A 1153433-nucleotide genomic window follows, 5' to 3' on the forward strand; every position below is an offset into this window, starting at 1 on the left:
AAAGAGGCTCCAGAGAGAGAGAAAGGGGGTGTGTGTGTGTGTGTGTGTGTGTGTGTGTGTGTGTGTGTGTGTGAGTGACAGGGGCGTGGGATGGGGGCGACGGCACTGAGGTTAGAAGAGTCGCATCTGCGTTTCTACCACCTGAACCCCTGAGTAGGGGGACTGAAATCCCAGACTCCAAGGGCTCCCCAAGTCCCTGACAAAGTAAGGGGTGGGCCTGGCCAAGGGTTGGGGGAGGAGGCCTAAACCACACCCCAGAGCACCAGAGCCTCAGATCCTTCTTCTAGAAAGGATCCTAGACCACACTAGAGGCCAGGCCCGCCCATCCTTCTCCTTTCTACCTGAGGGATCTGAGGGGCTGCAGGGCCAGGCCCCTCCCCCTAATGCCTGTTTCTTTCCCAGACAGAGCCCGGAGGCGCCACCAACCCCCTAACCCCTGCCCCCTGCCTGCTGCAGGGCCCACAGCGGGACCCTGACCCAGCACAGGGTCGTCCAGTTCTCCACAGGGAGCGAGGCCCTCCAAGAGGGAGGGGCTCCGAGGAGGCTGCCCCCGGGCTCGCTGTCCAGGCCGGTGCCGGGCCGCTAGGGCAGAGCTCCACTGAAAGTCATGATGGGCAGACAGAGCAGGGAGCAGAGGTCGGGTGGCGTCTGCGCCTGCAGGTAGGAGGGCCTCTGGGGTGGGGGGCGGAGGCTGCTCGTCTCCGGCTTGTAGCAGGGGGAGACCTCACACCTGTGGGGCAGGGCAGGTGTCAGGGCAGGCCTCCCACCCCCCCAGCTCCCTCCAGGCCTCTGGGTGGGTGCTGCAGCAGAGCCGGGGGGCCCCCGCTTTCCTACCTGACCACACTCTGCAGGATCTTCCTCTCGTCCTGGTCCAGGCACACGGCGAAGGAGCAGCCGTTAGAGCCGATTATCTGCACCTTGTCCACTTTGACCTGCGACGTGCTAATCTAGAAGGAAGGCCCGGGTCAGCCGGGAGCCCTGGCCCCAGAGCTGCCGCCCTCGGCAACTTCTTCCCTTGGAACCGCCCAACGGGGCCCAGGGGGTGGGGCAGGAGCTCGGCCGCCAGCGCTCCAGGCGATGGGCCTGCAGGGGACTGGTCCCTCCATCGGGCCCCGCTTCCTCCCCAGCCTCTGCCCTTTCTTGAGTCTGGAAGGAGCAAGTGTCCTGGGAGGAGAAACCCCACTGTCCTCACCGTGACAGCCCGGGTTCCCTGACACAGAGGCCACTCCGCCTTGGACTCGGGGCTGCCCTGGAGGCCACCACGGAGCCCCACAGGTGCGCACCCTCCCACCCACAGGCCCCAGCACAGCCCTTGGACACCCCCGCATACACACGCACACACACGCACACGCCCAGTAAGTCTCCCGAGGGGATGACAGAGAGGAGAGGAAAGCTCTTACCTGGTTGAAGCCCTTCTTGGATTTAGGGTTCTGCCTTTTCACCACTTCTGTCAGGTTTAGCGTCAGGGCCTCCGTGCTGGAGTCTGAAGGGCAAGGGTGGCTCAGGCCAGGCTCAGGAACCCACCCCCACCCCTCCTCCCCTCCCCCTTCCTGTCCCCCTCCCCTCCCCCTCCCCCCTGCCCCACCCTCCCCTCCCCTCCCCTCCCCCTCCCCCTGCCCCCTCACCCAGGTCCTCCTGCTGCCGGCAGGCCTTGCTGAGGTTGACGGAGGTGCAGACCTTCTCCATGTTACTCCAGCGACTGCGTCCACTGATGGCCCCCTGGGGAGGCAGCAAAGCCAGATCCTCTCAGCGGCATGCCCGCCCCCCCGTGCCTCCTGCCTTCTCTTTGAAGAAGCGGCTCCAGGCCGGCCAGCGACAGGGCGCCGCCTGCAGCCAGCACACCCAGGAAGCTCGCTCTCATTCACCCGAGCCTGCCGGCTTCTTCACCAAGAGCCCCTTGACCCCTATATAGACCTCACTGGCTCCAGGGAGGAGCATCAGGTCACTGGCTTGGTCCACAGGTCAGCCTGGCGACTGGGTCGTAGGGTGCGAGTGCTGAGAACGTCTCGAGGGGTGGTCTGAGGATCTTCTGAACCCCAAGTGAGGGAGAGACAGGCTCACGGGCAGGGGGTCCCAGGCAGAGCTGGGCCGGAGCCCCCTCTTTGGGTCTTTGTCTGAATGTCTCTCTCATCAGGGACCTCCACGTTGCCAAACCCACAAGCACCCTCAGTCCTCGGCTTGCCTGACCTTACAGGAGAATGCCATCCCGTTCACTCCTCCCCTCTCCTGGGCGTCCGCGGCGGCACGCTCCTGGCTTCCCCACCGCCAGCCTGGCTGGGGCCTCTGCTTTGCGCGATCACCCTCCTCTGCCCCCATCACAGGACGCAGGTGTCAGGAGCTTCTCCTGGGGCCTCCGCTCTGTTATTCCTACTTTCTCCTTGAGGGGGCCTCACCCGTGGCCCTTTCTCCATGACCACCTACACACCCATCTCCACATTTCACCTCTGAGCTCAGGCCCACCCTCCCACTGCCTGTTCTGGTCTCTCCTTCCCTCTCGAACCCACTATGCCCCACACCCACTCCCCCACTGGAGCTGGGCTTCTTCTGAGAAAATGGTCCTGTCAGTCGCAGAAGGCTGAAATCCAGGAGTTGGAGCCTCTCCTTTTCTGATCCACCCCTAAGCCCTGCTGCTCGTGTGAGTCACACATAAGCCCCATTCCCTTCCTCCCTAGTGCAGGCTGCCCATGTCTCTCGCCTGGACAACCACGGGAGCCTCTGACTTGGCTTTCCCACACCCGCTGGGGTCCACTCTGATATTCCCCACAGAGCCACCACAGGGGGCTTCCAAACCTCAAATCTGATCCTGCCACACCCCAAACTGAAAGCCCTTCACAGGATACCCATTGCTCTTAGGACGAGGACAAAACTCCTCTCATTGAACCAAGGCCCTTGGCATTCCAGCCCTGCCCATTTCTTTAGCTTCACCTCATCATCCTTTCCCCCCAACACTGTCTCTGCTCCAGCCCCTCTGGTCCTCCTACAGTGTGCCCTTTGATGTTCATGTTCTCCCTCACCACAGGGCCTTTGCGCATGCTATCACCTCTACCTGGAGGGCACGTCTCTCTTCTTTTCCTACTTAACTAACTCCTGGTTTTCTTTCCAACATTGACTCGATGGCCCTCCTTAAGGAACCTTGTCTAACTTTCCTCACTGGGTTGAACAATCCCCTTAAGGGTTCTCACAGAACCCTTTACCTCTCCCTCATCTGTTCGTCACAGTTGTGATTATACATGTTGTGGCATCATCTAACCCCTCCAGACTGTAAGAGCTTCGCTCACTCTCGTGAACGCTCCTGTGCCATGAACAACACCCGGGACGCAGTGGGTGTTTAACAAGCACCCGGAACACAGCAGCCAGCGAGTGTCAGCGCCCCTGCCCACATCCTCGGCCACTACATGGAAAGAATCCTATTGTCTCTATCCCACCAGCCCTTTTGTTGCCTTGTCATCGCTTGCCACTCTTTAATATTACCTTGGGCACTTTTTGTCTCCTTGTTTATTGTCTGTCTCCCTCCTCGAGAGAAGTTAAGAGGGAGGGCCTGGCCCCGCACAGAACCTGACATGAGTAGGTGCTCAATAAATATCTTTCAAATTGCTGAGGGAGGGAGGGAGGCAGGGAAGAAGGTAGGAGGCTGCCCGTCCGGGAGGTGGGCCTGTCGTGGCCCAGAGCCGGGGTGTGCTCATGGGCTACCCCCCCAGCTCCCCCCACCAGGCACAGCAGTCCCTGCCCTGTCCCTCACTCTGCCCCATTCTCACCCCCAGCCCTGAGGCCAGGCCCCAGCGCTTCACAGAAGGGCTGAGCACGTTCAGCAGTGGGGAGAACCCCGGGGCGGGGTCAGCTTTGGAGGCAGAGCGGGAGAGGGAGGTCCACCGCCTCTCCTTCCCCCTTCTCTCAGCATCCAGGAGAGCCTGGGGAGCCTGCCGCGGCCTTCCAGCCTAAAGACCACCTGGGGAACACAGGGGGCTGGCTCTGGGGAGGCGGCATGGGGAGCAGATCCCGGAGGGGAGGGGCCAGTCTCACCTTGCTGTAAATAATCTGTAGTGTTAGAGGGATGGCCTCCCGGTCACCATCGATGCCCAGCCGCTTGCTGCCAGGACCTGTGCCACACACAGACAGACCCTCTGCTCCTTCTGATTCCAGTGCCCTTCACAGACCCCGGGCTCTGCCTCCCTGCCCGCTTCTTGTCCCTCCTGCCCCACCGCCCTGGGACCCCTCCTCCCCAGGGCGCCCTCTCCGCTGTGTCAGCCCCCAGCTCCGCCTCCACTGGGGCTCAGCCCACCCGAAGCCTTGATGGCGCGTGTGGCAGCAGAGTGACCCAGCTCCAGGGAGTGGATGAAGATCTCTGTCGTCTTCTCCCCAGTGATGAAGGTCAGCTGGAGAGGGCAGGAGCGTGGGCGTCAGCGTGGACCTCCAGGAGGGGCCCCCGGCACGGGCTGCTCCAGCACAGGGCTGCTGGCTGCCCGGGCGTGGGAGCAGCCCTGCAGCTCGTCTGGGGGAAGAGGCGGGGCCAGGCGGCAGGGCAGGCCTCACCTCGGTCTGATAGACCTGCAGCAGCACCGGCCGGGCAGCGAAGCGGCAGTAGTAGAGCAGCATGTCCGCCAGGATGGGCAGCTGGGCAGCAGAGCCCTCCAGGGGCCGGGGCTCAGCCTTCAGGGACTGCTGTGGGTTGGGAGGGCCGAGCCCGAGGGACAGGGGGACAGAGAGGGAGAGAGAAAGGGAGGATGAGAGGAAGAGAGACAGACGTGCAGACACACCGAGGAGAGATCCCGAGGCACACAGGGCCAGGGAGGGGCACGGTGAGACGGGAGCAGGAAACAGAATGGTCAAGGGAGGACCCACAGCCTGGCCTCCGCCCCTCCCTCACTGGCCCATGGGCCTCCAGGGAGGCTCCGGCCGAGCTACACAAAGCTGGGAGTTGAGGAAGGGAGCTGAAGCCTAAGGCAACTGGACCCTCTAGGGCCCCTCCCTCTCGGTGTGGTGACCCCTCCCTGGGCCCCCGAGCCCTGGGTTCAGCTCAGCCCTGCTTCCCCCCACCCTCCTTGCTCGGTCCCACATGACCCCTGGTCCTCCACTGGGGCCGCAAGCTGGATCCCCCAAACTAGGGCCTTCAAAGCAAGGCTGGGTGACCACAGACAGGGCCCTCCACCTGCACCCAGGGAAGGGGCCGCTTACCTGGCACAGGACTTCAGGGGGCAGGTGCATGAGGCCCAGCACGTTGCGCTCATACCAGGGGTCGAGCATGCCGAGGTAGTGCGAGATGTCATTGGTGCTTTCCTCCCAGGGGGCCGCACCCAGCTCCTGGGGCGGGGGCGAGAGTCATTCCCAGCCACCTAGCTTCGGGGCCCTGGGTGGCACCTGCAGCCCCACTCTGAGCTTCTCTGCGCCCTTGGAGAGGTCTGACAACTCTCAGTCCATGTCACACAGCAAAACGTGCCCCCGCCCACCGTCGGGCCAAGTGCAGGGCAGGGACCATGCCCGGGACAGAGGCCCAGGCAGGAGGCGGCAGCCCCTAAACACCCCCTTCCGGTGCCTGGGGCCTGCTTACATCTCCTCGCTTTGCCACCCTGCTGGGCCCAGGGCCGGGGACCTACCGCAGGGCCGGGGTGCCTCGGGGAGTCTGTGGGGAGCGGCGGCGTCCGGCTCCGAGGGGCTGGGCTGGCGCTGGGCCCGCAGCTGCGCTTCACGGGCACGTAGAAGAACTGAAGCTTGAAGAACCGCGTGAGGAGCGGACGGTTGCTCTCCAGCCGCCTGCCGAGAGGAAGATGGTGAGAAGGGAGCCCAGATGCCGCCGGCAGCACGCCGCCCCTGCTGCCCAGGGCAGACCGATGCCCCGTCTCGGCTCTCACCGCAGCTTGCTGTACGCCCGGGCCACCTTCCCCGAGATCCGATCGGAGCCGAAGACCACGACTCGCAGCGTGGAGGCCCCGGGGTCCTCGTCCCCGCTCAGGAAGGGGCAGCGGCGCTGGTGACGGGAGGCGGGGGCCAGGGCCCAGCCGGGCAGCTGGGAGCCGAGCTTGTGCTGGGGCAGGGAGCGGGAACGCTGGGCCCGGGACTGCGCCGGGCCGGCCAGGGGGCTGCAGGGGCTGCAGAGGCTGCCGGCCCGCCGCAGGGGCAGGGCGCCGTCCGGGCCGCCCTCCGGGGTCCGGGAGTCCCTGCGCAGCACCAGCTGGCTGGTGCTCTTGAAGAGTTTGTAGATCCTGTTGAACTGCCCGGGCCTGCGGTGGGCCCGGCGCTCCTGGCTGCCAGGCCTCTTGGGCCACTCGAACGAGCTGTCCTGGCTGTCCTCCACGTAGCCGCTGTCCACGCCGTCAGAGAGGCCCGAGACAAAGGAGCTCAGCAGCTGGTGGGAGAGGCTGGGTCCCGAGGCCTGGGACGAGGCAAGGGACAGGGTGGAGTCGTGCAAGGCTGCTGAGCTGGTGGAGAGCAGCGAGTCCCTCTCGGCACGATGCCCCTCGGTCTCCACGTCCTCCTCGTCCCCCAGGATTCCTGGTTGGAGCAGCTCCTGTTCCTTGAGCAGGATCTCCTGCAGGATGTCTGCAGGCAAGCAAGGGGAGACGCCGTCTGGGTGTCCGAGCCCTTGGAACCCCTCTTGCACACCCTTGGGCGGGGTGACAGGCTGAGACAGAATGAACTTGGGGAGCAGAGGGCAGAAGGAGGGCAGAGGGCAGCCCAGTGCCCTGCCCCCTGCTCTGCTCAGAGCCTGCTCAGGTGGGAGGGCTGGCAGGGGGGTGGAATGAGGGGCAGCGGCAGAGGAAGAGAGCCCGGGCAGTCTGGGGGGTGGGCACCACGAGGGCCCCAGCGGGCTGCTTACCGAAGCTGTCCTGGCTCCAGCTGTAGGCGTAGCACCTGGCGACAGGGATGGGGATGGTACGGAGCTTGCCAGGTTGTGCAGTGTCTGCAGGAACGAGGGAGGGAGGGGCAGGAGGTGAGGGCTGGGTAGAGGCCTTGAGATGGGCCAGCCCAGACCCCCCCCGTCTTGGAGGAGAGGTCAGAGTTGGGAGAGGACCGGTACAGGACACGCAGCCGGGTGGGCCGAGGCTGAGGTGGAAGCTGGGATGCCTGGCCCACGGCCAGAGGGCTTCTCGCAAGCCCAGCAGGCAGATGCCCTTTCGTGAGCTGCACGAATGTGGCCCAGTCTCAGCCTCTGCGCCTCTGGTTCGAACAGGAGGACCATGGCGCCGTCTCATCAGGCATCCCTTCTTCTACAGCAGACGTTTCCCGGACCCACCGGGGCAAGGTGGGCCATGTGACTGAGGTGGCTCAAAGGGGTATGCTGTCTTCATTGTGAAAACAAAGCCCCTTGCCCTTGATCGGCACTCTTTTCCTCCTCCCCCAGGCCGCCCCGGTGGCGATCTTGGCAGCCCAACCCTAACCCTGCAGACGGGAGCTGCACCCTCGGGGATGCTGGAGCCAGGAGGTGTCAGAGAACCTGGGTCCCTGAATGATTATGGGAAACAGAAGCACCAGGCCGACCGGGGCTGCTCACCTGGGGGGCTACCAGGGCCACAGGGGAAATGGGCCTCACCCACCAGAGCCTCACCTAAGGCCCCAGGGAAGCCGGCTTTCTCCCCCACCGCCTGCAGCTTGGTCCTGAGCCACTGTCGGGCCTCTGCTGCGTCCCCGATGCCAGACGCCAGTTCCTGTGCTTCGGCCGTCTCCGTGAAGATGTCCTCGAGCTCTGCCAGGGTCTTGGACTGAAACCCAGGGGGAGGCAGGCTTGCTCCCGAACCACGGCTCGGCCGCCCGACTTCTCGAGCTCCCGGCGACCAGTCCGTCCCCAGCCTCATCGCCTGCCACCACCCACGGCGGAGCAGGGAGCCAGGCCTCTCACTCAGTTCCTATTCTCCAGAAGTGGTCAGAAAGAAAGGCCCGGAGCCAGAGCCCTGCAGAGTTGGGAGGGACTTCAGAGCTCACCGCTGTGGCCCAGAGAGGGGAAGGCGCTGCCCAGGGCCACACAGCTGACCTGTCACAGAGCTCGGACTAGACCCCAGGGCTTCCAGCTTCAGCCTAAAGCTCAGTCCTGTACCACCCAGCCCACGCTGGATTCGGAGGCTGTGTCCAGCCCCACTGTCTAGGGTGCCACGCACCTGGGTTAGGACCCAGCACAATAGAAACCTCTCAATCAATGAGGCCAGCCCTCCAGCGACTTCCCCGCCATGTCACTCGGGGCGAGGGAGGCCCATGGACCCGGGCCTCGGAGAGGGACCAGAGAGGGGACCCTGCCTTTGCAGAGAGGTGCTCTGCCGGGAGGGGGCGGTGCTGAGCCCAGGGTCCCAGACACATACCTGCAGCTGGCAGTGCAGACCTGGGAGGTCGCAGTGGGCCCCAAAGGTGGCCTGGAAGGCGTGCAGGAGCAGGGTGGTGTAGGCGCTGTGTGGGGAGTGCCCAGGCGTGCTCAGCTTGTCGGCCACGGTGAGGAACTCGGCCTGCACCTCCACCGGGTTCAGCAACAGTACGGTGCTGGGGGACACAGAGGACCGGCCATGGGTACTGGGCGCGGGGGCGGGGAAGGGCAGCCACAGAGCCCACGTGGGCCTGGAGGCCAGGAGAGAGGCTGGGGGCTCAGGGGTCCCAGTTCCAAGGGAAAAGCTTATGATCTACTTTTGAGTAGTTTTCAGCTGGGGTCTTCAAAGACCTTTTAAAAATTGAACTTGGGACTTCCCTGGCGGTCCAGTGGTTAAGACTTCTCCTCCCAGTGCAGGGGGTGAGCGTTCGATCCCTGGTCAGGGAGCTAAGATCCCACATGCCTTGGGGCCAAAACCCGTCCCCCCCCAAAAAAAAACCACAGAAGCAATACTGTAACAAATTCAATAAAGACTTTAAAAATGGTCCACATCAAAAAAATCTTAAAAAACTGAACCCAATTTTCACAAATAAATTCTACCTTAATTTTTACATAAAACATTTTTCCTACAGGATATTTGAACAGATGCGAGATGACGCAGAAAAGGATTGTATTTTAGGTGAGCTGACTGGAAGTCAGGCTGTCATTTTGGGAGGGGACAGCGGGACAGCCACATGCCGTCGTGTGGGGTGGCCTGAAATTTCAGCCCGAGCCCTGCTCCTCAAGCCAAGGGTCGGGGTGTGGGGTGGCATCTGCCAGGAGGAAGGAGAGCGAAGTCAGGGCCGCATCTGATTCCTCTGCTTACAGGGGATGCCCTTTCTAACTTGCCAAAGCCCTCATGCAGGCCAGCATCGGGCTGGGGGAGGGAGGGTGCATCCAGCCACGCCCCACCCCCGCCTCCTCTTCTCCTGGACCCTGGGCTCCCTCTTGATCCCAGTGTTTAAACGTCTTCATCACGGAAAATTTCAAACATACACAAATGTTAAGAGAATCGTGAACCCTGAGGATCCATCACTCAGTTAACGGTTAACATACGTCTGTTCGCATTTCACCCCGGCCAACCCCCATCACTGCATTTTCTCGAAGGTATTCCAGCCATCGCGGTATTATACCTGTAAAGGCTTTTAGTATGAACTGCTCACACTTGCTCTCGTTCTCTCACAAATCTGTGTTGTGTTTAAACCCAGTGCCAAGAAGCACCAGGCAGGTGGCCTTCCTGCCAGTGCCTGTGGACAGAGGTCCCAGAGCCGACCCTGTGGCCAGTGTTCAGGAATGGGACCAGGCTCTCTGTCAGAGTTCCCAGGGTTTAGGAAGGATCTCATTTTGATTTCTCTATTTGTAAGAAAAAGGGATCGGGCTCGAGTAAACAGTCCCTCACTGAGCCCTCCTCCTTCACCGACTGCTGGATCCTCCCCTCATGGACATGCACTGAGCTCCACTGTATACAGGACCAGGCCAGCCACACCCGGGCCCTCACCACTTGCACCTCCTCTGCACGCCTGTTCCCAACCTACAGAAAACCAAAGTGAGACCGACACTCTGCTTGTAGCCCTTTCTACGAACCTGTCCGTGCCTCAGTTTCCTGATCTAAAAAATACCTTTCTCACAGGGTTAACAAAAGGCCTGTATGATGGAGTGATGCCTGAAACAGTGCCCGGGGCTCAGGAAGTACCTAGAAGGGCGTTGGCGAGAATCCACCGTTCACCTGCCTCAGCCCTCTGGCAGGGTCCTGCTTCCTTACTAAGCCAACATTTACAAGACATTTTTTATGCCCTTTCTGTCTCTCTCAAAATCTACCACTAGCTTTTCTGTTTGTTTTTACCGAGAAGGAACTCAACCAACGTTTGCTCAGTGAATGTGCTGTGAAACCCTCAGACTGAGGATGGGGGGGTGGGGTGACTAGAACTTCTGAGCTGGTGGAGGCTGGGGTCTTCAGGCACCCACGTGCTGGGAGGTTTGCCGGAGGGTCCTTGGAATGGAGGCTTCCTCTCTAATGCTTTTCCAAAAGGCGGGGACCCAAGAGTGGGTAACTAAATCACTTCAGGGATTCACAACCAGAACAGCCTTTTAAGTGAAATGGACTAGAAGAGATCAGAGCTCATCCTTGGGAGAAGGTGACTTTCATTTCCTAAAACTTGTCTCAGCTCTGTGTGTGTGTGTGTGTGTGTGTGTGGGTGTGTGTGTGTGTGTGTACACACCAGGCTTCCATATAAAATGCATTTTTTATTGTAGGTCCCAGTCAAAAAAGTTTGGAAAAACGCTGTTTTACTAACAGGCAGAAAGACATTATGGAAAGAGCCTTGGCTTTTGAGGAAGTCTAAGGCTCAAATCCTGACTCAGACACTATCTGAGTGTCCTTGGGGAAGTTACTTGGCCTCTCTGACCTTCAGTTTCCTCATCTGAAAATTGGGGGTAAAGTAAGGTAATGTATGTTCGCTCAGCACCTGGCACAATCAAGGCAGGTGGTTTTTTTTTTTTTTTTTTGCGTTACGTGGGCCTCTCACTGTTGTGGCCTCTCCTGTTGCGGAGCACAGGCTCCGGACGCGCAGGCTCAGCGGCCATGGCTCACGGGCCCAGCCGCTCCGCGGCATGTGGGATCTTCCCGGACCGGGGCGCGAACCCGTGTCCCCTGCATCGGCAGGTGGACTCTCAACCACTGCGCCACCAGGGAAGCCCAAGGCAGGTGGTTTTAACCTTTTCCATTTTTTTTTTTTTTTAAAGTCTCAGACCCAATTAGGAATCTGATGAAAGACCCTTAGCCCTGAAAAAAGAGGCTGTGCACAAAACATGACCCCACCCCCCAAACTCCTCCCTCCCCAAGAGCACTCACACAGTGGAGCTGCGATGACTCCTAGTGGACAGGCCCTGCTCGGCCCTCACCAGTCGCTGGTAGGAGATTCCTGTGGCCAAAAGAACAAACACAAAAGAACAGCTCACGGACTTACCTGTTCCTTCAGCAGCCATGGCCCTGCACCTCGCAGGAGCCTGGCTCTGGAGAATCTGGCTGGGAGTTCCCGGATGAGGGTCAGGACAAGGGGCAGATCAGGCCCATTGCCACCAGGGTCTTTAACTGTCTGATTCCCAGGCCCCACCCGCCCTGCAAAGCTTCACTCTTCAGAGACTACGGGGCAGGGCACCCTGGGAGGAGACCGAGGCCCCTGAAGCGGCCGGGTCTCCTGCTATCCAGCTGGTCCTGGTTCCGTCCCCGCAGACCCTGTCCCGGGTGACCTCCTGCAGTGGGTGTGCCAGGCACCCCTCAGCTCAGCCTCAGCTCCGGCCAACCCCCAGCCTCCCCCTCGGCCTCCCGGCCCCGCTTCCCACATGCTCTTGGGGGGCCCTCAGGGGCCCGTGGTCCTGCCCGGCGCTGTCCCTCTCTAGGGCTGAGCCTCTGCACCAAAGACCCCCTCCCCACCTTCCTCTCTGGCCTCATCCACCTCTCTGTCACCTCTGATTCAAACGTGCTGAGAAGAAACTAGCCAGAGCTTTCCCTTTTTCCCTGCAACTTGACTCAATTCTGTAGCTGGAGAAGTACGTATTCAGTTCTGCGTCAACTATGCTGAGGCTGTTACACAATGGCTTGCGCTCCTCACTGATGAGGCTGGGATTCAGGGGGGCAGGCAGCCTCCTTGTTAGAGCCTGGACATCGTCCCAGGGGCCCTGCCGGGTGTGGACCGGGGTGTGACCTGGGAGCAGAAAGGCTGCCCCTCGGAGGAGTGAAAGCCAAGACCGGGGTTAGAGACGGCTGTGAACAGAAGGGCCGTGTCTTTTGTTTAGTAAATGGCCGAACATTTCCAATTTACAGTATTCCAACTTAGGGCCTAATTGCTTTGCTTTGGGGGCCTTTCACTTGGTGTGTCTTCCATGTAATTGTCACATGTTTAGATGTTAATGTTACGTCTATTTTGACAGGAAAGTCCCTGAAACAGGGATTACTATGAGGACTCAGGACGCCATCTGGTGGCCGCTCACAGACACGAGAGAGAAAAGTCCCCTCGTGGCCCCTTCAACGCCCAACAAAGTGCTGCAGGAGTGTCCCCCGCACCCCAGGTCTCCCTGCCCCCCAAAACACACAGAGAGCAAAGTCTTCTCTTGACCCGTCACACTTTTCTTTTACCAGCTAATGGTTTTAACGGGTAACGCACGCCCTGCTGACCCGCTGCCGGCCCCGCCCCCATTTCTGACCCTGTAAACGCCCCGCCCCCATTTCTGACCCTTGTAAACGCAGAGCAGGCCGGGGCCACACTCCCGGGGGTGCTGTTGACCACTTTCTCCTTGAAACCTGCTCTTCCCTTTAGTCTCCATGACGAGGAACATCCTCTAACATCCTCTATCTCTCCACCTGCGTATCTTAGGATGCTTTAATGGTGTCATCTGGGGATTACGGCATCATTAGCGCTGGGAGCTGCTGTTTGCTTGACTTTGTTGTATTAGTGGGGGACCCAGAGGGCGTTCTTTCCAGAGCTGGTTGGCCGGTGCTGAACAGCCCGGATTCCAGCAGCATTAGCTGAAACTCTCTACCCCTCTCCCAGAGACACCCATCAAATTCCCCGCTCCTTGGATTTTTTTTTTTTTTTTTTTTTTTTTTTTTGCGGTACGTGGGCCTCTCACTGTTGCGGCCTCTCCCGTCGCGGAGCACAGGCTCCGGATGCGCAGGCTCAGCGGCCATGGCTCACGGGCCCAGCCGCTCCGCGGCACGTGGGATCCTCCCGGACCGGGGCACGAACCCGCGTCCCCTGCATCGGCAGGCGGACTCTCAACCACTGCGCCACCAGGAAAGCCCCCTTGGCTTCTCTTGATAACGGACCTCCACTTATTGGGGAGCCTCAGGGCACTGGGCGCCTCTCCCCCTTTGACCTTCACTCCTCCTGCCCTGGGCATCTCGGTAGACGGGAACACTTTTCTGGGACTGGCTTTCTTAGACCAAGGCTGGCCCAAGGGCTGAACAAAAAACCCACCTAGGCAGTTCCGTGTCAGGTCCTAATACGTAGGAAATGGAAAGGGTCCCCTCATACGGGCGAGGGATGGGCCCTGGCAGTTGGGAGCCGATGGTGGGCAGCCACGGTGAAGGTCAAACGCCTTGCCCAGGCACGTGAGCCCCTTCGTAACCGAGCTTCCTTTACCCTCCTGAGCTTCCCCTCTTTTTAATTTTTAAGATTGTTTTATTTATTTTATTTTTGATGGAAGTATAGTTGATTTACAATGTTGTGTTAGTTTCAGTTGTACATAACTTCGTGTTGTGTACAGCAAAGTGATTCAATTATATATGTGTATATATATATATATATATTCTTTTTCAGATTCTTTTCCATTATAGGTTATTACAAGATATTGACTATGGTTCCCTGTGCTATAGTAGGTCCTTGTTGTTTATCCATTTTATACATAGTAGTGTGCATCTGTTAATCCCAAACTCCTAATTTATCCCTCCCCCGCTTTCCCTTTTTTAAAGTGGTGACTAGAAATGGCCATCCTGCACAGGACAGCTGACTAGGAAGACAGAGGATGCGTGACAATCACCCTGGTGCCACGGAGCAGGAAGTGGTACCCCATTAACGACACTCTCACAGAACGTCCACGCTGAGGGCATGACACGGTGCCGGGGCATCCGTGCGGCGGGCAACAAGAACGTTGTCCGGGTTTGCTGGCTGTCTTCCCCTGAGAAGGCGAGCGCCACGATTCCACAGAGTCCTCAGGGCTGGCACGAGACAGGAGAGGCCCCGCCTTAGCTGCATGTCAGTCCCAGCAGGAGACGATGCTGTGTTCCTGTCCCGACCCACATCGGACCCTGACATAAACCCGCCCAACAGCTGGCTTCCTCTTATGCTTTCCTCCCTTCTGGGGTCCCCTAGGCAGCAGTATCCTGACCTTCATCTCTGAGACGGGCCTGGGTTCTAGAGAGTCTGTGGGAATCGGGGACTCAGGCCGTGAGGCCTCAGCAGGCCCTGGGCAGGAAGGTGAGGCACGGCCTCAGGTGTGAATAAATCCAGGGCGGGGAGGATGTGGAGGGTGGGAAGGGGTGTGGCCTGAGCCAGGTCAGGAAGGTGAGAGGAAAACACAGGGGAAGGAAACCACTGGGCAGAACTACACGCACGCAGGGGGGGATTTGGTTCTTGGCATAAATAGGCCAATGTAAAAAAAAATAAAAACATATGCTGCAGTGACCCCCCGGAACAGCCCGTGGGATGGACGAGGCCTCAGCCTGGCACAGTCTCCAGGCCTGGGGGTGGGGGAGGTGAGGCCTGCCGCCCCAGCCCTCTCAGCACCCTGCTGATAGTCACCCAGCAGGACCAGTCCAGGTCTTCCAGCCCCTCTTACTAGGAAGTCACACGTGGTAGACTTCTAGGCATCTACCCAACACCCACCCCCTTCTTCACCAACCGGACACGGGGCAATGTGCCCGGCTGATAACTCACGTTTCTCAACCTCCCTTGCAGAAGGAGTTGGGTGGTGCCTCTGGAAGACCCCTCTTTGCAACCCCCCCTCACTTCTTCCTTCCTGTTAACTGGAATGGGGGCATGACGGCCAGAGCTCCAGCAGCCATCTTAGACCATGAAGTGACTTGAGGACGATGTTTCCTGCTAAGGATGGTGGAGCAGAAAGATGGGAGGAGGCCGGTCCAGAATGTTCGTGGGACCACTGTGTCAACCCTGGACTGCCTTCTTCCAGATTTTTTTCAATGTAAGAGAAAAACAAACCCTCATGAGTTTAAGCTACTGTTATTGTGGGCTGTTATAGGCAGCTGGCTAAGTCCTAACCAACCACAGCCTGTGATTTCTGGAAGAGGTGCCCTCCACGCTTTTCCTCAAACCTCCCCGTGATATTGCGATACGATAAGAAAAATATATGTGGTCTTCATCCCAGTTCCTCAGACAGAGCTCCTAAAGCTTGTTTTCCTGAGGAAAGTGAGTGATGACGAGTGAGAGGAGTGTCTTTTGTTATTCACCACGAGTCCCCTTAAACCAGACCTGAGTTTATGCCAATGAGGTAGCACTTGGTGGGCCCCGAGGTAGCTTCTAGATGGGGGCTGGGTGCCTGAAGGAGCCAACCACGTGATTGCCTTCCCCTCCTCCCTCCAGGAGGAGCTGGAGGCTGAGTCAACCACCAATGGCCAAGAGTTAATTGATCATGCCTCCATAATAGAACCTCCATAAAAACCTCAAGCTATGGGGTTGGGAGGGCTTCTGGGTAGGTGAGTGCATCCATGTGCCATGAGGGTCATGCACCCCAACACCACAGGGACAGACGCCCCTACACTCGTGACCCTTCCGGACCTCGCCCTATGTACTTCTTCATCTGGCTATCCATCTGTATCTTTTATCATATCCTTTATAACAAATCAGTCAGTGGAAGTAAAGTGTTTTCCTGAGCTCTGTGAGCCATTCTAGCAAATTAAAGAACCTGAGGAGGAGGTCATGGGAATCCCCGATTTATAGCTGGACAGTCAGAAGTAAGAGACTTGGTATCTGAAATGGGGGTGGTCTGTGGCACTGAGCCCTCAGCCTGTACGGTCTGCCAGACTCCAGGTAGTTTGGGTCGGAACTGAACTGAATTGCTGGATACCCAGCTGGGGCCTGGAGAGCTGGAGAACCGTTTGGTGGGTGGGGGAACCCCACGCATCTGGTGTCAGAGTGTTCGTTCTGTAACGACGGCACAGAGGCCCACCTACAGCCAATGACGTCTGACGTTCTTTCAAGGGGTGTAAACCTTTCATTCCATAATCACAGATAAAAAGTATAACATGCAAATTCCTTGATCAGTCATGTCCCAGAGAAACATATTGCCACTGAAGAACATTCAGAATTCACCTGCCACCAGCTAAGAGACAAAACTGACTAATCCAGGCTTGTTCCTGCTTTGAAAGGAGGTCAAAGGGTGGGCACCTGCTCAGTGAAAGGACAAAGGGCAGGAGAAGTTGCCCAAGGGGGGAGAGTGCTCACCAGCTGGGACTGCCCAGGGCCTTTCATCACACACAGTCCCCTGCCTATGCCTCTTGGTAGAAACACAGCTTCATGTGAACATGAGAATGTGGTGTTTGGAGTCAAAGAATATGATTTCTGGAATCAAATGGACATGAGTTCAAGTGGTAGAACTCTTGTTAGCTATGTGACTATGGGTCAGCTAAACTGTCTGGCCTTCAGTTTCATCGCCTGAAAGATGCGAATAATAGTAACTCCCCAGGGGGATGTTCTGAGGATAGATGACACTGACCCTTAGCAGTGCTGAATGCACTGTCAGCCCTCAGTGAAGGCAACCAACGCCATCACTGCCATCAACATCCTTATCATCAACATCCTCATCATCATTATCATCAGCATTATCCTCCTCATCTTCATCAACATCAGCAGCAGCAGCAGCAGCATCCTCATCATCAACACCAGCAGCAGCAGCAGCATCAACCTCATCCTCATCATCATTATCATCAGCATCATCCTCCTCATCTTCATCAACATCCTCATCAACATCATCATCAACACCAGCAGCAGCAGCAGCATCAACCTCATCATCATCATCATCAGCATCATCATCCTCATCTTCATCCTCATCCTCATCATCCTCATCAACATCCCCATCATTATCATCAGCATCAGCATCCTCATCCTCATCAACATCCTCATTGTCATCAACACCGTCATCCTCATCCTCAGCATCTTCATCATCCTCATCAACATCATTGTCATCAACACCATCATCCTCATCTTCATCAACATCATCCTCATCTTCATCAACATCATCATCCTCATCAACATCATCATCCTCATCACATCCTCATCCTCATCCTCCTCATCATATCCTCCTCCTCAGCATCGACATCATCCTCATCACACCCTCCTCCTCAGCATCAACGTCACCATCATCAACAATTGCAGCCCTATTTTTTTAACTTGAAATGTAGTTGGTTTACAATGTGGTGTTAGTTTCAGGTGTACAGCAAAGTGATTTGGATTCTTTTCCATTATAGGTTATTATAAGATACTGAATATAGTTCCACGTGCTACACAGTAGATCCTTGTTGTTTATTTTATAGATAGTAGTTTGTATCTGCTAACTCCAAACTCCTAATTTATCCCTCCCCACCCCCCCTCCCCTTTGGTAACCATAAGTTTGTTTTCTATGTCTGTGGGTCCATTTCTGTTTTGTAAATAAGTTCATTTGTATCATTTTTTTAGATTCCACATTAAGTGATATCATGTGATATTGGTGTTTGTCTGACTTCACTTAGTATGACAATCTCTAGGTGCACTCATGTTGCTGCAAATGGCATTATTTCATTCTTTTTTATAGCTGAGTAATATTCCAGTGTGTGTGTGTATGTGTGTGTGTGTGTGTGTGTGTGTGTGTGTGTGTGTGTGTGTATCACATCTTCCTTAGCCATTCATCTGTTGATGGACACTTGGGTTGCTTCCGTGTCTTGGCTACTGTAAATAGAGCTACTATGAACGCAGTCCTACTTTGGCCAAGGAGGCTCAGAGAGCTTATGTAACCTGTCCAAGGTCATCAGCTAGTAAGTGACAAAGCACAGGTCTTTGTTATCCGAAAGCCCGTGTTCCTTCTCTCACATTTGACTTTATAGCTAAAGCAAGAACCATCAAACTTTCCTGGGTCTCGGTTGTCTCACGCACAAGATGGGAGGAATGTTGCTTTTCCCTCTTACTCCACAGGGCTGTGGTCTGGGTGAGATACAATCATGGAGGTTTGGGTGCTTTGAAAACTGCAGAGAGACTCACACATACGATGCTCACTGTCTCCCCTCAGGATGACAGACCCCTCTGCAGACAAGTATTATGGTCTGCACAGCTGTGTGGGCATAGAGTAAATACTCAACAAACATACGGGCTGAACCCAAGAGGGGTGTGGTGGGCAGGACCCGGAAGCACTGACGTGAGGTTTCCTGCCACCCCCAGATGGAGGCAGTAGGCGACCCTACTTGGGGTGGAGTCAGGAAGAAGGGGGAGGCCCTCAGGCTTGATAACCTGCCCGCTTCCTCTGCCACCCAGCCACATCAAAGTGGGATAAACTGTTTCCCTCATCTCCATGGCAACTGACTCCCCAAGGCTCCATGGGTGGAGGGCCCAGCTCCCCAGGTCCCTTGTCATCTTCTCCCTGTGACCTCCATCTATTAAGCGAATACCACCCCAAACCCTACTGTCCCCAGCAACGGGAAATCAATACAGGCCAGCATTCATCCTCACAAACGGCTGAGAGGGAGACATTCATATACGCCCATTTTTACAGATGAGGAAACTGAGGTTCCTATGATGTTAAATGTCTTGCCAGAGGCCCCACAGCCCCAGGATTTGACACGGCGATGGGCTAGTACAAAGTACTGGTAAGCACCAAGTGATTCAGACTCAGCCTCTCCCCAAGAGCTCGTCGCGGGGCCTCCATCCCCGCCCCTCTCCCTTTCTCCTCTTGCCTCTCTCAGCTGGGGTTACTGGAGATGGAGCAACTCAGCAACAAGGCAAAACGATTACCACGTGCCTTTACAAACTCACACCAAAGCACTTCCTAACTAGCCCACTTGAGGGTTATGTAAAAGGAGCTAATTTGGTTTAACTTACTACTTGCTATTCATGAGGGCTCAGGTTCTGTGAAGTTAGAGGTTCACTTGTGGATGTGAGATGAGTAATTTTTGCTCACTATAAAGGATAACTTCAAAGGATTTTTTTCCCCTGTATGATGTTTTATTCCCCCATATGATGTTAACTAATTTTGTATCTAATTCTGCCATCTTTTTGTGGCTTACATGAGAAATTTATTTCAGTTTCTCATACCCTCCTTTAAACCAGCCCTCCTGCCTTGCTGGTCCCCTCAGTAACGAACTGAATGCGTTTTGACACAGGCTCGCTATACATTTGTACGAGTGCTAGGTTTTTTTTTCACTGTTTGAAAATGACTCTCTGACACAAGAAAGAGCTAATGGTTTCCTATTTCGGTTCTGCTTTCCCTGGAAGAGGAGGCGTTCCTGGCATGAACAGCCTGGCCTGAGCGTCCCCCTCCAGGCATTTGCTTCGGTCCCCAGCATACCTGAGCCCTCACATGGTCCCAGGGGCAAGGTCCAGGGGAAGACCCTCAGCAGTGAACGACTAGGGTGCCAGGAGTCCTCCCTGCTCTGAGTCCAAGGACCCTCACTCCATTTCCATCTCCAGTTGCTGCTCTGCCTGGCTCATGTCCCCCAAGCCTAGAACCCCACATCCCCGAGTCCGGGCCTCCCCACAGCCCGCATCCGCCCCTTGGCCCCACATCTGCTCGCTGGGGGCTGCTCGGAGCTGAGTTCCTGCTTAGCTGCCCACAAAAACATCTCAAGGCATAGCGTGCATCCAGCTGAGGGGAGACAGCTGGTTCCACTTGAAACTGGGAAGCGGTCCCCCTGCACGCAGGTGACAGACAGCCCTCCCCCAGGACAACCTCTCCTTTACCCATTTCAAAGTAAACTCATTTAGATCTTTGGTAGAGACTGAAGGTCCTGCCAAGGCATTTGCATTTTAAATCCTTTCTGTCTCATTATAGAAAGGAAGAAAAGCTTTACGTTCTTGTTAAAGGAATTCTGGTCACCAGCAAGAAGCCCAGAAGTGATCTAGATCTGTTTGTTTGGGGGGTGGGTAGCAGGGAGCAAGGGAATGAAAGAGATTAAATTGGTCTGTTCATTTCGGGCGCCTTGGAAAGCTAGGTTGCCTGACTTGTCTATTCACCACGTGCCTCAGTACCTTTCCTAGTCCAACCCCTTCTCCTGAAGGCCTTCCTGATTTCTTAATGCTTCCACCCAAGTCTCTACCAGGAGGTAAGGTCCATGTAATGGGTAGACTTTGGCTACCCTAGCCTATGCCTGTTCAGCTCTTAGAGCCTATAACAACGGACAGCTGACTGGCTGGGGGAAGACAGATCAGCTGATTGGTTAGGCAAACAGATCAGTTGATTGGTTGGCAGACGACAGATCAGCTGATTGGTTGGGCAGACAAATCAGATGATCAGTTGGGGAAGGAAGTCATAAACCTCTCCAAAGGAATTTTCATATAAAGCTTCAGTCCTGCGCTTTCTAGGGTCCCTGAATTATTAGGGAATAAGATTTGGTACTTCTGTCCTGTGTGTATTTAATGCACATGATAAGACTTAGACACTCCCAATACTAAACAGGGTCAGGTGCATACACAGATTTAAAAGAAAAAAACAAAACAAAACGGGATTACAACATACTTAGTATGGCGGGGCCGGGGGGAGGGGGCTGCCTTTTTTTTTTTTTTTTTTTTTGCGGTACGCGGGCCTCCCGCTGCTGTGGCCGCTCCCGTTGCGGAGCACAGGCTCTGGACGCTCAGGCTCAGCGGCCATGGCTCACGGGCTCAGCCGCTCCGCAGCATGTGGGATCTTCCCCGACGGGGGCACGAACCCGTGTCGCCTGCACTGGCAGGCGGACTCCCAACCACTGCGCCATCAGGGAAACCCCGGTCCTGCTTTTTTACTCAACACGTTACTCAACATCTTTTCATCTCAGTAACCTTATTTCTATGATCTCATTTTTAATAAGTGAGGCGGATTCCACCAAATGACTTTGCTACGATATATTCAACTATGTACAATATTTAAGTTTTTTGGAATTGGTTATTAAAAAGAATGCAGCAATGAACATCCTTGTAGCTAGGCTCATGTAACCTATTTTTCTTCCATTACTTTTATGGTCTTTTTTTTTTTTTTTAATTTTATGGTCTTGATTTCCACACTTAAACATTTAATCCATCTGAAATTTATTTTTATGTTTGCAATAGAACTCAATTTTTTTTTGAGATAGAATTTTAAACCCCTCCTTTTTTTGGTCTGTCAATTACCTTGATACCATTTATAAAATGACCAATTGTTTACATCACTGATTTGAGGATGCTGCGTTGCATATGATACATTTTTATACATTTAATCTGTTCCTTGCTATTTTATTTAGTTCCATTAATTTTCTATTCTTATACCAACAGTGTACTATTTTAATAACTATAGCCTTACAGTACTTTTAAAGACCTAGTAGAGAACCATCCCATTCTTACTCTTCCTTAAGCATACATAAGTACCTAATAAATCCTACTGTAGAGCATTTATTCTGTCCAATAGACTTTATTTTGTTAAATTAAAAAAATATTATTGGTATTTTTGACTGCACTTACATTTATTTCCATAATACCTGATGTTATTATAATATTGATTCAACCCAGCAATGTCTCTTAAACTTTTTATCCTTCAGTAAAGTTTGTTTTCTCTATGTAGGTTATTCACGTCTTTATCTTATATTTTTAGTTGCTATTGTAAATTTTTTTTTCCACATTATGTTTTCTTACTGGTTGATGCTATTATAGAAGAAAGCTCTTAGCTACCTGATTACTAGTCTGACAGTGCTTTGGGTTATTCTCTTAGTCTTGACAGAAAAGCAATTGTTTGATCTCTATCTAATTAAAATTTTATCTTCCTGAAAGAGGAAATATTCTTTCTTTCTTTCTTTCTTTTTCATGGGCAAAATACCTACAAGCACGAAGAGGAAGATTATTGACTTAATAATGGAAACGCTGCTAGTTGTTACCTTATTAAGGTTGTTACCTTATTAAGGACCCTTCCATATATTAATAGTTTCCACATATTAGAGGGGCTTTGAATATCAGGAATGGATGTTGAATTTTTTTTTCATTTTTTTTTTTACCTTAAATATTTTTATTTGGAATGGATGGAAGTTGAATTTTATCAAACATTTCAGAGGCATCTACTGGGATGTTTGTGTGACTTTATTCCTTTGAGCTACTGATGGGATGAATTACTCTACTACGGGACCACCTCTCAGTAAATCATACCTGATTGTGTTTTTCTGGCTCTACAATAGTTCTCTTAGACCTCATTTTCACGTCTGCTATAGCACCTGCAACTTCTCAAGAACTACTTTTCAGCATCCACATATGAAAACTTGGACAGTACCTGGCCCTCGCCCACACTGGTCGTGGTGCCCATCTACCTGTTCATTCCTGGTACCAGCCACCTTCCCCGGCCAGAACTGAGTCCATTCACACATGCATCCTGCTACGTGTTCCGGGGTAAAGAGAACAAACAAGGGCCTCTTGTCAGCATTGTGTGTGGGCTTCTCTGTCTGACCTGGGCAGCCTCAGAGACCCCCCCTGGCTAACCAGAGCAGAGGCACAGGCCAGGAGGCGGGGTCTCCTTGCCCTGAACCCCTGCTCAGCTACCCCTAAGAGTCCCTCCTTGGGTTACTGCCGGTGTTTGCTGCCGTCAGCCATCTGATGCTGATGCAGACACAGAGCACTAGAACCATGAAAAGGGACTCCAGGCTTGTGAAGCAGGCCACGGGCAGAGACGAGCTGCACGATATGAAGTGAGGGGGGTCACAGAAAAGCCGGAAACCTCCTGCCCGCATGGTCCCTGCCCCACGTGCGTGCCACCTCCACACTTACCTGGGGCCTTCAGTTCAGCATCGATGAAGGTGAGCAGCTCCTGGCAGATGCTACAGTAAGGAACGGGCCAGGTCAGGAATCGGTGGTAGGTTTTGGCTGCTTTCAGAAGGAGATCTGAGTCTGGTGGGAAGTGTGGAGTCTGGGATGGAGAGGGAGCGGCAAGCAGAGAGGTCCGGGTCAGAGAAAGCTCACTGATATTCCAGAGCAGACCCTGCTCCTTTCTGGAATGTTCCACAAAGGGCACACTTTTCCTGGCAGCAGTGTGTCCCAGGACGAGGGCAGGCAGAATTGAAAGTTACCCACAGGAAGTGAGTTACAGATGGGCAAGATGGCGCCCAAGGACGTCTCTACTACAGGGGCCTTGTTTTCACCAAACATAACAATTTACCAAATACACAAGAGGGCCTCTCTGAAAAGCTGTCACCTTGGAGGTCATCCTAAATGGTGCCACTGCTGCCACTCCTTTCGAGGAATGGTCTTCAACGCCTAAACCGCCTTTACTTAAATATCCTCACGAGAGGCCAGTGTTTATTCTTTGAAGTGGACCGACTCAGTGGGAGTCATTTGATGCCGCTGGTCTGGTGAACAGGGGGTGACGGCACTGGGGGAAACTGACCACTGCGGTACAAAAGGAGGTGGACATCCCATGTCTTTCACAGAATCTCTCCTGTGGTTTGTGAAAGGGCTGTGACCGTATCCCCTCCGTGGGTGCCCAGATACTCCAGGCGCGATGGCATCCACGTGGACTTACTGGAGGCCTCTCAAATGGCTCATCTGAAGCCATCAGAGGAGTGACACCCACCTGAAGGGTCACTGGTGGACAGTTTCTCTCTCTGCGTGTTTATCCTCTGAGCTGTGAGGGCTCTGCCCCCTCCATGGAGGCTGTTCTCCCTCTCCTCCCCAACCTCCCCCAGCCTGGCCCAGCCGGAACTTACACAGAGGACAGTGGAGTAGAAGAGCAGAGCCAGGGGGGCAAGGAGGTCATAGGTGCCCTTCTCTTGGACCTGTGAGGGGGACAGGAGGGGGGCAGGCTCATCACAGGTGCACCACCAAGCACTGCTCTCTTCTCTATTTCTTTCTTTTCTTTTTCTTTTTTTTTTTAAGTGAAAAGTAATGTAATCACAAGACAAACATTTAGAAAATAGAAGTAAAAAAAAAAACCCACGATACCCCCTTCCAAACTCAGCCACAACTAATATTTCAGTGTACTTCTCCTTACACCATTTTTCTCTGCGTAGTTTCCTCTGCAAAGTTGTATATTTTTACTCTTCATGTCTTTTACGTACAATATTATAAATGGATTTCTGCTTTGCTACATCATCTCTAAGACCATATTTCCCCCCCTCCTAGTTATACATTTATCTATTATTTGTATTGTAAATATGTTTTCCAGTTTGTTGTTGGTCTTGGAATTTTCCGGATTTTTTTAATGTACATAAATTACAAGTGTTAGCTTTTTCCTTTATGGATTTTCACTTTTGCATGCAAGGTTCAAGTAAATATTCATATATGGTTTTGTTCTTTTCTTGGAAGCTTCATTTTCTTAAATTTAAACCTTTAGTCCACCTAGAGTTCTGTATAATATGAATTTGGAATTTCACTCCATATTTTTGGAAACGTTTAATCAATTTTCCCTAAACCATTTAATAAATTTTAACGATGCAATTTGTTTTGGCGGCTCTGCAGGCTTGCAGGAGCTTAGTTCCCCAACCAGGGACAGAACCCGGGCCCCAGCAGTGAAAGTGCTGAGTCCTAACCACTAGACCACCAGGGAATTCCCCGCAATTTTTTAATATATTAAATTTTGTTTCTACCCTTGGATACTATCCATCATTTTTATTACCTATATAATACTCCCTCTGGTAGAGCTCCATAATTTATTAGCTTTAGACACTTGAGATTATTTTCTTGCATTTTAAGTACCTGTGCAGTGAAAATCTTTGTGTTCACTCCTTTTTCTATAATTTGGATTATTTACCTTGGATAGAGCTCAAGAAGTGGAATGAGTGGATACAAGACTGTAAACATATTTACAATCTTCGAAATGTATCGCCAAGTTGCTTTCCAAAAGAATTTTGCCATTTATCATACTGTGTATGTATGAAAATGCCATCTCACTACACCCTTCCCTGCAGTGGTTATTCTAATGTTTTTGCGAATTTGCTAGGCAAAAGCTGTGTCATTATGGTTTTCATTTACATTTCTTTTACTATAACTGAAGCAACATTTTCCATATTGTTTAAAAGTTCTATTTATTCTTTTGTGAATCATCTCTTTGATAAAGCTCACCCACCACACCACAAACGAGCACGTATAGACACAAGTTAGAATTCTTTGGTTAAAATACTAGCGGTCTCCCAACCCATCTGGAATTCATGGGTGTTGAAGAAGCAGAGAAAGCCCCACCACCTCTGCTGTGCCTGGTGACGGCAGCAGGATCAAATAGAATTCTCCTTCATGGTCCTGAATAGACCACGTGTCCCGTACACTTGCTGCTTGGCCCCTTCTATAAAACCCTCCCCTGTTGCTATACAGTAGTTGTTCCTTTATATTTGGGTTTATAAGGTAAGCACTTCAGAGGTGCTTTAGCTGTTCTGAGTTGGTCTCCTTGTGATCAGCGTATAAAAGCACCAGGTAACTGGTGGCGCCAGAACTGAAACCTTGGGTGTCTTGATAAACCAAGACTTTTTTCTTAGAGGTAAAGGGACAGCTGAGAAAGACGTGCATTTTCCAACTCAGTCATGTATTTAAAAATAAAGATAAAACATCTTTAGGGACTCGTGCCTGTTCTGGAACCCCAGCCCAAATCAAGTTTGTTTTCTTGTTGTTGTTTTTTAATTTCTTTTGGCCACGCGGCATGTGGGAGCTTAGTTCCCTGACCAGCGATTGAACCCGTGCCCCCGGCAGTGGAAGTGCAGAGTCCTGACCACTGGACGGCCTGGGAAGTCCCCCAGATCTGCTTTCAACACGCTCTTCTTCTGAGTCATAAAGGCCTGTTTACTGAACTGTTAGAGGAGGTCTCGGTTTACCTCTCCAATCAGTTTTCTCTTTTGCATCTTTGTTTTCTCTTTGCATCTGCGTCTTTGGGGGGAAAGGAATTCGGGAGCGCGTCCTCCCTCCCTTGTAGTAGACACCTTGACTTACAAGCAATGTCTGTCTTAAAAAGCAGCTTAAACTGGGGACCCTGGCTCACCCAGCACATGTTCATAGCAAAAGGACCACGCCCCTTCCTGAGGCCTTCAATCCACAAACACCATCGAAGCAGAGAACTCAGGCTGCCAGTGCTTCCACCAAGCCCCCCTGGTGGTCCAGGCACCCCAGAACTGCCATTCTGTGGGGACCTATTTCTCGACTCTATGAGACTGATCCCAGCGCTGCCCTTCAAACCCAGGCTGAGCCCTCACCTCGCGGGTTTTCTGCAGGATCTGCTCCAGGAGGATAAGGAAGTGGCCTGGATCCCTGCTGACCAGCTCCTGCAGGCTCCAGCAGTTGAGACACAGCCCAGCTGCAAAGGGAGGGAGAGGCCAGGGGTCAGTTGTGGGTTGGAGGGAAGTGGCAATTCCTGGGGCTGCACTGGGGCATTCCCTTCTGAAGTAAGAGTCTCAGGAAATTCTGGATCAACACACTCGACCCTATGATGCCCCATCAAGATAATGATAAGTTTCTTCTTCCTGCATAGACAGGAGGCTCGAGAGCCACAGAGAGGGGCTGGGATCTCCCTCAGAAGCCAAGGACTGGCCACGACTCTGCTCCCTGTGCCTCTGGAGAGCACCAGCTTTCCCACATTCTCCGAGATGCAGGGAAGGGGCACAGAAGCAGAGATCGCCACCCCAGGACACAAGGCTGAGTCTGCAACAGCCACGGGACCTCCCGGAACTGCTGGGCAGTGGAGCCCGGGAATTTTGAAAGCTATGAGGAGCACTTTGTCACTCTGTAACTTCCCCAGACTTTCTTATTTTGTCAATCTCTGCTTCCCTGCAGTCAGCATGGGTAAACTCCCCCCAAATTAAAGGGGCAGTCACAGAGGTCTGTGGTCTGTGTGTGTGTGTGTGTGTGTGTGTGTGTGTGTGTGTGTGTGATGGGGAATGAGAACAGTGGGGGTGGAAGTGGCCCCCTCATGTGCACGAGCTCCTTCTGAGGTGCTGCAGGCCCCAAGCAATGTGTTCATATGGTCACGGGTTTTAGTAAAATTTGCTATAGTCAGATATTTATGTATTCTTTGACTTGATGGCCCCTCAATTCTAGAAGCTTAGTCTCCTTAAAACCTGGGTAGGAGGCCAGAAGGAAGAAAACTGTCATTTAGTGACCACCTACTATGTACCTCTAAGGTGCCAGGCCTTTCACACATCACCTCCATTGAATCTCCCATCCCCCCCTCGGGAAGGTGGTTCCTGCTGTTATTATTCTCATTTTACAGGCAAGGCAGGTGAGTCCTGAGAGGCTAAGGGACTTGCACAAGTTCCTACAGCCAGTGAGAGACAGTTTTAAGTCAGATCCGCTTAATTCCAGTGGCCAAGGAAAGCCTCTGAGGGGAGGTGACATTTGAGTTGAGACCTGAATGAGAAGGAGCCAGCTCTGCGTCGTTCTGAGGGAAGAATTCCAGGCAGCAAGTGCAAAGGTCCTGAGGTAGGAAGGAACCAGTTATGTTCAAGGAGCATGGGTATCTACCTCGTGGGGTAGTTAGGGAGGCAAGTGAGGCGCGGAAAATCTTTTTGAGCATAAGGAGTTACTAAATTAATCTCTAGCCTTGGAGACAACGGCCCCAGCCTGCAGATACCCCTGTTTCTCAGTCCTGGGGATCATGGAACATGGAGGCCTCCTATCCCCTGAAGTTCTGCTGAGATTCTCCTTTGTTCTATGGGGAAGAGGAGGATGGGGCTGTGGAGAAAACGAGATACCAGGAAAACAGGAGAATTCTGGGGAGAACTGTCTAGAGATACCCAGCTGCTCTTCTGAAATCAGCAGTGTGGCATATTTAAGCTGGTCCAGTGCCTTCTTCAGGGAGCTAAGCTTCTAGCCCACGAGGAGGATGAGGAAGGCTGCCTGGGGGAAAGGAGAAACTGCCACCCACCGGGGGCCACTCTCCATCAGCTGCTGTGCTGAGCACCTGCCCAGGTGAGGTCCGCGGAGTCACACACGCAGGGCTGGAACCAGAACCTGCCAGTTCCGTGCCTGAACCAGTGCTCACCACAGCCCCTGCAGCTCCCCCGGGCCCCAGATGCGCCTCCCCGGCTCCCTGGGACCTACCTGACCAGGAGGTGGAGTGGCGGCTGAGGCTGAGCCCGTGCAAGCAGCGCTCCAGGGCGTGCTGGATGCGGTCCTCCGTGCACGTCGTGGCCCCTGGCTGCATCCTGAGTCATCGCCTGCATGGGGGACAGACGCTGGTCAGCCTGGAGAACCCCGGACTCGAGAAGCACATGGCCTAGCAGGGCAGCTGGCAGAGACAGCGGGCACTCACAGCCGGTGCCGTGAGCCAGCTGCCTCCGGGGCTGGACCGGCTCCTGGGCTCCTGGCGGTGCGGCTCAGAACGGCAGGACGGGGCACGCCTGTGGCCCACCAGCACAGGCTACGGGAAGTGAGGGGTGGCGGGGGGAGTGGAGAGGTGCGGCCCTCCCTCCCTCCCCGCCCCCACCCCCGGCAGGGGTGAGTGGCTGCAACAGCCCAGGGAGTGCCCGTGGCGTGACCAGACCCCCGTGCTGGGCAGGAGGACCTCAAAGGAAAAATCAGGATCACGTGGGGGACTTTCTCTGAATTTCCAGGCCTGTGTGCCCCACCCCTCAGGGATGGCCAGGGAGCCTGGTCACAGAGCTCCCCGCCAGTGCGCCGGGGGCTCTGATGCTCGGGCCCGGCAGGGGCTGCCTTCACACATGCCACACCTCCACCCTGCCACATCCTCTGCTTGGGTGCCCAGGCCACAGGCCCCTGGTCCTTTTCTGCCCTCACCTCCACTTCGGCCATTTTTCTTTGCTGTCTCCGAGGCTTAGCAATGTTACCAGTTATTCAAAGACCTTGCTTGGCTTGGTCTTTCAAAGAACCCCCTTCTGGGAATTCCTCTGGGAACTCCCTGGCGGTCCAGTGGTTAGAGGACGCCACGCTCTCGCTGCCGAGGGCCCGGGTTCAATCCCTGACTGGGGAACTGAAATCCCAGAAGCCACGCGGCACAGCCAAAAAAAAAAAAAAAAAAAAAGAACCCCCTTCTTTCCCCCGTCCTACTGAGGAGAGAGCCGGGGTGTTTAGCTCAGGCTGGAGGGCTGCTGTGGAGGAGATCTAAGAAGGGGTTTTAGCAGCAGGTAGGGAACCATGCCAAGGGCCACATTCTGAAAGCCTCCAGCAGGGCCAGCCCAGCTTCACAGTGATGTGTCAGGGCTCCTGGGTCCCTCAGGAAGCTGTGACAGGTAGTGCAGTGCAGCAAATAATCCTGGCCTCTGGCATCAACAGACTTGGATTCAGATCTCAACTCTGGTATTTGCTAGCCATGCAAATGGGCAGTTTCTTTAAACTTTTCTGAACCTCAGTTGACTGATCTGTAAAATGGGTGTGACGATGGTACTAACCCCCCAGGGCTGTTGGGAAGGTTAAATGCCACAGTGGATGTGCTGAGCGAGCTTTCAAGACACGAAAGCTGGGACTTCCCTGGTGGCACAGTAGTTAAGAATCCGCCTGCCAATGCAGGGGACACGGATTCGAGTCCTGGTCCAGGAAGATCCCACATGCCGCGGAGCAGCTAAGCCCATGCGCCACAACTACTGAGCCTGCGCTCTAGAGCCTGTGAGCCACAACTACTGAAGCCCGTGCGCTTAGAGCCCGTGCTCCGCAACAAGAGAAACCTCTGCAATCAGAAGCCCGCGCACTGCAACGAAAAGTAGCCCCCGCTCACCGCAACTAGAGAAAGCCCGCGCGCAGCAATGAGGACCCAACGCAGCCAAAAATAAATAAATTAAAAAAAAGAAAAGAAGACACGAAAGGTCTCCTGTTACAGTCTTTGCCACAAGCCCACTTTCCCTTGGGAATTTCACTGCGTTCACCCCGTCCAGGGAGACTCCCATGGCTGGCCGGTCAGGCCAGGTCATAGAAGGAAGTCGAGGAAGCAGTGGTCCAGCTCTGTGGAACAGGGGATGGACCAGGAAACCACAAGCAGAAGCACAGAGCTCAGAGCTGAGCCATGCAAACGACATGCAAAGAGCTAGGAAATCCTACCCCGGACCCAGTAGGCAAAACCTCCTACTTCCCCAGCCAGGGAGGAACCAGGCACCCAGAGAAACAGAAGCCCTTTGTGAGCTGCCCAGCATCACTTCACTTCGGTGATATCCCTGGGATGGCACGGGGGTGGGTACACGGAAAGCAGCACGCATGCGTTCATTCTTCCATGGACTTACTAACTCCTTACTATGTGGTGGGCACTAACGACACAGCAGTGAATGAAGCAGGCGTGCCCCGTGGTAGGAGACAGAGACAGGGGACGACCTAACAGACGAAGAAAGAGGTCACGGCAGAGGGGGATATACGCTGAGAAGAAAGTGATGGTGCTGGGAGGGGGCCAAGTGGGGGGCCCCCTCCAGGTCGTTGGGAGGTCAGGAGAGCCTCTCAGAAGGGACCTTTTAGCTGGATGAGGAGGCCAGGAGAGAAGTGAGGGGGAAGAATGTTCCAGAAAGAGGAGGCAGCAGGTGCAAAGGTCTGGGTGCAGGAATGGACCTGCCACGGGCTGAGACCTGGAGCACGGGGCCCAGGACGGACCAGCCCCCCAGGCCACCCACCCTTCTGCGGCTGAGGTGGCAGACTGAGATCAGAAACACTTTCACTGGTGAGTCAGGCCCATGGACCTTGGGTGTTTCCATTAGTGGCACCTGGATGTCCAAAGACGTCCTTGGGCCCTTCTAGGGCAACTTTCGTGGTCACCTTAGGGCCTTTTGTGTGCCAACTCTTTGTGTGCAGTCCAGACAGGGGGTCTGTGGACCCTGAGCCACACCAGGCAGACATCAGGCCCCTCCTCCCCGGGTGTGCCGGTGCCCAGCATGGATGCGTGTCCCTGGGCATGAACACTCAGGATGCGGCCTCGTCCGTCTGCCTGCAGTGGACACCCAAGTGCAAGACACTCTTGAGCTCGGTCCTGTGCAGGCTCAGGGCCGACGGCACCCACTGGAGGAGCTAGAAGACCAGGCACCTTCAAAAGGATGAGTTCGGAGCGTGACTGGCTGGCCCAGATGTCATCAGCAGGCCTTGGTCCCCACAGGTTGATTCATCCCCGATCAGCCCCCGGGGCGGTGCTCAGAGGAGGAGGTGAGACCCAGAGAGCCTAAGGGGCAACCCCGGGTCCGGGCGGGGCTGGGAGAATCAACGCCAGAAAAAATCGACTAGGATATAAAGCAGGACTTCCGAAATCCCAAATGGCAGGGAAGGTGCTCAACGACCCACCTGCTAAAGTGCTAAGAGTCACCGTGAGCTGTCAGGGCCGGGGGCCGGCGACCACGCTGGGGGGCTTGCCGGGAGGTACGGGTCCAGAACTGGTACAGCTGCCCACTCCGCAACCCCCGTCAATACAAGAGGACCGGGAAGAGAGGAGGGCTTGTCGACCATTCCAGGGGGTCCTCCTTTCTCTCCCCAAGGCCAAGGGCAGAGGGACTTAAAAAGAATCCCTTATTCAGACGGGACACCTGCCAGGAGGGGATGCTGCCCTTTTGGTCTCAGCTCACTCTCTATCCAGCCAGCAAACCTACTTCTGGGCTACCTGGGAGCCGTGGGAGGGCTAAGAGGAGCGGAAGGCGCGGCTGGCAGGCTCCCTGCTGGGCAAGGCAAAGATGTGAGCTCCCTGCGGAAGGGTGGAGGTGGCGGTAGATACTTGGATGAAAAGCTAGACTTGAGCTGTTTTGTTGATTCTTCACTGGGAGGGCCCCCAGCCGGGTGAGGGAAACGTAGCAGTAAGAGGCTGAAGGTCGGACCACCTTTGGGGGAAGCTGGAGGGCGCGTGGGCACTCTGTGGCACAGAGAGGTTAAACAACTTGCCTAAGGTCACACAGCTAGGAGGCGGCAACGCAGGGAGTCTGGCTCTGCCTGCCGCTTGGCACAGTCAGATGCAGTTCCTGGGAGACAAATAAAACTAATTCATGTTTCTACCCCAGCGAGTGCAGGCTCAATCAACGAACATTAATTAGGAGCCCTGCATTCCCAGTTGCCGGGAATCTTGAGCCCGCCATGTCTGTCTATGCCAGCTGTCCACTGCAGCCCTGCCTCCTCCAGAAAGAGGACCAGGGCCCACAGAAGCAACAGTCTAGGCTGGACCAGGCGATGACCATGGTGGCTTGAGGGGCCCAGTCATTGTCTAGCTCAGAGCGAGGGCTGAACCCTGTGAACTAGGTTTAAAGATCCCTCTGCCCCGTCTCTGCTGCGACAGACAAGTTGGCTGTGTCACAAAGCAGGAATGAGTCACCCTGCCCTATTGTGTCGCAGTGCAACTGATACAAAGGCAAGATGCAAATACACATCCTCAGACGATGTCACTCCTGCTGCAGCCCTCTCCTTAGAGCAGCGTCCTGGGGCCGCTGCGAGCAGCCTGTACGGGCTAAGGGCTGCTCCCCAGCACGCGCCCCAAGGCCCGTGGCCCACGCATCTTCCCTTCTCTGGGCCCCGAGCAACATTCCCATCTCCTGGCCTCAGGGTCCTCTGCCGTTCATTGGAGACGATCAAGACCTTACCCTTGGGCACTGGGCAGAGTTCCCGGTGTGCCCCCGCCTCTCTGGCATCCTGAGGCCATCTAGAGCTTGCCCTGGGTCTTCAGAGAGGCTGGACTTGCCCAAGGCGCTGGGCCGTGGGAGCCGAGGGATGGGAGCCTGGCCGGGGATCCTCAGCTGAGCTGTCCTGGGGGTAAAGCCAGCACCCCGCGGCTCGCCACCTGGCCCTCTGGCACGCTCATTTCTGTTTGATGAGTCAGTCATCAGCCGCTTCTGTCAGCAGAACCCCCGTGGCTTTGGGGCGGAGATGAATGGGGAAGAGGTGGCACCCCTCCCTCCCCAAGGATGATGCCTTTTCTCAAAGCCTTGGTGGGCAAGGCCTGGTTTCCCCTGGCATCCCCCTCCCAACCCCCGTTGCCACCTTACTAAAAGGAGCTCGAGTTGTGAAATTCCAGCTGCTGCCAGGAATGGGAATGCCCCCCCGCCACAGTGGGGTAGTGTTGAGACATTCCACAACGGGGCCTGCTGCCACCTCCAACTTCCTCCTCTGAGCCAGTAAGGATGAGTCCTTACTGGGGACCCTGAACAGGACAGTGAGTCCTGGAGCTGGAGGGGGAGGGGGTTGGGGGAAGGGGGTGCCCAAGGGCAGAGGGAGACCGCCTCTTCACACGTTGACATGACCTGTGATGCAAGACAGGGGTCATCTCCCCTCCTGGGCAGGGCTAGTCAGAGGGGCGGGGCCTGCCTGGGTCCAGCTTCCTCATGCAGCCCCCCATGCAGCTGGGAAGAAAGCTTCTTTTCTTGGGGGACTTAGTGCAAAACGGCAGAACTGGAGGGCCCACATCTCCTAGGGACGGAAGTATGGGCCAGGGTCTGGCGGCACCCCACAATGCTTCCCTGGTGTTCTGGAATATTCCAGGCCCATGCTTTGAAGAATCAGTCCCACAGGTGGACGTAAGAGAAGCACTAAGGCATGTGGTCCCGTGCTGACCCCGCTTGCCTCAGTCCTGGGTCACTCCTCCCTCTCCCTCTTCCTATCGTCCTCCCTTCTCGGTCACCACTCTCCTCCTCGTAAGGCAGAATCTCTTCTACAAACTAATTTTTGTTTTTTTTTTTTTTTTTTTTTTTGCGGTACGCGGGCCTCTCACTGTTGTGGCCTCTCCCATTGCGGAGCACAGGCCCCGGACGCGCAGGCTCAGCGGCCATGTCTCACCGGCCCAGCCGCTCCGCGGCATGTGGGATCTTCCCGGACGGGGGCACGAACCCGTGTCCCCTGCATCGGCAGGCGGACTCTCAACCACTGTGCCACCAGGGAAGCCCCATATATGGCTTTGACTCTTAGAACCACAACAATATTTTACATACCCCAAATGAAATAAATCGACCAGGAAATGGGGAGGCACGGGGGACAAAAATGGGAAACAAACAACAAATTGACCGTACTATAAATGATTAGCATAACCGCACTGAAAGGAATGGGGAACACAGGAACCACCTTGAGTAACTCTGGAAAGTAGTATTTTCACTGGATACTGTAAGGCTAAAGACAAAAAAAACCACATACAAATACTGTGTTCTAGTTACTAAATCTGTTTCTTATAGGGATGTGCGTTAAAAATCCTGCAACTTCTTCATGTGTATGCTAGGACTGAACAAATAAGTAAACAGATCACAGATAATGAGAGCCAGTTTCTCACTGTTGGAGAAAGAAGTTACAGATAAGGAAAAGGGAGAAGTCTAGACTGAACCACCTTATGGTGTTGGACTGGAATTGGAGAAATCAGTATCGACTCATGGTTTTTCATGCATATTCAGATAGATACACACAGAAGTGGAAAAAAGATGTGTGTGAGCTTGGATTAACATGCATACATATATTTTCTAGCTCTGTCTGCGGAGAGAGCCTAGAAACAACGACTTCCCAGTAACGATGAGCACACCTAGTGCCCAGACCCTCGTTTCTAAATACCATTCTCCAATCAAAGGAACCAGGGCTCCTTAGAGAAATGGCTGATTCTAGGACTGGGACAGGAAATACAGAAGTTAAACCTGAAGACCTGGAACATCTTGTAGAGTCAGAAAATAAGTCAGTACTTGAAAAAGGATGGGGAATGTCAAAAAGACATGGGAGCCAGCTTAAAGGAGCTTCCAATGGCCAAAGCCAGGACAATTTGAACAACTAAATAATGAAAGTGTTGGATTATAATTCATAGGATAAAATCAATACCCATGAGTCTACACTAATGTCATAAATAATAAACTAAAAAACATAAATGGAGGGGAAGGGACAGGTCTTCTTTACAAAAGAATTCCAATTAGTAAATGCGGGAGGAATGAGAGAAATACAAAATGACCATTAGACAAACACCACGGTAATAATTATTGCAGGCCAGATCCACCAGTGGATGCTAAAATCTGTGAGTGAAAATCTGAGAGAAAATGAGAGATTTCATGGTCTCGGAGTATTTCCCCCAAGAAACTGATCAATTCCAAAAAAAAAAAAAAGAAAACAATAACTTCACAGTGGAGAAATCCAGCACTGCCGTAACTTCATGACCAAACTTAATAGCACCAATAATAAGACATATCAACATCACATATCCCCTGATATGCTGCACTGAAAGGGACATAACATCACTTCTGTGGGATTCTTGCCAAAAATTCCTAACCACGCAATCTAATCATGAGAAATCATTCAAAACTGAATGGAGAGAAATTCTATAAAATAACTCACCGAAGAGTCAAGGTCATAAAAAATAAGGCAAGACTGAGGAACTGTCACGGCCTGGAGGAGACTAAGACGACTCAGAAACTAAATGCAACGTGGGATCCTGGACTGGATTCTGGAACTGAAAGGGGAGGTTAGGGGGACACTGGCTAAAATCTAAATAAGGATTTGTACCAATGATCATTTCCTGGTTTGGATAACTGTACAATGTCATATAAATTGTAACATTAGGGGAAGCTCGGTGAAGGGTATATAACTGGATCTATATAACCCTTCATATAGTTACATAGCCTTATATACCCTTTCTGTATCTTTCCAGGTGGTTATCCAAAGTTTCACTGCCCTTCATGAACTTGATTTAATTGTTATTTAATGAGGAGTCACAGTTCCTAATTACGGGCGGGTGGACCAGCACAGAGCTGGCTGCCTCAAGATCCCTGAACCCCATGTTCCTAACCTGGGGTTGAGAATCTCTGGGGCTTTTAGAGGGCCTCTGAGGGCTTTCTGGAAGAATGCTTGAACCGTATATTCATTTTGATGGCAATCTGGGAAAAGTTAGCAGTTAATACATTCTGGAGTATCTTGATAACACTATGACCCAATGTTACCATAAAATGTTGATGTATTTGCGTCTATCACCAATTTGGTGTCCCCTAAAAGGACAGGGCGTGCCAGGTGTGTTCCTGGGGTCTGCGAGAGCTGAAGGTTGAGCAGAATGAGTTAATAAGTGGGAAAATGTTTAGAATAGCACCTGGTACATAATAAGCACTCAATAAATGCTATCTATTAGCTATCGGGGTGCCTTCTTAATGTATACATTTCAACTCCAGGTGGCTTTGAGGTCAGGCCAAGAAATAAAACACTCCCTGGATGACTCTGATGCATAGTAGCGTTTTCTATTTTACAAATACACTCACACCCAAATCCCCACCACACACATGCTAGACTATACACCAGACTATAAGACTAGGAAAGCACCTTAGAGACCATCTAGTGCAACTCTCCCATTCTACAGATAGGAAAATGGAGGCTCCAAGCAATGAAGGACTTGTTCAGATTAGAAAGTGGCAAATTTCATATGATCCAACAATCCCTCTCCTGGGCATATATCCAGACAAAACCATAATTTGAAAAGATACATGCACCCAGATGTCCATAGCAGCACTAGTTACAATAGCCAAGACATGGAAACAACCTAAATGTCCATCGATGGATGAATGAATAAAGAAGATGTGTATCTATACAACGGAATTTACTCAGTCATAAACAAGAATGAAGTCATGCTATTTGCAGCAACATGGATGGACCTAGAGATTATCATACTAAGTGAAGTCAGTCAGAAAGAGAAAGACAAATATCATACGATATCACTTATATGTGGAATCTAAACAGATTCACAGGTATAGAGAATAGATTTGTGGTTGCCAAGGGGGAAGGTAGTGGGGGAGGGATGGATTGGGAGTTTGGAATCAACAGATGCAAACTAATATATATGGAATGGACAAGCAACAAGGTCCTACTGTAGAGCACAGGGAACTATATTCCATATCCTGTAATAAGCCATAATAGAAAGGAATATGAAAAAGAATACATATATGCATAACTGAATCACTTTGCTGTACAGCAGAAATCAGCACCACATTGTAAATCAACTATATTTCAATAAAATAAATTTTTTAAAAAGAAAGTGGCAAATCTATAACTAGAATCTCAGTCTAGAACCACAGGACAGTCACGGCACCCTCTGGCTTGGGTGAGAATCAGACACCACTGCCCGGAAGTGAGTGACCTCAGCTCCTCTCCTCAAGATTCAATACTTTTTCAAATTTCTTCCAGAGCTTTTGGGCTGTGTAGGTATTCAACTTCTTCACATGCCAACTTTGTAAATTTAGGTTTTCTGACAGTATCATTCATTTGAGTCAGATTTTTAAAATTCTTAGCGAGAATCTGGATCTAGAATTCCTATATAATTTTTTTAGATATTTATTTATTTTATTTATCTATTTTGGCTGTGCCGGGTCTTAGTTGTGGCACGTGGGATCTTTAGTTGCGGCATGTGGACTTCTTAGTTGCGGCATGCATGCGGGATCTAGTTCCCCGACCAGGGTTCGAACCCAGGCCCCCTGCATTGGGAGTGCGGAGTCTTACCCACTGGGCCACCAGGGAAGTCCCTAGAATTCCTATATACTTCTTGAAGTTATTTTTTAATCTGTGATTTTAGCCCCTCTCTTAATCTGAACGTTGTGACATTACATCTTCTTTTAAAATACAGATAAAATATTTGTATTTGTGTTAAATATTTTTACGCTGCATTACAATTCCTGAAATGATTATTTTTGAAATTTACAGTAAATGTCATAACTATGATAATAATAGTTTTTTCTGGACAGTGGTTTTAAGTTTCATTTATTTCATTGCTTGCTGTTTTGTACCATGTCATCCCTATTTAAGAGTTCTTTACTTTAATTCATTTCTTGCTCAGCCAGGGTATTTCGAGTAACTCCAAGAACAGTGTGAGGGTGAAGTACTTTCTGAGACTTTACGTGTCGTGTGTTATTCATGGAGGCTCACTATGAATTACGGCTTTGCCAATTATAGATTTGGCATAATTCACCATTTTTCCACCCTCAAAATGTTTATAGAAAGCCAAAATAATCCACTGAAAAATGGCTCTCACAAAGAAGAGAATTAGGTAAGGTGGCTGGATACAAATTAAAATAGAAATTAATATCGTTCAGTCCTACAGACGAAAAACAGAAATGGTGTTGGAAAAAAAAAGACCCACATACATAACAACAAAAAGAATAAAAGAAAAGAAAATAAACTTTTAAAATCTGCAGGATTTTAATGAAATAAAACTTTCGAGGGACACAAAGGAAGGCAGATAAATGGAAATGCACACCCTGTTGGTAGACAGGAAGATTCAATACCATAAAGAATTAATTCAAAATGAATCAGAGACATAAAGAGCTTAACTACAAAACTCAGAAGAAAACAGGAGGAAAGCTTCATCCCATTAGATGTGTCAATGATTTCTTGGAAAAGACACCAAAGCCTAGGCAACAGAAGAAAAAATAGAGAAACTTGACTACATCAAAATTTAAAACTGCATCGAAGGAAACAATCAAGAGAGTGAAAAGGCAACCTACGGAAAGGGAGAAAATATTTGCAGATCATATGTCTGACAAGGACGTAATATCCAGAATATATAAAGAACTCCTACAACTCAACAACAACGAAGAAACCCAATTAAAAAATAGTCAGAGGGCTTCCTTGGTGGCACAGTGGTGGAGAATTTGTCTGCGGGGACATGGGTTCAAGCCCTGGTCTGGGAAGATCCCACATGCCGCGGAGCAACCACAAGCCCATGCACCACAACTACTGAGCCTGCGCTCTAGAGCCTGTGAGCCACAACCGCTGAAGCCCACGCACTTAGAGCCCATGCTCCACAACAAGAGGAGCCCCTGCAGTGAGAAGCCCGCACACCACAATGAAGAGTAGCCTCGCTCACCGCAACTAGAGAAAGCCTGCTAGCAGCAACAAAGACCCAATGCAGCCAAAAATAAATAAACAAATAAATTTATTTTTTTAAAAAAAAGGTCAAACTGGGACTTCCCTGGTGGTCCAGTGGCTAAGACTCCGCATCCCCGATGCTGGGGGCCCGGGTTTGATCCCTGGTCAGGGAACTAGATCCCGCACACCGCAACTAAAAGACCCTGCATGCCACAACTAAAGACCCCTCATGCCGCAACTAAAGAACCCGTGTGCTGCAACTAGGACCCACTGCAGGCAAATAAAAAAGAAAAATGGTCAAAGGACTTCAATAACCATTTCTCCACAAAGATATTTGGCCAATAAGCACATAAAAAGATGCTTAACAGCTCTAATCATTAGGGAAATGCACATCAAAACCACAGTGAGGTACCACTGCACACACATTAGCATGGCTATTATGAAAAACGAAATAAAACAGAAATAAGCGTTAGTGAGGATGGGAAGAAAATGGAACCCTTGTGCACTGCTGGTGGGAATGTAAAATGGGGCAGCCACTGTAGAAAACAGTATGGTGATTCCTCAGAATATTAAAAACAGAATTACCACAGGATCCAGCAACTCCACTTCTTGGCATATACCCAAAAGAATTGAAAGCAGAGACCCGAACGTATTTTTATACACCCATGTTCACTGCAGCATTCGTAACAGCCAAAACGTAGAAGCAACCCAAGTGTCCACTGACAGATGAATGGATAAACAAAATGTGGTCTATACATACAAGGGGATATTATTCAGCCTTTAAAATGAAAGAAGTCCTGTTACATGCTCCAACGTGGAGGAATCTTGAGGACATTATGCTAAGTGACGTAGCCAGTCACAAAAAGACAAATACTGTATGATTTCACTTCTATGAGGCACCCGAAGTAGTCAGATTCATAGAGACAGAAAGCTGAATGGTGTTGCCAGGTTTTGGTGGAGAAGGGAACGGGGAGTTGTTTAATGGGTACAGAGTCTTAGTTTTACAAGATGAAAAGAGTTCTGTAGGTTAGTTGCATAACAATGTGAAAAACAACACTACTGAACTGTACACTTAAAAACAGTTAAGATGGTAAACTTTATGTCATAGGTATTTTATTTCAATTTTTAAAAAGAGTAAAAAACAAAAGAAGAATTAATCAACATCTGTGTGATATTACATAGGAATGTCAATTCTCTATCAGTTTCAGCCTAGAGAACAGGAGGTAAGGAAAGAGGACAGACTGCTTAATACAGGGTGGCCGGTCCACATCAGGTCCTGGGCTGGGTACTTCCACTTGATTGTCTAGTTTTGCTTTTTTTTAATAGATTTATTTTATTTATTTACTTATTTTTTTTGGCCGCACTGGGCTGGGTATTTTTGACCCTGGGCTGGGTCTTTGTTGCTGTGTGCGGGCTTTCTCTAGTTGCGGCGAGCGGGGGCTACTCTTCGTTGCGGTGTGAGGGGTTCTCATAGCTGTGGCTTCTCTTGTTGCGGAGCACAGGCTCTAGGTGCGCAGGCTCAGTAGTTGTGGCACACGGGCTTAGCTGCTCCGCAGCATGTGGGATCTTCCCAGACCAGGGCTCGAACCCGTGTCCCCTGCATTGGCAGGCAGATTCTCAACCACTGTGCCACTATGGAAGCCCCTGATTGTCTAATTTCATGATCATAATGACCCCATGACACACTCACAGTTGTGTACAATTCCTGAAGTTCAGGGAGGGTGTGCCATTTATTTGGCCAAATTCCTGTGGTCATAGTTCTTATGGCCTGAGCTGGATGCACATCCTAAGTTGGCCTGACTCCCAAATCCCACGTTCTCACTTACACCATGTTCACAGGAAGTTATCTCTACTGTGTTCTAGACACCCAAAAGGCTGAGTATGTGGTCTTACCTCGGTGTTATCATTTGAGGCTTCCCGGGAAGACATCGTGCACAAAAATTGCCTCAATCCTCACTGTCAGTGATTCAATCTCCCTGGGTTAGGGTGGCTCACTTCCTCTGTCCTAGCTTATTTTTCAAGATATAAGATTCCTGGAGGGACGTTTAACAAACAGGTCTGTGACGGCAGTGACAGTGGCTAGTGGGCAGTGGAACGACTCCAGGGCCAGGAGAGGTAGGACATGTGAAAAGGTGGGTGGTGATGGCGTGGGACGGTAGGGAGCGGATGAAGCAGACGTGAGGAAAAGGGGAAGGAGAAAGATGCTAACATGTATGCATGTTAGATTGAAAGACAACGGGACGCATCATGTTGCCTTTGTATGTGATAATTATAATAACAGCAGCTAATGCTAATTGAGGGCTTACTATGTGCCAGGCACTGTCTAGGTGCTCTCTATGAATTAACTCATTCAACCCATATGCGGTAGACACTCTCTTATCTCCATTTTCCCATTTTACAGATGAGAAGACGGAGGCACAGAGCATTCTCTCAGCTGGTAAGTGAGGCATGTCCTTTCTTGGCAGGACCTAGGCAATTTAGCTTCTCTGTGTACATAAAGGAAACCATAATGGAGCCAGAGATGGGCAAAATGAAATGACTGTGAAGATGGGGAACCAGAGAAAGACTCTAAGAATTTACCGAGATATAAACTGCAGGCAGCAACCAAATTCTATGGGCCCCTGGGCCAAACCCCGGCACCTGGCACTGGAGGCTGTTCAATCTCGCCAACTTTCAAATTTAGAGCCTGTCTTGTTTGCCAGCAAATGCTCACGGAGTAATAAAATAGCAAATGAATGCAAATGTAGAAACTCCAGGAAGACCAATTACACATATACTGGCAGCTTTCTGATTTTTCTGGATGTGGAAAAAGACTGTGGTTCTGACAAACTGCATTCGTTATAGCTGCTCACTTTCTGCAGAACCATTTCCAGTTTGTGAGACAGACAAGAATGTTTCATAGTTTTAGGCAGAGAAGATTCTATGGAGCACTGAGACTTCCAGATAGATGCTTTGCCATTGGAATAAATTTGAGACAGACTGCCTAATTCATGCTCTCTGACCTTGACTATCGTTTCCTCCCTCCCACAGTGAAGACAGTTCACCATCCATCTTCCCTCCATTAATCCAACAGCAGGTGATTGTTCTCAGACACCAGCGTGTCCATCTTCTTTGGTCTCTTTTTCACTCTCTTTCAGCTCTTGCCCAGTTATATAAGAAAAACCTCTCGCCTTCTCTCTCTCTCTGTCCCGTTCATGAATACCATTCATTAGCTCTGGCCAGGCTATAATGAGGTGCCCCAACCCCTCCCCCAAACGTAGACGGTGTCTGAGAAAGCCAAGTAGGGAGCCAGGCGTTCCATGCACACTGGCAGTGTTAAGCCCCCTTCCACCGTGCAGTCTCAACGGAGACCACTGGGATGCCTGCATGTCCAGCCCCACAAGACAGTAAAGAGCACTCCCCCCACTCTGGGGCGGTGTCAGAGGAAGTGTAGTGAGAGTCAGGGCTTTCACGGCTGCCCAGCAGTAATGAGGTCACCTCCTCTACCCCATGGTGTCAATGGGGCAGTAATGAGGCACTCCTGTCCCTCCCAGCCAGGGAGGTATCGGTGGAGGCCTAGTGTGAAGCCAGAATTCCCACTCCATCCACGCAGCAGTAATAAGGAGCATCTCCTCAGTATCAGTGGAAGCTGAGAATGGAACCTGGATTTACACCCTCACCTGGCAGTAAAAAGGCAGTTCCCCCTCCCCACCCCCTGCCCCACTCTCCCTTTCAGGGACGTGTTGGAGAAGCTCAGCAAAGCAGAGGTTTAAATAAGATGCAGAGCCTTAAAACTCTTATAACAAAATACCCCAAATGTCCAGATTTCAGTAGAAAATAACTAGTCATATCAAGAATAAGGAAGATCTTAAACTGAATGAAAAAATGCAATCAGTAGATGTCAACACCAAAATGACAGATGGTTAAAAATATCTGAAAAAGACTTTCAAGCAACCATTATTTAAAATGCTTCAATGAATGACTATAAACACATGAAAACTAGAAAAGTCTCAGCAAAGAAATAGAAGACACAAATAAGTACCAAATGGAAATTTTAGAACTGAAAAATATAATAACTGAACTAAAAAATTCAGTGGATGAGTTCAACAGCAGAATGGAGGGGATAGGACTTCCCTGGTGGCACAGTGGTTAAGAATCTGCCTGCCAGTGCAGGGGACATGGGTTCGATCCCTGGTCTGGGAAGATTCCACATTCTGCGGAGCAACTAAGCCCGTGTGCCACAACTACTGAGCCCGTGTGCCGCAACTACTGAGACTGTATGCTGCAACTACTGAAGCCTGCATGCCTAGAGCCTGTGCTCTGCAACAAGAGAAGCCCCAAGCCTGCGTGCAGCAACAAAGATCCAACGCAGCCAAAAATAATAAATTTTAAAAAGAATTAAAAAAAAAAAGAATGGAGGGCACAGAGGAGAGAATCAATGAACTTGAACACACAACAATAACATTATCCAATCTGAACAACAGAGAGAAAATCAAATGAATAAAAATGAACAGAGCCTCAAGGAAATGTGGGGCTATAACAAATAGGTTTAACATGCGTGTCATCTGAGTCCCACTGAGAGAAGACAGAGCTAAAAAAAACTACTCAAAGAAATAATGGCTGAAAACTTGGCAAAATTTGGCAAAATGCATAAAACTACAGATTCAAGAAGTTGTATGAATCCCAAACAAAATAAATCCAAGAAATACACACCAAGATACATCACTGTCAAACTTATAAAAACTAAAGACAAAGGAAAAATCTTGAAAGCAGCAACAGAGGAACAACATCTTCTCTTAGACGAAAAATAATTCAGACGACAGTGGACTTTTTATCAGAATTCATGAAGGCCAAAAGGAATGGAGCAGCAGTTTTCCAAGTGCTGAAAGAAAAGAACTGTCAACCTAGAATCCTATATCCAGTGCAAATATCTTTCAGGAATGAAGGGGAAACCAAAACGTTCTCAGATGAAGAAAAACTAAGAGAATTTGTAGCCAGCAGACCTACTCTAAAAGAATGGCTAAAGGAAATTCTCTAAACAGAAAGAAGATGATGAAAGAAAAATATCTTTTGCAATATCAGGATTGAAGAAAGAACGTGGCAAGCAAAAATCTGGGTAAATACAATAGACTTCCCTTCTCTTGAGTTTTCTAAATTATGTTTGATGGCGAATAACAACTTATAACACTTGTCTCATATAGTGCTAAATGTATGCAGATAATAAATAAATAAATGCAGAGTAAATATTTAAGACGATTTTATAATAAATGGGAAAAAGGTAAAGGGGCCTAAAAAGAAGTAAGATTTCTATATTTTATCAGAACTGGTAAAATTATGACATAATTAAACTGCGATAAGTTATGTATATAAAATAATATCGAGAGCAACCACTTAGAAAGCTATATAAGAGATACATATAGAAACATTATAGATAAATCAAAATGATTTCTCAAAAAAAGTTCAAGTAATCTATAGAAAGGCATAGGAAAAACCCAGAAACAACAACAAAAACACAGAAAAAAACCCACGAAACAAATAATAAAATAGCAGACTTAAGCCCTAACATATCAATAATTACATTAAATTTAATTGGGCTAAATGCACCAATTAAAAGACAGAGATTGGGGCTTCCCTGGTGGCGCAGTGGTTGAGAGTCCACCTGCCGATGCAGGGGACACGGGTTCGTGCCCCGGTCCGGGAAGATCCCACATGCCGCGGAACGGCTGGGCCCATGAGCCGTGGCCGCTGAGCCTGCACGTCCGGAGCCTGTGCTCCGCAACGGGAGAGGCCACAACAGTGAGAGGCCCGTGTACCGGAAAACAAAACAAAACAAAACAAAAAAAAGACAGAGATTGGTAGTGGATTACAAATCATGACTCAACTATTTGTTGTCTATCATAAACTCACTCCCAAATATAATGATACAGACAAGTTGAAAGTAGTAATTAGGTAAAGATATATCATTTAAACGTTTATCAAAAGGAAGCAGAAGTGGCTATATTAATATCAGATAAAGCAGACTTCAGAGGAAAGAAAATACCACAGACAGAGAGGAATGTTATATAATGACAAAAAGGTCAGTCCACCGAGAAGACACAGCAATCCTAAACGTGCTTTCATCAAACAACAGAGTTACAAAATCTGTGGAGGAAAAAATGATAAAATTTAAAGGAGAGACTGACAAATCTATATACTTAGAGACTTCAACATCCCTCTCTCAACAACTGATAGAACAACCACGTAGAAACGCAATAACACAATCAACCAACAGGATCTCATCAATTTATAGAACATGCCACCCAACAACAGCAAAATATACATTCTTTTCAATTATCCATGGAATCTATACCAAGACAGACAATATCCTGGGCCATAAAACCAACCTCAACACATTTAAAAGAACTGAAATAACACAGAGTACGTTCTACGACCACAATGAAATCAAACTAGAAAGCAGTAACAACTATACCAGGAAAATCTCCAAACACTTGAAAATGAAACACACATCTAAATAATTCATAGATCAGAGAGGAAGTCTCAAGGGAAATCCAAAAATTCATTGAACAGAATGAAAATGGATATACAACATATCAAAATTTGTGGGACACGGCTGAAGCAGTTCTGAGAGGGAAATCAACAGCAGTAAATACATACATTAGAACTAACATATGGCCAAGCAACTGCACTCCTGCACATTTGTCTCAGAGAAATGAAAACTTATGTTCACACGAAAACCTGCACGTGCCTGTTTATAGCAGCTTTGCACATAATATCCCCAAACTGGAAACAACCCACAGGTCCTTTAGTGAGCGAATAGTTAAACAAATGATGGTACATCTATACCATGGAACACTCTTCAGCAATAAAAAGGAAACAGTCATTGATACACACAAAAACCTGGATGCATTTCCAGAAAATATTCACAGTCCATATACCTGATAAATGACTTATATTCCAGAATGGAACAAATAAGTACAGACACTTCACAAAAGATATCCAAATGGTCAGTAAACACACGAAAAGATGTTTATCATTATTAGTCATCAGGAAAATGCAGATTTCAAATCGCAATGAGATTATACTATATTAGAATACCTGAAAGTAAAATGATTAACGCTACCAAATTGGTGAGGATATAGGGCAACCATGCATTATTGGTGTAACTACTCTGAAAATCAGCTTGGCCGGTTCATAAAGTTAACAAATCCCTACCATTTTGACCCGATAATTCCACCTCTTTACCCAAAATAAACGAAAACACGTGTCAACAAAAAACTTTGTGCAAAAATGTTCATGGAAGCTTTATTCTTCATAGCCCCAAACCGGAAACAACCCAATCCATGAATAGGTGAGTGAATAAACCTATCTGGTGTATTCACGTAATCCATGACTACTAGGTGATGGAAGGAATTAAAAAGAGCAAACTTTGAATGTGTGCAACAACATGGATGGACACCAAAAACGTGTTGTGCAAATAAGCTGGACCCCCCCCAAAAAATAGATACTCTATGGTACCATTTACAAGAAGTTCTAGAACAGGCAAAACGAATCTATGGTGAAATAAATCAGAACGGTAGTTATCCCTGGAATGTACAAGGAGAGACGACCAGGAATGGGCCTGAGAGAACTTCCTGGGATGATGGAAATATTCTATATCTTGATAGGAGTTACAAGGTTACATATTTTCCGTAACCCATCAAACTGTACAATAAAACTTGTGCATTTCACTGTATGTAAACCACACCCCAATAAAAATGGTTTTTTAAAGACTCACATAATACATAAGCGTATAGAATAAACCTTGAAAGGTTTTCTTAGCCTGACCATCTACCTGCACCCCACTTTCCCTTTTCAAACACACACTCTCCACTCAGTTTGGCCTGTTATCCTTCCAGTCTTGTTAATGCATTTACAGGCCTACGTAACATACCCCATCCCTCCCCCCACACACATTTTCTTCTTACATACACAGCATCAGAGCATAGACGTTGTTCTATGCAGAACTGTCTCTGAAAAAGCACATCTGACTGTCATTACCTCCCTGCCTCTTAAAGCTTTCTAATGGTTTTCCCTTGCCTTAGGACAAAGTTCGACCCCCTAACCCTGCTTATAAGGCACTGGGAAGTCCCGGCCCTTCCTCCCTGGCCAGTCTCACACCCCTACCTTCCTTGTCCATTAGAGACTTCTTCCTGCCCATGCTCCCTCGGCCTGAAACATTTCCACCATCCTCCTGCTTTTGATCTGGCTTTCTTTTTTTTAACTGCACCTTTTTTTTTCCCTCCTAGAGATTCTTTTTTTTTCTTTAAACTGAAGACTTACAATGTTGCATTAGTTACAAGTGCACAGCAAAGTGATTCAGTTATACATACATACGTATCTATTCTTTTTCAGATTCTTTTCCGTTACAATATGGCTCTTAGGCTCTTAATACACATTCTTTTGGTCACTTCTTTAGGGAAGGCCTCCAGACTCCCAGGCTGGGTTGGGTGCCCACCCCCTCCGACTCTGCTTCACCTTCGCCTGCGCTGTGACTGCTTCCTCCGCTGGTCTTTCAGCTCTGACGACAGCGGCTCATCCACCATGCACACGGTTCCAACCCCAGCGCCTGGCGCAAGACCCAGGCGGAGTCTCCCTGGACAGTTAGGTGAGTTTGCAAATGTACTACAACCCAAAGCCCCACCCAAATGTGCAGCAATGACGCTGTGACCCTACGAGCAACAGGGGATATTCCTCAGGCCTCGAGGGGAAATCACATCTCTTGTAACTTCTCAATGAGTCAGTCCTGGGAGGGGCGTGTTGATCGAGTCATTCTAGCCACCCACGGTGTGGGGCACGTTGCCTTAGAGACCTGCTTCCTCCTGTAAGTCTTCTGCCAGAGGCCAAAAGAGATTCAGGCCAGAACCCAAGCTTTCCAGGAGCTGTTCTTCAGGCCACAGGATACAAATACAGGACAATTTATGGTGCTATTCATTTCTTTCTTTCTGGACATTGTACCCTCCCCTGGCTCTGTCCCCATGCTAATAAAGCAACCACCTTGGGGAAAGTTCGTGGCAGGAAAGTTTAAAACTCTGAGCTCCCGGACAGCTCCTGGCAGAATAGGTGGGGCTCAGAGCCGGATTTCAACTGATGTAAGAAGATGAAGAAATAGTTATTTTTTTTATTCTTTTTATAAACTTTAACTTTCTTAGAGCAGTTGTAGGTTTACAGAAAAATTGAACAGAAAGTACAGAGAGTTCCCATATACCCCCCTGCCCCCCTTCCCCCCACAACCCAGGGTTTCCCCTATTATTAATATCTTCCATTAGAGCGGTATATTTGTCACAATTTATGAACCTATATCGATACAATAGTGTTAACTAAAGTCCACAGTTTGCATTAAGGTTCACTCTTTGTGCTGTACATTCTATGGGTTCTGCCAAACACAAAAATGTCATGTATCTACCATTATAATATCATACAGAACAGTTTCATTGCCCTAGAAATCCCCAATGCTCTCATCCCTTCCCCTCCCTCCACCCCTCGACAACCACTGATCTTTTTACTGTCTCTATAGTTTTGCCTTTTCCAGAATGTCATGCAGTTGGTATTTTGCATGACGTAGACTTTTCAGACTGGCTTCTTTTACATAGTAATATGCATCTGAGGCGCCTCCATGTCTTTTCCTGGCTTCATGGCTCATTTCTTTCTCTTGCTAAAAGAGATTCCATTCTGTGGACGTACCCTGGGTTGTCTACCCATTCACCTACCAAGGGACATCTTGGTTGCTTCCAATTTTTGGCCATCAGAATACAGCTGTTATAAACATTCATGTGCGGGTTTGTAGGTGGACATAAGTTTTCAACTCATTTGGGTAAATAGAAGCACGACTGCAAGACTTAGCTTTCTAAGTCTTGACTTTCTAAGGAACGACCAAACTGTCTTCCAAAGTAGCTGTGCTATTTTGCATTCCTACTGGAAATGAATCAGAGTCCCTGTTGCTCCACATCCTTGTCAGCTTTTGGTGCTGTCAGTTTTTTGGATTTGAGCCATTCTAATAGGTATATACTGGTACCTCCTTATTGTTTTAACTTCCAATCCCCTAATGATCTCTGATGTCGAGCATCTTTTTATATGCTTATTTGTCATCTGTTTATCTTCTTCGGTGAGCAGTTCAGATATTTTGCCTACTTTTTAAATGGGTTATTTATTTTCTTTTGTTGAGTTTTAAGAATTCTTTGTATATTTTGGACATAAGTCCTTTATCAGATAAACATTTTGCAGATACTTCACTGTTTTTAATTCTAATGAAGTCCAACTCATCAAATTTTTCTTTCATGTGTCATGCTTTTGGTATTATATCTAAACACTCATTGCCAAGGTCATCTAGGTTTTCTCTTGTTATCGTCTAGGAGTTTTATAGTTTTGCATTTTGCCTTTAGGTATATGATCATTTTGAATTAATTTTTTGGAAAGGTTTAAGGTATGTATATAGATTCTTTTTCTTCCCTTTTGTATGTGGATGTCCAATTGTTCCAGCACCATTTGTTTAAAAACTATCCTTTCTCCATTGAATTGCCTTTGTTCCTTTGTCAAAAATCAGTTGATTTTTGATTATATTTGTGTGGGTCTATCTCTGGGCTCTCTATTCTGTTTCATTGATCTGTTTGCCTGTTGTTTCACCTGTATCACACTGTTTTAATTATTGCAGCTTTAGAGTAAGCTTTTAGTCAGGTAGTTCAGTTCTCCTACTTTGTTCTTTTTCTTCTATACTGTGTTGGCTATTCTGGGTCTTTTGCATTTCCATATAAACTTCAGAATCAGTAATTTGTTGGAATTTTGATTGGAATGGCATTAAATCTATAGATCAAGTTGGGAAGAACTGGCATATTGAGTCTGCCTATCCATGAACATGGAATATCTTTCCATTTATTTAGATGTTTCCTTACTTCATTCGTCAGAGTGTTGTAGTTTTCCTCATGTAGATCTTGTGCAAAATTTTTTGGTGCTAATGTAAATAATGTTGTATTTTTAATTCCAAATTCCCATAGCTCATTGCTGGTACATAGGAAAACAATAGATTTCTTTGAATAAATCTTGTATCCTGCAACCTTCCCATAATAGCTTATTAGTTCCAAGAGTTTCTTAATTCTTTGGCATTTTCTACATGGGCAATCATGTCACATGTAAACAAAGACAGTTTTATTTCTTCCTTCCCAATTTGTGTAGCTTTCATTTCCCTTTTTTTTTTTGTCTTATTGCATTAGCTATGACTTCTAGTACAATGGTGAATAGGAGGAATAAGAGGGGACAGCCTTACCTCACTCCTAATTTTAGGGAGAAAGCATCTATTTTTTCACCATTAAGTATGATGCTAGCTGTAGGGTTTTTGTAGATAATTCTTCACCTAGTTGAGGACATTCCCCCTCTATTCCTAGTTTGCTAAGAGAACTTATCATGAATGGGTGTTAGATTTTGTCGAATACTTTTTCTGTATCTACTGATGATCTACTGATGATATGATTTTTCTTCTTTAGCCTATCAGTGTAACGAATTACATTAACTGATCTTCACATGTGGAACCAGCCTGCATACCAGGAATAAATCCCACTTAGTCATAGTATACAATTTACATAACATAAAATTCATCATTTTGGGACTTCCCTGGTGGTCCAGTGGCTAAGTCTCCATGCTCCCAATGCAGTGGGCCCAGATTCGATCCCCGGTCAGGGAACTAGATCCCACATGCCACGACTAAGACCTGGTGCAGCCCAATAAATAAATAAATAAATAAAATAAAACATGAAAAATAACTTCATCATTTTAAAGGGCACACACTTCAGTGGTTTTTACCATATTCATGATATTGTATGCCCAGCAACACGACCTACATCGAGAACATTTTTAACACCGCAAAAAAGAAACCTCATAGCTATTAGCAGTCACTCCCCATTCTCCTTCCCCCGTCATCTGAAAACCACTAATCCACTCTCTGTTTCTATGAATTTCCTTATTCTAGACATTTCATAGAAATGTAATCATACAGTATGTGGTCTTTGGCATCTGGCTTTTTTCACTTAGCATGTTTTCTAGGTGCATCCACGTTGTAGCATGTAACAGTACTTATTCCTTTTTATGACTCAACACTATTCCATTGCATGGACGTGGTTATTTCTTAAATACTTCAATTTACGGACCAAGATTCACACTGGATACCTGGGGGCTAGCTGCTCCCAGTCCAGAGCAAAAGAAAAAGATGACAGGCATTATCCAGGTATACAGTTTTCCCTTCTGTATGAGGGATGGTAAGAAATGAACTTAGCTTGGAGTTTCCTCTGTAATAAAAAAGAATCCTGCTTGAGTCTCATGGGCTTGAATAAACCACTGCCACTACCCCCAGCTACTACCCACCATGGTTCCCAATGCCTGCCCGGCACTTGCACATGGAACAGTCCTTCAAGATAGACCTTCTTTTATCTCTATATACCATAAGGAAACTATAGGTCTGAGAGATAAAGCCACTTTCTCAGGGTCTGCAGCAAGGATGCCAACTCAGGTCTGCCTAACACCAAAGCCCTCCTCAGCTGTCAGGTAACACCTAGAATTTTTTTACCTAAATGCTCCAGTAGTGGGTATTCTTAACCTCGTTATGCCCTAGACCCACTGGAGAAGTCTACAGACCCCCCTGTTCAGAATAATGTTTTAAACGCATGAAATAAAATGCATGGGACTGCAGAGGAAATGAATTACACTGAAATATAATTATCAATTGTTTGCAGTAATCAGACTTTCAACATGGTAATATCTGTTCTTCTCATTACACATTAAATAACAAAATCCAGCAGTGGGTCTAATCATTAGCATTGCTTTGAAGTAATAAAAGATAAGTGATGTTTGCAGTACATAACAACAACTGCAAAGTGATAGGAAAACATCTGGATTTCTACTGGTGATCAGTTCACAGGTGCTACTAATAGTGTAACTGGTTTGTTGCCTACATTGCTCATGGCAGGAAACACTCAACTTCAGTTAGAGGTGGGTGACAATAAAGATATCACATCTTTCCCATCCAAGCTCACAGACCCCTGGGTGAGAGTCTCTGCTCCCCAGAAGCTGTGGGACCAGGAGGAATGGGAATGTGGGCAGGAGAGGAGGGAGGGCCCACGCCTCCTGCCCCTGCCCCCACCCTCCCAGAACCTGTTGTTGCCCTGGACGTTCAGGAGTCCCGGTGCGAGGACGGGTTGCCTTGCCACCCACTCTCCGTCCCTAGCCCAGAATTCCTCAAAACCACATCTTTTCTGGGAAGCTCCCTAAACAGTGTTTCAGTTTCTTGGGCTGGTTCCCATCTTAGTCTCTGTCTTACCACGCGTATCTCTCTCCGGACAGTTTAATGCCTTTTTCAAACATCGCCCCTGAGAGGTTTGGGGAGTTTCTCATCTCTCATATAACACTTCTCATATGACTTCAGAAGGGCAGCCCCTAAGCTCAGTTCCCCCTGGAGAGGGGGAGGCCCCTGCTGCAGGCGTGGTGCAGAGGCACTGGGTGAGAACCCAGGGCAAAGCCCAGCCAGGGGGGGCTCCCTGGGCAGAGAGGCCTCACCTCGTGGGGCTGCCTGCGGAGCGGAGAACAGTGGTTAAGCCACATAGCCTCTCTGGACCTCAGTTTCTCCATCCATAAAATGGGAAACGGGCCCCTCCATCATGATACCTTATGGGGTGGGGAACAGACAGCAAGAAGGCTCGAGTACACCCCCAAGCCAAGCACCGGGCATGCTCAGAGCTCACCCCTGACAAGATGAGACCCAAGAAAATCTCGCCAAGGGACACCAAGAAGCAGCAGCACTTTCGGGCACTTTAACCAATGCTCAGTGCACAGAATGACCACAGGCCCCACCCCTGCATTTCTGGGACACGGCCAGGGAGGGGATGGTCTGGGGCAAGGCCAGAGCCGGACCCAGACCTCTTCACCCCCTCCCGTCCCTCCTTTTTAATCAAGGCATCCAACCTGGGGCCTCTGTGTCCCCAGAGAGATAAAGTGATTTCTGAGGACACCTCCAGCTCCAGTCTGACCCAGGAGGGATGAAGGATTTCCCATCCCAGCCGCATTGGCCCCGTGTGTCAGCAGCAGGAAGCTACCCCAGCAGGTCCTGGTGGGCAGAGACCACTCTGCTTCCTGTCTAACCACCGTGATAAAGGTGGGGGACGGGTAGGAGGAGAAGGGCAGGTGCGGGGAAGCCAGACTCCCCAGAAGCACGTGCCCGAAGTTACAGACATCACCGAGATGCGGCACCTGTGTCCGTGGCTCCCTAGACCTGCCTCCTCCCCGTAGCAGTGATTGGGGGTGGGGTGGAGGGTGGCGGCAGAAGGCGAGAGGGAGAGAGAAAGAGGATGCACAGGTGGGGAGGAATGTCAAGGAGGAGGCCTGAAGGGCCGGGTAGAGCATAAATGCCCTTAAAACGTCCTGAGACTGAGACGGATGAAAGCGGTTCGAAAACAAAAACAAAAAAGGCAGAATGTACACCAGCAGCCCCAATGTTTCCTGTTTTTCTAACAAATCACCAGTGACTTCCAAGAAAAGCAAGCTGTGCTGCGCTCGGCCCCGGGCACAGCCGCAGAATTTGCACATCTGGCTGTGCTTCGAGAATGGTACCCGGGCACAGGATGTGACAGAGCCACCCGAAACGTCGCAGCTCGAGGACACTCGGGAGCAGGATGCTGCCTGGGAAACAGGGAAGCAGAAGGGCCGTGGGGCTCAGAGGACCCTTTCGGAGGATGCACGTGGATGGGCTGCTCCCATGCAGGTCTGAATCCTTGAGAATTTCCGGTCAGGAGCATGTGGGGCGTTCCAGGGAGCAGACAACTCAAGAGCCCCCAGGCTGCCATCCCTCCCCCACCCCTGCAGACATCCCACTGAGCCCCACCAGAAACACCCCCCTCACCCCTTCTCCCCCCAGAGGCAGGGCTGGGAAGGAGGCTACCAGTAGGGGTTGTGGATGGAGGAAGGGGGACAGAAGTGCCCCAGCCTCCCTCTGCTCCCAGCCTTTACTCCTCCTACTAGGCTGCACTCCAGCGGGTAGACCCAATTCTCAGGTCGACACCATACACGTACATATTTTGCTAAACCATTTGAAAGTAAGGTGCAGGTTGCGGATATCACGACAAATCACACCTCAATATTAGATTGAACCATATTAAACGCGAGCAGATATCAGCGAGTTCCTACGGTTCCATCTAATATTTTAGCATGCATCCCTTAAGGACAAGGACATTCTCCGACCTGAGACCATTATCAGACTGAGCAAAGGAATGACAGTTACACGGGTTCGTCTGCTACGCCCCAGGGGTGTAGCAGAGCACCCCTGGGTGCTTGCAGAGCACCTGCTCCGTGCCTGACTACCCCCCACCCCGGCGCCTTGGGGAGCCTCGTCCGCCCAGGGGCTAAAAGTGGGAGGAGGAAGGTTGCCGGTCCTAGCAACCCTCTTACACTGGGAGTTTACACTGGACAGGGTACAAAGCAGACATCTGAAAATCCACCACAGCCCAGTGACAACACAAAACGAGAATTCCTCCCCAGGGAAGTAGAAGGCACATCCTAAGGTTGTATTTTCCAAAGATGGCCACAACCCCTCCCATCCCACGGCCTCTTCTACAATGCAGCCTTGCCACTTCCCCAAGCAAGAGGTGGAATCTAATTCCCTCCCCTTAAACATGGGCAGGCTCGAAGTGACTGCTTCAGCCGATAGATGACGGTGAAGGTGACACTGTGTGGCTTCCCAAGCTGTGCTGTGAAGGTGATGCAGCTACTGCCTCATGTACTAGAAGCCTTGCACTTGGAGCTCTGAGTCATTGCGTCAGAAATCTAGCTACCCACTTGGGGTCGCCATGATGTGAGGAAGCCCAAGCCACGGGGAGTGGCCACTTTGCAGGCACTCTGATATAGAGTTCCAGGCCCCAGCTGTTCAGGCCTTCCCAGCTGAGGCCTCAGACATCGCTGAACACAGACAAGCCATCCCCGTCGTACCCTGCCCAAATTCCTGGCCCACAGAATCCGTGAGCATATTAAAATGGTTAGAGTCTTCTACCACTCTGTTTTGGAGTAGTTTGTTACAAGCAATAGTATCTGGAACATACATATCCAGTGTAGACCCCACACCCTGACAGAGACCAGGCGACATGACCAGAAGCCACCGGACCATGTGTTCAGAAGAGCCCAGATGGGACAGCTAGAAAGCAAGCTACTCAGGGATGGGTGCAAGCCACCAGGCAACTAAGATGATCACAGCAATTCAGAGATGAAAGGGTCCTCGATGGTGTCCAACCTAAATTCACTCATTCGAAGAGAAACGTCTCTTATGGAGTATATATGACCACAAGATACTTTGCTGGATGCTGTGGTAGATACAAACATGACTGATACACTGTCCTTCATTTCAGATACTGAGTTACGCTGACACCAGCATGGTGGCTGCCACATTCCGTGGACTAGAATGACCAGGGCAACATGCCAGGCACACACCTGCCTCAGGACCTTTACACCTGCTGTTCCCTCTGACTGGAGTGCTCTGCTCCCAGATGTCTGCTTGACTAACTCCCTCACTATTTCCGGTCTTTATGTTATGCTCTTAATGCAATCTTCTGGTAAACCTCTGGCACCTCTGCTTTATTTTTCCACCTTTCTTTTTTTTTGCGGTATGCGGGCCTCTCACTGTCGTGGCCTCTCCCATTGCGGAGCACAGGCTCCGGACGCGCAGGCCCAGCGGCCATGGCTCAGGGGCCCAGCCACTCCACGGCATGTGGGGTCCTCCTGGACCGGGGCACGAACCCGCGTCCCCTGCATCGGCAGGCGTACTCTCAACCACTGCGCCACCAGGGAAGCCCTTTCCACCTCTCTTATCACCAGCTGACACACTACTCATGTTACTTATTATATAAATAATAAACGATAACGTGCTTATTGTCTCTCTCCTCCAGTCCCATCAGAATGTCATTCCATGAGGACTTGGAAGACTGCCTGGCACGTATTTGCCGGATGAATGAATGAATAATGAATGAATAAGTGGATGACCAAGAGGTTTGAAGAAAGAAAACAGAAGAGAGAAGCACGTGGGATCGCACACTAGCTTGACTGAGATGAGGATGCCGCTTTCCTCGTGTGAATCCCAGAACTGAGCCACTGCAAGGCTAGGGATGGCCGCGTGCTTCACCTGGACGGCAGCTGGATGTCTCCTTAGAGACTTAGGTGAAAACCAGGCCACCTGAGAAAGCCTTGCTCCTCTGATCATCTCATCTCTTGGAAGGGCAAGGAAGCAAAGAGGAAAACTACTATTCTATCTTGTGTCTTTAATTCTGACCGAGAATAACGGAAGGTTTGTAAAATAGGAGTGAGGGGAAAACAGGGGGAAATGACCACCTCATCTCAAAGTGTGGACTAATCCCAGAAGAAAATGCTGGACAGTCAGACCCCCGTCTTAGACGTTAAGGGAAGCAGACTCCTAAGAGGCCAGGAATCGGAGAGGATGGCTTAGCAGGGAAAGAAACTCAGAAAATTAAATTCTGGAGGCTAGCTACAGAGTCTCATGAAAGAGAAAAGAGGGGGGATGTCAGGGGCCAGCGTGACTTCGTGGGGTGTGCATAGAAGTGGGAAGTGAGGTCCCCAAGAAAAATCACAAAAGAGTGGGAGTGAGCATGTCACAAAAGGGAGACTTGAGAAAAACACAGAAGACATCAAGAAGGGCCCACAGAGCTACTTCAGAGGCTAAACCTGGAGAGATTAGGCTAGCCACTCACGAAAGACGGCAGCACAGTTACAGAGGCAGGAGAGAACGCAGAACTGCTCCGTGGCGATTTCCTCCATCTTTTTTCTCAAGGAGAACGGTTATCCTACCAGGAAGGATGGATCAAAGACCGTTTATTTAGTCAACAGCAAACATGTACTGAGTGTCTGTTACCTGAGGGTCTTACTAGGTACTGCGGCTGAGGGGGGGTGGTCCAGAAATCTCAAGGAGTTCATGGTCAGAGGGGAAGATGGGCTTCTGAAGGTCACCAAGCAATGTGGTAGGACCACCACCAAGAAAAAAAAAATGAAAAAGACAGATCACCCAAAAGACGTGAATAGACCCTTCACAGAAGAGGATCTCCAAGTGGCCAACAAACATGCCAAGGTGCTCAATTTCATCAGTCACCAGGGAAATGCAAATTCAAACCACGATGCGACGCTACTAGACATGCACCAGAATGGCTGAAACGAAAAAGATGGAGAACACTGTGAGGATGTGAAACACCTGGACCCTCATGATTGCAGGTGGGGCGTGAATTGGTCCAGCCACTTTCCAAATGGAAATCCGTTTAGCGGTACCCACCACAGCACAACCTGCCCCATGACACAGCAATTCCATCCCCGGGTACATGCTCAAAAGACATGCACCAGGGCTTCCCTGGTGGCGCAGTGGTTGAGAGTCCGCCTGCCGATGCAGGGGACACGGGTTCGTGCCCTGGTCCGGGAGGATCCCACATGCCGCGGAGCGGCTGGGTCCGTGAACCATGGCCGCTGAGCCTGCGCGTCCGGAGCCTGTGCTCCGCAACGGGAGAGGCCACAGCGGTGAGAGGCCCGCGTACCACAAAAAAAAAAACAACAAAAAAAGACATGCACCAGAAAGTTCAGAGCAGCACCTTTCAAAATAACCTCCAACTAGACCCTCCCCAATGGGCGAGGCATCCCCGCAGAAGTTAACATGGGACAGGTGTGATGGAGGAGGGAGAAGGTCAATTAGCAAAGCTTCTCCAAGAAGGTAACTCCCAAGGTAAGTCTACAGGAAGAAGCTGCCCTGGGATTCAGGCACGGGGGCGGGAAAATGGACAGAGGCAAGAGATGTGAGACAGCTTGGTTCCTGCAGGGAACGACCAGGCATTCAGAACTACCGGAGGATAAAGCATGACACGGGCGTCGGGAGATGAAGATGCCCGGGCTGGGGTGTCAGACTGAGAATGGCCTTACATGCCAAGTGAAGTGCTTAAGCGTTTACTCCAGGGCCCTGTGGAGCTACTGCAAAATTTTCAATGGGTGAGTGTCACTCTGGCCTTGGGAATTAGATGATCACACCAGCAAGGGGGTCGGGGGAGCCTGGGAGGAGAAGGGTCCGCCGACACAGAGGGCTCTAAAGTCAAATAGAGTTGAGTTGCTTAAAATGAGTTGAGGATTACACATGAGTATAAATACCTCTCAGAGTCATAAGGAAACTTGAGGTTGTGAAAGGGAACTGCTACCAATAATCTTTGAAGGATCAGAGAAAATGAAAGACGTACGAGACAAAGACGGAGGGTGAGACAGACAGAGAAAGACGGGGACAAACCCTAGAAGAGGCTGTCCCAATTTTGGAAAACTTTACAAAAGGTAGAATCTTGGAAACTACAGTCTCTGAGTCTGCCAGTCCCCCTGACAACATTCAGGAAAGGGTCCAGGGACCGCCGGGGGCTAGAATGGAATTCACCGACGAAACAGGTGATACAAGAAAATGCACAAAAACCGCACATCTGAATTTTAGCAAATTCTGCTACAGGCCCCTGACAGTGTAAAGAAAACTGTGAGCAGAATGACCGCAAGATAAATGGATTCACCACTGGCTTAAGAACCTCACTCAAAAGAGACAAGGAGGGCTTCCCTGGTGGCGCAGTGGTTGAGAGTCCGCCTGCCCATGCAGGGGACGCGGGTTCGTGCCCCGGTCCGGGAAGATCCCACATGCCGCGGAGCGGCTGGGCCCGTGAGCCATGGCCGCTGAGCCTGCGCGTCCGGAGCCTGTGCTCCGCAACGGGAGAGGCCACAACGGTGAGAGGCCCGCGTATCAAAAAAAAAAAAAAAAAAGAGAGAGAGCCAAGGGTCTTCATCTGGGGGTCACCTCTCCTAAAATGCCGGAGAACTCTGCTTTTGATTCTTTAGAGCATGCCATGGTAAAAATTGTGGTCAAATATAAATAACATAAAATTTACCATTTTAACCACTTCAAAATATACAGCTCGGTGGCATTAAGTACATTTACATTGTTGTGTGACCATCACCACCATCACCTCCTGAACTTTTTCATCTTCCCGAACTGAAATTCTGTCCCCATTAAACACTAGTTTCCCACTTCACTCTTTCCCCAGCCCCCGATAACCGCCATTCTACTTCCTGTCCCTATGAGTACGACTACGCTAGGTACCTCATAGGAGCCGAATCAGACAATACCGTCTTTCTGGGATGGGCTTATTTCACTTAGCATACTGTCCTCAAGGTTCATCCGTACTATAACATATATCAGAACTGCATTCCTTATTGAGGCTAAATACTATTCCATTGTGCTACAGATCCCATTTTGTTTACTCATTTGTCTGCAGATAGACATGTGGGCTGATTCCACCTTTAGGTATAGGATGCCTTTTTTTTTTTTGCGATACTCAGGCCTCTCACTGTTGCGGCCTCTCCCGTTGCGGAGCACAGGCTCCGGACGCGCAGGCTCAGCGGCCATGGCTCACGGGCCCAGCCGCTCCGCGGCATGTGGGATCTTCCCGGACCGGGACACGAGCCCGTGTCCCCTGCATCGGCAGGCGGACTCTCAACCACTGCGCCACCAGGGGAGCCCAAGATGTCATTTTTTTATTAACAGTTTTCAATAGGGCTTAGGAGGTAGGCTACTGCACAATGGAAGGGATAAAGAACTGTTATATGACAGTGAAGATTCAGAAAGATCTCAAACTAGTAAAGTTCAAATGTGGATAAGACTCATAACTGTCTTTCCATATCCATTCTCCCTTCTTGTATAGTAACATAATTTTTTGAAAATTTAGATTATATTTTCCAGATTCCCTTGTAGCTAAGTGTGGCCACCTGATTACCTTCCGGCCAATGGAATATAAGTAGACGTTGATACGTGTAATTTCCAAATCATGCTTTTAAAAGGAATAAGCACGCTGCTTCCTTCCTCTTGCTAGCTAGAAGGCAGATGTGACGGCAATTGCTAGAGTAGCCATCATGCACCGTGAGATGAAAGCTACATGTTGAGGAAGACAAAAACAAGATAGAAGGAGCATAGGTTCCCAGCCTACGACGTTGTCATGTAAAGTCTGGACCACTTATGCTCAGACTGTTGTTACCTGAAGGAGAAATAAAGCTCTATCTCATTTAAGCCACTACCATTTTGGGTCTCTCCGAAATAAAAAGCACCAATATACTAACTAATATTTCAGCCAACACTGAGTTATCTAAGAAGCAAAATTATGTTTTTGTTTGTCCATTACTGTGTCATTTAGATACAGCGGGTGGGATTTTCCTCAAGTCCATAGACTATGTTTTATGGTCTGACCTTAAATAGAGACTACACGATGTACCCAAAATTCCCTTGGAAAGCCGAAGTCATCCTCTAGAGAAGCAGCATGTATTTCCCATATGGTGTGCCCACCTCTGTGTATCCCGCTCTGTGGGGAGCAGCAGTGGCTGAGTTATTTAAAGGTCAGACATTCTTCAGAGCAAACTGGATTAACTGGCCAGCACTGAAGCAATTCAGGTTGAGAGGGTACTGTTTTGGTAAATGAATTGGAGATAATCGTTTATGGGTTGATAAGAAGGTACCATGAGAATAAAGTATGGGTATTACAAAACTCTTCCTCCCTAGACAAGATCAAATAGTTTACTGAAAAATTAGGTCCTCCAAATGAAACTATGGAGATAATAAAAAGATCAGTGCTTTCCTGGGGGAGGGGGAGGGGGAGAGACGAACAGACAAAGCCCAGAGGAATTTTAGGATATTGACAATACTCTGTATAATATTATAATAATAGATATATGTCATTATACATTTATAAGACCCATAGAATGTATAATACCAAGAGTGAACCCTACGGTAAACTATGGACGTTGGAAGATTATGATGTATCAATGTAGGTTCATTCTTTATGGTTACCAGGTGGAAAGGGTGTGGGGTGGGAGGGATAGACTGGGAGTTTGGGATTGACATGTACACACTACTATATTTAAAATAGATAACCAACAAGGACCTGCTGTATAGCACAGGGAACTCAGCTCAGTATTCTGTGATAACCTAAATGGGAAAAGAATTTGAAGAAGAATGGATACTTGTGTGGGTATAACTGAATCACTTTGCTGTACACCTGAAACTAACACATCACTGTCAATCAACTATACTCCAATATAAAATGAAAGGTTTTTTTTTAATGTAGGTTCATCCTTGGTTAAAAAAAAAGTGTCATTTTGGTGAGTGATGTTGATAATGGGAGAGGCTATGCATGTGCAGAAATCTCTGCACTTTCCTCTCAGTCTTGTCGTAACCCTACAGTTGCTCTAAAAAATTAAGTTTTTAATTAAAAAAATAGTAATGTTCCCACCTCCATCTACTGAGCAGGTCTTAGGAGTAACACAGTCAATGGGAAGTAATCGCATCTTCAAAAGCACTGGATGGGTAGGGGGAGGAGGGGCAACGGGACTCTCTGAGAGGACTCAGCTCTGGACCCAACCATGGGGCCAATCCAATCCCTCCAACATTCCCTCTACAGGAGCCTTGACGGGAACCCAGTAGGGATGAGGGCTGGCACAAGAAGGGGCGTTCTCAGCCGCTACACCCATCTCAGGGAGAATGTGGGACAGTGAGAGCACCTGGGCCGGGGAGGGAGGATAAGGGGAGTAGGAAGTTGGTGGTCTTTCCTTCTGCATCCATTGCATCCAGTACTTGGCCCAGTACTGAGGGCTTGCTTCTGTCAATTCGCACACTTCCCCGCCATCTTGTTTTTCCAGCTGACTCAGGTGCCTTCTAGAACGACCTCCTCTCCCGACCCCGGAACAGCTCACACGCCTTGGACCTGAGTTCTATAGCCTCACTTGTTCAGAAGTGTGTCTTCCTGATGCCACACAAGGCTAGTCCCTGCTCAACTCAACTTCTCACCTCCCTTCTCAACCCCAGCCCTCAGGCCAACCTCTGCCGCTTTCAAGTAGGAGGTTTGAGTATCAGATTCTTCAAGGGCTGTTCCCTTACTGTTTTCTTCCTTTGCACTTTACAGCAAACCTCCCTACACAAACCAGGATTATCGCACCATGACCGGCAGGCTAATGTGTTGGCGGCACAGGTGTCCCTCGCACCTCTGCCCTGCGGGGGGAGGGGCAGCTCATATTCTGCATCTTTTTTCTAATGGGTTTAGAGAAAGAATTCACCACAGTAAACAATCTCAGGTCCTCAGAAGTCATGTAAAGAGGGTGAGCCCCATCTTTGGATCACCCACTCTCTAGAGAGAGCACCTGGAATATTCCTGTCCCCAGAGCCAAGAGATCATGAGGCACGTTCCCAGACCTTTTCAGGTGCTTATGTGGGAAACCAGAGATAGCCAGGGGCTCTGGACACAGGCCCGTGTTCTTGTGGGCGCCATGCCGGTTGCTTCCAGGTTGGTGGGTGGGCCAGTCTCAGCCCATTTCTCAGATGGGCACAGAGAGGCACGTCACTCTCCACCTTGGATGGACTCGGAAGTAGAATGGAAAGCTTCTCTCTCCTGGGGAGGCCTTTCCACTACTCTCTCCTTCCCCCAGAAAGCCTTCTTTCCTCCCCAAAGCATAACTCCCTTTCAAAAAAAAAAAGGAAGGGAAAAAGAAGCTCATCCCTGCTTGGGAGTGACGGAAGGGAATCGCTTTTCACTCTGATGGGCCGCACATTAGACGAGCAGGGCCACGATTGTTAACAATGCTTTCTGTAAAGGGCAATGTGCAAATTAATAATAATTATCAGTCATACTTAATTTTCTCCCAGTTTAAAAACTGGAGCTCATTCCACTTCACCCTTGGCGTCTTCCAGGGTCAGCACGGCCAGGCACCCCCTGGGATGTCTGAAGAATCCTCAGAAATCCTCCAAGCATTTCATTGCCCCACTCCCCTTAAGACACAGCTCCTGATTGCCCCACAGCCTGCCTGGTAGGCAGACAGGAAGCCCCTCTGCCTTGTAAACACCATGTTGCAAACAGACACTTCCCCAGGCTCGTGTAAGGCGGGGTCACCAGCCTGGGAGTGGCTTGTCCCCGGGGCAGCTCCCCAGGGCTTCCCAGCTCCCTGACTTAGAGAGCTGCTGCCTTGAATCTGAGTAACTTGGAGGGTGGGACGGAAGTTCCCAAGGAGCCAGGGCTTAGCAGCTGGACTTTGCCAGGGCCTCCGGGGTCTGAAGCCCCCCAGAGGAGGACACCTGCCTTGTCTCGCCCGTACTGGACTGCCAAGACACAGGGCTTTGCCCCTTCAGATGCCCACAGAATCCAGGGAGGTGCCTGGAGGGTGCCTCCCCAGAGGATGACTGAACCCCACAAAGATCTCAGACACCGAGTCATCAGCCACCGGGGCCGACCCAGGCCTCCTCTGTGCTGGCTGCCACCAGGCAATCATTCATGCCCCGAACACGAGCTGAGCATCACCAGATGCCGGCCCTGCAGTGGGGAGCTGGCACTGAACACGATGGTTGGGAAGTTCTCCTCATCGGGAGGGGGAGGCGAGAGGTAAGAACACCCATCAGGTCTTGGGGGACCTGAGTCAGGCTGGAGGAGAGGGTGTGGATTCATGGAGAAGATAGCGGGACTCAGCTTTGAAACTAGAACACAAGACCTTGGACTTTGGACTTTCCCTAGGAGGCGGGTGGCACCAAAGGCTTCTGAGTATGACGACGAAGGAGTTTCTTTAGAAGAATCTCCTGGGGAAGCAAGGAAGAGAGCAGGGCCCGGAAGGCCCATGAGCAGGCCTACGGTGACGGTGACGAAAGCTGAGTGGTGTGGCCAGGAGGACGATGGGGAAATGAGAAGAAGCAAGAACGCTGGGGGAAAGGAAGCACCGTCGAAGCTGGCTGGAGAGCGGGGACAGGAAGAGGGAGGAAGGACTCAGAGGTGACTGCGACATCTCCAGACCAGGAGTCTGGTTTCACTAGAGACCCCCAAATGGGGAAGTCTGGAGAGGAAGCCTGCTCTGGGGATGAAGAGTTGGGCTCTGGGCGTGTGTGGATGTTGAAATGGTGAAAATGACCAGCGTGGGCTTGGAGACAAGGGTCTGGGGTGAGGGAGCTAAGCACGTCCACGGCCGGCAAGAAGAGAAATGTGCAGAGGAACGCCAGGAGGTGCACACGGTGAGGAAGAGGCTCTAGGAAGGGGTGCTGGGCAGCAAATGCTACGGACACTGCAGAGAGAGATGCAGTTGGGAGGAGGCCATTGGAATCTGCCATTACAAGGCCACCAATGATCTTAGAGGAAGCCATCCAGCAGAGGAGCCTGGGCAGAGGGAGGCAGGGCACCACCGTGATCAGAAGGACTTTAGTCCCTGCGAGTCCCGCCATGACACGGGTACCATGAAGGAAGGAGCGGGTCCCCTCTCTGCTCAGCCCGTCAGAGCAGCTCCTACTGATGTATTCTTGGACAGCAGACTTTGAAAACTCATGGGGTGTCAGAATATAGAGCCCATTGATCCAAGAGGGAACAGGCTCAGACAGACAAGGAGGTGAGTGGGGGACAGCTAGGATGAGACAACTCATCTTCTATCCCCATCCTGGAGCCTGAACATCGCACCACAGCCCCCTGTGTTCTCTTAAGCACAACAACAGGCCAAGGAGAGCTCTGAGTTTTGGGTTTTCTCAAAATGAAACTCCCAAGATGTCAGTACAGAAGTGAATGCAAGATGCAAAGGCCCACAAAACGTTGGCTTGAAAACCCCAAGAACAAGAGGCCAGTAATTTCCAGCGCAACCTGGTTGGGGGGGTTGGCCCCGAGAGTTTATCTGCGACAGCCACACAGGAAGGTGACTCTGAAGTAGTCTACTTCACCAGGTGTTGGAAGGAGGCAAGAACAAGAGACCCCCACCACCATCACAAAAGCCCCTTCTCCAGCACAGGATATGGGCAAGCAGCCCGGTGTCCACTCATGCTTCCAGGGTCTCACCATGGACGGCTCTGGTTTTCTAACCGCCAACAGGCTCCTGCCCTGGGGAAACGGGCTGTGAAGCGGGGCTGTGGGATTCGTAAGGGGACTGCCCAGCTTTGGGATCTGTTTATTCAAGGCCATTGAATTTCTTAAATTCAAATCATGTCCTCAGAACAACCAACTTTTCTACAGCCAGTATGACACGGCCACTGTGACCTGGAGAGCTACCAACTCTTAGAAATGAAGTGATCTCCGTCTCCATTCTCACGGCTTCAGTTTCTACACCTGACATGTATTTTCCCCGAATACATCTCCCAATGGGGAACTCACTACCACAAGGCCGCCCATTCCATTGTTAATCCGGTCTGACTTTCTTCAAGATCTTCCTTGTGGCAAGCTGAGGTCTATTTCCTTATAATTTCCCTTCATTAGTCCCTTTTCCTTCTTGGAGAATGACCTCCACAGGGCAGGTCTTCACTTTTTCCAAAGGATGTTGCCCTTCAAACATCTAAAGATGGACATGACTTCTCCCTTACATCCTCTTCTTAGAGAAGAACATCTCTCCTTCTGTAAACGTTTTGTATTATGCCACCACTATCTTGGTTACCTTTCTCCAGGTATAAGGTAGTTCATCTGCATCCCCGCTAAACGCAGCATCTGGCCTTGAACTGCTCTCCAGATGGATGGAAGCATCTAAGAGTGGAAATGGGCCTTCCCTTAGCCAAAGGGCAGAGAAAGTTGGGACTCATGGGAATTACTGGCTGACTGTTGGAGGCCCAAGAATCAAAGATGACTCTCGGGTTCCAGCTTGGGAGCACTGAGGTGCTAGGTGTGTACGTGGGAGGACTGAGGAAGAGAGAAAAGGAGAGGAAGGCTTGGGGGGGGGGGCGGTGGGAAACCAAGAATCCAGCAGTGGAAGACCTAAGACCAGAGTTGTTCTCCCAGCCTCCAACGAACAGATCATTCCCAGCTCTACAACCTGTCCGCAGGGTGCAGGAGGAGATGAAATGCCTCCAAACCCAGCACGTCACAAAACCAGCACATCACAACCTGACAACGGCAGTACGGGAAAGGAAAATATAGGCCGACCTGACTTGCGAGCATAGATGCAAAAATCCTAAAGGGAATCGCAGCAAATCAAGCCTAGCGCTGTACGGAAAGAACAAAACTCCTTGACCAAGAAGAGTTTATTCCAGAAGTGCAAGCAGAACAGAAGGAAGTTAATAATATAACATGTCACGCAAATCTACCTCAAGGTGAAAGAACACGAGCGTTTCCCAGGAGATGCTTCAAGTTGTAATGGACAAACCTAACTTCCATTCATGCTTTAACAAATCCTTACAAATGAGGAATTGAAGAAAACTTCCTTCACACGTGACACTTGACTTCAAGGCGTCGGCCCTTAAAGAGCTGTGACCACATCAGTGAAACAAAGCCTCAGGCTCCCGCCAGTCCCTGGGCATGCGGGAGGCCGTGAGAATATAGACGGCAAAAACGGCAGCAGTGGCTGCCTCTCTGCTTCCTGGACAGCGTCTATTCGTGCGAAGAGGCACAAACACGCACCTTCTCTGGCCTCGTGGTCTCTGGCTTCCCTGGAGCCTTAAATCCAGCTCCCTGGTTGCGGGGGGGGCGGATCAGACACCACTAGCCAAAGTAATGTTCTTTAATCATCTTGGAAACGGACTGAATTCAAGACTTGACAATAAACCCAGAAAGCTCGCATGTGGCTCGGGACTGGTCCCTGCACGGAGCCCCGAGAGCACCCCAGGGAGTCACCAGCGGCCTCCTCTGCAGCCTGCATGAACACCTGCATGGCGGTGTTCACTACCCATCATCACCCCACCTTGCCTCTGACAACAGCCGACTCCCGCGTGGAGCTGTGCTGGGGGTTAGCCAAAGAAATCAGTGAAGACAAAGTCCTGTTTTCCAGAACAGAGGCTATTCACCTGGGTTCCGTGGTGGACAGCAGAGGTCTGAGAAGACCCTGAGGTTTTCTGCAAAATTTTGCAAGAGCGTGTGTGTGTGTGCACACGTGTGCCTTTTGCCAGGGGGGTAGGGGGTGGAGGAGATGATCTATCACTTTATCAGTTTTTCAAAGAGGCCCGTTATTGACAGAGGGTTCGAAACTCTTCCGTAAGAGCTGCAGGTGTGGATGTGATCTCACCCAGAAAATGCACTGAGGAGGTGGGTGGCCTCAGCCCGGCTGCATGGAAATGGCTGTGGGGAGAACTGCCTGACACGAGTCAAAACCACCAAGCCATTCAGGAACAAATGCTCAGACCCAAAAGCCAGAGGTACGTCCGCAGAGACCTCGTGGTCCTGGGAAGAAAACTTGGGATGAAGAAGAAGGATGTGAAGGCTGAAGAGGTGACTTCTTAGAGAATACACAAAATCGGGTTGCTTAACCCTGCAAGGACAGCAGCTCCAAGACAGACGAAAGGAAGGGCCAGCAGACTATGCGGTGGCTTTCCGTGGATGGCCAACAGAAAAGCACAAATGCAGGGGACTCCTGCAGGGAGCCCCGGCAGCAGCAACGAAACACGTTCTCTGGCGACGATCAGTGCAAAGGAAAAGGGAGGCGCCCCCTAACAGCTCTTATGGCCTTAATGCCGCGAAGCCAGACCTTGGAGTATGGGGGAGGGGCAAGGAAGGAGGAGATGGGGCACAGGGGATGAGCCCCTGGTCTATGCCAGAGTTATCTCACCTCGTTCTCGCAGGAGAGGAGGACCCCACACCCCACAGAGATGCCGAAAGGAATACCTGAGAGGGTGCACCCAAAGAGCGCTTAGCACGTGTCCGCTCAGTGTTAGGAATTATTTTTGTGAGCATTGCTATTTTCTTCTATTTTGTATCTCTCAAGTCTCAACTCGAATGTGACTTCTTCAAGGAAGCCTCTCCTTAACCCCCAAACTATACTGGGCTCCCTTTCTGTACTCTCCGAGGACCCCATCATTGTCACGACTGTCATTACGTGATATGTGTCTAGTGTCCTGCCCACCAGACTAACTTCCACGAGGGCAGGAACATTATCTGTCGCACTCAGGATCCTCAGAGTCCGGCACGTGCCCGGCACCCGGAAGGTGCTCCGTGCAGAAGTGCTAAGACAAGGAACGGCACGTTGGAGGTGAGGAAGGGGCCGTGGAAAGCATCTCGTGTGCACTTGGAGGGAGACGGGGAAACCGACACCCAGAGACGTACACAGACTCACCCAGGGTCACAGGGCTGGGAGCGGAGGAGTCAGGCAGGAACACGGTCCCTTGACTCCACAAGAGGCAGAAGCCTGGAAGCTGCCTTTAGTCTTCACAGCCCAGCCCTGCCCCCCACGAGGAAACCACACAGACTCATTTGCCTGGGTCAACAACAACAGCAGAAAGACTGGAGGACACGAAAATGAAAAGTGCACCACTCCCTCTGCACCCCACCCTCTGCCCCTCGCACCACCCTGTACTCACATCCTCCGCTGCTGCTACGCGGGGATTTCTCACCTGAGACGTCCTGGGGAGAGATCCTGCGGTGGCGATGGCTGAAGAGCCAGGCTGAGCGCTGGTCACTGATGCTCAGACCCTGCAGGCCAGACGGGCCAGCGCTCTGGTAGGACGTGAAAGGCACGGTGAGGACGGAAGGACAGGGTGGCCAGGGCTATGGAGTGAGGAGGGGACTGGGAAAGACTTTAAAGGCGATGAGGTTGGAGCTGGGCATCCAAGGATGCATTCCCGGTCCAGCGGGCAGGCAGAGGAAGGGAAGGGCAACGTGGAGGGAAGGAAGAACACGTGCAAAGGTACAGAGGTTTGCCGGAGCTTCAGGAGCTGAAGCAGGCAGGGTGACCTGGGCTGGGGGCAGGGGGCCTTGCTAGCCACGCTAAGGGGTACGGACCTTCTCCAGAGGGCAAGAGCAGCTCTGAAGGGTCTGCAGCTGAAAAGCGACTTGTTCAGATTGGCTGCCTTACATCACCGTGGCAACAGGAAAGAGGCTGGGCTGGGAGTTGGGGAAGGCTGGAGGCAGGCGTCTCCCGCTGAGGACAAACTCTAAAGCTCAAAGCCATGTGCCCCGACTGCTAGACCCGCTAGACACAAGAAGGAGCCAGTGTCTGCTCTGTGCCACCAGTCACCCCCTTTTCCCCATTCATCGGCCCCCACCCTCCAATCGCATGCACCTTGCTACAGCTATACCTCGCGTATCCGGAAGTCACTTAGCTGATAACCCAACTATCCGTAACCTCCCAGCCACTAGCCTAGAAGCAAACAGAAAAGACCTGGAGACGGCCACGATTCAGGCCCCCAAAGTCATGCCCTACAAGCCACGACCTCCACAGGCACAGACAGGCTGCCACTTGGGCTGGGTCATCTCTGGTCATCAGCCCAGCTCTGGTGCTTCCTAGCAGTGTGGTCTCGGCCCCCGGTTTCCCCCCGACATGAAATAAAGATAACAGCTATAGCGACCTCAGAGTGTGACTGTGAAGATTAAAGGAAATGGAGAAGTACTTAGCCCACTGCCCAACACCATGAAGTTATAGCTAAAGGGGGAAAGGACAAAAAGAAAGATGACAGAAATTTTGCCCCGAGCAGACCCAAGGTACAATATGGCAGGTAGAACCGTTTGATATTTTCAAGAAATTATTAAATCACATACCATGTGCTAGATTGACAAAGGCAAGCAACACGTTTGACAAAGATTTCCTTTAAAACTGGATACCATGAAAAGTTTTGGTGTTTAGAAGGTAGAGCTACTGGAAAAAGTGATGTGTGCAAATTCACTTACAAGAATGACATAATTCTGTGTGTACCTGTGTACATCGAAAGCATCCCCCCATATCTGTAAAACACACATCGTGTTTAACAGAATTGAATAAGATGCTATCAGTTGGACCTAGAAACTGTCATACAGAGTGAAGTAAGTCAGAAAGAGAAAAAAAAATACCATATACTAACATATATGGAATATAAAAAAAAAAAATGATCAGAAGAACCTAGGGGCATGACGGGAATAAAGATGCAGACCTACTAGAGAATGGACTTGAGGATACAGGGAGGGGGAAGGGTAAGCTGGGACGAAGTGACAGAGTGGCATGGACAAATATACACTACCAAATGTAAAACAGATAGCTAGTGGGAAGCAGCCGAATAGCACAGGGAGATCAGCTCGGTGCTTTGTGACCACCTTGAGGGGTGGGATAGGGAGGGTGGGAGGGAGGGAGACGCAAGAGGGAAGAGATATGGGGACATATGTATATGTATAACTGATTCACTTTGTTATAAAGCAGAAACTAACACACCATTGTAAAGCAATTATACTCCAATAAAGATGTTAAAAAAAATTAAATCACTTTTTCGACTATAGGACTTCTCACAGACTTTAGCGTGCTTGATAAATCTCTAAGGAAGGAATAGGGTTTCCTATTTCATGAACTTTTAGACAGGAGTCCTTTTCTTTTTCGTGGAACATCTTGCAGGACAGATGGAATAGTTTTAGAAACTCTGATTTAGTAAATAAATTTTTAAAAAAAGATACCATCGATTGTAAGAGGCACCATTATTTTGTGCGCCATTAAGAAAGAAATATTGCTGCCTATTATAATGGTAGGATACCATTGATGGTAAGATGTATCTTGATTTCAGAATTGTTAAAAAAAAGTGAAAATATGTACATCTTCGAATTGATGGAATATTCTAATATGTAATATATGTTTGCTGTGGGAGTGTCTCATCTTGCCTTTGGGCAGAAGTCAGATGTAGTCTTTCCTTTGTCTGCCTCCCACCCCATCTATGACAGAAGCTCAAAGCTCAAAACTTCACGCCTCTCCCTTGAGCTGCTGGCGACCACCCTATCTTGCCCCTCCAGAAGCTTCCTCTCTTAAGAAGCTGATCCAGGCTTTCAGCCCACCCACAGCTGCACCAGACAAGCCTTCTGGTTCACAGAGGTCCCACAGGGATGGCCAGCTCGGCTTCTTGGGGTGAGCCTCTCTGAACTAATACCAAGTCAACACTAGTTGAGTGCTCGTCTGAACCCAAGCTGGGGCCTCCGACGCCGGGCTGCCCAGGCAAAGGCGACTGGCTCTCCTTCTCCCACTTCTCAGCCAGTAAACTTGTGATCAACCACTAACCTGGGACTACGGAGCAGCCTCCACTGTGGAACTTCCCCATCGCGACCCTTCCAGTAACCCCAAACATGCTTTTCACCCAGTTAGCTTCCACTTGATTCTTCTCCAAAGAAACGAAAAGGGGTGCACGGGAGGGAGGGACAGGGAGGGGAGGCAGAAGGTCCTCTTCCACTACAGCTTGTGGAGAGAAGATAGTTTGTCATCCCTCACCTAAGAGATTGGCAGGGGTCTTAAAACCCCAATGAGGCCCAGCATACAAAGACCCTGAGCTGTCCCTACCCAGCATCCCAGCTAGTTATTCTCCAGAAAGCAGAGGAGGGTACCCTGAAGCAGGAAGAGAGAGCTGGACCGTTTGAAACTGTCTTCTCTGTCTTCCTGGACCCACACCGCGATGGCCACACTGAGGAAGCAGGTAAGCACAAGACGTCCACTCCCTTGTTCTGCAAACACCCAGTGCCAGCCGGGCCCCGCTGGAGCCCCCGGCCTCCTTTCCACACCACACAGGGTTCCCAAGCAACGGCACCAGCCCCATCACTTCAGGAGCTTATTCAAAGTTTAGAAAAATACAGATTCCAGACCCCACCCTTGGAAAGCTGTGCTGTAGGGGGTGCCTGGAGAATGTGTGTTTTAACAAGTTCTGGGAACCAGTGCCCTACTGGGTGGTCCCAGGCCAGGAGGAAGGGAGCTGTGGAGGAGAAGACAGAACGACCACACCGGCAGGAAGAGAAGGGGATCCAGACAGGACCCTGGAGGCAGACCTGGCCTACTTCTGGCCCTCATTTCGCCTAAACCCACTCCTCCTCTCTGCAGGAGGCTTGCAACTCACTTGATACCACATCCTGCTGCTTTCATCTCGCCTTCCTTTTCCCTCTGAACAATCTCCTTCCTCCTACTGACCTGAACTTCTTGCTTATTTACCCCAGGCCTGGGATAGGCCAGCACGCACGCCCACGCGCACACACATGCACACACGCACACAGAGTCACACAGGGACACCCGGGGTGTAAACACGAATCCGCTGACAGCAGCCACTGTCTGGGAACCCACGCTCGCTAGCGGTCCTGGTGTCTAAGGACCCCTTATGCGAAGGCTCACCGAGAGAGCTCTCAGACGGGAAGGCAGACTCTTTGACCCCACGACAAAGGGCGGCCTTAAAAGAGGCAGCAGAAGGCTGCGGCCACGCTCGGACCGCACAGACACGGCCAGCAGTGGCTACCTAGATAAGGATGGACAGTCGCCGAACCGCCCTTCTATCTCCGGGATTACTGGGCACGCTTGTGTGCGGATCCCGTCCCCAGCAGTGGACCCTATTCACGGAGCCAGAAGACAGCAGGCTCTGTCCAGCCCACCCGCTGCAGCTGACGCTCTTAGGGCGCACGGCTCCCCGACGGTCCGCGGGCAACTCTGTCTCGGCCTCGGGCCCCCACGCGTGCCCTCCGCGCCCCCGCGCCCCGGCCACACACCTGCAGTCCCCGCTGGGCGCCGAGCCCCTCTCCAGCGGCGACTCCCTGCGATTCCGGGTACGGTCGGGACCACCACGCCCGAGCTGGAGACGCGCGCGGTAAGTCCCAGCATCTATCCGGGCTCCGCTCCGACGGCGGGCTGGGGGCGGGGCCACGCCGGGGCCGGGCCTGCTCGGGACGGGAGCGGGGCGGGGCTGACCACCCAGCCGGCCTCTAGCGCCACCTGGTGGCCGGGCAGCGTCGGCGAGGCGCCGGCCTGACCCAAGCGTCCTCGGAGTCTGGCCCGAGCCAGCCGCGCGCCTGAGAAGCAGCCCCCATCTCTGAGCCCGTCTGCCCTCGGAAGGAACAGCCCTGGCAGGGGGCGGGCATGGCAGAAGGGACGCCAGCAACGAGCACCAGCGACCCCCCAGGAATGAGGTGAGGTGAGGTGAGGCCGGGGGAGCGGAAGCGCGGCTTTGGCCGGGGCTGGATGGGTGGGCGGAGCAGGAGAGGGGCCTGGGGTGAGGGCTTCGGGGAAGGAGGAGAAAGGGGAAGCTCCGACGAGCTGCTTCCTTCTCTCACTGCGACCGAGCGCCCCACTTCCTCCTCCTACTTCTATATTCTTTGGGTGCTGTTAACATTTAAAATGTCTGCACCCCTGCTGTGCAGACGGGTGCCGTGACCCTCACCCTTCGGCAGAAACCTTCCTAGAAATACCAGCCGATCCAGACTTTGCGCACTGCTGCTCCAGCCTCTGGTCTGACTTTCTCGCCTTCCACCACCAATGGCTGTGACTTAGCCATTTCTCGGCTCCTGAAGGCGGGTTGGGGTAGTCTCCAGAGTCGAGGCCCTTTTCTGGCGGCCCCCTTTCCCCCCACAGGCCACGCGGCAGATGTAGTTTTACCGGAGCTGGAAGAACTCTTCGCGGGATCCCGGAAGTCACTGCACTTCCCTGTGCCTCCGTTTTCTCATTGCAAACTGGGAATGGGAAGTTGGCTACTGTGCTGACAGCCCTGGCAACGAAAGAATCGCAGTTTATGTCAGAGTTCAAAAAGGGCAAGGCTGGAATTTCCATTTCCACTCTTGAACGGGACTCTGTGTCACAATATCTGTTAGAGGCGTTCAAAATTGGCCGCAAGATCAGCCGTTATTGCTGGTCAAAAGCCACAGCCCTACCTGAGGCGTTGAGAGATGTGAACGCCAATGATTTTTCTTTTCCTGACTCGCTAAATACCAAGAAAAAGCAACTTCCCCAAAAACATAGAAACAGAAAGTACTCTTGGATGAACGCAGAGAATTGGTTCCAGCCTACAGTTAGAGATGGGAAGGCGCCCAGAACCATCTAGTACTTCTACTCCTCACCCACCACCCGGACCTTCACACCCACCATTTTACAAATAAGGAAACAGAGCCACAAAGGCTGTGAGAGGATGTGCCTGAGGTCGTACGACTTGAGAAGGGTGGCCAAGGACTCTGGTCTCCCCTGTCCTTACTTTTTCCACCACAAAACAAGGAGAAGGGGGAAGATGGAGACCGCCCAGACGTGGCCAAGTAGGGAAGAAGGGGAAGCAGGAAGCAGGCTCTGGAAGCAGGAACTGAGTAGTGAGAATGACATGGCGTGTGCCAGATTGACATGGTGGCTTCTGAGAGCACTTTGAAAGCTACAGAGAGTGCTAGAGAAGTTATGGCATCCTTGCCTTCTTCCATGTCTTTGGTGTTCCTAAAACTGAAGGTGGAGGAAAACCGAAACAGAGGTGCCCATTAGGGTTCACTACCAGGGAGCTGAGCATCCCATGAAGACCACTTGGTCCCATCCCACATCAAAAGTGGACATTCTCTTTCTCCACCAGCAGGTGTGACCCAGGTGTTAAGCTTGCCTGTTATCCACCCCCACCCCACCCCTACTGTCCCACTCAGCTCCACCTGTGTCTCCCTGTCCCAAGAGGGCAGACCAACTGGGAGATAGGATCAGCACCTGACGCCTATTATCCAGGACTTAGAACTGCAGCCACCCAGGACTGGAGCAGGGGTCAGACACTCAAATGTCTCCAAGAGCCAAACAGCTCAGACTCAGGGACAGAACTAGGGAGATGGTGTTCATTTACTAGATTACGGCATTTCACAATAGTATTGTTGATGGTCTGTGCCTCCTGAAACAAACCCTATTGACATTTCAGTCTTTTTTTTTTTTTCTTCCAGTTCAGTAAGGTTTTCTTTCCCCTACACATCTTTTCCATATTCTTCTTATGAGTTTTTTTATCTGGTGGCATCTCACATTGTATCCTTTCAACAGGCACACTTTGTGTATTAAACATTATAGGAATATTCTTCACTTCTGCCAAGAAATATGCATGCTCCCATGTCTCCCGAAACACATCTCCCTCTTGGCCCCTTTTATTTTTCCACATTTGCTAGAGACATGATTACAAGACATATTTCACTTTTACGCAATTCTGTTATAAGAAAAACTACTGCACAAATACAGAACATGGCAACCGACCCTTGACCTTGATGTCTGGGGACAATACAGTATGGAGACAATAGGGTGTGGAAAGGATGCAAATGAGGAGACCTTCTAAAGTACCCCCCACTGAGGGGGGCAACTTCAGCTCACTGTGATCATGTGAGAATGCAGGGCTAGTGCGATCAGATTTTATAATTTGTAAAGGGAAACCAAAAACTGGAACTCTTAATCTGAAATCTCCTGATTTTTAAATGCTGGAAACTAATTCAAAACAGTATTTTAAACCGCTTTGTAGGCCAAACCAGACATGACCTACTGACTTTCAGGTTATGACATCTGTTCTATATTATACAGGTGGGAGCTGCACCAGTAAGACCTGAGTTATTCCCGTCAGTGTGAGCTAATTTGTTCCTACTGGCTCAGGAGATACAGTTTACACAAGGGGCCAGCGCAGGGGGCTGTCAGTGTTAAGAATTTATTAATATTGTTCATCATATGAATAGGACAGAGGAGAAAAACCATATAATTATCCTAATGTGATGCGACCTGATGAAAACTTAGTGACTGCGAGTAAAAAGACTTTTTTAAGATGATAAATGTGTTTATTCCAATTCAACAGATAGTGTGATATCTAGTGATGACCTGGAATGGATACTATAGTCCTTAATAACAGGCAATCCTATGAAAACGAGGAGCAAAACAAGAATGTCACACTGTGAATAGTGTCAACCATATTCTGAAATTCAAGGAAAAACAATGAGAAGAAAAATAAATGAGACATAAACTTGGGGAGGAAGAGTCAAGCTTACTATTACTTACAAAATATATGATTGTCTAGCTTAGAAACACTGGCTAATGGACTGAGGAACATTTAGAACTTATGGGAGAGCAGAGTAAAGTAGCTGGACACCAAAATAAATATATGACATTCAGTAGTTTTCTGTACACAGCATTGACCAAATCGAAAAGAGCTCATTCATCCCAGCAGCAAAAAAGCCTGAGAATAGGAAATTCAAGGGACCCAGAATAGCCCAAACAATCTTGAAAAAGAAGAAAAAAGTTGGAGGACTCAAGCTCCCTGATTTCAAAACTTACCACAAAGCTACAGATATATTTATATATCAGTGGAATAAAATCGTGAATCTGGAAATAAACTCTCACATTTACAATCAATTTTTGATGAGGGTGCCAAAACAATTCAAAGGGGGAAAGAATTGTTTTTTCAAAAATGGTGCTAAGGCAATTGGATACCCATATCCAAAAAAAAAGAGAAGAAAAGAAAGAAAAAAAAGCAAAGAATGAAAGAAAGAAACTGAATCCCTACTTCACACTTCATATGGAAATTAACTCAAAATGAATCAAAGACCTAAACGTAAGAGTTAAAACAATAAAACTCTTATAAGAAAACATAGGTATAAATCTTCATCACCTTGGACCAGGCAATGGTTTTTAAGATATGACATCAAAAGCACAAACAACCAAAGAAAAAAACAGATAAGGTGGACATCATCAAAATTTAAAACTTTTGTGCTTCAAGGACACCATCAAGAAACAAAAGACAGGGACTTCCCTGGTGGCACAGTGGATAAGACTCCCTGCTCCCAATGCAGGGGGCCCAGGTTAGATCCCTGGTCAGGGAACTAGATCCCACATGCATGCCACAACTAAGGAGCCCATGTGCCATAACTAAGGAGCTGGTGAGCCACAACTAAGGAGCCCTGGAGCTGCAACTAAGGAGCCTGCCTGCTGCAACTAAGACCTGGTGCCACCAAATAAATAAATAAATATTAAAAAAAAAAAAGAAACAAAAGACAACTCACAGAATGGGAGAAAATTTTTGCAAATCGTATATATGATAAGAGACTTTAATCTAGAATATATAAAGAACTCCTATAAATCAATAATTAAAAAAAACAATTGAAAAATGAGCAATGGATAAGAATAGATATTCTCCAAAGAAGATATATAAATGACCAACAAGCATGTGAAAATTGCTCAACATCATTAGTCATCAGAGAAAGGCAAATCAAAACCACAGTGGAAACACCACTTCACACCCATCAAAAAGAAAGACTATAACAAATGTTGACAGGAATGTGGAGAATTTGGAACCCTCATACATACACTGCTGGTGGGGATGTAAAATGGTGCAGATGCTTTGGAAAAGAGTCTGACAATTCCTCAAAAGGTAAGCTACCATATGATCCAGCAATTCCACTCCTGGGTATATACCAAAGGAAAGTGAAAACGTGCACACGAAAACATATGCACAAACATCTATAGCAGCATTACTTATTAGCCAAAAGGTGGAAACAACACAAATGTCTATCAACTGATGAATGGATAAATAAAATGTTGCATAGTCACAAAGTGGAATATTATTTGGCCATAAAGAGATGAACCTTGAAAACATGCTAGGTGAAAGAAGCCAGTTACAAAGGAGCACATTCTGAATGATTTCATTTATATGAAATGTTCAGAACAGGCAAATCCATGGAGACAAAGCAAATTGGTGGTTGCCTAGTACAGGGATATTGGAGGAAAATGAGGGAGAGAATGCTAACGGGTATGGGATTTCTTTGTTGTGGTGGAAAAATGTTTAAAAATTGACTGCAATGATGATTGCACAACTCTGAATATACTAAAAACTATTGAATTGTACACTTTAAGTGGGTGAATTGTATGGTATGTGAATTATATTTCAATAAAGCTGTTATTTTTTTATAACTATAGACTTTATTATGGGATACAAAAGAAGCCTTGATTAACAGAAAAACATTTTATGTTCTGGGATTGGAAAATGATACTATAAAAGATATCCATTCTTACCCGACGGAGTATATAAACATAACACAGTTTCAATCAAAATAAAGCTTTTGGTGGGAAGAGAAGGAGATTGACAAAATGACTTCACGTTTCATCATGAAGAATAATTGTGTGAGGATAGCCAAGAAACTCCCTCAAAAGTTCAGTCTTGAGGGAGGAGTTGCCATCTGAGATATGAAGATGTCCCATGTACCACAGAGTGAAAGAGATTACATTTCTAGGAATCAGTCTCACAAAAATTCTTGTATATGAGAGAGAGAGAGAGTGTGTGTGTGCACGCGCACCTGTGTGTGTACATACATACATAGGCTTCTAGATAAAAATTGGCAGACGGTACTGATAAAGGAAATAGTTCCTCCCTTTTTTTCTTTTTTTTTTGTGGTACGTGGGCCTCTCACTGTTGTGGCCTCTCCCGTTGCGGAGCACAGGCTCCAGACGCGCAGGCTCAGGGGCCATGGCTCACGGGCCCAGCCGCTCCGCGGCATGTGGGATCTTCCCGGACCGGGGCACGAACCCGTGTCCCCTGCATCGGCAGGCAGACTCTCAACCACTGCGCCACCAGGGAAGCCCTTCCCTTTTTAATAATACAGAAATACTGGTCAAAATCTACAGCAAAAAATTTAAATACAAAGCCAAACTAAAAACCAATAAAGTGAAATCTCCCAGATGAACTGATGCAGGAAGTAAAGAGATCCGTGGGGCCAAATTGATCAGTTAGAAACAAACACAAGTATCTGGATGAATTTAATATATGATAAAGAAGATAGGATCAATTATCCAATAAATCAGCTAGGATGACTAATGAAACATTAGTAGAAAAAAGGCAAGTGTGGTTTCTACCGCAAATCTTATACCTCCCCCCAGTCCTAATTAAAGATCCGTATGTAAAAGTTAAAACAAGGGAAGTCCAGAAGAAAAAAAGGAAATATGTATACATCCTTGGAATTGTAGCTGGCCTTTTAAAGTGTGATGCCAAAATCAGAAATTATGAAGGAAAAGATTGATTTGCATATAGAAAAGTAACTTCTGTACATGAAAAATCACATAAACATGAAATTAAAAGGCAAATGATATACTAGGGCAAAATGTTTGCAGCGAGTATAGAGCATACCATCTTAAATGTAAAATACATTTTTTTACATTAAAAAGTTACATACCCCAAATAAAAGTGGTCTGAGCAGATTAGACAGTTCACCAAAGATATACAAGTAGCTGTAAGCATGTGAAAAATGTTTAACTTTATAAGGAAAAAATGTAAATTTAAACAATGAGATATAAACTTCCATCTGACAACCAGGCACAGATAAGAGAAATTATATTACCCAGAGTTTTCAAACATTTGGAGACCCCAAATTCTCATAAACTTTCACTGTAAGTATAAATTTGGTATTGAAACATATTAAAGTACATGTACTCTAAAGAGTATTCAGTAATTCTGCTTGTAGGATTTTATCTGAAGAAAAAAATAAATAAGTCATTCTTGTATGCCCAGGAATATTAATCATCAGTTTGTTTATAATTATAAGAAGTGATAAATTTTAAGCAAAATTAGTGTTTAAAAATAGGGAATTAGTTTTAAATATGATTAATTTTACAATAGTAAAATATTGTGAGCAATTAAATAATAGTATTATAGAAAAATATTTAATGACATGAAAAGGTGTCCATGAAATATTAAGTTTAAAATGTAGTTTCAAAATAGTATATAACTTTTTGAGCTAAAGATTACATTTCTGGGAATCAGTCTCACAAAAATTCTTGTATATGAGAGAGAGAGAGAGAGAATGTGTGTGTGTGTGTGTGTGTGTGTACATACATATATAGGCTTCTAGATAAAAATGGCAGACAATACTGATAAAGGAAATAGTTCCTCCCTTTTAAATAATACAGAAATACTGGGTAAGGACTTCCCTGGTGGCACAGTGGTTAAGAATCTGCCTGCCAATGCAGGGGACACGGGTTCGATCCCTGATCCGGGAAGATCCCACATGCCGCGGAGCAACTAAGCCTGTGAGCCACAACTACAGAGCCTTCACTCTAGAGCCTGCGAGCCACAACTGCTGAGTCCACATGCCACAACTACTGAAGCCCACGAACCTAGAGCCCGAGTTCCGCAACGAGAGAAGCCACCGCAATGAGAGGCTCACGTGCAGCAACAGAGAGTAGCCCCTGCTTGCCACAGCTAGAGAAAGCCCGCATGCAGCAACGAAGACCCAACTCAGCCAAAAATAAATAAATATTTTTTTTTCAAAGAAATACTGGGTAAAGTCTAACAGCAAACAATTTAAATACAAAGCCAAACTAAAAACCAATAAAATGAAATCTCCCTGGTGAACAAACATACAAACAAAACAAAAGAAAACAAAACAAAATAGAACTCACACACACTACAAGAAAGAGGAAAAAAGAAGCATAGAGAAAGTGAGACAAATAGAAACCAAGCTAAAATGGTAGAAACAAGTTAAAAGATATCAGTAACCATAACGAATGTAAGTGGAACAAGGTGACTATTAACAGTCAGAGACTGTTGGATTGGATGAAATAAAATCCAGTTACTTGCAGCTTATATTAATATCTGAGGTATGAAGACACCAAGGTTGAAAGTAAAAGGATGAAAAAAGAAATACCAAGCAAATACTAACTAAAAGAAAGGTGGTTAGTTGTCTTAAATTCAGATTAAAATAGACTTAAGTATTATTAGAGTGATACATTCTGGTCGTTTCATTCACCAACAGATAAATCTAAACCTGTACAAAACTAATCTTAAAAATCTAAATAATATATAAAGCAGTAATTAATTCAACCTCATGGAGAAATTGAGAAATGTACCATCATTGTGGGAGAGTTCAGCAAGCCTCTCTGAGTTATTACTACTTCAAAAGATAAAATGTAATAAAGCTGTAGAGGATTTAATCAAAAACAAACTGGATTTGATGAACACAGAACCCTGCACTCAGTAATTTAAAAATCACATTCTTCTCAAGCACACATGCAGCAATGACTGAAACCATCATATGCAAGACCACAAAGCAAGTCTTCACAAATTTCAAAGAATTGATGTCATGCAGACCACATTCCCAGACCACAGTGCCATTAAGTTAGATATCAACAACGAAGACAGTTTAAAATTACCATAAACCTTGATATTTCTGAATAGCCCTTTGGTCAGAAAAAAAAAATCACAATGGAAAACTTTTTTTAATATTTAGAACTGAATGATAATAGAAAATATTACATATCAAAACTTGTGGGATACAGTAGAAGTGGTAAATAGAAGGAAATTTATAGTAAATGCTAATCTGAAAAGAAGAAAGGCTGAAATTCATTAGCTAAGTTTCTAAGAAGTTATAAAAAGGATAATAGAATAAGTCCCCACCCTGCCCCTAAAAAGGGAGATAAAAATAAAAGCCAAAATCAAATAGAAAACAGGGAGAACCAAATAAAACCAAAAGATGGTTCTTTGAAAAGACAAACACACATCTGGCAAGAGAGATAAGAAATAGAAAGCACAGGAAAATAATATTAGGGTTGTAAAAGGAGATGTAACTACAGACACAGTGAAGGTTATGAAAATTATAATATGATACAATTGTTCAGTAACTTCATGCTAATGCATTTTAAAACTTAGATGAAATGGGAATTTTTTTCCTAGAAAAAGTAATAAAACCAACTTAAGAAGAAATAGAAGGCCTACAATTCCGTAATTTATTGAAACATTGAAGCAGTAAATCTAAGACCTTTTCACAAAAACAGTCTCAGACCCAGGTGACTTTACAGGTGAGTTCTAGCAAACTTCCAAGGAACAGTTCATTCCAAATGTATACTGACTGTTTCAGACAACTGAAGAAGAAGGAATAGTCTCCAAGTCATTGTATAAGGGCACCATAACCTTGATATCCAAACTCAATAAAGATAGTAGAAAACCCAAAAATTACAGGCCAATTTTATTTGTGAATCTAGATGCAGAGATATTAGGAGGCTGAAAATGACTACGTATGATGACCACTTGGGTTTATCCCAGGAATGCAAGGGTAATTTGACACTAGAAAATTCTGTGGTGTCATTCATGATCTAAACAGTGTAAAAGGAGAAACATTGTGTAATTATCTGATTGGATACTGAGAAGGCATTTGGTAAAATTCTCAATTTATGGGGGAAAAAAAAAAGGTCTTAGAAAACTAGGAATAGAACTTCCTTAACCTGAAATAAGGTATCTATCAAATACCTATAATAAACAAACAGTTTTAATAAGAAAATATTGGAAGCATCCTCTTTAAACAGGCACAAGCTACAACATAGATGAACCTTGAAAACTTTATTCTAAGTGAAAGAAACCATTTACAAAGGATCCCGTATTGTGTGATCCTATTTATATGAAATGTTCAGAATGGGCAAATTCATAGAGAGAGAAAATAGTAAATTGGTGGTTGCTTAAGGGTAGGATGGTTGGGAAAATGGGAATTGACTGCTGATGGGTATGGGGTTTCTCTTTGGGGGTGATGAAAATGTCTATTTTAGTAATGGTTGCACCTCTCTGACTATACAAAAAAAACATTTAGCTGTATACTTTAAATAGGTGAGTTGTATAACATGTGAACTTTATCTCAGTAAAGCTGTTTTTGAAAAAGTAGTTAATGAGTTATCAGATGTTGCCAAGAACAGTAAATTTGAAATAAAAACATCTGGATTCAGAAAAAAAGAATCAGGTATAGATAAGCAACAGGGAATTGTACCCATTATTTTGTAATAACCTATAATGGAATAGAATCTGCAAAACATGGACCCTTTTGGCAGCCCAGTGAAGCCTATGGACCCTATTTCAGGATAATGTTTTTAAGTGCATAAAATAGAACACATAGAACTCAAAAGAAAACAATTATATTGTATTACAGCTTCAATAAAAATAAAAACAAATTGGAAGTCTGATAACATATGTGCTTCTTTATTAATGTGCTAAATAACATGCTCCGGGGCAGAGATAATTGCTGGCATAGTTTCAAAGTAGTGATAAATGTAAATGATATTTCTGCAACAACTGTAACGTGATATAAAAATACTTGTTAATTTATTGGTGATAAAGTCACAGTTTCTGTTTATTGGCACCCCTGTGGTTTGTTGCCTACATCCATTATTGAAGGAAATGCTCGATTTCAGTTGGCAGTGATTGAAAATGAAGATGTATATTTTTCCCCTCTAAATTCAGCAACTCCAGGTTAAGAACCCTGAAGTGTGAATGGAGACTTACTCCCACTAGAGGGTGCTGGTATTTTAGAAAGAGGAGTTTATGCCTTTAGCCGAGGGAGAGTATAAACTACCCATGACAGAGTCTCCTGCCCTTTTCTCTGCCCAGACCTCACAGCCTCAGACCACCTCCTCCTCGCCTTCCACCCACCTCCAAACCCTCACAGGCACACTCTGTTGACAGTGGAGGTATAACTCTTGGTGTAATTGTCTGTGACATACACAGAGGCTTCCTGGGCATGAACCACCTGCCAGCCAGCACTCAGAGGGGTTTGCCAACACAGTGGGTGCCACTCAAGGCTGCCTGGGTCTAGGTCCTTGGCTGTAATGATAGTCCTGACTCCAGGCCAGCAGGGCCAAAAAATAACCTGTAGGAATATCACAGTCTCTGGTTCCAGTGCCAGCTGCTCAGGCCCTGCCATCTATCCATCTGTGGCTGGTGGGGTGCCAGGCCCCACAGGGGCAGCATCTGATGAAATCTAAGGAGGACCAGTAGCCTTCTAAGTGTTTTCTGTGTAACATGTCATTTAATCCACTAACAACCTTAAAAAGTCAGTACTATTATTATCTCCACTTTAGAGATGAGGAAATGGACGTCCAGAGGCTAAATAACTTGCCTAGATTCAAATGTTAAGTACATGGCAGGGCTGGGGTTTCTAAAGCAGGTGGGCTGGGGTCTGTTCCTTAACTACTCACACTGCCTCTCAAATGATTTCAAAGCTGATAAAGGCAAGATAAAGACTTTCCTCAAAAAACATAAACTTAGAGTGTTTATCACCACTATATCTGCCTTACAAGAAATGCTAAAAGGAGTTCTTTAAGTCAAAACAAAAGGACACTAATTGGTAACATGAGAACATGTGAAAATGTATAACTCACTGGTAAAATAAATAGTCAGATTTAGGATACTCTAATACTGTAATATGGTGGTGTGTTAACCACTTAATTCTAGTATAAAGGTTAAAGGATGAAAGTATTTAAGATAGCTGTGGCTACAATACTTTGTTGATGAATACAGAATATTACAATATGTAAATGAGGAAATCGAAAACTAAAATGGGGGGAGGGAAGTAAAAGGGTAGAGTTTTTGTATGCATTTAAATATAAATTGTTAACAGCTTAAAATAGACAGCTATATCTGTAAGATGTTTCAAGTAAGCCTCAAGGTAATCACAAAACAAAATCCTATAGTAGATGCATGCAAGATAAAGAGAAGGAAATCAAAGTATACTACTCCAAAAAAATCATCAATTCACAAAGGAAGACAGCAAGAAAGGAAGAAGAACAAAAGACCTACAAAACAGCCAGAAAACAATTAACAAGATGGTAATAGTAAGTCCTTACCTATCAATAATTACTTTAAATATAAATGGATTAAATTCTCTAATCAAAAGGAATAGAGTGGCTGGATGGATTAAAAAAAAACAACTCTATTCTGCCTATAAGGGACTCACTTCTGCTTTAAGGACACACATAAGCTCAAAGTGCAGGGATGGAGAAAGATATTTCATGCAAATGGAAACCAAAAGAGAGCAGGGGTAGTCAAACTTATATCAGACAAAATGGATTTTAAGTCAAAAACTGTAACAAGAGACAAAGAAAATCATTATAAAATAACAAGTCAGTTCATCAAGAGGATTTAACAATTGTTAAATATATGTGCACCCAACATCAGAGCACCTAAGTATATTAAGTAAATATTAACAGACCTGAAAGGAGTAGTAGGAAAGAATACAATAATAGTAGGGGACTTCAGTACCCCACTTTCAACAATGGATCAATCATCTAGACAGAAAATCAGTAAGGAAACATTGGACTTGAGCTATACTTTAAACCAAATAGACCTAACAGTCATATACAGAACATTCCATTCAACAGCAGCAGAATGCAAATTCTTCACAAGTACACATAAAACATTCTCCAGGATGTTATGTTACAAAACAAGACTTACCAAATTTTAAAAGACTGATATCATACCAAGTATCATTTCCAACTACAGTGGTATGAAACTAGAAATTACTAACAGAAAGAAAACTGGAAAACTCACAAATATGTGGAAATTAAACAGCACACTCCTGAACAATCAGTGGGTCATGATAAAATCAAAAGGGAAATAAAAAATATTGAAACAAATGAAAATGGAAACACAACATGCCAAAAGTGATGGGATGCAGCAAAAGCAGTGATAAGAGGGAATTTTATAGTGATAAATGCCTACATTTTATAAAAGCTCAAATAAACAGCCTAACTTTACAAACTAAGCCCAAAGTAATCAGAAGGAAGGAGACAACAAAAATCAGAGTAGAGTTAAATAAATTAACTAGGAAAGCAATAGAAAAGATCAACAAAACTAAGAGTTGTTTTTTTAAAAAGATAAACAAGACTGCTTAGTTAGACTTACCAAGAAAAAAAAGAGAGAGGACTCAAAATTATAAATGAAAGATGAGACATTACAGTTGATACTACAGAAATACAAAGTCTCATAAGAGACTATGACGAACAAATTGAACAGCCTAGAATTCATAAATAAATTTCTAGAAACATACAACCTACCAAGTCTGAATCATGAAGAAGTAGAAAATCTGAACAGACCAATAACTAGTAAGGAGATTTAAGCAGTAATTAAAAACCTCCCAACAAAGAAAAACCTAGGACCAGATGGCTTCATGGGTGAACTCTACCAAACATTTAAGGAAGAATTAATGCCAGTCCTTCTCAAACTCATTTTACGAGGCCAGCATTACCTTAATACCAAATCCAGACAGGGATACTACAAGAAAAGAAAGAAATTGAAGAAAACACAAATAAACGGAAAGATATCCTGTGTTCACGGATCGGAAAAGTTAATGTTGTTTCAATATCCATAATACCTAAAGCCATCTATAGATTCAGTGCAATCCCTATCAAAATACCATTGGCATTTTTCACAGAAATAGAAAAAAAAAAAACTAAAATTCTTATGGACCTGCAAAAAACTCCAAATAGCCAAAGCAATCTTGAGAAAGGAGAATGAAGCTGGAGGCATCACAATTCCTGATCTCAAAATGTATTACAAAGGTATAATAATCAAAACAGTATGGTACTGGCATAAAACCAGACACGTGGATGAATGAAACAGAGAGCTCAGAAATAAACACACACACATATGGTCAACTACTATTTGACAAGGGAGCCAAGAATAATCAATAAGGAAAGGATAGTTTCTTCAATAATAGTGCTGGAAAAGCTGGATACTCACATGCAGAAGAATGAAATTGGACTCCTATCTTTCACTACACACAAAAATTAACTCCAAATGGATTGAAGACTTAAACATAAGACCTGCTACCATACAACTCCTAGAAGAAAGCATAGGGGAAAGCTCCTTGACATCAGTCTTGGATTTTTGGAAATTTTTGGATGATTTTTTAGATATGACATTAAAAGTATAAACACCAAAGCAAAAATCAACAAGTGGGACTACATCAAACTAAAAAGCCCAGCAAAAGAAACAGCAACAACAACAAAAATAAAGGGCAACCTACAAAATGGGACAAAATATTTGCAAACCACCCATCTTTAAAGGGGCTAATGTCCAAAATATCCAAGGAACTCATACAACTCAATAGCAATAAACAAGCAGATTTTTTAAATGTGCAGAAGACTTGGATAGACATTTCTCCAGAGAAGACATATAAATGGCCAACAGGTATATGAAAAGATGCTCAACATCACTAATCGTCAGGGAAATGCAAATCAAAACCGCAGTGAGATAGCACCCCTCATCTGTCAGAATGGCTACTGTCAAAGAGACAAGAGATAACAAATGGGGAGAATGTGGAGAAAAGGCAACCCTGGTGTACTGTTGGTGGAAATTTAAATTGGTACAGCCACTATGGAAAACAGTATTCAAAAAATTAGAAATAAAAGTACTATGTGAGGGGTGGGGGAAATGAGATTTTCGTCTAAGGGTACAAACTTTCAATATATGATAAATGTATTCTGGGAATCTAAGGTAGGGCAAGGTGACTATAGTTCTCAATACTTTATCGTATACTTGAAAGTTGTTAGGAGAGTAGAGCTTTAATTTTCTCATCATAACAACAACAATAATAGCAACAAAACGGTAATTGTGTGAGATGAAGGGTGTGTTAACTAACCTTATTGTGATAAGTATTTCATGACGTACATGTATCAGACCATCACATTGTACACCTTAAACTTACACAATATTGTATGTCAGTTATATTTCAATAAAGCTGTGGGAAAATTAATTTTTTTAAAAAAGGATACAACTCAGGTTTCCCTGGTGGCACAGTGGTTGAGAGTCCGCCTGCCGATGCAGGGGACACGGGTTCGTGCCCCGGTCCGGGAAGATCCCACATGCTGCGGAGCGGCTGGGCCTGTGCTCCGCAACAGGAGAGGCCACAACAGTGAGAGTCCCACGTACTGCAAAAAAAAAAAGATACAACTCTTAGAGGAAAACATAGGAAAAACACTTTGACATAAACCACAGCTAGATCTTTTTTGACCCACCTCCTACAGTAACGGAAATAAAAATAAACAAATGGGACTTAATTAAACTTACAAGCTTTTGCACAGCAAAGGAAACCATAAACAAGACAAAAAGACAACCCTCAGAATGGGAGAAAATATTTGCTAATGAAACAACAGAAAAAGGACTAATCTCCAAAATATACAAACAGCTCATGGTGCTCAATATCAAAAAAACAATCCAGTTAAAAAATGGGTGGAACACCTAAATAGACATTTCACCAAGAAAGACATACAGGTGGCCAAGAGGCACATGAAAAGATGCTCAACATCACTAATTATTAGAGAAATGCAAATCAAAACTGCAATGAGGTATCACCTCATGCCAGTGAGCATGGCCATTATCAAAAAATCTAGAAACAATAAATGCTGGAAAGGGTGTGGTGAAAAGGGAACCCTCCGGCACTGTTGGTGGGAATGTAAATTGATACAGTCACTATGGAGAACAGTATGGAAGCTCCTTAAAAAACTAAAAATAGAACTACCATATGACCCAGCAATCCAACTCCTGGGCATATACCCTGAGAAAACCATAATTCAAAAAGAGACATGCACTACAATGTTCACTGCAGCACTATTTACGATAGCCAGGACATGGAACCAACCTAAATGTCCATAGACAGATGAATGGATAAAGTAGATGTGGCACATATATACAATGGAATATTACTCAGCCATAAAAAGAAACGAAATTGAGTTATTTGTAGTGAGGTGGATAGACCTAGAGTCTGTCATACAGAGTGAAGTAAGTCAGGAAGAGAAACACAAATACCGTACGCTAACACATATATATGGAATCTAAAAAAAAACAATGGTACTGATGAACCTATTTGCAAGGCAGGAATAAAGAGATAGACATAGAAAATGGACTTGAGGACATGGGGTGGGAGGGTGAAGCTGGGGTGAAGTGAGAATAGCATCGACATACGTACACTACCTAATGTAAAATAGCTGGCTGGTGGGAAGCAGCAGCATAGCACAGGGAGATTGGCTCCGTACTTTGCGATGACCTAGAGGGGTGGGATAGGGAGGGTGGGAGGGAGGCTCAAGAGGGAGGGGATATGGGCGTCCCTGGTGGCGCAGTGGTTGAGAGTCCGCCTGCCGATGCAGGGGACATGGGTTCGTGCCCCGGTCCGGGAAGATACCACATGCCGCGGGGCGGCTGGGCCTGCGAGCCATGGCCGCTGAGCCTGCACGTCCGGAGCCTGTGCTCCGCAACGGGAGAGGCCACAACAGTGAGAGGCCCTTGTACCGCAAAAAAAAAAAAAAAAAAAACAAGAGGGAGGGGATATAGAGACATATGTACGCATATGCTGATTCGCTTTGTTGTGCAACAGAAACTAACACAGTATGGTGAAGTAATTATACTCCAATAAAGATCTATTAAAAAAAAAAAAGGGATACAGTTTTCTGAGTCAAATGACCCGAGTCTAAATGCTGGCTCTGCCACTTTGTAGCTGTGGGACTTTGGAATAATGACTTAACCTCTCTATGCCTCCGTGGCCTCCTTCGTGAAACGGGGCTGACAATACCTTATTTCATAGCATTGTGGGCATTAGAAGAACTAATCCCTGTAGTAAAGTTCTTAGAACAGGCTGGGCGCGTAGTGAATGATCCGTAAGTGTTGGCTATTGTTAGGATTTTCTGACCACTCCAACCTGCCATCTGACTTCAGGCCTTCACCTGGGCTGTTTCCGCCCCTGGGAAGGCTCTTCCCCGCTCTCTTCACCTGGCTAACACCTTCTCATCCCTCAGGTTTCAACATGATGTCACCTCCTCCGTGACGCCCCAGTCCCCAGTCCCCTGTCCCACCCCAGCCTTTGTGATATGCTCCTTCACGTGGCTCCTGTATTACTTGTAATGCTGATCTCAGCTGCAATCCCATCACTGTCTGTGTTATCGTTTACTGAATGCCTATCTTGTCCCCATAGACTGTACATCTTAGGAGAACAGGAACTGTGTCTGCCAGGTTCCCACTGCACCCAGAATGCCTGGCATACAGGAGGTGGTCGCCGAATGTCTAGTCACTGGATACACCATGAAGGCTTACGGCTGCAGGTGCATGGATGCCTCAGCGAGGAGCCATCTGGACTGTTTTCTGCAGAGCAGAAATACACCGCGTTACAGGCTTCTGACAGTTTCGTTTGATGACGGCAAGGCTCCTGGGCCCTTCAGCTGCCCTTTTAAGACCAGAGAATCTGGGAGGGAATTCTTGAGGCGTCAAAACCTGTGTCGTAGATGACCAGCTGGCCCCGAGACATCAATCGGCAGGAGTGATGGAATGTGTACAGAAGGATGCAGCTGCCCTGCTCAGGAGAGATCCAGTCCTGCTTTGCTAAACCAGCTGAATTCCAGGAATACCAGCAGGGGGATTGGGTCATGTCTTACCTGCCTCTTGAGACAAACAAGCTGAAAGCTGGGGTGGGGAGGCGGGGGCTGATGCCATAGCTGCCGAGAGAAAGGAGGGGCCAGATGCAAGGACCGGAAAATGCCCCGTAGCAGGTGGAGGTGGACATAATTAATGGAGCTAGTGAGCAAGCCCGTACATGCCAGTATGTCAAAAGCTTGTCCCCAGGAGCCCTGGGCTTGCTGGCCCCATCCCTGAGAAAGCAGAACAAGAATAGCTTGAGATTGACATGCCAAGCAAATGTACAGCAGGAAGTTCTCATAAGCCAGGGGTTTGCTCAGAGGCCCTGGCCCCTGTGGCTAAACTCAGGATTATGTCTCTGCTGATTTACTTCCCAGCTGGGTTTTAGGAAAAGCCTCAAACAGACCACTGGGTTGTGCCCGAGATTGGCAGGCGAGACCAACCTTCCTCCTCGGGCCTCCTCTTCCTGGACGAGGAAGGGAGACACTCAGAGGAAACAGCCGCATCCCACAGCCTCCCTCTCTCTGGAACCCCCTTCGAGTCCCCACTCTGGTCCCAGACAAGCGTATTTGTGTAGACTAGAGAAAAGCCAATGCCTTTGACAAGTTGAGCCCTAAGCAGATCGAGTGCTAGCTTTGCTGGAAATGCCCAAAGCAATTTTGACCCTGGACCAGTGGTTCTCAGTGGAGATGCTATTGTTCAATTGAAAATTTGTGGTGAAGTGGTTTTGGCTGTCACAGTGATGGGGGACACTACTCCTGTTTAGTAGTCAGAAGCCAGAGGTGCAGACATCTGCACTGCACACTGGGGACAATCACAACACAACTTCCCGTACAACTTTTAAAGGTCCCACTGGACGTTCATAAAGACGAAAAACCATCTGTGTGCCCCGAGCCTAATTTTATTTTGTCTATGAACACAAAAGATTTGTTTTGTTTTGTCTTGATTCACAATTTTTACACATACTAACATTTCCAGGAAGGCAACTTGACCCACACCTGCTGACCACTTTGGAAAATCACGCTGCCCAGGGCAACGCCACTCTAGGTGTTTGAACCACCAGAGCAATACACCCCTATCAGGTGCCATTTGTTCCTGCGGTCCTCTTGGTAATTCTGTTCAGAGCATTTGCCTATTGAAATGCAGTTATTTGACTCTACCTGACTTTCTTTTTCTTTCTTCCTTATATTACCATCAGGGCATGGTATTGACACAGAGGAGAAATTATGTGTTATTTGTATTGTCTAGAAATTTCATTTCAGGATGATAAGGGGGACTGTTACCAGATATGTGTAATAAAAAGGAGGAGGATGCTGTGGGGAAACACACATGGGCCTCACCGCCTTGGTTGGATGGCAGCACCTGAGCTGGTATGGATCTAACATTTTACCCAGACCATGCATTTTATTTGTACACATGCGCTGGTTTCTCTGAATAGGAGAGAATTTTTTTCCAGTGAGTGGCACTGATGAGAGAAATTTGCCGCACTGTAGGTGATATTACTATGTACAGTTCACAGATGGAATCGCAACCGCAGCTCTCCTTGCATGGTTTATCAAAGTCCAGAGTTAACCGTGCAAGGGACCCAGGGGGCCACTTTCGTTGTCCGAAGTGGTGCGATTGCGCCACCTAGTGTGACATAGGAAAGTAGCAGGTCTGTGCTTGACCCTGCCGATGGATAACAATAATAGTAGTATCATCAGCTAACACTTATGATAGCCTACCACGTGCTATCATTTTACATATATTAACTCATTTAATCCTGCCATAATCCTAATTAAATAGGCACTGTTATCCCCATTGTGCACAGGGGGAAACTGAGGAACAGGGAAGGTAAGTGAATTGACTATGTCGGGTAGATAGTGAGAGGCAGGGCTGGGATTTGAACCCTAGAGGCCTGGCTCTACAGTTGCTACTTTTTTTTTTTTTAATTTATTTTTGGCTGCATTGGGTCTTCGTTGATGCTCGTGGGCTTTCTCTAGCTGCAGTGAGCGGGGGCTACTCTTTGTTGCGGTGCGCAGGCTTCTCTTGTAGTTGTGGAGCACGGGCTCTAGGCACGTGGGCTCAGTAGTTGTGGCGCACGGGCTTAGTTGCTCCGCAGCATGTGGGATCTTCCAGGACCAGGGCTCGAACCCGTGTCCCCTGCATTGGCAGGCAGATTCTTAACCACTGCACCACCAGGGAAGCCCTACAGTTGCTACTCTTAATAACTGTGCTATGGCCTTGCAAGTGACTGCTCTCTTGGGAGACCCTAATCTGAGAGTCAGACTACTGAGTCTGCAGGGCTACCTGCAGCCATTCGGAGGATTTCCGAAAGAGAGGAAGAAGAATAGAAAGTTAATACCTGTCTTAGGACAGATCCAGAAAAGTCTTGCCTTTGTCTGGGCCACGGAAATCTTGGTGCGTAAGTGTGAAGCGGGTGCCTCGTTCCTTGGGCAGATTGTAGGGCTCTGAATCCCCCAATTATACTGTAAGCTTCATGAGAACACAGACGCGGTAAGTAGTTTGTAATAGAACATCTGTATTGAGATACAATTCACATACCATAAAATTCATCCATTTAAAGTGTACAATACAATGGTTTCAGTGTATTCACAGAGCTGTGTAACCATCACCACAATCAATTTTTATCCCCAAAAGAAAGCCCACTCCCATTAGCACTCCCCCCAACCCCCAGCCCCAGGCAATCACAAATCTATTTTCTGCCTCTATGGACTTGCCTATTCTAGACATTTCAGAGTAAATGGAACCATATAATATGTCACCTTTGGTGACATTTCTTTCATTTGGCATACTGTCTTCATCCATGTTGTCGCATGTATTAGTACTTCCTTCTTTCTATGGCTGAATAATATTGTATTATGTATTGTATTATTGTATTGTATTATTATATGCCACATTTTATTTGTCCGTTCATTAGTTGATGAACATTTGGATTGTTTCCACTTTGGGGCTACTGTGAATAATGCTACTATGAATATTTGTGTACAGGTTTCTGTGTGGACGTATGTTTTCCTTTCTCTTGAGTATATACCTGGGAGTTGAATTGCTGGATCCTATGGTAACTGTCTGTTTAACCTTTTGAGGAGCTGCCAGGACTTTTCCAATGGCTGCACCAATTTTTTCCATTCCCACCAGGGATGCATGAGGGTTCCAGTTTCTCCACATCCTTGCCCACACTTGTCATTATCTGTCTTTTCTTTTACAGCATCCTAGTTGGTGTGAAGTGGTAGCTCACTGTGGTAGGACCATTGCTTTGTAGACTCCCGGGTCGTTGAAGCTGGATGGGACCACAGCAATCGTGTAGCCCAGTTTGTTCATTTTACAGGTGACACAGTGAATGTGAAGAGAGAAGGGACTAATCCTAGGGCACAATTAGTAAAGAAGGCAGCAATACAGCCCATATATTTTTTTTCTTTTAAGAAAGTAAACTAAAGCCAGCTGGCCCCCCAAAGATGAAAGGCTCTGAATGATGTTAGTCTCTAAAACCTAGGAGAAATTTCTGCAACTATAAAAATCAGATGATGAATCGGTTTCAGTTGTGTGAGAAATTAATCAAAATAAGCAACTCAGGAATGAGGAAGACGTTTACATAAAATAACGAAGACAGAAAACCTGAGTTAACTACTAATGCAGTTTGAAATCTCAACAAATGTCAAAAAATAATTTTTGAAAGAGAAGACACATGATGTAAAATTTTAATAATGGCCTGAAGCTACTAGAATCGCAGTTTATGCCTCCTGCAAACGTGTGCCCTGCAGCGGCGGTGAGGTCGGCGGAGGGTCCCCAGGTGCCGGCCGCGCGCGTGAACTCGCCCCCCTGAGCTCGGAGGAGGCACCGGGAGAGAGGGTTACTCTCTGCGCGTCCCGGACCGACCCCTGCTTCTCGCCTGCTGAAGGTGGAGTTCCTTCAACCTTCCCTCGGGTCCTCTTAAACTTTTGTTTCAGGAGTGTGAATATCACATTTCCCTAGTTTCAAGTGGCGACAGTTCTCTATTTTATCGCTTCAGTCATTTCAGCGGTGACTGGGGGAGGCGTGTCACTCGCCATCTTGGATCAAGGGCGAGAGGACCAGTTTCGCTCGGACTTAAGGCGCGTCCTGGCGTGATGACAGTGGGGACCGAATCGGAAGTCCTCGGACAAGACTTCTCAGCCCTCGCCTCTCCCTCCCCCACCCTCAGCATCCGGCCAAAGAGAGATTCCTCCATCCACCAAAGCTGGAGTGGGTAGGATGGGTGCCTTCCTCTTGAGCATCCTTGGGTCCCAAATCACACCCATCCTGTTCTCCGCTGGAGCGGGCGCGGCGGGGCGCCGAGTGGGAGCGAGCGGCTGGGCTCTGCCCGGGGCGGGCTGGGGAGCAGGGAGCCGGGAGGGCCCGGCCGGCTTGACACCACCTGGCGGAGTCTCGGGGAGGAGTCTTAAAGGCGCGCGCTCTCCGCGCCCAGCGCACTCCAGCTGGAGCCGCCGAGAGCTCGCCTCCCTCTCCCGCCCGGCGCCTCGGGAGGTAAGTGCGGTGCGCCGAGCCGGAGTCGGGGCCCGGTGGGGTGCCCGGGCCTCCGCGCTCGGGAAGCTTCGGCCGGGGCCACGGTGGCCGGGCGGTACCCAAGTTGCTTGAAGGCCTCGGAGGGCAGCTGGAGCGGCGAGCGCCTGGTAGGGGACGGAGGGGCGGCCTCGGGCCGGGGCCGTCTGGGGGCGGCCGTCCCTGGCGATGATGCCGGGGAGTTACCGGCGCGCGGCGCACGTTCCAGCCTCGGCCCCGCGCCCCGCTCACTTGGCGCGCTCCGGCCGCGCCCCCGGCGAGCCCAGCCCGCTGGAGCCGCCACCCCCGCTCCGCGCCTTGCCGCACGCCCCGGGCCCCGGCAGCCCGCTCGCCCCGCGGTCGCGCCCGGTCACGCCGGCAGGTCGCGCTCGGCGGCCGGCCAAGCCCTCTCCGGCCCCGCCGCGCCCGCGCCAGCGCCTGCGCCCCGGGCCACCCCGCCCGGCCTCTCGGCGCTGCGCCCCTCGCCTTCCCCAGCTCCAGTCGCTCGCTATTTTCACACCTCCCGGTGCCCCGGCCCCGGCGCCTGATTCAGTGCTTAGTAATTAATTTGGCGTTTCAGAATGGTCAGCGGGCTGGATAATGGGCGCATTCATCCCCCGGGCTAATCTGAACAGAGGTGGGAAGAAAGGCTTTCACAGACAGAAAATGCCATTCGCTGAGCGCTCAAAGGGGCTGTCACTCCCTGAATAAATCGCCGCCGCGCCCGCCGGCTCCTCTGGCCATTTCCATACAGCCCGGCCCGCGCCGCGGACCCGCCGGCCTCGGCCTCGGCTCCCGGGAATCACTCACTCGACTGCCTTCGACGGGAAAGTCGAGCGAGAGCGAGACCCAGGCGGGGCCCTAGGGGAAACGGGGAAGCAGGGGGTTCGGGTTAAGGCCGCAGGGGACAAAGAGCTTGATTAGAAAATCAAATGCTAAACTAGAAGGAGGCGCAGCTAATCCGAGGCGCGGACTTTGGAGCTGAGCTGGGAGAGCGTCCGTCCCAAACCCCGAGGTTCGCAAAAGAGGACCCGCGGCCCAGAGCCGTCCGCGGCTGCCTGAGGTCACACAGCAAGTTTCTGGATCCCAAATTGCAAATGGAATCCAGTGCACAAGCCGAGATCGTAGAGACAGGGCCCGCTGGTGCAGTCCGGACCCTCACCAGACGTTTGATTTCGGGTTCCCCGCGACAACAGCTCTTCGCCTGCGGGGCTGGGGATGTGACACCGTGCCCTCCCCCGCCTCCAGCTTGCCACTCCTAATGGGACCCTAGGGTCTGCCCCGGAGCATCAGCTGAGCGGGTGACGGCGGCTTTATCCTCTCACCATGAGTCGCCCCGGCGAATGTTGGGCACAAACGTCTGCGCGCTCTGAAAGCTGGAGCCTCCTCCTGGCGGCGCCCCCTTCCTTCCGGCGGAGGAGGATCGTGCGCTGCAGACGCAGCTCTAACCGCGACGACGGCGCCCCGACGGCGCCCCCAGCCCGGCTGCGGAGCCTCGGGGTGGGCAGGGTGGACTTGGCTCTCTCCAGGGTGAAGCTCCTGGCGCTTGATTTTCCTGCGGTGGGGGGGGGGGCTCACCGCGCGTCCAGCTCGCGGGGCCGATTTGGCCGTGGGCCCTTCCGCCCAGTGGGACTTCCCGTCGGGGGAGGAGAAGGAGCTCTGGCCCTAAGGTCCAACCTCAGCGGGGTTGAGAGGCTGGAACAACAAGGGAAGTAGCTAGCGCGGGAAGAGACGTTTCTGGAATGACCAGATGGGTGTCCCAGGGTGTGTCTGGGATCGAATCCCGGCCACTCACCAACTTCTCAGCAGTCCCTCCTCCCTTCTGAGTCTCAGTTTCCTTGTCTGCAAAGCAAGGACGAAATGAGATCACCCTTGGCGCCAAGTGTAGGGCCCTCGGTGGAAGGGTTCCACGCACCACTCACAGCTCCCCGGGCGCCTCCCCAAGTATTCACCAACACCTCTCCTCGGAGTTTAAGGACTCCGTCGATTTTTTCTCGGGCTGCTCCCACCTTTGCTGCTTCTGGGTTCTGGTAGCCAACTCTCCTTGAGACCACGCATTCTAAGAGCTGGAAGGGGCCTTTCAAAGGTTCTCGGGCCATTGTACAGATGGGGATACTGAGACCCAAAGTGGCTGGCAGGTGTCATCCAGCTAGTCAGTCAGAGGACTTGAACGGGTGAGGATTTTCATGCAGAGAAGTGAATCTCAAACCCTGAGCATCAGCTCCCCCATCCCCACCCGCAAGCTTCTGTAGGCCTGGGGAGGGGCCCAGAAATCTCCATTTTCCACAAGCTTCCCAAAGCCTTTCCACACTGGTGGGATAGAAACTATATTTAGGGAAATCCAGCCCAAACTGCGTGCTTTCCTCAGCAGCCCTTTCCCTCCCAGGACCGCGCCCCCCCCCCCCCCCCGCTTTCTGTGGCTCATATTCAATGGGCAGAACAGCCTTTACTGTCTCCCACCCCGCACTGGAGGCCAGTGGGGGATGGGGTGTACCTCTAGGAGTTGCCTCGGGATCCCCTGCATGTGCAGCCCATGCGGCATCAGCTTCGGGGGAGCTGAGTACCCCGCCAGACGAGGAATGGTCCAAGTGGGCCGCGGGCTGACTGGGCGTCGGACCCCCAATCCTAGGGGGCTCCTCTAACCAACGCGCTTCCACAGCTGGACCCAACTCTGTGCATGGCAGGCCCCACACAGACAGCACCAATGGGCCCAGGGACCCCTCTTAGCCGGGCAAACCCGGCCCACGCCAGGGCCAGAGCAGCCCGTCCTGAGCCGTCCGCAGCTGTACCAGCAATAACCCAGGTGCGAGCCGTGGCCCAGAGCAGCCGACACCTGCCCCTCACCAGGCTGGGGCTCAGAGGAGAGAAGGCGTGAAGGGGCACAGGGGGAAGGCCTGGAAGAGGGGAGGGAAGTCGGGGGTGGGGGCGGGGGAGAAGCTGTTAGGGACAGAGGGGGGCCGGGGAGGGGCCGAGTCCCTATTTATGTAAGCCGTTTGTAGCTGCGGACTGTAAAACTGGTCAGGATTCTCTGGAGTAATTCATAGTGTTTGGACAAGACAAACATTGTTCTGCTTTAAACAAACCTCCAGAAAGGTCAGGCTGGTTCATCCCTGTGCTGCGAGCTGCTGAGACTATCCAGATGATGAGAAAATCAGATCCTGGCCGAGGGGCCCAGGCAGAAGGCAGCGCCTCCCGAGCCCTTTGGATCCAGGGTGAGGGCACCCGGCCCAGGGAGGGCCCTTGGTTCCCGCTGCAGAGGCCGAGGGGCCCGGGCAGAAGGCAGCGCCTCCCGAGCCCTTTGGATCCAGGGTGAGGGCACCCGGCCCAGGGAGGGCCCTTGGTTCCCGCTGCAGAGGCCGAGGGAGCCCAGGCAGAAGGCAGCGCCTCCTGAGCCCTTCGGATCCAGGGTGAGGGCACCCAGCCCAGGGAGGGCCCTTGGTTCCCGCTGCAGAGGCCTGGCTCCAGCTCTGCAGCCAGGAGACGTGGTGTGTGTGTGTGTGTGTGTGTGTGTGTCACAGGTTAGGCAATGTCGACGATGCCAGCATCATCTGAGTTCTTGAGTAAGGCCAACGTGGCCTGCAGTGTGAATCTTCTTCAGGTGGGTGGAGAGTTACTGGGAATCAAAGGCTCATGGAGAGAGAATTTGATCCTCTGACCTCAGGTCCAGACAGGCTCCTGGACACCAAGAAGTGTCCGCTCCTTCCCCAGGGACGCCCTGTCCGGGCCCCTCAGTGTTCCTTTAGCAAACGTTTCTTGAGTGTCCACTCTGTGCCAAGCTCTGTGCTAGGTGTTGGGCAAATAGTAGTGAGCGAGAAAGATGTTACCCCCAGTCGTGGAGCCTACGGTCTGCCTTTCCCTCCCTCCCCCGTATTCCCCAAGAATAGAATCTTCTCACAGTTTCCCTTCTAGCCTCTCCACCACCACCATCGCCTCAACAAGCTCCCTGGCTGAGACCCCGCAGACCAGTTCCCAGGCCAGGCCTGGCAGTGAGCACAGCGTTCTGTAAGTGTGAGCTGCCATCCTGATCGTGATTATGACTGTGGTCATGACGATGGCTGTGGTTGTCATTACGGCTGTGGCTGTGATTATGGTTGTGATTACGACTGTGGTTGCCGTTACGAGACTCCACTCTCGAGGGATCTACCTTGACCCCAAGCTGAAGTGGATACTTTTTATTGATACTTATTATTCATGCTTGTTGACTTATTATGAATATTAATTGGTAATTAGGAAAGGATTCTTGATGTGCATTAACACCAAAGTCCAGTCTTTCTGTAGTGCTAGTTGTCACCGTCCTATACGTGAGCTTCTGTTGCCCGGGGCAGTTTGTCATCCTCTCAAGAGGGTAGCATCCCTGTCGTAACCATGGTGATGGTAGAGGCACTGGGTTAACTGGTTCCACAGGACTTTATGAAAATTATATTTGTCTAGGGCTTTGGACACTTCAGGGTCTTTTTTTTTTTTTTTTTTTTTTTGCCGTACGCGGGCCTTCCACTGCCGTGGCCTCTCCCGTTGCAGAACACAGGCTCCGGACGCACAGGCCCAGCGGCCACGGCCCACGGGCCCAGCCGCTCTGTGGCACTCGGGATCCTCTCGGACCGGGGCACGAACCCGCATGCCCTGCATCGGCAGGCGGACTCCCAACTGCTGCGCCACCGGGGAAGCCCCCAGGGTCTTTTGTATATGCTTTGATATCTATGGAAGAGATGGAAGGAAGGAAGGAAGGAAGGAAGGGAGGAAAGGGACAAATAATTTTACCATCCGCATTTTTCAGAAGAGGAAGTCAAAGCTCAGAGGGGTGAAATGATTTGCCCACTGTCAGTTCAGGCTGCTATAAACAGAACAACGTAGACTGGGTGGCTAGAGCAATAAATGTTCATTTCTCCCAGTTCTGGAGGCTGGGAAGTCCAAGATCAAGGTGCTGGCCGATTTGGTTACTGGTGAGGGCTCTCTTCTTGGTTTGCAGATGGCTGCCTTCTTGCTGTGTCCTGACATGGTGGAGAGACAGGTCATGTTTCTCATGTCTCTTTAAAAAAATTTTGGTAATTAAATTAAATTTTAAACATTTAGATATAATTCACATGTCACATTATATTAGTTTCGTGTCTCTTTCATAAGGCCACTAATCCTATCATGAGAGCTCCATCTTCATGACCTAATTACCTCCCAAAGGCCCCACCTCCAAATGCTATCACATTCGGGATAAGGGCTTCAAATGAATTTGGGGGGAGGGACAGAACCATTCAGTCCCTAGCAACCGCTGTCACAGGTGTGAAGGTCAGGAAGTGTGTATGCCTGGCGCACAGTCCAAGCCTGCACCACCCTACCGCCTACCCAAGCAGCTCCTGGCAAACAGGTCTAGGGACCTGGGATCCCCGGGGTGCCTCATAAGCCAGGTGCTCAGCCAGAGGCAAAGAGGTAGCTCCCTAGGCTAGGTCATGTCCATCCAGCCTTGTGTCTAGTTTCTGGCATCATTCTGGGGGCTAGCATGGTGGTACTCCCTGCCTGATGGTAGCATCGGTGGAGGAGAGGTCACCTCCTTCCCCGCCACTCCTACTTTCCTTTAATACCTTATTTTAGTTCAATAATCCACGCGCTTACTCAATGTGTTTGGAATCAATAGTCCATGTCTGTTTTCATCCCGCACCGCCTCTTGGAATTAGTCCCCTAAGTTTTCTCCCTGTGTGACGTGTAGACCAGTAATACCTCATTTTACTGACATTTGGGGAAAACAAGGTGTTCCACATCATTGATTTTTGCAGATAACAGAAGCTTACTCCTTGAAGCATAGAAACTTTTCTTTGTAATCATTTCCCCCTCCACAATCATGAATTTTTTTGTCACTTCCCTGGTGGTCCAGTGGTTAAGACTCTGGGCTTCCAATGCAGGGGGCGCCAGTTCCATCCCCAATTGGGGAACTAATATCCCACGTGTGCGGCGCAGCCAAAAAACAAACAAAACAAAATCATGATTTTTTTTCCCACCTAATTTAGCAGAACTGAATTTAGCAGGTGTTCCCTAGGTGTGGTTGAAGGGGTGACCCACAGTCCATTCTGAGGAGTCATTCAGAAGACGTATTTTAGAGTATTGGCTCCTGGGCAATTCACTCAGCCTCCCTGCCTCAGTCTCCTTACTTGTAAACAGGGGAGCACGGATGGTTGCTCTCTGAGAGCTGCTCCCACGCTTTCCTAACTCCACTGGGCTCTCAGACAGTAATGCCCTTGGTAAGTTGGGTGGTTGTAAGACCTGCCCTGACCCCTGGGTGGTGGCTGGGATGAATTCTACTGTCAGCTGTCACTTCTCAGTGTGTCAGTGTCCCCCAGTCATCCATTCCCCTAGGATCCTGGTCTGTGGCTCTCTGTGACCCTGGAAGAACTGAAGATGCCTGACCTCATAAACAGTTCTAAGTGAAGAACTCTGGCTTCACTGCAGACTGAAATCCCCGGATATCATGGCAACTCTTCTCTCAAAGGCCCGGGGGACTATTAACACAACCACAGCCATTCTGAATCTTAAAGGGATGCCGCAACCCTGGCCTCCAGAAAGGGGGGTTTATGCTACGTTAATACAGACGGCAAGCACCTGGCAAGCTTATGTTGGAGGCACTGAACTCAGCCTTGTGGGCGGTAAAGAACAGGGCGAAGTGGTCACACAGCCCATGGGAAGAAGACCCAAAGGAAGACTTCAGGGGATTCCCTGGTGGCGCAGTGGTTGAGAGTCCACCTGCCGATGCAGGGGATGCGGGTTTGTGCCCCGGTCCGGGAAGATCCCACATGCCGCGGATTGGCTGGGCCCGTGAGCCATGGCCACTGAGCCTGCACGTCCACAGCCTGTGCTCCGCAACGGGAGAAGCCACAGCCGTAAGAGGCCTGCGTACTGGAAAAAAAAAAAAAAAAAGAGGATGCCAAAGGAAAACTTCAGGAATGTTTCAAAACCACACTGTTAGCGCTCCCTCTTTTTGTTCCTTTCATTTAACCCAAGCTTGCCTTTTAAGATTTGCAAGAGACCCGCTGAATCCTGGCATTCCTAGAATTTAGTGGTGTATTAGTTCCTATGGCCACTGTACCAAATTCCCATGAACTTTGGTGGCTTAAAACAACAGAAATTTATTCTCTCACAGTTTTGGAGGCCGGAAATTTGAAATCAGTATCACTGGATTAAAATCAAGGGCTGTGGTTTCTCCAGAGGCTCTGGAGGAGAATCAGTTCCTTGCTTCTTTCAGCTCCTGGTAGCTGCCAATATTCCTTGGCTTGTGGCCACATCACTCTAATTTCTGCCTCTGTCTTCACATGGCCTTCCCTCTTCTATCGTTTCGGATCTCCCTTTCCCTCCCTCTTATAAGGACCTGTGATGGCATTTAGGGCCCACCCAGACAATCCACCGTGATCTTCCCATCTCAAGATCCTTACCTTAATCACATCTGCAAAGACCCCTTTTTGCCGCATAAGGTAACACTCAAAGGTTCCAGGAATTAAGACATAGATATCTTGGGGTGGGGGGTGGGGAACATTTTTCAGCCTACTGCAGTTGGTCACATCAACTGTCCATAATTTTGTGCTTTGATTAATTTTAATGAATCTGTAGTGCACTCCTATTCTGTGCCAGGCAGTCTGTTAAACACTGGGGATTCAAAGGGAAAAGACACAGTTCCTGTCTCAAGAAGCTCACGGATTCGTCAGGGAAACAATATGATATTAACAGCTATAGGAAAAGCCTCCAAGGCCTTGGACGTACCCAGAATTCATCATTCAGAGTTCAGATTCCTTATCAACGTCTACAAGGCTCTGCATACTCTGGCCTGTACTGACCTCTCTGACCTTACCTCCCACCACTCCCCATCTTGCTCACCAAGCCCCCACCAAACTGACCTTCCTCCCGTTCCTTACACAAGTCAAGCTCTGCCTCAGGACCTTTGCACTTGCTGTTTCCTTTCCCTGGAACGCATGGTCCCCCTGTCCCCCCACCATATCCCCAAAGCTCCCTTCAGCACTCTACTGGATCCTTCTCAGAGAGCCCCCCCCCCACCCCCAAGAACCTTGTCTAAAATCCACCTCCCCTCCTGGCACTCTGTCGCCTCCCTTGCTTTATTTGTGTCCCTAGCTCTTATCGCCACCTCCACAAGCATTTTGAGATGTGATGACCAGAACTTCCCAGAAGATCCTAAACCCAAATGCATCCTGTTCGTATTGCCAGTTGTCTTACTTTTTTGGCCTTAGTGAGACATTGAGCTAAATTTCAAGTGGATCGGGCTGGGGCTGGGGCGGGGCCTCTTCTAGGAGGAAATTGTAAATGAAAGGAGCCATCTTTCATTGGTCACAATGACATGTGTGTGTGTAGGGGGGCGGTGGGATGTGACCGAGTGGCATTTAGTGGACAGGAATCAGGGATGCTGAATGACTATTCTGCCCCAAATGCCAACAGCACCTCTGCGGAGAAACTGTCTTAGGGAAAGAGTTTGTATTTGAGTCCTAAAATAGTACTTTTCAATTGTACTTGATAACCTTTCACCCTAGAAGAGTATTTCAAATTATTTCTCCCCCAGTACATCACCTTCTGCTAAACCTGTCTGTGTCCCATGAACCACGTGCACGACTTCTAGAGATCCTGCAATTCACCGTCCTCCTCCTGATGTCACTCCAGGCCCACCTCTACATTTGCTGGTTTCACTGAGGGGACCCCCTCCTTCAGATTTTGTGTAAATGTTCAGTGAGCCAAGCCCCAACTCTGGGCTCAGAGGTCCCCCACGATTTTCCCCACCCAGAGGATCATCCTTTTATTTGCACCCTTTGTTTCCCTCCTCCAAGGCCAGTCTTCCACCCAGGACAAAGCTTCCCCGGACGGTGACCCATTTTCTTTATTGTAACAGTGTTCAGGGTGGGACCTTGTCAAAAGCTTTGCGCAAATGAAAATAAATTACATCTGCTGGTTCCCCTTATCCACAGGCATTTTTCACCCCTTCAAAGAGCTCTGATAGATGAAAGGATTTGGCGGATTTGGGGTTTGTATGGGTTTCTCTGCCCAACTCTGGAATCCTCAACCAGGAAGCCGGCAATAGGGGAGGGCCTGAGCGAAGATGCAGATGAACAGCGCTGACGCAACAGACAAACCCCCCAGGAAACCTACACGCTATACCCGCTCGCTCTTACATGCTCTCAAACCCTTTCCGGAACAGTCACATCTCCTGACGTTCCTATCGAGGAACCTGGGATCCCTTGAGCGATCTCCATGAGGCTGATCAGGGGAGCTGGGCTCTCAAAGCCCCGAAATGAGAGGAGGCCCCTAAACTCTTCCAGGGTGAGTGATCTGAGGATTGAGTTAGTAGAAGACTAAAAAAAATCTCAAACACCCTCAACCATCGTATATTGAGCATCTACTCTGCCAGCTTCTTTCTTTTTACAGGTGCATCTTTCTAATCGCCCTGTCAAGCCTATAAGGTAAGTGTGATGACCCCCATTTCACCGTGAGAAAACGGATGGGTTTCCTCCTCGATGGCTGAAGCAACTTGCTCAGGGTCACACAATTAAGTTGTGAATTGGAATCAAGGTTTGTCGAAGTCAAGTTCTTTCTGTTTCCGAAAGTAACACAATCAGTCCAGACTCCATTGAACCTTCTGGGGAGGCCAGGTGCCTGTATCAGTTTCCTCTGCTGCTACGATTTCCAGTCTGTGTTGGAAGTCCTGGGAACCACTTCATTTAACGTGTGTTCTCTTAACCGGACCAGGTGTGCTCAGAAGCACTGTCCAGCCAGGTCACAGCTCATACTTCTGGTAGACCTGGATCCCCTCTCCTGTCTAGAGATGGCTGAGACCCATTTGTATCAGATAATGTCAGCCAAGCCCGTCTTACCCACAGGTGCTGACTAAGAGCTGCAAACACTGGAACCAGACCATTTCAGTTCAAATCCCTGCTCTTCTACTCATCAGTGATACGAGCTACAGCAAGTTACTTTCCTGAGTCTCAGTTTCCTCCTCTGTAAAATGGAGCTAATAATATCCCTATCTCATAAGGTTCTTACACGGATTATGAGTTCATGACTGACAAAGTGCTCAGAAGAGGGCTTGGTACACAGCAAGCCTTATATAAATGTTTGACTTCAAAAGTAAAACCCTCAGTCATGCCCAAGGTGAAGGTCCCTCACGTCATCTCATTTCTCCAAAGCCCGGACTCTCCTCCTGTCCTCCTCCCTTGCAAACCATTAGCCTGTGCCATCTGGTGCCCCCCCATGATGGGATGTTCCCTCCCCTGCATCCTCACCCTGTTCACTGGTTGTCCCCAATTCCCCCGCCGCCTTCATGCTTACCCCCAAGCCTGGCCCTCCCCTGAGGCCCCACTCACGCTGTTCAGTGGGGCTGTGTTCTTCACCCACACCACACACACCCAGTGCCCAGGCAGGGGGAACCGTTTTCCTCTTCAATCCCCATTACTCTTTCCATCTTCATGAAAACGACGGCAACCCCTGCTCCTTTAAGGCCAGAACCACACAGTTGTCCCCCCATCCACATCTCATCCATGCCATCTCCTCCCCATCGAGGTCACTCTTCTCTTTCTTTGAAGAGGTTGATGCCGAAAGCTCGGCCTCTGTGCACTGGTGCCGAATCGAATCTCGGAGACAGAGTTCTGGGTGAAGTAGCAAAGAATAGCTTTATTGCTTTGCCAGGCGAAGGGGGACATAGCGGGTTCATGCCCTTCAAGAACTGTGTGTCCCAACCGGGGAAATATGGTGAGGAGTTTTACAGCAATGTTTCGAGGGCGGGGTTGCCGATAAGGATTAAAGGGCCTGTATTCCTTTAATCTGGCCTCAGGTGATCTGATCTCTGAAGAATGCTTCATCAAGTGGTTAGCGTCTTCCATTTGTTGGGGGTTTAGTTCTGCCAAAGAGCGAAGATATTGTTCTGTGTATCCCTTGAGGCGAAACCAGGAACCTGTCCCAAGGCTGCACTATTTTTTCTTGACTGCTACCCCCTTGTCTCTGCATCCCCTCCCTTCCCTGATTAGCAACTGTTTGAACCTGCCCTTTGGAACTCAGAGGTCATAGAGGCTGAACAGAAAGGCTCTCGCGCCCAGGAGCCCCACAGGGTGCTGCTTGGTTTCAAGATCAGCATCTGGGTCAGCAAGCCCGGATGCTGGTCCTGAGGAACTTTTAGCCCTGGTGGGCAGGCCATCTGGTCAACCTCCCCATCTTCAGACACCTCCCCCTCTGCTTCCCAGCAGAAACCCCCCTCTTGCCCTTGGCGGGGCTTGTCATCACCCACAGCTCAGCTTTGTTCCACCTCTGGAATCCTCGGCGCAGGCATCCAGTTTGGGACCATGGTCTCCTCAGTTATTCCCACCTCATCACTTCTATCTTTCTGACCCTCTAGACCAGCTCTGTCTAACAGAACTTCCTGTGGTGATGGGAAATGATCTTTTTTTTTTTTAATTAAAAAAATTTTTTTTGTCCACACAGCACATGGGATCTTAGTTCCCTGACCAGGGATTGAACCTGTGCCCCCTGCCTTGGAAGCACGGAGTCTTAACATCTGGACCACCAGGGACGTCCCAATGGAAAAGTTCTTTACTGGTGCTGTCCAAGTCAGGGGCAATGGAGGAACTTAGCTTTACATTTTATTGAATTTTAACTCATTCAAGCTGAAATGGAACATGTGACATGTGGTTATTGGCTACTGTCTTGAACAGCATGGGCTCTGGTCCCCGGCCTCTCTGTTTCTTCTCCCATCAGTGGCCTGTCTTCACCACCTTATCTCTTGAGCTTTGTCTCCATGGTCCATCACATCAGCCACATTGTCCCTCTGTCCCACCTCCTGGAAAAAACCTTCAACTCTGGATTAATCCAACGGTTCTGCTTTCTCCAGGTCTGCACAGGGGCCGCTGAGCACTGCTGGGGCATGACTTTGCTGGGTGGCATTCTTTTTTGTAGATAGTCACCAACTGCGATAGGTCTTTGAATTCTGCCCAGCAAGCATTATCCCCTTCTCCATAATGACCCAATCAAGACTTCCTGCCTTTCCAAATCTGCTCCCTTGCTCTCGGCAGGTGGCATTACTTCCTATTCTTTTGTAACAAGAGACGCTTTCGGACCACCTGACCACCTGTTTTACAAGGCTAGTTTTTATCCGTCTTCAACCTCCTTCTGCTTCCTATCAACATTCAGGCCTGTTCAAATAGCCTTATCTTATAAACAACAATAAAAAAAAATCCCAACCTTCCCTCAATCCCATGTCACCTTCCAATCACCCTATCTCTTTCCTGCCACTTGTTTTCACACTTCTGGAAAGTTGTCTATCCTTGCTATCTCCACTTTCTCACCTCCCATTCACTCTATAACCTGGGGTGGTCTGGCTTCTGTCCCCACCACTCCTCTGCCACTACCAGGCAAGGTCACCAAGGACTTCCTTGTAGTTCAATCCAAAGTACTCTTTCAGATCTTATCTTGACCTTGAAGGCATGCAACACCGCTCACCGCCCCTCCTTCCTTGGAACTTGCCCCTTGGTGTCTGGGACGCCTGAGTCTCCCCGTTTTCTCCCTCCTACTCTGGCTACTTCTTTGTTTTTTTTTTGTTTTTGTTTTTTTTTTTTTTTTTGCGGTACGCGGGCCTCACTGCTGGGGCCCCTCCTGTTGCAGAGCACAGGCTCCGGACGTGCAGGCTCAGCGGCCATGGTTCTCGGGCCCAGCCGCCCCGCGGCATGTGGGATCTTCCCGGACCGGGGCACGAACCCGTGTCCCCTGCATCGGCAGGCGGACTCCCAACCACTGCGCCACCAGGGAAGCCCCTACTCTGGCTACTTATAAGTTTTCATGAAACGGCCACATTTTTGTCTCGCACAGGCGATCCTCAGGCTTCCCACGTAAGGCTTGATGCCAAGAACGCTGGCTCCGCCTCCTGATCGCATTCCTGGCCCAAACACCTGGGAATGTGTTTTCTCACCCAAGAGCCTCACTGTTGTGTTTTGAAACACCAGTTTGTACTGTGAATCCTGCCACTCAGAGCCTGACACGCCTTTTTGGGTGTGTATTTATAACCCCCACTTTGAGAAGCTCTCACCACACTTGGACATCTGTTTTTTTGCATTTGTCCCCTCAAAGGGCAGTATGCTATAGGGACACTGACGAATTAGAAGGCGTCAAGAGAGGCTGCAGAGCGGTTGGCAAAGTGTCCTGCAAGAACTCATTAAAAGAACTGCGGGGGCTTTCCTGGTGGTGCAGTGGTTGAGAGTCCGCCTGCCGATTCAGGGGACACGGGTTCGTGCCCCGGTCCGGGAAGATCTCATATGCCGTGGAGCGGCTGGGCCTGTGGGCCATGGCCGCTGAGCCTGCGCATCCGGAGCCTGTGCTCCGCAACGGGAGAGGCCACAATAGTGAGAGGCCCGCGTACCGCAAAAAAAAAAAAAAAAAAAAAAAAAGAACTGGGGGACTTCTCTGGCGGTCCAGTGGTTAAGACTCCATGCTTCCACTGCAGGGGGCACGGGTTCGATCCCTGGTTGGGGAACTAAGATCCCACATGTCGCACGGTGTGGCCAAAAAAAAAAAAAAAAAAAGAACTGGGAACATTTTACCTAGAAGAAAGAAAACTGAGGGATGATAGATGGCTGATTTCCAACATTTGAAGAGGTGAAGAGGTAGAGCCTTGGTCAAGGCGGCTGTGTGGAATTGGAATGGAATCAACTGTACAAGTGGCAGGGAGGAGGGTTTTCCCAGAACGTTGTGGACCTCCATGATGCAAGGTGACAGTCCTACCCACCAGGATCCACTGCGGAAGATAAGCTTAGACCTAAGTGATCACAATAAAAGTGGAAAGTGCCCCACCTCCCATACGCACATGCTTCCTGAAGACCACTGACCTAAGCTCGCTGGCGAGGTGCACCCCAGGGAGGATAATTTCGAACTTGCTGCCACACAACGTCCATCAAAAGCTCTGGGACAGAAACAACATAGCAAGAAAAAGCTTCAGAATGCTGGGCAATCCAGTCTTGAAGATACTCCAAAGTAGACCAAGTTGGGTGGGCAGTGAGTGGGGTACCCCAGTGTACCTCTTTCAGACCCATCCTTGTCAGGATGTCTTCCTGACTTGTGTTTTGTTGTGATGCTGTTGGCTTACATTATGGCCCATCACAGAAACCCTCCGAGAGGTTTAGGGATGGTGAGGATGTTTGCTTGTTACCTCACACTGTGTTCTCTTTATGAGGCCCCCCAGGAGAAATTCCTGTCTGATTTTAGTACCAAGAGTAGTAATTCTCTTGAGTAATAGGTCTGTTTTTAACTCATGGACACTTGGAATTGTGTAACTGACATAGTCTCCTTTTCACTTTGGCTGTGGGAAAGCTTAGGGACAAAGTTGTGGCCCACTCCCAGAAGACGAATAGGGCATCCCAGGGAGGGTTTCACCTTTATTCCCATCTCTACTTTGCCTTCCCTCTTGGTTTTTCTCCTCTTAGCTCTCCTTATTTTACTGTACACGATCAAGAACAGGCCAGCAAAAATAAACAAAAATCACCAGTAATCTCACTATCCAGAGATACCCACAATTAGCAATGTTGTCTTTTTATGCATATTTTAAAAACAATAAAAATGAGAGTATACTGTGCCTAGTGTTTTTTGGGGGGCATAGTGTTTTGTAATTTCCTTTTTTCATTTTATAATATGTCACGAACGTCTTTCCATGGGATTAAATGTTCTTCTTTAAATAACTTGAAATTTCTCTGAAGAGCTAGCAATTTAATACTACCAATGAACATTTCTACATCCCCTTACCGTGTGCCTGGTTTTATGTACATTCACATATAAATTTATACGACAGTACACCCATGTAGATGATCTAAGCACAATACTTATGTACACATATTATAAGCTATAATATTCTTATGTGTTAACTCATTTGATGCTCACAACCCTGTGAGATAGAGATTGTTGTCCCCCTTTTACAAATGAGAAAACCAAGGCACAGAAAGATGCAAAACTTGTCAAGGTCACACTCTGGCTCCAAAGCCTGTGCTCCTTGACTGCTGTGTTGCCTTTCAGTACGCCATTGGGATTTCACAGTCCACAGGGTTAAACATTAAAAAAAAAAAGAAACGTTTATCTCCTTCCACCTCACTTTCTAATTTATGTTATTTTGCCTTGTTTTAAGTACCTTGTAAGTCACCTGAAATCCCCCTCTGCCACAAGGCAAGGCATAGATAAATAGTGTGGAGAGTGGTACATGGCACAAGAAGGCAAAGTTAAAATGTTACGCCAGGGGAGGGGATGAGTCCAGGCTGTCCTGCAATGGAGTGGATTTCTTTCTTTGGGCTGCGGTGAACTCCCATCCCTGGAAGTTCACCGCAGCCCAAGGGTGCAGTGAACTAGGGTGGCTGTCTCTCAGGGAGGCTGGGGAAGGCCGTGGTCCAAAGAGACTGAGCTGGGCCAGGCTAGCCCTGAGGCCCCTTTTTAGATTCCCAGAGTTTATGAGAATACCAGTAAGACAAAATGAGGCACTCAATGGAGTGAATGCAGCAAGTCAGCTGTTGGGCCAGAACCAGGACCCTGGGCTTTCAAGCCAGGTCTATTACTAGCTCACTCATCTAAAAGTAACAACCGCAATTCAGTTCCAAACTCTCAGCCCCGTGTATTCTTTTCCCAAAGTGCTTTGGCTGCTGCTGCAAGATGGTCAAAGGATGCTATTACTGTCCTCCCCCTTTTCGTTAAGGTGGCAGAGAAGGAGGCAAGGAGAAGCTGGGTGGCCCCGAGGATGCCCCATGAGACTCGAATTGGGTGGGATTATCCATTTGACAAATGTGAGGAGAGGAAGAAGCCAAGTTTCTATGCCTGGATTTGATGTTTACTAGCTGGCAGATCTTAGGCAAGTTTCTTCACCTCCTGAGACCTCAGTTTCCTCATCTGCAAAATGAAGCTTAATACCTACTCTGCAAAGCTGTTGTGGGCTCCCACAAGATAGTATGGGCCACAGCACCCTTCAACACTGAGCCAGCAAGTACCTACAGGGCTGCCTCTGGATCTGGGGAGGGCTAGGCTGCCCCCAGCCTGAGCCTGACAGAGCCGTCTGGGAGGGGCGTTGGCCAGTGCCCAGGTGCCGTCCCGCTTTTTTCCCTCTTCACCCTCCAGCCCACCACAGCTCCCCGGGCAGGAAAAGGGCAGCTTTCCCGACAGATAGGCCCACCGCACGGTGACAACTGTGGGGAGGGGGGCGGGGGAGCAGCTCTTTCTCTCCGGAGCCCAGGGGCTTCGGGCGGGAGGGGTGAGCCAGCGGAGGCTCCATCTTCCTCGGCTCTTCCTTACGATCCTGGGCTGTCTGCCCACGGGGCACGGCCCTGTGCGCGGTGCCACCGGGGCCATCAGGCCGGGTTAGAGGAAGGCCCGACCCCAGCGCAGCAAAGAAAACAAACACAGATGTGTTTGCCTGGGACCAAGAGGGAGTAAATCGCCCCCTCCCCCCCCCCCCCGGCCTGCGCGCTCCCCCGGGCGTGGGGCCGGCGGAAACCTGCGGGGCTCTCCGCGCAGCGCGGGGCCGGGGCGACGCGGACAGACCGCGGCCGGCCCCTCCTCCCTCCGCGGGGTGCGCGCCGGGCCCAGCCCCCTCTCCGGGGTTTCCCCGGGCGCTCTCCTTGCTTTCCCTTTGTCTCTGCTTCTCCTTCTCGGGCGCCCCGGTTCCCACCCGCTCGTGTCCTCGCTCTCTCCGGGTCCCGGGCCGCTTCCTTTTAACTTTCTTCTTTCCCGGGGTTAAAACTTTGCTAGCGAGCGGGCGGCTGCTCGCCGACGTTATTGGCCGGCGCCCCGCCCGGCGGCCCCGCCCCCCGCCCCCGCGCTCCCCTCCGCCCCCCACTCCTTGCGCGAGTGGCGGCGGCGGCGGCGGCGGCGGCGGAGCCTTCGGGGGCGTGCGTGCGTGTGTGAGTGCGCGCCAGCCAGCGGGAGTGTGTGTGCGCCCCGGGCGCGGGCTGGGCGGCACTCGCACCGCGGCGGGAGCGCCGGGAGCCGGGCGGCCGCGTCGTCACTCGGGCGGGAGAGGCGGCGGCGGCGGCCGGGCCGGGGCTGGGGCAGCGGCGGCCGCGCCGGGCATGGAGCTGGCAAGCCCGCGCTGAGGCAGGGCGCTCCTGCTAGCAGCCAGCGAGAGGCTCTCCGCCGTCCGGCGCGTAGGCTCCCCGGCCGGGGCCGGGCAAACTTTTCTTTCTCTTTTGCCCTCTCCTGAGGTAAAGTCCCGAACGCGGACTCGCCGGCGGGGGTGCGATATGGGACTGCTGAGCGGGACCCCGGGCTGCGGGAGGAGGGTGCTCGGGCCGTGCGGGCTCGGGGGGGCCCACGAGCTGTCCTGCGTCCGAGTTTGGGGTGCTGGCAGGCCGGCCGCGGACGGGCGGACGGGCGCGGGCCGGACCCTCGGGCGGCGTGGAGGCGGCGGCGGGGAAGCCGAGCGATGGCCCGCGGCCCCGGCTCGCCGCCGGCCGGGAAAGAGAGGCGCGGGTGGTGCGGGCTTGGGGCCCCCGGATTCGCCTGCCCCCCCGGGACGCGGAGGAGCGAGGCGGGAGTTCGTTCGGCCGCGGGCTTGGTGCGGGGGAAGCCGGGCACTCGCCCGCGCCCCCGCTCGCCGTCCCGCCGGGGGGTGGAGGGCGCGGGGCGGCCTGGCTGAGCGCGGCTCCTCTCTCTCCGCAGGCGCCTTCTGCGGCGGGCGGACCGACTCCTCGGCGCGGCGGGGCCGGGGCAGGCTGGACGCAGCATGATGCGCGCAGTGTGGGAGGCGCTGGCGGCGCTGGCGGCGGTGGCGTGCCTGGTGGGCGCGGTGCGCGGCGGGCCCGGGCTCAGCATGTTCGCCGGCCAGGCGGCGCAGCCCGACCCCTGCTCGGACGAGAACGGCCACCCGCGCCGCTGCATCCCGGACTTTGTCAACGCGGCCTTCGGCAAGGACGTGCGCGTGTCCAGCACCTGCGGCCGGCCCGCCGGGCGCTACTGCGTGGTGAGCGAGCGCGGCGAGGAGCGGCTGCGCTCCTGCCACCTCTGCAACGCGTCGGACCCCAAGAAGGCGCACCCGCCCGCCTTCCTCACGGATCTGAACAACCCGCACAACCTGACGTGCTGGCAGTCCGAGAACTACCTGCAGTTCCCGCACAACGTCACGCTCACGCTGTCGCTCGGCAAGAAGTTCGAGGTGACCTATGTGAGCCTGCAGTTCTGCTCGCCACGGCCCGAGTCTATGGCCATCTACAAGTCCATGGACTACGGGCGCACGTGGGTGCCCTTCCAGTTCTACTCCACTCAGTGCCGCAAGATGTACAACCGGCCGCACCGTGCGCCCATCACCAAGCAGAACGAGCAGGAGGCCGTGTGCACCGACTCGCACACCGACATGCGCCCGCTCTCGGGCGGCCTCATCGCCTTCAGCACGCTGGACGGGCGGCCCTCGGCGCACGACTTCGACAACTCGCCCGTGCTGCAAGACTGGGTAACGGCCACCGACATCCGCGTGGCCTTCAGCCGCCTGCACACGTTCGGCGACGAGAACGAGGACGACTCAGAGCTGGCGCGCGACTCGTACTTCTACGCCGTGTCCGACCTGCAGGTGGGCGGCCGCTGCAAGTGCAATGGCCACGCGGCCCGCTGCGTGCGCGACCGCGACGACAGCTTGGTGTGCGACTGCAGGCACAACACGGCCGGCCCGGAGTGCGACCGTTGCAAGCCCTTTCACTACGACCGGCCCTGGCAGCGCGCCACAGCCCGTGAGGCCAACGAGTGCGTGGGTGAGTGGGGCACCGCGGGGACGTGGGCGGCGGGCGGGGCCCCGGGCGGCTGCTCCCGGGCCTCGCGACCGAAGGTTCCCGAGGATCGCCCGCTTCGTTGATGTGGTGGGGATGGTGGGAGGCGCGTACGTGGAAATCCTGCACCGCGGAGCGCAGAGAGCTGGTCCGCTCGCGCTCGTGGCGCCGGCCGTGGACGCTCGGGTTTGCGTTCACTGCGCTGTGCGAAGCCAAGATGCGGGGAGGGGGCTTTGCAGAAAATTTGCCGACCGGTCCCCCTAACCCCAGATCCAAAGGCACACACTCTGTGCCTTCCCCTCAGTTTGGCGGGACCCTGGCGTCCACCTCCGCCCCACCCCCCCTCCCCTAGGGCTGCAGCTGCGCGCGCTGTTGGGGAACCCGGCCCGGTTCCCGGGAAGTTCCAGCTCCACGACCACAAATCCCTTGGGAGATGGCAAAGGGTTTTGCAGTTTGGGGCCAATTCGGTACACGGCGACTGTCATTCCTGCGTCCTCCATTTGTCTTTTATGGTTTGAAAATAGATATATATTTTTCTTTTGGACAGCCTGTTTGTGTTAGCAAAAGAATGATGTGATTTAAATTAATTACTATCTACAGATTACAAAAGAGAGTTCACTAATTATTTTAAACTAATTCAATCCCGCTCCAAAAAAGAAGTATACCAGATTTTTTTGTTGTTGTTAGCGTCAGGGTTCGGTGAAATTAAACAGTTCCGAATTAACTAAGGGCCCAGATTCTCGATTTCATGGCGTTTCAGTTCCTGAAAGAGAAATCTGACAAAACCGGCACTGGTGGATACTGGTTGGAAATGAGGCTTTAAAAAAAAAAAAAAAAAAAGGATCCGTTCTGTTTCTGAATCATACGACTTTGCTGCTGTAGAAACTCTGCGGCATCAGTTTCTCCCCAGGAGGACAAAAAAAAAAAAAAAGGAGGGGAAAGGTAGTAAGACCATACTCTGCTTTTCTAGTATGAGATGTAAATGCCCAAATCTCATGTTTTATTTTAATGAAAATCATCAACGTCAATCGTCAATATAGTTGGTCAGTACGCCCTTGGGTGTTCATCTTGCGTGGAATATAGATGTTTCCTCCCCCTCCCCCCAGCCCCACACAGCCGGTGTGAGTCTCTTCAATTGCTTCGGCCTCTGAGGCACATTACAAAGTTTGCTGGTCCCCACAAACACACGTTTTGAGGTCTGGTTCTGATTAATTGTGTCATGTTGTTGTCGAATAGTTTGTGCCTCATGACTCTGGATGTAGACTTTTGGAATGGAAAACATGTTTTGGAAAAGCCCGGTCGGCGCTGAGGCCCAGGCAGGCATCCTGGTCTGAAGAGGGCTGTTCTCCTGTTGCGTGGCGGGGCCTCCATCTTTGCATTCCAAGTGTACGCTTTTGCAGACCTAATTGTCCTTCCCCCTCCTTTAAGGGACGGAACTGGTTGCCTGTTGGAAGAGACTTTTCAGGATTCGGTGGCGAGATAGTGGTTACACCCCGGCTTAGTCGTCTTGGAGAATTAAAACTCCTTTGATCTGCTCCATTCCTTCAGAACTGTTGGTTTTTCCCATTTCTTCTCTTTCTTCTCCCCTTTCCTCTTTTCTTTTCTTCCTTTTGTGCGTAAAAACCTTTTATTGCGATTTAAAAGGCCTCCCAGGGTTTTGCTATCAGTTTTAGTATGTATGTGCATATGAAAGATAACTTCTCATTGTCACCAGCAGGGTCTGATTGGAAAAAACACAAGTGAATACATCGAGGCAGATAAACTGGCTATGACGGTAGCATTTTACTGGCTTGAAGATTCCTCTTAGCAGGGGTGGTATTGTTCAGATACCACCCACCCCCACCTCTCCCTGTCAGTTTATGTAACCCGCAATTGTTATAACAATGGCCATGTACTTGAAATAATTTCTATAGTCGAGGATTTTGTCTTTTGACCAAAGCACTAACTCTGTGCACAAATTGGATTGACCGGGTTTTTTTTTTTTTTTAAACCAAATTGAGCAATCAACATGTTAACTAATGTGATTAGTAAGCCTTTTTGTTCAAAAAGTTTAATTAGGCCTAATAAGTACATAATCTACATGACAAATAATCGGCTAGCAATATTTTCTGGTTTTTACTGAAGTTATTTTAATTCTCAGTAGTTAAAGTATCTTTAAATCTTGCCAATTATTCAGTCATCTCATAAAAGCCAAGCCAATTCAACGATGTTAAAGTTATTTATAGTTTCCTTTTTGAATAGATGTTCTGATACCTTGTAGATATAACCTCGGGAATGTCAGGTTGACTTCCCATAAAGTCTTAATTGAAGTCTTAGTGATTTTTCCATCATTCCGCAAAAGAGAAAGCCAGCAAAGACAATTTAGAAGTGATTTACAATTAAAGGTCGAGCTTTTTATGAAAAGGCCCTGAAGTGGAGATATGTGAATGAATTAGTATTTGACAGGTGTTCTGAGACACTACAGGGCACTGTGCTAGGAAAAAGCATTAATGAATCCTTCAAACACTAACTTTTGTACTCTCAGCGGCTCAGATTTTTTTCCCCAACATAATCCCATCTTGTGAATTTCACACTGTTGACATATTAAGTCAAGCTACCCAGATTATTTACAACTAAGGCAAAGTCTATTTTTAATTCTCAAAATGAGTTTTGATTAAAAATGAAGCATTATCACGGTCTTTGCCTTTCTAAAATAAAAAGACATGACATAATAAAGTGGCATCGTTCCCTAGGTTAACCCTCTCATCCCCGCTCCCTCCCCCAGTCCTAAAACTTGGAAAAAAGTCGATATTACTGTTTGACTAAATGGTTCTACACAGGGCAGAGGTGCTTTCGGTTTACTAAGAAATGCATATATCCTGTCGGTTTTCTTTGGTCCAACTTTCTTTTTGGGGTTGTTTCAAGGTTAAGTTCTCTATGGAATAAACATGAACTTTTGTAAGGTCCAATTTTATTTTAAATGCAATTTTGGACTTCTTCCGGAGAAGAAAAAACCCAAAACAATATGAAAGAGAAGACTATGTATAACGTTACGGCCTCGACAGCTCTCCGTGGAATAACTAAATACTTTCTTCCGCCCATATGTATCAGCAGCGTTCACATGCTCTTACACACATGTGCATTTATATTCATTGTGTAAAGAAGCATCCGTGCGTGGTGGTGGGGGGTGTACGTTCAAGAGAAAATGCATGAACAGTTTTAAACCACCTGGGTTGCTAGGCCCTTTTACCCCTCTTCCTTTTTTTTAAAAAAGAGCATCTGAAGACCATATTGTGTTTCATAAATTATTGACATCAGTTTTAATCAGTGTCCCCCTGACGTCGGAGCTGTGTTAGTATTTAGTGCCTGACGAAGCATGCTGTTTAATCTTACTGTGGGGATGTCAGCATGAACCCCTGCCTGGTTTGTGACAGGGTGAGCTTATGAAAACTCGTTTTGCGACTCACTCTATGGCTTGGCGTTGCCCAGCTGAAACCCAAAACCCACACAAAAGACGTCTCTGCAAGATGAGCACCGTGCTGGGCTGGCCTCCTATGGTCATGGGTACCTGCAACATAATGCTCGTAATTGTTTAAACATGGCTTTGGGAAGGGGTTCCTCAGGCTGTAAATGGCCCTGGTGCTCGGGCCTACCATCATCTTCCCCGGCAGGAGAGGGAGGTTATGTGGGAGGCGTTGCCCTGAGAAATCTAATGCCCCGATAAAGACTCTTGCAAAATCAGAAGGCTAAAGTGATTTGCTGCCCAGTCTGGTACATAGGGATAGATAAGTGAATGCTTTTAGAGTCCTAGTAATATTATTGTCATAATAATTACATAATGTAATCATAATGTTAATTATGATTAACCCTCAGTAATCATAATGTTAATTATGATTAACCCTTGAGGGCTTATTTTTTGCCAAACACTCAGATTAATTTAGTCATTTAATCACTGTGACTATGTTAATAATAGGCCCTATCATTGTCCTTATTTTACAGAGGAGGAAACCATAACTGAGAGATATTAAATGGTTTACCCAAAGCCACATAGCTAGTAGGTGGTGGAGCTAAGACTCCAGTCAGATGCTTTGTGCTTGGTTTTATTGCATCCTCTGTGCTGCCTCCCCGTAGAACGGATGGATGGATAAATGCACGGCAGTTACATGTACAGGCCAACCTCAGAGATATCGCGGGTTCAGTTCCAGACCGCGGCAATAAGGCGAGTCACACGAATTTCTCGGTTTCCCAGTGCCTGTGAAAGTTGTTCACGCCATACTGTAGTCTATCAAGTGTGCAATAGCATTATGTCTAAAAGAATGTACGTACCTTAATTAAAAAATACCTCATGGCTAACAAATGCTAACCATCGTCTGAGCCTTCTGAGAGTCAGAGATCACCGATGACAGATCACCATAGCACATATAATAATAATGAAAAAGTTTGAAATATTGCAAAGAATGACCAAAATGTGACACAGAGGTATGAAGTGAGCAAATGCTGTTGCAAAAACAGCGCCAACAGACCTGCTCGAGGCTGGGTTGCCTCACACCTTCAAGTTGTAAGAAACACAATATCTGCGAAGTTCAGTAAAGCAAAGTGCAGTAAAGTGAGGTCTGCCGGTAGAGGAGAATTCGAGGAGACTAGTCAGAACAGCCTGTTACCTAGCAAGCTTGTTACCTCTTGCTAGAATTGGAGGTGTGTTGTATTGCATGACATTGTGTCACATGATATCATATATCATACTCATATTTATTATGTTCATACATATTTAAATATGAAATTGTATATAAGAAGTCGTCCTTGATTGTAGCCATCAGGCCTAGTGGGAGCTGGGAGTTGTTTTTTTTTTTTTTTTTTGCGGTACGCGGGCCTCTCACTGTTGTGACCTCTCCCGTTGCGGAGCACAGGCTCCGGACGTGCAGGCTCAGCGGCCATGGCTCACGGGCCCAGCCGCTCCGCGGCATGTGGGATCTTCCCGGACCGGGGCACAAACCCGTGTCCCCCGCATCGGCAGGCGGACTCTCAACCACTGCGCCACCAGGGAAGCCCGGAGCTGAGAGTTTTTAGGAATGTAAGTGAAGAGGGTTTAAGCACCTTTGTGTGGGTTCTCAGCGTGCACAGGTGTTGCTTATGGCCAAGTCTTTCTTTTTTTCTTTTCTTTTTTTTTTTTTTTACTTTTTGGCCGCGCCGAGCAGCATGTGGGATCTTAGTTCCGGACCAGGGATCGAACCTGCACTGGAAGCGCGGAGTCTAAACCACTGGACCTCCAGGGAAGTCCTGGCCAAGTCTTTCTTGATTTCAGGGCCCATGATCCCTCTCAAAGGTGGTGGAAGAGAGCTCGTAATCAGAAAATCCTTTCTAAGAAGCCCTTCTCCTTTGTCCCTAGGGTTCAGTATCCTGTTGTTTCTCTGGAACACACTGAAAAAAGTCTAGGAAGTGACTAGGGAGTGTTGTTGTTAAAGAGGGGGGTTTAGTGGCGTATCCTTGTTGCTGGCGTGGTGCTGGTCGGTGCCGGGCATGTGTGTCAGTGGCACAGGACTGTCATTTATCGCTGTTGGCCCCGTGGCGGCTGGAGTGAGGGTCTCTGCTGGGGTCCTCATTAGCACCTGGTGGGCCTGGAGGCTGCTCCCCGCTCTACCCGGAGAAGCCAGACAGAGTCGTGTCAAGGTGCACCTTCTGGGGTGCGTCTGTGCCTTTCCAAGGCTTTGCCAAGGTCTCCTTTGGCCCTGCCCAGACTTCTCCCTGACTTCCTTCTCCTGTAGAAAAATGAGATCCTCGGAAAAGTATTTGAGACTTTATGGCCAGAGTAAACATTGGAAAGGCAGTGGGTTGAAATTCAGATGTTCCCTGGAAGGAATCCCCTCATTTTCTGCTCACAGCTGGTATCGATATTTCCTTCTTGAGATGAGTTGTGCTTTTCATTAAGTAAATTTTTTGTCTTGGGATTAAACCAACATTGTATTCTTAATAGACTTTTATGTTTACACTTCAAAAGTCCACTGGGTTGTTATTCGTGTTATCTTGATGGCTTCCACAGCGTCTGCTATGCACACTGGCCTCACCAAAATAAATGGCTCTCTAGGGAACTGGATTATAAAACGGTCTTATCTGTCGATGCTCTAGTACGGGTATTTTGTGAGCCAGTATTTTTTTTTTCTCTTCCTTTCAGAAGTGATAATCATACCTTGGGTTTCTGCAGTGCCTTTCATTAGAGGAAGACTGGAGGTCTCGGAGAGCTTTTGAAATGCTCAGGTTTTAAGCCTAATACTTGCAGAGTGGCCTACAGCATTTTGCCTGTCATCTGGAAAGACACACATCAGCCCTTGTGGTCTCCGAAGCCTCGGAAGATGTGGCATTGGTTTGGGCGGCCCAGGAGTTAGAATGCCTGTCCGGGGGGTGTTGGGTTGCATCCTGAAGGCAGACCACAAACCCCTACTAAGTGCCAGGCATCGTACTAGGTGCTTTACATGTGCTTTATGTCAGTGAATCAGATTTCCACGAAGGAAGCCTTTCGAAACCTGATGTCGCTGCCACCAAAGGGCAGTTTTTACACAAACAAAACTGAATGTAGACGGGGTACATCTTGGCTCGTTCAGTGGCGCTGTTGCATACACAGAGAGCAAGGGGTATCAGTGGCACTTGTTTCGAGGACTGATCACATAAAAGCCATGTCCTATTGTAACCATCTCCGAGGGATGGTTCCGAACGGTGCCTGAAATCATTGAGCTGCCTGCGACAGTCCTTGGACACGGGGCTATCTGCCCCCACGCTGTCTGCTGTCTTGAGGTTTGATGTGTACAGCACGTGGGGAGTTCAGGATCGCATTTCTGTGGTCTTATTTCAAAAATGTAGCTCTCTTATAAACTCGGAATTAGATTTTCATTTGCCTTTGGAACATTATATAATTTATGTGAATTTCCCCTAAGTCAGAAGGCAGAGACCCATTCCACTTGTCAGTTCCTTGCCTGTAGAGATACTACTTCCTTCCCATCCCCAGGTCCTGGGAGGCCTTGGCTGGGTGTGTGTTCAGCCCTGACTATATTATTTTGTGCTAGTTCTGCTCTCTGACAGAGAGAGGGGACTGTGGTCATGGGATGGATGAGAAGTGAAATGCCTCTTGTCCGAGCCTTTTCCAACATTTAAGCGCCTGCCCCGAGCCTCCTTTGCGATGGATGTTTCTATCTGCTGCATCCACTGGCACTCAGAGAACAAGGGAAGATGTCATCAAGGAGACAGGTGTACCAGTTGTTCAGAAGTAGTGCCAAGGAATGGAGAAGTGTGGTCTGCCTTTGCCTCTGGCGGGGTCATTCCTGGAGATCCTGAGTCTTCTGCCATCAGGGTCATTGTATTAGCTAGAGGTAAGGTCATAATCACGTTGCAGTGCATTTGTGCATATAAAGACGATCCAGAAGAAAGATTTCCTTGTAGGTGTGGCGGGCTTCTAGGTTATTTGAAGGGGTGAGTGGTTTTTCAGAGGTCAAAGTAAATTTGTTGGGTGAGAACCTTGAAAGGTAGAAAGTAACACTGAGAGGAACAGAAAGGTCACTATATCAACTGATAATCAATGAATCCTCCCAACCCAGCCTAGAAGGAGGCTCTAGAAGGCTGTCTCTGGGGGGGATTCAGGACTAGCCCATGTAAGATGTGCGAGGTATCAGCCTTCTGTGCAGGTGGTCCAGTCTTAGTTGAGGGCCCATTCATGCCCCTTCCTGGCTGGTGCTATGGTTAGATTTCCTAAATTTTCCCTGGTCCTTTACTGCCTCCAGATAAGAGAGACTTTTGGTTGTCATGTCCAATTTTTCACACATTCCAGAGGCTCCACACCAAAGTTAGACCATCTGTAGGACCGCAGGCACCTTTAAAGGGGCTGGGTTTGAATAAATGAGTGTTAGGTAACAAGGAAATAAGGTAGATTCTCTTTTAGTTTCCTGAGCACCAGTATGTTGCATTACGTCCCATATTTGATGGAACATCCCAAAGGGATGGACACTTCCCACTGCCTGATTATGGTTGTTGCGGCTTCTGATTTCATCTGTTCCTGCTTGGAGTGGCTGTGGTGAGTACTTGGCAAACGCATCACCCCTTTCCAATTCTGAAACCAGGGCAGACATCACTAATCAATCACATCACTCTTTTCTCCTAAGTCCAGAAATGGTCTTAGGGTATTAGACTCCTTTTCAATATAATACCCTAGGCAGCCGTTACTCCTTAGAGTTAGCCTAGGAGATAAAAACTAAGACAGTTTTGGTCCTGGGAGACCTTCCCCTGCTCCCCCAGCCTGCAGGCAGAGAAGTACACTGTAAGTGGACGTTTCTGGAGCAATCAGTGGTCAGGTGACTCTGTTGGGTCTGAGGATGTAAAGCAGTGGGAAGTGATGCCCTCCCCGCAGGTGGGATGCAGCCTCATCGGGCCTGAGGCTCTTCCCACCCTAGAAGTCGGGCCCTGGACCCCACACCAGGTCTGCGTGGCATCGGGAGACAGAACTCTACACAGGCAAGGGCTCTGCTTACATTTGGGCTGACACAGAAAGTGCTGAACGATAACAGCGCCAGTCCCGGCATGAAAAAGGAAACACATTGTGTTTACAGATACGGAGCTTGGCCTCCGAAACGAGAAAGTACCTTTGGATCGGGTGCCCCAGGGCAGGGCTGTTGGACGGCGGCCCCCCTGCTTTGAGTCCTGCGGCCAACGCGTTTCCTCTCTCCGCAGCCAGACCTAAGAGGTGGGCAGGTCGATCGAAGCCAACTCTTTCTTCCCAGACCCAGCCCTGTCTCACTCCACAGCTCAGAGCTGGGGAGAATTCATTGTGAGAAAGTGCTCGACCTGCCCAGCTACCACGAGGAAGGAAATTGCTTCTCACTCCAATCCACAGAAACCCATGGGGCTTAAACCAGGAGTGGGGGCAGATCTGCCATCATTGTTACCCAGACATGCCAGGGGAGAATGGGACTGGACATCCTCTGTATTTCTCACCCCAGTTTGTTGTTGGAACCGAGGTGAGGGAGCTGTTTCTTGTTTTATCTGATTTTATTTGTTTTTTGTATTTTGGCCACGCCGTGCGGCACGCGGGATGATTCCCCAACCAGGGATCAAACCTGGGCCTCCGCAGTGGAAGTGCCGAATCCTAAGCACTAGGCCGCCAGGGAATTCCCTGTTTCTTGTTTTAAATCGAAGGTGTCTGCGGAAGAATGTGACCCACGTTGAAGTGGAAAGCAAGCTCTGATTTTCCTGCTGCATAGAAATGGTTCAGTTCTAAAATCAAGATCAGAGAGCACAGCGTTCTACTGAATAATATATGAAATACCAAGATGTGTGTATTAGGCGCTATGGTTGAGAGAACCCACCTCCAGCTTCAGACTGCTTGGGTTGAAGTCCTGGCTCCACCCTTGCAGTGTGACCTTGGGCGTGTTATTGAAGTTCTTAGTGCTTTCAATGCCTTCTGTGCCCTGGGGGGCTCCACTGAAGACCATGCTGGTATATGGGGTACAGTGCCGAGTGAGAGGGGCCCTTGCATTGTGTTAGGGAGGGGGCTCAGAAGAGGGGCATAAGAAGGAGACCCCGGAGGCAGGGTGCTCCTTCTAGACTAGGGGCTTTCTTTTTTCTTTTTACTTAAAAAAATTTTTTTTTAATTGAAGCATAGTTGCTATACAATATTATATAAGTTACAGGTGTACGAATAGTGAGTCACAATTTTAAAGGTTATATTCCATTTGTAGTTATTATAAAATACTGGCTATGTTCCCCATGTCGTACAAGATATCCTTGTAGCTTATTTTATAACTAATAATATGTACCTCTTAATCCCTCACCTCCAAATTGCCCCTCCCCTTCCCTCTCCCCACTGGTAACCACTAGTTTGTTCTCTATATCTGTGAGTCTGCTTCTTATTTGTTTTGTTTCGTTATATTCACTAGTTGGTTGTATTTTTTTAGATTCCACATATAAGGGATCTCATACAGTATTTGTCTTTCTCTGTCTGGCTTATTTCACTTAGCACGATGCCCTCCAAGTCCATCCATGTTGCTGCAAATGGCAAAATTTCATTCTTTTCTATGGCTGAGTAATATTCCATTGTATGTATACATATATTTATTCATCTATCTGGTGATGGACACTTAGGTTGCTTCCATACCTTGGCAATTGTAAATAATGCTGCTATGAGCATTGGGGTGCGTGTATCTTTTCAAATTAGTGTTTTTGGGTTTTTTGGATATATACCCGGGAGTGGCGTTCCTGGGTTATAGGGTAGTTCTACTTTTGGTTTTTTGAGAAACCTCTATACTGTGTTCTACAGTGACTGCACCAATTTACATTCCCACCAACAGTGTACAAGGGTTCCCTTCTCTCCACATCCTCGCTGACACTTGTCATTTGTGTTCTTTTTGATGATAACCATTCTGGCAGGTGTGAGGCGATAGCTCATGGTGGTTCTGATTTCCATTTCCCTGATGATTAGCGCCGTTGAGCATCTTTTCACGTACCTGTCGGCCACCTGCATTTCCTCTTTGGAAAAATTAGACTTGGGGCTCTTTATCAGCACCCTCACTACTGCCATGCTCTGTTCGAAACATTCTGCAAATATTATCTTGTTTAGTCCTCATAACAGCCTTATGAGGTGGGTTCTGTTATGAGTATAATTAAGTCAGTTTCTTCACTGAAGTATAACATAATGTACAGAAAAGCACACGAATGCTTAGTGCACAGCTCAGAACTGTTTATGATGGTAGACACACCTGCATAACCAGCACCCCAGATGCTGCCGAGGGCCCCTCCAGTCACCACGCCCCTTACCCGCCATGCGTTGAATTGACTGTTTTTGAACTTCACGTAAATGGAGTCATATCCTGGCGGCTTAGGCTCAAGTAGTACGTTTGTGGAATTTATCCATGGGTGGTAGTAGTTTTATTCGTTTTCATTGCTATGCTGTAGTGTTCCGTGATACCCATGGATAAATTTATTTATTTGTTCCATTTACGGTGGACGTTTGGGTTGTTTCCACATTTTAGCTGTTAAAAATAGTGCTGCCGTGGCTGTAGTTACCCATGTCTTTTGATGCCTATTTGAATGCATTTCTGTTGGGGATGTGTCTAGAAGTGGAATCTCGTGCCCTAGGGTAGGTATCCGTTCAGCTCTAGTACATTGTGTTTATCCGTTGGTCACACGTTTTGTAGAAAGCGGTCGTACACGTTTACATTTATGCACCATTTTGCAGGTGAAAAAATGGGGCACGCACAGGGTACATGCCTCGCCCAGGGTCTCACAGCCGGCAGTGGTGGAGTTGGGGTTAGAATCTAGGCAGTGTGGTTCTGGCGTCTTGTTTTCCACCACTGTGCCTGACTGCCTGTCTCTTTCACCTGTATGTACCCTGTCAAGGAAAACCGTTAATACTGGGGGCAAAGGTGACTTTGGGCCAGTCCCTTCACTTGTCTGGGCCTTGGTTTTCTCTTCTGTAAAATGAGGGGTTGGGCCACAAAGACCATCTTGAGCACTCACATTTCTGTGCCCCAGTGGACGCACCTCCTTCCTGAGGACTTTTCCCAGCTACGTGACCCACCCCTTCCGTTCCCGTCTCCACCAGAGGCAGCTCTACAGTGTGAGCGATGTTATTTCCCACCACCTCCATTCCACTGGGGTGCCCTCAGGAGACCGCGCAGGCTCTGATTGGAGGACTCACTTGGGCCTGCCCTTCAGGACTTCCTGGAATTTCCAGGAAGGGGGAGGGGGAGACATGGGACCTTTGTTCCATCTTTGCCCTCTGGCATGTCAGCCACCCAGCCTTCTCTCTTCAGTCACGCGTGTTCAGCTGAATGAACGTTCACAAAATCAACTCACTTGTGTAACTAGCGCAGCCATCAAGACATAAGACATTTCCAGAGGGCCTCGTCATGCCTTTCACGCCCCCACCGCATTGTGTAGCCACCATCTTGACTGCTAACACCATAGATTTCGTTTTGCCTGTTCTCGAACGTCACATCCGTGAAATCAGACTGTGTGTTTTCTTCAGCACCTGGCTTCTTTTGCTCAGCAGTATTTCCTCGTAAGTAGTCGTAATCATAACTTATCCTCTGGTCCTTTTTAGTTTGATGGGTGAGCGCAGTTTCTTGGAGATACTGATCCTTCTGCTTGTTCAGTCTGCGCACCTTTGCTCATGGTGAATGACTTTCCTCGTGTGTTTGGCACTGACGGTGAGCTTTTCTTTATCTGGGATTTTGTGGAATTCCCACGGGTCTTAGTTCTGGAAATGTCCCTTCTGAGTGATTTTGCATTTGATTTTGCCAGACATCCTGGAGGTATCATTGGCTTGGGACCGCTTTTTCCATTAATTAATTATCTTAGAAATTCCTCTATCAAATGAGGAGTATGTATTTTGATTCCAATCGTTTTCAGACCTGGGGTTTCATTTTCTCACCGAAGACTCTTTCTCCCTTTACTCAGGAGTTTTGAGGGGACTTCCCCGGTGGTCCAGTTGTTAAGAAGCCGCCTTCCAATGCATGGGATGTAGGTTGGATCCCTGGTCGGGGAACTAAGATCCCACATGCCGCAGGGCAGCTAAGCCCGTGCACCACAACTAGAGAAGCCTGTGTGCTGCAGTGAAGATCCCGCATGCCGCAACTAAGACCTGACACAGCCAAAAAAAAAAAAAAAAAAAAAGTTTTGGGTAGAGACACACTTGTGCTGTCAGATTTTTAGTCCCCTTTTCACTTAGGGTGCATTTGGAAGGTCCAGGCTTTTGCCACCTGGATTACTGACCCTAATGGGTCTCCCTGCCTCTATCCTTGTCCCCCAAGCTCTTACTGGTAGTTCCCTCTGCCCAGATATCCCAATGGATGGCTTCCCTGACTCCTTCAAATCTTTGGTCAGCTGTCATTCCTCAGTGCAGCCTGACTATCCTATTTAATGATCCTAAAATAGCCCCCTCATCCGTGTCTGTCTGTCTCTTTCAAACACACACACACTCACAAACACACACACTTATACTTCTCGTCACCTTTACCCTGCGCTACTTTCTCCTTTCTTCCCCCCACAATGCTTATATCCTTCTGACATACTATGGGGTTGGCCAAAAAGTTTGTTTGTTTTTTTCTGTAAGATCTTACGAAAAACCCAAATGAACTTCTTGGCCAGCCCAATATTTGATTTCGTTATCTATTGTGTTTATTAACTATCTTCGCATCCTGCCACTTGCTCTGTTCTAAGGCACTTGTTAATTTACATAAGGGCAGGAATCCTTGTCTCTTGTTCACAGGGAGCCTGGCATATAGTAGGTGCTCATTAAATATGGTGAAGAAAAAGAATGCAAGGCCTCCTTTCTAACTCCTGGCCTTTTAAGACCCAGGGTCTCATCTCATGTGTGCAGGTGTTAAAAACTCAAGGCCAAAGCCATTAAGGCCTGTCTCCAGGTCTGATAGCCAGTCTTCCTTTCCCCTTATCTCTCTCCTCCTTCCCTTCCCTCCTTACTCACAAACACCCCATGGTTCCTCCAGCACTTGGGGATTTCCTTTTATTGCTTGTGAGATATACCATGCATTACATATTCTTAAAAATTATTTTCATCTAGTATTTCTGCAGTGGTCGGGCGTCTGCATTAGCTCAGTATACCTTGTTGCCAGAACTCAAAGTCCTATCTTTTAATCTTCGTCCACCTGGAATTAATTGTGACATATGGTGTGAGGTAAGGATCCCTTTTTTTCCAGCAAACATTTAGCCAGTTATTCAATGACAGTTGCTGAAAAAAAATTATTCTCAGCCATTTGAGATGCCATATTATTAAATGCTTAAGTATTATATAAACTTGGATCTATTTTCCAGATTTCCCATTTTGTTTCACTGATCTCTTCCTTCCACTGCCTATCTGTTTGGATAGTGCATTTCATTTCTGGTGGGCTCAGCATTTACTCATTTATTCTTTTTCATTTGTTCCTTTTGGTTATTCTCGTTGCTGTTCTTATGTATTTACGTATGTATGCATGCATGTATAGGCTTCAGATGAGTTTATCAAGTTTCAATACAGACGCCATTGCTAATTTGGTGGCACTGTAGTTAAAATGAAGTTGGTGATAGTTGATAACTTTTTTTTTTTTTTTTTTTGCCACACCGCATGGCATGCAGGATCTTAGTTCCCTGACCAGGGATCGAACCCGTGCCCCCTGCAGTGCAAGCACGGAGTCTTAACCACTGGACCACCGGGGAAGTCCCTACATTTTAAAAATTGTAACCGTAATCAACATGACTGTTGTACTTAATGATTTCGTTATTTAAATGTCTCCATTAGGGTTGTTAGGATGCCAAAAGGGGAGGATGTTAAGTCTAAATAAAATCATAGATTGACTCTCTGCTGGATAAAGTTTTAAAACAGTATTAGTTGAAATTCAATAAATTGCACATATTTAAGGAATGTAGTTTGGAAAGTTTGACATATGTATTTACCTATGAAACCATAACCACAATGAAGATAAAGAACGTATCCACCAGCCTCAAGTATTTCCTAATGCTCCTGGGTAATTCCTTGCATACCTCCTGCTGTTTCCATCACTGTGCTTTCTATCATTTTATATTAGTTTGCTTTTTCTAGAGTTTTATATAAATGGACTAATACGGTATGTATTTTTTTTGGTCTGGTTTTCCTCAGTTTTCAGGATTATTTTGAGACTTATCCATGATGTTACGTACCTCAATAGTTCACTCCTTTTTTCTGCTGGATAGTAGTCCATTGTATGGAAATACCAAAACTCATCTATTCATCTGCTGATAGACATTGGGTTGTTTGCAGTTTTTGGCTTTTACAGGGAAATTAGCAGCTGTGAACATTCTTGTACACATTTTTGTACGGACATATGCTTTCATCTCTCTTGAGTAAGTCCCTAGGAGCAGAATGACTGTGTGATATGGTAATGGATGTTTAACTTTTTTTTTTTTTTTTTTTGCGTTACGCGGGCCTCTCACTGTTTTGGCCTCTCCCGTTGCGGAGCACAGGCTCCGAACGCGCAGGCTCAGCGGCCATGGCTCACGGGCCCAGCCGCTCCGCGGCATGTGGGATCTTCCCGGACCGGGGCACGAACCCGTGTCCCCTGCATCGGCAGGCGGACTCTCAACCACTGCGCCACCAGGGAAGCCCGGATGTTTCAGGGAAGCCCGGATGTTTAACTTTTTAAGAAACGGTCAAACTGTTTTCCAAAATGGTCGCACCACTCTACATTCATACCAGCAGTGTGTGAGCATTCCAGTGTCTCCAACTCCAGGTCCTCACCAGCATTTGATATGGTCAGTCTTTTTAAATTTTAGCCGTCTCAGTGGTTATAGAGTAGACGACCTTTACAATTTTAAGTCTTACAATCCAGAAGCACTGAACATTTTCATTTTTTCATGTCTTCTTTTATGCCTTTCTGTAGCGTATATACATTTCTTTATATTAGCCTTATACTTTTTAACAGAAAATTTATTTCTGTGTATTTATAATTTTTATTACTATTATGAAAGGCCTTTTTTTTTCCTTCCTCATTTTATTTTCTAACGATATTGCTGACATATAGGAAAGTTGTTGATTTTTATATAAGTATTTTGCAACCTGCAATTTTACTGAACTCTTTTAAAATGAATTCTCATAGTTTTTCCATGAATTCTCTTCTCAAATTTCTTTCATATTCAGTTATAGCCCACAAATCATGAATATTTTAGCTCTTGTTTCCACTGCTTGGACTTTTATTTTTCTTGTTTTACTGCATTGGATAGAACTTCAAAGTAATGGTATATGATGATGGTAAGATACACCCTTGTGTTGATCCTGACTTGAGTGAGAATGTTTCTAGAGTTTCATCATTAAGTATGTTGTTTGTTACTAGTTTCAGATAGATCTTTATTGTGCTCAAAGGAATGACCTCTATTCTTGGTTTACTGGGAGGTTTGCTCCTTTTTGTTGTTGTTGTTTTTTTTTTTTTTTTGCGGTACGCGGGCCTCTCACTGTTGTGGCCTCTCCCGTTGCGGAGCACAGGCTCCGGACGCTCAGGCTCGGAGGCCATGGCTCACAGGCCCAGCTGCTCTGCGGCATGTGGGATCTTCCTGGACCGGGGCACGAACCCGTGTCCCCTGCATTGGCAGGCGGACTCTCAACCACTGCGCACCAGGGAAACCCCTTTTTGTTGTTTTAAATCAAGAATATGTGGAATGTTAACCCTTTAGATATCAATCAAAATGATCATATAATATTTCTCCTTCATTATATTAAATAATGAATTACATTAATTGTTTTATAAAATTTTTAATAGCTTTATTGAAATATAATTTCCATACTATACAAGTCACCCATTTTAACGCATACAATTCAGTGGTTTTTAGTGTGTTTATAAAGTGGTGCAACCATCACTAAAATTAATCCCAGAGCATTTTTGTCATCACCAGAAGAAACCTTGTACCCATAGCAGTCACTTGTACTCATAGCAGTACTTGTACCCATAGCAGTCACCCTCCCTCTTACCACTGTCCCAGCCCTAAGCGACCACTAATCTACTTTTGATCTCTATGGATTTGTCTATTCTGTACATTTCATATAAATAGAATCACACAATATGTGGCCTTTTGTGACTGACTGATTTCAGCTAGCATGATGTTTTCATGGTTCATCCATGTTATAGCATGTGTCAGTACTTCATTCCTTTTCATGGCTGAATAATATTTCAGTGTATAGACATGTCACATTTTATTTATTCATTCTTCAGTTAGGGGACATTTGGATTGTTTCCACCTTTTGGCTACTAGGAATAATGCTCCTACGAACATTGATGTACAGGTTTTTGTATGAATATGCGTTTTCATTTCTCTTGTGTATGTACGTAGGAGTGGAAATGCTGGGTCATATGGTAACTCTATATTTAACTTTTGAAGGAACTGCCAGACTGTTTACCAAAGCAGCTATTCCATTTTACATTCTTACCTGTAATGTATGAAGATTCCAATTTCCCCACACCCTCATCTATACTTATACTCTTTCTTTTTGATTATAGCTGTTCTTGTGAGTGTGAGGTGCTATCTCATTGTGGTTTTGTGATTTTCTAAATTGGAACTATTCTAGCATTCGTGGAATAAAGTTTACTTGGTTATATATTATTCTTTGCTAATATTTTATTTTTGATTTTTGTATCTGTTCAAAAGTGTAATTTGTCTGAACTTTTTTCTCCGTATATTGCCTCTTGTATCAGGGCTGTTCTGACCTCATAAAAGGAAGTGAGAAGTTTCTATTCTCTTCTATGCTGTGGTATCATTTAAGTAGCGTGAGAAATAACTGTTCCTTGAAGATTTGCTAGAATTAGCCCATCTGGGCCCTGTGCCGTTTTTGGAAAGAGTTATTTGATAACCATTTCAGTTTCTTCCATGCTTATGTTTATTCAGGAATTTTTCAACTGCTTTCTGAGTCAAATCTGGTAATTTATTTTCCAAGAAAATGATGATTTACCCAGATTTTCATTTTTTAAGCATAGTTGTATATAGTAATCACTAAAAATGGTTTTTAAAACTTTCATATATGGCTATGTCACCGTTCTAATTTCTAACAATGAAATATTCTCACTCTCTCTTTGCCTAGATTTCTTGGTTTGTTTGACATTTTTGAAAATGATGATAATAATACCTGATAATATCCGTTGAACACTCACTGTGTGCCAGGCCCTGTGCTGAGTACTTTGTGTGCACTGTCTAATGTTCAGAATCTTGACAACTTTGTGAGTTGAGTACTGTTATTCACATTTACAGGTGGTTAAGAAGTTCAGACGTTTAACTTGCCTGATGTCACACAGTTACAAAGCCCAGAGTTGTAATTCAAACAGGATCTCTCTATTCTCAGTCAGAGCTCTTATATGCTATTTTAGTCTGCCACTTACTTATTAATGGTTTTTTTGTGTGTGTGGTATGCGGGCCTCTCACTGTTGTGGCCTCTCCCGTTGCGGAGCACAGGCTCCAGACACGCAGGCTCAGCGGCCATGGCTCACGGGCCCAGCCGCTCCGCGGCATGTGGGATCCTCCCGGACCGGGGCACGAACCCGTGTCCCCTGCATCGGCAGGCGGACTCTCAACCACTGCGCCACCAGGGAAGCCCTAATGGTTTTTTTTAATTGTTTCTAATTTCTGTTTTATCTTTATTAATTTCTTATTTAGGCTTTTGTGGTCCTACTAATATTTTTAGTTGAATGCTCAGTTCAACTAATATCATTATTTTCTCATTCCTATTTAGCAGTACAACAATTTAGGCAATGACTTTTCATTTCTATAGTAGCTTTGACCACTTACCCTTGGTTTTGATTTGTACTGCTCTCATTGTCACTATTTTTCCAGTGACTGTGTCATTGTAGTTGTGATACTCTTTTTGTTTCTGGAGTTATTTATGAATTGGCTTTTCATTTCCAGGGTATTAAGTCCTCAAAATATATATTTTGTTATTAATGTCCAATTTCATTTTATTGTAACGAATACAATTTTTGTTTTGTTTCATTTTTAAATAATCTCATGTGTGTACCTGAGGTCCCTTCTGTTCCTGTTCCATGGGAACTGGAAGAGAACTCTGTTTTTAGGGTACAGAGTTCAATATATTTATTAAAATCCATCTTACTGATTATATTCTTCAGATACTCTGTATCCTTGTTTTATTTTTGCCTACTTGGAGCAAAAAGCCAATATTAGTGGGAGACTGACATACCACCCTAAGCGTTTAACAAATTAAGTGACAAAGTCATCCAACCTTTTAAAAATTAAGAGGTGGGCGAAGCCATATAAGGCTTTGAACACAAAGTAAAAGCAGGGGTCACAAAATAGTGTCTGAAATGTAGAGTTCTGAGCAGAATGCATTAGTAAGGTAAAGCTGGTTGTTCTATACTGATACCAGAAAAACTGCACCATATCATTGAACTTGAATGGAAATCACCTGGGCCTTGGTTTCGGTGGTGAAAAGAGATGATTTTTCAGCAGATGATTCCTAGTCTCCTCCAGCACTCTCATTCCATGAGGACGGTTTGGGGTTCCCTCCTAAGTGGCGTCAGGAAGGGAATTAACCGGGAGTTAATGACTAGAAGCAAAGAATAGAACAGGATGATTCCTAGTTGAGACTGGAGCAGTTTGAGCTGACAGCTGGGGCTGGGTTTATTGCTTTGGCTTATTCCTGTCTTTACAGGAGCATCTGCCTCATTGCCTCTTGGCCTGGCAAAGGAGATGTGCTAAAATAGAAAAAAGTCTGCAAGGACAAGATGGTGAGGCCACAAGGACTCCCTGACATGGGGTGCCACCTCCTGTAATGAAATATGACCCTGATGGCTGGGTTTGGCTCTGGAATATGCCCCCTTCCCCCACCCCCGGGAGCTCTCAGCTCTCGGAAAGAGCATTTCCATAGACAGCTACCTGCAGGAAACGGGCAGGTTACCCAGCTCCATGCCTGCCTCTGTGTCCCCTCATCCTCTAGCCAAGAGATGATGAATTCATTGAACAAAGAGGGGAAGGTGAGGAGAGGCATGTGTTTCACAGGATACCAGGACCAGGAGAAAGGCTGAAAATTAATGAGTTAAGTATCTGATTTAAGAAGTTAGGGAAAAATGAACAGAATAAGCCAGAACAAAGTGGGGGTGGGGAGGAGATTAAAAACAAGAGCAGAAGTCAATGAACTAGAAAACAGATATTCAACAGAGAGAACCAAAGCCAAAAGTTGGTTGTTTGGGAAGACTCATAAAATAAACAAATATCTGGAAAGATTGGTAGAGGGAAAAAAGAGAGAAGGCCCAAATAAACAACATTAGGAATGAAAAAGAGGCATAACTAGAGATCTGGCAGAGACAAAACAAATAAGGTAATACTATGAACAACTTTATGCTAATACATTTTAAAAGTGTAACCTCTAGCATCTTGATCCAAACCCTTGGAGCATTTCTCATAGAATTGTAACTAGACGACCTGCATCACAGTCTTCTATGGAACCAAATCAAAAACAGAAAAAATAGACTTCATCAGAATTTGAAAGTTGTGCTTCGAAGGACACCATCAGGAAAATGAAAAGACAGCCCACAGTATGGGAGAAAATATTTGCAAATCAACTATCTGAAAGGGTCCAGAATATATAAAGAGTATCATATATAAAGAAATCTTAGAACTCAACAACAAAAAGGCAAAATAAATTTAAAAACAGGCAAAGCACTTGAATAGCTATTTCTCCAAAGAAGATATACATACACATGGCCAATAAGCACATGAAAAGATGTCAGCATCATTGGCCATCAAAGAAATACAAATCGGTACCACTTCACACCCACTTGGGTGGCTAGAATCAAAAGAATAATAACAAGTGTTGAAAAGAATGTGAAGAAATTGGAACTCTCACGCGTACACTGCTGGTGGGAATGTAAAGTGATGTAGCTGCATTAGAAAATAGTTCCTGAAAAGGTTAAACATATGAGTTACCATACAACCCAGCAATTCCACTCCTAGGTATATACTCAAGAGAAATAAAAATACGGATCCACACAAAAGGCTGTACACAGATGTTCATAGCAGCATTAGTCATAAGAGCCAAAAAGTGGAAACAACCCAAATATCTATCAACTGATGAATGGATAAAGTTTGGTGTACCCATACAAAGCAATATTACTCAGCCATGTGAAGGAATGGAGTACTGATACATGCTTAAACATGGATATGCCTTGAAAACTTCATGATAATTGAAAGCCAGTCATACAAGACCACATACTGTATGATTCTCCTTATATGAAATGTCCAGGATAAGCAAATCCATATAGGAAGCAGATTAGTGGTTGCCAGAGATCGAAGGGAGGGGTGCGTGGGGAGTGACTGTTAAATGGGTGTGGGGTTCTTGTTGGGGTGATGAAAATGTTCTAGAATTAGATAATGGTGATATACAACCTTGTGAATTGTACACTTTGAAAGGGTAAATTGTATGGTATGGGAATGATATTTTTATTAAAAAAAAACTTGTGTGGAGTGGGAAATGTTTATTAAAGTGTGTATTTCCAAGCATTTCCCTGGATTAATGAAGTCACATCTCTGGGTGTAGGGTCTAGAAATCTGCAGTACTTTAGATGCAGCCAGTGCACAGAGAGGTTTAAGAATCACTGTCCGCTTTTACTTTTAGTAGAATTCCCATTAATAAATGTAAAAAAGAGTGATGGAAATAGAAAATCACTCCTTGGGAAAAAAAATCCCTGTAATAGTCATAGAGAATCCCGATGTCTGCTACAGTTACTGAGTGAAAGTATGTTGAGACATAGAAAATTTACATAGTGTCAAAGTATCTCTCCACAATCTTAAAAGGAAAAATAGTAACTTTATAGTGAAGAAATCGGGCAGACATCACTTTCACCAAGTTATCAGAACTGAGAGAACCAATAGTGGGACAGACTGACATCATGTGTCACCCAATATACACACTGAGAGGGAAACAGCATTGCTTCCATGGGATCTTGCTAAAAATATGTAACCTGAATTTCATCCTGAAGAAACATCAAATAATCCCGAACAAGAGCCATTCTACAACGTAACTGGCCAGTACTCTTCAAGAGTGTCAAGGTCATTAAGGACAGAGCAAAACTGGAGGACTGGCATATGCTGGAGGAGAAAAAGAAGACAGGAGACCTAAATGCAGTGTCCGATGCTGGATCAGATCCATCCTGGACCAGAAAAGGACATTAGTGGGGCAGTTGGTTAAGTTTGAATAAAGTTTATAGATTAGATTTCAGTTTCCTGGTTTTGATCATTATGGGATGGGTATGTAAGAAATTAACGTTTGTGGGAGCCGGGTAAAGGGGAGCTCAGCGGCCATGGCTCACGGGCCCAGCCGCTCCGCGGCATGTGGGATCTTCCCCGACCGGGGCATGAACCCGTGTCCCCTGCATCGGCAGGTGGACTCTCAACCACAGCGCCACCAGGGAAGCCCTGTTTTACAACTCTTTTGTAAGTCTAGAATTAATTCAAATTGAGAAATTAACAAGAAACCACCATCCTGGAGTGTCATGATTCTCAGTTTGAAAGCCATTGGTGTAGCAGGAAGAGTTCTGGCTTTGGAATCAGACAGGCCCCAGCTGAATACCCTTACCATCACCTGCCATCTAGATCTTGAGCCTCTCAGTGTCAGCCTGTCATCTGAGAAATGGGATTAATCACGTCCATGCCCTAGGATTGTTGGAGGGTTCAATGAAAGGATGTAAGCAAAATACTAAGTACAGCCCCAGCCTGTATCAGCTGCTCAGGAAATGCCAGCCCTCCCCCCACGGTTCAGAGTGATTCTCCCACTCAGTCAGCCTCAAGTCCTTCTCTGGACTTGGAGCGAGAGAATCGTTCCTCTGGGCTGGGCTGTTTGGCCGGGCAGGGCGTCTAAGCACCCTGGCCGGGCACCTGAGAAAAGGTGCATCATGGGAGGAGGCTGGGGGTTCGACTAAGGTTGAGATGGGGAAGGAGTCGGCCTGGGGAGCTTTCTCACAGGCTCCCCTTGGCAGGCTGCTTAAAGTTACAACCAACTTCAAACACAAAGGGTTTTCAGACACAAAGGAAGGCTCAACCTGGCCAGTGCCAGGCCTGGCTTGGCATTCGAATTCAGAAATCCAAGTCCTCAGAGCTCACAGACAGGCCAGACCATCCCAGTAGCTCTGCCCCCACTCCAGGAATGCCAAGAACCTTCCAGAGAGCTCCCCTCCCAGGCCTGCTCCCATCATTGACCCCCGGTCCAAATTAATTAGAGTAAAGTAAGAGCTGGTTCCCTGCAGGCGTTTATTCTGCTGACAGCTGAGACCTGGCCACAGGCCCAAAGGTGGTGCCCCTTCCACCTGCCTCCGTCTCTGACTCTCCCCACTTTGCAGCACGTGGGTGGGTTGTGCTGGCGTGGTTGTCTTAATGGCTTATTTTAAAATAAAACAAAGCAGGTCGTGTTAGTCTCCCATTGGGTCGGGAACTTTAGGTAGTTTTTCAGTCCCTGTTTTTACATAGAATCCTCCGTGGTCTGTCACTTGGGTCCCCCACGGGTGAGCTAGAGTTAAAGGCACCATCAGAGAACATTGGAAGGACGGAGGACATTTGAAATGTGCCCTCCCTGTGACCCGGCAATTCCATCTCTCTATGCCCACCCTAGAGAAACACACAGGGGCGCAGAAAGGTACCTGCAAGTGTTTGTCCCAGATTTATCTAGATCTGCATCTCTATCTATCTCTCATATCTATCTATCATCTATCCATCTATCTATCATTATCTCTATCTTTATTATTTTAATCTCTATATATCTATTGTATATATCTAATCTATATCTATTTCTTTCTTTCTTGTCTTTCTTCCTTCCTTCCTTCCCTCCCTCCCTCCCTTCCTTTCTTTATGTCTGTTTCTACATACACACAAAGAGAGAGACAGAGAGAGAGAACACAGCCTGCATGTCTATCAGTAAGGAAATGGCTAAATAAACTGGTCTGTTCACACCCTAGAATGTAATGCTGTGGGTGAAATCATAAATGTATGCATGCGCCCAGGGACAGGACTCCATAATATACGGTATGATACCACTTCGGTATCAAAACAAGATCCTGCCTCATCCACCTCTGAAGTGTGGGTACCTCCTCCTCTGTCTAGCCCTGTCATAGCTCTGGCGCTTTTAGGATAGCACTGGTTTCAGGAAATTTGTGACTTAATTGAGTTTGTTGTTATTATGTGGATTATTAATGTAATTTATTAAATTAATGAAGAACCAGGCCCGGAGGTGATTCTTTCTAGGTGCTGAACTGGACAATGTCATTGGCGAACTGCAGCCTGTGGGCCTGTTGCCTGTTTTGTAAATAAATTCTCATTGGGACACAGCTACGCCCATTGGTTACAAGTTGTCTGTGGCTGCTTTCGGGACAACAGCAGAGTTGAGTAGTTGCAGCAGAGACCCTGCAGCCCGCCAAGCCTCAAATAGTTATTATCTGGCCCTTTCACAGAGAAAGTTTGTTGAACCTTATCCTAAACCCTTATCCCAGACCACCCCATTTCTTCCATGACCTGGGGGATATTGAAAGGAATTGGCCCTTCCCGCTGCCGCTGTATAACTCAGTGGGGTTTGGAAGAGCTGTTTGTAGAAGCCTAGACTAATGGATACTTTATTATGAATTAATCATTACGAAAGTCACTGCATCCCCTCGCCTCTCCAGCACACACAGCCCTGCAGCAACGCCTTATCCAGTGTAGGTCCTCAGTGGGCATTAGCTATAGGACTTCTGAAATGCACTGTTTCCTGGGTAGCCCCTTGAAGCAGATTCGATCCCTCCCCCAAGGACGGGCCTTTGGCTGTTATCTTTGTGTCCTCAGGGCCCAGCAGGATGCTGGCACATTGCAGGTGCTTAATAAATTTATAGTGGATAAATCATCAATGAAAAGTGTTAACAAAATAATCATCTTCAGTCTCTTGCCCCTGGGGTGGCCTATTCTGAGTGCGTTCAGCAGAAATTAAGGAAATCTGTTCCCCTAAATGAAATGACCAAGCAAATGGCTCGCAGGGCTAGTGCTTCCTGGGTAAAAAAAGAAGCGTTTTGCCTCCTCTCCCCGGGGGGCAGATGAAGGCGGAAGCAGGCCCGTCTTGCCATGAATGCCTTGCCCCCTCCCCCCCAGGTCCAGGACACACAGGCTATCATGTTCTTCAAGGCTGCGGCCGTGCTTTCTCCAGGGACCTGTGGTCACCTGCTTGCTTTAGCAGGGATCCCCGTCAGGCACCTGACATCCTGATGTTTTAGGCCGGATACAGAAAATGTGAGGCTGCCATGAGAAAGGGGAACCCCACTGGATGGGAGCTAAGGGACTGACCACGAACGAGCCTCTCTCCCCGAGAAGCTAGCAACTGGGGTAGCCTTTGCAGAAGGGTGTTTGTCTGATTCTCAGGCTACTTTCAGCAGCAGGGTGGTTATCTAGAACAATGGGCCATGCGGAGTGACATCCCTGATGAGCTGACATGTCAACTTCGGGAGGAGTCACTTACTCAGACATCTCTGGAGCCTGGAGACACTGCTGCGTGTGCCTCCCGCCCAGGTCTGTCCCACCTGCCTCGCGGGGACGTGGCTTCTGCTTTCTCTTGGAACGGGGACGGAGGGCGCAGTAAGGGGGCGGCGAGAGAAGGATTAATCCCCTCCCCCCCATTTGTTCTATAATGAGGATATTCATCTTGCCTTGGGGGGGGGGGTGTCTTTCATTGGGATGAAAAAGTTTCCCTGTGCAGTGTTTATCAAAAGAAAGCGGAGGAGAGAGAAAGTCTTCGGAACTAGAGTGGGAGAAGGAGAATACACGCTGCATATCTGAAATGAGAGCACCAGCAGGGTTTGGGGAGGGAGGAGGGAGATTCTGTCAAGTGGCTGGGGGTTCGGGGGCTGTGTTTCAGCCCGAGTGGCAGGCCCGGCCCCGAGGCAGCAGCTCACAGCCCCCCTTCCCCGGGGACCACCTCCAGCCGGGCAGCACACAAGAGCTTTGGGATGCTAATAGCCCTTTAGGAATGCTAAATGGAGCATTTCGGTCTCCACGAAGGGGCAAAATGAGTGGAGAAAGAAATTTTAGTTTTGAAGTTTCCTTGGGGGAGGATCAGTGAGGGTTTAAATGGACAGCGTACAAGTTTGATCTGTGCTGCGAAAAACGAAGAATCAAGGGCACATGTCCTCTTGGCAGCATCCTGGTTGGGTTAAGTGAGCACCAACGCGGATCAGCAGAGGCTGGAGCCGAGTTTGCTGGGTATCAGGGACCCCCTCCCCTACCCCTAGCGAAGGGCAGCGGGTTGAGCTGAGGACCACTGGGTGGGTGCCCGCCTGATCTGAGGCCCTTCTCCCTGCCTCGCTGCATTCATGCAGGCAGTCACCCATGCATGCACGTGTGCATTCTGCCCATTCCCTCACTTATTCATTTTCTCATTCACTCATCTGCTCCTTCATTCATTTGGCCAATGATTAGTTGCTGAACGCTGTGTCCAGGTATAACAGGGAAGAGCTAAATCGGACTCCACGAGGGATCTGTTTCTTTGACTTTAACCTTTGCTTCTCATTGCTTTTGTTATTGAAATCATACATAATGGCCGGGAACCCTGCCCCTCTGCTGTACCGCTCTGACCCTGCCCACCTGTGGATGGCTGCAAGAAAGAAGAAACTAACACTTACTCTCACCGAGGCTGGTCATTCCAGGAGATGTTTTGCAAGGCTGATGGCCCTTCTACTGTACTTCCTCACCGCCTCTCCCTCTCTAACTCTGTAAAAGAAACTGACGTCCAGACCCTGCTAAGATGGTTTTTTGGAGACAGTAGTCTGCCATCTTCCTGGGTCTGCCGGCTTTCCGAATAAACTCGTCTTCCTTGCCTCAACAGCTCGTCTCCGATTCATTGGCCTGTCGTGCGGCAAACAGAACGAGCTTGGACTCGGTAACACAGGCGGTTCTGAAGGCTGCAAAAACCACAGTGGACAAGCAGGGTCTCTGCTCTCGTGAAGTGAATGGTCTATGGGAGAGGCAGACGGTAAAGAAGTAAATGATGGGAGATCATGGCAGGGAGTGTGTGCAGGGCGGCGCCTGGGGAGGCCTCCAGAGCAGGAACATTTGAGCTGAGACCTGAGTAAGAGGAGGCAGCCTTGCGGAGATTGGCGGTAAGAGCATTCCACGTGAAGAGAGAATTCGGGCAGGAACTTGCCATGTTTGAGGAGCAGAGAAAAGACCAGCGGGAAGGAAGGGGGTGGGGTGGGAGCGGAAGGCAGGGGAGCCGCCATCAGGTGGGCTTTGTGGTCAGAAGCCTGGAGTTTATTCTGAGGGCTGTGGGAAGCTCTTGGAGGGTTTCAGGTAGCTGCTGGGGGAGGAGGAGGGCAAAGGAGAAGCAGGGAAGGGACCTGGGCTGGACAGTCCGATGGCTCTGAACCAGGGGCTGCTCAGCCTGAGGTGGAGGGTGGAGGGGGGCAAGTGATGCCGGGGCCGGCGTGGGGCACCATCGCTCGTGGCTCGGGGCACCATCTAGAGGAGGAGTGAGGCCATTAGCCCAGCTCATCGGGAACATGCTCGTGATCACGGAGTTTGAGACAGGCGAGCACTTAACCCAGCTTGCCTAGGCTCTGCCCAGAGTCCAGAAATAGGATTCCCCCCGCCGTGAGAAGCAGCCGCTGGGGCCAGAGCCCCCAGGGAAGACTTGGTAGGAGCAGTTATCAAGCATTGATGGAGGGAACCCTTTTGCTGAAAGTGAAGGGCAGGGTGATCCCACCTGCAGATCCAGCCCGCAGCCCCGTCCAACTCTCTCTTCACACCTCAGCCCCTGTTTCTATCAGACACCCCCTGCCCTACAGGGCACCCGCATGGGCCAGTAGGGAGGGGCTCAGGGCGCTTCGTGGAGCCTCAGAATGTAACTTGGACACGTTCTCTTCATTGGCCTTTCATCAGTTTCAGTGTGGGGCACCTGGGAGAAAGAAGATGCTCAGCTGCACTTCCCTGGCGGTCCAGTGGTTAAGACTCTGCTTCAAATGCAGAGGCCCCGGGTTCGATCCGTGGTTGGGGAGCTAGGATCCCACATGCTGTGTGGCGTGGCCAAAAAAAAAAAAAAAAAAAAAGCACAGCTCTCTGAGATGTGGGAATACTCGGAACACCTCTGCTCTTGGCCAGATGGTTGTTAAGGAGTTAACCTGGTCCTGGTGCCCTGGGACCCTCTCTGAGGTCAGTGAGGATGCTTTGACCCTTTGGGTCACTCATGACATCAGGAAAGCATGCTTCAGGCAAGTGAGGAGCATGGAGGCTAGACGGGAGGCCGGGAGAGCTCACAGCAGGAAGGCTGGGATCCAGGAGATGGGCCAGGCTGGCCTGGGTCAGCGGCAGAAGGGCTGGGAAGGAAGACATGTGGTCTTTTGAAGGGGAACTGCTAGGATTTGGGGCCAGTCCAGTATCAAGGATGGAGAAGCTGGCAAGACAGTCCAGAGAACTGGGACAGAGCAGGGTTCTTGCTGCGGCCACGGCCACTCGGCCGTCAAGCAAAGACCCTCTGAGATATGATAGGTTTTGCCTTCTTTCCACACCTGCTTTTGGCCGTGCCAAGCGGCCTGTGGGATCTCAGTTCCCTGACCAGGGATTGAACCCAGGCCCTCGGCAGTGAAATGGCAGAGTCCTAACCGCTGGACCTACCGGGGAATTTCCCAGGATTCTTTCTTCATACAAAATCTCATGTGGAAACACAGTGTGGAAACCGTGTAAAAGTTGAGCTGCTCTGGTTGAAGGAGGTGTTGGTGAAGGGGGGGCTGGGGTGTATCATCCTCATTTCCCCTCCCCCCCATTCCCCCTCCCAAAGGACCAAAGGACATGTAGGGCCCTGGGGGATATAGTTTGTAAAGAGAGGCCCGCCCGGGAGCAACTCATACAACCGTTTAATTTCGACCTCACTGAATTTACTGCGTAAACAGCAGGCCCTGGGGTATGTTGGCTGAAATCATTTCAGCACTCGATCCTCGATTTGACGTGTGACTGGTTTGGTTGCGCACAGATCCCTGGCGACCCTCGAGTCTGTTTCCTAGTGATTTCCCAGGGACATCACTGTCTTGCTTGCTCTTTGCTTTTCTTGTCGGGGTAGGATCTGCTTCCCAGGGACAGTAGTGTGACCTGTCCGCCTCTTTCTGGGTGACCCGTTGTCACTCTGCTTAACACATCTCCCTTCATCTCCCCGCCTTCATTGATTTCTTGGGTATTTTCCATTCCAGAAGACTTGGCCTGCTGTTCCTTCCTTGTTTTTACAGTTCACCTGCTGATTGCAGTTTACAAAACATCTCCACGAAGCCATCAGGTGGACAGGCAGGCTCACGACCAACTTGCCATGATGAGGTTTGAGAGGACCCATGTAGGAAAATTTTCTGGAAAACTACACACGGCCCCTTTAAGTGCAACACTTTTAATTTCGTCTTAATCATTTTGAATAACAGTCTTTCTGAAATGCATCTTATACTCATCTGCCTTCTTGGACAGAGCCCCCCAAACATAATCTAGCTTTTCCTAATGACTCAGGTCATCTGCACAGATGTTGTTTATTGCTTTATGTTGAATGCAGTGTACGGAAGCGTGTTGGACCCTAAAAGGTCCTGGATGGCCAAGTCTTTTATGTGTGTATGTATGTACGTATGGCTGCGTCGGGTCTTCGTTGCTGCGCGTTCTCTAGTTGAGAGCGGGGGCTACTCTTCGTTGCAGTGCGTAGGCCTCTCATTGCGGTGGCTTCTCTTGTTGCAGAGCACAGGCTCTAGGGCACACGGGCTTCAGTAGTTGCGGCACACGGGCTCAGTAGTTGTGGCTCACAGGCTCTAGAGTGCAGGCTCAGTAGTTGTGGCACATGGGCTTAGTTGCTCCGCAGCATGTGGGATCTTCCCAGACTGGGGCTCGAACTCGTGTCTCCTGCATTGGCAGGTGGATTCTTAACCACTGCGCCAGCAGGGAAGCCCTGGATGGCCAAGTCTTAAGAGTTAGTGTTGTATGTTAAAAGCCTCACTTTTCCGATCCATAAAATAGGTATATTTATACCTGACTTACAGGATTTTTGTGAGGATTAGAGCCCATATAGGATACTTGACCCATGGTAGGCACTCAAAAAAAAAAAAAAAGAAACGAAGCTTAAAGAAGAAGAATAAAGAATGGCAAGAGGGACTTCCCTGGTGGCACAGTGGTTAAGAATCTGCCTGCCAATTCAGGGGACACCAGCTCGAGCCCTGGTCCGGGAAGATCCCACATACAGTGGAGCAACTAAGCCCTCGCACCACTACTGAGCCGGAGCTCTAGAGCCGGTGCTCCGCAACAAGAGAAGCCACTGCAATGAGAAGCCCGTGCACACAATAAGAGTAGCCCCCGCTTGCCACAAGTAGAGAAAGCCCGCGTGCAGCAACGAAGACCCAATGTAGCCAAAGATAAAATAAATAAATTTATTAAATAAAAAGAAACGAATGGCAAGAGATGCTAAGGAGGCTAGATGTTTTCCGTTGTGAAAACCAACTTACTGGTTTTCCATTTTACTGTGTTTGACCTGATTTTTTTTTTTGAGCCCCAGGTATCAGGAACCCCAACCCAGTGTTTGTCTTTTAGGAGTTGAGGGCAAGTGGATGTGAGACAGGTTGATGGTATAGTGGCTTAAGAGCCCACACTTTGGAGTCTGACTCCCTGAGTTCTAATCCTGGCCGTGTCACTTCCTGGATGTGTGGCTTTGAGCAGGTTTCTTAATTTCTCTGCGTCTCAGTTTACCCATCTGAAAAATGGGGATAATAATAGTACCTACCTGGCAGGGCTATTATGAGCATTAAATTTGGTAATACACATAAAGCAGTTATCAAAGCACTTGGTACATAGTAAGGCCTCTGTATCACCATTCATTGTAATGCCTAGCTACTATGTGGTAATGCCTACCTACTATGTGGCAGGCCCAGGCCCCACTGGGTAGAATATGCTGTCTGAGGCATTGTTCCTGTCCACAAATAACCCTGGGGGAAACGGAGCAGGTCCAGATTGAGAAACTCATGCAGATATCTCAAACGATAAACAGAATTACCATGCAACCCAGCAATTCCATTCCTAGGTCTGTACCCCAAAGAATTGAAAGCAGGGAATCAAACAGAATCTTATACACTGAAGTTTATAACATTATTCACAATAGCCAAAAAGGAGGAAACAACCCAAATGTCCATTAGTGGATAAATGGATAAACACAATGTGGTATGTATGTGTGTGTATATATATATATATATATATATACACACACAATGGAAAGTTATTCAACCACAAAAAAGAATGAAGTCTTGACACACGCTGTAATGTGGATTGAACCACAAACATTCTGCCAAGTGAAAGAAACCAGATACAAAAGGTCACATATTATATGATTACATTTATGAGAAATATTCATAGAGACAGAAGGCAGATTAGTGGTTGCCAGGGGCTGGAGGGAGGGAGGGTAAAATGGGAAGTGACTGCTCAGTGGGTATGGGGTCTCCTTTGGGCGTGTTGAAAATGTTTGGAACTAGACAGAGGTGATGGTTGTGCAATATTGCGAACGTTCCAAATGCCACTGAATCGTATACTTTAAGTGGTTCGTTATATATTATATGAATTACACCTCAATTAAAAAAAGATTCATGCAGATGGGAGGACCCCAGAGGGTAAGTCCAAACCTCCAGGGCTGTGTGCCACTCCGTGAGTGTGTCTGTGAGCACTGAGGCCCAGGGGGGGGAGTGAGTGGCAGGGTGGCAGAATGACATTGGTCAGAGGAAACGGGACACACTGCACTCAGAGTGCACGTGTGTCAGTGTGTATGTGTGTATTTATATGAAATACTAGCCATTCGGATTAGGGTAGGATAGATAAGGAAAAACTATATTTTAATGCGGAAGATGTCAGTTGAAAAAAAATGCACAACCTAAAAGTTGAGAGTTATGGGTTTTTTTCGGTGGACTAAGGATTTAAGCCCAGGAGACATCCTCTCAGATAGTTCTGAGTGACTGGTCCAAAGAGGTAAAGGAGGACTCAGGAATATATAGGAGTTTTTGCAAAAGAAACCCCAAACAAACTGGTAGTCCGAACATCAAAAGATAACTGCTAATTAAAGAAAAAACAGACACCTGAGCTTAATGAATTTAGCACTTTTCTATGCACGGGAAGATGCAAGAGTCTGGGCTCATTGAAGTCATTCGTTTGATATTCACCTTAACCATCTAGGGCCAGTATTCTGTTTTTTTAAAAAATTAATTAATTAATTAATTAATTAATTTTTGGCTGAGTTGGGTCTTTGTTGCTGTGCGCTGGCTTTCTCTAGTTGCAGCGAGCGGGGGCTACTCTTTGCTGTGGTGCGCGGGCTTCTCCTTGCGGTGGCTTCTCTTGTTGTGGAGCACAGGCTCTAGGCGCGCGGGCTTCAGTAGTTGCGGCACGCGGGCTCAGTAGTTGTGGCACACGGGCTTAGTTGCTCCGCAGCATGTGGGATCTTCCCGGACCAGGGCTCGAACCCACGTCCCCTGCATTGGCAGGCGGATTCTTAACCACTGCGCCACCAGGGAAGTCCCCACTATTCTGTTTTTCTCCAATCTGAATCCCCTCATGGTGCACAGTCAGGATGGGGCGGGTGGCTGCAGTGCCTGATGGCTTGATGGCCGCAACATCCTTTGTTTACTGATATGGCAGGTAACATTCTCTGTCCACAGTTTGTTAACTGCCAAGTGAATGGTACCAGCAATGGGCTTTGGGACACGTGCCACCGACAACATAGGGTGTCACAGTGCTTTTTTTTTTTTTTTAAACTTGTCTACTCTTGGATACTTCTCAGTTTTGTTTTGTTTTTAATATTTATTTTTTTAGGCTGCACCGGCACACAGGCTTCTTAGTTGTGGCATGCAGGCTCCTTAGTTGTGGCACGCATGCGGGATCTAGTTCCCCGACCAGGGATCGAACCCAGGCCCCCTGCATTGGGAGCATGGAGTCTTACCCACTGGACCACCAGGGGAGTCCCATCACAGTGCTCTTTGCAGAACCCCGGGTTGCTCATGTGTTTTGTCGTCAGCTAGCCGGCCTTCAAGTGGGGAAGTGAGGAGCAGGCAACAAAGGTTTCAGAGAAAGTCATATTCAAAGCATAAAATGGAGAAAATTCATTTGCAACTAATTACTCTGCTGCATTTACCTTAACTGAGTCACCTTAGGTTGCTTTGCACTGAGGAAAGAGCCCCCTGGGCCAACCAGGAGAGCCTCACGCTTCTCAGGGAAGTGGAGAAGTCCTGGGAGAAGCCCTGGGAAGGGCTCAGTCTGGTGACTGAGTTCCCTTTCCTCGAACATGGAAGACTTGAGCGGCAGTGGGAGAACGGGCTGTGGAAGGTGGCGGATTCTAGGCAGGTGAGTGCAGTGAATGGGGATGGCCCCAAGGGAAAAGGTGGAGCCGGCAGTTTCAGGAAACATCCAGTCAGTGAGAGAGTCCAGCTATAGCACCTAGGCTGGGAGTGGGAGAGCAGTAGGGCTGAGAGGAGAGAGGTGGCACAGGCAAGATGGCGCAAGATGGAGGCCAGGTTAAGGAATGTGGGATTTACCTGGGCAAGTGGTTGCCACGTGTCAGCAGGCATCGGACTCACAGATGGCTGGAGCCCTCCCCGGGATTCTGTAGGTCTGGGGTGGGGCCTGAGAATTTGCATTTCTAACAAGCTCCCAGTTGATGCTGGTACTGCTGGTCTGGGTACCGCACTTAGAGAACCAATGACAGGCGGTGTGGAACCAGGACCCATTGTTAGTAGGGGATAAACTTGGGAACCACTGGTGACCACTGGGTATGGCTGTGAGAGCAGTTACTTGTTAAATCAGGTGGTTTTACTGCTCAATCAATCTCAAGTCTCAGTAGATCTTTAGCCCCCAGATGCTCAACCTGCTAATGAAAAAAATCTCCGAGGCCACTGTTGTATTTTGACGACCACAGCCTTTCTTGGTATGAAGTTTCCCCAACTCCACATTAGGGGCTCTAGCCTCACAAGAGATTTTTATGTCCCTTCCAGGGCTGAAGAAGAAGTCTAGAAAAATGTTGTTTCTGTGCTTAAAGTGCTGAGACATTTGAGCTCAGATCCTTTCCGGAAATGTCAGTGATTATTGGGTCAGAATGTTTCTCGAACTCTGGACACATTTTTAAGACCCCCACCCCCCATCCAATATCCTCCTACAGAAATACAGCTTCTCCAGGTGTGCATCGAACGCTTGCTTCTTTGCAGCCAGCCGAGTCTGTAGCTAAGGGAAAAAGCCGTCGTACCCTTGGTTTCAAAAGGTTTTGAAATGCTAATTCGCAGCCCTGAAATATTCTGACAGCCTTATTCAGGGCCATCAGGCACCTTGATTTCTTACAGTAGTATGAAAGGTAAATTGCTGCTACCCAGGAAGTCACCCTGCTTTTCATGAGAAAGCTCAGGAAAATAGCACATAAAATTATGTGCAGGCATTACATTTCAGGTATCACGTGATGAGGATATCTGACACCCAGTATATCCGTAGGTGTGACAGTGTCAGCTCATAGTAGAAGTCTAATAGATTTGCCAGCATTGCCTTTCTGTTAGAAAAAAGATACAGGGTTGTGACGAACATTTTCAGAATTTGTTCCACGTTCTATCTAAAATCCGAAAGCGCATCTTTTTGAACTACTTTTCTATTTCCACTGAGAAATTCTGTTCCAGAGATGAGGCTATCAGGGCCTTTTTTTTTTTTTTTAAAGGAAAGACTCTAATTTTCATGCATCCTGCAGCCTTTTATAGATGTCGTCATTAATGCCTTTTATAGATGTCATTAATGCCTTTTATAGATGTCATTAATGCCTTTTATAGATGTCATTAATGCCTTTTAAAGCTTTTTGATATTTTGCCACAAAAAGTACAAAATGGTGTTTCTGTATGGTCCAAGCTCAAAGGCGGGATTTAGTCCACAATCTAAAGGTTCCATGCTCTGCTGTGAAGGAAGTTAGCCTGTGTGTTTAGCGGAGTAAAGACTCTCTATTTTTTTTTTAATATTTATTTATTTATCTGGCCGCGCTGGGTCTTAGTTGCGGCATGTGGGATCTAGTTCCCTGACCAGCGATCGAACCCGGGCCCCCGGCATTGGGAGTGTGGAGTCTTAGCCACTGGACCGCCAGGGAAGTCCCAAGAATCTCTTTTAGCCAAGACTGAAGGAGCCATTGCCATAGCCCAGTGCTCATGGGAACGAGAGAAATCCATCTGGTCACTTTGCCCAGGGGTTTCCAGTATGATTTAAGTATTTTTTTCAGTCATGAGTGGGATGTAATACAGAGCATCGTAAGTTACGAGACCCCTCATTGGGCTGTTTCTTGTTCAGGATCTAGTGGGTAGTTGTGGTTTGTTGCTGCCCTTGGTTGAGTAGGAAAGAGGGGTTATGTTGTCTTGTAGGGATGTAGAAACCAAGTCATTGGGGAGGAAAATGAGTGTACTGAGTAAATAATCCTGTTTACCTTGCTGATTACAGTAATGGGTTAGGGCTGTTTGCATATAAATCCATGCATCCATCCATCCGTTTCCTGCCTAGCCGTCTCTCCTGGCTACTCCTCCTCTAACTGTCCTCCACGTCTAGGAGTTCACCCCAGAGTTCTCTCCTCTCTGTGTGCCACGCCTTCTCTCTATAGGTGACCTCCTCCTTTCTCTTGGCTTTACAGCAAGCCGTGTAAAGCCCCTGTGTCACCTCTCTGGCCTGACTTCTCTTCCAAGCTTCAACCCCACCAACCCCTTTTTCTCACCTCCACTTGGCTATCTAATAGGGACTTCAGGTTGCTCAGACTACATAGGAGAGTTATCCTCAGTTCTCAATTCCTGGGAATTCCCTGGTAGTCCAGCGGTTAGGACTTCGTGCTCTCAGTGCCGAGGGCCCGGGTTCAATCCCTGGTTGGGGAACTAAGGTCCCATAAGCCACAAGGTACAGCAAAAAAAAAAAAAAGAAAAATCTCAATTCCTCTTTCTCTCTCACCCCACATCCTCCAATCAAGTCAGCGCTGAGTCTGATCAGTACTTTCCAAAATATTTCTAAGCTGTCTATTTCATGTCGTCTCTCAGGCTACGCCCGAAGCCTCTTCCTTGTTCTCCTGCTTTCTCTCCTGCCCTGGTTTGATCCATTTCTACAACTGCAGCAGGGAAAATGTGAACCCTCTGCTTTAACCCGAGTGGCCGCCGTGGCACTGCCATTCAGACCCCTTCCCTGCTGGTGTGATGCCAGCCTCCGTCTGCTTGTGCCTTCCCCTCACTGCAGCCAGGCTGGCCTCCCGTCTTTAGACTCGCTGAGCTCCAACCTGCCGTTTTCTCTCTCCCTTTGGCTGTTTTTTCTTATTCCTTGGATTTCAGCTCAGATGCCTTACTAAGAGAGGCCTTCCCTGACCCCCACGCACCCAGATTGTCAGGGTGTCTCGTTTTCACCATCTGAAATTATCTCATCTTCATATTTGTTCATTTGATGCCTGTCTCCTGACACTAGACTGAAAGTGCTGTCAGGGCAGCCGCTGAGTCTACTTTGAGGTCTCTCTGTCCTCGTCCTGGGACCAGGCCTGGGTGCAGCGTGTGAGCTCAGTAAAAATCTGCACTCACCGAAGGAAGGGAAGGTGTGAATGGCCACGAGCAGGACGCTGCGCTGGGCGCCTGCCAACCTGTGGATTGTGCCCAAGTGCTAGGGAAGTATGTGGGCATTTAAACACTTTATCATTTACTGCCAAGTTCCAACCAAGGTGTGAGAGCCTGATTTAAACAAATCATGACAATATACAAAGTTGACCATAAATGCACAAACTTCTCATTTATCATTTTGCTAATCCCAGCTCCTCTGCTCAGTTATCTACCTTTAGCCTGAGATTATGTACATTCGTCTGTGTCTGGAGAAAGGGGGAGAATATATATATACCTGTAGAGGAGTGCAGTACAACAGACACCTTAATGTGGAGGTATGCATGAGCCCTTAAAAACGGGTAAAGTGCCGTGAGATATTTTATTGTCTGATTAAGAAAATCGCTCGTTGTATTAAAGACCTCACAAGCTTGCACTGATGTTGGTTGCGTTCCGTGTGGCTCAAACAGAGGAAATGCAATAGCAGATATTCAGAATGGTTGAATCGAACCCATGCATCGTGTAAGGCAATAGTCTGGAGAATGGAATATTGGCAGGGCTGCAGATGGACATGGCAGTGACTCTTAGGGTTTTCATTATAATAAAGACGTTTGTTAGCGGAGTAAGGCACGTTCGAGTGAATCACATGCTGCGTGCATTCATTCACACACCCGCTGTGCACTGGCACACTGCCACCTGAGTTGCCTTCTTCTGAGATTCTGATTCTCCATCCCAGTCTTTTACAGAATCACGTCCAAAGTCTTTTGTGTGGAATTGGAAGCCCTTTCCAGTCTTTCCCAAATGCCCATCTTTCTAACTTCATTAACTACCTCCTGTGTCCCACTGGGCTTGCGCTGCACAGGCCCCCTTGGTCCTGGGTCTGGAGTTCTTCCAGGCGGCTCTGCCTGGCTATAGCCCCTCAACGGGAGAGATGCGGGAGGGGGAAGAACGTGATGTCCATGGCCCCTCAGCCAGGATGCTCCTGCCCAGGTGCTAGATGCTCCGGTGCAAACGCACTCACTTGCTTGCCTCCGTGGAGCTCAGATTATGTCTTCCAGCACAAAATCTTTTTTTTTTTTTAACATTTTTATTGGAGTATAATTGCTTTACAATGTTGTCTTACTTTCTGCTGTAAAACAAAGTAAATCAGCTATATGTATACATATATCCCCATATCCCCTCCCTCTTGTGTCTCCCTCCCACCCTCCCTATCCCACCCCTCTAGGTGGTCACAAAGCACTAAGCTGATCTCCCGTGTGATGCAGCTGCTTCCCACTAACTGTCTGTTTTACATGTGGTAGTGTATATATGTCCATGCCACTCTCTCACTTCGTTCCAGCTTACCCTTCCCCCTCCCCATGTCCTCAAGTCCATTCTCCACGTCTGCGTCTTTATTCCTGTCCTGCCCCATGGTTCTTCAGAACCTTTTTTTTTTTTTTAGATTCTATATATATGTGTTAGCATACGGTATTTGATTTTCTCTTCCTGACTTACTTCACTCTGTATGACAGACTCTAGGTCCATCCACCTCACTACAAATAACTCAATTTCGTTTCTTTTCATGGCTGAGTAACATTCCATTGCATATATGTGCCACATCTTCTTTATCCATTCATCTGTCGACGGACACTTAGGTTGCTTCCATGTCCTGGCTACTGTAAATAGAGCTGCAATGAACATTGTGGTACATGGCTCTTTTTGAATTATGGTTTCTCAGGGTATATGCCCAGGAGTGGGATTGCTGGGTCATATGGTAGTTCTGTTTTTAGTTTTTTAAGGAACCTCCATACTGTTCTCCATAGTGGCTGTATCAACTTACATTCCCACCAGTAGTGCAAGAGGGTTCCCTTTTCTCCACACCCTCTCCAGCATTTATTGTTTGTAGATTTTTTGATGATGGCCATTCTGACCGGTGTGAGGTGACACCTTTTTGTTGTTTTGATTTGCATTTCTCTAATGATTAGTGATGTTGAGCATCCTTTCGTGTGTTTGTTGGCAATCTGTATATCTTCTTTGGAGAAATGTCTGTTTAGGTCTTCTGACCATTTTTGGATTGCGTTGTTTGTTTTTTTGATGTTGAGCTGCATGAGCTGCTTGTATATTTTGGAGATTAATCCTTTGTCAGTTGCTTCATCTGCAAATATTTTCTCCCATTCTGAGGGTTGTCTTTTCATCTTGTTGACGGTTTCCTTTGCTGTGCAAAAGCTTTTAAGTTTCATTAGGTCCCATTTGTTTATTTTTGTTTTTATTTCCATTTCTCTAGGAGGTGGGTCAAAAAGGATCTTGCTGTGATTATGTCATAGAGTGTTCTGCCTTTGTTTTCCTCTAAGAGTTTTATAGTGTCTGGTCTTACATTTAGGTCTTTAATCCGTTTTGAGTTTATCTTTGTGTATGGTGTTAAGGAGTGTTCTAATTTCATTCTTTTACATGTAGTTGTCCAGTTTTCCCAGCACCACTTACTGAAGAGGCTGTCTTTTCTCCACTGTATATTCTTGCCTCCTTTATCAAATATAAGGTGACCATATGTGCATGGGTTTATCTCTGGGCTTTCTATCCTATTCCATTGATCTATATTTTTGTTTTTGTGCCAGTACCATACTGTCTTGATTACTGTAGCTTTGTAGTATAGTTTGAAGTCGGGGAGCCTGATCCCTCCAGCTCCATTTTTCTTTCTCAAGATTGCTTTGGCTATTCGGGGTCTTTTGTGTTTCCATACAAATTGTGAATTTTTTTGTTCTGGTTCTGTGAAAAATGCCATTGGTAGTTCGATAGGGATTGCATTGAATCTGTGGATGGCTTTGGGTAGTATAGTCATTTTCACAATGTTGATTCTTCCAATCCAAGAACATGGTATATCCCTCCATCTGCTTGTATAATCTTTAATTTCTTTCATCAGTGTCTTATAGTTTTCTGCATACAGGTCTTTTGTCTCCTTAGGTAGGTTTATTCCTAGGTATTTTATTCTTTTTGTTGCAGTGGTTAGTGGGAGTGTTTCCTTAATTTCTCTTTCAGATTTTTCATCATTAGTGTATAGGAATGCAAGAGATTTCTGTGCATTAATTTTGTATCCTGCTACTTTACCAAATTCATTGATTAGCTCTAATAGTTTTCTGGTAGCATCTTTAGGATTCTCTGTGTATAGTATCATGTCATCTGCAAACAGTGACAGTTTTTCTTCTTTTCCGATTTTAATTCCTTTTATTTCTTTTGCTTCTCTGATTGCTTTGGCTAAAACTTCCAAAACTGTGTTGAATAATAGTGGTGAGAGTGGGCAGCCTTGTCTTGTTCCTGATCTTAGTGGAAATGGTTTCATTGCTTCACCATTGAGAATGATGTTGGCTGTGGGTTTTTCATATATGACCTTTATTATGTTGAGGTAAGTGCCCTCTATGCCTACTTTCTGGAGGGTTTTTATCATAAATGGGTGTTGAATTTTTTGAAAGCTTTTTCTGCATCTGTTGAGATTATCATATGGTTTTTCTCCTTCAGTTTGTTAATATGGTGTATCACATGGGCCCAGCCGCTCCGTGGCATGTGGGATCTTCCTGGACTGGGGCACGAACCCATGTCCCCTGCATTGGCAGGCGGACTCTCAACCACTGCGCCACCAGGGAAGCCCAACAGTTAGGTTGTTTATTTGAGATTTTTCTTGTTTCTTGAGGCAGGGTTGTATTGCTATAAACTTCCCTCTTAGAACAGCTTTTGCTACATCCCACAGGTTTTGGGTCGTCATGTTTTCTTTTTTTTAATAAATTTATTTTATTTATTTATTTTTGGCTGTGTTGGGTGTTCGTTGCTGTGTGCGTTGTTTCTCTAGTTGCGGTGAGCGGGGGCTACTCTTCGTTGTGGTGCACAGGCTTCTCATTGCGGTGACCTCTCTTGTTGTGGAGGACAGGCTCTAGGAGCATGGGCTTCAGTAGTTGTGGCACGCAGGCTCATTAGTTGTGGCTCCTGGCTCTAGAGCACAGGCTCAGTAGTTGTGGCACACATGCTTCATTGCTCCGCAGCATGTGGGATCTTCCTGGACCAGGGCTCGAACCTGTGTCCCCTGCATTGGCAGGCAGATTCTTAACCACTGAGCCACCAGGGAAGCCCCTCGTGTTTTCACTGTCATTTGATTCTAGGTATTTTTTAATTTCCTCTTTGATTTCTTCAGTGATCTCTTGGTTTTTTAGTAGTGTATTGTTTAGCCTCCATGTATTTGTATTTTTTACAGTTTTTTTCCTGTAATTGATATCTAGTCTCATAGCACTGTGGTCGGAAAAGATACTTGATACAATTTCAATTTTCTTAAATTTACCAAGGCTTGATTTCTGACCCAAGATATGGTCTATCCTGGAGAATGTTCCATGAGCACTTGAGAAGAATGTGTATTCTGTTGTTTTTGGATGGAATGTCCTATAAATATCAATTAAGTCCATCTTGTTTAATGTGTCATTTAAAGCTTGTGTTTCCTTATTTATTTTCATTTTGGATGATCTGTCCATTAGGGAAAGTGGGGTGTTAAAGTCCCCTACTATTATTGTGTTACCGTCCATTTCCCCTTTTATGGCTGTTAGCATTTGCCTTATGTGTTGAGGTGCTCCCATGTTGGGTGCATAAATATTTAGAATTGTTGTATCTTCTTCTTGGATTGATCCCTTGATCATTATATAGTGTTCTTCTTTGTCTCTTGTAATAGTCTTTATTTTAAAGTCTATTTTGTCTGATATGAGAATTGCTACTCCAGCTTTCTTTTGATTTCCACTTGCATGGAATATCTTTTTCCATCCCCTCACTTACAGTCTGTATGTGTCCCTAGGTCTGAAGTGGGTCTCTTGTAGACAGCATATATACGGGTCTTATTTTTGTATCCATTCAGCCAGTCTATGTCATTTGGTTGGAGCATTTAATCCTTTTACCTGTAAGATAATTATCGATATGTATGTTCCTATTACCATTTTCTTAATTGTTTTGGGTTTGTTATTGTAGATCTTTTCCTTCTCTTGTGTTTCCTGCCTAGAGAAGTGCCTTTAGCATTTGTTGTAGAGCTGGTTTGGTGCTGCTGAATTCTCTAGCTTTTGCTTGTCTGTAAAGGTTTTAATTTCTCCATTGAATGTGAATGAGATCCTTGCTGCGTAGAGTAATCTTGGTTGTAGGTTTTTCCCTCTCATTGCTTTAAATATGTCCTGCCACTCCCCTCTGGCTTGCAGCGTTTCTGCTGAAAGATCAGCTGTTAATCTTATGGGGATTCCCTTGTGTGCTATTTGTTGTTTTTCCCTTGCTGCTTTTAATATGTTTTCTTTGTATTTAATTTTTGATAGTTTGATTAATATGTGTCTTGGCATGTTTCTCCTTGGATTTATCCTGTATGGGACGCTCTGCGTTTCCTGGACTTGATTGACTATTTCCTTTCCCATATTAGGGACATTTTCAACTATAATCTCTTCAAATATTTTCTCAGTCCCTTTCTTTTTCTCTTCTTCTTCTGGGACCCCTATAATTTGAATGTTGGTGCATTTAATGTTGTCCCAGAGGTCTTTGAGGCTGTCCTCAATTCTTTTCATTCTTTTTTCTTTATTCTGCTCTGCAGTAGTTATTTCCACTATTTATCTTCCTGGTCACTTATCCGTTCTTCTCCCTCAGTTATTCTGCTATTGATTCCTTCTAGAGAATTTTTAATTTCATTTATTGTGTTGTTCATCATTGTTTGTTTGCTCTTTAGTTCTTCTTAAGTCCTAGTTAAATGTTTCTTGCATTTTCTCTCTTCTATTTCCAAGATTTTGGATCATCTTTACTATCATTACTCTGAATTCTTTTTCAGGTAGACTGCCTATTTCCTCTTCATTTGTTAGGTCTGGTGGGTTTTTATCTTGCTCCTTCATCTGCTGTGTGTTTTTCTGTCTTCTCATTTTGCTTATCTTACTGTGTTTGGGGTCTCCTTTTTGCAGGCTGCAGGTTCGTAGTTCCTGTTGTTTTTGGTGTCTGCCCCCAGTGGGTATGGTTGGTTCAGTGGGTTGTGTAGGCTTCCTGGTGGAGGGGACTGGTGCCTGTGTTCTGGTGGATGAGGCTGGATCTTGTCTCTCTGGTGGGCAGGACCACGTCCAGTGGTGTGTTTTGGAGTGTCTGTGAACTTAGTATGATTTTAGGCAGCCTCTCTGCTAATGGGTGGGGTTGTGTTGCTGTCTTGCTACTTGTTTGGCATGGGGTGTCCAGCACTGGAGCTTGCTGGTCATTGAGTGGAGTTGGGTCTTAGCCTTGAGACGAGATCTCTGGGAGAGCTCTCGCCTATTGATATTACGTGGGGCTGGGAGGTCTCTGGTGGTCCAGTGTCCTGAACTCGGCTCTCCCACCTCAGAGGCTCAGGCCTGACACCTGGCTGGAGCACCAAGACCCTGTCAGCCACACGGCTCAAGTTGACTGTGGAGATTTAACCTGCTGCTCCTGAGGCTGCTGGGAGAGACTTACCTTCCTCTTCTTTGTTCACAGAGCTTCTGGGGTTCAGCTTTGGATTTGGCCCCGCCTCTGCGGGTAGGTCACCCTCTGGTGTCTTTTGGGAAGTCTGAGGTCTTCTGCCAGCGTTCAGTAGGTGTTCTGTAGGAGTTGTTCCACACGTAGATGTATTTCTGATGTATTTGTGCGGAGGAAGGTGATCTCCACGTCCTACTCCTCTACCATCTTGAAGGTCCTCTTCCCAGCGCAAAGTCTTAGTGTTTCATTGGAGGCACGTAATAAAGGCATATTGGTTGGATAAAGGCCAAGGGAAAAAGGGATTGATGAGCTTATGTTAATACCTCTTTGGTGTGAATAGAGTCAGATTTATTCCCTAGTTAAGGCCTTTTTTAATAGGCCTTTTCTTTCTTTTTTTTTTTTTGCGGTACACGGGCCTCTCACTGTTGTGGCCTCTCCCGTTGTGGAGCACAGACTCCGGACGCGCAGGCTCAGCGGCCATGGCTCACGGGCCCAGCCGCTCCGCGGCATGTGGGATCCTCCCGGACCGGGGCACGAACCCGTGTCCCCTGCATCGGCAGGCGGACTCTCAACCACTGCGCCACCAGGGAAGCCCTAGGCCTTTTCTTACTCTAGAGCCTTGGGAGAGAACAGTGTGTCAACCTCAAGTTTTCAGAGGGTGATCTGAGATGCAGGAAGGGGAAGTGGCTGGTTTCCAGATCACGTGGCTGCAATACAGACAGATGCCTAGTTCTCTCTCTGGCTGATGCCCCACATGTGGACAAGTACCCACCTCTCTGTGACTAGAGGCGTAAGCGAGTCTGCCTTTCAGAGTAGGACGCTGACTTTTCCTATCTTCAGAAACAGCCTCTGACAACAAGGTCCTGCTGTGTAGCACAGGGAACTATAGTCGATACCCTGTGATAAACCATGAAAAAGAATGGAGATATATGTATATGTATATATATATCTGAATCACTTTGCTGTACAGCAGAAATTAACACAACATTGAAAATCAACTATACGCCAATAAAACAAATAAACAAACAAACAGCCTCTGGCTTCCCAGCCTGGCTTCTTCCACTGCTTGGGAAGACCCCATACCAAGAGCTCCACGTTGATGGATTTCACAATCCTTTAGGAATTTTAGGCTGCTGACACTTTTTTCAACTGTTAAATTTGAACCTCTTAGACGCCAAAACCTCACTTCCTCTCCCAGGAAATTTCCTATTAAAACGTTTGAAAGGGGTATTCAACTAGGTTATAGTTATGGGAATTTTTTAAAAAGTGAGTGGAGAAATCTAGAAAAGAGTGGATATAGGTATACGTATGACTGATTCACTTTTCTGTACAGCAAGAAACTAACACAACCTTGTAAAGCAACTATACTCCAATAAAAATCACTTTAAGAAAATAAAATGGGATAATAACATGGACCAAAAAAAAGAGTGGAAATTAAGTTTTCGGGAGATTTCTTTCTGGTCTTCTTGAAAGATCAGTTGAATTTCCACTTTACTGACTTGTTATTCCAAAGCAGAAGAATGAACATTCTTTTTCTTTCATATTTCATAATTCAAAAGCCCTCAGCAGACTCTGCATATAAACTGTTTTGGTTTGAGTATGGAGTAATCACTTTCACTTTGTTACAAACAAAATAATGGAGCCAAGGAGGTCATTTCCTTTTCGAGAAGAGTTTGAATCTTCTGCGTGGCATCCTTCCTGAAACTTCTCACGTTCTCCTTGTTGGAGGTCTTGCCTTGTCTGCTTCTCAGGAGCCTAGCTTCTTGTCACCAACAGGGATTTGGGGACAGAAGGGCCAAAAGGCATCTTTTTTTTTTTTTTTTGGCTACACTGTGCAGCATGTGGAACTTCCCCAACCAGGGATCGAACCCACACCCTCTGCAGTGGAAGTGCAGAGTCTTAACCACTGGATCGCCAGGGGATTCCCCAAAAGGCATCTTGAGGTAAGAATGTCTATAATGGAAAAGAATCTGAAAACGAGTAGGTACGTATACACGTATATACGTATATGTGTATATATACACACGCATATATATAACTGAATCACTTTGCTGCACGCTTGAAACTAACACAACATGGTAAATGAACTAGACTTCAATAAAAAATGAATAAAATAATTTTTTTAAAGTATGAAATAAAAAAATTATGAAAGTCAAATACTCCTCTTAATTACTAGCATGAATTCAGTCCCCCCCCACATGTTAAGGATAGTGACAAAAATCACTTACTTAGTAATGAGGCTTCATGTGTTGCTTATAACAGATGAACATTGATTCTTTTTTCTTTTGTGGAATATTAATAAACATATTAACAGAAAAAATAAATGCATGAACTCTTGGAAAGCCAAACTAATTCAGGTATTAGCTCTTAAGCTGGAACCAGTTTGTAAAAATGCCAGTAACTGCAGGAAAAGAGTAAGCCTAAGATAGGTACTAGAGGTTGAATATTTTGGTTTTCTTTACAGATGGTCTTAAATAAATTACTTAACATAGAAAAAAAAAAAAAAAAGAATGTCTAAGAATCCAAGCAGAAGTATTGCACGGGGCTCCCAGTTACTCCTGAGGAAGAAAGACTGGTGAGGTTGACCCCCCCAACGTTAAGAAAACGTTTGAAGTTTGCTCCCCTATTTATGGCCCTAATATGTTCCACCATTGCCTCCCTGGCTGAGTGCACCAAACCCTGTGTCATGCCACCGGCAAAATGGACCATCCTCCTGGGAGGGGATTGGTGGGTAACCCAGATAGAAGCCGGCAGCCTTTCGGGAGAAAAGAGTGAGCTAGTCCAGCTATGTTTCCACACACGTGGTCGAGAGCTTTTACGGCCAAAGCACATGGGGAATGTTATACTTGCATCTTCTTAGTAGGCTGTGTGGTCTCTTGGGCTTAGAGGTAGGACTTCTGTGCCAGAATGTCTAGGCTCGAACCTTACTTCTGTCACGTACTAGCTCTGTGATGTTGGGCCAGTGTCTCAGCTTTGCTGTGGCTCAGGTTCTCCTTCTGTCTATTGGAGGCGACAGTAATGCCCCCCTCAGATGGTTGCTGTGAATTAAGTGAGTTACTGCTTGGGACAGTATCTGGTTCACAGCGAGCGTTCAGTAAATGTTGGCGATGAGACTTCTGGGTGGATTTTACTTGAGCCGTTGGTTAGGACGACTCAGAAAATTTCGTCTGTGGTTGTTTCCCCCCTTCCAGAAAGGAGGTTTGTCTTAACTCACTTCACTCTTTAGAGAGGTCACAGAGACAGGGGGATTGACACGCAGCAATCCCGGCCCCTTTAGCCCGACCCCCTGCAACTTTGGAAAAGTGCCTTGTGATGAAAAGTTGGCATTAGAACCTGAATCTCTCACCTCCTCGTCCAGCGTGTTTACCGCTGATCTGAGCTGCCACGGATTTGCAGCTCACTTTTCAGAGAAGGGTGCTTTGTGCATCGCTTGGTGGAGGCTAGACCCACCGTCGGGGCTTCGCGAGACTTCTGGGATGCTCTGTTTCAAAATGTCCCTGCTGTATGTGACAGCCACATGGCTTCCCCTGAGCGCTCTCCTGTGGTCCTCTGCTTACCCCGCACCCCACAGACCTCAGCTCCTCCAGCCTCTTGGAACTTTCCGTGTGGAGAGAATTGCCACAAACCACTATGGCTGTAGGGCTCATGGCCCCAGCTCTCTTCCACCTCCGTCAGCTGCCTGAAGGAGTCTGCTCTCGGGGGACACAGATCTCATTTTGATGTAACATGGATTGACTGAACACAGATACCCTCGGACGGAGTGATTTTTCTGTAGTATTTCTCAAGCATGTGAAGGGCAGCCTCTGGAACCACCACATTAAGCTCCGGACATGGTCCAAGGTTTGCTCTAAGCCTGTTTTGATCACTTTTCTAATATAGTGATGTCTTCACATTCTCACTAATTAGACTGCGTAATCCCTCTGTTCTACTCTGTTTGACCTTTATCTTAAATTAAAATTTTTCTGTGAGGTGGGAAGACGAACAAAGCCCCTTTGAGGCGCCTGCAAAGACAAAAATGTATTAAAATGAACGATAGTTTCTATGTCCGGCACTGTCATACCTCACAGAGGCCAAAAGACTTCGCTTAGCCCCGACTCGCGGTCTAAGGATGTGCCCACCTGCTTGCCAAGGCGGAGGGAGACCCCCATGCGTGCGCTTCAGCCAGCAGCCTGGTATGGAGGTTTGGGGGCGATGTGGCAATCACACGGGGGCCGATTTCACTTGTGTTGTTTTCCCTACACCCTTGAAAGGGACATAAACTGCAAACATATGTCTCCAAAGTCACGTCTGGGCCTTGTTTCCCTCCAGAATTCCTGAGACACTCTGAGTCCCGGCTTGAAATCTGAATGGGTACTGGGGTTTGACCGAGTGGTGGGGTGTGAGAGGTTGCCTTATGTGGTGTCTCCGTGTCACAGCGCCTAGAAGATGTTGCCATTTCAGCATCCCTGAGGAGGGATCAGAGAACCTGGAGAGGCCTTGAGGCTGGGCGTGTGTGTGGTCTGAGCAGACAGGCAACTCTGAAAGATGGGAAGGAAGCCAGGGCAGACCCGGAGCTGTCTGCCCTTCACCCAGCCAAGGTCTGTGTCTCTTGGCCCCAAGGGGAGCACCTTGCCGTGTGACCCGTCACTTCCTGGGTGTCTGCACCCTCACCCCAGCTTTGCAGCTCTCCAGCCTCTCACCAGCCGCCTCCCAGTGGCCCTGGAGCCTGGGTTCTTCGCTGTTTTTTCAAGTTAGCACCACACCCTTGGACTGTCTGCCAAGAAGGACCATTGTTCATGAGAATTCCTTGCGAGTTCCAGCTAACCCTTAGATGCACTGTTCTGGGGTTGGGCCCTGAGTTATTCCTTGTCTTTCCTAAGCCCCCCTCTTCCTGACTTACCTTCTCCGCAACCTGACGTCTCATCAAGCCTCCTTTTGTGGTCCGAAAAGCTTTAAGAGGCAGGCAGGGGTGTGGAGGTGAAGCCCTCCAGGGAAACCTAAAGTGGCTGCTTGACCTGGGCTCCAGAGCAGCTCTGCAGTCAGGCTGAGAAGGATGTCAGGTGGTTTCAGGGGAGGGGTCGGTGCGGAGCACCATGGAATGAGTGGAAGGGGGGGTGGGGTGGGAATAAGAGGAAGGTTAGGAGTGAAAACCAGTCTTCCCCCCTCCCAGAATTGAGCTGATTAACCTGTAGAAATGGAGGCCCCGCCAAGCCCAACTTCCTTGTTTCCAGAAACCTTGACACAGAGGCCCCGTTTCTGGCAGAAGCCCGTCCCCATCAGAGGAACCGGCGAAGCAGCTGCTGTGATTTTCTTTTTCCTCTCCTTTCTGGCAATCCCGAGTGGGACTGTTTACTTTTTTCTTCCCCTTTCCTTCCCCACCCTCCCATAGCAGGGAGTTGGTTCTGGTTAATGTTGAAGATCATAACATGATTACCCCAAAGTCTCATGAAATTAAATCACTTTTCTTCAAAGAGAAACGGGTGGGGGGACCGTCTGGCTGGTAGGCCAGCGAGGGACGAACGGATATTGAAAGCAGGCTGGCAGCGGCGCTTTGCTCGGGAGGCCGGGCGAGGAGGAGGCTGCAGTGGCCGTGCACGGGGCCCGGCTCTGCAAACAGTGGCCTGGAGGGGCCAGCTCTCCCACCTGGGTCCCCGGCACCTGCCTCCCGAGTGCAGGGAACGGGGGCGGGAGAGGCCGAAGGAGCCTGCGGGCTGGTTCGGAGAGCTGAACCCGAGAGTGAGTCATCTGGGAAGAAACTGAACTCTTACAGCAAGCCCCCGTGAGGCTTCTCCATCACCTCCTGCCCTGGGAGTTCATTAGATCAGGGCACAGATTTGAGGGCAGCTTTCCCACCGGGAGAGCCTGGCATGGAAACCTCAGTCTTCTCGAGAAAGGTGCTGATGTCCCGTTTGTGTTAGGCTGGGGGCACGTATGTGTCTTTGCTTGGGTTAGATTTTCACAGACTCGTCACACTTTAGGGGTGGAGAGGTTGCTCCAGGTTCTCCAGCGTCTGACCTCGCACTCACTGCAGGAATCCGCTTTGCATTTAACCCCAACGAGGAACGCTCAGGCTTTGCTTCATCCCCTCCAGGGGTGCGTGTGTGCCCTCTTCCGAGGCCAGTTCTTGGAGAGAGATTCTGCGAATTGCACCTGTTGGTTCGGGCGTGCCTTCCGGGGACGTGGGGCGCAGTGGTCCAGGGTGATCGGGGACTGACACCAAGGAGGTGCTTGGCAAGTCGGTGCTTGCCGTGAACGTGGCCGCGCTTTGTCTTCTGTGTACCAGCCTGTCGGGGTTCTCAGTTTTCCTTGGTGCGGTGGGTTCAGCTCCCTCACTCCCCACCCTGGCTGTTTTCCTAAGCTGGTTCTCCCTCATTTTTCATGGGTCTTGCAAGGGAGACAGGAAAGAGGGAAGCCATTTGGAAACAGGACCTGGAAGACTCCTGATTCACGTTGCCAGGGGCCCAGGACCCTGAGTTCTTTGTTCGGGGACGGTGACCAGCTCGAGAGGCCCAGGAGTGGGTGGAAATGTTGAGTGAAGACTTCAGATGGGTCTGCCGGCACCGAGAGCCAGAGGGCAACGCTGGGGCACCAAGGGGAGCATCAGAGAGAAGGTAGTCGTGCCGGCTGCTCGCTCGCGACATTGACGTCGAACCAGCACAGGAAGGAAGGAGGCTGGCGACGGCGGTGGCATGTAAGTTCAGCAGTTGCATTTTCCAGAAGGATTCGGGATGGGACTCGGCCAGCTCACTCCGGTCGGAGCTCGGGGCTGTGACTCATTCCCGTCAAGGGTCACCGAGTGTCTCTCTGCACACGGCCTTGGGCTGAACCCCTCACCTGGCCGGCCTTCTCAAAAATGTGTCATTCCTTACGAGGCCGAGGCGTGGAGCTGGTGAGTGGGTGTGCACATCAGTGGAAATTCATCTCTGGTGCTGGAAAAACAACTCCAAGTTCATGACTCGTTGGCCTCAGAGGTGTGACTGTTAAGGAGGGAGCCGACTTTTTTGCTTTGCACCAAGCAGACCTGAGCTGACAGGTCCAGAGGAGTGTCCTGTCCACTGGAGGGGTCCCCCCAGGAGGAGTCACACTTCTTCCACTGGCCCGGAGAGCCGTTTACCAGCCCCATGGGGCAAAGCCAACTTCGCACCTTTGTAGTCACAGTTAGGTTTTTTTTCTTTTTTTTTTTTGCGGTACGCGGGCCCCGCACCACTGTGGCCTCTCCCGTTGCGGAGCCTGTGCTCCGGAAGCGCAGGCCCAGCGACCATGGCCCACGGGCCCAGCCGCTCCGTGGCACGTGGGATCCTCCCGGACCGGGACACGAACCCGCGTCCCCTGCATTGGCAGGCGGACTCTCAACCACTGCGCCACCAGGGAAGCCCCACAGTTTTTATCCAACAGCAACTTCACCCAAGCTTGGTCCCTGAGCCCGTTCACTAGGTTTGACACCCAAAGCTTGGGGCTGGATGTGAAAATGCTGTCCAGCTCCCGGGGTTGAAGCTGCTGCTACCTGGGATATTCAGAAGCCCCGAGGGCAGCTCCCTGAGACAAGTGTTGGAATAAATGAGCAGTCCTCACTCTGTCTCCCCCAGCCTCCAAGGGTCTTACTCAAAGGAATGTGTGACTGTAGAATCTTCCGGCTTGTTAAAAAGGCCTCACCGTGTTGAGGTCAGGCCTAGTTGGTTTGTGTACCAAGAATCGCACTGAGGGGCAGTGTAGCACAGTGATTAAGGATGTGGACTCCGGAGCCGGATGGCCTGAGTTCACATCCCAGCCCCATCACTTAATGGTGGTCATGACCTTGGGCAAGGTATCTACTCTCTCTGTGCCTTAGTGTTTCCATCATATAGAATGAGGCTCTGTAGGAGGCCCATCTGGTTGGTATTAGGATGAGTTGGCCTTGGTAGGTGACTCAGAGTTCCTTGGGTTGAAGTTAGGGAGACCCCCTGGGCTGGGCCATCCCTCAACCCCAGAGTAGCCCTCAGGGTGATGCCAGCAAATCCTGGGGCCCCTGGAGGTATTCTAGAAACTGCTGGTCAAAGCGATGAAATGATTCCCCGGGTCACTCAGCTCGCCTCACTCACGGGGGCTGATGGGAGAGCCTGACACTGTGGATGGTGCCTGACCCCACTGTGTGCTTTGATTCTCGCAAGGGCCACATCCTCCATGAATGAAAGGGGTCCTTCATATCGAAGTGGAATGGAATCAGCCCCGGTGAGCGGCCTGCAGAGTCCCCTGTCCACCCCACCTCACGTGCACATGCACTGGCCTCAGCTGGGAATTCCTTCCAGGCATAGCAATGGGAGTGCTCAGACCCATCCCCTTTACTTTAGACTAGTTCACAGTTACTCATCCTTCAGCGCATCTGACAAATAGAGTCCAAAACGAATACACAGCACCGTGCGTTTTGTGCTATTATTGGTGATACAAGTGATTTTTTTAGGGTATTTTGACAATCAGATATTTTCATCTCCTGTGTGACTTTATCAACCACCTGCCACCATCCAGGGCGGGGCCTCCCTAAGCTAGGGCTCAGGTGTCGTGGCTTCACGCTGTCAGAGGTGCTTTCTTGCTGGGGAATGAGGCTCGCCTGCGTTTGTTCTAGGAGATCCGGTGTGGACCCATCATATTTTCCCGAACGGTGGTGATTTCAAGTACCCAGGTCAGAGTTTTGTGTCCCAGGTGCGGGTCTCAGCATTTTGTTCACATTGCATAGAACTCGGGTTGGGGGCAGGCGGCATTTTTGAAGGTGAAATGCTGGCCACACTGCTGCTTCTCCCCCTCTTTCCTGGAAGTGCTCCCTGCTCTGTTCTGCGGTAGGCAATGGTCAGACAGTTGGGTGAACAGAGGATAGGCGGTGTTACCATTTTCTTTCCTGTTTTGGGCATCTTGGAATTAACAAAGGGAGAGACCAGAGGAAAGAACTGATAACAGCTGGAGATAAATTGTCTCCGAAATGGGGGCAACCAGCTCCAACTCTTGAGTTGGAAATGGAAAAAAAAAAAAGAACAGAAGTGGAAGAAATGAGGTAGATTTTGCCCAGGAAGGGGGACAAGGTTCGGGCTCCATGCTGTGCGAGGAGCAGGCCCAGGAGAACATAAGTTCAGATGCATTCGAGGTGACGGGGAGGGCATCCAGAGGCAACATGGTATTGGAGGTAGAGCCCTGGGCTGGGAGTCAGAAGACTTGGTTTCTGACTCAGGCCACACCACCAGCTCATGTTAGCATTTTGAGAAAGTCACTTCACCCTCCTGAGCCTCAGGGGCCTCACCTGTGAGATGGAGATAAGAACCCGCAGCTCCTTCATGAGGGAGAAGACGAAGACGGCGCACTTTATTTTTAAGGTGTTACGTGAATAATAGTAAAAATAATGACAATGTATCCGGTAGAAACGAAGTGGGGAAAGGTTGGGCAGATGAGCTTTAACGGCTAGTAGAATATCCAGGAAGGTTGGTAAGATGGCGGAGGGGTCATTGGAGAAAATCTAAGGCAGAAGAAATGATGTGTAAACCACCCATCTCTCTGGTCTTAGACAAGTCATCCAAACCCTCCCCCATACAGGAGAGCGGGTGTGGCAGGGCTGCGGCAGCCCCGCCACGGGCTGTAGGTGGTTAGTATTTGTGGAGGCTTTTGGGGCCCTGAGCTCCGTATGAGGAGTGTGAAGGTCATCCCAAGGAAGATGTTTTCCATAACAGGTTTTAGTATCATTACTCAACTCTGCATGCCCATTCCCAGACAGTGGTTAGGCTCTCCTTGTCAACACTCAGTATTCTGTTTGTACTTTTGCCCTTCCCTCCCTCCCTCCCTTCCTGTTTCCCTGTGAACCCTTTCTTGGGGGTACATAGAAACTGACTTGAGGAGGTCTAGGGTACCTCCAGCTGGAAAGAAATTGCACATCTGGGGATGCTTCTGGTGGCTTCTGTGGTCTTAATGGCTCCCCAGCGTCCCCACCACCACACACCAGCCTCGGGCCCTGGGAGAGGAGACCTGCCACCCAAAGCAGGGCCTGAAATGGCAAAGCATTTCAGGAATCCTTTGTGCTGCTGGAAGTGAGGTCCTGATGGAAGGGCCTCCCCTGCAGGCCCCCACCGCCTTGCTGGGGCTGTCACTCCTGCTGGAGGATGGTGGGATCGTCGTCTTCGGGTCAGCAGGGGCCCGGGCGTGAGCCAAGGGCGACTGGGCACCCCCGCCACCTCCCACCCCTCCCCACCCCAGCTGCCTCTTCAGTGCCTGAGATGCTTCTCCTCGAGCTCTGGTCTTGTTCCAAGGCCTCCGAAGAGTGTCCTGCACAGTGAGGTTGGCTGGGGAGCGTGGCTTCTCCTGCCATGTTCATGGCTGCAGGGTAAGCAGTGTTTCTTTTTCCATGAACACCATCCCCTTCCCCTCACACCTTCTAGCTGCTTCTGGGCGGTGAAGGCGTGGTTCCCCCAGGCAGCCGTGACCCCTGGATCCAACCGAGGTATCCAGTGACCTTGATGACTAAACCAGGTGGCCCTGCTTGACCTCTCCGACCCCTTTGAAACTCCCCACCCTTGGCCTCATGACCACGGTCTCTCCCCACACCCCTGCTCAGGCCTGTCTCTCTCCCTCCTTGTCGCCCTCGTTCCTTAACCCCTGGGTGTGTCCTGAGGTCAGTCCTGCTTCCCACCTAGCCCTCCATACTTCTTATTGCCAAGACTCCATTTATCCTTAGAGCTGAGACAGAAATGGTTCCGAGCTATCCACCCATGTTCTGGCCTCTCTTGAAACATAAGAAATTGCTGTCTTGAACTTAGAACGTTTGAGATCTCATCCATAGACCAAAACGTACTTCCTCTGTGGTCTTCTCCATTTTTACCAACGAGAGTCACCCAGGAGCCCCATGTTGGTCTTTGACCCCTCAAGCAATCCCCAGATCTTGTTGATCATCTCTTTGCAATGTCCCATCTGCACCTGTTCCTTTCCCCTCACACTGCCATCACCCAAGCTCTGTTTACTGGACATGTGACTACTCCTCCCCCAGCTAGTCTCTTTACCTGCCCCCCCTGAGTCCCACCCCCTGCATCCCACCAAATCCCACGGGCCCCACATCCACACTCACGGTCCTAAAGCACCTCCTTCCATCATGAGACATCAACGAGGAAGCAGACGTGCTGGCACAGAGTTCTAGGCTCAGCCTGCCTTTTCTCAAGGTTTTTACTCCTTTGAGGAGAAGATGGATGACAGGCTGGTAAAGTTATGAATGGCAGGAAGCCGGGGTGTTGGGGGTGGGATGGCCATAGGGGAAGTCCTTTAATGTCCCACAGTGGAAGGCAGAAGTTGGCTGGATAATCAAGTAAGTCGGATAAACTTTTAAATATTTGATTTTAACTTCAGACTCGTAAATGTATGTCCATTTGCCAAGCTTTTGATGCGAGGCCAAGACGTTCTCTTTGAGGGTGCGTCTGCTGGTCCTGCGTTCTTTCTGGCGTGGAGGTTGCCCGTGGTACCTCATCTCCAGTTTCATTAAAGTGAAGGGATCCCTTAGAGAAGCTTGTGCAGTTATCTGAGTTCAGCATCTCCTGTTTTTCATAACTGCTCCCCGGTCTTTTCCAAATATCTCCTGCACAGCTCAGTTGACAGCACTTCTCTTGCAAACGTAGTGGCTTCCTTTCGGTGAGTCTTCCCAGTTGAGTTGTTCACGGCCCTTCTCATGCTGTTTTCAGTGGGCGGGGAACCTGCACATCTGGCCGGTGAGAACCAGGCCACCGTGAGCGGCACTCACCTTGCCGTGGACGCTGGTTGGAGGGTCGCACGGAGAGAGCGCGAAGTGTAAGCTACGCCGGCGAGCGCACCCAGTCGAGTTGGGTCGGGAGAGGTTTTCTGTTTTCTGTTTGGATGACAACCAACTGAGACAACCTGCTCAGATGGAACATCTGGGGGATAAATCTGAAGGCTTTGCCATAGGTCCAAAAAATGAATGGCATCATTACATTGGGACGGATCCTTACGTTATCAGGGAGACTTAAGCATTTTAGTTGAAGGAAAGGTTGACGTGAGTCACCCATGGGATGTGGCTGCCCCAGGAAGCTAATGTAATCTTCGGTCACCGACCATCTCCCCAGTACCTTTTCATCCCTCTTCCTCTCTGTACAGCCATGCAGCCCTGGGGAGATTGTCCATGCTTATTGTCCATGCTTTGTCTAATCCAATCTGGGTGGCTCCATCCTTCTTGGTACATAATCCATCAGCACAAAAAATTTCCCTGCCTGTAGGAATTGGTTCAGGAATGTACAGGTGATCTGGTTTGGTCTGAAGAAGCATGGGAGGACATTGGCTGGAGGCATTTATAAGATAGGTTACTCCTGTTTCTCTTATCCTCTTCTGGAAGAGATTCTGGAAGCTGGCCCTCTCTCTTACCTTGGATGGTATGATGTGTGGTTGTGAAGCCCGGAACTGCTGCATCTTTTTTGTCACCGTGAGGGAAACCCACCCAAGGATGATACTGGTACCACAAAGGCCAAGAGAACAGGTAGAGGAAAATAGTCTCTGATGACATCCCTGAGTGAAACCAGCTCCACCTCCTGACCTTTCAGTCACCCAAACCCGTAACATTCTCTTAAGCCATTTTGAGTTTAGTTGAGTCGGCACGGGGAGAATCTCAGTTGCCATGGAGATGAGAGCCCTTGCTTCCTACAGGGGTGACACATATGTGTGGAATATTGCATTGGCTTCTGGGCCTTGGTCTTTCAGGGGCACATTGAGGAGCTGCAGAGTGGCTTACAGAGAGCTTCTAGGCTGGGGAAGGGATATGGAATCCAGATTTGAAAAGCATATACAACGGGGGCGACAATGCACTTCTTTGTATAGATTCCTAATGGCACTTCTTTAAACGGAAAGCTCACCACGTACAGTTTTTGAAAGGATAAGGTTTTGTAGCAACGCGGAATTGTTAGCTTTTCGGGAGAACATGTGTTGCATGAGACAAGATGTACTTGTAGCCTCCAGGAACATGCCGGGAATAGCAAGAGAACGTTTTCACAAAGGCATGGGATGATTTGAATGAAAAGAAGCTGTCTCGTCTAGTCATTTTGTGGGAGGGAAGCCCAAAGCCCAAACTGTCACCATTCTAGTGTAGAAACAGCCACCAGAGTGTTGCTTTCACAAGATGCTGTCAGCGTGTGGCCCTTGAGGGAGCGGGGAGTGACTGGTTCTGGAGATCTCCATCTGGGGAGTAGCATCCCTGGACCACTGGCTCTTCTTTCCTGCCGTGCTACAGAGCATTGGTGGGAGGAGACCGCTAAACGTCCTACAGCTCATTCCTCAGGCTTCCTGTGGGCTTCTGTGGCTTCGGTCTTGTTCTCGGCACTTCGATGCTCCCTTTAGAGCAGCGTGGCTGCTTGTATCAGGGTGCTGTGGAGACGCGCGAGACGGATGAGCTACGTGACCTGGAGAGGGACCTCCTGGTTAGCTGTGAGCTTGGTGTCCGTAGCACAGAGAGCTCAGCACACACTGACTCAAGCAGAGCGGATGTTTATTTCTCTTTCACTTAATTGCTTGGAGGTAGCGGGTGAGCCAGGTTGAGCAGGCAGCTCTGCTCCATGGCGTCATCCGGGACAGCACCCAGCCTTCTGTCTCGCTGCTCCACCTTCCTGTGGGGTGTTGCCCTCACCTTCATGGTGGGAACCAGTCCCCCAGCACCCTGTCTACGTACCATTTCCACTCAACTCCCAGCTCGTCAGACTCTGTCAGATGGCCACACATAGCTGCAAGGTATTCTGGGAAGCAGGGTCTCTAGCTGGGTGGCCATGTGCCTCTATGACAAAAGGGGCAGAATGGGTACTGAGGGCAGTTGGCTTCTCTGCTGCAGAGCCCCAGTTCCTGCATCCACAGGGTCCACAGGAGCACTCACAGTCCCCCCAGCCCTTGCCTCAACTCCTCTGAGCCTCAGTACCTTCATCTGTGAAATGGGAATAACAAAAAAGTGCCGACCTCAATGACACATGGGAAAGCACTTTGCCCGGTGCCCACGCACAGTTGGGTACTCAGAAGGGAGCTGCCATTACAGCTGTTTTCATTCAGCCAATCAACAAATAGGTTTGGAGTGCCTGCTCTCTGTTCCAGGTTCTAGATATTCATCAGTCAACAAACCTGACAGAAGCCCAGTCCTAGGGGGCTCACACGCTAGTGGGGTGATAGTGGTGCCCACTCGGGGAGAATTGTCAGCTCTTCTAACCGCACTCCTTCCCGGCTCTCGCTGTTACCAAACACGGTGTATCCAAGTCAGGGCTCCTTGTAAGAGTCTTCCGGGTGGTTTTTTGCAGTTAGTAATAGAGCCCATGTGAGATGCATTTCTGCTGATAATTTATTAAAGCCATTTCATAAAAACCGGGTAGCACCCCATTTGTATTCATTTTAAAAAATCACTATTTTCCTCATTCTTTTTATGAGGGCTATTTTTATGTTTTAATGGTAGCAAGAGAAAGTAGGTGTAAGGAGATGAATTGTCATGGTATTTCCATACATACAAACAAACAAACATTAAAATCATTCAGTTACTATTTCTTAAGCATCTGTCTCATGCATTAGTCTCTGCGCTAAGTGATGGGAATACAGTGGAGACCACCACGTGGGGCCTGCCCTCATGGGAGTCACACTCTAGAGGGGCATGCATGCCAGCAGTTACAGTAGAGGGTGATAAGTGTCACAGGAGGGGTTAGAACAGGCACTGTGGAGGTAGGAAGAGGAGGCACCCGGGCCAGTTGTGAGGCAGGATCAGGGAAGGCTTCCAGGAGGAAGTGAAAGCATCATGAAACAAATCATCACCATCACCATGTTCATTATCACCATCGTTGTCATCACCACCATCACACGCACTGTGAACATCACCACTATCACTATCATCATCACTGTCCTCCTCATCACCATCACCATCATCACACTGCCCGTCATCATCACCATCATCACTGTCCTCCTCATCATCACCTTCACCATCATCATCACCATCATCATCATCACTGTCCTCCTCATCACCATCACCATCACCATCACCATCACCATCATCACACTGCCTGTCATCATCACCATCATCACACTCCCCGTCATCATCATCATCACTGTCCTCCTCATCACCGTCACTATCATCACACTCCCCGTCATCACCATCATCACTGTCCTCCTCCTCACCACCTTCACCATCATCATCACCATCATCATCATCACTGTCCTCCTCATCATCACCTTCACCATCATCATCACCATCATCATCATCACTGTCCTCCTCATCACCATCACCATCATCACACTCCCCGTCATCATCATCATCACTGTCCTCCTCATCACCGTCACCATCATCACACTCCCCGTCATCACCATCATCACTGTCCTCCTCCTCATCATCATCACTGTCCTCCTCATCACTGTCACCATCATCACACTCCCCGTCATCACCATCATCACTGTCCTCCTCCTCATCACCTTCACCATCACCATCACCATCATCACACTGCCCGTCATCATCACCATCATCACTGTCCTCATCATCCCCTTCACCATCATCATCACCATCATCATCATCACTGTCCTCATCATCACCATCACCATCATCACACTCCCCGTCATCATCATCATCAATCTCCTCTTCATCGTCACCATCACCATCATCATCATCACTGTCCTCTTCATCATCACCATCACTGTCATCATCATCATCATCATCACTGTCCTCATCATCACCATCACCACCATCATCATCATCATCGTCACTGTCCTCTTCATCATCACCATCACTATCATCATCATCATCGTCACTGTCCTTATCATCACCATCATCACCCTCCCCATCATCATCGTCATCAGTGTCCTCCTCCTCATCACCATCATCACACTCCCCATCACACTCCCCATCACCATGGCAGCTAGCGTTCATTGAGCATCTTCTGCGTGCCTGGCACTGTGCTCTTTGCAGGCATTGTCTCATTTCATGTTCACTGTCACCCTAAGAAGTTATTATTCTTACTTCAGAGGTGGGGATAATGAGACCCATACAGGTTAAGCGGCTTGACCAAGGTCACACGGTGAGTTTGTCAGTGTCAGACTCAGCGTCCAAGCCCAGGCTGTCTGCCCTGGGGTCTTATCTGACCCTCCATGCTCGGAGGACGAGTGGGAGTTGGCCAGGTGGGATGGGGTCAGGAGCATTGCAGGGAGAGGGAGTCACAGGCACAGGGTGCGGAGATGACAGAGAGCTGGGGGCAGTGAGGACTCACAGAGGCTCTGTGTGGCTGGATGAGAGATGGGGCTGCACGGAAGGGCAGGGTCCAATCCGCAAGCCCTTCTTGGCCGTGTCTGGCATCTGGATTTTATCTGATGACAGCAGGCGGAAGGTATTGAAGAGTTTTAAACGAGAGGGCGTCATGACCGGCTTTGTGCTGTTGAAAGGACCACCCTGGTCGCAAAGTGAACAGTGGAGCCGAGGATGGGGGGACCAGGGCAGGGAGATGGCAGTCGGGGGAGCGTCTGAAGTTGTCTACCTGCCACATGCCAGAGTCCTGGAGCTGAAAGAGGGGGCACCCCTCTGAGTAGGCGGTCGTCCTCAGAGTCCCTCCAGGTGTCCTTCCCCACGCTGGGGAGTCCCAGTCGCCACTCTCCTCTCTCAGGGCAGCGGCCCCTCCCTTTGTATGGGGCTCTGGGCCTGTGCCCTGTTTGCCCAGTAAGCTTTCCAATGAATTCACCATCTGATGAAGAAAGCCATAGCTCTGCCTTCTATGTAACTTCCTTCGTGAAGGCTGAGGAAAGGGTCCACATTAAGCCAGGCTTGAGCTTCCTGTAGAGTTGACCGTTTTGAGGATGGTGACCTCGTAGAACACGGGATAGAAGGGTTTAGATCCGGGTACTTCCCTGCTGCTCCTGTGCTGTGGTCATGTGACCCTTGAACCCGGTCCTGGGTCCAGGGAGAGGGCAGCGCGTCTGAGCCCCTGCTCTGAAGGCTGAGGGTCTGGCCCGGGAGGAGCCAGCAGGGTCCCCGGGGTTCCAGGTCATAATGACGGCTCCTTGGACATCCTGCCCCAGGGAGCTTACCCTCTACTCAGGAGCAGATGTAGCAACCCCCCCACTGCACCAGGAGGCTGCACGAAGCCACTTTGTCCCTTGCTGTCTGCCACCGTCCCCTCTACCCCTGAGGTTGCAGCACGGCTTTGGCTGACTCTGCAGGAGCATGGAAGCTGCTGTGTCCAGAGCTGAGGGCTGCACAGCCTCGCTGGATGGGTGAGCAGAACCCCAGCTCTGTCAGGCTGGCGTTGGTGGTGAACAGGCAGCCCCAGTGGGAGGCAGGGGGAAGGGGACAGCTGAAGGCCGTGCCGAGGGGGTCCCGCGGGCCCCAGGTGGGTGTCCATCTGCAGGCCGGCCTCAAGAGCCACCTGTTCTGCGACTTGAAATTTCCTGGCGTCCTGCTCTTGACGATTTGGAGGGATCCCTAGGAAGCTGGGGTCAGGAGTTCCGGGTCCCAGGCCAGGCTATATCCTGGCTGACTGGGTAATGCTGGGCCAACCCTTTGGCTCTCTGGGCCTCAGCCGCCTTTTTGAGAAACAGGGTTGGCTGTAGAAGTCGTCTGAGGCTCTCCGGAGCTCCTAGCACTCCAGTGACCATCCCAGGTAGGTGCCCCCAGACAGATGGGTGGACAGGCTTCTGGTCGGACCCCTTCACCACTCTCGGGGTGAGGGGGTGATGCACATTTGAGGACTGAGACCTCAGGGCGGGCCCGCAAGCCTGGACCACGTTCAAACGTCGCAGATGGAAGCTTTTTCTGCTTCAGTGACCCTCTTTGCAGGTTTTGGGTTTTCAGGCCGGCTGGCAGCTTGACTGAGCCACGGTGACTGTTTCTCAGCTGGCTGGGAGCAGAGTGGAGGACCTCAGCGTTGCAAATCTGCTCCTGTCCTTCCGAGAGTTTGAACGATTTCAAATCCAGAGAAACGACCTCTCTCCGGGTTCCGTGTGGCCAACCATCGTGAAACCCTCTCTCGCACCTGTTCACCCTGCAAAGCGGGATGTGTCTGAATTATTTTAAACGGTTGGGTTTACTGATTAATTTCTCTGCAGCCCCATGCCTGGATCTTGGGTGGCCGCCACCGGAAAGGTGGTGACAGATGTGGAGTCAGGGCCCCCAGCCCGGGGGACGGGCTCTCCTCCGTTGTGGAGGACCGAGAAAAGCAGGCACAAGGAGTCCGATTTGCGCTCCAATTCTTTATAATTGAATTAATATACATACTCGGGTTACTCTGCAGTTTTATGCCTTGATAAACACATTGCGGCAGCCAGTTCTGAAGATGATCCTTCCTTGTCGAGAACACACCCTGGAATGAAATTTTTGCCTAAGTCTTTCTCACATGCTCCTCCTTCCATGTCCCTGGTGGGTTGCTCGCTGCTGGTTGACCCTAAGTGTTAATCGCCCCCTCTGGGAAGTCCTGCTGTGTCACCCCCCTGCCTCAGCCACGCCGGGACCCTCTCCCTCTGCTCACCCCAAATGCCACAGCGCTGGAGAGGGGGCCTCTGTTCACAGCTGCAAGCTGCTTGCCTGTGATCATCTTTTTCCAGTTGGGGGTTTCATCTCCCTTTTAGAAGCTGGCTCGCCGCAACCAGCCTCCTGCCATTTCCGGCAAGCACTTGTTAGAGTGACCAAACAGATTTTTTTTTAACACTAACAAAGCTATGTGGATACAGGCACTAGTTACTAAACAAGACGAACACTGCTTCCTTCTGTGCCGAGAAATCCTGCAGCCCACGTGCCCGCCCATCCTTTTGAGGCCCAGTGGGGAGGTGGGCATTTGAGGACACAGCGGGGACCTGCCCAGGCCACAGGATGGGCCAGGGTCATGAGCAGAGGGTGGTGGTAATACCTGCCTCCTTCCAACTGTCAGGCGCTGATTCATCTTCTTCTGGAACCTGGGGCCGCTGCCCTAGGCTGACTTGATTTCTCTCCCTTTCCCAAGCAAGGGAAGGACTCGCTCGGGGTCACTGAGCAAGGAAGTCACTTAATGTCTCTGGCCTTGATGAGCCGGAGGATGGGCCTGTCGGTGCTGGTTTAGGAAGGCGGATGGTGTGCGAGGCCCGCTGCTCTTGGGAACTCACTGGGGCTGGCTTCTTGCTGCCTGCCTTCTCCGGCCATCGGCCATCTCTGCCCGGGGACAGAAACCAGGCCAAGTGCCTGGGGAACATTTAGCTTTTTGTTGTGAGGAGGAAAGAATTAGAAAGTCAAATGCTCCTATGCACTGGGAGCCAAGAGAAGGGGGCAGGGAGGCTGGTGGGGCCTGGCGGAGGCTCAGCCACACCGGGGACGGGGGAGGGGGTGCTGGGGGGGGTGCCCATCCTGAGGCTGCTGCAGGGAGGGGGGTGGGGGTCCCTGCTCTCCAGTGGGACCTCTCAACCCCAGTCCAGTGGGGCGGGGCTGACCGGAGGGAAATGGGTTGAAGAAATGCCAGCTCGAGCAGGGCACTTGGTGCCAGGCGGAGGAGTCATCGGTGCCAAATTAAAGGTCTCTGGAGTGTTGGTTATGTCTCACTTTCTATAATAACACCTCCTTTATTTGGCATTATCAGAGCGTGAGCTATTCTTCCTAAGCGACTTTTCTAAAGCACGGAAGCGCCTCCCCCAAACTTTAAAAATTGAACTATTTTGTGTGTCAAGTTTTTTTTAAAAAAAACTGTGCTAAAGTACCCATCACATAAAAGTTACCATCCTAACCGTTTGTTTTTGTTTTTTTACATAAATGTATTTATTTATTTTTGGCCGCATTGGGTCTTCGTTGCTGCGCACTGGCTTTCTCTGGTTGCAGCGAGCGGGGCTACTCTTCGTCGTGGTGCGCAGGCTTCTCGTGGCGGTGGCTTCTCTTGTTGCGGAGCACGGGCTCTAGGCGCACAGGCTTCAGTAGTTGCGGCACTCGGGCTCAGTAGTTGTGGTGCACGGGCTTAGTTGCTCTGCGGCATGTGGGATCTTCCCGGACCAGGGCTCGAACCCGTGTCCCCTGCATTGGCAGGCGGATTCTTAGCCACTGCGCCACCAGGGAAGCCCACCATCCTAACTGTTTTTAAGTGTACTTTCAGTAGTGTTAACGTGCATTCACATTGCTGAGCAACCATCACCACCATCCCTCTCCAGAAGTTTTGTCACCTTCCCAAATAGAAAGTCTGTCCCCATTAAACAATAACTCTCCATTCCCCTCCCCCAGCCCCTGGCAACCACCAGCTCTCCTTTCTGTCCCTGTGAATTTGACCACTCCAGTATCTCATAGGAATGTATGAATGGAATCCTACAGTATTTGTCCTTTTGTGACCGGCTTATTTCACTCAGCATAACGTCCTTCAGGTTCCTCCATGTTGTAGGAGGTGTCAGAATCTCCTTCCTTTTTAAGGCTGAATAATATCCTCTTGTACGTTCATACAACATTTTATTTATCCATCCCTCCGTCGATGGACACTTGGGTTGCTTCCACCTTTTTGGCTACTGGGAATAGTGCTGCTGTGAATCTGAGTGTACTCAAGCTTTCTTTTACAAATTAAAAAAAAAAAAAAAACCTTAAAAAAATCTTTTTTCTTCTTTCAGAAATATATTCATTTAAAACTTTAACAAAATGTAGACAAGTTAAAAGAAAAAAAATCACTCATAATTTCATAATCCAGGGAAGTCTTTGGTGTACATCTGTATACGTTTTAGTACATGTACTTCTGTTTCACATATTAATGCATATACACATTGTTTCTAAAAACAGGATTTTATATTGAAACATAAGCTATTTCGTAACTTGCTTTTTTAAACTTACTGCTATCTTGACTCTGGCTGCAACATAATTTTCACGATTGCTGAGCATTTTAAGTACATGAATGTGCCACAGATTCCAACCAGTTTCCTGCTACTTTTCCAGTTTTTCCCTGTTTCCTGCAGCCTGCGACATGCATCCTTGGAGCCAAACCTCTGCGCACGTGTTTTCCCCCCCTTAATAAATAAATAAATAAATATTTGTTTATTTATTTATTTATGGCTGCATTGGGTCTTCGTTGCTGCACGTGGGGTTTCTCTAGTTGCGGCAGGCGGGGGCTACTCTTTGTTGTGGTGCGCGGGCTTCTCATTGCGGTGGCTTCTCTTGTTGCGGAGCGCAGGCTCTAGGTGTTCAGGCTTCAGTAGTTGTGGCACGCGGGTTCAGTAGTTGTGGCTCATGGGCTCTAGAGTGCACGCTCAGTAGTTGTGACTCTTGGGCTCTAGAGCTCAGGCTCAGTAGTTGTGGCGCATGGGCTTTGTTGCTCCACGGCATGTGGGATCTTCCCGGACCAGGATTTGAACCCGTGTCCCCTGAATTGGCAGGTGGATTCTTAAGCAGTGAGCTGCCAGGGAAGTCCCTGCACACGTGTTTAATTCTTCCTTTGGAGTAGATTCTTACAACCACAGTTGGTGGGTTAGAGGGTGTTCATGTTTTTTCAATCTTCTGAGTCATTTACATGTATTGGCAAATTGCTTGCCAGATGAGTTTTGCTTATCTGTATTTTCATCAGCAGCACTGAAGAGGGTTTCCCCATACCCTCACTGACACTGAGTATTGTCCTTTAAAAATATCTTTGTCCGCTTGAACGGTGAAAAACAGCATCTTGGTTTAAAAAGCATGCATTTCTTTGAACGTTTTTTATTCATATATCTGTTAGCCATTTGTGTTTCTTCCCTGGGGAATTGCTTACTCATGGCCTTTGTGTATTTTTTTCCATGGGGAGGATTAATATTTTCTTATTAATTTGTAAGAATCTTTGTATATCAAAGGTGTAAATTGTTTGTTATATCAATTGCAAACAGTTTTACCCCAGTTTGCCGTTTGGTTCTAAGTTTTGCTTTTAGTGCTCGTTGATAGTAAGAAAAAGCTTTTTACTTTCATACAGAGACACGTCTAAGTGTTTTCTTTTTAACGTCTGTCTTTGGTGTCATTCTTAGCAATGTACAGTGTTACAGATACTCATCTACATTTTAGTTTATTCTAGCACTTTCATAGCTTAATGTTTCACACTTAAATCTTGAATCCATTCCTACAATGATCTGATGTCTAATGTAAGGTAAAGAATTCAGCCTTACGTTATCTGAACATTGTCCTTTTCCTGTTGGTTCCATACACTGCCTATGTCATGTGTTAATTCTCACATATTCTTGGTTCTGTTTCTGGAGTTTTCTGTCCAATGATAGGAATCTATGTTCTTTTGCCAGTTCCACACTGTTTTAATCTTTTAATTATTTTAGGGCATGATTCCCACAATTATAAAATTTCTTTGGCTGTGCGCTTGCATTTTATTTCCAAATGAACTTTAGAATGATTTGGTCAACTTGGAAAAAAATTCCTCTGTGATTCTGATTGAAATTGCATTAAGTTTATAGATAAATGCTGAGGGAACTGGAATCTTTGTAAAATTGGATCTTCTCATCTGGAAGTTCACTTTGTCCGTCAGCAGTTCACATGGTTTTCTCACGTAGGTCCCTGCACATTTCTTAAGCGTATTCTTGGGTATTTTGAATTGTTTGCAGGAAAGGTGAATGGTATCGTTTTCCAGTTATTTTCTAATTGTTTGCTGTTGGTGTATATAAAAGAAATTGATTTTCATATGTTTACGTAGTAATTGGTCTGTTCACTGAACAGAGAGTCTCTCTTCCTGGTTTTTACAGGTAGATCATCATAGCACCTTCATAGCATCTTTTGTCTCTTTCTTTCCAGCATTTCTGCTGTTCAATCTCTTTTCTTGTCTTTTTGCATTGGCTACACTATCCAAAACAACTTTAAATAGTAAGGATGGTAGCAGGCATCCTTGTCTTTATTCTGACATAAATGGGAATGTCGCTAGTGTTTCAAATTTCTCTGCCTAAAGAGTGTTAAATGCAACCTAATCTTATTTTGATGTTTCAGAGGCATTGTTAGTACATAACTAAAAATCGTCTTCTAATACAGTAATATCACCTGGGGTCAATGGATCTTACTTATCTATTTGACTTGTGGGTCCCAAACTTCTACTTTTCTCTTACCTTCATTCTCTTTCTTTTGCTTTACTGACTTACTGAAACTTTCCTTGGATCTCTCCCCTTGTTTCCAAGCTGTCTGTTATCAATTATTTCTGCTGTCCCTGGCTCTGCTGCCAAAAGTTATCCATCTCCCCTTCTTTCTTTTTTTAAACCATTGTTTTAATTGCAGTCATAATCCATGAGCATGGAATAACATTCCCAGCACTACAAAAGTAAAAATTCAAAAGCAACAATTTTAAACACTGCAATAAAAAGTGTCTCCCCCTCACACCAAATGCTTGTTCACTCCAAAAAAGGCAATGTTTTGTATCCTTACAGATATGTTTGATGCATGTACCAAGAGATATATGAATATATATCTTCGTATTTTTAATACAAATAGCAGTACACTATTCATACAATTAAGTGCCCTTTTTCACTTAATATGTTGTGACAATATTTCCAAACCAGCACATATGGATCCCTTATTATGCCACTGAATGCAGGTGATATAATTTATTTAGATAGTCCCTGATGTACCTAGGTTTTCCCAGTCTTTTGCTGTAACAAAAACAGCTACAGTGAACATCTGTATAAATATAAGCCTTTTCTCTCCTTTCCTGATTTTCTGCTCTTAATTGACTTACTCTGACCCCGTCAGGAAAGGAAATAGATGAACTATTCAACACTGAATGTAAACTGAGAATAAATAGGTTCTGAATGAGGGTCTGATGAGTCTGTTGAGCAAAGTGAATAGATTTTAGTCAAGGACTTTGTATTGTTCGTTGTGACTATGAAATGGATGTTGTGCTCATGTGTTAAATTGTCACCCGGCATTGTTTACTTCTGAGTTTGCCAGTTAAGTCATCCCTCCCACCCCCATCCCCAAAGATGAGGTCGATCTTGACCCAACCAGGATGTGACCTGCAGCCATCATACTTGTCATTTATTCTCAGTTCCATCAGCATTATGGACAAGGCAAGATGAGCCTTACCTGGCCGTGCAGCATCCCCAGCGAGGCAGCTGGGTGCCCTGGGAGGCACCTGTGCAGTCGGAGGGCCGCGAATCACAGTGCGCTGAACCTTGAGCGACGCGGGATGAAGGGGAAACTGTGGAGTATGTCTTGAAGGACGTGGGAAGAGTCATTGCAGAGTATCCCACCTGATGCAGCAGGTGCAAACAGAGAGACTCGGGTGGAGCCAGAGCATCAGGCAGGAACCTCATCTACAAAGGCATGGGGTCGGAAGACGTCTTCACAGGACCTGGGCTGGAGCAGCTCATGAGATGATGCTGGGTGTTTCCAGCCATGATGTCCCACCTGCATTCTGTACATACCTTACTTAGGACATTTATCATATTCTGCCTTATGGTATAGTTATGTTCCTGTAGACTATAATCTGTCTGAAGGCTGCAATCATCTCCCACGTCTGTGACCCTAGCATCATGATCTCAGTGCTTGGTGCATAGTAGGGCCTCAATAATACTTGCTAGATTGAATCAAGTTGAATTTGGGTGGACCAACAGAGAGCAGGTCTAGCTCAGGGAGTTGGCTGGAATGACTCTTAAGCAAGACCAGACATGGGTTACTTTTAGTTCCTTTACTGACTGCGGAATTCTCCGTATTTGTGGTGTGTGTTCCGAAGAGGGACTCATTGTTCCTAAGAATTGCACGCTTATATTTGTTGGCTTTTTGCATCAGCCAGTGCCAACCCAGTGACATCTGGCACGTTTGGCAAGAGGCCTGGCCCTTGGGACACTGTTATGAGCAAACAGTGATTGAGGAGCAGGCCGGCCGTGTCTAATCCAGCCCATGGCCCATGACAGCGACCTGGCCAGGTGAGTGGCGAACTTAGCCTTACCTTATGTAACACAGATCAAGCCTGGATTTCATCATGAGCCCTGGCTAGATGGGAGGCTTGGAGACCCAGCCATGTAAGACGTTGAGATCCCTGCTGTGTCTTCTCGTTGGGGGTTGTGACCTGTCCCTAAAACATAAGGCGGAAGAGTACATATGACAGGGTGCTCAGTTTCATTAGTCATCAGGGAAATGCAAATTAAAGCCACAAGGCACTCCCACTACATAGCCACCAAAATGGCTAAAATAAAGACGAGACTACCAAGTGTTGGTAAAGTACTCTGGTGGCAGGAGTATAGACTGGTCTAATCATTTCGGAAAACTGTTTGGCTTTGTCTACAAAAGCTGATATGTGTATACCCTGTGACCCGGCAATTCCACTCCTAGCAATACTCCTAGGTATATAATCATCAGAAATGTGTACGTATGCTCACCTAGAGACGTGTTAGAATGTACATAGCAACACTATCTGTGATAGTCCCAATCTGGACACTAGCCCTAAACTCCCATCAACAATGAAACAGAAAAATCAATTGTGAGATATCATATAGTGGAATGTCATACAAGAGTGAGTGTGAGTGACTCACAACTTCATGCAGCAGTCATGAAAACACAATGTTGAAGAGAAGTCACACACATACTATAGGATTCTACTTGTGTCAAGTGAAAAAACGGGGAAAGCTAATGTATGCTGTCAGGATATTGGTTACCCTGGTTGAGTGGGGGGTAGTAACTGTGGGAAGGGGTGCAACCTGGGGGGCGCTTCTAAGGAGGGGGGTGGTGTTCTGGTTCTCTGTCTGGGTGCTGTTTACACAGAGTTTTCAGTTTGAGAAAATTCCCGGAGCTGTATGCTTATCTGAGCAATTTTCTGACAAATATTGTATGTCAGGAACAAGTTAAAACGTAATTGACAGGGTATATACCCCCCAAAGAATTGAAGCAGGGACTCAGATCGATATTTGTGCCCCTATGTTCATAGCAGCGTTATTGACACTAGCCAAAAAGTAGAAGCAACCCCAGTGTCCGTTGATGGATGGATGGGTAAGCAAAATGTGGTCTATATATATACTGGGATGTTACTCAGTCTTAAAAAAGGAGGCATTTGTGACACATGCTGCAGCTTGGAGGAATCTTGAAGACATTATGCTGAGTAAAATAAGCCAGACACAAGAGGACAAATACTGCACGGTTGCACTTCTGTGAGGTGCCCAGCATAGTCAGATTCCTAGAGACAGAGACTAGAAGGATGGCTGCCAGGGGCTGCGGGGACAAGGCGGGTGTGGAGAGTTACTGTTTCGTGGGTTTTGAGTTTCAGTTCGGGAAGGTGCAAACGTTCTGGAGAGGGATGGTTAGTGATGGTTGTACAACATTATGAATGTACTTAACGCCACTGAACTGTGCACTCAGAGATGGTCAAGGTGGGCAATTTTATGTGGTGTGTACTTTACCACAGTAAAAAAAAAAAAAATAGATGCAAATAACGATTGACAGTACAAAGCTGGCTTAGCTGAGGGGCCCGTGAGAAGCCCAGGAAGGGAGCTCTGAGCGCAGAGGGGCTTGGGAAACTGCTCCCGGGGTGGGGAAGGCCTGACATGACCTTGGAGGTGGCAGTAGGGTCAGAGCCGCCGGGCAAGCAGGCTCACATGTTGAAACTGGCACACTCGAGGGTGCTTGTGCCAGCCTGAGTGCAACTTCTCTCTCGCCGGCACATCTGGCCCAGTGTCGGCCCCCACGGCGCCCGGGTCTGGCCGTGTTCTGACCTCAGTGTAGCATTCCCGGTAGGTCCTGGAGACTGGGAGACCTCAGAGAAGGTGATCTGGGCCGTGGCAGGGCAGGATTTCCCACGTGGGCTTTATTCTGTGGAGTGAGAGGTTGGAACCACAGTCCTGATGTGGTAGCCAGGGCCTGCTGCCCACAGGACATTTCAGAGTCAAGTTCTTCCACCCCAGGGCTGGACCGTGCCAGGCCCAGGCCCCGGTCACAGTGAGTGCCTCCAAGTGGGACAGGGCTGCGGTGACCCATCGCTGGGTCTCACTGTGGGACAGAGGCCCTGCTGACCGTGTGGGTCTGAGCTGGGGGGCCCACTGGGGGCAGAACTCCTGCTTCCCGTCTGGGCCAGAACCCTGGGGAGCTATGGGCAGGTGTTTAGTTTTGAGTGTCCGCTTTGCAATGGGAAGGCGTGGTGATAACTCGTTCACCAGCAGGGACAGGGTTCCCAGAAAAGCTGCGTCCCGACACCTGGATTTCTGGGGCCAGCCTGGCAGGTCAGCTCAGGTCACTCTCCCGGTCCCAGGACAGCTGCCTCTCCACGGCCTTTTCTGGGGGGTCTCTGGAGCCAGGGGTATGGCATTGGTGGCCTGGAAAGGCTTAGGAACGTTTCTGGAATACAAAAGAACGCACTCAGCCAGCAGGTGGATGTAGGAGGCATAAATCCAGAATACTTTTTCCTGCTGAGACGGTTTTGTTATAAATCTATGGAGAAGTGGGAGGTCCTCAGTGCTCGTGATATTATCCCTGGCTTCTGTGTGGAAAGTGGCTGGGAGTGAGGGCTCCATGCTAAGGAGAAACAGGATTTGCACCTAAAAGATTTTTTTTTTTTTGGTTCCTTGGGATCTGGTATCTCTCTTCCTCTTTTTCTATTCATGCTGTTGTTAGGGAACAGATAACCTATCTCTGTTTCTTTAGGAACTGTGGGAATCCTCCCCTCACCCCCCCAAACGCATGAGTGGGGTAGAAAAGGAGGCAGCCCAAAGGTGGAGGGGAGTGGGCTGGAGAGAAGGAAAAAGGAAAGAATGAATGGTGAGCAGATGGGCCCTTGTGTTCTGATCAAAGCTTGCTAGTCTGGGGGTGGGGGAACCGAGAAATCTTCTAGGCCATTGTTTCCCAAAGCGTGGTCTCAGGCTGCAGGAGCAGCACCTGGGAACTTGTTAGCAATGCAGACTATTGGGCACCTTCTCAGACCCACTGTATCAGAACCTGCATTTTAACAAGATTCTCCAGGTGATTCATATGTGCCTTGAAGTTTGGGGGGAACACTAACTGGGCCACATTTCCTGGCCCAGAGATGTGAAATGGTGGTTAACCGCAGAGATGGGACTTTCTCCCTGCTGTTTAGATGAGATGGGGCAGTAGTATCTCACGTTTGGTGCAAAGGCTTCCGCACCTGGATGAATCCATTTGCATTTTGTGTCTTGGGGACAAAAGTTTTGAAGTAGGAGACCTGCTTCTGAGTTAACACACAGAGCTGAATACCCTAAGGGCTGTGGGCTTGGTTTTGATCCTTGATTTGACATCCAGTCACTGACATTTCAAAACATACTTTGTTCTTTCATCATCGTCATTACCAACACCACTACCATCATCACTGTCATCATCGCCATCATCATCATCATCATCATCATCACCATCATCGTCACCATCACCATCACCACCACCACCACCACCCCATCATCGTCATCATCATCACCACTACCACTGTCATCATCACCATCACCATCACCACCACCACCACCATCATCACCATCACCACCACCACCACCATCATCACCATCACCACCACCACCACCATCATCACCACCACCACCACCACCACCACCACCACCACCACCACCACCACCACCACCAATCACCATCATCGTCGTCATCATCACCACTACCACTATCATCATCATCATCACCAGCACCACCATCATCATCACAGCACTGACCCTTTATCAAGCACTCACTGGGATCCATGCCCTGCGCTTAACACACAGGTTATCTCACCTGTCACACCAACCACGTACTAATCTCATTTAAAACTGAGGAAACTGAGGCTCAGAAAGATATATACGTAATGTGCTCACAGTCACTCGTCTGTAAAATAGAAGAGATGGAATTTGGACTGGGGCCCATGTGACTCCAACATCACACTTATTTACAAACTCAGGAGGTTAGGTAAAACTGTAGTATGTTTTTGTATTTGTGACATACTCCAAATTCTGTGATTCTGGGGCAGAAGTTATCCTGTAAGTGCCAAATTTGTTTTGTTATTATTACCATATGTTAAAGTGTATCAAGACATTTTATAATATAAACACAAATGTCTATGTTGGTTTAAGTTTCCAAATGCAATTTTAATTGTATTTTAATTACAGACTGAAATGGAAATTCTATATATCTCAGCTAGTTGAGAGAAAAGAATCCTAAGTGCTCAAAAAAAATGTGATTTATGCTGTTGCCAAAAAAAATGTGAAGGACATGTGAGTACTATGTCCCTAGTTATGACTGTTTCCAGATTATACATTTTAAGAAAAAGAGAAAGTTGGGGGTCTGGGGGTGCGGGGAGCCCTGTGTGAACATGGAGACATTGGATTAGATTTATGACCCGTTCAGCTGGACATCGATGCCCAGGGTATGACTGACTTCTCTCAACTTCTCCACAGGTTGGGCTGATCAGTTTGTTGTATTTGTAGCCTATGGTGAGGTCGGTTGGCAAACTAAGTCCTTAGGCTTGATACCAAGAAACATTTGGTGAACTTGGCATTGGGCAGGGTTCTTAGTTGCAAATAACAGAATCCACTACTCAAGCACAAAGGGATTCATTAAAGAGTTTAGATAACTCTCAGAATTGTTGGGAGGGCTGAAGAAAAGATTCTAAGTGGACTTTCAGGGACAAAGACCCCAAATCTCTCCCAGAACAAGCCACCAGGGAGCCACTGTCTCTGCCACAATCAGGAAGTTGCAGAATCAGGCAGTGGAGGCATTGCTGCAGCCCCAGAACCACACCTCCCCTGCACTGCCCACCCCAGGGAAGGATGCCCCCTGCCCTGGCTCTCTCCCTGCAGATTCATACGGGAGCCTAACTGGCAGAGCTTAAATCACACACAGGCCTAGCTGCAAGGGAGTCAGGGAAGGGTTCCTGTCCTCCAGCCCCTGACTGTGGATCAGAAGATTTACAGCCACCACCTTGGTAACTTTGCCTTGAAAGATAAACAGAAAGTGTCCAAGTCTGTCACTTTTTATATTAAATTTGAGAACTTAAGACATTATTCAGTAAATACAGCAAATAGACTGACCCAGAGTGCCCAAGAGAGCAGGCCTAGGGTAGTATGGAAAACATTCTCAGACCCATCTCCAAATCTCAACCATCCCTCTTTCAAGGCTCTGTGCCACCTCCTCCAGGAAGCCTTCCTCCCAAGGTGGAGGTCTCTATCCTCTGCATTCTCAGAACACTTTATCTGCCCACTCTCTAGGAAGTTATGATAGTCTCCTTTATTTGATAGTTAATGTGCTTCCAAGTTTTTTCTTCCATGTCTTTCTTTTTGACTTTATTTTTTAAATAAGAGAATATTGCTGATACAGTACCTTTCATTCTCCTATTTAGTTCCATTAAACTCCATTCCTCCCAGAGACAAATTGTATAGTTGATTTGTCTTTCCATGTTTTTTCAACTTTTACTACATGTAAGTACCTACACACAATACAGAGCGTTGTTTTATGAGTTAATGAGTTCATCTAAATGCTAGATGTATCATTTTATAACTCGCTATGTTTTCGAGATAGATCCATGTTGCTTCCTTGGGCTCTACTTCATTTTTTAAAAAATTAATTAATTAATTAATTTTTGGCTGCATTGGGTCTTCATTGCTGCACACAGGCTCTCTCTAGTTGTGGCGAGAGGGGGCTACTCTTCGTTGCGGTGCGCGGGCTTCTCATTGCAGTGGCTTCTCTTGTTGCGGAGCGTGGGCTCTAGGCACGCGGGCTTCAGTAGTTGTGGCACACGGGCTCTAGAGCACAGGCTCAGTAGTTGTGGCGCACGGGCTTCGTTGCTCCGCGACATGTGGGATCCTGGACCAGGGCTCAAACCCGTGTCCCCTGCGTTGGCAGGCGGATTCTTAACCACGGTGCCACCAGGGAAGTCCTACCTCATTCACTTTAAGGGTTATGTGATATGACATTGTATAAACGAGCTACAATTCATTGATCCATTTCCTATTGTGGCCATTTAGCCTTTCCCCCTGTTTTCTCCTATTATAAACGTTGCTGCAATAAGCAGCTTTGTCTGTACTTCCTGGAGTCATGTGTGGGATTTTTCTAGGATGGACACCAAAACCCATAATTATTTGGCTCTTTCCAACGCTACTAGATGCTGCCCAATAGCTGTTCAAGATGATTGCACCAATTTCCGCCAGCTCTACAGGGAGGATTTCATTTCTCCCTGCCGTAGCTAACACTTGATATTGTCAGACTTGTATATTTTTGCCAGTCCGATGGGTGTATTGTTTAAATTTGCATTTGCATCGTTCTTTAATTTGCATATGCCTGCTTATTAGTGAGGTTGAGCATCTCTTCATATGTTTTTTTGGCTGTTCAGGTTTCCTTTTCTTTAACATGCATATTCATAGCTCTTGTGTGTATGTGTGTGATCTATTGGTTTGTCTTTTTCTTGTTTGTTTGTTGAGTTCTTTATATATTCGGATACCAATCCTTTGTTATGTGTGCTGCATTGTTTTCCCCCAGTCTGTCGTGGTCCTTCTCTGCTTCTGTCCTTTGTATCCTCTGATGTGGTTTTGCCACATGCAAATGCTTGAATGAGGGCAGACTGATGTTTCCATACTGGCTGCTGCCTGGCTCAGAACCTCAGTGTCTATATCAGTGAGAAAACCTGAAATCCCTTTAGGAGCTGCCCCTTGAAGTGGGGAAAGCAGAATTCCTTTCCCTCCTTCCCACCCCCTACAGCTTTCTCTGTCTAGCTGTATTCGTTTTCCAGGGCTGCCCTAACAAATTACCACAGACTGGGTGACTTAGAACAGCAGAAATTAATTTTCTCACAGTTCAGGAGGACAGAAGTCTGAAATCAAGGTGTTGGCAGGGTTGGTTCCTTCTGGAGGCTCTGAGGGAGGATTCGGTTCCTGACTCTCTCCTAGCTTCTGGTGGCTGCTGGAGACCTTTGGTGTTCCTTGACTTGTGGCCACGTCATTCTGGTCTCTGCCTCTGTCTTCACATAGCCTTCTTTTCTGTGTGACTCTGTGTCTGTTCCTTTTCTGTTTCTTATAAGGACACCTGTCACTGGATTTAGGGCCCACCCTAAATCCAGGATGATCTCATATCAAGACCCTTAACTTTGTTACATCTGCAAAGACCCTGCTTCTAAATAAGGTCATATTCACAGGGACTGGGAATTAGGATATGAACATATCTTTGGGGGGCCATTCAATCCACTACATCTCAGAGAACAGCTAGGTTAAGAGGTTAAGGTCAGTGTGTGTGTGTGTGTGTGTGTGTGTGTGTGTGTGTGTGTGTGTAAGAGGGTGCAGTGTTGGGAGGATACAGGAGACGAAAAGTACATGCCCAGAGGAGCAGTATATTCTGTGAGGTACCATTCCCCAGAGAGGAGTGGCCATACATGTTGGACATCGTAGTTTATCACATTTTCTATGTGTTCAGAGTCCCAGAAAACAGGCAGTGGGTATAAAGGAGGATGCCCCCTGGCTGAGCATCAAAACCTGGCCCACAACAGAGCTGAGCAGGTGGCCACACCCCTGCAAAAGTGGGCTGAGACAGGACCCAGCGCGGGTTACTCTGACCATTAACAGATATCGAACTTGTCCAGATCCTGCCCTTTTGAAGATCAAAGAAAACAAACAGGCCCCATAGAAAATACAGAGCAGAACCAAGGGAAAAAAAGGGTACCATTGATCGACCTTCGTTGTTTGAGGGTTCCTTACTACCTACTTGCTAAAATTTGTTTGTACCCCCAGAAACAGTCCTCAGGGCCCTTTCACAGTCACCCTGGGATGAGCAGAGTGGGGAGGAGTCTGAGTCACCCCGAGGGCACATTCCCAGCTGAGGTTGCACAAGGCTATGCACCGCCTTCCTGTTTCAGCTCATGCTGTAAACAATCGTCCTTCTTGCGGTCTACTTGGTGCCACATTTTTTGCATTTTTGTGCTTTTTGTTGACGATTTCACTGTTTAAAATGGCCCCCAAGTGTAGGGCTGAAGTGCTGTCTAGTGTCGTAAGTGCAAGATGAGCCTCACGGAGAAAATCTGTGTGTTGAATAAGCTTCCTTCAGGCATGCGTTACGGTGCCGTTGGCTGTGAGTTCCAGGCTAAGGACTCAACTATATATTCAATAGGTGTCTTTCAACAGATACACACATGCAACAAGGTTCAGCATTGATGGATCTGCGATAACGCTGCGGCCAGAGGCCCGTAGGAACCTAACGCTGTGCTTCCCTTAGGAGCAGTGGTTCAGTGTTTGCCCATTGAGTGTTCCCGCAACCTTACAGAGCGTGACCGCCCTGAAGAAGAGAGGCAATTGTATCTGAAAAGCCCGCCTCTGAAAAGGATCAAACCACAAGATCCGGGAGCAAATGTCAGGAAGTTGGCACCCTCAAATGGCAAGGAGATACTCTCTGTGCAACCAAAGCCAACACTCCTCAGTCGGGGACAGTCTGAGATTAAAAGGCAGCAGGATAAGATGGACGTGGAGATGGAATATAGGGAACGATGATGAGAAAACTGAAATGTTCGTGGCAGGATCCAAATCCGTTTAGCATGCAGTAAGGAGAAAAACACGTGTCCAACAATGGATGAGTTAAGAAACTCTCCTATGCCTATAAAGTGAAATGTGTATGATTCAGCTATTAAGGTATTGTTGTATAATATTATATATAATATAATTTAATTCCACTATATCATATTACTTATTGACTTAAAAGGAGTAAGGGGAAAAGAGAGTATTTAAAATAGTATAAGCATATGATAATTCTTAATTTTTTTTAAGATGTATATGTACTTATTTATAAAGGTCTGGGGGACTATATTAAGGTATTTAGGGTAGGATAAAGGTTACTTTTAGTACATAACATGCATATGTTTCTGTAGTGTTTGATTTATTGCAAATAAATGTATTGGGTTAATTAACTTGGGTTAAAAGATTAAAGCTGGGAAGCACTTCATCCTCTGTTATCTCTTGGTTCCCACTTGATTGGCAGTGTTTATCCCATGGCTGAACCATCTGTGTCTGTGCCCGTCTCCCTCTTTAGACAGTGATTCACTTAAGGGGGCAGTCTTTGTATTTCTAGAAGCCGACACACTGGGCAGCTCACGTAGGATGCTCAGGACATTCTTCCTGGGGGAGGAGCCCCGCCCCGCTCCCCCCCCCGCCACCGTGTCCTCCTGATGCTGCAGGCTGCCTCGGCCTCAACAGCCCTCCCTCCCTCCGCCAGCCTGAGCTTCTTCCAAGTGGGAGCACCTGGGCGGGTCCAGTGAAAGTGGGAAGATGAAGAACTAATGACTCGAGCTCATTCATTCTGGTGACCAGAAGTCGTGTAGAGGCTGCTTCAAGGCTTTTGAGAAAACCTTTGGAGTTTTGGATGGAGCGTGGGAACTGGAGGTAGTGTGGTGGGATTGGCCAAAGGTCCACTGTGTCGGTGTCGGCTCAGCCTGCCTCCCCAGGGACCGGGCACCCTGCTCACCTGTCCCAGAGCTTCCGAGAGAAGGTCATGACCTTCAGCAGAAGGTCATGCTGAAAGGGTGTCCTTGTCCACAGAGGTTCCTGGAGCTGGACAGATCCCGCTGAAATCTGGAGCAGGGTTTGATAAATGCTCTAAATGCTCCCACTCGTGTGTGCTGGAGTTCAGTTAAAAACCAGCTTCACAAACACAGTCAGGACGCCTCTGAGGGAGAGAAGGCGGGCGGGAGTGAGGTCTGCGTGCTGACTCATCTCCTCCCAGGGGTGGTGACACACGGCTCTGACATTTCCCGCGGCCGCAGCCCCCAGAGACAGCAGGCCTGGCTGTGCTGAGGTTCTGGACCCAGCAGCCTCTGATGGAGTGATGGAGGAGAGCCGGCGGGGCAAGTGGGGGCCAGGTACCCACTGGGCCCTAAGCCCTGGAGGGACCCCTGTCCTCCTCTCCCTGGACAGTGGGAGAATTTTCCTCCCGTAAACAAAACAAACAGGGGCTGATGGGTGGAGGCCCCAGGGACAGGCTGGGTGGCCCTTCCTTCAACCTCTGCATTTGTTTTTCTGGGGGGGCAGATCGTGGAAGCTTCTCAGAGGCCTGGAAAGCCGCCTGTGGGTCTCATCATCCCATTTGGATCATCTTATTTGGTTAACCGAGCGCCATGGCCTCTTGGTGCTGGCGAGGGCTCTGTTGTTTTTGGAGAAGAGGCTGTGAGCCTTTCAGACCCTTGTCCGCGCAGGCAAGCGGCCCTGCAGAGCTTGGAGCGAGGGAGCAGGTGCTTCCCGGTGAGGGCAGGCCGTGAGGTGTGGCGGGCAGGGCCCCTGCAGGCTCGGGAAGCATCCCTGAGTTGTGACCCACCTGCCCACCAACTAGCTGTGTGGCCTCTGCGGTCCTTCACTTCACTGGGCCTTGGCGGCCCTGCTTTTGCTCCATAAGGTCCAGCTAGATGGTCTCTGGCATCTCTGCTGGCTGTCTGCTTCCCTGAACCATTGCGGGGGCCGCTGGGATGGTGGGGGCTTCCTCCTGAGCCCCCCTCCTCCCCTGCCCCCCTTTCTCTAACCCATCTCTCCGACTTTCCCCTGTTTTATTTCCGAAGCTGAAATCCCAGGCTGTTCTGTGGAGGCGAGGAAGACGGTGCCTCTGCCTCAGCTTGAAAACCGGGGCCAGGAAACACTCCCCATCCATCACATTCCCGTTGTCACGTTAGAAAGTCCCAGAAGGTCAGCTTCCAATCGCCCCTCAGTACAGAGTCTTATTTGTATTGCCTGGGGGACTGCCTTTCACAGGGCTGGTGGAAAAATACCCCTTGTCTTCCCCAGAAAAGGTGTTAGAAATGTATTATTTTGAAGCTAGACAAGAAGTAGAAGCGGAGAGAACATTCCAATATATTAAAATACAAGGATGGGATATAAATATTTTTAAGTGTTGAGTGCATCCTATTTATTTATTGTTGATGGAGGATATCTTGTCTGCTTTCGGGAAGGATTTGTGGCCGAGGTGCAAGGGGTGGCTTCTGATATGAGAATGTGTTTTGTGACTCCCCGAGTGGGGTGTGGGAGAGAGGCTAGGGCGGCCCCCTCACTTGACAGAGGAGGGGGCCTCGGTCCAGCCCAGCCAGGAGCCACACTGGGGAAGCTGCAAGGCCTGAAAGGGTGCTTTTCGGGAAGTCTGGATCAGACATGATGTTATAGGAAAAAATGCAGCGTCTAAGGAAACAGCGCGTGAATAGAGAGAAAGCCGGGGGACAGGGCAGGGAGGCGGAGAGGACATAAAGCAGATTGTCATCAGGGAGCTGAGGAAGGGCGCTGCCTGGAAGCAGGGGCCGGGCTGCTGCCTGGAGGGGAAGTGGTAAAGGGCACTCTGCTCCCCGAGGGAAGGCCGGACATCGGGGTAGAGCGGTTGCAGAATAGCCGGTGATGCCAGGAGTCAGGCTCTGCATTTCTGAAGCATGAGGACTGGCAGACAGAGCCACTGGCCTTTGGTCTGTGCCCAGAGGAGTGACTGTGGCCTTGGCCAACCTCCCTGTGCAGGGCTCGTTGTGCCCCTCGACCCCCAAACCTTTGGGGTGGGGAACAGGGTCCACAGAAGGGAGCCATCTTGCCCAAGACCCCCTTTGGAAGGGACTGAGAAGGCTGGGCTCTGCCCCCCTTTGTCCCCTCCATGTTGCAGCTGAAGAGGGGTAGGTGTCACATCTCAGGCTGCAGGCAGCTTCCAGCAGGAGGATCATGGGTCATACCCCCGGCTCCAAATCCTGCTGCCACTTGCCAAGTGACCAGGGTGGGTGGGCAGGTTAAGCTTTATGCCTCAGTTTCCTCACCTGTACAAGGGGGTTAATAATAGTACCTCCTTCAAAAGGATGTGAGGATTAAGTGAATTCTTTTTAAAAACAACTTTGCTGAGGCATAATTCACATACCGTGAATGAGCCCATTTGAAGTCCATAGTTCAACGGCTTCTAGTATGTTCAGAGTTGTGCAACCACTCCGGTCAACTTTCGTCACCCCAGAAAGAAATACTGTGCTCACCAGCTGTCACTCCTCTTTTCCTCCCATCCATCAACCCCCTTTCCCAGCCCTAGGCAACCGCTAATCTACTTTCTGTCTATAGGTTTGCCTGTTCTGGACAAATTTCATATGAATGGAATTATATAGTATGTGGTCCTTTGTGACTGGCCTCTTTCATTTCCCATCCTGATTTCCAGGTTCACCCGTATAGTAGCATGTATTAGAACTTCATTCCTTCCTACGGCCAAGTGATATTCCATTGTATGGACATGCCATATTTTATTTATCTGTTTATCAGTTGATGGATATTTGGGTTGTGTCCACTTTTTTTTTTTTGAAGTATGCGGGCCTCTCACTGTTGTGGCCTCTCCCGTTGCGGAGCACAGGCTCCGGACGCACAGGCTCAGTGGCCATGGCTCACGGGCCCAGCCGCTCCGCGGCATGTGGGATCCTCCCGGACCGGGGCACGAACCCGCGTCCCCTGCATCGGCAGGCGGACTCTCAACCACTGCGCCACCAGGGGAGCCCTGTTTCCACTTTTTTGGCTACTTATGAACATTTGCGAATAGATTTTTGTGTGGACATGTGTTTTCATTTCTCTGGGGTATATACCCAGGAGTGGAATTTCTGGGTCACATGATAACTCTATGTTTAACTTTTGAAGGAACTTCCAGACTGTTTTCCACAGTGGCTGCACCATTTTACATGCCCACAAGGAGGAATGCAGGAGGCTTCCACTTTCTCCTTATCCTTGCCAGCACTTGTTAATATTTGCCTCATCCGGGTGGCTATGCAGTGGTATCTCATCGTGGTTTGGGTTTGCATTTCCCTAATGGCCGGCGATGTTAAGCCTCTTTTCATGGGCTTATTGGTCATTTGTACCTTTTCTTTGGAGAAGTGTCTGTTCAGATCCTTTGCCCATTTTTAATTGGTAAGTTAGCTCTTAGACGTGCTTGGAGGAGGCTTACGGAAGTTATCGTTAGGGAGAGTCCCCGGGGCTTGGCATGCCAGACTCCTCACCTACCTGTGAGCAGGATTTGGGGACGGAAGGCGGGTGGTGACGCTGCATCAGTGGCCGGGTGTGCAGTAGTGGGTGGCTTTCTGTTTCCTTCAAATATTCCCCCACTTGGGGAGAGGCTGGAACATTTGCAACTCGCCACGGGCCACATACCCACCTGCCCCTTTCTGACTTGGTTTTCCCACATCCCTCTGGCAGGGCACCTGGCTGCCCACACTTGCTGCCTTCGGCAGTGACTTCCTTGCTGCTCTGGTTTTGGATTCTGTTCATCCTCAAGCCCCCAGGAGGCTGCTGGTAGGGGTGTTGGCAGTGATGGGCGCCCCATCAAGATGCCCCGTCCCCCTCCATCACATCACGTTATCCCCGTGCTGTTGTGTACCAGCTGCTGGCTACTCAGGTGGCCGCTGGGCTCTGTAGAAGCGTTCCTTTTCCTTTTCTTCTTGCTTAAAAATACTCAGGTTTTTCCGAGAGTTGATCCATCCTTGGTGATGATGGAACTCAGGTTTGGTTTGACCTCAGCACTTCAAGTACATCCTCTGTGCCTCCCTGGAGACCTGTGTGAACCTCAAGGGAGGAGCCCATCGGGGACCTTGAGGATTAAGTCCCCAGGCTATACGTCATCCCAGGTGGTGGGACCAGGAAGGAGGTCGGTCCTGTGTCAGTACAGGGCCACGTGGGGCTAGGGGAAATTAGGACACCAATGGTCCAGATGGACACATCGGGCGGAGAGCTGGATGTCGTAATTAAAATTCCCATGAGTGAACCAGGTCCCCACAGCCAGCTTGTTAATGACCCCACTGGTGATGAAACTCCTGTCTGCTCCAAAGGATGGTTTTCTCCTTCTTTTCCTAGAGGCCATGTCTATTTAGATCCTAGTTCCCCGTGGCTTTCACTCCTTTTCCCTTTGAACTAGCACCTCCGCAGCAGCCGCTCCCTTCCTGCGCCGCCGTGCTGGGGAGAGTTAATTTTTCATTCCACAGTATAATATCTGACAGTTGTGTCTCATCCTATTTTTGGTTTCCTCCCCCATCTTCTCTGTTCATCCGTGCCTATTCCAAGCGTGCTTCCTCTGTGATTTCCCCCCGCTCCGTTCAGGCCCTCATTTTCTCTCTGGGACCTCTCGGCATTTTTATGATCATGATGATTCTGGCACCGGGATAATCTGTGCTCGCTCACGTGCGCTCTGCAGAGGCTCTGCTGCCTCCCCCCCTCCTTCTTGTGCCCTTGAGTCATTCAGCCAGCACCACCCCCCATCCCTTTATAGGAATGCAGTCTACAGCGTCCCACCCCTCTGGTCCGCCACACCAGGACCCAGCCCAGGATTGGCAGTTCTGGTCAGGAACCGTCTTTCCCTGGACACTTCGGAACAGCTGCTTCTGCTTTCACAAGACATCCTCCCCTCCACCGCCCCAGGCTTTTCTGCTTCCCCACCCTCCGTGATCACACCTACTTCCTCAAACCAACCCTCCTGTGTGTGACCATTTCCAGACCTTTCGTGGTCTCAGTCACCTCCTCTGACACCTCCTAACGTGTCGGTGCCTCTCTTGATACGGCAGAGCTGGAATACGACCGACCCCGTCAGGGTCAAGGGCGTGTTGTCTTTCTTGTTCTGTATGCATTTGGGTTCCTCAGGAGTTTCAGAATTACATTCTTTTAGCAGCAACACTCACTCTCCCCACACCCCGAAATCCTCTCAAGTTTGGTTCATAACTAGCAAATGGTGACTTCGACGGGACAGTGGCTTTTATCTCCCAGTGGGCCTCCTGATCAGACTATGAGGATGCTGTGACCTTTGACGGAGAGCAGGCGAGAGGGTCCAGGGGAGCCTTACACACCAAGCAGTGGTCGGGTTGTCAGGGCATAACCCCAGCCTCCCAGTCTTGTGCTGTTGTTTCTGATTAAACTATTTGTTTTACTTATTCATGTTACAAAGGCAATGCCTCTTCATGGTAGAAAACTTGGAAGACAGAGACTAGGAAAAGAAGAAGGACATGCAAGGGACAGTTAATCCCACCAGCCCGAGTGACTTAACATCCCAGAGCGTCTGTCACCTTGTAGACCTTTATCTACGCATGTATGTTTCTGTAATACGCAGTCATACTGCTTTTTAGTTCATATGTTGTTGCTGTCTTTCTATGCTGTTGAATAGTCCTATACTCTGTAGTTCTGTGTGGCTGCATAGTGTTGGTATCTGTGGATGTAACGACTTAATCAGGCATTCAAGTTGGACTTTGGGGCTGTTTTCAGATTTTTTGCACTCTAAGCTTTACTGCGTTGAGTATCCTTCTAAGTGGATCTCTGTGTCACTCTCAGTGTTCCCTTAGGAGGAATTCCCGGATGGGCCACAGTAAGTACATGTTGTAGCACGTGTTGTTTTAATATGTGCTGTGTCATAGATGTCCCCCAAATCATCCCAGTTTACAGCGTGTGGAGTGCTCGTCCTTATTTCCTCGTATGTATTGGGCACCAATTACTCTAAAATATATTGGCCAACCTGGAAGACGAAAAGTGGTATTTGATTGTTTTAATTTGTATGTCTTCAAAAACTTACAAGAAAGGTTGAACATTTTCCCTAAGTTTATACTTTGTGGATTACCTATTGGGGCATTCATACATTTTTCAGTAAGAGTTCACCTTTTTCCTTAATGTACTCTTTATATGCGAAAGATTGTAACGTTTAGTCCATCTTTTGTCTTATAGATATTCCTCTCAGGTTGTTATTGATTTTATTGTTATTGAAATTTTAAAATTTGTGGTGCCTTTTGACATCGCGTTTAAAATTGTCACATAGTCAGATACATGTTTTGCAGTGTTTGCTTTTCGTGTCATCCTGTAGAAAAGTGATCTTGACCCCAAGAGTATATAACTACTTACTTTTTCTTCCAGTAATTTTTGCAGCCTCATTTCTTACATGTAAACTTAATCTGTCTGAGATACCTTGGTAGAAGGAAAGGGAGTAGAGTGCAGCCGTTATACTTCCTGGATGGTCAACCAGTTGTCTCAACACCACTCACTCCCTAATCTGTCTTTTTTGCCTCGACTTTCTCCCCGTTTTTTGGATATAAACAGATCTTATTTTAAACTTTCTATTTGATTAGTTTTTCTTCTCTATTCTTATGCCAGTTCATTACCATTTTGACTCTCAGGGCTCACAATACACTTTAGGACTTCGGGAGGCTTGGTGACCTGTACACCAGCACCAGGAAGCAAAGGATTATTCATGTTGTTGTACCAAGTTTGAATATACTTACAATCGCCAACCTTGCTGGTGAGAGCAAACATCTGTAGTTTTTGAAAGCTAGTCTCCAGGGATCCTGAGTAGTGACTTTGTCTTTTGAGCAGCGAGGGCTCGAATGTGTTGGCAGCGTGCGGTCCCCTGCCCCTCGGCCTCGCCCAGCGCCTGATCCCCAGGAAAGGCGGGTCTGCATCACCCCAGGTCCCTCAGTTCCCACATCTCATAATCACATCCGTTTTTCTTAAAAATCAGCAGTCCCACTCTGCTGACTCATGTTCTCTGACTCTTAGATGCTTTTCTTCCATAATTGGGTGTGCCGGGCACCATCCTTGCTTTTTCCTTCCTGAGGTGGGGAATCCAGGGTGGAGATGTGGTGGAGGACACGGAGGTCCAGCGAGTGAAGGATGCCCCTTCCCCGCTCCCCTCCCTGGGCCGTTGCCCTGACAGTCGGCAGGACAGACCGTCCCCTGGTGCCCTCCTCCCCAGCAGCCTCCCTCCGGATTCCACTTCCTGAGCTGCAGGGAGCTTGTGGGTGGAAGCCTGCTGGGTGGTTTGCCCAGACTCCCAAGAGCTCCGTGGCCACACCTTGGGCAGGGCCTAATGTGGGCCTGGGTCATACTCAGACTACGCTCAGCCCGGCTTTCTTTTCCGACAATGATGCTGATGATGACAGTGACCTCAGTGACGACTGGGCAGTAGCCGGATGATGAAGAGGAAATCCTGCAGAGGCCTCCTGTTCACAGATCATAGTTTAATGACTGAGCACCCCCCTGTGCCCTTAACAGTGAGAGACGTGGTGGGGAGTTACAGAAAGCTGCTTGTACAGTGCCTGGTCCTGCTAGCTACAGCCAGACCCTGCGACCTGGCTGCTGCGGCGTGAACCCTGACTCTGCCTCTACTGTGATACTCAGACGAATGACTTCACTTTTCTGTGCCTCAGTTTCTTCATCTGTAAAACAGGGGTGATGTGAGGATTAAATGAGTTGGTCTCTGTGGACGTTTTCCGGCACCTGGCACACACTTCGTGTCTACAGTTAGCATTATTGTGGTCGTTGTGTATATGCCTGTCTTTCCTACACCTCTAGCTACTGCAGGCTCTGTGAGAGCCTTTGTCCTTTATTTTTTTGTATTTTAAAAACTTTATTGTAGTAGAGTTGATTTATAATGTGTTAATTTCTGCTCTACAGCAAGGTGATTCTCATATATATATATATATATATATATATATATATATACACACACACACACACACACACACACACTTTTTCATATTCTTTTCCATTATGGTTTATCACAGAGTACTGAGTATAGTTCCCTGTGCTACACAGTAGGACCTTGTTGTTTATCCATTTTATATATACTAGTTTGCATCTGCTAATCCCACACTCCCAATCCATCTCTCCCACCCCCACCCCTCCCCCTTGGCAGCCACAAATCTGTTCTCTATGTCTGTGAGTCTGTTTGTTTCGTAGATAAGTTCATTTGTGTCATGTTTTAGGTTCCACATATAAGTGATACCATATGGTATTTGTCTTTCTCTTTCTGACTCACGTTGCTTAATTGGATACTCCCTAGGTCCATCCATGTTGCTGCAAATGGCACTATTTCACTCTTTTTTATGGCTGAGTAGTATTCCATTGTATATATGTACCACATCTCCTTTATCCATTCATCTGTCGATGGGCATTTAGGTCGATTTCACGTCTTGGCTATTGTGAATAGTGCTGCTGTGCACATAGCGGGGGCATGTATCTTTTCAAATGAGAGTTCTGTCTGGGTATATGCCCAGGAGTGGGCTTGCTGGATCGTATCCTCTGTTGTGTCTTGTATTCGCCATCGCACAGCCTGCCGCAGGGTAGCTGCTCAGCAAATACCTATGAATGATGACACAAATGCCAGTTATTGGCATCCCTTAGTGTGCTGGGCTCATCACATTATCTGATCCAATCTTCACAGTGTTTAAATTAAGTTTACATCTGTTCTACAGATGAGAAGCCTGAGGCTCAGGAGAGTCTTAAGTCACCGGCCAGAGGTTGTCCAGCTGACATGTGGCAGGGCCAGGAGTCGTCTGTGGTCAGCCTGGTTCCAGAGCAGAGTCAGGGTGAAAGGATGGGTGTGAATGGCACAGGGGCGGGGTGGGCGGGGGAGGAGCAAGGGAGACACGTTTGAAAGAGGTAGAGAATGATGTTCATTGAAGGAATTGTATAGGATCTAGTGCAGTGGGTGTCATAGGGGTGAAGGGCTAGTGGGCAGTCAGGAGGGGAGGTGTGTGGACCTCACGTCGTTTCGTTTGCTTGGGAAGTGAACAGCGAGGGGTGTGCAAAGAGCTTGGCATGACAAGGGGCTTGGACAGTGACTTTGGCCCCCACTTGGGCTTGTCTGGCTTGGGAATGGGGGCTGTCGCGGGGTGAGAGGTTGGAGGACAGCTCGGAGTTGGGCTCAGATGACTGACAGGAGATCTGGGGTCAGACGGGAAGGCGGGAGCCACAGGAGGCAAGCTCACACGGGGGGAAGGAGGGGACATCAGGGTGTCCCAGCCTCGAGAGATTCCCGCTGCAGAGGCCACAGATCTCAGCTAGATGAGGAGGCTTGTACTTAGGCAGTGCGGAGCCAGGGTGGGTGTTTGGGTGAGGTTCGGAGGGGCTCCTTTTCCCCCGGGGGGATGGGGCCGTGTAGCAGGCTGCGTGCATCCCATGTACACCCTGGAGGAGCTGGACACGACAGCCACGGGTGCAGCAGGTAGAAGGAGGGCAGGCAGGGGGACCGGGTCAGAGTGGTGGGCAGGGGCTGGGTGATGGGAGGCCAGAGAAGGCGTTTGGGTTTCATTCCAAGTGTGGAGGGAAGCTCAGGGTGTGTGTGGAGCTGAGAGGTGATCAGATCCTGTTTGCATTTTTGTAAGATCACCTAGCTGCTTTGGAGGAATCAGGGGAGAGGCCTTGGGGGTTTCCAGGTGAGAGATGATGGAGGCTAGGGGTGTAGAAAGGATGATAGGGAGAAGTGGACACATTTGGGACCCATGTCCATTTGGCGGTCATGCCACCAGGACTTGGGGGGTTGCTTGTGGGAGCAAAAGGAAAGAGAAGGACCCGTGCGTGAGTCCTTCTCAAGCGTTTGTGTGACTCCGGAGCTTGGTGCCCCTTGTCAGAGCATGTGGGTCCCATGCAGAAGGGCAAGAGTATTGGTGTCTTTGTCCCCATTTTGTGGCCCTGGGAACATCGTGCAGGCTGGGGAGCAGGATGTTAGAGGGGGCAGCAGATGCAGAGAAGGAAGACCAGACCTTGTCACCCAGTTTCTCTGGCTGTGCTCAGCCTCCACTGGGCACACTTGACCTTAAAAACCACTGTGGGCTCCAGGGGTGGAGAGGCAAGTCTCGGGGACCCCAGGCTTTCTGCAGCCCGGCCCTGGGGAACGGTGGAAAGTCTCCTGAGAAAACGTGCCACCAATGATTTTTTGATGAATGAGACAAGAGTGGCTTGGGGCGGAGTTAATTTTCAGAATCAGGAGGAGAAAGCCCAAGTTCATCTAAGGGTATCCCAGCCTGCCCTGGCCTCTGTGGTCCAGCAGCAGGAGCTTCTGATCCAGTCCACCCACTCCAGAACTGTTCCTGCGGTTCACCGATGAAGTGGGAGGATGTTTAAGGATGGGCCGTGAACGTGGTGCTGCTGGCCACCACCCTGGACCGAGGGAGCCAGCGGGAGGGGAGCGGAGGTGAAGGTGGCTCCCTAGCCTGGCATCTCAACTTGGCCATGAATTTTCCGCTTGTCTCCTAGTGCAAGGCAGAGGAAATACTTCTCATCCTCTCTCACTTCCCCCCACCTTAGACTCTTGCTTTGGGACTAATTTTCTCCATCTAAACCTAAGGCTGCACCTGGTTGTTTTCCTCGGGTTCAAATCTTGGGAGGAGGTAGAGCCCAGGGACCTTGGCATGCCTGGTCCCTTTGGTATACCACCAGGGAGTCCTCTTACCCATCCCACAGAGCCTCTAGAACGTTCCATGTCCACCCTCTTCCCAAGGCGGTGTGGCTGACGTTTACGTAAACCGAGTGCAGAGTCGTGACCAAAATCAGAATCTTCCTGGAATGTCCAGGCACTGAAAGAAATAGAGCAAAACAACCAAAATCCCATTTGACGTTTTCAGAGATGCTCTCGACCAGAAGGAAAAGAATTAAAAATTAACCAAGGGCCTGCAGCCCCGTCTTGGATGCTGCCCTGTGAGACCCCAGCCAGGGCTTGGTTTCTTCGCTTTGAAAGATCAGGGTGCTGGCTCTGTGATCCCCCAGCCCCTTCTGGCAGTAACGCGACCCGATGCCGTCCCCGCTCTCGTTACCTCGCGCCACATAAAGTGAGGGCCGAGGTGAACACCCTCAGTTACGTCTCTGCAGAACCCAGGCTTGAGGAAATTGAAAAACACTCCAGCCAGCGTGGAACAGGGTTTACAGTGGGTCCACTGGAGAAACCATTCAGGGGATCATGACTTGTAAGGCTGCAGAGTGGCCGGGGAGCCTGGGCCTCGTTAAAAGGCCCTTTACCTGGAAGACCCCAGGAAGCCCGTCCTTGGGGAGGGAAGAGCAGAGTCAGAAATGAAGGTGGAGGGCTTCCCTGGTGGTGCGGTGGTTGAGAGTCCGCCTGCCGATGCAGGGGACACGGGTTCGTGCCCCGGTCCAGGAAGATCCCGGCCTGCGCATCCGGAGCCTGTGCTCCGCAACGGGAGAGGCCACAACAGTGAGAGGCCCGCGTACCGCAAAAAAAAAAAAAAAAAAAAGAAATGAAGGTGGAGCCGCCCGCCGCCTGTGGGCAGGCGCAGTGGAAAGAATGCCGAATTGTGAGTTTCAGGTGTGCCCCCGGGTCCCCCGCGCTGCTGCTCTCTGGTTACTTTCATTCCCCTGCCTGCCTTTCCTCTCTGGGAGGAAACGGTCCCTTCAGGCCCCAGCACGGAGTGACCTTGTGAATTTCACCACGCCTAAGGTTCTCTTGGGTCTAAGGTTTGTGCGTGAGCGATCAGGAAAATGCAAATGCAGTCGGGAACCCCTCCAAACAGCGTCATACTCAGCGTCTGTCTCCCCCAGTCTCCAGTGACTTCAGGTCTTTGGTACCCCCATCTTCTACACCATCACCTTCCTACCACGCGGCATGTTTGGACGCTCACGTGTGGCCTGTGACTGTGGAGTCGCCCCTCCTGCCTGATCGACGTCTCCAAAGATGCCAAAATGTAGAAAAGTGTGCATCTCAGCTTGTGGAAATACAGAAAATCTCGGTCCAACAAGAGTTGGAAGCTGTGACTTGACTGGACCAGCAGTGGTGTCTACCCCTCCTTCAGTGACCCCGCTGCTTGGGGGGTCCTAGAAGAAGATGCCTTATTTGTGAGGAGGTTCATATTTGTGCAGGTGCTCAGGGTCCCGGGGAAGTTATGTCTTTGTGCCTGAAAGCCGTCGGGGGCTGGCTCGGACACCCACAGTGGGGGCCTGGGGACTCCCGGGTCAGGCCGGTCGATGGCTGTCTCTGCCGTTCCCTATCTTGACATGAGTCGAGCCAGCAAGTTTGGATTTCTCACCTCTGGGAGGCAGGGGCTGGGGTGGGACAGACCTGGGTTTCCTCCCCGCCCTGCCATTCCCACAGGTCAGCTCTCTGTGTGCTTGTCCCCTTGGCTATAGACGGAGGTTACCCTGAGGACTACGGGACGTGGCAGGGAGCCCCGTGCGTTGCTCACAGGTAATAGCTCACGAGGGCCGTGTGCATCCTCCCCTTACTTTCCTAGGTTCTGGGGGAGGTGGTGACAGATTGGGTAGGTGCCCGTCCTCCAGGAGTTTCTGATCCTGTTTGGAGACCTGTCTGTCCCCCAGACTCATAGCTGGGTGGCCACCTGCCTCCTGGGCAGGCCTCCCACTGCTGCCTCCCAAACTCAGCCACTCAGGGCTGAATCCGCCTGCTGCCCCAGACCTGCCCCCACTCTGGGTTTTCTCTTGGTCCCTGAAGACCTCAGGGCGTCCCAGATCCTCCCCCTTCTTCACACGCTGACATCCAATGCCAGTGCTGCTTAACCACCCCTACGGTGGCCGTCCTTCTCCATTCCCCATTGTCCCACCCTCATTCAGGCCCCCAGCCCGCACCATCCCACCCAAGTTTGCAGGGCCTTGTGGCACAGTGGTTGTTCTCACCTGTTGTGGGCGTGTTATCCCCATTATCTCAGTGTCTTGAACTCTTTATTTTCCCATGAATATTGAATCTAGGCTCACAACCACTGAGGAGTTTTCTCTGTTCTCCCTCTGCGTGGGGATGGGCTGGGTACCCCTCCTCTGTCCCTGCCGGAATCCCTTGTGTGTTTTCCAGTTGTGGCCTCCTTGCTGTTGCGCACTCCTGCCTCAGGGCCTTTGCACAGGCTGCTGCTTCTCCTGCAGTGCTCTTCCCCTGTGCAGCTACATGGCTCATGCACCAGCTGTCTTAAGGTCTCCACTCACATGTCACCTACTGGGTGAGGCCTCCACGACCATCTCTGTGGCGCTAGCAGTGCTTCTCTCCGACACCCTGTCCTCCTTTCCTGCTTTATTTTCCTTCATAGAGTTCCCATTTTCTCACACTCCGTACGATCTCCCGTGTGCCTTGTGGGTCGTGTCTCCTGAATCCCTGGTGGCGGGGATTTTGTGTGTTCACGGCTGACCCTGTGCCTAGCACGTGGGCTTTCAACAGATATTTGCTGAATGAATGAATGAATGTCGTGCGTTTAGCCCATGTTTAAATGGTCCATTTTGGCCTCTCTACTAGATTCTGGCCTCGTGAAGGGCAGGGCCTCGTTCTGTTCGTTGTGGCCATCGTATTTCCCTGGTGCCTTTTTGATGGATGAATGATCGTTGCAGCCTCCGTCGGAATTCTCTCTCTGAATAGAATTCTGAGCATGCCACCTTGGTCTTTGAAAGGCTTACTTTTTGGGTGGTTTCTGTATACTCACCCAGTCCCTTGTCACCTAGCCGCGGCTGGGTACCTGCTTCCCTCACCCCCAGCACCCCACACTCACACTCGGGGCTCGTCATGCTCTCTCTCACTCTGCCCACCGATAAAGCCGTGTGCTTTCATGGACGTGATACATTCCCACCTCCAAGCCCTGGTTCCTGCTGTTCCATTTGCTGGGAATGCCCTTGCCCTTGGCCTCCTGGCAAACTCCTAGGCATCCCTCACTTGCTTGGAACCCTTCTTTCCGGTGCGTCCGTCCTCCCAGCAGGGACCCACTCCCTAGATCATGCCTCCCTCCTTTGCTAGAATATGAACTCTTCAAGTCAGCTACCACATCCCGTGCCCCTTCGTGCCCTTGGGCCTGGCGCAGTATCTGGCATGAGGCTGACCCGCATGTTTAGTGAATCCGCAAAGGAATGAATGATGCGTCCACATTGATAACACAAAGCTCCATGTGACCGAGGGTCAGAATGAGTGTGGTCCCACCCGACGCCTGGAGTATTTTAATTATTATTATTTTTATTGACGTGTAGTTGATTTACAGTGTTGTGTTAATTACTACTGTACAGCAGGGTGATTCAGTTATACATTCTTTTTTTAAATATTCTTTTCCATTATGGTTTATCACAGAATATTGAATATAGTTCTCTGTGCTAAACAGTAGGACCTTGTTGTTTATCCATTCTATACATAATAGTTTGCATCTGCTAATCCCAACCCCCACTCCATCCCTCCCCAAACCCCTCCCCCTTGGCAACCACTCGTCTGTTCTCTATGTCCGTTTTTCTGTTTCTGTTTCATAGATAAGTACATTTGTGTCATACGTTAGGTTCCACGTGGAAGTGATATCATATGGTATTTGTGTTTCCCTCTCTGACTTACTTCACTTAGTATAATCTCTAGTTGCATCCATGTTGCTGCAAATGGCATTATTTTGTTCTTTTTTGTGGCTGAGTAGTATTCCATTGTATACATGTACCACATCTTCTTTATTCCTGGAGTATTTGAAATGCCATTGGTTAAGGCATCTGGCCGAATCCCTGCAACATTATAAATGCTCACAGCCAGAGAGGAGTTTCCCTCCTCCCATACCGCTGACTACACGCTCACCATCAAGGGGGGTGCCAGCTTCTCCCAAGCCCTGGACAACTGTTTAGTCCCTTCCCGTCCCCCCAGGAGCCTCTGAGACCACACCTCTCCAGTGGGGAAGTCGGAGTCCAAGGGATACAGCGGATTGCATCCTCTGGGGGCCTCTGCGAAGGCAGGTGCAGGCACTGAGCTGGCAGCTGTGGTGTCTTTCTGTGCCGACTCGGCCTCTGGGGAGGTGGTCTGGCTGCGGTGCTCACTCGCCGGGCCTGTTGAGTCGGGTGCCCGCCCGAGGACCTGGTGCCGAAGGCCCCGGGCAGCCCAGCAGGGGCAGGGCCGTCCCCCCTCATCCCCAGGCCTTTGGCTGTGTCTGGGCCTGGGCCTTAGGTTTATTCCACAGGTTTCCTCTGGACTCCAGGTGATCGTGGGGGCCTGTGAGCTGGGCCCTGGCTTCCTAGTGAATGTTTTAAAGCCCCACCAATCCCGGAAACAGAGATCTCCCTAAAATACGTTTACCAGGACCTCTTTGTTCCCGAAAAGAGCTTTCCTCTCTCCCTCAGATGACTGATTTCTTGCCAGCCCCTCCCTGGCGACGATCACTGTGTGCACGCCCTGCTCCCTGGGCTCTGCACCGCTAGGGGTGGCATCTACCTCTCCCGCGGACCAATCTCTCTGGATCACATTTGAGAAACAAAGGTTGGATGATCAGGGAGTCTCACTTCCTGTATTTTAAAATTACCTGGGAGCTTTTATTATTATTTATTTATTTATCTTTTTGCGGTACGTGAGCCTTTCTCTGCTGTGGCCTCTCCCGTTGTGGAGCACAGGCTCTGGACGCGCAGGCTCAGCGGCCCTGGCTCACGGGCCCAGCCGCTCTGCGGCACGTGGGATCTTCCCGGACCAGGGCGCGAACCCGTGTCCCCTGCATCGGCAGGCGGACTCTCAACCACTGCGCCACCAGGGAAGCCCACCTGGGAGCTTTTAAAAACTACCCATGCCGGGGCCACACTTGGACTAATTAATCAGAGTCTCTGGGGGTGGGGAAGAAACCACACTTAAAAAACAAAGCTTTCCAGGTGATGGTAATATGCAGCAGAACTGGAGAACCATCGGAATAGATGATCGCTTTCCTCCAAAACCCAGTTAATTCCTTCCGTGCAGCCCTGTGCTTTCAGGCGTCCCCGTCGGTGCACAGATGCTCGCGCCCATTGCCCTGCCTGGACTCTTCCGGGTGTGAGGGGAGCATGCACGCCAGTCCCTACATCACAGCGCCCAGAGGTTAAGCCTGAGGCCTGGGGTCTTTCTCATGGTGTCTGCTTGCTGGCTCTTCGCAGACCTGAAATGAATCTTGCCAGGACCGCTCAGTGCTGGGTCCTGAGAGAGGTGAGAAAACTTGTTCCAGGACTTGACAGCCGAGTGTGGGGGGCTCCAGGCTCAGGGGGTGCTGTCTCCTGAATGGGCACTGCACCCACATGCTCCCTTCCAACACCTCTAAGCCTCAAAGCCTGAACCAAACCCACCCAGTTCTCCACCTGGACACTGGTGACCCCATATCCACTACGGGGACCCAGGAGAGCACGATGTCCCCCACTCCTGACTCTCCCTGGTCCCTCCTCTCTCTCTGTCCCCGCTCCTTGAGCTCAGGTCTTCATCATGGTTCACCTTTGCCAGGCTTTTCATCTCCACCCACATCACCCACCTGATCTGGCCTTTACTCATCACCAGAGCACCAGTTGCAGCAGAAAGTATGTGACAGCTGCTACCACTTGGGCTTGAATGTGCCCGGGCCCCAGTACCCCTTTGCCTACCTCTGTGCCGGCCTCCAGCCGCTGCCCCCATGCAGCCTTCCTGCTGACACACAGCACGGACATCCTTCTCACGCGTGGCTGCTTTTTGCTTCTGAGCCTTTGGCGCAGTCACCCCTCGCCCCCCCCCCCCCCCGCCCGACTTCTTGGAAGACTTAGCTTGTCCCCTGCTCGCAGAAGTAGTTAGTTCCTTAGCAACTCACAGGGGCCAACTATTGATACACAGTCCTTCCCGACGACCGTTAGACTCCCTCCTGACCCCAAAGCAGAGGATTCCTTGGAGTCATTACACTTCCTTTGGGGTACAGACCCCTGGCACTGCTGGGTTAGGTGGAGTTAGTGGAGCCCATTCTGTCTGTGGAGACAAGACTGATTTGTTCTGGCACCATTGTCCCATCCACAGTTGAGGTCTGCAGGTCCCTGGGAGCCCTTGGAGGGCTTGGAGCCCTTGCCTGTAGATCACGCCCCTTGACAATCGATTTGGCTTCCAGAGTTTTCATGGATATGTGCATGCAACCCTTCTCACTCCCTCCTGCAAGCTCTGAGCCTGTTTCTTCACATCTTCCTGCTGCTCTGACCAATGCTGCTTTCTGGAATCTCCCTAGAGCCAGATCCCCCTGAGGAGAAGCTATCGTAGACCCTGGAAGGGACAGCTTTCCCTGAAAAGAGGGGCAGGAAGTTTTCCAGCACCAGGCCACCGGCTGAGGTCAGTGGAATAATCACTCACCTCTGTGCTGCAGTCTTTACAAAACCAAACCAACTGAACCGAAATGTATTTTTTTTCCTAAATAGTTAAGAGGATAATATCACTGTTAGGAATAGAGGATGCTATGATAAATGCCTATGTGCCCACCCTCCAACTTTATCAAATTGCAACATTGTGCTTTTTTTTTTGCTTTATCCCTTTGTTTAAAAAAAGCATTTGGTCTTGATAAAGCCCCCACGTTCACCCCCGACTCCAGCCTTGGAAGCTGGGGGCGTGCACTGTGGGGTGAGGGTGAGGACCCAGAACCAGCGGGCAGGCGCTCCCCTCTAGTCCTGCCTTAGAGAATGCAGGGTTCTTCTGCAGTGGCGGCCCAGCTCCCTATAACCCTTCCTTCCCAGCTCATCCCTGCGCTGCTCCTCACTTGTGGGCAGAAAGTGGGCAGGGTGAGTGCAAAGGGAGACCCCATCTCTTTAGTGTGCAAAAAGGAATGAACGTGGATGGTAAGAAAAAAATACAGTGACTCCTGGCTCCATCTAATTCTCTGCTTCAGGGGTCAGGAGAGAGGCCAGTGGTCCAGACTCCCCACGTTGTTTTATATTTTTCCTGTACCATTTCCTCTGCCTGGAGAGCTTTCCTCCCCTCCCCCATACACCCAGCTCCTATCCATTCCTTCAGACCTAGCTCATATGACACCTCCTCTAGGAAGATTCTCAGCCGGCCCGTCGGAAATCATCTCTGTGTTTTCTAAGCCCTCTTTGCGCATAATCGGTGCCAGGAATCTGAGTTTCATCCACGCTTTGTCCCCTTCCCACCAGACTGTAGGCTTCTGGAGGCCAGTGACAGTGTCTCCTGTTCACTTTTTTTATCCGCCCCCCCACCCACCCACCCACACCACCACCAGCCCAGATCAGTTACGACATGAAGCTGGAGTGCAGGGAATGTTTGCTGAGTGAATATTTGTTTCCTGAGGGGTCCCCAGCACCGAGAGCAGATCCTGTACCTGGTGGGCAGTGCATGAAGATTTGTTGAGCGAGTGAATGAATGAATGAACGAACACTCAGAGTGCCCTATCCCTGGGGCGGGCTTGTCTCCACTGGCAGGATTTGGTGAGCATTTCTGGCATATTCGGAGCTGGACCTGGATCTTTCCCCGGGTCTGATTCTGGAAGGAGTCGGGCGTTGTGGGATGCCTGGGCCGGGGCCATGTCCCTGTAGTTAACTCACAGCGGTCCCCCTTGAAGTCCAGCTCCTCGTCCCCTCCCAGCCCAGCCTCCCCCACTCCCCACAGTGAGGCCAGTGGCCCCCTGAAGCCACAGGGCTTGCTGGTTTGCAGGAATGCCGGTGTGTTTTTTCCCCAGTGAGTGGGTTTAAACCATCTTTAAAATGACTGCTCCACTCGCAGACCCCTGCAGGCGCGTTTCTGAGGTGATTTGGATCCCGCTAGGCATTTCATTCCTTTCCCCGATTTGGTTGTTATTTCATTTGCATAAATTTTAGCGGTGAGATACTGCCCCAGGCCTGGGAAGCTCAAACAGACCTCGTGGTGGGGCAGCAGAGACGAGCGGCAGGGTCTCGGTCTGGCCGAGACGTGTGTCTGCCGATTTTCTCAGGCCGGGTCCTTCCAGCTCCTGCAAGAGTGGCCGAGGAAGGAGGCTCAGCCCCGCCCGTCCCTGACCTTGGCCTGTCCCGCTCTCTCTGCACACGGTCACCCAAGGCCCTGCCCGGGAGGGAGGCAGAGGCCAGATGGACCCTCACTCGCACCTGGGCCCTGGCATCCCCGCCCCATCAGTCAATCCGTCCGCACGGACTTATTGAGACTGTCATACTGACGGCCAGGCGCTGGGTACTGCCGCCGGGAGACGGCGGAACGAAAGACGCAAGGAGATAAGACCCTTGAGTGGGGGGCAGTGCGGACAGGACGAGGCAGCTGTGTTAGGCGCCAGGGCCGGGGCCAGGCTGTCGGAGCTTTGGGGGCAGTGTGGGGGGTTGGGGGGAGAGAACTCGGGACCTGGGGGGTGAAGCTGGGGACTTGAAGAGGGTCTTGAAGGTTGAAGAGCCAGGAACCCTGTAGAGCTGAGTTTCCCACCAGGTGTGCCCCAGGCGGCGGGTGGCTGGGAGCCCCAGCTGGCCTCCCACGGATGGGCAGACGCGTCCGGGGCTCCAGCCCCCTCCGGTACCTGACTGTCCTGTTTCTTCATGTGGCGCGTGGTGGAGGAGTTTGAGCGGCTGCTCTGGGTCAAGTGTGTGGCCATCACAGAGGAGGAGGTTCAGTCAGAGGGAGGGGTCTTCAGAGGGAGTAAGTAGTGTGGGCGGCACTGGCACCCAGCTTGCGGTAGAGGGGAGTCGTGGGGTGACACCGGCACAGGGATCGGGGAGGTGGCGAGGAGCCTCGAACGCCGCACTAAGGAGTCCAGACTTGTCCTTTAGGTTCTGTGGAACCGGGCAGGTTTCTGATCAGACAAGAGGCCTGATAAAAGAGCCACTAATAGACCTGTCGGTCAGGCAGTGGGTACAGGAGGAAGCGGGGTGGCAGGAGCCCAGGCCTGACGCCACGGGGGTGAGAAGTGAGCAGAATGAGGGCAGAGGGAGACCCTCCCCCCCCATGGGCAGCCCCGACCTCTCAGATCTGCCACCTGTGCCCACATTTATCACCCTCCCCAGGTTTCAGTTTCCACTGAACCCTGGCTTTGGGGTCAAAGGTGAAGCTGTTGCAAGGTTGGACTTGGCCTTCACCTGGCAAGGTCCAGGTGCAAGGCTTTCTGGGACCGAGCAGATTCTAGTTCCAAGAGAAAAACGGTCCATGTTACACCTCGGGGCGTCAGTTTCCCAGTGATTCCCTCGCTCTGTCCAGAGACTCACTCAATCCCATGTCTCTCTGTGTTTGCCAAGAGTCCCCAATGAACCCAGCATGCTTCTATGCCCAGCAAGAGAATAGGAAAGAAGGAAAACACGGCCCTCGTCTTCACAGACTAAGCATGACCACATTCAACGGAATTTAAATGAAACATTTTTGGACTGTGACACACAGTGAAAATACATTTACCAAATGAATCATGACCCAATACCTCTATCCATCCATCCACCCGTCCATCCAAAAGAAAACTTTAATGAACGCTGGCTATGAGCAGTCCACCCTGATATTTTCTATTCGCTTTTGTTTCTGTAACCCTGTCCCACAACCCACTAAGCCCATCTCGTGATGCGCTAACGGGTTGTAACATCAGCGTGTCAGGAGTCCAGGAGAGTGGCGCGCTTCTTAAAAGATCCGTCTGGCGGGGCGGACTGTGTGCGCTCTGGGTCACCGGGAAAGGGAAGGTCCTCGCCGGACACATGGTGGCATCCCGTCCATCAGCGTATCTGCACTGCATATGGTGGAATGGACACCTTGCCTCTGAAGGTGACGGAAACAAGTACAGGACGGAATATTTTTTAAAGGAACAAACGAGGGGCTTCCCTAGTGGCGCAGTAGTTGAGAGTCCGCCTGCCGATGCAGGGGACGCGGGTTTGGGCCCCGGTCCGGGAAGATCCCACATGCCGCGGAGCGGCTGGGCCCATGAGCCATGGTCGCTGAGCCTGCGCGTCCGCAACGAGAGAGGCCACAGCAGTGAGAGGCCCGCATACCGCAAAAAGATAAAAAAATAAGGAATAAACGAAAACACAAACTTAAAAAAAAAATGCACCACTGAGCTGGCAAGAGGAAAAAGGCATCTGCTGAGGCCCACAGAGTGCATGTGGAATCATGGAGGTGTCTCTGGAGGGAAGGTGTAGGTCAAAACCTCGTGACCTGGAGCCTCGGCTTCGTGGGACTCGGGACCAGAGATGCTGGCAGGGAGTCTAACAGGAGATGCACGTGAAGCTCAGACCCTGTAGGGCTACACTCTCGGTGTAAAGGCCCACGAGACACAGGCCTGCTGTGCAGAGGGGAGAGCCCAGGAGACCAGACTGTTTGGACCTTTTCATTGGATGGAGGGGAAAGATGGTCCCTCCAGAGAATTCATAACCCCACACCAGCTCCCAGGTGGGTTTAAAGCCCAAATTCATGACCCCGGGCAGGTCAAGGAGGATGGTGACTTGGACTAAGGAATGAAGCGGAGGGATCTGGGGGAGATTTGGGAATTCAAAAGTAAACAGGACTTGGTGGTGGATTTAGACCGTTCGTTGAGGAAATGGGAGGGGACAAAGGTGCCTCCTGCGTGTCTTGCTTGCCTTGGTGGGTGGATGGCAGCATTGTGTCTTGGAAGACAGCTGGATTTGGGAGGGAATATGAAGACTTTAATCTTGGACCACGCTAAGTTTGAATTGCCTTTAAGAGGTCCAAGATGTGGGGTGTAGAGTTAGATATATGTATCCGACGCTCAAAGGTTTCTGGGCCAGAACTATAAATCTGGGAGCCGTCTCTCCAAGAAGATGATCATTGAGTCGGGCAAAATTATCAAGGGAGATAGAATAGTCAAGTGAGAGGAGAGAAGGCCCACTTCTCCTAGAAGAGCTCCAGCTTTGACTCAGGGCAAGCCTGGAAGGGAGACAGGTTGAGGAGGAGAAAAGCCAGTCGCAGATGCTGCCGTGAACATCCGAGAAAGAGGATTGCAGGGGAGACGTGGCGAGGGCTGTCAAAACTGCTGAGAGGGCTTCCCTGGTGGCACAGTGGTTGAGAGTCCGCCTGCCAGTGCAGGGGACGTGGGTTCGTGCCCCGGTCCGGGAAGATCCCACATGCCGCAGAGTGGCTGGGCCTGTGAGCCGTGGCCGCTGGGCCTGTGCGTCCGGAGCCTGTGCTTCGCGATGGGAGAGGCCACAGCAGTGAGAGGCCCGCGTGCCGCAAAAAAACAAAACAAACAAACAAAAAAAACCTGCTGAGAGATCGGGACTTCCCTGGTGTCCACTGTTAAGACTCTGCGCTTCCACTGTGGGGGGCATGGGTTCGATCCCTGGTTGGGGAACTAGGATCCCACATGCCGCGAGGTGCGGCCAAAACAAAAACAGAAACAAAAACAAAAAGCAAACAAAAAAACTGCTGAGAGGTCGAATAGGAGAGATGGAAACATCGATTGCATTTGCAGTATCGCAGTTGTGGGTGGCCTTAGCATGGGTGTTCCCGTGGGACAAGGGGACAGAGAAGGCAGGTGGAGAGTGAGAGGGAGGTGAAGCGCCGGCGGGCTGAGCTGCGAAGGCCAGAGGCAGAGCGGCTGCGGGGAGATGTGGGCTGGAGGGAGGGCTTTCGAGGGGGAGGGGTGTGAACGTCATTGCCAGGAGGATGGGAGGACGGGGCGGACAGAAGGGAGAGGCTGAGTATCTGAGAGAGAAGGGACTCGTGATGGTGTGTGTTTCCTGCAGAGGCACCAAGGGTTAGGGTCCAAAACGCAGTGACTGGCTTGACACGGCGGGAGGAGGGAGGATGTCGGCCCTGATGGAGGGGTGCTTCCAGGTTGGGGGCAGTGGGTTGTGAGAGTTCTTGCTTCCTTCTCCTCTGAGAAGCAGGAGGTGAGGCCACCGACTGCACGTGTGGAGGTGAGGAAGGAGATAGTGGGGGCTGGAGGTTTAAAGACGGTGGGGAGTGTTTGGAAAAGGGAGTCATTCCAAGGGGTGGGAGAGAGGGTTGACCTATCTCTAGGGCCCATTCATTCATCCATCCATCCATTCATTCATTTCGTTATTGACTTGACAAATATGGCTGTGTGTCGACTCTGTACCAGGCACTGTGTTCTAGGCCCTGGGGATACCTCGGTGAACAAAAAAGGAAAAAAAAAATCCCTGCCCTCATGGAGCTTACCTTTTAGATGTGGGAAACATAGTAAATGAATGAACGTGTAAAGCATCTACGTGCTGTAAGATGATATAAGAAGCAGAATCGATATGTAAAGTATGACACTGCTGGTGGGAATGTAAGTTGGTGCAGCCACTATGGAGAACAGTGTGGAGGTTCCTTAGAAAACTAAAACTGGAGCTACCGTACGATTCTACAGTTCCACTCCTGGGCATGTATCTGGAGAAAACTGTAATTCGAAAAGATACGTGTGGCCCCAGAGTTCATAGCAATTTACAATGGGCAAGACATGGAAGCGACCTAAGTGCCCATCGACAGATGAATGGATAAGGAAGATGTGGTACCTCTGTACCACAGCGCCCCTCTGTTGCCCTCACACCTCATGTTGCTTTGGGTTCTTGCCTTGCCTGTTGGTCTGTCTTCCGCCTCCCTGCCAAACTCCAGCTCCCTCATCTTCGTGCTGTGATAGAATTCCGTGTGAACAAGAGAGAGAGGAGAATGTGGAGATGGGACCTTCTGGAACTAGAGAGCATCCTTCTTAGTGGAGAAAAGTGGTGACCGCCGTTTTGGCTGCTGAGAGAATTTTTTTCCCCTTCTGTATCGTTCTTGGCTCTGTTCTAGATGGTTTAGGTTCTGGAGAGGAAAGATGGTCACGGTGAGAATCCCTTAAAACTCTGGGCACACACCATGTCGGGCCACTGCTAGAGCAGTCGTACCTTAAACCGCAAGGGCCCTTGGAGAAGAGCCGGCCTTGCTTCTCGAGGGACAGGGTCTCCCCTGAGGTGACCCCGTTTGTGAGCGTATTGCTCTCTGCTTTTGTTTCTGTCTCCCCACGAGGAGCCCACCCAGGGCTCTGACCGTCTCTTAACCTGTGTCCCTGCATCCAGATCTTTTATGGGCGCCTGGAACAGTTTGTCAGAACGATAATGGTGACTTCAGTTACTGGGCCCTCTGTGTCAGCTGCTGTTGACAGGTGGGCACCGTTATTGTCCTCATCCAGGTAAGGAAACTGAGACAGAGCGCTTAACAAACATGCCCACTGTCAAGTACACGTGCTAGCGTGTGACAGGCGGGATTTGACCTCCTGCACCTCACCCTCCTCGCCGTGTTTTATGAGCCTTATCTCATCTGATAAGGGGATGCTCATAATTACTGCTCATTACAGACGCCACAAAGCTGGCCGGGAAGGATGCAGGCGTCTGGCCCAGGTGGTCCATGTGGATGATTCGAGCAGACCCCGAGCCCCTTCTTAGCACCCCAAGCTCCTGCCTCCGTGCTGCTGAGACAAACGGGTGGAAACCCAGTCTCAACCCCGGCCTAACGAATCAGGCCTAACGAATCACGGTGTGACAGCTTGTTTGCATTTGTTAGTTAATTCGTTTTCCAGACAGAACCACAGACCAGTGTCCCTGCCTCCTTGCCAGTGTGTCCATCCCGGGGGTCTGACAGCCGCCCCGGGCCGCCTCCAGCCCCCGGCTCAGCTGAGGCAGGAGAAGGGCTGGTGGCCAGGATGAGGGGCCCGTGTGAGGACAGTGGCCTCCCCTGGGGGCCGAGGGGGCGCCCAGCTCCCCGGCTGGAGCGGGCGCATGAAATCCGAACTCTGGAGGGAAATTTACTGCACAATAAAGGAAGAATGCCCTGCTTTGGGGACAATTAAAGCCACATTACTGTGGAATTACAGAGGACGCCTGGGGAATTAGCCAAATCCGAAGCAGCCAGAAGCACCAGCGCCAAGAAATGTGGGGCGTTTACACGCAGGTCCCCCTCCCACTTGTCCAAGAAACCTGTCTGGTTCCCAAACCCCCTAATTTTAAGGCAAGAAGAAACATCCAAAGACTTTACCTGAGGGGAACTATCGTCATTAAACAACCCCTGCCCAGCCCAGCCCAGCTTGTGCCTTAAATAGTTCTCTTCTGGTTACAAATCACTGGTGGAGGTCCAGGGGGCAGAGGTAAACCCCACGGTTTGCAGCTGGGAAAGCAGGACCATGCCCGGATTCCGAGCTGGAGCCAATCAGAGTTCCCTTCCAGTTGCCCCCTGGGAGCCATGGGGGCTCAGCCTGGAGCCTCGACGTCCTCACCTGTAAAATGGGCATGAAAGGCCCTGACTCATGTGCTCTTTGTGAGATGTGAGGTGGATAAAGTTTGTAAGATCAGGGACCTGGTCCTTCACTTTTTTATTTTGTGACTTCCTTGTGTACATTGTGGGGCGTTTTGAAGAGCAAGCAGGTTTGTGTTAGTTTTCCATCTGTGCCTCCTGTGGAGAGGAAGGGGGGTAAAGAGATGGTTTCTTTCTTTTGAAAAGAATTTTATTGAAGTATAGTTGATTTCCAATGTTGTGTGAATTTCTGCTCTACAGCAAAGTGATTCAGTTATATATATATATATATATATATATATATATATATATATACACACACACACATTCCTTTTTCTATTCTTTTCCACTATGGTTTATCACGGGATATTGAATATAGTTCCCTGTGCTACACAGTAGGACCTTGTTGTTTATCCATCCTATATATAATAGTTTGCATCTACTAATCACCAAACTCCCCATCCTTCCCTCCCCCACCTCCCCTCCCCCTTGGCAACCACAAGTCTGTTCTCTATGTCTGTGAGTCTGTTTCTGTTTTGTGAATAAGTTCGTTTGTGTCGTTATTTTAGATTCCACATATAAGTGATATTATATGGTATTTGTCTTTCTCTTTCTGGCTTACTTTGTTTACTATGATAATCTCTAGGTCCATCCATGTTGCTGCAAATGGAATGGTTTCATTCTTTTTTATGGCTGAGTAATATTCCATTGTATATATGTACCACATCTTCTTTATCCATTCATCTATTGATGGGCACTTAGGTTGCTTCTGTGTCTTGGCTGTTGTAAATAGTGCTGCAATGAACATAAGGGGGCTGTATCTTTTTGAATTATAGTTTTGTCTAGGTATATGCCCAGGAGTGGGATTGCTGGATCACATGGCAACTCAATCTTTAGTTTTTTGAGGACCCTCCATATTGTTTTCCATCGTGACTGCACCAATTTGCATTCCCGCCAACAGTGTTGGAGGGTCCCCTTTTCAGGGAGATGGTTTCCTAAGTCACTAGTCGGGCAGCTTGGGCTGTCTAGGGCTGGGGCCCCTTCTGGAGGCCTCCACACCCCTGCACGCGCATCCCTCACCTCCATGGCATGCCTTGAGGGCAGTGTTGCTGCTTCACGGATGAGGAAGTAAGGGAGACACAGCTTAGTAAGGTGCCAGGAGGGACTTCATGATCCCTGCCTCGGGGGACGTTGGGAAGAGTCGTGACAGCATGGGTGTCTGGTGCTACTTTGGTGCATAGACACAGCTCCAGGCGACTCCCCTGTCACTGTCGTAGTGGCCAAAGTGCTTCTCGATGGCCAGGTGGAAGCCGTTCCGTCTTTTGAGTACTGCCCTCAACTCCTGCCCCCTGCTGCCTGCGCCCCTCTGCCAGCATGCCTCATCCTTCAGGCCGTGGCCTGGCGTTTGTTCTCTGGAGCTCCCAGGGGTCCCTCACTCCTTCTGGACACATCAGTGCTCTAGCACCCTCGTTCCTGCCCCACTTGGGGGTGAGGCCTGAAGGAGGGGACAGCCTTTTGTGTTAACACTGTGGGACTCAGTCCTGAAGCCAAACAGCAAAAGAGAGTCCAGCCACCTCCTGCTTCCTGTACCCTGCGGGTTAGCGGGGCTGGAGTTCCCACGGGGTTTTCGACACATCTGGGGGACCCTCCGCAGCCATGCCCTCTGGGTGCTGAGCCAGAGCCGTGCAGCAGAACCTCTCTGCTTGTTAGTGAGCTAGGCATTCGGCCACACTGTGGGCGCTGAAAACCATTTGGAGGAGGAGAGCGAAGGGGCTCACTTACCACAGCAGCCTCCCTTTTCCTGTGAGGGCCAGTCTCTTGTGTCATTCTTGCTTGGGAGCCTCGGTACGACAGAGCCAGCAAGCCACTGGGCTGGACTATTCCTAAATCCAGGGGAGGTGTTTAAAATGCACAACAGCCAGCACTTCCTGGCACCAGCCGTCACAGAGATGCCAGCTGCACACAGCTGCATTGGTGCCTTTCTGCAGAAGATCGGTCTGCCCTAAAGCCTTTGCAACCCCGCAAGAGTGGCTGGTTTTTAGATGAGCCGTTGCTGTCCTGCTGTCGCTGTGCTGATCCGAGAGCCTCTCAGAAGGGTGCACAGCTGTGGAGCCGTCTACGTCCATGAGGAAGAGGTGGCCGTCATCCCCAGGCTGTTCTCCCTAGCTAGAGCTGATAACATGGGCCCTCATTCCAGAAGGACCATTGGGATTTGTTTTCTGCAAATAAATCCCCCACGTTTGCTGGAAGTTCTTCTGCTGTCTCCTTCTGACTCAGGATCAGTTACAGACTGGAGGATTTCTCAGGACACCCCTTCCACTAACTCACACATAAGAATGTTAACAAGTCCAGCTGGAGCCTCAAACCTGGAAGCATCTCCCAAGCCCAGAGGTGGAACTGCGTCTCCGTTTAGGGTTGCTGAGTCGGAAGGGACTTTACCTGGTTCGCCCCCCTTCTCAGAGCCAGAGTCTCCTGTACTGTGTCCCTCTGTTTGAATGCCTCTACTTGCCTTGAAACGGCAAGATCACTCCCTCCTGGGGGCGGCCCATTCTAGGTCAGCTGGAATCAGCTGTTCCCTGTCACTCTCTCTGTCCTGTGGTAGGCCACCTACCTTCTCCAGTGACCTGGTGTTTATTTAAAGTCTTTAATTGTGATCTCGTCAACTCTTGACTGGTATCTAAACCAATGATACCCACTGGTTTGATTAAAATAACTGGATTCAGAATGGGGGTCCAGAGCTTAATCGGTTCTACCACAAAGCATGTCCTGATGAAAACGGACTTTTTTGGGTAAAGAGTTTGGGCCATTCTGATCATAACTGCCTTCTCCTCCTGTTTTTCCCTGGACGGTGGCGAGATTCCACGTGGGATCTTTGCATATGGTATCGGGGCATGCTGGGGACCACCGGGCCCCTGGAGAGCCCGGTGGGGACAGAGCGGTGGCCTGTCTGCTCAGCATTGGTGGTGGTGTCCACCAAGAACACTTTCTGGGTCATCATGAGACAGGTGGGGACCTGGGACCTGGGACCCTTTGCTGCAGTGCTTGCATCTGGACTCCTCAAGCAACAAAATACAAAGAAACTCTAAGGAACTAAAAATAACTGCACGAATGCACAGCTGGGGCAAATTATGGACAGTAAGATACAAAAAGACCGAAAGAACCCAACTGCCGCTTCTGAAGAGTGGGGAGCAAAAGCAGGGCACTGCGCAAGCCCCCTCCACACAGCACCCCAAAGGGATGGGCAGACTACCTAAGCCACCCCTCTGGCCCGACCCCTGGACCCATCCCCACCCTCACCCCGTATGAGGAACCGGCCAGCCCTCCCCCTCGGGGAGCGAACAAGGGCACTTGTTACTAGTTTTCGATCCCTTGTGCTGCAGCATGTGTCCCAATAAAGCCTTGCCTGAATTTCTTTTTTTAAACATCTTTATTGGAGTATAATTGCTCTACAATGGTGTGTTAGTTTCTGCTGTATAACAAAGTGAATCAGCTATACATATACATATACCCCCATATCTCCTCCCTCTTGCGTCTCCCTCCCACCCTCCCTATCCCACCCCTCTAGGTGGTCACGAAGCACCGAGCTGATCTCCCTGTGCTATGCCTTGCCTGAATTTCTTGTCTGGCTTCTTATCAAATTCTATTGATTAAGGAGGCCAAGAAGCCTGGTAGGGGTTCAGGTGGGCAGGGTCTTTCCCTTCTCTCACATCTCCACATGGTCTCAGGCAGGGGATTTCTGTTCTCACGGAGCTGATGGAGAAAGAGAAGTGGTTAGGGCAGGACAGGCTGGCACAGACCACACAGGAACTGGAGAATCAGACAACCCTTGGAGTTCAGAAAAGCCCGAACAGCCCCCCTCCCTCCTGGTCCTGATGAATTGAGGGACCCTCTTAACCTCTTCCTGTATTTTCAGGTGCCGAGAAGATCAGAGCTACCTTTGATAAAAAGCTCTTGTGCCGAATCACACATCTTGGGCAAAGCACAAGTCTGACGGGGCTCCAGAAGGTGACAGGGATAGGACCACCCTGCAATACTTGGCACAGACTTTCACTCAAAAGGGCTTGTTGAAATTCCAATGGAACTGGGCGTCCTGTGTTTTTATTTGCTAAATCTGGCAACCCTCATTGGAGAGTGCATTAGGAAACGAGAAGTCACGTTTGTGTTGACCAGAAGGGGCCCACGGGGACCCCGGCTTCAGCCTGTCCCCGTCCATCCATGAACTGGAACCTCCATCTCTTGGGCTCACACGTGCAGTGTCGCGTCCCCGGGAGCAGTGTAGGCTGCAGACGAGGCTGGCCTCCGGCGCTTCTAGCCCAGGTCAAAGTTCACTGCAGAGCTGAATTCAGTAACTGGTCCGGCAGAGAAGTGCACGGCCGTGGCACGGTGGGGAAGGAAGTGGGAAAGGTATACCGGGAATCGCGTGTTTTCCTGCCTGGTGTCAGGGGAACAGAATCGGCTGCAAGTCATTAAACCGCCTTGCTGCCAGCCGCTGGAGTCTGCAGCCTGGCATGTGCCAGACTCGGCGATGGGACCCATTACAGATGGGAAATGACCCCGGGCAGTAGGGGCCAGGCTTGGCTGGCGCGGCCGGCAAATCACCCCTCCTATGTCTGTTTAGTAAAGGACAGTGTACACCACCTCTGGGGAACATGGGTTGGAAGGCAGCCCCCGTACTGCTAGACAGGCATCTGGGCAGGGTGGGGAGGCCACGAGGAAAGAGAGCCCCCCGCAGCAAGCCGGGGGAGTTTTGCTCACTCTCTCCGCCTTTGAAAAGTCTCGGCCTTGGGGAATGAATTCCAGCAACCACGGGTTTATCGGGCTTCTTCCTGCCCACGGCCATGCCACCTCACAGCACTGGAGGTCTGGAAAGCGCTCCCTAACGAGTTCCAGGTCCTTGGCAAGGTCTCTCTGCCTGTTGGGGCCTCGTTTTTCTCATTTCTTCTGCGACAAGAGGGTAAGCGAGTAAAACTTGGAAGCCCCCAGCAGCCCTTCGGAGGATGACATCTCCTTTCCCTACTGGGCTGCTGGATCTTGGGCATGGCCGGGGGTGTGGTGGTGAGGTGTTCATGCAGGGCCGGCCCTGTTAGAAGGGAGAAGCAAGACTCTTAGTCTCTGGACCTTTCTTTGGAAACCAGTACCCCTGAGGGCAAGGGAGCTGGCATCTTGTAGTCAGTGGGCGGCCACGGAAGGTTCCAGAACAGGGTAGTGACAAGGTGAGAGGAGGGTTGGAAGAGGGATCTGGGGTTGGGGGTGGGGTGACTGGGGTTGGGAAGGCCACACAGTGGGCCTGGGGCTCAGGTCCCTGAGGGAGCGGCCCGGGGCGGGGCCTTGGGAAGGGAGGATGTGAGGAACTGGGCTGCAGACAAAGAACTGAGACGGCTCCTCCCGGCTCACCAAAGCGTCCCCGGCATTTCCTCCACCGAGAGAAGGATGTTTGTGCGGCAGGAGCCCTGAGTTATCCCTCGGCAGCAAAAAGCCTGGGAGACGTTGGGAGGGATCGTTTCAAAGCCTTCGGGGGAGGTGCGGCGGCCAAAAAAGGGCAGGGGAAAGAAAAAGCTACGATGTTTACAGAGAAAAAAAGTCAGTGGAAAAAATGACGGAGAGGTCAAGCTGATTCGGGGGATGGCCCTGTGCGGTCCCCTCGGGAGGGGCCGGTCGCCTGCACAGACCTCGGGGGAGAAAGCCACCAGGCCTCTCACCCTGTGACCCTGCATCCCGCCGGGGCCCCAGCCCAGCCCACGAAACGCCCCCTCCCGTCCGCTCACCATCAGCCTGTGCGCAGGGATCCTGTTCATCTGCCATCTCGCTGTGAACTGGAGTTCACATTTCTGCTCGCAGACCTCAGATGTGGTCCACTCCCCCCTCCCCCCTTCCCCCCTCCCCCGCCGCCCCCGGCTCCCGCCCCAGGCCCTGCTCCAGAAGCCCAGGAGGGTCTGGCTGGGTGGGGACGACAGCTCCCAGCAGCTCTTTTGTCTGCTGTCTTGACAAAGGGGCCGGGACTTTCCCAAGCCCCACAGGTGTGAAGAGCTTGTTACCCTGGTGTTTGTTCAGCCCTATTAGTGGCCTGAAGGACTGTTGACAGAGGGTCCCTTTGTGTGCAGGCTCGGCTAAAGCTCTCTAAGCCCTTGACAAACACAGGCCACTTCTCTCCCGGGACTTTATCAGGAACCATCTAAAGCCTTCCTTGGCTGCTAGGAACTCCAGCCTCCTGGACGGACACCGGGGACTGGGTTTTGAAAGCATTTCCCAGTTTTTCTTTCCTTTTCATTTTTCCTACCACCTTGATCCACCTCTTGTCCATTCTGTTTCTGATATCAGAGATAAAGCACAGGTCTGGAGTCAGTTTGTTTTCAAGTTGGAGCTTAAAAAAAAAAGTGTTGGGCTTCCCTGGTGGCGTGGTGGTTGGGAGGACGCCTGCCGATGCAGGGGACACGGGTTCGTGCTCCGGTCCGGGAAGATCCCACATGCCGCGGAGCAGCTGGGCCCGTGAGCCATGGCCGCGGAGCCCGCGCGTCCGGAGCCTGTGCTCCGCAACGGGAGAGGCCACAGCGGTGAGAGGCCCGCGTATCGCAAAAAAAACACAAAAAAGTGTTGTGGCTTTGCAGGCCTTCTGTCTCCCAAGAGGAGGTACCACCAAACAGACTTCCAGAGAGGTCGGTGGGCCCCTCCCTGTGAGAACTTGGCTTCGGGGGGGCTCTTGGCCACCCTCCAGGGAAGTTCCCTCTTGCTAACTACCCTCCTGGAAGTCTTTTCACCAAGGTCCCCCCATCAACCCACCACCCAACCCACATGCCCCGAAGTGGACCACCTTCTCCCTCAGAATGGTTTCCTCTGCCCAGTACCCTGGAGGTTCAGTCCTTCTGGGCCAGGTGGTCAGCACTCCTATCCGCTAGTCCCCTTCTGAGGCCGCTCCCCTGCTGAAGGCCCCCATCCTCTCTACCTTGAACTTGTGGAAATCTGCAGGATGACCCCTCAGGGCTGTGGTCCCATCATGCCCCATCTCTGACCTGCCCGCCAGCTGAGAATGGTCTTACTGCCCTTCCTGCCACCCTGCCACCCGCCCCACTCAGTCCCACACCTGTGGCTAGTTTGCAGCTGGAGCACACTCCTCCTGAACTCCTGAAAGCTTCCCTGCTGGCTAGAATCTGCCCCTTATCTCCAGGAGTTTTGGTGTCACGCAGCCATAGACTTTTAGGGCCAGGAAAGAACTCAGAGATCATCAGACCCAATGTCCTCATTTTCCAATGAGAACACGGAGGCTCAGAGAGGCCAAGTGGGCTTTCCAGAGGCACACACCTGGGTGAGCCGCAGAGCCAGGACTAGCGCTTAGGTCCCAGCTCTCCCACATCAGGTCCAGTTCTCTTGCTTCTCGTCCTTGCAGCCTTGTAGTGTTGTATCAGTTGTGTGCCATTTGAGTTTAATCATAACTACACTCACGTGTGAGACTCTAGGTCCTTGCCTTCACACATCTTTTTTTCTCCTCTGCACGTTCTGGACCAGTGGTCCTCAAAGTGTGGCCCTGGGACAGGCAGCGTCAGCGACATCTGGGAACTTGTTAGTAGTTCAGGTGTTCAAGCCCCACCTACAGCCTACTGAATCAGAAACCCGTGGGCCTGGGGCTCAGCTGTCTCTCTTTTGGCAGGCGATCCGGTGATTCTCCGCACCCATGTTTGAGAACCATCCCATGTTGGGGTCTTGGGAGGGGATTGGTGGCTTGGATTGAAAACCAGAAGTGGAGAGAAGGAGGAGGCGGGCATAGTCTTGAAAGAGTGAAGTGCAGTGACATCAGCCCTATACCGGCTGTGCTTCCCGGCTCAGGCTGTCACATCGAAGGAGCTCTGTTAATATTCGTTGAATGAAGAAATGAACAAGCAATCGTGCGAAGCGTGCAACGTCGGGGGGTATCATTGGTGGCCCCGTCTTATGCCTGGAGGTGTCACGTCGTCCCTCTCGTGTTCTCTCGGGGAATTCCCTGGAGTCCCATGGCACACCCTCACCTCACCTGGGCACCGTCACACCCAGCATGGACATGTTGACTTTTCTTCTAGACAAGCGAGTTGTCCAGTTCTCCTGGCCATGTCTAGGTGGTGCATTCCAACACTGTTTCAGATTGAAGTTGACACAAGGCACTCCACAAGTGATTGCAAGCCCTTGAGCCTTGGCTGGAACCTAATGGCTCCTGTGAGATGCTTCTAGTCTCTTAGCGGCCGCCCAGTCTCTCTGGCTCACCCCAGCTGGTCACCGCTATGTTATATGGGCAGCTGGTGTCTCTGGTGACAACCTTTAAGCCCTATTTTCAGGGGAAAGGGGTAGTCCTTGGAGTGAAGTGACAGTGACGACAGCATTAACCAGACTTTTTCGTACCAGGTATCTCTGCGAGGGTGGGGACCACCTCTGTCCTGCCCACTGTTCTATTCCAACGCCTTGCCTGGTGCTTGGAACGTAGTAGGCGCTCAGTAAATATCAGCTGAGTGAATAAATAAACCCATGAGCTACCAGATTTGTCATTAGTAAAATGAAACCTACAGTCGGGGATTTGATTGTTTTGAAGATCTATCCACATGAGCGATCATTTCTCTTATGCCCAGCTCACCTGTAAGACACGAAAGGGTAGGGCCCCAGAAATGCTTGGGTGGGTCCTGCCTCAGCCCCTGTCCCAAAAGAAGCCCTCTGAGAGCCCAGTTCAGTGTCCGCAGGTGCTGGCGGGAGCCAGGTGTGTGGGGAGCGGTGACATCTCAACCTGGTCATCTCACTAGACGCTGAAACTGGGCTCAGAGAAGCCACCACTGGGGCAGAATACTTAACATTTATAAACAAGGGTCAAACAACTTCTAAATAAACAGTATATTCCAAGTAGAGTAGCAAAATAATAAATAAAAGGAAATACAAACTGCCCCAAACTCTTAAAAATAACTCAAATATTTTTGTTATTCTGAACCAATCGTTTCAGAAGTCTCTTTTGAAACCAGACCTCTCTCCACTGCTCCATCACGTACGCCCCACCGTAAACTCTCCCCTTTACCTCCCCATGGGCTCTCTCTCCAAAGTGCCTTCCATTCCAACTGATTTCTTTTCAATTTAGTGCCAATTCCACCAACCTTAGCTGCTGACCTGTGGACCACCAGTGGCAGCGCAGACTCCCAGGCCCCCGCTCTAGCCCTTCTGAATCAGAATCTGCATTGGAACAGGTTTCCTAGGGGTCCCATCTGCATGTTGCAGTTGGAGCAAGGCCAGCAAGAATATTTGTCTGTGCTCTGGTTCTCTTCTCAGGCCCTGCCTTGTCCACCTGGTCCCAGCAGAACCGCCTCCCGACCGTCAGTCCCTACAGCTCTGGGCACAGTTGGAAATTCCAGGTCTACTGTGTGGTTACCAGACAGCTGTCCATCTCCCTTCTGAGGCAGAAGCACCCTGAGGGCAAGTGTCTGTCTTGTCTGCCGCCATATCCCCTGCACGCACACACCAGAATCTGGTCCTTTCATTTATTTTTATTTTTTTGGCCGCCCCGCACAGCTTGGGGGATCTTAGTTCCCCGACCAGGGATTGAACCCGCGTCCTCGGCAATGAAAGCGCAGAGTCTTAACCACTGGGCCGCCAGGGAATTCCCAGAATCTGGCCCTTTTAAAGGCTTCAACTGGTGTTTGTTGAAGAAACAAATGGTCTGTCACTCCCTGGGCAGCATTTGAAGCTGCTGAGTTTGCCCTTAGAGGCAGCAGCAAAGGGTGTAAAGCTTTGCCTACCCTGCGGGGGGGATTCATGATCTCTCTAACCCAGGCTTTCTCCAACTTGGCACTACTAACATTTGGGGCGGGGTAACTCGTGTGGGCTGTTCTGTGCCTGGTAGGGTGTTCGGCAGCACCCCTGGTCTCTGTCGCCGAGATGCCGGTAGCACCTCCTTTGGCAGTTGTGGCAACCAAAGATGTCTGTAGAGACATTGTCAAATGTCTGCTGGGGGACGGAACTGCCCGTGGTTGAGAGCCGCTGCTCTGATCCCTCACCCAGAATGTTCTGAACATTCTGTGTGTGGTTGAGGAGGTCTTGTGGTCCTCATCCGGCAGCCACAGACCAAATTAGCAAAGGAATTGGTGAGAGAAGCGGCCCCTGTCCCCCACCCTGTAAGCTCCCCTCGTGTCCCCACCCGCCCCGGTGGCCTGGACTTGTGGCAATGCGTCGCTGATCACGGTCGGTCTGAGAGCTGCGCTTACCCGGGCACTCGGGCAGCCCAGGGCTGGGGGCTGGTTTCTTGCCTACAAAGCCCCCAAGCCTGCAGATGGAGCAAACGTGGGCCAGTTATGTGGGGCGGTTCGGCTGCAGATATAGAAGTCCAAAGTTCCCTGCTGGGCGGCAGAACTAACCTGGGCGACCTTCTTGAAAGAATTGGCCTAGAAGGCAGGGGAGAACGTTAGGGTCGATCCTGTGTGCGGGGAGGGTGGGCAGGACCCTGCACCAGGCCCAGAGCTCTGAGGGGGCCCATTGCCCAAGGCCCGTCCTGTTCCAGAAGAGCCCCTGAGCCACGTGAAGTTTAGGGGAGCCAGGACCCGAGTGGCTGAGAGACGGGGCCAGGATCCGGCCTAGCAATGTCTGCCGATTCTTTCTGGGCCTGGGAGAGCCCTGGCGGGATTTGGGGGTAGCTCATCAGGCCTTTCAGGAGACGGCCGGCATCCGTGTCTGGTAAGCTCATCAAACCAGTGGATGCGGATTCAGTCCCCATTGTGTACGGGGTCCCAGGAGGAGTCCGGGGCATCCTAATGTGGCTTCTTCTCCTGCAGTCCGCTTGAGCAGACAGGAGCTAAATCAAGGAGTTAACGCAGCAGGACAAGTTTAAAGTAGTTCAAAGCAAAAAAAAAAAAAAAGTCACAGATGCCACGAGACTGTGCCTTGGTGGAGGGTGTCATCCTGGCAGACCACACAATCCTCCATCTGTCCTACGTTTCTACCTATCTACCTACCTAATCTGTCCACCCACCCACCCGTTCATCCGTCCACCCATCCACCCATGCACTCACCCATTCATCTACCCATCATCCGTCTATCCTCCCACCCACCCATCATCCATTTATCCATCTACTCAGCCACCCACTCCCCCATCCACCCGTCCATCCATCCATCCATCCATCCATCCATCCATCTTCTCTCCTGCTTTCTTATTTTTGCACTCTCTCTCTCTCATTTGTATAATGAAAATATATCGAGGTCTGCTCTGGCCTGGAGGATATAAGGGCAAACACTGTCCCTGTCCTCCAGGAACCAACACGGCTGAGGGGAGCATCTGTCCCATTTTATCTAAGAGCTGCTTCTGAGAGTGCCCCTCCCTCCCCTCTGTGAGACTGGGAGCTCCCGTCTCCGTCACAGCCTGTGGCACAGGACCTGGCACGAAGCCGGAGCACCTGCATGTGTGTTGCTTGAACTCCCTGGGGGTAGTGAGGGGGTTGGACAGTCCAGGTAGGTGGGAGAAGTTCGTAGACTCTTAAGGAATGGTGGTGACAGGCATATGTTAAAAGAAGACTTAGAGGACCTTTTGAGGGGAGAGGAAAGTCTCCTGGGCCCCTTTCCCTGCCAGGTTTCTGGTTGGGGGGATGGGGCGCTCGCTTCCCTCTCTCCTGACCCACGTTTTGCCCCTGGGTCTGAAATGCAGCCATTTCAGTGATGTGATGTGTCCTTGGTGATCCCCACGTGACAGCTGAAGGGGAGGGCACAGAGCTTGGGGGCCAGGCCAGATCAGCTCCCTCTGGGTGGCTGGGAGACCCCTGGACAGGACGCAGCACCTCGAGGGGCTCCTTATAAGCTGTGCTGCCCTCTGCCCTCCCTTCTCTCCCGGGCTGACCTCTTCGTTCTCACAAAGCTGCCCTTTCCTTCCCGCCTTGAAATCTGATAATGAAACTAATACCCAATATTTTTGCCTCCAAGAGAGGCAGGAGATAAACAGGAAGGCGTGAGGGATTAAGGTGTCTTTCCAAGGAAGGGGCAGGGGACAGGCTGGGAGCTGGGCGACACCCTGTGTGGAGCCAGGAGATCCAGATGTGAGCTGCTTTGCCTGACGCATTTTTCCATTTGTGCAGAGAAAATAAAACAAAGAGAAAAGAAAACAAGCCGTAAAATACTTTGCAGGAGGCTGAGCGTGGGCAATTGCCACTGATGTCCCCTGACAGCTCCAAGAAGAGGGGGACAGGGCGGGGGCGGGGGGAGCCCTGTCTTTTGATGTTCGGCCTCTGAGCTTTCTTTTGTGTGACCAGTTGTTTGGGAAGAGCTTTTGCCGGTGTAAGGTGCATATGGAAGAGAGATACCAACCAGAGGTTCCCCCTGGGGTGGGGAAGGCGGGGTGCTGAGCTCCGAGGAGGGAATGGGGAACAGCTGGACTGACTTTACAGATGCGGATGCAGGCTTAGCATCTGCCTCCGAGAAGGGTCAGAAGATGCAGCTACTGAGGCCTTTCCCGTACCCGAAAGGCCTGAGGAAGTGACGCCCCGGTGATTCTTCCAGATCCCTGCGACTTCTGTCCTCGTAGGAAAGATCCAGATGCTAAGCTGTAGTCTAGGGCCAGCTGTTCTTTCCAGTGATGTGGGTCCTTTCCTCTGCGGCAGTGGGCCAGGAGCCAGGAGACCTGGGTTCTTGTCCTGGACCCCTCTTTACTGGCTCGGTGGTCCCTCTGAGCAGCCCCCTCTCACCCTAGTCTGGCCGAGTGATTCCACAGTGACAGTGAACTTGCATCTTTCCCCGTGCTGGTGGGCAGGGCGTAGCTGAACTTTCTTTGCACCTGACTGAACTCAGCCCCCAGGGCTGGAGGTGATGAGGGGACACTTGAAAGGCTCTTGGGGGTCATTCTCTGGCTTAATTTGGCTCCTGGATGCTTCTTCCAGACTTCAGGCATAAGCTGAGGTCTTTTCTCTTGTGTCACACACAGCATCTCCTCCGGAGCCCTCATCCATCTCTGCTTGTAAACTGTGTGTGATTTGGAGGGTGATTCTAGCAAGAATATTTAAAGAAGCTTGTCATAACAGAGAGAAAAATTACAGAGGCAAGATTTTTTTAAATCACAAAAGTAATATGTGAATAAGAAACGGGTAGAAATATTTGCAGCTCGGATATAAAAAAGACAAATGGTTTTTAATCCATCGTCTATAATAAGAGCACTAGACATCGTAAGAAAAGAACCCACCTTTTTTGCAATTTGGGCAAATGGCATGAACAGGCAATGCATACACACAAAAAAAGAAATATAAATAGAAAAACAAACACGGAGAAATGTCCAGTCTCGCTGGTAATCGAAGACATGCCATGCAAATTAAAATTGTGTGTGTGTGTTTTCCAGATGAATGGGCAAAGGCTAAAAAAAAAAAAAAAAGAATGCTGATACCAAATGCATACTGTTACTCTCTTCTAGGGTGTGGAGAAATAGGAACTCTCATATCCTGCTGGTGGGAGAGTAAACTAGGACAGCGTTTCCTGAGGGCAATTGAGATCCCGAGTTGAGAACACCAAAATTTAACCTGGCGATTCTGCCCTGAGAAATTTACCGTACGACAGTCATCAGAGCAGAGTACAGATGTGCATGTTCACAGGTGGTTACCACTGTGTTGTTTGTAATAGTGAAAAACTGGAAATAACTACCCAACCTGGGAAGACCGTGCTTTTAACTGCATCCGCTTCTGATTCCAAGGAGCCCATTTCGTGTATGCATACAGTGGAGGACTTTCAAAACTATGAAGGACATTATCTGACATAAAAAAAAATGTTCATCATTATGAGAAGATTGGCTTGGAAGCGAGAGGTACAAGTATGATCCACGTGTGTAGGAAAGAATTAAATAGCTCCACAGCTGAGCAAATGTTAATTAAAGCCTGCAAGGAGAGACCCAGTATTAACAGCAGTGGGTGGAGATTTGAGTGTGTTTTTTTTTTTTTTTTTTTTTTTACCTTTCTGCTTTTGTTTTTCAAGTGTCTGGTATTAAGCGCGTGTTTCTTTCACAATTACATAAAATGCGATTTAAAGCAAGCTTAGCACAAAAGCAAGGGCAAATCGTGTCCCAGAGTGAGCCAGATGAGGCCAGATTTAAGCTGGAGGCATCCTGGAGTCAGAAGCCTAAAGGGGAAGCAGGGAACAGTGTCACAGGGTGATATGAAGAGGGCTGTGTAGGGGCTGTGCTGGATCCCTTAGGGAGCTCAGACCCCCCTGAGTGCAAGCCAGGCTGGCTGGAGGCGAAGATGGGCCTGGACGTGACATTGAAACCAAGACACGGAGGTTGGGAAGGATGCAGGCAGATGAGGAAGGGGCTTGAGAGCAGAGGGTCCAAGGAGGCAAGGAAGGGCAAAGCCACAGAGCGGACAGGTGAGGGGTCCTCCCACGTGGCATGTTCCAGAAAGTGACAGAGTTTGATACAGCTTGAAGCATAAGAGGAGAAAGGGGAGTGATCAGAACGACGGCAGAGGGGCGCGGGGAGAAGCGGGACCCATTTATTCAGAGCCCGGGAGGCCGCGTTAAATGATTTAGATTTTATTCAGTGGGGAACCACTGAAAGATTTTACACAGGTGCTGGACATCTTCAGATACGTGCTTAGAACTCCTGCTCTGCGTACAGTGTCGGGAGCTTGGAGGGCTCAGCTCAGGTGACAGAGGGGCCAAGGCCCGATGGATGGAGAGCAGTGAATGGGTCTGGGGAAGGCGCCTTAGGGTCCACATAGAGTCCCCAAAGCAGAAGCCGGCAATGTGGATTTGGGAGACAGGAGCACAGAGGTGGGCACTGCCGTGCGGGGTGGACGAGGCAGACTGGGGACAACGTCAGAGTAGAGGGAAAAGGGTGCTGAGTCCAGAGGAGCATGTGGGGAACAGGTGGAGGGAAGCAGGATTAGTCAGGAGGAGGGCCGGGGGGAGGAGCTAAGGGCCTGTCCAGAGGACCCAGCAGCCAGGAGCGTGGGCCACCACGCCGTGGGAAGTCATGCAAGTTGATGGTGGGAGGGGAGACGGTGCAGCGGGGCCCCGAGCCCTCAGTGGCAGGAGGAGGCGTGGGAAAAGGGGAGTCCAGCCCAGTGGCTGGAGCTCAGGGAAGTGGGGAACGTGCGTGGGTAGAGGCGATGCTCAGAAGCAGTGCAAGTGTCTGCTCCGGCTGCTGTGATAAGTTGGCAGCCTCCGGGGTGCTTAACCAACACACGTTTATTTCTCATAATTCGGAGGCTGGAGTCAAGAGCAAAGTGTGGGCAGGGTTGGTTTCTCCTGAGGCCTCTCTCCTTGACTTGCACCCCTGCCAGCTCTCTGCATGCCCAGACTTCCTCTTTATAAAAAGAGGACGCCAGTCAGATGGGACTGGGGCCCACCCTTATGTCCTTTGTTGTTGTTTTTTTCTTTGCGGTACGCGGGCCTCTCACTGTTGAGGCCTCTCCTGTTACGGAGCACAGGCTCCGGACGCACAGGCTCAGCGGCCATGGGTCATGGGCCCAGCCGCTCCGCGGCATGTGGGATCTTCCCGGACCGGGGCATGAACCGGCGTCCCCTGCATCGGCAGGCGGACGCTCAACCACTGCGCCACCAGGGAAGCCCTTATGTCCTTATTTTAATGTAATCATCTCCTTAAAGACCCCATTTCCAAGATAGGTCCTCTATCAAGATGTCTCCCAATACAGCCCCGTTCAAGGTTCTGGGTGGGGTTCGGGCTTCAGCACATGAATGGGGTGGGGGGAGACACAGTTCAGCCCACAGCAAGCAGGATTTGGGCACAAGGAGGATGCCAGCCGCATCTCCCAGCTCTGACTCGTGTGATGGGTGTGTGGGCCGGGGGGAGTGGGGATCCTTTGAAGGAAATGAACCCTCTCCACTGGAGAGGGAAGCAGCCGGCTGGCGACGGTTCAGGTACTGCCAGGTGGTCAGTACCCGCTGATGAATGCAAACAGGGGAGCCAGGGAAAAAGCTCCTGGAAGAAAGGCTGTCTCAGGGTCGGCAGTGGAGGAGGGGCAGCTGGGGGGACGGGGTCTCCGGCGCCTCTCCTGACTCCGCTCCTGACCCGCGTCCCTGTCTCCCGTAGCCTGTAACTGCAACCTTCACGCCCGGCGCTGCCGCTTCAACATGGAGCTTTACAAGCTGTCGGGGCGCAAGAGCGGAGGCGTCTGCCTCAACTGTCGCCACAACACGGCCGGCCGCCACTGCCACTACTGCAAGGAGGGCTACTACCGCGACCTGGGCAAGCCCATCACCCACCGCAAGGCCTGCAAAGGTAGGCGGGGCGGGCCTGGGCCGCCCCTCCCCCCCCAACCCTTCTCCTCCGGTGTTTCTTTTTTCTAGTCCCCACGCTGAGATCATCTCACGCACGCACGCACGCCTCCCAGGTATCTGGAGGTGTAAGTCGGAACAAAGGGGCGGTGGAGAAACGGCTCCAGGAGAAGAAAGGAGGTGGGGTCCCCGCGAGGGTGCAGGGCTCCCGGGCCCCGCCCCGCCCCCTCCGTCGGCACAGGTGTGCCGCATACCACAGGGCGGGGGTCATGTTCAACGGGCTTACCGTCGGCACAAAGGACTCTCTTTCACCAAAACCAAGCAGATGCATTTCTTTGGATGTGTGCGCACCGCTCCCCCCCCCCCCCCCCCCCCCCCCGCCTCCAGCCCCCAACGCTCACACAGATGCGCACCTTCACTGTGATGTCGGCAACTGGGGGGCTGGGGGGGGCGGGGCTCAGAAGGAACATTTAATCCACCTGCAAATAGTTTCACTTCTCAGGACAAAAAATTAAAGGGAGATGGGGGACTCTATTTTTTGTTCACTGAAGCAAGCAGTAATGTGTTAACTTTCTGCTGTTTGTTTTCTCCCACTAACAAAAATGAAGCGATGGTCGGATGACTCAGAGGAACTGATAAAAATGCCAGGGAAGTTAGTGACATTGGGGGAGGGGAGAAGTGCTCTCCCCCCACCCCCATTTGCTTTTGGGAATTCCAGGAACCAGGACTCTCCGGGTCCAAAACGCGAGGCCTAGCGCCACGGCTTCCTGTGAGCATGGCTTTCTGAGAACATATTTATCTTCTAGGGCTCTTGGGCCACAAGCCAGCATGGCTGGGGTCCTCACATGGGTCTGTAAAGACCCTGACACCGGAGAGACACAAGCCATGGGAGACTGATGCCCAGATGATGAGCTGCAGCAGGGAAACTCTCCTATGGCCACTGCTTAGCCTTGGATGAAGCCAAAGTATCGTCCTCTTAACAGGAAATCCACCAGATGTTGGGCACTTGTGTGCAGGACCGATTACATAATTCGTGGGCCCCGGTGCAAAATGAAAATACGGGGCTTCTTGTTCAGGAATTGCTAAGAATTTCAAAATGGCAAGCGGAGTTTCAACCAAGCGCGTGCCCTTCTGAGTGTGGGGCCCGTGAGCCGGCCCTGCTTGTGCAGGACGCTCTTCTCCAAAAAACAGCTTCCCAGTCTGTCTCCTCCTAGAGAAATCCCTTGGATTCCAAATGAGCAGAGATGAATAGGATGGCTTCCAACACACAAGCAAGCTCTCCTTCCAGATCCGTGGGCTTAAGGCTGCCTCTGGTGGTTGCCGAGAGAAATTTAAGCGTAAAGGTAGCTGGGCTGTTTCCACATTAAAGAACAACTGATCAGGTGAGAATCCCCCAGGAGGCTTTGAGCAGGGACTGAGAAAGTGACCTGGGCAAAGGGAATCCAAGAAACGTCTGCGGTGGCAGGAAGGCAGGGGCACCGTGGAAGGAGGGCTTTGGGTTTTCAGAGAATGTAGTTGGAAGGTAGCCAACGCCTTGTGCCCAAGTGTTTGTTGTCTCTCTTCTACTGAAGAAACTGAAGTCAGGGTCTTGTAAACAACTGGTTGCACAAAGATTTCGTGGGGATTTGGCCAAGAAAATTTAATCAACAGGGGCCAGTCGGGTGGGCAGCCCTGTGCCCGCGGATGAGAAGGTCTGGGCTGTGTCTGGAAAGGCAGTGGTCACTTCCTGCCATCCCAGTTTCTTCTGTCAGAGCAGGAAAGGCACGTCCCCTGGAGAGTCAGGAAGGAGCAGGGCCTTGGTCATCTTGCCATCTGCCTGCTCTCCCTTTCCTCTCTTGCCGTGGGGAGGGATGAGGGCCGCGTGTGGCCCTTCACTGCTGGGAGCCAGCTGTCAGGAGGCCACAGGGTCCTGGGAACCTGCAGATCATCCTACAGGGCTCTGCCACTCTAGTTAAATGGTGTGGAGCTGCCGGCTTCCTTTGCTGGTTTCCAGGAGGGACAGATGCAGGCAGATGAGGGTGTGGTCCTGTCTTATTCCAAATGCTTTGGCCAGCCTCGGTGGCTGGGTCCTTTCTCCCAGCCCTGGACAGCAACTACTTTGGTGGTAACACTGGGAGAAGAACCCATGGAAGAGGAGAAAATGTAAGGATGGAATCTGCTCAGAAGCACACTTGCTTATCCTTCTGGGGAAATGTGGCAGGAAAGGGTGGGACTCTCAGTGCCTACTGATTGGTGAGGAAAGACAGTGCTTCAAGGATTCTGCCTCCTGATTGGTGAGGCAGAGCATTGCCGGAAGGGCCCTGCTTTGTGATTGGTGAGAACATACAATGCCTGAAAGATCTGCTCTCTGATTGGTGAGAAGAAGAATGTGACCTGAAAGGTCTTGCCATTTCATTGGCGAGGGAAGTCATCTGTTGAAAGTTCCAGCTCTTTCCCCTCAGCTCTTTTTTTCCTGGTGTCACCCCCTTAGGGGATGTGGGAACTTTGAATCCACAGTTCCCCCACCAAAGAAAGACCCTGAGATCTTGGTGGGAACCAGCTGTAGGAGTTCAGATGCCGGCAGGGGGATGTGTACCCTCGAGATCTTCAGACAGGTGTCTCTCCATCACCCCGCCCCCGAGGAGTCCACTGTCTTGTCTTCCCAGGGCCGGATGGTTTAAGGAAATGGTTCCCTTAGTGGAAGCATTTGGTCCCAGCATGGTTTGCTCTCAGGGGCTTCCAAAATCATGGAGATGTGGAGTCACCCCCAGCCCTGGCCCCATTGTAGCTCTCGGGTGAAGGCTGTACTTCTTTGCTCTGTTTCAGATGCATTTCATGGGGAAATGGGACAAACCAGCAGCGCCTCTTGACTCAAGTTGGCCGTTGACCTGAGGGTGCTTGGGAATGGCTATTGGGGCCCCTTTACCCCCACCCCCGACCCGACTTCCCAGGGTCTGGGAGGAGCCCCGGGCAGGGGCTGAGGCCACCCATACACTGCTGGTGATTGGCTGACTCCCGACCTTGTTCAGTTGAGAGCAGGGTGGACCCAGACAAGGACAGCTTGGAGCAAGGGTATTCCATCCCAAACGTCATTATGCCGTTCCCCCATTTGGGAAGTTTCATAGCAACAAATTTGCTGGGTACTCTCTCCCCTCCCCTAGCTTACCAGACTGGGGCTGGCAGGGCCGGTGCACACAAAGGGCTGTAATCAACATGCCCAGGGAGCAGGCGGCTGCACTCTCCGCTATTCAGCGCGATTTCACAGCACTGGGAAGGCCTCATTATGGCGTGGGCTGTTGTCCTATACAAAGTCAGACGAGATGAATTTCTCCCCTTTCTCTGCGGAAGGGTGTGTGAATGATACTCGTTCTGGAATCTGTCAAAAGATAGGCGGTTTTGTTTACCATTTGTCTTCTTTATGGACTTGGGCCCCTTTCTCTTTAGAGCCGGCAAAGAAGACGTTACCATTTAACCATTTCAGCCATGCCTCCCTTTAAACGATATTAATTTATCATCTCCCCAAACCATCTGTGATGGATAAAGACATTCCAGGAGTCTCCCGTGAACCGAATTGTGATGAGAATGAAGAAATGACCCACCGCATCTAGCGCCCCCGCTCAGAGCGGCCTGCTTCCTTCCCTTGTTGACCTGCCCCCTTCAAGTCCACGGTCACCATGGCTGATCGCATGCTGCTGAGAAGGTGCCCGAGTCCTCGGAAGATGCGGGTGGCAGTGGGCAGAAGCCTGAGATGGTCCACACCAGCTTTGCCAGGGCTTGCTGGCCGCTCCCATCCACCCGTTTCTTCCAGCAGCTCTGCCAAAGGTTGGGGAGGAATCGATCATTTTGGGCCACGCCCTGGCCTCCCCAGCCACTCTGATGTGTAGCCAAGGCTGAGAACCAGGGCGGTGGGAGAAAAAGAAATGAGTACAGTGACCTGCTCTTGTGCTGAGAAAGGGGATATTCACAGGTGACCTAGGATTTATCCTTTAGAGGGGAGAGCCTTATGTTATAATGGCTCTCTTGATGAAAACTGGGCAGGGGGGGGTGTGTGTTTAAAATTGTGAAAATTTAAATCTTGCTGGTACAGCTGGGAGCTTAGTTATACAGTCTGATGCTCCAGTGTCCAGATGAAGGCTGGGATTGGACAGTCATGACTGCTTCATAGTGTGTGTGTGTGTATACATGTGTGTATGTGTCGATCTGGTGGTCTGAGGATTTAGTCACTGCACAGCTAGGAGCCTGGGACCTCCACCCCTTCCTGACTCTAAGCTAGTGTCCATGCAGTGGACAAAAGCCTAAAAACCTCAGAGATGTCCTTTCGATGTGTGGGCTCCTCGTCACATTTCCTTTTCCTAGCATCATCTTGGGAGGTACAGGGAAAAGGTTTGGTCATCTTGGCAGGAAGGTTCTCAGTGGCTGGAGCGGCTCCCAGCTTACAGGGCAGGGACCACAAAGCCAGCACCCACAGCGAGAGAGGCAGTCAGAGGAGAGGAAATCCTCATGGAAGGGCTCAGCTCCAGCTGTGGCCTGTGTTGGTGCAGCCTTCCTTGTTCCCTGGGCACGTGGGGGTCAGGATCCTGATCTCCAGATTTGCTCCAGGCTCAAAGCCCCGGAGAGCATCACGCAAGTCATGGGACCTCCCTGGACCTCGGTCTCCTCGTCTATGAAATCATATTCAGATTTACGGTCTCTGAGCCCCATACAGCTTTGACATTCCACATAACACATCCTCTTTTTTTAAAAAAAAAAAATCATAAAAAACATTTATGGGTCCCTGATGCAATAGGACAATGTCTTGTGTAAGTGAAGTTTGTGACCCGGGAACTTGGAAAAGCTGGCAGAGCCAGGAAATCGGGTGGAGGTGGTTTTCTCCTAAGGTCTCTACAAATGAAGAGAGTCTCCCATCTTGTGACTTGGCCCTTGCGGTGCCCTGCTCTGAAGTGGGGTCTCATTCCCCTGGGCCTACTTGGCCAGTTTCTTCACCTCCCTGGGTGTCAGTCTCCTTGTCTCTGAAGCTTGCTCTCATCCTGATTTTACATGAACTCTCCTAGAGGAAGCCCGGGGTCCCCGGTCCGAACAGAAAAGCCTCCTGATGTTTGCAGGCCCCCAGTTAACAGGGGCATTTTACTTGGGAAATACCTTCTGCTACTGGAAGAGCAGCAGGTTACCCCAGCCACAGGCTAGGGATGAAGAGCTTTTAAAAGCATGGAACTTGGAGTTATTGAGACCAGGGTTCAGATTCCACCTCAAGGCAAGGTATTTAGTCTTCGGTGCCTCAGTTTTCCCATCTGAAAATGGGGATAATAATAGTCCCTCCTCCCTCCTAGGGTTATGGTGTCGATTAAATGAGATGATGCAGAGGAGGTCCCCAGCACATGGCGTGCACGCCATACTGGTGAGCTGTTATGATTATTAGTACAAGAGGAGAAAAAGAGAGTAACCAGAGCCCCTGCCATTGCCAGTGTGCACACCAAGTGGATGGAGACCATTCCTTTGGCTCCCTGTGGCCTTAGTTCTTTTGGTGAGTGTGGTGCACAGGACAGCCGGCCCCTCTCCCCTGAGAGTCTCAGCCCTGGGACACGTGCACTTGAAGACCGATTCCCACCAGACTGGGCAGGGCCCCAGGCATTTGCCCGAACGCCGTTGCACACCCTTGATAAAGGATTTACACGCTTTGGGAGCAAAACTGACAAACGACTGGAACGGCAGAGATGGGTGTCCGGCAGCCAGCAGGCGGAGGCCCTGAGCGGAGAAGGTGGGGAGGGGCTGTGTGCATCCGGACGCAGTTCTGAAGGTGCTGCTAAGAAAGACCTGCAGCATCTGAGGGGCTCCCGGTGGGTCTGGGGCTGAAAGGTGGATGCGAGGCCCGAACTGGTCCTCACTGTTGGCCATCAGGTGCTCCAGCACCTCCCCGACTGCGTTGTCCAGCACACACACACACACACACACACACACACACGGAACGGCCTGTAGGACCTGTGCCTTTCGCCTCAGCTGTAGATCAGGTGCAGGAGGACTGTAGTTAGCTAGATCACGGAGGGTCGTAATCCAGTTTGGGATGATGGGGCTCCCCCTTTCCACTTCCTGCCGTCTGCACCTTGATCTGAAAGAGAGGTCGTGCAGCTTGAAACGTTTCTTCTTTTGTGCCTCGTTAGCAACTGCTGGGAGAAAGAAAAGCAGAGCCTCGGAGGAGGCGGACCCAGACAGCTGAGATGAAGCTTGTGGATTAATCTGTGGATTTAAATTATCCTCGCCCCCTCATTAGCACGGAGAATTTAGGAGTGGGGAGTGACCTCGGTTGTGAGGGGAAGGTCTTTGCTTTGTGCCCCTCCTACTTTCCTCCAGAGTCACAGGGTCCGTGAAACGGCCTCTTCCCCACGGAGAGGGCAGCACATCGGCTCTGAGCGTGTGCGTTGATTCAGCCCATGTTCATGGATCGCCTGCTCCACGTGGAACTGGGGGTACGGTGGTGACCAGGACAGACGCGTACCCCTGGAGCTTGTGTTCTGGAGGGAGGTTGATGATAGAGAAGAAAAAGTAAGCAGAGGATGATTACAGACTGTGGTGAGGTACGTGGAGGAAATAAGTAAGGTGGAAGGAGAGAGTGTAACTGGCGGCAGGGGAGGGGAGGGGGCATCCCGGGAGGACCTCTGGGGATGGGATGGACTTTGAGATGAGACCTGGGGTGTGAGGAACAAACAGCCAGGGGGGCACGGAGGGAGGAGCAGTACCATTGCCTGGAAGCAGGTGAGGGCTCTCTGTCAGAAGGGAGGCGACGAGGGCAGAGAGGAGGGGGCCCGTTCCAAGAGCAGTGGGTGCCACCGGAGGGCTGAGGATCAAGTGACTGGAGTGATGCGTCTGGCTTACCTTGTAAGAAGCTCCTGCTGTGAGACATGCCGCAGATGGGAGAAAACATTTGTGCATCGCATATCCGACCAAGGACTTGAATGCAGGCTGTGTAGAGGACTCTCAGAACTCCGCGATAAGGCAGCCAACCACTGAGCTAGAAAGGGGCAGAATACTTGCACAGCTACTTAGCAAAGATCCAGGGATGGCAAATGAATACCCAGACCATCATTTGTCTGCATTAGGGAAATGCAGATTAAAACCACAGCGAGATGCCACTACCCGCCCGTTAGAATGTTGAAAATAAAAAGTCCTGACAGTCCCAGGCACTGGCGCGCGTGTGTAGCAACCGGAACTCTCGCACACGGCTGGGGAATTCAGAATGGCACAGCTGCTGCGGAAAACATTTGTCAGCGTCTTCCAAAGTTAAGCACAGACCTGCCGTGATACTCAGCAATGCCTCCCCTAGGTATTTATCCCAGACAAACGAAATCTGTGTTCGCACCAAAACCTGCACACGGATGTTGATAACCGCGTTATTCGCAACTGCCCAAAACTGGAAACAACCCAACTGTGCTTCAGTGCGTGAATGGACAGCCAGCGGTGCACCCGTGCCGTGAAATCCGACTCGGCGATGCAAGTGAACCTGCTGCTGACTGACACAGCAACATGGACGCATCTCAAATTCATTGGGTGTAAAGGAGGCCAAGCTCAAAAGATTACCTACTGTGTGACCTCACCGAACATACGGTACCGCCATATACTTTACATAGGGTACATCCCACAGTAAGACGGTCTGAAAAGCTGTAGGGACCGAGAATAGATCCCGGGCCGCCAGGAGTAGGGACGGGGGCCTCACTGCAAAGGAGGAGCACAGGGGATGCATGGGAGACTTGGGCCGTTCTGTGTCCTGAGTGTGGTAGTGGCTACAGGACCCTGTGCATGTGATAAAGCCCGTAGGACTGGACACCACAGAAAGCGAACTTGACCGTGTGTGAATGAAAGGGTGATGATGACGGCGATGACGAGCTGCTTCCGTAGGGCTCTGTGATGCTGACTTTGGACCTCCTGGTCCCCTGTCTCCCGTTCCTCATGGCTCTGAGCTCACAAAGGGACCAGTCCCCCTGGGGTCAGCATTCACTCCTCCTCCCTGCCCCACCCCCAGCCCGCCTCTCTGAGCCCCACCCACTGTCTGCACCTTACCCGAGGCCCTTCCCTTCGGGAGTCCCCAGCCATCTCGGCCAGCCTCCACGTTGCTCTTCTTGGGGTCCATCCTCCTTACCCTGCTGGGGAGCAGAGAACACCCCTTAGTGCCTGACATGTGTCCTTCCCCCAAGCGCCACCTCTGGGGGGGGGGGTCCCACCAGGCTTCCCCAAAGAGGCCCAGCACACGTGCAAGAGACATGGGAAGCCTTTGTATCTGAACTTGATTTTCTCTGAAGATTCTGGCCCTTTCTGTCTTCATGCACAAACGCTCACCGGCACAGAGCACGCCGCTCTCCCTTCCCCTCCCCCCACCTCTCCCCCCCAACCCCGCCCCCCCCCACAGCAGCAGGAGCTCAGCCTGGTCCACGTAACAGGGCCCCGCCCGCCCCCGCTTTCTTTGTGGATGGTGTCCAGGTACACAGACAAGTGTCACTCCAAGCAGAGAAGGGTGTTTCACCCTAACCCAGTGCCACGGGCAGAGGAGGACCTCGGGCCTATAGGCTGCAGACCTTGGAGTCCCAGGGACCCCCTGACCGTCTCTAACGATGCTCACTGACGGCAGCGTCCCCAATTCAGGGCCGGGCGGTTTCTCTCCCTGACGCGCTCCTCTGCAGCCCCGAGGCCTTGTGGGTACTGGAAGGGGCGTTTCCGTCAGACCCTGGCTGGGAAGGGCTGCATCCAGCACCTGGCGTTCGACACTTTCTTCTTAAAGGAGGGAATGGCAGGCTCCCCGCATGCACGGGGCGGGCGAGGACGAGGCCGCCCATGGGCAGGGCCCCTGGAGAAGCTCACCGTGCAGCCTCGCTCCTCTGACCCTGTGCCAGCCTCCCGCTCAGCCCGGGCACCCAGCACGCTCCCCGCCTGAGGCCCGCGTGGGCCGCCCTTTTGCAGATGGCCCTCAGGTGGATGGGTCAGTGAGGAACTGTTGTGGGATCTGAGCTGGGAGGGACCCTAGCCGTCACGGAGGTCCTGATGTCTGCTCCGCCGGCCTGCTGGGATGTCAGGTGCCCTCAGAGACGCGGCCTACCTGGAGAAAGCTTCCATCCCCCAGCAGAGGCAGCGACTTCCACAGGGGAGCCGAGGCGTGAGAGGGCCCCCAGGCTGGTTGGTCGAGTGGCGGGACAGTCTGCCTTCTCCTGAGGCCCGGGACGCGCCTGGGCAGAGCCCCTCGGGAAGAAGACGCTTTCCTGAGGCTGCACACAAGCTGTGAGCGTGCTCAGGGGCCCAGAGCAATGTCCCACAGGCCTGGAGCTCAAACAGCAGACATTGATTTCTCACTGCTCTGGAGGCTGGAAGCACAAGACCAAGGTGGCCGCAGGGCTGTTTCCTCCTGAGGCCTCTCCTTGGCTTGAAGACGGCCGTCTTCTCCCTGTGTCCTCGTGTGGCCTTCCCTCTGGGTGTGTCTGTGTTCTCATCTCCTCTTCTTACGCGGACACCAGTCATGCTGGATTGAGGCCCACTCCAGTGACTGAATGTTACCTTAATCCCCCCTTTAAAGAGCCTGTCTGCGAGTACAGTCACATCCTGAGGGACTGGGCTTAGGACTCCAGCATTTGAATTCTGGGGGGGACGTCATTCAGCTCATAACACGAGTTCACAAGTGGCTGGAGGTCTGGGCGGTGGCCGTGAAGACCTCTGAGGTTCGGTTCGGTGCTGTGGTGGTTTTCTCTTCCCCTCCTGTCTGGAGCTGCTCCAGAGGGTCTGGGTGCCAGGCCCACTCCCCTCTCCTCCACACGCATGTGTCCTGGGATCACTGCCATTTGAGGGCCCCTGGAGCCAGGTCCTCAGGAAAAGCAGGTAGATGTCCTGATAGGAACCCAGGATGGGTTTCCAGAGCCAGGGCTTGAGCTGCAGTGGAGAGGGGCCAGCCCCAGGCATGCCTCTCCTCCTTATGGGAGCTGTGGGCCTTCAGGGATCCAGGACAGAGTGTCAGAGAGAGCAGGAAAGGCATCTGCTCGGGACCAGCAACCAGGGATCAGAGCTGAGAGGGACCCTGGCCATCACGGGGGTCCTGATAACTGCTCCACCGGCCTGCCTTCCAGGTCAGCTTTGCAGGGGCTCTCGGCAACCCTGGTACACTTCTCATAGCTGACGACCCGAATCTCAGAGATTCTGCTGCTCAGAGTGCAGCAGGTCATGGTGTCGGGTGGGGTGGCCCATGGGTGTGGAGGCAGGGCCTGGTGTGTGCCCGGCAGCAAGAGCACTTTCCTAGACTCCTGGGCCAGGACACTGCAATGGACTGTGGCAGTCGGGGTGACGGGCCCAGGGGACAGGCCACTGCCCTGGATCTTAGCCTGTTGAGCTGGAAGCAACTTTAGTGCAAGTTATAGACCTCCTGCCTTAGAGGTGAGTCACCCGAGGCTCAGAAAGAGTGAGGCGCTAGCTCAGGGTCACACAGCGTTACTGGCAGGGCAGGGTCAGACCCGGGTCTCTTGACACTCATCTGAAACCATCTGTGTGTCCTGAGCTGTCCGTTTCTGGCCGATGACCCAGAGCAAGGACAGTCTGTCTCCTCTGCGCCAGGAGGCCCTCCAGCCCACGTGTTCGTGAGAAACCTTATCCGGCCACCTTCTCAGGGGCCTGGGCTTCCGCTGGGTCTCACCTTCCTCTTCATGGAAAAACCCTCCAGTAGATTGTTTCCCAGGACCAGGTGCTGCCTGCTGCGTGCACACGGGTGACCTGCCGGGGAAGGGCCTGACCTCCTCCGTAAAGGAGTTGCTGACTTCCCAGGAAACGGGAGTCACCAAATGGGCTTCTTGTGGCAAAAGACATTCGGACCCAGACCTCGTTCTCGGAAGAATCAGAGAGGCTCTCACTTTGTCCCCTTAACCAGACCCCTGCCAAGGAAGAGCCTTCCACTTGCCTCACACCTGCATCCTCCCAGCTCAGCTTGTCCCCGTCCGCTCCCCTGCCCACTGTGGCGCTGTGTGTGCGTGCGTGTGTGCGTGAGAGCCTGTGGGAATCTACGTGTGTTTGTGTGTCTGGGTGTGTTTGGGGGTTGTAGGGATATGGCAGGATCCCTTTGCCTTTCTCTCCCTAAGGACCAGGGCTGGGGCCTCCTATGTGGGCAGCTCAGGCCCCCTTCCTGTGACACCGCTAGCTGGATTCCTTGGTCCAAGGCTGTAGAGGATCCTCTGTGGGCTGTTGTCATCCATCAGTTCTCCTCACACCTTGAAGCTCACCCTTCTTTGCACAGAGGGTATAAGTTAGGCTTTCCTTATTCATGGGCTTTTGGGAAAAGTCTTGTCTTTGGGGCCGTTTCGCTTGGAATTGAGAATGAGTGCAATGCAAGTCTCTGTGTTGGGACTGCATTCGGCTGCCCGTAAGGGATGTCACCTGGCCTGGGTTTTAACAGGGAAGTGTGTTGTGTGTTTCTCCTTGCAGAACAAGAAGCGCAGAGGGGCAGCCTAGAGGGTGAGGGCCCTCGGTGACGTGCTCAGAGGTCAGGTGCTTCCTGTCTCCCGGTCCGTGGCCGCCTCTGTAGGGTCTTGCTGATTTCACAGGCTGGTGTGAGGGCCAGAAGCATTACATATGGGAGAGTGGATGTGCTCAGGTGTTCCCAGGCGTCCGGGTGGCAGGCCTGTGCTGCAGGGGCGCTCCACCCCTGGGGATGGGCCCACCGCCCTGGAGGTGACCTGAGTAGCCTCTTGAGGCCCCCCACCCTGTGGGACCCCACTGGCTTCTCTTCCTGGAACAGTGGTTTTCGAGGAAGCACAGTCAGCCTGCTGCCTCTGTGAGACCAAGGGCCAGTCGGTCAGCGTCTTTGCGGAATCCTGGGAGAAAGATGTGGAAACCACACAGCGCAATGCCCAGAGGATGGCCCTAAGGATGCGCCTGCTCCATGAAGCAGACGCCCTGCCTTGCCATCACCCGGGTGGCCCCCAGCCCTGCTGACCTCAGCTGGTGCCCGGCAGCCCACCAGCCTGGGCGGTTAAGGGGTCACCAGCTTCGAAGGGCCTCGGGTGAGGGCGATGCACGCTGCTCCCCCCAGATTCTGCTCCGGGCTGGCTCCTGCCTCGGTAAAGACGACCTGGGCCTGCGGGTGACTTGGCTCTGACCCTCCAGGGACCAAGCAACCTTTGGTGATCTCCTCCCAGCCAAGTCCAAGGCCCAGAAGTTACTGGCACGCAGCTGTGCTCTGTCAGCACGGAGGGGAGGACGTTTTGGCCCGGGTTTTAGGATTACCAACAGGCTTGCGAGCCCGGCCAAGCGAGGTCAGCTGGCAGGAGCCTCGGGACTCCACATCTGCCTGGTGCCCACAGCCGCGGCAGGGGCTTGGGAAGCCAGGGTCCTGTGCTGTGGCCCTCTGCTGTCGCCAGGCCAGCTCAGAGACGCTGTCCGTGCCCCGTCACCCTTCCCATCCCAGGGATGGATCGAAGGTCAGAGGTCGTCTCCCACCATCCGCTCCTCACGTTATCATTCACAACATGCATCAGGACTGAGTGAAAAAAGGGAAGAAGAAGAAGAAAAAACCAATAGGAAATGAACTTGAATTTAGCGTAGATTTTAGGCAAGTTTCTAACAGAAGGATTTGCTGCTGTCTACGAGGGCAGGATTGGGACAGTTCCACGTCCTCCCCCAGGCCTGTGGTCCCTGCCGTCCTCTCACCTGACACGGAGCACCCGGCGGCCAGGACCCCCCCGCTCCCAGAGTTTCCAGAAGCTCTCACGTGTCTAGACACAACTTTGACAAACAATTCCTCACATTCCTCTCCTTTCTGCCCCCTCCCCACTCCTCCTTTCTCTCACTAACTCCTCCTCAGCCCCTCCTGGGCCCGAGGCCGGCTGGGAGAGGCCACATCCTCACCCACGGCCTCCTGCCCTCACGCTGGGCAGTGCAGCTGGGGAGGTGCTAGTTTAGCTCTTTGGGGAGCTCTGCTCTCACTTCTTCCCTAGCATATTTTTTTCCCATTGGGAATAGAAACAGCAACTCTGGCAGCAAGTGAAGTTGCTGCAGGATGCCCTCCTGCAGACGACTCTCCACCCTCCCCAGGCTTCCCTGGGGAGAGGGAGTGGGGAGGGCAAGGGGGGCCCCAGGGATCCGGGGAGAACTTTGGCTTCCTTCATCCTGCCCGCGCTGAGTCCACCGCCTAGGTCCAGGGCGGCAGGTGACCTGTGTCTGCAGGTCCCACAGTTCTTGCCCGAGTACCGTGGAGTTGGTGGCAGTCTTACTCCACTAGCCTACACAGCAAGACACCATAGACCGGTGACTTCGACAACAGGTATTTCTCACAGTTTTGGAGGCGGAGAGTCCAAGATCGATGTGCCTGCGGATTTAGTGTCTGACGACAGTTGCTTCCTGGTTTGCAGACCACTGCCTTCTTGCTGTGTAGAGAGATATCTTTTCTCCTTTCTCTTCTCGTAAGGGTGCTAATCCCATCATGACCTCATCTAAACCTAATTACCGGGGACTTCCCTGGTGGCGCAGTGGTTAAGAATCTGCCTGCCGATGCAGGGGACACGGGTTCAAGCCCTGGTCCAGGAAGATCCCACATGCCGCGGAGCAACTAAGCCCGTGCGCCACAGCTGCTGAGCCTGCACTCTAGACCCCGCGAGCCACTGAGCCTGCATTCCACAACTACTGAAGCCCGCATACCTAGAGCCCATGCTCCACAACGAGAGAAACCACCACTGCAGTGAGAAGCCCGCGCACGAAGAGTAGCCCCTGCTCAATGCAACTAGAGAAGGCCCGCACGCAGCGATGAAGACCCAAAGCGACCAAAAATAAATAAATACTTTTTTAAATAAAATAAATAAATAAACCTAATTACCTCCCAAGGGAAGGGCCCACCTCCTAATGCCATCACATTGAGAGTTAGGGCTTCAGCATATGAATCTGCAGTGGGGACCCAGTCATTCAGTCCGTAATGGGGGGATGTTCCCTCAAACTCCTCTGGCCATTTCGTCACTGGGATTGGGTCCTTGGAACACAGGGAGGGAGCCTCAGGGCGCGGTGTGATAGGGTGGGCAATCCCAGCTCTTCAGCCCAGTCTAAATTAGGAGGAGGGGTGTGGGGTACAGCAGCGGCTGGCCTAAGAATCAGGGCCTCGCGGCACCTCCCAGCTTGGCCATTCCTTTGCTGCAAGGTCCTGGGGGTTCCTTCACCTTCGAGTCTTCGCATTAAATCGGGGTCTTTCCATGATCGCTGTGACTCTTCCTAGCGCTACAGTTGACGGGCTTTGTGGTCCAGAAGCCTGTGTCTCAGACTCTGCCTGGCTGCCGGTCAGGGTGGATGGACAGAGCAGAGTGGAGGCCGCAGCCTGCGGGGGAGGTCACACCCCCTCGGTGACTCCCCTGACCTGGCAAACCCCGGGGCTCCATCACGTCCCACACTCTGTCCCTCCCACCCAGAGGGTCAGGAGCTGGCTGGGGCAGAGGAGTGACGGGGCACAAAGCAGCCTGTGAGGGGCAGGCGTACCCCCAGTTCTGACTCCTGCACTCACGCTCAGCCCGTGGGCTGTGTACATCTTCCTCCCGGGGCTTCGGAAGGGCTCCCCCACTTCACCCTTGCCCCCCAGATGGTCCTTTCAAGTTGGCCCCTTCTGATTCTCATTCCCCTGTTTCCAGGTAGGCAGGTGGTCAGGCATCGGACCTTCTGGAATGTGTGCCGGCTTGGCTACCCCAGCCCTGCTCTTCCCCTGGGATGGGGTCCGGGGCGCCACTGGGTGGGGAGGACCCTGGGGGGAGGGTGTGCTCTGTCCACTCCCCACCCCCACCCCCGCCTCTGACCCCCCTGTCGTGTGTTCTCCACAGCCTGCGATTGCCACCCTGTGGGCGCCGCTGGCAAAACCTGCAACCAGACCACGGGCCAGTGCCCCTGCAAGGATGGTGTGACCGGCATCACCTGCAACCGCTGTGCCAAGGGCTACCAACAGAGCCGCTCCCCCATCGCCCCCTGCATAAGTATGCCAGGATGCCCTCCTCCTGCAGGCTGGGGTCGGGTGCGGGCTCGGGGCTGGGGGGCCCTTCCCGGACACGGGTCACCCGCATCCAGTGGGGGTAGTGCTCCCTGAGGTAGCCCTCTGCGCTCGGGGAGCCCGTGTGAGACCCCCAAGGCTGCGGGGGTCTCCGCAGAGCCAGCCCATTTGTGGCTCTCTGTTCTGAAAAGACAGTCTCCTGGTCCCAGGGTGTGGGGTGAGGGGGGGGGAGCAAGCCCCTCTCCTCAGCCCAGGTCCTGTTCCCATGTTCCACCTTGACCCTGGGCCTGGGCCTGGGCCTGGGCCTGGGCCTGGGTTGGGGGGCCTGGGTCAGGGGCTGCCACTGCTGCTGCGGGAATTCCAGGATCCCCAGCCCCTGGCAGATTCAGAACTGAAAGGACGGACTCCACAAGGCCTCTGAGAGAAGGCGGCACGGCTCCCATGAGCCCTTCGGAAGGGTGGCAGCCCTCCATGAGGGTCCTAGAGGCCCTGGCAGGCCAGCTGTCGGCCCCTTAGTTGGTGGAACTTGAGGCGGGGCGTGAGCAAGACGGGGGGGTCGCTCAGGGGCCTTGGCTCGGAAGAGTTTTAACATCTTACAACGGGTAGGATTGCGCAGGTGTTATGAGCTGGATTCGCCCTGGATGGAAGTCAGGCCTGGCTGGGTGCTGGCCCCCGGCCTCAGCCTCGTTGATTCCGTGTGCAGGCCTGACCCGCACCCGGAAAGGAGGGGGAGGAACGCGTGAATCCTAGCCTCCTAGGCAGACACCGAGGATAAGGCTTTTTTTCTGGAGCAGGGGTTAGCACGCTCTGCTCGGGGATTTGGCCCACTGCCTGTTTTTATGTGGCTCGATGGGGTTTTGGGTTTCTTGTTAACCTTTTTAAAATGATTGAAACAGAAATGAAAAGATGACTAGTTTATGCCATGCGAAAATGATATGAAAGGAAAAGTTCAGTGTCCATAAATAAAGTTTTATGGGACCAGCCGTGCCCACTTGTGCCCGTGCTACCTGTGGCTGCTTTGGGGCTCTAACGGCAGAACTGAGTAGTTGTAACAGAGACCCTACAACCTGCAGGGCTTAAAATCTTTGCGGGCTGGCCCTTGGCAGGAGAAGTTGGCCGACCCCTGCTTGTGGTTTTCCAGCGTCCTGTAGCTCTGGGTGGGCACTGGCTTCACAGGTCAGTACAAGGGGCTTGGAACAGACAACCCGAGGCAGAAGCAGGAGGGTGGGGACCCCTCAGCCCCGCACCTGCTTGGGGTCCTTGGAGTGACCCCCTAGATCTTGCAGGGAATGTTCTCACACCGGGCAGGAGCCTTAAACCCCCAGCACCTCAGCTGCCCGACTCGGGTGCGGCCTCACGTCCAGGACACGACGAGCCGTGTGGGTTCCAGCAGCTTTTCTGACCAGTTTCTGCATCAGGAGATGTTTCCTTGTTGGCAGGGGTCCAGTAACAGCGGATAACGTAAATTCAAGCCACGGGAAATTGAGCTTGTATCCATCCAGGGCAGAGAAGGTTGAAATGAGTTTTCACGACATTTAATTGTCAGGGTCTCACAGCTTGCAAGAGTCTTTCTTTTCCGTCCATCCAAAAAGCTGCACGGTGAACATTTTTAGAAAGCTGGGAGGAAATTAGCACCACCATCTGGGCTTACGAAAACATGAAGGGAGCAAGTGAGGTCTCCCTTTTAAAGGGAGTCAGGAGCTGTTGGGTTTCCCAGAAATGGCTGAAACCAACATTTCAAATCCCCAGGGGGAAAGGCCTTGACATGGAGCTGATGTTTCAGAATTAGGAACAGAAACCTTGGGAGACTGGAACTGTCCCTTTCCAACATGCTCTGTACCGTCTCCCTTCCTCTCGCAAAGGGCGGGCTGACGCTGGGGAGAGCGTTCCCACCAAGGACCTGAGGACCCGGGTCTCCATCTGCCGGCATCAGGCTACAGGTGCCCAGACAGTGCCTCGGACACTTGTGTCTGGTTCGCAACAGCTCTGGGAGCCCCGGGGCCCTCTGCTCACGTCCCAGAGCCAGGCCGAAGGAGCTGGGCTTGGGCAGCCAGGGTGCCTCCATGGCCACTGGCCCCAGCCCCATTCCTGGACTTGTAAGATTAGGCTGGGCTGTCTGGATTTCTCTCTGGAATGTTCCTGCTGGGCCAGGTAGCTCAGGAAGGCTCAGAGAGGGCCTACTAGGAGGCCCGGCTTCTTAATGAGCTGCTGTGACGGGGCACCTGTGGCTTGTCGCTGATAAAATCACCCGAGAGCAAGATTTGACTCCGAATCGAGGGCTGGGTCTTCTGCCTGTTCCTTCTGAAGGTGCAGAGGCTGGCTTCTGTGGGTGACCCTCACGTTTGCCCCCAGGCCCGGGTGTTCCATCTCGACCCCCCCAAGCCTCAGATCGCAGCTGATCTAGAGTCTGGGGGTCCGAGGGAGGTCTTACCCCTAATAGTCAGATGGTGGCCAGAATCAGTGGGATTCGTGGAGGCCTCTGTGACCCCCTGTTCACATGGTCACTCAGCAGGGGAGGTGAGCCCCTGTCCCTCAGGGACTTTCGGCTCGTGGTTTGGCCTTGTCTAGAAAGGAAGCCAGAGACGTGAAGCCTGGGTCTTCCCGGAGTCTGGCTGAAGTTCCTCACCTTTTCTGAGCACCGGGCGGGAGCTTGTAGAGGAGCTAGTTGCCCTTCTAGGTAGGAGAGGAATGGTCACGAAAAAGCACATGCTTCTGTCAGGCCCTACGGTCTTCTGTACTGTCAGTCTTTTCTGCCCACCGAGAAAATGCCTTAGCTTGTGAGATGCGAGATGTGAGCCCGGGGGAACTTGGGCCAGGGGTGCAGGCCCCTCTCTGCACATGGAAGACACCTCCCAGCCCCTCACATGCTACCCCTGCCATGGACCCCCTTCCCCACCAATGAGTCAAGGTCAGACCGGGCCACGCAGCCCCATCGTGATGAGCAGGGGGCCCTGGGGACCCCTCTCTCTGCCCCAGGGGCCGAGGTGAGTCAACAACACGCAGACAGCAGAGGGGTCAGGGTCCTGCCTTCCCCTCGCTCCTGTCCCTGCCAGGTGGAGGGATGGCTTCCAGAAGAGAACAGGTAGGGTGCCCGGGCCCTCACGCCGGCTTTCCCTTCCTCCCTGACCATCCTCTGCTGGGGCGAGGAGTGGGGCTGGGAGGGAGGGCCCAGGAAGGTTGGGAGGAGTCTGCACTGTGCTCGTTCTTCTCTAACATGTTCTTATTGTTTCCCCTTCCTCCCATCCTGAACCCCACAAAGAGATCCCCGTGGCACCGCCGACCACTGCAGCCAGCAGCGTGGAGGAGCCCGAAGGTAGGCTTCCCCCTTTGCTGCCTTCCTGCTTTTGCCGTGGGGTGGGGTGGGGCGTGGGGAAGGGGGTTAGAGGGGCCAGACTCCTCTGAATCAGCATCGGGGTGCTGGTTGGTGTGGGTGGTGCCCCTGGGCTGGACTGAGGATGGTGAAGCCACAGGGCATTTTTCTGCGATGTCCCTTCCAAGAATGGTGCCTAAGGCTAGCCTGTCTCCCAAGCCTGGGACCCTCAAAGCCACATTCCTCTTGCTCAGCCAGCGAGGCTAAGAAGCTGCCTTCCAGTCCAGGGCCACCTGAGCTGGGGGTGACTCCTTTCGGGGTTGCAGAGGAGGAAGGAGACGGGTGGTGGGGATGAAAAAGGCATTCTAGAGCATGGGGGTCTGCAAACAGAATTGGGGGAGGGCATGAATCGGGACAGGAAGAGACTCACCCCCTCACTGTCCCTTCCTTCTAACTGAAATCAAGAGTTTCCTGGAAAAAAAAAAAAAAAGAAAACTTTCCTGGTGGTCCAGTGGTTAGGAGTCCGCACTTCCACTGCAGGGGGTGTGGGTTCGATCCCTGGTTGAGGAACTAAGACCCTGCCTGCTGTGTGGTGCGACCTAAAAAAAAAAAAAAAAAAGAGTTTCCTTTATTGCAAAGATGGGCCACAAACCATAGCCAGGCCAGCAACATCAGTGATTTGGCCACCAGCAGAAATCCCAGCTGTTTTCACATCACGTTAGAGTTGGTGCAGCTATCATGGAATAATATTATGCTCACTAAATTGCTTCAGAGTGATGGAAGTTACCAGACCTGCTGCTAGGTCCTGACTTACAATCATTAATAAAGAAACACATACATTACGTAACTGTACCCTAAATCTGGGGTTTTGGAAAGATTTGGGTTAAGTGTATTTCAGTATTGATTAGTTTCCTTTGTAGTCCTATGGATTTTATTTCTGCATTTAAAAACATTACTGTGAGAAAGTAAAAATGTCACTGTGACGTCCGTGGACGTCACCAGTCCTTGGTACAAGAAGGGTCACCCAGTCCTGGCTCTGGGTACAGAGAGGGCTCGGAGCCTGGCTGGAGGGGGCACCAGGAGAGCAGGCCATGCTGTACCCAGCGCCCTGGGCCTGCGGTCACATGGGGCTTTTGTGTACTGGTACTTGGAGTGGGAATGGGGGGCAGGAATGGTGACAGTGGGGCCCTGCAGGGACATCAGTGTCAGCTCTGGGAACCCCTTTGCTCCTCCCCAGATCCACCTGTTGGGGAGGTCTGTGCACCCATGTGGTCACCTGAATACTTTAGTTTTTAAATTTTTAAATTTTTATTTTTGGCTACGTGGCACAGCCTGACCAGGGATCGAACCTGTGCCCCCTGCAGTGGAAGTGCAGAGTCTTAAGCCACTGGACCGCCAGGGAAGTCCCCACCTGAATACATTAGAATAGACTGGATTTTTTTTGAATATTGGCCATGCGCTGGGAACTTGAGAGAAAACGGATTCAGAACTTGGATGTGCACCATCACCAAACAGCCCTCAAAGAGGAAAGGACAGAAAATTTCAGGGAGTGCTGGAGGCTACACTGGGGAAAACCAAAGATACTTTGGTCTTGGGTTGTTGGGCAGAGTCTTCTGTCACCTTTGGTTGAGCCCCGGGGGACACTTACAGGAGAAATAGTGCTGGGAAGGGGATGAAGGAAGCAGCATGACGGGTGCCTGGGAGGCAGGATGAGGAAGCTCTTTGGTAAAAACACAATAAAAGGAACAGCCCAGTTCAGCTCTCGGGTAGAGCAGTTTTGAAGCGAGAAGACACTTCCAGTTAATGTAGTCGCGATTCTTGCTTCCTTGCTGTGACATGAGTCCCATCAGAACTCACCGGGGCTGAGAACACAGCTCATGCAAGGACAAGGCATATCTTCACCCTCTCTCTCTCTCTCTCTCACCTTCCATCTTTCTGGTCCTTGCAACCTTGTCTTTATGTTTCTTGCAGTGGTTTTGGCTTTTTCATTCCACCTTAGAAATGGGCAAATGGAAACAACAGTAGAGGAGAAGCAAAAAAACAACTCATGAGATTTCTGTACACAAGAAGCTGGTATAAAACATGCAACGACCTCCGCTCAACCAGACAAAAGATTCCTGGGCAACTAACAAACACGTGTAGCATTTTTCTTTGAAAAGTGTTTATCAACTCTCAGTTAACTTTTCTGACTCCTTTTGATTTGACCACTGTTTATTTCCTTTCTTCTTTCTGGACGTTTAAAAACATGGTTTAAATGGATGCAAACAGTAAATGAACACCCTTTGACAAAGTGCCTTCTCCACAGAGGGGCTAAGTGAGCAGGTGTGGTGCTTGCTGGGTTGCTGGGTCCTCGGCCGGACCCTTTGTGACCTTCTCTGGGTCTCCGAATGGTCAGGATCTGTGCTGCTTTTTCTGGAGAACTCGGGCCAGGTCTAGACTACGGGCGCTGGGACTCTGGGGCCTGCCACCACAAAGAGGCCCTGCTCTCCTCATCTCAGCAGGAGGGACGTTGTGGGCAGGAGGCCAGGGGGCCCCCTGGGAAGCGGGGCCTGGGAGCTCAGTACTTCCAAGCCTGTCGATTCTTGCAGTGTTTGAATAGGGAAGGCCTCCGTGCTGGGCTGCCTGAGAAAAGCTTGTTTACTTTTGCCTGCGGAACAGAGGAGAATTAATAAGGCAAGAATTTGTCCTGAAAGCTGACGGGCATAACCTCACCCTGAACCCATCCCCTTGAAGGGCCAGCTCACTCCGGGAATGCTGTCCACCTGCTCGCTAAGCTGGCTGGTACCCCGTCTCGGGGCAGGGAGGCGAGGAACCCTGGGGCCAGGAGGGAGATGGGGCAAACCGACTCTAAACCTATCTACTTGTGGTTGTAGAGGCCTCCACCGCCTGCCTTCCCTTGCCCTGCACCAACTCCGAGGTAGCTGTCGGAGTTTGGTTTGTGGGGGGCATATTGTTTGGTTCGTGGGGACCCCTTGGTATAGCAGCAGTACCGTCTCGGAGCCGGGAGATCTGGGGTTAGTTCTCCCCTGGCTGTGAGGCCTTGGACAGAGCAAAGACTTCTCTCTTCTGCTTCCTTGAAAGATGACGGGGTGGGACCAACGGTCCAGGGCCCTCCCCGCCCTGCCTCTCCTGGGAGGATTGAGCTTCTGCTAATAAGCTTTCTCCTTCCTCGTAAATGCCTGCTTGCACCCCTCCCCCCTCTGCTGACCAGCTTCTTCCGCGGGCCTTGCGGGTCCTCGTGAGCAGAGGCACGCAGTAAACAGTTAACACCTGGCTGGGGCGGGGCCTGATGTATAGCGTTTGCTGCTTTCCCTGGTGTAAAGGGCTCCCACGTGAGAGCCCACGTGAGCCTCCCCTGGAGACGCGTGAGGGAGGAAGGGCCGCCTCTGGGCGGGGCCAGAAAGACTTTGACTTCCGCTGGCCTCCTGGGCTGGAAGGGGTACGGCTGTAGTCCGAGTGGAAGCTGGACCCGGGATGCAGGTAAGAGAGCGAACAACCGGCCCCTCTCCTCCGCCCCCACCTACCTGGGTCTGGGGACCACCCTCTGGCCTAGTTGCACTCACTCCCTTTGGGGCCCCGAGTGGTGCCCTTTGCCAGCTGTTCCAGTGGTCCAGCGGGGGGTGGGGGTGGCTTCTGAGGCCCCCCGGCAGCCGTTCGGGGGAGCCTGGCGGCTGAACCTACGGGAGCTGCCCCGCCCCAGGTGCTCCCAGGTGTGGGGTGGGAGTGGGCTGAGAGATGTCACCTCTGGTGGCCTCGCAGCACCTCCATTTGTTTCATGGAAGACTTGGGTTTTTATAGACCTGCCGCTGGATAAGCTTGGAGTGTTCTCGTTTTAGGCTTTGGTTTTCCAGGGTAGGGGGTAGGTTGGGTGAGTAGAGGAAACGAGCTGATAAGAGTTGAACGCAGTACTGGCCGAGTGTTCGGGCTGTGGGGGGGGGAAGGGCAGTGAACTAGGAGTTCTGCTTCATCTTGTTTCCTCCCCTGTGAACCGGGGTCATGATAACCCTGTTGTGTACGGTTGTTGTGGGGATTAAATGAGATGCTCTGGGTAAAGCCTTTGGTTCAGTGGCGGGCTTATCCTAAGTGCTCAGTAAAAAAGCAATGGAGGGGCTTCCCTGGTGGCGCAGTGGTTGAGAGTCCGCCTGCCGATGCAGGGGACGCGGGTTTGTGCCCCAGTCCGGGAGGATCCCACATGCCGTGGAGCGGCTGGGCCCATGAGCCATGGCCGCTGAGCCTGCGTGTCCGGAGCCTGTGCTCCACAACGGGAGAGGCCACAACAGTGAGAGGCTCGCGTACCGCAAAAAAAAAAAAAAAAAGGAATGGAGGGACTTCCCTGGTGGCGCAGTGGTTAAGCAGCCGCCTGCCAGTGCAGGGGACGTGGGTTTGAGCCCTAGCCGGGGAAGATCCCACATGCCGCAGAGCAACTAAGCCCGTGCACCGCAACTACTGAGCCTGCGCTCTAGAGCCCGCGAGCCACAGCTACTGAAGCCCGTGTGCCTAGAGCCCGTGCTCCGCAACAAGAGAAGCCACTGCAGTGAGAAGCCTGTGCACCACAACAAAGAGTAGCCCCTGCTCGCTGCAACTAGAGAAAAGCCTGCACACAGCAATGAATACTCAATGCAGCCAAAAAGAAATAAAAAATATTTTTTTAAAGCAATGGAACGCCATGGAAAATACAAACACTGCAGTGTATGGAAGGGTTGAGCTGAGCTGAAGTCTCGTAGCTCCTCACCAGGGATGTGGGTTTGCATGAGGACAGGTGTAGACAGTCAGCCAAGAGGGAGGGCTTGTGAGAAGAACTTGATTGGGAACAGGTGGGGCTGCCCAAGGCAGAAGGTGGCCTCACAGACTGTAAGACCCTGTTAAAGACTGGAAATCAGTTAAAGGGCTTGACTTCACAATAGCCAAAAGGTGGAAACAGCCCAATGTCTACCTTTGGGACAGAATGGATGGTGGCAGGATGGATAAACTCCATGCGGTATATCCAGACAATGGAATATCAGGCAGCCATAAAAAGGAATAAGTACTGACACATGCTATAACTTGGATGAACCTTGAAAATATTATGCTAAGTGAAAGAAGGCAGACACAAAAGGCCACACAGCGTATGATTCCATTTATATGAAATGCCCAGAATAAGCAAATCCAGAGACAGAAGATTAGTGGTTGCCCAGGACCGGGAGGCGGGAGGGATGGGGAGTGACTGTCTGATGGGTACATGCTTTCCTTTTGGGGTGACAGAAAATTCTGAAACTAGAGAGTGGTGATGGGTAACATTGCGAATATACTTGATGCCACTGAATTGTACATTTAAAAATCGTAAATTTTATGTGTTTTACTACAATTTTTTTTTTTTTTTTTGCGGTACACGGGCGTCTCACTGTTGTGGCCTCTCCCGCTGCGGAGCACAGGCTCCAGACGCGCAGGCTCAGCGGCCATGGCTCACGGGCCCAGCCGCTCCGTGGCATGTGGGATCTTCCCAGACCGGGGCACAAACCCGTGTCCCCTGCATCGGCAGGCGGACTTTCAACCACTGCGACACCAGGGAAGTCCCTTACTACAGTTTTTTAAAAGTTGAGTTTTTGAGGTCAGAGTGCAAGGGTGCAGGGAATCTGGTTGATTTGGGGTGGACTGGGTGGAGAGCAGGAGCCCTGGGGACAGGGCACTGGGGCTCGGGCAGCCGTGGGGGACATGCTTGCCTTCCTGATCTCTTGCTCTCTGGGAGACTTTTGAGGCTGGGGGGCCATTTAGTACCTCTCCACTTCGTCTCCAAGCAGAAATAGTTCAGCCAACATGGGGGAATGGCGGACGCCCTCTGTTGCCTTCCAGACGTATGGCAGTGGCCGTGTTACCTAGTGTTACGTTGAAAAGGTCTGACCTCACAGCCTGCATGCTTTTAGAGTCATCTGAGGAGGGTGTGGTTCCCTGGGCCCCAGGTAAGGGAGCCATTAGTACTCCTGGTATAGGAGAAAGGGACCTGTGCGTCCATTGGGGGGGAGCTAGGATCACCGACCGTAACACTTGTAAGCATCTCGTGCCACTTGTAGGAAGGAGGTCTGTTAATTGACTGAGTGCTGATTGGTTTTCAAAAGATGGTGTGACACAGGATGTAGGGCTGTCCGGGATCAGCTGTATGAGGAAATGGCTGTCAGATAAGTATTATCCCAGGAAGTGTTTGGACCAGACCTATGAGTAAAGATAGATCGATTCTGGCTACATGAAGGAGGAGACGACATTTATATGTTTGCTATGTGCTCAGCGCTCTTCCTGATTCTTAGCCATTTAATCATTTCTTCCACCCAGATGAGCTAGATACTGCTGTTACCCCATTTTACATAGGAGAAACTGAGGCACAGAGAGGTCAGTGAGCTGGGATTCCAGCCAAGGTCTCCTGGCCTCAGAGTCCATGAGTGACATTAACCTCCCCATCATCATTCTGCCTCTCAGTAGTCATGCTGGTTGGTCAATTTAGAGTACTTTAAAAATATATAAATATATATATATTATATACACACACTTATGCGCATACACACACACACACCTGACTGTGTGGTAACATCCTACCAAGAGAGAAGACAAACTTGTGTGTCCGCAGGGGACCTGAAACCAAGGTAGAGATGGAGGTACAGCCAGTTAAAAGCCACTGTCTTCCACAGGTGCCCGTTAAAGTGGCCCTTGGGAAGGAGGGTGGTTGGCTAGGGGCGCTGGCGTGGCTGAGGCCTCAGGGTCTGGGCTTGGGAGAACCAGTTAGCAGTGACCCGTCCCTTTGGTCCCAAGGCAGCCGAGGGAGATGGGCACACGGATCAGCTGATACCTGAAAACAGGTGGCGGGTAGAGGTGGGAAGGACCTCTGTGCGTTCCTCAGAGCCTTGTGTCATAACACGTGCCTATAGAGAATCAGCTGAAAACTGTTAAAACTGGTGAGAGAATTCTGCAGGGAGACCATTACAGAATTAAATACAAAGGTCAGTAACTTTTCCTGTGTATCAGCAGTTACAGAACCATGTCATAGCAAGTGAAAAGCATAGAATGGGATATCTGGCCTGTAGTTAAGTGTTCAATGAGTGTCAGTTTTTTAATGATAATGGAAACAAACTCCCAATTAGAACAGCAACAAAAATATCAACTACACAGAAATAAACGTAGCAATAAAAGTACAGAGGGTATTTTTTTTAAAGGGTAAAACTTTCCCAAGGGACACTAAAGATCTTCCCATGTTCCGGGAGGGCAAGATTCGGAATTGTAAAATGTCAATTCTCCCTGAAATCTGTAAGTTTAGCATAATTCTACTCAAAAAATCTCAATTGGGTAGGATGTGATTTTTAATAGCCAAGAATGTTTTTAAAAAAGAAGAGTGATGAAGGGTGACTTGCCCTAACAGATTTTTTAAATATTGTAAACAGGATATTTACGTTAGTGTGATCCTGGCATAGGAATAGAGAAATCACGAAAGCTGAGTAGAAAGTCCAGAAATACACTCAAATATAAACATAAGAACTTGTGTATGATAAAGTTGTGATCGTAAATCAGTGAGAAAAGGGATGAGTCAATCGGTAAACGGTGCTGGGAAAATGGCTATTTATTTTAAAATAATAATAAATTTCTACTTCATGCTGTGAAGTCATAAATCCCAATGTATGAAATGTATCTTTAAAATGAATTCTTGGGACTTCCCTGGTGGTCCAGTGGTTAAGACTCCGCGCTTCTGATGCACGGGGCATGGGTTCAATATCTGGTTGGGGAGCTAAGATCCCACATGCTGTGGGGCGTGGCCAAAAAATAATAATAATAATTAAAAAAAATAAATTCTTAAAAGTTCTAGAATAAAGCATGTCAGTATCAGTGTAATCTTGGGGTGAAGAAGGCTTTCTAGATAGGATACAAAAGCAAGAAATCATAAAGGGAAAGATTTTAACTAGATAAAAACAGAAAACGTCTATACTTCAAAAATCTCTATAAGCAACATAAGGCAAACTAAAAGCTGAAAAATATAAATTTTTAACATGGATGACCAGAGATTAATATCCTCAATAAATAACTTTTACAATTCACTGAAAAAGAGATCCTAATACAAAACTGAGCTGAGAAAATGAACTAGAAATTCAGAGAATTTGTACAAATGGCAATCAAGCATCTGAAGTATTACACTTACTAGTAATAAAGCAATAGTATCAACAAGAATACCACTTTAAAAACCTCATTAAATCGCCACTATTTAGAAAACAAAAAGTAATTCCCAGTGTTGAAAGGGTTAGGGAAACAGGCATCCACCTGCTCTGGTGATGGGAGGGCAACGTGGTGCCAAGTTCATGAAGGGTGATCTAGCATCACGTATCAAAATGTATCTTTAGCCTCATCCTTTCACTTCTAGGAATTTAGCCTATGGGAATAGTGATGTGTCGCAGGACTTTGCTCCGAGGTAGCTTATTGCAGCATTGTTCATAATAACAAAAGAGGGAAACGACCAAATGTCTTTCAGTAGCGTTTTAGTGACTCACGTATGGGATATCCATATAATAACGTTGTAGGAGAATTTTTGAGTATGAAATGAAAAGATACAGTATATGTCCGAAGCAGATTATACATCTAATTACACACGGAGGGTCAACTTTGGTGAAAAGCCTGGCTTACAGAGCATTTCAAAGAAACTCTTTCATTGTGCCCATATATTCCGGTAGTTCTCAGCCTGGGGCTGCTTTGCCCCGATGGGACATTTGGACATTACTGGAGATACTTCTGGTTGTCACAACTAGGGGGAGGGTGCTACTGGCATCTAGTGGGTTGAGGCCAGGGACGCTGTTAAGCATCCTGCATCGCACAGGGCAGCCCCCATGGCAATGAATTATCCAGCCCCAAATGCTAATAGTAGTGCCGAGGTTGAGAAACCCTGGTGTATATTACAGGATGACATCCATGTGCTCTGTCCAAAAGTATTAAGGCAGGATGCTACTGCTGCCTTGGACCCGCTCGTTTATTAGTTACGCATCGTATTGAAGTAGTTGCCGCTGAGGGCTTAGAGAGTGAAGTTTTCTGGAGTCAGCTGACGTCTCCTGCCTGATCACAGGAAGTGCTGTGCTCACATGTAGCCAAGTGTTTGCCTGGTCCTTTCTCTATGGTGAATTTTAGCCCAGCCTAATACGACGTTTATCCAAAATTCTGAGCTTTACTATATATTACTATATTTCCAATTAGTGTGGTTTAATTGTGTATTAAAATTTTTATCATGAAAAATCTCGGAGCAGTGGTGAGAATAGAGTGGTTAGACCTCCACATTCGTATCACTTCGATTTAACATCGTGTCCCATTTACTTCAACAATTTTTGTTTTTGCTGAAATATCTTCCAGGAAAAGCTTAGACGTTATGACATTTCACCCCTAAATATTTCAGAATTCCTCTTCTGAAAAAGAAGAACATTTCTTACATCTTCTCAACAGCATTATTACACCTAACAAAACTAACAAAAATTCTTTAATATCATCTGATGCCCAGTCCACCTTCCAACCTTCTTGGTCGTCCCCCAAATGTCTTTTACAGCTGGTCTACTCAATGGTTTAATTATTAAAACTTATGCAATCGTGAGCTACGCAAAGTATTATATTTAGAAGAGCATCAGAGTCCTCCTGGGGGGGAGGCTTGGGCTGCTTCTGAGGCTAGAACGCACGTGGAGTGATGTGTGGGATGAAAAGTGCTACCCAGGTGTTACCTATCGTCATGGTTAACTTCATGGTCTAAAGGAAAAGGCATGGCCACGTCAGGCCTGAACTCTGGGCTTTGGGGCTGGGGGTGGGGTGAGAGCTCTGGGCCTCCTTTAGGGGAGTGTCCCCAAGGAAAGGGCACCTCCACAACCCCACAGAGGGGACAAGGGAGCCAGTCACCATCATAAATCCTTGCCACTTTCCTCCGTGGGAAGCAGAGGGTGCTGGAGCTAAAGGCCGGTCAGCTGCGACTTAGGTGCCGGCGGGGCTGGAGAATTCTCGGTTGTGGAGCTGTCTTCTGTGTTGCTGGTGTGGCACGGCATTCTTGGCCTGTCCTCCAGACGGTTGCATTCGTCAGATGTGCTCTGGGGGCAAAACAGCCTCTGGTTGTTAAGCCCGGATTTCCTGACCTCAAGCCCAGTTCCCCAGAACCCTCCGGGAAAGGAACCAGAGGCTGAGCCAGGGCACATGGGGGCTCTTCTCTCGAGCGGGACCTGCCCACTCCACCCGCCCTGGCTGGAGACCAGATGGATCCGTATGTGTTGGGTTGGACCAAACGGAATTGTCATTTTATTCGACCATTTGTGACCCACAGAAATGGCGGTTTCACATGGTACGCGACTTACTCTTTCCATCCGCTCAGCCAGGAGACCCTGCTCTGGGTGGCCTGCATGAACCAGTTTCTCCCTCTGTCTGTCAGTCTGTCTGCCTGTCTCACTCTGATTTTCGAGACTGTCTCTCTATCTCTGGGTCTTCCCTCTGCCTTTGTCTCTGTCTGTCTTCCCCACCGCCTTCCTTATTCCCTCACTTTCCCCATCTCCTCCCCCCTCCCCCTTCCCTCCCCTCCCCTCTTTGGGGCTTGCACAAAGGGCCAGGGCAGAGGTCAGGCTGGGGTGAGCAGGGCTGGGAGAGAGCCACTGGGGGCCTCCCCCGGGGAGCACAAAGGAAGCCATTTGCATGGGGGGTTTCAGGACCCGCATTGTTCCCCTGTGGCTGGGCTTTTGCAGGTGGAGCTGCCACCAGCCTTGGAGGAGGATAAAGGGATGAGCTGGGAGACCAGAGAAGCCTGGGGGAGGAATATTTAGCCCTTCTGGGAGCTCTTCCCACCGGGGACTCAAGAGGGATGGCAGATGGGAATGGGGCAAGTGACAGGTGTCAGTGAGAGGATTGGAATCCCCAGGACCCGCCCTGTGTCACGAGGACATCACAGGGTCCCTGACTGCAGAGGCTGGGGGTTGGGGGCATGCAGGCTGCAGAGCTAGGCTGAGGCAGGGTGGACGCCGAGACCCCATCCCCACCCTGCAGGGTGGCCCCCTGCCCAAAGCCGTGCCCGGAACCTCCCTTGGGATTCCCGTCCAGGTCGTGGGCTGGGCGCTGGTGGGAGGGGACGCACAGTAACACACTGTGCCGGCGTCACAGTCCGTCCCCTCTCTGGATTGCTGTTGGGCTCGGCCCCTGCAGAACCTCAGATGCTACTGCAGTTAGTTAATACCGCCGCCCCCAACCCCAGGGGTGGTCCCTTTGATTTATTAAATACCCTGCCGGATTTAAAACTACTCCAGACTTGATAATAATAGTAGTAATGCATTAGCCCACTTGGGCTGCCGTAACAAAAGACCGTAGAATGGTGGCTTAAACAACAGAAATTTATTTTCTTAAAGTTCTGGAGTGTGTTAAGTCCAAGATCGGGGTGCCAGCATGGTTGGGTTTTGGCAAGGAGCCCCTTCTGGCTTGCAGACTGTCGACCTCTTACTGTGTCCTCACCTGGCGGGGAGAGAGCTCTCTAGTGTCTCTTCTTTCTTTCTTTTTTTTTTTTTCTGCGGTACGCAGGCCTCTCACTGCTGTGGCCTCTCCCGTGCAGGCTCAGCGGCTATGGCTCATGGGCCCAGCCGCTCCGCAGCACGCGGGATCCTCCCGGACCGGGGCACGAACCCGCGTCCCCTGCATCAGCAGGCGGACTCCCAACCACTGCACCACCAGGGAAGCCCTGGTGTCTCTTCTTATAAGGGCCCTAATTCCATCCTCATGGCCCCCACCCCCATGACCTCATAGAACCTTATTTACCCCTCAAGGGCTCCACCTCCAAACACCATCACTTTGGGGGTTAGGACTTCAACATGGGAATGTTGGTGGGACACAGTTCCGTCCATGGCAAGTGATACTGGCAACAATGTTAAATGCCATCGTTAAGAGCAGGGATTTTGAGTTTCTCATGACCCTCCCCCCACCCCAGTGACCCAGCTAAAGTGTCCTGCAGGCCGCTTGATAGCTTTGGGCTCAGTCTTCTCAGTGAAATGAAGGTGTTGGGCTAATGGTCTGTTCGGCCCCTTCCCGCTCAGTATTTCCAGGTCCCAGCTAGTTGGGAGACTGTGATCGCGGGGCCTTCTGGTCATAGAACCCGGGTGGTTGCTTTGGGGGCTCTTTCAGGGCTGTGTTGAGGGGACCCTGAGGGATTTGGACCAGGAATGGTGTCCAGACCCAGGGGAGGGAAGGCGAAGAGGAGGATGGGTGGGGCATGTTGTCTGCCCACTTAGGCAGGCGTCCTCCCTTCTGTGGACATGGACCTTCAGTGTTGGAAGGACCGACGTGGCCTTGAGGTGGACGAGGCTACCAGCTGCCCCCTACCGTCTGATACGTAGCACAGACTGTCCCCACCCCCCAACCTACCTCCTGTCAAGCAGGACTCTCTTGGTGCTCCTAAAGCTATGGGTGTGGCCTATGAAACTAGGCCCACTCTGCCCTGAGGCGTGACCACACAGATCAGGGGCCTTGTGTCCTTTTCCCCCAGGGCAGGGCTTTATCTCAGAGCAGTGGATCTGCATCTGGGGAGGCGCAGTGGGGCACTGCCCCCCTCCAGTTCCTTCCATGGGAGAGGTCAGCCTCTCCCCAGCGAAGATGATGGCCAGTGTGATTTGCACTGTTTTGTGGGCTCTGCTCAAGAGTAAAGTGTGTTGTAGGATCGAGGAAAGGAGAGAGCTGTTTCTTCTGCAGAGATGGGAAATGAATTGGGGTCTGAAACGAATTTATTCTGTGCTAAGAGGTATCTGAAAATCGGTGGTGCGCTGGGGCTGGCGCACACCTGCTCCCAAGAGCTGACTGTCGGTATCTCTTCCCAGCTCTGTGCTCAGGGCATCCTGCTGGCGGTTTGAAATTGGCCACGCTGGGAATATTTACACCTTGGAAATTGGCACAAGCTACGAATCAAGGCTTTTTCTTCCCAGAGAGCAGGTGGTTACACATTGCTCAGTGTTTCTCCTGAAAGGCCTGCTGGGAGTGGAATTTTGTCTCTTGATACCAGTAGGAAACCTAGAGATAGCTCATCCGATCTGGCCTCCACATTGGACAGATGGGAAGACTGAGGCCCAGAGGAGAGCGACTTGGCCGAGGTCACACAGTGGGTTGATGGCAGAACCTAGGTGAGGACTCAGGTCTCCCATCTCCCAAGTTTCCGTGGACCATGGTGCCTCAAGCCAGCATCCTTCCAAGCGGTAAGCTGTGGAGAGAAGTCAGACATGGGGACTTGGAAAAGCTTCCTCTTGCTGAAGAGAGGTGAGAAATTCCTAAGTGTTTGGGGCAGCAGATGTAGCGAAAGCTGCCTTAAAATTTCCTCCAAGCCGGGCTGGGTTAGATTTCCAGTCATTGCCATCCTGCCCGCTCCCCCAGCAGGTGGGACACAGCCTTAGTTTCCTGGCATTCCTTCTGTCCCGTGAGGTCACCTCCTTCAGTCCCAGGGTTGGAAAGTTGTACTTCATCTAAAATCTCCCTGCAGGCGAGGACATCTTCACCAGATGGAGAGACCTCGGAGAAGGTGGCGATCTACTCTTAGGCCCGATAATCTAGGATTGTCTTGGGTCTGAACTTCATCCCTGTCCTTCCCCCCCTTTGTGGCAAAGGTACTGCTGTGGATGGGGGAAGAGGTGCAGTGCCAGCCCTTCATTTGGGTTGTCAGGGGCCCCAAGACAGGGATTCTTGTGACATGATTTATTGAGAGGATGTTCTCAGGAGAAACTAGTGAGGGGGTGAGGTGGGCAGGGCAGGGGAAGAAGCTAGGAAAATGTGTGGGTTCACAAGTCTGGCCTCAGCCTGTTTCCATGGGCGGTCTAGACAGTGAATCACCCCAAAGAAGTTGCCCTGCTTACAAGCAGAAGGGCTGGGTGCCTGCCCACGTAGCTGGCCATTGGCTGTGGACTGCTCGCTGGGATGGGGCGTGTGGACGTTTCCAAGCAGAGCAGTTTCCATGAGCCAGGGGCAGGCCTTCAGAGGAAGTGCAAGTGTGAGCTGGTGGCCGCCACCTCCCACAGCAGCTCTAGGTGGCTGTACTGGTCCAGGAAAGGGGTTCTGGGCCAGGCACCCACCACGTCTGCTGTACTGTAAGTTACTTGGGGGGAAGGCAAGTTTTACTGGGATTTGGGAACCCCCTGTGGATTTCTGTTCACTCCCCAACAGCCCTGTGCTGTGGAAAGGCCTGGTGGTTTTTCTCTGGGGCCCATGTCCTCCCTCTGACGCCACGCCAGTCACTCAGTAAAGACAGTATTGTGACCTCTCCTGTTATCTCTCTCCTCTGCCCTGTACACACCGCTGCTGCTGTCCTGAGTCAGACTCTCTTTACTTCTCACCAATGCTGTGTTGGTCAGGGCAGGCTTCGTGCTGTAAGAAGCATCGCAGGTGTTCCTGGCGGGGTGGCTCCCTTCCAGGCAGTGAGCAGGGGCCTGGGCTCCTTCAGTCAAGTGGCTCCGCCACCCCCTGGGGCCTTGGAGTCACTGGTTTGGAAAGAGAGTGCCTGTGGGAGCCCTTTTCCGGGCGGGACTGAAAGCGTCTGCATCGCTTCTCCCCACGTCCCGTGGCCGGACTCGGTCACTTGGCCACACCTCACACAAGGGGTGCTGAGTAATGTAGTCTTGAAGCCCAGGAGGAGACTAAAATGGGGTTTGGAAACTATATACAGTCTTCGCCATAGAGCTTTTGTTCACTCTGCTGACTTCGGGGTGTCTGTGGCCACCTGTCGTCATGGTGCCACAGTTAACTGGCATCAGAAAGTGATGGTGAGCTTTGAGGGCCTTTTCTCTATCTAGGAAGCCGTTTAGCGCAGTCTTGGCCGGGGGGTGGCCATCCTGCCCGACAGCTGCCCAGGGTGGGTTGTAGCCCACCCAGGGAACTCAGCAGAGGCGTGACCTCGTCAGCACTGGGCTCACCGGCCAACCAGCCAGTGGGGTGGACACTGCAGGGCCACCAGCTTCCCTCTCTTTCATGACTTTCCCAGGAAGCCCAGCTTCGCCTCCTTCCCCCGTGCCACTGAATCACCCTTCAGCGCCGACGGCAGCGCCAGGCTGTGACCACTGCTGGCTCTTGCTGGAGAAGCGTGTCCATAGCCAACTGGATCCCCGTTGGGACAGCTTTGTTTCCCCTGCCGAACACAAAATCCCCTGTTCACTCGGAGAGCCGACAAGGAGACCCTGTGGGGCCGGCCCTGTGGGAGCAGAGAGCAGTGAATGCAGCGCCCCAGTGGCTTCAGCTTATTAAAGGCGAATACACAGGCTAACCCTGCCCTCCGGGCGGGAGACAGAAAGGAGGGCACAGAGCTGTTACAGCGGATTAGCGGCCGCAGACTGACGGAGGCAGGTGCAGCCTTTTCTGCAGTTTGGAAGGGTTTATGAAATACTGATCCCGTGCTCAATAAATCCTTCCCTTGGCCTCATCCGGGCTACAGCCTGAAAACGGGGATTTCTTGTTCAGCCAGGCTTGGGAGCGGTTTTGAGTCTCCCACCCCACCCCCAGCTCCTAGCGTTCCTTGGGAATTCCGACGTGAGGATTTGCGCACTTGTCCATTGATGCATTTTCATTCATTCATCAGATGCACATTGACTGAGGGCCTGGTTTGGGGGCTGGGGTTCCAGAGACGATAGAACGTGGAGTCCTGAGTTCAAGAGACCACGGTTTACTAGGTGAGGAAGATGCCCGCATAGATGATTCTAAGTCAGACGGTTACCTGTTAGAGCGGAGCCAGGTGTGCGTGTGTCAGCAGATACCCCCGTGGCTGTCTCCAGGCCCCCCAGTGTCAGGCTTTGCTAAGAGCCTGCTGGGTCTGTTCCGTACCCATGCAGAGCCTCAAGTCCCAGGCGGCTCGTCAGCCCTCCGGATGGGCTGCTGTTTCCTAATGGCCCCGAGAGCAGATAAGGAGAACCGGTGACGTAGCTGGAAGTGTGGGGTCCTCAAGCACAACCTCTGGAAGGTCCGTCTCACCCGGCAGAGCCTGCATCTTGGAAAATGGCCCGGGGCTGTATGCCTCTGGCTCTGATGACCGTGTGGTTTCCATGTCTTTCCCTCATAGCGATGGGGACCCTGCCCCCATCTGTCCCAGTCAGACATCCCTCATCCAGCAGGGTAGCGCATCTGCCACCCAGCAGAAACCTCTACCTGTGCTCTCCACCGGGCTTTACAGGCTTCACCTCCTGCAAGCGTGTGGGTCTTTGACAAAAGATGTTGGAACTTGTTACGTGGCTCGGGGTTTCAACGTGCACATTGTAGCGGGGAGAGAAGGAGGGGGGTGGTTGGGACCTCAGGGCTACGGTAAAGCCTGACGTCCAAGGGTGCAGGCACATGAGATTAGAAGGTTCTGAGTTAACTTGTCCCAGGGCCCAGGTAGCCGTTTCCCAGCTTCTACCAGGAGCTGGTGCTTGCGGGGGCCGGGAACACAGCTGAGGGGTGCCTCCCACAGGCATGGTCTCGCCTGCAGGTGAGAGCTGGTTAGTCCGTTGACCACCAGAATTGTGCGGGAAGCTTCTCCCGGTGTGAACTTCCCAGGGGTGGGTCAGGGCAGCCCTGGGGGGATGTGTGGGAGGCACTGCCTGGCTCGAGCCCCTGAGACACACCCTTCTGTGGCTCCGGTACCCTTTGGTCTGTGGACGGTAGGTGCGAGTTCGGGCAGTACAGTCTCAGAGGGTGCCCTGTAAAATGGTGAGACAGATGGGGAGCTCCAGCTGGGAACCTTGTGTCTGGGGGGCTCCTGGAGACAGAAGAGATGAGTAAGAAACAGAAGCCTGGTATAAAAGATGACCTTGGCTGTCTTGTTAAAACCTAGACATGTCCAGGTGGGGAGGGCAGGGCAGGGGTGAAGTCCACGGGCCTTTTGGTGACCGTCATCCTCTAGGCCCTGCAGTGGCTCTTGGGGAGGACAGCCGTGCCTCTGCCTGGAACATGAAGACTCCAGCCCCTTCCCTGGGGGACACGGGCTCTATGCTGACCCGAAGTATATCCAGAATTCTTTCCTTCCCCAAAGCAAACGTGGTACCTTGGTTCTCCACTCGAGAGGGTGGGGAGTCTGGACTTGACAGGGAGGGTCTCCGTATCTGCAGTGGTCCTTGCATTTTTGTGGAATGAGTGGCCCCCATAAATACGGTTTTCAGATGCCATAGTTTGTTGTAATGCTCCGTAACTTTTAACCATTTTGGATGGAAATCTTTCCCGAGTGTATTGCCAGCTTTCCTGCCATATTAAGTAACGCACGTTGAGCGTGATTCAGCTCCTCAGGATAATGCAGCCATTGCAAAAAAGGGATTATACTGTAAACAAGCTTTTGCAGCCGTTTTAGGACTGTTGGCCTCTCTTCAAAATGGTCCTTATAGGTATTCTACATCTGCTTTTCACAGTTTCATAGTTTTCTGCCTCTTCCTTGCTCTCTGCTAGCCATTCCTTCTTCCTGCCAATGGGTAGTTCACCAGAAGGTCCCCCCACCTAAATACAGGTCCCAGTGTACTATGTTCTGGGAATGGTGAGAATGACATTTCTTATCAGTGTTTATAAATGAAAGATAATTAAGCTGTGAATGAAGAGCTAAAGGGATGTGATAGATACTTGGCTGCTTCTAACCTCTTCCTTCCTGCTTCTCACCTGTATCCCAGAGAACTGAAAGAAAAAGACAAGGGACCTCCAGGTAGGTAGGGTTTTGCCGTCTGGAAGCATTTCCACACTCAGCATAGATGTCCGTAAAGTAAAGAGGATACTGGACTTGCCTCTTCAGTTCTCACATCAGACGGCTGAGGAACAGAGAGGCTAAGAAGTGGGACCAGTGGTGATAGGGAAAGCGTCCCCAGTGGCCATGACTTGGGACACTGAACATTGTGGTCCTGTTATCTCATGTGTGTGATGGAAATGGCGGTCCTAATGCTACCTACCCGGCCTCCTTACCGGTCATTGTGCAGCGCACATGGGGTTGTGGGTGGAAAGTGCTTTGGCTGGAGCTGCCCAGGTGTATACATCACCGTCGCAGCTGTTCATGCTGAGGTCTGGTGGGAGCTCATGGATTGGACACACCCGCCCTCTGAGGCTGAGGCGGGATCTGCACACAGGGGAGAGGGGGACTCCAAGGCCTGTGGAGCTGGTGGCAGAGCAGGGCCTGGGACCATCTCCAGGGCAGAATGAATTCCCTCGGCGTAGTTTACCCCAGCTGGGAAGGACTGAGGATGGGCAGCTGAGGGTCAAGAGAAGATTCTGGATGGCCAGGCACTGGTTGAGCCAGCCGAGGTCTCCCGCCCCCAGTTGGGAGGGCTTTTGCAGTCCCCAAGGCTCTGGGCAAGAGGCTTTAATCTAATTACATGCTTTATTTGAGCCAATTTGTTTTCCAATCCATCTTGTTCAGCAAGAAGAAAGAGCGTGCTGGGGACTCCTGGCACCGTCTTGTTCCAAGTGGGGAAGAGAAGCTGCTGTCCTCACGTGGCCGGTGCAGCCCCCCGACCTCCCCAGCCCGGCCACCCCACCCCCAAACAGGCTGCAGGCAGCCCTGGCCGGCAGGAAGGGAGCTTGGGTGGGTCGACCGCTTTCCCCGGCTGCGGGAGGGGAAAAAGCCCGGCTTGCGGGTCCCCCTCATGAACGCCCAGCCCAGCCTGCCTGTTCCACGCCCCGCTCCACAGCCCATGCCCTTTGGGGGTCCCGGTGCTCCAGGCAGGACAGAAAGAGGAGCGGCTTCCAAGGCAGTGGCCTGGGACGAGGCTGCTCCTTCCTACAGGGCCCTCCCCACCCAGCTCAGCATCCCTGGCTTCTCCAGCAAGGGCTGCCCTCAGAATCCCAGGCCCGGGGTGTTCAGTCTGCGAATGCATTTTCATAATAAGGAAGCAGATTTCGAATCTCTGTTATTAAAGTCCAAACAAAACACCAAAGCCCTGCACACATCCCTGGAGAGGGAAGGTTTGCCGGCTCCCGCTGTCCTCCCCAGGCGAGGAGCCGTTCTCGCCAAGCTGCGGCTTTCTGTGTTTCGCAGCATTTTCCAAAACTCCTTTTCCACCCTTCTGAATCCTGCTTCAGGCCTTTGCTTTCCCGCTGTTTACACAGATTTGCTCCTCTGGGCCTGGGGTCTTCCACCCTTGGACTGGAGGAGGCGTGCGGGAATTGTCGGGGCCTCGGGTCACTTTGCCACACGGTGGGGGCAGCTTTGTCCCCCTTTTATTCGACAAATATGTATTGAGAGCTTTTAAGTGTCCTGGGCCCTGGGGAGAGCAGTGGACAGGGCAATGGCCCTTGTCGTCAGGGAGGGAAGCAGACAATAAACAAACAATGCTGAAAAAATGTAAAACTGCCCTGTGACAAGGTGCTAGGAAGGAAACCAGATCCCCTAAAGATGAGTTTGCTTTTGGGAACAGCCAGCCGTCAGTTGGTACATGTAATACATTGAGTGAGAAATTAAAAAACAATTTTTTTAAAAAATCAGTATGCCAGGAGTATAGTGAGATTGGTTTTCTTGTCATGGCTCCTGAATTATAGGAAAAAAATAATGACAGCTGACATTTTTTAGTTTGTCAGGCTTCATCTCACTAGAACGTCGAAGGATTACACGTTCCTTCCCCATTTACTAAATGAGGAATCTGAGGTTCAGAGACGTGCAGTCATAAGCCCAAGGACACACAGCTTAAGAGTCGAGAAGCCAGTGTTTTGAGTTCCTCTGTAGCCTACCTGCCAACTGCTCCCCCGTCCCACAGCCCTGAAGCCCATCCGTGTTCCCCTCCATGTTTTGAGATAGGCCATTCCCACCAGTGTACCAGATTGTATCCCAGCGTCCAGGGGGAGGCAGTCTGTCCCACGGACACTCCACAGCTCAACGCAAGCAGGCAAAGACCTTGAGAAAAGCCCGCACGTCGAGAGGTCGGGGTGCTGCTTCCAGGTGTCAGCTGCGAGTCCCCACGGAGGCACCCTGATTTCTGGTGCCACTCAAACCCTCTGCAGCCCAAATCACGCCCTCGTTCTTGCCAGAGAGCTTAGCAGATTGAGAAGATGCCTGAGCGCTTTACCCAGGCTTTCTCACGGTGTCACCAGAATAATGGTGAGGGAGGCTGTGTCTTTGGCTTGGGCAGCCTGATCTGTAGGTCTGTCTGAGCGGTCTTGGTATCTCACAGGGCTTGTTTTACACTATGTTTTTGGCCACGGGGGGACCCAGAGTTTACGTTCCAGCGTGTTCCTCGGGTGTTCAGTGGTGACCCATCCTGCGCCAGGTGCTGGGACCCAGGTCCGATTCCCTACTGGGTGAGGGGGCAGACGGATAACTCTGGACCATGGCCTGGGTTCTGAGAGGGTAGAGGGTGCCCCGCTGTGCTTGGGGGCCTAGAGGAAGGCCACACAGGGAGATGACCCAGGAGTGGGGTCCAAGGAAGTTTGCCGAGGGGACCGGCGCCCACGGCCAAGGCGTGGTGGCTGAACCTGTGAGTGGCCCCCTGCGGAGCCTCTGGCTTCTCCAGCATCTGTGGGGTTAGGTCTCGTTCTCTCCAGATCCTCTGCGCGTAATAGGGTTTACCCACTTGTACTCACGTGGAGGAGAAGACGTTACAGAGAATGGAGTACATGTCCCCAGACTGTGGGCCTCGGGCAAAAACAAGGTCCTAGCTTTGGGCCCCGATACCCTCTGCATCCAGGCGCCTTCTCCCTCTGCCCGGCTCTGGGTCCATGGTACAGCCCAAGAAGGGGTCTTGGAGGCAGACGTGCTCCTGTTGGGAGACAGGGCTCCGCCGCCCGTATCTCGGTCAGCTGTATAGATTCTGCCGAGGACCAGAGCCGGGTCACTCCGCCTCAGGTCTGAGCTCTCCTCCTCTCCTCACGAGGCCCCCACTTTCCCACTGCTCCGCCGTCATTCACCCCCTCTTTGCGGTCACTGAGCCGGGGCCTCTGAGGCCGCCTGGAGCCTGGCATACCCTGTTGGCAGCCCCTTCTTATCCTTCAGGTTCCAGCTGAAAGGTCATCTCGAGAGACCACCCCCAGCATCCCTCACCTGTCTCACCGCACCAAGGTTATTTCCTCCTGACCCCTATGAAGGGGCAGGACAGTTACTATCGGCATCACTGCCCCATGTTACTGATGGGGAAACTGAGGCTTGGAATGGTTAAGGGCCGCAGATCAGAGCGCGGGTGGTGGGATCCCTTTTTACAGGACACAGCTGCTTTCCCTGGAGCCCTTCGCAGGCGACTTCGGCTCACAGCCTCGGGGCGAGAAGTGAGGGACGTGGCCGTGTGAGCTGCAGGGGAGTGTTGGAAGAAGATTTGAAGTAGGAAACACTGGGGTTTGCTACTTGGGGAAGAAGAAAGATGGATACTGGGGTGGCCTCAGCAGATCTGTCAGACCCAGGCCTGATGGTGGTGGAGCTACCACAGCGGGGGCTCTTCAGGAGAAAGGGGGTGGGAGAGGGGGCCCTTGGTGGGCTGCGACAGCATGCCGTCCTGCAGGAACTTGCCTCCGCCCCGGCTGGCACGGCAAGGCGAGCCGCGTGGGAAGCTCTGAGTGAAGGTGGCCGTACTGGGGAGGAGCAGAAAGAAAGGACAGGGCTTCTCTGGGGGTGACCCAGGCCTGGCTAGAACCGTCGGGTGGCTTTGCATTACATTGAAACAGACTCCAAACCTTATCCTGCCCATCTGGCTGGTGTGCGTTTTTGTTTCTGCTCCTCCCCAACCTCAACTCTGTGCGAGGCTCCCTGGCCTGCATTCAGCCCTGGACTCTGCCAGGCTCGATCCCGCCTCAGGGCCTTTGCACGGGCCGTTCTTCCTGCCGGGAACCCTCTTCCCGCAGATCTTCTTGCCCTGCCTCCCTTGCACTGTTTAGGTCTCAGCGCTGTGTTACCTCCTCAGGGAGCTTTCCCGGACCCTCGAGAGAGCAGCACCCTGTCTCCTAGCCACGTCACCACACACACAGTTCGCTGACCACTCACTCTTCCTTTGTCCCTTGGTATTAATGTTTGTGGAATTGGGAGAGGATGTAAAGAAACAGACACACACACACACACGCGCGCCCACACGCACACACGCACACACACACACACACCATCTCCTAGGAAGATGTAGCCCTTCCTAGGAGCAGAAGCCCCATGGATTAGGAATGCAAATGTCACCTCACTGAATAGGAACGTCGTCTCATTATGGCAGCCCCCCATTCAGTCCCCATCCTCACTGAAGAAGAGACTTGCCTCAGAATATTTTTAGTGTTTTTCTCCTTTTTTTTTTTTGGCTGTGCCATGAAGCACGCGGGATCTTAGTTCCCCGACCAGGGATCGAACCAGCGCCCCCTGCCGTGGAAGCGTGGAGTCTCAACCACTGGACTGCCAGGGAGTCCCTGTTTTTCTCCTTTTAATACAAAAATGGTATACGCATTATAGTAAAATTAAATATACAGACAAGACAAAGCAAGAGTATAAAAACCAGCCACACTTCCTCCACCCCACATTTCGGTGCACAGTATATTCTTCGAGAATAAAATTCAAACCCCTGCCATGGTTGAGAAGAACCCAGGGGCCCCCATGAACCATGCAGCCTCATCTCTGGCCGCCCCTCCCCTCTGCCAGCTCCAGGCCCCTCTTCTGTTGGTTCCTCACACCTGCCCGGCTTGTTCCTGCCCCGGCCGCTTCCCAGAGCTTCCTCCTCAGACTGGCCTTCACATCTAAGAGGTCCCCACCTGCACCCCCATCCCCATCCTCTACCAGCGCATGCTGGCCTGTGTCTTCATTTTGTGAGTGTCACTCTTTGGTGAGTGTGGTTACACTTGTACCATTGACGTGTCCCCTCCTGCTATAAAGCCACCCTATCTGTTCCGTGAGCCCCAGGGTCCACCCACACCTCCCAGAGCCAGCCACGTGGAAATCTTATAGCAAAACCTAAGTGGATGAAGGGGTGATAAATTCCTAGAAGTCGGGGTGCTCCAGCAAGGGTGTGTGTTCTCCAGGGTTTTGACCTTCGAAGCCAGTTGCACTCAGGAAAGTTGGCATTGATTTGCACCCCAACTGCATTGTCTGAGTGTGTGTGTGTGCTTTGACACTTCCCCAGGCAAAACCCTACATTCCTGTTGATTTTTTAAAATAAGTTTACTTATTTATTTTTATTTTTGGCTGCGTTGGGTCTTCGTTGCTGTGCACGGGCTTTCTCTAGTTGCGGCGAGCGGAGGCTATTCTTGGTTGCAGTGTGTGGGCTTCTCACTGCGGTGGCTTCTCTTGTTGCAGAGCACAGGCTCTAGGCACGGTGGCTTCGGTAGTTGAGGCGCGCGGGCTCTAGAGTGCAGGCTCAGTAGTTGTCGTGCACGGGCTTAGTTGCTCCGCATGTAGGATCTTCCTGGAGCAGGGATCGAACCCGTGTCCCCTGCGTTGGCAGGCATGTTCTTAACCACTGCGCCACTAGGGAAGACCCCTGTTGATTTTTTTAAAAAATTATTTATTTGGCTGCACTGGGTCTTAGTTGCAGCACGTGGGATCTTTAGTTGCGGCATGCAAACTCTTATTTGCGGCATGTGGGATCTAGTTCCCTGACCAGGGATCGAACCTGATCCGCTGCTCTTAGCCACTGGACCACCAGGGAAGTCCCTCCTGTTGATTGAAGTTGCGTTTCTTTGCTTATTTGAGGTTGAGCATTGTTACATCTCCGTGTCCGCCTTCTTCCCTCTTTTGTGAATTGCCTGTTTGTCTTCTTTGAATGTTAGGGTGTTTGTCTTATTGATTCAGAAGAGTTCTTTATATATTAAAGACACCCACCCTTTGCTCTCTATGTTGCAAACACTTTTGGCTTTGCTCCCAAAAGTTTTACAAGGTACCTCGTGCCCGTCCTTGCTTGGGGCTGCCTCATTTGGGGTGACCTTGGCCTTTCTGCCCCAGAGCCCAGAGCTGAATGGACGTCATGCCGTGGAGGCAAGGAGGGCTGGGAGGTGATGGGGTGGGTGAGACCAGCACAGGCCTGGAGAGACGCGTGGGCACTTGGGAGCTGCCTGTGGACCCCGGCTCTCTCCTGGGCAAAGTGCTTATGATGGGGGTTCGAAGAAGGTGTCTCAGCAGAGGGAGTGGGTCCGTCACCTACAGCCTAGGACCAGGAGGTGGGGGTTGGCTTAGTGGGGCGTGCCTCCTCGATCTTTAACATGCCCATCATGAAACCCACGGAGACCCACCTTGTGTGAAAGTGACACACATGGAAAGCTGGCCTCTGGCCTGAGGAGTTCCAAGTGGCTTTGTGGATCTGGGTCAGGGAAAGCCAGGACGCTCTGGGCAGAGTGGCCTCACCTGTCATCTGTCACCTGCTGGTGGGCAGGGTGGCCCAGCCGAAGTGGACAGAGCCGGCTGGGTGTCCTTCCTGGCGCCACCCCCTTGAGCTCTTCACCCGGCAGGGTTGGGGTGAGGGGTTCCAGGAGCCCCTACCCTGTGCCCAGCCAGTGGAACTGGAAACTCCCCCAGCCTCCAGGTCTCTGCCCTGAGAAGGACCTCCGTGGCTGGATGTCCCTCATTCTTTATTCCCACTGCCCCACCTTCCCGAGCCGACAGCCCAGAAGCAGAGAGGCTGGGGTGCCGCCGGGAGTGAGACCCTGGCCAGCTCCCCGCCCTGCTCCAGGGGAGGCACCAGATGCAGCGCCCCTGGCTCCGACCAGGGGACGCTGGGCCCCGCCTGCCATATGCTCGGAGCCGAGCCTCGATCGGCCGAGCAGGCCCGCCCAGCAGGACTTTTGGCACCTGGGGCACAGGAGGCAGAGCAGAGGGCAAGCTACCCAAGGTGGAGGAAGAGGAGGGAGGGGCTTGGCCGCTGGGATCAGGCCTGCGGGGGGGTCGGCTCTTGGCTTCGGGTTGGTCAGGGGAGCAGGTGGGGGGAATAAAGGGAGGGCTGGCTGCTCCCAGGAGGAGCCAGGATGCCAGCCAGCCAGGATGGGCCTGCTGCGAGTCGCAGATGGCGGCCTCGGGTCTCTGCACTCTCCCCGGGACAGAGTGCGTCCAGGTGGGCAGCCAGGCAGTGCCAGCGTCCGTCCCTGGCAGCTCCCCTCTCGTTGGGGAGGAGGGTGAGCTGGAGGGTGAGCCTGGTGCAGGGGCCCCAGCAGACCTTCAATTCTAGCCCCACAGGGTCTCCTGAGAGAGCAGGGCCAGCTTCCCGCTCACCCCTTCCTCCTCTGCGGGGGCCCTGGGTCCAGGGAGGATGGGGACCTTTGGGGCATAAAATATCGGATCCGATTAGTGAGTGAGGCTGACCAACTGGTCCACAGGGTGTGTGTGTGTGTCTAAGCTCATGCCAGCACTTGTTTAAGATCAGACCATATGAAACTGCTTTTTTCTTTTAAAGTTGAAGAATGATCGATTTTAGGTACTTTTATGTGGTCCATCCTATTAGTGTTCCTTCTTTTTCTGTTTTCTAACCAGATCAAATAGCGTGAAACATCCTTTCAGTGTTTACATGGAGCCAGCCTCCGAAACCATCTGGATCCAGAGATGCTTAAGATTCTTTATCTGTTCAGATTTGATATCTCTTTAGTTCACTTTGGTCCCTTATGTTTCCCTCAGAAGGAATGCATTTCATTCAGATGTCCAAGATTTCCGTCTAAAGCTGTATACAATAGCCTTGTAATTTATAAAATCTTCTTAGATTGTGGTTACACCCCTTTCTCATTAGTTCCTAATGGGTCTGTTTTCTCTCTTTCATTCATAGTTAGACATGACAGTGTTTTGTCTGTGTGTGTGTGTGTGCGTGTGTGTGTGTGTGTGTGTTGGTTTGGGGGCTTTACTGAGAATCAATTCTTGGATGTATTTATAACTTTTGAGTTTTTTTCAGTATCCCACTTTATTAATTTCTACTCCTGTTATTAATTCTTTCTTCCTGCTTTCTTTGGGTTTTATTTTCCTTATTTTCTAAATTCTAGAATTGAATGCACTTCATTTATTTTCATTCCCTTTTGTTTAATAATAATATTTATTACACTGTGGTCAGGAAATGTGGCCTGTGTAATTTTAGCTCCTTGGAATTAATTTAGCATTCTTTTACTGGTTATGTGTTTCTGTCTGTTCCTTTTTGTCTTTCTCACAGTTTTTTGCATAATGTGTTTCAATAAAACGTTATTCCACACAAATTTTTTTTTATTACTTTTGAACTTCTTTGTCACCTAGTGACAAACTTAAAACTTCTTTAAAAGTTGTAAGCTTTTAAAAACTTGCTTTATTTCGTTGTCTCTCTTAAACAGTCTAATATTTTACAATCAGTTTTTCAGTAGAGGTGTTGAATCCATTTACATTCATTGTTTTGCTTTGAGATCGTGGCTCTTCTGTGATTTGAATTTATCCCAGTTGCCTCTACCCTGTTTCTTCTCTTCTCTGGTGTTTTGTGGTTATCTTTGGGTTTTTCAAAAGCACTGTTGGATCTAATAGCTCTTATTTATCAGAGTCAAGCATCAAATGGCATCTTTTGTGTTCTGCTTACTTAAGACAAAAGTTGCATTCCCCGCCTCGTTCTCAGTTTTTTTTAATATCATTTAAAGTTGCAGGTTAAATTTGTATACTTATTTATACATACCTATACATTGTCTGATGCTCCCTTTCAAACATTTTAAAATTATTTTGATCTTTGCCTTCACTCTTAGAACCAAATTGGAAACCTCTATGTCCGCTGGTTTCCGTGCTCATCACCAGTGTGTTCATTCCATGACTTTCCCCTTTTACATTCTTATTTTTGATCCATTTCATAGTTGATTGGAAAACATTCTCCAGTGTTCCTCTCAAAAAGGATACGTGGTTGAAAGCTTGCACACTAGAGAATGTCTTTGGTTTAGTGTGACCTTCATACATAGAAGACAGTCTAGCTAGGTATAAAAATCTTGGATCTCAAAGTTTTCTCTCCTCACAACCTATAGACACTGCTCCATTGTCATCTGGCCAGCTGCTTGTTGATTTTAAATCTGAATCGATTTTTTCCTCATCCTGGTATTTCATATGTTTTGCAAAGATGTACGTGGGTGTGTTGGTCTTTTATCCTTGATTTTTTCCAAAAATTCAGCTCATCCTTTCCTTCCTACATAGGTTGGCCTTCAGCTGAGGGATCCTATCTTTGGTCTCTGCTGCAGTTTTCTCCCAATTATATGCCATCTCTCCACTTTCCCTCTTCTATCCCTATCATTTTCTCTTTCACAGCTTCCACGTCTTTATCCTTTTCCTCTAAATTTTGTGAGGATCTCTCCAGTTTACTCTCCATGTTTTGGAATCTGTTTTCTACAGTATATTTCTCTTGACTGCTTCCAAAGTCGATTTTAATTGTGCTCCTAGGCTTTTAGATTTAGATTTTTCCAGCTCTTCTTTCTTTCGTGTGTCACCCTTTTTGTATCATCACGTGGCCTTTTCAGCTCGGCCTCGCTTTCCCATACGGCTTTTTCTCTCCTACTTCATAGAGGCTGTGTCTTTTTAGAATTTTTTTTGAGCCTGACACACCCATTCAGTTTCATATCTTCTACGGCTGTTTTTGAGCTACGGCGACAGTTTGAATAGTTGAGACAGAGACCGTATGGCCTGCAAAGCCTGAAATATTTACTGTTTGGGACTTTGCAAAAAGATTTGCAGATCCCTGGCCTAGTGTGACAGCTGGATTCCCACTCCAGCCCCAAGCTGGATGGCAAGGGAATGCATCCCGCTCCCTCTGCAGTTCCTAATCCCTCCCAGCCTTTCTCCTCAATCCGCTTCTGCTCTGTGGAGGTGGTGTCCTTCTGTCTCCACTGCCTGACTTCCTTGTTCTCTGCATCAGTCATTTAGATAAAAACGTGAGTTCATGTACCCACTGCAAACACAGTCCTTCCCGTCCATCCATCCCCTTCCTTAAGCCTCCCTTCTCCGGATCTGGCTCCACCCTGGGGCCCCCACCCACTTCCTGCCCATTCTTTCTCCGGTTGTTGTCTCCCTGTCATCTTCCCTTTTTTTTTCCCAGGATTTTTCTGTTCATCAGACAAAGAGCTCTGTCCTAAGGTAAGACCTGGACAGGTTTTGCTTGTTCTACCACCATCTGCCTTTAATTAATAGAGATTGCTCCCAGATTCCAGCCTTGGGTCATCTGTCAGTTTAGTTTTTGGCATTAGTGTGAATTTTCTTTTTTTTTTTTTTTTTCATTGTCTGTATAGCTATTTTGGAACAAAACAAGGAGAGGAAACGTGGGTAGCTGCAAGTAGATGCCATTCTGAAGGAGTCAGAGATGCATTTTAAAGCTGCGTTTGGTCCATCTGGAGGCAGCCTCCGTAGCTGTGTGTGTGTTTGATGACAGATGAAAATTCAGGAACACTTTCCTTATCCAGGGACCTCTTGTCCAGTGACCTCAGTTCTCTGGAATACACCCAAAGAGTCAGCACGCAGCCAGAGAGCTGCCATGGTGTCCGTGCTCTGAAGGAGCAGTTCAGTCTCTCATTCCAGGCCTGTTGACCCATGCTTTACCTACAGTTCGAATAACCTTAGTCTTTCTGTTTTCCTAGCTCACAGCTAAATCAGAATCAGCAAATTGGAAGGGAGAGGGGACAGTTTACAACAAGCACACTGACCTGATGAGAATTGCTGGCTGACAGAAAGGAAAGACGTAAGACCCACATAAAAAATAAACGACAAACCGAATACAGCTGTAGATGTGTACATGTCGAGGCTGGTACCATTTCCCGCAAGGACGAGCGGCTGGAGGTGGCCCTGTGACCCCAGTTTGAGTCAGCAGTCACCCCTCTGAGCCTTTCCTCTGCCAGCCGGGGTCCTCCATACGAGTCTTGGGTGCAGAGACTGTCTCCACCTCCTACGACTACAGTTGGCTCAGACAGTGGTTCTGAGCCTGGTTGCACATTAGACTCAGCTGGGGAGCTTTAAACATCTGGACACGCAGGCTGCCCCCTAAACCAGTGAAATCAGAATGCTTCTGGGTCATTCCAGAAGCCTGGGTTGGGAGCCAGGCCGTCAGGAGCACAGGCAGGGGTGAGAGCGGTGCCACGTGCCTCTCTAGTGCCCTGTGAGTGGCTCTCGTTATTGAGGGGCAGACTTGGTATTCATGGGGGCAACTGTGATTGTCACATGGGGTCTGGAGCTGGATCTAACCGGGCAGTGACGGATGCCACGCATTCGAGGATGGTTTCTGGCCCAGGTGGATACTTGGCTCTGAATAGGACGGAGTGATGGAGAGGGAAGGGAGGGCTGGAGGTGCAGGGCCCGGTCCTCCCAGGGGCCGTCTCCCCTCCAGCCCACAGTGCACTTGGGCCTGGCACCCTGGCACCTTTGTCAGCTCTGCTGTCCTGTCTGAGGATGGGAGTCACGGTGCCTTGCTTACAGGGCTGCCTGGAGGCTCTCTCCAGGGCTGAGTCTCCACACTACAGAGGAGACAGGGCAGGTGATTGACCGGAATGCAAGTACTGACGAGGGCTAAAAGGAAAAATAATGAGAAAGCGATGAGAGTGAGTTCAAGGCTGTCCCTGCAGTGACGTCACCGGCACCACTGGCATTCTAGTTCTGTCCCGAGTGGAAGACAGCAGGCAGGGATCCCCGCCAGCTTGCTGGGGGACGCCAGGACTTAGGTACGGCCTGCGTTCAGCCCCCGTAGTGGCTTTGCCGTGAGCGCCATCTGCCCCTGGGTTGGCAGAGATGTGGCCGAGAGCGGCCGTTCCCAGCAGTGAAGTGTGCAGTGCCATGCGGGGCAGGGGAGCGGGGGGCGGTGCCCCTGCCTGTGGGTTTGGGCCACTCCACTCACTGTCACCTCATGTGTCGACCCCCCCGGGCTTGGCCCCAGTGGAATACAGGCCGCTCTCCCTGGATGCCCCAGCCCCTGCCTTCCACGAGGTCCTGACTCCAGTAAGCCACCAGCTGGCAGGAGGGGCTGGTACTGAGGATTCCATTGCCTCCAGACAGGGCATCCGGGTGTGGGGGGGAGAGGTCCAAGGACTCTGACCCCTGGGGGCAGGACGGGGGGCTGTTCTTCCCCACTTCCGGAGACTGGTTCCTAGTGGGGTGCCCCAGGAAGCTGGCTCGGGGGGCAGCAGAGGGCTGCCAGGCCTGCGGCTCCCAGGGCGACAGGATGGAGCTGTCTCAGCTTTAATTAGGACCTTGAAGGAGGCAGCCGCCTCCCATGGTCCAGAGGCTGACTCTGGGGTGATCTCTGAATATTCCCTGCAGATCTGAGTGATGGTTTGGGGGGACAGGCGGCCCCCTGCCCTGGCCTTGTCCTGTACTCCCACACTGACCACTCCTCACCCCCACCCTGGCCTTGGTTTTCCCCTTTGCAGGATGGGGGGGCTGGCCCCTGCTCCTGGAGCAGTCGCGCGCGCGCGCGCGTGTGTGTGTGTTTCCCGTCCCCTTGCCAGGACACACACCCAGCCCGTTTGCACCGTCACTACTCCTAGGACAGGCTGGGCCCTCCGCAGCCCCGGGGCTGGCCTGGCCGCTTCTCCGTGCCGGCAGTCTGGGAGTTGCTGGAATGCCAGGCGTTGTGCGTCCCCAGCTCTGAGCTGAACGCCTCGTGCTTATCGAGGGAGAACCCATCGGTGTTTACCGAGACTCAGCGTAGCATAACCACGAGTACAGTGATCTTGGCATCTCAGACTCGAGTGCAAGGCCCAGCCTCGCCACTTGCTAGCTGTCTGGGGTGCACTGGGCAGGCGGCCTCCGTTTCCTAGTCTGTAGAATGGGAATAATGCCCGCAGATCAAAGAACGGTTGTGAGAATTCAGTGGGAGCCAGCATGTCGAGTGGTGGTGCAGGGCGGGCTGCAGTGATTTATGGGGCCTCTGTCGTGGGCTGGCTGTCATGCCAAAAGCTGACGTGTGAACGCAGATATGGCAAAGCAATTGCATCACCTTATCTGAAGAGAAGGAAGAGCTGGCAGGGAGGCGGCCTGGGGGGACCGGTGTTGGAGGTTTGCATCTGCTGGGCCGACAGAGGCCACCCCCAGGGGAGGCAGGCCCCAGGGCGTCACACATCCTGTCCGGCTCGCACTGGGACGTCCCCGAACTGATACCCGGCAGACGCGGGCCCGGCGGCCCTGCCTCTCAGCAGTAGGGCCCATTAGAACTGAACTCTTCTTCGTGGGGCATTTTATTTGCACACTCCAGTAGAGTGGACACCAAAGGGGTTTTCTAATGCTTCATGGGCTGCTAATTTCCTCTGTGACCTCTTTTGTTGGGGCCTGACCCCAGCCAGAGGCTGCTCGCCACGGAAGCCAGCGCCTGACACAGACCCGGGGTGCGGGGTGACAATGAGGCCTCTATTGGCTTTAATCAGGCTCCGGGTGCATCTTAAGAACAGGGGGAATTTGTGTGGCGCTCCAAAGCCCTGGGTGGCACAATACGGGAGCCCCCAGAGTCCCTCACGGAGGCCGGGGGGCCGGCGGGGGTGGTCAGGCGGGGGCCCTTTGTCCCAGCGCCTCTCGAGGCCAGGACGCCCTGAATGGCCGCCCGCGCGGCCTGGCCCCTTGGGTATCACAGGCCGCTGGGTATTTAGGGAGGTGGCCTCCCACCCGGCCTGGCAGCCTATTCTTCGCCCGCCTAATTAGGTTTTGTCTGTGCTCTCCCCTCCCCTGCAGACTGTGATTCGTACTGCAAGGCCTCCAAAGGGAAGCTGAAGATTAACATGAAAAAATACTGCAAGAAGGACTATGGTGAGTGAGAGCCCCTTGTCTGGGGAGGGGGAGGGGGAGGGGAGGGCACCACGTGACCAGCGAGGGGCTGGGGTTGGGGCGCAGGTGGCCCTGCGTGGGTGTTGCTCACAGAGTCCCTGGGACCCGACGGGAGCCGAGTGGGATGGGTCCCACGCCCAGGAACGTCCCAGCTCTTCCCCCTTGGCGGCAGGTGGTGTGAGGGGTCATAGGCGTGTGGGCAGGGTTCTCCCCCTGGCCCTGCAGGGAGGCATCCTGGCCAGTGGGGCCTGACAGGCCTGGGATTCCCAGGCTTCTCTCTGCCGCTGAGGGGCCGTGTGGCTGTAGGCCAGTCACTTTACCTCTCTGGTCTTCGGTGCCCTCGTCCGTACTCATGGGCGTTCAGCCTGAGGCTCTGTAGCTCGAAGAGAGGTCCTCCGGGCATTGGAGAAAGGGAGGGCGCTTCTGTGGTGTGTTTAAGATGCCGATTGCAGAAGCCCGCTCCTTCCGAGGGTTGACTCCACCAGGTGGAGCTGGGTCGAGAATCTGCATTTAAGGCGGCTCGCTGGTGACTGTGACGTGTGAACACAGCCCCGCGATCCCTGAGGGCCCTTTTCAGCCGGGAGCTGGGGGGCTGCAGAGAGTCCCTGTCACCGGAGGCCTCAGGCTCCCTTCCTGGGAAGAGGGTGTCCAGTCCGTTCCCCCGTCTCCCCGGGCGCCGTCCACCCTGGCACTGGGGGTGGGGACCCCTGCACCCCTTCTCTGAATCCGCGTCGCCAGCCCTGCACCGCGCGGTGAGGATCTGGCTTTGTGGTTTCTGGGCCCTGAGAGTGTCCGGCCCGCTGGGGGCCTGGGCTGGCCAGACATCGCGATCCAGCTGCACTCCCCTCAGGATGGGGTCGGAGCGGCCGGTGGGTTTGGCGTGTCAGTTCCGAAGCGGCCAGGCTGTGGGCATCCCGTCCCGGAGCCCTCTGGGTCCACGATGAATTCCTAAAAAGCCTCTTTTAAGTGCTTGCATCCCAAGGCGGTGCAGAAACTCCTGACTTTCACGGGAAAACCAACTTTGATTTTGAAAGCAAACGTCGAGCTGGTGTAAAGATAAAGGAAGTGTTGTCTCTGACCCAGGGTGACAGCAGCCCCCAGAGGCCCCAGGTGGCATTGGATTAGGCTTGTGTGGTCCATGCTCCTGGCCTGGGACCCTCGGCGTCTGCCAGGGACGGGAGGTGGGACTCGGGTGGGACAAAGGTGGGAGGACCCAAGGGTCGTGCGGTGTCCCAGGCTTAGGGCTGGGGGCCCATCGAGGCTGTCCAGGCCCAGAGAGCCAGGGTGACAGGAGAGCCCTGGGCCTGTCACTCTGCCACCGCTGCTCCCTTCCCCCGCAGAGCTGGGGTGGGGGTGGGGGGGTGCGGAAGGAACAGGTGGGCCGCCTGGGGGGAGGGTGGTTTGAATTGGGTCTTGAAGCATCCTCTCTGCAGACGCTGGGGAAGGGGCCTGGGAGGAGGGGCGCCGCGCAGACCTCGTGTGAGGTGTTGCCTGCAGCTCCCCCTACCCCCGTTCTGCTCTTCCCGTGAAGAAAGGGAAGGTAGGACCTTTGTTTACAGTTACCCAATGGCTCCGTCTGCCTCCTGGTTCCGTGGGACTCATTTTGCGCTCTCTGACTTGTTTTCCTCCGTTGAATTCTGCCTCCCCTACCCCTGAGGTTGTGGGGGACACTTCGGCCCCCTCCGAGCTCTCCTGTCTCCTCCCACCCCCAGCAGCAGGCAGGTCCCTCTTTCTGCAGGAGGGGGCCTTGCCCCCTCTTGTTATATTCCCAGAGGGGCCCCTCTGAGCCCTGCCCCCGCTATGGGCCCCCCAGGGAACAAGGGCGGTGGCGCAGGGGGCTCGGCCTCTGGCCTCCTCTTGTCCTCTGCTGCCTGACTCCATCCTGGATTATCCGAGGGAAGCTGGTGTCCTAGGTACGGCCCCTGGCCCAGCTGGCTGAGGTGACTTGCCCAGCAGAGGCCTGGCCTCCCTGGCCGCCCCTCCCCCATCACGTTTATCCCCAGGGCCCCACGTGTCCCAAAACCAAGAGGGCTGAGAAGCAGCCCGGCATGCCCACCTTCCCAGACTTCATGGCGGCTTCACGCCACCTTCCCCCCCAGCTCCTGGCCCCGCGCTGCTACCAGCACACCGCCCAGGCGTCCACGTTTCTGCTGCGGGGCGAGATTTGAGGAGAGCAGGTGCAGGGGAGAAGCGGGGTGCCCCCGCAGGGCGCCGACAGGGTCCGGAGCTTTGATGTCCTCATCACTGACCCCCGGCCCATTGCCCCCGCCCATCCCCCAGAGGCTCTCGGAGGCGCGTTCTGGTCCCTAGCACGGTCTGTGATGCTCTCGGGGTTGCCTCAGAGTTGGGGAGCAGCCCACCCCAGCTCAGCAACTAGGCCTGCGTGTTCAGGCAGAAGACAGGACAAAGAGATGCCAGGAAGGGGATCACAGGGCCTTCCGGGCAGGGCTTGGCAGACCCCAGCAGGGTGGGGGCAGGCAGGGAGAGGCTTGTGGAGGAAGGAGTGAGTGGCACCCACAGGGGCTGGGCAGGGGGCATCGGGGGCTCAGCCCGGCAGCAGCCGCAGGCCTTGCTCTGAGGCCGGAGGCCAGGTCTCCCACCGGGGTCCACGGACCTTGTGGAGAATCTTCCCCGCATCCTGCTGGGCCCCTGGATGAGGTGTGAGTGGAGGTGTGCCTTCCACGCCCGAGCAGACCTGGGGCAGGTGAGCGAGGATGGCGAAGGGAGCCGGCGGGCCCAGGAAGGCCGGGAGGGAGGCTGCAGGGGCCGCATAATCCCTGCTCTCTGACTGACACCCCGGCAGGGAGCCAATTAGGAAACACATTTCCTTCACTTTACAGCCAGGGCACTTGGACGTTCTAGAAGCTGCTAATTAGAACCTGGTGGGGGAGGGGTAGTGGGGAGCAGGCCCCGGGCCCCTTTCCTCCTCTGAGGCCAGCTCAGGAGTCTTGGTGTTGTACAGCGGGAGGGCCTGGGTCTGGGGCTCCGCTGAGCCGGGCGGTGGCCGGTGGGCGGGAGGCCGTGGGGGGCAGGGGGCAAGGAATCACCCCGGCTGGCTTGGGGTCTGCTGGTCCTGCCCGTGTTCCTGGTGAGACAGGGCCCAGTAGGTGGGGGGAGGCCTCGGGGCCGAGCCGCCTTGTCTCTCTGCTCTGGGGAGACCCCGGGACAGGGAAGGGTAGCTGTTCCAGTCCCATCTGTAGGGAATGGGGCACTGGCCCCAGAATCCGGGGGCAGATTCCACACTTGCTCTGTGACTTTGGACCAGGCTGGGCCTGTTTCCTGATCTGTGCCGTGGTGGTGAGATCAAGGGGACACGACGTCCTTCTAGACGTGGCAAGGATGGTGGCCTCACCGGGCCATCTCCAAGGGGCAGGGGTCCGTGGTGGTGCTGTCGTTGACGGCCCCCCTCTCCTGGGCCCACCTCAGTCCTCTGTTGCCCTCTAGGGGAATCCGGCTCACCTTGCAGATGCTGAGGAAGCGCCCGTGGGAAGGCTCGGGGCGGGGCAGTTGCACATGGAAGACGGTGTTTGTTGTTTCCTAGCGTGTTAGCATTTCCTGCCGACTTTCCAGGAAAACCTAGCCTAGAGGGGCCCTTCCTTGGCGTAAATGCTCCCAGCAGGCATGCGTAGGTGTGTGCGTGTGTGTGTGCGTGTGTGTGCGTGCATGAGCGTGCACGCGTGAGCACATCCACGAAGCCCGCATCCGCTTGGCAGCGCCCACGCAGGCAGAGTGCGTGTGTCCCTCCCGGAGTCGCTGGCTCCGCGGCGCGTCTACCCAGAAGCCCGGGGCTCCAGAACCTCGGTGGGTGTGTACAGAGTGACGCCGTCCCCGGGGCGTTTACCGTGGGGATGGTGCACACTTGGCCGAGGCCTGGCAGTGACTTCAGGCCGAGACACCCCTCGGCTGGTGTGGGGAGTAGACTTTCTAACCCCTGGCCCGCGTGGAAGAGGGGCTGGCCTGCCCCTGCCCCTCAGCCTCCCTCCCCCCGCTTCCTCTTCGCTGGTCCCTGTGCTCCTCGGGAGGCTCCACTGTCTGGTCCCCACTCACCTCCTGGTGTTCGCGCGACCTCCCCTCGGCTCCCGTGGCCCCTCTGCGTGGGCACCGCACACACGTCCCAGGAGGTCCTGCCCCCTCACAGGGCGTCCCCACCTCAGCCAGTCCCTCCTCGGACACTCATTAGGCGCCTGCTGCGTGCCCCCTCCCGTCCCGGGTGCTGGGCTTACAGAGATGGAGGAGACACAGGCTCGGCCCTCCAGGAGTTTCCAGAATCAGAGGGGAGATGCGCACACAAATGACAGCATGGACGGGAGACGTGTGGCCAGGGTCCGGCCTGGGGTGGGACGAGAGTGGGGCCTGGTCCCTCCTCCAGGGAGGGTGTAGAGGGAGGGCTTCCTGGAGGAGGGAGCGCAGGTAGCCAGTGCTCACGGGGCAAAGCAGGGCTCCCAGGCAGAGGGAGCAAAGTGTCTGAGCACAGAGGGAGGAGCAGGCTGGGGAAACGGGAGAAGAGGGAGTGTGGAGGTGCTGGGTGCAGGGCTGGAGGCCAGGGAGGCTGGGCGAGACGCTGCTGTGGGCCTCGGCAGCCGGGCTCTCGTCCGCGTGCAGGAGCCACTCTGAGGCCACCGAGAGCCAGTCCCGCTCACGTTGGCACACGGGGACTGCCACCCGTCTCTTCTTCCTCCCTGGGATGCAGAAGTGGGGCGGTGGGGGGAGGCGGGAGGAGACAGACAGCTCGCTTTCTGAAAGGTGAGATCATCTCATTTTTGCCAGTTCTTGGAAAAAGGATTCGTTCCCAGAAATGTTTATTAGTCACCCCTTTTGTTGAACGACATTTTGGCACCAGCAGATGGAAAATCAGAATGCTTTTCATAAGATGGTTTGTCTCGAGCATTCCTCCCGCGATCCCTCAAGGATGGTTTCTGAGGATACAGCTCGAAGCGGAAGTTCTGTTGGCATCTGTGGGGAGGAGCTGGGTTCATGAGGTTGTGCGTGTGCACATGCGTGCACGTGTGTGCTTTCTTGGGGGCCCCGGCAGAGGTGGGCCTGGGGACCTAAGCGGATCCCCGCCCCTGAGAACCCTGTACCTCCTGGGTCAGTGGAAACCCCAGAGAAGAGGCCTTGCCAGGCCGGTGTCTGTCCCTGCCCTGCAGGCCCCGGGTGGGCACCTCACAGCCTTCATTCTCACCCTTAGCGAATCCTCAGAAACGCCTGTGAGGGAGGGCTTTTCACTCCTGCCGTTGGGATGCTGAGACTCAACGAGGTAAAGAACACTCCCAGACCGGGGCCTCCGAGGCCTGAGGCCCTTGTGCTCCCAGCCTGCCCCCCGTGCCAGGGCGCTGAGCCTTGGGCAGCAGAGCGGGTGCAGCCCCCCTTCGAAGGCTCATGGACTGGTTCCCCCACGGGACCCTTGACTCTTGGCTCCTGAGAAGCTGCAAAGACGTCCCCGTGGGGATGAGCAGGCGTGGTTACCGCGGTGTTGGGGTGAGCGTCGGGCAAGCGGGGCTGTCGGAGACGAGACGTCGGGCACAGTGGCGGGGTGGGCGTGGCCATTCAGCCGCGGGCTCAGCCCGTGCGGTGGAGGGAGGTCACGGGCGGGTCCGTGATGGAGGCTGGGGAGGCCGAGCCGGCAGTGGAGACGATGCTGGTGGCGGAGTGACCGCGGATTCGCGTGGAGCAGGTGTAGGCGGTGGGCACGGCCCTTGTGGGCTCTCGTCTGGCTGCTCAGGCCGGGATGAGGTGAGCGGGGGTGATGGGGAGAGCCTCACAGCTCAGGCCTGGACAGGGACACGGGGCCTCTAGGCAAACGGTGGCCTCTCCCCCTCTTGACACCCCCTGCCCTTCCTTTTCTCGACCTTGGGGTCAATAGCTATTCCTGGTCAGGATCAGTCCCTTCGAGTAGGGAACACGGGCCCGGTTATCAACCCCGTCCTGGGGGCCCGGCTCCCGTGTCTGCAGCGGGCCGTGACATCAGGGCCTGGGGGTGGGCAGATGGTAGAGGGGCACCCTGGGGGCTGTCCCCCTCAGGGCAGTTAGCAGGGGCCGGGAGGCAGCTGGTGGTGATGGCTGGGAGGGGCCAGCTGCCCCAGCACTGTCCCCAGCTCCGGGGAGCGGGACGCAGCCCAGCTGGCAGCACGTGGCATGGCGTTTCAGGGGCTCACTGACCCTTCCCCGAGGGTCACCAGCCCCCTGGGGATCCTCCGATTTCCCCAGCCAGATGTGACCTCCCCCCTCAGAGTGCCAGCCCCATATGGAGGCCAGATGTGGAGCCAGGTCAGCATGAGGCAGCCTGAGGTCGCAGAATGCGGGTGACCACCAGGTTTGGCAGCGAGGGCCAGTGGGCCCCAGTGACAGCTCGACAGAGGCCCCTGAGCCCGCAAGGCGCTGCACCCATCGGGGCCTCCTGCCGCGCGAAGGGGATGACGGGCCACAGCTCTGCCCATCTGTGTGGAGACACAGATGGGAGCCCAGAGCCTGGGCCTCCAACCTCTGCCGCCCCAGCAGCTGCAGGGTGCCAGGCTCCAGAGGGACCTGCTGGGGCCCTGTCTGTTCCCCTCCCCGGAGCATCCTCTTCTCTGAACATCCTGTTTTTAGAAAGGAGGTGTGGGTAGGGAAGGCTGTCTGATGGAAGGTGTCTTCTCCCATCTCACAGACTGGGACACCGAGGCTCGAAGTCGGGGGTGGGGGGAAGGCGGGGATCTGTCCAAGGTGCCCGGGGACACGGGCCGCCTTCCCCTACAGACAGGCAACACTTGTCTTGTCCCCGCTCACCAGCCACCTGTCTCCAGGATCACAGAGCACTTCTCCCACTCACGTGGGGCTCGGATGGGCACCTTTCCCCAGTGGGATGGATCTCGGGGGTCTTGACACCCTACTTCCCCGGGGTTAGAGCCTTTGGCACGAGGACTCCAGTACCATCTCTATTCCTGGGGTCTTCCCACACCTGCCGCTTCACCTGCTTGTGTGAGGCTCAGGCTGACAGGAGGTGGGGACGCCCCGAGAGTTCCCCCGCCTCTGAGCAGCCTGGGCTACCTGCGGGAGGCAGGCCTGGCCTGAGGTCAGAACAGCTTTTCAGAGGCTCGCGCAGGGTCACCCCCGGAGTGGGCGCCTCCGCCAGCAGGGCTCTGGTTAGGATCCTGCTTTGGCCCCTGTTTCCGGGCCTGAGGCCCCCTCTCTGGGTGTTCTTGGGGAAGCAGCTTCCATCCCTTGAGGGTGGTTTGACTCTTCGGAGCTGAGCGAGTGCCGTGTTCAGAGGGTGCAAGGGGACCAAAGTTGCTGCTGGACGCCCGCCCTCCAGGACAGGGCTCCACGCACGGTGTCCTGGGTGCCGGCCCAGCGCGGGAGGAGGGGCTGCTCTGTGTAGAGGGTTTGCTGCCGACGGCTGTGGCAGAACCGTTGCGTGGGGGCCCCGCTGAGGAGTGGGTACGAACTTGCAGCCAGGATGTGAGGCCTGGAGGCGCGGGGTCTGGGCTGAGGCCACGGTGGGGAGGCTGACTCTCTTGCCTGTCCTCCTCCAGAGGCCGAACTCCACTGATGGTGGGAACCGACCTGGGGGACTTCCCCAGCCCCACCGTTGCTGTGTGTGTGTGCGTGTGCGCGTGCGTGTGCGGCATGGGGGGCAGGTGTGGGAGGTGGGGCATCTCTTGAGGCGTGTGAGGCCCACGGGGGAGGGCGGGGAGCCTCGGCCGTTCTCCGGGGTGGCACTGTGACAGCTGGGGCCGTGCCCATGATGGGTGTAGGCACATGCACCGGATCAGGAGTTGCCTGGGCCGTTTCGGTTGCTTCTGGCTGGGAGGGGGCACCCGGGGCGTTCTCCCTCGGGCTGACTGCAGGGGAGACCTGCCTCCACGAGGAGAGCACCCCGCTGGGGCAGGGCAGGGCCCAGCTCCACTCTCCTGCCTGAGCCTCTCGCAAAGCCGGGCAGCTAGTCTCCTGAGCGCATCTCGCCTGGGGGCCGGGGGTGTTGGCAGGGTCAGACCAGGACCATCTCCTAGGGCAGAGGGCCAGTAGCCTCCCCGGAGCCCGGCTCTCTGATTCCCAGCTCTCCTGAGGGCCCCCTCTCCAGGGAGCCCCCGGCATCAGTCCCAGGCACCTCACCCCCTCCCCTCCCCAGAACAGAGCCCAAGCACTGGGACCCAGCAGGGGAAGCAGGGGAAGCTGAGGCCGCCTCTGTTGCTGGTGGTCTTAGAGAGAGGGGCATACCATTGCTGCTTAGGCTGAGGAGGGAAAGGGGGAGCCTTCACCAGCCCCGAGCTGGGTGTCCGCACTTAAGGTCTGAGGGTGGGGCCTTGGTGGGCGGGGCAGCCCCGGGGTTCCTGAGGACTCCGACTGGGGGGGGTCTGACCACAGCACGCCTCCAGCCCTCCACCGGGCGGGGCTGCCGTGCCCCCGCCACAGGTTAGCGTCCCCGCGAACAAGGCTTGGCCCTGCTCGCCCGTTTCTGACCTTCACAGGGAGCTGGGAAACATGTGGTCAGAGCTGCACTTCACGAAAGCAGCTGCAACTCATGACACGCTTTCCGTGCCGGGAGATTTATGGGGCCGCGTGGTTTTAATGGTTTCTGTGGGGCTAGTGTCCTCCCCCACTTCGTCCTGGCTGCTGTCTCAGAGGCAGATGGGCGACAAGCTTTCCCTGGCTGCACGGGCCCAACAGGAAGGTACGGCTGACCACCCAAGCCTCCTTGGGAGGGGCAGCTGCTGGGAAGCCCCCGGGGACCCACGCCGAGCAGCCCATAAATCTGGGAGACCTCCAGGAGGCAGGAAGCCTCCATGCAGAGGTGTCCCAAGCTGGAGGGGAGAGGAGACGGGCGCCCCCCTCACGCCGTCCCCCCATCCCCCCGGGGTCTGAGCCTCGGCCACGGCCCCAGGCCCCACCCAGCAGCTCATCGTCTCGGGCTGCGCCCCGTGGATGTGCACTAACTGTGTACTCCTCGCTGCCCTAGCAGCTGGCCTAGAACCTGGCTGGCCAGGATCTCTGATCCCGGCAGGACGTCCCCGAGACCTGCAAGCGGGCGTGGGCCTCAGTCAGCCCAGTGCCGCCGCCTGTCGCACACTGTCCAAGGTGGTGGCAACGCCAGGTCCTTGAAGGGCCCAGAGCTGACAGACTCTCGGTCTCCTGGGCCGGAGCTGGGGAGGGAGGGAGGATTTGAAAGGACAGGGGCTCTGGACTGAGGAGGGGGCTGCCATGGGGCCGCGTGGCCCCCTTTGGGCCCTGGAGCGCCCCACTTTTCAGCTTGCCTCTGCCGGCGCTGGGACTCAGTGGAGGTTGAGGCACCCCGGGAAGGATGGCCAGAGGTCTGCGCCTACGGAAGGACACACGGGGGCCTCGGGCTGAGCCACGAATGGGGCTGAGAGGACCCCCCGGGCTGGCTGAGGCCTGCGGCCTGCCTCCCCGCCCCCCGCCCCGTGGCCAGGACCAGCCCGGTGTGGGCACAGGCCGTTCTCGCTGGCCCCCGGGGCCTGGCCCTCTGTCCCCCCCTCTCCCCCTTGGAGTCACGGCTCGCCCTCGAGGGCCAGGCCTCTGCCTAGGGTTGGAGAGGTGCGTGCCCCTAGTAGCCAGGAGGCTGGCTGGAGGGCGAGCAGGGGAGATCAGTCCTCACGGCCCTGCCCTGGTGGCCGAGGAGGGCTCCTGGCACAGGAGGCCTTCCCGTGAGCCCCGGACTTGCTGAGGGGGGCAGCTGCTCGGGGCTGTCTGCAGCTTCGCCGGAGCCCCGGGGCCCGCTGCAGGAAGGTTTTCCTACAGAAACTGGCAGCCCAGGGACCCAGCCTGGCCCGTGGGGTCCAGGGGCTGACTCCTCTCGCTCTCCGGAGGCTGCGCGCGCCCCTTGCTTTCCTTGGGCGCCCGCTCCATCCTGAGCTCTCAGTGTTTGGGTGCGCAGGGCTCAGAGGGAGGGTGGGCAGGCATGTAGGTGTGGACCTGAGACGGGGATGTTCATCCTGAGTGCGGGGCCCCGGCACCAGCAGGCGGGGGCAGCCTCCCCTCCCGGCCAGTCCCTCGTCTGCGCTTCAGAGTCTGGCCCCGGGGGCTTTGTGCTGGGAGCCTCCCTCTTCCTGTGGGGGGTCTCGGCACGCCTCTTACCGCTCGGTCTGATATGGTCTGATCTCACCGTTTGTCTTTCTGAGGGTCGTCTCATCTGCCTCGTTTCTGAATGAGGGATGGGGGATCCTCCCTGTGAGGCCAGTTTAGGACAGCGGTGCAGGGATGGGGACTTAGGACTGAGGGTCGTTGGCCTGGAGTGAGCGTCGTGTGGGTGTAAGGGGCACACCCTCGGGGACCATGGGTCCACGGCCGCTGCACCAAGTGCCCCCCGCAACCCCGGTTGGGCGGTGCCACAGGCCCCCAGGAGACCCCGGTCATTCCTGGCTCCCAGGCAGCAGGGATCAGAGGTGGCAGCCGAGCCCTGCGTGCTCCCCGAGGGGGCCGAGTGGGTCTGCCTGAGGTCACAGTTGCAATGTGTATTTGGAGTATTTTCAGCCATGTGTGCACTGCGGGGACTTGGCCTGCGCACCGTGTGTGCAGCTCATACTTGGTGGGCTGTGTAACATGCAGAGGCGTTGCCAAGGGCAGCGGAAATGGGGCCTGTTTCCAGCATCATCCCATGAGTCTACCGCCACCCGCCCCTGCCCCCGGCCCCGTGCCGTCCCAGCCCGCTGCCAGGGCGCTGCTGGCGTGGGAGGACGACAAGGACCCGTGCTTCGTCCCCATCGACCTGTGTCCACTGCTTCGGCCCCTGGATGCTTGAGGACAGCAAGGTGTCCAGGGCCCGATCCCCCTCCGGGCTGCGTCCTCAGTGCTAGGTGGGTCCCCCTTGGGCTGGGGAGGGAGAAGGGCCTCTGGGGGCCAGCTTGTCCAGAGAGCTCTCTGGCCTCACCAGCTCTGCCTTCCCACCTGGCCCTGAGCTGAGGCCCAAGACCCCGAGTCTCTGATTCCAGTGACACGAGTTTGCTCACGCGGCCAGAACAAAGTACCCTAGACTGAGGGGCTCAAACAACAGAAACTCATTTTCTCCCAGTTTGGGAGTTTGGAAGTACTGGATCAAGGTGTCGTCAGGGTTGGTTTCCTCTGAGGCCTCTCTCCTGGGCTCGTAGGCGGCCGTCTTCTTGCTGTGTCTTCACGTGGTCGTCCCTCCGTGCGTGTCTGTCCTAATCTCTTCTTAGGAGGACTCCAGTCATATTGGATTAGGGCCCACCCTTTATAACTTCCTCTTAAAGGCGTTAAGAGGTAATTATCTCCAAATACTGCCACATTCTGAGGCACTGGGGGTTAGGACTTCAATGTATTAATTTTGCCGGCGGGGTGTGGGGGGGAGATACACAGTTCAGCTCTTAACACCAACATGTGATCAAAGCCACGTTCTCACCAGAGGTGCCTTCTGCAGCATCCTTGTTGGCCACCCCAGCCCACCCTGGCTGGGGGGACACTGTGGCTGGGCCGGGGGTCTGAGGTCCCGCACAGGCAAACAGCTGCATCCTGGGGGAGGCTCATTCTGTATTCAGCTCAGTCCCAAGGAGAGGAAACCGGGGCTCTCGGGGATGCTGGGGACGGCTCCCCGTTTGCTTAGCTGAGGGGCACGCAGTTGCCACGGTGACCTCTATCTGCAGTCAAACACATACAGAGCCCAGCCACTTCTCCAGGCTGGAGGGCTCCCCACCCCCACCTCAGAGTTCACACTGAGTGTTGAGTCCCTTGGTGACAGAAACATGGAAACGGTTGCCATGGCAGCCATTCTTTGGAGCCCTCAGACTGGAGTGCAAAGTTGAGGATGCCCAGGAACAGCTGAAATGAAAATATGGGAAAATGCACCACTTCCCTCGCCCAGAAGGATGAGTCAGAGGGCGTTCGGTGGAGGGCCCAGCCGTCCCTGCCCCTTCCCATCACCCCGGGGCTAAGTGTGGGCACAGGAGGGGAACGGGGAGGGCCTGGGGAAGACCTTGAGAGAGGCCAGCCAGGCCAAGCTGTGGGTGGGCCCAGTGCCCAGAGCGAAGTGGGCAGGTGATTACCTCATGGCATTCCCTGGGGACATGTCCTCGTGGCTGGAGCGCACCTTATTTTGGTCCCTTCACCTGTAATCTGGGGAGACAAGCTCCTTTCTCAGGCGGGCTCAGGTCTAGATCTTCAGCCTGTCCAGGGGTATACAGGACGTGGTGGCAAGGGGAAGGCGCCATGTTCTGACGGGGGGGAAGGAGTCCAAGTTTCCCTCGGACGGGGGTTAGTACAGCAGAGACCTCTGCACTTACCCCTGGAATGGTTGTGTGTCTCTCCCACCATCACCACCACCACCAGAAGTTCCCCAGGTAGGCTCCATGGGGCTCTGGTGCCTTGAGATGCACCAGCCAAAGGGTCCTGCAGTCAGTTGTTTGGGAAGCAAACACACGCGTGTCTGCACACGCTTTGTAGACTAAAGGCTCAGAAAAGTCCTGCACTAAGGCGACTTCCTTTGTTTAAGCCAGTATTTTCACATATTTGAGCAAAATCCCCCCCCCTTAAAAAAGTATGTCCTCCTTTTATGAAGTATCTCTTAATATCCTGCAGCAAGAACACCTGTTAACGTTTACTAGAGCACTGATTCTCAAAGCGTGTTCCCTGGACCCACAGCATCTGGGAATGTGTGAGGTGTGCGGTCCTGGGCCCCAGTCCACATCTGTGGAATAGGAAATTGGGGTGAGGCCAGCCATGTGTTCGACGAGCCCTCCGGAAGTTTCTGATGCCTGCTCCAGCTTGAGAACCCCTTCTACTCAGGGAAGGAGGAGCAGAGAATTGAAAGGGAGGGGAAGGGCCTGAGGACTGGGGGAGGATCAGGAGGGCAGGGAGACGAGGCAGTCTGGCAGGGATGGGAGGCGGGCAGCACAAGGACCCTGGACTCTGGAGGAGACGCTGCAGCCACCCCGAAGGGCTGTTCAGCGTGCACTGCACCTGGGCACTGAGACCCCATTCTGGTTTTCTGAGATTGGATCAAGGGCAAGGCTGTATGTCTAGGGGTGTCATGAGGCTTGATGTTAAGTGACGGGGCCTTTGGAAATGCCCAGGGGGTACCACCTGAGGAGGTTCCCCAGAGCCTGTGCCGAGTGGCCAGTGCTATGCTCATGGAGGGCACCTACCCCGGCAGCTGGATTCTGCCCAGAGTTCTGGGGATGTGGTAAGAACCTACAGCACCTTCCTGGACCCTAAAGGGGCTTGTCCCCAAAGACAGTACCGGGTGGCACCTAAAACACAGGACATACGGCTTCCTGGAACAGCGGCCTTGGCCCCAGTATCAGCTTTGCCACCACACACCCATTCCTAGTCGGGTACCCCATGCAGTCACTTCACTGCTCCGGGTCTTCTTTCCCTTCTCCATCAAACAGGCTGCCCCATCCCTGGCCCTCCTGGTCGCAGGAGCTCGGGGTCCAGGCGGCACCCGTGGCCCACCCTCCTGCCTGTGCTTCCTTGCAGCCGTCCAGATCCACATCCTGAAGGCGGACAAGGCAGGGGACTGGTGGAAGTTTACGGTGAACATCATCTCCGTGTACAAGCAGGGCACCAGCCGCATCCGCCGCGGTGACCAGAATCTGTGGATCCGCTCGCGGGACATCGCCTGCAAGTGCCCCAAAATCAAGCCCCTCAAGAAGTACCTACTGCTGGGCAACGCGGAGGACTCGCCCGACCAGAGCGGCATCGTGGCGGACAAGAGCAGCCTGGTGATCCAGTGGCGGGACACGTGGGCGCGGCGGCTGCGCAAGTTCCAGCAGCGCGAGAAGAAGGGCAAGTGCAAGAAGGCCTAGCGCGGCGGGTGCGGGGGGGCAGCGGCGCGCCGGGCGGGCTGGGCGCCGGGGCCGGCGAGCGGGAGCGGGCGCCCCGCCACCGCGGCGGCGTGGACTTGGCCCGTGAGGGCTTTTCCAGCTGGGGGGAGGGTGGGGGCGGGGCCGGCGCGGGGCCCTCGGCGGCCCCGCCCCCAGCCCCGCCCCACTCCTCGCGCGCCCCGGGCCCCGGCGGATTGAGGACGAGATTTAGCTACCTCACGGGTTCCCTCCAGAGCAGAGAGGCGCTCCCCCCGGGGCCGGGAGGGGGGCCGGGGCAGGCGGGCGCAGCAGCGCGCAGGTGGCCCACAGCGATGGGTAGAGAAGAGCACACGAGGAGAACTGTGAACCCCCCAGGCCCACCGCCTGGCCACCCCCCATCCCCCTCCCCCCAACACAGAAAAACCCACACCCTTCTTCGGGAATTCCCACGGGAGCCCTGCTTGTGAAAACTGGGGGCCCCTGTGCAGGGGCCCTGGGGGCATGCGGGGGGGGGGCGGCAGGAGCCTGTCCCAGCAGCCTTCCCCGGGCGGCCTGTGGTCTCCACCGCGCCGCCTCGGTCCCCCCCCCCCCCGGCTGGGAAGCCCCCGCCCAGCTGACGGGTGGGCCCAGGGCCACCCCTGAGAAGCCCGCGGAGGTGCCTGACGGAGGCGGCATCGCGCACGCGAAACCTCCCAGAGAGCCTCCTTTCTGGCAAGCTGGAAGCGGCCCCTTCATGACATTTTCCGGGGAAAGGGCACGGGCGGGGTTTACGGCAGTGACGCTATTGTGTGGTGACCTCAGCTCCCACAAGGCCCCGAGCAGTGTCCACAGCTGGGCAGGGCCTGGAGCAAGGCCGTTGCGCCCGGCGGGGGAGGGGGCTGGCAGGGGCAGAACCGCTAGGGTGCGGGGGCCGAGGAAGCCGTGGCCAGTGCCTGCCACGGCCCTCACTCCTGGCTCCCCCAGAGTAGGGACAGAGGCCGCTAAGCTGGGGAAGCCTGCTGGGGCCACCCGCCGGGGCTGCCTACCTGGCTGTCCTGGTACTGCCCGGCAGCACCTTGCCCACTCCTTTCTGGTGGCCCCCGAAGATGGCCTGTCGCCTGGGGGCGCCCGCTGCACTGGCCGCACACTGCAGTCGAGGCCCGGCTCCTCTGTCAGGAATTGGGTTTCATCTTCCCTGCTGGAGTCTGGCCGCTCAGAGGGGTCAGACCAAGGATGACGCTCGGGCCCCGTGGTCTGGCTTCCCTGCTTCGGCCCCCATCGCCCCTGCCGTTTACCGCGCACCCGCCCTGTGCCAGGCACTTTAGCCTTGCGATCTCCTGTTAGCTTCGTAGCAGCCCTGAGAGACGGGTTCTCACCCCCAGTGTCCCCGTGCAGATAAGTGGCAGAGCCGGGCTGTCTGACCCTCCGCGGTTCCCTCGCAGGCCACAGGGGGTGCTTCTGGGTGAGTCACCCCTGAGATGCTGGCCCTGGTGATGGCATCAGGCCTGGAGCACAGAGATCAGGAAGTGGGGGCAGGGATGGGCACGGTTACATCTTCAGAGGTGGCAGCCAGGGCCATGGGTGAGGCCGGGTGTAAAGTGACCCCGGGGCAGCCCCTGGAAGCCCCAGATGGCGGGCAGGCAGGCCATGGCTGATCCTAAGGTGGAGGGAGAAAGGCTGCCTGGGGGTGTTTGGAGGGATTCCAGAGATGCCCCCAGGGGCAGGGGGAAGACAGAACTGCCCTGGGAAGGGGTATCTGCCTTGCCTGAATCCAAGCCCCAGGCTGGGAGTGTAGGGACCACTCCACGCAGTTGGCCCTCCAACGCTACCCAGGGTTGTCCGAGTGCACTTAGTTGGCCCACAGGCCTGGAGAGGCCCTGCCCTGCCCAGTTACCCAGCGTCTATTCATACTGGCCCGGCTTCTCTGCCCTCCACCCAGAAGGGTCACGGCAGCCTCACCACCTCCCACCTGAGTGGGCCCAAGGCTCAGCCCCCACCATCAGGGGCCTGCACTGGTCGTCTCTGAGGCCCCTCAGGCGCTGGAGCCAGCGGCCTGCCAAGCAGCACTGCATCTTGCTTTAAATTCAACCAGCCTCCAGCCTCGCCCTCCTGCTCGCCACCCCGAGACAAACGTAGCTTGGTCTCTAGGAAATGTTAGGGAATGCCAGGGTGACCAGATCATCCGGGGTGAGGACGCTGTTGGGGTATCAGTCCTTGCAGGCTGCCCTCCCCACTTCACGGATCCAGCCAGAGCCAGCCCACTGCTCCTCTGAATCCAGCCACCAATTGGGGGTGAGGACCCATCCTTGGGAAAGCACCCCTCTTCCTCCCCTCGCCCCCCCTCCCCGGGAGGAGATGGAAATAGGAATTGAGGTGCTCCAGCTTGTACAGTTAGGAAAGGATATAAAATGGAACTAGATTTTGAAGAGTGTATTAACCAGAGTTGTGATATTGTAGGTGTTTGAAGAAAAACATACCAGAATAGTCTTTTTAGAAAAAAAAAAATTTCCAGGTTGCCCACTTTCTTACCTGCTGGGTGGTCTGGAGCCCCTGACAGCAGGGTCCCTGCGTTTCTGACACACAGTAATGCTATTGGGGCAGAGGGAAGTGGGGTGGATGGGGGCCCGCCCCTGGACTCACCTACAGGCTGGGGCTTCTGTCCTGAGCCAGCATCCTCAGGTCCTGGTCAGTGGGAGGCCCCTCGCGCCCGCCTGGCACTCTGCCTCCACAGTAGCTGCAGGAAATGGGCACAGACTGGCTTGGGGTTGCCCCAGGTGGGAATGAGACTGAAATCAAGGAGACCCTGAGGGATCGGGAGATGGTTCCTTTAAGAAACTGAAAAATGTTAGGGTTTCAATGCTCAAAGGACGACTGGAGAGTGGACAAACCAGACCCATGGATGGGGTTACCGGGCCACGGTTTATGGCCACAGCCAGGCCATACCCTAGGGGTATCGGAATGTGTGCTCGTGGGGCCTTGGCCCTGCCAGAACGAAGCCAGCCCCCCTCCCCAGGGCACCTCCCGTCCTCCCCCCGACTCCCTCCTACGTTCGGAGTTCTGTTCACTCAGAATTGTACATGTTTAGTTGTGACCATGACATATTGTTTGGGTCGGTGTTCCTCTCCAATGCATACTAATATATTATGGTTATTATATATGAATATATTTAATGACAAGGAGAAAGTTGTGGATTTTTTAAGTTTTTTTTTTTCTTTTTTTTTTGGTTAGAGTTGTAATGGACCCAGATGGAACTTGTAACATGGGCCCCACATGATAGAACTAAATTCAGATATCAATTAAATAAACTCTTGTACACTGTTCTGTCTCCCAGTCTTTATTGGTGGCCTGAGCTACGGGTGGTCGGCCTGTGGGGAGAGAGGATGGTGAGTCCTCAGGCCATTTAAGGAATATGGCTTCTGGTCTAAAAACTCCCCAGCACGACAGAGCCCTGGGGTTTTCACAAAGCCTGAGATGGTGCCCTAACAACCCACTAAAATAAAAAAAATTAAAACAGAAACAAAAACAGGAAAAGGGCAGCTTTGCTTGGAAGGTCCTAGGGGCGGGCTGGCTCCAAGTGCGATTTGGACAGTCTCTAGTTCAGTCCCCAAGAGACCATCCCTGGGGCCCATCCTGGCCAGTCCCCAGGGCTCCGGGTCAGGGGGCCTCCAGGGGTGGGGCAGAGTGCACCTCTGAACCTCCCCATCTGACTCAGAACCTGCAAGTAGAGTTTCTGCCTTGCACGTAACCAGTTTCTTCTATGCACAACTAAGGGGAGACTCACCAGCAGAGACAACAGGGTTAGTGACGTTCAAGACTTTTTCTCAAGCCATCGCTGAGGCTTCGTTCGGCGCAGGGATGGGGCCGGGGCTGGCGCCACGCAGCCACCAGGAGCTGAGCTCGCTGGCTTTCTGGAGGCTATATTTAAACTTCCAAATGGTTGTGATTTCTCTATTAAATAAACAATTCAGTCATTAGGAACATGTTGCGTTACCATGCAAAGTGGAGCCGATCGTCACCAGGAAGCTATAATTTCTGCACCCAGCTGTTTCGAAGACAAGTCTCGGCCACGCAGCCCGCCCCTGGAAGGCACGGAAAGCCTGTTCCCGCTGCGTGGAGAGCAGGCCGAGACGCTGTTCCTGCGGCGCAGGAGGGAACAGGGCTAGCCCAGCCTCCTCAGGGGGCCCGGCTCTAGGAACGGGAGGTGTGCTCTCGGAACCACGAGTCAAAACCCGGGTGGGCAGACCCAGGGGCGGCAGCACCGGATGCTGGGTGGGCAGGGACAGGCTACAGGCCTCAGGTGGCTGGACAGGCGGAGGCGAAAGCGAGCCTTTTCTGCAGCCTCGGGCTCCCCTCAAAGCCAGTTCAGACCCAGCTGGACTATTTGCAGGATGTAAGACATCTGCCAAAACAGGAAATCAGCCAGCTTGCTGCCAAGTCCTGATCCAAGGTGGTTGGAAAAGTCCACTTTAGAGACCGGAATGCCGAGGTACGAGGAAACCGAGAGACTCCCATCAGGGACCCGGGGGCCAGCAGAGTCTAGTCAAAAATCCAAACCCCGCTGGAGGAGAGTTCCCCGGCGTCTGGCTGGCTCTCGGGGAGGCTCCCGCATTCGTAAATCCCTACCGTCTGGCCAGAGACAGCGCCTGGGGATGGGGGCTGCCGGCTCACGGCAGAGACGCACCTAGGTTTCCGATTCTGTTGAACAGATAGCTCTGTCTATATTCTTTTGAGACTAAATAAAGACGTTTAAGAAATACGCCAAGAAAAACTAGGCGTGGAAGGACGGACAGGGACTTCCCTGGTGGCGCAGTGGTTAAGAATCCGCCTGCCAGCACAGGCGACAGGGGTTCGAGCCCTGGTCCAGGAAGATCCCACATGCCGCAGAGCAACTAAGCCTGTGAGCTGCGAAGAAGAGTAGCCCCTGCTCGCCGCAACTAGAGAAAGCCCGTGCACAGCGACGAAGACCCAACGCACCCAAAAATAAAATTTAAAAAAAGGATGGACAGAGCCAGTGTGAGAAATAAAACAATGAGTTAATCCATCCAAATACTCTATCAGACTGGAGACTCAACAGGACAGCAAGTCACTTCTGGAAAGAGGCAAATGCTTTCTGTTACTGGCATGGAGGTGGGAGAACTCTGAAGCCATAAGAAGCAATTAGAGGAAAGACGAGTCTTGGCCCACTTTTCAAAATAAAGGGGGGGAAACCGCACTTACCTTCAGCAGGGCTAGGCTAGAAAACCCAACTAGATAAAAGATGATCTTTCACTAATCTACACAAAGAACTCTCGGTATAAGCCCGGAACTGGAGAGGCAGGAGTACCAGCTACAGGCCGGCTGGTGGTTCTCAGAGCACTGGTCAGGAGAGAACCTGACAGTCCTTGGAGCAGAGGGACAGTCGGGAATCCTGCAGCAGCCCCGTGCGAGGAGGGTCCAGGGCTCTGCCAGGAGCGCAGCCGAGTGTCCTGGGGCTAATGAAAACTAAGGTTTGGTTACAGTTATTAATTATAATGACATTTCAGTGAAACAAAAGTACCCGTCGTAACCAGGTATCTGGATTTCTTTATATAGTATCCAGACTTTAAATGCTTCTAATTAATCATCAGTTCAGTTAAACAGTACTTATGACGTTATTTTAATAAAGTTTACTTTCATCGAAAACGCACCCAAGGTGACGGGTCGTGCCTCTCTTCCCTACGCTTGGGGTACTACTAACTAACTGCTCACACCACCGATCCAGAGCCCTGCCGGCCGCCTGGCACCTTGGGCCTGACGCCATTGAAGGGGGAAACCAGGCCTGGCCAAACCCAGCTGGAAAATGCCACAGGACCCCAGGGTGGCTCCTGATGGAACAACAGACCCCGAGTGGCCCATCCCAGCCGCTCGCGATGCCTCGGCAATTTGGGGCTGCCCCTCAGTTCAGAGTGGGGTGGGTATCTCCCAAAGGGGGAGCCTCCCTGCCCGGCACCACCCCAGGCCTGGACGGCAGGTCCTCAGGGTCTCACCCGACCAGCTTCTTACCCCTCCCCTGCCTGCAGGTCCAGGTCACCCGGCTAGGAAGGGCTGGGCCACGCCCACAGCCCACTCAGTCGAAAGAACAGAAGCCGCCGTGTGCGCACATCAGCTGAGCGTTTGGCTCGGAAAGGCCTTTCGTGTGGCCGAGCCAGGCCGCCGTGGCTCTGGTTCAGAGACCCCCCACGAGTTGCCGGGGCTCCATGCTGAGCAAGGGGAGGTGAGAAAGTCAAACAGCCCTTCAGCGCCCCCTCCCGTGAGCCCCAAAGTGGGGGGCTCCAAGGAGACGCTGTTTATACAGATTTGGGGTTTGGCACAAGACTGAACGATGTGCTCTGCGGATGCCTGATCTTCCACTGGGGGATCCGCTAGCAACCGCCCTGCCCCCGCGGAAAGTGCCTCCCAGGGCGCCTGGCCCCCGTCCGGCCCGGCTCCTTCGGGAGCACAGCGCCTTGGTTCCCGACACAAGCCTGCCTTCGTGTTCTCTCCTGTGCTTCCCCGTCCCGACCCCCGACAGCGTGTCTCCTGCTCACGGCTGCCCCGCTCCTGCCCTCGTCCCTGGGCCACTGCCAGTCTGAACATGGCTCCCAGGGCCTCGGCTGCTCTGCACGTGCTGGCAGCCCTGGAGGTCAGCGGGCACCGGGTCGGAAGCAGGGGGTAGGATCCTCGAGCCCTGGATGCGGAGGCCACCCGGGCCGGGGGGCGGCTGTAGGGTTGGGGTAGAGGGAGAACCCGCTGTCAGCTGAGGCCCTCGGGGTGCTCCGTGCTGCCACGTGCTGGCTCACCCGACCCTCGCAGTCAGCCCCGGAGGCAGGAAGCTGTGTTCTCCCCATTTTCTGGAGGAGGAAACGGAGGCACGGAAGGGTATCTGGCTCGCGCTCGCGCTGCTGGCGAGGGGCGTGGCTGTCAGCGGGCGGCACTACCTAGTTCAGGCTCTCTGCCTCTGGGTGCCTCCCGGTCCCCTCGCCGAGCAGATCAGGTGAGTCCAGCCAGGGAGCTGCGAGCAGAGGCGACGGCTTCCCTTCTGGGCAGCACGTTCCCAGAGTCCCCTTTCTTCTGCCACAGCCCGCGTGGCTGTCCCAGCAGCCCGGGTCTGGGCCCCCAGCCGACTTGCGTGTACGGGCAGCAGGAGGGAGGCTCCGACGCTGGGGATGGAGTGAGGTTGTTCGGATTTGGGTGACTGTGACTGCAGCGCCGTCCCAGCTGGCCCGGAGCGGAGTCCAGGGCTAGACCACCTCCCAGAAGAGTGCCGCGTGTCACCGCCACACACACACCAGGTGGCAGCGGGGCTGCCCAGGTGGCCTGGTAGTGACCTGGCCCCTCTAACGGGGAGCTGCTGGGAATAGGGTCACCCAGCCTTTGCGGCGACTTACAACTGACCAAGCACAGAACCTTGACTCCCCTGACGGAGGCCTGGGGTCTGGAGCCAGGTCTTCGCTGTGCGCTGGAGTCTCCGGGTCGCCAGGCTGCAGCGCGGTCCTCCTGGTGCCTATCTCGGCTCCCCGGGGAGGGAGGATGCGGTGAGATGGGTCAGGTCACGCCTTCTGGAGAGCAGCCGCCCACAGTCTCTAGGAAATCCACAGGAGACCCCCCAGGACTCCCCTCCCAGCTGCCCGATCTCTCCTCTTCCAGGGAAATCTTGTGCTTGGAAACTGCCCTAGTTTCTCATCACCAATTCTTTCCCCTGGAGCCACAGAGCGTAAAGCATGGCCCGCCGGCCCGGCCCGCCTTCCGCTTGGCCAGGAGGGAGGGCACGAAGCTTGGCCCTCTGCCCCTTCCAACCCAGACTCACCGCCGCTCCCGCGGGCCTGGCACCCTTCGCAGGCCTAGCCCATGCGTCTGCCCTTGCCATCACGCACGTGCACACGTGTGCAGCGTGTGCAGTACACACATACACACAAGGTTGTCAGGGCCAGTTTAGGAGCCAAATAAAGGTACTGTTCTCCTCCCTGCATAATCACACCTTCCTCTGAACCCTGAACGGTACCTTCCTGCCCGATCAGATGCATCGGACTTGATTCCGGCTGCGCACAGGACGTTTCAGCCTGGGAAGATGGGCTTACTACACCGAGAGGGGGAAACAAGAACATGCTTCTGGGTCTGAAGGTGGTTCCTAAAGCAGAGTCCTGAGCTATTTCACCAGGAGGAGTGGCGAGCCCTGGGGGGGGGACACGGGCAGTGAGGCGGGCGGCAGTTGCCCAGAGACACGTGCCTGCGCGTGTCTCCTTCCTCCCTCCTGGACACACGTGGCCTTGTCTGTTCACTGGTCTCCCACATGGGCACGACTTCCCCGAGCAGACTAGACACTCGAGGTCACAAGCTGCGTAGGAATTCGGCATCGTCCCCCCAGGGAGCCCAGCACGCTGAGGGGTGGCCGGAATCCATCAGCAGCCACAGGGCAGTGACCACTGAGGGACCCTGGGCTAGCAGCCCAATGACCAAGGCAGAGCCCACGAGGGCCACACTGCCCAATACCCCAGCAGCTCCCTGGAGCTGCCACACGATCTGCCTTTGCTGAAGCAACGCACGTCAGGAGGTCAGAGCTTTGGGGGTATTTATTGAGTGGCTTTCGGGCAGCAAGAGGATGCTGAACTTGACTCCATCACCGGCAGGTGTCCCAGCTGTGGTCCCTTGACGGCCACTAGTCAGTAGGCCAGACTGCAACGACCACAATAGCCACGAGCAGCAACAGAATCACCATTATCATCCCTGAAAAACAGAAGCATACGAGACCCCCTATGAGGACTCACACCAGACGAGCGTCACCCATCCCGTGAGGTCTCTTCTGGGAGACAGTGGATGCAGCTCTCCAGGGAGCCCCGGTGTGGGGGGCTGTCAGCGGCCTCTGGTTGTGCAGGCTGGAGGCTGCGGAAGGGAGGGGCTCCAGGGACACCGGAGAGTTGCTGTCTCGCCACCTCGAGAGCTGTGCCGGAAAAGTGCCCGCGTTCCTGACCTGCTGGGGCCTCCCCTTTCAGCCCCCCGCTCCGGCTTCTGTGCACAGCTCAGCCCCGTTTTCTGTTTGCATTGACGAGGCCTTGATAAAGCAAAGGGCTTGGTGTCTATGAAGAAATACTGATTCTAGAATCCATTTTCTCCCCTATCCACATGGCTTTAGCTTTCCTTCTTGAGCCCAAGATACTTGGCACCCCTCTGTAAAAAATTCTGAGAGACAGACTTTTTCTTTAAGTTTTTTTATATTAACACTTTCTAGTTTTACTTCCTCAACTTCTTGTCTGCGGACCACAAAGGAGAGCATCGGCCCTCCCGGCCAGTCTGCTCCCTGTGTCCAGCTCTGCCCACCAAGCCCGACTCACCACGCCCATCCCTGCACCGCTGATGAAGAGGGAGGGCCCAGGAGGACTCGGCCCCTTCCCCCGACGCGCTCGCTGCCTTCCACGCTGACTTCCCTGGTGGGTGATGAGTGCCTCCTACACCCCGGAGGCCAGCACGGTGGTGGCGTATCAGACACAGGGCCCGGCCACGATGGCGCAAGCGCTCGCTAAATGAAGGCCCCGAGAGGGGAGTGAGGAGATGAGGTGAAGCACGTGAAAATGCTCTACGAGTAACAGGGGAGTCAGGGTCACGTGGCTGTTTGGCCACCAGGACTGCCCACCTCAGACTGAGGAGCTGTTTCGGGAAAGCTCAGGGTCCCCAGAGTTCAGCAGCTTATTCTCTTACAGGAAGCCGTTAACGTTATCGATCTTATTGGCTACCAGATAACCACTGGCCACGTCAGGCTTCCAGAGCTTAAGAGCCACATGTGGCCAATGGCTACCCTATCAGACAGACACCAGAGAACATCTCCATCTTCACAGAAAGTTCTGCTGGACAGAATGGACACAGCGTGTGGAGTTCTGATGATTCTATTTACGGCTGCATCGCCAGCTTTCTGCAACGGTGCCTGGTGTGGAGACTTAAGACACAATCGTTGAATGAATGAGTGAACAGCCGCTCAAGGTGTTTTCGACACTCACGCCACACTTGGACAGCTCCCCACGTTGGGAATTCTGCTTCCCCTTCTTCTTGAGTCAGTTTTGTTAAATTATATTTTTCTGGGAAATTGCCCATTTTTTCTGAGTGTCCAAAAGTACTGGTATAAGAGTGTTCATTATATTCTCCTATAATTTAAACACTGCTGTATCTCAGTCCTTTTTATTTCTCACACCACCTGTTCATGCATCCATTTTTTTCCTCTAGCCTTGCCACAAGTGTGCCTCTTTCTTAAAAATATTTATTTATTTTGGGCTACATTGGGTCTTCGTTGCTGCACGTGGGCCTTCTCTAGTTGCAGCGAGCGGGGGCTACTCTTCATCACAGTGCTCAGGCTTCTCATATGCAGTGGCTTCTCTTGTTGCGGAGCACGGGCTCTAGGCGTGCAGGCTTCAGTAGTTGTGGCACGCAGGCTCAGTAGTTGTGGCGCACGGGCTCCACGGCATGTGGGATCTTCCCGGACCAGGGCTCAAACCCACGTCCCCTGCATTGGCAGGCGATTCTTAACCACTGCGCCACCAGGGAAGTCCCTTGTGGTCTGCTTTATATAACTCATGAGCTAAGAGTGGTTTTTGTATTTTTACCGGGTTGTCAAAAAAGAAAAAGGAGATGCGTCACACTGTCTGGGGTCTGCAAAGCCTAACGCATTTACTGGCTGGCCTTTCACAGAATCTACCGACCCTGTTCTGTGTCACTGTGGCCACGGATGGTCTCACTTAGGTGCTGGTCTCTGGCTCTCCCTCCATTTCTTTCATCTGGGATTTCCTTTCTTCCTTGTAAATTCAGCCATCCGTTAACACTCTAGGGGGTGTTGTAATATTTCATCTAGCATTTCAAGATGCTTGTAGTAAGGCGGTGGGGGTGTGTGTGGCTGTTGAGTGAACATTCTCTCAGTCCACCTTCTTGCCAGAGCAGAAGAACACATCTTTTCATTCATTTCTGCCTCCAGAAACATCTCCAGGCTGACCGAAGGCTCCACCTGGGCAGGAATCCCACTGTTTCTTGGCTGGGGGCAAGGTTTAGATTGTGCAACCTTTTTCCTTAAAAAACAGTGAAAACGAGGGAAGCAGACAGACCGAGGTGAAGCGTCAGGGGCCACTGCTGGCCCTCCGGAGCCCAGGCTTATCCTAAAGCCAAGGGGGAGGACTGCGTTTCTGAGGAAAGGGGAGAAGACGGGCTCAGGAAGAAGTCCTGCCGCCGACGCTCAGCCAGGATTGGGGCTGGGAGGGCGCGTGGGGCTGAGAGGCTGCCTGTGCGGCCCGGGTTCCGGACCAAGGCTGCGATGGCCCAAGGGGAGGCCCATATGAGTGGCCCTGAATTTTCAAATCAGGGCGATTATGAGAAAAGCAGGACAAAGAAATCAAGAGCGGTAACTGGCTGGGAAGGAGAAACCATACATCGGGTTTGAGTTTCTACGCATGGTCCGATGGAAGCAGCCTCAGGCATCACAGTCACCACCATCTCCTGCTTGGGTCACTGCAAGCACTGACCAGCCGCTCCCTTTACCCAATCCTTTCCCCACAATTGAGCTGGAATGGAAATCAGATCAGGTTGCTTCCTGGCTCAAAACGGTCCAACGGCTTAGAATCTCCACTCCTCATGGCATTTGAAGGCCCTGCGTCATCTGCCCCCTGCGACCCGTGAAGCCACACGGTGTCCTGTGCTTGGGCCATCCTGACTTCGGTTCTTCCAACGTGCCCTGCACCCTCCTGCCTCCCGGCCTGGACCCGTGCTGTCTTTCCTGCCCCTCTCAGTCTAATCCCTGTTCATCCTCCAAAACTCAGCATCAGTTTCCCATCCTCCAGGAACTCCTTCGTGACCTGCAATGGACCGTGTTCCTTCTGTCTCTGCAGTGACCCTTCTTCAACCACGATTTGGGTCCTCAGTCAGTTACTATCTACATCCGCCACTGGCACGTGAGCGTCTATGGCAGGGACTGTGTTCACCACCACGTCCCCTGTGCCTGGGGCAGGGCCTGGCACACGGAAGAGGCACGAGACATTCTTTTTGCTATAAACCAATAAATGCATTGAGTATCTGGAAGGAACATCAGGCACCAACGAGAAGGACACAGAAGAGGTAAAGCAACGGGGAGAGCGGAGCTAGGAAAACGCGTTGAGTCCAAGAGAAAGATGGTCAATCCCAATTACAAACCCCGCAGAGACCCCAGGGGGATGGGGAAAAGCTCCCGCACTTCGGAGACGGTTCACAGCGCCGCGTGGGCTGTGTGGAGGCCCTACGGGAACCATCGTCAATACGGTGATTCCTCTTTCAGCTGCTGATTATTCTACCACGGAAACCGTGAGTTCTACAAATGGTGCCACAGGAAAGGTACGACGGGGTCCACAAGACCTGTGAAACATGAAACGCCCTTCACCTGCTGACACCAGAGACCGTAACTTGATAATATGTGATAAACTTGGTTACTTGTCCAAAGATGAAAAGTGGGACTTTGAGATCAACGACAAATAAGACAGTTCAAACCCTTTCGGAGCAAACAGGGGTCCTCTGGGTAGGAGGTTTCCAGCAGGTTTAAGTAAACCGGGGTGCGCGCAGGGTCAACTGAGGAAGTTATTCTGAGGAGGCAGGTGACAGGGATGAGCCAAAGCCAGCTGCAGCCCTGTGGATTCTTTTGGGTCAAAGAGTAGAGCTTGGGCTTTTCTGGGATGTGAACACAGCTCTAGCACCTTCCTTGAATGGAGTCTCTCCCCTCTGAAGGATGCTTCGGAAAGAGAAACCAAGGGTCTTTTCAAAGCCAGGGAGAGCTGAGTCACGGCGTGCGTGGACTGTTCAAAGCGGGCCAGGTTGCCTTGCTCGAGTCTCAGCAACAGGTAATTCTTGTCTGTTTTTTTATGAGGAAACTGAAGTTCTAGAAAACTAACTCTCTTACCTAATGCCCCACAGCTGGTGAGAGGAAGAGCTGGGATTGGAATCCAGGTGGGATGGAGCCCTCGGGCCAGGCTCTTACCCTTTCTTACCCCTGGGGCCCGTCTTAGGGGTGGGGGTGGGGATCCTGATTCCCGACACAGCACGGGGTTTATTGGAGAGAGAGAGAGAGGCCCAGGTGTCTTTGGGCTGGAAAACTGAGATAAAGAGTTTCTTCTCTTTTTTCTTTCCTTTTCCCATTTCTTTCCTTCTTCCTTTGGGCAACTTTTTATAGTGGGAAAATGGAAACAAATACAAGAGCAGACGGGAGAGTCTAAGGAGCTGTGATGAGCTCTCACCACTCAGCTTTAACAGGGGTGGGCTCGTGGCCGATCTGGTTTCATCTATACCCCCACCCGCTCCCTGTCCCTGGTGTATGTTTTGGAAGCAACTTCCACACGTTTCATCTACAGATACTTCAGTAAGTATCACCAAAAGGCATCATCAGAAAATCCACCACACCACCACCACGCAAAACACAGAGGGATTGCTATTCCTTAAAGACAGAGGCAGGGAAGAGCCCCCAACACTTCAGATATAGGAAGGTAGTTCCAGCTTAGAGGACGAGGGAGACCAAGCCACCGATGGCCACTGGCCACGGGAAGAACAGGAAAAGCATTCCGTCATGGGTGACAGAGAGAACTTCTTTCTCTTGCCTCAGAGTAGGGCTTAAACCTCAGGGGGTCTAGTCATCCATCCCCCGCCCCTGCCCCCGGCTAAGGAAATGTTGGACATTTCAGACCCAGGAAAGACAGTGGAACTTCTGGGAACCTACCAACTTCTGAAACAATGAATGCTCTTTGCCCCCAAACCCAGCACACAAACACCGGGCGAGGCTGCGGACGCCGGCAGCCTTCCTGCACACATCACTCAGCTCTGCGCGGGGCCTGCTGGCACCTGGCAGGGCAGATTTTCCCTTCCAATCCCCAAGTGCCCCTTTCAGGGGCAGGCCTGGGATGCCAGACTTCCAAGAGTGGGAAAAAACCGTCCGTTTCCTTTGGTCAGTTTACCAGGTAAGTATTACTCAACCACTTATAATATTTACAAGTCCAGCTCATGGCAATTACCAAAAGATGTAAGAAAAACTCCTTTGCAAACAGGGAAAGGATGTGAAACACGGTCTCTCAGGGACAGTGTTGTGTTTGCTGAAGATTGTCCATCGGGATTCATGGTCCATATTTTTTCCAGTGAAACACTGGAAACCAGCAAATTACGGCGGCTGTGATGCCAACGCCTCTGCCACAGTGGAGTGTGGGTAACGGCTCCTAATGCTCACTGATGATGGCGGGGGGGGAGGGGAGAGGGGGGAGGGAGGGGAGAGGGAGGGGAGGAGGAGAAGGGAGGGGAGGGAGGGAGGGGAGGAGGAGAAGGGAGGGGAGAGGGGGGAGGGAGGGGAGAGGGAGGGGAGGAGGAGAAGGGAGGGGAGAGAGGGAGGGGGAGGGAGGGGAGGAGGAGAAGGGAGGGGAGGGGGGGGATGGAGGGGAGAGGAGGGAGGGGGAGGGGAGGAGGAGAAGGGAGGGGAGGGAGGGGAGGGAGGGGAGGGAGGGGAGGGAGGGAGGGGGAGGGAAGGGAGGGGAGGGAGGGGAGGGAGAGGAGTGTGGGATGGAGGGGCGAGGTGGCGGGAGGGAGGGGGATACAAAGGCCAGTTTTATGGAAGCCTTTCTATCTGGTTTTTGCTCATCACAAGGAAAGCCATACTGGCTGCCAGCTGTGGTTGGCTGTTTGGAACCAAACTGTATATCCTCCTATTGTCTGCTTTGTTCTTCACACTGGAAGGATCAGGGCCCACAAACAGCTCTCACGCAGCCTCTGAGGACCCACAGAGGACATTTAAGAAAGGCCCCCGAGCTGTTTTCGCCAGCTGTGCCCATCGATACATGGCATTTGCGTATGTATTGACCGGGTTCTCACTGATCACACAGATCTTTCTGCAGTAGGCTCCTGAGCTGAGGGAGGGAATCGCAGAAGAAGAGACAAAACTGGAATATTGGCTTTCAAAAGTTCATGTAAATGTTCCCTTTAATCCCCTTACTAGGCAAATATGCTGAGAAAAGAGTAGAGGCCGTGCAGAGACGGTGAACATATTGACATTCTGACTTTCTAACTGAAGGGCTGAAGAGTGGCAGTTTCCCTTGAGCTCCCCCCCTCGGCCCACACCTGCCCGCTCGGGAGCCGTGTTTGCGTCTAGTCGGCCGCGGGGCGCGGGCATGGGCCGCCTTCCTCCAGCCCACCTGGCGACTCGGCTGGGGGCCCGCGTTTGCACAGACACAGTGCGGAGACCAGCCTCTGTTCTCTCCCTGCTCGTGAATCTATTTCACACCACAGTTCCACATTTGAATTTTCCCCAAACTGTGCTTTCACCAAAATACTGTGCAAAAGTCATCTCTGATTTGCTGATTCTGGTTCTTTTCTTATCTGGCACTCAGCCCATCCCGCCAGGCTCTCCTTTCTCCGCTGGCGGGTAAACCTTCCTCTGCGGCTCCAGCGGGCTCCCCCATCCCCTCAACAGACCTTCCACCCATCATCCTGCCTCCTCGGCTTGCACCCTCATCCCTTTCGCACCCCACCCCAGGGCGGAGTCCACTTCCTCCACAGAGACCTCTCCACCCACAGAGACCTCGCCTCCCTGGGGTCAGAGAGGCGCTCACAGCCAGGCCACTGCTCTCCAATGACTGGCCTCCATCTTTCAATTCTTATCTTACTTATTCACGCTTCTTTCCTTAGGTCACAGGGTCTCCAAAAGCAGGCACCGTGCGGTCTGATGTGGCGGAAGGGGCACTGGTTTGGGGACTCAGGGAGACCTGACTTCAAACATGTCCACTTTCTAGCTATGAAATGTCAGGCAAGTTCCTTAACTCTGAGTTCGGTTGCACCATCTGTAGAACAAGCCTAAAAATATCAACTTCCTAAGCTTGCTGCGAGGATTCAATAAAATGAAGGATATAAAACTTCTAGATCATAACTGGCGCTCCATAAATGGCGGCTGTGAGGACAGTGATCTTGACCCCGTACAACCCACGGCCCCCAACCGGTGCCTTGCGCGCGTCCGATGAGCAAGCCGGCCCCCTGGCTTAACAACAGAAATAAAAAGCCATTCGTTCCAGAAGAGAAGGAAGAGGGTCAGAAACAGGGGAACGCCTGGGTGGCATTTAGTTGAGAACCAGCCCATCTCTAGCCGAGGCCCGGGGGTGATGACAGGGGCATCCAGGAAAGGTGGGACGCGAGTATCTGGCAGCATCCCTGTCGGTTATTAGCCACAGGAAGGGCGGCTGTGCCGGGCGAAACACTGGCTGTGGGCACCAGGCGAGAGAAGCCACGGGAAAGTGAAATGTGAAAGGCCTTGGAGGAAGGGCAGGGCAAGGGTGTGCGCTGAGGACAGGGTTGCCGGCAGCAGAGGGAGACGGTGAAAGCACGCCCAAAGGGGGACCCAGACGGTGTGCAGGGGCCCAAGGGAGCTCCAGAGACGTGCCCAACATCGGGAGACATCTCGCCACGCGGGGGGATGGGCAGAGCGGGACTCGGGGGCCGGGGAGCCTGGACACTCCAGCTGTGGTGGCACGAATGATGATGATGATGATGAAAATGACAGCACGGCAAGAAGTACAAACGTCAGAGCTCCCGCTCTGCCACAGGGCACACGTGCTCAGATCCCAATATTCTTCTCACCGTCGGGCAGAGAGCTGGTAGAACAACAATTTCCCCCAGTCTCTGCGTGAGAAAGTCGGGGCTCAGGGGTGAATGAGAGCCCGTGAGGGCGAGAGGAGCCGCAGGACCGGCTGGGATGGAGCGTCAGGGTGGGAGGAGGCAACCTGGGGGCCCTCGGAGGTCCTGCCGCGCGAGGGGGAATGCCAGGGCTTGTGAGCCAGCCGTGATGGCACTGCCCCTCAGAGAAATCCATCAGAGGGCAAAGAACATGCCTAGGATGTGCCTGTGTTTCGGTTCTGACTGAAAACAAAGAAAACTGGAATTGCACAGATCTTAACTTTCCCAGGGCTTTATGTCACGCCGACGGAATGTGTCTGTGACGGCGTTCGTGTCTCTGCCTTTCGACAAGGTCACAGCCTACGCACACGGCGCCGGGCACAGGGAGGACTTGCCGACCCCAGCCCGGCCCCTTGCTGGCCCGTGCGAGCTGGCCGCTCGATGCCTCCGTGTTCCACGTCCACAGGGCCGACACACGTGTCCCCAGGCTGCGGGAGGGTTACGTGACGTTCCCCGGCCAAGGGCCTGGCACACACGGGTGCTGACGCTGCCTCCACTCTGGAAAGTACCAGCTTCCTGAGGGTGAGAGCTGGGGTCTTCTCCGAAATGAGTCTTTGGAGGGATGAACCTGGTTCCCCTGAGTGTGCCTGGGCTGGATTTGTGCTGGGGTGACGTGGGAAGGGGAGAGGCACCCTCCTGGCGCTGGCATCTCCCCCTGTCCTCTGAGGGCCCAGGCCCCGGATGAGCACCCCACTTCAATGCGGACAGGAGGTCCTGCTTTGTGTAAATAGAAAAACTCGACAAGAAGCAACTCTGAAGAGTAGGAAGCTGACTGGGGGGAGGAGAGCGGTGCAGAGACACATCTGGGGGCCAGAGGCAGCGCGGTTCTCAGCAGGAAGCAGGGAGGGTGACCCGAGAGGAGGTGTGGGGAGGAGGGAAAAAGGACTTGCCTAGAAACAGGAAATTAAAAAGAATTAGGACTGCAAGAGACAGGGCAGAGGAGCCGGATGGAGGCCCAGTGAAAGGCGGGCTCACGGGGTCCGGGCTCCAGGAATGAGGGCCTTGCTGGGCGTCAGGTGGCCCTGTCACAGCCATGGGAGTGGTGAGGCTGACACTCGGCTCGTGGACACCCAGCATGAGGACCTGAGAGCTCATCTCCCTGGCCCGGGGCAAATCAGGTCCCAACGGAGGGGTCAGACTTGCTGGTCAAGTGCCCTAGCCGAGGGCACCGCCCAAGCGAGTTAGATTTACCCACACCAGAACCAAACTCAACACAATCTACTGAGTCCTCATTGCGGGTCAGGTCCGACAGGGCAAAGATACACGTCATCTCTTTACGGGTCTCCCGGTCTCATGAGAAAGGCAGAAAATCGACCCACCCCTGCCTCCCCAAAACAAAACTAAAACCCCCCGCAGAAGACACCGTTCCCTGGAGGGGCTGTGTGGAGGGGCTCAGCCATTACTGTTGCTTCCTGCACAGAAAGTGCTGCCTAGTTTCTAGGTCCCATCTTTGTTCTTAAAGCGTTACTCATTTCCCGTCCCTGAGATAAGTTCAGCCCGGCAACTGCCCGGCCATAATTCAACAGGATTCACCTGTAAGCAGATAACCCTTCATATCAGCAGATTATGAGTTGTCGAGTCAATCACTTAATGCCAATTCTCCGGCGCACCGACATTCGCTAAGCAACACCCTCTCACTGTGCTGCACTGGTACCCCTGGGAATGTGAACCCGGCGAGAGTCTGGCAGAAACTCAAGTGTCTCTGAAAACACGGTCGGGAGCTCGGTTATGGACACCTTGTTCTGACAGTTCCCTCTCGATGAAGGATCAGAAGGTTTCTGTGGCTCCAGTCAGGCTATGGATTCACCATTGCAAACCCCTTCGTTCGGGCCCTACGGACTGGGAGGCATCGTCTGGCATCAATTAGGGACAACGGGCAAGGTGACAGGAAGGCGCTGCTGCTGACGTCCTAACTCAGGTAGAGAAACGCAGGGAGGGGCGGCCATCAGGAGGACGCTTTCTCAATACATCAAATGCTTACCCATCTGCTGTGTTTTGTTTAAAGCAAATCATTTGGCCAAGATGCAAAGGCTACTCGGTGGTAGATCTGAACTGAGTGTCTGCGTCTCAAACCTCAAAGGAACATATTATTGGCAGGGGAGGAAGCAGCAGCCATGTCTGTTCAACTTGCTCCTACAGGCACAGCTGGTGGGTCTAGCGGTGGAGCCAGTGAAGCGAACCAGGCTTTCTTCTCCAGGAATTTTGTGACTTTGGACTGACAGAGTTGGGGTTCAGCCACCGTCAAAGGAACGCTCCGGAGGGGTACTCTACCAACTCCGGCTGGAAGGTCCCAGGCCTGCCCATCTTCTGACCCTTCCTGAGACTTGGTTGGCCCCATCATCCCTTAGATTCTTGCAAGTAACCCAACGTCGTTCAAATAAATTACATGTTCTTTAACCTAAACGAGCCAGAGTCATTTCCCCTTACTTGTAACCAAGATCCTTCAGTAAAGACACCATCAGCGAGAACAACTGTTCGTCTCTAATTATTTGTAAAAGTATCAGAGTCACACGAGAACAATTTCGCCTTCCTGGCTGAGCGCTGGAAGGACGGTGCAAAGGCATAGCTCCCGGGAGCCTACCGTCTTGTGCTGCATCTAGCATCTTACTCTGAATGGGCCGAGGTCCCACTTGAAACAGCTGTCACCATTAAGAGACCAAACTCTTCTCTTTCACAGTCACACATCCTATCACCTTGCAAGTATCCTCTGATTCGCTAGAGATGTCCCGAGGGATCAAAGTGAAGAAAAGCTGCCCTCAAGTTCTCGGGCAAGAGGTATTTAGAGCAAAGGGCAGGGCAGGAGAGGCCCCGCTGTAAACAAGGCCTACAAGGACACCGTGGATGGGGTGAACTAGGTGTTCAGAGCCTCCCCCTTGGGGACCCCTCCTCCCCAGACACACCGTGTAGGGCCCACGGGCCGTCTGGATCCAGCAGGTCCCAGGCGAGCACACGTTGTTCCTGCCACCACAGTCCTAACAAGAGCCACCTGTGCCACCATTACTGCTGCTGGGCACGCGTACCCTTTATACACGTTACACATGGAGCCGGCTCCGTCAGTGTTTAATCCGCAAATGAAACAGATGGTCCCTACTCCCGATTTGGCGAGGAAAGCAGAAACAACGCCGATGCCCTCTGGGTTCTCTCTCTCTCGGCTTCTGATTTATTTAACAAACATTGATAGAACATGTGCAGGGTACCAGGCACTGGGGATACAGCAACGAACAAGACAGACAGACGTTCCTGCCTTCACTGAGTTGCTATCTGTGAGAGTGAGAGTGTGTGTGTGTGTGTCGGGGGCGCAGCAGGTGAAGACAGACAAAACCCCAAAGCTAGAAGGGGTTAAGTGCTAGAAAGAGGAACACAGCCCATCTCTTCCTATCCTACAGGCTAAGGGGGGGGGCTCAAAGGCACACTCTCCTCTCCCTCAGCTTCCAGGAGCACGTGGGGGAGGGGGTACTGATACCTTCCAGAAACCGGCCATCCACGGTGGCATCTGGAAACACATTGCGGGTGAGATTAAGGTGCCTTCCTACATGGCATGAGGAAACTGCTATCCTTGAATGTTAATAATATGTAAGCTTAGAAATAACACATGACGAGAGTTTGCTGGAATGAAGGGTGATGTAATGACAAGTGGAAACAGAAAGGGGACTTATTGTGGAGTGTAGAAAAGGCGAGCTGGAGAGGAAGGACTTGCCAGGGCAGGGGGACCCCGGCCAGTGTGCTCCGTCACTGCTTGGTCTGCGGGGAAGTGCGGTCCGGGTGACGAGGCAGCGCACTGCTGCTTGGGTGGCCAAGTGTCCTCGGGGGGCCGGTTTTGACAGTTCCATGCCCCAGTGGAAAGTGTGCTTCTTAAACAGAGGGCTGTTGCCTTGACCAGGGGCCCTCTCACTTTACAGAGTGCTGGCCACCAGCTGGGGGCTGAAGTCGAGAGGAAGCCAGGGGGTGGTGGTAGGAATCGGATGACAGAGTAGACACAAAATTTCACCCAAAGTTTGGGAGGAGCCGGTTCAACCCATTTTGGCTGACGTGGGGATGGCTAGCACTGTTCCTGGGGCTCTGGGTGGAGAGTCACTCTGTGTCTTGGAGGCCGTATCGGCCCCCTGCCTAGTCTCAGCATTCCTTTGGCCCCCAAGGTGACAGGGACTATATATAACCAAGAGCCACAGTGGGGAGGGCAGAAGGAAGACGACTGCTAAGAGCCGTGGCAGGAAAGAAAAATAAGGGCTGAGGAGAGCAGCAGACGTGGTCCTTTAGCTTGAAGAGCCGAGTCTTTTACCAGAGAACCAGAACATATGTCCTGGTTCCTCAGTTTGGCTGTGAAGCCCGTCCCCAACATCGAGGCAGAAAAACGAGCCCTACTGTGATCTGACGGTCACCCCTGCTTTCAAGTGATCACCGCTAAGTGATCGTAAGCTCTCTGTTCCATTACCCCCCAGCACCGCGCGTGTCACTTCCCAGTGGTGCAGCAAAGGGATGGAAGACGAGCGTGTACACGCGTGTGCGTGAACACACGCTTTTCCTCCTTGGGAGGCCGCAGAATGTAACAGCCAGAGCTGCACGTGGGCTGAGACGCCAGATGGCTTGCGTTCAAATCGCGGCTCTGTCGCTTGGGGAAGGAACCCAATTCTCTGAGCCTGGAATCAGGAGAATGCTAACCCTGAGCTCCCCGAGTTGTCATGGAGACGCAACAAGGTAAAAACGTTTAGTGCTGAGCGCGACCTGGCCCACGGCATGTTCTCAATTGACACTGGTTGCTGTTGTCACCTACTGGAGACTGCCTTCGCTACAAACGTGGCACTCACGGTCCTCAACCTTTGGACAGAAGGCCCTCTGGCCTGCCCCGTCCGTGACCCCTGAAGCCTCCAGTGCTGTCCACATCCCCCCACCAATGCACGCCACCAACACGCAGGAGAAAGGGGCCTCCAAGGGGTATGTGGCCAGCCACCTGCCCTCAGGCATGACCACTCAGGGAGACCCACATACGGCTCCCACACCATTCTTGAAAATCTTCTCTACGTCACTCTTCAGAGAATCTACCAGGAAAACAGATTTTGAAATTTACGCTCATGCAAAATTCTCCAACAGCGTGCGTGCCTATATGCACAAACAGAAAAATACACTTATTAACATATAATAGATTAAGAGCTCTTCGATAAAATGCAAGTCATATTCGCTCTATCAGAAGGGTGTGCGTCTTCTACCCAGAGCGCCCCAACGGCCTCCTCGTCCAGCTCTGGGACGTGAATTGAATGAATTATCGCTGCAGTGAGATGCGTGGCCGCAGGGATGGAGTGGAAACTATCCAGCACCCTGGTCAGCTGCTAGCTTCTCGTTAGTAGAAGGAGAGTTGTGAGCCCACGGGCATCACCAGGATGGGTGGGGTAAGGACCACAAAGACTTGGAAGCCACTCTGCACTGGGTCATGGAAAAGGGCCCCTTCCCCAAAGCAGCAGTGGGCTTGCAGTTCAATGTAGGAAATACCCAGGACCGGTCAGGATGCAGAGCTCACACACCCAAGGCACAGTCTCACCACAGGACTCTTCACTCTGTGGAGTGAAGGTGCCCTTCCCGCCGTCTTGGGGACCCCTGCAACGATGCCCCCTCCACCCAGGACTGTTCTCTAACATTCTTCATGACCAAGACATCCTTCTAAGGACAGCGTATCACCTGAGGATCCATAAAACTTGACCTTCACAGATGGAAGGCACCATCTCAGTAGTGCCAACTGTCAGTGAGGCAGGAAACCATGGGTTCTTACGTGAACACACGGGGTGGTCACTGGTGCCCTCCAAGCCCCTATGCAGCTCTGACAGGTGCCCAGGGTCAATGAGGTCACCAATGAGCCGACTGAAAAACAAAAAACAAAAACGGGCGGGACTTCCCTGGTGGCACAGTAGTTAAGAATCTGCCTGCCAAAGCAGGGGACATGGGTTCGAGCCCTGGTCTGGGAAGATCCCACATGCCGCAGAGCAACTGAGCCCGTGTGCCACAACTACTGAGCCTGCGCTCTAGAGCCCACGAGCCACAACTACTCAGACTACTTGTAGTTGTTGCAACTACTGCCCGTGCTCCGCAACAAGAGAAGCCACCGCAGTGAGAAGCCTGTGCACCGCAGCGAAGAGTAGCCCCCGCTCACCGCAACTAGAGAAAGCCCGTGAGCAGCAACACAGCCCAATGCAGCCAAATAAAGAAAAGATCCTACTTCTCAAAAAACGAACAAATGGGCAAGATTCCCAGCCATACGTTCTAGAATACGGTCCGCCTAAAAACTGTTGAGCAAGGATTCTATTGGCAAGAAGAATGAACAGAAGTATCGGAGGCCCCAGGATTCAGGGCGGTAGAGCCCAAAGATTGGGAACCGGCTCATCTGAAGGACCGGCCTGCAGGGGTGGCCTACGACATGTGGCCCAAGGCCCTTTCAAGGGTAAGGCAACCCAGGAGCCCGGGAATCCAGGTAGAAGTCCTTGCCTTCTCTCTTCCTCTGAAGGTGGTCAGTGTGTAAGGGGCTTAAGGAGACCACAAAACTGCAGTCCACAGAAAGGCACCCTGACGGCCACGGAGTGTCATGAGTGTGTTCAGGCCAGCGCCGGGTGTTTGCCTCTCACACACTGTCCACAAACACACAGGGTGTCTGCCTTTCAGTTGTGTGTTGTGAGCGCAGATGATAAAAGGTGTTTGAGGACAATACTGAAATGACGTCATCAACTTCTCCTTCTCCACTCTTCTGAAAAGAAGTAGAAGAGGCCATTCAAAATGTCGCGTTTGGCTTTGAAATGTTCACTGGCTTGCGTGCAACATGGTCTGTCAGATACTTCAGAAATCATTTCAAAGCAAAATAAAAAAGTGGCACAAAATAAAAAAGTGACACACTCCCAAAGAAACGATCCGGTTTTCCCACCCTGGCCTCTCACTCAACATGCCGCCCTCGCTCACACCTCCGCGCCTTGGCAGGGACCGTTCGCATCGCTTCGGAGCCCTCCGCCGCCTTCCACGCCGCCGGCACCCCGACACCGGTGCTGGGCCTCAGCTCAGAACCATCCCCTCCCCCAGGGACACCACCTCTCCCGTGCCCAAGGCGGTCTGGGGACCGCTTTTCCTGGGCGGCTCCTGCATATCGAACACGTGCCTTAGAGAAATTGACTTAATACTTGGAGAAATGAACAACTGATTGGGTTCAGGGTTTACCTCCCTGATGGTCTGAAATGCTTTGAGAGGACAGATCCTGTGTTTCCATGTCTGTGTCCCCAGCATGCTACCCATGGATGCCCAGGACAGATGTCATTTAACACGTGCTCGACACGTACGTATTTTTGTTTTTGGTTGACTGGATAGCGCCTCACTGTTTAGATTCAAATACTGCTTGGTATTTTAAGGGTCAGTAGTAAGGATTTCAAATGCATTTTTACTTGGTGGTAGCTAACGTGGACATTTTAGCAGCTACAACAGTACTTGGCATATAGTAAGTGATCAACGCGTGTTGAAAAGAAATGAGTGAATGAATGCATGAAAGGGTATACACTCAATAAAACAGGCTATTATAAAATATTGGTTCTAAAGAACTCCAAGGGGGTACAAGTAAGTACAGTTGGTACTGCCAAACTCAAAATCAATATATTGCCCATCAGTGGTCAGTGATCTGGATATAAACTTCTAGGAGAGAATAGATCCTATACTTATCTTTCAAGTAAATGAACAGAGGTACATTCTGGTGAAATGTTGGGATTTTACCAGATGCTCATGGGTTTCTTTCAACACAGATGATTTAGACTCAGTTTTCAACCAAGTGGACCCTCTTTCTTTCACACTGAACAGCCCCAGTTCACATTTCCTTCATGCCCTGGAACTTGGATTCAGCTGCCATTTGTAGATATTCCTGAGTTATTACCAAAAACTACCTAACGCTGGAAATGCTGCGTTTATGTTTAGAGCAGGGCCACTCGTGGCGTGATCTCAGGAGCATCACCGAGAGCTGGTTAGAAATGCAATTTCAGGGGCCCCACCCTGCGCCTACTGAGTCTGGGTCTCTGGTGGCGGGGGGGGGCGGGGGGCGGGAAGCTGGATGTGAACAAGCCCCGCACGTGATTCTTCCGGCGCTCACATTGGAGAACCACTGGCTTAGAGATCAGGATTAAAAGCTCCCTGGAAGTTCTCCACACCACAAAATCAAGTGTCATCTGTTAACAGCACAGGAAGAGCCATGGCTTTCTCTGGGTACTGCAAAGATGATGGGTCGGGGTGCCCAGCTGACGACACACAGCCTCGTGGAGAAGGGGCGCAGCCTGGGATGTATCTGACACACCAGTCCCACTTGCCCACAGTCCCGCACCAATATTACTCGGCCTCCTTTCCTCCTGACAGAGAGCGCCACGTTCTGAGATCTGTGGGACCACCCCTGGAGTGGCCCAAAGACGACCTTGCTCAGAATAGAGAACAACTCAAAGCACCATCTCACTGGTTTGCCAGACTTTTCTATCTAGAATCAGGTTGACCCAGATGGCGTTAACTGCTAAGGAGCTTCGACCCTCCTTCTTCTTCACAGAAGCCTGAGGAAAGGCCCAAGAGAGGAAGAAGAGCCTGGTGTGATTTCAGCTTCACATGTGATCACTGGATGCCAATGGGCCGATGTGGCATTAATTTCCCGTGTGCGGGTGGGGTCCTGACCTCGGATAACATTTGTATTTCTAGTGGACCCGAAGGACAGAGATTCAAGATGCTAAAGCACTGGATGCTGAATCAGTCAAAGGAGGCACCTTCTCAGGCACACACAGCTGCCCCATCCTGGAGGGCGCCCCAAAGCCGGGATGCTGGGGAGCTACTTACAAAGCGTGGTGGCTGCTCTGTTAGCAGCCCCCTTCGAGAACTGTGGGTGAGGAGACGAGGGGGGGGATGTCTAATGATTAGTTCCTTATGGTCCTGGCATTCTTGAGGAATATTCTTTACACCCGCTGGAACAGTTCTGCATTCTGATTGCCGGCTTGCAATATACGAGCCTTCCCTTCAGAGCGCTGTCTTTTGTGGACACACCAACACGGCCTCAGAACAAGATTTGCCTTCCCACCCCCTCCTCACGCCCCTCCTTCCCCACGGCCACGCTCTCCACGCCATCCCCTGTGCTCTAAGCATGCAATAAACATTTCAGCACGATCTTTTCAATCCACATTATTTATAATATTCTGACCATCCATTGAGCCTGGCTAGAAGGCGAAGTAATAAATCAAACTTAACAACAACAAAAAAAGGGAGGGGGGGAAAAATCACCCTTTGGCTAGGCTAAGGCCTGAGACATTTCATTCCCCGAAGGGTTTAGTTATGTTAGGAAAAGTGAGATGGGGATGAGACTCCAGGTTTAGAATGACATGGAGCCAGGAACTCGAATCTATAGGCATAATCATAACTGTGCAGAAATCTCAAACAAACTTACCTCTCGGGGCATCATGAGGATAAACGAGATACGTGGGAAGCACTCTGAGCACCTTGAATAAAGGCAGCTGGAGCCCAGTTACCCTTTCTGGGTCCAAAAGGTCATCTTCTTGGAAAGGAGAGGCTAGCAGCGCCCCTTCTCTCCTGAGCTCCAGTCTCCGCCAATCAGCGTCCCCTCTACAGGTTCAAGGGCGGGGTGGGGCTTGACGTGGGGCTGGGGACGGGGACGGGGACGGGGCCGGGCAGGCAGTGAGATTAAGGCAGCCGGGCCACTGGGTCCGGCTCCGGTGGCCACCCTCAGTGTGACCCTTCCTCCCGCCAGTGAGGACCGCACCAGGCCACACACAGCCAGAGGTCTCCCTAAGGACGACGCTGCTCCCGCCTCTGGGGGTGGAGTGGCGGGACTTGTCCCGAGGCCACACAGCGTGGCGCTAGGCAGGTTTACACAGTCTGACTTTCTCCTCACAGAGACAGACTTTGGCTCAAGAGCTCGCTGATGATTTCAAGTTTTATCTAAACAAATGCGGAGGCCGCCAGAGGCTCTTGGCTAGTTGCGTAATTGGCCTGAGGCCTTTCTGCTTGGGCGGGGCCCCGTTCAGCTCACGATGGAAACCTCAGCGGCTCGGCCGCGGAGCCGCTGGGGGTTCACGTGGCTGGACCTCCAGGCGGCCTGTGTGCCGTCTGGCAGCCTCTGCCATCTGCTCCAAGGGGTCCCTTCGGACAGTTTTCTGGATATGAGACGCTGTTCTTCTGTTCTTGCTGAATTCGGGTACCGAGCGTAAGACTAGAGTAAATGAACCCCAGCCCACACGTTCATCGTCACGGCCTCACGCTGGCTCCGGGGAAATGACCGCGAGTGGCTTCTGGTGAGACTTTTGTACGAGAAAGTCGGGCAAGAGAGTAACTTTGCTCATTAATATTGCCAAACTTGCCCACTGATCTCACTTTGTCACTCTACCGTTTTGCATTTCAACCTAACTGGGTTTTGTTATAGGACAGAAATGCCTTCCTGTTCAGATGTGTCACACCTGCTCGCCGGACCGAATGACGTTAAGGTCTCGACCAACGTGTTAGAAGGGATCTGACACCAGCTTTGCTTTGTTCATCACTTCTGCCAGTAAGTGTCCAAAGGAAGACAAAAACAAATTTATGCATGAGATCCACATTGCTCAAAGTCCTCTAAAGCACAACAATTTATCTATAAGGTCCCTAGGTCAGGAACCACCGAAACCTTCACTACTTGACTGTTACAGTCAATGGGCTGTTTACAACGTCCATTTCTTCAGCTTCTGGTGATCAGACAACCTCTTTACTCCAGTGTATTGGGACTGAATGGTTGACCCAGATGCCCGGGGTCTCTTCCTCAGTACAGCCCACTCTCACTGCAGGCATCTGCGGGGACCTCAGCTCTGACCTCCTGGGCTGAACTCCTCCCCTGTCACTCCTCAACAGAGGCCTGGCCCCATGACGCCGGGACCCACCACTACCCTCTGTCTACTCCTTTTTTAAAATAAATTTATTTATTTTTCATTTACTTATTTTTGGCTGTGTTGGGTCTTCACTGAGGTACACGGGATTCTTGTTGCAGTGGCTTCTCTTGTTGTGGAGCACGGGCTCTAGATGCACGGGCTTCCGTAGTTGTGGCACACAGGCTCAGTAGTTGTGGAGCACGGGTTTAGTTGCTCCACGGCATGTGGGATCTTCCCGGACCAGGGATTGAACCCGTGTCCCCTGCACTGGTAGGTGGATTCTTAACCACGGCATCACCAGGCCTCCTCCTTCAGTGCCCTCTCCCTGGTCATTCTGCCTTGCCCACCCTTCCCCATTTATGTGCCCCATATCTCCTTGTATCTACCCACGGTGTCAGTGACACGGAAGGACAGTTAAGCCCGTGGCTTTAGAGCCACACTGCTTGGGTTCAAATCCTGGCCGCTCCACTTCCCATCTGTGTGATTATGGGCAAGCTACTTAACCTGTCTGGGTCTCATCCGTAAAATGAGATTCAGAGTAGTATATATAACGCCCTGGGAAGAGTATCTGTAACACAGTAAGTGCACGATAAACATTCACTTTTTCTTTTATTGTGGATTTACCAGACAAGTTTCCTGGTGTGCCTAGAGCCCCTTCAAATAGGATCTGTTTAGACCAAAGCTCTGGTGGAAGGGTAGCCCAAGTCAGCTGTGTATCCCCCATGCTCCCACACATCAAACCACGGTGGCGTGGGCATACAGAGAGGTCGGCCAACTCGCCGGCTGGCCAGCAGCCCCTAACCCATCTTAGCCCAGCACATGAAGCTGAGTTGGGAAACAGGTTCTTTTCTCTGGAGCTACACTAGGAAATCAGGAGCAATACAGGCTCCCCAGGTCTGCCTTTCTTCCTAACAATAGTAACCCAGGTCCTTATGATAAACTCACCTGGATTTATTATTGTGATAATGTCAGTGATTCTGTTTTTTTCCCCCAACCAAAAGATCTCCCAAAGAACATAAGTTTGAATTACTGATGTCTCATGCTAAAGATATATGCACTTTAAACAAAGGACGGAGTTTGACTAAAGGAATACATTTCTAGTTGAAACATTCTGGGTCACCAACAAGATGGCTGGAAGGCTTTCTGTCCCTTTTGAAATTAGACTTTTTAGGCCATCAGTGAGGTATCTAAGACATGAACAAAACTGGTTTTCATCAGAGTCACCTTTTAACATCCACCCCCATTTCAAATCCAGGTTCTCAGGGTCTGCGGGTATAATCAGGACTACTAAAGTCTTCGTGACTTAAGGTGAATAAAGAGCACACTCTTTTCTGGTTAACTTCCTTGTCACTCTGGAGAATATCCCTAACCACTATTTCTCAAACGAGAAATCATGGAGCTTTCTGGAGAGAAGGAAGAGCTGCTGCAGGCCAGCGAGGGCAGGACTTAACGTGGCTCATGACCGGGTCTCGGCTGAGCAAAGACAGGAGAAGCCAGTCGTCCTCCCTCCATCACGAACCTACACTGTACCGGATACCACGTCAGATGCTGGGAATACAACAACGGTCAAGACAGACGTGATACCTCGCACCGCGGAACTTACGTGCCAATGGAGGAGACAGATCGAAGTGATCACACAATGAGACAATTACAAACCATGGGTAAGTGCTGAGGAAACAAACAAACAAGGTGCTAGGATCAGAACTGCTTTACTGCAGCGCCTCCTTCTGGTGACCTAAAAGTTATGGATTCAGTCTTAAAAATTGGGCAAAGACCATTCCAGTTGGAGAGAGCAGTGAGCACAGAGCACTTGGGGATTTCACAGAGTGGAAAGAGAGCCGCCGCAGCTAGGCTGGCCAATGAGAAGGAGAGAAATCAAGATGAGTTTAGTGACGGAACCAAGAGCTAAGTTCTGTAGGGCCTTGGGGGTCACGGCAAGGAGCTGGATTTTATGGGAGAGCCACTGATGGGTTTAAGCAGGGAGCAGTGATATGTCATTTACGTTACACAGACATTTACACCACCGTGTGGAGACTGGACGGGAGGGTCCAGTCTCCAGGGACAAGTAAAGCCAACACGTCCTTTTCGAGAGAACTATCACGGCACCCAGGCAATACGGTGAGGGGGAATGGGGTGGCGGCAGTGGAGGTGGAGGGGTCGGAGATACACTTTAGAACAGGATTATCAGGGCTTCCTTGTTGATGAGAAAGGGGGCTGGGGTGGCACAAGGAGAGGAAACAAGATTTCTACTTGAATAACTGGGTCAGTGGTATCGTTTACTGAGACAGAGGAAACTGGGGGCGGGTCGGTTCGATACACTGCAGAGCGGTTTGAACTGAGATACCAAATAAGCAGCTGGACCTGGAGCTCAGAAGATGGTCTTGGTCGGCAAGGCAGCGATGGTTACAGGGTGAGAGGCCAGAGGGAGGCTGAGAGAGGAAAGATCCTGGGAGGTGAGGGCAGGGCAGCAGCCGCAGGAGGGGGTTAGGACGGATGGGGGCGGGGAAGGGGACTCCGGGCTTAGGGACTTCTCAGACGAGGGACGAGGGCCGGAGAAGGGGGACCGGAGGGGACGTCTGGCTCTGCCTCGATCTGATGAGGACGGGGCGGCAGCAGCCACGGGGAGCATCGGCTGAGGGTCTACCGTGTGCCAGGCACCCCGCTCACCGTCTTCTGTACAACACGCAAAGCCCCGTAACAACCCTGTCAACTGATATTATTATCGTGACGACAATGCTGACGGTGACAGAACCCGAAGCCCGGAAAGGTGAAGCAATGTATCTAAGGCTTCAAGGTTCTTGGGTGTTGGGCCTTGGGCATGAACCCAGGTTTGACTGTCCAATGGCCACGGTAAAAAGTTTGCAATAAGGTTAAGACTGTACAGAAGCACAGAAAGACCTAAGAATACCAACAACACAACTTCCACACCATCTTCTCTGCTTCCACAGCCAGTTGCTCGGTTCAAGACTAACCTACCGTGGGACTTCCCTGGCAGTCCAGTGGTTAGGACTCTGCGTTCTCACTGCTGAGGGCCCGGGGTTCGATCCCTGGTCAGGGAGCTAAGATGCCGCAAGCCGTGTGGTGCGGGGGGAAAAAAAAAACCAAAGACTAGCCTGCCTTGCTGTCTCCCCCGCTCCAGAACTACCCAGGGTCAACAGTCGCCCTTTGCTGCCCAAGTCAACCCTCCTCTTAACCGTGAGTTCAAAGCCTAACCACACATGTTCCTTGATTTCTCTTCAAGAACTAAAGGAGACAAAATGATCACCTGCAGAAAAGGAGGACGCCTAACCTGCAAATTACTAAACAGCCAACAGAAAACCTACATGAACTAAAGGAACGAGGCCAGTTAACAAAGACACTGACACCAACCCTTTCGTAATGAACCAGTCACAGTCAGTCAGAAAACACAATGAAGAAAGCTGGTTAATAACTAAGCTAATAAACAGAGGACAAAGAAATTCGTAAAAATGGACAGGACTGCTCTCTTGAAAATGCCGTAACATTGAGGGGACGTGAAAGGAAGATTCGAATAAAGGAGCCACAATCGTATGCCTGGATGGGAAGATCCCATGCCGTGTGCATGGCCCCTCTCTCCAAATCAATATAAACATTTAATTCGGTGACAATAAAAACAGCAACAGACGCTTTAGGAATCTGCCAGATTACTGCGAGGCCACCAGGACCATCCCTGATTTGCAGGTAAGGAAACCAGGGCTTAGACAGGTGAAGAGACATGTCTAAGGCAATCGGTGTGGAGGCACAAACCATCATCACCCGACATCTGCTGCTGCAGAGCTGTGTGTGTGTGTGTGTGTGTGTGCGTGCGCGCGTGTGCGCACGCTTACGCACGTGCAGGAGATGAGGGAACAGTAGGTCACAGAGGGCCCTGAGTGTCGTCACGAGGAATCCGGGCAATGGAGAGTCTCCGAAAGGTTTCCTTGGAGAGAAGTGGTGGTGAAGCGGAAGGGTTGGGAAAAGCAAGTTCCCATGTTTCCAAAGCGCGCCCTGGCTTCAGTGTGTGAAGGGTAGGTTGGGAGGGAGATGGGGAGATGGGTCAGGAAACAACAGGAGGGACCCAGAGGACGGCAGGTATCTGCAGGAAACGTGCACGGCTTTTCCACAGACGCTCAGGAGGCAGAATCGACAGGGCCGGGCATCAGATTGGATGCAGGGGGGCGGGAGGGAAGAGCCAGCCACGACTCCTGAGGATTTGGCTGGAGCAGCTGAGCACTTGGTGGTCTTGCTCATCAAATTAGAAAACAGAGAAAGAAGCGCAGGGCTGGAGAAGACCACGAGCCTGGTTCTGGACATCTTGGGTATTATTTCAAGCAAGTTTTGACAGCATAATATTTGCTTTTCTTCCACTGGGATTATATAAAACTTGTCTGTTGGACTCGCCAGTAATGGGGAAATTCCCTATTTTGGTGGGGCGTTTGGAGGCGGACCGACAATCTACTTTAAGGCTGGCAAATATGAAGCAGACAGTCTGTTGGAGCGATTGTAACAGTGGTAAAAAGGCTCAGGTATGGGTCTCGCATAGATGGCTGGTAGAGCTCCACCCCCTTCCCCTGGCAAAGCTCTCTCTGGGGTCCTGCCCACACTCGCATCAGAAACTAAGCCCCACGCTGCTTCCCCCTTTTCTCCCCTCTACCCCAAGACTCGCACACATTTATTGTACGTTTTTGTACATTTAAGAATATTTCGGTTGGTACTTGATATTTTCTCACTATAATTCCTCCTCTTTGACATCCTAGGCTACGCACATTCATTCCATTACATTCCTTCAAACATTACATTGTTTTAAAGCCTGGTAAGAAAGTTTTCAACAGGAAGGCATGTAACTGGAAGCTATCCTTTTTTTTTTTTTTTTGCGGTACGCAGGCCTCTCACTGCTGTGGCCTCTCCCGTTGCGAGCACAGGCTCCGGATGCGCAGGCTCAGCGGCCATGGCTCACGGGCCCAGGCGCTCCGCGGCATGTGGGATCTTCCTGGACTGGGGCACGAACCCGTGTCCCCTGCATCGGCAGGCGGACTCTCAACCACTGCGCCACCAGGGAAGCCCTATCCTTTTTTTAAATTAATGAAAGTGTCTCCAGGTGTCTGTTTTATTAACGTAACGATCCACCACATTTCCCTGATCCTTAGACTTAGCTGTTGATCAGAGTGTGAAGAAAGGTCAGCCGGGGGCTTAGCCGGTGGGGCAGTGGTTAAGAATCCGCCTGCCAATGCAGGGTACACGGGTTTGAACCCTGGTCCGGGAACATCCCACATGCCACGGAGCAACTAAGCCCGTGCGCCACAACTACTGAGCCTGTGCACCACAACTACTGAAGCCCGCGTGCCTAGAGCCCGTGCTCCGCAACAAGAGAAGCCACCGCAATGAGAAGCCTGCGCACCGCAACGAAGAGTAGCGCCCGCTCGCCGCAACTAGAGAAAGCCCGCATGCAGCAATGCAGCCAAAAATAAAATAAATAAATTTATTAAAAAAAAAGGAAGAAAGGTCAGCCAGAGGAAAGCTGTTTTCTCTATTCCACATGCCTCTGGCCAACTTCTCTGGCCAAGAAGAGCAGAGCTGAGGTCCCCTGGCTCACCTATGGCAGCCTACCCAGGTAAACGAGAGATTCGGAGAGGAAATGCAGATTTGAATACATGAAATGAGAAAGTAGCTTTATAGAGATGAATCTGTCTTTCTTTACCCAAATAAAGAACTGCATGTACCTAAGGGATATCTAAGACACCAACCAGCACAGGCTGAAGCAAGAGAGCTTAGGTGCTTGATGTAGAAACTACTTAGGGGTGTCAGGGGATAAGGTAGTCCAGGAAATCAGACAGGTATCCTCAATAGGGAAAAAGGGGTGCACAGTCAGACCCCCAAATGGAACGTGACCCCGGGTGATAAGCATCTGAGAGAATGTATTTTATGAAGCTCACGTGACGGCCTGTAGTAACTTCTAAACCCGCTGCCATCAAATAGTATCTTTTACTCTGACAAGTTGTGGATAAAGAGAAATGACTTGTCTTAACTGAAGGAGGTTTTTTCCTTTCGATCAATAGTCAACCTTCTGTGTTTGAAACAGAATTCTCAGAGTTTTCATTTCATGGTGTTAAAGTGTAAACGCAAGAAAAGTATTCACCAGACCAGCTTCAAACGTAGAGCTTTTATAATGGATAGAATATACGCTTTTCACTTCCTAAGCTTCAACTGTACTCATCTTATAAAATTAAAAACGATGTTCTTAAGCAACTAGATGTTTCCCACAACTTCTGTCTGTAGGGGTTACGGTTCCTTTTGTTTTCTGGAATTATTTTATTAATCCAACACAAAATTATTATCATCTATTCAGAAAAGTCTGATGGAAACTGCAACCTGAATAACATTCAAGGATTTTTCTTTTGAAGCGGAAAGCCAGCAGTTACCGCACTGGAGAAGGCTATTTTACTATGGTGCATTTCCTCAGGAGAGGAAATGATTTTTGAGAATACTGAAGCCTTTTTTATTCTAAAGCAGGCTAGTAACACCTGTACACAATCTTTCTAGACAACAATAAGACTTTTCTGAGGTTTCGTGTCATGACCATTTAATTTAATAGCTCTGAGAGTTTAAACAGGACACTAATACCTCAGTTAACTGGCACGATTGGTGAATTGGGGATTCCAGTTAACTTAGTTTTTCCATCAACTAATAGTAACCCATTTATGCAATGAAATTTCCTCGGCAGGATACAGGGGATCTGGACATCTCTTTTCAGGTATATACAATTCTGTGTTTTGTCTCTCAGTTTCACATTCTTTTAAAAGAAAAATCAGCATTTTGCCACCCATAAATCTTCAAATTAAGAAACCAATAATCAACCACATGTCAGAGGTCTCACAAAAAAAAAAAGGTTAACTGTGATAGTATTAGCTAAAGAAAATAAACTTAGACGCTCACGGTTTACATATTGATGAAGTCGAAGACATCAGAAGATACGAGAGATGACAGGTATAGAAAAATTTTTTTCCTTTAAAAGCATAAAAAGCGATGCTTGCTTTTGAAGAATCACAGCAAACGAAACATACTTTTTGAAATAATTAGTGAAAAGAAAATAAATTTAAAGTTGCCCCTAATCTTTTAACCAGGAGAATAAGGACTGATTTTAGATCCTGACTTCAACTTAGCAGAATTAGAAAGCTTCAGAAGTTCTTAGAAATGGGACAGGTAAAAGTAACTTATGAAAATTTCCGATGTGACTTGCCTGGGGCCCAAAGACCCTGGGTCGTCCTCAGTCTTTCGCTGGTTTTGTTTTGAATTTTTTTTTTTTTTCCTGCATTGCATGGCTTGCAGGGTCTTAGTTTCCCAACCAGGGACTGAACCCGGACCTGGCACTGAAAGTACCGAGTCCTAACCACTGGACCGCCAGGGAATTCCCCATGCTGGTTTTATGTTTTAATTAACAGATGCAAAGTCTTTCAAAGGCACGGATGGGTCTTGGTTTCTTCCCTCTGATGGTTTCCAGCAGGCAACTTTGGCCTTAGGATTTGAAGTTTTCTGGAATACTAGGTTCCGTTCTCCCTGCTTCCCAGGCCCCACCCCTCTGGCGATCCTGATTCAGTGGTTCCGGGATGGGGCCCAGGAACTTGTATTTTTAGTAAGAGCATCATGTGACCCTTATCAAGGAAAATTGGAAAATATGGCCCTGGATAATAGGATTTGCCTAAGAACCTGGGTGGAGGTCGTTGGAGCTGGAAGGGATAAGCAGGTTCCCAGGCCCCAGGATCCGGAGAGCCAGCCAGGTTCAGGAAAGCATGGGGTTGGACTCAGAAATCTGCATTTTTAATGAGCACCTCAGGCAACATCTGGTCAACAGAAACATCTCTCTGGTTGCTAATAAGTTGCCAAACTTGACTCTGGATGAACATAAAAAACAACCAGAATCAGGAGACACCAAAGTAACGATTCAAAGGGGGATATCGGGGACATCTCGGTCTCCCCGGGCCCAGGCTGCTTCCTGAGGCTCCTGATCTACCCCGATGGGCCATTTCTCAAAGGCCTGCCTCCAGGACCCAAGGTTCAGCCCAAAGCACTCTGGACCACAGGGTGCCCGTCTGTCCCTAGATGAGGCAGAGCGAGGACGCCTACCGGTGTACCTCTGGCACTCTGCAGCAGGAATCACCTTAGGGAAACACACAGTGGCAAACTCTCTCTCAGGAAGGTCGTGGCCTGGTTATATCACGCCTGTGAATTGCAAACGAGACCATTCCACGTACCATCACCTGGTCATAAACGAACACCCTTGTTTACCACAAATTCTGCCGAAATAAACCTGTCTTCACGTACAGTTGCTAAGGGATTTGTGCTTAGAAAAACAAACACTTTAAACACAAACAATACCTTCACATTTTCCCTTCAAAAGTGACTAACGTGCTCACTACTGAAAAGTTGCAACCAACTTCTTCTGTAATCCCCGCATCACCGTGCTTCACACGGGCCAATAACGATCCGGACCTCTTTGAGGATGCCAAGGGAAATGCCAGACCCAGGTAAGGCTTGGAAGTAAAAGTCAATAAATAAATAGGGCAAGATCATACATGGGATGAAAAACTCCACTTGAATGCTTCCCCGTGAAGTCAGTTTATGTTTCATCCAAACGGCTGAACGTGAACTCCAAAAGTACCTTTGGCAGTTCAGCTGTCTTGATTTCAAACCTCTGCCCGTGTGGCTCACATCTGCAACTTAAATATTCGGTATAAAAACAAAGTTATTTAACCGTTAGCACAGGATTCTTCTCCGAAGGAGAGAAGGAAGGGGTGTTTGGGCCCACACACATATACTGATCTTTGACTCTAAATACCAGTGTACGACACGCAATTACTTTGGCTTCGGAAGACTATACTGTTTGCTCTGTTGGGGTGGGGTGGGCAGTTACCAAAACAATCTCGTCTTGAACAGCGCCAGAGTTGAAGATTTTTATGTGCGTGAGCTGCAGGGTTTTTTAATGCATGTATAGTACAAATGGTTCTTTTTCATTTTGGAAAGAAAAAAAAAAGCACTTAAAAAAAAAAAAGGTTTGGTGGGGAGGCTTTGCAGCAGTATTTCACCTCAATACATCTTTCAAGTTTGATGGCTCGTAAGCTCGCGGCTTGGTTCTTGTCTTCAACCTTCAGACAACTCTAAGCTGTCCGCAGCAGCTGCGGAGGCCGAGTCTTTAAATGAAATAAAGAAATAATTGCTTCGGGGAACAAAGGGAAGGAGGAAAAAAAAGCCCCGTTAACCGAACTACATTGTCCCTTGGGATCGTGCGCGGTATGCAGTCCTGATGAATATTGTTCAGTGTGCTAAGAAGGAATCCCCGAGCAATCCTGGAGAATCAGAAGAAGTGTGATGTGGGCGGAGGAGTGTGAGGTTCAGAGGCTCACCTGGGTTGAAATCTCTGCTCGGCTACTGACTAGCTAAGTGACCGTGACAAAGGGCCTTCGCCTCTGGGGGTTCCTGGTTCCCTATCTGCCTTATGGGAATAACACTACCGACCTCAGGGCTGTAATGAAGACTGTAGGGTGCGATTATGCGACGTGCTGGTTCCGTTAAACACAGCAAACACCCGTGGTTACCTCTGCCCCTTCCCCGACTCCACCTCGAGGGGGACAAATGGTATAAACCCATAACCCAAAAGACGATGGGAGAAAATGATATCCAAACAGACGTATCAATACAGTGTTGGAAGACAGAAAGCACAGGGGTAAATGATGGATGAGTGAGAGTAGGTGCTGAAACAAACAAATTGGGGGGGGGGGAATCCAAGAGGGCTTTGGCTGTTCGGCCAGATCTTCGGCAAGGCTCAGGGATGGGAGGCACCAGGTACTTCTGAAAGCAGAGCCAAAAACAGGGGGACTGCTTAAAGACTACACGAGGACCAATTACACCTCAGACCTCCTCCATCGCCCCACACAACCAGCCACGCTACCTGTGCCCTGTCCTCTCAGGAAAGAGGGTCAGTGGAGGAACGGGACCAGAGGAGTTCTGAACATGGGGCAACAGGTGCAGAATTAGGAAGGGATAAGGTGAGAGGCTGAAAATAGGAGACTAAATACACATTTTCACATGGGATGGTGAGTTTGCTGCCCCCTCCTGCATTAGGCTCCCAAATGCTAGCAGCTACGCCTCTATTCTCCAGGCAGGAGACCACAGGACCCCTTCTCAGCAGAAAGGGACTAACCAAAGAGAAAAGGCCTACAGGCACTAGCATTTGGGGCCCCCAATAAAATGACTAGGTCCTTCCTGTCTGATAATCGCTTGTGAAACCTACAACTCAACACATCCTACCCATGCGTATAAAACTTTCAGATGTCTCCTTAGTGCTTCATTCTTAAAAAATTAATGGGTAGCCAAGCATCACTGGATATTTGACCAAAAAGAAGAAAACCCCCCAATCATACCCCCCCCACAAAAAAAAGAATTCAGCAAAAACATACAATGCAAACAAGAAAACTTCAAAGAAACACTAATATGCTCAGAGATATAAAATGTTTTGTATCTATAAAACTAGAACAGAATAACTTTTTTTTTTTTAATTTACTTTTGGGTGCATTGGGTCTTTGTTGCTGTGCACTGGCTTTCTCTAGTTGTGGCGAGCGGGGGCTACTCTTCATTGCGGTGCACGGGCTTCTCATTGCGGTGGCTTCTCTTGCTGCAGAGCATGGGCTCTAGGTGTGCAGGCTTCAGTAGTTGTGGCATGTGGGCTCAGTAGTTGTGGCGCACGGGCTTAGTTGCTCTGCAGCATGTGGGACCTTCCCGGACCAGGGCTCGAACCCATTTCCCCTGCACTGGCAGGCTGATTCTTAACCACTGCGCCACGAGAGAAGTCCCCAGAATAACTTTTAAAAATCAGAAAACTTGGGCTTCCCTGGTGGCACAGTGGTTGAGAGGCCGCCTGCCTATGCAGGGGACACGGGTTCGTGTCCTGGTCTGGGAAGATCCCACATGCCGCGGAGCGGCTGGGCCCGTGAGCCATGGCCGCTGAGCCTGCGCGTCCGGAGCCTGTGCTCCGCAGCGGGAGAGGCCACAACAGTGAGAGGCCCGCGTACCAGAAAAAAAACAAAAAAAAAAAATCAGAAAACTTGAGAGTTTAAAAATAAGACAGCAGCAATAAAGAAATTCAATGGGAGGATTTGAAGATGCAACTGAAGAAATGTCCCCCAAATGAACAAAAAGACAGAGGAAAAACAGGAGAGAGAGGACTAAACCAGAAAGCCCAATTTCCAACTAAGGAATGTACCATAAGAAAAGAAGAGAGAAAACAGAGGGGGTAATTATCAAAGCTTTAATGTAAGGAAAAATGCCCAGAACTGAAGGAAATGAATTCCAGACTGAAGGGTCTACAAAGTACCCAACACAATAGTGTAGGGTGAGGGGAGAAGTTACTAGATGGTTCCTCTTTGTGAAATTTAGACTATTGAAGCTGAAGGGAAGCTCTCTCAAAAGCAAAGCAGGACATATAAAAAAGTTCGGGAATCAAAATGGCACTGGACTTCTCAATATCAACAAGGAAAGCTAGAAGACGATGAAAAATGCCTTCAAAATTCTGATCACAAATTGTTTCCAACCTAAAATTCTATATATGCAATCACTCCGCTGCAAGTAGGATAAAGATATTTTTCAGCTCCAGGAGGACTTCAGGAGGGCCGACCCCCAAGGAAAACATTATAAAGACAGATCATTTCATGTGCTTTTCACCACACCCACAGGAATTTCTTAGCTCTGAACTACGTTAGGGCAAGAATTATGATAAGCAAAGGGAAACAAACGACAGTAAGTTTAGGAAGAACAAACTACTGTGTGAGAAAGGAAATCTGATTCTAGTAAGCTACATGGCTCAGCTAAAAGTATTGATAGAGTCAAGATGAAAATGCTGAGTAACGACTTAACCATTGTGATTTGACTCTATTGGTCGCATAGAGGGAAAGCGTAAGCGCAAGGTCTTCCACAGCAGGAAGTTAACGGATAACACCCGACACTGCCATCGACTCAAGTCATACTAGTATAAGCACATTGTTTAGAAATAAGAAAGTAAAATCCCCAAGAAACAAGTGAGAGAGCTGAAAGTACTTTCCTCAGAAGAGTGGGAAGCCCAGCAGGGCGGGCAATGCGGGGTCTCCTCTCCTGCTGTGAAATGCACCCTGTACCACTATTTGTCTTTGTAAACTACGCTTAGGTGCTGTTTTGACTCATCGCCAGGCCGGAGTCTGTGTTAAATGCCTCCCACTGTGGCCTGGCACGGGGATCGAGGGCAGGTGCGGATGCACCGGGGATGAGTGTCACCGGCATCTGTACCACATGGAATAAGCAGGTATCGGGGGCAAGAGAGAGAAGAGGAACACAGGTCCGTGACAGCCTCCCCTGGGCTGCTCAGCCACCACACGTGTGCCTGTGCGCACAGACCCACAAACATCTCTAAAATCACAATAATCTAACACCACACACGTCACAACACGAGCCTCCCAAGTGCAACCCAACCTGCATTCAATTCCTTCCCAAAGGGAGAAAAATCTCAAATCACATCTTGCTACCATGCACAGAGGAGCAGTCGTGGAAGCTCTGCTCTACGAGTCCCGGATTTCTGATTGACGGGCATCTTCTCAGTCTAGGCCGTACACAGTTCTCCATATTGTGACTTGTAATTAATCACCTCCCATACGTCCAACGTATACTTGTAGATAAACACCTTGACCGTCTACCGAAAGCTCCCATTTGGGAAAGGGGAGATGGGGAACAGTGCAGAACACACACCCTTGTCAGGCTGTGCTAACTCTTCCCGGGCATCCCTCTCTAGGGTCCTCTGCTGCGGAGGTTCGGGGGGTTTCCCCACTTTACATGAGATCTCAAGAAGGAGATGCTACACGGTGTGGTGGGTATGGAAACAAATTCCAGGAAGATGTGAGGATTTCGTCAGATCTAAGTTATCAACCGAATGGAAGAGTTTCTGTGTGTTCTGTAAAGTCACGGTTGAATTATATGCTCCGGTTACTGTGATAAATATTCCGTACCAGGAGCAAGCTTGCCTTTCTTGGAAAAAGTCTGTTTCTTTTCTATTAGATGGCGTCCATGTGTCACACATCCTGTCTCCCTTTTCGTGTTGGTTTCCCCGGATTCTGGTCTGGGTGCTAAATTTGAGGCTCCAACATGGTCTTTGTTTATCAGTCTGATATATCCTATTTATATTCTCGCCTACATTTGCACATTTTTAATTTCTTCCTTAGCAGCTTTGAGATTTCACACAGCTGCGTACACCATTTTATCGTAAGCCACTCCACATCTTCTTCGGAACAGAGGTTACAAATTACACATAAAATCTATCCTGGGACAGAAGCTGGGCTATCTTTGCTCGAGTTTGCTCTGCAAGATTCTTAGATTCCAAGGTGGGGAAGAAATCAGGCTTTGGATCGCCTGCGAGCCTTGCCAGCCGGTCTTAACTGCTCACTCTTTTGCTATTTGATCCCCAAGTCTTGGTCTGCAGGCCGATCTCTGAACTTATCCACCTCTTTAAACTGTTTGTATATTATGCTGTTGTCTCCAAGGAAGAGTTCTTTTTGAAATCCTCCAGCCTTGCCTTAGTTGAACTCAGGGGAAGAAGGGTTGTTTTGCTCACATGTCTACGTGTTCCTGAGTGCTGGGTGCTGCCAGCTGAGCAGACCAGAACCAGAATCCGGGAACGGGCCTTAGAGCTGGGGGCAGAGGCAGTGTGAATCCAGGAGCTGCAGGACCAGGCCAGCGGGGGGTGGAGGCTGCCCCTGCCCACTGGGCAATCCCTCTATGGGGTCAAAGGAGAACATCAGACAAATAACTGGGCACTGATCGTGAATCTTAGAAGGGTAAGAGCAAAAAGCATCTTGACGGTCAGTGACACACTCTCGCCCTCGGTGCCCAGTGCTGGGGCTTCCGTGTTAACTGCCTTTGAGACCTGCCCCGTGGCTTAGGCGTGTCACCACCGTGTGGCGGAAGAGAGACGCACAGGCGCGCAGGACAGAGATGGATCCTGGTTTAGAGATTTCAGAACGCTTGCCCAAGCCGTGGCTCCGGATGAAAATAGAATCTGTTTATTCAACTTGTCTCTTTCATAACACAACACAGACTTCAGAAAGATAATCACACAGCAGACGCAATAAAGAGAAGGCACTCAGAGGCTTCTCGAGCTACCTGCGAAGGGCTAAGCTCTTCGTGCTTTAGGCTGAGGCCTACAGGAAGAAGTTTCCTCCCATCCCCAGCCAAAAAGAATCCCCCCCACTTCTTAACTTGGCCACTGAACCCCTTGGGAGCACAGTTCTCACTGCTGGCTTCAGCTGACCAGGGCTTGCAAAATCATCACGCTTAACTCACCCCAAGCTGGTCTGGAAAAGGCAGAATTTCCTTCTGAGCCAGCAAAGCTTCCCCTCGCTGGCCATCCTCGGGCTTTTTTTTTTTTTTTTTTCCCAGAATTCTCTCCTCAGTTCCTATGCCCCAAATCCTTGGACACCGCTAGGTATTCAAAGGTCACCCCCCAACCCCGCCCCTCTCCCCAAGCACATGGCCTTACCCTGGCCAGCAAGCTGACTCTTTGGAGACTATTTTCAAGACAGATGAAAGTAATCCGACACAGAGTGGAATCAAACATAAATGTCTGATAACTTTCATGTTGAGTACTGGTGGGTTAAGCAAACTCACATTCAATTCCCCAACATTATTGGATTGAGTCAAATCCCTAAATAACCGTTGAGGGACAGTAGCCACAGGCCTCCATGTCTACCGGACAGAAGGGGGAAAAGAACAAGGAACAGTCAGCACCTGTTACATGACAAGCCTTGTTCCAAGGGCTACACGTTTAACTCATGTAATTCCCCACAAATCTCCCAGTATTAGGGTATCATTAATATCCTCGGTTTCCAGGTAGGAAACCGAATGCAGGAATACCTAAGGTCCCAGAGCTGAGGTCAAACCCAGGAAGAGACCACAGAACCTTCACCCATAACCACCACGTCGCACCGTCTCCCAGGGAAGGCGTCCACTACTCTCTATTCAGCGTAGGAAGCCTTCATAGGAGGCCTGGAATTACAGGGACTCTTGTCAAAAACGAGAGCGTGAAAACCTGGGCATGGGAGAAGGATGGTTTAGGGTTCTGAGGCAGCTTCGGAGAATTCTCAGCAGCCCGCGATATAACTGCAGTGAGACAGGAGACGTGAGAAGCTCCGACAGTCCACCCCAAAAATGTTCTTATAAAAATAAAACATTAGGATTATTTTGAAATGAATACTGCACTTTCTACTTCACCTATATTATCCATTTTGAGCTCTGCGGTCACTCCAGGATGTCACGTTTAACTCTTTAATTTGTCACAGCCTCTTGTTGCAAGTCTTTTGTCTGACAGACGAAGATCATGTGGCCAAGGTGGACCAGGGTTTGGTCTTCTGACATCTAGTGCAGCGTGCTATTGGCCACTATGGCTCACTGACCTGACCCCAGGGCCAGCAAAGAACTGTGAGTGAGGGGCTGACATAACACAAGAAACAAGGGCCCAGAACTCCAACTGGAGGGCCTAGGGGTGTGACAGGAGAAAGGGGAGGAGAGCTCAGTTTTTTGCTACGTGCAAACTCTCTGCTGGGCCCTATGGCTCAGGAGAGCCAGAGATAGAACAGGATCCCTGAAAGAGAGGACTCCTGGGTGGAAGGGCAGCCGCTGCTTCTCCAGCCTGGTCAGATGGTGGCGGAACATCTGAAGGCCAATGTTTTGTAAATAAGAGTTTCAGCAGTTTCATGCTCTTTAGAACAGACGTCAAGGAGCAGACTGGAAACACTGCACTGCTCCTTAAAGACTTCTTGGGGCAGGAGGATGCATGGGAAAGGACTCCTGAAAGGCACGGATAGAGGGAATGTGGGGTACCTCAGTGAGGAGGGCTCAGGGGGAACTGGGGGGCCAGGGAATGTGTGGGTAGTGGTGGTATGGACTGAATTGTGTCACACACCCTTGTTCACATGTTGAAACCCTAACCCCCAACGTGACCATATTTGGAGATCGGGCCAAATTAAGAAGATAATTAGGGTTCAATGAGGTCATAGGGTGGGGCCCTAATCTCATAGGGCTGACGTCCTTAGAAGAAGAGGACTTTGCTCTCTCTCTCCCGCTCGCTCACAGAGGACAGGCCACGTGAAGATACAGCAGGAAGGCAGCTGTCTGCAACTCTAGAAGAGAGCCCTCACCAAACACCAACTCTGCTGGCACCCTGACCTTGGACTTCCTGTCTCCAGAAGCATGAGACCACAAACTTTGGTTGTCTAAGCCACCCAGTCTGTGGAGTTTTGTTATGGCAGCCCAAGCAGACTGATACAGGGAGCCTTGACCTTGCCACGCCCTGGCCCTCGGCCAGCACTTATTCACCTTTCAACACTCAAGAGTTACCTCTTCTGTGAGGTCTTGCTCCTCTACCCTGGCCACTTCCTCCCCTTGATGTGCGCCCTACCTAAACTGATTTCATCTTAGAACCCGTAACATTTTATTGACTTAATTTTTTTTTTAAGTCTGTCTGCCCCCACTAGACTCTGAACCCCTTGAAAGAAGAGACATTTCTTAGATAATGAAGAAATGACCAAATGAAGGATTAGCTGTCTTTGGGGGACTAAGGAAAGCAACCAAGTAAGATGCGTGGATTACGGGGCTAAACTGTGTTAACCTCTCTTTCCCCTCATCTGGGGCAAACCCCCGTCCCACCCATGCCAGAGTGAAGGCAGGAGAGGGATTCTGTGATGGAGATAAGAGGATTCTAAGGAGGGTGCTCCCGGGAGGAGTGGAGAGAGCTGGAGTAGGTGGGTGAGTGGTGGGAGGTCCTGCTGCTTTAAGACCAGCCCCGCTCCTTCCCAGAGAAAAGTCTACTTTGAGTGGGGCAAATCTGAAGAGTTTAGGGGAAAAAAATATTGCCTGGAAAGAAACCAGCCCTCAGGGAGGCACCTCTGGCTTCCAGAAAGTGCTGATGTTAATAAGTATACAGGACCAGGGGCATGGTGGTCTCTAAGAACCAAAGGAGACTTACTTCAAAACCTCATCCAAAAAGGGAGTGGAAAGTTCCAAAAATGGTTAGGTTCACCGTGATTGTAACTATGGAAAAGAGTGTACGCTTGTGGAAGACAGTAAGTAAAAATTATAAATTGTGGGGGAAAAAAAGATTAGCTGTGTGAGAGCAGGCAGATAGCAGTTATTTGCGTGAACTATTTACCAGGTGGCATGATTACCACCTACAATGAAATGTGAAGGGTGGTGGAGGGTAGGGGCTGAGTGGACTCCAAAGTGAGATGTGGGGGCTGAACCCTGCTTCTGCAAACACCACTTAGGCGACCTTGGGAAAGTTACTTCACTTCTCTGGGCTGAAATGGCCTCCTTTTTTTAAACACGAATTCTGCTGAAGTATAACATATACAGAAAAATACCCAAGTTGTTAAGCACTCACTGAATTTTCTAGTTGTCCTAGCTTGTCAGTGGGGGATAATAACAGTATCTGTCACGCAGGATAGGTGTGAGGGTTTAATGACAAAACACTCCTGCAGCACGCAGCCAGGTGCCCGGGACACAGAGGGCCTCCACAGCACCAGCTCTCCTGCGGTTATGGGCGCCTCGCTTACCGGAATTCTACCCTTGATTCAGAGATGCTCAAACCTTGTATCATTTTTCATACCGCCTGATAGTATATACCTGGACGTAAGGGGAACAAAGCGAATACTGCTTCCAATATGCTTGTCAGTAGAGAAATTCACCAGCAGAACTGAGCACCAGAATCTCACTCCTGCCACCCTACCTGCCACTCCAGTTTAGTGGAGGGATTCTTCAGCTGCTTAAAATGTCAAGCAAGCTGAGAGCTATAAACGGCACTAAAGGAGGCAATGGAATAGGCTTGGAACATCCTCCTCGGCTGGTATGTGTGTGAGAGAGGAAAACCCTTTCAATTTCAGCACACGTGACTTCTCAGCCCCGCAGAGCAAGGCTTCCAGTGCCGGGCAAGGTCCTCAGCCACGCCTACTAGCAGGGAGGTGATCAGAGACACCTTCCGAAGGAAGGGCCATTGGGACCCCAGTGTATGTTCAGAAGCATCCCTATCGACAAAGCCACCTTCACGCCCCTAACAAGGCCAGGGCGAAGGGTCACCCGACCGTGGAGAGGCTGATGAGTAAAGAGTCCTTTCTGCTCTCAGCTGTCTTCTCGGCCCAGGTCAGGGTACCCGAAATCCCACCACCAGAGGGTTGTGGTTTATGTCATGGTCATTCTCTCACTCTGCTCCCATCTGAACTAGGAAAACACTTTCCGTCCCCACAATCTGAGCGTGAATGAACTCAGAGGAGTCCTGTGCTCTAGAGCAGAAGAGGGTGGACAGCTCAGGCTGAAACGGCTGACAGGAGCGTCTGTGGGTGAGTGGAGGGGTGTGGGGACCGGCTGGATGCAGGAGAGGAACCTCCTGCTCTGTCCTTGGCCCTGGGCCAGCCCTGGAACCCAGGGTCACAGGAGAGTATCTGGCCGTGGAAAGGCGGGTGGAGCAACGGACCCAGCTTTTCCTAAGTGCCTTTCCGACATCTCCCTCACCCCGCCCCACTCCTGCCATTTTTTCCTTCTAAGTACCTCTCTGTGAGCAGACATACTTCTGTTTATCAACTTAAAAAAACCAAAAAGCCCCCCAAGCCTCAATGGCACCCATCCCTGCAAACATCTCTCTGCCACTCCCCTGAAGATCCAGGTCCTTCTCAGGAGCGAGGGCAGATGCGGCTTAAGAGAAAGATGCTTGCCGGGAATTTACAGCCTGTGACCAATTAGCCAGATGGGCTCACCTCCCCACCTGGTTTTTTCTCTGGTCCGTGTTTTGTGAGCTCTCTCCTACTTTCATTCGCTCCCCATTAGCTGAAGAAAGTCACCTCCCTTGGGCCTGGGGGTTCACTGTCTGAGACCACCTTGCGTTCACATCTGCACTGGGACTTCAGGTGGCCTGGTGGCCGGGAAGGGCTTTCGCCGATGTGCGTTTCAGAACAGGCCCTGTGACCTTTTCTCCTGGATTCAGAATCTCACCAGCGTTGTCCACATTTTCCTGATCTCCAACTTGAGGCCGGGGCAAATGTGGTTACATGATTAATTCCAAACATATGCTCCACAGAAATGCGGAATCTTACCATATCTGCCCTTCCTTTACAACGGAGGAACTGAGTTTTAGCTGCGAACCCCCCCAGGGTTTGGGAAGAGGAGGGGGGCTGCGCGTTTCTGTATTCATTCTTAACGCTGTTTAACACTGATTATACTACTTCTGCTTCCAGTCAGTGGAAGCAGGGTTACTTCTCTTTCTAGAAGCCCTCCTTTCAGGTTCTTTGTTGCCCTGAATGTAATGTAAACTCCTTTACTTTGCCAACACCTGGAGATGAAGAGACCCTGAAGTGGTTATCTAGTTGAGAACTTTGAACCCAGGCACGGTATGAACATAAACCGCACAAGATAAACATTTATCCTGCCTATTTTTACAAATTTCCAGAGTTGAAAAGTCCCCAATGGTTTCAAGAGCCAAAGAAATGAGACCTGACATGTATTTACAAAGGCATTTTCATGTATTACACATCCGCTTTCCTTTTCAATCATGGGTTTACTTTCCCAAGAAAGCACCGTGTGTAAATGCAAAACAAAATCACAAATGTCAGGTTTTCTGACCGGCATTTATTTCCCAGGCAAACACTTTTTGAACTGACATTTCCTCTCCATCTCTTTATCCCTCCTTTGGCTAGGGTGATCAGTACATGCTGTCCGGCTCAAGTCAGCTCCAGCATCTTTGAAACTTTTGTCCAACTTCAGGTTCTTATTACTATTCCACAGATACCTTTGTTTAAAACCCACGTTATCCACCCCCCCCCCCCACTCCACGGTGTGCAGTAGCTAGTTCTTCACCAACCAACCCCCAAGTTTTTTTGTCTACTTGTAATTTCATACTGGATCCTTTCCATCTTCTTTCTGCTCTTTTCATTTTGGCAAACTTATTCCCTGAATCGTATTGAAGAATGACAAACTTAAATGTCTAATACCCTTCTTTGGTTGGAAAAGACTAATATAAGTAGTGGTGGGTGGGTCTAATAAGTAGTAGCCTTCAGGGTCTAATGCAACCCCACAGCACCTCGTGCACAGCGGATACACAAAATAATCTGAGTGATGTTAAGACTATCATGTATTAGATCTCTGGATACCTCATTCGGAGTTCCCCGGGTTGTATAAAAATTGTTCAGGGAGAAAGCTTTAAAAATTTGGGGTCAACACGGGATCATATTGAAAGCCCAGGATAGATGATAAAATAATACTGAAGAAAACATATAAATTAAGGTGATTCCCTTTCACTGGGCAGAATTTTCCTAGCTATTCTCACCACGTATGTCTGTTTTTCCAGACAAACTTGAGAATCGTGATGTCAAGGAGCCCCAAAACTCCCTTTGGAATTCTGAATCAAATTATGTGGAATTTATATATCGACTTGGGGGAAAAGCTACATCTGCAATTTAATTTAAGCCAACCGATGTGGGACTACAGCTATTCCTCCATTTATTCAAATCTTCTCTGTCTGTAGCTATAATTTTTCCTGCCTAGCAAGAGTCACCCCAACCAACCTCTACACCCTTCAGAGAAAACAGCCTGCCTGTGCTCTCTGGACCATGGGCTAAGCCAGACATAATAACCCATGTTTCGGGGACAGATACGAGACTAGATCAAAGAGAAACTTTCCGCACGACTTTCCTCATCGTTCTAAGGAAGGAACCCTTCCACAGAGCGAGAAGGACTTGAATGTGGGGCTTGGTGGTCATGTTCTCCGCCAGGAGGAAAAAGCCAGTCTGTGGCTGGAAAGATGAAGCCAAAACAGAGATGAAGGAGGGGTGGGATGCAGCCCCGTCACTAATCCGAATGGTGGCTTTGTGTGTGTTAGAAACAAGTGCTCCTTCCTATGACAACATGCCATACATCTGCTGTCCTAAATAAATCTGTGATGACTGCCTATGAATTGCAAGCCCGGAGGTTTAGACTTGCTCAGTGCACGCTTTGAACAACTGAACCTTGCAGTCCTAACGGAAAGAGTCCTGGGAGCTTTGAGAATCATGTGCTATACTGCTTAAGGCCTCAGAGCTGACCTGATTCCTACAGTTCTTCCTTTGGATTGTGACTTCCCCCAATTAGAATTATAGTACCTCCTCCCCTTTTGCTTAAGCTAGTTAGAGTTAGGTGTTGAACCTTAGTAATGTTTTATAGTTTTCTTCATAGGTTCTACTTCTTGTTGAGTTTTTGTTAATGTGACCTTTTCTCTGTTCGCTGACATTTTCTAACTGGTTATGGGTGCTGTATGAGAAAATAACTTTGGCATATTTATTTTATAATGGGCAAAGGGCTTGGCTTTCTTTTTAGTTTTCCAGTTCATTCTCTTGCAGGTTCCACGTAGAAGACTGTAAATATTCACAAACATGATGGTCATTTAAATTTCTCCTTATAACTAATTTGCATACTGCAGAGGTTAGGTCTTCAAAATTAACGATGTGTATCAGCAGTGAGAGGCGACATTCTGATTTTATCACCGACCAGACCTTCTAATTTTTTATCCTCTAGCAAAACGGTAGCCTTTAGCTTGTGATGGTTATTATTTAGCAGGATAATGAAGTACCCTTTAATTTATAGTTTGAAGAGTTGCTTTTTAAAAAATCTGCGGACACTGAGTTCTACTAAATGCCTTCTTAGAGTCTACTAAGGTAATCATATGGCTTTTCCCCATTTATTAATGTGATGAATCATGTTAATATATTTCCTAATACTAACCTCTCTTTGCATCCTTGAGATTAACTTGTCTTGGGCACGTCGCTTCGCTCTCTTAGTAGAGAACTGGATTCAATTTGCTTGTGTTTTACTTCGGGTTTTTCTTTTTAGGATAATTATATTCATAAGCAAGACTGACCAACGGAATTGTGAGTGTACGATATCTTCGTTGGGTTTTGACATCAGAGTTATTTTAACTTCATAAAGTGAAACGGGAAGCTTTCCTTCTTTTCCGTATTCTTAAACAGGTTACCTAACATGAAAGTTATTTCTCCTGAGAAGTTGGAAAGAATGTGCCTACAAAACTGCCTAGCATCTTTCAGGAGATATGCTTTTTCTCTTCTGCCATTACACGTGACATACATTTAATTAGCCTTTTCAAATAGACAGGTTTGATATTAACAAATTTACTATTTATATGTTTTTTAATGCACTGAATGGTCACGCTCCTTAAAAGCTATCAATTAGCCTTTTCCTTTTTTTTTTAAACATCTTTATTGGAGTATAATTGCTTTACAATGGTGTGTTAGTTTCTGCTTTATAACAAAGTGAATCAGTTATACGTATACATATGTCCCCATATCTCTTCCCTCTTGCATCTCCCTCCCTCCCACCCTCCCTATCCCACCCCTCTAGGTGGTCACAAAGCACAGAGCTGATCTCCCTGTGCTATTCAATTAGCCTTTTCTGACTGAGGATTATTATGTTTACATTCTCCATGCTGTTGTATCTCATCTGACCTATTCTAATACTAATCTCTAAAGAAAAGAGACTTGGTAAATACTGTACCTTCTCTGTCTTCACCCATTTTTATAGTGCATTTATACCACTCTGTCAATATTCTATATCCCTTTCCCCCCACCAACAGTGCTGGCAGTGCTGATTTTTCTGCTGTTCACAACGTTCTCTTATAGGTTTGATTTTACAGGTCTGCTTTTTAAGGAATTGATTCACACCCACCCAACTTAATCCTGAAAATTAGGTGGTAGGAATTACTTAACAGTTCTCTATTAAAATAGCTGTAATAATACATATTTATATGTTTCGAGGTAACGCACATGCAGTAGTTAAAGAGATAAATGCTTATTCCTAATTTGTTAACTTTTAGCAAGCCATTACAAGGAAGGGATGAACTCAGGCAAGAACTGGCCAATTTACGAGCAGACACAGAAGGAAAAAGTCTAGAAAACTGGATGGAAAAGCCAAGTACTGCTGTACCTCAAACAGCAGGAGATGAGGCCGGGGGTGTTCAGAAACTTTCTTTCCCATGAAGCCAAAGAAAGGGGCTGAGCCCCATGGCAGAGACAACGTTTACTGTCCTCCCTCCTAAATCTATCATTTCAGCTAACCCCAAAGCAGCTGCTTTTCAAATGGGGAAGACCGTACGAGTCTAGTTGGAAGTCAGAAGATCAGCCACGGACTTCCCTGGTGGCGCAGTGGTTAAGAATCTGCCTGCCAATGCAGGGGACACGGGTTCGAGCCCTGGTCCGGGAAGATCCCACATGCTGCGGAGCAACTAAGCCCGTGAGCCACAACTACTGAGCCTGTACTCTAGAACCAACGAGCCACAACTACTGAAGCCCGCGTGCCCTAGAGCCCGTGCTCCACCAGAGAAGGCACCTCAGTGAGAAGCCCACACACCGCAATGAAGAGTAGACCCCATTCACCGCAACTAGAGAAAGCCCGCGTGCAGCAACAAAGACCCAATGCAGCCAAAAAAATAAATAAATAAACAAGTAAATTTATTTTTTAAAAAAAAGAAAATCAGCCAGAACTATGTACAGAAGTGGAACTTGGATGTGGTTCCTGGCACACTGAACGAGAGTCCCATCAATTTTGAAACAAACCATAATCCTGGGAAGGAGACAGTTGGGGGAGAGACAAATAGCTTGTGTTTTAGTTTTGAGGTCATAAGACCATGGGGAGCCACCTCGAACCTACTGGAGAAGACTCTCCATCACTGGCCTTTGAGAAACCCTGGTCTTCGAGTTGGATGCAGTAACTGGATGGGGTCTGGGGTCGTCTCCTTGCGGGGAGGGTGTGTCCTCTGTGTGGACAACAGATGGCTGTGGACATGTGGGTGGCCAGGCTGCAGGGCGACTGCTAGATCAGCCCATCAGAAGTCACTTTCCTTTTCTTCAATAGTAACAGAGTACATTTCCCAGGTAGGTAGGCATCAGCTAAATTCTCACTAATGGAAAACGAGTAGAAGTGATGGGTCCCATTTCCAGGCCTGAAATTAGTGATGCATGTTAATGCTCTTTTCTCCTTCTCAAGTGTAGCCTGATGTGCCCATGACCTTGCTTTGACCACACGGATGAGGATCCATACAGCATAGGGGAGACAAGACAGAGGGAGGGGGCCGAGAATGACCCCATGAAAAGAAAACACCACTAGGGACAGAATTCAGATCAGTGATTGGGAGTGGGGTGTGGGGGAGGACTGACCACTGAGAAGTATGCGGGAACTATTCGGAGTGGTGGGAATATTTGGTATTTTGATTGTGATGGTGGTTACACAGCTATATTATGTTTGTCAAAACTCATAGAACTGGTCACATAAAACTGTTTAATTTTAACGTAAGTTAAGCCTCAATATAATTGACTAAAAAACAGAAAACAAACAAAAAACCAAACAAAAACAAAAACAAAAGAAGAATGACCCAATGGAGAACAGACCTCCCTTTCTAAGCTAGACTGCTCAACTCAGGGGCTGTTTCATGAAACAGAAACACAGTTCTATGTTGTATAAGCCACTATATTCTTCCAATACGGTTGTCTAGTAGCTTTACTTCATGTGTGTGTGCATGTGTACCTGTATATCATATACATATAAAAATATGAACATTGGTAAATAATAGAATTAGGGTTATTTCACTTTCTAAGTTTTGTTCATCTTATTTATTCAGTAAATATGTATTAATTCTTTCAAACATATTAATTTTACAACATGTAAAATAAGATATATATATAAATTCTGTGACATTCCTTAAAATATTTCTAGCCAGGGGCTTCCCTGGTGGCGCAGTGGTTGGGAGTCCGCCTGCCGATGCAGGGGACACGGGTTCGTGCCCCGGTCCGGGAAGATACCACATGCCGTGGAGCGGCCGGGCCCGTGAGCCATGGCCGCTGAGCCTGCGCGTCGGGAGCCTGTGCTCCGCAACGCGAGAGGCCACAACAGTGAGAGGTCCGCGTACCGCAAAAAAAAAAAAAAATATATATATATATATATATATATATATAGCGCCAAAAAGTTAAAATAAATTGCTAGGATTTAAAATTAATCTTCCAAGTTAGTATATGATCATGATGACCTCCATAATCAGTAGGATTAAGGACGGACTTATTAAATAAATGGTTTTGAAACAACTGAGTAGCCATCTGGAAAAAGAAAAAGTTAAACCTATACCTCTTAACAGGATAAACCAGAGGATCAAAAGTTTAAATGCAACAAACAAAACCATTAAAGTTCTAGGAAAAAAATCCATAGAATTCCTTCATGTCACTGGAGTGAAGATAACCTTACCAAGACTCAAAATATAAATGTCATAAAAGATTGATATTTAGTTATATAAAAATTAGAAACTTTTATAGTGGCAAAAAAATCCTAAGCAAAGTCAAAAGACAAATAAATTAGGGAAAATATTTGAAACTCATTATCACAAAAGATTCTTTTCCCTAATGCATAAAGGGCTCCTTAAAATTGATAAGAAACAGACCAGCAATAGAAAAATGCACCAAATCATCAACAGACTGTCAGAAGAAAAAGAAATACAACCGTAGTTAAAATATATCAAAATATGCTGTTTCACTCATAAGAAAAATACACAATAAAGCTGTTAGGTCGAACCATATGAAATTACTGATGGACTACCATTTCTGACCTACACAAGTTGCAGTTTCACGTTGTTTAACCTAACACAATGAATTTGTTTTCCCCCAGTGGATCAGATTGGCAAAATTCCAAAAGTTGAGCAAAATTCCAAAACACACGCTTTCAGCAAGGCTGTGGGTAAATGCTCTCGTACAACACTGCTGGAAAGACTGAACCACACAGTCCTTACAGATATACCTATACACAAATAAAACAATGTATGTGTTCGGTGCCCTAGACATTGGGGGAACTAGGGATATCCCATATATATATATATTTTTTTTTCATATTTGCTTGTACCTGCAGAAAGACACACTAGGAGGAGACATGGGAAGAAGCAGGTGAACGTGGTTACCTCTGTGGGGAAGTGGGGAGTGAAGCAGATAGAAGAGTGAAATTTCTAACGGAACACCTTGTTCATTGTACTGGTGGTTAAAATACATATTCAAAAGAAAAAGTAAATTGAAAAGTTAAAAAGTAAAATTGCGGGTAGGTATTTGGAAAAGTTGACCTTTATAAAAACAACTCATTTGACACAGTCCTAAATAATCGATGTCACTACAATATATAATTCTGAACTTACAAAGATCTTTACCACTACCAACAAAGGGAACAAAAAACCATGAGTCTAAATTCCCTCACCAGGCTGGTTATTTTCCACTTGCCTCTCTGGATCCCTTTCCCACCTCTTCTCTGCACTCTGGATTGGGGGGTTGGGGGCGCTGATCTCCACATACCACATCACTTGGGCTCTCCTGTCTTCTGGCTTCCTGTTGGGTTTGGCCGACGGAGGCACTGGCTGGATCCGAGGTCGGGGGAGACAGAGGCTGGCGTATTTCTCCTGGCTTCAGCACTGCGGTTCTGGCAATGGCGGTATCCCCTTAGAGCCACACTCCTCTGCTGCCCTCTTCCACGGTTCTGGCTCTTACTCAGTACGCTTCAGGAACACTGTTTGCTCCCCTCGCTCCTTTGGGATGGGAGTCAGTGGGTGTGGGTAATAGTTTTCCACTAGTGCTGGTCCCTAGGTGCCCCAGTACCTCTTGCTGGTTCCCTCATCCCCACCTACATCCCTGTAAATCACCCAGAGGAGTATGCCATCTGTTTCATGCTGGAAACCTGGCAGATATATCCAGTCCTCTGTTTCTTAGACACTCAAGTTAGTTCTTTTTTCATCTTTATATCCCAAGGCCAGTTTATTCATGGAATATGTCACTCACACACACACACACACACACACACACACACACTTCTTTTGCCCCCAAGTATCTTTCTTTTTTTTTTTTTCTTTTTTTGTGGTACGCGGGCCTCTCACTGCTGTGGCCTCTCCCCTTGCGGAGCACAGGCTCCGGACGCACAGGCTCAGTGGCCATGGCTCACGGGCCCAGCTGCTCCGCGGCACATGGGATCCTCCTGGACGGGGGCACGAACCCGCGTCCCCTGCATTGGCAGGCGGACTCTCAACCACTGCGCCACCAGGGAAGCCCTCTTTCTACTTTTGAGGTTTGTGATTCTTTGCTTCCTCTTAACAAGCCTCTTAAATGCTTCCTGTATAGTCATCAGTTAACCCGTGGACTCACCCGGAGAATCTTCACTGAAATACTTTTTTTTTTTTTTAAGTAAGATTTTTAAAAAAGTAATTAATTTTTGGCTGTGTTGGGTCTTCATTGCTGTGCGCAGGCTTCCTCTAGTTGCAGCGAGCAGGGGCTACTCTTCGTTGCGGTGCGCGGGCTTCTCATCGTGGTGGCTTCTCTTGTTGCAGAGCACGGGCTCTAGGCACACAGACTTCAGTAGTTGCGGTGTGCGAGCTTCAGTAGTTGTGGCTCACAGGCTCTAGAGCGCAGGCTCAGTAGTTGTGGCGCACGGGCTTAGTTGCTCCGCGGCATGTGGGATCTTCCCGGACCAGGGATTGAACCCGTGTCCCCTGCACTGGCAGGTGGATTCTTAACCACTGCGCCACCAGGAAAGTCCCTTCACTGAAATACTTCTAACGACTGTACTCTTATTCATCCAGCCATTCATGCAGCAAATATTTTTTGAGAATTCAGATACTGAGATTATAATGGTACGTAAAAGACAGACATGGTCCTTACGTACTCATGGGAGGTTAAACTTTGCGGAGACAAAGAGATAATAATTTGACCATACAAAGAAATGTGCAATTACAACTGTGAAAATGCTATAAAAGAAAGACGGAAGAGCACACAAGACTCCCTAGTCTGGGAATCAGAAAGGACTTCCTGGAGGAAGTGATGTGAGAGAGAGATCTCAAGGATGGGAGGGCACTGACCAAGCAGAGCAGGTGCGCAGAGCGCAGAGCAGGTGTTTCTGGTTCTTCCCTCTTCTGGGGGCTTCTTTTCACCAGGAACTTGCCCTCCTCCATCTAAGCTTTCTGTAGTTATGTAGTTTTCGTAGTCATGTAATGTGAGAAACACAGTATCTTTGCTCTGACCCAGGTCTGATTCAATTCCATCACAATTCCAGACCCTCAGTAAGACGGCGTGCAACCCTCTCTGTCCTGAGAATACTGTGCGGAACCTCCTGGTCCCCTCCTTTCGAAACTGTATTGTAACTTTTTTCCTAAATAGAAAATCCATTTTGTACTTGCTGGTTGATGTGTTATGATACTAAAGACTTCAAAGGATAAATGTGAAACATACCTTAAAAAATACAACCAGAAAATACTAGGAAGCGCATTTTACTTTTTCCCAAGTGATTATTTTTCTAGTTGTTTGCTTGCAGCGAGCAGCTTATTCTTCAATTCTGACTTAACCAGAAACAGAGGGGGTGGGGGCAGACGAACGGGATCCACTGGAAGAACAAAAACAAAAACCTCCCAACCCCTCCCAGTCGCCAACCTCCAGAGCTATGTGCGAAACTGCTAGCCCTATCTTTGGAAGGACATTTTTCTCACCCATTTATACGGCAAGGGAAAATGTCTTCCACGAAGCAAACATTTTTAAGATTTCAGCTTTTCAGATGCGTGGTACTTGTGATAAAGGGTGTTTTCAAGCCCTCTTCTTCACTTAACCTGCCAACTAACATGGGAAACCATTAGCTCAGGCTGCTACAATTAACTCAGGGCTGCTTCTTGAAAGGCTCACACAATTCCCAGCTACTTATCATGCAAACAACCTGGGAGACTCATTTTCCTTGCAAGGCAGTAGCAGGGGTAAATTACTGAGATAAGTAGATTATTGGGGAAAAAGTCACACTCAGAGGCCTTATGAAATGATTAAACCCTGGGAAATTCATCCCCTGAAATCCCTGGCCTCTGATAGTACACATTCATTACTGGCTCCCGGATAATCGACAATGAAGAACCTTCTCTGGAAGCAATACATACTCCGACTCCGCTGAATTTTCATTTAACTTTCCAAACAGTGAGTTCTTTAGTTTTGATAGGTGAGATTCACCATATATGAAGCAAATGAAAGGAAAGGGGGATAGGTTATCAGACTTGTAAGATTTTTAAAAATTTCTAAAATAGCAGAGACAGACACTGAAGCCAGTGAAATGATTACTCTAGGAGAATATGGTCTCCCTGACCTCCTTGCATTAACTTTATACACTCCATATCGGTAGAAGTTATTTCATATTCAATTAATAGCCATGAATAGCCATGTTCACGTCTATTGTGACAAGATACACCTTCCCTGTTGGAAGTATTCCTTCTAGCACACACTAGTCAATAACCGAGTTGACTCTTATTAGTCAAGTTGATGAAGAGCCTGAAATGATGTTTCAGAAAAAATTGCCCAGGAAAGTAATGTAAATAAATGTAACCATGAGCTGGAGGCCAAAAATGAACCCTTATTGTCTGGCAGGAGGGAAAAATGAACCAACCAACAAACCGACCGGGAGCTCTGATAACCAAAATCTAAATGAGAGAACTTGGCGGTGGAGGCTGTTAGCATCGGTACTGACTTTCTGCTCCCAGCAACTGAACTGTGAACGGCCGGTATAAACAGGCATGACATTTCCCTTTGAGGAGTACAGCTGCAACCAGAGGCATTCCAAACCAGAGCAGTGTACTCACTCATCTTTACTCCTGGAAACAGTCAAGGAACTATGAACTCTCTCAGTCAAGCTTCCAGTAGAATAACTTAAGAGAAGAAGTATTTCACCCTATTATCAATGAATCGTCATTGACTCCCGGGAATTTAGGTTCCCTCCCACCTGTCTGGAGAGATTCTGCCCGAGCCAGGGTGAGCCAGGAGGGTGACGACCAAGGAGCCCAAGGGGGCTTCTGGGGAAAGAGCAGTGGATGACAAAGCAGTGCCTTTTTTTTTTTTTTAAGGTAAGATCTGCTTTGCGGAGTGCAATGCAACCTGTCCTTCTGTCTCAACCGGAAACCTTCAGTAAATTCTATAATTTATCAAAGTTCCTGAAGCTGTTACGTGTGTGTGTGGGTGATGGGTATGTGCTTGTTGGGGGAGGAGAGCGTAGTATGATGTGCTGGGATTAACTGTGTGTGGGCTGGGGATGGCTGGGAGGGCTGTACCATGGTGATCTGTTCACATGCAATTTACAATAGGGCTACCCCCATTTTTATAGATGGAACACTTGGAGCTTGGAGACGTTAAGTAGCTTGCCCAAGGTGTCTCAATGCTTGAGCTGGCGTTCAAATCTCCACTGTCTGATTTTGGAACCCAAAGACTAATCCGACTACACTAGACTTATCTTGAAGACAGCAGGGGAAAGAAGTACTAGTTGATATCCCAAATTGCTATATTTCATTTATAAGAGACTGCATTGCTGGTTGTAGCAGAATTGGTATTCTGAAAGAAGAGGAGTCAGTAGGGTCGTATAGACAATCCATCACCCTAGCTATTCAACAGCTGCCCCAAACTTTTGTCTGCAGTAGTATGACACCAGATTTCACAACAGAATTGAGACTCAAAATACACAGCCAGGAAATAACATGGGAGAGAAAAAGGAAATTTTTTCATTAAAAAAAAAACCTGGCAGGGGCTTCCCTGGTGGCGCAGTGGTTGAGAGGCCGACTGCCGATGCAGGGGACACGGGTTCGTGCCCCAGTCTAGGAAGATCCCACATGCCGCGGAGGGGCTGGGCCCGTGAGCCATGGCCGCTGAGCCTGCGCTCCGCAATGGGAGAGGCCACAACAGTGAGAGACCCGCGTACCGCAAAAAAAACACAAAAACCAAAAAACCAAAAAACAAAAAACCAAAAAAAACCTGGCAGTATATTAATGGGATGCAGCTTTTAGAAACCACAATTTGTGGTATTAACATTGAGATAGTAATCACGCTTATGGTTAAATAGAAAAAAATGTTCTTGATATCCATGTAAAGATGCACAGATATCTTGGCATCCTTTAAAACAGACTAAGAGAATGCAAACGGAGTATGGTTATTAAGAACACGGACAGTCTGAACCCCAGCTCAACCAGTTACTAGCTGTGTGGCCTTGGGTGAATCACTTAACCTTTCTGTGCTTTGGTTTCTTCATCTCTACAATGTGGACATTAAATGTCCCCATCTCCTTGGACTGTTGTGTGGATTCAATGAGTTAATATATTAAAGTGCTTGGAACAGTGCCTGGAACATGGTAAGCACTTTCTAAGCATTAACTGACATGGTATTCTTGTTAGTGAATATGCATTGGGGAGCCTATACCAGCTGGGCACATTTTCAAGGTTATTGTAAGAGACAATAAACGTACAAGTAGGTCCAAAGGGAGAGAAACTGCGCACTGGTGAGAGCGTAGTCGAAATGAATACCCGTTGGGTTGAGGCTTCCAGGGAAAGGAAGCCTCCCCTCTCTTGTCAGAACAGAGAGGGTTGGTGAGACTGAAGGTCGCTCTGGGGTTAGAGGGCGGGTCTGAAGGGAGCGGGAAAGTGGGCTAAGAGGAGGCTGGAGTCAGACAGAGGAACTTTTAGAGGTGATCAGCTCCAGATATGTGGACTCTGGGCTGTAGCCATGGAGATGGAGAAAGCATGAAGCTAGAATGTTGGATGGATCACCAAGGCACAGTCTTTGATCCCCTCTCAGGATGGTAGGAAGCAGAGTGCGTGGCAACTGGGAATCGAGCGTCCAAATCCTCAAGCAACAAGGGTGGGTGACTGGAAAGTCCAAGCACATCACATCAGGGGGGGTTTCAGCTGTTGATGACAACATCCAGTCAAGCTAGGTGAGGCAAAGGGGGATTTTTAAAAAAGGGTCCTGGGGAGCTTAGCAGATCTTCAGCACAACCAGAACCAGCAGAGCCAAGCACACAAGGGGACAGCTGGGGACCAGTGCGGCAGTGGCCTGCCACGCGACACGCAGGGCAACAGGAACTGGCGCCACAACCTTCGCTGAGCTCCCCGCCAACAGCCACACGCTCCCAACCCCTGCGCCCACCAGAAGACCTGGCCTCCCTGTGCTTTGCTGACACCTCACGGTGGTCACTGCCATCTCCACGTCTTCTAAGGTGGAAGCCAGGCCACGTGTGGAATCTCTGAGCAATGTCCCTTTTAACTTTCCAACCTCTGTAATTCAGGGAGGAAAGTTAGGAGGGGGCTGAAGTGGGTGGTGAGGAAGCCCATCCAAACTACCTGCTGGAGGCGGTAGGGAGGAGGCTGGGAAGGAGATGCTGACCTGACTCGGCGCGGACCTCCTGGGTGGAGTAACAGGAGGACCGGGGCGGGGGCGGGAGGGCTGTATTTTTATGGTTCTGAGACATGAAGCTGGTGGAAGAATAAAGACCCTCAACTGAACAAGGTGTGGTCAGAGGAAATCTATGCTTCAATTAAGAAGCAATGTTCTATGGAAGGGATATTACTTCATGATGACATTTTACGAGCATCTTCGAAATTCTGGCTCCAGTCGAGATGAACTTCTCCTTGTACCCTGGACTCATCCGAGTAATTCCCTCTCCTCCCCTTCATCTCCATTGTCTAAATCTGTGGTCTTTCAATGAGCCATTTTTCAATGAGCCTGTTTTAATTTCCTTTACATGCCCACCTGCAGGAAGTAATCTCTCTAGCTTTCACTTTAAATTCCTGTGACGTTTTACCTGTATTCCTCTTATACCATTTACCTCATTTCGCTGCGTATTAAAGAGTTAACTTAGATATGTGTCTTGTCTCCTCTACTGACCTATTTAGATCCATGTCCGAGCTCTCCTTGAGGCAGGGTATGTATCTGATGAACTTCTAGTACAGTTCCTTACACTCTAAAAATCTTGGATGAATGAAGAATGAATGAGCTATGACATGCCCTTCAGTGTACCATTTGATGACTCCCAATTTCTATGAGGAAAAGGATTGCCGGGTTTGATCCTGGCAAGCCTTTGAGGTTCATTTTGACCAAAATGCAAAATGCCTACAGATGCCCATAATTCTGGGCCTTGCCCTACCTGAACTGTGGGCTTCCCACTGGACTATGAGATTGGGAATATACCTTTTACATCTTTATATACCCCATGACCCCTACTGTAGTACACACTCAAAGAATGCTTGCTGGCCTAAGTCCCAGATGTGGATGGGCCCTGAACTTTATCTTACTCGGGATGTCTTCCTGCTAAGATCTCTCCATGATATATCTGGGCAGATGAATAGCAATAACAGATACCAGATCGGATTTACTCTGGAGGAGACGCTGTTTAAGAGGAGAGGCGTAAGAGAGGCACAGCTCCACCACAATGAGGAGAAATGGAGAGGAACCACTGGTGAGAGAGAGCTTTCCACAAACTTCTGGATGACAGAAGACAAATGCGGAAGGGCTAACTACTCAAACTGAGGGGGAAGCAGTGGCTTAGAAGACACGAGGAGGCGGCAGAACTGAAGAGGGTGCCAACCTGCGAAGCACAACTCCCGGGAGGCCGCAGGCAGAGAAACAGCAAGAGAGTGAGAAATGGAACTGAAGACAGGACGCACTGAAGAGTTTTATACGGACCCTCCCACTTACCAACGGACAAAACCACCAGCAGCCAAGTGTTTTCACCTACGTAAAAAAGTGGAGTGTTTTCTCGAAAGAAATCAAGCAAACGCTCTCTGGGGCACCAGAGCTGCTAGTGTGGGTGCTGCTGTCCTAGAGTAGAGTCCTCTGCTTTTTGGCACATTGTGGGGGGTTGGGGGGGTCCCCAGCAACCTGGCTATGAGGCCTGTCAGTCAACCAGGTCCATCCACTTACAGAGAGCTTCCCAGCAGCCTTTCTACTTCCAGATTCATACAAACTCATCCCCAAGACTCATCAAGCATTTAAACAAAGCCCATAGCATGACAAAGGAAGCACAGATAAACAGAAAAACTGACCCGAGAGGATACAGAGATAATTCTGATAAGAGAAGAGAACTTAAAAATGAAACACAACATGATGAAAGACTCTAGTTAGTATTCTTGAAGAGATTTGGGGAAAACATTGCACCCATAAAAACAAGAACAGAATCCAACAAAAAAGGAACAATCGAGAAAGAGCTTTTACAAACTAAAAGACCCACAACCAGATGCACTGTTCTGTTAGCAACAGTAAAAGACAGACCCTAAAAGCTTCCAGAGTAATAAACACTATGTCAATGACAAGATAAATAAAAGCAGGTCATAAACAAAGGAACAAGAATAGACTGGGTGGACTTCTCATCAGCAACAGTGGGTATTACTAGATGTTAAAGTGAATTCTCAAGTAATTTAGAACTTAGAATTCTACACCCAGACAAGCTACCATGTGAGCATGAAGATGGAATAAAGCATTTTTACATGTGAGAATTTATAAGGCATACCATTTTTGCCCCTTTTCTTAGAAAGTTGACGATGTTGTTCAGCAAAACGAGGGCTAAAATTTTCGAGAGACAGAGATCAGAGAAACAGTATAAGAACACAGAATAACAGCAAATAGAAATACCATGATGACAAACAGTGCAAAAAGCCCAGAAAAAAAATAAAATAAATAACTTAGCTTAGATTAAAGTGGAAAGGGGGTCTAGAAGGAAAACCTCCAGGAAAAACAACAAACAAAAAGCAAACAACAAACCAAAAGATAAATAAACAAAAACCTTGAGAGATTATCTGGTGAATTTTCCATGGTGGAAATTAGTATTGTGAGGCATTTTAAAGAGATGTTGACATATTGGGAAGAATTATCCGCAAGTGCATTGAAAAGTGAACAAAAAAGGGAAATTACCAATTATCTGGGAAATCAAAAAGTTATATATAAAACAGAAAATAGAGCAGTGGCATACCACTTGATTCAGCAGTAAACACTACTTACAGAGTCATAATCCTATCCAGATTGGAACAGGAAGCCTGAGGGCTTGAGGATGTAGGTTTCCAGGAAAAAAGGGAGATTTGGTTTAGAAAAACTTCAAGACAAATAAAGAGAAAGAATGTAAGGAAAAAAGAAAAGGCAATTAGAAACTCCAGGAAATATGAAGGGCAGTATTAATTTTGTTTGGTGCAGGTAAGAAGAAATTTAGAATAAGCAATTAAAACAGGAAGTCTGTGGGCTTTTAGAAGAATGGATTCAAAAGATATCAGGGGTATGGTGAAAAAGACAGGCTTCTTCTCCTGACAAGAAAAAAGAAAAAACAATCAGAAGAATTACAAAAATAACCAGAAAAAAAAATCTGAAAAAAATTTTTAGCAAGCCAAAATGTGGCATGGTTTTAAAGCAATGATGGAATGTCAGAAAAAAGAATAGACTTGAACTTTCTTCTTTGACTAACACATGGATTATGAGTTAGGAATTAGAGATGGAAATATAATCAACTACAGTGCACTTCTTGGTTTTTCAGTGTACAGTATTCATGCAGATATAATAATCTGAAAGCTATTTACTCGCTTTTAACTTAGAAACAACCTAAAATCACAGTTTAGAAATCTTAATTGTGGTCAAAATGGAAAGTAAATTATCAACACCTGACAGAAGTGAAGGGCCGTGAGATGAGAAGAGGTCGTAAAAAGGTGAGGCAAACATACTGTCTATGATCAATGGAACTGGAAATGGAGATGTATTACTGAAAGTTACGATAGTAATACACAGAGGAATTAAAACAGTGATATTAGAAACAGAGAGGTGCGTACAGAGCGAGTGAAACCCTATGTATCAGATCGGGAAATCAATAGGTAATGTCTGAAGTTTAGAAATAAAAAATGGTGTGTATCAATACATCACTTAGTAATATGCAAGTAATCACCTGAAGAAGGACAAGCAAAAACCGTTCTTGGGATAAGGACAGGAGATAAGAATGGACGAATCAGGACACTGTTTTTTTGTTTTGTTTTTTAACTGTGTACATGCACTATTTAATTCTTTTAAAGTAATTATTTACTCTGGAACCTGAATATTTTGGCTCATGGCCGCTAAGAAATTAACCTTTGACATGTACTGCTGGATACACTTAATTCTACTCGTTTCTGTCTGGGTATCCAGACATTGGCTAGCAGTACACAAGTCCTGGGCAGTGCAGGGCGGGGGGAACAGAACACAGATGGCATCCCACAGGGCACGATGTAAAGGAGGTAGGAAGTATAAACTGTGGATTACTGGTCATCTTAGGGAATTTCGAGTCATTACAAAGAGGAAGATCTCCCCCAGGCTTACTGCCGGAATAACCCTGGGTCTTACCAGACTTCCAATGCTCCTGCTGGACAGAATAAGTAAAATGTCTTATATTTCCCTTTTGAAAGCACTAGGAACAGCTCGAGGATTTGCACAGCAGAATGAAAGAGGAGCTGTCACGGAGTTCCTTAGGACTCACAGCTTGAAAGGAAAGAGGAGGCCCACAGGGGGCCTTCGGACCATGCCCAGCAGGGGAGACTGAGCGAGCACTTCCACAGCCCAGGGGGTGGGACCATAGCTCTTAAAGCCACAGATCTCCTCTGTAGGCACAGAGACCCTCACAGCAGGAATCCATTCACACCAGTCACCCTTGGAGACTGCTATTTGTGCTAAAGAAATTTATCCCACTCCATTGTATGTTTCTTGTCCAGAGCTCTCTTGGATCCCTTGTTTACGGCCTTCGCCCCATATTGTGAGCGGAGGAATGGACGGGCCATTTGAGAGGGCAGGGACGGCTAATGATGGGTCTGTTAGCTCTGCAGTCAGTCTTTCCTTTGTGAACCAAACGCAATTTGGGTGCATTTGCTTTAAAAAAAAAAAAAAAAAAAAGCAAAACCCCATTTGAGGTTGAAGAAATGTTAGTTGTGTTCCATTCCTTTTACTATGGGGGGGAAAAAACCACTGGAAGAAACTTAAAACTTTACACTATTTATTTATAATCCATCCTTTTGGTTGGTTGAAATACACATCCAATTATCTCAGGTATAGGTGCAAATGCCGCAGCTGCAGCGCCTTAAGATCGGGAGGATCTTAAAAAATCGTGGGCCTTTTCATCACTAGAGAGATGCTAATTTTTATCTCGTGGAAAGTAAGGGGAAGCCCCTTCTGAAATGTTTTTCTTTTGAGGCAGAACTTAAACATATGCTACCGCTTTCATGAATCCTGTGAGCCAAATCCTTATAAATCCTTTGAGTTGACAGATCAATTATTCCTTCTAACAGCTAATGAACTAATAATCCTTGGAAATTTCTCCTTCCCTGGGTTTAAAATAGAAAAAAAAAATCCTTTAAGAGGAAAAAAAAATCAATTAAAGACTACATAGCAATAAAAAACAAATTCATAATAGCTTTTTAAAGAGAGCTATATTTTGTTTGAGAGCTATGACCTTTAAATTAAAAACACGTCAAATAATCTTGTATTTTTATAAACATGATAAATATTCTTAACAAAAAAAATGCCTTGATCTCACATTGTGTCCAGGGAAGGGAACTGAGAAAGGGGTAGAAAAAAACAGAAAAGGAGAAAGAGACAGTGGAGGAGACAGCAATAAGCACGGTGGGATAGACTCCGCTCTGCAGAAGGCACCGCGGCAGGCTCTCCAGGAACCAGGAGGGGAAAGGACACACACACAACGCTGGAGAGAAAGGGAGAAGGCGGAGGAAGCTGGAAGAGACCGTGTTCATCAGGGCTGTGAACGCAGGAAGCCTGCACCGAGTACTTTACGGACAGACGGGGCACTGGGGCGGTCCCGGTAGGAGCTAGCAGGTAGTACAGGCTGGGCGTTCAAGGGGTTGGACCCAAGGGGGACACTGAGGGCCAGAGCAGGTGGCAGAATGGGAGAGGGAAGAGTGGGAGGGCACGTGGGCCCTGGAGGGGGCGCTGATCCCAAGACTGAGATGTCTGCTGGGCAAGCAGGGCAGAGAGGCATCAACCCTACCTTGTGAAAGGTGGTCAAGGATTTTCAGAGATGAGAAAACTGAAGCCCTGGGAAACTGAGTAAATGACTTGCTCAAGGTCCTAGGGCATCAATCTCTCTCTCTCTCTCTCTCACACACACACACACACACACACACACACAGATGTACTTGTATGTAAAAGAAAGCCTGGGTGTGTTTGTTTTAATTAAGGAACTGGTGCACAGTGGTGGTCTGGCTACTGGCTGGTGGGCACTGCTCTCCTTTCCTTCCTTCCTTCCTTCCTATAATGCAGTTCTTGAAAGTGAAAAACCAAATTTTATTTTACGTTGAGTTAGTGGTCTTTTTTCCACATTAACAATTCTGGAGACGATGCCCCAAGGGCATATATTCCAGGGAATGCCACACAGCTCTCCACTTGGTAAGCTCCTGGTACACAGTGTGACACGGTATAGAGAAAGGGGAGCTTAAGAGTCAGAAGACCTGGGTTGGAAACAGCTCTACTGTTATCCAGCCCCATCTGCTCTAACTGGAAAATGGGGGAAATCATAATCACACCTCAAGTTGTGGGTAGGAAATAAAATAACACTGACTAATCAGAATCCATTTACAAAACCTTAACAAGGGCCCCAAGACCCAACCGTGGACCCATGGCCCTGTTCACGTAAAGCCACCTGAGCAGTAACACAGGGCCCCATGCTTAGAAGGGCCTCCATGCTGTCTCCATCTTGAGATTCTTAATAATCTCAAAACAAGGGGCCCTGCATTTTCATTTCTCACTGGACCCCACAAATTACACAGCTTGTCTTGGATAAAGCTCCGTGGATCAATGAGAGGAGTCCAGGAGAAGACATCCATCTTTGGCAAATAACTCCCAGTGGAGCTGGAAGTCTGTAGTGGATACAAGTTAGTTTCTCAGCTGCTCAGCATCTGAACCCTTCTTTTTTGTTCTTTAAAAAAAACAAACAAACAAAAAAAAACAAGGGACGAATTCTTAGCTATAGGAGTCTTGGTAGGAGGCGAGGCCAGAAGGGCCAAACGTTGGCATTGCCCTGCCTGAGAGCACCAGTGCACAGCCAGGCTCATTTTGGTAGTGGTGGCAGCAACTTCAATACTCCAGGGACATCAGACGCAGCCCTCGTAGCTACAGCCTCTGCTGACCAGCACCAGCTGGGCTAGCTAATGGGGAGCCGTCCAGCAGTTGCGGCAATGAGATCTTCTACTAGATGGTTATGTGGTGGGATTGTGGTGATGGTTCCAGCCACTTGTGGTTTCTCCCCACGTTCTAGCCTGATTTTTCAGCCTTCTCCATGATTGATTTTTCAGACTACTCAATATCCTTTTTTAATAAATTCCTTTTGTACTTCAGTCATCAGAGATGGTTTCCGTTGCTCATGACCAAGAGCTTTTTCTGTTGTAAAGCTAGACTTTCCGTTGCTCATGACCGAGAGCTTTTTCTGTTGTAAAGCTAGACCCCGATGCCCCCTCAGCTGACAGAGCAAATGAGTCCTGTGTCCCAAGGCAAAGCCTGTGGGAACACGTGCCCCTGGTGGTGACAGGAGTGCTGGGGCCTGCCCACATGGAAGGGACCTCGCAGGTCATGTGGTCCACACTCCTTCTGCAAGCAGGGATCCTTTCAGAATGATTCAGAGTCAAAATAAGATGCAAATGAAGATGCTTCTGATAACCAGAGGGTATGCTAAGCAGGACGCCTCTATCATGGGCTGACAAACCTTGAGACTGGCCACCTCCCCTACCTTTGCAGGTCAGTGGTCCTCTTGGGGCTTCCTAGGACATCCCTAACTGTCGTCAAATTGTCAGGGACGGAGTTCAGGGAAATTCCGTATCACTCATGGCCAGAAGATGAAATGTCATTCATTCAGAGGATGTAATTAAGATGGCAGCTGAGTTCCTAATGGAGTTCTGGAGCACGATGGGCCTAAAGTGCTCTGGGATTCTGAACACCAAGGACCACATTCGGAAGACCCCCATACAAACACGACGGCCGCAGAAAAACACAGAAGTGTCGAACGTGGTGATGCTGCTTCCGGCATGCGAGTCAAGGATGCTCCGGGACATTTCCCCCGCGTTTCCAGGTGTGTTCTATCAACGGCAGCAATATTCTACATTCTGCCACGGTTGGGAGACGAGGCGTAAAGAGAGCGCTAAAAGCTTATTTCCCAACACTTGACCTGAACTCCCGGCTGCAGCAAAATCACGTGATCGCCGGCACTACAGCTCTATTTCTACAGCGCCACTGGGCTGTCTGCGTGATTTTCCAGTCACTGCGTGAGTGACACTGGTTCCAGGACAGGGCCATTAGTCTGCGACAGCAGAAAGGCCCAGTTATGAGGAGCCTCACTAGAAAGCCCGAGATGCAGCCCACCCAGCTCCGTGTGAACAGCAGGCATGGGAGGAGGGGGCAGAGGGGCTGCAGGGAGAGAGATGTGGGGAAGACGCAGAGCCACTTCGAGGCCCATCAGACCACTCAGGTCATCACAAAGTGGGTGTCGGGGCAGGACACCTAATGCCAGAGTCATGAGGAGGGTCCCTCCCGTCACAGCCAAGCAAGCGGCAACTGGACAGAGTTGGCCGAAGGCTGCCAGCTGTCACAGATGAGGAGAGGCGGAGGTGGATGAATAAGGCGGTTATCAGGCATTTGGGAGAGAAGAGACGGGCTCTCATCAAGTCGATAAGGTGCGGGACAGCGAGGAGGACAGAGGGTCCAGGCAGACGAGGGCCAGGGCTGGGGTTACTGGGAGCAGCAAAGCCCCAGCGGTGCCCGCTCCCGCCACAGAGGGCGCAGCTGGCCACGTTCCAGAGGAAGGTGAAGGTCTGCAGGGCCCTGCTCAGAGGGAAGACGAGGGTGGAGGCGCAGGTACCCTGGGAGGTCCCGACGGCTTCAAAGGGAAAGGGAGGAGACGGGCAGGGAGAGAGAAACAGGAGGGAGAGCCGCTCGGCAGGCTTTCCAGGGTGAGGAAAGTACTCATACCCGGGGCTTTATTTGAATCGATCACCTCTTATTAGTGTCCTTTGAAATGCGAATTAGCTGATTAACCACTGCTCACAGCCTTCCCACTGTTCTTTATCCTCCAGCATTCAGTAACTTTGTTCTAAATAGGGTCGGCCACAGTAGCCCACCAGGGAGAAATTATTCTCAAGGTTACGAGAACAGCGACCAGCCCGACTTTCTTCCCGGGGCTGGGTGGAAGCAAGCCGGGGAGAGGTGGTGCCCGAAGCCGGGCTCTCGCCAGTCCGGCTTTGCAGACCCAGCGCTCGTTCCCAGGACGCCGTCTGCCTCCCGCGTTCGCCCTCCAGCCCGTCTTCGGGGCTCCAGCCACCTGTCTGCTCACGAGATTCTCCCTGTAAGAGGCTCGTTTGGTCCAGGTCCCCAAGGGATGCCAGCGCACGGCGCTCGCAGGGCAACAAGGGATGGCCTCTGGCAGAGCCCCGTCCCCACTCGCTCCAGCCTCCAGTTTGGCAACACAACACAAAGGCGGCGTGGCGTGTATACACTTTCCAGGCTGAGCCCCTATTCAGAGGGGGCTGCAGCTTGCGCGTAATGGGCCCCCTGCAGACAAAGCCAGCAAGTTTCTTAATTAAGCCCAAGTGAAAGACAGATCCCGCTCACATCTTCAGAGAACCTTCCTTCGGAACTTCAAAAACACCCTGCGCTGCCTATCAAATCAGGGCGCGAAGAACTGGAGAACCATTTTTTCCTCTCTTTAAATGTAGAAAGCCGAGCCTCGGGAGCCCACTCTCCGGCCCCTCTCACTTTTCCCTGCAATTTTAGACAGGCCTCTGGTTTATAAGACAGGAAACAAAGGGACTTCTTGTGTGGAGGAGAAGCCCTCCGAGGGTCTGCATTTCATTCGGCCTTCCCCCAAGCGCTGCTGTCTAAAGAGCCCCTTTAGCTGGTTTTGTCTCATTAACATTTCCATGAGGTATCAAAGGACGAGCTGCAAAACCAGCCCCGGTACGGACAGCAGGGAGGACGAGTCCGTGGATCGAGCGATACTAAAAACTTAATTATTAGCTCACTGCCTTTGCAGAATTGTGATTTTCACAGCCCTCCCCAACTCCCCACTTTCTAGCCTAGGCTCAGCGACCCTCTCTCAGACAGACTTTTCTGCTTTCTGGGCTGTGCTGTGATAATGTTCTTTGCAAACAGTAACCAATTATCCGGCAGCAGTTAAGTCACCGGGAGTAGGAACGGCTCTAATTCTTTCCCCCCGGTAGCAGCTGCCCGGGGTGGGTAAGTAAGGTGGCCGCAATAATGCAGCTGGGATGAATGCCTAAAGCGGCACTGAGGCTGGGTGTCCTGCGGGGAAAATGAGGATCAGAAATAAAAGTGCGTTTTTGTGGCAAGAAGCTCATCAATGAGTTGGCTGTTCCCAAAACTGCTCGCTCCACTCCGCATTTGCATCCCGGACGCTGTTGTCCCCGAGGAGTCCCGTGCACCTGACTAGCTTGTAAAAATGTCACCTTGCCGTTAAAGTGCTAAACATGCCCGGTGTTTCCTCTCCTGTTTTCCTCTCCACGCCTGTTTTCTTCTCCCTACACCGCCCCCCCTCCCCCCGCCCCTTGCCTTTTTCCTTCTGCAATTCTTTGCTCTCTCATTAGAAATGCCCGGCAACGTCTGGCAGACAAAGACACTACAAACAAAGTGTATGGCAAGGGGGGAAAAAAAAATTAAAGAGGAAAAAAAGTGCAGAGGAATTCTTCATTCACTGATCTCTCGAATACATTAATATCTGAAACTGTTGGCACAGCCTGAAATACTTGGGCAGCTAACAATGCGAGCAAGGATTCGAAGTCTGGGATCTTCAAATAAACCCCAGCGCTGTCATGGCCACCAGGAAGGAGAATAATGGCCATATTAGCTGACCTTCATTTTGTTGTTGCTTCAGAACCTGACTGCTGGACCTCTGTTTGCTTGTTACTAGGATTTCTTGGCTGAAAAATTTTAGCATTTCCCAGGCAATACAAGAGCCAGTTTATTAGGTAAATAAACCAGGCCTTAAGCAGTCTTTTCTGCTTCATAATGGGAACAGGGTGAATTGGAATACGGGTTGGGCTGGAGTCAGGGAGAATGCGACTCAGATCGCATCATTTTTCCTTCATCCAAAGCACCAATGGACGATGAGGACCGATTTTACATGTCGTCAATTCAAGGCGCTGCTAGCTTGGGTTAACTTAACCAGCATCATCCACGAAGGCAGGGGGACAAGGCTCACAAAAGGGGAGAACAAAATGAGCTTTCTTCTGCTAGCGATCTATTATAGATCTTCAGCGACATTCCACTTGCTCACGTTGACGAGGAACTGAAGACAATTTGATGACACGTTCAAACGGAGCTAATGGTACTGGGTTTCATTCACCTGTCATAATTACCTAAGCGCACTTGTGGTGTCCAAACCACTCTCTGGTGACAATCTTAGTGATGCTAATAAAATCAGTAATGCAGAACTGGATCCTTTTTCAGAGCCTTTAGATTCAGAAGGACTTCTGGCTGTCTAGACTATCACAAATGGTAGTTATTGCATTTATGTGTCTGTTGACTGTTACTGTCTCTCCTCCCCCCACCCCCACCCACTACAAATGCAACATAAGCTCCCGGAGGAAAGGACTACCGTCCTATCCTGTCTCACCCAGCACAGCACCCAGAGTCCAAGACTCCTGCCGAACGAGGTGATGTTATTTTTTGTCTGCCTTTGGGAAAATACACCATATCTTTAAAACCTTTCAGCTGCCACTCCCCAAAGGAATGAGATGCAAAACTTCCTCAAGGGCAGTATTTCTCCACTGAGAATGAATATAAGAGTTTGTTTTCCTGTGGTTCCCAAATTCCAAATCAAAATGTTTCTTATAATACATACAAGTGCATGATAATATATAATAATATAAGTACTAGAAATCTTTACTCTTGCTTAAAAAGCAGGAGGTCATGTAAAAAGATAATACACACAGTTTTTCAAAAAGTTATACAGTCATCAGAGTTGTTTTGGAAACTATGTAAAGACAGGGAAATTTTTCAGACTCTGGGAAGTGAAAAGCAAGTTACGTAGTATGTAAAATATAATCCCAGATGGGTTAAAAAAGTAATACATGGGGCTTCCCTGGTGGCGCAGTGGTTGAGAGTCCGCCTGCCGATGCAGGGGACGCGGGTTCGTGCCCCGGTCCGGGAGGATCCCACATGCCGCAGAGCGGCTGGGCCCGTGAGCCATGGCCGCTGAGCCTGCGCGTCCGCAGCCTGTGCTCTGCAACGGAAGAGGCCACAGCAGTGAGAGGCCCGCGTACCGCAAAAAAAAAAAAAAAAAAAAGTAATACATGTATACATATTACATGTATGCACAGAAAAATGACTGGAAAGATATACCCAAAATGTTAATAGTGATGGTTTGCAGGTGGTGGGTTTTTATTTTGTTTAGTGTTCTCTATTTTACCATTTTGCTACAGTAAATCTATTAAAGTTAAAATCAGAAAAAAACCTTCAATAAGCATTTTTTAAAAGGAAATATATCAGTAAATGAGCTAAATCTGCCTGAAGAGTTTTGAAAAATAAGTTATAAATTAATATAGCAGGCACCTAACTGGTGTGTCTTAACACACACACCCACACACCCACATACACGCTCCCTAGATGTACATGCCTGGAGCTATACAAAAACATTGTGTGTGTGTGTGGGTGTGTGTGTTAAGACACACCAGTTAGGGGCTGTGGTTATTTATTTATTTTTGAGTTTGAGACAAAATTGCTATAGGAGTCTGGAAGAACTTCTCTCTCTCAGCTGGAAGCAACCTGGTGTCACATTTCTGGGTTTTAAAAGAGATTATATTCAAGGATGCTCAATTACTTTGAATAGGTGTGACATTCCAGGGTGATGGGTATTCATACCTGTCAACAGCTGTGCATTAGCATTTCAAAACCCTTCTAACTTCTTCAGTAGGATTCAGCACCTTGCAGAAAAGCAAAGGCTGAGTGCAAACCAGGGTGAAAACCCTTTTCTGTTAGGGAGTGGTAACCAAAAGGGACGTTAAAGACCCAGCTGCAAAAAGAGAGTCCTACAGGTCCCACACTACCGCGTCAGGAAGTAGGAAGAACACTGCTTTAAATGTCTAATTGGGCACTTAGAGGGGCAGGGACCATATCTGGTGCAAAGAGCATGAGGGCGAAATGGGACATTTGATAATATTTGCTCATCAAGGTTTTTCCCCTTCAGCATCACTTGTTTGTTCATTTCCACTCATTCCTACAACGGGAGGCAGGGAGATGAATCCAGAACGATGAAATGTCTACTTCAAACCAGGCAGCCCCCTGCCATCGTTCTTTCATTCAATAAATATTAGGTTCGGGTTTTTTTCTGTAACATCTTGCAAAAACCCAAACGAACTTTTGGGCCAACCCAATACTTATGAAGGGCCCACCATGCCACGCACTGTGCTGAATGATGGTTTTCCTTCTATACTGTAGATTCTCTGAGTCCAGGGACCAGGTCCGTTTTGTATCTTGGGTACCTTGCACAGTGTGGAGTACAGAACGGATGCCCCTTCCTGAACGAACGGACGGACGAAAGAACAAACAACACAACCCCTGCTCTCTCAGGCAGCTAAGTGTCCGGAGGAGGGACACAGTGGGTACGAGATTGAGGACGAGCATGCGGTGGGTGTCCATCATAACGCAGACCTGGGGAGTCAGGGAAGACTTTCTAGTCGTACGGGTTCTCAACTTGAACATCAGAATCCCCTGGAAAACTTGAAAATCCCAATGTTCTATGCTCCAGAGCAATTAAATCAGAATTTATAGGGAAGGCGAACCCAGGCACTGGGAGTTTTGAAACTCTCCAGATGATTCTGATGAGTAGCTGAGTCAGGAACTGCTGTTCTAGACCCGTCCTGCTCAGTGCAGGGTCCTTGGAGAAGCAGCGTCCACATCTCCCGGGAGTGAGTTAGACATGCAGACTCTCGAGCCCTTCTCCATACCCACGGAGTCAGAATCTGCATTTTTCAGGAGATCCCCAGGGGCTACGTATGAGCTGCTCTGGAGGACGCGCCATCAACACTGAGCGCTGAAGGCCTAACGAGCTAGCAAAGGGGAACGAGGAAGGGGAAGGAGCACGTATTCCGTGGGGGAGAGAGTGCGCGCGCACGTGTGCTTGGGGGGGGCGGGGGCGGGAGCACGGTGGTTGAAGGCCTGGGACCAGATCTGCTAGGCTACGAAATCATGCTCTGGAGTCTGGACTTTATCCTGAAGGCCCAGGTGCCACTGAAGGGTCATAAGCTGGGGAGAGACTTGATCAGATTCCCCTGAAGACCCACTGCTCTCCCCGCCTCAGTGCTCCAGCCATTCTACTCCCTTAGCCTGAAGTTCCTTACTCACTGCAAATCATCAGAATCCCACCCATCTTTTCTGCACTAACCCAAATGCCTTCCAGGCACCGAGGCTGAAAATGAGCTCTCTCTCCACCCTCAACCTTCTACAGCACCATGGATGGACCACCATTTGGCCCTTATCACAGCTGCTGCACATTCTGCAGTTCCATTTTGTCTACTGTCTTATCTCTTCCATTGTACTTGTAGACCAAAGCTTTTCGAAGAACAGTTCCCAAGGACCACCTATTTCAGGACATTGGAGGTGAGAATCGGAGTATAAGACTACGGTCTCCTTGAGATCCGGGGCCATCCCAGGAATCCTAGCACCTGACTCTGCACCTCTGCGTACAACCTTGGCATGCCATGAGTCAGGAGGATGAGTAAAGGAAGCGTCTTCACTTCCCCTGTCTGCCGGTTCACGATGAAACAACAAACCAAGAAAACTTACTGGAACTTAATTAAATACAGTAGAGAAGTACCCCTTCCTTCCTGATTTGTACTCATTCTGTTGGTCAGTGCTCAGAAGGGCTTTTTCCCCAAGAGCCAGGAATGTGTCTGGGTTCTCTCATCATGGATCTAAGAGAGACAAGACTGGGATCAAAGTTCCCCACAGAGGTGACATAAGGAGTTTACGAGAGATTATGTATCTTTGAGAGCACTGTGGAAACTTCTTCCTCCTATTACTATTAACTTTTTAAATCGGGCATTTAGGAACTAAGAAACACTCATCACATTCTCTCTCGTACTACTGTGGTTGTAAGGTTTCTTTATCACTCCCACTAGACTTTAAGCAACTTGCAGGCCGGACTACGGCCGACACATCTCGGGATCCTCCCTGTAGCTCAGCATCGCTGAAGGGACTCAATAAAAACGTGACAGATGGATGACAGATGACTATGTCACAGGAGCCCAAATGCAATACATCATGGTTCATTTGGAATCTGCACCTGTGTGGGAATTCTCCGAACACCTGCCGAGGCCGGCTACTCCTGTTTTCTCAGCCTATGAATCAGGGCAGCTGCTTCATCCCTGCCTGTGACCTTCCCTCATTCATCTAACCTAGAAGGGGCTGTGATTTTCCCCAGGATACTGACACTCTCGACACAGAATAACGCCCCTCAACAGACCTGGCTCCTTCAAGGTCGATCTGGAAAAATTCCATTTAAAACTCGGTTGCACTGGAATATTTTCATAAAATGAACATAACCAGGAGCTCTGAAAGGCATCGGGTTACGTTAATTAACAGAAATGTTACATTACTAAATTCATCTGTAAAAGAAACGACTGAAACCACCGTCATATTTCTCTCCTATCATTTAAATCCCAAGTTCAATGGATGTACATTCAATACTTTTACAGATCCCAATTCCTGATTTCCCAGAAAATCTCCTTTACAGATCCCAAAGCCATCCTGAAAAGCAGAACTGTCAACTCCATTTTGTATTTGTACACAGAATGTATTACTGTTTCATAACCATTTTGCATGTGAAATAGCCTTTAAATTGTCATTTTAAGGGACGATGTTCCCCTGGTAGGCACCACCTTTAAAGCATGACGTGAAAAATGATAATGAAGCAATTTCACATGGAAAATTGGGACTTCTGGCTTTCCTTAAAAAAAACCAAGGTGGGCCCACCTGGCTACCTCACAGTCTCGGCCTGCGCCAAGCCCTCCGAGAGAGCCCTCCCAGCCCAGGCTTGCTCCTTTCTGCAGCGGCCTGATCCCGCTGCCGCGTGGTGACCACACACAGGAAGGGATGGCCCCTTCCCCACAGAGACTTATGTTCACAAATTGAAGAGGAAAATACATGCGTGGGGACTTCCCTGGTAGCACAGTGGTTAAGCATCCACCTGCCAACGCAGGGGACATGGGTTCGAACCCTGGTCCGGGGAGATCCCACGTGCCGCGGAGCAACTAAGCCCGTACACCACAACCACTAAGCCTGCGCTCTAGAGCCCACGAGTCACAACTACTGAGCCCACGCACCTAGAACCCGTGCTCTGCAACAAGAGAAGCCACCGCAACGAGAAACCCGCGCACCGCAACCAAGAGTAGACCCCGCTCACCGCAACTAGAGAAAGCCCGTGCACAGCAACGAAGACCCAACGCAGCCCAAAAACAAACAAACAAACAAAACAAAACATGCGTGCCCTAAAGGGGAAATAGAGTATTAGCTATAATCAGACCCAAGTCTTAAGTGGAGCTGGAGGAAGATGCTTGGAACGAGGACAGCAGCGAGGCAAGGCCACCAGTGCGAGTGCCCAGAGGCAGAAACCGACAAGCGAGGCCTAGAGAAGGGAAGGTAACTGCTTTGGCTGGAGTGGATGGTTCCCAAGGGGAACAGGATGAAGGCGCAGATGACACGAAGGGCAGACAGACTGCGGAGGGCCCGAGGTCCAGGGCCGAGGACGGCGTGCTATGTCCTTGGGGCAGGCTGGGGCTCTGGAAGGTTTCCTACCAAGGGCCTGGCGAAAACGAGAGCGGTGTTTCAGAGTGATCAAGTGGGTGGCCGAGTTTAAGCCGCATAGGAGAGAGGTGAGGGCAGAGGCGGGGACGCTGGGGGCCCTACGCAAGAAGGTACCGCGGCAGCAGCTCGGCCTGCAGGCGAGCAGTGATGGAGAGAACGCAGAAGGGGGCGACCGAGCACGTGAGAAAGGCCGTGGCCTGTGGAGCAGATGGCCCGGGAGGAAGTGGAAGGGCTCAAATAGGAAAGCGACTGTCCACTTGAGCCGCTGAGGAGCAGTGGTGCCGACCACGAGTACTGGAGAGAGGTCGGCTCTTTGTTTTGGTGTCAAGTGTATCTAAGTGTGTGTGCGGTGTGTGTTGGAGGTGGCGGGTACGAGGTCGTAAATTATGAGCGTGTGGTCTGAGACGTGAAGTGCCAGGAAATGACAGGGCTGTCGAGAGGCGGGAGGGGCTTGGATAAGGGGCCACACGCCGGAGGCACGGAGTGGCGCGGACCACTGCGACCGAGGGGCAGAGGTGATGTCTGAGAAAGGAGAACAGAGGTCTGAGGACGATCTCCACCACGGATCGTGTACTGTCTCTGCTCCATTTCAAGGAACACTGGAGATTCACTTCTTGCATATGCAGCCTTACAAACCGAATCAAACTGCCGGAGACTCCAAACCACTCTAGGTTTTTAACCGAGCCTCTGGCATGATGGATGGGGCTCAGTTTACCCAGAGACGGTAAAATCAGATGAAAGGGGTTAATGACAGCTGTGCTCTCTACTGCTGGGTGCAAAACAGCTACCATGAGGCCGTGATGAAGCTCTATTTAAACAGCCAAGTTGATCACTGTAACTGGTTTTTTCTCTTGGGGGGGGGAACTCCACACATTTTAAGCCATATTCCTGCTTCTCAAAGCCCCTCATGTAAAGAACCCCAAAGTGAAAGATGCCAAAAATAATCCTAGACCTCAAAGAGGCCCTGATTTATCATTTTACAACTGGTTCCCACGCACCACCCCTCTTTTCCATGCCCTTTCCACATTTTCAGAACTTAACTATAAATTCTGCCATCAGATCAGGAGAGACAGGCCTGGTGGTGATGGATGTCAGACCAGGGGTGGGAAGAGCAAAGTGTGGTCCCCAACTGGGAACAGATAAGCACACACACCGCAGATTCTCACTCACCCAGCGACCGACCGTCCCTCCCTCCCTCCCCATCTGCCAACTCCAGGCCTCTCTACCAACTTCTAGCTCTGCTCACTCCTGTGTTGGGGGAACAATGCTTCCACTCCTGTTTCATCTTGGTTTGGGTTCTTTTTTGAACAATATCACAATCAATGCTATCTAGTTAAAAAATGAAGTGAATGTTCACTGGGGTTCCCTTAACGTTTAAAAAAAAAATTTTTTTTTCAGGAGCAGATAAACATACATGAGCAACAAATGATGAGGCCCAACACAAGAACTGATTAGTGCCACAACGAAATAACTTACACAATGTAAAAATAACAACTAAAAGCAAAGTTAGCCTACTTGTTCATGCCCAGGGATTTGTGCTGCACAGCTATAGGGCTAGGGCTCTCCCTTGCACTTCTGTGTAGGTTTCACCTTTAAGCAAAGGGTGTGTTTCCCACTTGACTGGGGGAATGGTGGAGCAGGAGTCTGGATGACGAGGAGGTTCCAGGGAAAACGCGAAGTCGGACAGTCTGTCTTCGATACCAAACTTCTTCCTTTCTGTACTCTGTTCCCACCATCTGGTCCTCCTCTGCCTAGCACCAGGCACCCTGAGACCCCAACGCTGTTGTCCCTGGCCTGCTAAGGTCTGTAGTGTCCCACCGCATCCAGGCCTGCCCACTCCACCCACCCTCCCCCACCCAGGGTACAAAATTATTTCTCCATCAAAGTGCTAATTTCCCTAAAATGGGTAACTTCTGGTGATTTTTTTAAAAAATCAAATTATGTTATTCTGCAAGGTGAGCAATGAACTCTTTGATCTCCCCTCCCCGCCACCATCATATCCAGCCTTTGCACCTGATAATATTAGCAATCTGTGGACTTAAGTCACTGGCCATAACTCAGCAGCCAGGGAGCCAAGTCTGGTCTGCAGTTATGCTTTGACCTGGGCAGAGGTTTTAAAATTGGCAAATTTCACATAAAATCAGTTTCTATTTTTCTTTAAAAGAGAGAGAGAGAGAGAGAGAGAGAGAGAGAGAGAGAGAGAGAGGGGGGGGGGGGCGGGGGGGAAGGTGGCAGCTGACCTGGGCACCCAGGGACCATAGTTCTAGAGGCAGCAAGTTGCAGGGGCTGAAGGGCAAGCACGCTGTCCGGACGGGCACATGTGCTCCAGCACATGGTGGTACCTGTCACTCCCAACTGTTACATAGCCTGGACTGCAGCTCTCATTTTCTTTACCTGTCTGGAGTTTGGATTTGTGACACGTGGCCTTCATGGCATTCTAAGTGATGGCACAACTAATGAAAGGATTTCACGGAAACTGAGAAGATTTTGAGGTCCGTCTTTCCTAGTTTCTGCTACAGACTTGGCCATCTGCAATGCCTCATCTAAACATCCATATTTTTTACATTTACAATTGATTCAGGGAATCTACAAACAACAGTTGGTTCCTCCACTACTAAAACAAAGAAAAGGAATCACGGTCAGGAAGTGGATTCCAAAGGGGTGCACAGGAGGCTTTCCAAACAGGGGATCTCTCTACTTGGCCTTTCAATACCACTCTTTCCTATCCCTCCTACTGAACTTCAATCTCAGCACTGAACCTCAACCTCAGCACTCTGGTATGTCATGGAAAATGAAGAACTTACGAGAAGCACCACGGGAAGAAAAAGTTTAGCAAGCACTGAACACAAACCACTAACACTAGCTGTGCCTGGCTGCTGTTCTCTGCAAAACTCAAAAGCTTTATGACACACTCACTGGGGGCCTTCTAGCTGATGCGGGTCTAAGGGTGGATTTCACATGCCTCCAAATCCAGGATTTTAGGAAAAAGAAAACAAACTCAGAAACCAGGAGGCCAGGAAGTAAACAGGCTCCCCGGAGCTTCTAAACTTGCTGACTGGCAATAGTGACACCATAGGAACAGCCTGAGCTGGACCCAATGTTCTGACAGACAAGGAGGAATGTCCTCAGAAGGAAATGCCTCTCCTCGTGAGCAGCTTCAAAAGTTAAATGTGCGTGCTTGTCATCATTGGTGGATTGGTTTTTTGGTTTGGTTGCTCTCTTCTTTCTTTCTTTTTTTTTAAATTACTTTTTACTTTTAATAATTATTTTTTAATTTTAATAACTTTATTTTATTTTTTCTTTCTTTATTTCTTTTCCCTCCCTTTTCTTCTGAGCCGTGTGGCTGACAGGGTTGTGGTGCTCCAGCCAGGTGTCAGGCCTGAGCCTCTGAGGTGGGAGAGCTGAGTTCAGGACTTTGGTCCACTAGAGACCTCCCAGCCCCACATAATATCAAACAGTGAAAGGTCTCCCAGAGATCTCCATCTCAACACTATGACCCAGCTCCACTCAATGACAAGCAAGCTCCAGTGCTGGACACCCCATATGCCAAACAACTAGCAAGACAGGAACACAAGCCCACCCATTAGCAGAGAGGCTGCCTAAAATCATAATAAGTCCACAGACACCCCAAAACACACCACCGGATGTGGTCTTGCCCACCAGAAAGACAAGATCCAGCCTCATCCACCAGAACACAGGCACCAGTCCCCTTCACCGGGAAGCCTACACAACCCACTGAACCAACCTTACCCACTGGGGGCAGACGCCAAAAACAACGGGAACTATGAACCTGCAGGCTGCGAAAAGGAGAACCCAAACACAATAAGTTAAGCAAAATGAGAGGATAGAGAAACACACAGCAGATGAAGGTAAAAACCCACCAGACCAAACAAATGAAGAGGAAACAGGCAGTCTACCTGAAAAAGAATTCAGAGTAATGATAGTAAAGATGATCCAAAATCTTGGAAATAGAATCCAGAAAATACAAGAAATGTTTAACAAGGACCTAGAAGAACTAAAGAGGAAATAAGCAATGATGAACAACACAATAAATGAAATTCAAAATACTCTAGAAGGGATCAATAGCAGAATAACTGAGACAGAAGAACGGATAAGTGACCTGGAAGATAAAATAGTGGAAATAACTACTGCAGAGCAGAATAAAGAAAAATAAATGAAAAGAACTGAGGACAGTCTCAGAGACCTCTGGGACAACATTAAACGCACCAACATTCAAATTATAGGGATTCCAGAAGAAGAAGAGAAAAAAAAAAAAGGGACTCAGCTCGGTGCTTTGTGACCGCCTGGAGGGGTGGGATAGGGAGGGTGGGAGGGAGGGAGACGCAAGCGGGAAGAGATATGGGAACATATGTATATATATAACTGATTCATTTTGTTGTGAAGCTGAAACTAACATACCATTGTAAAGCAATTATACTCCAATAAAGATGTTTAAAAAAAAATGGTATAAAAAGAAATGGAAAAAAAAAAAAAAAAAGGGACTGAGAAAATATTTGAAGAAATTACAGTTGAAAACTTCCCTAATATGGGAAAGGAAATAGTCAATCAAGTCCAGGAAGTGCAGAGAGTCCCATACAGGATAAATCCAAGGAGAAACATGCCAAGACACATATTAATCAAACTATCAAAAATTAAATACAAAGAAAAAATATTAAAAGCAGCAAGGGAAAAGCAACAAATAACATACAAGGGAATCCCCATAAGGTTAACAACTGATCTTTCAGCATAAACTCTACAAGCCAGAAGGGAGTGGCAGGACACATTTAAAGTGATGAAAGGGAAAAACCTACAACCAAGATTACTCTACCCAGCAAGGATCTCACTCAGATTCTATGGAGAAATTCAAACCTTTACAGACAAGCAAAAGCTAAGAGAATTCAGCAGCACCAAACCAGCTTTACAACTAATGCTAAAGAAACTTCTCTAGGCAGGAGACACAAGAGAAGGAAAAGACCTACAAAAACAAACCCAAAACAATTAAGAAAATGGTAACAGGAACATACATATCAATAATTACCTTAAATGTAAAGGATCAAATGCTTCAACCAAAAGACACAGACTGGCTGAATAGATACAAAAACAAGACCTGTATATATGCTGTCTACAAGAGACCCACTTCAGACCTAGGGACACATACAGACTGAAAGTGAGGGGATGGAAAAAGATACTCCATGCAAACGGAAATGAAAAGAAAGCTGGAGTAGCAATTCTCATATCAGACAAAATAGACCTTAAAATAAAGACTATTATAAGAGACAAAGAAGGACACTACATAATGATCAAGGGATCAATCCAAGAAGAAGATATAACAATTCTAAATATTTATGCGCCCAACATGGGAGCACCTCAACACATAAGGCAAATGCTAACAGCCATAAAAGGGGAAATCGACAGCAACACAATAACAGTAGGGGACTTTAACATCCCACTTTCCTCAATGGACAGATCATCCAAAATGAAAATAAATAAGGAAACACAAGCTTTAAATGATACACTAAACAAGATGGACTTAATTGATATTAATAGGACATTCCATCCAAAAACAACAGAATACACTTTCTTCTCAAGTGCTCACGGAACATTCTCCAGGACAGATCATATCTTGGGTCACAAATCAAGCCTTGGTAAATTTAAGAAAATTGAAATTGTATTAAGTATCTTTTCCGACCACAACGCTATGAGACTAGGTATCAATTACAGGGAAAAAAATCTGTAAAAAATACAAACACATGGAGGCTAAACAATACACTACTAAATAACCAAGAGATCACTGAAGAAATCAAAGAGGAAATCAAAATATACCTAGAAACAAATGATAATGAAGACACGATGACCCCAAACCTATGGGATGCAGCAAAAGCAGTTTTAAAGAGGGAAGTTTATAGCAATACGATCCTACCTAAGAAACAAGAAACATCTCAAATAAACAACCTAATCTTACACCTAAAGCAATTACAGAAAGAAGAACAAAAAGACCCCAAATTTAGCAGAAGGAAAGAAATCATAAAGATCAGATCAGAAATAAATGAAAAAGAAATAAAGGAAATGATAGCAAAGATCAATAACTAAAAGCCAGTTCTTTGAGAAGATAAAATTGATAAACCATTAGCCAGACTCATCAAGAAAAAAAAGGGAGAAGACTCAAATCAATAGAATTAGAAGTGAAAAAGGAGAAGTAACAACTGACACTGCAGAAATACAAAGGATGATGAGAGATTACTCCAAGCAACTCTATGCCACTAAAATGGACAACCTAGAAGAAATAAACAAATTCTTAGAAAAGCACAACCTTCCAAGAATGAACCAGGAAGAAATAGAAAACATAAACAGACCAATCACAAGCACTGAAATTGAAACTGTGATTAAAAATCTTCCATGAAACAAAAGCCCAGAACCAGATGGCTTCACAGGTGAATTATACCAAACATTCAGAGAAGAGCTAACATCTATCCTTCTCAAACTCTTCCAAAATATAGCAGAGGGAGGAACCTCCCAAACTCATTCTACAAGGCCACCATCACCCTGATACCAAAACCACACAAAGATGTCACAAAAAAAGAAAACTACAGGCCAATATCATTGAGGAACATAGCTGCAAAATCCTCAACAAAATACTAGCAAACAGAATCCAACAACACATTAAAAGGATCATACACCATGATCAAGTGGGGTTTATTCCAGGAATGCAAGGATTCTTCAGTACACGCAAATCAATCAATGTGATACACCATGTTAACAAATTGAAGGAGAAAAACCATATGATCATCTCAATAGATGCAGAAAAAGCTTTCAACAAAATTCAACACCGATTTATGATAAAAACTCTCCAGAAAGTGGACATAGAGGGAACTTACCTCAACATAATAAAGGCCACATATGACAAACCCACAGCCAACATCGTTCGTAATGGTGAAAAACTGAAACCATTTCTACTAAGATCAGGAACAAGACAAGGTTGCCCACTCTCACCACTATTACTCAACAGTTTTGGAAGTTTTAGCCACAGCAATTAGATACGAAAAAGAAATAAAAGGAATCCAAATCAGAAAAGAAGTAGAACTGTCACTGTTTGCAGATGACATGATACTATATATAGAGAATCCTAAAGATGCTACCAGAAAACTACTAGAGCTAATCAATGAATTTGGTAAAGTAGCAGGATACAAAATGAATGCACAGAAATTTCTGGCATTCCTATACAGTGATGATAAAAAATCTGAAAGAGAAATTAAGGAAACACTCCCACTAACCACTGCAACAAAAAGAATAAAATACCTAGGAATAAACCTACCTAAGGAGACAAAAGACCTGTATGCAGAAAACTATAAGACACTGATGAAATAAATTAATGATGATACAAACAGATAGAGAGATATACCATGTTCTTGGATTGGAAGAATCAACATTGTGAAAATGACTCTACTACCCAAAGCCATCTACAGATTCAACGCAATCCCTATCAAACTACCAATGGCATTTTTCACAGAACTAGAACAAAACATTTCACAATTTGTATGGAAACACAGAAGACCCCGAAGAGCCAAAGAAATCTTGAGAAAGAAAAACGGCGCTGGAGGAATCAGACTCCCTGGCTTCAGACTATACTACAAAGCTACAGTAATCAAGACAGCATGGTACTGGCACAAAATAGAAATACAGATCAATGGAACAGGATAGAAAGCACAGAGATAAGCCCACGCACATATGGTCATCTTATCTTGGATAAAGGAGGTAAGAATATACAATGGAGAAAAGACAGCCTCTTCAATAAGTGGTGCTGGGAAAACTGGACAGCTACATGTAAAAGAATGAAATTAGAACACTCCCTAACACCATACACAAAAGTAAACTCAAAATGGATTAAAGACCTAAATGTAAGGCCAGACACTACAAAACTCTTAGAGGAAAACACAGGCAGAACACTCTATGACATAAATCACAGCAAGATCCTTTCTGACCCACCTCCTAGAGAAATGGAAATAAAAACAAAAATATACAAATGGGACCTAATGAAACTTAAAAGCTTTTGCACAGCAAAGGAAACCATCAACGAGATGAAAAGACAACCCTCAGAATGAGAGAAAGTATTTGCAAACGAAGCAACTGACAAAGGGTTAATCTGCAAAATATACAAGCAGCTCAATATCAAATAAACAAACAACCCAATCCAAAAAAGGACAGAAGACCTAAACAGACATTTCTCCAAAGAAGATATACAGATTGCCAACAAACATATGAAAGGATGCCCAACATCACTAATCATTAGAGAAATGCAAATCAAAACTACAATGAGGTATTACCTCATACTGGTCAGAATGGCCATCATCAAAAAGTCTACAAACAATAATGCTGGAGAGGGTATGGAGAAAAGGGAACCCCCTCTTGCACTGTTGGTGGGAATGTAAATTGATACAGCCACTATGGAGAACAGTATGGAGGTTCCTTAAAAAACTAATAATAGAACTCCCATATGACTCAGCAATCCCACTACTGGGCATATACCCTGAGAAAAACATAACTCAAAAAGAGTCATGTACCACAATGTTCATTGCAGCTCTATTTACAATAGCCAGGACATGGAAGCAACCTAAGTGTCCATCGACAGATGAATGGATAAAGAAGATGTGGCACATATATACAATGGAATATTACTCAGCTATAAAAAGAAACGAAATTGAGTTATTTGTAGTGAGGTGGATGGACTAGAGACTGTCATACAGAGTGACGTTAAGTCAGAAAGAGAAAAATACCATGTGCTAACACATATATATGGAATCTTAAAAAAAAAAAAAGGTTCTGAAGAACCTAGGGCAGGACAGGAATAAAGACACAGATGTAGAATGGACATGAGGACATGGGGAGGGGGAAGGGTAAGCTGGGATGAAGTGAGAGAGTGGCATGGCCGTACATACACTGCCAAATGTAAAATAGATAGCTAGTGGGAAGCAGCTGCATCACACGGGAGATCAGCTCAGTGCTTTGTGTCCACCTAGAGGGGTGGGATAGGGAGGGTGGGAGGGAGAATCGAGGGAGGAGATATGGGGATATATGTATATGTACAGCTGATTCACTTTGTTATACAGCAGAAACTAACACACCGCTATAAAGCAATTATACTCCAATAAAGATGTTAAAAAAAAAAGTTAACTGTGCCCCACCTTACCCTAGTTTACTTTAATAACTTACTGTCATTTTATATAAAAGCAGGAAACCCTCAGCCTTGCCAAATTGCCTGTGCTGCTTGCAACCATGATTCCAGAGAAATTACTCCTTATCTTTAATGGTTTTTTTAAAAAAAAGAATCGTGGTGAAATAACATTTACCATTTTAACATGTATATTCGTTGGCATTAATTATATTCACTAGGTTCTAACCACCACTGCTACTATCTTCTTCCGGAACATTTTCACCATCCCAGAAGTTAACCTCATACCCATCAAGCAGTCTCTCCCACTTCCTCCCAAATCCTGAACCCCTGGCAACCACTAATCTGCGGTTTGTCTCTATGTATTTGCCTGTTCTAGACATTTCCCATAAATGGTCTTCGGGGTCTGGCTTCTCTCCCTTAACGTAATGTTTCCAGGTTCATCCACAGTGTAGTATGTATCAGTACTTCATTCCTGTTTCTGGTTGAATACTATTCCATTGTACGGTGTGTGGGGGACCTTTTGCAAACTGCATAATGGTGGCTGGGTAGCCTGTGGCTGCAAGCTACTAAACTTAAGGACCTATGTGACAGGTGGCATTTCGTTTTAATAGCTCTAGACATCAAAATGGACCGGAAACTAACACAACATAGTTATCAACTACACTCCAATAAAAAAAAAAAACTAAAGAAAATCCTCCTCCACATGACTTCAGTTCCCCTTCAAATAAATCCCATTCAAAGTCCATCACTGTGCTACTTGCTGGGAATCAGAAGTTAAAGATACAGTCAAAAGGGCTCAGGAAGCTCAAGGTCTAGTGAGAAGATCAACATCCAAACAGCTTCACCACAGCGTGATGACTTTCAGGACGGGAAGCTAAACTGTGCTGTTTCAAGTTCACCAAGTATTCCAGCTGAGGAAGCACATGAGCTTAATATGCAGGGAGGCGATGCTTCGGTTTTGCTTCTTACCTCCTTGATGGCCTGGGTCTTCAGAGAAAAGCCACAATGAGACCAGTGTTGCTTTCCCGCGTAGCTGGAGCCTCACGATCCTGTTATGTGCAGCACCTACCATGTTCGCCTAATGCACCATCTTGCTCACACTAAGACGCCTTCATCTTTCAAGATCTTCCTATGGTTTCGCACTTGACCGGAGAGAGCTTAGTAGTGGCACGCCCAGACGTTTCACCAGGTTTTCATCCCCTCCTTCGACAACACATTACAATGTGAACTAAGACACTAATCCAGGGGAAACGTCACTGTTTATATTTTCCCCCATCCCAACCTTTTATTTTGAAAGATTTAAAACCTACAGAAAAGTAGGAAAAAACACCCCTGATTACCCCGATAACATCCTTAGGGCTGGGTGTACTTTGATCCAGAAGCCAGTCAAAACCACAGACATCTGGTTGTCATGTCTCTTCAGTCCCCTTTAATCTACAACAGTCCTTCCATCTTTTTCTTTCTTCACTGACACTTTCAAAGGGCCCGGGACGTTGTCTCATATACTGTCCATCAATCGGAACCAGTCTGATCGTTTCTCTCGATTAGATCTGGAGGTGATGATGTGTCGCTTCATGTTTGGAGCTCTACAATGCGAGGTTGTCACTCACGCTGGTGATGCTGAGTGTGATCACTTTGTTCAAGTTTCTTCCCTCCTTTGTAATGAGTAATTTGATAATTTGAGACTGTGAGTATCCTACTGCCCACAGCCTTCCACCCAACAATTTAGTATCCACTGATGATTCTGAAAAATCACACTGGTGGTTGCAAAATGATGATTTTATCATTTTTATCACTCTTCCACATTTATTGGCAAGACGACCCTCTCCCTCAGCCTCACCTCTGCCTTTATTTCACTACTGATGTGGACTCATCAATGCATTTTTAAATATTCAGTGTTTATTACCATCATCATTATTTTTACTGCTTCAATTGCCCCAAATTTGACCAAGAATCCCTCCAAGCCAGCACCTGTGTCCTTTTGCTATGCCTGCACCATTGTTTACATGCTTGACTTCTGACACAAGAAGTTCTGGCCTTGCCTTATAATTTCTCTGCCCCAGACCTGGAATTAGTTGTGTCTGCAAGGAACCTTGGTTCTCTTTCGTGGTGAATAGTATTTAGAACGTAAGATCTGGGTAACTAACGGTGCTCAAATACTGGAGTATCATTGCTTCCAGGCTCTTTCGGTGGTTAAAGGTAAGATATTTTTTAATCATAAACCTACAATGATACTTCTGATTCAGATCTAACACCATAAAGTTCGTTCTCACTTTTCCCATTTGCTATCTTACCCTCTCCTACTTACCACACGCAGTAGATTCAGCATTTCTCTACCCGTACCGTTCCTGACAACAGACCTGCTTAGGAGTGTTAGAGATTTCTGCAGTTCATCATCTTGGGAATACTTACAACTAAAGGTATGCACAAAGAAACTTCAAAGTTACTCAAATTCTTTTTTACTGAATAAACTATTATTTCAATTCACAGATTTCTGTTTACTATTTACAAGCTTATCCCTCAAGTGGTAACAGAACCTACAAACCTAAAGAACTCAACATTAGAGAAAATTATTGCATCAAAATGATTCATGACAAATAATTCTAGAAAGGTTTATAATAATTATTAAACAGGAATCTCTGCCCTCCCCTTCTGACTACTGCATCACTAACCCTTCCCCATTTTAAAACGACTTGCTCACACTGTGATCTCTCAATTCCATCTATTTTAGATACACTGTCATTTCCTCTTTCTACCTCTTCCTTCTGCCGTCTTCCTTATAGCTAGATCTTAACAACTAATTAACTAATGTCTACATTACCTTGGCTATCTACATATTCAGTAATGTGTTATAATTATGTTTCCTCATTTGTGTTACTTTTCGTTTTCCTGGAGGCTATAATTGCCTTTCTTTTTCCATTGTTTAGATTTCCTCCTACTAAATCTCATTCTCTCCAAGAGCCTCTCAGTGCAGATTTTTCTGCAGGAAAGCATATCATTTTATTTTCTCCCCTAACTTCCAGCTCTATTCGGGAATGGTGGTTCTCTCAATCGGTTGCACCATTGATATCCTGGGTCTTCCCACTGCTATCATCCAGGGAATTCTCTTTACCTCTCTCCCTCATTTCTGGCATCACAGATCTCTTTTCTAGAGTTACTTTCTCATTTAGGGAAAGTACATCTGCTACGAGCTTCCTGCAATACTCCACTACCCTCCACTACTTGAATGGGTCTTCTTTCATCTATTAAGCTGGGTACATAATGAACTCTTTCAATACGGTCACTTCTGTCCCTCAGTTCTAGAGAAATTTGCATTGTTTCCTTTGAGAATGTCCTTGGTCCTGTTTTTCTCACCATGACATTCCTATTATTTGGATCTTGAACCAATTCTCTAATTTTTATATCCTCCCTTGTCTTTTGGTTCTAATTTCTGGGAGATTTCTTCAACTTTACCTTCCAAACTTTAAAACTGCAGGGGTGCCCAGTGGTCCTTTCTATTTGTCACTTTTTTCACAGGTGACTTCTCATAGTTCTTTCTTTCACAAAAGGATAGGAGCTAATTGAAGGCCGGAAGTCAATCTAATTATCAAATACTAAGTCCAACTGTTGCACATTTGTTCGTATCTGTAATCATTTACTGCGAAGGTGGTAAGTCCATTGGCCAGTCAGGGGAAACGGCATCGTTTCTTCCAGTGGTTCAAGGTGACAACGGCCCTGTTTCTTCTGTTAGTGACAAACTACATGTTTTGGGTTTTCTAAGGCTCATATTGCCTGGGATAAACAGCTCTAACCAAACAGTCCTTTAGAGTACGTACAACCCTTTCCCAGTTCAACAAGTTCATGAGGAACCTAATAACTCTGAAAGAAACAGCAAAGGCTGGGGTAACATCTCAGATGATTTCCAGTGAAATATATACAGAACATCTCAATGGTCCCCCTGTGTAGAGCTGTGTACCAGGTACTACCTGCTATCTCCCAGCTCCACACCTGCCCTTCTCTGCTCTGGCATTCTGGGGCTTGGAGTCTGCAAACTACTTTTCCCAGGCTCCCTCGCCAGCCAGCTCCCTGTTACGGTCTGCCAGGCGAAGGTCCTGGTAGGAGTTCAGAAGGCCAGATGGAGGATGTAGCTGTTCTTCCCCTTCTCTTTCCCCCTCTGCTTCGAGCAGGGTCTCTGCAAGTGTCTACATTCCCTTAGTGATCCCGGCTGCAGCCACGACTGCCTCTCTTTGGCCATCCCAGAACCAGCAAGGCAGGCCTCCTCTGGTCTGGGGGCATCTCCATGTGGTCGAAACACCAGCCCAGGGGGCCCCTCCGAGGCAGCTCCGGCACTGGCTGAGTGGCGGTCCCAGGAGCGCAGCAATGACTACGCTCCCGGGGGCTCTGGAACGCACTTCCTTCCCTCAGGTCTATGGGTGGTAGCTGCTTCACACAGCTACTCACGTCTGGATCACTCTGCCCTCCTCTTTTTATTCTCTCGATCCTTCCAACAGTATTGTAACAAGTGGGTTGTTCTCCTTTTCCCACTCCCTTTACATATAAAATTATATCATAATCATAGTGTTCACTTTGCAAAATGCTTAGAAATACATTTATTTACTACTGACAGGCTAAAGGGGCTTTAGTTCTGAAAAATGGGCCCAAGGTACGGCGTTTGACACCACTGGCACATTCTGACTACTAAACTGATTGCAGCCGTCACATGCCACCAAAAACATCAATGCAAGACACGGCTTAAGAAGTACCTAAGAAGCAGTCCCGGATCACATTTTTTTAAAAAAGAAAGAAAAGCAGAGCTGAAAAACAGGGAAAGGAGATGTAAATGTGGATCGCGAAGGGAAGAACCATTTTTGGGAAAGACTGGGAGCTTAGCCTTTCTTTCTAAGGAACAGAAAGTATAAAACAAGTCCAGTATCACAGGAAGATGTGCCTGCTGTCTACCTAAAATGAAAAGCACGCCCCCTAGAGGGACTATTAGAGGCTTCATTACCTCTAAACAAAATGGAAATAGGACTAGTGAAATGGATTAAAATGGACCTGATTCATCATGGGTATAAATATGCTAAAAAGAGTAGATGTTACTGAAGTCATACAAAAAGTATAGTGTCAGAAAGCTGATGACAGGAATAGAGAAGTCTCTGCAAATCAAATATTCCAAGCATGTGACTCTCCTTCCAGGTTTCAAAAGTAAACTGCCAATATTTTGGACGCAGGAATATATCAGTGATCAGTTAACTGTGCTTTACTAGTATTACTAAGAATGGCAAGAGTAAGATATAGCAACCATAATGCTGAATTCACTTATATTTATTTTTGAGATGCCCTCTAGTTTCTGAAGCTATCTTTGTTCCTAGTTCTATTTTGCTTGGGCAAATCTATATAGATATAATTAAGATTCTGTTACCACATCACATGAAAAATGGTTGTATGGAACAATACTGCACGTTATTTTACAAAGATGCCAAGGAACTTTATTCTAACTTTGCCATAATTTACTGGGAAGGGGTACACCAAGTATTTACTCATCTTTTAAATAGAAAAAACATTTTTTTACTGTGGCAAATACACATAAAATTTACCACCTTAATTTTAAGTGTACAGTTCAGTGGCATTAAATATTATTTCACATTATTGTGCTGCTACCACCACTGTATTCATTCATTTTTAAAAGTGACCCTTTTCGGGCTTCCCTGGTGGCGCCGTGGTTGAGAGTCCGCCTGCCGGTGCAGGGGACACGGGTTCGTGCCCCGGTCCAGGAAGATCCCACATGCCGCGGAGCGGCTGGGCCCGTGAGCCATGGCCGCTGAGCCTGCGCGTCCAGAGCCTGTGCTCCGCAACGGGAGAGGCCACACAGCAGTGAGAGGCCCGCGTACCGCAAAAAAAAAAAAAAAAAAAAAAGTGACCCATTTCGTACTTCCCTGGTGGTTCAGTGGTTAAGACTCTGCACTTCCACTGAAGGGGTACGGGTTCCATCCCTGGTTGAGGAAGTGCCACATGCCACGTGTCGTGTGGCCAAAAAAAAAAGAAAGAAGTGACCCTTTTCAATTTTATTTCCATTTCTCTGTGGATTTACAGGTAAGAAGTTACCAGACAAATGCCTACACAATGACAAAGAATCTTGGCTCCATATTTGCAAAAATTTTTTTAAAAAATAAGACTTTTCAGAAATCCAAGTCATTTTGAAAGGAACGATCGCTTGGAGGGCCAAAAGAGAAAGAAGGGCTCTATCACCATAAATCAACTGGTGGAAGAATGGGGTGGGGGGAGGCGGGGGGAGCCGTTCAGCAGACACGTGCCCTCCCGAGGCCACCGAAGTGCGTCCTGCTGGCTGCAGTCGGCTCGGAGCAGCAAAATGGGAGACGCAGGAGAGCCTTTGTACTGGGCATGTGCAGAGGTCAGTGTCGTGGACCACTGATGCCCAAGTCCAATACAGAGATCATTTTGCTGCTAATCCGGAGAAATTGATCTCAGTGTTCACACCCTTGGACAGAGAAAACCCAACAGTGATTTCAGATGAGCCCCAAATCAATTTTTCTTAGGAATTTAACGCTGGTTCAATGACTCCAAAGTGGCATGACTGCTTGGCTCTGAGATAGATAGAAAAGGTGAGCCGAAAAATAAAAACCGTGTGGCCGATGAATGGATCCCTAGGGCTGATAAAAAACTTTCATGAATGCAACAAGGTCCAGAGTCAAGTTCTTTAAAAGATGTCAGGGCTCTGGACTGGAAGCACTGCCCTGCGACCGAGCAGCTTTGCACACTGGCGCCACTGTGAAGTGCGCTGTAAGGTGAGAAGTACGGGCAGGGACCTACCCGTGGACAGACCGGCAGATGGGGCTGACAGAGATGCTTTGCACACTGAGAAATGGCTGCAGCCAGGTATTAATTATTATGGTTTCCCAAGGTATGACAACTCCTTTAATTTTGCTTGTTTCTATTCAACTTTATTTACCAGCGGTTATTGTTTCTCGGAAGCGTGCACACTGGGCATCGCAGCTGATGTCGAAGTAAAACGATCTCATTCTCTGAGCACACACCAGTAACTGGCCTGGGCTAGGGCGCCTCTTCAGCAGAGTAGCAAGCACTAGAAGCTCAGGAAGGCCAGCTGATCTCTGAATTTCCATTGTGATAATACACAGAGAAGATAATCCACTTGTGAACCATTGTGACTTTAAATAACCCTAAAACCAGCTACGTGCCCATTTACTCCATTTTATAGTTACAATTTTTGATGGGCGAGAGGCACGAAAACCTGTACCCAAAATTTAAATTGTAGGGATGTTTTCCAAAAAATCCAGCTCACTTAAAAAAAAAAAATTAACTAATTAACTAAAAATAGTCCTAGAGCTATAACACCAACTTGAGAGAAAAGTGCAAGGCATCTCTACCAACTACTTATGAACAAAGAACCCAGGAGTTACGCTCAATAAACACATTTCTTTATTTTCCTAAAGAGACACACACTAAAACCCAACAAACATTCTCTGTATCTCCCATTAAAACTTTTCTCTATCTTCCTTGTTTTTGTTCTAACACATGTCTGTTAAAATTGTTTTCAATCAAACAGGAATACGTAACACTGAAGGTCAAGGTCCCTGTTCAGGTAGGATTTAACTCTGCAAGTATCTAACCTGGTGCCAACCACCCTGTTTGAAATGAGATCAACAAAGTTCTGGCCTAGACCCCTGACTCATATTTGGGGTGTGTGCGTGTGCAGGGTAGAAGGAAGTGTCTAATTCTCTTCAAAGGGGTATGAAAAGAGGATAACAGCGTTGGATGGAACCTCAAAGACCATCTAGTCTAAGCCATTAACCTTTTTCCCCCTGCCTTTCCATACTGACCTCATGAAGATGTGGATGAATTTATTAGCTAAAAGGAAAACGCCCAACTTCTTTTGAGGAAGTCCAATTAGAATTGGGTTACAGTCCAATTATAAACCCTTGTAATGTTGACCATAAACTCATTGGACTCCAATTAGTTTATGGTCAACATTACCAAGCCATTGATTTCACATGTGAAAAAGATATCAAGCAACTTCCCAATGTGGGTAATTTCGGTCACAACTAGAATCCAATTCTTCACTTCATTTCAATTTACAGATACAATCAAATCAATGTATGAATGAGAAGTACTGGAGTGTAATGGTGAACTCCTGAAGAATCAGGCTGGGGTGGCAAAACACCTTGAGTGTGCACTGGGGCTCTGGCTCGCTTAAGCAGTGGACACACAACAGAGGTGAAGTATACGTAGAGTAAGCAAAACATGCTCTGTCCCAAGCCCACTGACGGGCCTTCTAAACCTAGCCGATACTTGCTGGTCCCACACAGCCGGTTGAAAGCAGATGAATGCAGTGGCGAACACATATTACCAGAAAACACGCAGGCACACGTACGGGGGAGTGGTATCGGCCAAGTCTGCTCAGCGTAATTATTACTCCGTGACAACAGAAGCTGCTCTTGGAAATCACACCTTATCTTTCCAAACCACACCGAGCAAAAACAATAATCAAAAAACGATTCTCCTTTGTGATCATTTCTGACCCCTTGATGATTGCAAAAGTCACTGCCTCGTAACGGATTAGAAGAAGTGTGGCAGCCCCAGAGGCGGTCATGGTGACAGTGCTGAGGCTGTCAGCCCTTATCAATCACTTTCCATTAAGTAAAGCTCTTCCAATTTGGTGCTTCTCTCAAAGGCTTCATTTTGCCTGGATTAAGCCGAAGCATCAACATTGGAACCTCCTGCTCCTATTCTCACTCCCCAAATAAATGCTGTGAGCAGAAAGCCAGGCTTTTCCACGGTAGGAACTCAAAACCAAAGCAGACGACGGTGATGTGGTCACATATAAAAGACATCTGACCACAAACGTGTCACACCTGCATTATACAAAGGCCACGAGCACCCACAGGGTCCAGGAGGGGGGTGTTCAGGAGCGCCAAGAGAAGGGCAGGTCTGCGAGCTGTCCATTTCAGCTCCTAAAAGGAATATCGAGCAATTCCAATATATTCATCGGAGCGCCCCAGTACTTGCTTGGATTTTAGAAGGTCTCCTAAGAATTTTATGCTCTATGGTTTCACTGCCTGGTATCTATTATCTCCGTAATGGAGAAAAGTCATTTCTCTAAAATCTATAGCAGATATGTCTTGGGAGGGAAACAGTTTTAAATCAACTGAAAAGGGCATGTTTACAAAATAAGGGAGCCCTACAGAGAGGGACTCATTTATCTTGGTAATACTGGTAGCCAGGTAGACGTTAGCTGCACTCCAACACCAAATTCACAAGATGGGAGCAACGGCTCACATAAATATGGTCAACGTTACAATCACGCACATGTTTCTGTACCCAATAAACAGACTTCTTCATTATCATTTGTAATGGCTACATAAGTGTGGCAAGAGCCTGAGACAGAGTGGTGAGAACACAAAGTGATGAACAGGGAAGAGAGACATTTACTTCAGAGTTATTCTCAAACAGGCCTAGGGACTGACCAGAGAGAGGTGAAAGAGAGGCCCCAAAGTGCAGGACATCGCCACGTGTTTTATTTGGCCCACATGGAATTTTTAACAAGGTTCATTTATTGTCAACACTAAAATACTGGGAGATTTCACTTAAAAGATCCAGATTCCAGGCTTCCCATAAAAAAATAAACACAGAGATGATCTGGTGTTGCATTCCCACTCCGCAAAGCTCTGCTGTTTCCTCTCGTTTGCCACTGGAGAGAATCACAGGGGCCCGCTTCAGTCATGAAGGTTTCCTGTCTGGCCCCCAAAAGCGTCTGAGGGGATGAAGGAAGTTTTTAGCCGGAAGCAATGGGAAGCAATGGGAAGAGGGAGCTTATGTGGGGCCAAAGATAATGAGCCTATGAAGAGCATATACAAATTGAGAGCATGTTGGGGGCAGTCAAGAGAAACTGAGTGGTAGTGGAAGAAGACAGAGACCTTGCGATTCAGGTGAAGCTGGGGTCTGAGATGCAGAGCTGTGAGGTGCCCATGAAACCATCCAAGAGTCAACAGAGTAGGTCAAAGAAGAACCACCCCCCACCACACAAAAAAGAGCAAAGGACTGAGCCCTGAGTATGTCTTCCATAGACGATGGAAGAGGAAAAAAAGAAAGACGAAGGGGGATGGGATTAGCCCCTTGGCTCTCCACGAGCTGGTCCCATCCTGCCCGAAGAGCTGCTCTAGGGAATATCACAACCAAGTGAGTCACGCACATTTTTGGTTTGCCGGTGCATATGAGTTATGTTTACCCTATACTGTAATCTATTAAGTGTGCAATAGCATTATGTCTACAAAAACAATGTACATAACTTAATTAAAAAAACACTATTAAAAAAAATGCTAACCATCATCTGACAACGCAGGGTTGCCACGAACCTTCAGTTTGTAAAAAAAAAAAAAAAAAACCAACCAAAACAACACCCACATCATCTGTGACGTACAGTAAGAGCAAAGCGCAATAAAATGATGTACGCCTGTACGCTGAAAAAAGCTTCACGCTGCTCCCACCTTGGGTCTAAATAAGTCTACGTGAGAAATACATCTGTAATAGATAACGTGCTTTGTTTTGTTTTTTCCCCTGGATGTCCAGATCCAACCCCCATTTCCATTCTGAGGGAATGCCCATCCTGTGAAGTCTAACACAGCCAGATTCTTCCTCTGCCCAGCCTTGGCAGCCAGGCCTGGCCAGCGCGGCACTCTTCCACTGACCCAGAGAGGCAGAGACGGTCAGAGGCAGCGGCGTCACTCGGCAGCTCTGGCAGTGGCATCCCGACCTCGCTCTCCCTGCCCAGGGACGGCAGCTCTGCCCCCGGCCCTCCAGCTCCCTGTCACTGCTCTGGGCCTCAAACAATCCTCCACTCAGGAGCCCGCTGATATACGAAGGAAGCTGTTGATATAAGACGGCCAGAGCTCGTCTCTGATTCTGACCCTGGAAGCATCCGAACCAATGCCCAAAAGTCCTAAACGTGGAAAAAAGCTCTATGCGTCTAATAATCTAAAAGCCCCCAAACAAGAGTATTTAAGTAAATGATGGGACGGTACTAATAGTATTAAAAGAAAAATAGGTTTATAAGACATTAGCTATAACTGAAAAGAGTCTGAAAGAGAATATCTATGCATATGTGTATATATCTATATATGAATCACCTTGCTGTACACCTGAAACATTGTAAAACTGTTCTTCAACTTAAAAAGTTTAAAAAATACATAATAAAACATTTAAAAGAACGGTTAAAAATACAGGATTATCATAATCTTGTCAAAATACTATGTATAGAAAAAATGACTAGAAGTACCAAGATATTAAGGGACTTCCCTGGTGGCGCAGTGCTTAAGAATCCGCCTGCCAATGCAGGGGACACAGGTTCAAGTGCTGGTCCGGGAAGATCTCACATGCTGCGAAGCAACTAAGCCCGTGCACCACAGCTACTGAAGCCCGCACGCCTAGAACCCATGCTCTGCAACAAGAGCAGGCCCCACTCGCTGCAACTAGAGAAAGCCCGTGCGCAGCAACGAAGACCCAATGCAGCCAAAAATAAATTTTTTTAAGTTTATTAGAAGAGTACCAAAATATTAATAGTAAAAGTATATTTTCCTTAAAATTTTAATTAATTCTCAAATTACAAAGTAATACAGGCTTATCATAAAAACTTCTAAAGCTTTGTAAAGAAAACATCAACAAGCTCACATCACCCAGCTCCAAGCCTGGCCCCCGTGCACATCTCTGAAGTAACCGATGTCACCTGCACCTCCACACCTGTTGTCACGCTCTAATCAACAAGTCTACACAGCACCTATGTGGATCCTTCTGTCTTTCCCTGTTTCCCTCTCTCCCTCCCTTTCTCCTTTAAATGGCATCACAGTGTACACATCCTGCTTATTTTGGTTTGTCACTTGACCGGACCCAGAAGAAGCTTCTCCTACTCATCCTTCAGACGTCTGCTCCTGTGCTGTGTCCTCCTGGAAACCTCTGGGCCCCTAGGCTGATCAAGAGCCTTTTCTGCCTGCGCTACTGCAGTCACTAGTGATTTACAGTGTGTGTCCCCCCCCACTACGCTCCAAGTTCCCCTAGGGCAGGAATTGTGTGCCCCAGGTACCTTTCAGCTCCAGTACCGAGCCCAGTGCCTGGCACACAGAGTAAATGTGCGTGATTGTAACGTTGATCATATTTATGTAAGCCGTTGCTCCCATCCTGTGAATTTGGTGTCGGAATGCAGCTAACGTTTACCTGGCTACCAGTATTACCAAGATAAATAAGATGAGCCCCTCTCTTTAGGGCTCCCTTATTTTGTAAACATGCCCTTTTCAGCTGATTTAAAACTGCTTCCCTCCCAAGACATATCTGCTATAGATTTTAGAGAAATGACGTTTCTCCATTACGGAGATAACAGATACCAGGCAGTGAAACCATAGAGCATAAAATTCTTGGGAGACCTGCTTCTAAAATCCAAGCCCAGTAACTGTGTTGGCATGGAGGGAGAAAAGAGTGAATGAATGAATGGGAAAGGCAGCAGTAAGGTTAAGGATCAGAGGGCTCTGGGGGCAGATACGCATTAGTGAAGGACTGGGCGTTTCTCCAGAGACCGAATGAAAGGTGACACGGGGGTACAGAGTCAGGCACACACGTATGCAAAGAATAAGGGAGCGGGCTTCCCTGGTGGCGCAGTGGTTGAGAGTCCGCCTGCCGATGCAGGGGACACGGGTTCGTGCCCCGGTCCGGGAAGATCCCACGTGCCGTGGAGCGGCTGGGCCCGTGAGCTATGGCCACTGAGCCTGTGCTCCGCAACGGAATAAGGGAGCTGAGGAATTCAACTAGCTTATCTCAACGAAAAAGGGTAAGAAGGAAGGAAACAATAGCTAAGAATATTCTTGATAGTAAGATACATAAAAGAACTCGCAGAGTTATTCTCTTGCTCCAGGTTAACTGTTTGTGTTTGTGGTAAGGTTTTGAAAACAATTCCTTGAGAGATTAAGTTGTCTCTAATGTCAGTTCAATAAGCTAGACAAGCTGGAATTCAGTTTCTTACCTATTTTGTGTTCAGTTCAAAACAGCTAACATAAGAAAAAGTGGGTTTTGTGCAATACAAAAGTAAGGCAGCCTCACCACCATCCCGCATATGCACTAGAGGTGGTTTTGACTAACTTCATGACTGGTAATGGCTTCAGCCACAAGATTATAAATTTCAGTTTATTTGAAAAAAAAAAAATCGACTCCATTTCTGATTAAATGAGGATGCAAACCTCCTAGCTCCGTAATATTCCTGCATAACTTACTCAGATCATCACTATTCTCCTTAAAGACCTTTCTAAGCTGGCTTCAAAGAGAGGTAAGAGCCTCTGAGCCTTACTTATCAAGGTGGCTCTCGACGACCAATTTAAAGCCACATTTTAACGTCGGCTGGCATTTACTGAGGACTCACTAGCACAGTCACGATACCGCCCAGATTGTTCTCATGCAGTCTGCAGAAGAGCCATGGGACCCTCATTTTGAGCCACGGAGAGGGCAAGCGGCTCTCCAAGTCACCCAGGTTGTTAGTGGCTGAGCCCCAGTGGTGACCCCCCCCTTCGCCTGGCTCCATGCCCGTGCGGTGCGCTGTCCTTTCTCAACCACTGAACTCTTCCACCTCCTTAAGACGACCCCATTCCAAGGAGTGGAAGGCAAATCCAATGGTTCCAGAGAGAGACCTTGTCAATGCAATGTCAGTTAGGCTGATTCCTAACCACATCAATGAGACGCTGCTAAAATCACAGTGACTCTGCTTCGACAACATTATGTAACAGTCAGTATACTGAGAAGCAGTACTGTCCCTCAACCCGAGTCATTCAGAACCCTTCGTCTGGCCTTTCACAATTGGCTGCGTCCCTCAGACTCAGACGAGGCTCTATTTTGAATTCTAATGAGGACGAGGCACAATGAATATTTAAACTGCAATTACAAAGATCCCGCTTTTATGCGGATGTCCTGAACACAAATAACAGATCTGAAAGTACGCGTAGGTGCCGATGGAAGATATCAGTCTAGTTTGCGTTTAGAAGCTGGAGACAGACAATAATACTGTTTTCTACTTGATGCTATTATTGGGGTGGGGGCAGGAGAAGAAAAGGGAGGAAAAACCACCCAAAGATCCCAGTAAAAAAATTTTTAAAGCCCAGGCTTCCGAGTGAAAGGTTCACAAAGAGGTGCTTGAATCCTTTGTTAACAACTGAACAAACAAATTCATCATCGGGCCGTTCTGTGTGGCCCCCTCGCAATTGGGTCTGTCCTTTTAACAAGAAATTTCCTCACTGGGAAAGCATCTAGGACTGATATATCAGATGGGCGAGGACGATATGGTGGCGGAAGGAAAACAAAAGACCATTTCACGGTTCACAGCCTAGTTTTGCACTCCCTTAAGTAAAATGATGATGTGCCGCTGCTATTCTCAGCTTACGCAAGTTCTCTTAGTTAAACAGCCATGGAGTTAACAGTAACCGAGTTACCCTGAGTGAGTTGCTTAATCCCCACCCCCCAGATAGTTAAAACATACCCTGCTTGCAGTATCATGTACTATGTGTACGTGTTTACACATCAGTGATCAACCTGGCCTCGCACTAGGGAAGAGCAAGTGATTAACTCTTTGCTATGTCGTGAGGCTCTTGGACCAAGCCTTTGCCCCCAGACCGTAATTTAACTTCCATGGCGTTTGGACATCCTTTCGTAAATGTTAGCATTTATGGAAAGGGAATATGGTTTGTTTTCTTCTTACATGTCCTCTGGTTGAGTTTCTCTCCTGCTGGTACCAAATATGCCCACTGAGACTTGAGTTTCAGTTACCTTTTATTTATAGAAATTCTGTTTGATCCCGTTTCAAATCTTCTAGGTTGTTCTTTATAGTTCCTATTCTCTGAAGATACTTTCAAACTTGTCATGTCCTTCTTTAAATATAATCATAATTGATTTTATAATCTGCATCTGATAATTCTAACACCGCAAGTCTACGCAGATCGGTTTCTGTGGTCTGTTGCTGATCCTTGCTCGTCTTGTGGGGTTTCCCAATATGCCACGTTATCTTTGAGTGTGTGCTGGTCATTGCCTTGAAAATTTTTTTTTTTGGTTGATTCCTAGAGACCAAGGATAAACATGCTCTCCCCCACTCCAGAGAGGTATTTCATTACTTCTGCCAGGCACCTTGAGCTACAACAGGTAAAACAGCTACCCAGGATACAAATGCACAGGAAAGCCTTTCTGTGACCACAACTTGTCAGGAACGATAGTTTTTCCTTTTTCTTCTTCTCATCTGTTCAGTGCCAAGGCTGCCTTCTCCACAATCCCCAAGGACAATTTATTTCTGGTACACTTTTATCCCAAGGGTTTGGGACCCCACTTTAATGGGAAAAGGGTCTCCTATTATACTTCCCACCTAGGGTGGGCCCAGGACCTTACCTTCCAACTCCACTTGCCTACCCCTCTCAGGCTGCAGAAGCCCCTGACTCCTGCCTGCAAGTGGGCTTTATTAGATTAAAAAAAAAGAAACTACTAGAAAGTACCTAAGAGTTTAAAGGCTGAAAGCAAAACAAAAGGTCAGGTCAGTACTGTAGTTACCCCACGAAAATTAAAACTGAATTACAATTTGATTCAGCAATTCCATTTCTGGGCATGGACACAAAAAAGCAGGGACTGGAACTGATACCATACACCCATGTTCACAACAGCCAAAAGGTGGAAACAACCCAAGAGTCCACTGACAGATAAATGGGTAAACAAAATGTGGCATAAACGTAACAGTGGACTAGTATTCAGCCTGAAAAAGGAAGGAAATTCCTGACACATGGTACAACAAAGAGGAATACTGAAGACATTACACTAAGTGAAATAAGCCAGATACAAAAGGACAAACATTGTACGGTTCCACTTATATGAGGTACCTAGAGTAGTCATGTTTGTAGAGACAGGAAGCAGAGTGGTGGCTAACAGGGGCTGCTGGGCGAGGAATGGGGAGTTAGTGTTTAATGGGTGCAGACTTGCAGTTTGGGAAGATGAAGAAGTTCTGGAGATACACGGATGGTGGTGGTAAATGCACAACAATGTGAATGTATTTAACGCCACTGAACTGCATGCTTAAAAAGACTTACAAGGGTCAAGTTTATGTTAGGTATACTTTACCAAAATAAAAATTTTTTTTTTTTAAAAGGTCAGGCTAATGTTGCTAAGGGCTGCTAGACCTAATCAGTAAATTGCACAATATACCCTGAGTTCCAAGGCTTAATACTTACTAATCAGGGGAAGACTTAGAAGTTAATTAATGGGGGTCATGAATACAAGTCTAACCTCCCTAGACCTTTGGAGCCACACGCTGAACCTCCATCAATATGCAAAACTAGCACTGCTTGTCGACAAGCACATACATAATTGCAAAGGTCCCTTGAACAAATACAAATGCAAAACATTTTTCTTTAAAGTTATCAGGCACCACAAATGATATAAGGATAGTTATGTGGTGTTGCTATACTATCGATAGAACTGCTAAATAAATATTAGGGGGGAAATTGAAGAGATAGGAGAAAGAATTCTCTAAAGTATTTCCATTGAAAAAAATTGGAGAAATTTCTTCTTTCAGCATCTGTTGTACTGTTGTACCTCCCCCTTCTGAATCACTACATATAATTCTAACACAGATAATATAGATACTTATAAGTAAATATAAAGGGGGCATGAGATCAATTCACACTTAACACATTTTAAGATACCAACACATGTTTAAAAAACATGCATTTTAGTAATTCTGGGCATCTCTAAATTTCTCCTGTTTTCAAAAAAAAATTAAACAGCTCAGCTCAGAAGATTTTATGGACATTTATGGCTATGAAGAGCAACACCAAGTAAAACTACAAAATAAAAACTTGGCAACAGTAGAAGCCATATTCTTCATTATGACGTCATGAATGGCATGTGGTGAGGGCCTCTATGTTGCAAATACAAAATCTTACTTGCTTAGTGCATGATTGCTTAGTGCATGAAAAAGACCTCAGGAATGTTGTCTCTTAACTGGAAGATTCTTCCTACTTTCAACATATAAAGATAATGGCTAATACTTGCTCACTGCTTATTATTTGCTAATAACTGCTGTAAGGGCTGTATATCCCTACCTATCTATCTACTTACCTACCTACCTCTATATCATCTATATCTTTACCTACATTAACTCATTTATTCCTTACAACAACCCTCTAAGATATGTACCATTATTATTCCCATTTCAGAGATGGGAAAATCGAGGCAAAGGGGAGCGGGTTTTCACAAGGTCACATAGCCAGTGAATGGCAGAGCTGGGATTTGAGCCCAGGGCTCTGGGGCCCAGGCTCTTAACTATCCTGCTCTACTGCCTGTCTGCATAAAATATGGAAATTCAGGGACGATGGCGAGTGTCGGACACTTTACATGTTTTACACAATTTCATTTTTATAACCAGGTCATCTATTTTTTTTTTTAACAGCCAAGGAAACTAAAGTTCAGAAAGAGTAAGTTTATATAAGAATCGAAGATAATAACAGATGGAGGTGGGAGTGAACCCATCTATCTCTGTCGCCAAAGTTTCAGGATCTGGTGCAAAGAACAACATCCCTACGGTTAGAAGTTATGAGAAGGCCGATAAAGCAAAATCAAGGAGGCTTTGCTTTGCGCAGGAAGTAGAAAGAAGCACATGCCTACAGGCGCAGAAGCACAGAGTGGCTTGCTATCTGGTGGATGAGAACTGCCAGGTTACAGGGAGGAGACAGGTGATAAAAGGGCAGCAGGTGGGCACCTCCAAGTTCCACTTCCTCTGAGATTCCAGAGTCCATATTTGCCCGGTCCTCCATCGCCCTGTTGCTCTAGATTTCTGTTTAACCACACACACAGGCAAGGAAGGTAACACTTCTCAAGCTGTGCATCCCAGATGAACCTCACACAGAGATCCTTGTTCTAAAACTGGATAGGTGGGAGGGATCCAGTTTATTTTTCATGCTGAAAGGGCTAAAAGTCAGGCAAAGCATGTGCTCAGATCGTTAGTTTTTTTTTAGTGCTACTGCACTTCTATTTATAACAAAGTTATTAGCCTTATAAACGTGGTGCATCTTTGTGAAATGAAGGATCAAATAACCATGACTGTGATTACTGCTAGTGTCACCACCATTCAATGTCACTTACCTGTGGGCAAGGCACTGTGCACAAGCAATAGATCATTGAAACCCCACAAAAACGTGCATCAGAACTTCTGCCGAAGAGCAAGGACCCACATCGGGATTGCCTGGTGCACTTGTTAAATGACGAACACTCTTGAACCCCAATCTAGCCCTACTCAATCAGAATCTCGACGGGAGGGCCAAGGAATCAGCACTTTAAGAGTCATTCCCAGTGATTCTTATTTTGGCCCGTGTTTCCTCATTTTACGTACAAGGTATTAAGAAATGATAACTTCACTAAATAACAGGATATACACTCATTTGGACTTTAGAATCTGTGCTCTTACCTGCTCTACGGCTCAAGCTTCAACAATGAAGCCTGTGACTAAAACAGGCACAAAACAAGCAAGATCGCCTTTAAAACCCATGAGATCTGCCACCACCAGTCTGCAGGATGTCATAGAACTTCCCAAACTATTATTCTCGGTAAGCATACAGGAAGGTTTCTTACTTTAAATTAAAAAAAAATTAACAACGCATTATACTTCCCCTGCCCTCATAACAATTCATTTCATTTTAACAAGATTTAGGGATCTTCTAGCAATTTCAATGCTTCATCACATGAAACTGCCTGTACTAGAAGAGCAACCAAATCCCTGCGGTGAAATGAGACCAACGTGGGAAGCTTATCCGCAAATGATTAAAGAGGCAGAGCTATAACTACAGCAATCTCTTACCACAAGACGTGGACTTCCTGTCCACCAGATTCACACGCCTGGTTTCGGTGCGAAGTTTCTCATCGGTATTCTCCACCAGGTTGGCAAGGTCATCAATTATCTCTATAAAGGAAAACAAAGATGCATGGTTAATACTCCAAAAATACCTTGGCTCACATCAGAGTCTCATAGCTGTGGTGGTCCTTCCTAGTAATAATTCTCTCAACTGCAGTGAGTGAGAAGGTTTTAAAGAACTCATGTATATTCTCTGAAAACTGCAATTCTGATTCATTAAAGGTTGGGGGTGGGGTCGGGAGGGAAGGAGTAGTAAAGAAAAAAACTACTTTGAGTTCAACACAATTCCAGGAGACAGAGGAGAAATGTCAAAAGTTCAGGGGAAAGAAAGCATGACCCAACAAATTTATGCCCAGCCAAGTTGTCACTGGAGTATAAAGACGGCAGACAGACGGTATAGAGGACTTCAAGGACCACTGGGATCCTTCTTAAGAAAACTACTTGATGATGAAATCTAGGCAACCAAGAGGTGAATAAAAATACAGAACTCTGGGCTGGAGAAGCCAGAGGCCATGACATTAGAGATGACAGCGAGAACTGAATCCATGTAAATACTGAGCTGAGAACAAATATGGATTAGGTTACAGAAAAGTAGACAAACATAATAAACAGTGACAATGGAATTACAGGTGAAAATCAGGAAGCAGTTGGGGGGCGGTGGCAAGAAAGGTAAGGCAGCAGCTAAGATGTTAATTTCTTCATCACTCTCAGCAGAGTCACATCAAGCTGTTGGAAAGTAAAACATATAGAGACTTACAGCTTGTAAAAATCACTAAAGCTTCAATGTTTTATGTTATTATTTTGTTAACCTTAAATGGATCTTTTAGTAATTACTACCTCTTGGAGAGAACTCTTCATGTGAAGTTTTTGTTTGTTTGTTTGTTTTTCCGGTACCCGGGCCTCTCACTGTTGTGGCCTCTCCCGTTGCGGAGCACAGGCTCCGGACGCACAGGCTCAGCGGCCATGGCTCACGGGCCCAGCCGCTCCGCGGCATGTGGGATCCTCCCAGACCGGGGCACAAACCCGTGTCCCCTGCATCGGCAGGCGGCCTCTCAACCACTGCGCCACCAGGGAAGCCCCTGAAGTTTATCTTTTAAAAGTGAAATTAAGCACTTAATATTAAAATAGCATATATAATATGACCCTAATTATGTAAAATTATTTCTATCCCTCCTTTTATACATATGAACCTGTAAGGATATATCCAGACAGTGTTAACCTAATGTTAATAATGACTATTTCTAGGTGGTGTGATCCTGGGTGATCTTCCTTGTATTATCTGTTTTATTTGAATTTCTTATAATGAGCTCTATATACTATTTTTTTTCAATTTTGGTTCTTTTTCCTCCCTCCTTCCCTCTCTCCCTTTTTAGTGATTGCTTTAGAGATATGTTGTCCAATACGTTACCATTTTTCTTAAAGAATGAAATAAAACCCACAAGGAAGTCAAAGAAAGCTTTCAGAAAGTTGTTTGAGCTCAGTTTTGACGGCCATGTATGTGGGTGAAGAAGCAGGAATAGTGCGACTCATGTAAAAAGAGTAGCATGTGAAAGGCACAGAAGAGCTGGGAGGTCTTTCTTCCAGCTCCTACAGCACTTCCTACAATCTTTTTACTTAGAGACCCTTTTTGTTTGTACTGAATTATCTGTTTGCATGTCTTTTACAGAAAGAGTATGACAGACACTAACTTTTATTCATCTCTGTCTCTCCTATCCGTAGGAGAGTGCCTAATATACAGCAAGATAAACACTAAAAGATAAAGGCCGTGAATGAATGGAGTGTAATTGAATAATTTCAAAGCATCGAATAATTTGCTGCTTCTTAGAAAAGTGGAACTAAGTCAAATTTGCCCAATATTATCTGTACAACACCTGCCTAGAAAATATTTCACTATTATTTAACGATCCATTCATAACTATTTCCTTGTATTCAATGACATACTCTCCCAGTTTCCCTTTCACTTATCTGTAAGCTCTGTCTAGTCTCCTCTTCCTCTTAAATGTTGGTGATCCCCAGAATTCTGTATATTTCTATTCTATTTTAGTTTTAAGCTTAAAATTTTAATATTTAAATTATTTAAATTTAAATATTTTTATATTAAAATTTTAATTTAAATATTTTTAAATTAAAAAAAAATTTTCTGCTCTACATAGCTCTCCAAAACTCCTTGACTCATATAGCCAACTGCTTACTACTTATCTCTACCTTGAAATTCCTACAAATATCTGACTCTCAAGGTCTCTAAAACTAAACTCTTCATCTTCCCTCAAACTGGACTCCCCTATCTTCACTGCCTCAGTTAACGGCACCACCATTCATTTTTGCTTGCCCAAGATGGAAATCTTTTTTTTTTTCCCGCTGTGTTGGGTCTTCACTGCTATGCACAGGCTTTCTCTAGTTGCAGCAAGCGGGGGCTAACTCTTCGTTGCAGTGCATGGGCTTCTCATTGTGATGGCTTCTCTTGTTGCAGATCACGGGCTCTAGGTGCACGGGTCTCAGTAGTTGCAGCAAACGGGCTCAGTAGTGGTAGCGCGCAGGCTCTGGGGCACGTAGGCTTCAGCAGTTGTGGCGCACAGGCTTAGTTGCTCTGCAGCATGTGGGATCTTCCCGGATGCATTGGCAGGCGGATTCTTAACCACTGTGCACCGCAATCAGTAGCCCCCGCTCGCCGCAACTAGAAAAAGCCTGTGCATAGCAACAAAGACCCAACGCAGCCAAATATAAATAAATAAATTTATATTTAAAAAAATTGACAATACTAATTGTTGGGGATGATTTGGCACAAAGTTAACTGAAGAAATATTTGTCTGTTCTACTCCAGCTAAGCATATATCTACTCTATGACCCAGAAATTTCACCCTTAGGAATTTACCAAACAGGAATAGAAACATGTTTCTCAAAAAGACCTGTACAGGCCTTCCCTGGTGGCACAGTGGTTGAGAGTCTGCCTGCCGATGCAGGGGACACGGGTTTGTGCCCCGGTCCGGGAAGATCCCACATGCCACGGAGCGGCTGGGCCCATGAGCCATGGCCGCTGAGCCTGCGCGTCCAGAGCCTGTGCTCCGCAATGGGAGAGGCCACAACAGTGAGAGGCCCACGTACCGCAAAAAGAAAAAAAAAAAAAAAGACCTGTACAAAAATATACCCAACAGCGATACTCATGAGAACCCAAAACTAGGAACCACCTAATATCCATCAATAGGGGAATGGATAAGCAAACTGTGGTATCTGTACTGTTCAGTAAAAAAAACAAAGAGCTTCTTATAACTGTAACAGCTGTTACTTTGTTGGCTAAATAAAAAATAAATCTCAAAAGCATTTTGTTGGCGAAAATAAGAAAGTAATATATACTTAATAATTCCATTTATATAAAGTACGAGGACAAACCTAATCTACTAGATAGAAATCAGAAAGCAGTTGCCTCTGGGGTGGGGATGGAGGGGACTGACTGGAAAGGGAGAAGAGGGAATTTTCTGGGATGATGGAAATGTTCTAAATATTCTCACAAACGTATGCAGTTGTCAAAATGCATGAACTGAACACTACGGTCTGTACACTCTGTTGTATGTAAATTATACCTCAATTAAAAATGTAAAGCAGAAACAACAAGGACCTGCTGTATGGCACAGGGAACTATACTGAATACCTTGTAATAACCTACAATGGAAAAGAATCTGAAAAAAAAAATATAAAACTGAATCACTTTGCTATACACTTGAAACTAACACAACATTGTAAATCAACTATACTTCAATTAAAAGTTGTTTGAAAAAAATACATATATATATAAATTAGAAAAAAAAATTGAAGTTTACAATATCATGATACTTGTAGGATTTTCCAGAAAGGAAGAAAAAAGGGAGGGAGGGAGGAAGGCGGGCAGGCAGGGAGACCTGCTGCGAAGACAAAGCAAATGACTTAGAATAACAAAATTTTCCAGCTGCAAGAAGTCAGGGGATCATCTTGTAGCTCCTCCCCCTTAACAATTCCCCTCCCACCCAGCTCCCCACCCAACCCCGTGCCAGTAACACGGAAGCTCGTGAGAAAATCAATTTCATGGCTGAGCTGGAGGATGCCTGTAATTATAAGTTTCTATATTTCGAGCTGAAAATCTGCCTGCTTTTAACTTTCACCTTCTATTTCTAGAACAACACAATTCCAGTGTTCTTCCTTCCAGAAGACAATTCTCCTCGTATAACTCCTTAGTCTTGTCTTCTCAGCTACAGACACTTAGCTCTGAACATTAACAGATTGTTCAGAGGAAGCGATTTCTAGATCTCGTGACATCTTGATGCACTGGACACTGTATTCATCCTAAAATGTGACGCGAGGACTTGGATCCATCGTTTCAGGTTCTGTCCAGTCAGCACAGAACACACTGAGTTTAGACAGAGTAGCACATATAAAAGTCAGTATTTTTAAGTTCCATTCCTCATGTCCTATCAGGATATTCCATAGTAACAGCTATGCTTCCTAGAGTTGCTTGGTCCATTGTTCTCATGCAAATGATTGCAGTTGAGATTGCATGGTATGTTTTAATGTCTCAACATGTAATATAAAATTTAGACTTAATAAGCTTCTAGCACTGTAAGAAAGTCAAGTGCAAAATACTCCTTGTCAGATACTAAATACAATATGTCAGCTGTTATATGTTAACTGGGTTTCTGGATAGAGTTCTCATTAAATTTGTAAATATTCATAACAGAGGTAAATACAAAATTGGTAGAAGATTAGCTAAGCAAAAATCAGTAGTCAACACTGAAGGGGTTAATGTTTTCATCTCAGACCAAACACAGAGTTTTTCATATTGGTTGGTAAACCTCATCTGATTACTAGTTTGTTTGCTTTAAAAAACAAACAAACAAAAAACCCTCTATTTTTAGGTGATAAAAATCATTTAATAGCAGTTTATAAATGAGAGGGGGAAAAGTATAAGATTATCCACACACCCCAGTAACCACTCCTATGGATTCCCTTCTAAGATTTGACATAAACATGTTTTTTTTGTTTGTTTGTTTGTTTGTTTTAGCGGTACACAGGTCTCTCACTGTTGTGGCCTCTCCCGTTGCAGAGCACAGGCTCCGGATGCGCAGGCTCAGCGGCCATGGCTCACCGGCCCAGCCGCTCCGCAGCACGTGGGATCTTCCCGGACCGGGGCACGAACCCGTGTCCCCTGCATCGGCAGGCGGACTCTCAACCACTGCGCCACCAGGGAAGCCCTGTATTTTTATATAATTGCAATATATGAGCCTTTTGCCCCCTGTTAACATATCATTTGTACGCTTTCATGTTGTTACACAGTCTTCACAGTTATAATTTCTAATGGTTACAAAATATTCATTCCATTAAAATAAACATTCATTAGAAATAGCCCATTATGGGATATGTAGAATGCTTCTATATTTCCACATAATGAGGCAATGAATTCTTTCCTCCATTATCATCTTCCTTCTTTTCTACCGTTTTCTTAATTAAGCGTGATTCTGACTGCCACATGGACTTTGAAACATACCGCCAAGTCAGAAAGGTTTGCACTGCCACTGCTGTTGGTTGGTTTGATCAAATTCACTCGTCAATATGACCTCAGAAAGCGATTTCCAAGGGCAGGGAGCCTGGGAGAATTCCCACCTTGCAGCCTAGTAGCTTCTAAGGGGGGAATTTCCCCAACCACAGTCAGTTACGAGCAAGTTAAACACAGGTTTCAGAATACAGGTTAAGAAAGAACCAGCTGACTCTTTCAGATCCCTCCAAGTACAGTCTCCAAAGAGCAACTGGTATTTTACTTCCCAGTAAGTATTTGCACTTGGTTTCGAGAGGAACTTACGTTTCTATCACATGTGGACAATAGAAAGTATTTTCTCATCAAAAAGCGGTGAGAAATATTATACAGTGCCAACACAGCTGGATCCAAATATATTTAATTTTCTTCTAGGCTCAGTTACAGTCTCAGTAAAATCTGTATAAGGGCAGAGAGTGTGCTGCGTATTTTCAGATAAATTTGGTGCCTTCTGCACTCACAATGGATCCTGGCACTTGCAAAGTCATTATGTTGTTATGCCTTTCACTTAATTGCTAATGACATTTGAAGACAAGCATTAAAAAAACCAAACGGTGAATAAAGAGCTTTTCTTGAGGGCATTACTGTAACTCCCTTTATTCCCTACAATGGAAACTAAACATGGGGTGGGTGATAACCTCTAATAATACACTTTTCTGTACACTAGGAAACCAGGAACAGAAGGACAGACCAATCTGTGACTCAGCAAAGGAAAAGTAACACGTTGGCCAAGGCACCTATGGCAGGGCAGCTGGCAGGGAGTCCCCGCACACCCAAGCAGAGCCTCTGGGAGCACTCAAGCTTCGGAGGCCTAGGAGAAAGCCCCTTGGCCGTACCTGCTCCCATTTTAAGCAGGAACAGGTGGGCCAGGCTGGGCAGAAAGCACAGGCTCCTTTCCTTCTTCCTCCCCACCAGCAATCCCACGGCCTTTCAGTCTTCCTTCCTCCAGGCTGAAACGTGTGTAACAGAGGCCTATGCTGAGTTAGAACCCTTCCCAACTTCTAACAGACAGACACTGACATGTGTGTGTGAAGATGAGCAAAGAGCCAACAGGTGTAAATAAAGAGGGAGCATCTGCTCCCCCTCCCTCACCCCTTTTGCCCTAGAAAACACAATTCCTTCCAGAATAGGACAAAACCTGAGAAACTGGTTTCTGTTTTTAAAACAAGATTCAAGAGGACACTAAATCAATACAACAGAACAGAGAGCCACGATGAGGGACTGACCTAAGTTACTAGAAACAGTGCTCCAGGTAGAAACACACTTGTCAAATTAAAAACCGCAGTGAAGGCAGTTAAACAGATTGTAATCTAAATAAAAGATTCAGTTAGAAAACAAACTGGAATAGTCTCCCAGAAGTCACAGAAGGAGGTTACAGAGGACAAAATATGGAAGGAAAAGAATAAGAGACAGGGATAAACACCCAGGAAAACAGAAGGAGAAACAGTGGCCAAGTAAATAATACATTTTCCTCTTAAACCAGAACCCGAGTCTCATAATAATCAAGATCAAATCCAAAATTACTCAGTATATGAAGCACCAGAAAACCTCAAGATGCATCAGAAAAGACAATCGGCAGATGCCAGGGCTGAAATGACACAGCTGTTGGAATTATCTCACAAGGACTTTAAAGCAGCTATAATATAAATGCCCCAACAAGTAAAAGTGAACACTCTTGAAACAAAAGTTTCAGAAAAAAATTTTTTTTTAAAAAGCAGAAAATACAGAGAAGAACCAAATGTGAATTGCAAAACTGAAAACTACAAGAATCAAAATCAGAAAAACTCACTGGATGGGCTCAATACCGGAATGGAGATGACAGAGGAAAGAGGCAGTGAACTGGAAGACAAGTCAACAGAAACAATCAAATCTGAACCATGAGGAGAAAAGGCAGGGGGATGACCATAGCCTAAGGGACCTACGGGACAATGGCCAAAGGTCAAGCATTCATGTCATCAGAGGCCCAGAAGGAGAGGAAAAGAGTGTGGGGCACAAAAATATTTGAAGAAATACGGCTGAAATTCTTAAGTTTGACAAAAAACATAAACCTATACATTCAAGAAGCTCGGAAAACCCCCAAAAAGATAAACACAGAGAAGTCCATGTCTGGACACATCAAACCCAAACCGCTGAACACTAAAAACAAAGGAAAAAATCTTGAAAACCACCCCCCAAAACGACATATTACTTCTAGGAAAACAAAGATTTGAAAGACTGTGGATTTCTCACCAGAAATCATGGAGGCCAGAAGAATATATAACAACATTTTTAAAATGCTGAAAGAAAACTGTCAACACAGAAGTTTATATCCAGCAAAAATATCCTTTGGGAATCAAGGTGAAAGAAAGGTATTCTCAGATGAAGTGCTAAGAGAATTTACAGACCCCACACAAAAAAACTGAAGGCACTTTTTCAGACAAAGGCAATCACACCAGCAGAAAATCTGGTACATCAGAAATGAAGAGCAACAGAATGAAAAACATTTGGGTAAATATAATAGATCCTTCTCCAATTAAGTTCTTTAATTATCTGACAGTTGAAAGCAAAACTTACAACATCTGGTTTTCAATGAACGTAAGTATCATACACCATACTGACGGGAGGGAAGGGTAAAGGGACCTTTATGGTGGTATGGTTACTATACCCCACTAGACATGATAAAATATTGATTCTAAGCAGACTGTAGAATGTTAAGTATATATATTGTCATCCCTAGTAACCACAAATACAATGTACAAATATATACAGCAAAAAGCGCAATAGAAAAATTAAAATGGAATACTACAGAAGTTCATATGTGTGATTCCATTTATATGATAGTCTCCAAAAGACAAAACTATACTGATGGAGAACAAGCCAGTTGGTGATCACCAAGGGTTAGGGATGGGGGAGGGAACGACGGCAAATGAACAGCACAAGGGGTGATGGAACTGTTCTGTGTCCTGTCTGTGGTAGTGGTTACACACATCTATACATGTGTTAAAATTCACAGCACTACACAAACACACACACAGTCGATTTTTCTGTATGTTAATTCAAAAATTCAAATGAAAAAAGATATAATGAACAAAGAGAGGTATGGGTAAAGGAAGAACATCAGAGAACGCTAGTGTTTAAAGAACAAGAGGAACAAAAACTAGAAACGAAGGAGGAGGGTGAAAAAGCAGAAGAGAATGCTGTCCTAGAGGGCAGCGCTGCAGAAAAGAGGGTGGCATATACTATGTCTATGGACTGGTAATTGGGCCACTGCCGTGGACTGTGCTGAGAGCTGCTTTGGGTGGGGGAAGAAGGGGGCAATTTGCCTGAGCTGCAGGACTGAATGCAGCCAAAGTGTGGGGAAAGGAAGATGGTAAGAGGACCCTAGTGTGTTACTGAAAACTCCTACAATGTAAAACCAGAACACTAACTACTAATATTTACTGAAAACTTGCCAGGTGCTAAATCACTGTTTTTTAATCTTGAGTTGTATCTAGTTCATTATAAAGTGAAAAACAATTCTTCTATACCCCACAGTATTAATATGTTATTCTATTTAAATTACTTAATTAAATATAAACATCAATGGTGGTATATATTATTTATGTTTATATTTCTTTATTCCATAGTTCTAAAAATATATATTCATATTAAAAATAAAAACTAAAATTCTGTTTAATAACAATAATTTCATGCTGATAGAGACAGCCTGTTTTCTGAGTAGTAAATTGTTGCTTGAAACATGAATATGATACAGACTGAAGTATGGGTCCTTTAGGGTGGTCCTGCTATTCTTTCTTCCAATTGTGGAGACATCGTTTAGACATTGCACAGTGACAGCCTTTGGCCTTCTCTTGAAAGCAAATATATCATTACATACTAAGTATACCTTCTTCTCTCATCAGCCAAGGATTGCTAAGACAATTACAAATACAAACGTGGGCTAGAATTGCACGGCATCACACAATACAGTGGTCATCCCGACAATATTTAAAAGTCAAAAGGATCTTCTGGATTATCAACAGTAGAGAGAGACAAAATTTTAAGTCATTAAAAAAAAAAAGAGTCCCACAGAGTTCAGAGAAGGCCCCATCGTTCCTAATTTGAATATAGAATGCTAAAAGCATAACATTTCTTACCTTAAGTTACTCATTGAACAGCTCTACAATAGGCATAAAAATATTGCCTCACCAGTTTTCCTAGCCCTTCAAGAAAAACATCTACTTAAAAAAAATGTTAAGGAGGAGACCTTCAAGATGGCAGAGGAATAAGACGTGGAGATTACCTTCCTCCCCACAAGTACATCAGAAATACATCTGCATGTGGAACAACTCCTATAGAACACCTACTGAACAGTGGCAGAAGACCTCAGACTTCCCAAAAGGCAAGAAACTCCCCATGTACCTGGGTAGGGGAAAAGAAAAAAGTATCAAGTATCTTTTCTGACTACAATGCTATGAGACTAGATATCAATTACAGGAAAAAATCTGTAAAGAATACAAACAAATGGAAGCTAAACAATACACTACTAAATAACCAAGAGATCACTGAAGAAATCAAAGAGGAAATAAAAAGATACCTAGAAACAAATGACAATGAAAACATGACAACCCAAAACCTATGGGATGCAGCAAAAGCAGTTCTAACAGGGAAGTTTATAGCAATACAATCCTACCTTAAGAAACAGGAAACATCTCGAATAAACAACCTAACCTTGCACCTAAAGCAATTAGAGAAAGAAGAACAAAAAGAATCCAAAGTTAGCGAAGGAAAGAAATCATAGAGATCAGATCAGAAATAAATGAAAAAGAAATGAAGGAAACCATGGCAAAGATCAATAAAACTAAAAGCTGGTTCTTTGAGAAGAGAAACAAAATTGATAAACCATTAGCCAGACTCATCAGGAAAAAAAGGGAGAAGACTCAAATCAGTAAAATTAGAAATGAAAAAGGAGAAGTAACAACTGACACTGCAGAAATCCAAAGGATCATGAGAGATTACTACAAGCAACTGTATGTCAATAAAATGGACAACCTGGAAGAAACAAATTCTTAGAAAAGCACAACCTTCCGAGACTGAACCAGGAAGAAATAGAAAGTATAAACAGACCAATCACAAGCACTGAAATTGAGACTGTGATTAAAAAATCTTCCAACAAACAAAAGCCCAGGACCAGATGGCTTCACAGGTGAACTCTACCAAACATTCAGAGAAGAGCTAACACCTATCCTTCTCAAGCTCTTCCAAAACAGAGCAGAGGGAGGAACACTCCCGAACTTATCTATGAGGCCACCATCACCCTGATACCAAAACCACACAAAGACGTCACAAAGAAAGAAAACTACCGGCCAATATCACTGAGGAACATAGATGCAAAAATCCTCAACAAAATACTAGCAAACAGAATCCAGCGGCACATTAAAAGGAAGATACACCACGATCAAGTGGGGTTTATCCCAGGAATGCAAGGATTCTTCAATATACGCAAATCAATGTGATAAATCATATTAACAAACTGAAGGAGAAAAACCATATGATCATCTCAATAGATGCAGAAAAACTATCGACAAAATTCAACGCCAATTTATGATAAAACCCTCCAGAAAGCAGGCACAGAGGGAACCTACCTCAACATAATAAAGGCCATGTATGACAAACCCACAGCCAACATCGTTCTCAGTGGTCAAGAAATGAAACCATTTCCGCTTAAGACCAGGAACAAGACAAGATTGTCACTCTCACCACTATTATTCAACAAAGTTTTAGAAGTTTTAGCCACAGCAATCAGAGATGAAAAAGAAAAGGAATCCAAATCGGAAAAGAAGAAGTAAAGCTGTCATAGAGAATCTAAAGATGCTACCAGAAAACTACTAGAGCTAATCAATGTTTTTGGTAAAGTAGCAGGATACAAAATTAATGCACAGAAACCTCTGGCATTCCTATACAGTAATGATGAAAAATCTGAAAGAGAAATTAAGGAAACACTCCCACTAACCACTGCAACAAAAAGAATAAAATACCTAGGAATAAACCTACCTAAGGAGACAAAAGACCTGTATGCAGAATACTATGACACTGATGAAAAAAAATTAAAGATGATACAAACAGATAGAGAGATATACCATGTTCTTGGATTGGAAGAATCAACATTGTGAAAATGACTATACTACCCAAAGCCATCTACAGATTCAATGCAATTCCTATCAAACTACCAATGGCATTTTTCACAGAACTAGAACAAAACATTTCACAATTTGTATGGAAACACAGAAGACCCCGAATAGCCAAAGCAATCTTGAGAAAGAAAAATGGAGCTGGAGGGATCAGGCTCCCTGACTTCAGACTATACTACAAAGCTATAGTAATCAAGACAGCATGGTACTGGCACAAAAACAGAAATATAGATCAATGGAACAGGATAGAAAGCCCAGAGATAAACCCACGCACATATGGTCACCTTATCTTGGATAAAGGAGGCAAGAACATACAATGGAGAAAAGACAGCCTCTTCAATAAGTGGTGCTGGGAAAACTGGACAGCTACATGTAAAAGAATGAAATTAGAACACTCCCTAACACCATACACAAAAATAAACTCAAAACGGATTAAAGACTTAAATGTAAGGCCAGACACTACAAAACTCTTAGAGGAAAACACAGGCAGAACACTCTATGACATAAATCACAGCAAGATCCTTTCTGACCCACCTCCTAGAGAAATGGAAATAAAAACAAAAATAAACAAATGGGACCTAATGAAACTTAAAAACTTTTGCACAGCAAGGGAAACCATCAACGAGACAAAAAGACAACCCTCAGAATGGGAGAAAATATTTGCAAACGAAGCAATTGACAAAGGGTTAATCTGCAAAATATACAAGCAGCTCAATATCAAATAAACAAACAACCCAATCCAAAATGGACAGAAGACCTAAATAGACATTTCTCCAAAGAAGATATACAGACTGCCAACAAACACATGAAAGGATGCTCAACATCACTAATCCTTAGAGAAATGTAAATCAAAACTACAGTGAGATATCACCTCACACCGTTAGAATGGCCATCATAAAAAAAATCTACAAACAGTAAATGCTGGAGAGAGTATGATGAAAAGGGAACCCTCTTGTACTGCTGGTGGGAATGTAAATTGATACAGCCACTATGGAGAACAGTATGGAGGTTCCTTAAAAAACTAAAAATAGAACTACCATATGACCCAGCAATCCCACTACTGGGCATATACCCTGAGAAAACCATAATTCAAAAAGAGTCATGTACCACAGTGCTCATTGCAGTGCTATTTACAATAGCCAGGACATGGAAGCAACCTAAGTGTCCATCGACAGATGAATGGATAAAGAAGATGTGGCACATATATACAATGGAATATTACTCAGCTATAAAAAGAAACAAAATGGAGTTATTTGTAGTGAGGTGGATGGACTAGAGACTGTCATACAGAGTGAAGTAAGTCAGAAAGAGAAAAACAAACACCATTTGCTAACACATATATATGGAATCTAAAAAATAGAAAAAATGCTCCTGAAGAACCTAGGGGCAGGACAGGAATAAAGACAAAGATGTAGAGAATGGACTTGAGGACACGGGGAGGGGGAAGGGTAAGCTGGGACGAAGTGAGAGAGTGGCATGGACATATATACACTACCAACTGTAAAATAGACAACTAGTGGGAAGCAGCCGCATAGCACAGGGAGATCTGCTCGGTGCTTTGTGACCACCTAGACGGGTGGGATAGGGAGGGTGGGAGGGAGACGCAAGAGGGAGGAGATATGGGGATATATGTGTATGTGTAGCTGATTCACTTTGTTATACAGCAGAAACTAAGACACCATTGTAAAGCAATTTTACTCCAATAACGATGTTTAAAAAAAAGGTTAAGCCATATTAGGACCCTTGCTAATAATGTAACAATAAAAATACACTTCCCGTTATTTTAGAAAACTGGAATCCTGGTGCTAATGTGCTCAGCTCTGACTGAATAATTTCAAGATAATCAACACGTTTCTTTGCACCTTGAATAAAAAGTCTATATACTGTATGAATCTAATCATATGACATCCTGGACGAGGCAAAACTATAGAGAGAACACAGTGATCAGTGTTTGCCAGGAGTTTAGAAGGAATAGGGAAGGGATGAACAGGTGAAGCGCAGGGATTTTTAGGGCAGTACAAAATTCTGTATGATATTGTAATGGTGAATATGTGACATTATGCATTTGTCAAAACCCATAGAACTTTACATTCATTAAGGTTCACTTTCTGTGCTGTAAATTAAGAAAACAAAAATCATTTAGGAGGCTGGGGATTCCAGGAAGGAACATAGAGTGTGATACGAGCATCTATCTGTACTGTAAATGTATCAAACAACATCCCTGAAAAGGGTGGAAAGAACAGGTGCTGACATAAGTTACTCTGGGAATGAGTGGAGTCTGTAAGACTCAGGCAAAAGCACTGCATATAAGCACAGAATTCTAGTTGATGAAGTGGATTTCCCTGGTGGTACGAGTTAATTACAATAGGGCTTACACACGTACATGGAAGTGAGCAATTATGGAAATGGATGATGGATGGTAAGGGCCAGATTCTCACTGCTGGACTGGAAATTTAAAGATAAGCAAGAAGAGGAGGCTAGGACAATCCATGTGGTTAACAGATGAGAGTTAGAGACAGCGGTCTGACCTTAACATAAAGACGGTTACATAGGGATATGTGTATATACACAGCTTAGTAAACAGACATGCATTTCTATGCTTTGTCAACTGAGAAGGCGTTGAAAAAACCAATACCCCAGGAGCAACAAGCACACTTGGCACCCAAATCTTGGTTTTAAGGCCATTCTCTAGTAAAAGAAAATAGATGACTCTCGGACTGGCACAGGAAATATACAAGAGGAGCCTGAAGTATCTGGTAGGACCAGAAACTGAGGAAGTGCTTTAAAAGACAAACAACAACAACACAACAACCTCACCAGTGGGGATATGTCAAAGGAGCATAGGAGCCAACCGACAGAGCTCCCATGGCCAAAGCTGGAATAATTTGAGCAACAAAATAAAGTAGCCAAAAGTATAAAATAATATCCATAGGGCTTCCCTGGTGGCGCAGTGGTTGAGAGTCCGCCTGCCGATGCAGGGGACACGGGTTCGTGCCCGGGTCCGGGAAGATCCCACATGCCGCGGAGCGGCTGAGCCCGTGAGCCATGGCCGCTGCGCCTGCGCGTCCGGAGCCTGTGCTCCGCAACGGGAGAGGCCACAACAGCGAGAAGCCCGCGTACCGCAAAAAAATAAAAAATAAAAAAATAATAATATCCATAGTAAATATCCATTAATTTTATACTAAATATAAATATCTGACATATACTCTGATAAAAACACTTGACTGAATAAGTTCATAAATGAGGGAGAAGAGACAAATCTCCCATGAGAAATTCCCAATAGTTTAGGTAGCCAGTCCGTCTTCAAGGAGGGGGGAGTATATGTCTTCACCCCTTAGGTGCGGGCTGCAGGTACTGACTTCCTCCCGAGGAGCTGAGCATGGAAATAAAGGAAGGAGAGGGAGCACCTTTACAGGGGAGAAGCCCAACAGACACTACCTCAGCCAGATGATCAAGGTTAAGGTGAATGGTCGCAGATCATGTGGACCGTAGGCACCCTTGATCTGGTATGATGCGAACAGCACTTGACCTCTGCGGACTTCGTCCTAATAACTGAGAACTCCAGTCTTATCATGAGGAAAACATCAGACAGTCTAGCTGTGTAGTATCTTACAGAATACCTGGCCAGTATCCCCCAGAACTGTCAACATCACCAAAAACAAGGAGTCTGAGAAACTGCCACCACAGCCAAAAGAAGCCCAAAGAGACATGACACTGGAATGTAACGGGGTATCCTGGATAAGACCCTGGAGCAGAGAAGGGACATCAGGTCAAAACTAAGGAAATCTGCATAAACTGTGGACCTCAGTATGTATCGATGCTGGTTCATTAAAAGTAAAACATATACCACACTAACGTGAGAAACTAGGCACGGGGTACATGGGAACCCTCTAGTATTATCTTCTCAATTTTTCTGTAAATCTGAAACTGTTCTAAAGAATAAAGTCTTATTTTAAAAAAGCCAATAGCTAATATCATATTTAAAGAGGACTCATTAAACACTTTCCCCTAAGATCAGGAACAAGACAAAGATGTCTATTAGTTTTGCCACGTCTAATCAATGTTTTGGGGGGAAAAAAACCCCAGAGTTGGAAAAGTCACACGATCTGATTTCAAGCGATCAAGAGGGTTTGGAATGGACAAAAGAAGATCAACGGAACAGAAAAGAGTCCAGAAACAGATTCACACAGATGGCCAACTGAGTTTCCACAAAGGATATCCACACAAGCCTCAGATCCCATAAGAATGTCAGCAGGCCTATTTTTTTCAATTTTCTTAGGATCCCTACTTATATGCAGGCGTGACAACATATTAAGTGAACATACGAATTCTCCACTGGCTCCTGACAGGCAGGTACTATTTCTGCTCATCCTTATGACAACCCCATGAGGCAAGTCTTCCTAGAGGCAAAGGTCAAAGAGGTGAAATGATGTGTCCAAAGTTACGCAGCTGCTAAGTGGCAAAGCCGGTCTGACCTGCAGTCTGTCTGATTCCAGAGTTATGTTTTTCGTAACATTCAGAAAGGAAAAGGGGGACAGCAGATCAAACAGTCCAAGACTGCCTTGTTTGTTCTGTTTTGTTTGAAGATGAGATCATTCAAATTTTCCCTATAAATACCTTCTAAACTATTGTTGAGTAAATGTTTATTATTTAGTACAATGAGTATCTGAATTTCTTAAGCCAAATCTATGATCCAGTTGAGTGTTCCTTTATGCTATGTTACAGACACTACAGCTTTCTGCATAGTCGGTGGAATTATTTAAATACTATAAAACTAAAAATGTAATCTTATTTGTAACTGTTATAAGAATGTACAGTTCTTACTTGTGACGCTGTATGTTGTTGGTCATAATCATGATTGTCTATGTCATGACAGACATGACATAGACAATGTCATGACTTTGGTGGAGAATATAACCTCCAACTGGGAGCCAAGGCCATTGCCAACATTTCCTCTTTCACAAGTGATTACAGAAAATCATGGATAATTTCTACCTACCTCCATTTTATCACTTAAGCTTCTAGACAGTCTCTCATGAAATATCTAGACCCAAACCATTAGATTTTTGCTCCCTTTGAGAAACAGCCTACCTTTCAAATCCAACAGGATTTGCCTGCCTGAGCAATTACTTTTCCTCTGGGACTCAAAAATGCTAACAGGATCACAGCCTTGCATTTCCATATCTGCCCCAGCTACTGAATATTTACAGCATGTTCAAGTTCTTATAACACAATAAGCACAAAATAGATAAATCCAAAAAGAAAACGTGAGGAATGGAGAAAGTCTTAAACACTATTTCTGGGTTCTTCCTCTTAGAGCTCAACAAAACAGACAAGCTTTTTATGAAATCCATAAAACGGCATTATTTCTAAGTTAGGGCTTACATTCCCTGTTTCAGTCTGATTTCATATAAATGAAGAGTTTTAAAAATACTGTATTAATGATGGTAATACAGTTTTAAAGAACTGTAACCATTTATTATCTCGCCTGATCCTCCTGACAATCCTGAAAGGTAGATAGGGAAACTGTTAGAGTATTTTATAGATGTCCAAACAGGCCCACACAGATTATGCAACTTGCCTAAGTTACCCCACGAATAAGTAGTAGGACACAAAGACGGGTCTCTGGATTTCAATTCAAAAGCTTTACTTGGTAGCTCATGCCTCTTATGTCTCAAATTTCAGGTCTGTGTCTACCTCCAGACTAAACATAGTCTGCATTTTTCCCATTCCAGAGGACCATCACCTTGATTTCTCTGTGTTTCCCTTTCTTACAGGAGATGTCTGATGAAGCCCAGAGAGGCGCTTAAGACATAGATTCTGAGAGATTTGGTACCATGACATCTATCAGTCAGAAAGCTGAAACTAAACATGCCCTCTTGTTTTAAAAAAACAAATAACTTGAAAAAGAAACATGTTTCCACTTTAGAAGAGAACATTCCTCGTTCACAAAAAAATTACCTCCCTTTATTCCAATCAGTTTTAACGCTTTGGACCTATCTGAGGTGTGCATCTCCATTCTTAAAAGGGGGTGTAAAGGTCCAGGGCAGGTATCTACAGACAGGTCCCCTGGAGCCACAGTTCACCCATTTATCTTTGCTATCTGATTATATAGACATTTTTAAGAATCCTTATGTTTTACCTTATATGTATTTTTAAACTCTCCAAGTACAGAAAAGAAATCCAAATGCAAAGTACTGTATAAAGCACAACACAACGGAAAATGGGGGGTGGGGGCGTCCCGTTAATTAAATAACAGCTTAAAACGGAAAATGTCCCAATTTTATACAATGTGTCAGTAGGCTGACACTCTGCATCATATTTTACTCCTTTATGCCAGTTACCAATGCACTGCCTCTCAGCTCCAGATTCACCCTTCAGTGCTAACTCTGCACCGGCGGGCTAAACTCTAAGCATCTCTCCTTTGTAGTTCATGTGATGTTAAGCCTTATCGGCAGAGGGCGCTGGAGGGACCAAGCCAGAGGCAAGTGCCACTCCAGGATCAGGTGTGCTAGTGTCTTTTCTTCTTCCTGCTGCTGCTCCTGTCCCAGTGACCATGGATACGGACAACATCCAGTGGTGCTGGGTCCCAGCTGTGAGCCCAGAGCAAACGCCCCCTCAAGTGAGCTCAGAGTCCCGGCCTCCAGAGTCGGACACCACATACCATCCTGCCAGGGAGCCACTCCCAATGCCCTGACTCCTCTGTGTCCACCCCCCAGCCCCCAGCCCTGAGGGGTGTTTCCTAATTGCCCAGCTTCACTGTGGTTCCTCAGTCTGCTGGCCCCAAGAGCAACGTTTTCTGTGGACCAGCTCTGGCAACCAGTGGGCTCCCTCTGCCATCCAGCAGGCTGTGGAGAAGCCCACACCTTCTCCAGGGAGGCCTGAATCCCATTTGGGGAGCTCTGGGCCCGGGATGCTGGGCCCCACTGAGGAAGTGGGTGTGGTGTAGTAAAAAGAGGAGTACTGAATAAAAGTGTGCCTACTGAGATATGAGCTCCAGCCCACCACCCCTTCTCCCTGAATCTCTCCCCAGCCAGCATCTGGAGGCTCCAGCTGCAGATATCCCCCAAGAGGAGACTGGAGGGTCCAAGAGAAAAGATGCATACACTCTGATACTTGAAACTCCTATAATGAAATGTTTGGGTCCCCCCCTCCACTGCCCTAAAGTAAGGCCCACCAGTTAAACTTCAGCCAACATAAAGTCCTTCCAATCAACTTTTGGTGCCTCACCTTCAAACATGAACATTTAGAATCATCAGGCATTTGAAAAATGATTCCAAAGCAAATCTTTCTTGGAGCAAACAAAACACACGCACACACCTCCTTAGAGAGTTAAAAGAAGACAATGCATGTACAAAACTATAACACACAGGGTAAAATAGGAACTTCCAGGGAAGAAGAAAGAGTTCTCAGAAATTAGGAGAGCAATAATAGTTCGGATTCTTGGTTATGGTAATGGTTACATGAATCTACACTTGTGATAAAAGGATATAGAACCAGACACACACTGTACCAATGTCAAATCCCTGGTTTTGATATTGCACTATAATCATATAAGGGGTAACAGCTGAGATAAGCTGGGTGAAGGACATGGGACCTCTGCACTATCTTTACAACTTCCTTTCATTTTTTCAAAATGAAAAAAGACAGGATAGTGAGAGAGGAAGAGGGGAAAGAAACAGAAGGAAGACAGAGCTGAGGACATTATTCAAGAAATCAAGCAAACAAAAAAAAAATAAAAAATAAAGAAATCAAGCAAACAGATAAAGCAATGAAAAATGAGAGAAAAAATTTAAATTAAATGGAGGATTAATTCTTGTGGCCCAACACTGACAATAGGAACAGAGAGAGAGAGAAAGAGGGAGAGAGAGAGAGAGGAGAAATCAAGTGGAGGAAATAATACAATAAGGTTTCCCAGAATTTAAGGACAAGTTTCCAGATGAAAAGTGAGTACCAAGTGCTCAGAGCAATGATTTTTTTGTTTGTTTTTTTTTAAAAAGGGACTTCCTTGGTGGCACAGTGGTTAAGAATCCTCCTGCCAATGCAGGGGACACAGGTTTGAGCCCTGGTCCGGGAAGATCCCACATGCCGCAGAGCAACTAAGCCTGTGCGCCACAACTACTGAGCCCGCACGCCACAACTACTGAGACTGCATGCCACAACTACTGAAGCCCACACACCTAGAGCCCGTGCTCTGCAACGAGAAGCCACCGCAATGAGAAGCCCGTGCACCGCAACGAAGAGTAGCCCCTGCTCACCGCAACCAGAGAAAGCCTGCACGCAATGAAGACCCAATGCAGCCAAAAATAAATAAATAAATTTATTTTTTTAAAAAGTCACATCCTTGGGCTTCCCTGGTGGCGCAGTGGTTGAGAGTCCGCCTGCCGATGCAGGGGACGCGGGTTCGTGCCCTGGTCCGGGAGGATCCCACATGCCGCGGAGCGGCTGGGCCTGTGAGCCACGGCCTCTGAGCCTGTGCTCCACAACGGGAGAGGCCACAACAGTGAGAGGCCCGCGTACCACAAAAAAAAAAAAAAAAAAAAAAAAAGTCACATCCTTATCATTGTGAAATTTCAGAACACTATACATGAAAAGATTCTAAAAGCTTTCAGAGATGGGAGTAAAACAAATAGCTCATATACAATGGGAATCAGAATGGCAGATCTTCCCAAAGCAACGCTGAAGGCTGGAGGCTAAAGGAGGCAGGCCTTGAAAATGCCGAGAGAACAAACTCCAACCCAGGATGCAGTCATTCTTCCAATCAGACATGAAGGGAGAATGAAGTGATTTTCAAATGTATACGGTCTTACTTTTTTTTTTTTTTTTAACCTCCCATGCGCCCTCGCTTGGAAGTTCCTGGAGAAAGAGCTGCACCAAAAAGCGGGTGGGGGAAGAAAGAGGATGACTTGAGATCCAGAAAGCAGGGAACACACATCAAGGAGGGGCAGAGGGCGCTGCGCTCCCAGTGTGGAGATGCAGGGCACCCCGGAACAATGTGGACGCATCCTGAGCACAGCCAGCCCAGATCAGAGCAGGGAGACAAAGGGCTCCAATCAAAAGAGGAAACTGACAGGCCGCTGAACAGTAGTGTCCCCCCAACATTCATATGCTGAAATCCTAACTCCCAACAGGATGGTATTAGGAGGTGGGGCCTTTGGGAGATGCTTAAGCCATGAGGACAAAAGCCTCCTGAACGGGATTAGTGCCTTATAAGAGAGACCCCACAGAGCTCCCTGGGCCCTTCTGCCACTTGAGGACACAAGGAGAAGTCTGTGACCCAGAGGAGGGCCCTCACTGACCCTGCTGGCACCCTGATCTCAGATTTCCAGCCTCTAGAAGTGTGAGAAATACATTTCTGTGGTCTATAAGCCTCCCAGTCTGTGCTGTTTTGTTACAGCAGCTGGAACAGACTAAGACAGCTACCAACAGAGTTTGTCTATATTGAAAGGAATTTCAAAATTCTGTTAACTGGGGGCAGGGATGAAAAAGCATCAATAAAGACAACTAAGCAAATAAAAAAGAGGCAATTGGCGACTTTAGAGGAAAAGGGTGTAATGAAGTAAAATCTAATTCTAGAACCCACTGTGGTTCGGTCACGAACAAGAATTACATAGTCATGATTCCATCAACACTGACTTAACTAAAATGTGTGAGCAATGGGGGAGAGGGGACGTGTGTATGTACAGGATTGCTGTGGCTTCAATTAACATCTTCCTCAGGAGGATGTCGACAGGGGCTAAGATTGAAAAGAAACAGGAGCACATTATTTTGAAATATAGGTATTGTACTATAGATATTGACACATAAACCCCTAAAAGAATTAGAAGCACTGCATCTGGGGGATAGAACTTTGAGGCGAGGAAGGCAGATGGGGAGGAGTCCTGCTTCTCTTAAAGCCTTCTAATTCTGATTTTTAAATCAAAATTTATTATTTTGATAAAAATAAAAATTTACTTAAAAAAAATTAAGTCCAAAGAAGAACTTTAAATGACTAACACTACAGGTGAATATGACAAATTTTCTGAAGGTTCTGGAAACACTGTTTAGGCAAAGAACCACTGGAGGGTTTTAGCAAGGAAGTGACATGATCGGAACTGTACAAAGGAAGTTATTGAGATAGAAAAAACCAAGGATGGACTGAAAGAGGGAGAGTTTTAAGATTAAAAAAAAAAAAAAGTGAGAAATTTCTGATAGACACCCATACCAGCACTCTGGGCTCCGTTTGCAGTAGGAAGATCAGAAGGGTGTAAGTGGTGACCACTACAAGGATGTCTCAATTCTTTTCTATCTGGTAGTTATGACCATAAATTAGCATTCAACACAAGGAAGGGATGAGCCAGTCCACTAGATGTGAATATTATAGTCTTCCTTGTAGAACACCCTCTCATATAAGGATAAAGAACCACCCTGGGTTATGAATCAGTCTTTCAGAAGATTTCACCTAGTGTGGATTTTAACCATGCCCCAATCAGACCACCCTTAAAAGCCGACCATCAAAGCCCTGAACCTCAGAGCCTGAGGGACCAAACCTTGAAAGTAACAATGCCTGGTTAAAAACCACAAAGCCACTTATTCATACACCATTTCACTCACCAGGGCTCTGGCCTCCATGTTTAGGGACAGAGACCAAAGAACATCAGGTTAACTTTTTTTTTTTTCCCCTTCTTTGTAACATGGCTACAAAAAGATGGACTGGAGAAGACCAGGTAGACAACATACCTGGATTTCAGGAAGACACATGAATCAATCAGAAATGTTTCCTATTTCACATAACAGTCCGGGGAGGAGGGGCGGCCCTAGGGAAGTCCAGGAGAATCAGGGATTCTGAGAAATAAGTAAGAATATACCAAGAAGAAAAGTAAGAGTCATACCTACCGAACACACACAGAGCCAAGCCAACAAGTAGAAATCAAAGTCAAGTCCAGGCATCCTACCCCCAATATACACCCCACTGCTGCTTAGAACCTGGCTACTCCAGGTGTGGTGCTCCGGCCAGCAGTCAGGGCATCCTCCCCTGGGAACTGTTAGACATGCAGAAGCTCAGGCCCCACCTCGGAACTAATGAATCAAAACCTGCATTTTAACAGGACCCCCAGTGATACTTATGCCCATTTAAGGTTTGAGAAGCAAAGGTTAGGAAGATAGAGAAAGAGTCCTTCTGGCTTTGTATTCCCCATGGTTCCCTGGCTGGTGCTGGATGGGTGTCTAAACCCACCCAGGCAGCAACAGAGACACGTGTGCAGTGCAAAAGCGGTAAAAAGGGCCTGGCAACTACATCTCTTCTAGAAAATGCACCGATTCCCGGCCACTCGATTATTTCTGAGCCGCTGGATTTTAGACTGAAATAAACACACAAGCATGAACCACAGATTTCCCTTTATAGCTGCCTCTTTTATTTAAGCAAAAATTGCTAAACATTAATTTTAGTTGTACTTAATTGAATAATTTCTCGGGGGAATAGTTCAGGGAGAGTTTAAAACTGCCTGCTTCCAAAAGCCATTACAAATTGGCATATACTACAATGTCACTGTGCCAACCCAAACAGCGCACTTCAATGCCCCTGGGGCCGCCTTCACTCCAGATGTGTTCGGAACTCCTAGTAACAGAATGCAGGCAAAAGCCATATTTACACGAAGCAGTATTTTGAATCTCCTTTTCCAATTATCTGGAATGAGATAATAGATCCCTAATTGGAAGCACGGCGGGGGTGGGGTGGGGGGCGGGGCGGGGGTGTGTGGAATCGGTCCGTGGTTTCTCTCCAGTGAATGCTTTTTATTAGTAAAAACTAAGAGAGTCTGTACAAGAGCCAGAGAAAATCTCCTTTGCCACATTTAATCTGAACGTCTATAAACTGACAAACTGTCCCGTGATCGCCCCTAATTAACTAACCGATCGTTAAAAGACTGATCTTGTCTTTTCCTGGGAAGTGTACATACGGAAGGACTGGGGTTGCGAGAGGGAGAAGCGGAACTCGAGTGAAAGAAATCCAAAAACACTTTGGCAGGAGAACAGACCCAAGCGGTTGGTGTGGAGGTGTTGCTCCCCGCCGCCCTTGCACCCAAATACCTTCAGTTCTGCTTCACGCCTGCGTGACTAGCACTGACTCTGAACTTCTCTTGTATTTCTGATACTGGTCATAACAATGCTGCCAGGTAAGCCATCATTGTTTATTACTGATTTGTTAACTCCCATTCCAAATCAGATTTATTGCTAAGGAATCATCTTTTTATTCTCCAAATTAAGCACATAAAAACCAAAATTAAGTACTGTAGTTTACACTTCTTGTTAAAATTGAAGTTTCCAACCTTACCGTTGATTTAACACAGGTCAATTTAGAATTCAGGTGGAAGTCAAATTAAGTATTTTTGTACAGGTCAGCATACTGTCCAGCTACAGAGGGTCTCTGGCCCCCCCCCCATATCATAAAACGCTGTTACGTGCCATGCGATCACGGCATGCTTAGTTACTGAAGCTGTGTATTTTTACAGATGTCACAGAGAAGCCGTTTGAAAACTGTGCATAAATGCAGCTGTTCTTGGCTGTTAGCGAGATACACTTGGAAACCCTGTTCCCTAAAATGTTCATAATTGGAAAGGATTTTCTAAATATAAATTAATTACCAAATTCCACGTGTTGACAAGCAAACACTCTAATGTTTATGCTTCAACTTGACAGGGAAATTGAAGCACGTACCCAGAAACCTCTAAAGGAAACAAAGTCCACGTATGGTTATTTACTTCATGACATTTTCTCCTCAAGTGTTTAAAAACATTTTTATCCTGAAACGCCATGTACAAAGAGAAGAAGCAACTGACTGACATGTACGGTTTAACAGTTACAAAGCAAAAACTGCATCACCTTCAAATACTCGCCCAATACTATACCCATCAACCTCAGAGAAATCTAAAGCCACTCACTCAACCAGGCAACCAACAAACTATATGCCAGGCACTGTGTTATGTGCAAATTTAAACCCTTCAGCTAGTAGATTTCTTCAAATAACTACCACAAAGTCTTCAACTGTTACCTACCTTGAGTTTCAAAGAAAATAAATATATAACTTTATCATATGGACAAGGGGCATTTTCCTCTAATAAATCTATACTAGAGGTTTGTGCTCTTGGGATGCTGGACAATATATCACTTCTGAAAGGACCACAGGAAAGGGCTTGGTGGTCAGTAACACCCAGATGTGAACTTTTCTCTCTGACCTACACCAGCAGTGAATGATGGGCCCAGCGTCCCTCCGATTCACCCCTGAAGTTAGGCCTCTTCCTCCAGAACAAAGGCCTCCCCGCTTGGGAACTACTTAGAACTTTCCCAAGCACCTTGCAAAGAGTCTTATTTTTCATACTGTGTCTAGATCTGAAAAAAAGCATTTGTTCCGGTATAAAGACACTGAAATCCCTGGTTGTAAGACGAATGTTCTCTTAACCCTAAGAAAGACTTAATCCATAGCTCTGCTTCAAGAGAAATAGTTCTACCTTATTAATCACAAAGTTCTCAAGTTCAAAGTTCTCGGTTTGTGCGATTCTCAGAGGCAGTTCAGCTGTTTCCAAATCGTGCATCAGAAAATTCCTACGTTACACAGTCCCAGATAGTCAATGTTAAAAAAATATACATAACCGCATCGCCTTCGCACTGGGTTCCATTTCTGTTGGGAAAGGAGGGAGAAATTTAAGCCAGGACCGTAATTTTAGCCAATAATCTACAAACCGGGGAGCACAAAACAACTCGTTAGAATGTAGAAAGGAAAAACTAAAACTTCTATGAATATGCTGGATTTAATCTCAACCTTTTCTAATTTCTAATTTTAGGAGCCATATTTATGGAGAACGGAAGTATATATAATTTTATAAATGCAGTTATTAAAACGAATTCTGGAGGGTTGCTCATGATTTTTCCTAATGCAATGCATGATCTAAAAACGTTGGAGGCCACTGTGTTCAGAGCAATGTATTGTAGATTACCTATAAAAGAATACAAGTATATGTAACCCAAGAGTCTAAAAGTTCAACATCTTTGCCTTATTCAAGAAAACATTAAATAAGTTCTCAAAGTAATAACTGAGCATTCGGTGAACTTGAGTTAAAAACCACACAAATACACGGTCTAAGGAATACAGTGGGAAGATGTTATATTAGAGAAAGTGGAGTGAGGGATCTAAGGAAACTCTTTGCATTGTTTTTACAACTTTTCTATAAATCTAAAATTAGTGGAAGACAAAACACTTAAAATAAGAGTGATTTGTAACTAATCACAGCACCAAAATTTGCAAATTACTTTACATAAAGCAGAGTGGAGGTTAGCCCTGAAGCGGCCCACTTCCTTGCATTTCCTAACACCCAGTGTTTCCCTTCTGTGCCACGGATCACCGTAACCAATGCATCCTTCACGGGGGCAATTTAGTGTTATCTCAGAGCTCCACTTCCCTGAGCATTCTGAGAGCTTCTGCCAAAATCGATGTCTGCTCGTAGAGTGCTCTTTGCATGCAAACATGATTTGTCTTTGGAGTTTCGACAGAAGGTGACAAAAGGAGGTTGAGAGCAGCTGAACCACAGACTAAGGGGTGTAGAGGAAGTAGGGAGAGGGCACAATCATGGAAGAGCTCATGAAGGGGCTTCAGGACGTGATGAGATGTTTGTTCTAGGGGGAAAAACAAAAGACACCAGGACAAACGGCACCTGAACAATAAATAGGTGTTGGACCCCAACGACGTGTCAGACACTGGACTGAGGTCTAGGACTACAAGAGTGACCGGGGCGGACACAACCCCTGCCCTCAGGAAGCTTACAGTCTATCCTGGAGAGCAGCAGACCAGCAAGGAGGCTGAGCAAGAGGCCTGAGAAGTAACGGGGGCTGAACCGGGCCAGTGGCGTGCAACGGGGGAGGAGGGCCAATGAATGGGGAGCAGAACTCACCCCCCCGTCACAATGGGAAGCAAGTCTCTGCTCAAAGGCAGACTGACCAAGGCTAAGTGGATCTTTTCCGGGCCCTGGGAACGCTTACACTGTGGCTGTACGTCAACTACTGAGCGCCGTCCAAAGGGCGGGTGTGGGCGGCGTGGCGGATTAGATCCGGAGCCGTGATCTCGGGAGCGTGGGTGTCGCTGGAGACCTGCTTCCAGAGATCTGGAAGTCAGTCACATCCAAGCACCCAGAAAGGGCCTTCCGGAACCTCAAACTGTAATTCCACAGGCCGGAGCTGAGGGTTTTGGAAGGTAGCCTTGGTCTCCCCACTGTTTTCTTTACTGTTCCTATCTACCTCGGCCAGGGCCTTCCCAGACCCAAAGAAACAAGCCTCAGTCCCAAAGCAACCACCACCAAGTCTCCAATGGCTCCAACTAAACTACCCCAACACCACATCTATCCGTGGAATACCTGCTGAATGAACAGATGAATACAAAGCAGCCCAAGGACAAGAGTGAGGACGGGGCCGTGGGCTTGTGGGAAGGGGGCTGCCAACGTAGACAGAGGGCCATGCCCCTGTCCTTCCTTCCATCCAGCCCTCCATCCATCTACCCACCCATCCACCTATCCACCACCCATCCATCCATCTATCTATGAAAGCAAATGCCAACATCCAAGAAGTGGTGAAAATTCAGCACAGATTCCTCGACATAGGTGATAGCTACAGTTTCCATAAAAGGGGCATAAGAGCATCAGTCAGACTGGAGCAGGGGGGCTGGGACTCTGCTTCTCAAACTCCCTGTGGTGTAGGATTTTTTAAATTTTTTAAATTTCCAGTCTGTCACAGACCAATGCTTGTATAAAATACAATAAAACTGAATTACAAGTAAAATGAAAATTTTTTTAAATCCACAAAGTGCAAGCCCACTAGTAGAGCATTTGGAGGTCATGGCAATGCCAAAGTGCTGTAAGTCTGAATTCCTGTACTTAACCTCACTGTGCACTGGTAACAAACAGCTGCAGGACAGGCTCTGCTCCCGTAACTACAGTTTGGGCGAGGTGGCCTGCTTGAAGCCGAGTTTACACAAAAAACACTCTTGGTAACTTCTGAAGTGCTCGATTAGAACTCCGGCTGACGTCATGGGGACAGACAGCTCTAACCAAGGTTGACCGTGAGAACCAATGAGACACAAATCTGTCTACGTCTTTTGAGATCTTCTCCTGTCCCAGCTCTTGACGCTTGTGTCGTCACCTGGTGCCAGAATTCTGCATCCGTCCCTTCCCACACCCTGAGGAGAGACAAGAGGCCTCCGTGCAGACTTGGGACAAGGTTGGTGCACCACAGCCTCTTTTTCTAGCGTCTCTCATCTTCCTTTCCTTTCTCCAGGCACCTCTCCTTCTGCCTGTAGACGCCCACCGTGGTCTGGGTTCCCCTCCTTGTGTCTTAATCATATGATCAACCAAACCTCAAATATCCTTCACTCACATTCTCTCCTGTCCTGGTTTGCACCTTCCTTGCACTAACAGGTTCCTGGCCCCTGGGGTTCACTCCTGTGACGTCTGTGGCCTCTTCAGATAAGGAAACAAACCCGGCTTCTACCCCAACACACGCTAGTGAAATTGGTCCCTCATCAGCCACCTTGCGATACAACTATTAGAAAAGCATTGGTTTCTCTTCTTCCTCACTTTACACGCCTCTCCACGGCCTTTCAATCACGTTGCCCACCTATCCTCTACAAATCCCTTGAAAACGTACCACCTGTGTCTCTGCCTTAGCCTTCTAACTTCTTCACTGGCACCTTTTCTTCCTTTGGAGTTTCCCCAAGTCTGTGTCCTAGGTCCCTCTTGTTTGCAATGGTAACGACTCTCCTGGATTTATTAACAACTTGACAATGGCCCTCAAGTGGAAAACTCCGGGCAGTCTTCTCCCTTGAGCTCTGATTCCCTATCTCCAAGTCTCTCTGGAGTCATGTCTAAGTGAAGGAGCCACTGTTGCCTCTTACGTGCTGGCCTGGTTGCATGTTAGAAGCACCTGGGGCTCTTGGAAGACAGACCATCCCTGGGTCTCACACTCAGCGACTGATTTAATGGGACAGGAGGTGGGGCTAGGCTTCTTTTCTTTAACACTAAGCTTTTAAAACCACTGTCCGAGAACAATGCTTCTCAAACCTGGCTGCACACAGTGGAATCATCTGGGGGAGCCGTAAAAATAAAGATGCCTGCTTCCTACTCCCACACATTCTGAATGAATTAGGTGTAGTATAATGAAAAAGACATTTGGTTTTTGTCCCCAGTTTCTGGCACAGAGTTCAGAAAGGAGGTGATTCTTGGTGGCCCCCCATAGCTTCAGGATGGGGATGGGTCACCAGAAGGAATCATGTGATTAGATTTCAGTCCCACCCTTGGAAGGGGGAGTTGGGGCTGGAGACTGAGCTGAATCACCAATGGCCAAAGATTTCATCAATCATGCTTATGCAATGGGACCTCCATAAAAACCCCTGAACAGGGCTTCCCTGGTGGCGCAGTGGTTGAGGGTCCGCCTGCTGATGCAGGGGAGACAGGTTCGTGCCCCGGTCTGGGAAGATCCCACATGCTGCGGAGCGGCTGGGCCCGTGAGCCATGGCCGCTGAGCCTGCGCGTCCGGAGACTGTGCTCCGCAACGGGAGAGGCAACAGTGAGAGGCTCGCGTACCGCAAAACAAAAAACAAAAAACAAAAAACCCCCCTGAACAACAGGATTCAGAGAACTTCCAGATTGCTGAACACATGCACCTGCTGGGAGGGTGACACACCCAACTCCACGGGGACAGAGGCTACTGCGCTCAAGACCCTTCTAAACCTCACTCTACAAACCTCTTCAGCTGGCTGTTCATCTGTATCCTTGATAATAAATTCTAATAGCAAGTATAGCATTTATCCTGAGTTCTCTGAGTGTTTCTAGCAAGTCATCAAACCTGAGTGGGAGGAGGTTCTGGGATCTCCCGAATTTGAAGCCAAGCTGGACAGAAGTGCTGGTCACCGGGGGGTCTGATACTTGCAATTGGTGCCTTAAAAGTGAGGACAGGGCTTCCCTGGTGGCACAGTCGTTGAGAATCTGCCTGCTAATGCAGGGGACACGGGTTCGAGCCCTGGTCTGGGAGGATCCCACATGCCACGGAGCAACTAGGCCTGTGAGCCACAACTACTGAGCCTGCGCGTCTGGAGCCTGTGCTCCGCAACAGAGAGGCCACGATAGTGAGAGGCCCACACACAGTGACGACAAGTGGCCCCCACTCGCCGCAACTAGAGAAAGCCCTCGCACAGAAACGAAGACCCAACACAGCAAAAATAAATTAATGAACTCCTACCACCAACATCTTCTTTAAAAAAAAAAAACAAAAAAAAACTGCACAACTCAAATGGGATTCAAACCCAGCCCAAAAAATCCAAAAAAAAAGTGAGGACAGTCTTGCGGGACGGATCCCTTAAACCTGTGGGGTCTGATGCTAATTAGTGTTAGAACTGAACTGTAGGACACTCAGTTGGTGTCAGATCAGAGAATCCGAGAACTGGGGTTGGGAAAGACAGCACGTATTTGGTGTCAGGAGGAAAAACCTCTCGTTGGTACTGGATGTAGTCTAGACACTGGGATTTAAAGCAACAACTCACCAGGTGATTCTAATACTCAGCAAACGTTGAGAACCACTGCCCGAAATAATGGGCTACATCTGAACTCGCCTTTCACGCCAACTGAGATCCTCCCTTTTAGCCTCAACTCTAAACTTCCCAGCTACAGTGATCTTGTTTAAATTAATGTACCCATGCGACTTTGTGCTAACTGTACAGCCCTGTATAACGTGCTGATTGTTTTAAGTGTACTAGTCTTCCCTGACTGTAATGGAAGCTTTTGGAAGATTCTGACCCCGTTTTATAATTTTCCCCCAACACCCACGCCGTCAACTACCCTGCGAGGCACACAGCAGGTACTCAGCATATACTGACGATTACAAATCCCTTTTCAGGTGGCAGCATTAAATCTAACCCCTAATCCCTTGCTATGTGAAGATTTCTTGATGGAAAGAACTGAGCCGAACACTTCTTCTCTCCTGTGATAGCTATCGTGGTTCTTTGTGGTTTTTTTTTTTACACTGATCAAGATTTATTAACTATGGCTGCAGAATCCAGAAGAGCAATCTTAATGTAGATATTCTTCCCCCTGCCCAGAGAGAAATCTGACATTTCTAAAGTCTCTCTTTTGAAAAAGAAAAATAGTTTTCACATCATAATTGGTAAAAGTGACCACTCCCTCCACTAAGCAGCATCAACTTTTTCAGAGTTCTAAGAATCAAGTCAATATAACAAATATTATTCTAAAGAAAAATGAAGCACTAAAAAAAAAAAATATATACAGGACAAATCCACATTAGGAGATGGTTCTAGAACTATACCAGGAAAGACAAATCCAAGAGGAGTTATTTAAGAAATTAAACACAATGGACTATTTTCTCCTCAGAGCTCTTTTACCACGTTCTTCCCAGTTTTCTGGAAAATGGGAAAATGTTTTAATTGAGAGTTGTCTTGAGGATTAACAGCGTCTAGCTTACTTTACAAAAGCCTGTTAATAATCATCACTTTTTTTTGTTTGTTTGTTTTGCGGTACGCGGGCCTCTCACTGTTGTGGCCTCTCCCGTTGCGGAGCACAGGCTCCGGACGCGCAGGCCCAGCGGCCATGGCTCACGGGCCCAGCTGCTCTGTGGCATGTGGGATCTTCCCGGACCGGGGCACGAACCCATGTCCCCTGCATTGGCAGGCGGACTCTCAACCACTGTGTCACCAGCGAAGCCCAATCAATCACCTTTTTAACAAGGGGGGTGTGCTATGGATTACGCACTGCCCCCCCTTGATGGGAAGTACGTGGCATCAGCTGGGAGCATTCATAGGCGGGAGGAGGAGGGAGGACACTGAACTCCAGCAGCAACAGGGATAACAAACAGGGGTGGATCTTCAGCACCAAGATTGCTCTATCCAAGGATGCTCACCCTGGGCAATGAAAACCTTGCTGTTATCAGAGACCTGGTCACTGGGCCCTAATCAGGCAACGGCCCTCAGGCTGCACCCCAAACTTAAAGGGCCACTCACACCTCCACAGAGAAGACTGGTTTCTGAGCTCACAGACGTCTGTCTCGCTCTTATGGGACCTGATTTTTGCTAAAACAAACAAAACTGGGGGAGGGAGAGAGATGAGAGGAACACATGTGCATTCCAGCTGCTCAGTCGCATGGGATTCACAAAACTCCAGATGCACAGGAATTATCTGTGTGTGAATGAGGAATTATCTTTTGTTTTAGTATAGGTGAACTTTTCCACAATTGTGTAAGGGCTGCCCTGTTGTCCACTGACTAAGCTCTGGTAGTTCTGTGCAAAGGAACTAAGCTATTATGAATCAACCCCAGTGAACCCCCTGTTGTGATAAGAGAGTTGGGCGGCATGGATGAAGAATTAGTAACAGTTCTTGTATTTCCTCTCACAACATTTCTGATGTAAAATTAGAAAAGCACCTAAGAACACGCATCCAGTGTTCTTAGATGCGTAAGCACGCGGCACACATTACACACTCAACAGACGTCTGTTGACAGGATGAGTCCTTGGAACTCATCAATTGGGTATCAGCCGCCAGGGACGCTGGGAAATTCCTGCCCACAGCCGTTGCCCCTAACCTCTGCCACTCTCCTAAGCCCCTGCTCTCACACCCACCTCCTTCCTCATTCTCAGCAGGGGTTCTCACCCATTACTTCACAGAGAGAGGTCCTTTAGCAAAACCTCTACCAAGCTCTCTCCTCTACCTCTACGCCTACCCAGAGGCACCCATCAGTTCTGTCTACACGTCCACTCTCCTCCAACAGAGCCCTGCCCCCTGCCTGCTGGATCCCAATATGTCCACCTTCTTTGGACCATGCCCCACCCTCAGCTCTCTCCGGCACCTTTCAAGGAGATGAAGGTGGCCCCTTCCGCAGCCTGTGAACATGCTGAAATCTTTTCCTTCCTATTAAACACCAGCTCTCAGCTCAGGCTTTTAAAGCTTCCTTCTTTCCTTTACTGCCAACCCTCTCGAGAAGTTCATCCACAGGGCCGCCGCCACGGCTTGAACCCGTAACTCGCTCTCAACCCGTCACAGCTGGGCTTGTGGTACCATGACTCCTGGGACACTGTTCCTGCTGAGGTGAGTCAAGGGGCTGAGAATTCCAATGGCTTCTTTTCGGTCTTCACCGTATTGACTTTGCTACAGAACGTGAACTTCTCAGAAGCCTGGACTCCCCACTTCCTCACTGCGGTTCTCTGGAGAGTCTGAGCCCTCGCCTTCTCCAACCAGAACATGGGCTTGTGAACAGGCATTTTCATGAACAAAACGCCTGCACGCACATAAACAAATCTGGGGAGGGGGACCGAGAGGCCCCTAGCTTCACGAGCTTCTCAGGACTTGATGACCTGCCCCTCCCACAACGTGAAGAATCGCTCTTGGACTATGGTAATAGCCTCCCCACCTCCCATCCTTACGCCCACTCAGCCCTTTTACCTACCTAATCCAACCTTCACATTACAATCAAGATTATTATTCAGAGGGACTTCCCTGGTGGCGCAGTGGTTAAGAATCCATCTGCCAATGCAGGGAACACGGGTTCAACTCCTGGAACAGGAAGATCCCACATGCTGCGGAGCAACTAAGCCCATGGGCCACAACTACTGAGCCTGCGCTCTAGAGCCCATGCATCACAACAAGAAAAGCCATTGGAAAGAGAAGCCCGCGTACTGCAACGAAGAGTAGCCCCCACTCACCACTAGAGAAAGCCTGCGTACAGCAACGAAGACCCAACGCAGCCAAAAATAAATCAATTTAAAAAAAAAGATTATTATTCAGATTATACCAAAGGCTGGCACATCTGGCCTGCCTGCTCTTACCATAAAGTTTACAATACAATGTACTGGAATTCAGCCATGCTCACTCACACATATACTGATTAGGGTGACATTTTTCCCAAGGTGTGAATTTTTTTTTTAATTGAGGTGATATTCACATAACCCAAAATTAATAATTTAAAAGTGACCAATTCAGTGGCTCTTAGCACATTCACACCGTTGAGCAACCACTCCATCTAGTGCCAAAGCACGTCCGTCACCCCAAAAGGAAACCCCGTGCACAGCTGCTTCCTGTTGCCCCCTCTCCTCCCCAGCTCCTGGCAACCATCAATCTGAGTTCTGTCTCTACATTTGCCTCTTCTAGGCATTTCATATAAAGGGAATCATATAATACAAGGGCTTTATGTCTGGCTTATTTCACTTGGCCTAACTTTTTTGAGGTTCATTCACGTGACAGCTTGTATCAATACTTTGTTCCTTTTTATAGCTGAGTAATACTCCATTGCATACACTATAATCTGTTTACCCAACTAGAACTGCTTGTGCACTACAACTGCAGAGGTGAGTAGTTACAAGAGATTGTATGGCCTGCTGTAAAGCTGAAAATATTAACTGGCTCTTTACAGAAAAAAAACTTGCCAACCCCTGGATTATACATGCCCTGAGCTTCAGAAGCAGTGGTTTTGAGAGTCAGTTTGTTAATGGTCATTGCAGCAGTTTGGAACAGAGAAATACCAGAAACAAAATGTCTACTGTTAGACACTGGACTGGTGTAATTACGGTAAATCCGTACTATGTAATACTGTGCACCTCCTCAGAAGGATCAGGTAAATGCATACATGCTGACAGGGAAAGATCTCCGGGTTTGATTAGGTTAAAAAGCAAAGAATTACAATATGTCTAGTAGATACTCCCCTTCTCTTAAAAAAATAACCCATAACTACGTATATATATACATATTTGCATAAAGCTTCCCTGAGAGTCAAAAGAAACTTTCACTTACCAATATTGTACCTTCCTGTACTGCTTGCAATTTCCAACCTTTTACATGCATTTATCATCACTGTCAATAGACGTTAACTACCAGGAGGGAGGGGATGTGTGTATGCCTATGGCTGATTCACTTCGCTGTGCGGCAGAGACTAACACAACAAAACACTGTAAAGCAATTGTAATAACAATTTAAAAAAAAGATGCTAACTAAGTAATTTCCTCAAGAGGAAATTATGGCCCATTTATTTTTATTCTTGATAAATCTGTATTTACATATTATAATGAAAGATCAAAAAATATGTTTCTGAAGAGGAAATTTTTAAAAAATCAAAACAAAATACTATGTTAAAACCTGCTATGAGTTATGTTTTTTATGAGATTTCACTTTTTTTTTTCCCCTTGCAGGTCAGTGACCCTCCAAAGAAAAAAGAAAAAAACCCCTCCCACAGGCTGGCTTTTTATCTGCCAGAAAGCTAGACACTGCACGAGATGATCTTTTCAGATGCTGTCCATGTCAGTCCACGAGGTCTGATGCTAGTTTTCCGCTGATTGTTATGGGAAAGCATACCGTATGTGTCAGACACAGGACACTGGAATCTTCTACCGTCACAGAGCTAGGTACGGTGGTGACCTGGGCTGCAGCACACAAGTCAGCCCTGACAGGTGGGTTGGTAGGGTTTCTCTCTGTATGCTGATGGGCCCTAAACATGTTCCAGATGTGCTGACCTCATAAAACTGCTACCTACCACAGGCTGTGAAAGAACTGCTCCAAGACTGTTTTTCCCATCCCTACGGCAACGCCCCTGGGCTCCCGGGTTGGGTCACCCCCGAAGTTTTGAAGCCGATTGGGTGCCAGTCCTGAGCCTGGATGAGAGAACAATTAGTGGAGCCCAGCAGCAGGGCACTTTCTCACCTGTCATGGCCCGGCTTTCTGTGGCCCGGTGTTAGGAGCCTGCCTGATCCTTATTCCCTGGGATTGAAGCTTCTGCTTTGTTCTGGGTCCCCGCAAGGGGGGAGCTGTGCCTGGTTTCCCAACCAGTCTGCTCCCTTTGGTTAGGTCCCCAAAACTTGCTGCCGAAGCTCCCTGTCAACCGTCAAGCCACCAGAGACGCCCAGACGGACCAACGCTGCACGGCCCGTGCATCCCAGGATCTCTGTGTGCCTGGGGTCCCCTGTTAGAGGCCTCAAGTAGGGCGGCCGGCCTTCTTCCCTTGGCCTACAGCTAGGAGCTCCTTTCTCCTCCCACTGAAACTCTGCTTTCTGAATCCTTACTCCTCCTCCCTCTGGATTAATTCTGGCCAATTATGGAGAAAGACCTAATGAGCCCTGGTTATCAGCTTGCTCGCAGAAGCACTCCGCGCACGTCACTGGGGCACCGTGGATACTTGTAGTGTATCTTCTTCAAAGTTACAAATAAAATGAACTGAGGAACCAACCCCAAACTGAAAATAGCACCTTTCTAGATGTTGCCTATGCACAAGGCACTTTGTATCTCTTTCTAAGGATGCAAAGGTACACAGTCCTTTTCCCTTAACGAGTTAGAAATTAGCAAAAAAACAAACAAACAAAAACCCACCAAATTCAGAAATAACTATAAATAACCCAGCACAAAGCATACTCCAGGACACAGAGAGGTGCAAAGTGCCATGGGGTATAAAGGATGAAGAGATCATCTCAGGCTGGGAAAGCACAGGAAAAGATTCATGAATGAGGCAGCCTCTGCGGTTGATACTGATGGATGACCAAGATTTCTACGGGGTGGGATGCAGGCCATCATTTCTAAGAAAATTTGAAAAATAGACTTTCTCCCAGTCTACTTCTCAAACCCCGTGTATAAGTAATGAGCCAATCTGGCCTCTTGTCAATATGTTCTTTCTAATCAGCTGAAACACTCTATCATCTGAAGTTGCGCAGAGGAAAAAAAAAAAATCTTTTAGGGAGTTGGCATTCAACCCTTTACGAAATCTCAAAAACTTTCAATGTATCACACACTCCCCCATCTGGGTTCTTTCTTTTCAAGAGCCTAATTAACTGTATTTCATATATTCATTGTATTTTTAAATTATGTACACTATTAATATCTGTATGATAAATGCCGTGATTCCTCCGGATGTCATGAAAACAAAGATGTGCGCCTGAAATGGGGCTGGGGCGGGGGAACTCTGCACTTAACTGCACTTAATAATGGTAACAGCTGCCAGCTAAACATTACCACCTGAAGGTTCTCACAGTGAAAAGTAAACCGTTTTTCAAAACGTCATTACCATCCATTATGATCAAAGTTTTAATTTCTTAAGCTGTTACCTGCAGTCATACTTGCAACATAATTGTAGTGCAGGATTTCATTGTTCCTTCTGGTTAAGTGACAGGTAAATGGTACACCTTCAGGAGCTCTACTAAGCCCGGTGTGCTAGGGCTGTCAGCTCAGATCCCCAGCGCCCCTGGGTGATGCAGGTCGGCCCCTGCAGGAAAGCTCAGCACATCCCCCGAAAGGCCAGCACTGCTATGGATAAGTCAGTCTCAATCTCTGCCCCTCTTCTCTTACACTTCCACACACACACGGAGCTGAAATACAGCTTCAAGGTCACAGGCTTTACCCTGTAATACTCGTTCCCACTCTTCTCAAGTAGGATCAGCCAACCCCTGAAATCCACCCTAAGCAGAACCCAGACAAGCTGTCACTTAAGTTGATAAAGCGCCGAAGCACCCCAAATCTTGAATTGTGACATTCTGAAGGATTTCTCCTACGTTAGGAAAGAGCTGGGGTGGGAAAATCTATTCCCTGAGTATTTTCAGAGGTTGTGACCTGAGAATACAGAATAATTCAATGTAAGTTACGTCTCGATGTATTTATTAGCTAGGAGGTGGGGAAGGCAGTCTGAAATTCATATTTTACCACTGACGATCTTCTAATTTCTATGATTTTTCACAACTCCCTTCAGCTTCCCCAAGTGCGCATCTCCTATTTTCTCCTTACTCAGGGTGATGGAGGTGAGTGTTGTTTTCTAGAGGCTTACAGGCATTTGCCAACTTGCAAAGAGAATGAGTTCCAAAAGGGTATTAGCTAGTTGGTTGCTTTGAAGTCGAGGATGCTAGAATACACTTTCCCATAGAGATAATGCGTGTTTGAAAGACCGGTTCCCAGGCAGCCCACAGACTTACATCCACCACATCTTAAGAGGAATGGTACTCATCCTGCCATACTTGATTGCCGTATACAATGGTCTCAACCTGGGGCTACTGTGAAACGCCAGAAACACACCTTCCCAGTGTGGCAGTCACCCTGGCATCCTGAGACTCGTCTACCAAAGGAGCAGGACAAAGTTCACGTGGGTGTTTCTGCTATACTGTGATGGACGCGTTCCTGGAAAACCTCACGTCCTGCAAAAATCGCACTCTCGAAATAACAGGGCTGATGGTGGAAAACACCACTGGGGCAGAGCCCTTGAAACCCATGTCACTTTGTAACCAGAGCACTAAGCAGAGGAAGAACAAACACCTGGGGAAAATGACTTAGGACAGCCCAGGCAAGCAGCTCAGCCGGCCGTGGCTGCAGCTGCCTCAGGGGATATCAAACCCGCACAGGACGGCAGAGTGGGGAGGTTGGCTGGCAGACACAGCGAGGGTCGGAGTTAGGGGGTCACTGGTGAGTTGGACGCAGAAGGTACCCCTTCCAGGAGCCCAGCGTCCTACAAGGCCGAGGGGGCCCTCCCTGTGGAGGGGGCCCTGGGTGCAGGTGCTCATTTTTTATTTTCTTAAAATCCAGTTGAGAGGCACCTGCAGGCTGTGAGGGCTCTTTCCCTTCTCTCCTGGTATTCCTGCTCCTCTGGCCAAAGAAAAACTGCCTCTGAACCAATCCATCCTCCAGGGTCTACTGACATCGCTCCTCTACTTTTCAACTGAATGAGCTTGTGTTACGGATCCTCACGCTGGAGCAGATCCACTGTACTAGGACCAGGGATTCACCGACCCCCCGGCGCTCTCCTCCTGGTTGGAGAAGGACCTTCCCTAGGTCTGCCATTTCCAGAACCTCTGCATTGAAGAAGAGGCAGCCACCCTTTGGGAGGTAAATTCCCTTGACGCTCATGCCAATTCAGGGAATTCTTCTGCGTTCTGCTTAGTCATCAGAAGTGATTCTTTGTCTCAAAGCATGTAAATCCTAAGTGGGTAGGTGTGATTTCCAGACCAGCCTGTCCCATTGAAACATAATGAGTAAAGCAACTATACTCCAATTAAAAAAAAGAAGTAGAACAGCAAAAAAAAAAAAAAAAAAGACAAAAAAAATACAATATGACCCACGTAGGCAATTCAAAAATTTTGAGTAGCCACATTAAGTGAAAAGAAACAGAAATAAATTTAACAGTATATTTTATATAGCCCAACATATCAAAACTATCATCATCTCAATGTGTAATTAATATTCACAGGATATCGTGCATTCTTTTTTTTCGAAGCAAATCTTCCAAATTCCTTGTTACTCTGCACATACAGCACATCTCAATTCAGACTAGTCGCGTCTCAAGTGCTCAATGGCCATAGGTGGTCAGTGGCCACTGTATTGGACAACACGGTCCTACTCAGATGCTCTGTGGAGAGCAAAGTGTCATGTTTCTAACGATAAAGAAAAACAAAAGAAAAAAACAAAATAAAGAACTTATTTCTAAAGACACATAATTAAAAGAATACACAACCCAGTGAAGAACAAAAAATGTTTTTCAAGTTCATATTCTTATATCCCACAAAAGGGTACCTTTCACTTGTTACTTTCAGTGCAAATATACTTAGTCCTTCATTAACGTCGAACACGCAGTTAAGCAGAACAGCCCGCTCCCACACTCAGGTGTTGTTTTTTTTTAAACAGCCCGAGATATAATTTATGTACCATAAATTCACCTATTTAAAGTGTACAATTCAATGGGTTTTGGTATATTATTTTTTTTAAACTGCGGTAAAACATAAAATTTCCCATTTTAACCATCTTTCAGTGTACAATTCAGCGGCATTAATTACGTTCCCAACGTGGTACAACCCTTACCACTGTCTGTTCATCACCTCAAACAGAAACGCTAACCATCACACCTCGAAGGCAGGCCTCCTCTCCATTTTACCGAGAAAAGTGTTAAGGCCAAGTCAACTTCAGATGAAGAGGCTAACAGCAATAATAACGCCAAACATCCTGCCACGAACATCACGGTGTCAAGGACCAGGGGTGCTGCACTGCGCTGGCAGAAATTTCCCAGCAACCTCCCTTCCTACCCCTTTCTGAAGCTGGAAAGTTCCTAAGGTAACATCTAGTTTCACAAAGTGTTTTGTAAGGCTGCAAGCACCTCAGCACATTGTCTGCTCCCCTAGACGCAGTCTCCTGGTTTTCTAACGATAACATCAAACATTTTAAAGATGCCATTACTGTAATGGATGAAAGGGATATAACTCCACTCTAATTTTAAGCCAAAAAGCAAGATGGGAAGAAATAAAATTCAAATTCTAATGCTCTTCTTCAACATTTGCTTCAAGTAAGAAAACGCTGCTTTACAGATTCTTTTTTTCACCAACCTTTCTTTCGTAAGTTCTCAAGGAAAAATAAAGAAGTTCCAATTGATTTTTGTAAGTTTTATTACGGTAAAACGAGATGTGGAGGAAACATGTCAGAGTACCAAACCGGGGTAATTAATTCCAGTGTAACCTCCTCACACCAGGCCAGCACTTGCTAGCAGATGTGTTGGCTAAGTATTTCAGGTCAACCTGAGCACAGTATTGAAAGTAACCTCCCATTCCTCAGAAGTCTGGCACGCAGCTTGCAATCTACAGCAGACAGCTTGGACACGCGGAAAAGTGGAATTTAACATCTCCTGATTTCCACTCTCCATTTATTTCCAAATCTCTGCATCAAAATAGGGGGAAAAATGCCCTCATAGTCACACATACACCATGGTAAGTATTAGCCACTAAAATAAAAGATGAGGAAGCAATTTTAAACCCAGTTACCGCAAATGTGTTTTGGGAACTTTCACCTTGTTTCTCATAAACTAGAAAGTGTACTTCGTGTTCCTTTTGATTGCTAATGACCGATGCATTTAAACTATTAACAATTCATTTCCAACACGTGTCCAATTCAGAGCTAGCAGCTGGACTATTTATTTTGCTAGCTGGTGATAGAATTAAATACAGAGTCTTTGAAAACATTTACAAGCTTTCCCTCTAACCTTCTGTGTACTTTCCAAACGAGGCTACTCTGATTTTTATTAGCTAAAAGCTTACATACTGCAGTACTAACACTGTTACCTTCAAAATAAATTGTTTATAGCTCAGGTGAGGTTTAAAGCATTTTCCTCCCTGGAAGACTCTTGAGATGGAGGAGGAGAACCGCTGAACTGGTTCACTCTGGATCAACGATATTCCTTTGGGAGTCAAACAATATTCGGGCCACACAGCTATGGATGCAGTCAGGGAGACCAGTTGTAAAAAGAGTTCTAGTCCTTTACAAAACCACGGGTTTCCTTCGCGGGCTCCCAGTGCCTTATCATCGCAGAGTCACTATCCTTGTGGAGGGCCTAGGAACGTCCTCCTAAGACTTTTTTCTTTTCACACTAGCATTTTGACGTTGGAAGACAAGACATGAGCTTGGACCCCAGACCAATCTGGGTTCAAATCATGACTCCTTTGCTTATTAGCTACATAGTTGTGTGGGTTTTTTTAACCTTACAAAAGACTTTTGTTTAGAATACACAAATACACGCTTAGAATACACAGCTCAATAAGAAGGCAAACAACCCAGTTGAGAATGGGCAAAAAAGCCTGACAGCCACTTCACAGAAGATATATGAATGGGCAAAAATCACACGAAAGCTGCTCACCATCACTAGCCGTCGGGGAATCGCAAATTAAAACCACAATGAGGTACCACTAGACACCCATCAGAACGGTTAAAATTAGAGATACTGAGTGCTGGCAAGGCTGTGAGGCAGCTGGAGCTGCTGTACAACCCTGGTGGGAATGTCAAATGGTACGACCACTATTAGCTACATAGTCTTAACCAAATCATTTAACCCAAGGCTTTGTTTCCAGCTCTGCAAAATGGAAATACTTTTGCGGAAATCATGCCACCTCATGGGTTTACTGCGAGCGCTTGCACTGAACAGATGCTTGACTAGTGGTTTTACATGGGAGTCAAAGACCACCCATCACAAAGCCTTTCCCACAATGTTGCTCATGACACATCCGTTCATTCACTCAGTGCATCTACTGGCTTTCCTGGAGAGGAAAAGACAAATCAGGTAGGGTCCCTTCTGCTGAGGATCACACCAAGAGCTTCTGAGGGTTGCAGATACCAAAATGAGGGGGAAATCCAAAATAGTGAATACTTTAGTGGCTGCAGGGAATATCGTGGGGCCCCAGAGAAAGGTGCCAACGGGGAAGAGTTTTATGGAGAAGATGACATTTGAACTAGGACTGTGGCCTGTAGCTAAGGAAGGCAGGAAGAGCACCCCGGGCAGAGGGAACAATGTGTGAGAGGGCGGAGGTGTGAAATGGATTGCTGTAGCCACTGTGGGTACCCACAGGTGAGGCTGCCTAGGGCCGGAGACGGGCTGCAGCGTGCCAGCCTCTCAAAGTCGCTATTCTATCCTAAGTGTGACAAGGTGCCACTAGAGATTTTTTTTTTTTAGCATGAAGAAAACACGCTCAGATTTGCTTTTGAGAAGCTAACTCTGGCAGCAGGGGGCAGGCAGACTGGAGCACAGAAAGACCGGGGGCAGGAAAACCTACTGGGCTATCATCGCTGTTCTCAAAGGGAGAAGATGGGCCTCAGAGGAAAGCAGAGGTGGTAGAGGCGGGAAGAAAAGATGTGAGAGACAGTTTCAGAGGTGAAATCGACTGCATTTAGTGGCTGGCTGCAGATGTTGAACCTTGAAGATAAGCTGGATGATAAAAACAACAACTAAGAAAGAATGTAAGGAGTGGAAGAGGTTTGTGGGGGAGGGAAATGAATTGAGTTTCAGACATACTACACTGGAAGCACCTCTCCCGGTGAAGATGCTGTGCGACGCTGGAAATGCAGATCTGGGACTGCAGAGAAATACAGCCTGAAACACGCTCAGCACCTACGCAAGGCTGAAGCCACGGGAATGGATGAGGATACGGATTAGCCAATCGGAAGAGGAGGTGAGGCTCAGCAAGTGCACACAGAGTAAGAGAAAATCAAAGACAGGACCCTGAAGAGCCCAGGATTTAAGGGATGCTCACCTGTATGAGTCAGTCTGTACTCTATTCTATGCTGCCTTTTATCATTATTTATTGGCAGCGTGAAAACATACTGTCTCCCCAAGTAGATTAAAAACATAATGCTTTATACCCGCTGCTTAGAGTGCCCAGAACAGTAACAGGTATGTAAAAGACACATATAGAGTTGAAACAGAAGAAACTAACATGGAGTTGAAAATTAGGCTTGGATTAAAAACGGCCTGAAATATTGACCTTAGGAATTTTGGTGTCATCCATCAGATAATAAGAAAGCAAAGTTTTTTGACTACTGAAGTCATGCAACAAAAATAGTATCTTTAAAAGATTTATGAGGGAGTGGGTAGTAGGTTGGAAGAAAAATAGAGATTCCGTAGCAACGGAACCCATTAGGAATTGACTGTGGGAATTGAGCCACTGGTCCCGGGGGAAAACTAAAGCCGAAAGGGATATAATCCATCCAGTTAACTGAATAGATAACCATGATAAAGCCAAGGACTGCGTGAAAGGTGAACAAGAATGGGAACAGGATATCTGCTTAGCTGCAAGAGAGACCTGGTACCCACACGGATACAAGGAAGAGGGGGTGGGCATCTAAAAGGATTATGATGTTGAAAAATATCAACACACGCACACCTGCTGAGGGTAAGATCACCTACATGCCTAGGACAGAAGCTAGACCCTCTGTGCTACACAGGTTTGAATCATCAGGATAACAATTATGACGGCAATGAACATAACACGGTGGATGATGAAGGAGGGTCTGAAACGTCTGAGAGCTGAAAGATGTTTGGCCTGTATCACCGCGGTCGAGCCCTGGGACGTGGGGATACAAGCGGATTTGTGAAAGAAAAATAGGCATTGCGTGGATGCTGCCTCCTAAAATCTGTCCCTCCCCCACGTTAGCAGAAATGAAACGTACTCTCTGCGCGAGATATTGGTTCACATTCTTCACGGGCTGACTCCTGGTTTGAATATAGAGCTGAGGTCAGAATTCTTGCGTCCTTTTCCAGCCAAACTGATTTTAGGACAGGCAGGCAAGCACAGAATGCTCTTCCGTGCAATAAATATGAAAAGACTTAACGTCCCTGGGGTATTAGGAAGCATAAATCATGTCTGTAAAGGCCCGTGACAAGCTGAAATGAAAAGCGTTAGAAGTTGAAGAATGCAATGAGGCCACTACGACAGCCCAGCACCAAATTCTGCGCGTAGAGCTGTACTATTAACTTAATGAGTTTTATGGTTTTGAAGGTATTCCTCAATAGCTAAGTATCAGGTTGCTTCAAGGGTCCATGACTCACTCATCGGTCAAAATGTGCTACAGACTCCAACATTTATCCGCTGGCTCAAAACCGCTAGTTTCTTTCCTATTTATTTTTTTTAAAGTACTTCTTAGAGGAGCCATTAACAAGAGGATTCACTAGTCAGGGCCTCAAATGACTTGCAGCTGGGAGATCCAACTGCAAGCATGGATTCATTTGTAAGGTATAAGGTTTACAGGGAAGGGATGTGGGGAGAAATGGGCCCAAGTGGAGAGTAAGAAGCGTGGGGATTACCTTTTAATTGCTTTTTCAGTGAAGAATAAAACCGTGCGAGTCTGAAAACAGCAGCCTTTTCGGCATACACCAGAGCTGACTCAGGTAATATTAAGTACAAGTTATATAAATCGTAGCTAAATGTTTACTCTTCACAAATTTATTTCACGTTAGGCCTGGTTGGTTTGTCACACCTGTTACACAGGTAAACTAGCTACTGTGCCCTTTAAGAGGTATTAATCCAATGAATGCCGTATCTGTCAGACCAGGCCTTGAACCTAGGAGCAATCAGTTCTGTCTTCCCAATTCCATATTCTCTCTTCACCGTTTCACTGTCGATCAAAGAAACAGCTGGAAGAGCTCTGAGTCATCACTTTGCGACTTTGGGAAAGTCCAGCCACTTGCCGAACCTAGGAATCTTCTCTCAAATGCTCCCAGCTTCCTTTCCACTTGCAGCCACTGCAATGATTCTATGATTACCTTTAATCATTAGAAAGTGCTTCCTAAGTAAAAAACCAAAGCTGGTACCCATGGGTCCTGCCCTGGCTTCTGGAGTAAAGTAAAACAAAGCCTATTTCTACTTTAAAAAGTTGAGAATCCCTCCTTCACAATGCACTCCCCCCACCCCCACCCCCCTTAAATACGTGGGCCCTTGCAAATCAAAGTGTGATCCAAGGATCAGAAGTTTTGGCATCTCTGGAAGCTTCTCAGAGATGCAGACTCTCAGGCCCCGCCCCAGACCTCCTGACTCAGAATCTGAATTTTAACAAGATTCCCAGGTAATCCACATGCACGTTAAGGTTTGGGAAACACTGCTTTAGCCCAGGGGTCGATCAGCATTTTCTGCAATGGGCCAGATGGTAAATATTTTAGGCTTTGCACGCCATATGTCTCTGTCGGAACTACTCGACTCTGAGTAGTTATAGCGCAGAAGCAACCACAGATGATGTGTCATCAAGCAAGCAAGGCTGTATTCAAAATAGAAAAAACTTTATAGACACTGAAGTTTGAATTTCATATAATTTTCACATGTCATGAAAGAATATTCTGCTTTTGGGTCTTTATGACCATTTGAAAATATAAAAACCTACATTCTTAGCTTGTGTACTGTACAAAAACGGGCAGTGGGCCTTGGTTTGCTGAACCTTACCCTGTGCCCTGGTGCTTCACAGCACATCATTTGCCATTTCCACCAGGGCGTGGTCCCCAGCTCTAGGTAACGCATTTCAGTTCCTCAATGTGGCACGTGTAACAATCAAATACAACGAACGATTTTGTCAACGACACAGAGTAGAAGAGCAAGGCCATTATTTCTTTTGATTCTCACAAGGTATTTCTTCTAATGTAGACCAATGCTCAACACAATACTTATTTTAACACAGCAGCATACAACACAGCTGGACGATAAAGGCTTTTATCATTTTGCAAAATGCACTCTTATCTTCGACAGCTATGTCTTCGCCACACTGTAATAACTGATGGTTATTGTCCTCCATGTAAATTCTATAATTTTTACCAGGAAAGCACCATCGATATTCCTTCCTGATGGGATGAGAGGGAGGCCTGGAGCTGGAATGTACTGCCATACAGTACCATTAAAAAAATTCTCACCAAAACACCCCCCCCCCCCACCGTGTCCATGAAAAATAAAGACACATGGCAAAGGGTATTCTGTTAAGTTCCACTGCACGTGGGATTTTTTTCACACCCTGGTCAGGATGGATAAGGGAAAGCTGGAGGCTAAGTATGGTGCAAACATAAACTAGCCCATGTCCAGAACCCTGAAAATCTCAGCAGGAAAGGGACAGAAGGGACCTCAGGAAGGAAAGAGTTGAGAGTTACTTTCACAATCTAATGGCTTCCCAACCTGAGTTGCTCCATGAGATCTTAAAGGGGGAAACACTGCAGTGGATGACTTTAAAGATATTTTCTAACTCTGAAGTGTGAGGATTTGACACCAGTACTGTTACGTATCTAGTTAGACGGGCTTAGAATCTGGGAGTGAGCTCTTATTCATCCCTTGCCCTTACACTTCCCTTCGGATCCATCATCAAAGCTTGTGGATTCCTTTTTCTTCCTCTCAAATGTACCCCTCTTTCCATTCTTACCATCATCCTAGTTAATCCTTCACCCCAAATTTACTGCAGTTGTCTCCAACTGAACACTGGTGTCCACAGTATTTCACAACACTGCCCAATTAAATCCGCAATACCCCTTTTTTCTTTTTACTGTCACCGTCACTCTAAACAATCTTCAGTAGTTTCCCAATACTTAAAACATTAGCCCCGTGTCGTAGGTGCTCTCCAGTCTTCCCAAAGCCATCACCCCGTCCTCCTTCACAGCATTACGACTGACCTCCTCTCCGTCTCCAGCACCCAGGGGCAGATTTCACGCCTGTGCCTTAACCCTTCCCACTTGCTTCCCTCACCCCAAAGCTGGGCTCAACATTTCCACCTCGGACCAAAAAGCAGGCACAAAGACATATTCAAATAATTAACAATCCTGACCAGGGAAAGGCAAATGCTAACAGGGGTATGACAGAATAGAACAGCTCAAAAAGAGAAAAGACATAAGAAATTTAATCATCATTGGACCTCGCTCTCCTGATTTCCCTCAAACCCCTCTGGCTGTGGCTCCACACCGTCCACCCAACAGGTAATGGTGACCCTCAGAACTCGGCCCTATCTACGTTCAGTACCGTGACTTTGATCACCATGCATACAATGACCACCCCCCCCATGTAAATTTCAAGTTCATAGCTCTCCCTTGAGCTCCAGACTCAAGAGAAGCTCATGCTCTTTCTGACATCCCCAACTTGAGAGCAACTCGAGCACCTTGGCACGCAATGTCTTCTCCCTCTACCTCCATGAAACTTCTCCTTCCCGTGTGCCCTGGATCAGAGTAAACGGTACCGGCTTCTCTGCAGCTGCACGAGCCAGAAGCCCGTCAAATGCTGACTTTATCTCCTTTCAAATCTGTCCACTTCTCTCAATATCTTCCCTCAACCTCAATCATTCCAGGCCAGCCCAACCTCAGCTCATGATTGAACTATTTCAATCCATCTCCGAACTGGTTTCCCTTTGTATAATCCTGACCCCCTGCTGCCCACCATCCATGCTACCCGGAAGTCATCTTCCCTTTATGGTCATCTTGGAGCAACAGAGGGGATAAAGTCAGGGTGGTGGGACGTAAGCACATTGTCTCCACGTGGTATAAGCAAGCGGCAGCGGTGGTGTATTAGTGGATCGGATTCCCGAGGACATGTGAAATACCCTCTTGGGACTCACCAAAATATTTAAAGACGGGAGTGAGGGAGATTTGGACATTAATGTTCATGTAAATTCATTTATACTCAAAAGCTGGTGAAACTGGGAGATGTTCTGGCTAGAGACTGGTCACTGTTTAGATAATCCCATAGATGAAAGAGCCAACGGGGCTACGGAGAGTTACCTGGATGTTTGCTAAGATGCTAACAACCCCAGCAGTTAATACTGAAGAAGACAATCAATCCCTTCTGTAATCCTTGTACATCACCTTCAGAGGGCAGGCTTGGGGGCTGGGAGGGTCATGTAGCCCACCCCAGAGGGCAACACCACGACTCTTATGAGTTGGGACTATTTGTGTTTGAATAATTACATCAACTGTTGAAAGCAGCTGTAGGGTCTTCGATTCTTTTCTCTTGGCCAAAACAGAAATGAAGACTGATTCGCTCATTTATTAAGCACATACTGGGTGCCCACTAAGTGTATGTGGAGAGAACAAAGATGGGCCGCACACAGCCTCTACCCTAAAGGAACGTGAGATCGAGCAACGTGGTACAGTCTGCTTCAGTCTCACGTGGAATATGCTACTGGAACGTACGAGAAGCCCCTCTACGGCTCAAGGAGAATGGCTCAGCTGAGCAGAAATTGGAGGCCAAAGTGATTTCTACTCTTCCCAGAGTTCCCCCCTTCCTTCGATCCCATCTACCTTGTTTTTGCCAGCTCCTCCATGGGTCTGGAGTGCCCTACTCTCTAGGGAGTAATGAGGTACCCCCACCTACACTGACCAAGGTGCAAAACATCCCGTTACTCCTTTATACTTCTTGTACTAAGTGGCCACAGAATCTGTTTATCCAGTGTGCTAACATGATCATAGACAAGAAAGAACAATAGTATGTGTTACTAAATTCCCCCCCACAAAAGATAGACAGTTTTTGACCCTTCTTCAAAGTTTTCCACTTTGCTTCCCCCATCCACGAATATTTTCCTCACCCCTGTTATCATTCATTCACTCACACCTACCCTAAATATACCATATCATCACAGCATCGCTAGTGCAACCCCACAAGACCTTCCTAACGCTTCCGCTCTCCATCCACAGGTCCTCACTCTGTTCCTCATTCACATAACCTTTCCCACGTTCTTAGCTACTCCTTCAGTTCTGCCAACTCAGAGCCCTGCTCCTATGCCTGGTTTCTGGGCTACACTGGCACCTCTTTGCCCAAGTGAACTTGAAGAAAGGTCTCTTAAAAGTTCACAACTGCTAACACACATCGTTTCGATTAGCACGGATCCAGTGGAATTATTTGCTGCCTAGACCTTGGTCAGTCCACCTTAATTAATAATCATAATAATTAATAATAATAATAGTAAACCTCAAAAGTTTTGTAGCCATTTTCACAGCATTATCACAAAGCCTGCCTTCACCTGGAGCCTGGGGAAGTTAATTAAAATCTTAAACCCCAGGATCTTTTTATATTGAAGTGGAAGTCTCCAGAGATGCTATAACAAGTACCATGAGCGCATCATCTTGACAAAAGAAAAACAGAGGTTATTTACTGCGTTGGTGTGGGAATACATACACAAATGGATTCCTCTTCTTTGAATGGTAACTTCCTGACAGCTCAGAACAATTTCCTTAGGATACCGGCTATGGATATTTGCCTGGAGTTTTCAATAGCTGGCTGTGTAAAGGGAGACAGACTTTTTGTCTCCCCCCACCCCCGAAAAGAATGGAAACAGACTCTTTCAAAAGTTGGCAGAGATACGTGGCAGAGGGGTCCAGCTCATTTGTAGAGGCAAACATGCTGCCGTCCAACACAGATTGATCACCAGCTGGGAAGCAAGTCATTCTGCTGTAGGTTCACAAAAACTTAGGCTCTTTGCTGCTCTGCTGACCAGATTGACGTGCAACTCTCTGAGCGGAGAAGCTGGCTACAGAGGAGAACTCAGGGACGCTATGCAGGTTGCAAGTATATTATTCACGCACTCCCTGCCTGGAAAAATGCAAGTTCCCCACCTTTCTGACCTGGGCTTGGAGAACCGTGAGGGCCTGAGTTTGCTTTGTGACTTGGAAGGCTGCTTACGAAGCCTTCCAGAGCAACGGAAAAAAATGAATACCTACTGGCACTTTCCAACAAAACGCCAAAATCCACGAAGAGAAATGACCAAGGACCAGTTTTTTTTTTTTTTTCCTTTTCCCACTGCGAGTGAGAAAGAAAAGACAAGATATTTCATGTCCCTGTTAAAGAGTTTGCTTTGCAAAAACAAATGAAGAAGTACAGCTTGTTATGCCCTTTGTAGCGAGGGTCTGGAAAAAGAACACACGTTGCTGTGATTCCTTAAGGATGGGGAGGAGGGTCAAACTCCCAAAAAAAAGAGCTTTAAAGCACCACGCAGCAAGCGGGCAAGGCATATTTACTTGTTTAAGAAAACTGGTACCCAAGTGACACACTGGAAAAATAGAGCAACCTGCTGATGAGTTTTATTTTGTGTAAGTTTATTAAATTTTCCAATTATTTTGCACTTTTAAAAAACTGTCACATGCTTCCCACCTACTACTTTTTAAACCACAATGATACTTTAGGTACCTTAATATTTCAAGAGTTGTTTCCTGTACTCGTTTTCCATCAGCTTCCAATAACAGACATTTTAACCAAAGACAATTAGCACAAAAAAATGCTGTCGTTACAGGGGTAGGGATTCTCTCCTTCACCAGAGTACGGCTGAAGCCTAGAAGAATGCCTGGCATGTAGTAGGTCCTCACTGAATATTTGCTGACTGACTGTTTGCTGGAAGCCAACTTACAACACCATTACTTACTAATGGATGGTTCACCAACAAAATTCCGTCAGCAATTTTCCCACAAATTTCAAAAGCCATCTCAATGAAGAAAACACCATCACGACCGTACCGTTTCTGCTATGACCGCTTGGTCCACTGTTGAAACTACTAAATTAAAGCTGAATATAAAGAAGACATTTAGCCCATGGGATTCGTTTCTGCAAAGCTAGGGGGAGGGAGGAAGCAAACTACTGTTTTCCTTTTCATGGGAGTGCTGCACGGGTCTACTCTGCACAAAGATAGACAGGAATAAATATGTAGTAGTTAATGATGGGGAGAAGCAAGAGCTTTCTGGCAGGAGTACAAAGCCAGGACATTTAGCAGTTTCCAGAGAGCTGCATATGCTTTTCAGTGAGAAGCTTTGTGATAGCACTTCCTCATGAAATGCCAAAATCCACACCGAGAATGACCGAGTCGTTTTTTTTCCATTTTCCCACTGAGAGTGAGATAGAAGATACATGATGTTTCATGTCACCGCCAAACAGTTTGTTTTGTAACAACATATGAAGAGAGACAGCTTATTACACCACCTGTACTATACTATTTGTGAGCATTTTAATAGGTAATTAATCTTGATTGGATAGGCTTTAAGATTTTTATTTTTTGGCACATATGCTCAAGCTATTATGTTATAAATCTCAAACATTTCAGCAAATGTCATCCTGATCATTCCCTACTGCATAGAACACTACCAGTGAAATATTCAAGGTCAGGAACTTGGATTCTTTACCCACTGTATGCAGGAAAACCAATTTATTGTTCTGTCTCAGTAAAGAGGGGTGATTTCTTTGGGGCCTATATCATATTGGCAGTCTATCTAGAAAACTTATAATTACTTTTAGGCAATGGGGGTTTGGTAAGTGCATTAATCTGTCTCTGTGAATTTAAACACATCTACTCTAGCTGTAACTATGATAAAATTCCGAGTTCAACATTTTATATTACTTTTCAGGAATGAAGTGTGTCCGAATGGCGTGCAAAATCTAACATAAATCAAGAGTGTGTCTTCGCAACGGGGGAAAAAATCTTAGGAAGGTCTTGAGGTGTTTTCAAAGCAGCCTTCATGCTGAATGGCCCTGGTTTGGCAAGTTAATTATTAAAGCAATATTTAGTCGTGTTTGGTAATTACTACAAATCATTATTTAAACTAAACTAAATTTAAGCACTTTCTAGAGTATAAAAATATAGGTGAATCTGCCCACTTGCTAAAATTTACTTGTAACCCCCCTGCACCAAAACAATATTCACGGCATGTCCCCAGTCACTCCTGGACATGCACAGAATGAAAAATCTGAGGCATGTGACATGCACGTCCCCAGCTGAGGTGGAACAAGACGATATTCTGCCTTCTTGTTTCAGCTCTCATACCGTAAACCAGCGTCTGCATCCTGGTCTACCTAGTGCCACGTTCTCCACACGTTTTGCACTTTTTGTTGGTGGTTTTTGCTTGTTTGGAATATGGCCCCCAAGCATAGGCTGTGATGTGCCTTCTGGAGAAAATGTATTAGATCAGCTTTGTTCGGGCTGTTGACCGTGAGTTCAATGTCAATGAATCAACAAAATATATTAAATAATGTGTCTTTAAACAGAAACACACTGAAGACAAGATTACATGTTGATCAGCTGACAAAAATGTCGAGACCAGAGTCTCCTGGGAACCTTACCTGGTATTCCGCCCCCCCCCCCCCCCCCCCCACAGCGGCAACGGTTCCGTAATCACCATTCGGTGTTCATGGTGACTTTGTAGACCACAAACACCATAAATACGGTAATGAGAAATGATCTTAATACAAAATTTTCACCTTTAAGAGAAACGTTTTGCCTTTGAAGGGTAAGGGTAAGTGCTCTACATTACAAAAAGTATTAACAAAACCAACGTTTAAAGACATTAAAAATGGTTAAAATTTTTGTAAAGAGACAATACCAAGTGCTGGGAAGAATGAGGTGCAACTGAAATTCACACACGTGGGTGGGGATGCAAATGGTTCAGTCACTTTGGAAAACAGCTTGTCAGTTCCTTTGCAAACTAAACATATGTTTAAGGGTATAAACTAGAAATCCCAAGAAAAGTAAAAACATTCATTCACAGAAAAACCTAAATGCAAATGTTTGCAGCAGCTTGATTCAAAGTTGTCAAACCAACCCAATGTCCTTCAACTGGTGGATGAAAAAACAAACTGTGTGTTCACAGCAGCACTATTCCATAGCCAAGACAGGGAAGCAACCTAAACGTCCACCAACAGATGAATACTACTTAGCCATAAAAAAGGGGAAATAATGCCATTTGCATCAACATGGATGGACCTAGAGATTATCATACTAAGTAAATCAGAGAGAGAAAGACAAATACCATATATCACTTATATGTGGAATCTTAAAAAATGATACATTTTTGTAAATGTTATTTACAAAACAGCAACAGACTTACAGACAGAAAACAAACTTATGGTTACCAAAGGGGAAAGGGGAGGGGAAGGATAAATTAGGAGTTTGGGATTAACAGATATACACTACTATATATAAAACAACAAGGACGCACTGTATAGCATAGGAAACTATATTCAACATCTTGTAAGAACTTATAATGGAAAATAATCTGAGATATGTATATGTGTGTGTGTATATATATACATATATATATATATATATACATAAAACTGAATCACTTTGCTGTACACCTGAAACTAACACACCATTGTATATCAACTACACTTCAATAAATTTTTTAAAAGAGAAATTGTCGATACAGTGGGATACAATGGGATACTCTTCGGCAGTGAAAAGGAACAAACTACTGATACAAGCAACAGCATGGAGGAAGCTCAAATGTCTTTACGCTCCGTGAAAGTAGCAGATACAGAAGCTACACACTGCACGATTCCATTTATATTCCAGTTTGGAAAAGGCAACACTGTAAGGACAGAAAACACATCAGTGACGCTCAGGGGCTGGGATGGAAGGAGGAGCTGACCATAAAGGGGCACGAGAGAATGTTCTGGGGTGATGGACCTGCTCCGTGTCGTGACTATACATGTTTATCAAAACTCAAAGAACTGTTGCCCCCAAAAGGACAAAATTTACTATATGTAAATCAGTACTCAACAAACCTAACACACACACAAAGGTAACAAAGGACAATAATGCTTTAACATTAGACATTCCTTCAAATTCTCCTCTGACTTTTACCAGTGTTCACAGGCACACTTTACCTAGCATCACACAGATGGACGCTTTGTTTTTTTTAAAAGAATCTGATGCACTTTGCCACTCCAGCAAAGACCAGCATGATGATTCGGCAAGGTAAGACCCCTTTCATCAGCTTCAAATCCACATCTCTTTTAAGCTCCTGCAGCAGCACTTCTCACGAAGCAGTTTTATTTCCTGGGGGCCTCAGTATTTCGTGCATGTATCTGCTCTTAACCGCCAATGGATGAAACCCAACTGATCCCCTGAAACAAAGGCCTCTTAGGGGCCTTCCACTATGAGAGAAACCTTCGCCCTGCTTCCAACAACAGAACAAACATTTGGAAGCAGAGGCTGTGTACCAGGCCTGTGCTCAGCACTGGGGATTCAAGAATGAATCAGACAGCCTGCCTTTTTCACTTCCTCACTGTATCTTTTTTTGTTTGTTCTGTGGTACGCGGGCCTCTCACTGTCGTGGCCTCTCCCGTTGCGGAGCACAGGCTCCGGACGCTCAGACCCAGCGGCCATGGCTCACAGGCCCAGCCGCTCCACAGCATGTGGGATCTTCCCGGAGCGGGGCACGAACCTGTGTCCCCTGCATCGGCAGGCGGACTCTCAACCACTGTGCCACCAGGGAAGCCCCTCACTGTATCTTAAAGCAAGGGTGACCTTCATCCCTCAAAACTTCTGGCGTGAGTTAGATTTTAGAAATCTCTCCTTTGTTTATACTATCTCTCCCAGCATTTATCTTCTGAATTATTCCCTTTTCCCAGATCTAATTCTCACTGTAATCCCATTTAACTTCTTAAAGTTTGACTCAAAGTAGTCCAAGCTGATTCTGGTTAAATTCATCTTCTTGTGGAGAAAAAACAGGGTCACACAAGTCAATGTCATCTCATCTTTTCATCTCACACTTCGTCACTATGGAGATAGACAGTCCCAGTTTGAGAACTTACACAAGGTATTATTTTAATGTTTGATGGAATCTCCAAACTAAGCACTAATTCCCTTTGGGTACAATGGTTTTCATAATTTTTCTAAATAAAATGGTGCCTCTGACATGTATCTGGCCCCTGCTAGAGTTCATGGTTTCTAGTGGCTTGTAGAACTTAAAATATTATATACTTTCTGACAGGTAAAAGTAACTAGAACCTCTATTCCAAGAGTTATAATTTAGTTCCCATAATATATATGTCCAAATTATTTTTATAATTCTATAAACAAATCCATCTCTAAGTTTTCCTTTCAATGAGAAATGAGTATTTAAGGAAGAATGGAAAAATAACCAAGGTGTTAGGTTTTTCCACCAAACAAATCGATGACTTATGATTACTTCATAAGAAACAAATGCATAATTTAAATATACACATACATATATACACTCACAGATACATACACACACAGTCCCTGGATTCTTAAAAAAACTAAAGTTTCAGGGCTTCCTTGGTGGCATAGTGGTTGGGAGTCCGCCTGCCGATGCAGGGGACGCGGGTTCGTGCCCCAGTCCGGGGAGATCCCACATGCCGTGGAGCGGCTGGGCCCGTGAGCCATGGCCGCTGAGCCTGCGCGTCCGGAGCCTGTGCTCCGCAACAGGAGAGGCCACGAAAATGAGAGGCCCGCGTACCGCAAAAAAAAAACAACAACAACTAAAGTTTCACTGCTTAGACAATTTGAGTTGGATGGTTTGCTTCTTTTTTCTTATTTGGTTTAATTCAAGCTCTATTTGATTCATGCTTTTCTCTTAACCCTATTAAGTTACCTTGATGATTCACCTTTAAAATACAGAAGCAACTGACTGCGATCTCTCTTAACACAAGGGGCATGAATTGTTCTGTGGGGGTCAAATAATAATAACTATAAGATATGTCCTGGTGGCAATTTCATCATTATGACCGGGCTGGTATGTGACTCAAATTCTAGTTACTCAGCAGTAACCATAACTCAATCTTGTGTCTTCTTTGATGTTTTATTCTAAGTATCTTAAATCATTTTTACCGCAGACATTCCTGTACCTGAGAGCTTCTTGGTGGAGCCTTTGTCTTGCCAAGAAATACCTGAAACGATTAGCTCTATCTTCCCTTCTTTCAAACACAAGAGTGCTTGTGGGGAAGAAAACTGATGCTGGAGGAAGGCGGGATAAGAGGGGAAAAAATTCTCTTCAATCTTGAGTGGAATTTAGATACCAAATACAGAAGAAGAAAAAATGTCTCTGCTCAAGTAGAAGTTAAATATAAATGTTTCTATTTCTAAACACTGGTTCTTAGTCAAGTATGATGCTTCCTGGGAGAGGGAATTAGTCCTTTAAAACACACTGCAGCTCTGTAAGGTTCAGATGGGTGGGAGTACCCAACTCTGGGGGTTGATGCTGAGCCTGATGAAGTACAAGCAAAGAAATGGACACACGGGGCACACGGCCCCGCCAGATGACAGTGGCTCTCTGGATGACAGCGGCAGACAACTAGGGCCTATTGGATATAAGTGAGCACGTAGAAAGATCAGCTGGTACAAGGTCCCGTTCCCTGATGAGCATTCCCGATGACTGAACTTCTGTGCCCCTTCAGCTGTCGATGACTTCAAGTTTAAAATCCACTTGGGGACTTCTCTGGTGGCGCAGTGGTTAAGAATCCGCCTGCCAATGCAGGGGACACGGGTTCAAGCCCTGGGCCGGGAAGATCCCACATGCCGCAGAGCACCTAAGCCCATGCGCCACAACTACTGAGCCTGCGCTCTAGAGCTCACGAGCCAAAACTACTGAGCTCGCGTGACACAACTACTGAAGCCCATGCACTCTAGGACCCGCGTGATGCAACTACTGAGACTGTGTGCTGCAACTACTGAAGCCTGTGCGCCTAGAGCCTGTGCTCCGCAACAAGAGAAGCCCGCACACCGCAATGAAGACCCAACGCAGCCAAAAATAACTAAATTAATAAATTTTTTTAATTAAAAAAAAATAAAATCCACTCGGGAACTCTCAAATCACTAAGGTTCCCAGCAGGGTGGGCTGGACCTCATTTCTAGGGCCCAATGTGGCTAGAAATGGGGGTGGGGATCCAAAGTTAATTTCCTAAGCCCTGAAAATCACTGATACTGTTTCATCGTGTAGGTTCATCCAAAGCACCGTAAAACTCAGGGAAAACCAAGAAAGGTAACCGTAAATCTGCTTAGCTGCCACAGCAATAGTAAAAAAAAAAAAAAAAAAAAAAAAAAAAGGTGACTCCGTGGAGAAAATATCAACACTATTAACACTGACGATGCTCTGGTGGTCATACAGACCGTGAAAAATATACATGTTCAGATCTGAAGCAGATAGGAAGATGGACACTACACAGAACCTTCAAACAGCACTTTATAACTTCTATTATTCTCCTTTCTTAGAAAATACTGTAATTCTCTGTTCCCAATGCTGCCTTTGCCACTAGAGTGTAAACGCCTTGGAGGGGATGTGGGTAAGAAGGGCAGAAGGACATATTCCAATGTATCTGTGTACCCAGCACTTAGCACAGTGCGACTAGTGGATGTTGGATAAATGTTTGTTGCGTCAATAAATAAAACGTGCCGTGAGTCTCTTGCTCTCCTGAAAAGACTTGCTGTTAAGATCCGCCAGTTCCAACCAAGAGGGATGACGGGGGAGTGTGAATTGCAACTGAAGAAGAATGGGTTGGCTGAAAGACACTGCTCTAATACGGTTTTTGGTGACAAAACCGCTGATGTCAAAGATGCAATGGAGAAGCCTGAGTAAGACTGTTTCATGAAATTAAAGGGAGAAAGATGACATTTCTAAATATTTTTCCAAGTTATTTCACATATATATAATAAATTTAATATCATAAGTAGACAATTGATTATTTCAACTACAGCCCTAAAATATATATTCCAAGCTGGGCAAGAAATTTGGTAGGAAGGTGGGGTCTTCTTTTTGGAAATACAGGAATTATCTTATATTCAGGGATACAAGCATAGATAAATGAGAGTGAAAGCTCTGGGGGACACCAGAGAAGGCATGGCAAGGAAAATATTTTGACCTGTTGGTAGGGGAAAAAAAAAAGCACAAACGAAAAGAACACAATGTGGTAAGGAATTAAAATAGTAGTTGAAGAAGAAAATAGGACGATTTTGACTATGGTATCATGAAGGGAAGGATAGGGGAGGAGGAACCCAACATGGACAGGAATACAGACACTCCAGTAACACAGTCAATGTACTCTGCAGACGCCACGTGACAACACTGTTCACAAAGTGGGATAACTATACACACACAGCCTTTTATCCAAGACGCTCTTAAAATTATTCACAAAACTTCACAGCCTGCAACGAGAAGGGAAAGTCTATGACCACGAGGTCTACTTATGGTTCTGACCATTTCTCATATGAAAAACGGTAGAGTCCTCTGTGGGACACTGCTCCATCCCCCATCTGGGATTTAGGGGTACAGTTTACTATCCCCAGCACAGCCTCCTCACTGCCCTAACAATACAGCAGTGGTCCACACAGAATTCAGATCCTGGGAAGGACTGTCACGACCGAGGATGTGAAGTATTGAATATATTAACCAAGCAACCTTTAGAGGAGGTCCTTGCTAGACAGGCAGGGCTGGGCTCCATGATACGAGAAGTACTGTTCGCCCGTGGATGGATTTATCTGCCATAGAAAACCAGTTCCCTGGTGAAGGGGGGGATGAGGAAGCACATGTACTTGGCGGGGGTGGGGATGAAGCGAGCGCAGAGGGTTGTGGGTCTCAGGATGGTCTTGGGAGCAGCAATGACAAACACTAATTTGAAACCCAGAAGTGGTGGAGAAAAGGCTGGGAAACCAACCGAAATAGCATTTGATCTTTGGCCTCTCTGATCTTAAACTGGGCTGAGCCCCCAGCTGAGTTCACTGGGGCCACTGAACAGCTGTCCAACGATAACCGCTTTCATAGCTGTCAGCAACATTTGGTTAGAGCCAGGACTGGGGCTGTTCCCACTCTGTGGAGATGGAAAAAGAGCCTATGTTTCCCTTCATTTTTACCTCTGCTGGAGCTATCCTAAATTAGGAAGTCATCTGGATTTGTAAAAATAATCACTTCTTGGCATGTTCACAGAGTCTGTTGAAATGTTATTTCGGAAACGAGAATTTGGATGCCCGGAGGTCACAGGAGGAAATGAGTCTGGCAATTTGAAAGTGCACCTGCTGAAATTCCAGGCCCTCTCAGTATTCAAATAATTCATCCATCCTTCCAAACATCTTTTGTGTCTTTTATTTAAAAAAAAAAAGTTCTAAGTTATTACACTTAGTATGAATGAGAAGAGAGCCCTGCTTTTCTTTAGATGTGGATTCTGGGGGTTTTCTCCAACATTTTTTCACAATTCAACAAATGCTCACTTAGAGTCTACCTTATACACAGCACTCTGTGAAGCATGTGTCAATCAGGACAGCTTAGGCTGCAAGAGGCAGAAAGTCCTACTCAGACTGGATTAAACGCAGAAACTTGTCTCACGTGATGAGAAATTCAGGAGTACCTCCAGGGGCAGCTGATTAGAGGTTCAGAGACGTCACTAAGTAACCAGGTCCCTTCCATCTCTGTGTGAGTCTCCTATCTCTGCTGTAACAAGTTACCACAGACTTAGTGGCTTAAAACAACACATTATCTTACAGACCCAGAGGTCAGAAGTCTGACCTGGGTCTCGCTGGGTTAAAATCAGTGTGTCCGCAGGGCTGCGTTCGTTTCTATGGGTTCTGGGGAAGAGCCCATTTCCCAGCTTTGCCAGCTTCTGGAGGTGCCTGCACTCCTTGGTTCGTGGCCCCTTCCATCTCCAACTCCAGCAATGGCTGGTGGAGTCCTGTCACACCACACAACTCTGACACTGGCTCCCTTGTCTCCTCTTCTACTTTTAAGGACCCTGGTAATTACACTGGGCCCATCCAGATGGTCCAAAATAATCTTCTCATCTCAGAGCCCATAGCCTTAGTCACATCTCCAAGTCCCCCTTTTCTGTGTAAAAGTAACATAGTCTTAGGTTCCAGGGACCAGGACATGATCTTTGGGGCCATTACTCGGCCTGCCACAATCTCTGCTCCTCCAGCCTCAGCGAGGGCTTTGGCCTCCAGCCGGTTCCTCTCAGAGTCACAGAATGGTAATTAGAGCAGTTCCAAGTATCACACGCAGACGGTACCTTCCAGAGGAAGGAAAGAGTGAGCCACCTCTTTCTTAGAAGGGAGAGAAAACCTTTGCCAGAGGCCCTAGAAGTGCTTCTCCTTCATGTTTAACTGAGACGGGTCACTGGCCCATTATCAATCCAATTTTTGATAAGGGGAATGGGTTCACTGTAATCGGCACAGATTGATAATTTGGGATGGCTGTCAGAGTCAGCCATCACATTCGCTACAGTGTAGCAAATACCTAGAAGAGAATATAATCACTATGTATAGAACACTTATAACTAAAGGTCCAGCCCTGAGCTAGATATTTTACGTGTCACCTAGCTTAATCTCCCATCAACCCTGTGAGGTAGGAGTTAACTCATTCTTACCAAGAAAACCAAGGCTCAGTTTGAATTTTACTATTTATTCTAACTATAGATATTTCTGTTTATACTATTTTATATAGAGATGTAGATGTAGATTTGCTGTCTATTACGGACAGGAGAGTTGAGTTGAAATCTGTGTTTCTACTTTGATGCTATGACAGTGTCGTCCAAAGTAACCGTGACTTTAAGAAGTTCACCCTATGGCTTGCTAGAAACCAGACTCCAAGTCCTAACTTCGAGTCCGTTGTCATGCTCTCACTCCTCAAAGGCTGTCAGAAATTTCCGATGCGGTATGCGCATGCCTTAGAGACTGCTTAGAGAATGAAGACGATGGCACATGAGGACGAGAAGCTCAGCTAAGCACCAGAAGTCTGAATTCTATAGGTCTATCAGTCAAAGTCCAATCAGGAGACAGAAACCATACCAGCTATTTTAACAGAGAATTTAATAGAGAGAACTGTTAACACGATAGAAACTCGTAAACTAGGTACTTGAAAGGGTAAACGCACAACCCTAAGGTATCACGGAAGCAGTATCGGTAGCAAAAGGAATAAGTTAAGATTATTAAAATTAGGAGCCTAGAGGTGGGCTCTATGGAAACGAAACTCAAAGTTCTGCGGAGGAGGTGCCCCTCAGCTGGTGCAAGTGTCTGGAGGGCACCCGAAGAGGCTGACCCTGTGACTGCGGGAAAACTGCCAACTGCATTCAGCTGCTGCTACCAGGGTGCAGAGGCATAGCTGGTGTGATGCGACAGACAGGAAGTGAATGGACGGGGCCTGTCCCTTTCTGTCCTCCAACCTTGCAGCATCCTTCTAGCACTTCCTACTGGCGCAGCTTAACAGGAAGCCAGCTGGCAAGGCAGAATGTGGCTTGCAGAGTGCCAGCTCCAGCATCACAAAGGAGAGCCCAGGACCGTGTGTTTGGAGATAGTTATCATATGTGCTCCACAGCTTTCTTAAATCTGATTCTTAAAACTCAGCAGCTACGAGAGGCAATTATCAAAGAGTAGAAAATCATTTTCTAAAGCAATGAAGGCATTCCTATAAATAGAATGGTGTGCTGAGGGATTTAAGTTAGGAGCTGCAATTCTGATCTTTCAATGATGGCGTGCAATTATTCTGGGAACAGAGCTACGACACAAGGCAAACGTTTACACCTCTAAGTCCACTGCTCGGTGTGATCTTAAAGCGAGTCTCAAACTCAGCTGCATGCCTCAACACAGAGTAGGCTGTACTTTTCCTTCAGATTTACAAAGCAGCACAAGAAGGAAAGAAAAGTACTTAAATATGAAGTTAAACCATGATCTCTGGCCTCCAGTACTGCCTCAGTACGACACTGAGATTCCCGGACGGCGGACAATGTACCGAAAACTCAATCTCAAGTGCGTGTCTTAAGCGAAGAGTGTCAGCAGTGGGCGCGTAATAAATGTTCAAAACAAGCTCGGTGGCCGGACACCGGAACCAGCAATGGAGCCTAAGGGCCTCTGATGCCAATCTCAGCCTCTTAAACACACACGCTGGGTCACGCCTCTGAGCTGTACAGGTTTTAATGTATTCTCCACCACGATGCTCTTCAGCATTAGTCTTCTCCCCTAAGTCATCCAATTTTCTGTCCTTTCTCACCAAAAACACTTCCGCGGTAAAAGGCAGAGGATTATTTCTCCAGGTTGTTTTTCTTTTTTAAACTGTAGAAATGTCAGGCGTGTTATTTTCAGAGTGATTTAAACAGCGCTGGTGTTCTAACGGAACAGCAAGAACAAAGATGCTCAAATATTAATCATCCTCCCCGGCTGTCCGCTGGGAGTCGCTGAAAATGGCAACATAACGCTGTCTTCTGGCTTCGAATCTCCGTTACTGCCCGTGCGGCTCGCAAACACTCCCTCCCTTTCCAGAACATATGGAACGATCTCGGCAAAGAATTTGCCTCAGTGAACCCTGACTGGCCAATCAAAACCAGAAGGCTCCAAGTTCAATGACTAATATTGGGAATGAACTGTGCGTGGTGAAAAGGAAATTCTGTGCGCTGGAGAAATTTATACCCTGAGAGCAGCCGTATCACAGGTGTGCAGGATCACCTGGAGAAACTGAACTTTCAAGAAGGCAAGTTCAAACATTTCTTCAGGCCGCACGCCTGTCATCACCAAGGATGAAAAACGGAGCGGCCCGCGGAGGTATCAGCGCTGCCGGGGCAACAAGGGCTGCCCTTGACGGAGGGCTTCCAGGGCTTAGCTTGGGGCCATCGCTGGGCTAAGCCCCGCTGATGCAGGATCCTATTTAGTTTAATCCCACAGCCCATAAGGTAGGTGTTATCATCCCTTCTCTACATATGGGGGACGAAGCTTGGAAAGATTAAGAAAATTGTTCTTGGTGCCGTAGCTAGAGGGGGGGCTCCCCCTCCAATTCCAAAGCCTTTGTTCTTAACCACTGTACTCTTCAATATTCTTTCCCCCTTCCTCATGCCCTGACGTTTGTAGAAAAGGGGAGGGGAGGAAAACTAGATGCAAGAAATATTAAAACCTGGACAGATAGAGGTTGTACAAAATGGTCTTGGAAAATATGTGGGGAGCACCTATTTCTAAAGAATGGACGAAATACATTAATCACCTTGGGCAATAAATTAAGGACTATTTCCAAGATGAAAGACATGTTGGCTGCTGAGAAGTTCTAACAGTGACCTTTCAACAGAGAGCGTGGAAACAAGCATTGCAGAGACATTTGCTAGCTCTTCAAATTCTAGGTAAAACAATGAAAACTCAAAAGGGGTATTACAGACTTCTAATCAGTTTCATCCTAAAAAGCCACTGGGGATTAAATCCCCAGCTCGTTTCCAACAACAAAGTGACACCGACCTGTGTGCAGTACGCCCTCATCCCATCTTCCTCTGCCTGAGGGGTAATGGGGACAGCAATCAGGGTGGCCTGGCGGCTCCATGAGAACCCACAGAGACTCAATTCAACCAGCCTTCACTGACCACCTATGAAGCATGAGGCATCGTAATGACGACTGACGAACAGCTGTTGAGCGCTTGCTATATGCGAGGCAATGTGCCCAGCATGTGTTTTATCCCATTTAATCCTCACAGAAACCCTGCGGGGTGGGCACTATTATTTCCCTGCTTTAAAAACCAGATGACTGAGGCGTAGAGAGGAGTTAGGTCATTTGCCCAAGTCTCTGGCATAATCACTAAGGCTACAGAACCCTGCAGGCTCTGCCGGGTGAAAGAGCCCCACCCTTCCAGATGTGACCATAATGGAAAGATAAAGATACACGTTCCACTCCCTCTTGCTTCCCTGAAACGCAGGACACCCCTCCCCGGAGCAGGGGGAAGCCGGGGTGCTGACCCCACTCTCCAGAGGGGCTCAGGGCGTGGGAAGGCTCCAGGAAGCCACTCCAGGTCTTGGAGCCCAGGGGTCACCCGCCCTGACCCTCCCAGCTGTCCCGGTCACGTCAGGGCCTTTCATCCAACACGGTCGTTACTGCCCCCTCGCGCTTTTAACCGACGTTCATTCAGAATGGAGCTTGAGTTGACGTGAGATACAGAAAAAACACTTCTTGAGAAGGAGTTATTACTTTGTTCTATTTTAAAAGGCAGGTCCCCGGCATCTCCACCAAAACAAAAGCAAAAACAAGCCCCATAAAAGGTAGAGAGAGCATACACACTAATTCCCAAGGAAAACCATCTTATTTCCCACGGAACTGAGAGAGCCGAGTTCTTTCAGTGGTTTCTCTCTCCAATTAAAAATCTGCCCATTTCATCTTTCCCTTAATTAATTAGTTAATAGTAAGAATTACCCATGAAGTGTGATATTTTTAAAAGAATAAAACTATGAAGTCTGCAACTGGTTTTCTTTAAGTAAAAGAGGTATGATGCTGAAGGTGCCGTTAATAGGACATTGGTGCACATAAAACAAAGCACATCATCTTTCTACTGGGTCTGAGTTTATTATTTCCCAAGTTCTTGAAGAGAACCCTTTATATCTGACAGCTTCCAGTTATTTCTGAACAAGCTATAACTGAACAACAGTTTTTAAAGACAGAAGGCCCTAAAATATACAGCTCCCATAATGACACACATTTAACTACAAAAGGTGAAAAGACAAAACGTTCCATATTTTTATCCTAAGTACGAACAAAGCCACCGTTAGAAATAGGGTAGAAGCAATATACTGGTTGAATTCCAAAGACTTATAAACATCATTTGAAAATGCTAGGTATGGGTCAGTCATCTCCAGAGACTTGCATTCTAGTTAACACACATCCCATCTGACCCGTTCATTTCTTATTCTATAGACCTAACAATTTTCAAAGACTTAAAACTGATCCAACGTGTGGTGGACCCAACAGAGATGTACCACACCTCGGTCCTCCTTCAAGGAAGGACTTGGTGCCCCAGCTACTGGGAGTGCTTTCAGCAAGTGGCCTTTGGCCATCAGCCTCCTTAGGGATTGTCCCAAGGGCACGGAGCTGTCTTGCCCGAGGACATGCTCCTCCCAGGGCAGTCCACGTCCAATGACTGATCAAGATGGGGGTCTAAAGGCCCCGTCACGTGAATTCAACATGGGCCAACTCTCATAGGCCATTTAGGCTCCAAAGCTTCCCACGGTGTTGGCTGAGGCTGTCTTCAAAAACTCAGCTTCTCCCTCCACCCATCCGGCTTCTGTGGCCTCCCTCGCTCCCACAGATGCTGACCCCCCAGGAGCTCCCTAATACACATCCTGCATAGTAAACGCCCTCCTGAGGCTGCCCGGTATCCAGTCTGTGACTCGATACCTCTATGGATAAGAAAAAGATATCCAACTCTCAAGGTAAGTGACACAAGAAAAGAAGCTGGGAAAAAAGCTTTCATGATTACCTTGGTACTTTCCCTCCTCTATGTGACCTATGCTCCAGAGGCCTTTAAAACCCAGCCTAGAAAAAGACTGAGCAGCTCTACCTGGGTTGGTCTTTGCATTACTGCAGTCAGACAAGAAGCACAACAGAACTCTGGGCGAGATAAGCTGAGGTACCTGGTCGGCCCACAAACTCCCCTGAGTGGTACTGCCACCTGGTACATAATACACTGTGAACTCCCAGACCATCAGACGTATTCCTATTCACATCCGAGTCTAAGCCCACACGTCTTTCTCTCTTGTACGCAGACATGCACGCACACACTCACTCCATGTCTCTCTCCCTTCATGTGGAAAACTGAGGCCTAACTATAGTGGTGGCAGGTTACATGTACATAAGTGAAACACACATACAATCACCTCATCAATTTACATCCCAAACCAGCACCTCAAGCCCCATCTCTCCATGAGCCCAGCTGAAACATCCCTCACAATCACAACTACTCCCCAGACTCTCCGCCCACTTCCCGCAAGTACAAGTTTTTTAAATTATTTTTTAAAACAAAGAAAAACAAAAATGGCTACTCTTATGCTCTTTGATTGGATGATGAAAGAAAGCAGTAAATGAGTATTCAGCTCACTCCCACCTCTAAGACCCGCCAAGCTTAGGATGAGTTCAGTAGCACAAATCCCACGAGTCAGGAGTGAATCCAGAAACAGAAGTGAGGGTCCCTTCTCGACACAGGGCCTCAAATGATCCTACCCGAACGACCCCCAGGGTACAGAAACACACTGGGGTCTCCTTAAGTTCACTTAGTGGTGGGTACACAACACTTAACGCTGAAACACGCTTCAAAGGCTGGTTAATTCTTCAGTACACAATTGAAATTTTTTTTAAGTTGTGTTTATGGATTTCAAACTAACCAAACTGGCTGACAGAGCTACTTTGCCTTTGATGTCAACCCAGTTCCTAAACTACCGTTAAAATAGTTAGAACTACTGTAATAACAATTAAAAACTAGAAGGTCTTTATCACTGCATTCAGAGGATGTTTCCTCTAAAATTCCTCTCCTGGCGGGTCTGTCCAGAAGGAAGGAGAACATCGCGTTCCTCCCCCAAAATACACAGTCCAGACCGGGCTACGTTCGTGCTCCAGCTCCTTTAATGATGCTGAACCATCTAAAAGCACCGCCCTGCAACCTCAGTTCCTTTCCTGCGGTCTCCCCCAGCCTAAGCACTTGGTTCTAATCAGACCACTTCCTTCCTGCTGCTTTGGTTTTTATTACCCAAGTGCTTCAATCCTTTTCACCACCCCAGATGCTAAACAACTTCCACTTTGAAAAGCACATTCTCTGCGACCCCTAAAGACAGGCCAAGCTCAGCAGGTCTTCCATATCAGAGCCGGTCTCACCCATTCTAGGTGAAACTGAGGCGCAAGGAAGGGTCCCCGGCAGCTTCCACCTCCTTCCTGTACCCCCTTCCCTTCTGAAGAGCACACGTCTATCCAACTCAGAAATCAAGCATCGTCACTCTGCCACAGATCGTCCAATCAAAGAGAAGTGTAGTGATACGATAAACAAACCACACTGGGTGGAGGCCTCTGTGCGGAAAACAGTTAACATGCCAGGCTCGACTGCTTTTCTTAGGAAAGGCCTGCTCACAAAATTGGCTGGTGTTTGGGAACTCGGATTCGGGGAGGGTTCCCACCGTTAACTGATAAGTGTGGTCACTAGTCCTAAACTGTATAAACAGTCTGGTTTATGCTGAATGCCTGCTTTCCTTCTGGAACCGGGGAACGTACCAACTCCCTCAAAACTAAACAAAACAAGAAAAACCCTGGGCCCCCACTTCCTCATGAGCTTTCCTGGTTGGCAACACTTTACAGGTGTTGTCACAACTGGGGGACGCAGGCGCATCCTGTGCGCCTCCACCTGCTGGAAGAGGCCCGCGGGAAGCTTGTGCCTGGTTTCCCCTGGACTTTGCCCCTTGTGGCTTTTCTCTGGTTTTGCTTTGTACTCTTTTCACTGTAATCAACTGTGATAACCATGAGTATAACTAGAGTCGATTCTTGTTACTCATGGTAGTTCTGTTCTACAAAGTCACCATGAACACTGAATTCACGAATACGGAACCACTGTCCCTAAAGGAAATGTGTACGCGTGTGTATATATTCTATATAGATATAACGCAGACTGTATCTTAAACCCTGAAAACAACTCATCCTGGGAGATTCTATTTTATTTTTCAAAAGAGAAAATGAAACCGATAACCAACAAGGGCCTACTGTATAGCACAGGGAACTATAATCACTATTTTGTAATAACCTATAAGGGAAAGGAACCTGAGTAACTGAATCACTGTGCTGTACACCTGAAACACAACATTGTAAATCAACTACACTTCAGTTTTAAAAAAAGAGAGAAAATGAGGTTCCTAAGTGTCAAGTGACTTGCCTGAGGCTGCCCCACTAACAGGAGGCACAGTTGGGATTCACACCCATCCCACTGGCCCCAGAGCCGCAGTCTCCACCCTTTGGCCACCTCTGCATGCGAGCAGAGATAAAAAGGCACAGCGTCACCTGGTTTGACCTTGGCTGGGAATGTGTCCATCAGGTAACCCCAAATTCTCACCTCTTTACACATGTCCGTTAACTGCCAGTACTGACGAGGCGGGGGTATACATAAATGTTAGTGAGCGGCCGACGATCTGCTGAGTCCTGTGAGTCCTAGCAAAGCACCAAACCCGAGGGAGTGGTCTTGGAGCCCCCCCCCAACCCCGCATAACCTCCAAAGGGAGCTCTGGGTTCCCCTTTCCTGCAGAGGCACCAGGGAGCAGGAAGTGCATGATCACTGGGTCGAAGCGGCAGAAGGCAGAGCTCCCAGTGTGACCTGCTCCTGCATCTGTGACTGCTTTGCTCTTCCCTTTGAGATTCTCTCCGGTCTCTGGTTCTGGCCTTTCTGTCCTCTACTCTCCACTCCAGCTGCTAATGTTGGTCCGACAGCCTCCCCTCTTGGAAGTCAACGAGGAACTGTGGTGCAGCCCAGCGGAAGGGAAGCCTGATGAATCACATGGGCCAGCTGTCCTAGGGCCTGAGGATAAATGACATTTCCCCCGACAACTGTTTCCACAGCTTTTCCTTTGGAAAATCCTCGCCCCTCTCTCTCAACAGATGACCTCTCAGCTGACTTCACAGCCAGGTAGAAACCAAGACACTGACCTAGAAGAAAGGGGTAAGGAGGCACTAGACCAGAGAGAGGTCAACAAAATAAGTCCTTGTGACCCCAAGTGGGCCCAGCCCAGTTCACCAGAGTTAAAGCTAGCAGCGAAGCCAGGTGACAAACATCACGCGTGTGTCTGAGTATCCTTTCTGCAGAGCCAGCAAATTCAAAGAATCTGGGTTCCTCACGTGGCCGAAGGTTTAATCAATCACACCTATTTAACAAAGTCTCTGCTTATGTAACGAAGCAGCGATAAACACTCCTGAGCAATGAGGTTTGCAGAGCTTCTGGGCTGGTGAACACATGGACGTGCTGGGAGGGGGATGTGCCTGGAGAGGGCAGGGATGCTCTGTGGGCATCCCACCCACAACCCTCTGGCCCTCTTCCATTGGCTTTCCCGAGTTGCATCCTCCATAACAAAACAAATTGTAAGTCAACATTTTCCTGAGTTCTGTGAGTCAGTCTAGCAAATTATGGAATCCTGAAGGGGGGAGCGGGGTGTGGGAACCCTGTATTTGCAGCCAATGGGGCAGAAGTGGTTAGGGATCCTCAGTGCAAGTGAGGGCAGTCCTATGGAGCCCCCACACCTGTGGAGTCTGAGTCGGACGTTAACTCCACATAAACAGTGTCAAAATGGAATTAAATTATTGGACACCCAGCTGGTGTTGGACAATTATTGTTGGAACGACATACTTGCTCTCACTGGTGTTCTCTCTCTCTCTCTCTCTCCCCCCGCCGCCCGTCAACTAGCCCCACTACTATAAACTAGCCCCTTCCTAGAGATGAATAATGAATGTTCTGAGAAAGAGCTGATCTTACATTCACCAAGTATTTAATACCATAAGTGCATGGAAAATAATCACCTTCCTTCCATATCTCTAATTGTCTTATCTTTAGGCAAATCCATCTATAAACACATCAGATGATAACTTATAGGTATCACTCCAATCACAGATGCCCTATAAAACAACTTTCACAGACTGTATTAAAAACTTGTTTAACTGAAGCTTCCAGAACACTAGCTGTTTCAGGAAAACGATTTCTATAGATACTGAGACCTTGTAAAAAATATATATATATAAAAAAGAGACTTTGAGCTCAGGACAGCAGAGCAAGCACACATGGCTTCCTTCCCAAGAGCACAATGAAATGCCAGTAAAAATATTTTTTGAAAGAATAAATCCATTCCATGGTGGCCCTGAAAACACGAAGGAGTGCTATCAGTGAATAAGTCATTTGAAAGGCTTTCTTTCAAAAAAGAAGACTGCTGGGACTGTATTGACAAATCAAAACTCGGGGGGGGGGGGAGCAACTTGAAATACACATTCAGGGCTACAGATAGGAGCTCTTTCTTCTTGATAGAACCCTGGAGAAGCTCTGAGCTTGGAGTCAATGGCTATTGGGAGCCAAAGAATGGCCTACAGAGAGATGGCTGTGAGGCAGGAGCCAGGGCATCTGAGGGGAGAGCTGTCTAGAGAACAGCTGAGCCAGGTGGCCCTGGCCCTTGCCCCTGTCCCATGGGGACTGGAGTCTGCAGTACTGGATCCCAGCTGCAGCCCCCAGGACAGCTCTCTCTAGAGAGGAGGGTTTGCCTAAGGAGCGCCCATGGTGTTGGTGTCCAGGCTAGCAAATGAGTCAAAGAGGAGCCTCTAGGATAGACACAGAGGTGAAAAAAAATAAAAGACATAAAAAGATGTCACCCTGAGGTTAAAGTTCCCTTTCCCTTAGTGATTTGGGGGTAAGGGTTATACAGCAAAAGGTCCTGAATCTGCTGTGTCCTCTTCTACCCTAAGCACACACCCTAAAGGGAAAGCTGCCTGCTGGTATACCCTGCCTGCCCATATAGAACACATTCAAGAGAGAAGATTTGAGGGTGAAAAAACCTGCTGAAATACCAACAAAGCCTACATCAGCTACCTATACTCATCAATATGATCCTTGACTCATGGACCTGCCTTAACAAAGTACCAAGACTGCAGGGGGCTTCGACAACAGACATGTATTTTCTCACAATCCTAGAGCCTAGAAGTATGAGATCAAGGTGTCAGCAGAACTGGTTTCTCATGAGGCCTCTCTCCTTGACTGGCAGACGGCCGTCTTCTCCCTGTGCCCTCACATGGTCTTCCCTCCATGTGTGTCTGTGTCCTAATTTCCTCCTCTTATAAGGACACCAGTCTTATAGGATTAGGGCCCAACCTAATGACCTCATTTTAACTTAATCACCTCTTTAAAGACCCTACTTCCAAATACAATCACATTCTGAGGTTCTAGGAATTGGGACTTCAACCTGTGAATTTTGAGGGGACATAATTCGCCCTAGAGCAGCGTGAGAAAGACTGAGATGAACAAACCAAAACTTACCTGGAGGACACAAACTCTGCAAAGAGCAGAAGGAAAATGTAAAGTTCTGATTAGTACCACTAAAAGGTTTAAAAGACTTTACAACCTTAAAAACATACTTCTGTGGGGGAAAAGCAATCGTAAGCATTAACATAAGCTTTAACGGTGTTTAAAAGTAGAGTTCTCAAAATTAAAAAAAAATCTGTTAGAAGAGCTGAGTCATAGAATAGATAAAATAACAAATCAGTAAAACATGTTGGTAAATCTAAATAAAAACACTGACCATAGGGAAAAAAAAGAGAGCTTCAGTTTAAAACATTATAGAGGAAGACTTTGAAGCAAAGTTAAGAATTCTAAACTTGATTCAGAGATATTTATTTGCTCTAGACTTTGTTAAAAATACGTAAACTTAAGTCTACATGTTAAAAATATAAGAGTGGCTGTGGCCCAAGGTGGGTGGCCTCGCTGAGCATCTCATTCTTGGGTGGAGATAGGGGAAATTCGTTTTCCCATAAAATGGTCATTTCTCAGCTCCTGGCTTTGTATGGAGCCCGTTTTCAGGCCCTCAGGAACCACAGCCCCGGCTCCTATCTCTGCGTGCGTGTTGAAACATTAGTCCCTAGTGTGCATATCCGCTCAGTTACCTCTGAGGGCCACGAGGCTTCCATTCTGCTCATGGCTGTGGGTTAATAAAATACCTTCATTTCTGACACCCGGAGAAACTTTCTTGCTTTCAAGCTAAGAAGTATAAATCAATTTTTTAAAACGTTTCATCTAACATTTCCATGTGTTTGGGAAAGGGAGGGAGGGGCTCCCCATCAGCTCAGTCTACCATTTTGATCGACAGCCTGTACTGTGAATAAAGAGTTAATAACAGAAAACACTTTTAGATCCCTTACAATGTGAGGCCCAACTCTCGGAACTTCACACGTGGCCATTCATTTCACCTTCACACAACACTCTAAAATAGGCACTAAAATCCCCATTTTCTAGACAAGGAAGTTAAGGACAGAGAAACAGGAGGGTCCCATGGCTAGTCAGTACCAGAGGCAGTTTGGCGCCCCTGTGACGATCATTTGTGTCATCTACCCAGTGTGTCCAGTCCTCCCCCCTGCAACCAGATGCAGGGGTAGGATAACACCTCCTAGTGGTTTTAGCTCTGACCAAGGAGCTCTGAACGAAACTGACTTGTCACTTCTGGGCCAGAGCACTTAACTTCAGGAACAAGAGCCTCTAGAGCGCTCCGACTCTCTGGCACAGTGACCATCAATGTTTGAAATGGTGGCTATTCTATCTATCAGGGATCTTAAGTAACCATGCCCACCGATGACCCCGCAACAGATATATACCGAAAGATAAAAAAAAAAATAAAACACGTGTTTTCTATTTTAAGCTACTTATACTTGGGGGTTATTTTTCATAAAAGTTAACTTATTTCTGCTAATATGTAATGGTTTATTGTTATTTTCAAAATGAATATTTTTTAAATGTTTTAAATTTCTAATGCAATTAGTGTTGATAGATATAACCAATGTAAACAAAAGCTCTGAGCAGTTCTCGGTTAAGAATACAAAGCAGCCCTCGACCACAAAGTCTGGCAATCTCTAGACGAGGTAAACACCAACCAATTAAAAGCCGAGATTGTGATATTACTATCTAGTCAGCAGGCCTAAAGGTAAAAAGCAGTAGAGATAAAGAGAGATATTTCCATAAAGATAAACAGATAAAATCACCAAAATAAGATTAAATAATCCTGTATATATGTACCTAATAACCTTTTCTTGACATTTATAAAATAAAAAATTGACCCAGTTACATGGATAAATTGCTAAGTTCACAAACCCTGAAGGCAATTTCATCACACTTCTTTCAGAAACTGACTGGAGGAAGCAGAGGGGTAGTAAAGACACCTAAGATGGACAAAGGAATTCACAAGCCTGATGTATTAAGTGTATAGGAAGCCCCGTCTCCCCAAACTGGGGACCACCCATTCTCCTCAGGCACACAGAGGGGTGACTCGCCACAACGGTTACTAAGACTCAGAGGAGATGTTAACAAGTTCAGAAGAACCAGTATCATATAGAACATAATTCTCTGACCCTTATGCAGTTCAATGAGAAAATCAACAATAAAAAGATGGTTTAAGGTAGTCATTCCAGGTACAAGCTAAGTACGCACTAGGGATGTCACATACAACATGGTAATTAGCACTGCTGTGCACTGTATATGAAAGGTGTTAGAAGAGTAGATCTTAAGAGTTCTCATCACAAGGCAAAGATATTTTTTTCCCTGCTTCCTTAATGTTGCATCTCTCTGACATGACGGATGTACACTAAACCTATTGTGGTAATCGTTTCATGATGAATGTAAGTCAAATCATTACGTTGTACACCTAAAACTCATACAGTGCTGTATACCAATTATATCTCAATAAAAGTGGGAAAATATTTTAGAAGATGATTTAAAAACATGTTTGGAAATTTAGAAGCAATGAGTTGAAAAGCAAAATCAATGGCAATTATGAAATGTAATGGAGTAAATTAAAATAACAGCACTAAATATCAATATCTGTGGAGGGTAAAAGTGGCATTTGAAGGAGGATGTACACAGGCTTTCGTATGTTTGAAAAGAAATGGTATTAATTAGCATGGAGCCATAGTGCTGTTCAAAATTACTGTTAACAGGGAGCTCCCTGGCTGTCCAGTGGTTAGGACTCCATGCCCTCACTGCTGAGGGCCCAGCCTTCAATCCATGGTCGGGGAACTAAAATCCCACAAGCCGGGCTTCCCTGTGGCGCAGTGGTTGAGAATCTGCCTGCCGATGCAGAGGACACGGGTTCGAGCCCTGGTCTGGGAAGATCCCACATGCCGCGGAGCAACTAGGCCCGTGAGCCACAACTACTGAAGCCTGGGCGTCTGGAGCCTGTGCTCCGCAACAAGAGAGGCCCGTGCACTGCGATGAAGAGTGGACCCCGCTCGCTGCAACTAGAAAAAGCCCACGCACAGAAACGAAGACCCAACACGGCCAAAAATAAATAAATAAAATTAAAATCCCACAAGCCGCATGGTGTCGCCAAAAAAAAAAAAAAGAAAAGAAAATGACCGTTAACATAACGGTTTCTTGACTCAGACTGTTGATTGTCCTTCCCAGGAAAACACAAATTCTCCGTAATTTTCAGGGCTTACTAGGTGTTCGTGCTGTGAAGCATCCCAGCCCTGCTCGGAACCCCTCTCTGCAACTTCATCTTGGAACGTCTGCCTCATCACCCACCCTACCAGCGACAAAAGCCTTCTTCGGATTTCTCAAACTTGCAAGGCTCTCCGCGGCCTCACGTGAAAGGTCCTGGCACTACCTGGAATGCTTCACCTGCCCTCCCCGCTTCACTGGCCCACCTTGGCCCAGGTCCTGTAAGCTCAGCCACCAACTGAACCCAGACCTCCCTGTCATCCCCTGCCCGGGCAGCCTGGTCTCTGCCTTGACAGCACATCCCACGATGTGATCTGGGGGAATGTTCGTTTCATGTCTGTCTCTCCCAGCTAGATTTAAGAGCAGTAAGGGAAGGGCTCTGGTTTTGAGTTGTAATTGTTGCTTTTCCATATAAGGGGCCATACACACAGCTGGTACTCAGTCAGCATCTGCAGAATAAACGCCCCACTGCCAATGTACTTACTTCTTCTCCCTAAAAGTGGCTAAACTCTCAGTTTAGACGCATTAACTGCTACGGGACAATGCAAACAGTATAGAGATAGAGCTGTATCTCCCTTTTAAAAAGTAAATTATACAGATGAAATTACAGGATTGATAAAGTAGAAAACAGTAATTTTACATAACAGATGACACCAACCCTATGGATGTTTAGGTCACTGTATAGATAGGTCGAAGGTCGCACCTACACAGTGACTCCCACCTTCCCCTCCAGCCTGCTAACAAGTTCTCATCTCCCCGGCTCTCTGGACTCTGGGATCAGTGGCCTTCTCCCACGTTTCTCAACCGTGTTACCCGCCTTTCCATATACGGGCCTTTGCATATGTTGTTCCCTCTGTTAGAAATGGTCTTTTAAATCTCAGTACATAGACCATGTCCTTGGGGAAGGCTTTCCTAATCCTAATCCACGTCAGGGTCTTCTGTTCTATGTTGTAATGGTGCCCCGTATGTCTCTAACTGGGCATCTGTGCACTTAGCTGTCTAATGTCTGCCTCTCCCTCTAGAACAGAGGGCAGAAACCGAGTCTCACCACAGCTGACTGATGCGTGGGTTCCAGCACAGAGCTGAGCATATAGTCGGCACTCGGTGTTTGCTGAATGAATAGAGAATGTACTAAGGAAGGAAAAATATTACTCTGGATTTGGGGACAGGCCTCACCAGGCTTAATGAGGCCTCTTTTTATTAGGAACAAAAGATTATTTAATCCAGATAAAGGAAAGATACGGAGCCAATGAGTAAAACGTGCACATGCGTGTACAGATGGGCTGTGGCTGCCGCTGCTTCTGCACAGGAGGGTTTACGGTGCCTCCAAGTGACCAGGGGGCAGCAGAAATGGCCGTAGGTCGGGGCGACTGAGTGCAGTTCTTCCCAAAGATGAAGAGATGGCAGGGGGCGGGGGAGGGGAGTGACCGCACAAGCTCCTCTCCATCCTCAGAGTCTCTGAGACTAAGGAACTCACAGATCTCTTTATGAATGAAATGCAGGCCTGAGAAGCTACTCCACGAATCCCAGCAGCCGAATGAAATCTCAATACAGGAAATCTGAACCCAGATCAGCACAGCCACTTGGAGAAAACCGTTCCCCACCAGACAGGTATGTGTCTATATCCCAAAGTTGGGGGCGGGGCGGGCCGCGGTCAGGCCCCCTCGTCAATTCGTAAAAGCCTGCTTGGTCCGTAAAGTGTCCGATGGCACAGAGACATGCGCTCCAAGTCCTAGGCTCAGCTCTCCTGGGACAGAGCTCTGGGCAGTGGGATCGGGGTGTGGCCCTGCTCACTTACCACTTGCCAAGCAGCACCACAAACTCCCTGGACCTCAAACCATGGTACATTTCCTTTAAAGGAAAGCAGTTTCTGTCTGTCTTCCTTCCTCCAAAGGGCAAGCATATTGGAATTCTGGGGGTGCAGCATCAGACGACATCATCCCCGCCACAGCCACCATCTGACACACTGGCAGAGCTGGGAGGCATTGTTTCAGCACATCTTCTGATCCCTGAGCTCGGCTAGTATGTGATCTCACCATCAGGAAAGCCAAGTGGAGAAGGTGCCTGTGTTACATCACAGAGCACTGAGCCAGGACAAGGCCCAAAATGAAGTACTCTACAGCGCCCTTGGCTTGAACAAGCCGTCTTCTTACAGCGACGCTTCCCGACTGTCAGCATTTCAAGCGCCCCGCCCTTCATAACTTTCTGCCGTGCTCATGCTTCACCTGCACCATTTTTGCTCAATGTTTTTCTTCTTATCAACTCACTATCATTTTCCTGCTCACACAAGTTAACTGAATAAGGAGATTCCGTAGTGCTGTGAAATCAGATTTCAAATGCTAGTCACTTTTATTTCTACCACACCTTATATCTTAATAGTTGCATATTTTAAGTTTAAACTGCTTCTCTCCGTGCTACCTCGAATCAGCTGGCCTACTGGACTCTGGGAAATTCTGACACCAGATATTCCACAAAGAGATTCTTTCGCCCAAATGCCCACACATTTCACCAGTACAAGACTAAAGTCTGCAATTAAATTCTCTTCTTAAAGGCTAGGCGGTTTGAGAGGTTGACTGGGGCCCCAGAACTGCAAATTTCCTTCTGTGAAGCCCGCTTCAAAGAAAGCTCCTCAAGACAGAAGAGGAGTTAGACACATGAAGGAGTCCATGTTTTCTCGCATAAGAGGGGTTAACCTGAGTTCACTGACAACTGACAAAAAGACAATGATTACCTACGTTAGTTTCCTGTTGCTGTTCTAACAAATGATTACACACTTAGTGGCTTGAAACAATATACAATCGCTCTCTTATAGTTCTGGAGATCAGAAGTCCAAAATCAGTTTCACTCAACTGCAATCAAGGTGTCCCTCCAGATGCTCTAGGGGACAGTTCATTTCCTGGCCTTTTCTAGCTTCTAGAGCTGTCTTCCCTGCATCCCTGCCTCTATCTTTGAAGCCAGTATCACAGCACCTTGCTTCAGTCATCACATGGCCGCGCTTCCATGTCAAAGCTCTCTCGGCCTCTTTCTTTTTGGGGCCGCGCCTGGCGGCACGTGGGAACCAGGGATTGAACCCACGGCCCCTGCAGTGGAAGTGCAGAGTCTTAACCACTGGACTGCCGGGGAAGTCCCTTGGCCTCCCCCTTTGAGAAGGACACCTGTGATTACATTTAGGCCCCAACCACATAATCCAGGATAAGCTCTCCGTCTCAAGATCCTCAATGGATTAACACGCCTGCCAAGTCCCTTGTGTCATAAAAGGAAACACAGATTCCAGAGATCAGGATGTGGGTATCTTTGGGAGCTATTACTCAGCCTGCCACATTGCTTTCAACATGAAAATGCAGCTAGGAGCTCTAACAGACCCTTACAATGGTAATTCACTGACGTGTACGTGAAATCTTTGATCATTTTGTCTAGCTCTTTCAAAGGACACCCTGGTCTCCTCAGTCCCAGTACTTATGCTGTCGGTAGAGATGAGTGGCCTTCCCTGTCACCGTGGATTCTTCCAGAAAGCAAGGAAAGGTTTAAAGATGGACAGAGAAATGTCGAAAGGACTGGCCGAACTGGGGATATTTGAACATCAGAAAGAATGAGGAGGACCAGCACACACTGGCAGAGGTTAGCGACGCAGCCTGTTCCCGGTGCTGTCTCCTCCCTCGGAACCGGCTTCACAGCTTGGCCAACGCCCAGATCGGGTCTCAGAAAGACCTACACTTCAGTCAAGTCAGTCCCATTCATTTTCTTGTTTTAGTGTTCCTTTCCAAAGGCCCCGTCCTCTTGAGCAGGAACTTTAAGGGGTTTTTCAGTAAAACTGTACCACAGCTGCACTTCGGAACAGCATCTGGGCAGTCAGCCTGACACGAACCCTTCGCCCCCAGCCACCCGTACGGTTCACTGTGGACCGTGGTCCCACGGGGCAATCTCCCTGGCTCGGCCCTCCACCCACCCCTCTCTCCTGCATCCCCCCACCTTCAGCAGATGCCAACCCCCCAAATCCACTAGACCTGCAGGTCTCCCATCACCCGCCTTTTCACTGAGCTGCCTACCCTCTTCCTCATTAGGCTTGGTCACGGGCACGGGAACAGGGTAATTACTGGTGTGGGCCAGGCCCTTTTTAACTCTCTCTGAGAAGATTCCTACAGTGATGATAATTCAACCCTTCGGCTTTGTGGTTACCCTCTCAGTACCATGTACTGTATTTTGTTAGTAAGGTCTGGATACTTGATTCCAAAAATGGCCTGGCTGGCCAGTATCTTAGCCTATTGTTTCTCTCGTTTCGTGAAAACCAAAAGGATAATTCAGTAGGTCAATAAACCAAGTAGAGATATTTACAACCAGAAGTGGAAACCTTCTCCCGGGTCCCAGACGCCTCATTATGTGCTCGGGTCACAATAAAAATCCAGATGGGGCTGCAAGCCTGTTCTCAACACCTCTAGACATAATGGCCTTCTTGACTTTGACAAAAGGAATAAAGGCTGATCACAGTCCTAGCAGGAATATCATTTTTATCCTCAGAGAGTCTCTCTGTCCCTATGAACGAAAATGGCTGACTCTGCCCTATTTCTGAGGAGCAAATGTGCACCACAGAAAACCACCAGCATAGCTGCCATCTCAGTGGGAGGCCACCACAGAGAAAACCCAGCTAATCTTGGCAACTCATGGAAAAATACCTCATGTTTGTCTATGTACCCATATGTGCATCCGGGTCTGGAACGGAGATGAGGGCCGGGGAGGCACAGAGGAAGAGGTGGAAAGGATGGGGGTAAAACGTGTGATGGGAAGAGAGAGTCTCCGTGACTAGGATGGCAGATGTGCACTATATAACCAGGCGAAGGGTCTGTGCACGGGTGGGCTCTCCATCTGTCATGTGAGCATACGAGAGGCAACGGAACAGTACCGTACTAAATACATTCTCTCAGCATATTCAACAGGCGCACTGGTTCCCAAACCTGGCAGCCTACTGAAATCATCTGGGGAGCTTTAAAAAAGTACTGATGCTTGGGCAGAACAGCGCCCCCCACCCCCGAGACATCTACATCCCGGAACCTGAGAATGTTAGGTTGCACGGCCAAGGGGCATTAGGTTGCAGATGGATTAAGGTTGCTAAATCAGTTGACCTTAAATAGGAACACTATTCTGGACTATCCGGGTGAGCCGGACATAATCACAAAGGTCCTTAAAACAGGAAGAGGGAGACAGAAGCTAGAAGTCAGAGTGATGCCACGCGAGAAGGACTCAATCCACCGTTGCTGGCTTTGAAGGTGGAGAAGGGGGCCACAAGCCAAGGAATGCAGGCAGCCTCTAGACACTGGATAAGGCAAGGAAATTAATTCTCCCCCACAGCCTCCAGAAAGGGATGCAGCCCTTCCGACACCTGGTTTTAGCCCAGTGAGACCCATAGCCGACTTCAGAGCTCCAGAACTATGAGGAGGGGGTTGCGCCGTCTGAAGCCACTAAGTTTGTGGTAATGCGTTACAGCAACAACAGAAAACCAGCTCAGGTATGGCCTGGGCTTTGGAGGCTGAGAAGGTCCTCAGGCGATTCTAATACGCAGCAAAGTATGGTGCTTACTGAACAAGATAAGGACGTGCCAGTGTGATTGCTTATGCAAGAAAATGCTCGGAGACCTCATCTGGGAAGTCAGCAAGTCACCTCACCAAAGGAGGCACCATCCATCCTTGACCATGGACCACGGTGACTAGACATGGCTTATCTGAGCGCACCACAGGATGCACGTGCTTTACCAGTGTGTGGCTAGCGTCCTTTCTAGACTGACCCACTCAACAGGCTAAAGTTCCTTGGGATAAAGAACAATTATACCTCTGACAGGCAGATTTCCTACAGAGCTAACTTTCTTCTGAATACTGTCTTTCAAGGAAGGAACTGGCCAATAACTGAGTCAGATGCAAGTACATGAATTAGTACATTCACATCAGCGCCATCAGGAAAGGACTGAATTGTCCTCCTCTCTGCCCTTAAACCATTAAGAACCTCTATTGGGATGGTAGAGCTAGAGGGTTTCTCCATTTGCTTTGGTGATCTATTTATTTATGACAGATGGCAGATGGATAGAATTAACTTTTTATTCATTTAGGACAGATGAACGGAATAGTACTGTGGCAACAGATGAACTCAGTCTTTGTAGAGATGAAGAAAAGTGGGACTTGTATAACCTGACAGGTGCAGCCCCGCTTTGGAGCGAGCACGTGCCCGCTCCCAGGGCTCCAATGCTCGCCCATACAGGGTAACCTTTCTTGAAAGCCGCTCCACCGTGAGCCTCCACGATACTATGACCACAAGCTGAAACCTTTTACTTTTTACTTTTCTCTCCCCATGTTGTCTTCCTTAGAGAGGAAGCTAGTGTGAAATTTCATTTCTATCCCTTACAACTGAGGTGACGTTACGGGGTCCCTCAGCCACTCTGGGCTTCACCTCTGACAAACAGCAATAACATCACCTTCCCAGTGCTATGCGCTGATTAAATGAAACGGCACAGATTAAAGGGCTTAGCACCTAGTAGGGGCCTTCGATAAACGCTTGCCTCGCTGAAACTCAACTATTCTGCTTCCACCCAGCACCTCGCTGCTGAAGCTGCTCACATCTCTTCCCTTTGGTCCTGTCCTCTCGCCGAGCTCTAGTACCTCATCTCCCACTGTCCACTTGACGCTGTGACTCGGATTCCTCACTGGCATCTCTCATTGGACGGGTCCAAACCGGACTTAGGATCTCCACTCACAAACCAGCGACCCCCCCTCCCCCATTCCCCTGAAAGGGTCCATGCAGTAAAAGAACCATCAGTCCCCTGCCTCCATCCGCTCTTCTCCACTCCTACTGCTGCATCTTCCATTCATGCCCCTGTACCCTCAACCGCATACCTCAAGCACAAGAGCCTTCTGGGTAGGCTCCTGACTGAAAGCTCTGTCTCTCCCAAGCCATCCTGCTTGTGGGTTTGCAAACTAATCTTTCTCCAGCCAGGTTTGTCACATCAAGCCCTGAATAAAAAAATCTTCAAGTATTTTTTCGCCCTGCAGCCTGGTATTTATGACAGAAGAGGAGCCAACGCCCCCCCCCCCCCCCCGCCACGATGTGTAGAGGACAACTCAGTGTGCCCTGCCTCTGCGCTGGTGTACGACGCACTGAGCCACTTCACCCCGTGACCACATAAGGAGAGCCCACAGGACAAACAGATCACAAAACAAAGCATTTTTAAAAGCAGCTACAGAAAACTGGACATCTTTTAACCGAATTTCTTTTCCTAGTGTTTAGTAACTACAATCTGAATCTGCCACAAACCACCCTCAATTGCATTAAACTATCAATGTAAAAATCCATTGTTGTTCAACTACTTCAGGTGTTTTGTAATAGTAAAATCATTTAACAATTAGACAAGGCTTTAGCATTTATATTAAATGGCAAATCTGGTCAATTTCAGACGTGTTCTTACCATTTTGTTCATTCAGTTCATTCCCAATTTCCTGCCCCATTTGTTTCTGGCGACTTATGATGGAGGAAAGGGCATCAAGGCCTGCGTCCTGTTCTGAAAGAAAAAGTGAGACAACTCACTAAAAACCAAAGGAAAACAATTTAAAGTCTAGAAATAGACACAATTCAATATATGATCAAAGTAACATTTGAAATCAGTCAGGAAAAGAGAGAAAATAGTTAACATTATTGGAACAATTGGAACAAAATTAAAAAGTTAAACACTTATAACCCTCAGACCTTAAACTAAAATGATTTCCAGATGAATTACATTTTAAACATTACAAATGAATGTAAGATTTGACTATATAACCATTTAAACATTCTGATACTTGATATATAAAGAGCATGTACAAATCAATAACACAATCTTCCAATTTTTTAAATGGGCAAAGGATATAGATAGGAAACGCCCAAAAGAATAAAAAAGGAAAAAGCTCTGACATCGCTAATTTTTTAAAAATATCAACAAAAAACAATACTGAGGTGTTTTTTTCCTGACTTATCAGATTTGTAAGCATTAAAAAGAATGCTAACACCCAGGGTTAAGTAAAGTGTGAAGAAGCTCTAAGTGCTAAATCACAGGAGGATAGTTAACACATCTTTCTAGAGAGCAAATCGTGCCTACCTCTTGATCAATTCTATGTCTAGGAAATGTGTGCAACAAAACATCTGGATGGTATGCCATGATGTATATACAAGGATACTCCTTGAAACACTGCTTCCTTTGCCGCTTTTCAATTTATCGTCTCTCAGCTCCAGGCTCACCCTTTTCTGACTGCTCTGTGAAAATGGATCTGGGTCCTTTAAATAATTTTTCCTTTGCCAGCTTTGGCGGTGGAGGAGACTGCAGAGATACTGCAGGGGAAACGGGTTTTGCTTCCTGGCTCCAGTGCTCTCCTGACAGACTCCTGCCATGCTGGCAGCTCCTTTGGTGTGCAGTGGCCAGCAGCACCCCAAGGCCAGCAACGTCTCCCAACACACCCCCTCCTTGGGCAGTTTTGGAATAGAGTGCCTCCAATTAGACGCCTCCCTGTGCACTGTATTCCCTAGTACCCTAAGGACCGATCTCCAGGCAGTGCCGCCAGCTCGGCACCACAGCGACTTCTCTGAAATCCAGTGAACCCCAGCTGTGCCCTCTTCTACCTGATCTACACCTCAACCCTGGGGGTACTGCTGTGGGTTCTCTGTCTCCACAGGGGAGTGACTACACCTTCTACCTGCTATTTCTGTCTCTTTACTTCCTGCTGGCTAACCCCTCATTACTCTAACCCCGTTATAGTTAGTAATTCCGTACACTACATTTTCCATGTTGAAATTTCTTTCTCCTGATTGGACCCAGATAGATACACTTATAATAGTGAAGAATTAGAAACAACCTAATGCCCAAACACAGGGATTGGTTTAAAAACGGAGTATAGGGACTTCCCTGGCAGTCCAGTGGTTAGGACTCCACGCTTCCACGGCCGGGGGGCCTGGGTTCAATCCCTGATCGGGGAACTAAGGTCCCACTAAGCCATGCAGTGAGGCCAAAACAAACAAGCGAAACACAGAGTACAGCCATAGAGGGAAACACTATATGGCCGTGAAAAGTGATATTGTACAGGTATATTTTGATTTCAAAAGAAGTTCATGACACGTTATTGGGTTAAAAAAGAAAGCAGAATACAAAACAATGTATAGTAAGATAGCATTTTTGCTTTTAAAAATTGTGTTACCTTTCTAAATTTTTGAAAATTTAAAGAGAAAAGAACTCCAGTTACTCAAGATCCTTTATTTAAAAAAATTTTTTTTTAAACTCTAGACAATCCCAATCTCTTTATAAATACTTTATCCCTTTGCTTGCAGGTGCATTGGAAAGAACATTCCAAGGCTGAGTGTAACGACTCTTTCCACCAAGCGCTCTGCTGGGTGAGGGTAACATGCCATTCGTGGCTCCACTCGTTGATGGGTTGTTTTTTTTTAAATGTCTGTTTCACATGAAGGGCGATCTACAAAAGCAGAAATCATAAAGGTCTTCTTGCCCCGGATCACATTAACATCTCCTTATGTAGTTTTTCCTAGTCTTTTTATGGGATTAAGCCATTACACAACTTGTTAATTCATCTGGAATTTATTTAAACTAATGGTGTGCGGTAAGGACCCCTTAGTAACGATTTTTGACACTACATGCTCTTTTAACTGTACAAATGACCTGCTGTCTCTAGGGATCATTCCAAGGGACCATTTTATAGCAAAATCACTTTATAATGAGGTCCTTTTGGTCTTCAGTAACAACCTCTTGGATGGCCTCCAAGAAAAATCTATCATCAACCTAGTGCTGCTATAGGATGACCGATGTTACAGTAAAATTCCAAATGCATCCCCCAAATAAACTATATATATTGTAGAACTGAGGGGCAAGTGTCAATGCGAATTAAAAGGTAAAACAATATAAAAAGAGAAAAGGAGATTCCTCTATGGTTTTCAATTAGGGAAAAAATCATTAAAGTCCTGAAGTTGCTTTACCTAGTATAGACATAGATTACGAATGAAAAATACCTATGTTACACTCTTCACTTAACCCTGACTCATTATCTGCCTTACTACCTAGAGGTTATCTTGCTAATGCAAAACAAAAAGAGGGCTAAAAATCCTGCTCTACTCAAATCATTTCTATAAGAACTTACTACCTCCTCACTATGTTTAAGTGCTACAATAAATTTTCATCCTATAATTCAGAAACACAGAAGGTCCAGATACAGAGATGCTGTGTATGTAATAATATTGATGACTTGGGCTTCTATAAGTCTTTAAATTTTTATTGCAGTATAGTTGATTTATAATGTTTAGTTTTTGTTGTACAGCAAAGTGAATCAGTTATGCATATACATATATCTACTCCTTTCTAGAATTTTTTTTTTTTTTTTGCGGTACGCGGGCCTCTCACTGTTGTGGCCTCTCCCGTTGCGGAGCACAGGCTCCGGACGCGCAGGCTCAACGGCCATGGCTCACGGGCCCAGCTGCTCCGCGGCATGTGGGATCTTCCCGGACCGGGGCACAAACCCGCGTCCCCTGCATCGGCAGGTGGACTTCTCAACCACTGTGCCACCAGGGAAGTTCCTTTTTAGATTTTTCCCATATAGGTCATTACAGAGTATTGAGTAGAGTTCCCTTTGCCATACAGTAGGTTGTTATTAGCTATCTATTTTATATACAGTAGTGTGTATATGTCAATCCCAGTCTCCCAATTTATCGCTCTTGGTAACCATAAATTTGTTTCCCCTTGGTAACCATAAATTTGTTACAGTTTGTTATCTGTGACTATGTTTTGTAAATAAGTTCATTTGTACCATTTTCTGAGCTTCTACAAGTCTTAAAGCAGCATTTCTAAGGGGAGGCAGTGTGGTCATCTTAGAGCCAGTGAACCAAAGAAAATGCTGCTACCTGCAAAAATATCAACGATTATCAAGACCCATGCAGACAGCCACCCAGAACCATGTAAAACTACTACGATGTTGTAATCACAGCTCATTACTATAATCTACCCTACCTTATCGATACCCTAAATCATTATGATATCACAACAGATCATCTGCAACATACCATACTCTATTAATCATTCTTCAATTTTATAATGGTATTGACTTTAAAAACTGGATGACCACTGCACTACATAGAATAACGACCCCTAAAGATGTCCACATCCTCATCCCGGGAACCTGTGAATATATGACCTTACATGGCAAAAGAAACCCTGCAGATGTGATTAAGGGGAAGGAATTGGAGATAGGAGAGGACTCTGGATTATCCAGGTGGGCCCAGTTTAATCACATGAGTCCTTAAAAACAGAGAGTCTTTCCCAGCTGTGGTCAGAGGGAGGCACGAAGAAGGGTCAGAGAGATGCAACTTGCTGGCACTGAAGACGAAAGAAGGTGTCCAGGAGTCAAGAGATGTGGGTAGCCTCTAAAAGCTGGAAAAGGCAAGGGAATGAATCCTCCCCTGGAGCCTCCAGAAGAGAACCCAGCCCTGCCAACACCTTGATCATAGCCCAGCAGCATCTGTACGGAACTTCTGAGCTACAGAACTATAAGATAATAAACTTGTATTTTAAGTCCCTAAGTCTGTGCTAATTTATTATAGAGCAGTAGAAAACCAATACAAACATTTTTGGAAAAATCGCTTCAGAACAGTTAGGTGTTTGACTACTTCCTATCTTAAGACATGCAGAAAAACCATCTTCTAACTAAATACCATGTAATTGTGGGAGGACAATCTGGTGGCTGTAGATTAAAAATAAAGGGACAGTCATCATAATGTATTCTTGTCGAAAGTAACAGACGTCATTCTGATCAAGCCACTAAATCTAACTACCAATTTACAGAAAATATGTGGGACAGAGGGGCACATTAAACAATGTGTGTGGATACAAATAGCAATTCTAGATAGTGGGAAACTATAGGGCAAATGCCCTTGTTTTGTCAACAAAGAAACAGCAAAGAAAAAAAGAGTTGGCAAAGGCACCTACCTACTAAAGAAACTTAAGGGGGGCTTCCCTGGTGGCGCAGTGGTTGAGGGCCTGCCTGCCGATGCAGCGGACGCGGGTTCGTGCCCCGGTCCGGGAAGATCCCACATGCCGCGGAGCGGCTGGGCCCATGAGCCATGGCCGCTGAGCCTGCGCGTGCGGAGCCTGTGCTCCGCAACGGGAGAGGCCACAACAGTGAGAGGCCTGTGTACTGCAAAAAAAAAAAAAAAGAAAAAAAGAAAAAAAAAAGAAAAAAAAAAAAACTTAAGGGACACAACAATTAGTTGCAATGTTCAGACCATATTCAGATCCTGAATTGAACAACCTGAAAAAAAACCCATCATGGGACAATCAGGGAAATCAAATATCCAGTTGGTGTTCAGATTAAGAATTGTTAACTTATTAAGGGTAATAATGGCATGGTGGTTATGTTTTTGTTTTTTAAAAAGTCCTTATCTTTTGCAGACATGCTTTAGAGTTATATTCTGGAATATTCACCAATGAAATTGTACAGTGTCTAGGATTTGCTTCAAAAACAATCCAGGGACGGGTAGGTGGGTAGACATATAGATGAAACGAGATGGGCTATGGGTTGATAATTGCTGAAACAAGTGATAGGTAAGACGGAATCATTATCTTGCTTTCTCCACTTTCATATGTTTGAAACTGTCAAAAGCAACAAGTTACCAACATTTTAACAAGTAAATAAAACCAAGGAACATTCTTAAGAACTGCAACCTCAGGCCCCCGACTGAGCACATGACAAGAGCCCCAAGGGCTGGGGCTGGGGCTTCTTTTCCTATGGTTTTGCCCAACTGGTGGTACAGAGCAAGTATTTAATAAAGGCGTTTAAACCAAGGAATGACCACAGAAGACCCTCTAGGTCTGTAGAAGGAAGAAATACAGTCTCTGCTACACATATATGGAAGGACTCCTCGTTAATACTAGACAGCTCTCTGAGTTTAGATAATAGAAAAGGTAGCTGATGCTGTGTTGTCCAGTGCCCAGAGAGGAGGGATGGAAATTCCCACATGTGATATATAGGAGCTCTCCTTGAAGAAGGGGAAGTAGATAAGGTCAAGCTGGGTAAAGATAATCACTATATTGGAAAGACTCTTAGAGCAAGTTCTAGGAACAGATGTTTTTAAGATCTGAGGGGCAAGGAATGTTGGTCTAGGTGACAGCTGCAAGAAAGGTTATCTTGAAAAATCTGTGAGGTTATGATTGCAAGTGTTCAAAGATGAGTTGCTTAGATGCGCCAGGGTACAACGCAGCCCGGCCGGCCACCTTCCCCACCGCTATTTCTATGAAAATACTTAGAGACCTAAGAACACAGAAACCCAGAACCAATGCACAACTTTCTGCTAGAATCTAGAAAGAACGTCTATAGACTACGGCAAGAATAGTTGGAACTAATTAAGAAGCCCGAGCAACAGAGACTTCCTGGGGAGAGGTAGAACAATTCTCCAATGTTTGCCACCCGCCAGCTGACTCAGAAACGGGTCTGTACTGACCAAAAAAGCACCTCCCCTTGTTTTAGCACGGGGATTTTTTTTTTTTTTTTTTTTGGGCCGCAACGCACAGCTTACAGGATCTTAGTTCCCCGACCAGGGATTGAACCCCAGGCCCCAGCAGTGGAAGCGCCGGGTCCTCACCCCCGGACCGCCAGGGAAGTCCCTCTCCCAGGGATTTTTGAGGTGATCCAGTCATTGTCATCACCTCACCCATCTTCTGCTGAACGTCCCTTCGCGCCTCAAATTATGCCAGCACAGAAGCTGAGGCCGGCTAACTGGCTGTAACGAGGCCTAGCTTCCGGGTCAGGGAAGGAAGGCATGCATTGCCTCGAGTCTAAGCTCTACCAAAACAACTGGTATTCAGGATGATTTTCCAAGTGTTTTCTAAAGGTCAACGAAAGTACAGAAAGGCTAACAGATTCCACGGGCAAAAGGAAGTCAGAAGCGACGCTTTGTGGTTGTGTATTTTTTTCCAGTGCGGGACCTGGCCAGGAAGCAAAGCCATGGTAACCTCAGCACATCACCAAGGTTCCTGGGGCAGAGAAAAGACTAATGAGGGTTTCGTGTAAAGATGACTTCCATTTTTGTGTTTATCCCTGAAAAACAGCTTGCTAGGAAATCAAGTGGGGGGGGGGGGCGGATAGAGCATTTCAAAACACAAAGGGAAGAGTAGAGAAACATCCTGACCTATAATATATGCTGCTTCTCTCCCTCCATTCCTTTACTCCCCCCCCACCAAATCCCAAAAGCCAGCCGGCTTCCAAAGGGTGGGCATCTCAGTAAGGGTGCTCTCGGTTTTGGAGACAATACAAACACTCGCACGCGGCGTCCTCTCACACCTAGCCTACAGCAATCTCTGAATGAGGCACCTCCTCGGGGGCAGGGATACTTTTCCTGACCGAAAAGTTTTTCTTGGTACAAAGCAACCATGCCCAGAAAATTCATTAGTACTGGCTAGTAAGACATTCCTTTCAGGAACCATGAATCCTGAAAAGTAAAATCGGCCTTGTTCTTAATTTCTTCACTTTACTTCCGAAAACGGCTGAAATACGTAGAGTTAGAGTGACCTGGGAGGAACAGGGCTTCCTTCCCTAGATACTTTCACTGTGAAAAGGGAGTTCAAAACAGAGTTAGACTTCCGCTTCTAGCCAAGAGGGACTGACAGGGACCAGATTTACTTCTGGCCCCAAACAACTGGAGAACAACACACAAACCCACAGGCAAAATATACAAAACAACAGTTTCAAGATGCAGACATGAGGAAATGAAGGACAGTGGTCCCCGAGACATGGGAAACAGATGAGAGGAGCTCTCCGCCCCACACCATCGCCTTGAGAGTTCCCAGGCTATGGTGTGGGGAAGGCAGACCCCAGGTAGAGCCCAGCAGTCTCCCCGAATTAAGAATCCAAAAAACAGGTCCAGGTGGCCACAGTACCAGAGAGCTGCACAGAGAGAGAATGCTGGAGATTTGCACAGGGTCCACCCTGAGACTTCAGGTGAACGTTGATCAGGGCAGATGTGTGAGGAAATTAAGGCTGGGGAAAGAACCACCTGAAAGCCTTAGAAGGAATAACTCTGAGCTCACAGGAATTGCACACGTAATTCCTATCCCTACCCACCAGGTCACCTCATAATTCAAAGGGCATCAGAGAGGGTACGCAGAATGGCTCTGGCACAGAAGTGAGGGAAATCACCTCTTGACTGGAGTCTGCAAACATTTTCTATCAAGGGCAAGAGAGCAAGTACTTTAGGCTTTCTGGTTCATATGGTCTCCTGTGCAGCTACCCAACCCTGCCATTGTCACAGGAAAGCATCCATAACTAATGAATGAATGAGCATGGTTGTGTTTCCATAAAACTTTATTTATGGACACTAACCTTTGAATATTATACAGTCTTTACAAGTCATGAAATATTCTTTGACTCTTTTCAACCATTTGAAAATAGAAAAGCCATTTTTACCTTGCAGACCATACAAAAACAGGTGGTGGGCCAGATGTGGCCCATAGGTCATGGTTTGCTGACACTTACTCTAAAATAAACACTGCTGTGGTCCACCTGACAAAGCAAGACCCAAATAACTGCATCCCAGCCAACAACAACAACAAAAAAATCTCAAGAATATTTTCAGAAAGAAATAGCTAGTAACTGAACAAAGAAAAACTCACATCTGGCCTTCAAATGAATACTTCCTCCATAAGATTAGAAACCAGGCAAGGATGTCTGCTCTCCTACATTGTACTGGAGGTTGTAGCAAGTGTAATAAGGCAAGAAAGAAAAAAGACATCCAGACTGAAAAGAAGTAAAACCACACCAATTAAAAGACAAAGACAGTCAGAGTGGATCAAAAAACAAGAGTCAACTATAGGTGGTCTATAAGAACCTCACTTTAAATATAAAGAAATATATGGATTAAAAGTAAATGGACTGAGTGGGAGCGAAACCAATGCCTGCCTTCGAGCAGCAGCTGCGCCACGGCCGCCAAGGGCTTCTGTGCCCAGTGTTGCTCCCACCAGTCTACAGCACAGGGCGTATCTTTGCAAACCTCTTCAAGGGCCTTTCTGGCAAAAAAGAAACGCCTATTCTCATGGTGGGCCTAGACGCTGCGGGAAAGACCACCATCCTGTACAAACTGAGGCTGGGTGAAATCGTGACCACCATTCCCACTACAGGCTTCAACGTGGAAACCATGGAATTCGAGCACATCAGCTTCACTGTGTGGGACGTGGGCAGCCAGGACAAGATCCAGCCTCTGTGTGCCACTGCTTCCAGAACACACAAGGTCTCACCTTTGTGGTTGAAAGCAAAGACAGGGAACGTGTGAATGAGGCCCAAGAGGAGCTTACAAGGATGCTGGCAGCAGACGAGCTCAGGGACACTGTGCTGCTCGTGTTGGCTAACAAACAGGACCTCCCCAATGCCACGAACGCAGCTGAGGTCACGGACAAGCTGGGTCTACACTCTGAGGCACGGGAACTGGTACACTCAGGCCACCTGTGCCACCAGTGGGGATGGGCTCTATGAGGGACTGGACTGGCTGTCCAATCAGCTCCAGAACCAGGAGTGAGCTGTACTCCTCTCTCCTCCCCATTCACTCCCCTCCTCCTACCCTTGCTTTACTCTCATGTGGCAAATGTGCCCCTGGGGTGTGAGCGCCAGAAGCTGTCTCCATGCTGGTCGGTCACGGTGTGCTTCACCGTGCTGTACATGTGCAGACGCTGCCTGCAACTGGGTTTTTATTTAATCTAAATAGTTTTTGTCTCCAATGAGGCAGTTTCTGGTACTCCTATGCAATATTACTGTTTGTTTGTTTGTTTTAATTGTAAAAAGAAAATCAACCCACTGTTTAGTACTGAGAAGGGATTTTGGGCACACGGGTCATCCAGGGGTCGCTGTTGCAGATGAGCCGGACGCTCCTCCTCTTGGGCTTTAGATCTGTGTTGAGATCCATTTTGGTGGTTGGTTTTTAACCCAAACTCGGTGCATTTTTTAAAATAGTTACAAGATAAGGAGAACACTCGAACACACAGAAGGGAGAAATGTGCCTAGTGTAGGTTCTGTAGTAATGGCCTGAGTCCAGTCCACCGGTGGTCTATCTCCTGTTGGGAATGTGAAGTGGGGCAGAACCAGCCATGATCCATTCTGCATGGTCACAGTAAGGTCCCTGTGATTTGCTCCGTCTCAGGTCATCCCACACCCCATAGCATTTGTGCTCACGTGGCCGCCCAGGAGGTGGGCTGGAGGTTGCAGCCACTTCTCTCAGACCCCTTGGAGGAACCCCAGCCTTTCTTGGGTCAGCATGGGCACTTTGGCTGGAACGCTCTGGTTGGAGCAGGAGCCCTGCCGTCTCCTTGCTTGCCTGCTCCGGGCTCTCTGGGGTTCCACCAGCATGAGCACAGGTGGTCATCCTTGAACCCCAGCCCCTCGGAGCCCCAGTGCTTTCACTCCCTCAGCCTGCAAGGGTCAGATTTGCCATTGAAAATAACCTCTACTTTTTTCTTTTGTATTTTGATAAACACTAAAGAAGCTGGAGCTGTTAACCTTTACCTTGGGGAAAACCTCAGAACTGCTTTACTTTGGTGTTGCAGAACCTCTTACTGCTTTCAATACACAATTAGTAATCAACTGTTTCGTATAGTTTTCAGTTTTCATTTTGACAAGCAAGCAGTGTAATTACAGCTATTAGAATAAAATCTCTTAACTATTAAAAAAAATAAAGGTAAATAGATGGAGAAAGATAAGCCATACTAACAGTCATCAAAAGAAAGCAGGAGTTGCCATATTAATTTCAGACAGAGCAGACTTCAAAGCAAGTAAAGTTAGCAGGGTTAAAGAGTATTATGTAATGATAAGGGGGTCAATTCTCCAAAATGACATAACAATCCTTAATGTGTATGCACCGAACAGAGCAAACTACATGAGACGAAAAGCTGATAGAGATGCGAGGAGGAAGAGATAAATCCACCATCATAGTTGGAGACTTCTACACCCCTCTATCAGAAATGGACAGATCTAGCAGGCATAGTTAAACTCAACACCACTATCAATCAGCTGATGTAATGGACATCTACAGACTGTTTTATCCAACAACAGTAGAATACACATTTTTCTCAAGCTCACATGGAACATTCACCAAGACAGACCACATTCTTGGCCATAAAACATACCTTAATAAATTTAAAAGAACAGAAATCATACAGTTCTGCTCTCGGAATACAACGGAATTGAACTAGAAATCAACAACAGAAAGATAGCTGGAAAATTCCCAAATACGTAGACATTAAACAACATTTCTAAATAACACATGATCAAAGAAGTCTCAAAAGAACTTTAAAAATATTTTGAACTAAATGAAAATGAAAACACAACTTATCAAAATTTATGATACAACAAAAGCAGTGCATAGAGGAGAATTTATAGCAGCAAATGCATATATTAGACAAGAAGAAAGATTAAGATCAATAGTCTAAGTTCCCACCTCAGGAAACTAGAAAAAGAAGAGCAAATTAAATCCAAAATAAGCAGAAGGAAAGAAATATTAAGAATTAGAGCAGAAATCAATGACACTGAAAACAGGAAATCAAGAGAGAAAAAAAAATCAATGAAACCAAAGCTGGTTCTCTGAAAAGATCAGTAAGTTCAATAAGCCCCTGGTCAGGCCAACTATGAAAAAAAAGAAAGGACACAAACAACTAAAATCAGAAATGAAAAAGCAAGCAGAAACACATCATCGTAAACAGCAGTGATGTCCACTTTTTCATTTCTGGCAACTTTTAAAAATTAATTTTTATTGGAGTATAGTTGATTTAAAATGATTTCCTGGATACACCAGGAAACTCAGACACCAGCATCTCCACCACTTGCGGGGGCAGTGTGTGGGGGGTGTTTGTCTACAGAGAAGCTCCCTGGAGAATGCAACAGGAACAGTACCATAAAATTTACAGTAAAATAGGAACAGAGGCAGCCAGTTGATTTTGCACAGGTATGTGCAAGCACTTCAAACCATCCACCCTTCTCGAACCCTGGCATGCCAACTGTCCGTCACAGCACCTTTAAAAGCAGAGGCACAAACATCACAAATGTTTGACCATAGGGCTGTGTGGTTCAGGATTTTATGAGAAAGCCATCTTTAATATACAGGGTTATAAAACATTGCCAGGTTATAGACCTACAGATTTCCTTTTTATACAACAAGTTCAAATGCTGCAACCATGACAAATCAGTGTCATTAAGGCATCCTCACGTCTCCAACATCATCTCATCAAAATTGTACCACATCAAAGGAATTTCCCCATCAACCATCAGCTATGACATGTGGTGCTTTTTAGGACACAGATGTATTGTTTACAGCTAATGGGTGAAACCATGGACCAACACGTAGGATTTCAGGATAAACAAGAAAAATCACATGATCATATCACCAGATGCAGAAAACATATCAGACAAAATCCAACGTCCCTTACTAATAAAAACTCTCAGTAAACTAGGAATAGAGAGGAAGCTCCTCAACTTCATACCTACAAAACCCCCACAGCTGGACTTCCCTGGTGGCGCAGTGGTTAAGAATCTGCCTACCAATGCAGGGGACATGGGTTCGAGCCCTGGTCCGGGAAGATCTCACATGCTGTGGAGCAACTAAGCCCGTGCACCACAACTACTGAGCCTGCACTCTAGAGCCTGTGAGCCATGACTACTGAGCCCTCGTGCCACAACTACTGAAGCCCACGTGCCTAGAGCGCATGCTCCGCAACAAGAGGAGCCACCGCAATAAGAAGCCCACGTACTGCAACAAAGAGTAGCCCCGACTCGCCACAACTAGAGAAAGCCCGATCACAGCAACAAAGATGCAATGCAGCCAAAAACAAAAACAAAACCCCCCACAGCTAACAACATACTTAATGATGTGAAACTCAAAGCTTTCCCACTAAGGTCAGGTAAAAGACAAGGATGTCCCTTCTCGCCACTTCTTTCCAGCCTTGTACTAGAAGTTCTAGCTAATGCAATCCGAAAAGAAAAGGCATACAGATTGGGAAGAAAAGAAAACTTCATTTGCAGGTTATATGATCACCTAAGTAAAAAATCCAAAAGAACTGACAAAAAATCTCCAGGAACTAAAAAGCCATTATAGCAAGGTTGCAGGATACAAGGTTAATATACAAAAGTCAATCTCTTCCCTACATACCAGCAACGAATAGGTGGAATTTGAAATTAAAAACACAATACAACTTACATTAGCACTCCCAAAAGTGAAATACTTAGGTATAAATCAAACAAAATATGTACAAGATCTAAATGAAAAAAACTACAAAACTGATGAATGGAAGCAAAGAACTAGATAAATGGAGAAATATTCCATATTCATGCATAGAAACACTCAATATTGTCAAGGTATCAGTTCTTCCCAACTTGATCTATAGACTCAACACAATTTCAATCAAAATCCCAGCAAGTTATTTTGTGTATATCAACTGATCCTAAAATTTATATGGAGAGGCAAAAGACCCAGAAGAGCTTACACAATATTGAAGGAGAAGAACAAAGTTAGAAGACTGACACTACTCAACTTCAAGATTTACTATAAAGCTATAGTAATCAAAACTGTGTGGTACTGGTCAATGGAACAGAACAGAGAGCCGAGAATCACAGACCCTTATAAATACAGTCAACAATCTTTGATAAAACAGCAAAGAAAACACAACAAAGTAAAGACAGTCTTTCAACAAATGTTGCTGGAACAACTGGACATTCACATGCGAAAAAATGAATCTAGACCCTACATTCTTGACAAAAATTCAAAATAATCATAAATCTAAAAGTAAAACAAAGCTATAAAATTACTAGAAGATCACATAGGAGAGAACCTAGATGACCTTGAGTATGGCAATGACTTTTTTTCTTATCACTTCATTCCTTCTTCATGCTTTTATGTAGAAAGTTTCTAATCTATATTATTTTCCTTCTCTCTAAATAACCTTTAAACCATTTTGCAAGGCAGATCTACTGGCAAATTTCCTCAATTTTCATTTGTCTAAGAAAGTATTTCTCCTTCAGTTTTGAGGGATAATTTCACAAGGTACAGAATTCTATATTGATGAGATTGTTTTGGAGGGTTTTTTTTGGCAACACTTTAAAGATTGCACTCCACTTTCTTGCTTGCATGGTTTCTGAGAAGTCAGATGTCATCTTTACATTTGTTCTTCTAGAAGTGAAGGGTTCTTTTTTGTTTGTTTTGTGTTGTTTTACTTCTAGATTCTTTTGGATTTTTTTTATCTTTGTGATTTTCTGTACTTTGAAAATGACATGCCTAGGTGTAAATGTTTTGGTATTTATCCTGCTTGGTGTTCTCTGAGCTTCCTAACTCTGTGGTTTGGTGTCTGCCATTAACCTGGGGGAAATTCTCAGCCATTGTTTCAAATATTTTTTCTGTTTTTTCCTCTCTCTTCTCCTTCTGGTACTCCCATTACACATCTACTACACCTTTTGCAGTTGTCCCAGTGTTCTTGGATACTTTGTTCTGTTTTATATCAATCTTTGTTCTTATTGCTTTTCACTTTTTGAGGTTTCTATTGAGATATCCTCAAGCTCAGAGATTCTTTCCCTCAGCCATATCTAGTCTACTAATAAGGCCATCAAAGGCATTCTTCATTTCTGTTACAGTGTTTCTGACCTCTAGCATTTCTTTTTGGCTCCTCCTCTCTGCTTCCATTGCCCATCTGTTCTTCAATGCGATCTACTTTATCTATTAGAATCCTGAGCATGTTAATCATTGTTTTAAATTCCTGGTCTGATAATTCCAACATCCCTGGCATGTCTGGATCTGATGCTTGCTGTCTCCTCAAATTATGTTTTTTTTTGCCTTTTGGTGTGCCTTGTAATTTTTTCTTATTAGACAGGATGTATGTGGTAAAATGTACTGCTGTAAAAAGACTTTTAGTAAAAGGTGGTGGTAAAGTGTGGACATTAAGGGAGTGTTCTACAGTCCTATCATTAGGTCCCAGTCTTTAGTGAGTCTATGTCTCTGGGCTGTGAACGTCACAAGGGTTTCAAAGTTTTTTCCTCCCCTTGCCACTTAGGTGGGACAGGATGGCTAGTGGGCTAGAGAGTTAGGCATTTCCTTTCCCCCAAGTCAGTTAGACTGATATAATTTTAGCAAGTTAGGTCCTGGTTAAGTAGTTTCTCCTGAGGATGAAATCTTGTTAAGAACAGAGTGCTCTAGCATATTCCAAAATGGTTCCTTTTCCCCTCTCTCTACCAGAAACAGGAGGGGATTTTTCTCTGGTATTTACTGTGAGAACCTGGTAGAGCTCCTAGAGGTGAATCTCACATAACTGTGAGGACCCCACTATGACTGGGTCCCCTGGAGTTTTTAATTCTCAGATTTGTCCATACTGAGCCTCCAGCCACTCATCAATGACAGTTCAGATTTTCCTACCCAACTGGTTCCCACACTGGCTTCTGCTCAGAAGTCTCTGCTCCAGTAAGCTGTGACTCCCTGTATTCTCCTGTCTCTCCAATCTTGCAGGAAGTGATTTGCCCTGTGCCCTCCTCTCTTACAGATCCAAGAAAAGTTGGTGACTTTTCCAGTCTGTTCAGATTATATTACTGATTGTTAGCATGGAGTGGTGACTTCCAAGGTCCTTACAGGCAGAACAGGAAACGAGAAGTCTGGCAATGACTTTTAGATACAAAACCAAAGGTACAATCCATGAAAGAAATAATTGATAAGCTGGACTCCATTAAAATTAAAATCTGCTCTGTGAAAGATACTATCAAGGAAATGAGAAGACAAATCATAGACTGGGAGAAAATATTTGCAAGAAACATCTAATAAAGGACTGTTACCTAAAATATACAAAGAACTCTTAATGGACCAAAGGTCTTAACAGATACCTCACCAAAGACAAATACAGGGCTTCCCTGGTGGCGCGGTGGTTGAGAGTCCACCTGCCGATGCAGGGGACACGGGTTCGTGCCCCTGTCTGGGAAGATCCCACATGCCGCGGAGCGGCTGGGCCCGTGAGCCATGGCTGCTGAGCCTGCGCGTCCAGAGCCTGTGCTCCGCAAGAGAAGAGGCCACAACAGTGAGAGGCCCGCATACCGCAAAAAAACAAAAAACAAAAAAAAACCATACAGATGGCAAATAAGCATATGAAAAGATGCTCCACACATAAGTCATGAGGGAAATGCAAATTAAAGCAAGAGATACCACTACACGTCTATTAGAATGACCAAACCCTGGAAACTGACAACATCAAACGCTGACAAGGATGCAGAGCAATAGGAACTCTCAATTCATCACTGGTGGGGAGGCAAAGTGGTACAGTCACTTTCGAAGACAATTTGGTGGTTTCTTACAAAACTAAACATTCTTACCATGTGATCTAGCAATTGCACCCCTTGGTATTTATCCAAAGAGTTGGTAAATTACATGTACACAAGAACCTGCACACAGATGTTTATAGCAGCTTTTTCATAATTGCCCAAATATGGAAACAATCAAGATGTCTTTCAGAAGGTGAATGGATAAACAAACTTGGTCCAAGCGGAGAGTGGAATATTATTCAGTGCTAAAAAGAAGTTAGCTATCAAGCCTTGAAAAGGCATGGAGGAACCTTAAGCACATACTAAGTGAAAGAAGCCAATCTGAAGTCTACATACTGTATTATTTTAACTACTGATATTCTGGAAAAGGCAAAACAATGGAGATGGTAAAAAGATCACAGGTTGACAAGGGTTGAGGGAGGAGGGAGAGATAAACAGGCAGGGCACAGAAGATTTTTAGGGAAGTGGAAATACTCTGTATGATGTTGTAATGAAGGATGTGTCATTTTATATTTGTCCAAACCATAGAATGCACAACACCAAAAATGAACCCTAAAATAAACTATGGACTTTGGGTGATTAGGATATCAATGTAGGTTAATTCATCATAACAAATATACCATTCTGGTGGTTGATAATGGAGGAAGACTATGCATGTGTGGGGAAAGGGGTTATATGGGAACTCTCTGTACCCTCCTCTAAATTTTGCTGTGTACTTAAAACTGCTCTTAAAAAAAGTCTTTAAAAAAGTAAAACTGTCTTTATCTACAGATGGCACTGACCATTGTATAGAAAGTCCTATAGATTCTACCCAAAAGCTGTTAATAAATTAGTGAGTTTATTAGCAAGGCTGCATGATCCAAGGTCAGTATACAAAAAATCAATTGTATTTTTATACTAGCCACAATCAGAAGTAGAAATTTATAAATGCCATTAATAAGAAAAAAATATGAACTACTTACGGATAAATCTGATAAAAGATGTACAAGACGTACAGTGAAAACTACAAAGCACTGCTGAGAAAAAGAACTAAATAAACGGAGAGATATGCCATATTCATGGATCAGAAGACTCAATATTGTTAAGATGTCAATTCTCCCCAAATTAAAGATGCAGTGTAATCCCAATCAAAAGCCCACGAGGCTTTTTTGTAGAAATTGAAAGCAGATTCTGAAATTCATATGGAAACGCAAAAGATCTAGAATAGCCAGTCACATTTTGAAAAAGAACAAAGTTGGAAGACTTATACTACCTGACTTAAAGACTTGTGGCAAAGATACAATAATGGAGACAGTGTGGCACTGATGTAAAGATAAACAAATGGACAAATGGAACAGAACGGAAAGTCCAGAAATAGGCCCACACCATATACGGTCAATTGATTTCCAAGAAGAGTAAAGTAATTCAGTAGAGAAAGGATGCTCTTTTCTTTCAAATGGTGCTGGAACAAATAAATATGCAAATGAAAAAAAAAGAAATGCATTTCATCTTGCTATATTAAAAAAAATCAATTCAACATAGACCATACACCTATTGTAAAACCTAAAACTATAAAATTGCTAGGAAAAAAAAGGCAGTAAATCTTTGTGGCTTTAGGTAGTCAAAGATTTCTAATTGGACTTCATTAAAATTAAGAACCTCTGCTCTTTAAAGGCCATTGTTAAGAAAACCAAAAATATAAGCCACAGATGGGGAGAAAATATTTCTAAAACATAAATATCTGACAAACATATAAAAGGATATGTTTTATAAAATTCTTAAAACTCAGTAACAAAAGATGAACAACCCAATTAAAAATAGGTAAACAATTTGAACACACACTTCATCGAAGAAGACACGCTGATGACAAATAAGCACATGCAAAGATTCAGTCATTGGGGAAATACATATTAACACCATGATGAAATGCAACTACACACCGACCTGAATGTCTCAAATTAAAAAGACTTTCTATAACACTCTTTGGCGAGGATCTGAAGCAATTGGGACACAAATTCTTCTGGTGGCGATGTAAAATTGTACAACCACTTTTGAAATGAGTCTGGCAGTGTCTTTAAAAGTTAAACATAATGAGGATATACGTATATGTATAGCTGATTCACTTTGTTATAAAGCAGAAACTAACACACCATTGTAAAGCACTTATATTCCAATAAAGATGTTTCAAATAAAGTTAAACATACGCCTCAGTCATTCATGAAAATGTATGTCCATACAAAGACTTGCACATGAATGTTCATGGCAGTTTTATTTGTATAATACAAAATACGCATCAACAGGTGAATGGATGTGCAGACTGTGGTCAATTTATGCAAGGGAATACTATTCTGTAATATAAGAGAATGAAATACTAGTCCACGGAACAACGCGGATGAACCTTAAAATAGTTACACTGAGATAGAGGCCAGACCCCACCCCATCCCCAACAGAAGAGCACATACTGTATGATTCCATTTATACAGAAAAAAAAAAAAAACTAATTTATAGCAACAGAAAGCAGATCAGTAGCTACCTGGGGATGTGGGAGGGACGACAGTAAGATTTACAGACAGACATGAAGAAAACTGTCAGGAGTAATGATTATGTTTATTACTTGGATTGTACTGATGGTTTCACAGGTGTATACACGTATCAAAACTTACTAAAGCATACACTTTACATATGTGCTATTTACGATGTCAACCACACCTCCATAAAGCTGTTTTTAAAAAAGTAGAACATCTGTAACACTGACATGAAAAATGTCTATCACACGTATTAAATTTTTTAAAAAGCTGTGGAATTATCTATATCATGATCTCATTTATGTAAAATATATGTGTGCTTACACTGAATATACAGTATATATGTATAGAAAAAAGCCTGAGGAAATATATTGTTAGTCTGTTTACAGTTTGAGATCGGAGAAACAATAGATACAGCTTTTCACCTTATATATCCCTATATTGTTTAAACTTTGTATAACAAATAGGCGTTACTTCTGAAATTAACGACGAGAAGAAATTAGCAGTTTTAAAAGCCACTGGGCAAGATGAACTTGAAGGTAAAAGCCAAAATCACTTCTTTGTACAGCAGAAACTAACATTGTAAAGCAACCTTACTCCAATAAAAAATTAAAAAGTAAAAAATAAAACAAATTGACTTATATGTGAAGAAAATGGAGTCTTTTTCTTTGGAGAATGATCCCCAATCGTGGAGAACAGGGAGGGGGCACACGCCTCAGAGTCACCTGGACTGATCAGACTCAGAACTGCTCTGTCCTTCTCCCAGGAGAGAATCCCTACTTCCATGAGCTACCTGGATGGACAACAGCGTTTGTCTGATCTTCAGGTACCCTGAGGCACAAAAGCGCCAAGAGCTCTCCAAGAGCAACAGTTTTACCTCCGACTTTCAGTGGGTATGAGGGATACCCCCAAGGCTATGGTAACAGATCTGACAATGTTTCTGAGCCCGCGCTCTTGGGGTATTTAGTACCTTGGATAATTTTCTGCTGCTGTTCCCGGATTTCGTCAAAACCCAAGCCTCTGGTCTCCTCCGGCTCCTCGAAGAGCCACGGGTTGGGTCCTCCTCGCTTGGCCCCTCCAGTCATCAGGCTGGACCTGAGAACAAGATTACAGGCGTTACGTAACTCGAAAGGCATAGCTCTGCTGCAAATCACTCCCACGAGTGCCGAGGGGGCTAGCCTCGCCTGCTTTGAAAATTCAATTCGACTGCAATTTATTGCATGCTTAGTTTATGCCAGCAACTGTGTTCAGTGCTGGAAGAGATACGCAGATAAATAAGGCCCAAGCCTGGTCCCCAGGAGAATTACAGCCTGTAAAGGAGACTGTGGCAGCGCATAATAGTTTTACTAATCCTCCATGAGACATCTGAGTCAATAATCATAAATGAAGGTCTTAAATTTCAAAACACAAGGCCAAATGGAAGTGGCCTTTCTATTAGGACAAAGTCTGTCTCACAGGTGGCACCAAAGGCACAAATATTATTTCTCGAGAAGATATAACGTTGCCCCTACAGGTTTTTTTTGCCCCTAGCATTAAACCTACAGGTTTTTTAATGCCCCTAGCATTAAAAATGACCACTTACTTTCTTATTTCGTATTTGGCTGCTCAGATGGAAACACATGCAGGGTTTCAAAACCAAGTCTATGAATATAGCATAGCATTTATAACACCAATTCTGAATTATCCATCCTAATCTTGACTCCCTCTCGTAACCCATACGCTCCTTCTGCACGAGACATATTGGGCTCCTTGCTGGCCCAGGAACACAGAACACACACTTCTGGCCTCAGTCCCATGTTTACAGGATCCTTCTCACTCCAGGTATTTCCCCTTCTGCCTCCACCTGCCCACATTCTGTGCAAACTGTGAGGAGCATCTTGTGGATGAAACCATATCCGACCATTTCTACCCAGATGGGAACAGCCACTCACTCTATAGTATGACTCATAGGATTTTTAAAATGATGGTAATGAGGGGCTTCCCTGGTGGCGCAGTGGTTAAGAGTCCACCTGCCAATGCAGGGGACACGGGTTCAAGCCCTGGTCCAGGAGGATCCCACATGCCACGGAGCAACTAAGCCCGTGCGCCACAACTACTGAGCCTGTGCTCTAGAGCCCGTGAGCCACAACTACTGAAGCCTGCGTGCCTAAAGCCCGTGCTCCGCAACAAGAGAAGCCCCCGCAATGAGAAGCCCGTGCACCGCAACGAAAAGTAGCCCCCACTCGCCACAACTAGAGAGCCTGTGAGCAGCAACAAAGACGCAAAGCAGCCAAATATTAAAAAAAAAAGAGAGAATGGACCGTGCTCACCAGCTCCACTTCTTGACCCTTGGGGTTCACTCTTCAGCCCCCGTGATCCAACTTCTACCCCATCACACTGCTGAGGCTTTTCTCAACCATAACCTCCTTACTGCCAAAACCTCGTGCCAGTTCTCACTTCCCCCGTCCCTCCAGGCCTCACTGGCCACTGCTGACCTTCTTCCAGTATCCAGGAAACCCCTCCTCCCTCAGCTCCTTCCATGCCACTCTCTCCCACGGGCAGGTCCTTCTCTGTAACTTGCAGGTACCTCTTCTTCCATCTGCCCTTTAAATAGAAGTGTGCCTCAGGGATTCTAGTTAGATCTTCTCTTCTTGCTATACTGTCTCTCCCTGGGCACTTTTATCTGTGGTTTCAGGCTGTAAGGACAGATGCCAGCAGTGCTTACACCATTTTTACTCCCCAATATGAATGAAACGGGCCATATTCTCTTGAGTCACCATGGTGGTGGATTCTCACCTGGGGGCTCCCGCCCTGGCAGGGCACTATCAGAAATCTGACGGTGGGGGAGGAACGGTGTACAAATAGTTAAAAAGAAACCCCACATATCACAATCCAGGGGAGGCAGGTCCTCCCACCCCTCATCCTGATTGAAAAATCACCGACTTTCAAATTTCTCTACCCACACCATCTCCCTACAGGCTCTTCTATCTACATTTATGCATTTTCCTTTAGGACTCTCCAGCTGGGAACTCCACTCCAAATTCAACACACCCAAAATCAGATTCACTACCTTCACCTCATAAGCTGTTTCTTCTCCTATCCTCTCTAGCGGCATCACTGTATTCCCAAGTCATCCAACCCCCCCTCACCTCCACCCCCCCGGCCACATCTCATCAATTCCCAAGACCTCCCTTGGAGCTGGTTCTCAAGTCCATGCCTCATTTCATCATCTCTCATGTAGAAGAAGCTCATAGCCTCCAACCGGTCTCCTTGTTCCCAGTCACCCTGATTCAAATCCCCTTACACTCTGCTACCAGAACGATCTTTCTAGACCGGAGATCTCCCCTATTTTAAAACTGTCACGACTCCCTAGAAGCTACAGGTCAAACTTAAGCTTTACAACATGGCCCCAGTGATCTCTGCAACGTCATCTCCCGACACCCCCTTCCATAACCCTACTCTTCCTTCAGCCTTAAGACTCTTACCACGTCTCAGACAAAGGCACAAACTTTCACACTCTCATGTTTTTGTATGAGTCTGGAGGGTCCCCACCCCCACACCCCTTTGTCCATCTGGCAAAATTCTATTCATCCCCCAAGGCTCAACTCAAATGTCACTTCTGCTGTTTAGTCTTTCCCGATTCCCGTCCCCACCCCCTCTTCCCTTAAATCCATCACTCCTGGTGCTCTCACGGCACTTCGTGCAAAACCTCCAACGTGGCATTTATCAAGCAGGATTGTAGTTAGTTATTTACTCACCTGTCTCCCTTCCTAAATTATGAGCTCTGGAAGGAAAGAGGCCACATGACAGTCATGTTTATATCCCTAGGACCAGAAAGACAGTTCCTCTGAGTACGCCGGAGAAGCATTCAGTACGGGTTTATGAAACAGAACTAAGAAAACCACTGAGCTTTTTAAGCGAGAGACAAAATGAGAGGGATATTTAACATTTATTTTGAGATTAAAAGAAAAAAAAGGCAAAAGAAATCTTAACTGCCACCTGCCTTCAAGAGTTTAGCAGCAAAGACTGACGTTGTTCAAGCAGATGGAGAGAATTTTAACTTGAACGGGAATTCTGTCACTAAAACACCTTGCAGCTCAAGCCCACTTTTGGAAGGACAATGAAGGAGTGTTTCTCCTTTGAAAAGTCAGTTAAAGAAAGGAAATGCTAAATACTACGCTTCTGAGGTTAGGGTAGACTTGAAATGTTTTTAAAAATAAATCCATCATTTTTACCCATATTTTCAAGATGGAACTTATCTAATAAAATGGAACTTATCAAATAAATGTCACATTACTAAACAGGTTAGATATCTGTCTTAAGATTTGACCAAAAAGTTTTAGTCCCTTCTGACACTGTAAAAATATTTCATTTTTATCCCCAAAAGAAAGTGATACACATTATTAAATTATGACAATATGGGGGGGTTGCAGTTAATCCATGTTTTTCTGCTGACAAATGTAGTTGAAACTTGTTAGAGTTCACAGGGAGGGTGTTCTTATCAACCGAATATAGAATTGAAAAAGCAGTGGATTCCAAGAAGCAGCTTTTCTTAGCATTTCCAAAAGATGTCAAAGTGACCATAAAAGTGTTTGTTTTGTCTGAAAAAACATCGGTGTTTGAGTATTCACAGGCCACAGAGAGGTTTGCAGTCAGGACTAGAGATGATATTTCTAGGGTGTCAGTGAGTTGAATCGAGTCTACAGAGCTTTGTAACTAGACTTGCCTGTAGATGTGAAAATGCTGCTATGGTCTGAAAGGGTGATTTCCCGTCTCAAAGCTTTCTCAGCTAGTTTCTTTCCATGAATATAAAGATGCACAGAGGCTCAAATTTCAATCAGAAATAGTTTCCTTTGACATACATTCTTTAAAGGCAAAATCTGGCAACAATATCCAGGCTGGCTTACACTGAGGAGAGGCCGCAGTCAGGGAGGTAGACCAGAAGGCTAGTGCAATTTAGGCAGAAGGGGATGGGGGTCTGGATGAGGGAAATGCCAAGATGGAATGGCAGGGAAGGGACGATTCACCCAGCAATTCAAAGGAAAGCTCCACAAGTGCTGGTGAGTAGAATGGAGACAGAGGATCAAGATTTCCAAACTGGGTGACTTGGAGAATTGACACAACTTAGGGAAATGTTTCATTTCCTTTCGGGATTTTCTCAGATTTCGACATAACTCCCGTAACAACCCCAAAGTAAAACTGCTGTCAAGATCATAAGCTATGGATTTGTGGCTACTTGTGGCCATATTTACTAGACAGCTAACTTAAGTCCAGTACTCTGCCCAATTCTGTTTTTGTATCCCATCCACCTATTCATCCAACCATCCATCCTACACACACTTACTGAGTCCCTTCTATGTGCCAGCATGAATCTAGGGGCTTGGAAGAGAACAAGAGAGACAAGTACCTGACCTCAGGAAGCTGGTACTCCAGGGACAATAAATGCCTAACACTGAGCCTTTTGCAAAGTACTCAAATTTTTGTTGTTGTTAACTAATTGAATAAAGATTATTCAATTTGTTTAGACTAATTAGTATTAATCCAGAACAGTAAGACCTCAAGCAAGGAAAATCTCTTACTTACATGTCATTCAAGGCAAGTCTCACAACAGCATCTTTAAAATCTACCGTAAGCAAATAATTTTTTAATTGTAAACCACTCTCATTTTTCTCCCTATTCACTGCTGGCTAAACGTTACCAGTAAGAAGTTTTAAATATAACAGTAAAACTTAACAAAACAGCTCACAGAAGAACACAAGTCCGGGGGGGGGGAAAGGCCATCAGAAGTCATTATTTTGGCCTCTGACCTGAATTTGAGAAACCTCTGTGTGCTGTTCTCGAGTCATCCAGGCAATCTAAAATCAAGCAAATAAAACCAAAGGGAACAATTCTTTACTTTGACCTTAATGTCACTGTCATGGTACCTGCAAAGTCGAAGGAGGACAGGAACGGGTGATTGGAAAAAAAAAACCCCACAGAATTCTTAGGTTTTGTCTTTTTTTAAATTGACACATAGTTGATGTACAATGTTGTGCTCATCTCTGCCGTACAGCAAAGTGACTCAGTTATACACATGTAGACGTTTTATGTTTCCATTATCGTTTATCACAGGATACTAAGTAGTTTTCTGTGCTCTGTATTACGACCTTGGTGTATAAAAACCTAAGAATTCTAAGTGAAAGATGAATTAGCTACTCTGCCAGATGTCTGGTGACTGAGCGCCATCTGCTGGTTAGCGATTAAAGTACAAAATAAATGTTAACCAATAATTACCATTTATTACAAGCAGCTCCTTACTTTATTACACAGTGGAGTCTTGAAAACACATTTAGAAACAGAAAGAGTGAAAGTCAACAATATGCTTCCATATTACAAGGGAGTTTCTGTTGTGCCTTTTCGACACTCATTTCAATAACAAATGTTCTACATCTTCTTTCACTTTGTTCTGCAGGACCAAACACACTTAAATGATAAATCCAATGAGAACCCAATGAGGCTGACAATTTGCATTTAGGCATTAGGCGTGCCCAGTGATTTCCATCTTTGCCTCAACCTGTTTTCCCCTTTATATGTGTTTCCATTCTCACTCATTTAAAGATACAAGGCACTAAAATATTCAATTAGTTGTGCAAATTAACACTGTTCTCTGGACAAAGATGCAAGTCCAGTAAAATGAAATTGGCTGGAAGGGAGTAGAATTAAACACTACAATGCTCTACAGTGTTAAAAATTCTATGCTAGAATTTTATATTTGTCAGCTGATGTACAAAAATCCAAATTTGGCATTGAAACTGTTGAAGGGTGTGAATAATGTATATGCTCGAGATGCACAAAAGTACCGCCCATACAGTCATCACTTCCACCTCAATAACCTTGTTTCTTATCAACCTAGTTCATATCCAAAAACTCAAATTCATAATAACCATGGCATCCTCTCCCTCTGGAGCCAAGGCCCAGAAATCTGTAGTCTCCCTCAGGTGAATTTTTATGCAACCACCCAGGCACCAATACACAGATGGGTATGGAAATTACAGGTCTGGAAAGAGTAGGGTTAAAGAACGAGGGAAGCCGTAAGCGGTATAAACCCTACTCACTCCACAACGGCGATCTCAAGTCTCATTCCATCCAGTTCTTCTCAACTTCCTCCACCTCACATGGATCTCTCTCTTCTCCAATCTCCTAGACCATTTATGGCCCAGGCCACATCATTTAGCACATACTTATAAACCATCACGGACTGTTCTCCGTGGTCCGCGGCACGTGGGATCTTCTGGACTAGGGCTCAAACCTGTGTCCCCTGCATTGGCAAGCGGATTCCTAACCGCTATGCCACCAAGGAAGTCCTTCTTTTAATAGACAAGAGAATTTTTTTCTTTTTTCAGTTTCTTTACAATTTTCACTTATAAGAAGCACAAGTTGGAGAGTATTATAGAGGCTTTATAAAAAATGAGTCAACATAACTTACAATACAGTGTGTATAGGTAACTCCTTTCTTCTTCCTGTTTATTCACTGCCAGGAATTTGCTTCCTTTTTCAATTCCCAAGTGAGTTTTATCATTTAAAAGTAATGCATGAGGACTTCCCTGGTGGCGGAGTTGTTAAGAATCTGCCCGCCAATGCAGGGGACACGGGTTCGAGCCCTGGTCCGGGAAGATCCCACATGCCGTGGAGCAACTAAGCCTACAAGCCACAACTACTGACCCTGTGCACCGCAACTATTGAAACCCATGCCCCTAGAGCCCGTGCTCTGCAACGAGAAGCCACCGCACCACAAAGAGCAGCCCCCGCCCGCCGCAACTAGAGAAAGCCCACACCCAGCAAATGAAGACCCAACGCCGCAAAAAAAATAAAAGTAATCATGCAGAAGTAGGAAATCTTTTTATTTTCCCCATCAAAAGTCACAACTGTACCAGTAGTTAAGGATTGCAATTCAAAACAAGATACCATTTCTCACCCATCAGATCAGCATAACCCAACCAGTTCTGTAACACCTGCCAACACCTACGGTGTAGGGAAATGGGCTCTCCCATATACCGTCAGAGGAAACGTAAAGCACTATAACTTTTAAGAAACAGACATGGCAGACCCTGTTACATTTTGAACACCCATCCCTTTTGTCCCAATAACCCCACTTAGGGGAATCTGTCTTATAGAGGTAGAAGCCACAGTCTTCATGAATATTTACCACATCATTGTTTGTAATGGCAAAAAACTAAACCACCCAATATTCATCAAATGGGGAGTGGCTGGAAAAGTGACTGCCTATTTCTATCGTGAAATAATGCAGCTATTGAAGAGAATTTTGTTAAATCTATTTGTTAGAGGAATGCCCAAATTTAAATGAAAAACACTAAATTACAGAGTAATATGTAAAATTTTTTTTTCCACAAAATAGGAAAGGAAAATGCATATTCATGTAACTACACTTGTAAATATTTGTACAAGCACAGATAAATGTGGGGAGGTTAACACAGGTTACATCAGGAGAATGACACTGGAGGGAAGGAAGGGGGAGAGGGTATTAACTTTGGGTCATACCTCAGTGTAGACTGACTTGTTATCATGAGTGTGTATCGTGTGGATAATTTGTTTTAAATTCAATAAAAGATGAGTCATTTCCCCATAGGGCGGGAGAACCAGGGAAGGAGAGCTGATAAGGCAGCCAAGACCCACAAAAGTAAAGACCATTTCAGTGAAGACTATCAAAGGCACTGAAAGGGTTCCTCTCTTTCAAAATTAAGAATGGGAAGCAGAAACTAAAACCAAGAAATGCCAAAACCAAACATCTTTTTCCAGGGGGAGAAGAGCAATGGAAGAGAAAGATGTGACAGGAAAAGGAAGGAAGATGAAAGAGGGGGAAAGAAACAAGAATAAGCAGCTTGCAGATGGACGGGGAAAAAGTCTACAGAGAGGCCCTGAGGAGGAAGTTTAAACATGACAAATGGGTTTGCGGTGACACAGAGGAGGGGGGTAAAGATGAAAGAGAACTGAACGGTAAGCGATTCCTCCTCCAAAGTTGGACAGTCCAAGCAATCAACCCTTCTCTCCTCACTCTCAAGGGAGGAGAACCCTAACTTTTAAAAATCTAGGAACTGGAAAGGTCTGAGTATGTCTCCCCTTCTATTGACTTACATCTCCATCTTGTGGCCTGTTCAAGACATAGCTGTGTGTGTGCATACATACACACACACACACGTACGGATAGATACACAAGCGTCTCAGTGTATATATGCACGTATACTTATACATAAGTATACATGGCTATATACGTATACATACACATACATATGTAATATATACGCTAAGCATATATGTAACGTAAGTATACATTATGCTATATATTGTAAGTATACGTGTATATGTAAGTATACTTATAAGTATATATACATATGTATTACATAAAAGTGTGTATACATGTGTATTCACGAATTTTTAAATTCAAGTAGAACATACAGGCAAAGAAACCGAAGCGTAGCGCTCAAAGAATTCACAAAGTGAACACCCCCAGTTAATCACTACCCAGGATAAGAAACGGAGCGTAAGCAGAACCCCAGGACCTCCCATGCCCCCTTCTGGTCACTACTTCCCCCAAAGGGAACCACTTTCATTACTGATAACACCATATACAAGGCCTGCCTTTATAGGAATGGAATCCATATGGTACGCAAGCTTCTGCCTGGCTTATTTCACCCAGTGCTGTGTTTGTGAGATGCATCCAGTGTGTGGTGTGTGGCTGTAGATCGTTTCCTCTCATTAGGATCATTGTATAAAATACGCCATCATGTATTTATCCGCTACAGTGTTGGTGTTCAGTGGTTGTTTCCAGGTGGGACTATTTGGAAGGATGCTATCAACACGTACATGTCTTTAGTACAGTTTTCAGAGAGCTTTCCAGAGTGGTTGTAAAATGATGGTCCCTCCAGCAGGACATGAGAACTCCAGTGGCTCCACATCTTAGTAACTCCTGAGACATCTGTAATTTTAATTTTAGCCAATCTGGCAGGCGTAATGGTATGACAGCATGGTTTTAGTTTGCAATTTCCTGATGACTGGAGAGGCTGAATACCTTTTCATGTGTTCAGCCACTGGACATCCTCTTTTGTCAAGTACAACATCAAGTTGTCTGCCTATTTTTTCCCTAAGGAGTTTTTCTTGATTTATGGGGGCTCTTTATATATTCCGTGTCAAATATATCTTACGTGCCAGATAGATTCACTGCAAATCTAGATTCCCATTCTACGGCTTGGCTTTGACTCTCTCTGTGCTATCTTTTGATACACAGAATTTATTTTAATGAAATCCAATTTACCATGCATCTCCTTCACATTCAGTCTTTGTGTTCTGTTTAAGAAATCTTCGCCTATTCTCAAGGTCATAAAGATATCTTCCTACATTTTCTTAAAGTTTTAGTTTACCTTTCACATTTAGGTCTACAATCGTTCTGGAATTGATTTTCATGGAAGGTTGACTGTAGAGGCTAAGATTTGTTTTTTTTCCATGTGGACATTCAGCTGACCTAACACTATTTATTGAAAAGATCTTTTCTCCACTGCACTGCAGTGTCACCTGTCATAAATCATGTGACAACATGTGTATGGAGGGCTGTTTCTGGACTCTATTTTGATCCACTGGTTTACTGGCCTGTCCTTGTGCCAACACCACACTGCAGCTTTACGGTTAAGTCTTGATAAATGATTACGTGAGTGTTCAAAACTTTTTTCTTCAAAATTGCCTTGGCTCTTCAAAATTACCATATATACCTTAGAATCAGCTTAAGTGACAACAAAAAAACTGGCTGGGGAATCTAAACGGGTTTGCTCTGAATCTACAGATCAATTTTAAGAGAACTAACATCTTTACAGTACGGAGTCCTCCCAATCTGTGAACATGGTTACCCCTCTATTAGGTTTTCCTTCCTTTCTCTAAATGCTTTATAGTTTTTAGTATAGAGGTTTCATACTTTCATTTGACTTATTCCTACATATCTCCTGTTTTTAAAATACTGTTATAAATAGCACCTTTTAAGTTTGTTTTCATTTGGTATGTCTTTGTTGTCCAGCTTTCAAGATCTTCCTAGGAGAGGAACTACCAGGTTGCTGCTGCGAGCTCATGGACAGACCATGCTGTATCACACAGTGATAACTGGCCACCTTCACTGACTTGAGCAACAGTGTGGGGATTGCAACGACTGATATTTACCTAGGTCTTAACGTCTCTGGGTTCACTCCCTTGATCAGTCATCCAAATGGATAATCCTTCTTTACCATTAGTATCAAATTGGAAGTCAAGCTGCTAACAGAGCTTCCTTTCCTAGCCCACGGAGAAAAAAAAATCTGGGCTAAATGACCTTCAAGTGATAATCAGTCTTGTTAGTATACATAACTGAAACACTTCAAAAGAGCTATTCTGTCAAGTTTGAGACAATTTCAAGATATTTAAGAGTACTATTTAAACATCCTACTTCATAAGCCCCAAGATACACTGCTAGACAAAAAAGGTAACGCACAGTAAAGAGGACATTTTACACTATAATTCACACTAAAAACTGAAAGGGTGAGAGTGACTGGAGATGTGTATCCTTATACATGTGTATTACCTTTCTAGAAGGATACACAAAACTGTTAGAAGTTGCTGCCTCCAGGGAGGAAAAGGGAAAATGCATGCCAGAAGTGGGAGGGCACTCCAGTTTTCATCGGTAACCTTTTTGTACAGTTGGGTGTTTATATGTGATAAACATCTTTAAAAGTAAATTTATGTTTTACATGTTTTCAAAAGCAAGTATTCTATTCGTTCCCATTAACCACCGGAACATCCCAAAGCATCAACATTTTGGCCTGACACTATCAACCAAACTGCCTCTTCCAGAAAAGTCAAAAGAAATACTTGGTCATATGACATATCCAGTTTTTCCCCCCAAGAAAACATGGTCACCGTACACTGTGCATGGCTAGTATCAGACCAGTAGTTAATACAGAAAAAAAACTGCTAAGGCAACATATATTCCAAATTTTTCAAGTCGGTCCATGTTTCAAACACTCCCTCTTGTCCCTAAGTATCAGTCCCTGCAACAAATTAACCTATTTAACCTATGTTTCTTCAGAACATGGAGACAAAGTCAGAAGCTATTACCTCCCAAATGGAATTAAACAATAATTAACAAAATGCACAAGATCATCTGTCCACAGAAGCAGCCAGTTCTATGAAACTGTATAAATGTGTTGCTGTTGAAACTGGGTTCTACTTCGAAAGCACTTCTCCTAAACCTCTTCAGGAATACAGGTAAGAGTAAATAACCCAGCTTCTTTAAACAGTGAACTAGAGATTTAAGGCAATTATCCAAGTTCCACTTGAACCTAAATAAAATAACCCAGAAGGCCAGTGAGCTACCACTTCTCTGGGATTTCAAGAACTTACTGAGGTCACAGTAGTGAGGAACCTGGAGTCTCTGGTGTCAGAAGAAACTTCAAGATGAAGAGAGTCACTGTTGCTAAGGGAACACAGAGGAGGGGTGGTACAGTGGTCCCACCCAACATCTCTATGTCCTTTCTCCCTTGTTATCAGAATTCAATTTTGTTCAAGGCTCCACTGCTCAGGGAACATAAGCCTGTCCTCAGTTTCAGTTCAGGGATGTATCTATCCTGAATAAACCAAGCCAATCATGGCAACTCCGTTCCACCACGGCTCTTGGTATAACATAGCATGTGATACAATCCTAGCCTACTTCTGTTTTGAGCCAAAGTCTACTGTGAAGCTTCCAGGAGGTGTTTTTTCTCCCCCCTTAGAAAATAACTGGAAAATACAAGAGAATCAACAGAAAAACTACTGAAAACAATCAGAATTAGATTGTTTACATATAATAGCATCCAGATATCCAGTTTTCATATAAACATCAAAAAGCATGACGAAATGAAAAACTGAATTTAAAACTACCACCAAAACGATAAAATACCTCAAAATAAATTAAACCAGAAATGTGTATTTGAAGAAAACATCTGAAAGGCCTGAAAGATGGCTTGAACAAACAGAAAAAAAAAACCCATATTCTTGGGTAGGAAAATTCAACATTATAAAGGATTAAGATTTCATGTAACCCCAATTTTTAAAAAACAGTTATTTCTCTTTTTTGGAATTAGATTAGCTGATTTTGAGGGTTTTTTTTAAATGAAAATTGTTTAAGTAGTACAATGACAGAAGACTAGCCCTATCATGTACTAAAACTTATAATAAAGCCACAAAATGGTATTAGCAGAGATCAATGAAATGCCTTACGAAGTCCAGAAATAGATCCAAACATGTATGCGAATGTATTATACGATAAATCTCATCTCAGAATTTGTGAAGGTGGATGACTCAGTAAAAAAAAATGTAGTCAGTCACAAAAATAGTCAAATAGGGAAAAAGTGGGATTCGTACTCTTCAAATTCCAAATGGATCAAATATTTAACAGAGGAAACAAATTTAACAAAAATTTAACATCAGAACTATCTTCATATACTAGATTGGAATAGGATACAAAATTTAATAACACTCTTTGGAGAAGACTGTATGGAAATAGGCAGTCACATAAGTTGCTAGTACAAGGTTAAACTGGTTCTATGAAAATTATAAATGCATATATCCTTTGGCCCAGCCATCCTTCTTCTAAGAACTTATCTAGAGATAGACCTAGACCTTCACACATATGAAACCCCTTATGTATAAGGTTATTCACCACTGTATTTTTGTAATAGAAAAAAAAACTATGTAATATATATACACAAATGTAATAGAGTGGAAACAATACACATCAATAGGAAACTAGTTAAATTACAATAGTGCATACAATGAAATATAAGGCTATAAAAAAAACTAATGACAGAGGATTCAATTACAACATCAACCCTCATATTTCAAAAAAAAAAAAAAAACTCCAAAGCTAATGACAAAACCTCATGTGCTGGTTTGGGAAGATCTCCAGGATATTTAGATGACAAAAGAATGCTGTAGAATAATTTGTGTAGTATGCTACCGTTTGTGTAAAAGATGGAGGGAAATAAGAAAATATTCCTATTTGCTGGCCATATATTCAAGAGAACCTTGGAAATATATACCAAAAATTATTAACACTGGTATTTGTTGAGGAGGGGGGCACACAGGAGGGAGGCTTTTCACTGAACACTGTTAAGTGCTTTTAAAATGTCTCAGCCACGGGCTTCCTGGGTGGCGCAGTGATTGAGAATCTGCCTGCTAATGCAGGGGACACGGGTTCGAGTCCTGGTCTGGGAGGATCCCACATGCCGCGGAGCGACTAGGCCCGTGAGCCACAACTACTGAGCCTGCGCGTCTGGAGTCTGTGCTCCGCAACAATGAAGAGTGGCGCCGGCTTGCCACAACTAGAGAAAGTCCTCGCACAGAAACGAAGACCCAGCACAGCAAAAATAAATAAACTCCTACCCCCAACATCTTCAAAAAAAAAAAAAATAGAAAGTTTCGAAAAAAGAATGTCTCAGCCACGTGAATACATTAGTTATGCAAGACACACCCTCCTTCCTCTCCTACTGAAGTCTGGAGTGTGGCTGGGAACTTTCTACAGGTATTCTCGACCAAGAGGAGTCGGTCTGAAGACGAAGGCAAAACAAAGACATGGCCAGAACCTGGATCATCACCGACTGTGGAATTAACCATCCCTCTCAATTCTCTAACTTGTAATTTATTATACAGAGGTATTTTTCCTTATGTAAGTGGTTTTGCGTAGGGTTATCTGTTCCCTGCAGCTGAGGGCATCGTGGCTGTAATACTAATGCGTGAGCTAAACCAGGCACCCCCTTGATGAGGGTAAGAACAATAAACACCGTCTTCTTTTCCAGACCTTTTAGGTGCTTTCCTTGGTCTTTCTCCTCCTCTGACTGCTGCAGACACAACCTCCCTTTCTAGTCTTCACTGTATATACCCATTTGCACTGAATTTGTCTTGTTTCCCCTGCCTGAACTCTTTCAGAATGAGCATTATAAAAGGCGAACAAACCCCATCAGGGTCACCTCTCAGCCCACCTCACGTGCCTCTATTAACTTCTGATTCTAATCTCCGCTAATTGAGAAAGTAGGCAGACTATGTACCAAAGTTACTTATCTTTCCATCAAACCATCCCAAATAATCAGTGAGGCAGAGACAAAAAGTGAGGGGTTGCCCCAAGTCGCATTTCATGCGCCTCTTTGTGAGCGTAGTCAAAGACTACATTTCCCAGCCTCCCCGGCAGGCAGGTTGGAGCCATGTGATTGGTTACGGCCAACGGGCTGCTACATACGCAACTTCTAGGCGATGGCATATGAGAGGGGGTGAGGCCTCCACACCCTCTCTCTTCTCCTCTCACAGCGAACATGGCGGTCTCGTGTCAAACACAGCACAGCCACATGGTGGGAAACCCTGAATCACCCTTTGAAGGGAGCTGTCCCAGAGAACCACCAGACTTTATATAAGGCAGGCAAAAAATGCTTTCATCTGGTATTCCCCTGAGGGTCCCAGGTTTACAGAGCCCAGCCTATCACATCCCGACTCAGTCTACCTTTCAATCAACAGAAATCTGCTGAGCGCCTGCTATATACCAAACTCCCACTAGGTATTTATAAAAGATACTGGAAAAACAAAAGATCTTCATTCAGTGAGCAAATAGTTATTAACCATTGTGTTAGGTTTTGGTCCCCGTCCTCAAGGTATTTAAAATTTAGATGGAGAAACAAAATATAGGCTTGCAAAAAAATATATATTAAAACCACATGGCTTCCCTAGCTAAATCAGCTCCCCACTAATATTCCCTCAAAGCACAATATATTTTTCTGCTGAACTGATTTTACGTATTTGTATGAATCTTTAATTCATGTCTTTCTTGCTGAACTGTAAAGAGCTCAAATGTAAAAACTAGATTTTGTTCGTTTGTTTTGTTTAGGGTTTTTTTGCCACCACTCATAACAGGCACTCAGAAGAAAAGCGTCCATTTACATTTTTTATTCCTTAACTAGTTTATTAAATTATCAGAGAAATTTAATATTCTTGACTGCACTTAATACCACCTTAGTTCAACTATCCTTGGGGTCACTCAAAGAGAGAGAGAAGCACATCTTTACTGATTTCAGCATATCCTTTACATGCCAGATGACCCAGAAAGTTAGTGTATTTCTGGGGCATAAGTAAAAAGGATAAATTATGGCTTATCCGTTGTCTCACAGCTAATGATGCAGGAGTATATTCCTCAGAGATTTCCTCTTCTGAAAGAGTCGGTTCATCATGTGTTCATAACTTCAAGCAACAAAGTATAAACGAATAATTTTTTAGGAAATCTCAGTACTATCAGATGGAAATCATCCTTCTTATACATCAAGCTTTAAATTGAAAGAAAACATTCAATGATCTAAAATGGTAGAAGGGCAATACTTTTAATGGTATATTCAATGCAAATTTTTCTTTTGCCTCCCTTGGCTGCCAATACAGTGAAATGATATATAAATTGGAAGTATATATATATATTTTTAGCAGCTCCAAGGAAAAGTAAATATCTGAAATTAAATGTAAAGCTCACTCTAAGAAACTGTGAACATTTCATTTTCTTCTATTCTTTTGATGTTAGCAGTTGGTCTGCTTGTTAATATAGGATTCCTGACACATTACCATCTCAACCTCTAAATAACTTCCTATTTCCTATAATCCTCAATATACTTGGTGGTGTGAAGATTAAAGCTTACCCAATTAGCCACCCACTACAGCCGAGTTCATCACATAATCTCTGAGATGGTCACAGAGCACTGAAGTATGCAGTGATTTCTTTTTCTCTCTTTACAAAGATTTAACTAATTGTGAGAATTGGCAATGCTCTCAAATATAAAGGGCAGCAGGGTTTTCAATCAGAAGCTGTGTCACTGCTTTATAAATTAGGGCTTATCTTCTTCCAAGAGACATTGTTACAGAGACTTCTTTAACAAGTTTCCAAATGTCCTCAATTAGTCAACCATTGCTTACTGAGACCAAGGCTCACATCAAGGCTTACTGCTTTAGAATAAGGATCAGTAATCCGTAAGGTAAAACTCAGACTCCGTCACATGACAGCTACGCATTCAACTATGGGATTCCTACACTCGTGTCTGTTTAAAGGAAATGCTAATCCAGACTGAAGTTTGACAATACTCTCCTCTGCTTAAGTCCACATATGACGAGGAAGAGGAAAGAGGAGGAAAGTTCTGGGGGGCAGGGGATGGCAAAAGGACTCCTGAGAATGAGGGATGGGGGAGAGAGAGAAAGCAAAGACTTGGGGTGAGAAGAGGGAAGAGCTCAGGAGGACAGGGAGGGTCGACAGTTTTCAGGGAGTCCTGGTTGGGTTAACTGATCTTGCGGTGTTGCCGCCAGTCATTAGGGGGCTTCGAAATACCGATTAGCAGATCACCCCCAGTTCTCCAACAGTACCTGTGGTGATGGTCTAGCATGAATGACAAGATGTGCCAGAGAGAGCAGGTCTGTAACATTTTCAAGTTCTGATAAGGCTTCCTGACCAATGTGTTTCTGTAGGTTGTGACCTAAAAGCAAGACATGAGCCACCCCCCACCCCCTGCCTCCCCCAGTGACAAAGCAACCCACAATGATATCAAGAATGACAGAAGCCATCAAAACTACTGGAGGAATCCAGAGATTAGGGAAGCAAACGGAAACGATGGAGGAGCCCAGAACTAGGAATCTGCAGGACTGAAGAAATCTTTGCGAGTCACCGGAGACCCTAAGAGCAACCGACGGGAAGGGGAGGGAATGAGGTTTCTCCAGGGACACAGCTGAAAGGTCCCCGACAAGGTCTCAGAAATGACCGGGCAGCCTGACAGTCAGGAGGTGGGAGGGCAAGATCGAACTGGGAACCCAAATCCAATTCACGTCTACAACTGAATTCAGATCCTCAGAAGGCTAGGTCCAAGCAAGAGTTATTTGGGTATGGGAGGTTGGGGAAGGAAGGGGAGGACTCAAAGGTGGGGATTCGGGGTTGAAAACAAAAGGCAAAAATAACTCTGACATGGGCATGTGGGTGAAATCAAAGACTGGAAACTCTGACCTCAAATCTAAGACAGTCTACTTCTAGCAATTTCCTCGAGTTTAACCTGTGTTCGTGCACACACTCATCCACACACGCACTGCCTGCCTCCATCAACTCTGCACTGCTGCCATCCTCCCTGACGAGCTGGGCTTGGGCAGTGCTATGTAGGTGTTCATTTCACAGCCCTTGAGCAATTTCCCAGGGCTTCCTCTACATAAGAATTTGAGAACGGTTTTACCTTGTATGCATTTCCTTACCGATCAGATTCTCCTAGAATGTGTGTAGGACTTACTTTTTGGACAATTATGGGCTGAACTGTGTCCATCCCTCCCAACCCCCACCCCCGGCAAAACTCATTCGTTGAAGTCTTAACCCCCAGTAATCCAGAATGGAACAATATTTGGAGATAAGTTCTTTAAAGAGGCAGTTAAAGTGAGGTCACGAGGGTGGGCCCTAATCCAGTAAGAAAAGGAAATTTGGACACGGACACACACGCGGGTATGACAGAGGAGAAGACAGAGGGGAAAACGGCCATCTACAAGCCGAGGAGAGAGGCCTGGAACAGATCCTGCTGTCATGGCCCTCAGGAGGAACCGACTCTGAAGGTGACACCTTAACCTTGGACTTCCAGCCACCAGAACTGTAAGAAAATACATTTCTGTTGTTTGAGCCACCCGGTCTGTGGTACTTCATTACAGTACCCCTAGCAAACTAATACAGACAGGTATACAGACATGGGTCCAGTGGGTCTAAAGCAATCCTAGCCCGACAAGGATTCACCAATAATTCACCTTCCAGGCCACCTACCATTGCCTTTCCTCTTTCATACCTCAGTGACTTACGGACTTTCTTCACAGGGAGCGATATCTAATTGCCGCACTGGTTTCTCATTCTCGGGCGCATTCCGTGGTGCCTGGAGTGGACCACCACGGTCTGCTCTATCCATTTTACCTCATCAAGCCAATCCTCAGAAGTCATGTCTCCCTACAGGGCTCACACGCTTGTCAACTCTTCTGCAAGCTTACTTTGAATTACTCCAGATTTCTGTGTCTGAATAAAACATCTATGGTTCCCTCCAAGTTTCATCTTGAGGGCATGGAAATCAGCCTGGCCGGTTACCTTCATTATTGCAAACCCTCAGGAATTAGTTACCCCTGCTTCAGTTTCCCCTCAGGCTGGTCTTTCTGTCCCTGGCCAGACCAACCATTCACCCATAAGCAACACCTGCAGGCCCACCAGGTGGATCAGCCTTAAATTAAACAGGAGGAGCAGGGGGCGTCCTGGTGATAGGACTTCAGAGGCCTGGGTGGGCCTCCATCCGACACACCTCTGCTACTGACCTGCTAAATTCCCTAAAATCTTCCTACTGCTTCATTTACTTTGGGCTTAAGGAGGCTTCAGCTCAAATACGTCCAGGAAGGTAAGTCGCTGCCATCATGGATTCCATTGCTAGAATCAATGTGCGACTGTTTACCATCAAGACCACAGCCAGCAAGCCGGGCACTGAGGAAAGGGACACAGAAGGAGCCGTGGGAGGTGAGAATAGGCGGGAGGAGAACCAGGGGCAGAACATGAAACGAGACTGGTCAGGGAGGCCAGGTCCCCCTCAAGCACTCATCTTGTAGTTGTAAAGGCTTTAGAGCTTACAAAGCCCTTCACGTTCCAATCACCTCACCTGGTCCAAACAATGAAAAGGAGGCAGAACACACACCCCCATTTTCAAGTCAATGATTCTGAAGCCCAGATGACTGACTAGGAGGCAACAGAGCCGAGCGCTTCTAATTCCTGGTCCAGCTCTTCTTATGGTGCAACGGTTAAGAGTTCCCATCTGAAGACACACAGATCCAGAGGAAATCCAAACTCTGAGACTGATTAGGCTTAGAATCATGTGCAAGTTACCTGACCCCTCCAAGCCTCAGCTTCTCTCCTGTAAAGTGGGATGTTATAAAGATCTAGAGCGCAGGCACGTACAGCTTAGCATAGTGCCTGGCACACAGAAAACACGCAGGTGTAAGCCGTTAGCGCTCATCTCTCGGACCCCATGAGAGAAAGCAGTGGTTCTCACCCTGCCACCCACCCCCGAGGAGCTCCCCACCGTGTTACGGCTACCCAGGCCACCCACCAGACACACTTTCAGACTCTGCAAGTATACGGTCTGGACGCTTTTTTTGTTTTTTAAGCCTCGTGGGTGATTCTGATGCTGAGTCCCACAATTAAGAACAGGTGATATAAAGCACTATTTCAAGCTGGAAGGGGCATTCAAACCACCTGAGGATCTTGTTCAAATGCAGATTCGATTAAGTAGGGCGGGGGTGGGGTCTGAGACTACATTTCTAAACACAAACCCAGGTGATGCTGAACGTGAACAGGCAGGGCTTTAAGTAGCAAACAGATTATCACAGGAGAGAAGAGGGGTGACCAAAAAGAGATGGGGGTGACAAGCAATAGGAGTAATTTTGACATACTGAGATCTAGAGAAGTCATTCTGGCTTATAGACGAGTTAACTTGAATTTTACGCTACCTGAAACAGCCTGTTTGCGGCCTATCAAATATACACTGTACACCTGTTTTAATCACTAAAGGAAAGGGCACACTAACCAGAAGTAAAGACCGTCCATGTTAAAAATAAAGATTAAAGGCCCCTCTTCCTGGGACGCCAACGTTAATCCTCCTTTGATAAGATTCACTTCCCAGGTGCCAAGTTCATCCTGTACCTGCTGTACGTATACATCCTGGTCTGTTTTTCTGAAACCTTGAAGAAATGTATCCCTGACTTGTTTAACGTACTCTGTTCTGACAAGATATAAAACTGTGCTAAAAACCCTGCTTCTCTGGAGCTATTTCTTAGAGTGATCTGGGAAGCAGGCTTCCGGGCTCGTCCTCAGTTTGGCTCCAATAAGACTCTTCTATTATTATTTTTCGTCGACCCAAGTGAGGGGGGGAACCAAAAATCAACCATACCCCCCAGGAAGACCTAAGGCCCAGACTGAGCGGCGACCACTGCGCAGGCCGGACCTCGCTCGCTGGTAACTCGCTCCTCTTCCTCTGCAGCCACGTCGGACAAACCCGATAGGGCTGAGATTGAGAAAGTCGGTAAGTCGAGATTGAAGAAAACAGAAACGAAAGAGAAAAATCCACTGCCTTCAAAAGAAGTGACTGAACAGGAGAAGCAAGCAGGCGAGCCCTAAGGAGGTGCGCGCCGCCAACATGCACTGTACATTCCACAAGCACTGCCTTATCTTACTTCTTGTAGCTGTTTAACTTTGTAAGATGCAAAGAGGTCGGATCAAGTTTAAATGACTGTGCTGCCCCTTTTCACATCGAAGAATGGAAAACTACTGACAACGAAGGCCGCGCCCGCCTCTCCCATCCACCTGTCTGGCTGGCAGGAAAGGAAAAGAACCTGCATGTTGGTGAAGCAGGAGGCTGGGTGGGACGGCAGTGAAATCTAGAATAAAGAGTAAGCTGGTCTCAAGGTGTCCTGTGGGCTGTAAAATGCAGTTTAATCAGGGTGCCATTTTTTGTTGTTGTTCAAATGATTTTAGTTATTGGAATGCACAATTTTTTTAATATTCAAGTTTTAAAACCTGGGGGAAAAAGACCTAAGCCCCAAGTGGGCCCCTTCAAAATCATTAAACGACAATGAAGAGAAGCAGAGCCTGACACACAGGAGGCTCTCACCTAACAGTCACCGTCACTAGTCATCAGAACGGCCACCTCCACGACAGAGAAGGATGTCCGTGTCTTCTCCTCCAACCATCACCTCTACTTGGCCCCTCCTCCCCTACGAAATTTGCTTCTCCCGCCCCACGCTACCTTTACTACATTTCTGGACTTCGATGTGAAGACCCGCCCTGACAGAGGACACTCTCTCCTCGCCCCGGATCCCCTTGCTCACCGGTTCTTTTTCACCAGCCCTGAATCCCCACCTTCACCCTCCCACTTCACTCCTGCATCCGCCCGAGCAGTGTCCGGCACCACGATGAATCAGCCAGCTCACCGGAGGCTTCGGCGTCCGCTTACAAACCCTGCCCAGGACACAGCTCCTCCTTCCCTAACTCCTGGCTTTTATTTCTCCAAACGAACAGCTCCAACGTTTCATCTAGCTTCCCAAATTTCAACGTTTCTTTCCACAAACCTTGGATCCCACGCTCCAGAGAAAGCTAGGACCAACTGGCAGCCGCTTCATCCTCTTCGGCTCGCCCTTGGGCTGTGGTTTTTCAAGACTGGCTGCAGATCAGAATCACCTGGGGCCCCTCTAGGACCACACCCTCCACGCCCCTGGATTTAATTGTCTGAGGCTGAGCCTCGTTAAAACCTCTTAAAAAAAAAACACCGCCCCTAGGAAGCAGTGTGACTCCTAACCAGGAACAAGCTGCCGCCCCACAATGAAGGCATCATCACCTCTCGTGGGGAAGGCGGGGAGAGGAGGGTTTTATCCTCATCTCATCTGTGATGGTTCCCACAATGACGTTAAGAGAGTTCTAGAAGCCGGGGGGAGGCCAGTTCTAAAGATGTCACAATTTATACTTCATTAACCTCAGCTGGGAAGGCCGGACCGCTTCTCTGGGTTTTTCCAGCAGAGCCGGGTACAGAGCAGCTGACAACTCTGTAGAGTGTGAATTACTCTCCAGCAAAGAACAGCGAGAAGAATCCAACGGCCCCACACCTCTAATTCCATGAGCCATGGACTACAACCTTTAGGACACATTTTTATAACAAGTCAATTAAAAAAAATCATTTTCAGGGACTTCCCTGGCGGCCCAGTGGTTAGGACTTCACCTTCCAAAGCAGGAGGTGCCGGTTCATTCGATCCCTAGTTGGGGAGCTAAGATCCCACATGCCCCGTGGCCAAAAAACCAAAACAGAAGCAATATTGTAACAAATTCAATAAAGACTTTAAAAATGGTCCACATCAAAAAAATCTTTAAAAAATCATTTTCCAACACAGATAAGAACATGACTTCTAGAGTTTAAAAGGCAGCTAACATAGCAGAAAGCTCAACCTAAAGAATGAAAAGACATTTTCTGACTTTGTATTTTACCTAAATAGCCTTCCTCCAAGATGGGATTCAGCTGAACATATCTGGTTTACTAAATCTAGAAATTTAATGAAAACTACATTGCATAGAAAATGACAAACACTATAAATGAACAGACTATATTTTACTAGTTAAAGAAATTTTAAAAAAAGAAATTAAGCCATTCAGGAAATAGCTGTAATCTCTGCAAATAAATTTCACCCACCACATAAACCCTGTAAAGGAAAACATCGTACCTGATGAGATCTGGTTCTGCACCCTCGTTCTTAAAGGATGTCAGAAGTAGTCTCTCTCGAGTTACAAGATCATCCAAAAGGTTTTGTCTTCGGTCTCCTTCGAGCTGAGTTCTGCAGGCATCTCGTTAAGGTCCAAGAGCAGGTGAATTACCTCATTTGACCTATTACGTTAAGTGAGCTCTCCAAGTCAGAAAGGACTGTTATAGGCTCTGATCAATCCTACCCAGAAGAGGCCTGAACCAACCTTCTCCTCCTGCTCTAACCTCAGACTTCACTGATCCTTCCAGTAAAGGACCTGGACAGAACCATCACAGAGGGACTTAACAAACACTGACACAGATCCGCCACACGAGATCCTTCACTGAGAAACACAGTTGGTAAACACGATTTTCCTCCCAGCGGCCACCCCTGAAATGTCCTTCCTCTCAACAGGGCAATGTGACTCAGGGAGTCATCAGGCTTTGAGTTTTAGGTCACGGTGGTCAAGGGTTTTTCCTGGACACTAATACCCTAAGATACTCTTCTAAAAAAGGAAAAAGAGAAAGAAAAGTTTTCTATGTTGCCCCCTTTCTTCCATGTTAATGAACACCTACGAACACACCTGGAATATATTTTGTAAAGGGCTACTTCATGCAACAGATTTGCTCTAAAAAGCTGTTACCATCGGCTCATTAAATACATTGCATGAGCTTTAATTCTCAACAGAATTACAAAGAAATAATCATATTTTTATGTGTTAATCTACTAAGCACGCTCGACTAGGAGTCCAAAGGCCAGCTAGTCCTATTTTGATCCTTACCTACGATCCTGAACCAATTACTTCACCTTTTTGAATTTGTTTCTTCATGTGGCACCCAGATCATCTCTCACACCTCCTCCGGCACGATCCATGGCCACAGTTTTCCTGGTTCCAGTAAAAGGGAGACCACTGCTTTGGATTTCTGGATTACTAGATACTTGTCCTTTCAAGAGGGGATATTAAACCCTGCATTTAGGCCCCAGAAGTTTGAGAACTTGGCAGAATCAAGTACGTTTCCCTGGGTGGGAAAACCACGGCCCAGTGAATCTACTTTTGTTGATCATTTTGAATAGAAAAAGCTGGCCAGCTAGCAAAAAAAGCAAATAAACCCATCAAAAATGTTCCCCAGTAGCAGATATTAGTTAGAAAAATCATAAATCCCCCCCAAACCAATGTAACTAAGGAGTGTTAGTGACTTTGACTACTTAACAAATAATAATGGATACATTCTCTCTACATTCCAGAACGCCACGCGTTCCTGAGAAAAATGACTACCATCGCTTTTCCGTTTCCTGCTTGACTACAGACATTAAGAACCCATCTTGGAAACCGTGAAGTAACAACTGTAACTAAGAAACAGTGAGCTTAAGTCCTTCCTCTGTACTAATAAAAGGGCCAAATATTAGCCTTCTGATCAATGCAACACCAAGAATAAATATCAATGTGTTTCGAATCAGTGGCAAATTGTCAATAAAGCAGAAGCCTCTTCTATCTAAAAAAACGCTCCTGGGGGTGGGGAGAGACAGAACCTGTGTCATGAATTATACAGGACAAAACTGAATTTTAATCATGGAAAACTATTAACTATATCACAATGCTGATTAGCCTTGTCTTCTGTTCTACACTCAACCTACTCTGGCAATCTGTGGTTTTGTTGGGATTTAGTTATCCAACCATCCAAGCGAGCATAAGCTGAACGATGATCCAATATTATAACTAAGCACAGATCTGACTGGCTCAGGGTTTAAACATAAAAAGTAAAATTCCATATCATTAGAAGATGACTTTGGAGAACTTTCTAATACTCTTAGAGTACGAAAGATCTTTCTAGTCAAGAATGAAAACCCAGAGGCCATGAAGGAAACACTAAATCTGGCTCTATAAAAATTTTAAATATCTGCAAAGTAAAATTACAAGTGACAAATTAATAGTGGCAAATTTTAAAACCGCAAAGGATATAACAGGGCATAGAAAAAAGAAACAACAATAATGCTAATCAAATGAAAAAAAATGCAGTTTCACATTAGTAAAAGAAATGCAAACTGAACCATGCTATCACTTTCACCCATCAGGTAAGAAACTAAGACAGGGCGGTTCTGGAAAGGGGCAAGGAACCAAGCACTCTCAGACATCCTTGGTGGGAATGGAAACAGGTTCAACCAATTGCCACGTTGCCTTCTATATACATAACAAAATTTAAAAGGCACATTCTTTCAACAGGAATTTCTCCTACAGATATATTCACATGTCTATACAAAGATGTAGGAACAAAGATGTTCACTGCAGCATTATTTATAATAGCCAAATATTGGAAACATTCTAAGGTCCGTCAATAAGGAACTAGCACACCTCTACAGTGGTATGTTTTGCAGCCCCCAAAAAAAGGGAGAGAGAGAAGAGGAAAGCTCTTTATGTATCGATGATAATGATAATTAACATTTCTGAGCACTTACTAAGTGCTACATAAGTTATTTGGTATGGAATAATCTCCAAAATAGTGTTAAACAAAAAGAAGCAGCAAAGAGCTAAACAGTGAATAGTATGCTCCCACTGCATACATTAAAAAAAAAAAATCTAGGGCTTCCCTGGTGGCGCAGTGGTTGAGAGTCCGCCTGCCAATGCAGGGGACACGGGTTCGAGCCCCGGTCCGGGAAGATCCCACATGCCGCGGAGCGGCTACGCCTGTGAGCCATGGCCGCTGAGCCTGCGCATCCGGAGCCTGTGCTCCGCAACGGGAGAGGTCATAACAGTGAGAGGCCTGCGTACCGCAAAAAAAAAAAAAAAAAAAAAATCAGAGAAACATATATGTTTGTATATACACTTAAAATTTATGGAAGAATACAGAAAGAGTTGCCTCTAAGGAAAGGGAACTGGGGATTCAGGGTGTAAGGGAGACTTACTTCCCATCCAATATTGTTTTGGACTGTTTGACTCTATCAAATGCTAACTAACAAAAAATTTCAGAACCAAACGTATAATATGATCCCTCTGTAGTCAAAAGCGTTTTATATTTACATGTGTATATATTTGTTCATGCCTAGAAAAGTCTGTGATGGCAGGTACCAACCACTAACACATTAACTATGAAAGAATGAGCTGGAATAGGATGGGGATGGGGAAGAGAGAGAAGAGTCATTGGTTAAAAATAAGAACTATAGGGCTTCCCTGGTGGCGCAGTGGCTGAGAGTCCACCTGCCGATGCAGGGGACATGGGTTCATGCCCCTGTCTGGGAAGATCCCACATGCCGCAGAGCGGCTGGGCCCGTGAGCCGTGGCCGCTGAGTCTGCGCGTCCGGAGCCTGTGCTCCGCAACGGGAGAGGCCACAACAGTGAGAGGCCCGCGTACCGCAAAAAGATAAAATAAAATAAGAACTATACAGGTAGAAAGTACTTTTTTAATAAAAACAATAAAGGCAAGTTTTAAATTTAGCAGATATTAGATATAAACTAGTTGAGAATAAATTAACAAAGAACATCAATTTTAGGAGCAATAAAACTTGGTGATTATGTTTTGAAGATTATTAAGTGAAGAACAGAATCACAGACAGCTGATGCTAGGAGAGGCATATCCAAGTCTCTTGTTCTTCTGACCAGGAAACCAGGGCCCTGGGCAGCTGGTAATGACAATAGTGGGCTAGAGCCCAGCTCTTTCCAGTCTAAGTCAGGGCTTTCCTACCACCTCGTGTGGGGCTTGACCACCAAACGTTCCAGGGGCTCCTCCACCCTGAGGCCCCCAGTACTGCTCACTTAACTTTGCCACTTCTTAGCATCCTGTTAATAACAATACTGGTAATATTAATTCAGAATATTCCCAGAGACTCCCTGTAAATCCGGGACAACTGGAAAACTGTCCAGTTAGGAACACTCACTCTACCTCTTTGTTCTGTTTTTATTTTAACCTATTAAGAGAACAGAGCATAAGGAGATGGGGGGAGGGTAGAGGAGGTTGAAGAGGATAGATGCACAGCCCTTCTGCATAGCACACTTACTATACAGAAGTTGCTGTTAACGAGAGGTCAAAGAATCGTCTAGGCAGTGGTGACACTGCATGGATGTGGTCTCATGGTAGTTGGGGGAAGCGACGACAGGGTGAGGAAGGACAAGTAGAACACAGGGCACACAGTCAGTGGCCAGAACTGGGACCTCCTCTTCCACCAACGTGGTGAATAACCAAGGAAGAAGGTCAGAGAACAGACAAATAAGGAAACAGAAGATGATGTTACATGTAATTAATTATAACCAGTTCATGGCAATGCAATGCTGCAAATGAAACTGGGTCCTGATTTCATATCACCAATACCCATGACCAAAGTGCCTCAGCCCAGTTTCTCTGCTATAACCTGGGAAGCACTTCCAACCTACGATGGAGTGGGCTGAAGATGGTGCTGGACCCAGGGGACGCCCCACCCCCACTCTAGCTCCGAGTTTCTCCTTATTTGGTAGAAGGCTTAAGAATTTAGGCAAGTCTTACGTGCAAATTAATTGCTCTGGAGAAGCATAATTACTTCCCACTGCTGCAAGAAGGACTGCACAGAGACAGTTTAAGGTCCCAGAGGACAGAAGGTTTTTCTGGCTCACATAGTACTTCATCCCTTTCATTTTACTATTTTTTTTTTTTAAGTTAACAAACTCTGCTGAATATCTATTATGTACCTGACCAGGTCCTTATCTTCCTCAAAGCACTGATCGATCATATTTTGCAAGTAGTATCTTAATACTATCACTGTCTGTGTGCTTTGATATACCCTTCTTACTTGATTATAAACTCCATAAAAGGACTACCTGTAAATTCTCCAAGATGGCTGTAATTTTAACAATGATAAAATAGTAAGTAGCAGCTAATCCTCGAGGAGGGCTTACTTTATGTGAAACACCTTCTATGCATATAATTTAATCCTCCCAACAATCCCATAAGCCGGGTGTACTTTGATTATCCCTATTTCGCAAATGAGAAAACAGGCACAAAGAAGTAACTTGCCCACAAAGGGTTAATAACTATCTTTTATTTAACACCCACAATTATGGGGGTGGCTTGTCCTGTGAGATGCTTTAAATATATTTTCTTCAACTTTCACAACAACCTGCAAAACAAGTATGATTATTCCTACTCTACAGATGAATGAAACTAAGGTCAAGAAAGGCTACGTTGCTCTCTGGCCTTGGGGAAGTGATGGAGCTGGTCTTCTACCTCAGTTCTGTCTGGCTCCAAAGCCAATGTTGTTCCCAGTATTCCAATGGTGCCCAGACTTTTGGATTTCATGGAGCAGAAGTATTTCCAAACAAACTGCGGGGATGGTGATGGGGGGATTTATATAGACCAATTTTGCCATCTATGGACATTCCAAAACCCACAATAGACAAAACTCTCATCTACTTTTACTATCATGATGAAAAAGCAAGCAGATGTTAATACCCAAAACTAGAGAGAACCATGTAAACAGACTATAAATCAGAAAATTTCTACTGAAATAAAAATTATCTTGTCCTTATTTTTCTCACAATAGCAGACACCAGTGAAAACTGTCATGGCCAGTGCAGTGTTTTAGAACCACTTCACCTCCACTGGAGCCCCGAGGGGCTATCCCTAAAATCTATCCAGTGAGCCTCTCCACACCTACATGTATCCAGGTTTGTTACACGGTGATTGGGGCATTTATCCTGCCATCTACCTATCTGTCTGCGCATCTTTTTTTTCCCCAAAAATACAAAGTGGAGCAGAGTTATTTATGGATTTAAAAAAATTATTTCTAGGGAATTCCCTGGTTGTCCAGTGGTTAGGACTCGGTGCTTTCACTGCTGGGGGCCTGGGTTCAATCCCTGGTCAGGAAACTAAGATGCCACAAGATGTATGGCACGACCAAAATATAATAATTATTACTATTTCTACAGGACTTCTCCCAAGAGACCAAAATACCTTTTGATACTGAACCCCTCTGTAAAGTGATTTTTTAAAATTCTTTTTAAAGTACCAGAAGTGTTGCCTTTGAAAAACCCAACAAAAAGACAAGCTTCATTTAAAGCTAATTCTAAGAATAATTTTAGCATTCCCTGAAATTTCCTATGCGCCCTCCTGTAAACCCACCTTTTCTCAGCTGGTGAGGCCATTATAATCCCCATCTCCAAGAAGCACCGTGAACAGAAGTTAATGTATTTCAGCAATTTTCAACTCTCTGGCTGCAGGACTTTCAATTATGAATTGCAAGTTAACCAATTCGAAAGCACGCCACTTTCATTTTCACATTTATTCTCGCCAGAGAAAAATACTTTTTCAGGAAAGAGCAGTAACATCTTAGGCCTAACCTCCCAGAATTTAACTGTTTGGAAGGCATTTTCATAGGACTTATCTTTCTGGCAACTCCTAGCGTTCTCTGGAAAACTTCACGAATGCAGAAAGGCATAAATTTATTAAGTAAGGTACCATAAACTCAACTACCCAACACAGTAAGGAAATGTGGCTTTCAAATATTCACGTTAAAAAAGTCACCCAACATTAATTATGCCTCAAGAAAAAGGATTAAAAAGTCACTCTCCCGGCGATTTATGGACACAAATTTTTCTAAGAATTACAACATCATAAAGTATACCTAATAAACCACAGTGAAGACTGTTTAATCTTTCTGATGATTAAGAAGGGTCTTGAGGATTTGCATTATAAACAAGATTTGTCTTGGCATTACAGCAACATGCCAAGCAGTAGGGAACTCTAGTTAAAGACAGGCCACGTGACAGTGGACTGTATTCTATCACTGAAGTAGAATTCAGCTTTTAAACAAGTGGCTTTGGGTTCAGACAGCCCTGCGTTGGAATCCTAGCTTTCCATTTCTTAGCAGTGGGGTCTGGGCAAGTTACTTAAGCTCTTAAATATTCTTCTCCTCGGTGTGAAAAAATTTCCTCTGCTGCAATGCTGTCCTTTCTTTCCAACTTCATCAGTGACTTGAGGTGCAAGTTTGCTTTGGCCTCAGTACCTCTTTTGTAAAGGTTCAGCTGCCTCCTTTCCATTCTATCTAAGAAATGGTCTCCCTGAAAATACAGAGCTTTATGAGCGCCCCCATGGGGTGGATTATCTGAATTCCATCCCTAGTTTTGGTTGCAGTTGCAGTAGAAATAGACCCAATTATTTGAAAAAAATTATTACATTTTAAAGAAAGCTGTTATATTCCAGACGAGTTTTTGATTTCTCCTGGGAAATTCTAAATTATTCACATGATGGTCCTTAAATATTTTCATAAATATTTCATATTTTCAGAGTATTTAATACCTCTGGTGTTTTCAAATGCCTGGTGTTTCATTCAGCAAATTCTGAGATCACCACAAAACCAGAGTCTATGAAATTTCAAAATATGGTCAGACTGCAAGCATTTAGAAAAATAAAGTCAATTATTACCGTGGCGTGCTTGGTACACCCCATAATTAATAACTAGCAGAAATTATTAATAGAAAAAAGTAAATGTTATTAATTTATATCTTCTTGCCCTATAGGTGTAGCACATAAATATTATAAGATGAATAATAATCAGTTACCTATCAGCAAATAAAGTTATTAATATTACACTGGGAAACAATATTTAACTACGTTTCTAATACATGTGATTTAGGTAATATTAAAATGAGTTTGCACACCTCGATCCCATGTGCAGAATTCCAAGTACTTAGTACTGAAAGTGGAGAGCACAGCTCCACCAACTTGAGGTCTATATATTAAGACTTGTGCATTTTGATAAAATAAAAACTCCTTACATAATAGACTGTGCAGTAACAAATGATGCCAGATGGAGGGTAAAGTTACAAACTAAACATATCAGAATATTCCAACTGTGTTAAAAATAAGGGCCCAATTGTTTACTGAAATTAAACTTATATTTAAAACCTTAGTGTTTTAATAAGTGCACACTGGAAATCATGCAACTATCTAAACCACCCTCCCTGGTGACATACAGTGGTGATACTTGGAGAAAAATATATTTTCAAACATCTTCTATTGTTTTACCTAAAAAGCTATATTCCTACATTTTCCCATGTTTAAAATTGGGCAATAACAACCATTTCCCGAGATACCAAAGTTTGATACAAACTAAAGACAAAAAGGTAAGAGAGGGCCAGTTTGAGGTCAGTTTTAAACTCGGATTTAAAGGATTAGTTTATGTAACAGGTCAAGTGTATTTTCCTAAATTGATCAGATTATGAATTTCTTAAAAAAAGAAAAGAAAGAAAGAAAATATTTTGGCGAGTTCTCTGGTGGTCTAATGGTTAGGACTCCACACTGCCGGGGCCCAGGTCGGATCCCTGGTTAGGGAACTAAGATCCCACAAGCCACTGCATGGCGCGGCCGAAAAAAAAAGAAAGAAATATTTTAATTCTCGACATTGTTGGTGGGAGGCTGAGGTGATGACATAACTTGCTTCAGGCAAGTGTTTCCTACCCCACAAAACTCCCAAAACAGGGGTACTGTCTGGACCTCTAGAACAACAAGGCAAAGAAGTAACATCTCAATCATCTACATAATTGGGGGGAAATGCGTCGTTTCTACTGGTACTGGCTTCTCAGAAAAGAAAACGAATCGTTCAAAACTCTGGGAACTACAGAAGCAGAATCACAATTCAAGGGTGTCATGGAAGTTCTCCTGCTGGACCACCTTCAAGGCAGTCTAGACAGGTAGCAACATGGGGCTCGGTGTCAATACAGCACTGACAGAAAGCATGAGCTTCCCGCACTATTAAGGTTACACCCAACTAAGTTAACTCCTGCCGCGTGTCTTGCATCGCCAGCATATTCACTGTAAAACATGTAACAGACGCTTAAAATAGAAATTGAGATTATAGGCAATATTTTGGAAACCAGGTCTTCCTCAAGCTGTGGAAAAATCTGGGTGGCCCAGATTCCTTCCTTTCTTAAAATAAGACTGCTTGTCCTCCCACTCTAGCAAGAGGTGGAAATGTTTACATGGATACATCTGATGTGTTGACACAGCTCTTAGCAATAAGTCCTTCAAAAGGGCGATCTTTTCCTTCAGTTTCTGCAACAAAGCTCTGATTGTCACGGTAAGCTGAAAAGAAAAGAACACAGCCTGAGAATGCTAGTCCAGAGGTGTGAGGTCTCCTAAAAATATCATGTAAACGCTGCTTTACAAACTATGATTCAATCAAAGAAAGGCTGCAACGACAACCTCAGGGCTGTACGGAATCTTAACAGTCACTTGGGCCAGCCACCCACCTAATGCTCACACCCAGACCTATGACCTGACCAGCTGGTGAGCCGGTCCACACCTGAACCCTGACATTGACTGGAAACTGTCACTATGCCCTCACAATCAGCTGAATTCTGTCCCTTGAGCATCTACCCTCGGATCCTATTTGTCTACCTCGGAGCCATGCAGGAAACTGCATGTCCCCAGTCTTTGTTCACCAGCAAAAGCCCCACGGTTCCCTCAACCATGCTGCAAAGAACAAGACGTCAAGTCCCACTGCCATCCCGGCCACTCCTCCCTAAACACACTGGTACACTTACAACCCATTAAAAAGTTTTATAGCGGGGTGTCCTTTTTATACAAGAGGAGTGTTGACCGCATGGGACTCTTTTTCCAGGAGGTGTGAATTTTCTCCAAGTTACAAACCCAGAGTAAAGTTTTGTTTGTGACTCTAAGTGCTGCCTTTTTAAAGGATGGTGGAGAGGTGGGGAGGAAGCCTCTTAGGAATTTAAAAATATGAAAAATAGAATCGCCCGTGTAAAGTAAACACAGTCGACCGCGGATATAATTGGAGATATGTTTAAAAAGGCACTCTCACAAGTTTGCTACCTTGTTAAAAGAAGCAATTATACAACTGCAGTGGAAGCAGGGGCTCTCTCCTTAGATTAGCAGGGTCACATAAGGAAAATACAGCGCAACAGCAGAGGCTGGCCAAGGGCTACACACATCAAGCAACCCTCAAAGGTCTTACCAGCCAAGAAAAATCTCACCTTAACTATTCTAATACCCCTGGGAACCACAGAAAAACCACCCACAACGTTTATGGGGAAACGCCAAGGAAAGCAGATCCCTCCTCACTCAAGAAGTAAAGAGCAAAACAAACAAACAAATGAACAAAAGAACAACACACACACACACACACACACACACACACACACACACACACACACACACACCAGGTCTAAGAAGAATCTACGAAATTAAAGACCAAAAGCATTCAACAGATGAAAGAATATGTAGCCATTAAAAAGTATGACTGGGGACCTCCCTGGCGGTCCAGTGGTTGACACTCCATGCCTCCAATGCAGAAGGCGCTGGTTCAATCCTTGGTCGAGGAACTAAGATCCCACATGCGGCGCAGCATGGCCAAAAAAAAAAAAAAAAAAAGTATGACTGAAATCTATATTTGTTAACATAGAAAGATACCCATCATAATTTATTAAAAGAAAAAGAAATCAAGTCATAAAAAGAAGTGTCATCCACATAGAGAAAAAACAACCCAGGACCTAAAGACATCAAAACATCAAGGGTAGTTATCTCTAAGGAGTGGGATTTCTTAATATTTTATAAGAAAACTATTACTTTCATAATCAGAAGAAATGTCCCATTATGATAATTTAACAGAAGCTTTCCAAAGCACAGAAAAGGATGGAAAGCCTAATTCATATTTTAAGCTAACACAACCCTGGGAACAAGCGCTGACAGAGATAACAGAAAAAAAGAAACTACTCGCCAATCTCCCTTAAGGATTATAAATGTAAAAGTCTTTAAAAAATTTTAGCAAAGCAAATTCAGAATTACATTAAAAATGACAATATACCATCACCAAGTAGAATTTATCTGAGTAATTTAAGAATAGTTTGATGTTAGAAAATCTAATAATAAAGCTAACAGTGTTAATTACTAAAAACAGACTAAACATATGATTAACACAGCATGGGAGAAATTAATTAAAAACAAAACAAAAACAAAGAAAACTAAAAATCAGTCAGTGCTGCCTTAACTACAATATTATTTAACTTTGGTCTAGAAGTTCTAACCCACATGATAAGACAAGTTAAAGAAATACATAAGGGCTGGACAGAAGGAAATGAAATTATCATTATTTGCAGACGGATAACAGTCTGTTTGGGAAAGTTAAGAGGATCACCTAAAAGATGACTAGAAACAGATGAAGAATTCAGGATGGTGATTAATCACAAAACGAAAAAATCGAGGGCATTCCTAAATTCAAGTAATAGGGAGAACTTTTAAAAATGATTTTAAAACATCATTAACAATATCAACAAAATCTAAAAAAAATCTAGCACAGTGCCTGGTGTATAGTAACTGCAGGAAATACTGCTGATGGAATGAGTGAAAGGAAACACTCAATACTGCAAAAATGTAAATGCTCCCCAGTTTAGTCTATAAATATACTACACATCTACCCAAAATCCTATTTGGAGTCCTTTTATTGGAGAGGAGATGGTAACTGAGGCACAGCACAAAATTCTTTTTTTTTTTTTTTTTTTTTTTTTTTTTTGCGGTATGCGGGCCTCTCACTGTTGTGGCCTCTCCCGCTGCGGAGCACAGGCTCCGGACACACAGGCTCAGCGGCCATGGCTCACAGGCCCAGCCACTCCGCGGCATGTGGGATCTTCCCGGACCGGGGCACGAACCCGTGTCCCCTGCATCGGCAGGCGGACTCTCAACCACTGCGCCACCAGGGAAGCCCCCCAAAATTCTTTTCAATAAAGCTATGCAAAATTGCTCTAAAAGGAGGATAAATGAAGGGAAATATAGAAAGATCATGGATATGTGTAACTAAGGGGGCCTTAAACAACTAGATATTAAATCTTTACAAAAAACTACAAGAGTATGATGCTGGCAGTTACCAATGGCTTCATTAGTGCAACAGAACAGAAGGTCCAGAAACAGTGCAGTTGTGTAAGAACTTAGTGAATGAAATATGGACTATTTCATATTTGGGGGGGATTAATGATTTAGCAAATGGGAAAAAATTAGATGCCTACAATACACGAAATGAATTTCAAATATTATAAAGACTTATGTGTTTTAAAAAAAGATAAAAAAGAGGAAAATTTAGATTATTAGGCAAAGTACTTCTATAATCCCTGGGTGTGAAAGGCCTTTCTAAGCAGTATCTCCCCTTCTCCTATAAGAAAAGGCCATAAATAAAAAGTGATAATTTCAAATAAAATTTTTTAAAAGTGTATACATATATTTTAAAGTCATTTATAAAATCAAAATCCAAATTAATAGAAAAAATATTTGTACCAAATATGCCAGATCAAAGCTTAATCAAAGCTCAGTTAACATATATATAAGGAACACTTGGAAATTAAGAAATAATAAGCTAGGTTAAGGACATGTATATAACAGGCAATTCATAAAGGAAGAAATACAAACATCCAATAAATACATGAAAAGATGTTCAATGGCATAAGTGATTTTAAGAATGCATATTGGGCTTCCCTGGTGGCGCACTGGTTGAGAGTCCGCCTGCCGATGTAGGGGACACGGGTTCGTGCCCCGGTCCGGGAAGATCCCGCATGCCGCGGAGCGGCTGGGCCCGTGAGCCATGGCCGCTGAGCCTGCGCGTCCGGAGCCTGTGCTCCGCAACGGGAGAGGCCACAACAGTGAGAGGCCCACTTACGGCAAAAAAAAAAAAAAAAAAAGAAATATCAAATCACTATGCTGTATACCCAAAACTAATATAATATTGTAAGTCAATTATGCTTCAATTAAAAAAATGAAGACACTAAAATATTTTATCTCACTTATATAAGGTTGGCAAAAATTCAGAGAATTGACAGCGCCCTCTGCTGGCCAGGCTGTGAAGCCAAAGGTGACAACTCCCGTGGAGGGGAATTTGGCAACAGGTAAAAAAAAAATCACATATGCCCTGGTTCTGAGAATTCACCCTTAAAAGAACCTCCACAAATACAAATACAAAAAAAAAAAAAAAAAAAAATCACAAAGCTATTTATTGCAGCATTATTCATAACTGCAAAAGACTGGAAACACTCTAAATGCCCATTCTTAGGAGACAGGTTAATGAACTAGAGTATACACAATAGAGGACTATAAGGCCCAAAGAAAAACTGAGAAGATCTCAGTGCATTAATATCTCTATCATATATTATCAAGTGAAAAGAGCAAGATACAAAAGAGTAACTTTTGTGTCAAAGGAACAGAAATGAGAATACACACACACACACACACACCTGAATGCCTACTTCTGCAAGAAGTCACACAGGAAGAATAAATGAGAAATTAATTTTAAAAAAGGTTACCTCTAAGAAGCAGGTGAAGAAGGCATGGAAAAGAGTGGGATGGGGACAAGACTTTGAGTATACCTTTGTATATAATATTGACTTCTGAACTATGTAAATGTTCTACATATTAAAAATTGTATCAGCAAGGGTAGGGAAGAAAAGCAAACCCTGAAAATGAATATCAATAGATACAAAGGAGAGCATAAGACACAGAAAAAAAAGAAACAATTCTAATAGCTTTAGAACAGAATAACCTCAGTATCCTTAGGGGGATATTCTAAATTTAAAAAAAATAATAATAAAGACACAAACTCAAACTTTACTTATTGTCTGTAGTGGCCCTTGTGTAATGATTCTGAAACTACTTTCTGTAAACTCTAAGAGAGACCAAATGAGCAAAAACATATCAATGCTTCTGGAAACCTGGGTTCTCACTGCAGGAGAAGGAAGGAAAATACTAATTTAGAATGGGGAAGTTACAAAGAAACCTGTGAATGTTGGATTAGAATCAAAAGTATTGGCATGGACTCACGGTTTTCTAAAAACCATATATCCTCGCCAAATCCCACCATTGTTTTTTACAGCCCACAAGCGAAGGATGATTTTTTACATTTTTAAATGTAAAATGTAAAAAACCAAAAAAGTTTATTATCCTTTTGTCGAGAATGGGTACTCAAAGAGGTGAGAACTTGGCCTCTTGTCCTGCAAAGCCTGACAGATTTACCATCTGGGGGAAAGTGTGCCAACCTTGGAACTACACTATGAAATTGTTAGAAACTTTTTAAGGTAAAGTAGGAGAAATTATAGAGATGTCATGCTTCATTTAGTCCTAGTGATTAAATAACTATTAACTGATTGGTTGTAATGTCAATTCGACATGTGTAAGCATAAAGGCCATTATACACACACATACACACAGAGTCAGAAAGGGGAGGGTTTTCAGACCTCAGAGCTCAAACAAATCATTTGAAGTACTCATTCCTGGTCTTACCTTGGTTGTATTTTCACCATTTCTTTCATACTGATTTCGTTGTTGAATTTTCTCAGCAATCTCTTGTGCAATTTGGCAGGTAGAATCGTAGGTGGAGAACCTGCATCAAAGTCATAAAGGGAGAAAAATGTTGAAGGTTCTTTAAAGGAAATTTCTGCATAATCTAAGTTTCCGTTTGTAATTCTGAAATGCAAACAGTCACAAATGCAAACAGGAAGGGAGGATGGTAATTGTAACAGTAATGGCAACAGGGGTTGAATGGTACTTAGTACAGGCTGGGCTCAATTCTGAAAGCTTCCTTTGTAATAACTCACTTAATCCACACAAGAACACTGGGAGGTGGGTCACCATCCCCATCATACATGTGAGAAAATGAGGCACAAAGAGGTAGAGCGACTTGCCCTATGGGTACCACCAGCTGCAAACCAAGGCTGCCTGGCCCTGAGCCTCTGCTCCTAGCCACTGTGCTATCTGACCGCTGATAAAGCATACAGATTCGTTCATTCACAAAACATTCAGCAAACATTTCTGGAGGGCCGCCTCTGTGCTGAGTACTGCTCCAGGCACTGGAGAATAGAGCAGGGAACAAAATGGACGAAGTCCCTGCTTTCAAGGAGTTTAGCGAAGGGAGAAAGGCATCAAACAAACCAAAACATAGTATGTCAAGTGTTGCTATGGGCTAAGAAGGAAAATAAAGCTGGATAAAGGGATGGAGAGTGGCAGGCCAGGTGAGCAGCTATTTGGGGAAGAGCTACACAGATCAGCAGGTAAGACGATGCTCTGGGGTCAAAGGACACACACCCACCTGACTCCTAAGCTTACCAGAATTCTCTCAAAGCAGGTCCTGAGCTTCTATTTGTTATTCAACAGTGTTGGGGGTTTTGAAGGATTCACAATCAATCCCCAATAGTCCCTTATTTTTTCCTTCGCTTACAGCCTTTTTATCTGTTTTACAGAAAATACTTAAGTGTGTACACACATTTCATCTCTCCTAAAGGCAGGGACTATGAATATACGATGAACCTATTTTCCAGGAGTGCCCAGTAAAAAATATTAAAATCTGCTGTTTAACCTAATGTTAAACACCAAGGCGGGAAAGCCACGGGGTGGGGTGGGGATGGTGGTGTGCTGAATTGGGCGATTGGGAATGACATGTGCACGCTGATGTGTATAAAATTGATGACTAATAACAACCTGCTGTATAAAAAAATAAATACAATTAAATTAAAAAATTAAAAAAAAACTAATACTAAACTTTCTTTGGGTTATTTGTATGGAAATATGTTAATATAAATGTTTCAGACATTACATGAAATTCCTAAAAATCTTATATGTTCTGGTATAATGTTATAAGTCATAATTCTAGTTATTACTTTAAAATGTATATCTCAGAAATAACTAAATTTCCTTGTCAATTGCATTATTATGAACTTTCATCAAATCTTTACCCGTGGTCATTTTTAAGTCTTTTGTCATTTACAGACAGTTCTGGGTGTACTCTGATGCTTTTGCCAAAATGTTCCTATAAAAGGGTTTCATCTTCAAGGAATTCATGGAAAAGACTCTGACAAGTACAGGTTTCTGGTAACTGACTATACGGCTGAACTGAATGAATAAGCATTTTCAGAACTCTAATGGAAAACTGATGAACTCATAAAAGTGCTAACAAAAGATCAAGATGAAAAAAGAATTAATTACATGGGACTGAGTGAACTGATGAGGATGGTTATAATTTTTGTGACTTTCTGTTTGAATAAAAAAAAATGTTACGTAAATTTATGTAAAAAGAACTTAATGTAAAACAACGCCACTCTTCTCACTTATTTTCTCTTGTTTTGAAAAATATAGATATTTTCTGTTAAAAACATGATTTATACTGACATGTAATAGGTTGATTATTGTTATTATAAATGAATTAATAAATATTTTTAAGTTTCAAAAAAATATTAAAATCTGTTTAACCTAATGTTCCAATTTTTGTCTGAAAAAATAAGCAATCCATTTCTTAAAATCTCTGAATTCCCACATATCACTTGAACAATGAGGGGACCTGGCAAATGTCTTTGAATGAAGGAAAAATAAACAATCTCCAGTCGTTTCCCTTAGGAGTCTTACTACAGTAATTACAGCTATGGCTAACAACTGAGTATCTGATCTGGGCCAGGTCCTATGCTAAGAGCTGTACATTTTAAATTTAATAAGGATCCGATGAGGTAGTGTAACTGAGCAGAACCCTATGGGGCCTTCCTGGAACAGACCCCCATCCCCTTGTCCTCCTCCTGCCTCTCGTCTATAGAAAAGCTTTAGTCTCCTAGGGCTTCCCTGAGTTCCAAAGAGTAAATTTAATCAGAGAAGTGAGAAGCAGGAAAACAGTCAAGCAAAACAAAATAATAATAGTTTAGCCACTAAAGTCAAGGACCTTTGGTTACTCCTCAAGGGCTGTAGATAATATTCTGAGCCGTGTCCTTTGAGCTGCTTTGCAGATACCGAAACCCCCGCCGGGTGGGAGAAGTAACTGTATGCTGCCCAAAAGGCACGTAGACCCCAGACCAACGGGAAACAGAAAGTGACTCCCAATTACCCCTCCACCAACCAATCAGAAGAGTGTCCACGAGCTGATCACGACCCCACAAAGCCCCTCCCTCACCCGTTTTTTTTTTTTTTTTTTTTTTTTTTTGCGGTACGCGGGCCTCTCCCTGTTGTGGCCTCTCCCGTCGCGGAGCGCAGGCTCAGTGGCCATGGCTCACGGGCCCAGCCGCCCCACGGCATGTGCGATCTTCCCGGACCGGGGCACGAACCCGTGTCTCCCGCATCGGCAGGCAGACTCTCAACCACTGCGCCACCAGGGAAGCCTCCCACCCCACCCCCCCCCCCCCCCCCCCGCCCTGTCTTTAAAAACCTTTCCCTGAAGGCCGTCAGGGAATTCAGATGTTTTAAGCACTAGCACTAGACTCCTTGCTTGGTGCTCTGCGATAAACGCTGCACTTTCCTTCACCACAACATTGTATCAGTAGATTGGCTTTGCTGCATGCCGGCGAGTCAACCCAAGTTTGGTTCGCTAACAGTAGGATCCTTGGCAACTCACCGCTATAATCTAAAGTAGCATCATTCATATACATATATTCATGCATCCCAAAAGACAGCAGGTGATATAAGACAATTAAGAAAGTAGGAGGGGAGACTTCCCTGGTGGTCCAGTGGTTGAGAATCCGCCTTCCAACGCAGGGGATGCGGGTGCGACCCCTGGTCAGGAAATTAAGATCCCACATGCCGTGGGGAAGCTAAGCCCGTGGGCCAACAACTAAGACGTGAGGCAGCCAAAAGTAAATACATAAATATTAAAAAAAAAAAAGAAAGAAAGAAAGAAAAAGAAAGTAGGAGGGAGGCTGATAAGAAAAACTGGGTCCTGGTCTCAGCTTTGCCACATTTTCCTCTTTTTCCCTGCATGTTGTCATCTATGAAAAGAGGTTGGTCTGGCTCTGTGGTCCCAGACCACACGTATGAAAATCAATAACAAGGTACAACACACCTCCTGCCAAACGCGGAGTATAAATGGCGAGTGCATATTTCCGGAGCTCGGAAATGAGAGAAATTACTGTTGGCCGAGACAGATCTGATAAGGCTGGGCCACGAGGTTACACCTTGGGCTGAACCACAAGGTCAAAGCAGGCCTCTCACTCCCACAAGAGGGAGGAGCACATTCTAGACGAGGTGAGAGGCACAGGGAACAAGCAAAGATGAAAGGGAGGGTAGGAGCCTGGCACGGTCGGCTGAGTGGTGGTCCTGGGTAGGAGGGTAAAGTATAAAATGGTACTGATGAGTCGAAGCTAGTTTCTGCAGAGCCTTGAACAGCAGGACAAGCTTTGACTTTTAGCAGAGAATTTGAGAGGTGCAGGGGATACTTGTACACATAGAGTGAGGCCCGGAAGAGGTTACACGAAACGCTGATGCCCAAACCCCAGATGTCTTCCTCATCATCCTCACGCTTTCATTTGAGCTCTGAAGAGCATTTCTGAAGCTTTGCTACACAGTTGAATCACCAGAGAAGACCTAAAAAAAAAAAAAAAAAAATCCCGGCTCCTACCCCAGGCATCATTCTGATTGAATTGGCAGGGGGTTTGACCTGGACGTGAGGAGTTGTAAAGTTCCCCAGGTGATTTCAATCTGTAGCAAAGCTTGCGAACCGCTGGCCTAGCTGTAATGGGCAACCTCATGATGGAATCAAGCACACAGGTACCTAAAATACTAGTTTAGGAAAAGTAACCTGAACTCCACGTACATAAATCATTGGGGGGATGAGAGAAGAGTGGCTAGAGATCAGTAGAAGACTTCTCCAGCCATTCAACGCAGTAACCAGCCACCAATATTTACTCTCTGTAAGCCATAAGGCTATAAAGGATTGGGCTACGGCAGAAAAGAAAAGAAAAAAAAATACTGGAGATCAGTGAACAATCTGATAGGAAGAGTGAGGAAAAAGGAGATGATTAGAGTTTTTAGGCCCAAGAGGATGGTGATGCCATGACAGAGGCTGTGGAACTGGAACAGAGAGAAAAAAGTGGTAAAGCTGATTAACTTTAGCAAAGAACCCATTCAGAGACAGTCACCACCGGCTGTTTCTATTACACAGTGAGCTTACCACTGGCTTTGATATGCCATTAAGAGAGTGACAGCCATATTCCATTTCTAAACAGTAGAACGCTACTCAGGAGTAAAGCATCACTGAGCTATGCTATTTCAATAGCAGGAGAGCAAAGCTGTAGTCAAGTCTGTTTTATAGATTTTTCCAAGTCCTATTCCATACTCCTTTCTGCTCCCGTGAGCAGCAACCTACTTTGCAAGGAAGCTGACCTAGCACAGCACAGTCCCTCATTGTTTCACTTTCAACAAATGAGAAAGCTGCTGAGTCAAACTACTTGAGAGGAACAGGAGAACTTATCAGCGCTTTTTCAACATTAACTGTGGAAGAGGCCCAGGGTTCAGTGATAGCTTCTACCAACCTAAATGGATACCCTGGGGCCTCTACCTTATTGCTAAGCTTTATTTCCTACCTTATGTGTAAAATGAGGGAGTTAGCTTCCAGGAAGTGGAAGGCAACTTAGCCCTTGGACCCAGTAGTTCCACTTCTAGGGAGTGAGTCAAGGAAATCAGAGATGGAACAAAAGGGCAGTCTTTGTAATTAAAAAAAAATAAAACCCAAAAAATCCCTAACATTTTTTAAAGGGTACAAAGAGGGGAATGATTAAATCATAGTGCATCATGGTCATTCATATGATGCACTATTAAGCACCATTAAAATTGTGTCTTCAGGGCTTCCCTGGTGGCGCAGTGGTTGGGAGTCCGCCTGCCGATGCAGGGGACACGGGTTCGTGCCCCGGTCCGGGAAGATCCCACATGCTGCGGAGCGGCTGGGCCCATGAGCCATGGCCGCTGAGCCTGCGCGTCTGGAGCCTGTGCTCCGCAACGGGAGAGGCCACAACAGTGAGAGGCCCGTGTACCGCAAAAAAAAAAAAAAATTGTGTTTTCAGTGAATATTTAATGATATGGAGGAATGTTCCCTGTTTTGTAAAATATACAGGGGTGTGTGTGTATGTATACACACATATATATTATACAAAGTAATAAATTCATTTTAAAAATCAACAGTGCCAGGCTTCCCTGGTGGTGCAGTGGTTGAGAATCCGCCTGTCAATGCAGGAGACACGGGTTCGAGCCCTGGTCCGGGAAGATCCCACATGCCGCGGAGCAACTAAGCCCGTGCACCGCAACTACTGAGCCTGCGCTCTAGGGCCCACGAGCCACAACTACTGAAGCCCGTGCCTAGAGCCCGTGCTCTGCAACAAGAGAAGCCACCGCAGTGAGAAGCCCGCGAGTAGCCCCCGCTCGCCACAACCAGAGAAAAGCCCACGCGCAGCAAAAAAGACAGAGCGCAGCCAAAAATTAATTAATTAATTTAAAAAAAATCAACAGTGGCAATTATTCCAAATGATAAGAGTTAAAGATGGGGGTTTTTTCCTTTGCAAATTTTCAATATTTTCTAAATTTTCTATCGGGGTGTTAAAAATATGGTGGAAAAAAATTAGTGTTAAATCAATTAAGCCATTGGCCCAGCTAATCTAGATCCCAGGTAGATTAACTCTGATTTTTCAAAGTTAATCTCTTAATATCCAGACTATCTGCAACTTAAACAATAAACTATGTTACAAGTACTAATATGACATATTCTCCAAAAGAACCGTGTTGAGCTATAGCATTTTTAATTAGTAAACAAAAAGCTCAAGTCCAATACGCTATAGGAATAGGTTCCTCGTATCATAACTTGTGTCTTTCATCATTCAGTCAGTCCTTGGGACTTCACTGTTGAATAAAAGGCCCTTATCACCTATTGTTTTACTGCAGAAGTTGCTGCCATAGAAAGTCTTCGTGGTACTAAAATACCTTATCAACGGCATAATTTCCCTCCCAGATTCCTCTAAGTTTTTTGAAGGGCCCACAAGATCTAGATGCTAGAGCCAACTGGTTACTAACTCGCTGATGACCATGAATTCTGAACCTCGGTTTCTCCACCTGGGAAATAAGAAGGTTCACCAGATACACTGGCGTTCCACAAAAAGGTCACTCCGACTTCACTTTCGCAGGAGTCCAGGGAAGCCTGCATCAGCCATCTCCACAACCACGATGGGCGGGAATCCGGGAGATGCGGCCAAGAAGAGCTAAAGGAATGCTCAGAGATTCGGCACTGGAACTCAGCTCCTCAGGGGTCCGCCGGGTCTCCCGCCCCGGCCACCCCTGTCCAGACCGAGGGTGTCGGGATGCGGCAGAGCCCAGCCCCTCAAACCCCGTCCCCGGCAGCAGGGGAAGGGGCCTTGCTCCCCTCCCCTCATCCCGAAAGGCCTCCAGCCCTAATGCCTAGCGACCGCCCGCTCCCCAGCAGCACGGCCTCCCCCGCGACGGTCCGCGTGCAGCCTCCCTCTCCCCGGGCTCACCAGGGGTCCGGGGCCATGGTGCAGTCTCCACCCACTCCTCGGACACTTCCTGCTCGCAACAGCTGACTACGGCGGCCCGCGCGGCTCACACCCCGCGGCTCGACCCGTGCGCGACGGGAACCTGAAGTTTGCACAGTGAATATACGTACCCCAAGGCCTCCAAACTGTGATGAAGAAAGGAAAGCGCTCCCCCGGGGAACTGTAGGTTGGAGCAATCGGGTCCCACTAAGAGATGCGAACAGTTGGGTGCAATAAAAATAAAATTGTTTTTGAACAAAATCTAAGCATTTTTCCCAGGTAGGTGGGAGCCTCTCAAGACCTCTAGCAGTTACTTAACATTTTATCCTGCTTAAAACAAAAACAAACAAACAAACAAAAAATGGATTGTGGTGATAGTTGCACAACTATATAAATTTACTAAAGCCCACTTTAAGTAAATTCTCTATATAATTTATACCTCAGTATAGTTAAAAAAAAAAACCCTTTTTGTCCTGCTTCAAACAAGGGACCCAAAGAAGTATCAATTATATATTGTCTTATAGCAGCCTTCCCATCAGAGGCAATTCTTCAATTCTTCAATGCCATTAGGTGCTTGATTATATAGTTACCCCAAAGGTCACACACTCTTTACATGGGACAGGAGGGAATTAGTTCTGTGCATTTAGTGCCCCTTAAATTTCCAGAGAAATACTAGAAGGTAGAAAGAACGGCTCTTTCCGTTTGCAAGAGAGCAAAAGGACTCGAACTCCTTCGGCTGGGTTTCAGCGCAGGCGTTGATCTGGCGCGCATGCGCAAGTTCGTTACCACAACGACCGGAAGACGCTGCACCTCTGGAGGCTGAGAGTAACGTGAGCGGAGTCTCCGGGTGATGGAGACCCAAACTTCGCCCAAGGATGAGGTGGCTGAGGTGGCCGAGCTGGAGCTTGAGGCCGTGATCGGATTCAATGGTGAGACCCAGAGCACGTCTGGGTTGGGCGGTTTAGGAACCCCAGGGACACGTAGTGCAAACAGGGAGAGTGAGACCCCAGGTAGCACCTGCAAGGCAGCTTGGGACGCTGGCATGAGCGAAGCACTGGGGACCCAGAGACCTCCTCCTCCCCAAAAGTCTTAGAGAGTCACATTCTCACTCCAAGCCTCAAAGAACGGGATGGGTTTTGCCTAAAAGGAACGAAATGCCTCCTCCTCCTTAAGGATAAGTAAGTGTGACTTGAAAGCCTTCTCCCACTAGTCAGCTCTCCCCTGGCTCTAAGCCCCACACAACCCGCAATACTGCCTGCCCCTCGGTAACCACCTACAGAATCCGTGTAGGCCCCTGGGACCACCTTCTGATGTACTAATGAGAAGGGGCTGGGGGGGGAGGAGGGATTCTAATGGTGAGGATTTCAGTCCACGACAGAAGGCGAAGAGGACGCCAGGGGGAGCTGGAGAGGAGAGATGCTTTGGTCAGAGGAGGCCTGGTTGTTCTGCCTAAATCTGACTTATGACCCCCTCCTATTTGCAACATGAAGGGGGGAAATGCTGTTTGGTTTTCTGAGAAGGATGAAAACAAGCAATGGGTTGCATTTTTTAAAAAGCAAACTTTTTATGGCTGAATAATATTCCATTGTATATATGTGCCACATCTTCTTTATCCATTCATCTGTCGATGGACTATGACTCAGCCATAAAAAGAAACGAAATTGAATTATTTGTACTGAGGTGGATGGACCTAGAGTCTGTCATACAGAGTGAGGTAAGTCAGAAAGAGAGAAACAAATACCGTATGCTAACGCACATATATGTAATCTAAAAAACAAATGGTACTGATGAACCTAGTGGCAGGGCAGGAATAAAGAAGTAGACATAGAGAATGGATTTGAGGACACAGTGGGGAGGGGAAGCTGGGGCAAAGTGAGAGTAGCATTGACATATATACACTACCAAATGTAAAATAGTTAGCTAGTGGGAGGCAGCAGCATAGCACAGGGAGATCAGCTAGGTGCTTTGCAATGACTTAGAGTCATGGGATAGAGGCTCAAGAGGGAGGGGATATATGTATGCATACGGCTGATTGACTTCGTTGTACAACAGAAACTAACACAGTATTGTGAAGCAATAAAGATCTATTTTTTTTAAAAAAGCAAACTTTTAAAAAAGTGCATTGTGATGCCTGAAATCTTTAAAATTGTGGTAATGTGGACACAGAACAATCAATGGCTAAAGTGTTAGCACATTCTAGGACTTGGCTCTTGAGTCTTCGTTTTAGGTTAACAGTCTCTGATAGAAAGTGGGCATTTAGTGCATCCAGATACTGGCCCTCTTTAGAGCTGATCACCAGGTCATTGGTAAAGGATGTGGATGACCTGCTATGAGGGCAAAGGGTCACAATGGTGACCAGCAGAGAGCCCTGCTACTGAATTTGTGCTGTTTTGTGGCACTCAAAGACCAAATATATGGTCAATTATACCTCAGTGTCTCCCATGGCAATTATCTCGGCCTTTCAAAATTGAATAAAATTAATTGAATTGTTTCTACCTTCTTGATTTTGTGACAATTTATATTTTTTCAGAGTCAAATATGCATTTATCTAGAACTACTCTATGCCAAATAGTATGCTGTGCACTGAGAATACAGTGTAATACAGGGGTAAATCCATGGCCATACTTAAGAACAAGAATTTAGAAAATTGGAAAAATACAGCGAAACGGAAAAAAAATCAGCCATCATTGCATTTCCTAAAGATATCACTGTTAAACTTTTGGTATGATCCTTTGAAATATACATTGACATATAAATTTTTTCCACAAAAGTGGTCTCATGCTGATATATTCTCTTATAATCAGATTTTTTTCCACCTAGGATGCCATGCAAATCTTTCCTTAGCAGTAAATATACTCTATGCCATAATTTTAATATAATATTCTGTTACATAGATATGCCCCAATTTATTTAACCAATGTCCTGTTTTTAAAAATTTAGTATAACTTACATTTTTTTGCATTTATTTTTAAATGCTACAAAGAACATCTGCATAGCTAAATCTTTTAACTCTTTAACTTTTTCCTTGGCATAAATTCTGAGTACATCTTAAAGATTTTTGATGTATCCTCCAAATGCCATACAAAATGTATACCAAAAAGACATATATGCGAATGGTTATAGTAGCATTATTTCAAATAGCTAAAAACTACAAGCCAAATGTCCATCAAAAGTAGAAAGGACTAATAAATTGGTATATTCATAGAATGGATTACTCTGAAGCAATGAAAAAGAATGAACTACATACAGAGGGCAGAAAAATCTGTCCGCGGTTGGCAGAACTCACGGATGCCGAGGGCCGACTGTAGTACACACATCTATGTAAGGAACTCGCGCATCCGCGTGTTTTGGTATCCGCGTGTTTTGGTATCCGCGGGGGTCCTGGAGCCAATCCTTCACCGATGCAGAGGGACCACTGTAGTGCTACACGCAACAATGTGGATAGATTTCACAAACATAATGTTGAATGAAAAAAGCCACATGTGAATAGCAATTAAAAAAAAAAATGTTAGGGGCTTCCCTGGTGGCGCAGTGGTTGAGAGTCTGCCTGCCGATGCAGGGGACATGGGTTCGTGCCCTGGTCCGGGAAGATCCCACATGCCGCGGAGCGGCTGGGCCCGTGAGCCATGGCCGCTGAGCCTGCGCGTCCGGAGCCTGTGCTCCGCAACGGGAGAGGCCCCAACAGTGAGAGGCCCACGTACCGCAAAAAAAAAAAAAAAAAAAAAAAAATGTTAAACTACCAAGAAGTAAACAAAATAAATGTGTGAGATCTTTATGAAGAAATATTAGAAATGCCGCCAGGGAGCATAAAAGGAGACTTCATGGAAAAACATACCCTGCTTTTAGAAAGGAAATATAATGTATTATTATAAAAATTGTTTTCCTTAAATTAATCTATACATTTAATGCCACTCCCCTAAATACAAACATGAGTTTTTCAAGTACTCAAGCTGACTTTAAAGTGTATATTGTAAAATAGATATGAAAAATAACCAAAACAATTCTGACCAAAGATGAGTAACAAGGGAGGACTCATGTCTATTTCATATTAGAACATATTACAAAGATTTATAATTGTTGAGGTGGTTCTTGGCAAATATCTGGAGGATTGGGGTCTCACTATGAGAAGTCCTGGGATTCTTCAGCCTGCCAGAGACTTAGAACGAAAACCCCAATTTTTATCTTTACCAAACTTCCGCCCAAGGTAGTGAATTCACGTTCTCCCTATGGCTATGCGCTCACCCAGACAGGCTTCTCCTGCTTCACGTGCTCTGTGCTTATCAGAATTACAGACACTGGACCTAGGTCTGAAGTGAGGTTCCTGGACCAGCAACAGCAACACCAGCATCACTTGGGAGCTTGTCGGAAATGCAGTATCTCGGCCCCTCCCCAGACCTAAAATCAGAATCTGCATTTTAACCGGAGCCCCTGGGGACTTTTATGCACCTTAAAGTTTGAGAAGCTTATATATTATTAGACCAACCTTCTTGTCAGTGGAATAAAATTACCTATCACCCCTCCCTGACACACACACACACACACACACACACACACACACACACAACACACACACATTTTAGTTGAACTAAGGCTTATTTCAAAAGCGTTCTTTTGTGCTCAATTTAAATAAAAACCACCAGCCACTTCTGCCCCTGACTTATTTTTTAATTTTTAGTCCTATTTTTAATCTCTCTTTTAGGACATGTCCCCGCTGGTCTAAAATGCCATCCCGACCAGGAGCATCTGGTTTATCCTCTGGGTTGCACCATCCTCATTCAGGCACTAAATACTCAGGAACAGAATTTCCTACACGGTCATGGCAACAATGTCTCCTGTGTGACCATCTCCAAGAGCGGAGTTTACCTTGCTTCTGGACAAGTCACATTCATGGGCTTCAAGGTGAATAAACTAAAAAATCATTCATTCTCAGTAGATTTAGCAGTGCCTCCCAAGAAAAACTGCCCACTTCAGAATAGCTCTGTGCTACCCTGTTTACACCCTTCCTCCTCTTCCTTTGAACCCTCTCGGAACTCATTTTCATCCTATCAGGCTGAGAGCGGAGGAACCTGGTGGTTTTATACCCGATGGTGCAACTTGTGACCGGTAATGCTCAGAAACAAACGTCCCTGATTACAACTGTGTCCATCTTGTTGCTGTCGTGTTTGTAAGACCTGCTCTAATTTCTAGAAAAGTGACGAATGATTATTTCTCACCGAGAGGGGTAGCTATCTCTTGCAGTTCTTTCAAAGGCTGTCTGTGATCTGACAGTGTATTCTTGCCCCCAGGCGGATATCATTTTGTGGCATTATAAGAAAAGGGAGCTGATTGCTCGGCTATCGCTTCACAAGGGCAAAATTGAAGCTCTCGCCTTTTCACCAAATGATTTGTATTTGGTATCACTAGGAGGCCCAGATGATGGAAGGTAATGAACTAAGCATACTTACCTATTTTCCGCCCTGCATATTTCTAGATGTGTTAAGCACCCTCTCCTTTCTAACATTCTCTGTTTGCCCATCTATAGAGCGTGTGTGGTGTGAAAACGCTATGACGAAAATATTATGGGATGCTGATTCTCAAGCCTGGCAGTGCATTGAAATCAACTGGGAGTTTTAGAAAATTACTGAGGGTTGGCTCCACCTTCAGAGACTTTGACCACTCGGCCTTAAGAGTTAGAAAGACTTCCCAGGTGATTCTAATGTGCAACTAAATCGAGAACCGTTGCTGTAAAAGATGACATCATCTTGTCACCATAATTCTCATCATAGACAACAGCTAATTTTTTTTATTGAGCACTTACTATGGGACAGGTGTGTGCTGAGTCACTTGACTTCATTATCTCATTTAAGCCTCATGACAACTCCGTGAGGTGGGAGCTATTGGGACCATATGACTGATGAGGAACTAAACTCACCAGCTGCTAAGTAGCAGAGCTGGGGGACAAACCCTGGCAGTGTGACTCCAGAGGTGGCATTTTAAATTTTTTAACTTGCCTCACCAAGACATGATCTTGGCGCTTAAGGATCTCACAGTCAAGTTTAGTAGGGAGAGAATACATACAAATGAAATTGTGGGGGGAAAAGTATTTCAAAGCATTATATTAGGAATAAAAATCAATGTAGTACCTATTCCTGTGTTAATGCTAAAGGAACATCATTTATAGAAGAAAAATAACACCTGAGGTTTGTGTAGGATTTAATACTTTGGTGCACTTTCACAGATATTTTCTTGTTTGAGATCCACAGGTTAATTACAATGGAAATTTACATCTGTGTGTAGTTGTATATTGACCGTTCTCTTAATATATAGCAAATCAACAAAATCATCACGAGATTTCCTCCTTTCACGGTCATTCTCTTGCCATGTAAATAATCAGACTTCCCTGGCTTATCCCCATTTGACTGTTTTGGGTTTTTTTTTTTTGGTAAGAAATGCATCCAGAAATCAGCTATTAACATTCTTAGCTCAACTTAAGGCAGTTGTTCTCAATCTTGCGTGCACATTGAAATCACCTGAGGAAATAAGACCCCTGATGCCTGGGTCCCAGCCCCAGAGGCTTTTCAAGCCTGGCAATTATCACCCCCCACCCCCAGACCCTGCTGAAGAGTTGCTAAGGCTAGGCCTTGGGGGGAGAATAAAACGGCTCCTTAACCGAGACTAATCTGCAAAACTGTCATCTCCTCTGTAATCTTAAGCTTGATTTTAGGCTAGCGAAGATTTGCTTACCGAAAACTGGAGATGTTGAGAAAAACATTCTCAAGAAAGTTTCTTCTCGAAAGAAAAACAAATTTTGCTGTACTAGGAAAATGCAACATGCCCATCCCTGAATAGTCACGGTGGTGAAGAGCATGGGGTCCTGTTGATTGCTTCTGTATAGTCATGGGTCAACCCTGACCGTGTAGGAGGGTCCATTCTACCCAAACCACCTGGCATCTCCACAGAGGGGGAGAAACAGAAGGGATGCTGGGAACCAGAGTGGACACTCTAGAATTTGCATATGCATACATTTTGAATATTTTGTAACCTATCTGCGAAGCTTTTGCATTAATGTTATTGTACTATCAGTGTTGTACTACAACCTGCTTTTGACTAACTTTATACCAAGGATATCTTCTATGTGTATATATGTAGACAATACCTATCGCTCTTGGCAGCAACTGTATGCTATTCAATTGTATGGATATGCTGGAATTTATTTGGCCAGCTATCTATGTTGGTGCCTTTTATTTATTTTTAAATCTTAAAATTGTTTTTGAAAAATTAAAGCTATCCCTGTTCATGGTTTACAAAGCAAGTGTGTTGTCCTACTATGCAGGAGGATTCAAAATTTGTATCCCCTCCACCATGAAGAGTTCTACTGTCCAGAGGCTCTTGGATTCTTTTTTTTTTTTACAGCCCTATTGAGATACATTTCACATACCATGAAATCCACCCATTCAAGATGTACAGTCAGGTGGTTTTTAGTATAGTGGTTAGTTGAGTGGGTTTGTTTGGTTTTTTTTTTTTGCCTGAATACTTCCCCAAGGACAATTTTTACGTGTTATATTGTGCAACCTTTGCCACAAAGGTTTTAGACCATTTTCAACACCTCAAAAAGAAACCCAGTGCCCATCAGCCATCACTCCCAACTCCTGCTCCACCACTGCCCCTGCCCCAGCCTCAGGCAACCACTAACCTACTTTCTGTGTGTATAGATCCGCCTGCTCTGTATGTTTCACATAAATGAAATAATACAATATGCGGCCTTTTGTGACTGTTTTCACGTTGTGTGGATATACCACATGTTCCTTACCCATTCATTAATGTATAGACTTCTGGGTCATTTCCACTTTTAGGCTACTATTAATAATGCTGTTAGCAACATTTGCGTACAAGATTTTGTGTGGATGGACATTTTCATTTCTCTTGGGTATGAGGTTTTAACAGTCTTTTTTGATATTGGTTCCTCTAGTTTTTTACAACTTTTAAGTGACACGCATCTCAATTTTTCCACGTTAGGTGGTATCTATCAACTTCCTACTAAGAAAAAGAATTCATAGCTCTTATACTATCTCCTTCCCCCTTCCTGGCGATCTTGGTTATACCTTGATTTAGACCACCCGTGATAATTCATTCCACATGTAGAAAATTGGGGGAACATAGGGAGGCATGTTTTTACATTAACCAGGTTTGTACCATCTGCATTCTTTTTCTTTAATACTCTGACCCCAGTGTTTAATGGAACACCCCACACACACATTTTTGATATCATTAAGCAAACACTACTCAGTTTAGGACTAAATTGTATGACTGTACTCAGAAAGATGGAAAGGTAACCTACAACCGCACTTCTCAAAGTGTGGTCCCCAGACCACCAGCATCAGTGTCACCTGAGACTCTCAGCCTCCACCCCAGACCTACTGAATCAGAAAGTCTGGGGGTAGGTCCTAGCACTCTCTGTTTTACTAAGCCCTCCAAGTGAATCAGCTACATGTTCAAGTTTGAAAACACGCCTATGTCATCCCCTTTATTGCTTCTAATTAATGAATTTTTTTTTTTTTTTTGCTGGAGTACTTCCCCAAGGAAATTTTTTACAAGAGATAAATGAGTGGTAAACTTTTACGCCCTGCCTGTCTGAAAATCTCTTTAGATTTAGCATCAAACTTGATTGATAGGCTGATGGTTTTCCAGCCTCATGATCATTTTCCTTCAAAACTTTTAAAATGTCACCCATTTATCTTCGAACCCAGTGCGATTGAGGAGACGTCTGGGGGGCAGGGGGGCGGTGTAATTCTTTTGTTCCTCTGTAAGTAACCTTTTCATTTTTTTCCTTCTAGAACCACTAAAAGAGCCGTTTCTTATTTTGAAAGCCTGTTTTCCCCTGACTCTCTTTGTCCTTTCGTCTGGGCAGTGTGGTGGTGTGGAGCATAGCCAAGGGAGACGCCATCTGTGGCAGCCCTGCTGCCGGCCCCAACGTCGGGAATGCCACCACGGTCATCTTCTCCAATTGCTGCGATGAGATGTTTGTCACTGCTGGAAAGTACGCATCCGCCGTCAAGGTGTCCAGAATTTGTAAATCACTCCATTTGCTTGCACAGAAAACATGGTCATTCCAATTAGGGTGAACGTGGCTTTCGTCCTGGAAAAAGAACTTCCATCTTAATTTTCATGATTTGGGAATCATTAAAAATCCTTTTAGCTGAAAGTCTTTTTAAATACGGTTATTTGACCATTCTGTGCTTCCTACCGAAAAGGTTCTGCTGATCTGCTAAACCCATTTCAGGCTCTGGTCTGTTTGTGACAGATAACACATTGCCCCCAATCAGTGCTCGCAGGGTCATTTGCCCAGTTGCACCGATTCACTTACTGGTTGATGTTTCTTACCACCTGCGCTTAATTTAGATCTCGTGAAATGAGAGTTTGGGAAAGAACTGCACCAGCAAGTTTCAAACATTTGACTATCAGCCATATGCGATCATTTCTGGTAGGGTCAGCATCGAGCAGCTAAGCGGGTGGGGTACCAAGCTGAAGGTCTGAACAGAGGCCTGCATCTGTCTAACAGAAGAACTTAATTTACAGGTTCACCTATCAGAGCCCTGTTTGGAGTTTGACATGAAGGTTAAACCTACAAAAAGCATCCCCTTTCATGTCACATACCAATTCGCAGGTCAGAAATCTGAAGGTAGGGTTGAAGCATATGTTGGTTGGAACGATCCTTTTCAGCCCACCTGTGGTCTCCCATCTGTGAAAGGCGCATGTCATTCGTTACTTTTCCAGCCAGAATAAAGAATCTGTGCTGTTTCCTGCCCCCACCTTGTGACATCCGGCATGCATCTGTTCCGTGGCTAATTACGAGGAAGGATTTATTCAGAGGCCATGAAACTAACTGGCTGGCATGAAAGCCACCCCTAAGGAGAGAATCTTATCAGGACAGTTCTCTGATCCTAAAGAGGCTGACCACGTCCTACCCTGACTTCAGGGGGTCACTGGTGGCCGTGAAGCTCAACTCCCTTCAGGTTTGCAGAGTCGTTTGCCTAAAACTTTTATGGCGGGGGGGGGGGGGTCTATCTGCTCTTCCACAGGTGATTGAGCAGCAGGTATCAGCTAATTCTGATGTCTGCTGATAATGTTTCTCCAGAAGTCAAAACCTGAATTTAAACCAAAAAAAAAAAAATGTTTTTAGGACAATCTTTATTATAGGTCTGCTTTAATTTCTCGTGACATTGGCACCTGAGAAAAAGTTAGCACTCTTAAATAATATTTCTGGTATGTACCCATATACACTGGATTCTCCGTGATGGTCCCAATTTCAGGTATTCCATTATACTGACCCCCATGAGATGTCCTGCAAATTCCAGTATTTCAGCATCCAAATGACGTCTACCAGAGAGGCCATGGAAAAGCTGATTTTTTTCTTAGTTTGCAAAGTACATTCAAAATATCAATACTATTGAGCACTTACTAATATGTGTGTGACTCTGGGTGCTAAAAAAAAAAAGGAAAACTAAACTTGATGAACTGTATTTTAGCATTAATCTTTTCTGCTTTAAGATATTAGCTGAAGTCTTTGTGATGTTAACCATGATATTTTTAAACAGGTGTTCAGAGTAACTTAACATACAATGATTAAGTAGCGAGTATGTGCCGAGTCTCATCTGAGGTGCTGATGCTGTTTGGCATTTAGTTGCCCTGTCTCATTTCTCCTTCCTTGTAGACAGGACTCTCCATAAGGTAGTCCTTCCCTTTAAAAGTTTTCCTCACAGGGCTTCCCTAGTGGCGCAGTGGTTGAGAGTCCGCCTGCCGATGCAGGGGACACAGGTTCGTGCCCCGGTCCGGGAAGATCCCACATGCCGCGGAGCGGCTGGGCCCGTGAGCCGTGGCCGCTGGGCCTAAGCTTCTGGAGCCTGTGCTCTGCAATGGGAGAGGCCCGTGTACCGCAAACAAAAAAAAATTTTTTTTCCTCACAACTCCATACCTTGAAAGAAACATCACTTGATGAATTTTGGTTTGCTTTGCTTGTTTATTCCTATGTCTCTGTTTTCACCAGTGGATAGAGTATTTGCTTCAAAGTGAGAGAGAGCTGGGTGTGAATCCTTGCTCTGCTGTGTGTAGGCTCTGCGTTTCCTCATTTGGAGAGTGGGGGATCCTAAAACCTACTTCGCAGGGTGGTTGTGAGCATTGAATGGAATACAATCATCCCTCGGTATCCCTGGGTTATGCACTCGCAGATTCAACCAACTGTGGATCACGTACCATGTTTAGATCTGCAGTTGGTAGAATCTGCGAGTGCGGAATAGCGAATGCAGAACCCGCGGATACCGAGGAGGACCACCTGTGGGCTATGAGCATGCGCGAATTTTGGCGTCCGCTGGCGGGTCCTGGGACCAATCCCCCGTGGATACCAAGGGACGACTGTATCTTGGGTAGATCACCAGGCTGTAACAAATCCCCCGAAATACCTAGTTCTCTTCCTTTCAGCTTCTCCTTCAAGGCACTGCAGGAAACAGAGAAGAGACGAAGTGTCTATTAAATGGGTATCCGTTTGATTGCGGGTTTCTTTTCTCCAGCGGGACAATTCGAGTATGGGAACTGGATCTCCCAAATAGAAAGATCTGGCCAACCGAGTGTCATACAGGACAAATGAAAAGAATAGTCATGAGTATCTCAGTGAGTATTACTCTAAGTGTTATTTTAGGTAGCTGTTAGTACAAGTTCCTATTAACAGTACCGACCAAGATAGGTGTCTGTGCGTGTACGCATGTGTGTGTACCTGTGTGTAGGTACACGTACCTAGGCTTAGGGGTGGGGAGGTGAGGTCTGGACATGGGGGACATTGACTGAGGAGGCACAGGTGAGGGAGCTCCCGTGAGAAACTGGAGAGGCTGCCTAGACGCAGCTATGGGGAAATCTGTTTCAGTGGGACCTGAACTGCCATCAGACCCCAGGAACCTGCCTCACCTGGAGGGAAGCAACGTAGCCAGGAGGTACTCAGAGCCCCCAGCACCTCCCTTTGCCACCTATGTTATTTCTGCACCGGAAATAAAGTTTCTGACAATGAAACTCCTTGTTGAAATGCAGTTTCCTCCATAAGGAGGAATTATTCGTATGTTTTTAAGGTGGATTCAAATATTCATGCCTATAACCCCATTCTCCACTTCCTCTTTTTTAATGCATACTCATTTTATGAATGTAGACTTTGAAATAGGAGATAAAGCAAATGCACATTCTCTCTGGAGGAGCACCGTTTCTCCCTAGGAGCCCTTCGGAGGTGTCTCGGGATGTGCAGGCTAACAACAGACACAGGTCAACTTCCGGTGAAATGCACAGGCTGCTTGGAGTCTAATGTTTCCTCCAGTTCTGAGTTTGGCCCTATTGTGCTCCCCTCGAAGCTGTTCTTACCCATCTTTGAGGCTGAGGAAACAGGAGTCGCCATAAGGACCTTTGTAGGTCTTTTTTTTTTTTTTAACTTTTTATTTTATATTGGAGTATAGTTGATTAACAATGTTGTGATAGTTTCAGGTGTACAGCAAAGTGATTCAGTTATACATTTTCCCATTTAGGTTGTGACATAATATTGAGCAGAGTTCCCTGTGCCCTTTGGAGGTCACAGTGGGGTTCAGAGAAGGCTCATCCCCTCCCTGATCAGGGGCTCGTGCACATCACCGGGGAAAACCAGGTCTTCAGATTTCGTTTTCCCTCTGATCCCCAGATGGCCCATGATGATAGCTTTTTCTACCTCGGCACCACCACTGGAGATATTCTAAAGATGAACCCTAGGACCAAGCTGCTGGCAGACACTGGGCCTGCCAAGGACAGATTCAGTCTGGTGAGTAGAGACCATCAAAGTCTGCTCTGCCCTGACATTTTCTAGTGATTTCTTCCTGCCACTGTGAGCACAGACTTCCGTTAAGTGTCTGTGGAGAAAAAATGACGAGTCTGTGATGGACCCGAGGCCACACCTAAATTTGCAAGGTTAAGTTGATTAGTTCGCTCAAGCCCTCCTCCCTGGTTTATATTCAGGGCAGAGGTATTCCTACGTGTCCTCAATTAGGGATCAGAATCACACCTTTTTTTCCCTCATCTTCAAAGCTCAGGGCCTGTGGCTTTGTAACCACGTTGGTTCCAGCATTTGGGCAGCCTAGTTGCCATGTGTAAGAGACATGTGCTCTTTCATTTACAAGACTATATATCATTTTATTTTCTAATCGAATAACCAGATCTTAGATTTTAGCCTCAGCTGACATTTTAAGTCATGAGCAAGACGTAGAAATTGTTCATTGTTTATATTTGCAGAATTCCTAACAATTCAGGTTAAAAGTCCAGTGAGAGATTTTGATATTTAAACCAAAATAAAAAGCCTACAATCAAAGGGTAATTGGACAGAATAAGTGCTGTTATTTCCAGTGTCCCGGAAAGTTACAAGGGCTGTTTCTACTAAACTTTGAATTTGAAAGCTGCCAGGTTCTGCACCTGCCTATCTCATGTCTGGTAATAGAACAGAAGGTTCTAACTAAGCTTAGATGCATTTCCACTTAGCCAATAGTCCCAAGAAGCTTTGAAATATTGCATCATGTTCCCGGGAAGACGTTAGAGTTTTCTTAATCACATAACTGTTTACTATTCCAGCCTTTAAGGAGGTGCATAAGAATGAGAGAAAGCTCTAGTATAGGTAGAGAAGAGTCTAGAAATAACAGGAGATCAAGGTATAGTCCAAGCCAGCGTTTTTCAAATTATTTTTAGGAGAGGGATTCCAATATATTCAACAGATGAAAGCAAAGCAGATCAGGTTAAAGGAGTGAAAGGCTCAGAGCCCTGCCAGTTCTGACTCCTGAGATACCTCCAAAGGGCTCCATGAAACACTATGGGAGGGGCTTCCCTGGTGGCACAGTGGTTGAGAGTCCGCCTGCCGATGCAGGAGATACGGGTTCGTGCCCCAGTCCGGGAAGATCCCACATGCCGCGGAGCGGCTGGGCCCGTGAGCCATGGCCGCTGAGCCTGCGCGTCCGGAGCCTGTGCTCCGCAGCGGGAGAGGCCACAACAGTGAGAGGCCCGCGTACCACAAAAAAACACTATGTGAAAATTCTGATCTGGACATTTTTGCCTCCCCACCACCTGGGATGTAAGTGCCTCTCCGGAAAAGATGCTGACTGTCTTAGTGTTCCTCAAACCTGTGGCACTTAAGTCTCCTAAGGATGCTGTAATACCTAGTTCAGGTCCAATGGTAAATTCCATAAAGCGATGTTTCCAAGATGCCTTTTACACAAGCGGAAAGAAAAGAATTCTTTTAGGACAAAGGGATAGGAGGTATCACTGAAGACATTTGGTTTGAATATCAAGTAATCTCGGGCAGTTACCCATTTTGAAACTCTACCGAAATGTTTGCTCTATGTGTTGTAAGTCAATTATACTTCAATAAAAAACAAAAGACTAAACACAAACAAACAAAAAAACGTTCGCTCTATGGTTAGAGAGATAAAGAATTGGAATGGTTTCAAATGGACAGACAGCACTGGTAGGCATACAGCACTGAAATGAAGAAGATGATTATAATAATAATTTAAACAACAGTACATACTCAGTAAATGTTGAGGGGTCAGACATGGAGCATAGCACCTTTCTTGTACTCTCATTGGAGAGGGTATCTGATGAGATATAGGTACCACTGCAACTGTGCTTTACAGATGAGGAAAACTAAAGCACATGCCATGTAAGATCTCATGGCTAACAAGTAGTAGAACTGCTACTGGAAGCCCAGCAGACTGGCTCCAGAACCTGTGCACTTGAACAGTATCATCTATAGTTGCAAAAAAGTTTATTTAGAAATTACACGTATGTAACTTCGAAGCTCTGTGAAACTCTATCCCTCGCTTCCCTAAGTCCCTAAACAAATGCTAAAAATATTTAGCATTCAGGGTTGTCTCCTCATGGGCCAGGCATTCATCCCATGGTCCTGCTCCAGCACTTTTGGAGCTGGGGGTGGGATGCAGGAGAGGGCAGCATGCAATTCTGGTTCATGCCTTCATATTCCTGAGCCTTGGTTTCCCTTCTCAAGCGTCATGGAATGTCTTTTGAGCCAGAACAGGCAAAATTCAATTTAAAGTAACTTGAAGGGACATAATATTTGTTTTGTAATATCCAAACTTCATTAAGACACAAACCTCTCAAGTCACTAGCTATATTATTATTGAGTGTTTTAAAATAAAATATTGGGGGACTTCCCTGACGGTCCAGTGATTAGCACTCCACGCTTCCACTGCAGGGGGCATGGGTTCGATCCCTGGTCGGGGAACTAAGATCCTGCATGCTGCGTGGCTTGGCCAAAAAAAAAATTTTTTTAAAAAGAAGATATTGGTCGTGCACATTTTCAGATTAGAACTTCATAGAAGGTGACACAAAATGACCGTCATACATCCCCAGACTTTGAAGATGGCTTTGACTTTAAATATGTTTCCTATTGCTGGTAAGATCACAGACTGAATGCTTTAGTTCAGAAAATACAGTCACCAAACCATAAGGGGTCTCCTGTGCTTTCTTTGGATTTCAAATACAGTCTCTTTGCATTCTAAGGGTTAAGTTCTGGTGAAAACGGTGGCACCTGAGGAACTCACGTTGCTGGGGTCGTGTTTACGTCTCTGCGCTAACTGCATTTGGGTGGATGTAAAGTGTTAATTTTTTAATATATTCAGAATGCGCAGGTGGATTTAAAGGCAAGAAGCTTGGTGCAGCGTGTTTGCTGCTTCCTGGCACACGAGCTTGTTGTTGGCACTGAGGCGTCTTAGCCAGCCTGGGGGTACATCACAGGCCACACCTTGCTTAGCTTCATCCAGGGCAGCAACAGCGTGGCCCTGGCCATGCCCATTGTGTCAGGTCACACATAGATTCTTTTTTTTTTTTTTTTGCGGTACGCGGGCCGCTCACCGCTGTGGCCTCTCCCGTTGCGGAGCACAGGTTCCGGACGCGCAGGCTCAGCGGCCATGGCTCACGGGCCCAGCCGCTCCGCGGCATGTGGGATCTTCCCGGACCGGGGCTCGAACCCGTGTCCCCTGCATCGGCAGGCGGACTCCCAACCACTGCGCCACCAGGGAAGCCCATCACGCATAGATGCTTAATGATGAAACCGTTTGGCCTTTTTCTTAATGCTCTTTCTCCCCCTAGGGAGTGTCAGCTATCAGGTGCCTGAAGATGGGGGGTTTATTGGTGGGCTCCGGAGCCGGATTGCTGGTCTTCTGTAAAAGCCCCAGCTACAAACCCATCAAGTAAGTTCCAGACTCCACAGGGTTTGGAGGGGGAGAGACCCTCTAGAGGGAGGTTTGCTTAAAGCCGGGAACTAAGTGATATTGGCAAAGTGATATTTGGTTAAAGAATCTCATCTTAGAGGCAGGAGAGATGGGGATATATGTACATGTATAGCTGATTCACTTTGTCATAAAGCGGAAACGAACACGCCATTGTAAAGCAATTATACTCCAATGAAGATGTTAAAAAAAAAAGAAAGAAAGAAAGAAAAGAAAGAAAGAAAGAATAAGATGTGTCTTTGCCCTTCCAGAACTTACAGACTGGTTTGGGGATAAGGTAGACAAACATGAAAATGTCACTATAATATGAGATGATATATAAACACAATCTCATGGTCCCAATAAATTAAAATATATAATGAATGTTGCAGAGAAGAGTACAGAAGGGAGTGATCTTGTTGGGATGGAAAGACACGTCCCAGAGGAGCAGAGGCAGCTCTTGAACTTAGCTTCAACAGAAGCCAGATATCCCTAGACACGCTCCACGTGGCCTCTAGCTCTATGTATATGGATAGACATTGGAGAAACGAGTATCACCTGTTTTCATGCAGATGAATCTGTATTGAGCGCTTGCTATGTACCAGGCACTATTTTAGGTGCTTGGGAAATCAATGAATAAAGCAGAGAAAAAAGAAGGAAAAAAACCATCCCTACCCTCATGGAGTCTACGCTCCAGCAGGAGGGAGACGACAATAAATAATAAACAAAATAAACAAGTAAAGTACACGGTATTAGAGAGCGATGAGTACCATGGGGATAAATGAGTAGCTTGTGGAGGAGGGGGGTTAGGTTTTGAAGCAGACGGGACAGGTTGCAACTTTAAATTCAGTGCTCAGTGTAGGTCTTATGGAGAATATATTGGGACCAGTTTTGTGTTTGTATGAAGGGGAATAAAAAAAGGGGGAGGCAGCTTCAGAGCAGTGTTGGGTAGACTCTGGATCCATGAAGTGAGTATAGGAAATCCCTATACCCTATACTCCCTAAAGCACAGGAGACCCCTTAACCCTTTCATTTTTTAATACACAAATGGACCCATTGTAATGAAGATAATTAGACTCAGAGTAATGATTACAGGGTCGGTGCTACAAATGTCTGCAGGATAACCCTGTGTACCAGCAAGGCTCAAATTGGATACTGTGATTTCCTTCTCCTTGGGTTTGTAGGTTGAGGAAGTAGCCCCCAGGAGAGGTCATGGAGGTTAGAAAGGGAACTCGGATGCTTGTACAGACGGCTGGGGGTCAGAGGTCCTGGCCTTGCCCCTGTAGCCCTGGGAACACTAGCACCTTGTATTCTTTGCAGCCCAGATGCCAAGGGTCAGTGTTTCTCAGCTGCCCTGTATGGGCTCATGTAGGGTTACCTCCGTTATCTCCAGCTGCAACCCTGTAAAGGAGGAATTATTCCGTGGTTGAGTAAACTGAGGCCCAGAGGTTTCTAACTTATCCAAGAGTCACAGAGCTCTAGTTAGTGAAGGAGCTGGGATATGACTTGGGTTCTGTCCTTTCCCCCTTAACTGTTCTGTGTCCCAACAACAAATGACTCTGTAAAATACTGCATTTCCCATGCTCGTTCCCTGCACAAGAACCCTCACTGTATTTTCATTGTCAAAACTAAGTTAGTTGCAGAGCAAGGTTGGGTTTCGAGGGCCTCGTTCATTTATATATTCTTCTTTTAAGAAAAGCTCATACTCAGTAAACATTTGGGGAGCAGGGGAATCTGAAATACCTGAAAGGTGGAAGAAGAAAAAATGAGCCCTGAAAGTTCTGGCAAACATAGCCACTATTAACACTTTGTTATTTCTTCTTGCCCGTGTTATTCATATACATTTTAAAAGAATTGTACTTTTTTAATATATAAACTTTTGTATTCTTGTCTTTTACTTAATGCAAACATCATAAATAGTTTCAGTATTACTACATGATCTTTTATGGTGGTAAAACATGTATACTCCATAACCTTTTTTATTTTGTTTTGCAATACGCGGGCCTCTTACTGTTGTGGCCTCTCCTGTTGCGGAGCACAGGCTCCAGATGCGCAGGCTCAGCGGCCATGGCTCACGGGCCCAGCCGCTCCGCGGCATGTGGAATCCTCCCGGACCGGGGCACGAACCCGTGTCCCCTACATCGGCAGGCAGACTCTCAACCACTGCACCACCAGGGAAGCCCTCCATAACCTTTTAAACATGGTTTTAGTGGCCAGGCAAATACTTTTTGAAGTCACTGCTCCATAGATCATTTAACCATTCCAACACAATTGGATACTTAGGTTGTTTCCAACTTTTTACTCTTTTAAATAAGGTTATACTGACATTCTTTGACATAAAGGGTTTTTCCCCTGATTTTAGGATTATTTCCCAGAAATGGAATTAATAAAGTGTTTAATTAATTGGCATGGTCATTTGTGCCCATTTGCTTGCCTAGAATGTTCCCTCTATCTAAATCCTACCTGTGCTACATGACCCATTTCAGACCACATTTCACAGATAAGGTCCCCTGACTATAGTAGGCCATGTGGGCCTCTCCCTTTGCTGACCATGGGCACTTAATATTGTAACCCCTGCCTTTCCAACTATGCCGCCTCCTCAAAGGCATGTCCCAGGTCACACACCTGATATGTGTCCTCTGTAATGCTTCGGACAGTTAATAAATACGCATCGATTGAGGAAATCTGCTTCTCCTCTTGCTTCTCCTTAAAGGAAAATCCAGTTACAAGGTGGCATCACTTCTATCACACTTCGAGGGGAAGGACACCAGTTCTTTGTTGGAACAGAAGAATCACACATTTATCGTCTCACCTTCACAGATTTCAAAGAGACTCTCATTACAACTTGTCACTTTGAAGCTGTTGAGGACATCGTCTTTCCATCGTAAGTAGAAGACAGTAAAAATGATAAGAACGTGGAGATGTGGTGCTGTGTGTAAGGACATGTAATTTTATTAATATACTTTCAATACCAACTAACATAATCGATCATGATAAGTCATAATAAATTATTTTTTCTCCTGAAATGTTTCTATTGTAGCGAATTATTTTAATAGGCTTTCTATTGCCTTTACCAAGCAGCTACCTTCGTTTCATAATTCAAATTTGGGCCTCTTTAGAATGTTGGCTTTTCTAATAAATCCATCATGGAAATGGTGAACAGACTGGCAAAACTTTTCTATGTTTTCCCACTGCTGTCTGGAGAAAAGCTTAGTAGTGTCTTTTTTCAAACATCTTTCGAGTCATTTGTTTGCACCTCTTGGGTCTTCCAGATTTGGCATGCTTGACGGCAGTGGTCATAAGATTGAGTTCTTCTGGATCTCGTTGCTGTATATCTTGGTAGATCCCTCACAAACCCAGTGAAACAAACAACCGTCAGCAGTTTTAATATCAAAAAGAGCTACAGTCAGAGTTTGCCATTATTTGAATTTGAAACCTCTTTTGTCTTTGGTGAGATTTGTTCCATGAGGTTGGTCACAGTTTTTGCTCTGAACTTCCTCAGTGTTTCACTTGAATTTACAAAACTCAAAGTCATTGTTCTATAGGTAGCAAGACTCTCTTTGAAAACTTGGTCCTTAAGATCACAAAATGTAGTTTTGGTTCCATGAGTCTTTCCAAGTTTTGTTTTTGTTTTTTTGTTTTTTCCGGTACGCGGGCCTCTCACTGTTGTGGCCTCTCCCGTTGCGGAGCACAGGCTCCGGACGCGCAGGCTCAGCGGCCATGGCTCACGGGCCCAGCCGCTCCGCGGCATGTGGGATCCTCCCGGACCGGGGCACGAGCCCGCGTCCCCTGCATAGGCAGGCGGACCCGCAACCACTGCGCCACCAGGGAAGCCCTCCATGAGTCTTTGTGATTAGGTTCTCCCAAATATTTCTATTAGTGAAAATAGCTGGTGCCTCCCATTAGGTGAATCTTTATTTGAAAACTGGTCATTTCCTTTCTGTATCACTTTTCCTCTCTTTTTCTAAGGAGCTTGGTAGAATCAATCTGTAAAATTATTTGGTCCTGGTGCCTTTTGTAAGGGTAAGTTTTTAAATACCTTTTCAATTTCTTATGGAGTCTTTATTTAGGTTTTGAATTTTTTTCTTTTTTTTTAACAGCTCTATTGAAATATAATTTACGTATCATAAAGTTCACCCATTAGAGTGTACAGTTCAATGGTTTTTCTAGGGGCATATTTACAGAGTTCTGCAACCATCACCATAATCTAATTTTAGAACATTTTATATCCCCCAAAGAAACACACTAGCAGTCACTTTAAGCCTATAAGGTTCAGCTTTCAGCCACCCAAACTGAGCACAGTTGATGAATGTACTGTGCTCAGCTAAAGGTAAAAAACTCTCTTAAAAAGGTAAAAAAAAAACGCTCAAATTGATCCCCTGAGCTCTGTCCTCAAAAACAGAATCTTAAAATTAAAAAAAGAAAGAAAAAAAACAGTAGAATTTTTAAAAAGAAAAATAGTATATCCTCTCTGGTCTCTGCCTGCTTTTTCTTCCTTTTGAGGTTTCCCCCCTACATGTAGAATGCAGCTGGCACACAGTAATTTGGGCAGTTTTTAAATTTTAATTAATTAATTTTTTGTTGCACCACACGGCACGTAAGATCTTAGTTCCCCAGCCAGGAATCGAACCCACACCCTCTGTGGTGGAAGCGCAGGGTCTCAACCACTGGACCGCCAGGGAAGTCCCTGCATTTCTTTTTTAATAAATACATTTATTTATTTATGGATTTATGGCTGCTTTGGGTCTTCGTTGCCGCGCTCGGGCTTTCTCTAGTTGCGGAGAGCTACTCTTCGTTGCGGTGCACGGGCTTCTCTTGCGGTGGTTTCTGTTGTTGCGGAGCACGGGCTCTAGGTTCGCGGGTTTCAGTAACTGTGGCTCGTGGGCTCTAGAGTGCAGGCTCAGCTGTTGTGGCGCACGGGCTTAGTTGCTCCGCCTCATGTGGGATCTTCCCGGACGAGGGCTTGGGCCCGTGTCCCCTGCATTGGCAGGCGGATTCTTAACCACTGCGTCACCAGGGAAGCCCTGTCTTCAGGATTTTTGGTTCTTATTGTTGTTCATTTTATCTGGCTTTTATAAACGTTATCTGTGGGAAGTTTGTGTGACCACTTCACTGCTCCAACATCACAAGCATATGTTTCTGGATATATGCCCAGGAGTAGGATTTTATTTTATTTTATTTTTTTGACTGTGCCACGCAGCTTGTGGGATCTTAGTTCCACGACCAGGGATTGAAGCCGGGCCACGGCAGTGAAAGCTCTGAGTCCTTACCACTGGACTGCCAGGGAACTCCCCAGGAGTGGGATTTTAGCTGGGTGGGAAGGAGCACACATACTTAGTGTACCATCTTGATCCAATCAATTTGGAACTTAATCTCTCAGATCCTAAACTCAGGAGGTTTTTGGACTAGGCTTAATTCCTGAGGAAGTGGACTGTCCATCTCGGGGAGGGAGAATTTGGTAAGTTCTCTAGGTAGATTCATTCCATGATACTTGATTTTCATAGGAGTCCATATGCTTCTTTAAGAGCTCATGTTGGGACTTCCCTGGTGGTACAGTGGTTAAGAATCCGCCTGCCAATGCAGGGGACACGGGTTTGAGCCCTGGTCCGGAAAGATCCCACATGCCGCGGAGCAACTAAGCCTGTGCACCACAACTACCGAGCCTGCACTCTAGAGCCCACGTGCCACAACTACTGAAGCCCTCGCACCTAGAGCCCGTGTTCTGCAACAAGAGAAGCCACAGCAATGAGAAGCCCACACACCGCAACGAAGAGTAGCCCCCGCTCGCCGCAACTAGAGAAAGCCCACGAGCAGCAACGAAGACCCAACACAGCCAAAAATAAATAAATGAATTAAAAAGAAAAAAAAAGAGCTCATGTTCCCCCAAGGAGGAGCTCATTCACTGAAGGCAGTGTCTGACATAAAACATTTCTTATTTCAATAAATATTACCACTCCAACGTTGGTTTGATTTGATCTCTGTTAATCAGAATTGCCAGGAGCAAGGAGCTCCTGCTTTCCTGTTCCAGCACTTGCTGTTTCTTTTTTTAAAAAAATATTTATTTATTTCTTTTATTTGGCTGCGCCGGGTCTTAGTCGTGGCATGCATGCAGGATCGAGTTCCCTGACCAAGGATCGAACCAGCCGGGCCCCCTGCATTGGGAGCGTGGAGTCTTAACCTCTGGACCACCAGGAGAGTCCCAGAGCTTGCTGTTTCTAGGTGGTAGTCCAGCATCATAATTTTACCTCTGAGTCCCAAAGCTAAGTATGTGGAAATGATCCACTTATTTTTCCATTCATTCCAAAGTGAGTAGATTTTAACCTCAGAGAGAGGGACTCTCTTTTTATGGATGTGCTTATGCTGATAGGTAGGAATTTCTTGAGAGGTATTTAAATCTAAAAGCCCAGTCTCCACCAGGACTTTAGCTAGAAATGCATACTTTATTTTTCTGGACACGCCCTGTGGCATGTGGGAATTTAGTTCCCCCAGCCAGGGATGGAACCGCGTGCCCCCTGCAGTGGAAGCGGGGAGTCTTCACCACTGGACCACCAGGGAAGTCCCTAGAAATGCATACTTATAAAGCAGATGGTCTTTATTGTACCCTGGTATGACTCCTTTTTCTCAAATTGGAATAATCTGTAATTTTGGGGACATTTTTCATTATATTTACGAGTTGTCCATTGGGGGAAAAAAACCCCAACAGACCAATTACTATGGGTTTTTCTTCCTTGTTCACAATCTCATATTTTCTCATAACTAAGCAAAGAAGTATTTTGGGTTGTCTGCAAACATGAATTCTAGAACCCTTGTCGTTTTCTTCTTTGAAATTTTAACAAGATTGTCTCCTTTACAGGAAAAGGTTTGTTTAGTCTCTTTTAATATAAATATTCCACAGATGTATTTCTTCTCATGTGTTACTTGCGATCAACAGGACACTGAAAGACTTTTAAATTGGCATTTTCCTTTTGAGCAACTTTGTCCCAACGCTTCGTAAGAAAAAAGACTATGAAAGATTTTTTTTTTTTTTTGGCCGCACCGCGCGGTTTGCAGGATCTTAATTCCCCGACCGGGGGTTGAACCCGTGCCCCCTGCAATGGAATTGCAGAGTCCTAACTGCTGGACTGCCAGGGAAGTCCCAAGACTATGAACGATTGTCCACAGGTGGTTTGAGGGCATCACATGCCATTTTACACAAAAAATCTGTAAGGCCATCAAGCTTGAGATAATAGGTGTCTAAAGGCATCCTTCCCTCCATCCTCGTGAAGGCCATTTTAGTGTCAGACCGGCACCTGAGAAACACTGTGCATCTCGTATGGCTGCATCCCTTATCCTCTTGGTGGCTTCTTTGCAGTGGCACCGCTGAGCTCTTTGCCACCTGTGCCAAGAAGGACATCCGGGTGTGGCACACGCTGTCCAACAGGGAGCTGCTGCGGATCACTGTGCCCAACATGACCTGCCGTGGCATTGATTTCATGAGGGACGGCAAGAGCATCATTTCCGGTAAGGTCGGCGTGCCGGGGTTTGGCTTCGGGCTCCGGCTGTGGCTTTGGTTCTCGTCATTCTTATCCTACCAGGCGCGACACGGGGATGACCTGGAACAGACTCCCGCTGTCCACTTGCTTCTCATCTAGCTTCTCTTTGGAATTCCCATCCAGCGGGGATTCCTTCTGAGCTGGGAATTACCAAGCAGCAATCTCTCTTCCCCCACGTTGCTGCATAGAGCGTGTTGCTTTCTCTCTAGCAAGGAAATTCAGCGAATCATTTAGAAAGTGGATTTGAGGCCTTAGCGAGTCCAGGGCACTTGAGTGAGAACCCTTTTTGTTGTTCAAGAGATTAAAAACTACTTAAACTAAGTTATAGCTCCAAGGGAATTTATTTTTAATTCCGTTGATTATGTGATGCCAAAATATTTTAACATAAATTGTGGACACCATGATATTCTACCTCTAAATACCTCAGTATGCATCTCTAAAAATGTTTTCCTATAAAATCCTAATTTCTTAATATTGTTTATGTTCAATCCATATACAGATTTCCCCAGGGGTCAAAAGTGAATTCACTGGTTCACATGAAGGAAAAGTCAAGTGGGTCTTTAGGGGCAGCTATTTAAACAGTGATATCAGGAGACTTCCCTGGCAGTCCAGTGGTTAGGACTCTGCACTTCTACTGCAGGGGGCAGGGGTTTGATCCCTGGCTGGGGAACTAAGATCCCACATGCTGTGACACAGCCAAAAAAAAAATAATAATAATAAATAATAATAAATAAAATAAAAAATAAATAAAAAAAATAATAAATAAAATAAAACCCATCTCATCCCCTCTTTCCTTGGTTCTGTCTCCTCGTGTTGGATTCTCCCCTGGGGCGTGTCTTCTCCACAGAGCGGTCACCGGAAGCTCCTGGCTTACATTACACTTAGAACTAACAAACCCCGGGGTCAAGAATCTTGGAGTCTCCATCACCTGCTCTTTTCCTCTAATACCCCACCCCCGTTTCCCCCCAATGGCTCCCCCTTCAGAGTATATCCAAGATCCCATCCATCTCATCATCTCCACCCTCGTCTCAGCCACCACCTTCTCTCTCCTAGATTATTCTAGAAGCTTCCTACCAGGACTCCCTGCTCTGCTCTTGCCCATTACTCTTCTCCCCCGATCTGCTCTCAACACAGATGCCAGAAAACTCTTTAAAGTGTAAGTCAGATCGTGCCATTTCTAGGGCTCAACGGTCCTTTCCTTTTTAAAAATAAAAGGGCTTCCCTGGTGGCGCAGTGGTTGAGAGTCTGCCTGCCAATGCAGGAGACACGGGTTCGAGCCCTGGTCTGGGAAGATCCCACATACCGCGGAACAACTAGGCCCGTGAGCCACAACTACTGAGCCTGCGCGTCTGGAGCCTGTACTCTGCAGCAAGAGAGGCCACGACAGTGAGAGGCCCGTGCACCGCGATGAAGAGTGGCCCCACTCGCTGCAACTAAAGAAAGCCCTCGCGCAGAGACGAAGACCCAACACAGCCAAAAATAATAAATAAATTAATTAATTAAAAAAAAAAGACAAAGTCCCTGCAATTGCCTGCAAGGTCCCCCCTGACTTCTCTCCCCCCAAGCCCCACCTTCTTACCTCTGATTTTGTCTCTTACTGCTCAGCCCCCCAAGCCATACGTGCTTCTTTGCTCTGCCTATGTTACACATAGGGCCTTTGCTATAGCTGTTCAGTCTGCCTGGAATGTTCTTTCCCCAGAGAGCCCCATGACTCATTTCCTCACCACCTCACCTCCTTGAATCTTGGCTGAAATGGGATCCACCTTGAGCATCCTATTTAAAATTGCTAAGGTCCAGAGCTGATGCTGGAGGTGATGAGGGGCAGCCAGCCAGGTGAAGAGCTGGGTAAAGAGCACAGCAGGAAGCGGGAACAGCAAGTGCAAAGGCCCTGAGGTGGGAAATTACTTGGTGTGTTTGAGGGATAGAAAGAGGACCAGTGTGTCTGAAGCTTAGAGGGTAAGGTTGGGGTCAGGGTTGAGGGAGAGTAGTAGTAGAAGAAATTGAAGGGGTAGGGAGGGAGCAGAGACTAGTTACTCTAGAGAATTAAGGAGCTGGTTTTCATTGTAAGTGCAGTGGGGAAAAGCTTTTTGAAAGTTCTTCCTCAAGGAGGTGAAATGATTTTAAGAAGTTCACCCTGGCCCCTGCATAAATAATTGATTGCAGGAGGGCAGGAGTCTCAGGCTAGGGAGAAAGCTGTTATAATAATCCAGGAGAGAGATGCTGGTGGCTTGGACAAAGGTGGTCCCAGGGGAAGGGTTGAGACGTGGCCAGATTTACTGTGTTCAGATTGTAATGCTGATGGGACTTGTGATGGATCGGAGGTGGGGTTGGGTTGGGTGGACGGCATAGAGAGGAATCAAGGATGGCTCTGAAGTTCTTGGCTTGAGCAGCTGTTTGGGTGGTGGCGACTTTTATTGAGACGGGGAAGATGATGGGAGTGGGAGAAGAAGCATCAGGTTTAAAGTGGGGGCGAGGGGTGGGAAGGCAACATTTATTTGCAGGTGTTAAGCTCTGCATCCCAGAGGCATGATCGACCAGCCGCTTGAATGTGCAAGTTGTGCGGCTCATGGGAGAGGTGGGAGCTGGCCTCCCGCTTCTCTCTCCTGGGATGGGGCTCACCTGGAGGCAGGTTCAACTAAGGCAAGTCACTCATTTCCCTCAGGAGGTGTGGCCAGTTTGGGGAATCAGGGAAAAGGGGGCTATGATTCCTGGCAGCTGGTGGGAGATCGGCCTCTTCCCTCCATCACCACCACTGCCCCCAGTCCTGTCTCTCACTTAAGATTTAAGAGAGCCGCAGTCTGCAGAGACCACGAGTATACTCATCCTGCCTGCCTTTGTTTCCCTTTCGTGCCAGCGTGGGACGACGGGAAGATCCGAGCCTTTGCCCCAGAGACAGGCCGGCTGATGTACGTCATTAACAACGCCCACAGGATTGGAGTGACGGCCATCGCCACCACCAGTGACTGTAAAAGGGTCATCAGCGGCGGTGGGGAAGGGGAGGTATTATTCTCGAAGGCAGAATCTTTTTAAAATCATACTACCCTTGGTTTAGAGCAACTGCCTCATAGCAGGCCACTAATTTGATTTTTTCACCTGTACTAGGAATCAGGCAGGACCAAATTAAGATTTTTGATGAAACTCTGAAATACCTCATAAATTAAAGTTCTAATAATATAAATACACATATCAATATTTTTGTTCCCAGAAAGGACATTTAGGATACAGACATGAAATCATTCTACAGGGAATTGAGCTAGGAATCCAAGTTGGTGTTTTGCCAGAGTTTTAGAATACTGTTTTTTTCTCCTTCAAAAACCAGTTATATCAATTGTCTTTATCTTATCTTGTAAAGGAGATGCTATTTTTAGAATTGATTCTTTCGTCTACCCAGATGCTTAGATCATCATTTCAAAATTATTACACTCGACCTTTTCGTTCCATCATTTCAAGGAGCCTAAAACATCTTTTTAGGAAGAAGAAAGATACAGCATCTTCACGTAGCCTTTGGCAGAGTTTGGATCAAACCCGTTAGTGGCTGAATGTTCGGGTTCTGGGGCCACACTGCCTGGGCTCCGATTTCACTTCTGTCACTTCCCAGCTGTGTGACCTAGGGTGTGTGCTTTAACCTCTCTGTGCTTCAGTTTCCTGTAAAAGTAAAGTATAAAGTGAAGATAGCAATACTCCAATTAGTGAGATTTTTTTTACACTCTTTATTTTGTACGAAGTCTTCAGAATCTGGTGTGCATTTCAGGTTCAGAGCACATCTCCATGTGGACTAAACCCTGCAGATGCTCCACAGACACACCTAGTCCTAGACCATCCCCCTGCTCTCTGCCCATTATCACCCTCGCGGCTCTGTTCCCTTCCCTCATCCCTTCAGCCACGCTGTTGCTAACACCCACAGCATCCTTGCTTGCTCCCTCAGCCTTTGGGGGCATCGACCCTGCTGAGGAGGGTTACAGGAGGGAATCGCACAAAACAGATTTGTCGCCCCCAGCCCTGATCAGCAGTCTTTTCACAATGCCTGCTCCCATTCCCCACAGCTACTCCAGACCTTTTCTTCCAAAAACATAGTCTTCAAGGTCTTTGTAAGTACTAGAGACCAGGGCTGCTGGTCCGCAGGGGTGCACCGGTCTGAATCCTGGGGTTGCTAAGGTACTCTTACGTATTTTATTTCCACTTTCATTGGCCGTTACCTGAGTTTATACCCAAACCTCCCTGCCATCCCCCAGCTAATGGCCGGCACATCCAAGGCTCCAGTCCTGTGCTGTTTGGCTGGTGCCCACGCCACACTGGCTAGAACATCTGCATCTCACCCTGGCTAGAGAGCCACTGCCTGCCTCCATACATTCAAGATTCTGGATCTGTTTGTTTTCTCTGGCAATAGTCATCACCCTGTCCCATGTCAAGACATACTGAGTGGGCTTCCCTGGTGGCGCAGTCGTTGAGAGTCCGCCTGCCGATGCAGGGGACACGGGTTCGTGCCCCGGTCCGGGAAGATCCCACATGCCGTGGAGCGGCTGGGCCCGTGAGCCATGGCCGCTGAGCCTGCGCGTCCGGAGCCCGTGCTCCGCAACACGAGAGGCCACAACAGTGAGAGGCCTGCGTATCGCAAAAAAAAAAAAAAAAAAAAGACATACTGAGTTATTTGAACACCATAGCAAGGAAGATGGCCTGGCTCATTTGGGATAACCTCATGCTTCCTCATCTTCTTGACTGAGAAAGTGTCTTTGAATGTTTTTCGTACTTCATTTAAGGTTATATTCCTCTTGTCAGGTACAAATAAGTTAGTCTGTTATTACTGATGCCAACACTAGTTTTCAGTTTAGTGTTCAACTAGACCGTGGCTCCTCTGTTGTCTTATATCACTTATACAAAATAATTTCTGCTCTTCTTATGTTTTAGAAGTCCAACACGTTCATTATAAGAAGCATCTGACTACATTACTATGTTCTCTGGTATAGTTGTGACAGAGCCGTTTATCCATTACAGGACCTACTGTTATAACCAAATAACTTTCCTTTTTACTTACCCTTTGTATTACAGTTAGGGCATCATACTGCCAGTTTTGAAATTTTGTGTGTAGGTAGTTGTATCACCTCTGCATTTCATTTCAAGATAGCAAAGGGATATTAGACAATATTTGTCACTGCAAGTTGGGTGTTGGCTTCCGTGGAGTTGAGAACCACTGATTTTAAATGATTGAGACAGCAGCTGATGTGAAAGTTTAAATATGGCTCTGGGTACCCAAGAGATTCCCTGATGGAGGCAGGACTTTGAGAGCAGTGCTCAGCAGAAACGAGCAGACATGTTGTTTCACTCTGTTTAGCAGTACCCCCTGCATTACTGGTTTTAGCAGCGGGTGTCTGATATATTTCTCAGTCCTAAAGTAAAAACAGGTGTAGGCTCCCTGGTAGGCATCTCCCTGGCTCCGTGGAAGAATATTCCCAGCCTGCAACTTGGCATCCCTACCTCACTCGACTGAGATGAGGACAGGGAATTAGAAAAAGCAAGTCAGCCCAGGAGGTGAGAAAGCTCTTGGAATCTTTTTATTTTTTACTTTTTTTTAACCCCCTTCAAAAATTCCCAAGGTGGAATTGAGAGCCTGTGCTTTGTGGCTTGCAGGTGAGGGTGTGGCAGATAGGCCACCAGACCCAGAAGCTGGAGGAGGCCCTGAAGGAGCACAAGTCCTCCGTGTCCTGTATCAGGGTGAAGAAGAGCAACGAGGAGTGCGTCACGGCCAGCACGGACGGCACCTGCATCATATGGGACCTCGTGTAGGTACCAGTGATGGGGAGGACCAAGTGATGCAGAACTCAATCCCAGCATTTTATTGAACTCAAGGGAAGACTCAAACAAAGGGTAGAGGGCTTCCCTGGTGGCGCAGTGGTTGAGAGTCCGCCTGCCGACGCACGGGACACGGGTTCGAGCCCTGGCCCGGGAAGATCCCACATGCCGCGGAGCAACTAAGCCCATGAGCCACAACTACTGAGCCTGCGCTCTAGAGCCCGTGAGCCACAACTACTGAAGCCTGTGCGCCTAGAGCCCGTGCTCCACAAAAAGAGAAGCTCCCACAATGAGAAGCCCCATGCACCGCAAAGAAGAGTAGACCCCACTCACTGCAACTAGAGAAAAGCCCGCGTGCAGCAACGAAGACCCAATGCAGCCAAAAATAAATAAATATATATATATTTTAAAAATAGTAAATAAGCTCTCTCAGGAAGAGAAAGTCATGTTTCACAGCTCTGGAATCTATTTTTCAGGCGTCTTAGGAGGAATCAGATGATCCTGGCTAACACCTTATTCCAGTGTGTTTGTTACCACCCTGAAGAGTTCCAGATCATCACCAGCGGGACAGACAGAAAGGTAAGAGTCAAGATCTTTCTGGTACAAGAGAAGAGCAGTGACGCCTTGTGGCTGAGGGTACAGGCCCTGGAGTCAGGCCATGCCAGTTCAAACCATGGGTTTGCTGGTGATCCGCCGTGTCAGTTTGGAAATGCTACATAACGTTTTGGGGTGCCTTTGCTTCCTTTTCTGCAAAATGGAAGTGATGACACCACTGACCTCATGCAGTTGCTGTGGGGATTAAAGTCATGATTGAATATGATGCTAAAAGCAGGGGGCCTGGCACAGAGCGGGCGCTCAGTAAGTACTGGTTTTGATTATGACGACATTTCTAAGGCTGGAAGTGTTGTGCCCAAAGGAGCTGTCACTTTGATTAAATTCAAATTGAATGACAATAGAGCTCATCTCTCATCACCCTACTTTGTCAATATATTAAAAATCTCTTAAGCTAGGGAGTCCATGTCCTTCAGTGAAAATTGGCCATTATTTGGGGGGGAACATTTCCCCCTTGGAGCAAGCAGGAGGCTTCAGGAGAGAGACACATGGAAGGGCAAGGAAGCTGGGGTGTCTCCCACCCTGCCAGCCACATCGGATCAGCCAGATCTTGGCCTGATTACCTGCACATCCAATTACTGGGTTTGAATACCCCTAATGTAGACTTTGAGATAATTGAAGAAGAGTTTGCATATTTATTGTTTTGCCAGATACAGGCTAAGTTCATGGAGTTAAAAGTATTGAGGGAAAAATACAAAAGGTACCTTCCCTCCCCACCTCCACCCCCCAAATTAGAATCTAGGAGTGGGGTTTTTTCCTGTTTAAGCTTCCCAGGTGATTGGGAACGACTGCCTGAGACACTTTGTCATAAAAACCCAAGGAATGCTGCCTGGTCCAACCGGGATCTGCCCGACACACACAGAATGTTCTGGGAGGGCGTGAAGAACTGCCTCTGTGTTCCAGTCTCTGTAGATTGTTAGGTTTCTTTGTGTCTCATCTGCCCAAACTGGCCTATGCCTGCCCATCCCCCAACCTGTGCTTGACTTGTGGTCTAAGTGGGCTTCCTCTTGGCACTGGGGTGGGAGGGATATTAGGGAGTTAATCACCACGTCACTATAAATGCTTTGATGGACGGTTCATATTGTTTCTAAATTAGTGTGATGTCTGCCATATTCTAGGTTTCAGCTTTTGCGGCTTGAAACAGTCTATTTCCCTCTTATTTGAATTTTGACCAGAATATTCCAACCATAAATCACAAATCTGTCCAACTACTCTAAGTGCTGGGGACATGACAGTGTCCCTGCTGTCATGGAGCTTACCTACCTTTGGGTGGGAGGGGATGGAATGGGATAGTACACATGTAAATGAGTCCATGAAAGAGCAATGAGTAATAAGTGAACAAGATGATACGAGATGGTGAAAGAGCTAAAAAAATATATAGAACAGGCTATAGGATAATGGCTGGGAGAAGGAAGCTGTTTTAGCAAGGATGGTCAGCGAGGCCTCCTTAAGGAGGTGGCGCTTGAGCTGAGGCCTGAGTGCCAGGAGGACCCAGCCATGCTTTGATCTCAGGGAAGACCATTCCTGGCAGAGGACGCTTGGGAAAGCCCAGGGGAGGCTCACTTTGACTTCCCTGGTCAAGGAAGCTGGTCATCAAGCACCAGTGACTTACATCGATGGGATTCCTGAGAAACTAGGATTTTGGCATGCTTTCATACTCCTTTATGTTTTTACTATGAAATCAGAACTTTATTGTTAAAGTGACCGAGCATCGATAGAAATTATAAAGCAAAATAAATAAATAAAAAGAAAAGAAAAATTTTAAATAGCATATACCATTTCTAGCTAAATTCAGAGGAATACAGATTCCTGGCGTAATGACGGGAACACAGGAAGTTGCCACCAACATGAAACAGAGAGAAAGTTCTGGGTGAAATACCCAAGTTCCCACTCCTGATTCCTGGTCAAGGGCTCTATGTTTAGAAAGAAATTTTTTTTTTTTCTTGCGGTATGCTGGCCTCTCACTGTTGCGGCCTCTCCCGTTGCGGAGCACAGGCTCCGGACGCGCAGGCTGAGCGGCCATGGCTCACGGGCCCAGCCGCTCCGCGGCACGTGGGATCCTCCCGGACCGGGGCACGAACCCGTGTCCCCTGCATCGGCAGGCAGACTCTCAACCACTGCGCCACCAGGGAAGCCCTAGAAAGAAATTTTATTTGTGAATTGGTTGTACATTTACAAAGTTAAAAAAAAAAAAAAAGCATAAAACCAGTATATTCAGAGAAAAATCTTCCTTCCTTGAGCCCCTGTCTCCTTTCCACCCCTAACCCAGTTCCTTGGCCCAGGAGGGGGCGGGGGGTGTGTGTGTGTGAGGATGCGGGTGGAATATATGATCAGTCTCTGTTTAAACCCAGCCCTGCGGAATGTTCTGTTGCTTTGAGGCAGAAGAGAAGGTTTGGAATAAGGGTGGGGTGAGGAAGAGGGAGGGCCAGCCGCGGTGAGAGCTCACTTGTTAAGGCCCAGTCTCCAGAACTTTCCAGAACTGCTCATTCCCCAAGCTGGAGGAAGGAAATGCTTTCCCCTCCCGCCAGGCCTAAAGAAAGCTTCACTTTCCTCCTCTTAAGAGCAGAATTGGGAAAGCGGATGCAGTGGCCGCTTCCTTCTCTCCTTTACAGCTCCCTTCAGGCTCAGTCTGCGCCATCTGACCAGAAGTACTCTCTGTCTCAATCCAGTTTACCAGCATATCAACACCTCTTTAAACTGAATGCAAATTTTAAAGCCACTACTAAAAATATTAAAATGATTTCTCCACCCCCTGCTTTAGCCTATTTATAATTTCAGCTGGTGTATCATCCCGGGTGTATTTTTGCCGTCTGCTATATAAAGTAGAACCTTCTTTTGTTAGCATGCGTGTGGATGATTTCACTGAGCTGAACCCCGCCTCATGCTTCTTTCTCGAATTGCAGATTGCTTACTGGGAAGTGTTTGATGGGTCAGTAATCAGAGAGTTGGAAGGTTCCTTGTCCGGGGCCGTCAATGGCATGGATATCACCGTGGAAGGAGTGCATTTTGTCACAGGTCAGTCCTGGGATAAGAGAAGAAAGCCAAGCCCAGCTTATTTAAATGGGAAAGTGGAACTCCCAGGCGGGAGGCAACTGGAAGTGACCACAAAAGGGTCTAAAGGGCAACGTGGTTAGATTCAGGCCCGAACACTGCAGCCGGTGTGGCTGGGAAAGAAAACTCCAGAAGCCACATTTCAATGAGAGGAAACATTTGCTCACGAGCCTTAGGGACACAAATATAAACCTAAGCTTCCACTGTGTGCTCTTTTTGTGGTGGGCAGCGATGAAAGAAATGGGCCTTTACACGATCTTGTAAACCAATTATACTTCAATTTAAACAAATTAATTAATTGAAAAAGAAAGAAAGAAAGAAATGGGCCTTTACATGGGCTGGGCTGTCCAGTCTGCCTTGCTCTGCTATTTCCTACTGAAGTCTTAAATGCCAGGCTTTTCGGTCAGCATTTCCAGGGGGCATTTGCCACACAATGTGCCCACTGCAACAGCATCAGTCCCATTTCTTGCAGCCTCTTTGATTCTTCCGGACAGTAACCAGTTAATGTTCCAAATCAATAAAAGTTTCACAAACACATTTATGTAAAGCATGATATAAAATTAGACATGGTATGATCCTAATCACATATTCAGATGTATATCTGTGTAACTTACAGAGAAAAGACCGGAAGGAACTAAACCAAGATGTTACTAGTGGTTCTTTCTGGATGGTGGGATCAGGGGTGATGTCACCTCTTTACATTTTTTCCCCCCAAATTAACTACAACAGATCTAGCTTTTTATAATCAAGGAAAAGAGTGTTTATAAAGATAGGTTTTTCTTCCTTTAAATCGGCACATGGGGAATGTATTGAAAACGATCCAGTAATTTAAAATCAGGACTGTTTCTCTCTGTTCTGCTGCAGCAATGCCACGTGACTGCTTTGTCATTTTCAGGTGGAAATGACCGTCTTGTCAAAGTTTGGGATTACAATGAGGGTGAAGTGACTCACGTTGGGGTGGGACACAGTGGCAACATCACCCGCGTCCGGATAAGTCCAGGAAATCAGTACATCATTAGCGTGAGTGCCGATGGCGCCATTTTGAGATGGAAGTACCCATTTCCCTCATGAAACGTTGGAGACCTCCTGGATTCACAGCACTGAATACCGTCCTGTTGGAGGCTGAGCTTAGATAACTCCACGACTAGTCTTGCTTTCTCACACCTGTGTGTCTGTGCTTTGGTCAAAATACTTTATCTACAAGTTTCTCCTTTCCTTTATAGAATGCATTTTACATTCTCGAATTGTATATTAAAACTGAGACGTGTTCAAGAATACGTCCAGACTGTAAAGTTTTTTTATTATAAGTTCCCAGTTGTTGGTTTCCTGTCATAATCTCCCTTCTATGACTCTGCAAAACCCACAGCCCTTCCTCATAATTTGTCCACAGATAACCATTGCTGTTAGTTTCTAAAAATAAGGAAGGTGAATTTACCTTCTTTTTTTTTTTTTTTTGCGGTACGCAGGCCTCTCACTCTTGTGGCCTCTCCAGTTGCGGAGCACAGGCTCCAGACGCACAGGCTCTGCGGCCATGGCTCACGAGCCCAGCCGCTCCGCGGCATGTGGGATCTTCCCGGACCGGGGCGCGAACCCATGTCCCCTGCATCCACAGGCGGACTCTCAACCACTGCGCCACCAGGGAAGCCCCAAATTTACCTTCTTAATCAGCATTTCATTGGTCAAGCTGCCTGCGGCAAGACGTGGGTTTGGATCCAGATCTTGGGTAGGGTTTTTGTTTTGTTTGAACTCTCTGATACTCCGTTTTGTAAAGCAAGAATACCTGCTCAAAAAGTGATTGTGAGAATTAAGTGAAATAATGTATTAAAGCGTCGGCAGAGTTCATGACACAGAGTAGAAACTTCAGTACGAATTATGGTGCTTTCTCAAAGAAAATGTGTGTCGGGGATCTTGGGGGTAATTATCAAAGGTGAAATTTCATAGATATTTTTCTGGAGTTAACCATAAAATCTTTCTCCTCTGCTTACCATTAGAAGAGCGATGGAATGGACCTTGTGTATTGACCGTCCAACCAGGGACGGTGTCCTTTTCCAGGGAGCATAAATAACGGTATTTCCCAGAAACACTTCAAGTCTCTAATTCACAGGACAGTCTTTTGTTCTGTGCATATTCTTTATCCTTTGCCTAATGCTTTTTTCCCCCCCCTGCATCAGGTAACCAACCTGCTGCTGCCCTATTTGACATATCAAGGTGGATATTTAATAAATGATGACCACTTTATTCATCAGATAATAAGTAACATTTCAGGGCATTCATGTGATAAGCCTCCTGCTAATCTCTTGTTGAGCTAGAAATTGATGAGAAATTCACTTTGCGAGACTGCCGGATTAACGTGACAGTTACAAGATAAAGTGAGGGAGGTCCCCAGGGAATCAAGGGCAAGGCAATGCCAAGTCAATTCTTATTGGGCAACAATTCAGCTGGGATTTTGCGTTAAGGAGTGAACGTGAGACCTCCTAGGAGGCGCGCCCGGGAGCTGGAAAACTTCCTGGTGAGCAAATACTGAGGTTGGAAAGATCTAAGCTGCGGGGTTGTCAGTCCACAGACCCTGCTCGAGTTCCGGCTTCTCTGCTTACGGGTCGTGTGGCCTCAGCCCATTGCGTTAACTTCTCTGAGCCCGTTTCTCCACCAAATAAACCGAGGACGGTCAAGTCTCGCTTGCAAGTTTTGATAAACGCCCTAACCTAGTCTGTAATTTAAACAAGCAAACCACAACCAATCCCGGGTGTTTCTACACGCGCCTTCCAGTTCGGGTCCCAGGATGGCGGGTCCCGCAAAGGCTCTGCCTCCCCTGCGGGGCAGACGGGCTGGAAGGAGGTGGCGCCATCTGTCCGCACACACCTGAGCCTGCGGCGGAACCAGCGGTACCAAGGTACTCTCCACCCGTTCACCGCCCCCAGGGCGCGTCTCTCGCTACGCCGGAGGCTGCCCTCTGGGGAACCTTCCTTTCCCTTCTTTTCACCTTCGCCTGGAGGTAATTACAAGAAATTTAGCAACAGCCACGGCTTTGCAATTTACTAGGGCGTTCACATTTATCATTCCTCTATTACTTTCACAGCTTGAAGGCGGGGAGCGGACTAGGAGCAGAGGTTAAATTCAGGTCGGTAGGTTTAGGAGAGGTTAGGAAATGGGAGGGAACCTGAGCTCTGCGCTCCAGTGCTTTTATTCCTGGTCCGAGCGGCGGGGGCGGGACCCGACGGGGGTGGGGGCGGCGGGGCGCTGCCCGGGGCGGGCCCTACGGCCTGATTCCCGCGCGGGGCGGGGCGGCCCCGCCCTTGGCTCCGCCTCCGCCCGATTCCCGCACACCTGGCCCGCAGGTAGCCGGCTCCCGGGTGCCTTTCCGAGCCTGGAAGGGCCTGTTGGCTGCTCGTCTGTCCGGCGCCTGGAGGCTGGGAGCTCCGCTCCGGGAGGGGCGCCGGCGGGAGCCATGGACCCGGGCGCGGGGGCCGCGACCGGAGAGGGGCCGCCCGCGCCCCGGCCCCGCCGCCGCCGCTCCCTGCGCCGCCTGTTTGGCCGCTTCCTGCTGGCGCTGGGCAGCCGCTCCCGCCCCGGGGACTCGCCGCCCCGGCCCCAGCCCCAGCCGGGACACGGCAATGGCGACGGGGAGGGAGGCTTTGCTGGCCCCCCGGGCCCGGATCCAGCTGCTCCCGGAAGCCCCGGGGAGGAGCGCCCGCCCCGACCCCAGCCCCAGCTCTCCGCCGGCGACGGGGCGCGGATCCCGGGAGCTCAGGGCTTGAAGAACCACGGCAACACCTGTTTCATGAACGCCGTGGTGCAGTGTCTCAGCAACACCGACCTGCTGGCCGAGTTCCTGGCGCTGGGGCGCTATCGGGCGGCGCCGGGCCGCGCCGAGGTCACCGAGCAGCTGGCGGCGCTGGTGCGCGCGCTCTGGACGCGCGAATACACGCCCCAACTTTCCGCCGAGTTCAAGGTAGGCAGCGCCGGGCTGCCTCCAGCCTTGGCCGCTCGGCGGCAGCCACGTCCCGGCCTTTAGGGTTTCCCTTCTGGACCGTTGGGTGCTCCATCAGGAAAGGGGTTTCTTGGGGACTTCTCTAGATGGCATTTGCCGGTTAAGCCTCGGATTATCGCTTCTTTTTAAAATTAAATTTATTTTTACATTTTTATTTAGTTTTGTCTGCGTTGGGTCTTCGTTGCGGTGCGCGGGCTTCTCATTGCTGTGGCTTCTCTTGTTGCGGAGCACGGGCTCTAGGTGTGCGGGCTTCAGCAGTTGTGGCACGCGGGCTCTAGAGCGCAGGCTCATTAGTTGTGGTGCACGGGCTTAGCTGCTCCTCGGCATGTGGGATCTTCCTCGACCAGGACTGGGGCCCCCGTTCCCTGCATTGGCAGGCGGATTCTTTTTTTTTTTTTTTACACGTTTAAGTTTATTCAAATTTATTCAAAGCAATCTGGTTTCATATGTATTATGCTATTGGAAATAGTCTCATGTTTTGTTTTGTTTTTTAACATCTTTATTGGGCTATAATTGCTTTACAATGGTGTGTTAGTTTCTGCTTTATAACAAAATGAATCAGTTATACATATGTTCCCATATCTCTTCCCTCTTACGTCTCCCTCCCACCCTCCCTATCCCACCCCTCCAGGCGGTCACAAAGCACCGAGCTGATCTCCCTGTGCTATGCAGCTGCTTCCCACTAGCTATCTACCTTACGTTTGGTAGCGTATATATGTCCATGCCTCTCTCTCACTACCACTGCGCCACCAGGGAAGCCCACAGCCTTTGTTTTGAGTTGATTAGTGTGTCAGCGCTTGAGGCGGGTGAGTGCAGGGAGCTGGTGGATTTGAGCGAATTCAGCATTTCTGCACTCAGCAAACATTAGTTGAAGTATCGGAGGACTGTTCTAACGCCAGGGATAGAGGGTTTCCACTCTAGTTTCCAGTGCCGTGCGGGGAGTCGAACTTCGAAGGCCAAGGTCTAGGAGGAAGGAGGTGAATGATGAGAAGGACGCAGCCAGGCCAAGATCTAGGAGTAATCCCCACAGGGGGAGGGAACAGCAGTTGCAAAGACCAGAGGCCTGAAGGAGCTGAGAACTGGAGGCATGAAGAAAACTCGGGTGGCTCTTGCCCAGAAGAGTAGAGTGGGGAGGAGATGAGGTTGGCCAGATCATGTAAGGTTTGGGAGGCAACGGTAAGGAGTTTGGCTTTTATTCTAAGCCCATCGAAAGCTGAGAATCTGTGTGCCAGGTACTGTGCCGAGGGCCTGGGAGAGGCAGTGGGTGTGCTATATTGGAGGTGGCATGCTTTTGCTTAGTGTGAATGAAATCCCCTAGGATGCGTTAGCGTGGGTTTGTATCCTTTGTTCCTGGGGTCACGGTCTACTTACTGGGTATGCTGCAGGGTCATGAGGCTTTGGAAGTTATGTGTATCACTTCACCCAGGATTAAAGCGGGGCATTTGTTTGGGGTCCCAGTTGGATTAAAGAGTGCTGATAATTGACGCGCATGGCTGGCTTCCTGCTAAAAAACCACAGTTCTGGGCAGAGAGCTGAAGCTCCCCAAAGACTAGGGATTGTTGTTCTTGGGGGAGAGGGAACTTGTCAGTGTTCATTCCACAAGCATCACCGCTCTTGAGTTTCAGCCTGAGAAAGCAATCCTTGCCATGTGACCCACGAGGATGCCAACCCCTACCGTCCTCCCTCCTGCTTCCACTAGTGAAGCACTGTTCTGCAGGCGTCAGTGGGTCAAATGGGTGTCAGTAATATCTCCTTTTGGCATCATTTGCTTTTTAAATGTGAGAGGCAGTATCCTTTAGTGGTTCAGAGCAAGGTCTTGGTTACCTTGAGCAAGTTACTAAAATCTCAACTGTGCCTCAACTTTCCTTATCTGTAAAATGGGACTCTAGAGGTACCTACCTTCTTATAGGGTTGTTCTGAGGGTAAAATGAGCTAATTATAATTCCTCACTTGCAGAGACCTGGAGGGAGGGAGGTAATCCTGTGTACCTTTTCTATTGCTCCATGCATTCTCATCCAGTTACTGCAGGAATGGGAGAGACGGGAGTAGCTTGAAAAGTCTTCCAAATTAGTAATCACCTTCCATGACTCACCAGCGTTTCCTGTCTCTCTCAAATCCTGCTCTCAAATCCCTAGAGCCAAGAATCTCCCTGTGAGCCTCGGGGAGCTGAAGGATAATCAAACTGTTAATATGTTAGTAAGGGTGTTATAAGCCAGGGGTTCCTGGAACTTTCCTGGTAGGCAGCCTTGGAGACAGTGGGGAAGGATTCCAGAATCTGTGCTTTTAAACCTTGGGGATTGAAATCTAGGTGGGCACCTTTTATTTTACAGATGAGGAAACATTTATGCATTCAACAAATATTGAGTGTCTAGATACTATACAGGGAGCATGGAACACATGTGGGGTGATGAGTGCAAAACCCGATCCTGGGGCTCCTCTCCTGGAGCTTACGGTCCAGTGGGAGAGATGGATGTGAGTGAAGTAATACCACGGGCCCACGATTAGAACTGGTGACAAGTGCTACAAAATAAAGATGCTCTATTTACAGTAGCCAGGACATGGAAGCAACCTAAGTGTCCATCGACAGATGAATGGATAAAGAAGATGTGACACATATATACAATGGAATATTACTCAGCCATAAAAGGAAACAAAATTGAGTTATTTATAGTGAGGTGGATGGACCTAGAGTCTGTCATACAGAGTGAAGTAAGTCAGAAAGAGAAAAACAAATACCGTATGCTAACACATATATATGGAATGTAAAAAAAAAAAAAAAGGTTCTGATGAACCTAGGGGCAGGACAGGAATAAAGACACAGACGTAGAGAATGGACTTGAGGACAAGGGGAGGGGGAAGGGTAGGCTGGGACGAAGTGAGAGAGTGGCATGGACATATATATACTACCAAATGTAAAATAGACAGCTAGTGGGAAGCAGCTGCATGGCACAGGGAGATCAGCTCTGTGCTTTGTGACCACCTAGAGGGGTGGGATAAGGAGGGTGGGAGGGAGACGCAAGAGGGAGGGGATATGGGGTTGTATGTATGCATATAGCTGATTCACTTTGTTATAAAGCAGAAACTAACACACCATTGTAAAGCAATTATACTCCAATAAAGATGTTAAAAAAATAAAAATAAAAAATAAAGATGCTCTACGGCAATTCTGGCAGGAGGACGTGGTTGTTTGGGGAAGGTGGTGTGAGAAGGTGGGCTAGGAAGTCTTCCCAGGAGAGGGAACCATTGAGTTGAGTTTTGAAGGATGAAGGGTCAGCTAAGGACATGGGAGGGTGGGAAAGTGCATTATAGTTCCTGAGACTGAAACTGCCAGTCCCTGAGGGGGTGGGGCTGGGCAGGATAAATGCCTGATAAAATGAATTGATGAAAGCCTATGTGGCTGGGGGGAGGGGCTGGAGAATGGGTTTGGGAGAAGCCACAGAAGGTTGTGTAGAGGAGTTTGGTCTTTAAGACGGATTATTAGCTTCACACCGAGGAAGGGAGGAAGTTGAGAAGCAGCCAGCAGGCTGGAGTGAGTTACTCCAGCGCAGCCACCCAAAAAGGATGGGTCTGTGGTGTTCCCCCTCCCTGGGCCCTGAGTCACCCAGCTTCCCAGTGATAGTAGGACTTAAGAGCAAATGAATAAATACATTTTAAAAATCCTGTCCATGGTATTATCCATAATACTTTGATTTCTAATGATGTAATTCAATGTATATAACTATAAAAAATTGGAAAATGCTAAAATGTAAAAAAAAAAAAAAAGATCTGGAACTGCACCCCCTGGAGGTAACCATCACTGCTGTGTTGATGTGCTTCAGATCATGTACAAACAATTGGAAATTCTAGTTTTGTATCCTGCTGTTTTCAGTTAAGTATTATCATAAGACTTTCTCCTGGTCATTAAAATGTTTTATAAAACTTAATTTTTAATGATTGTGTAATATCTCATTAAATGAACCAATCCCTAGGGAGAGGTTTATGTACTGTACAATTTTCCAGCTATCATGCTACATTGAAAATTCTTGTATTTAAATCGTCGTCCTCAGCTCTGATCATTTCCATAAGCTTAATTCCTTGAAGTGAAACGACGTGGTCAAAACAAAGATGACTGTTTTGTCCTTTTTATGTTTCTTGCTTTTTTTTTTTCTTGCTGTCCGCGGGCTTCTCACTGTTGTGGCCTCTCCCGTTGCGGAGCACAGGCTCCGGATGCGCAGGCTCAGCGGCCATGGCTCACGGGCCCAGCCGCTCCGCGGCATGTGGGATCTTCCCGGACCGGGGCACGAACCCGTGTCCCCTGCATCGGCAGGCGGACTCACAACCACTGCGCCACCAGGGAAGCCCTGTTTCTTGCTTTTTAAATCAATTTTTACGAGGTATAAATTATGTACAGTGAAAGGCACCCATTTTTAAAAATTGAGTTATATGTGAGATATAACACTGTGTGGGGTATATACTACATTGGTTTGATACATTTGTACTGCAGTATGACTGCCAATAGTAGCATTGGTTAACACCCTTATCTCGTCATGTAATTGTCATTTCTTTTAGCTCTGGGAACAACTAAGATCTAGTGTCTTAGCAAATTTATCGTTTATAGTACAGTTTTGTTGTCTATAATCACTGGACGGGTACACTTCATTTCATTGTACTGTGCAGATATTGCGTTCTTTACAAATTGAAGGTTTGTGACAGCCCTGCGTCAGTCAAGTCTATCAGCGCCCTTTTTCCAAGAGCCTTTGCTCACTTTGTGTCTCTGTCACATTTTGGTCATTCTCACAGTATCTACAACTTTTTCATTGTTATTATATTTGTTATGGTGATCTGTGATCAGTGATCTTTGATGTTACTATTATCATTGTTTTGGGCTGCCGTGAACTGCGCCTATATAAGATAGTGAACTTAAATGTGTGTGTTCTGACTGCTCCACCAACCGGCTGTTCCCCCACCTCTCTCCCTGTTCTTGGGCCTCCCTCTTCCCTGAGACACACAATATTGTAATTAGGCCATTTAATAACCCCACAGTGACCTCTAAGAGTTCAAGTGAAAGGAGAGGTCAATCCATGCGGCAAATGTCTTATTTTCGGAAATTGCCCCAGTTACCCTGACCGGTCAGCAGCCACCAACGTGGGGGCCAGACCCTCCACCAGCAACAGATTAGACTCGCTGAAGGCTCAGATGATGGTCAGCATTTTGTTAGCAATAAATTGTTTTAGTTATTTATTTTTGCCATTTTATTTTTTCTGAATTTTATTTTATAATCAATTGTTTTTTAATTAAGGTCTGTAGGTTGTTTTTTTTAGACAATGCTATTGTACATTGTACTTCTGTAGTGTTAAGAGACTACAGAATAGCGTGAATATAATTTTATATGCCCTGGGAAACCAAAAAATTCACGTGACTCGCTTTCTTGAGATATTTGCTTTATTATGGTGGTCTGGAACTGAACCTACAATAACTCTGAGGTCTGCCTGTACCATGTATTAGTCTCCAGGACTTATTAATCTACTAGTTACAACTATGTACCCTTACACACCATCTGTCCCATCTCTCCACCCTCAGCCCCTGATAACCACTGTTTTATTTTCTGCTTTTCCAATTTCAGTTGTTTTTTAGATTCCACATGGAAGAGGTATCATACACTATCTGTCTTTCTCTGTCTGACTTATTTCAGCATAATGCCCTCAAGGTCCATCCACATTGTTGCAAGTGGCAGAATTTCTTTTCTCGGGGCCGAGTAAAAATTTTAAGTGTAGAATCTGATGAGTTTTGACATGTATGTACCTGTATAATCACCATCCCAATTTTAAGTATTTATTGTTTTTTAGTTTTGTTTTGTTTTTTTTTTTTGCGGTATGCGGGCCTCTCACTGTTGTGGCCTCTCCCGTTGTGGAGCCCAGGCTCCGGACGCGCAGGCTCAGCGGCCATGGCTCCCGGGCCCAGCCGCTCCGCGGCATGTGGGATCTTCCCGGACCGGGGCACGAACCCGTGTCCCCTGCATCGGCAGGCGGACTCTCAACCACTGCGCCACCAGGGAAGCCCTGTTTTTTAGTTTTTAGTTCAATTTTGTTGGGCTTGATTATTTTTAGTACCCACATTGACAGATTTCTTTCCAAATGATTATATCAAGTCGTAGATACATCAGCAATGCGTATTTTCCTAAGTGTTGGTTATTCTCTCTTATTAATTTATTGAACAAAAAGAAATAGCATCTTGTTTTTACATGTGTTTTTTTGATTAGGAGTGAGGTGTTGGATTTTTCTGTGCTTTTTTTTTTACTAGTTTTAAGACTGCTCTTGGAATTGTCTGCTCATGTCGTTTGTCTGTCCGTTCTGCCTCGGTCTTAATGTTCTTTTTTCTTGTTTCTGTAAGTTCCTTAACTCTAGCCATATTTGCTGCACATATCTTCTCCCAACTCTCTCCTTCTCCCTCCGGAAAGTTTTAGATTTATTTATCTCATACCTTTTGATAAACATTCTATGTTATGTACTTCTAGTTTTTCTATGGCTGTATTAAGGATTTCAGCCATCTGGAATTTATCGTAGCTCACGTGCTTGAGGATCAATTTTAGACTAACAATTTTAGACGTACAGTAGGCCTCAAGCGATACGGTGGAGGCATTGCTTTTTAAAAACAAGGATACCTTCATCACTTGTATGTTTTGGAAGTTCTGGACAAAACCAGTAAGACGTGAAGTGGAAATGGAAAAAACAATATATTGAACAGAAGGAAAATTACTAAATCGTTCTAGAAATCCGTATTTTAGAATGATTGCTGTCGCTAATGGGTTCAGGTACAACACAGACAGTCAAAAGCAAGACCCATTTAGAAACATGAAAATGAGATTTCATACCTAAAACCATCCCAATGTATGAAATAAGTAGGAATACTTCTTAAAACAAATATGTTATAAATTATCAGTGGTGAGAGGAAGAAATACACACACACACACACACACACACACACACACACACACACACACAGATAGAGCTATGCCGTATTGCAGGGTAGAAATACCAAATATTGCCATTCATCTCTCCCAAGTTAAATCCCAAGGATTTAGCTTTCATGCAGTTCTAGTTACATTTCAATAGACTTTCTATGGGAATGTTTTCTGTAGAATCAGTAGGTAAAGTTATCTTAAAAAACTCTGTAAAATACCTGACAGATACTGTTATAATTGGGAAAAGACCAATAAAGAACAGTGTTCACTGTTAAAAAAATTCACAATGTACAAGTTAAAATGAAAAAGAAAATTACCTGTGGTCCCATCTTTCTATAACCATTTGTTAATGTTTTGCCAGACATTTTCTGGTCTTTTACCTTTCTATCTATAAATATATTTTTAAAATCTCAAATATACATTTTTGCTGTTTTTTTTTTTAACAACAGGATTATTTATCTTCTTTTCTCATTAGTATTTCCTGACGCATAATTTTTAAGGCCATCTGGTATAAGTGTGCAGTAAGTTCTCCCCAGATAACTTTGAGATATCTTTGCTTGGATCTCTCATTTCCTTAGGCTAAACCTCTTAAAGTGGAATCACTGTGTTTATAAAGAGGGACATTATTAAGGCCTTATCTTGTCTGTCTTCTCGAAGTTGTCAAATTCTTTCTGGAAAGGTTGTGTGGCTTTATGGCCAGAGTAAGAAGACAAGAGTGTCAGTCTTAAAGGATCAGCCTGATTAGCAGGAGAGGAATGGATCTCACATGGAAGAAAGAATGAGTAAAGGTATAGCCCATAGAAGTGGGAAAGTATGTTTGGGGCACCTGAGTGGCTCACTTACCTGGAGCTTTGAAACATGAGATGGGGTGGTGAGTGATGGATGGGGCCAGACTGGAGGAATCTGGATTATTAGGTGGTGAGTCAGCGAGTCGGAAGGGTTTGGGTGGGGACATGACATTACCAGCTGGGCTGTGGGAAGAAGGGTCTGTCCTGTCCTGCAGGCAGTGGGTGGTCAGGGGGAGGTGCTGGGGGCCGGGCTCCCCTCGAGGTAGGCGTTGCAGTCTGGGTCAGCGGGAGTTAGGACTCAGCAGTGGGAATGGGACTCTGGTGAAGGGGTGGGATGGAAACAGTCGGGAAGGCAGACTCAGAATGCTTGATTGACGTGGGTGTGAGATGGAACCTGCAAGAGGACCCTGACACTAAGAGAAAGAGCTGATTTTAGCGATTTCAAGCCGGAGGGGCTTGAATGTTGGTACTAAGGATGTAGGTGTGAGGGAGGCTGGGAGGTAGGGTTGCCAGGTAAAATACATGATGCCCAGCTCCATTTGAATTTCAGATAAACAATAACTTGTTAGTAGAAATATATTCCCAATATGGCCTGGGACATACTTATACCACAAACATTACCATTATTTACTGCTTATTCAAGGTTCATTTTATTTGCTAATTGGGCAGCCCTGCTTGGGGGTCAAAGTGCGGAGAAGCCTAGACCCTCCAGTGCACCCGAGCTAGTGTGTTTCAACTAAAGACTCAGAACCAGCATTTCGGTTAATTAAATCTTGGATTTTGCTTCGGCTCATCCTAAAGTTTCCTTTAAGTCTCAAGGAAAGATGAAAAAAAAGGAAAAGAAGAAAAGCCCAGGGCCTTTGATTAGATTGGGCTTGGTGAGATCTGCTGGGTTCACAGCTTTGCTCACACAGCTACCTCGGGTGGGCATGAACAGAGGACAGACCTACAGGGGACAAGGCCTGCCCTGTGCACTCACACAGAAAAGGGGGTTTGCTTACATTCAGATGCTCGTGCTTGCACAAAAAAGACCCTGGAAGGATGCTACGTAAGAAAATGTTCAAAGTGTCCTCCCTCTGGGGAGGGGAGGGGCACCCAGGCCTGGGAAGACTTTTCGTTACTGTTCTTTTTATATTTTGAATTATTTTTTTTAAGTAGGTGCATATATTACCCTTTGAAATAAACTTTTTGAAAGCTGGAACATGCATTTACCCAGAAAATGACAAAGCGGTCACCTTGTCTAACAGGACAGCATGAAGGGCACAGGAATGTGGGTGTTGTAGCCCCAGGCCCTAGACTAGTGCCTGGCCCCTAGTAGGCACTCAACAAATAAGTATTTATTAAAGGGATTAAGGACTGGCCCAAACATTTTGTGATCTAACCACAGAAGGAGATGTTTGCACTTCTCAAGTTTCATTCATTTTAGGAAGAGGCGGTGAAGGAACCACATGCGTGGTATTTAAGGAAGCCCACTTCAGTGGGCCATGTGGTCATTCTCAAAGAGGAGAGTTAACGCCGTGGGAATGAAGGAAACCACCGTGGAGAGAGAGGGACAAGAAGCTGTCCACCTTTGGGGTGAACAGAGAGAGACAGCGTGGAAATAGACTGAGGGTGTGGGTGGGGGGCCAGGTGAGCGTGCCCCTCAGCAATCCAAGGACCAGAGCTTCAGGGAGGAGAGATGATCACTCTATCAAAACAGTCTACCATGTGATCCAGCAGTCCCACTCCCGGGTATATTTCTAGAAAAAAATGAAAACACTAGTTTGAAAAGATACATGCCCCCCCAATGTTCATAGCAGCACTATTTACATTAGTCAAGACATGGAAGCAAACTAAGTGCCCATCAACGGACAATTGGGGACTTCCCTGGTTGCGCAGTGGTTAAGAATCCGCCTGCCAATGCAGGGGACACGGGTTCGAGCCTTGGTCAGGGAAGATCCCACGTGCCGCGGAGCAACTAAGCCCGTGTGCCACAACTACTGAGCCTGTGCTCTAGAGCCCGCGAGCCACAACTACTGAGCCCACGTGCCGCAACTACTGAGACCACCTGCCACAACTACTGAAGCCCACACGCCTAGAGCCTGTGCTCCACAACAAGCGAAGCCACCACAATGAGAAGCCCACGCACTGCAACGAAGAGTAACCCCCGCTTGCTGCAACCAGAGAAAGCCCGCACGCAGCAACGAAGACCCAACACAGCCAAAAATAAATAAAATTAAATGCTAAAAAAAATCTTAATCATTAAAAAAAACAATTGGATTAAGAAGATGTGGTATAAACATCCAATGGAACATTTCTCAGCCATAAAAAAGAATGAAATACTGCCATTTGCAGCAACGTGGATGGACCTGGAGAATATTATGCTTAGTGAAGTAAGTCAAAGGCAAATACTATATGATATCACTTACATGTGGAATCTAAAAAATAATACAAATGAATCTATATTCAAACAGAAACATATAGCACAGGGAACTCTACTCAAAAGAATCTAAAAAAGAGTGGATATATGTATAACCGGTTTACTTTGCCGTACAGCAGAAACTAACAACATTGTAAATCAACTATACTTCAATAAAAATTAAAATAAAATAAAATAAAAAAGAAACAAAACAAAACGGAAACAGACTCACAGACATAGAAAACAAACTTGTGGTTACCAAAGGGGAAAGGGACAAATTAGGGGTATGGGATTAACAGATACAAACTACCATACATGAAATAGATAAGCAACAAGGATTTACTGTAGAGCACAGGGGATTATACCCATTATGTTGTAACAACCTATAATGGAATAGAAGCTGCAAAAATACTGAATCACTACGCTGTACACCTGAGACTAACACAATATTGTAAATCAACTATACTTCAATTTAAAATATATATATATATATATACATATATTCAACAGACAACCCTGTGGGTTTTCAAAGGACAGGATACACAATGGTAGTCTTTCTGGAAAAAACGATGCCTCCTCCTATACAGAGAACCCTCACAGCATTTGGGGACACTGCCCCCCAAATGACAGGCTTTAGCAGGAAAGACCATTTCTCGCCCCACGTTGTTTCTGACTTGTCATCCTGGTCAAGGCTGAAGCACGACCATGGGTAGGCTTGGTGCTTCCAGGTCCTTATTTGGATGTTTGAAGGGCCAAATTGCCCCTCAAAGTGCGGGCTTCTCACTGCAGTGGCTTCTCTTGCTACATGGGCTCTAGGCGTGTGGGCTTCAGTAGTTGTGGCAGGTGGTCTCAGTAGTTGTGGCACGCGAGCTCAGTAGTTGTAGCTCGCGGGCTCTAGAGCTCAGGCTCAGTAGTTGCGGCGCACGGGCTTACTTGCTCCGCGGCATGTGGGATCTTCCCAGACCAGGGCTCGAACCCGTGTCCCCTGCATTGGCAGGCGGATTCTTAACCACTGCGCCACCGGGGAAGTCCCCAATTGTCCGTTGATGGGCACCTAGTTTGCTTCCATGTCTTGGCTAATGTAAACATTCTTCTGTTCCTTTCAGAACGCTGTCTCCAAATATGGCTCTCAGTTCCAGGGCAATTCCCAGCACGACGCCCTGGAGTTCCTGCTCTGGTTGCTGGATCGTGTGCACGAGGACTTGGAGGGCGCGGCCCGGGGGCTGGGGTCCGACAAGGTCAGTCGCCCTCGAAACAACACGTGGTGTTTGATTTTCTTTTTTCCCCTTGCGCGTTTACTCAGCTCTTCAAAACTCAATCTTGAGATTCAGATCCGTAGATGTTTGCGTATTCTGGCCGGTGTTCACACAGGACCGTTCCCTGCTTCTTCCTCTTTGACCCTTTTGTTTTAGACCAGACGTTTCCTCCCATTGCAGTTCCTCATCCTCTTTAATCCCAGTGACAGGGTGAATAGGGTTTCTGTTTGGTTTAAAGTTTGAAAAAAAAAATCTCCTTTTTGTCCAAAAAGTTTGGTCACCTGAGGCCATGGGTGCCATTGCTTATTGTTTTTAGATGCTTCCATTTTAACTCCACCCTTGCCTTTTCAGTTACTTATCCTACAGAGCAAGCGATTCCCAATCTTTTTTTTCAAGACACAGGATGGATGATCTTGGCATGTGGGCACACAGCAGTCCCAGATTTGGATGAAACCTCAAACCTTTGGGAGTAAGAAAGCCCTACGTCGTAGCCACCGCTAGTTGATAAATCAGCTGTGTTCTCTATGGGCTTTGCTAAATAAAGATCAGTGATGGGTTCTACTCGAATCCTATCCTTTTATCTCTCTCTTAAGAAAGTAAAAACGAGTGAAGTTACGATTCCATGAGTGAGCAGAATTATTACAACAATATCCATGAATAATCTGCTATAATTTAAAAAATGTTTCACAAGCTTTGGTAATTAATCAGTCGCATATTACTTTTTATGTGTCTCAAAACTGAGCCAGATGCAGCTACAAGAACTGCTGTACTTGTTTTTTGTTTGTTTGTTTTAATTCTGGACATTTTATTCCCATCCCCCTCGTGAAATCAATTAAAAAGCCCTTTGGAAGTGTTTCAATCTTTCACCCGTTACCTTCCCATCCTTACATTATCTGCTCAGAGACCATTATTCTAGAGTAATAAAGTTTGAATGGAAAAATGTGACACAAATGGACCTATCTACGAAACAGAAACAGACTCCCAGACGTAGAGAACAGACTTGTGGTTGCCAAGGGGGAGGGGGTTGGGGGAGGGAACTATTGGGCGTTTGGGATTAGCAGATGCAAACTAGTTTATACAGGATGGATAAACAACAAGGTCCTACTGTAGAGCACAGGGAACTATATTCTATATCCTGAGAAAAATCATAATGGAAAGGAATATGAAAAAGAATGGACATATATGTATAACTGAATCACTTTGCTGTACAGCAGAAATTAACACAGCATTGTAAATCAACTATATTCAATAAAATAAATTTTAAAAATAAAAGAATAAATAAATGGGGGGGAGATGGAATGGCAGTCACAGTTTGTAGGATGAATGAATCGAGATACGTAATGTGCAGCATGAGGACCGTAGTTAATAATACCATACCGAGTGCTGGAAATTTGCTAAGGGAGTCGATTTCAGGCCCTCTCACCACACATAATAAAAGGTAACTACATGAGGAGGTGGATATGTTGATTGGCTTGACTGAAGTAATCATTTCACCATGTAGATGTGTATCAAATCGTCATGTTGCACTCCTTAAATACATAGGATGTTTATTTAAAGATAAAATGGCTCAAGAAGCTGAGTCATTTTTTTTTCTTAACTTGTCCACACAGCCAGCTGTTGTCTTTGTTTCTTTCCCTTTTAAAAATGACAAGCGGCAACTTTAAGAAAAGGAGGGCATAGCCGTATATGTCTTGAATAAAGAATAGACCTCTTTTAAACAACAATATAATGTAGAAGCTAAGAGCTTGACAGAGCTGCAGAAAGAGTACTCATGTCTGAGACAGCAGGTTGCCCAATGCATGGAACAGGGAAGATAATGATTGTACAGTGTTCTGTACTCCTCAGAGCACATCTTGGAGTGTTATACACAGTATGAGTAGCTACTATCATTTGCGGGGTGTTGTTAGAGTTATTATCCCCATTTCATATATGGGTAAACCAAGAATCAGAGAGGCTGTGTAACCTTCCTGAAGCAGCACAGCTTAAGAAGAGGTAGAGTCAGGATTCAAATCCAAGGGAGGTCTGGCTTGAAAGCCTGTTTCCTTATCTTAAAAGGAACCATCCCAGGACTTCCCTAGTAGTCCAGTGGTTAAGACTTCACCTTCCACTGCAAGGGGCACAGGTTCGATCCCTGGTTGGGGAACTAAGATCCCACATGCCAAAAAGATAGAAAAATAAAAAGAACCACTCCATTCACCCCCAAAACACACAAACGAAACAAAGCAAAAACTTCACCAAACAGAACCTGGGAGGACCAGACACTTAAAGGTTATGGTGGTTTCTCTGGGTTGTGGGATTGTGGGTGATTTTTCTTATACGTACGATGATTTTCTGTTTATCTAATTCAGACCCTTTTAGTTGCAACTTGGTCCAACTTAAGGAGAGGGCATTTATTGTCTTTTAGAACTTGTGAGTCCAAGGGTTGATCCAGCTTCAGGTAAGGCTGGATCCAAGGTCTCCTTATCTCTTGTCTTTCTCTTCATTCTCAGACTGACTCTGCCCATCTAGTGGCAGGAGGGGCCCCTGCAGTGCTCACAGAGCCTTTTTCACTTGGGATTCCAGAAAAAGCCCAGGCAAGAGTCCGATTGTCTTAGCGTGGCTCACATGTCCACTCCTGGGCAGGTGACCAGCAGGATGGAATATTCTGATTGGGCACATGGGTCCCATGCCTGTGGGGTGAACTCCACCCAAATCACATGGGTAAGGAAGGTTTCTGTAGAGCTGGGGCACGTTGGAAAGGAATGCTGAGATGACAAACGTGTCACTACACTGTATTCCATAATCTTAGCATGAACACATTTTGAAATCAGAATGATGTATTAAAAAGAGAGAGATGTGGCTTCCCTGGTGGCGCAGTGGTTGGGAGTCCGCCTGCTGATGCAGGGGACGCGGGTTCGTGCCCCGGTCCGGGAAGATCCCACATGCCGCGGAGCGGCTGGGCCTGTAAGCCATGGCTGCTGAGCCTGCGCGTCCGAAGCCTGTGCTCCGCAACGGGAGAGGCCACAACACTGAGAGGCCCGCATACTGCAAAAAAAGAAAAAAAGAGATACTGTTTATTGAAGTGTGTTACATGCCAGACATTTCATATGATGCTTTTCATGACTTATTTCACTGATGCATAGGAGACACTCAATAAAACCCCTGAATGGTTGAATAAATTAAGTAGTTATCATGCTTTAATATTTGATAACTCATAATAAGGATAATAATAAGTAACTCATAATAAGGTTAATTCATATATTACAGTTAATGGAAATTTAGGTTAAATTGTCCAAGGTCCTTCAACTTCTACCTGTGGAAAGAGAATCAAACCTGAGTCTGTCTATTTCAAAGCCAGTGTGCTGGATCCCTTTCCTTATCCCGAGTTTCTTGTGCCTTCTGTTTCCCACCAGAGGGAGGGAGGAGACCTGGATGCCTCTTCCTTCTGGCTGCATCTAGAAAAGTCTTCTTGGGAGTTTCCTGGTGGCCTAGTGGTTAGCATTCCAGTCTTTCACTGCCATGGCCCGGGTTCAATCCCTGGTCAGGGAACTGAGATCCCGTAAGCCGTGTGGCATGGCCAAAAAAAAAAAAAAAAAACCAACAACAGCAAGCTTTTTGTCCTGTGCCAGGCAGTGCTTCCTACCTGGAAAGTAGGAGGGATAAACAGCCTTCCCAATTACCTTTCAGTCTTCCTCTTTTGTGCCTTTGTGGCAGGAAAAGGCTTTGGACTTAAGGATGAGGAAAAGCACAGAGAGGTTAAGTAACTTGCCCTAAGTCACACAGCAAGTCAGTGGGAGAGCAAGGATCCAGATCTAGAAAATTCAACTCTAGAACAGGGCTTCTTAGCCTCAGCACGTTTGACATTGGAGCTGGGTAATTCTTTACTGGGAGGGGTGTTGTCCTGTGCGTTGTAGCATTTGTAGCGCCCTTCTACCTACCAGACGCCAGTGGTACCCCTAACTGTGATTGATAAGCAAAAATGTCTCCAGACATGGCCAAATGTCCCCTGGTCGGGGGAGGGAAAAGCGTTTCCCCATTGAGAACCTCTGCTCTGGAGCCTTTGCTCCCAACCACAGTTCACCACCCCCAAACCTTTCTTTAAGACGCCTTTGAGTTTATTTAAGCCAATAATCCATAACAACTTCAAAACCCACATAAAAGCAGCCCTAATTGGTCTTCCAATTTCCAATGTGCCCCGCTACTATATGTATATGTTCTCCACGCTGCAGCCAGAGTGATCTTTTCAGAGAGGAAATAAGATCACGTCACTGTCCTGCTTAAATTCCCCTGGTGGCTTCCTGTTGCACTTACAACAGAATCCGGACTCCTATGCGGCTGACGGGGCCCTACCTGACTGGCCCACCAATCACTCCACCTGGTTTCAGGCCCCTCTGCCCCTTGCTCATCGTTCTCAGCCACGCTGGCTGCTTTCTGTTCCTTTAATGGCTAAGGGTGTCAGGAGGGCACCACAACCCAGCAAGACCAGGGGTGCTTGTTGGTCGAAGAGAGGAGCTTGGCCCACTCTTCATTTGATCTGATTGAAACCAGAAAAGATCTTTTTCTCTGTCTGGGGTCAAAACCTCTCCTGAAATTCACTCTTAGAAAATCGGGCTGCCTGCGGAGGCCTGGCTGTGAACGCTTGAAGGTGAACGAGCAGAGCTATTGGACTATTTGGCACAAACTTGATTTTCTGTTTCCAAGAAGGAAAGGGACTGTCCCCTGTGTAACTCTGAACAATTTCTCTTTCTGAGGTTATTTCTGTTTCAAAACATATGAAAGCCATGTAGTTCGATTTATTTGAAACTAGAATAGAAAACATAAGGACCGCTTTCTTCTCTGTTAATGCAACGATAAATGTTTTTGTCTGGTGAATAGGGCCTCTTTTTACTATCCTGTAGACACTGTGACACTAGCAACCTTTTGGGTAGTTTATCGTACAGGAAACGCCACTCTTGCAGAATTAAGAAAGGGATGAGGGTGGGGAGAAGACCAGGAAGCTAACATTTATTAAGCACCTACTGTGTGCCAGGCAGGATACCCACATCTTTTTTCGTTCAAATGATGGCTCCGTGAGGTGGATGTAATAGTCCGATTGATGTGGAATGAGGCTCAGGGAGGGTTTTAGGGTCACTTGGTTAGCAGGGTAGCGCCAGCCGGGTCTCACCTGATAGACCATGCTTTGTGAGTGACCCTCTGCTGCCTCTTACCCCAGCCTTGTCTGGGATTTTCACTTTCCATACCCATCCTTGGATGGTCACGTCCACAGCCTCTCTCAACGCGTGCTGCCTTATCGTCTGGGTGCAGACGCAGCCCGGATCATCGTGAGGTCTTTGGTTGCGAGGAACGGCAGCCAACCAGATGACTCAAACAAGAAGGGGATTAGTTGGAAGGCTAAGGGGAGTGTGCAGAATCGAAGGGGAGGCTGAAGACCAGGCTTGGAACCATCAAGAACCAGACAGCTCTGGGGTGAGGGTGTCTCAGTGGCAGGAGCAGCTCAATCCTCCAGCCTGGACACTAGAGTCGGCGTTTGCAGCCTTTAGGTCACTCTGCCCATGGTTGACACGCAGGGCAGGAACATCTCATCCGTCTAGCTTGGGTCATGTGCCTGCCTGTCTCTTGGTAAGGGAGGACAGGACCCCCGAGGAAAGAGCCTCCCCCACCTCCCCGTGGACTGAGGCTACTCCCAAAGAAGAAGGGTCAATCCTGAGCAGGCCCAGATGCCAGTGTCCGCTCTGTACCCAAGTTCTGTCTCTCCTCCGAGCCCTACCTGCCGTAGGTGTCTCTGCCTCGAACTTGGCTTGCCCTCCCCTCCTCCCCTGACCCACTTCTCCTTTTGCCTTTCCCTCTTCTGTTAACGGAAAGTGGTTCTCCAGGCATCAGACTGGAAGCTTGGAGCTGGCCCTGTGTCTCCCTCCCTCTGTCTCCGTTTCCTTCCCCTTCAGGTGCTCAGTTAGGAGCTGTGCGCACAGGGTGTCTTGATTGAGTTCCTACCTCCTTTTTATTTTCATGGCTCCTACTCTAGTCCACCCTGTTGGCACCCGGACCCTTGAGCCTCATAATTTGTGTCCTAACTCCAGACGCCCCCTCCTTCATCGTGCCCACGCCTGTCAGGTTATAGCGTGTCTCTGTGCGTGTAGCCACCGCTTAGGTTCAAAACCCACTAGACACTCGCCTTCGTGTCACAACAGCAAACACTTATACAGCGCTTGCTGTGTGCCAGGCCCTATTCTAAGTGTTTTATATACATTAACTCTTTTAATCTCAAAATATCCCTAGCACATTGGTACTATCGTTCATTACCCCTTTATGAAATTGGAAAACCATGGAACAAAGAGTTTAAGTAATTGATTTAGCTGGATCAGAGGTTGAGAAACTCTCACAGCTAAGTACCAGTGCAGGGATTTGAACCCCAGCAGTCTGACTCCAGCGTCTAACCCTTAACCCTGGTACTATGCTGTTTACTGAACCAGGAATCTTCTTTAGGACATTTAAGGCCCCATCCAACATGGTACCAGACTCCCTCTCTAGCTCTGTTTTCTACTCCCCTTTGTACATCCCGTATTCTGGTCAAATTGGGTTTAATGAAATAGTGGGACTGACTCTTCTTAGTATTTGTCACTCTTATTTGTACCAAAATTTTATTATGAAAAATTTCAAACATGGAAAAGTTGGATTCCTTATACAGCGAATATCTCCTACCCACCACCTAGATTCTATAATTTACATTTTACTAAAATTGCTTTATCATGTATTTATCTACCTATCCATCCGTCTGTCCACTCATCACTCCATCTTTTTCTCATCTTTTTTTTTTTGGATGCATTTTAAATTAAATTTCAGACATCAGTACATTTCTCCCCAAACAGTTCCCCTGTGGTCCTTTCTCCTGGCTCTTTGCCGGCCTTAAAGACGGATGTGACGTGGCCATAAGCCATGGAATTCCCGCAGCTACCAGAAGGTAGAAGAGGCAAGGAACGTACTTTCCCCCAGAACCTCCAGAGGGAGTGCGGCCTTGCTGACACCTTGGTTTTGGCTCCGTGGTGCTGATTTTGGATGTCCAGTCTCGAGACCTGTGAGGGGACACATTTCTGTTGTTTCAAGCCACTAGTTTGTGGTCGTTTGTTACAGCAGCAACAGGACACTTATACGTAAGGGAATGTAGAGAAGGATACAATAGGACAGATTGTGGAGGGAGGAGGCTCAGGCATCCATTATTCTAAGGTGCAAACCTGGTCTGTCTGAGAAAGAGAATGCTCGTGTGAAGACTGGCTCCCTGGAAAACGTGGACAGAAACAGCTTAGCAGGTGGAAGATGGGCAGATTTGGTGTGGATGTATTTGAAGTGATGGCAGCTCACCCAAGTGAAATGTACAGAAGGCATCTAGACACAGGGGGCCTAGAAGGATGGAGGTAAAGAACGGGGTTCTCCACCAAGGTTCATGCTCTTTCAGCGCACACACGCACACACACACACTCTCATAGTCTCTCTCCCGCTGTCTCTCTCTCCTCTCTCTCTGTCTGTCTCTGTCTCTCGGAATTGGGGAGGTCCAGGGATTGAAGGAGAGGCGGATTACGGTAAGACAACATGGAAGGTCCTGGTCTGCAGGTTTAGGTCCATAGAATGGTGCTGAGGACCCAGGAGGAGGTGTAGGTTCGCTGGTCTGAACGCAGTGGAGTGATGAGAGGCACATCTGATCTTGCTTCCTCTCCTCATTTCTTTGCAGCTTCAGCCTGAAGCCAGGAAGACCTCCGAGGACCTCCCGTCGCCATCAGCTCAGCTTCCTCTAGGCCAAAGCTTTGTGCAAAGCCACTTTCAAGCACAGTACAGGTAAGAATGGGGTGTGTTTAGAATCTGTCCTTAAGGGCTCAGCAAACTCCTATGCTGGTATCTAACCTCCCTTTGCCAGGTTTACCCCGAGATTACAAAACAACAGAAACCATAAACACCCTTCTCTCTCCCATTATAAATCCCAATTAACCACTAACTTCTATTGTCTCTGACCCTCAGTATTTCATTTTTTTGTGTTTTTTATTTTATTTTTGGCTGCGTTGGGTCTTCGTTGCTGCGCACAGGCTTTCTCTAGTTGCGGTGAGCGGGGGCGACTCTTCATTGCGGTGTGCGGGCTTCTCATTGCGGCGGCTTCTCTTGTTGCGGAGCACGGGCTCTAGGCACGCGGGCTTCAGTACTTGTGGCTCGCGGGCTCTAGAGCGCAGGCTCAGTAGTTGTGATGCACGGGCTTAGTTGCTCCACGGCATGTGGGATCTTCCCGGACCGTGGCTTGAACCCGTGTCCCCTGCGTTGGCAGGTGGATTCTTAACCACTGTGCCACCAGGGAAGCCCCCTCAGTATTTCTTTTCTTTCTTGCTGTCTCCTGGGCCTTCCATCCCCCCCTTGAAGGAGAGGTGATGCAAGCATGGTTCTCCAGAATATGAATGTGGAGGCCAGGATCTCCCCAGCAGGCCATCATTGAGAAGTGGATGAGATCTTTCTGGTTTGTTCTTTATTGCCAGAGAGCCAAGTTTCACACATTATTTCGAGTTCAAGATTTCCCAGCATAATGGAGGATATAAAAGATATATAATTATATAGACTCTGACTTCAGAAAGTATATGTTCTCTTTGGGCTTTTATATATGACAGTTCAGAGATTCACATAAGGCAGAATATTTTCAAGAATGACAATGTTGTAGTGAAAGCACTAACCCCCGGGGCTTCTCGAAGGAGGTATGCCTTTCCACGGGCTCTGCAGAATGAATAGGGTTGAAAAGGGTGGGAACATATTCAATGAGAGTGACATCCGCTTCGAGGTGGGAATGAGCGCAGTGATCAAGATTGAGGGGAAGCCACTGGTTACATATATGTTCGCCCAGATAGTTTTTGATTTAACTTAGAAGAGCCCAAGGAGATGAGGTACAATCTGGGGTCAGGCATTTCGCGAGGACACATAGTAAATGGCAGAAGCAGGATTTGACCTCTGAAGCACAAGTCCTGTTTCTGCTTCTTTGTAATTCTTCCTCTTGGGTGGCTCTTCCATCTGACCTTGTTCTTTTCCTGTGAGGTTCTGCTGTTACTTCATGCACAAAAGCTTTGCCTTCCTGTTCTCCATTATGGATACCAAAACTTTTTTTTTTTTTTTGCGGTACGCGGGCCTCTCACTGTTGTGGCCTCTCCCGTTGCCAAGCACAGGCTCCGGCCGCGCAGGCTCAGCGGCCATGGCTCATGGGCGCAGCCGCTCCGCGGCATGTGGGATCTTCCCGGACCGGGGCACGAACCTGCGTCCCCTGCATCGGCAAGCGGACTCTCAACCACTGCGCCACCAGGGAAGCCCCAAAACATTTTTTTATATTTTTCTTTTGGATGTTGCATTAAATCACTTTCAAAGGTGGGCTTTTCTCTGAGTCTTCTGCATGCTCTTCTCTTTCCTTTGCCCTGTTGTCTTTTTCATAAGCCTCCTGTTGGTTTTTTATCTCTTATTTACTTCAAACAAAGTAACGATTATTCAGCCTTCTAGAATTCACTTACAGCCGTTTACTTCCATACTTTTGGGAGATTTGTATTCTTTCTATTTAGAAAGGAGAAGATGACTTAAAATTGCCCAGCAATTGTGCTAATTTAGGATTTATGTTATATTCATGGATCGCCCATAATGTAATTTGGACGTGATCACTGTCTTTGAGGTGATTATTTATTTAGGAAGAGCAGGTAGTTTCGGAAACACTTTGGAAGAACACCAAAGCTGCTTTCCCACTGGAACGGAAAATCCATAGCACTTGAGAAGTTCCCTCACCCTGCCCCAGCGGGGAGAAGGACCTCAAACGACCTTGAATGACAGCCACAGTGACCCTGGGGCACTCCCCTCCTGCCCTGGCTTGCTTACCGCATTGGGTAATTCAGATCTCTTCTGGATGAGCCCCTGTCTCATCGTTGTCCATGAAGAAATGCCCACTGGAAGCAGCCGCATAGCACAGGGAGATCAGCTCGGTGCTTTGTGACCACCTAGAGGGGTGGGATAGGGAGGGTGGGAGGGAGGGAGACACAAGAGGGAAGAGATACGGGAACATATGTATAACTGATTCACTTTGTTGTAAAGCAGAAACTAACACACCATTGTAAAGCAATTATACTCCAATAAAGATGTTAAAAATAAATAAATAAAATAAAATAAAATCCACCCCCAGAAAAAAAAAACAGAAATGCCCACTGATTTCCTAAGAGAAGTGGTGATGCACTACGAGATTTACATGGAGGAAACCTAGATTTCGTGTCTACTAACTCACCTTTTAGCCATGAAAGCTGCTTGCAGGGCATCTGTCTTATCTCCAGGTACTCAAAGCAGAGGCTGCTTGAAAGCAAAATAAGGAGACAGAGGAAAACAATAGAGGAGGAGGGAGAAGAAAATCTAGAAGGAGGGAGGGGGAGGCATAAGGCAAGGGCAGGTTAGAACTTGGGGAAGGGTCACCGTGATTGGCTTCAGGTGCCCCTCCTCTGTGTCCCCGTACCATAGATCTGCCTCCTTTCTCCACTCACTCATTCTCTCTGCCTTCTTCCCTTCTTGTCCACACATCCTCTTTTCCTTCTTGCACATCCTTGAGCATCTGATACTGCGCTTGGTCCAGTGGCTACAACGAAGGCTGTAACTCCTTGCCCACAAGAGGAAATACTAACCAAGCAGATCCCTTTATTCTCTGGGTGTTTAATCCATGCCTACTACGTGCCAGGTCCTCTTCTAGGTGCTGGGAATTGAGCTGTGAAAGGAGTCAGCCCCTGTTCTCAAGGAGCTCACATTCTACTGGGGGAGGTGTTAGATAATACACACATAATACACACGCAGCAATTTGCGATGATGATGAATGTCACCTGGGAGGCGGGGTAGGCAGCTAACCTTAGATAAGGTGTTCAGGCCAGGCTTCTTTGCAGAGGGGACATTTGAGCTGAGAACTGAGTGACAAGGAGCCAGCTGTTGAAATATTTGGGGACAGGGTATTCCAGGCAGGAAAAGCAGCAAAGGGTCTGGGGTGGGAGTGATCCAGGCAAATTCAAGGAACAGAGGGCCATCGAGTAGTGAGGGGTGGGAGGTGAGGCTGGACAGGTAGGCGCGCACCTGGTCGTGTGGGTTGTAGCCTCAGGGGCAAAGGGAACCACTGCAAAGTTCAAGGCAGGGTGTAGTCTAATTTTCCATTTAAGCAATTGGCTGGTGGGGACTTCTCTGGCAGTCCAGTGGTTAAGACTCCGCACTTCCACTGCAGGTGGCACAGGGCCGATCCCTGGTCGGGGATCTGATCCCACGTGCCCTGCGGTGTGGCCAAAACAAAAAAGAAGAAAAAAGAAAGAAATTGGCTGGTTGTTTTGGTGATGAAGGGAGGCAGGGCTGGGAGCTGGAGCAGCAGGTGATGTGCTGTTCTCTCAGTGGGAGAATGGTGGTGGCTGGACCATGAGGTAGTGATGGAGATGGAGGGACGTGGGCTGGTGGGGAACAGAGTCAACAGGACTTGCCAGAGAGTTTAAGGGTCAGGGGCGGAGGGACCAAGGAAACAATGAGCATCTAGGGTGACTCCTGGGTTTTTACATAGTTGTATAACTGGCACGTGCTTTGATGGAAAAATGGAGGGAGCTTTGAAGTGCGTGTTATGGATGCGAAAGCGGAAAAAAACTCGTTTCCCTTTGCATTACTCTTGACTACTTCCACACTCACAATCCTTCTGACCCCAGATGTGTGGGTGTTTTTCCCACACTAAGCAATTCTGCGATTCTCTCTGGACGCCAACTGAGTGTCCTGCAATTTAACTCAATTCTGGCACTACTTAGAGCGGGCACGGACCCCGCAGGTTAAAGGCTCAGTCCCAGCGGACTGCCTGCCCGCCGGACACCAATTGCAAGTCCCGGGTCGTCACCTGCGCTGCTGACCGACTGGCTATAAATTGGAGGTTTCCACGGCCCCCTCCTCAGGTTCAATGATTTGCTAGAGTGGCTCACAGAACTCAGGAAAACCGTTTACTTACCAGGTTACCTGTTGATTTGGAAAGGCTATAACTCAGGAACAGCCAGATGGGAGATTCATAGAGCAAGGTCTGTGGGAAGGGGCGAGGTTCCGCACCCCTCGCTGGGTGCACCGCCCTCCCAGCACCTCCCCACGGTCACCAACCTGGAAGCTCTCCCAGCCCCTTCTGCTGGGGTTTTTATGGAAGCAACATTATGTAGGCATGATTGATCCAATTATTGGCCATACGTGGTTAACTCAACCTCTGACCCCCTTCTTTTTTTCCCAGGAGGTAGGGGTGGAGCCCTCTAATCCCATGCTTGGTCCCTCTGGCAACCAGCCCCCCTCCTGTGGTTTTCTCTGGGGGCTTTCCAGGTATCACCTCATTAGCATAAACTCAGGTGTGTTGGGATGGGGTTTGTTATGAATAGCAAAAGATGCTCCTTTTACCTTCATTCTTGCTCTTATCACTTAGGAAATTCCAAAAGCTGTAGGAGCTCTGTGTCTGGAATAACTGTTAGAGACCAATTATATATTTCTTATTATAAATCACAGTATCATAATGCGTGAGTCAGGGGAGGATTCGTGAAGAAGTGACTTTTGAGCTGATCTGAGACTAAGGACCGCAAGGACCCTTTGTCGATTACTATAGAATGATGAGTAAGAAGCAAGATATTCATGCTGGAAAAAAAGACTGGTGACAGCTAAAAATAGCTGCTTTCTGCCTGCAGCAGAGTTAAGAAAAAATATAGTTAGAGACGTCCACCTAGGCTAGGACTTTTGAGGTCTGAAAAGTGATTTTCTGTAGCCGTCGGTGGGCATCAGCTCCACACTGGAGCCCCTGAGGGTGATACTTGCTGTCCTGGACCCTCTTCAGCCTCTTTTCCTCGGGGGGAGGTTGCCTGGGATGGAGGGCCGCCCTGGCATCGGCCTTTATGAAATTGAAAGCTGGAAATGTTATTATGGGTTAATTCAGAGATCCCTGTTCACCGAGATTCTCCCTCCATCTCCCTTGTCCTCCTTGTTAGGGGGCTGAGTTTTTGCCTTTGGCTGGAGGAGAGAAGGAAGAATAGTACTGGGGTGCTGGAGTTATAAACTAGAGGACAAATAATTCATTATTCTATATGATTATTACCACAGCCTGAAAACATCTGCAAGTTTAATAGCCAAGGATTGTTGCAATGTTGGAGTTTGGGCTACAGGTGGGATTGTGCGTGTGCGTGTGCGTGTGCGTGTGTGTGTGTGTGTGTTCATCCCTTCACAGCATTCATAGCTTTTATTCACAGAAAGCCTAATCTGGTCCCCGTTACAGGCAGCGTTCCCTTTTAGGCAGAGTATGTTTTGGAAGGCTTCCTCAGAACAGATCTTGGAGAGGTGACATCTTGCTCGTGCGTCACCATAATTACCTTGCCGACTTGGACATCCGTCTCGCCAGCCAGCGAGCAGGTGAAGCTGGCCAGGTTGGAGGTGTCAGACGTATATTCAGCAGCAGTGAGAGGCCAGAATGTGAAACGAGCAGTGCCATTTCGGGACATTTGTAACCAGTGGAGAGCAAAGAGCAGTTCTGAGTTTCAGCAGCAGGTGAGAGGCTGGCTTTGGAACAGAAACAATTTGACAAGGAGGATGAAATAGCTTAGGGAGATGGGCAAGTGAACATTGAAAGGCATTGGGGTGATTTTCTGTCTCTTTCCTCTGTGAGTACCTGGGAGATAGTAGGACAGGACCGTGAAACTCTGGGGGAGATGGCAAGGACGAAAGGACCCCCAGGCCACATTTGAGGTGTAGGTGGAGCCTGGTAACATCTGGAGTTTTCTGTGAAAGTGACACTGCCCTCCCCCCTGATCTGTTGGTCGCACTCACTTTCCTCATTTCTCATCCTTTGAGGAACAGGTGCATTTCATGTCCTCTGTGTGGTTTATTATGAAAACAATACATTTTCCCCATCCTTTAAATACAAAATTAGACTGTTCTGTGATTTCGCCAAACTATACATCTCTTGCTCCCTGCCAGAGATTCATGGCTGAATCTAAAGGCCATATCCCTGAATCAGTTGACTATGATGTATCTGCAAGAAAGATGCAGCCTCGCTTAGTTTTAGTAGCTTTAAAGAAAAAATGAATAAGTCAAAGAAAAATATTCTTTCTCATTTGTTCACTTAAATATGAAACAGGGATTTGGAAATTTCCCAGGGACAAAAATACATGTTTCAGGCCTATGTTACGCCACGGTACGTGATGGGTGAGGGGAGGAGAGGGGAGGGAGAGAAGCTGGGGTGGCAGAGGGGCCCCCACAAATGGCAGGTCCCCCTGCTGGTTGGAGCTTGATGTCTGATGCCTTCTTTTTACCAAAATATTGCGATGGTTTTCCCAGAGGGAAATTTACCAGAGAGTGATCGAACATTAAATACTCCGGTCTGTACTCGGTTCTGTTTTCTAAAATCATGGTTGGCATTCTATGAACTTGTATCCAGGAAAGCCTACTTGCTATGAGCAGAGCACTTAGGGTTGCCTGGGACAACACCCTGAAAACCTCAGGGGTTCCTGCTGGGCCCTGGCTTTTTCTATTTTGTCTGCTCAACGGAAAACCAATCCAGCAGGACTGGTGCTTTCTGTCGAGATTCAGGAAACCTGATTCTGATCCCAGCTCCGGTTTTCTTGCTGGCTTACCCTAGGGCTGTCCAGTGCTGAGAGCAGGACCTGTGGCGGAGTATGCTCCCCTATTCCCAAGGAAATTCATGTAGATTTTAGGGGAAGGAATGTAGCATCCAGAAACCCCTTATATCTTGGAAGAATATGGAGCATTATATGATGAAGGAAATAAAATAAGAGCGCCCGGGTGGAATATAAAACTCGGCTTTCCCTCTCAGAGATGCATGCTAAATATGGGAGTGTTAAATTTCAAAGAGCTTAAAGAATATAAATAAACTATTGGATCTACTTGTACTCACGACATGATGATGGGCATGGGCTCTGGAACCTGAGCCAGCTCTGCCACTTAAGAGCTGTGTGTCCTTGGGCAAGTGACTTAACCTCTCTGTGTTTCTGTTTTTTCTTCTGTAAAATGGGGATCATCCTGGTTCTTATGGCTAGCACACGGGTTAATCCATGCACAGTGCCCAGTTTTTAGTAAATTCTTTCACCGTTAGCTGTTACTACTAGCTGCTATTTTCTGAACTTTGTTTCCTTTAGCCGTCCAATGAGGCAGGTGGATTGCATCAGTGGTTCTCCGCCTGGTTGAACACTAGAGTCACCTGGGGAGCTTTTAACATTCTGATGACTGTGCCTCTCTCTCCCTGCTTCCCTTGAAACAGAATCTCAAGGAGTGGGGCCTGGACCTCTGCATTTGAAAAAAGCATACTATGTGATTCTGGGGCCCAGTGAGACTGAGACCTTTGAGCTTGAAAGCTGTCACAGTATCTTTCTATTTGGAGGGGTTACAGCCTCCCTTCCCATACTCAGTGCACTCATACATGTGACTATATCCTTTTTAAGAAATTGAGATGAGTCACATAACATAAAATTAACCCTTTTAAGTGTGCAATTCAGCAGAATGTACACCCACCATGGTGTGCAACCACCAGTTTTTTCTGGTTCCTAACCATTTTTGTCACCCCCAGAAGAAAACCTGGTACCCATGAAGCAGTCACTCCCCAGGCCTCCTCTTCTCAGCACCTGGCAACCGCCAATCTGCTTTCCGTCCCTATGGCTTTACCCACTCTGGATTTTTCACATAATTGGAATCAAAAATGTGTGGCCTTTGGTGCCCGGCTTCTTTTACTCACACGATGTTTTCGAGGTTCATTCGTGTAACAAGTGTCAGGACCTCGTGGCTGAATAATAATCATCGTGTGTCTGTACCACATTTTGTTTACCCGTTTACCCATTGACGGACACTTGAGTTGTATCCACCCTTTGACTATTGTGAAGAATGCTGCCATGAACCTCTGTGTACAAGGGTTTGAATACCTGTTTTCAGCTCTTTGTGGTACAGATCTCAGAGTGGAATCGCAGTGGTGGCTCTCTAATTAACTTTTTGAGGAACCGCCAAACCGTTCAGTGTGATTAAACTTTCATGTGTATCCTCTACCCTCACAGATCTTCCTTGACCTGTCCCCACTGCCTGAAACAGAGCAACACCTTCGATCCTTTCCTGTGTGTGTCACTGCCTATCCCCTTGCGACAGACGAGGTACGTGAGCATCATGCCCGTGAACTTGACTTCCATCCTTGGGAATCTTTTGGGCTTGCGGCTGCATTTTCTCCTTTGCTTCCCAGCCAAGCTTTGCAGCTTGGGGACATTCAAGGATTGAATGGGACAATGAACGTGAAAGGTTACAGAGTCCCTTCTTTAGCGGAAGAAGGAATTATAAACATGCTTTTGTTTATCAGCCCCGTTGCCAGGCTTACGTCTTTAGCCCATTCAGAAGCCGGCACCAGCCAGTTGGTACCACTCAATCAGACAGGGGCGAACTGGAGAAAATCTGTCACCCTCTGCTTTGCCCTGCTTTATTTCCAAATCCTTTTTCCTCTTAGTGAAGGTGTAGGAAAAGGTTTATTTAAGGAGCAAAGAAAAAGGAAAAGGGTTGTTGGGAGATATGAGGAAAAAAAAGAAAAGAGGAGGCAGGGTTGGGTAGGAGGTGTAATCACTGCAAAAGTAAGAAGCATATAGTGCAAGCATCCCAGAAGTCCAGGGCTTGGCAGTGACTGTTAAGGCGATGGCCCGTGTCAGTCTCATGGAATTTTAGCGAACTATATGGGGCGCCTTCACTGTCACGGAAGATGGCATTTCTTCCCTGGGTTCCTCACCTTTGTAAAAACCATTTCTCTTGCCCTCTGTCTGTTGGCATCCTCCATCTTTAGGATGCAGTGAAGACATGACGGCTTTGTAAAGCCTTTCCTGGCAACTTAATCCCCCTTTCTGCTCTAAATTCCTGTGCTGCTGACTGTCTGTGCCACAAATATAACACTGGCTTATCCTGTCATCAGATGATGGCTACTGATAGATATGAGCTGTGATACCTGGCCTGATGCAGCATAGCACAGTGGTTAGGACCACTGACTCTGGGGCCAGACTGCCTGGGTTCAAGTCCCAGTTCGGCTGACTAGTTGTATGAATTAGATAGTTACTGCAGTATAGAGCAGGGGAAACAGGAGCTGGAGGGGTGAGCCCTGGTGTGCTGCTGGGGGTAGTAGGAAGTAGAACCAGAGAGAGTCCAGAGAGGTTGGGGGGCAGAAGGGCTGTATCCAATCACCAAGGGAGAACTTCAGGAGACTCTCATCAACAGTGTTGAGTTGTCCTGGAAGAAGCTTGACTGCTCTACTTCTCAGACTTTGAGTTTCTTTTTGCTTAAAATTATCTATTTAACAAACAGAACCTGGAGACTATATAGATCTGTACAGATGGTCCCTGACTTACGATGGTTTGGTATACAATATTTTGACTTTACAATGGTACGAAAGTGATGAGCATTCAGTAGAGACGGTGCTTCACATTTTGAATTTTGATCTTTTCCCAGATGAGCGGTATGAGGTGTGGTCCTCTCTTGTGAGGCTGGGCAGGGGAGCACCATAGCTCCCAGTCCAGCCTGGTGATCACGAGGGTAAACAACTGATACACTTAAAATCACTGTTTTTCACTTTCCATGTAGTATTCAATAAATTACATGAGCGATTCAACGCCTTATTAGCACGGAAGCTTCGTGTTAGATGATTTGGCCCAACTGTAGGCTAATGTAAGTGTTCTGAGCACGTTCAAGGTAGGCGGGGCTAAGCTGTGCTGTTTGGTAGTTTAGTTTTATTAAATGTATTTTCGATTTAAGATGTTTTCAATTTACAATGCATGGGTTTGTCGGGATGTAATCCCATCATAAGTTGAGGAAGGTCTGTATTGTGATTCTTAATCAAATATCTTTTATTTTTAACTTGCTGGAAAAGTACACTCAGCTGAGACCCTTGGAGATTTGGCTCTCCACTGCCACCTGGTGGCAGCATACCTAAAGGGCAATGACCCGACCAGGAAGCAGAGATTTTGCCTAAGTGCTGAACTTGATCCATTATCAGTGATGGTGGCAACAATCCATGTCAGTCCTTTAAGGATGTGGCCTCCTTCCTATTTTCCAGATTCTTGAGCGTCACCTTGGTCTTCCCCTCTAAGAGCCAGCAGTCCCTGCGTGTTGGCCTGGCCGTGCCAATCCTCAGCACGGTGGCAGCCCTGAGGAAGATGGTTGCAGAGGAAGGTGGCATCCCTGTGGATGAGGTGTGATGGGGCCTGGTGATGGGATTGATGGATGCTAACTGGGCCGGCTGTCTAGGGTGTTTAGGTTAATTTCTGGCTCGCGGTGATTCCTGAGTGACTCCTGAGTTTCTGTTTGATTAATAGTCCCTGGTGTCTGTGCTGACGGGGCCTTGACCTCTTCCTGCATTTTCACAAAATAACCAGAAAAGGATACCACCTTTATCTTACAATCAATCATCATCATTTCAACAATAGCTGACTCTCAGTAGGGCTTACTAAGTGCTGAGTACCATTCTATGAACTTTATAGCTAATTTACTCCTCACCACCATCCTGTGAGGTAGATATTACAATTATCCTCATTTTAGCAGCAAGCACTGAGACTTACCCAAGGTCACACAGCTGGTAAGTGGCTGGGCCAGGATTTGAAATCAAACGCAGATGGTTTGATTTCACAACCACTATTCTATACTTTCACTCCCGGGAATATAAGCCAGGAGACTGAAGGGACAATAAATGAAATATAAGGAACTACTGAAGGAACTTGTGGTGTATATATGAGAGAGGCAATTTGGAAGAGAGTGGGATGGACGTGCTCCAATTTTTTTTTTTTTTTTAGCATCTTGGTAAAGAGTTTGGATTCACTTGACTTTGGAGGGCAGACTCCTAACAGGGACCCCCATGAAAGGACAGGGTAGAAGTGATGGTGGTGAAAAGCAATGCGGTATGATGAGAAGGGCTTGCAGTGGGGTTCTAATTGTGATTCAGTCCCTTCTCGTTTTCTGACCTTGGACAAAGTAATTGGTCCTCTGTTTCTTTAACTGTAAAATGGAAATTTTACACTTCCCTGGTGACCTCGTGGGATTGTTTTCTAATTAAAGAGTATTTTTAACCTTTTTGTTAAGGAATAACATAGGTACAAGAAAGTGTTCATGTCTTAGGGTTATAACTTGAATTTTTGCATGCATGTACATACGTGTAACCACCATGATTATTGAGGCTTTCCATCACCCCAGTGGACTCCTTCCTGCCCCCACCCAGTCAATCCCTCTGACCTCTCTCACCATTTTAATGAAGATCTCAACTGGGGAAAAAAAATGTGTGTATCTTGCTTTGTAAACCCAAAGTGCTATATGGGAATCTATAGTGAGGGAGAGAGTAGGACAGTGGGTGAGAGAGTCTTGGGGGAAAAAATAGCAGTAATAAAAGATAAAAAGGGGAGAAGTCTAAGAGAGGTAGAGTTTGAAACTTTAAGAGAGTAAAAGGACTGTCAGGAATTTAAAAGGCATGATGGGGACTTCCCTGGTGGTGCAGTGGTTAAGAATCTGCCTGCCAATGCAGGGGACATGGGTTTGAGCCCTGGTCCAGGAAGATCCCACATGCCACAGAGCAGCTAAGCCCGGGTGCCACAACTACTGAGCCTGTGCTTCAAAACCCCCGAGCCACAACTGCTGAGCCTGCGTGCCACAACTACTGAAGCCCGTGTGCCTAGAGCCCATGCTCTGCAATAAGAGAATCCACCACAATGAGAAGCCCGCGCACCACAACAAAGAGTAGCCCCCGCTCGCCGCAACTAGAGAAAGCCCACGCACAGCAATGAAGACCCAACACAGCCAAAAATAAATTAAAAAAAAAAAAAAAGACTTATAGGGGACTTCCCTGGTGGCACAGTGGTTAAGAATCCGCCTGCCAGTGCAGGGGACACGGGTTCGATCCCTGGTCTGGGAAGATCCCACATGCCACAGAGCAACTAAGCCTGTGCACCACAACTACTGAGCGTGCGCTCTAGAGCCTGCGAGCCACAACTACTGAGCCCACGTGCCACAACTACTGAAGCCCGCGCACCTAGAGCCCGTGCTCCGCAACAAGAGAAGCCACCGCCATGAGAAGCCCGCGCACCGCAACGAAGAGCAGCCCCCGCTTGCCACAACTAGAGAAAGCCCGCGCGCAGCAACGAAGACCCAACGTAGCCAAAAATAAATAAATAAATATTTAAAAAAAAGACTTATAAATAAATAAATAAAGGCATGATGTGTTTGTTAAGTTCCCTTTGAGAAACTAGAGGGAAAGTGATCCTCCTCATTCCAGGTGATCTTGGTTGAACTTCATCCCACTGGACTCCAGCGGTCTTTCTTTGATGAAGAGGACTTGAATACTATTGCAGAGGGAGATAATGTGTATGCCTTCCAAGCCCCTCCGTCACCTGGCCAGGAGATGCTCTCAGGTACAAGAGTGCTTTGCATAATGTTATTTGGATATTACGAGTTATAGGTTTGAGAGGATACTCATTGGGTGCTAAGGCAAAAGACACTTCATTTTAGTACTTGGAAATATCAGGCTTATCTTCTCCGATATTTGTTGTACAGATGGTTGATTATAAAAGTTAATCAACTAAGACAGGGGTTCCTGAAACCTTAGTATCAGAGTCACCTGGAGGTCTTGTTTAAACAGATTTCTGAGCCCTGCCCACGGTGTTTTTGACTCCGTAGGCCAGGGGTGGGGCCTGAGAAATTACACGTCTAGCAAGTTCCCAGGTGATGCTGACGCCGCTGGTCCTGGGACCACGTTCTGAGAACCACTGTTCAGAATAGGTGCTGGGGTAATCTTTGTCTTCAGGACTCTTATGGTTCAAGGTCAGTGCTTGAAGTAAAACTGTTACAAACTGGAGCATAGATGGCCAAAGAGATGATTAAATGACTTTTTGTTAACAGTCCCGCTTCCCTATGTTAACTTTTCCTAAACTTTGGATAGGCCAAGATGGCCAGTTTCTGACAGCCTTTCGTTGTAGGTCAGTATCCATTTCGGTCCAATTAGCCAGTCAGTAAGGCTCATATTTAGAGGACCTTGTACCACTGTTACACACATACCCCAGATGAATCCTATGCCCTGGACCACATCCTCGGCCAGCCTAGGTGGCAGGCAGCCTGTGGGAACCAAGTGTCTGCAGGGGCTCTGAGTCATCAGAGAGACTCTGGGCCTGGAACAGGACATCGACAGGCCCTGATTATGTGATAACTCAGTAAAATAGCCCTCATTTCAAATTCAATCACAGGACACATCTGTGCCTTAAAAGGAAAGTTTCAGAGCTGATTGGAAATTGAGGATGGTCCAGTTCCTCTACTTCCTCAACAATAAAGATTCTGACCTTCTCTCTGTACCCCTTACGTTGGCGTTCTAAGAGAGCGGATACTCTACAGCTCTCTGATCAAAGCATACAAGCAACCAGAATCATTTTGGTGTATTTTTCAGATTGGCTTTGAAAAGTATTAATTAAAATCCCTGCCTATACTTTAAACTTGGCTGACCACAACAGCAAATTCACTACCATGGATATCATCTTATGCCAGGTGCCTGATGGAACAAGTGCCATGAACCTTAATAGCACTTCCCCTGAAGCCCTCCAGTGTCTCCCAAGGGTGGTTAATGGATGGTCAAAGAGAAGAGGGGCTAGAAGCCAGGGTTCTGACCCAGCGCAACAGCTCCTTTAAGAACACAAATGTAATTCTCGCCCTTCAGCTCGTCCATCTGGTCTACCCGTCTCCCCACGCTTGGCAGCCTGCGAGGGTCAGCGATTATCCCTGCCCGTCCACAGTGAGACCACGGTGCTAATCCTCTTCTGTAATTTGGTGGGCTCAGGCCAGCAGGCCAGCAGGTATGTTTAACTTCATCCTTCTTTTACGTGATGTCTGGGTTGTGTCAACATGTACTTGGAATTTGCGCTAGAATAATTCTAATTTGAAAAAAAATAAATATCCATTCTCAAAGTTGATCAACAAGGAGCAGGGAGTAAGGTACTTCCTGATCGAGAGGATCAGAAATAACGGCCTTCAGCAGATGGCTAACATTGTCCTTAACAATTGAGCATCGGAGCTTTCCCTGTTGGTTTTAGGAACAATGATTTTTGCTCTCACCATGTGCTGTAAGGCCTAGGCAGTGCAGTAAGACAAAGGAAAAAGAAACTGGCTATTGGAAAGAGGAGGTAAAATGACCACTATTTGCAAATTATATTATTCTCTGTCCAGAAAACCAAGAGCTTGAAAGTAATTAGAACTAATGAAAGAGTTCAGGAAAGTGACTGGTTGCATAACAAATATACAAAACCAGATAGCTTTCTTACGGAATGCAAATAAAATGTGTAAAAGATATTACTCCAATGAAAAAATTTTAGATGGATAAAATGTTTGTAAAATTTACCTGGAAGAACAAACTCGTAAGAGTAGCCAGAAAATATTGGGGGCAGGAGAAAGAAGGAAGAGGGATTTTTCTAGTAAAACAGAATAAAGTTTTAATTATTAAAATATTGTGATATAGGCGGAAGAGTATACACTTAAATCAATGACACGGAACAGGTCAAGCATACTTCAGTATTTGTTAGATGATAAAAATGGTGTATTTCATATTAGTAAGGAGTGAATGAATTATTTAATACTAAGCCTGGGCTAACTGATACTTTCCTTTCTTTTTATTTTAAATAATCAATTTTTTTACTCCCGCCATAAATTCTCATGTATATATTGATTGGAGAGGTAATTACAGAAAAGGAAACCATAAAATAACTTGAAGGTAATATAGGGGAATATTTATATCTTTGAGTTGGGGGCTATTTGAACACCTAAGGCAGGAGGCTATCAAGGAAAAGTCTAATGTTTTCAATACATTTAAAATGCTAAGCTAAGAGCACATTTGAAAGAAGAAAAGTATTTACATCATGTGACAGCTGAAGGATGCATATCCGTCATATAAAACCTAGCTCTCAGATTAGGGACAGAAATAGTATTCTTTTAGTAAAATGAGCCACAGAGATGAACGTTAATTCACAGAAGAAATACAGGCATAGGTTAAAATATTCAGCTTCGTTAGTCATAGAAGAAATTCTGATGGCAATAGCAAGGTGCTATACTTAACCTTCCAGACTATTAAAAAACTTTAAAAAATTGATAATACTCATTCTGGGCAAGTGTCAAGAGAATGGGGCACATGCTTCACGGGTAAATTGGTGTGGCTCTTCTAGAGGGCAGGTTGGAAATAAATAGCTTTGGTCTTATTTCCACTTCTGGAACTTTATCCCAAAGAAACACTTAGTCATGTGCACCCAAAGGCGTAGGCAAAAGAACGTGTATAGTTCCCGCCATGAGCAAGCATTGCTTAAATAAAAAATTGGAAACAACCCAAATGCCTAGTAATAGAGGATAAGGTGAATACACCCATCTGTCGATTCAACAATTGACACCCGGTGCCCTTGCCCATCCAGTGCACCAGCTCGTAATTAACTTTCGCAAAGTTAATTCAACAGTAGCACATTCTTACCCCACTGGATCTTCACGCAGCCTTGCAGGTGGGGCCAGAGAGCAGTCAAAGGTCAGTGATTTGTCCAGAGGTACCCAGGGCAGAGCTGGAATTGACAGCAGGCAGTCTAGGCACCACAAGCTCACTGCTGCGTGCTCATCGGATCGGGATATGGAAAACATTCCCAGTTGCGAGAATATTCCTGATACACAAAGCCATCGATGTGTCCACTGGGCTTATCTCTGCCTGGCTTTCCTCTGGGTCCTGTGCTCTCTCTCTGGGGAAGAGGGTTTCCCAGCCACCTCTTTACACTGCCATGTCTCCATTCATAACGAGGGTCTCAGATGGGCAATTTTGTATTGTGTTTTGTGCTCAACTCTTATCCAGTTGAGAGAAGCCAATGAGTAGAGCCAATGCTCTTGACTGTTGGGTATTGTTGGTTTTTCTTTTGCTGAAATAACCTCATTTCCTTGGATTTCCAGGTTTGGGCCACCTTTCCTGATTAGGGAAGACAGAGCCATCTCATGGGTCCAGCTCCATCAGTGCATTCTCAGTAAGGTCCGCTATCTCATGAAGAGCGAGGCTTCTGTACAGGTCAGCATGTCAGTGTGTGTGTGTGTGTGTGTGTTGTCGGGGGGTGGGGTGTGGAGAGAGGGATGTAGGAATCTAGTGGTAGCTCAGGAGAGACAAGCATTTGCTGTCAGTGACAGTGTTCACACTGTCGTACCAAACAACTTTGATTTATATGCAAGAAAATCACCGTTTTATGTTCCGTGCTGTTTCTCTCTTTGTGGCATTACAAAATACCTTTCATGGACGGAGCTTTTGCTCGTTAAATCTTTCGAAACATCATTGGAAGAAAGAGTGGGATTTACATCATTCATCTCAGTTTTGTATATTTATGGCTTCCCATAGTTCTTCTTGGAGGGGAGCTTATTGTAATAAACTGTAACTTATACATTTGGATCAAAAATTTCAAGGGACTTGAGGTATAACTTCTGTGGAAAATTAAAATCGATGTTTATGTCCAAATATGAAAACCTAGGTATTAAAACAGTTTTGTCCAGTTTTCGAAAAACAGGTTAAAAACTCAAGGGGAAACACCTTTTTGCCTTGCTCATTTATTTATTCTCAGACTGGTAGTTTCCAAATAAAAACAACAAATTCTAAAACCATTCCTTTCAGCCCCGATTGTATCAGAACCTGTTCTGAGGGCTGCTTGGCATAGAAGACTTTAACATGTTTAGGGACATGTCGGTAGCCTCAGAAATTTGTTTTCCCCCAACTACTCTCTAAGTAAGAACTTTTCATTTGGGGGATGTACCAAACATTTCAGAGGGATTTCTGTATAGTTCTACATAATTCATGTTCCTTCCTGCTTAGGGAAAACCGTACATCTGATTTGGGATTTACACGAAATACCAGTTTGTTTAAGACCTTTTCTACATTTGCACCAAATCTTTATCTCCAAAGGATTTTTGCTTCACGAACTGCCCAGCATATCTGCCATGGTGCCCAAATTAGAAACTCGAACTTCTCCCTAAGTAGGTCAGAATATCTAGTAATAGCTTTAGCTTTCCCCAAACCCTGTGCTCCTGGCTGTTGAGAGTGGATGAAACGGCTTTCATGCAAACGTTGAACTCAGCTGTTCTTATTCTCCCCCTGGTCTCCCATGTGCTCTTGCCTCTGCATCTCTCCGGTCATTTCAATTTGACCGATGAAGCAGTCAGTGGGGCCTGCAAAATTCGAATACAGGCAACCTCCAACTCAGCTACGGACGCTTGTCCATAGATACAGTGACACATGTGTGGATGCCCATGGTTTTATGTAAGAATAATGTGTTCTAAGTGGTTGTGAGGCTCCCAGGCTAGCTCACCCATCTAACCCACAGGCTTTTATATTTTGGGTTTTGTTGTTGTTGTTGTTTTGGCCGCTCTGCGTGGCTTGCGGCATCTTAGTTCCCCGACCAGGGATCGAACCCTGGCCCTAGCAGTGAAAGCGCCGAGGCCTAACCACCTGACCACGAGGGAATTCCCAAGGCTTTTATATTTTGAAGAGTTTGAAAAGAATTTGAAAAGAATTGGTAATAATTTGGAAAGAATCCTGTCAGTCTTCTCAACATTGAACCAAAGAGATTAAAAGCAGTGAACATACATTGAAGGTTCCAAAGTGAATTTCCCTAGCCAAGAATGAAGGACAGGAAAATGTCTCTTACGAAAATGACCAATTAGCTAGATGGGATTAATTTGCAATGAATTATGAAGAAAAGAGATCGATCATTGCCTAGGAATTTTTCTGGTTCCTTTGTAAATTTTCTTCGTGGGCAGGCAGGGCGAGCTGCTTCTCTGCAGTGTAGGTGCCTTATTATGTTGCCATGCAAACAGCAAGGCTCCATTAGGGGTGCCAGGAAAAAGAGCTTTCCCCCCCAGATTTAACTAACTTCTCCTTGGGAAGTACACCCTCCCATGGCCAGCCCTGAATCCAAGCCCCTGAAGTCAGCTTGCTTCCAGCCATCAGTTTTGTGTTTGTTGAAGCGGCAGGTCAGCTAGAGAGTAGGTATAGTCCAGTGAGGCGTCCACACTCCCCAAATGTCACACTTATTGCCCCTCCTCCATCACCTACCACAGCCCAGGAGTCGGCTCAGAGCTCCCTGACTATGTTTTGGGTCACACGGTCTGTTACTGTTTCTTTGAAATATAATGTTTTCCTTCTCTTCTCCTGCCTGAATTCAACCTACATTTCATCAGTGTTTTTTTTGTTTGTTTGTTTTTTGCGGTACGCGGGCCTCTCACTGTTGTGGACTCACTGTTGTGGACTCTCCCGTTGTGGAGCACAGGCTCCGGACACGCAGGCTCAGCGGCCACGGCTCACGGGCCCAGCCGCTCCGCGGCATGTGGGATCCTCCCGGACCGGGGCACGAACCCGTGTCCCCTGCATTGGCAGGCGGACTCTCAACCACTGCACCACCAGGGAAGCCTTCATCAGTGTTTTTTAAGTAGAGATTTCTGCCACTTATCTTTGTCAGACTTTGTAAGGACATTTCATTTTTTTCTAGTCGTGGCCAAGGTCATCAGTGACAATTTTAAGAACTGTATTTCCATTGCTTGAAGAGACCATTGATTTTTTTTTTTTTTAGATATTGTGGTAAAATGTATGTAATGTGTATTGTAACCGTTCACAAATGTACACTAATTATATTCACCATGCTGCATAACCATCACCACTATACTCCCCAGATTTTTCACCATACCCACAAAAATTATATCCATTAAATAACAACTCCCCGTTGTCCCAACCCCTAGCCCGTGAGAACCTCCATTCTACTTTCTGTCTCTATGAATTTGGCTACTCTAGGGACCTCATATAAACAGAATCATAGGGCTTCCCTGGTGGCGCAGTGGTTGAGAGTCCGCCTGCCGATGCAGGGGACACGGGTTCGTGCCCCGGTCCGGGAAGATCCCACATGCCGCGGAGCGGCTGGGCCCGTGAGCCATGGCCGCTGAGCCTGCGCGTCCGGAGCCTGTGCTCCGCAATGAGAGAGGCCACAACAGTGAGAGGCCCGTGTAGCACAAAAAAAGTAAAGTAAAATAAAATAAAATAAACAGAATCATACAATATTTGCCCTCCTGTGTCTGGCTTATTTCACTAAGCAAAATATTTTCAAGGTCCATGCATGTTGTATCATGCATCTGAATTTTCTTCCTTTTGAGGGCTGAGTAATATTCCATTGTGCGTATATACCACATTTTGTTTATCCATCCATCTGTTGATGGATACTTGGGTTGCTTCTACCTGTTGACTATTGTGAATAAGGCTGTTTAAGGCTCACTTCAATTTCAGAAAAGTTAAAATATAAAAAAAGTGTCCATCTTAGAATAACAACATAGGTGGTATTTCTTTTACGCAGCTTATTTCGACATGTATAAATACTTATTTAGCATTTGAGACGTAAAATGCACACTAACTTGTTTTTAGATAATTGCCTCATTTTGGTAATCTGGTGACGTCAATAATCATCTTAATAAAGTAAATTAGCTGCTAATAATTAATGAACAGAATTGGTTTAATTCCCTATTAACTGTGCTAACATTTGTCCCAATTAAACCTGTGTTATTTTAAATCACTGCGTTCATTGTTTTGGAGAATTTAATGTGTTACACGGTATTAGGTCACTATGTTAAAAGGTATAGGGTGTATCTTCTAAAAAAACTGAAGCCTTTATATCTCTGGATTTGGAATAATTATTAAGGGCATATTCAAAATACACTATAAGCAAAAGGTTACATTTTTTGAGTAACTTCTTTGCACTTAACCGTCTGATTCACACCAACATGTGGGATGACCTGCTTCTTGTTCTTGGCCTGGCAGAACCTGGGGTCACTGTTCTCCATCCGGGTTGTGGGGCTGTCCCTGGCCTGCAGCTACTTGTCCCCAAAGGACAGCCAGCCCCTCTATCACTGGACAGTTGACAGGTAAGGGGATGTTCCAGACGTGGTAAGAGAATGCATACGTTCCTACCTGACTAGACTCCTTCAAGGCTGTGTATCAATAAGACTGATGACAATCTTAGCTGCCTTTGGTCTTCAGCACCAGCGCCTGGGTTAGGTCCTTATACACATTCTGTGCTTTCAACCCTCATGTCTAGAGCGGGACTGACGGCCACTTCAGAGATAGGGAGACACTGAGGTTCCCAATGATTAGTGAATTTACGCACATTCATGCGGCTGGTTAAGGACTGTGTACTTCCGTGAGCTCAAAACCTGTTTTTGAATCATCTTGGTGACAGTTAGGGACACATGTGACATCTCCACTTTTTTCTTGCAGTACATTCAAAAACTTCTTTTAGGTGCAGACCCTCCTGTCTGTCACTCGTATATATGTGTCTTGGTGGTGGTTGTTTTTTTTTTTTGGCCACGCTGCGTGGCTTGCAGGATCTTAGTTCCCTGACCAGGGATCGAACCCATGCCCCATGCAGTGGAAGCATGGAGCCCTAACCACTGGACCGCCAGGGAAGTCCCCATATGTGTCTTGTTGATTTCACATCTTCCAGTCTCTCCTTGTCCTGTCTCTTCCGCATTAAGGCCAGACAACCTCTTCTGAAATGGGCTGAGCCCAAGCAGCTGGAAAGAGCGATGGGTTGATTCACCCTGAGATTTTCTGGGTATGGGAGGGTCTGGAAGGGGAAGACCTTTTAGGTCGTGGAGGTGGACTGGAAGGTGCTCCTTTCACTGTGCAGTGGAGGAAAACCTAGCAGCTCATTTGAGGCATCATCAGAACTGGGTATTTGCTGAGGACGTTCAAGCAGAATGGCCTCCTCGACACTGAGAAGATGGCTGGGGCTGCAGTGGGAGGGCTGAGTCGTGGCCTTGCAGCCACCAAATCCTGGGAGCTCGTCAGCTCCCAGGGGAGCTGGGACAGAGCCTTCAGGGGTGGATTGAGGACCAAGTCTTCTGCAGACAGCACCTCCCCAGACCCCCGACCTCAGTTTCCATGCAGCTTTGGACATTTCTGTTGGGAACATCAGTCCTGGGGCTGGAGGAGAGAGTGGGAAGCAGACTCCATGCCTTTGATGGGCTCCCTGTTCTCTCATCAGGGCTCTGCACCTCAGGAGGCCGGGAGGCCCCCCGCACATCAAACTGGCCGTGGAGTGGGACAGTGGCACCAAGGAGCAGTGAGTCCAGCAGAGCCCAGCTCTGGCAGAGGGGACAGGGCCTGTCCGTGCAAACGGACCTTCCTGCGCCAGTTCCCCTGATGCGACAGTGGGGTGTATGATGCCCCCCGGATGCCGTGTGGCCCATTCCTCAGAGAAGCCCCAATGGCAATTGTCTGTATATAAACAACAGCGACAGGAGTAATAATAACGATGGCTGTGGGTGGTGTGAGTGGTGGTAACAGTCACAGTTGGAAATGGTGAGGTGACACTTACCCACTCACCCCGTGCCAGCCACTGCTCCGAGCCCTTTACATCCATGCAGTTTATTTCATGCATCAGTTCCTGTGCGGTAGGTCCGACACGAATCCACATCATCAGATGTGGAAACTGAGGCACAGAGAGGTTAAACGGTTGCTCAGTGTCACACAGCCCGTGCCTGGCAGAGCCGGGCTTTGAACCCACTGTCGCCTCAAGTCCATGCTCTTAATCACTCAGCGTGGCTGCTTCTCTAACACCGAGTGCATCTGCCCGACTTCGGGAAAGGACACTGTTCAGTCCGGCGAGTGTTTATTAATCTCCTGCTAGGTGCCAGGCCTTGCACCACGACATGAAACAAAAATGAGTAAGCCAAGGGCTCGGTCCCTCTCTGGGTCCGTGGGGGCACTGAGAAGTCCAGTAAAAGCGAGTGGGTGCCCTGGGAGCCCTGGGAAGGGGGCCTTTGCCTCCCGGGCAGATGCTTTGCACCCCGTTAGCTGGGAGTAGGGCCCCCTCAGGGGTGAGACCCTGCGTGGCCTCTGTCTGCTCCTGCAGCCTGTTCGGGAGCATCCAGGAGGAGCGGGTCCAGGACGCGGACAGCGTGTGGCGGCAACAGCAAGCCCACCAGCAGCAGAGCTGCAGCCTGGACGAGTGTTTCCAGTTCTACACCAAGGAGGAACAGGTCCCGCCCTGGGAGTCCACGCCCCTTCCGGCCCGGGGCCTGTCAGTGGGTGGGTCACGACCCCGGGGGGGCGTGGCTTACGGTCCCGGTGGCTTCCCTTCCAGCTGGCCCAGGACGATGCGTGGCGGTGTCCCCACTGCCAGGCCCTGCAGCAGGGCGTGGTGAAGCTGAGCCTGTGGACCCTGCCCGACATCCTCATCATCCACCTCAAACGGTTCTGCCAAGTGGGCGAGAGGAGAAACAAGCTCTCCACGCTGGTGAAGTTCCCGCTCGCCGGCCTCGACATGGCTCCCCATGTGGCCCAGAGAAGCACGGGCCCCAAGGCCTCCCCGGGCCCCTGGCCTCCTTCCTGGAAGCAGCCGGCCTGCCTGCCCACCAGCTACCCACCAGACTTCCTGTACGACCTGTACGCGGTCTGCAACCACCACGGCAGTTTGCAAGGTGGGCATTACACAGGTGAGCCTGCCTCACGGCCCGTGGCTGCGGCCCGGGCCTCCAGGTGCCCGGGGAAGGGGCACCCCTGGGATGCCGAGCTCGCTCGGGCCCTCGGCACCAGCTGACCCCTGACCCGGCGCACACCGGGCACCTGCCGGGGGTGGGGTGGTGGCGTCTGGTCCAAGCGTCCAGCGGAGTTCCGTGAGGGGTTGGAATAGAAAGTTAGTTACAGCCCGAGTTTTTGGCCGTGTCGGATACCAGAGGGTAGCTGTTGGAACCCAGAGAGTGCCATTGATCCTCGTCTGTGATTCAGCACACGGACTCCTACTTACCAGATTCGGTATCTTTTATTTCTGTGGGGTACCTTTAATTGTTAATCCCTCGGAGGGACTTGGAGAGAATGAAGGCTGGAAGGACAGAAACAGCTTGGCAGCTCGTTCAGTTGTTCATAATCGTGTACCTTGGTCTCTTCTAGAATAATATAAAGTATTTCATTTTTGAAAAAATGCTTGAGAATATTTCATTTTGGGGAAAAATGCTCTATTCCTAGTGCACTAATGAACCTGCAATTTGGAAAGCACCAGACTGTATAAAAATCCAGGATCATCACTCATTCATTCATTGAACAAATGTTTATGAAGTCCCATTCTATGCCAAACCCTGGGCTAGATGCTGGAGTCTCAGTGATGAACAAGACAGATAGGAGTCCTGCCCTCATGGGACTAATTTCAGACACAGACAATAAAAAGATGCTTGTCCCTTTAGTACTTTCCCTACTTGGTGTCATGGAAAGGTGATTGGTTGATGTGTCTGAGATACAGATAAGGCCTCCCTGAGGATGTTACCTTTTTAGGTCAAGAGCTGAAGGATGAGGTGGAACTAGCTGTGTGAATAATGGGGGGAAAACATGGGCAGAGCTACCAGCCTGCGTGAAGGCCCTGAGGCGGAGTTTGCGTGTTTAAGAATTGATGAAAGCCTGTTGTGGCTGAAGGGGAAAGTGACCTAAGATGGAGCTGGGTCTGGAGGCCCTGTGGGCCACGGGCAAGAGTTTGCACTTTTTTCAGAGGGTGATGGGAAGCCATTCAAAGGTTTTAGGCAGAGGAATAAAGACATAATCTAGTTCACAAACTGAGGTCTTAGCTCGAGCAGAGAATTGGGTAGTGCAAGAGTGGAAGTGGGAATTCCAGTTAGGAGGAAGTTTCTGGGGCTCAAGTGAGAGATGGTGTTGGCTGGGACTTGGGTGATGACAGGGTATTCAAGGCATATTTTGGAAAGAGGATCAGTGAGACTGGCTTTTGGACTCAACGTGGGGTGGAAGAGAAAAGGAGGAGCAGAGACGACCTTCTCCGTGCCCCCTTGGGCTGGTGCAGGAGCCAGTAAAGTGTGGCTTGTGGGCCACATCCAGTCTGGCACCCGTATTTGTACAGCCCATGAGTTAAAAGTGGTTTTTACATTCTAAAAAGTGGTTTAAAAAAAACCCAACCAAAACAACAAGAATACATGGCAGAGACCGTATGTGGCCATCGGGGACCTGCAAAGCCTAAAACGTTGTCTGTTTGGCCCATTACAGAAAAATGTTGGCTGACTTCCGAATTATGGTTATGGAATGGTTGTGGAATAGTTATGGAGCCATTTACTGAGATGTGGAGGGAAAGGAGAGGACTATTTCTCGTACTTGTTTAGAAGGTGGTGAGAATCTTATTTATGAACATTTTCTTAAATGTTTGACTGCAGTTCTTAGGTAGGAAAGAAGTGTACCATAATCCCAACTGCATATTTTCCTTGCGTACTGAATCAGAGACATGCATTTTGAAGGTCCTCAAAAGAACGGGGGTGGACATTGGCCTTATTGCCTGGGACTCGCATAAGTGTTATAAATCGAGACTCCCTCTTATTGGAGGTTTTGCCTGAACGGGCTCTACGACGTAAGGATTCAGCTTGTGTGGTAACAGCTCACTGGATCAGTGAGCATCTATCTGGGTGTGTAACTGGTTATCCTTGCTGATTCTGCCACATTCACTTCCGGCTAAAAGTGGTCCAGCGTTTCTATTACAAACGTCCGTTTTTCAGCCATGCCAGTGGGAAATGTCTTCCTGCTTTGGGGGGCTCCAGTAATGGGGACTTGGGGTTTGGACCTTCGCAGCCTACTGCCGGAACTCTCTGGATGGCCAGTGGTACAGTTACGACGACAGCACGGTGGAACCGCTTCTAGAAGATGAGGTCAACACGCGAGGGGCTTACATCCTGTTTTATCAGAAGAGAAACAGCATCCCTCCCTGGTCAGCCAGCAGCTCCATGAGAGGTAGGTTTTGCTGGTCCTTACAGGAGAGGGGAGGATTGGGAACGGGGAGGATGCTCTATCAGACATCGAGGCCCGGGAGAGGTTGGCAAGGATCTGAAAGAGGAAGCCTTGCTGCTACAGAGCGTGTAGAGCCCTACAGACTAGTGTCCCGTTTGCAAGGACGTGGGAGGGACATACTGAAATGCAAGAACGGGAAAAGGAATAAGATTCTGTGTCTGTGGCAAGATTCTGTATCTTGGGAGCATGGGATTCCATATTTCCGCTCCCACCCATGCTGAGCCAGGTCTTGATTAAAGTTGTGCAGTAGAACCCTGCATTAGTCCTGGTAGAAAGGGAAGGGCAGTTATAAGGGATGAGGGGCCTTGATAGGAAATAGTTACTTAACCACACCCCAGAGATAAGTTTATTAGACAACCTCCAGCTTGCTTGGCAGTCTGGAGATGGAAGAGAAGGGTCAAAACGCACCTTTTTGTGTGCCACATTTCACTCTGCGAACTAGCCATCCTTACTTAGGAGCGAAAGAACATTTTTAAAAAAATGACTCAGATCTTCTGGACCCAGATGGTTGGAAAATGGCCAAGTTAAACCAGATGCCCCAGCAGGTCTAAACCCACCGTCATGCAAAGTCTGCCTTCTTTTCACAGAAGGTAGACGTGGCGAGAGTGAAAAACATGCCACATTTAGAAAACTGGACTTGGCGACCAGTAATTTCACGAAAAGCCTTTCAGTTCTCATCAACATTCTGTCCTTTCTGTGCCCGAGTGCCTTTCCCTAAGTGTGTAGGCTTGGTCTCATGGTTCGTCAGTTATAGGTTCTCCTCCAGAGATTCAGTCTCGTTTCTGTAATTCCACTCTGGTTCTGTAGCTCCGGGCTCGGGGATGGGAATCTGGCCGTGAGAGGTGCCCGGGGGGCCCCGAAGGATGGAGGTGGGTCCAGCCTGCCCTCTCTGTGCTCCTACAGGTTCCACCAGTTCCTCCTTGTCCGATCACTGGCTCCTCCGGCTTGGGAGCAGTGATGGTAGCATGAGGGGCAGCCTGCTGTCCTGGAGCCCCACCCCCGGCCCAGCCCGGCCCCAGCTGCCTGGGCCTGCCTCCTGCACCAAGAGCCTCCCCAGCCAAGGAAAGGGTACGTTCGGTCACGTTGGTTAAACTCGCTGAGCTTGCTTTCATTCTCTGTAGCGACCGTCACTCCTCAGCTTTATGAAGGTGCTCGCACTTCACGGCTCGGAGCGTACAGAGTCCCTCGGTACGAGAGGTTTATTGATTTCCCAAATCGGGGCTCTCAGGACCTGGCCCGCCCCCTGCCCACTACCGTCTGTGCTCCCTGGAGCTGACCATCTAAAGGGGGCCCACAGCGCATCAACGAGTGAATGAATCTCATGACGGGGTGTAAAGCAGGGATGAGGGCGAGGAGGTGAATCATCAAGGGAAGAAGGTATCTAGGCCAGGGGTGGGGGAGAAGGGATGCAGAGGGCCCGTTAGGTAGGGCGGGTGGGGAAGGCCTTTCCGAGGAGGTGAGTTTGGAGCAGAGGCCTGAGTGCGAGTGAGTCCTGTGAAGTCTGGGCGTGTGCTCCGCACGGTCAGGGTGAGGGCTGTGAGGTGGGAGTGAGCGTGGGATGGGGGGTAGGGGGGTGCAGGAGAGACCAGAGCTGCGGCCAGAGTGACAGCAGGTAGTTGGGAGCGTGCCTTTGTCACATGGTACCAAGTCTGCATTGTATACCAATTGCGGGGGTGGGTGGGAGCTACTGGGAGATTTGAGCAGCAGGTCATCAATCTGATACTTTCGCAAAGCCTGCTTTAGGAAGTAGGAAGCCAGAAGGGCAGCTGAGAGGTCTGGCTGTGGTTTTCCAGGCGAGAGTGGGTGGTGGCTTCAATTAGTGGGTGAGGTATGAGGTGGTCAGATCCGGGGTATATTTGAAGATAGAGCTAACAGGATTTGCTGGTTTGGGGTGTGAGGGAGAGAGGAACCAAGGAGGACTCTTTGCTTGGTGTCCACATAACTAGGTGACCAGTAGTAGTACAGGTGGGAAGGGCTTGGTTGGCTAGGATGCAGGGTCTATTTTAGAGGGAAATCCAATGTTTGACATGGTTGTTTTGAGACTCCGGTAAGACTTCCAAATCAAGATGATAGCTAAGGAGTGGAGAAAAATATTTGAGGGTCATCACCACACGGATGGAGCCACAGGGCTGGCTGAGCTCTCGTAGGGAAATTATACAGATAGAAACAAGTAAAGACCTAAGACCAACCCTGGCGCTCTCCTACATCTAGAGGTTGAGCAAAGGCAGAGAGGACAGCACAGAAAACAGAGGAGTGGCCTGTGAAATAGGAAGAAAACTGGGCAAACATGGGTCACAGATGCAAAAAAGGGGAATCTTTCAAGGAGGAAGAAGCCAACTGTGTCACATACTGTTGAGAGGCTGAGTAGGATGAAGATGGGTAAGTGACCATCGGGCTGGAAGGTCACCAGTGACTTGCCAAGAGCATCTGTCACAGTTTGGAAAGAATGGAAGCTGTCAGTAACAGGTGGAAAAGAGCCTGGGTTAAAGAATTGACGGTGGATATGGGTTCCATCAAAGACTGTGATTTAAGAGGCAGTAGCTGCAGAGGAATGTGGGCTGCCAGCTCTTTGGGGTTTTCTTTGCCAAATAAGAACTAATGGAGCATGTTAGCATTCAGATGGTCCCGACTAGAGGGAAAATGTGATGATCATGCAGGAGGTAGAGGCAATAACTGCAGAAACAAACGTTTTCAGAAAAACGCACGTGTGTCTGTCCGTCCGTCCGTCTGCGCATCTTTAGCCTCCGTGTTCCTTCCATCAGGAGGTGGCAGCACATTCTGATTACTTTTAGTTTCCATGTTTCCTATTAGCACCTGATTTGGTTTCATAAATAAAAAAACTTTAATTGAAGTACCACGTATATACAGTAAAGTGTACTGATCACAAGTGTACATCTGATGAATTATCATACAACATACCCATGTAACTATCACTGAGATTAAGCAATAGAAAGTTCTAGGTCATCTCTACCTCCCCCCACCCCAACCCCGTATCCTTCTCAATCTTTACTGTTTCCCTCCTTTCCAGCAGGAAGTATTATTCTGACTTCTAACACATTGATTAGTTTTGCCTCGTTGGAAACTTTATATAAATGGAGTCACACATTCTTTTTTTTTTTTTTTTTGGTACACGGGCCTCTCACCGCTGGGGCCCCTCCCGCCGCGGAGCACAGGCCCCGGACGCGCAGGCTCAGCGGCCATGGCTCACGGGCCCAGCCGCTCCGCGGCATGTGGGATCTTCCCGGACCAGGGCACGAACCCGCATCCCCTGCATCGGCAGGCGGACTCCCAACCACTGCGCCACCAGGGAAGCCCACACATTCTTTTTTCTTTGACTTTTTTTGTTCAAAATTATATTGGTGAGACGTATATTTGTGGTATGTATCAATGCCTTTTTCATTTTATTCCATTTATCAGAAACAAAAAAACAGGGCTTCCCTGGTAGCGCAGTGGTTGGGAGTCCGCCTGCCGATGTAGGGGACACGGGTTCGTGCCCCGGTCCGGGAGGATCCCACATGCCGCGGAGCGGCTGGGCCCGTGAGCCATGGCCGCTGAGCCTGCGCGTCCGGGGCCTGTGCTCCGCGGCGGGAGGGGCCCCAGCGGTGAGAGGCCCGCGTGCCGCAAAAACAAACAAACAAACAAAAAACACAAACCAACCCAAAATAACTCAGACACATAAAGTTTGTTACCGAGTGTAAGCTTGTACTGCTCACGGCATGACAGGCCAATAGATCAAGAGACCATAGTGTTGGCGCAAGGAATAGCGACTTTATTTGTTAAGCCAGCAGGCCGAGAAGATGGTGGGTTCGTGCCGCAAAGAACCATCTACCCAAGGTAGAAATCAAGCTTTCCTTATACTAAAAGGGGAGGGGGTGTGGCTGGTCCTTGCACACTTCTCAGGGCAGGAATCCTTTGTTCTTGCAGCTGCCCAGGTAGGTCTGGTCACAATGTTCCTATAAACCTCCAACAAGAGAATTGTTATTTTCTGTTCTGCAACTTTTTATCTCTACATGAATGGAAAATTGTTATACCTTTAAAGGTCAGTGCCTTGAAAATGGGCTATATTTCAGGCTCTAGGCAATATTCTTTTACAAAAGGTGCAGAGCCAGCATGACTGAGATAGGCAACAGAGCACAAGGGTTACAGCTGAAGAAATAGATCCAACATGGGGTCATGTTTGCTCTCTGTTACAGGTTCTCTGCACGGCAAGTTTAATTGTACATATCAGAGAGAGAGAGAAAGAGAGATTGTTGTCTATTGACTGTTGACCATTGTCAATAAAAAAGCAAAAGCAGGCATTTGGAAAAGAAATCATGATGGGTAGGGTGGGGAGAACCACCTTATGTGCGAGGGGTTCACAGATGGGCTGGATTTGATCTCAGAGGCTGACCTGGAGAAGTTTGGCTTGATCGTCAGGGGAAGCACTTTGAGTCGTTAGTGATTTCCGGATTCTTGAGTTATTTGTGGATTCTCCAAAAATCCACACACGTTTTGTGGTGAAGACACGTGACGGACTGTCTTTGGGAAACGTCTGCTGGTGTCCTTTTGCACCCTGATGGGGTGCTCCACTTGCCTCATCAAAACCTCCCACATTGTAGGAATAGATTACATTTTGCTTATTTGTTCCATTGTGGTTGGATATTGGGGTTGTTTCCGTTTGGGGCTATTACTAGTAGTACGGCTATGACCATTTTTGTTCATGCCTTTCTGTTGTACGTACGTCTGCATTTCTGTTGGCTGTTTACCTGGGAGTGAAATTGTTGGCGTGTTTGTGTGTTTCTTCGTCAGCTACTTATTCCTTTACACTTTAAGTTACTGTTCTATCAAAGTAGCTACCACAGTTCCTGGTGTGTCCCAGGCTCTTGTTACATATTTGAGAGGGAATAAATATGATGATAGAATTTTTTTTTTATAAATTTATTTATTTTTGGCTGCGTTGGATCTTCATTGCTACCGGCGGGCTTTCTCTAGTTGCGGCGAGCGAGGGCTACTTTTCGTTGCGGTGCGCGGGCTTCTCACTGCGGTGGCTTCTCTTGTTGCGGAGCACGGGCTCTAGTCACGTGGGCTTCAGTAGTTGTGGCATGCAGACTCTAGAGCACAGGCTCAGTAGTTGTGGTGCCCAGGCTTAGTTGCTCCACGGCATGTGAGATCTTCCCAGACCAGGGCTTGAACCCGTGTTCCCTGCATTGGCAGGCAGATTCTTAACCACTGCGCCACCAGGGAACTCCCCTGATGATAGAATTTTAAAGCGGCAGGTGGTTTTAGATTGTCATGGACTCCAACCCTCTGGTTATTATGGTTTATGTATCGAATTTTGGTGAATTATTCCTCCATGTTCAGCATCTTGGCTCCCAGTATCTCACTATTAGACAGAAGGCTGATTGCACCACTGCCCCCTGCAAATCACAGCGGTCTGATTTCCTTAGGATCCGCTCTGTGTTGGCGTACTATTTCACGCATTATATTCTGACTCACCCTGTCTGGGCGTTTCTTTTCCCTTCACATTTTTATGACTGCACATTTAGGGTAGTGTCTGGTGAACAAAAAAAGGCATTCCTTTCCCAGCTTGTCCATCCCCCATCAGCGTGAGCCACTGACAGGCTCATAAATTCATCCCAGTTCTGTCCAGAGGCATAGGACCTTGGGCCATTTCTCAGTTCTCCCAAGAAGAAATGTGTTTCACACCCCTTAAGGAGGCAACTTCAAAAGATGGCCAACTTTTCAGCAGGGTACTCAGACAGGCGTCAGGCATAGCTCCAGAAAACTCCCCAGAGAGACAGAGAGGGCTGGGATGGGAGGAGAAGTAATATTGCAGAATAACTGTCCTCCGGACCCTTGCAGGCATGTTACTTATCTCACCTACTCATTCAGAACTCTGGGAGAGGTGAAATGATAGCCCTTTTACCAAGGAGAAAGCTGAGCCCCGGACGTAACGACGTAACCAGTCACAAGCTCACCTGGGAAGTAACCGGGCTGCACATAGACCTGCTCCCTCTGGCTGCCAGAGTCCTGGCTCTGTGGCTCTTAGCTTTTGCACAGCAAAGGAAACCATAAACAAGACCAAACGACAACCCTCAGAATGGGAGAAAGTATTTGCAAATGAAGCAACTGACAAAGGATTAATCTCCAAAATATACAAGCAGCTCATGCAGCTCAATAACAGAAAAACAAACAACCCAATCCAAAAATCGGCAGAAGACCTAAATAGACGTTTCTCCAAAGAAGATATACAGACTGCCAACAAACACGTGAAAGAATGCTCAACATCATTAGTCATTAGAGAAATGCAAATCAAAACAATGAGGTATCATCTCACACCAGTCAGAATGGCCATCATCAAAAAATCTAGAAACAATAAATGCTGGAGAGGGTGTGGAGAAAAGGGAACCCTCTTGCACTGCTGGTGGGAATGTGAATTGATACAGCCAATATGGAGAACAGTATGGAGGTTCCTTAAAAAACTACAAATAGAACTACCATACGACCCAGGAATCCCACTACTGGGCATATACCCTGAGAAAACCATAATTCAAAGAGTCATGTACCAAAATGTTCATTGCAGCTCTATTTACAATAGCCAGGAGATGGAAACAACCTAAGTGTCCATCGTCGGATGAATGGATAAAGAAGATGTGGCACATATATACAATGGAATATTACTCAGCCATAAAAAGAAACGAAATTGAGTTATTTGTAGTGAGGTGGATGGACCTAGAGTCTGTCATACAGAGTGAAGTAAGTCAGAAAGAGAAAGGCAAACACCGTATGCTAACACATATATATGGAATCTAAGAAAAAAAATGTCATGAAGAACCTAGGGGTAAGACGGGAATAAAGACACTGACCTACTAGAGAATGGACTTGAGGATATGGGGAGGGGGAAGGGTAAGCTGGGACAAAGTGAGAGAGTGGCATGGACATATATACACTACCAAACGTAAAATAGATAGCTAGTGGGAAGCAGCCGCATAGCACAGGGAGATCAGCTCGGTGCTTTGTGAGCACCTAGAGGGGTGGGATAGGGAGGGCAGGAGGGAGACGCAAGAGGGAGGAGATATGGGAACATATGTATATGTATAACTGATTCACTTTGTTATAAAGCAGAAACTAACACACCGTTGTAAAGCAATTATACTCCAATAAAGATGTTAAAAAAAAATTCCAAATTCAAGGCTATTCCTTTTAGACATTGCCAGAGCCTCCCTTCCAAAGGGAGCATTCCCTCTTGGAGTCTGAATATAATGGTGATAGATTTGAAACCTGTTTGAGAAGCTCTGAGATGGTTGAAAATCCAGCTTTATTTTGCTGTTAATACTAAGCCCGGGGCGAGATCAAAATCCAGCACATAGGCTGTCAACAATGATTGGTACTAACTCCTCTCCCCACGAGTATGTGGGAGACTTTTTTTTACTGTCAAAATGAGTAGAGGGCATGATTGGCATTTAGTCCCCAGGGGGCAGGGATGCTAAATGTCTTGCAATGCCCAGGGATGGTACCATGTGGTACAGACCTGTCCTTCCCAAAGCCAGCAGTCCCCTGTAGAGAAACACTGATAGCTTGGCACCTTCATCCTTCTGGTAGCTCTGGTTATGGGGACCTCATAATAACGAAGGCATTTTAAAACAAAAATAAACAGATCCAAGTTTTGTGGGGTATGCAACTTAAGTAATTGGGGATGGGTATTGGGAGAGGCTCTATAAGAAAAAGGACAAAGAAATACCTTACTTTTTCAATTGTTATAAAAACATGACCATGTGAAAAAATTGCTGAAGGCCTTTGCAGAGGAGGAGCCCTGAGACTAAAGCGTTTCGGTGTCAGTGCTCCTGATGGTAAATTTCCTCTATGGCTTTATTGAGCCTCAAAGGTTTTGTTTTTCTTTTTCAGTGCTTTCCAAATAGTATGTTGTTTCAGTTTTGATTTCCTCTTTGATCTAAAGGTTATCTGGGTGTCAAGTATTTAAGAGGTTTTGGTCACCCTTTTATTCTTTATGTCTAATTTTATGACTTGTGATCCAAAAATGTGGTTTTCAAAAACGATTCCCTTTTTGTGATCAAGTAACTGCGTGATGGTTATTTTGTCAGTGTTCCGTGTATACACAAAATAATGTACATTGTCTTCTGAGGAATGTGAGCTTTATTAAATTAGGTGGGTTGATTGTTGCATTCCATTTCCCTATGTCTTTTTGTTTTTTAATTGATGTACAGTTGATTTATAATGTTGTGTTAGTTTCTGGTGTACAGCAGAGTGATTCAGTTTTAAATATACATATACATATGTTCTTTTTTGTATTCTTTTCCATTATTGAATATAGAATAAGATACTGAATATAGTTCCCTGTGCTATAAAGTAGGACCTTATTGTTTATTTTATATATAGTAGTTTGTATCTGCTAATCCCAAACTCCGAATTTATCCCTCCCCCACCCCCTTTCCCCTTTGGTAATCATAAGTTTGCATTCTCTGTCTGTGAGTCTGTTTCTGTTTTGTAAATAAGTTCACTTGTGTCATATTTTAGATTTGACATATAAGTGATATCATATGCTAGTTGTCTTTGTCTGACTTACTTCACTTAGTATGATAATCTCTAGGTGCATCCATGTTGCTGCCAATGGCATTATTTCATTCTTTTTTATGACTGAGTGGTATTCTATTGTATATATGTACCACATCTTGTTTACGCATTCATCTGTCGATGGACATTTAGGTTGTTTCCATGTCTTGACTATTGTAAATAGTGCTGCAGTGCACATAAGGATGCATGTATCTTTTCAAATTAGCTTTTACTCAGGGTATATGCCCAGGAGTGGAATTGCTGGGTCATATGGTAGTTCTGTTTTTAGTTTTTAAAGGAACCTCCATACTGTTCTCCGTAGTGGCTGCACCAATTTACATTCCCACCAACAGTGAAGGAGGGTTCCATTTTCTCCACACCCTCTCCAGCATTTATTAAGTTTTTAACTTAATAAATGCTGGAGAGGGTGATAGCTCATTGTAGTTTTGATTTGCATTTCTCTGATAATTAGCGATGTTGAGCATCTTTTTTTTTTTTTTTTTTTTTTTTTTTTGCGGTACGCGGGCCTCTCACTGTTGTGGGAGGTACGCGGGCCTCTCACTGTTGCATTTCTCTGATAATTAGCGATGTTGAGCATCTTTTTTTTTTTTTTTTTTTTTTTTTTGCGGTACGCGGGCCTCTCACTGTTTCTCTCCCCCACTGTGGAGCACAGGCTCCGGACGCGCAGGCTCAGCGGCCATGGCTCATGGGCCCAGCCGCTCCGTGGCATGTGGGATCTTCCCAGACTGGGGCACGAACCCGTGTCCCCTGCATCGGCAGGCAGACTCTCAACCACTGCACCACCAGGGAAGCCCTGCTTAATGCTTTTAATCATAAATTCTACTTTGTTTGAGATGAATAATTCCACCCCTTCTTTCTTTCTTCTTGCTTGCATTTGCCTGGTGTCATTTTGCCCTTCTCTTTTACTTTATAAACCTCTCTTTTTGAGTTAGTTTTAAGTGGTTTCTGAGAAATAGTATGTTGCTGTGTTTTGTTTTGTTTTTTAAATGTAAAAAATTCAAAGCCTGTCTAACAAGGGAAACTTCAGTCCATTCATGCTTAAAATCAACTACCAAACTTGATTTCATGTCATTTTATATTTTTTTGTACATTTTCTCATAGAGATTTATTTTTATTTAAGTAAAGTTGATTTACAGTATCGTGTTAGTTTCAGGTATACACAGCACAGTGATTCAGTTATATATATATGTTCTTTTTTTAAAAAATAAATTTATTTATTTATTTTTGGTTGCTTTGGGTCTTCGTTGCTGCGGGTGGGTTTTCTCTAGTTGTGGCGAGCGGGGGCTACTCTTCGTTGCAGTGCGTGGGCTTCTCTTGTTGCAGAACACGAGCTCTAGGCACGGGGGCTTCAGTAGTTGTGGCACATGGGCTCAGTAGTTGTGGCTCTTGGGCTGTAGAGCCCAGGCTCAGTAGTTGTGATGCACGGGCTTAGCTGCTCTGCGGCATATGGGATCTTCCTGGACCAGGGCTCGAACCTGTGTCCCCTACATTGGCAGGCGGATTCTTAACCGCTGCGCCACCAGGTAAGTCCTATATATACATATATATATATATATATGTATATATATATATATATATTCTTCTTTGGATTCTTTTCCCTTATAGGTTATTACAAAATATTGATATAGCTCCCTGTGCTATACAGTAGGGCCTTGTTGGTTATCTATTTGATATATAGTAGTGTATATACATTCATTTCATTAAAAAAATATTTCTATCACCAATTCTTTTTTCTTATTTTTACTGATTTGATCATGTTGCTGTGTGTTCCCTTTTTTCCCCTGGTTCAGTGGGAAGTGCTATTCTTTCCCGTCTTGTTAATTCTTACCTCATGCTTCCCTATATTTAAAATCAAAGGCATTTTCCAGTTATCATATGGATACGAGAAGCCTGCTGTTTCCTGCGAGTCGTTCTGTTTCATCACTGCCTTTTCTCTTTTCGCTGATGAGACCTGTTAATGCTTCCGTGTCATTCCCCCCAGATGAGAGCTTTGAGACGCTTTCCCAGGCTCTCTCTGGTCTGTTTCAACAGCACCCCCTCGTCAGTCCCCAGTTCTTAGATTTTGCTGAGATGGTTTCCAACTCTGTTCCAGACTGTAATCAGAATTACTCTTGCTGTCCCTTTCCTGTCCCAAACACACCAGCTTAACTTCATGTAACACATCCTAAGACCACCTGTCCCCTGTGAGGATGGATGGTACACGATTGCACTGGGCACCGCTGTCTGTCTTCTTTTCATCACCTTCTATCTTCAGGTCTCGGTGCTGATTTTTAGTGTTTGGTCAGAATTCTTTTCAGGTATGCATAACATGCTCTTCCTCTGCAGAGCCAGAAATATTTTCTTTTCCCGGGGAGTGAATGGCAGATTGACTGGTGAAGGGCTCTTGGGTTGCAGTCCTTTTCTTTCGGGCATCTGTGGATGTTTTCCCACGGCCTACGAGGCCCCAGGGTTGCAGGTGAGAAGTTCTTCTTTTTCACATGAGAGTCACTTGTTCTTTCTGGCTGGAAGCTTTTAAAATTCTGTCTTTGACCTTGGAGTTTAGAAATTCTCCCAGAATATCCCTGGGTCTGTGTTTTTTCCTCAAACCTGCCTGGGACTTGTGGAGGCCTCTCCTTCTACAGATGCAGACTTTTCTTTAGGGAAATGCTGTTTTTGTTTAATTATTGTCTTGCCTGCTTTTCAGATCCCTATTATTTGCCTCTTGGGTCTCCTAGATCTGTCCTCCAAGTCTCTTAGCTTTTCCCTGTGATTTTCTATCGCTTTGTCATTTTGCTCTATGGCATGAAACATTGCTTTCACAATTATAAAATTTGTGAAATTTACCAAATGTCATAAATTTCAAGATCGCTTCAGGCCACTAATATGAGTCTTAACAGTGACCCTGCCTGCCTTCAGTTCATTTACTGAATTTTAAAACCTGGAAGTCACATTCTTCAGTCTCCTGTTGTTCTGCACTTGAATCTCCTTGACAGTTTTATTTTGTCTCTTTTTCTTTAACGGCTCAAAAGGGCCTGTTCTGATGGTTCCGTTCATTCTTTTTTTTTTTTTTAAACAGAGAACAGGAGTATTTATTTTTTAATTTATTTATTAATTTATTCATTTTTGCTGTGTTGGGTCTTCGTTTCTGTGCGAGGGCTTTCTCTAGTTGTGGCAAGTGGGAGCCACTCTTCATCGCAGTGCATGGGCCTCTCACTATCGCAGCCTCTCTTGTTGCGGAGCACAGGCTCCAGACGCGCAGGCTCAGTAGTTGTGGCTCACGGGCCTAGTTGCTCTGCGGCATGTGGGATCCTCCCAGACCAGGGCTCGAACCCACGTCCCCTGCATTAGCAGGCAGATTGTCAACCACTGAGCCACCAGGGAAGCCCCTGGTTCTGTTTATTCTTATTCTCTGACTGCCAGACCCCCTTAGGTGTGTTTTTATTTTTCTGTTTCTGCCTGTCGGGGCTTCCTTCCACCCTCTCCTGAGTGGCCGTGGTTCTTGGAATGATGGACGGGGCAGTGACCTTGGCTCCTGAGACAACCTTTCCCCTCGCCAGCCTTGTCCTGCCAGCTCAGTCACAGAAGTGGACAAGGCTCAGCTGTTGTGTGCAGCTTCTCCTCACTTTCTGGGGGACCCGAGAAAAGTTTAGGGGTCAAGCTTGCCCCAGGTTGCACTGTGCAACCAGAGACAGAGATGTCTGCAAATACAGGTTGGGGCTTAGAAAATGAAGGCCCCTAGTTAGGGCCCTTTTCTCCCTTGGTTACAGCCCTGGAGGCCTCTTTGCTGCTTCCCTGACCTGCTGAGCTTGCCTGTGCCTCAGGGCCTTTGCACTTGCTGCTCCCTCTGCCTGGAACCTGTTATCCCCAGATCTCCACGCGGCTTCCTCCCTTCTCTCAGGTCTCTCCTCACTGAGGACCCTCTATTTCCCCCTTACCCTGTCTTCTTCTTCATCCTAGCTCTTATCTCTACATCCCATGGGATGTATTTTTGCTTTTTTGTCAAGCCCAATAAGGAATAGGCACGTTGTACTTTATCCCTAGCTGTATCCCCAGCACTGCAAACAGTCCTTGGCACCCAGTAGGCTCTCATTAAATATTTATTGAGCGCATAAGTCGGGGACACCCTTGACGGGACGAGGAAAAGTCTTGTCCTGTTGCAGGTGGGCTGAGGATGGTGAGAAGAGCCCCCACCCCCTGCTCACAGCACACATAGTGAGGCCAGGTCGGTGACCGATTTCATTAGCCCAGGAGAAAAAGTCACAGAGGAGCAGATGTGGCATTTCCCAGCGCAGCGTCCACCGGCTCCAGGGCCCCTGTGTGGTGGGGTCTGGCTCCCAGGCTGCCCCGGAGCCATCTGTGTGAGCAGGGCTCTGGGGGACCCGGGAAGCTCCTGTGTATGCCCTGGGGCTTCTGCAACCTCAGGAAGCACTTAACCATTCATGTCCCCAGTGTGGCTTCAGCTTCTAGGCCCTTCCTGGTTCTCAAGCCAGACTCGGGGTGAGCAAGGCCACGGATTCCATGGTGGGAAAGGAAGCATAGCTCAGGGGTCTCTGAACTCCACCTCTGCCTCTAGCTCCCAGCATCCCTGGAGGTCTGGCTCCCCAGGGGAAGGGCTTACCATCCCCGCCCCCCCCAGAAGCAAGGTACTCGGTGAACAGTAAGTGCTGCGTCTGCTTGGGTGCTTTCCCATTCATTTCTCCTCGTAGCCAAAGCGCTCGCTCCCTCTCAGATCCAACAAACAGCATGAAATAAAATCATGATGGCCAAGGTGCTTTCTCACTGCATCTTGTGCAAGAGGAGCTGGGCGCTGCTGGGCACCTGTGTTTCCCGTGACATGAGCTGCCGCCCGGTGCTGGGTGCCCAGGGAGAAGGATGGAGAGCGGGTTAAGGCCGTGGCCAAGCCACCTGCCAGCTGCCCGGGCTGCAGGCTGGGCCTCCCATTCTGAAAGGCTGAATGTCACCGCTTTGTGACTCCTAACACAAAGCTGCTCTTTTTCTGCCCTTCCCAGGGCTGTGGACCAGGAACAAAACCTTCCCACGTGTCTCAGCCCCCAGAACGGTTTTTTTTTTTTTTTTTCTTTTCCTTCCAAGGTGTGGGAATTTAATGATGGAGCAACGACGTCAGTTGGGACTGGAATTACAAAGTGTTTGGGGTGAGATTGTGTCTGTGGATGGCTAATCTGAAGAAATACTTTAAAGAAAAAGAAAAATACCGAAGATTATCTGTGAAAAACCTGAAAGGCAAGATCCTCGGAACCTCAGAGATGCTATCAGATGCCTCGTGGAGCTGATGGGCCTTCCACGCCCTCGCCTCCTTGGCACCTCTACTGGCTGACGTCTGTGCGCTTTCCCTGCCGGCGCCTTTGACCTCCTGAGCCCCCCACCTGTGCCTCCGAGGACCCCGGTCCCTCTCCATACAGCTCAGAGGTTGGCTTTGGTGGCTGTGGTCCTGGCTCGTTTTGGAAGCTGACACGTGCTCCGTGATGAGAGTGGAGAGGCTGGTGCCCTTGACCCAGGCTGACTGTCCTTGTGCCACGTGGGCTTCAGCTGAAGATTTCTTTCTCAGTGGTGGCAGGCATCTCATAAATCAAGTGTCTTAATGGTACAATGGCCAATGACTTTTTAACTTTTTTTTTTTCTTTTTAATTGTGTCAAAATACACATAACAGAGAATTCCCTGCCGGTCCAGTGGTTAGCACTCTGCTCTTTCATTGCCGAGGTTCCCGGGTTCAATCCCTGGTCGGGGAACTAAGATCCCACAAGCCAGGGGAGAAAAAAAAAAACACCCCAAAACACATACCAGACTTTGTTTGCCATCTTAACGATCTTTAAGTGTACAGTTCAGTTGTATGAAGTACATTCACGTTGTCGTGTGGCCTGTAACCACCACCATCCCTGTAACTCTTTTCATCTGTAAATCTGGAACGCTATACCTGTTAAACACCAACTCCCTATTCCCTCCTTCCCCAGCCACCTTTATACTTTCTGTCTCTCTGATTTTAGCTGCTCAGAATACTTCACGGAGTGGAATCATATAGTATGTGTCTTTTTGGTGACTGACTATTTGGGGTCCCTTGAGATTCCATATGAATTTTAGGATGGGTTTTTCTGTTTCTGTTCAAAACCTCACGGCGATTTTCATAGGGATTGCGTCGAATCCATAGATCGCTTTGGGTAATATTGGCATTTTAACAATATTAAATCTTCCGATCCAGGAACACAGGATGTGCTTCCATTTATTTACGTCATCTTTCGCTTCTTTTGGCAATGTTTTCTAGTTTTCAGTGTACAAGTCACCTCCTTGGTTAAGTTAATGCCTAAGTATTTTATTCTTTTTGATGCTATTGTAAATAGAATTTTTGGGGGTAACTGATTGACTGTGTCTTAAAAAAAAAATACACAACCTGGGTATATGTCTGTTCCCTTTAGAAATGTTGAAATTGAGGAAAGAATTGAGAAGAAAATCAGAAATACACGGCACCCCCATGGTTCCCTCTACACCTTCTCATTTTATTTATTTAAGTATGGAGTATTTATTTCTCCATACTTCTTTGTATGTTTACACATGCACGCGTCATGCATATACACACACATCTACACATATACGTGTGTATATATTTTTGCAAGTTGGATTACTCTGTGTTTTTCTAGACTCTATTTCGCCCATAGCAATATATATCAAAAACATCTTTCTAACTATATACAGATGTTGCAAAACACACAATGGAGGTATAGCTGGCAGTTCTGAGAGAATTAAACACACAATACTTTTCTTTTTCTCTTCTTTTCTTTTTCTTATTTTGAGCCCAAGGTAGAATATCTGAGACTTGTGCACTGGATAAGTACAAGCACCTAATTTGACCTGAAAAAGCAGGGACTTTTGCTGAGCGTTCTGTTTCACGGCCATATATAAAGATGAATGAAAATGGTGTTAAATCTTAGGCTAGCTGCCTCAGAGACTGAGTATTCTCGGGAGTCTGCACTGCCTGGCATGCAGCTACCTTCGTTGGCACTGGCTTGCCCTGTGGCTTCACATATATAAATGGGTTCCGTGGAACAGTGGGTACAAACAGTGTTGCTCCCGAGGGCAGGAACCATAACGTCTCGTTCACTGCTGTGTCTCCAGCACCCAGGACAGTGCCTGATCCCTCAGAGGTGCATGGTCAGTGCTTGTTAGACAGACTGGCCTTGCAGCTACTCTTAACTGCGGCCGGAGGGATACTAGGGCACTGATGCTCTTGGTGTCTCTTTCAGGAGGCTTGGAGTCCAGGCCTTTGGCACGGGGTGTCCAAGGCCGCAGCATCAGCATGAAGGTGCCCACCCCTTCCCGAGCCAAGCAGGGGACCTTCAAGACCATGCCCCTCCGGTGGTCTTTTGGCTCCAGGGAGAAACCCCTGGGTGCCTCCGTCGAGCTGGTAGAGTACTTGGAGTCCAGACGGAGACCTCGGTCCACGAGCCAGTCCATCGTGCCGCTGCTGACGGGCACTGCTGGTGGGGATGAGAAGTCAGACGCCACCCTCTCCGCTAAGGGTGAAGATAGTGGGCGAGCCGGCGACAGAGTGCTGGCCGAAGCGCCCTGCCCCTCGGGCCACCCCGGCCGCTGCACGGTCCCTGGCAACTCAGATGGCCCGAATGCAGCAAGCAACCTCAAGGAAAACGCAAGTCAGGATATCAGGCTGCCCAGACAGTGTGACCTGCCCCTCACAGTGATGTCCTCAACAGACGGCGGGAAACGAGCCCGGCCGGAGGGCCAAAGGACCACAAGCTGTAAGGGAAGTGGCCTGGCGGGGAGCAGTGGCCAAACACCCTCCCCCAAGAAGGCTCCCAGCGCTGCGACGTTATCTAGAAACAGTGCAGACAGTTGCCCAAATACCTTTGGCAAGATGAGGGCTAATGTGGAGAGAAGGGACCCCGCAACAGACAGATTCCCACAGGGAACCCTCCCCTTTCTGAGGTCTGTGTTTTGGAAGAGGGAGAGCAGGAAGAGTGACAGGGCAGAGGCGGTGAGTGGCAGGCAGAGCCCAGCTGTGAATGAGCGGGCCCGGGGCTCGTCTCCATCCCTCAGGATTCGAGAGAGCCTGGCCAGGGGCCCCGCCAGCCCCCTGGAGAGGGACGTCCGGTCAGCGCCCAGCTCTCTGCGCCTCCCTCGCAAGGCCGGCAGGCTCCCGAGGGCCACTGCCCTTGGCACATCACAGAGGAGTGTCCCCGGGGAGCAGACTTCTTTCGGCACCTTGCCAAAGGTGAAGTACCACACGCTCTCCTTAGGTCGGAAGAAAACGTTGCCCGAGTCCAGCTTCTGACGGTGTGTGTTCCAGTGACGTGTGGAGCTGGCATCCTCGTTGACTCTGCACTGAGCTGCACCTGTGGGCAGCCTGTGTTGAGAGTGGGATTTGGGGAAGACAGTTGTCTTGTGACCCCTGAAAATAAAAATGTTTTGGTCTCCGCATCTAGATTTCCAACACCTCATTCCAAAAATACCTTGTTGGCTGCCTTTATGCCACCAGGCCACAAGAGGGCTTTAGTGCGTCAGCATAACCATTTCGAGGCAAGAACTGCTGTTTCGTTTAAATTTCAGGGCCTGAGTACTTTTACTAAGGAGTGATTGGATGTGGGCAAAACATAGAGCATAACTCTGTGAGGAAGCCTCGTTAATAAGAATCTTCAGTATCAAATCAAATATTGTTATTGGTTTCTCCTATTTAAACTTTTTTTTTGGGAAATAGCGGACTTAACAGGAACATCTTCTTTTCCTCTTGACGCTTCTGGGGGATAAAGCATTAAGGATGCCAAAAAAAAAAAAAAAAGGGGGATAGTGACACTAAAGCAGGATTCTAGGATAATGAGGTGGGAGAGAAATGATTCCGATTTTAGGAAAGTATTTAATATATAACAAAATAATTGTATTAAAAGTTTTTCAAGGTATTTAAAAAAGATAACTATTTTGATACTGGGAAAAAAGGAAGTTCTTTTTTAAAAAAAATTAACTATGGGATCTATGTACAATTTTAATAAAAGCTCATCTGTGGAACATGCAAATGACTGTCTGAATTATTCAAGTTGGACAAATGATCTTGTTTTGTTTCTGCTGCATAAACTTAGCTCATTGCTTTTTTTTTTTTTTTTACCATTTAACCATTTTTTAACATTGGAGTATAGTTGATTTACAATGTCATGTTAGTTTCAGGTGTACAGCACAATGATTCAGTTACACAGATGGATAGATGATAGATAGATGGGTAGATAGATAGGTATATTCTTTTTTAGATTCTTTCCCCTTATAGGTTACTACAAAATACTGAGTGTAGTTCCCGGTATATACGGTAGGTCCTTGTTTGTCATCTAACCTCGTTGCTGTTGATATCAGAAAGCCATCGATTGAGTTGTCTCTGAAAATTTTAAGTACTTTTAATTAAAATGATTTGCTGTTCTCTAAGGAGATAGAAGTCTCCCCAGGTCTCTCTCTGGAGGGCATGTACTTTCAAGGACTAGAGAGTCTGAGCCCGTCTCAACGGACCATCCCTTTGTTACCGACTAGGGTCCTTGGACTCCTTAATCAATAGAAGTTGATGAGAGGCCAGAGGAGGAGTTCAGGCAAGGCTTTATTGGGGCTCGTGCAGCAGCAGGAGGGAGTGAAAACAAGCAACAGGTGCCCTTGCTCGCTCCCTGAGGTGGGGTGAGCTGGTCCCTTAAATGGGGTGAGGGGGGGTTGGACCGGAGCGACGGCTCAGGTGGTCTGCCCACCCGCTTGGTGATGCCGTGTGCAGGGATCGTGTGCAGGACCCTGCTTTTCCTCCCCGCCCCTCAGAAGTGGCAGTCGCGTTTTGGCCTTTTTGTATCTTCTTGTTCATAATTTGCCCCAACTGCGCCTGCGTGCAGGTATTTTTAGTCTCTTATAGTTTCTTTGTATTCTGTTGCTAGAGGAGACATTTGTCCAGGTGCAAGCACTGCAGTAGAGGGTCCCGGGTCCCAGCCTGTCTCAGGTTGACTGTCCCCTATTGCCTAGAGCTTTGCACACTTTTCAGTAGCTCTTCTAACAAATATCCCCTCACTTCTTACCAAACAGCTGCTAAGGCTGATCCCAGTCCTGGGGCGTGACAGGTGAGGTTACTGGTGAGTCTAGTTCAACAGTCCATTTTCTAGAAATACTTCCTTTCTGATAGGAACCATGTGTTTAAGACACCCGACTCCAAAAATTAAGTTTTTCCTCGTATACACGGCATGACTCATTGGTGTGTCTCTGCTACTGTTCTTTTCTTGAGGAAGAATGAGGTTCCTTTTTATTCCCCATGAAAAAGGCTACGTAATTTTGAGCAACAGTTCCAAGATAGAAGGAACCGAGATGACAGAAGGAGAAAGCAGGGGGACCTGCCACCTGACCCCAGAGGGCAATGTGTGTATCAGTAGACCCACGTGCTTGCATTTCAAAAGAAGTCCGTGCTTTCTTCAAGTCTTAACTGATGCTGGGGAGGACGTAGCTGCCCTCTTGGGGGATGGGAGTCTAGGAGTCCTCCTGCTGTATCTGGTTCTTTTTCCTCTGTTGACACTCATTTGTCATCTTTCACTCCCATGCTCTTCCTAAGCCCAGCCTCACTTTCTTTGTCCCCTAAGGCATTGGGTTGTGACTCCGATGTGCATCCCCAGGCTTCTCCCTTTCGAATACCCTTGGATATCATGAGCAGGTCCCAACTGTTAGCAGCTTTCTCTGTAATACACCACAGATTGGAGCATTTGCCCTAGGCTATGAATTTGGAGTAGAAAGAGGCAATTACACATAGACGCTGGTAGTTATATCTGCCATCCCACGTCTTCAACAAGGATGCCTGAATTTCCTTGGTAACGCTTTCCCTGAGGTTGCTTCCCCGTCTACAGGGACCTGGTAGGGAAGGCTGGGAGAACACAGCATGGGAAAAGATTGGGTTAGATTTCTGCCCAGATTGGGGGCATGGTTCCAACCTTGACCGTGCATCTGAGTGTACGCTGTGGCCATCTGGTCAAGGGATGTTTCAGGAGGCAGCATGGCAGAAATACTTAGATGCTTTTCTCAAACTACAGAGCTGCTCTTGGACATGTGTAAATTGGAGTTTGAGGCAGGTTGAAAGCCATTGAGTCAGATACAAGCATGGCCAGCGATTGAGTTAGCTCAGCGTGGCAGAAATGGTCTCCCATCCTCCTCTGGAAGCCCAGGTACCCTGCCTGGACCTTTCCCTGCTCCTGAGGTCTGGACCCTGGTCTGGTGGTGATAACTCCCTCCTGACTCCCAGCGTGTCCTCCAGGTCTGGGACTACTTTGCTTTATCCTCCACTCCACTCTCTTCCACTAGCGGAAGGAGGGGTTTACAAGTCCAGAATCTTGGGCTGGGAAGTCATACTGGCCGTGTCAGAAGCTCCAAGGGCCAGAGGAGATCGAACATCTAGAGGAGAGGAGATCGTAATCTATACAAGTTACAGAATTACAGTTCTGGGAACAAACAGAGGTATATGCTAGCCCCATCCTGCTTTCCAGATCCCGTCAGCAGGACACCACCTGTCGTGAACAGACACAGGGATGGTGAGTTAACCAAGCTCCCGTGACTTGATTACATCTCTTACTGCAAAAGATAACATGTAATAGTTGCAGCTAACGAACGTTTCGATGGCACCTGCTGTGTGTGCAAAACACTTCTTCTAAGGTGCTTCCGATTTGTCCTCCGAAGTGTGAGAGGTTGGGTCGTTGCCCACCAACTCCTGTCCCCTGCTGGGTGAACAATGCCCCCCCAGGGACATTAAGTCTTGTGCAATTCAAGGCTGCACCTACAAGGGTTGAAGGGACCCTCAGGCTTTAGAGAAAGCCCCCCAGGGCAGAGAAGTGGAGAGGTGAGCTGGATTGCTGTTGGCAGGTGTGGGAGCCTTCCGTCATAGCTACCGCTGACACTGGGGACGGGGGTGGGGAGATGGGTCACAGGGCACCAAAAGCATCTGCTAAATCCTCCAGATTCCTCTACTGTTTATATACTTGGACATTTCCCTTTTGGGCAACAGAGCACCACCAAATCCAGACCAAACTTCCCCACTGTACTTCAGCCTTTGTAATGGAAACTCCTTGACTGACTTTGCAACCCAGAGTTCCCCCAATACCATTGTTGACCAGGGTACACCAGGAAGGTGGGGTGATCTGACCCTACATTTGGAAACCTCACCCAGTTCTAAGACGAAAGGGACTGATAGGTTATTGGTCATCTTCAGCTGCAAGGGCTCCAGCCATCTCCACCCACGTCCCAGCTCTGTCATTGACCAGCTCTGTGATTTGGGCTTAATTACCTACCCAGCTTTCTGAGCCTGTTTTCTTCACCAGTAGAAATGGAACCATTAATATCGGTCTTGGAGGCTTGCTGGTAGCATTGCGTAAGGTGACGTGTTAAAGTTCCTCGTAAGGTAGCAGGTAGGTGGTAAATGCTCAGAAGTTCCCTTGTCTTCTCCAGAGATAAGTGTTTACAAAGAAAGGCTTGTTTTGCCCGTAAGTGTGTTCTCCCTTTCTTCTTGTAAGAGCATCTTTTTTTAAATTTTTTTTTAAAAATTATTTATTTATTTTTGGCTGTGTTGGGTCTTCATTGCTGCATGCGGGCTTTTCTCTAGTTGCGGCGAGTGGGGGCTACTCTTCGTTGTGGTGTGCGGGCTTCTCATTGCAGTGGCTTCTCTCATTGTGGAGCACGGGCTCTAGGCACACAGGCTTTAGTAGTTGCGGCACGCGGGCTCAGTAGTTGTGGCTCACGGGCTCTAGAGCACAGGCTCAGTAGTTGTGGCACACGAGCTTAGTTGCTCCGCGGCATGTGGGATCTTCCCAGACTACGGATTGAACCCGTGTCCCCTGCATTGGCAGGCGGATTCTCAACCACTGTGCCACCGGGGAAGCCCGTTGTAAGAGCATCTTGATTTTCTCTTGGGAAATCACTCCCTCCCCACTCTGTCCATCAGACAGAGCTGCCCCACCTCTCCAGCCCTGGAATGGGCACGTGGCCCAGGCTTGAGCAATCAGACACACGTGGTGGTTTCAAGATGGCTACATGACGAGGTGGGTGTTGGAACTAGGCGGAAAGAGGAATCTTTTTCTATCTGGCTTCTCAGTCTATAGGATGTGAGCCTGGAGGTATTGGTGTCCATCTTGCCGTGAGGATGGGGAGAGCCTGTTGAGAATGAAGCCCACCCAGTAGAATATGTTGTTGAGAAATGGCAAAACAAAACAAAGAACAAACAAAACAAACAAAAACCCTGAATACTGGTGGCATCCTTTGGACGCCTAGATCTAACTATACCTGAAACAGCACTTTCTAGTTACTTGGGTGAATCAGTGTTTGGTTCACTCTGTGGTCTGGGACGGTCACTGGCCTCTGAGGTCCAGTCCTTCTGTGTCCCAAGGGGCCAACCAACCGCCTTCAGGCTGCCCTCGTTCTGCCAAGAGTATCCCACAGAGCATGACCACCCTCATTTTTCTCATCGTGAAATGGATTTGTCGGCTGTTCCAGTGACTCAGGGTTGATGTGAAGACCAGATGGGATCTTGGAGGGGAATGCTCGTTGGAGATGATGAATTGCATGCAATTCTGTGGGCTTGTTACTGCTGTGCTGTGCTGGATTTCTGTTCCGAGGAGGAAGCTATAAAATAGGTTTGGAGCCACAGTGACACCTGGTGGCCATTCCTCTTATTGCATGATGCTTCCCCCCCCAACCCCCCGCAACTTAAATAAAATTTTCCATATGTTTCAGTCTAAGGGTTGTAGGTTTTCTCATTTGCTAGGCTGGTGAGATGCCCCATCCTGAGAGGGAAGCGGGCCTATGTGGACACAGGGACATCCTAAAGGCAATAGGGGGTATCCAAAGGGAGACCAAAGTCCACGGACAGGAAATTCAACTTAAGGGAGCTTGGGGGGCCAGCCACTCAGTCCTGCTGTGGCTGCGTCCACCTGCAGGTCTCTGACCCTGTTTGGCTGCAGGGACAGCGGAGCAGACCCACTGACACGAAGGTCCTTCTTCCTGAGCCATCATTCAACGTGGCTTTTTTTGGGAAATCCCAGGGGTCTGAGGTCTTCCCCCACTGTGGAGTCTTCCAGTCTTTGCTTTCCCAGCGTTTGGCTTGGTGCCCCTGTGGATGCTTCCCAGAGGCGGCCCCTCTCTGCCCATCCACCCCTCCTCCCACCACCAAAGGATGGTCTCCTCAGCCCCGCTCCAACCTGAGAGGAGGCAGAGCCCCAAAGAGAGCAGGTCAGGACCCCAGGCCCGGGGCTGGGGCGTGGCGAAGCTAGACCTGGAGCCCAGCCCTGGTGCGACCCCAGGACTGGCTACCCGCGGCCCTTCTTGCCCCAAAGCTGCCATCTCTGTCTCTGGCCACCTATCACCTTTCAGTCGTTTTCCCAATGCCGTTGTCCGTCCCCCACCTCCCAGCCCCTACCGACCCTCCATCATTCTGGCCTAAGCACCTCTAGCATCCCAACACCCGACAGCAGTAATAACATAGAAGGTCATCTTGCTGACCCTAGGCCTGCCCTGCCTCAGCTGTCCCTCCTAAATTCTGGTGACACACCCCGACCAGCAGCCTTATCCTGAGGTAGCCTGGGTTCCCTGGTGATCACGTGATCCTGGACATTTTGCTTTTTAAATTCAGGGATATATATATATATATGCAGACATGTACCGTGTGTGTTAATTTCGTAAGTGGCTTGGGTTCAGGGAGGAAATTTGAGCCCTCTTTCATCTGTAAATATTAGAAAAGTTTGAATCAGTAGGTACAATTATTAGTGCAAACAATGTACCCTTCACTTTCCAAGATTTCACGAATCATTAACTGTTCTGTTTAAGAAACACTAAGAGAAACACCCACCAACAATAAGGATGGCAGGTTTAAATGAATTTTGCTTTGAGAATGTAAGAAGAGGCTTGAATGCGCTGGATGCCCCGGGGCAGAAGTTCTCAAGATTTGTTGCACCTTAAGCAGCTGTGCCTGGGCTCCTCTTTGGACCAGTTAAATCCAGGAAAAGGGCTGATTCTGATATGCTGCCAGGACCGAGGATTACAGCTCTTCTGTGTTGCCAACCTGGGAACCGCTGGCCCCATGCAGCTAGTTAAAGTGAAATTAATTCAAATTAAATAGAATTGAAAATTCTGTTGCACAGGCCACATTATAGGTATTCAACAGCCATACGTGGCTAGTTGGTTGCCATATTGGACACTGCAGATGATAGACTATTTCCATCATTCCAGAAAGTTCAGTTTCACAGCGCTGCCCTAAGGAGTTGCCAAGTTCAGCTTTTGTGGCTGGGGGCAGAGTGGGCAGGTCACCCTTGTGTAAAATGGAGGTGGTTTTCTGAGGTCCTCGGCAGGCTGATGGCCACAGTGGGAGTGCGAGTATTTGGGAGTTGGACCCGTTATGGTTCCTGTTTTTCTGCCGGGCTGTCACTGTATAGGGTCGAGAAGCTTCTGGAAGTGTGTCCTGGGAAAGTCACGTGGGAGACACCCAGGGGCCCAGGGCGACTGGGCTGAACGCCAGGCCATCCTCACTGGGGTGCTGCACGTCTCCCACAGGTGGTGGGCAGGTTGGGGAATTGTTTGGGGCCCCAAGTGCTGAGAGAATGGAGGATCCCGCAACTGCCCCTGAAGCCTTTATTCCCCGCGGGGTGACCCTTTTGGCCCCCTGCAGTTAACCCTCCTCTGGGACGTTGAGTTTCTCCTTCACCCCACAGGCCACCACGGCAAAAAAAACCTCAGGGAAGAAGGTGCGGAGGTACACGGCGGCCTTGGGGATGGGGTTGGCCAGGAAGACCTCTTGCTTCTTGCGTCTCACCGTGCGCATCACCTCCTCCGCCACGTCCACGGGGTGCACACCGTAGGTCAGTCTCCTGAAAAAGACTGAAAAGCCCCAGGAGGGGCAGGGCTTATAGCCTCGGGGGGAGGGGTGTGGTCAGAGCCCCGCCCCCCTGCCCCCCACCCCCCCGGGGTGGGGACGGGTGTGCACTTCTGGAGTCCCAGTCTCGGGACCAACTCTGCCGTCTGCTAGCCGTGCGCCCTGGGGAGGCACTTTACCCGCTGCGCCTCAGCTTCCACATCTGTAACGCAGGCGCAGTCTCCTGCCCCGTTAACATCCCAGGATGGTTATGAGCCGTCGGAGGGGATGAGGAAGAACTTAGAAGATAGGAAGCTGCCGGATGTATGAAGGGGCTGTTATTTACAGTTGTTGCGAAGCTGTGTTTGTCCAGAGCCTCCTGGAACCTCTTGCCCACGTCTTTTTTTTTTTTTTTTTTTTTTTGCGGTACGCGGGCCTCTCACTGTTGTGGCCTCTCCCGTTGGCATAACACAGGCTCCGGACGCACAGGCTCAGCGGCCATGGCTCACGGGCCCAGCCGCTCCGCGGCATGTGGGATCTTCCCGGACCGGGGCACGAACCTGTGTCCCCTCCATCGGCAGGCGGACTCTCACCCACTGCGCCACCAGGGAAGCCCTTGCCCACGTCTTGATTCATCTTGATTCCCTAATGTAGATAGAGCCTCGGGCAGGGGGTAGCTGCTCTGTGTAGAGCATTCTAGAATACTGATCATAGGTGCATTTACAGACCACTCAGGGTGTGCTGGTTGCTGTTCCAACCCCTCTATGAGCTGGAACTTTCAGTCTTCCTTATGAGTCTACAAGTTAGGTATTACCAGTAGCCCTCATTTTCCAAAGGGGAAACAGAGGCAGAGAGATGAAGGGAGTTGCTTAATATGTGACTGAGGCGAACTTCACATGCAGGCAGTTAGGGCCAGACTCTGAGTTTCTCTGTGCTGCCTTCTAGAGCAAGGGGAACAGGAAGTTCTCGAAGACCAAATCCTGGCTATTCCACATGGGAAACTGAGGCCCAGAGGCGGGCAGTCCCAGTGGCCAAGGTCACAGAGCCTGTGACTGACGGAGCCCAACCTGGCTTCGGTCTGCTGATTGCAGGTTAGGATTCCATCTACCTGGTGCCTCAGGACCTAAGTTTTGGGGTCCCTCCCCACTGTTAGCTGGGTGCAGGGGCCTCACCGTCCCCAGTCCCATGCTTCAGGAACACCCCCCTGGACCCCCCCCTCCTCCAGAGCCCTCCGCGGCCCCTGTCCCTCTGGCTTCGCTCTGAAAGCTCACATTTCCAGATGGAGTCCTCCCAGTTTCCTTGGCCTGGATGAACGCGGTAGGAGCGGATGAAAGAGGGGCTCACGGTGCTGACGATGACGTCGTATTCCTCCACCTCGGCCCGCAGGCAGTCGAAGAAGCCGAGCGCTGCGTGCTTGGCGGCGGCGTCTGGAAGAGAAACCATCCAGGGGTGGGCGTGGGTCCCGCTGTGCTTCCCAGGAGGGGCCTTGGGGACACACATCCCTGCAAGCTCCGTTGGGAGAGGCCTCAAGTCACCTGCCCATCACTTCATAGATGAGAACAGAGAGCCCTTGTGAAGCAGTGGACAGATGCAGAGATGAGACGGAATCCAACTTAGCCACTTGCCCGCTGTGTGACTTTGGGCAAGTGACTCATTTTTACCTAAAGAGGCTCAGTTTTCTTATCTTTAAAATGGGCATAATACACAGGGAACTCTATTCAATATCCTGTGATAAACCATAACGGAAAAGAATATGAAAAAGAGGATGTATATGTGTAACTGAGTCACTTTTCGGTACAGCAGAAACTAACACAACGTTGTAAATCAACTATACTTCAGTAAAATTAAAAATCGATAAAATGGGCTAAGTAAATAAATAAAGTGGGGATAATATCACCCTATCCAAGTGAGAAAATGTATATAAAACATTTCAGCCGGGAAGGCTGATTCCCTGAGAGAGTGATTTCTCCAAGGTCCTGAGGCCATCAGGGTTAAGAATGCAGGAGCTAGGACTTCCCTGGTGGCGCAGTGGTTAAGAATCCGCCTGCCAATTCAGGGGACACGGGTTCGAGCCCTGGTCCGGGAAGATCCCACGTGCCTCGGAATAACTAAGCCCGTGCGCCACAACTACTGAGCCTGTGCTCTAGAGCCCGTGAGCCACAACTACTGAAGCCCGCGCAGTGAGAAGCCCATGCATCACAACCAGGAGTAGCCCCTGCTCTCCGCAACTAGAGAAAGCCCATGGGCAGCAATGAAGACCCAACGCAACCAAAAATAAATAAATAAATTTTAAAAAAAGAAAAGAAATGTTCCAAGGAAAGCAGTGCATTGGGTTCCCTGTTAGTTGGAGGCCAAAGGGCCACTTGTGTTGCCCACACCACATTGTTTCATGTCACAGCTGTGTCCCCAGCACCTGGTTCTAGGCATTCGATTGCTGTTTGTTGAATGAATGAAGGCAGCGAGTAAGTGGAAAGTAATCCACCTGCTGAAAATGACATGTGTGTTTGTGAGTAGGAGGAATAGTGGTGAGGTTCTAGATGGGCTGGGGCAGAGACGGAATGAGGTACGTGGCAAAGACTGCCCTGTGCGGACCCAGCTCTATTCGCCCCATCCTGGGCCCACGGGCGGACTACAATTCCCAGCATCCCTTGCAGTGAGGGGGTAAGCATGTGACTGGCTTCTCTACAACAGGATGTGAGCAGCGCTGTATGGGCACGACGCCCTCTTCTTGCCAGCAGGAACCCACGTGGGGTGGGAACTAGCTTTGACCACGTGGAAAATGATGGCAAAGCTGTGACTTGGCACGACTCTGTGCCCCCGAGTGACCGCGTGAGGAACAGTGATGCCCGCTGAGCTGGGCCATCCCATTTAGACAGTTATACGGAGGAGGAGTAAAGGTCTTTACAGCACCGTCAGCTTAGCCTAACTAATGCAAACGAGAAAAGGAAAGTAAAACACTATCAGGGGAATGTGATGGGCTGAATTGTATCCCACCCCCAAATTCATACGTTGAAGTCCTAACCCCAGCATCTCACATTGTGGCTGTACTTTGAGATAAGGGCCTTTAAAAGGTAATTAAGTTAAAATGAGGCTGTTAGGGTGGTGCCCTAATCCAGTCGGACTGGTGTCCTTATAAGAAGAGCAGGAGACGGCAGGGGTGCCCACACACAAAGACCATGAGAGGACCCGGGGAGCAGGCCATCAGCAAGCCATGGAGAGAGGCCTCGGGAAACATCCAGCCTGCCCACACTCTGATCTTGGACTTCCAGCCTGCAGAGCTGTGAGAAAACACATTTCTGTCGTTTAAGCCACCTGGTCTTTCTTTTTTCTTTTAATATTTATTTATTTATTTGGTTGCACCAGGTCTTAGTTGTGGCAGGTGGGCTCCTTAGTTGCGGCTCGCCGACTCCTTAGTTGTGGCCTGTGAACCCTTAGTTGTGTCATGCATGTGGGATCTAGTTCCCTGACCAGGGATTGAACCCAGGCCCCCTGCATTGGGAGCGGGGAGTCTTAACCATGGTGTCGCCAGGGAAGTCCCTGGGGTATTTTGTTGTGGTGGCCCCAGAAGATTACATCAGGCCACCCCACCCACCCTTTCTTCATTCCTCTCTCCCTCTCACCTTTCTACCCACCAGACACTTATCCAGCTCCGGTTTTGTGCATGGTACTTTGGGCCATAAGGAAACGTATGAGACACGTTCCCCCACCCTCCCACATCCTACCTCACGGGAGGTGGGAATGTCTCCAGAATTTCCCCAGTTGGGCCCCAGGAACATACACCGAGAAGTCCCTCTCCTCCTTGGACTTTTTAGAGGAGTCTCACCTTTGGAATTCTCTCTCGCGCCTCCCCTGGAATTGTGTCCCTTTCCTTTTCTCCTTCCTCCTTCCTCAGAACCTCTCCATCCCTCTCCCCTTTAGGGATGTGCACCCCTCCTTTCTTTCCCAGTTGTAATCGTTCCTGTCTCTCCAGGGGCATCTTTACAGAGAAGGGGGCATCTGAGCTGGGGCTGTGCACCCATGTCAGGAGCGTGACCTTGATCTGGCATTGATCGTGTCCAGCCAGGACGTGTCCTGACCGCCTGTGAGACGTGAGCTTCTGGGGGCTGAGGGGAGGGCTTATCTTTATCTCCCATAGTCACCACCTGTGTGCTGTAGATGGTCAAAAATAGGAGCTGAAGGGATGAAAGAAAAGCCAACAGATGCTTTCATCTCTGGACCCTCGTCCCCAGTGTAACCCCATGCCTAGTCCTAGACACACATCTCTTGTCTTACAAGACACATAACAGGGCTTCCCTGGTGGCGCAGTGGTTGAGAGTCTGCCTGCCGATGCAGGGGACACGGGTTCATGCCCTGGTCCGGGAAGATCCCACATGCCGCGGAGCGGCTGGGCCCGTGAGCCATGGCTGCTGAGCCTGCACGTCCGGAGCCCGTGCTCCGCAACGGGAGAGGCCACAACAGTGAGAGGCCCGTATACCGCAAAAAAAAAAAAAAAAAAGACACGTAACATAGGACGAAACATGTTTGTCTTAGCAACTTACAGGCTGTACGGAATGGGATTCCAAGCTTCCCTTGAATGTTATTCACTAACACGATTTGTCCGGTCCTCCGGGAAATCATGTTGGGGAGCAGCGCTGGAAAGCACAGGACAAAGAATCACGGTTACAAATCTGAGACTGAGTCAGACAGCATCAGGCAGAGCCCTTCCCCTCATCACGGGGGGCTCCCCTACCTCCCTGACAGATTACAGTGGGACACAGATGGAATGGACCCTGGTTACCACTCATCCAGTGTTTCCTAAGAGTGGGCTGGGCTCAACTGGGGAATTGCTGGGTTATTTTATTTTATTATTATTTTTTTTGGCCTCGCTGCATGTGGCGTGCAGGATCTTAGTTCCCTGACCAGAGATCGAACCCAGGCCCCCTGCAGTGGAAGTGCAGAGTCCTAACCACTGGACCCCCAGGGGAGTCCCTGGGTGATTTGAAATGACCCATCCCTGTGCATGGAGTGACACTGATTTCAATAGTGAGAAAGGTAATCCCTTTTCAACTGTCCTATCGCTTCCAGTAGGAAAGTTGGTTCCAATGGGTCTTTAATACTACTCTTGCATGTGCTAATCTTTTTTAAAAAAAGAGAGGAAAGACCTCAGCCCTTTGTCTTGGGAGAACTTACTGCTCTGTTCTGATTTCAGGTTTTCTTGTATTGATGGAGAGGGAAAGGGGTTTTTAATTTATGGTAAAGATTTTCTCCTGAATTGAATTAACTTATAAATGAGGAAATTTAGAAAAAGATATGGAGTAAAAATAGCACAGATTGAATAGGGAGATGGCAGAAAATATCAGAAGACTTAAGTTTGCATTCCTCACCGTGGTGCCAGGGACCCTGAGCTCTCAGAGGTTGAGTGAAGGACACACCTTGGCTGGCCTGCTTGGTGTGTCCACAGCGACTGGGCTGGAGGAAACTGTAACCTCTGGGGCATCATCTTAGAAGCTCTGGGGAGTCATCTTTCTGCTCCCAGTACTTCTTTCCCTTCAGCTGTCACAGCTCTCAGAATCCCATCATCATGGAGACTCTGGCCGTAGAGAAGGCAGCTCTAAGATCATGCTTTCTCAGCCTTTGCCAAACACACTACTCCCTACATGTAGACGTTCTCCATGCTTATGTTCTCCCTTTTGTGCTTCTGCTTGGATAAACTTTATTTGGGGTGGGAGGAGGGCTTCAACTCTTAGATCTATTCCATGTCATCTCTAGCAACACCCCTAACCCCAGCTTCAGGTCTGCATTTGAACTTGACCCTTAGAAATCTCCACACAGGAACCACCATTTTACCTTTAAAAGGGAGACATCCTCCTGCCTTCCTGTTTCTGCAAAGGGATTGACAGTATTCTGGGTCTCTTGCAAATAAACTCCTTTTCAACCTTGGACCAACTGTCATGATTAGGAGCAGATCAACCACAAGGTCGATATACTAAAAGATCTGCAGGGGGGCTTCCCTGGTGGTGCAGTGGTTGGGAGTCCGCCTGCCGATGCAGGGGACACGGGTTCGTGCCCTGGTCTGGGAAGGTCCCACATGCCGCGGAGTGGCTGGGCCCGTGAGCCATGGCCGCTGAGCCTGCGCGTCTGGAGCGTATGCTCCGCAACAGGAGAGGCCACAGCAGTGAGAGGCCCGCGTACCGCAAAAAAAAAAAAAAAAAGATCTGCAGGGGATGAAGACAGTGGTCCAGAGATGTGGGATGGGATTGGAGGGGAGCCATGGATATGAGTAAGAAAGGAGGAGAAAAGGGCAGGGCTTGGGGAGGGGGCTTAATGGAGAGGAAGGTTGGAATATACCAGTCAGAGACTTTCACAATCCCTTTTCTTTCATCAACATTTACAGTGAGATGCTGAAAGCTTTCACCAAATAAGCAGGGATTTTTCTGAAAGAGGGGCTGGAGGCTCCGTCCAGAGTTGGGTGACTGTCTGGAAATATAACAGAGCCCTCTCTAGCAGCCAGTGGGAAGGTCAAACTCACGAGACCTTTGGTCAGTGTGATGGGTCCAAAGTAATTGGCATCCATGATCTTTTTGTCGAGTTCCAGAGAAATCTTATGGGCAGGCCCCTTCACCTTCATGCTGGCATTGTTGATGAGGATGTCCACGCAGCCATAGCAATCCAGGACCTCTTTGGCCACATCCTGGACACAGCTGATGTCCGAGAGATCCAAGAGAACCAGCTTTGGGGTGAATGTCTGCTGGACCAACGAGAGAGTCAAGACACATGTGGGTGCATCCCCGCAGACCTTGGGACCCTTCAATCTGAGAGCCACCCATTTTGAAACTCAGAACTCATGGAATGACTACAAACAAATGATGAGGAAGAAGCAGAGATGACTCTGGAAGGAAGTAAATTGATGGAGAAAATGCATCCCTGGGGACCAGAGCAACAACAACATTCCCAACACGCAAACATGCAGTCATAAGTCTGAACTTCTGGTCAAGGGGCCGGACCTGAGAAATCCAAGTGGAGGCCATGCATTGATTCTGCTGGTGATGTCATTTCTTATGACACTTCTGAGCTCCTTTTTGGAAATCGCTTTCAAACTGGCTTCCAAGCCACAAGAGAATCTGCCCAGTACTTTGTAGCCACGTTTAAGTTTTGGCCAAAATCATACAGTCAACACAATTTTTTTGGAACACCATCTATGTGCCAGGCATTTGTGTTCAGCCCTAAACATTTGATATCGTCAGGATTCTCATGGGTTAGAAGGGATACAGATGGAAAAATTGATTTTACCATATGGTGAATGCAATCCTGGTGTTTGACAAACACTAGCCCTGAGATACGGCCTTAAAAAAAGGTTCCCTGGTCAAATTTGCTTGGGAAATGCAGACTATCATATATTCTTCTTGGAGATAACACAATGCACATTTGCATAGCAAAGGCCCTGAAAAGTCCTGCAGTAAAGAAATTAGTCAGACAAGCTTGGCCTAACTCAGTATTTGCCACACAGTTGACTTCAGAACCTCATTTTTACTGCTTAATAACCAATACCTAATAAGATCCCAAGAAACATACCTTGGAGTACGTTGTGTTACCCTGGTCGCTCCATCTCCTCAAATACCAGAGTTAGTTCTGAATGATTTTTGGCTATTTCCAAAATCAAATTCAACATCAAGGGAAAAGATCAAAAAAAAAAAAAAATCCTGAAGAGAACTCTATGAAGGCAATGTCTTTTTCTTTTTTCCAAATAAATTCATTTATTTATTTATTTTTGGCTGCGTTGGGTCTTCGTTGCTGCGCACAGGCTTTCTCTAGTTGCGGTGAGCGGGGGCTACTCTTCGTTGTGGTGTGCGGGCTTCTCATTGCCTTGGCTTCTCTTGTTGCGGAGCACCGGCTCTAGGCGTGCGGGCTTCAGTAGTTGTGGCACGCGGGCTCAGTAGTTGTGGCACACGGGCTTTGTTGCTCCGCGGCATGTGGGATCTTCCCGGACCAGGGCTCGAACTCGTGTCCCCTGCATCGGCAGGTGGATTCTTAACCACCGCTCCACCAGGGAAGCCCCTGAAAGCAATTTCTTAAACAATGCTCCAGAAATGCTTTGAAAACCCCAGCTGCATTGAAATGTATTCACCTCCTGTGTAACTTCATGGAAGGGGACTTCACATCCCTGATTTCTTTGAAGGAAAAAAAAATTTTTTTTTTTGCTTGCGGGATCTTAGTTCCCTGACCAGGGATTGAACCTGGGCCATGGCAGTGAAAGCGCCAAGTCCTAACCACTGGACTGCCAGGGAATTCCCTCTTTGAAGGAAATATTATTTGAAGTATTATTTAAAAAATCAGCCATGAGTGTTTATAAACAGAGCCCATATCTGTGACATACCATATTTTCTGGATCCTCTTTGAGTCTGACTTAAATAGAATGGGCGGGGGGGTGGGGCTCAGAGGCTAGAGGTACGATGAGGGGTCAAAATGAGCCAGCTCCCAAGTTGGCAGACTTACCTGTGTCAAGATTACGTTTTCCCAGGACTTCCCTGGTAGTGCAGTGGTTAAGAATCCGCCTGCCAATGCAGGGGACATGGGTTCAATCCCCGATCCAGGAAGATCCCACATGCCTCGGAGCAACTAAGCCCCTGCGCCACAACTACTGAGCCTGCGCTCTAGAGCCCATGTGCCACAACTACTGAAGCCTGCACGCCTAGAGCCCGGCTCCGCAACAAGAGAAACCACCGCAATGAGAAGCTCGTGCACGGCAATGAAGAGTAGCCCCCGCTCGCCGCAACTAGAGAAAGCCCGTGCAGAAACGAAGACCCAACGCAGCCAAAATAAATAAAATTAAATTTTAAAAAATACATTAAAAAATTACATTTCTCCAAAGCAAAATTTCACCCAGATTTCATCGAAAGAGCTGCCCTGTAACAAGCAACGACGGCTAAGGGTGTCCAGGGGTTGCCCATGCCGGCTGCCAGAAGGCCTTACCTTGCTGGGGTCAGCCACACTGATCAGGGCATCGTGTAGACTCTGAAGCCTCTCCCAGTTCTTTCCGCACAGCACCAGCCTGGCCCCGCTGGTATGGAACACCCGAGCACACTCTGAGGGGAAGAAGGAAGGAGGACAGGATGCACTGTGGGTGAAACCACTGATGGGGAGCCCCTCCTTCTTACAAATTCAAGGATTCAAAGAATTCAAAAGCCTTAGAGCCATGAGTTCCTTTAGAGCTCATTGCATTCAACTTCCTCTGGAATTTCTTCTTGTTTCCAGCCTCAGCACGGTTGCCTCCTGTGAAGGGCATCTCACAGGGGTGTGAAATAACCCCTCCTCCATTGGGTAGTTCTGATTATTAGGACATCCTTTCTTAAACTGGACAGAAAGATGACTCCATCAAACGAGACCCCCAGAAGCACAGCTCTAAATATATCTCAATCTGAAGGTATTGGAGACAGCTGCCATGTATTTTCAGACCAAATGTCACTAGTTTCCTCCACATTTTCTCTGTGGGTCGATACTGCAGCCAGGGTTCTTTTTATTAAGAAAGGAAACCTGCCTGCTGTCTAGTAAGTTTTACTCTGGACGAATTTCTGACTCACTCAATGTCCCAGTGTTCTTTTTTTTTTGGCCATACCGCACGGCATGCAAGATCTTAGTTCCCCAACCAGGGATTGAACCTGTGCCCTCTACGGTGGAAGTGTGGAGTCTTAACCACTGGCCTGCCAGGGAAATCCCTCACCCAATGTTCTTAACTGGCAAGTTGTTGGTAGATACAATTATTCTTATGTGGCAATAACAGTGATATTTAAGAACAATAAAAGCTAACAGATGTTGACAATTTACTTGCTTGGGTAGCTATTGAAAGGGATTCACATAGATTAGCTCATTTAATTCACAGTCATCCCATGCAGTAGTTTCTTAGGTTGGGTTCCCTAAAAGCAGAATCTAAGACAGATTCAGGCGGCCAGGATTAATTCAGGGAGAGTGTTCTTCAGAGAAAATCTGTCAGGGAGTAAGGGCATGGGGTAGGGGAAGGGGAAGGGGAAGGATAGAGTCTAGCTTTGGCTGGACCCAAGGAAGGCTCTGGACTGTAAACCCAGCTGCAAGACTGTCCCACCTGGATGCAAGGGGACTGTCTTTTGTACACGTGTGTCAACCAGTCACTGATGGTGGGCTGCCTCCCTCCGGGGGTGGGTACAAAGGGTGTCTACTGGCAGAGGGCAAGTCTATGAGCCATGGCCACCAACACTCATAGGACCTGGGGATGGAGGAACTGGCCAGGTACAGGAATCTAGGAGGGGCACCAACAACACCTACTACAGGGGAGTAGCTATTACTGTCCCATTTTTACACCAAGCACTGGTGACCCGGGCTGCCTGGGGATGCCAGAGGGTAGTTGGGCAGTACTGGGTGCCCACTAGGGGCTGGAAATCCTGTGTGCCATGGCTCTAAATGATCTTATGTTTGTGTGATTTTCTCCTGCAAGTCTCTCAACAGCTGGAGCAGGTGTAGAGAAGGGGGCCAGCTGGACAGGACAGTTGGCAGGGGTTTGAGAAGTGGGCATTGTGGGCAGGGGAATTGTGGTATTGGAGAGGGAGCAATTGATGTGCTGGACCATTCAGTCTAAGCCAGATGAGAGCAGAAGTGAAGGCAGGAGGGGCTGATGGAGAAGGAAAGGAGGAGGCTCTAGGGAGGGGAGGTCTCAGTGAGGTCTAGAAACAGATGTGGTCGGGGAAAGCTGTGGTCACTTCTGCTGACAGACGGAAACTTGAATCAAGAAATAACTGTGTGGGGCTTCCCTGGTGGCGTAGTGGTTAAGAATTTGCCTGCCAATGCAGGGGACACGGGTTCGAGTCCTAGTCTGGGAAGATCCCACATGCCGCGGAGCAGTTAAGCCCGTGCGCCACAACTACTGAACCTGCACTCTGCAGCCCGCGAGCCACAACTACTGAGCCTTCATGCCACAACTACTGAAGCCCGCGCACCTAGAGCCCGTGCTCTGCTGCAAGAGAACCCACCACAATGAGAAGCCCGCGCACCACAACGAAGAGTAGCCCCCGCTCGCTGCAACTAGAGAAAAGCCTGTGCGCAGCAACAAAGACCCAATGCAGCCATAAATAAATAAATAAATAAAATTTATAAAAAAGAAATAACTGTGTGAACAATGTCACCTTGAATTGTTAGGATCATAGAGAATGGAAGATTTCTCTAAATGTAGGTGTTTTATTGAGAAAAGGGCTGTCCCTGATGATTCTGGCTGTCAAAATTCACTACAGATGTCAGTCCATCTCCAAGTGAATTTGATGCAAATCAAGATCCCAGCATGTCTTGGAAAGTGACAGAAAGATCCTAAACTTTATTTGGAATAAGTTACAAACTTTACTTGGAATAATAAATATGCAAGAAACCAAAGAACATTTTGATAAACAATAATGGGAGTGGAATATCAGTTATTAAAATATATTACAAGGGCTTCCCTGGTGGCGCAGTGGTTAAGAATCCGCCTGCCAATGCAGGGGACGCGGGTTCGAGCCCTGGTCCGGGAAGATCCCACATGCCGCAGAGCAACTAAGCCCATGCGCCACAACTACTGAGCCTGCGCTCTAGAACCTGCGAGCCACAACTACTGAAGCCCACGCGCCTAGAGCCTGTGCTCTGCAACAAGAGAAGCCACCACGATGAGAAGCCCGCGCGCCGCAATGAAGAGTAGCCCCCGCTCGCCACAACTAGAGGAAGCCCGCGCGCATCAATGAAGACCCAATGCAGCCAAAAGTAAAAAAATAAAAAAATTTATATAAAGAAAATAGAGCCGAGTATTCATAAGAATTTAGCATATGGTAAAGTTAGCACGTTGAATCAGCGGGAAAAGAACATATTATTTAAAAGAGGTTTTTGGCCCAATGGATAACTATTTGACAGGGAAAAAAATCTAAGTACAATATACCAAATGTATTAAATAACTAAACGTAAAAATAGAACCATAAAAGACCTAGAAGAAAATAGAGAGATATTGCTTTGGGGAAAGATCTTTTAAGCACAGCACTGAAGGAAGAAATAATACAAATTATTTACAGGTTTTTATCCTTAAAAAAAAAAATCCTTCCTTACAGAAGAAAACATAAATAAAAATTAAGAGGGAGCTAAATTGAGGAAACCTATTTATAATACATATGTTGGAAAAGGGGTTCATTTATTTAATCCACAAAGAACTCTTGTAAATCAATAAAGGCCCTAATAAAGAAATTGGCTAGTGAGATGTGTAAGCAATTCATAAAAACACAAAGAGCTAATACACAGAAGATAGAAGTTCAATGCCAATAATAAAGAAATGCAAATTAAAAGATGACAATCAAAACAAAATTGGTAATAAACACATATTCACTGCTGGTTGTAGTGTATATTGCTACAGTCTTTTGGAAGAAAAATTAAAAGAATCCTTAAAAGTAAGCATGGCCCAGTTATTTTATTTATGGGCATTTATTCTAAGGAGATAATTAAGAATGCATGGAATAGTTAAAATATTATTTATCTCAATATCATAATAATAAAGAGTTGGAGATGTTGGTTAGGTAGATGATGGTGTATCTATATATCAGTTATTTCAAAGGCTTTAAAACTGATGTTGCAGAAGTGGGTCTACCAACATGGAAATCTCACAATACAGTAAGTTTTTTTAAAAAGATTCAAACAGTGTGTCTAACATAGTGCCATAACACTTGACTCTGTGTGTTATTGGTTGTTCAATTGCACCTATGATTATGTAACAAGGTTTAAAATTGGGATTTCCAAGATCAGATATAAAATTCCAAAGTGACAGTCCAAGATGCAGATTTTCAAAGAAAATTACTGAAACCCTGTTTCATGAATACCCTTTACTCCTAATAGGATGCAAACGGATAAGGCAGAGGAGAGAGGGGACTTGGAAAGAGGGCGTTTGTGGAGAGAACACCGTTAGGTGAGTTTTTGCCCCTTATCTCCATCCTTGAGAGAAGAGAGTGACCATTTGAGCACACACTGTGAGTTCCCTGCAGCCGGGAGCCCGGAGTGATGTCTGAGTTGCACCTGGGGAATCTCATGGGTGTCACCAACTATCCCAGAGCAGAGGGAGGAGAGCTGGGGCTGCCCCAGAGGTTGGTCTCTTTACTGAAGGACCCTCCCATCCACCACAACCACTTGGACCAGAGGTGAATCATGAGCTGGCTGGGAGCTCTTGAATTCTGCCCAAGAAGTCATCTGAGAAGGGCAGTGGGACTCTAACACAGGGCGTATGTGCACAGACTGCCCCAAACCAGGGGTGGCACGGGAACTGAGCAAGGGGAGTGCACCTGCCCCGCGGCAAGTGCAGGTGAATATCCCAGGGGGCGCCTCTGAAGGACCCACAATGGAGCCCATGAGAGAAAGAATCCACTCGGTTTTAAATGTGTGCCAGGCATGGAGCTCGAAGCCGGCTTCTAAGAGTGTCAGTCAGCTGAGAATTTTTCCTGTCTTCCTTCTCTCCTCTCCTTCCTGCCCCTCCACCCGCAGAGGGGTCAGAAAGAGCAGCAAACTGGCCGGCAACTCGCCCTAGCTGGGGGCAGGTATGGGAAGGGAGAAGGAAACTTGAACTTCAACGAAAAGGGACACGTTTATCAATGTATTGGAATGGGCACTGCAGTTTCTGAATCAAAGCTATGTTTGGGAATTTTATCGTGACCAAAGGGTTAGGTATAATCTAATAGTAATCAGAAAAGCTATGAGACTGTCTGATTTTTTTTCTTTTTAAATCAAGATGCAAAGGAAGACTTTCCCTTCTGCATGAGAGCCCGGGGTGGGCTGTCTCCCTCTACCCCTCCCTCCCCACGTGTGCTTGCCCCCTGATGGTAATACATCTCAGCATCATAACGTTGCTGGAAGGAAATGGGATGAAGAGTTCCCGAGTGGGTGGGGTTCTGGGTGTGTTTTCGGTTCTTTTTTCTTGAAAAATCCTCTTTAATATATGTGGCTCCTATAATGACACGATTCGCTAAAAGAAACTTCACCTGGGGGGGGAACGCCTAGCCTCCCCGCGTTTGGGCTGTAATTCTGAGTGGCGGCAGCAGCTGCGCTGGGTGTGGGCATTCGTGGAGGTCCTGTTTCACAAAGCAGAGGGGCGTGGTTCAGTGAGCGGAGCGGAGTCACCCACCACCCCGCCGCTGGTGAGTGGTGAAGCCGGGAGGGACCCCAAGCGCTGACATTCCCGTTGGGTCCCTTGTTCCGCTGCTGACAAAGGAGCGGGTTGGGGCTCTACTGTCCCTGATGACGGGCACTCTTACAGGCTGGCCACTGGGACAGGGTGAGGGTCTGTGGCCAGGAGCCAGACCAAACCCGTGGCCTTGACCTCCTTAGGAGAGGCAGCCATGGGTGTTTGCTACCATCACCCGTTTCCCCCCCTTCTCTGCTGACACCTCACCTTTGCCAGGTGGACCCGGGAGGCCGGAGCCCAGTGGTGCATCACTGCTTTGGTGCAGCCCAAAGGCACGCTCCCAAATGGGTCCTTTCCGCAAGGCCAGGCATCAGGTATAATACCCAGGTGTTCTTATTTTATTCTTCATCAGCTCAGCACAACCTATATCTTGTATCAAGCACGTGGACGCCAGGCTTGTTCTTTTTCACTCAGCAAACATATTAATACATGGAGCCCTTACTTCCATAGTTCCTCAAAGCTAAGATGCCACCCGCCTGCAAGAGGCTTTCTGATTTCAGAGATATTAAAATGCACAAGGATGGCCCGTGACAATTGTAAGATGCCGTTGACTGAGAGACAATTAGCTCAATTTCAGAAACGTTTAAACGGGAAAAACCGTGCATCTTAGAGGTGATGAAACATAGGCAGGGTCTGTGGTCTCTGAAACAGTTCAAGTACAGTGGTTAAGTATTTTGAGAGTCACTGTTGCTGCAGACACAGTGGGTCCAAGGTGACCCCATCCGTGACTTGGCCAAATTGTGTGGGTTTGGGGTGAGGGTTAGAAGTCCTGATCTCTATCTGTCTGGTTTCCCTAGGAGACAGCTTGGAACTGGGTTCCTTGATGCTGTCCAGAGCTACCCGCTGAGTTCAGTCAGGTTCTGTGGGACTGGGCATGTACTGTGGGCTGTGTGTAGCCTACATCATCCGCTTGGTGCCCCTCACTTTTTTCTTGCCTTGGACCTGAGAAACGGAGCACTTGGAACCCAGAATTGCTGCGGTCAGCAGCATGTCCTGGCTAAGCGTTTATTTAAGGTCACCCATGCCCAGCTTCTCAAGCTACTTCTAAATACTCGGACTTTATGTTTTTCCGCTTTGCATTTCTTTCTAGGGTGAGTCCGTAAGAGACAGTGACAAAGAGCAGTGACACAAGTCATGACAGAGACTAGACCATATTCCTCTGAAAACGCCATTGTGCTCCTGAGATACGTTTCCTGGGCCCCTGATTTGTACAGTGTTTGCTTATAATAGAATGAGACTTTTAAAAATAAATAAACAAGCCTACTAAACCAAATATACATCTCTCAGCAATAGATAGAAGTCCTGTCTAGAAAGACAGAAAGTCAGGACAGTTACAGAGCAGCCTTCTCAACCAACAGGATCGAATCGACATTCGTAACTCACTTCATTCATGAGCAGCAGAATGCACATGCCCTTCACACGCCCATGGATCAGTCACCAAGAGAGTCCGTGCCCCGGACCAACTGAGAAATACCCAGATACGCCATTAACGGTAGTGTATTTCTGTGAGGAGCCGTGGGACCCAGAAACCAGTGCCTTAGGGACCGTCCAGAAGGGAGGAGCCATGGAGGTGCCAGGGAATGAAGGTGATGAAGGGATCTCGGGTTGGCAGCTGTCCCGATGCTAGGTGGGCGTGTTCTGCTTGAAGAACGGTCTTCCCCAAGGACTGACTCTGCATGTCTCTGGGTGGGTGTCTTTGCTCCATTTCCCCAGGGCACCCACTACTCCCTGTTGTCTTGTGTCTGGTCTGACTGGCAAACGTGTGTGCCTGGTTTGTCCCCGTGGAAGATGGAATTTGTGTCGCCCTGTCCCTCGTGAGTATTGAGTCTAGTGATTCTGGATATCCTCCTTGGGAACTGCTTCTGGGACCCACATAGGGGCCACATAAGAACCTAGTTTTACTGCCTTACTGTTTCTTTTTTATCTCATGTGGTGAGCCCAGGTCGATCACCCACTGAAATGGAACCCATTCTTGAAGCATGCAGATGGGCTGCTGTTGGGGTGCCCAGGGGAAGGAGAATCCGAGAGAATTCCCAGATGGGAGGTTACAAATGTTCTCGTAATGGTAGCACCATGGGAGTGGGTGCCCAGCCCACCAGCGGGCCTCTTTGGAAGGGACAGTGCTCATTTCAGGATGTAGAGGACTTAACAGATACTGGTTGAGTGACCTAATGAGTGTTTGGCTGGTGGGTTCGACATTTGATTAAAAATAACAAAAACAACAGCAAAAATGATACCCAAACTATGTGACACGTGGGGCTGCGCTACCATTGTCAGGGATGAGAGAGAATCTTAAAAACCTAAGGGCATTTACTATCTCTTATGTCACACATGCAGCCAGCAGAAGGGCCCTCTGAGACCGTCTAATTCAGGAGTTGCAAACGTAAATGCCTTCAAGGCCAGGAGGTGATGTGGTTGAGAGAATCAGGCCGAGTGTGAGACACTAGGGGTTAGTGGGGTGTGCGGCACACTGGTGTTTGCACGTTCTGCATAATTATCACCGTTGCTAACACTTGAGAGGTGCCCACTCTAGTTCCAGGCGCTGTTCTAAGTGCTCTCCATCTATTAATTCGTTTACTCATCACAACAGCATTATGAGGCAGAAAGTGTTAGTATCCTTGCTTTCAGATGAGAAACCCAAGGCTGAGCAGTGCATCACCAGCTGGTAAGTGGGGGAGCCAAGACTCCAACCCCACCCCCAAGTTTGGCCTCATCACCAGTTCACTGCCCCAGCTGAGGGCTTTGCATTTCGAAGTTTCTAGAAACCCCCCTGGAGGCAAAACAAATCTGCAGACCGATTTTGGCCCTTAGACTGTGAGTTTGCAACCCCAGGTACTCCAGTCCTCTCACTTCTCAGGCAAGACAGCTGCAGCCTCCAAGAAAGAAGACACCTGCTGGTTAGTGACAGACGCTGGGAGAGAACACAGCTCGATCCACCCCCGACCTGCCCAGCGGGCTCACCCACACGCCACCCTGTTGCCTCTCACCCTTCAGGGCAGGAGTGGGCACGAGAGGGGGCAAAGTCGCTTACCCTTGCCCAGTCCTGAGATGGCATCGGTGATGACCACCACCTTGTTCTGCACGGCTGACTTGGACCACAGATTGGACACCTCCTGGTAGATGAAGAGGAGGCCGCTGATTCCCAAGAGCACCAGGGGCAGCATGAGGACAGCTGGGACTCCCATCTTGTGCTGGGGGAAAATGGGAAGAAGGAATCCGCTCTGCAAAGGGACTCTGATCGGGACACGGGGCAGGGGGAGGCCTGAGGCTGCCGGCTGCACCCATGCCCCAAGCCCGGAGCCCGCTGTCCAGGGAGCCGGGCTCTGTGCAGACTCCCAGAGGGCTGCTTCCTAGAACGCCTGGCTGGCACACTAATCCCCAAACGGCCAATGAAGAGAGAATTACTCACGGTGTCTCCAGAAGCAGAAGGAATCCGGCCTGCCCTCCCAAAGGTTAATTACAAATTTAATTAAAATGGGTCTGCATTTTTGGAAGGAAAGCCATGTGTTAAGGCCACTTGCTGGGGCCCTAATGGCTATTTATAGCTCTCTGTGCACTGCAGGGCTTGCGGGGTAAATATAGTGTCTCTTCTGATATTCAGGAACACATGCTGGCCGGGTCTGATTTCAGAGTTCCTGCCAAGCCTTTTAAAGCTCTGCCGGGTGCCTCACTATTAGAGATTCCTCTGCAGTTTGGGGCTGGGCATCAGGGATTGGGACCTGGGATTTCAGCACGAACACCCTCGCCTTCTCTTCCTATAACCCTCCCATCAGGTAGCTTCCATGTAGCTCAGACCGGTGTGGCAGTGAGCCGTCTGGCCTTCCCTTTCCGGTTGGGGGTGAAAAGCACAGAAAATCTGTTAAACGGAATGGAGCCTGTTGCAGAATGAAACACTTGGAAGTGTGACATGAACTATGGGGAAGAGCAGTTTGGAGCTGTTCCTCTTTCGTCAAGTGCTTCCACGTTTCTGAGCCTTAGCTTCCTCATCTCTAAAATGGGCACAACGGGCTCATCTTGCAGGACTGTTGGGAGAACAAAATAATATACTGCATCTCAACAACAGACTCTGAGAAGATCACTCTCGTTATCTTTAGTGATTGAGAATACTAAGAATGTGTCCCAAATGTTAATTATTTTAATTACTTAAGGAAACTCAGTAGGATTAGAAATGGAGAGAGATAGTAGCTACTATGGAAAACAGTATGGAGCTTCCTTAAAAAACTAAAAATAGAGCTGCCATGTGATCCAGCAATCCCACTCCTGGGTATATTTCTAGAAAAAAATGAAAACACTAGTTTGAAAAGATACATGCACCCCAAAATTCATAGCAGCACTATTTACAATAGCCAAGACGTGGAAACAAACCAACTTCCCATTAACAGGCGGCTGGCTTAAGAAGATGTGATATATATATAGAGAGAAATATTGCCATTTGCAGCAACGTGGCTGGACCTAGAGATTGTTATGCTTAGTGAAATACGTCAAAGACCCATACCGTATGATACCGCTTATATGTGGAATTTAAAAATAATACAAATGAATGTATATACAATACAGATTTACAATCCTAGGAAACAAACTTGTGATTACCAAAGGAGGCAGGGAGGGACAAATTAGGAGTATGAGATTAACAGATACAAACTACCATACATAAAATAGATAAGCAACGAGGATTTACTGCATGGCACAGGGAATTATGTTCGATCTCTTGTAACAACCTATAATGAAATAGAATCTGCAAAAAAAAAAAAAACTCACAACTGAATCACTGTGCTGTATACCTGAAACTAATGCAATATTCTAAATCATCTATATTAAAAAAAACAAGGGCTTCCCTGGTGGCGCAGTGGTTGAGAGTCCGACTGCCGCTGCAGGGGACACGGGTTCGAGCCCTGGTCTGGGAAGATCCCACATGCCGTGGAGCGGCTGGGCCCGTGAGCCACAACTACTGAGCCTGCGCGTCTGGAGCCTGTGCTCCGCAACGGGAGAGGCCGCGATAGTGAGAGGCACACGCACCGCGATGAAGAGTGGCCCCCGCTTGCCACAACTAGAGAAAGCCCTCGCACAGAAACGAAGACCCAACCCAGCCAAAAAAATAAATAAATAAACAAATGTGGGGTTTAAAAAAAGAAAAAGAAAAAATTTAAAATTAATCAATACAATCATAAATAGCATGTAGGTCAAATAATAAAGCATAATTAAAATTAAAAAAAAAAAAAAGAAAGATGCCTGAAGCTTCACGTAACCCTGAAATAATGGTATTTTCTAGTCCAAGAATTGAGAACTAAGACCAGTATGAATGCATTTACGGGGTCGGGGACCATTCTGGGAAACCTGGGGTGTGAAAGTCACAGTCTGGATCAGAGCTGGTCCCAGCCTGCCTTCACCTCGGGGGCCTCTGCAGCCTCCTCGGTTCCACGTAGAAGCCACACGTGGAACCACATCTAGTTTCAGGCCGAGTGTAGCTTGCACTCGCCCTAATCCATCTGTGAATCAGAGAAGAGTGTTCCCTCCATGGCTTCATCTCAGCGTTTACGACCCCTTTACTCCTCCACAAAATGCCCCAGCGCCCTGCCCTCTGACAGCCTCACTTAGGCAGGGAGAAGGGGAGAAAAGAACGTGGCTCCCACTGCGCCTCCAGAAAGGCAGCATGACGGGTCTGAAGTTGGACAGCCCTGAGTCTGAACCCCAGTTCTGCTTCTGACTTGTGTGTAGCCTCAGGCACACACATAAACCTTCTGAATGTCACGGCCATCATCTGGAAATGAGGATACTAATGCTATTGTCTTCCTCGCTGCACCACTGCGTAGAGTTAGAATATAAGAGGTGACGTGTGGACAACACCCAGGATGGCTCTGTCCCATTGCTGTGCCCGATGGCTTTGGTTTCTCTCTTCTTTCTGACAATTTTTTCCTAGTCTGTGTTGGTTTTCCTTGTTGCCTTTCCTTAATGCATATCGAGACCCATTCCTGAGGACTCTGGACAGGATTCAGAGGTGAAGGATGCCAGGGCTAAGTCAGGTAATGTGTGCGCACATACTTGTATAAACACACATGTGTATGTACACACATACCTATACACACGTGTGTGTTGGGGGTTCTATTTGCCAACGATTGTTTTAGATGCTGGAATGTACAGAGGACAGTTCATGTTGCAAAGAAATAATTTATAATTCATAAGAGGGGAACAGACCTGTAAACAGATTATTTCAATATACGGAGGAATTAAAATCCACCCGAATTTGTTTCATAAGAGCAAAGATAGATGGAAATGAGACACCTTGAACTGAGGGATGGTTACACAGCTGTGTTCATTGTCTAAAAGTTCCTTAAGCTGCACACTTAGGGTTTGGGTACTTTTCTGTATATATATGTTGTACGTGAATAAAATCAACACAAAAAATATAAAGGGAGATACGGGGACATATGTATACATATAGCTGATTCCCTTTGCTATAAAGCAGAAACTAACACACCATTGTAAAGCAATTATACTCCAATAAAGATGTTAAAAAATATATATCTATAAAAGGAAGCAGAGGGCCTTGGAAGCTCAGAATGTAGCCAAGAATCAGTTTTTTGACCTGAGCTTCGGGAACCAGGCGTCTCCTGCCCTGCCCGGGGTCTAGTTGATCACTGACTCCCCCAGCCCCAGACATCAGCGACACAGGATTTACCTCCACAGACACCCAGGGGTGACAAATCGTATAACAGAACATGTACACTGTGGAGGGCAGGGGTCACTGGGTACAAACCCTTCTGCTCCAGAGGATCTCAGCACGGCTTCTCTGCACTGGGCTCGTTCCAGTGAAAATCCGTTTACTGTCCCTTCAGATATGCGTGATTCAGCAAAACACAAAATGCCACAGGCCCATCATTCATTAGGCAGGTACTCAACTGGAGCCCCAAACGTGAAGAAGTTAGCTGAACTGTCCCTTATTCTATGACAATCTAAATGTTACAGTTCAGCATAAGCAGATTGAGTGATTTTATTTGAAACATTTCAGGGTTTTTTTTTCAGAAATGATATATTCACTAAACATAAACACATTTTTGAAAAATGAGTCTAAGCTGAGATGCATTTAGGGTGGTTAGAATATGACAGTCGTTTTTTTTTTCAACAACCCAAATTCTGTGTCTAACAACCTGTGGCCTCAATAACATGTTAGTTTAAAATACAAGATAAATTTATGTAAAATTGTAACTGAACAAGTTAGGAGGCACGCAGCACACCACTGTTTCACACAAGACTTGCATGTTTTGCAATGTTTATTTTTAGAAGCAGAAGCGCCTGGCAATTTCATTTAAGCACACCAATTCAAACATTTGTTCCACTTAACTGTGACAAGATGTCATTCCATTCAACCGTTCTCATTTTGTTTTATCATTTGATTATCCTTCCAGACTGATTTTCCTGTAGGTGGAAATTAGAAAGTTTAGAAGAAAATATGTTTTAAAAATACCACAAAACTAATTTTTAAATTCATTTCTTCTGGATTAAAACAAAAAAGAAAATATGGGATAGTCACACATACTATCAATTTGTGTGTGTCAGTTAAGGAAAAAACGTTCTGGACTCTTCTATCAACAAAACTGTGTGGGCAACAAATTTACATCCTTTGGAGTCAAAGCCTGTTTTCCCTTTTCTTCAGCTTCTCTTACTCTTAGCACCCACATGTTCCCTTTTTTTTTTTTGTCACCCTTATTAAACTCTCAGGAAAGCGTGAGATGCTCATTTATACTAGAGTATCAATGGTTGATATAGTCTATAAATATTATGTCACTTAAAAATACTGACATGTTAACAGGAATCAGAAACTGAAGCCAAAGGTGTTTAGTGAAGGGTAAGATGGCAGGTGGAAGGTTTACTTGGACCACAGCTTTGGGAAGCCCACTCCAAAGATGTTCATTGTGGACATAAGTGCCTGGCTTGTCTGCCTGTACAGATCTGGCAGCCATGAACCCTGGCTAGCACACGGACACCTTGCCTTTGGCATCTGATGGCAGGTGCTCAGATATATTGACGAGGGCACGCCCAGCGGGGCTGGGAGCAGCTTCTGTTTCCCACACACTTTCTGAAGACTCGGGTTCCTGGAAGTTGTGTTGAGAGAGCTGACTGCCCTTCCGCACGCTTTTCTTCTCTGCCAGTTCCACGCGGGCTGCCGTGTATCTGCTCGTGGCCGTGACCGATGCCACCATGCACAGGGCAAAAGAACCCCATGCGAGGCTGTCGACAAAAGGCACAGTTAGGAAAGGGTGTAGGGCTATGATTCCAGGGCTTCCTGCTGGGGTGGAACGTTAGCTGCTGGTTCTACCCAATTTGGATCTCAGAGAGCAGCCAATGTGTTGTAGGCAACGTGTTGATGGTTAAGAGAACAGATTCTGGAGTCATTGTGCTGAGTTTGCACTGTGGGTTTGTACCCATCTCTTACTAACTGTGGGACCTTGAAGCGGTGACTTCATCTTTCTGGATCAGTTTCCTCATCTGCAAAACCAGAATGATAGCAGTGCTGGACACCAGATGGTTGTGAGGAATTCACATGGGCATGGGAAGTACTCAGCATAGTATCTGCTGACATATGTATTACTTTTTGTTGTTGTCTCTAACCCAGGACACTGGCACTGGGCATGGTTATTTTTATATCCCTATCCTCTGGAAGCCTATTGCATTCTGAGTTGATAGTCTACACTTTCCATCTTTCACAGAACCCAGAAGAGTGGCTGCTGAGAACCTCTGCAAACTGACATGTGTGTATGTTTTATGGGGTGGAATTCCCAGGTAAAATAAATGGCTCCATATCCCATCAGCTACAAAAACCCTACCAGTTATTAAGTTCCAACCCCACTCCAGGGTTTCCAGTCATCCTTAAATATGACTTGACAATCAAGGATACCAAGATCTAGGAGAAAGGCCCAACAACAAACAGAAGAGAAAGGAATCTGGGGACTTCCCTGGTGGTCCGGGGGTTAACACTCCATGCTTCCAATGCAGGGGGCACAGGGTTCGATCCCTGGCTGGGGAACTAAGATCCCACATGCCATGGGGCACGGCCAAAAAAAACCCAAATCCTCCCCCGCCCCGCAAAAAGAAAGAAAGGAATCTGAAGGAAAAAGATAAAATGAGGAAGAGAAGAAAACAGCAACAAAAAGAAAACTCTTTGATTAATATCCTCAGAGAAATATGAGAAGATATTGCATCAATAAAGCGATACCAGGGTATATGAAAAAGGAACAACTGGAAAACAAGGAAGATCTTGGAAAGTCCAATAAGATTCAAAATAAGAATTCAATAGAAAAGTTGGAGACAAATAGAAAGAAAATTTTCAGAAATACCAAAAAGAGATAGAAGATATAAGAGGTGCAACAACATCTAGATAATTAATCCAATAGACCCGATATCTAACTCATAAAAATTCTCTGAAAAGAGAGCAGAAGACTGAGGAATGGAAAAATCAAAGACAGAATTCTCAGAATTCTAGGACGTGAATATTCAAATTTAAGGGCTCACCAAGCACATGAAAGAAGAATGAATGTGACGGAAAGAAGATCCCCTTCAAGGTACATTATCATGAGTAGAAAACAATAGATTACCTGTAATAGAACATGAATCAGAATGGTATTGGACTCTTGATGGAAGCAATACATTCTAGAAGGAAACAGACACATCTTCAAAATTCTAAGGGAGAATGACTTTCAACAAAGAATTTTACATACCACCAAACTATCAATCAAGGTGGAGCATTGAAAAGATACATTTCCAGACATGCAAGGAATAAAATAATTTCTCTCTCATTGAATCCTTTCTTCAGAAGCTACTGGAGGATGTGCTCCCACAAAAAAGTGGTTGTAAACTAGGATAATGATACAGGACCTAGGACACAAGGAAACAAGGGACTAGCAAAGGGAAACCTCCACTCGACAGCTCCATTCCAGAGCGGAGCGGGAAGACAGAGGGTTTTGGTGGGTTGCAAGAGTAGAGCAGGGAGAGATGGGACTGAGAGATTGTTACGTTTGTACCATTTGAGTTTTAAAAACTAGTTGTATGTATTTCTTTTATTGAAAATTAAGAAATTGAAAGCAATAGGAAACAAAATGGCATTGGAAACAAACAGACCATTTTTCAAACTCCTATGATGTTTGGGATTTGCTTTTACATCCACAGCAGTAGGACCTCAATATAAATTGGCCACAGATCCTGACCCACCTGACATCCCTCTCAGCTCTAGAGCAGCTGTACTCCTGACTGCAGTGCTGGTGAGGTCACCTCAGGACCAATGGCACCTGCTCAGAGGGAGACAGCTAAAGTGACAAGTGGAGGAAATGGTATAAAGAGAAACATTTGTAAAAATTAACTTCTTCAGATTTCAAAGATGAAGACGCGTTCAAAATCTAATAAATCATGAAGTTTATGGTTAGTCATAACATAGATGTATTTGCCAAACGCTGGTATATAGTAGGATGAGGGAGTGAGCCCTGAACATGACACTTGTTTTACAAAGAGAAAGTAACACAAGAGGTTGTTATAGAGGAGGGAAATGTAAGTATATGTATATATATATTTTAAGATGCAGCCAGGATTCGGAGGTCCACATCAAAGAGAACCCCTGTGGTCTTGTGTGACATGGTCGAGTCTTTCTGGTAGAGCTAGAACTTCTGTGTCATGGCCTGTCTTTCCGTTAGAATCAGGGGCTGGGTCTCTCCTCATTGAAGTATTTATTAGGAATTATAGCAGGACTTTTCCCCTTAAGCTGTGTTTAAGAAAGTAACAGCACTATCTCTATTTCTTGAGCACTTTACTCTGTGCCAAGAATTTTATAAACATAACCTCTTTATATTCCCATAAGCACCACTGAGACAGGTACATCATTTTACAGATGAGGAAACTGGGCTACAGAAAGATTACGAAACTAATCCAAGAGTAGCAGGTGGCAGAACCATGATCAAGGTCAGTGGTCCTACAAGACCTGTGTGCCTCCCTGCTGGTCCTTCGGGGCTCGAGCACCGTGGCCAGCAACTCACCAGTATGACCAGCCATAGTCCCACGTCTGAGGCTTCCAATCTTCTGGTCCAACGTTCACAGTGATTTGAAAAATGGTTGTGTACATCATGTGGGCCACCATGGCTAGGAGCCCTGCACAAGGAAAGCTTGTGAGCCACAGTGAAGAATGTAGTTTCTCTACGGTACATGAGGTGGATGTCCAGAGCCCACTAGCATCCTCCTTGAGCCCTTCCAAGCAGCCTTCATGTTTTACATGTACGCTAATCTCTTAGAGTCACCGATCTACGCAGTGGTATAGGTTCCTTTGCCATGTCATCCCTCCCAAGACCACACCTTTCTATGTTATCATGTCCCCATGTCACTATGCTCAGAGACATCAATCTTCTATCCTCTCTTTCCCAGCACATAGGGGAGGTCCTTGAGGTATGTTTGGCCTTAAGCCATACTTGACCAAGTTCTGTCCCGTTATTCTTTAGAATGTGGGTTGTTCGCTGACACATAAAAACTTTGCATAAAAATCTGAACATATTCTGGCCACAGTAGGCTTACATAGCAAATAATTAGTGGGAACCGAAGTCAGTTGCCAGTGTGGTTTTCTGTCCTTTGTAGGTGAATTGATCTTTTTGCCTGGAGATCCAGACGATTTTTTTTCCTTTAACAGTTTTAGTGGGATGTGTCTAGGACTTGAATGTACTGTGTCATTTTGTCAGGTATTTGGAGGGAGTTTTCTATATACAGATTTTGGTCTTTGGTCCAGAAAATTTCCTTGAATTTTGCTTTTAAATATTAGTTGTCCTATTGTTTTGTCTTTCTTTTTCAGGGACTCCCATTACATTTATGTTTTTATTTAATAAATGTATGGCGGGCAGTGACCAACTGGGGATCATCTTCAGTGGGATATTGACCCCAAACTTGGATAATAATTCTTAACAAGCTACCATTTTTTTTGAGTACTTACTATATACTAGGTGCATTCTTATTTAGTCTTCACCATAGCCTTTTGAGGTAGCTAGCTTGGAGAAGTTAAGCCACTTGCCCAGGGTCACACAGCCATTAAGTAGGAGAGATCTGAACGCAGGGAGGATTTCTCCACAGACTCATGCTTAACCATCGTACTAAACAAAGCAATCTCTGTTCTCAGAGCCAGTGGACCCCCTTCCCAGGGTTGTGACAGAGACATACTGATGAATTTTATTCTCCATTTGTGCCTATCCCCCTTTTGTTTCATCAGTCACCCATTGCTTCCACCAATGGGATTAATTCAGTAGCTTCTCCCGTGGACCAGATGTCCTGCTGAATGGGCTAGCGACAGGAAGAGCCAGCCTGGAGCTTTGCCAGTTGCCTCTGGGGCCAGCTGTGGGGAATTTGCCTGTTCTGATGATGCGCTTGGGGAACGTACCTGCAAGCACCATGAGGATGGCTACAGAGGCATCCACCTTGAGCCAGTGGAATCCAGAGCTGTGATAACTCACTCTGGAGCCCAGGACGATGGCGCTTGTCAACGTCAGAAGGATATTCAGGACCTCAGCCCCAATGCACAGCCACAAAACACCTGCGAAATGTAAAGATGACAGAGACGCTGGGAACTTAGAAGTACTAGGATATTTAGTCCTTTGAGTTAGTTTACTTCTAAAACAAAAAATACAAAACCAACACCGCGGGGTGAAAAACCACAGATACCTCTGCAGAGTCTTGGAAAGCTGACAGTGAAAGGGGGGTCCCGGGGCTTGAAAGAGAAGTTTGTAAAGATTGTTGTTAGCTGGAAGGGAAAAAGCACTAAGCAAAATTCTGATGTGGGGAGCTGAGGGATACTGGAGGTCCCATGGCCTAGTTCAAAAGTTAAAGTGTTATTTTGATTCCACCAGAAGACATTATCTTTGTCTTTTAAAGGAGAGGATCCTCTTAACCAGGGTGGGCAAAGGAATCTGAGCATTGAGGAGCCCTGATTCGAGATACCAAGATCTCATTTGTTTCTGTGTGAGCCTATGATTTACCCTTTGGGTGGGACCTCATCTGCAGCTTCAAGAAACTACGCTGGATGTGGAAGGGAGTGAATAAAGGGGGCAGGGAGAGAAACTATTATTTGCAAAAGGCCTCCTGTAAGGTAGTTAGGTACTGTGTAGATACAGCAATGAATGGAACAGATGTGGTCCATGCCATCACAAAAGCTATATTCCAGCTGGGAAAACAGATACTAAGAAAGTAAGTACAAATTTGATGAGTGTCATAGAAAAGAAAAAACGCTATAGGAAGTGATGAGCTAGACTCATCTCTTTCCTGTTCTGTGGTCACCTCACATCGGTAGCTTGAAATCAGCCATGGTGGGAGCGTTTACTCCCTAGAAAGTTGCAAACACTACCGATCAGGGCTTCCCCTCTCCTCCGCAAAGTTGGTGGTTTAACATTTTCTAGCATTACTGACTACAGGGCACATGAAAAGAGCCAGTGGTTCTGGCTTTTGGACTTGACTTCGTAGAAAAACCGTAAATAACTCTTTCCTCTTTTCCCCCAACCCAACCAAAACCACAGAAATTGTCCAAAGTGCGAGGAGGGCTGGTGGTCAGAACGTGAGGAAGGTATTTACCTCGTTCTTCAGCTGGTATTAGACTCTGGAAACTCCTACACTTTTCACCTAGAAGAAAAAGAGGACAGAAGCCCAAGTAGGGTGAACCTTGACTATTAGGGGCAAACTGTGTTTCTAGATCCCTTGAGTGTATCCAGGTCATTTTGAACAAGGATTGGGGAGCGTGGCTTTATTGCTCCCCAACAGGTGGTGCACCTCCCTGGGGGATCATGATACAGGTCTGCTCCAGTGAATCCAGGCTAGGCCGTGTGCCTTTCTTCGGCCAAGAATTGGGAGTGGAAATGGGGGGAGGAGGTCACTTCTGGTCAGAAGTTTTAAGAGCCCGTGTTTTGTCTAAAGGTTCTCATCTTCTTGCTTCCATGGTCACAGAAGCCCAAGTCCAGATGGAGTCTCTGTCTGCCTAGATCCCTGAGTGGCTCCAGTGAGGAGACACTGCTCGCCGACCTGAAAAGTACAAACAGCAAGAGCTAGAAATGAATTTGTTGGCTTAAACTGCTGGGACTTGGGGCTTGTCTGTTATTATAGCATAACTTAGCCCATCTGGACTGATGCTGCAAGCCTTAGACCAGGGGTACTTGACTTCCCAAACAGCACCATGATGATATGAGTCTGAAATAATTTCTTTCTGGGTAGAGAGCAAGTGACAATGTTCGTAATCATTAAAAAAAATGAATTAGAGCAGATATCAGAACTCTCTCTGCTACCGAGTGAGCCAATTACTCGTACTCCATTTTGCTTTCTGGAAGGGAAGCGAAAGGAAGCAGTTATTACGTGTGTACCAAGTACAGGGCAGAACCCACCACCAGGCTTCTTCTGTGCTCTGGGGGGTGTGCTTTGCCTGTATCATCTGTCACGTTGCGCAGATCGGCTAGAAAACCTTGCGTTGCTACTTTTGATGTGTAGTCCCTTTGAAGGAGCTAAGTCCTTAAATATCTACTGAGTGGACGGATGTCACCCAATTCTGGTTTGGGGGTGAGTGACAGATGGATGATTGAGACCACAGCAAATCACCTTCTGGGATCCTGTCCCAGGTGGGTGTGCCAATTTCTCCATACTTCAGCCCCGAAATGAATCATGGGTGGCAGAGTGGGAGGAGCCTGGGAAATTGCCTGATTCTTCTCTGCACAGTTAGGAAGAGTGGGTCCAAGGACATCTGAGAGGAAGAAATGGTAAAGAAGACACAGGTAGAGGCATTTTCAGCACTAGAACTGGGCTTGCAGGGGCCCCGCCTGTGCGGTCCAGCCATGTCGCTGATTTAATGCAGCCCAGCCGGCTGTAGCGGAGATGCATCCAGCTGTTTCCAGTCTGGGCTGGTCGGAGCTAAAAGAGGCGAAGTTAGGGGCATAGATCATTAACTCTTCAAAGGAATGGCTTTCCCATTGCTAAAATCTGTTCAACAGTCCCCACACTAGCCTTGCTTTGAAGATTAAATGAGATACTAGGTAGGAAGGCTGCTCTCCTAGTTACTGTGCACTTAAACCTTAATGGAATAAAATGAGTTCTGGGACTTCCCTGGTGGCTCAGTGGTTAAGAATCTGCCTGCCACTGCAGGGCACATGGGTTCGAGCCCTGGTCCGGGAAGATCCCCCATGCTGCGGAGCAACTAAGCCTGTGCACCACAACTACCGACCCTGTGCTCTAGAGCCCGTGAGCCGCAGCTACTGAGCCCGCGTGCCACAGCTACTGAAGCCCGTGTGCCTAGAGCCCGTGCTCCGCAACAAGAGAAGCCACTGCCATGAGAAGCCCTCGCACCGCATCGGGAAGAGGAGCCCCCGCTCGCCGCAACTAGAGAAAACCCGCGCGCAGCAATGAAGACTCAACGCAGCCAAAATAAATAAATAAATTAATTAATTAAAAATGAGTTCTAATGGGGCCTTTTTGCTTATGGTTAGCATAAATTATTATTTATTACTAGACTGTAAGCACCTTGAGGGCAAAGATCACGTCAACTAACTTTTCTGGAAGTTTTCAGGGAGAGAAGTAACGTTGAGGAGCATCTTTGGACTTTAGAAAATATATTTTCTCTTATAGAAGAGAAAATTCCAGATCACTTTCCTATTCAAGAACTCATACAGCCTCCCCCCATTCCTCCAGCCTCACGTCTAGATCTCTCTTCTTCTTTCATGTCCTCTCTCCCGCAAGCTGACTTCCCAATGCAGAACCCATTTTTTGCTTCCTTAGCGCAAGCCAGCATTCACCTTCTGCTTCATCAAGTATGCTATGTATGGCCAGGTGCATGTTTTGAAGGTACAGATGCCCAAAGGCCATAACCCTTGAGATTTGCCATGCTCAACCTCCAAGTACCCTTGGGCCTCATTCCTTCATGCTTCTGCGTTGCCCCTCTGCCGAGCTATAGGAAGAAGAGAAATAAAGTTTGGGTTTATGATACCGCCATCTGGCTGAGCTGCCCTGCTGGGCTTGATTCGGAAGCAGGGATTCATCTGTCACCTAACTGTCCACAACAAGTGGCCCGAAGGAGCGTATTTACACTGCCTGGGACCAAGCGCAACAGAATCAGGGAGCTAGCTGCCAATCTACAGCCACACTGGCCTCTGCAGCCTTCTCATTAAGTCCGTTTTGGATTGTGCAAGGGGACATTTTTCCTGGTTGATTCTCTGCTTTTGGCGGCAGCAGTGGTGTGGACAGAGAATGTCACTTGCCGTATCAGTCAACAAAGGATGTTGCGGAAAACCGGGATACTGGCCCTAGATAGTGAAGAGGCACATCAAAGGAAGAATTTCATTAAGCCCAGACTCTTGCGTCTTCCCATACATAGAAAAGTGCTGCGCTCATTTTCTTGAGATGCCTGGTTTTTCTTTAATTAGCAGTAATCTTTTGATGTTTGATTACCTGTTTTTTTGCAAAAACTCCTATGTATCCTGGCTCCCCCCTTTCCTCCTTGGAATGGTCCCTCGGAGCTCTCTGAGAGGCTGTCTCCCAGGCTTAGGTCCTCAGTAATGCCCCAGATAAAACATAATTCTCAGCTCTTAGGTTGTGCATTTTTTTTTTCGGTTGATAGCAGTGTTATGGCCACGGTAGCTCAACATTCGTCCTGGTCGCCCCAGTTCTACTAGGGAGGTCTACAGCCTTGGGGAAATCTCAACACTCGCACCTGCTCTCTTGCAAGGCACTTTGGGGCTGATGGGGGTCCTTTTTTCACATCATCTCATCAGCTCCTCACTAGAACCCTGTGAGCCAGGCCTGGAGTGAGGGTAGCAGATGGACATCATGGACAGAATGCGACATTTAAATCCAACAGGACTGGCTTCTATGCCAGTTCTGCCCCAGTCAGGAATCATAGGAAGTTCCTTGACTTCTCTGTGCCTCGCTTTCTTCATCTGCAAAATGGGTTTTATCAAAGTCCTCCAATGAGAAACTTATGAAAGTATCTTGAGAGCAGCCTTCCACTTTTTGGTGTGTTTAATTATTGATAAAGGCAAGTACAGATATCCCTAGTTTACAGACTTGGAGGCCAGGCTCAAACAGGTTGGTAGAATCAGGAGTTGAAACTGGATTTTCTCACCCGGGACCCAGTGCCTTTTTCAACATCACCACTGCTGTCTTTATACTTAATACACGGAGGCCTAAGGGTCTATCTTGTCTTCTGAAGAGGGCTGCCTTATCTCAGCAGGAGTAAAGAGGAGGCCAGGTACAGAGCCAGGGGCAGGGCAAAGTGAAAATGGAGGCCGGCCGAGGAGATTAAGAGAATTCCCAATAGCTTAGGAGGGTGAGTTTAGCCTGGGCGAAGGGTCAGACCACAGTGACCCCTTGATTAATATGAATCCTCAGAAATGATGTTCCTTTTGAATAAGCCCAGCAGGATTAAAAGGAAAAATCTTTATAAATCCCACAAAGCCGGACAGGCAGGTGTTACATAGCTGGACAGAAGTTTACCAGCCAAGCCGTACAGCCAGCCAGCCTAGGAAACGGTGTCGTAGTCCTGGGGACAGACTCTGGAAACCTGTCTGCTGTTCTCCCCAAGCCCCCACCCACTATGGGGTGCCCAGGTCCCTCTGTCCTTGAACTTTCTGAGTTTAGCAGAACAGCGTAGTACTGGAAATCAACACATTTTGTTGACTAATTCATTCGTCCAAGAAAAAGAACAGTTAGTCGAAGCGCTGCCCCAACCAGGAGTTTTTGTTTTAAATCTTCACTTCGGAGGATGCTCTCTCTCTTTAAAGGCATTAGGAAGAAGGTGCAGAGCTATTCGGTGTGACTTAACAGAGGATGACCGGAAATAGCACTCCAGGTAGGGGATCCCCGGAGGGTCAACTTTTAGGGGGATGGAGATGGAGCTGATTCAGAAGGAAAATATCCAGGAAGCCTCAGGGGGCAGCAGAGCTGGGGGTGGCCGGACAGCCCAAGGCTCCTCTCCTGCACATCCTCCCCAGGCTGGAGTCCTTACGTCCAGATCTACTCAGCCCCCCTCACCTCTCCTGACCCTCTCTCTAAAGCCCCGGGTGGGTGCCTTCCATCCACCTCCAGTTGCAGTCTTTTCCTGTTTTGCCCCCAACTCTCCCAGGCACTTGTGCTAAATTAGACTCAATAGCAGAAATTTGTTCGGAGTAATCTCCCCGAGGGGGCCCCAGGCTGCGGTCCGCTGCAGCCATGCTTTCTTGGGCCTGGGCAATGTGTTTTCACATGGAAAGCCAGATAGCTTGCTCCCCTGAACAACCAGAGGAACTGATGACATTGAGCTCATAAGCCCACAAGCCCGTAAGGCTGAGCTGAGCAAGACGTGCCCCCTTCAGCTAAGGCTGAGGCTTCAAGGTCACTGGCATTCCCCGCTAGCCCTTACCACCTTCTGTAGGCATTTATTTGCAACCTAATGTAGGCCTTTTGCTTTATTTCCTATACGTTTGCTACTGTTTTAGTTATTATCTAGTAAACATTTAATTCTGACCTTTTTTGTTTTCGGGGCATCTTGTAGCACAGTGGTCACGTTTCTGGGGAGGGGGGAAGGTGTTCTGAGGACAATGGCCTCCTTTCTTCCTTCTTAATAAAGTGATGACGATATTGAAAGACCTCGGTTTACCTGGACGACCTTATTATATCAAGAAATACGTAGGATGTGAGGCGATCTGGCTGCCACCTCTGTCACCCCTTTCATCGCCAGCGTTCATTCAGCTGATCTGGCTGGCTAGGCGGGCGTCCCCTTCCTCCCTCACCGCTCCATCTGTGTCCCTCCCGAAGCTGCACGCTCTGTCGAAGAGGACGACCTTCCCCGATAGAGGAGGACCGTTCTTTGGTCGAGGGTATACGAGTAGCTGCGCTCCCCTGCTAGAACCTCCAAACAAGCTCTCAAGGTCCATTTATAGGAGAACGTAGGGTAGTCAAGCTTCCGAGACTCCAGACACATCCAAATGAGGCGCTGCACGTGGCAGTCTGCCTTTAAAAAAAAAAAGAAAGAAAAAGAAAAAAAACCCCAATATATAAAAGTGTGAGTGGAGTATTATTTTTAGATGGATGGGCACAAACTTATTCATTGACAATTATAAGACCATTGCCCTTCAGTTAAGTTTTGGGTATTGTGGGTTTGCAGGGAAAGTCTGGGCTCAGGGTTAAGAAGTTTGAGTTGCATGTGTAGCTCTATCAGAATCTAGCTATACAATCCTCAGTGGGGCCTGTCTACCTCTGGAACTCAGTTTTCCCATCTGTGAAATGAGTCTGATGTTCTAGATCAGCCTTTTCCAAAGAGTGTTCCACTGAACACTAGTCTCACAGGATATTAATCCTTATTCTACACAGACATTTTTTTTTACTACCTCAACTAATTTTAGGAAACACTGGGATATGTAAGAATAAACAGGTTTCTTTATTGAGATTTTAATGTGCTAATGTGCATTGTGAATTTCCAAGAAGGAAAGGTAGTCTACGACATTTTCCAAATTTGTGTGACTATCAACACATCTAATTTTACAAAGAGTACCTTAAAAGGCACCTGTGTGGAGTAATCGTTGAGGAAACCCAGCGAAGCCCTTGGTAAAGCCTCCTTCTGGTTTGACATCAACATATAAGGTAAACGTAAATCAGAAAAGGGTCAAGAAATACATTCTTTACTTTTCCTTGGCTTTGTCCATGAATCACTGAAAACATCAACCCTCCTTAGAATTCAGCACGTCTTCCTGATCATATACGAAAAACCTTTCAGTCATGTGACCCGTGAGAAGACGGGGGTGTGTGTAGTAAACACTCTGTGTGTTGACCAAAGTGCCAAGGGAGAGGCCACAACAGTGAGAGGCCCGCGTACTGCAAAAAAAAAAAATATTATGAGGATGGGGAAATAAAAGGCAATTAGAAACTACAGGAAAAGCAAAAAGCTGTATAAGAAGTTTAAGGTAGTGATAGCACCCTTCTTGATTCTGTGATGAACAATATGTGTATAGTGTAAATAAATTCTTGGTTTGTTGATTTAAATAAAATAGCAATATAACTATATTAGAAGGATGGCAGATATGGGATGTGGTGGTGAGAGAAATTTATCCTTGTCTATTATGACAGGAAGTCAATAGATACTATCTAACATGATACTATCTAACATCTAATAGATACTATCTAACATAGCTATATCAGCGTATTGTTTAGAAATGCAGAGGCAAATACCAGAAGAAAGAACTAAGCTAAAAGTGGTTTCCCCTGGATATAGCACTAGGTTATGAAGTAGGAAGCGGCAGGAGACTGTTAGTTTTTCTTAGAAGCCTTTCAAAATGATTTGATCTCTTACCTATGTGTAAATATTACCTTGGTTAAATATTTTTTTAAAGGGAATGCAGGTTTATAGACCGCATCCCAGATCTGCTGAATCAGAAAGTCCAGGGCTGGGTATCTGGATTTTTACAAACTCCCTGGGTGATTGTGATGTGCACCATTTGATAGCTGGTGTGATACTTTCTTTATATGCAGCGGTGGAAATAGAAATAGGCGACCCTCAGATGGGGACTTGGAAAGGGAATGGTAATTCTCAAGCAATTTGCCTAGGGGTATGATGATTGTATTTTCCAAACCACAAACCTGAGACTATCTTGAGGACCCTTCAGGAGGCAGGGCCGTGAGCCTCCTGCATCTGTCCATGAGGGTAGAGAGAGTGGACGGATAGGAAGAGAGTGCACTTCCCAGAGGAGAGAGGTGGGGAAAGCCCCGCCAGTAGCCTTAGCTCCTTGTACTGCTGCAGTGTCCTCACCACACTTAGAGCAAAGGCCACAGGCACTGGCCTGTGTACATGGGAGGGCAAGGCTTGGCACTGCCCCTCTGCAGTGACCACGGGGGCAGTGATGGGGAGGGGCACACAGCATCTTAGAGGGTTCCTTCTTGTTGCCTTTTACTTAGACCTCAGGAATAAACTACTAATGCTACGGGTATGGGGAAAGAAAAGGCAATTAGAAACTTCAGGAAAAGCAAAAAACTGTACAAGGATGTAATGTAATAAGGCTGAGGTCAGGGTGGGCATGTTGAGGGGTGGGGGTCCTCTCCTTTCCACCTTGAGGGCCGTGTTCTCCCAGCAGGAAGGGAAGAACATCCTGGCCCCGAGCATGGGGTTGGGTTTGCAGCCAGGCTGCCGAATTCCTCCTTCCTCGGTTGCTCACGAGGTAAAAACACTGTTCTCTGAAATACGTCCTCCAAATTATAACTTTCTCTTTCCTCTTCTCTGTCCTCTTCCTTCACCACTTCCCTCACCACCACCCTGTCAAGCCCGTTGAAGTTCAAAAGACATCAACGAATCAGGGCTGAGTAATGGTGGTGGTGGAGGGCTTGCTCCTGTGTAGCCTGAAACTCAGTTTCCTCATTTGCGAGCTGAGAAAACACTATTTACTTTGCTGGGGTTATTTCAAGGTTGCCTGAGATAAAGGTCTGACTTGTTCATGGTTTTACTTCTGGTATGTGCTCCGTACAGGGGATTCCCTTCCCACCAACGATGATGAGTTTGTTTCCTAAGAGAACCTTCTGTTCCAAGACCCCTTAAACGTGCGGGGATGCAGTTTAGGGTTGGGTGGGGGGCCACTCGAGATTCACCAGAGACTGAATGACACTAGGAAATGGTAAAAGCTAATGTATAATAAACACTTATCCTGTATCTGGTGCAGTGTTTTAGTGAATTCGGTCATTTCATCTTTATGGAAACTCTAGAGATGGGTACAGCTATTGTTCCTGTTTTATAGGTGAGAAAACTGGGGCTCAGAGAGGTGGAGAGCCTTGCTCGAGGACACACAGGTAGTCAGCGGCAGAGCTGGGGTTCAAGCCCTAGTGGCCATCCCGCACCTGTCCCCCCGGGCCCCCCAGGCCGTGCTCACCTGTGCTGTCGAGGCTCTCCTCGCATGACTGCCAGAGCCCCAGGTGGAACCTGCGCCAGATGAACCTGTCGTCTCCCGTCTCCCAAATGTACTGGACGGCCTGGGTCCCGTTGTCCCTGCTGCCGCTGCTGTAGTGGACGCAGTGCAGCACCTCCGGATGGTCCTGGCACAGCGGCTTTGTCACCCGCCGGGTGCCCTCACACCAGTAGCTGCTGCCCACGGCCGTGAGGGAGAAGGCGAGGGCGAGGCAGACGGGGAGGAGGGCCAGTACCCGCTGTCGCCTGGCCCGGTCCATGGCCGAATGCGGGGTGCAGAGGCAGGATGAGCCGTGGGGCCCCCCTCCCCTGCCTCGTCATGGTACCTGCCCCTCCTCAGCCCGCCATCTGGCATTCTTACATCTTCCCTCACATCCCCCTGGGAAACCGGTGCTCTCCAGCGTGCAGCATCCTCTGAGCACCTGTACCCTGAGGAGGCATAGCGCTGGGACGCCCCCGCTTTCACGGTGTCAGCCCTTCTGTCCCGCCCACGATGGAGAGGTGCTGGAGGTGCCAGTTTTCTGTTTCTGCTCAACTGTGGTGCAAATACGCATAACACAGAATTCCCCACGTTAACCGTTTTTAAGTGCACACTTAAGTACATTCGCGTTCGGCCACCGATCTCCAGAGCTCTTTTCATCTCACGAAACTGAAACTCTGTCCCCATTAGATGCTAACTGCCCATCCCTCCACCCCCAGCCCCTGGCAACACCCACGATACTCTCTATGAATTTGGTCACTCTAGCTATACGTGGAATTTGTCTTTCGTAACTGGCTTTTTTCATGTAGCATAATGTCCTCAAGGTTCCTCGTGTTGTAGCAGGTATCAGAATCTCCTTCCTTTTAAAGACTGAGTAATGTCCCATGGTGTGGATACGCCGCAATTTGTTTACCCATTCATCCACTGATGGATAGACACTTGACTGGTTTCCGCTTGGTGGCTGTTATAAAGGACGCTGGGTTCTGACGGAGGTCCAGGGTGGTTTGGGTGGGTGTCTGGGTGAGACTGCTCCACCCTTGTCTTTTGCTTTGGTCGGGGTCCTCGGGCTGAGGCCTGCCCAGTTCTACAGAGAAAGAGACTGCTGCGGAGAACAACTTCCGGCCCAGGGACTGAGATGCTCCGGTCTAGGCAGCCTGCTTCAGGGCCTGAGTGCTACGCAGAGGGGAGGGGGGCATGCACCCCACATGGGTGCATTCAGCACCACCCTGGGGCCTCCATAGCTGGCAGGCAGGGGCCCTGGCATATTGTTGCAGGAGAAGGGTGGGAGCGGGGGGGGGGGGGGGAGGCGAGAGAATGGTCACATCCCAGGTCTCAGGGGAGTCCCTGAGATGGGCGGCCAAGTTAGGGTCCTTGGCTTCGCACAGGAAAGAATTCGAGAGCAAGACAGAGTGAAATGAAAGCGGGTTTGTTTAGAGGGATACACATACCGAATGCAATGCGGACCTTCTCAGAAAGTGAGAGGGCCTTGGGGTGCGGGGTTGTTAGTTTTTATGGGCTGGGTAATTTCATATGCTAATGAGTGGGAGGGATATTCTAAGTCTCTTGGAGAAGGGGTGGGGATTTCCCCTGGCATTGGGACCCTGCCCACTTTGTGGCTTCTTATGGTCTGCCTCGGAACTGTCATGGCGCCGGTGGGCGTGTCATTAACATGCTAATATATTACAATAAGCGTATAATAAGGCTTAAAGTCTGCGGGAAGTAAAATCTTCCACCATCTTGGTCGTAACCAGTGTTTGTCGTATGCTCAAAGGCTGTGGCATTCTTTTAACGGTTGTGCCCTGCCCCTTCCCTCCTGTCTGATTATCACTCATGCCCTTGCCCAGGGGGCACTGCAGGAGCGGCGTTGCCGAGGAGACTTAAGCTGCTTCTTGGGCAGAGGACACTGATGAGACAGTGAGGGCCAGAGGAAGGTAGCAGAAGTTTCCACATGGCATCTGGAGCACACAGGTTCTCCATCCCATGTTAGACACCTTCAAAGACCCTCAGATATAATGGAGAATATGCCAGCCTGGGCAGGTAGGAGAAAAAGGCCAGGGTCATTTGGGTCCATATTACTCTGTCTGGACTTTCCTGCTGGTAAAGACAGAGGACTGTGGTCTGTGCTGTGGGTAGCCTGTGAGCTGTGTCTGTTTGTCCTGGTTGCCAACCAGTCTTGTGGGAAGAGGAGTTACCTCGTTATAGCACTAGATGGCATCCATCCAACAGGTTGGGAAGTCGTGTGCAGTTCCCCAACCCCTGTCCCTTCAGAAAAAAGATGTTTTTGAGAAAAAGTTCAAAGAGGTCAGATAGAATATTCTTATCAAACAGGCACTGTCTTTGCCAGCAGGCAACTTGGAAGATAGTCTGCAAAGTGCATTATAGACTAGCTTTACAGCCCCACACAGGATCAGAGCTATCACGTGAGCAGTTTTCCTCCTCTTGGTCACTTCATCCCTCTCTCTGCTGCCCCAAAGAGATGAACACATGGACGCCAGAGTTCACATCATTATATGAGTCCATCTGGCGGGAGGTGGCGTCTATGTTCATTACGGGCGTTTTACTTCTGACACTTAGAGTCTTGCCACTTTTTTTAAGATTTCCATTAAGTGACGCTCACCTGTTTTTCTCCAACTGTTCAGAATTCACTCACTTGGGTAAGTTAACCAGGTTAAGCTCCTCTGGTTCAACTTATGGGGGGGGGAAAATCCCTAAATGGAAACATGGTGTTCCTGTCTCTTGCTGACCAGCGTTTCATCCAGTCAGGACATCTTCTGCTGGGACTCCAGTTCAGGAGGCTGGAAAGAACTTGCAAGCAGCTGCCGGGAGCTGGACAGGGAGGGGAGGGTGAGAAGGGCCAAGCAGAGCCTCTCAGAGACACAGTGCTGAGCCTACTAGAGAAAAGGAACTCACTTAGAGGGTTAGGGTCAGATATGGCACCTGACCAAGTAGCTGTGGTCAGGTGACTGGTCAGAAGACCTGGGTGTCCTGGCTCTGCCATTTACTTGCTGTGTGGCCTTGGGCAAGCCGCCTAACCTCTCTGAAACTCAGTGTTGCAGCTGTCAAGTGGAGAAATCATCATACCCCCACAGGGTTATCGTGAGGATGAATGAAATAGGATGCCAGGTGAAAAGATTTTATATATATGAGGTGTCGTGAGAAAGGACACACACGTTAGTTGGCAGTCGTGGATCATGGGTTCTGACAAAGGATCTGCCAGGTGGACTGAGCAACCTTTGCTCACAACCAGTAGGGGCAATCCAGAGGCGTGCACATTTTTGAATTTTTAGGATGTTCTTTGGCTGTTGTGTAACAGGAACTCGAGGTGCTGAGTGAGGTTTTGCTTCAGGCCCTGGGTCAGGAGCTGCTATCTCCTGGGCTGGGCAGCTGTCTTTCTGGAAGTCTTGGCATAAACAGGGCCCAGAGGAGACTCTGCCTTTGTGGCTGGGCTCAGCCCAACCTGGACAAACTTAAAGCCGTAGCAAGAATTGTCCCCCTCCCAAAGCTGCCCACCTCAGCACTGGCTAGGGGCCCATCCTCCCTGCCACGGGTCCTCAGCAGCTAGAACCCAAGCCGGTCCCACCCTGGTCCTGTGCACAGAGCGGGGCTTCGGGGGGTGGAACCCACTGACCGCTTTGCCTTTTCTCCTGGGCGGCCTCTGTCCAGGAAGTCCCAGGAGCACAGCTGACTTGGGGGAGGTCTGGGAAAAATCTCCTTGCTTTTTGGGGGGGCCGGGGCGGGGGATGAGTCGTCACAGATGAGAAACTTTGGAGATCTGGTAGATGGCTCTAGACTGGGGCAGACGCTCTTGGGGCGGCGTCCAGAGGGTTTGTGCAAACATTTTCTCGCCGTAGGAAGAGGAATGCAAGAGGAGGCCGCCTGTGGTACATCTGGGACCGTTCAAGCAATGTGCCAGCACTTGTGACCGCACGGCGAGGAAGATGAGGCCGGAACCGAGGCGGGCAGGGCCCAGGAGTAGGAGAGTGGGACCCCTGCCCGGAGCCCACACAGTGCCCGCGGGCATCCCTGCCACCCGGGGGGCCAGGCCTCCCCCCTCCCCCGGGAAGCGGGCTCTCTGGACCCCCGCGAGGCCCTTCCTGGCCCTGCTGCTTCTGGTTTCCATCAAGCAAGTAAGAGCCGTTTGTATTGTTATTGTTACTGTTATTATTATCAGTTGTATGTATTTTCTGACCGTAGAAGCACTTCAGGCCTCTTGTAGGCAATTTGGAAAACGTAAAACAGTATTGAGACATAACGATCCCCCGTAATCCAAGCATTCAGAGGTAATCACTGTTCACATTTTGGCATATGTTCCTCAAATCCTTTTTCTATGCATTTTATTTTTACACAGATGGAATTAGGATGCAGACAACATTTTGTATCCTGGTCTCCCCTTTACATCATATCATAAGCATTTTCCCATGTCAGCATGAACTCTGCAAAGAGCATTTAGAATTCCTGCATGTTTCCTCCTGTCCACTTTCATCGTTCTTTCAGGTTTGAGTTATTTAAATTGAACGGGTGGATTTTTTTTTTCCCTTCCTTCCTTCCTTCCTTCATTTCTTCCTTCCTATTATAAAAATACAGAATGCTCATTTTTTACAAAAAGGAACTTACCAAATCCAGAAAAGCATAAATACAAACTACACACCACTGTAATCCCACCACCCAGAGATCACCCCATTCACATTTTTTGACTTATCCTTAAGACATTTTTCTACCATTTATTTACATATAGCTTTTTTTAAAACAAACATAGACTCATCCTATAAATATTTTCTTGCAATATGCTTTTTTTCTTAACAAAATACACTAATATCACAAACTAACACTTCCATGAAACGGTTACTATGCCCCAGGTCTGGTGCCAGGTCCGGGGCCCTTATTATCTCATTTCATGCACTCAGCAACCCTGGGGAGGGAGGTTCTCCTGTTAACCCCATTTTACAGATGAGAAAACTGAGTCTCAAGGAGGTTGAACTTTCTTCCTACATCAGAAAATGTAGCTCCATGGCATGATGTTTAAGGTCTTCAGGGGTGTATCATAATGTATGTAACTATCTTCTTTAGTTGGGCGTTCTTGGTAGTTTGTTTTATTCTTATCCAAGGAGACGAGACCTTTGCCCCTTCCCTTTTCAAGGTTCCTTTTTTATACCGGGCCATGATGTGAAGGAAATTCTGTTCCACTCACCTGAGTAAGGAAGTGTCTTGAGAAATGCTTCTCTTCTTCCTTTGGTCCACGGGCAGAGTTAGGCTCTGTTTGCAACCTCGGAATTCTGAACGCCTACTGCTCCCATGGAGGGAGGGCTGGGTGCCGGCTCTCATAAGTGTTCACCTTATCAGACTTTCTTTGGTGCTGGTGCAGAACCAGACAGGCAGAAAACCCCTACCAAATTCTCTGTATCCAAGTCCTCCCAGAGGCTGGCTTCAAACCCTCACAAAGGGTAGATGTGAGCGCAGACCGTGGTTTCATGGGATTCTTGCCATGGTGGCTGCCTCTCGTGAGTGACCAGAACCTTCCTGAGGGGACGTGGCCTGGCCTGCCGCCTGCCCCGAGACTTACTTAGTGGCAAGGCCGTTGTTGGGAGAGTTGATACAGGTCTCTCACCCTTGCTTCAATTCTCTACCTCATATTCAAACGGAGTATATTCAGCTAATTGCCTGGTTTTGTTCACCTCCTATCCACAACCATGTGTCAACTGTCTATTAGGTGGCAAGCCCTCCTGCAGCACTTGGCATTTTATCCTAAATCATCTTGCCCAAACTCCCACAATGAGCCTTTGAACCCATTTCACAGATGGGGAAGTTAAGATTCACAGGAGTTACACAATCACCTGCAATGGTATAGCTTGTGAGCAGTGGAGCCGTCGCACCTACCCCCATCTATTTGCAGTCCTGTGTTCTTTCATCCCCAGCATTCCTTGGAAGCTGTGGACATACGAATATTTCTATGTGACAACCGCAGAATCTGCAGTGCCTCAGGCCGGCTTATGACACTGACCAAGCCACACCTTGGTATTTTCATAATTGATACCGTGCGTGTGAGCAGGGCCCCCTCCCCGCCTCTGCCACCCCATCTGTTTTCAGAACCTCTTACACTCTGTCTGTCCTGTGGTGTGTGTGTGTAATCCTGAAGACCCTCCTCTTGGTTACCCATCTTAAAACCCATCTTCTTTCTCCAGATGTGTATGTTACAAGGCTTTGCATAGATTGCCATGATGAGTTTTGCTCATCGACGCTGGCCCTGCATGGATATAAATGACCGCAATGTGCTTTTGCCTGGAAGTCTTCATAAAATTCACTTAATGAGAAATTCTCAGGGATCGTTTAGTTTCTAAATTCGAGCTGGGAAACGGTGCTATCTTCTCACTTCTCCTGCCCCTCCCCACAACTCAGTTAATTAGCAGTTGCTTTGGCATCAAAAAATATAAACTCTCTAAGGCTCTTTAAGAAGCGAATGTGTGGCTGTTTCATACTTTGCTGATGAGAGTGTAAAAAGGTGAATATTTTTAAATAAAAATTATTTTTTTGGCTAGGATAGATAGTTTGGCAGTACATTGTCAAAACCTTTTAAGAATGTATAGTCTATGACCCAGAAATTCCAATTCAAAGAATTTTTCCTAAGAAAACAAAGATGTGCTCAAATTTTTAGCTGAGACTATTTTCATGACAGCATCGTTTATATTACCAAACATCTAAAACAATGTAGATGTTCAATGCTAGAGGATTTAAAAAATAAATGATATCACATTCATCCACAGAAAATCATGGAGCTCTTAAAATGGTATTTTAGAAGTGTAGTTCTTGAAATGGAAATATAGTCATAATATATCTTCAAGTGGGAAAAAAGGCTACAAAACAGTATGATTTCCTTTTGGGTTAAAATGAAGAAGAGAAGAAAGAAGAAAGAAAAAGGACGTATGTGAGCGCAGAGAGGAGAGTCTGGAAGGAGATGGTTATTTCTGACGAAAAAGATTAAGATTCCATCTTCTCCCCGTTTTGCTTGTCTGTTCATTTTTATTTTATTTACAGTGAAGTCTGTTCCTTCAGTAACAAAGAATAGTAGAAGTTTTATTTAAAGCAAGTCAGCAGCGGCTTTTCCCTCCTTTTCCTTACTCCCTTCTCAGCCAAGTGTGTTGTGATGCTGGTTGCCCGTGCAAGGAAAAGAGGAATCGCTATCAAGCTGAACTTTTCCAGTTAGAAAACATCCACCCATCATTACTTTATTTGGGTTTGGCTGTGATTGAACTTGGATTTGCCTCCTGTGTTTTTGGTGTCGTTAGGACAAATACCTGGGAAGACAATCTGAGTCTGTCCAGCTCTTCTAGACTGACCAGATTCAGTGCTTCTTAGGTTTTATTTTTTTCTTCTGACCCTGGCTGTTAGTCATGGCAAAGAGCAGGGGGATAGGAGAATGTTAGCCCAGGGACAGCTCACGTCTACAATTGATTTTATTATCTCTTCCTCTGCCGGGTCCTGGTAGATATAAACAGCACTTTATCCAAGAAAGGGTCTTTCTTTGGTGGCGTGGAGGAAGGTGGAAGCTGATGACTTTGTTATCAACATCTCTGCGGAATTTGTAGAAATAATATAGTCAGTTATGGTCCCATTAGGGTGCGTATTTCTTTAAACAATGTGGTCTTTTGTTCCATTGTGCCTCTTGGGCCATAACTGAGAGAGAGATTAAAAACTCACTGGAAACTGAAACCAAGGGGTAAATGCCAATCATTTCATCATCGTTACCATCCTGATGACCATGGGAATCCCATGGTTCCCAGGTTGTGTGCTAAGGTGCCCCAGGGCACCGCTGTGAACTCGCAGGGGTGCTGTTAGATATTTTAATTTTTTGAGGGAAGCAGCACTTCATTATTATTATCCATTCCTTCGGATGACGTTGTATCTTCGCAAAGCTGGGCTTCTTTGCAGTTGCTGTGATAAAAAGCAAGCACTGCGCAAAAATCAGTGTGGGACAGGAGCACAGGTGGTGATGGCCAATCTGCTTCTCAGGTCTGAGACGTCTTACAATCCCCCGCAGGCACTAAGTTTGTTCGGGTCTACCTACTTGATGAGTGGAACTTTAGATATTTCTTTTGGCCTGGGGATGCTATGGAAAGATTATTGAGACACGAAAGGCACTGAGAGCTGAGAAAGTTTGGACACCTTTTGTCCGATGGTGGCCATGCTAGCCCTTTTTCAGAAAGTTGGCTATGTGATTCTCTGGAAAGATTGCAAAGCAACTACTCACAGACCCTAATGTGAATGCCATGGGATCGGGCAGGGGGGCATGGTGGGCAGAGGAGGGAGGGGGTAGATTGGACTAATTACTCAGGAGGTGAAAACTAGCTACCTGTGGGGCTCACAGATGGTTTTTGTTTGTTTGTTTGTTTCGTTCTGTGTGTGTGTGTGTGTGTGTGTGTGTGTGTGTCTGAATGCCTTTTGGTGGACTGTCTCCCCAATTTACAATAGCCCCACCATCACCTGTCCCACCTCATTCTTTCAGGTTACCTACCTGGCCCAGAAAAGCACTGAGTTTGTTACCCCTTGTGAGAGGAGACAAAGCTCACTGATTTGCTGGGTGATCTTAGCACAGATCACATGTTTAACCCCTGCTGGATTCATCCCAGCCCCCTCCTCGCCCCATCTCTGAGCCTCTGTTTCTCTAGCTAGAAAATATGGGAGAAAGAGGACAGTAGCCCCTGTGCTAAGGGTTGGTGTTCAGAGATGAAGGGCTAGCTCGGCCCTCCAAGAACATACGCGTAGCGAGCGAGATGAACGTGTGACCCGCCGATGACAGTACAAAGTGATGGGTTGTGTGTGGGCTCCCGGGGCACCACAGAGGGTTACCAGCTCCAGGCTTCAGTGAGAGACGTGGCCCAATGGGACCAGCGGCCGTGAGCTTGAGTTGAGCATTGACACGTGAACTGGGAGTGAGCCAGGGGAAGCGAGTGTGGAAGGGAGGTGCCGACGGGAAGATCCCAAGTCATGGGAGAGCAGGATGGGGGTTGAGAGACTTGGGATGGGTGTGGCTGAGAAGTTCATTCCTGAGTCAAGGGGTCCTGAGGGGAAGACTAGGCAGGGGACCCCCCGTTCTCAGGTCGGCCCTGTCCCCCTGGAACAGCATGGAGGGGGGATGTGGCACCAGTGAGGAGGTGAAGGGAACAGGAGGCCGGCTTGGACAGGAGAGAAACGCAGGAGGACAGACTCGGGTGCATAGGTGGATATGGGGGTGGGGGGGAGGGGAGAAGTGGGGGACGACTCCTGGCCTCTGGTTTGTGGCTGAGAGGACGATGGTGCCAGCACTGAGCCACTAGGGGAGGGGTCTGTTTGGAAGCAGAGGAAGACAGGGTGAGACTGTCACTCGACTTAGGCCAGCTGCTCATATAATCGCCTTATCTTTAGCAGACGCTGAGTCCTTTAGGGCAGAGACTGTGTCTTGCCCATCTTTGTACCCCCTTAATTCCTTCCTAATGGAAAGCCTGGCACACAGTACGTTCTCAATTCAAATGAGTAAGTTGAAGAAGGGAAAGACCCTTTAAAACCAAAACAAATGGTTCAGCTACACAACTACAAGTTGTTAGACAACCCAGGTATCTGGAAAGCCCCGCAAAATGCATGCTGTATATCCAAGGTTCTACGGGATGTTGGAAAGAAAAACGGTCCCGAAGCCTCAGTACAGTAGCAGAGCGTCTGCGACCCAATGTCTTCAACTCTGGGCCCACAGCCACCTGGGCGGGACAGCACAGGCCCTGAATTGTTCTGGCTCTTCTCTGAGCACCGTTGAGCCCTCTTAGTGTGCTGCTCCTCTCTTTGAGATGCACAGGGTCTTAGAAGCATGCAGCTGTTCTTCTGGTTGGTTGTGAAACGTCAGGATGGGCACGTTGCGTCCTCTTGAAATGTCAAGCTCATGGAAGATTCTGAAAAAAATCTTTTGTGTTTGTTTCAAACCCAATATGATTAGATTATGGAGTGCATGTGAAGTGTGTATGTATCTTGAAGGTAGGACATAAGTTACCAAAGAAATTGTTTCGAGGTGCAGGCCATTATGGACTCATCAGTGGGAAGGTTTGAGAATCGTGGTGTGAGATGATAACAAGGCCACCTCCGTGCTTGCTGCTAACTGGGGGTCTCCATGGTTTTCTCTGCTCAGGTTACGGGATCTCTCCTCGAGGAGACAACTCGGAAGTGGGCTCAGTACAAAGAGAAGTGTCTGAGAGACTTACTCAAGGAAACTTCTGGTAAGTACATGTATCAGTTATCTATGGCTGTATAACAAATAGCCCCAAAGCTTAGTGGCTTAAAACGGTAATAACAATGATTTATTATCTCTCACAGTTTCTGTGGGTCAGGAATTCAGACAGAGCACACTGAAGATGGCTTGTGTCTGCTCTACAATATCTGGAGTTTAGCTGGAAGACTCAAAGGCCAGGGGTTGGATTCATCTGAAGCCTGGTTCACACCCATGTGTGCTGGTGGATGCTGGGAACCAAGCTGGGGCTGTTGGCCGGAACACTTCCATGTGGTCTCTCCATATGGCCTGGGCTTCCTCACAGCCCGGTGGCTGGGTTGCAAGGACAAGCATGACCAGAGGCCACGTTGCCTTTTGTGACCTTGCCTTGGAAGTCACTTCTGCCATGTTCAGTTGGGCCAGACAGTTAGAAAGGCTACCTGCCTCCATTGTAAAAGAGCATGCGAGATGGGATATATATGCGTGTGGCCATCTTAGATAAAAGCCATCTGTCACAGCACGCTGACCACCTAATCACATGACATGAGCGGCTGTTGTAGATTAACCCAGGAATCTACTGTGTGTTGAGGGGGGTGTCCTTCCGTCTCCTGTGCTGTTAACACTCCTCTTATCCCGGTCTACATTAGGTTTAGAGCATTCTAGCTGATACGTTAATAGTTTGGTCAGCCCACAACCTCTCCTGCCTACATGCTGACTCTTTGGGTACGTGCAAATTCTCTCTTTTTTTTTTTTTTTTTAAAGAAAAGAAAGGAATAAGGAGCCTTGGCCCACTGCCTCTGAGACTGGGGACTGGGGGTGAAAGCTACCTCCTCCTTGTTCTCCTGGCTTCTTTCAGATCATTTCATTCAGGGACCTGGAGGTTGACAGGACACTATAAACTCTCTCTGCCTTTTCCTGACCTGAAGGCAGTCCCAGCCTCCAAGCTATGCCCCCCTCCCTCCTTCAGCCAGGTGGGCGGCCACCAAGGCTTGATTCATTGCAGGAACCACTCCCACCTAGAGGAATATTGCTTTCTGAGGTCAAAGTAGGGCAGGTCCTCCTGATCAGGTGCCACGCTTTGGGCAGCTCAGCCAGGTGAGCGCCCACACACTGGGTGCTGACACCTGGCCACCAGGTCCATAGGGTGCCCCGAGCCAGCCCGGAACCCAGCAGATCTGCGTTTGCAGGGTCCCGATACCAGCACCCTGAGTGGCCCCCGAGTTCTAGCTTAATAGGGAGCCAATGGTAGGAAATGATGCTTGGTAACCAGGAGTGAGGAGCTTGCAATGCGGATGTTTGGGGTCCAGCCTGAAACCCCTCATTTGACTCTGGGGGCCCATAAGGGTGGGGCTAATGTTTGTAGTGTCTCATTGCCAAGTGCCAGGATGTAAGTCATACCCTGAGCTCGAGGGGCCCAAATATGTCATAATGATCGTTGGATTAATCTTCAAACAGAGAAATCCGACCAGGCAGTGCTTGCGTCAGGTACACATGACCAAGGACCTGGATCCTGCAAATCCCCTTAGATCCACTGGTCATTTTGCACATTTCATGTTAAGGGTGTTCCGGGATCTAACTGGTGAAGGTTTGACAATGATTTAGTTAATTATGGGACAGAAGATGCTGGCTGAACATCCAAGTGTCCTCCTGACCCTGAGTTTCTGTGAGAGTTCAGCTCATGTAAAGTAAACCAAAATCAGTGTGACGTGCACATTGACATAAAAGACTGGACCACCGCCAGGGGTCAAGTTGGGTAGACAGAGCCCCAGTGTGGGGCTGCATGAAGCATTCCCATCCTCTCCCTGTGGTTCCTCATCCTTGACCTGTCTGGAGAGTGCGACGCCCCTTGCTGGTCCCTGTGCAGCCTACACCAGCTTCTGATGCCAGGGAGGTGGGTTCTGGGCTCCATCAGTTTATTTTGTCCTCTTCTTTCCGCAGGCACAGTTTGTAACGGGACCTTTGATCAGTATGTGTGCTGGCCTCATTCCACTGCAGGAAATGTCTCTGTTCCCTGCCCTTCATACTTACCTTGGTGGCGCAAAGGTAATAAGTCTTATTTTACCAATTTCTAACATTTCCTTTATGGCCGGTCCGTCCTGGGCAGCCCAGCCAAGGGGTGGTTGGAAGGCTCCAACCAGGTTCTTTTCTCCAGCCCGCTTCTCCCACGAAAGGTCTCCTTCTAAGCTGTCAGTAACACATCTTCCTTTTCCTCTCTGCTTCTTCTCTTGTCTTCCTGCAAGTCTTCTGTGTCTGGAGGTTCTGTTTATATCAGAGTGCTCTTTTCTTTGAAGAGCTGAGAGTCCAAGTCTGGCTACCACAGACTTTGCTGCAGTGAGAGTAAGAGTTATCACCGTCATGGAGAGGAGAAAGAGATGTGGGGCAAGACGGGGATGCTCACATCCATGCAGTTCTTGCTTCCCAGATGGAGAGGAAGGCCATCAAGACTACCCCTGCAGGGGCTTCCCTGGTGGCGCAGTGGTTGAGAGTCCACCTGCCGATGCAGGGGACGCGGGTTCGTACCCCGGTCCGGGAGGATCCCACATGCCGCGGAGCGGCTGGGCCTGTGAGCCATGGCCGCTGAGCCTGCGCGTCGGGAGAGGCCACAACAGTGAGAGGCCCGCGAACCGCAAAAAAAAAAAAAAAAAAAAAGACTATCCTTGCAATAGCGTTGGGAGGAATTGGTGCTTTTCAGCCCCATGGGACTTGGATGGGGAATTTTACCCTTAGCTTGCCCTGAAGTGACCATGACTTAGAACCCACCTCCACCTGCCCCAGCAGCCCAGCCTCCTGGTTGGGAGTGAAACCAGGGTGGGGAGTGAAACAATTCAAATCTAAGAACGGGCCGCTATTCTCAAGGAACATCAGTGATTACAAAGTTCCAGGCCAAACAAAATGAGAATGGCTTTCTTTCTTTCTTTCTTTCTTTCTTTTTTTTTGGCCACACCGCGCGGCTTGCAGGATCTTAGTTCCCCGACCAGGGATCAAACCCAGGGCCTCAGCAGTGAGAGCATGGAGTCCTAACCACTGGACCGCCAGGGAATTCCCGAGACTGGGTTTCTGAGAAGGCAAGATGGTGATATTTTGTACTTAATTTCAGCCCAAGAAATCATCACATCAGTTAAAATTTGGTTTCAATATTTTGATGCCTCCAGTGCAAAGAGAGAGAATTTCGAAGGCAGATGCATTTCTGGATGGGAGCAGTAGTGGCATATTCTATGGAACTGTCATCTGGGGGAAATTCAGTGGGAATCAGCCCAGAAGGCCTGAGGATGTGAAGCTGAAGGGAAGATACTGGAGAGTTTGCTGGACCAGTGGGGTCAGTTCAGTGGGGAGGAAAGAGCTTGCTCAAGTCAGGAGCCCTAAGGGAGGACTTTATACTCTGAGACTCTGGGAAAGTTCCCAGCGCCCTCTAATCTGTGGTTTCCTTGTAAAGTGAAGTGAATAACAGCCGATTCTTAAGGGCATTTTGAGGCATGAATGGGAAGGCGCACATTGGGTCCACCACACAGTAGGTGCTTCGTAAGTGGGAGCTGGGGCCGAGCCCCACTAAGGTCACACTCCTTGGATTCCTTCAGGGCTTTAAGGACCCGAAAGTCTGCGACTCCTTGAGCGCACATGGAACGGATCAGCATCGCCCAGCTCTACGGTCTACCTGTTCCTTCCCAAGAGCTAAAAACACAGGTCGATTCCACTTTAAGAGAAAAAGTGATCAAAAACCCAAACTTACAAAGAAGTTGAGTTAAAGGCCTTTTAAAAAAAATTTGGGTCCTGGGCTGCTGAAATGTACTCAAGGGAGTGTGAGTCCCAAAAGGTAGGAAGTTACTCTTCCCCTCGACACTGTGTGCATCGAATGTTTAGAATCCAAGTGGGGCGCCTGACGTCAAAGGAGGACGTGGCACCAGTGGAGGGGTTTGGAGAAGAAAAGATGGAGCAGAGCTCCTGTGGATGAGATTAGAGGAGAAGGAGCATTCGAATATGAGAAGGGAGAGGGTACACAGGCACAGAAGACTGAGCACGAGGCTGGGGCCTGATCGCGAAGCCAACCGTGCTTTACACTCCAGGCTTTAAACTCCCCTCTGTAGATAAAGATTACGTGGAGCCAGAGAAGGCGTTAAGGCACGAGAAGGACGTCGTAGGGTTTGTGGTTTGGGGAGATGACGTTGGTAGCCTGTGGTTGAGGAACTGAGGGATGGAGGGGGATCGGGGAGGTGAGTTCGGAAGCTCCTGCAGTGGTCCAGAAAAAGAGAGGCTATGAGGATGTGTATACAGGCAGAGGCAAGAGCTTGGGAAGAAGAAGAAAGAGTAAAGAAAAATATTGGAGGTGGAATCGTCAAGACTTGTCATCAGAAGCAGGAATGGAGGGACAGAGAGGGGTAAGGCCCTGCCCAAGGCCACAGAGCTCATAGGTGGCAGAGCTGGCTCGGTCCAGCGCCCTCTCTTCTTCATGGCACGGCCTCCTGGGCATCAGGAAGCCCCAGGTCTGCGTCTCCCAGCTGGGCCACACCTTGGAGGGCTGTCACATCTCTGAGTCACCAGGGACCGTTCCAGCTCCAGGGACTTTGGGTAAACATAGCAGACATTAACAGAACATGGTTTGTTATGAGATGGATGTAGAGGCTTCCGTGTTTTTCCTTCCATCCTAAATAAACAGCAAGGATGCTGTGAGCCCCCAGAAGGGGAAGTGAAAATTCCTTTTCCCTGGGATTTTCCACAGCTTTGCGGTGAGGATGAGGGCCTTCCCACGTGCTCGGGGAACGGGCTGCGTGTTCTGACCTTTCCCCCAGAGCTGTGTTTACTTTCAGAGCACTCAGGAAGGGCCTACAGATACTGCCTTTCTCAGGGCACTTGGCAGACGCTGGAGAACTCCACAGATATTTGGCAGGACAACTCCGAATGCGCTGAGGACCACAGCTTCAAACAAAAGGTGAGTCAGCTGGGCTCGGTGAGGACGGGCCCTGGGGCCCGAACCAGCCTCTGCCGGGGTCCCCGCAATAGGGGCCGCACAAACAGCCTGCTTCCAGTGCACCTGCCCCAGACTCACCTGGGAAGGTCCTCCGTCACCCAAAACAGCACCCCGGACGGCAGCCACAGAATCTCTTCTGCTGCTGGGATGCGATGTGAACCTCCCAGGGAAGGCGCCCCAGCCTCTGTGCTTGCCGTTCCGTCCGCCTGCAACACTTCCCCCAGCTCTTCTGTGGCGCCTCCTTCCCATTAGTCACGTTTCAAGCTCAATGTCTCCTTCCAGGTGAAGTCTTCCAAGGCCACCCCATGGAGAACGGTCTCCATGGTCACTTTCTGCCACTCCCCCCAGCCTTTACAGCACCTGTCACTCTCTGAAATTCTCTGGCATCCGCCCCCTCCTAGAATGTAGACTTGGTGGTGGCAGGAGACAGTGTGTCCTGAGGGACACACACCTAGCAGCCGGAGTACAAGCTCAAGGCCAAGGGCCTGGCAGCCCGACTCACGTCCAGAGTCTTTGCTCCCTCGTTCCTTATACCCCACCCTTCACTGCTCTGTGCCTCTGCTTCCCCGTCCATCCCCAGCAGAGTGTATTTATTGCATGTGCCGTGTGAGGGTTGAAAGAGTTGATAGACATACAGTTCTCTGGAGAGAGCCTGACCCCTCGTCACCACGACGTAAATAAGAGTGCTGGCTCCGTCCCCAGGATCCAGCCCATTCGCTGGGCAGTAAATCGTCATATCGTGTCTGTGGTTCCTTCCCAGTGGGAACTGGCCCATCCTTGCCTCTCTTGTCTATCACATCTTCCCATCAGGCATGAAGAACCTTCCGTCAGATCCTCTACCTCCTCAGGGAATTTTTTCTCAACCTCTTTTTAACGTTATTCCTTGAGTTGGCAGAAGTCCATGTTCCCTAGACCCTGTGACAGGTCACACCTCTTAGAGGTATTAAAATCATACCTGTGGTTGGGATGGATTCAGCTTATCTCAAGGATGTGTCTTGACGTTTCTCACAGCGCCAAACTCATGCTAACTGCATGCCGTGAACTGGGCACTTTGTTTGTATTTCTTATCTTCCCTCCTGGATGAAGCTGCTTGAGAACAATGACAAAGTCAGAGTTATATCAGAATGCATGCCACCCCCTGGCCCAGTGCTGCTAAAAGTGCACAAAAGCCTTTACATACAGTGGGCACCTAGGAAATGTTGAATGAACGGTTTCACAGATTCTGAGTCAGTGGGCGTGTGGTGGGGGTCTAGGTGTCAGTACTGGTGGGAAAGCTCCCCAGGTGACTCTGAAGGGACTGGAAACAGAGGTGGTGACAACGAATTCACCAGCAGGTGTGAGGTGCCTGCTGCTTGCTCTGGGCTGAGGTCTGCCGACGGGGACAGCAAAGCAAGATGGGAAAACTGCACTTTCCAAGACAGGAAGTAAAGTTTTCTCTTTTTAGAGCAGTGAGGACACGGGCATTGCCTCCCCCTCTCTGCAAATGGCCATATTTCCAAGAAATCAAATACTTAAAAAAAAAGTTTCTGGCCATGTTTACCTGTGTTTCTAGTGGAGGGTTGAATTTTTGCCCAAAAAAGGCTAGTGTTAGTAAATCTATGCCCTTTGGAGTTTTGGCAAACAAGATATGTTATGTTCTTCCAACTGACAACTCACTGGGGGTCCTTATGCATGTTAACTGGTGCTTTTTTAAGGAGATTGTGTATGTGTGTGTGTGTGGGTGTGTGGGTGTGTCTCTGTCTTTCAAAATTGTACACACTATGTCTTTTCCGTCTTCACTGTGCGCTCATGCACTGTGGCCGTAACTTCTGCAGTTTAAAGTGTGACAGCAAGAGTAGCACGATTCTCTAAAATTTCACTGATAGCAGATTGGTTCTTACTGTAGATCTTAGCAACCTCAGCATATGATTTTTTTTTCTTTCCTTATTAACTCGAGAGCTTTCATCTTTTCACTTAAAGGAAGCACTTTGTGGCTTCTCTTTGGCACATCCGAACTGCCAGCATCACCACTCTTTGGGGCCATTATTAAGTAAAATAAGGGTCACTTGAACACAAGCACTGCTATACCAAGAAAGTCTAGCTAATAACCAAGAGGGGTACTAAGTGACTAACGGGCAGGATATGCTGGACAGAGGGATGATTCGTGGCTCAGGAAGGACAGAGCAGGGCGGTGTGAGATTTCACCACGCTACTCAGGATGGCGCACAATTTAAAATTCATGAATTGTTCATTTTTGAAATTTTCCCTTTAATATTTTTGGATCGAAGGTTGACAGCAGGTAACTGAAACCACAGAGAGCAAAACCGCAGATAATGGGAAATGACTGTAAAAGAAAAAGTTGATAAATTGGACTTTATCAAAATTAAAAACTTATGCTCTTTTAAAGGCACTGTTAAAAAAATTAAAAGGCAAGCCACAAAATGAGAGAAAATACTGGCAAAACATGTATCTAACAGATTTATATCTAGAATATATAAAGAAGATTTACAATTCAAAATTAAGACCAACAATCCAATTTAAAAGACGGCCAAGGGCTTCCCTGGTGGCGCAGTGGTTGAGAGTCCGCCTGCCGATGCAGGGGACGCGGGTTCGTGCCCCGATCCGGGAAGATCCCACATGCCGCGGAGCGGCTGGGCCCGCGAGCCATGGCCGCTGAGCCTGCGCGTCCGGAGCCTGTGCTCCACAACGGGAGAGGCCGCAACAGTGAGAGGCCCGCGTACCGCAAAAAAAAAAAAAAAAAAAAAAAAGACGGCCGAATATTTGAACAGATACTGTACTAAACAAAATGTACAGACGGCAAATAAGCACGCGGAGTGATTCTCAAATCATTAATCATCAGAGAAGTGCAAATAAAGCCGCCATAAGATACTGCTACACACCCATTAGAATGATTAAAATTTAAAAGACTGATTGTAGGAAATGGTCGTAGACCCTCAAGCAGCTGGCCCTCTGGTGGGAATGTCAATTGATACAACTTATTTAGAAAACAGTTTAGCAGTTTCTTGAGAAGTTAAAACGTACACCATGCTACCGCGTCATTCTATTTCTAGCTATTTATCTGAGAGAAGTGAAAACCCACGTCCACATAAAAACTTGTACAGAAATTCTCAGAGCAACTTTATGTGTGAGAGCCAAACTCTGAAAACAGTCCGAATGTCCATCAGTGGGTGAGTGCGTAAATAAATTGCGGTGTATTCACAATGGAATACTACTCAGCAATAAAAAAGGAGTAAACTATTAATTTTTTTTTTTTTTTGGTAGTACGCGGGCCTCTCACTGTTGCGGCCTCTCCCGTTGCGGAGTACAGGCTCCGGACGTGCAGGCTCAGTGGCCATGGCTCACGGGCCCAGCCGCTCTGCGGCATGCGGGATCCCCCCGGCCCGGGGCACGAACCCATGTCCCCTGCATTGGCAGGCGGACTGTCAACCACTGTACCACCAGGGAAGCCCCAAACTATTAAATTTTTAAAAATTTTAGATTTACTCTTTATTGAGTTAATATTGGTCTACAACATTATTTAAGTTTCATGTAGACAACATTCTATTGCTACTTCTGTATACCCTACAGTGTGCTCACTACCAAAAACTTACTTTCCATCCGCTGCCATATAGTTGATCCCCTTTACTCTTTTCACCACCCCCTGCCCCTCCCCCTCTGGTAACCACTACCCTGTATATACGTGTTTCTTTTTGTTTGGTTTGATCATTTATTTTGTTTTTTGTTTTTGTTCATTTTTTTATATTCCACGTATGAGTGAAATCCTACAGTATTTGTCTGTCTCTGTCTGACTTATTTCACTCACCATAATACCCTCAAGGTTCCTCCATGTTTTTGCAAATGGCAAGATTTCATCTTCTTTATGGCCGAGTAGTATCCTTGTATATATTTACCATACCTTCTTTAGCCACTCAACTGTTGCTGGGCACTTAGGGTGTTTCCATATCTTGGCTGTTGTAAGTAATGAACATAAGAGTGTATGTATCTTTTTGAATGAGTGTTTTTGTATTCTTTGGATAAATATCAAGAAGTGGGATAGCTGGATCAAATGGTAGCTCTAGTCTTAATTTTTGGAAGGAATCTCCATACTGTTTTCCATAGTGGCTGCACCAGTTTGCATTCCCATCGACAGTGTAGGAGGGCTTGCTTTTCTCCACATTCTCACCAACACTTGTTATTTCTTGCCTTTTTGATAATAGCCAAGGAATGAACTATTGGTACATGCTATGACATGGATGAATCTCTAAATAATTATTCTGAGGGAAATAAGCCTGACAAAAAATAGAATACTTATAAGATTCCATTTATATAACATTTTAGAAAATGCAAACTACCCTCTAAAGGCAAGGGATAGTGAGAGGGGGTGAATTACGAACGATCACAAGGAAACTTTCGGGAGGTGATGGCAATGTTCATGATCTTGAATGTGGTGATGAAATCACAGATATATTCCTGTCCAAATTCACCAAGGTTTATACTTTAAATATGTGCAGCTTATTGTCCCCCAATTATACTTCAGTAAAGCTGATGAAAGAGTTATGCAGAGAAGTTTAGGCATAACCTAGCAGGTAATACGTATTTACTGTGGGTTCTTGTGCAAAAATTTATTCAGAAACATAATCTTGATGGCTATATGCACAGTGGATGGAGTGAGAAGATGGGATTTCCTTTGGAAAATCACACTTAATAACAGAATTGCCAGTAAACTAACCTCTGTTCGCAATCAGGGTATCCTGGGACTCAGGGAAAATATTCCAGTGTTTAAGTGGGTCTTTGTTAAAGAGATCATCTGTGAAAAGTTACTTTAGGAAGGAGACACATCCAGATGGAAACCCGGCCCTGTCTTCCAGAGACAGGGACCCCGATGCCCTAGGGACAGCACGCCTGGGGGCAAAGAACCTGTCCTCATTCCCAAGATGTCCTCTTGTCCTGGGCACAATGCTCTTATGATATCGTGAATCTCAGTGCATCACTGCTGGGCAGTGGGACCAGCCATGGAGGTGAGACCCCCAGTGGGCTCTTCACTCATGAAGGTTCCTCGAACTCTGAGATGTGCCAGAGAGCTGTGGTATAAACAGGTCTACTAGGGTTCGGGGCATGGAGAGGGGGCTGGACACCGTAGCTGCCGGGCTTGGCGGTCACACCTGCTCTTTCTCTGCATTCAGGTGGAACACCGCGCCTTGCTGTCGACCTTGCAGCTGTTGTACACTGTGGGCTACTCCCTCTCCATCGTCTCCCTCTTCCTGGCTCTCACCCTCCTCTTGTTTCTGCGGTGAGTGGAACTTCTGCTGTCCCGTGTGCAGACAGGTACCCAGGCATGTGCTCACTGGCTCCCTTTAGAAGGCAGGAGACTAGGCTGGATGATTTCAGGGCTCCTCAGAGCTGGACGGGATCCGAGAGAGTCTCCAGTCCATCCATCCCATTTTGTAGGCAAAGGAAAGGGATCTCAGAGGTCCAGAGAAAGACACTGAGTCACGCCAGGTCGCAAAGCACAGCTAGGACTGGAATCTGGGACTCCTAACTGCTTTTGCCTCTTGGATTAGATGACCTCTGCCCAGCCCTGGTCTAAATTTCTAGTTACACCCATTATTACCACAGCCCCTTCCCACCACAACTCTACCAGATGCATTATTTTTATGGACGAGATTAAAAACCAAAGTAGTGAGCGGGAGAGCTGGGCTTTTAATCCGGGGCCCTCGGACTCCAATTAGCCGTCAATCATTGGAGAGCTTCATTGGTGCCAGGTACTGTTCTAAGCACGTGACGTGCATTAAGTCATTTAAGTCTCTTTGTAATCAGAATTAAGATGAATTCTAATCCTAGGAGATTAGCCTTATTATTACCCCATTTGATAAGCGAGTTAACTGCAATATGGAGAGATGACGTCACTCGCCTACCATCACACCGCTGGCAGGTGACGGAGCCAGGATCGCAACCGGGCGGTCCAGAGCCTGAGCATTTTCACTCCCTTCTACTGTGTTTCAGAATCCAACACCTGAAGGCATTTTACTAAATCACGTTTTTAGAAACGGCCCAAGTGAGATATTTATAGACCCCCTAGGGAGCCCTCCAAGGCCGTCTCCTGGTCCTGGTCCGTTCAGGAACATAACGGAGTGTAATGTGGCAGAATGAGCGTTCCACGCAGATGCGGAGGCCTGGATGGGGACCCTGGAGACCTGGATGCTAATTCCAGAGCAGCTCCCACCTGGGCTCTGCGAGGCCCAGGGCTGGCCCCACCTGACCCCTCAATCCCATGATGCTCTTGAGGCCCTAGAGCAGAGAGCGGAGTCATGACCAGTTACCCCGCTGGGAGAACAATTACTGAACAAGGGGAGAGAATTCCACGGCCTGTGCCCACTGCTATCTGTGACCTCCTCCACTCACCTTCCCAAAGTCCCAGAACCAGGCCAGGAGAAAATAACTTCCTGGCCCTGGAGGAAGTAACTTTAGCAGAGCCTGGGTTGACCACGTGTCCATTTTGTCTCTGGCTTTGGGGATGCATAGATAGTAAAACACAAGGACCTGCTCAGATCTTTTTGGAAACTAAAAAAGTAATGATAGCTCTAAGCAAGGCAGGACTGGACGGACATAGGCTGCACAGGGGCATAGGCAGGGCTGTGAGAGCACAGTGCTGGAGAAGGGTCCTTTCACTAGAGAGACCGAGGATGCGGAGTTTTACATCAGCCGGCACAGGAGGCTCCAGCTGGGTGAGGGAGATCATGAGAGCTAAGTGCCAGGTACTGTGTGAGCACACTTCACCCATTAACTGGTTGAATCCTCCTGTAGCCCTTTGTGGTGAGTGCCCTTGTTCTTACAGGGAGTAGAGTCTCGAGAGCCATATACTGACCTCAGAGTTTCTGGGTCTAAATCTCAGCTCTGCCACTTACTGCTCTGGGACTTTGGACTTAAGCTTTCTGCCTCAGTTCCCCCGTTTGTAATGTCGGGAGCTGTGAGGAGTAAGGATACCCGTAAGTACCCACAGGCAAGTAGCTTGGAACATAGCCTGGCATGTTGAGCATTCTATAGATGATAGCTGTGATTTTCTCCATCTTACACATGAGGAAAATGAGGCACAGAGAGGAAAGATCCTTTAAGCCAGCTATCCGGCTCTGGAGACTACACTCGGAACCTGTGCCCTTCAGTGGCAGATACGCAGGTTTCAGGCACACACCTGTCGGTCTGAGCCGTTCTTTTCTGAGGGAAGACACTCGGTTTTCTCCTTGCACAGAAAACTCCACTGCACACGCAACTATATCCACATGAACTTGTTTGCCTCTTTCATCCTGAGAGCCCTGGCTGTGCTGGTGAAAGACGTCATCTTCTACAACTCTTACTCTAAGAGGCCCGACAGTGAGAAACAGTGGATGTCCTACGTGTCAGAGGTATGTCCTTCCTTACTGTTGGCCTCGACCTGGTGGATCAATACTGGAACTGCAAGAAGGTGAGGCTGGGCAGGAGAAGAGAGAGAGAAAGCGGTGTCAGTCTCTCTGGTTAGAGATGCATCACCTAACTTAAAAAAAATTCAACCTCCCGAGAATGGGGCAGGTAAAGGAAATCAGTAGCAGCAAATGTCACCGAGGGGCTGCTTTATACCCAATGGGTGGAAAATCTCTTCACCTGTAGACAAAAGAAATGGACCAGATCAACCTTTTAAAATTATTACTGTGTTTCACGGCAGTAAAGCTTTTCTACATCTGTTGAGATGGTTTTTCCTTTATCCTGTTAATAATGAATGCAGTAACCTCTCAAACTACCTTGCACTCCTGGAAGAAATCCAGCTAGGTCCTCATATAGTAATCTCTCTCCCCTCCTGCTGGACTGTTTGCTTAACACTGTGTTTTGTTCAGCAGTTCCTCATCTACGTTCAGGAGTAATTTTCTTTTCTTGTACAGGCATACCCTGCAGATACTGTGGTTTGGTTCCGGACCACTATAGTGAAGCAAATATCGCAATAAGGCAACTTAAACGAATGTTTCGGTTTCCCAGTGCATATAAAAGTTATGCGTACACTATACTATAGTCTGTTAAGTGTGCAATAGCGTTGTGTCTAAAAACATAATGCACATCCCTTAATTTAAAAATACTTCATTGCTAAAAAATGCTAACCATCATCTGACAACATGGGGTTGCCACAAACCTTCAGTTTGTAAAAAACACAGTATCTGAGCAGTCCAGTAAGGCAGAGTACAATACACGAGGTATGTTTGTACTGCCTTTATCAGCATAAAGTTTCTGCTGACTTCTCAAGACAAATGATCTCTTTCTCACTTCTCTGGAAGAATTTGTTTAAGATCGGTATTATTTCTTCCTTAAATGTTTGATAGATGACCCTAGTGAAGCCATTTGGGCCCAGAGTTTTCTTTATTGCAAGGCTTTTAATTATGGATTAATTAGGACTATTACATTCAGATTTTCTGTTTCTTCTGGTGTCAGCTGGAGTAATGTGTTTCTCTAGGAATTTGTCTACTTCATTTAGCTTTTCAAATTTATTGACATATTGTCTATATTCCCTTAAGATCTTTTTAAGGTCTGTTACATCTATCGTGGTATTCCTTTTTTCATTCCTGATACTGATTATTTGTACCCTCACTCGCTTTTCTCCCCCCTTGATAATCCTTGCTAAAGTTTCTTAATTTTACTGGACTTTTCAAAGAACAAACTTTTGGCATTATTGATTCTCTTTATTTTATGTCCTCTATTTCATTGATTTCTGCTATTATCTTTATTATTTCCTCCCACGTACTTTCTTTGGCTTTATTTTGCTGTTCTTTTTCTAACATTTTTGACATATTTAAGGTAAGTCACTTTCAGCCTTTTTCTTTCTTAATAAATGCACTTGAGTTGGTAAATTTCATTCTAGTTGTAAACTTCATCCTAGCTGCATGGCCCAAGTTTTGATATGCAGTATTCGCCATACATTCAGTTCAGGAATAATTTCTAATTTCTATTATCATTTCTTCTTTGATTCATGAATTATTTAGAAGTCTATGTCCTCATTTCTAGTCATATGAAGATTTTTAAATTATTGATACCTTGCTTAATTGAACTGAGATCAGAAGACATACCTTTCAGTGCCTTCTTTTTAAACTTTTTTTTTTTAACATCTTTATTGGAGTATAATTGCTTTACAATGGTGTGTTCGTTTCTTCTTTATAACAAAGTGAATCAGCTATACGTATACACATATCCCCATATCCCCTCCCTCTTGCGTCTGCCTCCCACCCGCCCTATCCCACCCCTCTAGGTGGTCACAAAGCACCGAGCTGATCTCCCTGTGCTATGCGGCTGCTTCCCACTAGCTATCTATTTTACGTTTGGTAGTGTCTATATGTCCATGCCACTCTCTCACGACATCCCAGCTTACCCTTCCTGCTCCCCATGTCCTCAAGTCCATGCTCTAGTAAGTCTGTGTCTTTATTCCCGTCTTACCCCTAGGTACTTCATGACCTTTCTTTTTTTTTCTTAGATTCCATACATATGTATTTGTTTTTCTCTTTCTGACTTACTTCACTCTTTTTTTAACGTTTAAAAAGTTTTTTCAGTGCTTTCTTTATGGAAATTGCTGATGATGAATTCTACTTGTCTTTGTCTAAAAATATCTTGGATGTCAAGAAGCTGGGCTTTAAAACCTACATGAAGCCCCCATATTTTTATATTATTGCCAACCTCTCTGAGATGGTCAGCAAGGGTTTGGGAGAGAGGGGAGCTCAGAGGGAGGGGCTGTGCATGTGGAGGCGCTTCTCCACCCTGGTGGGGTCGAGATGCTGAGGGAGCCTGGACTCACCCCCATGTGCTCTGTCCTCTGCAGGTGTCCACTTCCTGCCGCTCGGCCCAGGTTCTCCTGCACTACTTCGTGGGTGCCAATTACTCATGGCTGCTGGTTGAAGGCCTTTACCTCCACACGCTCCTGGAGCCCATAGTGCTTTCGGAAAGAAGGCTGTGGCCCAGATACCTGCTGGTGGGTTGGGGTGAGTGACCTGAACCCCCAGCCTCTTCTCCTGGGGACCTATCAGAACGTGGGAGCCCAATAGAGCTTTTGGTTGGAGTTAGGGGCCAACTGGAGCGAGGTTTCTGGGACAGATAACCTCTCAATCACAAGAGACTCTGAAAAGAGGGGTATGTGTGTGTGAGTGTGCACGCACTCCCATGCACATGTGTACATGCATGTAGACATAAGTGCTGTAGACCCAATGCACACATTCGAAACTTGGGAAGGTTTTGGTAGAATCAGATGACATTCCTCCTACCCTGTCCCCAGCTGTATTCATCTACTAGGGCTGCCATAACAAAATACCATAGTCTCTGTGGCTTGAAACACAGATATTTATTTCTGGAGGCTGGGAACTGTGAGATCACAGTGCCAGGATGGTTGAGTCCTGATGAAGGTCCTCTTCCTGGCTTGCAGACAGCTGTCTTCTTGCTGTAGCCTCACATCACGGTGGGGGGAGAGAGAGCGAGAGAGAGAGAAAGAGAGCTCTCTGGTCTCCTCTTATATGGACACTAATCCTATCACGATGACCACCCCTACTACACACACCTCATCTAAACCTGATTACCTCCAAAGGTCTCGTCTCCCAATGTCATCACGTTGGGGGTTAGGGCTTCAACATATGAATTTGGAGGGGATACAAACATTCAGTCCATGTGCCAACTAAGTCTCCAAGATGAGGTCTGGAACCCCTGTTGCCACAAACCCTTGGGGACGTTGAGGCTGCGGCATTCAGAGGGCATAACTTTGGCCGGTGATTCAGGAGGTTTGATAGTTGTCTTTGGATTTACTCTAAGCTGCTCTGTGACATGTGGCAAATCTGTCCTCCTCTCTGCTTCCTGGTTTCTCAAACAGTCAATGGCCCTGTGCCCCTGTAGGCCTCTCCAGCTGTCACAGTCCACAGTTCTATGAGGTTTGGGTTTGTATAAGTTTCAACCAGTTGTGCTTGGCCCATCGGGGTAGTGTAGGCAGTAGGCAAGTTTGGTCAGCCAGCCCTTGACTCCATTTCCGTGTTTTCTCCCAGCTTTCCCGGTGCTCTTCGTTGTACCCTGGAGCATCGCCCGCGCTCAGCTGGAGAACACAGGGTAGGTAATTCACCTCTTTTTACATTTCCGTGAGCTAGCCGTTCCCAGATAGGCCCCAATGTAAGGAAATATACTATTTTCCCAAAGAGAATATCCACTCCCTTCCATTTTGGCCATCCAGGATACACTTAAGTATGTAGATAAAAGAATCAAGTACCTTTCTTGTAGAAATTAGTCTATTAATTTAGTTACACATGCAGATAAGCACAAAATTAGCACAAATTAGTACAAAAATTGGCTGCTTAGGTTAGCAGCGACCCCTGGGTATATACAAATATAGGTACAAGGATGCTTATTGCATTCACAGTGGGGGAAAAAAGGCAAAACCAATCAAACAAAAAAAACCCTGAACATCCATCAATAGGGGAATCATCACACAAATTGTGGCATACCTATATAGTGGACTACTGTAAAGCTACTGAAAAAACAAGTTAGTTCTGTACCTTTTGGTTTTTAGGGACTAAACCTCAACAGCGTGTCGTTAACCTTGCTGTGTGTGTCAGTTGTGTGTGACACACAATAATGTGTGTCAGTGATTCCATTTTTTTCCCTCCAAATAGTTACCACCAAAAATCCCCTACACAGACATACCTTGGAGATATTGTGGGTTCAGTTCAGGCCACCACAATCAAGTGAATATCTCAATAAAGCGAGTCACGTGAATGTTTTGGTTTCCCAGTACGTATGAAAGCTATGTTTACACTATAATGTGTACTTGTTAAATAGTAAGACTTGAAAGTAGCAATTACTCCTTGATCCATGGGCTACTGTATACTATTAAGTGTGCAGTAGCATTATGTCTTAAAAAAAAAATCTCGATTAAAAATACTTTATTGCTACACCAGGCAATTCCCAAGACTTCTGTTTTAAATGACTTTTTTTCCCACTCTAATTCATTCCTGGGATCAGTTTCACGTTTGAACATTAAAACAACCTTGCATTACTAGAATAAAGCTACTTCGATTGTGATATACGATTGTTTTACATACCGTGGATACAGTTTGTGCTTCTGTTTACACATTTTGCATGCATGTTCAAAAGAGAAACTGGCCTGTGACTCTATTCTTGTCATATTCTTTTTAGTTTTGATCTGAAGCTTATGTTGGCCTTATAAATATTTTGAGCAATATATACTTTTCTGTTTCCTGGAAGATTTTTATGTAAGATTACCATTATTTCTTCCCTAAATATTTGGAAGGATTTACTTGGAAAGCCATGTATCCCTGGAAATCATTTTCTGTAAAGGTACTTAATTATACAAACAACTTTTGGAGTAGATATAGGTTTTTTAGACATGTTTTCTTTCTTGGGTTAGTCTTGTTAGCTTGCATTTTTTTAAGAATTTGTCATTTTGGATGAATTTTCAAATTGATAAATATAAAATTATCATAATTTTAACAGCAAAGAAAAAAACTTTATTGCTAAAAAAATGCTAACCATCATCTGAGGCTTCAGTGAGTCATAATCTTTCTGCTGGTGGAGGGTCTGGATGGCTGCTGACTGACCAGAGTGGTGGTTGCTGTAGGTTGGAGTGTCTGTAGCAGTTTCTTAAAATAGGACAAAATGATGACGTTTGCCACATCTGTTTTTCCTTTTATGAACGATTTCTCTGTAGCATGCACGCTCTATGATAGCATCTTATCCACAGAAGAACTTCTTTCAAGATTGGAGTCAATCCTTTCAAACCCTGCTGCTGCTTTATCAACTTATTTTATGTAATCTTCTAAATCCTTTGTTGTCTTTCCAACAATCTTCACAACATCTTCACCAGGAGTAGATTCCATCTCAAAAAACCACTTCCTTTGCTCCATCCATAAGAAGCAAAACTCCTCATCGGTTTAGTTTTATGATGAGATGGCAGCAATTCAGTCACACCTTCAGGATCCACTTCTAATTCTAGCTCTCTTGCTATTCCCACCACATTTGCAGTTAGTTCATCCATTGAAGTCTTGAACCCCTCAAGGTCATCCATCAGGGTTGGAATCAACTTCTTCCACAGTCCTGTTCATGTTTCTTTTTGACCTCTTCCCATGAATCATGTGTGTTCTCAATAGCGTCTAGAATGGTGAATCTTTTCCTGAAGGTTTTCAACTTACTTTACCTAGATCCATCAGAGGAGTCAGCAACTAAGGCAGCTATAGCCTTACAAAATGTATTTGTTAGATAGTAAGACTTGAAAGCAACAATTACTCCTTGATCCACGGGCTACAGAATGAGTGTTGTGTTAGCAGGCATGAAAACAACGTTAATTTCATTGTCCGTCTCCATCAGAGCTCTTGGGTCACCAGTGCATTGTCAATGAGCAGTCATATTTTTGAAAGGAATCTTTTTTTTTCTGAGCAGTTGCTCCCAGCAGTGAGCTAAAAATATTCAAGAACTGTTTGGTGCAAGGACCGTAGCTTTCAGCCAATCTCGGCTTTCGACATGCCTTCCTCGCTAAGCTTAATCATTTCTAACATTTGATTTAAAATGAGGGATGTGTGTCACTCTTCCTTTCACTTGAACACTTAGAGGCCTTTGTAGGGTTACTAATTGGCCTAATTTCAATATTTCTGTGTCTCGGGGAATTAGGGAGGCCTGAGGAGAGGGACAGAGATAGGGGAACAGCCGGTTGGTGGTGCAGTCAGAACACACACATGTATTAAGTTCACCATCTCATATGGGCACAGATCACGGCACCCCAAAACAATTACCACCGTAACATCAAAGATCGCTGATCACAGATCGCCATAACAATTATAGTAACAATGAAAAGCTTTAAAATATTGCAAGAATTACCAAAACGTGACACAGAGACACGAAGTGAGCAAATGCCGTTGGAAGATCGCGCCTACAGACTTGCCCGACGCAGGGTTGCACAAACCTTCAATTTGCAAAAAACGCAATATCTGCGAAATGCAATAAAGTGAAGCACAGTAAAATGAGGTGCGCCTGTAGAATTAAGAATTCGTGTTTGTACGAACACGGAGAAAAATGTGGAAGGCTACACACCAAGCTGTTAGCATGAAGACCACTTTCCTGGTTAAAAAAAAAAAAAAAAGTCCACAGTATCAACCCAATAGGAAGGGGTTTGGGCCCTCCCTCCCCCGTCCCAAGTGAGTCTTGAGTGTGAGCCTGCTTCTTCCGAGGGTGCAGGCCCTTTACCTTCAGCCTTGTTTCGGACGTAAGTCTTCTCTTACTGCTCGCTCTTTGCCGTAGGTGCTGGGGAACCAACAGGAATAAGAATGTCTGGTGGATCATTCGGGGACCCATGCTGCTTTGTGTAACGGTGAGGACCGTCCCACCCGCCCTTTCTCCTCTCTGAACTCAGCCGCTGTGGAGGACCCGGGCCCCTACCCTGCCACCCGCCAGATTCTCTGGTTCAGAATGAACCTGGGCCAGATCCCTTGAGATGGAGACGCTGAGCTGTGAGTAAGATCTGTTGAATGAGAAGAAGCAAGTGAGAAACTTCTCCTTGTTCTGGTTCAGTACCTAAACCCAGGCTTACACTCTAAGCCTCCTACTCTCTGGGTTTTCGAACTATGGAGAGAAACCCGTGATCAGCTCAGTGACCTCATGTCAGCCGGCTGTGATGTGCACAAAGCCTGGGGATGCAGGAGCCTTCGGGCGTGGACGAGCCTGGGGACAGCAAAGCTATGGGCTTGGACTTACCACCATCAGCAGGAGGGAGGGGAGACTAAGGAAGCGTCTTTTAGAGGAGGAAAGCATGCAGTCGCTATTACCCCAAAGCTGTGATGGGGGTTCGAGTCAGGAGATGATGCCACTCTGAGACCTTGTGGAAGAAGGCCCTTTATTCCTTAAGGCCCAGAATTTGGGGGGTGCAGAGAGACTGCTCAAGCCGGAGTCCTAAAGCTCCTTTAGCTCGTAGCATGTGAGGAAGACATCTGCCAAAGAAGTTCGGGGGAGGGGCAGGGAGATAGCAGACAGTTGGAAGGATGAGCAACAAGGTCCCAGAGGAGGGCTTCCCTGGGGGCGCAGTGGTTGAGAGTCCGCCTGCCGATGCAGGGGACGCGGGCTCGTGCCCCGGTCCGGGAAGATCCCACGTGCCGCGGAGCGGCTGGGCCCGTGAGCCATGGCCGCTGAACCTGCGCGTCCGGAGCCTGTGCTCCGCAACGGGAGAGGCCACGATAGTGAGAGGCCCGCGTACCGCAAAAAAAAAAGATCCCAGAGGAGGCGGGAGGTCTTCCTGCCTGGACGCAGGGCCAGCAGCCCTGGGCGCCCACCAGCCAGGCACCACCCACTCTCCTCTCCAAAGGGTTGCCGGGCATTCCGTTTTTGCCATTTTATGGAAATAACCTGGCATTTGTGGTTTCGTGAAAGCAAAAAGGCTTATTTTTAGAGAAGAATGTCAATATTTGTCAATAATTGAAGGGCACTCTCCGCCCATACCAGAGCGTTGAGTGTGCCTGGGAGGGGAAGATGTTCGTAGAAAGGGCAGGAAAACCAAGAGCGTGGAGATGCTCTAAGCGGTGGCCTGGGTGCTACTGGGGATGTCCCCTCCGGTCCTTCCACACGCAGCTGAGAGCGGATGCTCAAAATGACCTCTGACCACGCCCACTCCCAGCGCGGCCTCCAGCCCTGCCTCACCCACCCCATATCCCTCCCTTCCCCACATCCTCTCCTCTCCAGCCGCACTGCCCCGCTGCGGTCCCAGCCGCAGCTCCTGGCTGACCACCTCCGCTACAGCCGGCTGACATTTATTGAGTGCCTCCTACATGCCTGCTCTTGTGAGCGCTCCGTGCGTATTAACTCATTTCATCTTCCCAACAAACCCATGAGGTAGGCGCTACTATTATGTTGCTTTTATTGGTGACGATGCTGAACACTGTCACAGAGTTACTCAGTGGGGGTCAGACCGCGGTCTGATCGGGTGACACCGGCACTTGTAACCACAGCATCGCGCAGCTGCCCCCAGATACTTATTGCCTCCAGCCCCCATGCCTGGAGGACTGTGGGCTTCTCACGCGTTAGTACCTTGCTTTGGCCCCTCCTCAGGTTGGAACCGCCTCCCTCCGCCATCTCATCCACCTGGCCACTCTACCTGGACACCCACCCCACAAAGTAGAGATGGTCACACCCTCCTCTGTGTCCTTCCCAGATCCCGTACCAACTTCTGCTATGGCCCCAGCAATGTTTTATTGCAAGTATTTGTCTAACGCCTGTGTGCTGTCACTATAAGCCCCGTGTTTTATGCGTCCTGGCGGCCAGCCCAAGCATACGGCAGGCTCTGCAGAAACTTACTCAGTAAATGCTTGTGACCCACACTCCCGGGCACTGGAAGGTTCTCATGCACCAGGCAGAATGAAGCAGGATGGCCTTCCCTAGGATGGAGTTCAGACTCGCTCCAGCTGGATCCCTGGTGCTTGCCCTGCGTGCGGTCTTCCAGAGGCTACGTCACTGGTTCTCCATCTTGGTTGCTCTTGGGATCACCTGGGTATCTTGAAAAGTTCTTCTTGCATGAGAGTTGTGTTTCATTGATCTCAGATGTGGCTTAGGGATTCTAAGGAGAAGCTCAGGTGCGGTCTCCTGAGTGCTTGTTCCGAATTCAGGTTCCCAGGCCCCACCCCGGACCTGCAGAATCAGAATCTTCATTGTAACAGGATTCCTGGGCACTGGGTGCACAATAATGTTTATGAAGCTCTGTGCCCACACACCAGCGGTTCTCAAAACTGGCTGTGCATTAGAAACATCGTGGTGGCTCATACCCCAGAGGATTTCATCCGAAATTCTGGAGGTGGTACCTGGGCAATGATTCTAATCCGTGGCCAGGGCTGGAACAATTGCTCTGGACCTCGCTGCTTGGTTGTCCATGGCTGGCTGACCTGTGTGCTGGTTTCTCCAGGTGCTTCCTAGTTCCTAGAGCCACCTTTTCTCCTGCCAGGACTAGAGAATGTGCTCTGTCTTTTCCTCTTGGATGAAAGGACCTTCCCAGTCGTGGCCAGCTCCACAGAAATGGCCAGAATCACCTTAGCTCAGGGTGGTTCCTTGTCCTCCCATCCACAATCCCTCTTCCTCCTGTTCACCCCACGGTGAACGACACCACCATCCACCTACCAGGCACCCAAGCCGGAAACCTGGGCGCCTCCTAGCTTCTATCTCCTGCCTCACTACAGCCTCCAGCCAGACTTCAAGTCCTGTCAGTTCTTCCTCTGAAGGTCCCTCCAGGCTTTCCCCTTCTCCTCAATCCATTGTCATTGTTCTTCTTCAGCCCCTTGGGGTTTCTCATGCAGACCTTTGCAAAAGCCTCCCATTTGGCCTCCCTTGCTCATTCCTGCCCCTGGCGATGCATCCTCTGTATGGCACCCGGAGTGGTCTTTCTCGAGCTATGTTTGGCTGTTTCTCTTCTACGTGTGACTTTTTAATGGCTCATTACTGCCCTTGGGCGTGGTTCCAAACTCCTTCACATGGTACGTATTGTCATTCCCATCCAACCACAAGCACCCTGTGCTCCATTTATATGGAGAAATGCACAGTTCCCCCGAATCCATGCTGATGTTCATGCCTCCCGTGCCTTTGCACACGCTGCCTCTCTGCCTGGGATGCCCACCTGACGGCCCTACATTGCCTGGTGAGCTCTTCTTCCTTGCAGACTGAACCCTTATTAAGGCTAAGTGCATGTGCCCTTCAGCAGGGCTTTTGGGGACGGAGGGTTTTAACCCAAAGGAGTAGCTCTAATATAGGCATTTTTGTCTATATAGCGGGCCAGGGGAGGAGGGGCTTGGGGGGAAGATGGAGGAGTTAGGGGTACACGAGACCTACCTCCGAGTCCCCACTGTGCTGGCAACCACCTCTGCCAACTTGTAGACCCAGATATGAGCATGGCAGCTGGCGTGGTGCCAAAGAAATGTCACCAAGATTGGTACATCTGATCATATGCATTCTGTATCATCTAGGACCTGAAAAGGAGCCTTATATGTTTGGGGTCCTACGTGCCCCACATCTGGTCACAGAATCCAAGAGGAGTTGGCTGGGTTCTTTAAAAATTTCCGACACTTGCGCAGAACGAGGATTTTTGTACCTTTTTCCAATCGCCTTTCTGCGCACTCCCCAGTCCTCAGACCGCCCTGCTTCTTTATTGGTTATCCTGTATAAACACCCCAAGCTTCTTGCCTTGGGGAGATGGATTTGAGATGTGTTCTCCTATCTCCTTGCTTGGCTGCCTTGCAAATAAACCCTCTGTTTGCTGGAAAAAAAAAAAAATTCCTCCTTCATCCCCTTTCCTGCTGGAACACAAATCACGAACAGCCCCATCCAAATGTGATTGCCGACCCCTGTCTTCTGGGGCACTTGGATGGATGGAGGTTCCGTGGTCCACCAGGCTGGTGTTCCATTCCATGGCAGTGAAGAAGTGCTTCCTCCATGTAGCCCAGTGGTTGATGCCCATTTTCTCTTGTCTGGTCTCTGGAAGACACAAAGAACAGGGAATCAACACGCTTCTCATCACAAGCCTTCATTTCCTAGGAGACAGTCCTGGTTGAAATTAATTTACTGAAATATGTGCCTTTCCCGTGTCAGGCTTGCTTTGTAAGAAAAACGCCTGAGTTTAACAAGTCACTAAGCCTAGGACACAGCGTTTTCTCTTTGTGATGAAAAACAGGCATCCCATTAAATGGGATAAATTACTTGGTTACACTTAGTTTGTATCTAAGTGTTCTGTTACTAAATAGTTTTGGCTGGCGATCTCCATTATCCCCGCTGGCTTGTGGATTGGATGAATAGCCTCTTGCCTGAAACTCTACCCTCTTAGCTTTGCGCATTGATTCTCCCGAGGCCAATAAGACAAGTAATAACAGGTACGTGTTGGATTCTGCAGCTCGTGTTTCAATCTGTGGGTTAAGACCAGGACATCAGTATTGTGCTGGTTCAATGTCTGCAGAGACTTGACTCCATTAATTGCCACCCAACCACCGTCCCTATGGGCTCTTTCTCCATTGCATAGAGGCACTTTGAAGTCTTTTCAATTTTAAAAACAACTGTACCCCCAAACCACTATTAGCCCCACAATTCAGTTGAGAGACATTGTCTCCATTCCGCAGCCCTTGCCAACTACTGTTCTATCCGTCTGCTTCCTTTTGCAGTCAAGTCTCTTCAATGTGGTCTACACTTACTGTCTCTTGTCTCCTGCAGCTTCTCTTAAGTGAGCTCCCTGTCGCTAAGTGTGGTCTTATTTCGCCTTCAGATTACGGTAGCACTTAAACCTTTTTAAAATTCTACCCATTGTGAGCTTCCAGGAAACCACGTCCTTGTGGCGCACTCCGACTGCCCCGGCTCCTCTTTCATAACCTCCTCTGATGTCTCCACTTCCTCTACCTTTCCCTTCATTACAAGGCAATTCTCAGAACCCTCTTTTTCTCCCAGTCTCCACAGCCTCCCTGGACAATCTCACCAACTCCAATGGCTCCATGCTCTGACTGGGACCTCCTTGCTGAGCTCCAGACGTAAATATCTCACTGCCTTGGGACATCTCTTGTGTCCAAAACTGCTAGGTCCCCGTCCCCCCAGTGCTCTTCCTTCTCTGTGTGGTCATTCTCTTGGGGAATGGCACGACCACACATTGAGATCTACCATGAAACCTTGGGGTCATCTTTGATCTCCCATCCAGCCGGTCACAAAGGTCATCTGACTCAAACTCCTCAATAATTTCTAATCCATCTCCTCTCCATCGCTGAACCACCGGGGCTGCTCTTTACGTCACCTCTCCATCATCCTCCCCAGGAACTCTGAAACTGCCTCCCAGTTGGTCTCCCTTCCTCCAGCTTTGCCTTCCTTCAATCTAGTCTCCACGCTTGCTGCTAAAATGAGCTTTCTGAAGCGCAGAAATGCAAATCTGATCAGGTCACTTGCCAGCTTGAAATCCATCATCCCTGTTTTCAGAAGAAAACCCAAACTCCTTAGTGTGGCCATGAAAGGCTCTGCAGGACCTGGCCCTCCCTCCCGCTCCAGTCTCACATCTCATAAACCCTGTTCTCGTTCTCCAAGCCCTGCTTACATTTGACCACTTGCTGTTCTGCATTTCCAGTGGTCCATGACCTCTCATGAGGTTGCTGTCTAGAGGTTGGCCAGGGCTGCAGCCGTCTGAAGCCTGGGGCTGGAAGATCAGCTTCTAAGGCTGGCAAGTGGTGCTGGTTGTTGGTCGGAGGACTCAATCTCCCCACATGGGTCTCTCCACGGGCTGCTTGGGCGTCCTCACAACATGGTGGCTGGTTTTCCCCAGAGGGAGAGGGAGAGAGAGAGAACCAGGTGGAAGCCATCCTTTTGAGCACCTAGCCTCAGAACTCACAGCATCACTCCTACCATATTCTTTTCATTACATGCAAATAACTGAACTAGTTCACATCCCAGAGAGAAAAGGCGAATTAGGCTCTGCCTTTTGAAGGGAGAAGTGTCGAAGAATCTGCAGACATTTTTTTGTTGTTGTTGTTTTTTGTTTTTTGCGGTGCGCAGGCCTCTCACTGCTGTGGCCTCTCCCGTTGCGGAGCACAGGCTCCGGACGCGCAGGCTCAGCAGCCATGGCTCATGGGCCCAGCCATTCTGTGGCATGTGGGATCTTCCCGGACCGGGGCACGAACCCGCGTCCCCTGCATCGGCAGGCTGACTCCCAACCACTGCGCCACCAGGGAAGCCCCTCCCTATGCAGACATATTTTAAAATTTCTACCAAAGCTGATAATCAAGGGTCGAATTTTCCCAGTTCATGACAGTTGTGGAAAGTCATCTAGAGAGTAGAGAACGTGTGCTTTCCAGTGAATTCTGTGGCAGCAACAGGTCCTCAAGTTCAACACCAATAGACCTGGAGTTCTTTACAGTGGGAGGCAGTGTGGGATTCTGTTTAAGTGAAGGGAGGGTTGTAATTAGACAAATCTGAATTTAATTAATTACCAGCTCAGCCACTTACTAGCTGTGCAAGCTTGGGAATAGTACTTGTCTCCTCTGTGCCTCTGTTTTCTCATTGTATCATGGCATTAAAATAGTGTGGCTTCCTCAGAGGGTTGTTGTGAGGATTAAACAAAATAATGTATGGAAAGTTAGCCCAGTGCCTGGCATGGTAAGTACTCAGTACCTGTTAATTACAAATAATAATGGAGAAAGAGAAATTAAGGAAACACTCCCATTCACCATTGCAACAAAAAGAATAAAATACCTAGGCATAAACCTACCTCAGGAGGCAAAAGACCTGTATGCAGAAAACTGTAAGACACCGATGAAAGAAATCAAAGATGATACAAACAGATGGAGAGATATACCATGTTCTTGGATTGGAAGAATCAATATTGTGAAAATGACTATACTACCCAAAGCAATCTGCAGATTCAATGCAATCCCTATCAAATTACCACTGGCATTTTTCACAGAACTAGAACAAAAAATTTTATAATTTGTATGGAAACACAAAAGACCCTGCATAGCCAAAGCAACCTTGAGAAAGAAAAACAGAGCTGGAGGAATCAGGCTCCCTGACTTCAGAAAGCTGCAAAGCTACAGTAATCCAGACAGTATGGTACTGGCACAAAAACAGAAACGTAGATCAGTGGTACAGGATAGAAAGCCCAGAGATAAATCCACGCACATATGGTCACCTTATCTTTGACAAAAGGGGCAAGAATATACAATGCAGAAAAGACAGCCTCTTCAATAAGTGGTGCTGGGAAAACTGGACAGCTACATGTAAAAGAATGAAATTAGAACACTTCCTAACACCAAACACAAAAATAAACTAAAAATGGATCAAAGAACTAAATGTAAGACCCGTCACTTCCGCCTATGTTAGAGGAAAACATAGGCAGAACACTCTATGACATAAATCACAGCAAGATCCTTTTTGATCCACCTCCTAGAGTAATGGAAATAAAATAATAAACAAATGGGACCTAATGAAACTTAAAAGCTTTTGCACAGCAAAGGAAACCATAAACAAGACAAAAAGACAACCCTCAGAATGGGAGAAAATATTTGCAAATGAAACAACTGACAAAGGATTAATCTCCAAAATATACAAGCAGCTTATGCAGCTCAATATCAAAAAACAACCCAATCCAAAAATAGGCAGCAGACCTAAATAGACATTTCTCCAGAGTAGACATACAGATGGCCAACAAACACATGAAAGGATGCTCAACGTGACTAATCATTAGAGAAATGCAAATCAAAACCACAAAGAGGGGGCTTCCCCAATGGCGCAGTGGTTAAGAATCCGCCTGCCGATGCAGGGGACACGGGTTCCATCCCTTGTCTGGGAAGATCCCACATGCCGTGGAGCAACTAAGCCCGTGCGCCACAACTACTGAGCCTGCGCTCTAGAGCCTGTGAGCCACAACTACTGAGCCCACGTGCCACACCTACTGAAGGCAGTGCACCTAGAGTCCCTGCTCTGCAACAAGAGAAGCCACCACAATGAGAAGCCTGCACACCGCAATGAAGAGTAGCCCCCGCTCGCCACAACTAGAGAAAGCCCGCGTGCAGCAACAAAGACCCAACACAGCCAAAAACAAATAAATAAAATAAATAAATAAAATAGATATAAATAAATCTATTTGAAAAAAAAAAACCACAATGAGGTATCACCTCACAACGGTCAGAATGGCCATCATCAAAAAATCTACAAACGATAAATGCTGGAGAGGGTGTGGAGAAAAGGGAACCTTCTTGCACTGTTGGTGGGAATGTAAATTGATATAGCCACTATGGAGAACAGTATGGAGGTTCCTCAAAAAACTAAAAATAGAACTACCATATAACCCAGCAATCACACTACTGGGCATATACCCTGAGAAAACCATAATTCAAAAAGATACATGAGGGCTTCCCTGGTGGCACAGTGGTTAAGAATCCACCTGCCAATGCAGGGGATTGGCAGGGACGTGGGTTCGAGCCCTGGTCCGGGAAGATCCCACATGCTGTGGGGCAACTAAGCACGTGCACCACAACTACTGAGCCTGCGCTCTAGAGCCTGCGTGCCACAACTACTGAGCCCACGTGCTACAACTACTGAAGCCCGTGCGCCTGGAGCCCGTGCTCCGCAACAAGAGAAGCCACTGCAATGAGAAGCCCGCGCACCACAACAAAGAGTAGCCCCTGCTCACCACAACTAGAGAAAGCCTGTGCACAGAACGAAGACCCAATGCTGACAAAAATAAATAAATAAATAAATTTAAAAAATATATATATATACGTACCACTGCACAAGGTTCACTGCAGCCCTGTGACAGGACATGGAAGGACATGGAAGCAACCTAAGTGTCCGTCGACAGATAAATGGATAAAGATGTGGCACATATATACAATGGAATATTACTCAGCCATAAAAAGGAACGAAATTGAGTTATCTGTAATGAGGTGGATGGACCTAGAGTCCGTCATACAGAGTGAAGTCAGAAAGAGGAAAACAAATACCGTATGCTAACACCTATATGTGGAATCTTAAAAAAAAAAAAAAACGGTACTGATGAACCTAGGGGCAGGGCAGGAATAAAGACGCAGACATAGAGAACGGACTTGAGGACACGAGGAGTGGGAAGGGTAAGCTGGGACGAAGTGAGAGAGTGGCATGGACATATATACACTACCAACTGTAAAATAGATAGCTAGTGGGAAGCAGCTGCATAGCACAGGGAGATCAGCTCGGTGCTTTGTGACCACCTAGAGGGGTGGGATAGGGAGGGTGGGAGGGAGGGAGATGCAAGAGGGAGGAGATATGGGAACATATGTATATGTATAACTGATTCACTCTGTTATAAAGCAGAAACTAACACACCATTGTAAAGCAATTATACTCCAATAAAGACGTTAACAAAACAAATTAAAAAAATAATAATGTAAATGTCCATCTGCCTTTCTCAGACAGCTGTTGGGTCTCCTGGAGGCAGAAGAATAAACTAGGTGGCTTTTTAGTGTCCTTTCTAGGCTCTCAGTTGAGATGGCCTTAGGGAGAGTGGGGATTACCCTGACCAGCTGACTACCAGACTGCCCCTGATTTCCCTGAACAAGGATCTGATGGCGGGTCCAGGGTGACCTTGACATTCCTAGCCACATCACTTACTCATACCTGTGTTTTCTTCAAGGTCAATTTCTTCATCTTCTTGAAAATCCTCAAGCTTCTCATCTCTAAGCTCAAAGCTCATCAAATGTGCTTCAGAGATTATAAATACAGGTGAGTGGCCTGAGGTCAGTACCCAAGAGCCCAAGATTATTTTTACCCCTTTTGGCCCTTCTGGCTAATGTCCCAGGAAGGGGGTAACATTGCATTAGTACGTTTATCTCCGGACACAAGGGTGTCAGCAAGAGCCCCTCTGAAAAAGGCGCCGTGGGATCATGTAGGGCTTTTGCCAAAGGTGAGGACCTTCCGAGCCCATGCAAATGAAGTCAGTGGTGAGTAGTGAAGGGCACACACATTCCCCAGCAGGACACTGTTAAAATGCTCCTAAGAATGGGTGCTTTACAGGGACAGGAAGGAGTCACACGAAAGGGAGTTTGACCGTTGCCTTCCTTCGGGAAGGAGTTGAGGCAACAGAATAAAGGGTATATTGTAACTCAGGAGAGAGTATTTGGGTATTTGTAAGACCTTGAGGAATACAGCCACAAACTTTTGGAGTCCAAGGGAACATTCTTCACACAGTCACGCTTTCTTTGTGACTTGCCATTGCTGCATCCGTGTTCTGCTTTCCGTGGTGACAGCGGTCCCATCGCAGAGTAAGTCAGATCCTGGGTGTTTATTGAGCTCTGCATTGCTGTCACTCAAGTGATGCATGAGTGAGAGAGAAAGGGCTCCCTCCCACCTTTCCCAGGTACTCTGCTTTCTGTAGGACGTGTGCACTTCTTGGGGACAGAGGGTTTTAACCCAGAGCTCCTCTCCCATGGTAGAGATTTTAGTCCTTGTGGTAGGGGTGGAGGTGTGAGTGAGGGCGGCTCTACCTCAGCTTCTCCCTCTCTCAGGCCAGAACGGGCCCCGAGCCGGGTGTGCCGGGGAGGTAGTTTGTCCATTTATCTGACAAACATTGAATGAATGTCTAAAGTGCGCTTGGCACCGTGCTTCAAACAAAAGGTGAATAGGATGGGGGCCCCATCTGTGAGGAGCACACTTTCTAACTCGCCAAGGACCGGGATGTGGGTGTGGAACATGAGTCGGGGGGCTGATGCTGGCGTTGACCCCACACTGACCTTGGGCAAGTTGCTTGGCCTCCCTGGGTCTGCTTTCTAGTATGTCACATGGGAGCGTCACCCCAGACCCATCCTCTGCCTGTGATCAGGATTAAAGGAGGTCCTAGTTACGCCTGTCCCAATCTAATCAGATGTGGTGCGTGGTATTTGCCCCGGGTGTCCAGACCCCAAATCCTGTCAACCTAACCCCCACCACCCCCGGGAGTCCCAGAAGGGTAAACACCCCATTCAGGACCAGGCAAATATGTACGGTATTGGCTCTACTGTTGCGTAACCTGCCCCTGGCCCTGGGACACTTGGGCTGGCCTGGACCACACAGAGCTACGCCGTCTTTCTCGGCGCCTCTGGCCGAGCCTGCAAGTGGCTGACAGGCTCTCTGGCCCTTTTCCCAAGGCTCAGCCTCTCACCACTCTGTGAGGATGGAGGTCCAGGGCCAAGAGCAGGGCTTCTCCCACCTACCCTGCCTGGGTCCATTTAGGGAGGGAATCCTCTCACTAACCAGGCACCGTGGAAACCCAACAGAGGACAGCACTCCCGGGAGACAGAAATGGGGCAGACGAACGCCAAGGCACCACTTTCCACACAGACTGAGAGCCTGAACCCTGCCATTTTGTGCCTCCAAAGCCCACCAGGTACTGCTGGGGCCATCCCCGAGCGTCAGACCCACAGTGGCCCCTACGATAGTTTTCCATCCTGGCTATTTTAAGCATCACCAGACAGCCGGCCAAAAGCCCTGATGTGTGAGCTCTTCTACTGGATGTTTGGTTCAGTAACTGAGGGTTGGAGCCCCACACAGGGACTTCTTACAGGAGAGTTCCTAGAAGATTCTGATACACAGCCAGAGTGGGGGCACCACGGGGCCAGATGTTCTAGTGAAATAACGCATGGAGCTTTCTGGTCAGCCGTGGCAAATGTGTTTCTAAGCAGCCTTGACAGCCTCTTTTCCAGGCTCTTCTCTAGAGTTATCCAAGACGGTGGCTCTCAAACTTTTTTTAAAAAATTAATTAATTTTTGGCTATGTTGGGGTCTTCGTTGCTGTGCACGGGCTTTCTTTAGTTGTGGCGAGCGGGAGCTACTCTTTGTTGCAGTGTGCGGGCTTCTCATTGCGGTGGCGTCTCTTGCTGAGGAGCGTGGGCTCTAGGCACGGGGCTTCAGTAGTTGTGTTGCGCGGACTCAGTAGTTGTGGCTTGCAGGCTCTAGAGCGCAGGTTCAGTAGTTGCAGCGCATGGGCTTAGTTGCTCCACAGCATGTGGGATCTCCCAGGACCAGGGCTTGAACCCGTGTCCCCTGCATTGGCAGGCAGATTCTTAACCACTGTGCCACCAGGGAAGCCCCTTTCAAACTTTTCTGATCACGTGTCTATTAGTAAAGAATGATGTCACTCATCATATATATACATGGTTTACTGAACTACTACATACGTGATACACCAAAATAAAGAAAATTATAAAGGATAGATAAAAATGTAACACACACAGAACTTCTGTTCTCCTCTCTTATGATGTATTCTTCCAACACCAAATGGATTTCCTCGTACAGCCCTGAAGTGTGCACACCCAATTAGGAGGCAATTATCTCCGGAAGTGTAACTCAATATACTGGGGAGACCTCCATGGCTGAGCAGTGATTCAGGACAGGTATTCTGGGGAGAGACAGAGTAACCCTGCCTGGCATAAACGATCTGTCTAGAAACTTCCCCATCCTTCTTCAAGGTAAAATCTTGAAAAGAGGAACCTGCCTACCTGGAGGCCTCCCAGCGTGAGACACCTCACCTTGGCGAGTTTGATGTCTACCACCTGGGGACTGTCCTGGGGAGACTTTGGCTAAGAGTGGCCAAAGTGGCTGAGACTTTGGAGGGCTAAGTCTAACTGAACTCTAACTTAGTCTAACTTAGTCTAACTAAGTCTAACTGAACAAGAGACTGATCTACAAACCAGACTATACAACTATTCATTCTTAGAGTCTGTGAAAAGTGGGAGTGGGACGTTCCTGCTAGTGCCTGCACTCCTTGTAGAGTTGACACCAGAAGATCCAGAAAGCCAAAGCCGTCACCAGAATGCTGCTTGGTGATCATGTCATCAAAGTAAAGGGGTTAGTGTTGGAGGATCACTGACGGTGGCCTGAGAAACCACCACTGCCCTGTGGTGCACCCGTCCCGGTGAGAGGGAGGTTCATTCCCCAGAGTCTCCACCCCTAGGGCCGGATGAGTACTGAGAACGTCCTGCTTCTTTGTGACTTTTCCTGCCATTTTGGTTGGCCGTGTGCTCTGTTTATTCTTTCTCCACGCAGAGTGCAATACAGTTGATTAGCTTATGCTTATTAATTAGCAAAAAGTCAGGGCTCTGTCTCTTAGGACACACCCAGGCCACCTTATTTTACTCTCTGGGCCAGGGAATCCTACAGCGTCGAGAAGCACGTTTGCCCATCTCCTTGTCACAGCAGTGCTAACTTCCTCATTTCTAAGTTCTGGGAAGGCTGCTTCCCGTCACCCCAACGGATCAGGAGCGCCCCCAGCTCACACTGCCCTCCTCCACGTTGAAAGGTTCTCCTCTTCCACGTCCCCTTCCATTAGGGCCCCCTGCTAGGGGGGAAGGAGGAAGGGGCAATGGGGCCCAAATGCATTTTGTCCTAACTGGTAGGAACAGCCCAGCCTACAACTCTCCCAGATTTTGAAAACTTTCAGAATGTAGTTCTCAAGATTTGCGCCCCCCCACCCCCGCCCCGAGGAGTATATTTTAGGAAAGTTTAAATTAAACACACTTAGTCCTTGCCAAAGAGGCAAGTGGCTAGGAGCTGGAGACCTTTTGCAGTCCTAGCCCTCAGCCCCCGGCTTCTGTCATTCAAGAAGGAAACTGTAACCAGCCCAGCTGCCTGCCTGGTCTGGACAGGGACAGCTGAGCCAAGCCTGGAGAAAGAGCAATGTCCCTGGATTGTGGACAGACACCAGTGGACCCTCAGCTGGGAGGGAGTTCTCTGTTCTTTGTGGTTCCCGGCATGGAGGTGACTCTCTCCTCCTAGATAAACAATCTTAACTTTCCGTGTGATGCATGGGGCAGAACTCTTACGGAACTTATAAAGGAGAATCATTTCTTAACATGCTAAACCCCAGACCCCTTTCTGAAAGAACTTTCAGAAAAATGTCACAAATGGAAGAAAAATAATCCAAGTCACTGAGGTTGTGAGCAACTTTGAGGACAGGGACAGATGCTTTAAAAACAGTGATAGCTAAATGTTATTGACTGCACATCATGTGTCGGGTACCATTTATTCTGAGGGTTGGGCCCGTGTTATTTAACCCTTACAATGACACTGTCAGGAGTTATTGCTACTAATATTTTTATAATTATTTTAACATTTCAGATGATATTAGTAGTAGTATAATCCTCATTTTTACAGAGAGAGAGGTTAAATAATTTTCCCAAGGCCACATCGCTAGTAATTGGCGGAGCTGGGATTTGAACCCAGGCCCCAGGTTCTGCCCCGTGTCCCGTTGCCTTTGGCCCCAGATCCTCCTGCTTGATCATATGTCCAGGGCAGATGCCCAATATCTGTTGAAGAGCTAACCGACGGCAATAAACTAAACCATTTAAATAAACAAATGACTGAAGATGAGAAACAGGCATAAACACAGTTCATAAGAGGATGCTGCTATAGATATTTATGGATTTTCATCTGAACAGAGACGCAAATAGTCCTTTGTCCAAGGAGAATTGAGAATCAGGTGAGGAGTGGGAAATTCCTTCTGACATCCACCCAGAGAGGTGGCAGGTATTAAAATGGCCCAAAACCTCATAAAAAGATGATCATTCCTTAAAAATCCTCCTGTCCTAAGTGTGGGATCTTGGCTTCTGGAATGTGAAAAGGACATTAGTGGAAACACTGGTGAAATCTGGTTAAAGTCTGGAGTATGGTTATTGGCCATATGCCAACATTAGCTTCTTAGCGTTGCCGAAGGTACCATGGTTCTGGAGGGTTTTCACGTTAGGAGAAACTCAGTGAAGGGTATGTGGGTACTCTCTACATGATCTTTGCTACTTTTCTGTAGATCTAACATTATGGCAAAATGAAAAGTTTATTTTAAAAGCATAATGTAGTAGCATGGCCCCAAGAATAAGCTGATGGTAAGACGTGGGTCTGCGTGTAAGTATGTGTCATTAAAACCCATATAGCGCAGAGCAAGGGTCGCAGACTCACACGCTTGCAAGGGCCAAGGAGGCTGGTTGGGTTGGAGAATGCGGGTTCCCTCTAAAGGCTGTAACCAACGATTGCCAAGCAGGAACTGGGGCCTAGCATGGCCAGATCGCCCCATTTTTCAAAGGAAGCTGAAGATCTGGACCCCTTTGCTTGAAATCACCTTTTTTTTTTTTTTTTTTTTTGCGGTACGCGGGCCTCTCACTGCTGTGGCCTCTCCTGTTGCGGAGCACAGGCTCCGGACGCGCAGGCTCAGCGGCCGTGGCTCACGGGCCCAGCCGCTCCGCGGCATGTGGGATCTTCCCGGACCGGGGCACGAACCCACGTCCCCCGCATCGGCAGGCGGACTCCCAACCGCTGCGCCACCAGGTGAAGCCCCACCTTATTTTTTAAGGATGGCTCCAATAGCAAAAATCACTACCTAGCATAAGCAGAGACTGTCTGCAGGTCAACTGTAACCCACGGTTGCCACTTGGCAACCTCTGAGCTACAGGGTTTTAAAACACTCCTGGAAATTAGACAGACAAGCAAAACCCAGAACTCTTGAAATAGTCTCTCCTTGGGAACACCTTAATGTTGCTCAGCTAAGTGAGTGTGCACGGGTGAGTGTGGATGTGCAAGTAGGTGTGAGCTCGGCTCAGGAGAACCACGTAACCAGGGCCTGTGTCTCAGACTCCCCACTCCTTGGCCTCCCCTTGACCATCGAGGCCCTGGGACGCTCAGCCCATATGCTCCGGGGGAGTCCCTCTCCTTGGTGACTCCTACTCAACTGTTACAGGCTTTAGGTCCTTTTAGGGCACGAAGGTGAGTTTTTTTGTTTCATTGATAACACTGCATCTGAATGTCTCTCACAGATGCAAGTTTCATAGTAAGCACTTTCTCTTGCATAAAGTTAAACCTTCTTGAAGATACTGCCCATGAGGGGCTGCTGACCCTCTCTGTTTCCACATCTTTAATTCCACGGGGTTTTTATTCAGTGGGGAGGAAACTTCTCCTAGTTTGGCCCTTTAAGACAAGGACTTGGGCTCAAAAAATCATCAAATTGAAGCTCTTTTTTTCCCAATGTGTATCAGACAGTAGCTTTGTTTATGCCCTGAATAGGTCACCTGTGCTAATGTAGTTTGAAATCAAGAAGCAGCTCAATGGTGAAGAGCAGTTGTTCCCAAACGTGGCTGCTTGTCAGTATCCTGTGGGGTGTCCCTTAAAGATTCTCATTCCCAGAATCCAACCTCCAGAGGTTTTGATTCAGGGGGTTGACACTGGGGCTCAGGAAGCTATAGAGAGAGAGAGCCAACCAATAAAAATATATCTATTTTAAAAGCTCCGTAAGGAATTCTAATAGTCTGTCCACTTGGGAACCACCAGTATGCGGTATGGAATGTTTGGGTCCCAGCTGTGCATTTGCACGTGGGCGGTACAAAGGAATGTTTGTCTTTTTTGTGTAGAGTGTATATACAACAGCAAGCTTCCACACAGGGCTTTGTACGAGGAAGATCAGTTTCTCATTTCCTGCTGCCCTTGCTATCACCAGGGTTGGGGGCAGCTTGGGGCAGATGATGAAATCCTGCTTGGAGTGTGCAAGGCCTGAGTGTGAGGTCGGAAGCCCCACTTCCAGGCTGGGAGGTACCACTTAGCGGCTGCGTGACCCTGGGCAAGTCACTTTCTTTCTCTTCTCAGGCTCCGTAAAGCACTGACACTGGAAGTCCCAAATAGAGAAAGAGGTAGAGGCACCTGCTAGCTAGGCAGTAGGAAACTTGTCAAACCTGGTAAGGGATGTAATGTCCTATGGTGACAGCCATGTGCATGGAAATCTATCCATCAAACAAAACATTAAGATCTGTAGGTATATCATTATATGGAGGAATCCATTCATTCATTCATTCATCCAATTCATGTTTTCTGAGCATCTTCCATGAGTCAGGTGTGGGGATGCATCAGTGGACAGGACCACACCGGCCCTTAAGGCATTCAGCGTGTAGCCAAGGAGACAAAAGGGAAAATCAGCTATTTATCAGTGCCATTAGGGCTAAACGATGCACAGAAGAGCAGGAAACGTTGCCCGTTCCCAAGGCGGCTTTCATGACACGTATTTGATTGCTATTTGCAGATTGGCCAAGTCCACGCTGGTCCTCATTCCTTTATTGGGTGTTCATGAGATTCTCTTCTCTTTCATCACGGACGATCAAGTTGAAGGATTTCCAAGATACATACGACTCTTCATTCAGTTGACTCTGAGCTCCTTCCACGTAAGTTGATGTCTGAACAAGGACGCCTTTGGCTTTGGAGAAAACAAAATGCCCTTGATCCAAACACACTGGAAATTGCGAGAGCCCGAAGAGGGAAAGAGAGCTCTGGTTACCAGTAGGATTTATCGGCTTTGGCATTAGAAGGGGGTGGAGATGGAAATGCTGCTTTAATCCTGCCAGCGTGACTCGGTGACTAAGAAGGGAAAAGTGGTTTGTTTCCGGCACTCTAATAGTTGGTGTGACTCACAATCATATTCACCGTGTCAGCATGAAGCCTTCTATTAAGCGCCTATTTTTGCTGGGTTCTCTGCACAGTTTGTGCAAAATCAACAGTGAGTAGAGACCAGGAGGCTCTCGGACTTTGACAGGTGTGTGTGGGATGAAACTAGAAACAGGAGGCCACCTGTGGTTCAGGTACCTGGGTGTTTTGGTTATCCATGGCTTCAATTGTCATCCATTACTTAGCAGATTAAAACGACAGTAATTTTTATTATTTCTCATGATTCTGGGGGTCAAGAATCCAGGTAGGACATAGTAGGCATGTCTCACCTCTGCTCCAGGGATGCTTGCTGGGGCTGAACTTTCTAGATGACTTCTCCACTCGTATGTCTGGAGCCTAAGCTGTGGAGGCTCAGGTGGCTGAGACTGGCTGGAGTGGCTTTATTTGGGTTAAAATAAATTTCCTCGAATCCCCACACTCACCAAAGGCCCAGGGGACAGAGCCTGAGGTATGGTAGGGGCAACTGGACAGTGGCTCTTTTTACCTTCTGTTAGAGCTGAATTGCACATGGCTTTGAATGGAGACAGAGCGCCCACTGGTAACTTTTTGTCATTTTGAAACCATGTTTAATTTACTTCAATCTTTTGGGGGATTTCAAAGGCTAAAGTTTAGTCACTTGGGTTTCCTATGTTGCTTGGTCTTAATCTTCTTTAAAAAGTAATCCCAAATTAGAAACAACAACAACAAAACAAAAAATTACAGCTGTTATGTCAGTAGTATTTCGTGGCCTTTTTTCCTCCGAGGACTTGATCGGTCATGTGACCCCTTGATCAGCTGATCTCACACACCCGAGGCCAGCTGAAGATAAGACGCTCCTGCAGAGCTTTGTGGGACAGATTTCTTTGTAGGACAGATCCTAGCCTACCAGACTCCCTGGCAAGGGAGCATGTTTGGGTCACCCATTACTGTGTAGCAAACTCCCCCCAAACTTCATGGCTTGAATCAGAAACTACGTTATTAATCTCGAATGATTCTGTAAGCTGGGCTGTCTGGACTCAGCAGGGTGAACCTTTTGAAACATGTCATCTTTGAATGGGGCTGCAAACATCTGAAGGCTTGATCTGGGCCAGAACATCCAAGACAGCTTATTCACACGGATGGACGTTGACATGGGCTGTTGGCTGGGAGCTCAGCTGGGGCTATCGATTAGGAACCTAAGTTCTCCATGTGGCCTCTCCACGTATCTTGTGCATCTCAGAGCATGGCAGCTGGACTCTTAGGAGTATCCCAAGAGCAAATGCCCTAAGAGGGAGGAAGCAGACACTTCCAACCCTCTTAAGGCAAAGGCTCGGGAGTCCCAGAACGTCACTTCTACCACATTGTGCTGGTAGAAGGAGTCACAAGGACATCCCAGATTCAAGGGGAGGGAAGATACGGTCCCTCTCTTGATGTGAAGGGTCACATATGCCTACCAGGAGGGGAGAAATCCTTGGGGCCATCTCTGGAGACCAGCTACCACACTGATCGTTTGGTCCTGCAGCAACCTGAGCTCAGGCACCACCGAGGAAGGCAAGGAATCAGAGCAGCTCTGCAGATGGAGCTAGAAACACACTTAGGAGCTTGTGCCTGGACAGAGGCCATGCACCTTCTAAAGACCCCCACGCTGTTCCCCTCCAGCCCGCCAGGCAGAGGTGAGAGCACGGGTGGGCAGGTGTGCAGGTGCACGTTCAGTGGGTCGTATCTTAGTGACTCCACCATAGAAATTAGCACTGGACCCAACAGCTTCCTTTCCCTGCTGCTTTAGGGGACCCTTCACTCTCCCAAGGGCCTATTGCTTAGAGAATTTCACCAGCCTCCTGCTGTCAAGGGGTCTTTGGAGAGACCGCCAAGTGGTGGTGACACATGGAGTGAGAGCCATCTGTTCGTGGGACCGCTCCCTTCACACTCGCTTCATCTAGAATGAGAGTCAACCAGACTCCAGGATGTCCCTCCAACCATGACTCAAGGACCTGACGAAGTGAAAGACACACTTGTGATGAGGAATCCTATTTCACCCAACTCATTTGTGAGACTTCCGGCACGCCGAAAGCACGCCCAACCCCTTCCAATATCTGGCAGTGAAAAGACCAGATAAAGGTGGTCTTCTGGTTGGGGGAAGGGGGCGGGGAGGGACAGATAATAACCAAGTTGACAAATGAAGAACAATTCTGGTTATTAATATTCTGAAGACTATGAAATAGAGAACTGTGACTGTGACTGGAACGGCTACCAAAAATTGAGTGGTGGGGAAAGACTTCTCTTTTAGGAGATATTTGAGCTACGACCTGAATTTTGAGAAGCCAGTTAGGCAGAGATTTGAGGAAAGAATGGTCCAGAAAACAGAAAGTGTGACAACAGGACCTGAGGAAGAAATGAGCTGATAGCCGGTCTCCAACATGCCCCCCGGTCATCTTTGCCTCTTGGCTTTCACAGACTTGAGTAGTGCCCTCTCACACAGAATAGGGTTGACCTGTGCAACCATTAGAGTATTGTGGGCATGAAAGTGTGTGATGTTTGAGGCTAGGACGTAAAAAGGGTTGCAGCCTCCGCCTGGCTCCCTTGGGTCACGCCCTCTGGGTGAAGCCAGCGGCCACGTCCTGAGGACACATAAGCAGCTCTGTGGAGGGAGGTGGAGGTTTCTTACCAACAACGAGCACCAACTTGCCAGGCATGTGAGCTGTCTTGGAAGCAAGTCAAGCCTTCAGATACCTGAAGTTCCAGCCAACAACTTGACTGCAACCAGAAGAATGACCCTGAGCGGGAATACCCAGCTAAGCCATGGCCAGATTCTTGGCCCGTAGGAAGTATGTGAGACGATAAATCTTTATTGTTTTGATCCACTTAGTTATACAGCAACCTAATCCATTAGCTTGAGATGCTGAAGGCACCCAGAAGGTCCGTGTGGCTGGAATATAGTAGCTGAGGGGAAGCGTGGTACAAGGTGAGGTCAGTGACACAGACACAAGGCCACATCACCTTAGCTCCTCCTGCGGTTAGGATATTGTATTTTCATCTAAGTGTGATGGTAAACCCCAGGCATGAAATGATCTATCTTTTCAGAAGAAATATTCTGACACGAGAAAAGGGTATTTACTCTCTCACAAAAATGAAAATTTCAGGATCAGGTATAGCTGGATCCAGGTACTCAAACAATATCATCAAAATCTGTCTCTGACCATCTCCAGCCTCTGCTTTTCTCTATGTTGGCTTTATCCTCAGACCGGCGCTCTCCACGTAGCTGGGAAGATGCCCTTGAGTGTCTCCAGACTAACTTTGACTATAAAGTTGGCAAAAGCAGGGAAGAGGGTGTAACTTTCTCTTCTTTCCTGCTGAAAAGAACTGGGATTGGACCTGCTTGGGTCACATGACCATTTGGGCTGTTGATTGTGGTGATGGCCCTCCTAGAACATGAGGACCAAATGATTGGCAGCCCTGCCAGAAGCCCAGGGAGTAGGGGAGGGTCAGGAAAGGATGCAAATCAGGCAAAAAAAATTAGCCATTGCCCACTATGGACAAATAGAAACGGGACAGTCACCTTGTACAGTATTTATATAATTGAACGAATGATGGAGAACCCTTAGGGTTTAATCACCATTGACCTATGAGCGTGTAAGCAAACGCCTAGGCTGATGTGGGTGGTGAGTGTCAAAGTAGGAAGAGACCCCGTGGAAATCCGAGTTAATGTAATCATTATGACTCACTCTAGTTAGTACAATCGAGTAGCTGCCTGCCTCTTGCAGGGGCTACTAGGACCAGGGCCGGGCTGTGCACTTGCCAAGTAACCGTCAGACACACCTTCTACTGAGTCAAGCTTCACGCCACCTCTTCCTTTCATTCCAGGGACTGCTTGTGGCCTTGCAGTATTGCTTTTCCAATGGAGAGGTACGTTTTCCACGCTGCCATCCCAGCTCCCTGCGAGGCTGGGGCCAGCATCCTACTGCCCCTGGAGAGCTCGGTTTACATGACGGTGCCATGGGGGGGTGTGCAGTGACCAGCACGTCCTGGGACAAATGGGTACCACAGACATCCAGTTGAGAGAGCAGCAGGCATCTTAGACCGATGGGGAAAGGTATTGGGATGAGTTTTCTTTCCAGAGTCCAACTGTGGCCCTGCTGGAGCCGTCCTGGGAGTATCAAAGTGTCATACAGTTACCAGCTGTAACTCTGGAGTCCAAAAGTCTGCATTCAAACCATGGCTCACCCACTTGGGAGACCTGCATTAGTCAGGGCACCGTGGCTCTTTGAGCCTCAGTTTCCTCGTCCGTAAAATGGGAATAACAGTGGTCCCTACCCTGCAGTGATACCCCAGGGATGCATGGTAAAGATCCTATGCATGGTAACAACGATTATTTTTATTGTTAATATTATTGCAGAGCCCCCAACCAACTCTCTGCTCCTCCAGAAAGAGGCTTGAAAGGGGGAGGGGAAGAGCCCAGAGCAGTTTTCTCCTGACTTGAGGAGTTGGTGGAATCTCTGGCTCCCTTTCATCTTCCCCTCCCCCCACCCCAGGTTTAAATATGGATTTCTGTCTCCTTCCGCTAGAATGTAAGCCTCTTGACATCAAAACCTCTTCCGTCTGGCTCACTGCTGCCTTTTCTGTATCTTCCAGCAGGGACCCATGATCCACCAGGCAGGTTTCAAATGTCACCTCGACACAGTCCTTTTCTGAACACCCTATCTCAGATTTTAGACTCCTCACCCCACTGTCCTGCTTAAAGGCCTCGCAGTGTCACTGTCATCTGCTCTGCTCACATGTATTTGTTTGCTTCTCTTTGTTCGTTTCCCCTAGTGAGAAGGTAGGTTTCCCAAGGGTGGTCCAGAGTAGCCACTCAATACACATTTGCCGAGTGGACACTGGACTCAGTGACTCCCAGGCAGTAACCCCGCCCTCTTCTCACCTGGCAGGTGAAGGCTGAGCTGCGGAAGCAGTGGGCCCGCTTTTTGCTAGCCCACCACTCGGGCTGCAGAGCCTGGGTCCTGGGGAAGAACTTCCGATTCCTAGAGAAATGTCCCAAGAAGCTCTCGGAGGGGACTGGCTCCAGCAAGCTTCAGAAGGCGCGGCCCTCGCCCCACGGTGGGCAGCTCCTGCACTCGACTGAGGAGGGCCTGCGGGTGGCGGGCGCCCTGCCCCGCCAAGGCCACGCAGCCTGGCCCCGGGGCAGCAGCGTGTCGGAGAGCAGCGAGGGGGACTTCACCCTGGTCCACACCGTGGAGGAGATTCTCGAGGAGAGCGAGATCTAGGCAGGAGCCCACCTCTCTGGCTCCGCTCCCCGGAGACTCCTGAGATGGGCGAGGGAGGAGGCGGCCAAGCTGTACGTTGCTGACCTTGCGGGTGCAGAGTCAGCCCACTTCCCGCGCACCCCGCCCACTCCGACGTGACATCGCCCCGCCTACTTTGGACGTCTCTTCCCGGCTTGCCCTGCTCTGTGCGACAGAGGCTGCGTGCCCTGTCATCCTCATCACCCCCGCAGGTGTGTTTCCCAGAGCGCCACCAGCCTTCCGGGCTGGGCCCATATTCGAGTGAATGGAGCCCTAGGATACAGAGAGAGGTCTGCTATGAAATAGAGGCGAGCCGCTATCTTTCCTTTACCCTTCATGGTACAAGGTGTCTATCTGAAGTCGGGTTCAGTGTGTCCAAGGACCACCTGCGAAGTGTTTTAAATGCAGTCTGACTCATGGCAGAGATTCTAAGAGGGTGCACCTGGGACGATGGCCGGCGATGGGAATTGTGTAACAAGCATCCCAGGTAATTCTGATGCGAGCCCACATTTTGAAAACCTGGGGCAGGATAGGCAGCAGCCAGAAGTCCCCCTGAGCTGGCCGCTGGCGGGAGAGACCGCCGGAGTCCTGCATTCAGCAGTGCAGCTGTGACACGCCTGCCCTCCTCTGACAGGGTGGACCGCACTCTGCCCCCCAGAGCCCTCTCCTTCCCTTCTCTCTTCTTCCTCTCTTGTCAAGTCTTCCCTCCCTCTCTCCATCTCAGTTCTCATCCGTGGGCAGCAGCAGTTCTGTTTGATCTGTAACGAGCCCATCCTTCCTCGGAGGGTTGGCCCCAGCACCCAGGGCCCCTCTGAAAGTTGCTGTTGGTCATTTTCTCACTTTTCTGGTTCCGCCTGCCTGTCTGAGCTTGGCTGCTTCAAGCCTTACTTGCCTACCGTTCTCTGCCATTTTTGGTTTGCCGTTGATACCTGGATGGCCGTACCTTCTGCTCTGGGAGGTTTGCCCACTGTTCTCCCGGCCCTGAGTCCCCCACTGAGAAGAGTCCCGCTCCTCGTATGGAATTGGATGCTGAGAGCTGGAGGGGACCCAGCTGAAACGAGAGGACTGTGGCTACGCCGAGGAGGCACCGAGGGGGCCGGGGCTGTGGACCCGGTCTGCAGGTGGGGAGTCAGTTGTGCCCAGACCCTGAGTGGAGGGTGCTTCTGGAGGCTGAGGAGGGCCCAGGCGATTAGGGTCAGGCTCAGTGGCTGCAGCTGTAAGGCAAGAGGCTGAGGAAGGTCAAGGGAGGAACGTTCTGTGGAAACAGGGTGTCAGTTCTCAGGAGCGTCACTTTTACAGCGTGTAAAATGTATGTGTACGTGGGTGGTCGGGGTATTATGCTGTGGGACCAAGTCCTGCCTTATATTAGGGGGAGGTGCGATATGATACTTATCAAGTAGGGGTGCCAGATTTTGCAATTAAAAATACACAATTCGGATATAAGTATACGTATAGCTGATTCACTTTGTTATACAGCAGAAACTAACACAACAATGTAAAGCAATTATACTCCAATAAAGATGTTAAAAAAATCCACAATTCTCAGTTAAATTTGAATTTTGGATAAATGAATATTATTATTGTCTAAGTATATCCCACGGGATATACTTTACGTGAAATCCAAATCCACTGCACATCCTGTGTTTCACCTGGCAACTCCATTGTCAAGGACACTTTGCAGCAGGACAGAGACCAGGGTGAGGCAAGCAGACCTCAGTTCAGGCGCAAAATTTAAGAAAGCACTAAAAACCCACAGTCGTCAAGATAAGTAATATTTTAATGCAATATTAAAAAAAGTCAAATCTGCAAGCTACAGCCCACGGGCCATTTATAAAAATGACATTTCATTGGAACCAAGGCTGGGATGAGGGTGAAGTAAGTGAGGCCATGAGATGCAAATAAAGGGTCTGGTCCTGACTATATACAATTTTGATATTTTGCTCATCATGGACGTTTTAACATTAATTTTCATTTTTAAACAATTGCATGAAAATATTATTTATCTTGACCACTGAGCTTTTTGTCGCTTACCTTCAATTTCGCACCTGAGGCCGGTGCCCATCTTCCCCTCCCCCCAGTCCTGGCTCTGCTGTGCAACAGGGGAAACTGAAGCAATGACATTAGGCAAGTACGTAACAAAGCAAAGGTTTGTTTTTTGGTGTCCAGATTGTCCACAATTCAATCATTAAAATATATGTCCTACTTTTTCCTTTCTGCAAAAATCTCTGCCGTTTCTCATCAACCCATTAGCACCTAGAAAGCAGGGCCGTGTCGTATTCCCAGCTAGTGTCCAGCATAGCCAGTTCAGAGCAGGTTCAGAACACATTCATCAAAGGAGACAAGACAGAAGCGTCTTGGGAGCATCAGATGCTGTCGAGGGTCAGTTACCCAGGACCCGGCCACGAGTAGAAGGAACTTTTTTTCAAGCACTTGTAAGTATGCCCTCCCCGCTCACTCCACACATGGGGTGGCACACACACACACCACACACACACACTGCTGCTTGCTCTTGTTCTGCTAATGATTAACATAAGTTTATTTAATTTGATTTGTTGGTTCTTTTACATTGGTTTCACACTGGAGCTGAAGGTCTCTGCCCCTGGAGAATCTGGTGCACTGTTCCTGGCCAGAAGTGGGAAAAAGAGCTGCCGTATTAAGCCTGGGAACCTGGGTGGTCCATTGCCTCAGGGACCGAGAAGAGTGGGCAGAGAGGTCGGAGAGAGAAGCAGAGGTCAGAGGTCAAAAGGGTGGAAGGCAAGTGTCTGCCTTCTTCTAGACCACTCCCTAGATCATTCACTTTGCTGTTGCCTTAAAGATCCAGCCTCGTGGGTCTCAGTCCTGGCTTTGCAATCACCTGGAACACTTTCTAGAAACATCGATGGCTGGTGAGACCAGAAAGCACACCAGCAGCCCAGCACACAGCTTGGACACGTCAGAAGCACTGTAGCCTTGGCTGTGGTGGAAATGTGACCAGTGGCAGCAATGGTACCTGGCACTGAGGGACCTATTGATGAATCTGTCTGGGGTGCCTCCTGGGGATGCTAAGAAATGCCCAAGGGCCACTGCACAAGAGGCTGGGACCCTGTGAGAGCAGTTTGGGTTATTGTTCTTGACGAGTTTGTTTCTGCCCTTGAGTTTCCATGTACATGAGGAAGCAGAAGTTCAGAGATGTGAAGTGACCTCCACAAAGTCTCTATAGTGGACATCTATTGTTACAACCCACCCCTCTTATACTAACAGCGCCAAAATTTTCCTTTTGGAAATCACACATCTCCCACTCTCAGTCCTTGATGTTTGAGTCATTCCAACTCGATCCTCAGCCCCAAGGATGGGCATGAAAATCTGCTTGGCCAGTCTGAGCATGACATCCTCCTGGCACCAGATATTGGGTCAGGGATGGACATAGAACCAATCAGAGCCAGTGAGAGACAGTCCTGGGACTCTTGACCAAAAAAAGCATTTTTTCTTTCTTGCTGAAACTGGAACCACAAAGAAGTAAGCCTGGATCTGCTGGTAGCCCTCTTGGGGGAAAAGCCTGGCTGGGAATGGAGACTCCACAGCAGCGAGCAGAACCAGGAGATGGAGGAAGAGCCCTGAGACCTTGCTGGAGCCCTTGGATTAAGCCTGACCTTAAAGTTGGTGCTACTCCTGGAATTTCAGTTACATGAGTCAATAATATTTGTGCCACAGCAACTGGTGTTGGGTCTTCCGTTCCTTGCATCTGGAAGAGTCTTGATGACATAGCTCATTACCACCCCTACCTCCTTCTCTTCTCTTCCGTCAAGTTGGACTTTGCACTGCCTCTAAGTTCTCTTAGCATCTTGCCCACAGGGTGCCCTAGAGCTGTACAGGATCCCAGCCCAAGTGGCCCTGCCACCCCAAGCTAACAGAAGATGTGCTAATTAGGTTATGACCCTTGGGTCCTCCATTGGCCAACAGAAGGTCCAGTGGCCCCTTTATGTCTCTTGTTGAACCACAAACCAACAAGGTTATTATGCAGTGTCTATCCTTTTAGACTCGAGTGACAAGGATACCTTGACCTCAGAGAGACGTGAAAAGCTCCCAACTTCACACCCCAATCAACCAGATTGAGTCGTGGAGGGCAGTGTGTGTGGAAAGAGCACTGGAGTGAGGCATTGAGCCCTTTGGTTCTGTCCCTAGACCACCCTGGGTCTTTCGTCTCCCTCCCACATGGCTCCTGGGTGGCCCACTGTGTCTGATACTGGAGGGGTATCTTGGGCAGGTTATTACTGTCCTCCCCCCAGAACCACTGGACCAGATGCTGTGTAGCCCCCTCTCACTTCCAGCTCCGATGCTGTGCAATCCCAGAATTCTCTGTCCTGTCATGTCCAGGTGAAAACTATTGAGGCAGCCTGGTGTAATCAAAGGGACTCCTGTTTGAGTACCAAATCCTACTCTTACTTCGTGGCCTTGGTGTCCTCATCTACACTATGGGGATAATAACACCTCCATCAGTGAAATAATGCCGAGCCTCTAGCAGGATGCCAGGCCCATAGGAAACGCTCCATCCGTAAGTGTTACGATGACTCTCCAGTTCGCCCTCCACAAAGAGCGGCACTTTCTGGCGGCGGTGATTGTGCCATTGCTGTTGCTAAAGCTGGGGTGATCCCCCCACACCAGCAGATGGAGACGCCCCAGCCTCAGAGCGTTGCACACAGGTTGCTCAAGTGTCCAGGACATCTGCATGTCCTGCATTTTTCTAACCTCATCTTGGAACTTAGGCCTGGAGAATAAATGAACTTTCAAAACTGAACACAATGCTCTCGAGAACCCGCCAGTGGAGCTCTGAGGTGTTCCAGGCCCTAGAGCTCTGATAAGGCAGTGTGGGCCAGTGGGCAGTGCTGGCCTGGCATCTGCTCATTAGCTGACCCTGGGCGACCTGCTTGCTGTCTCTGCGTCTCCTTTTCCTTGTCCCTAGAAATAGGGGCCTCAGGGCCATCTCTCTTCACCTTGCAGCGTATCAAAACTGAACTTGTCATTATCTCCTGAAACCAGCATCTCTCCCTGGTGTTTCCCATCTCGGTGGATGACATCACCACTCACCCGGCACCCAAGCCACAAACCTGGCTGCCATCCTTGCTCCTCCCTCCTCCCCTGTACCAGTCAGGTGCATTCTACCTCCTAAATATCTCCCGAGCAGGTCCCATTCTCTTCATCCCACTGCTGTTCCCCTGGCCCAGGCCACCTGGGCGACTGTAAGAGTGTGATCTCCAGGCCTCGGGCTTGCCCCTCTGATTTATTTCTACCCTGCCAGAGGGTCCTCTTACAAACAGAAATCCCTCCTACTTGGAACCCCACACGGTACCCACCACCCTCACCTCCCCTGGGCTGCAGGGAAGGCCTTGCATGCGCTGGCCCCTGTCTGCTTTGGAGGCTTACCTCACAATCCGCTCTCGCTCTCTGCTCTCTGGCTACACTGGCCTTCTCAGGGCCCTAGAACTCGAAACGCTCATTCCTGCCTCAGGGTCTCTGAGATACACCGCTTCCCCACCACCACCCTTCCCCCACGGCAGTCCACTGGGCCTTAATTGACATGCCTCTTCACGAGGAACACCTTCCCCATCTCTGGGCAAGTCGGCCCCTCCCATTGTCTTCCCACAGTGCTTTGCGTGTCTCCATGGTAACCTCACCACCTCAACCGACTCCTTAAAGGTCTGTGGTCTCCTCTGCGCCCTGAGTTGCGCGAGAACATGGCTGTGCTGTCTCTCCTTCGGCACCACAGTCCCCGCACCCTGGCCTACGGCTGCGACACATCCTTGTCTTTGAGGCTGAGCCGACAGAAATCATTTCTTCTTCCAGTTCGAGAATGACCAGTCAGCTATGTTCCCGGCTCCTCTTGCATTTATTGGAACCTGCTTACCCAACAATCCACAAAGGAGCTTACACGGTACGGGGTGGGGATATTTAGGCCTCCTGTGACCTAATCCTGGGATTACTGCGGAAGCCTGGGCTGGCGGGCAGGTGGAGGGGAGGCAGGCAGGTATAGTGGTTGGGACTTGGTGAATTGCTAAAGACGCTTCCGTTTGGCAGGAAGCCGTGCTGCGGGGTTAATGTGCTGCGGGTTGGAGGCTCTCCCGCCCCGGGGGCGCGTGTGCACGTGCGTGTTTACGTTGGGGCGTGGGGGACGGGGAGGAGACCTGAGCAGTTGACGTCAGGGTTTCTTTTCCTTAAGCTTCTCCTTCACTTTTTGCGGCTCAAATTGGATCAGTCGTAGAATTTCCATATTGGCTAGGGTTCCCTCGATGAACTCTTTCTCTGTAAGTTTATCTGTGCACAGGGGGGAAGAAATTACTACAGTCAGGATAGGCTGTGATAAAGCTGACGTCGGCCAGCATACCCAGTACGGATGGATCTATTATGAAAATACTGAGTCTCAGTGCCCCGGAGGGTAACCCCACCCCTGACTCCACCCTAGGACCCCTGGACCTCCCCAGGAACCAGCAACAAGAGGGTTAAGTTCAGGCACTGCCGGGCCTCGAGGAAGTGTGCTGTGTCTCTTCTGACTGGCTGGTGATCCTTTCCTAGGCGTCTCTGCATCCGTGATCTACCTTCCCATTTAGGACAAGAGAGATCCTTGTCCCCAACTATTGAATTCAGTTCTATCCAGTGAAATGCACTCACTAAGCCCTTCCTCTGTGCCAGAGTCACTGTGTTTGGGGCTGAGGTCATTGCAGGGGGCAGAGGGCAGGGTGTGGCGTGGAAAGGAGTGAGATAATGCTCCCTGGCCCAGGAAACTGTTTGTCTGATGGAGACAGTCACCTGTAGAAATGACCCTAGAACGAGGCAGCTGTTCCTTCCTGCTCATGGCTATGCTCATAGTCCTGCACGTAGTAGGTGCTCAGTAAAGCTTGGCTGAGCTATTTGGGTTTCGCCATTGGCTTATGTTCCAGGCCTTTTCGGCAACCTTAATCCTTCCTGGATTAGGATCCAGCCTGTTTCCCTGTGCAGGTCAGGATGGTGAAATTTGGGTTTTAAAGTCCCAGCCGCCGACTTCCCTGGTGGTGTAGTGGTTAAGAATCTGCCTGCCAATGCAGGGGACGTGGGTTCGAGCCCCGGTCCGGGAAGATCCCACATGCCGCGGAGCAACTAAGCCCGTGCGCCACAACCATTGAGTCTGTGCCCGGGAGCCACAATTACTGAAGCCCGCGCACCTAGAGCCCGTGCTCTGCAACAAAGAGAAGCCACTGCCGTGAGAAGCCCGGGCACCGCAATGAATAGTAGCCCCCACTCGCGGCAACTAGAGAAAGCCCGTGCGCACCAACAAAGAACCAATGCAGCCAAAAATAAATAAATAAATTTATAAAAAAAGAAGAAGTCCCAGCTGCTCTATCAGCCTCACACATAGCTTGAAACTCCTCCCAGGAGTGAGGCGTTGTCTCCAGATGGGCCATGTGAAAACACAAATCACGTGGTAGCAGTACTGTCTCAGCTTCCCTGTGAGTTTCACCTGGGTCAGTTTGCAGTTTAGCACGTAGCAGAACAAGGGACTCAGCACATGGCAGACCCAGAAGGGGGTCATGAAGCAGGTGAAAGAGCCAGTGGGGTAAGGTGTCACCAGTCTGCATCCCAGAGAAGGTGCGCTCAAAGGGGAGGTGACATCTGAGTGAGGCAAGGGAGGGGCCTACCCTCCAAAATTTAAGGAGGCTCTCACTTTTAGGGTCCTGCGAGCACAGGGCTGGCACCTGAGAATGGGTGCCTCCTTAAATTTTGTGCCAGGGCACCTCCCTCGCCTCGCCCTAGTTCTGGCCCTAACGTCAAAGATCTGGTTGCTAATCTGCCTTCTTCCTAGACCGCAGATTAGCAGGGTCCTTATTGAACAGCCTGCTCAGGCCTGTGCCCGGGAACCTTGGGAAGAGACTGCCCCAGAGATCACAAAAGGGGCCAATACCGGTTCCTCAGATGTGCTTGGACCACGCAGTGTTTCATCAGTTGAGGCACTTCGGATTTTAAACATCTCGATTGCTGGCCTCTCTTTTGAACAAATCAGATGGTGGGGCCCCAGTGGCACTGTATTCCAGCGTGGCAACAATTGACCAAAGGCCGTAAGACCAGACAGGCCCTCACGCCCCACACTGTTCGCCAGTCCCTATCTATCACTTAGTAGGGCCTCTGTCCACTTCTCTCTCGTTCATCATCACGGCCCCTGTGGTCATTCAAGCTTGCAGCCCCCATCTGACACCAGCCCCTCTCCTGTGTCTTTCCCGAGTTGGACATGGGCCTCCTGCACCGGCAGCCCTCACTGCCCAGTTGTGGAATCCATCTCCGCTTACAATGCAAGGCCGTACTCCCCACAGGCTGCTCCCAGCCAGACCGAACAGGGCAGGGAGCCAAGACAGGCCAGATCCTGGAAGAAGGGGGCTTGAGGACACCCCCTCAGCTTTGCCAAGACTGTCCTAGCCCAGCACTGCAGTCTAAGACTTTTCTTACCCAACCTGCTTACCTTGCCTCTGCGCATAAACGTTTCATCTGCTTTGCAGTCTGATGGCTTATCCCTGCCTCTTCCAGACCCCTCCCCATTTTTTCCTCATACGCCTTCCCCCCATCAATCTCTTGAAATCTAATCGAACTCTAATCCCATCTGGCCATGCTTCTCAAGGGACCCAAACTAACTTCCTAAAGGAAAAACCATGTAAATTGAGATCCCACTTACTTGGGACTCCATGCTTTCAGATTATTCTGAAGTGAGGTTTACCCTGTCCCAACCGTGCAGAAGGCATTTTTGCAAACAAGTAAACCAAAGTGTCTAAAAACAACAGGCACTCCATTGGAAAAGAAAGTGGTTTGCTTTGCAAAGCCTCTAAACTTGCTGTTTGCATGTTTGCATACAAACTGCTAATGGGCTGTTGCCTTGACGTTTTACTATTCCTTCAACGTGGGTTAACTCTGTCATAACAAAAGATGTTTTTTTCTTCCAAAGCACACCATCATTTAGAGCCTTCCCCCTCCCCCCAGAGATCTCAGGCAGGGATGGAGTTTTATGATGGGATCTGGTGCCATTTCCCATCAGCTCCAGAGGGGTCCCACAACTGCCCACTGACCATTCTGCGCAAGTCCCCACAGAAGCCCTTCCGACAGCCCCGCAGCAGGAGGAGGGGTCCTCGGTCCTGCGTGGGCACTGGACTCGCAAGGGTCAATCTTGTTGGGATCTCTAGGACACAGCCCATGACTGTGAAATCAAAGGCTAGGAAGGAGAAGTAATTCACCATCATCCTTCTTGCCAAAGAACCCCCAGATCTTCTCAGCTCGCTTCTCCGGGGTGTTCTCATCTTCCGGAAGACACTTCACATCCTCAGGATTGATCATCTTGAAAATAGCCTACACCAAATAAAGAGGGAGAACCCATGAGAGGGAGTAATTCTGGGGGAACCCATGTCGCTTACCAGGATGCCCCACAGCAGAGGTTAAAATGCAGATGCTCAGGCCCCAGCCCACCCTACTGAATCCAAGTTCCTGGGGCTGGGGAAGGGGCATCTGTACTTCTGAGATCCTCAGAAGGGACAGGGAATGTGGGGGAGGGGTGAAGACGGCTTTCCCTTCTTATTTTGTCCCTTTCTGCACTGTTTGGATTTCCTGCCCCTGTAGACATATGACTTTCATCTTATTAAGAAAATGAAAATGAGAATCAAAAACTTCCTGGTGATAATCCCATAGCAGCCCAGAGGCTGCAGTTTGGGAACTGGTACCTTTAACCCCACTCCCCAGAAGTTTTAGAATATCAAACGGCTTCTTCTGGGTCCAGGTGGTACCTTGGTTGTAAGGGCTAATATTTGTCAAGTGATTAACGTGTGCCACTTTTCTAGGCGCTTTTTACCTGTAGACTCATGACAAGTTTATGAGGTGGGGGTTATTGGCCCCGTTTCACAGAGGAAGAAACTGAGTCAACTAACTTGTTAGAAGTCACCCAGCCGGAAGCAGAAGAGTGGAGATTCTAACGCAGGCACGTTTGGTTCCAGAACCTCTGTACTTGCATCGCGTGCCATTCTGGAATGTCTTGGAGAGCATTCTAGGCGCTGGGGAAGGTCTCGGGAAGCCCCTCGGTTACCCTCCTGCTCAGGGAGGGATCCAGAGAGAGATTTAGCCTAAAGCTCAAGGATCTGTCTCACCTCCCTCTAGTCTCATTAATAAAGGAGTTGGATGGACAATATCCAGCAAAGAAGGATATGTGATCAGGGAAAGGGACAAGGTGGTCTCGATGTGCCCTTTCAGCTCCAGGTTACTAGGATCCCACCAGGCCTTGGGGACATCGGGGAGCCAGCCAGGCAGGGGCAGTAACGCCTGTGAAATTAACCTGGGGGGAAGGTCAGCAGCTTTAGAAGCCCCCTTTCAGCTCCCTGTGCCGTAACAAGAGAAGCAAGGAAACCAAACCCGGCCGCTGGGGCAGCAGCCTTGCTGACAGCACTCAGAGATCAGAGGTTCCGGCGCTGAAGTGCAGTGGCTCCCTTAACTCCTCCGTCTGTCCTGAGCCAGGGAACCATGTGCAGGCTGGACGGCTAAAGGCTGGGAGTGGCTGGCTGCCGGCCAACCCCGCTTCTAGCGCCAAGGACGGACTGCCAGGGCCTTGGTGAATGGACCGAGAACGAACAGTTGCATCCTCACCCTGGGCGTTGGGAGATTGTATGGTTTTCTCGAGGCCATGCAGTTTGGTGGTGAAGTAGTTGGGACCAGAATCCTTAACTTCTGACTCCCAGGCCAGTGACCTTGAACCTGGTGAATAGTAGAGGCTCGGCATCATCTTTTTTTTTTTTTTTTTTTTTTTTTTTTTGCGGTACGTGGGCCTCTCACTGTTGTGGCCTCTCCCGTGGCGGAGCACAGGCTCCGGACGTGCAGGCTCAGCGGCCATGGGTCACGGGCCCAGCCGCTCCGCGGCATGTGGGATCTTCCCGGACCGGGGCACGAACCCGTGTCCCCCGCATCGGCAGGCGGACTCTCAACCACTGCGCCACCAGGGAAGCCCTCGGCATCATCTTGCATAGCCTCAGCTGTGGATGCCCCCTCCTTCTCTCCTCCCCCAACTCCTCCTTTCCCTGAAGGAGCACCAACTTGTAGGCCTCTGCTGGGCCTGGCATCCTTTAGGTGGTTCTGAGGGAGTGGTCCCCATCCCAGGCCACCTGCCAATCCAGGGGAGCTTGCTCTACAGGCCGCGCCCAGAGGCCAGCGAGGTTCCCACACACACCTGCCCCTAATGGGAGGCCAAGCAGAGTCCACTTACCACAAGCTGCATGCTTAGCTATTTTATTTATGGTTTCTCCTAATAAGGGTGGAAGAACTGTGCAAATGAAAGCAGGATTGCAAATGCATCCAAAATTATATAAAATAGGAAAAACATTCTCTCTCTTAACAGGAATGGAATTAGAGAAATAAAGCTAGTGGCATGGGGTAGTGGGGCCAAAAAAAAGATCCTGTAAAACGATACTAAATGAAGGGAAATAGAAATGATATAATAGGAAAAAACAGAAGCGTCTTCATTGTCCAAAAATATAGGGATGGTTAAATAATTTTACGGCATGTCCATAAGATGGAATTCTAAGCAGCTATTAAAAACAGTTTGATATTGAAAACATTCATAATAAAATAGTGGCTGAAAAAAGTATACTAAAAACCATATGTGAATATGTCATAGTTCTAAAATTATTTTTAAATCTACAGATAGAGGACTGGAAAGGTATATGCCCATATGTTGACAGTAGTCTTCTCTGGATAATGAAATTAAAGGCGATTTTCATTTTCTTTTGTGTAGGTTTCTAAGTTGCATGAATTCCTTATATATTAAATGAAACTCTTTTTCAGACATCTAAAAATCTTATCGGATATACTTATCCTGGGCCAATGTATTTGAAACATGTGTCTTTAAAATGACTTGTGAGGGACTTCCTTGGCGGTCCAGTGGTTAGGAATCGGCGCTTCCACTGCCATGGCCCTGGGTTCAATCCCTGGTTGGGGAACTAAGATCCCACAAGCCCTGTGGCTACATATATATAAATATAAATATATATATATATATATATATATATATAATGACTTGTGAAAGAATCTGAGTACGTCCTGTGGAAGGTTTTGAAGGACATTTTAATGAAGAAAGGAAGGAAGGTGGGAGGGAAAGAGGGAAACAATAAAGGTAAATAGTAGGCAATACCCAGATTCTTCTTCTTTAGGAGGAAAGTGAAGCTGTGGGAACGCGCCCAGCCCTCTATTAATACTGGTCTATTGGAGACCCCTCCTGGCCACGCTGTCAGAGCCACTGACTCCCAAAGCCCGGGTCCCCACTCCCCCCTCCGGCCCCGCCCCCAGCCAGGCCCCCTGTGCGGAAGCAGCAGCGGGGGGTCCTGATCCCGGGTGAGCCCCGTGCAGCTCGGCCGGGAGCTCCGCCGGGAGCGCAGAGGCTGCCACTGACCGTGACGATCTCCAGCACTTCGTTCTTGCTGATGCTGCCGTTGCCATCTACATCGTAGAGGGAGAAGGCCCACTCCAGCTTCTGGTTGGTCTTGCACATGCTGGTCATGTGCAGGGCGATGACATACTCCTTGAAGTCCAAGGTGCCATCGCTGTTGGCATCGAAGCTGCGGAACACGTGCTGGGCGTAGGCCTTGGGGTCGGCATCGGGGAAGAACTTGGAGTAGATGGTCTGGAACTCCTGCTGGGTGATGCGGCCACTGGGACACTCCTTCAGGAAGGACTGGTACCAGGTACTCAGCTCTTCCTCTGTGAACCTGGTGTTCAGCTGCAGCTCCTCCAGGATCTCCTTGGACAGGGCTCCGCTTTTGCTGTTCCCCATGGGTGAGCAGGTGTGGGCCCAGCCGGTCTGTCGCCGCTGGGTGGGTGGGTGTGTGGGAGGAATGGGGTCTCCGGGCTGCCTGGCTGGGTGCTGCTGGAGGCAGTTGCACCCTGAGATGCTGGTGGATTAGGCGGATTTGTGGCTGGTTCACCCCTGTACTTGGAGGGAGGAGGGGCCCGGAGCTTGAGTGGGGAGACGAGCTCCCAGAAGCCCCCTGAGATTAAAATAAAGAGCTGACAGCAGGAGGTCAATCCCTCTTGGCCTTCTGGGAGGATAGGACAGGTGATCCGAATCTTCAGAGCTGCAGCCTTGAGCCGAGGCCTTTCCCACTGCCCCTCACCCATCCCTGCGCCAACTTACCCCACCAGCTCTAGCTCTCTAAGAGCAACGATGTTCCCTGCCTGCTTTCTGAGGGTCTCAGCGACAGGGATGGCCCTGTAATGCAGGGGTCAGGAGCCAGGCTCTGGAAGCAGCCCAGGTTCAAATCTCAGCTTTGCAATTTACTAGCTGTGTGACCCCAGGTGCGTTTCTTAACGTCTCTCTGCCTAGAATTCTCTTCCCCTGATCTTTCACCTCCTTCACGGCTTTCCTTAAATGTCGCCTTCTCGGCCAGGCCTATAGTGACCATTCTGTCAACAAGAGCACCCCAACCGTCAGGCTGTTTATCCTGCTTGACTGCTCTTCCTTGATCGCACGTGCACCTTCTGACTTACTGTTTACGTATTCTGCCTGCTGCCTGGGATCGCACCAGAATGAAAGCGCCATGAAGGCGGGGACTCTATCTGTCTTGTTGCCCGCTGCATCTCCATCGACAGAAGGGTATCTGGCGGGTTTGGGCCCTCAGTGACTATTCTTTGAGTGAACAGGCATGATAATAGCGTCTCTCCCACTGTTATTGTGAGGCTGAAACGAGTTAATACGTGCAATGCATTTAGAATAGAGCCTGGCACATAGTAAGAGCTGAATGCATGTTAGTTTTTGCCATTCTTCTTCTATGACAGGGATCAAAAACTAAACTGCTTACAGGGGCCAGCAAGTGGAGTGTGTGAGTGAAGCCGGGGGTCAGGGAGGCAGTAGGCGTGGTGAGGCCCACGCCTGCATGGCAGGGGCTGCCAGTGTTTGACTCCATTTGAATGTGGTCAGATGGGATTATGGCCTGGTGTTACTAGATTTTTTGGTAAGCCAAAAGAAATCCAGAAATCAGATTTTCAGGTTTGAAAATTGCAATTTGGAAATTTGGAAAAATTGGAAATTTGCAATGTCCAAACTTTAAGAGTGATTTCCAAATTTTCAAAAATTTTCAAAAACATAGGGTGGGATAAATATAACTTATCTGTGGCTCCATTTCAGCAGCAGGTCATCAGTTTGCAACCAAGCCTGGTGCCAGGAGCTGGCAGACAACATGCTTGTTGAGTGAGTGACTGGACAAGCAGGGGACAGGGAGCTCCACCAGGGGAGGCTTCCGCCGCTGCGGTCAGCTCGGTCAGCAGGACAGGCCACAGGGAAGAGCCCTCGTGAGTAGGTCTGCACCTGAAATCGCATCACCCAAAGGAGAGGTCGGTGGCGCCCTGGCTTGGCTGGCATAACGCCTGGAACCCCAGAATCGCCGTCTTGGACAGGAGAGATGTCTCTTCTTTGTCCAGGGGTGGTAACCATAAAGAATGAAGCCCACAGTGTCTAGGCGGGTGAGTCGGGGTTTTTGTCCTTTTTCGTAACAGGCTAATGGCAGGGGAAAGCAGGTCCCCGCTGCTGGGAGAAAGCCCCCTGCCAGCCTCCCCTGGTGTTGCTCAGAAAGGACCCGGAAGTTCAGGCACAGATGTGCTGACCTCTCCCTCCTGCCCACCCCACCCACTGCGGGTCCAGAGTGTTTCTCAGGAGGCCTTCATGTTAGGGGGTGGGGTGCGTATGTGTGTGTCATTATTTTTTCCCATCAGTTTGTGACAGCATATCGTTTCTTGAAAGGAGCCCTTTCTCTTTGTCTAGACTTTCACTATCTTGCAGCATTTGTTCTCCAGAGCAGTTGGAAACAGGACAGTCACTGGACTCAAAAACAAACAAACAAACAAACAAAAGCCAGGCCATGAAAGTGAGGCCAGAGGCCTTCACCCTGGCCTCTGAACCTGGCATGGGAGGTGATTAGAAGTGCCTCCTGGGTATCCACACCGAGACTGCAGGTGAGGCGAGGCCGATGTCACAGGAAGAAACCAAGCTCCAAAAGGATGTCACCTGCCTGTGTCACACAGTTGCCAAATGGCGAAGCCAGGAGGAAAGCCCAGGGCAGCCTCCCCACTGAGGGCTCTTTCCAAGACATTACAGCCGCCTCCCTTCTCAAGGAGGCCTGAGCAGAGGGGTCAAGAAGCCGCATTTCTGAAGGTGAGGACCTGGGTTGCCATGACGACGGAAGAGGCGGGTAAGGAGGCAGGGCCCCGGCTTAACACAGAAGGCAGCCAGAGCTCCCCCAGTCCCTCTGCCCTTCCCAAGGGCAAGGAGGAAGGCGCAGGTACTGTCCACATTCTTCAGGTTGCTGTGCCCAGGAGGGGCCCAACCGTGGGAGGGGACCACAGGCAGCTGTGTTGATGCTGCCGAGAGAGGGGTCATGACCTGGAGGTTTGTTTGAAAACCTGAATAAACATCTTCTATCAGAGGGAGAGTTTATGCTCCTTAGCCAAACAAGTTGTTGGGGATGATGTATTGTGAACGGATTTGTTAAGTCTGAGCCGGGGCCATAAACTCTCCCCGAACCCCTAAGACCACTGGGGAGAAGCCCTCGTCTCCAGCCAGTGACTCTGTGTCTCCCTCTCCCGGCCTGGCCTTCACTGAAAGACACAGGCTCTTCCCAGAGGCTGGCCCTGTTCCACCCCAAGCTGGGAGTCCCCCAGCTCCCATCCCGTTCCTCTACCTTCCCCTGCGTGAGCTGAACGGCAAGCGGACCCTTTGACCCCGGCCAGGAAGCAGAGAGGTAAGGGGCTTTGGAGAGGGCGGGTGGGAGGCCGAGAATGGGAAGGAACGCCCCTCCCAAGGGCGTCCCCATTGCGGTGAATAGCCATCCATCCTTCGGGTTGCTTGGACCGACATCCTCGGCGTCATCACCAGCGCCTCTGTTTCCGTCACCCCCCCCCCTTTCAATCTGGCTCGAAATCGTGCTGGCTCCACTTTCAAGGCACGGCCAGGACCTGAGCATTCTCCCCACCTCCACGTGGCCACCCCTGCAGGCACCATCCCCTCTGCCCGGGTTATGGCTGCCCTGGTCCCCTGACCCCCTAGCGAGCCCCACAGCAAGGAAATTAGGCTGCACGCGCTACCCGGCTTGGACCACCCCACGCCCCCAGAGTAAAAGTCCTAGGCCTTGCAAGGCCTTCCAAGCTCTGCAGAGTCTGCCCGCCCTGCCCTCCAGCCACACTGGCCTCAAACCATTAGGTGCCTCCGGCCCTTACAGGGGCTACCTCCTCTGCCTGGAACATGCTTCCCCCAGCTACCTGCCAGGCTTCCTCCCAGGGAGGGGCTTCAAAGTCCCAGGTCTCCTCGACTCTGGTCAAATGTCACCTTCTCAGTGAGGCCACCCCAATCACCCTATTTCATGTTGCAACTCACCCACCCTCACCCCTGAAACTACCCATCCCCGCCCCCCGCCCTTTCTCCATAACACCTAACATCTTCACACACACTGTATCATTTCATTACTCTGTCTCTTTCAGCTAGAAAATAAGTTCCATGAGGTCAGGGTTCTTGATCTGTTTTCATCACTGATGTGTTCCCAGTACTGAGAGCAGTGTCTGACATACAGTGGTGTTCAATAATTATTGGATGGATGGATGGATGGGTAAGAGAAGAAATAACAGCCAGGAGCCTCTTCCGTTCACAGGTACAGAAGTCTCCAGGGGAGGGGACTGGGGCCAGGGGTGTGGGTCTGACAGTGTGATACCCATCGGGGGGTGGGGGGGGGTCAATGCCCAGGTGCCCTTTGTCCCTCTGCTGAGTCATCTGGGGTAAAATTATCACCAAGCCTGGGAGTATGGGAGGAACGCTGAGCCCATTTGTACAAAGGCGAGTGTGGCAGCCCTCCAGGGAAGAGGGTTGCCCAGTGGGACGACTCAGTGTCTCTGGACAGTTTATTTTACATGGGATGAATCTAAGCATCTCAAGTGTACACACAGCGCCGAAGGAAAAAAAAAAGAGAACATTTAACTTCCTGAAAATGCTTTATAATAATGCAGAACAATTATATATAGCAAACGCCTTCAAAATTTAAACCCTTTAAACATTTAACTTTTCAGCATTAATACACACAAATGCTATTACGGGGCTGGGGGTGGGGTGGGGACAGGGTGGGAAGGGTGGATTACAGCCTCCATAGGGATCAGAGTTTCAAGAGTGTTACTTATAAATTATAGTACGTCAATTTTATTTACTGATCTAGGCAGCCAGGGGATGGGAGGATATACAGTGTGGAGTAAACACATTCATTCTGGGAGGAGGAATGCTGGAGGAGACACCGCTGTTTAACGTTAAAAATGTATAAAGTATTTAGCAAAAGTTACAGAAAACAGAGCAAACAAGCAAGTCTGTTAGAAAATTCCACTTTCATGGGGTTTGCTGATGTGCTCGTTTGTGAAAGGGCTGCCCACCCCCTTCATCTCCTTCCTAAGGGCAGAGATGCAAATTTGGGGCCCCTGTCACCAAGGATGGCTCGTGTCCCTTTGAATGACTGTCCCTGGGTCCACATGGCTGCCTGGAGGCCACAGTCCCGAGAGCCAGTCTGCTGCCGCGTGTGGCGCCGGATGGGGAGCAATTCCACTCGGTAACACACGGGTCCCGGGAGGGGATGTGACTTAACTTCAGGTTATGGGACAAATGAGACAGCAGAGCAGGGCCAGTCCGGTGCTCTTGCCCTGGTACCATATGCTTTCCTTCCTCATCCCCATGTCACACTGTCCCCAGGAGAGCACGCACGTGTCTGAGCCCCTGCATCCCGCCGCTGCAATCCCATTAGGAATTTCCCTCAGACACAAAGGGTCAATTCCCCTGAACAGCGCATAGAGATCCAAGTTCATCACAGCCCCTCTTCCCTCAGCGGCACCTCCCAACAAAGGCACCCAACAGCCACGCCCCAGCATCTAGGGGGTTAGGGGAAATGGAACATTGGTTTTTGTCCCTTGTCTTGGTCTCACCCAAACCAGGAAAGGGGAGTTGGGTCCCTCACTTTCAGGAAAGGCCCGACAGGAATGACTTTCATGGTGTGAAAGTCTTTCGTGGTCCCTGGCAGCGTGGGGCCCTGTGACTTGGGTTCCATGGCCCATACCTTCACCTGGCCTGGACCCAAGAATGTCTTCCATTTGCTGGGAGAGGTGCTGGTTGCCTTCCGGGGCTCAACTTTCACTGAGCAGGGCACGATCAGGATGTGCCTGGAGGAGTTCTTACCTTGGGGGTCAGGCCCAGAGCTGACCAGTGTCAGCTGGGTGTGGCCCTCTCTCTGCCACCATCCAGTACGGTGAGGGCACAGGCCAGGTGAGCAAAGTTCCGGCAGCGACAAGCACCTGAAGGGAGGGGGCCGTGTCTTCATGCCTGTTTATTATGCTCCTTGGAAGTGACTTTCAGGACATGGTGTCAAAACTTGGTGGAGGAAAATTAATGGCTTCTGCTTTCTTTAGGGGTCCAAGGAGGAACTACCTCATTCTCAACAGCTCACGAAACTCGTAAGTTTTTGTGTCTGAACAGAGAAGCGCCTGGGTATCCCTCTCATGAGGGTGTTAGGTGACATCACGCACAGCCGTGCTGACGGGACACAGATTGGGCATGACGTGGGCACAGGGTACAAAACTGGAGGTGCCAAGGGGAGGAGACAGAACGCAGCAGCTGGAGGAGGCCTGGGAGACCGTCTAGAACGAACACCTTCAGTCTGCCGATGAAGGAACAGAGATCCAGGAGAGGGTGGTGATGGGCTCCCTGTCTTCTCATCCACGCTCCCTCCACCCACCTTCCACACCCTCTAACCCTCACCAAATGGCAGGGACTGGGCGAGTTGAAGGGAGGGTCCCCAGAAGCAAGCAGAACTACCAGCTGAGATGCCAGCGGAAATGGAGGGCAGTGGAGACCCTGCCCGCCCCCTCCCCCCGACCCCAGCAGCTTTCTGCATTGTCAAAAACCTAAAACGATCCGAAAACGCAGGCGTGAGCCCCAAGAACCGCTCGTGGGCGCCGCTGGCTGAAAGTAGCCGTGCAAACAAGCTTAAGACCCCAGGCCAGGAACTTCGGGGGCAGACAACTCATTTTAAAAGCAAGGATGCACCCATGCAACGGACCCATGCAACGGACCGCTACTCGGAGATAGAAGGGGACAAGCTCCTGACATCCAGCCACAAGGTGACTCAGAGGCAACGGGCCGAGTGACGGAGGCCAGACTCTAAGGCTGCTGCAGTGTGGCTCCACTTCTATGACATTCTAGAAAAGGCGAATCTGCAGGGTCAGAAAATCCATCAGTGGCCACCAGGTGCTGGGGGTGGGAGGAGTGGATGGACATCAAAGGAGCCTGAGGGGATGTTCTGGAGTGATGGAAATACCACGGTGATTTCGGTGCTGGTTACAAGGCTGTGTACCTTTGTCAAAATTCACTGAACTGTAGACTTCAAAAGGGTGAATTATACTGTATGTCAATGAACCCCCGATACCAAACGTCAAAGATCTCAATAAACTTGTAAAAAGAAAAGGCAGGGGGACTTGTAAGGGCGGGGAGGTTTATGGAAATAAGACAGTATGCCGGCTAAGGAAGCCGGCCGCTGGTCTGCGCCCCACTTAACATTTGTCCGAGGCTTTCCCTACCTACATAGTCAGCAGCAGGTCTGCAGAATCCTGTTTAAACTCTCCTTGTCAAGGCCCCTCACAGCTGGAAGTAAAATCACTTAAACAAGCTGAGGTCTTTGACGTCCTTTGAATTTCATGGCTTGAACTGCCAAGAAGGGGCTTTGGCTCCACCAGGATTTCTCTGCACCCATCCCCTAATCTCGTAATGGATTGGTTTTCACAAAGGGAGCAGAAACAAACCCCTGGTTCCTGAGTTGTACGGTTCCTATTTGCTTCGATCATTAATCAGCCCCAGGGAAAGGAGGCCCAAGGCGGTTCCACGGGCAGAACCTCGGGGCAGCCGTCCCTGTGGCTCAGCTGGCCAGGGCTCTGCAATACCGATCAAAAGCAAGAGAAAAAAGAAATGGAGAGGAACAAGTAGCTTTTCCTGGAGGTTTTCGTGGCAGTTCACTTTTGTTTTAGAGACTGTTTTGTAAAAAATCAGGCTATCACAGACAAAACGAAGTGCACCCGTGTCTCCCAGGTAGAAGAGGCTCACCTGTCCTCAGAAATGGAACAATGGATGTGCTCAAGGATGGCCTGGGGCCACTCACCCTGAATCAAGCCAGGCAGACCCTCCTATAACCTACGCGCCAAAGCCCAAACCCAAACCCAAACCCAAACCACCGCCGGGGCCGAGGGTCCCTCCGAAGCGCGCTTTTAGGTATTCCAGACTCTTCATCCTAACTCTGATTTCACCCACATGCGGAACCCTGTTAACATACGGACTCCAGCCCTGCTTGTAATTCGCTGTTCATTTCACGGCTCTCACTGGCCGTCCTCCGGCTTCATTCTTCCTCTTTGTAAAGTGAGAAGAATTATTTAAAACAAATCTCTGAACTTTGAGTTGGATATGAGCCATGGAGGGTCTGGCGGACCAGGTGATTATACTCTTGTTGCTGCCTGGTTTCTCTGTCCCTGGGTAAATGCCGCATGGCAGTAGTTTGTATTATGATTACAGGCTCCCAGTGGGTTAAATGTGGAAGGGGTGCAAGCTTCTCATTCCCCAGAAAGGTCTGAAAACATCCCCCTTCCACATGGAGAATAGAGGGGGGCCGGGGGCGGAGTGCCTCTCTGGTACGCAGCTACATTTCTAGTACCGGCACAATGCCTGGCTTGCCCCAAGTGTCTGCCGATTAAATGAATGAATGAGTGAATGAGGGAACGAATGAAAGAAGAGCTATCCGCACAACAGACAGTGTCTCTGCAAACCTAAATTCTGCAGAGAGTACCTGTATGTGAATGCCAAAGTTACTGACCTGCAAGACCCCTGGAGAAAAGACAAGTCTATACCAAACAAGGGACTGTGGGCTTCCCAGATGACAGGGCCATACCTTGTCCCTAGATCTTAGCACATTGCCCAGGCTCAGCTAAATGCCTGATGAATGAATAAAGGAGGGAAGAAAAAAGAAAAAAGATGTGGAAGGGCTAACGAAACCGAGGGAAAAGGATGAGGGGGAAAGAATGACTTCAGAAAATAGACTGGCCCACAAGGGGCCAACTTGGGCTACCCTGAGAGAGGCAAGAGAGCCCCAGGGAAGCACAGAAGACTCCGGAATCCTCAGATGGGGATGAGAAAACAAAATCAACGAGCGATATCACACTCAAAGTATCTGCGTCAATAACAAGGCTGTTGGCTTTGAATGTCGGGAAATCGCCCACAAATTAGTTTACTAAGCCACAAAGCAATTACTACTAGCACCGATCTTTGACAGAGAAACCAAAGAAATGATATCCCCAAACTGGCAGCTGGTGTCATGGCCCAACTTCAGACCAGGAGTGGTTCTCCATGCCAGACACACATCCGTCCTGCTGGCCTCCATGTTGGTGAAGGCCTTCCTGCTCACCTTTCTGGTTGGGATGTTTCAATAAAAAAACTGGCAAAGCTTGGTTTGCTTTAGGCTATACGGCATCTTTCTACCATAACTACGAGGCCGCCACAGTGACCCAAAAGGCAGAGGTGCCAAAAGAGTCAAGAATAACAAGTCATCGGTTACCAGCATGGACGACAGAGAGAAGGACCAGTGAGTTACCTCAGACGTCTGCCCTCACGAGAAACACGTGAGTCCTGTGAATCCGAAGAAATCAAGGGAAAGATTAACAGGAAAGATGGGTTCTCAGGGTGTGGGTTCCGGGCCAGAACGTGCCCCTTGCAAGTCGTCTGACCTCCTTCAGCCCTTTTCTTCCTCCCGTGGCCTCGAGCTGATTCTCAAGATTTAACACGTAAGGGAGAAAGTGATGAGTGAGGACCCGATGGCGGTGCCAAAGCTTCCCAGGTCACGCTCAGACCAGGCTCTCCCAGGAATGGGGAGGTGGGCAAAGGGCAAGGGGGTAGCAGCACCAAGCAGGGGCTCCGTGCGGGGATCTGAAACGTGCAGGAGCTGAGAGGCCAAGGTGCCAGACTGCCTGGTGACACGTACTGCGGCTACGAGAGTCTGCGATGCCTGCACAGTGCCTGCCAGTGAGAGCCATACACGAGACGGTGGTCCCGACCCCGCTGTGCCTAGGCAGGTGGGGCCATCTGGGGGGCGACAGACACTTGCCCCAACCCATCTCCAACATGGGACTGACCCAGCCCCCAGGACAAGCGAGGGTGGAAGAGGGAGCTCACCCGAGGAAGCGGCTGTGGGCTGGGTGGACGGGGCTGCCCAGAGACAGCAGGTGACATTGATGCCCGATCTAATAGGAAACACGATTCAATGCTCCAACTTGGGGCGAATTTGCTGAATGAGGTAGTTCCCTCCTGACCTCTGCAGGCAGGGTCGGTCTGGGAAAACAGGAGGCAGGCATTCTTCCCAAGACGCCCAGTGATGAAAAGTAGCAGAGAAGAGCCAGGATGTGGGCTCCCAGAATACGCAATGGGAAAAAACAAAGAGGGAGGGCTGCTGCAAAGGATTCTGGGTGCGGGCTGTTGAGCTGAAAGTTGCCTTCTATCCACGATTCTGATCCTGACACTTGGCTTGGAGACAGAGACCTCTCTCCCCCGCCCTTCCAAAGCCCTGGAGACAAGCGGGCTGGCTGGAGGAAGGGCCTTGGGGCTTCCAGGGGCGTGAGCGTGTGACACAGCTGGCTCTGGGTGGGGAGGGGACCTCTCTGGTGCTCAGCAGGGACCACAACGTTCCAGCCTCGGTTTGTTCTCGGAGTGGCAAGCACGGCATGGGACTTGGGGGGGGCTTCAGCCTTGGAGACAAGGGCAGGGCTGTGGATCCATCTTCTCGGCCTGGGAACACTGGGGAGCTCCCCATGGGGCCATCCGGGCCGCCCTTCTGGCTTCACTGTCCCCTCTCCTCAGTGGACCAGGAGAGCGGGTGGGAGGGCAGCCCCTCTTGGGAGCAGGTCCCCCCCCGGCAGGAGTGCCACCTCCTCTGCGTGGGACCCCAGCCCCTCCTCGGCAGGACCCCCCAGGCCGTGTGTCTAGATCTCCATGTCCACGGGGCGGATGTTGCCCGTCTTGTGCTCCCTGACCCACAGCTCCCTGTCTTTGGCTGGGTCCACTTTTCGAAGCAGTTGGTCCACAGGCTCGACTGTCTGCAAGGGATGGAGAAGAGGGATATCTTCAGAGGCAGCGGCCGAGCCAGGGACATATCCTCTGAACCACGCTGCTTACACCCTCGTGCCCGTCAGAGCAGCCTCTCTAGAGGGCTGTGAGGCCCCGGGGAGGCCCGTGCGAGGGACAGACGTGGCAGGGGCTGGAAGACCCGGGGGCCTGAAGCTCTGGCCTCTGCCCTGCTTTCCCTCGTGCATGTGACCCTCCAGACGTCAGGGTGGATGAAAGGGCAGGTGGCCCAAGGGTCTGTGACCTGTTTCTCCTTCCATCAGTCTCCACATTTACCACCTGAGAACAGGTCAAATGGAACGTCGGCTTGAGAGGTTTTGAATAGTTGCAGCATCGTAAGAAATTCGCCAGGGGAGGCAAGGACATCTCCAGCTATTTTAACTATCGTGACGCATCTATGTGATGCACTCGGGATGGATTCATGTGGACATCCAGGGTAACTGACATGTCCATCCCAAGAGGTCACCCACAGGCCCGAGCCCGTGCCCACCTGCCAGACAGATTCACCTGTAGCAGCTCCTTGGCCTGCCGCCACAGCACAGGGCCATGGCCCTCCCCGGCCCCATGCCCCCCAGGGGCCCCGCTGGCCTCGGCCCGGGGAACTCACGCTTTGGTTGAACATGTCCGTCTCGTGCCGCAACTGCGTGTACTGGCACAGATGCTGCCGGATCATCTCCACCCTCTCCACCTCCAGCCGTTCCAGCTCCTGCAGAGGAGGAAACCGGCAGAGACCCCTGGGGGTGTCCCTTCCACCTGGGGACCTTCCCCACCATGCGGGTCCCACACCCCCCTATACACAAAACACAGGTGCTGCCTGCTTATCCCCCATCCTGCCTGACCCTCTGGGGTCCGACGAGGAACCCAGCCCGTATCTGGGAGTGAAGGTGTAGCTGACGGCACAGCAGTTACTGCCTCCTGACTCTCGTTCTGCCAGGCGTGGTGGGTGCTAAGGGCTTTACGGGCACTGCTTAATTGTCCTCATCATAACTGTAAGAGGTTCTCTTCTTACCCACATTCTCCAAACAAGGGAACGAACACCTGCAGAGGTAACATCGCTTGCCCACAGTGACAGGGAATTATGGGAGCAGCGGCATTTGCACCAGGGTCTGTCGTGCCCTTAATCACGCGTCTGCACCGGTGCAGCCACAGCCCCAGCCCCTGATGGCGTGGAGAGATGGAACACGTGCAGAAGCTTCTGCACCTCCAACTCTTGGGGCTTTGTCCCCAGGCCTCTGCTGAGCGGCCTCGTCTCCTCTGTCCACCCCAAGCGCTGAGGGGCAGGTCGAGGGAGCCAGGAGGGCCGGGAGCAGGGTGGCCACTGTCAAAGGGAAGCGCGGAGCGTTCGCCCTTTGGATCCTAGGTGGCCCCGCATCTTTGGAATTTAGGAGATCTGGCTGCTCTTCTGTGCACAACTAGGTCACTGTTCAGGTGATTAACCTGGGCGCAGGAAGTAAAGCAGGGAGTTTAATTAGGAGATTAACCAGGAGGAAAACGAGGTCACTGTGCCCGGGGGAGGCCTCTAATCTGCTCTGGTGGACTGGCACCTGGGGAAGGCAGAGGGTTAGTCTCATGCTGGACAGACAGATGGACGGCGGTGGCTTGGGGGCCGCGGGACGGTGTGGTAAGCACCTGGCATGATGCCTCCTTTCTCATCTGGCCCCACGACCCACGTGCCAACCCCGCTTCACCCCCTTCAGCGGGTGCTGACTTCACAGAAATACTCAACTTGGTTATTTTTCCTAAAGGGACCACTGTCTGCTTGGTTGACGCTGACCCCTCGGAGGATGCAGCACGAGCGCATCGTCGCCCGTGTTCACACAGCTAGGAAGTACCGGGGCAGGGATCTGAGTCCACACAGGCTGGTCCGGAGTTGAGGTCTCAGTCCCAACGCTAGAGCAGATCTAATGACCATCTCCACGGTCACCTCCACCCCATTGCCTGCACATCCACCACCATCCACCCAGGGATTCCTGAGCGCCCGCCCCTGCACGGACAAGCGTATGCATCTCTGGTCACTCACCAACGTGGTGGTCACCATCTCTTCAAACCACTTGGACTGGGCCTGGTTGTAGAGGTCCACACAGCGCATGAGGTCATCTCCTGGAAGGGCCAAGGCCACTGTCATACTCTGTCCTGTCCTCACCATGGCCGCCTTCTCCCACCTGCACCCCACAGCCAGGGTGATGGAGGCCACCGGAAAAGTTGCGGGGTGGAGAGGATGAACAGAGCAAGAGAAGGGGGCAACCCAGCCTTACGAGAGGCTGGCTTCAGAGTGTCTATCTGAACTAGACTCCAGACACCAAAACTCAGGAAGGGGTTTTCTCAGTAAGAATATATATATGGTAGGGGTGGGGGGGTACTCCTAGGACCCCCAACTCTATCATGAGCCCAAGAAATGCTTCCTCTTCTAAAGATGGGAGTTTCATTTCACATTGGAGAGTCCTGCTTGGTTGAAACATGTGTCTCAAGCAACTTGCTACTAGTTAGAGTTAAAGAAGGGAAGTTTGCAAATCACGTGTGTGTGTGTGCGTGTGTGTGTGCGTGTGTGTGCATGTGTGTGTGCGCGCATGTGTGTACATGCAGCAGCAAAGGGTGGGTGGGAAGGGAATGAGCTCTTTCTATAGTATTTTATTTCATAAGAGAGAGATCTGAAACAAACTATTTAACAAACTGCAAGTAATTGCAACATTACTAAGGTCCCAGCGTCCCAGACCCTTGCTACACAGAACACAGTTCCTGGGCCAGCAGCATCAGTACGCCCTGGGAGTTTGCTCAAAATGCAATCTCAGGATGTTTCCGAGACCTAGTGAATCAGAAACTATTTCCACAAGATCCTCAGGTGATCCCCGTGCACATCACAGTTGGAGAAGCACAGCTTGGTCTGCATGTAATTTCCTGATCATCACAGGGTGCCAGAGAGAGGAAGTCATCGTGGTCTCTGCTCATGATGGGAAAACTCATGAGTGAACCCAGAGATAATGATGAACTCTTCAAAGGGATTCCTATAATGGCATCACCTTGCTCATGTGGGTTCAGATATGAAAGTGAAAGAAAGTGGGCAGAGTTATGCCCACATGACCCAGGGCCTGGCTCAGGGCCCCCTCCCCAGTGAACCATACACCATTAGCTGGGAGCTAAGCCTTGAGTAACAGAACCCCAAATCAAGGCTCTGTTCATTTTTCCCTTGGTTCAAGGCCAAGACTGGGCCCTTGATCCCAAGAAAGACTGAACTATAGGGAAGAAAGTGGATATTTCATTGCAGATGCATTCCCACCAAGAGCTTGTGCCTGACCGTGGGCGGGGTCACCCTATAAACACCGTGTGAAACTCCCAAAGCCCTATTTGTTGATCCTGATTTTGACGACATGCTTCAGGAACTTCTGCAACATCAGGAAATAGTATAGGTGAAGGTAGGTGTGTCTCTTCTCTAGGCATCCCAAGGGTTTGAAATCAGGCCCTTTTGAACAGTACAGGTTAAGGACATGGATTCTGGAACCAGATCTGGGCTGTCACACAGCTCCACTGTTTACTAGCCGTGCAATCTCGGACAAGTTGATTCACCCTGCCTGTGCCTCAGTTTCGTAATCTGTAAAACGGGGATAATAATGGTACCTTCATAGAGCCACAGTGAAGATTAAATAAGCACACCCCCCCCCCAAAAAAAGAAAAAGAAAACACAAAGAACAAAATAAAAAGATAAACAACTTATGAAAAATATTTGCAATTCAAATGACAAAAAGTTAATTTTCCTTATCAATCAATCAATAAGAACAAGACCAGCCATTTGACATAAAAATGGGGAGAGCATATGAATGAATCATAAAAAAAAAAGCCACGATGATTGATAAAAGTCTAGTTTTAAAATGCTCAACTCCTCTCAAAAAGCGTGTAAATTAAATTAGAAACAAAATACTATTTTTCACCAGATAGTTACGATGTCAAAATCTGAGAGCAGTCCGTGCTGTCAAAGAGTTTAGGGGACAGGCGTTCACAGAGCTATTGGTGGGCGCCCCTCGCTGGAAAGCAACTTGGAAACATCTATCAACATGGATACAAGCCTCTGACCCCGAAAGCCCGACCCCATCTCTACACTGTCTATACACAGGTTCTGTTCCCCCCACCCCTGAGGTGCATTTACAGTAACAGCATCGCTGGCATTGGCAAAAACTCTGAAACAATCTAAAAGTCTTATAAAAATCAATTGGGGGAATGATGAAAGAAATCTGGATATGATCATATACCTGCACACTGTTCAACTATTTAAGAAGTACATGAATGGATGGGGAAATAAATTTATGGGGGATGGAACAGAGCTAGCTCTAAGATATAGAAGATATAGCAATTAAAATATAAGTTCAGAACACAGTGTCATATGATTTTATGTCTATGAATTTTTTTTTTTTTTTTTTTTTTGGGGCTGTGCTGTGCAGCATGCAGCACGTGGGATCTTAGTTCCCCGACCAGGGATCGAACCCGGGCCCCCTGCATTGGACGCACGGAGTCTTAATCACTGGACCGCCAGGGAAGTCCCTATAAATTTAAATATTAAAAAACACTAAAAAAAATGAACACACTAGGATGTGTTGATGGTGATTATATCTGGGGAATAAGATTTTATATTCTTACGTGTTGATTAAAATTTTTTGTGAAGCAGCAATATTGTCTTTGTAATATAATGTTATGTTTTAATAGTTTAATGAATTAAGCTAATTTAAATGTGCCTCTCCCATCCTTGGGTTCCCTTTCCTACTCCCAACAAGTATACTGTGGCTTCCGTTTCTGCATCCAATACTTTACCACTGTGCATTAAAGATCTTTATATAAAATGCTGTATTTATATTATGCTATTTTGTTATGACATGTTTATACCGCCTTATTTCAAGAGGTCACGAAGGTGGCTGTTTCATCCTGTAATGAACGAATTATACCAGGTCCACCAGAAGTTGGGGTGAAAGGGATTTAGAGACCATCTAATCCAAACCCTAGTCCCACAGCACACATTTTAATCCCAGACAGCAAAACGCTTTGTCCTTGTACACCATGAAACTGGTTTTTTAGAAATATTTAACAATTTTCTTTTTTAGATTACTGTCTCTCACTGGTTTTTCTCCCCCTTCCTTGTGCATTAGCTAATTTTTACCTCTAGGTGGAAGCAGAAGCCGACTCATTGGGAAATCTTTTGTTGAAAATCTGAAATACGGTTATTTCTTTAAACAAAATGTTGACCTCTGTTCTGAGGCAGAAGCCCATCATCAGAGGCGAACCTTTGGAGTATCACTCCCCGGGGAGGTGGGACAGCTTGGGTGGGTGTGGTTTGCACTCCCCCTAGGAGCTCCACGCAGCGACAGGACCCCTGAATTCCGGGTGCCTGGAAGAGTCTGTCCACCTCCTGGCCGGAGATCCAGGGCTTGGACCAGAAGGAGCCCTCTGGCCCAAAGGGAGGGTGTGGGGAGCCCTGTCCCCTGCCACGGCCTGGACACAGCCGGGTCTGCTCCCCGCTCCACAGTCCCCCCGCCACCCCAGCCTGTGGGATGCACGTTCACGGGCACGCCATCTCTCAGCCCCTCCTGTGTTTCTGTGACCAGGTGAGGATGGACGGGGGCAGCGGGCGACGGTGCCTCACTCACCCGCCTGTGTGGACTTCCTCCGCGCCTTCTTGATGTCCTCCTCCGTCTTGTTGCTCAGCTTTATCTCCAGCTGCTGGGTCTTCATCTCCAGGTCTCTCTGCCGCTCCGTGAGGGCTTTCCGGGCCTGGGGTCCAAGGACGTGAAGCTGTTCATGGGCTCAGAGCCAGGAAGGGCCTATGGGGCACACGGGGCCTGGCTTCCCCTTTTCTAGGTAAGAGTCCTTTCTTTTCCCTGCTTTTGTGGACGAGGCCACAGTGGCTCCGACAGGCTAAGCAGCTAGACCAGCATCATCCAGCCAGTTGGGGACCACGTGGGGGCTGCAAAGCATCCTCTCATCCCCATCTCTTGGCCTAGAGCAAGCCCCTCAGAGCGTGTTTTCACTGGAGCATGCACACGTCCTGGGGACCCAAGCGGTCCTAAAATCACAGCTTCTCCGGGGTGGCAGGGACCACAAAGGTCGACATCACTTCCCAGCAGCGCTTAGCAGCTGGGAGCGCCAGGCTCCCCATTCTGGGGCAGGATGGGCCCTTTGGTGGTAGCTGCTGGCAGGGGTGGGGATTCCGTCAGGAGGGAATCTGCCAGGTGAGACCCAGGCAAAGGGGGGCCCCATGTGGACCGACAGCACATCCAGGCTCCGAGACCCACAGAAGCAGGGTGTACCTTGTCTCATGTGCCGGATGGAGGCCCCCATGCCCTCCACGGCAGGTGCAGCCACGCCCACTCCCACTCAGAATCTGAGCACCGGGGGGAAGCGGCCCACCTACCCTTTGGCTGGGGGAGGGGGATTTCATACTCCCCACCCCTCCAGATCCTATCACAGGGGGACAAACCTCTGCCTCGGCACACGGAGCCCCTGCTGGTTCCCAGCCCCCTCCCCTCCAGCAGGACCCTCCCACCCTGGCACCCTGGGCCTCACCTTCTCCACCGCGGCATAGCGGCTGGCGAGCTGCTTGCGGAGGTCTGCAATGTGGTGGTCACACTTCTTCATGTCCTTCTTGAAGTTCTCGCGGAAGTTCATGAGGGGCTTCTCCACCTCACTGTGAAGCTGTCGATGGGGGAGACACACTCAGGACCCCGGGGCAGCAGCTGCAAGTGGAGGGAGGGGGCGCTGCCCCCGACCCTGCAGGCAAGGATGGGGGGCCTTCCCACCGGAAGGTCAGAGACAAGTGGCTGCTGATCTGGTAGCGGTCGAGGAAGTCACCTCAGCTGGCCACGTCCCAGCGTTCACACCAATGGACGGGTTAGCACCTGGAGCCTTCGAGTCCCTCGTGGGCACCCCCTTCCTGCGCTAAGTCTCCAGAGCTTCCTCTAGGGCTTTGCTCAGGTGTCCGGCTCCCTTTCTTTCCAACCCGGGAGCTTTCTCGGGGCAGAACCCAAGCCACCATCTCTGTGTCCCCAAGCACTTAACACAGGGACTGCTGCGTGGGCGACATTTAATCAGGTGATCTCGGGGCAGCTCTACTTATTGGACAGCTACTACGTGCCATGTGCTGAGACCGCAGAGCATCTGCTCACGGTCTGGATGTCGAGGAGGTCTTGTTAGGAGCTCAGGGCCACGCCCCCTTCCTGAACTGTGCCTGCTGGTCTCTGCATGGAGGCTGGTGCAACCCCACCGCACCAGAATGAACTGGCCTCGCACCCCCAGGGACAGAGAAGCATCCTTTATGCTCTGAGAGGTGCTGGGTGAGGATGGCTTTCAAGCTTTTTCCTTCTCTTCCATTCCTTCCCTCTCTCCCACTCCACTCTCTTTGCAAGGAGAACTTTTACTTAAAACTTTTGCGGGGGGGTTGTGAATATGAGACATATCTGATAAGAAAACAGATAAATGTGGACCTGCTGTGGTCAAAGTCACAGCCTAGAGCCCCCCGACTCAGCCTCTCAGAGCCCCACCCATTGGCCCCCTTGGGCCCCCTCAATCTGCCTTCCAGGGTCCCTCAGCCTCCATCCGCCCCTCTGGGAAGCAGAGCTGAACTTCCCTGGATGGACGACATCCCACCTCGGGGGTTCTGTGATCGCTCTCCTCCTCCCCATCACCAGGCCCCTTCTTCCTACATTATCTTTTCCCCAGAGACCTCAAGGACAGACGTGTTCTGGTCCTAAAGCACCGATTACACATCACTGTGAGCTCTAGGATGGTGGGGGCCACGCCGGCTTGGTCACTGCTGTGTCCGCAGCCTCCGGCCGGAGCTGGTGCACAGTGGGTGACCCTTCTCTACTTAGATCTTCAGGGCCCCATGCCCCGGGTGACAAGACGATGCTTTGTTGGTGGACAACCTTCAAAGACTAACAGCGGGCTGCACAAACGCCCTTCTCTTCTTCCTGTTGGTTGTAACGTCCGCTATCATTTTTTTGAGCCCTTGGACGCTTCCTTGCACAGGAAAACACCCCCATCTGGTGGCAGTTTGTAAGATGCCACAAACTTGAGCGCTGCTGAGAACAAGAAAACACCTTCCCCACACAGATTAGGCTTTGAGGGAGGAGGGGGAGGGGCTGCATCACTGGCTGCCGTGGGAACCGGCTCCTGCCGGGGGCTCTATGTGGGTTAACTCAGCCTGTTGACCCAGTAACTCCGCGGTCTCTTTCTGAGGGATTTCCATACTTCATGTACCCAGGAGTGACCTCGCAGACGCTTATCAATACTCAGGAGTCCTGGGCGCTGGCCCCAGATTCTGTGGTCTGGAGAAGGGCCCAGGATCCTGCCAACACACCCAAGCTCTCCCCCAATTCCAAATGACATTCTGGAAACATCTTGCTACTGGCTGTCAGAAGCGTTCAACCCCGTGGATTGCAGACCCATAGATTCTCCCTCTGTATTTTAAGTACTTTGAAAATAAGGCTAATTTTTTCTTTAAGAAAGCTGGCTGGGTGTTTTTTTATACTCATTCTTAACGTTTAAGCATCTCTGGCGAACCAGGAGGCAGAAGCCCCCCCTAGAAGCTTGTCCGCGTGAACTTGAGCTGGCCTGGCCTGGAGGCCACAGGCTATTGAAGCCGTTTGGTTTGCCTTTCAGAATTCCTGTCTCCTCCTTTCGTGTCACTCATCAGAAGAGAGTAAGAGAAAACTCAAGTTGGCAGGAATTTCAGAGACCACAGGGAGACCTCGGAGACACTGTGGGTTTGGGGCCAGACCACCACAATAAAGTGAAGACTGCAATAAATAGAGTCACATGGATGTTTTTGGTTTCCCAGTGCACATAAAAGTGATGTGTACGCTATACTGTGGTCTGCTAAGTGTGTAATAGCTTTATGTCTTAAAAATGCACATACCGGGTCTTCCCTGGTGGCACAGTGGTTAAGAATTCGCCTGCCAATGCAGGGGACACAGGTTCGAGCCCTGGTCTGGGAAGATCCCACATGCCACGGATCAACTAAGCCCGTGTGCTACAACTACTGAGCCTGCACTCTAGAGCCCACGAGCCACAAGTACTGAGCCCCCGTGCCACAACTACTGAAGCCTGTGTGCCTAGAGCCCGTGCTCCGCAACAAGAGAATCCACCACGATGAGAAGCCCGCACGCTGCAACTAGAGAAAGCCCACGCACGGCAACGAAGACCCAACGCAGCCATAAATAAATAAATAAATTTGTTTTAAAAAATGCACATACCTTAATTTTTAAAATACTTATTGCTAAAAAAAATGCTAACCATCACCTGACAACGCAGGGTCGCCGCACACCTTCAATTTGTTAAAACAAAACAAAACAAACTACACACACACTAAAGCAAAGTGCTATATTAAACAAGGTATGCCTGTATCTAGTCCAGTGGGTTACTAAGAGTTGTGAAATCATTTTAGTGGGTCAGGACCTGCTTTTAGATGAGCATAGCCCAGACACGAAAATACCAGAGTGCATTTTAGGCAGAAGGATAAGTAGTTTCACCAACAGCTGTTTTAGCCACGTACATGTGTATCTGTATGCGGATATCTGGAGGTGGATACCTGTGTGCTCCAGGTGGCCATGGAAAATGTATAACGGTGGGTCACAGTCAAGTAAGGTTCAAGTCACTGATCTGGTCCAACCTCTTCATTTCACACATGAAAAAAACGGAAGCTCAGAGATGCTAAGTGACTTGCCCAAGGTCATAAAGCTTGTTAGTGATGGCACTGACATAAAAGTCATGTCTCCTGAGGCTCACTGTGCCCCCCAAAATCTTCTGGCTGAATGCATGGCTTCGATTGCAGGATTAGATTTTCTCCCATCAGAAGGAATTGTTCTGTTCTCCCTTCTTCACCCAGAAGCGGGTATAACTTCCTTTATATATAGCAATCTTATTTCTCTACCAGCCTGTTGCTATGAACAATGGCTCGAGCTAGGAGACTAGAAAAGCCTAAACGATTCCTGAAATGAAATTGCGTTTCTTAAAGCGCTCTCGCCCCCGACACAGAACATTCAGGGTGGAATTTTTCAACGAGCCTTTTGGAGCAGACGGTAGAATGGATGTCGCACATACGGAGCCGTATTATCCAGGGCTGATGGATACTCCTTGGAGTCTTTTCAAGGAATTGTCACACAACCACTGGGCCGCCACCATGACTGCCCGAGGGCACCGACACCGCCCGATGGGCTGGAGGCAGCAGACATTCTTAGAGAAACATCTATGTGTGAATTTTGTGTGAACCTTCTTCAGAAGCCTCCCATCAGCTACCTGAAGTCAGCCCTGAATTAAAACATCCCGGCATTTGGAGGGCCGGACTGCACTGCCCTGGACAGTCCTTAAGAGAGGGCAGAGTGCTCTTCAGAACAGGGTTCTGTGTTTTAAATGCCACTGGTCCGCCCGGAGAAAAGGTCTGGGGGTCAAAGCTGCAATTCACTCAGTCCTCTCCTCTGCTTCCTCAGCAGCTGAGCCCACTTGGCTGTGTGACCACTGGCTGCGATTTAACCCCTCTGTTCCTTCTCATTTGTGAAACGGAGATGCTGTCTTGAACAGCAGCTGATAAAATTGAGGGAGATGAATCACATCCTATACCTAACACTTACATCACCGTGATACTGTGATATAATAACCAATATATATTTTGCTTTTTGTCCCCAGCTCCTGGCTGGAGCTCCTAGAGCCTTTGCAATTTCCTAAACAACAAAGGTCCCAGGAGCATCCTTTGGTCTAATATTTGGTCTCTGACCCACTGTTCCTGATACCAAGCTCCTACATCCCTTGGAATTTCCTGGGTGACAGGAGGGTCTTTTGTTCGAATGAGGTGCCTCTGCCTGGGCTCCTGGACGGGGGCTGGTCACCACAAAGACCAAGCCTTGATTAGAAGCTTGTAACTTTCAGCCCCCTCCCCATCACTTGGTAAGGGGGAGAGGAGAGGGGCCGGAGATTGAGTTAATAATTGATTCTGCCTATGTGATGAAACCTCTATAACAACCTGTCAATCTCAGGGCCCAGAGAGCTTCTGGACTGGTGAACACACTCAGACGTGAACACACATCTCTAGCCTTTATCCTATCCTTTAATATATAATAAACTGGTAAACCTAATAAGTGTTCCCCTGAGTTTCGTGAGCTCTTCTAGCAAATAATCAAACCTGAGGAGGGGGTCACGGGAACCCCTGATTTGCAGCCAAGTTGGACAGAAGTTGTGGGTAACCTGGGGACCCACTTCTTATGATAGCCATCTGAAGTAGGGTTGGTCCTGTAGCACTGAGTCCTTAACCTGCAGGATCCTATGCTGACCCTGGGGGAGTTAGTGTCAGAACTGAATTAAATTGTAGGACCCCCAGCTGGGGGCAGGGAATTGGTTGGCGTGGGGAAAACCCACCCAGTTTGGTGACCAGACGTACTGCTGTGAGCAGCAGTAGTAAAAGGAAAGATTAGAGGAAAACACTGCACGGGGGGAGTGCTCTGTCACCCGCTGGTCACCTTACGAACGATCGAGAATCAGACGGCCTGCTGATGGAGAGTAAATGCCACCAGGATTCCTGGGGCTGCGGCAGGCGACCCTTCAGAAGCTCGCAGATCCGGCTCCCAGTCCCATCACAGTGGCAGCCTCTGCATGCATCTCACAGTCAACGGAAGTTTCCACCACCGCAGAAGCTGGAGCTGCTGGGGGCTAGGAGGGAGAAGGGAGACCTAAAGGGAACACTACCGTGATCTACAGCTTAAAAACAACTCCCTGCTTTGTACGCAAGGCTCAAAAGAGACCCATTCACGGAGCTCCCTTCTCTCCCAGTACTTGAGAGGCAAGTTCCTTGCCAAGTGTTGGTGTCTGCGGTTAGTGTGCCACCGCTGGCCCAGGAATTCTCACTCACATCTGGGTGTCAACTCAGTCTTGGGGATCCAGCATCCTTCAGGAGCAGGGAGCTGGTAACACACTGTTTTTCCTCCCAGCCCAGCTCTTTATAAAGCTCCTTCACACATCTCAGCCGTACGAGTCACTCATCCTGCCCTCGGCGTGCGGAGAACCATCACGGGGTGGGGTGGAGACCTGGATACAAAGTCAGTTTCCTGGCTTCCAATAGCGCACTAAGCCCAGAAATGCAACTGTTGTGGACGAAGCGCTAGAAAAGACATAGGACCTGGGAGCACTGAGTGCGGAAGTCGCGGGAAGGGGCAGCCATCTTTGCGGGATGCCACGTTCAAGTGGCATCCTCCTCCTTTACACCCTGATGTTAAGGGAGGTAGTGTACACCCTGCTGTTAAAATGTGGGCTCAGGGGCTTCCCTGGTGGTGCAGTGTTTGAGAGTCTGCCTGCCGATGCAAGGGACACGGGTTCGTGCCCCGGTCCGGGAAGATCCCACATGCCGCGGAGCGGCTGGGCCCGTGAGCCATGGCCGCTGAGCCTGTGCGTCCGGAGCCTGTGCTCCACAACGGGAGAGGCCACAGCAGTGAGAGGCCCACGTACCAAAAAAAAAAAAAAATGTGGGTTCAGAGGGTTTAAGTGCTTTGTCCCAGTGTCCTCTTGGGCTGGTGACTGTGGGAGGGCAGAAGAAAGAGCGTAGACCCAGTAGGCAAAGGTCACCGGGAATGATGCCCCTCTCCAGGGGCTCTCGTCCTTTAGAAGGCAAGCATCCTAGTGGGCGGCCCCATCAGTCACGCACACTTTAGTGTGAATTTCCCCCTTAGACTCTTGGGTTTATTTTCCACCTGGAAAGCAGCTAAGAGCCTGAGAGGGAATTTGGAGACAGGAGACAGGGAGTGGGGAAGAGAGGGTTGTTTGGAAACACGGAGAAATCTTGGCAGAAAGTAGGCCTCAAAAGACTAGGGGGTCGAGAGGAGATCGTCATAACTTCAGAAAATATTTATTGACATCTACTGTGTACCAGGCACTACTCTGAGTCCTGAAGACAGAGTGAGTAGGAGAGAAACATCACTGTCCAAGGGCACGGTGCTAGAGTCTTTTGGACCAATGGAAAGAAGGGTCAGCTACCTAGTCTGACACTGGGTAACAACAGACACAACAAAACAAAAAAATTCTCCCTTCGAAATAGTCTAGTCTCTCCCGACACTAAGAAGAGATAGAAAATGCCAGTGCGTTCCTTTGAAAGCCAAGCAACACAGAAGTGCAGTTTCATCACTCAGGGGCTCACCCGAGAAACTGAGGGGCATCTACCCTCACCTCGCAGACGTGTGCTGGGGTTACTCGCACCGGCTCATCAGAGCCCAGCGTTAAATTTGGAGGAATTTTGTGAGTTGGTTGTTAAAGACAGCCAGTATTAAAAATTAAATGACCTAAACTTAAAATTAACAAACTATATTAAAAACAAAGGTAATACATATCCTCATACCCTCCTAACTCCATCTGACTCTTATCCACGCTCTATGATTACTGATGCTATTTTGTTGGTACAGGGGGAGCACGGTCTAATGGTAGCATCTCTTCCCAACTCGAGATTTACACCATGGAAACTGTGCAACACCACACCCTGGAGAGACCGTTGTTAGACGTTCAGCAGCACATCGGTGCGTAGGACCAACCCAGGGAGGGCTTACCTTGGCGGAGAACTTGAGGTGAACTTCGGCCTCGTCGGCAAGGCTCTTCTTCACCTGCGCCCACGCTTCTCCCAGGGAGCTGCAACACCAAGGAGTCGATGAGGCTCGGGGAGGCCACACCGACCTCAGGTCAGAGGCCACGGCCCTCCCTGAGACAGGATGGTGGGTCTCGACCCCGAGTCCCGGGGGAGCGTACGACACAAGAGACCGTGGACTTGGACGAGGCAGAGGCCAGGCACAAAAGAAACCTGAGCGCCACGCCTCGACCTATGTGAGCAGAGGAGCCCTCCCGAACCAAGCTGAGAGAATAGACGGCAGCAGACAGTCGAGTGCCTGGGGAAATACCCAGAAGCCCAGAGGACTGGGGAGGTGTGAGAGGGAGCTGGGGTACAGTGCCGTGAGGACCCCTACTACCTGGCCCATTACTGTCTCCGGCCTTCCTGTCGCTCCTCCCTGGTTTACTGTTGAGGGTTGGAAACGCCCGCTGGCAAGCCAGGGAAGGAGAACGGATGCCTTTTCAGGGAGAAGCTCTTCTCAAACAGAAGGCACCACGCAGCCCTGCTTGCGGGCGGACCTCCAGCGGCCTGACTTCCAAGGAGGGCAAAGATGGACCACCTGGGTCTAGGAGCCTCTTAGGGATGCCCACACAGCAGAGGAGGCTCGCCAACACCATCCTCAGGAGCATGGCCCCCCGCTAGTACCTATTCTGGATTGTGAACCGCGGTGCTGCCCACAGCCGACCAGAGAGGGGCAACGTCCTCTAAGCTAAGTAACTTTTCCACTGGTAGGAGATGTTCCAAGTAGAAGGAATCTCCTAAGCCCCCCGGACTCTTGAACGCGGCCCCCGCGCCCCCGTCTCCCTGATTGGGAGTTCCTGAACCTCGATGACCTTCAAAACGACACTCCTGCACGTCTGCTCGAGACCTCTCCACCCAGCTGGTAAACCCGGGCTGAATGGTCCGTTGACTTAATTTCATCAAAAAGCCACTTCCCCCAGAGAATTCATTACACTTGAGGGGCAAAAAGCTGATTCAAAGACAGCAGGTTGCGAGGCTTCTGGGTTTTGAGCCGAGTGGCCAGCAGCTGAGAATTACCCAACAGGACAGAACAGAACCGATCTCTGTGGTCAGAGTCCGGGCCTGTCTGCTCATGGTGCTGGCTCAGGCCGAGGCGGCTGTATATGGGAAATGACTGATGGATTTTATCTTCGAGTCCGGCAGCAAAGAAAGGTCCCCTCAGGTGATCCCAGCTGGGGGGCCCACCCGAGAAGAGATGGAGTGAGAATCGGAGCGATCCAAACTGCTGGCGTTTGTCTTGGCCTGAAGGGCCTGAGCTCCCGGGAGCTGGGCTGGGCCCACACTGGGTGGCCTGGCTCCTTACCTGACTGGGCGGACGGGTAGGGGGGTCCAGGGTGGGGGGAGGAGGGGGTGGAAGTGGTCACGATAGTCATACAGATACGGGATCGGAACAGCAGGTCCAGAAAGAGACTCGCCCAGATGCAGGCGACGCGCTTGCAGCAAAGGTGCCAAGTATCTCAATGGAGAACAGACAAGCCTTTCAAGAAATGGCCCAGAGACAACTGTACATCCACAGGGAAGAAAGGAATCCCGCCCCTGACCTATGCCACACACAAAGACGATCTCAAGATGGATCACACAGCTACAGGGAAAGCCAACAAGCTTATGGAAGCAGTCCCAGGAGGAGGGGGAGTTTGACGAAAGGGGGCTGCAGGGGGCTTCTCCCCGCAGCTGAGCTATCGCCAGCCGGCAGGAGGTACACACGAGAGCCCAGAAGCCCTGGTGGTGCCGAGAGATTGTAAGTCTGCTGTCAGCAGAGCACGTGGTCAGTAACTGGCCCAGGGACAGTGACAGTGGCCTGAGACTGTCATCTGAGGGTCATCGGGAGGAAAGGGCGAAAGCACAGCTTCACGCTCAGGACAATGTCCTCGGCCCCGCCTCCAGGCTGGGCCCTCGTTAGTAGGAGGACGTCCCTCCAAACACCCAGCTGGGCCTGTCTGGGCTGGTCCAGCCCCGAGCAGGCCTCTCGCCTCCCAATATTCCAGCCGCCTTGGAGACACGTCACAAGCTAGAAAAAAAGGCCATTTAGAAATTCTCTCACTGAAGAGAGATTCTTTTTCATCTGATAAGAGGTTAATGAAAAAACAAAACAAAACCCAAAACCCGAGCTATCATTTCTCACGCGGTTCCAGCTGACCGTCTGAGCCGAATCAAAACACATGTTACCGTCACGACTACCACAGGAGAGCAGAACTGGAGGCAGGACGAATCACCTGATGCTGTTTATCTACCAATGTGCACACACCCTGTGGCATCTAATGTGGACACAGCACAACTCAAGTCTCCCCGTCCGCACCTTCCTAGGCTGCCCCACATTTCTAGGCTCTGGCGTCACGCTTGGGAAGTTTCAGGTGGACGGGCTGGCGTGCAAAGCTGTGTGTGAATGCAAAACAGTGTAGCTGCAGGTTGTGAGTAGGGGCGGGTCCAGGCGCCTCCGGAAGGAGCGTGTGTCTGGGGGTGGTGCGTGCTCGCAGGGGAGATGGGGGGTATGCGTTCCTGGCTGTGTTGCACGTGAGCAGTGCCGATGCTGGAACGTGAGCGTGTGGCGGGCTGCCCCGTGTTTGGGGGCGCACGTGTGTACGGCATGATGGCGAGGGCCGACTCCTGGCTCGTGCAGCTGGGAGCATATGCTGTGCGTGTTGGCCGGACGGAGTGTCCCTGGCAGCAGCTCAGGCTGAGGAGGTGGAAGCCTCTTCCAGAGCAGCTCTGCATTGCAGGGCATGGGGGTACTTAGGAAAGCCCCCTGCCCAGGCTGGAGGGGAGACTCCCCGACAAGCTCCCTTCCTGCCCTGGTCTCAGGCCCGGTGCAGGGAGTAGGAGGAAGCCAGAGGCAACTTCATTTATGTCCCTGGAAGAGACACTGGCCGCGCAGGACCACCCAGTGGCCTGCTGGGTCAATGAAAACCATTCAGAGGCGGCCTCTTGGCTAGACAGCGAGCCCACACAGAGGCCCTAATCAAAGCCACATTTGGTTGGCAAAGCCCCATCGCCTGAAGGATTCAAGCCATGCAGGCAGATGTGGCCTTGTTCAACATCACAGCTCTCTGACGACCACAGCCATCCCATGACAGAATGTCTTCCATCCCCGGGGGCTCACTTCCCCTTGTAGGAGGGATTCGAACAGAGGCTGCACTGGAGGGAGGTCGGACTAGAGAGAGGACCTCGGGGGACCTTTCAACTCTCACCTCCTGAGACCCTGTATTTGTTTCAGTATTGAGGTGAAATTCACATAACACAAAATTAACCACTTTAAAGAGGATAAGCATTTTCTACATTTGCCATCTTGTGCAACCATCACCTCTAGTTTCAAAACATTTTTATCACCCTGTGATGGACTGAATGTGTTCCCCAAATTCAGACGTTGCAGCTCTAACCCACAGTGTGGCTGTTATCTGGAAATGGGGTCTCTAAGGAAGTAATTAGGGTTAAATGAGGTCATACGGGTGGGGAAGAAGTGACACCAGAGAGCTCTTTGTCTCTCCTCACCGAGGAAAAGCCACCTGCAACGCAGAGGGAGCTCTCACCGGACACCAACCCTGCCAGCACCTTGACCTTGGACTCCCCAACCTCCAGAACCGTGATTAATTACATTTCTGTTGCTTAAGCCACCCAGTCTACGGTATTCTGTTACAGCAGCCCAAGCAGATGAACACATACCCCAGAAGGAAACCTCGTACCCATTAAACAGTTACCAGTCCCCTTTTCTCCCAGCCCCTGGCAATCACCCATCTTCATTCTGTCTCTGTGGATTTGTCTATTCTGAACATTTCATATAAATGGATCATACAGTATGCAACCTTTGTGTCTTGCTTCTCTCACTTAACATAATGTTTTCGAGGTTCGTCCACATAGTAATGTGGATCAGTACTTCATTCCTTTTTATGGCTGAATAATATTCCATCATATACCCGTATATCCATCGTGGACAGACCACAATGTGTTTATGCATTCGTCCTTTGATGGACATTTGGGTTGTTTCCACCTTTTGGCTATAGTGAACTGTGCTGCTAAGAACATGCATGTACATGTATTTGAATATCTGCTTTTAATTCTTTTGGATATAAACCGAGGAGTGGAATTGCTGGATCATACGGTAACCCTATGTTTAGTTTTCTGAGGCACTGCCAAACTGTTTTCCACAGCGGCTGCGTCATTTTGCATTCCCACCAACAGGTTGAAACTCTTTGTTAACAGGTGGAGCGGAGAAGGCTACAGTCTTTCCCCAACTAGGGATCTTTCTGTGGCTGGGAGGGTGGGACTGAGCCTCTGCCAGCCCGGGTCCCACCCAAGGAGGTCTGGACTGTCACAGCAGGAGGGGGAGGGGAGCCTGGGCCTGAGGCCCACAGGAGAGAATTCTAAACAAGGGGGCTGGGTGTGGAATCCTGTCACACCTAGTTTCCTACCAGCCTGCTCTCAGCGAAAGGGGAGCAGGGGTTGGCATCTGGAGGCTGGTTCCCAGCTACCAGGTGACAGGGCAGAGGGGGTCCTGACATACTCCAGCATCTGGCAGGAGGCCCTTGGCTGCTAGACAGTAGATAATAGGCAAGTACCAACCTTGAGGGTGAATGCCCACACCTGGGGTCACGGCTGGCCAGCTGGAGCCATGAATGCCCACTTTGAACCATGAATGTTCCCCTTGAACCATGAATGCCCACCCTGAACCATGGGCACTCACCTTCAGCCAGGTCTATGGAGACCTCCCCATCCCTATGGGACCACGGCAACGGTCAGCGATCAGTGAAAAGGGACCCCCCCCAAGTGTCCCCTCTCCTTCCCCACCCCCATCACTGTCCTCCCTACTCACCCCTCCTCCTGGGCAGCCAAGGAGTTCTGAGACAGCTTAGCTAAGTTCTTTGCATATTCTTCTTCAATCTTTATCCTGCAAAGGGAGAAAATCCAACATGTCAGCTCGCCAGCACTAGACTGTGGGTCTGACCTGCAGCCCTGCTACTTATTAACGAACATGTAAACGAACCCGCCAGACCATAAGCTCTGCGAGTACGTGGCTCTTGTCTGTCCACCTGACACACAGTAGGTGCTTAATCAATACATGTTGAATGAATAAATGAACGAAATTGTCTGAACCTCATCTGCGAAGTGAGGCATAGGCACCGGTGTCCTAGGCTGTGCGGAGAAGAGTGGTCATTTGCACAGTTCCTAGCACAGGGCTGGACACACAGCAAACACTTAAACGAAGAAATGTAACTCATGATGGACCACGGCTGCCCCCTCTCCCAGCCCCAGAGCTCTGGGCTGAGAGCCTGCAAGGTGGCGTCGGCCCCTCCGAAGCAGGAACAGAACCCCTCTCTACGTTCTCCCAGACACCAGGGCCCCCAACTTCCAAGGCTGCAGGGTGCAGGCATTTCCATGGAAACCAGCAGTGGCCAGCTCTGCGGTGGATTCCACTTCCCCAGAGAGGGAAGTTGCCTTGGATTTCGCTTCCGGCAGGCAGGCCCTTGACACACTTTCAAGGCAGCTCTCCGGGGAGCGTTCAGTATTATCTGGCACAACCGTGTAAAATGTGTTGTCATGGTATTAGTCACTGCCTAAGTGGTCCCCCGAGGAGCTGCGCTTGTGACGACCAGAGCTGGCCAGAGGGCTGGGGCCTCAGAGAGGCCCCTGGCCCATCACTGGGCAAATGAATAAAACCCCAGAGATGCTCCCAGGGCTGCAGCATTTGCTTCCAGGCTGATCAGGAGCTGAAGGGCGGCCTGACGGAGTCCCAGGGCAGTGTTCTGAGTCATGATCACTTCCTGCTTCGGTGCTGAGAGGCTCAGTCTCGCTCCTCCTCTCACTACCAGCTCCACCGTCTCCACATACTCTCAAGCCTGCCTCCATCACTTCCTCTCCATCCACTCAGCCTTTAGTCCCTCCCCTCCCCAGGAGGACATGGACGGCCAGCCTCTAGCCAGGAGTTCTCTGGAGAAAGCAGATCTCACCATGTCACGCTCTCAGCTTCAAACCTCCAAAGGCTCATCAATGCCCACCGCACGCACCGGGCACGAGGCCCGTCCCCTCCAGAGCCGGCATCACTCCCCTAAGCTGTGGCCACGTGGTTTACCGGATGTCTGCCATGCCCCCACCCCCACCCCACTCCCTAGCCCCGGCCCAGCTCTCACCTCTGCACCTCAGCTCCCACCCCTCCCGGCTCTGAAAGGTCCCCCTCTACAAGATCCCAGGTGAACTGAGAAAAGTCACAGGAGTCCACCTGTCCCAGGGAAGACCAGTGTTCTCATGTGGAAGGTTCCAGTTATTTGTTAACACGACCTCTTTACTAAAATGTAAACCCTAAGCTAGGGTTTTCTAGCCGTTTTCCTCTTGGCCTGTTTCCTACTGTTGTTTTCTCACACCTGAGCTACAGAATCTCTCAATCTCCTACCGGTTTAATGGGTCATAAAATAAAGATCTGATTATACCAACAGAAAATAGGCCTCCTAAGGAAAACAGACACCTTCAAATGCCAGAGAACTGTTACTGATTATTGTGGCTATAATTAAAAGAGAAACATTTAAAAAATATATTGCCATTTACTATCAATATTTCCAGTGTGCCTTGGAAACTCCAGACGGCACACATGTGGAACGGGGGGGTATGTGCACCTGTGTGAGTGTGCAGGTGTGTGGGTATGTGCATTACAGGGTCTCAGAACTTGGAGAGACTGAGGAGGGGGGAGATGAAGAAGGAACTTCTCTCTGTAGCTCTCCCCACTTCCATTAGGTTGGATTTATTGTTTCATCTACGGGCAGGCAAACCACTATTATAATCCCTGCACTTACCGTAATGACCTTATCTGACTCTCCCAGTAGGCTGAGCTCCCTGAAAGCAGGAAGGGGAGGGTGGGGGTTTCTGGATGCCCAGGCCTGGGACATGGCTTTGGCTCAAAGATGAATTGAAAAGGTAACAGTCTCCTTTTTTGTTACGTTAAGGAATGCCTCTTCAAATGAGGGCCGCGCATGCGTAGATAAGCAAAGGGGGCCAAGCAGTCTGCGTGGGGAGACATTAGGGAGCAGTGGGGACTGTGGCAAACTGGAAACACACACTCCCTGTACAGGGGCGGCTGCTCTTCAGCTCCAGCCAACTGTTGCATGAGGGATGCAAAGCCATGGAGCCAGACTTTCTTCTTTCCCCAGAGATGCCAGATATGCGGACTTTAATGTAACATCCACCAATTTTTTTTTGCTGTTGTTGGTTCATATCTTTAAAAACATCACACAGGCCAAAGCAACACATCTGCTGGCCAGACGTGTCCCAAGGGCCATAAGCCTGTGACTCCCGTCTTGCGCTCCCCTTAGCGCTAACCAAGCCCAGTGCTGGCGTGCAGTGCTCACCCTGGCTGCTCACTCCCTCGGGCTCAGGGACCGAGGTGGGTGCTGTCACCAGTCCCCGGAGCTGGGAGGGCCCAGGCCTCACCTTTCCCGGATGAACTCTGACATTTCCTTCTGCATCTGTTTGCCCTTCAGCTGTTTCTGAAGCAGCAGTTCAAACCCAGCCATGGTTCCGTTGCCTTGGGGGTCCTTCTTATCAGCCTAGGAAGGAAAGAGAAGCAGCAGCGTTTAGGTGACATCAGCGTCTGGAGCCAGAAGGAATGGAGCGCAGGGAAGACAGACCCCAGAAGGGACCCCGATGTGCCTGGTAACCCTGTCCTCAGCCCCAGAGGCAGGACAAGGGCAGGAGTATTGGCTGCCCCAGCTCGCGCCTCTCCCGGCGCTCCTGTCCCCACGTGCCCTCTGATGCTTAAGCCCTGATCGCTGCCGCCACCCCATGTGTGTGCCCCTCAACCCCACAACGTGGGAAAGAAGAGGAGGAAGGGTATGTGGCCAAGAGCACAGGCACCAGGCAGCTGCTGGGGCTGGCTAGACCCTCTGCGGAGTCTTGGCATCTTGACTAAGCTGGGAGACAGTGTGTAACCTCAGGCGCAGGTACCCCCAGCCCTGAGCCATGCCATCCTCTCTTGCACTGGCTGGGCAGTGTAGTGACTTCTGCAGAGAAGCTGGATTGAAGGGCAGCCGCAGTGGGAAAGGGCCCGCTTCCAGGCTTGACATCCCAGCCGGGGAATCCCAAGCAAGTTCCCTCACTTTAAATCTGAGCTGCTCCTTCCATGAAACTGGGGACATAATGGCAACCACCTGACGCGGTCATCTCAGGACAAATGACACATGGAAACAGCTTAGCCTAGTGTTCGGCAAATACCAAGTCTTCGGTGGATGGTATTTAAATTAGTTACTTTAAAGAAACGTCAGGACTCGGGGAAGATGGCCAAGTCATTGAAATGGGAATTTAGTACCCAATTCATTTTGCAAGCAAAGATTAACAGTTCAAAATTAAATGCTTTTTGTTTTGTTTCGCCTGACCCTCCTCAAAGACGCCTGATTCTCTCTCCTGCTCTCCCCCGGCCCTCCCTGCCTCCCTGGTTCCCCGAGCAGGGCCTTCCCTGCCAGACAGGCATCCAGCATCTGTTCCCAGAGCTACGGCTGCAGATCAACCCTCAGAGCCTTCCTGGACCCTGGCGGGCGCCACTCCTAGAGCTGTCCCCCCTCCAAGGCAGCCTTTCCCACCAGGGATCCAGAGTCAAATGCTTTGATACTTAATGGGAGGAGTTGGAAACAGGTCAAAATAGGGCTTCCCTGGTGGCGCAGTGGTTAAGAATCCACCTGCCAATGCAGGGGACACGGGTTCGAGCCCTGGTCCGGGAAGATCCCACATGCCGCGGAGCAACTAAGCCCGTGCATCACAGCTACTGAGCCTGCGCGCTAGAGCCCGTGAGCCACAACTACTGAGCCCGTGTGCTACAACTACTGAAGCCCGTGTACCTAGAGCCCCCCGTGCTCCGCAACAAGGGAAGCCACCGCAATGAGAAGCCCGCGCACCGCAACGAAGACCCAGTGCAGCCAAAAATAAATAAATTAATTTAAAAAACAACAAAAGAACAACAACAAAAAAATAGGTCCTTTGCCACCACAGAGAGGAGCATCAGTGAGAACCCTGTCCCAGGATCTGGAAAGACCTGGGCTCTTTCTCAGCTCAGCCACTGGGCAAAGCGGTCAGGTCCTTCCAATTCTAGGCTGTGTCTCCCACCACTCACCCTAAAATAAGAATGGATTGCACCTCTAACATCCCATTAGAACAGCTGTTTTACGAGAGGGGAAAGGAAAAGGGCTGGTGACGCCCGGAGAACGCCACTTACCTCCCCACTCCCTCCCAGTGCAGGATCCCTTCCTCAGCTGCCCTGACCCAGGGCCCTCTGAGCCACACTGTAATACCTCTCTTGACGGGGAGATCATCACCACACGGGGCACACCATGTCACAAGGGGGCTGCTCTGGCCATTGAAAAGTGACTCCAAGTACAATTAAGACGTGTGCCCTCCATTGTATGAATGCTACATCTTGATGAAAAAGCCAAAGAAAAATTATTTGAAATACTGAGCCCCAATCTGCCTCCCCGAGAGGATGTATGTGCTGAGTGATTTGCCCACACTGGGAAAACCAGCCCGAGGAAGTGGGCTTTAATAACCGTGTGAGCAGAAAAATTTCTGTGAGGGGAAAAGGCCTTGATGGTCCGAGAGATAAAACCCTGGGGTAAGTATCAGAGTCCCAGGAGGGCTTGAATCAAGATGGGACCTGGGTGATGCTGACCGGCAGCAGGATGACCCACTCCCCCGGCTTCCTACCATCCCCCACCATCCGCCACCCGCTGGCCTCCGGCTCCCAGGGTGCCCATTCCCGGCGCTTGAGCTGGTCTCCCCCGCATGCTGTTTCCTGCTCCCCTCTTTATGGATGACGTCTCTCCTGCACCCACCCCCCTTAAGGATGATGTCTCCAACCTAGCTCTTCCCCTCCATCTCCACAGCTGCCACCATCTTTCCTGGCCTCCCACAGGTTCATGGGCACGTCTGCCTGTTTACAGCCCTCCTTGCACGACACAGGCACATCAGATCACATCCGATTCCTGCTTAAACCCTCCACCACCTTCCCGCTGCAAACAGAATAAAACCCAGCATCCTTCTGGAGGCTGCGAGGTCTCGTACCCTCGGATTCCCTGCTCACCCTCACCCCTGGGCTCACCCCCGCCCCCGAGGTGTGCCTACCGCCAAAGCCAGAGCCCTTTCTACAATATTTGCTGCCTCTGCACGTATCTCGGAAGATCTGGAAGAAACACAGCAACAGGAATCTTTGGCTACCTTCTGAAGGGCAAGAGATCTGGTAGAAAGACAACAGCATTTTTGTCTAGTACTTGGTTAGCAAATCTAAAAAAGGATAGATAATCCATTCTGACTGGTGGTTTAAAAAAAAAGTTTTGACTTTTTAAATTTCTCGTTCCTTGGGGCCTTTGCCGAAGTTTACTTTTTTTAGGTGTACAATTCACTGGTTTTTAATATATACACAGGTCGTACAACGATCACCGCTGTCTGATTCCAGAACGGGGTGATTTCATTTTAAAAGCCATTGTGAATTTTAAAATGAAAATGTCCAGGAGTACTCCCAGAGTTTCTGAGTGGGACTCTGAATCTGTCAAAAGATATTTAATTTTGGAGAACTTCACACAAAATTGACCATCTTAACCATTTTTAAGTGCACAGTGCAGTGGCATTAAGGACATGTGCACTGTTGTGCAAACATCACCACCATCCCCCTCCAGAACTTTCTCATCTTGCAAAACTGAAACTCCGTACCCATGGAGCAATAGGCAAAAGTCTGGAACCACAGAATTATTCGAACTGGAGTCCCCTACAGGCTGCGCCTAACCTCCTTGGGACTTTGATGGAAACAGGGAGGCTGCCCAGGAGGAGAAACACTGTCCAGGATCACCTACAAGAGTGACAGAGCAGGGGCTTCCCTGGTGGCGCAGTGCTTGCGAGTCCGCCTGCCGATGCAGGGGACACGGGTTCGTGCCCCGGTCTGGGAAGATCCCACGTGCCGTGGAGGGGCTGGGCCCGTGAGCCATGGCCGAGGAGCCTGCGCGTCGGGAGCCTGTGCTCCGCAACGGGAGAGGCCACAACAGTGAGAGGACCGTGTACCGCACAGAAAAAAAATAAAAAGCCCAGGTTGGAGCCGATTCTGGTCTCCTGCTACCACTGAGCGGCAAGGGGACCCTCCAGCTTACCTGCATTCTGCCTGGAGTTTCCATATTGCCCTGTGGACTTTCTGAGATTTATGGAATGATCGAGACTCCAAGTGGGACTTACGTTTCCAGCCTCCAGTGCTCAATTGACTGCCAGCCCGTTGGGTTTCACCCGGAGAGGCCGCTCTGCTTTGAGCTCAAGCCACCGCCCCCCTCCCGGGTGTCCACTCCTGGTCCCCGGGGCCGCAGTGCGGGGACGCCGAGGCACCACTTACCCAGAAATAGTCACAGTAGCTCCATTCGGTTGGTTTGAGCAGCTGCTGCTCCGGCATCGTGTCTGGGTGAGGAAATGTCACGCAGTTTATCTGGAGGACACAGAACAGGGAAGAACACGGCTTGGCTGGAGGGTTGGGAGAAGCTGGAGGGGCTTGGGTCCTAGGACATGGCACTGAAGAGGTCCCCCTACAGGGCTAGCTTGACAGAGAACATGCGCTGGGGTCCTGGGATGCTCTGGCAGTCGGCCTTTCAAATGAGGGGCAACCGGCACTCACCCCCACCCCAGAGGGACTGAAATCAGTCCAAACTGTCTAGAGAGCAGTGCAACAGAAGTTAGCAACACTGCAAATGTCCACAGCCTTCCACCCAGAGGCTGCACTTGTAAGATTCTATCCTACAGATACCTACACACGGGTGCAGTGACATACGCACACGGTTTTCACCACGGCTCGGTTTGCAGTAGCAAAAGGCTGGAACGCAACTCCACGGTTTGTCAGCAGGGGAATGGTTAAAAAGTATGAGACAGTCCTGTATGGGCATCATATCCATGGTGAAAGACATGGCAAGAACGTTCTTCTGTACTGATAAGGAAGGAGTGGCAGGATACAGTGTTAAGTGGGTGGGTGGCAGGAGAAAAGGTAGACTAGTATTTACTGTTTGCTATCTTAGTGTAAAAAAATATTTTTAAATTTAAAAAAAAAAAAAAGGAGGGGACTCCCCTGGTGGTGCAGTGGTTAAGAATCCACCTGCCAATGCAGGGGACACGAGTTTGAGCCCTGGTCTGGGAAGATCCCACATGCCTCGGAGCAACGAAGCCCGTGCGCCACAACTACTGAGCCTGCGCTCTAGAGTCGGCGAGCCACAACCACTGAAGCCCGCGCGCCTAGAGCCCGTGCTCCGCAACAAGAGAAGCCACCGTGATGAGAAGCCTGCGCACCGCAATGAAGAGTAGCCCCCGCTCGACGCAACTAGAGAAAGCCCGCGCTCAGCAACGAAGACCCAATGCAGGCAAAAAAAAAAAAAAAAAAAAAAATCTTTAAAAAAATAAATAAAATTTAAGAAAAGAGGAGGAAGGAATAGACACCCGTCTGGTATGTTTCTGGAAACTGATAACATCATTCGCTTCCAGGGAAAGGAATGAAGTGGCTGAGCATCCTGGGTGAGAAGTTACCTTGTGAATTTTACCTCATGATGTATATTCTATGAACAGAGTTTAAGTGATAATCCAGGGTGCGTGCCTGGGGCGGGCTGGCCCTGGCCCGGGAGACAGCAGCACACAGATCCCTGGGCTCTGCTCAGACTTTTCTGCCTGAGCATGATCGCGGTGCCCCTGGCTTTCCCTGCTCGGCAGAAGTGGCCTCGCCGCTGACCCCGCTGATGTCGCTTCAAGCCCCAGATCCGCTCCTAGAGAGTCCGCTCATTTGTTCTGGGAGCCGCAAGGCCTCGGGAAGGCAAGGCCGGAGCCCTGGCGGTCTTTAACCCTCGTCACAGCCCCAGCATCTGCCGAAGTGGGAGCCATCAGACGTTCACGGCGAGAACAGTGCAGAACACCCCTGAGGTTCTGAATCCAAGCCACAGACTCCAGGGCCAGGCAGCCATGCAGAGAAGTGAGGGACCCGCACATCATGGAAACTGAAGCTTGGGCTGGTGGGGGGACCAGCCTCCACTTCGGGAAGCGGGGTGGTGTCTGCGAACGTCTGACTAGGGGGCAGATTCCTCTCAGCTCCCGCCAACTGATGCCAAGCCAGAATGAGGAGCCCAGGGTGGTCAGCTTATGCGATGACACGAGAGCAGCAGCAGATCAGGATTTGTACGTGAAGTGTCTCAACGCTTAAATGTTAGCAGCTCATTCATGGTTAATAACAGCAACAACAACGATGACACCTTGTAAGCCAAAGCAGCCCTCTGCTAGCTGGGTCAGGCCCGTGGGCCCCCAGCCATGGCCTCTGGTTCAGGTGCTTGGGGGCGGCTAGAAGTAAATCCAGGCCCCGCCGGCTCCCGGGGGCACAGGCCTCACTTGCACTCCTTGGGGGAGAACACAGGAGAGATCCCAGCCAAGGGAAGGGCCCCCTCCTCCCAGATACTGGCATCTGGCCGCCATAAGGGCGGGGATTCCCGCTCTGGAGGGAAGCATGATGACACAGGAGGAAGGATCAGGGCCAGGAATGACCCCGAGAGCCCTGGAGACAGGGAGCATGGAATTCCACCAAGGTCAAGGTAGAGGCCCACGGAACCCCTGGGATGAGATGTTTTCTCCCAGTGCCCCAGCCCCCAGCCACCCGAGGTATCACTGGCCTGCAGGAGTCTGCTTGGGGGTGGCCAGCCTCTCAATGCCCAGCTCCGGCAATGGTCTCCCCAAACCCCCTTTTTGGGCTGACACCCCCAAGTTTGTCCAGAGATGAGCCTCCTTCTGGAAACCAGGGCTGGATTCCACAGTTTCACATACTCCTTATTTCCCGTTCCAGCTATTCTTGCCTCAACAAACAATGATGACCACAGCCTATCTTTATTTGGTTTAATAATGTAATCCATGAAAACGTCAAGCAAATTTAATGATAAGTTAACTATGACATTACACTGGGCATTAAGCATCGTGGAGGCAGGTACTCAGAAGTGGATACAAAGGTCTTCTAGAGTGCCTTGTCTGGGGTCTAGGAGACAGGGGAGGGGCGGACCACGAGTGGTCCTATAACAACCACTGAAGGTGAAAGCTAGCGGGGCTGGGGGGAGAGAGCTTGGGGGAGGACAAGGCTTCATCCCTCTCGGGGCTCCTGCCACTCTCTGAGGACACCAGCCCTTGGATGGACTGGCCAGTGGCCCCAGGGTGCCCGTCTCCATCCCTGTCAACTCTGGTTTTGGGATTTCGCAGCCCCGGCAATCCCATAGGAATTTCCCTGAATCCTGGCAGAGCCCTGCACCCCCTGGTGGGCGTCTCGAGAACTACACCTCACCAGCCCCATCGTGGGAGGCATCCTGGGAGAATTTCTGCAAAAGCTTTGCGTACATCCTCACTTCATCCTTCCGGCAGCCCCACAAGCTGGGTCACACTGGTCTCATTTGATTAACTGAGGATCACAGAAGTATTTGCCTCTAGTCTGGGCTGACGGCTCGAGCCCTCACCCACGATGCTACGCCATGGAACACGTGCTCGGTCCATGCAAACGTTTGTTGAACGGCTACTTGGTGGCACGCGGTAGGCTAGACCTTCCCAGCACTTTGCACAGGTGCATTTGTATTTCTCGTGACTGCTTATTCAGCATCTCTCTTCCTTCGCCAGACAGTCTGTCCCAGGAGGGGAGGAAGCCCACCTCCTCCCCGCTGTGTCCCTAGTACCTGGCCCAGCACAGCCATGTGATGGGAGCTGGAAATGTTTCTTGGTACCATGAATGGAGGCTAGAGGTAGAAGGTGTAGTCTCTGCCCTCGACGGTTTTACAGCCCGATGAAGAAGGCAGACAAGTAAATATGTAATTGCAATTCTCTGTGAATAATGGTGGAGCCAGGGTCAGAAGCCAGCAAGCTACGTCACACTCAATCTATGTCATGCTACCTTCTAACACACTTAGGCGTAGCCATGCCATGTCCCCACCCGAGGCAGGGGCTCAGGTAGGAAGGGGTGCTGGACAGGAAGCAGGAGATGGGGGAATGCCCCCACTATGTACTGTTTGGGGGAAGTTCCAGGAGCCCCTCCCACTCTCGCTCCCAAGCTCACCATCCTCAAGCAACAGCATCTTCGCTCTGGCACCAACTCTGCTCTCTCCAGCCCTCAGTAAATGGAGTAACACCTGCTCTGCCCCTGACGGCCAGGGGGCCCCCTGAGCAGCAGAGGGTCTGCCAGGGACGGCCTGCATGGGGGCAGGCCGAACCACAAGAGCTGCCCTCAGAAACTCTCTTGCGGGGGCTACAGCCACCACTCAGGCGCCTGGCCATGGCACAAGAGCCGCTGAACACAAGTGTGACCCACCCAAGGGGGCTGGCGTGGGGAGGCCCGGCGCAAGCCCCGGCCCCAGCACAGCATGGAGGCCTCCCTGGAGGCAGAGGCCGCAGCTATGTGCCCTCCTCTCTGACAGCCGCCTGCAACATAGAAGAGAAGGTGGTTTCACAACCAAGCGGGCCCTGAATTTCCTCCTGGTGGGAGAGGCTACTCTGGGAGGGGGTGAGAGAGGCAAAAGCCAGAGTTGGGACCTGTGGAAGCGGAAGAGAAATGCCCTCAGGCACTCACACCGTCCCCGAGCTCCCACCCGCGGCCCCCAGACGGGCCATGCCGGGAAGCTCAGACTGAAGATTAGAGGAGTCCCCAGACTCTTCTTTCTAGGACAGGAGCGTGACTAGGTGGCTCTGCTGTCACCTTTCCTGGAATCCTCCAGATTCTGACGCATCATATTGGTGCCGAGGCTGTGAACTGCCATTAGCGCCCGTCACTTCCAATCAAGCAAGCAGCCCACTCACTGCCAGCCCTGCCCGGGGCCCCACGGCTGACGAGCAGCCCACGTGTCGGCCTCTTCAAAACTTGCTCCAGGCCCGGGTCGGGGAGCCGGAGCGTCGGAACCAAGCTCGGTCCTTGCTTCTCGGCCACACTGTGAGCCAGACTCGGACGTCGCCTGCAAATCTCTGCTGCCTGGGTGAGACCAGGTAAGAGGATGCTCACCCTATCCCCGCACACCGGGGCGAGGGAAGCTTGGGCCCCAGCCTCCCCGCACCGTCCCCCCCAGCATCTCCTTCCAGGGAAGCCACGAGCTCTGCAGGATCAGGACTCAGGGAGGGGCCGCAGTGGGAGAGTGACTGCTCCGTGGAAGGGCAAGAGCCACGGTACAGAGCTCTGCAGCCCCACTGGTCGGCCGGCCGGCAAGGATGCCCATCTCCAGCCTGGAGAGGAGAAGGGCCGCATGGGCTGGCAGTCAGCAGACCCGGGTTCAAGTCCGGGGCTCTGGTCCTCACTCACTGTGCCCCTTCTCAGTTTTCCCAGCAAAAAGTCCCCAAGGCTTGAGTGCTTATTTAAAACCTCCGGGGTGCGGGGGTGTTGGTTATAACGCAAACTTTCCAGCCTCGCCCCAGAGTGACCAACAGAGGAATCTGCATTTTAACAAGTGTCCCCAAGGCTTCAGATGAGAAGCACTGCTGTAGGGCGGCGGGAAGAAGGAGGGAAGGCAGTGAGGCAGGGATGGAGGAGGTGTGTTGCCAGGAGACCCAGGGCCACGCCCACGCTGACAAAGCCCCAGGCTCCGGCCTAAAGGCAGACCAGAGTGGTGACCCGGGCTGCACCTCGTGAGCTGGGCTCCATCACCCATGGGAGGCATAACACTCAGCTTTTCACTTTTCATTTCTCTTATTCATGTTCCTTCTACAATGCAGTTTCTTCTCCCTCTTTCTCCATCTTTCAGGGAACTTTGGGAGCTCCTGCTTTGCCCCAGTATTCTGGGGCTTTCTGTGAACGTGAGGACTGTGTTCTCAGGACGTCTGCCCCGGGGGCCTGTCCACGCCCTCCCCATCAGCTCCAGTAACAAGGAAGCTGCTGCTGGCCCAGGGTTGAGCCGCCTGGTCCCATCCTCGGGGGGCAACTTGCACCTGGGGCATTGCTGGTGGGTAAGAGCACAGGTCTCAAGTCCTGATGCTTCCCAGCTGTGTGACCTTGGGCGAGGCCCTGCTCTGTGCCAGGTCCTGCTCTGTGCCTCAATTTCCTCATCTATAAACACGGCGATGAGGAGACTAGTGTGAACTGAGCACCTACTGTGCCAGGCTGTTCTACGTGCTTTCCACACCATCCCTAAGGCGCATATGCCCATCGTCTCCCCATTGTACAGATGTGGACACTGAGACCCAGAGAGGCCGGGTCGCTGCCCAGCTGGTGGGTGCTGTGCTGACCCCCTTGGCTTCAGAGCCCGAGTTCCCAGTCCCCACACTACCCTGGTCCAACCACCTGCCCTCCCCGCAGTGAGCGGAGAATGAAATGGGTGCTCAGAACCCTCCTGGTGCCTAATAAATGGACACACAGGGGCAGCAATTATGACTGTTGCCATTGTTTGCCTGCCGCTTTTTCCTCCCCAAATCCGTCTAAGCAGGATCTGCAGCCTGCATGAGCCGGGGCAGGGGACCCCGTCTTGCTTCCATCTCCGAGAACTGTGTGACAGAGCCTGAGGGAGCCTATCTGCGGCCCCAGAGCTGCTGCACTTGGGTCGAAACCGCACACCTTGGACCACACGTCTCCCAGCTCCAAGTTCTTAGCTGAGCAGATGGGCGAGTTGTTTCTCTACTTGGAGGGGGAGGGACGTCCAGCGCCCGCCTTCCCCGAGCACAGGGCTGATGTGGAGCCGGAGGCAGGATGGCGTGGGGACTCGGCGGGCTTTTGGAAGAGCCCTGGGAGGCTGTCTGGCCGCTCTGGGCAGAGGCGGCCTGCTTCCCCATCAGCAACTCCCAGGAACTCTATTCTTAGGGCGCTTTCTCTTCCTTTTAACTTTGATGTCTTCCAGAAGTTCCCCTGCACAAAAGCCAGCCTGCCGTGGCTGTAATTTACACGTCATGTCACTTGCGAGGAGCACAGCCCACCCCCTCCAACCCACTCCTGCACGCGCACCTTCCCCTGCCTGCCCTGCAAAAGTGGCTTCTGCACCATTCCAACCACAATCCTTCCACGTGTTTGCCCCAAGAGAAAAAGTGAAATAAGAAATCAACAGAAGAAGGGCCGGGGGGAGGCAAGGGGGGAACCCTCGGCAACATCCAAGCTTTGGAACTTCCCAGGTACCAGGCTGGGCATCGCTTCCATTCAGCGGTCCGCATTGCCATGGCAACAGCCGAGCCATGGACCAGAGACAGCCCCAGCTTGCCACCCAACATGCGTGCGCTCCGCGGGAGCCGCTTACCGTGATGGTGTTTTCCTTGCTCTGCTTTTTGCCTGGTGACGAGGATCCCAGGTTCTGGGGAGAGACACAAGAAATATCGTCAAAGCTGTCCTCCATATCGGACATCCTCTTTCATTCGGGTTCCCTGAAGGTGGAGGGGTTGGTTAAAAGCCTCGGGCCGGGGAAGTTTGGGGATGCTCCGGCTGCCGTTAACCCCCAAGTCACCATATTCTGGGAGAGGGCAGGCAGGAGCCTCCCGCGCCCCGGCTTGAAAACGAATTGGAGGAAGCCTCCAGCACAGGCTCTGAGAAAACTGCTCCAAAGCAGGTCTGCCTCCTCTTCTCCCCGTCGGTGGCTGGGGGAGCTAACCCCTCAGCGGCCCTCTGCTGGTTAAGTGGTTCTGCACGCTGCTGGCTGCCTTAACCGGCAGAATCCACCCGGGGAGCAGAGAGTTAAGGCCACCACCTCCTCGCACTGAGGATTCAGAACATGACATCTTATTCCAAATCCCCCGGGGCCGACATATCACACCCCAGATACGTGCAATGTGGCCTGGGGTGCTCGGCCACATCCGTGACATGTCACCTTCCCAACCCCGAGAGCAGGGGGGCTCTGTTTCGGCTTCCATTTGGACTTTGGGGGTCTTCCCTTTGCCAGCAAGAAAACCACTGTCCCAAGGACCACCAAGCCCACAGGACCTCAGCAGCCTGCCCCAGACCTAGGATGGTCCTGGAATGGAAAGTAAGGATTGCCAGATGAAAACACCACATGGGTCCTAAGAGCCTATGACCCTAAAGGGGAGGGTCAATTCTGGGTCTTTGTTGTGCCATCAGCAGTTACGTCAGGGACTCTATAGGGTCCCTGAGCAGGACATGGGATGCCCACTCCTGTCCTGAGCCACATGTCGAGCTGGGAAGCAGGCTCGCCCCTAAGGCACTGCACTGGCATCGCATGTGTGTCCTGGGACTCGTGGCCTTATTCTGTCTCTAGTGGGAGGGAAGGAAGTGGCTGCTAGGACTTTACAGAGAAAGGCCCAGAAGAAGCACGAAGAGGCTTCTCCAGCAAGCCTCAGGGAACCAGCAGTCCCCATCCCCAGGCCAGCACAGCTCTGGACCACCCAACAGGATGAGCGTTTTGGGGGTGGGGGGTGGTCAGCTGCTCATCAGGCAAAATAAGAAGCTTGATGAGTTCCTGCCCATGGTCCCCTCATTCCCTGCCTCCCCCCCCCCAACCCCCCCTCAGTCCCTCGTTGCCAACGAGACCTACTTTGGCAGGTAAGTAAAGTAGGCTAATGAAAACTGACATCCCCGGACTGTTCAGCTAAAAGGGACCTTTACGTGTCATCGTTTCACAGACAAGAAGATGAACTCGCCAGCCTTGACATCCTGCCAAGTTAACTTGAGCCTGTTTCACCATCTGTCACCAACGGTCCTCAGGCTCTGGAGTGCATCAGAATTAGCTCTCCCCCATCGGGTCCCCCCACCCACCTCCCAGAACGGCTGATCCGGCAGGTCTCCGGGGGCCAGGGTCTTTAAGGCAGAGTCTGGGGGCCTCCATGGAGGATGTCTGTTCTGTCGTTGCACTGAGGCCCCCCTAACTACAGCACTTCTGTTAGCAGACCCAACAGGTTCTGGGGCAACGTCACGCTTGTGACCAACTATAGCTTCCTTAGATGTGTTAAATGCATCAACTCAACCAGCCTGCCCACCCTGGACCCTCCCAAACTATCGATTCTGCCCAGGGCACTTGCCAAGATGGGGCTTTCTTCGAGGAAGGCAGACTGAGGCTGCACGGCAGGGGCCCAGGTACCAGTCTCCAAGGAGAACAGACAGGTGCTGGGCTCTTCCTACAGGTTCGTCCATGCAAATACACACCCGGGATGGGCAAGGAGAACCTTCGGGATGGATTCGTTTTTTGTTTGTTTGTTTTTGCGGTACGCGGGCCTCTCACTGTTGTGGCCTCTCCCGTCGCGGAGCACAGGCTCCGGACGCGCAGGCTCAGCGGCCATGGCTCACGGGCCCAGCCGCTCCGCGGCATGTGGGATCTTCCCGGACCGGGGCACGAACCCGTGTCCCCTGCATCAGCAGGCGGACTCTCAACCACTGCACCACCAGGGAAGCCCTCGTTTTTCTTTTTTTTTTTTTGGCCGCGTAGCATGTAGGATCTTAGTTCCCAACCAGGGATCAAACCCATGCCCCCTGCATTGGAAGCGCAGAGTCTTAACCACTGGACAGCTAGGGACGTCCCTGGGGTGGATTCTGCAGTTTGCAGAGGTCTCCCTACCACAGACACACATCATCACCACCAGGACCACCACAGTGCTCCCATTACACCCCCCAGGAAGTGCAACCAGTGCTCTGGCAGCCTTGGCAATAGCCTTCGAGGGAGGAGTGGGGGGGAACTCCGGGGGAAGGATACACTGGGAGAGCTCCTGCCCCGAGTGCTGCCTTGTGAGGCAGCCGTGAGGCAGGCATTTAACACACGTACTCTCACTGAGTCCCCACAACCCCACCAGGTTACTGGCATCGTCTTCATTTTACAGATGAGGAAACCGAGGCTTGCAGACACTAAGGTGTCCAGGGTCACAAGGCAAGTAAACAGAGGAAACTGATCCCCAAACCTGAAAGACTCTTTTCTCTGTCTCCCGCTATCTCTCCACTTGGAGACCTGGGACAATCTCTTGTTTTTCCAGGTATCTCTGCAGGGGCCAGAAAACATCTCCGTCATCTACAAACACTGATTTGGGGGCCACTGTGTCCAAGGCTGTCTGGAATGAGGCTGGACACAGAGGTCACCCTCCTGCCTATAATCTGGGTCAAGACAGGAGTGCAAGTAACAGCATGCGGGGGTGGGGGTGATGTTCTAAGTACGGGTGCCAGTCGCTGCTCTCCTAGCTGCGCCGTTTCAGCCAGAGCTGCACACGGGGGTCAGAGGCTCCTCCCAGGTGCTTTCACGCTCTGTTTGCTGCTGAAGACCTGTGTCCATTATTCGAACGTCATATACATAAACGTTATCACATATATATATATATATATATATATATATATATATATACACACACATACACACACACACACATCACTCACACACTCACACACACACACATTCCGTAGCACTCCACTGAAAGGCCCCAGAAGGAACGACACCTCAGTCACAGTGAGAACACCTACTAGGTAGAAGTGGTTTCTAATATGATTTCCCACTAAAAGGGACCCAGGCTCCTTGGAGAATTGGCTAATTCCAAATGCCAGGTGGACCTGGAACATCTGTGCCAGGAGGTAAGAAAGTGCTTAACAAATGATGTGACATAACAAAAGGACAGAGACGCCAACTCAAAGAGGCTCCCACAAGCCAATCTGGGAAAACCACCACTGGCAAACCCCAATGTCAAAGACTCAGGCCCAATCATCAGGGATGCTCAAAGCTCCGAGCGCAAAGGCTGTTAGGAAACGATGTGCACATGGCCCGACCCTATTCACCCCACAGATCTAATATATACATATTGGATGATATTAATGAACTAACGTTTTCTTAAGTGTACTGATGGTATTATGTTATGTCTTCGCCCTTAGACATACATTCTGAAATACTTACAGTTAAAACAATATGTGAGGAATTTGCTTTAAAAGAATCCAGTGGGAAGTTAGGGAGAGGTGATGGGAGTTTATTTAAAAAAAATTTTTTTTTAATATATAACCCATTCATTTTATTTATTTTATTTTACTGATTTTTTTCAATTTTTGGCTGCACTGGGTCTTAGTTGCAGCACGTGGGCTTCTCTCTAGTTGTGGCATGCAGGTTTTCTCTCTAGTTGTGGCGTGTGGGCTCCGGGGCACGTGAGCTCAGTAGTTGCGGCGCACAGGATTAGCTGCCCCGCGGCATGTGGGAGCTCAGTTCCCCGACCAGGGAGCGAACCCGCGTCCCCTGCCTTGGAAGGTGGATTCTTTACCACTGGACCACCAGGGAAGTCCTGTGATGGGAGTTTAAATGAAACAAGATTGGCTGAATAATTGAAGTTAAATGATTGGTCCATGGTCCTTTATTAAAATAGTCCTTCTACTCTTATAAATGTTTACGTGTGTCCATAACAGAAGTTTTTTTTTTTTTAATTTCCTTTTCCTATGATTCTAGAAGGTTTTTCTCCTCTTTTTAAAAACCCCTCCCCAGCCTGGTTTCCTGGCCTCGCCTGGGCTGCTCTGCTGTCACTGTGAGGACCCACTGAGGGTGGTGACAGACGAGGCAGTGCCTGGGAGAAGGCAGTGTGTCATTCCCAGCCAATTCAGCGGGCCCCTGGACTCTGCAATGTCTTCCTGACCCTGTCTCCTTACCCTGTGAAGAGTCTGGGTCCCACACCCTCAGCAAGTGGGACATAGTATGAAACCTCTCAGTGGCTCCCAGCACTGTTAGGACAAAACCCAAGCTCCTCACAACAGCGTTGAGGACTCCTCCAGCCTCTTCTTGTGCCCTCCCCACACCTGCTAACATAGTAAACCACAGCCCCACTCGGACTCCATGGCTTCTTTGAAATCCTGCCTCTAGGCATCCACATATGCTGTTCCCTCCACCTGGAATGCTGTTCCCCTACCACCACCTCTTCACCAAGCTAAACCCTTGCTCATCTTTCCAGTCTTAGCTTTTCTTAAAAAGGCCATCTCGATGTTTCCACCACCTGGTCATGTCCTCAGAGCACACATTCCCTCCAGCCCCTATCATTGCCAAAATGAAATAAACGTTTATCTCTTTCTCCAGTCCCAGCTATTAACTCCATCAAGACAACGGCTACCCGTGCACCGCAACTACTGAGCCCGCGTGCTGCAACTACTGAAGCCCGCACGCCTAGAGCCCGTGCTCCGCAACAAGAGAAGCCACCGCCATGAGAAGCCCGTACACCACAACCAAGAGTAGCACCCCACTCGCCACAACTAGAGAAAGCCCGCGCACAGCAACGAAGACCCAATGCAGCCAAAAATTAATTAATTAATTTAAAAAAAAGACAAGGGCTACATCTGTCTATGACTCAGTGCCTCGCAAATAAACAGATGCTCGATAGAACATGTGCTCTTTACCAAGTAGGGGAGGGAGCGCCCAATTAAGTAAATGAGCTCTCAGAATCTCACCGCCAACGGGTTCCTTAAGTTTCCAAGCTCGCAGTCCCATTCTCTTTCCTCTCCCGTGTCTAAAGATAGCCTTCCTGGGGGGCAGTTCATGGGAATCTAAAACAGTTGAAAGGTGGGTCACTAAACGGCCTGGGCTCTGGTGGGCAGGTTCCTTGCCCTCCCAGTACCTGCACAGGGAGCAGAGGGGGCTCACACCACCCTAGCCCCAGGCGGGCGGGCGGGCAGGGGACAGGCTCAGATGTGCTTCTGCCACGGCCAGCAAGACTGTCCTCAGCCTGTGATCCCCCAGCCTCCGATCAGGCGGGCCCCGTGCATCCAGCCCCCAGGCAGCCCGCCCCGGAGCTGCAGGCTTGCAAACCTCCACTGAGTGGCACCAGATCACCATCACCTGCGCCTGGCCCTCCGGGTCTCCCAGAACTGGGTGGGCACCACCCCTGGGGTGCCGGGCACCCAGCCATCAGTCCCACCCACGACGGTACAGACACTCCCGGTTTCCATGGAGATTAGATAATCTTCCTACCTGCCCAACATTCTAATTTTCCTGATTAGCTTGCTCGAGGAGGGGGCAGGTAGCAGAAAACGAACACAACAGGGGTGTGACAAGCTACCTGATCCACCCCCAACCCTGCCTCTCAAATGGCCATGTGTTTGTTCATCCGTTCATTCCTTCATTCACTCTTCCTTTCTTTCAATCTTATTAGGTGAGAATTGTCACTAATTAGAGTTGACAGCCTGGGACGGGGTAGTAAATACTACGCAGGCTGAAGTGTGCTATATCTACTCTGGGGACCATCTGTCAGTAGTGCTCTCTGGAAATATCAACCCTTCTTAACCCATTTCTACGACTGGCCTCTGGCGCCTTTTAGGACAGCCAGCTCTGTAGGTTCGCAAACGCTTTCACAGCTGGGGAACTAGTGAACGAATGCATATCTGCTCTCTCCATGCACCGCACTGTGTATTCTCGTGACTTTGATGATACCTCCCCCCTCGCAATGTTATCATCCAAAAACAGTGCACTGGACTCCACCTGTCCTGAAGCAGTGCCCAGGCCTGGCCTGGGTCTCCAGAGCTGACCTTCCCTGCATCCCCAGTACCTCGCCTCGAACTCCTTGTTTTATAACGCCTTCTATGGCAGTAAAATGTGTTCATTTTAGGAAATTTTAGAGTGGGATAGGGAGGGTGGGAGGGAGGGAGACGCAAGAGGGAAGAGATATGGGAACATATGTATATGTATAACTGATTCACTTTGTTATAAAGTAGAAACTAACACACCATTGTAAAGCAATTATACCCCAGTAAAGATGTTAAAAAATAAATAAACAAATAAATTTAAAAAAGGAAAAAAAAAACACCCAAAAGTCTAAAGAGAATAAAAATCACCTTAGACCAATCATCTTTTCAACCTGGGTAATGCTTTGTGGTGGAGGCTGTCGTGTGCCTTGTGGGATGCTTAGTGACATCCCCGGCCCCTACTGACTAGATACCAGTAGGACCCCCTGCCCAGCTGTGACAACCAAAATATCTCCGAACACTGCCAGACGTCCCCTGGTTGAGAACCGGACAGCAACGCCACCAATGTTCGGGTTTATTTTTTCTTCACATGTGGATAGGTTTCCTCCCCCCAGATAAGACTGACCATACATGCAGTTTTGTTCTGCTTTTCTCACTCAATATCATGTCTCAGCATTTTCCGGAATCACGACATTTTCTTCGGAAGAAGGAGTCTTCGCGGCTGCGGGGTCTCGCTGGCCGGACGGCGTTCCGTGCCATCAGCCGTTTTACCCATCCCCTGTCGTTGGATAATCAGGTTGGGTCCAAGGGGGCAGGGCTGTAAATAATGCTTGAGTGAACGGCCTCACACACAGATCAGAATCCCTGAATGTATCCCAAGAACAGATGCACGAAAGGAAATTCATGGGCCAAAGGCTTACAGCAGCACACTGTCCAACTGGCTTCCCAGGAGGTTCTATGTATCAGGATACATTTTGTTTTATATGGTTAAGAAACAGCTCCACAGTATTTCGGGATGGGGGAGCATGCTCCATTAGGGAACGAGAGACGAATGATGGGGGGTGGGTGCGGGGAGGAAGGGGTTGTTTCCAGTCTTCTTGCCCAGGGTAGACCAGCTTTTCTAGTTGCCGGGAGACCACAGCAGAGCTTGGGCTGACGTCTTAAGAAAACACTCCATAGTTAGGTGGCAAATAAGTTTCATTTCAAACGGACTGAAAGAGGCTGTGTTGAGGGGGGGGCTCTGCAGGAAACACACGGAGCCAGGGCTGTGACGTGTGCCATGAGCAGGGGGTGAAGGGGACACACGCGTGCTGGCACGACTAACCGTGCCCGGATCCTCGCCTGTCCTGCCACGGTCCACGCCCCCCCCACACCAGCATCAGCATTACCCAGGGGGCTCATTAGAAACAGGGAACCTCCGGCCCCTCCCCAGACCTCCTGAATCAGAATCTGCATTCTAACACGAGGCCCGGGAGATTCGTCAACCCATCAACATGGAAGGAGCCTTGGCCCACCTAGACGTCCCAGTTCTCTTCCAGAGTTCGAACTGAACTGACCTGTGCCCAATGCCCAGCCTCCTGAGACAAGAACATAACTAGGTTTCTGAGGTTTAACCTTCTTGCCTGCCTTAAAGCTAAGTGTCACACTGAAGCCGCCTGCTGTCACAGACCACAAGGTCTCTCTTTCAGTGACTGGCACAGAGAACCCACTGTTGTTGACAACAAGCAACTATTGTAATCACACCATCATCATCATCAACATCAACACCACCACCATCCTTGGGGCCTGGCATTTTCACTCCTGGAAAGGGCTGGTTTGGAAGCTTCTGCTCAGGGACATCTTCTGGATAAGTCATGGACGGACCACATAAGACCAGTCCTCAGCTCCTCAGACACAGCTTAATGACACCGGAAGAACTCGGCATCAAGTCCAGTCTGACCACCTGGTAATCGTGTCAACCCTCATGAGTCGCTTAACCGGTCTGAGACTCCGTGACCTCATCTGTAACACGGGAATCGTACTGACACCTCCCTCCTGCGTTTGCACAAGTGTCAGCTGAGCTGACAAATGAGAACGCAGTTTGGGAATCTTAAAACGCCCTCCTGGTGGGAGGGAGGGAGACGCAAGAGGGAAGAGATATGGGAACCTATGTATAACTGATTCACTTTGTTATGAAGCAGAAACTAACACACCATTGTAAAGCAATTATACTCCAATAAAGATGTAAAAAAACAAACAAAAAATAAATAAAAAACACCCTCCCATGTCCTTCCACACCGTAGCTGTCCCTCTGTTAGATGATTAAATGTGGTAAAATGTCTGACTCAGTTTCCTCCTGGGTGAAGTCAGACGGTGGGAAAAAGGGCGTGCAGAAAAGGAAAATGGCCGGCCTCACCCATGTTCTTAAAGCGGTGGGAAATCTGGACTCTGTATTAGGAATCCATACAGCGGGATGGAACCTTCTGCCCCAAGAACAGTTATAATCCCATCACCATCACCCCATCGAAACCATCCTCAACTTCTAGGGCCTTCCCTGGCGGTCCAGTGGTTAGGACTCTGTGCTTCCACTGCAGGGGGCACAGTTTCGATCCCTGGTCAGGGAACTGAGATCCCTCATGTCATCTGTGCAGCCAAAAAAACCACTGAAAAATCAATCTTCAACCTCTACCGAAAACCAAACCTCAATCGCCTGCTCTCCCACATCACGGTACGCTGGAACGACCCAGATACCGACCACTTTCTACCTGGGGCAGGACAGGGCTGGAGCCACCTGGACCCCCAGGGCATCCCCATCCTAAATGACACCTCCCTGGGCCTGCCTAAATGGCTGCCCCTACATCCCGGAACAGGACCCCTTACCTGGGAATCACCGGTGGATTTTCGGACACTCATGTGGGCAGTCTCAGGAGGGTGCGCTGGGGTCCCTGACGTGTGGTATCCATTCACTGCGGGGACAGAAACACCGCTCAGATGCTGCGCTGGCCACAGGCAGGCCCCTCCGACCTTGCGGACCACAGGGGCAGCTGCAGCCCCTTCTCCCCCCTCACTGCCTGGTTCTGAGGGGTCATGCATGGCCAGGACCACCTCTTAGGATCTCATCCGTATCTGCTGAGCCGGAGGCGGGTTGAGAGCATCTCTCTAATCCCCAGCACCCAGCTACCTATCTCTTGGGGGACCGAGTTTCTTTGCCAACCAGAGAAGAAAAAGAAAGATGCTTAGTAGGAGGCGAGGCCATCACAGTCCAACAGCCATCGCTGAAAAGACCTCATCAGCTGTGGTCGCCGGTGCTGGTCAAGGGTCCAATCTCTCTGCAGAGTCAGAGGGCCCCACCCACAGCTTCCTACAAATCCTGTCCCCGCCCCGTCCCCAAGGACCTTCTCGCCCTCACCCACTGTAACATAACTATAATGGAAAGAGAATGGGCTTCACTGGTTTCCATGAAATTTGGTTTTGCCATTTAATAGCCAGGGGATCATATGACATCCTTCTCGAGTCCCAGTTTTCCTAAAGTCTAAAAAAAAAAAAAAAATTCAAGCCTCTAAAACTCTATCCCTATGACACTCACTCATGCTCCCAACACGAGCTGATACACCTGCCCTTCAAGGGGGGGGATGGGAAGCTCTGGTCTGTAGCATTTGCCAATTTCTGTGGCCTCAAGGCTCCCATCGGGGCTGATCTGAAGCCCCCGACGCTGCTGCCGGGTCCTGACATCACACGTACACACCGCAGCCCATGCATCCTCAGTTCCCAGAGGTGGCACTGCCCTCTCACGGATATAGTTACGTGAGCCTCAGCTTCTGTATCTGGAAAATGGGGACAGTTCTACCTAGTCTCTGTCTACTTTGTTGGGATGAAAATCCAACGAGACAATAACTGCAAAAGAGATCTGTGAAGTTATAGAGTACTTCATGAACAGAGAGGGGAAGGCTGGAGAGAGGGAAGGCCACTGCTTCGGCTCCTAAATCTCCTGGCCTTGAACCCCAAGCCTGCACTGATCTCTGGACACCAGGAAAGCATGCCTTCCTCATGCCCCAGGCTTAGAGGATTTGCTACGACACAGACAACTGCAGGTCGGCCTGGAGAAAGATGCAGAGACCCATGTCCAGCTCTTGGTGGTTCCTGCTGACACCACCCTGCAGGGAGGGAGGAGGTGACGGTGAGGCCGAAATTACTACCACCTGCCCATTCACAGAGCAAGGGCTGCGGGCAACCAATGGGGTATGAAGGTCACCCCAGGCAGAACCTTTTTCATGCTGGGGAGTGCCCCCCCTTCTCCCCCAATTGCAGCGAAAAATCCAGGGCCACCTGTGAACAGAGGCGCACTCAGCAGATTCTTGTGGGTAGCTGGGTTTCTCCCGATCTGCCCGTTGGCCGGACACTCCGGAAGAAGGGTGGGCACAGACACACCAGGACAACAAAACACCGGTCACAGAGCTGGCCCCCAGGGCAGTGGCTTTTAGGGACACAAGGAGAAACAACAAATTAACCCCACGTGGCCAGCCATGCTCCTGGTCTACACCCAGGGCCCTCAAGAGGCTGCTCAGCTGCTGATTCTATCCAGGAATCCTCTAGGGAAAAGGGGGGTGAGGAGGGAGGGCCAGGATTCCAAGGGCATCAGAGAAGCTGTGGCTGCCGAGGGGAATCTACTCAGGTCAGCACAGGCCACGCCAGGAAGGGCACTAGACTGCTGATATACAACCCACAAGGCAGGCAAAACATTGGAGAAACTTCCCTTATCAAGGAGCTTAGCGCTGAAATAGATAAAACACAGATGCTGGAGAACCTAAAGACAACAGTAGGAAATCTTAATATACTGCTTTCAGTCTAGGACTGATTCATGGCCAAAAGTCAGGATGTGGAATATCTTAGTAATTTAATTTAAAAGGCTGATTGAACTAGATGGAGTAAACATCATACCTTATAAACAGAGATAATATCTTTTACCAAGAATCCATGCAACGTAAAAAAAAAGTGTTGGGCCTATTTAAGCCACAAATAAAGTATTGATAAATTACAAAAGGCCTAAATAACACAAGGCACATTCTTTGACCAGAAAGCAATAAAAGTAGATACTAATAATGAAAGGACAAAATATACCAGGTCCTCATCCCCCCCGACTCCCAAACACTTGAAAATTTAAGAAAATACCCTCTTAAATAATCTCAGGTCCAAGAGGAATTTAAAACTATAATTACACGATATTTTGAAAATAATGAAGAAGAACCTATCAAAACAAATGGGATAGGGCCTGAATTATATCTGGAGGAACATTCATAGCCTTAATTATTTCATTACCAAAGCCAAGAGGATAAAAAGAAACAGACTAAACATTCAACTTAAGAAATTAGAAAAAAAAAATTTTTAAGCCAATAAAATAAATCAAAGGAAAACATGAGAAAAGGATATAAATATGGTAAGAGAAATTAATGGATTAGGAGACAGGATAACATTTGCAACCCTGGCTGGTTCAGGGCGGGTCAGTCGTGAGGGGGAGTGGAGACTAACGGTGATTAAAAAAGGCAGATCAGCCTAATTTGAGAGTGAGAGGAAACACAAATGCTTAGAATCAGAAATTAGCAAACATACGCATGGCAAACAGACTTGAGTTGTTTTTTTTTTTAATGTAAGAGCATATTATTTATAATTCTATGCTAATAAATACAAAACTTTCCATACGATTCAAATGATCAAAATGGTTTCAAAGGATACCAGAAACATCAAAATGAGTCAAACCTTTGAAAAATGACCTCCCCTCCAAAAGGCACCAGACCCAGATGGTTTTACAGGCAAAGTGGTTCAAACTCTTCAAAGAAGTACATAGGCCCAGACTGCACAGTACAGAAACACCTGGTGAGTTTCCCAGTTTATTATACAAAGCCAGCATCGCCCTGACCCTAAAATCTATCGACAACCAAAAAAAATGCGACCACAGTTCAGTTGATGACGAAAATGGAATACGTAAGTTCTTACCTGAACAGGCCTTAGTTTAGAACCAGTCACTACCTTTGATGGTGCTGGGTCCCTCTAACCCAGGGTGGTCCCCATCTTCTTGAGGGCAGAGGCTGCCCTTCCGACCCCCGTCCTCTCCTTCCACAGCACCTCAAAAGTGCACCCTCAACACACCCTTCTCTTATTTGCAGCCTCTCCCAGCCTGGCGGCCCCCACGCTAACGGCTGCTGGGAACCATCTAACGCACTGGCATTTGCCCCTAATCCATCCTCTTGTTCTCACTTCAGTTCTGGTCTGTCAGCTGTTGGCTAATTACCGCTCATGTCAAAACAATTACTGGGAAAGAAAAACTAATTTTCCATTCAACCATTTCTCCCCATACGGCAGCTCTCCCCTGACACCCTGTCTCCCTGCACTGTATACTTCAACAGTTCCGGCACCTTTGGAAAAGTCCTCTGTTGGGATCTGAACAGTTACAGCTCACCCACGACGGTCCCAATGGGCACTCCCACATCGCTGGGTCCTCAGCTTACTGAGGGTGAGACCCAAAACAAACAAGGCCAGAGGTGGGTGCTGTCGAGGCCTCCGGCCTCCCAGGGGAAAAGATAAAATAAAATACGGTCAAGGATCACTCATAATCATAAGGACCATAATTCAGTTGGGGATACAAGAAAAAAACGTAAAATCCCAAATTCAGCTGTTTTTAAGACAAGAAAAGAGAACAGAAAGCTCTATCTAGTAACTTCAGTAAGTTCAAATATAAAAACACACACGCACACATTTCATTCCTCTTTATGGGCAGTTAAACAGACAAAGAGAGGGCTTGGGAGATACATAGTGAGAGAAGGCGTCAGATATTTGGTAGAAAGGAGAAGTCATTTGCTGGGGGCGAGGGGGATAAAAAACGGAAAATAAGAAGACCAACAGAGAGTTGCCAGCATCTTTCGCTGCCCAGACCTCACCCTCCCTACAGCTCTGACGCCATCGCCCAGCTCCAATCCGCCCTGTAAGACAGTCCATCCTCCAAGCCCCACTGTCTAGGTTCTGTTCTGTGAAAAACTCCAAAGACAAGACTTTCTTCTTCCAAACAAGAAAATCAGCTCTGGGCACCTTCCTTCTGCCTCCTGTAGGTCCAGCCTCATCTCCCTTCTCTCTGGAAGAGACGAGTAACTTCCTTCCTCGACTCGAAGAAACCTGGGAGCTCCAGGGCCCTTGTTCTGGAAATCCTTCTTCCCTCCCTGCTACGACATTTAAGCCTGGCGGAACGGAGCCCCTCCCCAGGCATGTGATGCGACAACCACCAATTCTGCGGGACGTTCCTTACAAGTGTTCTGCAGTGACAGTAAAGGGCAGAGTCTGATGGCCCAAAGAGTCTGGGACAAATGCCCCCCGTCGCTCAGATTCAACTTGGTTTCTTTACAGAAGGCCTTTTAAAATATGCTGACAGGCTCTGTGAATCTCAGTCAAGGAAGCAGTGTGGTAGTCCACACTTACATAGACAAAGAACCCAGATGGGGGCGGGAAAAAGCAGGGGGTACTGTGGAACCCACTTTGGGAAACGCAGCCGGGGTTGTTGGAAAGCACGTTTCGAAGTCAGGCTACCAAGGCAAACACCGGAGCCAGATCTGTACTCGGCATCTCTGAAGGCACAATAGGCACCGTCTCTGCCTCACTGCCCCACCATGCCCTGTGGGGCCTTGGAAGGATGCTCTATGTCGTCTTCACCTTCCCAGGTGTGCGCTGCACCTGCCGGGGTCTGCTCAGGGGAGTGGTTTCACATTTATAGTCTTCTGGTCTGGAAACCCTTCTGGTCTTGAAATTTCTGTCTGGCTACCCAATCCCTGCTGCCTCCCTGGTTGTCTAAGATGTAAACTGTATTCCCCCAAAGAGAACTCACAATACCTGTGTGCGTGGTGGGTGTGAAGAGTTGGAAACCTGCATCTATTATTCTCCAGGGCGTCAAAGGTTCAACAGGCCTTTGTAAGGGCCCCTGGGGCCTCAGCCAACAGGCACATGTTCCTAAAGGGAAAGGCAGCTCCCTATGGCCTTCCCTGGGGTCAACAGTGATTCCTAGTTGAGGGCCATGGCAGCCACCCTGGGCCTGGTAACTTGCTAATTCTGCAGTAGGTGAGAGTCCCTGTTGGCTCCTATGCGGGAGTAGCCGGGGCTTCCTGACCTGGAGAAGAAAGTATGTGGATGAGGGCCCTGGGTTCTGGAGCCCCTTTCCTGGGGAGCTCTGCTCAGGGGAAGCACAGCTGTCTGTCTGCACAGACTCCAGACTCAAAGGCAGGCCCTCCCTGACCGACATCAGAACTCACTCCCCTGTGACCTGGCTTCCCTGGAGGCAGGCTGTTTCTCCAAGCATGAGCCCTCAGCGGAGTCAGGCCCCAGGCCAGGCAAAGCCAGCCTAGGAACCCAGGTTTCCCCGACGTCCCCACTCCCAGGGGAACACAGTAAACTGAGACAGATTTCCTCCATCCCAAAGGGAAACACAAATGCAAACTTAATGCACGTCCAGGCCCAGAAGCTCAGAAAGGATCTTACTCTCCACACCTGCCCAGCCCGGTGTGATGGGGCAGCCGTTAGTCACAGGTCGCTATGCAAATTCTAACAAGTGAAATTTAAATAGACTCTAAATGCAGGGTGGTACCCAGGATGGGATCCTAGAACAGAAGGAGGACAATACTGGAAGAATTGATGCAATTGAATGAAATCTAGTTTAGTTAATAAGACTGTACCACAATGATTTCTTAGTTTTGACAACTGGACCACGGTGATGTAAAACGTTAACGTTAGCAGAAACTGAGTAAAGGGTATATAAGAACTCTCTGTACTGTCTTCACAATTTTTTTGTAAACCTAAAATTATTCCAAAATTTGAAAAGTACTGAGTTAAATAAAATTAAAAATTCATTCCTCAGGCAGGGTAGACACATCCGCTGGTCAGTGGCTACCACACTGGATGGTATAGATGTAGAACATTTCTGTTAACGCAGAAAGTTCTAGGGGACAGAACTGCTCTATGGTGTCACCTGGTGTTACCCAGTAACGCACAACATGAAAATCCCAGAACCTCATTTTTCACTCGTATTTTCTTTCCATATGTCTGTTACTATTTCTCTCCATATAAATCATTACTGTTACAGTGTATGTTAAACCGGCCCAAAGAAGGTTTTTAACACGTGCTGAATAGAGCCTTCGGTATTCTGTTTGGGTTTCAAGTTGACTTACGTAGACCTTCCCCAGAAAGCTGGCATTAAATGACTCCAATAAAGTTACTGAACAAACACAGCTCCCACTGTGATCTGAGAGGAAGCCACGTAGGGAAAGTCCTGGGCCCAGTGCTGACCCCAACATGCAGAGAGTGGAATCCCATTTGTGGGGGCACTGGCTGTGTTTCCAGATCTCTCTCCCCAGCTGGTAACCTGGCTGGCTGTGCTTCAGGCATCTGACAGACCTGCACTGAGAAGAACGAACCGGTCCTGTTCACGGGTGGCCCTTCCAACTCTCTCCAGAAGCTCGACTCAAAAGTAACCCTGAGCCCCACGGGTAAACCCTCCACCCCTCTGCCGCCTCAAAGGGGACCTGCCTAAGCTTGCCTTGGCTGGGTTCATTTGTGGTTCCCGCCCACGTTCTCTTTGACCTGTTTGTCCATGATCTTCAGGAACGACCATATGGGATGCTTGTGGTCGATAAATGTGGTCAAGTTTTCCTTCCACATCGTCCTTACCACTACCCCCCGCCACCTCCTTGCAGGGAACCCCCAAGCCCACCACTGCTAACCAACTGCTTCAAGAAGGCAGCTTCCCAGGAAGACAAGACACTTCCACTGCATTTCACTCTCACCCCCATCCCAACCATCACGCTCAGAATGAAATCCCAACCCCTTCCTCTGGTCCCTGCTGACTCCCCTCCCATCATCGCCTACCATGTTCCCTCTTGTCCCCCACCCCCCAGCCACACTGGTCTGCTTTCTGTTCTCAAACATGCCAAGGTCACTCCTGCCCCAGGGCCTTTGCACTAGCTGTTCCTTGGCCTAGAACACTCCACCACCACCCCACACACATACTGTCTTCTCCGTGTCTTTAAAGCTTTGACCGAAACATCACTTCCTCACTGAGGCCATCCCTCACGCCCCAGTCACACACTCTGTCCTGCTGCCCATGCAACGAACATCTGACGTATTCCATGTCTGCCTGTTTGTCCAACTCTGCCACTAGAATGTAGGTTCCCGGGAGCAGGGACCACACAAGGACTGGCTTGTCTATGGCTGTATCCCCAGTACTGAGAACAATGTCTGGCATATTTTTTGAATGAAAAGGTTTGGAGGTCCACCACTGTTGCTTTGCAGAAGCAGAAGCGGAACAAAAGAGGCTGAGATCCAGGGCTCTGAGTGGTCTCCAGGCAAGGTGCCCACAGCCCCGGGAGCCCAAGGACGGGGACAGTCAGTTTTTGAAGCTACCTCATGTCTTCATCAAGTCTATTTCTCTCCCCACAATAAAATTCAATCTCCTGAAAGCTGCTTCTAAAACTGAAGGAAAGAATGGCTGGAAAAATTCTAGCGCTCTCCTGTAGAGAGAAATACCAACACAGTTATTCTTCTATTCTTTAGACAGAAGGTTGAGTTCAAAAACCAGAAAAGATGATGTCAAAATACCTCGGATCCTGCTATACCCTCACAGGTGGGTTCTCTTCACTTTCCATCCCAGAGGGTGGATGGAGAGTTGACATGTGTGTTCATGCCCCAGGGTAGAGAGGGCCACAAATCATAACCACGGAGGGCTGGACAGGACCTCAGCCGTGGTCTTCCTCCCATTTACAAATGGACAAAGTGAGGTCTGGCAAGGAGAAGGGGTGTGCCCGAGGCCCCTGTCTAAGGAGTTGCAATCTCACAAACCTAAGACATCACTGACTGTTAGAGGCACCCTTATTTTAAGTACTGCTGAGAAAGAGAAAAAAAAAAAAAAAGATGCTTCCAATTAGACTAGGATACACCATTGATTATCAAGATGTTAAAACTGGGAAACAAAACGTGGGTCTGAGAGTCAACGAGCTGGGGTCCTGAATGTCTTGCGGCCGCTTCTCACTGTCACGGGTTGTCGTCCATCATCCGACAGAGAGCGGTGCTGAGCCAAGGTTCTGAGTCCTTCTAGAACCGAGCTTCTAACTCCGGCGCTGCTGACGAGCGCGGCTGGACGGCCCTTTACTGGGGGGCTGTGCCGTCCCGTGCATTGTAGGACGTTCGGCACCATCCCTGGCCTCTACCCACTAGATGCCTGTAGCTCTTCCCCCCACTGGTGACAGCCACGAATGTCCCCTGAAGGCAAAATCGCCCCTGAGTGGACAACCAGAGCCAGGGAGCCTTAACAAGTATGTACGCGTGACGCGGACAAACACACACAAGGACAGAAGCAAGTTAAACGGGGGCTTCAGTTCAGACCTTCTCTGAGCTGATGTGTGCTCTCCAAAGGGGAAGAGAGCAGACAGGATTTCCAGCTGTCCGTGACTACAAAGCCCTTTCTCACAGAGAAATGGACAGACTTGGGATCCCAGGGACATGGGAAGCAGGTGCCCTCGGCCCCTGGGGGTCCACCTAAGTCTGTCCGATGCCTTGGCCACCTTGGCAATTCTCATCCCCGGATCTGACCCTCTCCACCATCTCCCACCTTTCTCAGCCCCTCAGAGTCCCGGCACCCAGCGCAGTGCTGGGTTATCGTGGCTCTCGTGCTAGACGTGAAGGCAGGAATTTGTCACGCCGGGGCCTCCGGGCTGGTGACCTGAGCCAGCTTCTTTCAGTCCTTCTGGGGGATGGCCCCACCAAGAGGATGCTGCTGGGTCCAGTGACAGTGACAGCAGGCTTTGGGGAGGTGACCCCGCTGACCCAGAGGGCAAGTTCCCTAACCAGCCCCAGCAGCCCCGTATAGCAAGCCGTGCAGGGTGGCAGGCTGGGCCATTGTCACCTGTCATCTCACACGACCCAGCCTCCCCCTGCCTGTGTCCTGCTCCGTGGACCCCCTCTGGCCGGAAAAGACAGCTGGGTTTTCCTTCTAGCGTCTGGGTGGCCTGGAGCCAGCCAGGATAGAGGGCCACACCTCACATTATTCACACTACCATTTCTGTTGTTAAAAAAAAAAATCACAAGAACAGCAACAAAAGACAAGGCAGCGTGCCAGGAAATGCTATTGTCATATGACAGCTAGGAAGGCCGAACGGCCCCATTTCTGAGGACTTGGTCTGAGAATGCAGCACTGGCTGCCTCCCTAGGAAACCGGGAGGAAATGCCCCATTTCCCTGCACCACAGGGGGTTCCTTTTTAAAAAATTTAATGAAAAAAAAATGTGTGTGTGTGTGTGTGTGTGTGTGTGTGTGTGTGTATACATGCATATACACACACACAAATATAAACAAAAACTTTTAAAAGGCTAGAAGAACTTTCCGTGGGAAGCATCCCCCCAGTCCCCTCTCCCAGACCTCAGTTAATTCTCCAGGTCTGTTCTGCCACCACTGGGGTTCTGAGTTCTGTGGCTGGCAATCTTCACAGCCCTAAATAACGTGCTTGGATCCCACTTGATTTCTCAGTGGTGGAGGAGACTGAAAGACACCCCACTGGGAAAGGTGAGGGCTGACCCACTCACACTGGGCACGGCTCCCTTCCCAATCCAGGGTTTAAGAGTCCTCTTACGACTTTCAGCTCTTCCTTTGGTTTCCTGTGATGCATTCGGTAAATTATTCGTGTTCCGAGAAGGGTACCGGGCTCTCACCTCCCCTCCCCTCCACGTGAGCAGGGGATGTCACTGCTGCTTTTGCCCAACCCCCCTCCCCCAGCCCATGCCTCCCCTCCTCTGTCCCACACTGTCAATGCTACTGATGTTCAAATTCCAGGTCTACACACCCCGTTTGTGAATTCACTCAAAGCTGAGGCCAGGCTCCATTTGGAGACGGAGGAGTCCACAAAAGAAAAGGAGAGACAGAGTCCCCACCTCAGGGAGCTTACAGTCTGGGGTGGGAGAGTGACAACCAACAGGGAGGAGTACTCTGAGGACAGTGCAACAGCAGGAAGCGGGGATCCAGAGTGACGGGAGAGGACTGTAAATTGAGCCATCAAGGAAGGCTTCTCAGAGGAGGTGACATTTAATGCAAGGTCAAATCCACAAGAAGTCAGAAGGTGTTCTCCCCACTGGCGTGTCCTGCGACCCACCTCCTGGGATCCCAGAATGAGATGTATCCTAAGAGTAATAACCCCTCCACCTATTACAGGAATGTCTACCTTGACCACCTCTGCTTCGTTACCTACGCTGATGGAGAACTCATATCCTTGCAAGGAATCCATTTGCTTTCCAGACATTCTGTTTGAAAGCTGCCCTGTAAACACCTGCCTCCTTAACTCCTATTCCTTGAGGCCTTCGGGAACCACGTGGACCGAGTCTGCCCCCAGTTTGGGTCCCTACACTGGCAGACAGCTAAGAGCTCTGACGCTTCACCTCACCCAGCCATGCCCCGCCACCTCCCTGAGCACCTGAGAGCGAGTGAGAGGGACCAGAGCTGCTGCCGGCACTACTGGAGTGTTGCCATCCCACGGGGCAACAGGCTACGGGGCCTCCAAGCCCTCTAGACCCCTCCCCAGGTTTGGCCCGTACGATCCGCAGCCAGGTTTCAGACCCAGGCTCCAGAGCCGTGGCCTCCCCCTTGAAGGTGTGTGTGGTTCCCAGCCGGCCCCCAGGGTGCCCCGAAGTAGTGCGTGGACGGTACCTGTCAGAGGCAGAGAGCTTCTGTGAGGGCCAGGGCTGGCTGGAATCCCAGGAGAACTGCTGGGACGCTCCCAGGTGGTCTCTGGTCAAAGAAAGAAAAAAACACAATCGCGCTGAGAATTTGCTAGGGCAGAAGCTCCGAGTGTCACAGAGCAGAACTGGGCCACCTCCCTCCCTAAACCCGGGAAGCAGGGGTCCGCCTTCTGCTCCCATATCCATCTCCTCTCCTGCCTTCCCATGACAACAAAGTTTCTCTCTGCTGGGGACCCTTCTCCATGCAGCTGGGACCAAAAGGAGGTGGCCTTCTGGGTGGAATCCTGTGAAACAGCCCCCATTGCCCCTCTCCTCCTGCGAGGCTGCCAACTCATGCATCTCCACTTGGGTCCCTCGTCCTGGAACCCCAGCTGTCAACCAGGCATCACTCCCCAAATGCCCACTGTCATCTGAAACCCCAAAGCCCAGGGGAAGGAGCCCTGGCCGGGGGTCTGTACAGAGACCTGGGTGACTGGGGGTGACTTCCTTCCTGGTTCTGCAACTCCACGTCTCGTGTGAATTACAGCTGCTGTGTCTGATTGAACACTTCTCTCTTCCAATATCCAGCCAGAAATAACGCTAAGATTGCAGCTATACGATCATCCCCCAAACGCTACTCTACCCATCTCACTGCTGTGAGCAGAGACTTCTCATAAAATTGTCTAGTGATAAAAATAATACTTTCTTACGACGTACAACGTGATGATGTAGAAAGAAGTGCAAAGAAGAAAAAGTATCATCCGTAGTCCCACAGCTCGGAGGCCGTCACTAAACATTTGGGCACCTGTGTGCTGATTTGTTTTCTAGGCCTATGTACATCTTTGGAACAAAACAAAATCATACTGTACGTTCTCTTCACCTATGGACTTCTGTGGGTATCTTTCCAAAACCATTAAAAGGGCCGGATAGCACAGGGGTTAGGATCTATTAGCAGCAGTGAGTCTAGAGCCAGATGTCTGGGTTTGAATCCCAGCTCTGCCTCTCACCACCAGTTTAACCTTGACCAAGCTAATCGTCCCCTGGGTGCCTCGGTTTCCACCTCTGTAAAATGAGATCAATAATGGCAGCTGTTGTGTTCATGCCAAATGCCCATTTATAAGCTTTTAGCATCAAGTTATTTTTAAAGTTAGTCCAATATATGGATATGACACTATTTAGTCCAAAATTCTCTTACTGAAAATTCAATTGTCTCAAATATTTAAAGCAAAAACGAACACAATCTTTCAATGGCTTCTGTGAATTAAGATTCGAGAGAACTGGGGTTTGCCCTCAGTTCCGACTCTTATCTGCTGTGCAGCCCTGGGCAAGTGACGCTACTTCTCTGGTCCTCCGATTCTTCATCTAAAATGAAAGGGTCGGGCTGACTGGTCCTTTAGGCCCCAATACTCTTGCCCTCCAGCTTTGATTGGGGGTCTCAAAACCTTAAGATCTACTGTTTGGGTTTTAGGATCTTATGGCTCTAGGAGTCGGGTGGTAATACGGTCTCTTCATGTCTTAAGGGAGAGAAAAAGGAGGGTGAGCAAAAGGCAAGCAGCAGGGAGGATGTGACCAGGAACAAGAGAGCAGAGGGGTCTTCCAGGAGGGGTGACTAGAGGGCAGCATCCCTGGAGGAGGAGGGACGCTTGGGCTCGTGCTGAGAGCACCAAGACTTGGAGAATCTATATAAAGACCACCAGACCGCTCAGAGGCCGAGGGCAGTGGAAGCATCCTAGGCCTGGCCGCTCAGGAGCTGAGTGACCTTTGGAAGCCATCTAACGCTGTGCTTTGTTTTTCTCAACTGTACAATGGGGATAAAAATGGTACCTAATTAGGGCTGTAATAGCATGACATGGGTTAGTACATGGAAGGTGCTTTGGATGACAGGGGCACACAGTAAGTGCCTCATCAGAGTTAAATAAAGCAAACAGACTAGCGAGGCTGGATGTAGAAATGGGGGGGGATTCAGATGAGAAAGAAGCCTTCCTACAAAGTGAGCTGGGCTCCAGCAGAGACCAGACGCGGCCTGCAGCCTCCATCTCCTCCCTAAAGAGGCCTCTCTTCCGTCCGCTGGATCGGCCCCGCCTGGAGGCCACACTGCTGTCTCCACATCCACAGCGCCCAGCTCAGGCTCTCCCCTCCAACGCAGCCCCCTGGGGCCCAGGGGACCAACCTCCACGGCTTCACCAGCTCCTCCCGGGTCCCACCACCCACGTGCAATCAGTTCCCGGGGCCTGGAGGTGCCCCTCCATCACTTTCCTCACCTCCTCTCCACCTCACCCCTAACGTGTCTCCCCACTCAGGGTCAGCGCTCACCTGGAGAACCCCTTGCGCCTCCTTTCCAACATGGCACAGAGAACAAAGTCCAAGCTTTGTCATCCCCACGCCCACCTCTCCGCCAGCGAGGCTCCAGCACAGCAACCTTGTCTGTCTGTCCAGACTGACTCCCACTGACCTCACTCCAGCCCAGGTAACTCACTTGCTGGTCTCGGAACATGTCTTTGCTCTGATTTTTACACACCCTCACCACCTCCCGCCCCCACCATCCCTGGATGTCAGGATCGTGTTCGTTTGCCAAGTTCCAACTAAAACGCCTCTTCCTCCATGCAGCCTTCCCAGCGGACTGCGGGAGAAGGCTCTGAAATCACAGGGAGATGCTGCCTGCAGTCAGAACCACGCTCTAGGTGCTGGGGCCCGAAGGAAGGCCCCTTGCCCTGTATTCGCTGGCCTGGATCACTCACAGGCCCTCAGAGGCGGGAATCTCTTCTCCTGTATCGCATCTCTCTATCCAACCTCCGCCAGGACTCCATCAGGGACGATGCAGATGCCTGAAGGGTTCTGCCCAGCCCACCTCCTGGTCTTAGCCAGCTCTGGTCAGTCCAAAATACAAAGCCACTGTGAGCCTGGGGCAGGCCAGGCGGACATCTGGAGAGAGCCCCCGGGGCTCTGGCTGAGTGACCTCATCGGCAGCAGGAAAAATCACCCCAGATGACCACACCACACACAGGCAGGAAACCATTTCCAGGTCTTTTTCAATAAAAGACTCCCTAATCTATTTACAGCACACCAGGCTCCCCGATAGCGCCAAAGCAAAACTGAAGTGGCAGCTCGGGGCTCAGGCTACCCTGGATTGAGGCCCCCTTGCATTCTCTGGGCTTCCATCCTGGGGGGCTAGGTCATTCCAGTTGACCACCCAGACTGCTAACAGTCACTGCCATGCAGGCCCCAAAGGCTCTGGGCGGGGGGTGGGGGCCAGTGAGGACAGAGTGGAAGGAGTGAAACCTGTGCTTGGAAAGCCTCTGACCGTCCAACCCAATTCAGGAGAAACACATTGTTTCCTAAAGGCAACTCGAACTCAACTCGAACCTCTTCCGCTGAAAACAGGGGAGACAGATACACACACAACTGAGCTGACTGCTGACCGTGGATCAAATCGGACCAAGGGAGGTTGCTATTCTAGCCACCCATGTGAGAAGCCAGAAATTTCCATTTCCCCATCAGTGGATTACAGGGGCTGCCCATGTAGAATAAAACTTCTAAACAGAGAGTATAGTTGAAAGGTGGAAAGTGATGTCAATGTGATTTCAGAGCACAGACGCCCCTTCCTTAAAATAAGAATAATAATTATTATTATTATTTTTAAAAAACAGTAAGCAAGGCAGGAGTTATTAACTTTAGAGTCACTTGTAGACTTCGTTTCCCTTTGTTAAAACTACATCCTTCATGCTTTGCAAGGTACGAGCTTGCACTGGGAAAGTCAGTGAGCCCCTGGACCTCATCTGCCTTGGGGGAATCTGTGAGCCTTGTCCCCCACCCTTTTCCCCCTCCCCTTCCCACACTCTGCCCCACCCACCAGTGGACTCCTGGCTCATGATTGGTCAGTTTTCTTGGTTGAGTAGTAGCTCTCTGCTGCCCCCACTGGCTATCAGGTGAAATAACCACAGGTACCAGCCTAGGAGGAACTGGGTTCTTGGGTCCTGATCACGCACACCCCGGATGCCCTTGGCAGGGACAGAGCATGTGGAAACAGAAGGACGCAAAAGCTCCTCGCAAACACTCTTTTGCAGGGAATTCCCTGGCGGTCCAGTGGTTAGGACTCTGCACTTAAACTGTAGAGGGCCCGGGTTCGAGCCCTGGTCAGGGAACTAAGATCCTGCAAGCCATGTGGTGTGGCCAAGAAAACTTTCACAATCGCAAGAAGTGGACATGCCTCCAAAACTAGGACTTTAAAGCACCTCTGTCAAAACTGAAAAAGGGGGCTTCCCTGGTGGCGCAGTGGTTGAGAGTCTGCCTGCCGATGCAGGGGATACGGGTTCGTGCCCCGGTCCGGGAAGATCCCACATGCCGCGGAGCGGCTGGGCCCGTGAGCCATGGCCGCTGAACCTGCGCGTCCGGAGCCTGTGCTCCGCAACGGGAGAGGCCACAACAGTGAGCGGCCCGCGTACCGCAAAAAAAAAAAAAAAAAAAAAAAAAACTGAAAAAGGAAGCAGGTACAAAATTTTTAAAATGACATCAAAGAACTGAAACACAGGATTAACAAATTCCATGGAAACTGGAGATATGTAGAATACTGTACCTAACTGAATAAAATATAGCCTTGTACATTTAAACAAACAAACGAAAAAACACAACACCCTCTTGGAGGGGCATGAACTGCTCTGCAGGATCATCTAGGTCTGATCACCAGCGGGAGGGCTTCTGAGCCTGGGCCAGACCCTGAGTCTCAGGCAGCCCAGAAGGGTTGCAACACGGCCACTGGCCCCAGAATCTAGTCTATTTCCTGAGCTTCAGCAAACATGGACCCCAGGCTGGGAGACCTGAGGTCTTCAGCAGGAAATGCTGGCTGGAGTCAAGCCTGGGGGGTGGGGATGGGGGTAAGTAGGTGGCAGCTAACACCCCACCAACTCCCAGCCTTCAGGCAGCACACACGGCCCTGGGGTGCTCCCCTGAGCACTGCGGGAGAGGAGAGCTGGGGACACCAGGACTCCACTGGCACAAGAAAGGCAAGAAGTGGAAAGGAACCTGGACCGGGTGTTTAAAACACCCCTCAAATATTCTGAGGCAGCCTAGAGATGTTCCTAAGAGCTCAGGTGTCACACAGACAGAGGTTCGAATCCCAGCTCCACCCCTTACTACTCGGCCTCGGTTTCCTCACTGTAAAGTGGGGATGACACGACTGCAGCCTCGTGGTCCTGGGATGCACGGTCAGTGGGCACATACAGCTTCCAGCACAGTCTCGGAGACAGAGGAAGCCCTCAAACACATTAAACAGCAACACTAATAATATGAATGAAACAAAACCCTCTGCATTCCTTCCTTCCTCTTTCCTCCTCTCTGTTTCCCAACTTCCACCCCACCAGCTGCCTCCCTGCCCCACACTCCTCTTCCTGCCTTCACAGAACACAGCTCCCAAAGGGAGAGGGAGGGCACGGCTCCCTCTCGGGGGCTGGGGGGAAGAGATGCTAGAAGGTCTTCGTTAGCATGTCTGAGCTGCAGGGGGTCCCCGCACAGCAGCCCACAGAACCCTTATGCAACCCTGTGATCCAGGCGGGGCAGGGGCCCTGACGCCCGCTCTACAGATGATACAGAGGCTGGTGATGCCAATGGATGAAGCAGCAGCCCCGTCAGTGCCCTGGCCGTTGGATATTGGCCTGAGTCAAGCTTCGGACTGGCTCCAGCTGGCACAAAGGGCCTGCAAGAGTAGGGTGGGGAGCTCCCAGAGAAATTCTAGTAGGGAGGGTGGTCCGCCTGGAACACCCCGAGCCTGTCCTTCAACCCCTTTAGGATCCCCGACATACCAACCTCCTCATAGGGTGCGTACTCGGTCAAACACACCGGGAACCCCTGAACGTGGGCTGGGGAATGATGAGGGCTGATGCAACACAGGAAAAAGGGGGTCGTGTCACTGAGCCAGCAAGTATGGGCAGCTGACTGCCAGCTCACAGATATTACAAGCCCTGCTGTATGGCTGAGAAAACTGTAGATGGGTCCCCAGAAGGAAATCTTATCACATCAAAGCCTGAACACTCAGGACCCAGACCCTAAGCACAGCTATTAAGCAAAGCTCCAGGTCTGTTTCCCAAACTTGGTCTCTCCTCAGGATCATTCGATCTGAAGCTACAGATTCCCAGACCTTGCGCCCGAAGACTCTGCTTTGGCAGGTCTTGGGTGGAACCCAGAAGTCAGCATTTTAACAAGCAGGCTCAGGGGTTAACCAGATGTAAGAAAAACGGGTAGAGTCCATAGTAAACCATGATGGGAACCAGCCACAGAGGGGGAGGTACCTGGATGAGACAAAAAAACGCCAGGGGAGCGATCAGACACGGGATCAGGCATAGTACGAAGCAAGATGTGTGAGAGCAACGTAGGGGAACTTAAGGAACCCTCCAAAATGTCACGTCTACCCCAATGTTCTAAAAATATCAGGTTCATAACATCCGTCCCCAAGAGCCTCCGCTTTGACTTGCGGCTTTGTTATCTATTTTAGTGTCTGAGGGAGCCTTATGAATTACAGTGACTGTCACAAACCCTTTAGCACAACTGAGTCCTTAGGGTTTTATGCAATCCTGGTCCCAGGTGGTTGGCAGGGACAGAGCTGACAGGTCAGCGCCATCAGGATATTCTCAGCTGGAAATCTTATCAAATCAAAGCCCGGGACACTCACAGCCCTATGTGCTCTCCGCCAACATCATTTAGGTTTTCTGAGCCCTGTGAACAGGCACCAGGCTGGGGAGGGGCTCTGAGAGCTCGCAGCGTCATTCCTGCCCTCAGGGAGCTGACGGCTGGGGAGCTGGATGAGGTCATCCTAAGTCAGCTGTAACACCTGCTTTCAAATCCGATCCTCCCAGAGATGTGCTCTAAGGGCTGGGACTGTATCAGATAAATGTATCTCTGTCTCCCTGGTCCGAGGTACAGCAGGCACTCAATAGATGTTTGAGGAATGAATGGAGGCTCAATTCAAAGCACTGTCAGAAGCAAGTCTAGTTACATTGCCAATGGCTGGCTTTAAAGATGAGTGAGTGAGTGAGTGAGCGCGCGCGCGCGCGCGCGCGCGCGCGTGCGTGCGTGCGTGTGTGTGTGTGTGCGCGTGTGTAGATAAAAAGATAAACAGACAACAGAAAGACATAGAAGGGGCAGGGAGAGCAGACGGGTCACCAAATCCCTTCACATAGTATGAAGTAGACATCAAGCAAGCTGCTCAATCCAAAAAGAGCCCAGAACGTACAGGTGGGTCACAGGAAAACAATTGCAGATGACAAATAAGGAAGAAAAGATGCTGATTCTCACTCAAAATTGGAGAAGTGGGGCTTCCCCGGTAGCGCAGTGGTTGGGAGTCCGCCTGTCGATGCAGGGGACGTGGGTTCGCGCCCCGGTCTGGAAAGATCCCACATGCTGCGGAGCGGCTGGGTCCATGAGCCATGGCCGCTGAGCCTGCGCGTCCAGAGCCTGTGTTCTGCAGCGGGAGCGGCCGCAGCGGTGAGAGGCCCGTGTACCGCAAAAAAAAAAAAAGAAAAAATTGGAGAAGTGCAAATGAAGATGACAGGACACTATTTTTTTCACCCACTGGATCATTTTCTGCTAACTGGCTACTAAAGAAAAAAGGCAAGTCTGCAGAGAAAAATATGTATGAAACAGACCCAGAAATGGGCATAAGACATCAGGAGATCCCAGAAACCCAGGACAAACAACGCGCCTGATTTTCCTTCCGGTCCTTAAGCGGGGGCTTCTGTGAGATGCCCCATATCCTTCTAATAAAGGTCCTTTTTTCATAAGCTACTTTGGGTGGGCTTCTATTCCTATAACAAGGTAGTCCCTGCCCTTGGACAATCTCCCACATGCACTGCCCCGTAATGGTCAACGCCAGCCCCAAGGCCATTAGATCCACATCTGGAATCTCCTTCTGTGACCAGGCTGAATTGTGACTTCTGAAGTAGGACTTCCATAACCTCTCCCGGGAAAAAAATCACACCGCTCAACAGTTCAGAAGCTTCTCTACCCACAAAGTGGTATTTTCCACCCATACGTCACCTTTCTGTTTTGTTTTCTCAGAAACTCAGCATTTATGGACTTCAATGGCTCTGCACTGCTAATCCAGATTTAGAAGACTTTCCAGTAAAAGGCGTGACTTTACATTTTATAAATAATGCTCAAGATCACTGAGAGTGTTGCTTTTCACAAGCCAGAGGAGACTGTCAGAAAGAGCTCTGGTTATTCTGGGAAATAGGAATAGGCAATCATCTCCCTGAGGTGCGGCCGCAAAGGCACTTCCAAGGCCGCTGGATGCCCGAGGAAGGCTGGCCAGCCCCTGAGGCACAAAGAACCAACACTGCAAAACAGGTATAGAAATGCTGGGCAAAATGAGCTCTCCTCAAACATTAAGAAAGGGCATTCCGGGTAGAGAAGACTACACAAAATGGGGAAGAAATGGGTAGAGCTGAATGAAACAAGATTCCTTAGGAAAGTGCATGAGTAAGTTTAAAAAAGAAAAAAGCAAACAAAGAAAACCCTCTCTGCAAAGAAGCCTGAAAGCCTCATCCAATTAGGGAAATGCTAAAATGCTGGGGGCAGAGGCAGCCTCCTGCAACGTTAGAGCATAGGAGCCTCACCTGCAGGCCTGGTTAAACCACAGATTGCAGGCACACCCCCAGAGGGTCAGATTCAGGAGGGCCAGGGTGGGGCCTGAGACAGCATTTCTAACAAATTCCCAGGTGATACTGACGCTGCTGGTCCAGGGACCCCACTTTGAGAACCACAGACGTAGAGAAAGACAGGACGAAGAGCATTCTCTGCAACAGTTCACCCTGCCTCCAGCGGTTGGAGGTAGGGCTATAAAAAATAAATTTTTTTTGAAAGGTACAACAATCAAACCAACCCACGAATTACTCCTGACTTGAAAGCATCCACTGCTCACCTCCTTTCCTCTGAACGGGTGTTGTTGGCTGAAAACTGCGGCAAATAGTCAAGTTGGACCGAGAGATGCGGAGAGAGAAAAGTGAACCCCACGGGGCAGATGCTCTGAGAGAGCAAAGAAGAAATCCTCCGGGACCACAAATGTTTGGGCTGTTATGCAAGCCTCTTGAGGATTTCCTCTCCATCCCTAAAGCTCGCTAACTTCTTAGTTTGCATTTGCACACCTGGTAAGAGGAATTCACGCTCTGTGCACGAGAGTTGAGCCAGCTGGGTGGGGACGCGGTGTCCAAAAGCACTGTGTGCTCCTTGGCCCTTTCTGTCCTATTTCCCAAGGCTGTGTCCCTGTTCTGTCCTCTCCGTACCTTTTCTGCAGTGTCTCCCCCATCAGCACATGTTAATTTTACATACGGGCAGCAGAAAGCAAGTGAAGTCTTTATCCGTGGCAGAGAGGAAGAGAAGGGAGGGGGAGGAGGGGATGGGGGTCTCCTTGACTCCCAGCCCAGAACACACCTCCTTCTGTGGCAGAGATCACGTGGCCCGGCATCCCTGGATGCTCCTTTGCGCCATATAGAAAAGACCGGGGGCCTTTCAGGCTCCAGTTTGTGCATCTCAGCCCCAGAAGGATCCCCAGAACACGAGACCACCTCTCCAGTGGAACCGAGGAGGGTGGGATGTCGTGCTGGGGAAGGCGAAGCAAGAGAGAACCTTGGTGCTCAGCTCCCATCCGCTCCTCTATTTCAGAGAAGCTAATTTTACCTACTTGTACAAGTAATACAGGTCCAAGGGAGAAAACACTGGAAAACGGCAAAGTCAAAAGAGAACATAAAAATCCTCCCTGATCCCACTGCTCAGGGAGAACCCCTGCGTACAAGTTATCTCCCTGCACATCTAAATGCAATAGTGTGTCATGAGAGTGGAGGGCACCCCAGGCAGCAGGAATCAGGGACAGAGGGAGGTGGTGGCCGGGAGCTGGGTCCTGTCTGCATGGCCACAGGGCTCTGTCCTTAGGAAATACAAAGCTTGAAAGGCTTTCCAAAGCGGCGCAACCTTCTCTTTTCAAGATGGGGGCTCAAGACCAGGATTGCTGGGAATGTACCTAGAATCTGGCTTAAACCGGAGATGAACATGACCTCCAGCCAAGTCCTCTCTGGTATGTTCCAGAGAAGCCTCACAAGTACCGGGAAATCAACTGCTTCATGAAGTGTCTCAATTCACACTGCTGTGCACCTGAAACTAACACAACATTGTAAATCAACTCTACTCCAATTAAAAAAAAAAAAAAAGGAGTGGGAAATCCACTTAAATGGGGAAGAGAAAACAAGTGTCTCTTTGCTGAAGCTCGTATTAAAGCTTTCCTGCACGCACATCTCTTGGAATTACTGGCGTTCTGGTACCCTGGCAGCTATCCTAAGCCGGAGCTCATACCTCACATTCGCTGATCGGCTGGCGATAGGTTGGCAACGTAACAGGAAGGCGGGCCACCCTTCCTGCTGCTGGTGCTAACTGCCCCGTAGGGCAGGTGTTCTGAGACACAGATGACAGATTGCTCCTGTCCACAGCATTGCGGAGGACAAAACACCGCTTGTTTGTTTTAGCAGTGCCCAAAGAGACCACGATGGCGTGTTACTCTGGGCGTGGGAAATGTATTGGTTTCCTGGGGCTGCCCTAACAAAACACCACGAACTAGGCAGCTTCGACTACGACAGAAATGTATTGCGTCACAGTTCTGGAGGCTGGAAGTCTGAGACCAAGGTGTCAGCAAGATTGCTTCCTTCTGAGAGCTTGTGAGCATCTGCTCTAGGCCTCTTCCCTGGCTTCTGGTGGCCTCGGTCATTCCGTGGCTCATAGATGGGCTCCCTTTGTGTCTTCACATCGTCTTCCCTCTGTGTGTGTCTGTCTCTGCGTCCAAAACGCTTTTCGTAAGGATCCGACGTATTGGATGAGGGCCCAGCAAGCGCCGGGATCTTAACCTGATCGTCTGCAAAGACCCTATATCCAAGGTCACATTCAAGGGTCCTAGGGGTTAGGACTTAAACTTCCTTTGGGGGGGTGGGGGGGACACAGTTCAAAAGGCTGCAGCTGGCTGGGAACAGTAGGAGGCAGGGATGGAGGTCACACTAACCTATGGAGTTGATCTGGGGAACAGAAAGTCTGGACAGAGGAGTCCAGGGATTCAGAAGCAGAGGGTCCGGGTCTGTGGCAGGGCCCAGAGGGGGAGCAAGGAACTGGACCACCAGGGACCAGGGGAAAACTAAGCCCCAGCCCTAGTACATGTCCCAGCAGGCAGCCACGCAGAGCACGAGTGCCGTCAGACTGGTTGTTCAAACAGTGAAAAACGTCTGTACCAGTTGGAAAACTGCTTCCGCTCCGACCTCCCTACCCCAAGTATCCCCAGTCCCCGAGACCGCCCCACCCCCATTAGATCCCCACAAGGGCCATTAAGGCTGAATGCCTGGGGAGGGGGCGGGGGGCAGAATCCCCTTCCAGCATGTTCTTCGCGCAGTCCATCCCTGTGCTGGACCGCTCGGTAACTTCCTCTGCTCTCACCCATTGCAGGGGCTATTTCTTCTCGGGCTGGGTACACAGGTGCTAATAAGCACAGCCGGCAAGAGGGCAGCGCATCACTCCACAGGAATGTCCAGGAGCCCCGCCGGGTACAAGGCCCAGCCCATGACCTTCCAAGGACAGCAAGACCCTTCAGGGGAGGCTCCCAGAGCCCCGTGCCCAGCCCAGCACCCCGCTGCCGGGGAGCGCACGCAATCAACACTCATCCCGCGCCACTAACTTCTCACCCCATCCTCCTCCCACACCTCTTGGAAGAGCACTGCCTACTCCGGAATCCATCTTGGACTGAAATTACAAAAAGGCTGTTCCTCAGCTCCAAGACCTTCCTCCAACAGTGAAGATCTGATCGCCGGGATGCCACGCCAGCTCTCCGTACGAGGCAGGTTCCCCAGCAGTGGTGTGTGAGGAGCACGGCGGTGTGGCAACTCCCTGTTGCACAGGATTTGAGGGCCGGAAGGGACCTGCAGAGGTCTGTTCAGGCAGGAAAGAAAATGGACTGCAACCCACGACGAAAGTCTCCTTTAACAATCTCATCTCCACTGGGAGGCGTTCTCGAAGCCATTTGCATTGTGTTCGCCCACACCACCCCTGCAAGGAGCCATCCAAGTGCATAATGAGAGACGGCAACAGAGAAGGCATTGAGCAAACGCTTGTGGCTTGATAATCCATTCACGTGGTCCTGGCCCACTCACTCATCAGAATATAACCTATGGATAATTTCCATTTTGCCAGGAGTTCCGCTGACTCCGTGGGACCCAACTCTTTAAACAGCATTGATGGCTATCTCTGTCCAGACCGCCCTTCCCTGTGGACCCCAACTTCCTGCTGCGGCCACGTGCTCCCACTGCCCCCCCCCCACAGGCTTTACAGAAGCCCCCAAACGGCAACGCTTCCTGCACTAATAGGTCGGGTGCACATGAAAGCTCCAGGAATAAGGCAGAGTATGGGATGAGTCTGAAAGTTCTTCCTGAAGTGGACCGGTCAGTCCTTTCTCCCGATTCTTTCATCTCTCGCCTGGTCCCCTTTCATAATCTCTTATTTCCAAGTGCATTTATAAAATAGATTCCTGATTTTATGCCTAATGCTAATTTTCCCCTGCAATACTCGCTGTCAAGCCATGAGGCTATGTCCAAACACAGGTCAAAGCTCAAGGCCCCACAAGCACTGGACATGTAAGATGCTTGCATGAAGCAGACTCGAGCAGAAGAAAAGTCAGGAGTGGTGGCAACCTGCTCAGATCCACCGGTGGCGTTCAGGCAGGAAGGCGGGTCGCATGCGGCCATACCTCACAATTTTTCAAAAGGAGACAAGTATCTGGGTGGGTATGAAACATGTCCCAATTTTTCAATGTTGGCAACTCATTCAACATCTTTAAGGATGGCGAACAGAAAACAAAATCCTTCTGTGGACAGCCTCTGGCCTCAAGACAAGCCCCCGTGAGACATCGACTCTACCTGAATCTCTGCAGGACAGCTCACCTGGATCTAGCGGTCCTGACCCTGCCTTGCCCCACCGCCACCAGAGGCACTACAACTGCCCTAGAAATGCAGTCATCACACACCAGAGTTCAACCCAAGCAAACGTCACTCCTTATGGATACACAGCTCACGATCACCTTGTACTTTTCTCGGCCTGTAATGAATACAGGTCGATCTAATGCCTGGAAAAGATCCTACCACTTTACATGGATGGATTAGCGTGACAGGGCTGGATTAGTCATTGGATACGATCCGATCCCACCACACTCACCAGGCCACTGGGCTCTGCAAAGTGATGATGAGGGCAAGGTGACCCTACACTGGTACGTATGTCCTAAGCAAAGCAGAGGCCAGCTAGGACATTCCGGGATAACGTTCTCCAGAGAAGAGAAATATGAAGGAAGAAAAACTTTACAGCTTTCTTACATCTCCAAGGCCTAGAACTCTTTCACTAGACTCCAAGTTCCTTGAAGGCAAGGATGGTGTTCAGATGTCTAGATGTCAGAGTGCTACAGAGAATGGGAAAATGAAAACAGTAGAAGCCCCAAAGCCTTTGACTTAGTTGCAGCTAGAAACAAAGTTGAAACCAGAGTTCATACGTCTTTTATTTTTTTAATGGCAAAAATACTGAGATTCAAAAAAAAATGTTTTTTGAGCTATTGACTCAAAAGCTGTGAAATGATAAGAACTGCCACTACATCCTGTTATGTAGACAAGAATAAAGGCTAGAGATATCTGCAAGTCTGCTACCCTGACAACACAAGAGTATAAACACAAGCCAGGTGAAGGGCCTTTCTTGGTATTTTATTCTCATTCTATATCCTGTCACTGTAAGATTGAGTTATTTGTCTTCACGTCGTTTTTCCGCGAGATTCTACTTTAACGACAATGGTTTATAACCATAAACCATTTATTGAACCTTGGGACTATAATGCACGTTTACTTGTTCGAAGAAAATTGTATTTTCTCATTGAATTTCCACGAGAGAAAAACTGGATTTCAAGGGACTCTTCAGCGTCAGAATATCTGATCCACTGACCATGCCATCATCAATCTGGTTGTCTCCTTAGACGTCAAAAATAGGTGGTGACTATCAGAAAACAATTAAAGATATAAAGCAGGAATTTTTACTCGCTCCAAATAGGAGATTCCAATTCAGTAGGTCTGCGGCAGGAGCTGTGTGTCAATATTTTTAAACAAACTCCCCATGTGCTTCAATGCCCACCAAAGTTTGGGAATCGGGCAGAAGGAATGCCCAACTGAGGCATCAAAGAACTTGTTCTAGAAGGACACCAGGAAAGTCACCAACTCACCCACCTACCTCTATATGCCTGTTTTTATTGTGATATAACTCATATACCATGCAACTCACTCTCTAAAAGCACACATTACAGGGGTTTTTAGTATATTCACAGAGATGTGCAACCACCAACACTATCTAATTTTAGAACATTTTCATCACCTCAAAAGGACACCCCTTACCCGTGAGAAGTCACCCCTTCTCCCCAGTCCCTGGAACCACGAATCTACTATCTGGGTCTATGGATTTGCCTGTTCTAAGCATTTCATATAAATGGAACCACACAACATAGGGCTTTTTGTGCGTGTGGCTTCTTTCACTTAGCACGATATTTTCAAGGTTCACCCATGCATGTTGCATGTACCCATTAGTACTTGCTTCCTTTTTATGGCTGAATAACTTCCCATTGCAGGGACAGACCACATTTTGTTTCGGATATTAATTTTGGTGGGGGGGGGGGGCCCACACCGAGCAGCTTGTGGGATCTTAGTTCCCCAACCAGGGACTGAACGCAGGCCCTCGTGGGTAAGAGCGTGGAGTCCTAATCACTGGACCGCCAGGGAATTCCCAGACCACATTTTGTTTATCCACTCATTCGTTGATGGACGTTTGGGTTGTTTCTGGCCATCATGAATAATGCTGCCATGAACATTCATGTATAAATTTTTGTGTGGACACGTTTTCAGTTCTCTTGGGTAGATATCTAGGAGTGGAACTGCTGGGTCCTATGCCATACATTCTATTTTATTCCAGATCTGAACCACTTGCTGCTAACTGGTGACCCCACCTAACATCCAATGAGGAAAGTTCTTACACTGTTGACCAATAAGTTGTCTTTTTCAAAGTAACACTAGCAAACAATAAAATTCTGTCTGCTTTGTGTTTTGATTTTTATGGGACTTCAACTTCCTGGCAGCGTGAATGACTCTCTAACCCACCTCGCACCTGCCAAAATTCCAGGAGAATTTAAAACTGCTTAAAAACTGCTGAGAAATGAGAGATGTGTACTGAAGTGTTACCTTAATATTACAGATTAAAATGAATTCTCTGGAAGGGAAAAACGCAACCCCACAGAAACAGATGAATAGTAAGATTTAAGGGCTCACAGCTTCCCATTAAGAAAGAGTCCATGAAAGAAAAATAATACAGCTAAAATAAAAAACATGAACACACACGCACGCACACACGCGCGCGCACATACACACACACACACACACACACACACCTATTTCAATCAACTGAATGTGCCAAATAAAAGCATCGTTTTAGTCTCACATTTGTTCAACACAGATGGACAGATGAAAACAGACTGATGTTTTTGGGCGCAGAAGCTTCTCAGGGCAACTTTTATTAACTGAGAATTATCAGGGCTGCTCTCTCAAGTATTCCAATTATTTGTAACAAAGAGAAGCTCAAGGAATGCTTTTAAAAAGGGTTCTACTGGAAAACTTATCCAGAAACTCACATTAGCTCCTGCTGTAATAAAGTTAGATGGGAATCTACTCATTTAAAGAAAAATTAAAACCAGAAATCAAGAAAAGTGCCTATTATTTGGTAAATGAATCCAAAAGCTCAAATCCTGGTTTAATCCTCCACGTTTGGCTCACAAACATAATAAAACATTTATACATATGAATTCTTTGTCAAAAGAGCTTAAAAACAGTTCCCAGCTCTCCTGGGTTTCAGCTGATGCTCTCAGAAGATAGTTGTGTTTCCCTTAAAAGTAAAGTTATCTCGGATTGTTTTTGCTACTAATCCATGTACTCAGTTATCCTTATTGCAAATTAAGTCACTGCCCTCCCCCATGCCCATCCTCCTGTATACTGAGGTAAAAAGGAAAAGATTAGAAGACAGGGGATCCAAGCATAGCTTGGTCTTTGAATGGGCAGGTAACTTTGACTGAGTCCCTTTACCCCATGGGGGACTCCCTTCCTCATGTGTAAAATGAACGGGTTCTATCTGTTAGGCTGGGGATCATCAAACTTTTTCTTTTAAAGGCCGGAGGGTAAACATTTTTGGTTTTGTGAGCTATATGGACCCTACTCAACTCTGCCATCTTTGGGCAATAGCAGCCTTAGGCAATAAGAAAATAAAAGAGGGGCTTCCCTGGTGGTGCAGTGGTTAAGAGTCCACCTGCCAATGCAGGGGACGTGGGTTCGAGCCCTGGTCCGGGAAGATCCCACATGCTGCGGAGCAACTAAGCCCCTGTGCCACAACTACTGAGCCTGTGCTCTAGAGCCCGCAAGCCAGAACTACTGAGGCTGCGCTCTGGAGCCCGCACGCCTAGAGCCCGTGCTCTGCAGCAGGAGAAGCCATGGCAATGAGAAGCCCACACACCGCAACGAAGAGTAGCCCCCGCTCACCACAACGAGACCCGCACAGCAACAAAGACCCAACGCAGCCAAAAATTAAAATAAATATATATTAAAAAAAAGAAAAGAAAAGAAAAGAGCACGCCTGTGTTCCAATTAAGCTCTATTTACAGAAACAGGCTGCAAGCTGAATTTGGCCCAAGGGCTGTAGACTGCCAACTGCCGTGTTCAATGATTTGTAAGGTTCCCCCTAGGATGACTGAGTAAAAGTCATCGGCCACCGAAACCCTGTAAATAATCAAGTCATCAAGGCCTGACAGTGGAGAGAGATGTACAGCCCAGCACACGGTGGGACAGGAGCCTCCAGGCTGGGACAGACATTGGGCTCTTCCTCACGTTTCCATCGACTGCCTCCTCCTATTTTGGTGGGTACCTCACCCACGCTCCACTGACCATCGCCTTGGGCTTGGCTGAAGCATCACTCTGTGGGGGTGGAATAAGGCTTTCCAAGAGGCTGCTGGGGGTCAGATGCTACACCCCAAAGTGGGGGGAAATGGCTCTCCAAGCAGAGAAGCGTGGCCAGTGGGAAACAGGAGATGAGAAGGAGGTGAGCAGATAAAACACCTCTGCTCTCCCGTGGACTACTCAAAGGCATGACTCCTCTCTGCAAACCTGGTTCCAGAGAAGCGAACACACTTGCTGAGCAACCCGCTGGCTGTCAGTTCACTGTCAAGGCTAGCCAGCATCTTCCTTTGCCTCTCTTCCCCCCTCACCCACCCTCACCATTCTGGGCTTATACCTCCCAAATAAGGTGTTAACACTTAATCCTTGCCTCAGGCTCTGCTTTCTCGGGGAAACAGGACTAAGGCACCCTCTTCAAATGATCCTCTTTCTTTAGAAATGAAAGACAGATAAATGAAACTATCAGATTTAAAGTATATAAAGATTAATCTATGTAAGAGATAAAATACTGACTCATACACTAAGCAAAACCAAGCTTGGCCTTCGTTACTGGCTTGAAATATCCCTTCGAGGTCCAAATAGTAAAAATATATCTTAAATAATATCTAAAAAGCCAGCATCTCTCCAAAAAGAAGACCTGAATATCTCTGACCCTGTTAAGTGATTAAATGTGCATATCTGGGCTTCCAATGATAAATGGAACAAAACAACTTTGTGCTGTTTTCTTGAAATGCAGTTATTTGTTATGCAAATAAGAGGTCCCGCTTAACACTAGCTTAGGTCCCTGAATAGGCTGGCTACTGATAATAGCTCAATAACCAGAAACTAAACACACTCTCATTTTTGGCAATAGAGTCAACTTTGGGTAGAACGGAGCACTGCAGCACAAGCAATTTCCTGATACCAGAACCCTGGGGCCTGAGCTCAGTACCACCCTGCCCGACAAAATGCCCCAGAGAGCCATAAACCGTGAGGAGATAAGGGGAGATGGGTGGGAGGAAGATGCCTCCCAAGGTCTCATGCTCTGATGGCCTTGCTGAGTTTCTACGAAAACAATAGTGTCATTGCATTAACTTACCCAACAAAATTTCCTGTGAGCCATCTGGCCCAACACCATTTATTAAATAATGTGTGCTTTCCCCAAAGACTTACAATATCCCCTCCCCCACCATAAATCTGACCTGTATTTCAGTCTGTCTTGACAATCTTTTCTCCTTTGCCATTCAGGACATTGCCTGCTCCTGGAAGCCTCACATCTCTGACGATTCTGTCCGAGCCCCCTCTGCCCCTCCCTTAAGCGTGGTTCTGCAGGGCTCTCTTTCCCCTGGAGGCTTGCCCTGGGTGACCTCCTGCACGCTCCTGATTTCAGTTCTCTGCTGATGAAATGCAAGCTCTGGGCCGCTACCTGGGCTTGTGCAGGTCGGTCCCTGTACAACGGAGTCAGACCAAGGGACAAGTGGGGGTGTAACCCAGCCTGCTCTCTGCCCACCATGCCGTGCACCCACACAGCTCCCCAGTGCCTCATCTTTAGCCCAGATGACGACCCCTGAGTCACAGACCCATCGGTCCAACATACACTGCCCATCTCTCCCTGAATGTTCCCCAAGGAACGGTATGCTCAACGTGGAATCATCTTCTTTCTTCCAAAGCCATTCCTCCCAAGTTCCCTGTTCTCACTGAACAGCTCCGGCACACAAGGCAGAAAAGGAATCTGTGCGTTCTTCTTTCCTGGACCTGCCACACCCCGGTCTGACAGATCGTATCTCCTCCTCTCCGGCCACACTACAGACACGGAGCTGACCTCATTACTTCTCATGGAGCCTGTCAGGTTCCTGCTCACCATCCTATAACCCATCACTCTGCTGCACGAGCAATATCGCCGCAATATTCTGAGGATGTCAAGCCAGCGCTTCCATCGCTTTCCACGCCCACAGGGCAAAGCCCCAACTCTTCACGGTGCCCCATTGGGGTCTGTAGTGGATCAGACCCCCAAGTCCCCCCCTCTCTGTTCCTCACCCACGCCAGCCACATCAGCCTTCCCCCTGCTGCCTCCCCTCTGCTCGTGCTGCCACTGCAGCTGAAAACGCCCAAGGCAAGGACCCCGCATCCCTGCTCTCAAAGACTTGTCTGACACCCAGATAAAGCTGGCGACCCCCTTCCTTGGGCCTGCAGGTTTCCACGTTAACACCCGAAACACTCATTGGTTTCCGTGTTTCTGACTCCATCACACCTGCAGTCGCTGAAGGCGGAGATGGCCTCCGGTTTGATTTCGTACCCCACAGCCCAGCACAGCAGCCCTGTAACAATCCCCATGCAGAAAATCCTAAACGGATTTGAAAATAAGCAGATTAGCCAGAGCAAGGTAATACAAATGTAAATTGGGCTTTAAACTCCTTGCATTTGTACATGGTGTAAAAACGGGGACAGCACGTCTATGGTACCCCAGCGCCCTCTGCAAAAGCAGCGATTAGGGATTAAGGGAGACCAGGAGAGCTTGGAAGCAAGGTGGACAGACAGAAAGAAGAAGAAAGAAACGGCTCACGGTGCCTGCGAGAAGGGGGTCTGCTTCCTGGACAGTGGCGAGCGATTCTGGCCAGAGTCCCAGGGCAGCAGAGATCCAAGAGTTGGGGCGGAAAGGTGGGTGCAGCTGGCCCGGCTGTGAGGAGACACATGCTTCCAGGAGTCAGGGGTCAGATAAACGTGGGTGTGAGAAGAGCGAGAGGCTGCTCTGATAAGCACCTTCCTGCAGAAAGGCAGTCAGATTAAAAAATTTACAAAGCAGTCCAGCAGCCAAACAAAATGGGGCTAAGATTCCAGAGGAGAATCAGAAAGATATCTGGTCTTCCTAGTGCCTTAAAACTAAAAAGCAAAATCTTTAACGTGATGTTCAGGGTCTGCATGATCCCTCCAAACATGACCGATATTGTTGTCATGCTTCTCATCTCAGCTGAAGGGAACCTCCTCCTCCAGGAAGTCTCCCCTGACCTCCCAGGGTCTCTCTGGGACATGCTCTCAAAACACTGTGGACTCCTCCTTCACAGCCCTGCTCTCGACTGCAATCAAATATGGACTCATTTAAAATCTGCTTCTGGGAATTCCCTGATGGTCCAGTGGTTTGGACTTGGCGCTTTCACTGTCAGGGCCCAGGTTTGATTCCTGGTCAGGGAACTAAGATCCTGCAAGCTGGATCAAAAGTTTAAAATATGGCCAAAAAAATAAAAGTACAGCCAAAACTAAAAATAAAAAATAAAATAAAATAAAATCTGCTTCCATTAGTAGAAGCTAAGTACTTTGAGGGCTGAGGCTGCTTCTTTTTTATTATTATATCCTCAGCATCCAACACTCTGCCTGGAACATACGTGAGGCCCAACACATGTTTGTTGACTGAACAATTCAATCAACCAGATGAAGAATGAATTAAACACGAATGAATAAAACTGGCATGTGTCTAGTGCCCTGTAGGATATTCATCAGCATCCCTGGCCTCTACTCACTAGATGCCAGTATATTCCCCAGTTGGAACAATCAAAATTCTTTTCAGACTTGCCCCCTGGTGAGCAAAATTGTCCCTATTGAGAACCACTGTTATACTGGATTGTTGAGTAGGCGAAGTAAAATTATTTATGGGGAATTTAGTGCATTTCGACATATAATATATATACAGTAAATGTAATTGATTATTGATTAAAAAAAAAAAGCTGGCATGTGTCTAGAATGCAAGACCAAGGAGCCAGGAATACAGCAACCAATATGGCCCATGGGCCAACACATGCATGTCATCATACAGCTTGGGAACTCCTTAACTAAGATCGACTTTTACATTTTTTTTTTTTGGCAGTACGCGGGCCTCTCACTGTTGTGGCCTCTCCCGTTGCGGAGCACAGGCTCCGGATGCGCAGGCTCAGCGGCCATGGCACATGGGCCCAGCCACTCCACGGCATGTGGGATCTTCCCGGACCGGGGCACGAACCCGTGTCCCCTGCATCGGCAGGCGGACTCTCAACCACTGCGCCACCAGGGAAGCCCGACTTTTACATTTTTAAATGGCTGAAAAAAGAACCCTATTCTTTGACATGCAAGTTATTGGAAATTCACACTGCCTGGTAACATAAAATGGGATTTAACTATCCCCTTACTAAAGAGAGGGCTAGTTAAATGAATGAGAGCATATACTAGCAACGGACTGTTTGTTACACGGCTATTTTTAAAAAATCAGTTAGATTTTAGAAAGCTACTTTTACCCTTCTGCCCCTTTGCAACAGAGTGGCTAATTCAGGACAAGAATGGAGCCGAATTCTTGATGATCTCAGGATCATTTGGTCCAACTTCCGCATTTTACAGATGGGGCACTGCCCATAAACACACTCACCTCCGAAACTTCAAAGTCTGATAACAGTACAAAGCTGCTCTGTGCTTATTATGAGGAAGCTTCTGATTAGAATGGTCAGAAATAGTTCTACTTCCCTTTTCCTAGAAACCCCTGGTTACCTCTTCAACTAGAACACCCCTCCTTGAGCAGAAGGCCAGGTTGCCAGGCAATATAAACAAACCAGACGCCCCAAGTGGCAGCTGTCAGCTGCCTTCTCTGTTGCTTCCTCTAGACAGCAGCTGGCTCTCCTGTCACCAGTTCCCCACCCCGCTCCCGCCAAGTGCAGGTTCATAAACATAGACCATATCAATGGTGCTGTCGGGAGGGAGGAGGTAGCCGTAAGTCAGGTAGGCACAGATGGGGGAAGTGAGGTGCCGAAATCCTACCCGAGTCCACGTTCTGCCTTGGCACACACATCTGTGATTCCCACCAGATCTCACTTTCTGTGTTTCCATCCTCTCCGTTCTCTGGTGGCAGTTTCCCTGGGGTCAAGAGACAGAGCTGATGGCTGGCTTTGCTCTGCCCAGCCCGAGACCACAGCCTGTACACTGCTCTGTTCACCTCGTTATAGATGCCGCCACTCCTCCTTGTACGACCCTGCTCCAGCCTTCCTGCAGGTCATCCTACAGCCTACGTGCTAGGATCCTGGAGTGGTTGTGAAGGCTCAGGAGGCCTACAATAATCGGAGGCAAAGAGATGTGGTCCTGACCCAACTCAGAAATGCACAGGGAACCTCTAATTACCGGTTAGAATAAATAATCCATAACTAGCCCCAGAATTTCCCATAAAACATCCTAAGAAACTCCAGCCAGTGAGATACTTCAGGGAAGAGAGAGCGATGTTGTGATGTAATTAGGGAAACCCCACTCTCATAACCCTTGTTTGGGTATCAATCAGCGCATTCCAAGTTCCAAGAAATCATGCAGTAGCGTAACCTGTTTGATTTGATTTAAACCAGCTGTGGACCGCAGACCCTCTGGCGATCTCAGTTTGGAAAACACAGCCCCAGACCATGAGGCTGGGTTCCACAAAGATGCCGGGTGGTTGTGAGGTTCCAAGGATGACCCCAACTTTGAAGGGCAGCTTTCCCCACCCAGGTTCAGCCCCCTGCCACCCAGCCCTGTGAAGAAGGCAAGATTCCCCTGCAGCTTCTGAGGTAGATTTTGGAAGGAAAAGTCTAAAGCCCAGGAGGTGAAGGAGGGAGGAGAGAACCACCCCTCCAGACGGACAGGACCCCGGGGCTGGCGCAGGACGCTGCCCAGAGCGGGACTCACCATTGGTGGCCGTGTTGACATAGTAGCGCCGGCCCTGAGGGGACAAGTAGCTCTGCCAGCCTGGTGGAAGGACAACCGTCTGGCTTTCCTCTCCCGGTGGAGGGGGGGCCATTCCAGGCTTCTGTGGAGGAAGACAGAGAAGGTCACACACATGTGGCATTTCTGCAACTGTCTTTCAACCAGGAAGTCAGAGGCAGATGAAGTCTCCCTGGAGTGGCTCGACACTGGCGGGGGCGCGTGGCCCACGGGCCTCCCTGGGGGAGGTTACGGGCTGCAGGTGTGATGTCGGGGATTGCCTGAGCGTGAGGTGTGAGCAGCCCTTGATTTTCAGAACCACCGCAGAAGGGACAGCACCCCCCAGAGGACGGGGGAGATGCCCGTCAGTTAACACAAGAGCTGGGCTTTCTCCTCCCGGGCCCCCAGAAAACCACTCACAGTGTCGCTGCACCTGCCTGGAGGAGGCGGGTCACTCTCCAGCTCCCACTGTGGAATCTGAAAATCCTCAGGACCACCAAATACAGCAGCAGACAAGGCCCAGGGCCTGCTGTGGGAACTGACCAGGAGTAATTAATGCAAGTCTCAGCAGAGCGAGATGTTAAACCTTCCATAATAAAGCCAGGAATCAATGACGACCTAGGTGGGGTTTTTCTAGTCAAGTGTCCAAATCACTCTCGCAAAGAGAGCTGGGAATCTGAGTCGAAACAGACTTCCTTTCTATCGTACGCACTGATGTGCGGTTTAATTCTTTAAACTATGCACAGCAGTACTTTGAAAAAAAAAATCAGAGAAAAAGCATAGAACAGAAAAACAAGATGCAGACACAAAGGCTAAAACAGAGGCGATCTGTGGTGGTGGGATTCTGGGGAATTTTCATTCTTTTCTTTCTGCTTCTCTCTCTCATCTAAATTTTCTTCAATAAACACAAAAGCAAAAGTTGTTAGCTAAAGAACATTGAAAAATAAGAAGGTCCAAGTTAGCCCGTCATACAATTGCTGTTCCTTGTGAAGAAAGTACATTGACTAAAATCAGAATTCCAGCCACACGAGGAGAGGTGCTGTGAATTTCTCAACAAAGCTGGACCCTGTTCAGACATATTAAACCGCGTCAGCTCCTAAGTGCCCTCAGCATCCCCCAGCCATGCCCACAGAGGCAGGTTCTGATCACTGATGACCACCGCTTAGGAAGATAAGAGATTGAAAGTGAGCAGTAGAGACACACAGCTCCCAGACTCCTCTCAGCTTTTCTGAAGCTGCAAAGCCACGTGCTTCTGCTTCCTGCGGTGCCCTGCACACCCTCAGTGGGATGGGATCAATCCTAGCTTCTCCTGGGACTTCGAGTAAACACAGTCACCCCATGGCCCTCTGAGTAACGGCGGTGTATGTTTCATTATGAATTTTCACAATTTAACTAAAAGCTTTCCCCCACGCCCCTATCGCTTCTGTCTCCCACACCTGTTAGCTTACGGCTCCTCTCTGATTCCGTGCGCTGGCTTCTAAAAGAACTACCAGGGGCCAGAGAGCAGCCAGGAGGCCTCCTCACCAGCAGAGCATGTCCACTGAGCCCAGGCACACCGCTGTGCACGTTTACCTAGGCGTCCAGACACTGCTCCGGCCTCTTCCAGATTGGAAGGCGGTCGAAACACACGCAAGCCCTGTGATGAGTACAGTGTCTGTGTGGATAACATATCCCACAGGCAGGAGACAGACATTTTGGCTGAGTGGAGTTGGGAGTAAAATATGAGTGGGGAGCTCAGGAGGTTGGCTGAAGAGAGGAACATTCTATCAATAGAACCAGGTTGCTTCTGCTTGAGTTCAGGTAACTTAGAGCATCCAAGAAGGGAAGGCCAGATTATAGCTTGTCTAAATAACCTGGTAAGAAATGAGACATTGTTAAGAGGTATTAACCAAGGCTCAGAGACGGACGTGGCCAGAAATAGGTTGCAGAGGAGAGAGGGACCCAGAAGCACCGTGAAAACCAGCCCGCCTCAGGCTCACTCAATCCTGACACGGCCCCTGAGCTGCCACGTGACCTGGGAAGTGACTCAACCAGCTGTGTCTACTGCCACATCTGTGAAACATCAGCCCAGTTGTGGCAGATGCCGTGGAGATTAATAACAAACTGGCCACCTAGGACAGTGCCTGTCACCAGTTGTGCCCAATGGGCGTTCCCAGCAGAATGGGGGGCCGTTCAAGGCGGAGCAAGACCAGGCTTCACACAGCCTCTGCCCCCCATAACGTGAAGTTCAGGGTCACACACCCGGCCTCCGCCCCACCCGCCCCATCACTGCGGCTGAAATGTCCCCGTTAACAGTCCCTCCTCTGAGGTTTCTGTTTCCAGGACTCCTCAGCTTAGAAGGCAAACACAGACCCTGCAGGGGAGGCCACTGGGTCACGATGCCGACTCACATACTCTGGTGAAAAGACCTCTCCTTAGCTGGGCTGGTGGAGAGCGTGGACCGAACCTTCCGCCCCTCTGGGTCCCCCTTGTGAAATAGCACCAGTGACATCTGTCCTGTCTCCACAGCTGCATGGTGCTCTTCTCTTTAGAATGACTGGTTAACCTGCCTAACTCTGCAGGGTCAGAAGAAGCCCGGGTTTCCGTCTGAGGACACTGATGGCCAGGTAGGGGCCACGATGGCTCTGAGGTCTCCCCCGTCCGGGAAACGCAGGACCCTTTGGAAGGCACCTGGGGGAGGCATCCTTGATGCTGAGCCCAGAAGGGCCAAGAGGTGCTGAAAGAGGGGAGAGGGGCACCCGGGCCAACTCAGCCAATTTCCTAATTTGGCCAACGTGGCAAAGAGGTCTCCACATCCCCTCCAGCATGGCCACGGGGCCCCGCTCTGCCCACCATCTGACTGTGTTCTGCCTCCGCCCTGCCCCCCAGGCAGCCACAGTCCCCTTGTTTTCTCCCCTCTTCCAGAAAGAAGTTCCTCCCGTTGGCTGGCCTGTAGTAAGTCAGGAGTCAAAGACACGTGGACAGGGACTTCCCTGGTGGTCCAGTGGTTAAGACTCCGCGCTCCCAATGCAGGGGGCCCGGGTTCAATCCCTCCCTGGTCAGGGAACTAGATCCCACATGCATGACACAACTAAGAGCCCACGTGAGGCAATGAAGATCCCACATGCCGCATCTAAGACCCAGAGCAGCCAACTAAATAAATAAATATTAAAAAAAAAAAAGACGTGCAGACAGCTGGCTACATCCCCAAGAGAACTGAAAACAACACTCCAACACAGAATTGGTACGCACATGTTCACAGCAGCATTTCTACAATTACCGACAGGTAGAAAAAACCCAAGTGTCCGTCAACTGATGAACGGACCAACGAAATGTGGTGTGTCCATAAAAAGGAATATTCAGCCATGCAAAGGAATGAAGTACTGATACACACTACAACACAGATGAACCCTGAAATCATGCTGCATGAGGCAAGCTGGACACAAAACCCCACTTATCGTACAATCTCACTGATGGGAGATATCCAGGACAGAAAAGTCCGTAGAGACGGAAAGCAGATTCGTGGTTGCCAGGGGCTGGAGGGAGGGGGAAATGAGGACAGGGATTCCTTTCTGGGGTGATGAGAATGTTCTGGAACTAGACAGTGGTGATGGTTGCACAAAACTGCGAAGGTATAAATGTCACTGACGGTAAATTTTATGATAGGTGTATTTTAACAGACACACACACACACACACACACACACACACACACACAGTTGGCCTTCCCACCTGCAGGCCCTCATCTAAGAGGCCCAAACCACCACCATTACCTCATTCCTCGTGGTCATGGAGGGGCAGGCCTCCTGGGAGAGCTGCCCCACAGCCAACAAGAGGATTCAGCGTGAGTAACTACCCAGTAATTAAGGTCTCTGCCAAACCTATTCTTCTAATTAGTTTCCTTCCAACTTAAATCCTTCCCTTGCCTTCCCTAGTCCTGTGGCTTCTCCCCATTTCAGCAGCTCTTTCCCATGGGAATAGGAACTAGAAGCAGGGGTGAGGGGTGAGGTTGGGGGCCCCACCTACAATGAACATGAGCTGAAGGAGTGTGAATCGGGGGAGATGAAGCCAGTTTCTTCCAACTAAGAAATTCTTAACCTCATGCACAGGACTGCTTTGTGGGAATGAGAAAACGCTGCCTCTTCCCCAGATGGGCCAGACCCCTGAGTGCAAGGCTGGGTTTCAGCTGTCCCTGACTCCCCCCGCCCCCCGCCAATCTGGGTCCCCTTGTTGAGTAAACAACCTCTTCAACTGTATATGACAGCCCATCCTCTGAGAATCTAAAGAAAACTATGGCTCTTCTGCCCCCAAAATGGAGGCACGTGTGCACCTACTCACTCACACTATCTCCTACGGAACATCAAGAATTTCTAGACCACTTCAGAACCCTAGTCTAGAAGGTCCTCAAGAAACATCTGAGCTCAGATCCCATTTGCGCTCATTGATAATGACTTTCACCAAATGTTTACAGTGCACCAAGGACTGGGCCAGGTGCTTCACAAACTCATCTCTAATCATTACCACAAGCCCGCCACAGAGATGCCATTTTTTTCCCATTTTAAAAGGAAGAATCTGAGACTCACAGAGTTTAATATCTCACCCAACACTGCACAGTTAATTAATTGGTGAAACCAGTTAAAAATATTAGCTTTGTTTCTACCCAGTCACCCAAATCCTAGTTACCCTCAGCTCATCTCTCCCCAGCTGTCTGTGATCAGCCCTGTATCTTCACCTGGACCACCTGACATCCCAGCACCCGGGCAAGGAGGATGGCAACTCAGGCCTGCTTCTCCTGCCTGTCTCACGGTCTCCAAACGAGCATATGCCTTCCCAGGAGACGTGCAGAAATATCACCACCCACGTCCAACCAGTCACGTTCCCCGTCTGTGGGCTGACTTCCTTGTCTCCCTACATAGAACAACACAACCAAAGAAATTTTCCTCTTAATGATGGCTACTGATCCCCTCCTCGCAGGGGGAAAATAAGAGCAGACAAAGGGAAGTCACCTAGAGATTAAACACAAATCCCCCTACCGTGGTGTTTCTCAAAGTGTGGTCCCTGGGACACCCCGTCCGTCACCAGCGATGTGGGTTAAAGAGCAGATCCCGGGGCTCTGACTCCACAATCAACCTTGAGCCTAGAAAGCTGCTTTTTAACATGTACCCTTAAATCTCATGCTCAATGAACTCAGAAGAGATGGTCTGCAGCTTTCTTTAGAAGGAGGGATGGAGAGAAAACATCACTTCTGAGATCAAAACTGGGAACAGAAAATTAATAATTTATAAAAAGACAGTGTTTGGCTGCCTTACTTATAAAGAAGACACTCCTGTCCCGTAGCCCAGACCCTTCAGATAGACTATTCTAAGAGACCTTATCTTGCCTCTGCAGCCTCCAGGCAGTACGAATCCCACACTCAGACGCCCCCCGGTTTCTTCAAGTTCAACCCAGGACTCCTTGCCCCTTAGGAGACTTCCGGAAGCACCTGGTTCTTACCTTCCGCAGGTGTGAGCAAACGGTACTTGCCGGTGGTAATGGGGGGCCGTCAGACACTTGATTTTGCAGCCGGATCGGACGGTTTTAAGGTCCCCCCATTCCGCGTCTTCTCACACCCCAAACCCAGAAGCAATAGGAGCGCTAAAGAAAGGCATTTCCACGGCCCTCACAGCCCCCCTCCCCCACACCCAGATCTATATATAACAGCGCTGAAGTTGTCAGCCTAACGAGCCACTTTCTGGCAGACCCGTTGCCATGGCAATGACTGCTAATGAGTCCGGTGCCGTGACTGGCAGCGCCTGAAGGCATCTCCATAAAGAACTCGCCAGCAAGTGCTCCCTTCCCAACGGCACAGCCAGCTGGGACACCGGGGAGCAGCCAGGGCGTGGCCAGGTGTGCCTGGGAGCCATCAGCCCCCGGGAACCAGTTTGTTACAGGTGCACGCTGAGCAGTCCCCGACCCGGAGGCCAGAAGCGGCTTCCACTGTCACTCAGTATGGGTCAACCAATTAGGGACAGGGTTGCAAGGGAGACACCAAGAAGCCCAAGACCTGGGGCTTCCCTGGTGGCGAAGTGGTTAAGAATCCGACTGCCAATGCAGGGGACACGGGTTCGAGCCCTGGTCCGGGAAGATCCCACATGCCGCGGAGCAACTAAACCCGTGCGCCACAACTACTGAGCCTGCGCTCTAGAGCCCGCGAGCCACAACTACTGAAGCCCGTGTGCCACAGCTACTGAGACCACCTGCCACAACTACTGAAGCCCGCACACCTAGAGCCCGTGCTTCACAACAAGAGAAGCCACCACAATGAGAAGCCCGTGTACCTCAACAAAGGGTAGCCCCAGCTCGCCTCAACTAGAGATAAGCCTAAAATGAAGACTCAACGCAGCCAAAAATAAATAAACTTAAGACAAACAAAGAAACAAAAGACCAAAAAAAAAGAAGCCCAAGACCCAGCGGGGCTGGAGACTGGAGAGTCACGTCCACCCTACACCTTTCTGCGGACACCTGTTCAGGGTGGAGAGATTCCCAGACAGAGCTGGGAAGAGCTACCCAAGGAAAGATCATCTCTGGCTACAGGGTAAGAGAGAAGGCATGAAGCCGGGCCCCACTTCCCACACCGATGCCGCCAGCCTCAGGGTCTGTGTCCACAAGAATACTGAGCACTTCTCCTCTGTCTCACAGGTGAAAGTATTGTTCTCTGTGGCTCTGGCAGCCTTTCTATCCATGGAGAGTGACTGAGAGAAAATAGCTGGGGAGGAAGGAGGGGACCCATGACAACAGCACAGTGCATTCTGGGAAATGTAGTCCTCCCAAGTAGTTTCATAGGCTGGTAGGAAGAGGATGGGCATTGACAGCATCTTCATGTTCTTCTAGGGGTGAGAGATTTGGAGACCCAGCCACAAGGCAGAGGAAGAGGAGGGGGAGGAGGAGGGGCCACACAACAGAGAAGCAGCGTGTAAGATTCAGGAAGGCAAGGCCATGTCCATCTTGTTCTTAGTCTCAGCTCAGTACCCAGAATACTGGATGGATGGATGCATGGATGGAAACTGGGAATTGTAATAGAAACTGGGCTTCAAACAGACTTGAGAGGCTATTTCCCCAAACAAGTAAACAGAGAATGGCTGTCCAAGCAATGCATGTGCCCCACCTGTGAACAAATCCCAGCTCTTCATGGACTGACTGAACGGACTGTTCAACTTTGAGTACAGGGAGGTGGGGGACACAAGATAATACAGTGTTTCTTGAAGTGCAGAAATTAAATTGAGGAACAGCATCCAGACGCCTCAGGAGCAGCACAAACGTCTACTCATGAGCTCATCTGGTCTCCAGAAGAAAAATTCCAGGAAACCATTTAGCAACCTCAAAAGAGGACAGGAAGATACAGCATCTATTATACAAACGCCAAAGTCATAAGGAGAGAACGAACTAATGGAAAAAAGGCAAGCTGGTTTAAAAAAATGATATAAAAAAAGGACAGGATGTGCTCAAAACTGTAGGGAAATTTAAAAGGTAGTGATAAAAGGAATATCCACATTGGTTGCAATAGAATATAAAATCAGTATTGTAGCAAGAAAAAAAAAGTCAGTTATGTACAAAACAAACTGAAGAATTTTTTTCCCAGAATGCAAAGGAAATGGGAAAACATGAAAACGGAATCGACAGAAGAGATGCTAGGTGTTCCTGAAGAAGAAACTAGAACAAAAGCCGTAGCAGAAAAGAAACTATAAACATAGGTTGATTGGGGGGGGGGCCCAGGGAAGAAAACTTCCCTCAGCTCGAAGAGACACAAAGGAAGGTCCCGCACTGCTCCAGGCAAAATGGGTTTTAAAAGCCCAACAACAAGCTGACACCCTCTAACAATACATTTACACAGCAAAGAAAGGATAAAGTCCTACAACCCTTTAAGTGGGAGGAGGGTGTCTCTGATAAAGGAGCATAAATGAAGCTGCTCTTGGCTCTTCTGTGACCACATTTCCAAAGACACCCCTGGACCGCTAGGCAGAAAATGCTAAGCCCATTCTATGTGGCCACAGCTGTCTTTCATGAGTGAAATCGATCGAAATACACCGCTCTACGGACAAGGGTTCAGGATATTTACCAATCAAGTGCTTGAAAGATGTACTCCAACTGCCTGAAAGATTAAAACAATTACAGGTGAAGAATGAAGGCCTCGAGGTAAAAAGGACCAGGGCTGAACACTGAAAGCAGCTTATAAAAAATGTGTAAATAATCATCGTAAACCTAGTTACAGAACATGTGTAAGGATGACTATTCTCAATACATAGTGTAAAAAAAAAAAAAAAAAAAAAAAACCCAGATCAAAAATTCCAGAAAATACTAGAAAAGATCAGGAGGTAGGAGAAAAAAATTGTGGACACCGAGAGAAAGGAAGCAGAATCCCACTCTCCCTTCCCATCCTGATAAAGAAAGTCCCCTTCTTCCTCTCCTCCCTCCTGCCAAGACTTTCAGGTACCTGCGCAATTCGCTACCATCCTCTGGCATCTGGTATTTGCCCTCCTCTATTTTCTAGAGAAGGACGGGTTTCCAGCCAGAGGGACCACGGCAGAAGGGAAGGGTCCCTGGAGACCACAAACCTTCTTCCACAGGGAGCCCTGAGCCCTGAAATCCATGAAGGCGGACAGGGTGGGCCCAAAGCACTTTGCTGGATGAGGGAAAGCTCAGGAACCCAGGGCTTCTAGAAGATCTCATTTGTTCCTCTGTTTGCCTTTGGAAGCCCTCAAAGCCAGAGCCGGGCTCAGCACTCAGAGAAGACTGTCACTGCTGCCCAGCCTGAGTCTGAGCTTTTCTGCTTCCCTTGATCCACTCTGGTTGGACCCCGTGTGAAAGGGGGTCAAACCATAAGGCTCACCTCTAGCTTTTACCAGTCAGGAGCCACAGAGCCGCAGGATGTCTCTCTCCCTTCCACTTCTCTACGTGCAGAGTTTCTCAGTAAATGTGACCGACTCGTCAGAGGTTTTGCCAGAACCCCCCATGAGTATACTCACACCCCTCTTACTGAAATCACCTGGTTGGCAGGGCTGCTTCTCTGAGTCCATTTTATTTTATTTTATTGCACCACATTTACTTTTTTTTTAAAATAATTTTTTACTGAAGTATAGTTGATTTACAATGTTGTGTCTTTGAGTCCATTTTAAAGGAAAATTCCGAACCAGGCTCTAATCACTTAAATGCAAAAGCCCCCAGGACTCTTCTAAACCTGATACCCAAGTGTCCTCAGGCCTCATTGCTCAGAGTAGGTAGATGAATGGATGGATGGATGGATGGATGGATGGATGGATGGATGGATGGGGTAACTTTCACATCCCTCTGGCTGGACTCCCCCGCTTGATCACGCCAGACCTGTACCCACCCCATCCCCGAGAAGCTCCCAGGGTGATATCTACCAGTGGCCAGAGGGTGACGCACCTGGACTCGCCAGCCCCGTTCTCCATGGGCGTCTGCCTTGCTTTTCCTTGCCTGTAGCAGCGACCTTTCGCAATCCCCCCACTGGCTCCAGCACTGTCCTCCATCCATGACGCTGCTAGAGGAAGCCTGGCTGCCACTGGTATCCACTCCGAGAGGTGGACATCAGTGCCATGGGGGTTTTCTCCCGGCACCTACAAAGCCGTCAGCCCTGGGCCTGGAGGCTGAACTGCTTTGAGCACTGCAGGCGTGTCTGGCTCCTGAAGAGTCCGCGAGAGTCCTGGCCACTCTGAATATCCATCAGCAAGCCCCCCAGTGCCTCCCTGGGGGCCAGTCAACTCACTGGGCATGTTTCTTAGGACTGAACAGGCAGAGGACACAGAACAATAAACTCTGTATTTTCTGACCGTGAAAAGGAAGGGAGTGATCTGGTGAACCAGGAATTTTGATTAACACAATTACAATGTAGCCCATGCAGGGATACAGGAAGTCAACCCTAGCAGGAAAACTTGCTCAACTGGAAACCACGGGGTCTCCAGCGGGGCAAGGATGGAAGAAAAGCTTTGCAAGTGATACTGCGAATGACAAGAAAGCGTTGGATGAATGAACCCTCCTGGTTCAGAGGCCACTTCATGGCCTTGAAGTGTCTGGGGGCCAAGCAGTAGAGGGTGGAAAGTGGTTTCTACGTGGGCCCGGCACGCATTCCTGCATGGGCCCCACTTCACCAACCCTGGAGGAAAGAGATTTTGTTATTGTTGCACCGTCATACAGATATAAGACAGAAGGGCCAATTAACAGGGTTTAAGAGGAGACAATGCAAGGAACGAGGAACTCTGGATGGCGGGTACTTTTCCTGGTGACACCATCCAGCACGACAGGGATCTGAGAGGTGCGCTCTCTTCAGCAACTCCCGGGAGAATCTCCACATTGACCAAACAGCATAAACATGCCACTGAATATCACAGTCACTCTTGCTGTTTATGAGGTTGGGAGCAGGTACTCAGAGGCCTCATGGCCGTGTTGAGGGCCACGGGGGGAAAGAGGTTCCCGTGGATGTTCCTGAAATACAGAGAACAGCTCCGGGAGTAAGATGGGAAGCCACAGCTGCTTCCCCACCTTGGAGTCTGGAGGGGCTTGGGGAACCCCAGAGAAAGCCCCTAACTTTTGTCCTGTTTCTCAGGTGTGTCTGATCCTGATGCTTCAGAGCTATAAAGGAAGAGGCAGTGAGCTCCCAGCAGCCCGTTCCAACTCCTGGCTTCTGAGCAGGAAAAACCCAAGAGATTCTGCTCACTTGTGATTAACAAAGACATTTTTATTCAGACTCAGCTTCCTGATGGGCTGTTGAGAATGTTGGCTCCCTTCCTCCTACCCCTCCCCTAGCAGATAAAAATAGCAGGGGCTGTTCTGACATCCTACCTCCATCGGGAGTGTCGGCAGAAAGCACAAGGGTCTAGGCTTAAAGAGACTGTGTTCCCAGGCAACGAGCTGTGATTTACGTAGTCCTCTTTGCCTCTCTGGATGTCTGTCTCCTCGTCTATAAAACCAAGGGCTGCCAGCCCTCAAACACTGGGGTGCGGACTTCCCTGGTGGCACAGTGGTTAAGAATCCGCCTGCCAATGCAGGGGACGCGGGTTCGAGCCCTGGTCCGGGAAGATCCCACATGCTGCGGAGCAACTAAGCCTGTGCGCCCCAACTACTGAGCCTGCGCTCTAGAGCCCACGAGCTACAACTACTGAGCCCGCGTGCCACAACTACTGAAGCCCACGTGCCTAGAGCCCGTGCTCCGCAACAAGAGAAGCCACTGCAATGAGAAGCCCGCGCACCGCAACGAAGAGTAGCCCCTGCTCGCCGCAACTAGAGAAAGCCCGCGCGCAGCAACGAAGATCCAATGCAGCCAAAACTAACTAAATAAGTTTATATAAAAAAGACCACTGGGGTTCCACAACCTGAGGCACGTCTTTCATAACAGAACCCAAAACTTCCACAAGGGAAATTTCGAGGCATTTAAATGACCAGCACAAACTTGCAAAAGCAGCTTCTGTATAAAGAGGTGGCAGAAACCTCCTGACGAGGAACATAAACGGTCATGAAACATTACCCTTTTTTTTCCTGCATGATTCCCCCAAACTCTTTTGGGGTCCAAAGAGGAAGCAGTCTGAAACTCTTTTGGTCTAGAGATACCGCTTCATTCACGCCAGACTCAGGATTGGTGGGAAAGACAGCAGTGAAGTGATTAACAAAAATTGTAGATCATTAAGTTTATGCCCAAACCAGGATACTATTATAAAAATTGTGGGCATTAGACCTCAAACCACTGTGGGGAGACTGAACACTGAATTCTCCTCCCTTTTGCTCCAGGCCGCTGCTCTGGCCTCTTTAGGGCTGAAATGTCCCTATTTGTGAGAGGAAGGACTTGGGGTAAAGTTTCACCATTTCCATAGTTGTAAAGGATCTCAAGATACATCCTAGGAGAGGAAAAAAAAAGACAAACAAAAAAACGCATCCTAGATTTTCTACAGTAGTTTACCTCCATAATGATTATCAAGTATCCTGCCCTAGAAGATGCTTTTTGCAGGACATTTTGAGACTCACTCACCAGAACCACTCTCCCCACGGAGCTCCTGGTAGGGTGAAGACCCCTCTAGATGATTCCGGGTCCAATTTCCCTTTGCAGAGGAAAAAGGCTGGGAATAAGAGAGTTTTGCCAACACTTGGTATTGGGAGGGGAAAAAGAAACACGGCCTTTCTTTAGTATTAAGGTGCAAAACCCCCAAATGCCTATGCCATTCCCGGCACTTACAGAAGTTGTTATGACTCTGAAGAAAACCCCATAATCAAATTTCCCAAGCATTCTGTTCTGTTCGCAATGGATTTAAGAAGCTCAGAAGTGAGGTAGGGCGTTGAAAGTTGCTAGCCCGGGAAGTCAGAGGCTTGGGTACCTCATGGAAAGCAGCCTGCCCGCCAGAAAGGAACTTCAAAGACAGGTGACACAGCTGTTGTCCACAGCTGCTCCAGGACTAAAAGCAGGCTTCCTCGTGGGGAGTGGGTACCGTTTTAAAGGGAGGCAGACTAGAGCTCGCTAGGGCACAAAGATGGGTGTCTCTGACGGCCAGTCTCTGGCCGAGATCCAGCTGATCCAGCTTTACGGATGCTACTCGCAGGCCTGCAGGCACCACAAGAAACCCGGGGCGGCCAGTCTTCTCACCATGGAGACGCATTCCAGTTACTCTGCAGTGCCAACGGCCTGGGCTCCCCGTGATTCCAATCAAAGACTTCTGACTCTGCGAGCTGGTTCCCAGAGATCCCTAGTTGGCTCTGAACCATGAACACCGGAGGGAGATTAAGGCTAAGAGGGGCTGGTACTGTTTCTATGAGTCAGAAGGGGTGCGATTCTGACCAACCCAAGTCAGCTGCCCTTTCTGGAGCCTGAGCTCCTGGTGCCTATAAAACTTAGACAAATGGGACAGCTGAGGACATGGCCATCGCGGTTCCGGATCTACCACTGCTCTGGGGCACCAGGCAGAGAACACGGACTCAAGAGCTGCCGCTGTCTTGCTGTGAGAATTTGAGCAACATACTTCATCTCTGCTGGTACAGAATTTCCTCATCTCAAGAATAGGGAAGTTGGACCAGATGGTCTCCAGGGTTGTGTTTTTTTCTGTTTGTTTATTTTTTGTTTGAAAGGTATAGCCTAATGCTCAATGATTCTGGATGTTAGTATCTCTCTCTTAAGGACGTGCCATTTTTGTCAGAGGGAAAAAGTGCAGACACGGGATTCAGAAGCGGTCAAGTGCAGACACGGGATTCAGAAGCGGTCCTGGGACACTGCCTGGGCCCCAAACACCTGGGCTTCTGCCTCACTACCTTGGAGCTCAGTGCCTCCGCCTCTCACCATGGGGAGTTCTGGTGAGGGCTTCTGTCCTGCTGGCCCGTGTCCACCCCTTCCCTGTCACCCCCAGAGCCACACACAGTTGCTCTCTATTTTGCCAAGAACCAGACATCCACCTGGCGTCCTGGGATTCCCTGTATCCGAAGTTAGAATTCTCCCCGCACCCAAGGCAGGCTCCGGAAGAACAGTTCCAGACCTCCTGGCACACAGCGCCTCTGCTCACCACTCACGCTGCACCCCGCCAACGGCCCGCACCCCCTACATCTCAGCCTCTGCCCAGAGCCTTCCCGGGCTCCTCCCCGCTCCCGGAATGCACCTCAGCGTTCACCTCCTTGCTAATCCCATCTTGCCCGTAAACCTCCCTGCCGCCATCCACAGCCAGGGCCAGACCTGCCCAGTGCTCTGCAGTCAGCTCGTGGGCAGCTGTAACTGTCAGCACTGGATTGACTGGTCTGGGTCCTTTACAATAGTCATCATCCCAGTGTGGTCCCTGCACCGGCAGCCCAGGCGTCCTCTGCAAGCTGGTTTGAAACGCAGGGTCCCAAGCCCCACCCTAGAGCCGGGCTCTTTGTCTGAAAGGTCTCTGGGCAATTCAGATGCACGTTAGGCTCTTTAAGCCCAGCTGGGAACTAGGTCACCTGGCTGGTCAGAGGATGCTCCAGGAGGGTGAGTACCATCTCTGCTCCTGGTATAGGTTCAGGCCTCGATCAGAAGCCACGCCACAATCAGAGAGGCTGATTTTGACCCAGCCAGTGGGATAGAATGTCCTGGAGGAAGGTTTTGTGCAGAGATAGATGGGACTTTCCACAGAAACTGGACCTCCTTCAGCTGTCCAGAACCTCAACAGAGAGGTCACTAAAGTCTCAGCTGACCCCTCTTGGTTCCTCTTTCCAAAGAAGGGGGGAGGCTAACTTCCAGAGGCAGGACGGTTGGCAAAATAAGGCTATTCTCCTCTTAAGTCTCCAGAGAGCGTCCATCATCTTTAGGGTGGCCACGGCTGCCACCACCGAACTGGACAGAAACATCCAGCCCAGCCTGGAACCCCAGTGCAGACACTGGGTTAACTGGGCAGAGATACTCAACAACCTTCTGGGGAACTGTGTCCTTTAATGGGCTTTCACCATCCAGTGTCCCATCTGGAACTGGGCCGTGGAGTAGAAAGTAGGTGGGTGGGTAGAAGCCAAGCTTTGGATGTGGGACAAGTTACTGGAAGAGGCAGATCTGGACTCCAATCCCCACCATAGGAAAATCCACACGTCACCACTCTGCTTCTCCGTCACACTGAACTTAACTGCTTCCCCAGGTAGCCGAGGGGGACCCAAGACCCTTTCCCTCCACAAACATCCCCTTTTCAATCTTTTGCCCCCTCCCTTCCTGGTTTCTCCAACATCAGCCCACATCTTCTCCCCTCCTCTTGCCTCGGGCCCGGGAAAGGTGCCCCCGACACACCAGACTTTGTAAGCTCAGCGGTTGGGAGCCCGTATCTCGGAGGGTTCTCAGAAATGCCTCTTTAAAATGCTAAAGCCATCTCAGGAGCCTGCGGAGAAAGGCGAGCTGCACACACGCTGGCAGGTAAGCAGAACGATTCTTACCATTGGAGGAGGGCTCATCTTCTTTGGGGGCCGCTAACTCAGAGTCGTGGGTCCTGTCTGCAGTGCCCGGGCTGCTGGCCAGGCCCCTGCCAGCTTCCTCTCCACGGGCCCCTCGGCGGGAAATGAGGCCCAGGCGAACAGCTACCCCAGGGTCAGGGCTCTGGGCACCCCGGAGGATGTTTCTGTGGCTTTTCTCATCGCTGTTCTTTCACAAAGAACCCACTACATTGCACAGTTCCTTCCAAATCTGCTCCAGCTCCTGTGGGGAAATCAACGACGCCTTCTGGACTTTCCAGATACAAAGGATCTGGGGGCTTTCTTTCTGTCTCTCTCTCTCTCTTTCCCTCTCTTTCACTCTTTCTTCTTTCCTTTCTCTCTCTTTCTCTCTTCCTTTCTTTCTCTTTCTTTTTTCTTTTTTGCACGCTCCCTTTTTCTCCTTCCTCAGCTAAAAAAAGTTGGCTGAGGTCACGACATACAATGGCCAAGCCTGTGTCACTGACCAGATGCCTTCCACCCCCAGGGCTGTGGACAAGAGCTCCTTTGTCCACTGTATTTTAGGCGGGACTCCCTGGGCCTGCCCAAGCCCTGCTGGGGAATGTTCCGCCAACTTTTTCCCATCCCAAAGTCACAGCTCTGGCCCCGGCTCCGGCCCCAGCTGTGCGAACCCAAGGCCAGATAAAAACCAACATAAAAAGGATGGAGAATGCTCCCCCAAAGAACCACTGTGCTGGACTCGTCCAGGGCTGGAAAACTGCTGCCCCCAAAAGGGCAAGGTGAGGGTCCCCTGCCTTCACTCAGCCCCCGTCACCTCCAAACCTGGACAGACAGCAGGAATAGAGGAGGCAACGCCGGGCATCTCAGATGAAAACAGGCTGGGGATCACAAAACTGTCAGGTTCACGGGAAGAAAGGACTGGACCCTGAGCGCAACACTGCCTCCACCAAGGAAATGAGTTTCAGCACGGACCTGGCTCCTTGGTGAATATATCCCATCCCTCCGCTTCGGGGCAGCTGAAGGTTTAGCACTTGAAGTGCTAAACCTGCATTTCTGGGTTTGCTTTCAGATGCAAACCTTTGGGATTTTAGGAACTGATTCTTTACATCGAAGTAAACATGGTGTCCTGGAGGAACAGAGGTCCTGAGGACTGCGTGGTTTCCTATAAACTATCACTTCTCTCAAACGCATGGATGAAGTGTCTACCTAGGAAGGTTTCAATGCCAGCTCCTTGGGTGGGGGCCCGGCCATCAGTACTGTCATTTAGGGACAGAGTCAGATCAGGGTCAGGGCTTTGCTGGTTCACCACTGTGATACGTAGGGCAAGGCCTCTAAGCTTCAGTTTCTTCAAGTGTAAAATGGAGATTATCTTTCCCAAAAGGTTGTTGTGAGGATTAAAGGGGAAAAAAGCAATCCATGTAAACACTTACTATAGTGCGAGGGTGATGCGAGTTCTTACTGTTGATGCTGTTACTAACAGCAGGGGCTGAAAGAGTAGGTGCTGCAGTTTCCCTGGACACAAAAAAGTTTAGACTCAAGAACAAAAACAAACAACCCAATTTTAAAATGGGCAAAGGACGTTTCTCCAAAGAAGATTTACAAATGGCCAATAAGCACATGAAAAGATGTCATGTGTCACTAGTCATTAGGGAAATGCAAATTCAAACCACAATGAGATAATACGTCACACCTATTGGGATGGTTACTATCAAAAAAAAACAGAAAAGAACAGATATTGATGAGGATGTGGAAAAACTGGAGCCCTTCTGCGCTGCTGATGGGAAAGTAAAATGGTGCAGATGCTATGAAAAACAGTAAGGCAATTCCTCCAAAAATTAAACATAGAATTAGCATACGATCCAGCAATTCCACTTCCGGGTATATACCCAAGAAAATCAAAAGCAAGGACTCAAACAGGTATTTGTACACTCCTGTTCATAGCAGCATCATTCACGATAACCAAAAGGTAGAAACAACCCAAGTGTCCAGCACTGGATGCATGGATTAAAAAAAAATGTAGTCTATACAGAGATCTCTACATACGCTTAAATCCACAGTTGTAAAATGGTCCCAAAGCGGCCACTAAGAGAAGAAGTGAGCACCGTACGGATCCAGAGGCGAGAGTCCTCCAGCGGCTGCTGGGTTATCTTCTCCCTGGTGCGGGAAGGGATGCCAGGTGCAAACTCACACCCTGAGCTGTGGGACCAGCCATGCCCTGGAATACACAGCAAGGTCCTTCTCTGCTCCTGGAAATGGGCTCCCACCCAGGAGAAGATGAGAACAACACTTCATCTGCATCTAGACTGCCAAGACCCTCATCTTCAGGCCCTCTGGTTTTGTGGAATTAAAACGGCGATGGAAGCTTTCACTGCCCATGACTTCTTGCTTTTAATAACAGCAAAGAGGGGACGGTTTTCAGGCCGGTCAGCCTTGACACCACTCTGACCCTGCAGCACACAGACGAGTAGATACGACCAAAGACAATAATGCCCTGCTGTAGGCAACACAGAAATCACCATCATGGTGGTTCTCTGTAAGGCCTCCAGCCAATGGCAAGGGGCCTTTCTGGGCCATTACTGTCCAGGAGGCTGATCTGCGCTGACCTGAACTAAAGCAAAACAAACCAGGACTGCAGAGGTTTTATTCTTTAGGATTCACCCAAGTTAACATTTCTGGGCGTGTTAAGACTCGCATATACATTCCAATGGGTTTACTGTTTGGGGTTATCCTAGTTCCTTGTTCTAATCCACAAGTCACGTCTGTTCTGCTTTACTGATAGTACTCTATCATTACAGTTGGCTGGGGAAAAGCACAAATCGCTCACCTCCTTTTTGGTCTCTGAAAACAGGTATGTTTCTAACTATGGGGCCACGTGGACAAACAAAAGACATCAGGAGACCCATGATCCAAAAGCAAAAAGACCTGGCAATCATCTCCACTGAGCTTCATTTTCCCGAGTTGAATGGAGTCAGATGCAACCAACCCTCCCGCGACTGATTATTCTTTGTTTCAGTTGAGTTGAAAACTGTCAGCCAAAAATAGGCCACGTTTGCTGTGGGACCTCATCCTCCGTTGTCTTATAATGATAATTAAGAAAGAACATCTGGGGATGGCGGTGACTCACTTCTTCTAAATGCTTCAGAGGAATGAAGGGGAAAATTATTCACCAGCCCGTGCAGTCTCCAGGGTACAGGGTCTCAAAGGCAGCCCCACCCCCTGATACGCAGCCCCTTGGCTACACAATCAATCAGCAACTAATAACTAATCAACGAATCAAGTTACTAACGACCGCTTTCCTGAATGCTGTGGAAGATACAGGCAAGTCTTATATATATGACTTGACTTCTAAAATTTGGAAGATAAGGCATAAACACAAGTGTAAAAAAAAAAAAAAAAGGGATAACCATACCCATACAGACGAGTCTGCAAGGAATGCTGACTGCTAAGTAGGAAGACAATAAGCTTTCAGAGTCCTGAGGGCAGAGCCCTTTCAGTTGGGACAGGCAGGGGCAGTTCCTCAGAAGATACAGAATTTGCCCGACAGCAGGGATGAAAAGAAAGGGCTTGACCAGAGCAGAAGAACACTAAGTAAGAAGCAGAAGAAGCCTTGGCAACTGGTAACCCGTTGCCCAGCGCTCCAGCTATGGTGGGAGCCATTTGCGGGGATGTGGTGGAGTCTGTTGTCTGCACATCCAAGTTCAAAGTGATCACTGGGCAACTGGGGTGAGTCTGGCCCTCGACACATAGAGCTGGAGCATCTGCACGGAGATGGTGGTGAAATCCTAGAGGTCAATGCTGAGTTCATGCAGAAAGGATGCACAGTGGAACCTATGGAGGGGGTGGGTGCATTCAATTAGCAGGAGAGTGAATCCATCCCACCCCCATGCCCTCCATTCATGCAGGCAGCACCCCCCGGGCCCCTCTCAGTACTTTTAAAGGCAAACAAACAAACAAACAAACCAACCAGGTCTTAATCTGTTTCCCCTCCAAACCAGTCATACTCAGGGACTACGTGATGGGGAATGAACGGAGGTGGGTTCTGAGAATCAGTCACAGGAAGCAAACGAGGATGGGATCGTAAGAAGAAATACATAGTTAAGTGTCCACACGAGATAATGAAGGAAATCCTTACTGACTACAGAGGGGAGGTTTCCCCACTAATCTCAGAAAGGAATATGGAAGTACGGTGGGCGTGGAAATCTGAACCCAAGCGCACAAGGGGCTGGGGAGTGTGAAGAGGTGCAGGGAAGCAGGGGAAGACATTCAGAGAGATGCCCATTCAGAAGAAAGCAAGAAAGGGACGGGGCTGTATGCACGTAGTGGCCGGATCTGGCCCACCAGGCCGAGCGATGGCCCCTGGGAAGTGACTGGTAGCCAGTTTCTTGCACTCAATGTGGTGGGGGCCAAGGCCCCTCATAAGGTTTCTACGTGTCCCCATCATAAAAGAGTCCCAAGATCAAGTGGACATATCAGAAATGGCACCTGGTTTCAAAAGCCTCCTTACAGGCCCCGTTGCAGACCTACGGGATCCCCTCCTCAGCGTCGCCCAGACCTCAGTCGCTCACGTTCTGCTCTCAGAACTTTCCCACCGTCATGCGTCAGCCACACTATGATTTACTTGTTTTTTAACTGACTTACAGGGAACTTGAATTAAGCCTGGCCCTAAGCAGTAATATCTATGAAACCATGGATTTGATTGGGTTTTTTTTTTTTTCTATTACACACGAAAATAAATGGAACTTAAAAACTGTTATCTCCATGTGTTCTAAGATCATCTCACATATCCCCAGTCGTAAACTCAGCCCACTTGGAGAAACAGTCTCAGGCTATGTGTAAAACTATCACGCAGCATCAGGCAATGGTTTACGAGGTTCTTCTTTCAATCCCAGAAAACCAAACTTGAATTTGTTACTGACCACATACCTACAACTGCAGGAATGAGGTCCCCAGCGTGGGCCTGAATCACCACGGGGAGGACCAAGAGGACAGTTAAAGGGGTACAGAGGGACTTCCTGTGGAAAGGGGCACCGGGCGGTAGCCCTGTGGACACCTCTGTCGAATCCCGGTTCGAGTGGCATTAAGAGGAAAAGATAAAACTTACCACGCTACAAAAAAAGCAAAAATAGTGCACAATCAGAATCTGAGGGAAAAACGCTCCAGGACCTTTAAGGCCAGTGGAGTAAACAGAGAAAATTTTACAAAACGGAGACTGATTGCGAAAGGGAAAACAGCATTTCACACCTTCACTGCTCTCCTTGCCTAATTTGAGATGCACTTGGCACCTTCACCCTTCTCAGACCCCGATGTGAGATACAGGATCTGCACCCACCCGAGCACTAAACAGCCAGCCCCTGTGGCTCAGAAGCAGCCTGAGATCTGCCCCTCCCTCCCTACCACCCACTTCTGCACAGCGATGCCTGGAAAACAAGCCAGCGGGCAGTGCAGGTGGGTGCAGGGCCTGGGGAGGGGTGTTAGTCCTTCAGAGAGGTACGGACCCCACAGGTCAAGTCTGGAGAATGTCCTGACAGCAGTGAGTGGGGATGGGGCCAGGAGAACTGTGATTTCTCACACACTTCACCCATTCGGAATATCAGCGAGCCAGGCAGTAAAAGAACAATGCACCAGGTGACAGTCGATTTGAAAACAAGAGAATCTACAGGTGAGCAAATGTGAAAAGGACTCAACCTTCCCCCAAGTGCACAGAGTGCCAAAGCCAGTGACAGATGACCTATACTCTTCTCTTATAATGCAGTGTCTACGTAGATCCTGCCTTGTTAAGAATGAGTTTGGGGCTTCCCTGGTGGCACAGTGGTTGAGAGTCCGCCTGCCGATGCAGGGGACACAGGTTCGTGCCCCGGTCTGGGAAGATCCCACGTGCCGCGGAGCGGCTGGGCCCGTGAGCCATGGCCGCCGAGGCTGTGCTCCACATCGGGAGAGGCCACAACAGTGAGAGGCCCGCGTACCGCAAAAAAAAAAAAAAAAAAAAAAAAAAGAATGAGTTTGAAAAGCCGGGGGGGGGGAGGGGCGGAACACATGGGAAATGAGTGAGGAAACACCATCCTAAAGGCTCAAAGGAAGAGCACATCTCAGAAAGTAATTCAGAATATAATTTAAAATGTCAGGAAACTGCTAGAATGTAAGAAGTTGTGACCTCTTAGAGGAACAGAAAATTCGTAATGGAAAAAAACAGGCAAAAGAGAAAGGTTGATATAAAGAAGAAAATAGATAAGGTCAGTATTATATGAAAATTGCTCATTTAAAGCCACATTAACAGTTGTGGATAAATAAAAATATTAAAAGTTAAATCAGTAAAGTACAGAGTAAACTTAAAAATATCTCCCCAGGGCTCCCCTGGTGGCGCAGTGGTTGAGAGTCCACCTGCCAATGCTGGGGACACGGGTTCGTGCCCCGGTCTAGGAAGTTCCCACATGCCGTGGAGCGGCTGGGCCCATGAGCCATGGCCGCTGAGCCTGCACGTCCGGAGCCTGTGCTCCACAACGGGAGAGGCCACAACAGTGAGAGGCCCACATACCGCAAAAAAAAAAAAAAAAAGTATCTCCCCAAATTGCAAACTAAAAAAAGCAATGAAATAACGAATCAATGTATGTTTAAGTAGTATTCCATTAGAAAAGACCACATCAAATACACTAAAATCAACAATTAATGACAAAAATAATAAAACATAATAAAAAATCATGCACACCAACAGGCAAAGAGAAAAGTTATCTAGGAAATCACTCCTTCCTCAGACTTTTCCTCTACTCCTACTAACAGCTAGAGAGCACTTCCCACTAGAATAAAAGCTCTGTGAGGCGGGGACTTTGTTTTGCTCACAGCTCATCAGCACTGGGCATCGCCCATCTGAAAGCGCTAGAAGACAAATGCCACTGAGGTCAAAGCTTCAGGGGCATGGCCATCATCTTGTTCATCCCTGTGGGTGTCTATAAACATTTGCTGAACGATGAACAGGCTGAGCTGCAAACATGAGTTTCTGTCCAAAAAGGTTGACATCCAAGACATACATATACAGCCAAGTCATATTACTATTTGACATGAAAGAAACAGGAAGGTTCTTGTAGGCATGCAAGTGAAGAGACCACGCACTTCTGTTCAGACACTGAGAGAGAAACCAAAATTAGGAAGATGATGCTGGGGAAGTAACCATATAAATGCATTGCTTAGTGCATTCCCCCAACTCAGACATCCAGCAAACAGTACTGCCTGGGGTTAGGGTTAGGGTTAGGGTTGAGGTCTGGTGCCGAGTGTTTCCCTGGGTCCTCCTCTGCTGCTCCCCTCCCATCCTAGAACCAGGATACATGTTTCTCCTGCAACATCCAAGGCCAGTACAGACGAAGCCTCCAGCCATGTGTGGGGCGCACTTGTAACTTCTTGTTTCCTTTTCTGTCCAAGAACATGCCGACCGTGGAGGGACTGTTCAAGCTTTGTGGATTCTGTGCTGGGAGAGTCACCGAACAAAAAGTCTTTGTTTCCTTTGTCCACGCGAGCAATGCTGCACTACGCAGAACATCATAGCGGCCACTTTCTCTGCCAAAGAACTTGAGTGATGATTTTCTGTGTATTTAAAACTCATACTGAATGAACCAAGTCTTCCCCCCACCCCCTCAAAACAGGAAAGACTAATCAACCACCCAGTAGCCAATGCTTTCTGCCATCAAAACCCTCCTTTATAACATCTTCTAAACCCTCTTTTATATCATCTTCTAAGAGTGGTTCCTGTTTTAGAAACGAGAGTACGCAGCATGATCTCAACTATGGAAAATAATGCTCTGCCCGCCCCAGGCCAAGCACGAAGGAAACACACGAAAATGTTAACAGAAGTTATCTTTGTACTGTGGGACTCCTCTGGCTATTGTCATTGTATTTCTTTTATCACGTTTACATTTCTGAGTTCTTTTTTCATTTTAAAAATGAAAATTTTAATTTTTCTTTATTTTAAAAATGTATTTGTAAACACTGCCCTTCCCCTGAATCAGCATGGACAATTCTAAATATACCATATGATCCCAATTATGTAGACAAATGTGCCCCGAAAAAAAAAAAAAGACAAGCATGCTAAATATTTTTTCTTATTTTTGCTTCTCTGTATTTTCCAAGTTTTCTATAATGAGCATATTCATTTTAGTGCATTCTTTTAAAACAATCTTTAACTTGGATTCCATTAGGAGCTAATACATGAATATAGCCTTATGTAAAATATTTAGATAATATTTGCTAATAAAATCCCCCTTGACGTATCCCATTTCACTTGCCATCCCCTAAAATGAACACTGTTTATCAGATTAAGGTTCATTGTATTATCTTTCAAATGGCAGGGAGACTGGGGGCGGGGGGGCTTTATTTTTAGGAAAACGAATTGAATTAAGACAAAATGATCAACAGTAAAGAACTTAACCAATGCAGTGCTGACACAAAAATTAGGGATGGAAGGGACCGTAGAGATCACTTGATGCCATGTTGCCATTTTACAGATGGGGAAACTGAGGCTCAGAGACAGACGGGGGTTGGTTGGACACCGAGTCTCCCAGTCCTAATGCAGAGTCTTCTTCTCCTCACTCTTTGGCCCTAAACCTTGGTGCTGATGTTGCTACCATGGCTGGAGGAGTAGCTCTGGCCAGATGGCATGGCAGAAACCAAGCCCCACTTAGGACCCCTCCCCAGGCTGACCCCCACAAGGCTCCGTGCAAGGCGACCTTGGCCAATAAGTCTGGCTCTCAGCTCAACCATGAGCCACTTCCCATCTGTTTGTGGCCAGAGAGCCCCCGCGAAGGGGGGCGGGGGTGACCCAGGGAGGAAACATCTGTGCACACAGAAAGGAGTCATAAACGCACTTGATTTTCTCTTTTGGCAAATCCTCTTCTGCTTATTTTTTTTCCACTCATTGAAATGCAAAGCTCCATTCCAACAAGGGGGCCTGGAAGATTCCAGAGGCTTCGAGGAACCACAGCCTCTGCTCTGCAGCAGGGGCTCCCAAAATAAGGTATGCACGATGCATAGGGATGTGGGCGGGAATTAGAAACAGAAGAGGCAGCCCCCACTAGCCACTCGAATGCCCACAGACATCCCTTTGCTTGTCTCCAAACCCAGCTTCTAACCTTCAGCCAGGACAGAGGAAGTTCAGGTACAGGTTCTACCTCTTACCAGCCATATAATCTCAGGCAAGTCACTTCACCGCTTTGAACCTCTTTTTCTTTTCCACATGTAAAAATGGAAATACCACCACCCACTGCACAAAATTCTTGCAAAGACTAAATACGAGGGCCGAAATGATGGAAGAAACTCCGTAAGTATTAGCTGTGCTCCATACCGTCCCATCTCCGTTAAATCACTGAGCAGCCTTTAGGAAACTCAGCAGCTGAGGCCCCCGGGGCTGAGTCACTTGTGCTGCATGGCCTGCGGGCTAACCTCTCAGAGTGACACCTTCTGACCTTCCTGACATAGACCGGAGAAAGAGGAACAGCATGTGACTTGGAATCAGGCCACTCTGTGGGCAAGACTGGGGTTTCGGGGAGCAGCAGAAGGGGCCAGAGAACATCCGCGTCCACCGGGGCTGCTGGGAAGCTGGTGACCCCCTGCAAACCAGACCGAGACACACATGGCCGTGCACAACAGCCGTGAACCAACCAACGCAAAACCTGGCAACCTTCCTAAAGCAGCCCGCGTGTGACTTCATTTGAATCGTTGCCCCCAGCAAGGACACCCCAGCAGAACACTCCCACCCCTGACTTCAAGCTCCTAAAAATGAGGTTGGATAATCACGAGGACAAAGGACAGGATTTCTTCTTCCCACCGAAGCCGATTCCCACTGTCTGTACTTCACCATTAGTCCCAACCTTTTCCGCGGTTCTTCCTTGCTGAAGTGCTTTCTGTCTATTGTGGGCCAGTAACTTGTATCTGTTGGAGCTTATTGGACCTTTACAAGAGCACTGGGAGAGAAGTATTCATTTTATAATCAAATCATTTTCATTTTATAATTGAATAAACCAAGGTCTTACCACCAGCAAGACAGAACTGGTTTGAACCCGGTGTTCCGTCTCCAAGGCTGATGGTTTTGCTCCTGACCCCAGGCCATCCCCGAGTTCCTCCACGAATCAAGGCTCAGCCTGGGTTCGATGCTCCAGCCGGGATGGGGCTCCATCTTGCTCTGTCTGGTGGGCCAGGCTCCTCACTTCTTGCTGTCTCCCTGGGAGATGCAGCCCCCTGCCCCACCAGCCCCACCTGCCCTCCCCCTGGTACCTCCACAGCTGCTCTTGTTCGGGGGCCAGTGATGAGTGGTCCTCACACCCCGCTCACCTGAGCTTCCTGAGAACATGAACAGTGTCCTACCCAAATCTGTCCCCAGACACAGAAAACATACCCAACAAGCATGTGTTGAATCAGTGGAGTTCCTTCAGTCTCCAAGTAGCACTGTCAGCCCACTAAGAAAGCGGGTTTCTTACTTTCCCAGGGTCACCGGGGCCCCAAGGTGAGAGGACAGGAAGAGAGAGAGGCAAGAAGGTAGAGGCAGAAGCACAGCCCGCGTGTTCATCTAGTTTTTACTGGGAGGGGTCTTACATACCGAAATGCCCTCAGGGGGCCCCCAAATCACAAATGAACTAAATGGGCCGGGGCGTGGTGGGGCGGGGGAAGTCATCAATGGCTTGGTCGAGGTCTCTGAAACAAGTCTCTCACGGGCCTAGGGCCCTCCAAGTAAATACACTTGGAAGAAATATACTCTCTTGGCTCACCTAGACTGTCCACTGAGGTCATTAAAGCCTTTAGCCAGAGAGAAAGTAGGCGGAAGCCAAGGGATCATCTATGATTACAGCAGCCTGAGTGACCGAGGGCAGATCTGAAATGTACAAAGGTGATTGGCTCTCACCTCTAAGTATTTTAAAAACTGGTAATTATTTTCATCTAAGAACTCCTAGCCCATGAATGCCTGGTCATCTTTGATAAGCCTGAGCAGCCAACCTGGTCCCTCTCCGTGTGATGCATTCCCCGGCCTTGTTTGCTAGGGTCACACACTGCGGCTCCCCCGGGAAGAGAGCCCGGTGACCATCTATCTCCCCAGGACTGTCAGAGACACCAGGGCTCCTCCACCACTGTTGCACCGATGGGACCCACAGATGTAAGCACTGGACTAAAACGAACTGGAATTTGCTGAGCTCCCGTAGCCAGAAGTACTTCTCCAGCCCTCAGAGCGTGAACAGAAGTCTGCCTGGAGTGGTGTCGGGTGAGAACCTCAACTCCCCTTTGGCTAGGGTCCCCGCCTTTCCTCCCCTCTGGGTCTTAAAAGGATGGAAAGGGACAGCAGAGGGTGCCGGCATCCTGTCTGTGCTCTGAGCCTCAGAGCAGTGGTTCTCAGCCTTCGCTCCTTCAGCTGCATCAGAAGGGCCATCAGAACACAGACTGCCAGACCCCACCTTCCGCATTTCTGAATCAGCAGGTGTGGGTAGCACCCAACAGTCTGCATTTCTAACAAGATCCCAAGTGATGCTGCTGCAGGTTCAGGCATCACACTTTGAGAACCACTGATTTCAAGGCAAAAACAAACACACAAACAAAAAGACACAGCACCTGTTCTAAATCTACTGCTATTCCTTAAAACTTAGTTTTTAGGAGACCAACAGATTCACTTTCAGAAAGAGATTCTTTAACGTCTTCTTGAAAACTGCAGCCCTCTCACTTTCCCTCTTTTCACAGACATGGGCACCGGGTCTATTTCATATTTCCTAACCGTAAGAAAGACATCACGAATCATGCGAATATCGGCAACGGTTCCATCACTGCTCTCCATGCTGGTGATGGGTAGGGACTGTAGCAAACTGAAAGCCCGCCATTCATCGTCAGCATACTGCTGCCGGGCAGGACAGTGGGCTCAGTGTCACCAAAGCTACTCATTTTTGCCAGAGAAGCTGGAAATCTGAATTTTTAATGTGAAATCTGCTCATTTTTAGAGGTTGGCAACCAACTCAAAAAATTTTAAATGAAGCTATGGGCAAAAACGAAAACAAAACCACCACCAAACCCCCCTGCAGTTTTGCACTTGATTTTTCCCAGTGGCCACCAGTATACAGCTCCTGGTGTTAACTGCTGGGGATCTGCATAAGCAGTCATTTGAAGAGAGGGCGCCCTCGTGTTAAAGAATTGAATACCTAGACCAAAAGTATAATCAGTACCTTTACCCTCTATTAACTATCCTCTTGCTAAGACCTCTTACTACCAACATCTCCTGGTGGGTGAGCTGAATACCAGCTTCCGGGTATCAGTACACACCTTCCAAGGGCTGCAAACGTGTGGCCAACTCCATCTCACCCCGGAGCTGAGCGCCCCAGCCTGGGTCCAACCTTCCTTGGAAGGGAAGCATAGGACAAGGTTTGGGGGCCAGAAGGGACCCTGGAGAGTCTGTCCTACTCTGTCTATGGAAGAGTGGTGCCTCAACAGCTGATGAGAAGGTTTGGAAGGGGAGGCGGTAGTGAGGAAGCTGATATAGCTTAAGGAGTGAGGCATGCACCACCGGCTGGGCAGGGAGGCAGAGAAGGTGGTCAGAGGCAAAGCCGTGCACAGAGAGGGAACCAAGGAGAAAGAGGGTCGGGCACAGCAGCCACGGAGGACAGACACGCATCCACGGGGTGTAAAGGTGAGATGACACAGCTGCCGCAGTGAGCAGAGAGATCCCCACGGGACTGCCGGTGCTGAGCAGCTGGAAGCCAGCACCCTTGGAGCACAGTGCCTGGGGGGGAGGACGGCTGGGTCCATCCCTCACCGGAGCAGTGTAGGGCTCCAGGGCAGGGGAATGTGTGTTTTGGGACCGCTGGGGAGGGTGCACGGGGAGCAGGCTGTCGCTGCAAGAATCACAGGCCCTGGGAGAAGGGGATGCCCCCTCTGGTCCCCAGACCTCACGCTTCCCAGCCAGCCTGCTTGTCCCTGTCCGAGCTGCACGCTGCATCACACCAGCTTCTCAAAACGGTGCTTGCGTGAGGCTCTCCCCCACCGAGAACCCTTCCTTTCTCCTTCCAGCTTTCTCTTGGAAAGGAAATCCCCAGCCATCCACAGGAGATTTCAGGCTCACTGGGTCACCACTCTAGGCCAGAAGGTGTCATTTTTTGCTTTCGAAAGTCTGACCCACGGTAAAAAGCACATTTTGCCTCACAACCCAATATACGTGCAAAGCAAAAGTTTCACGCAGCAATACGTGCTTTACCACGGGCAACGCACTCTGCTGTTTTCCCACCCTGTTTTCCACGCTGCTTAATACGGATTATAGACACATTGTGGCTGGTGACTCCTGCTTTGAGAAACACCACCTGGTCCCGATCTCCGTTTTTAAAACTCCCCCCTTTATACCCCTCCCCCCATTCTCCATCATAAATTCCTGCAAGAGATTCCTTCCCTTTGCACTTTCCTTGGCCCGCCCAGGGATCTCCAATCTTCCAGCCCCACAGACTGTACACAGGCCCTAGATTCCAACTGTACACATTTTCTCTTTTCAAGAACAGGGTCGGCACTTTGCTGTACAGCAGAAACTAACACAGCATTGTAAAGCCACTATACTCCAATAAAAATTAAAAAAAAAAAAAAAAGAACAGGGTTAGGAATTCCCCGGCCATCCAGCGGTTAGGACTCCGCGCCTTCACTGCTATGGGCCCGAGTCTGATCCCGGGTTGGGGAACTAAGATCCCGAAAGTCACGTGGCACGTCAGAGAAGGAAAAAAAAAAAAACTGGGTCCAAGTCTTTGGAGCCAGTGCACTTAAAATAACTGTCGAATGTTTGATATTATAGAAGAGGGGGCCCGACTGAGACTTTTCTAAATGATGATAAAACTGTAGCATTTCAAGGCACACCCAAAACCCAGTCTCCAGAGAAGCCCTCGGGTGCATCACACCCCCATCGGGACCCAAATGCCGCTGCTGACGGTTTCACACTGGCTGTGACGCTGACCCTCCACCACAGTGCTGGGGAAGAGATTCCAGGACTCAGTGGGGAAACTGAGCCTCAGTGAAGTGGACACAGTTGTCACACGGGAAGCGGCTGAATCCACGTGAATCCGTTTTCCAGACTCTAACTTCTATGCTCTTTCCAGAAGCCTTCACGGCTTCTGATCCTGTTACATAATCCTGTGTTCCTTACACGCCCTCCAACTTGGGACGCAAGAAAGGAGCGCCCCCGAGTGGGCCACCCTCTCTGCAGCCCCCGTACGTCTAGTGTGTACACCCACGGCTGTCCTGACCCCACCACACAAATGCCCTCATGAGGCAAAGGGGCCCGAGTCAGAAGTCCCCTGGGGACCTGGTTCCCGTCCCACTCTCTGGCTGGCTGTGTGACATCTGGCAGAGAGTGTACCTCTCTGGGCTTCTCCCTCATCTAGAGCCGGGGGAGCTGAACCTACCGACTCCCAAGGTCCTTCCAGGCTTCTCCTGAATATTCTATCTGCACCATGTGAAGCCATCTGGCCCCAACCGGGAGCCACACCTGGGAAGGAAGAAAAGGCAAAACAGAGGAGGCGAAGATCCAGACCGGGGAACCAAGTCAAAAGAAACAAGGAAAACTCACTCCGCACTCAGCTCACTTCAGACACCACCCTGGCCAGTGGCTTGCTCCTCTTTCCGGAGCCTCCGGTCCCCGGGCGGCCCAGATGCGCTGAAGGAGTGAGGAGAGGCGACCCGTGGGGAAACAGAAGAATCACCCTCCGGCCCAGCAGGAGGCCATCCAAGCAGGGCTTCCCTCCCTCCCTCCCGCCCGCAGGTGTGGGGCTGCCTTTCCCGCTCTCACCCTGCTCCAATGAGCTTCGAGCAACCTGCCCTATGGATCAGCGGCCACGCCCCGGGCGCCCACTCACCTCAGCCCCGCAGTCCCTCCTCTTGCAGAGCTGACCCACTGGTCATCTTCTGCCACCGTTTCCACATCCGCTGCTTCCCCCGTAGCATCAGCTAATTCACTGTGCAGAGCAGCACTTATATATAGAAAGTTGCAGCCACGCAGGTTAGCATTAAAATAGAGACTTGACGTTGCTGTGGCAACCAAACAAATGATATTCAAAACGAAAGAAGTATTCTGCAATCGGGTAAGCATGTCCACAGCTTTCCAGCACAGCCGCGCCGTTTCCCCCGCGAGGGTAGGTGGGCCTGGTCCTCCATAAACCTCCTCCCTGTTAAGTCACCAGCTCTGGTTTCAGCTGTGGCCATGGCCCCCTGCACCAGCTCCTTCCTGAAGCCAACTCCTTACCCAGAACAGACCTGAGGCCAAGACACTGAAGGAGTACGATGACCCTGACCAGGCGTATCAGTTTGCAAAAGCTCTACTCCTCAAACACCAAGGGGAAGCAGCCTGTGGCCCTGGTGTTACTCCTAAGGATGCTTCTGGAAACAAAGGGGGTTTCCCAACCGTTGGCCACAGGCAAAGGCTCAAGAGGCACCAGTGAGCTGAGTGACATTTGGCAGGCTGCTTTCCCTCTCTGAGCCTCAATTTAAAAATAAGGGAGCATACTACCATATATACAATAGATAACTAATAAGGACCTACTGTATAGCACCGGGAACTCTACTCAATACTCTGTAGTGGCCTAGATGGGAGAAGAATCTAAAAAAGAATGGATAGATGTATATGTATAACTGACTCACTTTGCTGTACACCTGAAACTAACACAGCACTGTAAATCAACTATACTCCAATAAAAACAGAAATAAAAAAATAAGAAGGGACAAGGGATGGAGAAGTAGCCTAGTGCCTCCCACCTCTGTGATTCTAGGATGTGCATCTTTTCTCTGTTTTCGTTTCCCTTTTTTTCACTTTCCTTGTTTCCCTAGTCCCTGGGCATATGCCTTAACCCTGCCACATATGCCCTGACGTTGCTGCAGCCCCCAACCTCACGCAGAAGCTACTGGTTCCTAGTCTGCCACGTGGAATAAGCCTCTGTCATTCCTGTTCAGCACAGCCATCACCCAGAACGTACACAGCCGTCAAGTCGAAAGGTTTGGATTTTAGTTATTCAAGGAGCCACCAACAGCCCAGGGGCCTTAGACAACCCTCTGAGCCTTTCTGAGACTCGTTTATACATTTCAAAATCAGACATGACCTAGAATGACTACAATTTAAAAGGTGGACAATACCACGTGCTAGCGAGGTTGCGGAGCAACTGGAAACCTCATCTACTGCTGGTGCGAATGCAAAATGGTACAGTCACTCTGGAGAGCAGCTTGGTAGTTTCCTATGAAGTTAAACATACACTTACCATATGCCCCAGTAATCAATCCCACTCCTAGGTAGGTACCCAAAAGAAATGAAAATACAGGTCCACACCAAGTCTTATACACGAATGCCCACAGCAGCTTCATTCATAAAGACCCCAAACTGGCAACAACTCCAAAGATCTCAACAGGGATTAAGGAACAAACGATGCTACATTCATGCAATGGACTACTACTTACCAACACAAAGGAACGCACTACGGACACAGGCCACAACCTGGGTCCGTCCCGTACACGTTACATTAAGAAGCCAGTCTCAGAAGGTTACCTACTGTATGGTTCCCTGTATACGACATTCTCCAAAAGATAAAGCTACAGGAATGGAGGACCCATGAAGGGTCGGGTCAGGGAGGGTGTGAAGGCAAAGGGAGGGTAGGAGGGAGGATCTTGGGGTGATGAAACTCTTCTATGTCCTGGTTGAGGTGGTGGTTACATCAATCTATAATATGTGTTCAAATTCATAGAACTGTACACCCAAAAAGGTCAATTTTACTGTGTGACAAAAATGAAAATAAATGCTATTTTCACCTTCAAAAAGTAAAAAAAAAAAAAACACAAATGATGATACTATCTCCTCATAGGATTATTCAGATCAAAAGTTGGGTCCTCACAAGCAAGAAGGATATACTGTACAGCACAGAGAAATACAGCCATTATTTTGTGATAACCTTAAATGGAATATAATCTATAAAAATATTGAATCACTGTGTTGTACACCCCAAACTAATATAATATTGTAAGTCAACTACACTTCAATGAAGAAAGTGGGGTCCTCACCAATAAACTGTAAAGTCCTGATAATTATTAGTTATTGATACCACTTTTTTTTTTTTTTGCGGTACGCGGGCCTCTCACTGCTGTGGCCTCTCCCGTTGCGGAGCACAGGCTCCGGACGCGCAGGCTCAGCGGCCATGGCTCACGGGCCCAGCCGCTCCGCAGCATGTGGGATTCTCCCGGACCGGGGCACGAACCCACGTCCCCTGCATCGGCAGGCGGACTCTCAACCACTGCGCCACCAGGGAAGCCCAGCACCACTTTTAATTACAAAGATCCTCTTCTTGTTCTAGACCAACGGTTCTCAACCTTGGACTGTCAGCACCCGCAGCAGCCGGGAATTTGTTGGAAAAGTACAAACTTTTGGGCCTCACCCCAGCCCTCCTGAATCAGAAACTCTGGGGGTGGGGCCCCGCAATCTGTTTTAATCAGCCCTCTGGGTGAGTGATTCCAATGCAGGCTGAAATCTGGGGACCACTGGCCTCCATATACCCGTTAGACCCAGCTAAGGCCAGCCCATCATGGAACGGTCTGGCCCTTTAATATGAAAAGCATGGATACAGGTGATGTCTTTCTCCACATCCCCCCTTGTTCACTGACTTCTCCCTCTTTTTTCTTCTCTCCCTGCCTCTGCCTTTACTCTGCCCCCAGGCCAGCAGCTGCCCTGAACGGAGGAGCCAGGGGCCACAGCTCTGCCTGACCACCCCAAGGCGGCAACTGCCATGGACTCACGTGCTGTTTCAGCTGAGATGCCTGGAAGGAAGCGTCCCTGTGACCTCAGCTGAGGACCAGGGAGCAACCCTGGGCTGCACAAGTCCCCGGCAGGCTCTGCAAACGCTCCTCCCTCCTGACCCAGCCGCCCGCCTCCCAACTCTCAACTCCTAGAGCACCGCTCGAATCAAACCCTGGAAAAGCAGCATGTCCTGCTTACCCCAGAACAACAACTTCAAAGCTGCTTCGCGTGGATCCTGGCTCCGAAGCCACACAGAGATGACGGATCACAAAGAAGAAATCGGAACCATATGGATTTCACAGTCGGCAAAACAAACAGAATTACAGCATCGGGGTTGGGACGAAGAAACCTGGGGGCTGTGTGTTTGGCCCAGAGCCCGGGCTTGGTGGCCCCCAGCACGGGCTGAGCTCCCCGGCCTCTCGTTCCCGCCCACGACACCCAAAAACAGTGCCAGGGGTGCCCGGCGTGCTGGCCTTCCTTGCCGAGAACTCTGTGAGCAACGCTGCTTCGGCTGACATTTATTGAGTTTTTATAGTCTCTTTTATGGTGCAGTTGAAGGATAGTTCAGCTTCTTTTCTAGTATCGTACAAATATGCACAAGCACACTCTGCCATGGGTGACAGCGCCGGGAGCCTCGGGGAGGGGCGGGGGGGGAGCAGCTGTGGCCCCTACCCCCGCTCCCTTTTACACCACTGGTTCCTTCCTCCCAGAGAGAACCATGCTGGGTGTACAGCCAACCGTGCTGGGTGCACCCACTCCTGGCCTCATTCTCATCACAGAGACTCTTGCCCAGTTTCTAGGGAAACAGCATGGTGGTCCCCGTAGCCAGTGTTTCTGCATCAGGGGCGATTTTGCCCCACAGGGGACACCTGCCAATGTCTGGAAACCTTTACTGGTGGTCACAATGGGGGTGGGAGAGATGGGCAGGTGTACCCGTTCCCTATTGCTGCTGTAACAAATGACCGCAAACTTAGTAGCTTGAGACAACACAAATTTCTTAGAGTTCTGTATTTCAGAAATGGATCTCACCGTGCTAAAATCAAGGTGTCCGCGGGACCACGTTCCTTGTGGAGGCTCCAGGGAAGAATCTGTTTCCCTGTCTTGATTTTTAGCTTCTAGAATCCACCTGCATTCCTTAGCTCCTGGCCCCTTCCTCCATCTTCAAAGCCAGCCATGGTGTGTCGAGTCTCTGTCACGCTGCCATCTCTGGTTTTCTCTCTTCTGTCTCCCTCTTCCATTGATAAGGACCCTTGTGATTATACTAGGCCCACCTGGATAATCCAAGCTACTCTCCTCACCTCCAAGTCAGCTGATTTGCAATCTTAATTCCACCTGCAACCTCGAGTCCCCCTGACCATGTGACCTAACATACTCACAGGTTCCAGGAACAGGGACGTGGACACCTGGGTGGGGGGCATCTAGTGAGTAGAGGCAGGGATGCTGCTACACATCCTACAATGAACAGGACCCCCAGGCCCACAACAAAGAACGATTCATCCCCAAACGCCAATAGCGCCGAGGCTAAGAAACCCTGGTACAGCCTACCACTGAGCGGGTCTTAGTTGGTTCCCAGTGACCCTGACTCAAGTCTATTTCCACGGAGAGACTAACCGTAGGACTTTCGAAGGTCATAGAGAAGCTCTGACACATGATTAAGGAGGAATAGTTACCATCCCGTTAAACATTTTAAAGTAGCTTCTGTGACTATTTCAAAATCATCCTCAAATGATTCTTCTTTGATACACAGAAAATACCCAGGCTTTTAAAACAAATAAAATACATCTTGCCCACTGAAGGCACACGGGAACATACTGGACATCGATCATGTAAGTCTCTTTGTGTAAATAACTTCAAACAACATGGCTAATTCTGCTTTGCTGTCGGGGATGCAGTTTGGTCTCAGAAATCCCTGAAACAGCAAACCAGAGTTGCTCACAGCCCCGTGTCCTCTCTCCCCTCCCCCCCAGGGAGGGCTGAGCCACCAGCAGCTGATGAGGATTCCTAACGACGCTGCAGATCTCAGACCCCCACACCAAATGCCCTCCAGCCCCTGGGCTCCTGTGGGTACCCAGGGGGACCCCCACATGGGCGAGGCTGCAGGGGGGCCCCATCCAGCCCTGCAGATGGCAGGGGCCACCCAGAAAGGATGCGCCCCAGCCAAGGCAACCTCCGCCCCGCCGCGTGGGCCATCTGCTAGCTGGGTTTTCCAGAGTGGGTCAAGAAGAGGCAGCAGAGAGCGAGTCGGTGATGGTTTCTTGGCAATTCCCCGGCGGGAACAGGCAGGAGAGGAAACTGAGCTTCAAACAGCCATCTGCCCAGGGGTGGGCATGCATTTACAGGTCCCAAGTGGCAGCGCTTGGCGGGACTGGACCCCAGGTGGCCCTGAGGCTTTCTCAGGGTGACAAGCCCAAGGTCGCACCATGAACAAGACATGACACTGAGGGAGGGCTGAACCTGCACGTCTGGCTCTGGACCTCTTAGCCAGTCAGCTTTCCTCTCACCTGCTCACTGTGGCAGCTTCCTGAGCACCGCCCAGCACAGCTCAACTGCTGGGCATCCTCCCGGGCCAAAAGCCTCCTTCAAGACCCGGGGCCCACGGCTCCCACCTCCAAGGGGTGCAGAGGGGGCAGGAGGAGTGCTATTTTCACGTGGCCACAGCAGTTCCTCTGTAGTTCAGTCCCCACCGTGAGTCTCCTCCCTCCACAGACCAGAGAGCCCTGTTGTAGCAGGAGCGCCCACCCCCGCTTCCCTTTTCCATTTCCCAAGAACGGCTTTCACCAGATCGAACATTAGTCATGCAAATGCCAAGAGAAGTTCAAAGATGCTTTGATAATGGGATTTTCTAATACAAGCAGCTGCTGCTGCTGGACCCAGACCTTCTCATCTTCTCCACTCTCTTACTGGATCCCCCACCTTTTGGGGCCTCCGGGGTCAGCTTTTCCATCTCCTGTAACGTGTGGGGCTGTTTTTCACACTTGGATTCTTGTGGCAGAGGGAAAGTCTCAAAGGCATGACCTGGCATCTCCAAGCGCAGTGATCTAGGGGCCTGGAAACCACCATGGGCTCCAATGGCACCTTCCCAGCCTCAGCAACTACGAGGCCAGAAGCAACTCGTGACAGTTACCCACTCCGTGTGCCTGTCCCACAGCTACACACACCCCTGCTTCTGGTGAGAGCACCCTGATTTTTTTTGGGGGTGCACCTTTCCCCCACTCTGTCATCACGGCTTGTGGGGACAGGTAGCCCTCACCTCTCCAAGGAGCCTAGTCTATCCCCCTGGCCATAGTGACTAGAGCTCTGGGATGGGCAGGTGACCCAGAGGCTAAATCCCTGAACTCTGGTTGGAATTATTGGAGAGAAGAAGCAGTGTTATATAGACTATAAGCCTGAAGCTACTGATGGTCACCTTGACACCCTACAGGAAAAAAACCCCACAAAACCTCCCTGAGAATAGAAGCCACACAGAAAAGGAGCTGGTGAGGGACGGAGGGAAGAGATGGGGATGGGGGAAGGGGAGACATCAGACTGCTGACACTGTGTAAGCCCCTTGATCAAACCATGCCTGAAGCTGACATCCTGGGACTGTGTCAGTTACACCAACCTATAAATTTCTTTTTCGTCTGAAGCCAATTTGATTGGCATTTCTGTAAGATGTGATAGAAAGAGTTGTGCCTAACATTCTCTCGGCACAGGCCAGAGCATAATATCAACAGCAGCAAAATTTAAACAACGTAAAGCAGAGAGTATGAGAGACTCAGCCCCTTCCATCAGCCTGCATCTGTGGTAAAGTCTTCTCCCAAAGACATATGCATTTCCAAAGATGCTCTGTACTAGCTTCCTATGGCCACTGTAAAAAATTACCACAGACTTGGTAGCATAAAACAGCAGCAGTATATTCTCTCTCAGTTCTGGAGGCCAGGAGTCCAAAATCTGTATTACTGAACTGAATTCAAGGTTTTGGCAGGGGCCACGTTCCCTCTGGAGGTTCTAAGGGAGAAGCCGTCCCTTGCCTCTTCCGGTTCCTGGTGGCTGCCAGCCTCCCTTGGCTTGTGGTCACATCACTCTGCCTCTGCTCATACCCCTCCTCTTCTGTGCAGAGCAAAATCTAACCTAATCTCTGCCTCCCTCTAATGAGGGCAACTGGGACTGCATTTAGGGCCATCTGGATAACCCAGGATAATCTCCTCATCTTAAAATCCGCAACTTGGTCACATCTGCAAAGACCCTTTTACCAAATCAGATAACGTTCCCAGGTTCTGGGGATTAGAATATGGACACATCTTTGGGAGCCATTCTCAGCTGTCTCCCCCAGACCCCACCCCCAGTCTGGCCAAGTCAGACCCTTATGGGAAATGCGAATGAGACAGGTCACCATTCACAGCTCCGAGGCCTCACAGGGTCTGCTCGGCAGACCAAGTGGCACTGGGAGAAGAAATAACCAGAGAGTCGTTAAAACGGGGTCAGAGTAGAAGACAGCCAAGGGAGCAGAGCGCCAGGCCCCCAGGATGAGGTCCGTTCAGGGACATTTGGGGCAGCTGGAGTCAGGGGCCTGTCTGCTTGAGGGTAAAATGCAACTTGACCTCAGAGCAAGATGAGGATGATGAGAAGACACCCCGCACGTGCTCTCCAATGTCCCCAGTGAGCAGGAGGGATGGGGGCGGCATGGGGGGAGGGGTTCCCTCTGTAACGGAAGCAGGAGTGATGGAGGTAAAATGAGGGAGTATGATGTGTGACGGGAAGCCACGTCCAGATGGGCTGTTTCTCACAGCTTCGGTGAGTCTGGCCTGTACCTGTTGTCCAGGGGGCCCCAGCACCAGAGAAAAGGAAGGGAAAGACCACCAGCTGGAGAGAACGGAACCTGGCAAGGGTGGGGCCTTGCCTCTGGGGTGTCCCCGCACCCCACTGTCAGGAGAACAGAGGCTGGCCATGCCCATAAGGGTGTCTGGGTGGACCCGGATCCACGTGGGGTGTCCACTGCTGCCACCCGCCTCCCCCGCCCCCAACAGGGCTCGGGCAGCTGGGGAAGGTCCTCCCACCCCCACTGACCACAAGCGGAAGCAGCCTCCCGCCACGAGGGGAGTTGCGTCAGGACACGCCCACATCTCTAGGGAAACACGATGAGCAAAAGGGACTTCTGAGCTTCCGTTGCGGTCTGCAGACCTGGCTCATGAGGCAAAGTAGGGTTCCCCAAAGCGTAGGCATTCCCATAACACTACCAACACCCAAGATGACCCCGTAGGTGGTGCCCAAGATGACCTGGCAGGGCTCAGAGGCCCGTTTTTAAACAGTGTCGTACTCATTTTAAGGACTATTGGGGAAACCCATATACAACCAGCACATACGGAGTGTGTGGTCACTGTCATTCTGCACGGGCAGCAATGATCCGCTTTGACTGGCTCCTTGGGGGGCTCACTGAATGCCTCCCCTTTACTTCTTCATGCAGACTAGTGCCCCCGCCCCCGAGTTTATCTCTGGCTGAATACCTCCCTGGAGACCCACACAGAGGACCGGGCCACCCTCACCAGCCTCAAGCCAGGATGTCTGCTTACCCGCAATCATGTCAGTTCTTTGAGAGTACAACTTGGATACTGCCCTGCTCTGCCCTGGCTTGCGGTGACGTTCATCCGAGGTAAGAAACCATCCCCCCGTAAGTCTTTAGAGAGACCCCAAGTAGTAGACGCTGATTCTGTAACTGAGGGAAGCTGACAGCAACGTCCCTTAACCTTGATGCTGACCCCGAGGTGTGGTCACGTCCCATTTTGTAAAGAGCCAGGGTGTGTTGTCTCTGACACTATCTGTACCAAACAGTGGTCTTGACCGTGGTCACTTCTGCAAGAACTAGTCTGGGCCTGTGATCTTTCCTTCAGAAGTTAACACACCCCACAGTTGAGACTGAGGCCTCACGTGAAGATACCCACCAGTTCCTCCCAAACCTCTTGAGCTGCCACATGAGAAGCGCAGTAACGTCACACCAGCACCCCTGAGGGGCAGCCCCCAACACTTGATAGCCCAGCTCTTCCTGTCAGCGGCATCAGTGCCCCCATACCCCTTCCCTCAAATGGCCAGTGGAGCCTGGGCTCTCCTCCAACTGGAAGGCAGAGACCGGCTGTGTCAGGGTTCCCAGGACCACCCAGGTCTGATCATTCACTAGGAGGACTCCTAGCGCTGGGTATGTAGCCATGATCTATTACAGCAAAAGGATACAAGAAAAAGCAATAAAGGGAAATGGTGCCCGGGGCCAAGCCCTGAGGAAACCGGGCGCAGGCTTCCAGGAGTCCCCTCCCAGTGCAGCCACAAGGGACGCACTGAATTCCTCCAGCAATGAGCTGTGACAGCTGTAGGAAGTGTGTCTACCAGGGACGCTCAGAGACTCAGAGTCCAGGGGCTCTGTGGGGGGCTGGTCTCATAGGCACCCTCTGCCTGACACACAGCAAAACCCCGGACTCCCAGAAGGAAAAGCAGGTGCTCAGCGTAAGCTACAATGTCTTTAAGAGCAGTTTCCATAAGAGCCACCCTTATCATTTGGGGAATGCTGGGAACCCTCCCTAACTTCAAGGTCCCGGACGTCAGCCAAAGACCAAGCGAGCTTTGTAAGGGAGAGCGGTCTCAGGCCGGCTCTGTGAACGGTCTTTGCACACTGGGTATACTGATAGAATGTTCCTTAGAAGGGACCTCCCCCGCTGTCTCTGGCCCATTCAGTGGTAGATTCCTGCCACGGACGCCTAGGCAGGTGACAAGTCTCTGAAACGCTTGTGCTGATGGAGAGCTCACCCCCTTACAAAGTGTGCTGGTCCATGGTTGGCCTGTGCTCACCGACAGCACTTTTCTCCCAGGAACACCGGCCTCCAAGTGCAATATTTCTCGTTGATGAACACTTCATATAATAACCACCACTACTTACTATCGCTCTATGTCAGGCACTGGGCCCAGCACGTGACACACATGAGCTCATTTAATATAATATTCACGGTTTACAACGGCATCAGCTATGGCTTAGACGCATGTGAGGACGTGCCCAAGTTTCCATTTTAATGGGCGTGAACTCTGCTCTATTTGCCCCTATAGCTTCCCCGAGGAGCCTGTCTTTCACTGACCACATTATCGTTTTCGGCATGACATCATACCACTGTTTCTCTTGTTTACTTAATATTTTTAGTTGACTCGCTTCTTTTTACTTTCAAAAACATTTTATTTCTCAGAAAAGTTTAGAGTATTCTCTGAATGGAAAACGAGTGACACCTGCCAGAAATCCACAGCACAAAAATAATTACAACCAAAAAACCAAGCAATGCTATTCAATCCTAGGTAGACAGTACTACATGCTGAGGCCTGTTCTCACCCAGCACCACCCGAAACTCTCCTTAACTGAGAGCACTGCAAAAGGAAAACCCTTCTCCTTTTCTGATTCAATGGTACTGAAAGCCTCGCCCATAGACCACTGAGACCCACCTTTGCCCAGCCTTTTGGGAAACGCTACACGATTACCCTACGCACTACAGGAAGCTGCCCTGCCGGGCTCACTGTCAGGTAACAGGGAAGCAGGGGCTCCCTGCTACCTGTGTGCCCCACCCCTGATCCCACATCTAGAGGCAGGATATTCCAGCTCCTTCCTCCCCATTGGCTCCTTTGCTCTCCGGCCTCTGCGGCCACTGTGCCCTGGAGTCACGCTCCATCGGCATCCACCTGGGTCAGCTGCCCCTTCTGCTCCCAGCCTGGCCCCCTGTTCGCCCTCATTCCTAGTTTCTGCTCCCATGGGCTCCACTCAGCTGGCCTGACCTTGGAGAGAGAAAATGCCAGCAAAGACTCTGTCCCTCTGGCCCATTTCCTAAATCAAGAGGAGGCCAGGAGAGAGGGGCAGAGGGACTCTCGGGGGCGAGTCATAATCTGGAATGTAGGAGTGGATCTGGGATGGGGGAAGAGCAATCAGAAGCTGGAAATGCGCCATTCATCTCAAACAGGGGACTACATCCAGATTCCCCTTTTCCCAATGACCCTCTGGTCCGGCCCCACCACGGACGGGCTCGAAGGAGTCACCCAATCAGAGGCAGAGGGTCCCACTCAGAAGCCATCCAGGGGTGGCAGCCCAGAAGGCATCAGAGACCCCTAAGCACAGAAAGGCAGTGGGATGGCTGAGAGCTGGGGCTTGTAAGACAAAGAGACCCGAGTCCTGACTCCACCATCCCCCTGGCTGAGTGACTTTCCACATCTGAGACATGGGATCAAAATCATACCCACCCCACAGGCCTGTCGTGGGGTAGCGGGAAGCGCCCAGGGTCTGGCCTCAGGAACATTATTTCTGTGGAGCTGGGCTCTGAGTCTGAGGCCAAGAGCCAGAATAGGAAACGGCCGAAGGTAGGGTGTGTGACGGCGGGCGTACTCACCCCCGTGTGCAGAGAACAGCCCGACAGGTGGAGCCCAGCCCCACAGGTGTTTGTGTCAGACAGGTGAGGGCTCAGCCTGCAGGTCAGGGGCCTACATGTAAAAACCAGGAAATTTCCCATGAAAAAATAAAGTCATCTCATGAAAACTCAAAAAGGCCATACTGAAGTTGCCCTGACAGGGTGAGGATAAACGTTGCCATCTTCCCTGCCATCCTCTGATGCGGTGGTTTTCAGCCTGGCTGCCCGTGAAAATCATCTGGGAGATTTTTTCTTGTTTTTTGGCCACGCCATGCAGCTTGTGGGATCTCAGTTCCCCGACCAGGGATTGAACCCGGGCCCTGGCAGGGAAAGCCCGGAATCCTAACCACCAGGGAACTCCGCATCTGGAAGCGTTAAAGCCACCTGGATGCCCAGTAATCCCCCGGCCCATGAAACAGGATGTCCCGGGGAGAGACCTGGAGGTGGCTGCCCTGCAAGCTCGTAGGTGATTCTAACATGCGGCCAACAGGGCTGCCCGACTGTCTTCACGGCCACCACCTGCCTCACGGGAGCTGCTATCAGACACGACCCGGCCCACAGCTTGTTCAGCCAGGGTTAATAACAGGAAAGGCTGGGGCCCCAGGACACAAAGCCAGCACGCAGACCCCACCAGCCGCCCCTGCTCTGACGGTCAATCATTCCACAGCAGCAATGCTGGCCGGCGTGGTCCCCGGGTCCTCTCAGGGCTGCATCACCTCTGCCCATCCTGGGAAAAGCCAAAGGCAGAAGCTCACTGAGGGCCAGGAGTGCGCTGGAAAAGCGCGTAGGGAGGCTTCCCCTGCCCAAGGTCTGGGGACGGCCCCAAAGGCATTCAGGTTTCGACTTTCCTGCTGGGGAAGAGGTTCTTCTGTCTTAAAATACACTTTCTGTAAAGCCCTGGAGCCAGACCAAGCCCACAGAAACCCCAGGTTCCCTCACTCACTGACAGAATGATCCTTCTGTCCACAAGCCTCCCAGATCCACAGAAGTCGATAATGAATGTAAGGGAAGGAACAGAGCAGACCGCTTGCCAGCGCTGTTTCTGAGACGTGATGGGGAGAGCCAGGGACAACGGCTCGGGGACGGACTGGCACCCGTGGTCTGTCTGGCCCTAGGATTGGCGCATTACTGGCTTACAGGCAATCTGGGGCGCTGCCCACTGGTTTTGTGCCATTTCTCTAAAAAGCGGGGCCTAAAAAGAAGAAAGCCAGTGTCGGGATGTGACAGTTTGCCAGCCTGTATTATGATTCTGGGTGTACGGAGTGACGCTGCGCCTGTCTTGCCCAGGGCAGGAAGCACGATGGAGACGTAACAGGAGACGCTCCCTGCCCGGGGACCCAAGTGAGAGCAAGGCGAAGGCTCGCGGGAATGAGGCAAGGAAATGGGATTTTGATTGCACAAAGTGTGACAGGGCCAGAGAACAGTGACAAATGACATGTGAATCACAAAGATGAGAGCTTCCCAGGATGCAACATGTCCAAACAGGCCAGGTGGCTCAGCCTGAGAAACAGGAAAATGGGGCAGAGTGTGAAACACAGTTTGAGGCCAGCAATACCTCTCCCCTGCCAGCGTGGGCTGGGATCTTTCACAGTCGCTGGTTAACAATTCCGGAAGTCAGAATGGCTTTCATTTGAGCCTCTTCTCTAAGTATAGGGTCTGTCTGCTATCCCCGAGGCCCGGGGGAAAGCCATGGTATAGATGACAAAATGATAGCACGGACCCTCGCTCTATAAAGCGTGGTCCACGCACCAGCAACGGTGAGCTTGTTAGAAACGTAGCATCCAGGCCCTTCCCCGGACCTCCAGGGTCTGAATCTGCGGTTCGCTAAGCACCCCAGGTGAACTGTGCTCCGGTTAAGGTTTGAGAAGCTCTTACCTGCAGCACAGGTTCTTTTACTGCCCCCAAGGTACCTCTCAGGGCACTAACCACGTGCTGATCAAGCTCGTAACAATCACACAGACAGCTAACTTTACAGGTGGTTTCCGTTTAGGCATCTTACACTGAACTTTTTTCCCCATCAAATTCAAGGCTGCAGCTACTTCCTCGGTTCCCGACTCACAGACCAACTGAGGTGATCGCTGATTAAAATGTCTCCCCACAGCCACTGAACTTGATAGAGTAACCTTTCCAGATTTATTCGCCCATCTGTTCACTTATTTATTTACTTGTTTGCTGCGCTCATTCAAACACTTAGTGGGCACCTACTATATGTCAGGCACTGAGAAGCAGAAGATAAACGACCCGGCCCGGTCCTGGGAAGAAGAGTGCCTCCCGCAGAGAGAGAAAGATGGCGGACAGGCAGTCACGGTGCAGAGTGACGGATGTGTGCGCTGCTAAGGGGAAAAACCAAGGGGTCCACAAAGGCATCGTGGGAGGAAATGCTGCCTACAGACCATCATAACCACATGGCTTTCTCTTTACCGGGCTTTTCGCTTTGCATTTTCTGCTCCCTCCTGTCTTGCATTCTATCGGATTGATTGCATTTTCTTTATTCTCCCTCCAACCCCACAAACTTGGTATTTATAGAGTCTATTTATACTACTTAGGTGGTTACACTGACGTTTTTTAACACGTACACTTGACTTCAAGCATAAAGTTGATCAATAGCTCTTTTCTCCTTCTGAATAATACAAAACGCTGCAGTGCTTTCACTTTGATCTCCTCCAGTGACCTTCCAGGTGTCCGGAGTTTGAATCAGTGGAAGGGGCTGTTTTCCCACAAGTCCTGGGGCTACCTGGTTTTCTGCTATCTCCTGCCACTGATCATTTTTCAGAAAAACTAAAAATTTCAAGTTGACTCAGGCAGAAATAGAAAACCCGCATAGATCTATAACCTTCAAAGGAATCGATTCTGTGGCCTAAAAGCTACCTTAAAAAAACGATAATGGGTTTATGTGGTTTTACTGACAAAGTTTTCTCAAACCTTTAAGGAAAAGGCGACACTTAATACAATCTCTCCCAGAAATAGAGAGAAAAACCATCAGTTCCTTTTTATAATACCCTGATACCAATCTTCAAAGGAAAACAACGTAAGAATTCAAAGCCTAACCTAACCTCACAGAGCACAGGTATAAAAATCCTAAATACACATTAGCAAATCCTGGGGACGGAAGGACCGTCTTATGCCCTCAATAAAGTTTTCCTAAATAAGAAATAAAAAGCACAGTCTATGCAGTAATAAATACGTTTGACTAGACTACCATTTAAAAATTCCACATGACAAAATATACCATTTTAAAAAAACGAAAAAGCAATGCTTAAAAGACAGCGTGACGGAAAAGTGAGCAGAGTATGAACATGAAGTTCACAGGAGAGGAATTCTGAAAGGCAAATACACATATGGAAATATACACAACCTCACTAGCAATGAAGGAAACGCAAACACAAGTTAAATCTGAGGTGCAATATTTTACACGTTCAGATGGCAAAAATAAGCGTGCCTTGTTGGCAAGGGGAGTGGATATTGTAATACTGTGTGGGTAGCAGTATCTATATATTTGCAAAACCTCTTTGGAAAATATAGTGGCAAAATCCGAAGGTACATCCTCATACCCAGATATTCTCCTTCTAGGTATCTGCCCCAGAGGAATACTCACACAGGTGCACAAGGAGAAATGCACAATTGTTTCTAAATGTCTAAAATGTCCACCCACAGGAAAGAAACTATGAGATACATATGTGCTAGAAAACTACAGGGCAGTTGAAATGAACTAGGTGTACACGTACCAACATGGATAAACTTCAAAAACACCTGTGAAGGAAGCCAGTCCCAACAAGAGAAATATATTTCATGTAAGTTTCAAAATATACAAGACATTAGTGAATGCTATTTTACATGCATACATGCTCATAAAAGTTTTAAACATGCTCACGGGAAAGATACACCAACAACAGAACAGTGGTTACCTCCGAGGAGACAAGGAGAAAGGGGAACAGAACTGGAGGAACACTCAGGGATTTTTTTTTTTAATGTCGAGTAACTGTGTTATTTTTGACTGACATTTGACAAGTGGTGATACTTGTGGAATCCAGAGATGGTGATAAGCACATGAAAAATGTTCAACATCATTAATCCTCAGGAAAATACAAGCTGAAAGCACAATGAGAAACTACTTCATACTCACTAGAATGGCAAAAAAAAAAATGTTGGCAAGGAGCTAGGATCATTGAAAGCTCATATGCTGCCGTGAGCGATGAGTGAGGTGCAGAAAATAGTTTTGCCATTTCTTATATAAACATACACTTACCATATGATCCAACAATTTCACTCCTAGGTATTTACACCAGAGAAATGAAAACATGTCCGAAAGACTTATACACAAATGTTCACAGAATTACTCGTAACAGCTAAAAGCTGGAAACCACCCAAATGTCCATCAGTTGACAAATGGATAAGCAAATTCTAGTATGCTCAACCAGTGGAATTCTACTTAACAATAAAAAGGAATCAACAACTGATACAACAATACGGATACGTCTCAGACGTTATCCTGTGCAAGAGAGGCCAGATTCAAGGGTACACACCGCATGATCCGTTTCTATGAAAACCTAGAATAGGCAAAACTAATCTATAGGGTAGAAATCAGAGGTGACCTGAGGAGATGAGTGGGAGGAGAGAGAAAGTGACTGCAAATGGGCAAGAGAGAACTTCCCGAAAAGATGTCCACCGATTACAGTAGCAGTTGCACAGGTGTATCTATCTGTCAAGTCACTAACCTGTACACTGAGAATGGGGGCATTTTACTTTCTGGTAAATTATAGCTTATGGTAAATTTTCTTTTATTTATTTGTGGTCAATTATATACTTTATGGTAAACTATATAAATTACAGTTGATTTTTAAAATAGGGATAGTAGATACATTTGTTATAATCTCCTGTATTTTGTAGACAGATTTTATTAAAAATTAAGTGGATTTTAGAAAGTACTGATCATTAATTGCATATGCTGTGGAGCAGGAGGTTTCAGGGGGAGAATAAAGAACTAAGAAGGCGACTAATGCTAAGTCCTAACCCTTCCCAGTGGAAGAGCTGTCTATTTCATCATTGGAGCGGTCTTATTAGAAACCCAACGGTCCTTTGAGATTATCAAGTTCAAGTCTTTCATTTTCAGAAAAGCAGCTCAAAGTGAGATTTGTCCAAGATCCCTGCTGCAGACTTAGGCTGCCCAGTGTCCTTTACCTGTACCTTAACAGCCCCACTCCTTTTTTTAGGGAATTCTTTCTCTCCCACTAGGCCCTTTCTCTGTGCATCTCTTTTTTTTTAATAAATTTATTTATTTTATTATTTTATTTTATTTATTTATTGTTTCTGGCTGCGTTGGATCTTCGTTGCTGCGTGCGGGTTTTTCTCTGGTTGCGGCGAGTGGGGGCCACTCCTTGCCGCGGTGCGCGGGCCTCTCACTGTAGTGGCCTCTCCCGTCGCGGAGCACGGGCTCCAGGCGCGCAGGCTTCAGTGGCTGTGGCACGCGGGCTCAGCAGTCGTCGCTCGCGGGCTCCAGAGCACAGGCTCAGTAGTTGTGGCGCATGGGCCCAGCTGCTCCGCGGCATGTGGGATCCTCCCGGACCAGGGATCGAACCCATGTCCCCTGCACTGAAAGGCGGCCTCTCAACCACTGCACCACCAGGGAAGCCCTGCGCATCTCTTAACCCAGGTGCCAACCCTCCCCCTACAAGCCCTAAGGGGTCTCAGGGGGCCCCTCCCCTTTCACAGGGCAAAGGTGTGTCTGCCTCCAGGTGGTCTCTGCTGACACCTGGGGAGATGCTCCTCCATCACCAAGCACACCTGACTACACTCTGTTTGCTTTATACGATCGTTCCTATTAGTCCTACCTCCTGGCTCCACACAGCTGAGCATCTCGGTTTCTATCTGCTTTCAGGAGGTTTCCCCAGCCTCCCGTCCATGCTGTGAGCTTCCAGTATCTTTGCAATAAATTCCACTCGGCTGACATCAGCCAGAATCGGTTTCCGAAGTGTGCAACCAAAGAACCCCACGTGACACATCACCCAACCGGCGCAAGGTAGACGGGGCCCACAGCCCAGAGTTCTGAATTCTCCAAGATGTCCCTGGGCGTGGCGGCCACCCAGCTAATGCCTCAGGATCCTCAGTGGCAATGTCTCAATCCCCCGAGGCTGCTGGGACATAGCATGAGAAAGTGATCCCGTACTGAGTGATACATGAAGCGCTCTGACATGCTTTAATTTCGTCCTTCCCACAGCCTGGTAATGTAGGGATTACCCCACTTTATCTATGAGGACACTAAAGAGGAAGAAAAATACTTTCCCAAGGTTACAGGGCTCGTAAGTGACAGTGTCAAAACTTGAGCCAACTCTGTTCAACTTTAAAGCCTGGCTCTTGTCATTTCATCAGGCTGCCTCGCCCCAAGGAAACATTCCGTCTTCTGCACCTCCTACTTCACAGTTAGGTCACCGGGACTTCAGATTAGGCATCAGAGGCACAACTGGATGCTGGCTGCACCCACAAAGTAGCGGGGGGTTTGGAGGGGGCAGGCAACGCATGCAGTGGGCCAGGACACCCACCCAGGAGAGCATAACAATGGATGGGGTGGTGGCGGTGATGCGGTGCGGGGCTGAAGAGGACCCTGCAGCCTTAGGGAGAACACACGTGCCCGGGGAACAGTGTGGGAAACATCCACATCCCTGAGGAGCAGAAGTGGATTCTTTCTGCTTTGAGATGAATACATGTTCGCGTTGCCATGGCAATGGAGCATGCTCACTGCGGTCTATACCTGTAAGTGACTGACTCACGTTTTTGGCATTGTACTAGCCCAGTCCTAAGTCGTTAGCTAATCAGCTGAGAATGCATACACTCTTGGGGTGGGGTGGGGCGCGGGGTGGGGGGGGCGGGTAAATAGAGTTTCTGCATATCCTTCTGAGGCCCCGAGAGCAGGGATCACATTTCCTTGGGTTTTGCGCAGTGATTACAATACCTGGCACCGTCCCTGCTCCCAAACTATGGTAAGGAACCTGAGTTTGTTGTGGGCTCTCTAAGTAGAGGGGGATGGGAGCAGAGTTTCAGTTAAAACCAAGGGTTGGGAATTAAACATGATGAGAAAAGTGAATCAACTTGGGTTGCACAAGCTGTTGAAATAAGTAAGAACTGCTGGTCGGTGCAGAATTCCAATCTCAGGCGAAAACTTGTTAATCGATACGGAAGGGTGGCCTGAGCGATCCTGCTGGGGGTCGAGCATGATCTCAGCTTGACTTGGGTTCGGTCATACACGTTTCCAGGAAGGAGGAAAAGGAGTCTTCGAAGATACCTAGCTCCTGGGAATGCACCACGGCTACTTGAACTATAAGAGAGACTGGCGAGGAGGGCAGGGTTAAGAGCTGCAGCCTAGATTCCAAAGAGATCCCAGTGCCAGAGTCTCTGTAGGAAGAGGAGGCCTAGAAACTACAAGGAGTCCTCCAGACCAAGCTGGAAAACCTTCAGTGGCTCCCAAGTAACTAAAATAACCCTGTCAGTTTAACAAAGGACCTCTACAGGGCACCAGCAGATACAGCGAAGGGTTACATGAAAGGGGTTTTTTCCCCCTCTATACGTAAAGAGAACGCCTATGGTCCCACTTAGTTTCAGGAGAGTTCATCAAGAGGCTCAGGTGTGCATGGGGAAACCCCAAAAAGGAAAACCTATCGGGGAGGGAGAGTCCAGAGTAAGGAGACATCCCACCCACCCACCCACCCAGATTTCAGAGGAAGCTGGGCCTGGCCTCCCCAGGAGGGCTGTACACATAAACTATCCCGGTATCTGATAAGCAGGCAGCCCTCCCCGGAAGATGGGATTACTGGTAAAGAGGCAGACCAGGATGTTTCCCGAGGGGCATTCATCACCCCCACCATGTCAACGGCACTTGCCAGAAAAGGTTTATACTGGAGTTTCGCACCTGCTTGTCCCAGCTTGGCGATGAGCTCGTCAGCTCCTGGGACACAGGGGGCCAAGGGTCCACACCGGGTGTCTACACTGCCCACAGCACCCATCAGACATGCCTTGCACACTGAAGAAATTCAATGAGGGTTCACTGAATCATGATGGATGGATGGATGGATGGATGGATGGAAGGAAGAGGGCTTTCTGAAGGGTTCCCTCAAGCTGTTCGGAAGACTTCATTACCGTAAAGAGGACTGACTCAGGGAGCTTTACCGTCTCAGAAGGCAGCCAGCGCGCCCCCGCCGAGCTCGGACTCGAGGGCCCCTTTCTTTATGGCGCAGAAATGGAAGCAGGGCTGAATTCTGAGGTCCTCGCAGTTCTGAAATCCACAGGCCCCTAAGCATCCTCTGTTAAGAAAGTAACGGAGGGAGCTCCCTGGTCATTCAGTGGTTAGGACTCAGCTCTTTCACTGCCGCGGCCCCAGGTTCAATCCCCGGTCGGGGAACTAAGGTCCCCACTAAGCTGAGCATCGGGGGCCAACGCGACCACCACCACCACAAAAAGAAGGTAACTGAAAAGAAAGCAAGGCATCACCTGTTAGGGGGTATATCCAGAAGGAGGGGAGGCAATAAAGTCCTGACGGGCTGTGCCAGGAGCAGACAAGTCCGCTGGGCAGGGGGGCTGCTGGGGCTTTACCCCATCTCACTGTCAAGAGGCAACCGCACCAGCTACAACTTAGTAAGACTAAAGGGGGGAAAGGGATGTGCTGCTTCAAAAGACAGAAAAAAGGAAGAATAAATGACTGAGCCAGCCTGACTGCGGCTCCGTTAGGGGTACCAGGGAGGTGGGTTGGGGTCGGAAGGATGATGGAGATGGGTCCAAGATCCCAGGCAGCCCAGCTGCTGGCATCCTTCCTGCCTCTAACCGTCTGGTACCCTGAGCCCCTCAGCTGAGGCGACGAGGGTTCAGGAGAAGGGGACCAAGCGCGCCAACACGAAGCTCCTTGGCCTCCGGCCGGCTCTCGTTAAACCAGCACAAGCCCGGCCGAGGGCGGCTCCACGCGGCCCTGATTACCGAGCATCTTTTTACAATGCTCAGCCCGGCGCACTGAAGGGACTCCAGGTAACGCCTCACCCAGCCCGGTGTCTCTAATAGGGAAGTAAATCACCCTTAAGGACCCAGGGGAGGCCGCCCCGCGTCCTATTTCTGGAGTGGTTGCTTCCCATGCTGGCAGCGGGGTGGGGTGGGTGGGGGGAGTGCAGTGTGGGCACAAAACCCAGAGGAGGGAGGTCAAGTTCGGCAGGTCTGATTTCAGAGCGGGGAGAGGCTGGGAGGCTGGCGCGGAGCGGAGAGAATTAGTGAAAGTCCCCAAGCCACATTTCCCTGATGCAGACCCCCGAGAGCGCCAGATTGGATCCAGAGAAAACAGGAGCAGAAAAAATGAGATGACGTCTGGCTGAGGTCAGGGACCTCTCCAGTCCAATCTCCCGGCACGAGGTGGGGCGGAGCGGGGGGCAAATCTGGCACAGAGCTTTGCAGCCAGAGCAAAGAGGGAAATGTGTTTGGCTAAAGGGTCCTCTGTGTCCTTAAGATAAAATAAGCCACCTGCTCAAGGGAAACGCCATTCCTACCCTAAAGCCGAAAGAAATTCCTCCAAGGGGTTCAGAGAAAGAAGACAGTTAAAAAAAAAAAAATTCTTAAACGACCATGAGTTTCATAGGGCTGTTCATTTTAACCCTTGGTTTGAACCAGGTCCTTAAAAAGCAATCCCTGGGTATCCATTTCCCAGCTGTAGCTTCTATCACCCAGGCGTCAGTGAAGACCTGGGAAAAGGGCAGGTAGAGTGTAAACAAGCCCTCATCTTCCTAACAGGGAACCAACAGACAGCGTTAGAAGTTAACAAATTCCGAAACAACACGTAAGCATTTTATTTAAAATTGTGGAAGTAGCTGCCAGGAGAACTAAAAATCAAAGGCGACTGGAAAGGAGAGGCGTGGGCGTGAGTGTGCTGCTTTGCACTCTGGGCCTTCCAGTACTACTTGATTTTTGTTTTAACCACATGTATGCTATTACTTTTGCTCCAAATAAAAACAAAGGCTTTTAAGCGTACAGCATGGAAAATGAGGAAAGAACGCATACCAGAACGCAAGGCCAGCGAGAGTGTGCTGTAACGGGGATAACTTTGAGTTGGCTCAGATTTATACACGAAAGCGGCGACCTCCCTGGCGGTCCAGTGGTTAAGACTCTGCGCTTCCACTGCAGGGGGCGCGGGTTCGATCCCTGGGTGGGCAACTAAGATTCCCGCACAGGCTGCGCGGCCAAAAGAACCACTTATACACAAAAGTAAATCTCCCGCAAACTTCAGAATTATTAGGAACAGCTCTGTGCACCTCACCTCCCACCCGGGAGAGACACAAGCACATCACGCAACCGCATCAGAGGACCGCTCCTCCTAACAGTCCCATAAAATCCTGATGCGGGCCACGAGGCAGGCTTCCAACACCTGACTCTTCCGCTTTCATAGAAATTCGATTTGCCCAAGAACGGTAAGTCCTCTCCTTCCTGCTCGATTACGCCAGCTCTGTTTATTCTTGGCTTTCAGAGCCAGCGGGGTGGGGAGAAATCCAGGTGTGCTGACACAAGGACACCCACCTTCCCCGGACGCAGGAGCATCTTCACAAATATCGGTGATCTGTCCTTGGGCAAGAAATCACTGAATTGCCGAGTCCGGCAGCTACTCACTGTCCTCGGTTTTCGGATGGGGATGCCCGCGTGTGAAGTGAGACAGGCCTGAAGTCTTAAAACTATGAGGCGGCAACCTCAGAACCTGCTTCTCCAGAGTTCCGACCCAGTACTCTCTCCACTATATTACGTCTCTTCGGACCCTTCGACATGTTGAATAGCTCTCTGAAATGGGGTTCCGCTGTCAAACGCAGATGAGCCCGAGCCTTCTCAGAGGCCTGAAGTGATGATGTAACATCCTGAATCCAAGCCTACACACCGTCTTCCTTCCCTACCTCTACTTTCGGCCATGGCTCACCCCAGCCACCTCTCTCAGCCAACGGCTCTCCTGGTTTTTAATTGGGGCCACCACCTCCCACTCATTCTCTACCCAGCAGTCACGATGATTTGTCTTAAAAACCCATCAAAGATCACGTCACAATAGATAATCCACAGAGACCAAGAGTAGATGGGTGATTGCCCTTGGCTGGGGGAGCGGGGCCTGGGAGGTCATGGGCAGTGACTGCCCGATGGGCATGAGGTCTCCTTCAGGAGTGACGAAAATGTTTTGCAACTAGACAGGCGGCGGTCACACAATACTGCAAACACACTAAAATATCAGTGAATCATAGTTTAAAATGATTAATTTTAGGTTAGGTGAATTTTATCTCCATCTTTAAAAAAAAAAAAAAATCATGTCATGCCTCCAATCAAATCTCTCCAGTGGATGCCCACCTTCCTCAGAGTGAAAGCCCCTCCTCCCTCTCTATTCCAGACCCTGTGTGTCAACTCTTCCTTCCCCTGGGACACACACTCCTGAGACACCCACAGGTTTGTTGCCTTATTTTATTTGGGTCTCTGTTCAAATATTAGCAACCAGCGACTCTTCCTGTTGACCTCATAGAAAATAGCAACTCCTGTTACCCTCTGCTCTGAGAGGAAAACAGAACCTCATTAGCCCGGTATTATGTCATATTTGTTTTCTATTGTCTGATTTCCCCAGAAGAATCCAAGCAGTGTCGGCAGGGACTGTGTTATAAACGCCCAGCACTTAGAACAGGGTCTAAAGTGCAACAGGTGCTCAAAAAAAGTGTCGAATGAATGAACGTTCATTTGTTCCCGGTTCAAAGTTCATTGACCAGGGATCACTTTTCCCCCCAAGGGGCATCTTGACAGGCTGACTTTGACAAATGCTCACTGTATTAGTCTCTGGCAGCTGCTGTAACAAATAACCACAAACCTGGCAGCTTAAACCAACACCCATTTTTTTCCTCTTACAATTCTGGAGGCCAGAAGTCTGAAATCAGTTGCACTGTGTCAAAACCAAGGTGTCAGCAGGGCTGCACTTACCCTGCAGGTCCTAGGGGGCTTCGTTCCTCGACTCTTCCAGACTCCCGGGTGGCTGCAGGCATTCCTTGGCTTGTGGCCACATCACTCTAATCTCTGCCTCTGCAGAGAAGTGCGAACACGTCCTTCACCCATGGACTAAGGGATGGGCGTGTGGGCTCATCAAACCAGCTTGCAAATGTGGGACAACTCTGGGCTGCCTCTCCCCTTCCAGGGTATGGATGACAGCCCAGAACAGCAGCCATGAAACCAAGGAGAACACAGCCCACAGACCGCAGGCTGCTAATCACTAACGGAAGACAATGTGCCCAAGATCAGCCTCTTGCGGCCCTTCCTCTGCATCCTCGTGGACCACTCCCAGATCCCCACTCGGGTTCTGATGTGACAAACCACATTCTGCTTCAGAGACACAGGCCACTGACACCTCAAATTCAACATGTCCAAAACCGAATTCCATTCCCCACTCCATCCCTGCCATATATATATATAATCAAAGAAGATTATATGAGCGACAGAGTGTGGCCCTGGGCGTTGAGGTGAGCGATGGGTCCCGTGTCCCCCACTTCCACTCACTTCTCCAGGACCTTCCCTGAGCCCTGTTTCCAAAATCATGCTTGTGAAATAAGCCTGCTGGATCAGACGATCTATCTCAGAGGCCCCTTCCAACGTCGCAGCCTGTGAGTCATCGGAAAAAGCAGAGGGAGCTGGGGACCCGCCCGTCCAGCCCTCCCCCTCCGCCACACCCCTGTTTACCAAACAGCGCCTGCTCTACCATCCCCTGCAAAGTCAGGATGCATTCCTGCGGAGCTCCAGGAAAGGCGATGCAGAAAGCCCTGCTAGGTTTCCACCACACATGCTGAAGTGGGCAGCCTGAGCAGGTGGGCGCTTTGTCTTAAATCTCTCTGGCCGGTGAAAAGTTTAAACCGGGTCACAGTGTCAAGTGACCTGAGAGAGGCATCTTTCCACTGCCCTGGAGTGGATTAGGTAGAGACAGCCAGCTTTCCCCATGTGGGTGCCGGACGCGAGGAACGAATTCCAGCATTTCGTAATTTCTCCTCCAACACATTTTTCCCTCAGTTTTCTTGCTCAGGTGGCCAAGTCGGGTGGTCAGACAGGAGCTGACTCCTCTAACACCCTGCAAGCCTGCCCTATGAGATACACCTGATACAACAGGGGAGCGAGCCATCCCAGGCAGTTACAACAGCGCCATCATGCCTACACACACGACCCCTGGTCTTGAAAAGAAAGCTGTGTCTTCATGACTTTTGCAAGATGAGTCACCCTCGATGCACTACCTAAGGGTGACCAGTCCATGTGGTGACCTCTGCTAGATCCTCCTTCCAGAGCTATTCTCTTGCAAACCAAGCATAGCTCAAATCTGACAGCGTGATCAGACTCACGATCAGACTCCATTTCATACCAAAAGGCGTATCATGGGGACGGGGACAGGCCAGGACGTTTCTCTTCTCTCCTTCTTATTAATCCAGCTCCTTATCACCTTCACAGGAGACCAGGAAAGACAGAAGAAAAGAGATGGCTGGGATCCAACTAGTCCTCTCCTTGTCAGGAGTTCTGAAGGCTCAGAAGGAGGAAATGGAAACTTTAGGTTAAAAGAAGACTTGGGGGGAATAACTCACGTTTAACAGATGACGAAAGGAGTGGTTTATATGATTCCTGGCAGCCTTGCCCTTTGGTGATTAATTTCATTATATTTCTAGCCCTGCAACCGGCAACCTTGTCTCCTATTAACAGAGGAGCAAAATCTTGCCGCTGGACTTCTCAAAAGAATGGTCTCTGCCTGCCTGCCCGGCACCTCACCAGCGTGTTCTCTTCTTAATGCCCTCACGCGGGCATGGACAGTTAAAATCTCGCAGTTAAAACGGGGATCACCATCTCTCAGCGCCTTTTCCCAGACCTCATTCCCCCAAGCTCCTTGAGATTTTTCCCTTGACGTCGGTGACACTAACCATTCGGTCCTCGGTCCTCTCTCTGCCTGAGAGCTGGACCTGTTCCCTCAAATCCCATCCAGGCTCACATCAAGGATTCCCTCACTGCCACATCTCGTCAGTTACCATTTGGCGGTAGATTTCCATTCTCCACCCTCTGGAACCAACTGACCTTGATCCTCCTCTGGGTACCACTCTTGTCCCTTCCTCAGTCTGTGTGGTTAGCATGACCCCACCTCTCAACTACGTCATCCCAGGCTCCACTGGAAAGCTGCCCAGTGATTTTCCTTTTTTCTCTTGGAGTTACTGAGAGTTTCTAGAATCTTTCTGAAGAGGTGACTAAGCTAGAAAATGACGCCGACACAGAGGAAAGTAAAGCCAAGAGATGGAGAGTTTTGATGAGACTGCCTTCGTCTCTTCTACTAGTTATTTACTGCTGCGTACCAAGTTAGTCCAAGGCTCAGGGTCTTCAAACAACAAACGTGTGGTCTCAGTTCCTGCAGGGCAGGGATCTGGGTACAGTTTACCCAGACTTTGAGCCTCACCCGGGATTTCTCACAAGGCTGCAACCCAGGGCTGTGGTCATCTCAAGGTTCAGCTGGCAGAGAATCCCCTTCCAAGTTCATTCGTGTGGGTGGTGTTTGCAGACCTGGGGTCCTTGCTGGCTGTCTAGGTTTTAGTTCCTTGCCACATGCAGAGATCCTTTGGTTCCTGACTTCCATCGTGACTCCTGTTATGAGTTTTGGCAACTGGATGATAGGTTTCATCTTATAAGCGGGACTCTCAGTTTTTGAACTGTTTTTCTCCTCTGCTCTTGTTCATGACCAGGCTGGATGGCTCAAGGGACCCCACCATTTGAGTGCCTTTGTCGAAATTTTTTAAGGAGCCTGGGACTAGCAGGGATTGGTAGAAGCTTTGAGCAACACCCTCTACATACCCAAATGTGTCCCTCCCCCCACCCATGAAGCACATACATGAGGTAGACCAGATGCACCCAGGAGCTCTGAACTGTGTGCCAACACAGTCATCCCAGGACCCTATGAAGATTCCAGAACAGCCTGGTGAGCAGATTGCTCCTGCTGGCTGACGTGGAATTTCTCTGGTGGGACTATGTAAGACTAGGTGACTAGAATAGCCTTGGCATGCTGATTTGGGGTGACTCAAGTTGTTTATACAGACGGGGCCCACACGTCCTAAGGGCAATTGTGCCACCACCCCACTTTGGCCACCTACTCCCATGGTCACCCCCTTGGCCTGGTATTTTAAATCAACGCTTCTCAAGCCTGGATGAACGCTAGAATCACCAGGGGAGCTTTTAAAACGTAGGGTGCCTGGGATCCACCCCACACAGATTAATTCAGAATCTCAATCAAAATCAAAATACCCAGGCTCTCGTGGGCTTTTTTGTTTGTTTGTTTTTGCAGTACGCGGGCCTCTCACTGTTGTGGCCTCTCCCGTTGCGGAGCACAGGCTCCGGACGCGCAGGCTCAGCGGCCATGGCTCACGGGCCAGCCGCTCCGTGGCACGTGGGATCCTCCCGGACCGGGGCACGAACCCGTGTCCCCTGCATCAGCAGGCAGACTCTCAGCCACCGCGCCACCAGGGAAGCCCTGGTGTTTTGTTTTTAAGTCCTCCAGATAATTCTAACGTTGAGAAGACCCACTTTAAATAATGGTCACAAATCTCAAACTGGTTCTCAACCCTTGCTGCTCTGCCCTAAAAGTAAATTCAATGAGCGAACAGTTTAGGCATCTCCTGGACACATAAGAAATTGTCTTCTTAAGCTTCCCACTGCAGAAGTGCTATGGAGGCTTGCTACTCAAAGTGGGATCCAAAGCCAGGAGCATCACCACCACCTGGAAGCATGTTAGAAACGCAGAGTCTGCATTTTAACAAATCCCCAGGTCATTCATTTGCACATTGGTGTCTGAGAAGCATAGGTCAAGCCATCTAGCAACCCTACCATGCTTACGCAATGATTTGTTTTCCATCTTCAAAACAACGATTTCGCTCTTTCTCGTGAAAGACAAGAGCCATCTGACAGCAGTTGCTCATCAACCCAGTGCCCACACTCCATCCTACCCACGTCAGTACCCATGTTCTTAGCCTGCCCTCTCATTACAGTGGCTGAAAGGCCCTCCTCCTATCAAAGGCAACCTACCTGCTTTCTACCTGTCAGCATATAACACCTGGCCTTAAAAAAGAAAAGAGGATAAACAACAAGGTCCTACTGTATGGTACAGGAAACTATATTCAGTATCCTGTGATAAACCATAATGGAAAACAATGTGTATATATATATAGCCGAACCACTTTGCTGTACAGCAGAAATTAACACAACGTTGTAAATCAACTATACTTCAAATAAATTTTAAAATATATAAATTTTAAAATACATAAAATTTTTTAAAAAGAGAGATAAATTTATCCTTTGACCCCACTCCTCCAGGCCCTGCCTATTCCTCTGCTTCTCATCACAGCAAATATTTTCACCGAAAGACTTACTTATAGTCATGACCCCTGCTTTCTGACCCCTGATGCTCTCCAGCCCAACTCCACTGAGCCTGATCTCCAGTATCACTAATGACCTTCATGCTGTTACCAAATCCAAGGGCACCTTGGACTCTTCTAGGCCAGTCCTTGGCCAGGCAGCAGCATTCAACGTTCCCTCCTTCCAGAAACTGTGACTTCCCATGGCTCCCATGGCATCGCACGTTTTCTCAGGTAGTTGCCTGTCTGGATCTTCCCCTAAGCTCAATCTTAAATGTTCCAGCCATCTCCTGCCCCTACCCTTCTTTGCTATCTGCTTATTCTCTGTAGTGGCCCGACCCTTCCTGTCCCATAGCTTTATACACCCTCTACTTCCTGATGACCCTAAATGCACTTCTCTAGCCCTGACCTTTCCCCATGTCCACCTGGCTACTTGCCAGCGCTACACCGATGCTCAGGAGGAATCTTGAACAGATCCAGAACAGAGCCCATCTTCCTCGCTCCCCCCCCCAAAAAAAGCAAAACCAAACCTGTTCTCCATGCCTCATTTTAGCAAATGGCACCATGATCCAGCCTGTTGCTTAAGCCCCAAATCTAGGATCGTCAGCTTCTCCACCTTCCCAATCCAGCCCCTCTCAACTCCTGTCAATCTGCCTCCAAAGCTCATCCAGAATCCACCCACGTTTCTCCGTTTCCACTGCTGCCACCCTGTTCCCAAGGCCCCACCACCACTCCCTGTATCATTATCATGGTCTTTGAATTGGTCTACGACTTCCCCTCTTCATCCCCTACAATCCTTTCTCAACACGGTAGCCAGAGCGAACTTGCAAAACATTAATCAGGTTATATCACCTTCTAATTAAAAGCAACTAATTAAAAGCACTCCTTCACAAAGGTGAAGGAATGAAGTTCGCAATCCCTTATTGTACTCCTCTTTGCAAAAAGGAATCGGAACGATTTAGCCTAATTCACAAAGCAATAAAGTCTGCCTCCTATTTACCTGATCCTCCATCATCTTATACCACTTCCCTTCCAGCCACACCAACTTTCTTGCTCTGTGCCATTCGACGCAGTGTGGACCACAGCCGTATCTTGCTCTTTAAGGTTAGATTTAAATTAATGACAACTAAAATGTGAAATTCGGTTCCCAAGTCTTACCAGGCACCTTTCAAGTGCTGAGTTGTCACACGGGGCTGCTGGCTGTGTGACAAGTGCAGATATAGAACATTTCCATCACTACGGAAAAGCTTGGACAGCGCTGTTTGAGCTGTTCCTTGGATGGGGAAAGTCTGGTCCTGCCTTATGGCGTTGGCATTCACTGTTACCTCTGCGCAAAGTGCCCTCCCCCCAGCAATTCACTCCCACGGCTGGATCCAGACATCGGCTTCAATGGGAGGTTCCCCCACGAGCACCGATCTAAAGAAGCCACCGTTTAGTTACTCCCAAGCACACACATGAACCAATTTAATTCTGCACAGCATTTACCACTGGCTAATGCTCTTCTTGTTTATTTGGGTTTGTCTGTTTATTGCTCAGCTCCACATGCCTCCTCACGCCAAAGCAAACTTCCAAGATCAGGGACCTTGTCCGTCTGGCTCACAGCATTCCAGCGCCCGACACACCTGCCCAGTTAGTATTAACTGATAGTTAGGCCCATGCCATTCATATTTCCTTTGAAATCACCTTTTCTCCACCTTCCCTGCCACCACCCAGCCTGGGCCTTCATGCAGGCCACCCCGACGGCACTACAAAGAGAATCCTGCCTCTGCCCTGCCTCGAGCCTGCGAACACCTGCAGGGGAATGTTAGTTCTCCTCCTGTCCAATCAATTCCCTGTCCCTGTCCATTCTGGCTCCAAACGGCCTCCGTGTCCCCAAAGGCGGCAATGCGCTGGTTCCTACCTCGGCGCAGCTGTCAAGTCTCTCCCTCTGCCTGGAGCACCCTCCCCGTTTCTCGGTGAGGCTGCACCTTCTCCTGTCTCCCAGGTGTGGCCCAGGTGGGGGTGCTCTGCAGACACTGGCCCCTCCTCCGGCCTCCTCCAGCACTTCCTGTCTGCAGCCCGGCTTTGGCACTCACACACGCACAGAGGACAAGACGTTCCACCTTCCACGTACACACACACAGACCATCCCCGAGATGACTCCTAAGAGCAACGCTTCTCAAGCTTTACTGAGGGGCAGAGTCACCTGGAGAGCTCACAAAGGGCACACAGGTCAAGGCTTATGGGAGCAGGATAAGATCGGGCCTCTGTCCTTTTCCCACATTCCCCGGGTGACTCAGAGACCCACCAAAATGTAAGCTGCACTGCTTTTCTTTTAAAATTTATTTTATTGAAGTATAGTTGATTTACAGTGTTGTCTTAATTTCTGCCATACAGCAAAGTGATTCAGTTATACATATATAAACATCCTGTTTCATATTCTTTTTCCATGATGTTTTATCACAGGATATTGAATATAGTTCCCTGTGCTGTACAGTAGGACCTTGTTGTTTGTCCATTCTATATATAATAGTTTGCATCTGCTAATCCCCAAACTCCCCCTCCATCCCTCCCTCATCCCTCTCCCCTTTGGCAACCACAAGTCTGTTCTCTACGTCTATGCATCTGTTTCCGTTTCATAGGTTCATTTGTGTCCTATTTTAGATTCCACATATAAATGATATCATATGGTATTTGTCTTTCTCTTCCTGACTTACTTCACTTAGTATGATAATCGCTAGGTCCATCCATGTTGCTGCAAATGGCATTATTTCATTCTTTTTTATGGCTGAGTAGTATTCCATTGTATATATGGACCACATCTTCTTTATCCATTCATCTGTCGATGGGCATTTAGGTTTCCCTGTCTTGGCTACTGTAACTAGTGAGCTACACCGATTTACAACATCAGATCTTCAACAGGAATGGTTCAAGCCTTGTCCATTTCCACCAATCGGGAACACCTGGGAAGGGCCCGACTTGGCTAATGACCTTCTCTGACCCAACTTGCTCTCCTTCAAGTATTGAAAGCTACCCCCTGGGGCAGGCTGGGAAATGGCCCCTCCCAATGGAGCCACATCTTAATCCCTGGAGCCTACAACTGTCACCTTATATGGCAAAAAGGGACTTGCCAGGCGTAATTAAACTAAGGGTTTGGGGATGAGAAGGCTTTGCTGGATTATCTGTACGGGCCCTAACGATAATCACAAGGGTCCTTATAAGGAGACAAGGTCAAAGAGGGAAGCAAAGCCAATGTGAAACCCGAAACGGGGAGAAAAGGTCACAGGATGTGCAGCCACGAGCCACGGAAGGAGCTGTTACAAGATGCGAAAGGAAAGAAACGGACTCTCCCCAGATCCCCCAGAAGGAGCCAGCCCTGGGACACTGACTTTAACCTCGTGACTCATCTCAGACTTCTTCAGATCTACGGAAGGGGATGCGTTCTTTTAAGCTGCTATGTTGGTGGCAATAGGAAGCTAATTCACTTCCTTTTCTGTAAGCATCCTGATTTTCTACTTAACTCATTATTGAAAGATACGAGAAGCTCCATTCAGACAGGGCGGGCTCGCTTCGTTCATCTGTGTCCACAAGGCCTAGCTCAGGGTCTGCCGTGCACATCCTCAAGGAAGGCCGATATTCCAAGTTGGAATTTGGGAACCTTCCCCGATGCGCCTGGCAGCCTAACCCCATTGGTGTTTCCAATAAGGGAAATACATGAAGTTCAGAAATAGGTCACCAAGCTCGAACATCTTGGGGAAGAACTGCTGTTGTATTCTGACTCGAGGAAACCTAGGCAGATACACTCTTCTTCTTAGACTCTTATTCTCATCCTGAAAAGCTTAGAGCTGTGCTGTCCAATATGGTAGCCACTAGGCACATATAAGGATTTAAATATAAATAAAAATTAAAATGAAGACCCAGCCTCTCCGTCATACTAGCCACAACTCAAGCGCTCACCAGCCACATGTTAGAGGCTACGGTATTGCATGGCACACACAGAGACCGTTTCCACCATCGCAGAAAGTTCTACTGGACTATGCTGTCTGAGAGCATCTCTCCAAACACGCTTGGCTCCAGCTCTAGACCCCAAACTAGAAAACCTAAGGGGGAGAGAAATGCAGCCACCATACCCCATTCTACCCTGGAATTCATTCTTGAGCGTGCGTCCTAAGATACACAGCTTGGAGTGGTGTCCAGAGATTTTCGTCCAAGTCTGATTCTTTGTTGAAAAGACTCTGTCGTTGGAAAATGAGAAGGAGAAGTAGCAGCTGAGGAAACTGCAAACGAGAGATCGGACCCATGCAGGGGTGAGGTGGGGAGGATGGAGATTAGAGAGGGTAGAAGCAGGGGAAAGTAAGGGGAGCAGCACGTAGGAGATGGACTCTAGTGATGTGATCACGAGCAGAAAATTCAAATGTCGAAAAGGAGGCCTCCCTGGAGATCTGAAAGCACGTCAAGGAACAGCCAGCCTGCAGAGGGGCTGGACCACTGCTCAGAGAAGGGTCTGCAGGACAGACCTTCATCTGCCGTGGATACCCTGGTACCCACTCACCATCCCCATAGGGCAGCAATAGCATGGGGGGAGAGATGGGGAGAGGAAATCAACTGAATGCAAAAACACAGAACTTTTCCATACAGAAAATTAAAAACTGGAAAGTGGGGGGGCTTCCCTGGTGGTGCAGCAGCTAAGAATCCGCCTGCCAATGCAGGGGACACGGATTTGAGCCCTGGTCCAGGAAGATCCCACATGAGGCGGAGCAACGAAGCCCACGCAGCACAACTACTGAGCCTGCGTGCCACAACTACTGAAGCCCGCGTACCTAGAGCCCGTGCTCCTCAACAAGAGAAGTCACCGCAATGAGAAGCCCGCGCACCGCAACGAAGAGTAGCCCCCGCTCGCCGCAACTAGAAAAAGCCCGTGCGCAGCAACGAAGACCCAACTCAGCCAAAAAATAAATAAATAAATAAATTTATATTAAAAAAAAACTGGAAAGTGCACAGTGCTGCCGAGGCTGTGGGTCAATAGGCGCTCGTAGATGTAGCTGGTGGAAGGATAAATAGATCTGTCTCGCTGGAGGCTGTCTGGCACTTTGTATCAAATTTACAAACACACTCTTTGCTCCAGGCTTTCAACTTCAAGAACGGATCCTTCCCTGACACTCCCCCGTGTGCAGAACGATGGACACACAGGGTATCCACAGCGGGCAGAGGTAACAGGAAAAGATGAGAAGCAACCTATACGCCCATCCGTGAAATGAGTCAGGAAGGTATTAAAAAAAACGAGGACACTCCTTCTATTGACTAAACTCCACGATATACTGTTACAGGGTTTAAAAAGCAGCAGCGGCAGCAAGGTGAAGAAGAGAGAGGAAGCCAGCACAGGTGTGAAGGGAAATAAAGGCACACGTATAGTCGCAAATATCTGCACCATTTCCTCTGTACCCACAAGAAACTGGTAACTTGCTCACCTCTGGGGAAGGGAATTAAGAGGCAGAGGACAAAGGGCGGGAGGCAGGCCAACGTTCACTCTCTATTTTTTAGTGCCTAATAAATGACAGAATTCATCTATATGTGACCTATTCAGTAAAATTAACAAAGATACGCTTCCGGATATGTACCCTCGACAAAGAGTTTAAAACTTACCGCATGAACACCCTTCTGCATGGATGCTACAACCTCAGTGGGAAGACAGCACCTGCCTGGTGAGTGGGCCCAGGGGACCAGCTGCACAGCAGCCTCGAGCCCCCGGGTGCCACGGGCGCCTCTGTCCCCTCGCCCGGTAGCAGGTGTCACCTCCCCTGTGGTCCCGGGCCTCCGAGGAGGAGTTCCCAAAGCCCTGGCCCTCAGCAAAGCCGGGCTGTGTTCCAGCCTTGGAAATGATCAGGAATAGCCCTGCTCCTGCCTAAAGCCCAGCTTCTGGGTCCATTTCCGACCGGGGTTCCACCCCGCCCCAGGGCGCCCACTGCCCGGGCAGTGATACCCCGCCAGCCTCTCACGCTAGGGGAGCAAATGCAAGCGGGTTGCACGGCTGCGTCTGATAATCACTATGGACACCAGCCTGAATCGGGTCTGTGTCCAATTAGCCACGCCTGCAACACCACCATAGCAACGAAGGTAATATTATTGTTCCACGAAGAGAAAGTGAAACACACACACACACACACACACACACACGATGTGTTGTCCAACAGCCTCCAAAGCCACAGACGACGCTTCTCCACGCCCTACAACTGTGCCTCTCACTTCCCCAAGACGATGCAGCTTCTCTGACGGGAAGTCACAGGCTCGGGCAATTACCTCTTCACACCCTCCACGCCCGGTGCCCTTCACAGGGCTGCACTCCTCCCTCTGCCCTCTTCCTGCTGGAGACAGAGCGGCCTCCAGGTGAAGCTCCAAGCTGGCTGGCTGGCTGGCCGCTTTCCCCAGGCCAGACCCAAGCTGGGCACTGGAGTTTCGGTGGCTGCAGGCATGAACCACACACTAATCTTCAGACACAAATGTGGAAAGCATTAACCCAAATGGAAAGACATAAATCAGGAGGGGAGCTATGGCACGGAGGAAAACAGCTCTGCTCGGAGAGCCCGGGCCGTTGCACAAGAGCAGAGTTGAGTCACCCTCCAGCAGAGGGAGGGGAGCCCCGGCGGGACTGGTGGGTGGATGAGCCCGGGGTGGGGGTGGGGGGGAGCAGTGCAAAAGCACAGCTGTAAGTTCATCACCAACCACACTTCATCAGCAGCCTGGGGAGAGGGGGGCCAAACACCACCTCGCCTCCCCAACTCAGGAAGTGTTTCAAAATGTGTCCTCTCCGGAGGAGACAGCAGCAAGGAGTCTTCCTAACAGCCAACCAGTCACCCTTTACAGCCTGCAGCTGTGTCCCGGGGAAACAAATCCCAGGCCCTTATCCTTCTTTGCTTCTCCCTGGCCATGAGCCATGCTGTTTTGGGGTCCTCGAGTCTAGGTGCCCATCGTGGGCACACAACGCTTGCCCTACCTGCTTGCCCATCACTACCGTTTCATATCTTTTCTTCCTTTCCTTCTTCCAAATACCCCATACTCCACACAAGCTGCTGGGAACAAGACAAACCTATCAGCTTCCCCATCCCTGCTCCCTGGGGAGAACCTCCCAGCTTCCTGTAAGACATTGCCTCACCCACCAACTCCTCGGCCAAGGCTGATTCCCAACCTTCAAGTTCTAAGCACCTGCTCCGGGCGAGGCCCTGCTGTCCCTGGGTGTGGCAGTGGGGGAGGAGGAGGCCCAAAGAGATAACGCAGCTGGAGAGCAGAGCAGTAGGAGGTCTGAGCCCTGGGGGCTCTAGAAACTACCATGGAAATGCCCTAGCTTTCAGCAGGACCCTCCCCGTCTCCAGGCCATCTTCATCTTGCTCTGATGAAATAAGAGGTTGCATTTAGAGATCAATGGGGTCCCTTAGACTCTGACAACGCTACGTAATGTAGTGGAACTTACACCACCCCCCCCCGCCCCCGCCGTGAGTACAGACACACGACAGCCTGAGAGACGGTAAACGACCCAGTTTTGTTGGAAGGGGACAAGTGATGGAGAAAAAGAGCAGAGCAGTGTAAAGGGGTGGGCATGACAAGGAGGGCAAGAGAGTCAAAAGAGATCAAAGAGTGGGTTAGTTTCTGGCGGCTCTGTACCAAATTATCACTAACTACGAAGCTTAAAGTCACAACACAAATGTATTGTCTTCCAGTTCTGGAGTCCGAAGTCTACAAAGGGGTCTCACTGAGCTACAGTCAAGGCACTAGCGGGGCTGGTTCCTTCGAGGGGCCCTGGAAGAGAATCCGCTTCCCTGCCTCGTTCAGCTCCTTGAGGCTGCCCGCAAGTCCCTGGCTCGTGGCCCCCTCCTCACATCCTCCACCTCTTGCTTTTGCTGTCACATCTACTCCTGACCTGACCCTCCTGCCTCCCTCTTATCAGGACTCTCTGTCCGGACACTGGACCCACCTGAATAATCCAAAATCACCTCCTCCTCTGAAGAGCCTTAATTTAATCACACCTGCAAAATGCTGTTTGCCTCGTAAGGTAACATCCACAGGCTGTGTGGCTGAGGACATGGACATCTCTGGGGGACCATTACTCAGCCCGCCCCAGGGATTAGCCACGTGGGCTGCCAAGGCCCTAAGGAGGAAGCATGCCTGGAACACCCGCAGGAACGCCAGAGAGGCCGGTGTGCAGCAGAGGGATGAGTGAGGTGCGGGGAAGGAGAGGCCCCCAAGGGCAGGGAGGTCACGGGCCCGACCACGTCGCACCTTGTCAGCTGCGGTGAGGGCTCCTTCGGCTTTTACTCTGCCATCGTGGGGGCCCATCGGGATGTTCTGAGGAGCAGCGTGATACGATCGGACTTATCATTTGAAAAGAACAGACGGGGGTCCGGCAGAGCCGTCAGGAGGCAACTGCACTAGTTCAAGGGCACAGGGCTGGTGGCTGCGGCTCGGAGCAAGATGACAGCAGTCCGGGTGGTGACGAGCGGTTGGATTTTTTAAAAAATCAATTTGGAAGGAGAAGCCCACATGTTTACCTGACAAACCGAACATGGGACGTGAGAGAAAAGGCGGGGTGGGGGTGGTTTGTCAAGGTTTTTGGCCACAGCAGCTGGAGGGACGGACTTCCCATTTACTGAGCTGGACAGGCTGCGGGTGGCGTGAGGCTTGGACAGGCTGAACAGCAATGCCAACAGGATGTGGGTCAGGAGGTCAAGGGCAAAACTGAGCAAAGACTGGAAATGGACTTGCCGACCACAGCTGAAGGCTCTCACTGTGGCAGGCATGGGGGCGGCGGGGGCGCTGCCAGGGGTCTGGGCTGGGTCCAACCACCAGGTTGAGAACTGGTGTCTGGACTTGACCCTGAGAGTAATGGGACGCGCCTGGGCCCCACGGCAGCCCGGGGTGTGGAGTCAGCCAGGATGACCCGGATTAATTCTGTGGGTCGGGCACCACTTGCAAGACAAGAAGGCAGAGGCTGCGTCAGCAGGGATTGCGTCTCAGCCCTCGATTGCTCAATCCGGCGTTTTCCTACTTCTCACAGCCCAGAGGGTGGGAATCCCAGTCGTGGGGAAGGTCGGGGGAGCGGGGCGGGATTCAGGAACGGGGTCAAACGCCAGGCTCCAGGATCCTTGGACAGCTCACCTCACTACCCAGTCGGTCTCCGCCTGGCCCTCGAGGGCACTCACTGTCCTGCCCATGAGTCCCGGAAAGCCTTCCTGTGTCCAAGCTGCTGGACGGTATCAGCGGGGTCCTACCTGAGGGGCCCAGTAAATCAGAAGGACAAAGCAGGTCCAGGGCAGGTGGCCGGACTGTGGGGCCCCTCCCAGGGGACAACGTGCTGAAACATCTATTGCAAGCAGGATTCCCATGGCCCAACGGCACAAGCCAGGCCCTTTCTGGGCACTTTCAATCATTCATCCATTCATTCATTCGACAAATACTTAGTGAGGACCTGCCCAGGGTCAGGCACTGCTTCTAGACATTTGGGGCACGGCAGTGATCAAATAAAAGGGGAAAAAACCCCTGCGTTTGTGGAGCATTGATTTCAGCAAGGGGGTAAGGGGAGCACACGATAAAAACAATAAATAAGTAAACTATAAAGAGTATTAGAAGGTGATGGAGGAAAAAAAAAAATAGAACAAGGGGAACCAGGAGGTCAGGGTAGACTGGGAGGGTGGGCAGCAATTTTAAACAGTTTGAAATGTTACAACTGCTTCCAAGTCACAGCGGACAATCTTTCTCGCTCTTCAGCCCCTTCCTTCCCTCCTTCCCTCCCTTCAACAGTCACTGGGTGCTCACCCTAGGGCAGCCCCACGTGCTCCCCGCTCTCATGAAGATGTTTTATTTTACAATTGATTACATTTTATTATACATTTTATTCAAGGAGACAGAAGTTAAGACAGCTAGTAATTCCAGAAGGGTGACGAACGAGCAGAAACTCAGCATCTCCCAGGATTCCTGCAAGCACGCCCATCACAACGGGGGACCCTCCCAAGAGTGTCTGATTCTTGGTCCAAGTCCCCAGCCCACTTCCTCCCTCCTACTTCATGTCCCCATCACCACCATGACCTGAATTAGTAGAAAGCACAACTCAGTGGTCTCTCTGGAAGCTGCCCACAGACTGTCCTTACACCTGGCCCAGTCACCATCCCAAAGCATCGACTGGCTTTAGGGCCTCTGGATGAACTTGTCTGTTCCATGTTTCAGACTCGACATCTTCTCGAGGAGCACCGCCCCCCCCAATACCCCCCAAGGGGGCCCTGCCAGCCCTGCCCTCCCCTCCGCTCTGGGCACCTCTGTCGGGCAGGTTCTGATTCCTCTCGCCCGGCTGTGCTCACTCCCGGGGCCACGGCGGCCCGGGAGCAGAGGATGACAGGGGAGGATGTCACATGTGGGCTGTCTGGGGGCAAAAGGTGTTTGGCAGCTCACGCCTCTGACCACAACGTGCAACTCTCTTATCAGTGGAGCTAACCACTGAGGACTACAAGCGAGCTGAGTACAAAGGCTCTTCCTGTTTGGAGGGAAGTCAAGGCTGGCCCCTGAGGCACATCCCTGACAGTCTTTTGGCATCTGGACCCTCCCTCTCCTCCCACTCTGCATCCAGCTGTAAGCCAGCTGGACCAGTGCTGGCCCCAGGCCCGGGTGGACGACACAGCCACCAATGGGGAGAAGCAGCCACCAGGAGCTGGCCCAGCCACTGTCTCACTCCCTCTGCCCTGCCACAGACCCTCCAGTCTTATTTCCCTCTAAAACTGGGGGGCACTGGAGAAGATAGGGCACCATCACTTTTCCTTCCTGCCGTGTTACTGAGTCTCCCCTAAATGGTTCAGCTAGACCAGGACTCAATCCGCAGACCACAAAGATGGCGCTCAGCAGAGATGCTCTGAGCTCTCCACACCTCACAGCTGCACAGAGCTTCGGGGGCTCCACGGCCCTCTGTGGGAGGCCGGTACAGAATCGGTACAGCAACCAGTGGGTCAGATCACGGGCTCTGGAGAGAGATAGGCTGGGTACAAACCCTGTCGCTGACTGGGTGACCCTGAAGAAATGATTTCACTTCTCTGTGACTCAGTTTCCCCGTAGGTAAAATGGGCCTGGTAGTACTCATAGGTTTGTTGCAAGGATGAAATGAGTGAGCACATAAAGATACAGCATCTGGAATGGCACCTGAAAACATAGCAAGTGCTACATAAATGCTGTCCAGTATTATTAGATATTTTTGATTGGACAGATCTGTTTTAAAATAAACTAACCACGGGACGTCCCTGGTGGTCCAGTGGTTAAGACTCCACACTTCCACTACAGGGGGCTCGGGTTTGATCCCTGATCAGGGACCAAAAGAATAAATTAATTTTAAATTAATTAATTAAAAAACAGCCTATCCATCTGTGTGGCCACAGGCCTGTTCATTAGTTGAGAAAATATAGGTACAGGGAGAGTACTGACGATCTAACCGGGTACCACTGACACTGCTTGCTTATTCCTCGTCAGCCTCTCCCAGGCTTCTCCAACCCCATGCTTTCCATCAAAGTCTCAGAAGGCCAGGGGATTCCAGGGTGCCTCTAGCACCCCAGCAAGGAACTCAGCAACCCTCCCACCCAGGGCACAACACAGACATCTCAGAATCCACGGAGACCCATTGTCTTAGGGGAGGACTTGGGAGGCAGTGGACCCAGGGCCGCCTGGAGCTCTGTGGGCCCCTGACACAAAGCCCCCCAAAGCACGTGGCACGGCGTGACTCGCTAACAGCCACACAACATCTGCCCTCCACCAGCACCATCAAAGCCCCGTGCTCCAAAGGCCATCAGCACCATGGCTCTTGCAGGTGGCAAGACGGAGCGAAAACACATCAGGGGACACCACTTAATGATGAGCCGTGTGACCCAAACCCCAAGAGTGGGCCTTCCCATCTGTGAACTGTGGTGGTCTGGCTCTCCCAGACCCACCCTGCCAAGGACAGTGCTTCGCAAACAGTTCAGGCCGCTAGCCCTCATCCTGCCCTCCTGCTGAAGACTTACAAACAGTGCCTTCTCCTGGGAGGAGCAGCCAGTGCCTTAGCCAGCATCTCTTAGAAACCCTCACGTGTGGAGATAGGGACCCAGACATCCTTCACTGGAGGCATCGTCCCAAACACTTGGGTTGATGTGTGTGGCGGGTTTGCTCAACAGCCATGGGCGGGGAGGGAGAGTGGAAAGCCCCCAGCTCAGAGTGGAAAACCCTGGCTCCCGACCACGTCTCCACTGCACAAACCAGTTACTGATTGCCATCAGCCTTGGCTTTCCTCACCCGGTAAAACCCAAACACGACCTGACATGCTGCAAAATCAACTGAAATACGTGTCAACGTGCAGGCTGAGATCTGTATCATTTTAAGGTTCAGTGGGGGACTCCATATTTAAACACGTTTTAATATCTCTTTACCTGGATATCTCTAGATGGGGCTACGCCCCCCAGGTTACCACAGCCTCAACACTCATGAGTCACCTGTTGGACCCCGGAAAGCACTGAAAACTATTTTGAGCAGGGGTCCTGGGGTTCCTGAATTCCCTGGAAAGCATGTTCAACACAGATATCGGGGCCCCACTCCTGCTTTTTGACTGAGCAGGTCTGGGGGGTGATGCTGGTCCAGGGGCCACAGTTTGAGAAGCCCAGCCTTAGAATCTGAAGACTAGAAAGTACACCAGGAATCACCCAACACGACCACAGAAGAGCCAGGGGACAGTCCATGCCCCGCGCCTGGTTAACAGCTCCTGGTCCAGTCCTGCAGTCGGCCTGAACGAGGCTGTTCCAGCTCCCACCTCAGACACAGGCGGGGCTAAGGTGGAGGCGTGGCCCCCGGCTGCTTCCTGCTTCCTGTCCCTTGGCCCGGGGCGGGGGCGGGGGGGGGGCCCCCGAAAGAGACCACTGGGTCCCCGGGCTGCTGCCTTCAATGCCCAGCCCTCTTGATGATCCTATCCTTGGTCCCAGCTCCTCCCTTCCAGGAAGAGGCAGGTCTGGCACAGGAGGTCTCAAGGCTGGGAGGGTGGAGTCCTAGGCCCCAGGGAAGGGAAGGGGCACAGCAGGGCCCTGGGGCAGCTGATTCTAGGCCAAGCCCCTCCATCCTGAGCAGAGCCTGGAGACAGTGGGCTCTGAGGGGCGGGGAGCCGGGCAGGCGCGCACACTGCACCCAGTGTCCCGGCCACACAATGCATAAGGGGCCGGCAGGGCAGGCGGCCAGGGCCCACTCATGCCAGTACCATCTCGAGCCCTTGCCAGGCCTCAGAGGGCCGGTGAAGAAGCTGGACTCTGTCCCGGGGCACAGTCGGACTCTATTCTTATCTCAAGGGGGGAATGCGTGACTCTCCTTGCAGTGAACGGGGGGCCCCCCCGGCGAGGTGGGAGAGGAAACAGGGCCGTCACTGTGCCCGAGAGGGCTCCCCACTCGGCCCCCGGCTCCAACTGGCCCCTGGTGCCAGGGCCTTGCACAAGCCTCCGACAAGGACAGGCCGGGCCGAAGGTGGACAAGGAAAAGTACAGCCCGGCACAGACTGGCCCTCACCGACCGCAGGACTCAGAAACCTGCACACACGGGTCCTAAGTGAGACCCAACAGGACGGGTCCGAGCGGGAAACACAGCCTCCTGGACACAGTTACTTACCGAATCCCAAAGGAAAGGGTCCAGATATCCTATGCACCCCACACACAGGCACAAGTTCCTGCTGGCAGATACGGGTCCCTCTCTCACCTAGCCCAAAACATCATTTGCAGGTGGCAACAGATGTCATTAAGACCTCCCTTTAGTCTGACAGAAGGAAACACAATGATTTTGACACGTATTCATCCCACTTTCTAGGTGTCTGAGGGCCGAAAAACAACCCACTGAAGAGCCTGGGTTACTACCATGGACTCAAAGCCTCAAACCACTCATACCTTAAGTCTGCAAGTATAAAGGCGCCCCGTGGTGGATGAAGTGACAGATGAGGGTGACAAGGGAGGTACCAGGGGTCAGGGGGATGGAAGAGAAGTTACGTGCACTGAAATAACTGAAGGATGATTAAAAATAAAGAAATGAATATTTAGTCATCACCCACTACGTGCTAAGTATGTAATTCTGTAAGGCAAGTATCAGCTTTTTTTTTGTTCCCTTTTTTTTTTTTTGGCTGCGTTGGGTCTTTGTTGCTGCACGCAGGCTTTCTCTAGTTGTGGTGAGCGGGGGCTACTCTTCGTTGCGGTGCATGGGCTTCTCCCTGCGGTGTCTTCTCTTATTGCAGAGCACGGGCTCTAGGTGCACGGGCTTCAGTAGCTGTGGCTCGCGGACTCTAGGGCACATGGGCTTCAGTAGTTGTGGTGCAGGGGCTTAGTTGCTCCGTGGCATGTGGGATCTTCCTGGACCAGGGATCGAACCCGTGTCCCCTGCAGGGGCAGGCAGATTCTTAACCACTGTGCCACCAGGGAAGTCCCAGAGTTCCCAATTTTAAGATTAGAAAACAGAGTCACTGAGAAGTCAAGAGATGTTCCTTAAGCAGTTATGTACAGAGCCAGGATTCAGACCTAGGCCTTCACGTCCAGCCCTCTTTGCATTAGAGCAGCCCACTTCCTGGGAGTGGCAGGGATGGGCAGCAGCAGTGTTGGAGAGGGAGAAGGCATCTCAGGCATGAGGGCGTTGCCAGAACGCATTGCCACCAATTTTCCTTCACATGTTTCTCCTTTAGGCCTGCAGATCCGAGTCTCGGCCAGTGAAGGGGGCGGTGGGCATTTTCAAGGGCTGTAAATTGGTACCACCTTTCTGAAGAGCAACGATAGAATGGGTCAAAATGTACACCACAGATGTAACTGCAGAGCATGCTTCTTTCCAGGAGAGGATGCCTCACTAGGAATGTTGGCTTCAGCGATTTTAACAAAAGCCAAAAAGAAAAAAAAAGGAAAAAGAAGAAAGCAAGCTCAGTGTCCATCACTAGGGGATTGTAAATAATAACTAGTTCATCCAAATGATGAACTAATAGCGAACACTAAAAATAATGCTTTAGCTACATCTACTCATCCAGAAAGATATTTAACATATATTAAGTTTAAAGAAAAAATGCCGCAGAGCAACTAAGCCCGTGCGCCACAACTACTGAGCCCGCGTGCCGCAACTACTGAAGCCTGCGCACCTAGAGCCAGTGCTCCGCAACAAGAGAAGCCTGCGCACTGCAAGGAAGAGTAGCCCCGCTCGCCACAACTAGAGAAAGCCCATGCGCAGCAACGAAGACCTAACGCAGCCAAAAATAAAAATAAAACATTTTTAAATGCCTTAAAAAAGAAAAGAAAAAAAAAACAGGTTGCACAATTGCATATATAATATGATTAAAAGGGGGGAACAAGGGCTTCCCTGGTGGTGCAGTGGTTAAGAATCCGCCTGCCAATGAAGGGGACACGGGTTCAAGCCCTGGTCAGGGAAGATCCCACAGGCCGCGGAGCAACTAAGCCCGTGCACCACAACTACTGAAGCCCATGTGCCCTAGAGTCTGCGAGCCACAACTACTGAAGCCTGTGCACCTAGAGCCCGTGCTCCGCAACAAGGGAAGCCACCTCAGAGAGAAGCCTGGGCACTGCAAGGATGAGTAGCCCCTGCTCACCACAACTAGAGAAAACCCGTCCACAGCAACGAAGACACAAAGCAGCCAAAAATAAATAAATAAATTTATTTAGAAAAGGGGGCGGGGGAACAAGGAGATTGTTCTTCCTTTCTCAGTAGGATGAAAGAGAGGGGTGAATGGTGACAGGGTGATGGGGGCGGGGGTGGGAGAGTCAGGGTGGTGCTGGGAAGGAAACCAGTGGGTGAGGGGTCAGCTGAGGGTGCGAGCCAGTAGAGAACTTAGACTAACTCCTGTTTGGCCTTCCTCTGGACCAGTCTTAAAGGACTAGGAAACATTCAGAAAATACTGAACTAGTAAATCTTTTAGAAGCCCCTCCCCACTGCTTTACTTATTAATACTCCTCCCCCGACTCCCTTCCCACCCTGGTGTTCCACCTCAGTTCCCATCACGGACGAAGCCAGAGGGGCCTGGACAAGGGGGACGCGGTGAGCTCCCAGGCTCTGCCCACTGAGGGTGCTGCCAGTCTGTGGCCTGGACTCACGTGACACCCGCCTCTCCATCTCAGAACAGTCCTCTCAGCCGCGGGGAACCCACAGCAGGCCCTGAGGTGACACTACTCGGGTTCCCCGGACACCAGCTCGCCAGTAGTGACCGACCCAGTGACTCAGGGAGGGCACAGTTAATCGGGCCTTTCCCGCAAAGGGGGAGCCACTTCCCAGACAGAGAAAAGTACAAGCAGACCTCGGAGAGATGGTGGGTTCCGGTTCCAGACCACCGCAATAAAACGAGTCACAAGATTTTCTTTTTTCTTTTTTGGTTTTCCAGTGTGAATAAAAGATGTTTACACTATAGTCTATGAAGTGTGCAACGGCATTATATCTAAAAAAAATACATACCTTAATTTAAAGATGCTTTATTGCTAAAAAATGCTAGCCATCATCTGACAACGGGCCACAAACCTTCAATTGGTTTAAAAAAAACAAAAACAAGAACGCAATACCCGAGCTGTGCCTGTATTTCCTTTCTCTTTCAACTCTCCAGTTCTCTTCCTTGGAGTTCTCAGGGAGAAAACCCAGGAACAATAAATGGGTGTGAGGGAGAAGAGGGAGAGAGAATTCACGTGCCCCCCACATACATACACATACACACACACACACACACACACACACACACCCTCAAGATCTCCTCTTGTTCCTGAAAAGTCCACAGAATTCAGGGAAGCCGCTCGCTGGTCAAAGAGCAGCCCTGTTTTGAGGGTCAGGACCAATCCCAGGGTGGAGCTCTGGGAAGAGAACGTGATCGGGACCAAAAGACCCCACCTCCCATCCCAGTGAGAGCAGCATGGCCAGAGCCAGCCAGTTCTGGGTTCAAACCCCAGCCCTGCCCCTTCCTAAGCTGGGTGATCTTCCTTAACCGCGTTGGCCAGACACAGACCAGAGTCTGGGCTTCTAGAGCCAGGTGTGTGCAGGCTCCTGACCAGCCTGGCAACCTTGGGCGGGTCACCCTGTCCCTAGAACCCAACATCTTATGCAGGGAGACGGCTGCAAGCAGACAGAGGTTGGTTAAGTTCTGGCCGACACACTGGGTTGCTAGCCGTTGTTTTCAGTTTCACTCAATTACCAACATTACAAAACGGGGTGATTTCAAATTTCCAGCTGGGCACACACTCCCTACGATTGGCTGTAGCTGCTGTTTCCGACGGCACGTCATTCCTCGGCGCTTAGTGACCTACCGACATCTGAATCTGTCACCCCCGCTCGAGATGACGCAACATTCCGTGACCGTGGGCACCTCTTTGCTCTGAACACTGGGGTTAACTCGGGGAGCCCTGGAAAGAAGGCAGCAGTGACCCCCACCCCGTACATAATCCCCTTTCTGGACCCAGCTCCAGCTTACACCAGGGGGACTCGTGGTTTCCTGGGGTTGGTGGGGGGACTGCACAGCCCGCAGTTGGGGGCTGCAGGGGGAGGGCTGGTAGGGGGGCTTTTGCTACTGGCTGCGTGGTCTTGAGGAGACCTGGGCTTGAAGTACTACATGAAATACTCACTTTTTCTTTGTTCCAGAACCCTCATCATCAACAGCTCCACCCAGCTCCCCCGAAAGCATTTCAGCTGTCAGCTCACAGAGGGACAGACTCCAGGCTGGAGGACATGCCACTTACTTGAGAACTTTGATTTTAAAGACACTAACCTGACCCTGGGAAACACAGGACCTGAGCAGAGAAGTCCCCTAAGCCCAGAGCTCTGACCGGATTCCCTTCCAAGACCTGCGCCTCCACCTCCCTGCCCCAAACCCCCCGAGATTGGGCAAGTTCCCACCAGGCTGAGCGGACCAGGGCAGAAAGCTCTGAGCAAATCCTGGAACCCGCGAGCCTCTCCCTAGAAACGGGGATGAAACACGAGAACCACACAAAGATCTGAGTGATTCCAGGACCACCTCCGGGGCCACATAAGCTCTCCACAGAGCACACACAAACACTGAGCCAGGGTTCTAAACATCTGGGGCTTAGCTAATCCTCGGCTCTGGGGCCTTCAGCTTGGGTGGACTCCCAGAAACAGCCGAGCCGGAGGGGGATCCGGGTCCAGTTTCCAGGGAGCTGGGCCAGGCCTGGGAGCCCTGCACCTGGCCCTGCCCCAAGCCGGGGCCCCGAGTCCCCACAAGGCCATGCATGCATCCTCCTGGCCCACACCCGCAGTTCCGGGGCGGCTCCACCGCCCAGCCCACACGTGGAAGGCAGAGGCCTCAGCGCTCCAGGATTCCATTCTGCGGTGGAGGCTTCTAGAGGAAATAATTCCCTAATCCCCTTCCTAAATCAAGGCCAAGAAACAACTTGCGCAGAGTCCGCCAGACGACGGCTGCCCAGCTGTCCCTGCACTGACCTCCTGTAGCTAAGGAGGAACTGGGGGAGCCTGGGGCGGGGCAGGACGTGGGGCCCCTCGTGCTCATGGACCCACACTTGATGCAGTCGGCTCTGATTTTCGGTCCACAGACCATGGGATTCCAGAGTGAGCAGAGGCCAAGTGCTTCCCCTGTTCACCCTTAACTGGGCCAGAAGACAAAACTCTGCGTTTCATGACATATTTATTCAACTGCATTGTCTGTTGCCTATTTTCACATGCGGTGAAAGTTTTCATCAAAATCTTGTTTAAAATTCCAAAAAAGGCATCTTTTAATGTCAGTGATCCTTGACTGATTTAATTTCTCCCTGTGGGTCAAGAGACAGACATGGGACATTTCCTTACCCGATGACTTCAATACATAAAATGGTTAAAAGATGCCTCGATGACAAAAGTGCCAAGACCATAAAACAGAGACGGGACAGTCTTATCAACAAACAGTGCTGGGACAAGACAGCCACATGCAAAAGAATGAAGCTGCCACCTTTCTCTCACCATTTACAAAAATTAACTCAAAACAGATCTAAGTGGGCTTCCCTGGGGGCGCAGTGGTTGAGAGTCCGCCTGCCAATGCAGGGGACACGGGTTCGTGCCCCGGTCTGGGAAGATCCCACATGCCGCGGAGCGGCTGGGCCCGTGAGCCATGGCCCCTGAGCCTGCGCGTCCGGAGCCTGTGCTCCGCAACGGGAGAGGCCACAACAGTGAGAGGCCCACGTACCACACACACAAAAAAAGATCTAAGTTCTAAATGTAAGAGCTACAACTATCAAACTCATAGAAGAAAACAACAGTGTAAATCTTCATGACCTTGGGTTAGACGCCAGTTTCTTAAACAACAAAAGCACACGGGACAAAGGGAGAAAAAACAGACATCATCAAAATTAAAACTTTTTGTGCTTCAAAGGACACTCTCAAAGAAAATGAAAAGACAACCCATAGAATGGAAGAAAATTTTTGCAAATCGTCTCTCTGATAAAGGACTTTTATCTGGAGTACATGAACACATACAACTCAATAATAAAAAGACATTTGTTATTTCACTCAATATGAGGAAAATGGGCAAAGGCTTTGACAAGACCTTTCTCCTAAGAAGATATATGAACAGCCTATAAGCACTTGAAAAGATCTTCAACATCATTAGCCTTCAGGGAAATGCAAATCAAAGCCACTTCACACCCGCTAGAAGAGCTGTAATCAAAAAGATAGATAATAACAAGTGTTGGGGCTTCCCTGGTGGCGTAGTGGTTAGCGCAATGGTTAAGAATCCGCCTGCCAATGCAGGGGACACGGGTTCGATCCCTGGTCCGGGAAGATCCCACATGCCGCGGAGCAACTAAGCCCGTGCGCCACAACTACACAGCTGGCGCTCTAGAGCCCGTGAGCCACAACTACTGAAGCCCAGGTGCGGCAACTACTGTAGCCCACGTGCCTAGAGCCCATGCTCCGCAACAAGAGAAGCCACCGCAATGAGAAGCCCGCGCACCGCAATGAAGAGCCTGTGAACAGCAACGAAGACCCAACGCGGCCAAAAAAAAACCCCCCAAAAACCAAAAAACAAAGAAGCAAATAACAAGTGTTGGCAAGGATGGGAAGACCCTGTACAGACAGCAATGTAAACTGTGCCCCAGCTTTGGAAAATCCTCTGGCAGTTCCTCGGAAGGTTAAGCACAGTTACCATCTAACCCAGCAATTCTGAATTCCTGATTATCCACCCCACCCACGCTGCGTACGTGCATCCACATACATGTTTGCGTGCACACACAGATAACCGCCACTCACCATCAAACCCCTTGTCTTCACAGCCACGACCTCCCCGTGGTATCACATTTGAAGAAACATCACCAAGGCAACGAAAAATTGTTATAAAAGCAATTTGATCTTTACTGAAGTCTCTTTTTAAAGGAAGAAAAGGGCTTCATTCACAACACGTAGCAAAACTTAAAATCTTCCCCTCCCCTCCCTTTCAATCTGACTCGCAGGCAGCGGCCAACGCCCGAGTCTCCTTCCTACTTTCTCCAGAGGACTTTAAATTCCTCCCGCGCCCCCATGGCTTGGGTCATTCCCCACTGCAGACCTCCTTCTCCAAAAGACAGACAGACTGACAGACGCTCATACACAAGCCCTCAAGGTCAGTCCTTTCTCTTTTCTTCCTAAAACTACCCTTCCAGACTGCTCCAACTCTGTCCCTCTCTGCCCATTGCTCAGATAGGTTCTCCACAATGAAGGCCAGGGACTGAGCTGGCCAGATTTCTCCTAAACTAATAAGGCAGGGGGGAAGCTATGAACATTCCATCACGCTCTGCTGGTTTACGTTTGTTTATGTTTCCGACTTGGCCTTTCACAATTATTTTTACGTGTGCTTTCCTGTCTCCACGTGGCGGGAACAAGCCCGGCAGTGCAGGCACAACGCCATTCTCTTTCCCGTCCACCCACAGCTCTGGTACCACCTTCCGAGCTCCATGCCCCATGAGCACAGAAGACATAGGCTCAGAACTGGTTGTGGGGATGGGGGTGTCCGCCAGCCAAGGCGGGAGGTGGTGTCTGCATTGCTCAGAGCTGGATGCCTCAGCTCTGGGAAGGAAATAAATCTCCAACAGAAGATCAAAGGAAGGAACACTAGCAGAAAACCATGGGGGAAGACTTGAAGCCGCAACATTTGAGGAGAGATGAGATTTTTTCTGGTTCAGAGTTGCAGGGAGAGTTTAAAGGGCAAGGACATAAATTAGCAACTTGGCCCCAGAGCAGCACGGGGTGGCTGCAGACAGGACAGCACAAAGGGACGTCTGCAGGAAGACTAGACGCCCTGAATTAAAGCAAATGCCTCCCAAACACGGTCTGTCTTTTATTAATCACGATGTCACCCGTGGCGGAGTATCCTGTGACCACCGCCAACCGTGACAGGGGGCGTGGCACCAGCTTGCTCAACTTCCTTTCCAAAGGAACCTCCCTCCGGGAGGCGGAGGCTTCTTCCATGGATCCGATCAAACTGTAGCCTGTGTTTCTGGGCTCGGCCTCAGAACAGGATTTCTCGTGGGGACATCCGAACCCCTTGGTTATTTTCATCTCTCAGTCCAGCCAGGAGTTTGGAGAGTCGCTGGGGTTTCTCCCAACTCAGCACAATGCTGCTGTGGAAAATACAGGCCAGATTTCCAGTCTTGGAGAAGGGGAGCTTGACACACTTCCTTCTCATAGGAAAAGTCAAGGAGCTGTCTCTAAGATGAGGCTCGCCATTCATCAGCAAATCCGTCAGCGCCTCCTTTGACGTGGACGCTAAATCTAACACTCCTTACCACCTCCGCTGTATCAGCCCAGGCTGGACCTCCATCCCCTCAGGTCTGCTGGCCTTGACTCACAACCGGCTTCAATCCATCCTCCACTGGCAGCCAGAGTGACCCTTTAGGATGGAAAGCCTTACCATGTCACTCACAGCTCACAAAACCCACACCCCCCCCAGGGGCATCCCATCTTACTTTAAAAAAAAAAAAAAAGAACAGAGCATCTATGACAGACCCACAAGGTCCTGCATCATCTGACCTTCCTCGACCTCTCAGCCCCCAAATCTTCGCCCTCTCCTACCAGCTCACCCAACTCGGGCTCCATGGGCACGGCTAACCGTCCTCAGGGCCTTTGCACATCCCTCCCCCAGATCTCCAGGTGGCTCATTCCCCATCTTTATTTCATTCTCTGCTCAAATGAGAGAGGTCTTCGCTGACCACCCCACTTAAGGTAAACCTCCCCCCTCAATCTGCCTCACTCTCCACCCCCTCCCCCCGCTTCATATAGCTTCACATTATGTATCACTCAGCTGACATACGTGTGAAAGTGTGTGTTTATTGGGATGTCAGCTCTACTGCGCAGGGAACTGGTCTACTTCGTTGACGGCTGTATTCCCAGCATCTGGAACAATTCCTAGCACTTTGCAGTTGCTCCATAAATATTTGTTGGAGGAATGAGTGAATGAACACGTGAATTCCTGGTTGATGATGGCCCAATAAGGAACATCGTGATACCCCTCATTTTACACTTGTGTCATGGTTCAGATGAGAAAGCATTTAAACAAATGTAAAGGAAAGAACTATTGATCCGCTGCGATCCTTCCAACTCACTAGCAAGAAAGGGAGGAAAACAGAACTATGCCCACGTGACAGAGAAGGAAACGCTGGGATACTGTTAGAGGGAATAAGGAAGCACATGGGCTGGTCCAAGGTCAAATTTGTAACCAAGAACCAAACTAGAGCCAGAATCCGGCTTTCCAGACACTCTGTCCCATGCTCTTTCCAGCAAGTTGTTCTGATTTCAACACTGTCCTGCTAGAAAATCTATTAATATCATTAACCATATTAATATTTCAAAAACCTTTTAAAATATGATTATCTTGAGAGATGCTATAAGGCATCATTTGATAAATTTCCACATCTATCTGTGGCTTCAAAAATAACTCTTCTTCGGACTTCCCTGGTGGCTTAGTAGTTAAGAATCCGCCTGCCGATGCAGGGGACACAGGTTCGAGCCCTGGTCCTGGAAGATCCCACATGCTGCGGAGCAACTAAGCCCGTATGCCACAACTACTGAGCCTGTGCTCTAGAGCCTGTGAGCCACAACCACTGAAGCCCGCGTGCCTAGAGCCCATGCTCTGCAGCAAGAGAAGCCACTTGGTACCAAAGATCAGGTGTGTTTTCCAGAGATGCACAGCCAGGTCTCGAAAGGGAGTTCTCAACTGTGGCTGGCCATTCCATGGCCATTCCACCCAGATGGCGCAGGAAACACTGGTTGCCCCAGGCAGAGGGTGGGAGACCAAAAGAAAACCCTCAGCCCATCCCTGGCAGAAAGCCTTGCTCAGCTGAAGGCTGCAAACACCCTGGTGTCCAGAGCCATCTGCCAGGGGCATGGGGACAAGTACTGGTAAGGAAAGTTCAAAGGCACTCACAAAGCAAAGAAAACAAACTGTATTTCAGAGAAGTGCTGGGAAGGGGGTGCAGAAAGAATGACAGAACTCCCAGGTTTCTCTGGAGCAAGCCATGCCCAGCTTAGTCCAAGGAAAAGGTGCCCAGGGAAGCTCAGGCAGCACGAAGACCAGAAGGGCCCCCCATCCGATCATTAGAAAACTTAGTTAAGGGAGGAAGCAGCAGAGGCTTGGAAGAAACCTTCCATAAAACCAGACGCTGAAGCCCTGCCCTGGCCCTGGGGGGGTCTATCACATAGGTGGCATTGAGATGAAGCAGGGCCCAGGGCCTCTAGGACCAAGTTCCGAGTTCCTACAGGTGTAGCAGTCCAATCGGCGGCCTGGTCCTGGTGTGGGGAAGAGAGGCACCCGTGGGTCCTCTGTTCCTGCCGGGGACACCATCACACCTGCTGCTGGACAGACAGTGGCTGGGTCAGGACCAGCAGCCAGGGAGTCAGTGCGTGGCCGGGGCTCAGGGAGGGGGTGTGAGAGCAACGCCTTCTAAGACCCCCAGAAATGAGGGCCATCTCCCAGCCCTCAAAGGAGCATAACCCTGGAGCAAAGCCCCAGGGTTCAGTGAGGTGGAGAGACACATTTTGTCTCTGTGGGGCAGAGCAGTCACCTCCATGATAGAACTTGGTCCTGCTGGTCTAAAGCCAGGACTTTCTGGGAGGGGCCCAGAGTGTGAGCCCCAGGCCCTTTGAACCAGCAGGCTTTGTGACCAAAACCCGTATTAAATAGAAAGGATGGATAAGAAATGGAATGTTTTGCCCATCCCAGCCTACTTCCCGGGTCAAGCCGAGAACAAATGCCCCAGGATGGGGTCCTAGCCAAGTCTCCCACGTTGTGACTGACCTTCACATCTTGTTTTACAAAGCAAAATCCTCTCAAGAGACAGAAAGTGGATTCCCTGCTACTCAAACTGGGGTCCACAGACCAGCCTCACTAGGAACTTGCCAGCAATGCAGACTCCCAGGCCCTCCCACGGGCTCCGAGGCCCCATTCTGCTTTGATGCACCCCGGCTGGAAACTGACCACCTCGGTATGTAACAGGCTACATCACGGTCAAGGGGTAACAGCCTAAAGAACACTCCTTTCCTACAGTGAGACAGTAAAAATTCCTTATTTTAGGACCTACTATTTCAGAATCCATGCTCCTTTGGGCACGCTAAATTGAGATCTCCCTATTAAGTCAAGAATTTCTACAAGTAAGGAGGAAACCAAAAAGCCCTCTTCAAATGCTTAGTCACCCAGTTTACATTTTTTGTTAATGTGTTAATGGCAAAATACTTATTCATACCTTCCCAATTCAATTTAAAACATTTGAAAGTATTTTGCTCATCTTACTTGTGCAAGATCCCCTATGTGCCTGGGTTTTGGCTCATGAATAAATAGTTGTTATCCCACTTTCAGGCAAAGCCAAGTAGTGAGGTTTGTTTTTTTTTTTTTTTTTTTTTTTTGAGGGGAGGGCCATGTACCTGTCCCTGTGTTTAATCACAGCAAAGTATAAATATACAGCTGCGTCTCTGAAACCCGCAAAAACTCCCAGGCAACCTCAATTAGGTAGATTTTTACAACACTCAGACAAAAGGAAACAACCCGAAAGTTTCTGTAAACGGTGTTTGATCCCAGCTGAACCTATCTCCCAGTTTGGAATTTACTAGCTAGTTAAAATAACAGGAACATCCTTCTATTTCCTCTTAGAGCTCAAAGTGAGACACTAAGACCAGCCAAGCAGGGTAAGAAACCTCACATAAACATAGAAAATAAACTTGTAAAAAGATATTGGGTAACTGTGTTTGTACACACGGGATGGGACTGGGGGTACACGCGGCCACCCCTCTTCCTCGTGCCAAAGATGCAACCGGAATTTTATCAAAGCTTCCTCAAACCAAGCTCAAACTCTCTAACTTGATTCTTTAAAAAAAAAAACAAAAAACAGAGTACCTTTATCTAGATTTTAAAATGAGTGTGAACACTGCCAAGAGCTCGTAATAAAAGAGTACAGAACTCTGAGTCAAAGGGTCTGAATGCTAACTCTGTTCTTGACTAACGGCCACTTCCTAACCTGGAGCAAATCGCAAATTCCTCGCCTCCCGTGTCCTGGGCTGTAAAATCAGGAGGATGCGAGGAGTCACCACCGCTCGCCCAAGTTCAAGGTCCTGCTGAGGACCCACCGTGAGTGACATGTGAGAACACGACAGACCTTAAGGCTCACGCAAACCTAATTACAGTAAGTCCCCTACATACGAACCTTCAAGTTGCGAACTTTCAAAGATGCGAACGTGCGTTCACATGTCCAATCACGTAAATTAGTTCACGTGTCTGGCGTACACCGTCATGTGCGTGCATCCTCTACAAGTGGTTGTGTTTTGGTGTACTTTACTGTACAGCGCTGTATAGAGTACAGCAGTACAGCATCTTTATTTCAAGCCCAGGTTGTCCGTTAGCGTGCGTAAAAGCAGTGGTGATGTAGCTGGTACTGCTGAGAAGCGCCAGCTGTTGTACTGCACTGCTGTGCTTCTCAAGGTACCGTCCTGTAAGATTAAAAATGCTTTATCTTGGGACGTCCCTGGTGGTGCGGTGGTTAAGAATCCGCCTGCTAACGTAGGGGACACGGGTTCGATCCCTGGTCGGGGAAGATCCCACATGCCGCGGAGCAACTAAGCCTGTGCGCCACAACTACTGAGCCTGCGAGCCACAACTACTGAGCCCGCACGCCTACAGCCTGTGCTCCGCAACGAGAAGCCACCACACCACAATAGAGTAGCTCCCGCTCACCGCAACTAGAGAAAGCCCACACGCAGCAACGAAGACCCAATGCAGCCAAAAATAAATAAAACTTTTAAAGAAATTTTTTATTTATGTTTGTTTTTTATGTATTATTTGTGTGAAAAGTATTATAAACCTATTACAGTACAGTCCTATATAGTCATTGTGTTCGTTGGATACCTAGGTTAACTTGGTTGGACTTAGCGAACAGATTGCATTTACAAATGTGTCTTGGAACGGAACTCATTTGTACGTAGGGGACTTAACAGTACTGCCAAGAACAGGCATTTTTGACTGAGCAGCTTGGGAAAGAGTCAGGATCACCTGTTTTAGGGTTTTCTTTAATGTCTTAGTTGCATCTTGGTATTGGGGGGTCACTTTTGTGGGATGGGGAGTAGCTTTGTCAGTTTGGGTTAACCTGGGCCCTTCTCCATCCCTCTGATGACCCTTTGGGTTAACCTGGGCCCTTCTCCATCCCTCTGATGACTCTTTATTGCTGGTCACGAATCACCATGGGGGAAGCGGTGATCCTCCCTCAGGAGACTGCATCCCCAGGTGGCCTGGAGGAACCCACAAGCCAACCTCCAGCTGCAGAAGGTTGGCACATGGCATGTCAGCTTCAACGGAAGAGGGGCCATTTTAAAGGGCATACCATAACCCATCTCACAGAAGTTAGGACACTGCAGTCAGAGAAAGCAGCACCAGGCTACATTTTTACAACCTTCCATAAATGACAGTTAAGGATTAGAGGTTAAAGAGCTAGGAAAAGTTTGGCAATTCCTCAAAAGGTTAAGCAAAGAGTCGCCACGTGACCCCACGATTCCACTCCTGAGTATACACCCAAGAGAAATGAAAGCTGTCCACACAAAAGCCGGTACACAAACGTTCACAGCAGCATTATTCACGATGGCCCCAAATCAAAAACAACCCAAATGGCCATTGATGGATGAATGGATAAATAAAAGGTATTCTAGTCACACAGGGAATATTATTCAGTCGTAAAAAGGAAAGAAGTGCTGACATGCTACAACATGGATGAACCCTGAAGACATCACGCTAAGTGAAAGACGCCAGACACAAAAGGCCACAGTGTATGATTCCATTTATATGAAACGCTCAGAACAGGCACATTTGGAGAGACAGGACATTAACAGTTGCCAGGGGTGAGGGAAGGAGGAAGAAGGGGGTGACCATGAATTGGGTACAGGGTTTCTTTTCGGGGTAACAGAAATGTCCTAGAATTGAACAGTGAATATACGCTGAAGTGCACACTTTAAAAGGGTGAATTCTGTGTTATGTGAATTATATCTCAATTTTAAAAATATATTATAAAAACAAAGAGCTAGGAATAGTGCTTCATCAACTCATTAAAATGTAAAAGGACAGCCCTAACAGGAGATACTCACTACTGCCCAAGAGAAAATCAGGCGTGACATATATACTTGATGTCATCTTACCTTCAACCTCCTAACCCCACGTGTACTTGGGCATCGTTTAACCTTTTCTTTCCCTTTCTCCCTCCCACCTCCTCCCTCCCGCATCTGTCTTTTCTTCCCTTTCTCTGTTTTTCTTCTATTTCTTTCTCTCCCTTAACTGGTTACGTCCTTAAGAAAAAAAATGAATGATTGAATGCAATCTAGGTGGTAGTGGGCTTTTTAAAAAATAACTTCTCAGGACTCCCCTGGTGGTCCAGTGGTAAAGAATGCACCTTCCAATTCAGGGGACACGGGTTCAATCCCTGGTCAGGTAACTAAGATCCCACATGCCAAGGGGCAACTAAGCGCGCGCGCCACAACTACCGAGCCCGCGCGCACCTCAACGAGAGAGCCTGCGTGCTGCAACTACAGAGGCCACGTGCCCTGGAGCCTGCACGCCACAACTAAAGAGAAGCCCACATGCTGCAACGAAAGATCCCACATGCCTCAATGAAGATCCCGCGTGCCGCAACTAAGACCCGATGAAGCCAAAAAAATAAAGAAAATAAATAACTACTTAAAAAAATAATAATAACTCTCTCCTTTTAGACAGCAGTTAATAAATGACTGTGAAAGGCAGCATCCTGGGACTGATGAGTATGACTTGGGGGAGAGGCTGCTGGGCTTCAATCAGGCACCGCTGTGACCGTGGACAAGTCACTTTACTCCTGGGCCTCAGTTTCCTTACCCGTAAAATGGGGGCAATCGTAGAAACTACTTCATGAAGTCTCTGTTAGGATTAAAAGAGTTAGAACAATGCCTGGCACGCAGCAAGTGCCCTATGAGTGTTTGATAAATAAGAAAATGAAAGAAAGAAACCTATCAGCTAGGGCTGGCTCTGAGGTTCTCCAGACCTGACTTAAAAGCACTCTTCCTGATGCAAAACTTCTTTTGCGTCAGTTAGACTGTTTTCTAATTGCAAAACTAACACGTGTTCATTGTTCCTTGGTGATACTTTGCCTTATTACATATTTTTCTACATCATTCCGTGGCAGCATAGCATTTGATTATAGGAAGATATTGTAGAAACCTGTTAAATAAAATCTTCCAGTTTTGACTTTTTACCTGCAACACCCTTTCTCTTTCCCTTTTGTTAATGGGACAAGAGAGACCATCGTTGCCTTCTAGGATGGAAGGAAAAGAGAGCCAGGGCTTTCAGTAATCCACAAGTTTAAGCCAAAAAGGATGGGGAGGGTGTCGGGGGGACGGGGCTTATAAGCTCCTGTTACTGGGTGGAGTTCAGGGATGACTGGCTCCAGGGGCTCACACAATGTCAACAGGGCGCCATCTCTCCCCTCTAACTGGCTCTCCTCTGAGGGTGGACTCTCCCTAGTTTAGGGGGCCTTGGTAACTTCCTCCTGCTTAGCAACCTACCGTGGTTGACAAGCCCCACCAGGACTACAGGGTTGGGGGTGAGGGGGAGAGTAGGGATGACTCCCCCCAAAAGATGAGAGAAAAGGCATCATGAGAGGCAGATCAAAACCAACGCTACAGATGTGGCACAAATATACAAAGGACTATTACTCAGCCATAAAAAGAAACGAAATTTATTTGCCGTTAGGTGGATGGACCTAGAGTCTGTCATACAGAGTGAAGTAAGTCAGAAAGAGAAAAACAAATACCGTATGCTAACGCATATATATGGAATCTAAAAAAAACATTGTTCTGATGAACCTAGAGGCAGGGCAGGAATAAAGACACAGACGTAGAGAACGGACTTGAGGACAGGGGGAGTGGGAAGGGTAAGCTGGGACGAAGTGAGAGAGTGGCATGGACATATATACACTACCAAATGTAAAACAGACAGCTAGTGGGAAGCAGCCTCATAGCACGGGGAGATCAGCTCGGTGCTTTGTGACCACCTAGAGGGGTGGGATAAGGAGGGTGGGAGGGAGACGCAAGAGGGAGGAGATATGGGGATATATGTATACGTATAGCTGATTTACTCTGTTATACAGCAGAAACTAACACACCATTGTAAAGCAATTATACTCCAATAAAGAAGTTAAAAAAAAAATAGAAATATGGGGGAAAAAAGCTTCAGCAATGCACTTTGGGAAGCAATCAACTAACTGTTCAAGAGGCTTTTACTGGGAAACTATTACATGCTCAGCACCGGCTAAGGCATCCTGGTGGAATCCAGGAGGATGGATAACAGTACCCTGAATCTCTGTAATTTCACTTCGCAGTGAAGAGGTTTCCCATACATTGATCTCTTAACCCTCACAGCACTCAGTATTATTAGTTTAACTTTACACCTAACAAAATAAGGCCCACCTAGACCGAGTGACTCAGTCAGGTCACACAGTCAAGATGGGAACCCAAGTACAAATTCCTCGAATCTCAGGGCTTCATACATCACTGCCCAGGTACAAGAGACCATATCAAAAATCACAGGAGAGAGTCAGCTTCTGCCTTCAAGTGAGGACCTCTCTATCTTAACATACATGCTTTAAAAGTGCCAATTCAGGGCGGTGTATGGAAGATGCCTCTTAGGTACTTCCTTCCCAAGGAAGGAGAGACTCGAGGGCTGGATGAGCAGCTAGACTTCCTGGAGGAGGGCCTTCCTTGCAGGATGCAGGGAGATGGCGAGCAGGGCCAGACAGGCCGAGCCAGGGTACAAGAGAGGTCATTTGTTAGACTCCTTCAGAACGTTCTCAAAAGAAATCGGTAGGAAAAAAGATAACAGAAGAAAATCTATGAACTGCTAAATTATTTACATAGACTAACTCCTTTATTTAATGCTCCCCACTCTTCTATGACACAAGTCCCATATTATTGTGCCCATTTTACAGATGAGGATGTGGATGCAGTGAAAGGTTTGAAAAGCCTGCCGCAGGCCAGAGGGACCAAGCAGGGATTCAAACCCAGTTTGAGCCCCTCGAGTTCCCGGGGCTTTTAACAACTGTAAGATGCTGCCGATGCGTGATGCTCCAACCCACCTAGAAAACGCCTTCGTTACAGCTGAAAAGAGATGTTCGTTGTTTCATAAAAGTGGAGTCACCATCAACCCCTACCCGGGTCTGTCTGTCTGTCTCTCTCTCTCATACACACACACACACACACACACACACACACACACAAACACACCCCTAATACCCATTTCCACAAAGCTTCAGGGAACCTCTACCACTAAATCCTACTGACCACTGACTCTTCAAGATGAGAAACAAAACGTTTCAGTAAAAAGTTTTCCTCTCCCTCCACCTCCCTCCCCCCAACACTCTTCCTTCTGTTACCCATGCCCTCAAGCTGTCCCCCAATTGCACCCTATTCAGAGCCAGAAGGTCCTAGTACCTTTTCATACTAAAGTGTAAATGACTGCTGAGCTTCAAACAGCCGCCTCTGTGACAACTGATCAGCCTCCAAACAGAAGCTAACTCAAGCCAATTCCCTTGGCTCACTACCCACCGCTATCTGAAGGATCAATTTGGATTACGGCTTCCTCCCACTCTCCCCTCTCTGGTGGGACCACTTTTCCCCACCCCCCCCACCCCAAAACTGCTCCATTCGGTCCTTTCCAGTTCAGAGGCAGCCTTTGGGACAACAACAGAGAACCTGAAGACCAAATCACAAAGCAGTGGCTTATGGTTTCTGGTTACTCACTAGAAACACCCAGGGAGCTTTAAAAACATGCTGATGCCTAGGCTCCACCTCCAGGGGATGCTGGTTTAATTCACGGGGCCCGAGCAATGATATTTTTTAAATGACAATCGTATTAACAGGTAACACTAATTACCTGATGACTCCGTGCCAGGCATTATTTTAAGGTTTATGTCTACTGACTCACTGGAACTTTAACACAACCCTATGAGATGGGTATTATAATGGTCTCATTGCCAGATGAGAAGTCTGAGACACAGAGAGGTTAAGTAATCTGCCCATGATCCCACAGCTAAGTGGCAGAAGAACCCAGCATTCTGAACCATCATCCTCCACAGCCATGGATAAGCATCACCCGGAGTCGAGATCCTGGGGAATAACCTTTCCCACCAGCAACTGGCTTAAGCTCTGTCCACTCCACAGCCTGTGCTCCCGGCCCTTGTCTTTCTTGTTCCACAAGCCAGCCTCTAGACCGGGTTCTCGACCTCTGACCTGGCCGCTTCTCCACTCTGAGTTGACTTTTCCTTCTTGTTCGGTACACCCTAGGCTCTGCCACGACCTCCCTCCTCGCCATCTCTTTTTGGTGTTTTGTTTTGTTTTGTTGTTTTTCAGCCACGCCGCGCGGCTTGCGGGATCTAAGTTCCCCGACCAGGGACTGAAGCCGTGCCCCCTGCGGTGAAAGCGCCGAGTCTTAACCACTGGACCACCAGGGAAGTCCCTCTCCATCTCTTTTTGATAATGTGATCATACTTCCCTAGTAAGTGGACTTCCCAGGTACCTCCACCCCGGGGAGCTCGTTCTGGCTCCCCCCACCTCCTAGACCCACAATTCCTCCGAGGTGCCTCTGCTTCTCCCAGCCCCTTGGCGCCATGGCCCACCAGTGCCCCTCTGCCACCATTTCCTGACTTAAAGGCAAGCAGAGGAAGGATCTCTACGTTCAAGACCCGTCCCCCCCGTATTTGCACTTGATCTCACATCGGTTCCTAGGCCAAAGCTCCCTCCCAAATTCTCCAAGAGGGTTTTTAAATGCCCTCCACCGAGAGCAAACATGTTGCCACTTTAACATGGGACAAAGTTCTGGAAACACCTCCGGGCTGGTTACTCTCCATCTGCCCCTGGGGATCTACACCTGGCCCTTCTCCTGCCTGCTCTGTGCACCAGGAGGCCGGCCTGCATGGACTGCAGCTAAGGACTCCCTTGTCCACCGGTTAACAAGTGGGTTCGGCCAGTGGCGGAGACAGGCGGGAGGTGAGGGTTCAGGAGGAGAGCGAGGTCCAGGCATTTCCACCTGCTCCCTCTCTGCAGGCTGCGGTTGGCTGTAATATCTTTCCACCAGTCACCCCTCCAGCTACAAATCTCTCTCCGGCTTCCTGTCACTGCTCCCTCGCCCTTACCTCCCCTGGGCCTGTTTTATCATCCTCTAACCCCACCAACACCTCTGGAAAAAGTCCCTTCTTTAAATTCCCCTCGAGCTCCACAATTATGTTGCTTTGCCCTCCAGACCCTGATGGATACACCCTCCCATGGCGCAATTCGGACACAAGTGCCACCGAGAACAGGGTCCTTGGGGGACATTTTGGTGACCACCGCTTTCACAAAATGATGGCTGATAAGAAACGAAAAGCTAACCGAGGATGTGGGTGACCTCACTTCTCCCCCAGTCCAGCCCACTCTTCGTGACAAGGCCACATGTGCCCAGCTGCAGGATTAGACAGACGCGGCCAAGGAGGAAGAGGGGGAAATACCCACCGCGTACAAGCCTGCAGCAAAACAGAGTCCTCACCCACGAAGCGTGGGACAAGAGCTGACCAGGGAAATTCTTTTTTTTTTTTAAAAATCCCTTTCTGTCAACTTCCCTGAGAAGCTCCACCCCTGCACCAGCACCCTCGCTTTGCAATATGAGGACAAGTCTGACACCATCAGAGCCACACTTCCTCTGGCAGCTGCTGGTCGAACCTCTTTATGAATCTGCTAATGATTTTGAGTCCTCCTGCTAGCCTGACACTCATTGGAAGGAAAGTTATATAACTGGAAATGATTAGAAGAGAAGGCTTCGAGGGACATGCTTCAAATTTTCACTCCTCTAACCAATGTTTGGATGAGTTTTTAACGTATCAGCATTTCCTCGTTGGGAAGTCTTACAGGGTATGAGAGTCGACCTTCAATTAATGGCAGACACCTTGGAATCGTATTGTTACAGGAATATACTCTTGGTACCCCCGCCGATCAACCGGGCTCTTTCCCTCATCCCTTCCTCCCCCCACCAAATTAAAAGTCATCCTTAGACATGTTACAAGAGAGGAAACCCCAACGTCCCGTAAGCGTATTAAAAGGTGCTCAGCATCATTAGTCATCAGGAAGATGCATATTAAAACCACAGTGAGGGCTTCCCTGGTGGCGCAGTGGTTGAGAGTCCGCCTGCCGATGCAGGGGACACGGGTTCATGCCCTGGTCCGGGAAGATCCCACATGCCGCGGAGCAGCTGGGCCCGTGAGCCATGGCCGCTGAGCCTGCGCGTCCGGAGCCTGTGCTCCGCAACGGGAGAGGCCACGACAGTGAGAGGCCTGCGTACCGAAAAAAAAAAAAAAAAACCACAATGAGATTCTAGAGTGGAAAGAAAGATCAGAGCCATGGTTGCTTCTGGCGGGTGGGGGCAGGGACTAAGGGAAAGGGGCTTTGGGTGACAGTCATGTTCTGTAACTTGATAGGGTCTGGGGCTGCACAGGTATAGGCAGTTGTCAAAACTCAACAAATGACTCTTACAATATATGCACTTGACGGTATGTAAATTAAACCTCAAAAGAATGAAATAACGGCCAACACTGTACTGTGGTTAGTGCTGTGTATGCTGAAGAGTTTAGGGGGAGGTGTCCTGATGTTCTCAGCTTACCCTGAAATGCTTTCCCCCCAGAATACGACTGACAGATGGACAGAAGGACAGACACGTGATAAAGCAAACATAATAAAATGCTAATGGCTGACTCCAGATGAAGGTGCAGGAGTGCACGCTATGAAATTCTTGGCAACTTTCCGGTACGTTTACAATTTTTCATAATAAAACACTGAAACTGTTCAAATTTAAAAGGTAAAAATAAAACACACAGCATGAGACTACTACACACTCACCCAAATGACCAAAAGTCCAAAGGCCGCGGCCAGCGCAGACTAGGACACGGGGCAACGGGGACTCAGACGCTGCTGTTCCAAGTAGCAAAACAGCAAAAGGTCCCAGGGAGAGAGGGATCTCCCTGGGCCAACCTGGGGCACCTGGCCGCTCCTGGGTCACTATGGCCACGGAAGTCAGGTCAAGCTGGTTCACATGTCCCTCCCCTTAGGGTTCACGGGTAGCACCAGCTCCAACAAAAGCATTTGTTTTCTATGCCTCCACTGCACCTGTGGTTCTCCAAAGACAAACTGAGGTGCTATGACCGGAATAAGAACAAGAGACAACAAAGAACAGATATGCACATAGTCACCGGCATCTTTGTTCCCAAACTCAAGCATCCCAGCAGAATTCTACCATGGCCCTCAGACTTTGAACTTGAGTTTCCCAGGGGCTCATACATTTCAGCTGTCAATCCACTCAGTGATTAAGTATCACATTTAAATCAAATATGCCCTCTGGTTAGCCAAAAACATCCAATGATAGATGAGGAAGCCAAGACAGGCAGGCAATGTGCCCATCGGCCTCCTACAACTTCCAGTCTCCCGCAGAGTCTTTCATGGGCTGCCGCTCTGAGCACTAACTCCCCAGGCACACTCTGGTCCCTCTGGGGATGCAACTGATGCAGCGCCTTGGCCGAGGACCATCCCTACTCTGGCAGCCGGGCCAAGGGAGCGGGCGCTGCCCCATGTTAGAATGACACAGTCTGTGTTCAGAGGGCTGGAGGGACTTGTTTCAGAAGAAAAAAAAAAATCCCATGAATCCTCTCTCTCTAGGAAGGAGCTACATATTTTATGAATGGTGTGAAACCACGCCTGGGTGTCATTTCCTAAATTTATTTGAAGGGCTTAATTTACCCTTCAAGTTTCCTGGGGTCCCCCTCCCAGGCACTCTTGACAAACATCCTGGGAGAGTTCGTATCTTCTGTTTGTTTTTTTTTAAAGAAGAAAAAAAAAACCTCAAAAAACTGCAAAGGTCCCAGTTTGCTCCATGGTCATTTTTTTTTTTTTAAGTTCAATCTTTTCATGTCACTGACCATTTTGACCATTTGTCACATTGCTTTTCCCGATAGGTACAAAGTAAGAAAAAACAGAGCCAGACCTGATCAAATCTGTATTTTTCTATGAATCCACAAGGTGGTATAAAAGAATAGCACAAAGGATGTTAAAAAGAAAAAGAAACAGGTCCAAAATGGAGTCACTTGTGCTAAGCCCCACGGCAACAAACCAAAACATAATGCCTAACCTAACTGGAGTTGCAGCCTCTCCCAGGAGTAGAATTTTCAACCAATCAGTCTGGAATTTCCTGATCAACACCAGGGAGGTAATCTGCAGGACAGACCCCAGCCCTCCCAGCAAAGGATGGTGACCTTGCCCCCAAACAACCCTTTTCATTCGTTTATGGCTTCCTTGTCCTACGCACACTCTGCCTATAAAAACCTCCCCTTTTGTACAGCTCTTCACAGTGCTTTTCTATTTGCTGCCTATCAGGATGCTGCCCAATTTATGAATCGTTTAATAAAACCAATGAGACTTTCAAATTTACTCAGCTGAATTTTGTTTTTTAACCATTATTTACCTACTAAAAATGTTTTAGAATGCTAGGTGAAATAAGCCCATCGCAAAAGGACAAACACTCTATGATTCCTCTTATAAGGCGTTCCTAGAATAATCAAATTCATAGAAACAGAAAGTAGACCGGTGGCTGCCAGGGGCTGGGGGGGGGAGGGGCAGAAAGTAGACCGGTGGTTGCCAGGGGCTGGAGCGGGGGACGGGGGATGGAGAGTTATTGTTTAACAGGTACAGAGTTTCAGTTTTACAAGGTGAAAAGCTCTGGAGACGGATGCTGAGGATGGCAGTGCGACCAAGTGAAGGTACTTAATGCCACTGAACTGTTTAAAAAGGTGAAAACAGTACATTTCATGTTATGTATATAGTACCACTTTTTTTCATGGGTAAAAAAAATGGACAAGGAAAAAAATATTTTACATAGGAAAACATACACAAGAACAAGGTTTAAAGAAATAAAAATATTCAGGTATAAAGAAAATGCATTAGAGAGGAAAATACTCTGTTCTCACCCAGCTAAAGAGACCTTGTGGCACCAACGCAGTTCGCCCATTGACCTCCACAGCCTCCTCGTTACTTAGCAATGCCTTCTGCCATCAGATTCTATAGCCTGCTCATCACGTCGGCAAGCTTTGTCCACCAGCTGAGTTTTTGCCAAGAGTGCCTTTAAAAAGTCAAACCTGGGCTTCCCTGGTGGCGCAGTGGTTGAGAGTCCGCCTGCCGATGCAGGGGACGCGGGTTCGTGCCCCGGTCCGGGAAGATCCCACATGCCGCAGAGCGGCTGGGCCCGTGAGCCATGGCCACTGAGCCTGCGCTCCGCAAAGGGAGAGGCCACAGCAGTGAGAGGCCCGCGTACCGCAAAAAAAAAAAAAAAAAAAAAATTGAAGTGCACTCCCAAAGTAAATACAACCAAAGGGTCTACCACTTGCATCTTCGTACTACACTTACCCTTCCCACACAGAGCCCCCGAACTCCAGTTCCTCCCACTGCAGCCCCCAGCAAGGTGGTGATCCAGGCCTGGAAACAGGACGCCCAGGTGGGCCTGGTCAGACATCCTTTCATCTTGTCCCATCCCAGCGGCTCCAGACACCCTAATATCACACAGAAAGGCCATTCTGCCCTCAGCCAGCCTCCCAGAGCTCTAAGCGCAAAAAGCATCCAGGAACACAGGGCCATGGCTCCTTTCTAGGGGCTGAGGTCCTGAGGGACCCCCTTCATCTCACTCCCTGGGAGAATTTAAACTGTACAAATGGGCACCAGAGTTTGCACCATACCAAGGTAGGGACATACCTTTTTCCTTTCTCTGGTTTCCTTCCTTTTAATTTTTTTCAGTTTTATTGAGATAGAATTGACATATTGCACTGTATAAGTTTAAGGTGTACAGCATAATGATATGACCTACATACGTGAAATGATTATCGCATAAGTTTAGTGAACGTCCATCATCTCATATAGATACGGAACTTAAAAAATAGAAACAAGATTTTTCTCCTTGTGATGAGAACTCAGGATCTACTAACAACTTTCATTTATTATCATACAGTCGTGTTAACCATAGTTATTCTGGTGTACATTACATCCCTACTTCTTATTTATCTATTAACTATGTGTACCCTTTGACCACCTTCATCCAATTCCCCCTTCCTCAACCCCTGCCTCTGATAATCACAAATCTGATCTCCTTTTGAGTTTAGTTTTTTGTTCTTTTCAGTTCTACACAAGTGAGATCATATGGTAGGTGTTTTTCTCTTATTTCACTTAGCATAATACCCTCAAGATTCATCCACGTTGTCGAGAATGGCAGGTTTTCCTTTTTTATGGCTAAATAATATTCCTGTGTGTGTGTGTCTGTCTGTCTTGCATCTCTCTTATCCAGTCGTCCATCGATGGACACTGAGGTTGTTTCCATGTCTTGGTTATTGCAAATAATGCTTCCATGGACGTGGGGGTGCAGATCTCTCTTCAACATAGCTTCCTTTACCTTTCTAATGAAATACAGACACTTCTCTTTCCATAAATTTTCAGGTGTTTCTCCAATTACAATATCCATACACGTTATCTGAAGGAAATTGAGGAGAGGGGCTAATTGGAAAAAGACCAAAAAGCAACTATCCACTCCCTTCAGCCAGCAATAACCGTCACTCACATTTCGATCAATCTTCTTTCAGACTTTATACCCACACACATCTTTTTTTACACAAATTTAGAATTTTACTGTACATATTTTGTAGCCTTTTATAATATGGTGAGCTTAATATATGGTGAACTAATCTTTTTTGAAGAAAAATGTTGCCTATTCTGCTTAGTCAGGGAAAAGCATCAGACAATAAAAACAACTTCAAGCACTCTCATCTCTGAAAAAATAAGGAACCCCTGACTGAACAAAAAAGACTAGCATCTTGATAAAGCCAGGACCCAGCCTCCCATGAGCTCTGGCCTGGGCAGCACCCCCAGGCAGGTGATCACAGACCCCAAGGACCCCAGAGTCCTTCTCACCTGCCAGCCCATGAAATGGGCAGGGGCTCAGCCCCAGGTCTTCACTTTTCCACTACCTGCTGTGAGACTTTAGACAAGTTATCAATAGTTCCCTTTTCTAAGCTTCAGTTTTCTCATCACTAGAGTAGGCCATGAAAAAGACTCTCTTTCTGGGGTTGTCACAGAGATTTAAGGAGACACCGTGCTCCAAGGACCTGGTATTGAGCCTGACGCCAGCTGGGTGTTCAGTCTTCCCTTTCTCCATCCCTCGTCCCTAAGACTCCAGCCTGTGAGAGGACCATTGGTCCTGACACCTAGGAAGTCCTCGTCTTCTGCTACCCTCGAGAGTCATCAAGCATGCGCACGTGTGCAAAAAATGAGCACTACGACAGGATTCCCTGGCGGTCCAGTAGTTAGGACTCAGTGCTGTCACACCGGGGCCTGGGTTCGATCCCTGGTCAGGGAATTAAGATTCTGAAAGTTGGCGAGGCACCGCCAAAAAAACAAAAAAAGAGCATTACAATGGTATATATATATATATATATATATATATATATATATATATATATATATTTTTTTTTTTTTTGCGGTACACAGTCCTCTCACTGTTGTGGCCTCTCCCGTTGCGGAGCACAGGCTCCGGACGCGCAGGCTCAGTGGCCTCATGGCTCACGGCCATGGCTCATGGGCCCAGCCGCTCTGCGGCATGTGGGATCTTCCCGGACCGGGGCACGAGCACGTGTCCGCTGTGTCGGCAGGCGGACTCTCAACCACTGCGCCACCAGGGAAGCCCTACAATGGTATTTTTAATAGCCAAAACAAGGGGGGGACGGGGGAGAAGGAAAGAGAAACTCAGAAACACCCTGACTATCCGTCAACACAAAATATAAAATGAACTACACCATATCCATACTACAGAATATCACACGGCTTTTATAAATAACCATTGGTGTATATATACCAACAGGAAAACACCTTCAAGATGTATTATTGAGTGGAAATGAAAAAGAAATAAAGAACTAATACACTCTTGTTCTTAAAAGAGGAACTAAACCCACGAATCATTAGCATCTATTTCCACAAGGGGCTGGGGAGGTCATCAAAGGGGGGGCGCTTAGTCTGATTCGGTTTCTCACCCTTTTTTTTCAGGATCACCCTCTCTTAGGTGCCTTTGAGGACGTCTTTCGTGATCACTGCCCCACCATCATGAAATTTTAACACTTCAGCTATACTTGTTGGTCTGTATGTGTATTATGACCCTTTGGAGGGTCACAAACCACAAGTAAGACCCAGGACATCCTTGCCGTCCAAGAACCAATTCCCTCCCACCCATTGCGGATGCATAGTTTAATTCATATGTGACTTGTGTGGTTAAAAATGAATAATTAGGGGCCTCCTTGGTGGTCCAGTGGGTAAGACTCTCCGTGCTCCCAACATGGGGGCCCGGGTTCGATCCCTGGTCGGGGAACTAGTTCCTGCATGCAGGCTGCAACTAAGAAGCCCACATGCCACAACTAAGAAGACTGCATGCCACAACAAAGATCCCGCGTGCCACAACTAAGACCCAGTGCAGCCAAAAATAAATAAATAAATAATAAATAAATAATTTTTTTAAACACTATAAAATTTTTTAAAAATTAATAATTAAAAGTTCCTTCCCCAAACTATTTGTAGATGGGGCCGCCAGTGAGGCCTGGGAGTACAGGAAACGCAAATATGACTTCAGCCGTACTAAGACGGTTGTGCTTATCCCCAAAGGATACAAAAACCAGAAGAAAATTCTAACCATCCTATACACTGCAAGTCTCACCTCAGCTACTGTTTGGGATGTACCTAGTGTCCCTTAACGCTGTCTAGTCCTTGAGAGCCCTGATGTCCCAATGACCCTCAGCTGCTGTCTCAGAGCCCAGTGAGATTGCTCTGGTCTTCTGGTTTCCCTCCCACCCACCCTGTGGCTGAACCATCTTCTTTGCGGTTGGTTTCCTCCTCGCCCCCTCTGGGTTGCCTCTGGGCTCCAACCCTGGCCCTCTTCTCTTCTCTATCCACTGGACTCCGTGGGTGACCTCATCCAGTATGGCAGCTTGAAGACCTACACCACAAAGACTTCAAAATTTTAACTGCAGCCAACTTCTCCCCTGAACTCGAGCATCCTCTTTCCAAATGTCTACTCAATATCATGACTCGAGTCTATACAGGAATCTGAAACTTGACACGCCAGAACGAACTCCCGACATTCTCCCAAAACCCAGGTCTGCCAATCCTTGCCTTCTCATTTAGTACCAGCTCCTTCCTTCCAGTTGCTTAACCCGAAAACTATGGAATTATCTTCAAGTTCTCTTCAAACCTTACACATCCAATCCCTCACCAGATCCCATTGGTTTTACCTTCAAAATACAGCCCAGATCCAACTGTACTACCCTGGTCAAAGCCACCATCACCTCTCACTTGTGTTACTGCGATAATCACTCTACTCATCTCCTCCTTTCAACCTCACCCCCCACTCCATCTGCATCCCCCACATCCATTCTTAACAAAGCGGCAGAGTGACCCTCGCAAACAATAAATCAGGTCACACCAATCCTCTGCTCAATGGCTCCCCCTGGCACACGAAGTAAAAGTTAGGATCTCCTGAGGGTCTCCAAGGTCCTCCGGCCCTGGGCCCCTCCCACCCCTCCCTCGAATACTCCCCACCCCACCCCCACACACCATCGCTTGGCCCAGCCACACAGATCTTGCCGCTCTGAACTGAAAGTATGCACGGGCCACAGGGCCTTTGCACTGGCTGTTGGCTCCGCCTTCTGGCTAGAAGGCTCTTCTCCCAGAAATCTACACTCTTACTCTCTCTTCCAGAGGCCTTTGCTCAAACGTCCTCTCCTAATAAGACCTTCCCTGCCCATCCCATTTACAATTACAAATCTTCTTAATCACTACAAAGTTTAGTTTATGGTCTGTTGCCTTCAACTAGGATGTAAACTCTATGCTGCCTTGTTTACTACTGTATCTCCAGCTTTTATGTGGCACCTTACACACTGGAGGTGTTCAGCTCTCAGTCAATGAATGAACTTATCTTGTTCATGTGCCAAACGGTTCCAACGGGAGGGAAGTGCCTTTTTATTATACCCAGCAGTTCTGTCACCTCAGGGAAGGTCTCTAAGCTTAAAAACACCACCTCCCCACCAATACATACCCACAGGTCCCTGAACAACTCAAAGGCCAGTGGGCACTTTCTGTGGCTGAGCCAGCAAACACCACTGGTTCATATGTTTTCTCAGCTCAGCAATTTGCTGAGGGCCCAGACAAGCAGAGGGCCCCTCCTAACTGCCAGGCACTGTTTTTCTCTCCACAGCTTTACCTGAGCCACGAAGAATCTAGGCTCCGTGGAGCTCTGAGCTCCATTCATGGAAAACCCTTAAACTTCCTTCATCCCTTAAGTCAGAATATTTTCCTTTTCTGATTTGGAAGAAAACCAGAGGTGTTAAAACCGTACATCTTGACCCAATTTCCTCCGGGCACGCTCTCCCTGGGCTCACTCACTCCAGCACAACCCGTCCCTCCCGCAAGACCCAGTAGGAGCCAGACTTCTCAGCGACTTCATCCAACCCAGAGCTCCGGCAGTGAACCCGGAACCCAGTTCCAAGCGGCAATGTCATCCAGAGCTGGCCCCACGCCTGTCACCAGGAATGACAACAGTTCTTTAAATCAGACCCTCTGCTAGCAAATGAGGAACACACCAAGATAGAAGGAAATCAGCTTTCCTTGAAGCTTCTCTGAAGTCTGTTGAGAAAAGAGGAATCTGTACTGATTGAGTAATAGGGAAGGCCACCTGCAACTTCCACAGAACTTCTTCTGGACTTGAAAATTCTATGAGGTCAAAAAAAAAAAAAAAGATTTCCAAGATGAAAGTGGTCCAACTGTACAAGGATTCATTTCTCATCTCCCTTTATAAGTGCTGCCACATGGTTGTAAAACCCCTGCGAGGGAGGGGGAAGCAGTGGGGAGCGCTGGTCCCAAGCAGGGACCCGCCCCCCGCTGCTCCTCCAGCTGGCTGTGTGTCCAGAGCAAGTTCCTTAACCTCTCTGAGCCTTAAGTCTGTGGATTTGAGAAACGGAATCCACCTTGCCAGGCTGCTGAAAAGACAGACAAGAACTCCCGTGTGGAAGGCCCGTCGCAACCATTATAGGACTAAACAAACGAAGCTCTTATCACATACGTTCAACACTACTTATGTCCAGAATAAGTGAGCAAGCACCGTGACCAAGCACAAGGGGGGAGAAATAAAAGACAGCCATCGCCCTTGCCTTCAAGAAGCTTAAACTTCACCTGGGAAAACAACACACACAGGACTGCAGAAGAGGTAGCCTTTGCAAAGCAAAACACCAAGAAAAGCAACACCTCCATCTGCTGCTTTCCTCCAACTGTCCCTTGGGTCTGCTTATTTGGATTCTAATATCTGCTTAAGTGTCCATCAATCTGGCTACTTCCTGCACTGCTAAAGGCCTCAAAACTGACTGTAAATGAAGTCTCTAAAGCCAAGCCCAAGGGGATGGCAGGGCCATCTCGGCCCACATTCTCCCGCTAAGGTCCAGCCGTGGCTGACTTCGCCCCATCACCCAGCCAGGGCTGCCAACCGCCTGCCCCTGTCACCCATCCCACCCTTCCCAAGGGGGCCCGTACAACGTCCATCATCCTGCTCATCTCCAGTATAGCACTGGACAGAAGACCACCTGCTACATCCCCAGGCCAGCTGAAGAAAGAGGAAATGATAAGAAAGGAAAAGGGAATCCAAGGGCAGCCATTAGTAAAAAGAGAAAAGAGGAAGCAGAGGGAAAAACAAAGCAAGAAAAATCATAGGAAAAATGAGGAATGTCAGTAACTCTCACTTGACATCTAACTTTGCAGCTTCGGAAGGGCTTAAACTTACGTTCTATGATTTGTGCCTCACACAACATTCTGGCTGAGGAAGGCGGGCAGAGGATGCTACCCCCATTTTGTAAATGAGCCAACTGGGGCTTGACAAAACTTCAGAGATGGAGGAGAGCTAGGACCAGGAACCTGCCTTCTCATTTTACAAGTGCTTTTTCCACCACCAGTAACCTGTGCAGCCTGGATGTAAAACTAAATTGCATTTGGAGGTAGAAATGGAGACAGAAAAAGAAGTGAATGGTACTAGGCACGACAGCCAAAATGTGGAAACAACCCACACTCCCATCAGCTGATGATTGCATAAGCAAACGTTTATGATAGAATACGTAGAATATTTACGATAGAATATTATTCAGCCATGAAAAGGAATGACGTCCCGACGCGTGCTGCAACGTGGATGAACCACGAAGACATCATGCTAAGTGAAAGAAACCAGACACAAAAGGTCACATGTTGTTTGGTTCCACTGATATGAAATGCCTAGAATAGGCAAGTCCATAGACAGAAAAGAGACGAGTAGTTGTCAGGGGCTGGGGCGGGGGGGGGAGGGTGATGAGGGGATGGGAAATGGCTGCTTAATGGGTATGGGGTTTCTTTGGGGCGTGATAAGAATGTTCTGGAACGGGACAGCAGTGATGGTTGCACAACATTGTCAATGTATTAAATGTCACTGAACTGTATACTTTAAAACGGTAAATTGTGACGTGGTATGTGAGTTTTATCGCAATTTTTTTAAAAGGTGGGAATATGAAAAGAAAAATGAGAAAACTGGATGCGGAGTAGGAAGAACAGAAAGTAGTTAGAAATTCTTGGGCAAGTCACGATTTTCTCCACATCAGGGACCCTCTCTGCACGTCAGACCAGGGGAACTCTGCCGTATCAAAGGAGACATCTCTTCTTACACTGAGGAGGTAACAGACGCCTTAACCAGGGGCTGCAGACAAAGAACCACCACCAACAGCCTGAGAAGAAAAACAGCAGTGAGCAGAGAGGAAAGGGGCTTTGAGGCAATGAGCGGGGGAAGGGGAGGTTCCTGCAGAAAAACTAGCTGGATCCCCCCAGGAACTGCCGAGCATTTACTATTTATCCGCACTTTATACTGATGCAACTGTTGATTCCCCAAATATAAGTCCCCAACTCTGGGCCAGCCACTGTCATCGGTGTCAGGGATGCTGCAGTGACCAAATCCCTGGCCTCACAGAGTTAACCCTCTGGGGGGTAACAGCGCTCAAACCCATTGGCTGGTATGACCCAGCTTAATATAATATGTGGCTCAGCCCACCAAGTGTAAAGAAAAACGAATAAATGAACTCTTCTTCTCTGATTTTTTAATACATTTTAATCACATCTGGTGGCTGGGTAGACATTAGAGAGACAAGGGACACAGTCTGTAGAAAGAGCGGGAAGCCACCTCACAGGGTGGGCTCCAAGCAGAGACCTGGTCGTGGAAAACCAGCTATTTTAACTAAACATTCTTTTAGGCCCAGAGTGAGGAATTTGACTTCAGGCCATTGTTTCAGACAGAATTCATCCCAAAGACATGTTCCAATGCCTATGTGGGCCCTCACTTGTCCTGGATTTTAGGGACCCTGCAGTGAACAAACCAGAAGCGCAGCTCTGCCCTCGTGGGGCTCACAGTCTACTGAAGGATCTGGAACATAACGTATTCACGAGGAACACGTGTGAAGGAGAAAAACGGAACAAGCACAGTGTCCAAGGTTTTGATCCCAAACTTATGACACAAATGAGTCTCCCACCCAAATCCAGGTTCAGGGCCCTGTAGGAGTTGTCTCTGGCGGCCAGAACAAAGTACCACAGGCTGAAGAGACAAGAGGAATCTGTTGTGTCCCAGTTCTGGAGGCCAGAAGTCCGAGATCAAGGTGTCGGCAGGGTTGGTTTCTCCTGAGACCTCTCTCCTTGGCTTGCAGACAGCCGTCTTCTCCCTGGGCCTTCATGTGGTCTCCCCTGTGTGTCTGTGTCCTAACCTCCTCTTCTTCTAAAGACATTCTAATGACCTCGTTTAACTTATTACCTCTTAAAGGACCCTATCTCCAAATACAGTCACCTTCTGAGATACTGTAGGTTAGGACTTCAACGTATGAGTTTGGGGGGTGGGGGTGGGGAACAATGCAGCCCATCACAGGTCCCAAGTGCTCCCAGCACCCTGGACTGCCTCCTAGAGCCCCTCACTCCTCGGGGCATATCTCCCTAGCCACTCACCTGGTTCCCCATGGGTGACGAGACCTCTGACCACAGGGACCCGTGAGTGTTGGACAAGACGCCAATCAGTCTCATTCTCAGCTACATCCCCAGGGCCTATAGAACACGCACAGCTGGTGCCTCGGAGGGGCCCAATTAAAGGCCACAGGGATGAACCTGATGAAGCTCTTGCTCCAAATGCTTAAAACTTGTCTGGGACAAGAATACTGACAGTTTTTTTAATCACCCAAGCAGGGGATGAGGAGGTGGCTTCAAAAATAAGTTCAAAGGGGGCTTCCCTGGTGGCGCAGTGGTTAAGAATCTGCCTGCCAATGCAGGGGACACGGGTTCGATCTCCAGTCCAGGAAGATCCCACATGCCACGGAGCAACTAAGCCCGTGCACCACAACTACTGAGCCTGCACTCTAGAGCCCGCAAGCCACAACTACTGAGCCCGCGTGCCACAACTACTGAAGCCCGCATGCTTAGAGCCCATGCTCTGCAACAAGAGAAGCCACCGCAATGAGAAGCCTGCGCACTGCATGAAGAGTAGCTCCTGCTCGCCGCAACTACAGAAAGATTGTGCACAGCAACGAAGACCCAACACAGCCACAAATAAATAAATAAATTTATTTAAAAAAAAAAAGTTCAAAGGGTCCAGTGCAGAAAGGACCAGAGCAGAGGGCTGAGTGGTTGGGACAAGGCCGAAAGGGAGAGTCAGGACTTCGGGGTCCAGGAGCTCCAGACCCTCCCCCATCACCACCACTTCCTGCGTAGCCTCTGATAACAGGCCTCACACGCATCACCAGCTCACCCTGAGTTTTAAAGCATGTTCACACCCACCATCACCTTGAAGATTCTTCCAACCTAAGAGGCAGCAGAACGGGTGTCACCTCCCTTTTGCACAGGTGAAGAAACTGAAAGTCAAAGATTTTTTAACGAATCTTCAAGGTCAAAGATCCAAGAAGTGTGTGCGGGTCCTACAATTAGAACCCAGGCCTCGTGACCACTGTCCACAGAGCCCTCAGCTACACCTAACTGTCCCTGCGGCAGCCCCGCCGAGAAGCGGGACGGGCAGAGAGGACCAGCCCACAGGACACCTGCTCACCCTTCCCCCTGCCACTCCGGGGTGTCCTGTCCTGTGGCCCAGAGTGCCTTGTTCTCCAGGATCCAGTGGCCTGACTTTGCTGCTCAGTGTTGAGCTGACCTGGCTATCCGCCTTCTAACCTGGGCCTTCCCATGACCCCAGTCCTCACACCATGACACGGCCATTCACATCTTTTCAGAGAAAGACTGCTTAGGCCATGAACCAAAATCACAGCAAGATGTGCCCAATTCTCTAGGGCAAGCTCTCTCTTCATCCTTTTAGTTCATCCATCCATCCAGCCGGCCGTCCAATAGCTACCGAGCCAGACCTCATGGATGCCAAGCACTGTGCCCTTGTTGGTGGGTGGGTGGGGGGGCAGGGGGGATGGACAAGGACGAGCAGAGATTTGGGAAGCAGGTTTCCTGACCTGGAGGAGTTCAGCGTGCAGGAGGGACGTGACTGCAGCCCAACGTGGTCAGTGCCATCACAGTGGGAGGCCCTATGGAAGCCAAGGAAGAAGGACCAGCTCGCCAGGGGAGAGAGCAAAGGCCACGCTTGGGCCGGTTCTGGAGGACTATCATTCCCCAGGCAGGCAGGAGGGGAAAGGACCCCAGACAGAGGGGCAGCCACGCAAAGGCACAAGGGTGTAGAGGTGTGTTGCCAACAGAGGGGCAGTGAGGAGGTCAGGCCGGGAGGCCAGGTGTGGTCTGTGAAGGCCCGTGTTTGTCCCTCAAGAAGCATCCTGACACCAGGACAACAGGGAGTCAGCGGAGGGCTCTGTCAGACTCAGGTTTTAGAAGTTCACTGCGGACGGTCACGCAAGGCTAGGGGAGAGTGGGGACACTGGCCCTAGCCTGGCATTCCTGTCTCGGTGGAAATACAAGGAATATTTACTAAGAAGCAGGTTAACGGAAAACTTGTCCACTGCCAGGGGGGTATCAGGCACCTTCAAATTGCTTCCCTGCAGCCGTGCCCCTTGGGGTGCAGGCCTCCGAGGACAGCTGTTACTCCTCCTCTCCTCTCTCCCCGACAAACCAGGGAAAGCCAAGTGCAGGTGACTCTGTGACCATCCACCATGCCAGCCGCAGGTCCCCACGGTGACCCTTTCCAACTTGCCTGCATTTCACACCGGTCCTCGTCTGCAAGAGACTTGCCACTGTAGCTGAATATATAGAGAGTCTTGAAGATTTGCAGGGAAGCATAATTTACACCTTCTGCTGCTTCTCCGAGGAATCCTCTCCCCAAGACTAATAATACAGCAGACCTGGCACCTACAGTGACGAAGCACCCCAACCAACCCCTGGCACTCAATTCCAAAACAAACGAGACTGGCACTCGCGCTGGCATCTCCCAGAGCCATGCTGACGGGCAAAGAGGAATGCTGGCGTTCAGCGGACCATGATACTGGGCTTTTTAAACCGTCTCCCCGCAGAGCGCTAGGGTTTCCTGGAGGCATCCCCGGAGTCATCTGAACAGGATGGTGATCAAGGTCCCCACCCACCCCCGACCACGGTCCCCGGAGGGCGTGTGGAGCCAGGAAGGCAGCACTTGTGTCAGACCCCCCAGGAGCTATAGCACCAGTGACCCCGGGTCGGGGTGATTTGGAGACTTCAGGCCAGCTCTCTTCCCCCTGCCCCCATTCACGCCTCATCCAAGCCATCTTCTTGGGCCGGGGACATAGTCAAAAGCAAAAGGCAAGAGGCTCAGGCCAGAGGTGGCTCCACAACCCCCCCGGGGTGGCCGATGATGCTTTGGCCAGGCTATTTGCCACACATGCCCCACTGGCAGGCCTCCCCACCTGCCAAAGGTGCTCGGCATGGCTCCCCTGGGGACTCTGCCCAGGTGAGGAAGAGAGCCGGCTACGCTTCTACTCTGGCCATCTTCTCCTGGGGGTAGCAGAGGAAGCCCATCTGAAACCCTCCACACCCGCGGCATCTCCGCAGCCACGCCCACCGCAGGGCTCCTTAAGGGAGCAGGTCTCGTCCCACCGCTGTCTGTAGGAACCCCCCCAAACCCCAGCTCGCTGTCTCTCTGATCCCAGATTCCCAATCCACGTGCCTCAGTCGTCCAGCCTGAGTAGCAAGAAGAATCCTTTAAAAGATCCACACCAATATTTTTTTTTTTCCTGAAGACCAGACTGTCTCCTCTTTTCACAAGAGAGTCAAAAACAGGAGACCCTCCCTGCGCTCTCCTCTGGGTGGGCTGTCGTGAGCCCAGAGAGATGACTTCTCCTCTGTGCCCTTGTTGGTGGCGGGGGGGGGCAGGGGGGACGGACAAGGACGAGCAGAAAGCCCTACAAGTGCCACCATGAACAGTCAGATTCTAGGGCCGGGGCAGAGGGGAACAGGGGCACAGGCAGAGTTTCCCGCTACTGTGCTCCCTTCCTGCCCCCAAAGAACCTACAACAGCCATGCTCAGAAATTCGGCAGCTGGCGGGCTGAGAGAAGGAATCAAGGGCCCCACGGCCACATCACAAACACATCAACTGGAAAATATCCGTGGGTGCCGTGACCCCACCTCACTCTGAGCAGTACCCTACCCACAAGGCCTCAGGATGCAATCTTCTGCAGAAAAATCTGCCTTTACAGGCGGGTTTATCTGCCACAAGCTCTAAGATAAAATTCCCCTCAATTACTGACCTGCAGCTAAGATTCTAATCTTGGTCACACCCAGGCAGGTTTATCACACTCAGGGAGGGTCTGGATGGGAGGAGATTCAGACAACTGTGACATTTCAGAAAAAGGAATTTCTGGCTTAAGTCTGTGGTCGAAATACACCACGACAAAGCCGTGGGTCCATCCACAGTAGGGCCGTGACTTCCACTGGCAAACACACCTTCAGTGATGATGCAAAACCTGACCGAAAGGGACTTACTTGGAAGAACCAAGATGGAAACTGACGTGAGGTGACAAGAGCCAGAGAGACAAAGTCTCTACCAGAAATGGTGACCAAGAGGTCTGGACTGACGATCAGGGGAAACAGGTTTTTTTTTACTAAGAAAATAATGGCAAGGACGCTGAGTAATGGGTGGCCACCAGCATATCCGGAACCTTGACACCAGGCTCCCTGCAGAGCATTTACAACAAAGGACACAATTCTAACTTTCACAACGACTCTCTGATATGGGTCTTAAAGATATGGAAACTGAGGTCCAAGGTCAGGTAAGCAAGGGGGCCCAAAGTCTCACACAGCCAGCACCCAAACCCAGGTCAGCTCAGCTCTGAACACCATTACACCAGACTGTCCACAAACTGAGGACAGTCCCACTGGAGGATTCCAGGATTGTTGCAGAAAAATGGGGTCATCCTGGAACATGAGACAGGCCCCAGGGTGTATGGGGTTGTTAGTTTTTATGGGCTGGGTAATTTCATATGTTAATGAGCGGGAGGAATATTCTATCTTGGAGAAGGGATGGGGATTTCCAGGAATTGCGGCACCGCCCACTTTTGGCCTCAAACTGCCATGGTGCCGGTAGGCGTGTCCTTAACATGCTAATATTACAATGAGTGCATAATGAGGCTCGAGGTCTAAGCACCGGAAGTCCATCATCCGCCATCTTGGGCCTAGTAGGTTCTAACCAGTTTCTGTCGTATCCTCAACGGCTGCGTCACTGTTTTAACGGTTGTGCCCTGCCCCCTTCCCTCCTGTTTCAGCCTCATGGACAAGATGACGCTCCTAATTCCCAGCATCACGCATCCGGAGAAATGCTAAAAACAGCTAAAAACACGGCTGGGGAGGGAGGCAGCGGCCAGGTTATAAAGGGCCTTGTAAGCAAAGCTAAGTCATATTATATCATAAAGGCAACCAAAAAGCTAAGGAAAGTCTTCAACAGGAGCGTTCCGTGGTCAAACTGGCCAGAAAAATCACTGTGGCGTCACTACGGAGAATGGACATCACCAGGGGACCAGAGGGGCAGCCACTGCTGTTAGGGACCACGGCAGTAATCCAGGCAAGAGGAGAGAGGCCAAGTGCAGAACAGTGTAGACCTGAGGGCTCCACCCAGGGGCTGCGGGGGACGCCTGCTTGGCGGCACCAACCACCATCTCCGGTTCCGAGCCCTAGAACACCGGCCCTGTTGTCCTGAGCCCCATAACAACGTTTTCAGAAGAGAATTTCCAGCCAGGCCCTTGAAGCAAACCTTGCCTTTGGCCCAGGACCAGCAAAGATGAAAAGGAATGTCGAAGTCCTTCAGCAACCTCCTGCATGTCACCTCTCCCGACAAACAGCCTTTTTCTCATTATAAGAGCCTCTTCGGGGTGTGTCCGGGCAGCCGGAGGCCCATCTGACCCAGGTAAGAAGCAATTAAGACTAGTTAGCCCAGCCTGAGCAGTGGCAACCATCATGCAGCAGTTCCTGAAACACCCCCAGAGGTGCTCTCCAGTTGTGCTACTCAAAGTGTGGGCCCAAACCAGCAGCATCTCCTTGTCAGACCTTTTGAGAAATGCAGGCTCTCAGGCCTCACCCCAGACCCTCAGAATCCAAATCTGCATTTAGTAAGATGCTCAGGTGATCTGTACCCATGGGTCAGAAAGCCTTTTTTTATTTTTTTTTAATTTTCTTGGCTGTGCCGCACGGCATGTGGGATCTTTAGTTCCCCAACCAGGGACAGAACCCATGCCCCTTGCACTGGAAGCGCGGAGTCTTAACCACTGGACGGCCAGGGAAGTCCAGAAAGCCTTGACCACGGCGCTGCAACCAGGCAGCCTTGTGCTTGATCTCAGAGGGGCCCAGGGAAAGAGGTTTCTCTCACCCAGCAGCACCCCATCCATGGAAGCCCAGTTAACAAGCGGCTCTCAGCATTCAACTTGGCATGATCCCTAGAACATGTGGGATGTAAACTCCACTAACAGAGTGTATACGAGATGCCAGCTACCCTCACAGGAACCCTAGGAAACTTAGGAAGATTCTGCAACTCGCCCAGGCAGCAGGGGCTGAGGCAGGATTTGAACCCAGAGCTGCCAGACTCTTGCCCTGAGCTCTGCGGCCCACATGGGGGGTTGGTTCTGCCCCCGTCTCTGAACACGGTCATAGCAGTGCACACCAGTGGTAGCCGCAGGGCTCACGTTCCAGCCCACAAACCAAACCACACAGTGCATCTAGCATCCCCTTGGAACCGATAAACCGCCTTGAGATGTGGTGGCCACACCCCCACTGCATGTTTCTCCTAACACAGTCGGTATCTGGCAAGACCACCCCGGGCTCTCTCTCTGCCATCAAGTTCATACTTCAGTCAAGACCCTGGGCCTACTACCATGCCCAAGTCACTCACCACTCAGCCCGCAACCTCTCTTCCTCATCTGGCCATGGTAAAACGTGCCTGAGCCCCACCTCCACCCCGTAACTGTGATCAAGGGACCCCTCTGGGCAAACTGGAACACCAGCTACCACCCTCCCCCATCCTACCTTTTTACCATCTCCATACCTCTCTTCTCGGAGGAAACAGGCTCCAAATGAGGTCTAATTCCAAAACCTGTGTTCCTTCCCTGACCCTGTGTAGCTTCACATAATCCGTGAAGGAAAAAGAAAGTAAACGAAATCCAATCTAATTCCAGAATTGAATCATGACTTGCAAACTTTAAAACCCCTTAGGGTGGGCTTCCCTGGCGGCGCAGTGGTTGAGAATCCGCCTGCCAATGCAGGGGACACGGGTTCGAGCCCTGGCCTGGGAAGATCCCACATGCCGTGGAACAACTGGGCCCGTGAGCCACAACTACTGAGCCTGCGTATCTGGAGCCTGTGCTCCGCAACAAGAGAGGCCACGATAGTGAGAGGCCCGCGCACCGCGATGAAGAGTGGCCCCCGCTCGCCGCAACTAGAGAAAGCCCTCGCACAGAAACAAAGACCCAACACAGCCAAAAATAAATAAATAAATTTAAAAAAAAAAAACCCCTTAGGGTAACTCAAATGCTTTCCCACTCAAATTGTGGCTCAGAGGCCAGCAGTATCAGCATCACCCGGGAGCTAGGTAGACAATGCAGAGTCTCAGGCCCCACCCCAGAGCCAGTGAATGCAAATCTGCATTTTAACAAGAACCCTATGGGATTTGCATGCACCTTAATACGTGAGAAGTGCTGTCCTTAATGTCCTACATGGTAATGTTGTACAGGTAGATTCTATGCGCCCACACCAAGCGGGAGGCCCCAGGCATCCAGGACCTTCTTTACAATACGAAAATATTAGACTGACTACCAGATTAGTAGATTTTGTGTGAAGTATGTCCTTGATTATCCAAAACTCAACAGAGTTTTATTTTTCACTCCAAACACCACAAAGGCTTGTAGCTATTTATCAATAAAACACTTGCTAAATGAGAACAGTGGCCTCCAACTTCCTATTTCTATTTCTACATTATATTGTGAATCAAAAACAAATGACACTCTTCCATGAACCACTGCTAAAATAAGGAGCCTCTGTTATGATTAAATTAGGACAAGGACTCATTTCTGTAGAATTTTTGAAATATCATCTCTAAAGAGTTTTTACAACTTAATTTGGTTTTTTTGTTGACTAATCCGGGAGTTCCCTGTGCATCTGAGGAGCGAATGAGAAGGGTGGAGGAATGAAGGCATCTGAGAAGGAACAATGGATGCAGAATGTCTGGAAGGGCTTTCATTCCAACAGAGCAAGTGTGAAACTGAAGTCTCTTAGAGAAATCACCTGCCAGAGCCACCTGGAGGGGCTGGCGCATCCCCGAGGCACACTCCAGAGAAGACCTTGGCTCCAGGTCTCGACTTATCCCCTGAGACTTGCTGAGAGCCTGGCATACACAGTAGGTGCTCAACTATAAATATTTGTTTTTGTTGAACCAAACGTTGACAGATGTATTTAGCGCAAAGAAAAAAAAAAAAATCACAGGAAGTCTGGGATCAGGCCAAGTATCACTGGTGTGCCCAGCATCATGCTAGATGCCGGGAGAGCTTGCGGGAGGGGGAGCTGATGTGAAAGCACAGTAAGCACTCATCCTGGTCTCAGGAGCCATGGGCACCTGCTGAGGCTGAAGTCATCAGACTGCTGCAGAGTCCCAAGCCTCACCCCAGACCTACTGAGCCAGAATCTGCCTCCAACAAGGTCCAGAAGCCTTGCTCTAGAGGCATCAAAATCAGCTTGAGAAGCACCCCTCTAGGCATGGCCATAAAATACTGAGATTGAACTGGAACAGGAAGGGGGCATCCCCCTGAGTCAGGCCACACCTGGTGGTCACCAGAGCTGTCCACATACATTCAGCTCACTCCTTCTCTCCTTCTGGGCACATGGCAGGATCGCATTTCCCCACCCACTTGGAGTTAGGTGTGGCTGGGCTTTCATCAATGAGAGCTGAGCACGAATGCCATGTGTCACTTCCGGGAAGACGCTTTAAGAACCATGTCCTGTTGATCAGCAGCGAGATTACAGACAGTGGCTGCTCCCTCTTCTTGGGTCCTGGTCCTGCAGCCCCAAACCAACTGAGATTTGGGGGCTGTTTGTTATGGCAGCATTTCCTAACCCATCCTGACTGACACAGCATGTAAGCCCCCAACACTGCCATCTTCAGAGCATCTCTGTTACTCCCCCATCGAGATCTGCTTAAACGCAGCATGACTTGAGGATAGGACCTCTTTTTAAATCCCAAACAGCATTACTTAACTCGATTACCTTCTACACTCTTCAGACTCCAACCATCATCTTCTTTTCTCCTTTCCCCAGATTTCCCCACATACTAATGCTTTTATCTTACCATATCGTATGCTTTTTGGTAAGCTGCTTTACATCCTTTTCTCAACAAGGTGATAGACAGACAGTCACACATACAGACACACCAGACGTGGCTCCAAATGAATTTTGGCTGTTTCCAAAAAAATCAAATTCACCCCTCGAAAGACAAAGATTTGCTGTTACTAAGGATATCTAAAAGAACGTGGCCCTGGGCCAGGCAAGTATTCCTTCAACCTGTTCTTTGCACAAAAGGATGCATGGGACACAGTCTCTGCTCTTAAAAAGCAATTCATTCTTGGAAACACCATCTCTTTTTGCCTTGTCATAAGATGAAATCCAAACCATGCTAACTCCATGAAAACGCTTAGCATCACTGACAAAAACGTTTTATTCTTAAAATTCTGCTGAGCCCCTTTTGCGTGGCTGGCCTTGTGTGATGAACAGGTGAATCTTATTTTAACCAGTTCCTCTTGGTAGGCAGGTAGGGTGTGGCCAGTTGAGCTATATTAGAAACAGGCTGCAATGGGTATTCTGAGGCTTACAGCTTACCTACCAGATGCTTTCTGAATCCACATTTCTAGATGTGGAATTGCTGGATCAGAGGGCACGGTACGCTGTTAAGGTTTTAAGGTATATTGCCAAATTACACTCCAGGAAGCCCACGGCAGTTTTCTTACACCCTTGCCAATACTCATTCTTTTTTTATTTTGACACTTTTCATTAAAGCTACCTTTTTAAAAAATGTGCAATACTTTGACTACTAGTGAGACTGAATATGCTGATGACTTTGCCTCTTCTACTAAAGTGTCTATCCAAGTTCACTGCCCATTCTTGTACTGATGTGTTCCTTTTGGGCTTTTAAAAATAACTTGTAAAAGAACTTTCTGCATTAAGGACGTTAACTTTTTCACAATTTTAATTTGCCTTTTACCTCATTTTTTTTTTTAAAGGAAGAGGTCTCTGGTGGCAGAATGGGCGATTCACAGATGAGGACAATACCACAGGGACAGTGCATCACAACTCACCTGCAGAGGTGAGGCCCCCTCGCCCTCCCCAGTCAATCTACCAGCAAGTCCTTTTGACTGAACCCTCAAAATACATTCCAGTTCCATCCACTTCTCTCTCAGCACCTCCACTCCCACCAACCTGCTCCCAGCTTCCTAACTCGTCTGCTTGCTTCCCTCCCTACCCTCTGCAAATTCATCCTCCACACTACAGCCCAGGTGAGCTTTCCAGAACAAATCAGAGCACGCCAACCTATCAATCAAACCGAAAGCTACCAACCACTAAAAAGGAAGGATAATTAGGGAATGTGACAGAGGTGCTAAATATCGCTATCATATTACAATATATACACGTATCCAATTAACACGTTGTATACCTTAACTTTACACAAGATGGCATGTCAAATGTATTCAATTAAAAGAAGCCACTGGTAGCTTCAAATCAGCCATGGCAGGAGTACTTACACCCCAGAAATTGGCAAACGCAACAAATCAGAACTTCTCTCACTTCACCTCCCACCCTCCATCCGCCAAAGCTGATTGTTAAACATTTACCAACACACCAGTGGAGGCAAAAGAAGCTTCAGTCGGTGTCAGAGAATGACACTCCAATTTTGTCCTCCCAAAAACTGCTGAGGAGGAGGAGAGGGAGGGACCCTTCAGACGGGAGACTGTCTCTGGCAAAAGTATGGATAGACAGAGACCCACGCGGGGAGCACAGCTCAGCAGATGCCCAAAGGACATCAAGGAACAGCTGGGCCCTTGGAATGATGATTTTGCAGTTAAGCCCCCAGACCATAAATGCAAACCTGGGGAAAGGCAAGCAACCTCAAATTATTCGACAGTTCATTTCTTCCGCCATGCAGGATAGCGATTCAAAATACAAGTTCGTAGAGAAAAATCAAGTGACATATATGGGGGCGGGGGGAGAGACGACTATCCAACTTACCTGCCTCCCTGTCACATCCCAACCTCTCTTGTCCTCGCTCCCCGCTCTCTAACCATTCTGGAATATTCTGGTTCTCTCAAATCTATCAAACATACACCGCTCTTCAGGGTTACCTGCATCTGTAGTGCAAATACTCACACACACCCCCAGATCCTCACACGGCTGGCTCCTGTGCCTCACGCAGGTCTCTGCTCACACACACCCTCCTTGGGGAAGCCTTCTCTGACAGTTTCTGGAACCCCTCCCTTCCTGCACCCCACACCCCTAGTTTGTCACAGTACCCTGTTTTCTTGGCCCCATACCACTTTAAAAGTATACATACATATATATATATATATATATATTTTTTTTTTTTTGCTAGTTTACCATCTCCCCAACTAAAAGGTAAGCGTCTTTTCTATGTCTTATCACTGCTTCACCTCCAGCAGTGCTCACAGCCCATCGTCAGCACTCAATTAGGGCTTGTTGAATGAACGATCAACTTTTGAACAGGGACTGGCAAACTACACACAGCCCATAAGCTAAGAATGGCCTATCCATCTTTAAATGGTTGAAAACAAAGCGAAAGAAGAAGGATATTGCATGGCACAAATTCAAACCTCAGTGTCCATAAATAAAGTTTTATCGGAACACAACCACACCCGTCGGTTTGGGGCTCCTCTCTAGCTGTTTCGTGCTCCGCGGGCAGAGCTGAGCCACTGTGACAGAGACCATATGGGCGCTCTCACGGCTTCTCACTGCCTGCAGCGCACTACACATCGCAGTGATGCAGCTGTAACTCGAGTGTGCCTCTTGGCCTGCAAAGCCTAACATGTTTCCCGGCCCTTTACAGAAAAAGTTTGCCAATGCAGGTGACGAAGGAGAAGGCTCTGAGAAACGTTTCTCAGGGAGAGCAGACCAGGCTTGCCACCCGAATGAACAGGAGAGAAAAGGTAAGAGGCGGGCAGAGTCAGGTGACGCGGTAGAGAGATGGTGGCGACATGCACAAGGGCTTGGAGGGTGGGGGGAAAAGAGGGTGAAAGGAAGGGAGCAATTAAGAGTTTAGCTTGGACATGTAAGTCCCTGGGGACTGAGTCTGGCGACCAGCTCAAGAACCGAGGGGAATACAGTGAACCGGGAAGTTAACCTAATAAAACAGATCTTTACCAGATGGAAGACAGGAGAGACACTAAATGCGGAGGGAGGAGGTGGGTGAGTCCTCTGAGGAATCTACACGAACCTGGCACAATTCACACACCTGTCGCAACTGAACCTACACAGTGTCACCCATGCTCTGGTCCTCCAAAGGACAAGCCAGGCCGAGCTGCTGGCCACCATTTCTACTTCTCTCCACGGGGCAAACACCACCCAGAAGGCTTGCCGCCGTAGGCAAGAGCGGAATCTACTCACTGTGCAATTAAGGACCGGGGGACCCGTGCTGACATTCTGGTGGAAAGCTTGTCACATGCCGCCTGCCTGCTGGGAGTGATAAGCGGGCAGCTGGGAGAACACCGTCCCCTGGAGCGGCCCGACACCTAACCGGTATCCACCTAACCGGTATCCAAGCGGCCCGACACCTAACCGGTATCCAAGCCTTCCTGGTTTACCAAACCTTTTCTTCCACCGGCCACGTAGGGACCAGCATCCGTCCTCGTAGACGAGGTCGACCAGGCTGTCAGATAAAAGCTGAGCTTTTTCAGGCTGGGAAGAGTACAAGCGGGTCAGCGTCCCATTCATGTTTCCAGCTGGTAATGGACTGCAGGGATTCATGTGGTGGTTAACAGATGCCAGGGATTCCTGCCGACTTGTTGCTAAGGGAACTTTTGTGAAGATGCCCCGAATCCAGAGACTCCAACAAGCACGGCCGACTGCTTTGAAGTCCTGAGGGGTGGCCAGTTTACCAGACCAGCACAGAGCAGTGCAGAGGGGGGACGCCCCTCCGGATCAGAGGCAGGCAGAGTATGGGCCAAAGGGAGAGTTTCACACAGCACAGGAGCCACAAACGCGGGCCACAGCCCCCAAGTCAAAGGGCAGGATGACTTCGTGAAGATGGCAGAAAGCACCGTAATCTTTTCGATCACAGCTACATGCTCTGCAAACCACCAGCCCTAATTATGCCTTTTGTGAAAGAGCTGACGACCGCCTTAAAAAATACGGGTGTGAGGAACAAGGTCACGCCCATTTTAGGTAATTTCCACGTAACAGAAAGAAAGGCCCTGTATTAAAATCAATTTGTATAACACATCAAGCATCTACTAGATGTCAGGCAGCTCGGAGGCACCCTGTCCATTAACAACCAGCACCAAACAGCCCCGCCCTGAAAAAGCTGGGCTGGCCTGTCAGTGGCCCAGGGGACAGACCCAAGCTTCAGGGACAGGAAAATCTAGTTTCAAAATCAGCTGCACCATTTATTGTGTGGCCTTTATAAAGAAATCCCTGGCGACTTTAAAAACAAAAACAAACAACGAACAACAACAAAAACTTGCAAGGATGGCGATGGAGAATTTCCTAGCAGAATGGCCAAATCTGTGCGTTCTACCCATCCCCACCCCAGGCTCTCTCTAGGGTCTGGCCTGGCGCTGCTTCCTCTCTAATGGATCATCTGTCCCAGCGTGTTCTCCCTACCCTTCTGAGGTAGCTAGTCTGCAAAATAGCCTCAATGAACCTTGCCTCGCTGTATACACACCTGTATGCACCTCCCTCCCACACTGTGACTCACTTTACCCGTGGAATGTGGTAGAAGTGATGCGCCAGTTCTGAGCCTACGCCTTAAGAAGACCTGGCAACTTGCACTTTTGTGTTAAGAAGCCTGAATGTTAAACACTCCAACTGCCCTGCTGAAGAGAAAGGCCATGCAGAAAGGCACCCGAGGATGACACCACGCAGAGAGAAAGGCCAGATGGAAGGCACCAGGCATGTGAGTGAAGACACCATTTTGGAGGTGCCAGCCCAGCTGAGCCTCCAGGACCCCAGCTGCGGCCACCATCTAACTGCAAACGCGTGAGAGACACCAAGATCGACCGGCAGAAGAAGCGCCCGGCTGAGCCCCGTCAACCCACAGAAATGTGTGAGATGATAACAAACGGTTGTTTTGCGGTGGCTTGTTACATAGCAATGGATAAAATACTATCCCTTAATGATCCACAGCACATCTCTCTGCCCCAGCCGCACCTTGTAAACTCCTGCAGCACAATCACCTGAACCCAAAAGGGGAGAACAGAAGGTGAAGGGAAGGAGGTGCAAGGGTGACCCTCTGCAGCTGACTAGTCCAGCTGGCAGTGTCATATTCCGTTAGTACCTCTTGAGTACCTTGCAAGCGACCTTGCAGCCAGATCGTGGATCCTGAGAACAGCACCTCTGTCAAGGAAAGCTCTGTTGTGTATGCATTCCAGTCTTATTACCCTCCAGAATTATTTCCCAAAAGCTCTGGTGGTTTTTGCAGATGCCTGACAGTATCTTCCAGAGCCCTAATTTCTTCTCTTCGTTCGAGGGAAGAGCATCACCTCAGCTCCCCCTAGACCACGTCTTTCTCAGATCCTTGACCTCTTCGTGGCTGAACAGACCCTCAAGAAAGATGTTCCTGGCTGCTTTTATCTAAGGGCCTTGATAACTCCTGGGCAGCTGTGGGTCTTATCTGTTAGGCCTCCTCCCTTCTCTGGGAGGAGCTGGCTCCCCTCCACCTGGCACCCTCTGAAAGGCTGCCCCACTCACTGAATAGCAGGATCCTTGTGGCCAGTCCTTGCCCACCAAGGCTCCCCCCAGCTCTGCTTGGCAGAGGTTTTCCTGGAGGCCGCCCTCTGTAAGCCAAGTACGCTCTGTCCTGTCCCCCCACTTCCTTGGGGTCTTGACCAAAGAGATTTCCCCAGGAACCAGGACCAGAACCTCCACCAAACTGGCCTCTCCGCAGGGGCAGGCCACCAGGGTGGATCTTTGGGCCGTCTCAGTTAGCTCGCAACTCCCCGCCATGGGGTATGCTTCCTGCAAACCAGGGCCTCTCAGTTCCCCTTTTTTCACATGAGCAAGGAGGAAATCCTTGGGGCGTGTGCATTTTGCACACACTGCCCTCAATCTTTAGCACACTCTTGCCAAGATGGGGTTTCCTGACATCACTCTTTCCGCCAGAGAGCAAATGGTGCACTGGGGTGGGGGTTATGCTGGCAGTGCCATTCTCAGCTGTGCACCCACCATCCCACTCCTGCCGCAGGAGTCTGGTGGAGCCCCTCCTGTCTGTACTTGTATCTGCGACAGCTCCCCTGGCCTTCTGAACTCCATGCCCCCAGCAAGCTCAGTGCCAGGCTGCCACTAGCAGAGGCTTCCCAGCTCTAGTAAGTGGGCCCTTCTCTGGCCTCCTGGCTTCTGCACTAACACCTGGCTGGCACTCCTCCAGTGCCATATGCTGGCCAGCCCACCGCCGGCAACCCCCTCAGGAGTTCTGCATTCTCCCCTGACCCAGCCTGTCTCTGGGGAGTCACCCCATTCCAAGGGACCCTACCTGCATCTCCTCCATCCCTCCCCAGCCTCAGCCTTGAGGTCCAGCCTGCTCAGGGAAGAGGTTCCCACAGACAAAAGGGCCTGATCTATGATCCTCCCTGTGGAAGATGCGTCTGCTTTGGCCCTGAAAAGAGTCGCGGGGCTCAGGCCCACTCCTGTCTCCACCTGTGGGAAAACCAGCGGGCTCTGAGCGAAATCAAACTCCAGGCTTCGCAGGAGAGATGCTCCAGGTAGGAAGGAGCAGCTGCCCTCCTTGGAGCCCCAGCGTCCCTGCCTCCCTCAAGGATGTGGTCACTGACAGGTGGACCTTGGGAGCTGCACTGGCCCTTTCCCACAGGGATCCAGACCCTTTCTTCACTTGCCTTCTGGTACAGCTGGGTTTAAAAGAGACACAGGCACAGAGGGTAGCATTCAGCCAGCTGAGCTGCTAACCAGCTACGCAAGCATTACTCCCTGGCCAACTGCCTTCACCTGTCTCACATTCAGTTTGCCTGCCTGTAAAATGGGGATAGTGCCTCCCCCTTCCCAGGGCTGTCTGGGGAATTGGTGACACTGTATGGACCATGCCTGGTGCCTAACAGGTGCTTAACAAACGTAAGCCCCTCTAGGGGCACTACTCGCACAGATGGGTACTTGTCTGAAAGCACCTTAGGCAACACACATGCCACGAACTGTGACTGACACACCCACAGCTGTCCTAGCTGATCATTCTGCTTGTCCCCTGGGCGGTCTGATTCACGCTCCCTTTGCCCCTGGGAAGAAAAAGCAAAGGCACTTCACTCTTGCTAACACAGCCGACAAACCCACCAGTCTCACCCCCACCCAACACACAGCTGGCTGAGTCCAGCCAGGGACACTCCTCACCAGACATCCAACAGCCAAATTTCCACATCAGTGTTTCCTGGAAAAGCGTGGCCACCAGAGGACTCTACGACAGGAGTCTCTGCCAGGGCTGCTGGGCTAGAAACAAGGAGGCTCCGGGTCTTCGTAAGAAGCAATTCACTTGCTTTCTTCCACACCTGAATCTCAGGAAGGGAACTACGAAAACTGAGGAACACCTGAACCTCTCCTAGGCAGCCAGGCTCTCAAATGACAGAACCACGAAGGTGCCCGAATACACTCAGCTGACAGCCCAGGAAGGCTCCTTCCAGCCTCAACTTGGTCAAATGCTACTAACCCATGTAGGAGGGATTTTGTTCTCTGGACCTGAAAGAAACATCACGTACCTCTAAGAGGCCAGGCTCTATTTTGATAAGTTTCCACAGGATATTTCTCAGGCAAACTCACCCATAACCGTTTCACCTCTATCTAGCTTTCTTTCTGTCTTTTTTGAGCTGCACAGAGCATTTTCAGTCAAAATTTGCTACTTTGTTCTTTGTGAAGTAGGTGGGGGGGAGGGTAAATTATTAATCAGTTTAGTCTCTGTGATTTGGACAGTTTTGCCAGAATACTTCCGGCTACTCACAGCCTTCACAACAATCTTGGGGTCGGGCAGCCTTCACTAAAGGGGACACCCTGTAAAAGCCCAGCCCGCACGCCACCAAAGGACTTGGGGAACTTAGAATCCCACTCAGGCTATGACCATGAGCTCGGCGACGAGAGGACATCGAGGCCTCCCAACTGTCACCCAGACGATAAACAGCCAGCCGACTTGGCTCAGCAGGTCCTGTGAAGCCCGGGGCCAGGCCAGAACACCAGGACAGGCCACTTTTCAGGCTCTGAACCCTGGCCTCGGGGAGCTGGGCCAGGGGACGGGGCGCTGGCCGGGGGCTGCAGCACCCCTGGATCAAGCCTGCTGACGGGGCTCGGGCTGGTGGCTAGCCAGGCTCAGCTGACCAGTAAGTGGGCGGCCCGGAGGCGGCCAGGCAGCTGACCCGCCGCAGGACGACCGTCCACGGGTCGGCAGGCTCGGGGCTCCGGGGCCCAAGCGGTGCCACTTTCCCCAGCCCCATCCTCCGTGCGTCTTCCCTGGACCGCCGGACGCCGCAACCCTTCTGCGGCCCCGGCCACCGCCGGAACGCGCCCGCCAGCTCCCGAACTCACACTGGCAACAAGTTCTCGCTTCCTCAGGGCGGCCTCGATGTACTCGGGAGGCCCGGCACGGGGAGCGCGCGCAGGGCGAGCCCCGCGCTGCCCACGGCCGGAGAGGCGCCCGCCGCCTCCGCCACCCCCAGGAGCGCGCGGCTCTGGGTCGGGCGCGCATCGGCGGCCCACGGGGCGCCCCTCGGGCAGGGGCGGCTCCGGCCTCCCGGGCGCGGGCAACAGGTATGCGAGCGCGCCGGTCTCCCAGCCCCGGCCCTCGCCCCTTACCTCCAGCAACTGCACGTAGCTCGCCGGGAACCAGCCGCGGAGCCCGTCCTCCTTCTCGCCTTCCCACCAGCCGCCGTCCGGGACCTGCAGCAGCGTGATGAGCTCGCCCGCGGCGAAGCGCAGCCCCTGGCCGTGCCGCTCCCCGGAGAAGGGGTACAGGGTCCGGCAGCGGGCGCCGGACATGGCCTTGGCGCCCGGGCTCACAGCGCAGCCTGCATCCCTGCCGAGCCCCGCAGTCTGGGCAGCGGTTCCGCGGGGTCCCAGGCGCCCGGCGCTCCGGGCTCCCGCGCTCTGGGCGCGCGCCGTCTCGGGGGTGCGCGGGGGTCCCCGGCTAGGCGGGGGACGCGCGCCCCGCGCAGGGAAGCTGAGACTTGCTGGCTTCGGAGCGAGCGGCAACGCCCCCGGGCCGGGCGGCTCGCGGCTCCCAGCTCGGGCCGGGGGGGGCGGGGCTCAGGGGGAGGAGACCCAGGCGCCGCGGGCTCCGGAGACAACTTCCCGGGGACGCGGAACGCGGGCGGCCGCCGCGAGGGCCGGCCAGAGCCGGGGCCGCCCTGGCGCGCGGAAATGCGCAGCTCCCCGCGGAGGTGGGACCTGGAGCATCCCCCTCGGCCCCGCTCCGCGGCGAGGGAGTGGCGGCGGACGTGGAGAAGGGGCTGGCGGCCGGGTAGCCTGCCGGGGGCTCTCTCGGCGCGAGGGGGCGGGACTGGGCGGGGGCTGGACCGGGGCGGCCACGCCCTCTGAGGGCCGGGCGCTCCCTAGCCGAGCGGGCGGGTCACTGGGGAGGGGTCTCCCAGCTCACACTCGCACCACCGAAAGCCGCGGGGGTAGAAACACCACTCTCTACGCGTTTTGTAGGCCTCGTGGCCGGTGGTGGGCGGGCGCCTCCTCTGGGGTGCCTGTGAGGGAATGTGTTTGTGGCCGTCACTAGGGGTTGAACCTGGGGTTGAACTTGACTCACCGGAAACTGGACAATGGGTGAGAGACAGATTTGAAGCCGGGCGCCTGAGCCGGGAAGCCAGGTGGCAGCGGGTTACACCGGAGGGACCGAGCGGCGAGGCGACGGAGTCGGAATCCGAGTTGGTAGAATTGGACGGAGATCACTACGGATAAAAGGAGAAGAGGAGAAGGTGAGAAGAGCAGGCCCCGTCGCTTGTGCGTGCAAAGGGGAGGCTGGCCCAGGGTACCAGCTCTCCTGAAATCGAGATGGGCCAGGCTGAGGAGTCTACACTCGTTTACTCAGTCAACAGACATTAGTGGGAGGCTGCCACGTTCCACGCAGTGTGCCAGGTACCTACAAAATTCATTAGGGACAAGCTCCTGCTCTGCTGGTACCAGTGGACCTGGGTGCTGAAGGAAGCTGACCTTGAACTGATGGCCTAGAAGTAAAAGAAAGCTTTCTTTGTTCACCTACTCTATAGGAAAACTTAAATTCCATTTCCTACACTGTAAATAGCCGAACCCTTTAATCTCTCTGTATACTCCTAATTGCCTGCCCTTACATCCTGCTCAGTAACCTTCCATGGCTCCCTATTACCTTTTACATTAAACTTAGACTTCTCAGCCTGTGCATTTCAGGCCCTCCACAATACCTCCCCCACCCTCATCTCTTACTGTGCTTCCATAGATACCCTTTACAAAACCAGCCCAGCTGGGCTATGAGAGCCTTAAGAGCTCTTTCCACACTTTGAATCAGTGGTTCTCATTAGAGTCACCTGAGTAATGTTAAATGCTCATGCCCAGGCCCACCCTAGCTTTGAGAATCACCGTTGAGCCAAATTCTGCCTTTAAGCCATCTGCCCTAGCAGCCTCAGCCTGGCCTCTGGCCATGGGCAAGTTGACAAACGCAGATTGTTTATCATATTCCATCAATTGCAAATTCACAAACCCTTGCTTGTCTACAATCATGGGGAAACAAACTCTTGACCACGGTCACCACTAAGAGTCCCTTAAAGCAGAGCTGCAAAATTTGATACAGAAAACAGTCACTAAAAGTAACTGACCAGGGCTTCCCTGGTGGTGCAGTGGTTAAGAATCCACCTGCCAATGCAGGGGACACGGGTTCAAGCCCTAGTCTGGGAAGGTTCCACATGCCACGGAGCAACTAAGCCCATGCGCCACAACTACTGAGCCTGCGCTCTGGAGCCCGCGATCTACAACTACTGAGGTTGCGTGCCACAACTACTGAAGCCCGCACGCCTAGAGCCCGTGCTCCGCAACAAGAGAAGCCACCTCAATGAGAAACCCTCGCACCGCAACGGAAGCTGGAGAAAGCCCGCGCACAGCAACGAAGACCCAATGCAACCAAAAATAAATAAAATAAAATAAAAAATTAATTTTTTAAAAAAGTAACTGACCTAATCAAAGTCTTAAACGGGACTAAAATGCCGTATATCAGGGGCATTTGTGCAGGCTGACCTGAGGTTTCATATCTGATGATATGGCCCAGTTCAAGTTAGGATGGCTGGTCCAGAGCCTTCCTGCAATCCAGACTCCTCTGGGGTACCTGTAAACAACCTGTGATCCAGTCTGGACTTGTGAAATTTCAGCTGACACAGCATGCCATACACTTCAGTTCCAAATGACCGGCCCCAAACAGTTCTGCAGCACCAAAATTGATCATGACTGTCAACTTCTTCAGTTCTCTCATTTTATTCCTGTAGTCCTATGAGCTGGTGTAGAAAAACTACAAATACTACTTTTCTACTTTTTCCAAGTAGAAAAACTGGGCTCAGAGGGCATGACTTGCCCACCATTATATGGCTGGTCAACAGCAGAGGTCAGACCTGGCTTATTGTACATGGAGCACTGCTTCCTCTGGTCCACTCTGCCGGAGTCAGAAAATGCATCGTGGCTCATCCACAAATAGCATCTTAAAGGACTCTCTGGTGATACCCAATGTCACTCTCGATACAAGTAAGACTGCACTAGCAGTCAGTGGAACTCCTGTCCCTGATCTCAGATAAATCCCCTGACACCTCTGGGTCTATTTCCCCATCTGTGATTGGAGACTGAATCCAATAGCTGGACTATAGGACTTGAGGTGGTCAAATGTATAGGCTCTGGACTCCCTGTATCCAAAGTTCAATTCTGCCATTTTCTAGCTGCGTGCCCTTGGGCAATGTACTTAACCTCTTTGAGCCTCGTTTTCCTCATCATTAGAAGATGATAGTAGTATTTCTATCACAGAGTTATTAAGAGGATTGAATGAGTAAAAATGTAAACTGTTTAGAGCAATGGCTGGCACATTAAGTACTCAAATATTAGCAGTCATTATTATCTACCTAGCCCAATGGTCCTGGCTAGTTATTATCCAACACTTCTTTTTGAACTAAGATTTCCAGGGCAATAATAGAAGTGGAAACCCTTACATCTTTGGAATGCCAAAAATTTTAAAGGAACACACTCTGGGTTTCTGTTTTCTCACAAGATCTTGAAGGAAAGATGAGTTTCTCCCTTATCTATTTTCCTCCTTGCCTTCCTCCCCCACCCAAATCTTCTGTTATTATCTTGAACTTGTATTTAAATCTCTAATTATCTAACTTCTTTGATAACTAAGTCTTACATTACTGATTAGATGCTTAGTAACTCAGGGGAAGGATACCATGTTGGTTTTAAATTTCCGTCTATCCCTCCTAAAGCCTAACATTGCAAAAAGTAGGCATTCAGTACTTCCTCAATTCGTTTTGCACAGATAGTTTGGACCTTTGTGCAGATTCAGATTTTCCATATTGCCAAGTTACTCTATAAACACATGTGTTAGAACATCTGGATTAGACTGTCAACTCCCAAGATCAGGCTTTGCTCCCTTTTTCTTAGCTTTCTCTCAACACTGTGCACTTGATAACCATGTGCTGGTGGAGATTTCTTTTCTATTTGAGACAGTCTCACATGCCCTTGCACCCGCAGCCTATGGATGGCAGAGAAATACAAGGATTTCAATTTCTTAAAAAATTAAACATAACTTGACCGTATGACCCAGCAATAGTCCTAGGTATCTACGTAAGAGAAATGAAGACAACCACACAAAAACTCGCAGTGGATATCCACAGCAGCACTATTTCTAAGAGCCAAACAGTGGAAATCATCCAAATGCCCATCAACTGATGAACAGAGAAGATGTGGTATACCCATACAATGGACTACTCACTCAGCCACAAAAAGGAATGGAGTACTGATACAGGATGCATCTCAAAGACGTCCACCATGCCGAGTGAAAGAAGCCAGTATTGCGTGATTGCATTTATATAAAATGTCCAGAAAGGGCAAATCTATAGAGACAGTAAAGAGATTTGCAGTTGCCTGAGGATGGAAGTGGGAGTAGGGAGTAAGCAAAGGGGCAGGAGGTTTCTTTCTAAAATTGGGCTGTGGTAATGGTTCTGCACAGTTCCAGAAATCATTGAATTGTACACTTAAAACAAGTAAATTTTTTGGTATGTAAATTATACTTCAGTAAAGCTGCTAACATAAACCAAAAAATAAACAAAAATATGCAAAGGCCTCATTCATTCAACAAGGATGCCCTGGGACTTCCCTCGTGGTCCAGTGGGTAGGACTCCATGCTCCCAATGCCGGGGACCCAGGTTCGATCCCTGGTCGGGGAACTAGATCCCTCATGCATACCGCAGCTAAGAAGTCTGCATGCCACAACTAAGACCCGGAGCAGCCAAAATAAATAATAAATAAATATTTTAAAAATTAAAAAAACAAAACAAGGATGCTCTTCCATACCCATGGGCCAGTTTATTCAGCAACGACCTGAAGAGCTATTAAGGCTGTGCTATCACATGGACAGTGTGTTGGGCCTGGGATAGAGAGACAAGTATGGAGCATATATAAAGAGTTCCTATCAATCAAGAAGAAAAAGATGGATGACGCAATAGAGGAAAGGGAAAAGACTTGAACAGGCATTTCATGAAAGAAGACATCCAAATGGCCAATAACATTAAAAGGTGCTCAACTTCATCAATCATCAAAAAAAAGCAAATCAAAATCAAAAGGAAGTAACAATATGCACTCACCAGGTGGTAAATATAAAAACAAAATAGAAAATACCAGGTATTATGAGGCTCTGAGGCACATGGGGTGCTCATGCACCGCTGAGAGGAGCCCGTTGGAAAACGCGATATTTAGCACAGCTGCAGGGAGCATCCTTTATGACTCATCCATTCCCCTCCCAGGTATAGAGCCAACTGAGAGCTGTGGTCATATGTTCATGGAAAGACATATACAACGTGCACAGCAGCACTATTCATAAGAGCCCCAAACTGAAACAGCCCAGTGTCCATCTACAGTAGCCTGGGTAAAATGATGACACAGTTATACAATGGAAAACTTTACACTTCGAGAATGAACAAACTATTGCTACAGGTAAGTGAGCCCCACAGATGCAATGTTGGCCAAAAAACCCACTAAAGAGTACATATAGCATGATTCCATTTATATGAAATTCCTAGCAGTCAGGAGAGTCGTTATTTGAGGGATGGGTATTGAGGGCGGGGATCTGGGCTCCTGGTTGATCTGGGTGTGGGTTACACAGGGCTACTCTCCAGGCTGTATACTTACCTGTGCACTCTTCTGTATGGACGCTATGCTTCAGTACAGTTGGTTAAAGAAGATAATATAGTCCCTGACCTCAAAGAATATATAGTGTCTTGATTCTAGAGCGATGTTCTCCAAACTTTATTGACTGTGCACCTCTACCAGTAAAACTCCCAAATATATGTATTTCTATTATTTATAAATTAAATACATGAACCATTAAACTAATGTATCTTATAATACACAAGATTAAAATTTTTAAAGTTATATTAGGGGCTTCCCTGGCGGCGCAGTGGTTGAGAGTCCGCCTGCCGATGCAGGGGTCGCGGGTTCATGCCCCGGTCCAGGAAGATCCCACGTGCCGCAGAGCGGCTGGGCCCGTGAGCCATGGCCGCTGAGCCTGCGCGTCCGGAGCCTGTGCTCCGCAACGGGAGAGGCCACAACAGTGAGAGGCCCGCGTTCCACACACACACACAAAAAGTTATATTAAAATATATATTATACACAATTAGAGATTCTAACATTGTCTTCCTGCATTGTAGTGGATGTTTTGTGCATTTCTTGGGAATCGGTGATCTTGAGAATCAGCTTTAAGAAGACACTGGGAAGGAAAAGAAAGTTAGTGTACAGAAAATAAGCATTTTGAAATCATGACTTTGGAAAAAAATAAATGGGCCCAGTTCTCTTGGAGTCCGGGAAAAAGCTGGCATTGGGCCTACAAGGAAGAGAAAGCATTCAGAGCTCCATCTCTCCTCACCCCACTTCTCCCATGTGCAGTCTGAGCCAGAGGTGCAGCCAGAGATTCTGAAACTTCAGTGTGTATAAGAATCACCAAGGGGACTTCCCTGGTGGTCCAGTGGGTAAGACTCTGCTCTCCCAATGCAGGGGGCCCGGTTTTGATCCCTGGTCAGGGAACTAAGATCCCGCATGCCGCAAGGGAAGATCCCACAAAAAAAAAAGAGAGAAAGAAAGAAAGAAAAAAGAATCATGGAGGAGCATGTTAAAAGTGATGCCTATTCCTGGAGATTCTCATTTACTGGGTCTATGATAGGACCCAGAAATCTGTGTTTTTAATAAAACCTCTGTATTATTCTACCGGAGTCCTTACACCGTACTTTGAGAAACACCATCCTTAACACTAAGGTTGCCGGACATTTTCAGGTAGTCTTCGTACCACTGGAGAACGTTATAATTTATAAGTCGGAAGCGTTTGTATTTGCATCCTATTTGGCCAGACACCACCAATTAAAAAGATGTCGAGGGAAGCAGAAGCGGAGCCAGAGGCAGGCAGAAAATGGAAGGCAGAGACGTCATAGATAAACGAGGAGAGGAAGCCATTGTGGGGAATGGGAGAGACGGAGGCTATAGAATAAGAGAAAAGGGATGGGATAGAAGCGAGAAGGGGAGGGGGAGAGAGACCAGGGAGGGAGGACGGAAGAGAAAAGACAGCCCTGCTTTCCCTCACTCCGTCCACCACCCACATGCACCCACCCACCAGGCTCTGAAGGCAGAGCAGACTCTGGCCAGACCCCGCTTCCCTGGTGAAATTCATTTGCAAAAGAAGCATGAAGAGAAGAAAAGAGAAAGGGGAGGAGAGAGGAAAAGAAAGGCCACAGAGAAATCGTAAGTTGTGGGACCAAAAATAACATTTAGAAATAGAAGAAGTCCATCTTTATATCGGTCCTTGGCAGGTGGGTGGCAAGGGAGTGTCTGCCCCATTCCCACTGGACCCTGGCGGCAGCTGGAAGTAAGGAAGTGATATTCCCCTTTGGGAGTAAATAACAACAAAATATGCACGGAGGAGCCCAGCAGAGAGAGGCAAAGCCACATTAAAGAGACAGCAAGCCTCCAGGGCCAAGACCCACCTCTAACGCGATGGCGGCTATTAACATATGTGAAGCCTGGAAAAATCCACCCAACGTGGGCTGGGCTCTCTGGAAGCTTAGAAAAGAAATTTGAGAGGTTTCTGAGAACTGCTGCCCCTCCTGGTCTCTGCTGCCTTTGAAGTACACACACACACAGACACACACACACACAGACACACACACACACACACACACACACACACACACACACACGCGATAGGCTTTTGATTACCATCCAGCCTGCTTCTCTTACCCCAAAGATAAGCTAGACCCTAATTCCTTTTCCCTAGCAGCGTGGCTGAGGCTGGGGTTTTCATTTGGAGGTGCTGCCGCTCTTATCAAGGTGTGAAAATAGTTCTCCAAAGTCGCTTAGGCGGACACAAATCCCTGGGGAATCTTGAGCTTTGAAAAAATGCACCTCGCTGCTGGTTGTTGGTTTCCTCGTGGGAAAGGGGGCTGGCCTGGGAAAACTGTCAGGAATAGCACGTTTCTGGCTCAGAACAAAACCCCACCACGAGTCTCCATTCTTTTGAAGACTAAAAATAAATTCGGAATTAATCACAACAGAAAAGGAACAGTCTCTTCAATGACTATAATTATTAGGCTCATCCGAGTCCCAACTTTTTTGCTTACTAATTACACGGCTGGGACAAGTGACTTCACCTCCCAGAAACTCCATTTCCTCATCTGCAGACGGCGGGAGTGGGAAATGGGGTGGGTGGTGATACCTGTTTCGGAAAATCATGGGAAGGATTGGCTCACAGGAGGCCATCTGGTGAATGTTTTCGGTCAAGTGTCCATCTCTAGCAAGTGTGCCCTGGGCTGGGTTCAGACTGGAAGAGACTTTACCCAAATTTGGGATTTGAGAAGGCAGAGAGTGGTGTGTGGAAACTTCTAGGCTTGGTGTCATAAGCAGGTGGAATTCATACTTATTTACTCTCTAGACTAATAAAAATTCCTTCCAGAACAACCTTGGGGAGGAAACAGAGCACAGGTTTACATTCCTCCTGACTTCCCCGGCAGGATTTCCCAGTCAGGCAAATGCTCTCCTGTGGTCACCTGGAGGTCAGAGCCTGGGAAGCGTGAACTACTCTGTGAGGACCCTGGGTGCAGCCTGGAAATGGCGCAGGACTCAAGCTGCTTCCTGAGAACCTTGTAGCAAACTGCCCTTCAGACCTGCCCATACCAGCATCTTGAGTGACAGCTAAGAAATGAAAGGGTGCATGACAGGGGTCCTCTCTGGGTATTCAAAGTGATAAGAATGGTACAGGAATATCCAGCTACTTCAGGAATCCAGAATTCAACAAGAACTGAGCAAAATGGAATTTTGAACAAACAAGGCAAGAAATGCATGTACCATGTTAATTGTAGAAGGCGGGCTGCTTCAGCGGGGGTGGGGGTGGGGTGTCATTATTCTAGTCTCTCCTTTTTTATAAGTTTGAAAAGTCCCATAATAAAAAAGGAGGTACAGTCCCCGAGCCTCTTCCATATACCTAACTCTTAGGAAAGTCCTTCAGAATCTCAGTGAGAGCGTATTCACACCGTTTCCAAACAATTCTAACAAACTAATTTTCCTTCGCTAGTTTTTCAGTCCATAGTATATGGGACAAGTATCTCGGCAGCGGGAGGAAGTGCCAGGTGACAGCTGACACTGGCGGGGAGAGGGATCTGGGAGAATCACTAAAAAAGGCTCAAGAAAATAAAGAGTGCCTTAGCCCAGAGGTGTTTCTAAGACGTTGGTGACGGATGTTCATTAACACACGGGGCAGCACAGACAGCGGGGGGGCGGGGGGGGGGGCCAGAGCTGAGTAAGCAGATCCCGAACTAAGCTTGAAAAGCAAGTGATGGGGATGGTAGCCCAGGCTCTGCTCTTCTAGCCAGAGCCTCAGTTTCCTCATCTGTGTCTGCCTTATCCCGCAGGAAAAAAGGCGTCTGCCTTATCCTACAGTCCCGTCGGAAAAACCAAAGTAGGAAATGCATTGAAAGGTGGCTGCTGAACTATAAAACACTCTCCAATATGAAGTTTTGTAAGAGTGACAATGACCCTGAGCCCTTCCACTTCCAAGGTCAAGGCACTGTGTACTACTTTCCGGAATGATCTTTACCTTAGCCCATTTCGGCTGCTATAACGGAATACCCTAGACTGGGTGGCTTATAATCAGAAATGTATTTCTCGCAGTGCTGGAGGCCAAGGTCCAAGATCAAGGCGTCAGAAGATGCAGTGTCTGGTGAGGGACCCGCTTCTTTGTTCATAGACGGCTGTCTTCTCACTGTGTCCTCACAGGGCAGAAGGGACAAGGCACCTCTGTGGGGTCTTTCTGGTAAGTGCATTAATCCCATTCATGAGGGCTCCATCCTCATGACCTACTCATCTCCCAAAGGCCCCACCTCCTAACACCATCACACTAGGGGTAGGTTTCAACATATGAATTTTGGGAGGGCACGTTCAATCTATGGCAACCTTCATCCACAGTGCTTAAACTATCTCAAGTTATTTCAAGTGTTTGCAAGTAAAAGGGACAGGGTTTTTCTTTAAACTGAAGTATAGTTGATTTACAATGTTTCAGGTGATTCAAATTTTCAGATTCTTTTCCATTATAGGTTATTAGAAGATATCGAATATAGTTCCCTGTGCTATACGGTAAATCTTTGTTGTTTATGTTTTATATAGTAGTGTGTATCTGTTTTTTTTTTTTTCTGTGGTACGCGGGCCTCTCACTGCTGTGGCCTCTCCCGTTGCGGAGCACAGGCTCCGGACGCGCAGGCTCAGCGGCCATGGCTCACGGGCCCAGCCGCTCCGTGGCATTTGGGATCTTCCCGGACTGGGGCACGAACCCGTGTCCCCTGCATCGGCAGGCAGACTCTCAACCACTGCGCCACCAGGGAAGCTCCAGTAGTGTGTATCTGTTAATCCCATGTTCCTGATTATTCCCTCCCTCTCCCCTTTCCCCTTTGGTAACCATAAGTTTGTTTTCTATGTCTGAGAGTCTGTTTCTGTTTTGTAAATAAGTTCACTGGCATTATCTTTTTAGATTCCACAGATAAGTGATATCATATGGTATTTGTCTTTTTCTGTTTAACTTACTTCACTTAGTATGATAATCTCTAGGTCCATCCATGTTGCTGCAAAATGGCACTATTTCATTCTTTTTGTGGCTGAGTAGTATTCCATTGCATATGTGTACCACATCTTCTTATCCATTCATCCGTTGATGAATGGTTGCTTCCATGTCTTGGCTACTGTCAATAGTGCTGCTGTGAATATTGTGGTGCATGTATCTTTTCAAATTAGAGTTTTTGTCTTTTCCGAGTATACACCCAGAAGTGGGATTGCTGGATCATATGGTAACTCTTTTTAGTTTCTTGAGGAACGTCCACACTGTTTTCCATAGTAGCTATACCAATTTACATTCCCACCAACAGTGTAGGAGGGTTTGAAAAAAGGGACAGTTTTGATTCCAAGCCTCTGGAAGCAGTTGTCTCCTAGTGAGTTGGTATTAGATTGAACTACACAGAAACAACAATGCCAGATCATCTTTGGTCTATACAAATAGCAATCTTAACTTCACAGTTGCAGTGCCACATCCCCCAGCCAGACCTACCCCCAAGAGGCAATGTGAGGCCCACGGAAGTCTCCAATCCATCCCGTTCCTCCCACATTCCTTGTTGACCCTCCACTCTACAAAGTTGTGCCTGATGTTATGCTGGATTCATGATATGAAATGCCAACAGTTCTCTGGAATCACTGGGAACTTGTGACAAATTCCAATACCTGGGATTAACTATGGAGACTTTCATCATTGAGGTCTGGGGTGTGTGCATGCTTAAGTTCCCTGGTGGTTCGCATGCACAGACCTGGCTGAGACCCTGGGCTTAGTGCAAGGCTTCCCACCCTCTGCTGTATATTAGATTCACCTGGAGATCTAAACTCTCCTGATGGCCAGGCTGCACTCCATACCCTTTAAGCCAGTATCTGGGAACCGGGCATCAGCATTTTGTAAAGATCTCCAGGGGATGCCAATGGGCGGCTAAGTTTGGGAACCACTGGCACAGTGAATGATGGGCTTTGCTGACCTTTATTTGCAGATGCAGGAGTCACCTGCATCCCAGCACTGACCATATCGTCAGGGAGTGAAGACAGCGCAGGGAGGACAGAGACCTGGCTACGTGGGGCTCCGGTTAGGGCCTGGGTCAAGCTTACCTGTTCACCTAGTGCTGCACTCGCTGGCTTTGTCACCTGGCTCTATGCCTCTTGAGATGGGATACCCGCTAAGCCTTGCTGCCTCCGCCCCTTCTATTTCCCCGGGCAGCTCGCCTTCTGATGCCCACAGTGACAGACACATTTGGGAGCTGCTTCCCCTGCCTGGGAGTGCAGCCCAGGACCCGCCAGGGAGCGTGTTGCCATGGCGATCATGGCATACTGCTCCCTAGCCCCTTCTGCCACTGTAAAAGCCCTGTGAAAAATTAGAATTCACAGGGCTTTTCAGGCTGCCTGGACTTCTCCACAGGAAGGGGATGTGGGAGATTTTTTGCCCTCTGTGCTTTGGGAAGATGGGGCAATGAGGGAGGGGACAGCAGCCTCAAAACAAAACCCCAGGTTTCCTGGTCTCTTGGGATATATGAACACATCTACTTTCTTAGAGCAAGGGTTGTCAACCGTAACCGCTGCCAGGATGTTTGTCAAGAGGAAAACGAGTGGGGATGTAGGAAGCAGAAAGAGCCATTTCTTCAGGTGGAGGAGGAGGGCAGAGATGGATGGAGGGCGAGGAGGGGGGGCATGGGGGCTGCATCGAAGGGGGATCCGTAGAGAGAAAACCGCAGCTGAAGAAAGAGGATGAGACTGAAGGGCTGCATGGAGCAGTGGTGGGTAACCTGGTGAAGAAACCAGGGAATTTAGCCAGGAAGAAGAGATGGATTGGAGAAGAGAAGACTGATAAGGAAGTGTGCGCTAGTTACCTACTGTTCTGGACCAATTCCTGCAAAACGTAGCATCTTAAAACAATGATAGGGGCTTCCCTGGTGGCGCAGTGGTTGGGAGTCCGCCTGCCGATGCAGGGGACGCGGGTTCGTGCCCTGGTCCGGGAAGATCCCACATGCCGCGGAGTGGTTGGGCCCGTGAGCCATGACCGCTGAGCCTGCGCGTCTGGAGCCTGTGCTCCACAACGGGAGAGGCCACAACAGTGAGAGGCCCGTGTACCATAAAAAAAATCCAAAAAAACCCAAAAAACAATGATAAATATCTATTACCTCACAGTTTCTGTGGGTCAGGAATTCAGAAGCAGCTGAGCTGGGTGCTTCTAGCTTGGGGTCGCTCATGAGGCTGCAGTCAAGATACTAGCAGGGGAAATTCCCTGACGGTCCAGTGGTTAAGACTTGGGCTTTCACTGCCGTGGACCTAAGTTCAATCACTGGTCGGGGAGCTAAGATCCCACAAGCTGTGTGGTGTGGCAAAAAAAAAAAAGCTACTAGCAGGGGCTGCATCATCTGAAGGCCTGACTGAGGCTGGAGGACTAACTTCCAAGATGACTCACTCATGTGGTTGACGAGCGGGTGGTGGCCGTTGGCAGGAGGCCTCCGTTCTCAACACATGGAGCCTCTCCAAAGGGCTGCTTGAGTGTCTTCGTGACGTGGCAGCTGGCTTCCCCCAGAGAGAGTGATCCAAGAGCCAGTAAGAGAGAGCCGCAGTAATATTTGTGACCTAGCTTCAGAAGTTATTCATCTTATTTCTACACTATCTTATTGGTTACACAGCCCTACGTGGGGCTGGGAGGGATTATACAAGGGCGTGAATACCAGGAGGGGAGCCTCACCGGAGGCCCTCTTGGAGGCTGGCTACAACAAGGAGAAAATCCTTTCTGAGTCATGGGACTATCGAGTATATTGTGCAACTTAATCCCTGCACAAGGACACCAGGCATACGGGACAAGTGGGGATTGCAATCCAGGCTGAACCCTGATGGGCTGGCCATGCCCCAGCCTGAGCAGGCAGGTATGCCTTTTTGCAATGTGCCTCTCTAGGAGAGGTACATGCACTATTCCTACAAAGGTATAGCTTGTGCCCCAGTCTCAATTTATCAGGACACTTTTAATTGTAAATAACAGAAAATCCAACAACAACAACAACAACAAAAAAGAAGAATGTATGGTATTGATTTCTATAAATGAAGGATGCAGGGATATGAAGCTTCAGGCACGGCTGGATCCAGGGTCTCAAACAGCGTCCTGACCTCTCTGTATCTTAACTCTGCTTTCTTTTGATTTGATGTAACTCTGTCAACTTTATTCTTTATTCTCATCATGGCAGCCAGCATCTCCAGTCTTACTGACTCTCAGGTTCAGCCTAGGTATGGAGATTCTCCAAGTATTTGAAATAGAACTTCTGACCCTGACTCTCTTTGACCTCTGCCTTGAACATTCGCTGGGGGCAAGCAGATGGGACTCGCTGGTTGGCTTAATCTGTAATATATGGCCACCCCTAGAAACTAAGGGGGCAGGCTCAGCTCCATCCAGCAATTTCAAAGAAGTCTTCCCAAGAGGAGGTGCTGGATGCTGGTGCCAGAAAAAGGAGGGATAATGCCGGGAAGGTAAAAATCACAGTGGTCTTCCATAGCTCCAAGGCAGCATTTGACTGAATCAGGAAGGAGAGTGTTCCTCCTGGAGCCTTGGGGTGATGCCAATGATCAGAAGATGGGCCAGATTAGTGCTGAGATATGGCCGTAAAGGAGGAAACATGTGACTGCTCCCTTAGGTGAGGTCAGAGGCCTTGACTTCCCTTAGGCTTGGCTGGTGGAACCCTGGATGATAGGCTTGTGATCTAAACTACAGACCTTTTAGAATTAAAAAGGAGAATTTTATTTTCAGATTACTTTTCCCAACAGTAGCATATAAACTGAAAGAGAGAATCTATCCACTTATCAGCTTTTCCATCAAACACATTTGAATTGCTTCCTCCTCGCCATGACAACTTGTGATGAAACAATGCTTTAAAAAAACTGGGGAAATATAGGTGCAAATCCAGGACTGGCCCGGTTTAGAATTTAACTGTCAGTACCCACTGCTTCTCCATCCATATCTACTCCCAGGCATGAGCTAGATGAGCCCGACTCTCTTTCTGGAGTTGGAGACCTCCCCAGATACGCCCATGTGGGCAGTTCCAACTTTGGTGATGAAATTGTCCTGCTCTGTCTGTTCCCCTGCTTGAGTCATGGGAAACTTCCATAATCGACATATTCTTCTCCAGTTGGGGACCTTATCAATTCTACCACCTTACCATCCCTCAGCGTTAAAAATCCTTGCCCCTTCCCTTGCGCAGCAATTCCTGGTTCACTACGTATCCCTCTGTCCCGAGGCAGAGAAGAGAGAGCAACACATGGAGACCGGCAATTCCGGTTCGAGCTGGAGAAACAAGATTCCTGGTAGCTAGATGCTGCCATCAGATCCAGCCTCCTGCTGGCACACTCTATCGCTCTCTCCTTTAAGGGTCCTTATCTATATGTTAGTAACTCTACCAAGGATGATTTAAGATTCTGCTAAATTCTGCATTTTAAAACCTGACTCTGCGAAAATTTGCTGGAGAAATGGCTTCTATTTTTAAAGGGGCTGATTCTTTCTTTTTTCTGATTATTTTCAAGTGAAATTTGAATTTAACGGAGCAGTTTTGAAAGCCCAGCTGCACCGTGAATCCTCCCTAAGCTGTGCAGAACTGGGTCAGTGTTTCATAAGTGAGAGGCACTTCTACTGGTGGTCTGGTGATTTAACAGATAATTGTAGGGGGCATGGGATGAGCATTTAAAATGATGTTAAACTGAAAATTTTATGAGTATCAAACTTAGGATTTCATGAAATTTTTTTCTAGCACGAGGTGAAAGTAGAAAGCTATATTATTAGCTCAGAATTTATTTGAAGACAAATGTTAGTAAACAATTACACTATTGGTGTGCAGACTTGGCAAAAGTCATGAAGGTGACTCTATTCATTTCCCATGGCTGCTGTAACAAACTACTACAAGCTCGGTGGCTTACAAGAACATACATTTTTTTCTCTCACGGTAGTGGAGGCCAGAAGTTTGAAATCAGTCTCCCTGGCCTGGTCCAGTTTCACGGCCTCCAAAGGCTGTAGGGGAGAATCTGTTCCTTGCCTCTCCCACCATCTCTGGTGGCTGTGGACATTCCCTGGCTTTTGGCCACATCACTCCAATCTCTGCCCCTCTGGTCACATTGCCTGTTCCTCTTCTGTGTGTAGCAAATGCTCCCTCTGCCCCTCCTTTTATAAGGATGCATGTGATGGCGTTTAGGGCCCACCTGGATAATCCAGGATAATCTCCCCATCTCAAGATCCTGAATTTAGGATAAACAACAAGGTCCTGCCGTATAGCACAGGGAACTCGATTCAATATCCTATAATAAAACATAATGGAAAAGAATCTATGTACATGTATAACTGAATCACTTTACTGTACACCAGAAACGAACACAACATTGTAAATCAACTCTACTTCAATTTAAAAAATATCTTGAATTTCATCACATCTACAAAGCCTTTTGGGAATTCCCTGGCCGTCCAGTGGTTAGGACTCAGTGCTTTCACTGCGGAGACTTGACCCCTGGTCAGGGAATGAAGATCTCACAAGCCACGAGGCTCAGCCAAACAAAAAACAAACAAAAAGTCTTCTTTCCCCCCCCCCCCCCAAACAAGGCAACATATTCACAAGCACCAGGGATCAGGGTGTGGATATCTTTGGGGGGAAGGGGGCTATTATTAAGCCTATCACAGTGGCACAGGAATTTGGAACAGAGCAAGTTAAGAAATGAGGCTTCCTGCCTGCAGAATTCATACACCCACCTGCGGGTCTGCACCTGCTGCAATGGATGTTGCCCTCTGTTCCCATCTCCCTCTCACTAAGGACACTGGAGGAGAGGGATGTACAGGGGGAAGGACAGTCTCCAGGCTCCTGTTGCCTTTGGAGAAGAGACACTTGTGGGGGCAACCCTGGACCCATTCATTCCCCACAGCCTGTGATTCTTGGACAGATTCCCTGGTGCACACCTCGGCAACAGCTACCCTGAAAAATAGGACTTTAAAATTTCCCAGGTTCCAATGAGTGTGGTTTTGCTCCATACAGATCCCTACCTTGGGGCCCCCTCTCAGACTTGCACTGTATTTATTTAAATTGCTTTTGAAATGTTAATCACCGAATGTTAATAACACAGTAATTATTCTTGATTTTCCTTATGCGGTCCATTTATTAACGGGAACTGATACTATTCATGATTTCACAAGGAAGCATGAGCTCTAGAAGCAGGCTAACGGGCTTGGCTTGTGAAATTAACGAAGACATCTTCTTATTGCGTAATCAGTAAATTCGACACGGGATGATGGCGTTTAAGGGAAAGGTGTGGGAACAGCTTCTCGCGAGATCTGATTAGTGCGTTCACAGCGAGAGCTTGCTCTTGGGAGCCTTTCTGGAAGGAGGGTTTATCAACTGAACTCCCGTAATTCAGCAAGTTGAGTGAAAGTGTGCAAGCGAGGCAAGTGGGAGGGACAGTCTCTGTCTCCATCAGCTTTGATCCCATCCGGCCTGCTCCCCACTCACATGCCCCCGCCGCCCTCCGGGCATCTGCATCTGCGCGGGCCTGTAACTGCTCTGACTCCAGTGACACCAGCAAGTGACGTCTCCTTTGGCCAAGCAGACAAGAGCTGACCAGAGGAGCCAGGGAGCTCCGGGACAGAGGCCTGACGGTCTGCAGCTGGCGAGAAGGAAGCCAGACCAGTGTTAGGCATTAGCTCTTCCTCAGAGCAAAGACTGAGAACCTTGCCAGGGAAGAAGCTTGTTCTAAACCCCCAAAGGTGAGAGGCCTGAAGATGACCTTTCTTTCTTTTTTTTTTTTTTTCCTGGCAGCGCCCCACGGCTTATGGGATCTCAGTTCCCCTACCAGGGATTGAACCCTGGCCATGGCAGTGAAAGCCCGGAATCCTAACCACTAGGCCACCAGGGAACTCCCCTGATGACCTTTCTTTGACCTTGACCTTCTTGGGGCTTACCAGGTGAGTGAGAGATGCTGGCGCTGGACACCCCGCGTTTTCCTGCTCAGCTCCTGGGGCTCCCAGCGATCCTGATTCAAATCCCAGGGTGGGGTCTTTTCCCTACACAGGGTCCTTTTAAATGAAAGACGTGCTGTTCAGGAAGATAGGAGGGCCCTGAGGGCTTTGGTCAAACACAGAGCAGACCTCCTCAGGCAAAGAGGATGAAGTGGTACAGAGGCTGGGGTCCTAGCTTACAGGGAGACAAAGTTCTGATCCCAGCTGGTTAGAGACACGTGGGGAGGGACATCTTGCTGGATTTATTCACAGGACCTTTCACTAGTGACCAATAGTTAGAAGCAATAAAGATAGGCCTCAAACGATAAAATTTTAAAAAAGAAGCTTGAACATTATATACATATTTACATATAATTAATGGGGATTGATCTCATTATAAATTATGCAGGAAGCATATAGAATTTTTTTTTTACCTGAAGTATAGTTGATTTACACTGTTGTGTTAATTTCCGCTGCACAGCAAAGTGATTCAGCTATGCATATATATACTACCTTTTTTTTTTTTTTTTGGCCTAGCTGCATGTGGGATCTTTGTTCCCTGACCAGGGATCGAACCCATGCCCCCTGCGTTGGAAGTGTGTTGTCTTAACCACTGGACCACCAGGGAAGTCCCTATACATTCTTTTTCATATTCTTTTCCATTATGGTTTATCACAGGACATTGAATATAGTTCCTTGTGCTATTCATTCTATATATAGTAGTTTGCATCAGCTAATCCCCAACTCCCAATCCATCCCTCCCCCATGCACTCCCCCTTGGCAACCACAATCTGTTCCCTATGTCTGTGAGTCTGTTTCAGTTGCATAGATAGGTTTATTTGTGTAATATTTTAGATTCCACATATAAGTGATATCATATGGTATTTGTCTTTCTCTTTCTGACTTACTTCACTTAGTACGATAATTTCTAAGTCTATCCATGTTGCTGCAAATGGCATGATTCCATTCTTTTTTATGGCTGAGTAGTATTCCATTGTATGTATGTACCACATCTTCTTTATCCATGCATCTGTCGATGGGCATTTAGGTTGCTTCCATGTCGTGGCCGTTGTGAATAGTGCTGCTATGAACATAGGGGTGCATGTATCTTTTTGAATTATAGTTTTGTCCAGATATATGCCCAGGAGTGGGATTGCTGGATCATATGGTAACTCTATTTTTAGTTTTTTAAGGAACCTCCATATGTTTTCCGTAGTGGCTGCCCCAACTTACATTCCCACCAACAGTGTAGGAGGGTTCCCTTTTCTCCACACCCTCTCCAGCATTTGTTATTTGTAGACTTTTTAATGATGGCATTCTGAATGGTGTGAGGTGGTACCTCATTGTAGTTTTGATTTACATTTCTCTAATAATTAGTGATGTTGAGCATCTTTCCATGTGCCCATTGGCCATCTGTATGACTTCTTTGGAGAAATTTCTATTTAGGTCTTCTGCCCATTTTTCAGTTGGGTTTTGTTTTTTGTTGTTGTTATTGAATTGTAGGAGCTGTTTGTATATTCTGGAAATTAAGCCTTTGTTGGTCACATCATTTGCAAATACTTTCTCCCGGTCTGTAGGTTGTCTTTTCATTCTGTTTATTGTTTCCTTTTGCTGTACAAAAGCTTGCAAGTTTAATTAGGTACCATTTGTTTATTTTTGCTTTTATTTCTATTGCTTTGGGAGACTGACTTAAGAAAACATTGGTATGATTTATGTCAGAGAATGTTTTGCCTATGTTCTCATCTAGGAGTTTTATGGTGTCATGTCTTATATTGAAATCTTTAAGCCATTTTGAGTTTTTTTTTTTATATGGTGTGAGGGTGTGTTCTAACTTCAATGATTTACATGCGGCTGTCCAACTTTCCCAACACCACTGGAAGCATATAGAATTTGCCTTATTATTTTTTTGGATAAATGTTCTCCAAACTATCATGTTTATAACAACCAGCATTTAAATAAAATAAATTTATTTTCTGACTTAGAATATTAAAAAAAAATCCCAAGTCCAGTGGGGTGATGAGGTCAGAGACTTTAAAATTCCCTCCAGTCCTAGGAGTCTGAGTCTTTTATGAGTCTCTCATGCCTTCCTCCTGGGCAGAGCTGTGGGGTGGACAGAACCTGGGCTCTGGCATCCGGCAGCCCCAGGTTTGAATCAAATCCCACCACTCACAGCTGTGCGGTCTTGGGTTTGTCACTTCACTGGTCACTTGTCCTTGTCCACAAAAGTGGAGATACCGTGTCCCTTGTGAGGTTGTTGGTAATTACGAGACAGAAGGACATTGGGCCAGGTTCCTGAGTCCTGAGCCAGGTTCCTGAGTCCTGACAAGCGGCCTGCCCCCTGATGTCAGTTCATGAAGCGGCCATTGAGTCCCCCCAGTGTGTTCACTGAAGCTTGTGGCCAATCCCAACTGGGACCTTCCTGTCCCTTCCCTACCCGGCCTCACCCTGCCCCTGACTGGTTTTGCAGGTGGACACTGTCCAGGTGCATCTGGGCACCTAGGGTTGGAGAGGCAGGAATCCAACAAGAAGAGCCAGAAAAATTCCAGTACAGGGAGGGCCCGAGAGAAGTCCCAACAGAGGACAGAACAGACCTGGCCACATGGACCCCAGAGCCATGGAACACTTTGCTTGTTACACCAGTTGCGCCTCCCTTTGGGGACCTCCAGCCAGTGTTTTCTAGTTAGGGTTCCATCAACAGTTTCCTCTGTGGCGGTGGAGACCGGCCAGGTGTGATCTGAGGGGAGGTAGTGGGGAGCCCCCCCTAGTGGCCATCTCCGAGCATGTCAACCAGGGGCCTCTTGAGGCTGTTTGTCATCCCCACCAACCCCTTCTCCATCCCACCTTCTCAGTGCCTTGTCCTTTCTGAGCATGTTTTCCCAACCTGGCCACTGCCTCGCTACACAAGGCAAGAGACCATAAATTAGAGATCCATGGCTCTAATTTGCTTGGCCAGCACAGTGTTGTTGAAACATTTTATTACATGCCAATACTTAAACATCAGATTTGACATAAAAATCCAGATATGTCATTTCTCTTGAAAAATCAGAAGCTCTGGCAGCACTGAGCTTGGGCGTCTGCCTGGCAACAGTGGCGAAGGCAGTTTACAAAACAAGCAAAAATCCCTGCCCTCTCGGAGTTTACGGTCTGGTGGGGGAGGGGAGAGAGAAGGAGCCCTTAACAAAGCCAATTATGATGCATATATAGAGACAGGGGAGGTCAGACCAAGCAGGGCTTATAGGCCACTTAAAGCAGCGGTCCCCAACCTTTTTGCCACCAGGAACCGGTTTCGTGGAAGACAATTCTTCCACAGAAGGTGAGGGGAATGGCTTCGGGATGATTCAACCGCATTACATTTATTGTGCGGTTTATTTCTATGATCATTACATTGTAATATATAACGAAATAATTGTACAACTCCCCATAATGCTGACAGGAGGGGGAGCTCAGGCGGTCGTGCGAGTGACGGGGAGCGGCTCTAAGTGCAGATGAAGCTTCGCTCGCTCGCCCCCTGCTGGGCGCCCTGCTTCCTAACAGGCCACGGACCGGTGCCGGCTTGGGGACCCCTGACTTAAAGGCCAAAGGCTTTCACTCCGGTAGACTGGGAGTCACAAAAGCGTTCCGGGGAGGCTGATGTTACTTTCGACTAGGTCGTTCTGGCTGCTGTGTGGGCTGTAGGGCACAGGAACAGGGGCAGAAGGTCCCGTTAGGGGGCTGCTGTTATCATTCAGGTGGAGGTGACTAGGATGGTGTTAGTCAAGGAGATTGGAAGTGGTTGGTACGGAAGAGAATTAAAACCTCCCGAGTACATACAAAAGCATCTCCCCGCCCCCGTATCTCCTGACCTCTGTTCCCACCCAGGCAGAGGGTCCCTGGTTGCAGCCCCATCAGCTGTGGCCTGAGCCACTACCCACTGGACTGACGGGTTACCCTCCCCCCAAGACTTCACAGGTAGCCCGTGTTGGTACAGTCCCAGGGGGTCACTCACCAGGACCCAGAAGAATACCAGTCTGTACCCCCAACATTTAGAAGACACAGGCAAATGCCAGCCCCCAGTGTGACCAACGGGACAGTGAATTTTGTTAAAGCGACTTCTCTCATTGAGTCCTGATAATGAGGGATCTTCTGGAGAGAGCAGAAAGGTCGTAACAAGCAATACAGCTGCCACCCGTGTGGAAAACTCTGAAACTTCTGAAGTTTTCAGCTATAAGCAGCACAGCTGTCCTGAGGCCGCCATGCTGTGAGGAAGGCCAACGTCCCATAGATGGAGAGGCCCTGAGACTAGTTGAAGAGAGAGGCCCAGCCAGCCCCCAGCTGCTCTGGCCACTGTCTGATTGCAATTGCATGAGACCAAGGCCAGAACCACGCAGCCGAGAACTTCCTGAATTCCTGACTCATAGAAATGACTATCTTTATTTTAAGCCGCTGAATATTGGAGTGGTCTGTTATACAGCAGGAGATCACTAGAATAGCTCTTGACTTCAAGGAACTTAAAATCGAGTTGGAAAAAAGCCAAGAGGTAAGTGAACTTAGCCAAGTTTATTAGACAGTGCCAGCAGTCTGGATGACCAAGGCCCAAACTATAAAGCCCTATCTATGTAAATATAGTAAATATAGCCACCCTCGCAGCCCACATTTTCTCTCCCTCTACCTATCTTACTCCTATATTTGCACCTATCTTGCTCCTATATTTGCTCCTATCTTGACTGACCTTCCAAATCCTTGATTCTCATCATAGGTTTGCAGTTCTCTGCAGGACTGACACTTTCTCAAACTCGCAACCTGCTAAAGCCCTAAGTTAACAAGCTACCTGGTCTCCCCAACTTCACTTTGGATATACTGCCAAGAGTGGAATCAGGGATGTTTAGACCACAAGTCCCTGGTTCTGGTTCCTAGTTCTTGGCAACAGTCATCACATAAATTTTCCAACAAGAGACACATCCGCATAATTAGACCAACGATATCGCAGACTCAGACACATGCAAAGAGGGCAGGGCCGAGAGAAGGGTACTATTCATCAAAACCGCATCATAAATTCAAGTTGAAGGACTGAAAAGAAACAAAACATGGACACTCCCCAAACCCGGCAGCTGGACCTCTCACTGAAATCCTGAAATCACTGCCGCTCAACTCAACATCTGGGAGAGAATAAAAAATAATAAAGATTTAAAAAGAACAGACGCTGGACAATTACCAATTGAAGTGCGGATTGGGAATATAAATTCACCAAGAGCCTAAAGACAGAAATATACATTGGCATGTGGGTCTTAGGACTGTGAATTTCATCTAGCTGTGGCCACCGTTCTTTTTTATTATGGCTAATATTTAGTTAGCAAATGCACTTTCTAAGCAATGAACATAATTATGTTCAGGTTGACATGACCTGAATTAGGGTTACTGAATTTTTTTTAAAAATATTTATTTATTTATTTGGCTGCGCCGGGTCTTAGTTGTGGGATCTTTAGTTGCAGCATGCGAACTCTTAGTTGCAGCATGTGGGATCTAGTTCCCTGACCAGGGATCGAACGGGGGGTCCCCTGCACTGGGAGCGTGGAGTTTTAACCACTGGACCACCAGGGAAGTCCCAGTGTTACTGAATTTTGACTTCTTCAGCACTGGCAGTGGACTACAATGTCCGAAAAGATTTGGGTGCTGAGCAATAGCCCCAAGGAACGTTGGGAAGAATGTTGTATTTACATTTGAGAGACCTGGGTTTAAGTCTTGACTCTTCCATTTACTAGTTGCATGAAATTGGCATTTTTTAACCTTCTGAACTTGTGAAGATGTCAATAGAGATAAGACTTGCCTCACAGTTTTTTTTTTTAATACTTTTTAAAATTTAATTAATTAATTTATTTTTGGCTGCATTGGGTCTTCGCTGCCGTGTGCCGGCTTTCTCTAGTTGCAGCAAGCAGGGGCTACTCTTCGTTGTGGTGCATGGGCTCTAGGCGCGTGGGCTTCAGTAGTTGTGGCACATAGGCTCAGTAGTTGTGGCTCACGGGCTCTAGGGCGGAGGCTCGGTAGTTGTGGCACACGGGCTTAGTTGCTCCGTGGCATGTGGGATCTTCCCGGACCAGGGCTCGAACCCATGTCCCCTGCATTGGCAGGCTGATTCTTAACCACTGCCCTACCAGGGAAGCCTGCCTCACAGAGTTTTTATGAGGATTAAGTTAGGTAATTTATCTTCAAAACTCCTGCAACATTGCTTTTAGCTTCTTCACCTATGAAACATGAACAATACTTCTGTCACAGAATTGAGTTACATTGTAAGGATTCCTTAGCTTATGATACTACTTAAGCTACTTTTAAGACAGGTAAGAAACTTTTGGTTGTAAATAACAGAAAGTGAGACATAACAGCTTTAAAATGAAAGGTTTTGAATTGTTTTAGTCAAAGATAAGGCAGGAGGTAGGTGGTTCTACGGTAGGATCAATGATGTCAGGCATTGAGTCCAAGTCTCTGCTCTCCATGTGACTCTCCCCTCATGGTGACAAGATGGCTGCTTCAGTGCCAAGCATCACATCTTCACACCAGAACATCCAAAGCATGAGAGGAGAGGAATCTATTCAGACATCTCTCTTATCAAGGAGGAAACATTTCTTAAACACCTCCCACAGATTTCCCTTTTCATCTCATTGCCTAGAACTGGCCCATGGCTATCTCTTGCTGGGAGGGAATCTGGGGAAATGAATGTCCGCATTTCCAAAAGCTAACATGGGAAGCCACTTCTACCAGCAAGGACAAAAGGAGAGAAAAATAACTTTGGGGTAGGAAACACACATTCTGGGCCTTTCACTGTAACATACGTGAGCGTGCTTACTATGAGGGGACCCATTAAATGGAGGTAGCATTTATGGAGTACTTACTGTATACTAGGCATCATTCAAAGTGATACATGCATCACTTCATTCCATCCTCTCAACAGCCCTATGAGGAGGAACTGCTATTATTCTTGTTTTATAAATGTGGAGACTGAGGCACAGAGAAGTTAATAAACTTCCCCAAGGCTACCCAACACATGAGTGTTGGGCCAAGACGTTGATCTGAGTCAGAGCAGATTGAGTCTTCACGGCGGGACCAAGGTGGATGCTCAGCTCACCTCTAACATCTTGCTTTTCCTCATCTCACCTCAAGGTCCAGTGGGTTTGAGTTGTCATGTGGTTGTTGGATTACCTATTTATCTATCTTAGAAGTGCTCACGTTCCTGAAGCATTACCATAAAGCAATGAGATCTTTGAAATTGTCCAGAATTTACATGTTTGAATTGTGGCGGTCACTGGGGGGTGGGGACCTCATGGTTAGATTCACCGGGTCAGTGAGGTCAGCGACCCCGACTCATCCTGGGATGGATTTGCACTCATCCCTTTACCTGGGGGCTGAGAGATCGTCTCCAGGGATGGGGACAGCAAGCTGGGGGACACCTGGGCTTTAGCTGTGCTCAGGAAGGTCCTGTGACCTGGGCTTGGAAGGAAGAGCCTAGCACAGACCACGGGGCCCTGGGGAGAGGGTGAGAGCCTGGCCTGAGGAGCAGGACCCAGCCGCGGAGCCTGAGGTTCTGGGTACAGCACCTGGATCTTCCCTGAGGGAGAAGGTCTTCTGTAAACGTAAAGAAGCATCTCTAACCCTGCGTGATCCCAGGCCGGGGAGCAGGACAGTGAGGAGGAGAGCTCTTTCCCAAGCTGTTCTGGAGATAAAAGCCAGCCCAGCATTCCAGGGCAGAGCAGAGCACAGCAGGGCCGGCCAGCGTCGGGGGCTGGAAAGCAGCAGGGCCGCTGGTGCTGACGCGGAGCCCCCTGAGCCTGGGGAGAGACAGCCCAGGGCACTACCAGCTGTGGACAGAGGTCTTTCTTTGACCTCCTATTTTGTGCCAGGCCTGGGCTGGCTCAGCCCATGCCCTCTACAGATTCATTGACCAGTGAAAAGGAAATGAAAACAGTGTGCTAAATTCCGGGACGGGGAAGTGCAGGGTGCCAGAAGTGCCCGCAGGAGGGGCAGGTCCCAAACAGGCTTCTAGAAGCTTCTTACTAGGGCTTTCCTAATCTCTGTCCCGCTTTCTCGTGCTTGTTCTTCCCTACAGCACCCCAGCCTGCAGAGGGCAGCCAGATTTGTCATCCCGAAGCAGTGTTTTCTCAACCTTTTTACCATTACCACCCCTCCCCCACCCCATGAAATTTTAATACTGCAGATATATTGTATGTCTGCTTATGTATTGTACACATATCTGTGCTTTACACATACAAAAGGTAAGATTATTCCACCTCCCGAGAACCAATTTTTGATCCCTCATTGGCAGAATCACCCCTAAAAGAAAAAGCCCATTTCCCACTGATTGGCCATAGGGTGGTCCTTGGCTACGCTCCAGTGTATCTTGTGTAAAGCCCTTCAGTCTTTTCTGAGGGGTGTGTAGTAGAGCCCTTTAATCTGCTGCTGGAATGTTAAGGTGCGGATGAAGGGCACACCCAGGAAGACAGTAGCCAGTCGTTGGGCTGGTAATCTGTTGCTCCGTGACAATTACTCTGAAATGAAGCCACTCAAGACACACATGACCTTTTGGTTTCTTTGGGTTGGGAATCCGGTGAGGCTTAGCTGGGTCACCCGGCTCAGGGTGTCCCACAGGCTTCAGCCAAGATGTTGGCCAAGGCCAAAGTCATCTCAGGCTCAACTGGGGAAGGATCTGCACCCAGGCTCCCTAGTGAATGATCACTGGCAGGCTTCAGTTCTTTCCAGCCTACTGGACTAAGGACCTCAGTTCCTCAGCGGCTACTGTCTGGAAGCCCCCCTCAGTTCCCTGCCATAAGGGCCTTTCCGTAGGGCAGCTTATAACATGGGAGACAGTGGGTGGGTGGAGGGGGGCGGGAGAGGAAGAGGGGGAGGGAGACAAAGGGAGAGAGGCGGAGAGGGCAAGCAGGAGAGAGAGTGCGTGTGAGCGGAGCAGGAATCAGTCCTTTGTATCTCAGGAGCATCACGTTTGCAGTGCTCTTTTCCTTAGGAGGCACTGGGTGGGTCCCAGGAGGCAGAAACTTTGGGAGCCATTTCAGAAGCTGCCCACTGCAGCGGTCAAGCTGAAATCAGGCAACAAACAGGTCACAAAAGTCAGGCCGTGGGTGGTCTAGGGAGGGCGGAGGGTCAACATTCCAGGCAAGCAGTTCGGGACCTGTTTTTAGGGCAAAGCCACGGGCCAGTACCAGAGGAGTGAACCGGAATCAGGCATCTGCAGGAATCAGAATTCCAATCGAGGTGTTGGGTCAAGTTGGGAAGGATTCCCCTGGCCCCAAGCAGCCCAGGCAGCAGAGATGACGCAGGGCAGCAGGAAATGTGTAAAACTTGGTGATGGCTACCTCAGCCGGGAAGCTTCTTACACGCCATCTGCCTGATGAAGATGCCCCCAGACCTTGGTGGGTCCAGGGAGCAGTGATGCTCTTTAGGAAGGAGAGGAATTGGGCAGCTAGAGGCAGGGCTCAGAGCAGACAGGGAAGCAGCACAGGAAAGGCTCTGGAACTAACCTGGTGGGCCTTGCATCCTAGCCCAGCTGTTGCTTGTTGTGGGACCTTGGGAGAGTAAATTTTTCTTTTTTATAAATTTATTTATTTTATTTTATTTATTTATTTTTGGCTGTGTTGGGTCTTAATTGCTGCGTGCGGGCTTTCTCTAGTTGCGGCGAGAAGGGGCTACTCTTCGTGGCGGTGCGCGGGCTTCTCATTGCGGTGGCTTCTCTTGTGGCAGAGCACGGGCTCTAGGTGCACAGGCTTCAGTAGTTGTGGCATGCGGGCTCGGTAGTTTTGGTGCACGGGCCTAGTTGCTCCACGGCATGCGGGATCTTCCCGGACCAGGGATCGAACCCATGTCCCCTGCATTGGCAGGCGGATTCTTAACCACTGCTCTACCAGGGAAGTCCCTGGGGGGAGTATATTGACTTCAACCTGAGTTTTCTCCTCTCTAAGATAATACCTAACTCACAATGAGGCTGAGAAGATGAAGTGAGATACTAAAAACCCTTAGTACAGTATCTGCTGCAGGGCAAGCACTCAATAAATGTTCATTATTGTTATTATCATTATTATATAAAAGTAGTACGCTTAGAAAGGAAAATGAGTTCATTCCTTAAAATCAAAGCAACAATAACAAAAAGAGCTGAATCTTTTATGGTTGAGAAGATGCCTCTCGAAGGTCTAACACAATTTCGTATTTACAAATGTGGCAGGCCTGGTGAGAAGTACAGCTGTTGAGTGGCTATTCCATGTCAGACATTGAGCGAGGGGCCTTATAAATTATCTTCGTGCCATCCTTTCAACTCACATAAATGATGGGTTATTATTCCCATTTCACAGATGAAGCATCAGAGATCCAGAAAGATCCAGTATGTTGCTGAAGGCCATGCAGTTAACAAGAGTCAGCTATAATTTACATTATAATTCACATACCATAAAACCACCCATTTTAAGTGTACAATCCAATGATTTTTAGTATGTTTACAGAGTTGAGTAATCATCACCACAGTCTAAGTTTAGAACATTTTTATCAACTCCCAAAGAAATCACATACCATTAACTGTCACTCCCCTTTCCTCTTTTTCCCAGCTCCTGGAAACCTGTAATCTTCATTTTGTCTCCGTAGATTTGCCTATTCTAGACATTGTATATAAATGGAATCATACAGTATGTGGTCTTTCATGATTGGCTTCTTTCACTTCACATGAGGTTTTTCTAGATTCATCCGTTTGTAGCATGTATCTGTACTTCATTTTTTAATTGTTGAATAATATCCCATTGTATGTATACATCACATTTTGTTTACCCATTCATCTGTTGATGGGCACTTGGGTTATTTTCACCATTTGGCTATTGTGAATAATGCTGCTTTGAATATTGGTATAAAAATATCTAAGTTTCTGCTGTCAATTCTTTTGGATATATACCTAGGAGTAGAATTGCTGGATCATATGGTAATTCTATGTTTAACTTCTTGAGGGACTGCCAGACTGTTTTCCACAGCAGCTGCACCATTTTACTTTCCCACCAGCGATGCACAAGTGTTCCAATTTCTCCACATCCTTGCCAGCACTTGTTATTTTTGATTCTAGCCATCCTAGTGGGTGTGAAGTGGTATCTTATTGTGGTTTTGATTTGCATTTCCCTGATGGCTAATGGTGTTGAGCATCTTTTCGTGTGCTTATTAGTCATTTGTATATCTTCTTTGGGGAAAATGTCTATTCACATGCTTTGCACATTTTAAAATTGTGTTTTTAAAAATATTTTTAATTGAATTGTAATAGTTCTTTATATATTCTGAGGGCAAGTCCCTTATCAGGAAAAGAATTTGCAAATATTTCCCCTCATTCTGTGGGTTGCCTTTCCACTTTCTTGAGGGTGTTGTTTGAAGCACAAAAGTTTTTAATTTTGATGAATTCCAATTTATTTTTTCTTCTATTGCTTACGCTTTTTGTGTGATATCTAGGAAATCATTGCCTGAGCCAACTTCATAAAGATTTACTTTATGTTTTCTCCTAAGAGTTTTATAGTTTTAGCCTTAAGTTTAGGTATATGACCTATTTTGGGTTAATTTTTAGATATGATGTTACATAGGGGGGCCCAATTAATTCTTTTGTGTGTGTGTGTGGTACGCGGGCATCTCACTGTTGTGGCCTCTCCCGTTGCGGAGCATAGGCTCCGGACGCGCAGGCTCAGTGGCCATGGCTCACGGGCCCAGCCGCTCCATGGCATGTGGGATCTTCCCGGACCGGGGCACGAACCCGTGTTCCCTGCATCGGCAGGCGGACTCTCAACCACTGCGCCACCAGGGAAGCCCCCAATTAATTCTTTTGCATGTGGATATTAGTCTTTGTTGGTATATATTGAGAGTTTTCCACAATAAAAAATTAATTAAAAAAAAAAAGACAATGACAAATCATATACCAGGTAGGAACTGTGTTTAGCTGCTAATAACAACTACTTAAAATAAGAGTGGCCTCAGCAAGATATGTTTGGGTTTTTTTACTTATTTATTTTCGGTAAAAGAAGTTCAGAAGTAGTTACAGCTGATATGGCAGTTCTGTAATCGTTATTGAACCAAGATCCTGCTATCTGTTTGTTTCAACATTCCTACATGTGGCCTCCATCCTCAAGATTACCTCATGGTCACAGGGTAGTTGCTGGAACACCAGCCAACACCTCTGCATTCTGAGCAGGAAGGAAAAAAAAGGCAAAAAAGGCTCTTTAAATAACTACACCTGAAACCAATTTAAAAACTTGGGTTTTCATCTCACTGTTGACTCCTGGGGTAGGGAGGCTGGGCACCTTAGCATACCCATCAATATAAGGACTCTGAAGGTAAGTCAACTGCGTATGCACAGATATCAAGTAGCCAAAGCAACAGGCCATGGTGGAGAGTGGCAGTTGCCTACCCAGTATCTGTTCTTCAGCATCCTTAGGGGCAAGTAGGACTGAGGGATCGTGAGCTCGGTATTGCCAGAGCTTCCAAGTTTTACAGGCTTGGATTCTCCATTTTATGAGCCCTCCAGATTTTTCAGTGTTGGCAATTAACCAAAACAAATATTTAACTTCGCCTGGGCCAAACACAATACATCTGCGGCCCATATCCCATCTCTGTGCTGCTCGTTGGCAACTCCTGCTTTCAGGTGAACGTCAGAGCCCTTTAAACACCTGAAGGGCATGGGAGCCATATTACACTTCCTCTGTGTGGCTCTGAGCCAGTGCGTGGAAGTCACGAGCACGGAGGTTTTGGCTCCACAGTAGGAAGAGCTCCATCCGCAGAGCCGTCAAAAACAGAAGGAGCTGCCTGGGGAGGTATGAAGTTCCCTGTTGCTGGAGGTGTTTGAGCAGATGCTGGAGAACTGCTTGGCAATGACTTCTAAGGTCTCCCCAACCCCAGGAATCTCTGAAAATTACCACGATGACTACTGCTGCTGCGATGACTTGCTGAAAGGAGATGAAAAGAACGCAAGGGGCTCTGCATCTGGATTGTTAGGGAGCTGGCAGCCCCCCAGCTGCTGTGTCCCCACCCTCTCAATGACAAGGAATATGCCCTCACCATTGAGATGACCTCTAGTCAGTTTCGCCTGTAGAGACAGCAAAGGTTGACTTCCTGATATTCACAAGCGTGATTTGACTCTTCTCCACTCATTGTATAGTATACAACAGATATGTGGCTTTTCTTATGGAGGATGATCCAGGCTATTCAACTCAATTCATTTATTTATTCAGACTTTCAGGGCTGGTTTCATGGGCATGGGACCTGTGCAGGTGCACAGGGACCTGCATTCAGGAGGACCCCATGTTTGGCTTGATGCTTTCTTCCTTCCAATTATTAATCCTTTTGGAACAGGAAACTCCACATTTTCATTTTGTAATGGGCCCTGCAAATGGAGTATCCTGTCCTCCATACTTTTACTCAAAATGTATTCACTGTCTAGCAAGTGCCAGGCATTGAGGATACAGAGCCACAGCCAATGTGTTCATACTCCAGCTGGGGGCAGAGAGATGGGAAAAGCTGAGAGGTAAGAAACTACTGAGAGCGCCGCTATGGAGCACACTGTTTGCAAGAGGGACATCTCACCTAGACAGAGAAGTCAGGGGGTAAAGAAGGTTCTTCAGAGGAATCAAGGTCTGAACTTCAATTGTTTGTTGACATTCATGACTCTATCCTCAGAGAACTACAGGCAGGCACGTGGCTGCTTAACTAAGGACTACATTTCCCAGCAACCCCGGCAGTTAGTTGTGGTCACGTGACTATGTTATCACCAATAGCATGAGTGGAAATGATGTGGCCCACTTCTGGGTCTGGACTGCAAAATATCTCAGGGTTCCTTCTCCAACCTCTCTTTCTCCTTTACCACATGGAATCCACATGTGGGGGTGACCCAGCTTCCAGCATGCAGATGACCTGAGGACCTGGGGGTTGGCAGAGTGGAGACTGGAAGGAACCTGGGTTTCTGAATGACCACAGGGAGTAGAGCTTCCCACTCACCTGGACTGCTCATCTCAGAACTGCTACCTGAACAAAAAGAAACTTATATTCTTTAAGCCGCTGCATTCTGGGGTCTTTGTTAGCCTACTCTACCAAGTACAGTAAGTCCACAGGAGCTAGGCATGTGGGAAAAGGGAGACAGACGCCAAAGCACCCAGTCAAGAGAGGACGTGGTACTTCAAGATCCTGAAGTGGTGGCTGTAATCAAACACCTCAGACTGCATGGCTTAAACAACAGACACTCATTTCTCACAATGCTGGAGGCAGGGAAGTCTACGATCAAGGAGCCTGTAGCTTCAGTTCCTGGTGAGAACTCTCTTCCTGGCTTACAGAAGGCCGCCTTCTCGTTGTGTTTTCACTTGGTGGGGAGACGAAGCTCTGGTCTCTCCTCCTCTTCTCATAAGGACACTAATTTCATTAGTAATTTCATCACTAATTTCATAATTTCCACCCTCATGACCTCCTCTAACCCTAATCACTTCCTAAAGGCCCCACCTCATTGGGAGTTAGAGCTTCAACATATGAATGGGGGCAGGGGCACAAACATTCAGTCCATCACAGGTGGGAGGAAGGAAGACTGGGCCACATCTTGGCCCTTGTGTGCCGGGCGGCCCTTGCCTTGGATGTCATCCTCTGGGCTGTGGGGAACCAATCAGGGAGTGACATGATCAGGTTAGCTTTTTGTTCTGTCAGCTTGAGCTGGAACCTGCAAATTTTTTAATTTATGAAGTATTTCAGAAGACCAGCCAGTAGTATTGGGCTGGCCAAAAGGTTCGTTCAGTTTGCTCCATTAAGATGGCTCTAGCAGTACTTCATTGTCTTTAACTTCATTCAAAACAGTTTTGTTAGAGTGTATGTGACAGCTGTCATATCAGTGTGCATTTAAAAAAAGACATCAAAATTGGTGAATTTTTGTGTAGCCATTTCATATTGGAGATGAAAGAAAAAAAGCAAAGTTTTCAGCACATTATGCTTTATTATTTCAAGAAAGGTAAAAAATGCAACTGAAATGCAAAAAAAAGATTTGTGCAGTGTATGGGGAAGGTGCTGTGACTGATCGAACGTGTCAAAAGTGGTTTGCAGGGACTTCCCTGGTGGCACAGTTGTTAAGAATCCATCTGTCGATGCAGGGGACACGGGTTTGAGCCCTGGCCCAGGAAGATCCCACATGCTATGGAGCAACTAAGCCCGTGCGCCTCAACTACTGAGCCTGCGCTCTAGAGCCCACACACCACAACTACTGAGACCCGTGTGTCTAGAACCCGTGCTCCGCAACAAGAGAAGCCACCGCAATGAGAAGCCTGCGCATTGCAACAAAGAGTAACCCCCCGCTCGCTGCAACTAGAGGAAGCCCGCGCGCAGCAACGAAGACCCAACGCAGCCAAAAGTAAATAAATAAAATAAATAAATTTGTTTTAAAAAAAACTGTTTGCAAAATTTCGTGCTGGAGATTTCTCGCTGGACAATATTCCATGGTTGGGTAGACCAGTTGAAGTTGATAGCGATCAAATGGAGACATTAATTGAGGACAATCAATATTATACCACTCGGGAGATAGCCAACATACTCAGAATATCCAAATCAAGTGTTGAAAATCATTTGCACCAGCTCGGTTATGTTAATCACTTTGATGTTATGGTTCTGCATAAGTTAAGCGAAAAAAACCTTCTTGACCATATTTCCACATGCGATTCTCTACTTAAACATAATGAAAATGTTCTGTTTCTAAAACAAACTGTGACAGGCAATGAAAAGTGGATACTGTACAGTAAAGTGGGATGGAAGAGATCGTGGGGCAAGCAAAATGAACCACCACGAACCACACCAAAGGCCAGTCTTCATCCAAAGAAGGTGATATTGTGTATATGGTGGGATTGGAAGGGAGTCCTCTATCATGAGCTCCTTCCAGAAAACCAAATGATTTATTCCAACAAGTACTGCTCCCAGTTAGACCAAATGAAAGCAGCACTCGATGAAAAAAGTCCAGAATTAGCCAACAGAAGACGCATAATCTTCCATCAGGATAACTCAAGACCGCGTGTTTCTTTGATGACCAGGCGAAAACTGTTACAACTTAGCCAGGCAGTTCTGATTCATCTGCCGTATTCACCAGACATTGTGCCTTCGGATTTCCATTTATTTCGGTCTTTACAAAATTCTCTTAATGGAAAAAATGTCAAATTCCCTGGAAGACTGTAAAAGGCACCTGGAAAAGTTCTTTGCTCAAAAGATTAAAAGTTTTGGGAAGATGGAATTACAAAGTTGCCTGAAAAATGGCAGGAGGTCGTGGAACAAAATGGTGAATATGTCGTTCAATAAAGTTCTTGGTGAAAATGAAAAAGTTGTCTTTTATTTTTACTTAAAAACCAAAGGCACTTTTTGGCCAACCCAATACAATGAGCACTCACATACCCAACCACCTAGCTTGAAAAATATATTACAGATAAAGTCCCCGGTATTCCCGTCCCAATCCCATCTTCAGCTTTTTTTTTTTTTTTTTTTTTAAAGGGCACTTGGAAAAGGCAAGAGTGGAAACAGGACACGCATCATTGAACATCTAGTGTGTCCTCAGCACCGTGCCAGGTACTATCCTTCTATACGTATAGAAGCAGCCACAGCTGGGTGGGAAAAAACAACAACAACAAAAAACGAAAAACTTGTGCATTCCCAGAACAAGGTGACTCCCTTCTGAGACCAGATGTGGCATGCTTGGAGAAACAAGACACAGGATTTTCCCTGGATGGAGCACAGATACAAGATGTGATGGGATATTTGCTCAGCATCTCCAGCCCTGGCCCACTTTTTGTGATTCATGTGCAGATAAATGGTGCAATAAAAAGAAATCTGGAATACGTCTCTGGAAGTTTTAAAGTTCTCAGAAGGACTTGGAAGGTTTTGAGTATACAGGCGGTATTCCATTTTTTCATCCAGCTGATGGCTGTGACTTTGGAAGAAAAAGGAGAGGATACTGGGAGTGAACAGCTGGTGATGTTGATGGTGTTGACGAGGGTTTCATTTCCTGGGCAAGAACCCAAGATACTGGAATAGGAGGCTCCTGGCAAAGGACAGAGAGTGTCACAAAGACAGGGAAGAATGTGTTTGGCAGGAAATTTCCAAATGGTATCAAAGGGCATTTAAAAAGATGGTCATGGGATGTGGAGGGGACAGCTGCTGTTTTTGTCTGCTCAGCAGCCGTTTGCAATCTTCTCTTAACAGCTTCTTTATCTTTGAAGGGAAACCATCCATCCTCAACTCACAGTTCATGTGGCTAAAGAGGGTTGATCCCAACCTTTGGCTCCAGAAAAAGTCAATCACAATCTCAAAGGCTGTTTCAGAACTTGGCTACATGACCGGATCTGGATCAGTGAGAGTGGTCGCCAGGACTTTGCTCAAATGATTGGTAATGAGGTATGCTTGCTTTCTCGCTTAGAGATGGTACATTATAAGCCTGGAGCTGCTGAATGCTACCTTGTCTGAATGAATCTGAGAAGGGAGTCAACATAGCGGAAAGCCGAGTCTAATGATGGAGAGAAATTCCTGAAAACATTAGAGTTCCTGGATTTAACCATGTTTGCGGCTAGCCCTACCCCTTGGACTTCTCAGTTATGTGAACCAATATTCTCTCCCCCAGCCCCCCAGCCCTGCCTCCCGGTTTAGTGTAGTTTCTGTGGACTTGCTACCACTGATAGGAGAAAATGGAGAATAACATTTGTGATATAGACAGAAACACAGTAATAGAGACAGTACCATTATTCTTGAGCAAAAATAAAGACAGCTGGGCCAGAACTTTATTTATGGTCCTGTATGTCTATCTCCTAATGCAAAGAGTACAGGGAATGGATAAGGCAAGATTTTCATGGTACCCAAAGAAGAGAAATATAATTTCATAAACATCACTTTTGCTTGGAGGGGATTCCTAAATAGAAAGGAACAATGGAAGGATATATATTGCTCAAAAAAGGCAAATCTAATAGAAAGGGAAAATTATGTAGCGTCATCAGCAAAGAAGGTCTGTCCGTCAGGGAGGAGGGCTTTTGGGTCAGGATGAGGAGAACCACAGAACAAGGCCCTACTTCACCTCCCCCAACCCAGACCAGAGGAAAATTCCAGAATGTGCTTTCCTAACACATATCACAAAGGCCACAAAACAGGGTTTTCATGGGGAATTCCACTTATTCAGACATAAACTGGAATTCTCCTTTAGCTAAAGTTTAGGCCATCTGATAACTTATTAGCTTTATTGCTAATATTTGATATAATTATTTGCTAACAGTTTCTCAGAACACAGGAGTAGTAATAGAAGATGTTCTTTTATTTAAAAAAAAAACTTTCCCCCTTGAATATAAAAGGAAGACGTCCCTTTTATGAAAAATTGGATAATATGGTGGTCCAACAGCAAGCACTTATAAATCTATTTCCAGGTGTTAAGTGATGGGACTCGTGTGTCAGATGCTGGCTGAGTATTTCATAAATAGGCTCATTTAATCTCCGCAACAATTTTGCTTTTTCTTTTCTTTTCTTTTCTTTTCTTTTTTTTTTTTGAGTTACGCGGGCCTCTCACTGTGTGGCCTCTCCCGTGGCGGAGCACAGGCTCCGGACGGACGCGCAGGCTCAGCGGCCATGGCTCACGGGCCCAGCCGCTCCGCGGCATGTGGGATCTTCCCAGACCAGGGCACGAACCCGCGTCCCCTGCATCGGCAGGCGGGCTCTCAACTACTGCGCCACCAGGGAAGCCCTCCGCAACAATTTTAAGAGGTCCATGCTTGTACGGTCCTCATTTTGTAGATGAGGAGATTGAGGTTTAGCAAAACTAAAAAACTCCCCTGAGCCAAGCGGGTATCATAGAATCTGAACTCAGCCGTCTGGATCCTAACCCCTACACTATGCTGTGTATTTCTTCCGTTGATATAAATTCCCCGTTTGACTGTATATTTATCATCTTATAGCTTGCTTTTCTTCCTTCCACTGGGTATTATAATATAAGCACTTCCCCATTTTGTTAAAAACTCTTATTAAAGTTTTCCAAAAAAATAAGTAAGGAGGCTAATCTAAGGGATGCCCGTGAACCCATCACCCAGCTCCAACAATTAACAAATCAAAAGCAAAAAAAAACAACAAACCTCAATTATCAACCCACCTTGTTTCCTCCATCCACTCCCCACTCCATTATCTAAAGCAAATTGCAGATGTCACATCATTTTATCTGTAAATATTTCAGTATGAAATTTTAGTAATTCTTTAATAGTATCAGATATTCAGTCTGCGCTCAAAATTTCCTGGTGTAAACATTACTGTAAATGCTATTCTAAATTTGGTTCTGAGGATGCATCAGGAGGAATTGGCGGCTGGTGGGGAAGTGTCAGAAACCTTGCACCAACGTGATCCTGTCATTTGGGGGTTTGCAGTAGCAAATAAAGTTGCCCCCGAAATTTAGGAAACCAGATTTCCAAAAGTTCAGTAGAAAGAATTGTGTACAACTTCATCTTGAACTGCATTGTCAATGCAGGACCACTAACCACACGTGGCTATTTACATTTATGTTAATTAGAATTAAATAAAATTTGATGGGCTTCCCTGGTGGCGCAGTGGTTGGGAGTCCGCCTGCCGACGCAGGGGATGCGAGTTCGTGCCCCGGTCCGGGAAGATCCTACATGCCGCGGAGCGGCTGGGCCCATGAGCCATGGCCGCTGAGCCTGCACGTCTGGAGCCTGTGCTCTGCAACGGGAGAGGCCACACAGTGAGAGGCCCGCGTACTGCAAAAAAAATAAATAAATAAATAAAAAATAAAATTTGAAAGTCCATCCCTCAGTTGCACTGGCCACCTTTCAAGGGCTTGATAGGCACGTGTGGTTAGTGGCTGTCCATCATCTCAGAAAGTTCTATTGGGCAGCTGGTCTAAGAAGGAATAGTATTTATCAATATAAGGGCAGGAGATTCTAAACAATTTTAAAATATCTTCATTGATAATGGTGGAAGGTCTTGAAAGTTCGCCACGCATCTGCGTGGGGCACTTGACCAGCTTAACGCTCAAGAGGAAGCAGTGTACACACCTCAGGTCTCATTGTTCATTTCTTGAACTGCTCTGATTGAACTGCCCCCACTTAGCCATGCACCAGTGAGGTTGGCTTTATTTTTATAACTTACTTCCTTTTTTCTCAAGAAACCCTATTCACGCTCACCAGTGGAAAAACTGAAGTTAGCCCAATCTTATAAATATCAATTCTGCCCAGCCGCTTCCAGTTTAAAATAGTTTCATTTCAAGGAAACATTCCATCACATTCAGATGTTGCTATTTTGTATCACATTTCGGTTGAGAGCCCCTGTCCTGGGCTTGGGAAGCCTAAGACAGCTTTGTTTATTAACGCTCCCTTCCCTTCCTCCTGGCAGCCCCTCAAGCCGGCTCCAAGGGTGTCCCCGTGGGAGGTGGAGAAGCAGGACCTCTCCTTTCTGTGCCAGGCCATGCTTCTCTGCCCGACCAGGCCCTCAGTATCCACTGCTGGCTGTGCACTTGGCTGGATCCACCTACATGGGGTCCCAGGGAGGATCTGGCTGTGATGCTTGGTACAGGCTGTGGCCCGGCAGTGTGTCTCTGTCCAGGGTCCTCATCCCCCTTTGTCCCCCTACCCTTTTCCTTACTTCTCCTTGGTGCTGAGAGCTACTAACTCAGTTTACAAGGGTACGTTGGTTACCCATTGCTGCAGATCAAATGACCCCAAAACGTAGCAGCTGAAAACAACAAACTGTTATTCTCTCACATAGTTTCTGAGGGTCTGGAATCCAGGTGTGGCCTAACTAGGTGGTTCTGAATCACGGGGTCTTGTGTGGTTTCAGTCAGGATCTCAGCCGGAGCTGCATCGCCTGAAGGCTTGACTGGGGCTGGGGAAGCCACTTCCAAGATGGCGCACCTACATGGCCATTGGCAAGAGGTTCAGTTCCTTCCCACATGGGCCTCTCCACGGAGCTGCTCACGACAAGGAAGCTGGCTTTCCCCAGACCAGCTGATCCAAAAGAGAGAGAATGACCAAGATGGAAGTGTCTTTTATATCCTAATCTCAGAAGTGACATACTATCTCTCCTGTCATATCCTGTTGGTCTCATAGACCAACCCTCACACAATGTGGAAGGGGAGCTACCTAAGGGTGAGAAAACCAGAAGGTAGGGATGCTGGGGGTGGAGGGAGGCTGGCTACCATGTTGAGGTTCATCCAGTGTGAGAATTTAGCTGGAAATCAAGCTCTCTTTTAACTTGTTCTTTTATTTTATTTATTTATTTTTAAAAAATATTTATTTATTTGGCTGCGCCAGGTCTTAGTTGCAGCACACGGGATCTTCGTCGCCGCGTGTGGAATCTTCATTGCCATGTGTGGGATCTTTAGTTGCGGCATGCAGGATCTAGAGGGATCTAGTTCCCTTACCGGGGCTTGAACCCGGGCCCCCGGCATTGGGAGCGTGGAGTCCTACCCACTGGACCACCAGGGAAGCCCCTAACTTGTTCTTTTAGAATTAGACAAGTTGTTTTCACCATGCATGAGCTTTTCCAGGAAAGACCCAGGACGGGTCCTTGCTGCAATTACCGTGGATACACCTACTTATAAAATCTGTTTTTATTAGATAAGTAACATGTATTCATTGTTGAAAAGGAAAAACAAAACAGACAAGTGAAAAAGAAGATAAAAGTCATCTTTTAGTTCACCCTTCAAAAGTACACTCTGGGGCTTCCCTGGTGGCGCAGCGGTTGAGAGTCCGCCTGCCGATGCAGGGGACACGGGTTCGTGCCCCGGTCCGGGAAGATCCCACATGCCGCGGAGCGGCTGGGCCCGCGAGCCATGGCCGCTGAGCCTGCGCGTCCGGAGCCTGTGCTCCGCAACGGGAGAGGCCACAACAGTGAGAGGCCCGCGTACCGCAAAAAAAAAAAAAAAAAAAAAAAGAAAAGAAAAATAGTAAACTCTGACATAGTTTTACAGAATTTTCTTCTGTATGAATGTTACTTTTACAGACTCTTTTCTGTCCATTCATGCTTTTAACAACTATTTTTTGAACATCAATTATGTGTCAGTAATTCTACTTCCAAGGATTTCTTTAAGGGAACATTCAAGGCCGTGAGCAAAGAGTTAGATACAACCAATTTAATCCAACACATTTACCCAATAATCTTGATGCTGTTTTACATTTGTTTGTATTTCAGACTTTTTCTTTTTCCTCATGGTTTCTGGTTCTGGGAGTTCTTATCCTCATCTAAGTTTACGTAAATTCATTTTTAAGTGGTGGGATTTTAAAAAATCTTTCTACTTTCTTTGTGTTATAATAAAAAAAGGTATAATTATGGCCATTCGGTGTCCTCCATAGATACACTTTTCTGTCATCATTTTTTGTTTCTTTGTTCTTTTTCTCTGAATTTTGAAAACTTTTTTCAAGATGGTCCCTACACATGAATATTCCCCTCTTTACATTTTAAAATTCTTTAAAAAATATTTAACCAAATAATTAAAGCAGACAAAATAATATTCACAACATACATATAAGATATAAACTACCATCAGCTTAGGAAATCAAACAATACCGGTATCTTAGATGCTTTTTCCTCCTCTCTGGTAAGCACTATCCTGAAGTTTGTGGTTGTTCCCTTGCATTTCTTTATAGTCGTACAACAAACATGCGTATCTTTGTTTGTTTGTTTGTTTGTTTTTGCGGTACGCGGGCCTCTCACTGTTGTGGCCTCTCCCGTTGCGGAGCACAGGCTCCGGATGCGCAGGCTCAGCAGCCATGGCTCACGGGCCCAGCCGCTCCGCGGCATGTGGGATCTTCCCGGACCGGGGCACGAACCCACGTCCCCTGCATCGGCAGGCGGACTCTCAACCACTGTGCCACCAGGGAAGCCCAAACATGCGTATCTTTATACAGTACATTGTCTAGTTAATGCATTTTTTCTGATGCAAGTGCAATCAAGTTGTATACGCTCTGCTGTGAATTGCTTCCCCTCCCTTCCTAGCATAATATTTGTGACACTCATCCACACCGATGGATACGGCTGCAGTTAAAGTTTACTGTGCTGTAGTGTTTCATTGTGTGAATGCACCCCATTGTGTCAATTCTGCCCATGGACATTGGGAAATTCCTGGATTCTTGCAATTACAAACAGTGCTGCGGTGAACATTCTAGTAGATGTCATCTGTTGCACACACACAAGGATTTCTCTAGAGTAGTTGTTCCCAAACTTGGCTGCACGTTGGAATCACGTGGGAGTTAACAAAAAAACAACCTATTGATGTGTGGCTCACCTCCCGCGCCGCCCCCGCCCCCGCAAGACATTCTGATTGAATTGGTACAGGGTCTGACTTGAGCATCTGGGTCTTAGAAAGCAGGTTTGGAGCCATTACCCTAGTGTATCTGCCTGGGGGTGGAATTGCCAGGTTACAGGCTATGTGCATCTTCCGTTCTACACATTTTCTTACGAGGAATGTGGGAAAATTCCAGTTGCTTTAGGTCTTCACCAATATATGGTATTGTCTGATTCAAAAAATGTTTTGGTAACATCAGTTCTACCGTTTGTGAAAGGAGTTTTTAGTTTCCTTATACTCCTTCCTTTATCCCCCTTTTAATGCTACTTTTATTTATCTCAGTCTGTTGCCTTTTCACCTGAGTCTGTTTCTCCTTATGATCCTATATTTCAGAAAGGCCGTGTCTTCTCGTATCCTCTGGTGGATGCAAAAAAGTCTCCCGGAATCTACCTACTGATCCGGCAATGGCTGGTTATCAGTGCCTTGCACTTCCTCTAAGTCGTCTTCTAATGAGGCATATGCCTTTTTTTTCATTCCTTTCTGTATTTTTTCATGGACCCCATGCTGGTTTTGTGCTCTTAATTTGCTCTGAACAACACATGATCTGATGCTCGTCAACAGGTAGAAGGCAAATCACCTGTGGTCTCATGGGGGCAATGGTCCCATGTCCTTCCCAGTCTACAGCTGAAGTGAGGCTTGATCAGTACGGATCCTGGTCCATTTCCTTGATTAAAATAGGCTCTCACTTGGGATTCCACAGCTCTGTGGGGTGGCATCTTCTTCTTGCTCCCATCATAGGCTTTGGGGAGGGGTCAGATTTAACTGATTCAACACCAGGTCTTCCTGTGTTAATAGTGGGCTAGGAGAAGGTTTAAGTGCATGTGGTCTTTTCTGAAAAATGGAGATGATAATAGCGTCTGTGGATTAATTGCCCAGAAAGGGCTTAGCATAATGTTTGACAGACGGCAAACGTTTAATAAGTGTAGCTGCCATGACTATTTTATTGTTGGTATATTATTAGTATATTGTATGTTCCTGTGTATATTATTGACATGCAGTATTATTACTGTTCATCTCTTTGGAATGAAAGTTACAATGAAGGTAAGGATTTTTGTCTATTTTGTTCATTTCTTTATCCTCAGCAACTAGAACAGTGCATGACACATGGTACACACCCAAGAAATATTTGTTGGATGAATGAAACTTTGAGAATTTGGAGAGGCTATAGTCGGAATTGCTCACCATGGGCTATTTTGAATCAGAAGTTGGCAGTGTTATTTCTATTAGCAAACAATTTTGATCAACCTACAGGTCAAATAGCAAGGGTTAGTTGAATAAGTTACAGGACATCGTATGCTGGAATGCTGTGTCCCTGTGGCAAATTATGTTGTGCAATACTTTTTGATGGGGGAAATGTTTACTTATATTGCTGGTATGAAAAAAGTAGTTACAGAACAGTGTATACAGTATAATCTCAAATATATAAAAAGTGTGTATATGTAGAAAAAACTGAAAGTAATATAACAAAACACTCATAATGGTTGTCTCTGGTGGTAGGATTAAAAGTAATTGTGAATTTGCTTCTTTGAGCTTCTTGGTATTTTCCAAATATGGTTACGATAAGGATACATCATTCTGGAAGCAAGAAAAGATCATACTTTTTAACAGACATGTACCAAAGATGAATTAAGTGGCATATATTCCAGGGATGCAATACTGTTAGTGCAAATCTGGAAGAATAATGTCAAGAAGGTTAAAGCTGAGAATGGTTTAGGGCTCAAAGGAAGTTTTAAAAGAGAATAAAATGGGTACTAGATCAGCTAACAGTCTTAGTTGCAAGCACCAGAAACTAACTGGCCAATTTAAGCAGCAAGGCAATCTATTAAACGGGACCAGAGTAGCTCATAGCATTGCCAGGAGGGCTGGAGGACCAATGTCAGCAGCCGCTCAGCAAGAAACAATGCTCCAAATTCCACTGCAGAACTAGCCCAGCTTCCCCTGCTGACACTGGGTACACTGTCAGTTCTGTTGCCCTGGGACCCAAACTCGCCCCTGCTGATACTGGATACACTGTCAGTTCTGCTGCCCTGGGACCCAAACTCGCCCCTGGGAACCACAATCATCATTGTAGAGGTTGCTCTAACTCAAGGAACTAGCGTGGTCCTGGGAGCATTAGAAATGCAAATTCTCAGGCTCTACCCCAGACCTGCTGAGTCAGACTCTCTCAGGGTGGGACCCAGCCATCTGCATCTCCGCAAGACTTTTAGGTGATCTTGAAGACACTAAGGTTTGAAAAGCACTCTCCGTAATTGCTGGTGATTCTTTGCATTCAAAGTCCAAGAGGAATGTATCTGATTGGCAGATCCTAGGTCATGTGCTCACATCCTTGCTGCAGGAGAGGCTGGGGAAGTAGGTGTCAGCAATGATCAGCTCTGCTTTGTGCTGTGATTTATGGGGTGTGAGGTTCTCGAGACATAGAGAAATGGTCCAGATGCTGACCCACCAAAGGGATGACTGGTGTCTACATCCTATCCCAATGTTTGGAGCAATCAAAGAAGCAAGAAGGGATAAGGTCATTGTGTCAGCAGTATTGCTTGATAATCGTTTTGCTCCGGTCTTCTGAAAGAAGAACAGAACTTCAAACTGAAAAATGCACAACAAATTCTTTTTTTTAATTTATTTTTTATTGAGGTAATGTTATAACATTATATGTTTCATGTGTACGGCCTTATATTTCTACTTCATTGTACTCTACAGAGTGCTTACCACCAAAAATTTCATTACCATCAGTCACCATACTGTTGACTCTCTTTACCTGTTTTGCCCTCCCCCCTCCCCCTTCCCATCTGGTAACCACTATTCTGTTCTCTGTATTTATGTGTTTGTTTTCATTCGTTTTGTTCATTTATTTTGTTTTTTGTTTGTTTTTTAGATTCCACATATAAGTGAAATCGTACAGTATTTGTCTTTCTCTGTCTGACGTAGTTCACTTAGCATAATACCTTCAAGCTCCAACTGTGTTGTCGCAGCTGGCAGGATTTTATCTTTTTTTATGGCTGAATAGTATTCCATTGTGTGTATACACCACATCTCCTTTATCCATTCCTTTGATGGACACTTAAGTTGTTTCCTTATCTTGGCTATCATAAACAATGCTGTGATGAACATTGGTGCACATATATCTTTTCAAATGGGTGTTTTTGTATTCTTTGGATAAATACCCAGAAGTGAGATAGCTGGATCAGCCAGTAGTTCTATTCTTAGTTTTTTGAGGTGTCTCTATACTGTCTTCCATAGTGGCTGCACCAATATACAAAATTTTCAAATGAAAAAAACCTCAGTAATGTGCATTGTTTATGGATGCATATAAGTGTACTAAAAATACAAATGGCAAAGGAATTACGTACTCCTTCTTTTGGGGATGGGAGGGGCATGGGAGTGGGGCTTTAGCTGTGTTTGAGACACCTCATTTAAAGATAGCTGAGACAAATATGGCAAACTACTAGCATCTGTTTCATCATGGTAGTGGGAACATGGATGCAAGAATGATATTAATAATATTTAACCACTGACACACCCTGGGTATGACCAGAAGAGACACTGACTGCAGGGTTGGAACCCTATCCTGCCGTGCCAGCCATCACCTCGTTAGTTGCTGGATTGGGGGTGGGTCCTTGAGAAAGACTGGGAGAGACATAAGCTGTCACCAGAGCTTTTAGATAGGTTTGTAGATGATTATCTCTCAGGCTGGAGACATATCAGCAGATTGCCATGGGCCCAGCTCTTGGTTCTGTTCTATCCAACAATGTTATCTGTAACTCAGATGAAACCATAGCAGGGACATTAGTCAGATGTGCAGGTGATGCAAAACCAGGATTCATGAGAGATCCCATACTTGACTCAATCTCAAGATTTCATATTTGACGCTCAAGAGACAAGACTGAATCTCTAGTGTAACCATCTCCACGGGGGAAGGAGAAACTAGAGTCAATAAAGTACAATGAAAGAAGTATAGGGCTTCCCTGGTGGCGCAGAGGTTACGAATCCTCCTGCTAATGCAGGAGACACGGGTTCGAGCCCTGGTCTGGGAAGATCCCACGTGCCGTGGAGCAACTAAGCCCATGCGCCACGACTACTGAGCCTGTGCTCTAGAGCCCACGAGCCACAACTACTGAGCCCATGTGCCACAACTACTGAAGCCCGCATGCCTCGAGCCTGTGCTCCGCAACGAGAGAAGCTATTGCAATGAGAAGCCCATGCACCGCAATGAAGAGTAGCCCCCACTCGCTGCAACTAAAGAAAGCCCGTGTGCAACAATGAAGACCAAACGCAGCCAAAAATAAATAAATAAATAATAATTTAAAAAAAAAGAAGTATAAATACAGTATATCATTGAGCTTAAAATCAATGACTACTTACAGACACCCGGCTTGGCAGGCTCTCGTGAGAAAATTCCAGGAGCCTTAAAGGCTTTTATAATCTGCTGATGGGAATGTACGTTGATTCTGGAGGGTAACCTGGTGATAGATAATTAAAAGCCTCACAAGAAAACACATGTCTTTTGACCCAGCAACTCAACCTCTAGGAATTATTAAGAAATCATCAGATATGCTAAGTGAAATAAGTCAGATAGAGAAAGACAAATACTGTATGATCTCACTTACATGTAGAATCTAAAAAAACTGAACTCAGAGAATCAGAGTAGAGTGGTGGTTCCCAGGGGCTGGGGGTATGGGGAATGGGGAGCTGTTGATTAAAGGGTACAAAAATCCAGTGACAAGATTCACAAGCTCTGGGGATCTAATGTACAGCATGGTGATTGTAGCTAATTCTACTGTATTACATACTTGAAAGTTGCTAAGAGAGGAGATCTGAAATGTTCCCCCCACAAAAAAGAAATGGCAAATATGTGATGGGACGGAGGTGTTGTCTAATTCTATGGTGGTAATCATTTTGCAATATTTAAGTGCAGCAAATCAACATGTTGTACACCTTAACCTCACACAATGTTGTATGTCAGTTTATGTCTCAATAAAGCTAGAAATAAGAGAAGTCATCAGAGAAATATACAGAGATGGATGTATAAGAGTGTTTATCAAAGCATTGTTTACAATAGCAAACAAAACAAAACTGTACAGAACCCATTCAGAGGGTACTATTTAAATATATACCATACTTGGAATATTAAACAACCGAGAGAAAAGACAATATAATAAGCAGATAAAATACTCTGGAAGCTTTACAAGAATATGTTTTTAGTGACTATCCCTGGGTGGTGGGTTGTGAGAGTTCTTAAATGTATCTTTTGTTTATTTGTATTTTCTCACTTTCAAAGATTATGTGTTGCTTGTATGATGGAGAAGTAATGAGTTTTAAAATTAGGTTTTTTTTCCTAAAGATTCTATACTTTATTTTTATGTATTTATTTATTTTTGGCTGCATTGGGTCTTCTGCATTGCTGCATGTGAGCTTTCTCTAGTTGTGGGGAGCAGGGGCTACTCTTTGTTGCGGTGCGTGGGCTTCTCTCTTGTTGCAGAGCACGGGCTCTAGGCACGCGGGCTTCAGTAGTTGTGGCACGTGGGTTCAGTAGTTGTGGCTTGCAGGCTCTAGAGCACAGGCTCAGTAGTTGTGGCACATGGGCTTAGCTGCTCCGTGGCATGTGGGATCTTCCCGGACCAGGGCTCAAACCCGTGTCCCCTGCATTGGCAGGCAGATTCTTAACCACTGTGCCACCAGGGAAGCCCTAAAATTAGTTTTAATTGAATATATATTATAATGTAATCCAACAATGTAATTCTGCTGCTAAAAAAAAGTGACCATTTATGTAATTAAGGAGAAGAACGAGATAAATAATGATCCTAGTATACCCTTCATGTTCCCTGGATGGGGGTCACATTTTAAGCGTGCAGAGGAGTGGCACCAGGATGTTGATAGACTTGGGAAATTTGTTCTACAGGTAACTGTTGAGAAATCAGGGCTGTATATTCCAGAAAATAGGTGACTAATGGAAAGTGTATTGTCCTCAAATATTTGAATGTCCATCCCACAGAGAATATTGGCTCAAAGTTTCTCCAGGAGCAGGAAACAATTGCTCTAGAAAACAGTTGCTCTAGCAAACCGAATGGGGTAGAAGTTGCGTAGAGGAAGAGTTACGTTTGCAATAAGGAAGAGCTTTCTAACAGCTATGGATGTTACTGTTGCCACAGTGAGTTAAATCAGGGTTCTTTGGTTGCAAACAATAGAAACAAACTCCAGTTAACACATATGCAGGAAAAAAAAAATATTGGAGGTTGGGACGTCTCAGGGAGAGAAGCCTGGGGAAGCAGGCTTGGAAACATGGAAGAAGCAAGAGATGTCTAGGATCCTAGACAGAAGGAACAACTCAACAGGACACTACTGTTGGGATAAATTAGCACCCCCTACCCCTACTTTAAAAGTTTGGCAAAGACCTAGACTTCATGGAGGAAGAGTCCGATGAGCCTGGCTTGGCCAGGGAAAGGCAGGGTCTCTTCATTGACAGTCCCTCTAAGATCTCATACAGTGGGCAAGAGATCATTTCAGAGAGACAGGCGGGGGGGCAGGGTGGAGAGCACTGTTTCCATAAGAAGAGAGAATGAATTCTAGGGACCAAACAACTAATGCCAATACATCATTTTACTGGGCTAACCATTTGCTTCATCACTGAGGGACTTTAAGCAGAGCCTGAATGGCCACTGGCTGATAACTGTCGGCTAGGGAAGGGGGTGCTGTGGACTAAATGAGTTCTGTGGTCCCTCAGCAACCCAGTCAGCCCAACATTCTATCTCTGAGTCACACTGAGGACGTTTTGCGGAAACCAGTGGCAGTTTTCATCCAAGGATGTTAAGGATGTACTTCTTAAAACTCCCCACTGTCTTCTTTACCATCTGATATGGTTCCATTACCCATGAGTTAAACAAACCTTTCGTGAACCCAAATATTTTGTTATACTCTACCTCTTCTGGGGACTTAATTGGTCCATCAGCTTATGAAGTCCAAAAGATCATTGCCATATAAATGAGTACTTCTGTTTCTTGGTCCTCAAATTCTGCATTCATAGGTATCTGTTATTGTCATGTTTTGGGGTTTAGTGAACAAGTTTATGTTTGCCCTCAAAACTCATTTTATCTTTTTTTCTTTTTTTTGGCGGGGCCACGGTGCAGCTTGTGGGATCTTAGTTTCCCGACCAGGGATTGAACCTGGGCCCCAGCAGTGAAAGCACCGAGTCCTAACCACTGAACAGTCAGGAAAGTCCCCAAACTCCTTTTATTTTAAAATTGGCAATTTTAGAATTGGCCCTGCTGCTCACCCCTACCCTCCACCCCAGATTTATTAGCCCGTGGAATGATCTTTTATGGGACCTAGTGGAGCAAATGATTATGCATAGAGGGACTCTATGTTTTCTTTACATGGGAGAGGTTTCCCCCCCACTGATCAGAGCATCATGTAGTCAGAAGAAAACGTGCATGGAAGGAAAGAAGCTGGGAATAAGGAGCCCAAAGGAGAAAAGAACCAATATGACATTCCCCTTCCGTGCCAGGCATCATGCTATGCACTTGTGTAGTCCGGATTCCTAGTTATAAGCACAGAAAATTACTGACACAGATTAAAGCAGGAAAAACATTATTTTGAGGCTACTGGGTCATTCACAGAATTCTCAGAAAGATCAGATAACCAGACAGAGCAAATAGGCAGGAACGAAGCAGGGCTTTGCAGCCAAAGAACAGCAAGAATCGTGCCACAGAACTGGTTTGGGAAAATAGAAAATAAAACCTGCTGCCAGCACCACTAAATTCCAGAGATCAGAGGCTGCACTGCTGAGCCCTCTGGCCTGGCACCATTACTACTCACACACTACTGTCCCCCAGCTCCACCCCATTCCTCTTTTCTAGCTTCAGTTCCCCTCCCTCTGCTCATTCAAAGCATAGGAGCCTGTGCGTCGGATTGACAGAGTCTAGGTCACCAGCCATGCTTGAGCTTCACGGGAGCTCGGAGAGGAAGATCCAGAATGTTCTACGTATCTAGTTACTGCAGGACTCTGCCCCTCATTCGGACAGCCAAAAAAACACCGAAGTCCACTTTAGCGCTTGACATATTTTCCTTTCTTTCTCTCTCTTTCTTGATGGAAGTATAGTTGATTTACACTGTCATGTTAGTTTCAGGTGTATAGCACAGTGATTCAGTTATACATATATATATACATATATATCTTTTTCAGATTCTTTTCCCTTATAGGTTATTATAAAATATTGAGTACGGTTCCTTGTACTATACAGTAGGTCCTTGTTGGTTATCTATTTTATATATAGTAGTGTGTATACATTAATCCCAACCTCCTAATTTATTCCTCCCCCGGCCCTTTCCTCTTTGGTAACCATAAATTTGTTTTCTATGAGCACTTGACATATTTTTCTAATCCAGTTTTCTTAGCAATCCCGTGAGCAAGTATTTCCCCCATTTTATAGATGAATAAGTTGAGGTTCAGAGAGGTTCAGTAACTCGTCTGAGGTCATAGAGTCACTGAGTGGCCTAACTAGGGCTTGAACCCGGGTCCCCCCCTTTATCTATTATACCATGGTGTCTCTTATATGCCAGGACTATGTTTAGCCCTTGACACAACAACCCTACAAGCTAGGCGTTATTATACCCATTTCACAGATGAGGAAGTAAAAGTTGACTTGAGGTTCTCAGCTCATAAGTTATGGGAAGCAGGTGGCATGACTTCAGAGTCAGTCCTTCAACTGCTACGCTGTACTGATTCTTGGGGAAGGAGAGAAGTGGAGTGTCTTTCTTTCTCATGCTTTCAGTCTTTTTCGGACAGGCCTTGGTGTAGGAAACATGCCAAGTCACCACCCAGACACCCATCTCAGGCAATAGGACACTGATCCCATTGTCACCTAAGACTGGAAGCTTGGAGCATTCTCAACTCCTGGTTTCTCACTCCACATACAATGAGTTGCCAAGTTCTTTTTCACGTGCAAGATGTGTCTTCAATTTCTCCTCCTCCTCCATGCCCATAGCCACATCTCTGGTCCAGGTGTCTGGTCCAGTAATCTTGCACTCTCCCCTCAGTGTGTCTCCCTGTCTTCAGTCTCCCCTTGGAGCCCATCTGCAAGCTGGCAGCCAGGGTCTCTGTGGTAGACATCACGGTGGATGCTCCAGTGTCATTCCAGCTCAGATGATTGGTGCAAGCCAGGCATAGCACATGCCTCTCTCCTCTGACAGCGCCATGTGACCCAGTGAGATGTGGGGAGAGGTGCCTCCTGGGAGGATGCTTTAGGATTTGTTTGTGCCTGAATGTGTTACTGGAACGGCCATTTTGCCACCACCCCTGAATAAGGCAATAACTAGAGTTTGCACAGTGGAGACATGGAAAGGTCATGGGTCTTTGGGGGGCTGATTGTACCATGCCTATAGCCTGCCTATCCTTGAATTTCCAGTTAGGTGAGATAATAAATGTCCTTATTGTTTAAGCTAGTTTTCATTGGGGTTCTTTTATTTGCATCGGAAAGCATTGTCAGTGATAGTCATTTAGCCGGAATACAAATCTAATCATTTCCCTTCTCTGTGGGTTTTCTAAACATACATTTATTTATTTAATTTATTTATTTTTGGCCATGTTGGGTTTTTGTTGCTGCGCACGGGCTTTCTCTAATTGCGGCGAGGGGGGGGCTACTCTTTGTTGTGGTGCATGGGCTTCTCATTGTGGTGGCTTCTCTTGTTGCAGAGCACAGGCTCTAGGCACGTGGGCTTCAGTAGTTGCGGCTCACGGGCTCTAGAGCACAGGCTCAGTAGTTGTGGCGCACGGGCTTTGTTGCTCTGCAGCATGTGGGATCTTCCCGGACCAGAGCTCAAACCCACGTCCCCTGCATTGGCAGGCAGATTCTCAACCACTGCGCCACCAGGGAAGCCCTTCTCTGTGGTTTTTGCATTGTCTTTGGAATCAAGTTCATGTTCCTTAACACGGTTCACAAAGTCCTTGGGCTGTGATCAGATCATCCTGCTTCCTTTTCCCAAACACACCTGGCACTTCTACTCTGTTTCTTCCCTAGAATGTTCTTTTCCTTTTTCTCTACTTTTTCTCTTCTTTTTCTTTTTCATCTACTGGACTTCTGTTCACCTCCCAGGGTCAGCTCAAGTGACAGCTCTTCTTTAGTTTTTCTTAATGCCCCAGGCAGAATTAAGGAACATTTTAAGTGTCTCCGAGCACTTTGTGTCTATATAATGGAGCTTTGTGCAGCCTCACACACAACCACAGGCGCTGCTGTTTCTGCTCCTTTGCTAAAGTAAGAATTCCTTGAAGCCTGGGGCTATGTTCCATCCACCTTGTTGCTCCAGTACCTCGCGTAGGACCTAAAGAGTCTATAAGTAGTAATGAAATGTTTGTTGAATACATCCTTATTCATTCAGCTTGTAGATAACTTAACATATGGCTATTAACTTTTTATTATTTTTATGAGAAATAAAGCAATATTATCATCAATAATAATGTCTTTCGGACTTTGCTGTTTAAGAAGCTCTTTAATATACACTGTCTCAATTAATCCTCACAGAATTCCTATAACACCAGTATTATCCCCACTTCATAGACGAACTGCGCACCCAATCAAAGTATATTTGTTGAGTGCCTGCAATTTGCATAATGTTATGCAAAAGGCCAGCTGTGGAGGGAGGTGGCAAAGAAGTAAAAACCATAGTCTCTCTCCTCACAGAGTTTACAGTTTACTTGGGGAGATAAAAAATAATACAGAATGTTTCAATCACAAGAGACAAGAGCAATGCAATACAACAGTGCAGAGATGTTGAAGGCAGTAATCTATTACATAATAAGAGAGGAATACAAGACACAGTTACCATAAGAATTAAGATAACACTGTGGGCTTATGGTGGAGGTCCATCGTGCATCTTCCAAAAGAGAATCGACCCTGGATTTTAAGTGTCAGTGGGATTTCACAGAATGAGGAAGGGGGAAAGGCATACCCTGTGAAAAGTGAAGGCTAAACAGGGAGAAAGTACATCTCTACGAGGCCAGGAAGAAGGAAGGATAGCGAAAGTCCCACAGAAATGAATGAGTACTTGTTGGATGAATGGACGGTGGTATGGATGGGCGGATAGATAGATATCTAGGTTGGAAAGATAGGTGGATAAGTGGCTGGGTGGCTGGATAGATAGATGAATAGCTGGGTAAATCTGCAAGTCACAGAGGCTGGCACTCAGTTTACTAAGAACATCTCCAAACACAGCAGCGTGATGATGAATCCTATTCTCTTCACAAAGTAACTTGGTTTAGCTTGTCCAGATGAAAGAAAGACATTGGAGATATTCAAAATCACTTGCTGAATTGAAGCATTTGAATGTGGTCAGAGCTACATGGACAGGCCTGGCTGGGCTTAGGATGTCATGACACCAGTGTGGCCTTTTAACATTATGTGTGGGTGTGTTTTCTCACAAACACATGTACAGAGACATACACAGAACTTTGTTTGGGGTTTCTCTTTTCCTTTTTACTGCATTATGCCAAACTTCTGTTTTGACTGAATTGTCACTTTCCAACTTCCCATGAGTGGGAGCCCAAAGGCCCATGAATCAACATAAATGAGACACTTGGACCCATAATAATGGTCATAACAAGTGTTTATGTAACTCGGGTAAAGGATACAGTTCAGCCAGTTTGGGAAAAGGATATTCTTGATGGGAGGGAAATGGACTTGGTTCCTCTGTCCCGTCCTTACTCCTGACATAATCATGTCCAAGGTCGATGGGCTTTTGTGATCAACTTGAGATGAGAGTTGCCCCCCTCCTCTAGCTTTTGATCCCTAACTACTGATGAAGCCGCATTATTAGCATAATATGGTCAAATTTCTGCCTACTCCACAGTGTAACCCATCATCTGGCTTCCTGGAATAGAATTTCTGGCTGTGCCCCAGAGCCGGGAGCCATGCATTTTGAACACATGGGCTTTTCCTCCAGCAGAGGGGCTTTCCAACCTAGGGTTTTTCCTAAGACAGGTCTAACTCGGGTCTAAGTCAAAATGTTTGGACTAAGTCTGAAATGTGCCTTTCTTCTCAGCTTTTAAAAATTTCCCAGCCTAAAATGGCTTGAGCAATCTTCATTCAAACGTCTTGTGATTCCTCTGCGAAGGCTTTTCTGGCCGACAGTGTTGTTTGCCTACACAAGCCATTTCTGGCCCCCTTTTTTGCTCTTGCTGCCTCCAATTTCAGAAACAGAAAAACCAAGTACAGAATTTCCCAGAGGTAGTCATGTGACCTGATTTGGACCAATGAGAAGAAGAGGAAGTCTACCTGGGACTTCTGGGAAAATTTTTCTTCCTTATATAAGAGACAAGTTGAGATGCTCCGTGATGTCACCTTTCCCTCCTTTTCCCCATCTTGAAGGCATTCATGTTGAGATATGACTTGAGTAGTTAAGGATGTTGGATTGGTGGGTTGAACAAATTCTGCAGATATTTACTGAGTCTCTACTGTGTGCCTGACGCTATCCCAGGTACCAGGGATGTAAGTCTCGAACATGACAGGATGGGTGCCTATCCTCACTGGGTTGACAGTCTGGTCCCTGGGAGGGTAAAGTCATCATAGAAGAAAAGAAATCGATGGACCAATATTGACTGAAATTGGGCATCAGAAAAGAACTTTCCAGGTCTGAGGAGGGAGAAGGGGTGGACCCTCCCAGAGGGTGCTTCTATTAAAATACCGCAGACAGGCAGGCTGAAGATGAAGGAACCATAGCAGGGAGCTTCATAACACCTACTGGGCGGAGATCAATCTTCACCATGAAAGGGAGGACGGAAGAGGGGAGAGCAAAGCAGGAAAAGCAATAGGGGTCTGAGGAGCACACCTCCAGCTGCAGGCAGAGAGAAAGGTGGTTAAAATAAAAGCCTTAAAACTCTGTCAGGGCAAAGAGGAGTCGCTGGTAATGAAAGGGATTCTCACAAGTGCCTGGAAATAGGCTGGTGAGGATTGTACAGACTAAGGCTTAAAAAGGCTTTGTTCTTCTGTGGGACAAGGAAGGTGATTGTGGTCCACAGGTATACAGGAAATAAGGAGCTCCGGGACTCGTGTGTGTGTGTGTGTGCACGTGCGTGTGTGTGCGTATGTGTGCGTGCGTGCGTGTGTATGTGAGATTGGGGGTTGGGGGAGCAGTCTCTAACCCCAAACGCAGAATGATGGTCGGTATCTCTTCTGGATCTTGCACCTGCCTGAGCAGAGGGCTAGAATTGTCCCCGTGGGGACCCGATGCAGCCAGGCCCTGGGGTAGGAAGGTTGGGGTGTCGCTGTGTGTCCGAGTCACAGCACATGACTTTCTATGAGCCAGCACCACCCTGCTGAATCAGCGTCGGGGCATGGAGCCCCTGCTTTGGGGCCCCAGAGCCCATCAGGTGGGGTGCAGATGCAACAGGGAGACGCGGGGACTGACTGTAGCCTGGAGAACCTGCCCCAAGGACCTCTGGGTAAGACAGAGAGCCAGTGAATGCAGGACCACAGCTGCCCTGAGGGTGCCCCCACTGTGACCCCGAGCGTTAGGTGGGTCCTACGGTCTGGCTCAAGCCAAGTCTGGAGAGTGACCGGAGAGCTGCGGAGAACACCAGGCTGGGATTTTCTGCCTTCCATCAGAGGAGCCAGGTACTGAGGTCCAGAAGAGTGTGGGCTCCAGGGTCACCCCCAGGGTCAAATCCAGGCTCCAGGGTGGCTTTAGGCAAATTTTAACCTGTTTCTGCACCTATAAAATGGACACAGTGGTACCTCCCTCATGGGGCTTAAGGGGGAGTGAAAGCTTAAACAGTGTGTAGGACGTAGAAAGCACTCAATAAATATCAATAATAATAATAATATTATTATCATCATCATCGTTATTGCCTTTGGGAGTTGTTTGGCAAGGGAAGGGCACACACTCTTTGGAATATACCATTTCCCCTTGTTCCTTAGTTTCAGGGGCAACCAACATTTTTCAGTACAGGGCGAAGTCTAAAGACACACTTTAAAACGAAGTCCCAGACCTCTTAGCTGTCACTTCTCTCCTCTGCCCGGGCAGCGGTGAGGAAGCCTCCCAGGGTGGTGTAACCCTGGCTTAAGAACTGCTGGGAACCCAGCCTGGAAACACACAAGCTCAGTCGTCATTCCTCCCCAGAAGTTCTAACAGCTGACGACATGAACTGGGTGATCTGGATATCAGCTGCTCCTGCCACCCAAGGTTGGACTTTATTAAGGAGATGTGGTAATTGTTCCCCGGGCACCCCACCGCTGCCCCCCCCCCCCTCCACACTGCCTTCTAGACTCTGCCCAGGGCAGCCCTCGCCCTTCCTCTGCTCTCTGCTCAGTTTCTCCTTGACCCTCCGGGTGCACGGGGTGGGAGTGGGGATGATTTATGGGCATAACATTTGAAAACAGAATTGTGGCAGCTTTTGTTATGTTGCCAGGGGTCTTCTGAAGGGCACAGAGGCCAAAGATGAAAAAACAAAAGGAAATATTCTGGAAATTCCCAGTTAGTTCTTAGCACCAGTAGGAATCTTAACTCACTAGGAAGCTTTTCTCTGCGTCTCAGTCGCCCCCCACCTTCCTCCTAACACTTTCAGGAGCTTTGTGAGGGAGTGCCTGGGGCCAATTTGAGCCTGAAACGAGCCCTTAGAGGTCCCAGGTGGTATCTCTGGGTCCATCCCTAGAGATAGAGTTTGTAGAGCAGGTGCGCTCAGTTGGGAAGCTCAGTGTGTGTCCCAGTCTCTCTGGAGTGCATTGGCAGCCAGAGCCCTTTGGGAACCGGGGATTCCACTGTGGGCCTTGGCCATGGCCTTGTTCTCCGTGGTATTCCTAATAATGGTACATGGGATAGGAACAGTAACTACCTCTTTGAACTGTTGTGGGGATTGAGTGAGTATATACACAAAAAAGGTTTGGGACAGCGCCTGGCACATATGAACCTTCAAATCTTAGCTATTTTCTATAGTATACTATTTGTTAAAAGTAAACTGCTTTTTTTAATTTTTGAATTTTATTTTATTTATTTTTTTATACAGCAGGTTCTTATTAGTCATCAGTTTTATACACATCAGTGTATACATGTCAATCCCTATCGCCCAATTCAGCACACCACCATCCCCACCCCCCTGCCGCTTTTCCCACTTGGTGTCCATACGTTTGATCTCTACATCTGTGTCTCTATTTCTGCCCTGCAAACCGGTTCATCTGTACCATTTTTCTAGGTTCCACATATATGCATTAATATACGATATTTGTTTTTCTCTTTCTGACTTACTTCGCTCTGCATGACAATCTCTAGATCCATCCGTGTCTCTACAAATGACCCAATTTTGTTCCTTTTTATGGCTGAGTAATATTCCATTGTATATATGTACCACATCTTCTTTACCCATTCGTCTGTTGATGGGCACTTAGGTTGCTTCCATGACCTGGCTATTGTAAATAATGCTGCAATGAACATCGGGGTGCATGTGTCTTTCTGAATTATGGTTTTCTCTGGGTATATGCCCAGTAGTGGGATTGCTGGGTCATAAGGTAATTCGATTTTTAGTTTTTTAAGGAACCTCCATACTGTGCTCCATAGTGGCTGTATCAATTTACATTCCCACCAACAGTGCAAGAGGGTTCCATTTTCTCCACACCCTCTCCAGCATTTGCTGTTTGTAGATTTTCTGATGATGCCCATTCTAACTGGTGTGAGGTGATACCTCACTGTAGTTTTGATTTGCATTTCTCTAATAATTAGTTATGTTGAGCAGCTTTTCATGTGCTTCTTGGCCATCTGTATGTGTTCTTTGGAGAAATGTCTTTTTAGGTCTTCTGCCCATTTTTTGACTGGGTTGTTTGCTTTTTTTAATATTGAGCTGCATGAGCTGTTTATATATTTTGGAGATTAATCCTTTGTCCGTTGATTCACTTGCAAATATTTTCTCCCATTCTGAGGGTTATCTTTTCATCTTGTTTATGGTTTCCTTTGCTGTGCAAAAGCTTTGAAGTTTCATTAGGTCCCATTTTTTTATTTTTGTTTTTATTTCCATTACTCTACAAGGTGGATCAAAAAAGATCTTGCTAAAAAAAAGAAGAAAAAAAGATCTTGCTGTGATTTATGTCAAAGAGTGTTCTTCCTATGTTTTCCTCTAAGAATTTTATAGTGTCCGGTCTTACATTTAGGTCTCTAATCCATTTTGAGTTTATTTTTGTGTATGGTGTTAGGGAGTGTTCTAATTTCATTCTTTTACATGTAGCTTTCCAGTTTTCCCAGCACCACTTATTGAAGAGACTGTCTTTTCTCCATTGTATATCCTTGCTTCCTTTGTCATAGATTAATTGACCATAGGTGCGTGGGTTTATCTCTGGGCTTTCTATCTTGTTCCATTGATCTATGTTTCTGTTTTTGTGCCAGTACCATACTGTCTTGATTATTGTAGCTTTGTAGTATAGTCTGAAGTCAGGGAGTCAGATTACTCCAGCTCTGTTTCTTTCCCTCAAGACTGCTTTGGCTATTTGGGGTCTTTTGTGTCTCCATACAAATTTTAAGATATTTTGTTCTAGTTCCATAAAAAATGCCATTGGTAATTTGATAGGGATTGCATTGAATCTGTAGATTGCTTTGAGTAGTGTAGTCATTTTCACAATATTGATTCTTCCGATCCAAGCACATGGTATATCTCTCCATCTGTTGGTATTATCTTTAATTTCCTTCATCAGTGTCTTATAGTTTTCTGCATACAGGTCTTTTGTCTCCCTAGGTAGGTTTATTCCTAGGTATTTTATTCTTTTTGTTGCAGTGATAAATGGGAGTGTTTCCTTAATTTTTCTTTCAGATTTTTCATCATTAGTGTATAGGAATGCAAGAGATCTCTGTGCATTAATTTTGTATCCTGCAACTTTACCAAATTCATTGATTAGCTCTAGTAGTTTTCTGGTGGCATCTTTAGGACTCTCTATGTATAGTATCATGTCATCTGCAAACAGTGACAGTTTTACTTCTTCTTTTCCAATTTGTATTCCTTTTATTTCTTTTTCTTCTCTGATTGCCATATCTAGGACTTCCGAAACTACGTTGAATAATAGTGGTGAGTGTGGACATCCTTGTCTCGTTCCTGATCTTAGAGGAAATGCTTTCAGTTTTTCACCATTGAAAATGATGTTTGCTGTGGGTTTGTCATATATAGCCTTTATTATGTTGAGGTACATTCCCTCTATGCCCACCTCCTGGAGGGTTTTTATCATAAATGGGTGTTGAATTCTGTCAAAAGCTTTTTCTGCATCTATTGAGATGATCATATGGTTTTTATTCTTCAATTTGTTAATATGGTGTATCACATTGATTGATTTGTGTATATTGAAGAATCCTTGCATCTCTGGGATAAATCCCACTTTATCATGGTATATGATCCTTTTAATGTGCTGTTGGATTCTGTTTGCTAGTATTTTGTTGAGGATTTTTGCATCTATGTTCATCAGTGATATTGGTCTGTAATTTGCTTTTTTTGTAGTATCTTTGTCTGGTTTTTGTATCAGGGTGATGGTGGCCTCATAGTAAGAGTTTGGGAGTGTTCCTTCCTCTTCAATTTTTTGGAAGAGTTTGAGAAGGATGGGTGTTAGCTCTTCTCTAAATGTTTGATAGAATTCACCTGTGAAGCCATCTGGTCCTGGACTTTTGTTTGTTGGAAGATTTCATTTTTTTTTTTTTTTTTTTGGCAGTACGTGGGCCTCTCACTGTTGTGGCCTCTCCCGTTGCAGAGCACAGGCTCTGGACACGCAGGTTCAGCGGCCATGGCTCACGGGCCCAGCCGCTCCGCGGCATGTGGGATCTTCCCAGACCGGGGCACGAACCCGTGTCCCCTGCATCGGCAGGCAGACTCTCAACCACTGCGCCACCAGGGAAGCCCATGTTGGAAGATTTTTAATCACAGTTTCAATTTCATTACTTGTGATTGGTCTGTTCATATTTTCTGTTTCTTCCTGGTTCAGTCTTGGAAGGTTATACCTTTCTAAGAATTTGTCCATTTCTTCCAGGTTGTCTGTTTTAGATTTGCTTGTACTAGTCTCTTAGGATGCTTTGTATTTCTGAGGTGTCTGTTGTAACTTCTCCTTTTTCATTTCTAATTTTATTTCCCTCTTTTTCATGATGAGTCTGGCTAATGGTTTATCAATTTTGTTTTTAGCTTTTAGTTTTATTGATCTTTGCTATTGTTTTCTTTGTTTCTATTTCATTTATTTCTGCTCTGATCTTTATGATTTCTTTTCTTCTGCTAACTTTGGATTTTGTTTGTTCTTCTTTCTCTAGTTCCTCTAGGTGTAAGGTTAGATTGTTTATTTGAGATTTTTCTTGTTTCTTGAGGTAGGCTTGTATAGCTATAAACTTCCCTCTTAGAACTGCTTTTGCTGCATCCCATAGGTTTTGGATCATCGTGTTTTCATTGTCATTTGTCTCTAGGTATTTTTTGATTTCCTCTTTGATTTCTTCAGTGATCTCTTGGTTATTTAGTAACGTATTGTTTAGCCTCCATGTGTTTGTGTTTTTTATGTTTTTTCCCCTGTAATTCCTTTCTAATCTCATAGCGTTGTGGTCAGAAAAGTTGCTTGATATGATTTCAATTTTCATAAATTTAGTGAGGGTTGATTTGTCACCCAAGATGTGATCTATCCTGGAGAATGTTCTGTGCGCACTTGAGAAGAAAGTGTAATCTGCTGTTTTTGGATGGAATGTCCTATAAATATCAATTAAATCTATCTGGTCTATTGTGTCATTTAAATCTTCTGTTTTCTTATTTATTTTCATTTTGGATGATCTGTCCATTGGTGTAAGTGAGGTGTTAAAGTCCCCCACTATTTTTGTGTTACTGTCGATTTCCTCTTTTATAGCTGTTAGCAGTTGCCTTATATGTTGAGGTGCTCCTATGTTGGGTGCATATATATTTATAATTGTTATATCTTCTTCTTGGATTGATCCCTTGATCATTATGTAGTGTCCTTCCTTGTCTCTTGTAACATTCTCTATTTTAAAGTCCATTTTATCTGATATGAGTATTGCTACTCCAGCTTTCTTTTGATTTCCATTTGCATGGAGTATCTTTTTCCATCCCCTCACTTTCAGTCTGAATGTGTCCCTAGGTCTGAAGTGGGTCTCTTGTAAACAGCATATATATGGGCCTTGTTTTTGTATCCATCCAGCAAGCCTGTGTCTTTTGGTTGGAGCATTTAATCCATTCACATTTAAGGTAATTATTGATATGTATGTTCCTATGACCATTTTCTTAATTGTTTTGGGTTTATTTTTGTAGGTCCTTTTCTTGTCTTGTGTTTCCCACTTAGAGAAGTTCCTTTAGCATTTGTTGTAGAGCTGGTTTGGTGGTGCTGAATTCTCTTAGCTTTTGCCTGTCTGTAAAGTTTTTGATTTCTCCATCAAATCTGAATGAGATCATTGCTGGGTAGAGTAATCTTGGTTGTAGGTTCTTCCCTTTCATCACTTTAAGTATATCATGCCACTCCCTTCTGGCTTGTAGAGTTTCTGCTGAGAAATCAGCTGTTAACCTTATGGGAATTCCCTTGTATGTTGTCATTTTCCCCTTACTGCTTTCAGTAATTTTTCTTTGTCTTTAATTTTTGCCAATTTGATTACTATGTGTCTCGGTGTGTTTCTCCTTGGGTTTGTCCTGTATGGGACTGTCTGCGCTTCCTGGACTTGGGTGGCTATTTCCTTTCCCATGTTAGGGAAGTTTTCAACTATAATCTCTTCAAATATTTTCTCAGGTCCTTTCTCTCTCTCTTCTCCTTCTGGGACCCCTATAATGTGAATGTTGTTGTGTTTAATGTTGTCCCAGAAGTCTCTTAGGCTGTTTTCATTTCTTTTCATTCTTTTTGTCTTTATTCTGTTCCACAGCAGAGAATTCCACCATTCTGTCTTCCAGGTCACTTATCTGTTCTTCTGCCTCAGTTATTCTGCTATTGATTCCTTCTAGTGTAGTCTTCATTTCAGCTATTGTATTGTTCATCTCTGTTTGTTTGTTCTTTAATTCTTCTAGGTCTTTGTTAAACATTTCTTGCATCTTCCCGATCTTTGCCTCCATTCTTTTTCCAAGGTCCTGGATCATCTTCGCTATCATTATTCTGAATTCTTTTTCTGGAAGGTTTCCTATCTCCACTTCATGTAGTTGTTTTTCTGGGGTTTTATCTTGTTCCTTCAGCTGGTACATAGCCCTCTGCCTTTTCATCTTGTCTATCTTTCTGTAAATGTGGTTTTTGTTCCACTGGCTGCAGGATTGTAGTTCTTCTTGCTTCTGCTGTCTGCCCTCTAAACTGCTTCTTTTTTAAGAAATCCATCCTTTCCTATGCCCCTTGGGTCCCTTTTGGTAGGGCAAGCAAATCTTTTCACTTTTTTTTTTCTTCTTCAAGAATACACTGGAGATTCTTGATCTTTTGCATTTCCTTATAAAATGGATTAACTTGTTAACTTCTGGCAAAGGAAGGGGGGTGGGGAGAGGAAGGGTATGAGGGAGGAAGGAAGGAAGAAGGAAGGCTATAGAAATGTTTACTTTGGATTGTACTGAGTCTATAAATTGATTTGGAAGGAAATGATACCTTTATTCTATGGAGTCTTCTCATCAATTAACATGCTGTATCTCTGTTTTAGGGTTTTTTTTTTTAGTAGTTATTAATGATCGAAGGTCTAATAGTTCTATAATTTTCTCTGTAGAGGTCTTGTATGTGCTTTGTTTTATTTGCTGCTAGGAAATTGATTTTTAAATTTCAATTATAAATAAGATAATTAAAAAATCCTTTTCTACCTGTTTGGTGCTGGAATATACAAGTATAATTTACTTTTGCATTTTTATTTTTAAATTTTTATAAATAAACTTTTAATTTTGGATTAATTTTAGATTTAGAGAAAGGTTGCAAAGATAGTACAGAATTCCTGTATACCCCTCATCCAGTTTTCCCTAATTTTTTGCGGGGGGGTCACACCATGTGGCATGCAGGATCTTCATTCCCCAAACAGGGATGGAACCCTCGCCCCCTGCAATGGAAGTATCTTAACCACTGGACCTCCAGGGAAGTCCCTACATGTCTTATTCTTGATCTCAAAGGAAAATCTTTCAATATTTTACCATTTTACCATTAAGTCTGATTTTTTCTACAAGCATATATTTACAAGCGTGTATAAAAACTCGTTGTACAATCATGGACATTCCCTTTTATTTATAGTTTAAGAAGAAGCATTTAAAAAAGGTATATGGAGGGACACTAGTAATAGCACATGCTTAACGTGGTAAATGGGTGTTGAATGTTTGTCAAACACTTTTTTCCTGCACCTGTTTCAGGGAAAAGTGGTGGGGTGCGAGAGGATGATCACGTCCCAGGTCTCTGGCGAGTCCCTGGGATGGGCTGCCAGTGTGGGTTCCTGGCTTCGAGTAGGAAAGAATTCAAGAGTGAGCCGTAGTAAAGTGAAAGGTTTATTCAGGGAGATACACACTCCATAGACAGAGTGTGGGCCATCTCAGAAGGCAAGAAGCCCCAGGGTACGAGGTTGTTAGTTTTTATGGGCTCAGTCATTTCATAGGCTAATGAGTGGGAAGATTATTCCAACTATTTTGGGAAAGGGGTGGAGATTTCCGGGAATTGGGTCACCGCCCACTTTTTGGCCTTTTGTGGTCAGCCTTGGAACCGTCATGGCGCTGGTGGGTGTGTCATTTAGCATGCTGTTGTATTACAATGAGTATATAATGAGACTCAAGGTCCACTGGAAGTCAGATTGTTCGCTATCTTGGTCCCAGTAGGTTCTAACCAGTTTATGTCTGTCCTCCATGGCTGTCATTCTTTTAACGGTTGTGCCCTGCCCCCTTCCTGTCCCACATGCATTGAAACGATCATATGATTTTTCTCCTTTAATCTGTGTATGTAGAGTGTTAACACTAATTGATTTTATAACGTTCCATCAAATTTACAATCCTGGAATAAACCCAGTCTCATCCCAGGATACACTATCTTTCTTATATGTTGCTGGATTCAGTTTGATAATACATGTTTTAGAATTTTTTGCATTGGTGTTCATGTTCATGATTGAGATTAACCTATAATTTTTGTTTTGATATCAAAGTTTATACACTGACTTCATAAAATGAGCTGGTGTGTGTGTGTGTGTGTGTGTGTGTGTGTGTGTCTTCCTCTGGAAGGGTTTGGGTAAGTTTGGAATTATTTCTTCCTTAAATATTTCACTCCCATGAGTGTCTACGGCCAGGAAATACAGGATCCTGACTTGAGTGTCTCACAACCATTTTGCTGTATGTTTCTCTCCAGAGCCCTGGAGCACCCTCGTGAGTTACACTAACCCTTTACAGCCAGGAGGAGAGCATGTGTGGCTCATCCTCTCTGGGCTTTGCAACACTGGAGGCAATGGGCTGATCGCAGATCATTTACACCAGTCAGTCGTTCCTTAGGCTGAAGATATGTGATGGGTGGGGGAGATGCCCCCATGGGTGTGTTTTTGGGGGTGGGGAAGAGATGGGGGATTACAGAAAGCCAAGGTGTAAAGCCCCAGGCACCCAGTGCAGCAGGGAAATTCACCTTGACTTCAAAGCTATTCCTTGGAGGTTTGTCCAGAAGCAGCAGAATCAGTGTGGAAGCATGGAGGACAGACAGTCATCCACGCTCTCCAGCTCCGCTTCCTCCCTTTAACCCTCTCTTCTCCCACTGGCCAAGGCATTCTCAGTATCATCTTCCTTGATGGGGGAACCTCCAGGGGCATTTGTTTGGAAGGACAGGGTGTGACACCAGTGGGGAGGCTGGCGGGGCACATTCCAGGAAAGGAAGCAAGAGAGAAGGGTTCCTTTTGCCTCTTCCTGTCCTGCATCCTGGGGAGGTTTGCTGTCCTGGAGGCAGGTTGAGGTTGTGCTGGCAGAGGAGTAGAAGGAGAATCTACTTTCCTTTCCAAAGCTCTGTCCTCAACAGACCCCTGAAGGTTTAGCTAAAGTCCTATGCTAGCCATTCTCAAAAGTCTTGTTCTCTGGACCTTTTAAAAAGATTAATTAATTTTTGGCTGCGTTGGGTCTTTGTTGCTGCGCACGGGCATTCTCTGTTTGCGGCGAGCGGTGGCTACTCTTCGTTGCTGTGCACGGCCTTCTCACTGCGGTGGCTTCTCTTGTTGAGGAGCATGGGCTCCAGGCACGTGGGCTTCAGTAGTTGTGGCACGCAGGCTCAGTAGTTGTGGCTCGTGGGTTCTAGAGCGCCGGCTCAGTAGTTGTGGCGCACGGGCTTAGTTGCTCCGCGGTATGTGTGATCTTCCCGGACCAGGGCTCGAACCCGTGTCCCCTGCGTTGGCAGGTGGATTCTTAACCACTGCGCCACCAGGGACGTCCCTGGACCTTTTTTTATACTTTAAAAAATTATGGAGGACCCCAAAGGGCTTTTGTCTATGTGGATCCTATCTAGGGATATTTACTGTGCTAGAAAATAAAACGGAGGCATTTAAAAATATTTAATTCATCTAAAATAACCACAATTAACCCATTAACAACAATCACCCCTGTAGGGTCTGAGGCTCACCGTGGTTGAGCACTTTAGTCCAGAGCCTGACCCCCAGTGAAAGGAGAGCCTCAGCTCTGGGGAAGAAAGGATGAGAAATCTGCCTGAGCTCCAGTGAAGCCAGCTGGCTAGAATTCATGAAAGAAGAGGCCCCAGTTTCTTTAAGGTAGGAGGGGTCTTAAAACCAGCAGACCCAAACTCCCACGCAGGCTCCATCTGAACCACCAGGTGATGTGGACCTGTTCTGCCACTTGACCTTGGACAAGTCAGTTTCCTCATCTCTAGAATAGAAATGGTAATGTAACAACTTGGCCCACAGGGCTATCGTGAGGTCCAAGGGAAGTAAGGAATGTTAAAGCATTTCGTCAACAGTGAGCTCACCTGTTTCTGCGCTACACAACGTTGCTGGAACTTTCTTCTTTCTCTTGAGCAAGGATATGGGTCCTGTAACTCTTTCCCACTGGTCGGGACCTGTCTTCTCACTATGTGATCCCAGGACCAGCAGTGTCAGCATCGTCTGGGGGTGTGTTAGAAATGCAGACTCCCAGGCCTCACCCCGGAGCTAATGAATCAGAAATGCTGGGCATGGGGCTCAGCTGGCTGCACTTTAACAAGCCCTCCTGGTGATTCTGAGCCCTACCGGGCAGGACGAGTCCTCCACTCACACCAGATGCAACTCATGGCCCCGGTTCTGCAACACCAAAGATGGTCAGAGTGTGGTCCGCGGATCAGGAGATTGGATATCACTGCAGTTGTCACATGGCTTTAGAAGCCTGCAAACACTCTCAATTTCTGTACTTGTCCTGCGGGAGACCGTTAACAAACAGTTCAGAGATGGGCAGTGGCCTCTGAACCACAATGAGAGTCGAATCGCTCCAGATCTGTGCTTCTCAGATTGAATGTGCTTACAGATCACCTGGAGATCCTGTTCAGGGGCACATTTGGATCCACTGCATCTGGGAGCGCCTGGGATTCTGCACTTCTGAGCGCCCAGGGGATGCTTTTGTGACCAAGTTGACACTTTTGTGACCCTCTCTACAAGGATCCCCCACGCCCACCGCCCGGAAGCCCCCTCCTCCATCTCTCAGGACCCCCCCAAAGCCGGCCTTCAGCCAGGGCTTTTTTTCAGAAGATCTTTGTTTGCTGGGAAGGAGCAGAACTGAGTCAGTCTCATGTCCTAACATCTCAGCCAGGATTCGTCTATCAAATTAGGGAATAGGTTGCCCAGCCCCCAGGACATAAAACTCACAGGTAGATAACTTTAAAAAATTATACACAGCTTAATAGAAAATGAAACCTCAAAGATATGAGAAACTCCATTTCATCACCCTGATTGTGGGCTTGTCTGACACAGGGCTGTCATCAGCATGTATATATTAACTTAAGCTTCTTTCATTTAACTTCTTTGAGTAAATATGTTAATATCTACATCTTCATGTAGTCAAATGCTGTTTGTGCTGTTGCCTGTTAAAGGATACATAACCCTCCAAGTAATCCTAGACTAGCGTGGTGATTGCAAGCTCGGGCGCTACCACTTACTAGCTGTGTGACATTAAGCAAATTCTTAACCTCTCTGAGCCACACTTATAAAATGAGGAGAAAATAAGAGCCAGTAGCAGAGAAGTTTTGTAAGTATTAAATGAGATGATGCATGTCAGTTTCTTAAAACAGCGTCTAACACATAAAACGTGCTCAATTAATGTCAGCTGCTGTTATAACTATTCCCATAAGGTATTCAGGGAGCCCTCGATTAGTAAGCGTTTTAGGTTATTTGCAATTATTTTATTATTGTGAAAATGCTGTTATGAATGTTCATCCTTTCCAGCAACCTCTATGGACTGCCTCACCTGCACTAGAGGATTCTAAGATGATGAAGAGGGTGCTGGCCCTTGAAGAGAGGGCAGTTTAGTGATGCTGAGAAACCAGGAAGTGGAGGATTACGATAATTCAAGGGGCCAGAGAGGAATGCGAGAGGGCAGGTGGGGCAGGTGAGAGTCAGGAGCTGCTCGGTGGAGCGCTGGAGGTTTGAGATGAACTTGTAATACCTTTGGGAGGAAGGCACTTCTCAGGCTTGTTGTTTATTTCCCCACTTTGTTCCCAGAGCTTAGAACAGCTCCTGGCATGTCACGGGCCCTCCGTCAATTCACTGTTGGCTGGTTGCGTTGTCTGCTTGCTCTTCAGAAGGAGCAATGCCCCGGCAGTGCCACCAGCCTGCTGTGGGCTGGCCCTGGGTCCAGATCCCAGCCGTGTCCTGATCTGGGTCCAGATGTCTTGTCTGGCTCCACCCAGAGCTCTCCCCCCACCCCGACGCGTGAGACAGGAAGCTCCTGGCCTTGGGGCAGTGCCTCTGAGCTCCGGGCTTTTCCTTCTCCCGTCAGCAGTAAGAGGCCCTAAGTGGAATTCAGGTCACTGGTGGGGGAGGAAATGATGTGATGTTACGAGAAGCTGCACTCTAGCAGAGTGTTGAAGGACGAGGGGTGTCTGCCGTGCCAGCTGGGTCCACAGCGAGTGAAGAGAGATCCTATACATACCCTATGACTGAGAAACTTGTGTCAGCAGTGGTGCCTCTTTGGTGGGAACGCGATAAGTACGGAAGAAAGGAAAATGCCAACTGGCATTTTAGAAGCGCACTTTGTGCCAGGGGGTTTACAGCTGTTGTATGGGTTTGTCCACACAGTGACCCTGTGGGAAGGCAGCCCAGTTCCGAAAGCAGAAGCAGACTCAGCAAAGCCCGTGGCCCTGTGCTCGTGAGCCCTCGTAATGAAGAGTCGGTGCCCTTTTTCCCCCGACACCGCTTCTGGGAATAGGAGCTTGACCTAGTAGGAGGAATAGGAAACACCCCTCCTGACTCTGGGTTCATGGGGTTTGGGTGCAGCTGGTCCCCCTTGACTGAGAACTGACCAGTCAAAGCCTCACATCCTCCTACCATCTCCCGACCAGGGGCCTGACCATCCGGGCAATTACAGCCAATGAAAACCAGCCCTTTGGCTTTTGCAGGAACTACTGGGCAAGAGAAGCTCTGGCATAAGATGGTAAGATACAGGATATAAGCCTGGCCATTTTGTAATCACAGAGGGGCAGCCTTCCTGGGAATAAAGTTAATTTAGAGGAAAGCAGAATGGAGAGATGGAAAGAGAAAAATAAGTCATCTGAAAACCTAGATCCAACTACATGTCTGTGGGCCCAGTCAGCCTGAAGATTGACTACCCTTGAAATTTTCATTTAGGTGAACCAATAAATCTTCTTTTTTGCCTAGACATTGGAGCTGAACTTCTGTCACAGCTGAATGAGTTCCTATGCCCTAGCCGTGGAATTGGGACTTGGATGGCAAGGTCCACATTGCCTTCCCGTCCTCCCCAACTTCCCTACACTCTGCAGGGTGCAGTTCTTAGCCCCGAGAAATCCTCTCAATTTGCTGCCTTGAATCAGTTGACCTGGTAGGACCTGTGGGAACATGGAGGGTGGGCTTGGCCCTACATACTCCAATATCTTTATATACAGAATTGCACATTTGTTTTTACTTGGGTTTCATGGGTTCCACTTAGTGGTGTGCTGGTAAATGTTTAACAAGCTAACAAATAAAAAAAGCCCTGCATTGACCTGTTTGCCAGTTTCCGTGGTGTAAATATTTCCACCACGGCCAGGTTCAGGATCCCCCGTGACATCACTGAATGCGGAGACAGGAAGAGATGTAAGTAGCACTCCATTGGAGAGTATGTCTACCACACGGATGTAATAGTCATAAATCATAGCTCGTAACAAAATGTAGTAAATTAGTTATATGTATTGACTTTTTAGTCCCTTTGTTTTTAGTATACAGGTCCTCCCTGACTTAAGATGGTTCGACTCACAATTTTTCAACTTTAGGAAAGCAATATGCATTCAGTAGAAACTGTGCTTTGAAGTTTGAATTTGGACCTTTTCCCCGGCCTAGTGGAATGCAGTCGGATCCTCTGGTGATGCTGGCAGGGCGGCAGCCACAGCTCCTAGGTAGCCATGCAGTCACAAGGGGGAACAACTGATACACTTACAGCCATTCTGCACCCAGACGAGTATTGTATTTTTCGCTTTCAGTACCGTATTCAATACATTCCACGAGACAGTCTACACTTTACTATCGAATAGGCTTTGTGTTGGATGATTTTGACCAACTGTAGGCTAACGTAAGCGTTCTGACCGCGTTCAAGGAGGGCTGGGCTAAGCTACAATGTTTGGTAGGTTTGATGTATTAAATGCATTTTTGACTTAATAGCGTTTTCAATTTACAGTGGGTTTACTGGGATGTGACTCCATCGTAAGTCGAGGAAGATCTGTAATTTATCTCATTGTAATATTACAAAATTTAATTTTAATAGTAAGTGAATTATGAAATTTAATTGTAAGAACTGGTTCACAGAATTCCTAAAAAGTTTTATAATTGGCTCTTGCGAACCGGTACGGGCTGGTTCCAGGACACCACCGATGCCACTTAGATCTCAGCAGGAAGGGACTGCTTCTTCCTGGGTTTAAGACCTATGAGTTTAAATGAAAAAAAGGGACCTGGATGCAATCCTAAAAGCTTCATTTGGGGGGAGGTCTGCGTCAAGTGGAAGTGTGCAGTGAAACGGAATGGGTCATTAGCGATCCGAATGGGATTTATGACCTGGAGATGTACGCTGGCCGCAGCGAGGTAGTGGTGCTTTGCCTGGTCAGCTGGCCCCGCTCCATAGGAGGGCCGTGGAGCAGGGAAATAGATGCTCAGGGCAGGGTGTGTATCAGCCAGGGCTCCGGCAGGAAGCAGGCGACACACTCAGATCAGCATAATGTGTGGGGTGTTTGAGGGAGAGACTCTTTTGGGAGGTGTGGGCAGGTTTAGGGAGGCCACAGGGGTAGGGCAGAGCTCCAGGTGCAAGCAGGGTGAGGGGACCGGTCACTGGAGGTGGACACAGAGAGGGCTGGGGAGTGCGATGCCTGAAGGGAATGGGACCTTTGCCTGCAGGGAATAAAGGGCCTCTCTCTCCTTTCCCCTCTGCTTTTCTGTCTCAGCTCCCTGTTGGCTGGATCCACCCAAAGGCCAGAGGGCGAGGAAACCTGTTGTTTCGACCCCTTTTGGGACAGGAGAAAGGTGGGAGGGGTGTGAAGGATCAGATGGCAAAGGTCTTGACTTGGGTATCTCACTGTGGAGTGGACGCCCTGGTTCTTTGTCTTGGGCCTAGGAAAAGGGCCAAGAGACTCAATTTTGGAAACTCCATGGGCCACCTTCATCCCAGAGAAACCCGGGGTCTGATCACCCACCCCTGCTAGGGGCAGGGGGCTGTTTGTGGAGGTCCACTGCCTTCTACTCTGGGGCCAACACTTCTCTTGCAGTCTGGCGGTTTCTGGGATGAGGGCAGTGAGGTCTGGGAGAAGACCCTTGGCCATGGTCCCACCCTCTGCTGCCAGGGCCATCGCTGGGGCCCGCTCGCTGCCTGTCCGGTCCTAGGCCTCCATCTCAGATTCTGCAGGGTCCTCTTCTACGGACATTCAGTTGAGGGGGCCCTCGTCTGGGAGCCCCGAGACCTGGGCGTCTGGCTCTGACACTTCATCCTGTGGGGTTACCAGATCCTATCACGAATCTGAATTTTCTCATCTGCAAAACCAGGGGCCTGGATGGCATGATCCTGATTCCCAAGGACACCTCTGACTCTGAACGTCTAATGTCAAGACTTCAGGGGTGCAATCTCTAGGTCATTTGCAAAATGAAAAGCATGTCTTTCCATAGCCAGGAGGTGGCAGCAAAGCTCTGTTTTGAAGAGGCCTGTGGGTCAGGGTAGGTTCTGTTCTCCCAGGCCCCAGAACTCGAAGCCCAGGTTTGGTGGCTAGGTTTCACTGCTGAATGATAATAATAACATCAACAACAACGATCTCATTATTATTATCATTCTTGTTAGTAAAACATCTCCAATTTGCGCAGTACTGCGTTTCTGGGGAAATCTCTTGGGCAGCACCACGCAGGAATCTTTCAACAACTTCATCCTGAGGTAGGAAGTTCCAGGACTTCCTACCCCATGTTGAGGCTCAGAGACATTCCCTTACTTGCCCAAGGCCTTCTGGAAAGTATGATGTGCTGGAGATCTGAGGGCCCAGGGTGGGGAGGTGGGGGACCAGGTAAGTGCAGAGATGCTAGGCAGCTCCAGGTGACCTGGGGAGTGTTTGAGCAGATGGAATCCAGATCTGCTTTTGTTGGGGTGTCAGGAGTGATTCCACAGGAGATTTTTTTGATGACCCTCAAATGCATGGTGTGTTAGCCCCTCAAACCAGAGGAAGCTCCTTAGAGACACAGTGAAAGCCCCAGCCCATCTGGGCCCCTGTCTTACACTCCACCTGTGCCCTTAGACCATGTGTTACCTCTGCCCACCATGATGCCAGGCTACCAGGGTACAAACTGTGTGTCTGGCTCCAGACCAAGGGCGTTCCTTGCATATTCTTACTTACTTCTCAGTATAACCCTCTACATTGTTACATCCCGTTTTATACGTGAGGATGCTGAGGCTTCAAGTCATGGAGTAACTTGTTCCCAATCACACAGCTATGAATGGCAGGGCAAGACTGGGACCCCGGCAGGTTGGCCCCAGGGCTCTCACCACGAAAGCCCACGCCCACACAGAGGGAAAGGCCACTGTGTGAGACTCCATGCTGCACGGTGAGTCTGAAGAGCTGCCATGTCAGTTCCTCCTCAGCATTGGAAAAGCCACAGTCCGTCTGCAGCCCCGTCAGAAAGTGAAGGTATTAATATCTGCCTGACCTCCTGATGGGCTTGTTGGGAGGCCAGGATGGAAAAGAGGAAAACGGTCCCATAAATACTCAGCATCATACAAAATTGTTCGTGTATTTGAAATTGTATTACTTTTATTGGGAGGGCGATGCAGTAGGGTGGCAGAAATGTAGGATTAGGATCTGGTATCTGGGGACTTTGAGAACAGCCTTGGTTTCCTTGCCTGTAAAACTGAGGAGATCTGGGAGCGACCCCGAGACTAGCTGCGCCCCTCACCCTTGGCTCAAGCACCAGGGGGAGGGTCCATGTGCGTGGAGAGGAGGGACCCGAAGGAGGGGCAGGGCTTGCCGGACAGGCCAGCCCCTAGGCAGTCCTTCCCGAAGCATCTGTCCTCCCAGGAATGCATCCCAGGTTCAGGAGCGCCTACTGCCTCCAAAGATGTTCTGGGAGCTGTGGGTGGTCTGAGAGGAGTGGAGACACGGCCGCTGGGGGGGACGGGATGGAAAAGCAGAGCTGCTTGGTGGAAAGAGCCCTGCTTGGGGGGCCTGGGATCTTGGGGTCTAGTCTCCAACCACCCTGGACAACTACAGTCAGAGTGCTTAGTCTATCTGGGTCCAGTTTCCCTGTCTGTAAATTGAGGGGAACTGAATTGGAAAGAATTACGAGTTCCTAGGCAGAAAAAGGGGTATGCTTATCTGAAAGGGTTTTTATTTTTAACTGCTGGGGAGCTGGTGATATATCTCCAGATGGTTGGATTTCCACCTTTCCTTCTCAGGGCCAGGAGGGTCTGCTTTCACGTCCCTTACTTTCTTTATAGTTTATAAATAGACCTGGCAAGAACTGAAAACCACCCCACAGAGGAGGAATGGACCGTGATGATAAACACAGCAGAGCCAGGGACCCGAGTAGTCCGGAGAATTTATTTCTCACAACACCTTCTCTCCGTTTTCCCGAGGTGTCCCATGGCAACGGGGGGGAAGGGCTCATTCTTCCATCTTCTGGGGGAGAAAAAGAATCGTACACAGGAAATGAGTCAAACCAAAGGTGAGGCTGGGCGCTGTCTTCAAGCGGGGGCAGCTGAGATGCTGGAGCCTCAGGAAAATATTCAGGCGTGGCTTTATCTCCCTTCGCGCGTTGTAAAAACAAAGCAGTCGAGCTCCCGGAGTTGGGGTGAATCCCCCCCAAAGCAGAGGCTTCTGGGGCAGCGCCTCTTGCAACAGGGAGGGGCGGGGATGATAGGGTGGTCTGGCCCCTGGTCCCGCACTGCTCCTGTGAGCCTGGAACCACGGGGTCTAGGCTAAAGCAGTGACTTTTGTGGCTGCACGACCGGCAGCGGGGAAGGCGCACTGACAGGCACCCTCCAAACTCTGCTGGGTGCTGCCTGGTCCTGGGTCCTAGGACGTCTGGGGAGGAAGTCTGCTCTCACCTGGGCCCCCATGTCGCGGCTCTTGGCCCGCAGCTTGTTGACCTGGGACTCGGCGATGTCCGCCCGTTCCTGGGCCTCCTCCAGCCCGCGCTGGGCCCTCCGGCACCTGGACAGCTGTGTGTTGGCCTGCTCCTCCTGAACGGAAGGTGGAGGGGGCAGGAGGCTGAGGAAGTCCCTCACTCTGGCGCTGAGGCCCCCGGTCCCTGGTGGCCTCTGGGGAGCTGCGGAACCATGAGAGCTTGGGCCCCCAATTCCCTGGCGGCAGAGGAGGGAAAGCTGAGCTCTGCACCGGTGAAGACGATGCCCCTGGCACGTGTGTGCACTGCCTGGTTACCTTGTGGGTCTGCTGCCCCCAGGATGCCTGCATGTTCCCCTGCACCCCGCCTCTCTGCCATCCCCCCAACCCCGGAGCTCTTGGGAGGAAATCCAAGTGTCCCAAGGCATGTGGAGCTGTCAGACACCAAAGGGCCAGCCCCCGCCCCCCCCCCCCCACCCCGCCTGGGCCTGCTCCCCGTACTGTCTGCCTGACACCAAAGGGCCAGCCCCCGCCCCCCCAACCCCGCCTGGGCCTGCTCCCCGCACTGTCTGCCTGCAGCCCGGGCATTGTACGGGTCTGAGAGCCATCCAAGCGTTTCTGATGAAGGTGGCCTCCCGGGGCCCCTCCAGCCTGGCCAGTCCTGCTGCGACTGTACTGATCCTCGCCCACCTTAACCAGTTCAGATCTGCTTCCCAGAGGTCAGGACAGAAGCACCAGGCTCTTGGGCGGGGAGTAAAAAGGACAGGGGAGAAGCCACACCCTCCGTCATTTATCTAGGCCAGACTCCCCCAGGTTTTGTTCCTCAGGACACTAGTCCTGTGGGAGGCTCTGCCTCCAATACAAAGATGCCAAGGTCCACTAAAGGGTGGGAGATGCTACAATCTAGAACGCCTTTTCCACTCTGGAGTCCATCCCGTACTACCTGCAAAATCTGAGAAATCCTGGAAGTAAAGCCACCCATCGTCCAACTTTGTGTAACCCAGAGTTTCCCAAACGATTTCTTTTCTGTAAAATACTTCCCCCTCCCCCCACCTGCTGCCCCAACTTCCTGCTATTAACATCCTCCAGACCTAGTGGCCCCAGAAGATATTTGGGAAATGTTGGTTTCAGCCCAAACTATTTCCTCACTGTTGGTTTCACCTGTTTGCTCAAGGGCAGATCAAAAAGGGTGAACTGGAGGGTGGGAGCTAGGGAGGCCAGGGAGGGATGGTAGAAGCCAGGGCCGGGGCTGAGATGGGCTGATGTGAATTAAGGCCAGGTGTTCAAGGTTAGCTCACAGGGCAGGGAATTCTGAGTAAGTTGGGGGTGGGTGGAGTCAGCCAGTGTGGGTGGGATTAAAGCCAGGTGGGCTGAAGCAGAGGGAAGGGATGGAGGGGCGGGGCCAGGACTAGTGAGGCAGGAGGCCCAGGGAAGGGGGAGGTGGGGCAGGTTTGCATAATGCAGACCGGGGAGGGAAAGGGCAGGCGTCCTGAGCTTGTGTTTATAGCCTGCAAATGAAAACTCAGGCCTCAGCTGCCGCGGGCGCTGTGAAACAGGGACGGACTCCTGCTCGGGGCCAGGGCGCCTCCCCCCGCACTCCCCGGGACCCCCCTACTCACGGCCTCCTCCGCCTGCTTCCTGGAAGCCTTCACTTTGGCCTGCAGCTTGTCCACCAGGTCCTGGAGCTTGAGTATGTTCTTGCGGCCCTCCTCGGCCTGCCAACACAGCGTCGTTGCCAGGGCCCCAGACCCCCTCCCCCGCTGCTTCTGCTGGGTCAGATCCAGGGGATGCAGGAGAGCCGTTGCCTACCTGGTAAGTCATTTCCTTGACCTTCCGTTCGTATCTGTGCGCGCCCTTCAGGGCCTGGGCTCCCCTCTTCTGCTCAGCCTCTAGCCTGCTATGTGACTCCTGCTCCCAGAAGAGAGCACAGAGGTCAGGTCACGCCTCCCAGGCTTTTCTCACCCACTCACGTGCCGGTTGTTTTAGGGTAAACTCAAGACGCTCTACTTATATTTTGCGCAGATGACTCCTCCTAGGGCTCAGGAACACATGTGGTTCCCAAGGCCGCCACTAGTCCGTGCCGTGGCTTTGTGCAAGTGACAACGAGACGCCGTCTTTGGGCAGGAGCACCCTGGGTGCACGCGCCTCGCCTAGTGGACCAGGCTTCGCAAAAAAGTGACGCCTCCCCTGGGGCCATGCAGCTCGGTGAGGGCTTCCTGATCAAGGAAGGTGGCAGGGGTCATGGAGAGAACCTGGGCCAGGTAGAGTCCAAGGTGTGTTTCAGCCCCCCGTCCAGCTGATCCATCCAAAGTAAGCCCGTTGTCATCACTGAGTATGAGTTTCCGTGTATTTAGAATGGTGATGATAATTCCTGCCCAAACCACCTTGAATGTGGGGATCAGATGAGACAAAGTCTGTGGAAGTATTTTTTGATGATAAAGCACTACACAGGTATTGTTGATTTCATAGCTGTGTCTGCGTTTCCTGAAGTCGTGAGGGGGCAGGACAGCCACTGAGAGTGCAGGTTACCACCTGGGGCCCGATTCCTCAATCCAGGGAGAGCCCAGTGGTGGAGGTGGCAGCCAGTCCCTGGGCATCCCAGTAGCCACAGAGAGGGCGGCTCTGGGCCTGCAGACCCACTGGATCAACCTTGAAATCTACCAGTGGAACAGGCAGCTCTGGGCACTGTTCCAGAGAAGACCCCACCCACCGGCCCCGGGAAGCTGTCTTCCATCAGCTTCCCTGGGAATTCTCTCTAGGCCTCTGTAAGGTTCATGGAGCTAAGATAACTGGGCAGCTGGGGATTGGAGGACAGTCAAGGTGCCTCACCACGACAGAGGAGAGGTTGGAGGAGGGTTCCCTGCCAACCCAGGAATCAAAGTATCAAAGAGGGTGGCATGGGATCTAATTCCTCCGTCCAGGGAGGGGTCCCTGTGAAGGACAAGCCCAAGTTTGTTTTAATAGAAGAGGACTGGGAATAATTAAAAATAAGCATTTAAAGAATTCTGGGGGGAGCTCTGACTTCCCTGGTGTTTACTTTTGTTACTCATGTGTCTGCAGCCTTGTAGTTTTTAGCCAAAAAATCGTTTCACATTTAAAGTGTACAAGTGCTGGTGACCACATCCTTGGGAGGCTGGCATGAAGAATGTGTTCGGGTCTTTCCTGCTGGGAGAAGTTTCCCTCTCTTCTCCTCCCCTTCATTCTCTTTCCCTCTTTCTTGCCTCTTCTCTGGGGGACAGCAGAGACAGTTTAACATCCTCTTCCTCCGAGCCCGTCTCCAAACTGCAAATGGGTAATGCAGCCTGTTTAGAAAAACAAATAAACCATCCAGGGTCTAACGGGAAAAGCAAGGGGTATAGGAAACAAAGGGAACCACCAGCAAAGAAACTAAAAACTAAAAAATACGCTCCCAGGTAAATAAAAATCAGGACTGTCCTGTGTGTGGATCGCACTTTGCTGGCGAGTTAGCCCGGGGGAAACGCCAATCACCCTGCATTTAGGATGGAGTTGAGGAAGGCAGCAGAATTGCAAGTTGTGTTTCGACATCAGGAAATCTGGGAAGGGAATGAGATCCCGGAATGGGAGGGCAAGGGAGACTGCATATCTTATGTAGGATGGGCCATTGTTTATCAAAGTGGAGCCTGGTCCAAAATGTAAATTGCACCAAAATGTGTAATCTTATGATTGTAAGGTATGTTTCCCCTTCCATTTATGTAGATCTGAATCTGTATAAAAACAGAATGTGAACATTTGAAATGTCATTATATTGTAGGTATCGAGGGATACGCGTTCAAAAATGGGTTTGTGTGCGTCTTGGGGCGTAGGGACCGGGGAGGGAGAAGTAGGGGGGACATTTGGCTCACAGGGAGTTTCACAAGTGGTCCTCAAACTGAACCTACAGTCGACTCAGTGCCCAATTCCCCGCCACCTAAGTTTCTGGACTGTGGTTCTACCAGAGGCGGCTGAACTGGTGTCCCTCTGGGAGTGAGAGTCCTCTCCCGCCACTCTACCCGCGCCTCCAGCTTCTGGATCTGCTTCTTCCCGCCCTTCAGGGCCAGCTGCTCAGCCTCGTCCAGGCGGTGCTGCAGGTCCTTCACCGTCTGCTCCAGGTTCTTCTTCATCCGCCCCAGGTGGGCGCTGGTGTCCTGCCCCTTCTTCAGCTCCTCGGCCATCATGGCCGCCTGGTTAAGTCCACAGGAGCATCAGTGGGCCACCCACCCCTCCTATGCGGGCACACGGAGGATGCTGTGAGGCTGGTACTAGGCATGCTGATGCTTTCCTCCTTCCCGCAGCCGCCGCTGATTCTGCATGGCTCCCCTCCCGCTTGGCCTCTGCTGAGGCTCCATCTCCTTCCGTCTCTCCAGGAAGCCACCACTGACTGAATGCAGGGGTGAGGAGAGGAAACCTACTTGCAGGTCCCGGCTTAGAAGCCCCTTTCTCATCTCCAGACAGCATCTCTGATAAGAAAGAATGGAGCTCACATCCATGATGGCCTTCCTGGCCTTCTCCTCTGCATTTTTGGACTCCTGGATAGAGTTCTCCACCTCTGCCTGGCATTGGGCTATGTCAGCTTCCAGTTTTTTCTTGCTATTTATCAGGCACGTGTTCTACAAGAAAAATTAGATAAGAGGTTCGGGCTACATTTGGACACGTACAACGATTGGAAGGGAGAGGGTTGGGTGGGGAAAGAAGTCAATCTCGAGAACGTTCCATTTCTTATTTTTCACACAGGTGAAAAAAATTAAAAAGACGCTTTCATTTTTGATAGGACAGCTATCCCAAAACAGGCCCGAGAATTGTACAGAAAAGAACTGAGTAAATGATAAATGTGGACATTCAAATGTTTGAGGAAGGATGGATTATTTAGTTAAACGTGCTGGAACAAGGAAATGGTTGACATAACTGTGAAATGAAAAATAATTCTCATGATCAAAACATTGTACATAGAGTTGTTAGGATGATGACAAACGAGAAAACATTTGCAGTGTGCATTACTGAAAAAATATTTCCTTCCTTAATATGTAAAAAAGACAAATCATTAAGAAAAAAGGGCAAAAGTGAAAATAGCTAAGACACACCAGAAGAAATACAAGTAGCCAACAAATACGACAAAATGTTCTACCTCATTAGTAATCAAAGAAACAAGAATTTTAAAAATGAGGCATTTTCAACCATAAAATTGGTGAAGATTAAAAAAATAATAGCTAAGCACCCTCACATATTTTCCCCATGGGAATAAAAATTGGGACAACTTTGTTTAAAGACCAGTTTACAACATATCATAAATGTCTTTGCTGTTTTGACCATGAATATATACTTCCAGGAATATTAAGGAAATAGTAATCATGGATATATGTGAAAATTTAGTTATGAAGAAGTTTGTCATACAATCTTCTAATCATAAAAATTTTTATTGGGAACAGTCTAAAAATATCCAACCGTAGAAGACTGATTAAATAAAAGTGTCATAATACACAACTAAAATGGACTGCTTTTCTGCCATTAAAAAACTGTATCGTAGAAAACTATTTTAAAATATAGAAATATGGGCTTCCCTGGTGGCGCAGTGGTTGAGAGTCCGCCTGCCGATGCGGGAGACACGGGTTCGTGCCCCGGTCCGGGAAGATCCCACATGCCGCGGAGCGGCTGGGCCCGTGAGCCATGGCCGCTGAGCCTGCGCGTCCGGAGCCTGTGCTCCACAACGGGAGAGGCCACAGCAGTGAGAGGCCCGCGTACCGCAAAACAAAAAACAAAAACAAAAAAACCCCTAAAATATAGAAATATGTTCACAACACGTTGTTAAATGAAAAAAAGTTGCAAAAGGATTGATCACGTTTACAAAAAATATCATATTTATGTATAGAAACAAGAGCCTAGAATAAGAGATCCCAAAATGCTAACAATATGGTTGGTATTTTTCTATTTTTTTGGCTAATTCAAAAAATAGTTTTTAAAGCAAGGAATTTTGGGGGAATTCCCTGGCGGTCCAGTGATTAGGGCTTTGTGTTTCCACCGCGCAGGGTGCGGGTTCGATCCCTGGTTGGGGAACTAAGATCCCGTATGCCATGTGGCATGGTCCAAAAAAGTAAAAAATGAAACAAGGAATTCTTCAACTTTCCTAAAAGTAATTATTTCAAAAGACAATCCTAATTTTCTAAGCTTGCAGCTTATATGTTACTGCCTCTGTGAAGCCTTTTCCAGCCCTTTTATGCAATAATTCGTCATTCCTTGCTCCGATTTCCCCATGATCTTTTATCTTCAGATAAAAGAAAGCTTAGCAATCTGTCCATCTAGAGACAAAGTTATTCCAAGAACTAGGCCTAATGAAAGTTTGTCTTGACCACTAGCCTGGAAGGAGTGGTGGGAACTCCTTTCCATCAAGCCTGGGTCCTGCCTGCCTCCAGGGTGGACCCTGGGTGGAGTGAGGATGGACACACCTGGGAGTGAAGGAGCTGCACGCGGTCGCTGGCCTCCAGCAGCCCCTGCTCTGACAGCCTACGGGTCCGCTCCGTCTGCTCCAGGGCCACCTTGCTCTCCTCCGGCTCCTCCAGCAAGAGGCCATTCCTGCGCTCCACGATGGCCGGCTGCCCCTTGAGGTCCTCATTGCCCCTCAGGGAATCATCCAGATGCAGCTGGGAGTCCTTCATGAGAAACCAGGGGTGAGACCCGAGCCCAGGGCAGGCTGAGGTCCCGCCAGGTCCTCCAGGGGCCGTGCGCTCACCTTGAGCTGGCTCCGGACTGAGCACGGTGTTTCTGGGTCTCTGCCACCTGGCGGTTGGAGTGGCGCAGCTGAATCTCCGTCTCACTGAGGTCCCCCTCCATCTTCTTCTTCAGCCTCAGAGCATCATTCCGGCTCCGGATCTCAGCATCCAGCACGCTCTGCATGGCCTCTGCTGCCCGCTGGCTGCTTCTTTAAAGCTGCTCGATTTCTCCGTCCTTCTCAGTGATCTCAGGCTCAGATTTCACCTGGTTCAACTCTAGGGGACATGCAAAATCTTGCTCTCTTCGTGCTCCAAGGAACCCTGATAAAAGTCAAGGAGTGCTTGGGATTGCCGGGGGCAGCCACCTTCTCGAATGAGGTTTTTCATCCCCATTATGATAAAATGGGTATTATTAGGCTCATTTTACAAATAAATAGAACAGTACTCAAAAAGGTCAAACAGTTTGCTTCCAAGTTGTTACTAGTAATGAAACTAGAACTGAAGCTTTGTTGTTAACAATCTTATGTCTTGAGGAGGACAGAGCATCGTTTTCAATTAGTAAAAATTTTGATGACTGTGTCTTTTTAAATAGTGACCATAAGTCAGGAGCCAACCTCTTCTCAAAAAAGACAGAGAAAGACAGAGGAATTGCTCTCCTGTTATCCTGCATAGTGCAGATTTCCCTAGAACGTCTTAAGATCTCAAAGTAAGTACTTTGATCTCTAAGTTGAATTAACTTTAACGAAAAATAAAATTCATTTTGGAGGGACTGTCACAAAAGTAAAGAGACAGCGCAAAGCCCCAAACCCCTCACTGGCCACAACTGATGATTACATCAGGATACTGCACTCTTTGGACCACACAGAATTCCCAACAGCCAAAGATGACTGTGTATAACTCTCTGTTTAAACTAAGGCATTCTGAGCTGGCTCTCAGGATGTTTGGTGATTGAGTTCTTGCTTTCTGAGAGGAAGACGTTGAGGACATAATGAACAAGTTTATTTATTCAGTAGGAGAAATATGATGGACTAGAGGACACCCAGGAGACGAAGCAGCAGAGAGCAGCTGGTCCTCCCCCCAGGGCGGGGGTGGGGCTGGATTCTTCCCATTGGAGCCCCAGTGCCTCCTGCAGGAAGGGCCCCTGGGGGTGGTCTAGTCCCCTTCCTCAGTGCCCCGCCCTCTTTCACATCCCAGACACTTGCCTCCACCTCTTCTAGGGCAGCCTGGAGGTCTGACTTTTCTTTCCACTTGCTTCTTGGTCTTCTCCACTTGCTGAAGATTCGTGCTCATTTCCGCAATCTGCACGGTTAAGTCGGAAATCTCTTCTGCAAAGGACAGGCCTGATTTAGGCTGTTTTCACAGGCTCTGTCTGATAGCACAGGCATTTGCCAGGGAATTTGGGGATTGGTGATTCATTCGTGACATTCATATAGGAGAGAACAAGTACAGTGAAACCTTTCGGGGAAGGTGTGGACAAGACACAGGTGTGTGGCCTCACCTGAAGATGCGTGGGGAGAAGCAACAGAACACCTGTATGACCCTGAACCTTCACACAGTACACAGAATGGGCACAGAGAGGACCGGGGGAGAGAGCTGTGGAGAAAACACATCGAATCATGGTCTCGGAAACAGAAGGGGCTTTAGGGGGCACTGGGTCTGGTCTAGTTTTATAGGTCAGCAGTCTGAGATCCTAAGGGATCTAGTGACAGGGTCAAGGACACAAAGCCATGTAGAGACAGAATCCATGGAAGATGTGTTCTGTAGAAGAGCAGGGAGCTTAGCAGCCCAGGGAGCCCTCAGTTCTCAAGAGCAAGGCTTGGCTGTGAGTATGCCTCACATCGGGGGAGTTTGGGTCTCAGGGTAAACTGAGTAGATGTGAGGATTTTGTGGGGCAGCAGGAAGGAGGATGCTGTGGCCAAATGGGGGAGGGGTGGCCAGAAGAGAAGGGGGACTGTCACACACCTGTTGGGGGGAGAGAGCTGGGGACTGTCACACCCCTGTGATGGGGGAGAGAGCTGGGGGCTGTCACACCCCTGTGATGGGGAGAGAGCTGGGTACTGTTACATACCTGTGATGGGGAGAGAGCTGGGGGCTGTCACACACCTGTTGGGGGGAGAGAGCTGGGGGCTGTCACACACCTGTTGGGGGGAGAGAGCTGGGGGCTGTCACACACCTGTGATGGGGAGAGCTCACCTTGCAGAATTTTGTTCTCCGGTCTCAGTGTCTCTAGCTGACCCACCACCTGCTCGTAGGCATTACGCATCTTGAAGATTTCAGTACTAAGTGACCCGGACTCTTTCTGAGCAGCTTCCAACTCAGCTTGGCTCTCATCCAATTTTTGTTTCCACTCTGTGAGGATCTAGGAGGTGACAGAGGGACACGTGAGAAGCCCAAAGGGCCAGGGACTTGGATGAGTCATGTCAACAAGGGCCGTCAGCAATGACAAGGTTGGACCCTTCTATCCTTAGGGACCAAAGAAACAGGGTGAGCCCCAAACTCAGGGGTTCCAAACTCTGATATCACTACAGAGATCTGCTGTATTCTTGAAAGATACGTTGATCTCAAAGTAAGTTGAATTAACTTTAACGAAAAATAAAATTCATTTTGGAGGGACTGCCGCAAAAGTAAAGAGACAGCGCAAAGCCCCAAACCCTCCACACTGGGAGTTGATGCTCGAGGGCCTCCCCGAAGGTGTGCATCTCACACATCTCTTGCATTGTGGCTGCCGTCAAGCGGTGGGGAAGGGCCTCATCGAAGTTCCTCCGCTTCTTGTCCAGGCAGGCGCAGGCGCTGTTGGCCTGCTCCAAATCCAGCATCAGGTCGTCCACGTCTCCCTGGAGCCTCTGCTTGGTTTTCTCCAAGGAAGCACACTCGGAGCTCACAGCCTCTGTGTTTTCCTCTGCTTCCTGGAGCCTCTGGGCCAGTTTTTTCCTGAGAGAACCAGGTTTGTTGTTGTTGACAAAGGTGGACCATTTCAGAAGTAATTATCAGATCGGAAGGGAATCGAGCCATCTATAAAGGACTGGAATTTGAGAAGACCTAGAGTTTGACGATTGGACAGTACGTATCACCTGAAGAGTCCCCAGATGGGCAAAGCAGTCACCTAGGAGGCGCCGAGGGGACCAGGCAGAATGGACTGGTGGAGAGGGGCAGGGAGACCAGGTCTGCGTGTTTAAGAAAACTCAAAGGCCTGGGGAGGAAGAGAAGGTCTGTCCTCTGTCCCTTCCCTTGTGTCTTAGGGTCGACTCTCCTACCATAACCTGGGAGCCCCTACTTGGCCTCCTCCAGCTGCTCCGTGCGCTGGATGGCGTCCGTCTCGTGTTTGGTCCTCCACTGGGCCACCTCGCTGTTGGCCTTGGACAGCGCCCTCTGCATCTCAGCCTTGGCTTCCTGCTCCTCCTCATACTGTTCCCGCAGCAGGTCACAGTCGTGGCGGGAGGACTGCAGGGCGTGGGCCAGGGCACTCTTGGCCTGCGGAATCACAGTGGTGACAGATTGCAAAAACGTGTGGCCATTTTCCAAGTTAAGGTATTTTTGTTTCAACCAGTGTTTCTTTCCCAACTTGTATCACTCCCTTGCTGCCTTCACAAACTTTGCTGTAGCAGTATATCTCCTGTTTTATTTACTTCATTTTTTAAAAAGTTGACTCCTTTATTATATTTAAATATATTTATTTAAATGGAAAACCATTAACATTTGCCATAAACAGAAGATAACTATAATAAATGCAATGGAGGTAAGGCGGTGTTTTCACCTTCTAATGAAGTACTTTGCTGCTGTGCCTCTGTGTCTGAGGCCTACTCTCTGCGTCTTAGTGAGGAACATACATCGGTGTTAGAGAGATGGTATCCAAAGTGAGACCCTTTCCTTATTTAATCAGAAGAATTGAAGTAGAATTGGAAAGAGAATACTTTTCTCACTACTTAATGCAGTGTTATGGAGTACTGTGACCATGAAAACCCCAAAAACATCTTTTGGTGTCACCAGTGGGCTGTGTCCCCACCCGGGAACTCTGACATGAGCTATGCCGTTTCCACAGCTCTGCCACCTCTTCCCAAACAGGAGGGGGACGTGCCCAGAGGCCTCCATCACTCACTCCCACCTGGTCGGGAAGACAATGTAGCTCTCATTATAATGGTCACAAAATACTTTCTGGTCAACCCGGTGCAATAACTCATATATTTTTATCCTTTTAAAGACACAAATAAACAACAAAACTTTGCCCAGGAAGGAAAGCTTAGCTGTATCCTGGCCAGAGGACAGCCTTGCTCCTGTAATGGACCTTCTCAGGTTCTGGTTCTCTCCACTCCCCCTGCCTCCACCCAGTCCACCAAATACCCCTACCCTATAATAGGAAGATGGGAGACTAATATAGCACTTCCTTTTTGGAAGGGGCAGATGGAGCTTGGTGGAGTTCCAAGAGACTGCCCTGTAAGTTTCAGCTGGCACATGGTAACCTCAGAATTACACTCATGCAGGTTTGCGGACTTCTAGATTCCTATTCTAGTGCTCGAACACCCATCGACAGCATTTACTAAGCACCTACTGTGTGCACTGTTCTGTACTTACTGTTTACTGTTACAGCGGGGCAAAATAATTCTTGCCCTTTAGAAGTTTACAGATTAATGGGGAGACATGAATTATAAACGTAAATAGCTTGATATTGACGTCAAGAAGGTGATAATGGTGTCCATGTTTATGCAGATGTCCCAAGGGTGCTCCAAATGTGGTCTCTTAGAGGAGGGGGGCTTAAATGTGGGTGTTGTAGCTGGTGATACACAAAGAGTGATGAAGGAGAAAGAGGAGGGCCTTTCAAGGGGCTGGGATGAATTGCTGGGCAGAGTGAAAGAATGCACAGAGGCAGAGATGCCCAAGCTAGTACAGTGATGGGGAGGGGATGCCCCTGGCTGGGGAGGGGCGTTTATCAGCCCCTCCAGTGGGGCACAGAGGAGCTCTGAGGATGGAGCACCCTGGTAGAGTTTTCTAGCTCTGAAGAAGGAGATCCAATGCCAAGGTCCTGTAACCTCCAAGAACAGGTTCCTTCTACTACAAGGAAGAGGAACATCACGCTTCATGATGCAGCAGTGCCCCCAGCCGGCCTGGTGACTTCTCAGGTTCCACCTGACTCTGCCTTCCTGAACAGAGGCAACCACCCTTACCGTGGTTTCTTTTTCTAGCTGCCTCTTAAGCTCCTCCAGCTGCTGGGTGAGGGCCTGCTTGCTTTCGGTTAGCTGTGAAATCAGAGCCTTCTTCTCTTCCACTTGGTGGCTCAGCTCCCCTGGCAAACAGATGTGGCCCCACGTCAGAGTCTGGCCCACCCTCTCCCACGGCCCAGTGGTCCCACCACCGGGCCCTGCCCGTCCTCACCATTTTGGGTCTGCAGCCTCGCCTTCTGCACGTTCAGATCATGGATTAACTGTGTCTGTTGGTCATCCTTGGCCTTGACTTCATTAAATTGGTCTTCCACAGTCTGGCACGTTCTTTCCACGTTACTCTTTAAAAAGAAAAGAAAAAGCCAACATGAATGGGAAACATGGGTCCCTGGTGCCCAGTAGTGAACCGTTTGACAGTTTAGCTTCTCATTAGGTAAAATAAGAATAAAAATACAGAACACATAAAGGTCAGTTTAAAAAATTGGTCATTTCAGGTTTTCTTTATTTTTATGTGTCATTGCTGCTTAATCACCAATATCTTAGACCATCAGCTTTTAATAGATAAGTATTTACTGGTTTGTAAACAAACTTTTGAGAAGATGACACTCAAAGGAACCATGGGATCTTCTTACAGTATAGTCTTTTTTTTTTTTTTTTTTTTTTTTGCGGTACCCGGGCCTCTCACTGTTGTGGCCTCTCCCGTTGCGGAGCACAGGCTCCGGACGCGCAGGCTCAGCGACCATGGCTCACGGGCCCAGCCGCTCCGCGGCATGTGGGATCTTCCCGGACTGGGGCACGAACCCGCATCCCCTGCATCGGCAGGCGGACTCTCAACCACTGCGCCACCAGGAAAGCCCTGGAACTCACTTTTAACAAAATTAGAACAGGATTGGAGCTTTCGGAACCCAAAGACCTACATTCAAGTGGATGCTAGTGATGATGATGACACTAGCAGCTGACATTTTACTGAACACCCTCTACGTGCTGAGCTTTCCACGCATACCCTCCGAGGTAGAGCTTTCCATGCAAACCCTCCGAGGTAGAGCTAATTGTATCTCCATTTCACAAGGTGGGGACTGAGGCTTCATGAGTTAAGTGGCTCACTCAGCATTCCAGATTCATTTGGAATGGGCTGAGATCTGAACTCAGGGATTCTGGCTCTAGAGTCGGAACTCTCAACCCTTGCGTCCTGTAGACCCATCCTGCCTGCGCTTCCACAAGTAATCAATGTTAGGGCGTAGTAATAAAATATCCTCACGTCGTCTGCTTGCTGCTCCAGCCTAACTTTTATTTTGGTGAGACCACTGGCTTTGTCTTCTTCAACCTGAAGATCCTCCAATGTTTGCTGATGGGCTTCCTGCAGAGATTTCTTCTCTTTGGTCAGTTTGGAAATGTTTTCTTCAAGCGCTGTCATTTCTTCTGAAAGATTCTTTACCTAAGAGAGTATCAACACCAATTGAAAGTTCAGACAATTAAACCAGAAGCTTCTGGCAAAGGCTGTTGATTCTTTTTTTTTCCCTTTTCTGTGACTTTTTTGTTTTTTGGCTACTGCTTCTTTGCCTCCGCAGCAGGTGCTCACAGTGTTGGCTGCATCCTGAAATTGGCAGCCTCTGGGTTTTTTCAGTCCTCACTGGCCTATCACAGAGCCTCAAACCCTCCCCTAAAGGCTGATTCCTTTAAAGAGGGTGTTATATGGTACAAGGAAGGACACTGAAAAATGCAAATATGCCGCCTCTGGAAGGAACACAACAGTCTATATTCATCGCAATACATCCATGGGGATTTGTTTATTAGCTGACCCGGGGTTTAGAATGAGGCAGGAAGGGGAAGAAGGACAGGCATGAGGTGCTATGCAGGAAAAGCCGGAACCGGAGTCCCGTGTGTCAGGAAGCAGGACAGCGGCACCAACCGCAGAGATTTTAAGGCGTTAAATTGAACTTTTCTCCATGTATGACGCTCTGCCAGCTCAGAGGTTGGTAATTCCTGACCTATGGGCCGAATCTGGCCACATAATAGTTTACAACTTTTGAATAAAAGTTGAAAAAACATGAGATTTCACATAAAATCTGGGATGTCTGGTTTCTCAAGGAAAATTGGAAGCTCTGGCAGTGCTGGACTCACATGGCTACCGGGCACCAGCTGGCTGGCGCTGGGCTCTGGCTGCCACCTGGGGGCAGGGCAAGTGCTCTCCAGTTTGCCGCAGTCCCCACCCCTCCCTATCACCTCCCTATCAACGCCCGGTTGTCTGTCCCACACTGACGCGGGTCATCTCACACCTGGCCAGCCTCATCCTTGCCTCTGTCTCACTGGCAACCGTTATGGTGTGAATCACGGATTGTGTTTTTCATTGACTTTTGTAAAGTGTGTGTGATTTTGTGTGCGTGTGATTTTAGTCTACATAAATGGTACCATGCTGTATGTTTCTCTTTCTTCCTTTGTCCTCTTTTACATCCATCTTGTTGCCCTGATGGCTGTGTAGTATACCCTGCCGTGCGTCCTCTGCCCCGTACCTCTCCATCCCTCCAGGGTGGACCCCGATCTTGCCTCCAGCACCCCCCACCACCAGCCACACTGCCATGAACATCCTCATACATGTCCCCTCGTGGACCTGGCAGAAGAATTCCCTGGTCTGTATACCCAGGAGCAGAATCACTGGGTTGAAGAATTCTTTTTTTTTTTTTAAATTAATTAATTAATTTATTTTCGGCTGCGTCGGGTCTTCGTTGCTGTGCACGGGCTTTCTCTAGTTGCGGCGAGCAGGGGCTACTCTTCGTTGCAGTGCACGGGCTTCTCATTGCGGTGGCTTCTCTTTGTTGCAGAGCACGGACTCTAGGCGCAGGGGCACAGTAGTTGTGGCTCGCGGGCTGTAGAGCGCAGGCTCAGTAGTTGTGGCGCACGGGCTTAGTTGCTCCACGGCCTGTGGGAGCTTCCCAGACCAGGGCTCAAACCCGTGTCCCCTGCATCGGCAGGTGGATTCGTAACCACTGCGCCACCAGGGAAGTCCGGATGTGTGGATTCTTCATTCGACTAAGAATTTCCAGATGGCGTTCCCGAAGGCCGCATCAGTCTACACTCTACCAGTAATGCACGAGGGTCCCGGTGCCTCTAACCTCGTGCATGCACGAGGGTCCCTGTGCCTCTAACTTCCCTGCCAATCCCTGGTGTGGTCCACTTTCTGCCTTCTTCATCACCTGCTTCCCTCATCATCTGCCTGGCCCTGTAGGCACATTTGTCGGCTCCCCCTGTGCCACATGCTTCTCCTGAAGCATCTCTTGGCTTGTGGAGGAAGGGTTAGGGCTAGAAGTTTGTGGTACAACCAGGCAGGCAGCCGGAGAGGGGGAAGAGCCCATGGGGTCTAGAACAGGGCAGAGGCGGACTCACTGGAATGTAACTGCCCGTCCACTGGCTCCCCTCTCACTTCTGGACAATGTTGGGTGAACGGGCTCCTTCCCCGCCCCTCTCCTCCTGGCGGGGGCTGGGCGTGCTCACCTTGTTCTCCGTGGCGTGCTTCTCCTTCTCCACCTCGGTAAGGGTCAGCGCCAGGTCGTCAGTGTCTCTTTTGAGGGAGGAGCATTTATCTTCCAGGTTCCTCTTCTTGGCAACCCGTTCAGAATTCATCCCCCCCTCCTCTTCCAGCCTCTCGTGTAGCTCCTTCACTTTGGCCTCCAGCTGAATCTTCCTTTTGATGAGCCCCTCGCACCGTTCCTCGGCATCCATCAGGCTTTCTGTTTCCTGAAAGAACCAGATCGTGATGTCTTTTAAAAAATTGAATTTATTGGAGTATAGTTGATTTACGGTGTCATGTGAGTGTCTGCTCTACGGCAAAGTGATTCAGTTATACATGTATATTCTTTTTCACATTCTTTTCCATTATGGTTTATTACCAGATATTGAATATAGTTGCCTGTGCTCTACAGTAGCGTCTTGTTGTTTACAGATTGTTATTTTGGGATCAGCCTCTTGACCAACCCCAGAAGGGAAGGGCTTTGCCCTCCAAAAGGCCATTATCCGGACCCAAGTCAAGGAGAGAGTCATGGCCACGCACACACTCGCACATATATATCATCCAAGTCCTTTTTTTATTAACCACTAAGGATGTCATCTACTGAATAGAAAATCACCTAAGCTTATCTCAAGCAAAGGCGTTCATGGCATTCAGGAAGCCTCTGCAAATTTGCCACGTTTGGACCCCCAGCCATTTTACTCTTCCTTCTACCAGGAGTTGAAAAACAACTCATCTCCTCTGTGCTTTCACAAGCTAACTACTAGTTCCCAACCATGACTACCTTTTTAGACTCTCCACAGAAAAGTGCACCCTGTGTCTCCTCAGCCCTGCCTCCTCAAGCCACGGAACTGAAAACTCCAAATAGACAAAAATAAGTGATTTTGTCATCACTTAATACATACGTGTCCCAGAAGACTCTGTATTGAATCTCTTGGAGTGGCCAGGGTTAGCTAATTATGCTCTTAAACGTAATGGGACTGTGTCTTCTCCTACCAGAGTACTGTAAGAACTGGACACACGTTTCGAGGTAAAGGATGAAAAGAGTCTGGCGGGAATAGCCTCTGTGTTTGTTGAACGTGTGCTGTGTGCTGGCGTTGTACAAGCACGAACTCACCTGATCTTCCCAACAACCCTGCGAGGTGGCTACTCTTGCTGTGCCCATTTTACAGAAAACTGAGGCACAAAAAGGATGTCACCTGCCGAAGGTCACACAGCTCCCAAGTGGGGGATCTGGGATGTAAACCAAGAGATCTGATTCCAAAACTTGTTCTGCCCTCAGTGCTTGGGAAAGGGTTCCTAACAGCTGCACGTACTGACTGGGAAAGTGAAAAGGGGAGCAGTAAAATGTTGGGGGTTTATTAAAAAGGGCAAACGATAAATGTCTTAACTCTGTGAAAAGAGACCATTATGCTGCCAGAGTGTTACCTACTCATTGTATGGTTTCATTTTCCCTATTTCTTTGATAAAAAATGCATATCTTTAAAGCATTTTAATTTTATTTTATATTTGTTGTAAAGGAAATGAACAGTAATTTATGAATTACGTATATATAAAGCATTTTTAGAGTATAATTATTTTCTTGAAAATCACATATAGAAAGTTACTCTTTCTACATTGAATTGAATGATTTAATTTTAAATATTTATTTATTTATTGCCGCGCTGTGCGGCTCGCAGGATCGCAGTTCCCTGACCAGTGATTGAACCCAGGCCACGGCAGTGCAAGCCCGGAATCCTAACCACTAGGCAACCAGGGAACTTCCAGTGATGTCTTTTTATTTACAGTTTTTAAAAAGACCTGGTGCATTCCTGACAGCTTTTTATTCTGATGACAGACACATCCCCCTCATGCCCACAGCAAAATACATCTTGCTCCGCTATGGAAGACAGGGAGAAATCAGAGCGAGCAGAAATTCACTTTGCAGATGTGTTTTCCAGGGTGATCTGAGGGCTGGCCTCCTTCCCTGGCAGGGTAGTCATGCAATACTCTGTAGGCCCACTGAGTGGCACTACTGTCTCTTGAATAGACACTGGTGGGGCCTCCTGGTCTCAGGGAGATACTCACAGACTGGACGTGCAGCTGGAGGTCATTATTTTCCTGCTGCAGGGACACCATTTTCTCCTCCAGTTCCTTCCGATGAGCCTCAGCTGTGGCCAGTTCTTCGTTGGCTCTCTCAGATTCTTCCTTCATGGTGGCTGTCTCCTTCTCGGCCTCTGCACTCTTCATCAGGGGCTTGATCTTGAAGAACAGGTTCATCCAGGGCCAGTGCTTGACGTTCATAAAACATCAGATGTTGTGCTGGATGCAGAAGATGGAGTCCCTGTGCATCGTTAGGACTGGGGTTAATGGGCCATAGCAAGGCCCAGTCTCCGCTCACCTGCCCCCCAGGCCCCATGACCTTCACCTTTCCCATCCAGGTGGGAAGGAGGGACAGCCAAGCTGTGCAGATCCTAGGGACTCCAGAGTCCCTTCTGCAAATGAAAAGCAGAGGAAACAGCACATGCAAATCTGGGAGGGGAGCGAGGGTCCAGGGCCACTGAGGGTCTCCCATCCACCTGGCCTCCATCCCCACTACCCTACTGAAAATGCTCAGCGTAAGGTGGTCAGTGGCCTCCAATTACAATGTGATGAGCTGCTTTCATTCCCATTTTATTGGGTCTTTCTCCCACATTTGAGTTGTTAACTCTCACCTTTTTTTTTTATGAATTTTTATTGGAATATAGTTGATTTACAATGTTGTGTTAGTTTCTGCTGTATAGCAAAGTGAATCAGTTATGCATATACATATATCCACTCTTTTTTAGATTCTTTTCCCATATAGGTCATGACAGAGTACTGAGTAGAGTTCCCCATGCTATATAGTAGGTTCTTATTAGTTATCTATTTTATAATATATAGTAGTGTGTATATGTCAATCCCAATCCTTTTGCCCTTGATTCCCTGATAAAACAGTTTTCCTGTTTCGCTGTGTTTAGCCATATGGGCTCCTGCTTCCTGCTGAAGTGTTGGTGTCCACCTAGGACCTGTCTCCAGCCCACTGGTCACCTCCCAGACTCTTGCCTTTCTAGGACTGATCTTTTTTCCGAACTTAGACTGTAGCCTACGTCCCAGTGACACAGACACTGTTTCCTAATCTTCATCCTCCACAGCTTCGTATCGAACTCACGTGAATCTGAAAACTCGCTTTTCTTTCCATTAAACTGGTCCCTTCTCTGAGATTTTTTTCGTTTCCATGCTGGCTTCCTTTCCCTTCGCCGGGACAGATGCCCGGGAGGTATTCTTGACTAATATGTAATGGTGGCGTGTTATGGCGATGACAACGGTAGAGCTGTATGGGATGTCGGGGAATCGGGACAAGGTGCTTCCATCAAATTCCCCTCTCCCTGACATTCCCACACAGGACCAGCCATCAGAGCTGCTGTTCCTCCTGTGGAATTACTGAAGGCCTAAGGCCCTTCAACCTTTCTTCAGTGCCTCCCCTCCTCTCCCCCATGATCTGTTTCCTAATTCAGGTCCTTGTCATCTTTTATTTGGACTTCTGTTACAGCCTGGTCTTGGCCCCTCTTGTGCTCTCAGGCCTGCTCTTCTTGTAGCTGCCAGAGCAACCTCTCAGTGTGTGTGTGTGTGTGTGTGTGTGTGTTTGGCCGTGCCGTGCAGCACACGGGATCTTAGTTCCCCCACCAGGGATCGAACCCATGGTCCCTGCAGTGGAAGTGCGGAGTCTTAACCACTGGACCACCAGGGAAGTCCCCCAGAGTGACTGCTCTGAGCTATAAACCTGATCCTCTCACTCGGCTCCTCCATGGCTCCTCATCAACTAGAAGATTTAACCTGGGCTCTTTAACGTGTCATGTGGGGACCTCCACGCCTCGCCCCAGGCATGTGACCTGCTTGTCGGTCTCCTTCCCCCCAGGCCACCTTTTCTCAGGCCATGCAAAGCCTCCTTCAGAAAATTCTTACTTGCTGACCCCTTCACACCAACCCCAACGAGTCCCCCCCACCCCGAATATAACTGACATTGCGCTTGTCATAGGCGTTAAAGCTAGCCACGCACGTGTCTGCTTTCTGCTCCTCTACGGGTTCCTGGAGGCCAGGGCTCATTTCTGCATCCCCAGTGCCAAGCAGAGGCCCCAGCACAGAACTGCAGCTCAGTAAATGTGGGTTAAAGGGGTGACCGAGTAAATTAATATCCCCGGACGAGAGCAGGAAGCCACAGTCAGCTCCAAGGAAGAGGGCGGGGAGGTGAGGGTCTGTGTCACCTCCTCTTCATAATCTTTTTTTTTTTTTTTTTTTTTTGCGGTACGCGGGCCTCTCACTGTTGTGGCCTCTCCTGTTGCGGAGCACAGGCTCTGGACGCTCAGGCTCAGTGGCCATGGCTCACGGGCCCAGCCGCTCCGCGGCATGTGGGATCTTCCCGGACTGGGGCACGTGTCCCCTGCATCGGCAGGCGGACTCTCAACCACTGAGCCACCAGAGAAGCCCCCACTCTTATATATTTTGGTCTACCTCTTTAATCATGAACTGACAGAGTTTATTTAAATTCACCTACAACTATTGTTGTAGTGCTATCTACCAGCATTTAAAAAACATTGAGGTGTAATTGGCATGTTAACATTTTACTAGTTTCAGCTGTACAACGTATTGATTCGATATTTGTATATATTGTGAGATGATCACCAAAATAAGTCTGGTTAACCTCCGTCCGTCCACATACATAGTTACAATTGTTTTGTTCCTGTGATGGGACCTGTTTCAAATGCTTTACATGTACTGGCTTATTTAATCCTCAACAGCCCTCTAAGGCGGGTTAAATATTTACAAAATGAGTCAACACTTTATAAGCGCTCACTCAATAAATAAATGAATTAATAACTAAGCGAATGCCTAAAGAAAATGCCATTTTAATCCTCCTTTTATAGACCAGAAAGCTGAAGGACTCAGCTGTGGTCCCTTGGGCAGTAGTAGGTGGAGCTGGGATCTTTTCTTTGATCATCTAATTCCTCTGCTCTCCTGTAACATTGTTGAAGCAGGACCTTGATGCCAGAAGCCCAGCCTTTGGGATTCAACAGCTTGGCTGATGAGAGAGCTGCCTCGTAGCCACAGTCTGTGTGACGGTTTGTTCTTTCCTTTGTGACAAATGGCCCTGAAACTCAGCCATATCTGTGCATCCAGGATTGTTGACGGTTAAAGGTCTGCTGTACCACATGGTGTCCTATGTCTATATATCTGGTCTCTGACTCTCAGCTTTCTCATTTATAAAATGGAGATGATTATGTTTTTCTTGCAGTGAACTGCTGTAAACAGTAGAGCTAACATAATAATGGGACTGCATTAGGCTCAGAAAACAGTTGTTATTGATGCTGTTTTTATTATGGAACACCTAAGCTGATTATTTGCCAAATATAGTGGCTCTTCACTTTGGGGGGAAAGGTTTTTAAGAATCTTATGAAAGGTATGGATTTAATGCACCTATATATGTACATAACATTTTGGATATAATTTCATAGTAGGAATGCCAGATAAAATATGCCCAGGCTGCCCAGTTGAATTTGAATTTCAGAGAAACAGTAAATACTTTTTTTTTTTAGTATAAGTATATCCCAAATATTGCATGGGTCATATTTATACTAAGAAATTTTTCACTGTCTCATCTGAAATTCGAATTTAATGGGGTGTCTCGTGGTTTTAATTTGCTAAATCAGGCAGCCCTATTTCATAGACTGAGAAGTGATAAAGGCTATCATGATCCTGTCCCCAGGGAAACACACACGCACGTGCACACAGACACATGTACACCCATACCCACACCCACAGAACTTTGCATACATTTCAGGGAGTCCTGCTCTGAGGGATTCTCACTCACCAGGAGTCTTGGGAATCAGACATCGCACAAAGTGAGGACGGGTGCTTCTTAAATTGGCCATCAATTTGTTTAAATTTTCCTGGGACACAAACCAGAAGAAGCACATTTACCTTAGCAAACGCCATTGCACTGGGCAGAAATACAACCGAATGTGGAAGTTGCCAAAAAACAAACCCTGAACACAGTGGACACAGTCTGGAAAGAGGAGCCCTTCTTCTTCCGCCCTTCTTGCTCACCCTGGCGTCGCCTGGAGACGGACACAGAGGGTGTGTCTGGTGAGTCCTGAGGACATAGTGGTGGCCTTTCCTACCCACCTGCCCCACCAGTTTTATTGAGATGTAACTGACATATAACACTGTATATGTTTAAGGTGTACAACATAATGATTTGATATATGTATATATTGCAGAATGATCACAGCATTAAGTCTACTTAACATCTATCCCTTCACTTACAGTTTCTTTTTCTTATGATGAGAGCTTTTAAGCTCTACTCTCTTAGCAACTTTCAAATATACAGCACAGTGTAATTAACTACAGTTACCATGCTGTACTTTACAACCACAGAACTTACTTATGTCATAACTGGAAGTTTGTACCTTATAACCCCTTTCCCCCAGTTCTCCCACCTCTCACCCCCCACCTCTGGCAACCACAGATCTGATCTCTGTTTCTATGAGTTTGGTTTTTTAAGATTCCACATATACATGAGATTATACAGGATCTGTCTTTCTGTGTCTGATTTATTTCACAAGAGCATAATGCCCTCAAAGTCCATTGTTGCCAATGGCAAGATTTCATTCTTTTCTGTGGCTGAATAATATTCCATTATATATGACCTTTTCTTTATCCATTTATCCATCAGTGGACACTTAGATCATTTCCATGTCTTGGCTATTCTAAATAATGCTGCAATGCACATGGGGGTATCTCTTTGGGATAGTCATTTCATTTCCTTTGGGTATATACCCAGAAGTGGAGTTGCTGGATCATATGGTAGTTCTATTTTTAATTTTTAAAGGAATCTCCATACTGTTTTCTGTAGTGGCTTCACAAATTTACATCTCCACTAACAGTGTATCGTTTTGTCAGTGGTGGCCTTTCTAAACCACTTCCTCCAAACCCTGAAGTGAGAGTTTGGTTTTCTTTTGACGTAGGAGAGCTGAGGGTTTTTTGGTTTGTTCATTTCTGTATTCTGCTTCTTAAAATTCCTCCAAACTACTCAGATTTGGGGACACTGATTTTTATCACTGTGGGAACGGAGTGGGGTGGATATGGGTGGCATTTAACTGGGAGTATAATTTAGGCTCTCTGTATCCAAGGAGAATCTTTTCCTTTAGACATCAGACATGAAATCCAACTGAATAGTTGGCAAGATTGAGATGTTCCTCTTGGTGAGTGTGGTTTCTTTCATGAGTGTCCCTTTTAAAAATTCTTGAGTCCCTGTTTATCTCTTCATGAGGAAGTAACTGAAAGTAATAACAACTGAAGTTTCTCAGAATATTCTACAAGTCCATTTTTTTCTTGTCTAAAAGGAACAGCCCAACTTAATGAGGCATCAGTGATATTGGGTCTACTTTTTCTGAATGGCTCAATTTCAGATTTATCTTCTGATATGTAATCAAGATTCAGCCCTTGGGGAAATTTCATGTCTCATTTCCCCCACCCTCCTCTCACTCCACCCTTTTGTCCCCAGGGTCTAGCATGACCATGTGTTGGGGGGGGGGGGAGGAGAGGCAGGAGAGCCACTTCCCCAGGTTCATGCCTACACAGGAACTTATGTTTAGAGTCCTGGCATCATTGCTAAGTCAGGTTATGCAATACAGTTATAGAGATGCCCTAATTAGATTTGAAGACGATGGTGTTCATCATTCAAGTTTAAAGTTATGCCCATCTTTATATTATACTGCCCAATACACTAGACATTAATTGTAAAAAATTATCTAATGAATGATTATATTGCATGAATTAAAAGCATTAATTTGTAAAATTAATGCATTTAAAATAGTCCATAATTTTTAAACCTTACTCTGGAAATTACTTTAAAAATATATAGGTAATCTTAACAAGTGATACTGGCTTGCGCAGCCATTTGGGAAAATGGTCTGGAAGTTCCTCCAAAAGTTAAACACAGAGTTACCATATGATTCAGTAGTTCCATCCCTAGGTATGTACCCCAAAGCATTAACAATATCCACATAGAAACTTCTATAAAATGTTCATAGCAGCATTATTCATAGTACCCAAAAGTAGAGAAAACATAAAGGTCCATCAACTGATGAGTGGATAGACAAAACTGTGTTAAGATCCAAGCAGTGGAATATTATTCACCTATAAAAAGAAATGAATTGCTGACACTTGCCGCAACGTGGACACCTGAAGAACATTAAGCTAAGTGAAAGAAGCCAGACACAAAAGACCATATAGTGTATGATTCCACTTACATGAAACATCCAGCATGGGCAAATTCGTAGAGACAGAAAGTAGTTTGGCCACTGCCACAAGCTGGGAAGGAGGCAGGTGAGAAGTGACTGCTAAAGGGTTACTGGTGTGATGAAAATGTTCTGCAATTACGTACTGGTAATGGTTGCACAACCCATAAATATACCAAAAACCGCTGAATTTTTTAAAGGGTGAATTTTATGCTATATGAATTATATCTCAGTAAAAAAAAACCTATTAAAGAATGTGGTATTGGCTATTGTGTCCACTGGGAGGCCCTGTTCACCTCCGTAGAACCTAATCTCTTTAAAAAAATTTTTTTTTCAACTTAAAAACATTAATTTATTTTTTATTGAATGAAAATTTCTTTAAATTCTACAGTGCTTTACAATTTTCACAAGTTTCACAACGTGATTTCATATAATCTCATAATAACCCTTTTTCCCTCCCACCCTTGTATTGCCCCTCCCCCTTCCCTCTCCCCACTGGTAACCACTAGTTTGTTCTCTATATCTGTGAGTCTGCTTCTTATTTGTTTTATTCACCAGTTGGTTATACTTTTTAGATTCCACATGTAAGTGATATCATACAGTATTTATCCTTCTCTGTCTGACTTATTTCACTTAGCATAATGCCCACCAAGTCCATCCATGTTGCTGCAAATGGCAAAATTTCATTCTTTTCTATGGCTGAGTAATATTCCATTATATGTATATATATATATATATATCCCATCTTCTTTATCCATTTATCTGGTGATGGACACTTAGGTTGCTTCCATACCTTGGCAATTGTAAATAATGCTGCTATGAATATTGGAGTGCCTGTATCTTTTCCAATTAGTGTTTTTGTTTTTTTTTGGATATATACCCAGGAGTGGAAATGCTGGGTCATATGGTTAGAGCTTGATCTCTTAAGGAAGAGGAAGAATAGAAGTAGGAGAAAGAAAAACAGAGATCAGAGACAGACAAATAAATCAAGCTCAACGTGAAGCTCATGTCCAGCTACTGGTTCTTCATGAGTTATGAGTAATTACACAGAGTTTCCACAGGGGGAATTAAAAAAAAATTTCACCTGCTTCTGCACCAGCATAGTTGGAAAAAAGGAAAGACAGCAGCTTCAGCGAAGACTTCTGGTACAGGCCGACCAGCGTCTCGTTCAGGGGTTCCTTGTTCTGGTCCAGCCACCCGGCAACGTTGTAGTCCACAGTGCCTGCGTAGTGGATCAGGGAGAAGTGGGCCTCAGCCTTGCCTTTGGCAGGCTTGGGCTTCTGGAAGTTGTTGGACTTGCCCAAGTGCTGGTTATACAGCTTGTTCTTGAAGGAGGTGTCTGTGGCCTTGGGGAACATGCACTCCTCTTCCAGGATGGAGAAGATGCCCATCGGCTGGAAGGAGGATAACAGACTATCCTCAGCATTTACTAGTACATCCCAATGACTCCGTCATCTGTAGGGGTCGAGGACAACTTCTTTGGTGCTGTCACTCTGTTACTAGGAACACTGGGATGTAAGTACTGTGAGAACAAGGCTGTTGGTCTGTTTGGTGCGATGACAGAACAGTGCTCGACATATGGTAGGTGCTAATTTAGTATTTGTTGAACAAAAGAGTATGGAATGAAATTGCATGTATATAAATGTAGCTCATTGTGAGGTAATAGAAAATATATATATTGGTCTCTGTCCCTGTTTCCTGGCACAGAGCTTCTGAAGCCTTTGTAATTTTCCTTAGTGATAAGGGTACTAGGGGCATCTGTTGTTCTGTTGAGGTGACTCTGGGTGCGCTCCTGGATGGGGACTGGTTACCAGAAAGACCAAGCCACGATTAGAAGCTTGGGATTTTCAGTCCTCTCCCCGCATCCTCCAGAGAGGGGAGAGGGGCTGGAAATGGAGTTAATGATCGATCGTGCCTACATGGGAAGCCTCCATAAAATCCCGATCGTAGGTGGTTCTGAGAGCTTCCGGGTTGGAGAACACATCCACATACCGATAGGGTGACACACGCCAGCCCGATGGGAACGGAAGCTCCTGCACTTGGGACCCTCCCTTGCCCCCTGTATCTCTTCATCTGGCTGTTCATCTGTATCCTTTATCATATCCTTTAATAAACTGGTAAACGTAAGTGTTTTCCTGAATTCTGTGAGCCCCTTTAGCAAATTAATTAAACCTGAGGACGGGGTTGTGGGAACGTTCGATTTGTAGCCCAGTAGGTCAGAGGTTGTAGGGCACCAGGGACCTACTGCCTGCACTTGGCATCTCTGGGTAGATAGTGTCCGAATTGACTTAAATTGTAGGACAATTGCAGAGAATTGTTGCAGAGAATTGTTGCAGAGAATTGCTTGTCGTTGTGAGGAAAAACCTCCACACACTTGGTGACCAGAAGTATCAAAAACGAAGCGTCTATGTGAGTGGTAAAGGGAGTTCACAGGAAAGAAACACGCAGTAGGAAAGAACTGGGTTTTTCCCTACGTAGGAAGGAAAAAAGCTGAGTTTTCGCCAACTTACTCACTTTTAGCAATAGATTTACCAAAAATGTAAAGTTGGATACTTAGACATAAAATCACATGAGTAATAGTTTAAGCAATAAAATCTGGGTTTCTCAGTAGCCACCCTAGGAAGATAGGCTTCCAACATGACCAGTGCTCAAAATGTGATGGGAATTCCTTTTTAAAAATGTATGGCATCTGCTTTTTTTTTTTTTTTTTTTTTGGCTGCGTTGGGTCTTCGTTGCTGCGCATGGGCTTTCTCTAGTTGCGGCGAGCGGGGGCTACTCTTTGTGGCCGTGCGTGGGCTTCTCTTGTTGTGGGGCATGGGCTCTAGGCACGCAGGCTTCTGTAGTTATGGCACGCGGGCTCTAGAGCGCAGGCTCGGTAGTTGTGGCGCACGGGCTTAGTTGCTTCGCCGCATGTGGGATCTTCCCGGACCAGGGCTCGAACCCGTGTCCCCTGCATTGGCAGGTGGATTCTTAACCACTGTGCCACCAGGGAAGCCCTTGCTTTTTTCATAGTAACATTCCTCCAGGAAGCCCACTGCTCCATGGTCCTCCTCCTGGGGTCTTTGGACAAGTCAGGTATGTATGAAATGCCCAGTCACCCCTGGGCTCCATGCACATTCTCAGGGGTAACTGAGCCCTGGAATCTTAATCACCCACACACCTCTTTAAGTGTCTGAACAGATTCTGTGTGCTTTCCAAACATTTACCCTTTCTGCACAGGGAATTCAGCTATCTGAAGGCTCAGAGCCTGGGGGAGTGGGTTTAGGGGAGCCAATCCATTAGCAGAAAAGAGAGCAAAGAGGTGGTCGTCCAACCAAGGCGGAGCTGTCCCTGGAGAGCAGCGTTTCTTTACCTTCTCGAGGAGCTCCATGCAGGCGGCCAGGTCCATCCGGTAGTCGATGAACTCCCACTCGATGCCCTCCTTCTTGTCCTCCTCCTGCTCCAGCACGAACATGTGGTGGTTGAAGAACTGCTGCAGCTTCTCATTGGTGACGTTGATGCACAGCTGCTCCAGGCTGTTGAACTGGGTATTTCGAATACCAAAGAGTTGGAGTGAGTTTGGAAAATCCAGTGGAGACTCAGCAGAGCAGACACAAAGCGGAAGGGTGATTTGAGGCTTGTCATTGATGCAAACAACTCGCGTCAAAGATCTCAAAGCCAGTGATGTCCAAGACCCCAGTGAAGTACTGCCTGGGCTGCTTGGTGTCCAGCTGCTGGTTGATGCAGGTGACCACCCACAGGAACATCTTCTCATAGACGGCTTTGGCCAGAGCGCCCACCGAATTGGTCACCTTGAAAAAACGAACATCCACTCAACCCTCAAATGAATGTTTTTATGATTGTATTAAGTTGAAACAGACAAAGTTCACGTCTTGAAAGTCAAGAGCAGCTGGAGATTGGCAATTTCATATATTTCAGTCTAATATTACATCTGTCTTGAGACATCTGCTCCGTTCCATGAGGCCTATCCCATTTACAAAGATCGTTTTCTCCCAACCTTGGTTATAACACGTGACTGTAGCCCCGGCCACACCTAATTGAACCAGAGGTGGACATTTGGTCCAAGTTGGGCTAAACAGAGTGTCTCTCCTGAGAATTTGGAATTGGGATCAAAAGATGCTGGTCTCAGTCTCAGGGTGAGGCTGGAACCACGGAGATGTAAACTTGGGAGTTCTGGGGTGGCCACGGGCAGGAGAGGTGGAGAAAGCTTACCCACCTAGTGAGAACACAACAGAGCAGGAGAGAGAAGACAGCCTGGAGCTGTCTTGCCAGAGAGGCTGCCTGGCTCCAGAGGGCTCTTCACTTCCTGGCTCCAGACCCTCATGGCACCCAAGGCGCTCCTTGAGTTACCCCTGAGGCCTGAGAATGAATCCCCGCTTCATGGTGAGGCCTGCGACCGAAAGAACTTTAGGATGGTGGTTAAAATAGCAAAATACATGAGTCATTCGGATTCAGAGCATCTCCACTATCTGCTGGACTTTTTGCCCTTTAGTGACATATTCGTTCCCAACCTTCACCCTTGGACAGCACAGGCCTTTCAGCATTTCTGCAGAATTCAGACCCATCAGGTACCCAGCTTTGTCAGCCACTGAAGGAGGAGGAGAAATGGTGTCACACAGACAGCAGCTGCTAAAACAGCCAATTAGGCCCTGGGTCCTCCTAGAAGTGTTTTGTATAATCCTTTTGGATGTTTTTATGTTTTCCTACAAGCCCCAGGCCTGGACTTGACTAATGGAGTTTCAACCCCATAATCCAGTGTCCTGGGTTTTCGAGAACTTTCACTTTGCCTTCTAGATACAATCTTTAGAAATAGGTTGATCTTGACTTACTGATATTTAAATTTCATTAAAAAACATATTGTTATGTAGTATTGTTGGAGTCTGATAATACAGCAACATGGTATATGAGTAAAGGAAGTACCATTTGGACAGTTAATATAAGTTCAGCACCTTCCTAATTTCTGCAAAGTGCCCTGCTAATAGCTGAGAGAGAAGTACGGAACCTTCACCCCACCTGCAAGTATTTGGAGATGGTCAAGCTCAGTTGAATATGGGCAATTTCATATAGTTCACTAGGAGTTCAGTTGACTTGGGGATGGACCGGGCTGCCTGCACTGAGCTCACAGAAAAGGTAAAGAAATGCTGCTTCCCAAGGACAGCTCCTCCTTGGTTGGGACCGTCGCCTCATTGCTGGTTCGGGAGCCAAGATAATAAAAATCCAGGGCAGTGTTTGTGAAGGACTTAGTAAGAGACCAGTTGTGTGTTTTACTCTTTGCTCAAACCATCCCTTCTTCCTACTTTGCCCATTTACCATTATTCTTCTGGTTACTTAAACTTGAAAGCTTGGGGTGGTCCATCCTTCTTTTTCACCCCTGACATGCAATGTTGAGAGAGGCATCTAGGTCCTGTTCATTTCACCTTAAAAATAGCTTGCATCTCTATGGTTTCTAAGACTGTAGAGTAGTAAAGTGGCAAAGAGCCTGGGTTCAAATTTAGGCTTTGCTCCTTTATGCCTCAGTCTTGCCATCTGTCAACTGGGGGACAGTGACAGTACTTATGTTACTGGGTGGCTGTGAAGCAGTCCTGGTATACAGTAAGCACTCAGCAAACTCTGACTTGGGTGGGTAGCATCATCAGAGGAGCTCAGGCCCCGGTTACAGCCACCGTTTTCCCCTTTGCCAGGCTCTTTCTGCTTCTCAACACTGCACACGTGGCTGCCAGGGCTGGAAGAGGGTGTGGGACCAGGGCTGGAAGAGGGTGTGGGACCTTGCCATGATACATATCCATATGGTCCGCCTGCGCTGAGGAGCCTGAGGCATTTTTTCCCTACATTCCACACTCTGGGTGAGCATGACTACAGATGGATTGATTCCAGGCTGTCACACATACTCCGCTGCTGCTTGGAGTGCCAGCGGCTTCTGGTGTCTATCACATACATTCTAAACCATTTATCCTGGCACTCAAGGCCTTTCCAAACTGAGGCCAAAATAATCGCTTTTTAATTCCCATCTCTTACAAATCCACTACACATATCGTCTTCTATAGCCAAAGTGGACCGCTCTCTGCTTCTCTGTCCCCATCACATCCCTTCCTTAGCCCCCTTGCTCATCATTTCTTCTGCTTAGACTGCCTGCCCCCCCACCTTTTAGGATCCTACCCATCTTTCAAAGTCCAAGTCAATGACCCCACCTCCCCCAGGAAGCCTTCCCTGACTACCCCAATCAATCAGAAGGGCTCCCTGCTCTGAACACGTTGAATTTTTCTCCTGTTACTTCCCGTGCACCATTGGGAGGACAATGCACCCGTGGGTGTACATTTCCTGTATAATTCCCTTCACTTGAGTGTGGGTGGAACCTGTGAATGTAATGAGATATCACTCCCAGGATGAGGTTACTAATCAGTTGACTTTGAGTTCATAACAAGGGAGACCATCCTGGACAAACCTAAGCGGATCAGGAGAGCCTTTATGGACAGTGATAAAGTCGTGTATATTTTCCTGGCCTTTAACTCATGGCTATCATTCCTTTTTATCAGCTGGGGTGCCAGACGCACTGCTTCATGCAGTGTGGGGATGTTATCAAAAGGTAGAATTATTAGGGATGAACCAGCCTTTGACTCTGGGAGCTTGTAAGATGAAGTGCTAGAGGCATGTGGCATGCAGGGTATATGGCGATGGGTCTGGCCGTCGGTCAGCCCCTACACTGCCCTCTACTCTGTTTCCAGGCCTGTTTGGGATGAAGGCAGAGGCAGGTGGTGAGGTCATTCAGGTGAGAGTCATGGGGAGGAAGATTTGTTCACCAGTCCTTGGTTCAGGGACAGTTCAACAGATGTAGGAGGCGGAAGAGACAGTGATAGGAGGGAGAAATTTATCTGCCACCTAAACGGGCAGCTAATTAATTCATTAATTTAGGTTAATTAATTTATTAACCTGAATTAATGGCTGCCTAACCAAGGTTCTTATTTTAGGCTCAGTGAGTAGGACAATATTCTGGATATTAATAATGATATGTAAGCACAGAAAGAAAGTGAAATTCACTCAACCATCATAAATGTCCACCCTAAAATAACAGGTCAACTGACGGTGAGAGATACTGGACAGAGATTATTCACTTATGAGATGATGCTCTTGTTTTCTAAGGAATCTCCACTAAATGATTCCTTGACCAAGTGAATGGACTTCCCCAGCGCATGTTCAAAAAGCTGTGGACAACCCAAATTCAGTTTGTATGGTTTTCCAAGAGCAGCTCTTGTGATGAACACAAGGTTTATCTCCTGTGGCCCAGTCCACACGGGAACGCAGGGGGAGAGGCAAACCTCTGTCCCCTTCCCAGATGTGGTACCTTCGGTGCCATCTGGCTCTGCCTGCACTTCCCGCTGTTTCTGCTTGAATTTCATGTTCCCGTAGTGCATCATGGCTCCTGTGAGCTTGTAGATCCCAACTTCCTCCTCTGAGCTGAGGCCCAGGATGTCAGTGTCATTCTGGGAGTTAGAAAAAAAGGACAGCCGTCACAGCAGGCCTCAGGGACCCAAATGCTGCTTTTCCCCGGCATTTTGTATAGCACGTGAGACAGCATTTACCCCAGTAAGTGGATGACAGGTGGGGTATGACAAGTTAGGGCTTAAAAACCGTGTCTTAATTGAACATGTTTGTGTGGGTGGGTGAAGATTATGGGAAGAAAATGTGAATAATCTGATTTTAATCCTTTCCCACTGTGCATAGATGTGGGCACTGTTTTCTGGATGAGAACACTGGGAAACATTGTGTGATGCTGGGAGGATGTACTTTCACGGGCCCCATACCGGAGCTTGCGAACTTTGCATTGCAACCCAGGAATTACAGTGTAGTTCAGCATGGAGATAATATAGCGCCGTAGACTATTAGAACTGGAAGGGAAGATATTTTTCAAATGAGAAAGGAGCTAGATAGGGGGCTAGGCCCTGAGAAATGGAATATTTCCTGCCATATCAGTAAACAAAGGATGTCACAGTCATCAGCGATTGCAGCCCTCCAACGATTGTGCCACCTAGCAGCCATCAAAGGGCAGCCGCTCTCCGGGTGAGCCCTGAGGAAACTCAGGATGTGAAAACACGGGATACTGGCCCCAGATGGCTGAGGTGCATATCAAAGGAGTGATTTCGGTGAGCTCAGACTCTTGCATCTTCCCACACACAGAAAAGTGCTAAATTCCTTAACTTGGGATTGCTGGTTTTCTTTAACTAACAGTAACCTTTTGATGTTCAGACTACCTGCCCTTTGTGGCAAAACTTCTGTATAACCTGGCTCCCCCCTCACCTCCTCGGGGCACTTCTCTCAGGGTTACTTGAGATGCTGCCTCCTGGGCTTGGAAGTCCTAAAAATTCCCACCAAATAAAACATAACTCTCAACTTTTAGGTTGCGAATATTTTTAAAGTCGACAGCACCATCCCTATGTTATCTCATTAAGTCCCTATGAGAACCTTATAGGTGTGCAGATTTTTTCCAAATTTCTGGGTGAAGAACTGAGGTTCTGAGGGACCTCCCTGCAGGGAGGATGTGATAAAAAGGGGACGGGAGCAGCGCTGGGTCACTTCAAAGCCTATAGCAGATGCTGATTTGATTTTATAACCGCTTGTTCTGCCACAATGGTTTTAAACTGGAAAATCCTTCTCTGGGGTATACATATGATTGTGTAGCAGGGTTTGCAGCCCAAGCCTAAGCAATGCCCAGGGGTGGAGTTGAAACATGTCTGGATGTGTCAGGTAAGCTGGCGGGACAGACCGTGGTATTGAAGCGTGAGGCACTCTTGGGGTGGCGCCCCCTTGTGGAGGAGGGAGAGTCCACGCCAGGAGCTGACAGAGGGGAGGAGAGATTCTGAGGCCCTGAATTGTATCCCATCCCAGCTGATGCCTATCTGTGTCCTAGGAACGGGCGGCTGCGGGAAACTAGAGAAAGAACTTTCTTTCGCTAAGTGCTGAAAGGAAGCAGGTGAGAGCGCGACTGCGTGGGAGCCTTCTGGAGAACGCAGTCACTCGGAGGCAACAATCCCCCTCCATCTGGCCGTAAACCATCACCCTGGAGAAGCTCCGTGGGAGGAAGGAGCAACAGAAGCCCTGACGGCAGGGATCTCTGGTGAGGACCTGAGATACTCTGGGGACTTTGAGAATTCCTTAGGAGGGCCTTTCGGGGGGGTGGGGGAGGGTGGCTGGAGGCCTTGTATCCGTCACTAACCCTCCTCCCCAGCTGGTAAAGACTGGGGAAAGCTGGTTAAGAATATATAATAGCCAGACTAATGTAAAATGAAGTTTGTTTGACCATGAACATTTTCTCCTTGCCTTAAAACAATTAGCATCACCTGGAAATGTCACAGAATGAAGGCCAGGGAGCTGGGCCCTGGGCAGGAGCCCCTGGGGTGTTGGACGAGACTGCTTTCCAAAAGCTTTTAGAGCTTCCGTGAGGGCAGAGCCAGCAGGGGTAGAGATTAATTGCACTGAGATGGGTGTATTTTCGTTAAAAATGCAAGTTCTGGGGTTGGGCAGATCCGGGTTCCGACTGTCGTTTACAAACTGTCTTCGAGCAAATTGTGTGTTTTTTTCCTAAGACTCAGCTTCTACCTTTATGAAACGGGGGTAACGGTGGTGTTGATGCCAGAGGTTTCGTCGAGGCGAAGCTCTTTTCTCAGTTCCCAGCGCGCGTAAGTGCTCAATGCACTTAGTTAATATTATAGTTATTGACCCTGGAGATACTCCCCAGAGCTAAAGGCCAGAGGCCTGACAGGTGTGTGAGCCCGAGGTGGCAGGTAGCCGGAGGAATGGAACGGCTGCTGCAGGGCGGAACTCTTTTTCTCCTGCGTTAGACTTTCCTGTATTTTCTAGATTTTCTTAAAGAGCCATGTAGATGGTTTTGTACCCTGAAACCTTCCAACAAAACCTTTAAAGACCTTATCCATGCAAACATTTACTCTAAAAAGCTGGCAAGTGGAACTGAAGGCCTATTTTGGAGAACTTTCTGTATTCCCATTTCTGGAATCTTCTGAAATGGAACCAAGTGGGGGAGGGGTGTGATCTGTACTAATTCTCTGAGCTCTTGGGTCTAATCGCTGAGCATCCCTGCATCCCAGCTGCCTCCTGAGATCATGGGTACCTCTCAGTTCATAAATTCAACAATTCCTTACTTAATTAAATAAACACACAAAATACATCAGTGGCCAACAGTTCCTCACTGTCGTCAATAGTGGCCACGGTGACCTCTCCTTGGCTCACAAAGGGGACGTCAAAGGGGTAGGTTGAAATGAGAAGCAGGTCTGTGAAGCAGAAGGATCCCTTTAGCATCTTATGCACAACTGACTCTACGTTTTTTTCCGATGTGATCGATTTGGAAGATGAAAATGAAAACCAAGGAACTTACCGATAAGTTCCGGCTTCTTGTTTGACATGATTTGGTAAAAAATATGATAGCTTCTCTCACGGGATAACTGAAATGTCACCCTGGATTTTTCTAAGAGATCTGAGGTAACAAAAAACGATGTGATTTTAGGGTCCCCAGGAGATGCCTCTGTGGCCAAGTCCAAGGTGCCAGATAGAGTGTTTGGACTCACAGGTTTCAATGTCTGCTGACGCCAGCTTTCCTGTGGCCCCAAAGTGAATGCGAATGAGCTTCCCCCGTCCAAAGACAGATTGAAAAACAGTTATTTTCTTTATATGGTACTGTAGCCAGCTTCTGTTAGGTACTACTGAGGATGGGTGGGATGGGTGGGATGTGTCGGGTCATGGAGGAGGTGATGCCAGAAGCATGAGGTCTTTCCTCCTCTCTGTTTGCTTGGCATCTGGTCCCCACGCCGGCTTAGCTAAGACTCAGGTAGCTCTGCCCAAAGCACCTGGCCCTGTTCCTACAGCTCTGAGGATGCCTGCAGGCTCCCTCTCAAGTCTCTGTTCGGGACTACCTCGCACCTGTCTGTCTCCTTGGTCTTTATCCCGCTCAAACTCTTTATAACACCTTTGAACTGACAACCTGGTTGGACTATCTGACTTTTTTTTTGCCTCTGAATGTTACTTCTGAGATTTCTTGCCTCAGTTTTCCTTACTACTTACTACATGCAAACCTAGCTCCCAGGCCAGGCCTCCTGGCTCCCAAAAGACCCACTCAGCCCTTGGGTTCCCCCAATCTCGGGGAGTGAGAGGTGAAATTACATATAGTATATGTGTGCGTGTGTATACTCCCTTCTTACATCACCCGCTTAATTGGTCGCTACCACCCTGTGAGCCAATATGAGGGCAAAAATATTGCCTTGCTTGTTCACCCACAGACCCTGGAATGTAGTACGTACTCAGTAGTTTTCTCAGTATTTTCTGAATGAAGCCTAAGAAGAATTAATGAAGAATTAATGAAGGACCAGTGGAGGTTGATGTGAATTATGTGTTCGCTCTTCAGGAGTTCTAGCTGCTGAATGGAAATGCCTCTGGGTACCTGCTCTACTGGCCGGTGAAATTAGATAGGAGACTGGATACTTGTTTATTTGCCAGTGTCGGAAGGAAATGCCTCTTTGGTTGAGCTAAACCTAAGTGAAACGTTGAAGGATGGGACGTATCCTTCAATATCTCTAGTATCAACTTCTTCCCAAGTTTTGAGCTCTGCTGCCTCCACCAGGTTTTCCCTCCTCCCAGCACCCCCTGACCTGGAGAAGGTCAGAGCTGCTATACTAACTTCACACTATGTTTTTCATGGTTAATAAGTCAGTGGATACTGTTCAACGGACTTAGGTATTTTAAAATGCTTCCACCTGAAGAGACCAATTTTAGCACAGAGAAGTCATTTTGTACTTGTGGAATTTGAATCTGGAATCATTGTACCTTCAGGATGCTCTGAGGCGATGCTGGTTAGTTAGGGAAGGACAGCTAAATCTTCCTTCGGCTGGGAACAAGACAAAATGTTCTTTGAAGGGTTATCAGAATATCCCGGTATAGTCAGTCTACTTGGGGGTAGACTAAGGCCAGGTATATCCTAGTTTATGTGGCCATTTTTCATATGCAGCATTGGAGGAGAGGGTTTTCTTTCTGGGGGTCATTGACAATTGGACTGAGTCTTACGCATCTCGAGGAGTTGTCGTTCCTCACGGTCTTGGCCTTTCTAAAGGCCTCCAGGAGGGGGTTGGCCTGGATGATCTGGTCTTCCAGGGTTCCCTAATAATAAGTGAGAAGAGGAAAAGAGAGGACTTTGGACGTCTTCTGAAGTAACTTCCCAGTGACTCAAAAGTGTGGATGCTCTGGGAAGGGCCCAGGGAGGGATGTCGCCCGGCTCAGGCTGGTGGCAGGTACAGTTGTGCTGAGTACCCACAGGCCCATCCCCACCCCACCCAAGGAGGCTTCAAGGTCCCATCGTAGAAGGGGTCTTAGCACAGCATCAAAGTGGCTTCTGGCCACACCAGATTCCAGGTTGGAGCACTACCTGCTACATCTCAATCTCCCAGACGGCCTTTCTTCTCTGATAACATTTTATTATAAATCATGGATTTGTAAAATATAGACCTCTGTTCCTGCATGCACCAGGACCCATTTATATAGATATTCGGGTTCAGAAGTAGAAATAGACGGTGAGCAATGAAAGTGACCCATATGATAGAAACAGTGGTTCTCAAAAAAATTTTTAAGTTGCATAAAATATTTTGTGAAAATTATTACGTAGAAATCCACTTATAGAAAGCAGAGTTTTCACCTTCCCCCCCTTCCCCACATGAGTGCTTGCCTTTCTGACGTCAGAGCTGTCCAGCCCAGTGGTTCTCGAAGTGTGATCCCTGGACCGGCAGCATGAACAATGGGAACACGACAGAAATGCAACATGCCAGGATTTTGAACATGAGAGAGGAATTTCAGTCAGAAATTCTGGGCCTGGGGACCAGCAATCGGTTGTTAACGAGCCCTCCTGGTGATTCTGATGTGCACTCCAGCTTGAGAACCACTGGCCTAAACCATTCCTTCTCCAAAGGAGGCTGTGGAGTTGCTCAAGGTCACTCGGCTGCTGTTGATGGAGCTGGTGCTAGAGCCTGAGTCCACGAGGTGGAGCCATTTCCCGCCTTGCCCCGTAAACACCCCCTGGGGCAGGACCTCGTGCTGTGCATCTCTGCTGGGCACAAAGCCCTGCAAACACTTGGTGCTCACCTGGGAGTTAAGGTATACTTATTCCAGCAAGCCTTCCAGGTGCAGGAAGCTGCTCACCTGCATCTTGCCCGGCCGCTGCTCCTTCCTCTTCTCCCCAGTGACCGCAATTGTTGCAAAGTACTGGACGACACGCTGTGTGTTCACTGTCTTCCCAGCCCCGGATTTTCCGCTGTTGATTTAAAAGTAAGTGAGAGGGACTTCCCCGCTGGTCCAGCGGTAAAGAATCCGGCTTGCAATGCAAGGGACGCAGGTTCGATCCCTGGCCAGGGAACTAAGATCCCACATGCCGTGGGGCAACCAAGCCCGCACGCCATAACTACTGAGCTTGCGCGCCTCAATTAGAGCCCACGTGCCACAACTACAGAGCCCACGCACTCTGGAGCCTGCGTGCCACAACTAGAGAAGAGGAAACCCGCACGCCACAACTAGAGAGAAGCCTGTGCGCCACAACGAAGAGCCCACGTGCCCCAACAAAAGATCCCGAGTGCTGCAACTAAGACCCGACGCACCCAAAAATAAATAAAATAAAGTAAAATAAAATAAAGTGAGATACACAAACATAGGGAACAGACTTGTAATTGCCAAGGGGACCAAGGAAAGGGGGAATGGAGGACAAATGGATTGAGAGTTTAGGATTAGTAGATGCAAACTATTATATATAGAATGCATAACCACCAAGGTCCTACTGCATTGCACAGGGAACTATATTCAATACCTTGTGATAAAACGTAATGGAAAAGAATATGAAAAGGAATATATATAACTGAATCACTTTGCTGTACAGCAGAAACTAATACAGCATTGTAAACCAGCTATACTTCAATAAAATATTTTTTTTTTAAAAAGTAAGTGAGGTAAAGGAGAGCAGAAGGAATGGACAGCCCCTTCCAAGTCATCATGGCAAAAACAGTTTACTCACGTGAGGAGGATGGACTCGTTGTCTCGATCTAGAAAAGCAGAAGGAAGCAGGATGGAGTAAATAAACAACATATAGGCAGGATATACAAATCAGGCAACATTGGGGGTAGACAGAGCCCATGAGTCCTAGTTCTGGCTTCGCCATTAACTAGTGGTGTGATGATTTGGTCATGTCTAGTCTTCTCGGAGACAATTTGGGCAGATTTCCCAAATGCTGGATGTGTAATGTGGGCAGCATGGGAAGTGAACGGTGAGTCCCACAGTGTGAAAGTTATTCACGTTCACAGATCTTTACCTCCTCTCTAGCACTTTCTTATCTCCCTTTTCAACAAAGAAAGCAAGTCTCAGACTTAGAACTTGTAAGAAGCCACGGCTTCTAAGTAGAATTTCTGGACACTGGTTTGTTGTCATTGCATTTTTCTGTCACCTTTACTTTCTACTTGTGGATAGTGACCGCGGTTTTCCATTGACAAGAGTGTTATAGGTTGAATTGTGTTCCCCCCAACAAATTAATATGTTGAGGCCCTAACTAACCCCCAGTACCTCAAAATGTGACCTTATTTGGAAATAGGGTCATGGCAGATGTAATTAGTTAAGATGAGGTCATACTGGGGTAGGTGGGCCCCTAATCCAATATGACTGGTGTCCTTATAAAAACACAAATTTGGAGACAGGTGAGAACACAATGTGAAGATGAAATTGCAGATCAAGGTGATGATTCTATAAGCCAAGGGATGCCAAAGCTGGCCAGCAAACCGTTGGAAGCTGGGAGCGTGGCCTGGAACACATTCTCCCTCTCGGCCCTCAGAAGGAACCAACCCTGCTGACACCTTGATCTCAGACTCCCAGGCTCCAGAGCTGTTGTCACAATGCATTTCTGTTGCTTAGGCCACCCAGTGTGTAGTACTTGGTTACGGCAGTCCTAAGAAACTAATACTAATAGTGATATTATTCTTCCTTTTTTTAAAAAAATAGTTTTCCTCCGGATCAAAGGGCAGATTTGTTCGGTTCCTATTTTATTTTTATTTTTGGCCACGCCGCGTGGCAAGGGGGGTCTTAGTTCCCTGAGCAGGTATCGAATCCGTGTCCCCTGCAGTGGAAGCACAGAGTCTTAACCATTGGACCGCCAGGGAAGTCCCTATTCTTCCTTTTTGAAATGGACGGAACTTCAGTCACTATAAGGAAGGATTTTAAATATGCAGAAATGGCCAGGATCGCGAATGTGAAATTGGCATGGCTGAAGTTTGGGCAACATTGCCCTGGATGACTTTTAAACATCTTCAGAGCTCAGATACTTGCTTCTACTTCTTCTCTCTGCACCAAGTCAAATCAGGTGAAAGTTGAACAGACTGAAGTGATGTTAGGCATGACAGGGTGACGGTATTACCACATCTCTGCTATTTCATCCGCTATTCTGGGAATTTAAGGAGGAGAAAGAGGGAGCCTGAGAAAACAGGTGAAGGGAAGTTGCTGTGCCCATTTCTCCAACTTTGCTTTCCTAAGTGGCTACTAATATAGTCTCTCTTCCAAGTGTGTTCATGTTGGGGGTTTCTTTGGAGGTGGGGACAGCGTCCTTGTGCTCCACGTCCACCCCCAGAGAAGCATGTACTTAGCGTGGCTTCAAGAACCGTGACTGGTAATGGAAGATGCTGTGCCCCTGGCTTTCCATCCTGACATCCTCTGCATCTCCTGAGGTCACTTTGGTCATGGCACCATTTGGATGACCAAAGCCTGTAAAGGGCTCGAGTAATGAACTAAGAACCAGTACAGGTAAAGGACTTGAATACTTCACTAAAACTATTCTTTTTAATATGCATTAAAGAAATGACTCACCAGTCAGCATGAACTGATAGGTGTTGTCAGAGATGGAGAAGAGGTGGGGCGGGGCCTCCTGGCGCTTTTTGCCTCTGTAGGCCGTCACCACCTCGGGGTTGTACACCGGCAGCCGCTTGTAGGGGTTGACGGTGACACAGAAGAGGCCCGAGTAGGTCTGAGAAAATCAGAAAATTCAACCTATGGTTGTTGATTTTACTCAGAGAAGGGAATGGAATGAAGAGGGGTTGAAGGGCACTCACATAGATCATCCAGGCTGCGTGAGGCTCTTTGAGGTTGTACAGCACTGCTGGCTCGTGCAGGTGGGTCATCATGGCCATGTCCTCGATCTTGTCAAACTTGGGAGGGTTCATGGGGAACACCTGTTCACTGTTCAGAGTGAGTGTCTGGATATTGAGAGGAAAATCACGTGATGAGTGGGAGAGCCGATGTGGTGAGCTACCAGCGTGGTGAAAACGGTGAGATAGTGTGGTGAGATTACCCCATTACCGTGGCTAACTTTATGGATCATTTCTGGGCCCAGAGATGATCCGTAAATAACTGTTCCTGATAAATCTAAGTCTGGTCAAAGTGTGTAACCAATTCTGGTCTGATGCCCCCACGTCAGCGTGCCATTCTGTGTGCCAGAAGTGGGTTAGAGGTGTGCAACGTCAGAGAGCCCTTCAGCCTCAGGGTGGCCGGTGGGACTCAGCATGGCCAAGGCCCACGGCAGCTTGCCTCTGTTTACCCCATTTGCTATGAGTGCTGCAATGAGCTCAAGCTTGGAATATTGGAAAAAACTCTTCCAGTGTATTCTGTGCATCTCCACCTCAATACCTCTGCTCATGTGGGTCCCTTTGTCTGGAATATATCTACATTGAAATTACATCTAGCAACCTGCAAAGCTCTTCTTAAGTGCCACCTCTTCCATGACCTGTTTCTGCTCTCCCCTGTCTTTTCAAGGCTTCCAGAATTCCTTGCACCGCTGCTCTAATAGTTAAAACACTTGGACTTGAAGCATGGTCCATGGCTGAACAGTATTTTGAGACTATTACCTAATTTCCCCCTCTCTGCTTTCCCTTCCCTTTAAGCATACAACTGGCACTCCATTACTCAGGAAAGGTAGAAAATAGGGCATAAAAGTAAGAGAGCCTGTAAGCCTTTCTAGCGTTTGTTTTCCAAAAGCCCAAATCCTTAGGAGAGCTTTGAGGGTTTTACCGAAAAGATAAAAGGGAGATTTGTTGATATGGACCAAATCTCTTGAGGAAAGGAAGCCCTTCTGCCCCACTGCCCTAAACTAGAGAGAGAGAGAGAGAGACCCAAAATAGCATAAGGGAGATGGAATCTGTGTGTCCTGAAGATTCAGAAACTGGGGCTTGTTTCTTAGCACATCCTTCAGGGGGGCAGTGACACCCCACGTGGTATTACTGAAAACGTGGCATGGCTCTGGGGAGGGGACTCCAATAGTAACTCCAGAAAATTTATTTCCGGCCCTGTGAAAAGAGGCTGACACCAGAGGTTAAGTTTAATAATAACATCATCATCATCATCATCTGTCTCGTATGCTTGAATTTGTGAACTGCGATTCATACCCACCATGTACTCTTTTTTTAAAAAATTATTTTATTTATTTATTTTTGGCTGTGTTGGGTCTTCCTTGCTGCACACGGGCTTTTCTCCAGTTGTGGTGAGCGGTGCGCGGTCTTCTCATTGTCATGGCTTCTCTTGTTGCAGAGCACAGGCTCTAGAGCGCAGGCTCAGTAGTTGTGGCGCACGGGCTTAGTCGCTCCGCGGCATGTGGGATCTTCTGGGCCCAGGGATTGACCCCATGTCCCCTGCATCGGCAGGCAGATTCTTAATCTCTGTGCCACCAGGGAAGTCCCCATACCCACCGTGTACTCTTGATTCCTACACTAGATGATAAACTTTGGGGAAGCAGGACTGAGATGTGCTCACATTTGCAAAGTGATAGACACGGTGACCTAGACATGATGGGTGTCCAGTAAGTGTTGAATTGAATGGTGCTCTGTAATTCTCTGCATTAAATTAGGCATTGCCTCCGGAGCTCCCTCTGTAAGTCACTCTGTAGCCTAGAGAGTTCTATTCGGTATATTCGCCCATCCAGCAGCAATCTGTATCAGTCTCTCCCTTAAGCAGTCCAAACGCTTCCACCACCACCTTCCCCTTTCTCCAAAGCAAACATCATAAAAACTCTCAAAGCCCAAGTCCTCGAAGGAAAGAGCCAGAGCAGAGGTACGTGCCATGGCAGTTTTTACCTGCGGCTTCACTCAGAGGAGGTCAATGGGAGGCTTGTTCTGTCTTCAGATTCCTGTGGACCAGCATGCAATTTCTACTATTCTACTCCAAAGGAAAAGGAGGATGCCCATGTTAGCAAGGACATCTGAGATCAACACTTACCTGGTCGTCGAGGGTCTTGACTGTGACTTTGTCATCTTCCTTGCTCTGGATCATACCTTTCACATAAAATTCCTTATCATCCACTGCAAAGCAAGCCTTCTTAGAATCAAATGGGCGATTTTGAGCCTCGATTCTCTCCTCCTCTGATTTCCGCGGGTAGGGAGCTGCTTCTCCAAAAATGACCATCTCTGCATCAGAGCTCGTGACTGCAGGGGCTGGGAAGACCAGGGCTGCTGAGTCTGGAGCTTTGGGGAGCTCCATCCTGTTATTTCCATTCAGACAGGGGGCCAGATTCAAAAGTTCCTGGGATTAACCTACGTTCTGAGGAATCCAGGACCTGGTATAGGGGCCTAGAGTGGGCAAGTGGGGGTGAGCTAAAGGGGATATTTTACTCAAAGAAAAAGGTTTGAGGGGACATCTCTTAGTCCAGCTCCAGGTGTGGAAGTCTAAACCAATTAGAGGAAGCCAAGCTGAGCCTAATAAAGGAGGCCTCAGAAAATACTTCCTTAATCACACGTCACATGTGAGCCTCATGAGCTCGGTGGCATTCCCACATCTTAAGGGTGTCTGAAAAGAATTATTGGAATGTTGATAATTCCTAGTAGAAAGTTCAGCTAGCCCAGTGAAAAGTAAAGACTTGAACATAAAGTACTGCCACACTTGTTTAGCCAATTACAGGCGACAAGGTGATAGGAGACATTATGGCCTAGTGCAATGGTTCCAAACTTTAATATGCACCAGAATTACCTGGAGAGCTTGTTTAAACACAGGTTTCTGGGCCTCACCCCCAGAGCTTCTGATTCAGTAGGTATGGGATGTTGCCTGAGAATATGCATTTCTAGCAAGTTCCTAGGCAATGGAACTTGTGTGTGGTCCTTGTGATCCTTGAACATGTTGCATCAGCATCACCGAGGAGTTGTTAGACATTCGGAATCTCAGAACCACCCCGCATTACAAAACCAGAATCTGCACTTTAACAAGATCTCCAGGTGATTTCTAGGCATCGTAGAGTTGAGAAATCCTGGGCTTAAGGCAGGGGTCTCCAAACTTTAGTTATGTGTAGCAGTGTCAGGGTGTGACAGTGTTTAATTAAACACCTGCTTTAGAACTCACTGCTTAGCGTGTGTGTGTGTGTGTGTGTGCGTGTGCGTGTATTTATGTATCTTTCTGCCTCTCTCTCTCTGTCCACCCTCCCGCTCATCCCTCCCATCACTTCTTTCCAAACCATCCCCTTTCACAGACCTTCTCTTTATGTGTTTTCCTTGCTTAGAAGCTAGAAATTTTGGCTTAAAGTCCCGGCACTGAACTTGGTCAAACCACTTACCTTCTTTGGGCCACTAATTTCACTTAAAATGAAGAAGCAAGCCTAGCTCATTTCTAAGGCCCCTGCAGGTTGTGTGACCTTTCTGGTTCCTTCTCCTCATCTGCATTTGCTTTCCCTGTTCCCTCTGGGCCTCTTCCCGCATCCTTTCTGACCCTCTACTTCTTTTCCCCACAACTCTCCCCCTTCTCCCTTTCTTTCTTTGCTTTTTCTTTTACATACATTCTTCTGTAAGTGACCATAAAATGGAGTTCAATTACACACATGTATCCCCATATCTCTCTTAAGAAGTAGTTCATATGTTTTGAATAAGGCCTTTTATATTTCCTATTAAAAGTGGGAAAATTGAACATTTTATAGTTGTCTCTTGGAACTTCCCCCGCCCCCAATCTTACACTTTATGAAATTACTCTTCATTGGTAACTGACTGTTGTTTCAATATCCCTCCTTGAGATTCTGGGGGGATCTAGTCCTACAGAAAGAGGAGCAACTGCCTCCCTCTGGATCTTATTCAGGATAAGTTGCATTTCGATTTTACTTTGGCCGGCGGCTCTGCTGAACCATCTGTGTGCTCATGGTTAAGTTTTCACAGTTAAGAGATTGGAGCTCAATATAGCACCACAAAGAGGACCTCTGGCTTGCAGGCTTCATGCGATTTAAATTTTCTCAGTTACTTCCTGGTGGAGAGGAAGAATTCATCCATATTGTTTCCTCATCTGTGAAGATAGTCCCTTCTTTTGTGGCTTAAGTGAGTTTTACGACAGCAGCAGTTCTCAAACTTTGTTCTCTCAGAACCCCTTCACACTCTTAAAAATCATTGAGAACCCAGTGAGTTTGGTTTATGCAGGTCATATCTACCAATATTTATGATATTAGAAGTCAAAATTGAGAAAATCTAATTCATTTAAAATTCCTATCAACTTCATTGCATGTTAACATTAATGACATATTTTTATGAAAATGAGTATATTTTCCAAAACAAAAAAATTAGTGGCAAGAGTACCATTGTTTTTCATTTTTGCAACTCACTTTAATGTCTGCTGAGTAGAAGATGGATGGATTTTCATGCCTGCTTCTGTATTCAGTCTGTTGCTGTATGGTTTTTTTGTTTTTTTTGTTTTTTGGTTAAAGTAGATATAGAAAATCTTTCACAGATATATAATTTAGAAAAGGAAAGAGTATTTTAATTGCCCTTTCAAATAATTGCAGATATTCTTTTTAGATACTATACCAAATCTTGACACGTGGTAGTTTCTGTGGTAGTTCCTTAAAGGCTAGTTGCAGTGTGGAATCTGAAACCATATCAGCAAACATTATGATCTGTTGGTCTGTGTTGAACTTTGAATGAAACTTTTACCCATGTGTAAACATCATACACTGATCATTTGGAAAATACTGTTCACTGAATTATACGGAACTTCCAAATATTGGCACGTTTCATTATACAGTATAAAAAAATCACAATCATTAATATAAGTACTGATCTCATTAGAAAATTCAAATATTAGGAAGTTGTCAAGCTAATGATAGTAGATACAAGTCTTCCAAAATTTTAATTTTTGCTTGAAAACTCAACTATATCATTAGTAAAAGATACTGTCAGTAGTTTTCCTTGAAAGGATAAACACACTTCACTGCTTTTTGAGAAACTGTCTGGCAGATATCCAAGTCTGAGAAACAATAGTTTGTCCGCTCGTCGTTCTTTCAAGTAAAAATGGTGCTTCATGAATCAAGTGGCTGGTTCATCTTGCAGCGCAGACAACTGCACATGTGTTTTTCCTTGAGACAAATGTCAAAGTCCAGTGTGCAGAAGGAGTGCTTTTCATGGACTTCCTGTTTGATCATGTAGAATATTATAAAGATGTGGATAAAATTGAGATGTAATAAAATTAATACTTTCCACTGCTACAAATTTTAGGTCATTTTTCAATGAAGCTGGCTTTTTAAAAAATTTATTTATATTTATTTTTGGCTGCATTGGGTCTTCGTTGCTGTGTGCGGGCTTTCTCTAGTTGCGGCGAGCGCTACTCTTCGTTGCGGTGCGCGGGCTTCTAATTGCGGTGGCTTCTCTTGTCGCGGAGCATGGGCTCTAGGCGTGCGGGCTTCAAGTAGTTGTGGCACGCGGGCTCAGTGGTTGTGGCTCACGGGCTCTAGAGCACAGGCTCAGTAGTTGTGGCACACGGGCTTAGTTGCTCTGCAGCATGTGGGATCTTCCCGGACCAGGGCTCGAACCCGTGTCCCCTGCATTGGCAGGTGGATTCTTAGCCACTGTGCCACCAGGGAAGTCCCGAAGCTGGCTTTTTAAATTAAAAAAAAATGTTTTTTCACTGTCAGTGTATGGCTGTGAAGAATACTATGACTACTAGTACAGCTTGGTGTCATGTCTTGATTTGTAATAAAGTGAACTTTATTACAGAACTCCTATCCATCCTTGCTTTTGCATCATTAAGTCAACACAGTGAAAAAAGCACATGGCATCTGGGTATTATTATGAAAATTGTTTTGACCTCATGTACCTCTTGAAAAGTTCTTAAGAATCTCCAAGGATCCACGGGCCACAGTTTGAGAATGGTTGCACTATAGTGTGAGGGAATCTCGTCAGGCTGCAAGTTTACGATCTGATGTCATTTAGCTTGACTTAGTGTTCAGGCAGCTACCCAAAGTGTTGAAAGTTGACCCACATCAAAATCATCTGCAACAGAATCTCTGTGGTTGGGACTGAGGAAACTGAATTGTTCTCAAGGGCCTCAAACACAGTGATGTTTGGGAGCATTAATTTGCTTTCATAAAGCCACTTTTTCCAAAACCGTGGCGTGGTCCCAATGGTCAAATACAAAATGATTATAGGCAACTATTTCTTAATTTTGGTAGTTATATTAAAGTCTATTACCTTATTTTAGCAAAATGTAAGATGCCATCAATTGTAAGATAAACTATTTTGTGTCCCACTAATAAAGGAAAACACCCTGCTAATTACAATACTCCTTTCATTGATTATAAGATGCATCCCAAGTTTAGAGATAATATTTTGTGAAAATGTGAAGAAAGTTAGAATAAAATAGAATAATATGTGCTAACCACTTAGAGACAGTGAAATATCTGTTTATAGTAGTGATATAAAGCAGTGTTTCTCAAACTTTGGTGGGCATAGGGAATCCAACTGGGAATCTTGTTGAAATAGATATTCTGATTCAGCAGATCTGGAGTAGAGTTTGAGATTTTGAATATCTAAATGTCTCCGCTGATGCTGAGATAGACGGTCCAGACTTTCGTAGCAAACATATAGGGTAACTTTGAAAAACACATCTAAGAAGAAAAAGGAATCAAGGTAAATCAAACTATTAAGTGAATTAGCAGTACTGGTCTTAAATGGGTATTGCAGAATTTGTGGTAGTAGTGTAAGAATGAAGTCTGAAGTTGGGGAAAGCCTACAGTGACTCACGGTCAAACTATACCTTTAGGTCTCTTAGAAAAACAAGACTTTCCGTCTGGGATTCAAGTCACTGCGTGTGTTGAGGTGGAGATTTTTCTTCTTCCACCCACAGCTCTAACCATGACTCAGAATCCAGTATCTCCTAGTTTTACTGCCTAGATGATGCCTGAGTTGTCTCAGCGATATTCTTGCAAAAGTGTTGTCCAGCCTACTCAGATGCCTTCAAGGTGACTTTTTTCCCTTTCGGAAATTTTGGAAAATCATTTGGGGTAGTTTCTGGAGGCCAAAGATACTTCCTGCTTGAAACTGAAATCTGGCTCTCTGTGATTCAGGATGTTTGATCCTCCTTTCGGCTCTTGGTAACAACAGAAAGAGTTCAAACCTTCTCCCCACAAGACAACTCTTCACCCATTTGATGGCTCCTCTGGGTTCTCCTTAGCTGTTTTTTTGGTTTTTTTTTTCGGTACGCGGGCCTCTCCCTGTTGTGGCCTCTCCCTCTGCAGAGCACAGGCTCCGGATGCGCAGGCTCAGCGGCCATGGCTCACGGGCCCAGCCGCTCCACGGCATGTGGGATCTTCCCGGACCGGGGCACGAACCCGTGTCCCCTGCATCGGCAGGCAGACTCTCAGCCACTGCGCCACCAGGGAAGCCCAATGTGGACCATTTTTAAAGTCTTTATGGAATTTGTTACAGTATTGCTTCTGTTTTACGTTTTGGTTTTTTGGCTGCAAGGCATGTAGGATCTTAGCTCCCCGACCAGGGATTGAGCCTGGAAGGCGAAGTCTTAACCACTGGACCTCCAGGGAAGTCCCTCCTTAGCTTTTTCTTTTCCAGCTAAGTAGCCCCAGTGCTGTCTTCATCTGTTTCTTCCGTGATATGCTTCTGCATCTCCTTTACCATCACAGTGAGCTCACTCCTCTTAATCTCTTAAGTGTGACATCCAGGCCACATGTTCTCCTCCATCAGCATGTACCCTCACCTCTCCTGACCTAGGTGTCATGCCCGAGGTGGTGACTGCCATGAGGTGGCAGCCTCATCACACCGATGACTCACCACTCACTGTCAAGCAAAGCCCCTCAACGCACGCTGCGTGCGTGCGGTTGCTAAGTCAGATCTTGTCCCCATATTTATACAACTGGACTCTGGGACCCAGGGCTAAAACCATTTATTCTTGGCTGATAAAACTTTCCCTTGTTAGGTCTCATCCAACTCTCTTGGCATGACTCATGGTGTCCCTGGAAACTCTACCCCCAGAAAGTCCCCTAATTATCTTCTTCTTGGTTTTGAGAGCTTGACCTCCTTCCAACCCTACACAGCTGTGTCCCTCCAACCATCCCCTCTGTTCCTGTCTTTAGGGGTCTTCCAATGGGGATGGCCATCCCAGTCTACCTAACCTCCAGCACCACCTTCTGATTGCTCCCCAACCCCTCTTTCTGCTGTCAGTGCTCTATGACACTGCTCTCAACTTTCATCCCCCTACTGGGAATTTCTCAGCTACTGCGTCTTGTCAGCAATGGTGTGGTCATGACTTAATTATACTTTGGTTTCCTTGGTCCTAATTCATCTAGAATTACTTCCAATAAACACAGATTTTGAGGTGGGGGAGTAATTTTTTTTTATTACTACAGTGGACGTAGGTTTGAATCCATTTCTCCTTATTCTCTCAGCATTATTTGTGAGTGAAGACACAGCTGAGTGGATTCAGGGGTGCGGACTCTGCTCAAAAAACAACAAAGTTAGACTTGTGTGAAGACTGAATCTTGAGCCTACGAACATCATGTTTGGGGCCAACCTAAGTATATTGACCTGGAGCTCGTGTGTCACAGTTCTGCAGTGTGTTTTATTCCTGTTAGTGTGATGAGAAAATTTGGGAAGCCCTTCTTCCTTAGCTGCATATTTTGTAATCTGTCTTTAGAAATACTTAAGTAATGGATTTTAATTTCATCAATTTCAGATTCCTATGAGTGTGGCAAGAATGAGAATGTGTAAAACACTGTTTGCTAATTTCAATGATTGTATTCCCAATCAAGATGAAAGTGACTCTTACCTTCTTGGTTTCCAAAGCAATGGTTATGTCTTTCAGGAATGAAGTGGCTTCTGAGAGAGTGATTCCAGAAATCAAAACCAAACCAAACAAAGAACAAATGAACTACGAAGAGTTTAAATAAATCTAGAAATTGTACTTTTCTAAGTTTAGCTACATTTAAATAGTACACAGTGGATGGTGTGGGCTGGAAATAAATTTTCCATTTTTCCCTTCGGTTAAATCATCATTCTTTAAATAATTGGGTAATTACAGCATTGATTAACAATTTTTTTGGGTATCTTCTGTCTGTGCAAAGTACCATGTCAGCTCCTTAAGGGGGTATAAAAAAGGATAAAGACAGTCTCTACCCTAAAGGAAGGCAAAATTTAGGAACAGTTAAGAGAAATGCTCAAATAAATCTTTGAACAAGGAAGAAGAATACAAATTCTGTAAGCATCTAAATCAAGTGTTATGGGGACTTAGATGATGCTTCCGGCTGAGGGTAGGGGGCTGTGAGGGGTCAAAAAACAAAGGAAGGACGGAGGGGAATGATCCGGATTGTAACTTGGATGCTTTTAGACCAGAAGTTGAATTCTTTGGCAATGAGGGAAAAGTTGTGAATTATGGGCAAGACTTCTTTAAGAGGTCTAGGAAGGGCACTCTCTTAAATATCCTATATTCTCTTGGAGAAGATGAAGGTAGGGTAGCTGATAACTTATTTGGGACTAAGGAATCTCAGTCCAGAAGTTTATAACCTACATGAAGATCTCAGGATACCATAAGAGTCTGAATAATTTTCAATATCAAATTTAACTTAAACTTCCCATTTGCCACACAGTACTTTTATGGAACCTGGGGGACATGTCGTGAAATACCATGTAGGCAGGAAGAGACATTTCAGCACTTGCTTTCCTACTTTGGTTGCCTACCCTTGGTCTCTTCCTTTTATGAGTCTCTAATAATCTCCAGCTATATCCTGAAATTCTCACAACTTTCTCAGGAAAAGATTAAATGATTAAGTATCATATTCTGAATCCTTGGTTCAAACGAAATCACACTTGGAGGCAGAACCTCCGTTTTCTATTGCCAGCTCTGTAAAGTAGCTGTTGTAATTTCTTTGAGCTTTGGTTTCCTTCTGTAAAATGAGGCAGATGGACCAGAAAATCCCCAAGATTTCTCTTAGCCCTGTGAATGTATGACAGAAGGTATTCTGGTGAAGATGATGGCCAGAAGCCAAAGCGTCGCAAGTCTCCTAAAGCTATTAGAATCTCTCTGAGGGTTGCTCCTGCAGTGTCAGACATGACCCAGCCCAAAGTCCACAAGGCATGCCATGCATGAGCAGTCTGGAAACTGGTCATTAGTAAGCAAACTAGGATGCATTCTGAGATGGATAAAATGCATGAGAGAATTTCTTCCCGCAATCATCTCCCAGAGATCCTAAGAAAAAAATTTACGTAACCACAAAAATTTCAAGTAATACTTCAAGGCAATCGCAGAAGAGAGATCACAAATTAGCATGTTTACTTGCTAACTGCAGTTATAATACTGACCTAAACAATTAGAGGGGTAATACGCATTATATTCAGCTTTATATCCTGCAGGTTAGTTGTGGTTTTTTTGGTGTCATAATTGCTTAGATTCTTGTCTTCTTACTCTTTTTTTTTTTTTTTTTTTTTTTGCGGTACGCGGGCCTCTCACTGTTGTGGCCTCTCCCGTTGCGGAGCACAGGCTCCGGATGCGCAGGCTCAGCGGCCATGGCTCACGGGCCCAGCCGCTCCGCGGCATGTGGGATCTTCCCGGACCGGGGCACGAACCTGTGTCCCCTGCATCGGCAGGCGGACTCTCAACCACTGCGCCACCAGGGAAGCCCCTCTTTTTACTCTTTGTAGAAGCTTCTTGAAAGGCCTCGCCATCTTGTCTCCCATATTGCCCTTAACACAGTTCCTTACACTTAGTAGACCCTCAGCAAAGGCTGCTGTGTTGCATTCTCTCCTCTCCAGGTAACCTGATCAGGTATGATCACAGCTACATGGAGCAAAAAAGCGGGCACTTGTGAGAACTTACCTTGCGATGCTGCGGTCGAAGCAGTTTCGAAAGTGTGGTCCCCCCAGCTCCCTTTATACTCCCCAATGTGCAAGCCCAGCACTCTCACTTGGCTGTATTTGGGGGATCACCATATTTACTCCTTAGATGTAAAGGCGTCGTAGCCCTGATCTCTCACTCTTGTTAAGTTACTTGGATAAAGGACCAGCGGAGGCTGTATAATGCCAAGTCAGCTGCGAAGGGATTTTGACATTGGACACAGATCTTTGAGACTTAGAGAGTCCTAGAGGCTGAGCAGAACTGGGGCAGAGTGTGCTAAGAAGGTCAGTGAAGGGCAGAGCCACAGGGTGAATTGTCAAGCGATGGGTGATCAATAGCATGGATGCTAACTACATCTCCTTTACCCAGCATTGTAAACGTGAGGTGGTGTGCGCCTCTTCTCAGAAATTTCCGGAAAACCTAAGATTGGCCATTTAACACATCCATTCTTTTTTTTTTTAAACGTTATTTTTTAATTGAAGTATATTTGATTTACAATGTTGTGTTAGTTTCAGGTGTACAGCAAAGAGATTCATATATATATATATATACACACACACACACACACACACACACACACACGTATATATCTATATATTCTTTTTCAGATTCATTTCCCTTATAGGTTATTACAAAATATTGAGTATAGTTCCCTGTGCTATACAGTAGGTCCTTGTTGTTTTTCTATTTTATATATAGTAGTGTGCATATGTTAATCCCAAACTCCTAATTTATCCCCCCCCTTTCCCCTTAGGTAACCATAAATTTGTTTTCTATGTCTGTAGGTCTGTTTCTGTTTTGTAAATAAGTTCATTTGTATCATTTTTTATTTTTTTAGATTCCACATATGAACGATATCATATATTTGTCTTTGTCTGGCTTTGTCTGTGATAATCTCTAGGTCCATCTAACACATCTATTCTTATCCATTAATTTATTTTGTTAAAAAAATCCATTGTAGATGGAAAACTTTCTAAAATGTATTATATATTATCTTGATTTATTTAATCTAGTATCTTGAATAGACTTTAACTTTTCCTTGATCACTCAGGGGCCTGGGAGGTGATATAATAAAGTTGTCAGGGAGATTATAGTTTCTTCGTGGATTTTACCCTGCACTAATGGTTCCTAGGTTGCAATGAATTTTTGTCACCTTTCTAGTTTTTATATCTACACCTTCACGGCAAGATACTCAGCTGTATTCTGTCTGTGGTTAGTGTGTTTGCCTCTGTGAGCCCAATCTTCCTTTTCCTAATCTGCTATAGAATGGGAAACAGATGAGCAGGCTAAAAGAAAAAAAGAAAAAAGAAAAAAGTAGTCAGAAGTTCCATGGGAAGTTCTAGAAGTTCAATGAAAAGACATGGTCTTTGTGACAACTCTTACGGTTGCTTGGGGTTGTTTTTTGGCTGAAACATAAGTAATGTTTGACTAGGTAGGAATTACCATACATTTTAGAAGTTAGAGCCATTTACAGCAATACAGCTTGACTTGTTTATGTTGTATATGATCAATGTGTACTGAATTATACTCAATATTTTGTAATAACCTATAATGGAATATAATCTGAAAACAATATAACTGAGTCACTTTTCCATACACCTGAAACTAACACAATATTGTAAATCAACTATACTTCAATTAGAAAGAAAAAAAGATACTCTAGTTTCCCAGTGGGTAGTCTCATATAGGTGAGGCATTTCCAAGGACAGTTTGCATTAGTCAAAATGAAATTGTGGACAAAGGAGAAACAGATGGGGATAGGACTTCCACGTAGCATTTTCCAAAGTAGATTTGACAGAATGCTGACTCTGAGAGAAACTGTGAAATAAAAGGTCCCGTGGCTAAATGAGTTCAGGAAATGTGGCCAACTCTATTCCCTGTTGTTGGAGATTCACCATAAATACTAGCATGTTAAGGGGCCTGAGAAGCCTTGCAGTAAAAAAATACAAAGAACTTTTTTGTACCTGGTGATTTGATGTTGGAACACCATCTTACTCCCTGCTTGAGAAAACAAGAGGAGAAGGCTGAAGGCTGCAATCCACAGAGAACTTGTCTCATTCTTAATACCATTTGGCCCAGAAGAAAGCAACAGAGAGTGATCAGGCATAAACACAGCTGCTTTTATTCAAGGGACAGTCTTTTGTATGTAACAGATGCTCAGTCGATTTTTGTTCCTGTGTGTAAATGAATAAGGACGATTCATGGGGAATCTGTGTTGAAAGATGGCTGAAGTGATAAGGCAGAAAAGAATGGAATCAGACTCAGTCTCACTTAATAGTAATAGTTTATATTTATTAAGAACTCACTACGTGCCAGGCTTTATCCAGATTGGCTCACTTAAGCATCATAATAGTTTTGTGGGGTAGGTGCTAACATCATTCCCATTTTTTTTTTTTTTTTGCACACTGCTCCATAGTCTCATTTATTTATTTATTTATTTTCAACATCTTTATTGGGGTATAATTGCTTTACAATGGTGTGTTAGTTTCTGCTTTATAACAAAGTGAATCAGTTATACATATACATATGTTCCCATATCTCTTCCCTCTTGCATCTCCCTCCCTCCTACCCTCCCTATCCTACCCCTCCCATTTTATGGCTGAAGAAATTGGGTCACTGAGAGTTTAAATAAACTGCCTAAGGCCACACAACTAGTAAGTGACAGAAATGGGATTCAAATCCTCTCTGGCTCTAGAGCCAATGCCTATGACCTTTCACTTTTGCAAGCCCATCACTTTTGAGTGCTGGCAGTGGGGAAAGGAGATATGAAATAGGGACATTGCTCCAAAGGAGGTGATAATGGACATGGGAAGAGAGTACATAGACACGAAAAGATAAATTACTTTTCCAAGGTTAAGTGCCAAGATGAATGAGATGCACAGTGGAATAGATGTATGGACAAGGTATTTAAAACCCGTAAGGTATGTTGTGTATGTAATATATTCTCAGAATTGTTATTAATGATAATGATACTGCTTTGGAGGAGAGAAGAGATCTGAAGGGGATGGTGACTGTGGAGATAATAATAATAATGCTTTTCGTAATTCTTTCCAGTTTACATAGCATTTTTGTATATTTTATTATGTTTATTTTTCTCTGCAAGCCTTAGGGGGTTATACTGTTTATATTCTTATTATTCCCATTGTCCATATGGGGAACTGAGGCCTAAGGGAGTTAAGTGATTGACCAAAAGGCCCCACAGCTAGTAGGCAATGGAGCCAGAATTGGCATCGCAGGTTGCTGATTCCAAAGCCTCACCTTTTCCTCTATCCTCTACTCTCTCTTACAGGAGGCAGATTTTAAGAGTACAGGGAGGAGGTTCCAGGCTTAGGGAACTTAGGGATTGTGGTTAGAAACGAGACTTCCCAGGTGTGTTTCAGGAAGGTGGACTGGGCAAGCCTGGGTGGAAGGGTTGGGGGTAACATGGAGGTGAGGCTGGAGAAGCAGGCTGGGCTTGTCTGTGATGGGCTCCCAATGCCCATGGAAGGAGTCAGGACATTATTCTGAGATCATTGGGGAACCTTTCAAGGGTTTAAGCAGAAAAGTGAACGTGTGTGTGTGTGTGTGTGTGTGTGTGTGTGTGTGTGTGTGTGTGTGTGTGTAGACACACACATACATCTAAGATTAGTATAGAACTGATGGTAGAATAGAATGGAGAGGGAGAACCTGAGGTCCTAGAACCACTTAGCAACTATTTAGAAAATCTTGGTGTACAACTTGCCAAGACGATTATACGGGCTCTGATATGATTTATGGGAGTAGGTGGGCAGTTAGAATTAACCCCTGGATGACCCTATAAATTCAGATCTGTGTTAAAACTCTTCATGGCACCAGAGGGCTGGCTTTCACAGTGATTGTGCCCTGGTATCTCCTGGTCCATCCTGTAGATTCAGGAAGAGTATTGTGTGGGCTTGAAGTTGTCTGCCTCACTGTCCCGTTTAGGCCTGGCAAAAAGAGAACCCCAGGAGGTGAAAGGAATATGTTTAGCTCATTTAAGACCTCTCTGAGCTCTAGACTTATTATTATTATTTTTAATATTTATTTATTTATTTAGGCTGCTCCAGGTCTTAGTTGTGGCACGCGGGATCTTTAGTTGTGGCATGCACGTGGGATCTAGTTCCCCGACCAGGGATTGAACCCGGGCCCCCTGCGTTGGGTACGTGGAGTCTCACCCACTGGACCACTGGGAAGTCCTCTAGACTTATTTTTTGAGGCCCTATCCCACATTAATATATTAAAATCCTCTCAACATATATTAAACATGCAAGTAATATCTATTTGCATTGAATATAAAAATAATCGTGGTATAAAATGAAGAGGGCCTTGATTAAGCAGTACAGAAATGAGATGTAAAAGGAAAGAGAAAACCCAAGGGATACCCTGAAGGCAGGATCCACAAGACTTTGATGATGCTGGGTTTGAGGAGGAAAAAGGAATCAGAGGATCCTACCTTTCGTCCAGCCCTCATTGCAGCCTAGAAATCTAGGGGCATGATAGCAGCCCAGGAGAAATACTGAAAGGGGAGAAATATGAATTTAGATTTTGGACAGATTGAGATTGAGATGATGGTGATATCCAGCTAAGTAGGTAGAGATAAGGGTTCAAAGTTTACAGGAGACATTAAGACTGAAGATGTAGGTCTGTGAGTGTGAGGGTGTCACCTCTATGCCGTTGGTTGAACTTATTAAAGAAGTTGGGTTCTCAGAGAAAAGCTGCATGTTGAGGAGGTGAGAAGCGGAAATGAAGGCAAAGAGAGTGGAAAAAAAAAGGTTATTCTTCAGGTAAACAAATACCTGAGTGAGATCTTGTTGGAGTCAGAAGAGCCACGTGGATCCACATGTCACTTCTGTCATTTACTGCCGTAAATGGCAAGTCCCGTCACCTCCCTTCACAGCTGTGATGTTTTCCCCTTCCGCTGCAAAATCAGAAACATAGTTCTGTTTCTGCCCAAGTCATGAGGATAGTGTGGGGATCCAATGAGGTACTGTCAAGATGTGGCTGTCTCCGCAGGCAGTCTGCTTCCAGCCGGTGCCAAACAGTATGCTTCAATCTGTAACAACCTTGACACAGACCTTGGCAAATAATCCACCAGCACAAAAAACGTAAGTGAGCAATGCAAACTTTACTGGAGATTTTGTAGAGCAGACTAGAAGAGGATTATATTACATCCCCTAAAGTATTCAGTTTCCAGCAGCAATGACTTCTGCGAAGTCCGTTTTCCTTCACACTGATGCAGGTGGTGATTTCCTTTCTTCCCCTGAGGTGTCTGCCCGACCCCTACGGGTACTCAGTTGTTCCTCTGTTACATGGAAGCCATTTAGCTCTGCCACTGACCTGCATTCCTACTCATCTGGTTACTCAACAAAATAAAAGTCCTCAAGTAAAGAACACCACTTTTATCCTTAGAAAGTTTGGTGATCACCTATTTTTACTCACATATTCCCTTTGGGAGCTTCATCTTTATCCCACCACTATGCCCAGTAGTCCACAGCTCACACCCCACACCATCATTCCATCTCTTCCAGCCCTGAGAGGAGTTCTGTCAATGAGCGTTTTCTCCAGTCTTGTTACAGAATCATTTTGTCAACTCTAAAGTGATGGGAACTTTATTCTTAGCGTCAGAAGAAGTCAAGGGAGGTGGTATTTTCGAGAGGGTGGTATTTTCAAGAGAGAGGATGTAGTAAAAAGCTCTACAGAGAAGATGGAGAAAAGGAGGACCATGAAAAGGGCATTGGGTCAGTCAGAGAGGTGATCCTGACATTAATGTCAGCAGGATGGTGGGGGTGGAAGCTTTGAAGGCAAGGATTCAGGAGTGAGCAGGTGTTACGGAGGAGGAAAAAGTTTTCCTGATTTCCCTGGGAGCAAATCTCTCCACCAATCGCTATATAAGGCGCATTCAGAGGAAATGCAGATTTGGATGGAGAAAGCAGCAGCAGGGCCAAATAGAGAGGCCCAGGAAACAGGTGTAATCAATCAAGTTCATTCTGCAGAGAAGAAAGGGCAGTTAATTGTGCTGATAGGAGGCTCATCCCTTGCCCCTTACAACTATCTAAGAGCTTATGTAACAGATGAAATTTCCAAAAGCAGCAAGAAGTTCCCCAGCCAGAAACAGACATTTCTGGGCGAAAGTCACAGGACAGGTACATTAGTGAATGATACAAATTTATATTTAATCGCCTAATTAAAAATATTGAGTGAGAATATTAGATTCCAGAACTAGAGGGGAACCTTGAATATTACCTAATCTAACCCTGATGGTACAGAATCAGAAACTGAGGCTCTGGACAGGTTACCTAATTCATGCTAATTAATTAGACAGACACCCCCCCCCCCCCACCCATTCTACTCTCAGATCCAAGAGCGCTAGTTCAGAACTCTTTCAAGTGCAATACATAACCTTCCACACTGCTGGCATTTATACACTACAATTTTGCAAAGCAAAAAGTTGATGGGGGATTATCCAGAGAATTATTTAAACTGATTTTCCTTCAATCAGTGAGGACATAGATTTATCAGTTTTACAGGTTGGAAAACTGAGGCTTGGATAGACTAGTCATACGGCTAGTAAGCGGCAGAATGGGAGCTAGAACAAGTCTGGTTTGACTCCAAGTCCAGTTTGTGTTTTCACTACAAGACAGCTGTTTCTGGCTTTGCAAGATCCTGTTAAGACACTAACGCGCTCAGTATTATACATGCTTCTCAGCATTACACACAAACGAGGCATCCTTCTCTGAAAACATCATGGAGAGAGTGTGTGCATGGCGTGGGAACACTGTGTTCAGAGGAGAAATTCTACCAGTTAGGTCTGGCCAGTAAACTGGAGACTTTCTTATCTGGCCTCATAATCCTGACTGATGCCTGTGAGAGTTAGGGTCTACGTCATTTGCCCTTTTTTGTCTAGTAGTTGTATTTTGGTTTCTTCAGTGCTTAAAGTCTCATTAGAACTAAGAAAAGCGTGATCAATTACTTTTAATTTCAACTGTTGGGGTATGAAACAACATAGCCTAAAAAAAAAAAAGATCTATGCCCTTGGCTAGGCGTAGCCCAAATGTATATTTACATTGTTAAGAGCTGCATGATAATGTAGTGACTAAGAGTGGAATTTTTTTTTTTTTTTTTTTTTTTTTTTTTTTTTTGCGGTACGCGGCCCTCTCACTGTTGTGGCCTCTCCCACTGCAGAGCACAGGCTCCGGATGCGTAGGCTCAGCGGCCATGGCTCACGGGCCCAGGCGCTCCGCGGCATGTGGGATCTTCCCGGACCGGGGCATGAACCCGTGTCCCCTGCATCGGCAGGCGGACTCTCAACCACTGTGCCACCAGGGAAGCCCTAAGAGTGGACTTTGAGAGTCAGAATACTGAGGTTCAAATCCTGACTTCACTATTTAAACTATTTGAATTGGCGCAACTTATTCTACTTTTCTGAGCCTCAGTTTCTTCATATGTAAAATGGGGATAATAACAATACCTAACTCATGGGGTTCTTGTGACAACTGAGTTAATAAATGCATGATAGGCTACTTTTTGAAAGTGACATGGAGTGGGTGAGGCCATATCAACAGCAGAGCCTGAGACTTAGAAGCCAGGAACTTTCTCTAGAGAACATACCAACCATTGCCTGTGCCAGAGGGCTCTGGAAGCCAGGACAGCATCTTCTATGTTGTTCTTTCATCTCGTTTTTGTTGCTGTTTGGTAAGGCCCATCAGCTGACCACAGCCTGACTACTGTCCATCCAGTCCTCCCATTCTACCCACTACATATAGCCAATTTCCTCTCCAGATGGCCTAGAACACTCTTAAGTCACCGCCACCCCCCACCCCCTCATTCCACACACTCACAACCATAAAACAAGACGAGGAAGATGGAGCCTAGGTACCTCAAAGCAGGGTGACCAACCTTCCTAATTTGCTTGGAATTGAAGAGATTCCTGAGACTTCAGTTTTAAAATCAGGACAATCCTGGGCAAACCCAGATAAATTTATCACCCTACCCAAAAGGTGGTTGGGGGTATGATGGCAAAATCCTCAAACTTGACCAAGATGGGGCTAGATGGAACCAGCTTGAGATCTCTTACAAAACCGGGATGGTGATGAAATTCACGTATGGAATTGCTAATTTTGAAGCTGTAATGCACAGAGCCGGTAACAGGGAGCATGCACTTATTCAATTGTTTATTCATCAAACATTCATTGAGGGCTTACTACATGCTGCGAAGATTTTAAGCACTAGGGAACAGAACAGGCAAAGTCTCTGCCCTCATGGAAATTTTATTCTAGTGTGTGCCTATGTGGGGACAGACAACAAACAAAGATATCAAATGTCAATTAGGGATAAATTCTCTGAAGGAAAGGACAATTAGGATAAGGAAACAGTGGCTGTGTGGGTTTGAAATGGATCAATCAGGATAAGTTTCTCTAAAGAGATGATATTTGAGCACTTAGAGAAAGAGCAAGCCAGGAGAATGTCAACGGGGCACAGTATTCCAGGCAGAGAAAACAAGTGCAAAGGCTCTGGGAGGGGAACGTGCCTGCACAGGAACAGAATAAAGGCCAGTAGGGCAGGGATGAAAGGAGCCTGGGATACAGTAGCAAGGAATGAAGTGGCAGAAGCGGCTAGGGGCCAGATGCTTAGAGCCTTGCAAACTAAGGTAAGGATTTAGGGTTTTAAATGCCAGCTGTTATTATAAAGGTAACGCTATTCTTCCATATTATCTGCTGAGGGTTGGCTCTGTTATCTGCTGTTTTTCTACTCAGCTTTGCTTCGTTCTGTCAAACAGTTTAGCGTCTGCTCTTCATTTAACAAATGGCTTACAAAGACACTGTTCCAGGCATTGTGGATTAGAAATTGGTTCTCTCAAACAGCTTACCATCTAGTTAGGGGAGGGTGGGTGGAGCACATTATTGAAAACACGTGAAAAGCATCAGCAGCCGTGGGCTTCCAAGGAAACACCTGATAACTACCAAGAAGAAACCAGGTTTCAATTTCCCAGAGAGGTGAGGAGTTGCTTCCGGTGCGCCCCAGGGCATCATGGGAGAAGTGCGCCACCGGGGAAGGGAAGGCTGGACGGGATTCCGCCGTGGTTGGGACCAGCCGGGAGACGGTGAGGGGCCCTAGCCGGTGAGTGTACGTTTGGAGTTTGTGAGAGAGGCAGGCTTTCCTCGTCAGCTCCGCGATTCCAGAGCGTAACTGTGTGTGTGGTGGGAGGGTGTGAAACTGGAAGTGGTGAGGAAATTCGAACCCCCGGCTCTTGACGTGACTGGGCCGCGAGGAAATTTCTGAAAATTCTCAAGTCGCCAAATTCCATTTGAAGTTCTTCAGTAAGTACGTTTATAGGTATTTGATTACATTGCATATACATATACTTAGGGCTAAATCCATTTTGGGGTACTAAAAACTGTGGGTATCAATAGAATTATTTTTCAGAATATACCGGAAAAAAATATGATTCTTTTGTTCCAAAGATACCACCTTCCCATCCATCCTCTTAACATTTTTCGTAATTTGAGGGCTCTTTCTGTGTTGTACCTCAGTTTCCCCGAGAGAGAGCCATAAGCCATTATTTCTGTGAGGAGCTGAGAAAATAGCCCGACCTCTTGGGAAGGTCAGGCTACTATAATATAAGAAAAGCCCTGTTTTGGGTGTGTTCCCCAAGAGGAATGTTTTTCTCCTTCATCAGCGAAGAGGCTTTTTTTTTTCTCTCGTGGGCTCCGGAAGCAGCATCTTGGTGGCGCTTGGAGCCAGGAGGGAGGAATCAGGCTGGTAAATTCCATCCTTAAGTAAGTTGAGGTTCTTTCCATCTGCCCACAGCTGATTCTTCAGCTTCCCACTTAGGAAAATGTGACCGGCTAAGTCCGCAGTGAAGGTGCCTGGGGACACTGGTGTCAATGTAACATGTGTCCAAACCTCTGTCACAGCCAGGAGGCAGAATTTAAGTTTGCTCACTGACAGCTGCTGTGTTAGCCCCGGAATGTTAATGCTTACCGAAAACTTGGATGAAAGGCAACAAACAGCTTTTAGTGGTTGTGCTAATGGTCTCATCCATTAAATGACCCTCTCCTCTTCACCTTTCTGTTGTCAGTTATACCCATGTCTTTGATGAGAATTGGATATGAAGTCCTGTTAAGCACGTTACTTTTAGTTATTGTATTTAAAAAATATGAGCCTTTAAAAAAATTCCCAAAGTGAGGAACACATTGTAGAAAGATTGAAAAACATACTGAAGGAAAAATTTAAATCACTTCTAAGATTTTAGCATAGAAGTAATCTCTACCTAAATTTGGATTAAGTCCTTTTACACCTTTTTTTTAATGTTTGTAAACACATACACACTTTTGTTTTTTTTAAACGTGCTTTAAACAAATACACAATTAGGGTATCAGCCTGTAAGCATGATTTTGTGTTCTGCCTTTACAACTTAACAGATTATGGGAAATTTTATAATATTAACTCTTCTTCTACATCATGATTTTTAATAGTTACATATCGTTCCATCCTATGACAGTTTTCTATTTTGGGGCATTTAGGGTGAGCTAATTTGTTTTTCTTTTAAATATTCCTGTAAACATATGTGTGTATATGTTTATGCATATCTTTATGATATTTATAGATAGACTTTCTGGGCAAAGGCTATGACTGTTTTAAGGTTTGCAGTAGTATAATGCCTGTTATTAGAGTCTCCACAGTAGTGATGTGGCATAAGAAAACAGTAAGTATTCTCTAATGATTGTTGCGGAACCCAAGCTCATATTGCTTGCCACACAACAGGTCAGCAAATCAAGAGACGAGTTGTTGGGGCAGGGAATAGTGACTTTATTCGGAAAGCCAGCAGACCGAGAAAATGGTGGACTAGGGTCCTCAGGTGAGATGGTCCAGAACCAGCTTCCCTGAGGTAGAATTCAGGCTTTTTTTTATACTAAAAGGGAGGGAGTGTTGTTAGCTGTTGCAGACTTGGTGTCAGAATCCTTTGTTCTTGCAGCTGTCCAAGTAGGTCAGATCATGGTGTTTCTGTAAACCTCCAACAAGACAAATGTTATTCTCTGTTCTGCAACTTTTTACCTCTATATGAATGGAAAAGTGTTAACACTTGTAAAGACCAGAGCCTTGAGAATTGGCTAATCTTGTATATTTCAGGCTATAGGCAACAATTAAGTTGTAGCAAAAACAATAGAGTACAAAGGTTAAAGTAAAAGAAACAGATCTAATATGGAGTCAGTTTTGTTATTCCCTAGTACATGAGCATGCTGATTTTCAGCTGTTGTAAATATGCAATAGTCAGTGCAACATGACTGCAAAGTAAAATGACAAATACTGCCAAATTTTCAGAATTTAATGAAGTTGTTGAAAGTGGTATTAGAAAACTGCTTGAATTTTGCAAAGCCACTGGCCAGGGTGATGCAGCAGCACTGAACTAGTTAATAATTAAAGTTCTGAACATTGACGATGATGATGATCCAATAAGTGCTTCAAGAGAGTGAGTTTAGGATCAAAGGATTAGGAAGACCCTTAAAATATCAATGAAGACATCATACAGTTTTTGCAAAAAAGGACATTCTTTATGATTGCATTGCAAAAGTTAAACATAAAGGGTGCCACATCATACAAGATTGTGAGAACGATGTTCCTTTCCTCTCAACTCCAACATTGATTCATTCTTTGTTCTAAGAATTAACAGAGATGCAGTTATAACGTAAATCTTGTGATGTATAAGAAAATAAATTTATTTCAGTACTTCTGACTTGATTTTTATGATAAAATCCCAATCAGACTTTTCCCCCACAATTTACTGTGTAATTTTGGACTTCATTTTAATTAATTTAGATTCACCTTAAGTGGTTGTTTTCTGAGGTACATGATTGTTGATGTAGAAAATCACAAAGAATTTCCCCCCAAACTCAGAACTATGAAGTGAGTTCAGTAGGGTTTCAGGGTATAACATAAACATACAAAAATCAGTTGTATTTCTTTATGCTGTATGCTAGCACTGAACATGTGGACACCAAAATTAGAAATACAGGGACTTCCCTGGTGGCACAGTGGTTAAAAATCTGCCTGCCAATGCAGGGGATACAGGTTTGATCCCTGGTCTGGGAAGATACCACATGCCATGGAGCAACTCAGCTCGTGCACAACAACTGAGCCTGTGCTCTAGAGCCTAAGAGCCACAACTACTGAAGCCCTCGTGCCTAGAGCCCGTGCTCCACAAGAGAAGCCACCGCAATGAGAAGCCTGTGCACCACAACAAAGAGGGGTCCCCGCTCCCTGCAACCAGAGAAAAGCCCATGCGCAGCAACAGAGGCCCAATGCAGCCAAAAAAAAAAAAAAAAAAAAGAAAAACAGTACAATTTACAATTACTTAAAAAGAAAAAGAAGAATTTAGGTGTAAATCTAGCAAAACATGTACAGGACTTGTATGCTGGAAACTGTAAAACAAGGAAGAAAGAAATTGAAGAAGATCTAAATAAATGGAAAAACATACTTTATTCATGAATTGGAAGAATCAACATAGTAAGTAAGCTAATTTTCCCCAAAGTGGTAAATAGATTTAATGTAATTCCTATCAAAAATTATAACTCTGGCTTTAAAGTTTGACATACAGTATCGTAATTATTATTTTCCCAAAGCACTATAATTGTAGTATTTCCCCCATGAAAAATTTTAACAGCTTTATGGGGATATAATTGATGTATGATGCACTGTACATATTTAAAGAGTTTCGACATATGTGTACACTGTGACACCATCATCTGAATCAAGATAACGAACATGTCCATCACCCCCAAAGTTTCCTCCTGGTCCTTTGTAATACATCCTACTGTCCTTCTGTGCCTCCCATAAATCCTGCCTCTCTATCCCTAGGCAACCACTGGTCAGCTTTCAGTCACTATAGATTCATTTTTTTTCTAGAATTTTATATAAATGGAATAATAGAGTCTACACTTTTTTGGTCTGACTACTTTTCAATCAGCATTATTATTTTGAGATCCATCCATGTTTTTATGTGTGTTAATAGTTTATTTTTATCATTTAAAAAAATTATTTTATTTATTTATTGTTTCTGGCTGCGTTGGGTCTTCATTGCTGCGGGCGGGCTTTTCTCTCGTTGCGGCGAGCGGGGGCTACTCTTCATTGCGGTGCGCGGGCTTCTCATTTGGGTGGCTTCTCTTGTTGCGGAGCACGGGCTCTAGGTGCACGGGCTTCAGTAGTTGTGGCTCCGGGCTCTAGAGCGCAGGCTCAGTAGTTGTGGTGCATGGACTTAGTTGCTCCGCGGCATGTGGGATCTTCCTGGACCAGGGCTCGAACCCGTGTCTTAACCACTGCGCCACCAGGGAAGACCAATAGTTTATTTTTATCATTTTGTAGTATTACATTATATGGATTCACCACAATGTATTTATCCATTCACCTGTTAATGGCCATCTGGGTTGTTTTCAGTTTGGGGCTATTACAGATAAATATGCTGTGAACATTTGTGTTCAAAGTTTCTGTGTGGACGTATGTTTTCATTTCTCTTGAGTAAATATACCTAGAAGTGGAACGACTGGAACAAATGGGTAATTTCTTAACTTTTTAAGAGGCTGCCAAACTATTTTCCAAAATGGTTATGCTGTTTTACATGACCACTAGCAGGTGTGAGAGGTCCAGTTCCTCCACCTCTTGGCCAACACGTGGACTTTTAGTCATTGTAATAGGTGTGTTGTGATATCTCATTATGTTTTAATTATTATTCTCCTAATGATTCATGATGAGCATTTTTCATGTGCTCTGTGTATATCTTCTTTGGTGAAATGTTTGTTTAAATCTTTTGGCTCTTTAAAAATTGGGTGATTTGTTTTCTTTTTAGTGAAGATATAGATTTCTGTATGTACTCTGGACACAAGTCCTTTATCAGGGGTATAATTTGCAAATACTTTTTCTCAGTCGGTGGCTTGTCCTTTCATTTTCTTTAACAGTGTTTTTCAAAGTGCAGAAACTGAATTTTGATGAAATCCAGTTTATCAATTTTTTCTCTCATGGCTTGTGCTTTTGGTGTTGGCATCTAAGAAATCTTTGTGTAAACCAAGGTCACAAAGATTTACTCTTATGTTTACTTCTAGAAGTTTTTGTGATTCTACTTTTGGTTTCCTCTTTGATCCAAAATTTAATTTAGGAGAGTATTTTGAATTTTTTTGTTTTAAACTGTTATTAATTTTAGACATTTTTGCGATTGAGGCCTGTGCAGTTTATACTGTAAAGGAATGAAGCTGATAGGGGTTGGGAGGCAGGGGAGTGTGGATGGTAGAAGGTGGAAGAGGGACAGGAGTGCATAAAGTACAATTTTTGTCTAGATTGCATTTTTGTTCTACTGCTTCCTGTCTTTCTAGATACCAAACTCCTCATGTTTATACTGCACTAAATCTTTCTTGTCTTATTCTTCCTCTTTTCGTAAGTCCTTTCTCTCTCTTTCTCTCTCTCACCCACTCATCCATTCAGTCTCTCAGAAAACCCTATGTGCACTACCTTCACAGTACATCTAGAATCCATCTGCTTCTTGTCATCTCCCAGTGCCTATCTCTCTGGTCTAAGCCACTGTCATTTTTTATCTTTTATTTTGCAGTAGGCTCCTAACTGGTCTCACAGTTTCTACCTCTGCCCCCTTCAGTGTATTCTCAATGCAGCAGAGTGATTCTTTTTTTTTTTTTTTAAAGACTTATTTATTTATTCATTTTGGCTGTGTTGGGTCTTCGTTGCTGCACACGGGCTTTCTCTAGTTGTGGCGAGCGGGGGCTACTCTTGCTTGCGGTGCAGAGGCTTCTCATTGCGGTGGCTTCTCTTGTTGCGGAGCACGGGCTCTAGGTGTGCGGGCTTCAGTAGTTGCGGCACGCGGGCTCAGTGGCTTGCGGGCTCTAGAGCGCAGGCTCAGTAGTTGCGGTGCATGGACTTAGTTGCTCCACAGCATGTGGGATCTTCCAGGACCAGGGCTCGAACCCGTGTCCCCTGCATTGGCAGGCAGATTCTTAACCAGTGTGCCACCAGGGAAGTCCCCAGAGTGATTCTTTTAAAATATGTGTTAATATCACTCCTCTGTTCAAAACACTCCAAAGATTTCCCATCTTACTCTGAGTGAAGAAAAAAGCCCTCAGGTGGCCCTGAAGCCCTGCATGATCCCTGGGGTCCCAGGTTCCTCTCTTATGCCATAACTATCTTGCTCATTCTCCTCTAGCCCTGCTGGCCTCCTTCCTGTCCCTGGGACATGCCAAGCTGCCCCTGCCTCAGGGCCTTTGCATTTTCTTTTGTTCCCTCTGCCTGGAATACTCTTGCTTCCTTCAGGTCTCAGCTCAAATGTCCTTTTATTAGAGAGGCCTTACTTGACTCCTCTCTACAGAGTACTAACTGCCTCCCTCTTACTTGTTTTATTTCTCATGAGCACTTATCTGACACATTACACAGCTTCTTATTTTTTTTGTAGATCTTTTAAAAAATTTATTTTATATTGGAGTATAGCTGATTAACAGTGATGTGTTAGTTTCAGGTGTACAGCAAAGTGATTCATTTATACCCATACAAGTATCCATTCTTTTTCAAATTCTTTTCCCATTTAGGTTATTACAGAATACTGAGCCGAGTTCCCTGTGCTATATAGTAGGTTCTTGTTGATTATCTATTTTAAATATAGTAGACACAGCTTCTTATTTGTTGACTGCCTTGCTTTCCTTGCAGAATATAAATTCCCAGAGGGAGGGAACTATGCTTTGTTCACTGCTATTCCCATAGTACTGAGAGCAGTGCCCGGCGCATAGTAGCTGCTCAGCAACCACCTGTGGAGTGGGTGCATGAGTGTGCCCTGTCTGAAGGGGTAACCTCAGTGAGTGTTTTCCTTAGTAATTTGTATCAATCTAGAGAGATTTAATAAAATTAAGTCCAGTGAAAGATAATTGTGTGTGTGTGTGGTGGAGCTGGAGATTGGGAAAGGGATGCTGGGTGGTGAGAGAGGTACAAATATTGAATGTTCCACAAAGCCATATATAATGTTAAAAAAATAATAGCTAGGTGAGAACTGTGTTTGAGAATAAATAATTTTGGAAATAACTGAGTCTGGTTCAGTTTATCAGTTCACTGTAGTTTTTATTTATTCAGCATTAAGAGAAAAACATCACAAAGCAAGTGACCCAAAATAGCACATTTTGTGCATTTCTTCAGCCCCTTGGCAGTATCATGCAGATGTGTTCACTCTGGACTGACTTTTGTGTGAACCTCCCGGCTCTTCACCCTCAGCTTGTTGACCTGGGACTCGGCAATGTCAGCCCGTTCCTCGGCCTCCTCCAGCTCGTGCTGGAGCTTGCGGAATTTGGCAAGGTTAGCGTTGGATTGTTCCTCCTAAGAAAAAAGTTGTGAGAGTTAGACTTTGTGGTTCTCATTGCACTTGTCACAAACAGGATTATTTCCTCAACTCAGATATTTCCTTCTTATGGTTTGTTTGTCATATCTGATTTCAAATCCAGACAGAGGGCTTCCCTGGTGGCGCAGTGGTTGAGAGTCCGCCTGCTGATGCAGGGGACACAGGTTCGTGCCCCGGTCCGGGAAGATCCCACATGCCGCGGAGCGGCTGGGCCTGTGAGCCATGGCCGCTGAGCCTGCGCGGCCGGAGCCTGTGCTTGGCAGCAGGAGAGGCCACAACAGTGAGAGGCCCGCGTACCGCAAAAAAAAAAAAAAAAATCCAGACAGAACTTGTAACTTCAATTACATTTTTCACTCTAAAGAATGAAAGAAGAAACAGTTTTGAAATGGAAGAAACAAGCTCATTATGTCAAACCCATGTATACGTGAAATCTATTTATGATGTATGGACTGGGTGGAACGGAGGAAGAGACCCACGTACGCTTGGTCACAGGGGTTAGAAAGTAAATGTAAAGTCAAATTCTAACTTTGGGAAAATGCCAGTTGAAATGTTTTTGCCATATATTTTGACTCTGGTATACAGAGATGCTGTGGGTGGGGGGATGGGGATAGGAAGAAAGTATGCCCTCTGTTGGTTGGACTTACTACCGTTCGTGCCTCTCCCTTTCATGTTCCCTTTTCTTACCTCTTACCCACTACATTGTGTCTGGGAGAGTGGGGAACAACCAGGAAAAGTGAAGCTGGAGAATCTTCCAGCGCATCCTAATTTGCTACAGCGAATGTGCAGGGATAAGTCCCTGCTGATGACACTGGTAGTGAGGGAAGGAGTCAGCTGGGGTGAAAGATTTCTGTTTGGCTTTTGAGAACAGTTGACTTTGTGCATTTCTAGAGGGAGAGGAATATTTATCATGGTGGTAGATTTTCTACTGGATGTTCTTTGCAGCTATCAAGTAAGGTGGGTTATTTGGAATTTTCTTTTTTTCCCCCGACCCCTACAAATTGCTTAATAATAAAAATGTCTTGAAGTCTTATTCTATAATTAGGATTTGGGGGGAAATTCATGTTTATATCATCTCTTTTAAAATAAGAATGACATATTCTTACTTGGTCTCTTTCTTTCTCATTAACACATTCTCTTAATACACTTTCTACCCTCAAAGAAGTTTTCTTCTTCCCTCAAGGGCTTAAAGATACTTACAGCCTCCTCAGCTTGTCTCTTGTACGATTTCACCTTTGCCTGTAATTTATCTACCAGGTCTTGCAGCCTGAGAACATTCTTGCGGTCTTCCTCAGTCTGGAAGTTTGAAAAAAATGGTCTGCATTGAATCCAAGGAAATAAACCCACTACAGGTGGTGAAGTAAATCACTTTGATATGATGGCAGGTGGGCCTGGGGTAAATGTGGTCAACTCTGAGGCTTCCTTCATAGTATTAACAGTAGCCACTCTTGTTAAATGTCCACTGTGTGCAGGCACTATATTGGAGAGTTATACATGTCTCTAATCCTTACTTCCCTACTCTGGTGAGTAGATGTTTTTATTCTATTTTACAGGTGATGAATTAAGGTTTAGAGTGTTAGGTAACCTATCCAAGTTTATAAAAGTAAGAGAGGCCAAACCAGGACTAATACCAGTTTATCTGTCTTTGAAACCTATATTCTTTCCTCACTTACACTGTTTTCTAAAGGCCTTCCTGATTTTCCTAGCTTAGGAAAGGATCTGTGATAGGTGATTGTGCCATCTGCCCCTTACACAGATATCAAGTTAATATGTAGCTATTTGTGAGTACCACATAGTCACCCGGTTTTCAGTTTCCCTTTGTGCAGGAAGTCTGGATATTCTAGAAAGCTCTTCCCCTTACCTGGTAGGTGAGTTCCTTTACTCTTCTCTCGTGTTTCCGCAAACCTTTAACAGCCTCAGCATTACGTTTCTGCTCACTTTCAACCTCTCCTTCAAGCTCACGTACCTACAATCAAGAAAGATATTTATATAGTCAGTCTTGGGGGATGTTAATTAACTCAGGACCTACTGAAGATATTGGGTGGCTGTCCCCAGCCATAGGATAAGGATGGGAGCCAATATACAAGAAGAGAGAAGGATGGGGGAGTGCCGTTTTCACTTCCCGGATTCAGAGAGATTGAGAGACCCACCCTGGCCTCCAGCTTCTGGATCTGCTTCTTCCCGCCCTTCAGGGCCAGCTGCTCAGCCTCGTCCAGGCGGTGCTGCAGGTCCTTCACCGTCTGCTCCAGGTTCTTCTTCATGCGCTCCAGGTGGGCGCTGGTGTCCTGCTCCTTCTTCAGCTCCTCGGCCATCATGGCCGCCTAATTAGTAAATAAACCAGTATAATAAACCTGGTAATGGCAGGTAACACACAGTTTCATGAAACAAATGCTCATTTGCTCACATCAGTGATGGCCTTCTTGGCCTTCTCTTCTGCATTGCGCGATTCTTGAATTACTTCTTCCACTTCACTCTGGAGTTGTGAAACATCATTTTCCAATTTTTTCTTGGTGTTGATCAGGCTGGTGTTCTGTTAAAAGTAGTGGAAATTTACAAGACCTGCAGTTTGCACACTTGGGGTTTTACAAATGTATTACTCGTTGGCTTATGCAGGGGACCTAATGGCAACATTTCACTGAACTTTAAATATTTGTTCAGTGCAAAATGTTAATCATTTGCACGGTTGGTTCCCCCCGCCCTGCCACTGCCCCAATGTCCATCTGATTTATGCATAAGGACGTGGAGGTTCAAGAATGTCTATATTAGTTAATTGCTCTTTCAATTATATGTCAACCAGACATTGCTAATGTTCTGTCCTTAAAAGGTTGGAAATATTAGAAAAGAGTAGATTTCTTTTTGTGAGAGCCTGGTACTGAGAGTTTCTCAGGTAGAAGGAATCTATTCTCTGTTAACTTGAATGGTTTGCTCCCTTGGGGAATACTGAATTACTCTTACGAAAACACTTTCTTAAAATTTCAACCCAGTGGTTCTCTAAGGGAAGCAATATCAGTGGGTATTTGGAAATGTATGGGGGTGGATATTTTTGGTTGTCAGAATAACTAGGGTGTGCTGCTGCATTTAACGCCCAGGCTGGTCAGTGACGCTAAATGTCCTGCAAGGCACAGGGACTGTAGACATAGCAATGCTGAACGCGGAAGTGCTCCTGATGAGAAACACTACGTGGAACATTTTCAGATTTTGGAGTCAACAGATATCTTTATTCAAGTTTATTCCACACCATGGTTTTCAAAATAATCTAGAGTCAAATCTTATTTTTAAATAAAAAAAAGTAATACCCCTGCCCCGTTTTGGTAGAAAATCTTAAAAAGAACACACAGCAAAAAATCATCTATAATTGCATCACTTCAAGGTAATTGCAATTAATATTTTAAAGCATCTCCCCGATCCTTTTAAATATACACATATTTATAAAAATAGAGTACTTCCATATTATAATTCTGAGTCGTCACTTTACGGTACACCAGCGTTTGTTTGATGTGAGGGTCTCACCTGGGTGTGCAGGAGCTGGACGCGCTCGCTGGCGTCCAGGAGCTCCTGCTCTGCCGTCTTCCTGCTCCTCTCCGTCTGCTCCAGGGTGGCCCGCAGCTCCTCGATCTCAGCCTGCAGCAGGTTGGCTCTGCGCTCCACGATCGCCAGCTGCTCCTTCAGGTCCTCCTGGCCCCGGAGGGCATCATCCAGGTGGAGCTGGGTATCCTGTTAAGTTAATAAAAAGGCTTAGACACCCTGAAGAGGATGTGCACATCCCAGGAGATGAACTGGAAGAATGGGTTGGTGCCAGGAACGGGAAATGACAGGCCTGTCATTTGAATGAGCATGAAAATGGGGATGTCACCTGCTTAGGTGAGAGAGGATTATCAGGAGACTGATTCTTGTTGTGTTTTATGCCATCAACTGGTTATTTTTCATGTGCGAGTCACCAGTATCTATAATTTATGGAGCATTTTCCATATGCTGTACCCAGCACTTGACATCTGTCTTCTCACTTCATCCTCACAAGTAACCCTATGAGGTGGGTAGTTTCATTCTTAATTTGTAGAAGAAACAGAGGTTCTGAAAGGTTATAATAACTTGCCTAAAATCAGGCAGCTAGTAAGTGACAAAACTAAGACTCAACCTCAGGCCTATTGGTGCCAAAGTCTTTTCATTTCACTCGTATCATAGCTTATCTCTGGGCTTCTGTTTTTTCTTTTATATAACGTTTCTTTAAAAGTAATATATTTGGGGCTTCCCTGGTGGCGCAGTGGTTGAGAGTCCGCCTACCGATGCAGGGGGCATGGGTTCGTGCCCCGGTCTGGGAAGATCCCACATGCCGCGGAGCAGCTGGGCCCGTGAGCCGTGGCCGCTGAGCCTGTGCGTCCGGAGCATGTGCTCCGCAACAGGAGAGGCCACAGCAGTGAGAGGCCCATGTTCCACAAAAAAAAAAAAAAAAAAAAAATATATATATATATATATATATATATATATATATATATATATATATATTCGGACTTCCCTGGTGGCACAGTGGTTAAGAATCTGCCTACTAATGCAGGGCACATGGGTTCGAGCCCTGGTCCGGGAAGATCCCACATGCCACTGAGCAACTAAGCCTGTGTGCCAGAACTACTGAGCCTGAGCTCTAGAGCCCGTGCTCCGCGACAACAGAAGCCACCGCAATGAGAAGCCTGCGTACCGCAACGAAGAGTAGACCTTGCTCGACGCAACTAGAGAAAGCCCGCCTGCAGCAGCCAAAAATAAATATATATTCTATGTGTATTTATTTTTAGCTACCTCCATACTATGAACTGTATAATTTGTTAAAAGGAAAAAAAAAGATGGTGTAACAAGAAGGTGTTGTGATGAATGGGAGATGGATGGGTCACTTCCCTGACTTGTCTGGGCTGTTAATGTGGACCCATCTACCTTCAGGATCCCTTGGGTGTTTCTGTAGTTCCTCAAGCTCTCTGCTGCCAAGCGGTTGGCGTGGTTCAGCTGGATTTCCATTTCATTCAGATCTCCTTCCATCTTCTTCTTGACTCTCAGGGCATCATTCCTGCTCCGGATCTCAGCATCCAGCGTGCTCTGCATGGTCTCCACGACTCTAATGTGGTTCCTCTTCAGCTGGTCAATTTCCTCATCTTTTTCAGCGATTTTCTTATCAACTTCAGACTTGACTTGGTTCAACTCCAGCTGGATACGCAGGATCTTTCCCTCTTCGTGTTCAAGAGATGCCTTAACAAAACAGTGATCAATTAATTAATAATCAATTAATAATGGGAAATGAATATTTGGAGGGTATTCCCTTGTGAGCCAAACTCTTACTAATATCAGTTTGTCTAATATTACAAAGTACAATAAAAGAGCTCTAGGACCCTACTAGGTAAATCATCCATTTATTCAGTCATAGACTTTATTGGGCAACTCTGTAATAAGGGTGCTTTGTAAAGTATAAAGGGCTATACAAATATTATTCATATGAGTAGTAACGAAAATTATATGATTAAACTTATGTGTAGTAAACAGGAATTCTCTCCCGTTCTATAAATTAAAATGTTCACGTGATATACTAATTCCTGTTGTAGAAATTCTCAGTTTTAAAACATATATATAATTTTGATTACAAAAATGTGTCCATTGTAGAATGTGGGGTAATTTATAAAAACAAAACTTTCCTATTTTTCCTCCACTTAGAGGCACAATTTTAATGTGGTACATTTTTTTTCTAGTTTTTTTCCTATTTATATATATTTATACATGATAAAGTTATATTGTATATGCAAATGTGTGTCTTGCTTTAAAAATTATCCTCTACCATAAATATTTCCCCATATTAACTACATTTAATGGCTGTAGAAAATTGCATCATACGGATGTTCTATAGTTTGCTTTACCTTGTTTTTGGATTGGACATCTTGTGTTTAAACTTTGCCTCCATTTAGGATAATTTTCTTGGGATAGATTCTTAGAAATAGAACTGATAGGTCATATTATTACATTTTTAAGACTTTTGATAACTATTGCCAAATTGCCCTTCATAAAGGTTATATGAGTTCAGATTCTCACCTGCTCTGTAATAATGGATCCATCTCATAGTACCATTGCCCAATGAAAACAGTGGTGTTTCCACCAATGTTTATCTTTGATTTTCCCCCCACAACATCAATATACGTACCTCTGCTTCCTCTAAGGCAGCCTGAATTTCACATTTCTCTTGTTCCACTTGCTTCTTTATTTTCTCCAGTTCATGGATTTGCTTCCCTCCCTCAGCAATCTGCTCAGTGAGGTCAGAAATCTCCTCTGTGGGTGAACAGAAGAGAGAAGTGGTCAGACTGATATAACATGGAAAGGTCTTTCCAGGGCCATATAGGGTGGGGAAGTTCAAGAGCACTCACGCTGCAAGTTCTTATTTTCTCTCTTTAGCATTTCAAGGTGTTCCAGGGATTCCTCGTAGGCATTCTTGACCTTGAACAGCTCCGTACTGAGAGAACGGGACTCCTTCTGGGAGCCCTCAAGTTCAGCCTGGGTTTCCTCATACTTCTGTTTCCATTCTGATAGGACCTGAAAAGCAGTACATTGTCAGCTAATGGAAGGAGAAAGGGAGACTAAGTAAAACATCGATGGAGTTTGAGCAGGCTGGGCCACCTTGTCAAAGTTCCTTTGCTTCTTATCGAGAGCTGCGCAGGCAGCATTAGACCTCCCCATGTCAAGCATGAGGTCCTCCACTTCATTCTGGAGCCGCTGCTTGGTCTTCTCAAGGGAAGCGCATTTGGCGTTCACGGCTTCTACATGTTCCTCAGCTTCCTGCAGACGCTGGGCCAGCTTCTTCCTAAAAAGTTAGCCAGGCAGTTAAGGAGAGAGGTCAGGAACAGGGGCAAGTGCTCAACTCCTCAGCCCCCTTTCATAGTCCTTTTTTCTACAATGTCAAGTAGCATGGTTTTCAAAACTGTGGTAGCCAGTACTGCTTTCTAGATGGATTAAACTGTGAAAAGGTCCAAAGCGGTGAACAGCTGGACTCAAGTCCTTTTAGTTGTTGAATTGTTAGAGGCCATTGTTGGAGCTGACACTGTGTGTATGTATCTTACAGACATTGTGTGTATGTATCTTATAGCATATGATTTCAGGATATTCAGGGCTTCTGATTGAGTACGGTATGGAGAATGATTAGCCAGGGCAATTCTATTGATTGATTTAGATCTCATCTCATTCCAAAAAGGATTTGAGACTAACTAGATATTTTATTGGTCACAGATATACTGGGCATATTCTTTTGCTTTCTCAGACTTTCCATTTTATTTTATATACTTTTCTTCCTAGAGAAAAATAGTCAGTTTCTTCTAATAATATATATTTGGTCAGTCTCACCTGAGAGGAATGGATAAATAAATCAGGATAATTCAGGTAGTCTAAGCAAAGGCAGGGTTCTTCTTTTTATTCCTTCTGAATTGTCTACGTTCTTGCTTTACTCCCAATTGTGTGCCAACTATACATGCCTAATGTACACAAAAACCTTTAGCCCTGATGCTCTGGAAGATCTACCTGAAGGTCTCCTTTGGTCTGTACCCAGACTAAGGCTTTACTTTATTCAGACTAACTATGAACATTATGCACAGTTCGGATGGCCTCCAGCCTGAGTTTTAAGAGATCTGTCTTTGTACTACAATACTTAAGAAGGTGGTCTCTGGAATCAGAATGTCTGGTTCTAATCCCAGCTGTACTATTTATTAATCATATGCTCTTGTGTTAGTTGGTTAACCTCTCACAGTCTCAATTTCCTCATCTGTAAAACAGGGATACGAATAATAATGCAATGTAATGTTGCTAAGAAAACGAAATGAGTTAATATACGATAGTATTTGACACACAGCATGCACTTAGGGTAGCTTCTGCTTTTGTTATCATCATCACAGCTGTTTTCTGGGAGTTGCTGAGCTGGGCAGCTAGGAAACCATGTCATGTCCCTCCTCTAGAGTTCACAGCACACACTTGGCCTCCTCCAGCTCCTCCGTGCGCTGGATGGCGTCCGTCTCGTATTTGGTCCTCCACTGGGCCACCTCGCTGTTGGCCTTGGACAGCGCCCTCTGCATCTCAGCCTTGGCTTCCTGCTCCTCCTCATACTGTTCCCGCAGCAGGTCACAGTCGTGGCGGGAGGACTGCAGGGCGTGGGCCAGGGCGCTCTTGGCCTGTGGAGGTATGAGTTCAGTGACTTAATTCATTTCTTCAGTGATATTTAACTTACACACTTAAAGGAGAACCTAACTGAATATGTTTAGATTTGATCAGTCAAGAATACTTTTGGTAAAACTTACTTTAGTTTCTTCCTCTAGCTGACATTTCAGCTCCTCAATCTGCTGCGTAGATGCTTGTTTGGTCCTTGAAAGCTGAGAGACCAAAGCATCTTTCTCATCCAATTGTCGGGAATATTCACCTAAGAATTACCGAAGTAAAGGAATTTGTTTATGGCATAAACAAACAAGCCTAAAGTTTGTATATATAATTATACGTACATGACAAATATATACTTTATCTAATTATAAATATTGTTACAGAACTGGCTAGATTAAAAAGCAGTATTGCTATTGTAGTGTAACAAATAAACTAGTCTGCTGATTCTTCCTTGCTTTTTTAAATTTTTTCTAACCCACTCAGTAAATTCCTATAGTTGATTACTCCCCTCTAATATGGGAGTATTGCTATTAATTCAGAACCCCCGGAATTGCTTTTGTCTAGGCCATAATCGCGGGCCTGAGGGAGATCTCTACCCGCTTCCGTCTGCAGGCGCGCTCTCTGAGCCGTCAGGTCACTGAGCAGCCGCTGCTGCTCTTCCTCCTTTGTCTTGAGTTCACTCACTTGGTCTTCTAGAGCGCGGCACATCTTTTCAAGGTTTCCCTGCGGCACAGGTACCCATGAAAGATGAGACATTGAATACAGTAAAAAAAAAAAAAAGTTACCACTGGATTCTTAAAGTATTTTTAGAGTGAATAAATTTACGTCAAGTGTGAGTAGAAACTGATGGCGCCAACTCTGTGGAGCATGCTAGGATTCAGCTATGACGGGTGCGTAATCTCCCCAAAGTGCTCATTGTTGGAACTCATTCATTTATCCCAATGATACTTGACACTGACAAAGTAGATTTTGAAATAATCTTAACAGATTATATCCAGCATTTAAAAAAAATGAAATAAAATGGAATATATTAGAATACAAAATTTTAGATCAGTGCTATAAACTGCCTACAAACAATGTTTAACGCCAGAGAGCAATGAGGGTTCTTACAGGTTATTAACTCTGCTCATTTGAAGACAGTATTGGGTACCTTGGCTTTGGAAATGGTCTCTGCATTACTGCTAAGGTCGTCGATCTCCATCTTCAGCTCACTCTTCTCCTTCTCCAGCTTCTGCTTGACCCTCTGCAGGTTGTCAATCTGCTCCCCCAGCTCGGCCACACTGTCCGCGTGCTTCTTCCTCAGCGTAGCCGCCGTGGCCTCGTGCTGCAGGGTGGCCTCCTCCAGGTCCCTGCGCATTTTCTGGAACTCGGCCTCCCGCTTCTTGTTCATCTCAATCTGGGCCGAAGTGGCCCCGCCGGCCTCTTCCAGCCGCTCGCTGATCTCCTCCAGCTCCCGGGAGAGGTCCGAGCGCTGCTTCTCTGCTTTGGCGCGGGAGGCCCGCTCTGCCTCGATCTCCTCCTCCAGCTCCTCGATGCGGGCCTGGCAGTGACACAGCACATTAACATGAACTCACCTCAATTTCAGTGTTTTTGGGTGCAGAAACAAATGGAGGTGAGACGACTCACCTGCAGCTCTTTGATTTTCTTCTGTAGTTGAATTTCTACTGCCTGCTCATCTTCAATTTTGCTTAGCAGATTGCTGATTTCAAATTCTTTCCTTTAGACAGAAGAACAAGGTGTATTAGTGCCCATAAGAATTGAAAGATGATGTCGCGTAGAATTTTTTTTCTGGCGTTCCTACTTTTTAAATTTCTCATCAAGTTGCTGTTTGTCATTTTCTATATCTACTATGGATTCTTGGGCCAATTTTAGGTCACCCTCCAGTTTCCTCTTCGCTCTTTCTAGATCCATTCGAAGTTTCTTTTCTTGTTCTAGAGACCCTTCAAGCTAATGAGAAAATAAACTTTGTTAAAAATTTAAAGTATATTAAAAAAAACCTTTCAGATGGATATTAAAAACACACATCATCCACTTGCTGTTCTAGCTTGGCTTTAGCTTTGTTGAGGGTGTTCACTTTGTCCTCTTCTGCCTGCAGGTCATCCAGGGTCTGCTGGTGGGCCTCCTGGAGGGCCTTCTTCTCCTTGGTCAGCTTAGCTATGACTTCGTCCAGGCCTGCCATCTCTTCTGTGAGGTTTTTCACCTAGAAAGATTAAGGAAGAGATTATCTCTGCTCTAAAGCAGCTTAGTTAGATGGCAGAGTCTCTATATGCTGTATACAAATGTATTTCATACCTTGTTCTCTGTGGCATGTTTCTCCTTCTCAACCTTGGCCAGTGTCAGCTCAAGGTCATCTATGTCTTTCTTCAGTTCCGAACATTCGTCCTCCAGTTTCCTCTTCTTGGCCGTCAGCTCAGAATTGATCTCTTCCTCATCCTCAGCTCTCTCAGTCACCTCCTTGATCTTTGCCTCCAGCTGGATTTTGTTTTTAATCAGTTGCTCACACCTTTCCTCTGCATCAGCCAAGGCGTCAGCTTCCTGTGGAGAGATTTGCTGAGCTGGTTAGAGAATTTGTTGCTTATTTTGAACTTGTTCTTTCAACAAAATAGTAGTGTTTACTGAATGCTAATGAATTTTTCAGTATGAATATAAATTAATTGAACATCATTCCATTGTCTGGAGAAACATAGCTAATTAGATATGGCACTATAGATTTAGAAGCAAATTAGCCTGAAAAATGACTGGATTGAAGCAATTGACTATTTTAAAAAGTATTGTGTAGAAGAGTGGAAGGACCAAAGGAAGCCTGGGTTCTTGTCCCAAATTTGCCTCCATATGTATGACCTTGCACAAATTGATTTACTCCTCTTACCCTCAGTTATCTCATGTAATTAAAGAGGATTGGAATAAGTGATTGCTAAGAGCATTTCAACTATATTATTCAAAGATTTTTCCTGCGCGTCCGGAGCCTGTGCTCCGCGGCGGGAGAGGCCACAGCAGTGAGAGGCCTGCGTACCGCAAAAAAAAAAAAAAAAAAGATTTTTGACTTAGTCAGATTGCCTCAAACAACTAGTTGCTACATTGAATTTTAAAAAGAAAAACTACGTAACATTATGCCTATAAATACATTTCCATGAAGCATTTTTCATATACTCAAAACCTCCCTGATAGACCATAACAGTGCTGTATAATTGCCCAGGGCTTCCATTTCCATTTCCATTTTAAGAATTACCTATTAGTCTCAAAATGAATATTAGACTGTATAAGAACTTGTAATTTTGAGAAACTACATAACTCAGTGAGGTTTTTATAAATGATTAAAGGACTCATAAAAATCAGTTCAGCCACGACCTTATTACTCTGGGCTGGGGAATTTCTTTAACTTCTCAGTGTTTGTTTATATCTTAAGTTTTTAAAATGCTTAAACATTTGATAATGAGGACTTCGAGGGTTCCTTTGCTTTTATTTTTAATAGTCATACACTCAGTATATATTTACTCACTGACTAATGATAATACCTATGAAAAGAGGTTAAGATGAAGAGGCTGTGATTGGGAAAATGTAACCTTCATATAAGTGAGCTTATCAGAAGGAAAAGTTGAAAATAGCTTAAACATTTTAAGAAAACTATCCTTTTTTTTACAGATTTCTTCATGACATTGTTGGGCTTGTTGGGCCAAGGAAATGGGAGGTTGTATTTGGCCACAGTGCTGATGCCAAGCCTGCCCCCACTCTGCTTACAACTTCTTCTTTAACCAATAAACAGAGGCCTTGAGAACTCAGGATCAGTATCACAGGAAGAATCACAGAGATCACTAGCTCTGTCTTCCACCGTGGTAGTTCAGTTCAAGTAACTGCAAATGAATTTATTGAGCTAAATCCTGGGGGTTGAGGAAAAGAGATACAGAGAGCAATAAGAATAACTGTCTTTTATGAGTGTAAATACAATCTCATACACTTGTATTCAGGAAATAGGGCTCTTAAGACTGGGATGAAGCAGGCAGGGCAGATGAGTAAAATGACTGAGATTTGGGGGCTTTGCCTTTCAACTGCTTCCTTCATGCCTGTTAAATTTGTGGTATTGTTAAATAAATTCTTCAATCTCCCATTTTCCATTTGCAATTTGGAAGTAGTTGGTACCTTACTTCTTCACAGGAATATTGAAAGTTAAGTGAAATACTGAAAAAAGCAACTAGAAATTTTCTTTTTCAAGAAAAGGCCATTTGTAAGTCCAGAGTGTATGTGAATTCCAGAAAAGCTTCCGTGACATGGTGCATTCAGCACACAGAGTACTCACAGATTGAACCTGGAGCTGCAGCTCATTTTTCTCTTTCAAGAGAGTCACCATTTTTTCCTCCAGTTCCTTCCTTTTGGCCTCTGACTTGGCGAGTTCATCTTTGGTTTTCTGGAACTCTTCCTTCATGGTGGTCATCTCCTTCTCGGTTTCTGCGCTCTTGAGGAGGGGCTTGATCTTGAAGAAGAGTTTCATCCAGGGCCAGTGCTTGACGTTCATGAAGGCACGTACATTATACTGGATGCAGAAAAGGGCTTCTCTGAAATGACGGAAAAGTATCAGTGTAGGTTGATCCATTAGAGACAATGTTATTGTTAGTAGTATTTTTTTACATACAAACTCCCCTTTTAATGCCCCCCCCCATGTAAGTGATGTGTCAAATTCTGTATATTTTATATGCAGGACACACACACACACAACACACACACCCTCACACTCAGAGCGGTCCTCAGTATGACCACTTTGCTAATGTGCACTGCTCATACTGAACTATTGTGTTCTCAAGTCCCTGTCACATTAGCAAAGAAGCTGACTTTAGAGGAGGAATCCTTTGTATATATGAGCAACACATACCATTTTAAGAACATTTGAGAAATCACAATATTAGTGACTTGGGAGTGGGTGTGGCAGGTGTAAGTTAATTGTGCTGCTTGGCCTTTGGCACCCTGATGTGACCTGTGAAAGGGCATGGCTTGCTTTCCTAATTGCCCACCTAAATTGAGCTTATGGTTTACCCTGTTTTCCTTGAAACCTCTCCTCTTATTTTAATCACTGCCAAATTATCTACTCCATAAACAGCTTTTGTTAGTTTCTTCACATAATAGACTGGCTTTTCTCAAGTCCTTTCAAATGCCTACTTCTTACCTACTCAGTTAGATTGTTAATGTCTGCAGAGCATTTAGCATGGATTGAGCTACGAAATTTGTTTTATTTAAATAACATTTTAAAATAGTAATAAGAGATATTCCTTCTGCACACTGTAGCAATAGACTGGCAAGGTTTACCTGCCTTATAACAATGTGTGTGCCTCTTCAGGCTTGTTAAAATGGAGATTCTATTTCTATAGGTCCAATTTATAAGAACCATATCTCTGAGAAGGCAGATATCATGCCATAAACCATAATGTTGACACATGGAAAAGACTTGGGAACACTTACACCACAGAAGTAAATGAGTACAGATGAGCAAAATGAATGCAAAACGTGTGTTTAAGGACAGCAGTAGTGCTGGGTGGATGGGTTGGATGAGGTTAATTAGAGGAGGCGGAAATGGAAGTCTTGAATTGGTAAAGAGATAAATTAGGCTGAGAGGGGAGCGCTTGTGCAAACAGGAGAGAAGGAGATAAGCAAATTGTTTAGCCTGGCTGGAAAAGGCTGTGTGCAGTGGGAGATGATAGATGAGGTAGGGAATAGAGAGTGGCCTTGACAGACACACAGGCAACTTGGATTTGATGTGGGAGACCGTGGGGAACTGCAAACAGATACGGTGTGATGGAAATAGTGTTTACTGCAAACGATTCCTGCTGCTGTATGTGAGATGAATGAAAGGGCGAAACTGAGGGAGGAGAGACGTTTTGAAGAGAATCCCAGTGTGAGGGGTTAAGCAGAGGCTGATGTGTTGTAAGAGTGAGTTCGGAACTGGTGAGAAGTGCATATTAACCACAAGATGAAAGAGTTAATGAATAAGGAAGAGTGAGGTAAAGTCCCTAAGAGACCTTACAGTCCTTATCCTCTGCATGGTTACCTCCTTTGCAACATCTTCTGATATTCTGCCCTCATTAGGAATCCCCTACAGATGGCTTGAGTTCTTGTTATAATCTGGGCCAACTTTTCATCTCTCATTTCTTCCAGAAGACCCAGCAGGCCAGCTTTGAAGAAAACCTGGAGAAAGAGAAAGTTACAAATCATCCCTAGACTACAGGAGATACAGCTATGGCAGAGGACTTGGATCAGGTGTAAGTAACAGCCATACCTTTGTATGTCCAAATTTGTACTGGGTGTGATCAATATCAATAGAGGCAAGAAGTTTCTCAGAAGCCTTCTTGCTGTCAATGAACTGGCCATCTGGAATAGCGCTTGCATTTAAAACTTTGTATCTGTTCAGTCGAAGAAAGAAAGAATGATTAGGAAGGTGTGATCATATATGAAAACCAAACGACACCAAAAAAAAGTCAGTAAAAAGAGAAAAAGCAAAAGTAGAAAATCCAACTGTCCTTTTAGGTTCAGATAGTAAAACAATACGATTTTTCCACAAGCTAATGCATGCTTCTGTCCTATTTTTAAGAAATGCCACCATCTCTAGCCTGTATTCTGTTCTAGCACCACAAGACTATATTATTTGACTTAATTTCATCATATTGACGAAGCAGGATGCATAAAAACAATGAACAGAGGGCAACAGTGAAAATGATTAGTTAGTCACAGCATTCAGTGAAATATGACAGAGGGAGACTGGCCTTTGTTTAAAATCCCCATATAAGATTCTGCTTGGGAACCCCTTCCTGCAGATGCGGATGCCCTCCAGCACACCGTTACACCTCAGCTGGTGCAGGACAAGCTCATGATCCATGGCGCCTAAAAATAGATCACAGTACTTACTACTGGGCACTGAATTTTCAGACCTGTGCCTGTGTGATTATTTCATGCTCTTAGATCTTACCAGGAGTTTTGGTTTCGTTGGGAATGATGCACCGTACAAAGTGAGGGTGTGTGCTCCTCAGGTTGGTCATCAGCTTACTTAAATTTTCCTAGAAAACCAGGTAGAAGGGACTTGATGAGAAAGTTCTATTTCAGATTGCTTTTTTTGGTAATTATATGGAACGAACCTAGGCACTTTCCTAACTATATTAGGTAAAAGTCTATGAGGCTTCAGTTGCTCTGTGTTTTAAAGGTCTCAAGAGTTCTAGCCTGCCAAAAACTGAAAGGCTAAAGTGCTGGGAAGAAATGCAGCTCTCCCTGGTATTCATTTATGACACCTAGGATCTATCCTGTAAACAAACTGCAAATTCAGTAGCCTTGACACACAGGAAGTATTCTTGACCGGGAATCAGAGACAAAGGACTACAGTCTCACTTTGCCACTAATGAGCTGCTTGACTCTATAAAATCCCTTTTCTCTTTCTGGGCCTCATCTGAAAATAGTTGAGATTACCTCTAAGGCCTCTTTCATCTCTTTCAGTGCTAATATTTTTTACAGTAGTAGTTTACAGTGGTAACCTAGGTTAGCCACTGTCCCAATGTTTGCCATTCCTTCCTTGAGTGTATTATTCCCTGGGACCTGTAACCTCTTGGTTTTTGTTTTGTTCTGTTTTGTTTTTTTCTGAAGAGTCTAAAATCATAAGACTGTATGACCTTGTGTGAGTGGATCTTGAGTACCTGAGAATGATCACAGTCTGGAGCATATGGGGGGAGTTATTCCAGAAATAGAGTAACTGACTATGACACACAGTGGTGTTTTACTCCACCACAGAAAACTAGCAAGTAGCTATTTCTCAGTGTTTCTTAGGTATATTCGTTGAGAAGGCAGAGTTGCTTTATTTTTCATATCTCAGTTAACTATTAGGAAATAAACAAAATAAGTAATGTGAGTTTCTAATCTTGCAATTATGTACAAGGATAAGTTGATGAAACACGGGCATATTTGGTGAAATAATGCAAATTGGTAGTGAGAAAAAAAGAACAGGGCTGTTTTCTTGTTTAGGTCATACATAGTATCTGCATTTTAGTCTTAAAAAGAACGAGACTTAGCCACGGAAATCCTGACAAAGCAGCCATTAGACCAGATGCTCCATATGTTCCCCTGTAGAAGAGCCAGCTGTTAAGCCATCTAAGAGAATCACATTATTTGCAGTAATGTTATTATTACTGTTATTCTTAAGAGATATTTTTCTATCTTAATCATCCATCTAAATCACTAGGTTTGGCTTTAGATAATTTTCAGCTATTAGAAAAAATTAAATCCATCTCGGAGGACAAAGATGTGATTTGGTGGAAGGATGTCCTAAAGGGTGTGTCTCGGGCTCAATTCTCAAGGGGGGAACTCAGGAACATTCTCAAAGGGCAACATTGGTGGCTTTCCACAGGGAGACCTTTGAAGTTCAGCTGTGCTTCCTTAAAAATCGGCCTTATTATATAGCGAGAAAGCTTCTAAGGGCATTTTGGAATTCCTGAATACATTAGATGAGCATAGTAAGGAGTAAGAGGTAAACCATTCAGCCCTACAGGAGGAGTATTGCTTTGGCTGTGCCCTGACAAAGAAGGAATACCTGAAGTCATTCCTATTAACGCTCCACTCCCTCCTAATTTATTCTAAATCCTTTATCCTTATCCTAATTATGATAAGTCATAGGAACTGAATAGATCTTTCGAATTAAATTTGTACTTTACCCTGAAAAGGGCTGACACAGTCTGGAAAGAAGAGCCCTTCTTCTTAGCACCTTTCTTTGCGCCGCTGTCTAAGATAAAAAGAAAACCCATCAATGAAAGTAGAATCCCAGAGACTGGAATGGTATGTGAACATTCTGTGGGGATAGGTTAATTTAGATCAGGGGCTCAGAAAGTACCGGCTTCAGCACTAGCATATGTGGAAAAGAGACTGGCCAGAGTCTTCATTGCAGACTTCTGGTACAGCCCAACCACAGTGTCGTTCAGGGGGTCCTTGTTCTTGTCCAGCCAGCCGGCAATGTTGTAGTCCACGGTGCCCGCGTAGTGGATCAGTGAGAAGTGGGCCTCGGCCCTGCCCTTGACCACTTTGGGCTTCTGGAAGTTGGCAGACTTGCCCAGGTGCTGGTCATACAGCTTGTTCTTGAAGGAGGTGTCTGTGGCCTTGGGGAACATGCACTCCTCTTCCAGGATGGAGAAGATGCCCAGTGGCTGAATTCAGAAAAGTAGACATTGGTGTCAACCTATCTTGTCTCAAAAAATATAGACACAGTGGTTGTCATTTGATTGAATTATGAGCACTCCTAATTAAATACATTTATAAAGTAAACCAGGGTCATAGCTCAAAGAGGTCTTTTTGTTGTCACTAGAATGACTTTTCCACCATTCTTTCCCACATTCAATCCATAGCATTATTTTCAATTAAAAGAGTAGCTGGATATAAACTCCAAATGTCAGCACTGCATAAGTGGGGGCGACTTATTAAAATGTTCTGTGATTACCACATTTTCCCCCTTTTGGTGAATTAATCTATTGTCAGAGTTTTGTTTTTCTATGCAAAGGACTTACTGACTTAGAAGGATGTTTACTTTATATGCAATAACTTAACGGTATAAATCATGTAAACCTTATTTAAGACATTTTGTGCATTTAATCCCTTAAAGATAGATTATGAAGAAGCATAGCAATTTGACTCTTGACTTCCAAACAGATTACCTTTGATATAAGCCCTAGCTGTGTTACCTGTGCATTAATTTTGATTTAGAAAGTAGTTATTTCTATTGTTGACATCTTGGATCATAGTGGAGATAGATTTAGAACAAATGAGGTAGTTCTTCTGGTGAAACAGACCATCTCAATAGAGATGCTGCTTTAAACTTGGATCTGAGCCAGTGTTAGAACAGAACTTATTACGACATAGTGAAGCTAAACACTCTCTGATTCTTCTTACGTAAAAGTTGAAAAGAGAAAGTCATTTCTAAAGTAATTTTCTAACTTGTTCTAATATCAGTCTAGTTAAGATTACAGTAATACATTCTGGAGTTGCTTAAGGCACTTGGGAAAGTTATCCTTTCAGTTCGGGTTTCCTTTAGAAGTCAAGCGGACCTTCTCGATGAGCTCAATGCAGGCGGCCAGGTCCATCCCGAAGTCGATGAACTCCCACTCGATGCCCTCCTTCTTGTACTCCTCCTGCTCCAGCACGAACATGTGGTGGTTGAAGAACTGCTGCAGCTTCTCGTTGGTGAAGTTGATGCACAGCTGCTCCAGGCTGTTGTACTGCACAAAACCAAATTTCCAACATTAAGTGGATTTTTATAGCAGTAGAATTCATTACTGAAGAAAAATCTTTTATCGAAAATATATGGAATACAGTAATGAAATAAAGTTTAAACTGATTGTTGTCTCTTCAGAAATCCCAGGGGAAAAAATGATCATTTTTGACATGAACCCTTTTCATGATTTCTGAGCATTATTTAAAGGCACAGCTGTCAATCACATAGCAAGAGTTCTGGTAGAATCTACCTCTTTCCACCTCTGAAGACTGCATGGGCAAAAATGTGCATTAAAAGTATAACCATGATCCTATGAGTTATGGTTCAGATTTAAGGGTGAAAGTAATTCATTGCAAAGCCTCACTTCTTTTACCACCACCCCCCCCCCCCAATTCAAGATAAAGGTCACATTTTCACTTTTGGCGTCACATTATTAAGGAAAGCTTTTCTTAAGACCTTTAGTTGATGTGCAGAGTGAAATTAATAGGCTAATTGCTCTTCTATTCATACCAACCATTTGGTAAATCCTCATTGTCAGGTCTGTGAAAGGGGGGACCTGATGTGGTATAGAAATTGAAGATCTGATGGAGTCTTTTTTTAAAAATTTATTTATTTAATTTATTTTTGGCTGTGTTGGGTCTTCATTGCTGCCCACGGGCCCTCTCCAGCTGCGGAGAGCAGGGGCCACTCTTCGTTGTGGTGCATGGGCCTCCCACCGCTGTGGCCTCTCTTGCTGCGGAGCACGGGCTCCAGGCGCACGGGCTTCAGCAGTTGCAGCATGTGGGCTCAGCAGTTGTGGCTCACGGGCTCCAGAGCACAGGCTCAGCAGCCGTGGCGCACGAGCCTAGCTGCTCGCGGCATGTGGGATATTCCAGAACCAGGGGTTGAACCCGTGTCCCCTGCGTTGGTAGGCGGACTCTCAACCACTGCGCCACCAGGAAAGCCCCCTGATGGAGTCTTTATAATAATTGACACCCTCATTTTATAGATGATAAAGCTGATGGCCCAGAGGGGAAATGGTGTGTGTCAGATGAATCTGGAAGAGGGAAGACTATGAACTGTCACTGCGCTTCTACCTCTAGGCCGTTTCTCCTCCACGGGAGGTGCCTTGTGTATGGACCAAACGTTGCATAGCCAGGTTCCTGTCGTGGCTTTGCCTTATATGGCTGGAGGATCTTTAGCAAGTGTTTTGATTTTCTTGCATCTGTTTCTCCACATGTAATTAGAAGTAATATTAGTTACTCCTTCATGGGTCGTTGTGAGGATTAAATGAGGTAACATTCTGAAGTGCTTAGTAGAGTGCCAGAAATACAGGCTTCGTGATAAATGTTAGCTATTATTATTACTTCTGTTATTATCTAGTTATCTCCTAGCTATTTCGTCCTAGGTGCCATGCTGGAGAAAGCAATGTAGACACTACAAGTGTAAATGAATAATAATACTCAGTATATCAAAACCCAAATTGCCTTTCTCCCACTTTTTATTAATATGAAGATAAACTCACATCAAAGATCTCAAAGCCAGCGATGTCCAAGACCCCGATGAAGTACTGCCTGGGCTGCTTGGTGTCCAGCTGCTGGTTGATGCGGGTGACCATCCACAGGAACATCTTCTCGTAGACGGCTTTGGCCAGAGCGCCCACTGCATTGTACACCTTCATGGACAGAGTAATGTTTGTTGGCACTATGAAAGGCCTGGGATGTGTGTGATTCATTGAGGTTGTGCACTTACCTGCTGCACAGTCTGGCCTTTGGTGACGTATTCATTGCCGACCTTGACCCTGGGGTAGCAAAGGGCTTTGAGTAGATCAGCAGAGTTCAGACTCTGGAGATAGGCAGCTTTGTCAGCAACTGCAGAGACACAATTCAAGGAATGTTGTTTAACAGCAGATACTTCTTCAAGGTAGTCTTTCCATTTTCCTCCATCCACTTTCGTTATTATTTAAATAGAAAGCTTTAAATAATTCTAGAGAAGATCAGGTGAGGCTCTCTGTATATTAGAGCATATACTTGCTAATAAATGGTCAGTCAGTTACACTGGCCTTTGGTGATTTGTTGCAAGCAACTCCTGAGAAATTTAACAACAATAAAAATATGTCCAGTGTTTATGGAAATAATTTATGTAACACAAAAGCCAGAGTCCCTGCTCTTAAGACACAGTAGGTGGGGGTGGAAGGTAAGATAAATACACCTTATCTCAATTTAGCTCCTCCCAATTTAACCTCAGCGAATTAGTTTCTTTATCTGAAAACGTGAGGATTAAATTTTAGTGCATGATTCCTACAGAGTCCCCTTCTAAAATTTTGTCAATGACTATGATGTAAATGAGGGAGAGAGAATGTCGAGCCAGGGTGGTCAGGAAAGGCTTAAAGGAGCAGATAACTTTAGCTTCCGTGGTAGATCCTGTAAGTTCCATGTTCTTTCCATACATAGAGTATATGATTTTTCTTTCTCAGTTTCTTTTTTATCTTGTTGCCTAGATTGTCTGAGGGTTAAATGCAGACAACACACACACACATGTGCACAGATGTCCTCCAACCCCAGCTCTGTGTTTGGGCAAGACCCTGTATCCCTCCACCAGGTTTGCCCAGCTGGTGCTGAAATAGACCAATATGCCAAGTTATCCTATATACTTTCTCGCCATTGCTAAGGCAAAGCAAGCTCACGGTTCTGTCTCATTCCCTCTCTAATGATCTGGCCCCAGGTTGTGCTTTTTAGATATATCCTTACAAGTGGCTGTTAGGGTTCATTTGGGCTGCATAGAAAGATGGAGATATGGAGATGTGAGGAGGGAAAGGGGGTGAGGAAAGCATGCAGTGTGTGTAAATGTGTACATGCCCCTCAGAAGTCCAGCTACAAAGGAAATGTGAGTTTAGAATAACCTGTTTTTTTCTTGCTGTATTCTCTAATTTAAACCCAGATGGAGGTTCATTTGGTACCTTCGGTGCCATCTGGCTCCGCTTGCTCCTCACGCTGCTTTTGCTTGAATTTCATGTTCCCATAATGCATTACTGCCCCTGTGAGCTTGTAGATGGACACTTTCTCCTCGGGAGTAAAGCCCAGGATGTCAATGGCTCTCTGCCAGGAGAAATGACAGGACAAAGTTAGGGCAGAAGAGACTAACATATTTTGGAGAATTTACACTATATTCTAAGGTAACCACACTTATGGTGTGGTTGCTATTGTCATTTCCATACATAATGGATTTTTTTTTTTTTTTTTTTTTTTTGCTGTACGTGGGCCTCTCTCACTGTTGTGGCCTCTCCCGTTGCGGAGCACAGGCTCCGGACGCACAGGCTCAGCAGCCATGACTCACGGGCCCAGCTGATCCGCGGCATGTGGGATCTTCCCAGACCGGGGCACGAACCCGCGTCCCTTGCATCGGCAGGCGGACTCTCTACCACTGTGCCACCAGGGAAGCCCCATAATGGATTTTTTAAAAGTGAGTGTGTGTCTTACATCAGTGGCCATCAGCTCTTCTTGGTCATCAATGCTAGGGACTGTGATCTCCCCTTGACTGACGAAGGCATAGTCATACGGGTTGGTGGTGATCAGGAGCATGTCTGGGTGCATAGAATTCAGGGTGTATGGTTTACATTAGAAGTTGTTAACAAAAATATTAACTTTTGTCTGTGAATTTAAGTTCATCCTTACCAATCAGATCTGGTTTCTTATTGGAAGTGATCTGATAAAAAATATGGTAGCTTCTTTCTGCCTTTAACTGGAAAGTAACTCTAGACTTTTCTAGAAGATCTGGAAAGAGAGGGAGATAGACACTGAATTAGAAAAAAATATCAATGCTGCTGAGATATTAAATGAACTTCAGTGTCTTTGGCTAAAATTGGGGCCTAAATTACGTTAGGCTCCATTGAGATTTCAACGTGATGATCGATCCTGTTGGTACTACATGTAAGAATTCCAAATACGTATGGCAATTACTCAAGGTTCTCACCATCTAAGAGCAGAGAGTGAAGTATGCATGCTCTAGTAAAAATCAACTTTGCACATGGATGACCTCTGTATTATAATTGATCCTTAATATCCCCTCCTTCCTCAGATCACCTTAGATTCTTTGGTGAGGGACTACCTTGGAAACACCTACCAAAGCCCAGATCAAGAGCAAATCACAGAAATGTATTGTAAGCCTATAGATAACTCATAGGAGTCCATAGATAGTCCTACTGCTTTCCCTGGAGAAAATGTCATAGTTGCTTCTGAGGCAGGAATTGCAGAATGTGTTATAGAGCCATCAGTCTGAGACTGAGGTGAATAGAGCACACAGCGATTATGGATAAGTCTGGCATTAGCTCCCGGGCAACACTGCCAGCAGGCTCAGTGCTCAACAAGTGTTGCAAAATATCCCTGCAAATGACATCACTTGTTTCTCTGTTTGATTTTCAATGGTCCTGTTACTCACATGTTTCGATATCAGCAGAAGCCAGTTTCCCTGTGGTACCAAAGTGGATCCTGATGAATTTACCCTTGCAAGTGAGAAAGATGATGTTACATACAAAACTGTTAGCACACGAGTAAGAAGAGATTGAGTTAATAACTCAGACATGCCTTTTGGGGCATTTAAGGCCTGAGAAAACCCTTCTGTGACCCAGAGACTCACAAAGCGAGAGGAGTTGTCATTCCTCACAGTCTTGGCGTTGCCAAAAGCCTCCAGCAGGGGGTTGGCACTGATGATTTGATCTTCCAGAGTCCCCTGTAAAGGCAAGAGCAGTCCTCACATCTGGGGCTTCCTGTGTGCCCTGCCAGTCTTGATTCTGACACACCTGTCAGACCCACCTGCATTTTGCCAGTTTCATCCTTCTTCTTCTCTCCAGTAACTGCAATTGTTGCAAAGTACTGGATGACACGCTTCGTGTTCACAGTCTTTCCTGCCCCAGATTCTCCGCTGTCAAACAGAAACCAGAGAAGAGATCAGAGCTACAGCTCACATTGTCGACATCTAAGACAATCACCACAAACCAGAGAAGAAGAAAAAAATCACATACGTGATCAGGATGGACTGGTTCTCACGATCTGTAAAAGAGAAATCAAGACCATCAGTTTTTTAAAACTAGTACGCATTCAATACAAAGATTATTGACTCTGTAAAGATTAATCAGTTTATCCTTTTTAACATTTTGAAGATGTTGCCTGTGATCTTGGTTTTGTGTGTAGCTCCCAGATAGTACTTGCCTCTTGGAGTAAAATTTGTGAAAATAAGAGGCAAAGAATCATGTGTTTCTTCTTAAAATATTATTAATTTTAAAACTTATGGGAAGTTTCAAACGTATACAGAGGTAGAGGCAATAACGTATAAAGAGCTCCTATGTACCCATCATACATACAGTTTCAACAGTTATTATTTGGCCAACTTTGTATAACCTGTACTCCCATCCTAAACTCACTTGGTTATTTTAAAGAAAATTCCAGGCATCATATAATTTCATCTGTAACTACTTCAGTAAGAATCATACAATTTTGAAGTTTCATTTAACAGATGAAGAAACAAACCCAGAGAGAAATAAGTGACTTTTCTAATAGTTACATAGCTTATCAAGATGTTTAGGTCTATTTGACTTCCAGCTTATATATTTTTCTGCTACCTGGCCTCCTCCCGGTTTTTCATATTAATTTGACAGCTGGTAATACTAAAAAAGGAAGGGATCTGGAATTGTAAATGTTGGTGTTCATTTACTTATTTTCCTTTTTATTTTATACACGTTTCTAAGTAATGAAAACAAAAATTGTCACTAGTTATATGACTGATATGTTGGATATATACCAATTTTCTGATTTGTTAAATCTTTAATTCTATACTGATATAGATTTTAGAGCATTCTCAAATCTAAAAAAATCTATTCAGAGAAATAGATGCTAATTTGGGTGCTATTTAGATGTAGATATAGACTTTAGAGAACTTCAAAGCTCTATTCAGGGAAGTAGAGACAGATTTTGGAACATACTCAGATTGATTTCTTTTTCCAATAGAAGAAAAATCAAGAAAGATCATATCACATCTAGTGGGAGCATAGATAAGAAAACAGTGTTCTAGTCTCTAACCGGTCAAATGCCACAGTTTTGGGTGTTTTTTTTTACAAAAATCATGTTTGGAGATAAGTAATCTTGAATTCGGAGCAGGCCCAAAACTTGGGGGAGTGGGGACCTCTGTAGGGGTGGTGGTGTACATAGCAGTGTAAATGCAACTGCTAAGTGTTAAAACCTCTGGAATGAGCCCACATTTGGATAATTTCTGGAAGGTAGCTAGCTTCTGCTGACAACCAAAGAACAGGTTCCTGGTATGATAGCCTTGTAGAACTGCTGGCCAATTTGTAATGGAAGATTCCTATTTTATCCCTTTCTCTTCCCTCTTCTCCTTTAAAAGACAATTTAAAAACAGTGCATAAAAACAATCAAATAAAAAAACAAAAAGGAGCAAAATCCTCTCCAGTTTCTAATATCTCATGGAAGAACAGGAAACTCAGGAATTTAGAATATTTCCGAAGGCAGTACATTTGGTGTGTGCCGATAAAAGGTTTTCATGCTGTATTTGGGCCTACATTTTGCATCAAAGCCATTTGTTTATGCTTTGATAAGACAGGAATAACAGACTTTGATATAATTTTTAAAAAATATTTTCAGGACTTCCCTGGTGGTCCAGTAGTTAAGACTTTGCCTTCCAACGCAGGGGTTGCAGATTTGATCCCTGGTCAGGGAGCTAAGATCCCATATGCCTTGCAGCCAAAAACCAAAACAGAAGCAATATTGTGACAAATTCAATAAAGACTTAAAAAAAAAAATGGTCCACGTCAAAAAAAAAAAAAAACTTAAAAAAAAGTATTTTCAAAGAAAGAGGGATTTCTATTTTCTTCTATTCTTGTAGGAAAATGCTTCAAAATCTTTGAGAGGAAAGTCATGGCTCGCTCTTTACTCCTGTTCTACCCCAAAGGCTAGTGATATTAGCTGTGTCTTTTAAAGATAAGGAATTCACAAAGCTTTCCCACTATGGCTGGTAACTGTTTTCCTTGATTGCTGTAGATGTGGATATTTAAAAGAAATCTACTTGAACTTTTTTTCTGTCCAAATCAGAAAGTAAAAAAATGTGAGAAAGCAACAACAAATATGTTTACAGAGGTCTACTAATTATTTCAACAAGGCTTCTGGTTACCAGCTGGGTTAGCTTCGGTAGGTCAATGAATTCAGTGAGCTTCACTTTACTCATCTATAGAATGGCTGCAGGGAAGAATATGTGATATTACAGCTCTGAAAGTTTCTTGAAAGCAGTGAAGCCCCATGTGGCTGCAATGTATTATTGTAATCAAAGCCCAAAGTCTGTTTGTTTGTTAAAGATTCTATTTCCACATTTCTGTAAATAGATGCATCACTCACTCACCAGTCAGCATGAACTGAAAGGCGTTGTCAGAGATGGAGAAGATGTGGGGCGGGGCCTCCTGGCGCTTTTTGCCTCGGTAGGCAGCCACCACCTCAGGGTTGTACACCGGCAGCCACTTGTAGGGGTTGATGGTGACGCAGAAGAGGCCCGAGTAGGTCTGAGAAAATCAGAATATTCAACATGTGGGATTTGTTTTTACTTGGAGAGATAGGTGGAATAAAGAGATGTTGAAAGGCGCTCACATAGATCATCCAGGCTGCGTAACGCTCTTTGAGGTTGTACAGCACTGCTGGCTCGTGCAGGTGGGTCATCATGACCATGTCCTCGATCTTGTCAAATTTGGGAGGGTTCATGGGGAAGACTTGGTCTTCTCTGACAGTTAGAGTCTGGCAAGTAAAGTAAGAGACAAGTTTGTATTAATGGTTGGAGGGAGGATTTATGTTTATCTGCTTTAATTATAAGACTACAGTTGTGGACACTTTCCATTATATTATTCGGTGTCCTTTAAATAAAGGCATGAAAATACATTCATCTTAGCGTTTGATGGTAAGAAAATCTGTTTCCTCTGATGAGCTAGAATACGTACTACTCTTTAAAAATTACTTTTGTCCTCCCACATTTCCTTGTCCCAGGTTTATTTATCAGTTTATATCATTTTACTTAAATGGGTTAAAATTTTCACTTTTCCTGGCCATTTATTACAAGAAACTTCAATTTGGGGGGAAGTAATGGGGATATTAATACATTGTTTATCTAATTAGATAGTAATTGTTTTGATAGGAGAAGCTAGTTTTTATTTCTCCCAAGTTTGGGGATTTAGGCTGGGAAGTGAGGAATTGAAGGAAGATGCTGGAGGCCAAGCCTAGTGGCTTTAAAGTCCTTTGGATAGTTGGGAAAGGGAGAAATGAGGTTACTGCTGAGAATTTCTTTTACCTCCCAGATCTGATGTCTGTTAATGGACCAGAAGGGTGTCTGTATTGGCAATAGGCTTAGAGATTCTGAGCAAGGAAGGCTTCAACTTGAAGCGAGGAGGTGGAGGAATAGGGCGGGGAGTATTTTCTCCTTATGTTTTTACTTACTGCTCCACATTCTGTCTTTACAGTTACTTTCCCTCCTTCTTTGCTTTGTATGATGCTCTTCACATAGGATTCCTTGGGCTCCACCGCAAAGACTGATGATTTAGCATCGAAGGGCTTGTTTTGGGCTTCAATCCGCTCCTTTTCCGATTTTCGAAGGTAGGGAGCAGCTTCGCCAAAAACAGCCATCTCGGCGTCCAAACTCGCACTCATGGCTGCGATTTATTTAGAGAGAATTTTGCCTTGGGGAAAAAATCAGGGAGAGGAGACATAGAAACCGGAAGTTATACATGTGAGCTAGGATTTGAAATGAAAGAAATGTTGAGGCTCCATCGCCTGCCTGGGCTGTAACTGTTCTTCCAAGCTGTTGCTGACCAGTGGTTCTCATACAGTAACTCTAGCGCAGGGCTGCTTTGGAATGAGACTGCAGTCTGAGGCTGCACTTTCAGGGCTTTGAAAATGTCCTTCCCAGATGGCATGTCTTGATCTTCAGGGCTAGGGCATCGACAACTGAGTGAGAACGGAATCCTTGCATGTTTTATTCTCTAGACTGTAACAATATCTATAGCTAAGACTGTTGTTGATGGATTGTTTTATAGCAACTGTCATTCTTTAATCCCCACTTTTCCTTCTGCATAATGTTTGCATCTGCCATTTGCCAGGACAATCATAGAGTTAGGAGGGAAAGTTTGTTTTGTGCAAATGGAGATTGATATTTTCCAAGCTATCGAAAACATCTTTGCCTTTTAGGTGGCCATTTTTTCTCTCATAAGCCAAATAATTATTTTTAACATCTACTTTATGTTGATATTTGGTGTTATATCTCTCGGTGGGTCATTAAAAACCCCATACTAAATTCTTGTCATTCTAGGTTTTTTGTTTTTTTTTTTTATCATTTGGCTTGTTACCAAGAGACTTAGCATTGCCTTAATTCCAAAATCTCTTTTAACATTCTCCTTTTGGCATGAGAGATTTCAACTGTCAGTTAACAGATCTAACCACAGAGAAATGAGAGCTTCAGCACGAAGAAGTTTCTTCATCCCACATAAATTCCACAGGCTTCTTTTCTTTCCGTCCAGAAAAAGAAAAGAGGCAAAAATTTAAGAGTTCATCGCATGTATGTGAGCCACCGTCCTCCGTTGATAGATGTGTCTCTCAGTGTTGGCGTGTTACTTCGGTTGGGTCTTTCCTTTGCTCTCAGGCAGTGAATTACTTGGGGGGAGGGCCAGGATCTCTTCTAAATTAGGTACGATATTTAGCCCTCTGTGGGTGTAATACTTTAAACGAACAATAACAAACCTTTCTAAAAACTACAGTGAATCATGAAAAGGTAGGTAAAATACTATGGTTTTAATAAGATGTTTGTTTTTGTTTACATTTTTAGATTAAGAATTTTTCTGGGTATTTAAAAAATATTGGTAAAGTGTATAAGTATTCATTGCTTGTCAGGAGGGGGAGGTTAGCATGGAATAGTCCATTGCCCCTGGACAGTTCTAAGTGCAGCTGAGAACTCACTGGCAAAATTCATTCTTTCCTAAATGGTCCTTTAATCCTGGAATTCAGATGAGGGTGGTCTCTGAGAATAAGACATTCTGAAAAAATGATTTCCCAGCATTTATAAGCAGACATTTGGAAGCACAATCTATTTACATAACTGCAAAAATATGGAAATGCTGTACAGTGAAGAGCTGTTCCCAGCATCGTTAGCCTAAATAAATCCCCTCTGTCATCAATAAATGAATAAAGCAGAGTCTTACCTCTGGATTCCAGATGAAGATGCAGGTTCAGAAGCGTCCACACTGTAAAATAACAAGTTTCTTATTAGTGAAGCTCTGAAATTCCAGTAAGATAGTTATAGAATTAAAATATTTCCCTGGTCTAAAACTTGACTGTATGAAAATAAAAGTCAAAGTTGGGAGGAACAGTCTCATGCTCAGAGATGGGCCACGGGGTAAGCTGTTTCTGCCCCCAGAGTCCTTCAGGTCCCAAGGCCCCCATCACTTACCTCTGGGTTCTTGGTGGAGATGAAGCAGGAGGGCTTCTTCATGCTTATATAGGGGCTGATGTGCTGATGCTGCAGCTACCTCCTCTTTGTTAGAGCAAGACATTTGGCAGCATGAACCCTCAGAATAATTTGTACTGACATTTGTCACGTTTGGATATAATTAGAAGTATTCATATTATTTTGAGTATGTGAACCAATCTCCTATAAATAACTTGACAGTGACCAATATGCTGGCAGAGAATGCTTTCTAGTGTGCTGGGAAGGTAATCTTTGACAGTGCCTGGTGGGGCCTCCTAAAAGCTATATTCGTTTTGGCAAACTCTCTCGCACATGCCTGTGGTGACCCAGTGATCACATACTCAGCGACGCATTGCTTTCAGGACCCTATAACCACTTTTCCTTCTTTGGTACCACAGGAACCCCCACCTCCTCCACACCCTTGGGCCACTGCCAAGGCTCCCCCTTGGAGTCTGGGCTCAGGCAGCAGGGCCAAGGTGAGAGGAGATGCTATCTTGAGTCTCTACCGTCGGGTCAGTGCCCATCCACCCAACACTGAAAAAAATGATTATTTATTACAAAATAATATGTATTCATTGTAGGAAAAAATACAGATAAGCAAAGAGAAAAAATATCTATAATCCCAATATGCAGAGGTAAGATATAAACATATAAGTGCATATATGTATAAGATATAGACATATAAGTACATATGTCTTACAACCTACTTTAAAAATTATATCACAGGTAATTTTCATACCACTAATGAAATTTACACCCTTATTCTTTCTTTTTTAAAATAATTAATTAATTAATTTTGGCTGCGTTGGGTCTTCGTTGCTGCGGGCAGGCTTTCTCTAGTTGCGGCGAGCAAGGGCTACTCTTCGTTACAGAGCACGGGCTCTAGGTGCGCGGGCCTCACTAGCTGTGGTATGTGGGCTCAGTAGCTGTGGCTCGCGGGCTGTAGAGCGCAGGCTCTGTAGCTGTGGCGCACGGGCTTAGCTGCTCCGTGGCTTGTGGGATCTTCCCGGACCAGGGCTCCAACCTGTGTGCCCTGCATTGGCAGGCGGATTCTTAACCACTGCGCCACCAGGGAAGTCCCTACACCCTTATTCTTTAAACAAATTATATTATGATCATTCTTTTAAAATTAGAATCTTTTCTTCTTTTAATGGCTAGGGATATTGAGGTATAATTTATATACGGCAAAATTGACTCTTTTTAGGTGACGGTTATATAAGAGTTTTTCTGCTGCTATTTAAAAAATATTTTTAAATTTACAATAAAATTCACCTCTTTTGTTTTATAGTTCTATGAGTTTTTGCATGTGTACTCTTTCTTGTAACCACTGGCATAGACAGGATGCAGAACTTCATTTCTGTGAGTTTCGATAAACATGTGCTGTTGTGTAACCTCTTACGTTCTAATTATATGAAAAATTAAAGCCTTGTAGATTAGACAAAAATTAATTGGATTGCATCTAATGTCTCATAAAATATGATATTTGATGTATACTTTATATCTGGTTTTCGAATAATTGTAATCATAAATGTGAATTAAACTGTTCCATTCGTAGATATAAGGCCAAGAGAATTGAAAACATACACTTATACAGAAACTTGCACATAAATGTTCATAACAGCATTATCCATAATAGCTAAGTGGAAACAACCCACATGTCCATCAACAGACAAATGGATAAATAAAATGTGGTATATCCATACAGTGGTATATTATTCAGCCATGAAAAAGAATGAAGTCCTGATACATGATACAACATGGATGAACCTTGAAGACACTAATGCTAAGTAAACGAAGCTGGATGCAATGTGTTCATATTTGAATAACAAGAACAGGCAAATCAACAGAGACAAAAAGTAGATTAGTGGTTGCCAGACAATGGTCTGGAGAGGAGAGATTAGGGAATGACCGCTAATGGGGTTTCTTTTTGAGGTGATGAAAATGTTCTCGAATTAGGTAGTGGTTATGGTTGCACAACTTTGTGAATCTACTAAAACCACTGAATTGTTCATTCAAATGGTGAATTTTATAGTATGTGAATTATATCTAAAAAACTGCATTGGATTTTACCAGTGTTTTTTCTGTATCTATTGAAATTATATTTTTTTCTTCTCTCACTTGTTACTATAATGAACTGTGTTAGATTTCCTCACTTTTACTGTTCTGCAATTCATGAAATAAAACCTATTGATGTAATGTTTAATTTCCTGCTGCTTTTAAGTTTATGCATTTTTAAAAAAAAATGTGGGATTTCTGCATCTGAGTTCATATGGGACTAGGCCATAGTTGTCTTTTCTTGTGCTATCCTTTTCTGGTTCTGATATAGGATCGTGCTAGTTTTGTAAAATGAGTGCCTCCCATTTGTTTCTATTTTCTTCAACAGTGTGTTTAGGATGTGAATAATCTGTTCCATGAAGGCTTAGAACAGTTCCTTCAGGAAACTCTTTTTGCCTGTAGCCACTTTGGAGGAGAAATCTTTCACTCTAATTTAAGTTTTTTCATGACTATTGATTAGTTTGTTCAGAGTTTCTACCTTTTTTTTTTTTTTTTGCCCATTTGGAGAATTTATATTTTCCTAGAAAATTGCCCATTTCATGTGGGTTTTTAGATATTTTTATGCCTTTTTATAGTTAAAAAACCTCCTGTGTAGGCATTTATTCCTTATAATTTTTTAACGTATTTTAATTTTTTTCTTTTTATTTTAAACCATATTTGCCAAAGTTTTGTCTTTTGTGTTGGTCTTTTTAATTTAGATTTACCAAATAAGTTTTTTTCTATTTTATTATTTTCTGCTTTTAATCTTATTCATTCCTTTATTTCTTTAGGTTTATTATATTGGTCTTTAATCTAGCATCTTGAACTGAAAGCTAACTTCATTTATTTTCATTCTTTCTTATGATCTTGCATGTTTATTTATGGTTATGAATTTTTCTTTGGTTGCTACTTTGGCTAAATCCCATGGGTTGATATGTAGTACCCTTGTATGATTGTCCTTCAATTATAGTTTTTTTAAAGCTTCTATTTCCATTTCAACTCCCAAATTATCTAAAGTATTTTTTGTTTTTAATTTCCAGATGTATAAATTTGGGCTTTGGGAGGAGGATTCTCTTTTAGCTGATAGTTCCTTTTATCGTATGTGTGTGTGTGTGTGTGTGTGTGTGTGCGTGCGTGCGCGCGCACATGCAGTTTATTTCCTGGTAGGTCCAGTAGGAATGAGGGATCTCATGTGTTTATTTTTGTGCATGTAAGTAACACAATAATTCAGATAGCATCCAGAGCAGAATATTATCAGCACCCCATAAACCTCTCTTGATCCTCCTCATTATAACTCTTATTTCCCTCTCCTAAAGGTAACTATGATTTTTACTTTATTTTTTATTAAGAAAAATTTTTTTTACCATCTTTATTGGAGTATAATTGCTTTACATTGTTGTGTTAGTTTCTGCTGTATAACAAAGTGAATCAGCTATATGTATACATATATCCCCATATCCCCTCCCTTTTGCGTCTCCCTGCCACACTCGTTATCCCATCCCTCTAAGTGGTCACAAAGTACCGAGCTGATCTCCCTGTGCTACGCGGCTGCTTTCCACTAGCTATCTATTCTACATTTGGTAGTGTATGTATGTCAATGCCACTCTCTCACTTCGTGCCAGCATACCCTTCCTGCTCCCCGAGTCCTCAAGTACATTCTCTACATCTGTGTCTTTATTCCTGTCCTGCCCCTAGGTTCTTCAGAACCATTTTTTTTTTTAGATTCCATATATATGTGTTAGCATACAGTATTTGCTTTTCTCTTTCTGACTTACTTCACTCTGTATGACAGGCTCTAGGTCCATCCACCTGACTACAAATCACTCAATTTCATTTCTTTTTATGGCTGAGTAATATTCCATTTTATATATGTGCCACATCTTCTTTATCCATTCATCTGTTGATGGACACTTAGGTTGCTTCCATGTCCTGGCTATTGTAAATAGTGCTGTAATGAACATTGTGGGTACATGGCTCTTTTTGAATTATGGTTTTCTCAGGGTATATGCCCAGTAGTGTGATTGCTGGGTTATATGGTAGTTCTATTTTTAGTTTTTTGAGGAACCTCCATACTGTTCTCCATAGTGGCTGTATCAATTTACACTCCCACCAACAGTGCAAGAGGGTTCCCTTTTCTCCACACTCTCTCCAGCATTTATTGTTTGTAGATTTTTTGATGATGGCCATTCTGACCAGTGTGAGGTGATAACCTCATTGTAGTTTTGATTTGAATTTCTCTAATGATTAGTGATGTTGAGCGTCCTTTCATGTGTTTGTTGGCAATCTGTATATCTTCTTTGGAGAAATGTCTATCTAGGTCTTCTGCCCATTTTTGGATTGGGTGGTTTGTTTGTTTTTGGTATTGAGCTGCATGAGCTGCTTGTAAATTTTGAGATTAATCCTTTGTCAGTTGCTTCATTTGCAAATATTTTCTCCCATTCTGAGGGCTTTTTGTCTTGCTTATGGTTTCCTTTGCTGTGCAGAAGCTTTTAACTTTCATTGGGTCCGATTTGTTTATTTTTGTTTCCATTTCTCTAGGAGTTGGGTCAAAAAGGATCTTGCTGTGATTTATGTCATAGAGTGTTCTGCCTAAGTTTTACTCTAAGAGTTTTATAGTGTCTGACTTTACATTTAGGTCTTTAATCCATTTTGAGTTTATTCTTGTGTATGGCGTTAGGGAGTGTTCTAATTTCATTCTTTTACGTGTAGCTGTCCGGTTTTCCCAGCACCATTTATTGAAGAGGCTGTCTTTTCTCCATTGTATATTCTTGCCTGCTTTATCAAAGATAAGGTGACCATATGTTCATGGGTTTATCTCTGGGCTTTCTATCCTGTTCCATTGATCTATATTTCTGTTTATGTGCGAGTAACATACTGTCTTGGTTACTGTAGCTTTATAGTATAGTTTGATGTCAGGGAGACTGGTTCCTCCATCTCCGTTTTTCGTTCTCAAGAATGATTTGGCTATTTGGGGTCTTTTGTGTTTCCATACAAATTGTGCAATTTTTTGTTCTAGTTCTGTGAAAAATGCCATTGGTAGTTTCATAGGGATTGCATTGAATCTGTAGATTGCTTTGTGCAGTATAGTCATTTTCACAATGTTGATTCTTCCAATCCAAGAACATGGTATAGCTCTCCATCTGTTTGTGTCATCTTTAATTTCTTTCATCAGTGTCTTACAGTTTTCTGCATACAGGTCTTTTGTCTCCTTAGGTAGGTTTATCCCTAGGTATTTTATTCCTTTTGTTGCAGTGGTAAATGGGAGTGTTTCCTTAATTTCTCTTTCAGATTTTTCATCATTAGTTTATAGGAATGCAGGAGATTTCTGTGCATTAATTTTATATCCTCTTACTTGACCAAATTCATTGATTAGCTCTAGTAGTTTTCTGGTAGCATCTTTAGGATTCTCTATGTGTAGTATCATGTCATCTGCAAACAGTGACAGTTTTACTTCTTCTTTTCTGATTTGGATTCCTTTTATTTCTTTTTCATCTCTGATTGCTGTGGCTAAAACTTCCAGAGCTATGTTGAATAATAGTGGTGACAGTCAGCAACATTTTCTTGTTCCTGATCTTAGTGGAAATGGTTTCAGTTTTACACCATTCAGAACAATGTTGGCTGTGGGTTTGTCATGTATGGCTTTTATTATGTTGAGGTAAGTTCCCTCTGTGCCTACTCTCTGGAGAGTTTTTATCATAAATGGGTGTTGAATTCTGTTGAAAGCTTTTTCTGCATCTGTTGAGATTATCATATGATTTTTATCCTTCAATTTATTAGTATGGTGTATCACACTGATTGATTTGCGTATATTGAAGAATCCTTGCATTCCTGGGATAAACCCCACTTGATCATGGTGTATGATCCATGGTGTATGTTGGATTCTGTTTGCTAGTATTTTGTTGAGGATTTTTGCATCTATGTTCATCAGTGATATTAGCCTGTAGTTTTCTTTTTTTGTGACATCTTTGTCTGGTTTCGGTATCAGAGTGATGGTGGCCTCGTAGAATGAGTTTGGGAGTGTTCCTCCCTCTGCTATATTTTGGAAGAGTTTGAGAAGGATAGGTGTTAGCTCTTCTCTAAATGTTTGATAGAATTCGCCTGTGAGTCCATCTGTTCCTGGGCTTTTGTTTGTTGGAAGTTTTTTTTTGTGTGTGTTACGCGGGCCTCTCACTGTTGTGGCCTCTTCCGTTGCGGAGCACAGGCTCTGGACGCACAGGCTTAGTGGGCATGGCTCACGGGCCCAGCCGCTCCGTGGCATGTGGGATCCTCCCAGACCGGGGCACAAACCCGTGTCCCCTGCATCGGCAGGCAGACTCTCAACCACTGTGCCACCAGGGAAGCCCTGTTGGAAGATTTTTAATCAGAGTTTCAATTTCAGTGCTTGTGATTGGTCTGTTCATATTTTCTATTTCTTCCTGATTCAGTCTTGGCACGTTGTGCATTTCTAAGAATTAGTCCATTTCTTCCAGGTTGTCCATTTTATTGGCATAGAGTTGCTTGTAGTAATCTCTCGTGATCCTTTGTACTTCTGCAGTGTCAGTTGTTACTTCTCCTTTTTCATTTCTAATTCTGTTGATTTGAGTCTTCTCCCTTTTTTTCTTGATGAGTCTGGCTAATGGTTTATCAATTTTGTTTATCTTGTCAAAGAACCAGCTTTTAGTTTTATTGATCTTTGCTATCGTTTCCTTCATTTCTTTTTCATTTTTTTCTTATCTGATCTTTATGATTTCTTTCCTTCTGCTGACTTCGGGGTTTTTTGTTCTTCTTTCTCTGATTGCTTTAGGTGTAAGATTAGGTTGTTTATTTGAAATTTGTCTTGTTTTTTGAGGTAGGATTGTATTGCTATAAACTTCCCTTTTAGAACTGCTTTTGCTGCATCCCATAGGTTTTGGACCGTCGTGTTTTCATTGTCATTTATTTCTAGATATTTTTTGATTTCCTCTTTGATTTCTTCAGTGATCCCTTGGTTATTTAGTAGCATATTGTTTAGCCTCCATGTGTTTGTATTGTTTACAGTTTTTTTTCCCTGTAATTGCTATCTAGTCTCATGGTGGTGTTGTTGGAAAAGATACTTGATATGATTTCAGTTTTCTTAAATTTACCAAGGCTTGATTTGGAATCCAAGATATGGTCTATCCTGGAGAATGTTTCATGAGCACTTGAGAAGAAAGTGTATTCTGTTGTTTCCGGATGGAATGTCCTATAAATATCAATTAAGTCCATCTTGTTTAATGTGTCATTTAAAGCTTGTGTTTCCTTATTTATTTTCATTTTGGATGATCAATCCATTGGTGAGAGTGGGGTGTTAAAGTCCCCTACTATTATTGTGTTATTGTCGATTTCCCCTTTTATGGCTGTTAGCATTTGCGTTATGTATTGAGGTGCTTCTATGTTGGGTGCATAAATATTTAGAATTGTTCTATCTTCTTCTTGGATTGATCCCGTGATCATTATGTAGTGTCCTTCTTTGTCTCTTGTAATAGTGTTTATTTTAAAGTCTATTTTGTCTGATATGAAAATTGCTACTCCAGCTTTCTTTTGGTTTCCATTTGCATGGAATATCTTTTTCCATCCCCTCACTTTCAGTCTGTATGTATCCCTAGGCCTGAAGTGGGTCTCTTGGAGACAGCATATGTATGGGTCTTGTTTCTGTATCCATTCCGCCAGTCTGTGTCTTTTGGTTGGAGCATTTAAGCCATTTACATTTAAGGTAATTATCGATATGTGTGTTCCTATTACCATTTTCTTAATTGTTTTGGGTTTGTTTTTGTAGGTCTTTTCCTCCTCTTGTGTTTTCCTCCATAGAGAAGTTCCTTTAGCACTTGTTGTAAAGTTGGTTTGGTGGTGCTGAATTCTGTTAACTTTTGCTTATCTGTAAAGGTTTTAATTTCTCCATCGAATCTGAATGAGATCCTTGCGGGGTAGAGTAATCTTGGTTGTAGGTTTTTCCCTTTCATCACTTTAAGTATGTCCTGCACTCCCTTCTGGCTTGCAGAGTTTCTGCTGAAAGATCAGCTGTTAACCTATGGAGATTCCCTTATATGTTAATTGTTGTTTTTCCCTTGCTACTTTTAATATTTTTTCTTTATATGTAATTTTTGATAATTTGAATAATATGTGTCTCAGCGTGTTTCTCTTTGGGTTTATCCTGTATGGTACTCTCTCTGCTTCCTGGACTTGATTGACTATTTCCTTTTCCATGTTAGGGAAGTTTTCGACTAAAATATCTTCAAATATTTTCTCAGACCCTTTCTTTTTCTCTTCTTCTTCCGGGACCCCATAATTTGAATGTTGATGCGTTTAATGTTGTCCCAGAGGTCTCTGAGACTTTCCTCAATTCTTTTCATTCTTTTTTCTTCTGTTCCACGGCAGTGAATTCCACCATTCTGTCTTCCAGGTCACTTATCCGTTCTTCTGACTCAGTTATTCTGCTATTCGTTCCTCCTAGAGAATTTTTAATTTCATTTATTGTGTTGTTCATCACTGTTTGTTTGCTCTTTAGTTCTTCTAGGTCCTTGTTAAATGTTTCTGGTTTTTTTCTCCATTCTCTTTCCAAGATTTTGGATCATCTTTATTATCATTACTCTGAATTCTTTTTCAGGTAGGTTGCCTATTTTGTCTTCATTTATTTGGTCTTGTAGGTTTTTACCTTGCTTCTTTGTGTGTAACATATTTTTTTGTCGTTTCTTTTTTTTTTTTTTTTTTTGATGGGTGGTGCTGTATTCTCGTCTTACTGGTTGTTTGGCCCGAGACATTCAGCCCTGGAGTTTGCAGGCAGTTGGGTAGAGCTGGGTCTTAGTGCTGAGTTGAGGACCGCGGGAGGCCTCACTCCGGGGTCTCACTCTGATTGATATTCCCTGGGATCTGAGGTTCTCTGTTAGTCCAGTGGTTTGGACTTGGAGCTCCCACCACAGGAGCTCGGGCCCGACCTCCGGCCTGGGAACCAAGATCCCGCAAGCGTGCGGCAGGCGAAGTAGTGGTCCTCCAAAGACATGGACATCTGTATCTCTCGAACTGCCTGGCTGATGCACGGCGATGGGGACCTGGCGCCACTGGAGGGTCAGGGTGGTGGCCTGAGGCACACGGGGTGGCCTGGTGTCCTCGGGGTCAGAGCCGGGCCATCTGTGCCGCCCGTGCTGACCAGCGTGCCAGGGACGCTGCATGAGCTTGACAGGCATCTGCACCCCGGATTCACATCCGATGCCCCGGATTTGCTCTTAACATTTTCTTAATTGTTTAGGGTTTGTTGTTGTAGGTCTTTTCCTTCTCTTGTGTTTCCTGCCTAGAGAAGTTCTTTTAGCATTTGTCGTAAAGTTGGTTTGGTGGTGCTGAATTCTCTTAGCTTTTTGTGTCTGTAAAGATTTTAATTTCTCCATCGAATCTGAATGAGATCCTTGCTGGGTAGAGTAATTTTAGCTGTAGGTTTTTGCCTTTCATAACTTTAAATATGTCCTGCCACTCCCTTCTGGCTTGCAGAGTTTCTGCTGAAAGATCAGCTGTTAACCTTATGGGGATTCCCTTGTATGTTATTTGTTATTTGTTGCTTTTCCCTTGCTGCTTTTAATATGTTTTCTTTGTATTTAATTTTTCATAGTTTGATTAATATGTGTCTTGGCGTGTTTCTCCATGGATTTATCCTGTATGGGACTCTCTGTGCTTCTTGGACTTGACTGATTACTTCCTTTCCCATGTTAGGGAAGTTTTCAACCATAATCTCTTCAAATATTTTCTCAGTCCCTTTCTTTTTCTCTTCTTCTTCTGGGACCCCTATAATGCGAATGTTGGTGTGTTTAATGTTGTCCCAGAGGTCTCTGAGACTGTCCTCAATTCTTTTCATTCTTTTTTCTTTATTCTGCTCTGCGGTAGTTATTTCCACTATTTTATCTTCCAGGTCACTTACCCGTTCTTCTGCCTCAGTTATTCTGCTATTGATTCCTTCTAGAGAATTTTTAATTTCATTTATTGTGCTGTACATCACTGTTTGTTTGCTCTTTAGTTCTTCTAGATCCTTGTTAAACGTTTCTTGTATTTTGTTCATTCTATTTCCAAGATTTTGGATCATCTTTACTATCATTACTCTGAATTCTTTTTCAGTAGACTGCCTATTTTCCCTTCATTTGTTTGGTCTGGTGGGTTTTTACCTTGCTCCTTCATCTGCTGCGTATTTCTCTTCTTCTCACTTTGCGTAACTTACCGTGTTTGGGGTCTCCTTTTTGCAGGCTGCAGGTTCGTAGTTCCCGTTGTTCTTGGTGTCTGCCCCCAGTGGGTAAGGTTGGTTCAGTGGGTTGTCAAGGCTTCCTGGTGGAAGGTATTGGTGCCTGTGTTCTGTTGGATGAGGCTGGATCTTGTCTTTCTGGTGGGCAGGACCGCATCCAGTGGTGTGTTTTGGGGTGTCTGTGAACTTAGTATGATTTTAGGCAGCCTCTCTGCTGATGGGTGGGGTTGTGTTCCTGTCTTGCTACTTGTTTGGCATGGGGTGTCCAGCACTGGAGCTTGCTGGTTGTTGAGTGGAGCTGGGTCTTAGTGTTGAGACAGAGATCTCTGGGAGAGCTCTCACCAGTTGATGTTACCTCCTCTCTGGAGGTCCAATATCCTGAACTCAGCTCTCCCACCTCAGAGGTTCAGGCCTGACACCTTGCCGGAGCATCAAGACCCTGTCGGCCACATGGCTCAGATGAAAAGGGAGAAGAAAAAGAAAGAAAGAAAAATAAATAAAGTTATTAGAATAAAAAAGTTTTAAAAATATTATTAAAAAAAAGAGCAACCAAACCAATAAACAAATCTGCCAGTGATAACAAGCACTAAAAACTAAACTAAGATAAACATATAAATCAGAAAGTAGTTAGTCACATACAGCAAACCGCAAGTCTACAGTTGCTCCCAAAGTCTACACCTCAGTTTTGGGATGATTTGTTGTCTATTCAGGTATTCCACAGATGCAGGGCACATCAAGTTGACTGTGGAGTTTTAATCCGCTGCTCCTGAGGCTGCACGGAGAGATTTCCCTTTCTCTTCTCTGTTCACACAGCTCCTGGGGTTCACCTTTGGATTTGGACCCACCTCTGCACATAGGTCGCCCTCTGGTGTCTGTTCTTCGCCCAGACAAGAGGGGGTTAAAGGAGCGGCTGATTAGGGGCCTCTGGCTCACTCAGGCCGGGGAGAGGGAAGGATACGGACTGTGGGGTGAGCCTCTGGCAGCAGAGGCCAACGTGACATTGCATCAGCCTGACACGCGCCGTGTGTTCTCCCAGGGAAGTTGTCCCTGGATCACGGGACCCTGGCAGTGGCGGGCTGCACAGGCTCCTGGGAGGGGAGGTGTGGATAGTGACCTGTGCTTGCACATAGGATTCTTGGCTGCAACAGCCGTGTTAGCATTTCATGCCCATGTCTGGTGTCTGCGCTGATAGTCGCGGCTCGCTCCTGTCTCTGAAGCTCGTTTAGGTGGTGTTCTGAATCCCATCTTCTCACGCACCCTGAAACAATGGTCTCTTGACTCTTAGGCAGTTCCAGACTTTTTCCTGGACTCCCTCCTGGCTAGCTGTGGCGTCCTAGCCCCCTTCAGGCTGTGTTCATGCAGCCAACCCCAGTCCTCTCTCTGGGATCTGACCTCCGAAGCCCGAGCCTCAGCTCCCAGCCCCCGCCCACCCCAGCAGGTGAGCAGACAAGCCTCTCAGGCTGGTGAGTGCTGGTCGGCACTGATCCTCTGTGCGGGAATCTCTCCACTTTGCCCTCTGCACCCCTGTGGCTGCGCTCTCCTTCGTGGCTCCGAAGCCCCCCGCCCCGCACACCCCCCATCTCCGCCAGTGAAGGGGCTTCCTAGTGTGTGGAAACTTTTTCTCCTTCACAGCTCCCTCCGAGAGGTGCAGGTCCTGTGTCCCTATTCTTTTGTCTCTGTTTTTTCTTTTTTCTTTTCTCCTACCCAGGTACATGGGGAGTTTCTTGCGTTGGGGAAAGTTTTGAGGTCTTCTGCCAGTGTTCAGTAGGTGTTCCATAGGAGGTGTTCCACATGTAGATGTATTTGTGATGTATTTGTGGGGAGGAAGGTGATCTCCACATCTTACTCCTCCACCATCTTGAAGTTCTTCCCAATTTTTACTTTTATGTTAATAGTTTCTCTGCTTTTCTTTATAGTTTATTATTTTGTATGCTTCCATAAACAATGCATATACATTTTCCTTGCCCCCACCCTATGCATATACATTTTTTACCTGTTCTTAAGCTTCATATTGAAGACAACTTTATTTATTCTTTAGCGTCTTGCTTCTTTTGCCCAACATTATTGAGAGATTTTTTTCCGTGAAGTTACATGAAACTATTTTATTTTCATTACTGTACAGTATTTGATAATATAATTTATTTATTCATTGTACTGTAGACAGAATTTGGGGTTGTTCCCAGTTTTTTCTATAGTTTAAATTTTATTTATATTTTGCAAGATGAATAGTGACCGTCATGTCTGTGATATTTTGTTCTAGAAATAGTTGTTACTTCTTTTGTGGCTTTGTACATGGGTCAGGTGTTGTTCCTCCCCTTCCTCCTTCTCCTCCTCTTCTTCTTTTAACAGGTTCATTCAGGTAGAATTTTATATACCTTAAAAGTCATTAATTTTAAGTACATAGTTCAGTGAGTTTTAATAAATTTATGCAGATGTGCAGCCGTAACCACAATCCAGTTTTGTTTTTTTTCACAATCCAATTTTATAACACTTTCATCAACTGAAAAAGTTCCCTTTGCCCATTTGTAATCACATTCCAGCCCAGACTCCAGGCAACAACTCATATGTTTTCTGTCTCTATAGTTCTTTTTCTAGAAATTTCATATAAATGGAATCCTACAGTGTGTAGTCTTTCCTGTCTGGCTTCTTTCCCTCAGCATGCTTTTGAGTTCATCCATGTTGTTGCATGTATCAGTAGTTCATTCATTTTTGTTGCTAAGTAGTAGTCTATTGTATAGATGTGCCACATTTTCTTTATCCATTCAAGTTGATGGACATTTGAATTATTTCCAGTTTTAGCTATTATGCATAATGCTAATGATAATATTCCATACAAGACATTGTGTGGGCATTTGTTTTCATTTCTCTTGGGTAGATAACTAGGAGTTGAATTGCTAGATTGTATATGGCTACTTTCTTAAGAAACTGCCAAATTCTTTCCCCCCGTGGCTGGACCATTTTACATTTCCACCAATAATATGAGGCTTCCAGTTTTTTTACATATTCACCTACACTTGTATTGTCCTTCCTTTTGGTTATAGCCATTCGAGTGAGTGTAAAGTGGTATCTTACTGTGGTTTTAATTTGTATTTCCTTAATGAATAATGATTTTGATTACTTTTCATGTGTTTATTTGCCATTCATGTATTTTCTTTAGGTGAAGAGTATCCAAATCTTTAGCCCATTTAAAAAAATTGGATCATTTTCTTATTTACTTATTAGAGGTCTTTATGCATATATACATATATAGATATATGTTTTGATATAAGTCCTTTATCAGATATATGATTAACAAATATTTTATTTCAGTCTGTGGCTTGGCTTGTCTTTTTCTTTTTCTATTTATTTATTTATTTGCATCTGGTCTTAGTTGCAGCAGGCGGGCTCCTTAGTTGTGGCATGTGAACTCTTAGTTGAGGCATGCATGTGGGATCTAGTTCTCTGACCAGGGATCGAACCTGGGAGCACAGCCTTATCCACTGTGCCACCAGGGAAGTCCCTTCATTTTCTTTAGGGTGCCTTTTGAAGAGCAAAAGTTTTAAATTTTGATGAAGTCCAATTTATCAATATTTTCTTTTATAGATCATGCTTTTTGGGTCATATCTTACAAATATTTCCTAATGCAGAGTCACAATATTTTTCTTGTATGTTCTTTTGTATGTATTTTATATTAATAGCTCTTACTTTTAGGTTTATATACCGTTTCAAGTTAATTTTTGGGTCTGGTGTGAAGTAAGGGTCTAGGTTCATTTACTTTTACGTATAGATGTCCAGTTGTTTTAATACCATTTGATGAAAGACTGTCCTTTCCTTACTAAATTACCTTAGTATCTTTGCTGAAAATATTTAATGACTTTTCTTGTTTTAAAATTGAAACTATTTAGTATGATAAAACTACTGAGTTTTCCTCCCCAGAGTCAACAACAGTTATCAGATTCTCGTGTGCCCTTAAGAGGTATTTTATGCATGTATAAGCAAATATAGTTATGTTCTTTTTCTCCCCCTACATGACTCAATTTTTGTGAATGTTTTAGATCAGTGTTTTTAACCTTTTTTCATAACTGCCCACTGAAGGGAAAAATTAAATTAAATTTATTAAGTTTAATTTCTCTTTAAGAAATGAATCCTAAGTAATAAGATTTTAATTAAATGGATTTAAATTTAAACTTTAATTTCTCCATAGCGAAAGAGATTAAGCAAGCAATAAGGTTTTTTTCAGATAGGCTTGAGCTTTTTTCCTGGGGGAGAGGAGCAGCACAGACTATTATAATACTAAGACATTTTTGCTCCCTTAAGTACTAATTTTTACTTTCTAAGGAGTGATGTCACCTCCACTGAGAATGTATATATTAGATGTTTGAAAAGCATTTATGTTCCCTTATTGTTGGCTACAAAATTTTATTTATCTTTACAATTCAGCTTATTATTTGCTTTTCAAATCATCTGTATTTTAGTTTTGTCTGCTTGATCTGTGATTTTTCTAATAGGTGTAAGTTAAAATACTCCACTCTGATTATTCTCAGATTGTTCACATTTTTGTTTGTGTAATTCAAAGATAGTTGCCAACTCCAGAGAAATTTACAATAATTTTATTTTTCTGGTAGATCGTACCTTTTAAAAATGAAATATGAACTATCCCTGCTGCTTTTAGTATTATTTTGCTTTGAGTTGTGTTTTTGCTAATACTTTGCTATACTGTGTTGCTTTTACTTTTGGGTAGCATATATATGGATTATCTTTTCCCATACCTTTATTTTCAGCCTTTCTGAATATTTTATCTTATGTCTAACTTTAAAAAATTAAATAGCTACTTTAAAAATTCATTATGCAAACTTCTTTTAATAAGTAAGTTTTAGAGGCAGCAAACTGGCTGGTGTGCGCATTTTATGGTGTGCACAGTGTTTTAAATATCCATGTAACTAGCCAGATGTTATTTTTGTATGATTTTAGGCAAGTCACCTAACCTCTGTAAGTTTCAGTTTGTTCATCTGTTAAAGGAAAATTATAATAATTTCCCACCACCTCACAGGATTAATGAGAAATATAATTAATCCTCACAGGATCAGTGAGAAATACGTGTAAAGTATCTAGCATAGTATCTGGCACTGTAGAAAGTATTTGATAAATATTGGCTATTACCACTCTATTTAAAACCATGTAAAAGATAGGGCTCTATCACCATGGGTCATGGGATATCACTGGAGTCTTTTAAACAAGGAACTGATGTTATAAGATTTCCATTTTAAACACAGTTATGGTGGCATCATGGAAGATGGATTAGAGGAGTGCAACAAAGATAAAGAATCTCTGCAGTTGTTGTACTATTTTAGGAAAGAGCTAAGAACCTAAACTAAGCCAGTAGCTCTTGGAAAAGAAAAGAGGTGGGGAGTGGGGAATTGTAGACTTGACTGTGCTTGTTGCTGGTGACATAGAAATAATTTTAGATGTTTAGGAATCCTTTAAATTTATCCTACCCCAAGACAACGAAAACTAAACTGAATTTCCTGAGATTAGGGTAATGTTTCTCAGTGGAAAGGGAACAGACTTGGAACTAATAGGCGAAGGATAGAGCTATAATTCAACGGCAAATTGCAATATTAGAGTTTGTAGTAAAAGAACGAAAGTTTCCAGGAATAATAAACTTTTACCAGACGATGAAGTAGCAAGCCACCCTACCTGACATCAAACATATTTTAGAAATGTGGTGATGAAAACAGTGTGAAGTTAGTGTAGGTGAAGACAAGTAGATCAGTAGAACATAATATAGTCCAAAAATGGGTTCTTGCACGTATAGAAATTTAGTATATGAAAAGGTGGCTTTTCAAATCACTTGGAGGGAAAGAAAGGACTATTCAGTAAATGGCATTGAAACTTAAAAAAAAAATTAAATTAGGTCCTTGCCTGACACATTTATAAAAATAAATTCTAAATGAACTGAAGTCTTAAGCATGAAAACAAAGCAAAACCGTAAAAATCAAGAGGAAGGGGAGAGACAAGCAAATAGAAAAAATAGCCAAAAGATACAAATCGACAGTTAATGGAAGAGGCAATATAAGTGGTCAATAAACTTGAAAATACTCAACCTCAGGCAGTGTAAGACCAAATAACAGCTGGTATATTTCACCTCTCAGGTTGAACAAAACCAAAAACAACCAAAATTTCAGAAATGGAGACTTGATTGAAATAAAGAGGCATTATCTTGGGATTTACTAGGGCTGTAGCCCAGGAGACACAAATCCAAGAAGCACTTGAACGGTGTTCCGCTGGACTACACAATGGGGCCGGCGTGTATAGGCAAAACCCCCACAAGGTCGCATAAATTGTTTGTCAGGAAGTAGGATTGGAGAGGTAAGAAGTAAGGTGCTTGTTAAGCAAGGATTGGTTGGGGTCTGAAATGATTACATGGTGGGGAGAGTACTTTGAAACTCTAAGGTTGTAGCTAGTAGCTGCTAGCTGGTATTGTTTTGAAAACGCCTGTTGGTGTCCTTGAGTTTGATACAGTTCAGAGAAAATTCAGGTTCTTTTGTAGGAATGTGTCTGAAACCACATCCACAATGTCTGCCTGGCTCCATTTTGGATGCCTGAACCATGGTTACTCCATTTTAATTTTTCAGTGATCTTAAATATGTCATCAAAATTGATAGTAGCAAAGGATGGTGTGGGGGAGTGGATGCTGTCGTATCCTGTGGATAAGGGTGTAAAATTCCAGGGCGATTTGTTACATCTTTTGAAATTTAAAATTGCAATAATTTCCCTCTTACTCTCTTTTCTATGGAAGCACAGGGGGACAAGAGGTATGCCAAGGTTATGCATTTAGCATTTCTTCTAATAGCAAAACTTTAGAAACAAATGTCCTTTCAGTTACTTTGTAATAAATTAAGTGGCCACCTGTTGAGTGGTGGTGCTCTGGTTATGTGGTGAGTGGTTGAAACCTAACACTTTAATCTAGATTTGGATCAAGATAATGTATTTTCCACTTGTTTTCTTTGAGATACAGCCCTGAAAATAGAAAACCTTATTTAAAATGACAAACGATGAAGTAAAGAGTTTTAATGGGCAATGTTTAAGAAAACTAAACTATGAGCTATATTTTGCTAAAGCTTATTTATTGGTATATTCCAATCTTTCTCCAATGCAGATCTCTCTCTTTTTTAAAAAATTTGTTCATTTATTTATTTATTTTTGGCTGCGTTGGGTCTTTGTTGCTGCATGTGGGCTTTCTCTACTTGCGGTGAGCCGGGCTACTCTTGGTTGTGGTGTGCAGGCTTCCCATTGCGGTGGCTTCTCTCATTGCGCAGCATGGGCTCAGCTGCTCCGTGGCGTGTGGGATCCTCCCGGACCAAGGCTTGAACCCGTGTCCCCTCCACTGGCAGGCGGATTCCTAACCACTGCGCCACCAGGGAAGTCCGCAGATATCTCTTATATAATTCTTGTGTGACAAGTCATTTCTTTTAACTTAGAGCAAAAGCTCTTCCAGGGTCTGGCTTATATCCCTTGTCCTTGCTCTTCTCGCTGGTATGTGCTTACAGTTAAGCCCAGAGTCAGCATTAGGTTACTGTATCTAATGATCCTTCTGCTCTGAGAGCCCTTGCCAAAAATTAGTTTACAATTTCCAAGACTCTCTTTGCCCTAAGGATTTCTCTATATTTCTCTCAAGTGAGGAAAAGCAGAGGAATTATAGCCACTTAAGGCATCTCTACCTTTCTGATATGAGACTGTAGTTATCTCATCTTCAGCCAAAGGAAACAACTACTCTCTTTTCATGACTCATGCCAAAGAGGGATGTTCTTTAGATACATCTATGTTCTTCCATGTAGTTCATTTCTTTTTATTGGTGAGTAGTTTTCCATCGTGAGGATTTACCGTATTTTTTTCACCTATTCTCTTGCCAATGGATATTCTTCCTTTCTGTGGACATATGTTTTATTTCTTTTGGTTGAATCCAAGGAGTGGAATAGCTATATCAAAAGGTGTAAAAGTATGTATTTAATTTAAAAGAAATGGCCAAACAATAAAAAATACTTGAACCATTTTACATCCTCACTAGCAATATATGAGAAATGTAGTCGCTCAGAATCCTTGTCAACATTTATCATTGTCAGTCTTTATAATTTTAGCCATTCTTATGGACGTGTAGTGGAAGCTCCTTGTGGTTTATTTTTAAAAAATTTTTTTTTTACATCTTTATTGGAGTATAATTGCTTTACAGTGGTGTGTTAGTTTCTGCTTTATAACAAAGTGAATCAGTTATACATAAACATATGTTCCCATATCTCTTCCCTCTTGCGTCTCCCTCCCTCCCATCCTCCCTATCCCACCCCTCTAGGTGGTCACAAAGCACCGAGTTGATCTCCTTGTGCTATGCGGCTGCTTCCCACTAGCTATCTATTTTATGTTTCGTAGTGTATATATGTCCATGCCACTCTCTCACTTTGTCACAGCTTACCCTTCCCCCTCCCCATATCCTCAAGTCCATTCTCTAGTAGTCCATTCTTTATTCCTGTCTTACCCCTATGTTCTTCATGACATTTTTTTCTTAAATTCCATATATATGTGTTAGCATATGGTATTTGCCTTTCTCTTTCTGACTTACTTCACTCTGTATGACAGACTCTAGGTCCATCCACCTCATTACAAATAGCTCAATTTCGTTTCTTTATATGGCTGAGTAATATTCCATTGTATATATGTGCCACATCTTCTTTATCCATTCATCCGATGATGGTCACTTAGGTTGTTTCCATCTCCTGGCTATTGTAAATAGAGCTGCAATGAACATCTTGGTACATGACTCTTTTTGAATTATGGTTTTCTCAGGGTATATGCCCAGGAGTGGGATTGCTCGGTCATATGGTAGTTCTATTTTTAGTTTTTTAAGGAACCTCCATACTGTTCTCCATAGTGGCTGTACCAATTCACATTCCCACCAGCAGTGCAAGAGTGTTCCCTTTTCTGCACACACTCTCCAGCATTTATTGTTTCTAGATTTTTTGATGATGGCCATTCTGACTGGTGTGAGATGATATCTCATTGTAGTTTTGATTTGCATTTCTCTAATGATTAATGATGTTGAGCATTCTTTCATGTGTTTGTTGACAGTCTGTATATCTTCTTTGGAGAAATGTCTATTTAGGTCTTCTGCCCATTTTTGGATTGGGTTGTTTGTTTTTTTGTTATTGAGCTGCTTGTAAATTTTGGAGATTAATCCTTTGTCAGTTACTTCTTTTGCAAATATCTTCTCCCATTCTGAGGGTTGTCTTTTGGTCTTGTTTATGGTTTCCTTTGCTGTGCAAAAGCTTTGAAATTTCATTAGGTCCGATTTGTTTATTTTTGTTTTTATTTCCATTTCTCTAGGAGGTGGGTCCAAAAGTATCTTGCTGTGATTTATGTCATAGAGTATTCTGCCTATGTTTTCCTCTAAAAGTTTGATAGTTTCTGGCCTTACATTTAGGTCTTTAATCCATTTTGAGCTTATTTTTGTGTATGGTGTTAGGGAGTGATCTAATCTCATACTTTTACATGTACCTGTCCAGTTTTCCCAGCACCATTTATTGAAGAGGCTGTCCTTTCTCCACTGTACATTCCTGCCTCCTTTATCAAAGATAAGGTGACCATATGTGCGTGGGTTTATCTCTGGGCTTTCTATCCTGTTCCATTGATCTATGTTTCTGTTTTTGTGCCAGTACCATACTGCCTTGATTACTGTAGCTTTGTAGTATAGTCTGAAGTCAGGGAACCTGATTCCTCCAGCTCCGTTTTTCGTTCTCAAGATTGCTTTGGCTATTTGGGGTCTTTTGTGTTTCCATACAATTTGTAAAATTTTTTGTTCTAGTTCTGTGAAAAATGCCAGTGGTAGTTTGATAGGGATTGCATTGAATCTGTAGATTGCTTTGGGTAGTAGAGTCATTTTCACAACGTTGATTCTTCCAATCCAAGAACATGGTATATCTCTCCATCTATTTGTATCATATTTAATTTCCTTCATCAGTGTCTTATAATTTTCTGCATACAGGTCTTTTGTCTCCTTAGGTAGGTTTATTCCTAGATATTTTATTCTTTTTGTTGCAATGGTAAATGGGAGTGTTTTCTTGATTTCACTTTCAGATTTTTCATCATTAGTATATAGGAATGCCAGAGATTTCTGTGCATTAATTTTGTATCCTGCTACTTTACCAAATTCATTGATTAGCTCTAGTAGTTTTCTGGTAGCATCTTTAGGATTCTCTATATATAGTATCATGTCATCTGCAAACAGTGACAGCTTTACTTCTTTTCCGATTTGGATTCCTTTTCTTTCCTTTTCTTCTCTGATTGCTGTGGCTAAAACTTCCATAGCTATGTTGAATAAGAGTGGTGAGAGTGGGCAACCTTGTCTTGTTCCTGATCTTAGTGGAAATGCTTTCAGTTTTTCACCATTGAGGACGTTGTTGGCTGTGGGTTTTTCATATATGGCCTTTATTATGTTGAGGAAAGTTCCCTCTATGCCTATTTTTTTCAGGGTTTTTATCATAAATGGGTGTTGAATTTTGTCGAAAGCTTTCTCTGCATCTATTGAGATGATCATATGGTTATTCTCCTTCGACTTGTTAATATGGTGTATCACGTTGATTGTTTTGCGTATTTTGAAGAATCCCTGCATTCCTGGAATAAACCCCACTTGATCATGGTGTATGATCCTTTTAATGTGCTGTTGGATTCTGTTTGCTAGTATTTTGTTGAGGATTTTTGCATCTATGTTCATCAGTGATATTGGCCTGTAGTTTTCTTTCTTTGTGACATCCTTGTCTGGTTTTGGTATCAGGGTGATGGTGGCCTCGTAGAATGAGTTTGGGAGTGTTCCTCCCTCTGCTATATTTTGGAAGAGTTTGAGAAGGATAGGTGTTAGCTCTTCTCTAAATGTTTGATAGAATTCGCCTGTGAAGCCATCTGGTCCTGGGCTTTTGTTTGTTGGAAGATTTTTAATCACAGTTTCAATTTCAGTGCTTGTGATTGGTCTGTTCATATTTTCTATTTCTTCCTGATTCAGTCTTGGCATGTTGTGCATTTCTAAGAATTTGTCCATTTCTTCCAGGTTGTCCATTTTATTGGCATAGAGTTGCTTGTAGTAATCTCTCATGATCTTTTGTATTTCTGCAGTGTCAGTTGTTACTTCTCCTTTTTCATTTCTAATTCTGTTGATTTGAGTCTTCTCCCTTTTTTTCTTGATGAGTCTGGCTAATGGTTTATCAATTTTATCTTGTCAAAGAACCAGCTTTTAGTTTTATTGATCTTTGCTATTGTTTCCTTCATTTCTTTTTCATTTATTTCTGATCTGATCTTTATGATTTCTTTCCTTCTGGTAACTTTAGATTTTTTTTGTTCTTCTTTCTCTAATTGCTTTAGGTGCAAGGTTAGGTTGTTTATTTGAGATTTTTTTTGTTTCTTGAGGTAGGATTGTATTGCTATAAACTTCCCTGTTAGAACTGCTTTTGCTGCATCCCATAGGTTTTGGGTCGTCGTGTCTCCATTGTCATTTTTTTCTAGGTATTTTTTGATTTCCTCTTTGATTTCTTCAGTGATCACTTCGTTATTAAGTAGTGTATTGTTTAGCCTCCATGTGTTTGTATTTTTTCCAGATCTTTTCCTGTAATTGATATCTAGTCTCATAGCGTTGTCGTCGGAAAAGATACTTGATACAATTTCAATTTCCTTAAATTTACCAAGGCTTGATTTTTGACCCAAGATATTATCTATCCTGGAGAACGTTCCATGAGCACTTGAGGAAAATGTGTATTCTGTTGTTTTTGGATGGAATGTCCTATAAATATCAATTAAGTCCATCTTGTTTAATGTGTCATTTGAAGCTTGTGTTTCCTTATTTATTTTCATTTTGGATGATCAGTCCATTGGTGAAAGTGGGGTGTTAAAGTCCCCTACTATGAATGTGTTACTGTCAATTTCCCCTTTTATGGCTGTTAGCATTTGCCTTATGTATTGAGGTGCTCCTATGTTGGGTGCATAAATATTTACAGTTGTTATATCTTCTTCTTGGATAGATCCCTTGATCATTATGTAGTGTCCTTCTTTGTCTCTTCTAATAGTCTTTATTTTAAAGTCTATTTTGTCTGATACGAGAATTGCTACTCCAGCTTTCTTTTGGTTTCCATTTGCATGGAATATCTTTTTCCATCCCCTTACTTTCAGTCTGTATGTGTCTCTAGGTCTGAAGTGGGTCTCTTGTAGACAGCATATGTATGGGTCTTGTTTTTGTATCCATTCAGCCAGTCTCTCTTTTGGTGGGAGCATTTAATCCATTTACATTTAAGGTAATTTTCGATATGTATGTTCCTATTCCCATTTTCTTACTTGTTTTGGGTTTGTTATTGTAGATCTTTTCCTTCTCTTGTGTTTCTTGCCTAGAGAAGTTCCTTTAGCATTTGTTGTAAAGCTCGTTTGGTGGTGCTGAACTCTCAGCTTTTGCTTGTCTGTAAAGGTTTTAATTTCTCCAACAAATCTGAATGAGATCCTTGCTGGGTAGAGTAATCTTGGTTGCAGGTTTTTCTCCTTCATCACTTTAAATATGTCCTGCCACTCCCTTCTGGCTTGCAGAGTTTCTGCTGAGAGATCAGCTGTTAACCTTATGGGGATTCCCTTGTGTGTTATTTGTTATTTTTCCCTTGCTGCTTTTAATATGTTTTCTTTGTATTTAATTTTTGACAGTTTGATTAATATGTGTCTTGGCGTGTTTCTCCTTGGATTTTTCCTGTATGGGATTCGCTGTGCTTCCTGGACTTGATTAACTGTTTCCTTTCCCATATTAGGGAAGTTTTCAACTATAATCTCTTCAAATATTTTCTCAGTCCCTTTCTTTTTCTCTTCTTCTTCTGGAACCCCTATAGTTCAAATGTTGGTGTGTTTAATGTTGTCCCAGAGGTCTCTGAGACTGTCCTCAGTTCTTTTCATTCTTTTTTCTTTATTCTGCTCTGCAGTAGTTATTTCCACTATTTTATCTTCCAGGTCACTTATCCGTTCTTCTGCCTCAGTTATTCTGCTATTGATTCCTTCTAGAGTATTTTTCATTTCATTTATTGTGTTGTTCATTGTTGCTTGTTTCATCTTTAGTTCTTCTAGGTCCTTGTTAAATGTTTCTTGCATTTTCTCTATTCTATTTCCAAGATTTTGGATCATCTTTACTATCATTATTCTGAATTTTTTTTCAGGTAGACTGCCTATTTCCTCTTCATTTGTTAGGTCTGGTGGGTTTTTATCTTGCTCCTTCATCTGCTGTGTGTTTTTCTGTCTTCTCATTTTGCCTATCTTATGTGTTTGGGGTCTCCTTTTTGCAGGCTGCAGGTTTGTAGTTCCTGTTGTTTTTGGTGTATGTCCCCAGTGGCTAAAGTTGGTTCAGTGGGTTGTGTAGACTTCTTGGTGTAGGGGACTAGTGCCTGTGTTCTGGTGGATGAGGCTGGATCTTGTCTTTCTGGTGGTGTGTTGTGGGGTGTCTGTGGACTTATTATGATTTTAGGCAGCCTCTCTGCTAATGGGTGGGGTTGTGTTCCTGTCTTGCTAGTTGTTTAGCTTAGGGTGTCCAGCACTGTAGCTTGCTTGTTGTTGAGTGAAGCTGGGTGCTGGCGTTGAGATGGACATCTCTGGGAGATTTTCGCTGTTTGATATTATGTGGAGCTTGGAGGTCTCTTGTGGACCAGTGTCCTGAAGTTGGCTCTCCCACCTCAGAGGCACAACACTGACTCTTGCTGCAGCACCAAGAGCCTTTCATCCACACGGCTATGCGCACATTATGGGAAAAGGAAGGCTTTAGACACCGAAACTCGCCCCTGCTGAACCCCGCAGGCCCTCCTTGGAGAGGGATGGAAAGGGGCGCTCGCTCGGGGGTGGGACGCCTCCAAGTCTCGGGCTGGGGGCGGAGCCTGCTCCTTGTGGTTTTAATCTGTATTCTCTAGACCAGTGATACTGAGCATCTTTTAATTTGGTTATTGGACCTTCACATATCTTTTTTTTGAAAGTGTCTGTGAAAGTCTTTTGCCCATTTTTATTGGACTGTTTGCTTTTTTATTGGTTTATAACATGATATAACTTTTATGTGTACAGTATTACATTTCAACTTCTGTATGCACTATGGTGTGCTTACCACCAAAGGTTTAGTTTCTATCTAGTCACCATATAGTTGACCCCCTTTACCCATTTTTCCCTCCCCCAACCCCCTTCTCCTCTGGTAACCACTACTCTACTCTGTTCTCTGTATCTGTGTTTGCTTTTGTTTATTTTGTTTCGGTTGTTTCTGTTTGTTTAGTCCACATATTAGTGAAATCATACAGTATTCGTCTTTTTCCATCTGATTTATTTCATTTAGCGTAATACCCTCAAGGTCCATCCATGTTGTTGTATATGACAAGATTTCACCTTTTTTATGGCTGAGTAGTGTTCTGTATATTACCACATCTTCTTTATCCATTCATCCATTAGTGGACACTTAGGTCATTTTCATATCTTGGCTGTTGTAAATAATGCTGTGATGAACATAGGAGTGCATATATTTTTTTTTTTTTTTTTTTTTTTTTGCGGTATGCAGACCTCTCACTGTTGTGGCCTCTCCCGTTGCGGAGCACAGGCTCCAGACGCGCAGGCTCAGCGGCCATGGCTCACGGGCCCAGCCGCTCCGTGGCATGTGGGATCCTCCCAGACTGGGGCACGGACCCGTGTCCCCTGCATCGGCAGGCGGACTCTCAACCACTGCGCCACCAGGGGAGCCCCGCATGTATCTTTTTTAATTAATGTTTTCATAATCTCTGGATAAATACCCAGAAGTGGGATAGCTGGATCATATGGTAGTTCTATTCTTAACTTTTTGAGCAATCTCCATACTGTTTTCCGTAGTGGCTACACTAATTTACATTCCCATCAGCAGTGCATGAGGGTTCCCTTTTCTTTACATCTTCACCAACACTTGTTACTTCTTGCCTTTTTGATAATAGCTGTTCTAACAGGCTTAAGGTGATGTCTTACTGTCGTTTTGATTTGCATTTCCCTGATAGTTAGTGATGTTGAAAATCTTTTCATGTGCCTGTTGGCCATCTGTATGTCATCTGTGGAAAAAATGTCTAGTGAACTCCTCTGCCTATTTTTTAATCAGGTTGTTTATTTTTTGGTTGTTGAGTTGTATGAATTCTTTATGTATTTTGGATATTAACCCATTAATGGACATATGATTTGCACATATCTTCTTTCATTTGGTAGGTTGTCTTTTTCTCTCTCCTCTCGTTCTGGTACTCCCATTACACATATACTGGTGTGTTTAATGGTTTTTCATGTTTCTCTGATTTTTTTTTTCCATTTTTTTCTCCTCTGTTCTTTGGTTTGCATAGTCTCTATCACTCTGCCTTCAAGCTTGCTTATTCTTTCTTTCTGTTCAAATATACTGTTAAGCCCCTCTAATGAATTTTTTTTTTTTTTTTTTTTTTTTTTTTGTGGTACACGGGCCTCTCACTGTTGTGGCCTCTCCCGTTGCGGAGCACAGGCTCCAGACGCGCAGGCTCAGCGGCCATGGCTCACGGGCCCAGCCGCTCCGTGGCATGTGGGATCCTCCCAGACTGGGGCACGGACCCGTGTCCCCTGCATCGGCAGGCGGACTCTCAACCACTGCGCCACCAGGGGAGCCCCGCATGTATCTTTTTTAATTAATGTTTTCATAATCTCTGGATAAATACCCAGAAGTGGGATAGCTGGATCATATGGTAGTTCTATTCTTAACTTTTTGAGCAATCTCCATACTGTTTTCCGTAGTGGCTACACTAATTTACATTCCCATCAGCAGTGCATGAGGGTTCCCTTTTCTTTACATCTTCACCAACACTTGTTACTTCTTGCCTTTTTGATAATAGCTGTTCTAACAGGCTTAAGGTGATGTCTTACTGTCGTTTTGATTTGCATTTCCCTGATAGTTAGTGATGTTGAAAATCTTTTCATGTGCCTGTTGGCCATCTGTATGTCATCTGTGGAAAAAATGTCTAGTGAACTCCTCTGCCTATTTTTTAATCAGGTTGTTTATTTTTTGGTTGTTGAGTTGTATGAATTCTTTATGTATTTTGGATATTAACCCATTAATGGACATATGATTTGCACATATCTTCTTTCATTTGGTAGGTTGTCTTTTTCTCTCTCCTCTCGTTCTGGTACTCCCATTACACATATACTGGTGTGTTTAATGGTTTTTCATGTTTCTCTGATTTTTTTTTCCATTTTTTTCTCCTCTGTTCTTTGGTTTGCATAGTCTCTATCACTCTGCCTTCAAGCTTGCTTATTCTTTCTTTCTGTTCAAATATACTGTTAAGCCCCTCTAATGAATTTTTTTTTTTTTTTTTTTTTTTTTTTTTTGCGGTACGCGGGCCTCTCACTGTTGTGGCCTCTCCTGTTGCGGAGCACAGGCTCCAGACGCGCAGGCTCAGAGGCCATGGCTCACAGGCCTAGCCGCTCCACGGCATGTGGGATCTTCCCGGACCAGGGCATGAACCTGTGTCCCCTGCATTGGCAGGTGGACTCTCAACCACTGCCCCACCAGGGAAGCCCCCCTCTAATGAATTTTTATTTGTTATTGTGCTTTTCAACTCCAGAATTCCATTTGGTTCCTTTAAAATAATTTCTGTCTTTAAAAAATATATATTTATTTATTTATATTTTGACTGCACTGGGTTTTTCTTTTTAATTTATTTATTTTATTTATTTATTTTTGGTTGCATTGGATCTTTGTTGCTGTGTGCGGGTTTTCTCTAGTTGCAGTGAGCGGGGGCTACTCTTTGTTGCAGTGCGTGGGCTACTCTTCGTTGCGATGCATCGGCTTCTCACTGCGGTGGCTTCTCTTGTTGCAGAGCTCGGACTCTAGGTGCCCGGGCTTAAGGAGTTGTGGCTTGCTAGTTCTGGAGCGCAGGCTCAGTAGTTGTGGCGCATGGGCTTAGTTGCTCCATGGCATGTGGGATCTTCCCGGACCAGGGCTCAAACGCATGTCCCCTGCATTGGCAGGTGGATTCTTAACCACTGCGCCACAGGGAAGCCCCTGCACTGGGTTTTAGTTGTGGCATGCAAGCTTCTTAGTTGCAGCATGTGGACTCTTAGTTGCAGCAAGGGAATCTTAGTTGCGGCGTGCATGTGGGATCTAGTTCCCAGACCAGGGATCGAACCCGGGCCCCCTGCATTGAGAACGTGGAGTCTTATCCACTGGACCATCAGGGAAGTCCCAATAATTTCTGTTTATTGATAGTTTCTATTTGATGTGAAATTGTCATCGTGCCTTCCTTTACTTCCTTTTATCATGATTTATTTTATCTCTGTGAACATATTTATAATTGCTATTTTGTTGTGTTTTCTGTTAAATCCAACATCTGGTTACTGTCACAGGCAGCTCATGTCACCTTCTTTTTTCAGTGTACAGGTCATAATTGTTTCTTTGTATGCCTCATAATTTTTTGTTGGAAACTAGACATTTTAGATAATATGTTGTAGCAACTCTGGGTGCTGCCACCATTCTCAGGACTTGTTAGTTTTATTTGCTTATTTATTTTTTTTAACTGGCTGACTTATTTTAATGAAGTTTATTTCCTACCGATAGGCTTAAACCTCTGATGTTACTCCCCTTAGAAGTGCAGTTTTGGTATGCCTACAGTCACCTTAGGATGGCGGTGGTTTTGATAAAGCTCTTTTTCTGTCTTTTCCTGACCACATCTGGCTGTTAAACTCCACTAATTTCTGGCTGATTACTTTATTGTTTTTAATAATGCCCTTGGGCATAGATTGTTCTACAGATTAATCCAATAAAATTCTGGCTCCTTTAAAAAAATAGCTTCTGAGGTCAGTGTTTGATATTTGTTCTTACACCTGTAGGATTCCTCCTAACTAGTATTCCATAGTGTCTCCTGAATGCTAGCTGGCCTACAGGTTAACCTGTATCATGCATCTTTCCCAATTTCCTTTCACAACTTCTGCTGTCCTTGAGAGTGAAGTTAGGCTTGAACTTCTCTGCCCTCTTTTGCAAATGAAATCAGTTCCTTTGGGCAAATATTAGGAGCGCTCTGTTTTATGACCTGCTTCTCCCCTTAGGCAAAGTCTCTGAGCCAGCGCTTTGGAGCTGGTGGTAGGCACAACTGTTAACTTCTCTGCTAGTGACACTCCTACTCTAGGAGCTGAGCACTTGCTGGTGCCTGAGGTCCTCTTGGCTTATCCCTCTTGGAGTGGAACCAGCACCTTAGAAAGCAGATGTAGGTTTAATCAGGGCCTCAGTGCTCTAAGCACACTGGATCCATGAAAGAGCCTTTATTCCATGAGGGATGGCTGGGAAGGAGAGAGCCCCCACCTCATGACTGCACTTTCCAAGGAGTTAGCCTCAGAAACTGGTAGCTGGAGGGAGAATGAGAAATACTGATGTCTTGTCCTTCCTGGGAAGAAAGTGCTCTGTCTGGGAGCAGCCTGTGTTCTTCTTGGCTTTAGTAATTGGGAGTGGAGTCCCTTTTTCTCTGAGCTGGGAGGGTGGAAGAGAGGAAGTGATCTTGATTCAAATATTGCAGACCCTTAGGGACTTCCCTGGTGGTCCAGTGGTTAAGACTCCACACCTCCAATGCAGGGGTCGGGGAACTAAGATCCCACATGCTGCGTGGCAAAAAAAAAAGTCACAGACCCTTACCTTTCTTACAGAATTTTTATAGATTTTCTTGACAGACATTTCTTCATTTGCTGTTTTCCCTTAGGACCATTTCCGAAGGCTTTCAATATTGTTGTTTTTAAAGTAATTTTCACCAGTTTCACTGGGCAAAGGGTCAGTGGGACTCCTCAGGCTGTCTTACCAGAAATTGGTCCTTCCTATAGTATTGGGGGGTGTGTGTGTGTGTGAGAGTGTAGGTGTATATTTCTTTGCATGTCATTTTTGTAGTTGCTTTAGCTATGTATATAGAAAACTTACCATTGTCTTCTTTTGTTGTCATGTTATCAGTTCAAGTGAAATATAGAAACTTTACCTCCCTATAAGTCCCTTTACTCTCCCCTATTTATTGATACAATTGTCTTAAATATTTCCTCTCACATACATTTATAGCCACATCAGACAGTAGTATATTTTTGCTTCAATCATTAAACATAACTTAGAAAACTTAAGAAGAGAAAGCCGGTTGTATCTACTACTATTTTTGATTCCTGTGTTCTTTCCTTTTTGATGTTCCAGGGTTTCTTCCTTTATTGTTTCCTTTCTATTTAGAGGACTTTCTTTAGCCATTCTTTTAGGGTAGGTATGCTGATGACAATTTTCTTAGTTTTCACTCTTCTGAGAATGCCTTGATTTTCCTTTCATTCCTGAAGCATATTTTTTTTCCTGAAAACAAAATTCTGGGTTGACAGTTCTTTTCTTTTAGCACCTGAAAAATATCCTATCACTTCTTTCTGGCCTCCCCAGTTTCTGGTGAGAAATTCTCGATTATTTGAATAAATGGTATCTCTGGCTGCTTCCAAGGTATTTTTCTTTGCTTTTAGTATTCGGAAGTTTATGATACGTCTTGCTGTGGATTCCCTGAGTTTATCCTATTGGGATAAACTCCCTATTAAATCTGTAGGTTATGTCTCTTGCCAAATTTAGAACTTCTCAGC

The 1153433-nt window shown here is 47.9% G+C and overlaps 13 protein-coding genes, 1 long non-coding RNA gene, 1 other non-coding gene and 1 pseudogene across 21 annotated transcripts; 6 read left to right on the forward strand and 10 right to left on the reverse strand.

Moving 5' to 3' along the window:
• Nucleotides 1-393: 393 nt before the first annotated feature.
• PIK3R5 (phosphoinositide-3-kinase regulatory subunit 5) lies at nucleotides 394-72244 on the reverse strand. Its single transcript, XM_059998145.1, has 19 exons — nucleotides 72111-72244; nucleotides 28024-28139; nucleotides 26181-26281; nucleotides 23712-23780; nucleotides 22777-22915; nucleotides 11175-11244; nucleotides 8286-8460; nucleotides 7541-7694; nucleotides 6812-6895; nucleotides 5847-6534; nucleotides 5592-5748; nucleotides 5173-5298; nucleotides 4531-4659; nucleotides 4280-4373; nucleotides 4021-4097; nucleotides 1626-1719; nucleotides 1401-1483; nucleotides 835-947; nucleotides 394-730 (listed from the first exon to the last, which is right to left on the reverse strand). Exons 2-19 carry the CDS (start codon nucleotides 28124-28126, stop codon nucleotides 583-585), a joined length of 2604 nt encoding a protein of 867 aa, XP_059854128.1. The 5' UTR covers nucleotides 28127-28139; nucleotides 72111-72244; the 3' UTR covers nucleotides 394-582.
• A 38663-nt stretch (nucleotides 72245-110907) lies between these two features.
• NTN1 (netrin 1) lies at nucleotides 110908-294434 on the forward strand. Its single transcript, XM_059996307.1, has 7 exons — nucleotides 110908-111219; nucleotides 111677-112758; nucleotides 230678-230866; nucleotides 245646-245795; nucleotides 249069-249122; nucleotides 280588-280662; nucleotides 294106-294434. The coding sequence occupies exons 2-7, from the start codon at nucleotides 111741-111743 to the stop codon at nucleotides 294432-294434; spliced, it is 1815 nt and encodes a 604-aa protein (XP_059852290.1). The 5' UTR covers nucleotides 110908-111219; nucleotides 111677-111740.
• On the reverse strand, nucleotides 291879-294130 carry LOC132414046 (uncharacterized). Its single transcript, XR_009516888.1, has 3 exons — nucleotides 292911-294130; nucleotides 292674-292793; nucleotides 291879-292449 (listed from the first exon to the last, which is right to left on the reverse strand). It is a non-coding gene; the product is annotated as an uncharacterized lncRNA (long non-coding RNA).
• Nucleotides 294435-302959: 8525 nt separating the features above from the next.
• On the reverse strand, nucleotides 302960-542911 carry STX8 (syntaxin 8). Its single transcript, XM_059998072.1, has 8 exons — nucleotides 542796-542911; nucleotides 535813-535912; nucleotides 530525-530619; nucleotides 521558-521668; nucleotides 499227-499351; nucleotides 479876-479968; nucleotides 398739-398840; nucleotides 302960-303131 (listed from the first exon to the last, which is right to left on the reverse strand). Exons 1-8 carry the CDS (start codon nucleotides 542810-542812, stop codon nucleotides 303064-303066), a joined length of 711 nt encoding a protein of 236 aa, XP_059854055.1. The 5' UTR covers nucleotides 542813-542911; the 3' UTR covers nucleotides 302960-303063.
• On the forward strand, nucleotides 488377-488997 carry LOC132414999 (ADP-ribosylation factor 1 pseudogene; annotated as a pseudogene).
• A 696-nt stretch (nucleotides 542912-543607) lies between the features above and the next one.
• Nucleotides 543608-577366, forward strand: CFAP52 (cilia and flagella associated protein 52). The gene is made up of 14 exons (XM_059997943.1): nucleotides 543608-543742; nucleotides 547513-547712; nucleotides 548099-548235; nucleotides 551701-551829; nucleotides 554357-554456; nucleotides 555499-555615; nucleotides 558945-559045; nucleotides 561777-561947; nucleotides 566415-566563; nucleotides 569450-569595; nucleotides 572221-572372; nucleotides 572859-572961; nucleotides 575898-576009; nucleotides 576941-577366. Exons 1-14 carry the CDS (start codon nucleotides 543664-543666, stop codon nucleotides 577114-577116), a joined length of 1872 nt encoding a protein of 623 aa, XP_059853926.1. The 5' UTR covers nucleotides 543608-543663; the 3' UTR covers nucleotides 577117-577366.
• Nucleotides 577367-579454: 2088 nt separating this feature from the next.
• Nucleotides 579455-641949, forward strand: USP43 (ubiquitin specific peptidase 43). Of its 2 annotated transcripts, none has more exons than XM_059997941.1 (15): nucleotides 579455-579994; nucleotides 591266-591397; nucleotides 599118-599221; nucleotides 607465-607557; nucleotides 609489-609624; nucleotides 611691-611826; nucleotides 613119-613254; nucleotides 615371-615482; nucleotides 619257-619360; nucleotides 620482-620559; nucleotides 621352-621478; nucleotides 621583-621934; nucleotides 624057-624215; nucleotides 625176-625340; nucleotides 640077-641949. In XM_059997941.1, the coding sequence occupies exons 1-15, from the start codon at nucleotides 579491-579493 to the stop codon at nucleotides 641120-641122; spliced, it is 3384 nt and encodes a 1127-aa protein (XP_059853924.1). In that variant the 5' UTR covers nucleotides 579455-579490; the 3' UTR covers nucleotides 641123-641949. The 2 variants fall into 2 exon arrangements, with proteins under 2 accessions (XP_059853924.1, XP_059853925.1); XM_059997942.1 differs by having other exon boundaries at nucleotides 621583-621919.
• Nucleotides 641950-648409: 6460 nt separating this feature from the next.
• Nucleotides 648410-666402, reverse strand: DHRS7C (dehydrogenase/reductase 7C). Of its 2 annotated transcripts, none has more exons than XM_059996610.1 (7): nucleotides 666259-666402; nucleotides 665881-666040; nucleotides 657620-657732; nucleotides 655184-655394; nucleotides 653209-653301; nucleotides 649942-650097; nucleotides 648410-648696 (listed from the first exon to the last, which is right to left on the reverse strand). In XM_059996610.1, exons 2-7 carry the CDS (start codon nucleotides 666032-666034, stop codon nucleotides 648488-648490), a joined length of 936 nt encoding a protein of 311 aa, XP_059852593.1. In that variant the 5' UTR covers nucleotides 666035-666040; nucleotides 666259-666402; the 3' UTR covers nucleotides 648410-648487. The 2 variants fall into 2 exon arrangements, with proteins under 2 accessions (XP_059852593.1, XP_059852592.1); XM_059996609.1 differs by having other exon boundaries at nucleotides 655184-655397.
• Nucleotides 666403-670816: 4414 nt separating this feature from the next.
• On the reverse strand, nucleotides 670817-685013 carry GSG1L2 (GSG1 like 2). The gene is made up of 5 exons (XM_059997309.1): nucleotides 684719-685013; nucleotides 676431-676478; nucleotides 675247-675399; nucleotides 673868-673979; nucleotides 670817-671075 (listed from the first exon to the last, which is right to left on the reverse strand). Exons 1-5 carry the CDS (start codon nucleotides 685011-685013, stop codon nucleotides 670817-670819), a joined length of 867 nt encoding a protein of 288 aa, XP_059853292.1.
• Nucleotides 685014-688671: 3658 nt separating this feature from the next.
• On the forward strand, nucleotides 688672-738605 carry GLP2R (glucagon like peptide 2 receptor). Its single transcript, XM_059998452.1, has 13 exons — nucleotides 688672-688860; nucleotides 694878-694965; nucleotides 696894-696998; nucleotides 699758-699879; nucleotides 705081-705187; nucleotides 707144-707297; nucleotides 709724-709883; nucleotides 710928-710988; nucleotides 714187-714256; nucleotides 724046-724134; nucleotides 731440-731578; nucleotides 735678-735719; nucleotides 736742-738605. Exons 1-13 carry the CDS (start codon nucleotides 688672-688674, stop codon nucleotides 737075-737077), a joined length of 1662 nt encoding a protein of 553 aa, XP_059854435.1. The 3' UTR covers nucleotides 737078-738605.
• A 4121-nt stretch (nucleotides 738606-742726) lies between these two features.
• On the reverse strand, nucleotides 742727-749888 carry RCVRN (recoverin). Its single transcript, XM_059998326.1, has 3 exons — nucleotides 749508-749888; nucleotides 746320-746431; nucleotides 742727-743383 (listed from the first exon to the last, which is right to left on the reverse strand). The coding sequence occupies exons 1-3, from the start codon at nucleotides 749886-749888 to the stop codon at nucleotides 743268-743270; spliced, it is 609 nt and encodes a 202-aa protein (XP_059854309.1). The 3' UTR covers nucleotides 742727-743267.
• A 4108-nt stretch (nucleotides 749889-753996) lies between these two features.
• On the reverse strand, nucleotides 753997-955701 carry GAS7 (growth arrest specific 7). 4 transcript variants are annotated; one of them, XR_009517096.1, is made up of 15 exons: nucleotides 955087-955701; nucleotides 834587-834707; nucleotides 811909-811989; nucleotides 801071-801156; nucleotides 792105-792158; nucleotides 785249-785338; nucleotides 781324-781439; nucleotides 778718-778792; nucleotides 773837-773915; nucleotides 766824-766952; nucleotides 765908-766031; nucleotides 762301-762380; nucleotides 760888-760986; nucleotides 759336-760248; nucleotides 753997-758792 (listed from the first exon to the last, which is right to left on the reverse strand). XR_009517096.1 is itself a non-coding variant. In XM_059998325.1 (14 exons), exons 1-14 carry the CDS (start codon nucleotides 955267-955269, stop codon nucleotides 760139-760141), a joined length of 1431 nt encoding a protein of 476 aa, XP_059854308.1. In that variant the 5' UTR covers nucleotides 955270-955701; the 3' UTR covers nucleotides 760013-760138. The 4 variants fall into 4 exon arrangements, 1 of the variants encoding a protein (XP_059854308.1); XR_009517097.1 differs by lacking the exon at nucleotides 955087-955701 and adding an exon at nucleotides 840073-840177; XR_009517098.1 differs by lacking the exon at nucleotides 955087-955701 and adding an exon at nucleotides 839312-839342.
• On the forward strand, nucleotides 815989-816061 carry TRNAL-UAA (transfer RNA leucine (anticodon UAA)). The gene has a single exon. It is a non-coding gene; the product is annotated as a tRNA-Leu (tRNA).
• Nucleotides 955702-1026992: 71291 nt separating the features above from the next.
• Nucleotides 1026993-1069727, reverse strand: LOC132414267 (myosin-13-like). The gene is given in 37 exon segments (XM_069540067.1): nucleotides 1026993-1027090; nucleotides 1027519-1027653; nucleotides 1029154-1029249; nucleotides 1029344-1029445; nucleotides 1030064-1030066; nucleotides 1031545-1031715; nucleotides 1032016-1032141; nucleotides 1033972-1034175; nucleotides 1034256-1034278; nucleotides 1034281-1034517; nucleotides 1034520-1034556; nucleotides 1035438-1035477; nucleotides 1035479-1035560; nucleotides 1036429-1036594; nucleotides 1036983-1037166; nucleotides 1037510-1037706; nucleotides 1039395-1039513; nucleotides 1039603-1039729; nucleotides 1040647-1040823; nucleotides 1042878-1043120; nucleotides 1044958-1045229; nucleotides 1048757-1048835; nucleotides 1048931-1048998; nucleotides 1052266-1052581; nucleotides 1054540-1054710; nucleotides 1054829-1054978; nucleotides 1055654-1055775; nucleotides 1058527-1058665; nucleotides 1061364-1061467; nucleotides 1061572-1061670; nucleotides 1061762-1061827; nucleotides 1063253-1063343; nucleotides 1064376-1064487; nucleotides 1065238-1065265; nucleotides 1067070-1067226; nucleotides 1067312-1067455; nucleotides 1069467-1069727. Coding segments are annotated over 37 exon segments (4863 nt in total). The 3' UTR covers nucleotides 1026993-1027075.
• A 24686-nt stretch (nucleotides 1069728-1094413) lies between these two features.
• On the reverse strand, nucleotides 1094414-1097289 carry LOC138413890 (myosin-8). 2 transcript variants are annotated; one of them, XM_069540089.1, is made up of 5 exons: nucleotides 1097102-1097289; nucleotides 1096848-1097018; nucleotides 1096559-1096663; nucleotides 1095898-1095993; nucleotides 1094414-1094678 (listed from the first exon to the last, which is right to left on the reverse strand). In XM_069540089.1, exons 2-5 carry the CDS (start codon nucleotides 1097010-1097012, stop codon nucleotides 1094529-1094531), a joined length of 516 nt encoding a protein of 171 aa, XP_069396190.1. In that variant the 5' UTR covers nucleotides 1097013-1097018; nucleotides 1097102-1097289; the 3' UTR covers nucleotides 1094414-1094528. The 2 variants fall into 2 exon arrangements, with proteins under 2 accessions (XP_069396190.1, XP_069396191.1); XM_069540090.1 differs by having other exon boundaries at nucleotides 1096848-1097289.
• LOC132414384 (myosin-8) lies at nucleotides 1097098-1122406 on the reverse strand. The gene is made up of 33 exons (XM_069540088.1): nucleotides 1121545-1122406; nucleotides 1120708-1120851; nucleotides 1120466-1120622; nucleotides 1118082-1118109; nucleotides 1117873-1117981; nucleotides 1117697-1117789; nucleotides 1117499-1117562; nucleotides 1116736-1116834; nucleotides 1116541-1116644; nucleotides 1116021-1116159; nucleotides 1114814-1114932; nucleotides 1114587-1114736; nucleotides 1112916-1113086; nucleotides 1111712-1112021; nucleotides 1111536-1111603; nucleotides 1109810-1109897; nucleotides 1109607-1109724; nucleotides 1109123-1109246; nucleotides 1108895-1109031; nucleotides 1107155-1107410; nucleotides 1105153-1105395; nucleotides 1104884-1105060; nucleotides 1104662-1104807; nucleotides 1104487-1104577; nucleotides 1104011-1104400; nucleotides 1103457-1103583; nucleotides 1103004-1103122; nucleotides 1102681-1102877; nucleotides 1101340-1101523; nucleotides 1101090-1101255; nucleotides 1100870-1100994; nucleotides 1099846-1099929; nucleotides 1097098-1097145 (listed from the first exon to the last, which is right to left on the reverse strand). The coding sequence occupies exons 1-33, from the start codon at nucleotides 1121752-1121754 to the stop codon at nucleotides 1097098-1097100; spliced, it is 4785 nt and encodes a 1594-aa protein (XP_069396189.1). The 5' UTR covers nucleotides 1121755-1122406.
• Nucleotides 1122407-1153433: the final 31027 nt, after the last annotated feature.

The sequence above is a fragment of the Delphinus delphis genome, chromosome 19, assembly GCF_949987515.2.
Source record: "Delphinus delphis chromosome 19, mDelDel1.2, whole genome shotgun sequence".
Lineage (NCBI taxonomy): Eukaryota > Metazoa > Chordata > Mammalia > Artiodactyla > Delphinidae > Delphinus > Delphinus delphis.

Coding starts and splice junctions, on each gene's coding strand:
- PIK3R5 (XM_059998145.1), bottom strand. CDS start 28,126: ATGCAGCCAGGGGCCACGACGTGCACGGAGGACCGCATCCAGCACGCC. Junction 23,781..26,180: donor TCCTGCAGAAAACCCGCGAG/GTGAGGGCTCAG, acceptor TCCCCCTCACAG/GTCCAAGAGAAGGGCACCTA. Junction 7,695..8,285: donor GTCTGCACTGCCAGCTGCAG/GTATGTGTCTGG, acceptor CCTGGGTTTCAG/TCCAAGACCCTGGCAGAGCT.
- NTN1 (XM_059996307.1), top strand. CDS start 111,741: ATGATGCGCGCAGTGTGGGAGGCGCTGGCGGCGCTGGCGGCGGTGGCG. Junction 230,867..245,645: donor CCACCGCAAGGCCTGCAAAG/GTAGGCGGGGCG, acceptor TGTTCTCCACAG/CCTGCGATTGCCACCCTGTG. Junction 280,663..294,105: donor ATACTGCAAGAAGGACTATG/GTGAGTGAGAGC, acceptor GCTTCCTTGCAG/CCGTCCAGATCCACATCCTG.
- STX8 (XM_059998072.1), bottom strand. Junction 398,841..479,875: donor TGAACTGAATGAACAAAATG/GTAAGAACACGT, acceptor TTTCCTTTATAG/AGATAATTGATGACCTTGCC. Junction 303,132..398,738: donor CAGGAAGTCCACGTCTTGTG/GTAAGAGATTGC, acceptor TCTGTTTTTCAG/GGATGATAATGGTGATTCTG.
- CFAP52 (XM_059997943.1), top strand. CDS start 543,664: ATGGAGACCCAAACTTCGCCCAAGGATGAGGTGGCTGAGGTGGCCGAG. Junction 548,236..551,700: donor GGAGGCCCAGATGATGGAAG/GTAATGAACTAA, acceptor TCGTCTGGGCAG/TGTGGTGGTGTGGAGCATAG. Junction 551,830..554,356: donor ATGTTTGTCACTGCTGGAAA/GTACGCATCCGC, acceptor TCTTTTCTCCAG/CGGGACAATTCGAGTATGGG.
- USP43 (XM_059997941.1), top strand. CDS start 579,491: ATGGACCCGGGCGCGGGGGCCGCGACCGGAGAGGGGCCGCCCGCGCCC. Junction 613,255..615,370: donor TCAGGCCAGCAGGCCAGCAG/GTATGTTTAACT, acceptor TTGGATTTCCAG/GTTTGGGCCACCTTTCCTGA. Junction 619,361..620,481: donor TATCACTGGACAGTTGACAG/GTAAGGGGATGT, acceptor TTCTCTCATCAG/GGCTCTGCACCTCAGGAGGC.
- DHRS7C (XM_059996609.1), bottom strand. CDS start 666,034: ATGGGAGTCCCAGCTGTCCTCATGCTGCCCCTGGTGCTCTTGGGAATC. Junction 655,398..657,619: donor GTGTGGCTGACCCCAGCAAG/GTAAGGCCTTCT, acceptor TCGTTGGTCCAG/CAGACATTCACCCCAAAGCT. Junction 648,697..649,941: donor GGAGGACTCCATCTGGAAAT/GTGAGCTTTCAG, acceptor GGGGCTTTTCAG/TCTTTTTCAGGAGACTGACC.
- GSG1L2 (XM_059997309.1), bottom strand. CDS start 685,013: ATGGACCGGGCCAGGCGACAGCGGGTACTGGCCCTCCTCCCCGTCTGC. Junction 676,479..684,718: donor GGAGAGCCTCGACAGCACAG/GTGAGCACGGCC, acceptor TTTTTCTTCTAG/GTGAAAAGTGTAGGAGTTTC. Junction 675,400..676,430: donor AATACCAGCTGAAGAACGAG/GTAAATACCTTC, acceptor TACATTTCGCAG/GTGTTTTGTGGCTGTGCATT.
- GLP2R (XM_059998452.1), top strand. CDS start 688,672: ATGAGGCCGGAACCGAGGCGGGCAGGGCCCAGGAGTAGGAGAGTGGGA. Junction 688,861..694,877: donor TTCTGGTTTCCATCAAGCAA/GTAAGAGCCGTT, acceptor TTCTCTGCTCAG/GTTACGGGATCTCTCCTCGA. Junction 705,188..707,143: donor ACCCTCCTCTTGTTTCTGCG/GTGAGTGGAACT, acceptor CTCCTTGCACAG/AAAACTCCACTGCACACGCA.
- RCVRN (XM_059998326.1), bottom strand. CDS start 749,888: ATGGGGAACAGCAAAAGCGGAGCCCTGTCCAAGGAGATCCTGGAGGAG. Junction 746,432..749,507: donor AAGTGCTGGAGATCGTCACG/GTCAGTGGCAGC, acceptor TATTTGGTGTAG/GCTATTTTCAAGATGATCAA. Junction 743,384..746,319: donor CTTTGGCAAGAAGGATGATG/GTGAATTACTTC, acceptor CCCTGTGCACAG/ATAAACTTACAGAGAAAGAG.
- GAS7 (XM_059998325.1), bottom strand. CDS start 955,269: ATGTCCGGCGCCCGCTGCCGGACCCTGTACCCCTTCTCCGGGGAGCGG. Junction 778,793..781,323: donor TCAGAGTTCATCCGGGAAAG/GTGAGGCCTGGG, acceptor CTCCCTTTGCAG/GATAAAGATTGAAGAAGAAT. Junction 762,381..765,907: donor GAGGAAGTCCACACAGGCGG/GTGAGTGAGGCA, acceptor TGGCCCTTCCAG/GAGATGACCTCATGCGCTGT.
- LOC138413890 (XM_069540089.1), bottom strand. CDS start 1,097,012: ATGATGGCCGAGGAGCTGAAGAAGGAGCAGGACACCAGCGCCCACCTG. Junction 1,095,994..1,096,558: donor TAAAGGAACTCACCTACCAG/GTAAGGGGAAGA, acceptor TCAAACTTCCAG/ACTGAGGAAGACCGCAAGAA. Junction 1,094,679..1,095,897: donor AGAGACAAGCTGAGGAGGCT/GTAAGTATCTTT, acceptor CTTTTTTCTTAG/GAGGAACAATCCAACGCTAA.
- LOC132414384 (XM_069540088.1), bottom strand. CDS start 1,121,754: ATGAGTGCGAGTTTGGACGCCGAGATGGCTGTTTTTGGCGAAGCTGCT. Junction 1,117,982..1,118,081: donor AACCAGTCCATCCTGATCAC/GTATGTGATTTT, acceptor TCTGTTTGACAG/CGGAGAATCTGGGGCAGGAA. Junction 1,116,645..1,116,735: donor TAAGAAACCAGATCTGATTG/GTAAGGATGAAC, acceptor CTATGCACCCAG/ACATGCTCCTGATCACCACC.